The sequence below is a fragment of the Oncorhynchus nerka genome, linkage group LG12 (genome assembly GCF_034236695.1).
Source record: "Oncorhynchus nerka isolate Pitt River linkage group LG12, Oner_Uvic_2.0, whole genome shotgun sequence".
NCBI classification, from domain to species: Eukaryota; Metazoa; Chordata; class Actinopteri; order Salmoniformes; family Salmonidae; genus Oncorhynchus; species Oncorhynchus nerka.
The window spans coordinates 44,008,504-45,081,094 of record NC_088407.1 but is presented as its reverse complement, the minus strand read 5'-3'; the positions used below and the strand labels follow the sequence as shown (position 1 = coordinate 45,081,094).

General features: G+C 42.0%; 4 protein-coding genes and 1 long non-coding RNA gene across 10 annotated transcripts; 3 read left to right on the top strand and 2 right to left on the bottom strand.

The window, feature by feature from the left end:
* The first annotated feature begins 108,755 nt into the window (after positions 1 to 108,755).
* On the top strand, positions 108,756 to 792,747 carry LOC115138263 (ALK tyrosine kinase receptor-like). Its single transcript, XM_029674939.2, has 29 exons — positions 108,756 to 109,521; positions 326,097 to 326,207; positions 346,126 to 346,293; positions 456,027 to 456,231; positions 635,620 to 635,753; positions 667,681 to 667,812; positions 680,638 to 680,775; positions 681,272 to 681,375; positions 685,209 to 685,381; positions 687,281 to 687,375; positions 697,229 to 697,363; positions 721,073 to 721,238; positions 728,846 to 728,993; positions 731,730 to 731,837; positions 746,872 to 747,010; positions 748,480 to 748,650; positions 750,506 to 750,604; positions 754,221 to 754,379; positions 756,656 to 756,769; positions 763,690 to 763,876; positions 765,448 to 765,538; positions 769,153 to 769,217; positions 769,550 to 769,679; positions 775,660 to 775,757; positions 782,770 to 782,862; positions 789,821 to 789,922; positions 790,461 to 790,595; positions 791,390 to 791,480; positions 791,823 to 792,747. The coding sequence occupies exons 1-29, from the start codon at positions 108,756 to 108,758 to the stop codon at positions 792,657 to 792,659; spliced, it is 5,094 nt and encodes a 1,697-aa protein (XP_029530799.2). The 3' UTR covers positions 792,660 to 792,747.
* A 4,929-nt stretch (positions 792,748 to 797,676) lies between these two features.
* LOC115138262 (CAP-Gly domain-containing linker protein 4-like) lies at positions 797,677 to 889,835 on the bottom strand. Of its 4 annotated transcripts, none has more exons than XM_065025611.1 (16): positions 883,847 to 886,372; positions 875,913 to 876,065; positions 870,677 to 870,816; positions 869,596 to 869,689; positions 868,936 to 869,097; positions 868,090 to 868,208; positions 861,074 to 861,316; positions 860,110 to 860,245; positions 859,680 to 859,811; positions 855,645 to 855,734; positions 846,775 to 846,957; positions 846,220 to 846,354; positions 826,029 to 826,152; positions 806,794 to 806,858; positions 806,470 to 806,545; positions 797,677 to 800,059 (listed from the first exon to the last, which is right to left on the bottom strand). In XM_065025611.1, exons 1-16 carry the CDS (start codon positions 883,926 to 883,928, stop codon positions 799,672 to 799,674), a joined length of 2,322 nt encoding a protein of 773 aa, XP_064881683.1. In that variant the 5' UTR covers positions 883,929 to 886,372; the 3' UTR covers positions 797,677 to 799,671. The 4 variants fall into 4 exon arrangements, with proteins under 4 accessions (XP_064881683.1, XP_029530798.2, XP_029530797.2 ...); XM_029674938.2 differs by lacking the exon at positions 855,645 to 855,734 and adding an exon at positions 870,937 to 871,044 and having other exon boundaries at positions 883,847 to 886,368; XM_029674937.2 differs by lacking the exons at positions 855,645 to 855,734; positions 883,847 to 886,372 and adding an exon at positions 889,723 to 889,835.
* A 1,623-nt stretch (positions 889,836 to 891,458) lies between these two features.
* Positions 891,459 to 898,800, top strand: LOC115138260 (uncharacterized). Of its 3 annotated transcripts, none has more exons than XR_003864914.2 (6): positions 891,459 to 892,225; positions 892,695 to 892,773; positions 895,862 to 897,045; positions 897,580 to 897,631; positions 897,730 to 897,842; positions 898,072 to 898,800. It is a non-coding gene; the product is annotated as an uncharacterized LOC115138260 (long non-coding RNA). The 3 variants fall into 3 exon arrangements; XR_010465357.1 differs by having other exon boundaries at positions 895,862 to 897,225; XR_003864913.2 differs by having other exon boundaries at positions 895,862 to 897,631.
* A 5,331-nt stretch (positions 898,801 to 904,131) lies between these two features.
* On the top strand, positions 904,132 to 918,758 carry LOC115138259 (photoreceptor cilium actin regulator-like). The gene is given in 2 exon segments (XM_029674936.2): positions 904,132 to 907,841; positions 918,152 to 918,758. Coding segments are annotated over 2 exon segments (3,456 nt in total). The 5' UTR covers positions 904,132 to 904,506; the 3' UTR covers positions 918,273 to 918,758.
* A 123,321-nt stretch (positions 918,759 to 1,042,079) lies between these two features.
* LOC115138923 (leucine-rich repeat and fibronectin type-III domain-containing protein 2) lies at positions 1,042,080 to 1,068,021 on the bottom strand. Its single transcript, XM_029676103.2, has 2 exons — positions 1,066,632 to 1,068,021; positions 1,042,080 to 1,045,232 (listed from the first exon to the last, which is right to left on the bottom strand). Exons 1-2 carry the CDS (start codon positions 1,068,005 to 1,068,007, stop codon positions 1,044,215 to 1,044,217), a joined length of 2,394 nt encoding a protein of 797 aa, XP_029531963.1. The 5' UTR covers positions 1,068,008 to 1,068,021; the 3' UTR covers positions 1,042,080 to 1,044,214.
* Positions 1,068,022 to 1,072,591: the final 4,570 nt, after the last annotated feature.

Sequence of the window (1,072,591 nt, the reverse complement as noted above, 5' to 3'; positions counted from 1 at the left end):
AGACAGGCAGTATCTAGCAACTTGAAGGCTAACACTGCATCCGGGAGAACCATGTCGTACTTGCGCATCCTATTGTACCTCTGTTTGAAATCAATGATGTAGTCTGTCATTGCAACCAAAATATCTCTCGTAACACTGTCAAAGTTTGAATATGCCTTGTAGGCATGGTCTTTCTCTTCTTTAAGAAATACAGAATCCAGTGCTCTGATCAAAGTTCCCATACCGTCATCCTTGTTCAAATCCTCAACGGATATTTCCAGGGCTGTATCTCTCGCTCTTCCCTGGAGCGATAATACCACCACAAGTGCTTGCTTTTTCACATCCAGATTAGTAACACGTGTCCAGATTCCAAGTTTATTTTTCCAACTTTCGTACGACCTCTTCTCGTCGAAGCGAGGTGGCACATTGTAGTTATTAGCCATCGTCTGCTACCAATGTTAACTCGAAATGACAAAACGACAAGGTTCCAGTTGAACAAAGTTTACTATACCGTATGAACACACTCAAAGGTAGCAATTACACTCAAGGCTAGGTCCATCAACAACAAGACTCCCTGCGCAGGCGCACTCTTGACTGCTTGATAGCCCCGTAATAACAGAAATATAGGGATATTTAAAACATTAACTTAACAATCTCTAACCTAACACTGGGTACTGGACTTCCTGATGGGCCTCCCCCAGGTGGTGAGGGTAGGTAACATCTCTACCCCGCTCATCCTCAACACTGGGGCCCCACAAGGGTGCGTTCTGAGCCCTCTCCTGTACTCCCTGTTCACCCACGACTGCGTGGCCATGCACGCCTCCAGCTTAATCATGAAGTTTGCAGACGACACTACAGTGGTAGGCTTGATTACCAACAACGACGAGACAGCCTACAGGGAGGAAGTGAGGACCCTCGGAGCACCCCCCTATCCACATCGATGGGACAGTAGTGGAGAGGGTAGTAAGTTCCTCGGCGTACACATCACGGACAAACTGAATTGGTCCACCCACACAGACAGCGTGGTGAAGAAGGCGCAGCAGCGCCTCTTCAACCTCAGGAGACTGCTTGTCACCAAAAGCACTCACAAACTTTTACAGATGCACAATCGAGAGTATCCTGTCGGGCTGTATCACCGCCTGGTACGTCAACTACTCCGCCCACAACCGCAAGTCTCTCCAGAGGGTAGTGAGGTCTGCACAACGCATCACCGGGGGCAAACTACCTGCCCTCCAGGACACCTACACCACCCGATGTCACAGGATGGCCATAAAGATCATCAAGGACAACAACCACCTGAGCCACTGCCTGTTCACCCCACTATCATCCAGAAGGCGAGGTCAATACAGGTGCATGAAAGCAGGGACCGAGAGACTGAAAAACAGCCTCTATCTCAAGGCCATCAGACTGTTAAACAGCCACCACTAACATTGAGTGGCTGCTGCCAACATACTGACTCAACTCCAGCCACTTTAATAATGGAAACATTTTTACATAAATGTTTCACTGTCACTTTAAACAATGCCACTTAATATAATGTTTACATACCCTACATTCCCCATCTCATATGTATATACTGTACCCTATACCATCTACTGCATCTTGTCATCTTTATGTAATACATGTATCACTAGCCACTTTAAACAATGCCACTTATGTTTACATACCCTACATTACTCATCTCATATGTATATACTGTACTCTATACCATGTACTGCATCTTGCCTATGCCTTTCTGTACCATCACTCATTCATATATTTTTACGTGCATATTCTCATCCCTTTACACTTGTGTGTGTATAAGGTAGCTGTTGTGAAATTGTTAGGTTAGATTACTCGTTGGTTATTACGGCATTGTCGGACCTAGAAGCACATGCATTTCGCTACACTCGCATTAACATCTGCTAACCATGTGTATGTGACAAATACATTTTGATTTGATTTACATGGTGTGTAGTCCTCCCACTATGACTTGGGAAATCGTACGGTTTATTAGGCTACAGATGAAATAAGTTATCATGATTTTCAGAGTGGTGAAAGTGCGCACTGATCTGATCTTGGTGCTCCTTTCCAATAACTATTGAGGGTCTTATTCTGTTGTCATGATTGTTGCTTGAAGTGACAAGCACTGAGCTCTGATCTTTTGCTATTTAATGCAAGTTTTTGACTAATTGGTGTAGTTGAAGATTAGTTGGAAACACATTGAACTTCAGATTGGATTCAGTATAACTATTGAGGGTCTGTTTGGTGGTAAAAGGTGCCGATTTTCTTTATGCAGACTTTTGAATATTTGCATAGAAATCTCTGGCAGTTGGATGGAAACCTAGCTACGATTTTTCGAGCGTTCATACCACAAGGCTGAAAGGCACGTTGGCAATTAGACCTGGGAGTCTCAAGTGGGGATTCAACTCCCACGGCGCCATATTATACCACCTAGAAACCTGAAGATTGGTGCTTTTTAAAGAGCACCCTGATGTATTCCTGTAAGGCCTTAGTCCACTGAACACCTTCCCATTTTAGCTGAGCAAACCTCTGGATGCGGAGAGTGCAAATCTGAATGTGCTTCAACTGTGTGTCATTCATCATATGTGGTGGTATCCCAAATTCCTTTTATAATGTGAAATGAAGTGAACTAGGCCTATATGTAAGATTTTTATTTACATATATATATATATATACAGTATATATAATGAGCTAGACTCCTTCTTTTACAAAGTGATCAAACTCAATCCCCTGTGTGATTAACTTGAAGTAATGTAATGCATATTCTTCATTTACCCATTAAAGGTCCAATGCAGCCTATTTTATCTATTTCTGATTGTCCTTTTCAAAGGCCCAGTGCAGTCAAATGTGATTTTCCTTTTGTTTTATATATTTCCACACAGGTTGGATTAATACTGTGAAATTGTCACACATTAGAATGCCCTATAGCTTCAACATGGTTAACGCTATCATTTTGATATCATTGTCCGCTGTCCAGCATCTGTCAATGGATCCCTCCCATTGGTAGGTGTGGTTTTGTTTCCCTGTCCAATGAATGACAATCTTTGAAATGAGAGACTGACTGACTTGCTAACTGGTTGAACGCGGCACGTGTAAACAACCAGTCGGACATTTCAGAGTTTCCTAGTTCTGACTAGCACGCTAACGTGGCATAAGGCCAAGATTAAAGCAGATCAGTGATAACCAGCGGTAACCGACAATTGCATAGCATATCAATGTCTTTATCTGGGGTGATGTCAGAGGTGTAACTGAGGTGGACCGCTCTTGTGGTTGTCACAAAATTGTCACAAAGCCACACCAGTGATTATATCGCACCCACGTTACAAATTCAGAACTAGGCTATATATAAATTGTCCAGGTCCCGCCATGGTTAGAATCTATGTGAATACATTTTGAGTCACTTGATAGTGGTTTGAGCGTTGGGCCAGTAACCGAAAGGTTGCTGGATCGAATCCCTGAGCTGACGTAAAAATCTCTCGTTCAAATCTAAATCAAATTTTATTGGTCACATACACATGGTTAGCAGATGTTAATGCGAGTGTAGCGAAATGCTTGTGCTTCAAGTTCCAACAGTGCAGTAATATTTAACAATTCCCCAACAACTACCTTATGCGCACACAAATCTAAAGGGGTGGATGAGAATATGTACATGTAGTATATGGGTGAGCGATGGCCGAGCAGCATAGGCAAGGTGCAGTAGATGGTATAAAATACAGAATATACATGTGATATGAGAAATGTAAACATTATAAAAGTGGCATTATTTAGAGTGCCATTGTTTATAGTGACTAGTGATCCATTTACTAGTGTCCAGTGATTGGGTCTCCATTGTAGGCAGCAGCCTCTTAGGGATTTTTTATTTTTATTAAAAATGTATTTAACCAGGTAAGCTAGTTGAGAACAAGTTCTCATTTACAACTGCGATCTGTCCAAGATAAAGCAAAGCAGTGCGACAGAAACAACAACAGAGTTACACATGGAATAAACAAGCATACAGTCAACACAATAGACAAAAATAACGTTTTTTACAGTGCGTGCAAATGGCATGAGGAGGTAAGGCAATAAATAGGCCATAGCAGCAAAGTAATTACAATTTAGCAGATTAACACTGGAGAGATAGATAAGCAGATGGTGGTGTGTAAGTAGTGATACTAGTGTGCAAAAGAGCAGCAAAGTAAATAAAAACAATATGGGGATGAGGTAGGTAGATTTGGTGGGATATTTAGAGATGGATTATGTACAGCTGCAGCGATCGGTTAGCTGCTCAGACAGCTGATGTTTAAAGTTAGTGAGGGACGTGTAAGTCTCCAGCTTCAGTGATTTTTGCAATTCATTCCAGTCACTGGCAGCAGAGAACTGGAAGGAATGGTGACCAAAGGGGGTGTTGGCTTTGGGGATGACCAGTGAGAGATACCTGCTGGAGCGTGTGCTACGGGTGGGTGTTATTGCGACCAGTGAGCAGAGATACGGCGGAGCTTTACCTAGCATAGACTTATAGATGACCTGGAGCCAGTGGGTCTGGCGACGAATATGTAGCGAGGGCCAGCCGACTGGAGCATACAGGTTGCAGTGGTGGGTGGTATAAGGCGCTTTGGTAACAAAACGGATGGCACTGTGATAGACTACATCCAATTTGCTGAGTAGAGTATTGGAAGCTATTTTGTAGATGACATCGCCGAAGTCGAGGATCGGTAGGATAATCAGTTTTACTAGGGTAAGTTTGTTGGCGTGAGTGAAGGAGGCATTGTTGCAAAGTAGAAAGCCGATTCTAGATTTGATTTTGGATTGGAGATGTTTGATATGGGTCTGGAAGGAGAGTTTACAGTCTAGCCAGACACCTAGGTATTTGTAGTTGTCCACGTATTCTAGGTCAGAACCGTCCAGAGTAGTGATGCTAGTCGGGCGGGCGGGCGCGGGCAGCGAATGGTTCAAAAGCATGCATTTGGTTTTGCTAGTGTTTAAGAGCAGTTGAAGGCCACGGAAGGAGAGTTGTATGGCATTGAAGCTCGTTTGGAGGTTAGTTATCAAATCAAATTGTATTTGTCACATACACATGGTTAGCAGATGTTAATGCGAGTGTAGCGAAATGCTTGTGCTTCTAGTTCCGACAATGCAGTAATAACCAACAAGTAATCTAACAGTGTCCAAAGAAGGGCCAGATGTATACAGAATGGTGTAGTCTGCGTATAGGTGGATCAGGGAATCACCAGCAGCAAGAGCGACATTGTTGATATATATACAGAGAAAAGAGTTGGCCTGAGAATTGAACCCTGTGGTACCCCCATAGAGACTGCCAGAGGTCCGGACAACAGGCCCTCCGATTTTACACACTGAACTCTGTTTGCGAAGTAGTTGGTGAACCAGGCGAGGCAGTCATTTGAGAAACCAAGGCTATTGAGTCTGCCGATAAGAATACGGTGATTGACAGAGTCGAAAGCCTTGGCCAGGTCGATGAAGACGGCTGCACAGTACTGTCTTTTATCGATGGCGGTTATGATATCGTTTAGTACCTTGAGTGTGGCTGAGGTGCACCCGTGACCCGTGACCAGCTCGGAAACCGGATTGCACAGCAGAGAAGGTACGGTGGGATTCGAAATGGTCAGTGATCTGTTTATTAACTTGGCTTTCAAAGACTTTAGAAAGGCAGGACGTGGATGGATATAGATAGGTCTGTAACAGTTTGGGTCTAGAGTGTCACCCCCTTTGAAGAGGGGGAGGACCGTGGCAGCTTTCCAATCTTTAGGGATCTCGGACGAAACGAGAGGTTGAACAGACTGGTAATAGGGGTTGCAACAATGGCGGCGGATAGTTTTAGAAAGAGAGGGTCCAGATTGTCTAGCCCAGCTGATTTGTACCGGTCCAGGTTTTGCAGCTCTTTCTGAACATCTGCGATCTGGATTTGGGTGAAGGAGAAGCTGGGGAGGCTCGGGCAAGTAGCTGCGAGGGTTGCGAAGCTGTTGGCCAGGGTTGGGGTAGCCAGGAGGAAAGCATGGCCAGCCGTAGAGAGATGCTTATTGAAATTTATCGGTGGTGACCGTGTTACCTAGCCTCAGTGCAGTGGGCAGTTGGGAGGAGGTGCTCTTGTTCTCCATGGACTTTAGTGTCCCAAAACCTTTTGGAGTTAGAACTAAAGGATGCAAATTTCTAATTGAAAAAGCTAGCCTTTGATTTCCTGACTGACTGTGTGTATTGGTTCCTGACTTCCCTGAACAGTTGCATATCTCGGGGATTATTCGATGCTATTGCAGTCCACCACAGGATGTTTTTGTGCTGGTCAAGGGCAGTCAGGTCTAGAGTGAACCAAGGGCTATATCTGTTCTTTGTTCTAAATTTTTTGAAAGGGGCATGCTTATTTAAGATGGTGAGGAAATTACTTTTGAAGAACGACCAGGCATCCTCGACTGACGGGATGAGGTCAATATCCTTCCAGGATACCTGGGCCAGGTTAATTAGAAAGGCCTGCTCACGGAAGTGTTTTTGGGAGCATTTGACAGTGATGAGGGGTGGTCGTTTGACCGTGGACCCATAGTGGATGCAGGCAATGAAGCAGTGATCGCTGAGATACTGATTGAAAACAGCAGAGGTGTATTTGGAGGGCAAGTTGATCAGGATAATATCTATGAGGGTGCCCATGTTTACGGATTTAGGGTTGTACCTGGTGGTTTCCTTGATAATTTGTGTAAGATTGAGGGCATCTAGTTTAGATTGTAGGACTGCTGGGTTGTTAAGCATATCCCAGTTGACAGAGTTGTGTTGGTACTATAACCATAGCATAACTAACAGATGACAGTGTTGGTCCTATAACAATAGCATAACTAACAGATGACAGTGTTGTGTTGGTCCTCCTATAATCATAGCATAACTAACAGATGATAGTGTTGTGTTGGTCCTATAGCCATAGCATAACTAACAGATGATAGTGTTGTGTTGGTCCTATAGCCATAGCATAACTAACAGATGACAGAGTTGTTTTGGTACTATAACCATAGCATAACTAACAAATGACGGTGTTGGTCCTATAACCATAGCATAACTAACAGATGACAGTGTTGTGTTGGTACTATAACCATAGCATAACTAACAGATGACAGTGTTATGTTGGTCCTATAACCATATCATAACAAACAGATGACAGTGTTGGGGGTCTATAACAGGCGGCAACAATGAGACTTATTTCTGGGGAGATTAATTTTTAAAATTAGAAGCTTGAACTGTTTGGGTATAGCCTTGCGAGGGTTAACATGTTTAAATGTCGCGAGCCGCGACGTGGCACTGTATTATCCTCAAAGCGTGCAAAGGTGTTTAGTTTGTCTGGAAGCGTGACATCAGTATCCGTGACGTGGCTGTTTTTGTAGTCTGTGATTAACTGTCGACCCTGCCATATACATCTCGTGTCTGAGCCGTTGAATTGCGACTCCATCTTGCCCCTGATCAAGGCTGTTCCCCGGTAGGCCGTCTTTGTAAATAAGAGTTGGTTCTTAATTTTTTTATTAAACTACGCCAGTCAATTATTATATACAGTACCAGTCAAAAGTTTAGACACACCTACCCATTTTCTTTATTTTTACTATTTTCTACATTGTAAAATAATAGTGAAGACATTAAGACTATCAAATAACTTATATGGAATCATGTAGTAACCAAATAAGTGGGACACAAATCAAACTATATTTTATATTATAGATTCTTCAAAGTAACCACCCTTTGCCTTGATGATATCTTTGCACAATCTTGGCATTCTCTCAACCACCCTCACCTGGAATGCATTTCCAACCGTCTTGAAGGAGTTCCTACATATGCTGAGCACTTGTTGGCTGCTTTTCCTTCACTCTGAGGTCCAACTCAATTGGGTTGAAGCCAGGTCATCTGATGCAGCACTCCATCACTCCTTCTTGGTCAAATAGCACTTACACAGCCTGGAGGTGTGTTGGGTCATTGTCTTGTTGAAAAACAAATTATTGTGGGACTAAGTGCAAACCAGATTGGATGGCGTATCACTGCAGAATTGTGTGGTAGCCATGCTGGTTAAGTGTGCCTTGAATTCTAAATAAATCACAGCGTCACCAGCAAAGCACCATAATCTCACCTCTCCCATGCTTCACGGTGGGAACCACACATGCAGAGAGCATCCGTTCACCTACTCTGCGTCTCACAAAGGCACATTTGTGAACCAAAAATCTAAAATTTGGACTCATCAGACCAAGGACACACGTGTTTCTTGGCTCAAGCAAGTCCCTTCTTCTTATTGGTGTTCTTTAGTAGTGGTTTCTTTGCACAGCACTTGAAGGAACTTTCAAAGTTCTTAAAATGTTCCGCATTGACTGACCTTCATGTCTTAAAGTAATGTTGGACTGTCGTTTCTCTTTGCGTATTTGAGCTGTTCTTGCCATAATATGGATTTAGCCCTATTTGGTAAAACATCATCTTCTGTATACCACCGATACCTTGTCACAGCACAACTGATTGGCTCAAATGCATTAAGAAGGAAAGAAATTCCACAAATTAATTTTTTTAACTAGGCACACCTGTAAATTAACTTCTTGCGTCGAGCCATCCCGGATCCGGTATCGTGACTACAGCCTCAAGCTCATTACCATAACGCAACGTTAACTATTCATGAAAATCGCAAATGAAATTAAATTAATCTATTTGCTCTCAAGCTTAGCCTTTTGTTAACAACACTGTCATCTCAGATTTTCAAAATATGCTTCTCAACCATTGCAAAACAAACATTTGTGTAACAGTATTGATAGCTAGCGTAGCATTTAGCGTTAGCATTCAGCGGGCAACATTTTCACAAAAACCAGAAAAGCATTCAAATAAAATCATTTACCTTTGAAGAACTTCGGATGTTTTCAATTAGGAGACTCTCAGATAGCAAATGTTCAGTTTTTCCTGAAAGATTATTTGTTTTGGACAAATCGCTCCGTTTTCTGCGTCACGTTTAGCTACGAAAAAAACCTGTATCCAGGATTGTGTAAATCTATCCGCAAGCTCATTAGCATAACACAACGTTAACTATTCATGAAAATCGCAAATGAAATGAAATTAATCTATTTGCTCTCAAGCTTAGCCTTTTGTTAACAACACTGTCATCTCAGATTTTCAAAATATGCTTTTGAACCATAGCTAAACAAGCATTTGTGTAACAGTATTGATAGCCTAGCATAGGATTATGCCTGGCTTTCAGCATGCAACATTTTCACAAAAACCAGAAAAGGATTCAAATAAAATCATTTACCTTTGAAGAACTTCAGATGTTTTCAATGAGGAGACTCTCAATTAGATAGCAAATGTTCCGTTTTTACAAAAAATATTATTTGTGTTGACAAATCGCTCTGTTTTCTGCGTCACGTTTAGCTACGAAAAAAACCTGTATCCAGGATTGTGTAAATCTATCCGCAAGCTCATTAGCATAACACTACGTTAACTATTCATGAAAATCGCAAATGAAATGAAATTAATCTATTTGCTCTCAAGCTTAGCCTTTTGTTAACAACAATGTCATCTCAGATTTTCAAAATATGCTTTTGAACAATAGCTAAACAAGCATTTGTGTAACAGTATTGATAGCCTAGCATAGGATTATGCCTGGCTTTCAGCATGCAACATTTTCACAAAAAACAGAAAAGGATTCAAATAAAATAATTTACCTTTGAAGAACTTCAGATGTTTTCAGTGAGGAGACTCTCAGTTAGATAGCAAATGTTCCGTTTTTACAAAAAATATTATTTGTGTTGACAAATCGCTCCGTTTTCTTCATCATTCTTCATCACGTTTGGGTAAGAAAAAAAACGAAAATTAAGTCATTAAAACGTGAACTTTTTTCCAAATTAACTCCATAATATCGACAGAAACATGGCAAACCGATGTTTAGAATCAATCCTCAAGGTGTTTTTCACATATCTATCGACGATAAATCCTTCGTGGCAGTTGACTTTCTCTTCTGAAGAAATGGAACGCGCATGGACCTACAGATTACGCAATAATTTCGACACAGGACACCGGGCGGACACCAGGTAAATGTAGTCTCTTATGGTCAATCTTCCAATGATATGCCTACAAACACGTCACAATGCTGCAGACACCTTGGAGAAACGACACAAAGGGCAGGCTCATTCCTGGCGCATTGACAGCCATATAAGGAGACATTGGAACACAGCGCCTTCAGAATCTGGGGCATTTCCAGTATGAAACTTCATCTTGGTTTCGCCTGCAGCATTAGTTCTGGGGCACTCACAGATAATATCTTTGCAGTTTTGGAAACGTCAGAGTTTTGTCTTTCCAAAGCTGTCAATTCCATGCATTGTCGAGCATCTTTTCGTGACTAAATATCTTGTTTAAAACGGGAATGTTTTTTATCCAAAAATTAAAAGAGCGCCCCCTATCTCGAAGAGGTTAAAATGCATTCCAGGTGACTACCTCATCAAGCCGGTTGAGAGAATGCCAAGTATGCAAAGCTGTCATCACGGAAAAGGGTGGCAACTTTGAAGAATCTCAAATATATTAGGATTTGTTTAACACTTTTTTGGATACTACATTATTCCATATGTGATATTTCATAGATTTGATGTCTTCACTAGTATTCTAAACTCAGCAACAAACAAAAAAATGTCCCAAAAAACTTCACAGATCTTCATTGTAAAGGGTTTAAACACTGTTTCCCATGCCTGTTCAATGAACTATAAACAATTAATGAACATGCACCTGTGGAATGGTCGTTAAGACCCTACAGACGGTAGGCAATTAAGGTCACAATAATAAATTTAGGACACTAAAGAGGCCTTTCTACTGACTCTGAAAAACCCCAAAAGAAAGATGCCCAGGGTCCCTGCTCATCTGCGTGAACTTGCCTTAGGCATGCTGCAAGGAGGCATGAGGACTGCAGATGTGGCCAGGGCAATAAATTGCAATGTCCGTACTGTGAGGCGCCTAAGACGGCGCTACAGGGAGACAGGACGGACAGCTGATCGTCCTCGCAGTGGCAGACCACGTGTAACAACACCTGCACAGGATCGGTACATCTCAACATCACACCTGCGGAACAGGTACAGGATGGCAACAACAACTGCCCGAATTACACCAGGAATGCACAATCCCTCCATCAGTGCACAGACTGTCCGCAATAGGCTGAGAGGCTGGACTGAGGGCTTGTAGGCAGGTCCTCACCAGACATCACCGGCAACAACGTTGCTTATGGGCACAAACCCACCGTTGCTGGACAATGAGAAAGTGCTTTTAGTAGTTTCTCGAGTAGGCTACACTTCATTATGTGTGTAACTGGATCCTATCAAAAGATATGCTGGTTTAAACAGTGTTACTTTGTACATCAATAATGGCTGTTGCAAGATTTCCCCTTTGTTCTATAGCACAAATGTCATCTCCAGTATGTACATTATAAACATTGTCCTTTTCAAGTTAATAATTGGACATTACTTTAAAAGGTTTAATATGCAGAAATTATTTTTTCATGGATTTAATGAATATCGGATTTTAGAACTGAAAATAATTCAAATAAATTCATTAAAAATGTGATTTTCTTGATTTTTTTTCTTCTCGTTTTGTCTGTCATAGTTGAAGTGTACCTATGATGAAAATTACAGGCCGCTCTCATCTTTTTAAGTGGTAGAACTTGCACAATTGGTGGCTGACTAAGTACTTTTTTGCCCCACTGAGATGAGTAATGTAGTGTATGTAAACATTAGTGGCATTGTTTAAAGTGATAGTAATACATTTATTACATCAATTTTTCCATTATTAAAAGTAGCTAGAGTTGAGTCCGTATGTTGGCAGCAGCCACTCAATGTTAGTGATGGCTGTTTAACAGTCTGATGGCCTTGAGATTGAATAACAGCTTCTGTCTCTTGGTCCCTGCTTTGATGTACCTGTACTGACCTCGCCTTCTTGATGATAGCGGGGTGAACAGGCAGTGGCTCGGGTGGTTGTTGTCCTTGATGATCTTTTTGGCCTGACATCTAGTGGTTAGAGTGTTGGACTAGTAACCGGAAGGTTGCAAGTTCAAACCCCCGAGCTGACAAGGTACAAATCTGTCGTTCTGCCCCCTTAAACATTTTTTTTTTATGGTTGGTGTAGCTGTCCTGGAGGGCAGGTAGTTTGCCCCCGGTGATGCGTTGTGCAGACCTCACTACCCTCTGGAGAGCCTTACGGTTATGGGCGAATTTTGGTGACAAGCCAAATTTCTTCAGCCTCCTGAGGTTGAAGAAGCACTGCTTCTTCGCCTGTGGGATCGTTAGAGGGGGGTGTGGAGGAGTATTTCGGTCTGTAATAAAGCATTTTGTGGAGTAAAAAACAAATTCTGATTGGCTGGGTCTAGCTCCCCAAGTGGGTCGGCCTGGCTCCCAAGTGGGTGAACCTATGCGCTCCCATGCCCACCGATGGCTGCACCCCTGCCCAGTCGTGAAATCCATAGATTGGGCCAAATGCATTTATTTCAATTGACTGATTTCCTTTTATGAACTAACTCAGCAAAATCTTTGAAATTTTACCCTGATATAACAGCACATTTCCAGAAAATAAAATAACACCCGTTTCTCTTTGAAAGTAGTCATGCCAGATAAATTGGCCTGTATAACTGACATTTTCCATGCAGCGCTTGACATTTTGAAATGGACCATCTGGTGGCGTGACACTAAAATGATATAGTTTCACTGTGATTGCACAGTCACCCCCCCCCCCCCCCACCCCTCCTTATCCTTCACCTTGAGACACAGAGAGGAAGGACATGACTCAGAGAAATATCATGCATATTAACCAGAGAGCTGAATATCCCTTTTCCTCAAATCCTGATGGATGGAGCTAAATTGATGAGGTTATGGTCATAATGGCGCCGGTGTGACAAGCAAAATGAGAGCCCGTGGTTTACATTTTTACATATAATTAGCACTGCTGGAGCTCCATTTAAATGCTGGGCCCGAGGGCAGGACGGTGGTGCTATGTGTATTAGCACCTGAAAATTTGAGTCATTCACTGTCTAGAGTCCAAGGTTGAATATAGATTGTATTTCCTTGATTCCTCACGTCCCCTTTCCTCACCTTCTCAAAACACATTGGAGGAGACGTGATCCTCCAAGGTATTGTTATGAAACCAATAACTAGCCTACGGATATTGTTGCACTCGCCCTGTCTGGAGCAGGTATTCCCAAACTGGGGTACGCAATACCGTCGGGGGTAAGCCAAATGAAAATGTGATTCACATTAAAAAAATGTTTTTGCCTGTAATCGAACTCCCTTCACAGAACAGAGCAAACTGGCTCTAACCAGAATAGAAAGAGGAGTGGGAGGCCCCGGTGCACACCTGAGTAAGAGGACAAGTACATTAGAGTGTCTAGTTTGAGAAACAGATGCCTCACAAGTCCTCAACTGGCAGCTTCATTAAATAGTCTTCTGTTGGCACTCCAATATGTCCCATAAACATCACAAATGGTCCCTTTGTTCGATTAATATCGTTATATTTATTTGGCGCGTTTGATCCAGAAAAACACTGGTTCCAACTCGCGCAACATGACTGCAAAATATCTAATAAGTTACCTGTAATCTTTGTCCAAACATTTCAAACAACTTTCCTAATACGACTTTAGGTATTTTTAACGTAAATAATCAATAAAATTTAAAGATGGGAAAAACTGCGTTCAATACCGGACGAAAACATAGTGGAGCGAGCTTTCAGGTCGTGCGCCCCAACCACAACAGTACACTAGACTCGACCCTCTTTCTGAACAGCCCTACTTCTTCATTTCTCAAAGGAAAAACATCAACCAATTTCTAAAGACTGTTGACATCCAGTGGAAGCGATAGGAACTGCAAGCAAGTGCCTTAGAAATTTAGATAGAAAACCCTTTGAAAAGAGAGTGACGCCTGCCAAATAAGTTATATTATACTCATAGACATCATTCAAACAGATTTAGAAACTTCAGAGTGTTTTCTATCCAAATCGACTGATAATATGCATATCCTAGCTTCTGGGCTTGAGTAGCCGGCAGTTTACTTTGGGCACACTTTTCATCCAGACGTGAAAATACCACCCCCTACCCTAGAGAGGTTAATGAAGCTGCCAATTGAGGATTTGTGAGGCGTCTGTTTCTCAAACTAGACACTAATGTACTTGTCCTCTTGCTCAGTTGTGCACCGGGGCCTCCCACTCCTCTGTCCCTCTAACCACTCAGACATTAATGCAAATACATTTGAAAATCTGTTTAATGCGTTTTTAAACACACTGTTAGGCTACATTGTCTCACTGTGATCAATCAATTTGAAGAAAGAGATTCAACAACAGGTTGAAACTGAGTGGAACTCAGTGTAAAAACTTTACTTATCCAGTTGCGGCCCACTTCTTGGAGGCAGGCCACTCGATTTCGTCTCTGCGTTATATTGGCATCGAACATGTCACCCTCCTTAGGAGAGGGGGTGACCTTGATAATTTATTGTTAAAACGAGAGGCTGCCTGGATCTTTAATTTAAAGACCCTTGCGCCCTTCGGTCTCAACGTAGACTTTGATCTGAAGCCATTCTTGTGATTATTGTGACTTTGCCATTGTAATTGTTTGTAGTCAAATTAATCTATGATCGTATGCTATTCATTTGTTGTTTGTATGCTGTTCTTTGTATGACATTTTAATATTTGATTATTAACCAATGATATTAGGCCACTCTTGGCCATGATTACAGACACCTGTGTCTTTTGACACTATATAAACGAATCATCCCGCAGTGTTTGTGATTATACCCTGATAAAGACAGCTTGGCTGTCGAAACGTTGGTAATTAAATATTTGCATCTGAGCTCCTAGAGTGTGCGGCTCTCTTTTATTTTCAAGTTTTCTACTCCGCTAGCCAGCACCTCGTCTTAATAGGTGTGCGTTTCTTTTTCTTCTAGATGAAACTGAGTGGAAAGCATGTTTGTTGTGGATGTTGTTTCAAAGTCTAACACAACGAAATGGACAGCGCTTTCAAAGGTGATGATTCATTCAAAACATTTAAGACGTTGCATGTAGAACACCCATACCCATATTAGAGTTTACGCATAGGTCTATATATACTGAATTAAAATAATAATTGTGCTGTTATCCAATACATAGCCTTGTAGCCTACTGTATATTACGCTTGGCAGATAAACTTTCAAAAATCATTGGTCTAGCCTATACTCCAAAATTAAACATATTCTAGTAATGGCCTTTGATTGTGGACTGTATTATTATGCATACTGGATGGAATTGTTATCTTATGCTATATTATAAATGTTCTATCAATGTAGTCTGGGCCGATGCTGTTTGTTCATTGATTGTGCAGGGAGGCTTGCAGAGTTAGCCTACAATTAAACAATTGTTTTTGATCTTATGATAGACAAAGATAAAACACATAGATCTTCTAAACTAATCCAATCTGTAAACTGTTGGACTTAATAGTGGTACACATGGTGTACAGAACCGAATATAATAGCATAGTATAACGTTACGGTAAGACGACGTTACGGTAAGACAACACCACTATATTTTTCCTTTCCTGGGGGTTGAGACCTCATGTTGTTTGGATTTGAACATTCAACAGTTGTATTGAAAGGGGGCGGCGATCAGTGGCTGTGTGTAGTTGTCTATGTGTGTGTTTGAGTGAAAAATACATACAGGAGAACAAATCACTAAAAAGTACAGCCCCCTTCATTATCGACACATCGTGCTGACAACATAAAGCAGCCTTTCCAGACTATGAAGCCAGGAAGACTTTGAGTTTGGTGTTAGCCAGACTACTGAACAATTGCATTGAATCCCAAAGGTAATGTCTAGACTTTGGCTTAGCAGGCTAACGCACTCTTCTGGCACACAGGAAATTTTAGGTTGCTATGCAAAGTTCCACAAAAATGCTCCTCCATGTGAGGGGATGGGATTTTATTTTAAACCCAAAATGTCAATTTAAAAGGATTGTTCCCCGCTTATTCTTCAGGGTGTTAGAGTTGATATTTGATGTTAGTATGGATGTCTTTCCCAGCAGGGGTGTGTTGCCCATTGCTCTGTGATTTAATTCCTTACTTCCTCAACTGGTGGACTTTACGATGTGTACTTCAGCGTAATTGAGGCTTTTGCCTCCTTTTAATGACAACCTCAGAGATGGCAGCAGCAGCAAATATAGAAGGGCATCCCCTACTCCAATTTACCTGGTAGGATACAGCAGGAGTTGAGTAGACACACATTCTCCTTCCATATTATAACGTTTTTTTCTACAGAGACACCTGTGAAATCAAGGAGAGACAGAGTAGGATTGGTAGGACCTGGGATTCATAGCCAGGCAGGGGAATTGTATGTGCCATCCTCAGGCACATATATCAATGTTTTTAATCATTGGGTGTTTTCACTTGATTCATTAAAGTCACTCACTTTGTCACTCTTTCTGGTTTTCAGTTTCACATCCAGGCAAAGGAGAGAGATTGAATTTTGGACCTGCATTCTAATAACGTCAAACCCATTTGCATTAAATACGTTTTGAGGCCAAGGGCAAATACAATAAGTAGTTTACAGTACAGAGATGTTACTTATTGGATGATTGTTTTTGACAGTAACCACTGGGTGTCAATGTTGTTTCATTCTTAAAATGAATAGAAGGATCCCTTTGAAACTTGCACAAATCTATAGTATTACTTTAAAAAAACAAGGGATTTAAGGTAGACTATTTTGATTTTCCCCAAAGGAATAATTGCATATAAGATAAAGGTCAAGTTGTAACTAATGTAAATCCTGGAGCTATTGCTTTAGCAATCTAATGCAAACATGAAAATAGAGCTATACCATCTAGTTTTGCAGACAGCAGGGCCGTTCGTATTCATTAGGCATCAAATTAAAGAAAACTGACTGAAACAAGGGGGGACTACCTGAACATATCCAATAAGAAATGCTCGTTTTCGTTTTGAGTTGCAAATCTTTTTGCTACGGTTTGCCCAAATTAATACGACCCAGTTGTAATTGGTCTTGAGTTGGGAACGACAAACTCGGACCCAATGAAGTGGATACTGGGGACAGTGTTTAACTCTATTAACTGAATCGCATTAATAAGGTAAATGTTCGCGCCCCCGCAGAAAACAAATTAGCATAATACAAAAAAAACATCCAAATCTGTCAATTTAAGCTAGAGAGATGGTTTTCTGCATTGGATGAGTCTCAATCCACCGGTTCCGCCTATGTAACACTTCCGCATCTGCGGTGAAAGGTGACAGAGGTCTTCTCACAAAATCGTCTGTAGCATCCGAACAGTTTGGGCTACACACTAATACAACCCTCTGTTCAAAGGTGAGACTATCTAGAACATGTTGGTGGTTTTTCTCTAGGACACCCACAGGACTCACAAGACACATCGAAAGTGTCTTTCTACATGCCTGCGGCCCTAACCACGCCAGGTTGCATTTTATTTAATCGACCCGGCACACAGGATTACAGGGAATGAACAATTTGCTCATTGATGAAAAAGGATTTAAATACATTTTCCATTTTCTTAAGACTTCACTTCTATGTGGGGTCAAACTAATGACAGTGGAAGCCACTGGGGCAGGAGTCATTCATCAAAGCCATTTAAAAACTAAACGCCAAGCCACTTTTTTGCTCTCTCGAGTTTCAGAAGAAAGGTCTTTGTTTCTGGCCATTTTGAGCCTGTAATCGAATTGCGCTCATTAGTTCCAGCAAATAACTTCTGAGGAGAGAAGGTGTCTTACCGCTGCTGCCTGTGGAGGATAACAGAGGGGGAAAAAAACTGTACATGCTAAATTGCAGAGCGTCATTTAGGGATAATTGCAGGTGCATATTACAGGACCAAATTAGATTGACGGGCAATCTGTTGGTGGTGCAGAGAGTGCCTCTCTGGTCGGTGTTTGGCCATGCTGCTGTCTACACTTGAGAATCAAATCTAAACAACCCTCGTAAACACTTTGCATTAAATAGACGTGTCCGACATACACTATGAACAAAAGTATATTTTACAAAAGTATATTTCGCCTCTATGGCCTATTTATTGCCTTTACCTCCCTATTCTTCTACATTTGCACACAATGTACATAGATTTTCTATTGTGTTTTTGACTGTACGTCTGTTTATGTGTAACTCTGGGTTGTTGTTTTTGTCGCACTGCTTTGCTTCATCTTGGCCAGGTCGCAGTTGTGAATGAGAACTTGTTCTCAACTGGCCTACCTGGCTAAATAAAGGTGAAATAAATAAAATAAAAATATGGACACCTGCTCGTTAAACATCTCATTCCAAAATCATGGGCATTAATATGGAGTTGGTGCCCCCTTTGCTGCTATTAACAGCTTCCACTCTTCTGGGAAAGCAATCCACTAGATGTTGGAACATTGCTGCGGAGACTTGCTTCCATTCAGCCACACACAAGCTTAGTGACGTCGGGCAATGATGTTGGGCGATTAGGCCTGGCTCGCAACTGTCATTGCAATTTATCCCAAAGGTGTTCGATGGGGTTGAGGTCAGAGCTCTATGCAGACCAGTCAAGTTCTTCCACACCGATTCGACAAACAATTTCTGTATGGACTTCGCTTTGTGCACGGGGGCATTGTCATGCTGAAATAGGAAAGGGCCTTCCCCAAACTGTTGCCAAAGAATTGGAAGCACATAATCGTCTAGAATGTCATTGTATGCTGTAGCGTACACTGGAACTAAGGGGCCTAGCCCGAACCATGAAAAACAGCCCTAGACAATTATCCCTCCTCCACCAACTTTACAGTTGGCACTATGCATTGGGGCAGGTAGTGTTCTCCTGGAATCCGCCGAACCCAGATTCGTCTGTCGGAATGCCAGATGGTGAATCGTGATTGATCACTCCAGAGAACACATTTCCAGTGTCCAATGGTGGCAAGCTTTACACCACTCCAGCTGACGCTTGGCATTGCGCATGGTGATCTTAGGCTTGTGTGTCGCTGCCCGGTCATGGAAACCCATTTCATGAAGCTCGCAACAAACAGTTCTTATGCTGACGTTGCTTCTAGAGCCAGTTTGGAACTCAGTAGTGAGTGTTGCAACCAAGGACAGATGATTTCAACGTGCTACGCGCTACAGCACTCGGCAGTCCCGTTCTGTAAGCTTGTGTGGCCTACCACTTTGTGGCTGAGCCATTGTTGATCCTAGACTTTCTACTTCACAATAACAGCACTTACAGTTGACCGGGGCAGCTCTAGCAGGGCAGAAATTTGACAAACTGACTTGGAAAGGTGGCATCCTATGACGGTGCCACATTGAAAGTCACTGAGCTCTTCAGTAAGGCCATTCAACTGCAAATGTTTGTCTATGGAGATTGCATGGCGTTGTGCTCAATTTCATACACCTATCAGCAACATGTGTGGTTGAAATAGCCAAATCCATTAACTTGAAGGGTGTCCACATACTTTTGTATATATAGTATTTAATGAGGCCTTGAGAAAGTATTCACACCTTTGACTTATTCAACATTTTGTTGTGTTACAGCCTGAATTATGTTTTTCTAATTTGTATTAAATTAATACAAAATTGAAAGCTGAAATGTCTTGAGTCAATAAGTATTCAACCCCTTTGGTATAGCAAGCCTAAATAAGTTCAGGAGTAAAAATGTGCTTAACAAGTTACTTAAGTCGCATGGATTTTTTATAACTACCTCTTCTCTGTACCCCCCACATACAATTGTCTGTAAGGTCGCTCAGTCGAGCAGTGAATTTCAAACATGGATTCAATCACAAAGACCAAGGAGGTTTTCCAATGCCTGATGGCAACAACAAAAAAAGCAGACATTGAATATCCCTTTGAACATGGTAAAGTTATTAATTACATTTTGGATGGTGTATCAATACACCCAGTCACTACAAAGATAAGGCGTCCTTCCTAACTCAGTTGCCTGAGAGGAAGAAAACTGCTCAGGGATTTCTTTCATGAGGCCAAAGCTGGGTGACTTTAAAACAATGAGTTTAATGGCTGTCAGAGGAGAAAACTAAGGATGGCTCAACAACATTGTAGTTACTCCACAATAAAAAAAAAACTAACCTATTTGAAAGAGTAAAAAGAAGGAAGCCTGTACAGAATAAAAATATTCCATAACATTCATCCTGTTTGACAACAAGGCACTAAAGTAATACTGCAAACAATTTGGCAAAGCAATTCACTTTTTGTCCTCAATATAAAGTGTTATGTTTGCGGCAAATCCAATACAAAACATTACTGAGTACCACTCTCTATATTTTCAAGCATAGTGGTCGTTGCATCATGTTGTGGGTATGCTTTTAATCGTTAATGACTGGGGAGTATTTCAGGATAAAAACAAAATGTAATGACATGAAGAACAGGCTAAATCATAGAGGAAAACCTGGTTCAGTCTGCGTTCCACCAGACACCGGGAGATTAATTCACCTTTCAGCAGGACAATAACCTAAAACTCAAAGCCAAATCTACACGAGTCGCTTACCAAGAAGACAAATGTTGCACAATCCAGGCGTGGAAAGCTCTTAGAGACTTACCCAAAAAGACTCACAGCTGTAGTCGCTGAAAATGTTGAATTCAGTCTGTAACAGCAAAATGTGGAATAAGTCTAATGTGAATACTTTCTGAAGGCTGGATCTACACAACCGATAGTGTGGGATTGAGACTCATCTTGACATTAGACTGCTTAGACTGTTTTTGAAGTCACTTTTGTGATGCTTCCTCTTATTGACAGGAAAAGTTATGGTTAAATTCCCAATACATTACAACAGTGCAGTTTCACGAGGCAACAAGAGAACCAATTGTTTCTTGACTTGTATTATTGCATTCGATGAAAAACTGAGAATAGATCGGAGTGTTCAAGTGGAGAAAAGGTTATCGTCTGCACATAACATGTGAGTGAAGAGAAAAAGTGGAGTTGATAGCCACTCTAGATAACCCTCAAGGCCTACCTTCAGTTACTAATGGTGGAGGTGGAGAACACTTCACTTTACGGTTGCACTGCTTTTTGTGCAGCTAATTGTACCGAAGTACTAAAGTATTCCCAAGCTATCTCCACCATCATCACGAGACATTTCCAAAGGTGCTCTTGTTAGGTATCTTTAACAGAAACCTGTGAAGAGATTTTGACATTTCTTTCATGGACTGAAATGAATTTTAAAATGTGGTTACCCTGAATGGTTCTGACAGGATTAACTGCTGCGATTTAGGGTTACCCCCAGAGGAGTTAGTTAAGAACCCGGCACCCACCTCCTCCCCCTGTTCCTGACATAATTGCTGAGGTTGGGGCTGAGAACGAGAGAACACAGTGTTAACTCATCGATTCAGGAGTCTTCTTTATGTTTTAGCCGAGTCATATTTTGCCTTGAGGGAACCGGGTTGCTGTCTATCCTTCAGGTTGAGTGACATAAACACAATTTGGGGCCAAGATGGATCTGTCTAGGGTGTCTCGGGTTAATTACTATAGCTCCCTCCTTGGGCCAATCAGTGTAATTTTGTAAATGCCAGATCTCTATGGCAAGACGCATTATTTACCCAAGAATCCGAGTACTTATTACATTGATGGCTTGCCACAGTGAGCCTGTGCAACACGGAACAAAACAACAACAGAAAAAGAAGAAGGAACGTCATTACAGTCTTCAGTAAGCAGACAGACACCTTGTGGTTCACATCAAATGGTGCAAGGATGGTAAATATCTCCTCCCACTGGTTTCCCTCTCGCCTTCGTTCCGAGGCGTACCTTTCAGTAGGAAAAGCTGTGTCTTGATCTAGGGTGTCTGAGGGACGGCGTGATACCTCTAAAACTGCTGACATCAAGCTCTAGGGCCAGATGACACCTTTTGATTTGGAGTGGAGAGAAATGTTTGTGCTGGCAAAGCCACTCTCTTTCTCTCCTTATTCATGAAGAGACTGCTTGATCGCCTCAGGAAGTTGACAAATCTCCCTCCTAGGGCGTTAATAAAATAGTTTGGGCTTTTATAAAAAAAGTGTCTTATTTTACTGTACTTCTTACACAGCTATTTAGGGATTTGTTTCTAGGCCAGCATAACACAGCATCACTTCTGGACTTAGGGCAATCCTAACCGGAGGGCCAAATTTAAAATACAGCCTTCAACCTTTGCAGATGATAACATAACAGAATAATGTGGTAATTAGCCAGCCGGAGATGGGAAACCGTGGCCCACAGATGGGGGGACATGGCACAGGAAGTGACATTGACACCCTCTCATCTCCAGTCTATTTCCCCTTGTGTGATATTGTCTACTTTCACCGTTGGCTACAGGCTTGAATGCATCTCTGAGGAGGAAGTCACTCGACGCTTGCGTGTCACTCCTCTAAATTAGCTGATAAGAATCCCGGCATGCTAATCATTGGATTTAATCCCATCCACACCAAACACGCACACCTCCTATTCAGAGCTGGAGTACATTGGCGCTGGGTTGCATTCTCACGTTATTGGCCCCTGGGCCCTGGCGGGGAGTGATTAATGCCTGTTCCCTCCAATAAATAGAATGTTTTATCATCAAGCCGCTCACCCATGCTTCCCCTCCTCCTTCTCCTCCTGTCCCCTCATTTAAATCGTTTGACTCTCCTCTCCAAGATCCAAGGTGGGTGTTTATGCCTGTTCGACTGGCCCTCAGTCGCAAAACATTATCCTCACCGGTGCCAGATGGTGACCAACTCAATGATCAAATTCTCGCCTTTGTGAACGTTTACATTTGACACCTACTTTTTAATTGTGTGATATTCAATGAATCTCTTGTCTCATTGTCACTTCCCCAAATCAGACAGAGTTTTTGCTGAAAGATAAATGGGATTTAAACCCATGCTGGCACCACTTGACCGCCACAGTAATTGAGTTCTAAAGAGGGGTATTGATGCTACTGCTTGCAGACTACCCAGAGGGCAAAACTGCACCAATTCAACCAGTTTTTCCCCGCTGGGTATAGCTTAGCATTGCAATGCCACATTGTAGCACACTCCATTGGAGACTAGTGCATGGGAATGTCCACCTTTTCTGATGACCAGCAGGGAGCTGAAGGAGAGCTTCTGAAAGCTTTATCTAAGTGATTTGGCAGGCGTCCCACTGCAGCTAGTGACATCGACTGTTTCTGGCAAATTATCTGTCATAATTTAACCAATTTAGCTTCCCATTTCAGCTCTTAAAGGAAACTTTTCAACCTCAATGTCATTATCTCCAGCACAATACCAGTGTCTATATATGTGAAAATGGCACATTTCTACATGTTGTAGTAAAACATATAAAGATAAAAAGTTATATTCCATGACATCCGCAAGTTTTGAAAATCACTTATTTGTAATATTTTCTAGGACCTTTCTTCTTATTTTTTTAACCACAGTTCATAGAAACACACTGTTTTCACATATGTAGACACTGGTTTGGCGCTGGAGAGGCGGAATTACCCTTTAAAACTGCAATATGTAACTTTTTGGACGACCCGACCAAATTGACATAGAAATGTGAGTTATAGATCATTGTCATTGAAAGCAAGTCAAAGAAGCGGTAGATCTGTTCTAAGTGCAATATTTCTATGCTTCACATTCTTAAGTTAAAGTTACATTTTACTTTCGGTTTTGTACATCAGCTTCAAACAGCTAAAAATACAATATTTTGGGTTATTGAAAATATATTTCACAGCGGTTTTAGATGGTACAATGATTCTGAACACTATAGAGCAAGGATTGGACACTTTGATGGGAGTGTCCTCTGGTCTGATGAAACAAAAATAGAACTGTTTGGCCATAATGACCATCGTCATGTTTGGAGGAAAAATGGGGATGCTTGCAAGCTGAAGAACACCATCCCAACCGTGAAGCACGGGGGTGGCAGCATCATGTTGTGGGGGTGCTTTGCTGCAGGAGGGACTGGTGCACTTCACAAAATAGATGGCTTCACGAGGAAGGAAAATGATGTGGATATATTGAAGCAATATCTCAAGACATCAGTTTTTATTTGCCAATTATGGTGGAAAATAAGTATTTGGTCAATAACAAAAGTTTATCTCAATACTTTGTTATATACCCTTTGTTGGCAATGACAGAGGTCAAACGTTTTCTGTAAGTCTTCACAAGGTTTTCACACACTGTTGCTGGTATTAAGGCCCATTCCTCCATGCAGATCTCCTCTAGAGCAGTGATGTTTTGGGGCTGTTGCTGGGCAACACGGACTTTCAACTCCCTCCAAAGATTTTCTATAGGGTTGAGATCTGGAGACTGGCTAGACCACTCCAGGACCTTGAAATGCTTCTTACGAAGCCACTCCTTCGTTGCCCAGGCGGTGTGTTTGGGATCATTGTCATGCTGAAAGACCCAGCCACGTTTCCTCTTCAATGCCCTTGCTGATGGAAGGATGTTTTCACTCAAAATCTCACGATACATGGCCCCATTCATTCTTTCCTTTACACGGATCAGTCGTCCTGGTCCATTTGCAGAAAAACAGCCCCAAAACATGTTTCCACCCCCATGCTTCACAGTAGGTATGGTGTTCTTTGGATTGCAACTCAGTATTCTTTGTCCTCCAAACACGACGAGTTGAGTTTTTACCAAAAAGTTATATTTTGGTTTCATCTGACCATATGACATTCTCCCAATCTACTTCTGGATCTTCCAAATGCTCTCTAGTAAACTTCAGACGGGCCTGGATATGTACTGGCTTAAGCAGGGGGACACGTCTGGCACTGCAGGATTCGAGTCCCTGGCGGCGTAGTGTGTTACTGATGTTAGGCTTTGTTACTTTGGTCCCAGCTCTCTGCATGTCATTCACTAGGTCCCCCCGTGTAGTTCTGGGATTTTTGCTCACCGTTCTTGTGATCATTTTGAGCGCACGGGGTGAGATCTTGCGTGAAGCCCAAGATCGAGGGAGATTATCAGTGGTCTTGTATGTCTTCCATTTCCTAATAATTGCTCCCACAGTTGATTTCTTCAAACCAAGCTGCTTACCTATTGCAGATTCAGTCTGCAGGTCTACAATTTTGTTTCTGGTGTCCTTTGACAGCTCTTTGGTCTTGGCCATAGTGGAGTTTGGAGTGTGACTGTTTGAGGTTGTGGACAGGTGTCTTTTATACTGATAACAAGTTCAAACAGGTGCCATTAATACAGGTAACGAGTGGAGGACAGAGGAGCCTCTTAAAGAAGAAGTTACAGGTCTGTGAGAGCCAGAAATCTTGCTTGTTTGTAGGTGACCAAATACTTATTTTCCATCATAATTTGCAAATAAATTCATTACAAATCCTACAATGTGATTTTATGGATTTTCCCCCACAAAAATCCATAAAAATGTCTGTCATAGTTGAAGTGTACCTATGATGAAAATTACAGGCCTCTCTCATCTTTTTAAGTGGGAGAACTTGCACAATTGATGGCTGACTAAATACTTTTTGCCTGTAGCAGTTTGGGTGAAGGAGTTTCCCCCCTTTGAAGAGGGGGATGACCGCAGCTGCTTTCCAATCTTTGTGAATCTCAGACGACACGAAAGAGAGGTTGAACAGGCTAGTAATAGGGGTTGCAACAATTTCGGCCGATAATTTTAGAAAGAAAGGGTCCAGATTGTCTAGCCCGGCTGATTTGTAGGGGTCCAGATTTTGCAGCTCTTTCAGAACATCAGCTGACTGGATTTGAGAGAAGGAAAAATGCTGAAGGCTTGGGCGAGTTGCTGTGGGGGGTGCAGTGCTGTTGACCGGGGTAGGGGTAGCCAGGTGGAAAGCATGGTCAGCCGTAGAAAAATGCTTATTGAAATTCTCAATTATAGTGGATTTATCGGTGGTGACAGTGTTTCCTATCCTCAGTGCAGTGGGCAGCTACAGTGTCCAGGAACTTTTTTGAGTTTGTGTTTCTGCTCGATAATGCTAGCCTTGGCTTTTTTGCCTGTGTATATTGGTTTCTAGCTTCCCTGAAAAGTTGCACATCACGGGGGCTGTTAGATACTAATGCAGAACGCCATAGGATGTTTTTGTGTTGGTTTAAGGGCAGTCAGGTCTAGAGAAAACCAAGGGCTATATCTGTTCCTGGTTCTTAATTTCTTGAATAGGGCATGCTTATTTAAGATGGTGAGGAAGGCATTTAAAACAAACAACCAGGCATCCTCTACTGACGGGATGAGGTCAATATCCTTCCAGGATACCCCAGCCAGGTCGATTAGAAGGCCTGCTCGCTGAAGTGTTTCAGGGAGCGTTTGACAGTGATGAGTGGAGGTCGTTTGACCGCTGACCCATTACGGATGCAGGCAATGAGGCAGTGATCGCTGAGATCTTGGTTGAAAACAGCCGAGGTGTGTTTTGAGGGCAAGTTGGTTAGGATGATATCCATGAGGGTGCCCGTGTTTACTACTTTGGGATGGTACCTGGTAGGTTCATTGATAATTTGTGTGATATTGATGGCATCAAGCTTAGATTGTAGGATGGCTGGGGTGTTAAGCGTGTTCCAGTTTAGATCGCCTAGCAGCACGAGCTCTGAAGATAGATGGGGGGCAACCAGTTCACATATGGTGTCCAGAGCACAGCTGGGGGCAAATGGTGGTCTATACTAGGCGGCAACAGTGAGAGACTTGTTTTTAGATAGGTGAATATTTAAAAGTAGAAATTCAATTTGTTTGGGTACAGACCTGGATAGTAGACAGAACTCTGCAGGCTATCTCTGCAGTAGATTGCAACACCGCCCCCTTTGGCCGTTCTATCTTGTCTGAAAATGTTATAGTTAGGGATGAAGATGAAAAACAGCCCCAGAAAATTATTCCTCTTCCACCAATTCCTCCTCCACCGAGTATCCAAGATGGGGTAGCAGTCAGACATGTGCTTTGTCTTGTCCCATGTAAATATTGTTTTCTTCCTCATTTTTTTTTCTGAATAAACTCTCCTGCAACCCACCTCACCCAATGTGGTACGGATCTGTTGTTTTTATACTTTAGAACCGGAACCCCCATCAGAAGTTAGCCAGCTACCTAGCTACTAGCTAGTAGTCAGTTAGCCATTGCTAGCGGACTTCAACGTTAACTCAGACACCAGCAAGCCTCAGCTCGGTCAATACCTGCCAGTCTGCACTACGTGATATCAACCCAGAGCATATCGGACTGCTTTTTCTCTACCACATCTCTGGATTCCTACCGCAAGCTCTGAACCTTTACACCAGATCATCGCAGCTAGCTAGCTACAATTCGAGTGGCTACGGTTGTGCCTTACGGTTGTGGGCGGAGCAGTTGCCGTACCAGGCGGTGATACAGCCCGCCAGGATGCTCTCGATTGAGGCGAGGGACAACCAACAAGAGCGTACAGGTCGCAATGGTGGGTAGTGTATGAGGCTTTGGTGACAAAACGGATGGCACTGTGATAGACTGCATCCAGTTTGTTGAGTAGAGTGTTGGAGGCAATTTTATAGATGACATCACCGAAGTCGAGGATCGGTAGGATGGTCAGTTTTTCGAGGGTATGTTTGGCAGCATGAGTGAAGGATGCTTTGTTGCGATATAGGAAGCCAATTCTAGATTTAATTTTGGATTGGAGATGCTTAATGTGAGTCTGGAAGGAGAGTTTACAGTCTAACCAGACACCTAGGTATTTGTAGTTGTCCACGTATTCTAAGTCAGAGCCGTCCAGAGTAGTGATGCTGGACGGGCGAGCAGGTGCAGGCAGTGATTCGGTTGAATAGCACGCATTTCATTTTACTTAGGTATAATAGCAGTTGGAGGCCACGGAAGGAGAGTTGTATAGCATTGAAGCTTGCCTGGAGGTTAGTTAACACAGTGTCCAAAGAGGGGCCAGAAGTATACAGAATGGTGTCGTCTGCGTAGAGGTGTATCAGAGAATCACCAGTAGCAAGAGCGACATCATTGATGTATACAGAGAAGAGAGTCGGCCCAAGGATTGAACCCTGTGGCACCCCCATAGAGACTGCCAGAGAGCGTCTGCTAAATGACTTAAATGTAATGTAATGTAATGTCCAGACAACAGGCCCTCCGATTTGACACACTGAACTCTATCAGAGAAGTAGTTGGTAAACCAGACGAGGCAATCATTTGAGAAACCAAGGCTGTCGAGTCTGCCAATAAGAATGTGGTGATTGACCGAGTCGAAAGCCTTGGCCAGGTCGATGAATACGGCTGCACAGTAATGTCTCCTATCGATGGCGGTTATGATGCCGTTTAGGACCTTGAGCGTGGCGGAGGTGCACCCATGACCAGCTCTGAAACCAGATTGCATAGCAGAGAAGGTATGGTGGGATTCTAAATGGTCGGTAATCTGTTTGTTAACTTGGCTTTCGAAGACCTTAGAAGGATAGATATAGTTTGGGTCTAGAGTGTCTCTCCCTTTGAAGAGGGGGATGACCGCGGCAGCTTTACAATCTTTGGGAATCTCAGACAATACGAAAGAGAGACTGAAAACAGGCTAGTAATAGGGGTTGCAAAAATTTCGACAGATCATTTTAGAAAGAGTTTGTAGGGGTCCAGATTTTGCAGCTCTTTCAGAACATCAGCTATCTGGATTTGGGTAAAGGAGAAATGGTGGGGGCTTTGGCGGGTTGCTGTGGAGGGTGCCGGGGAGTTGACCGGGGTAGGGGTAACCCAGGTGGAAAGCATGGTCAGCCGTAGAGAAATGCTTATTGAAATTCTCAATTATATTGGATTTATCAGTAGTGACAGTGTTTCCTACCCTCAGAGCAGCGGGCAACTGGGAGTAGGTGTTCTTATTCTCCATGGACTTTCCAGTGTCCCAGAACTTTTTTGAGTTAGTACTACAGGATGCAAATTTCTGTTTGAAAAAGCTAGCCTTAGCTTTCCTAACTGCCTGTGTATATTTGTTCCTAACTTCCCTGAAAAGTTGCATATCACGGGGGCTGTTTGATGCTAATGCAGAACGCCACAGGATGTTTTTGTGCTGGTCAAGGGCAGACAGGTCTGGAGTGAACCAAGGGCTATATCTATTCCTAGTTCTAAATTGTTTGAATGGGGCATGCTTATTTAAGATGGTGAGGGCATCAAGCTTGGATTGTAGGATGGCCGGGGTGTTAAGCATGTCCCAGTTTAGGTCACCTAGTAGCACAAGCTCAGAAGATAGATGGGGGGCAATCAATTCACATATGGTATCGAGGGCACAGCTGGGGGCAGAGGGAGGTCTAAAGCAAGCGGCAACAGTGAGAGACTTGTTTCTGGAAAGGTGAATTTTTAGAAGTTGAAGCTCGAATTGTTTGGGTACAGAATTCTGTATTACTATCTTTGCAGTAGTTTGCAACACCGCCCCCTTTGGCAGTTCTATCTTGGTGGAAAATGTTATAGTTAGCGATGGAGATTTCAGGGTTTTTGGTGGTTTTCCTAAGCCAGGACATCCGGGATACCAGAGGAACAGAGGAGAAGTAGGATAAGGGTATGACTAAATGCTATAAGAACTGGCCGTCTAGCATGTTGGGAACAGAGAGTAAAAGGAGCAGGTTTCTGGGCACGATAGTATAGATTCAAGGTATAGTGTAAAGACAAAGGTAAGGTAGGATGTGAGTACATTGGAGGTAAACCTAGTCATTGAGTAATGATAAGAGAGATATAGTCTCTAGAGATGTATAAACCAGGTGATGTCATTGCATATGTAGGAGGTGGAACAACATGGTTGGTTAAGGCATATTGAGCAGGGCTAGAGGCTCTACAGTGAAATAAGACAGTAATCACTAACCAGGACAGTAATGGACGAGGCATATTGATTTTAGAGAGAGGCATGCGTAGCCAAGTGAACATATGGGTCCAGTGAGTGGTTGGGCTGACTGGGAACATGGCGATTCAGACAGTTAGCAGGCCGATGCTAACAGTTAGTAGGCCGGGGCTAAACAAGCTAGCAGTTAGCAGACCGGGGCTGGCAAGCAAGCAGTTAGCAGGGCCTAGCAGTTAGCAGACCGGGGCAGGCAAGCCCCCCGGCAGACAAATAAATATTTGGACGAGCAATGTCAGAGCGACATAGACTAAGATACAATAGAATACAATACATACATATGATGAGCAATGCAAATATGTAAACATTATTAAAGTGGCCAGTGATTTCAAGTCTATGTATATAGGGCAGCAGCCTCTAATGTGCTAGTGATGACTACTTAACATTCTGATTGCCTTGAGATAGAAGCTGTTTTTCAGTCTCTCGGTCCCAGCTTTGATGCACCTGTACTGACCTCACCTTCTGGATGATAGCGGGTTGAACAGGCAGTGGCTCGGGTGGTTGTTGTCCTTGATGATAATTTTTTTAGCCTTCCTGTGACATCGGGTGCTGTAGGTGTCCTGGAGGGCAGGTAATTTGCTCCCGGTGATGCGTTGTTGCGCTTTCTTTACCACACTGTCTGTGTGGGTGGACCATTTCAGTTTGTTAGTGATGTGTACGCCGAGGAACTTGAATCTTTCCACCTTCTCCACTGCGGTCCTGTCGATGTGGATAGGGGGGTTCTTCTTCTGCTGTTTTCTGAAGTCCACAATCAGCTCCTTTGTTTGTTGATGTTTGGGTGAGAGGTTAATGTCGTGGCACCACACTCCCAGGGCACTCACCTCCTCCCTGTAGGCTGTCTCGTCATTGTTGATAATCAGGCCACTACTGTTGTGTTTTCTGCAGACTTGATAATTGACTTGGAGGCGTGCGTGGCCACGCAGTCATTGGTGAACAGGGAGTACAGGAGGGGGCTGTGCACGCATCCTTGTGGGGCCCCGGTGTTGAGGATCAGCGAAGTGGAGGTGTTGTTTCCTACCTTCACCACCTACGGGCGGCCCATCAGGTGGTCCAGGATCCAGTTACACAGGGCGGGGTCCAGACCCAGGGCCTCGAGCTTAATAATAAGCTTGGAGGGTACTATGGTGTTGAATGCTTAGCTATAGTCAATGAACAGCACTCTTACATAGGTATTCCTCTTGTCCAGTTGGAATATGGCAGTGCGATGGCGATTGCATCGTCTGTGAATCTATTAGGGCGATAAGCAAATTTGAAGTGGCTCTAGGGTGTCAGGTAAGTTAGAGGTGGATATGGTCCTTGACTCTTCTAGTTTATCTTTAAAATGGTACCCTGCAAATTTGGCACCCTGCACATTCACTGGCGCTTACACCTCCGGAACCGATACTGGATTCCCCATCTCACTTATAAGACTTCCCGTCTCTGTACAACAGAGCGATATATCCATGTGATTACCTTCCTGACCCCCGTCGCTCAGTTTCTCCATTAACACCCATTCATTTCTCATCAACCATCATTACACATTTTAATAGCTTCCTGGAACATACACCCATCTAGACCATAGCTCTACCCATAGTGACACAAAAAGCACATGTATTTGCATATTAACACTTTAACTCAGTAGTAATATAGGGATAGTTCACCCAAAATAAAACATTTGAAATTAAATGTCCATATCATGTAAGCAGTCTGTGGAAAGTGAAAGTTTACCTGCTTTGGAAACTCAATACATATTTTTTAAATTAGGGTGAACTATCCCTTTAAGGCCATTCCACAGTCTGGTAGAGGGGCAGAGGGTTGAGTTTTGTTTCTACAGTATAGGCAAGCTCTGAACTTGTGCTTCTGTACACAGCCTCTGCACAACCGCTACTGTTTTCCGTTTCTGAGTGCCTTATGGATATGATAAAAAATTTATAATAATTACTATTACTAATACTATTACTAAAGGTTGTAGTATCCAAGGATGCTGTTACCTTGGATAATAGATGTAATTGGTGAATGACGAACATGAGATGTGTTTTGTCTGACATCTCGAGTGGCGAGTTCAAGGTCATTTGATATTTCAATTAGATTCCAGGAAATAGCTTTTCATATCCCTTCCAAGCTTCCCAGTCTGATGTTCATGATCTTTGTGCCTCTAATGGTCTCACACATCATTATTCATGATTCATTCATGATTATCCTTAATCATGGTACCATCCACATTAATGTAGAAGTGTTTAGAAACATATTATATTCTTATTTACAATAAAAGTGACATAATAAATTATTTACCATTCATTTCTATTGGGAACAAATTCATTTGAAACACAACCAAAACCATTTGCATCCAACAAGTTCGTATAGTAACAAGCTTAATGTAGTCACTGCATGCTAGGAATATGGGACCAAATACTAAACTTTTGACCACTTCAATACACATGCTGTATAATGTAAGTACATTTGTCCAGACTTTTGGTTCTGTAAAATGGTGGGACTATGCACAAAAAATACCCTCAAATTAAAGCTGACAGTCTGCACTTTAACCTTATAGTCATTATATAATATAAAATACTTTTGGACCGCACTATGCAGGTATGTTTAATACCATTACAAGAGAGGATATAGTAGATGGTATGTGTCAAAAAGTGATTGATGATCTATTTCTGTGTCCTGTGTTTATGTCCTTTTAAGGACATCCTGTCCGGATGTCCTCATGATATTTATGGTGTGCTTATGTAACATGATAGTGCAGCTGTTCTTCGAAGTAAAGCAATTGTTTGCAAAAAAAGTAATGGCCTGATGATTGATGTGTGGTGACCTTGTTGAACTGAAAGAAAATATGTTTGAAAAATGTGAAACGGTTGGGATTTTTTGTAGTGAACTTATGGAGCTGCTGTGTATCTTGTGACCACTTGTATAATGAAAAAGTAATTTCCGGGCTAGGTCTGCCTGAGTATAAGTAAGTGTTAGACTTGCCCTATGCAGAGTCTAACACAGATAAACTACAGAAAACATTTCTCCTAGACCAATTTTAGGTGTGTTGTGTACTGCATGTCTGGGACATAACGACAAACCATCTCAAGCAATTTTCTCCTGCGTTTCGCATGAGAGAATGGCTTAAGATAAGACTTGCTCTGTGTCAGATCGAACATGGCCTGGGTGGAACATCCCAGCCTGGGTACGCATTGGAAGGGGAAGTCTGCGGGCGAGGTGATTTGTAAGCCATAAGAATCTCTTCAGTCGCATATAGTCCAGACTCAAAAGTGACAATTTTAGCTTGTTATGAATTCAATAGCTCAAATGCCACCAAATCTGTTAATTAGTATGTATATTCTAAAGCATGCACAGAGGTCAACTATTTTGTGCTTGCCTTTAGCTTCAGGTGGGAGATTATTTTTAAAGTGCTTGATATGATGAAACAAGTACAGCAGTTTTTCTACTATCTTGAACATTTACGAAGATGGGCCCTTCTGTCCTCAAGACATAACTTGAGCTTAATGGCAAGAAGGTTGATCTATAATGGAAAAGAAAACATACAAAACCTGGAAGGCCCTGAAGATCCAGCATGGAAGAGACATTGTCTGTGGCGCTCAAAGCTTGAAGATTGGGATTTGGAAGAAAGCAATTAAAAAATAATTATGTACAGTGGGGCAAAAAAAGTATTTAGTCAACCACCAATTGTGCAAGTTCTCCCACTTAAAAAGATGAGAGAGGCCTGTAATTTTCATCATAGGTACAATTCAACTATGACAGACAAAATGAGAAAAAAATCCAGAAAATCACATTGTAGGATTTTTTATGAATTTATTTGCAAATTATGGTGGAAAATAAGTATTTGGTCACCTACAAACAAGCAAGAATTCTGGCTCTCACAGACCTGTAACTTCTTCTTTAAGAGGCTGCTCTGTCCTCCACTCGTTACCTGTATTAATGGCACCTGTTTGAACTTGTTATCAGTATAAAAGACACCTGTCCACAACCTCAAACAGTCACACTCCAAACTCCACTATGGCCAAGACCAAAGAGTTGTCAAAGGACACCAGAAACAAAACTGTAGACCTGCACCAGGCTGGGAATACTGAATCTGCAATAGGTAAGCAGCTTGGTTTGAAGAAATCAACTGTGGGAGCAATTATTAGGAAATGGAAGACATACAAGACCACTGATAATCTCCCTCGATCTGGGGCTCCACGCAAGATCTCACCTCGTGGGGTCAAAATGATCACAAGAACGGTGAGCAAAAATCCCAGAACCACACGGGGGGACTTAGTGAATGACCTGCAGAGAGCTGGGACCAAAGTAACAAAGCCTACCATCAGTAACACACTACGCCGCCAGGGATGTATCGTGAGATTTTGAGTGAAAACATCCTTCCATCAGCAAGGGCATTGAAGATGAAACATGGCTGGGTCTTTCAGCATGACAATGATCCCAAACACACCGCTCGGGCAACGAAGGAGTGGCTTCGTAAAAAGCATTTCAACGTCCTGGAGTGGCCTAGCCAGTCTCCAGATCTCAACCCCATAGAAAATCTTTGGAGGGAGTTGAAAGTCCGTGTTGCCCAGCAACAGCCCCAAAACATCACTTCTCTAGAGGAGATCTGCATGGAGGAATGGGCCTTAATACCAGCAACAGTGTGTGAAAACCTTGTGAAGATTTACAGAAAACGTTTGACCTCTGTCATTGCCAACAAAGGGTATATAACAAAGTATTGAGATAAACTTTTGTTATTGACCAAATGCTTTTTTCCCACCATAATTTGCAAATAAATTCATTAAAAATCCTACAATGTGATTTTCTGTTTCTGCTATCTAACTGAGAGTCTCCTGAGTGAAAGCATCTGAAGTTCTTCAAAGGTAAATGATTTAATTTGGTTGCTTTTCTTATTTTCGTGAAAATGTTGCCTGCTGCCAGAAGAGCCTAGCATAGCATTATGCCATGATAAACTTACACAAATGCTTATTTAGCGTTGGCTGTAACGCATCTTTTGAGAATCTGAGATGACAGTGTTGTTGACAAAAGGCTAAGCTTGTGTTTGAATATATTTATTTAATTTAATTTGCGATTTTCATGAATAGGAAAAGTTTATAGGGGTATTTATGTCCGTTGTGTTATGCTAATGCATTTGAGGCTATGATTACGCTCCCGGATACGGGTTTGCTCGTCGCAACTGGTTAACCTCTTGCTTCTACTCGGGACGCTTGCGTCCCAACTAGAGCTCTGGAAATGCAAATGCGCTACGCTAAATGCTAATAGTATTAGTTAAAACTCAAAAGTTCATTAAAATACACATGCAGGGTATCGAATTAAAGCTACACTCGTTGTGAATCCAGGCAACAAGTCAGATTTTTAAAATGCTTTTCGGCGAAAGCATGAGAAGCTATTATCTGATAGCATGTAACACCCCAAAAGACCCGCAGGGGACGTAAACAAAATAATTAGCATTTCGGCGTTACACAAACCGCACAATAAAATAGAAAACATTCATTACCTTTCACCATCTTCTTTGTTGGCACTCCTAGATGTCCCATAAACACTATTTGGGTCTTTATTTCGATTAAATCGGTCCATATAAAGCCTAGATATCGTTATATGTAGACTGTGTGATAAACGAAAAAACATCGTTTCAAAACGTAACGTCATTTTTTAAAATTCAAAAAGTCGACGATAAACTTTCACAAAACACTTCGAAATACGTTTGTAATGCAACTTTAGGTATTAGTAAACGTTAATAAGCGATAAAATTCATCAGGAGGCGATGTAAAGATCATTAGCTGTCCGTCTGGAAAAATGTCCGGCTAGAAACTCAACGAAAATATCCGGTCCTAGACCTGAGGAGATACGGTGCCCTGCATGTGTTTGACCAAGAAAAAACTCGAAGGAAAATGACAAGACTCTAGACACCGTGTGGAAGCTGTAGGTACTGCAACCTCAGTCAATTAATTGTGGTTCACCTTTATCAATGGGTTCAAGTAGCGCATGGATATATTTTCCCATTTTCAGTGATCAGTTTTTCCTGTGCTTTTCGATGTAAATGCCGTTCTGGTAAAGCCACAGCAGTGATTTAACCAGTTTTATAAACGTCTGAGTGTTTTCTATCCACACAGACTAAGCAAATGCATATACTAAATTCCTGACCTGAGTAGCAGGGCGCTGAAATGTTGCGCGATTTTTAACAGAATGTTCAAAAAAGTAGAGGGTCGACTTAAGAGGTTAAGCAACAATTTGTTGCTTTCATTAGCCTACTTTATTCCAAAATGTCTGTCATTCAGTGATATTTATTCCCCTAGTAATTCGCTATGGATCCATCCAGATGTGGTTAGAAAACAGTGCATGTGGTGGGCTATGCAAAAGAGATGGGAGAAGTGACATGCCTCGCAAACACCGACGAATACATTTAATGTCCCTAAACTCGGCAAGAGTCTATTGTCGAAGGATTCTTTTGTATTCTTAAAAGAACTCCCGCACAGAGAAGAGAAAGGACCCTTAAAAATTCAACAACGAATAAACCGCAACATGTCAGCTAAAACGATTGAATTCACGAATGCATTTGACTGTTTTTAATATTGGCCATCAACCAAAAACACAGCATCTACAGTGGTAGAAATATGTTATTGAATTCGATTTTTTATTATACTATTTCAAAATGCATGTTTATTAGGCTACTGTGCAGTGACTTTAACGACAATGCTCACCCTACCCTCCTTTCCTATTGTCCTGCTAATAGCCCATCATGGGTGGATGGCTTCTTTTGTATTCTAATATATTGAATTAATGTATTAATTACAGTCATTTACCATTCTCGGAGTGGAAACGTTTGTTTGCAGAGTTCAGTGTACTACATGTTGAAAACAACATGTTTTTAAAATGCCTCCAGCTGTCTATCACTACTGTAAACCGAGAACCATATTCTAAAAATAAAACCACAGCATCTACAGTGGTACAAATATATTATTGAATTGGATTTTTTTAACTCTTTTAAATGTATATGTTTATTATTGTGCAGTCTGACATAACCAACAGGACAATGATAAGAGGCAACAGAAGCAGGAACAGCATAGGGCTGTGTGACTTACACATTCCTGGCTTTCGTTCAAAATAAGTTATATTATTTAAACGGAGTTTGTTGCTCTCTAATTTGTGGATAGGCCACTGGGAGTTAACCTGTTTGGGCTAGGGGGCAGCATTTTCACTTTTGGATGAAAAGCATGCCAAGAGTAAACTGCCTCCTACTCTTTCCCAGATTGGAATATTTGCATATTATTATTACTGGTGGATAGAAAACACAAGTTTCTAAAACTGTTTTTTATTTAACTAGTCAAGTCAGTTAAGAACAAATTCTTATTTTCAATGACAGCCTAGGAACAGTGGGTTAACTGCCTGTTCAGGGGCAGAACGACAGATTTGTACCTTGTCAGCTCGGGGGTTTGAACTTGCAACCTTCTGGTTACTAGTCCAACGCTCTAACCACTAGGCTACCCTGCCGCCCCATTATGTCTGTGAGTATAACAGAACTCATATGGCAGACAAAAACCTTAGAAGAAATTCAAACAGGAAGTGAGAACCCGATTTTCAAAATAGTGCCGTTTGAAGTCCATCTTAGATATGGATGTGAATGCACTTCCTAGGGCTTCCACAAGATGTCATCGTCTTTAGATTCTGGTTGTATGATTCTACTATAAAGGACCGGCTCATAGGAGCTCTTTCACTGAGTTGTCTGGCAGAAAGCCTCGGTCTCATTGTGCGTGATCACGAGAGAGTGTCCTCCCGTTCCAATGCTTTTCTTCAGACAATGAAATTCTCCGGTTGGAACCTTATTGCTGATTAATATTTAAAACATCCTAAATATGGATTGCATACATCATTTGACTTGTTTCTACGACCTGTAACGGAACTTTTTGAGTTTTTGTCTGGAGGAATTGATTGTGCTTTTTGAGGATTGAATGCTGGGCTGAACAAGCTATCAACAAGTGGCTAAATGATGGGCTTTATGGAACTTTATGGAACAAATCAGTTATTTATTGTCGAACTGGGATTCCTGGAACTGCCTTCTGATAAAGATATTCAAAGGTAAGTGAATATTTATAGTGTTTTTTGTAGCTTCTGTTGACGCCAAAATGGCGGCTATTTCTTTGGCTAATTTGGGTTCTGAGCACCGTTCTCAGATTAGTCTTTTTCCGTAAAGTTGTTTTTAAATCTGACACAGCGGTTGCATAGAGGATACGTTTATCTTTATGTGAATAACACTTGCATCTTTTATCAATGTTTATTGTGAGTATTTCTGCAAAATCACCGGATGTTTTGGAATCAAAACATTACTGCACGTAAACGCGCCAATGTAAACTGAGATTTTTTATATATATATATATATGCACACTATCGAACAAAACACACAATACATGTATAACATGATGTCCTATGAGTGTCATCGGATGGAGATAATCAAAGGTTAGTGATTCATTTTATCTATATTTCTGCTTTTGTGACTATCTTTGGCTGTGAAAAATGGCTGTGTGTGTTTTTGAATTTGGTGGTGATCTAACATAAATATATGTTGTGTTTTTCGCTGTAAAACATTTAAAAAATCGGACGCTTTTGGTAGATTAACAAGATGTTTATCTTTCACTTGCTGTATTGGACTTGTTAATGTGTGAAAGTTAAATATTTCAAAAAAATATTTTTGGAATTTCCCGCGCCACCTTTTCAGCTGAAAAAGTGTTCCTTTTGGGGGACTCTTAGCCATAAATTAACAGATACCGGACTCTGGTCATAAAGTGATGACAGACACAGAAGCCCAGTCTAGGAGTTTAATGATGAACCAGAGTATACAGTTGAAGTCGGAAGTTTACATACACTTAGGTTGGAATCATGAAAACTCATTTTTCAACCACTCCACTAATTTCTTGTTAACAAAGTATAGTTTTGGCAAGTCGGTTAGGACATCTACTTCGTGTATGACACAAGTCATTTTTCCAACAATTGTTTACAGACAGATTATTTCACTTATAATTCACTGAATCACAATTCCAGTGGGTTAGAAGTTTACATACATTAAGTTGACTGTCCCTTTAAACAGCTTGGAAAATTCCAGAAAATGAGATCATGGCTTTAGAATCTTCTGATAGGCTAATTGACATCATTTGAGTCAATTGGAGGTGTACCTGTGGATGTATTTCAAGGCCTACCTTCAAACTCAGTGCCTCTTTGCTTGAAATAATGGGAAAATCAAAAGAAATCAGCCAATACATCAGAAAAAAAATTGTAGACCTCCACAAGTCTGGTTCATCCTTGGGAGCAATTTCCAAATGCCTGAAGGTACCACGTTCATCTGTACAAACAATTGTATGCAAGTATAAACACCATGGGACCACACAGACGCTATACCGCTCAGGAATAAGACGCGTTCTGTCTCCTAAAGATGAACGTACTTTGGTGCGAAAAGTGCAAATCAATCCCAGAACAACAGCAAAGGACCTTGTGAAGATGCTGGAGGAAACAGGTATAAAAGTATCTATATCCACAGTAAAACGAGTCCTATATCGACATAACCTGAAAGGCCGCTCAGCAAGGAAGAAGCCACTGCTCCAAAACAGCTATAAAAAAGCCAGACTACAGTTTGCAACTGCACATGGGGACAAAGATTGTACTTTTTGGAGAAATGTCCTCAGGTCTGATGAAACAAAAATAGAACAGTTTGGCCATAATGACCATCGTTATATTTGGAGGAAAAGGGGGAGGCTTGCAAGCCGAAGAACACCATCCCAACCGTGAAGCACGGGGTGGCAGCATCATGATGTGGGGGTGCTTTGCTGCAGGAGGGACTGGTGCATTTCACAAAATAGATGGCATGAAGAGGATGGAAAATTATGTGGATATATGGAAGCAACATCTCAAGTCATCAGTCAGAAAGTTAAAGCTTGGTCGCAAATGGGTCTTCCAAATGGACAATGACCCCAAGCATACTTCCAAAGTTGTAGCAAAATGGCTTAACAAGGATTCCTTTCTCTGCATTTTGAATGAGTGGTTTACTCAAATCGATGGTGCCAACTAAACAGACTTTCTGGGGAATAAAGAAGGATTTTATCTAACAAAATGACACTACAGTTGTGGCCAAAAACTTTTGAGAATGGCACAAAGATATATTTTCACAAAGTCTGCTGCCTCAGTTTGTATGATGGCAATTTGCATATACTCCAGAATGTTATGAAGAGTGATCAGATGAATTGCAATTCATTGCAAAGTCCCTTTTTGCCATGCAAATGAACTGAATCCCCCCAAAGCATTTCCACTGCATTTCAGCCATGCCACAAAAGGACCAGCTGACATCATGTCAGTGATTCTCTCGTTAACACAGGTGTGAGTGTTGACGAGGACAAGGCTGGAGATCACTCTGTCATGCTGATTGAGTTTGAATAACAGACTGTAAGCTTCAAAAGGAGGGTGGTGCTTGGAATCATTGTTCTCCTCTGTCAATCATGGTTACCTGCAAGGAAACACGTACCGTCATCATTGCTTTGCACAAAAAGGGCTTCACAGGCAAGGATATTGCTGTCAGTAAGATTGCACCCAAATCATCCATTTATCGGATCATCAAGAACTTCAAGGAGAGCGGTTCAATTGTTGTGAAAAAGGCTTCAGGGCACCCAAGAAAGTCCAGCAAGCGCCAGGACCGTCTCCTAAAGTTGAGTCAACTGCGGGATCGGGGCACCACCAGTACAGAGCATGCTCAGAAATGGCAGCATTCAGGTGTGAGTGCATCTGCACGCACAGTGAGGCGAAGACTTTTGGAGGATGGCCTGGTGTCAAGAAGGGCAGCAAAGAAGCCTCTTCTCTCCCAGAAAAACATTAGGAAAAGACTGATATTTTCCAAAAGTTACAGGGATCGGACTGCTGAGGACTGGGGTAAAGTCATTTTCTCTGCTGAATCTGTTAGGGTTTGTTTCTTTGGTATCATCATTGGCTCATTGTTGAAATTAGCATTATGACTATATTTAATTAAATCATTTAAAAGCCTTTATTAATGCAATTGCAGACATAAGTTGACAATCAGGAAGATAGCACACATGTTTCCGAGTAAGTTCTACATCAAACAAAAGTTCTCAAGTTGTTTTATTAAACTCAAGTCCCGCCTTAGTGATGTCCACTATTGTGGAATGTCTAACTAGTCTCTTATCTCCCACACTCCCCTGCAGAGTTCTGTCCCAGTCACACATTGAGAGAGAGAGAGAGAGAGCGAGAGAGAGAGAAAACAAACAACTGTGGAACAATTCTAAAACTATATAATGAATATATATATTGTTAATCTTTAGTCTAGGACCCTATAAATGTAATGAGGGAGGGGTCTTATTACCCCTCCCCTTCTATTAATATAACATAAGCATAAACAATTATTCTAATACATCAAACATTTGTACAGCCCCAAATCATGACCGCTAGGTGAATCCTGACAAATCTCCTTTCCGATTGTTAGGGGCATCCTGAAAAAAAGCTTGTCCGGAGAAGACAAGGTGAGCGCTACCATCAGTCCTGTGTCATGTAAACGGTAAAGCATCCTTTTCCAGCATGATGGAGCACCTTGCCATAAGGCAAAAGTGATAACTAAGTGGCTCGGGGAACAAAACATCGATATTTTGGGTCCATGGCCAGGAAACTCCCCAGAACTTAATCCTATTGAGAATTTGTGGTCAATTCTCAAGAGTCGAGTAGACAAACAAAAACCCACAAATTCTGACAAACTCCAAGCATTGATTATGCAAGAATGGGCTGCCATCAGTCAGGATGTGGCCCAGAAGTTAATTGACAGCATGCCAGGGCGTATTGCAGAGGTCTTGAAAAAGAAGGGTCAACACTGCAAATATTGACTCTTTGCATCAACTTCATGTAATTGTCAATAAAAGCCTTTGACACTTATGAAATGCTTGTATTTATACTTCAGTATTCCATAGTAACATCTGACAAAAATATCTAAAGATACTGAGGCAGCAGACTTTGTGAAAATTAATATTTGTGTCATTCTCAAAACTTTTGGCCACGACTGTACATGTTGTAGTTGGGACCCTTTGGATGACAAATCAGAGGAAGATTTTCAAAAAGTAAGTGAATATTTAATCGATATTTGTGAATTTATGAGACCTGTGCCGGTGGAAAAATATTTTGATGTGGGCCGCCGTCCTCAAACAATCACATGCCATGCTTTCGCTGTAAAGCCTACTGCTTTTAGCCGATATAAGACACTGTTTAAAATCTGTAATATTTATGATTATTTATCATAAATAAAGCTGTGCTGCAGTATGACGCAACTTTTAAAGGAAGAACCACTGTATATTGGGATCGCTACATCCGATGGATTTGGAGACTGCGTTACACCACATTTCTACAGCATTAGTAAAGATGTGATCAATATATGTTTATGATTTCATTCCTGTGCTGTTTGTAACTACCCTGGTAGGATGACTGATAACCTGAACCAGGTTGCAGGCACTGTTTACAGTTTTATGCTTTTCGTTGAGTGGGCAGCTTAACCTGTTGCTTCTACTCGGGACGCTTGCGTCCCAACTAGAGCTCTGGAAATGCAAATGCGCTACGCTAAATGCTAATAGTATTAGTTAAAACTCAAAAGTTCATTAAAATACACATGCAGGGTATCGAATTAAAGCTACACTCGTTGTGAATCCAGGCAACAAGTCAGATTTTTAAAATGCTTTTCGGCGAAAGCATGAGAAGCTATTATCTGATAGCATGCAACACCCCAAAAGACCCACAGGGGACGTAAACAAAATAATTAGCATTTCGGCGTTACACAAACCGCACAATAAAATAGAAAACATTCATTACCTTTCACCATCTTCTTTGTTGGCACTCCTAGATGTCCCATAAACACTATTTGGGTCTTTATTTCGATTAAATCGGTCCATATAAAGCCTAGATATCGTTATATGTAGACTGTGTGATAAACGAAAAAAACATTGTTTCAAAACGTAACATCATTTTTTAAATTCAAAAAGTCGACGATAAACTTTCACAAAACACTTTGAAATACGTTTGTAATGCAACTTTAGGTATTAGTAAACGTTAATAAGCGATAAAATTCATCAGGAGGCGATGTAAAGATCATTAGCTGTCCGTCTGGAAAAATGTCCGGCTAGAAACTCAACGAAAATATCCGGTCCTAGACCGGAGGAGATACGGTGCCCTGCATGTGTTTGACCAAGAAAAAACTCGAAGGGAAATGACAAGACTCTAGACACCGTGTGGAAGCTGTAGGTACTGCAACCTCAGTCAATTAATTGTGGTTCACCTTTATCAATGGGTTCAAGTAGCGCATGGATATATTTTCCCATTTTCAGTGATCAGTTTTTCCTGTGCTTTTCGATGTAAATGCCGTTCTGGTAAAGCCACAGCAGTGATTTAACCAGTTTTTTAAACGTCTGAGTGTTTTCTATCCACACAGACTAAGCAAATGCATATACTATATTCCTGGCATGAGTAGCAGGGCGCTTTTTAACAGAATGTTCAAAACAGTAGAGGGTCGACTTAAGAGGTTAATGAAAGCCAGTGACTAGGGAGCAGTATTTTCATTTTTGGAAAAATAAGGTACCCAAAGTAAACGGGATATTTTGTTGGGACAAGATGCTAGAATATGCATATAATTGACAGCTTAGGATAGGAAACACTCTACAGTTTCCAAAACTGTAAAAATATTGTCTGTGAGTATAACAGAACTGATATTGCAGGCGAAAGCCTGAGAAAAATCCAATCCGGAAGTGCCTCATGTTTTGAAAGCTCTGCGTTCCAAAGCGACCCTATTGAGCAGTGAATGGGCTATCAACCAGATTACTTTTTCTCCGTATTCCCCAAGGTGTCTACAGCATTGTTACGTAGTTTTACGCATTTATGTTGAAGAATACCCGTAAGCGGTTACATTGTGTAAGTGGTCACCTGATGACTCTCAGAGTGACTCTCGCGTAAAATACAGAGGTAGCTATTATTTTAATCGGTCCTACTGAAAAACCTATTGTCCCGGTGGATATATTATCGAATAGATATTTGAAAAACACCTTGAAGATTGATTATAAACAACGTTTGCCATGTTGCTGTTGATATTATGGAGCTAATTTGGAATATTTTTCGGCATTTTCGTGACCGTAATATCCGGGCAAATTCTCAGCCACACGTGAAGAACAAACGGAGCTATTTCGCCTACAAAAATAATATTTGGGGAAAAAATGAACATTGGCTATCTAACTGGGAGTCTCGTGAGTGAAAACATCTGAAGCTCATCAAAGGTAAACGATTTAATTTGATTGCTTTTCTGATTTTCGTGACAAGGTTACATGCTACTAGCTGGACAAAATGCTATGCTAGGCTATCGATAAACTTACACAAATGCTTGTCTAGCTTTGGCTGTAAAGCATATTTTGAAAATCTGAGATGACAGGGTGATTAACAAAAGGCTAAGCTGTGTCTCAATATATTTCACTTGTGATTTTCATGAATAGGAATATTTTCTAGGAATATTTATGTCCGTTGCGTTATGCTAATTCGTGTCAGTCGATGATTACGGTCCCGCATGCGGGATGGGGAGTCACTAGAGGTTAATATTTAAATCACCTAGAAAGTATACCTCTCTGTTGATATCACATACATTATTAAGCATTTCACATGTTATCCAGATACTGACTGTTAGCAGTTGGTGGTCTATAGCAGCTTCCCACAAGAACGGGCTTTAGGTGAGGCTGTTTGCTGTTTGTATCCGCTCTTGGCCTCTCGTTGGGAGTGTAGCCTGCTTTGCGGGATGCCGCTGTCTTCGGCTTCCATGGCTCGTGACGTGAGCATTGTTGATTGGCATGCTCCTCTTGCTGTGCTCCTTCGACACCACTTTCAGATGGAGGAGGAGAGGAAGGAGATGGCTGCCCTGGCGAATGAACTTCGGGCAACACCGGACAAACGGCAAGTGCCCTGAGGAGTAGTAAGAAGAGACCATACTGGGCAAGGCTGGTGTTGGACGGCAGGGCGATGCTTTCTGACTGTGAGCTGTGATATACAGTGGGTAGAACAAGTATTTGATACACTGCCGATTTTGCAGGTTTTCCTACTTACAAAGCATGTAGAGGTCTGTAAAAAAATCCAGAAAATCACATTGTATGATTTTTAAGTAATTGAGGTGAACTACACGGCAGGACCTGGTCAATGACCTGAAGAGAGCTGGGACCACAGTCTCAAAGCAAACCATTAGTAACACACTACGCCATCATGGATTAAAATCCTGCAGCACACGCAAGGTCCCCCTGCTCAAGCCAGCGCATGTCCAGGCCCATCTGAAGATTGCCAATGACCATCTGGATGATCCAGAGGAGGAATGGGAGAAGGTCATGTGGTCTGATGAGACAAAAATATAGCTTTTTTGTCTAAACTCCACCCGCCGTGTTTGGTGGAAGAAGAAGGATGAGTCCGACCCCAAGAACACCATCCCAGCCTTGAAGCATGGAGGTGGAAACATCATTCTTTGGGGATGCTTTTCTGCAAAGGGGACAGGATGACTTCACCGTATTGAGGAGAGGATGGATGGGGCCATGTATCGCGAGATCTTGGCCAACAACCTCCTTCCCTCAGTAAGAGCATTGAAGATTGGTCGTGGCTGGGTCTTCCAGCATGACAACATCCCGAAACACACAGCCAGGGCAACTAAGGAGTGGCTCCGTAAGAAGCATCTTAAGGTCCTGGAGCCCCGAAACCTGAAGGATCTGGAGAAGGTCTGTATGGAGGAGTGGGCCAAAATCCCTGCTGAAGTGTGTGCAAACCTGGTCAAGAGCTACAGGAAACGTATGATCTCTGTAATTGCAAACAAAGGTTTCTGTACCAAATATTAAGTTCTGCTTTTCTGATGTATCAAATACTTATGTCATGCAATAAAATGCAAATGAATTACTTAAAAATCATACAATGTGATTTTCTGGATTTTTGTTTTAGATTCCATCTCTCACAGTTGAAGTGTACCTATGATAAAAATGACAGACCTCTACATGTTTTGTAAGTAGGAAAACCTGCGAAATCGGCAGTGCATCAAATACTTGTTCTCCCCACTGTATGTTGGTTACCATTTGGAATCATCCCCAATGTATTTGTTTGCTATAGCCCCATAGTGCTCTGGTCAAAAGTAGTGTACTATAAAGGGAATAGGGTGCCATTTGGGATACATCCTAGGTCTAAGGTCTGTGGTTTGTTTTTTAGTAAAGTATTGAGGAAAGTACACAATGATACACCTGGAGGCGAGTGGCGTTGGGTGGAACAGGATAGAGAACTAGCCAGAACAGAGTGTGATGGAGAGGAGCCATCAGTGCTCCCTCAGTAAAGAATATTTTAAGTCTGATATTTCTTTTCACTTCAGTTGTAATTATGAGAATTATGTCAACTGTAGCACTGTTCTATACCATCATCTAGTAATAATTGAATGCCTGCTTATTAGATATACATTTGAGGGTAGGCATATGTTGCTTTTACCATATAGACCATGGGTATTCAACTCTTACCCTACGAGGTCTGGGCCTGCCGGCTTTGAGGTCCAGAGTTGAGTTTGAGGGATACAAACTTTAACATACTGTACATAACAGCAACGAGTGATAAAAGGGTTACCTATACATATTCATATTCGATAGCCACTGTTAAATGATTACTACATTTCTTGGTGTATTCAATCCATATCAATGTGCTGTATACAGTATTGAACATTTTTCCATTTGGGCCATTTTGTAAGGCTCTACCACAGATCAAAAGAAAGCCATTATCAACATTTCCTTGTATCACGAACTGGAATACAGGCTTTTCTCACTAACAAGAGAGACCACTGTGTAGTTTTGACTCTGCTTTATGGAGGAAAATAGTCCACAACTCATCCCTTCAGTGGCTCTCAAATGAGGTTTTCCCTTGTGCAATGGAAAGAAGAAGGAGAAAATAAGGTCTGTTGAAGGTTCCTGTGATAGAAATCAAGATATGGAGTCAGTACCGAGAACAATTAGACTTGATGTATGCGTCTTAAAGAGAGAAGAAAGAGTTTAAAAAACTTTTCAGAAAGTCTTGTCATATTGCCTGGGAAATGGTTAGCAAGGGAAACATGATTGGCTATGATGACCATTCACGCTGCCTAATTGGTGGGTCACAGTATTTCACAGTTGTGTCACATATACTATTAATTCAACAGTGAATTTCGATGGATTACCATATAATCGCAAAACAATTATTTGGTAACGCCATTGACATACACTAAGTGTAGAAAACATTAAGAACACCTTTCTCATATTGAGTTGCACTCCCAGCCTTTTGCCCTGAGAACAAACCTCGTCAGGGCATGGTCTCTACAAGGTCTAGAGCGTTCCAAAGGCATGCTGGCCCATGTTGACTCCAATGGTTCCTACAGTTGCGTCAAGTTGGCTGGATGTCCTTTGGGTGGTAGACCATTCTTGACACACACGGGACATTGTTGAGTGTGAAAAGAACAGCAGCGTTGCAGTTCTTGACTCAAACCGGTGCACCTGGCACCAACTACCAACTACCATTCAAAGGCAGTTACATCGTTTGTCTTGTCCATTCACACTCTGAATGGCATACATACACCATCCATGTCTCAATTGTCTCAAGGCTTGAAAACATTTTTTTATCCTGTCTCCTCCCTTTCATCTACAATGATTGAGGTGGATTTAACAAGTGACATCGATAAGGGAACAAAGCATTCACCTGGTCAGTCTGTCATGGAAAGAGCAGGTGTTCATAATGTTTTGTACATTCAGTTTAGGTAAGTGTTATGTCATTGAGATAATTTAGTAACACCATCGACATACGTTAGTGTTGCGTCACTGTCAAAAGCATTGGTCTGCCCAGATGGTGGTGTCATGCCCTGGCCACAGAGAGGTTTTTATTCTCTATTTTGGTTAGGACAGAGAGTGACTAGGGTGGGCATTCTATGTTCATTTTCTAGGTTTTATATTTCTTTGTTGTTTGGCCAGTGTGGTTCTCAATCAGAGGCAGCTGTCTATCGTTGTCTCTGATTGTGAACCATACTTAGGTAGCCTTTTCCCACCGGGTTTTTGTGGTTAATTGCTTTCTGTTTTTGTGTCTGCAGTAGACAGAACTGATTCGGTTGTTCTCTATTGTTTGGCTATTCAGTGTTCAGTTCAATGAATAAAAGATGAACACGTACCACGCTGCACCTTGGTCCTCACCTTCTTCCACCAACGGCCGTTACAGGTGGAGTGATGGCCATCACGTACATACCAATACTGTTTTGTCTGACTCGAGCTTCCTTCTGGAAATGTACTTAGATATACAATAAATCATACAATATTTGTTTTCATTGTAACAAATTTAATTGTAAAAAGTAAAAAATGTATTCCATCCGTCTTCACTTTCAGTAACACCTGAAAAGTTTGTTTGGAGTGCATTTCTTGTTCCTAAATCAGGTAATTTCACATGCCATGGAACACGTTGCAAACAGAATATGTGAATTTTTATGAAATTTCCGTTAGTGCAACATTATAACGCAGGAACTGTGATACAGAGACCTATATGTACATGTAGATATAGATATTCCTTTATCCTCATTTTTGTGGCAGCTCTCCCCCACCTTCAACTTAAACAATTTAGATGTCCTCTAATGTTAGCATGTTTGGGCCAGAGAAGTTAATAAGGCAATTAGACTATTCATTTAAGTATCTTGCACCATCTCCACTTATCTAGATGTTTTCTCTATCTCCTTCCCTTCTCTTTCCCACTCTTTCACCTTGGTTATGGCACTCAAGGATCTGACATGCCAGGTTGTCAGGGAGCTAATGAATTGTTCATGGCCTCACTGGTACAACAGAGGAATGTCGGAATGCAGACAGGAATGGTGTAGGTGGGTGTCACCCCTTTAAAGATGGATGAATCGATGACTGGAAGCTAAAACAATTATAGGCTGGGGAGTAGACGGGTAGGGGCTGAAATTTGGAGATCTTATGAATAAAAAAAATGAAATAAAAAATGAACATGTGCAATTGCTTTATTCTGGAAATCTGGCTGTGATATCTTTCTGAATTTCAATAGAGAGTGAGTGAAGTTATTTTTTTTTTTGCATAATGCCCAGCGATTGAATTGCAAAGAGCATACAGTGCTTTGCAAAAGTATTCATCCCCCTTGGCGTTTTTCGGATATTGTTGCATTACAACCTGTAATTTAAATGGATTTTTAATTTGGATTTCATGTAATACACAAAATAGTGCAAATTGTTGAAGTGAAATGAAAAAAATTACTTACCTTCAGAAGTCACATAATTAGTTAAATAAAGTCCACCTGTGTGCAATCTAAGTGTCACGTGATCTCAGTGTATATATACACACACCTGTTCTGAAAGCCCCCAGAGTCTGCAACACCACTAAGCAAGGAGAACCAACACGCAAGCGGCACCATGAAGACCAAGGAACAGGTCAGGGACAAAGTTGTGGAGAAATAGAGATCACGGTTGGGTTATAAAAAAATATCAGAAACTTTGAACATCCCACGGAGCACTGTTAAATCCATTATTAAAAAATGGAAAGAATTTGGCAACACAACAAACCTGCCAAGAGAGGGCCACCCACCAAAACTCACGGACCAGGCAAGGAGGGCATTAATCAGAGAGGCAACAAAGAGACAAAAGATAATCCTGAAGGAGCTGCAAAGCTCCACAGCGGATATTGGAGTATCTGGCCATAGGGCCACTTTAAGCCGTACACTCCACAGAGCTAGGCTTTATGGAACAGTGGCCAGAAGAAAAGTAATTGCTTAAAGAAAAAAATAAGCAAACATGTTTGGTGTTTGCCAAAAGGAATGTGGGAGACTCCCCAAACATATGGAAGAAGGTACTCTGGTCAGAAGAGACTAAAATTGAGCTTTTTGGCCATCAAGGAAAATGCTATGTCTGGCGCAAACCCAACACCTCAACATCCTGAGAACACCATCATGCTGTGGGGATGTTTTTCATCGGGAGGGACTGGGAAACTGGTCAGAATTGAAGGAATGATGGATGGCGCTAAATACAGGAAATTCTTGAGGGAAACCTGTTTCAGTCTTCCAGAGATTTGAGACTGGGATGGAGGTTCACTATCCAGCAGGACAATGACCCTAAGCATACTGCTAAAGCAACACATGGGTGGTTTAAGGGAAAACATTTAAATGTCTTGGAATGGCCTAGTCAAAGCCCAGACCTCAAACTAATTGGGAATCAGGGGTATGACCTAAAGATTGCTGTACACCAGCGGAAACCATCCAACTTGAAGGAGCTGGAGCAGTTTTGCTTTGAATCAGCAAAATCCCAGTGGCTAGATTTGCCAAGCTTATAGAGACACCCCAAGAGACTTGTAGCTGTAATTACTGCAAAAGGTGCCTCTACGAATATTGACCTGTGGGGGTGGGGTGAATAGTTATGCATGCTCAAGTTTTCATTTTTTTTGGTATTATTTAATAAAAAATGTTTTGCATCGTCAAATTGTTGTAGGCATGTTGTGTAAATCATATAATACAAACCCTCTAAAAATCCATTTTAATTCCATGTTGTAAGGCAACAAAATAGGAAAAATGCCAAGGGGGTGAATACTTTTGCAAGCCACTAAAAGTCCTAACAGAAATCCAACCGGCCTCATTCTGTTGTGATGTCCCTCTTGGCCAGTCTTTTCATTTCCTTTTCTATTATTTTCAGAGCCTGAACAGAGAAATAACAAGAGGGAAGACCTTAACCCCTATGACCAGTCACACAGTCAAGCACAGCTGCGTGGGCCCACCACAAACACCCCCTGGGGGTCTGAAACTGGGTGCAAGTAATTTTTACGGGGGATTCTTGCATTGCCCAAAAAATGGCTAGCATTTTTAACCATACAGGACAATAGCTGATTATTTTATTATACTTTTTTGGTTGAAAGCATGACATTTCAGTGGGTAATGCAACCTGCAGCACATATTCAGTATGTGTTAGCACTGCTCATTTATGTGTCCCATTCAATCTACCTTTCTCTCCCTCTCTGTCATAACTGCCTATCCCAATAAATATAAATTGTGAGTGAGAGTTGCACCTATTTTTCTTGATGTTCCTTAGATTTTTCACTTAGATTGAATTTTGGTTGATTGAAGCACTGTCTACTCCTGTCTACTGTTTGAAACCAGAAATTAATTTAGTTATCCCATTTTAAAGGTCCCCCACAGTGTTCCTACATGTATGTCCCAAGTAAAAAATAACCTTTGAATGACCACAACACCACCCATTATATTTTTACACTATTAAAATGCTCAGAATTTATGATATTGGCATTTTCTCTCATCTCTAACAATCAGGCAGCCCGAAAGAACAGGCTGAGTGGGCGGGGAGCTTATATTCATGAGCTCACCTTGAATGACAGCTCTTTGAAGCGCCCTTGTGATCGTTCCCAGGTAACATGGTAAATAATGGGCCACATGCCATTGATTAAAAGGTAAACAACAAGCCTAAATAGTATGACTCAATCCATTTTCTCAGCAAAATTATGTCACGGTCACCAGAGCTGACCATGGACTGTTGGATATCAGACAAACAGCAGCAATGCACAATTGCATTTCTATTGTTTTGTAAGTAATTACAGAATACAGTTTGCTGATACACTGATACACTTCACAAGAATTAGTAAAGCCTTAAAAGCTTAGGGAATAAGGGAATGTACATGAAAACAGCATACAATAGGAGTACTGGACAATTTATTGGTGCCTCTGCATTATAAATGACAAGATGTCTAGAATTGTATGTATTGATCAGAAATGTATTTGATCATTTACAATTAGCCAGCCTAGCCAAAATATTGATCAACATGTTCACTCATGAAAAATAAAGTTGAGAAATAATGTTGAGACATCATAAGCCTAATATAGTTACACGGCAATCCTACAGAGTGAAGGACGCATTGATTCGTTCAATTTGTAACACTCTTCTCCTGCCCGAATTCTTTTAAAAAAACAATACAAAGTAACACAATGTGATATCATGTAAAAGTGAACCCATTGGGCTTCCAGAGTGGCGCAGTGGTCTAAGGCGTTGCATTGCAGTGCTAGAAGCGTCACTACACACCCGGGTTCAATCCCAGGCTGTATGGCAGCTGGCCGTGACCGGGAGACCCATGAGGCGGCGCACAACTGGCCCAGCTTCGTCCGGGTTAGGGGAGGGTTTGGCCGGCCGGGATGTCATCGTGCCTCCTTGAAGCAGGCCGGGCATATGCATCCCGCTTCAGTCAAGTAGGCTTCAGTCACCCACTTGGCTTCAGTCACCCCCAAAATTGAAGTGGGAGACAAATCCAACTATTGTCTCCTCGTCACTGGGCAGACATGGGTCCTGGAATGGACAGCTCGCATAGCTTCCCCACATATACCACTGGATCAAGTGGTGACATTGTTGAAGAGGAGCTCCTGGAGCCTGTCTATGTAGCCTGTAATGTTTTTAAAAAGGAAAATGTTCTGATGCTATCAATTGGTTAACGTAGTGATCTACTCATTCTAGAATGTGGTTTCTGGTGTTTTTGAAGCACTCAATTTGAAATATGCAATATCTGGCTGTGCACTTTTTATTTTTTGTGTGCCTGAAATGCTCGATTGATGTAGATTTGAAATGTGTCTGTCTTCACAGGCTTCACAGCATATACCCCTTTCTTTGCTATTCCCGCTACAGTGGTTACCAGGGAAGCTGTGCAGACAGAGTGGATGTTACATTTTCAAAAATGTCTATCATTACAGATTGATGATTGTGGAAAGACAAATGGAGATGGAAAGTGAAATAATAATACACATAGTTATTAGCCCCAATGACACAAGCTACATCAACTGTAAGACAACCCACATAATGGAATGGCAAAATATGACTTTCAGGGGTAAATTACAAATACTATTAAAAACAAAGAAAGGAAATTCTTTGTGATAAATTCATGAACTTCTTTGAGGAAAAGATCACAAACATTAGAAAACAAATTACTGATTCCTCTTTAAATCTGTATATTTCTCCAAAGCTCAGTTGCCTTGAGTCTGCACAACACTGCCAGGACCTAGGATCAAGGGAGACACAAGTTTTTTAATACTATGTCTCTTGACACATTGATGAAAATAGTCATGGGCCTCTAAAACTTCAAGCTGCATTCTATTCCAACTAAGCTACTGAAAGAGCTGCTTTCTGTGCTTGGCCCTCCTATGCTGAACATAATAAACGGCTCAATATCCACCGGATGTGTACCAAACTCACAGTAATAAAGCCTCTCTTGAAAAAGCCAAACCTTGACCCAGAAAATATAAAAAACTATATCAAATCTCTCATTCCTCTCAAACATGTTTAGAAAAAGCTGTTGTACAGCAACTCACTCCCTTCCTGAAGACAAATAATGTATAGGAAACACTTCAGTCTGGTTTTAACCTCATCATAGCACTGAGACAGCACTTGTGAAGATGGTAAATGACCTTTTAATGGCGTCAGACCGAGGCTCTGCATCTGTCCTCGTGCTGCTAGACCTTAGTCCTGCTTTTGATACCATCGATCACCACATTCTTTTGGAGAGATTGGAAACCCAAATTGGTCTACACGGACAAGTTCTGGCCTGGTTTAGATCTTATCTGTCGGAAAGATATCAATTTGTCTCTGTGGATGGTTTGTCAAATCAACTGAACATTATTCCTCAAGGCTCCATTTTAGGACTACTATTGTTTTCACTATATATTTTACCTCTTGGTGATGTCTTTCAGAAACACAATGTCAACTTTCACTGCTTTGCGGATGACACACAGCTGTACATTTCGATGAAACATGGTGAAGCCCCAAAATTGGCCTTACTGGAAGCCTGTGTTTCAGACATAAGGAAGTGGATGGCGGTAAATGCTAGTTATAGGTCCCAAGAAACAAAGATCTTCTGTTGAATCTGACAATCTTGATGGTTGTACAGTCATCTCAAATAAAACTGTGAAGGACCTCTGCATTACTCTGGACCCTGATCTCTCTTTTGACAAACATATTAAGACTGTTTCAAGGACAGCTTTTTTCCATCTACGTAACATTGCAAAAATCTGAAACTTTCTGTCCAAAAACGATGCAGAAAAATGTAGCCATGCTTTTGTCACTTCTAGATTAGACTACTGCAATGCTCTACTTTCCGGCTACCAAGATAAAGCTCTAAATAAACTTCAGTTAGTGCTAAACACGGCTGCTAGTATCTTGACTAGAACCAAAAGTTTTGATCACATTACTCCAGTGCTACCCTCTCTACACTGGCTTCCTGTTAAGGCCAGGGCTGATTTCAAGGTTTTACTGCTAACGTACAAGGCATTACATGGGCTTGCTCCTACCTATCTTTTTCCGATTTGGTCCTGCTGTACATACCTACACGTGCGCTACGGTTAAAAGACGCAGGCCTCCTAACTGTCCCTATCATTTCTAAGCAAACAGCTGGAGGCAGGGCTTTCTCCTATAGAGCTCAATTTTTATGGAAGGGTCTGCCTGTCCATGTGAAAGACGCAGACTCGGTCTCGACCTTTAAGTCTTTATTGAAGACTCATCTCTTCAGTAGGTCCTATGACTGAGTGTAGTCTGGCCCAGGAGTTTGAAGGTGAACGGAAAGGCACTGGAGCAACAAACCACCCTTGCTGTCTCTGCCTGGCCGGTTCCCCTCTCTCCACTGGGATTCTCTGCCTCAAACCCTATTACGGGGGCTGAATCACTGGCTTACTGGTGCTCTTCCATGCCGTCCCTAGGAGGGGGGCGTCACTTGAGTGGGCTGAGTCACTGACGTGATCTTCCTGTCCGGGTTTGCCCCCCCTCCCCCCCCGGGTTCATGCCATGGGGGAGATCTTTGTGGGCTATACTCGGCCTTGACTCAGGATGGTAAGTTGGTGGTTGAAGATATCCCTCTAGTGGTGTGGGGCTGTGCTTTGGCAAAGTGGGTGGGGTTATATCCTGCCTGTTTGGCCCTGTCCGAGGGTATCGTCGGTTGGGCCACAGTGTCTCCTGACACCACCTGTCTCATTAATGCTGTCGGGGGGCTAGGGTCAGTCTGTTATATCTAGAGTATTTCTCCTGTCTTATCCGGTGTCCTGTGTGAATTTAAGTATGCTCTCTCTCATTCTCTCTCTTTCACTCTCGGAGGACCTAAGCCCTAGGACCATGCCTCAGGACTACCTGGCCTGATGACTCCTTGCTGTCCCCAGTCCACCTGGTCATGATGCTGATCCAGTTTCAACTGTTCTGCCTGCGGCTATGGAACCCTGACCTGTTCACCGGACGTGCTACCTGTCCCAGATCTGCTTTTTCAACTCTCTAGAGACGGTAGAGATACTCTGAATGATCAGCTTTGAAAAGCCAACTGACATTTACTCGAGGTGCTGACCTGTTGCACACTACAACCACTGTGATTATTATTATCTGACCTTGCTGGTCATCTATGAACATTTGAACATCTTGGCCATGTTCTGTTATAATCTACACCGGCACAGCCAGAAGAGGACTGGCACCCCTCATAGCCTGGTTCCTCTCTAGGTTTCGGCCATTCTATGTAGTTTTTCCTAGCCACCGTGCTTCTACACTTGCATTGCTTGCTGTTTGGGGTTTTAGGCTGGGTTTCTGTACAACACTTTGTGACATCAGCTGCAGGGCTTTATAAATACATTTGATTGAAATTCACAAGTGCCACAATGCGTAAGTCCACCATACTCTACCAAGGTTTTCCAGCACACAGCTTTGAACAACTACAGTAGCTATGTTGGCATATTGTACTTCCAACAATGTGTAGGCAGGTTGCTTAGGATTCAAACCTTCTCAAATAGCCTAATTAACACTCTTTAGTGGGATAATGGACTTTACAGTGTCCTGCTATTAAAATAATGTATAAATATTTATTGAACGAGCCCTGAATGCTGATTGGCTGACATATGACATATACTACATAATGACAAAACATACATTTTTCTGTTCTAATTACTCTGGTAACCAGTTTATAATAGCAATAAGGTAGCTCTGTTTTTTTTTAGATAGCCAATTGGTAGTTACGATCTTATCGCTGCAATTCCACAACGGACTCAGGAGAGTCATGTGTCCTCTGCTTCTTCACACACTGCTTGCTTAACCCGGAAGCCAGCCGCACTAACGTGTCGGAGGAAATACCGTCCAACTGATGACCGCTGTCTGCTTGCAGGTGTCCGGCCCACCACAAGGAGTCGCTAGACCATGATGAGCCAAGGAAATCCCCGCGGCCAAACCCTCCCCTAACCCGGATGTTGCTGGGCCAAATGTGCACGGCCCAATTGGGCTCCCGGTCACGTTCGGCTGTGACACAGCCTGGGATTAAACCCTGCGCCACTAGGGAAGGCTTTGTGGTATATGGCCAATATACCATGGCTAAGGGCTGCATCCAGCCTGATGGTGTTGTAAGTATAAATGCAAAGCTTGCTTCCATATTATCAAAACATTTTGAAAAGTTAGTGGAATGGGTTAATGTCTTAGTGTGGTGTGGAAAAAAGCGAAAGATGACCTTGTATGCGGTACAAATCACTTTTTGTGTGAGTACTTAGGCTGTTTATGAATTAGGCTGTTTAACCTATTGGAACCATCCCACCCCCCGGATCCGGGATAATTGTCATCAACTATGTTAAATAGCATAGCGCAACGGTCAAATAATCTTACTAGAAAATATTCATATTCATGAAATCACAAGTGAAATACAGCGAAACACAGTTTAGCCTTTTGTTAATCACCCTGTCTCAGATTTTGAAATGATGCTTTACAGCGAAAACAATACAAGCGTTTGTGTAAGTTTATCGATATACTAACAAAACATTATGTACACCTAGCGGCAGGTAACTTGGTCACGAAAATCAGAAAAGCAATCAAATGAATCATTTACCTTTGATGAGCTTCGGATGTTTTCACTCACGAGACTCCCAGTTAGACAGCAAATGTTCCTTTTGTTCCATAAAGACATTTTTTATATCCAAATACCTCCGTTAGTTTGATGCATTATGCCTAGGAATCCACCGGAAATAGTGGTCTCGACAACGCAGACCAAAATTCAAAATTATATCCATAATATCGACAGAAACATGGCAAATGTTTATTATAATCAATTCTCAAGGTGTTTTTCAAATATCTATTTGATAATATATCAACCGGGACAGTTGGCTTTTCACTAGGACCGGGAGGAATAATGGCTACCTCTCTGTTTAGCGCAAAAATCACACTGAGAGCCAACAACTGACCACTTACGCAATGTGGACGTTTACGCTCATTCTTCAAAATAAAGGCCTGAAACCACGTCTAAAGGCTGTAGACACCTTAGGGAAGCCACAGAAAAAGGAATCTGGTTGATATCCCTTTCAATGGGCAATAGGGATGCCTAGAAAGCCAGGGGTTTCAAAATAAGAGTCACTTCCTGATTGGATTTTTCTCAGGATCAGTGCTGTTATACTCACAGACAATAGTTTTACAGTTTTGGAAACCGAGTGTTTTCTATCCTAAGCTGTCAATTATATGCATATTCTAGCATCTGGCCCTGAGAAATAAGCAGTTTACTTTGGGAACGTTATTTTTCCAAAATAAAAATAGTGCCCCCTAGCTTCAAGAGGTTAAAAAGGTTTGAATCCTAAGCAACCTGCCTACACATTGTTGGAAGTACAATAGACCAAAATAGATCAAAAACTAGGTCAAAGCTGTGTGCTGGAAAACCTTGGTAGAGCATGGGTGCAGTACGCATTGTGGTCCTCGTGAATTTATTTTTTCGTTATCAGACCAATGCCTACTTCACACTTAAAACAGCGTTTCTTTTGTTATTAATTTCCATGTTTTTTTACACTGGAAGGTGATTACACAACATTATAATATCGCAAAACAAAGAAATACAATTGAAGTAAAAGTGCACAATAATGACAAATGGCAACAGAAACAATTAGTTATTAGTATTTATTTAATATTAACAGTTGATTTTCCAGAGTGAAGCGAAAAACCAGAAACCCATTTAACCTCTTAAGTCGACCCTCTACTTTTTTGAACATTCTGTTAAAAATCGCGCAACATTTCAGCGCCCTGCTACTCATGCCAGGAATATAGTATATGCATTTGCTTAGTCTGTGTGGATAGAAAACACTCAGACGTTTAAAAAACTGGTTAAATCACTGCTGTGGCTTTACCAGAACGGCATTTACATCGAAAAGCACAGGAAAAACTGATCACTGAAAATGGGAAAATATATCCATGCGCTACTTGAACCCATTGATAAAGGTGAACCACAATTAATTGACTGAGGTTGCAGTACCTACAGCTTCCACACGGTGTCTAGAGTCTTGTCATTTCCCTTCAAGTTTTTTCTTGGTCAAACACATGCAGGACACCGTATCTCCTCCGGTCTAGGACCGGATATTTTCGTTGAGTTTCTAGCCGGACATTTTTCCAGACGGACAGCTAATGATCTTTACATCGCCTCCTGATGAATTTTATCGCTTATTAACGTTTACTAATACCTAAAGTTGCATTACAAACGTATTTCGAAGTGTTTTGTGAAAGTTTATCGTCGACTTTTTGAATTTTAAAAAATGACGTTACGTTTTGAAACGATGTTTTTTTTCGTTTATCACACAGTCTACATATAACGATATCTAGGCTTTATATGGACCGATTTAATCGAAATAAAGACCCAAATAGTGTTTATGGGACATCTAGGAGTGCCAACAAAGAAGATGGTGAAAGGTAATGAATGTTTTCTATTTTATTGTGCGGTTTGTGTAACGCCGAAATGCTAATTATTTTGTTTACGTCCCCTGTGGGTCTTTTGGGGTGTTGCATGCTATCAGATAATAGCTTCTCATGCTTTCGCCGAAAAGCATTTTAAAAATCTGACTTGTTGCCTGGATTCACAACGAGTGTAGCTTTAATTCGATACCCAGCATGCGTATTTTAATGAACTTTTGAGTTTTAACTAATACTATTAGCATTTAGCGTAGCGCATTTGCATTTCCAGAGCTCTAGTTGGGACGCAAGCGTCCCGAGTAGAAGCAACAGGTTAAACCAATATGAAGTAAACACATTTTTTCCCATGATCTCTGTTAAGAAGACAATCGAGAAAGCTCCTGGAAAATACACAAAATAATCATCCCATTAACTATTTACATGAAAATGTACTTTAACGTTTACTGAGTAACGGCCTATTACTACATTACCTGTAAACCATAGTGAGTTATTACAAAATGACAAACTGCTGAGAAACACCTGTAAAATACAATCATTAGACAAGTACAAAACACTTTTAAGAATAACTAGTTACAAATCTGACAAATGTTACGAGTGTTTTTTGACTGCTCACAGGTCGTGCAAGCAAGCAATGATCATTATGATGTTGTTGTTCTAACTGGATGCTTCGTGTGCAATCTGCACCCCTGCTACATTTGATTTGTGGATGGCTACTTCAGGTTTTCGGGAAGACAATGAAAAGTAACTTGACACTGTGTTCATACGTGTTCATACAAATTTGGATTATCATGACCAGAAGAAAAGGATAAGATAAGGGATAGAATTTTCTCTGCATCTTGTAACAGCGACACTTCTGTTCTGGTGTGTGCATGTACAGTATTATAAATTAGCAGCGTGTCAGTTTTCCCAAAGTCCGGTGTATCCAACTGGCTATAATAGCAGCAAAGGACGTCACTAGCTTATTTATTTTCTTCTGATTACAAGCAAGAATCCAGCCATATGAAAAACCTTCCATAGCTAACGAGCTACCTTCCCTTTGCTTTTCATCCAACTGGTGTTAGCTAGCTACAGCTGCTAGCCTTCTACTAGCTAGCTGCTACTGTTGAGCAGCAACCGAGTTGCTCAACCGGTTTATAACTCTGACTGAAAATCATCAGAAATGCAACCAAAATGTATCACATTGTTGATTTTCATTGGGCAGAAATGTGCATGTCAGAGTGATAAATTGTGAAAAATGTTGCACCGACAAATGGATGTAAGTCTAATGGTCACCTTATGGACGCTGTAGCCTTGTTTTAATCTGACGTCTAGAATTTGAGCTAGGTTTGGGCAAAAAAATTGTCTGACAACCTTAATGCAAAAGACCCTGTCAAAAATCTGGTATAGTGGTTCTCGGTAACAGCCGGACGAATCATAATACGAGACGGGGAGTGTGTTGTGTACCTCCAATCAAGTTGATTTGCAGATTTCCCCAACATTGGTGTCATATTGGCTTAGGTATGATGGTAGGTAAACTCAGCAAAAAAAGAAACGTCCCTTTTTCAGGACCCTGTCTTTCAAAGATAATTTGTAAAAATCAAAATAACTTCACATATCTTCATTGTAAAGGGTTTCCCATGCTTGTTCAATGAACCATAAACAATTAATGAACATGCACCTGTGGAATGGTCGTTAAGACACTAACAGCTTACAGATGGTAGGCAATTAAGGTCACATGAAAACTTAGGACACTAAAGAGGCCTTTCTACTGACTCAGAAAAACACCAGAGGAGAGATGCCCAGGGTCCCTGGTCAACTGCGTGAATGTGGCATGAGGACTGCAAAAAAACTTTACGGAAAAAGCATAATCTGGGTACGGCGCTCATAGCCCAGACAAAGAAATATCCGCCATGTTGGAGTCAACAGAAGTTAGAAATAACATTATAAATATTTACTTACCTTTGATGATCTTCATCAGAATGCACTCCCAGGAATCCCAGTTCGACAATAAATGACTGATTTGTTCATAATCCAAGTCCATAATTTATGTCCAAATAGCGTGTTCAGCCCAGTAATCCATCTTCATGAAGCGCGAGCACTACGTCCAGACAAAAACTCAAAGTTCCGTTACAGGTCGTAGAAACATGTCAAACGATGTATGGAATTAATCTTTAGGATGTTTTTAAGATAAAACTTCAATAATGTTCCAACCGGAGAATTCCATTGTCTGTAGAAAAGGAGTTTGGTGTTGGGGTTTGTGGGTGATTGTTCCTGTCTTTGTGTTTGTTACACCAGATAGGGCTGTTTTCGGTTTTGTCACGTTTTATTGTTTTTTGTATATTGTTCTATTTTCATCTTTATTAAAGATGTATCACAATTGCCACGCTGCGTTTTGGTCCGCCTCTCCTTCAACAGAAGAATCCCGTTACAGAATCACCCACCACAACAGGACCAAGCGGCGTGGTGACAGGCAGCAGGAGCAGCGAAGTCTGGATTATACGACTTGGGAGGAAATAGACAGGTGGGCGGTCGACCCAGGGAGAGTGCCGGAGCCCGCCTGGGATTCGCTGGAGCAGTGCGAAGAGGGCTGTTTTCGGTTTTCTTGTTTTTTTGTATATTGTTCTATTTTCATCTTTATTAAAGATGTATCACAATAGCCACGCTGCGTTTTGGTCCGCCTCTCCTTCAACAGAAGAATCCCGTTACAGTTGCCAAATACTTCATACACAAACAAAAATGTCCAAATTCTATACCAAAATGACCAATTATTTTGAATGAATTTAACTATTTTATTAAAACATTAACCCTTGTGTCACACCCAGACCTGAGAGATTCTTTTTATGTCTCTATTTGGTTTGGTCAGGTTGTGATTTGGGGTGGGTATTCTATGTTTTTTTTCTATGATTTTGTATTTAAGTTTTGGCCAGGTATGGTTCTCAGTCAGGAACAGCTGTCTATCGTTGTCTCTGATTGGGAACCATACTTAGGTAGCCCTTTTCCCTCCTTTCAGTGTGGGAAGTTGTCTTTGTTTGTTGGCACTATAGCCTTTAGCTTCACGGTTGTTTTGGATTATCTATTGTTTTTGTCGGCGTCATATAAATAAAGGAATATGTACGCTCACCACGCTGCACCTTGGTCTACTTCTGTTGATGGTCGTGACAGAACTTCCCACCACCAAAGGACCAAGCAGAATGGTCAGGAGGAGAGGACACAACGGAAACCTGAGAGAAAGCCCCAAAATATTTTTTTTTGGGGGAGGCAGATGATGTGGGCGTCCGTACTGAAGGGTGAGTCCGAGACCGAGGAGGAATTCTTGGACCGTTTGAGCAAATAGTGGTTGGCAGTGGAGAGGGACGAAAGAGTTTGGAGGGGTTGGAGTGTGGAGCAAGACAGTCGCTTTAAGGAGCATGTCATCCTTCAGGCACCATGCTTTGCAGTTACACATACTGTGTCGCCGGTACGCATCCACAGCCCAGTGCGTCCTGTGCCAGCACCCCGCAGTTGCCGGGCTAGGGTAAGCATCCAGCCAGGATGGGTTGTGCCAGCTCTGCGCTCCAGACCTCCGGTGCGTCTCCACGGCTCAATATATCCTGTGCCAGCTCCACGCATCCGGTCTCCTGTACGTCTGCCCAGCCCGGTAAGTCCTGTGCCAGCTCTACGCACTAAGCCTCCTGTATGTCTCCCCAGCCTGGTGAGTCCTGTGACAGCTCCCAGAGCCAGGCCTCCTGTGTGTCTCTCCAATCCAGTGATGATCCATGGGGCACGAAGCCTCCAGTGATGATCCATGGCACGAAGCCTCCAGCGACGATCTCCAGTCCGGGGCCCGCAACGAGGGTGCCCAGTCCGGGGCCCGCAAAGAGGGTCCCTGCACCAGTGGTGCCACCAAAGTGGGGTGAGCCTGTGGTGGAGCGGGGTCTGCGTCCCGCACCTGAGCCGCCACCGCGGATAGATTCCCACCCAGACCCTCAGAGAGTAATAGGATACGGCATGTGTCAAAATTGATTGATTGCTGACCTTATGACCTGATGACATGTACTGAATATGTGCCCCCGCCCCGCCCCCCCTGTTTGTGTGGTCATGTGTTAGAGGGTGTTTGAACTTTTGGGGCCCGTGCCCCCCCTCCACCCCCCAGTTTTATCTCCCTTATGGTTGTTATCTATGAAGCAGGAATGTCTGGGGCTATAGATAGCGCTGGGACATAGGCATTATAAATGTCCAGAACAAGCCATTTTTAAGACCTGAATATGTGTGTGTGTGTGTGGGTGTGTGTGTGTGTGTGTTAGAAACAAGGTCCCTTGGGCATTGTGTCCATTGCAGGCTTTAAACAACAATTAAACAGCCATCTAAATAATGTTTCTCAGCCTAGTTTCCTATTGAGTTCTCTTTATATGTACAGGCACAGAGCTTCCGGATGGCTCCAGCCTAAGGATTTTCAGTCATCATTTATGCATGTACACACGGGGAGATTACAACCCCAAAGAAAAGATCCTAAAGGTACTTTCAGATTCAGGTTTATCATGACAGCCGCTTTATGAAAGGCATTTACTTATGGCTAAACAGCTTCTACACAGTTTATTAATTAATGCTGTGGGATGAAATTAGGTGTTTCTAGGAGGTCTTAAACAGATCTAAGTGAAACAAACATGTACACTTTACACACATATTTTTTGACTTTTAAAAGACCAAGTAACATGACAGAATTTGTGCAAAGGCAACTGAAATCTGCTAGGGGATATTAAATGTACAACAGTAGTATTCTGTAACAAGCAATACGTGTTAAACATGAGGCACATGCAATCATGACCGCCTCTTTATGAAAGGCCTTTAATTAGGTGTTTCTAGGAGGGCTTAAACAAATATACAGTGAAACAAACATGGACACTTTACACACATTTTTATTGACTTTTAAAAGACCACAGTAACATGACAGAATTTGTGCAAAGGCAACGAAATCTGCTAGGGATATTAAATGTACAACAGTAGTATTCTGTAACAAGCAATACTTGTTAAACATAAGGGACATGCAATCATGACAGCTGCTTTATGAAAGGCCTTTACTTATGGCTAAACAGCTTCTACACATCTTATTCATTAATGATGTGGGCATACCCAGGATTTACAGGCAGGACGTTTGATCTACACAGGAGGGAAAACTCTACGGAGTTATGATGGAGCTGGGCAAGCGTTTTGAGTTGGTGAATTTGGGCAAAAATAATGGTCTTGTAGCTCCCTTCAGTAACCACGAGCACAACCGTTCCATGATTTTAACTGGCGGCTTTATTCTGTAGTTTCAGTGAGAATTATCCCCTTCAGTGAGAACTATAAAGTAAATTAAAAATACAGTTAAGCACACTCTTACAACATTATCTTAGGAGTGACTTATTAGCTTGGTATAACTCTGAAGTGCTTACATACATAACAGTTTAACCGGCGTTATAACGGGTTCAGATTAAACACATGAATAAAGGAAAAAATACCTCATTGGCTGCTTATTACAGAAGGGAGGAAATCAAACTTCACACTTATTATTCCTGGCATGAATTCACACTTCATCCTAACATACACTCTTCAACCTTTATGAACTACACCCGATGACATGAAAACTTAGCTAACGCAGCGCAGGATTGCCTTCCCTACAAAAGTGTGTTTGCTACAATAAGGATCCCCAGTTACAAAGTATTAGTCCAAATAGCGTAGTTCCGCTTGTATTATCATTTTCATGAAGCGCACAGCGGACACATAAACAATACAAACAAAAGACAAGGACATAACCTGTAAGTCTAACTGTCAGTTACAGGTCGGGGCTAACAGGACCCTTTATCTGTAAGAAATAGTAAACATTTTGGAATTATAACATGTGTTAAAATGTAGGTACTAAATATTTTGAATTAAATGAAGGTTACAGAAGCCTCCTGTTGTACTATGAATCACCACTCATCCCTGTTATATCTTGATGTGTTGGCTCTTTATGTACGTACATGTTTATAATCCACATAGTGGGAATATTGTTTTCCATAAAGTTAATAACACCTAAACCGAAATATGAAATTACCTTTAGGATCTCTTACCACCCTCTTACTTTGTGGTTCTAATCTCCCTCTTTTGCCCCAGTGACCAAATCTCTAACATTCCTGATTCTTCCCATATATTTTAACCCTAAACCGCCCACAATAACTATTGTCTACTGTTAGTCTCTGTGACCTTACTGACAATGTCCCCGTTTAAAACAGCTCAAAATACATTGTTGAATTTACAGTTTTCATGTCTTTCATTATGCAGACATTTGTTTTATTAGACTATATTTCTCATTAGGTATACGGTTGTCATCTTTGCTCCCCTTACATGGGTAATAATCTCCAAGCTGGTCAAACGCTGATGTTTTTGGTGTCTCTGGGTTCATCTCTAGACTGGTGAATGAGGCCTGTTACAACTTTCTTACAAAATCTTTAAAGGTAGTTTGTGAAACCATTCAGTCATGGATGTATGTAAAACATATTTAACATGTATTGCAGGTTACAGAAGCCTCCTGCTGTACTATGAATCCCCACTCATCCCTGTTATACTTGATGTGTTGGCTCTCTATGTACGTACATGTTTATAATCCACATAGTGGGAATATTGTTTTCCATAAAGTTAATAACACCTAAACCGAAATATGAAATTACCTTTAGGATCTCTTACCACCCTATTACTTTGTGGTTCTAATCTCGCTCTTTCAAAATCGCCCCTGTGACCAAATCTCTAACATTCCTGATCCTTCCCCATATTTTAACCCTAAACCGCCCAGACCTATTGTCTATTGTTAGTTTGTGACCTTACTGACAATATCCCCCGGTTTAAAACAGCTCAAAATACATTGTTGGCTACAGTTTCCATGTCTTTCATTATGCAGACATTTGTTTTATTAGACTATATTTCTCATTAGAATACGGTTGTCACCCCCTTGAGGCTTGGTGCATGTACAAAGAAAAAGTACCAAATTCAACCATGGGTGGCTGTTAACTAAAATAATGGCAATGTGTGTAGTTTTGACTTAGTGGTTGTTTCTTTACTAACTAGGAAAACTCAACAGTGTGTAAGTCTGAGAAACATTATTGAGCTGGTTGGTTTATTGTTGTTGAAAGCTTGAAATGTACACCCATTGAGAAGTGATTTTGCAGCAACAGTTTTAAACTTTTGTGGGTAATCGTCCATCATATATATATATATATATATATATATCTATATAGGAATATATATATATATATCCTTGCATGTTTGAATTAGAGCTCCTTTAAAGTGTTTTAGATTATGATAATAATGTTATATTATTTTTATAATAATACATATCTGCAAACCAAATGTTTTTCTGAAAACCCCTTTTTGCATCTTCAATAGTTGTAGATGTTCCAACGTCAGAGACCTTACATACAAAAAGACCTAATACTGTCTATGAATTCAAACAACAGGAGGGGATGTCGTGACATTTACAGGCACAAGAGCTTCAGTTCTGTCTGCAACCGGGGAAAGGCATCACCAGCTTCTACGCAGATCTATGTTTAACCCCGGTGGTTCTAGGAGGTCTGAAACATCTCGACATGCCTTATGCATGATAGTGCACACCTTGGTTTCAAACGATTCTCTAACAGATAGAATGGGCCAAATGCTTGGGCCCCTGTTGAACACACACCCACACCCTTTGTTTTTGAAACAAACACACACACACACACACACACTCCTGCTGCCCGTCACACGCACACTCATGCACGCACCCTGATTTTCCGTGTCTTTTTCTTTGAAAGACCACAGTGATGTCGGGAAAGGACATTTTCCTATCTGTAAAGGGTGAGATAATTTTTAAACCAGTGATTTAATTCAAAATATTTAGTACATACATTTTAAAGACGTGTTAGAATTAATGACCAAATTGTACTACTATTTAAACAAGAATCATTAGTATTTTATGTAAAAACATTGAGGCCTACAGTTGTAACACTCACGCACGCACGCACCCGGATTTTCTGTATTTTTTTCTTCGTGACAGACGTGGTTGATGGCTGGAAAGGACATTTTCCCTTCGTTAAAGGGTGAGATACTGTTTTAAAACCATTGATTTAAGACCCAAAATATATAGTACTAACTTTTTAAAGACATGTTGGAATTAATTACCAAATTGTACTACTATTTAAACATGCATCATTAGTGTTTTTATGTAAAACATTGGAGACCTACAGTTGTACATTATTACAAGCTTTATAACATACCATTGTAGGAAAGACTATAAATTGCTTCAACCTGAGAATCTACGTCTAACAGTCGCTTCCCAATCACCTATGTCCAGTAGCCTTCAGAAATAACTATTAGGAGGGATTCCCTTATTCACATCTCTTTTAATCTGTCCTGGCAGCTAAATATTCCCTGTGGGGTTTGCGTTAAAGCTGTGGTAACAGTGTTAAAGTATATGCTCCACGTTCTGTCCCTAACTATGTGTGTGTTTCGAGACATTTTTTTGTTTGTTTTAGTTTTATAATGGTTACATGTTCATTACACACCCCTGCATTCTATATTATTAAGTAGGCTGTTGGTCTTTGAGGTCCAACAATGTCAATTTGCCTTTATACATCTCATTGACCTACTGTCAACTCCCAGTTGTAAACATCTACAATAATCATTAGACGTTTAGGGTTAGAGTTATCATACCCCGTGTGGGATTTGTACAGAGTTGGTTAAATCCAATTAAGCTCCCCGCTACATGGCTAATAATTTCAAGCTGCTCTAAGGTGTTGTTTGTGTGAATATTGTTTTCCCATATGTTAATAACCCCTAAAACGAAATATGAAATGACCCTTCCCCTATTGTTAAAGGTGAGATACATTTTTAAAACCAGTGATTTAATTCAAAATATTTAGTACCTACATTTTAACACATGTTATAATTCCAAAATGTTTACTATTTCTTACAGATAAAGGGTCCTGTTAGCCCCGACCTGTAACTGACAGTTAGACTTACAGGTTATGTCCTTGTCTTTTGTTTGTATTGTTTATGTGTCCGCTGTGGGGAAAATGATAATACAAGCGGAACTACGTAGCTAATACTGTTGTAACTGGGGATCCTTATTGTAGCAACACACTTTTGTAGGGAAGGCAATCCTGCGCTGCGTTAGCTAAGTTTTCATGTCATCGGGTGTAGTTCATAAAGGTTGAAGAGTGTATGTTAGGATGAAGTGTGAATTCATGCCAGGAATAATAAGTGTGAAGTTTGATTTCCTCCCTTCTGTAATAAGCAGCCAATGAGGTATTTTTTCCTTTATTCATGTGTTTAATCTGAACCCGTTATAACGCCGGTTAAACTGTTATGTATGTAAGCACTTCAGAGTTATACCAAGCTAATAAGTCACTCCTAAGATAATGTTGTAAGAGTGTGCTTAACTGTATTTTTAATTTACTTTATAGTTCTCACTGAAGGGGATAATTCTCACTGAAACTACAGAATAAAGCCGCCAGTTAAAATCATGGAACGGTTGTGCTCGTGGTTTACTGAAGGGAGCTACAAGACCATTATTCGTTTCGAATTCACCAACTCAAAGACGCTTGCCCGCTCCATCATAACTCCGTAAGTTTTCCCTCCCTGTGTAGATCAAACGTCCTGCCTGTACATCCTGGGTATGCCCACATCATTAATGAATAAGATGTGTAGAAGCTGTTTAGCCATAAGTAAAGGCCTTTCATAAAGCAGCTGTCATGATTGCATGTCCCTTATGTTTAACACGTATTGCTTGTTACAGAATACTACTGTTGTACATTTAATATCCCCTAGCAGATTTCGTTGCCTTTGCACAAATTCTGTCATGTTACTGTGGTCTTTTTAAAAGTCAATAAAAATGTGTGTAAAGTGTCCATGTTTGTTTCACTGTATATTTGTTTAAGCCCTCCTAGAAACACCTAATTAAAGGCCTTTCATAAAGAGGCGGTCATGATTGCATGTGCCTCATGTTTAACACGTATTGCTTGTTACAGAATACTACTGTTGTACATTTAATATCCCCTAGCAGATTTCGTTGCCTTTGCACAAATTCTGTCATGTTACTGTGGTCTTTTTAAAAGTCAATAAATATGTGTGTAAAGTGTACATGTTTGTTTCACTGTAGATCTGTTTAAGACCTCCTAGAAACACCTAATTTCATCCCACAGCATTAATTAATAAACTGTGTAGAAGCTGTTTAGCCATAAGTAAATGCCTTTCATAATGCGGCTGTCATGATAAACCTGAATCTGAAAGTACCTTTAGGATCTTTTCTTTGGGGTTGTAATCTCCCCGTGTGTACATGCACTGAAAATCCTTAGGCTGGAGCCATCCGGAAGCTCTGTGCCTGTACATATAAAGAGAACTCAATAGGAAACTAGGCTGAGAAACATTATTTAGATGGCTGTTTAATTGTTGTTTAAAGCCTGCAATGGACACAATGCCCAAGGGACCTTGTTTCTAACACACACACACACACACCCACACACACACACACATATTCAGGTCTTAAAAATGGCTTGTTCTGGACATTTATAATGCCTATGTCCCAGCGCTATCTATAGCCCCAGACATTCCTGCTTCATAGATAACAACCATAAGGGAGATAAAACTGGGGGGTGGAGGGGGGGCATGGGCCCCAAAAGTTCAAACACCCTCTAACACATGACCACACGAACAGGGGGGGCGGGGCGGGGGCACATATTCAGTACATGTCATCAGGTCATAAGGTCAGCAATCAATCAATTTTGACACATGCCGTATCCTATTACTCTCTACCCTCCCCTATAGGTTCAGGTTTTGCGGCCGAAGTCTGCACCTTTGGGGGGGGGGGGGGTACTGTCACGCCCTGCCCTTAGATCCTTTTATGTCTCTATTTGGTTTGGTCAGGGTGTGATTTGGGGTGGGTATTCTACGTTTTTGTTTTCTATGATTTTGTATTTCTATGTTTTGGCCGGGTATGATTCTCAATCAGGGAGAGCTGTCTATCGTTGTCTCTGATTGGGAACCATACTTAGGTAGCCCTTTTCCCTCCTTTCAGTGTGGGAAGTTGTCTTTGTTTTTTGGCACTATAGCCTTTAGCTTCACGGTTGTTTTGGATTGTTTATTGTTTTTGTCTGTGTCATATAAATAAAGGAATATGTACGCTCACCACGCTGCACCTTGGTCTTCTTCTGTTGACCGCCGTGACCCCTTGTGAACAATAACAAGAATAACATTTTCCTAAATCATTACAATAAGAGTGCTTGCAATTGCACTAGAATTGTTTATTTTTTTTACATTTGTTTGTTCCAGGATTTTCTCGTTAATATCTGCGTTCTGTTTTGTCTGGTGTAAGAATGAAAATTGTTGATCTGTATTTTGAATTAAAAATAAAATAAAAACCATGTGGTACCCTTCCTGTAGGCTCATTCTGACATGACCCCCCAGCATGACAATGCCATACTGCTCGTTCTGTGCGTGATTTCCTGCAAGACAGGAATGTCAGTGTTCTGCCATGGCCAGCGAAGAGCCCGGATCTCAATCCCATTGAGCACGTCTGGGACCTGTTGGCTCGGAGGGCCAGGGCCATTCCCCCCCAGAAATGTCTGGGAACTTGCAGGTGCCTTGGTGGAAGAGTGGGGTAACATCTCACAGCAATAACGGGCAAATCTGGTGCAGTCCATGAGGAGGAGATGCACTGCAGTACTTAATGCAGCTGGTGGCCACACCAGATACTGACGGATACTTTTGATTTTGCCACACCCTTTGTTCAGGGACCCATTATTCAATTTCTGTAAGTCACATGTCTGTGGAACTTGCTCAGTTTATGTCTGTTGTTGAATCTTGTTATGTTCATACAAATATTTACTGAAAATAAACGCAGCTGACAGTGGAGGACGTTTCTTTTTTTGCTGAGTGTATATATACACTAAAGTTAAATGTCCTTGTTTTTGAAAGAGCACATTTTGGGTCCATTAAAATAACATCAAATTGATCATACATACAGTGTAGACATTGTTAATGTTGTAAATGACTATTCTAGCTGGAAACGGCTGATATGTTTTTTTATGGAACATCTACATAGGTGTACAGAGGCCCATTATCAGCAACCATCACTCCTGTGTTCCAATGGCACATTGTGTTTGCTAATCCAAGTTGATAATTTTAAAAGGCTAATTGATCAGTAAGAAAAGCCTTTTGCAATTATGTTAACACAGCTGAAAACTCCTAATTAAAGAAGCAATAAAACTGGCCTTTAAACTAGTTGAGTTTCAGCAGCATTTGTGGGTTTGATTACAGGCTCAAAATGGCCAGAAACCAAGACCTTTCTTCTGAAACTCGTCAGTATATTGTTGTTCTGAGAAATTAAGGCTATTCCATGCGGAAATTGCCAAGAAACTGAAGATCTCGTACAACCTTGTGTATTACCCCCTTCACAGAACAGCACAAACTGTCTCTAACCAGAATATAAATAGGAGTGGGAGGACCCGGTGCACAGCTGAGCAAGAGGTCAAGTACATTAGTGTCAAGTTTGAGAAGCAGACAACTCACAAGTCCTTCAACTGGCAGCTTCATTAAATAGTACCTGCAAAACACTAGCTTGGCACACCGGTATTTGGAGAGTTTCTCCCATTCTTCTTTGCAGAATTTTCAGGTCTCTCCAGAGATGTTAGATTGGGTTCAAGTCTGGGCTCTGGCTGGGCCACTCACGGACATTCAGAACAAGAAGCCACTCCTGCATTGTCTTGGCTGTGTGCTTAAGATCATTCTCCTGTTGGAAGATTAACCTTCACCCCAGTCTGAGGTCCTGAGAAGGATTTCATCAATGATCTCTGTACTTTGCTCCATTCATCTTTCCTTCGACCCTGACTAGTCTCCCAGTACCTGCCACTGAAAAACATCCCCACAGCATGATGCTGCCACCACAATGCTCCCATCACAATGCTCCCATGGATGGCGTTAGGTTTCCTCCAGACATGACGCTTGGCATTCAGGCCAAAGAGTTCAATCTTGGTTTCATCAGACTAGAGAATCTTATTTCTCATGGTCTGAGAGTCCTTTAGGTGCCTTTTGGCAAACTCCAAGCAGGCTGTCATATGGCTTTGACTGAGGAGTGACTTCCGTCTGGCGCTTTACCATAAAGGCCTGATTGATGGAGTCCTGCAGAGATGTTTGTCCTTCTGGAAGGTTCTCCCATCTCCACAGAGGAACTCTTGAGCTCTGTCAGAGTGACCATCCTCCCTGACCAAAGCCCCTCTCCCCACATTGCTCAGTTTGGCCAGGCGGACAGCTATAGGAAGAGTCTTGGTGAATGATGGGGATCACTGTGTTCTTGGGGACCTTTAATGCTTCAGAAATATTTTGGTACCCTTCCCCATATCTGTCCCTTGACACAATCCTGTCTCAGAGTTCTACGGACAATGCCTTCAACCTCATGGCCTGGTTTTTGCTCTGACATGTAATGCCAACTGTGGGACCTTATATAGACAGGTGTGTGCCTTTCCAAATAATTTCCAATCAATTGAATTTACCACAGGTGGACTCCAATCACATTTACATTTACATTTAAGTCATTTAGCAGACGCTCTTATCCAGAGCGACTTACAAATTGGTGCGTTCACCTTAAGACATCCAGTGGAACAGCCACTTTACAATAGTGCATCTAAATCTTTTAAGGGGGTGAGAAGGATTACTTTATCCTATCCTAGGTATTCCTGAAAGAGGTGGGGTTTCAGGTGTCTCCGGAAGGTGGTGATTGACTCCGCTGTCCTGGCGTCGTGAGGGAGTTTGTTCCACCATTGGGGGGCCAGAGCAGCGAACAGTTTTGACTGGGCTGCGTGGGAACTATACTTCCTCAGTGGTAGGGAGGCGAGCAGGCCAGAGGTGGATGAACGCAGTGCCCTTGTTTGGGTGTAGGGCCTGATCAGAGCCTGGAGGTACTGAGGTGCCGTTCCCTCACAGCTCCGTAGGCAAGCACCATGGTCTTGTAGCGGATGCGAGCTTCAACTGGAAGCCAGTGGAGAGAGCGGAGGAGCGGGGTGACGTGAGAGAACTTGGGAAGGTTGAACACCAGACGGGCTGCGGCGTTCTGGATGAGTTGTAGGGGTTTAATGGCACAGGCAGGGAGCCCAGCCAACAGCGAGTTGCAGTAATCCAGACGGGAGATGACAAGTGCCTGGATTAGGACCTGCGCTGCTTCCTGTGTGAGGCAGGGTCGTACTCTGCGGATGTTGTAGAGCATGAACCTACAAGAACGGGCCACCGCCATGATGTTAGTTGAGAACGACAGGGTGTTGTCCAGGATCACGCCAAGGTTCTTAGCGCTCTGGGAGGAGGACACAATGGAGTTGTCAACCGTGATGGCGAGATCATGGAACGGGCAGTCCTTCCCCGGGAGGAAGAGCAGCTCCGTCTTGCCGAGGTTCAGCTTGAGGTGGTGATCCATCATCCACACTGATATGTCTGCCAGACATGCAGAGATGCGATTCGCCACCTGGTCATCAGAAGGGGGAAAGGAGAAGATGAATTGTGTGTCGTCTGCATAGCAATGATAGGAGAGACCATGTGAGGTTATGACAGAGCCAAGTGACTTGGTGTATAGCGAGAATAGGAGAGGGCCTAGAACAGAGCCCTGGGGGACGCCAGTGGTGAGAGCGCGTGGTGAGGAGACAGATTCTCGCCACGCCACCTGGTAGGAGCGACCTGTCAGGTAGGACGCAATCCAAGCGTGGGCCGCGCCGGAGATGCCCAACTCGGAGAGGGTGGAGAGGAGGATCTGATGGTTCACAGTATCGAAGGCAGCCGATAGGTCTAGAAGGATGAGAGCAGAGGAGAGAGTTAGCTTTAGCAGTGCGGAGGGCCTCCGTGATACAGAGAAGAGCAGTCTCAGTTGAATGACTAGTCTTGAAATCTGACTGATTTGGATCAAGAAGGTCATTCTGAGAGAGATAGCGGGAGAGCTGGCCAAGGACGGCACGTTCAAGAGTTTTGGAGAGAAAAGAAAGAAGGGATACTGGTCTGTAGTTGTTGACATCGGAGGGATCGAGTGTAGGTTTTTTCAGAAGGGGTGCAACTCTCGCTCTCTTGAAGACAGAAGGGACGTAGCCAGCGGTCAGGGATGAGTTGATGAGCGAGGTGAGGTAAGGGAGAAGGTCTCCGGAAATGGTCTGGAGAAGAGAGGAGGGAATAGGGTCAAGCGGGCAGGTTGTTGGGCGGCCGGCCGTCACAAGACGCGAGATTTCATCTGGAGAGAGAGGGGAGAAAGAGGTCAGAGCACAGGGTAGGGCAGTGTGAGCAGAACCAGCGGTGTCGTTTGACTTAGCAAACGAGGATCGGATGTCGTCGACCTTCTTTTCAAAATGGTTGACGAAGTCATCTGCAGAGAGGGAGGAGGGGGGGAGGGGGAGGAGGATTCAGGAGGGAGGAGAAGGTGGCAAAGAGCTTCCTAGGGTTAGAGGCAGATGCTTGGACTTTAGAGTGGTAGAAAGTGGCTTTAGCAGCAGAGACAGAAGAGGAAAATGTAGAGAGGAGGGAGTGAAAGGATGCCAGGTCGGCAGGGAGGCGAGTTTTCCTCCATTTCCGCTCGGCTGCAATTTGTAGATATATCTCAAGGATGATCAATGATAAACCTGAGCTTAATTTGGACTCTCATGGGTCTGAAAACTTATGTAAATAAGGAAATTCTATTTTTTTATTTGTATACATTTGCAAAACAAATCTACCTGTTTTCACTTTGTCAATTTGGGGTATTGTGTGTAGATTGAGGATTTTTTATTTGATCCATTTAAAAATAAGAATAACATAACAAAATGTGGGCAAATGGAAGGGGTCTGAATACTTTCCGAATGCACTGTATATTCCATAATGGAACTGCAACTTTGACTTTCTCCAGTTCCGCTCTGCTTTTCTGCAATTTCTCTTTAATTTATTTGTTTCCTCACTCATCCAGGGGGCTTTCTGTTTAAATGTGGTCTTTTTCAACTTTACTGGAGCTATGGCATCAACAGATGCCCTTAATTTCTCATTAAACTAAATCTTCACAAGAGGAAGACAGAATAGGTAATGGAATATTGTTCATACACTCAATAAAATCTGTAGCAACTTCAGAGGTAAAATAGCATTTCTCAATGATGTGTTCAGTATTACCCTGTGCTATGGGTAACAAGGTAGTAAAACATACACAGTGGTGATCAGGTAAAACAACATCAACAATAGAGGATATGTCAACACAAAGCCCCTTGGTAATAACCAGGTCCAGAGTATGGCCGCGGTTATGGGTGGGCCCAGTAACATGTTGGATAAAGTCCATAGAGCTCAAAAGATACATCAATTCAATCGCCTCTTTGTCAACATGAATATTAAAATCACCCAACACAATGTTTTTATCATAGTTCTCAAGGACACTAGACAATAGTTCATAGAAATCAGTATAGAAATTGGGGCAGTGCTTTGGTGGCCTATACCGGGTAATGGTCAGCACTGGTGGCTGACATTTAAACATTATAGCATGATGCTATAAAGACCCAAAGTCGCCAAATGAAATGTCCTTACAGCTGAGAGCATTAGTAAAAATAGACGCTGTCCCCCCACACTTTTCCCCTTTTCTGATAGAGTATGAAAATCTGTAGTCCGGGGGTAGGCTTTAATAAGAGCAGCACTAGTCTGAAGACAGCCATGTTTCAGTGAGAAACATGCAATCAACTTTGCACTCAGTAATGAGGTAATTCACGAGAAAGGTTTTACTAGCGATTGTGCTAACATTTAAAAGTGCCATATTCAATGAGTGTGGGACACTCTGCCCCTGGGGAATCTGCCTCGAGGTAACCATTGGAATAAGAACCAAATTATTAACGCAACAACCACATTTTCTGACAGTCTCTAATATATCAGAATGGTAGGAGATGACAGTTTGTATAAACTCACTAGAAGGCAGAGTTAAAGGAACATAAATTAGGTTACTCACAATAACAAAAGTGCCATTTCTACAAGAGTTTTTATTGTTTAAAACCTATGTAAGTGATGATGGTGTCAACATTGGAGTAGTTGGCCAGAACCGTGGGCAAGCGAGAGTTACTGTCATGGATACGGCTTCTGGTTGACAGTGGACCTTGGTCAGTCCACAGACCGTAGGCAGGCCAAAATCTCTTTCCGTCGAGCTGCCCACAATGATGGTGGTCATGATGGAATCCGATGGGGAAGTGACCTGCTGAACTGTGGTGGCCGTGGTCAAAATGTATGTTCCTAGTACTTCGAAGCTGTCTGCTCTGCAATGGAAAATACCCTTCAGGGAAAGTTGGGGGGAAAAGGTTGTTGCTGTCAGAACAGTAGCCTATCCACTATCCATGCGAGACCATAAACAAGCAGTTCATATTAGTATTCAACCCATCCAGCAGCTGTACAGTTAGAAACGTTCACAACACAATATATGAGGTAGCTATAGAAGTCGTGCTGAGACTGAGGCAGTAGACACCGTAGTAGTCATATGTTCCTTTACTCAATTTTTCATAAGCTGGGTTGTGTTCATTGTGGTAAAACGTTTTGCAACAGAAAACATAAATTTACTATTTGTTACTGGACAATTCCAGGTAGTGTTCTTCCGTTTGGTGAGAGACAGAGAGAGATATGTGAAAAGCAAGGCTGGGGCCACATCTGTTTAAGCCAGTTGCAATTTGGGCCAGAACAAGACAAAACCTCAGGAATCAGGGTAATTTCTTATCGCCATCACCCCTTCGGCCCGTGTAAATATTACATATTCCTCCGCCATCCATTTTCCATTTCTGCATGCAGGCGTCAGTTTGTAACCACATTTGTAATAAGCTGGTGCCTGTGCGGTTGTTGTTGACATTGTTGTTGTGATTCATTTGGGTGTAATGAAAACTCCAGAGCGATGCAGAGCAAACTAAACCTGCAATATGTATTCCTCAGCACAGACCATCTTTATAAGGCTCGTTTACCTCTGTTACCAGGAGACAGGAAGACGGGGAGGGTAGGGAGATAGCAAAAAAGGGAGAATTGAAAGAGAGAGGGGGGGAAGAGGGAGTTACAGAGAGAGGCGGAGATGCACAGAGTGCCACGGTAGGGAGGGATACACAGAGAGTTAAGGACAGTTTATACTTGGTTTAACGAAATGTCTGTAGACAATTTATATTCCATTGGAATGTCTGTAGACCGTCGCTGCAACTGTCAGTTTCCTTGTTGCACAGACATGAAAAAGTCTCTGCGAATGTCGCAAAGTCTGTTGTGGTTATTACCCGACTGCTACAGCAGCCAGACCAAATCCTCCTGTGACAAGATGATTCAGTTCTTAAATTCTCCTATAGAATGACATACTTTAATTTCGTCACAGTGTGGCATATAACATTAAAAACCATTACGTTACCAGAAAAATATTGTAATCAGATTACAGATACTTTCGAAAAAACTACATGATTAGTTTTAAACTCAGAAAGGATGTTTGTGAGAATAAAAATCTTTGACACTTCCTTGTTTTCTCAATGAAATTCAAATCACCATTGAAAAAAGGCGCAAGTTTAAGTTTGTTCCACCTGAGTGAGTCTGACCACAAATCAGAGACCACTATGATGACACACCAAATGGGTTTGATGGATCGCGGGAAAATAGCAGGAATAGGCTTTTGTAGGCTACAGTCCAAGCTACGTCTTCCAATGGTGCGACTGCTGTTGGCATCCGAAGATTATCCAACTTGAATAAACGCTTGGAGGTAAGGATGAACAGTTGTGTAGTCTACGACGATACGGATATAATTTATTATTGATATCTACATAGCACATTGATGTGAATCACACTACTGCTCTCTCATTTATCTATTTGCGCCTTATGGATTATGATTGTTGTGGTTGGCTGTTCACAAATATAAATGTTTATTTGAACCCAATAATGGTTGAATTCAAGAAGTTTAAACTGCCTATCAATCATTGTTTTTGAAACCAGTGGGCCGCAACTGAAAAATGCGCTCTTGCAACAGCTGCTTAGTCCGGATCCCAGCCTATGGAATAAAGGTGGGGATTTTATTGTTCAATCTGTAAGGACAGGAGCTGGGAAATGAGAGGACATGAAACAGAATACACAGCATCTGGACAGGTGAAACAAAACGACATTAATGCTGAAAAGGCAAACAAACTGAGGAACAGACAGATATAGAGGGGGCAAACAACAAAGTTAAGGAGTCCAGGTGAGTCCAATGAAGCGCTGATGCGGGTAATGATGGTGACAGGTGTGCATAATGAAGGGCAGCCTAAGCAGGCGTGACACAATGTAATTCATGCTGATAAAAAAAGAAATCTGTAGGCCTAATGGACACATGCTCAAACTTGCACACTTTTGATAGGCTTAAAGGGGCCATCTATAGTTGCTACATCCATTGTTGGACTTATAAATGACAAGGATCTATATTTATCAATTGATCCTTGAAGAATATAACTTAGTTCAATTTTCACACTCCTTGAGAACCAAAATATAAGCTTGTTTTACTCCAATGTATGTAAACATTGTAATAATAAATAAACACTGTATAGCCTCATACATGGTTAAAACAATCATTTTGATGTCTATTAATCTAAAAGTGGTTACATTTCTCCAGGCCTATTCCTCAGCTTTTACCAAAACAGAGGCAAGGTGCTGTTTTGTTATTGTTTCATCTGTGGATTTGCCCTTTAAACAGATGCATATTATCAAGATATTAAAGTGTCACCAACAAAAAGGTAAACAATAGGCCTACAGCAAATGCAGCATATGGCATTACTTTTTCACGTGAAAATAGCACGTTTCTGTAGTGCTCAAAGCATGCCATTCCATGAGCGCAGCATTTATTTTCCAATTTGAATCAAAATGTAATCAGTCCTCCATGACAACAAAATCATAAACAACAGAGAAGGGCTGGCTAATAAGTCCTTAGTTTTGGGGTCATGCTCAGATAAAACAACAACCATATTTCCAAGTCCTATTCTTGAAGATCAAGGGGTATAATATTTATTGGAATGACTGGAATTCTGATATATCTTTACATTAAAAACCAAAGTTGAAGTTAATCTTATTGTTATATGTAGTATAAAGCGATGGGTTAGAAGAAGCCTACATAACCAACGCATAAAGTAACATGTAACATCCATATATGGCCAGCAAGGTACATCGTTACATTGATTTATCCTGCAATCGATGTTGTTCAATTAGTAACATACATTTTTGTCTCCTTCTAATGCCTCTTAAGGGGAAAGTAATCTAAAAGTAACTGAATGTACTCAGATTACGTTACTGAGTTTGGGCAATCCAAAAGTTATGTTACTGATTACAGTTTTGGACAGGTAACTTGAAACTGTAATGGATTACATTTAGAAAGTAACCTGGCCAACCCTGGTGGCAGTAAGCAATTTTATGTAAACTCTCTATGACCTTGTAAATAATGTTTTTGTGGGTTTATTTTCCTGTAATAATGAATCTAAAGTAGCTAAAGATAAGACGTGGTCAGCTATACTCTGGTCATTATTTGCTAACTAGCTAGCAAAAACCCAAAACATTGTTTAGAACATTTCTGAATAAATGTTTTGGGTTTACTGGTGTTAAAATAGAGAAAGTATGCTATTTGGAACACCGGGCTGCTGATGTCATGCAGAGGCTGTTTTGTGTTTATACTTTTTCATAACAACAATGACAAGTTTGATGTCGGACGACAATAGAATATTCATGATGTTGCGGCGACAATTGTCTACAGACATGTCGATAGCCGGACTGTAAGCCAGCCTTAAGGAAACATAAAAGAGAGAACTTAAAAAGGGAGCGGAAGAGAGAGGGAGATACTGAGAGAGGGTGAGAGAGATAGGGATACAGGGGATACAGACAGGGAGGAATGGAGAGATATACAGGGAGTGTGAGCAGAAAAGAGTGAGAACTGCTAGAGAGAGAGAAGAAAATAGAAAAGGGTGGAGCACTCTTGCAGAACTTAGCGATTTCTCAACGAGGAGTGCCAGAAAACTGCATATTTTTGTTGTTGTTGCCATGACAGGAAATGGCACGTGGGCAGCTGGAAACAAATCTCACCATTAATGTCTTAGTGGCTGTTTTTTGGGGGGTACATATACTTTTAGACGTAATTTCAGGATGCTAGCAACAGGAGAAAAAACACATAGAAATTGCAACGCAACCTCCAAAGAAAATCGAGACAACTGGAGGCAACGGGGTTATGGCATGTCTTGCCCTTTTAATTACAGCATATTTGGCATATTATGTGTCTGGGCCCCTTTAATAATGACTATGATCAAGCCCGATAGCATTTTCGTTGATCCTTCGAATAATAACAGATGTTTGATTATATGTGTATGAATGTACTGAGTGTGTGTGTGCGTGCGTGTGTGTGTGTTGGTGACAGAGATCTGACACGTAGTCTGTTTTTATCTTTAATCCCACAATAAAAAGCTTCTAAAGATACAGCAGCTAGTATGGTGCATCTGTGTTTACACACACACACACACACACACACACACACACACACACACACACACACACACACACACACACACACACACACACACACACACACACACACACACACACACATCCTAACTCATTTCCTATTATACTACAGCATGCACAGAACATCCTTCAAACTCATATCTAGTCATTTAACTTCATCGATCATTTAACCCCAAACTCTTAAATGTATGTCAAAAAGCCAAACAAACGTTCGCCACATATGATCTCCATCTGGCTCCTGAGTCATTTATATTTGATCCAACCCTATAATACTAGTGCTACCCTACTACCAGATGGCTCATATTGACATCAAGGGCCGTGAAAAATGGCCCCGAACCCTTAATAGGTCCTCCTATCCGTCATATCCCATCCCTAATTTTTCTCTCTTCCTCCAAAGTTGTTTGACCATTTCCGGAGACCTTCTCCCTTACCTCACCTCGCTCATCAACTCATCCCTGACCGCTGGCTACGTCCCTTCTGTCTTCAAGAGAGCGAGAGTTGCACCCCTTCTGAAAAAACCTACACTCGATCCCTCCGATGTCAACAACTACAGACCAGTATCCCTTCTTTCTTTTCTCTCCAAAACTCTTGAACGTGCCGTCCTTGGCCAGCTCTCCCGCTATCTCTCTCAGAATGACCTTCTTGATCCAAATCAGTCAGGTTTCAAGACTAGTTTTCAACTGAGACTCTCTTCTCTGTCCCCTCCGCACTGCTAAAGCTAACTCTCTCTCCTCTGTCTCATCCTTCTAGACCTATCGGCTGCCTTCGATAATGAACCATCAGATCCTCCTCTCCACCCTCTCCGAGTTGGGCATCTCCGGCGTAGTTGCTCCTACCTGACAGGTCGCTCCTACCAGGTGGAGTGGCGAGAATCTGTCTCCTCTGTTAACACCACTGGCTTCCCCCAGGGCTCTGTTCTAGGCCCTCTCCTATTCTCGCTATACACCAAGTCACTTGGCTCTGTCATAACCTCACATGGTCTCTCCTATCATTGCTATGCAGACGATACACAATTAATCTTCTCCTTTCCCCCTTCTGATGACCAGGTGGCGAATTTCTCTGCATGTCTGGCAGACATATCAGTGTGGATTGATCACCACCTCAAGCTGAACCTCGGCAAGACGGAGCTGCTCTTCCTCCCGGGAAGGACTGCCCGTTCCATGATCTCGCCATCACGGTTGACAACTCCCATTGTGTCCTCCTCCCAGAGCGCTAAGAACCTTGGCGTGATCCTGGACAACACCCTGTCGTTCTCAACTAACATCAAAGGCGGTGGCCCGTTCTTGTAGGTTCATGCTCTACAACATCCGCAGAGTACGACCCTGCCTCACACAGGAAGCGGCGCAGGTCCTAATCCAGGCACTTGTCATCTCCCGTCTGGATTACTGCAACTCGCTGTTGGCTGGGCTCCCTGCCTGTGCCATTAAACCCCTACAACTCATCCAGAACGCCGCAGCCCGTCTGGTGTTCAACCTTCCCAAGTTCTCTCCGTCACCCCGCTCCTCCGCTCTCTCCACTGGCTTCCAGTTGAAGCTAGCATCCGCTACAAGACCATGGTGCTTGCCTACGGAGCTGTGAGGGAACTCAGTACCTCCAGGCTCTGATCAGGCCCTTCTGCGTTCATCCACCTCTGGCCTGCTGAGGAAGTACAGTTCCCGCGCAGCCCAGTCAAAACTGTTCGCTGCTCTGGCCCCCAATGGTGGAACAAACTCCTCACGACGCCAGGACAGCGGAGTCAATCACCACCTTCGACACCTGAAACCCCACCTCTTTCAGGAATACCTAGGATAGGATAAAGTAATCCTTCTCACCCCCCTTAAAAGATTTAGATGCACTATTGTAAAGTGGCTGTTCCACTGGATGTCTTAAGGTGAACGCACCAATTTGTAAGTCGCTCTGGATAAGAGCGTCTGCTAAATGACTTAAATGTAAATGTAAATGTAAATGTTTGAAGGAAATTGACTTGGCGTGTAGTGCTGGTGAAACTCTCCATCTCTGTTTTCCAGAGTGGGAAACCATCAGCGTTCTCGATACTGATGCGATTGATCAAGATCACCTACTCTGACATTTTTGTGCTAGTACTTTGTCCGTGCTGTGTATGAAATGGGCATAACGCAGCAGGTAGTGGTAGCTAAGCTGTTCCTGAATCCCAAATCAACCAATCAATGGAAGCAATATGTTGCTAGCTGCATCTTGCCCTCTGATAGGCGGATTTGTCGCCACATCACGGACAACTATCCAATCTTCTCAGATCTACACTAGTGCGGGTGTAGAGACTAGGAGTTGATTTGGGATTCAGAAATATTTCAGGTAAACTATAATGTCTTGTTTCTTCAGTTTAGACTTCCTACTTCACATTGCTTCAAAAAAAGTCTCAAATTAGGTGTCTCAACACACATTTTGCAAGCATGTGCTTATTGATGATCCTATAGGAATCGTAATACGACTTGAGCTGCATGTGTCCACCAGCTTTAAAGGCCCAGTGTAGTCAAAAAATATATTTACCTGTGTTTTTAAAAATATATTTCCACACTATGAGGTTGGACTAATACTGTGCAATTGTGAAAATGTCCTTTAGTATAAGAGCTGTTTGAAAAGACTGCCTGATATTTCAGCTTGTTGTGATGGAATGGAGTTTTGGCTTGCCTGGTGACATCACCTGGCGGTAAATTAGTTAATAGACCAATAAGAAAAAAAAGTTCCAAGCCTTTATCCCAATAACGGCTAGTTTTTAGTTTTAGCCTCCCCACTCCCTAATAGTCCTAGAAAAATTGTTGCTTGAGAAATTGGTCTTTGCTAAGAAGCTATTTTTGTTTCTTTTTGACCATTTTAATTGAAAACATTCACAGTAAGGTATTTAATTGTTACCCAGAAATTATTTGAACTGCTGCATTGGACCTTTAAACACATCAAAACCTGAAAGAACCAGTTCACTTTTTCAACAAAAAAAAGACTTACCCTCTAGGGCCCATTTTCTATAGGGAGAGCCAGGAAAAGGAGTTGTAGAAAATTATTTTTCAGGACGAGATTAATTTATTTGGAAGTGGTCAGTTTATCAATTCTCTCAATAAAGCTGGGCGAGACGAGTGAATAAGCGAGGCTATTAATTCCTTATAAGGCGTTCACACTGAAAGGCGAAGATGATAAGGCAATCACAAATTCTTTCAGATTTCTCTCTCTGGTGAAAACAGTGGAGAAGGGCCTCTGAAGGAAGGCAATGGTGGGGGGGGTATCATATTTTTTTATTTTTTTTATTTCACCTTTATTTAACCAGGTAGGCTAGTTGAGAACAAGTTCTCATTTCAAACTGCGACCTGGCCAAAATAAAGCAAAACAGTGCGACACAAACAACAACACAGAGTTACACATGGAATAAGCAAACGTATAGTCAATAACACAATAGAAAAAGTCTATATACAGTGTGTGCAAATGGTGGTAAGGCAATAAATAGGCCATAGTAGCGAAGTGATTACAATTTAGCAAATTAACACTGAAGTGATAGATGTGCAGATGAGGATGTGCAAGTAGAAATTGTGGTGTGCAAAAGAGCAAAAAAGTCAATACAAACAATATGGGGATGAGGTAGGTCGATTGGATGGGCTATTTACAGATGGGCTGTGTACAGCTGCAGCGGTCGTTAAGCTGCTCAGATAGCTGATGCTTAACCTCTACATCACCCGAGGAACAGAGGAGGAGTAGGATGAGGGTACGGCTAAAGGCTAGCAAAACTGGTCATCTAGTGTGTTGGTGACAGATAATAAGAGGAGCAGATTTCTAGGCGTGGTAGGATAGATTCAGGGCATAATGTACAGACAGGGGTAGGGTGCGGGTTCAGTGGAGGTAAACCTAGGCATTGAGTGACGATAAGAGAGGTTGCATCTCTGGATGCACCAGCCATGCTGGGTGAGGTCACCCCATGTGTGGGAGGCGGGATAAAAGAGGCATTCGAGGCATGTTGAGTGGGACTAGGGGCTCCGCAGTGAACTAAAACAATGTTAACTATCCTAAACAACAGTATACAAGGCATATTGACATTAGAGAGAGACATAAAGCGAGGCATAAAACAAATCACAGGTGTTGATTGGAAGAGCTAGCTAAGACAACAGCCAATCAGCTAAGACAACAACAACAGGTAAAATGGCGATGAACGGGCAGAGGCTCAGTTAACTACACACAGGGCCTGAGTATGGGCGTAGCCTTTCCTCTTTTCTCATCCAACCATTAAAAAAAACATGTCCACGATCAAAACCTTAATTCAATTCAGCAGATTGTCACCACTGGTTCATACTGCATCTTGGACTGTCACCAAACATGTTATGTGGGACATTTGACATACAGAATAAAAGTGTTTCTCAAACCTCCCTTAAGTTCTCCCAGTTTGTTTGATTTATTCCAACACCAGCACACCTGATTCGACTGGGTCTATTAATCATCAAGCCATTGAATGGTTGAATCAGGTGTGCTTGTGCTGGAATAGGTCAAATAGATGGAATGGTTTGGGGTACTTAAGGAGAGAATTGGAAAGCACTGAATATTATACTGAACAAAAATAATAATGCAACATGAATTTTACTGAGTTACAGTTCATATAAGGAAATCAGTCAATTGAATAAATGCATTAGGCCCCAATCTACGGATTTCACATAACTGGGCAGGGGTGCAGCCATGGGTGGGCCTTTGATGGCATAGGTCCACCCAATTGGCATCCAGGCCCACCCACTGGGGAGCCAGGCCCAGCCAATTAGAACGAGTTTGTCCCCACGAAAGGGCTTTATTACAGACAGAAACACTCCTCAACACCCCCCCCCCCCCACAGACAATCCTTCAGGGGAAGATGTCCTGGGCTGGGGTGGTCTGCAGTGGTGAAGCTGGTTGGACGTACATCCAAATTTTCTAAAAACGACATTGGAGGCAGCTTATGGTAGAGAAATTAACATTCCATTTTCTGGCAACAGCTTTGGTGGACATTCCTGTAGTCAGAATGCCAATTGCACGCTCCCTCAAAACTTGAGACATCTGTGGCATTGTGTTTTGTGGTAAAACTGCACATTTTAAAGTGGCCTTTTATTGTCCCCAGCACAAGGTGCACTTTTGTCAGCTTCTTGATATGCCACACCTGTCAGGTGGATGGATTATCTTGGCAAACTTTAAATGCTCACCAACAGGAATGTAAAAAATTTGTGCACAACATTTAGTTTTTTGCATATGGAAAATGTCTGGGATTTTTTTTATTTCAGCTCATGAAACATGGGACCTACATGTTGCGTTTATATTTTTGTTCAGTGTATATTTACGCAAATCTGACCAAAAACAGTTCCCTTACTCTCTGAAGGGTGTTCAGGGGTTTATTCACAAGAAACCAAACATTAGCAAGCAGCTCGAAACGGGGAGGGACCTACATGAATTTGTCCAATAAGAAAGTCTTGTTTTCCTTTGCATTGGTAACCTAAAACTTCTCTCATTCTCCCTGACAGTTTCCACATTGGCAAAGAAAGGCACATTGTTAGCCAAGTCACTAATAGATACTTAGTGAATGCAGCAGAGCAGAATGTGTTGACCCTTTTGAGTTAGCCATCATAAAAAAGTCAGTTTGCCACCTTCGATTAGCATTAGCGGTCTCCTATCTGAATGACTAAGCATGAGGAGTCCAAACATTGCATCCTCACCAAGGTATTTAATCAACTGAAAATGACACTGTGTACTGTCAGTCTCTCTGCTTCGTCTGCCTGTCAGCCTCGACGGCGATAGAAAGACAGATAGGTATTATCAAAACACATACATTTTTTGCTGCACCTTGCTCTGAACAAATTAGCATAATAACTATTTTTATTATTGGAATCTGAGGTTACAGTCTAGTGTATAGTTCTCAAAGAGGATGTTAATGTTGCTAACGTGTGACTCACTGGAGACAATTGCTAAAATATACAAAGGATGTCAGATCCACACTCAGGCTCTCAATGACAAATGTGACTAAAGTTAACCTCTTCAAGTCTAAGCCTTTAGGGGGGGGAGTCTACTAAGCTAACATATGGAATTATTGGAAGGTGGTCATACCATGGATCATTTAGCTATTTGATTTGGAATATTAGCACCTCTAATGCAATACAAAGTATTTCATTAAAAATTGAATTTTGCTTTTACTACTATAGCCCATAGAATATTGAATAACACATTCATAAATGGCAAAACAGACAGTCAAAAAAACATCATAAGAAATAAGGTTTTCAAGTGTCTGTTCTATATCTAGGAGATATAAGAAAGCTCAGGAAATATTGAAATTTTTTGGACACATATTTAACTACTTTTTTTGTTGGCAAGAAACTATTTTTTTAACCGGTACCAGGTTACCTTCAGATGAGTCCCGTGACAGTTGTGGGGCACAAAAGAACATCATCTTGTTCGTGAGAATCTCGTCTTTCCACAGAGTGGTCATATTAGTTTGTAGCCAAAACAGTTCAGACGTGGGCAGACGTTTTCTTGAGAAGACCGATTTTACAGATGTCTCATGGTCTGACAAACGCAGCGGTAGCTTGGCCACACCTTCCACCACAAACGAGGAAGACCGACATAGGCAGATGTGGTGGATTGAGATGCAGCCCATGCAAAAACTGACATCTCTAGCTTAAATTTTCAGTTTTTGATGGATATTTTCTTTATGTTACTTAGATAAACAAGGATTTTTAAAGCTGGAGGGAGACGCAACACCTCTCTTCAATCGCCTTTACCCACTACACGTGTCAGGGCATATGCAAGGACGGAGGAGATGGAGGAGGAGAGGGCATAAGGATTGAGCTCAGGGGAAAACTTTGGGTCCCTAGCACAATCAAACATCTCTGCCCCAGCAGGTATTGACACTTTAGTGGTGACCACAAACGGAACTCAGTGGAGGAAGTAGCTACCAGGGTACGAGGGTAGGAAGCAGAGTGCTTTGTTGCTTTTACCAAATGTTCACTTTTTTAAACACTTTTACATACACTATGAGGAAGGTGTGCAATAAAACACAAGTCATTCATTTCACTAGTGTTTTCCAAAGCATCTGCACGTTAGCAATAGTTGTTAGCAAAGACTGATTTGTTTCATTGTGTCAATTGTTTATCAATGCCCCTTAAAATGTATATTCATCAGTGAAGTTACAGTTAATCCAAACATATTCCCCCATTCATTTAGAATGTTTTGTTAAGGAAATGTTGATCATGCATTAAATATAATATACTGTACATTCATAGAGGATAAAGTGACTAAGAGGGCAGTTTAAGTTTTGGGGTGGTTCTTGCATTGGAATTATATTGAATTCTGCTTATATCGTGCTATACCACAATAATCATGAAGTTCAAATACAGAGAATCCGAGATCATTGAGTGCTTTTGTAGCCTATATCTGACGTGCTGCATCAGCTTAATAACGTCTTATGGCTGCAAGGGCAGTATTGAGTAGCTTGGATGAAAGGTGCCCAGAGTAAACGGCCTGCTCCTTAGTCTCAGTTGCTAATATATGCATATTATTATTAGTATTGGATAGAAAACACTGAAGTTTCTAAAACTGTTTGAATGATGTCTGTGAGTATAACAGAACTCATATGGCAGGCAAAAACCTGAGAAGAAATCCAAACAGGAAGTGAGAAATCTAAGGTTGGTCGATTTTCAACCCAGGCCCTATTGAATTCACAGTGAGATATGGATGAAGTTGCACTTCCTATGGCTTCCACTAGATGTCAACCGTCTTTAGAAACTTGAATGAGGCTTCTACTGTATTGTGGGCCTGAATAATAGCTGAATGAGTCAGGTTACTGGCAGAGAGCCATTTCCTGGTCACGCTCATTCCACATGATATTGACCTGCGTTCCATTGCTTCTCTAGACACAAAGGAATTCTCCAGTTGGAACTTTATTGAAGATTTATGATAACAACACCCTAAAGATTGATTCTATACTTAGTTTGAAATGTTTTTTCGACCTGTGATATAACTTTTTAAAGTTTTTGTCTGAAGTTATGCAGGACCTGCACAAGCGTTTGGATAGTTGTACCTAACGCCATTATCGAACATAATCAAGCATTTATTGTGGAACTAGGATTCCTGGGAGTGCATTCTGATGAAGATCATCAAAGGTAAGGGAATATTTATAATGTGATTTCTGGTTTCTGTTGACTCCAACATGGCGGAAAATTGTATTTATTTTTTATTTTTTATTTTGTGAGTCTCAGATTATTGCATGGTTTGCTTTTTCCGTAAAGTTTTTATGAAATCTGACACAGTGGTTGCATTAACCTGTTAGTCCTATAGGGGCAGTATTTCATTTTTGGATAAAAAGACGTGCCCGTTTTAAGCGCAATATTTTGTCACGAAAAGATGCTCGAATATGCTTGGAATTGATAGCTTTGGAAAGAAGACAGTCTTACGTTTCCAGAAATGCAAAGATTTTCACTGTGAGTCCCTTAGAACAAATGTTTCGGGCAAAACCAAGATGTATGACCAACCAGGAAATGCACAGGATTTCTGAGGCTACGTTTTCCATGATCGCCTTATATGGCTGTGAATGCGACAGGAATAAACGGACTCTTTCTCTTGTTTCCCCAAGGTCTCTGCAGCATTGTGACGTATTTGTAGGCATATCATTGGAAGATTGACCATAAGAGACTACATTTACCAGGTGTCCCGCTAGGTGTCTGCGTGCCAATTGGTGCGCAAAAGTCAGGTCCCGGTATTTTTCCATTCAAATCTCAGAACAAACCAGGCTACAAGGACGGTGCTTTCAATGGAGAGAAATATGACAAACCACCTTCAGGATTGATTCAAACAACGTTTTCCATGTTTCAGTCGATATTATGGAGTTAATTCGGAAAAAAGTTCGACATGTAGGTGACTGAATTTTCGGTTAGTTTTCTTTGGATTTTCTCCTACCATATCTATTGTGTTATAGTCCTACATTATTGTTACATTTCTACAAACTTCAGAGTGTTTTCTTTCCAATGGTACCAATTATATGCATGTCCCTGCTTCAGGCCCTGAGCAACAGGAAGTTTACTTTGGGAACGTCCGTGAGGTGGAAATTGAGAAAAAAGACCCTAGCCCTAACAAGTAAACATGATGGAGAAACCGGACACATGCTCTCCAAAGACAACAAAGAAAATTACATTAAACTGGTCAATACAATAAAATAAACCATAAGTTATTTATCACAAGTGTTGCAGCTATCCAAACAATGTTTGCCTTCTCTCCCAAAACATGCACTGTGAACACTGGAGTTGTCTCCAGACACACTAGCAGTGACACAACTTCCGTGCCACACCCAGGAACATTTTACAGTGCAGTAATTTTCTCTCCAAGTCCGGGAAAGTGTCAGAGCACACCCTATCCTCTCCAGGCTCTGGAGAGACCTCGTCCATAATCAATTCAGTGTCAGTCAATGTCGGGATGAAAACCTCATACACCCCATCATAGGGCAGATATTCCTGCAAAACGCCCCCTATGGAAACAGCAGAGAAGCAGGAAGGAGGCAATTTGGCCTCCAACACGACGTCCTCACAAGGGTGGTAAACTGGTAAACTTGACCCCACCCTTTTATGGGTGATTTTACAAATATGGGACTTTATTTAGTCCCCACATCCATTAAGTACAGACTAAAATAACCTTACACCTTTGTTTCCAGCTTTCAACATTTTTTAAATGACATTTTCTAAAGAATTTCATGTCTGGATTTCACTGTTTTTGTTCTGTCTCACACCCCAACTTTTTTTCTTTACCCCTTTTTCTCCCCAATTGGTAGTTACACTCTTGTCCCATCACTGCAACTCACATATGGACTTGGGAGAGGCAAAGGTCGAGAGCCGTGTGTCCTCTGAAACACAACCCAGCCAAGCAGCACTGCTTCTTGACACAATGCCCGCTTAAGCCAGAAGCCAGCCACACCTGGCAACCGTGCATTGTGCTTGGCCTGCCACAGGAGTCACTAGTGCGTGATGGGACTAGAACATCCCTGCCATCCAAACACTGGCCTGACACGGACAACACTGGAGCGATTGTGTGCCGCCCCATGGGTCTCCCGTTTGCGGCCGGCTGCGACAGAGCCTGGACTCGAACCCAAAATCTCTAGTGGCACAGCTAGCACTGCGATGCAGCGCCTTAGACCACTGCGCCACTCGGGAAATATGTTAGTGTCTGAGTATTGTGTCATTCCCACCATGACAAGCAAATTATATGATAATAATGTTTTTTTTATGTTGTGTACTGGGTTACCATGGATATGAATAGTGACAGTGGAGAACATGGATTTCATGGAGTGAGATTCAAATTGTGATGCTGGGAAATTAATTAAAAGGTAAATATGACTTGAGAAGATAATATTTTTATTATACGTCATTACTATTTTTGAGGGATTTTTTAAATTATGTTTTAATAATGTGTTTAGGATACATTGTATGCTAACAGATCAACTGGAGATTGGACTGCTAGAATCCCTGCTATTTATGATCAAATACTGTAAAAATGTCAATGAATATGGATGGAAAGGACAAAATGTGGTGGTAATGACAAAATGTATTAGTTCATACACTTTTACTTATCTTAAGACCTGAAAAAACACAAATTACATATATGATCATGGTTAGTGTAACGCTCGTCTGAAGAAGTGGACCAAGATGCAGCGTGGGGTAGGTTAATCATATTCTTTAATAACCAGAAAAACAAGAAAGAGAGTACCAACGAAAGTACAGCCTTGTAGGGTTCAACAGCAACAATACAAGGACAAGAGCCCACAACAAGGTGGGGGAAAAGGCTACCTAAGTATGATTCCCAATCAGAGACAAAGATTGAAAGCTGCCTCTGATTGGGAACCACCCTCGGCCAAACACAAAGAAATACAACACATAGAATGCCCACCCAAATCACACCCTGACCAAACCAAATAGAGACGTAAAAAGGCTCTCTAAGGTCACGGCGTGACAGTTAGGTTGAAAGTGAACACTTATTTGGTAAACAAGACCATCACATGTTGCATTATGTTAGGATGATTGAGCGATTTTGATGTCTATATATGTGACATACTATGGTTACTGACTTCAATTATGAATGTTTTATTTTCTAAATCAACCAAGGACAGGACAAGGACATACACTATATATGCAAAAGTATGTGGACACACCTTTAAATTAGTGGATTACTGTTGCTGAAAGGTGTATAAAATCTGCATAGACAAACATTGGCAATAGAATGGCCTGTCATAATAGGATGCCACCTTTCCAGCAAGTCAGTTCGTCAAATTTCTGCCATGCTAGAGCTGCCCCGGTCAATCGTAAGTGCAGTTATTATGAAGTGGAAATGTCTAGGAGCAACAACGGCTCAGCCGGCCAAGTGGTAGGCCAAATAAGCTCACAGAACGGGACCAACGAGTGCTGAAGCACGTAAAAATTGTCTGTCTTTGGTTGCAACACTCACTACCGAGTTCTAAATTGCCTCTGGAAGCAACGTCAGCACAATAACTGTTTGTCGGGAGCTTCATGAAATGGGTTTCCATGGCCGAGCAGCCGCACACAAGCATAAGATCACCATGCGCAATGCCAAGCGTCTGCTGGAGTAGTGTAAAGCTAGCTGCCATTGGACTCTGGAGCGTTCTTTTGAGTGATGAATTACGCTTCACCATCTGGCAGTCCGACAGACTAATCTAGGTTTTGGCGGATACCATGAGAACGCTACCTGCCCGAATGCATAGTGCCAACCGTAAAGTTTGGTGGAGGAGGAATAATGGTCTGGAGCTGTTTTTCATGGTTCGGGCCAGGCCCCTTAGTTCCAGTGAAGGGAAACCTTAACGCTTAAGCATACAATTACATTCTAGATGTTTCTGGGCTTCCAACTTTGTGGCAACAGTTTGAGGAAGGCCCTTTTCTGTTTCAGCATGACAATGCCCCCGTGCACAAAGAGAGATCCATACAGAAATGGTTTGTCGAGATCGGTGAGGAAGAACTTGACTGGCCTGCACAGAGCCCTGACTTCAACCCCATCGAACACCTTTGGGATGAATTGGAACGCCGACTGCAAGCCAGGCCTAATCGCCCAACATCAGTTCTCTTATGGCCCAGTCAAAACTGTTCGCTGCTCTGGCCCCCCAATGGTGGAACAAACTCCCTCACGACGCCAGGACAGCGGAGTCAATCACCACCTTCCGGAGACACCTGAAACCCCACCTCTTTCAGGAATACCTAGGATAGGATAAAGTAATCCTTCTCACCCCCCTTAAAATATTTAGATGCACTATTGTAAAGTGGCTGTTCCACTGGATGTCTTAAGGTGAACGCACCAATTTGTAAGTCGCTCTGGATAAGAGCGTCTGCTAAATGACATAAATGTAAATGTAAATGTTATGGCTGAATGGAAGCAAGTCCACTGCAGCAATGTTCCAACATCTAGTGGAAAGCCTTCCCGGAAGAGTGGAGGCTGTTGTAACAGCAAATGGGGGACCAAATCCATATTTACATTTACATTACATTTAAGTCATTTAGCAGACGCTCTTATCCAGAGCGACTTACAAATTGGTGCATTCACCTTGCGACCTCAGTGGAACAGTAGTGCATCTAAATCTTTCAGGGGAGGGGGTGAGAGGGATTACTTTATCCTATCCTAGGTATTCCTTAAAGAGGTGGGGTTTCAGGTGTCTCCGGAAGGTGGTGATTGACTCCGCTGTCCTGGCGTCGTGAGGGAGTTTGTTCCACCATTGGGGGCCAGAGCAGGTGGGCTGAGCGGGAACTGTACTTCCTCAGTGGTAGGGAGGCGAGCAGGCCAGAGGTGGATGAACGCAGTGCCCTTGTTTGGGTGTAGGGCCTGATCAGAGCCTGGAGGTACTGAGGTGCCGTTCCCCTTACAGCTCCGTAGGCAAGCACCATGGTCTTGTAGCGGATCGAGCTTCAACTGGAAGCCAGTGGAGGGAGCGGAGGAGCGGGTGACGTGAGAGAACTTGGGAAGGTTGAACACCAGACGGGCTGCGGCGTTCTGGATGAGTTGTAGGGGTTTAATGGCACAGGCAGGGAGCCCAGCCAACAGCGAGTTGCAGTAATCCAGACGGGAGATGACAAGTGCCTGGATTAGGACCTGCGCCGCTTCCTGTGTGAGGCAGGGTCGTACTCTGCGGATGTTGTAGAGCATGAACCTACAGGAACGGGCCACCGCCTTGATGTTAGTTGAGAACGACAGGGTGTTGTCCAGGATCACGCCAAGGTTCTTAGCGCTCTGGGAGGAGGACACAATGGAGTTGTCAACCGTGATGGCGAGATCATGGAACGGGCAGTCCTTCCCGGGAGGAAGAGCAGCTCCGTCTTGCCGAGGTTCAGCTTGAGGTGGTGATCCGTCATCCACACGGATATGTCTGCCAGACATGCAGAGATGCGATTCGCCACCTGGTCATCAGAAGGGGGAAAGGAGAAGATTAATTGTGTGTCGTCTGCATAGCAATGATAGGAGAGACCATGTGAGGTTATGACAGAGCCAAGTGACTTGGTGTATAGCGAGAATAGGAGAGGGCCTAGAACAGAGCCCTGGGGGACACCAGTGGTGAGAGCACGTGGTGTGGAGACGGATTCTCGCCACGCCACCTGGTAGGAGCGACCTGTCAGGTAGGATGCAATCCAAGCGTGGGCCGCGCCGGGAGATGCCCAACTCGGAGAGGGTGGAGAGGAGGATCTGATGGTTCACAGTATCGAAGGCAGCCGATAGGTCTAGAAGGATGAGAGCAGAGGAGAGAGAGTTAGCTTTAGCAGTGCGGAGCGCCTCCGTGATACAGAGAAGAGCAGTCTCAGTTGAATGACTAGTCTTGAAACCTGACTGATTAGGATCAAGAAGGTCATTCTGAGAGAGATAGCGGGAGAGCTGGCCAAGGACGGCACGTTCAAGAGTTTTGGAGAGAAAAGAAAGAAGGGATACTGGTCTGTAGTTGTTGACATCGGAGGGATCGAGTGTAGGTTTTTTCAGAAGGGTGCAACTCTTCCTCTCTTGAAGACGGAAGGGACGTAGCCAGCGGTCAGGGATGAGTTGATGAGCGAGGTGAGGTAAGGGAGAAGGTCTCCGGAAATGGTCTGGAGAAGAGAGGAGGGGATAGGGTCAAGCGGGCAGGTTGTTGGGCCCTGGACGCGAGATTTCATCTGGAGAGAGAGGGAGAAAGAGGTCAGAGCACAGGGTAGGGCAGTGTGAGCAGAAGCAGCGGTGTCGTTTGACTTAGCAAACGAGGATCGGATGTCGTCGACCTTCTTTTCAAAATGGTTGACGAAGTCATCTGCAGAGAGGGAGGAGGGGGAGGGGGAGGATTCAGGAGGGAGGAGAAGGTTGCAAAGAGCTTCCTAGGGTTAGAGGCAGATGCTTGGAATTTAGAGTGGTAGAAAGTGGCTTTAGCAGCAGAGAGAGAAGAGGAAAATGTAGAGAGGAGGGAGTGAAAGGATGTCAGGTCCGCAGGGAGGCGAGTTTTCCTCCATTTCCGCTCGGCTGCCCGGAGCCGAGCGGAAATGCCCATGATTTTGGACTGAGATGTTCGACGAGCTGGTGTCCACATACCTTTGTTCATGTAGTGTGTATAAACAAAATCAAACAAGCTCCTATAAGATACCAGGAGAATCTTAAGAAACACAAAGAAAGAAACCTCAAGAGAAAATAAAGTGGTGAACTGAATCCAACTCTCCCAGCGATAAAAAATGAGGCCATAGAAATTAAACCAAAGAAACTATCCAGAAAATAGTGGTTATGGAGTCATACCTGTCAAGGAACACACCACCACTCTCACCTGAAGTCTTACAGCTACAGAAGGATGAACTAATAGCCCCTCAAATGACTCCACATCTATGTGATTGTTTTGGCCCACAGACCGTGATAATTGAACAAACAGAGGCAGAAAAAGCACAACCTTTCACTTCCACCTGCACAGCAATACAGCCCATTGCAGACGTACATGAGGAAAGTGGTGTGTTGTGAAACATGATGAAGACCCTTCCCCTGGTTTATACAAGATGTTGATGCAGAGCGCTGCGCTCTATTCAAGATGATGAGTTGTGTGGGAGCCAAAATGATTATTTTGACCAATGAGAGAGGACATTGTATGGTACCAGCCAAAGAATGTGCTTGGGCTTGTCCCTGAGCCTCATCCAGTGACAAAACAGCATATGATGCTTGATGGCTCAATCTGGGAGGAATTTTGCTCTCTCATTAAGCAATGGAGTGTATTATGGGCAAAACCTAATCTTGAGTGAGCACATATGTACCTGTCTCATGAGTCTGAATCAATAGACTGCAGCCAGTGAAAAATCATTTGTTTAATGTCAACCAGTGTTTCCAACCTTGCACATGTATTTCTGCCTAATGCTAAAGTCGAGGCATGTATCTTTGTTTTTTGAGGTTTTGAATGGTGTGTTCTATATCTTCGATATCTTCGGGGCGGCAGGGTAGGGCAAGGTAGCCTAGTGGTTAGAGCGTTGGACTAGTAACCGGAAGGTTGCAAGTTCAAACCCCCCAGCTGACAAGGTACAAATCTGTCATTCTGCCCCTGAACAGGCAGTTAACCCACTGTTCCTAGGCCGTCATTGAAAATAAGAATTTGTTCTTAACTGACTTGCCTGGTTAAAAGGTCAAATAAAATTGACAACTGTGACATTAACATATTTAATGGTAATTTTCATCAGCTGTTTTATATTAAATGTAATTTCCACCACACTCTGTCATTAACACAATGGTAAGTCATTACCACCACAGTATATTTATTTGAGGTAAAGCTGTATTAAATTACAGTTGATGCTTGTTATTTTTTTTAACCTTTATTTAACTAGGCAAGTCAGTTAAGAACAAATTCTTATTTTCAATGACAGCCTAGGAACAGTGGGTTAACTGCCTGTTCAAGGGCAGAACGACAGATTTGTACCTTGTCAGCTCCGGGACCACTAGGCTACCCTGCCCTAAGATAATTCCTAAAATAATGTAAAATATTGAGATTTTGACATGGTAAATATACGTTTCTAAGTATCATCAAGGCATATGATGAATGGCAATGACATTTCCCCTCTGGTTTTTGGGGAAATTGATTTTAAAAACTCTTTACATTGTTAAATTGTATAGTCTCATCCACTATTAGACCTTGTTTCCTGACAGAATGAAGAAAATATTCAGATAGATAAATAGCTGTTTCAAGAGGGTTCATTTTCAATAACATATCATGTTATCCACTTAGCCTACCACAGAGAAAAGCATTTTCCCCCCACTTTTTATAGAAACGCAAAGGACTGCCCCAGTGGCTTTCCATAGCCCCCTTACACACCGCAGCACACTCTGTCCATTGTGCTAACAGTGCAGCAGAGATACAGATTTTTTTTGGTGCTAACCTGGCATCCAGTAACTTAAACTTTTTTTTGCTATTTTTATGTAGGGATATAACACTGAAACTGAGGGGGCACAAGTTTGAACTGAGGGGGCTAAGCAACTTTAGCCCCCCTGGTGGAGCTGGGTAGGCCTACATGTAACAGTCCCACCATGAATGAAAAGCAACCATCAAAACGCACACACACACCATGCATTACAATCACAAACATGCAGAAACAATACATGTAAAGAATGGGACTTTTAGGCTATGCCTGAGTTGGCATTATGGTAAGGGTGCTTTAAAATCAATTCAACTTCTAGCTTTAACTCTGAATCTCTTATTAATTACTACAGACACTGGCTTTCTCCAATGAGTGATTACACCGCTTTAAACAATCCTCCTCAACTCTTTGTCTTCAATTATAGTTTGTGCTATGCATATGCTAATGCAACTTTAAGCATGCCGTCTCCAATTCTGTCATTCTAGACAAATGGGTCCAGTTGCACCCCTAAGCAATTACCCATAAGATAGCTAGGTGTCCAAGTATTAATGCCCTAGGCTACACCCCAAATGGCACCCTATTCTGTATTCTTTAATGGAATATCTACATAGGCGAACAGAGGCCCATTATCAGCAACCATCACTCCTGTGTTCCAATGGCATGTTGTGTTAGCTAATCCAAGTTGATCATTTTATAAGGCTAATTGATAATTAGAAACCATTTTGCAATTATGTAAGCACAGCTGAAAACTGTTGTCCTGATTAAAGAAGCAATAAAACTGGCCTTTAGACAAGTTGAGTATCTGAAGCATCTGCATTTGTGGGTTCGATTACAGGCTCAAAATGTCCAGAAACAAATAACTTTCTCCTGAAAACTCATCAGTCTATTGTTGTTCTGAGAAATGAAGGCTATTCCATGCGAGAAATTGCCAAGCAACTGAAGATCTCGTACAACGCTGTGTACTACCCCCTTCACATAACAGCGCAAACTGTCTCTAACCAGAATAGAAAGAGGAGTGGGAGGCCCCGGTGCAAAACTGAGCAAGAGGACAAGTACATTAGAGTGTCTAGTTTGAGAAACAGATGCCTCACAAGCCCTCAACTGGCAGCCTCTTTAAATAGTACCCGCAAAACACCAGTCTCAACGTCAACAGTGAATAGGCGACTCCGGGATACGTTAACAATGTCTACACTCTATTTCTGATCAATTTGATGTAATTTTAATGGAAAAAAAATGAGCTTTTCTTTCAAAAACAAGGACAACTTTTGAACGGTAGTGTAGGTAATACTGTAGCTGTGTACAGAATCTCAGATAAGATATTGAATGGAGTTGAGTCCACCTCCCTTCTTTTGACCGCATTCTGATTCTTCTTCTGTCTCCTTTAGAGTCTTCAAACATGAATAAACCAGCTTGTCTTCTCGAATATGTAATATGCTCAGATACAGTAGGAATATGGGGCATAAAAAGAAGACTGCCTGTTTTTTAAGGAATTGGCTGGTGGGTTTGACTTTCACGTCTTGCCTAAGAAGTTACAAGCACCATATGCGGAATGAGCAGATGCTCTGTGTTTGTGTATGTGTGTTTATAGATAAGCTTTCTCGTAACATGTCTCTGTAATGCTTGTTATTGAAGGTGATTGAAAAACAGCCTTGGTCACACGCACATGAATTTGATAAGTTGCATGTACATCTACTCTAGCATATACACACATATATACACACACACACACACACACACACACACACACACACACACACACACACACACACACACACACACACACACACACACACACACACAATCTTGAATGCAAAAAAACACATTAATGTGTGAGCATTCACACAAACTAACACTCTGTGTACAGACACACAAAATCAGACACAAACACGATTAAATCACCAATGACCTTTCAGAGCAGCAGCACAAATGGAGAAGATGGAGGAGCAAAGCAGCAAAGCCAGATGAAGAGGAGGAAAGTATCTGTGAAGCCCACATTTTACAAAGGAACCATCAAACAATGCCATAGCCCCACAATCCCTCCCTAAGCCCCTTGGGAAAATGCATTTCATGGAGGGGGTTACTGGGTCACGGTCTACAGCACAGGAGCCCTGTAAGCACCCAACACACACACACATTCACCGACCCAATAGGAAACATACTGTTTAAGATGATCAGGTGACAAGGGGATCTCCATTGACTGCCTGAAACTCACTGCTGATTCATATCAGATGTTAGGTTCAGACCCAGTAATCAATAATAACCCCTGGGACTGTAGAATCTGTAGACAGCTAGGTGAGATGATAAATCTGTGTTTTTAAAGGGATACTATTTTGAAAACGAACTGCTGACATGCAGTTGGGATTGTATTAACAGTGGATTAATGAAGTAAATATGAAGACGGTTTTGAGTGAACTTTCACTTTAAGAAAGCGGTTTTCTTTCAAAGGTGGCACAAACAGTACTGGTGGTTTTCTCCTCTCTGATTTCTACTATTTCAGTGTATTGCAGGAGAAATTGGTATCAGGTGTGTGAGCGCAGTTTTAAAAGCTAGCGGCATGGTGCTGAACTGGTTGGAGCCACGTAAAGACTGGGCAGTACTTGAGGACAGCAATGCAGCACAGGGTCATACATGTATAAGCAGACAAAGATGTAGGATAAGAGTGACCACATACAGATGAGGTAAACATATCTCTACAACATACTATAGTAGTGTAGTTAAAAATATTGAAAAGTCTTTCTCTAGGTTTAAGCCTTTTACAAACTTCTATTCCAGTTTTTTGTAAGCCCTCTATTTTGTATGTACTCAAGCCTCTGTGTTAAATTATGAATGTGTTAGTAATACAGTTGAAGATGGATGTTTACATACACCTTAGCCAAATACATTAAAACTCAGTTTTTCACAATTCCTGAAATGTAATCTTAGTAAAAATTCACTGTCTTAGGTCAGTTAGGATCACCACTTTATTTTAAGAATGTGAAATGTCAGAATAATACTAGAGATAATTATTTATTTCAGATTTGATTTATTTCATCACATTCCCAGTGGGTCAGAAGTTTAAATATACTCAATTAGTATTTGGTAGCATTGCCTTTAAATTGTTTAACCTGGGTCAAACGTTTCTGGTATCCTTCCACAAGCTTCCCACAATACGTTGGGTGAATTTTGGCCCATTCCTCCTGACAGAGCTGGTGTTACTGAGTCAGGTTTGTAGGCCTCCTTGCTCACACATGCTGTTTGAGTTCTGCCTACAAATTTTCTATAGAATTGAGGTCAGGGCGTTGTGATGGCCACTCTAATACCTTGACTTTGTTGTCCTTAAGCCATTTTGCCACAACTTTGGAAGTATGAAACAAGAGACCATAATACAAGAAACAGCACTATAGAGAGATAGAACAACAACAACGCAGCCACTGCCAGCTAGCCTACTTCAGCAGTACTGTATCATTTGAATTATTTTAGTCAATAAGATTCCTGCTACGTAAGCTTAACTTTCTGAACATTCGAGACGTGTAGTCCACTTGTCATTCCAATCTCCTTTGCATTAGCGTAGCCTCTTCTGTAGCCTGTCAACTATGTGTCTGTCTATCCCTGTTCTCTCCTCTCTGCACAGACCATACAAACGCTCCACACCGCGTGGCCGCGGCCACTCTAATCTGGTGGTCCCAGCGCGCACGACCCACGTGGAGTTCCAGGTCTCCGGTAGCCTCTGGAACTGCCGATCTGCGGCCAACAAGGCAGAGTTCATCTCAGCCTATGCCTCCCTCCAGTCCCTCGACTTCTTGGCACTGACGGAAACATGGATCACCACAGATAACACTGCTACTCCTACTGCTCTCTCTTCGTCCGCCCACGTGTTCTCGCACACCCCGAGAGCTTCTGGTCAGCGGGGTGGTGGCACCGGGATCCTCATCTCTCCCAAGTGGTCATTCTCTCTTTCTCCCCTTACCCATCTGTCTATCGCCTCCTTTGAATTCCATGCTGTCACAGTTACCAGCCCTTTCATGCTTAACATCCTTATCATTTATCGCCCTCCAGGTTCCCTCGGAGAGTTCATCAATGAGCTTGATGCCTTGATAAGCTCCTTTCCTGAGGACGGCTCACCTCTCACAGTTCTGGGCGACTTTAACCTCCCCACGTCTACCTTTGACTCATTCCTCTCTGCCTCCTTCTTTCCACTCCTCTTCTCTTTTGACCTCACCCTCTCACCTTCCCCCTCTACTCACAAGGCAGGCAATACGCTCGACCTCATCTTTACTAGATGCTGTTCTTCCACTAACCTCACTGCAACTCCCTCCAAGTCTCCGACCACTACCTTGTATCCTTTTCCCTCTTGCTCTCATCCAACACTTCCCACACTGCCCCTACTGGATGGTATCGCGCCGTCCCAAACTTCGCTCTCTCTCACCCGCTACTCTCTCCTCTTCCATCCTATCATCTCTTCCCTCTGCTCAAACCTTCTCCAACCTATCTCCTGATTCTGCCTCCTCAACCCTCCTCTCCTCCCTTTCTGCATCCCTTGATTCTCTATGTCCCCTATCCTCCAGGCCGGCTCGGTCCTCCCCTCCTGCTCCGTGGCTCGACGACTCATTGCGAGCTCACAGAACAGGGCTCCGGGCAGCCGAGCGGAAATGGAGGAAAACTCGCCCTCCCTGCGGACCTGGCATCCTTTCACTCCCTCCTCTCTACATTTTCCTCTTCTGTCTCTGCTGCTAAAGCCACTTTCTACCACTCTAAATTCCAAGCATCTGCCTGTAACCCTAGGAAGCTCTTTGCCACCTTCTCCTCCCTCCTGAATCCTCCTCCCCCTCCCCCTCCTCCCTCTCTGCAGATGACTTCGTCAACCATTTTGAAAAGAAGGTCGACGACATCCGATCCTCGTTTGCTAAGTCAAACGACACCGCTGGTTCTGCTCACACTGCCCTACCCTGTGCTCTGACCTCTTTCTCCCCTCTCTCTCCAGATGAAATCTCGCGTCTTGTGACGGCCGGCCGCCCAACAACCTGACCGCTTGACCCTATTCCCCTCCTCTCTTCTCCAGACCATTTCCGGAGACCTTCTCCCTTACCTCACCTCGCTCATCAACTCATCCCTGACCGCTGGCTACGTCCCTTCTGTCTTCAAGAGAGCGAGAGTTGCACCCCTTCTGAAAAAACCTACACTCGATCCCTCCGATGTCAACAACTACAGACCAGTATCCCTTCTTTCTTTTCTCTCCAAAACTCTTGAACGTGCCGTCCTTGGCCAGCTCTCCCGCTATCTCTCTCAGAATGACCTTCTTGATCCAAATCAGTCAGGTTTCAAGACTAGTCATTCAACTGAGACTGCTCTTCTCTGTATCACGGAGGCCCTCCGCACTGCTAAAGCTAACTCTCTCCTCTGCTCTCATCCTTCTAGACCTATCGGCTGCCTTCGATACTGTGAACCATCAGATCCTCCTCTCCACCCTCTCCGAGTTGGGCATCTCCGGCGCGGCCCACGCTTGGATTGCGTCCTACCTGACAGGTCGCTCCTACCAGGTGGCGTGGCGAGAATCTGTCTCCTCACCACGCGCTCTCACCACTGGCGTCCCCAGGGCTCTGTTCTAGGCCCTCTCCTATTCTCGCTATACACCAAGTCACTTGGCTCTGTCATAACCTCACATGGTCTCTCCTATCATTGCTATGCAGACGACACACAATTAATCTTCTCCTTTCCCCCTTCTGATGACCAGGTGGCGAATCGCATCTCTGCATGTCTGGCAGACATATCAGTGTGGATGACGGATCACCACCTCAAGCTGAACCTCGGCAAGACGGAGCTGCTCTTCCTCCCGGGAAGGACTGCCCATTCCATGATCTCGCCATCACGGTTGACAACTCCATTGTGTCCTCCTCCCAGAGCGGTAAGAACCTTGGCGTGATCCTGGACAACACCCTGTCGTTCTCAACTAACATCAAGGCGGTGGCCCGTTCTTGTAGGTTCATGCTCTTCAACATCCGCAGAGTACGACCCTGCCTCACACAGGAAGCAGCGCAGGTCCTAATCCAGGCACTTGTCATCTCCCGTCTGGATTACTGCAACTCGCTGTTGGCTGGGCTCCTGCCTGTGCCATTAAACCCCTACAACTCATCCAGAACGCCGCAGCCCGTCTGGTGTTCAACCTTCCCATGTTCTCTCACGTCACCCCGCTCCTCCGCTCTCTCCACTGGCTTCCAGTTGAAGCTCGCATCCGCTACAAGACCATGGTGCTTGCCTACGGAGCTGTGAGGGGAACGGCACCTCAGTACCTCCAGGCTCTGATCAGGCCCTACACCCAAACAAGGGCACTGCGTTCATCCACCTCTGGCCTGCTCGCCTCCCTACCACTGAGGAAGTACAGTTCCTGCGCAGCCCAGTCAAAACTGTTCGCTGCTCTGGCCCCCCAATGGTGGAACAAACTCCCTCACGACGCCAGGACAGCGGAGTCAATCACCACCTTCCGGAGACACCTGAAACCCCACCTCTTTCAGGAATACCTAGGATAGGATAAAGTAATCCTTCTCACCCCCCTTAAAAGATTTAGATGCACTATTGTAAAGTGGCTGTTCCACTGGATGTCTTAAGGTGAACGCACTAATTTGTAAGTCGCTCTGGATAAGAGCGTCTGCTAAATGACTTAAATGTAAATGTAAATGTATGCTTGGGGTCATTGCCCATTTGAAAGACCCATTTGCAACCAATTTTTAACTTCCTGACTGATGTCTTGAGATGTTGCTTCAATATATCCACATACTTTTCCTGCCTCATGATGCCATCTATTTTGTGAAGTGCACAAGTCCCTCCTGCAGCAAAGTACCCCCACAACATGATGCTCCCACCGCCGTGCTTCACGGTTGGGATGGTGTTCTTCAGCTTGCAAGCCTCCCCCTTTTCCTCCAAACATAACAATGGTCATTATGGCCAAACAGTTCTATGTTTGTTTCATCAGAACAGAGGACATTTCTTCAAAAAGTACAATCTTTGTCCCCATGTGCAGTTGCAAACCGTAGCCTGGCTTTTTTATGGCGGTTTTTGAGCAATGGCTTTTTTCTTGCTGAGCGGCCTTTCAGGTTATGTCGATATAGGACTCGTTTTACTGTGGGTATAAATACTTTTGTACCTGTTTCCTCCAGCTTCTTCACAAGGTCCTTTGCTCTTATTCTGAGATTGATTTGCACTTTTTCTCACCAAAGTACGTTCATCTCTAGGAGACAGAACGCATCTCCTTCCTGAGCGGTCTGACGGCTGCATGGTCCCATTGTGTTTAGACTTGCGTACTATTGTTTGTACAAATGAACGTGGTACCTTCAGGCATTTGGCAATTGCTCCCAATGATGAACCAGACTTGTGGAGGTCTACAGTGTTTTTCTGAGGTCTTGGCTGATTTCTTTAGATATTCCCATGATGTCAAGCAAAGAGTCACTGAGTTTGAAGGTAGGCCTTGAAATACATCCACAGGTACACCTCCAATTGATTCAAATTATGTCAATTAGCCTATCAGAAGCTTCTAAAGCCATGACATTTTTCTGGAATTTTCCAAGCTATTTATAGGCACAGTCAACTAGTGTATGTAAACTTCTGACCCACTGGAATTGTGATACAGTGAATTATAAGTAAAATAATCTGTCTGTAAACAATTGTTGGAAAAAATGACTTGCGTCATGCACAAATTAGAAGTCCTAACCAAATTGCCAAAACTACAGGTTTGCAAACAAGAAATTTGTGGAGTGGTTGAAAAAAATAGTTTTAATGACCCAAACCTAAGTGTACAGTGCCTTGCGAAAGTATTCGGCCCTCTTGAACTTTGCGACCTTTTGCCACATTTCAGGCTTCAAACATAAAGATATAAAACTGTATTTTTTTGTGAAGAATCAACAACAAGTGGGACACAATCATGAAGTGGAACGACATTCATTGGATATTTCAAACTTTTTTTAACAAATCAAAAACTGAAAAATTGGGCGTGCAAAATTATTCAGCCCCCTTAAGTTAATACTTTGTAGCGCCACCTTTTGCTGCGATTAAAGCTGTAAGTCGCTTGGGGTATGTCTCTATCAGTTTTGCACATCGAGAGACTGACATTTTTTCCCATTCCTCATTGCAAAACAGCTCGAGCTCAGTGAGGTTGGATGGAGAGCATTTGTGAACAGCAGTTTTCAGTTCTTTCCACAGATTCTCGATTGGATTCAGGTCTGGACTTTGACTTGGCCATTCTAACACCTGGATATGTTTATTTTTTAACCATTCCATTGTAGATTTTGCTTTATGTTTTGGATCATTGTCTTGTTGGAAGACAAATCTCCGTCCCAGTCTCAGGTCTTTTGCAGACTCCATCAGGTTTTCTTCCAGAATGGTCCTGTATTTGGCTCCATCCATCTTCCCATCAATTTTAACCATCTTCCTGTCCCTGCTGAAGAAAAGCAGGCCCAAACCATGATGCTGCCACCACCATGTTTGACAGTGGGGATGGTGTGTTCAGGGTGATGAGCTGTGTTGCTTTTACGCCAAACATAACGTTTTGCATTGTTGCCAAAAAGTTCAATTTTGGTTTCATCTGAGCAGAGCACCTTCTTCCACATGTTTGGTGTGTCTCCCAGGTGGCTTGTGGCAAACTTTAAACGACACTTTTTATGGATATCTTTAAGAAATGGCTTTCTTCTTGCCACTCTTCCATAAAGGCCAGATTTGTGCAATATACGACTGATTGTTGTCCTATGGACAGAGTCTCCCACCTCAGCTGTAGATCTCTGCAGTTCATCCAGAGTGATCATGGGCCTCTTGGCTGCATCTCTGATCAGTCTTCTCCTTGTATGAGCTGAAAGTTTAGAGGGACGGCCAGGTCTTGGTAGATTTGCAGTGGTCGGATACTCCTTCCATTTCAATATTATCGCTTGCACAGTGCTCCTTGGGATGTTTAAAGCTTGGGAAATCTTTTTGTATCCAAATCCGGCTTTAAACTTCTTCACAAAAGTATCTCGGACCTGCCTGGTGTGTTCCTTGTTCTTCATGATGCTCTCTGCGCTTTTAACGGACCTCTGAGACTATCACAGTGCAGGTGCATTTATACGGAGACTTGATTACACACAGGTGGATTGTATTTATCATCATTAGTCATTTAGGTCAACATTGGATCATTCAGAGATCCTCACTGAACTTCTGGAGAGAGTTTGCTGCACTGAAAGTAAAGGGGCTGAATAATTTTGCACGCCCAATTTTTCAGTTTTTGTTTGTTAAAAAAGTTTGAAATATCCAATAAATGTCGTTCCACTTCATGATTGTGTCCCACTTGTTGTTGATTCTTCACAAAACAATACAGTTTTATATCTTTATGTTTGAAGCCTGAAATGTGGCAAAAGGTCGCAAAGTTCAAGGGGGCCGAATACTTTCGCAAGGCACTGTATGTGTAACGGTTTTCGTTGGTGGAAGAAGGTGAGGACCAAAGCGCAGCGTGGTAAGTGTTCATGATTATTTAATAGAACACTGAATGACAAAAACAACAAGAGACCGAAATGAAACCGAAACAGTTTTGTCTGGTGCAGACACAAAACAGAAAACTACCCACAACTCAAGGGTGAAACCAGGCTGCCTAAGTATGGTTTTCAATCAGAGACAGCGATTGACAGCTGCCTCTGATTGGGAACCATACCAGGCCAAACACATAGAAATACAAACATAGAATGCCAACCACAACTCACGCCCTGACCAACCTAAAATAGAGACATAAAAAAGGAACTAAGGTCAGGATGTGACAGTACCCCCTCCCCCAAAGGTGTGGGACTCCGGCCGCAAAACCTAAACCCATAGGGGAGGGTCTGGGTGGGCATGTGTCCACGGTGGCGGCTCTGGTGGTGCCTTTGGAGCGGCGACCCTCGCCGCCGACCCCGGACTGGGGACCCTTTCAGCGGGCCCCGAATAGATGGGAGACTCTGGCAGCGCCGGAGTGAAGGGCGGCTCTGGCAGCTCCTGACTGACGGGTGGCTCTGGCAGCTCCTGACTGACGGGCGGCTCTGGAAGCGCTGGACAGGAGGGAGAGTCTGGAAGCGCTGGACAGGCGGGAGCACCTGGAGGGAGGAGACGGTGAGACAGCCTGGTGCGTGGGGCTGCCACAGGAGGCCTGGTGCGTGGAGGAGGCACCGGATGGACCGGACCATGGAGGCGCACTAGAGGTCTCGAGCACCGAGCCTGCATAACCTGTCCTGGCTGCATACCCCCTGTAGCCCGGCAAGTGCGGCGGGGTGGAACAGACCTCACTGGGCTGTGCTGGCAAACCGGGGACACCGTGCGTAGGGCTGGTGCCATCTATCCCGGGCCGACGAGACGTACTGGAGACCAGATGCGCTGAGCCGGCTTCATTCCTCCTGGCTCGATGCCCACTCTAGCCCGGCCGATGCGAGGAGCTGCAATGTAGAGCACCGGGCTATGCGTGCACACTGGGGACACCGTGTGCCTCACCGCATAACACGGTGCCTGCCCGGTCAACCTCTCTCCACGGTAAGCACGGGGAGTTGGCTCAGGTCTCCTACCTGACTTAGCCACACTCCCCGTGTGCCCCCTCCCAATATTATTCTGGGGCTGTCCCTGTTGCGCTGCCGTGCTAACTCCTCATATCGCCGCCGCTCGTCTTTAGCTGCCTCCAGCTCTTCCCAGGGGTGGCGATATTCCCCAGCCTGTGCCCAGGGTCCCTTACAGTCCAAAATCTCCTCCCGTGTCCAGGAGTCCAGAACCCTCTGCTCCTGGTTACCACGCTGCTTGGTCCGGTTGTGGTGGGTGGTTCTGTAACGGTTTTCGTTGGTGGAAGAAGGTGAGGACCAAAGCGCAGCGTGGTAAGTGTTCATGATTATTTAATATAACAGAACACTGAATGACAAAAACAACAAGAGACCGAAATGAAACCGAAACAGTTCTGTCTGGTGCAGACACAAAACAGAAAACAGCCTAAGTATGGTTCTCAATCAGAGACAACGATTGACAGCTGCCTCTGATTGGGAACCGTACCAGGCAAAACACATAGAAATACAAACATAGAACAAAACATAGAATGCCCAACCCAACTCACGCCCTTACCAACCTAAAATAGAGACATAAAAAAGGAACTAAGGTCAGGACGTGACATTATGTAAACTTCCGACTTCAACTGTATATATATACAGTACCAGTCAAAAGTTTGGACACATCTACTCATTCCAGGGTTTTCTTTATTTCTTAAAAAAAAAACTATCTTCTACATTGTAGAATAATAGTGAAGATGTCAAAACTATGAAATAACACAGGGATTCATATAGTCACCAAAAAAGTGTTAAAGAAATCCAAATATACTTTATATTTTGGATTATTCAAAGAAGCCCCTCTTTGCCTTGATGACCCCATGCACCCTAGACATAGTTGTGATGTCATCATTAATATTCTCCAATTACAGTTATTAACAGTATTTTTAAGAATTTTACCCATACTGCATTAATTCTGTAAAACAATATTTTACTGTGCACTTGACAGTGTTTTACTGTTGAATTTACAGAAAAGTCTTACAAAAAAGAAAAGTCTTACATTGGCTATGCCTCACCTCTTGCTTAATTATCTTCCCTCTTGGTGAGACAAAATTGTTCATGGGTTGGCTACACCAAACAATTACCAATTCAGGCAGGATACATTTGGAGAGAGTAGTGGATAAATCATTTGCTTGCTAATGGGTTAATGATTAATTGAAATTAATTAGGGGTATTTTCAGGAGCACCGCCGCTCTGGCTCAGTATTTGGCCTGGATAATTTCAATGAGATTTAGGCGCCTTAACGGATGCTGACACTGATCTGAAGGTGCATACTGCTCCCCGACACGTTTGTAACAGCCGTTCAACGGGCGGACGCTCAGACCGAGGCTACACTTTCTGGCACAGATGTGTCTCATATTCATTCGCATATTCGAGGATATCTGGCTTTACACTGATGTCAAGGGGATGCATACGTGAGTTTACAATACGAACGTAGGGAGCCAGGTGACTCATCTCGTGCACTTAAGCCAGCAAAAGCCATCGGAAAAGAGTATTGGAGAGACTGCGTCCCGACAGCGTAGGTATAGTCTTATTCGAGGGAAATATATTTTGTATTAGGATTTAAAGTTCCACTTTCCGCTTGACATGGTGGTGCCTTTATCGAGGTGAAGCATTGGGAGTAAATTGGTTCGCGCTCGGTGAATTGCTCAAACAGATTTAGCTGAATACTGACATGGTCAGTGAAGATTTATGACAGGAGAGAGCGATACTGTATCTCTTCGCTGTCAAACGACTACTTGTACCCCACAACTGTGCCACGAGACACACAGGGAGCCTTTGATAGCCACTGGAGCGGACCCAGTGCATATCAAGCAGCGCCCTGCAGTAAGAGAGTAATTGGGGCGATATACCCGTGACAAAGAACATCATTTAGGGAGGAAAAATTATGACACTTTTGTTCTTTAACGAAGAAGGGTTAGTAGCAACAGTCACCGTTATCACCAAACAGATGTGAAGGGAATGTGCCGCGGGTGCGCACTAGCCAGAACTACAGTGCCCGCATGATCATCGATTCGCGCTTTGATTTTGTGCTGCGTTCGTAAAAAAAGAAGAGAAGGGAACCGGGGTAAAACATAATCAAATAAGAGATTTTTCGATTCCAAGCATGGCGACCAGGATATTATACTTGTTCGTTTGGTCCGCGGCATTTCTTGCTGAGCGGCAGTGCGCCTCGCAAATGACCACCGCAGGGCTTGCATTCCCCACTGCGGGGCTTGGCAACAGCAGCAGCAGCGGGGATGCCAGAAGCAAAAAAGACTCCAACCAGACCTACAACTCCCGACTTAAGAGGAAAAACCTGGCCATGGATTTTGCAGTGCCCTCTCTGTTGCGCTACTACATTACCGAGTTGATTAAACGTCCACTTAACGGAGATTGTCTGACTTTTAGTGGGTGCTATACGGTGCGCGCTAATTTAAGGATGCACTGCATTCCCTTACAAAAAACGGTGGCTACTTTTGTTGACCCAAAGTTGGTTGCAATCGATAGCATGGCGGCAGAGAATTCAACCAGTGCTGGTGGACAGCTTCCGGAACCAGTGCTGGTGGACGGCTACAAGAGGCCGCTGTCCAAAGTTCTGCATTTGGGTTTGACGAAAGCCAGCCGTAAATCGAATCAAGTCGTGGTGGAAATTGGGGAGGACTTGGTTAAAACGGGATGCGGCGGACTGGCAGTCTACGAGGAAGACCCGGTATTTTTCCTGGAAATTGACCTAACAAATATTTTGGAATGGTGGTTCGGCGCCGAAGGGGGCCGGCTAAGAGTCCGGCTTATGCCAGAAAAGAAAGCACAGGTTCCCGGGAGAGAGGACAAGTACACCGCGGCGATACGAGCAGCAGACCCCCGCCTCTTTTTTCATATAGCCTCCGGAGGTAAGGTTTTAGATCGATCCCTCCTACTCATAATTTCTCTGTCACACACACACACACACACACACACACACACACACACACACACACACACACACACACACACACACACACACACACACACACACACACACACATAATGCAATGCTTCAATGGACGACATGTAGTCTAGCAATAAACTGTATCAATGAATGGCAACGAAAATGCTAAATTGGTTGGGATAAGTACGGCCTATAAACTGTGTGTTATTTAACTTTTTTGTGGAAAGAGCTGGATACCTTCACAGTAGCCTAATATGTCACGATATGTATTTTGTTCTCACACACCGTTGCTTGTTTCGTTGCCCTGTCTGAAAACTGCAGTTTGATTGTGTTGTTGGATTTGATAAGGGTCGTTGGCTTGATGATAGCTTCAGGCCTGTGTTTGGCAATTTACTGCACTTGTTATCAGATGGCGGATGGATACGTTGTCAACCAGAGTGATGGCACTGTGGTATTACTTTCTGAGTTAAGTGGCATAAGTAGTGCTTATGTAACAGAGTTGAGCTACACAATCAATAGGAACTAATGACTCATCTTATACTCATGCATTACACATGTTGTCTATTCATGAAAGAAGGTGTGTGGTGATGGTTTTGCATCAAATTATAGTGCACTCTTGTTGCCAAGTTGCATTTCTGTTATTCAACAGTTGCCATTTTTGAATGAATGATGGGGTGAGTAGGTTAGACTTCACCAAAATACTAAGTTGAGAGCAAGGGCTCACTTCATTTTGCATTAAGACTACATTGAGGGCTGAGATTATTGCTGTATTAAATGTCATAAATCTATATTTGATTTAATTGATATTTCAATGTTCATTATGAATATTGGGCTCCTGAGTGGCGCAGCTGTCTAAGGCACTGCATCTCAGTGCAAGAGGCATCACCACAGTCATTGGATCAAATCCAATGGGATGTTCCGTAGGGTGGCACACAATTGGCCCAGCAGCGTCAGTGTTTTGCCGGGGAGGCCATCATAGTAAATAAGAATTTGTTCTTAACTGATTTGCCTAGTTAAATAAAATAAAAAATGAAAGAGCTAATTATTTTCTCTCTTTCATTTTGGCCACATTGACTTTACTTACCTTCCAAATCAAAGTATCCTCAGTTGTAGCCCATATAGTCTACAATAGGGCCACACATGAATGTATTGTATTATGCAGTAATACCTCTGAATTCTCTGTCTTTGTTCATTTACCGCTATGTAGCGCTAATGAGTTTATTTTTTCTTTCTGAACCTGCCTAAAAGGCCTCATCAATTCCCTGAACAATCCAACATAAGTACCAATAGGTTAGGGATTAAACAAGCAGCCTTTATTTTGATCAAGCAGAAATGAAGCTATTATCTAAGTGAATGCTTAGCACTCAATACTCCAGGGTGCTTCCCCATGTCTTCAGTGCACTGTAATCAGCATAATTTCTTAAACGCTTTGATGAGGGAGGCTGGCCTAGAAAAATGTAATCAAACCTGTCAGATAAGCAAAATGTGGGGCTGGCTCGGTCTGATAGCACAGTTCCCCCATGTCGGGTGTTCCTATACATTCTTAGCCTATTTGATTTTCAGAGACCTTCCCTTTTTACCAGGACTTGAACCAACCAATCCAACACCGTCAAACTCAGATCTGAATCCCACTGATTGGATAGAGACAGGCTAATCGCCTCATACAAACATCCGCCAAGGAACATAATATAATAATGGAGAAATTAGAACTTTGGATGCACATCAGAGATAGCTAAAGTTGGTGTTAGCCCACAGCTTTAGTACACCATGCATGCCTCCCACATTCTTAGAAAAAAATGTGTTCCAAAAGGGTTCTTTGTGGAGGGATAGGGTTCTACCAAGAACCGTTTTGATCTGAAGAACCCTTTTTGGAAGACAAAGGTTCTTTGTAAGGCAAAGGGTTCTCCCTAGAACCAGCCACTAGGGGCAACAGTGAACGTTGTTAACTTCAAGTAGGTTTTGGTTTTGCTAGAGCAATGGGGATGGTGGATGGGCATTAACATAAGCGTCTGCCTCTGATTTCAACAGTTGGAAGTTCAAATCCAGCAATATACAGTTGTTTTTTTGTTTTTTGTTTTAAGCATATCCCAAACCTCAACCCTAATGCCTAAACTTAACCTTATAAACTTTGAACTTTGAGGTTTGAGAAACATCTATGAACGTCTAACTCTGAAGTGAGACTGTGAGAGCTAGTTGAACAGAATCCATGTTTTTGAATATTTCAATTCTCTACAGCTTCCTTCTTTTCACTCTGCCAATTAGGTTAGTATTGTGTAGTAACTACAATGTTGTTGATCATTCTGTTTTCTCATATCACTGAATCAAAGTCGTTGAGGGAAGGGGGGTGCTAAGCTGGCAATTGGAATTGTTTTAAGATGGCAGTACTATGGATCATTTAATTATTTGATTTGGAATTTTAGGACCCCTTTATGTATCAAAGAAATATGAAAAAACATTTGATAAATGCCCATAGAAATGCATTGAATAACACATTCAAAAATGTCTAAAAGTTCAGTCAAAAAAATCATAAGAAACAAGGTTTCAAAAACACTTCAAAAAGTGTCTGTCCTAAATCTAGGAGAAATATAATACTCAGGAAATATATATACAGTACCAGTCAAAAGTTGACACACCTATTCATTCCAGGGCTTTTCTTTATTTTAACTATTTTCTGATATAGTGAATACATCAAAACTATGAAATAACACATATAGAATCATGAAGTAACCCAAAAAATGTTAAAACAAATCAAAATATATTTTATATTTCATTCTTCTAAGTAGCCACCCTTTGCCTCGATGACAGCTTTGCACACATGGTATTCTCTCAACAAGCTTCATGAGGTGTGGAATGCATTTCAAATGACACGTGTGCCATGATAAAAGTTCATTTGTGGAATTTCTTTCCTTCTTAATGCATTTGAGCCAATCAGTTGTGTTGTGACAAGTTAGGGTGGGTATACAGAAGATAGCCCTATTTGCTTAAATGGCAAGAACAGCTCAAATAAGTAAAGATAAATGACAGTCCATCATTACTTTAAGACATGAAGTTCAGCCAATCCGGAACTTTCAAGAACTTTCTTCAAGTGCTGTCACAAAAACCATCAAGCGCTATAATGAAACTGGTTCTCATGAGGACCGCCACAGGAAAGGAAGACGCAGAGTTACCTCTGCTGCAGGTGATAATTTCATTAGAGTTACTAAACTCAGAAATCCACAATTAACTGCACCTCAGATTGCACCTCAGAGTTCAAGTAACAAGACACATAACAACGTCAACTGTTCAGAGGAGACTGCGTGACTCAGGCCTTCATGGTCAAATTGCAGCAAAGTTACCACTACTAAAGGACCAATAAGAAGAAGAGACTTGCTTGGGCCAAGAAACACGAGCAATGGACCTTAGACCGGTGGAAATCTGTCCTTTGGTCTGATTTTTGCTCCCAACCGCCGTGTCTTTGTGAGACTACGAATAGTTGAACGGATGATCTCCACATGTGTGGTTCCCACCGTGAAGGATGGAGGAGAAGGTGTGATGGTGTGTGGGTGCTTTGCTCGTGACACTGTCTGTGATTCATTTAGAATTCAAGGCACACTTAACCAGCATGGCTATCGCAGCATTCTGCAGCAATACGCCATTCCATCATACCACGACAGCCCTCAAGGAACTTCACTGGACTTTATGCAAACTGGAAACCATATATCACGAGGCTGCACTTATTGTAGATGGGGATGGTAACAAAGCAAATTTGAGAACAAGGCTAGCTAGCTAAATTCTATCAGCATATTGACTGTAGCACTCGCGCTGGCAAAACTTTGGATCACTGCTACTCTAACTTCCACAATGCATACAACGCCCTCCTTCTCCCTTCTTTCGACAAATCTGACCACGACTCCACTTTGTTCCTCCATTCCTATAGGCAGAAACTCAAACAGGATGTACCTGTGCTAAGCACAATGCTGGTTTGACCAATTGGAATCCACGCTTCAAGATTGTTTTGATCACTTGGACTGGGAGGTGTTCCGGGTAGCCTCAGAGAATGATATTGATTTATATGTTGATTCGGTGAGTGAGTTTATAAGGAAGTGCATAGTAGAGGTTGTACCCAATGTGACTATTAAAACCTACCCTAACCAGAAACCATGGATAGATGGCGGCATTCGCGCAAAACTGAAAGCGCCAACCACTGCATTTAACCATTGAAAGGTGACTGGGAATATGGCCGAATACAAACAGTGTAGTTATTCCCTCCGCAAGGCAATCAAACAAGCAAAATGTCAGTATAGAGACAAAGTGGAGTCGCAATTCAACGGCTCAGACACGAGACGTATGTGGCAGGGTCTACAGACAATCATGGACTACAAAAGAAAAACCAGCCACGTCGCAAGGCTGCCGGACCAGATGGCATCCCTAGCCGCACCCTCAGAGCATGCACAGACCAGCTGGGTGGTGTGTTTATGGATTATTCAATATCTCCCATCCCAGTCTACTGTCCCCACATGCTTCAAGATGGCCACCATTGTTCCTGTACCCAAGAAGGCAAAGGTAGCTGAACTAAATGACTATCGCCCGTAGCACTCACTTCTGTCATCATGAAGTGCTTTGAGAGGCAAGTCAAGGATCATATCACCTCCACTTTACCTGTCACCTTAGACCCACTTCAATTTGCTTACCGCCCCAATAGGCCCACAGACGATGCAATCACCATAACACTGCACACTGTCCTATCCGATCTGTTCACGCAGAATACCTATGTAAGAATGCTGTTCATTGACTATAGCTCAGCATTCAACACCATGGTACCTTCCAAACTCATCATTAAGCTTGAGGCCCTGGGTCTCAACCCCGCCCTGTGCAATTGGGTCTTGGACTTCCTGACGGGCCTCCGCCAGGTGAGGATGATCGGAAACAAGACTTCGCTGATCATCAACACTGAGGTCCCACAAGGGTGTGTGCTCAGCCCCCTCCTGTACTCCCTGTTCACTCATGACCGTGTGGCCACGCATGCCTCCAACTCAATCATCAAGTTTGCAGACGACACAACAGTAGTAGGCTTGATTACCAACAATGACGAGACAGCCTAGGCGAGGGCACTCAGAGTATGGTGTCAGTAAAACAACCTCTCACTCAACGTCAACAAAACAAAGGGGATGATCGTGGACTTCAGGAAACAGCAGAGGGAGCACCCCCCTATGCACATCGATGGGACAGCAGTGGAGATAGTGAAAAGTTTTAAGTTCCTCGGGGTACACATCACAGACAAACTGAAATTGTCCACCCACACAGACAGGTTGGTGAAGAAGACTGAGGTTAAAAAACAGCTTCTATTGCAATGCCGTCAGACTGTTAAACAGCCATCACTAACACAGAGAGGCTGCTTCCTACATACAGAATTTTCAACCTCAGAAGGCTGAAGAAATTTGTCTTGTCACTTAAAATCCTCACAAACCTTTACAGATGCACAATTGGGAGCATCCTGTTGGGCTGTATCACCGCCAGTTACAGCAACTGTACTGCCCACAACCGCAAGGCTCTCCAGAGGGTGGTGCGGTCTGCACAACGCATCACCGGGGGCAAACTACATGCCCTCCAGGACATCTACAGCACCCGATATAATGGGAAGGCCAAAAGATCATCAAGGACAACAACCACCCGAGCCACTGCCTGTTCACCCCGCTATCATCCAGAAGGCGAGGTCAGCACAGGTGCATCAAAGCTGGGACACAGAGAGGCTGCTGCCTACATACATACTTGAAATCATTGGCCACTTTATTAAATGGATCACTTTAATAATGCCATTTTAATAACGTTTACATATCTTGCATCACTTATCTCATATGTATATACTGTATTTTATACCATCTATTTCATCTTACCTATGCTGCTCTGTTATTGCTCATCCATATATTTATATATCCTTATTCCATTCCTTAGTTAGATTTGTGTGAATGAGATGGTTTGGGATGTGGTGGACCACAGATTGAAGGAAAAGCAGCCAACAAGTGCTCAGCATGTGTGGGAACTCCTTCAAGACTGTTGGAAAAGCATTCCAGGTGACTACCTCATGAAGCTGGTTGAGAGAATACAAAGCTGTCATCAAGGCAAAGGGTGGATACTTTGAAGAATCTAAAATATATTTAGATTTGTTTAAAACTTTTTTGGTAACTACATGATTCCATATGTGTTGTTTTATAGTTTTGATGTCTCCACTGTTATTCTACAATGTAGAAAATGGTAAAAAATAAAGAAAAACCCTGGAATGAGTAGGTGTGTCCAAACTTTTGACTGGTACTGTGCGTATTTAAAATAATAATGGGTGTAGACAAAACATTCAAGGAATTGCCTGATTGCACATGCCAATGTCGCCGGGCTCACCCCACTTGAGTCCCAAAGGTGTTGCTTGTTCAGTCCTTCATCAATAAGTTATATTGAGCAAGATCAAGTGGCCTTCATTTTTTATTATTCTTGCCCCTGTACATGTTCTACTATCACATTAGAAAGTACATATGGACATTCAGACCGTTCATAATTATAGTTGAGTTCAATTAAAATCTTTTAGGAAGTGTATGTGCTTAATAGCATGATGTTACATTTTCGGCCAATCAATACCTTAAGAGCTGTTGACATTTATTGTACGCAAGAAAATCAGTCCCACACGGCTTACATCCAACGAACTGCTGTCAAACTGATTCTGTTTGCGTTATTATAGTAATTTACAGTCGTCTCAATTTTTTTTCCAGAGCTGCCCCCAGATTGGTACAGATGTATAAAATGTATACATTTTAATGAGGCAAACCTTTACCCTGCTACAATCTATCTGTGGGCCGCACAGTCAGTGTAATCACTCCTCCTCGTGACAAAAGCAGAAACAATTATAATTAAATCATTAGGCTTTCTGGCCACGCTTCAAAACATTGGAAACATTTCCGTTTCTTATCCATTATTGCTCATATTCATTGGCTGCGTCTCCAAGGAGCTTGGAAAATATTGCAAAAATATAACCCAGTATGCACACCTTATGCTGATTCATGAGCAACCTTGCAGAAAATATTAGTGAGGAAACGCTTGCCAAACGGTGAGGTATTGATAAACACCTTGACATGGTACAGTCGCCTAATGCTTCTAATGATGTTAAATCACTGCACTTCTGTTTAATGCTGTAGCAATTATTTGATATGACGACATCCTTTATTTCAAGGTGACTACTGTGGTTCTAGCCACTGTGTGGTCGGCTGGTCGCCCCTGACTCCGTTCCCTGATGTTTTAGTTACTTACGTCACTTTTTTATTTGTTCTTTGAGAACTTCCAACAACTTTTTTGATTAATGGCACTGTGCATATGGAAGGTGGGGCACAGGAGTTTTAGTTTAAAGCTAGTTGTGGAGAAAGAGGCACACATCAATTGCTTATTTATGCAGCCGCCCCTCCTTTCTTCAGAGATGCCCCACTTTACAATGCTCAGGGATTAGGTAACGTGCAGCGTGTAGGAAGTCAGACAGTGTTTGTGTGAGTTACATTGGTGGAGATGATGTGTGTGTGTGTAATTTGGAATGCCACAGACCTAGTTTCCTCTGTGAACAGGGTATGTGCGTGTTACAATGGATTTGTGTGTGTGTGTGTGCGTTCATGTGTATGGAATTTAGAATGCCATGACATCAGCACACACCTCGTTTTCTCTGCTTGGCCATAATGGGCAACAGTGGTGTAACATGTGACCTTTTCTGCATTCATGTTGGAGCCGGAGGACAGAGATTGTCAGTGCATGTACCATATTTGTGACTCGTTTCAGGAAACTAGGCGTATGTCACACGTCACTACTTCACAGGAGCGCCATTTGAACGTAAACATTTATTTTTTGGCAGGAATGCCTTCTAGAACATGTGCCTTAATAACAAATCCATAAATACAAATCAAATTGTTAAATTACGTGCCTAGTTGGTTTAGCCACAAAAAAATACATGAACCTTCCCGCTAGCCATGATTGTGTGAGATAATGAAAGGGCTGAACATGCCGGGAAATGAGAAAATCCTTAAAGAGATGTGTGGGGCTAAGGCTTAAGAGGGTGTGAACGATGCTGAATGGGTGTAGCCAAACATTCAAGGGCCAGTAGGTGTACCAAAACATTCAAGGGCCATTTTCTCAAAAGTGGGATTACAAGTTTATCAACTTTCAAAACAGAATTACTTTCCCATTGTGCCTCAACTGCAGTGTGTGATATACTGTACCATTTTCTAGCTGTCTGTACATTAAGCCAATGTAAAAAACACAATTTCGGTCACATTTTGTTCTGACATTGCTATGATATTAAACCTACACAGAAGCCACCTTTTCAAAACATGGCAAGGCAGGAGTTCTTTCTGTCAATTGTCTGCTTATTCCAACCTCGAGACTCAACTGAAACATCAACTGAAACATGAAGCAACATTTTTTATTATACTCAATATAGACTTCATATGTGCTGTCACTGTGGAGACCACACTACACCTATTGCTGTGCAACCTTGCTAATATTGAGGCTACGGCCACACAGAGTCATGAAGACGGATGAAATCGTATATGCATTCAATTATTCTCTGTTTATAAATGTCAAAAGTTCAACCCAGGTCAATGATTTTTGGACGAGTACATATGGCACAAAGGCGACATAGTGTTGTTTTTATAGAGGAAATCATCTGTTGTCCATCATTCATCAACGGATAATCTCTCATGGAACATAAATGGTACCATATATCTATCATGATACAATGGATGCGTGAGATCAGTAGCATTAGTTCTGGTGCTTGGGTTTTTCGTCACTGGTTATTTGCACAAATAACTTTTTTGCAGGTGTAAGCATCTTTTTAATTTCAGAAGGGCAGGGGACATTTGGCCCATTAAATTTGCCTCAATTAAATATAATTATCTATGTGACATTGCTACACACAAAAATATACCATGACATTTTAAATTCTTAATTTAATAAAACAACAAACTTTTGAATGATATTTTGATGACGTGCGCCCCATAAAAAGACATACTGTATAGCCTACACAGGTTTCACGCGTGTAGCTTGTTGATGGCTCAATTTTTTTAGGAGATCGCTAGTCAATTCAAAATGCAATTAAAATGACGGAATTGAGTAAGCTAAATAAAGGAGTAGGCTACCACGAGCAACCGACAGGTAGGCTGTTGTTACATCTAAATGGAGTTGTTCTAAACATGGACGGGGAACGCAGCGAAATAGCCTCAACTAGCCTAGTTAGCTAGCTGCCATGCCTAGCGAACATCTTAGCTAGCTTTTTTTTTTACATCGATTTGATGCAGTAAAGTTAGGCACTGCCAGATGGTATGATAAATAACCTATAGCATATACAAGTTTGTCTATTTAGTGCGAGTCAGTGGCTACTTTTTCTCTATCTCAGTCTAGTGTCACACACAACACCAGCCCCTGCCCATTCCCCGGCCATGCTACAGCGGCTATGCACATGACTCTCCCGAGTCATGTACGAGTTTTGCAGGCTGCGCGTCAAACAAGTATCCAAGTTGAAACAAAGTATGTAATGTTATTGTTTGAATAGATACATTATTTCAAATGCCCATCCCTTGTTCTGGGTAAATCGAGATGAATCAACAGATGTCTCCCATTTGCCCAACTTTGCCGTGATACAGTACATCAAGCTCCTCTCACCCACAATGATAATGGTTAAGTCAGAATGTTACACAGACTTACTTGCTATCTACACTCAGTGGCCAGTTTATTAGGTAAACCAATCAGTTCACAAAAATGGTTTGCGCCTACAGACAGTGAGTCACATGGCCATGGCTTGTAATATAAAGCAGACAGACAGGCATCGAACCATTCAGTTACTGTTCAATTGGACGTTAGAATTGGCAAAATGAGTGACCTAAGCAACTTTGAGTGTGGTATGCTCGTCGGTGCCAGGCGCGCCGGTTCCAGTATCTCAGAAACGGCCAGCCTCCTGGGCTTTGCATGCACGACAGTGTTTAGGGTTTTATAGAGAATGGTGCGACAAAAAAAAAATCCAGTCAGTGGCAGACCTGTGGGTGAAAACAGCACGTCGATGAGAGGTCGAAGGAGAATGGCAAGAATTATGCAAGGTAACAGGCGGGCCACAGACAGGCAAATAACCGTGCAGTACAACAATGGTGTGCAGAAAGGCATTTTAGAATGCTCAAATCGTCCGACCCTTGGGCTATTGCAGCAAACAACCACACCGGGTTCCATTCCTATCAGCTAAAAACAAGAAGAAGCAGCTCCAGTGGGCACGCAATCACCAACCCTGGACAATTGAGGAGTGGAAAAACATTGCCTGATCCGACAAATCCCGGTGCGTGTTGCGTCATGGAGTCAGGATTTGACGTATGCAGCATGAATCCATGGCCACGTCCTGTCTGGTGTGAACTGTACAGGCTAGTGGCGGTGGTGTAATGGTGTGGGGAATGTTTTCCTGGCACAGCTTAGGTCCCTTGATACCAATCGAGCAAAGTGTCCATTCCCCAAAAATTCACTCTGTTTTGGAGGCAAAGGGGGGTCCGACTCGGTACTAGATGGTTGTACCTAATTAACTGGTCACCTGTGTATATCTGTGTAGCTTAGTGGATTAACACACCAAGGTCCTTCCAAGGGTAGTAGGACATCAAGCAGTGTGTGTTTGTGTGGATGCCGGTCGTCACAATTAACACCCTCTCATGATGCCCTCTCAAGCATGAACATGGGGATGTGGAGGGGGAGAAAGTAGTCTGTCGATGATGATGTACCTCACATTAGATTCCATTCATACATCTTCCTCGGCTCCCTTTATGATCTGTAATTGTATTGTCGAGGAGCGGGGAGCGGGGAGCGGTGTGAGCCGTATCCTTGTCACTGGCCAAAACTCACTTATAACAGGATACAATCCGCCATGAAAGGGGGAAGAAGTAGCAGTAAAGTGGAGATTCTGTAGCTTCTGGGGAAGGCACAGTTTCCACAATAATTTTCCACAATAATCTCCTTTCCTCCTCCGTTTCCCTCTCGTAGACACACCTCATTTTTGAGAGAAGGGCAAGGTGCGTATCAATTCGCCCCCAGCTTCTAAATGCATGGATGGAGGAGGTTAGGGCAGAGATGAGGGGTGCAGAAGGGGGTGAAGTGGGGCAAGTAATGGCATTGGAGGGGCTTTGATTTGGATTTTATTTGGATCTCTTTTAGTCCCCATTTGGACTAATCTTCCAAGAGTCCTGAAACATTAAAATACAATTTATAATACAAACACATTTTCACATATAACACACTATTAGAAACATACATAATATACTAACATAATGACCCAAATAATACTAAATCTAAAAAATATTGATTCTTCATCCACTATAGTCCCACAACATTTCAATGTATTATATTTAAATCGTTTTAAAAGAATGTTTAAATGTATATATTGAAAGGTTTCTAGTTTGCTCAGTTAATTTATTCCATTCCTTTATTGCTCTAAATCGAAATGTTCTTTTGCCTATTTCTCTTTTCTGTCTGGACAACACATAGATGGTGAATAATCTATTTCTAGTATTTACAGAATGTCTGTCTCTTACCAACTGAGTACCGTTGTGAATAGAACTTGGCCGTTTTAAATGATGATTATTAGTAAATAAAATAAGCATGTTTTTTAATTATCTTATCGATTGATGACCAACCAAGAACACTGCGCATGACTGCTTTGTTCTGTGCATTCTGCAGCATCCTAACTTCACTTGATGATGCATTTCCCCAGACCACAGAACAGTAGTTCACCTGACTCTCAATTAATGCTCTCAATTAATACTCAGTTGTCCCTGATATTCTCCAAATCTCTTTGTAAAGCTTGCTGTACCTGTTGTCCTGCAAACAGCTTGGGGATCTGTTTGGGCTTATCTGAATGGCCGGTGCGCCGGTGAGTGCGCCCCAATGTGCTCAGCGGCGTGGAGAGGTTGAGAGGATCATGGGGACGGAATACAGTGTACAGAGTGTTTCTGTACTCCCTCTCCGACGTCTCCGAGCAGACGGCTTATCTTCTTGGCTTGAGCAGCGAAGAGTGTACTCCGCGTGGAAAAGTTTGGAAAGTCAGGAATTTTTGCTGTTCATTTTCAGTCGAGATGAGTGTGGCTTCTCAAAGTTTAAATTCAGTGCATTAGGCAAGCAGGTACCCGCTCCACACTTGATAGCACAGATTATACTGGTAAATAATTGAAGACTGTCTAAATAGATGTGTTTGCATGTTGTGATCGACAAATGAACATCAATCATCTTCGGTAATGGCATTGTAGAGGCTTTGTCCTTATTTGAACCCATGTTTTTCTTGTTTTGCTTGTGTCTTTGAGTACAGCCACTGTCAGGGTAAGGACACACTACTACAGCATGGTACACCTACAGTGGCGAGCAGGACGTGTCGTTGAACATCTCTATTCAACTAGAATTTCCCCAAACTCACCACCTCCTGCATTGACGTAATTGTATTGTACACTCATTATTCAAGTCATTCTCTAATTTAACCAAGTCACCTTTTGTCCAAATATGTGAATAGCTTCAGGGATAATCGACAAGCATTTAAAAAAAATGAAACAGTCTTGGTTATGATGTCCACTAGGGGGCAGAGGGGTTCTTTGAGGCAGCTGGGTACATTTCGGTCATTGGTCCTGCTGGAACAGTAGAACATGGAGTCAGTGGCCAGGTTTGATGCGGCCACATCAGCAGTGCAACATGGATAAATCAAAAAGCTCTGTGTTTCGCTACTAATGCCAGTTGGACGACTTCGGGGGTAACCTTGTTTGCTTGCATTCGGTCCAGGGAATCTGCCTCCAGTCCAAGCTCAGTCTGGCCCCTGTCCCGCCACTAAATGTTTCCCTAGACATCTCCTGACCTTGCTTGTTACTGCTCTGGAGCTAAGTGGAAAAAAGGGAGGTAGAGAGAGAGAAAGAGAGGCACAGAGAAAAAAATGAAGACTAGACAAAGAGGGTTGGCAGTGTGACAGGGCCAGGGTAATTAATTCACATAGTGGAAAGCGTGGTCGTCTATATAGCACTGCGGCGACTCTTTTGCTTATCGCTAATACGAAATTTGCTGACCCTAAAGCGCTTGGAGAGATAAGTCTTCCCCTTGCTATGATAGCATCTGCTGCGATTAAACAAAAGGGGAGTGGGAAGACACAAGTCAACCAGCGCATGGCCATTGGCAGCAAGTGAGTTTGGCTGACTTCCAGTTTGCCACTTGATACCAATCAAACATCAAGCATACACATATGTATTGGAGGGTTTCTAAGTTATATGATTTTTGCTTAGGCCCTTGGAAGAGAGGAGGGGTGGATGTCGAAAGTCAAATTCGGATTTAAATCGATCAGATTTAATTCACTCTGTGAATGAATGCCAAGCTTGGAGAATAGTGGAAAAAACCTATATCTAATCTATCCCTTGAAAGGGACAATGACACTTTGCTATGAAAGAGCTCATGTTACAATCTAACATTCTGGCTTGAGTAATAATGAACCGCCCGATTCAACTGTCACGTATTGGAGGATACAGATGGCAAATATCCATGGTAAATCCCTTGACTGACGGGAGGAAAACAAATTAAATGAAACCTCAGACGCATTTCATATAGGTATGCATACTAGATGGCCTACTGTTCAGCTGTGAATAAAGGGAATGGGACTATTTGGAGTCCTTGCTGACATGGATCAGACACACACACACACACAAATGCACACACACACGCACACAAACTGGGCAATCCGGGGAGAAGGGCCTTGGTCAGGGAGGTGACCAAGCTCCCGATGATCACTCTGATAGAGATCCTCTGTGGAGATGGTTGTCCTTCTGGAAGGTTCTCCCATCTCTGCAGCACTCTACCAACCAGGCCTTTATATGGTAGAGTGGCCAGACGGAAGCCCCTCTTCAGTAAAAGGCACATGACAGTCTGCTTGGAGTTTACCAAAAGGCACCTAAAAGACTCAGACCATGAGAAACAAGATTCTCTGGTCTGATGGAAGCAAAATTGAACTCAGAATGACAAGCGTCACATCTGGAGGAAAACTGGCACCATCCCTATCATCCCATCCCATCCCATCATGTTGTGGGGATGTTTTTCAGAAGCAGGGGCTGGGAGACTAGTCAGGATCGAGGGAAAGATGAACTGCGCAAAGTAAAGAGATCCTCGATGAGTGGCCCAGCCAGAGCCCGGACTTGAACCCGATCTCTGGAGAGACCTGAAAATTGCTGTGCAGCGACACTCCCCATCCAACCTGACAGAGCTTGAGAGGATCTGCAGGGAAGAATGGGAGAAACTCCCCAAATACTGGTGTGCCAACCTTGTAGCGTCAATACATTTGCTAAAATTACAAAAAAACTGTTTTTGCTTTGTCATTATTGGGTATTGTGTGTAGATTGATGAGGAAAAAAACTATTTAATGCATTCTAGAATAAGTCTGTAATGTAACAAAATGTGGAAAAAGTCAAGGGGTCTAAATACTTTCTGAAGACACAGTATGTGTAACTGATAGAAGATAGGTGTATATCTTTTTTGGTATGTGTCGGACCCCAGTAAGACTAGCTGTCGCTATTGGCGTTGGCTAATGGGGATCCTAATATATCACATCAAATCGAACCCCAAAGCTATAAATAGCTTTTGACCTCATGGGGATGTTCCCAAGAGGGAGAATTTTCCTTATTTTACTCTCCTAGTGGGGACATTTGGGGATTTTAGTTTAGTTCCCCACAAGGATAGATGAACCAACCCACACACACATGCAAGTAGGGACGCACACACACACACACACACACACACACACACACACACACACACACACACACACACACACACACACACAGAGAAATAGTGAGCCACTGGAGATCTCGTTCTGCTATACAATGACAGGACAATACAGGTACATGAGCCGTGGAACTGATGGCTGTGCAGTGTGACGGCTTTAACATGGCCTGAGAACAGGAACCAACAGCCAGGGCACTGGCCCATTCTAAAGGGCCACTAAGGAGGAGTAGACTGACTGTACCTAATGACTTCAGGGGATAAGGGGGATATTTTTGTAAGGAACTGGAAGCCTGACAGCTGTTTGATCCTGAGGTTTTTCACTCTGCTCTGGACTCCAGAGTGGCCTAAGCCGTGTACTGATGTGAAACAAGCTCCCGTTTTTATGTGTTCTTATCTTGACCCAAACTAAATGTGGAGCTGGCCTGATACCGATCCCTGAGGAACCCCATATGCCTGAAAAAAGTTGGCACAGAATTTTCTCAGACCAAGCTGCTTAACTCCAAATACAATTGAATTTCCTTCCATTTCCAAGAACACGAAGAAGAAAATGTATAATTGAATGATAAAGACAAATGTGGAATATGAGCACTGGATTTGATGCTCCAATTCCAACATTACTCGAATTGTAGAAAGATAATTTGGTGTACAGTATATTACAGAAGGAAGTACAGATGTTGGGGCTCGGCTGTGGGGCTATGAATCGGCCCGCCGGCCCACGGGTCATTCATCTCGCCCCCCTTACTGCTTTATTATTGAGTAGGGCTACATCAGCTGGATGATGAAAGCCGTCCTGTTGCTGGAGCAGTAATAAAAACAACAACAAATGAACGGGAGAGGACAAATTAATGCCTTTGCCCGGGCAGAAAGCTGGTCCTGGCTTTTACTCTGATTAAACAGAGGCCATCAAAGGAGAAGAAGCCATTAGAGATCGATCGTATGGCAGAAGGTAGGGGCAGTACACTCTCCCTACCCACCCTTTTGTTTCTCTATAGACAGAGTGATTGAAGTTAAATCGTGAGGTCTGCATGTTGTGTAGTCTGTGATGGTGAGGGAATTTGGCCTCTTCAAAACTCAGTCTCATTGTCAACAGTGAATGTTGGCCTTCTAGGCAGAGTTGCAAAGAAAAAACATATCTCAGACTGGCCAATAAAATGAAAAGATTAAGATGGGAAAAATAACACAGACACTGGACAGAGGAACTCTGCCTGGAAGCCCAGCATCCCAGTCTCTTCTTCACTGTTGACATTGAGACTGGTGTTTGCGGGTACTATTGATGAAGCTGCCATTTGAGGACTTGTGAGGCGTCTATTTCTCAAACTAGACACTCTAATGTACTTGTCCTCTTACTCAGTTGTGCACCGGGGCCCCCACTCCTCTTTCTATTCTGGTTAGAGCCTTTTTGCGCTGTTCTGTGAAGGGAATAGTACACAGCGTTGTACGAGATCTTCAGTTTCTTGGCAATTTCTCGCATGGAATAGCCTTCATTTCTCAGAACAGGAATATACTGACGAGTTTCAGAAGTCAGGTCTTTGTTTCTGGCCATTTTGAGCCTGTAATCGAACCCACAAATGCGGATGCACCAGATACTCAACTAGTCTAAAGGTCAGTTTTATTGCTTCTTTAATTAGGAGTTTTAAAATAATTGCAAAAGGCTTTTCTACTGATCAATTAGCCTTTTAAAATGATAAACTTGGATTAGCTAACACAATGTGCCATTGGAACACAGGAGTGATGGTTGCTGATAATGGACCTCTGTATGCCTATGTAGATATTCCATTAAAAATCTGCAGTTTCCAGCTACAATAGTCATTTACAACATTAACAATGTCTACACTGTATTTCTGATCAATTTGATGTTATTTTAAATGGACAAAAAAATAGATTTTCTTAAAAAACAAGGACATTTTTATGTGACCCCAAACATTTGAATGTGTATGTTTGTAAACTTTCATTCATAGGCTAGGTTGTAGCAACCTCATGATGGGTATAGGGAAAATGTGAGTATCATGTAGTAGCCTATGAATGAATGGAATATGAATGAGAGTCATCCAATATGCTGTAATAGAAATAAGATATGGCATCACTGTCTGGTACGGCAATTGCGTCATTTGCAAACGCAGGGCTCTTACAGAAGGTGCCGCGATCAGCACAATGCCTACCTTCCAGGATGTCTACAGCACCCGGTGTCACAGGAAGGCCAAGAAGATAATCAAGGACCTCCTAGCCACGGCCTGTTCACACCGCTACCATCTAGATCGGAGACAGTACAGGTGCATCAAAGCTGGGACTGAGAGACTGAAAAACAGCTTCTATATCCTCAACATCAGACTGTTTTATAGTCACCAGTAGCCCGGCCTCCTCCCAGTACCCTTCCATGAACTTAGTCTCTGTTACTAGCCGGCTTTCCCCCCGGACTCTACCCTGCACCTTATAGACTGCTGCCCTACGTACAGTACATTGTCATTGAACACTGGTCATTTTAATAATGTTTACATTACCCACTTCATATGTATATACTGTATTCTAGTAAAGCCTTTTCCTATATAACTACTGCAGTACACACCTTTTCTATTCATATACTGTCTATACACACCATGATAAATACATAATTGTGGGTCATACAAATAAAGCTATATTCTAATTTAGGTAAAAGACAAAAAGAGTGACAGAAAACAAGAGAAAAGCGATAACAGATGGAGTGTACTGTGAGGGTACACAAAGGAGTTCTCAGATAAAATGACACTGTTACAGCTGTTCTAATGAGTGCTCTTTTACTTCTGAAGTAATTGGTTGTTTGGTTACCCAAACACACCCAAAACAACATCATACTGGGCATTTTTGAGTAGGTGTTCCTTTCATACTACAGATCAGTAAAATGGTATTATACATATAATACCATTCAACTATAATAATGATGACTGTAAGTATGCTTTAAGCTTAAACTTAACTTCTTCTGTGTATACATTTCAATATGACCTCTAGGTGAGGTCAGGTGACAAATAGCTTTGCATAACATGCCTGTATGATGTATTTACTGAGAATAAGTAGTAGGTTAAAATACTATTCATGTCATGCCCTGACCTTAGAGAGCATTTTTATTTCTCTATTTGGTTAGGTCGGGGTGTGATTTGGATGGGCATTCTAGTTTTTCTATTTCTTTGTTGGCCGGTATGGTTTCCAATCAGAGGCAGCTGTCTATCATTGTCTCTGATTGAGGATCATACTTAGGCAGCCTTGTTTCCCACCTTAGTTTGTGGGATCTTGTTTGTGTGTAGTTGCTTTCTGCAGTGCATGTAGCTTTATGTTCGGTTTTGTAGTTTTTTTTTTTTTTGGGGTGTCATTTAAATAAAAGAAAGATGTATGCCTACCACGCTGCACCTTGGTCTAATCCATCTCTAAACGAACGTGACAATTCAGGTATTATTAGACACCACTTTCTCATTCCATGCTCTTGTAAATTCTCAGTCGACTAAGACAAGGTTTTTATCACTAACCGGTCATAAACTTACCCATGTCCTCTCACTCTCCGCGGCCATCTCTCTGGCTTGCCAAACACATTTTAACATTGAAAGAACGGAATTTGCAACTGCTCTGTTGATGACTCTTCAATACCCATGTGGCTATGTAGGGTGTGACTATGTCAGTGGTGGTCAGTGCCGTTTATGATGCGGGAGGAAAAAAGAAATCCATGAACATGGCCTTATTTCTATAACAGCATGTTTAATGACTGTCATTCATAACCCATTCACCCTGTTCAATGTAACATTGATAGGTTTAGTCTACTACATGATACTCAAATTTTCCCTCTACCCATCATGAGATTGCTACAACCTAGCCTATGAATGAAAGTTTACAACGTAAGTGCACACAGGTCGAGAGAGAGATTTGAGATGACAGACAGTGACACATGGACATACTGCTTTGCACACTCTTTCCTCCATCTAGTTTATCTAGGGTGCAAACATTAAACCAATAGATTCAAATTAGAGTTTCTATTAGACAAATTCAGGTATTTTTTTTATCCCTGTTTCGTTTTCTTCTGTTTAAAAAATGTTTTTCAATAGAATCAGCTGAACGAATACAACCCAACAATCATGCAGTAACGTTTGTGTATAGTCAGTAAGCAATTACACCAGCAGGCCCCGGTGGCAATACATTACATTAAAAACGGAAAGCTTACTTTGACTTGGAAGAGTTCCAGTGTTGTGTTGGATAGTCATAGCCAGTTAGCTAACATAGCATCCCTCTGTTTGAGCAGGGTGTTTTAGTAATTAAACTAGCCAGATGCATTTGCTAGCTAAGTGAAACTGAAAGTTTAAATTTTTTTTTTTTTAAATGCACCTTTATTTAACATGGTAGGCTAGTTGAGAACAAGTTCTCATATACAACTGCGACCTGGCCAAGATAAAGCAAAGCAGTGTGACAAATAACAACACTGACTTACACATAGGATAAACAAAGGTACAGTCAATAACACAATAGAAACATCTATATACAGTGTGTGCAAATGGAGTAAGGAGGTAAGGCAATACATAGGCCATAGTAGTGAAGTAATTAAAATTTAGCAAATTAACACTGAAGTAATAGATGTGCAGATCTATTACTGGTGTGCAAAAAAGTAAATAAAACTATGGGGATGAGGTAGGTAGTTGAGTGGGCTATTTACAGATGGGCTATGTACAGCTGCAGCGATCGCTAAGCTGCTCAGATAGCTGATGCTTAAAGTTAGTGAGGGAGATATGTCTCCAACTTCAGGGATGTTTGCAATTCGTTCCAGTCATTGGCAGAAGAGAACTGGAAGGAAAGGCGGCCAAAGTGGGTGTTGGCTTTGGGGATGACCAGTGAGATATATCTGCTGGAGCGCGTGCTACAGGTGGTTGTGATGGTGACCAGTAAGCTGAGATAATGCGGAGCTTTACCTAGCAAAGACTTATAGATGACCTGGAGCCAATGGGTCTGGCGACGAATATGTAGCTAGGGCCAGCCGACGAGCATGCAGGTCGCAGTGGTGGGTGGTATATGGGGCTTTGGTGACAAAACGGATGGCACTGTGATAGACTACATCCAGTTTGCTGAGTAATGTTGGAGACTATTTTTTGAATGACATCGTCGAGGATCGGTAGGATAGTCAGTTTTACGAGGGTACTGTATGTATGGCAGCGTGAGTGAAGGATTCTTTGTTTTGAAATTGGAACCCAATTCTAATTTTGGATTGGAGATGCTTAATGTGAGTCTGGAAGGAGAGTTTACAGTCTAGCCAGACACCTAGGTATTTGTAGTTGTCCACATATTCTAAGTCAGAACCATCCAGAGTAGTGATGCTAGTCGGGTGGGTGCGGGCAGCGATCGGTTGAAGAGCATGCATTTAGTTTTACTAGCGTTTAAAACAGTGTCCAAAGAAGGGCCAGATGTATACAGAATGGTGTCATCTGCGTAGAGGTGGATTAAGGAATCACCAGCAGCAAGAGCGGCATTGAACCCTGTGGTACCCCCATAGAGACTGCCAGAGATCCGGACAGCAGGCCCTCCGATTTGACACACTGAACTCTATCAGAGAAGTAGTTGGTGAACCAGGCGAGGCAGTCATTTGAGAAACCAAGGCTGTTGAGTCTGCCGATAATAATATGGTGATTGACAGTCGAAAGCCTTGGCCAGGTCGATGAAGACTGCTGGACAGTACGGTCTATTATCCATGGTGGGTATGATATCGTTTAGTACCTCGAGCGTGGCTGAGGTGCACCCGTGACCAGCTCGGAAACCGGATTGCACAGCGGCGAAGGTATGGTGGGATTCAAAATGGTCAGTGATCTGCTTTTTAACGTGGCTTTCGAAGACTTTAGAAATGCAGCACAGGATGGACATAGGTCTGCAACAGTTTGGGTCTAGAGTGTCTCCCCCTTTGAAGAGGGGGATGACTGTGGCAGCTTTCCAATCTTTAGGAATCTCGGACGATACGAAAGAGGTTGAACAGGCTAGTAATAGGGGTTGCAACAATGGTGGCGGATAATTTTAGATTGATTGTCTAGCCCAGCTGATTTGTAGGGGTCCAGGTTTTGCTGCTCTTTCAGAACATCTGCGATCTGGATTTGGGTGAAGGAGAAGCTGGGGAGGCTTGAGCAAGTAGCTGTGGGGGTGCGGAGCTGTTGGCCGGGGTTTATCGGTGGTGACAGTGTTTCCTAGCCTCAGTGTGGTGGGCAGCTGGGAGGAGGTGCTCTTATTCTCCATGGACTTTTAGAGCTACAGGATGCAAATGTCTGTTTTAAAAAACTTTCCTTTGCTTTCCTAACTGACTATGTGTATTGGTTCCTGGCTTCCCTAAAAAGTTGCATATCGCGGGGACTATTTGATGCTAGTGCAGTCTGCCACAGGATGTTTTCGTGCTGGTCGAGGGCAGTCAGTTCTGGAGTGAACCAAGGACCAGTTTTACCCTTTTTGAGTGGGGCATGCTTATTTAAGATGGTGAGGAAATTACTTTTAAAGAACAATCAGGCATCCTCAACTGACAGGATGAGGTCAATATCCTTCCAGGATACCCTGGTCAGGTCGATTAGAAAGGCCTGCTCGTAGAAATGTTTGTCAGGATAATATCTCTGAGGGTGCCCATGTTTACCGATTTTGGTTTGTACCTGGTGGGTTTCTTGATGATTTGTGTGAGATTGAGGGCATCTAGCTTAGATTGTAGGACGGCTGGGGTGTTAAGAATATTCCAGTTTAGGTCACCTAACAGATCGAACTCTGAAGATAGATGGGGGGACAATCAATTCACATATGGTGTCCAGGGCACAGCTGGTGAGCTGAGGGGGGTCTATAACAGATGGCAACAGTGACAGATTTATTTCTGGAGAGATTCATTTTTTAAATTCGAAGCTTGAACTGTTTGGGCATAGACCTGGAAAGTATAACAGAACTTTGCAGGCCATCTCTACAGTAGATTGCAACTCCTCCCCTTTGGCAGTTCTATCTTGATGGAAAATGTTGTAGTTGGGGATGGAAATCTCAGAATTTTTGTGGCCTTCCTAAGCCAGGATTCAGACACGACAAGGACATCAGGGTTGGCGTGTGCTAAAGCAGTGAGTAAAACAAACTTAGGGTGGAGGCTTTTGATTACATGCATGAAACCAAGGCTTTAACTGTTACAGAAGTCAACAATTGAGAGTGCCTGGGGACACACAGGGCCTGGGTTAACCTCTAATTCACCCGAGGAACAGAGGAGGAGTAGGATGAGGGTACGGCTAATGGCTATCAAAACTGGTCGTCTAGTGTGTTGGGGACAGATAATAAAAGGAGCAGATTTCTAGGCGTGGTAGAATAGATTCAGGGCATAATGTACAGACAGGTTATGGTAGGATGCGGGTACAGTGGAGGTAAACCTAGGCATTGAGTGATGATAAGAGAGGTTGCATCTCTGGAGGCACTAGTTATGCTAGGTGAGGTCACCCCATATGTGGGAGGTGGGACAAAATAGGTATTTGAGGCATGTTGAGTGGGGCTAGGGGCTCCTACCCTAAACAACAGTATACAAGGCATATTGACAATAGATAGAGACATAAAGCGAGGCATAAAGCAAATCACAGTTGTTGATTGGGAGAGCTAGCTAAGACAGCAACAGCTGATTAGCTAAGACAACAACAGATAAAATGAGAGGGTCAGTTAACTACACACAGGGCCTGATTTTGAGGCTGGGACTGACAAATAAACAAAAGAAACAAAATGGAGTACCTTTGATTAATGAACAGTCCAGCAGACATCAGCTATGTAGCCAGGTGATCATAGGGTGTATTGAACAGCAATAGATGAAACAGAAGTCGTTACTATGCTAGCAAACAGGAGTCACGGCGTTCACAAAGTTAGCAGTCCGGGGATAGCTTCTTCATCGACGTCCGACAAAGGCCGGTTGAGGACACATCGGATGGAATTACGTCGGCAGACCAGTCGTGATGGATCTGCGGGGCTCCGTGTTGACAAAGGGTCCAGGCTAATTAGCAAAAGAGATAATGTAGCTGGAGTAATATTGTTTGCTGGCCGGGAGATGTGCCTGGCTCAAGGCTAACTGGTGCTAGCTTCGGGACAAGGGCGTTAGCCACTAATAGCCACTCGGTAGTAGCTGGCTAGTTGCGATGATCCGATGCAAAGGCCCAGAGCTTACAGCAGGAATCCGGCGATGTAGTGGCTTCTAGATGTGTCAGTGAAGAGTCCGAGAGGCATCAGCTCTGTAGCCGAGTGATCATAGGGTCCACTGAGCAGACCGGGAGATGGGCCTGGTTCAAAGGCTAGTTTCAGGGCTGGGCCACTCGGTAACAGCTAGCTAGCTGTGAGGATCTGGAATAATGGTCCAGTAATGGTGGAGAAAAGCAGTCCTGATATGCGCAGGGTTGATATCGCGCTGTGCAGACTGGCGGGTATTATCCAGGGTAAAAGCAGCTGGTGTCTGAGCTAGAGGTAAAAACCACTAGCAGTGGCTAAAAATGACTAAATAGCTAGTAGCTGGTTAGCATCTGATGGCTAGCTTCTTGTCACGTTCTGACCTTAGTTCTTTTGTTATGTCTTTGTTTTAGCATGGTCAGGGCGTGAGTTGGGTGGGTTGTCTATGTTAGTTTTTCTATGATTTGCTTGGCCTGGTTCTCAATCAGAGGCAGCTGTCAATCGTTGTCCCTGATTGAGAACCATATTTAGGGAGCCTGTTTTCTATTGTGTTTCGTGGGTGATTGTTTTCTGTTGTGTGTCTGCACCAGCCAGAACTGTTTTCGGTTGTTTCTCTTGGTTATTTTTGTTATTTCTGTGTTCATTTTAATAAATATGGACACATACCATGCTGCACCTTGGTCCTCACCTTCTTCCACCAACAAGGCCGTTATATTTCTGATGGAGGTTCTAGCTATAAGGTCTAAAAATAGTGGATCGAGTGAGACGGGTTGCCAGAAGGTATATTTAATTTAAAAATGGAAAAAGAGATTGAAATATATTAAAATATATACAAAAAAATACAATGTGACAACGACAAGTACGTCTGCACTGCTACGCCATCTTGGAACTCGATGTAAAAACAAATGACACTTTTTTCTCCATTTTAGAATAAATTAATTTGTTAAACTGTTAAACTATTGTTTTCTCTTTATTTCAGTCAACTACTCGCATTTTATGCAATGCTAGCTAGCTGTAGCTTATGCTTTCAGTACCTGGTTCATTCTCTGATCATTTGATTGGGTGGACAATGTCAGTTCATGCTGCAAGAACTCTGATAGGTTGGAGGACGTCCTCCGGAAGTTGTCATAATTAGTGTTAGTTTATGGAAGGGGGTGAGAACCAAAATCCTCCTAGGTTTTGTATTGAGGTCAATGTACCAAGAGGAGGATGGAAGCTAGCTGTCCTCCGGCTACACCATGGTGCTACACAACAGAGTGCTGTTGAGGCTACTGTAGACCTTCATTGCAAAAAGGCATGTTTTAATAATTTATTTGGTGATATGTGAATGTATTTAGTATAGCTTTATCGAAAAAGGATAACTTTTTAAATGTTTACAAATGAAAATTTAATGAAATTAACTAAGGAGGATGGACCTCCCTTCGTTCCTCTGAGGAGCCTCCACTTCTTTGTAAAAAAATGTATGTGGTAGATCAGCTTTAATATTGCAGAAAGATTATAACTTCCATTAATGTAATTAATGTATCATTTCCAAACTCCCATATACTTTTGGGGTAAATATTTATACATACACACAGTACATACCCTCCTACAGTACCAGTCAAACATTTGGACACACCTACGCATTCAAAGGTTTTTCTATTTAAAAAAAACTATTTTCTACATTGTAGAATAACATCAAAACTATGAAATAACACATGAATAATGTATTAAACAAATTAAAATATATACAGTCGGAAGTTTACATACACAAATGCATTTAAACTCAGTTTTTCACAATTCCTGACATTTAATCCTAGTAAATATTCCCTGTCTTAGTTCAGTTAGGATCACCACTTTATTTGAAGAATGTGAAATGTCAGAATAATAGTAGAAAGAATAATTTATTTCAGGCTTTATTTATTTCATCACATTCCCAGTGGGTCAGAAGTTTACATAGTCAATTAGTATTTGGTACCATTGCCTTTAACATTTTAAAATTAGGTCAAACATTTCGGGGAGCCTTCCACAAGCTTCCCACAATAAGTTGGGTGAATGTTTGCCCATTCCTCCTGACAGAGCTGGTATAACTGAGTCAAATTTGTAGGCCTCCTTGCTCTCACATGCTTTTTCAGTTCTGCCCACAAATTTTCTATGGGATTGAGGTCAGGGTTTTGTGATGGCCACTCCAATACCCTGACTTTGTTGTCCTGAAGCATTTTGCCACAACTTTGGAAGTAGGCTTGGGGTCATTGTCCATTTGGAGACCCATTTGTGACCAAGCTTTAACTTCCTGACTGATGTCTTGAAATGTTGCTTCAATATAGCCACAACATGATGCTGCCACCCCTGTGCTTCATGGTTGGGATGGTGTTCTTCGGCTTGCAAGCCTCCCCCTTTTTCCTCCAAACATAACGATGGTCATTATGGCCAAACAGTTCTATTTTTGTTTCATCAGACCAGAGGACATTTCTCCAAAAAGTACGATCTTTGTCCCCATGTGCAGTTGCAAACCGTAGTCTGGATTTTTATGGCGGATTTGGAGCAGTGGCTTCTTCCTTGCTGATCGGCCTTTCAGGTTATATCGATATAGGTCTCATTTTACTTTGGATATAGATACTTTTGTACCCGTTTCCTCCAGCATCTTCACAAGGTCCTTTGCTGTTGTTTCTGGGATTAATTGGCACTTCGCACCAAAGTACGTTCATCTCTAGGAGACAGAATGTGTCTCCTTCCTGAGCGGTATGACGGCTGCGTTGTCCCATGGTGTTTATACTTGCGTACTATTGTTTGTACAGATGAACGTGGCACCTTCAGGTGTTTGGAAATTGCTCCGAAGGATGAACCAGACTTGTGGAGGTTGACAATTTTTTTTCTGAGGTCTTTGCTGATTTCTTTAGATATTCCCATGATGTCAAGCAAAGAGGCACTGAGTTTGAAGGTAGGCCTTGAAATACATCCATAGGTCCACCTCCAACTGACTCAGGCTAATTGACATCATTTATCAGAAGCTTCTAAAGCCATGACATTTTCTGGATTTTACCAAGCTGTTTAAAGGCACTGTCAACTTAGTGTATGTAAACTTCTGACCCACTGGAATTGTGAAACTATTATATAAATTATAAGTTAAATAATCTGTCTAAACAATTGTTGGAAAAATGACTTGTGTCATGCACAAAGTAGATGTCCTAACCGTCTTGCCAAAATTATAGTTTGTTAACAAGAAATGTGTGGAGTGGTTTAAAAAACAAGTTTTAATGACTCCAACTTAAGTGTATATGTAAACTTCTGACTTCAACTGTCTATATATATTTTTATTTTATAGTAGCCACACTGTGCCTTGGTGACAGCCCTGCATACTCTTGGGATTCTCTCAACCAGCTTCATAATGAATACTTTTCCAACAGTATTGAAGGTGTTCCCACATATGCTGAGCACTTGTTGGCTGTTTTTCCTTCACTCTGTGGTCCAACTCATCCCAAACTATCACAATTGGGTTGAGGTTGTAACAAAGCGAGACCCAAATGTAGACACAGGAGGCAGATGGTTGGAGTCTTACAATGTTTATTAATCCACAGGGAAGAGAGAATGGTCATGGACAGGCAAAAAGGTCAAAACCAGATCCAGGAAGTGCGGAGTGACAGACAGGCTTATGGTCAAGTCAGGCAGGTACAGAGTCCAGAAACAGGCAAGGGTCAAAACTGGGAGGACTAGAAAAAGGAGAATGCAGGATAACGGGAAAAATGCTGGTTGACTTGAAAACATACAAGACGAACTGTCACAGAGAGACAGGAAAAACAGGGATAAATACACTGGGGAAAATAAGCGACACCTGGAGGGGGTGGAGGCAATCACAGGAACAGGTGAAACAGATCGGGGCGTGACAGGTTCTGGGATTGTGGAGGGCAGGTCATCTGATGCAGCACTCAATCACTCCTTCTTGGTCAAATAGCCCTTACACAGCCTGGAGGTGTATTTTGGGTCATTGTCCTGTTGAAAAACAAATGATAGTCCCTAAGTGCAAATCAGATGGGATGGCGTATCTCTGCTGATTGCTGTGGTAGCCATGCTGATTAAGTGTGCCTTGAGTTCTAAATAAATCAGACAGTGTCACCAGGAAAGTACCATCACACCTCTTCCTCCGTGCTTCACAGTGGGAACTATACATTTGGAGATCCGTTCACTTACTTTGCGTCTCACAAAGACATGGCGGTTGGAACCAAAGATCTAATGTCCATTGCTCATGTTTCTTGGCCATAGCAAGTCTCTTCTTCTTATTGGTGTCCTTTAGTAGTTGTTTCTTTGCAGCAATTCGACCATGAAGGCCTGATTCACACAGTCTCCTCTGAACAGTTGATATTGAGATGTGTCTATTGCTGGAACTCTGAAGCATTTATTTGGGCTGCAATTTCTGAGGCGGTTAACTCTAATGAACTTATCCTCTGTAGCAGAGGTAACTCTGGGTCTTCCTTTCCTGTGGAGGTCCTCATGAGAGACAGTTTAATCATAGCGCTTGATGGTTTTTGCGACTGCGCTTGAAGATGCTTTCAAAATGACAAATGTACAAAGTAACATCACAAGCACACCATGACGGATCGAAAATACAATAAACAATCACTCGCAAACAATACATGGTGAACAGAGGGTTAAATAATAAATGAGTAATTGGCTGAGTGAAGTCAGGTGTGTAAGACACAGACAAAACAAATGGAAAATGAAAAGTGGATCGGCGGTGGCTAGAAGGACGCCGAACGCCGCCCGAACAAGGAGAGGGACCGACTTCGGTAGAAGTCGTGACATTGACTGACCTTAATGTCTTAAAGTAATGATGGACTGTCATTTCTCTTTGCTTATTTGAGATGTTCTTGGCATTGATTTTAACAATTTGGGCTATCTCCTGTATGCCACCCCTACCTTGTCACAACACAACTGATTGGCTCAAACGCATGAAGAAGGAAAGAAATCCCACGAATGAACTTTTAACATGACACACTTGTTATTTGAAATGCATTCCAGGTGACTACCTCATGATGTTTGAGAGAATGCCAAGAGTGTGCAAAGCTGTCATAAGTATATTTTGATTTGTTTAACACTTATTTGGTTACTACATGATTCCATATGCGTTATTTCATAGTTTTGATGTCTTCACTATTCTACAATGTAGAAAATAGTAAAAATAAAGAAAAACCTTTGAATTAGTAGGGGTGTCCAAACCTTTGACCGGTACTGAATATACAGTAGATTTCTTTATGAACATATTTTCCTTTATTATTTTCCGCTAACTCTACAACCACTCCCCTAATTGGAATAAACTAATGAACAACAACACTTAGGCTTCTACCTCCAGCTTTAACACACTATATACATTTTACGAACACAATAGTTTTTACAAGAGTTATCTTTTGTTTGTTTTTAGTCCTTCCTCTATCCTCAACCTCTCCCAACTATTTATGATGTTCATCCAGTTTGATATCTATTTGCCAAATGTTTTTAACTGAGTTGTTTCCACTTGACTAGGTAGCAGTTATGACATTTTTTTGCAGGCAGTGGAAACAATGCCTGCTTCCCTAATGGCACCCTATTCTCTACATGGTGCACTACTTTTGACCAATGATCTATGTAGTAATGCACTAAACATTTCCCTGTGTCCCTGGTCAAAAGTAGTGCACTAAATAGGGAATAGGGTGCCATTTGAGACTCATTAAATGACTAATTATTGACAGTGACATTCGGCCGTGACAGCTTTCACAACGTGTGATATAAATTGATGTGTGATCAATGTATAAGGAAGGGTTAGAACCATCTATATCCTTGTTAAAGTGAGAAACGGCATCACGTCCGATCTCTTACGGCATTCCCTTCATGCCGAGTGTTAACAATGGTATCCATTTCTTCGTTTTACCCTGTGGGAATACAATGATTAATTATGGCCCTCGCATTATCTTCCATCTGGCGAGGTTACTAATCTTCCTAGGATGGATGACTTTTGAAATTGCTGCCGTTTCACCTGTAGTCATGTCTTTTTGGGCGTAAAAAAGAGAACAGACATGATCGGCCTGACTCAACAAATTCTTACTTCAGAAAAGTACTGTGATTTCCATAAGTTTATTTATGTGCTATACAGTAGACACAGTTGTTGCGTTCCAAATGACATTCTATTCCCTACGTAATGCACTGCTTTTGAACAGGGCCCATAGGGCTCTGGTTGTAAGTAGTGCACTATTTAGGGAGTAGGGTATAATTTAGGATTTAGGGAGTAGGGTATAAGTTAGGATGCAGGCAGAGTTTGTGTCTTTTAAGTTCTATGTGGTTTTGGGGCCTACTTGAGTAAGGTGCATCTTGCTGACAAGATTTGTCATGTCATCCTGCTGTCAAACTAGACGTCTTTATTTTAACCAAACCACTTTCCTAACAAGTGTATTCTTTTTGGCTGCACACATACGGTATATCTATGCCTTAGGAAAATGTTTCAAAGGAATGGGCAATGGGACCGTCTGTATTGAAACTGCACCTTCATGGTTTGCCCGGAAGATTTACCTGCATGTCAACCAGTAAAGCTGTTGAGGGTGCTCTTATGAGTCAACTGCTCTATTTGATTTGAGATGGCTTCTCTGCCACATCTGACAGGCACGAGTTTGATGCAGCTTTAAAGAGCGAACATAATACACAAACACACATACAGAGGCATACACACACAGGCACACAGAAATATATAACAAATATGCCTCTTTCAGCTCAGCAGTTGGTCCTTCAATGCAGAGGTGTGTGTGTGTGTGTGTGTGTGTGTGATGTAGAGTTAAGGACTGACAGTGAGTGGCAGAAAGACAGACTGAGAAGTTAAAAAGGAGAGGAAGATGAATACTAGCTGGGCTATAGATTAGGAAGGAGAGAGTCGAGGAAATTTTGCTTGTGATGAAATCATTTATCTTTCAAGTTCTAAATGAGAAACAAACTTTTGATGCGGTTGCATTTCCTTTCCACCCATGCATCTGCGTGTGTAAGGGGCAGCGGCTTAGAGTGCTAGACCACCATGCTATTTTACAAGACTTCAAGTCTTTTGGACAGATACAGTGAGAAGAGACGGGAAAGTGAGGAGAGATGGTGGTGCTAGAAGGGCGTTGACTGGATTCAAACTCACGCCAGAACTAGTATAGACGTGTGCTCCGAAGGCAGCGGCAAACACCACTAGTCCACCCCAGGCCACGTGCATGGCTATTTTAAATGGTAATTATATCATGAAGGATGATAGAGTGCCATGGAAAAATATGTCCCCTCCCTTTCTGATTTTCTCTATTTTTGCATATTTCTGAAACTGAATGTTATCAAATCATCAACAGAAACCTAATGTTTCAGCTGAAGCTGAATCGCAGCAGGGTCATGCAGCAAGACAATGATCCAAAACACACAGTCAAGTTTACATGAAAATGGCTAAAAAGCAACACATTTTAAGTTTTGGAATGGCCTAGTCAAAGTCCTAACCTAACCTAACCCCAATTGAGATGTTGTGGCAGGACTTGAAACAAGCAGTTCATGTTTGAAAACCCACAAATGTCACTGAGTTACAGCAGTTCTACATGGAAGCGTGGGCCAAAATTCTTCCAGTGTGACGTGAGCGACTGATCAACAACTACAGGAAGCATTTGGTTGGAGTCATTGCAGCTAAATATGTCACAACCAGTTACTGAGTGTAAGGGAGCAATTCTGTTTTCACACAGGAACATTGGGTGTTGCCTAACTAAGTTTATGAAACAAATAAAATGAGTATGAAATTGTTGTTAGTTGTTCACGCAGGTTCCCGTTATCTAACATTACATTTTGGCTGAAGATCTGATAACATTCAGTATCAAAAATATGCAAAAACTTTTCACGGCACTGTATATATATATATATATATTGTAGATTGATATAGATATTTCACAAGAGGTCTTGTTCGTTACAAGATTCTGGTATATTTTCAAATGAAGGATCTCATGCAGGAGCTCAAATGCCAATAACTACCGTTTCAGGTATTTCAACGATCCAGCCCCACAGCAGTGAGCAGCCTAACAATTGTAAAAATGTGTGTTTGATGGTCAAATGGACAAAATGAAGCACTTTCATGTTCTATGAGTTTGTTGAAATAAATAAAGTGGCTTGTTAGCTACAAAGCTTTTGGAAAACTCACCAAGACATAAAACCTAGGTTATTGCCAAATGAAATTACGTAATTTCCCAGATCCTAACAGAATGGATAGTCGACAACAAATATCTGTCAGATATCCATTTCAACAGCTCCCCAGTGTCCAATCCCCTCTTGTAACCGGCATTCTTCCCCAGACCTTTAAGGTTATATTCTGAAAAAAAAAAATAGAATAAAATAAAATGTTATTGGTGATTAGCAGATGTTATTGCGAGTGTAGCGAAATGCTTGTGTTTCTAGCTCCAACAGTGCAGTAATGTCTAACAAGTAACAATACAAATCCAAAGGAATGGAATTAAAAACATTAATATTTGGATGAGCAATGTCGGAGCGGCATAGACTAAGATACAGTAGAATAGAATACAGTATGAGTAATGCAAAATATGTAAACGTTATTAAAGTGGCCAGTGATTTCAAGTCTATGTATATAGGGCAGCAGCCTCTACGGTGAAACTGATGTCTATTTAACAGTCTGATGGCCTTGAGATAGAAGCTGCTTTTCAATTTCTCGGTCCCAGCTTTGATGCACTTCTATTGACCTTGCCTTCTGGATTATAGCGGGGTGAACAAGCAGTGGCTCAGGTAGGTGTTGTCCTTGATGACCCTTTTGGCCTTCCTGTGACATTGGGTGCTGTAGGTGTCCTGTAGGGCAGGTATTTTGCCGCCGGTCATGTGTTGGGCAGACTGCACCACCCTCTGGAGAGCCCTACGGCTGCAGGCGGTGCAGTTGCCGTACCAGGCGGTCATACAGCCCAACAGGATGCTCTCAATTGTGCATCTGTAAAAGTTTTGTGACGGTTTTAGGTGCCTAGACAAATTTCTTCAGCATCCTGAGGTGTGTGGGTGGACCATTTCAGTTTGTAACTGATGTGTACGGTGAGAAACTGACCTTCTCCACTGCGGTCCTGTCGATGTGGATAGGGGGGTGCTCCGCCTGCTGTTTCCTGAAGTCCACGATCAGCTACCCGTTGAAGTGAAAGAAACCGAGTAACCACTGGTTGAATATGGAATCAATTAGATACGATAACACAAAACCAATATGTACTGTAATTTCCCCTTGTCACTCTGAGGCTCTCATCTGCTGCTGCATTTCCCTAATAGCTGGCTGTTCAATTGAAATCCAACCGCTGCTTTGCAGTTAGAGCTCAGAGATTCTGCAGGCACAGAGCCCACAGACTATTTCATGAGCCATTCCTATATCACTCTTTAGATTCTTATGGCTGTTGTTTGGAACGATAAAGTGTGTTTCGATGGGGTTATTGACACTCTGTTTCAATGGTGTTATTGACATGTGTTTCAATGGTTGTTCACACTACATTAACAGAGCCCAGGGCTATTTGGGTTAAAACTGGCCCTGAGCTACCTTTATCCTTCACACAAACATTTGTTAATAAAAGGACTAAGTGTGAATGGCCAGTAAAAGTTCCAACACCCAAATAGTGGTTAACCCGGCACTGGAGCAGGGCCAACTATAGCCCTGGGTTTTGGTGTGTCCTCTATTCTATTATATAGTGCCTATATCAGAGAATAACATGGTAATTCCCTTGAAAAGATGACTAGATTGGTTATTGATTTATGGAAGTTGGTGAGTAATATTGCTTTGTAGGTCTATTACTACGCAACTGTTACTTTATGAATGTGATTTGTATTATAACCAGATACTGTTTTATAATGTAAGAGAACATATCAAGACTGCAGATCCTGAAAGCTGTTTTTAGAACATCCACCATGTTCACTTTTTGCATGACTGAAACTCAAGTGGCGAGAGGAGTGATATCTTTAGAAAAAAACATGATTAATTAATTAATTAAAGTAACCAACTCTTTAAAATTCAATGACACCTCAACTCAATCCCCCCCAAATGCTGTCAATGCTTGACAGTGGCTTTCTCATATGTGATAGAGCGCCTCGATTAAGTCTTTTGTAGCAAAATTTGAAATTGTGTTTTTTTACATTGGATTTAAGTAGAGACTTAGAGATACAAAATGGTATACACCATTTCACACACTGCAGTTGAGGAACAATGGGAAAGTAATTTTGCATTGAAAGATGATAAACTTGTAACCCCACTTTTGAGAAAACAACCAAAGAATTTCAAGGCTTAAAACCTCTAGTGACTCCCCATCCCGCATGAGGGAGCGTAATCATCGACTGACACTAATTAGCATAACGCAACGGACATAAATATTCCTCGAAAATATTCCTATTAATGAAAATCACAAGTGAAATATATTGAGACACAGCTTAGCCTTTTGCTAATCACCCTGTCATCTCAGATTTTCAAAATATGCTTTACAGCCAAAGCTAGACAAGCATTTGTGTAAGTTTATCGATAGCCTAACATAGCATTTTGTCCAGCTAGCAGCAGGTAACTTGGTCACGGAAATCAGAAAAGCAATCAAATTAAATAATTTACCTTTGATGAGCTTCGGATGTTTTCACTCACGAGACTCCCAGTTAGATAGCCAATGTTCCTTTTTTCCAAAAATATTATTTTTGTAGGCGAAATAGCTCCGTTTGTTTTTCACGTTTGGCTGAGAAATCGGCCGGAAATTGCAGTCACAAAAACTCTGAAAAATATTCCAAATTATCTCCATAATATCGACAGAAACATGGCAAACGTTGTTTATATTCAATCCTCAAGGTGTTTTTCAAATATATATTCGATAATATATCCACCGGGACAATTGTTTTTTCAGTAGGACCGATTGGAATAATGGCTACCTCTGTATTTTACGCAAGAATCACTCTGGGAGCCATCAGGTGACCAGTTGCGCAATGTAGCCGCTTACGGGTATTCTTCAACATAAATGCGTAAAACTACGTCACAATGCTATAGACACCTTGGGGAATACGGAGAAAAAGTAATCTGGTTGATAGCCCATTCACTGCTCAATAGGGACGCATTGGAACGTAGCGCTTTCAAAACATGAGGCACTTCCAGATTGGATTTTTCTCAGGCTTTCGCCTGCAATATCAGTTCTGTTATACTCACAGACAATATTTTTACAGTTTGGAAACTTTAGAGTGTTTTCTATCCTAAGCTGTCAATTATATACATATTCTAGCATCTTGTCCTGACAAAATATCCTGTTTACTACGGGAACGTTATTTTTCCAAAAATTAAAATACTGCCCCCTAGTCACAAGTGGTGAAAGTAGTAGCCTACAAGAAGGGAAAAACTAGTCCTTGGCCTAATATCCTAATCTGACTTTGGTTCATGTCATGTTATTCTTCACATTACCGTCTCTGGTGAACACACACTATATCAAATCAAATCGAACTGTATTTGTCACATGCACAGGATACAGAAGGAAACAGTACAGTGAAATGGTTACTTGCATATTTTCAAAGTAGCAAATTCAAAACTAGATAGTGTTCAGAAAAAAATATTGTATAAATAGTTTATAATTATTAGATGGAGCTTACCCAGACACTAGGGGTATGTCGAGTAGTTGGACAAAACGAGTAATGTAACAGATATGGGAAATTTTCTGGATATGATTATCATCCAATCATTTTTGGTATTTTTTGCCAGTAAACTTGTTTCTCATGTGTCAGTCAGAGTTTCTAAACCATACTTTGAGTCAGTCATGTGCATGGTCTAAATACCTCAACTGGCTAGTTTGCCTGTCTGAAAGAGAAGGGCTGTCACGTCCTGACCATAGAAAGCCTTTATTTTCTATGGTAGAGTAGGTCAGGGTTTGACTGGGGGGTGTTCTAGTTTATTATTTCTATGTGTAGTCTAGTTTTGTATTTCTATGTTGGCCTGGTATTGTTCCCAATCAGAGGCAGCTGTCTATCGTCTCTGATTGGGGATCATATTTAGGTAGCCTTTTCCCACCTGTTGTTTGTGGGATCTTGTTTTTGAGCCCTACAAGGCTGTATGTATGTATGTATGTATGTATGTATGTATGTATGTATGTATGTATGTATGTATGTATGTATGTATGTATGTATGTATGTATGTATGTATGTATGTATGTATGTATGTATGTATGTATGTATGTATGTATGTATGTATGTATGTATGTATGTATGTATGTATGTGTGTATGTGTGTATGTGTGTGTGTGTGTGTGTGTGTGTGTGTGTGTGTGTGTGTGTGTTTGTTGTTTTTGTTGCTGGTTCACATTCCAAAAAATTATGATGAACCCAAATGACGCTGCGCCTTGGTCTACCCTTGGTACGTTGATCCTGCTGCTCTTATTTGATAGTGAAGATGTATTTCTGTCACTTTTCCTCGCATGCTAGTTAGATAGCTAGCTAGATAGCTAAACCATTAGCCATAATCCCAACCCATACTACTAGCAATACAAACTGATTGTCATAGTTAGCCACATGAATTGATGTGTAGTATGAATCTGCAGGTAGCTAAAGCTAATAAACTTTAGGCTATAACTAGCAATGTAAATTGCTTTCTGTGATATAAATAGATTTTTAGCATGGAACGTTAGCTAGCAAGCTAACGTTCATTAGCTAACTAACAGTATGCTCTAACATGCAATGAAAACAACTTTCTGACAAAATTTTAATGTATAATATTTGAAAATGTAGCTAGACTGTTACCCATATACATGGATGAACACTTCACGGCAGCATGTCTTCTCCGTTGGGTTTGTAGCTTTTGCTACAGCTTGTTTGTCCTGTTATTGTGTCAAGTCACTCCAACTTTTTCCCACTGATCTTTGTCAATGGCGCCTGCAAAATTCTGGTCAGCAATGTTGTTGAGAGTAATAGCAACACTTTTGCAGTTCTCCATGGCTAACGTTATGCATTTCAAAAAAGCCACGGTTGCAAGGATTATCTACACATACTGAGCTGATCATGTTATAGACAGAAGCATGCTACATGGCAGACCAATCTGAATTCATCTCTCAGCATGACCACCCCATCCATTATCTCACCCAATCATGGCTAGCGGGAAAGTTACTTTATTTTTACGTGGCTAAACCAACTAGGCTCGTAATTTAACAATTGTATTTGCATTTACAGATGGAATACACATTTGTTATTAAAGCACATCAAAATTCACATGTTCTAGAAGGCAATTTTTTAAAATTTAAACGTTCAAATGCCTCTCCTGTGAAGTAGTGACATGCCTAGCTTCTTAAAACGGGTCACATATTTGCTTGCTTGTTGACTGTGTTATAAGCATGTTGGATATGAGACTTAAAGGGATACTTTGAGATTTTGTCAATGCACGCAGAGACATAAATGGTATCCAAGAGTTCATCTGACTCTGGGGAAGTACAGTGGTTCCTCAATTAAAGGTTTTGAGCTCATGCCGCGACGCTTTGTGGCAGATTGTGGTAAATTGCGTCATTCCGCCAAACTATCACAAGGGGGAGATAGAACGCTGATTATGCTATTGCTTTTGGTTTATTTCTCTCAAAAAACAGACAGAAAGAATTATAAGATTGCAAACTGACTTTATTTACCACAGTGTGGAAAGACTATACTATATAAAGTGGGTTTCTGAAACATGGAGTGTTTCTATGCTGATTTGGGGAAGAAACTGAATGAGAGTCCAGCGAGGATACAGGTGGATAAAGATTGCCCATATTTTCAAGACATTGAGCTATTTAATTTAGTTGTTTTCTTTATGAAATGTACTCGTTTATTTAGGCTTGGCCTATTTAGTAGGCTATTTTGCAGCATAAAGCTATATTTGTCAGCATACAGCTGAGTGACTCACTCATTTGTGGCTTTGGATCAAATAAATAAGTACCAAACAGTATGTGTTCAATTATTTGTGACATTGTGATACCAACAAAATAAATAAATCAAATCTTATTCCTAATTAATAATCAGATTTGAGTTGCGAGCTGTAATTTTTCCTTTATTGCACTTTTTGGTTTAACAATACAAAACATACACATATAAACGAGAACATCAACTGCATCACACCTGCTCAGACCCACATGCTCACACCCCCATCTCCAGGTTCTACATCACCACATGGCCACAAACTGCACCATTTTATTTCTCTCCGTTGCCCACACGCGTTGAACATTTAGATAAATCATTTACTTAACCTTTCCATTGTGTTAATGATGGGAGGATTGGTTGATTTCCAGGGCTTCATTGCCAAAACCCCAAACTATCCCTTTAAAGTATCTCAAGAATCTGATGTGCCAGCCTTCTTTCTGAAGGAGAAAAAGAGTAATAAATTCAGGATAAATTAACTACAATAATGGAATTCATCACACTGAAAAACCCTTATTGAGAAATGCATAGTTACACAAATAAGACAGTTTATATCTTTTCAGTGATATTTTAGATTAGAGATGTCACTTGAAAGTGAGGATGGAAACCAGATGGCCCAGGTGAAAAATGGACAGGTGGCCACTCTACATCCATTCCTAATAAACAATCACAGGGGAAAATGAAGGAAAGACTAAGGATAAAAGACGACCTAGATTGGTTTTGGGAAGTTGGACCGCGAACAGTCACTATTTGTGTGGTTGACAGTGGGGCACAAGTAGCGTGTCTGGAAAACTATGCAAGTGTTATCCAAAAGGCCCATATACAGACACAAACAGGATGTAGAAACCACACAGGGAGTACAACATGCAACTCTCTACAGGCTAGCAAACATTTTCCCGACTTTGTTTCCCCTAACCCTGTGTCCTTTCTTTCAATTCTACTTACACAACTAGGTTTTTCAAATTATTGGCAGATTTTCACTGCATCTGATGATATACAACTGGAATTACTAGCCCAATGTTCCTTCGCCATATTCTCAAGGGAGTTAGATACTTCATTAAAATAGGACATCTTAGATTTTAGATTTTTAGTTCTTTTTTACACTTTGCAGAACCTATTATGGAACAACCAGTGCATTTAGGAATTAGCCTTACCCAATTAGCATTATGCCATTAGCAATGGTGAATAGGCGGTCCAACGTATGATGAAACAGTTTTCCGTACACAGTTCTTTATCTATGGCATTCATGTATATAAACGCCTGTTTGAGTATGGTAATTACCATGCTAATTCCAATCATAGTATAGAGGATAACGAAGATGCTAATGCTATTCACACTATAGATGATAATGACAGGGTTGCCAATATTTTTTCTTGAGTCAAATTATATTCATTAGAGACTCTCTTGAGATAATTTACCTGCAAGAGACAGAGTTCCTCCTCAATATGTTGCAGAGTTGTGATCCATACTTTTATAGGGGAAAGTTCAATTTGTGTAGACCTACGTTTTAGCAATTATTTTGGACTTACCTAGCACTCTAGCTGAGTCAAAATAAGCTAAAATCTTCTAGTGGCTTTCTCATATTCGCTTGTTTGTTGACTGTGATATACAGTGGGGCAAAAAAGTATTTAGTCAGCCACCAATTGTGCAAGTTCTCCCACTTAAAAAGATGAGAGAGGCCTGTAAATTTCATCATTGGTACACTTCAACTATGACAGACAAAATGAGAAAGAAAATCACATTGTAGGATTTTTAATGAATTTATTTGCAAATTATGGTGGAAAATAAGTATTTGGTCAATAACAAAAGTTTATCTCAATACTTTGTTATATACCCTTTGTTGGCAATGACAGAGGTCAAATGTTTTCTGTATGTCTTCACAAGGTTTTCACACACTGTTGCTGGTATTTTGGCCCATTCCTCCATGCAGATCTCCTCTAGAGCAGTGATGTTTTGGGGCTGTTGCTGGGCAACATGGACTTTCAACTCCCTCCAAAGATTTTCTATGGGGTTGAAATCTGGAGACTGGCTAGGCCACTCCAGGACCTTGAAATGTTTCTTACAAAGTCACTCCTTCGTTTCCCGGGCGGTGTGTTTGGGATCATTGTCATGCTGAAAGACCCAGCCACGTTTCATCTTCAATGCCCTTGCTGATGGAAGGATGTTTTCACTCAAGGCCCCATTCTTTCCTTTACAAGGATCAGTCGTCCTGGTCCCTTTGCAGAAAAACAGCCCCAAAGCATGATGTTTCCACCCCCATGCTTCACAGTAGGTATGGTGTTCTTTGGATGCAACTCAGCATTCTTTGTCCTCCAAACACGACGAGTTGAGTTTTTACCAAAAAGTTATATTTTGGTTTCATCTGACCATATGACATTGGGAGAATCTTCTTCTGGATCTTCCAAATGCTCTCTAGCAAACTTCAGACGGGCCTGGACATGTACTGGCTTAAGCAGGGGGACACTCATCTTTTTAAGTGGGAGAACTTGCACAATTGGTGGCTGACTAAATACTTTTTTGCCCCACTCTATATGATTTCCAGTTTACATAGAGTCCAGTGAAATTCTTTCAGGTTCGTCATCGGTATCTATATATACATCCCCCCCAATCGAAGAGAATTCTTTTGGTAGATAATGCGGTCAGCATTTGATTGTAAGGAATTCTAGTTCAGGTGAACAAAGGACTTGAGGTCCTGTATGTTGTTATGATTATACCAGTCGTTAATCATAAGGTATACACCCCCGCCCTTCTTCTTACCAGAATGATGTTTGTTTCTGTCGGCGCGATGCGTATAGAAACCGGGTGGGTGTACCGACTCTGACAACATATCCCGAGTGAGCCATGTTTCCATGAAAGAGAGTATGTTACAATCTCTGTGTCTCTGGAAAGCAACTCGTGCCCTAATTTTGTCAACTTGTTGTCTAGAGATTGGACAGTGGAGAGTAATATGCTTGGAAGCGGTGGGTGGTGTCTGACCAGTAGGCCCCTCCATCTGCCTCTTCTGCAGCGACCACATTGTTTTGGGTCGCCTCAGGGATAAGACACCATGTCCAGGGTGGAGGTCCGAACAAAGGATACGCCTCGGGAAAGACATATTCCTGGTCGTATTGTTGGTAAGTTGACGTTGCTTTTATATCCAGTATATATCCAATTTTTCTCTGTCCAGAATCTTTGTTCTTTTGCCCATCTTAATCCTTTCTTTATATTGGCTTTTTCTTTGCAACTCTGCCTAGAAGGCCAGCATCCCAGAGTCGCCACTTCACTGTTGACATTGAGACTGGTGTTTTGCTGGTACTATTTAATGAAGCTGCCAGTTGAGGACTTGTGAGGCATCTGTTTCTCAAACTAGACACTCTAATGTACTTGTCCTCTTGCTTAGTTGTGCACCGGGGCCTCCCACTCCTCTTTCTATTCTGGTTAGGGCCAGGTTGCGTTGTTCTGTGAAGGGACTAGTACACAGCGTTGTACGAGATCTTCAGTTTCTTGGCAATATCTCGCATGGAATAGCCTTAATTTCTCAGAACAAGAATAGACTAACGAGTTTCAGAAGAAATTTGTTTCTGGCCATTTTGAGTCTGTAATCGAACCCACACTTGCTGATGCTCCAGAAGTTCAACTAGTCTAAAGTAGGACAGTTGTATTGCTTCTTTAATCAGTACAACAGTTTTCAGCTGTGCTCACGTAATTGCAAAAGGGTTTTCTAATGATCAATTAGCCTTTTAAAATGATAAACTTGGATTAGCTAACACAACGTGCCATTGGAACACAGGAGTGATGGTTGTTGAAAATGGTTCTCTGTACGCCTATATCGATATTCCATAAACAATCTGCCATTTCCAGCTACAGTAGTAATTTACAACATTAACTTCTCTAGGGTAGGGGGCAGCATTTGGAATTTTGGATGAAAAGCATGCCCAAATTAAACTGCCTTATACTCAGGCCCAGAAGATAGGATATGCATATAATTAGTAGATTTCGATAGAAAACACTCTAACGTTTCCAAAACTGTTAAAATAGTGTCTGTGTATAACAGAACTGATTTGGCAGGCGAAAACCTGAGCAAAATCAATTCGGGAAGTAGGATTTTTCTTTTTCTATTCAATGCCATTACAATATCCATTGATTTAGGACTCACATTGCAGTTCCTATGCCTTCCACTAGATGTCAACAGTCTTTACAAATTATTTCAAGCTTGTATTCTGAAAAATATGGGAGTAAGAGCAGTCTGAATGAGTGGACCCTGCCGTGTCACAAATCTTTTTCATGCGCATGACCGAGAGTTTCTTGTTTATCTTTTTATATTGACGACGTTATTGTCCGGTTGAAATATGATCTATTATTTAGGCTAAAAACAACCTGAGGATTGAAAATAAACGTTGTTTGACATGTTTCTATGAACTTTATGGATACAATTTAGATTCTTTTGTCTGCCTGTTGTGACTGCGTTTGAGCCTGTGGATTACTGAAGAAAACGTGACCAAAACGGAGGTTTTCGGATATAAAGAGACTTTTCGAACCAAAGGAACATTTATTGAATAAATTAATGTCTTGAGTGCAAACATATGAAGATCATCAAATGTAAGTGATTAATTGTCTCTATTTCTGACTTGTGTAACTCTTCTACTTGGCTGGCTACTGTTTGTAATGATTTGTCTGCTGGGCTATGTTCTTAAATAATTGTAAGCCAATGCTTTGGCCGTAAAGCATTTTTGAAATCTGACACTGTGGTTGGATTCACAAGAAGTACATTTTTTTTAACCTATGTAAAATAGTTATATCTTTTCTGAATTTTTATAATGAGTATTTCTGTATTTGAATTTAGTGCTCTGCAATCTCACTGGATGTTGGCAAGGTGGGACGCTAGCGTCTCACATACCCTAGAGAGGTTAACAATGTCTACACTGTATTTCTGATCAATTTGATGTAATTTGAATGGACAAAAAAAAGTTTACATACACTCAATTAGTATTTGGTAGCATTGCCTTTAAATTGATTAACTTGGGTCAAATATTTCAGCTAGCCTTCCACAATAAATTGGGGGAATTTTGGCCCATTCCTCCTGACAGAGCTTGTGTAACTGAGTCATGTTTGTAGACCTCCTTGCTCGCACACACTTTTTCAGTTCTGCCCACAAATTTTCTATAGAATTGAGGTCAGGGCTTTGCGATGGTCACCTGGACTTTGTTGTCCTTTAACTTCTTGGCGACAGGGGGCAGTATTTTCACGTCCGGATGAAATGCATGCCCAAATTCAACTGCCTGCTACTCATCCCCAGAAGATAAGATATGCATATTATTAGTATTGGATAGAAAACACTCTGCAGTTTCTAAAACTGTTTGAATCATGTATGTGAGTATAACATAACTTATTTAGCAGGCGAAACCACGAGGGCAAACCAGATTTCTTTTTGAGGTCACACTCTTTTCAATGGGATTCCAGAAATTCGAAATTGGTGGAGGTTTTTCCTTTGTGTAATGAAGAAGTAGCCCTGTTCAGAACGAGGGTGACTTGAAGTGTACTGTTAGCTAGCTTTCTGGTCACGCGCCTCTATCTACATATTTCTGCGTTTTGTGTCGTGCCTGCAGGGTTGAAATATGGTTTCTCTCTTTGTTTACCGAGGTGCTATCCTCTGATAATAGCATCGTTGGCTTTCGCGGAAAAGCCTTTTTGAAATCTGACATGTTGGCTGGATTCACAACAAGTGTAGCTTTAATTTGGTATCTTACATGTGTGATTTCATGAAAGTTTGATTTTTATAGTAATTTATTTGAATTTTGCGCTCTGCATTTTCACTGGCTTTTGGCCAGCTGGGACGCTAGCGTCCCACATATACCAGAGTGGTTAGGCCATTTTGCCACAACTTTGAAAGTATGCTTGGGGTCATTGTCCATTTGGAAGACCCAGTTGCGACCAATCTTTAACTTCCTGACTGAAGTTAACATCTTGAGATGTTGCTTCAATATATTCATCTAATTTTCCCCCTCATGATGCCATCTATTTTGAAGTGCACCAGTCCCTCCTGCAGCAAAGCACCTTCACATCATGATGCTGCCACCCCGTGCTTCATGGTTGGGATGGTATTCTTCGGCTTGCAAGCCTCCCCCTTTTTCCTCCAAACATAATGATGGTCATTTTGGCCAAACAGTTCTATTTTTGTTTCGTCAGACCAGAGGACATTTCCCCAAAAAGTACGATCTTTGTCCCCATATGCAGTTGCAAACTGTAGTCTGGCTTTTTTATGGTTGTTTTGGAGTGGCTTCTTCCTTGCTGAGGGGCCTTTCAGGTTATGTCGAAATAGGACTCATTTTCCTGTATATATAGATACTTTTGTACTTGATTCCTCAAGCATCTTCACAAGGTCCTTTGCTGTTGTTCTGGGATTGATTTGCACTTTTCACACTAAAGCACGTTCATCTCAAGGAGACAGAACGTGTCTCCTTCCTGAGCGGTATGACGGCTGCATGGTCCCATGGTGTTTATACTTGCGTTCTATTGTTTATACAGATGAACGTGGCACCTTCAGGCATTTGGAAATAGCTCCCAAGGATGAACCAGACTTGTGGAGATCTACAATTTTTTTGTATTTCTTTTGATTTTCCCATGATGTCAAGCAAAGAGGCACTGAGTTTGAAGTTAGGCCTTGAAATACATCCATAGGTACACCTCCAATTGACTCAAATTATGTTAATTAGCCTTTCAGAAGCTACTAAAGCTGTATAAGGCTAGGCATCCCGCTTGCGGGACAACTTCCGGTGAAACTGGAGGGCGCTCAATCCAAATAAATAATATATTTTTTTATAGTAAACAAATATGTACAAACAAATGACTTATATCGGTTAAGAGCTTAAATTATTGTTAATTCTGATTTACAGTAGGCTTTACAGCTAAAGCGTGCCATGCGATTGTTTGAGGACGGTGACCCACATGAAAATATTGTTCTATCGGCACACGTTTTATAAATTCACAAATAGCGATTAAATATCAATTACTTTTTGAAAACCTTCCTCTTATTTGTCATCCAAAGTGACCCAGCTACAGCATGTAGTGTCGTTTTGTTAGATAAAATCGTTCTTTATACCCCAAAAAGTGTGTTTAGTTGGCGCCATCGATTTGAGTAATCCACTCGTTCAACACGCAGAAAAAGGAATCCAAAACGTTAACTCTAAACTTTGTTAAAAATGTCAAAATACGTTTCTATCTAATCCTCAGATACCCTAAAATGTAATTAAACTATAATATTTCATACGGAAATGTTTTATTTTCAATAGGAAAATGATATTAGCCAGCGCGTGTCCTCTTCGTATCGGCGCATACACAAGTCTGTATCCCTGTGGTAAAACACATATTTCTTCCTCGTTTTGGAAGAAACAAGCCTACAATCTTGAACAATGACTACTGACACCCAATGGAAGAAACAGGAAATGCCTACTGGAAGCTAGATTACATTTTTTCCTTATACGTTCTATTGGAAGAGCATGGGCTCTCAAAAACAAAAAAGGATTCAGGTTGGTTTTTCTTTTGATTTTCTCCTACCAAATCTATTGTTTTATAGTCTCCTACATTATTTTAACATTTCTACAAACTTCGAAGTGTCTTCTTTCCAATGGTATAATTATATGCATATCCTGGCTTCAGTGCCTGAGCAACAGGCAGTTTACTTTGGGCGCGTCAGTCAGGCGTAAATTGAGAAAAAAAGGACCCTAGCCCTAACATGTTTTAAAGGCACAGTCAAATTAGTGTATGTAAACCTCTGACCCACTGGATACAGTGGGTCACTTGTGATACAGTGAAATAATCTGTCTGTAAATAATTGTTATAAAAATAATGACCTAACTGCAAGTCCTAACCGACTTGCCAAAACTATAGTTTGTTAACAAGAAATTTGTGGAGTGGTTGAAAAACTAGTTTTAATGGCTCCAACTTAAGTTTATGTAAACTTCCGACTTCAACTGTAGATCCCTTTCAGATTTTAATATTTCTGAGACAACTTTAAATAATTTTAAGTCAGATCACAAATCAAGTCCCCTCGAGTCGTCAACTTAATTGGTACTAATGTAAGCAAGGCAAAAACATTTTTACACATTAAGCGCCGATATCTGCCACCCTTACAACTACAGTACACTGAACAAAAATATAAATGCAACATGCAACAATTTCAAAGATTTTACTGAGTTGTAGTTCACATTTAGAAATCAGTCAATTGAAATAAATAAATTAGGCCCTAATATATTTATTTCACATGACTGGGAATACAGATATGCATCTGTTGGTCACAGATACATTTTTTTAAATGTATGGTTGTGCATTAGACAATCAGTCGGTATCTGGTGTGATCACTATGCGGCGCGACACATCTCCTTTGCATAGAGTTGATCAGGTTGTTGATTGAGGCCTGTGGAATGTTGACCCACAGATATGCATCTGTTGGTCACAGATATTTTTTTTAAATGTATGGGTGTGCATTAGACAATCAGATCGGTATCTGGTGTGACCACTATGCGGCGCGACACATGTGGCGCTACACATCTCCTTTACATAGAGTTGATCAGGCTGTTGATTGAGGCCTGTGAAATGTTGACCCACTCCTCTTCAATGGCTCTGCGAAGTTGCTGGATATTGTTGGGAACTAGAACACGCTGTCGTACATGTCCAGAGCATCCCAAACATGCTCAATGGGTGACATGTCTGGTGAGTATGCAGGCCATGTAAGAACTGGGATATTTTCAGCTCCCACGAATTGTGTACAGATCCTTGCGACATGGGGCCATGCTGAAACATGAGGTGAAGGCGGCTGATAAATGGTACGACAATGGGCCTCAGGATCTCGCCACGGTATCTCCGTGCATTCAATCTGCCATTGATAAAATGCAACTGTGTTCTTTGTCCGTAGCTTATGCCTGCCCAAACCATAACCCCACCGCCACCATGGGGCACTCTGTTCACAACCTGGACATCAGAAAACCGCTAGCCCACACAACGCCATCTGCCCGGTACAGTTAATACCAGGATTCATCCCCGAAGAGCACATTCCTCCAGTCTGCCAATGGCCATCGAAGGTGAGCATTTTCCCACTGAAGTCGGATACAAAGCTAAATTGCAGTCATGTCAAGACCCTGGTGAGGATGACGAGCAAGCAGATGAGCTTCCCTGAGAAGGTTTCTGTCAGTTTGCAGAAATTCCTTGATTGTGCAAACCTACAGTTTCATCAGCTGTCCATTTTGGAATGTTCTTTTATTGTCCCCAGGTCAAACTGCACCTGTGTAATGATCATGCTGTATAATCAGATTCGTAATATGCCACACCAGTCAGGTGGATGGATTATCTTGGCAAAGGATAAATGCTCAGTAACAGGGATGTAAACAAATGTGTGCAAAATTTGGGAGAAATGTTTTTTTGTGCGTATGGAAAATTTCCGGGATCTTTTATGAATGAAGCATTCCAATTTTAAAATGAAATAAGGGGTAATCTTGAATAATTGGGAATAGGCCCAAATAAACCACATGCCTGCTAAAGAACATTAATGTGACTGTTTCATAATTTTTCTGTAATAAAGACTTTAAAAAACGTTCCAGTTAGAACAGACTCTCTAGGCTTCGTTTCAAACAATCAGAAACACAAACTTTCATTTAACACCCTATTTGGCACCTTATAGATCTACATGCGGTTCTAGCCCACCTTGCTGTTTGATATTGATTTTTTTTTATTTTACTACTTTTTACTACTTTATTACTCTTGTTTTTATTATTATTATTGATAGTAGTCCATAAGTTTGAGTCAGTCATATCTTTAAATAAATCAGTATTGGTATTTTGAAAATAAAATAACTAAGGGAGCCTTGCATAATTATTAGACTATTATGGCCTACGTCTTAAGATAACAGAAGAATACGTATCTTTGGAGAGATTCAGGGGGGCCCTCCCTGTGCCCCAGGGATCGCTGGTGGTCATGGGGATAAAGAAAGTCGCCTCTTGCCGCTGGCAAACTGAAATAAAATGGAAATTAATAATTCATTAATGATTGAATAGGCTGGGCAACCTATTGGAAATGTCAGAATAATTGGACTACCATCTCTCGTCAACTTGGCTAGCCGTGGACATGCTGTGCTTCCACAGGCCAACAGGTCTCCTTCGTCTGCCATCACAGGCCTTTGTGTGGTGTATCTTGTCACCTCATTGTCAAATCAAATAAAAAATGTTTTGCCACGTGCCGAATACAACAAGTGTAGACTTTACCGTGAAATGGTTATTTACAACCCCTTAACCAACAGTGCAGTTGAAGAAAAGTTTTACCAAGTAGGCTAAAATAAAAAGTAACACAATAAGATGAACTATAACAAGGCTATATACAGGGGGCACCAGTACCGAGTCAGTGTGCAGGGGTACAGGCTAGTTGAGGTAATCTGTACATGTAATTGGGGGCGAAGTGACTATGCATAGGTAACAAACAAACAGCGAGTAGCAGCAGTGTACAAAAGGGGGGTGAATGTAAATTGTCCAGGTGCGATTTTTATGAATTGTTCAGCAGTCTAATGGCCTGGGGGTAGAAGCTGTTGAGGAGCCTTTTCGTCCTAGACTTGGCGCTCCAGTGCCGCTTGCCCTGAGATAGCAGAAAAAACAGTCTATAACTTACTTGCGTGACTGGAGTATCTGACAATTTTATGGGCTTTCCTCTGACACCGCCTATTATATACTGTAGGTCCTGAATGGCAGGAAGCTTGGCCACAGTGATGTACTGGCCGTTCGCATCTTCTTCATTGGAATTCTCTGACATTTTCTGAAAAGTCCAGCTCTATTCTCTTGGAGGGGGATGGCAGAGACACATTGGCTCCTCTGATGGTGGCACAGCCATGGACTATAAAAGTGTGCATACGTGGTCATAGACATCTTGCCTATCTTGGACGGAAGCATCCATTCAGTTTGTCCGTGATGTGTATGCCGAGGAACTTACTTCCCTCTCCAGTACTGTCCCGTCGATGTGGATAGGGGGGTGCTCCCTCTGCTGTTTCCTAAAGTCCACGATCATCTCCTTTGTTTAGTTGACGTTGAGTGTGTGGTTATTTTCCTGACACCACACTCCGAGGGCCGTCACCTCCTCCCTGTAGGCCGTCTCGTCGTTGTTGGTAATCAAGCCTACCACTGTAGTGTCGTCCGCAAACTTGATGATTGACTTGGAGGTGTGCATGGCCACGCAGTCGTAGGTGAACAGGGAGTACAGGAGAGGGCTCAGAACGCACCCTTGTGGGGCTGCAGTGTTGAGGATCAGCAGGGTGGAGATGTTACCTACCCTCACCACCTGGGGGCGGCCCGTCAGGAAGTCCTGTACCCAGTTGCACAGGGCGGGGTCGAGACCCAGGGTCTCGAGCTTGATGACGAGTTTGGAGGGTACTGTGGTGTTAAATGCTGAGCTGTAGTCGATGAACAGCATTCTCACACAGGTATTCCTCTTGTCCAGATGGGTTAGGGCAGTGTGGCTGTGATTGCGTCGTCTGTGACAAATTGGAGTGGATCTAGGGTGTCCGGTAGGATGGAGGTGATATGGTCCTTGACTAATCTCTCAAAGCATTTCATGATGACGGAAGTGAGTGCTACAGGGCGGTAGTCGTTTAGCTCAGTTACCTTAGCTTTCTTGGGAACAGGAACAATTGTGGCCCTCTTGAAGCATGTGGGAACAGCAGACTGGGATAGGGATTGATTGAATATGTCCGTAAACACACAGGCCAGCTGTTCTGTGCATGCTCTGAGGACGCGGCTGGGGATGCTGTCTTTGCCTGCAGCCTTGCGAGGGTTAACACGTTTAAATGTTTTACTCACGTCGGCTGCAGTGAAGGAGAGTCTGCAGATTTTGGTAGCGGGCCGTGTCAGTGGCACTGTATTGTCCTCGAAATGAGCAAAGAAGTTGTTTAATCTGTCTGGAAGCAGGACATCCTGGTCCGCTACGGGGCTGGTTTTCTTTTTCTAATCCGTGATTGACTGTAGACACTGCCACATACCTCATGTCTGAACTGTTGAATTGCGACTCTACTTTGTCTCTATACTGACGCTTAGCTTGTTTGATTGCCTTGCGGAGGGAATAGCTACACTGTTTGTATTCGGTCACCTTGCGCTGGTTAAAAGCAGTTTTGCACAAATGCTGCCATCAATTCACGGATTCTGCTTTGGGAATGTTTTAATCGTTGCTTTGGGTACGACATCACCGATGCACTTGCTAATAAACTCACCGAATCAGCGTATTCGTCCAAGTTTTTGTTTGAAGCAATGCCCAACATATCGCAATCTTGAAGTGTGGAATCAGATTGGTCGGACCAGAGTTGAACAGACCTGAGCGCGGGAGCTTCCTATTTTAGTCTCTGTCTATAGGCAGGGAGCAACAAAATGGAGTCGTGGTCAGCTTTTCCGAAAGGAGGGCGGGGGAGGGCCTTATATGCGTCGCGGAAGTTGGAATAACAATGATCCAGGGTTTAACCAGCCCTGGTAGCACAATTGATATGCTGATAGAATTTAGGGAGTCTTGTTTTTTAGATTCTTAAATTCCCCAGCTACAATGAATGCAGCCTCAGGATATGTGGTTTCCAGTGTACATAGTCAAATAAAGTTTGTTCAGGGCCATCGATGTGTCTGCTTGGGGGGGAATATATGCGGCTGTGATTATAATGGGGTCGACATTTGATTGTGAGGAATTCTAAGTCAGGTGAACAGAAGGACTTGAGTTCCTGTATGTTGTTATGATCACATAACGTCTCGTTAATCATATGCTTGTTTCTGTCGGCGCGATGCAATTAGCTGGCTGTACCGACTCTGATAGCGTGTCTCGAATGAGCCATGTTTCCGTGAAGCAAAGAACGTTAGTCTCTTATGTCTCTCTGGAATGCTACCCTTGCTCGGATTTCATCAACCTTGTTGTCAAGGAACTGGACATTGGCGAGTAGTATGCTCGGGAGCGGTGCGCGATGTGCCCATCTCCGGAGCCTGACCAGAAGACCGCTTTGTCTGCCCCTTTTACGGGGTCGTTGTTTTGGTTCGCCGGCTGGGATCCGATCCATTGTCCTGGGTGGTGGGCAAAACAGAGCATCCGCTTCGGGAAAGTCGTATTCCTGGTCGTAATGATGGTGAGTTGACGTTGCTCTTATATCCAGTAGTTCCTCCCGACTGTATGTAATTAAACCTAAGATTACCTGGGGTACCAATGTAAGATGGGTTCCAAAAGGTTGTAAGATAGGATCCGGAAGGTTGTCGTCCAGCTCATTTATCCTAAGGGGTGGATTAACAGGGATTAGTTTGACTCCTAATTGTTGTGCCAATTGTTCGTCAATGGAACTACCTGCGGCCCCCAAGTCCACTAGTCCCTCCACTAACTGAGTGACCCAATTAGCAGAAAGAAGAGCCGGGATAAAACTGCCTTTTGGTAAAATTAAAAAATGTAGAGGTGTTTACCCGGGCGGAAGTGGAGGGTTTGTGGTCACCCCTTCTTGAGGGGTGAATCGGACAGCGATTGAGTAGGTGGTTACTCTCTCCACAATAGAAGCACAGGACTTCCCCTTTCCCTCCTGAGCAACCAATATACATTTGCCTGTGGTAAGACCCTTCATCACAACCTTCTCATCCGTTTTGCTGCATGTGTTACAGTGATGTTCCGTGGTTATAACCAATTTATGAATGCGATTATGATTGGCTCTCCTACGGAGAGACAAATGAGGGATTTCGGTAGCATAACTTTTCAGTAAGAGAAACAACAGGTAAGAAAATAAAATAAAATGGCTGTAATTAGGTATAGCTTCAGCAACTGCCAGCTGGCTGCACTTCCTGCAGCAGTTTAATTTTTGTAAATTATTTTTTACACAGCCTGACAAGCTCGAGCCCGGCCCAGCCCGAATCTGCCCCGTCGGGTTCGGGCAGAGAATGACAACTCGCACACGCACAAGTATATCAGTAATAAAGCACAACTCTACCTTCTTAACAGCTCTGTCAACAAGGCCGTTCCTACAGGCCCTGGTTTTGTCACACCTGGACTACTGTTCAGTCATGTGGTCAGGTGCCACAAAAAATGACTGGCTCAGAACAGGGCAGCACGGCTGGCCCTTGGATGTACACAGAGAGCTAATATTAATAATATGCATGTCAATCTCTCTTGGCTCAAAGTGGAGGAGAGATTGACTTCATTACTACTTGTTTTTATGAGAGGTATTGACATGTTGAATGCACCGAGCTGTCTGTTTGAACTGCTGGCGCACAGCTCGGACACCCATGCATTCCCCGGAAGACATGCCACCAGAGGTCTCTTCATAGTCCCCAAGTCCAGAACAGACTATGGGAGGCGCACAGTACTACATAGAGCCATGACTCCATGGAACTCAATTCAACATCAAGTAATTGATCCAAGCAGTGAAATTAGATTTCTTTTAAACAGATAAAAAATACACCCTATGGAACAGCGGGGGCTATGAGGCAACACAAACATAGGCACAGACACATGCACACTATACACAAATGTACACATGGATTATGTACTGTAAATGTGATAGTGGTGGAGTAGGGGCCTGAGGGCACACAGTCTGTTGTGAAATCTGTTAATGTATTGTAATGTTTTTAAAATTGTATAAACTGCCTTAATTTTGCTGGACCCCAGGAAGACTAGTTGCTGCCTTGGCAGCAGTTAATGGGGATCCATAATAAATAAGAATACAAACACACACACTTTCTCCATCCCACACAGGAATTAGGGACATACTATCAAGATATTTCTCTCCGCCTGCATTGCATTTACTCAGCCAGGTGCTTTCGGGGCAAAGGGGAAGGAGGAGACGTATGCCCACTGTGATCTGAAGACACTGTGACTTGATATTTGAATCCTCCCCTGTGGGGTTCTTGATGCTAGAGGAACTGAGACACAAGGCCATAAGCATCATTCATCATCTCCTACCTCTTAGCAGGAGGAGGTCACTACGGGTGTGTATGTGTGTGAGCATTCTGGGGGTGTGTTCAATCTGCATAAATTGACTTAGCAGTACTGTCTTACTTCGGAGAGCCGGTGAAGTTGGAATATAGCAACCCCACACATACAATTTCTCTCCCACACACACACACACACACACACACACACACACACACTTTCTCTCTCTCTCTCTCTCTCGCACACACTTTTTGCTGTGCTAGCCGAGTCTTACATCTATCGTCGTATACAGCTGTCCTCTGCCGCACCAGTAAATTGATGCTAATGCAGTTAGCTCAGTTGCCTGCCGCCGTCCCAACTTGCTCCCAAACACATTGGAGAGTGGGAAGAGAAGGAGGAAAGGAGACGGAGAAAACATATCTCCGGATCCAATTAGGAAAAAGGTGTTCTTGGGAAATGGGTTTGGAATATTTCACGACTGACCCATACACTTTCAGATTGCATGAATATTGCAAATATGGTGAGGTTTCCGCTATCGCATGCATATTAAAGGTAGTCTCACTCAAGTCCTCCGGCGGTGCCGTTAGGTGAATACATCATCATAGTCAAATACCATTAGTAGGATGATTTCCGTTCGTCTCGTATTACATATGGTATCGAGTATAATGTACTTATGTAAATACTCTACTCTACTACTCTAAGTTTAAATACACCTTACCCAAACACATTTAAACTCAGTTTTTCACAATTCCTGACACTTAATCTAAGTAAAAATGCCCTGTCTTAGGTCAGTTAGGATCACTACTTTATTTTAAGAATGTGAAATGTCAGAATAATAGTAGAGAATTATTTCTTTCAACTTTTATTTATTTCATCACATTCCCAGTGGGTCAGAAGTTTACATACACTCAATTAGTATTTGGTAGCATTGCCTTTAAATTGTTTAACTTGGGTCTGTCACACCCTGACCGTAGATATCCTTTATTCTCTATTTTGGTTAGGTCGGGGTATAACTAGGGTGGGCATTCTAGTTTCTTTATTTCTAGGTTGGCTTGTTATGGTTCCCAATCAGAGGCAGCTGTCTATCGTTGTCTCTGAGGATCATATTTTGGCAGCTTTTTCCCACCTGTTTGCTGTGGGATCTTGTTTGTGTATAGTTGCCTTGAGCACTGCATAGCTTCACGTTCTTTATTGTTTTTTGCCGGTTCACGCAATAAAGATGATGAACCCAAACCACGCCGCATTTTGATCCAGTTCTTACAACAATGTACGTGACAGGGTCAAACATTTCAGGTAGCCTTCCACAAGCATCCCACATTAAGTTGGGCGAATTTTGACCCATTCCTCTTGGCAGTGCTATAACTTAGTCAGGTCTCCTTACTCGCACACGCTTTTTCACTTCTGCCCACAAATATTCTATAGGACTGAGGTCAGGGTTTGTGAAAAATTACTTGTGTAATGCACAAAGTAGATGTCCTAACGGCTGTTGATGGATGAGGACCAAGGTGCAGCGTTGCGAGCATACATTTTCTTTATTTAAGATGACGCCGACAAAAACAATAAACACCACAAACAAACCGTGAAGTTGAAGGCTATGTGCCCTAAACAACGTCAACCTCCCACAAAGAAAGGAAGGAAAAAGGGCTACCTAAGTATGGTCCCCAATCAGAGACAACGATAGACAGCTGTCCCTGATTGAGACCAATGCCCTACTAAAACTATAGTTTGTTATCAAGAAATTTGTGGAGTGGTTGAAAAACAAGATTGAATGACTCCAACCTAAGTGTATGTAAACTTCCGACTTCAACTGTAGCTACTAGTACTCCTCACAATTGCCGTGGTACTGGTAACACATCATAAGTCTTCAAGATGTCCGTGATGAACAGGAAGCAGTCCGCAGTAACAATGGATAATCATTACTGTCAGATGAATGAAACCAATTCTATTCATCAGGACTGTGGATGTGAAAAGAAAGTGGGAATTTAAGAGTAGAGAGTACAAATGTACACAGAGATTGCCTATAAATAATTAGCAGGCAGCATGTCTTGGTTTGAGGGCAGTGCAGGTTAAACTGTCCTGTTGCGTAACAACCACATTTTGGAACAGTGAGTGCATTTTGACATCACGTGCATAAACTCACGCTGTGGCGACCATTAAAGATTTTTGGAACTCACACGTAAAAAGGTTAAGGACAAAAAAAAATGAATTTCTTTGACATTTTTTTTTCAGAATTACCTTAGTGCCCTTTTGCAAACAGGAGGCATGTTTTGGAATATTTTTATTCTCTACAAGATTCCTTATATTCACTCTATCATTTAGCAATAATGGAAACATTTCTGTAATCTATTTATCACTAGCCACTTTATATTATGTTTACTTACCCTACATTACTCATCTCATATGTATTTACCGTACGCTATACCATCTACTGCATCTTGCCATCTTGATGTAATGTATATAGCCAAATTAAACAATGCCGCTTTATATGTTTTCACACCCTACATTACTCATCTCATATGTATATACTGTACTTTATACCATCTACTGCATCTTGCCTATGCGGTTCGGCCATCACTCATTTATATATTTTTATGTACATATTCGTATTCATTCCTTTACACTTGTGTGTATAAGGTAGTTTTTGTGAAATCGTTAGGTTATATCGTTAGATATTACTGCACTGTCGGAACTAGAAGCATTTCGCTACACTTGCATTTAACACCTGCTAACCATGTGTAAGTGACAAATAAAATTGTATTTTATTTGACATTACAATGTTTTTGATCCATCTTCAGTTCTCTCCTATCAAGCCATTAATTAGACGTTAACTGATTTAAAGTCACCAAAGGCCTCTTGTAAAAATCCTGAGCGGTTTCCTTCCTCTCCAGCAACTGAGTTAGGAAGGACGCCTGTATCTTTGTATAGACTGGGTGTATTGACACACCACCCGAAGTGTAATTAATAACTTCATCATGCTCAAAGGAATATTCAATGTCTGCTTTTTTTCTACCAATGGATGCCCTTCTTTACGAGGCATTGGAAAACCTCCCTGGTCTTTATGGTTGAATCAGTTTTTGAAATTCACTGCTCGACAGATAATTATGTGTGTGGTACAGCGATGACATAGTCATTCAAAAATCATATGACTTGATTAGCACATTTTTACTCCTGAACTTATTTATGTTTGCCATAACAAAATGCTTGTATACTTATTGACTCATGACATTTCAGCTTTAGATTTTATACATTTTATAAGAATGTCAAAAAACATAATTCCACTTTGACATTATGGAGTATTGTGGGTTGTCCATTGACAAACAATCTCAATTTGATCTATTTTATATTCAGGCTGAAACTCAACAAAATGTGGAAGAAGTCAAGGGGTGCGGATACTTTCTGAAGTTAAATATGTAGTGTAAATATACCATTTCGCAAATGTCTTTGTATCCATCGGGCTTTTGTCAAAGTAGCACACTATCTAGGGAATAGAGTGCCATCTGGGATGCATCCAGGGTTCTTTGATCGTGAAGAGAACTGTTTGCCGGATTGAAGCGGACCGTCTTTATGGAGTTGAAGTGCTATTTAATATTTGCATTACCCACCGGGGCTGAAATGTTATTTCAACACTTCTGCCAAAGGCCAACCTTTATGAGGTAGTGAAGTGGTCTAGGGAGAGCTTCGTACGCATCTCTGTGTGGAGTAAAGGTGGTCTAGAGTTTTTTTTCCTCTGGTTGCACAGTTAACATTCTGGTGGAAATTTGGTAAAACGGATTTAAGTGTCCCTGCATTAAAGTCCCCGGCCACTAGGAGTGCCGCCACTGGATGAGAGTTTTCCTGTTTGCTTTTGGAGGTATACAGTGTGGCCTTAGTGCCAGCATCGGTCTGTGGTGGTATGTAGGCAGCTACGAAAAATACAGATAAATTCTCTAGGTAGATAGTGTGGTCTACAGCTTATCATGAGAAACCTCGAGACTTCGTTTGATGTTTGACCCCTTGTCTTACCAGAGGCTGCTGTTCTATCCTGCCATCGTTCAGCCACGACTCGGTGAAACATAAAATATAATTATTTTTCATGTCCTGTTGGTAGTTTAATGTTGCTCGTAGGTCAAAGATTTTTTTCTCCAATGATTGCCAGTAGAACGGATGGCAGTGGGGGATTACTCGCTCGCCTTCAAATTCTCAGAAGGGCATGGGCATGGGAATGTTCCCGGGAAAGCTTCCACCAATTCGTGGTGAGTAATCGCTGATCTGATGTCCAGAAGATCTTTTCAGTCATAAGAGACGGTAGCAGCAATATTATGTACAAAATAAGTTACAAAAATAAGTTACAAACAACGCAAACAAACAAAATAACACAGTTGGTTAGGAGCACGTTAAAACTTCAGCCATCCTCTCCTGCGCCAAAGGTGGTATATAATGATATGATAACTGAGTCACCCTGTTTCCCCCCCCAAAACAGCACAAAAATACAAAATCAAACCGCCCATTTACAATCGATAAATGTCAAAAAAGGAGAGAGGAATTCATAAATTGAGAGAGACTCTGAAAGAACAGACATAGGGAATAGTGTGCCCTTTGGGACGCAACCTAACTAGTGCACTCCTTTTGACCAGAACCCTATGGGAACCCTATGGTTCTGGTAAAAAAGAAAGAATTGGAAGCCATTTGGGATCTAGACCTAGTCTTCAGAAAATGTATATCTGTTGAGATGATGTCTTTATGACAGAGGAAAGTGTTAGATTAAAATGGATTCTGTTCTGTCAGTCCCTCCTGTGTCCTGCTTTAGCTTTAATTAGCTGATGATAAGGAAGCCATTCCTAATTCCCCTCCAGGTATTCAGCTAGATCACACACACTTGCATATACTCCCTCTCTTGCTCTTGCTCTTGCTCTCGCTCTCTCTCTTTCTCTCTCTTACGCAAGCACATGCACCCATACATACACTCAAAGGAGTCTGTCTGATTTTCTTTGAATATTTCAAAGGTGAGTATGTGTGGAGGAAAGAGATAAATACACAGGGGTACACAGTGATTACATTAGATCTATACCATCCAGAGAGGGTCACTGACGGGTCTCAGTGCACAATCTATCTCTACACCCTCCATATCAACAGCCTCCACTGTAACGCACAGCAGGTGTGACATTTACTCTTTGTCACTCCTAGGTGCATCTGGACTGTGTTTGTGTGTGTAGGAGTGTGTGATAAGCGTATGGCTGCTGTGGACTCGTGTGTGTGTGTGTGTGTGTGTGTGTGAGGATTTGTGTGAGAGACTGTGTAGTATACAGTTGAAGTCGGAAGTTTACATACACCTTAGCGAAATACATTTAAACTCTGTCACAAGTCCTGAAATGTAATCCTAGTAAAAATTCCCTGTCTTAGGTCAGTTAGGATAACCACTTTATGTTAAGGATGTGAAATGTCAGAATGATTCATTACAGATTTGATTTCTTTCATCACATTCCCAGTGGGTCAGAAGTTTACAGACACGCAATTAGTATTTGGTAGCATTGCCTTTTAAATAGTTGAATTTGGGTCAAACGTTACGGGTAGCCTTCCACAAACTTCCCACAATAAGTTGGATGAATTTTGGTCCATTTTCCTGACAGAGCTGGTGTAACTGAGTCAGGTTTGTAGGCCTCCTTTCTCACACACTCTTTTTCAGTTGACAGATTTTTTTATAGGATTGAGGTCAGGGCTTTGTGATGGCCACTCCAACACCTTGACTTTGTTGTCCTTAAGCCATTTTGCCACAACTTTGGAATGAAGCTTGGGGTCATTGTCCATTTGGAAGACCCATTTGCGACCAAGCTTTAACTTCCGGACTGATGTCTTGAGATATTGCTTCAATATATCCACCTAATTTTCCTCCTCATGTTGCCATCTATTTTGTGAAGTGCACCAGTCCCTCCTGTAGCAAAGCAGAGGACATTTCTCCCAATGTACAGTTGCAAACTTTAGTCTTTCTTTTTTTATGGTGGTTTTGGAGCAGTGGCTTCTTCCTTGCTGAGCGGCCTTTCTTATGTCAATGTAATCGTATAAAATCGTTTTACTGTGGATATAGATACTTTTGTACCTGTTTCCTCCAGCATCTTCACAAGGTCCTTTGCTGCTGTTCCGGGATTGATTTGAACTTTTTGCACCAAAATACGTTCATCTCTGGGAGACAGAACGTGTCTCCTTCCTGAGCGGTATGAGGAATGCGTGGTCCCATGGTGTTTAAACTTGCGTTGTATTGTTTGTACAGCTGAATGTCGTACCTTCAGGTGTTTGTAAATAGCTCCCAAGGATGAATCAGGCTTGTGGAGGTCTACAATTTGTTTTCTGAGGTCTTGGCTGATTTCTTTTGATTTTCCAATGATGTCAAGCAAAGAGGCACTGATCTTGAAGGTAGGCCTTGAAATACATCCACAGGTACACCTCTAATTGACTCAAATGATGTCAATTAGCCTATCAGAAACTTCTAAAGCCATGACATAATTTTCTGGAATTTTCCAAGTTGTTTAAAGGCACAGTCAACTTAGTGTATGTAAACGTCTAACCCACTGGAATTGTGAAATAATCTGCCTATAAACAATTGTTAGAAAAATTACTTGTGTGTCATGCACAAAGTAGATGTACTAACCGACTTGCCAAAACTATAGTTTGTTATCAAGAAATGTGTGGAGTGGTTGAAAAACTAGTTTTCATGACTCCACATAAGTGCATGTTAACTTCAGACCTGTGAGAGGAAACGTGTATGTGTGTGAGAGCGAGAGCTGAGAGGCTGGACATTTGCATGAATCTGTGTACAAGAGAGATGAGAGTCTGTGTATGATATCATGTCTGTGTATGATTGACACTGTACCTCGTGTGTGTTTCTCTGTCTCTTGATAACAGGCAAGGGTGATTATGTATGCATGTGTCCTCCCAGTGGACACTACTGATCCCTCTGCCCCATCATTTAGACTAAATAGACCCCACAAAGCAATGAAATGACCTCCTCTGGGAAAAGGAGGGGACAGATGCCATGCCGACGGTCACTGCAATAAAAGTCTGCTCTGGTGTGTGTATGTGTGTGGCTAGAAGTAAGGGTGAGTGTATGTGTGATATATTGTTGTACTTTTAGTTATTACTGGAGTTATCTTCTTATCCACACATGATGGAGATTGGCACAGCTAGGCAGGTTTGCTCGATTAGGCATAGACCACGCATGGCAAAAGGTAAGATTTCCGAACTGGTGGTTTAATCTCTGATTACAGTTGTAGGTGCACTCTAGCTCAAACGGAATTGGAATATCTCGACCATCCTGACAAGTCAATTTGAGTGTACACCATACAAAACTGTAACAAACCGGATATTATACAATGCATCTTATTTATTTACTCTTGGCTAACAGGAATCAGTTACCAGTGTTGTGTCTATTGGCATTAAATTGAAGACGGTTATTTTATCAAATCAATTCTCTATTATTACGTGATTAAACTAATCATGTAAATGTAATTAACTAGGAAGTCAGGGCATCAAGGAAAATCTTCAGATTAAAGTGATAGTTTTCCTAATAACTTTTCAGATATTTTAATATCTGATCTAATTAAATAAATTATTCTTTACCTCACATTAGTCTCATTCCAAACAACATCGTAAATTGTTGGTTATCTGCACGAACCCAGCCTTCACTATGAATCATCCATACATCAATTGTCTTAATCCTGTATTTACTAACTAACTAAATATTCACAGAAGTGCATTACAAACAAACAGTAGATATGGTTACAAGGAAATTATAGGGGATGTGCCCTAGTGGGCTAAACCGATATGACGCTTGGTATTGTTAGGAATTTAAAAACCATTACAATCTTAGCTTATACTGAGGTTTTTGTGATCTCTACTCAAACCTTTGCTCCCTCAGCTGACCGAGGTATGCATGGTCTCTACTCAAACCTTAGCCCTGGTGGTAATCAAGATACACATGGTCTGAAGTGGGCTTCTCAAGGCGGGGTTTTTATTCGGAACAGCAAAAAAGGCTGTCCCATGACTCCAGATCAATGTCTGTGCTCATGGGGCGGGCCAATGACTTAGTTAAACTCCAAAGGGAATTGGATTCTTTCATTAACCTCTCTAGGGTAGGGGGCAGCATTCAGAATTTTGGATGAAAAGCATGCCCAAATTCAACGGCCTGCTACTCGGGCCCAGAAGATATGATATGCATATAACTGGTATATTCGGATAGAAAACACTCTAACGTTTCCAAAACTGTTAAAATAGCGTCTGTGAGTATAATAGAACTGATTTGGCATTTGAAAACCTGAGAAAAAAAATGGTTTTGTAGTTTTCTATTCAATTCCATTACAGTATCCATTGACTTAGGACTCCATTTGCAGTTCCTATGCCTTCCACTAGATGTCAACAGTATTTAGAAATTGTTTCAGGCTTTTATTCTTATGATAGAGGGAGTCAGACCAGTCTGAATGAATGAACCCTGACGTGTCACAGAGCTTTTGCATTCGCAATCCCGAGAGAGTGCATTTCTTGTTTACCTTTTATATTGACAACGTTATTGTCCGGTTGAAATATTATCATTTAGGCTAAAAACAACCTGCGATTGAATATAAACATTGTTTGACATGTTTCTATGAACTTTACGGATACAATTTGGATTTTTGTGTCTGCCTGTTTTGACTGCGTTTGAGCCTGTGGATTACTGAAGAAAACGCGGGAACAAAACAGAGGTTTTTGGATATAAAGAGACTTTAACGGACAAAAGGAACATTTATTGAGTAAATTAATTCGTGAGTGCCACCATATGAAGATCATCAAAGGTAAGGGATTAATTTTTATCTCTATTTCTGAGTTTTGTAACGCTTCTGCTTGGCTGGTTACTGTTTGTAATAATTTGTCAACTGGGCTATGTTCTCAAATAATCGTAAGGTATGCTTTCGCCATAAAGCTTTATAAAAATCTGACACCATGGTTGGATTCACAATAAGTTCATCTTTAAACCTATGTAAAATATGTTTTGTTTTCTGAATTTTTATAAATTGGTATTTCTGTATTTGAATTTAGCGCTCTGCAATCTCAATGGATGTTGGCCAGATGGGACGTTAGCGTCCCACATACCCTAGCGAGGTTAAACAGTTTAAAATCACACATCACTTTACCCATTCATTTTATACTATATTTAGATGCAAATCTCATAACGGAGACTCTTGTATAAACAGAGTTATGCTAATGTGGCTGTATTGTCTCTCAATGAGGTCACAAACATGAAACAAAATGGACCGGTCATAGCCGGATTCTCCACCGACCGTTTATGCATTCTCCAAAACATGGACATTGTTCAGTCCTGAAGTTATGTGATGTAGAAGTTTGTTTGTTCTACTGTGAACCCTCTCTCTATACTGCATGAGGGAGAGCGTCTCCTCCAGGAATTTACGACCTGAGATAACCGAACCTGGGTGTAAGAGGGAGAGCGGGGAAGGCACTCGCTATACCCAAAGAGGGCCACGTCATGACACCAGTAACCCAAACTAACCCTCATTACAATATGTAAATATCCATCTTGAATAAGTATCTATAGTAAGGGGTGACCATTTATTTGTTTAATATAGAGTACCAGTCAACATTTTGGACACACATAATCATTCAAGGGTTATTCTTAATTTGTACTATTTTCTACATTGTAGAGTAATAGAGAAGACATAAAAACTATGAAAAAAACCACATATGGAATTATGTAATAACCAAAAAAGTGTTTAACAAATCAAAATATATTTTAGATTCTAGCCACCCTTCCCGGGGCCAGAAATGTGGATGTCAATTAAATCTAGAATATATTTTGATTTGTTTAACACTTTTTTGGTTACTACATGATTCAATATGTGTTATTTCATAGTGTTGATGTCTTCACTGGTTCTACAATAAATAAAATAGTAGAAATATTGAAAACCCTTGAATGAGTCAGTTGTTGGTTTTGGTTATTGGTTTTCATCCCAGCCACTAGGGAGAGCTGTTGGGGAGTGGCAAATGAGTCACCCTACATGACTTGATTTGCAGACATCAGAGCAAATGTGATAGCCATCTTCTAATGTTTTGTTGCTCTGAAAATCTTATTTCCTTCTGACTTACTTACTTCAAATGAGAGGATTCCAGTTGTTTCAATCGCAAATAAGACACTCTTAATTGGTATCTGGGGCATGCCTCGATGGCGACACTAAATTACTATTTAACCAGCCATTGTAATACGGTCGTCTGGAGATGTTCCGAGATAGGCAGGTGCTGTTTGAATACCCGAGCATCGGGAGCGCTCACATTTCTGTTGCCTCTTAAATACTGAGTTTCCTTGCATCTCCATTTCGAGTTTCCTTGGTGATGACTGGGGATTGGGGGAATGGGGAATTGGCTCGATCCTTTCAGGAGGCCACAGTATTAAAATACTTTCTTGGTCCTATCACCTGATGAATCAAGCCACCGTTCTCAGTTCTCAGGTCCCTATCTGTCTCTGATATGCTGCATAAAGAGGGGAATAAGGAAGTGTAACACCTCAAGCTGGAAGCCGGTGATAACAGAAAGAAATGCCATGTGTCGAAACGACTGAGCGCGTGTCATTTGTTGTGCATAATGATGTAAGCCCCCAGTGTCTGGGTTTTCTTTGTCGATATGCCATGCAGTAATCCAAAAGGATTCTGGGAACCAGCAGATGCCTGTTGAAGACGGATTAAGACCTGTCATTATCGATGATCGTCTGCCGAAACGGATTTGCTTTCGAAGAACCCATTTCACCCAATAATTCCAGCCAATTCCTCACCCTTTGAGAAGACTCATTGCTTTTGCAGTGTGATTATATTGGTCGTATGCATGTTGTTATACCTTAAGTAGCTTTTATCTCTATGAAGGAGAGAAAAGATAGCACAATTTGTAATCACTTTATCTATCATTTGTAGCAGCAGTGCTCAATTGCCAATGTTTAAGTCAATATGCATGAAAATGCATATTTCTTTGCATGGTGTAATGTGATAGCAGACCCAATACACTCCCTGCCCCTCGCCCTGGCCCTTCAATGTTTGCAGATCAATCAACTGCCTAGGGCCAAGGAGGAGGGGTAGGGGGTGAATTGGGACGGGCTGAAGGAGGTTAAAGAATAAAGCTTTCACTCGAATTCTATTTCATCAACTCAGACTCTTTTTTTACTATGTTTGATGAGGCGTGGCGGCGACTGGTCTGTGGCTGTCAACTATGAAGGGGGACAGAACTGTGACTAGGATCTTATCCGTCTGAAACCCTGCCACCAAGATGCCATCTCCAGGCACTCAGGGAAAGTTGCTTTTGCTCTTCCCCTCGTACGGTACTACTTCTCTGGGGGAACACACACACACCGCTGATGGAGTTGAAGTGTGGGTTTACAAGAGGTACCATGATTCCTCTTGGCACCATACTGGGGAGGAATATTCAAGGGGGAGAAATGTTCAAGTTTGGAACGTTAGTTGAAAGAAATTGTAGTTACTACATCACGCACTACTTGGATTTCCCACAAAAAAGGACTATGCAAATCCCAATGGCAATGAGTTATTTTGAGCATACATTTAATCCAAAACAACTCACACCCATAAAGTAGTCTAGCCCCCTAGAGTCAATCTTATTAGCATAATAAATGAATCCCCATCAAAATCTGTCTAAGATAGAGATATCAGTTTTTTGCATGGGCTGAGTCTCAATCCTCAGTATCTGCCAATGGTGGCCTTCTGCATCTGCGGTGGAAGGTAGCCGAGCTGCAGTGGTGTTTGTCAAATATAAATAGGTCTTCTCACGAAAAATTCAGAACAGTTTGGGCAACACACTAATATGACCCCTCTATGGAAAGGTGAGACTGTGAAGACTCGTCTGAAGGCGGTAACAGTTAAAAAAGATAATGTAAGTATACACTGAGTGTACAAAACATTAGGAACACCTGCTCTTTCCATGACATAGACTGACCAGGTGAAAGCTATGATCCCTTATTGATGCCACTTGTTAAATCCACTTCAATCAGTGAAGATAAAGAGGAGACTGGTTAAAGAAGGATTTTTAAGCCTTGAGACAATTGAGACATTGAATGGCACGCATACACAATCCGAGGGTGAACGGGCAAGACAAAATATTAAATTGTCTTTGAACGTTGCTGGGGTTTTCACGCTCAACAGTTTTCCATGTGTATGGTCCATCACCCATAGGACATCCAACCACCTTGACACAACTGTGGGAAGCATTGGAGTCAACATGGGCCAGAATCCCTGTGGAACACTTTCGACACCTTGTAGAGTCCATTTCCGATGAATTGAGGCCAAAATGGGGTCCAACTGAATATTATGAAGGAGTTCCTAATGTTTTGTACACTCAGTGAATGGAAGTAGTTTAGTGCCCCAAATGTTCCGTTAATATGAGTAAAAAAAGTTTTTCCCTTATCTTTCTTTCACACTACATGACCAAAAGTATATGGACACCTGCATGTCGAACATCTCATTCTAAAATCATGGGCATTAATATGGAGTTGGTTCCCCTTTGCTGCTATAACCGCCTCCACTCTTCAGGGAAGGCTTTCCACAAGATGTTGGAACATTGCTGCGGGGACTTGCTTCCATTCAGCCAGAAGAGCATCAGTGAGGTTGGGCACTGATGTTGGGCGATTAGGCCTGGCTCGCAGTCTGCGTTCTAATTCATCCCAAAGGTGTTCGATGGGGTTGAGGTCAGGGTTCTGTGCAGGCCAGTCAAGTTCTTCTGCACCGTTCTCGACAAACCATTTCTGTATGGACCTCGCTCTGTGCACAGGGGCATTGTCATGCTGAAGCAGGAAAGGGCCATCCCAAACTTTTGCCACAAAGTTGTAACCACAGAATCGTCTAGAATGTCACTATCCTTAGTATGACCATCTTAAAACAATTCCATATGTTAGCTTAGTAGAACCCCCCCCCCCCCCAGCTTAGACTCTTAAGGACTGGACCTACCTTACTTGAGTAGGTACTCAGGCAACCAGTAATGCCAGCTAAAAACAGCCCACTGTGATAAAAGTTCCACACATACACCTTAGGGGAATATCTGGGGAAAAACAAGCAACATCATTCTGACTTATCTCCACCATAGAGGCATGTGCAAACACCATCACAGCAACCACCATTTCTTTGTTCCACGGAGGAGGTGGGGATTTAATTGAATGTGTTGCAAGTAAAGTGCACTTGCCTGTGTTTCCATACTACCCAATATCAAGCTGCCACAGAGTCTGGCAGCGCGGTCTGCTTATAACTGTCTGGGATCTCTGCCATAGGGGCCAGTCCTCATTAAATAACAGGCTGGCTATATGAACTGTAACAAGACTGCTAATCCACTCCAAATCGGTTTCGGCCCCCTGGTGCTAACATGCAGATTCTGATGCTGCGCCTAATGTAATTTCCCGTCCAGCAGTGATGAGCTGAGCAGACAATGAGAGCTATCTCTCTTTGTCTTTTTGACAGGCCATGGCACTGTTCCCCGCGAGCACAAAAGCCTCTTAAGTCATGCTGAATTTGACTTTCTATTACAGTGTATTACAGTTAAGAAAATTTCAGCCTTCATTCCTTCTTTCTCAGAGCGAAGTATCTCACGACTGTACTTTCTTGTGTTTCAAAGAACTTCTAAGGCCTTTATTTGATTGGACAATCTAATTATACATTTTATTTAACTAGGCAAGGCAGTTAAGAACAAATTCTTATTTACAATGATGGCCTACACAGGCCAAACCAGGACGATGCTGGGCCAATTGTGCGCCGCCCTATGGAACTCCCAATCACGGCCAGTTGTGACACAGCCTGGATTTGAACGAGGGTGTCTGTAGTGACACCGCAAGCACTGAGATGCAGTGCCAGACCGCTGCGCCACTTGGGAGCCCAACATACACAAAATGAGTTTAAAAACAGACCAACCATGTGTTTTATTTTACCCGGTAAGTTGATTGAGAACACGTTCTCATTTACAGCAACAACCTGGGGACTAGTTACAGGGGATAAATGAGACAATAGTAAGCTGGGGATGAGCTGCAACCACCCCATTGATGGTATGAAGGCCAGATTGGGAATTTAGCCAGGGCACCAGGGTTAACAACCCTACTCTTACAATAAGTGCCATGGGATCTTTAGTGAACACAGAGAGTCAGGACACCTGTTTAACATCCCATCCAAAAGACAGCGCCCTACACAGTACAATATCCCCAATCACTGCCGTGGGGAATTAGGATATTTTTGGGGGACCAGAGGAAAGGGTGCCTCCTAGTAGCCATCCAACACCACTTCCAGCAGCATCTGGTCTCCCATCCAGGCACCAACCCTGCTTATTTTCAGAAGCAAGCCAGCAGTGGGATCAGGGCGGTATGCTGCTGTGTAGATTCACAGACAAGTAATCAGCAACATAAATGTAATCAGGTAATGGTCAAAGACAATCAAAGATGAGTCATTATAATTTACAATCTCATTCAACCTACAGTATTGGGATTGTTATGTCACACTCTTTCCCCACACTCATAGGAGATAATCTCACACCGCTATCTACTATTTCCGACAATGACCACATGTACTCACACTAAATCAATTATCAGTTTAGAGTGAACTAAATTCTTCTCATTATGTAATTGCCCAACCACGCATTTTTTTTTTTACATCACCCTCAGATTGACCAGATTGCTCGCACTACAGCAACCAAACCTCAGATTTCTGAATAAAGCAGTTTTTCGGTCTCCTCAGTTGTTCTGTTGGCTCGAATCTGGCACACTGCCCTTTGACTCAACCTTCCCTTATCCTCTCTGTCTTTCCAAAACTTGACTATCTCTTCAAAAAAGCCAAACAATTATGAAAGGAGTGGGACTGCTCCACTCCTTAAAATACTTTAAGCAGTTAAACTCTGAGCAGTTGGTTATGGCCCTGTACAGTTTGGTGGGTACCTGTCTGTTTCTTATTAAAAAATAACTCCATAACTTGAAAGCCCTGATTGCTAAGGTAATGGGTGTGTACAAGAAGTGCATGAGGGGTGGCAGAATTATTTGGAATGCTTGCTTTTGACAAGGCACTAGTAATCGCCCCCTACTCAAGCAATTTAGCCCTCCCACCGTCCCATTGTCTAGTCACAAACACGTCACAATAAGTGAAGAAATTACCAACAGCAGATTGCTACTGTATGATTACCACAATGGACTGGTGGACTGTGATTAGTTGACCCCCAACCAATCAGCTTTAACCTTTCAAGTAGGGTATTGTTGTTTTTCAAATAACTATCCACTAAACCTAACCCTAATCTTAGCAAACATTTGCTTATCAACAATTCGTTTGTTGATAGTCATACTATCTGTTGATCATCTATATGGGACTATAGAAATAAAGTATGACAACAGATACTCTGTAGGGTCAAGTATAGGGTATATTTGAAAATTGAGATTTTTTTCTGAAGGTTTGATAACATTACTCAGTTATCAGACCCCCACTCTCTTCTCTATCTATAGATGACAAATGTCATGTGATTTATCATCTATAAATCACATTACGAGAGGTCAACTGATACATTTCTTTGTTAGACTCGTAAAGAACTTCAAAGGCAGAGTAAAAACAAGATGGTTTTGCTCAGAAGTGGGCCCCTCTCCACACATAATCCTACCCTAAGTCCAATTTGATTGATCATTGAGGTAATTTTTTTCTGATGAAGTACCATTTCAAACTGCTGAGAGTGGAAATGTCATCCAAAAATATCATTCATTGTCTGATGGAGATTCTTGTATTTTGAACGGACATCATCTCAAACAGGGTGTACTTTCTCTCTATTCTTGGCCTCTTTTGAAATCGTATTTTTACCACTGCAATAAGCAGTCTATGCTGGGTAACAAATAATAATTAGCATTATATATATATATATACACACACACACACACACACACACACATCACAAAACGTCTTGCTACATCATGCCCCCTACTGAACACGACCGAGGTAGGTGACAGAATAACATCTCTTACATCAGACGATCCTTTGTATTGAATCTTCCGTTCCGTACCGAGGCCATATTTAGCCTTCTAGTCGAGGGAAAATATGCAGTGTTAAATTGTCTTTTGTCTGAGCATCGATGCCGGGTTACAGTTCCTACCATCAGCACTGTTTGCTCAATATTTCTCTTTGTTTAAGATGGCTCCGTTCTCTTGTCAAATCTGTCTACCCTGGAGACGGGAGGGCATAATAAAGAGCTGCAGATTCTCTTTCATTGCCTTGAAAAGGAAGCAAGGCCGAACATCTCGCTTTGTTAAAGCCTCAGCGTAATTATACAAATTATACAATTATACATATTTTTCATCAAAAACATTTTGTTGTGACGGTCATAAATGAAAAAGTTGCATTTCATAAGAATTCAATACAAGAAGTGCTTGAATTATCTTAACAGCGCCCTAGCAGCACTGTTAAGGGCTATGGAATCACTGATTTTGAAAATGCACTTTAGTTAAAAATGTTGTTTAAACCAAGGAATGGAGGACACCGAACTGCTGGGATTGAAACGTTCCTGCTCAGTTCCATCATATCTCTGGCATAGGAAAATCACCAAAAACCCTGAAATGTCCAGAATAACATTTTCCGCCAAGATAGAACTGCCAAAGGGGGCGGTGTTGCAATCTACTGCAGAGACAGCCCGCAGAGTTCTGTCTTACTATCCAGGTCAGCACCAAAACAATTCAAGCTTCTACTTAAAAATATTTACCTATCCAGAAACAAGTCTCTCGTTGTCGCTTGCTATTATAGACCATCATCTGCCCCCAGCTGTGCCCTGGACACCATATGTGAATTGATTGCCCCCCATCTATCTTCTGAGCTCGTGCTGCTAGGTGACCTAAACTGGGACATGCTTAACACCTGGCCATCCTACAATCTAAGCTTGATGCCATCAATCTCACACAAATGATCAATGAACCTACCAGTTACAACCCCTCATCAAGTGCCCGTAAACACGGGCACCCTCATAGATATCGTCCTAACTAACTCACCCTCCAAATACACCTCTGCTGTTTTCAACCAAGATCTCAGCAATCACTGCCTTATTGCCTGCATCCGTAATGGGTCTGCGGTCAAATGACCACCCCTCATCATTGTCAAACGCTCCCTAAAACACTTCAGCGAACAAGCCTTTCTAATCGACCTGGCCGGGGTATCCTGGAATGATATTGACCTTATACCGTCAGTAGAGGATGCCTGGTTATTCTTTAAAAGTGCCATCCTCACCATCTTAACTAAGCATGCTCCGTTCAAAGAATGTAGAACCAGGAATAGATATAGACCTTGGTTCACTCCAGACCTGTCTGCCCTTGACCAGCACAAACACATCCTGTGGCGTTCTGCATTAGCATCGAATAGCCCCCGTGATATGTAACTTTTCAGGGAAGTTAGGAACCAATTTACACAGGCAGTTAGGAAAGCTAAGGCTAGCTTTTTCAAACAGAAATTTGTATCCTGTAGTACAAACTCAAAAAAGTTCTGGGACACTGTAAAGTCCATGAAGAATAAGAGCACCTCCTCCCAGCTGCCCACTGCACTGAGAATAGGAAACACTGTCACTACTGATGAATCCAATATAATTGAGAATTTCAATAAGCATTTCTTTACGGCTAGCCATGCTTTCCACCTGGCTACCCCTACCCCGGTCAACTACCCGGCGTCCTCCACAGCAACCCGCCCAAGCCCCCACCATTTCTCCTTCACCCAAATCCAGATAGCTGATGTTCTGAAAGAGCTGCAAAATCTGGACCCCTACAAATCAGCCGGGCTAGACAATCTGGACCCTCTTTTCTAAAATGATCTGCCAAAATTGTTGCAACCCCTATTACTAGCCTGTTCAACCTCTCTTTCGTATCGTCTGAGATTCCCAAAGATTGTAAAGCTGCCACGGTCATCCCCCTCTTCAAAGGGGGAGACACTCTAGACCCAGACGATATCTATCCTTCCAAACTGCTACAGACCTAGATCTATCTTACCCTGCCCTGTCTTCGAAAGCTAGTTAACAAACAGATTACCGACCATTTCGAATCCCACCATACCTTCTCCGATATGTAATCTGGTTTCAGAGCAGGTCATGGGTGCACCTCAGCCTCGCTCAAGGTCCTAAATGATATCGTAACTGCCATCGATAAGAGACATTACTGTGCAGCCGTATTCATCGACCTGGCCAAGGCTTTTGACTCTGTCAATCACCACATTCTTATCGGCTGACTAAACAGCCTTGGTTTCTCAAATGACTGCCTCGCCTGGTTCACCAACTACTTCTCTGATAGAGTTCAGTGTGTCAAATCGGAGGGCAAGTTGTCCGGACCTCTGGCAGTCTCTATGGGGGTGCCACAGGGTTCAATTCTTGGGCCAACTCTCTTCTCTGTTTTCATCAATGATGTCCCTCTTGCTGCTGGAGATTCTCTGATCCACTTCTACACAGACGACACCATTCTGTGTACTTCTGGCCCTTCTTTGGATACTGTGTTAACTAAACTCCAGACGAGCTTCAATGCCATACAACTCTCCTTCCATGGCCTCCAACTGCTCTTAAATGCAAATAAAACTGAATGCATGCTCTACAACCAATTGCTGCCCACACCTGCCTGCCCAGCATCACTACTCTGGACGGTTCTGACTTAGAATATGTGAACTACAAATACCTAGTTGTCTGGTTAGACTGTAAACTCTCCTTTCAGACTCACATTAAGCATCTCCAATCCAAAATTAAATCTAGAATTGGCTTCCTATTTCGCAACAAAGCATCCTTCACTCACGCTCTCGTTGGCTGGCCCTCGCTTCATACTTGTTGCCAAACCCACTGGCTTCAGGTCATCTACAAGTCTCTGATAGGTAAGGCCCCGCCTTATCTCAGCTCACTGGTCACCATAGCAGCACCCACCTGTAGCACGCACTCCAACAGGTATATCTCTCTGATCACCCCCAAAGCCAATTCCCCCTTTGGCTGCCTTTCCTTCCAGTTCTCTGCTGCCAATGACTGGAATTAATTGCAAAAATCACTGAAGCTGGATACTCTTACCTCCCTCACTAGCTTTAAGCACCAGCTGTCTGAGCAGCTCACAGATCATTGCACCTGTAAATAGCCCATCCAACTACCTCATCCCCATACTGTATTTATTTATTTATCTTGCTCTTTTGCACCCCTGTATTACTACTTGCACATTCATCTTCTGCACATCAATCACTCTAGTGTCTAATTGGTATATTGTAATTCCTTCACCACCATGGCCTATTTATTGCCTTTACCTCCCTTTTCTTACCTCATTTGCACACACTGTATATAGATTTTCTTCAACTGTATTATTGACTGTATGTTTTGTTTATTCCATGTGTAACTTTGTGTTGTTGTATGTGTCAAACTGCTTTGATTTATTCTTGGCCAGGTCGCAGTTGTAAATGAGAACTTGTTCTCAATTTGCCTACCTGGCTAAATAATAATAAATAAAGGTGAAATAATGTTATTTATTTTTTCATTTAAATTCTCCCAGCTATCATCGATATAGAAGCCGGGATATCATGCAGTCTCCGCCATCCACCAATCATTGTTTTTAAATCCACTATATCATTACAGCCTCGTATCCTTAAAGCATGTACATTTGATGATTATTATGAATATATCATTGCTTTTCATGCTAATTTTAAAAGCCAGAGGTCCACTGATGCTGCATAAACAATGACCAGCTTTGCATGGAAGTTCCTATATCCTTTTTCACGGGCTTCAAAATCACTCCAGCTAGCACACTGGGTACAGTGTCAAAACATATCTTGATAATGGCTGCACACCTATTCATATTATTCATTAACCAGTGGAAACAGCTTGTGTTCAACAGGGAAACACCTAACAAACCTGAACAAAAACAAGCTAACAGGTGTGCATATGTAGTAGCGGCTAAAGTATTGAGACACAAGAATGCAAAAGTGGAAACACTAGTGATGGGCATTCAAAGTATTTTTGGTGAGCTGGATCATTTGGCTCCGTTCAGCTAATAGAGACGTTCATTTTGCTACCAAATGGCTCTTTGTTCAGTAGTCAGAAATCTCTAATGTAAAACCTAAAACATTGCCTGCCATGACATCAGATTGTGACATGGGAGATCAAATGAATTTATACCTGACCAAATTATTAGATGGAATGAAAATGTTTTTAGATTTTTGGCTGCACTTTACAATAACAACGTAATAAAGCATTTATAATGGATTAGTAAATAGTTTATTCATAAGATGTTTAATATAGGTCCTTATAAACCATTTTCTAATCATTAGTTAAGTATTTTTGTGTGGCATCATCTTCCTTTTGAGAGGGTGGAAACCAACCAGAACTCTCAATTTCTAACATGTATGGACCTAGAATTTAATCAAGCAGCTGACCAAATTATGATTTTAGTTTTGGGTTAGCGGGGATTAGACTGCAATCCACACTTTGGTTTTGGTAGAAAAATCACTGCCAAGAATTATGTTAGTATTTTCTGACTAAAAACGTTATTTACTCAGCATAGTGTGTCTGAAGATACACATCACACTTCACATCAGACTGTTTTCTAATAAAATGTTCAATATATTTTCTTAAACATCCTCTGTATTGTGTGCTTATTGTTTAAGCATTGATATGTTATAGGGGCCATTTTGAAACCTTAAGTAGCATCAGGTACTGCTGGAATGTCTACCAAGGGTATTGTCAATTTTTTTGGTGATAATTTACACTAGTCACTCAAAATATTTATAAAGTCTAAAAAAACAAACACTTTAGATGAGGCCATACAAAAATACTTAACTAATGATTAGAAATAGTTTCATAAAGTCATATATTAAACATCTTATGAAGGATCTTATGAATCGTTATTAGATACTTATTAAAAAATGTAACACTAACGTTGATTAGAAATGTGTGAGTAACTAGGTCTCTAACATTTACAAATGTGGGAGGAATGATTAAGAAATTATAAATAAACGAATAATCCATTATAAATGTGTTATTACGTGGAGTAATTATAAAGTGCTACCAGAATGTATTTTATGCACTACAAAAATGCGCTTGGACCGGAATGATGCTCTCTCCTCACTTTATATTGTCCTGCAGTGAGGAATTACCATATTCAGAGAAAGTTTTTAAAATTGCAGATAATCATGGTCTTGAGCTCAAAAGCAATAGTAACAGTATGCTATTCAGGGAACCAAATGATCTGTCCAAAAAGACCAGTTCGTTCCCTAATGACCCATTGCTAGTGAACACAATCTAGCTCTGAGCCTGTGTGGGTTCGCGCTGAACTCTGATCTATTGTAGTCATGTTGGTCTGCAGTTCACATACAATGGCATGTGTGGTCTTAAGTAAGTATTACGTAACATGTGTAGGCTATTAGTTCATATCTCTTTATGTAACAAGTTTAAAACTGACTCTAAATTGCTGAAATATATTCAGAATCATTATGAGGTTACAGTAAGACAATTTGAGGGGGGTCATACATGCTCTGTATGGAGTACAGCAGTGCTGAGATGGACATCAGCTGACAGAGGGCGAAATCAGGAGAACGGGCACTTGGAATTGAACGGCTTGAATGGAATGAAGTGAACAGCATGAAATGTATTCAAATGAATAAAAAATTTCTTTTTTGAAGTAGGATCATTTTTTAAAAAACATTTCTGAATGCACAACTTTGCATTCAGTCTTTGCATGTTTTTTCTGTTCCATTCATTACATTCCCATCCATTACAATGAGGCCTTCTTCCCCATTTCTTACTCCACTGATGTAGAATGTGGTTCTCTAGTGTCCAAGGCGGTGAGTAGGTAGCTGTGCTGCCGTGGCAAGAAAAAAGCTTAGAAATGAGTCAATACTCCAACATTATACTCGTTGAACGCTCACTCTCACCTCCTACAACTACTACTGCTGCTGGTGTAGGTTAGTGCAGGCCAAGGAAGTGGTAAGGAAGGGGAATGTGTATGCAAAGTAACTTGTGCACATACAATGAACATGTTGTATTTCTCTCTCTCACACACATAATCACACACATACACACACACACACACGTACAGTATATGTATTTTCTTTAAAGTACACACCTTTGGGCAGTGTTAGTATGAAACACCCACATAAACAGACCTCTACCCCAGACGTATTAAACAGCATGCTGTTACTCATCCGATGCCGGACAAAACACAAACACCTCAGATTATGTCAAATAGGGTCAGAAAATTAGATAATTGACGTTAAAGATGAAGAAATGACGTAATGTTTAATTAAGCTCAACCGCTTATCTTTTCCAATGAGTAAGAAGACATGGTTGTCTTATGGTATGGTGGGGTAAACTTTGGGCACCATTATCTCCTGAATGTTTTGGCATTCATGTCCAAAAAGTAACTTTATGACCACTTCTACCATGCTCAAATATGTATGGAAAGTTATGTTCAAATCAAAAGGAGTGAGTTCAAAAAGGGATTGAAATCAAATGGAATGACCCTATATCAAATTGTATTTGTCACATGCACCAAACACAAAATGCTTACTTACAAACCCTTAACCGGCAATGCACTTTTAAGAAAAATAAGTGTTAGGTAAAAAATACAAATGGAAGAAATAAAATTAACAAATAATTAAAGAGCAGCAGTAAAAGTACAGTAGCGAGGCTATATACAGGTAGTACGAGGTACAGAGTCAATGTGCGGGGGCACAGGTAAGTCGAGGTAATTGAGGTAATATGTACATGTAGGCAGAGTTAAAGTGACTATGCATAGATTATGACCTGTTGGACCTAGACGTGGCGCTCCGGTACCGCTTGCCATGTGGTAGCATAGAGAACAGTCTATGACTAGGGTGGCACCAGACAGTGATGTAACCCATCAGGATGCTCTTGATGGTGCAGCTGTAGAACTTTTTGAGGATCTGAGGACCCATGCCAAATCTTTTCAGTCTCCTGAGGGGAAATAAGCTTTGTCGTGACCGAGGGCGTGCTCAGTCCTCCTTTTCCTGTAGTCCACAACCATCTCCTTTGTCTTGATCACGTTGAGGGAGAGGTTGTTATCCTGGCACCACACGGCCATGTCTCTGACCTCCTCCCTATAGGCTCATAGTCTCATTGTTGTCGTTGATGTGGCCTACCAGTGTTGTGTGGTCAGCAAACTTAATGATTGTTTTGGAGTCGTGCCTGGCCATGCAGTCATGGGTGAACAGGGAGTACAGAGGGGACTGAGAACGCACCCCTGAGGGGCTCCCTCGTTGGGGATCAGCGTGGGAGATGTGTTGTTATCTACGCTTACCACCTGGGGTGCGGCCCGTCAGGAATCCAGCATCGAGTTGCAGAGGGAAGTGTTTTATTTCCATGGTCCTTTGCTTGTTGATGAGCTTTGAGGGCACTATGGTGTTGAACGCTGGGCTGTAGTCAATGAATAGCATTCTCACGTAGGTGTTCCTTTACTTCAGGTGGGAAAGGGCAGTGTGGAGTGCAATCGATATTGCATCATCTGTGGATCTGTTGGGGCGGTATGCAAATTTGGGTGGGTCTAGAGTTTCTGGGATAATGGTGTTGATGTGAACCATGACCAGCCTTTCAACACTTCATGGCTACAGACGTGAAGTGTGCTATGGGTCATTAGTCACTTAGGCAGGTTACCTTAGTGTTCTTGGGCACAGGCACTATGGTGGTCTGCTTAAAACATGTTGCTATTACAGACTCAGTTTGAAAATGTCAGTGAAGACACTTGCCAGTTGGTCAGACATGCTTGGAGTACATGTACTGGTAATCCGTCTGTCCCTGCGGCCTTGTGAATGTTGACCTATTTAAAGGTTTTACTTACAGAGAGCTTGATCACACAGTCATCTGGAACAGCTCATGCTCTCATGCATGTTTCAATGTTACTTGCCTCGAAGCGAGCATAGAGGTAATTTAGCTGGTCTGGTATTCTTGTGTCACTGGGCAGCTCGTGGTTGTGCTTCCCTTTGTAGTCTGTAATAGTTTGCAAGCACTGCTATATCCAACGAGCATCGGAGCCAATGTAGTACGATTCAATCTTAGTTCTGTATTGAAGGTTTGCCTGTTTGATGGCTCGTCTAAGGGCATAGCGAGAATTCCTCTCAGCGTATGGGTTAGAGTCCCACTCCTTGAAAGCGGCAGCTCTACCCTTTAGCTCAGTGCGGATGTTGCCTGTAATCCATGACTTCTGTTTGGTGTATGTACCTACAGTCACTGTGGGGACAACGTCATAAATGCATTTATTGATGAAGCCAGTGACTGATGTGGTGTACTCCTCAATGCCATCGGAAGAATCCCGGAACATATTCCTGTCTGTGCTAGCAAAACAGTCCTGTAGCTTAGCATCGGCTTCATCTGACATTTCTTTATTGACCAAGTCTCTGGTGCTTCCTGCTTTAGTTTTGGCGTGTAAGCAGGAATCAGGAGGATAGAATTATGGTTGGATTTGTCAAATGGAGGGCGAGGGAGAGCTTATTACGTGTCCAAAGTGTCTCTGTGTGTGGAGTAGGTGGTCCAGAGTTTTTTTTCCCTCTGGTTGCACATTTAACATCCTGGTAGAAATGAGGGAAAATGGATTTAAGTTTCCCTGCATTAAAGTCCCCGGCACTAGGAGTGCCGCCTCTGGATTAGCGTTTTCATGTTTGCTTATGGCCTTATACAGCTCATTGAGTGCGGACTTAGTGCCAGCATCGGTTTGTGGTGGTATATAGGCAGCTATGAAAAATATAGATGAAAAGTCTCTTGGTAAATATTGTGGTCTACAGCTTATCATGAGATACTCTACCTCAGGTGAACAAAACCTTGAGACTTCCTTAATATTAGATTTCGTGCACCAGCTGTGTTTACAAATATACACAGACCGCCACCCCTTGTCTTCCCGGAGGCAGCTATTCTATCTTGCCGATGCAGCATAAACCCCGCCAGCTGTATTTTATCAATGTCGTCGTTCAGCCACGACTCAATGAAACATAAGATATTACAGTTTTTAATGTTCCATTGGTAGGCTATTCGTGGTTGTAGCTCACCTATTTTGTTATCCAATGTACATTGTACATTGGCTAATAGGACGGCTGGTAGAGGCAGGTTACTCGCCGTAGGATCCTTACAAGGCAACGCAACATACACTATCGGTCAAAAGTTTTAGAACACCTACTCATTCAAGGGTTTTTCTTTATTTTTACTATTAACTACATTGTAGAATAACAGTGAAAATATCAAAACTATGAAATAACATATATGGAATCATGTAGTAACCAGAAAAGTGTTTAACAAATCAAAATATATTTTATATTTGAGATTCTTCAAATAGCCACCCTTTGCCTTGATGACAGCTTTGCACACTCTTGGCATTCTCTCAAACAGCTTCCTGAGGTAAACCCTGGAAGGCATTTCAATTAACAGGTGTGCCTTGTTAAAAGTTCATTTGTGTAATTTCTTATTGCGTTTGAGCCAATAAGTTGTGTTGTGACAAGGTAGGGGTGGTATACAAATGATAGCCCTATTTGGTAAAAGACAGAGTCCATACTTTGGCAAGAACAGCTCAAATAGGCAAAGAGAAATGACAGTCCATCGTTACATTAAGATTTCAAGAACTTTTAAAGTTTCTTCAAGTGTAGTTGCAATAACCATCAAGCGCTAAAATGAAACTGGCTCTCATGAGGATCAACACAGGAATGGAAGACCCAGAGTTACCTCTGCTGCAGAGGATAAGTTCATTGGAGTTACCAGCCTCAGAAATTGCAGCCCAAATAAATGCTTCACAGAGTTCAAGTAACAGACACATGTCAACATCAACTGCTCAGAGGAGAGGAGAGTTTGAATCAGGCCTTCATGGTCGAATTGTGCAACAAAACCACTACTAAAGGACACCGATAAGAAGAGGAGACTTGCTTGGGCCAATAAACACGAGCAATGGACATTTGCCCTTTGGTCCGGAGTCCAAATGGGACATTTCTGCTTCCAACCGCCGTGACTTTTGGGACACGTGTGGGTGATCGGATGATTTCCACATTTGCATATCCCACTGTGAAGCACGGAGGAAGAGGTTTTGTGGTGTGGGTGTGCTTTGCTGGTGACACTGTCTGTGATTTATTTAGAATTCAAGGCACACTTAACTAACATGGCTAACACTGCATTCTGCAGCGATACGCCATCACATCTGGTTTGGACTTAGTGGAACTATCAATTGTTTTTCAACAGGACAATGACCCAACATACTACATGATTACATGATCCATATGTGTTATTTCATAGTGTTGATGTCTTCACTATTATTCTATGCCGTCTCATAAGAGACGGCGGCAGAAACATTATGTACCAAATAAGTTACAAATAACTTGAAAATCACACACAATAACAAAATTGTTAAGCCCGTAAAATGGCAGCCATCTCCTCCGGCACCATTCTGTTTTCTTTTTTTTGTATACACATAGGCTCTGTGTCACCAAAGTTGGCTCCTCTCCTTGTTCAGGCGGAGTTCGGTGGTCGACGTCACCGGCTTTCTAGCCATCGCCTGTCGTGGTAATTTCCTGTATTACTGAGTGAAAGGAGAGTTTACAGACCACACATAAGTCAGAGTTATACTTTAAACTTCATTTTTTAATAATATGAGCTTCACCATAGCCCTGTGACTCTCAGATCAATTCAGTGTCTAAAAATCTATTCTGAGAGTGTCAACATAATGGCAATTGAGATGACATGACAAACCACAGGTCTTAGGAAAACTGCAAAAAGGGCCTTTTACGTGAGAGAGGAGTATCCCATAGCCAGAGAGCATTAGCTATAAACTATCGTTCAGTTTGCTCTCTAAGATGAGGTTCTACTTCTCGTTCTTGGTACTTCCTATTACCAAAACATTACCTCATCCAATGGCATATATCAATTGTCAATTCTAGATACTTCCATCTCAAATACAACCCACCCCTGGACAAGCTCCCTGTGAGGAGTGAGCCTCTAGGTCATATACTATGAAAGATAAGTTTCAACATCAGAGGGGACATACAATGGTTCCAGACACTGCCATACTCCTCCCCCCAATGGGAAAAGGAGGAAGTGACTGGAGTACAGACATTGTGGAGCCCTTCACATGGTTTCACAGATATATTCATTATGAAGACAATGTTCAAACCTGACTTCTCCCTTTCTGATATTCTGCCTATTACCAGACATGTAAAAGACAAAGCCTGACCTCTCCCCTCTCTGGGCCTCAAGTGACTTTTCCCTAGAGAAGAGAGAGGAAAATGCAACTGCCAACAGTATAGTCCAAAAGAAGACATCCTAATGACAAGTATCTCACATAAGCATATTATGAAAGTAAATAAAACATCTTATTTATCAATGTTACCTAACTAATTCTGATTCAGCTATGACACGCCGCTCCATTTTTCATGTATCCATTTGTTTTGTCTTGGTCCCTGCACACCTGATTTTCATTCCCCAATCAATTCATATGTATTTATTCCTCTGTTCCCCATCATGTCTTTGTGTAGGATTGTTTTGTGTTACATGTATTTTGATATTGTGGATATTGTTACGCACATTATTTTTTGTCTATGTTCCGTGTTTTGGGCACATTTTTATGTTACTTTGTGCTGTCATTTTTGTTCACTACACTCTGCTCTCCTGCACCTAACTTCGCCTCCAATACACAATACACAATCCTAACACTCCAATTTCCACAGTATTATATCACTTAGGATGCATGCCAAATACAATTAATGGGTTCATTAAGTTGGATGCCAGTATGGACTACGGAGCATAGCCATGTGTTCTACATGTACATGCTAGTAACATCACTTTTATACTCACAAACAATGTTAGCAGCAATTTGCCACATATTCCACTGCCACAATGAATTAGAGAGAGTTAGAATATAAGAAAGAAAGAGACCAAAAGAGAGGTGAGGGAGTTTTCGTGTAATTGGCAGCAGTTTTGAGAGGGCACATTTTGGGCTGTGGAGTTCTGGCCTCGAGGGCAAAAACTGTTCCAAGTTTTCTTAATTACCTGACTATTTTTTTCAGAGACCCACTTAATATTATACAATTCTAAATCTTAATTACAACTGATGCTAATTCAAAAGCATGGGAATTCTGTTTTTTATAATGAAGAAATCGCAAGACAATCTTGATTAATCCATATTGAGTTCTATGCAGAAGTTTTATCAAACTAGATGTCTCCAAATCAAGTCTTACCATGTTTATGACAAATCACATTAGCTGATCATATTAGCATCCACACACTGAGTTGATAGTAAATAAACCTCACTGTCTGATGGGTCTTATTATGGGTGAAGGTAGGAATGGTTGCAATTAGAGAGATCAAATTGATTAATCTTCTTAAAAGGCATTTAGAATGACAAGTGAGCCTCCAGGCCACCGTAGTGGCCAACTTGGATGGATGACATATGGACGATAAGGACGATAGCTTGTGACAGAGACCTCCCCTTGTCGTTGTTTATGCATTCACTTGCAATTCATTTCTTAATGAATAGAGACCACAAACGGAACCGTTCCTCCACTTCCTCTACAGGCATTGGTTCGCTACATTGCTGTGCATGGGATAGATATTTTATATTGAGGAGCAATTTATAGAGCTTAGTTATTTCTTATTTTTGGCCGCTCGTCATTCCCTTCTTTCATCAGAAAAGGACACAAGCAGTTGGAATGTCTACAACAATGTCAATGAAGTCATCTGTTTTATCCCCCCCCCCCCCATTTGGTGTGCATTGGCCTTCAACTGTGACATGTCGATGGTGATATTTAAACCCTAGAGGAAGGGAAAAAGGGAAAGGGAGCTGTAGAAAAAGCATGGACCTCTTTGTTGCCCTAACCTAGAAAGATGGAGAGGGTGACAGAGAGAGAGAGATACAAGGAGAGAGACACAGAGTCAGAGGAAGTCAGGTTCTCCCCTGTTTACCAAAGAGAGAGCAGGCCCATTTTCCGTTCTCATCAGCATCAGAGAGAGATACTGTACAGTCTGTGATAGAGCAAATACAAGTGAGAGAGACAGAGCAAGAAAACAGATAGAAAGAAGGAGAGAGAAAGCTGTTGCAAATTCTCCCAGGCCATACACACAGTGAATGCAAACACATGGATTTGAAATACAATTATTCACACAAGGGAGTTTTGGCCCGAGGGGCCAAATGGTGTGTGTGCGTTGTGTGTGTGTCTATGTGTGTGTTTGAGCGGCTCAATGTCTCACACTCCTCCAGCTCCCAGCTGCCCCATGGCTCATGGAAGCAGTGTTGTTATCTTTCTCTCTCTCTTTCTCTCCCCTTCCTACCCCCCCAACCCTCTCTCTCTATCTCTCTCTCTCTCTCTGTCTCTTGCTCTCTTTCACTCTTCCTCTGCACCTCCTCCCTTTTTGTTATACCCAGTGCTTGCCTGCCTTGCTTCCCGGCTCAAACGCTAGGCTTAGCGTCTATTGGGCGCAGGCCACTGCTTTGAAAATGGCGTCAAAGCTTCGGTCCAAAAGCGGCTTAGCCCAAACCGCGGACACGGATGTCCTAGTGTGAGTCTCTTTGGTCATCCTCATTCCTCCCCGCCCCCCTCGCCTTGTCTTGGCGGTCTGGAGGAGAAGTATGCATGCCGTGTGATTACAGCCCCGACTGAGAGCGGGCGCCACCACATGGAGCCCCATGGCTCTCTGGGGCCCCAGACAAGCTCAAAGTATCTGACTGACTTACGCCTGTTCATCATTAAGCTTTGCAGCAGTGCTTAATCTGTGTGGCTGGGTGGGGTTGATTGAAGTGTGATGACTGAATGCTGTAGTGTAATACCTTTTTCGAGTCTGTTTTCATGTTGTGTGAACATAATGCTTATGCGATTTTCGAGGCCAGATTGACATGAAGACTTTCTCTAAGTGATCTTATTGTTTTGGGGGTTGCTAATGTCTCTAACTGTAGATGCAGACGTCTTTAACCTTTTACTGCAGTGGGCTAAATCAGGGTCACAAAACGTGATTCTTGGTAGTCTTTGAAACAAAAGTATACACCTCACACACATGGTTGTGGGCTTAAAAAAGAATACACATGTACCATGTCAGATATAGAGTTGAAATGTACAAAAAAAATTGTTTGCATCCCAATATAACACTTTATATACATCACAGAAGACTGATATATAACAAAACTGGGTAACACTTTACTTGATAACCATGTCATAACAGCTGACATAGTGTTATATTATGGCTGGTCATGACACCTACATAACAGTGTCAACCCACACAACCTACCACAGTAGTTATTTTATGACTGGTTATGACACTTATATAAGAGTGTCAAAACCCACACAACCTACCACGGTAGTTATTTTATAGCTGTTGCACTCTGGAGCACGTTCTCTGATGAATCACGCGTCAATGGGCCTAAACAGCTACCCTGGGGAATTCCTGCTTCTACCTGGATTATGTTTGAGCGGCTTCCATTAAAGAACACCCTTTGTGTTCTGTTAGACAAGTAACTCTTTATCCACATTATCGCAGGGGGTGTAAAGCCATAACATGTATTTCCAGCAGCATACAATGATCGATAATGTCAAAAGCTGCACTGAAGTCTAACAAGACAGGCCTACAGTTATTTTATCATCAATTTCTCTCAGCCAATCATCAGTAATTTGTGTAAGTGCTGTGCTTGTTGACTGTCCTTCCCTATACGCGTGCTGAAAGTCTGTTGTCAATTTGTTTACTGTGAAATGGCATTGTATCTGGTCAAACACATTTTTTTCCAGAAGTTTGCTAAGGGTTGGTAACAGACTGATTGGTTGGCTATTTGAGCCAGTAAAGGGGGCTTTACAATTCTTGGGTAGCGGAATGACTTCAAATCAAATCAAATTGTATTTGTCACATACACATGGTTAGCAGATGTTAATGCGAGTGTAGCGAAATGCTTGTGCTTTAGCTTCCCTCCAGGCCTGAGTGCGCACACTTTCTAGTAGGCTTAAATTGAAGATGTGGCAAATAGGAGTGGCATTATTGTTTGCTATTATCCTCAGTAATTTTCCATCTAGATTGTCAGAGCCCAGTGGCTTGTGTATGTATTCCTCCTGTTACAACTTTTTTGACTAATATTATTATTATAAATGTTAGTCTACACCTGTTGTTTACAAAGCATGTGACAATAAAAAAAAGTATAACAGGTGGGTCTAATTCTGAATGCTGATTGGTTAATACCACATTCCAGCTGGTGTCCACCGGCTAAATCTATGACATAAAAATGCCTATTTACTCTGTTCCATCTGACTGTGCAATTCACTGTCTCAGCCCAACCAAGAAATGTGTAAACTTGATCTCCACTATAAAAGCATTTAAACATTATATCACATTTTGTTTTTAACAGCGGAGATTTTTATAAACCTTGCTGTCTGTCTCTCCGACATTTGCAACATTGTTTCTATATTAAAATTCGATCTTCAGCTGTCCCATAGTAATGAACGTGTTGGGAGTCGGGGCGAGACATACAGGTAGGCAGCGTTTCTCAGCCAGTCGAAATCATGAATCAGCTGGCATCATTTTTATGGATATACAATTGAAGTTGGAAGTTTACATACACCTCAGCCAAATACATTTAAACTCAGTTTTTCACAATTCCTGACATTTAATCCTAGTAAAAATTCCCTGTCTTAGGTCAGTTAGGATCACCATTTTATTTTAACAATGTGAAATGTCAGAATAATAGCAGAGAGAATGATTTATTTCAGCTTGTATTTCTTTCATCACATTCTAAGTGGGCCAGAAGTTTACATACACTCAAATAGTATTTGGTAGCATTCCCTTTAAATAGTTTATCTTGGGTCAAACATTTTGGGTAGCCTTCCACAAGCTTCTCACAATAAGTTGGGTGAATTTTGGCCCATTCCTCGTGACAGAGCTGGTGTAACTGAGTCAGGTTTGTAGGCCTCCTTGTTCAGTTCTGCCCACACATTTTCTAAAGGATTGAGGTCACGGCTTTGTGATGGCCACTCCAATACCTTGACTTTGTTGGCCATTTTTCCATAACTTTGCAAGTATGCTTGGGGTCATTGTCCATTTGGAAGTCCCATTTGCGACCAAGTTTTAACTTCCTGACTGATGTCTGGGGATATTGCTTCAATATATCCACATACTTTTCCTTGCTCATGATGCCATCTATTTTGTGAAGTCCACCAGTCCATCCTGCAGCAAAGCACCCCCACAACATGATGCTGCCACCCCTTGCCTCACCCTTTTTTATTAATGTATCCAAATAAATGTCACTAGAAAACAGCTATAACAATTGCTAAAGCAGCAACATTGCTGTTATTCTGGCTGCACTTTTGGACTTGACTGTAAGTTAGCCGTAGTTGGCTAGCTAGCAAGCAAAGGATAAGAACGTTACCAGCTAGTACGACAATGGAACATTTAGAACGAACGACTATGTCGCGTCCATAGATACAGAACAAATAGACTGAATGACTGGGTCACGTCTCTAGCAACCGAACCGATAGAATGAACGACCAGTTGGCTTGGGTAGCAACCCTAGATTTGTGTTGGGACTATATCTTGTAGAAGGATTAAATGGTATGAACAAATTAATCAAAATAACATTTTTTTATGAAAATATGGAAATCATTATTTGAATATGTTGGTAACCCATTGTATAAAAGTGATAATGCCCTCGAAGCTGGTGTTTGGAGGATATATTAGCCTATGCCAATATCCTCCAAACACCAGCTTCAGGCTGCAGGTACGGGTGTCGTTGGAGGTGTGTCCAACCCATAGGTTCCATCTTGAATTAGGCTGCCGGCCCAATGTTTGGAAAGCCTATGATCGCGTTCCCCTTCTCAGACGTTGTGCTCATCAACCAATGGTTGCATGCCACACCTTTATATAACATATGATGTGTTCAGCTGATACATAAAATACCTACCAAGGCTTTGTAAGATCTGGCATGCGTCAGCAACTGAGTAGAGGAGCACAACCTTTGTTTGTTGTGCTCTCTCTCTCTTGCGCTCTCTCTCATTGTGCTCTATTTGTTGAGTATAGCCTTCCCATTCTCTGCCTCAGGGAAACTTACAGCTGAATCAAACTTTTTTAGACACACTTTGTGCTTCAACACCCCCTTTTCATGTCAACTTGGAGCAAAGGCAAATAGTTCCCAGCCTCAAGTGATGCCCTGGTGCACTGACATTCTGAAGCACAAACACAATGTGGTAGGGATGCTGGAGGCTTGGCTCTGTGTGGGCTAGACTATGCGGAGGGGGCCTTCAGGTGAAACTGCCCGAGGATATGCCTGTCTTGTTGTGACCTCAGAGAGATATGAGTGAAACCTGAGAGAAAACACAAGACTGAGTGCGGACCAGAGTGGCCTTGCTAGCGGGCTAACTCCCTGGCTAACAACAAAGCTCTCTGTTGGAGAGGGACAGCGTGAAGAACAACTGTCACCTCATCAAAGCCTGCAGGATTACCTGTGGGAGTGTGTCTGTGTCATTGACTTTGTATGCCTGTGAAAATGTACTTGAAGATACTGTATGTGCCATATATAGGAATTAAATTGTGTGTCATAGGAAGTGCGTGTGTGTATGCCAAAGGAAAATGTGTATGTGTATTTTATTAATTCAGTTGGGTGCATGCATAAGATGTGGAAGTGTGTACATAGGTTATTGTGTTTTACTTTCTAGTGTGTGTGTGTGTGTGTGTGCACAAGCATTCATGTGAGCATTTCTAGTCTTCTTTAGTCCTGTCTCCGTCAAGGTCATTCTCTGTCTCTAACCTGGAATGAAACAAAGAACTGAAAATTGTCTAAACTTTTCAAAAGGTCTACATATCAGAGCAGGTCATTTTAGACTCTACAACCTTGGCTGAGATTCAGAATACCAATTTATGCCATTAAATTAGATTTTTAATCAGTATGGCTATGTCCAACTTTAAACTACAATTGGCTGATGAAAGACCTGCTGCAATTAATATATTTCATTCACCTCATAGTTTGTCAGTCCTACTTTGTGTTTAGATTTATATTGTACCTTCTTAACTGGGGCGGCAGGGTAGCCTAGTGGTTAGAGAGTTAGAGAGTTGGACTTGTAACCGGAAGGTTGCAAGTTCAAATCCCTGAGCTGACAAGGTACAAATATGTCGTTCTGGCAGTTAACCCACTGTTCCTAGGCCATCATTGAAAATAAGAATTTGTTCTTAACTGACTTGCCTAGTTAAATAAAGGTAAAAAAAGTGTGGTAAATATGATTTAAAATGAATTTCCAGATAAGGTACAGATTGTTAAAAACTATACATTTCTATGACTAAATCATGTATTTAATATCAACCACAAAACAAGATAATTATAGCAAATATATTTAGGTATGTTTAAAAAAAAATTGCTTATTAAACACACTCATTTTAAAACCGATTTAACTTAATTTCCCTCGTAAATTGTAATTCAATGTGGTTTGTTTTCTGCCAACTGCCAACTGAAGCATGACTCAGTCGTTCTCCATCATTGCATTTCTATTGTGATGACCCCCCCCAGATGTGCTAGCATGCGCTAGGAGTTCGCTGTGTATGCAAGTGTGAGTGGCATCAACTCTCAGTTTGTGTGGGGAGGTAAAAAGTACAGTGGGATCTGTAGCTTACTCATGCCACACTCATATCCCTCATAACTCAAATTCAGACCAGCAATGACCAAGGTCGTTTTTCAAAAGTGGGTACTTCTTACATGCTGACCGGACACGTCGCGTGCGCGAGGGCCATTAAATAAATGTAGAAATCCATGTTATTCAATTATTGCACCCACACTGCTCGCGCATGCCAATGAGCGTCTGCGACGCCAAGGGCTAAAATAGAACTAATTCCTATTTCTGACGCAGATCGCGCTGCAATTCCTGCCTCTCCCATCTCCTCATTGGTTTATAGAAGCAGGTACCCATGTGCCATCTCCTCATTGGTTATACCCACGTGGGTGATTGAAAGATGAACTGTTTTGCCTGTAGTCGTGGTAATACAATTAAACGATGAAAAATCCTGGAAGGAGGAGAGATGACTAGAAATGATTCGGTTGGCCGTTTTATGTGTGGATTAATTGTCGGAGTAGAGGTCCTTGTGCATTTCAGGTAAAATAACAACTCAATGTTTATATCCCAGGACAAATTAGCTCGCAAGAGCAAGCTAGCTAAATAGGACAAATTAACATTAGCTAGCAAGTGCAAGCTAACTAGCTAAATTGCCATACATGTTTAATGCTTTTCGACCTGTCCCCAAATTAATGTCATTTGTTCAGAGTTTGTTTTGATATTTTAACCTGCGTGTCGTGATCGTGTTTGGTGTGGTGGGGGCAAAATAAATGTATGCATGATAGCTCACGATAGTGCAAGAGCACAGCCGGTTTGGGTTCCGTGTTAGGTCTAGGTGCCTTTTTTCTCAATTTCCACTTGAATGACGTAAATGAAATGACTTGAATCAAAGTAAACTGCCTGTAGCTCAGGCCCTGAAGCCAGGATATGCATATAATTGGTACCATTGGAAAGAAAACACTTTGAAGTTTGTGGAAATGTTAAAATAATGTAAGAGACTATAACACACTAGATATGGTAGGAGAAAATTAAAAGAAAACGTGTTTTGACTTGTTGAAACAAAGTTTAGGGGAAGGTTTTCTGATTCCTTTCTCTGCAAGTTGATTACTCAAATCAATGGTGCCAACTAAACTGACTTTTTGGGATATAGATTTTTTTAACCTTTATTTTACTAGGCAAGTCAGTTAAGAATTCATTCTTATTTTCAACAACGGCCTAGGAACAGTGGGTTAACTGCCTTGCTCGGGCAGAATGACAGATTTTTACCTTGTCAGCTCGGGGATTCGATCTTGCAACTTTTCATTTACTTGTCATACACTCTAACCACTAGGCTACCTGCCACCCTATCCTACAAATAATGATTTTATCTAACAAAATGATACTACATGTTATAGCTGAGACCCTTTGGATGACAAATCATTGGAAGATTTTCAAAAAGTAAGTGAATATTTAATCTTTATATGTGAATGTATAAAACCTGTGCCGGTGGAAAAATATTGTAATGTGGGGCGCCGTCCTCAAACATTCGCACGGCATGTTTTCGCTGTAATAGCTACTTTAAATCAGACGGTGCAGTTAGATTAACAAGAATTTAAGCTTTCAGCCGATATAAGACACTTATATGTACCTATATCTTTCAAAACCATAATATTTATGGTTATTTATTTGAATTATGCGCCCTCCAGTTTCACCGGAAGTTGTCCCGCTACCTGGACACCGATCCAAGAAGGGCAAAATATCATCAATATTTTCCATTGCCTTACCTTATCTGTCTGTACGTTCAATTATGCAAGGCTGCCCGCTCGCATATGTTCATCTGATTCAAGACAATTGGTTTGGTCAAAATATTTTTCATGATCTTTTCACATCACCCTTCTATTCATTATTGAGTCAAAATAATGCCAATGATGGTGTGAGCATTATGCCAGTTTAGGTTCAACTTTAAAAAACATACCTGTTGCTGAGGTGTATCATTTTCGGACCGTATAACCACACAGAACTCTTTGAATATATATTTGTAATGGTTTTCAATTTTTTTTTGGACAGCTTTATGATAGAGATGTAGATGAGTGGCAGAACAGGGAATTGAACTTCTGCCTCCAGAGGTATATGTTGTAGGAGTGGCAGCACTAGTCCAAATTGGTGAAGTTAAATGAAAAAAATAACTTAACTTAAAGTAAAAAAAAAAAAAGGAAAAGTGGTGCGTACATATGTATTCACCCCCTTTGCTATGAAGCCCCTAAATAAGATCTGGTGTGACCAATTACCTTCAGAAGTCACATAGTTAGATTGCACACAGGTGGACTTTATTTAAGTGTCACATAATCTGTCACATGATCTCAGTATATTTACCTGTTCTGAAAGGCTCCAGAGTCTGCAACACCACTAAGCAAGGGGCACCACCAAGCAAGCAGCACCATGAAGACCAAGGAGCTCTCCAAACAGGTCAGGGACAAAGTTGTGGAGAAGTACAGATCAGGCTTGGGTTATAAAAAATATCAGAAACTTTGAACTTCCCATGGAGTACAATTAAATCCATTATTAAAAAATGGAAAGAATATGGCACCAAACAAACCTGCCAAAAAACCTGCTAACAAACTTGCACACCAAAACTCACGGACCAGGCAGGGAGGGCATTAATCAGAGGGGCAACAAAGAGACCAAAGATAACCCTGAAGGAGCTGCAAAGCTCCACAGCGGAGATTGGAGTATCTGTCCATAGGACCACTTTAAGCCGTACACTCCACAGAGCAGCATCATGCTGTGGGGATGTTTTTCATTGGCAGGGAATGAAAAAATGGTCAGAATTTAAGAAATTATAGATGGCTCTAAATACGGGGAAATTCTGGAGGGAAACCTGTTTGTCTTCCAGAGATTTGAGACTAGGATGCAGGTTCACCTTCCAGCAGGACAATGACCAAAAGCATACTGCTAAAGTAACAGTCAAGTGGTTTAAGGGGAAACATTTAAATGTCCTGGAATGGCCTAGTCAAAGCCCAGACCTCAATCCAATTGAGAATCTGTGGTATGACTTAAAGATTGCTGTACACCAGTGGAACCCATCCAACTTGAAGGAGCTGGAGCAGTTTTGCCTTGAAGAATAGGCAAAGATCCCAGTGGCTAGATGTGCCAAGCTTATAGAGACATACCACAAGAGACTTGCAGCTGTAATTGCTGCAAAAGGTGGCTCTACAAAGTATAGACTTTGGGGGGGTGAATAGTTCTGCACGCTCAAGTTCTGTTTTTTTGTCTTATTTCTTGTTTGTTTCACAAAAAGTAGTGGTAGCCATGTTTTGTAAATCAAATGATACAAAAAATATATTTTAATATCAGGTTGTAAGGGAACAAAATAGGAAAAATTACAAGGGGGTGAATACTTCCGCAAGCCAATGTAATTCATATTATTGACCATAGTGGAATAACCTTGAGAAGGTGATGATGCCACACTGAAATTTGTGATATGCTATCTACAGTAGGCCTATTCCAAATCTATTTTCCATGTATTAAATGTCAATGGTTATTGGTAAATTTGGAAAATGGAACACTGCAAGGGCAGTCAGGAATTGTCTCCCAAAAAGTACATCTGCTACTACTAACATTGCTTGTGCTACTACAGCAAAACTCCATAACAAACTATTGCCATACCAAATACTCAAAATCAAACTCTTCCTTACTTCTGCCTCAACCTACAATAATGGCTGCTATGGGTGCACAACTGCTATACTACCACTCTCCTTCATTCATACCACTCCTACTTAACATGTCCCTACAAATAAACAAATTCTATCACAACTCAGGATATTACCCAGATGCAGACACAGGATGATGATGACCAGGTGGCGAATCGCATCTCTGCATGTCTGGCAGACATATCAGTGTGGATGACGGATCACCACCTCAAGCTGAACCTCGGCAAGACGGAGCTGCTCTTCCTCCCGGGGAAGGACTGCCCGTTCCATGATCTCGCCATCACGGTTGACAACTCCACTGTGTCCTCCTCCCAGAGCGCTAAGAACCTTGGCGTGATCCTGGACAACACCCTGTCGTTCTCAACTAACATCAAGGCGGTGGCCCGTTCCTGTAGGTTCATGCTCTACAACATCCGCAGAGTACGACCCTGCCTCACACAGGAAGCGGCGCAGGTCCTAATCCAGGCACTTGTCATCTCCCGTCTGGATTACTGCAACTCGCTGTTGGCTGGGCTCCCTGCCTGTGCCATTAAACCCCTACAACTCATCCAGAACGCCGCAGCCCGTCTGGTGTTCAACCTTCCCAAGTTCTCTCACGTCACCCCGCTCCTCCGCTCTCTCCACTGGCTTCCAGTTAAAGCTCGCATCCGCTACAAGACCATGGTGCTTGCCTACGGAGCTGTGAGGGGAACGGCACCTCAGTACCTCCAGGCTCTGATCAGGCCCTACACCCAAACAAGGGCACTGCGTTCATCCACCTCTGGCCTGCTCGCCTCCCTACCACTGAGGAAGTACAGTTCCCGCTCAGCCCAGTCAAAACTGTTCGCTGCTCTGGCCCCCCAATGGTGGAACAAACTCCCTCACGACGCCAGGACAGCGGAGTCAATCACCACCTTCCGGAGACACCTGAAACCCCACCTCTTTAAGGAATACCTAGGATAGGATAAAGTAATCCTTCTCACCCCCCCCCTTAAAAGATTTAGATGCACTATTGTAAAGTGGCTGTTCCACTGGATGTCATAAGGTGAATGCACCAATTTGTAAGTCGCTCTAGATAAGAGCCAGGTCTTCTGCATGCCACAAGACTGTAAGAACCTGCTGAGCTAAAGCCTTCTGTCTTTTAATATTACAACTATCCCTGCTGCCAGTGCCGTGTCTATGGAATGGCATCTGACATCACATGTGCCATTGCTATTTTTTTATCTACAGATTTCACCACTCCCTCTTTGATGAACTTGTATTCCAGTAATTCTAAGGTACGACATAGCAACTGTACCCACCCAAACAGCAACTACTACGGATGTCAGTAATGTCACAAAGAAAACGTTGGCTTGTTGGCACCAGGAAAACTTCCCGAAGATCAAACTCATAAATAGCGTGTGCGTCCTAAATGGCACTCTATTCCATCTGTAGTGCACTACTTTTGACCAGGAACCATAGGGCTGTGGTCGATTGTAGTACACTATTTAGGGGAAATGGTGCTATATGAGACGCAACCAATGACTCTGCTGGGATTGATGAAAAATAAGAGCTAATTAAAAGCAAACAGGAACCCACTCCCTTCATCTATCGCTAACTCTGCATTCCCTCCCCTCCCTCTACCTTTCCTCTCTATCTGACAGTGCACAGTTTTGTTTCTGGCTTTGAATAACTAGGTTGCGAAGACGCTGACAATGTTTTTTAGTGATGCGGAATCAGGGGATTGTTGTCTTTCTGCTGACCCACACACACACACACACACACACACACACACACACACACACACACACACACACACACACACACACACACACACACACACACACACACAGCTCCCTTTTTTACCTCCTGTTTCCGTGATTCGTTTTCAAAGACTAATGCTTATGTGACCATAAATATTTCTGTTCATTTTACATTTCATGGGATCGGGAGATTTACATTATACTTGCTCTGCTTACTTTGTGGATCGCTTATGTTTTCAAAAATAAAACATTAGCGGGAGACACAGAAATGTGAAGAGTTGGTACACCACTTTAGGGGTTTTCAGCGGTCTAGACAACTGGAATACAAGGCAGAGGCTGAAACTACTGGCATTGACACTAAGTCATTTCCCTGCATATCAGCCTTGCAGTCGCAATTGTGTTGTGACCGTTCTAGCTAGAACGCCCGGGAATTCTGTCAGAAAACCTGTTTACTCCCTGGTGCAACATAAGTCAGAGATTGGTTTTCAAACATGGCACTACACGCACAGGTGGCTGGTGGCACTTTAATTGGGAGGGCTAGGACGGCATAAATGGAATGGTATCAATTCACTCCATTCCAGCCATTAGTATGAGCCGTCCCCTCAGCAGCATCCTGTGCAACAATAGTAGAGTGAGAAGACTGTAGCAGAACAGCTATTTATGCTTATACCACAGCACTGTTGAATACTTGTTTCTGACGGACATTAAAACCAGATAATGGGACAGTTGGAAAAGATATCGGGACACCTTGCAATTATGACACAATATACATGCAGATCATACTTGCTACAAAGTTACAGAAAGCTAAACCAACAAGCACACAAACTGAAATTGCATACATTGCAAACGCAGGTCCAATGGAAAAAAACGTAACTAGTTCAGAAGCAATTGATTTGTTTTTGCAGAGAGATATTTTTGGGGGAGTATCTGATGTACAAACATGGTGAGTGATGAACGTGAATTTCTCCAGTCCCTACTGTAGTCATGTCACAAGTGGCGCTATGCTGTCAAATCCTCTCACATTAAATTTCTAGTTTGACCAGCTGTTTTCAGCAACTGATAATTTGGTTGTCATATTGGCAGGTTTTCTAGCATCAAACTAAACTCCGCAAAATAAAAAAAGTCCTCTCGCTGTTAACTGTGTTTTTTTCCAGCAAACTTCTTAAGGCTAGGGGGCAGTATTTTGCCGTCCGGATGAAAAGCGTGCCCAAAGTAAACTGCCTGTTACTCAGGCCCAGAAGCTAGGATATGCTAGCTTCAATATATATATCGGTAGAATTGGATAGAAAACACTAAAGTTTCTAAAACTGTTAAAATAATGTCTGTGAGTATAACGGAACTGATTTGGCAGGCGGAACCCCGAGGACAATCCATCTAGGGAAAAATAAGAATTGAGGTCATTGGATTTTCCAATTGTTTTCTATGGGAAACCCGATTTATTAGGACCCAGTTCCTATGGCTTCTACTAGATGTCAACAGTCTTTAGAAATTGTTCGATGTTTTTCTTTTGAGAAATGAAGAAGTAGTCCTATTCTCTCCATGTGCCACTCAGAAGGACTCTAGTCTTTTGGTGCTCGTGAACAGGTGCACACTCCTCGTTATTTTTCTTCGGTATTGGAAACAGATTATTCCGTCTGAAATTTTATCGATTATTTACATTTTAGGGTACCTGAGGTTGGATTAGAAATGTTGCTTGAAATGTTTGGATGAAGTTTACAGGCGAGTTGGAACCGGTGTATTTCTGAATCAAAAGCGCCAAATAAATATACATTTTTGGGACATAAAGAAGGACTTTATCGAACAAAACAACCATTCATTATGTAACTGAGCAATTTGGGATTGCAGCAAAGCACCCCCACAACATGATGCTGCCACCCCCGTGCTTCATGGTTGAGATGGTGTTCTTCAGCTTGCAAGCCTCCCCCTTTTTCCTACAAACATAACGATGGCCAAACAGTTCTATTTTTGTTTCATCAGACCAGAGGACATTTCTCCAAAAAGTACGATCTTTGTCCCCATGTGCAGTTGCAAAACGTAGTCTGGCTTTTTTATGGTGGTTTTGGAGCAGTGGCTTCTTCCTTCGTTGCCTTTCAGGTTATGTTGATATAGGACTCGTTTTACTGTGGATATAGATACTTTTGTACGTGTTTTTTCCAGCACAAGGTCCTTTGTTGCTGTTCTGGGATTGATTTGCACTTTTCTCACCAAAGTAAGTTCATCTCTAGGAAACAGAATGCATCTCCTTCCTGAGCGGTATGACGGCAGCGTGGTCCCATGGTGTTTATACTTGCATACTACTGTTTGTACAGATGAACGTGGTACCTTCAGGAATTTGGGAATTGCTCCCAAGGATGAACAAGACTTGTGGAAGTCTCCAATATTTTTTCTGAGGTCCTGGCTGATTTCTTTTGATTTCCCCATGATGTCAAGCAAAGAGGCACTGGGTTTGAAGGTAGGCCTTGAAATATGTCCACAGGTACACCTCCAATTGAGTCAAATGATGTCAATTAGCGCATCAGAAGCTTCTAAAGCCATGACATCATGTTCTGTAATTTTCCAAGCTGTTTGAAGGCACAGTCAACTTAGTGTATGTAAACTTCTGACCCACTGGAAATATACTTTTGAAAGGCAGGTCATGGCTCACATCAACACCATTATCCCAGAAACTCTAGACCCACTCCAATTTTCAACAGATCCACAGATGATGCCATCCCTATGGCACTCCACACTGCCCTTTCACAACTGGACAAAAATAACACCAATGTGAGAATGCTATTCATTGACTACAGCTCAGAGTTCAACACCAGAGTGCCCTCAAAGCTCATCACTAAGCTAAAGATCCTGAGACTAAACACCTCCCTCTGCAACTGGATCCTGGACTTCCTGACGTGCCACCCCCAGGTGGTAAGGGTAGGTAACAACATATCCGCCATGCTGATCCTCAACACGGGGGCCCCTCAGGGGTGCATGCTCATTCCATTCCTGTAATCCCTGTTCAGTCATGACTGCATGGCCAGGCACGACTCCAACACCATTATGTTTGCCGATTACACAACAGTGGTAGGCCTGATCACCGACAAAAACGTGACAGCTTATAGGGAGGAGGTCCGAGACCTGGCCTTGTGTTGCCAGAACAACAACCCCTCCCTCGACGTGATCAAGACAAAGAAGATGATTGTGGACTACAGGAAAAGGAGGACAGAGCACACCCCCATTGTCATCGACGGGGCTGTAGTGGAACAGGTTGAGAGCTTCATGTTCCTTGGTGCCCAAATCACCAACAAACTAACATGGTCCAAGAACACCAAGACAACTGGTCACAACAAAACCCATTCCCCCTCAGTAGAATGAAAAGATTTGTCATGGGTCCTCAGATCCTCAAAATGTTCTACAGCTGCACCATCAAGAGCATTCTGACTGGTTGCAACACTGCCTGGTATTGCAACTGCTCGGCGTCCGACCGCAAGGCACTACAGAGGTAGTGTGTACGGCCCAGTACATCACTGGGGCAAAACTTCCTGCCATCCAGGACCTCTATACCAGGCGGTATAGAAAAGACCCTAATAATTGTCAAAGACTCCAGCCACCCTAGTCATAGACTGTTCTCTCTGCTACCACATGGCAAGCACTACCGGAGCGTCATGTCTAGGTCCAAGAGGCTTCTAAACAGCTTCTACCCCCAAGCAATAAGACTCCTGAACATTTAATCAAATGGCTAACCAGACTTTTTTTACGCTGCTTCTTCTCTGTTTTATTATCTATGCACAGTCACTTTAATAACTCTACCTACAGGTACATATTACCTCAATTGCCTCGACTAATTGCCCCGCACATTGACTCTGCTCTTTATTTGTTTGTTACATACATTTTTCTTAAATCTGCATTTTTGGTTAAATAGCGAATGGAGGATGCTTTTCCCGTGGTTAATTTTCATGCCAGCCAGGTAGTCTAACCTCCTGTAAAGATGAAAATTGTGCTTAATATTAGGAAAGTTGAGAAATAAATATAGTAGGCCTATAAAAAGCTGATGGCATCCTTCTCTTTTTAGTAGAGGCCATCACACGTAATTTTTAGCCTATAGAAATGTTGCACAACATAAGCTCATGGGGTCTCGTTAAGTGTTTGATTATATTTTTTCAAACATGTTTGCATTGATGTCAGAGTGATTAGAGGGAAAATTGAGTGCTGAGTACCAGACAGTTAGCACATTTGGTAGGCTACTAATGACCATCAGCAGCATCAGAGCTTGGAGAAGCCTAATTACTGTGACTAGTTCCATTTACCGCAGGCATTGCTACCAGATGGCTCAAACCTTACTGCTGTCCCTCACCCACTCAGCAATGATGGTAGTTAACACTACAACCGCCTGGCCTTTCAGCATACAAATACCTGCGATAGAACAATGCCGGTCATCCTCTTTAGCATATTCATCAGATGTAAATCAACCCGCAAGGTGCACAAACATGCTTGATAAATAGTGCATAAAGAAATATGAATGAAAAAAAAAACGAAAAAAATAACAACTATAGTTATTTGTTTAGATATACTTGACTCTGTTTTTTTTATTCTACAAAGTCTTAGAAAAACATAGGCCTGTATGTAGCCTAGTTTCATTTCACTTACAATAAAATCATTACAGTGTAATCCATTTGATCAACTTTATTTGCAGATTCGATTAGTGATAGATCTATAGTCATTAATAAAGTCCAGTTACAGCTGTTTGACAAAGTAGAAATGAAAAAGATGATAATAATAATATAACCAGCTAGCTGCACAGGTGAAATTATTTGCTGTAATCCTAATCAAAAGCACCAGTGCATGAAGAAGTGTAAAGGACGAATTGCATAAAGAAATATTTGTGGAAATATATGAATGAAAACAGTAATTTGTTGATCGCATCGGACACTCTATTGTTCACTTATACCATTGCCTTTACACATGAATCAATCGTATCTTCTCTTTATGCTTTGGCACCACAGTCAGCACACAGCTTCAGTGATTTGTGTGAGCAAGCCCCACAAACAAATCGGTTACACACAGTTTTCATGGACCTTGTTTTGTGTGCACGTGCGTAATGTCTTATTTTTCGAGAGTGGAACTGTGGTACTTGGGGAAGAGGGAGAGCAGGACCTGTTGTCTTGGCGGCCTGCTTGGCAGCTCACGAAATTCACATTCCAGATCCAGTGGGATGCATGGCACTTAGGATGCAAACACTTTAATTTATTTTACATCTGATCACCGTGAGTTTTGCTTTACCACTCTCCATTACTGATGTGGAGTACAGCTCCACTGGTAGGTTGTTTTGCGCAGAGGGGGACAGCTTCCGCCTTTGTTTGTTCACTGTTCCAAGCAGGCTAGTCTTCTTTGCAATCAACTTGTCTGCCAGGGAAATTGTTGTGATGAAGTTGTCCATGGTCACATTTCTGCCTTTGCCCATGTAAGACTCCACGAGTCTCAAAACCACAGTTTAGACAGTCAATCACCCACTGGCCTGGTTTCGTCTTTCCCCAGATATGGAAAGCCATTGAGTAAGTACTTGGTTTCGACATCGGCAGCTAACCAAAACTTAACAAAAGTCACATGTACCCTTATCAGTTTCTATCGCCCATTCATCTATTTAAAACATAATAGCATATTTACATTTTATGTTTATTATGTTACTAGGGTTTGCTTAGTAGCCAGAGCAATGTGCATGAGTGGTCATGTACTGAATGCATGGACAGCATGGATATTCTTGGGAAAAAAATATGCTCTTTCAGATACTATATAGAAATCAACATGTTTTACCTGCATGAGACTCTGAAGGAGGATTTGATCAAGCAATGCTCCTTTCCCTGCATCTGTCAATTACAAGTGGCGCCCATCTCTTCATGTACAATTTGACAACTGATAGGCCTAATATTGTCACTCATCAGATTATTGCCAATTTAACCTTTTCACGTGTGAGTTCTAAATATCTCTAACGGTCACCCAAGCATGAACTTTTTTTTAATGTACGTGATGTCAGAATGCACTCAATGTTCCAAAATGTGATTGTTACGCAACAGGACAGTTAACACGCACTGCCCTCAAACCAAGGCACACTGCCTGCTAATTATCTATAGGCTAGGTTTCAACTTCAGTAAAAAAAAGTTTCATTTTCAAACAACAGTTTGAATTGAGGTGTGTTCTGTCTCCTTAATTAATTCACATAGAAGTCACCCATTTCACTATTGCAGACAATTTATGTTTGACGCTTTACTGAGCCAGACAATCTCGAGGAGAGCCCAGGCAGTTCCCCAGTGTTTCCGCAGATCAACTATGCAGACATTTGCACAGTTTTGCACAAAGTCTTGCACATTTTCTGTCTGGTGCTCACATTGCCTTCATTGTGGTTTTCCTTACAAATAATAACTTCGGACATGTGTGCGTTCCTATCAAAGTAAGTGCCTTATTTTCTGTATATCGTGCTGTCGTTTCTACTGTAGCTTACAGTATGTATGTATGTATGTATGGAGTATAATGTTTTACATTTTTATTCACGTTTTCAAGTACTGGTGACAAATCGTGCATTCCAATTATTGCATATATTGCAATGGACACATGGTGTGTGTAAAAAACTTCTTTGAAGGATGTACTGATTAAGATGAGCTAATGCTAAGCTATTTGCGGCGCCATGTTTGTTGACATTATACAAAACAATTTTGGGTGTCACGTAAACGTCTGTCACACCAAAGGTGTTATAACAAAATGAGGTGAAGGAATGGTTCACTCATCTTTTGAGTAAACTTCCGGGAAATTAATGAAGGGAAGTGAATGATCATAGACGACACATCCCCTTCAACATGCATACTGAAAACAGACCCAACTCATTTTGTCACCTCTTATCTTTGGTTGACTCGAGAATATTTAGATTTTTAGAGTGAGCTCACCCGTGATGTGATGAATTTCTATTAGCTAATTTCTATTGTGTTTTTTTGTCAGCGAGAGATAGCTAAATATAACCGCTCGTGTTACGTCAATTTTTCCTCAGTTTGCGCTAGGACTAATGTAGCCTACATTTTCCGGTTTGGATGATTGTGTTATGCTGTTGTTACTTCTGTGAATGCCATTGAAAGCTGAAGCGTCAATCTTTTAAACTTGTCTAATAAAACTACAAATGTTTAATGGTGAGCGAGAGTTGCGCCTTTTCCTGTCCAATTATGTTTACATATTTTTAGGTTGCACATTCTACTTCTTTCCAAACATTGCATCCCAAAATAAAATGGTCATATTCAGGACATAACTTTGTAAGGACTGTGTTTGGGCAAAATGTTTCTGTAAAAAAACAATGTGGCCAGCTCAAACGCTGAACATTGCGTTAATGTCACGACTCCTACCGAAGGTGGCTCCTCTTCCTGTTCGGGTGGCGCTCGCTGCCGCCGATCCCTTTTCCGTTTTCTGTTGTTTTTGTCTGATTAGTAACACTTGTTTCTTGTTTAGGTTTTAGTTGCGCTATTTAAGCCGGTAGGCTTGCCTGCTCTTTGTGCTGGCTTATTCCTTTCCCACTGTGTTATTGTGTGGTAGTGTGTGTTGTTTTGGGGTTTTCCCTCTGCGCCCAATATATTGGTGCTTACTATTTTTCCTGTGCGTAATAAAGCGCTATTCTGTACCTTTTGCCTCCTGCGCCTGACTCCGCACCAAAACAGGAATTTCTAAGAAAGCGTTCTAATCACATCGGTTTCAGCATATGCTGCAGGGACCACTGTAGAATGATCACACCTGTTTGTTGGTACGTGTCAAAGGGTTACTCTTGTCGATAGGCTAAATCTTATCATTTGTGAAATTAGTTTTGGTATAGTTTAGGTGTAGTTTTGATGGGCCGACTGTGCAGGCTGACTGGCATCATTTGTTTCCTGCTCATCAACTTAGATAGAATAAATGTATCAGGTTTCAGGTATGACCCAGATGCAGACAGTGTCAAAGAAACACAACTTTATTTCTAGTACGGGGGCAGGCAAACGACAAGTCAAAGGCAGGGTGTGATACAAGGATATGTTTTGCATTATTCAAAAAAGTCTCCTGCACCTCATATGTTTTCATTTCTCTTACAATACGTTTGATTAGTAATAGAGTTACAGTAAATAAAACAGTCCTGTAACAGCTTACCTTTACAACTATACCGGATCTCGTCCTCCTCTTCTGAGGAGGAGTAGCGAGAAGGATCGGAGGACCAATTTGCGGTGTGGAAAGTGTTCATGATGTAATATTTAATGACTCAAAACTGAACACTGAAATACAAAAAACAATAAAGTGAACGAACGAAAACTGAAACAGTCCTGTCTGGCGACATACACAAAGACAGAAAATAAACATCCACGAAACACAGGTGGAAAAAGGCTACCTAAGTATCATTCTCAATCAGAGACAACTAACGACACCTGCCTCTGATTAAGAACGATACTAGGCCGAATACAGAAACCAACATAGAAAAACAAATAGACTTCCCACCCCAACTCACGCCCTGACCATACTAAAACAAAGGAACTAGGGTCAGAATGTGACAACAACGTAAATGAGAATGGTATCAACATTTTTTTTTACAAATTCTTATTTTCAATGACAGCCTAGGAACAGTGGGTTGACTGCCTGTTCAGGGGCAGAATGACATATTTGTACCTTGTCAGCTCAGGGATATGAACTTGCAACCTTTAGGTTACTAGTCCAACGCTCTAACCACTACGCTACCCTGCTGCCCCAATCATCACACTATTGTTGTTCTAAATTAAATCAATCTCTTAACCCTCATCATTCAGTTAGGCCTAATTTAAATTTGATTGTGAAGTATCGCCCATTCAATCCATTTGTCATTCATTCAGTGGGCTGGCATCATTTGCTTTGCTGGATAGAGTCATGGATATGATTTGTATTATTCCAAAGGCCTACTGTAATATGTAGCATGTTTTCTTTCCCTTACAATACATTTGATTAGTAATATAGTTATAGTACAAAAAACAGTCCCATAACAGCTTCCTTTTACAAAGTAAAACGTAAACGAGAATGGTATCAACCAAGGCGTGAGGACAAATTTGCTGCTGATAAATAGGCATAATACAAACTCATCATTACGCTGTCTTTCTAAATTCAATCAACCTCTTCACCCTCCTTGTCTTTCAGTAAGGCCTCATTCAAATTCATTTGTGAAGTAAGGTGCCCATTCGTCCATTCATTCAGCGAGGAAAGAGCGACGCATTAGCGCCTGGCTGGGTACCATCGTCCTACAGCACATTGTCTTGGCGGATTAAGTTGGGAATAGGTGTGAAAAAACAGGTACAAAGGCTCTAAATACTTTTCTGTTTGTAATTTTAAAATTATGACAAATGAGCAGTGTAAAATACAAACATTTGGGAAAAGTCAGGGAAGGAGCAGGACATACAGTAGCTTTTTTGTTGTTGACTGAATTAGATTTTTTACAAAATCAAATATCAGTGGCCGTTGGCCTATGGCGGTTCTAGTGTTAATGCCATTTTTAGGTTCTCTGCTGTGTGCATCTCCTCCATGTTCTCAGTGATCAGTACGTGGAACTTGATGTCCCACTTCTCATCAATGTGATGGCTTGTTACAGTATGACGTGTTCACAGACGTCCAACAATCTGTGTTGAGAGCTAGCACTTTGTACTTGCAGAGCAGTCATTGTACAATTTATCCATTCGGGCCGTCATAGTTTTTCAACATGACATATTGTAATTTGGTTTGATATATGCCATCAGGGCATTGAAGCCGACATCCTCTACCATATCAACTGCAATCATTTCTGTAATCACTCCGTCCCTTATCGCACTTCTTTTGTGTGAAAAGCCTGTCTAATGTCTGTTGTTGGGGGCCTGTGCTGCTGCCAGAAACGTTTTGGGTCTGATGCTGCCCCCCTTTCAGATGTTTAGGCATTGTGCCTGTACTGCCACTGTAGCTCAATTCCACTTTGCAAATTTAGCATTTTTATATAACTTCTCAAAGTTTTGCCATACACGACTTCGCTGCTGTCCCTTCCCGGTCTCACACCCTGACATTTTTCCAACTGTTAACGACGATGACTTTGGTATCCATAGCAAATAATTTGAAAGATACATATCTCCTCCTACTAACATTACAGCATTGTTGCATTAGGCATTTGTTTAATTTACATTTGTCCCTTCATGATGGTAATCATGACCTGTTAGTGGTGGTTTTGTGATAACTGCACTTTTATTTTCATTTTGTGAAGAAAAAAAAAAATTTTTTTAGTTAGGGAATTTTCCTGAATGTTAATAACGTTCCCAACTTTTACACATTCACAACCTAGACACTACTCACTTGCGGAATACACTCATTGAAAATATCTGTCTAGCTAGCCAATTTTCTGGGAGCGTATCTGGCTAGTATATGCTCCTATACAGTTTAATTGGACTAAAGTAACTTTGACGTGACTGTGTTGCTTAATAATGACTTGGTTTGATGTGAGTTTGAGAGGATTTTCGAAAAGACATAAAGGTGTGCTAATTTGGGCTACATTGACTGGTATATTGTTTTTTTTTTGAAAATGCTAAAGTTAACTCTTGGTGGCTGTGACAAGGTAAAAAAATCTAAATGTAGATTGCAGTATCCCCCTGTCCAGACTTTGACTGTGTTTGGGTAGGGAAACAAATCAGTCATTTTGTAAATTGGGTAAACTATCTCATTAATGCTTAGACCTTCATTCTAGCTATTTTGCCCCTTTGGGCCACCATACATATAGTAAGAAATGACTGGTGACCGCTTGCAAGAAGAGGGAGGAGAGCTGTGTGTACAGTCGCCATTGGTAACAAATGAAGGACCAAAGTGGATTCAGGCCTTTTTCTTCAGAAACAATTGCATAGTAAGAAGCTGTGTTTGTGTGATTCATGGTGTTGATCCATCCTCACGTTTCTCCTATAACCGCCATTAAACTGTGTAACTGTTTTAAAGTCACCATTGGGCTCCTGGTAATATCCCTTTGGTTTCCTTCCTTTCCAGCAACTGCCTTTCAAGCAACTTTTTTCAAATGATCATTAGAGTCGCAATCATGCAGCCTTACAATGTATTAAAAATCAAAATTCTAAGCCAATCTTGTCTGCTAAGTGAACTAGTGTAGCCCACAGCCATTTGGCATAGCCAGATCAGGACAACTCAGAGCATGTTATTCCGTTCTTCTGAAATAGACAAAATTGTCTTCATATCGTGCGTCAAGACCTATCTAAAATAAATAATGAATTTATTGTGAAGATGTAGGCTATATTACATGAATTTATTAGACTTTTTCAAATGTACACGTTCCGGAAGCCAGGAGATTCTACATGTGTTTATGTTAATTATGGTCAATTACTGTAAGACCGACAGTTACTTGTTTGACAATCACCGGGTGACAAAATGTCATGACCACCACAGCCCTTTCATGACCACCACAGCCCTACGCCTGAACACGCAATATTAATATGGAGAGGCATAGACACCACTCACTCCTCTGCATACATTACAGTTGCCAGTCATCCATCTCCCTCACCAACCAGATCTAAGAGTTCATACTGTATGTTACCGCTTCGGTCTCAAGAACACCTTGGCTGTTCTCTGGAACGCTTTGGTCTTTTGACATCAGTTCTTTATCAGAGCTGATCCGATTGGTCAAAGGACACAATTAGTGAAACAAATATCAGAATAATGATGCCTGTGTAGAATGTAGCCTAAGAGTTTTGACATTTGTGTGTATGAGGGCCTGGTACACATCAGGGGTGTTAATAAGGTTGAAACATCACAGTTATTCAGGCACTAACAAGCCTTCCATTAGCCCCCCCAAAAAATGTTTTTGCTGCTCTTCATTATTCGCAACAAATACTGTACACACTCATGAGATGCTAGAAGCAATGCAGCAGGTCTAGAGGCAGATTAGCACCCCTGGAACAGGTGAGGGAGTGAAGTCCTCAAGGACACATGCAGTAGGCCGCACGTGAGATTCTGATTCCAGTAACCCTTCCTGTCACTAGCTCACAACCCCACCAAATCTTCCTGTCAGCCCTGGGACACAAACCGATAACCCTTTGGTAACTCATGCTTCTCTCTAACCTCAAGACAATCACCACCTGCCCATCATAGCCCTGATCTTTGTATTTGCGAATACGAATAAGCCCAACCTTCCCTTAAGGATATCAAACTGGGATTCATATAAAATTAGCAACCTATCGGAGCCCACACGCAGCGTGGATGTAGACAACCAGAGAGATAATCAAGATGAAACCAATTTGCACATGTCAATGGCGGTAATGTGGTGATAACAAAAATGAAATAGACGTAGATAAAGAGACTGGAGATAATAATCAAGGGAGTTTCTGGGGTTTAGTTTCCATATCTTTTTTTCCCATAAGCATTTTCAAGAGGCCAATTAAGACCGCCATGCTTTGTAATTCGGCAGTGATTACGGTGACATCAGTCATATTTAAGGAGACGAAGACACTTTCGAGGGAGGACCGGTGATGGTGAGACGATCATTAATTTGTTGACCAGATGACTAATTGACTCACCCTTTCCGATCAGCAAAGTTATTCTGATTCAGGATGTTGCCTTCTTAGCGGCAGCTGTTGAAATGGCCTCAGGGAGCATTTGACAAGCACTTGATAATGCCTAGAATTTCACGGCGGCATCCCCTTTGTGTAGCCGTAATTCATCCTAAAAAAATCCATGTCGTTTGCGGCCAGTGGCCATTGCACCCTTCTCTGTGAGTGCTGCGCATTCCATCACATGATTGGGTCTTTTTCACAGGCTACAAGTGAAGACAGACACATCAGGACGCAACTGCCCTTGTCCTTATCCAATTCCGAGGGACATATAGAAGATATTGGAAGAACTGTCCACATTTACTTTTCATCAGCCAACAAGATGAGTAGGCCTAACGAACAGCAAAAGAACTAGCCTATGTCAATCTACTATCCCCCATGGTACAAAGGTCAACCTATTCTATTCTGTGCGAGAAATAAATATTCCAAACATAGTCTGGGACAGTTGTGTTATGCGAGAGATCCCAAATTAATACAACCACTGGCTGACACAACAGATCAGAACGTTAGCTTAAAATGTTGATAAATTATTAGGCTATTTCTTCACATTATAAGCGCAGCAATGCACACATGGTAGTAGGCTATAAGCATGAATGTTCCATTAGCGGAAAACACCATTATCAAAAGTGACTGCAAATGTGATTATGCAAGTAATGCTTTTATTATAAAGGTGCATTTTTATGGTGAAAATTATCTTCCCCGAACTTGAAACTTCTGTGCTGTTTATGCCAGTTAGTCTCTAAACCCCTTGTAAAGTGGATTCATGTGCTTAATTTTAAGAAGTTATTTGGCCACTTTAGTTGTGATACAAACCTAATCAAAACATATTGGCCTATGGCCTAGACTACATGAGGTGTGCGACTATGATTAGAAAAAGTAGCCAAAAAAAAGGCAGTTTCTTATGCTTTGCATCATTCACAAGTGATTTTTTTAATTATTATTTTATTTCACTTTATTTGACCAGGTAGGCTAGTTTTCATTTACAACTGCGACCTGGCCAAGATAAAGCAAAGCAGTTCGACATGTACAACAGAGTTACACATAAACAAACAGACAATTTCTACTGTATTATTGACTATATACAGTGTGTGCAAATGAGGTAAGATAAGGGAGGTAAGGCTAATATTGTCACCCATTAGACTATTATTGATTTAATCTTGTCTTTACATATACGAAATAATATATGTTTGAATTTGGACCCGAATCATGCACCTGTCTCGAAACAGGGTTAGCGTGAGAAAAATACATGTCATCTATGCAGTTAAATAGTGAATGGAGGATGCTTTTCCCGTGGTTAATTGTCATGCCAGACAAGTAGACTAACCTCCTGTTGTAAAGATAGACATTGTACCTCAATATTAGGAAAGTTGAGAAATAAATATAGTAGGCCTAGCCTATAAAAAGCTGATTGGACCTCTTTTTAGGAGAGGTATTCAATCTGTTTTCTCACGTAATTGCATAGCCTATAGAAATGTTGAGCAACATGGGCTCTCGTTAAGTGTTTGATTAGATTTTCAAACACAATTGCATTGATGTCAGAGTGATTAGAGGGACAATTGAGTGCTGAATACCAGACAGTTAGCAAGTTTGGTAGGCTACAAATGACCATCAGCAGCATCACAGCTTGGAGAAGCCTAATTACTGTGACTAAACGGTCACATGGAATTTGACTGCCTTCATGACGTGACCGCCGGTGTGGTGGGAATATGCTCACCGCAACAGCCCTATACAGGTGTACACACATCAAGGATCTGTTTGTGTATGAGTCAAAGAGAGGGGGAGAGAAAGAGAGAGAGGAATGACATTGTGAAGATGAAAAACCCATCATCCTTTTGACCCAGCTGACAAAGAGCCAATGCCATGTTCCTTTCCATGAAACACTGTGCATTTTCTTTGTATTATTTCAATAATATTTTGCTGCTCATCTTCAGTAGTTTACTGTGGTTATTCCACTGCAAAGAAAGAGAAACATAAGTGCATACCAAAGTTTTTGGTAAAATGCCAAAGACAATTTCTAGATGTAGTATATTGGTTGAGGTGCATTGGACGTTTGCATTGCCAGGAAATGTAGTTTTTATTGACATGACACAATACCTCAATAGCTAAAGAAAAAGGTAAATCAGTTGTTCAATTAATTTCATTGGAGTCCAGTTAATTCAACCCAGGATTCATGCGGACCATTGGACAAGGCATTATGGGAAGAAGACCTCAATATGCAAATAAAGAAGAACAGAACACTGTTTCAATTAGAAACATTCCTTTTCTGAATTGACTACAACGGAAATTGGTTTGACCTTTAAGTCTGCAACAGTATGTGACATTGTTCAGTGCACATTAATCATAAAATTATTTTCTCTTTTTTCAGATTGAATTGATTACAAGGGAGCATAATGTCATTGACCCTTTGTACCATAGAACAATGAAGAAGGATTATTTGAAGTACTTGTGTGATATACATTTTTAAGACAAGAATGAAAGGCAATAAGACTAAAAACATCAGTGTTAGAGAAGAAATATGGGTCCCACTTTACAATGTGTCTCATATTACATGAGAGTGTTGCAAATGCATTTGTAGGCCACTGTGTAAAAACAGTGTTACAAATACTGTATATACACTACCGTTCAAAAGTTCGGGGTCACTTAGAAATGTCCTTGTTTCTGAAAGAAGAGCACATTTTTGTCCATTAAAATAATATCAAATAAATCAGAAATACAGTGTAGACATTGTTAATGTTGTAAATGACAATTGTAGCTGGAATATGGAATATCTACATAGGAGTACAGAGGCCCATTATCAGCAACCATCACTCCTGTGCTCCAATGTGTTCCAATGGCAACTGGAAGCTTCATTAAATAGTACCGCAAAACACCAGTCTCAACATCAACAGTGAAGAGGCGTCCCCGGGATGCTGTCCTTCTAGGCAGATTTGCAAAGAAAAAGCCATTTCTCAGATTGGCCAATAAAAATAAAATATTAAGATGGGAAAAGGAACACAATCACTGGACAGAGGAACTCTGCCTAGAAGGCCAGCATCCCAGAGTCTCCTCTTCACTGTTGACTTAGAGACTGGTGTTTTGCGGGTACTATTCAATGAAGCAGCCAGTTGAGGACTTGTGAGGCAGTTGTTTCTCAAACTAGAGACTAATGTACTTGACCTCTTGCTTAGTTGTGCATTGGGGCCTCCCACTCCTCTTTCAATTCTGTTTAGGGACAGTTTGTGCTGTTCTGTGAAGGGAATAGTACACTGAGTTGTACGAGATCTTCCGTTTCTTGACAATTTCTTGCATGGAATGGCCTTCATTTCTCAGAACACGAATAGACTGCCGAATTTCAGAAGAAAGGTACTTGTTTCTGGCCATTTTGAGCCTGTAGTCGAACCCACAAATGCTGATGCTCCAGAAATTCAACTAGTCTAAAGAAGGCCAGATTTATTGCTTCTTTAATCAGGACAACAGTTTTCAGCTGTGCTTACATAATTGCAAAAGGGTTTTCTAATGATCAATTAGCCTTTTAAAATGATAACCTTGAATTAGCTGACATAACATGCCATTGGAACACAGGAGTGATGGTTGCTTATAATGGGCCTATGTATGCCTATGTAGATATTCCATTAAAAATCATCCATTTCCAGCTACAATAGGCATTTCCAACATTTCCAATGTCTACAACGTATTTCTGATCAATTTTATGTTATTTTAACTTGTTATGGCGGGGGGCAGTATTGAGTAGCTTGGATGAATAAGGTGCCCAGAGTAAACTACCTGCTACTCAGGCCCAGTTGCTAATATATGCATAATATTAGTATTTGGATAGAAAACACTCTGACGTTTCTAAAAATGTTTGAATGATGTCTGTGAGTATAACAGAATGCATATCGCAGGCAAAAACCTGAGAAAAAATCCAACCAGGAAGTAGGAAATCTGAGGTTTATAGGTTTTCAACTCATTGCCTATCGAATACACAGTGTCTATGGGGTCATGTTGCACTTCCTAAGGCTTCCACTAGATGGCAACAGTTTTTAGATCCTTGTGTGATGCTTCTACTATGAAGTGGGTGCGAATTAGAGGGGAATGAGTCAGAGGTCTGACCAGAGAGGCATGAGCTGGTCAAGCGCGTTAACCTGAGAGTTAGCAAATTGCAATTCTACAGACAAAGGAATTCTCCGGTTGGAACATTATTGAAGATTTTTGTAATAGAGACAGTAGATCTAGCTGGTCTGTCATAATATAGTAGAGACAGTAGATCTAGCTGGTCTGTCATATAATAAAGACAGTAGATCTAAATCCTAAAGATTGATTCTACACATTGTTTGACATGTTTCTACAGACTGTAACGGAACTTTTTAACTTTTAGTCTGGACCTAGTGATCGCGCCTCATGAATTTGGATTACTGGGCTAAACACGCAATCAAAAAGGAGGTATTTGGACATAAATTATAGACTTTCTCAAATAAATCAAACATTTGTGGAACTGGGATTCCTGGGAGTGCATTCTGATGAAGATCATCAAATGTAAGTGAATATTTATAATTATATTTCTGACTTCTGTTGACTCCACGACATGGTGGATATCTGTATGGCTTGATTTTGTTGTCTGAGCGCTGTACTCAGATTACTGCATGGTGTGCTTTTTAGGTAAGAGCTTTTTTGAAATCTGACACAGCAGTTGCATTAAGGAGAAGTTTATCTAAAGATCCATGTATAACACTTGTATCTTTTATTAATGTTTATTATGTTTATTTAGTATTTCTGTAAATTGATGTGGCTCTCTGCAAAATCACCGGATGCTTTGTACCTACTAAACATAACGCGCCAATGTAAACTCAGATTTTTTTTATATAATATGCACTTTATCGAACAAAACATACATGTATTGTGTAACATGAAGTGCTATGAGTGTCATCTGATGAAGATCATCAAAGGTTAGTGATTAATTTAATCTCTATTTCTACTTTTTGTGACTCCTCTCTTTGGCTGGAAAAATTGCTGTATTTTTCTGTGACTAGGTGCAGACCTAACATAATTGTTTGGTATGCTTTCGCTGTAAAGCCTTTTTGAAATCGGACACTGTGATGCGATTAACAACAAGTTTATCTTTAAAATGGTGTAAAATACTTCTATGTTTGAGGAATTTTAATTATGAGATTTCTGTTGTTTTGAATTTGGCGCCCTGCACTTTCACTGGCTGTGACCATATTGATCCCGTTAGCGGGATTCAAGCCATAAGAAGTTTTAATGGACAAAAAATGAGCTTTTCTTTCAAAAACAAATATATTTCTAAGTGACCCCAAACTTTGAACGTTAGTGTACATCGGCACACTGCAATGTTAGCTGCTTAGCGATTTCGGTATCAAATGTAACATCACTAGTCTGCACCATGCACTCTCACTAAGAACTCGTTTCTAGGCCCTCTTCTCTCTGTACACCAAGTCACTTGGCTCCGTCATATCCTTACGTGGTCTCCTATTAGTGCTATGCAGAAGACACTCAACTACTTTTCTCCTTCCTCCTTTTGACACCCACGTGGCGACATGCATCTCTGCGTATTGGCAGATATCTTGGCATGGATGTCGGCCCACCACCTCAAGCTCAACCTCAAAAAGACGGAGCTGCTCTTCCTCCCGGGGAAGGCCTGCCCACTCCAAGACCTCTAAATCACATCTGGCAACTCTACGGTGTCCCCCTTCCAAAGTGCAAAGAACCTTGGCGTGACCCTGGGCAACACCCTGTTGTTCTCCGCAAACATCAAAGCAATAACTCGCTACTGGTTCATGCTAAACAACATCCATAGAGTATGATCCTACCTCAGACAGGAAGTGGCACATGTCCTAATCCAGGTACTTGACATCTCCCATCTGGATTACTTCAACTCGCTGTTGACTGGGCTCGCCACTTATGCCATTAAACACCTGCAACTTATCCAGAATTCCGCAGAAAGCTTGTTGTTCTCCAATTTCACCCCCATGGTGTTCCCACTGATGTTGTTAAATCTATTATTTCATCGACTTTTCTCACACACAACCCCCAGGTTGAACACATGCAGTTGAAATCAGAAGTTTACATACACCTTAGCCAAATACATTTAAACTCAGTTTGTCACAATTCAATTTAACATCTAATCCTAGTCTTAAATCAGTTAGGATCACCACTTTATTTTAAGAATGTGAAATGTCAGAATAATAGCAGAGAGAATGATTTATTTCAGCTTTTATTTCAGCTTTTATTTCTTTCATCACATTCCCAGCGGGTCAGAAGTTTACAAACCCTCAATTAGTATTTGGTCAAATTGCCTTTCAATTGTTTAACTTGGGTCAAACGTTTTGGGTAGCCTCCCACAAGCTTCCCACAATAAGTTGGGTGAATTTTGGCCCATTCCTCCTGACAGAGCTGGTGTAACTAGGTCAGGTTTGTATAGGCCTCCTTGCTCGCACAAGCTTTTTTCAGTTCTGCCCAAACATTTTCTATTGGATTGAGGTCAGGGCTTTGTGATGGCCACTCCAATACCTTGACTTTGTTGTTCTTAACATCCCTGCGCACCGAACACGTTAGCGGGATTAAATTCGACAACATACGGTGATCGCTACAGAAATAGTCATATTAAACATTCCTGAAAATACAAGTGTAATGAATGGTCTTTTGTTTGATAAAATCCATTTTTATAGCCTATCACGAAACATTTTGTGAACCGCTTGTGTCGTGAATTCCGTGTCATTCCATTTGACGACACATTTGATGTAAATACACACACTAAACGTGACTTTTCCAGTCATGTTTGGTTTCATTGCAATCAACTGGTTTGTTTGTAACACAACCAAACCTGATGGGTCATTTCGCGGGACGTATTGACTGAAAGAAGCCGATTTGAAGACAACAAGTAATGACATCATTGTGCACCAATGATATGACCGCTGTTTCGTTGATTGACTGTATTTTAACCCAATGACCACTGATCGTCTTGAAATCTAGCTGGGTAGATAGCCAATGAGCTGAGGTAAACGGCAACATGTAATGTGTATGTGTTGGAAGACCAACCCATGTAGTAAACTCCGGCGTAAAGAGGGTCATTCCCATTGAAGATTCATACCGGAAGGAGCCACGCATGTTACGCACAGCATTGTTTTGGTAAAGCGCATCTTTAGCTGTTTATATATCAATCAGTATGGCGACTAAGTCAGGGAAAGCTAAATCTAAGTCTAGATATACAGATGTACACACAATTTTGGAAGAAATTGATCGGGAAAGTGAGACAGAGATTGTTGGAGGACGATTCATTTAGCGATTCCCAAATGGAGGAATATTTTTTGAACAGAGAGGACATAATTTTGGACTGGTAAGTTATGCTCATGCTAATGCCGTTGTTTGAAATTAACAATATAAAATATTATTCGTGATTTTTTAAAATTTTAGTAGCAATATATAAAAATGTAATGTAATGAAATGTGAGATGCGTGTGTCTGCCGCCCCACCCCACTCCCACATGAAATAGCCTATTTGAGGCTGTTGAGGGGAGGGCAGGCCCACAACAATGGCCAAAGTGAAATGGAGACAGTAGATACAGCTGGTCTGTTGCAATATAATAAAAACAGTAGGTCTAGATGGTTTTGCCAACTACTTTAATTACTTTTTCATTGGCAAGATAAACTTAGGGATGACATGCCAGCAACAACCACTGACACTACACCATCCAAGTATATCTGACCAATTATGAAAGGTAAGAATTGTACTTTTGAATTCCATAAAGTCAGTGTGGGATAGGTGAAAAAAGTATTGTTGTCTATCAACAATGACAAGCCACCGGGGTCTGACAAACTTTTTTTATGGAAAATTACTAAGGATAATAACGGCTAATTTTTTCACTCATATTTGCCACTTCTTCAATATAAGCCTACTAGAAAGTGTGTGCGCTCATGCCCGGAGGGAAGCTAAAGTCATTCCGCTACCCAAGAATAGTAAAGCCCCCTTTACTGGCTCAAATAGCCAATCAGTCTGTTACCAACCCTTAGCAAACTTCTGGAAAAAATTAGGTTTGACCACATACAATGCCATTTCACAGTAAACAAATTGACAACAGACTTTCAGCACGTGTGTAGGGAAGGACAGTCAACAAGCACGGCACTTACACAAATGACTGATGATTGGCTGAGAGAAATTCATGATATTGTGGGGGCTGTCTTGTTAGATTTCAGTGCAGCTTTTGACATCATCGTTCTTAATCTGCTGCTGGAAAAATGTAGAGTGGCTTGCGAAAGTATTCACCCCTTTGGCATTTTTCCTATTTTGTTGCCTTACAACCTGTAATTAAAATAGATTTTGGGGGGTTTGTATCATTTGATTTACACAACATACCTACCACTTTGAAGATGCAAAATATTTTGGGGTGAAAAAAAAAGAAATAAGACAAAAAAACAGAACTTGAGTGTGCATAACTCTTTACCCCCCCAAAATCAATACTTTGTTGAGCCACCTTTTGCAGCAATTACAGCTACAAGTCTCTTAAGGTATGTCTCTATAAGCTTGGCACATCTAGCCACTGGGATGTTTAACATTCTTCGAAGCAAAAACAGCTCCTTCAAGTTGGATGGGTTCTGCTGGAGTACAGCAATCTTTAAGTCATACCACAGATTCTCAATTGTATTGAGGTCTGGGCTTTGACTAGGCCAATCCAACACATTTAAATGTTTCCCCTTAATCCACCCGAGTGTTGCTTCCGCAGTATGCTTAGGGTCATTGTCCTGCTGGAAGGTGAACCTCTGTCCCAGTCTCAAATCTCTGGAAGACAAACAGGTTTCCCTCCAGAATTTCCCTGTATTTAGCGCCATCCATCATTCCTTAAATTCTTACCAGTCTCCCAGTCCCTGCCAATGAAAAACATCCCCACAGATACTCCAATCTCCGCTATGGCGCTCTGAAGCTCCTCCAGGGTCATATTTGGTCTCTTTGTTGCCTCTGATTAATTCCCTCCATGCCTGGTCCTTGGATTTTGGTGGGCGGCCCTCTCTTGGCAGGTTTGTTGTGGTGCCATATACTTTCCATTTTTTAATAATGAATTTAATGTTGCTCCGTGGGATGTTCAAAGTTTCTGATATTTTTTTATAACCCAACCCCGATCTGTACTTCTCCACAACTTTGTCCCTGACCTGTTTGAAGAGGTCCCTGGTCTTCATCGTGTCGCTTGCTTGGTGGTGCCCATTGTTTAGTGGTGTTGCAGACTTTGGGGACTTTCAGAACAGGTGTATATATCCTGAAATCATGTGACACTTAGATTGCACACATGTGGACTTTATTTAACTAATTATGTGACTTCTGAAGGTAATTGGTTGCACCAGATCTTATTTAGGGGCTTCATAGCAAAGGGGGTGAATACAAATGAAATTTTGTAGAATCTTTTGAAACAAGTAATTTTTCATTTCATTTCACCAATTTGGACTATTTTGTGTATGTCCATTACATGAAATACAAATAAAAATCCATTTCAATTACAGGTTGTAATGCACCAAAATAGGAAAAATTTCAAGCGGGGTGAATACTTTTGCAAGGCACTTGTAAGTTCATTAGAGTTAACTGCACTTCAGAAATTGCAGCCCAAACCCAGAGTTACCTCTGCTGCAGAAGATAAGTTCATTGGAGTTACCAGCCTCAGATTGCAGCCCAAATAAATGCTTCACAGAGTTCAAGTAACAGACATCTCAACATCAACTGTTCAGAGGAGACTGCGTGTATCAGACTTTCACGGTCGAATTGCTGCAAAGAAACCACTACTAAAGGACACCAATAATAAGAAGAGACTTGCTTGGGCCAAGAAACATGAGCAATGGACAATAGACCGGTCGAAATCTGTCCTTTGAGTCCAAATTAGATTTTTGGTTCCAACCGCGTCTTTGTGAGACGCAGAGTAGGTGAACGGATGATCTCCACATGTGTGGTTCCCACCGGGAAGCATGGAGGAGGAGGTGTGATGTGTGGGGGTGCTTTGCTGGTGACACTGTCTGTAATTTATTTAGAATTCAAGGCACTCTTAACCAGCATGGCCTCCACAGCATTCTGCAGCGATATGCCATCCCATCTGTTTTATGCTTAGGGGGATCATTTGTTTTTCAACAGGACAATGACCCAACACACTTCCAGGCTGTGTAAGGGCTATTTGACCAAGAAGGAGAGTGATGGAGTGCTGCATCAGATGACCTGGCCTCCACAATCACCCTACCTCAACCCAATTGAGATGGTTTGGGATGAGTTGGACCACAGAGTTAAGGAAAATCAGTCAACAAGTGCTCAGCATATGTAGGAACTCCTTCAAGACTGTTGGACAAACATGCAAGGTGCTTGTTCAGATTATGCCAAGAGTGTGCAAAGCTGTCATCAAGCAAAGGGTGGCTAATTTGAAGAATCTCAAATATTTTTGTTTAACATTTCTTTGGTTACTACATTATTCCTTATCTGTTATTTCATAGTTTGATGTCTTCACTATTATTCTACAATGTAGAAAATAGTAAAAAAATAAAGAAAAATCCTTGAATGAGTAGGTGTGTCCAAACTTTTGACTGATACATTTGAACTTTTTGTCTCAATAACTGATTAAGATAATTGATTAACATAGAGATTTTTACTTACTCAAAGCACTTTATGTTGTAGGTGGGGAACTCACCTACCATCCATCACCATTGTGTTTCAATGGTGCTAAACTATTTCCAGTTACCTAAATAGCGTCTTGTAAATATGCCACTTCCAATTCATTTTTAAGAATGAGCAAAATAAATAAGGGAGGGAACAATTCAAAGTCTATTTAACATTTTGTGCTAGGAAGATAGGATGAGTTAAACTGCTTACATAGCAACAAGCTCTCACAATCTCACATCAGAATTAGATGTTCATCCATGTTTCTCAAATGTAAAATTTCAAAGTTGTTTCAAATGTCAGATTTTGAAGTCTTTAAGGTTAAGTTTAGGCATTAACTCAGAAATCTTAAGGTTAGGCATTAACTCCGAATGGTTAAGGTAAGGATTAAGGTTTGGGATAGGCTAAAATTAAAGTCTCAAAAACAACTTTCTATCGCTAGATTCAAACATGCATCCTTTGGCACCAGAGGCAGATGCTTATGCTCATCCGCGTCAACAACAACCTAGCAAAATCGTCTGGTTTCCATTTCATCTTCCGTCGTGGACGGATGTCCGATACTGACTTCTATCACGGGTGACCTGACTGTACGTAGAGGCATGGGAGTGGGATGGGGTAGTGATTAAGCTATACATGTAAATTCCTACAGTACATATCAACATGCATTCTGCCATTTGCACGAGTCTCTATTTCTCAACTGACAACCGAACAAAGACATAATGAGGCTTTCGCAATGTCACATCGTGTTTTTTTATAAACAGTGGTTGGAAGAAACAGAGTCATATACAATAAGTAAAAATAAGAGGTTGGTTTATTGCGACAGTAATATGTTACATTGAGGTGGTGCCGACTATAACAATGTATCAACGGGGAGAGGGTTTCGGTGTGTTGGCTAAGCTCTTCAAAAAAGATGAGCATTTTCTAAAGAGTACTCGCACAAATTGTGCAGGGAAGTTCAACATGATTTCATGGCAGTAAAATTAGCATTTTATCCCTTAGCTTCCATGGTGTTTACAGTCCAGAAATTTTTTTTTCCTTTTCCCATTTTAGGAAAGGAAGTATATGTTGGAAAGGAAGTAAGATTTGGTGGAATTTTGGCTCAGATTAGGCTGTAGTAACACAGACAGAGGCCCCACACAGCCGTGAGACTGCACATAAGCTTTTTCAAAGATGGCAGAATTGTTCATGTCTCTCTGTTTAAAACTTCTGCTTTTGTAATTGTCGCATGTAAATGATTAGCGATGCTCGGGTACACACTCATCCGGCCTGCTCGAAGAGAACGCCATTGACGCATGCCTCTTGGTCTTCACAAATGATTTGTTGTGTCAAGTTTAACAAGTCGTGCAGCCACGAGCACTGTTTTGTTTTGTTGGAAGCTTGCTGGGTTAATGTGTGGGGCCTCTGTCTCTGTTACTATTTCTGCTGCAGGGTGTAGACTTAATAATGCCAGTAAAGGTTCATCTTCATTGTATCATGATTTTAATGAATGAGCAAATTTAGCAGTTTGGTATGTTACCTGAGAAAGCTGATTTGTACTTTAAGGTGCTTCTCTAAGTTAGTGTTGGCAGATTACATTACAATCTCCAGCACAATCCGAGCCAACATTACACCCACCAAATCTTACTTCCACAGATACTTCCTTTCCTAAAATGGGAAAAAGCAAATTATTTTTTATCCAGGACTGTAAACACCATGGCCCATATTTATCAAGGGTCTCAGAGTAGAAGTGCTGGTCTAGGATCACTTTTAGATCATAATGAATAACACTACATGGACAGGGGGGAACTGACCTCAGATCAGCACTCCTACTCTAAGATATCTGATACAGTGTTACCTAGTGTTGATTTTTCAGTGTAACATAACAATTAACACTGTAAGTGTTAAATTAACACTCATTGGTGTAATAGAACCCCCGTGAAGTGTTAATACCATAGTTGAATCAAAACTACGCTCATCATTATCATATTTCCCAGCATGCTCTATTGCAGGTATATAAAAAAAAAAGTTTCTTTCAATATCAACATTTTTGCATGTACATTGATGGATTAATTAACCCTATGCTACTCAAATATAAATTACATACATTTTCTAAACTAAAACAATATGTCTCATATCATAGTCTTCCCAGCCCTGGCAGTCATTCTGAATGCAGGTTGCTGGTGATTAAAAATGCCAAAGATTGGATAGCCCCACTCTGGATGAATTTCAATTACATATTACTTTGCAAACTAGCATAATGTGACTTGCAGGCCTTCTGTGGCCTGTATAAACCATGAGTTTCAGGCCACTTAATTGGGGTAAATCTAATCTCTCAAAATAAGGCCTCATGAAACACATATTGTGTTAAATAATTACATTGTAATGTTTACATATTTGTTCAGGATCTCCCTTGGTGAAGTACACAGGACTGAACATGGATGAATGCAACAAGCACGTCTTTGTAACTAACAGTCATGGGTGCTAACTCTACAATACAATCAAAAATCAAGGCAAAAATCGGGGAAATATGCAAATAAGGCTTTACGCTAAGTAGTGTGTTAATTTAACACTGGAGAACACTGGAGAATTTGCTGTGTATGCACCCTATTTTTGAGTGGAGCGATACACACCATAGAAAATAGACGAATAATAATATAATTATATGACTCTATTTGTATGGTGCATCGAGTACTATACACAGTTCGGCCATTGTCACCATGACCTTGTCACCAATGTGCCTCATCTAATTGGTCCAACTTGGATTTATTCAATGAGAGGGCTCAGATTGGTGCTTCTTTCACAAAGGTCAAAGTAAACGTAATGAATAGCAGTCAAGATGTGTGGGTTAATGTGATGTAGGTACAGTAGATAGGTAGGTACACTACATACTTTTGTTAGATATCTTTGCTTGAGAACCATTCATTGGGGAATTAGAATGAACCCAATCTGACTTTGAGAAATTAATGAAAATGACATTCACATGTTCCATTCACGCTCTTCTTCAATGTCCATTCATACACTTCTTCAACGACTCATTTTATTCTGTTTTGATCATCAGCAAATGATGGAGCAAAAAGGATGATCCTTTAAAACGGAGGTGGTATAGTTTATTACAAATTGAATACACTATACTCTTGTTTGAAGTACAAAATATTGGTATATTTGCATGTGTATATCTTTCTGAAGTAATGTATATATGTCCAATCATACAGCCTGTAGGGAGCTCAATCTTTTTCCCTTTATTCTCTCGCTCTCTTTTCCCTTTTCTCTCATTCCTCTCTGCCATTATTTCTCTCTCTGCTCATCCTTTCTCTTCTCTTTCCTCTCTCTATCCTTTCTTTAAGATGATCGTATTGTGGGACTGATGGCTTTTGGAAGAGTAGTGAGTCGGGACACGGAGGCACCGAGATGATGCTTTATCAACGGCTAACATGCAGCTGCTGAGAGGCTGAGACATACAGGCCTTCAAGTTTCTGACTAACTAAATTATTTCCCTAGATAGTAGCCGCGGCCTGGCCTGGCTGGTGAGGAGAGGAGAAGAAAGAGATGGTTGGTTCACTGTCGCAGAGAGAACTGTGATGGAGGCTAGCTGCAGTGCCTTGCAAAAGTATTCACCCCCTTTGGCGTTTTTCCTATTTTGTTGCATTACAACCTGTAATTTAAATGGATTTTTTATTTGGAATTCATGTAATGGACATACACAAAATAGTCCAAATTGGTGAAGTGAATTTTTTAAAATTACTTATTTCAAAAGATTCTAAAAAAAAATGTAAACGGAAAAGTGGTGCGTGCATGTGTTTTCATCGCCTTTCCTATGAAGCCCCTAAATAAGATCTGGTGCAACCAACTACCTTCAGAAGTCACATAATAAGTTAAATAAAGTCCACCTGTGTGCAATCTAAGTGTCACATGATCTGTCACATGATTTCAGTATATATACACCTGTTCTGAAAGTCCCCAGAGTCAGTAACACCACTAAGAAAGCGGCACCACCAAGCAAGCGGCACCACCAAGCAAGCGGCATTATGAAGATCAAGGAGCTCTTCAAACAGGTCAGGGACAAAGTTGTGGAGAAGTACAGATCAGGGTTGGGTTAGTACAAAATATCTGAAACTTTGAACATCACACGGAGCACTATTAAATCCATTAAAAAAATGGAAAGACTATGGCACCACAACAAACCTGCTAAACACCAAAACTCACAGAATTAATCAGAGGCAACAAAGAGACTGAAGATAACCCTGAAGGAGCTGCAAAGCTCCACAGTGGAGATTGGAGTATCTGTCCATAGGACCACTTTAAGTCGTACACTCCACAGAGCTGGGCTTTACGGAAGAGTTGCCAGAAAAAAGCCATTGCTTAACCTCTCTAGGGTAGGGGGCAGCATTTGGAATTTTGGATGAAAAGCATGCCCAAATTAAATGGCCTGCTACTCAGGCCCAGAATATATGATATGCATATAACTGGTAGATTTGGATAGAAATCACTCTAAAGTTTCCAAAACTGTTAAAATAGTGTCTGTGAGTATAACAGAACTGATTTAGCAGGCGAAAACCTTTTTTTTGGTTTTGTAGTTTTCTATTCAATGCCATTCCAGTATCCATTGACTTATGACTCCATTTGCAGTTCCTATGCCTTCCATTAGATGCCAACAGTCTTTAGAAATCATTTCAGGCGTGTATTCTTATAAATGAGGGAGTAAGACCAGTCTGAATGAGTGACGCAGAGTTTTTTTCAGGCGCATGTGCATTTCTTGTTTACCTTTTATATTGAGGACGTTATTGTCCGGTTGAAATATTATAGATCATTTAGGCTAACAATCAACCTGAGGATTGAATATAAACATCGTTTGACATGCTTCTATGAACTATACGGATACAATTTGGATTTGTTGATTGTTTTGACTGAGTTTGAGCCTGTGGATTACTGAAGAAAACGTGCTAACAAAACGGAGGTTTTTGGATATAAAGAGACTTCATCGAACAAAAGGAACATTTATTGAGTAAATTAATGTCTTCTGATTGCCACCATATGAAGATCATCAAAGGTAAGGGATTAATTTTCTCTATTCATGAGTTTTGTAACGCTTCTGCTTGGCTGGTTAGTGTTTAATAATTTGTCAACTGGGCTAAGTTCTGGGCTAGGTATGTTCTGAGCTAGGTATGCTTTCGCCGAAAAGCATTTATATATATGACACTGTGGTTGGTTTAACAAGAAGTTCATCTTTAAACCTATGTAAAATAAGTTTTGTTTTCTGAATTTTAATAATGAGCATTTGCTCATGCAACCTCACTGGATGTTGGCCAGATGGGACCCTAGTGTCCCACATACCCGAGAGAGGTTAAAGAAAAAAATAAGCGAACATGTTTGTTGTTCGCCAAAAGGCATGTGGGAGACTCCCCAAACATATGAAAGAAGGTGCTTTTGTCAGATGAGACTAAAATGTAGCTTTTTTGCCATCAAGGAATACGCTGTCTGTCTGGCGCAAACCCAACACCTCTCATCACCCCGAGAACACAATCCCTATTGCTGTGGGGATGTTTTTTATTGTTAGGGACTGGGAAACTGGTAAGAATTGAAGGAATGATGGATGGTGCTAAATACAGGGAAATTCTGGAGGGAAACTTGTTTCAGTCTTCCAGAGATTTGAGACTGGAGGTTCACCTTCCAGTAGGACAACGACCCTAAGCATTCTGTGAAAGCAACACTCGAGTGATTTAAGAGGAAACATTTAAATGTCTTTGAATGGCCTAGTCAAAGCCCAGACCTCAATCCAATTGAGAATCTGTGGTATGACTTAGATTGCTGTACTCCAACGGAATCCATCCACCTTGAATGAGCTGGAGCAGTTTTACCTTGAAGAATGGGCAAAAAACACAGTGGTTAGATGTGCCAAGCTCATAGAGACATACCCCAAGATACTTGCAGCTGTAATTGCTGCAAAAGGTGGCTCTACAAAGTATTGACTTTGGCGGGTGAATAGTTATGCACTCTCAAGTTTTCTGTTTTATTGTCTTGGTTCTTGTTTGTTTCACCCCCCAAAAAATGTTGCATTTTCAAAGTGATTGGCATGTTGTGTAAATGAAATGATACAAACCCCCCAAAAATCAATTTTAATTCCAGGTTGTAAGGCAACGAAATTGGAAAAATGCCAAGGGGGTAAATACCTTCGCAAGACACTGTCCTTAAGACCTCTCTCTCTTTCTCTCTGGTTCGCTGCTTTCATATCTCTCTCTCAACCACGACAAGAAGGTTCTCCCGGATTAGGTTCTCCAGACTCTCCTGGACCACTACTCAAATAAGGCCAAAGGAAAACCTGATATCTCCTTCAGTGTGGTCGACACAGGTGACCAGAGCAAATTTATTCAGACACCATGAATTTCCGAGACTCCACGGTTTCCATTGTTCTATAATTAATAATTGGCTGCGGTAGGCTGACCATACGTTCCACGACAATCAATAAATGATTGACACTGACGCCTCTGGGGAAATTGAGCTAACACACTGGAGTTAACCATTGTGTTTTAAAAGTAAAGATGAAGGACAGAGTGTTAACTGGGGTTTCAGAGTCTCCTCCTCCTAAATGGCATAGTCTCATCAGAAAGTCAACAAAGTAACAGCACTATCTTCAGCAAAATAAAACCTGGTCAAAAGGATTAAATGACAACACTTCTAATTTGCCTTGGTTTTGCCCTAATTAATTAACAGCTAGTTAAATGTTGACTAGTGATCTACCATGATTACAAAGCCCTTACCAGGAGAAGACTACTAACTAACTTTCATAAGAGGTGTATTACCACCACCGACCTCCGTTCGTCTTTCAGTCACCCACGTGGGTATAACCAATGAGGAGATGGCACGTGGGTAATTAGGCAAGATAGTTAAGAACAAATTATTATTTACAATGACGACCTTCACCGGCCAAACCCCAATTGTGCGCTTCCCTATGGGACTCCCAATCACGTCCGGTTGTGATACAGCCTGGAATCAAACCAGGGTCTGTAGTGATGCCTCATGCAGTGCCTTAGACCACTGCGTCACACTGGAGTGATTGGTATAATTGGCCAAAGCACCAATCAGAGTGTGAGTACTCCCACAGAGGGATTTTGAGTTTTCCCTTCACATTTGGCCATGCTGCAAGGAATTCCTGTCACCCAACTTCTGTCGTGATCATTTGGCACCAAATGGAATAACATGTATTGAAACAAACAGGGAGGGATGGACTCTAATAAACAAGACCCTGATATCAGCCTTCCATGACATTAAAAAAGATTCAGCTGGGAATCAGAAATGGTGTTCAGCTTCTGTGAAGCTATTGAGTCACAGTTCCTTTCATTAGTATTGTGTTGTAGCTTTCTCTGAGGGAAGAACTCCCTTCACACATGGTGGCATTATGGCTTGGGTTAGGCTGTTTTCCATTCTGTTCTCTCGTCTTGCACTTTTTCCACAAGATGCTTGAAGCAATCAAGTTCAATTCAGTGTATTAAATTCAGATTTCCCATATATACACTGAGCAAAAATTTAATGCAACATGCAATAATTTCAATTTTTTTACTGAGTTAGTTCATGTAAGGAAATCAGTCAATTGAAATAAATAAATTAAGCCCTAAGATTGGAATTGATGGTGTTCACGACTGGGAATACATATGCATCTGTAGATCAGAGATACCTTAAAAAAGGTTGGGACGTGGATCAGAAAACCAGTCAGTATCTGGTGTGACCACCATGTGCCACCATGTTGATCAGGCTGATTGTGGCCTGTGGAATGTTATCCCACTCCTCTTCAGTGGCTGTGTGAAATTGCTGGATATTGGTGGGAACTGGAACAGAGCTGCCCAAATGTGCTCAATGTATGACATGTCTGGTGAGTATGCAGGCCATGGAAGAACTGGGACCTTTTCAGCTTCTAGGAATTGTGTACATAGGGCTGTGCATTATATGCTGAAACATGAGATGGTGGCTGCGGATGAATAGCACGACAATGGGCCTCAGGATCTCGTCACAGTATCACAGTGCATTCAAATTGACATAGATTAAATGCAATTATGTTCATTGTCTGTAGTTTGTGCCTGCCCATACCATAACCCCACTGCCATCATGGGGCACTGTTCACAAATCATGCATTCCGATTCCTGCATTGATTTTAATGGACACGTGATGTGTGTAAAATACTTTTTTGAAGGTTGTACTGATTATAATGAGATAATGCTAAGCTATATGTGGCGCCATGTTTGTTGACATCATAGAATGCATTCTGGTTCTCTTGTATGCGTCTGTCAGACCAAAGATGTTATAACAAAACGAGGAGTAAAACTTCCGGAAGTTCAAGATGCATACCCCCACTTCAACATGCATTCTGCAAACAGACCCAACTCATCATGTCACCTCCTATCTTTGGTTGACGAGAAAAAAAACAAAATGGCTGCGTGCACAAACTACCGATCGTCAGATTACTTACGAGTTACTCAATTACTTCGATCACAGGTGAACTCACCCGTGATGTGATGAATTGTAAATAGTAATTGCTATTAGCTAATTCATTTTATGGTTTCTGTCAGCCGAGAGTCAGCTAATGTGACTGCTTGTGCTAGGTCACTCTTTCCTCAGTTAGCACTATGACTAATGTAGCCTATATTTTCCAGTTTGGATGAGAATTGTGTTATGCTGTCACTACTTCTGTGAATGTCTGAACAGTGCATCAAAACATAGACTGCTCACATTGAGGACATAACTTTGTAAAAATACTGTGTTTGTGCAAAATGTTTCTGTTAAACAGTGTGGCCTGGTCAAATGCTGACGGTTGTGTTAATCATAACTGGACATTCTAAATAAGTGTTCTAATCTTACCAGTTTGAGTGTACGCTACAGGGACCACTGTAGAATGATCATACCTGTGTGTTCGTACGTGTCAAAGGGTTAATAATAAGGTCTTCTTAAGTCAGTCTTTTTTTTATCATACAAAAATGACCAGAAGCCGTTGCTCTCTTAATTTGTGTCCACAAAGAAAATGCCAAAAGGAGTTATTGCACCATTATTTCTCACAGATGACCTGCTATCTTGCTATCTGCGAAGAACGTAAATGCGATTTGCCTAGCCACCTGTTGAAATTGCATTTATGTCTTCATATTTCACACACAGTATAAGGTCACTGGCATTTAGAAGTACAGAAACAGTACATAATACCCAAACTTTTTCCCAGACAGGTTTATTTTTGTAAGTGTGATAATAACTTTTTTTGCTACCTTGCCTTGCTTTCAGTGTCTGGGTAGCTCGAGGAGAGAGGGAGAGAGAGAGAGTCATTTCTTCTTCTCATTATCATTCGTTCCCAACCTGGCTCATCACCTCGTGTTTCGAGTTGATAGTGAGACACCACCTCGAGCTCTAGGGCGGTGTTCCAAATGGCACCCTAGATCCTTCCAACTCTACTCTGGACCTCGAAGCCAGTTCCACTGCAGTTTGTCATTGTTCCCCTCTAATTAGGGATTTAGAACTTGACAACAGATGAGTGCAATTAATTATCAGGTGGAATAGAAATTCAGCAGGTTCCAGACCTCGCAGAGTAAGAGTTGAACACCCCTGCCCTAGATAGACCCTGGTCAAAAGATGTGCACTATTGGGCTTTGGTCAAAAGTAGAGCATTATGTAGGGAACAGGGTGTCATAAGGGACGCGTCATAGCTGTCTTTCATTTTAAAACTTAGGCCAGACTCGTCTATTTATCTCAGCCCCAGAATTCCCCATTCCCTTGAAGCCCAAAAAACCAACAAGCACTGCGTACATCCATACATACAGTTTCTTAGATACTCAACAGAATTGACAGACCATGATATTGAGGGGGAGAAAATGGAGTGAAAAGTCAAAGTACATCCCTTTCCTCATAATTGGACACTAGCTGGTATCAATAAGTGTTGCAGCATCATATTTGATCAGTTGTCACTGCCTGGGATGTATAACAGAAGGACAGAAGACAGGGAGGAATACATAAGCATACATGAGGTTTCTTAGATACTCGTCAGTGCATGACTTTGAGAAGAGGGATAGTGATGGTTAGGGTTGCAAAGCTACTGGAAATGTTCCAAAGTAATCAGAATCTTTGGTAACTTTGGAAAATAACAAGTAAGCTATGGCAATCTATGGTAAACTTTGGTAATTTATACCTGAATAACTTTTCAATTTTTCCATATTGTCCATTAGTTTAGTGAATATACCATATGGTTCAAGAGAAAATAGCCAAATTAATTAAGAAAGCAGCAACAACGGCCTTATTTTAAATGAACTATTCCAATTACCACCAGTTTGGCAGCAAAACATATACAACAAAGATACATTGACATAGTAAAATATATAAAGGATATTTCAAGCTGAAACCCTCACATTTAACACCAATGGTATTCACTAAGTTCATGGTTTATATTTAGGATAGTGTTTTAGAGCCTTGTCATTCTCTTTTTTTTATGATCTTATTTGATTATTTTAGATATTTTACATGTGATACGGCCATGCAGACCGTATCTCTCACAGTTTCACTTTAAGAATTAGATGTTTATCCACGTTTCTCAATGGGTAAATTTTTGAAGTTGCGCCAAATGTAACATTTCTTGTGTTTTTGACACCCTGGGTTGATTCCTCCTGCTCAGTATCTTCCCGTTTCTCCAAACGTCAAATTTAGAAGGTTAAAGGTTTTGGATATGGTTAAAACATTACGTTTAGCCACTCATTCTTAAGGGTTAAGGTTTGGGTTTAAAAATAATTGTCGACCACTGGGACTGACCATACAACCTTCTGATCCACAGTCATGTGGAAGTCATCTGCCACCCAAGACTTCTTGATAGCTCTCACTGTTGCCCCTAGTTTTGAAGGAATTTCCTGATATCCTCGGGACATGGATAGACATCCAATTTTGAAGTCACTCTTGAGCGATCTACCTGAAATACAGACACCCTTGATAATCTGAAGTACCCAAAAAGGCAATAGATGTCATCTGTTTAAGCGGTAATAAACAGTTGAAACAATAACAAAGTGTCATCCCCGCCCTGAGGGATGGAGCTGGAGAAATGTTACCATTCTGAAATTCATAGACAGAGCTATGGATGAAAGGACTGACCATCCATTATATCACAATTACACTTTTAACCATGTTTAGAAGCAATATTTTTTTTTTGAGGTAAATGTTGGTTTACATTTACTTTGTTTACAAATATTGCAGTAAAACAAGCTTATATTTTGGGTTCTGATGGGGAACGACAGTTAAACTAAGTGCATGAGGCATTTATTTACAAGTTATGTTCTTCAAGAATCAATCGGTACATATAATTTAATATAAGTCCAAAAATGTATGTAGCAACTACAGATTTCCCCTTTAAAATTCAAAAAATACCTTGACATTTACCAAAATTCTGCTAGTTTATTGTAATATACCCTCCCTTTGCAAACCTAGTGATTGGAATGATGTATAGGCACCACTCCTGATAGGAAGTCAATCCTGTAGCGATAGAGAGAGACATTCAAATTGACACCTCCTCTCCTTCATCTACACACTCAACTGCTAACACATGGGAAGGATAAAGCAACATTAACAATGCCTAGATGGTTTTATCTTTCAACAGTCAAATACCTCCGTAACACTTCTGAGTCGGGAGGGAGACAAGAAAAGGATGGCAGTTTACACTATTGAGCCAGAGAACTGATCACACTGTAGTCAAAACATGGCTTTGGTCTAAACATGACAAAAAACATATACAAGAAAAACTGTTTCTTTAATATTTAATACTTTAATATTGTGTGAATGAGTATTCACTTCACGAGTCATGCCAGGATAGTTGAAGAGGAATCAGGCTGTCCTACTTAATTAAGGGAGCTACTGTGGGGTCTAGGATAGCTTCTGGCATCGGACAGGTTTGACGGCAGGTGGTACTATCAGGAGGCTAGACATGTATAACAGGGTACATTGGCAAGATACTGTACATGTAGAGATTATCCTAAATGAACATGACATGGATAATATTACTGAACAACTCACTTGTAAGGATCACATGGCAAGAAGTGGCTGTTGGCGTGTTGGTGGAACACTGGATGTTCTGGTGGCATGCAGGTGGCTTACTGGCGGTGCTTATGGCGTACTGGTGATGGCTGATAACATTTAGATAAAACATCAAGTTACATTACCTCATCTTATGTGTTATTTGCATAATTACATATCACATATTACATGGAGATACTTATTGTTGATCTTTATCTAATATCTTCTATTGATGACAGACTAATATAAAACATATTTTAATATCACTTCAGGTATTTGGCCCATCGGAGCTTTGTGTGCTGATGCTTGGTGTTCCTGGGCAGCAGGAACATGGTGGTGATACCTTCATGTGTCTTCCTCCGCATCCGTCAGGAGTTTTTCGACACTGAAGGAGTCTACACAGGATTCAACTAAATCGAGGTGTCTCTCAACCGCTTCAGGTTCTCAGGGATGGACATTTGCTGGAGCTCCTCAGCATGAGCACCAGAGTCAATGTAGAGGTAGTTCATCAAAGCATAAATGTAGTCTGAAATTGTAATTAGAATGAAAGATTGTTCCAGGGTGGCAGGCGGCCTAGCGGTTAAGAGCATTGGGCCTTAACCGAAAGGTCACTGGTTTCGAATCCCAGAGCCGGGAAAGTGGAAAAGTCTGCCGTTCTGCCCTTGAGCAAGGCAGTTAACCCCCAACAACAACTGCTCCCAGGGTGCCAATGACGTGGATGTCGATTAAGGCAGCCCCACACGCCTCTCTTCCACCCCATTCCCTCCAGGGCCAGGTGAGTAAAGTTGTTTGCTAGTGGAAGGATGGTGTTGACCAGTATGTGCTGCAGAGGCTTCCTCTCTGGGCCATACTGAGAGCGTATGTAGCGGGAGAAGGCTGAAAGGTATGTCTTGTTGAATGTATACCAGAAGGTTGACGGCTAAGGAATGCCTGTGGGAAGAAGCCCAGGGTTGGGGTGGCACTGCACTTGGGCAGGGAAACCATCTGGTCCAGGCAGAGATTCAGTCTGCAAGGCACTGAGGAAGTAGTTAATCACCATGATGGTGAGGGGGACTGAGAAGGCCAAAACTGATCAGTTTTTTGCATGGGCTGCATCTCAATCCACCACATCCTCATCTGCGGTGAAAGGTGGCCGAGCTACAGCGGTGTTTGTCAGACCATGAGACATCCCGAAAACCGGTCTTCTCAAGAAAACATCTATAGGGTCCGAATGGTGTCCTCCATTTTGTTCTACGACCCCCACAAGTGTCACGAGACTGGCCTGAAGGTAACCTATACAAATTAATGAAAGTATGGAGGTAGTTTTGTGCCCAAAAAAAAATATATATATATTTCCTGAGCTTTCTTATATCTTCTACTATAGATATAGGACAGACACTTCAAAACCTTAATTTATTTTTTGACTGTATTTTTTTTACATTTATGAATGTTTTATCCAATGCCCTATTGTAGTATAGGCCACATTCAATATTTAATCAAATATTTTGACCTAAATTATCCAAATGTGTCCTAATATTCTAAATCAAATAGCTAAATGATCCATGGTATGACCATCTTAAAACAATAACATATGATGCTTAGTAGACCTTAGTAGGCTTTGACTTTTAACTACATGATTTTTCAACTGAAATTGCAATTGAGCATAAGAACATATCCTGTTCTTGCCTTCTCTATCTGTATAAAAGATGGTCCTGAGAACTATATGGCAGCAGATGGGTGAAAGTTGACAGCTGGAATTTTGCCAATGAGGGACTGGCTCTCCTACTATCTGTAGTATGAGCAGTTGGCACATTTCCGCTCCACAGACAACAATGTCCCTCTCACAAATTTAGAGATGTTGCACACCCTTGTGCAAATGGGACAGTCTTGGAATAGTCCCAAGAGGCAATCCTCATACGCAAGGTACTTTGCAATGTCCTGGATGGGAGTAGGAGGTGGACTGCAGAGAAGTTAACACGAACACACACAACCTAGATAATATCTGTTGAAAGGTCTTACTTTACATGTGGAAAGCAATGTAAGTAAAGGTGATCTCATAATGAATTGCAATCACATTCTCCCATCCTTGTCTCAAGCATCTTAGAAAATATTATCAAAAGTCTATCCACTTAGAAACCTCCTCCAATTAGGAACGAGATAGAGGTGAGAAACAGAGACAAATGGATGGAAGGAAACAGTGATTGGTTATGTAGTAAATAAAGCTGATAAGAGACATTTATAGCAGTGCGACAACCCCTCCCAGTCCCAATTCACTCTCAAGCCCTCCCCCTAGCCCTAATCCTTCATTCAGTGGTATCAGTAAGGTGAGAAATTTAGTGTAAGCTCCACTACTATACTTATAGGCTATCTATTCAACCTATTTTTTTTAATAAAATATATGTACATTGGGGGATGGTACTATTACTAAAACAGAAAGTGGTTGTTAAAAATGTCATTGTAGAGTATGGTATAGCAAGTATCTAGTGACATACTGAGTCACCTAAAGCTGATACACTGGGATGGTATGAGGGATCATCTGGATCGTGTAACATCATTATGGAGTCATCAACACTTTCCAAACACACAAGGGGTCGGAATACTTTATTATTATTTTTTCCCCCGATCAATCTACACACAATACCCAATAATGACTAAGCGAAAACAGTTCATTTAGATTTATTACAAAAAAATACAAAACAGAAATACCTTATTTACATAAGTACTGCTATGAGACTTGAAATTGAGCTCGGGTGCATCCTGTTTCCATTGATCATCCTTGATGTTTCGACAGCTTGATTGGAGTGCACCTGTGGTAAATTCAATTGATTGACCATGATTTGGAAAGGCACACACCTGTCTATATAAGATCCCACAGTTGACAGTGCATGTCAGACCATGAGGTGAAAGGAATTGTCCGTAGAGCGCCGAGACAGGATTTTGTCAAGGCACAGATCTGGGGAAGGGTACCAAAAAATGTCTGCAGCATTGAAGGTCCCCAAGAACACAGTGGCCTACATCATTCTTAAATGGAAGAAGTTTGGAACCACCATAACTCTTTCTAGAGCTGGCCGCCCGGCCAATCGGGGGAGATGGGCCTTGGTCAGGGAAGTGACCAAGAACCTGATGGGAGAGTTCCTCTGTAGAGATAGGAGAACCTTCTAGCAGCACTCCACCAATCAGGTCTTTATGGTAGAGTGGCCAGATGGAAGCCACTCCTCAGTAAAAGGCACATGAGAGCCCGCTTGGAGTTTGCAAAAAGACACCTAAAGGACTCTGACCATGAGAAACAAAATTCTCTGGTCTGATGAAACCAAGATTGAACTCTGTGGTCTGAATGCAAATTGTCACTTCTGGATGAAACCTGGCACCATCCTTACGGTGAAGCATGGTGGTAGCAGCATCGTGCTGTGGGGATTTATTTCAGCGGCAGGGACTGGGTCATGATCAAGTGAAAGCTGAACCGCGCAAGTACATCTGCTCCAAAGCGCTCAAGATCTCAGCAAAGGTTCACCTTCCACATTTACATTACATTTAAGTCATTTAGCAGACGCTCTTATCCAGAGCGACTTACAAATTGGTGCATTCACCTTATGACCTCCAGTGGAACAGTAGTGCATCTAAATATTTTCAGGGGGAGGGGGGGTGAGAGGGATTACTTTATCCTATCCTAGGTATTCCTTAAAGAGGTGGGGTTTCAGGTGTCTCCGGAAGGTGGTGATTGACTCCGCTGTCCTGGCGTCGTGAGGGAGTTTGTTCCACCATTGGGGGGCCAGAGCAGCGAACAGTTTTGACTGGGCTGAGCGGGAACTGTACTTCCTCAGTGGTAGGGAGGCAGCAGGCCAGAGGTGGATGAACGCAGTGCCCTTGTTTGGGTGTAGGGCCTGATCAGAGCCTGGAGGTACTGAGGTGCCGTTCCCCTCACAGCTCCGTGAAGGCAAGCACCATGGTCTTGTAGCGGATGCGAGCTTCAACTGGAAGCCAGTGGAGGGAGCGGAGGAGCGGGGTGACGTGAGAGAACTTGGGAAGGTTGAACACCAGACGGGCTGCGGCGTTCTGGATGAGTTGTAGGGGTTTAATGGCACAGGCAGGGAGCCCAGCCAACAGCGAGTTGCAGTAATCCAGACGGGAGATGACAAGTGCCTGGATTAGGACCTGCGCCGCTTCCTGTGTGAGGCAGGGTCGCAAATGGGATGTTGTAGAGCATGAACCTACAGGAACGGGCCACCGCCTTGATGTTAGTTGAGAACGACAGGGTGTTGTCCAGGATCACGCCAAGGTTCTTAGCGCTCTGGGAGGAGGACACAATGGAGTTGTCAACCGTGATGGCGAGATCATGGAACGGGCAGTCCTTCCCCGGGAGGAAGAGCAGCTCCGTCTTGCCGAGGTTCAGCTTGAGGTGGTGATCCGTCATCCACACGGATATGTCTGCCAGACATGCAGAGATGCGATTCGCCACCTGGTCATCAGAAGGGGGAAAGGAGAAGATTAATTGTGTGTCGTCTGCATAGCAATGATAGGAGAGACCATGTGAGGTTATGACGGAGCCAAGTGACTTGGTGTATAGCGAGAATAGGAGAGGGCCTAGAACAGAGCCCTGGGGACACCAGTGGTGAGAGCACGTGGTGTGGAGACGGATTCTCGCCACGCCACCTGGTAGGAGCGACCTGTCAGGTAGGACGCAATCCAAGGGTGGGCCGCGCCGAGATGCCCAACTCGGAGAGGGTGGAGAGGAGGATCTGATGGTTCACAGTATCGAAGGCAGCCGATAGGTCTAGAAGGATGAGAGCAGAGGAGAGAGAGTTAGCTTTAGCAGTGCGGAGCGCCTCCGTGATACAGAGAAGAGCAGTCTCAGTTGAATGACTAGTCTTGAAACCTGACTGATTAGGATCAAGAAGGTCATTCTGAGAGAGATAGCGGAGAGCTGGCCAAGGACGGCACGTTCAAGAGTTTTGGAGAGAAAAGAAAGAAGGGATACTGGTCTGTAGTTGTTGACATCGGAGGGATCGAGTGTAGGTTTTTTCAGAAGGGGTGCAACTCTCGCTCTCTTGAAGACGGAAGGGACGTAGCCAGCGGTCAGGGATGAGTTGATGAGCGAGGTGAGGTAAGGGAGGAGGTCTCCGGAAATGGTCTGGAGAAGAGAGGAGGGGATAGGGTCAAGCGGGCAGGTTGTAGGGCGGCCGGCCGTCACAAGACGCGAGATTTCATCTGGAGAGAGAGGGAGAAAGAGGTCAGAGCACAGGGTAGGGCAGTGTGAGCAGAACCAGCGGTGTCGTTTGACTTAGCAAACGAGGATCGGATGTCGTCGACCTTCTTTTCAAAATGGTTGACGAAGTCATCTGCAGAGAGGGAGGAGGGGGAGGGGGAGGAGGATTCAGGAGGGAGGAGAAGGTTGCAAAGAGCTTCCTAGGGTTAGAGGCAGATGCTTGGAATTTAGAGTGGTAGAAAGTGGCTTTAGCAGCAGAGAGAGAAGAGGAAAATGTAGAGAGGAGGGAGTGAAAGGATGTCAGGTCCGCAGGGAGGCGAGTTTTCCTCCATTTCCGCTCGGCTGCCCGGAGCCCTGTTCTGTGAGCTCGCAATGAGTCGTCGAGCCACGGAGCGGGAGGGGAGGACCGAGCCGGCCTGGAGGATAGGGGACATAGAGAGTCAAAGGATGCAGAAAGGGAGGAGAGGAGGGTTGAGGAGGCAGAATCAGGAGATAGGTTGGAGAAGGTTTGAGCAGAGGGAAGAGATGATAGGATGGAAGAGGAGAGAGTAGCGGGAGAGAGAGAGCGAAGGTTGGGACGGCGCGATACCATCCGAGTAGGGGCAGTGTGGGAAGTGTTGGATGAGAGCGAGAGGGAAAAGGATACAAGGTAGTGGTCGGAGACTTGGAGGGAGTTGCAACGAGGTTAGTGGAAGAACAGCATCTAGTAAAGATGAGGTCGAGCGTATTTCCTGCCTTGTGAGTAGGGGGAAGGTGAGAGGGTGAGGTCAAAAGAGGAGAGGAGTGGAAAGAAGGAGGCAGAGAGGAATGAGTCAAAGGTAGGCGTGGGGAGGTTAAAGTCGCCCAGAACTGTGAGAGGTGAGCCGTCCTCAGGAAAGGAGCTTATCAAGGCATCAAGCTCATTGATGAACTCTCCGAGGGAACCTGGAGGGCGATAAATGATAAGGATGTTAAGCTTGAAAGGGCTGGTAACTGTGACAGCATGGAATTCAAAGGAGGCGATAGACAGATGGGTAAGGGGAGAAAGAGAGAATGACCACTTGGGAGAGATGAGGATCCCGGTGCCACCACCCCGCTGACCAGAAGCTCTCGGGTGTGCGAGAACACGTGGGCAGACGAAGAGAGAGCAGTAGGAGTAGCAGTGTTGTCTGTGGTGATCCATGTTTCCGTCAGTGCCAAGAAGTCGAGGGACTGGAGGGAGACATAGGCGGAGATGAACTCTGCCTTGTTGGTCCGCAGATCGGCAGTTCCAGAGGCTACCGGAGACCTGGAACTCCACGTGGGTCGTGCGCGCTGGGACCACCAGATTAGGTGGCTTTCGCGGTGTGGAGAGCGTTTGTATGGTCTGTGCAGAGAGGAGAGAACAGGGATAGACAGACACATAGTTGACAGGCTACACAAGAGGCTACGCTAATGCAAAGGAGATTGGAATGACAAGTGGACTACACGTCACGAGTGTTCAGAGAGTTAAGCTTACGTAGCAAGAATCTTATTGACTAAAATGATTAAAATGATACAGTACTGCTGAAGTAGGCTAGCTGGCAGAGGCTGCGTTGTTGACTAAGTAGGCTAGTTGGCATTGGCTGCGTTGTTGACACTACACTAATCAAGTCGTTCCGTTGAGTGTAATAGTTTCTACTGTGCTGCTATTCGGGGCTAGCTGGCTAGCTAGCAGTGTTTGATTACGTTACGTTGCGTTAAAAGAACGACAATAGCTGGCTAACTAACCTAGGAAATCGCTCTAGACTACACAATTATCTTTGATACAAAGACGGCTATGTAGCTAGCTATGTAGCTAGCTACGATCAAACAAATCAAGCCGTTGTACTGTAATGAAATGAAATGAAAAATGTGATACTACCTGTGGAGCGAAGCGAAATGCGACCGGATTGTTGAGTGCAGAAGTTCTGTTCGGTAGACGTTGGCTAGCTGTTGGCTAGCTAGCAGAGTCTCCTATGTTAAGGACGACATAAAACCTTCCAACAGGACAATGACCCTAAGCACACAGCCAAGACAACGTAGGAGTGGCTTCGGGACAAGTCACTGAATTTCTGGCCCAGCCAGAGCCAGACTTGAATCCGATCAAACATCTCTGGAAAGACCTGCAAATAGCTGTGCAGCAAGGCTCCCCATCCTCCACTTTGCTACCATGGCCTTTTTTTTGCCGTATATAGACTTGTTTCTACTGCATTATTGACTGTATGTTTATTTTACTCCATGTGTAACTCTGTGTCGTTGTATGTGTCGAACTGCTTTGCTTTATCTTGGCCAGGTCGCAATTGTAAATGAGAACTTGTTCTCAACTTGCCTACCTGGTTAAATAAAGGTGAAATAAAAAATAAATGTAAAAAATAAATCCTACCCGACAGAGCTTGAGAGGCTCTGCAGAGAAGAATGGGAGAAACTCCACAAAAACAGGTGCACCAAACTTGTAGCGTCATACCCAAGAATATTTGAGGATGTAATCGCTGCCAAAGATGCTTCAACAAAGTTTTGAGTAAAGGGTCTGAATACTCATGTAAATCTGATATTTCGAATCATAAATACAGTACAATACAATACTGTATCATGAATACAGTCACAGGTGATGCGGACAGCAACATGTACAGGCACCCCCCTGTATATATTGTTATTTTTTACTACTGCTCTTTAATTACTTGTTACTTTTATCTCTTCTTATCAGTATGTTTGAAACTGCGCTGTCGGTTAGGAGCTTGTAAATAAGCATTTAACTGTATTCGGCGCATATGACTTCAAATTTGATTTGATTTGAATGTTCTGGACCTGTTAGTTGCTTAGCACCCCCTAGTGACAGTTTAAGTGTAGCAGTGTAGAAATGACCTGTTTGTGTCATGTGAAAAAGGAAACAGTGTCAGAAGTGAAGCAAGATATAGTACTTGTGTTCCGGAGTTCCAAATTGAGCAGCTGCTGAAAAATGAGCTCCTGTATATATTGAGATTTAAATGGTTTTTTAGAGTGAAGTACATCGAAAAAATCAAGAGAAAACTGCAAGACTCAATAGAAGACAAAACAAGGAACAAACCAAAAAGACAGGCTTTTGAAGAAGTAACTATTTTTCATAAAATTGTACAGTTATCTTAGCTAGCTGAATTGCTAGCTGAATTGTTTACTTGTTGCTAAGCAGTTGCTAGGGACTCTCCTGGAAGAAGCTAGCTAGCTTACAAAGAATAACAACAAAAATATCTAGTTAACAGAAGAAAGGAAAACAAAATAAGGACAGAAGAAAAAGGAAAAGAAAAAGGACAACAAAGTGAAACCTCTAAAGAAACAAGAGACCATAATACAAGAAACAGCACTATAGAGAGATAGAACAACAACAACGCAGCCACTGCCAGCTAGCCTACTTCAGCAGTACTGTATCATTTGAATTATTTTAGTCAATAAGATTCCTGCTACGTAAGCTTAACTTTCTGAACATTCGAGACGTGTAGTCCATTTGTCATTCCAATCTCCTTTGCATTAGCGTAGCCTCTTCTGTAGCCTGTCAACTATGTGTTTGTCTATCCCTGTTCTCTCCTCTCTGCACAGACCATACAAACGCTCCACACCGCGTGGCCGCGGCCACTCTAATCTGGTGGTCCCAGCGCGCACGACCCACGTGGAGTTCCAGGTCTCCGGTAGCCTCTGGAACTGCCGATCTGCGGCCAACAAGGCAGAGTTCATCTCAGCCTATGCCTCCCTCCAGTCCCTCGACTTCTTGGCACTGACGGAAACATGGATCACCACAGATAACACTGCTACTCCTACTGCTCTCTCTTCGTCCGCCCACGTGTTCTCGCACACCCGAGAGCTTCTGGTCAGCGGGGTGGTGGCACCGGGATCCTCATCTCTCCCAAGTGGTCATTTTCTCTTTCTCCCCTTACCCATCTGTCTATCGCCTCCTTTGAATTCCATGCTGTCACAGTTACCAGCCCTTTCAAGCTTAACATCCTTATCATTTATCGCCCTCCAGGTTCCTCGGAGAGTTCATCAATGAGCTTGATGCCTTGATAAGCTCCTTTCCTGAGGATGGCTCACCTCTCACAGTTCTGGGCGACTTTAACCTCCCCACGTCTACCTTTGACTCATTCCTCTCTGCCTCCTTCTTTCCACTCCTCTCCTCTTTTGACCTCACCCTCTCACCTTCCCCCTCTACTCACAAGGCAGGCAATACGCTCGACCTCATCTTTACTAGATGCTGTTCTTCCACTAACCTCACTGCAACTCCCCTCCAAGTCTCCGACAACTACCTTGTATCCTTTTCCCTCTTGCTCTCATCCAACACTTCCCACACTGCCCCTACTCGGATGGTATCGCGCCGTCCCAATCTTCGCTCTCTCTCCCTCGCTACTCTCTCCTCTTCCATCCTATCATCTCTTCCCTCTGCTCAAACCTTCTCCAACCTATCTCCTGATTCTGCCTCCTCAACCCTCCTCTCCTCCCTTTCTGCATCCCTTGATTCTCTATGTCCCCTATCCTCCAGGCCGGCTCGGTCCTCCCCTCCTGCTCCGTGGCTCGACGACTCATTGCGAGCTCACAGAACAGGGCTCCGGGCAGCCGGCGGAAATGGAGGAAAACTCGCCTCCCTGCGGACCTGGCATCCTTTCACTCCCTCCTCTCTACATTTTCCTCTTCTGTCTCTGCTGCTAAAGCCACTTTCTACCACTCTAAAGTCCAAGCATCTGCCTCTAACCCTAGGAAGCTCTTTGCCACCTTCTCCTCCCTCCTGAATCCTCCTCCCCCCCCTCCTCCCTCTCTGCAGATGACTTCGTCAACCATTTTGAAAAGAAGGTCGACGACATCCGATCCTCGTTTGCTAAGTCAAACGACACCGCTGGTTCTGCTCACACTGCCATACCCTGTGCTCTGACCTCTCCAGATGAAATCTCGCGTCTTGTGACGGCCGGCCGCCCAACAACCTGCCCGCTTGACCCTATTCCCTCCTCTCTTCTCCAGACCATTTCCGGAGACCTTCTCCCTTACCTCACCTCGCTCATCAACTCATCCCTGACCGCTGGCTACGTCCCTTCTGTCTTCAAGAGAGCGAGAGTTGCACCCCTTCTGAAAAAACCTACACTCGATCCCTCCGATGTCAACAACTACAGACCAGTATCCCTTCTTTCTTTTCTCTCCAAAACTCTTGAACGTGCCGTCCTTGGCCAGCTCTCCCGCTATCTCTCTCAGAATGACCTTCTTGATCCAAATCAGTCTGGTTTCAAGACTAGTCATTCAACTGAGACTGCTCTTCTCTGTATCACGGAGGCCCTCCGCACTGCTAAAGCTAACTGTCTCTCCTCTGCTCTCATCCTTCTAGACCTATTGGCTGCCTTCGATACTGTGAACCATCAGATCCTCCTCTCCACCCTCTCCGAGTTGGGCATCTCCGGCGCGGCCCACGCTTGGATTGCGTCCTACCTGACAGGTCGCTCCTACCAGGTGGCGTGGCGAGAATCTGTCTCCTCACCACGCGCTCTCACCACTGGCGTCCCCAGGGCTCTGTTCTAGGCCCTCTCCTATTCTCGCTATACACCAAGTCACTTGGCTCTGTCATAACCTCACATGGTCTCTCCTATCATTGCTATGCAGACGACACACAATTAATCTTCTCCTTTCCCCCTTCTGATGACCAGGTGGCGAATCGCATCTCTGCATGTCTGGCAGACATATCAGTGTGGATTACGGATCACCACCTCAAGCTGAACCTCGGCAAGACGGAGCTGCTCTTCCTCCCGGGGAAGGACTGCCCGTTCCATGATCTCGCCATCACGGTTGACAACTCCATTGTGTCCTCCTCCCAGAGCGCTAAGAACCTTGGCGTGATCCTGGACAACACCCTGTCGTTCTCAACTAACATCATGGCGGTGGCCCGTTCTTGTAGGTTCATGCTCTACAACATCCGCAGAGTACGACCCTGCCTCACACAGGAAGCAGCGCAGGTCCTAATCCAGGCACTTGTCATCTCCCGTCTGGATTACTGCAACTCGCTGTTGGCTGGGCTCCCTGCCTGTGCCATTAAACCCCTACAACTCATCCAGAACGCCGCAGCCCGTCTGGTGTTCAACCTTCCCAAGTTCTCTCACGTCACCCCGCTCCTCCGCTCTCTCCACTGGCTTCCAGTTGAAGTGCATCCGCTACAAGACCATGGTGCTTGCCTGCGGAGCTGTGAGGGGAACGGCACCTCAGTACCTCCAGGCTCTGATCAGGCCCTACACCCAAACAAGGGCACTGCGTTCATCCACCTCTGGCCTGCTCGCCTCCCTACCACTGAGGAAGTACAGTTCCCGCGCAGCCCAGTCAAAACTGTTCGCTGCTCTGGCCCCCCAATGGTGGAACAAACTCCCTCACGACGCCAGGACAGCGGAGTCAATCACCACCTTCCGGAGACACCTGAAACCCCACCTCTTTCAGGAATACCTAGGATAGGATAAAGTAATCCTTCTCACCCCCCCCCTTAAAAGATTTAGATGCACTATTGTAAAGTGGCTGTTCCACTGGATGTCTTAAGGTGAACGCACCAATTTGTAAGTCGCTCTGGATAAGAGCGTCTGCTAAATGACTTAAATGTAAATGTAAATGTACTTACAATCCTTACAATCCTTCAACATCCTGCTTTATTAACTTTGTAAGATGCAATATCTGTAAGTACATTTGTTTATTAACACAAGATACATATTTATCACAGAATTGTCATGTTTCTGTAAAAGTTGAGGAATTGTGTTAGCTACTTTGCATTAGCTTCAGTGCTATTTCTCTTTAGCGACACCAAGCTTAGCAGTATCAAGCATACAGTATCAAGCATACATTTGTGTTCTAGTAACTTTATTTTATATTTCACTCTAGACTGAGTAATCTTATTCCTTATTTCGTACGTTTAGTGCACTTACTGTGTAAGACATTCTGTGCTCTATACTAATGTAACTGAAAACATGTAATTTTGTGTTTGCTGCAGTTTCACACTGATTCAAGTAAACTTCCAAACAGCACCCTGCTTCTCACGGAGCTATTTGAATGAGTGTTTAGCTAACTGGATAGCTGGATGAGGGCTACTTTACATTTAGCGAGTCCAGTATGATGAACATGATAATATTCTTATGAAGGCGCAGTGGTAAGTTAGACGGAACTGTTAGCAGGCATAGTGTGCCTGTGACGCCCAATACAGCATGGCTTGAAACGATGCTAGTCTAATCAGCATCCAGGATTCAAATAACGTCAAAATTACCTTCAAAAAACAGATTAAACAAGATCTCCATGGAACGGCAGGGGGTTGTGAGGGGACACATGTCACGAGCCGTGGAAGCCGAAGAGAGCGGCCTCCCGCAAAGCAGGCTACACTCCCAATGAACAGCCGGAGTGGATACAAACTTTAGTAAACTGCTTCCGAATGTTCTACGCCTAGACATGGAAATCTATTCTATCGTATTCCATGTGGGTTGTAATGACATTATGAAGGGCAGCTCTGAACAGTTGAAACTGGATTCTAACTGATTCTCTGCTAGACACTAATACAAGACCCATCATATCTGGCCTTGTGGCTTCTCGGAATCTTGGGATTGAACGCTTTAGCAGGATTATTTCTCTTCACAACTGGCTACTTCATTATTGCAGCTCAAGGGGTGTAACTTTTGTTGACAATTTCAAAATCTTTTGGAAACAAAACACATTTTAAAGGGAGGATGGGATCCACCTGAATAATTGATGTTCCTAGATCCTTTCACAGCATTATAAGGCTCCATTGAGACAATGACTTATCAATGACCTAAACCCAGTTTAATTAATCCCTACTATTGTGTCGCTGAGTTGTCATAAAGCTTCAGCAAGTGTACATTATACTAGGGGCTTTGGTAGACACAATGTAAGTAACCTAATGATTTCCCTCTAACTGCCCTGGAAGTCTCTGCCGATCCTACAGCTATTGTATGCAATAATCATGTGCCTATATTGTTAGCACTGAGGCGGTGTACCTAGTAGGAAGTCCACTGTGTGCAGCTCACCCTGCACTAACATAAATAACATGAGCATGTCTACTTCTGCTAAGGTTACCAGTAAAGCAATGAAAACTATCAAGCATCCTAGAAAAGTGCAAAAAAATAGCCAACGTTTACAAGGATAATGATAATAATAACTTGCTAGTAACAGATTACATTCATATTCTGAAACTCACTTAGATAATACCTTTGATACAGTGGTAGCAATATATGGTTATAACGTCTACAGAAAAGACAGACATGCCAATGGTGAAGGTGTTGCCGTTGATATTCAGAACCACATTCCACTAAAGCTTAGAGAGGATCTCATGTTAAATACTGTTGACGTAATATGCCTAAAGGTTCATCAGCCTTACCTAAAGCCCATTCTTGTGGGAAGCTGCTATAGACCACCAAGTGCTAACAGTCAGTATCTGGATAATGTGTGAAATGTATGTGATATCAACAGAGAGGTATATTTTCAATGTGATTTAAATATTGACTGGCTCTCATGAAGCTGCCCACTCAATAAAAAGCTTCAAACCGTAACCAGTGCCTGCAACCTGGTTCAGGTTATCAGTCAACCTTCCCAGGTAGTTACAAACAGCACAGGAATGAAATCATCAACATGTATTGATCACATTTTTACTCATGCTGCAGAAATTAGCTTGAGATCAGTATCCAGATCCATTGGATGTAGCGATCACAATATAGTAGCCATATCTAGGACAACCAAAGTCCCGAAGGCTGAGCTTAATATAGTGTATGAGAGGTCATAGTGGTGGTTATTTCTGTTTTATCAAATGAGGAGAAACAAACGTATCACACAGGTCAGAGTTATAGTTAAACTAAATCTGTATTCACTTATTAATAGGGGAGCAAGGTCACTACATGCACACAGTGAATGGAATTAGAGCTCTGCAATAACGAGGCTTGTCAACACAATACTCTCTCCCGCCTCGGCCAGCCCGAGGGCGCCAGGGGTGGGGGGAGTAGGAGCAGGCGTGACAGTATTACCCCCCGCACGCGCGCTCGAGGGCGCCAGGCTGCCCATCATTACGCACACCTGTCACCATCGTTACGCACGCAAGCGCATCTTTGGACTCACTTGGATGCCATTATTTTGTTGATTGCCCCTCCTATATCTGTCGGTTCCTCGGTTGGATCTAAGTGTAAGCATTATTGTCATTTTGTTTCCCCTGTCCAGAAGCTGTCCTTGTTTGTTTCTTGTCAGTTATTTATTGAATGTTCAATTCCTGTACTTGTTTCTCATCTCCCAGCGTCTGTCGTCTGTCCTTACACCTATCAGGTGTTACATGTGCCGAATACAACAAGTGTAGACCTTACCGTAAAATGCTTACTTACAAGCACAACCAACAGTGCAGTTCAAGAAGGGTTAAGAAAAATATTTACCAAATAAACTAAAGTAACACAATAACATAACAATAACGAAGCTATATACAGGGGGTACCGTTACCGAGTCAGTATGCGGGGGTACAGGTTAGAGTTATTTTTACATGTAGGTAAGAGTGAAGTCACTTTGCATAGATAATAAACAGCGAGTAGCAGCAGTGTACAAAACAAATGGGGGGGGTGGTCAATGTAATAGCCTGGTGGCCATTTGATTAATTGTTCAGCAGTCTTATGCCTTGGGGGTAGAAGCTGTTAAGGAGCCTTTTGGTCCTAGACTTGGTGCTAGGGTACTGCTTGCCGTGCGGTAGCAGATAAAACAGTCTATGACTTGGGTGACTGGAGTCTCTGACAATTGTATGGGCTTTACTCTGACAATGCCTATTATAGAGGTCCTGGATTGCAGGAAGCTTGGCCCCAGTGATGTACTGGGCTGTGCGTACTACCCTCTGTAGCACCTTACTGTCAGGATACTCTCAATGGTGCAGCTGTATAACTTTATGAGGATCTGGGGACCCATGCCAAATCTTTTCAGTCTCCTGAAGGGGAAAAGGTTTTGTCTTGCCCTCTTCACGACGGTATTGGTGTGTTTGGACCATGATAGATCGTTGGTGATGTGGACACCGATAAACTTCAAGGTCTCGACCCACTCCACTACAGCCTCGTTGATGTTAATGGGAGCCTGTTCGGCCTGCCTTTTCCTGTAGTCCACAATCAGCTCCTTTGTCTTTCTCACATTGAGGGAGAGGTTGTTGTCCTGGCACCACACTGCCAGTTCTCTGAACTCCTGCCTATAGGCTGTCTCATCATTGATGAGGGATTCCAAGATGGCTTAGCAGTCAGACGCATTTGTCCTTCGTCTTGTCGTGTCCCATGTATATATATATTTATATATTTTTCTTCGCATATTTTTTTATATTTTTCTAAACCCTTATTTCAAAATACTCTCCTGCAACCCGCCTCACCCAATGTGGTGTGGACCTGCTTTTTCTCTAACATATTTTATTTAGCCACTTACTTATATCTCTCCAACATAAACTAGCCAGCTAACTAGCCAGCTAACGGTCAGCTAATCTTAGCTCGGAAAGCTCCCGCCAGTTTGTACAAAGCGATTCAACCAGAGCATACCGGACCTCTTTTTTTCTCTCCATATCCCCGGATTCCTATCGCAAGCTCTGAACCTTCTCACCTTCCGACCTTCGCAGCTAACGTCCCCCGAATGCTAGCTGTCTGGAGCACAATGGACTGTTGGCTTACGAGGCCCATCGAATACATTCCGAAGCCACTAGCTAGCAGTCAGCTATCCTTTGCTAGCGGTCATCAGCTACCCTTTATCCCGGACAACTCTTGCCAGTCTGTACAGCGTGACTCAAACCAGAGCTAGTCAGACTTATTCTTCTCGATATCCCCGGATTCCTACCGCAAGCTCGGAACCTATTTTTTTAATATATTTTTTATTTAAAACATTTTTATTATGATATTGTTTTTCCTCCTGGAATCATAGCACCTAACGACCCCTGAATCTGCGGCCTGCTAGCTATCTTAAGCACATTGGACTGCTGACTTAAGAGGCCCTTCGGACATATTTCTTCGGCCACTATACATATTTTTTTCAATTGGCCTGGTTTACCACACAGAGCCCTGCTGATCCGTCCGCTGATGTAACTGCACGAGGGGGGCACAACAGACTTCCCTCCGTCGCGTCATCCTTCTAAGGCCTTTCTGTTAGCCTGCTAGCCCCGTGCCGCTAGCTGCTTGAAGCCACGCACTGGACTTGTATGATCACCCGGCTACGCATGCCTTTCCCTAACGTTACCATGCCGTGTTGATTGCTGTTCTGGTTTGTAACTATTGTTTTATTTCACTGTACAGCCTCTAGCACTGCTCAACACACCTCGGCTAACAATTGAGTTCCACCCCCCACACACGCAGTGACATCACCTGGTTTAAATGCTATTTCGAGAGGCAATATCTGTTTCATTATCACTATATGCACAGGTTTACCTCCACTTTATTCACATCCTACTATACCTTTGTCTGTACATTATGCCTTGAATATATTCTACCGTGCCCAGAAATCTGCTCCTTTACTCTCTGTTCTGAACGTACTAGGCGTCCAGTTCTGTTAGCCTTTAGCCGTACCCTTATCCTACTCCTCCTCTGTTCCTCCGGTGATGTAGAGGTTAATCCAGGCCCTGCGGTGTCTACCTCCACTCCCATCCCCCAGGTTCTCTCATTTGTTGACTTCTGCATCCGTAAAAGCCTTGGTTTCAAGCATGTTAACATTAGAGGCTTCCTCCCTACATTTGTTTTATTCACTGCCCTAGCACACTACACCAATCCAGATGTCCTAGCCGTGTCTGAATCCTGGCTTAGGAAGACCACCAAAAACCTTGAAATTTCCATTCCTAACTATAACATTTTCCGACAAGATAGAACTGCCAAAGGGGCGGTGTTGCAATTTACTGCAAAGATAACCTGCAGAGTTCTGTCTCTAAAAATGAACCTTTCCAGAAACAAGTCTCTCATCGTTGCCGCTTGCTATAGACCACCTTCTGCCCCCAGCTGTGCCCTCGACACCATATGTGATTTGATTGCCCCTCATCTATCTTCTGAGCTCGTGCTGCTAGGTGACCTAAACTGGGACATGCTTAATGCCCCGGCCATCCTACAATCTAAGCTTGATGCCCTTAATCTCACACAATATATCAATGAACCTACCAGATATAACCCCAAATCCGTAAACACGGGCACCCTCATAGATATCATCTTAACTAACTCACCCTCCAAATACACCTCTGCTGTTTTCAACCAAGATCTCAGCGATCACTGCCTCATTGCCTGCATCCGTAATGGGTCTGCGAGCAAACGACCACCCCTCATCACTGTCAAACGCTCCCTAAAACACTTCTGCGAGCAGGCCTTTCTAATCGACCTGGCCGGGGTATCATGGAATGGCATTGACCTCATCCCGACAGAAGAGGATGCCTGGTTATTCTTTAAAAGTGCCTTCCTCACCATCTTAAATAGGCATGCCCCATTCAAAAAATGTAGAACCAGGAATAGGTATAGCCCTTGGTTCACTCCAGACCTGTCTGCCCTTGTCCAGCACAAAAACATCCTGTGGCATTCTGCATTAGCATCGAATAGCCCCCGTGATATGCAACTTTTCAGGGAAGTTAGGAACCAATATACACAGGCAGTTAGGAAAGCTAAGGCTAGCTTTTTTAAACAGAAATTTGCATCCTGCAAACTCAAAGTTCTGGGACACTGTAAAGTCCATGGAGAATAAGAACACCTCATCCCAGCTACCCACTGCTCTGAGGCTAGGAAACACTGTTACAACCGACAAATCCACTATAATTGAGAATTTCAATAAGCATTTCTCTACGGCTGGCCATGCTTTCCACCTGGCTACCTCTACCCCAGTCAACTGCCCGGCACCCTCCACAGCAACCCGCCCAAGCCCCCACCATTTCTCCTTCACCCATATCCAGATAGCTGATGTTCTGAAAGAGCTGCAAAATCTGGACCCCTACAAATCAACCGGGCTAGACAATCTGGATCCTCTCTTTCTTAAATGATCTGCCGAAATTGTTGCAACCCCTATTACTAGCCTGTTCAACCTCTCTTTTGTATCGTCTGAGATTTCCAAAGATTGGAAAGCTGCCACGGTCATTCCCCTCTTCAAAGGGGGAGACACTCTAGACCCAAACTGCTACAGACCTATATATATCCTAACCTGCATCTCTAAGGTCTTCGAAAGCCAAGTTTTAACAAACAGATTACTGACCATTTTGAATCACATCGTACCTTCTCCGCTATGCAATCTGGTTTCAGAGCTGGTCATGGGTGCACCTCAGCCACGCTCAAGGTCCTTACCGATATCATAACCGCCATCGATAAGAAACATTACTGTGCAGCTGTATTCATCGACCGGTCAAAGGCTTTCAACTCTGTCAATCACCACATTCTTATTGGCAGACTCAACAGCCTTGGTTTCTCAAATGATTGCCTCGCCTGGTTCACCAACTACTTCTCTGATAGAGCTCAGTGTGTCAAATCGGAGGGCCTGTTGTCCGGACCTCTGGCAGTCTCTATGGGGGTGCCACAGGGTTCAATTCTCGGGCCGACTCTCTTCTCTGTATACATCAATGATGTCGCTCTTGCTGCTGATGATTCTATAATTCACCTCTATGCAGACGACACCATTCTGTATACTTCTGGCCCTTCTTTGGACACTGTGTTAACTAACCTCCAGACGAGCTTCAATGCCATACAATTCTCCTTCCAACTGCTCTTAAACGCAATTAAAATTAAATGCATGCTATTCAACCGATCATTGCCTGCCCTTGCCCGCCCATCCAGCATCACTACTCTGGACGGCTCTGACTGAATACGTGGATAACTACAAATACATAGGTGTCTGGCTAGACTGTAAACTCTCCTTCCAGACTCACATTAAGCATCTCCAATCAAAAATTAAATCTAGAATCGGCTTCCTATTTCGCACTAAGTACACACCCCTGAGGGGCCCTTGTGTTGAGGATCAGCGTGGCAGACATGATTTTGCCTACCCTTACCACCTGGGGGTGGCCCGTTATGTGACTAAACTGAATAAAAAGAAGGAAGTATACTATGAAACAAATATAAATTATATAAAGTATTACATGAAGTTACATGAAATTTTGGACAAAAAGGCAAACTACATATTTTATTAAATCAAATGGCTCATTCATCACAAAGCCCACTGATATTGCCAATTACTTCTTTTTTTAAATTTGGAAGATTAGCAAACTTAGGCATGACATGCCAGCAACAAACGCTGACACTACACATCTAAGTATAACTGATCAAATGATGAAAGACAAGCATTGTCATTTTGAATTCTGTAAATTGAGTGTGGAGCAGGTGTAAAAATGATTGTTCTCTGTCAACATTTACAAGCCACCGGTTCTGACAACTTGGATGGAAAATGACAGAGGATAATAGCAACAATATTGCCACTGCTATTTGCATCTCCTATTTGCCATATCTTCAATTTAAGCCTACTAGAAAGTGTGTGCCCTCAGGCCTGGAGGGAAGCATAAGTCATTCCGCTACCTAAGACTAGTGAAGCCCCTTTTACTGGCTCAAATAGCAGACCAATCAGCCTGTTTCTTTAGGGGAAAAGATGTTCGACCAGATACAATGCTATTTTACAGGAAACAAATTGACAACAGACTGTCAGCATGCTTATGGAGAACATTCAACAAGCAAAGCACTTACACAAATGACTGATGATTAGCTTTGTGAAATTGAAGATTAAAAAATATTTTGGGGGCTGTTTTTTTAGACTTCAGTGCAGCTTTTGACATTATTCGTCATAGTCTGCAGCATGAAAAACTTGTGTTCTGGCTTTACACCCCCTGCAATATTGTGGATGAAGAGTTACCTGTCTAATATAACACAGAGGGTGTTCTTTAATGGAAGCCTCTCCAACATAATCCAGGTAGAATCAGGAATTCCCCAAGGCACCTGTCTTGGCCCATTACTTTTTTCAATCTTTACTAACGACATGCCACTGACTTTGAGTATAACCAGTGTGTCTGTGTATGCGGATGACTCAACACTACACACATCAGCTACTACAGCGACTGAGATGACTGCAACACTTAAAGAGTTGCAGTTAGTTTCAGAATGGGTGGCCTAAGTATTATAAAAACTAAAAGCATTGTATTTGGGACAAATCATTCACTAAACCCTAGTTTTGTCGCACCTGGACTACGGTTCAGTTGTGCTATTCAGTTGTGCTATTATCAGACCTACTGGGATAAAACCTGGAGTTGGATAATAAATAAAAAAATTAAGGGACATAATATGGGTGCTTGACTGCTGCTGTTAGGACAGAACGCTTAGCTCAACCATACTCCTCAGCCAGTGCGTCCAGTGTGCGCTCTGAATGCTCTGAATTTACAAACGGACAATCTGACAGTGCTCTGAGATTACGGACAGGGCTATAGTTTAAGAGGGTGTGAACGATACTGAGTGGGTGTAGACAAAGAAGGGCTCTCCAATGGGTGACCCAAAATATTCAAAGAACATTTTCTCAAAAGCGCAGGGCAGAATTACTTCCACATTGTTCCTCAACCATAGTGTATGATATGCAATTTATTTTAGCTCTGAGTCTCTACTTTCATCCAATGTAAAAAAAAAAACAATAACAATATACTTTGCTACATTAAGACTGAATTGAGCCAGTAGGTCACATATTAGCTTTTGTCAGAAGCCGATAAAGACAAGAAATTACAAAGCTAATTTGACCTATGTACTAAAAATCTAATCAAATTTCATTTGTCACATACACGTGTTTAGCAGATGTTATGGCGAGTGTAGTGAAGTGCTTGTGTTTCAAGCTCTAACATTGCAATAATATCTAACAATTTCACAACAATACACACATCTAAAGTAAAGGAATGGAATTAGAATATATAAATATTTGGATGAGCAATGTCACAGCGGCATAGACTAAGATACAGTAGAATGGTATAGAAGACAGTATATACATGTGAGTTGAGCAATGCAAAATATATAAACATTAACCTCTTCAGTCGACCCTCTACTTTTTTGAACATTTTGTTAAAAATCGCGCAACATTTCAGCGCCCTGCTACTCATGCCAGGAATATAGTACGTTCATATGGTTAGAATGTGTGTATAGGAAACCCTCTGACGTTTTTAAAACTGGTTAAATCACGACTGTGGCTATTACATAACGTGCGTTACATCGGAAAGCGCAGGAAAACCTGATCACAGAAAATGGAAATAAATATCCTTGCGCCACTACCGCAATTGTTAACAGTGAGCCGAATTAGATAAGACCGAGCATTCAACTCCCAAGCATCCCCATGTAGTTATCTTGCATCTTTGATTCTTGGTTGAACCGAAAGAGGGGCACCGCTACCTCCGGTCTCCGCCCAGATCATTCCGGAAGAGCTCTCTCCTGAAATTTTTTCCAAGACGACAGCTAATGATATCTACATCGCCTACGGATGATTTTTAATCGCTTATTAACGTTTACTAATACCTAAAGTAGCATTACAAACGTATTTCGAAGTGTTTTGTGAAAGTTTATCGTCTACTTTTTGAATTTTAAAAAATGACGTTACGTTGTGAAATCGCTGTTTTTTTCGTTTATCACACAGTCTACATATAACGATATCTTGGCTTTATATGGCCCGATTTAATCTAAATAAAGACCCAATAGTGTTTATGGGACATCTAGGAGTGCCAACAAAGAAGATGGTGAAAGGTAATGACTGTTTTCTATTTTATTGTGCGGTTTGTGTAACGCCGAAATGCTAATTATTTTGTTTACGTCCCCTGCTGTGCTTTTCTGTTGTAGTGTATTGGTGCATGCTATCAGATAATAGCTTCTCATGCTGTCGCCGAAAAGCATTTTAAAAATCGGACTTGTTGCCTGGATTCACAAGCTTTAATTTGATACCCTGCATGTGTATTTTAATGAACTTTTGAGTTTTAACTAATACTATTAGCATTTAGCGTAGCGCATTTGCATTTCCAGAGCTCTAGTTGGGACGCAAGCGTCCCAGGTAGAGGTAAGAGGTTAATAATTAATAATAATAATAACGTGACCAGTGTTCCATTGTTAACAAGGCTTTTCAGCATCTGAGTACTGTAGCTTTATTGATTTACTGTACTTCAACAACAGAGTAGATTATATTGATCTACTCTAGCCTTCAACATCAATGAAGACAAAGTGATGCCCATTGAAGAAGGGGAGATAAGTCCACTACACCTAGCACATTTCTCTATGTAACCGCTAAAACGGCTCTTCTGTTGTTATTCATGCCAGTTTCCTCTGGAATCAAGTCATCACTGACATCCTCCGTTGGATAATTACATCCAACATGATCTTGATAGCCCTGGATCTCAGACACGCTCCCCAGACTCGTTTCCCCCATCAAGAGGACATTTGTAGCGGGGAGAAGACAGACAGCGTAGGCCCCACCAGCTTAATCCCCCCGGAGGCTTTCTTCCTCGCTCTCTCTCCGCCGGCCCGCTCCCCCTGTTTGCCATCTGTCTGGTCTCGGCAACCGAGGACAGATGTTATCTCGTACAGAGCAGAGAGTAGTAAAGGGGAGCCACAAGGGCTAGGGGAGGGGCGCCAAGTCGGATGGTTTGCCAATTGCAAAGTGAGATGTACTGCAATGGGTTCCGAGGTCAACTCAAGCCAAAGACTTACCTCAGGTTGCCTGTTTTCCCAGCATACATTTCACCGCCTGGCTGGGTCTACTGCCGCTAGTGTGTCTGGGAAACTCAGTGTGTGACCATTTGATTGTCTCTATTCAAAATGTACGGTTCTCCCCCATTTATGCATTTTCAGTGTAATTAAAATGTTAAGCCTTGAAGAGTGAATAAGTTCTGCTGTTTGCTTTATTTAAGGATTCATTCAGTTCTGAGCAGTAATTGAAAGAACAGACTGAGCAGAACTGTTTTTTTAATCAACAGTATTCAAATAGGAAATTAATTAACTGTTATGTTTTGATGAATAGTAAGTTTTGGTTGAAATAGTTTGGAGAAAATTGGTTTATGGCATCAATACACTTGGAAAGTGGATATGTCACAAACGTTTACATCACTGGAGACGCCTGCTAGCGAGGAGATATTTTGCCCCCAGTTAGCCAATATGATCTGTGGTTTTAGATATATTTTAAATACTATTGGAGCAGTAACTAACTACTAATTACATGTCTTAAAAAATGACTTGGTTTCTCCCGTTGTTTACTTTTAGAAATGCTTGTTCCATATTCACTTTCCATGCATATTGCAACTGATCTGTGGTGGTGATACTACTACGAAAATCTCAAAGACACATCTAGAGCTTCTCTCTTTCTCCTTTTCTTTCTACCCCCCCCCCCCCCCCCCCCCAAGAACAGGCCTCATGCGTCCCACATAAAAAGCCTCTACCCCCATTTGAGTTCTCTTTTGTCAGATTGGCAACAGGCTGGGTGATTGTCAGGCTGGGTGATTGAGGAACAGGAAATGGAGGAAAGGCATGACCTGCCTTTTTACAGGAGCCAGGAAGAGAGAGAGCTGGAGAGTCAGAGCTATAGACAGAGTAATTGAGAGGGTGACAGAGAGCGAGAGAAAGACGGACAGAGAGAAATGGTGAGATAGTCGTACTATCAGCATCTCTACATCTGACTCACACTATGATAGAACAGGCAACGAATAATCAAACAGAGTTATGAAAGTTGCCACCCAAATTATTCCAATAGGACACCCCTTCCTCTTGGCTTCTCGTCACACCGCCCATCCTCGTAGGGCTACATTCAAAGTGGGTCATATGTTGGAAGCAGAAGCGGAAGAAATTAACAGATCATTCAAAGAGATGTGCGTCCCAAATGGCACCCTATTCCCTATACTACTTTTCACCAAGGCCCCCCCCCCCCTCTGTATCCATTGCTGTCTCAGTAAAGCATAAGACTTAGAAAAAGGAACTCTACTCAAAAACAAGGTAGCTAGTGGCACTGCTCTGGTGGTGGAATTGATTTGATGATGTGTTTGGGTGTACCACTGTCTAACATATCCTCAAATGCCCATTAAAGGTAATACAGGAGTTTCTGCAACACAGCTTGTGAGAAATGTTGACGCAAAAGTATAAAGATGGGACATCTAACGTTGCTTTGGAAAATAAGCTAAATAGGGATTTTAATTCATGAATAAAATTGTCCATTGTTAGTTTCAGCTTGATCGTTACAAAATGTCTTACTTCAATGGAACTATGAGTGGCTCTTTTAAACAATTGATGAATACATCAATTGTACTTGAACCGAACTCATTCAAAATCCCATCCTTTGTTTGGCATTGAATTGTACAGTGCCAGTCCTACATAACTCCTCTTACTTTAAACTTCATGTGAAACTCGACGAGGGGCAATAAGGCTTGCCACTGTACTTTTCTAGGGAAGTAAAACAGTGAGTGGACAGAATGTGAAGCTACCACAATTGCAGTAACAAATCAAAAGGAGGAGATTGACTGAACTAACATTATAGAATTTTTGGGGGCCAAGACTCCAATCTCTGTTATTCCTTTTTATTTCTGAGTCGACCTTCACCTTATGTGCCTTTCTGTATTGCTGCTTCCTTAATTTTTTCCTTCTACCTTTCTTTGAAAGTACATTCTGTTATTTGAAAAACAAATTCATATAGACAACGCTCATGACCCATTCATGTTATATTCATCAAGAATTAATGGCTAAATATGAATAATTACAATTACCATTGAACAGATATCAGACAGTTCCGTTAAAAAGTACCTTCAAATTTTGTTATGGTGATTGTGATCCATATGTCCTTCACTGTAGAAAGAAAACATTTATTCTACTGTTGCCAACCTTCTGTTCTGATCTCAGACTTTTGTATCGGGTTGAACCTTGGCAGTGTCCTTCGAAAGCTGCAGGGGGGCAACATAAGTGGTCATTTGAAACAAGGCATGACCACTACATTTTCCCATTTCAAGTAAACATGCCCTTCATGGATTTGTTCCCATTATGCTCAACATGTATGGTCAAATAAAGAAGTGGTGTTAGTGTTAATGTCACGTCTAATCAAGGTGGGTGGAATCAGGCGCAGAGAGCGATATAAAGTTTATTCTCCGTTGAACAAAAACAAACACGGTGAACACAAACACACACAGGGTGAAATTATCCAACACAGGATAACAGAGTAACCGGAGAATAAGAAACACAAAAACACAGATAGACGAAAATAATGACAACATAAACAATCCCGCACAAAACAAGGGTGGGACAACCTACAATATATACAGACACTAATTAACTAAACAACACACAGGTGCAACCAATCAGACAAAACCAACAGATAAACAAAAAGGGATCGGTAGTGGCTAGTAGGACGGTGACGACGACCGCCGAGCACCGCCCGAACGGGTAGGAGAGCCAACCTCGGCGGAAGTCGTGACAGTTAATGCTGAAGTCTTTATCGTGTGTGTGTGTGTAACAGTACAACTTTAGACCGTCCCCTCGCCCATACCCGGGCGCGAACCAGGGACCCTCTGCATACATCAACAACAGTCACCCACGAAGCATCGTTACCCATCACCCCACAAAAGCCACGGCCCTTGCAGAGCAAGGGGAACCAGTACTTCAAGGTCTCAGAGCAAGTGACGTCACCGATTGAAACACTATTTAGCGCGCATCACCGCTAACTAAGCTAGCCGTTTCACATCTGTTACATGTGTGTGTGTGTGTGTGTGTGTGTGTGTGTGTGTATTCCATTCAGCACCCACAGTCCTTGTACCAAGTGAAAGAGAGAAGTGTCACCACATTGCTCGAACTACATGTGCTTTGAATTTCTGTTCTCAAGCTCACCTAAAATGAGAGAGTGTTACTATCGGGTGAATGGATTGTTGCTGTGTGAGCAGCACAGCTTTGTGCTGTCCTGAAATGAGTGGAGCTGTCCACGGTGCTGAAATCGCAGCAATGAACCTCATAGCGTCGATGCTTTCATAACAAAAAGGTCAATTAGCAGATGCTCTTATCCAGAGCGACTTACAGTAATTAGGGTTAAGTGCCTTGCTCAAGGGCAGGCACATTGACAGATTTACACCTAGTCAGTTTAGGGATTCGAATCAGCAACCTGGCCCAACACTCTTAAAACCGCTGGCCTACCTGCCATGTCATACTTGCCAGTGTGGTAATGATTGAGTGGAGGTGTCCATGGTGCTGAAATGGCACAACTGTGCCACGGTCACTTTAGTTGAATGCTATTTATCCATACATTAAAATGCAGCCATGTCTTACATTTAATGGATTATTAATCCACAAACTCCAAAAACAAAGCAGTCGCATAACTAATAAACACAGGTCTGCATTAGGCATTAATGGTTAGTCCCATGATGCCTGCATTTTATTAGTGTGTGTGAAAAAAAACAAGCAGACAGACGTGGTATATAGTAAACTGTGAATAAATATTGTTGCTTAGAATAAACATTGACCTACGAATGCTGCAATCAAGACATTGTGTGAACATAATGACTCTTCCCGATCTACTTCCTTCTGTGTTGGTATTACAGTTTTAGATAATGCCGGTAGTATCCACCGCATTTTTTTTGGAACACTTTTAAAACACAGAAGCCAAATGCTGAAAGTATGGATACAACTTCCTCCGCGCATGATCATAATTCATATGCGCTCCACTAAAATCTCAACATAAGCCTTGCAAAAGTATTCATACCTCTTGGCGTTTTCTTTTTTGTTGTAATTTTGTAATTTTAAATGATTTTTATTTGGATTTCAAGTAATGAACATACACAAAATAGGCCAAATTGGTGAAGTGAAATGAAAAAAATTACTTGTTTAAAAAAAGTGGTGCGTGCAAATGTATTCAACCCCTTTGCTCCTCCCAGCTGCCCACTGCACTGAGGCTAAGGTAACACTGTCACCACCGATAAATCCACGATAATCAAGAATTTCAATAAGCATTTCTCTACGGCTGGCCATGCTTTCCTCCTGGCTACCCCATCCCCTAATATCTTTGAAAGCCAAGTTAATAAACAGAATACTGACCATTTCGAATTCCACCATACCTTCAACTACTCTACTCAGCAAACTGGATGCAGTCTATCACAGTGCCATCAGTTTTGTCACCAAAGCCCCTTATACCACCCACTACTGCTATATGTATGCTCTAGTCGGCTGGCCCTCGCTACATATTCGTCGCCAGACCCACTGGTCATTTATAAGTCTATGCTAGGTAAAGCTCCGCCTTATCTCAGCTCACTGGTCACGATAACAACACCCACCCGTAGCACGCCCTCCAACAGGTATATCTCACTGGTCATCCCCAAAGCCAACACTTCCTTTGGCAGCCTTTCCTTCCAGTTCTCTGCTGCCAGTGACTGGAACTAATTGAAAAAATCTGAAGCTGGAGACTTATATTTCCCTCACTAACTTTAAACATCAGCTAACCGATCACTGCAGTTCTACATAGCCCATCTGTAAATAGTCCACCCAATCTACCTACCTCATCCCCATATTGTTTTTATTTTACATTCTGCTCTTTTACACACCAGTATTTCTACTTGCACATCACAATCTGCTCATCTATCACTCCAGTGTTAATTTGCTAAATTGTAATTACTTCGCTACTATGGCCTATTTATTGCCTTACCACCTCACGCCATTTGCACACACTGTATATAGACTTTCTTTTTTATCTATTGTATTATTGACTGTACGCTTGTTGTTTGTGTCGCACTGCCTTGCTTTATCTTGGCCAGGTCGCAGTTGTACATGAGAACTTGTTCTCAACTAGCTTACCTGGTTAAATAAAGGTGAAATTAAAAAATGAATACAATTAAAAGCCCCCTAAATAAGATCTGGTGCAACCAATTACCTTCAGAGGTCACATAATTAGTTAGATTGCACACAGGTGGACTTTATTTAAGTGTGAAATGATCTCAGTATGTATACACCTGTTACGAATGGCCCCAGAGTCCGCACCGCCAAGCAATCGGCACCATGAAGATCAAGGAGCTCTCCAAACAGGTCACGGACAAGGTTGTGGGGAAGTACAGATCAGGGTTGGGTTATAAAAAAATATGTGGAACTTTGAACATCCCACGGAGCACAATTAAATCCATTATTAAAAAATGGAAAAAAATATGGCACCTGCCAAGAGAGGGCCGCCCACCAAAACTCACGGGCCAGGCAAGGAGGGAATTAATCAAAAATGCAACAAAGAGACCAAAGATAACCCTGATGGAGCTGCCATGCTCCACAGTGGAGATTGGAGTATCTGTCCATAGGAACACTTTCAGCCGTACACTCCACAGAGTTGGGCTTGATGGAAGAGTGGCCATAAAGTCCTTGTTGAAAGAAAAAAATAAACAAACACGTTTGGTGTTAGCCAAAATGCATGTGGGAGACTCCCCAAACATATGGAAGAAGGTACTCTGGTCAGATAAGACTAAAATTGGGCTTTTTGGCCATCAAGGAAAACACTATGTCTGGCGCAAATCCAACATATCCCATCACCCCGAGAATGCCATCCCCACAGTGAAGCATGGTGGAGCAGTTAGAGCAGTTCTGCCGTGAAGACTGGGCAAACATCCCAGTGGCTAGATGTGCAAAGTTTGTAGAGACATACCCCAAGAGACTTGCTGCAATTGGTGGCTCTACAAAGTTTTGAGTTGGGGGGGGGGGGGGGGGATACTTATGCACGCCCAAGTTTTCAGTTTTTTTGTGTTATTTCTTGTTTGTTTAACAATAAAAAATATTTTGCACCTTCAAAGTGGTAGGCATGTTGTGTACATTTTTTATTTGACCTTTTATTTAACTAGGCAAGTCAGTTAAGAACACATTCTTATTTTCAATGACGGCCTAGGAACAGTGGGTTAACTGCCTTGTTCAGGGTCAGAATTACAGATTTGTACCTTGTCAGCTCGGGGATTTGAACTTGCAACCCTTCGGTTACTAGTCCAACGCTCTAACCAGTAGGCTACGCTGCCGCCCCAAATCAAATCAAATGATACAAACCCCCCAAAAAATCCATTTTAATTCCAGGTTGTAAGGCAACAAAACAGGAAAAATGCCAGGGCGGGTGAATACTTTCACAAGCCACAGTACATCCTGAACAACGACACCATATTACTGGCCTGCTAATGTGCCTAAAACTGCTGAGGCTAAAAACCCATAACTGAATCAAATGGTTTCCCAGTCAAGCAGGCTATATGCAATTATTTAGAAATGAATATGCATTCAAAACACAAGGCTTTTGAGCGGTTATTCAAATGACAGACTATTCACTGCAGTTTACAGACTTTTCAAAAGCTTTGTACTCACTTGAAAACAATAATAACATTCTTCATTACATTGTGCTGTTGTAGCCTAGGTAGGATACATTTCTTGTCCATTTAAAATTAGCTGGTATCCGGGGACTGGGTGGGAGTGCACATAGTGTAGGCTACCTATGATTTCATTATCTGATTTAAAACCTCTCTTGGGTAGGGGGCAGTATTTTGAATTTTGGATGAATGAGGTGCCCAATGTAAACTGCCTGTTACTCAGGCCCAGAAGCTAGGATATGCATATGCATGGTAATATTGGATAGAAAACACTAAAGTTTCCAAAACTGTTAAAATAATGTCTCTGAGTATAATAGAACTGATATGGCAGGCAAAAAAACTGTGGGAAGTGGGATATTTTTGTTGTGGGTACTTTTCCATTGCCTGCCTTTACAGTATGTCTACAGCTTCCACTAGATGTCAACAGTCTTTAGACATTGTTTCAGGCTTTTATTCTGAAAAATTAGGAGAAATGACAACACTGAAATGACCACTGAGTGGTCGGTCAAATGAACCAGAGCTTTTTGCATGCGCCCTCCGTTCTTTTTCCTTTGTATTGAATATGCTATTGTCCGGTTGAAATATTATCAATTATAAAGACAATAGACAACCTGAGGATTACTAAAAAACATTGTTTGACCGAACTTTACCGGTACTATTTGAACGTATTCGTCTGCATTGTGTAACCGGGACTCTTGTGACAACAACCAGATGAAGCTTATCAAATGTAAGTGATTAATTTTATTGCTATTTCTGACTTTTGTGACTCCTCTACTTGGCTTGAAAATGTTTGTATGCTTTTGTAAGCGGGGTGCTGTCCTCAGATAATTGCATGGTATGCTTTCGCCTTAAAGCTGTTTTGGAAATCTGACAAAGCGGCTGGATTAACAAGAAGTTAATCTTTAAGCCAATGTATAACAATAGAATATTTCTAAATGTTTCATTTGACTATTTCTGTATTTTGAATCTGGCGCTCTGCAATTTCACAGGAAGCAATTTGGCCAGGTGATGGGATGTTGGCCTGCCCATAAGAAGTTAACTTTTTTTTATTTCGCTGTGTCAATTTACTGCATATGTTCACTGCAGTATGAAGCCTAACATTAAGCATTTTAATTATGGGCTAATGTGTATACGCTTCTAACTTAGGCTGTAGGCTACATTTTGAACCTGCCTGTCTTTGTTCTGTTTTGCAAATACGCCTACTGCCGCGGCTATACCTTTTAATTCTTGTTGAGTCCCAGCAAAAACTAGACTACAAAAGCTTGTTGAACAATTATTTAGCCTCATTTTTTTAGCCTACTAATAGCCTATTGGACGAGAGATACATGCTTGATCTTGGTTGCTGTAGACCTATGCAGTCATTTGGGCATGAAACAAAATAGGATGTTTGAGCAGTTATTCAAATTACTTCACTTTACAGCCTATGGACTATAATTGTGTATCCACTGATAGCAATAATACATTCCTCCATTGCACTGTGTTATTGTAGCCAAGGTATAGTAATTATCTTGTCTACAAACGTAGGCCTAGGCCTAATCAATAGTGGAGCTTTGAGTGCCCTGGGACCACAAAGCACAGCCTGGAGGAGCTTTCTTCAGAAATATTGTTCCAGAATCTTAATTTTTTTCATAGGCAACCCTGGTCCTGGAGCGCTGAAGGCACTTCATGTTTTAGATTTTACCAACCTGGAAGACCAGTTGTGTTGATTTAAGGCAATAATTTAACTGATTTAATTAGCTCAGTTGGTCAGGTGTGGTGCTTATTTGAAACAAATTCTACAGTATTTGCTGAACTCCAGGATCAGGGTTCCTACCCCTGGGCTATAGCCTATCTACAATAGACCATTCCGCTTCTTGTGAAATCCCAGGAAACGCTATAGGATATTTTTATACTAGGACTAATAGTTTATTTGGGGAAAGAAGTAGGCTTGGTCTTGCTAATTGCTGAAGGTAAACAGAACTACAGCATTGACAATGCATGTCGGGGAATAGCACTGATGCATTGTAAACAATTGCACAGGACAGACAGTGATGTGAAAAAGAAGACAAAGGAATTGACAACCAGTTGAAAAATGGAAACTGGCTGGGCCTTCCCAATTTGTTATACTACTACTGGTCAGAAAATATATCTATATGTGTTTACTAGGTTTCTACATTTGAAAACAAGGATGGTCCTACTTGGGCTATCATGGAGTTAGTCTTCCAACTTCTCCTGTCTTGTTACTGTGCTCCACACTGCTTATGAACCTTTGCCCCTATGTTTTGAACCCCATTGTTAAGAACTCCCTTAAAATCTGATCCCAATTCCGAAATCATTTTAGCCTTAAACAAGCAAGTGGCTTCTCTCCATTAACATCTAATAATCTTTTCCCAGCATCGCAGATTGAAACAGCATTCCAATTCTGGCATAGGAATGGTCTGGTGTTTTTTAGTGACCTATTTGTTGATAACACATTTGTCTCATTCGATACTCTGAGGGTTGAACATAATATTCCCAATCAACACAATCTCACATTCAATTCGTGCAAATACAGTGCATTCGGAAAGTGTTCAGACCACTTGACTTTTTCCACATTTTATATTACAGCCTTATTCTAAAATGTATTAACTTGTTTTCCTCCCTCATCAATCTACACACAACACCCCATAATGACAAAAAAACAGGTTTTTAGAAATATTTGCAAATGTATTCAAAATGAATAAAAAACAATACATTTACATAAGTATTCAGACCCTTTCCTCAGTACTTTGTTGAAGCACCTTTGGCAGTGATTACAGCCTCAAGTCTTCTTGGGTATGAAAAAAATATCTAATCCTGTTTGTCATTATGGGGTATTATGGGGTATTTGAATACATTTTAGAATAAGGTTGTATGTAACGTAACAAAATGTGTAAAAAGTCAATGGGTCTGAAAACCTTCAAAAGGCACTGTATATATTAATGTCAAAAATGTTTTCTATGCTTGTTTGGGATACTATGTCGGAATGCCTGATTGGGGTAAAAAGCTGTATTAGTTTTTTTTTTGTGGTATCAATGAAGATATTTGATTTGGGAATGGGGACACATTTTCATAATGGGAAATTAATTCATCAATAAATGTGGGGAAACAGATGACCTGCAAAATAAAATTGCTTGGGTTAAATTACCCTGGTGCAACTGCATGGCATTTGCAACTATAACGAGTCTGGACTATGATCAATTATTAAGACATGTCAATGCAGTTAAACAGGTTAATGTAAAATAATGAATTATGTTGGCTAACACTTATGGCTCTTCCAGGGCCGTTTCATGATGATTATTACGGTCGTGTCAAATACTTAGGCTATTGTAACAAGGCATATGCCAGCATTTTAGGCCTACTGCCTCTGCCCAGAGGACTACTAGGCTTTCATGGCAACGGCCGTTAGAGCTCACTTTGCCACGTATGAGCCCTAGTTAGAGTCCCTGTTGCAGATTTCACTTTCTTCCGCTACACTGGTGGCAGCGTTCGGATCACATCCAGCTCACGTCTAGTTATGTGATGAAGTGGTGGGAAGCATTCTGTTACTCAACATTGTGTTGGGTGTAATTTCATTGATCTAGTGAACAATGGATAAGCAATCCCGGGGAGTGACGGATAGAAGTAGTCACTACAGGTGTGATGAAGCCTTGCATCAAAGTTGCCTGACGTTGAATGGACAGCACTATGCCCTGCCCAGTTATTCAGAAGAAAAATCCTCTGTGACTGTCTAATTTACATAAGTTAACTTACCAGTATGGACCCAAAACAAAGACATTCTACACATTTACAAACTACCTGCTTAAAGTGTTTAGAACCATGGTGTTATTTTGTTACTAAAGCTTATACAGGCATGTAAAATAACCTGACAATGATCAACATCATATGGGGTAGAGAAATAATGTAAGTCTGTTATGCAGCAAAACATAACTATCCTTTTTTGTAGGATGCAAACCAGTAATATGAATCACTGTTGATCCATCCTGTCCTGATCAAATGAGATGGATGTAGGATTTTCTACGGCTTAGAATCAAGACCTTTCCCAGCCATGAAGGACGAAGCTAGGCCCCCCTTGGTTCTCAATGGCGAAGACTGAACACAAGTTAGGAGTTATGTCAGACTGTCCTATACCACTTTTTTAAGGTGATTTAACTTCATTATTATAGTATCATTATTATAGGGTTGTGAAACCCATAGCCGAATGGATTCAGACTGAGCATTTCTTACTGGGAATTGCTACTGACATTGAACATTGGTTATGGTATTTAATTAATTTCAGACTCTCCTATGCCACTATGCCCCATATGTTGTAAATAAACAATTTTTAAGGTGATAGGACTTGTTTCATTTTTTGCTGTGAAACCCATAGCCAATTTGGATTCAGACTGCGCATTTCTCACCATTTACTTACGGAGAGCAATTTCCATTTTATAACAGGTAGCAAGCATCCTTTCATTTACAGTAGTGTGTTGATTAATTATTGCTTTCTTCAATGGAAATACAGAATATGTATAGAAATGCCAAATATACCAAAAAATGGAGAGATTTGCAACCATGTTAATCATTACTGAAACATGCAAACTGCAAACATTTAATGCCAATACTGTTAACTATGCTTGTGTTCACTTAATACTTTGGGATACTGGTGCACTTGTAGTCAGAAAGGCCCTTTTTTGTGTAGGCAACAGTAGGCCTACCCGATTTTCTTCTTTATGCATTTAAAACAAGGCTCACATTTTTTGGGATACATTACACCATTGCTTTCATAATGCAGTCTGTACAAGGCCGAATGTCGAATTTTGGTATTGAAGGAATTTCATTGGGCAATGGGGATACATTTTTATGATGGGAAATTATAATACACATATACACAAACACTTACACACATATGTGACCCAATTCAGGAAACTACATGTTTGTCACGACTTCACAGGAGAGCTGTTGGAATGTTTAAAAAAAGAAGTATTTTTTGGGCAGAATTGTCTTCTCAAACATGTGAACTTTCATGTGCCAGAATTTCAAACTTGTATGCCATCTGTAAATACGAATAACATTGTGAAATTACGAGCATAGTTGGTTTAGCCACAGAAAAAGGGAGCAACCCATGACAGCCATGATTGGCTGAGATAATGAGTGGGCTGGACATACCGAGAGGTGAGTTTGGATTGATCTGCCATATAGCACGCGTCTGTCTATTGGAGCTGGTCAGAATGTTTAGGAAATCGTGTCAAACGCGGCTTTAAAAAATATATATTGCGTAGTAAAACTGCATAAACCTAAAGTCAAGTTAAAGTGTACTGTTAGCTAGCTGACATTGTGTATGCTCTCCACTTTCTGGAGGCCCGGGTTTTGAAATCACTGGAATTCGAGGAGAAAACACCAGTCTGGATTACATTGTCAAACTAAGGCAACCATGCATGGCATGAGACGTGTCCAACCATGATGAATACTGGTAAGATAGTCTAGCTATCAGACAGAAAGTGGTTTCATTTCAAGTGTACTGTTAGCTAGCTAACTTTAGCTGACTGGGTCACTAGCTAACATTATGTGTATGATCTTATTCTTCGTATCTCAGACACATTCTGCCAGGTCGCAATTGTAAATGAGAACTTGTTCTCAACTTGCCTACCTGGTTAAATAAAGGTGAAATAAAAATAAAATAAATAAAATCTCAGACACATTTGCTTGACTAGTTATAACCTGGTTGGTTAGCTACCTGCTGTTTCATGCCATGTAGTAAAGTCATGAGTTGTGATTATGGTCCATTGTTTAGATAGCTAGCTAGCTACATGTCTTAACAAAAGACTCCACTCTAATTTTGACAAAGTATTTTCATTTCAAGTGTACTGTTAGCTAGCTAACGTTAGCTTGCTGGCTCACTGACTAACAGTACGTCATGCGTTGGGATTCATTGTTTACCTAGCTAGCTATCTAGCTACATTTCTTAACAAAAGACTCTTTTTAGTGTGCCAAAGCGCAGAATAACTGGTGCATTTTTGAATGCTCAACACCCGTTGAATATGTCCGGTGTCAGTAAACGTCTGCAACAAAGTGTAATTCAGTTGTTGCCAGCTGCACAGTTAGTCACCATCATTCTGGATAACATGAAAATAGCCTAACCAGCTCTGCTAGGGTGAGTTAAATGGTCAGAGTGGGGTATTCTCTCATCTGTCTGGAGGTAGCTAGCCAATATTAACCAGTTAGCTTGGTGCTCAGAACAACCGCACTGTGTCACTCCATCCTTGCTGTGTGTGTGTGTGTGTGTGTGTGTGTGTGTGTGTGTGTGTGTGTGTGTGTGTGTGTGTGAGAGAGAGAGAGAGCTTTTCTTTCACATCTGTTGGGATAAATTACTGATTTACAGTTCATGAGGGTTGCTTAATCACACATATGAAGTTTTGAAAAGATCTGACCTTTTTAACCCTTTGAAACAGCCCCTATGACATAATTTTAAGGAACTTCCGGTTGGCACAGGAAGCTATAAGTAAACACATATCCTGATTGGGGTATGCTTTTACAGAATCCTAAGTTTTGAGTCTATATGTTAAGAACTGACTGATTTACACAGGGTTGAATGCACAATATATCACAAACTGCTGGTTGGGTATGGAAAAACATTTTTGGGGATGATTTTAACCACACCCGGCTGCTCCAGGAAGCTTAGAATCAACACAGGTAGACCTCATAGTGGCCTGATGGATTGTAATCGAAAACAGGTTCTTAAGACATTCATAACCCACATAGGCTTCAGGTTGAATTTAGGGGAGTAGGCAATCTATTCCTATGGGGAGAGAAGTCAATGCAAACTGTTTGATGTAAACACCTTCTTTTAGCTGTTAAGGGTTAATGCCACATGGTCAAGGCTAGGCTTGCACAGATCGGGAGGACCTCAGGAATGTTCCTGAGGTCGAATTGTGCTTCTCACCCTAACGGTTCTCCCACTGTCACCCAAAAGTACCTGAAATTTAGGTGCAGGCTTCATTTTGGGCCTTCTTTTTTTCACGGTCACTGCACTCAGACTGAGCGAGCTACGGTCAAGAGGGGCATCTCAATGAACTCGGCACAGCCTAGAGATTATGGTAATGCCATTGCAGGCTCTGAGTGTCTTTAAGCACCGCACTTTGTCACTCCATTCTTGCTGTGTGTGTGTGAGAGAGCTTTTCTTTAACATCTGTTGGGAGAAATGACTGATTTACAGTTCATGAGGGTTGCCTAATCACAAATATGAGGTTTTGGAAAGATGTGAAAATCATAGAAAATCACAGAAATCTCGCAGAGCTCCGAAACACACTTAAAAAAGATTTGTCTGAACACGCTGCAACTGGATATGTAACTTTTTTTGGGAAAAAACACATTTTTTCCAATTGTACACTGTACGATTTCTCTTAAATTACGCTAGATAAATGGCTGGTTCTTTTTTTCCTGACACCGTAGGTTTATCTACTTTAACGTGAAGCGGTCAAATTAGCGCTCTATATTCATTTTTTACCTTTAATCCCAGAAAAATGGCCATAACTCAAAAAGCGTTGAGGCCTTGACGCCACCTTGTTCGGGGCCAACTGCCCATTACGCCAAACCTATGCTCACCAAGTTTCATCTTCGAAGTCTTTTCCGTTTAGGAGAAAAGGCCACATCGTGATTGGTGATGTTTGTACATTTGCAATATGATTCCATATGATTCGCCCTCTGGTGGGATTTACCGGGAAAATTTGAAAATGTTATAAAACGGAAACCGAATGTCCGAGAGACTTCGATGACTTCCCGGAAGATCTGACTCCCGTGCATGGCCTGCCTCTGTCTGCGAATTTTACAAACGTTCGCGGGCGTCTAGTAAGGGACCGTACATTTGCAATATGGAGTTTCTCATCGACCATACGGCAAATGTCAAAATGTTCCCTTCCGTATGAAATAACACATTCAATCATGTAGTAACCAAAAGAGTGTTTTAAAAAAATCTAAATATATTTTAGATTCTTCAAAGTAGCGACCCTTTTCTTTGTTGCACACTCTTGGAATTCTCTCAACCAGCTTCACCTGGAATGCTTTTTCAACAGTTTTTTTTAAAGAGTTCCTACATATGCTGAGCACTTGTTGGCTGCTTTTCCTTCACTCTGCGGTCCAACTCAACCTAAACCATCTCAATTGGGTTGAGGTCGGGTGATTGTGGAGGCCAGGTGCAGCACTCTTGCTTGGCCAAATAGCCCTTACACAGCCTTTCATTGTCCCATTGAAAACAACTGATAGTCCCACTAAGCGCAAAACAGATGGGATGGTGTATGACTGCTGAATGCTGTGGTAGACATGCTGGTTAAGTATGCCTTGAATTCCAAATAAATCACAGGCTAAATCATGGAGTGATACCAGCAAAGCACCCCCACACCATCACACCACTTTCTTCATGCTTCACGGTGGGAACCACACATGCGGAGATCGTCCGTTCACCTACCGTGCATCTCACAAAGACACGGCAGTTGGAACTAAAATCTCAAATTTGGACATATCAGACCAAAGGACAGATTTCCGCCGGTATAATGTCCATTGCTCATGTTTCCTGGCCCAAGCAAGTCTCTTCTTCTTACTGGTGTCTTTTAGTAGTGGTTTCATTGCAGCAAGTTGACCATGAAGGCCTGATTCACACAGTCTCTTCTGAACAGTTGATGTTGATGTGTCTGTTACTTGAAATCCGTGAACCATTTATTTGGGCTGCAATCTGAGGTGCAGTTATTCTAATGAATGCTAGAGCTGCCACTTTCAAGGAGCGGGACACTAATCTGGACGCTTATAAGAAATCCCGCTATGCCCTCAGATGAACCATCAAGCAGCAAAGCATCAATACAGGACGAAGATTGAATCATACCACACCGGCTCTGACGGTCGTCGGATGTGGCAGGGTTTGAAAACTATTACGGATTACAAATGGAAACCCAGCCACGAGATGCCCAGTGATGCGAGACTACCAGACGAGCAAAATGCTTTAATGCTCGCTTTGAGGCAAGAAACGCAGAAGCATGCATGAGAGCACCAGCTGTCTCAGATGACTGTGTGATCACGATCTCCGTAGTCGATGTGAGCAAGACCTTTAAACAGGTCAATATTCACAAAGCTGTGGGGCCAGATGGATTACCAGGATGTGTACTCAAAGCATGCACCGACAAACTGACAAGTGTCTTCACTGACATTTTCAACTCTCTCTGGCCGAGTCTGTAATACCTACATGTTTCCAACAGACCAACACAGTCCCTGTGCCCAAGAAAGAGAAGGTAACCGGCCTAAATTATTCCCGCCCCGTAGAACTCACATCGGTAGCCGTGATATGCTTTTGAAAGGCTGGTCATGGCTCACAACACTATCATGCCAGAAACCCACACCCACTCCGATTTGCATACCACCCCAACATATCCACAGATGATGCAAGCTCAATCGCACTCCACACTGCCATTTCCCACCTGGACAAAAGGAACACCTATGTGAGGATGCTGTTCATTGACTACAGCACAGCGTTCAACACCATAGTGCCCTCAAAGCTCATCAATAAGCAAAGGAGCCTGGGACTTAACACCTTCTTCTGCAACTGGATCCTGAACTTGAATCAGGTGGTAAGGGTAGGCAACAACGCATCTGCCACGCTGATCCTCAATGCTGGGGCCCCTCAGGCATGCATGCTTTGTCCTCTCCTGTATTCCCTGTTCACCCACAATTGCATGGCCAAGCATGACTCCAACACCATCGTTAAGTTTGCTGTGGTAGGACGGATCACCAACAACAATGAGACAGCCTACAGGGAGGAGGTCAGAGACCTGACAGTGTGGTGCCAGGACAAAAACTTCTCACTCAATGTGAGTAAGACAAAGGAGCTGACCATTAACATCGATGGGACTGAAGTGGAGCGGGTTGAGAGTTTCAAGTTACTCGGTGTCCACGTCACCAATAAACTATCATGGTCCAAACACCAAGACAGTTGTGAAGAGGGCACAAGAACATATTTTTCCCCTCAGAAGACTGAAAAGATTTGGCATGGGTCCCCAGATTCTCATAAAGTTCTACAGCTGCACCATCGAGAGCATCCTGACTGTTTGCATTAGCGCCTGGTATGGCAACTGCTCTGCATCTGACTGTAAGTCGCTACAGAGGGTAGTGCGTACGGCCCAGTACATCACTGGGGCCAAGCTTCCTGACATCCAGGACCTATATTCTAGGCGGTGTCAGAGGAAGGCACAAAAAATTGTTAAAGGCCCCAATCACTCAAGTCATTGACGGTTCTATCTGCTACCACACGTCAAGCAGTACCGGAGCTCCAAGTCTAGGACCAAAAGGCTCCTTAACAGCTTTTACCCCAAGCCATAATTCTGCTGAACAACTAAACTAATCAAATGGTCACCTGGACAATTTACATTGACCCGCCCCCCCCCCCCTTTTTTTTACACTACTGCTACTCGCTGTTTATTATCTATGCATATTCGCTTTACAAATGACCTCAATTAACCTGTACCCCCACACATTGACCCGGTACCCCCTGTATATAGCCTCGTTATTGTTATGTAAATGTATTGTTACGTTTTGATTACATTTTTTTACTTCATTTAGTAAAACATTTTTTTTACTCTTTCTTGAACTGCATTGTTGGTTAAGGGCTTGTAAAGTCAGCATTTCACGGTAAGGTCTACACCTGTTGTATTCAGCACATGTGACAAATAACATTTGATTTGATGAACTTATCCTTTCCAGCAGAGGTAACTCTGGGTCTTCCTTTCCTGTGGCGGTCCTCATGAGAGCCAGTTTCATCATAGCGCTTGATGGTTTTTGCGACTGCACTTGAAGAAAATGTAAAAATTCTTGAAATTTTCCAGATTGACTGACTTTCATGTTTTAAAGTCTTTTCTCTTTGCTTATTTGAGCTGTTCTTGCCATAATATGGACTTGGTATTTTATCCAAATAGGGCTATCTTCTGTAATACCACCCCTACGCATTAAGGAATGAAATTCCCCTAATTAACTTTTAACAAGGCACACCTGTTAATTGAAATGCATTCCAGGTGACTACCTCATGAATCTGTTTGTGAGTATGCCATGAGTGTGCAAAGCTGTCATCAAGGCAAAGGGTGTCTACTTTGAAGAATCTCAAATATAAAATATATACACTTTTTTGGTTACTACAATATGTGCTATTCATAGTTTTAATGTCTTCACTATTATTCTACAATGCAGAAAATGGTAAAAATAAAGATCCCCCCCCTACACTGAAATAAATATAAATAACACTTACACTTATTTACTTGACTTTTATACTCCTTCAACTAATTTACTGTGGCAAGTTTGCCACCAGTGCTCCAGTAGGGCAGTAAAGCAGAAGTCGAATCAATCACTTCCATTGTTTGGCTGTGCCCATAGCAAAATGAGGTGAATAGGGACCATCCTTGCTTGAGATTTTAACTGCTGGCTATCTGGTACCCTTCCAATTAAATACTTAAATTAAGTGATAATGCCAGATTAGTCGAGACGAAGTTGAGGGCCGGCAAACCGTGCCAAAATATCCTCCAAACACTGGCTTCGAGGGCATTATCACTTTTAAACAACGGGTTACCAACATATTTAAATAATGATTAACAGACTTTCATTACGTTATTTTTTATTAATTCATTAATACTTTTTCATCATTCCACAACATATAGTCCTGACACAAATCTAGGGTTGCTACTTAAGCTTTCTGGACATTTGTTCTGTATCTATGGACCTGAACCAGTCATTCGTTCTAAATGTTCCATTGCCACACTGGTTGGCAACGTTCTTATCCCTTGCTTGCTAGCTAGCCAACCACAGCTAATTTACAGTCACATCAAACAGTGCAGCCAGAATATCAACAGAAGCTGTTGGATTAAAATGTTTTCTTGTGACATTTATTTGGGTGCATCCATAGCAATGAGGCAGGATTTCCCCTGGCATAGAAAATATGCTCTCTTGTCAGGAATTAGCCAACAACACAGCTAACACAATCACTTCAAATTGAAGCTGGAAAGACTGCAAACTAGCTGCACTTCGTTTTGACCTTTTTTCAATTTACATTTCTTTGTACATATCCATAAAAATGATGCCAGGTGATTCATGATTTCGACTGGCTGAGAAACGCTGCCTGTTTGTCTCGTCCCGATTCCCGACACGTTCATTACTATGGGACAGCTGGAGATCAAATTTGTATATTGAAACAATGTTGCAAATGTCGGCGAGACAGACAGCAAGGTTTTATACAAATCTCCGCTGTTGAAAGCTAGATGTTAGTCTAAAAGTAATGTGAAATAATGTCTAGATGCTTTTCATATTGGAGGTCAAGTTTATAAATTGCCTGGCTGGGCTGATGAGACAGTGGATTGCACAGTCAGATGGAACAGAGTAAATGGGCATTTTAACGGCATAGATTTAGCCAGTGGTAACTTGGAATGCGGTTTTAACCAATCAAAATTCAGGATTCGACCCACCAGTTGTATAAATGTGTATATATATACACCTAGATCACTTGCAGTGGTGTTCTTACTTCTGCTGAGCAATATCATGCAATGTACTGCTATTTCTTTCATTGTAAGTGTATAAGGCTACGTTGACAGTCAGACGCATGAACACGGTTGAAATCATGTATGACCTTCAATAAATCATTGCATTTTTTTGTCCACCAAAAGTGCAACTCAAATTAAGTATAGTCGGACCAGTAGCATTTGTAAAAAGAACGACTGTTTGTGCATTTTTTTTGTCAGGTGATGCACTTCTGTTGTCATCCTTCCGGCAACAGATGACTCCCACTTAAAAAGTAGTGCCTCCATCCAAAATTCTCAGACACGAAATCCCAGTATTTTAGTGCCCAAAAATTTAAATATGCACACACGTGCACACTTTCTATGAGTATAAAACACACACACAGGCCTACTCACTTTTTATCCTCCCACACACAGACCCCCCCCCCCACACACACAGACACTAATGCGTTCCCCTCACTAATCCTCTGCCTTTCACAACACTATACTGTATCAATAAATCCTTATCTCTTTCAAATGGAGTTGGCTGATTAGCATTTAAAAATAGTATCCTAATGCCTTGGTGAGCAGGGGGAGCCATAATGAAATAAAATTAACAAGGGAGACCTGTGGGAGTCCCTTTATGTACTGGGTGGGCCAAGTCAGCACACTGCAGGGAGGTAGGGGATTGGTTGCCTGCATTCCCTACCCGGCCACTTCTTCCCACCACCATGCCTAGCTAGCTTTACTGTTAAACTCAGGCATTGTTTTAATCACAGCAGCTGAGATAGCACACTGAATGCTTTCCTTCTCCTCCCTCCCCCTCATTTCCCTCTATCGACCCTAATTTATCCTCTCTCTAACTCATATTTCCCTCTCTCTCTCTCTGTCCTCTCCTGCGATGCATGGTTCCACCTCTCCAAAGCGTGGCATCCCTGCATGCGGTCACATACCGGGCAAGACTAGCAGCGCCCTGCGGGACAACATTAATTATTGAGGGAAAGGGAAAGAGTAGGTGTGTGCCAGCGTGGGGTCGTGTGTGTTATGAGACTGTGTGTGTGTGTGTGTGTGTGTGTGTGTGTGTGTGTGTGTGTGTGTGTAAAGACAGAGGTCAAGAGAATACATGTGTGAGAGAAGCTGTATTTCACATGTGTGTGCATGTCTATGTGCGAGTGTACGTTTTTGTATACCTACTGCCTTCAAAGTATTCACACCTCTTAACTTTTTCCACATTTTGTTGTGTCACTGGCCTAAACACAATACCCCATAATGTCAAAGTGGAATTACGTTTTTAGAAATGTTTACAAATTAATAAAAAATGAAAAGCTGAAATGTCATGAGTCAATAATTACTCAACCCCTTTGTTATGGCAAAAATACACATTTGCTCAAGTCACGTAAGTTGCATGGACAATAATAAGGTTTAACATGATTTTTTAAATGACTAATTAGTCTCTGTACCCCACACATACAATTATATGTAAGGTCCCTCAGTTGAGCAGCGAATTCAAATCACAGATTCAACCACAAAGACCAGGAATGTTTTCCAATGCCTGGCAAAGGACGACACCTATTGGTAGATGGGTAAAAAAAAGCCGAAATTGAATATCCATTTGTGCCTGGTGAAGTTATGAATTACACTTTGGTGGATGAATTACACCTAGCCACTACAAAGATACAGGCGTCCTTCTTAACTCAGTTGACAGAGAGGAAATAAACCACTCAAAGATGTCACCATGAAGCCAATTGTGACTTTAAAACAGTTACAGAGTTTAATGGCTATGATAGGAGAAAACCTAGGATGGATCAACAACATTGTAGTAATCAGGGTTCTCCAACCCTATACCTGGAGAGCTACCCTTCTGTCATTTTTCATTCTAACCCCTGTTGTAACTGCTGCTTCAGTTTATCAACCAGCTAATTATTAGAATCAGATTAGGGTTGGAGTGAATACCTATAGGACAGCAGCTCTCAAGGAACAGGGTTGGAGAGCCCAGTTGTATACTGAACAAAAATATAAACGCAACATGCAAACGATTTCAAAGATTTTACTGAGTTACACTTCATAGAAGGAAATCAGTGAATTTAAATAAATTAGGCACTAATCTATGGATTTCACATGACTGGGCAGGGGCGCAGCCATGGTTGGGTTTGGGTGGGGCAATGGCCCATCCACTGGGGAGCCAGGCTCAGCCAATCAGAATGAGTTTTTCCCCACAAAAGGGCTTTATTACAGACAGAAATACTCCTCAACATCCCCCTCCCTAATCACTAACAGGGATGTAAACAAATATGGAACATTTCAGGGATCTTTTATACCAGCTCTTTACATGTAGAGTTTTATATTTTTGTTCAGGATAGTTACTCCACAATAGTAACAAATGACAGAGTGAAAAGAAGGAAGCCTGTACTGAATAAAAATATTCCAAATCATGCATCCTGTTTGCAATACGGCACTAAAGTAAAACTGCAAAATATGTGGCAAAGAAATTAACTTCATGTCCTGAATACAAAACGTTATGTTTTGGGCAAATCCAACACATCACTGAATATCACTCTTCATATTTTCAAGCATGGTGCTATCTGCATTATGTTATGGATATGCTTGTCATCTGCAAGAACTATGGATATTTTTAGGATACAAATAAATGGAATAGAGCTAAGCACAGGCAAAATCCTAGAAGGAAACCTAGTTCAATCTGCTTTCCAACAGACACTCTGAGATAAATTCACCTTTCAGCACAACAATAACCTAAAGACAAGGCCAAATACTGCATACACTGGAGTTGCTTACCAAGACAAAATTCAATGTTCCTGAGTGGCCGAGTTACAGTTTTGACTTAAATCGGCTTGAAAATCAATGATGACCTTGAAAATGGCTGTCTAGCAATGATCATCCACCATATTGACAGAGGATGAATAATTTTCAAAATGATAATGTGCAAATATTGTACAACCCTGGTGTGCAAAGCTCTTAGAGACTTACCCAGAAAGACACAGCTGAAAACTCTGACATAGATGACTCCAACAGGTATTGACTCAGGGTTAGGAATACTTATGTAAATTTGATCTGTATTTCATTTTCAAAACTTTAAAAAAGTGGTTGTTAAGACCTATGCAATCCCACACAGTAGATGTTACGTGGGTGTCTGTTTAACTTATCCCATCAGCTGGCATTAGTATTCTACTATATCTTAGTACCCATTAGAGCAATACAGTGACCACTCAACTGATCTGGACTTGTTATGCTAACAGCCTGGTTGGTGGGCTATATGCAAGGTTAATGGTTTGTGGCATGCTGAGGTCATTACCGCTCCCACAACCATTTCATTTGGTGTCAGAAGTGGGATCTTGTCAGGCCAGTGTCATCATTAGTAGTCATTAAATATAGACATTAAGTAATACTGGTCTTACTCAGGGTTCATTTGCTTATATTGGCTGCATCCCAAATGGCATCCTATTTCTTACATGGTGTACTACCTTTAACCAGATCCCTATGGGTTTTGGTCAAAAGTAGTACAATATATAGCGAATAGGGTGCCATTTGGGAAGGTGTCAGGATACATAGTTTATATTTCATTTCAGTCATTTAGCAGACGCTCTCATCCAGAGCGACTTACAGGAGCAATTAGGGTTAAGTGCCTTGCTCAAGGACACGTCGAGAGATTTTTCACCTAGTCGGCTCGGGGACTTGAAACAGAAACCTTTCGGTTACTGGCTCAATGCTCTTAACAGGTATGCAACATAATGTAAGGTAATTGAATTCTTGAAATATACGGAAAGGAACATCGGAGTTACACTACGTAACATTCCACTGAGGCGTCAAAGGTCACAATCAGTTACATCAGTTATGTCAATGTTAAAGCTGCAATATGTAACTTTTTGGGAGACCCAACCAAATTCACATAGAGATTTGAGATACTGATCTGTCATTCTCGTTGAAAGCAAGTTTAAGTAGCGGTAGATATGTACTGTGTGTGTGCTATTTCTGTTTCCTAGTTTTGTTTTTGCGTCTTTCACTTTCAGTTTTGTACACCAGCTTCAAACAGCTGAAAATGAAATATTGTTGGTTATGGAAAATATATTTCACAGCGGTTTAGATGGTACAATGATTCTCCACACTATACATGAACTAAAATTAGGCAAACTATTCGAATTTTAGACAGAAAATGGTGGAATGATTTCTGCATAGTGCACCTTTAACCATTTCCAACCAATGAAATCAGTTGCCGAAGGACCTCTTTGGTCTGCAAACCACATCCAAAAAGCTGAATCTCATTCAGGCCACCTGCACTCCATTGAACCCAGCAACAGATGTAACCCATCTCACATCTCATTCTATTGTTCCGGTGCCAGCTGTTTAATTTCTACCAGGGTTGTCACATGCATGTTACTTACACTCCACATAAACATAGCAACAATTGTAACCCATCTCGCACTCTATCTCTGTTTATTGTTTTGGTTGCAGCTTTATCATTTCTGCCTTTTTTCAACTATCACTCGTTCACTTCCTTTATTTGGCAGGAATGGGGTGGTGGGGGTTTCTGCTATTGCGCAGCCTGTTTTATTTATTAGCGTCAGATAAAAATACATCCATCCGTTTCACACCCCTAACACTGTCTGCCAACTACCCAGGTATATCTCTTCTTTGCCCTTGGGGAGAGAACCTGGCACCCGCACTTAGCTAACAGCAGGCTTAAAGACATTGCTAGCGGTTGCAAATGGCTAAACCCATGACCTCTATTTAGGAGGAATAATGGGGTGTTTAAAGCACACTGGCAGTGTCCTTCACCCATGTGAATATCCATCTGATAAGAGGGAACAGTGAGAAATGGGTGGAGGACTCATGGCACTGAACTAAGGGGGGACTTACATCTGGGCTGCCAAAAACCTCTGGCAGCATGCGGGCTGTCTGGAAAACTGGATAGTCCATGGAAGGGGTCTGACTCAGCAGTGCAGCAGGTTTCGATGTACCAGAGGGAAGGATAGAAGGGATGCAGGGAAGTTAAGTTATTGGGGGTTAGCAGTAATGGTGTGTTCAGTTGGGGGTGGGGGTGGGGTTTGGGAATTAACGAGAGGGAGGGAGGTGGTGGTGGGGGACAGCAGTGATGGTGTGATGAGGGGTGGGGGTTGTGAGGGTTTTTGTGAGCCGATTTATGAGAACTAGTGTTTGGATGACACAAGGAAATGGTACAGTGTTTCATCGGTACAGAGGTAAAACAGCGAGACAGGCAGCATGTTTAAGGTGACACCATTCATTCTCGCGTAGCTCACTCATGGCTTCATTGTGGTTTGCAGGGACGGTACAGTATGTCACTTCCCCTCCGTTTGGGCTCGAGGTGGGAAGGGGATGACATTGTGTTTGACAGTGGCACATTGTTGACTGGCATGTTGTAAAATGCTGGTTTTATTCTTAGTAATTACTATTTATTTAACCTCTCTTGACGGTACTGATATCCACCTCAAAAGCATTTATAAAGACTAGATGGCCTCATACATGTTTATGTATCTTTTGCTGAGAAACAACCTCACACTGTCCTTTACACGGGGACTGGTAGTAGTGTCACGACTTCCACCGAAGTCGGTTCCTCTCCTTGTTCGGGTGGCGTTCGGCGATCTGCATAACGGGTCTTCTAGCCATCGTCGATCCACTTTTCATTTTCCATTTGTTTTGTCTTGTTTTCCTACACACCTGATTTTCATTTCCCTCATTAAGTGGTGTATTTAACCCTCCGTTCCTTCCATGTCTTTGTGTGGAATTGTTTGTTGTAAGTGCTTGTGTACATGTTGACTGGTGCGCGACGGGTTTTGTACCTATGTCTTGTGATTCTTTATGCCGTTTGTTTTGGTATTAAATTACTCCGGTTATTACCTAGTTCTGCTCTCCTGCGTCTGACTTCCCTGCCACCGGTTACACACCCCTCACAAGTAGATAAGACACAGTAGTTGGCAAGCTACAGTTCAATAATATTCACTGACAGCATGACTCATCGTGGATTGTCATTGGATATTCATATTCATGCCATGCTTGGTTATGATAGAATTAATAATAATTGATTGGACCAAAGTAGAGCTTTTCTAGACACCAAAAAACTTTACATACTAAGGGGAAGCACACCTCATCCACCACAAAGTGTCGCATTCACTTGGGTGATGCACGTCAACCGATTTGCGCCAGAACGCTCACCACACATCAGCTATCAGGTGGAGAGGTGAGGAGTGAGATATGCCAATTAGGAATGAGGGGGATGATTAGGTGGCCATGATGGAAAGGGGGCCAGTTTGAGAATTTAGCCAGAACATCTGGGTTAACAACCCTAATCTTACGATAAGTGCCATGGAATTTCTAGTAACCACAGAGAGTCAGGACACTCGTTTAACATCCCATTCAAAAGAAGGCATCCTACGCAGGGCGATGTCCCCTTCACTGCCCTAGGGCATTGATCTTAAGACCAGAGGGAAGAGTACCCCCTACTGACCCTCCAACACCACTTCCAGCAGCATCTGGTCTCCCATCTGCTTAGCTTCAGAAGCAAGTCAGCAGTGGGATGCAGGGTGGTATGTTGCTGGCAAATTGTCAAATTGATGGCCTTGGAACAAAAATGGTGCCACATTGAATTTAAGAATACATCCTGAAACCTACATTTTTCCACTGCATTATTCAAATACAAATGTCAATATCAAAATATCTCAATATCATCACTGTCGCTTATGTTTAGATATATCCTGAAAAATATCTGTTTCTGTGAAAATCACTTTCTACAGATATAACGTTGACAACTGAACAAAGCATATGCATCTGAAACGCGGATGAGCCACTTGCCTACGTGTGCCATCATTTTGTTCGCAATTAACCCACCGTGACTCTCGGTGGGGTGCGTCTCTGTACAAAAATGTCAATCAGGGCTTGGTGGAGTCCGAGTGTATTTGTTCTCCTCGAGACACACAAAGGAACACCGTCTAGTTTGCTGTCAGCAACAAAGGTTCACTTCAGCAGGTGGCCTACTATTGACTAACAATGTACATAGACAAGCTGCTTGAATTGCTTCAGACGTGCAGAGCCCATGGCCGAGTGGAAGGCGTCTGACTCCTGACACATGTAAGACCCTGGAGACCAGGATTTCGATCCCCGTGTCCACCCTTCCCATTGTTTTTCCCACTTGCCTGTCTCCCCCTCTGATTTGATACACTATACAAAAACATGTGGACACCCCTTCAAATTAGTGAATTAGGCTATTTCAGCCACACCCATTGCTGACAGGTGTATAAAATTGAGCACACAGCTATGCGATCTCCATAGACAAACATTGACAGTAGAATAACCTTACTAAAGAGTTCAGTGACTTTCAACGTGGCACCGTCATAGGATGCCACCTGACCAACAAGTCGGTTCGTAAAATTTCTGCCTTGCTAAAGCTGCCCCGGTCATCTGTATGTGCTGTTATTGTGAACTGGAAACGTCTAGGAGCAACAACGGCTCAGCCGTGAAGTGATAGGCCACGCAAGCTCACAGAATGGGACCGCCGAGTGCTGAAATGCGTAAAAATCATCTGTACTCAGTTGCAACACTCACTATCGAGTTACAAACTTCCTCTGGAAGCAACGTAAGCACAATAACTGTTAGTCGGAAGCTTCATAAAATAGGTTTCCATGGCCGAGCAGCCGCACACAAGCCTAAGCTCACCATGTGCAATACCAAGCGTTGGCTGGAGTGGTGTAAAGCTCGGCACCATTGAACTTTGTAGCAGTAGAAACACATTCTCTGGAATGATGAATCACGCTTCACCATCTGGCAATCCAACGGACGAGTCTGGTTTTGGCAGAAGTCAGGAGAACGCTACCTGCCTGAATGCATAGTGACAAACGTAAAGTTTGGTGGAGGAGGACTAATAGTCTGGGGCTGTTTTTCATGGTTCGGACTAGGCCCCTTGGTTCCAATGAAGATAAATCTTAACGCTACAGCATTCAATGACCTTCTAGATGATTCTGTGCTTCCAACTTTGTGGCAACAGTTTGGGGTAGGCCCTTTCCTCTTGCAGCATGACAATTGGATGCTGACTCCGAGACAGGCCTAATCGCCCAACATCAGTGCCAGTCCTCACTAATGCTCTTGTGGCTGAATGGAAGCAAGTCCTCGCAGCAACATCTACTGGAAAGCCTTCCCAAAAGAGTGGGCTGTTATAGCAGGAAGTGGGGGACCAATTCCATATTAATGCCCATGATTTTGGAATGAGATGTTTGACAAGCAGCTGTCCACATACTTTTGGTCATGTAGTGCAACTGTCCGAAGAATGTGTCACTTACAAAAGTGCATCAGACACACAATGTCAAGGCTCTAATTGTATTTCAGGGTTATTGTATCAGCTTGCCCAGTGACTCACCTCCCTTGGGATTTGTATACCCTCCATAGAAGATGGCAAGACAGCACAGACAGATCTGGGATCAGGCTAATCCAGATAATATGGACCCTTCAATGATTCAAAGCCAGTGTGGCTAAATGCTGGAAGGCCTTATCTAAGGTGACCAATTTAGGAGCTCTCAGGAAGATGCCAACTAGACACACCATAGATAATGACAGAGAAAACGTTTACATTTTCACAGTATTCTGGATAGTAGCTCATATCCTGCTTAAGGTCTTATTCGGGATAAGCTGTTTACATGCACCTTTTATATCCCGCTCACTGGTATCCCTGTATCCCTGAAATGCAAATGTGCGTGTAATGTGTTATCTTTGACACTGTTATCCAAGGAGAGAGTATTTAAACCACATAAAATGTTATGCACCCAAGACGAACTGAAGTGTTATCAGAAACATGTTTCATTGTTTTCTCAGCTTTTAATTTCCTTAAAACCGTCAAACTGATGACATTTGGACATTTTGCACCGGACCGATCTTTCCATTCTTTTGGAGTTATTGCGTTTTCTCCCTGGTTTCCTAAACAAAACAGACAACTTTACCGGTGATTATTCATTCTATCGACGTAAGAAAATGTTCCGGTGAGTACTACTTCATTTAGTCCTCTGGGGCAACAAGTTATGACAGAAGAAAAGCTGCATGTATCTTACTATAGTTGACAAACAATGGCCTACCAAATGTCGGAAATATAAGCAGAAAACTAAATTAGGGGTGAAAGTAGATAGTAGGCTATATGGTCTAGTGCGGAGTATCAGTAAAATACATTGTGGTGGATCGAGCTGAGCATGTAGTCTACTTTTTGAAGAGATATGTTTGACAGAGGAAAAACATCATCACACAACACCCATGATATGTGAAACTGAGCCTGCACAGACTGCGAAAAACTACAGTAAATGAAATCAGAGATTTACATGCCACAGTATCCTTTCTAAGATCTGCATATCCCTGGTATCTTATCCCGGTTTTTCATAACTGGGATACATGCTTTTTTCAGGGTTACTGTAAACAGGATATGATGTTTATATGCGTCAACTCAAAAACAGGATATTGGTGTGCATGTAAACTAGGTCAGTTTTTCTTGGAAAGAAATTGGCATGAAGCATTGCCTGGAAAACGTCCCCACCCATCCCTTTTTTAAAAACTCTTTCCAGACTAGCCTCTCATTTTGTAAGATAAAAGCGCTAATCTATACCTTGGCACTCATGCATTTCTGCCTGTTGCGATGAGCGAAACAATGGTGTCTCAAATTGGTTATTTTGGAAATAGAGGGAAGACAATTGCATAGCAGAGAGGTCTGTCACTCAGACCCTTGCTTTAGAAGACGGTAAGAATTTAATACAATGATGAAACCCTTTACAATGGTCCAAAAGCTTTTAGAATAACTGAATAGGTTTTGACTAAGAATTTGAAATGTAACTTCTCATGCTTATGAAAGTAGCACCAATCGAAAGCCCAGAAGTGACTCAGTTTTTCTCCCCTTAGAGGCTAACCAAAACGAGTAGAAAGGGAAAAATATCAGAGGCTGCTTGCTGATTGATTAATTAATTCATTAATTGATTTACTTTTATATAAATTAGAAACATTCTCTAAACTAATTCAATATGTTACTTGTTGCACCTGTTACTGAAATGGTTGTTCCAGTTAGGATGCTTAGTCTTCCAAACCCTGTCAGTCATTCTGAATACACTCAGTGTAGAAAACATTAAGAACACCTTCCTAATATTGAGTCACCTTCCCCTTTGCCCCCAGAACATCGGGGCATTGAGGGCATCAGGGCATTGACTCTACAAGGTGTCGAAAGCGTTCCACAATGATGCTGGCCCACATCGTCTCAAGTTGGCTGGATGTCCTTTGGGTGGTGGACCTTACTTGATACACACGGGAAACTGTTGAGCGTGAAAAACCCAGCAGCGTTGCAGTTCTTGACACAAACCGGTGCGCCTGGCACCTACTACCATACCCCGCTCAAAGGCACTTAAATATTTTGTCTTGCCCATTCATCCTCTGAATGGCAGACATAGACAATCCATATCTCAATTGTTTCAAGGCTTCTAAATTATTATTGAATCTATCTCCTCCCCTTTATCTACACTGATTGAAGTGGATTTAACAAGTGACATCAATAAGGGATCATGGCTTTCACCTGGATTCATCTGGTCAGTGTATATTTTTTAACACTGGAGAATTTTCTGTATGGCAGTTCTGCCCAAATTGTAATGCAAATAACGACATTAATTCAGAAATACAATACATTATGTAAAAGTATTACGTAAAAGTAAGTAAAAGTATTTGAAAGGTAGCATTTGCTATCAAACATGACCATTTAGAACATGTTAAAACGTTCTTCAGGCCTGGGAAGGCCGACATCCTGCTCTGCACCCATCCGAACAGATGCTGCTGATAACAACCTGTTCCTACCAGAAATGTGTAACGCTCAGAGGATCGCAAGGTTCACATTTCACATGAAATAAAATCAATGTTTTGTTCTGATCTTCAGCTAGGCACCAAAGCCTAACTGTGAACTGCTGTACCAATGATAAGTGGAGAAATAAAGACCATGGCATTCGTCACCCGTTACTAATGCAACATGAACCAGCATTTTTATTTGAGATTCCAACTGCGGTAGCCGGCAGAAAACCAGCTTTCTACCTCTGATACATCACCAAACATTAATGAGTACTTACAGACTGTTCCACAATAGCTGCTCCAAATACATTATTCACAAAGTAAACACATAGCGAGCTAACTAACCAATGCACATTCTCATAATATGAAATAATAAACATGGGACAAGGTAAGGATAACAATGTCCAAGCTCAGATGGTTTTAGTAACTACATCCCCCCCCCTTGCCACAGCTTCCTGTGTACGGGCGCGTAGTGTTTACAAATATGGATAGTGCAAGGTCAGTCACCTTGCCAGGAAATCTCTAGCACATCATCACTCACACACACCGCCCACCCCCGGTCCGGTGCAGGGAACAGCAGGCCATTAGCACGGAGGGAATCTCCCCAAGTTTTAGAGAGGGTTCCTCTCTAAAATACTTTTCAACATTAAGCACCCGTCCATCGTATCCAATCCGCAATTAAGAATGAAGCGGGAATGGTGGAATTTCATCGGAAATGGCTGCCCGACAATAAAATGTTAGGAAAGAGAAACAATGAGAAATGGATAGTGGCTGGAGAGAGGGAGGTTAGAGGAGGAGAAAGGCTGAGATCACAGGAGGTTGGTGGCACCTTAATTGGGGAGGATGGGCTTGTGGTAATGGCTGAAGTGGAATGAGTGGAATGGTTTCAAATACATGCCATTCCATTCGCGCCGTTCCAGACGTTATTATGAGCCTTTCAGCAGCCTCCACTGGTTGAGATAGGAGGCTAGAGAAGATGGGTAGATGTGTCAGCCAGGTCAACCGCGATACAGGTCATTATTCAATGTCTATGTCTGAGGACGTTGAGAGATTACTTGGAAACCGGTGGCTAGGGGCAACAATGAGCGCTGTTACGTTCAAGTAGGTTTTAGTTTTGCTAGGGTGTTGTGGATGGCGGATGTGCGTAAGCATCTGCCTCTGGTGCCGAAAGTTGCATGTTTAAATCTAGCCATAGATTAAGCCTATCCCAAGCATTAGCCCTTACCTTATCCATTCAGACTTAATGACTAAACTTAACCTTTAACTCTTAAAAATATGAGGGTTTGGAAGAACTTCGGAATTTGATGTTTGAGAAACATGGATGCCTAATTCTGAGACTGTGAGAGCTAGCTGAGATGTGTATGTGGAATAGAAAAAAGATAGAGAGGGGGTTTGAATGTAGCGAAAGAATGATGAGGGGGATGAAAATTAGATAGTGAAGTTGAAATTGAAAACCAAGCCGCTGAAGATGGAGAACTCTGTTTAGCCAGATGGGTAAATCAGGTCAGATGGGGTCAATTCTATTTTCCTGTAGTATACAGCAAAGGTTTCTAAACAAGTAGTGTAGTGGGAGTATTTGTAAGACATCTAATAAAAACAAAAATTCAAGATAGACGTCTAAGCTCCTTCCTATCATCTTCCTCTTCCTTCTATAGCAGGGATCCTCAAATCCTAGCTTCGAGGTCAGCAGCATTGCCGCTTCTCTTCTTTCCCTGGTAATTACTTGATTGATTACTCGCCAGAGTCCTCTCACCTGGTGTCCTGGGTCTGAATCTGTTCCTGATTGTATCCCTCATGGATTCTCTATGTAGAGTCAGTAAATATGAGCGATATCGGCTGCCAATGTAGTTAGAGGTAATGTAATGTATCAGTGGTACTTCACCTCACTCTTTACAGTCCCAATCATACTAAAACCCTTACAGTCTGTATGCCGTCAATATTATTATTATTATCATTATTATAATGATATTATTATCATTATTGCTATTATTCGGAGTGTTATGAGTGGTGATTGAATTGTAACAAATTCCAGATCTTGACTCTGCCCCTTAATTGACAGGTGAGAGGCAATTTGAGTTATTTTGAAAATAAAGGACTCCGGGAATCTATGTTCATCACGATTGTGGCGGTCGAACGAAGTATCGTCATTTCCCCACCAGAAATGACAGTGCTTGCTGTGCCTGCAGCTCCTTTAGATGAAGAATCTTGGGCGGTGCTTGGAAACTCTGAGTGTTCCTCTCTCCTATGGCAACAAATGGGGCTGTCAGGCTGTTTAGGCTTCACCAGCGACATGGTGGAAGCGCTCGTATGGCCATCCGTATGGTGTCTGAGTGGAAGCCGAGTCGCAGCAGTGAGGGGAATTGGAGGGCCGCCGCCATGGATCTCTTGGCTCAGCAGGCAGATCTGGGAACAGCTGCTAGGAGCGATTGTTTGACAAATCAATGGTTTTAGGGCTGACAAGAGGGCACTAGGCGCCAGGCAACGTTTTATCCACACACTCACAGAGGGGACTCCAGGGGACTCCAGTCTCCCAGTGGAGGCTGGGAACTCTGTTCCTCACTGGCTGAAATAGCTGGTCAGATGGTGGGAGTTTAGGATGGCAGTAGTATGGTGGTTTATGGGGAAGTGGCATGGTGGATGGCAGTGGAAGGGTTGTTTATGAGGACACAGCCGAGTGATCTTGGGGTTGGGAGAGTGTGTCCACACCTGGGCTATAGGGATGCAGGCCAGTTCTGGAACCCCAAGGTAGAGGATATGGGCCAGGCAGCAAGTGTCAGTAAAAACCAAGCTGGGTTACATGTGGGGACTCAAGTCATGTAATGCCCTAGAAAAGGATAAGCTATTCCCTTCAAAAGGAATGGGTGGTAGTGCTTTTAAGTGTCACTATTGTGTATAAGGGTCTAGAATTAGGACTACATTCCCCCAACATTACAAATTGTACGACGAGGTGAGTTGTTTGGGCCAAAATATAGTATGGAAATGGGATTTGTCCGAATATTTGGGTTATCAATTATAATTTGAGATAGTAATGCTGCAACTGATTGCTTATTATTGCAGTACTGAAGCAGCAACAGAACAACCACAGTGCATTATGACATTTGTATAAAGCCTGACACGTATTTTTTATATTATATAACCTTTATTTATTTATACAGATGTAGGATCTTAATTTGACCTGTGTTGTTTCAGCAACATAATCCTGCAGCAACAGGATATGAAAGTTTAGTCCATAATGAATTAGCTGGTCAAACTAAGTCTACATGAAAAGTGGAATACTGTTAATATAACCGTGTGCTAGTGCAGGTTTTCAATTAATTTATATAAATCACGAAGCTCATCTGGATTTCCTGCGCCGCAGGAACATTCTCAAAAACAAAATAGTGATCAAATTAAGATCCTACATCTGTATACATCCACCTCAAAGTAACAGATAATATCACTGTTCTATCTTTGCTCTGTGAGACATTAAATACTGTACATATCATAATGTTTATATTCTACCACTGCACTCTCATTTTACCATAACACACTCTGCCAATAAATCATGACAATGGAGGACACATTTCAGAAACAAACTCAGATTATTCATTTTGGTGAATTTCTACATGTACTGCCGGAATTACAACCGCAGAGAGCTTGTCGAATGGTGCTCTATTCCCCTATATTCGCCTCCCCAAGGACGCTTTAAATTCCTACCATTTCCAATTACAACTGGCTCTAGGATTTAATGACTGCATTATCAATGATCTGTGTCAGAGGCAAACGAAAGAACAGAGCCTAACCAACTAATTACTACATATTTTTATAAAACTTTTGAGCACTCAAATTCGTTTTTGGGGTTAGTTTTCTTTTCCATAAAAGGGATGTAACTTCATGGATGTTCTCTTACAGCCCAATTAAAAGAGACAGGAAATGTAAAATAAGCATCCATCTAAAGACGGCGGTAATTTTGTGTCCTTTGCGTTGCATTTAATTGAGCTAAATGCTAATCGTTAACTCTCTGTATATGGTGGACTTCGTCCACTCTAACTTAATTTATCGCTCTCCTTCTTCCTCCTTATCATGAAGAGTTTGAAGGGGTCTAGATGGGCAAGGATAGATGGCCGTCCATGATGAGTTGGCTTCAGCGAGACTGCGCACTGCATCCGGAGAGGCAGGAGAGACAGACAAATAGAAAAGTATAACACAGTGGAGAAAGTGTTTGGAAGGAAGTTAGGAAAATACAGATGGTGAAGGACACATGCACTGGCCAACTTTCCTGTTATAGACAATGTTTCAAGTAAGAAGTAACAATAGTATCGTGGACCGTGTTAATACTCTTCAATCCTAATAATTATACTGTATATATCAGTTCAAGTGTATGTAGAAAGTACATTATATACTCCCTCTTCAGATTTGTTTAAACACTAGCCTAGCATTTATCGCTGTTATTTCAGAACGAGGCTTTGAAGCAACATATTGATTTCGGTGGCTTAGAAATGTCTGGGTGCCTGCGTATGTGTAAAGAATCCCAGAGAGACTCTTTTTGACTCTGACTCCTCACCGGTCTCATGGAGGGAGCAAACAGGTTCAATTATTTCACACAGAGGTCCAGAAAATAGGTAACCATTTTCTCTTTTTTTGCCAGGCAATTTGTTACACGTATAGAGGAGCACTCTGTTGCTACTCAAGTCCAACGCTGACACAGCCCTTGGTGAGCCCCTTGGGACCTAGCTAGACCCATCTTCTCTCATTTTGCATTTGATTACTGTGCTTGTGTGTGTGTGTGTGTGTGTGAGTACATTCAAGTGTATTTAACTGAAGCCTTTTTCTGTGTATGTGTGTACCATGGGTTGGTACCATAAGTTGTATGTGTAATGAATGTCCAACATTCCTGTATACGTGTGTGAATACATGAGCTTGTGAATATGCTGTTTGTGTGCACATACAGTGCATTCGGAAAGTATTCAGACCCCTTGACTTTTTCCACATTTTGTTATGTTACAGCCTTATTCTAAAAGTAACTACTGGATTGTTCCCCTCATCAATCTACAAGCAATACCCCATGAAGACAAAGAAAAATGTTTTTTACATTTCTGTTAATTAAAAAAAAACTTAAATATCACTTTTACATAAGAATTCAAAGCCTCTAATGAGTACTTTGTTGAAGCAACTTTGGCAGTGTTTACATTTAACATTTAAGTCATTTAGCAGACGCTCTTATCCAGAGCGACTTACAAATTGGTGCGTTCACCTTAAGACATCCAGTGGAACAGCCACTTTACAATAGTGCATCTAAATCTTTTAAGGGGGTGAGAAGGATTACTTTATCCTATCCTAGGTATTCCTGAAAGAGGTGGGGTTTCAGGTGTCTCCGGAAGGTGGTGATTGACTCCGCTGTCCTGGCGTCGTGAGGGAGTTTGTTCCACCATTGGGGGGCCAGAGCAGCGAACAGTTTAGAGTATCGAGTCTTCTTGTGTATGATGCTACAAGCTTGGCCCACCTGTATTTGGAGAGTTTCTCCCATTCTTCTCTGCAGATCCTCTCAAGCTCTGTCAGCTTGGATGGGAAGCATTGCTGCACAGCTATCAGGTCTTTCCAGAGATGTTCGATCGGGTTCAAGTCCGGGCTCTGGCTGGGCCACTCAAGGACATTCAGAGACTTGTCCTGAAGCCACTCCTGCGTTGTCTTGGCTGTGTGCTTTGTCCTGTTGGAAGGTGAACCTTCGCTCCAGTCTGAGGTCCTGAGTGCTCTGGAGCAGATCATCGTCAAGGGTCTCTCTGTACTTTGCTCTGTTAATTTAACCTCAATCCTTACTAGTCTCTCAGTCCCTGCCTCTGAAAAACATTCCCACAGCATGGTGCTGCCACCACCATGCTTCGCCGTACGGATGGTGCCAGATTTCTTCCATATGTGACATATTGCATTCAGGCCAAAGAGTTCAATCTTGGTTTCATCAGACCAGAGAATATTGTTTGTCATGGTCTGAGAGTTTAAGGTGCCTTTTGGCAAACTCCAAGTGGGCTATCATATGTATTTTACTGAGGAGTAGCTTCTGTCTGGCCACTCTACCATAAAGGCCTGATTGGTGGAGGGCTGCAGAGATGGTTGTCCTTCTGGAAGGTTCTCTCATCTCCACAGAGGAACTCTAGAACTCTGTCAGAGTGACCATTGGGTTTTTGGTCACCTCCCTGCCCTTCTCCCCCAATTGCTCAATTTGGCTAGGCATTCAGCTCTAGGAAGAGTCTTTGTGGTTCCAAATTTGGAGTAGGAGGCCACTGTGTTCTTGGGGACCTTCAATGCTGCAGAACTGCCATAGTTCCCTTCCCAAGATGTGTGCCTGGACACAATCCTGTCTCAGAGCTCTACGGACAATTCCTTCAACCTCATGGCTTCGTTTTTGCTCTGACATGGAGTGTCAACTGTGGGACCTCATATACAGTCGTGGCCAAAAGTTTTGAGAATGACACAAATATTAATTTTCACAAGGTTTGTTGCTTCAGTGTCTTTAGATATTTTTGTCAGATGTTACCATGGAATACTGAAGTATAATTACAAGCATTTCATACGTGTCAAAGGCTTTTATTGACAATTACATGAAGTTGATGCAAAGAGTCAATATTTGCAATGTTGACCTTTCTCTCTCAAGACCTCTGCAATCCACCCTGGCATGCTGTCAATTAACTTCTAGGCCACATCCTGACTGATGGCAGACCATTCTTGCATAATCAATGCTTGTAGTTTGTCCGGATTTGTGGGTTTTGGTTTGTCCACAGTCCTCTTGAGGATTGACCACAACTTCTCAATGGGATTAAAGTCTGGGGAGTTTCCTGGCCCAAAATATCAATGTTTTCTTCCTCGAGCCACTTAGTTATCACTACTGCCTTATGGCAAGGTGCTCCATCATGCTGGAAAAGGCTTTGTTCGTCACCAAACTGTTCCTGGATGGTTGGGAGAAGTTGCTCTCGGAGGATGTGTTGGTACCATTCTTTACTCATGGCTGTGTTCTTCGGCAAAATTGTGAGTGAGCCCACTCCCTTGGCTGAGAAGCAACCCCACACATGAATGGTCTCAGGATGCTTTACTGTTGGCATGACACAGGACTGATGGTAGCGCTCACCTTGTCTTCTCCGGACAAGCTTTTGTCCGGATGCCCCAAACAATCGGAAAGGGGATTCATCAGAGACAATGACTTTACCCCAGTCCTCAGCAGTCCAATCCCTGTACCTTTTGCAGAATATCAGTCTGTCCCTGATGTTTTTCCTGGAGAGAAGTGGCTTCTTTGCTACCCTTCTTGACTCCAGGCCATCCTCCAAAAGTCTTCGCCTCACTCTGCGTGCAGATGCACTCACACCTGCCTGCTGCCATTCCTGAGCAAGCTATGTAATGGTAGTGTCCCGATCCCGCAGCTGAATCAACTTTAGGAGACGGTCCTGGCGCTTGCTGGACTTTCTTGGGCACCCTGAAGCCTTCTTCACAACAATTGAACCGCTCTCCTTGAAGTTCTTGATGATCTGATAAGTGATTGATTTAGGTGCAATCTTACTGGCAGCAATATCCTTGCCTGTGAAGCCCTTGTGCAAAGCAATGATGACGGCACGTGTTTCCTTGCAGGTAACCATGATTGACAGAGGAAGAACAATAATTCCAAGCACCACCCTACTTTTGAAGCTTCCAATCTGTTATTCGAACTCAATCAGCATGACAGAGTGATCTTCAGTCTTGTCCTCGTCAACACTCACAACTGTGTTAACGAGAGAATCACTGACATAATGTCAGCTGTTGCTTTTGTGGCAGGGCTGAATTGCAGTGGAAATGTTTTTTGGGGGATTCAGTTCATTTGCATGGCAAAGAGGGACTTTGCAATTAATTGCAATTCATGTGATCGCTCTTCATAATATTCTGGAGTATATGCAAATTGCCATCATACAAACTGAGGCACTTTGTGAAAACGAATGTTTGTCATTCTCAAAACTTTTGGCCACGACTGTAGACACGTGTGTTCATTTCAAAATCATGTCCAATCAATTAAATAGACCACAGATGGACTCCAGTCAAGTTGTAGAAACATCTCAAGGATGATCAATGGAAACAGTATGCACCTGAGCTCAATTTCAAGTCTCGTAGCAAAGGGTCTGAATAATTATGTAAACAAGGTATCTGTTTTTTAATTTGAATACATTTGCAGAAATGTCAGACTTGTTTTTCGCTTTGTCTTAATTGGGTATTGTGTGTGGATTGCTGATTCAAAAGTTATATTGGATGCATTTTAGAATAGGGCTGTATAAACTAACAAAATGTGAAAAAAGTCCAGGGGTCTGAATACTTTCCGAAGTCACTGTACGTGAGTGAGTACACTGTGTGTGTGTGCATCTCTAAGTGCATCATTTATTGCTGCCTACTCACCTGACACAACATCCTCATCATCAGACATTCTCATCACCCTTTGGCCTTGACACCATCAAGGGCGGGAAGGTAGCCTAGTGGTTAGAGCGTTGGACTAGTAACCGGAAAGTTGCAAGTTTCAAACCCCCGAGCTAACAAGGTAAAAATCTGTCGTTCTGCCTCTGAACAGGCAGTTCCTAGGCCGTCATTGAAAATAAGAATTTGTTCTTAACTGACTTGCCTGGTTAAATAAAGGTAAAATTATAGAGTTGAAGTCGGAAGTTTACATACACAAATTTCTCGTTATCAAACTATAGTTTTGGCAAGTCAGTGAGGACATCTACTTCAATTGTTTACAGACAGATTATTTAAATTATAATTCACTGAATCACAATTCCAGTGGGTCAGAAGTTTACATACACTAAGTTGACTGTGCCTTTAAACAGCTTGGAAAATTCCAGAAAATGATGTCATGGCTTTATAAGCTTCTGATACGCTAACTGACATCATTTGGAGTCAATTGGAGGTGTACCTGTGGATGTATTTCAAGGCCTAACTTCAAACTCAGTGCGTCTTTGCTTGACATAGGAAAATCAAAAGAAATCAGCCAAGAACTCAGAAAAAGAATTGTAGACCTCCACAAGTCTGGTTCATCCTTGGGAGCAATTTCCAAACGCCTGAAGGGACCACATTCATCTGTACAAACAATAGTATGCAAGTATAAACACCATGGGACCACACAGCCGTCATACCGCTCAGGAAGGAGACGCATTCTGTCTCCTAGAGATGAACGTACTTTGGTGTGAAAAGTGCAAATCAATCCCAGAAGAACAGCAAATGACCTTGTGAAGATGCTGGAGGAAACAGGTACAAAAGTATCTATAGCCACAGTAAAACGAGTCCAATATTGACATGACCTGAAATGCAGCTTAGCAAGGAAGAAGCCACTGCTCCAAAACCGCCATAACAAAGCCAGACTACGGTTTGCAACTGCACATGGGGACATATATCGTACTTTTTGGAGAAATGTCCTCCGGTCTGATGAAACAAAAGTAGAACTGTTTGGCCATAATGGCCATCGTTATGTTTGTCGGAAAACGGGGGAGGCTTGCAAGCCGAAGAACACCATCCCAACCGTGAAGCCCGGGGGTGAAAGCATCATGTTGTGGGGGTGCTTTGCTGCAGGAGGGACTGGTGCACTTCACAAAATAGATGGCATCATGAGGAAAGGAAAATTATGTGGATATCTTGAAGTAAAATCTCAAGACATCAGTCAGAAGTTAAAGCTTGGTTGCAAATGGGTCTTCCAAATGGACAATGACCCCAAGCATACTTCCAAAGTCGTGGCAAAATGGCCTAAGGACAACAAAGTCAAGGTTTTGGAGTGGCCATCACACAGCCCTGACCTCAAGCCTATAGAAAATTTGTGGGCAGAACTGAAAAAGTGCGTGCGAGCAAGGAGGCCTACAAACCTGATTCAGTTACACCAGCTCTGTCAAGAGGAATGGGCCAAAATTCACCCAACTTATTGTGGGAAGCCTGTGGAAGGCTTCCCGAAACGTTTGGCCCAAGTTAAACATTTTAAAGGCAATGCTACTAAATACTAATGGAATGTATGTAAACTTCTGACCCACTGGGAATGTGATTAAAGAAGTAAAACCTGAAATAAATCATTCTCTCTTCAATTATTCTGACATATCACATTCTTGAAATAAAGTGGTGATCCTAACTGACCAAGACATCGAATTTGTACTCTGATTAAACGTCAGGAATTGTGAAAAACTGAGTTTAAATGTATTTGCCTAAGGTGTATGCAAACTTCCGACTTCAACTGTACCTCTTTGATGAATACATTACCAAAGCAGAACACTCTCCCGCTTAGATAACTTTAAAGTCCCAGGCCCCTCTTGCCATCATGGGAGCTGTGGGGTAAGGCGCCGTACAGGGATCAGACTCCTACCATTTTTCATCTCCCTTTGACGTTGCATTGAGTGACGCCAGCTGATACTTGCCTGCTTGCTGCTCTGGCAGGCTTTCACCTCAGCCTTACTTGTTGGAACTCGTGTCCTGGTTTCCAAGTGTTATCAGAATTACCACTGCAGTGAATGTCATCAATATTGCTCATCGGAATGGAACATAATGCCATCAACGGTGAAGATATTATGAAAGCTTGAATGGTGCTTTTCATTGAAATATATACGGGAATGGGAATTAATGTGAATGACATGACATCGTAAATAGTCAAGGATACAGATTAATGTACCAACAACAACAACAACAAATGCAACATGCAACAATTTCAAAGATTTTACTGAGTTAAAGTTCATATGAGGAAATCAGTCATTTGAAATAAATTAGTTTGGCCATAATCTATGGATTTTCCCTGACTGGGAATACAGATATGCATCTGTTGGTCACAGATACTTTTTTTTAAAGATAGGGGGGTGGATCAGAAAACCAGTCAGTATCTGGTGACCACCATTTGCCTCATGCAGCACGACACATTTCCTTCTCATAGAGTTAATCAGGCTGTTGATTGTGGCCTGTGGAATGTTGTGCCACACCTCTTCATTGGCTGTGCAAACTTTCTGGGTATTGGCGGGAACTAGAACACTGTCATATACGTCAATCCAGAGCATCCCAAACATGCTCAATAGGTGATGTGTCTGGTGAGTATGCAGGCCATAGAAGAACTGGGACATTTTCAGCTTCCAGGAATTGTGTACAGATCCTTGCGACATGGGACTGTGCATTATCATGCTGAAACATGAGGTGATGGCGGAGGATGAATGGCACGACGATAGGACTCAGGATCTCTTCACGGTATCCTGTGCATTCAAATTTCCATCACTAAAATGCAATTGTGTTCGTTGTGCGTGGCTAATGCCTGCCCATAACCCCACCGCCACCACGGGGCACTCTGTTCACATTGACATCTGCAAACCATCTGCCATTTGTCAGGGAACAGTTGAAACCGGGATTCATCTGTAAAGATCACACTTCTTCAGTGGCCACCGCAGGTGAAGAAGGTCCTGGGTTGGCATGGTTACACGTGGTCTGCGGTTGTTAAGCCGGTTAGACCTACTGCCAAATTCTCAAAAACGACGTTGGTGGGGGCTTTTGGTAGAGAAATTATCATTCAAGTCTCTGGCAACAGCTCTGGTGGAACTTTCTGCAGCCCAATTGCAAACTCCCTCAAAACTTAAGACATCTGTGGATTTGTGTTGTGTGACAAAACTTCACATTTTAGAGTGGCCTTTTATTGTCCACATCACAACCTGTGTAATGATCATGCTGTTTAATTAGCTTCTTGATATGCCACAGGTCAGGTTGATGGATTATCTTGCCAAAGGATAAATGCTCACTTACATTTTTGAGAAAAAGTAGTTTTATGCATATGGAACATTTCTGGGATCTTTTATTTGAGTTAATGAAACATAGTAGCAACACTTTACATGTTGCATTCATATTTTTGGTCAGTAAATTATAGCTCCCACTTGTCAGAGATAAAAGGTACATTTAGGTACAAAGATGCAATTATATTCTCACCTTCTTTAAATGGCCTGGAGTCAGGGAACGATTACACAATTTGGAATGTCTGCAATAGAGCAAGGGGGAAAATTGATAGTGGGGAGAAAGAGAGAGAGACAGAGTATGTGTGGGGAGGGTGATAATGGTGGGTAAAATCTTTAGTGTGAATTGCTTTTGGTGTGGGAGGCACAGTTCCAGAGGCTGTCTCCCGCTAGCCAATCAGGAATTAATTCAACCGTCAATATCACCTTAATCACTGGAGTGGAGTTCTCATTCCAACTGAGCCTCAATGAAACTCATTAGTTTACATATCAGCTTGAATCACTTTTCTCGCCATCTGAATTACCATCTGAATCACGTATCTTTGAAATATTTTCAGACGTGAAGACACATGCCAGCTTTACAAATGTGTTTCTACCTGGAACACTTCAAAACGTTACAGTTGAGTTCGGCCATTCTGTTAATAGGAGTACGTTTCAAAGGAAAAGCAAGTGGGTTCCCAGGAAACTGTAGCCTGGTTCACAAAATAGGGCCAAACCAAACCAAGCTGTACTGGGCTGTCACAGTTGCTGGAACTGTTCTGGAAAGATGGTATCCAGCATGGGACGGTTTGGGATGGTATGATAGTGTGATATGGGTGCTATTCCCTGTTCCTCAGCCTGATGCGCTGAGCCACTGCAGATATACTGTATCCCTCCCTGCATGAATCTGGGCTCTGGCATCAATCCTCAGGGCTATTGATTGTTTGAAGCGGTAGCGTACCCTTGGGCAAGGTGATTTTACACGCATCTCCCCTTTTTCTCCTCCTGCCAGTCCATTGTTGCACACAGTCAACCTGGTTGTAAAATATATATTTGTAAATCCTCTCTCTCTGTCAATCATAGTCATCAGACTCAGATGGAATTGTTGAGTATGGTTTGCTTTTTTGATACCCTTTCATGGTTATCCCTCTTTCTTTTGATGCCTCTTTCCATTGTATTCATATGCAGGGCTTTTTCAACTGATGTCCACTGACTACTTACCCAGAGCTGTGCAGGGAAAATAGGTAATTTATGATTGTTCTTCTGTCTCACCCTCGTCTGGCCAATCTTCTCTGATTCGTTCTGTGCTGTGTCTTCTTCTTTGTCTGTCTTGAATTCTAGTCTGCAAGTGTTCGTTCAGTAGGCACCCTCTTGTTCGCTAAACCTTGTGCGTTGCAGGATAGTACTTGCCTGAGTGGTGTTCATAAGGGTATGCAACAGAAAACATTTGAAAATGTATTGAAATGGAAAAACAGAAATTAACCAGGTAGTCCCTCCCTGTTTCAGTCTGTTTTGGTGCCTAATGAACATGACCCTGGTGATGTTGAGTGAGATGATAGGTACATGTTCTCCCTGTGTAAAATGATTAAATCACCCAACTCATCATAATCTTCCATTTAGACCACAATTCCTTGAATCAGGCTTGTTAAATACAGCTAGACTTGATCAAAAGCCTGCACACACCAGGGCCCTCTTGTACCAGAGTCGCCACCCCAGCTGACTACTTTAGCTCACCCTCCACGTTGACCCTTGGATAGCGTACTCAAACACAACCCACGAGACTCCACAATCCGACTGGTGGTGTGATTTGTGTTGATGGTGATTTGGAGGGTGGGGTTCAGGTAGATGCCGGCAGCGTAGATTGCTTTTACCGGGACCATCTTGATGTTTATGGGGTGTGAGAAGTCTGGCTTCGGCAACAGAGAGATGGCATGCATCAGATGCCCAGCATGCTCTGCTCACACTCACTGGTCTGAGGCCAAACCACACGACTAACAACATGCCTCTAGAGGAGATGGACGCACTGGTTACCCTCTAGGTTAGAGAGAGCTGGTAGTCCCATCCACCAAACTACCAGGTGTGAAACAGGGAAGGGACTAATTTGGTATAGAGCAGACCTAACTCTTTTAAATGAATCAAAACAGGATATTTTACATTTGGCTAGAAATTCAAAAGGAAAACATCTTCATGAAGAAAAATGTCCTCCTGCAACTTACAGTGGCTTGCGAAAGTATTCACCCCCCTTGGCATTTTTCCTATATTGTTGCCTTACAACCTGGAATTAAAATTGATTTTGGGGGGGTTTGTATCATTTGATTTACACAACATGCTTACCACTTTGAAGATGAAAAATATGTTTTATTGTGAAACAAACAAGCAATAAGACAAAAAACAGAACTTGAGCGTGCATAACCATTCACCCCCCTCCCTCAAGGTCAATACTTTGTTGAGCTACCTTTTGCAGCAATTACAGCTGCAAGTCTCTCAGGGTATGACTCTATAAGCTTGGCACATCTAGCCACTAGGATTTTTGCCCATTCTTCAAGGCAGAACTGCTCCAGCTCCTTCAAGTTGGATGGGTTCCACTGGTGTACAGCAATCTTTAAGTCATACCACAGATTCTCAATTGGATTGAGGTCTGGGCTTTGACTAGGCCATTCCAAGACATTTAAATGTTTCCCCTTAAACCACTCGAGTGTTGCTTTAGCAGTATGCTTATGGTCATTGTCCTGCTGGAAGGTGAACCTCCGTCCCAGTCTCAAATCTCTGGAAGACTGAAACAGGTTTCCCACACGAATTTCCCTGTATTCAGCTCCATCCATCATTCCTTCAATTCTGACCAGTTTCCCAGTCCCTGCCAATGAAAAACATCCTCACAGCATGATGCTGCCACCACCATGCTTCACTGTGGGGATGGTGTTCTCGGGGTGATGGAAGGTGTTGGGTTTGCGCCAGACATGGCGCTTTCCTTGATGTCCAAAAAGCTCAATTTCATCTTACCAGAATACCTTCTTCCATATGTTTGGGGAGTCTCCCACATGCCTTTTGGAGAACACCAAATGTATTATTATTTTTCTTATTTTTTTTCTTTAATCAATGGCTTATTTCTGGCCACTCTTCTGTAAAGCCCAGCCTGTGGAGTGTATGGCTTAAAGTGGTCCTATGAACAGATACTCCAATCTCAGCTGTGGAGCTTTGCACCTCCTTGCCTGGTCCGTGAGTTTTGGTGGGCGGCCCTCTCTTGGCAGGTTTGTTGTTGTGCCAGATTCTTTCCATTTTTTAATAATGGATTTAACGGTGCTCTGTGGGATGTTCAAAGTTTTGGATATTTTTTTTAACCCAACCCTGATCTGTTTGGAAAGCTGCTTGGTCTTCATGGTGCCACTTGCTTGGTGGTGCCCCTTGCTTAGTGGTGTTGCAGGTTCCTGGGCCGTTCAGAACAGGTTTATATACTGAGATCATGTGACAGATCATGTGACACTTATATTGCTCACAGGTGGACTTTATTTAAATAATTATTTGACTTCTGAAGGTAATAGGTTGCACCAGATCTTACTTAGGGGCTTCATACCAAAGGGGTGAATACATATCCATGCACCACCGTTTAATTTTTTTGTACATTTTCTGAAGCAAGTTTTTTTTCATTTCACTTCACCAATTTGGACTATTTTGTGTATGTCCGTTACATGAAATCCAAACAAAAATCCTTTTTAATTACAGTTTGTAATGCAACGAAATCCTCACACTTTAATGAAGACAGCTTCATCAAATCAATCATTACCAGGCCAAGGGATCTGTGCTAGTCAGTGGTGACCTAAATGCCAGACCCCCCCAACAACTGTTCTTGTTGCCACAAGAAAAGTGAAGAACAAACACCATTGTGAAACAACCTATATTTCTGCTTATTCATTTTCCCTTTTGTACTTTAACTATTTGCACGTCATTACAGCACTGCATATATACACATTATGACATTTGAAATGTCTTTAATCTTTTGGATCTTTTGTGAGTGTAATGTTTACTGTTGTTTTTTTATTGTTTATTTCTCTTTTGTTAATTGTCTATTTCACTTGCTTTGGCAATGTAAACATATGTTTCCCATGCCAATAGAGCCCCTTAAATTGAATAGATAGAGAGAGAAGAGTTAGTGAGGAGGGGAGGGTGGGAAACTGTACAGAACAGACAGACAGATGGAGGGGAAAGTAATTGTGTGTGCACGTGGCATTGTGCTTAGGCCTAAGTTAGTTAGGCAAGGTAAGTTAGAGTGCAGACCATGGAGACTTTCTGCACCACAGGAGGATTTGAGAAGAAAATGTTAGACTGGGGGGGTTGCTGAATGAAATTAACATATGTGTATCTTACATTGTGTGTGCAAATGTGTGACTCAAGATGTGCTTGTATAACCCAAACATGACCCTGTTTGTATTCTCGTATTCGACTCTTTGCATAATTTGCTATAATTTCGTATCGGTGAGTGTTATTCAAGTTTGTGTTAATACGTGAGTGAGTGAGTGAGTGAGAGTGAGTGAGAGTGAGAGCGAGAGAGAGAGCAAATGCATGCATCTTTCTTCATTTTCATTATTTAATATTTTAGATTCTTAAAAGTAGCCACCCTTTGCCTTGATGACAGCTTTGCACACTCTTGGCATTCTCTCAACCAGCTACATGAGGTAGTCACCTGGAATGCTTTTCCAACAGTCTTGAAGGAGTTCCCACATATGCTGAGCACTTGTTGGCTGCTTCTCCTTCACTCTGTGGTCCAACTCATCCCAAACTAATCATTTAGGTTGAGGTCGGGTGATTGTGGAGGCCAGGTCATCTGATGCAGCACTCCATCACACTCCGTCTTGGTCAAATAACCCTTACACAGCCTGGAGGTGTGTTTTGGGTCATTGTCCTGTTGAAAAACAAATTTTAGTCCCACTAAGCGCAAAACATATGGGATGGCGTATTGCTGCTGAATGCTTAGATAACCATGCCGGTTAAGTGTGCCTTCAATTCTCTATAAATCACTGACAATGTCACCAGCAAAGCACTCCCACACCATCCCACCACCTCCTCCATGATTCACAATGGGAACCACACTCTGCATCTCACATAGACACGGCAGTTGGAACCAAAGATCTCAAATTTGGACTCAGAAAAAAGGACAGATTTCCACCGGTCTAATGTCCATTACTCGTGTTACTTGGCCAAGGCAAGTCTCTTCTTATTAGTGTCCTTTAGTTGTCGTTGCTTTTTAGCTATTCAACCAAGAAGGCCAAATTCACACAGTCTCCTCTGTACAGTTGATGTTGAGATGTTTCTGTTACTTGAACTCTGTGAAGCATTTATTTGGGACTGCATTTTCTGAGGCTGGTAACTCTAATGAACTTACCCTCTGTAGCAGAGGTAACTCTGGGTCTTTCTTTCCTATGGCAGTCCTTATGAGAGCCAGTTTCATCATAGCTCTGGATGGTTTTTGCAACTGCACTTGAAGAACTTTCAAAGTACTTGAAATGTTCCGGATTGACTGAAATGTTCCGGATTGACATGAAGGTCTTAATGTTATGATGGACTGTCATTTCTCTTTGCTTATTTGAGCTGTTCTTGCCATAATATGGACTTGGTCTTTTACCAAATAGGGTTATCTTCTGTATACCACCCCTCCCTTGTCACAACACAGCTGATTAGCTCAAACGCAGTAAGAAGGAAAGAAATCCCACAAATGAACTTTTAACAAGGCACACCTGTTAATTTAAATGCATTCCAGGTGACAACCTCATGAAGCTGGTTGAAAGAATGCCATGAGTGTGCAAAGCTGTCATCAAGGCAAAGGGTGGCTGCTTTGAAGCATCTCAAATAGAAAATATATTTTGATTTGCTTAACACTTTTTTTTCTTCCATATGTGTTATTTTATTGATGTCTTCTCTACTATTCTACAATGTAGAAAATAGTAAAAAATAAAGACAAACCCTTAAATGAGTGGGTGTGTCTAACCTTTTGACTGGTTCAGTATATCCAGACAACTGTATCGTTAACCCTGCTATCCTGAGTATCCCTGATCTCCAGTCATTTTCAATCCAAATAAATAGGTGCCCCGATCCATTCAGGTAAGCTTTAGCCACACTAAAAACACAGACTCAGTAGGATCATGATGATTGCTGGTAATTCTCTCATAATTATTGGAGGATTACAGAGTTTCTTCTTTAGCCCTGTCAGCTCTCTCAATGGAAGAGTCTGGGTAATTTGTTAGTGGGGAGACTGTGTGTGTGTGTGTGTTTTACAGACACATTAATGGCATAGCAGCTGGTGTTTGGCTGGGTAGCTATCATTGGCCCCTTCGGGCCATCATCGATTTGGATGCGTATTTAGTCAGTGTTAATCAGAGAGGCACACACAGCAGCCCACTGTGGATCAATATTGGTGATAGGCTTATGTGTACTGAGACTGGCTCACACAGACAGAGATGGACACACACCGGTCTGTGATGCGTGCGGTGTGTTTGTGCAAGTGCACCTCTCATTATACACAGGCAGTGACAGAGACACACTCTCTCTCTCACACACACACAAAGACACATCAGTTCTCCTCCAGCAAATGCTACGGGAGCTAGCTTTTGAGACGCTTGAGGAAGGATGGCCACGTTTGTTTGTGAAGCAGAGGTCCCAGGTTTGATCCAGGTAAATCGGGAGGAAGTGGTACTCGCTAATCAAGCAGCTTGATGTCCTTTACACTTGTGCCGTGATCCAGATCTACAATTGCGCTGGGGTCGCTGTTGCTTATATTTGAGGGGTGAATGTAGCACATGGATATGTGTGAAACATTGTCCTCATCCATAAGTGTCCATGTTTGTGCCACTCAACAGCTAGCTTTTGAGTGGGGTGACCATTAGAGACTCTTGAAGGAGAACGGTCACATGTTTGTGAAGCAGGTTCGAGTCAGGTATGTGCCGAATCGGGGGGAAGTGGTACTCACAAGCAGCATGACTTATTTTACACATGCACCTCCTATCATACACCATATCACTCCCCCCTCGATGCACATCCATTCCCCAGACACTCTCCCACTCACAGATCCAGATGTTCACACAGTGATGCGCAATAAACTCTCCACTATAACAAACATTCTCTTTCCTACAGAAAATACTACTTCCAAAAATATACCCGTCTCAGCCTTCGAATTGACACTCACAGTTTAATTAGATTTTTACACTCTCATCTTCCATTACTAGCCTAAAGTAGTCACATACAGCACACGCAGTGGCATCCACCCAGAGTTTGGTTAATTAGTGGTTTAATACTTTGAACAATAAAAAAAACTGCAGAAGATTTTCTGTAAGGAGTTATAGATTTGTTACATCCTGTAAAATAGGTGCAGTCCTGTGCTCAGGCTACGTTCCAATGTCCATACTAACATACCATGCCCAATCCATTCATTCTAAATAGTACTAGTGTGGTTATTGGAACATATGTTTACACAGGCAGTTGTGTTGTAGGTGGTCCCCTTTAAACATTTGGGAGGCAGGGACATAGGTACAATATAGAAGCAATGAATAACATAATGGGTTTGGATGGGGCACCCTTCAGAAAGACCTTTAGAGAGAGAGAGGGGCACCCCTTAGATGTGGTAACCCAACCATAGATGGGCGGTGTCTGCGATGATTTAGCGCTAGCTGTCCCATTGCGTCGGCTCAGCATCAGAGAGAGCGAGCGAGGTTAAGATTGAGAGGAGAGGTCAGGAGACTGGGCCAGATTTATGGAGTGGCACTCCACTATTTAAAAGCTTGCCCCCCCATTACATTAACTCTGCGATTATGGGGGAGCAGGGAAGCCGCAGAGGTAAATCATGTCCACTTTCATACAGTGCCGCTGTGGCCAATAGGGTCTGGCTTCAGCAGATCCTTTCTCAGTATACAGATGCTGTGAGACATACGTGCTCAGGCAGGTCGAATGGTACCAGAGAGGATGGTGGGTTATCGCCACCAACAGCACGGGTTGTGAAATTACATTTAGAATTAGAAGATAGGTACTAGCTAGTGTTGTACTAGCTGTAGTGTGCACGACTGGGTTGGGGTCAATGCCTTTTCAATTCCAGACAATTCAGAAAGTACTCTAAAATTTAAATTCCAATTCTCTTCAATGTTTTTCGTTTAGGAATTAGTCATTGGAATTTGGTTTACAGTCTGAATTGACAAGTATTGAAATGGAATTGACCCCAACCTTGGTGAATTAGCTAGCTAGTGTGCGCTAGCTAGTGTGTTAGCTGCAAAAGCATCAGTGGTAAACATAATGCCCTGAACCAGAGCGTACATACCACCTGAGCGGAGTCCTGCATGATTCAGTTTTATACTTATTTTCCACCATCATTTGCAAATAAATTCATAAAAAAATCCTACAAATGTGATTTTCTGGATTTCTTTTTCTCAGTCATAGGTGAAGTGTACCTATGATGAAAATTACAGGCCTCTCTAATCTTTTTAAGTGGGAGAACTTGCACAATTGGTGGCTGACTAAATACTTTTTTTGCCCCACTGTATATGCTGCATTCCAAACACTTAAAAGACACCCTCAGCCTTCAAATTAAGTGGACACTTCTGATGACATATGACGTCTGACAAGGGAGGCAGGAATGATTTTTAAATGGACCGCCCTTTGGCTGGAAATTCGTTCACTCGTTCATCCCACGATGACTGTGTTTGCAGTGGGTGCTTTATATGCGTTACAGTCAACTATGATTGCATGTCTACTTATTAACTACATCATAATTAATATAGGCCTACTGTATGATAGCTAACAGATTAATTAGCTAACCAAACAAAAACATCATTATATCATTATGAGACGTGTTTGTACATTAGTAGCACGATTTCTAACTCATTTACATTTGTTTTTACATTTGTTTGTACTTTCATAAATATGGCCGTGGGGATTACCCCAAGGGCTGAGGGCTGTCTAACTTTGTTTGAAACACAGCCCTTGTGACTAGCATAAGTCCATGACAGTGGTGAGTGATGGCAAGTGGGAATGACAAGTCAGTGGCATCATCTGCTGCTGAACAACACGGCTGCAGCGTGTGGGAAGCGGAGTGATCTTCAAGAAAACTGCAGAAAAAAGATCCGGTAAACTGCGAAGCACACGGGCAGATCTACCTCTCCCACTTGCACAGCTGCCAAACTGAGCAGAGACCACTGCTAAGCAGAGAGAACATTGTACAGATTGTGCAGTTGCACTTGGCCAAATCAATTCCAGTAATTCATGAAATAATTATAAATTTACCTTAACACGTCGCAACCCATAATTTAAGAAAGGCTGCCTTAGAGCCGTGTCACGTGAGGCAGCACGTCCACCTGGAGGTAGACTGCTGCCACAGACCTGTAGAGTTAGGTAGATATAGAAAAGTTAGTCACTCCACAATAATAAATCATTGACAATACAAAAACACAGGTTTTAAAAGACACATTGTGGACCACTCAAATAATTGTTTTGAGACACTAAAAGCAGTCATAGCATCTTGAGTAATCTATAAAATATATGGGGAATATGGTGCAATTTGGGTATCAGCCATAACCTTCCAGACAGACACGCCATAGAAATAGCCCACTGCCAGTACTAATGACTGGGGATGGGACTAAGATATAATTAGTCCTTCTGTAAGATTAGACAGAGGACCGCATGGCATGCTTAATTTTGACACCTAAAATACAATTTCTTCAAGTTTTCACCTAATTAGCATGTGACTTTTAGGATTGTCAATGACAGACCTATAGGTTTGTGAGTGACATTTTCAGATCTGTTAGTATTGTACGAGACCATTCAAAACAGATGCAATCTACATCTCTTGTTTTTTTAGATTTGCAACAAAGACCATAAGAGGGAGTTGAAGACATCTCCCCATTGTCACCACCATCATCAACATTATCATTGTCATTATCACCATTTATCATCATTATCTGTAATGATAAAAGATTGAGCGCCATGTAATTACGCCATCAAATAATTTGAATCCCTGAAAGGAAATAAAGACCCATTTGATGTAAGCACAGCTTTAATGGATATTTCACCGGAACCGCTGGTTTTCCCTCTGCCACTCAACATCAGGACAGCTGTTCTGATAAATGAATTGAGAGGTGCTAGGTTACTTTCTAAATGTAATCCGTTAGTTACAAGTTACCTGTCCAAAATTATAATCAGTAACGTAACTTTTGGATTACCCAAACTCAGTAACGTAATCTGATTACATTCCGTTACTTTTAGATTACTTTCCTCTTAAGAGGCATTAGATGAAGACAAAAATGTACGTTAGCAATTGAACGACATCTATTGCAGGATAAATCAAAGTTAAAGTTTACATAGCTGGCCATATATGGATGTAAAATGTTACTTTATGGGTTGGGTATGTAGGCTTCTTCTAACCCATAGCTTTCTACTGCATAATGATTAAATTACATCTTTACATTAAAAAACAGATTCCAGTCATTCCAATAAATGTTATACCCCTTTGTCTTCAAGTATAGGATTTGGAAATATGAAAGTATAGATCAGCCAAATTGTTTTACCTGAGCATGACCCGAAAACTAAGAATTTATAAGCCAGCCCTATTCTGTTGTTCATTATTTTCTTGTCATGGAGGACTGATTGGGCTCATTGATTAGAGTTTAAAAATAAATGCGTCGCTCATGGAATGGCATGCTTTGACAAGAGTGTGCAAAGCACTCAAGGCAAAGGGTGGCGACAGTACTTTGAAGAATCTAAAATATATTTAAAACATGAACACTTTTTTTGCTTACTACATGATTCCTTGTGTGTTATTTTATAGTTTTGATGTCTTCACTATTATTCTACAATGTATAAAATAGTCAAAATAAAAGAAAAACCTTTGAACGAGTAGGTGTGTCCAAACTTTTTACTGGTACTGTATATAATTTACAACTCAGAAAAATGGATTTAGCATCTACAGATTGCCCCTTAAGTGTGCAAGTTTGAGCATGTGTCCACTAGGCCTATGGATTTATTTTTTCAGCATGAATTAGGTCCACATTATGCAGCTGTTGCAAGAGTGCATTTTTCACTGGCTGTCCACTGATTTCAAAAACAATAATTGATAGGCAGCTTAAACTTCTTGAATTCAACCATTATTGGGTTCAAATACACATTTATATTTGTGAACAGCCATCAACAACAATCATAATCCATAAGGCGCAAATAGCTAAATGAGAGAGCAGTAGTGTGATTCACATCAATATGCTATGTAGATATCAATAATAAATTATATCCGTATCGTCGTTCATCCTTACCTCCAAGCGTTTATTCAAGTTCGATAATCTTTGGATGCCAACAGCAGTCACACCATTGGAAGACATAGCTTGGACTGTAGCATACAAAAGCCTATTCCTGCTCTTTTCCAGCAATAAATCAAACACATTTGGTGTGTCATCATAGTGGTCTGACTTGTGGTCAGACTCGCTTAGCTGGAACAAACTTAAACTTGCGCCTTTTTTCAATGTCATTGAGAAAACAGAGAAGTGTCAATTTTTTCCGCAATAATCTAGTTTTTCAAAAGTATCTGTAATCTGATTACAATATTTTTGCTGGTAACGTAATGGATTACAGTTATCGTTTTTGTAATCCCTTCCATGTAACCAATTACATGTAATACATGCAATCCGTTACTCCCTAACCCTGACCCTCATTAGGCCGGTGTTCTAACGGCTGTCGTGGTTTGAAGAAGGTGAAGAGGACCAAAGTGCAGCGTCGTTCGTGTTCATGATGTATATTTATTTTAACTCAGAACACTACGACCAAAATAACAAAAAGAATAGACCAACACGAAACAGTTCTTTCTGGTGCAGAGACAGAAAACAACTACCCACACCCATAGTGGGAACAGGCTGCCTAAGTATGGTTCTCAATCAGAAACAACGATAACCAGCTGCCTCTGATTGGGAACCATACCAGTGCTAAACATAGAAACACAACACCTAGATATAGAATACCCACCCACATAACACCCTGACCAAACGGAAAATAGAAACATACAAAGCAATCTAGGGTCAGGGCGTGACAGGTGTGCTCAATAGAAGCTTTCATTAGTTACAAATTATCAGAAGCAATTGGAACCCGAGCACCTGCAACTGATCCACCTTGTTTGCTAATAGTGAGATGCATAAACCATTGCACGTTGGCTTTATTTATCCTGTGGCAGTTTCGCTGAAGTGTAAAATCACCTTATATTAAATCAAATTGAATTTCATTTGTCACATGTTTCGCAGACAACATGTGTAGAATATCAGTGAAATGCTTACTTACTGGCCTTCTCAACAATTAAAAGATAAAAATAAAAAAAAGATTAAAAAAAGTGACACAAGGAATAAATACAGAGTTAATAACTATGATGAGTACAAATAACATGGCTATATACAGGGAGTACCAGTACCGAGTCAATGTGCAGGGGTAAGAAGTAATTGAGGTAGCTTTGTACATACTGTATACTGTAGGTAGGGTTGAAGTGACTAGGAAGCAGGATAGATAATAGACAGTAGCAGCAGCCATTTAATTAGCCATTTAGCAGTGTTAAGGCTTGGGGGTACAAGCTCAATCAGGGTCCTATTGATTCAAGACTTGGTGCACTGTTACCACGAGTCATGCAGTAGCAGAGAGAACAGTCTAGGGCTTGTACTGGGCCATACTTGCCACCCTTTGTAGCGCCTTGCATTCGGGTGCTTTGTAGTTGACTTACCGGTGATGCAGCCAGCCATGATGCTCTAAATGGTGCAACAGTATAACTTTTTGAGGGTCTGAGGGCCCATGCCAAATCTTTTCATCCTCCTGAGAGGGAAGAAGCATTGTCGTGCCCTCTTCAGAACTGTGTAGGTGTCTGTGGACCATGTTAATTCCTTAGTGATGTGGATCCGCTCCACTACAGCCCCATGAGGGCGTGCTCGCCTCAGTTTCCTGTAGTCTTCGATCAGCTCCTTTGCTAGGTTTACAGGATAAATGGATTATGATTGATACTATAGAGCAATGTATATCAAATAAAATGTATTTGTCACATACACATGGTTAGCAGATGTTAATGCGAGTGTAGCGAAATGCTTGTGCTTCTAGTTCCGACAATGCAGTAATAATCAACAAGTAATCTAACCTAACAATTCCAAAACTACTACCTTATACACACACAAGTGTAAAGGGATAAAGAATATGTACATAAAGATACAGTATATGAATGAGTGATGGTACAGAACAGCATAGGCAAGATGCAGTAGATGGTATCGAGTACAGTATATACATATGAGATGAGTAATGTAGGGTAAGTAGCATTGTTTAAAGTGGCTAGTGATATATTTTACATCAATTCCCATTATTAAAGTGGCTGGAGTTGAGTCAGTGTGTTGGCAGCAGCCACTCAATGTTAGTGGTGGCTGTTTAACAGTCTGATGGCCTTGAGATAGAAGCTGTTTTTCAGTCTCTCGGTCCCAGCTTTGATGCACCTGTACTGACCTCGCCTTCTGGAAGATAGCGGGGTGAACAGGCAGTGGCTCGGGTGGTTGTTGTCCTTGATGATCTTTATGGCCTTCATGTGACATCCGGTGGTGTAGGTGTCCTGGAGGGCAGGTAGTTTGCCCCCGGTGATCCGTTGTGCAGACCTCATTACCCTCTGGAGAGCCTTACGGTTGTGGGCGGAGCAGTTGCCGTACCAGCCGGTGATACAGCCCGACAGGATGCTCTCGATTGTGCATCTGTAGAAGTTTGAGAGTGCTTTTAGTGACAAGCCAAATTTCTTCAGCCTCCTGAGGTTGAAGAGGCACTGCTGCGTCTTCTTTACCACTCTGTCTGTGTGGGTGGACCAATTCAGTTTGTCCGTGATGTGTACTCCGAAGAACTTTAAAAAAAAAGGTACTACCCTCTCCACTACTGTCCCATTGATGTGGATAGGGGGTGCTCCCTCTGCTGTTTCCTGAAGTCCACAATCATCTCCTTTGTTTTGTTAATGTTGAGTGTGAGGTTATTTTCCTGACACCACACTCCGAGGGCCCTCACCTCCTCCCTGTAGGCAGTCTCGTCGTTGTTGGTAATCAAGCCTACCACTGTAGTGTTGTCCGCAAACTCGATGATTGAGTTGGAGGTGTGCATGGCCACGCAGTCGTGGGTGAACAGGGAGTACAGGAGAGGGCTCAGAACGCACCCTTGTGGGGGTCCCAGTGTTGAGGATCAGCGTGGTGGAGATGTTGTTACCTACCCTCACCACCTGGGGGCGGCCCATCAGGAAGTCCAGTACCCAGTTGCACTGGGCAGGGTCGAGATGAGTTTGGAGGGTACTATGGTGTTAAATTCTGAGCTGTAGTCAATGAACAGCATTCTCACATAGGTATTCCTCTTGTCCAGATGGGTTAGGGCAGTGTGGTTGCGATTGTCGTCTGTGGACCTATTTGGGCGGTAAGCAAATTGGAGTGGGTCTAGGGTGTCAGGTAGGGTGGAGGTGATATGGTCCTTCACTAGTCTCTCAAAGCACTTAATGATGACGGAAGTGAGTGCTACGGGGCGGTAGTCCTTTAGCTCAGTTACCTTAGCTTTCTTAGGAACAGGTACAATGGTGGCCCTCTTGAAACATGTGGGAACAGCAGCCAGCTGGTCTGCGCATGCTGGGAACAGCAGCCATCTGGTCTGCGCATGCTCTGAGGGCGCGGCTGGGGATGCCGTCTGGGCCTGCAGCCTTGCGAGGGTTAACACGTTTAAATGTTTTACTCATGTCGGCTGCAGTGAAGGAGAGTCTGCAGGTTTTGGTTGCGGGCCGTGTCAGTGGCACTCTATTGTCCTCAAAGCGGGCAAAAAAGTTATTTAGTCTGCCTGGGAGCAAGACATCCTGGATTTCTTCCTTCGAAATGTAATCATTGGGCTTACTGGAAATGTTACTGACTGGTTATTATAGTGACAGCCAGTATTGATTTAAGTGCCTATTGCTCCACTGCAAGGTACAGAGTCTATATTGTACAAAGACATGTTCCAGCAATCACAACTAGATAGCAATAATGATCCCTGTCGCCTGTCATTCAAGCCAAAGCTTCATTATAGACCGGGCATAAGCATTTTCAGAGCAAGCTAGAGCAATGGCTGAGATGGTCCAAATGAAAGCAGTCAGCTACAGTATATCAGACTCTTACAGTATATCAGAGTCCTGTATCAATGACCATCAGCTACAGCATATCAGACTCTTACAGTATATCAGAGTAATTTATCAATGACAGTCAGCTACAGTATATCAGCGTCCTGTATCAATGAGTCAGCTACAGTATATCAGACTCTTACAGTATATCAGAGTCCTGTATCAATGACCATCAGCTACAGCATATCAGACTCTTACAGTATATCAGAGTAATTTATCAATGACAGTCAGCTACAGTATATCAGCGTCCTGTATCAATGAGTCAGCTACAGCATATCAGACTGTCATTGATACAGGACTCTGGTATACTGTACGAGTCTGATATACTGTAGCTGATGGTCATTGATACAGGACTATGATATACTGTAGCTGACTGTCATTGATACAGGATTCTGGTATACTAAGTCAGCTAGAGTATATCAGAGTCCTGTATCAATGACTGTCAGCTACAGTATATCAGACTCTTACAGTATACCAGAGTCCTATATCAATGACAGTCAGCTAAAGTATATCAGGTTACTTTTACTTCGTAACTCCAAAGTAACAATAGCATGCATTGCCACACTGGCACCATTTCATGACATTCTCACAATGCATTGCACAACAGGTACATACTGTAAAAACGAATTATAACCAGGGGCTCTATTCAATCTATTGGTGAAGCGTTACAGATTGCGTGATAGAAATTGAGCAGTTTTTTCAATACATCGGCAGGACAGAACGGCAGCGTTGGGTATGCCGACATAGGCAGTGTTCACAATGAATGCAGTCTCCACTAACGCGGGAACATTGCCCTTAAATTTCATCATGCAGTACCGCTGAACTTCCGCAATATGGATTGAATAGAGCCTTAAATCAGACATAACATGTCATTGCCATATACATTTTTTACTTAAATCATATCAGCCGATTCTCGTAGAGCCTTTTTTCTAGTAATTATGCAAATGACTAGGCACAATATCTACAACAAACTGCTACTGTAGATGTTGCACCCTCATTACATAAACCCTCTGATCTTTTATCCTACGCAATGTGTACAATAATTAGGATCCCCTTGTACACCTAACTGTGGTCAGTTGATCGAACACAAGCCCTGAAAATGCCCTGATAATGCCAGTCTCCTGCTGGCAAATAACAGATGTTCAAAAAGAGGCTTGAATCAATCTCCGTGATAAGCTCTTAAAATGTGAGGATCTAGTGGGGGATGTCCTTTGAAGATACAACACACTTCATTTGACAATCAAACTCTCCCTTCAAGCGCAAATTAACTTCAGACAGAAATCCAGTATGCCGAGATGAAAAGGTTTGCTTGAGGCAAAAGTGGTTGTTTCATGATCTCAAACATATCATACAGCGGTCTTGTCACAGAGGAAAGTGTTATTGTTTGGATGGGAGAGCTGTAGGGAAAGAGTTGAATCACTGCTTAACCATAAAAAAAAAAATGGTTTACTAATGGGGTGGCTAAAACATTTGACTCAATACCTTGAAAAGATATAGATATGGACCCCTGGGGGTTGTGACACTATAACTTAAAAAAAATATATTTAGCTTCCAGTTAATGTCTCTATACCAAGTTGAGTCTCATCTTTCAGATGCAACTGGACCTGTGTTGACAGCCCATAGCACTCTAAAGTTAGAGGAAAATGTCTTAGGTCGTACCGGTACGTCAGATTATCTCAATTGACAATTTTTCAGCCTCTGAGTGTCACAGAAATACACCACTTTGAATGAATAAGATACATTTTAATGACATGTTTCTATGGATTAAATTATTAATATAACTATTTATTGTTTTACAAAATAAATTACTATAAAATGTGCGAACATTTTTAAAGATATGCTAATTTGGGGAAATTTAATCCATTTGTATAACAATTGGTTAAATAAAATAAAAAAGTGTTGCTGCTTGACAGAGTATTTCTTTGCAATCATTACCAATTTGACCCCATTTGGTGCTTGTTGGGTTATATTGTATTCTATTTACTTTGACGCTTTCAGTTCAGTGAATAGGGATAGTTCAATGAAATTGCATATTTATATATTAATCTACATTTTGGTTTTGTTAAACTAGCAATATGTAGCCCATGTATCAAATGCTGTCGGGCCAAAAAGAGTATGCATGACATGCCATAATATTTTTGGCCAGACAGTATCAGATACATGGGCTACACACACATCTCCTTTTCCTCAACGACGATGGCAGTATTATCAGCAGCACCTGTCTTTTTACTAAAGAAATGCTTATTGTATCCCCCTTGCCTAGAGTCAAAGGGCCCGGGGCTGGGTTTCTAATAAGCTAACATGGAATTGTTTAATGGTGGTCTTACCACCGATCATTTAACTATTTGATTTGTAATTTTAGGACCCCTGTAGGTCTAAAAAATTGTTTTTAATTTGCTACTAGCCTATGGAAACATATTGAATTACAGATTCATACATTGAAAAAAAGATAGTCAAACATAGTCAAACAAACTATATCTGAGAGAAAAGAGAGCTCATCTAACTAAATGTGTTTGTCATGGAATAACCCCTATACCTAAACCCTATGTGAAAATGCCATATTCACTTCCATTAATTTTTCAGCAGGCAACGGGTTGGTTACTTTTTAGACGAGTCCTGTGGGAGTTCTAGCGCAACACCAACGGGTTCGTGACAGTCTCAACTTTTCATAGAGTAGTCATATTAGTGTGTAGCACAAACCGCTCGGACGCTACAGACGTTTTCGTGAGAAGAGTGATTTTCCGGATGTCTCCTGGTCTGACGAATTACCGCTGTAGCTCGGCCACCTTCCACTGCAGATGCGGAAGATAGTAATACTTGCGCAGCTCATGAGGCACCTTGATTTGAGGACTGAGGCAATTGCCTCTTCTACCTAATGGTAAATCTGCCATTGGCTTGCTAGTTGTCTGAGTGCCAAATACACAGATGTTGTTCCAAGCCGGATTTCCCCCAAAACGATGCAGGCACGTAACAAGTATTTAATCGCAAGGAATATTTCATAGGTTGTCTTCTTCACAGCAGCAACAAACATTTGAGAAAATGGTTAAGCGCACACATGGTTGTTGACACAATAGCTTATAAGGTGTCTTATATTTCTTAAACTTGGGCTTTTTGTAACATAAAACAATTATCCAGTACATGATAGTTTGCTAAATTTGCTTTGTTGACTTGGCTTTCGAAGACCTTAGATAGGCAGGGCAGGATGGATATAGGTCTATAGCAGTTTGGGTCCAGGGTGTCTCCCCCTTTGAAGAGGGGGATGACTGCGGCAGCTTTCCAATCCTTGGGGATCTCAGACGATATGAAAGAGAGGTTGAACAGGCTGGTAATAGGGGTTGCGACAATGGCGGCAGATAGTTTCAGAAATAGAGGGTCCAGATTGTCAAGCCCAGCTGATTTGTACGGGTCTAGGTTTTGCAGCTCTTTCAGAACATCTGCTATCTGGATTTGGGTAAAGGAGAACCTGGAGAGGCTTTGGCGAGGAGCTGCGGGGGGGGCGGAGCTGTTGGCCGAGGTTGGAGTAGCCAGGCGGAAGGCATGGCCAGCCGTTGAGAAGTGCTTATTGAAGCTTTCGATAATCGTGGATTTATCGGTGGAGACCGTGTTACCTAGCATCAGTGCAGTGGGCAGCTGGGAGGAGGTGCTCTTGTTCTCCATGGACTTCACAGTGTCCCAGAACTTTTTGGAGTTGGAGCTACAGGATGCAAACTTCTGCCTGAAGAAGCTGGCCTTAGCTTTCATGACTGACTGCGTGTATTGGTTCCTGACTTCCCTGAACAGTTGCATATCACGGGGGCTATTCGATGCTATTGCAGTCCGCCACAGGATGTTTTTGTGCTGGTCGAGGGCAGTCAGGTCTGGAGTGAACCAAGGGCTGTATCTGTTCTTGGTTCTGCATTTTTGAACGGAGCATGCTTATCTAAAATGGTGAGGAAGTTACTTTTAAAGAATGACCAGGCATCCTCAACTGACGGGATGAGGTCAATGTCCTTCCAGGATACCCGGGCCAGGTCGATTAGAAAGGCCTGCTCACAGAAGTGTTTTAGGGAGCGCTTGACAGTGATGAGGGGTGGTCGTTTGACTGCGGCTCCGTGGCGGATACAGGCAATGAGGCAGTGATCGCTGAGATCCTGGTTGAAGATAGCGGAGGTGTATTTGGAGGGCCAGTTGGTCAGGATGACGTCTATGAGGGTGCCCTTGTTTACAGAGTTATGGTTGTACCTGGTGGGTTCCTTGATGATTTGAGTGAGATTGAGGGCATCTAGCTTACATTGTAGGACTGCCGGGGTGTTAAGCATATCCCAGTTTAGGTCACCTAACAGAACAAACTCTGAAGCTAGATGGGGGGCGATCAATTCACAAATGGTGTCCAGGGCACAGCTGGGAGCTGAGGGTGGCCGGTAGCAGGCGGCAACAGTGAGAGACTTATTTCTGGAGAGGGTAATTTTCAAAATTAGTAGTTCGAACTGTTTGGGTATGGACCTGGAAAGTATGACATTACTTTGCAGGCTATCTCTGCAGTAGACTGCAACTCCGCCCCCTTTGGTAGTTCTATCTTGACGGAAGATGTTATAGTTGGGTATGGAAATCTCTGAATTTTTGGTGGCCTTCCTGAGCCAGGATTCAGACACGGCAAGGACATCAGGGTTAGCAGAGTGTGCTAAAGCAGTGAGTAAAACAAACTTAGGGAGGAGGCTTCTGATGTTGACATGCATAAAACCAAGGCTTTTTCGATCACAGAAGTCAACAAATGAGGGTACCTGGGGACATGCAGGGCCTGGGTTTACCTCCACATCACCTGCGGAACAGAGAAGGAGTAGTATGAGGGTGCGGCTAAAGGCTATCAAAACTGGTCGCCTAGAGCGTTGGGGGCAGAGGATAAGAGGAGCAGGTTTCTGGGCATGGTAGAATATATTCAGGGCATAATGCGCAGACAGGGGTATGGTGGGGTGCGGGTACAGCGGAGGTAAGCCCAGGCACTGGGTGATGATGAGACAGGTAGTCAAAGGTTAATGAAATACAAATGGTATAGAGAGAACTAGTCCTATAAATTCCTATAATAACTACAACCTAAAAAACTTCTTACCTGGGAATATTGAAGACTCATGTTAAAAGGAACCACCAGCTTTCATATGTTCTCATGTTGTGAGCAAGGAACTTAAACGTTAGCTTTCTTACATGGCACATATTGCACTTTTACTTTCTTCTCCAACACGTTGTTTTTGCATTATTTAAACCAAATTTAACATGTTTCATTTTTTATTTATGTATTATATTAAGTTAAAATAAGTGTTCATTCAGTATTGTTGTAATTGTCATTATTACAAATAAATAAAAATAGGCAGATTAAATCGGTATCGTCTTTTTTGGTCCTCCAATAATCGGTATCGGTATTGGCGTTGAAAATTCCTAATCGGTCGACCTCTAATACCTTCCCATTAATCGTAGTAACATTCCAGGAATTGAACACAGAGGGGAGTGAGGGTGGAGGGGCTCTGAAATTTTGGAATGCTCTTAATGAACCTTTTACTGCAGTGGGCTAAATCAGGGTCACAGGGGTTTCTTGGTAGTCTGAAACAAAAGTATACACCTCACACACATAGCTATGGGCTTAAACAGAATACACATGTACCATGTCAGATAACAGGAGGTTGGTGGCACCTTAATTGGGGAGGACCGGCTCGTGGTAATAGCTGGAGCAAAATTAGTGGAATGGTATCAAATACATCAAACACATGGTTTGATGCCCTTCCATTGGCTCCGTTCCAGACATTGTGAGCCGTCCTCCCCTTAGCAACAACAGTGTCAGATGTAAAGTAGAGTTAAAATGTATTCCATTTTGAGTTTGCATCCCAATATTACATCACAGAAGACTGAAATGTAACAAAATCAATGTTCGGCGGGATTTTTTAAATAATGTTTATTAATTTTGAAATGAAATGTTTTACTAATATTCCACCCATGAGGCCACTAGGTCATTTGACTGCAGGAAAGCCTGCGTGAAGTCAGACTGCTAAGATGAGTCAGGAATGCCTGATGGATAGCAATACAGCTCCTTTGTGTTGAAATGGAGGTGCAAATCCGAGAATGGCTCTGACGTTTTGCCGTTTGACTTTGACCAGCATTTAATGACCCATCACGGCCGGACAGCAAATCAATTTATTAGGCAGTAATCTATGTAACCAGAGGTCAATCTTTTGTCTCATCTACAAACATGCATTTTCACAGTTGTGATGTGTTTGTGTGTGTGTAGTGTTATTCCATCGTGTTCTACCTCAGAACCCCTGTGTCTATTATGCATGTGAGTGGGTGTTTAGGTGGCAGGCTTTTACTATGTGCAGTTCAAGCCTCATTGATCAATCTATGGAGCACTTGTTGGGCTTTTTTTTAAAGAAAAAAGTGTGTCACAGTTCGCCTGATGGAAGTTTGGTGAAGCTGTAGTGAGCTCCATCGAGTCTGTTGCAGAATAGACTATGTGGAGGAGGAGGGGTTGATCCTCCGAACATCACTTCATAAATAATGCTTTGAATAATGCAGTCAGATAGAGCTGGTTGACATGGGCTGAAGAGACGTGGTAAAAATAGAAAGAACATTTATTATAATGGCCATGCTGGCCTTATTTAGGGGTCCGATGAGCCTAATAGAGGGTATGGAGAGAGAGTGGCAAAGAGGAAAAATCAGATCTGTAACTGTACTCACATTAATGTGCAAATCTATGGTACACATGAGTGCATTGGTGTCTCTGCATGAGTCTCTTAATACTGCACTATCTATATAAAATGTTGCTCTAATATAAACACAGAGGCTTAGAAGTCAAGCTAAGGGACAGGGACTGGAGAGATCAGCCTCCACTCTGAAGGTGCAAATGCACTGTGCTCGCTGGCTTATGAATTTCATGCTGTGCTTTCTATCAATCTCCCCTTTCGTGTTAATTTGAAATTAGAGGATTTTGCTTTGCCGGGCTTCTTCTAAGGGTACAGTGTATTGAATGATGCACATCGGTCATGGGTCGTTACAACTTATAAAGCACAATAAAGAGGATTTCTACACCCACTCAGAATATTTCTGTAGTTACTAACAGTTGCAATTAGCATTCCTAAAACATTTTGTTGAAATATAGTTTGATCTCTCAGAAATTAAGATAATTGATTGCACCACAATTGGCCATTTTAATGTATAGTACCCAACATCCGATTTGGACCACATTTCTTCTTACCAATATGTATGTTTTGTTTGTTTGTCAAAAGCCACCCACTGACCCCCCACAACCCAAGCCAATGCCACCCCAACAACCAGTATACAGTAGAGCGGACAGGCTTGAATTGTGAGGATGACCACACAATGTATTTTCATCCTGATCCAAATCTATTGGTTTTCTACCAAAAGTTGCAAAGAAAACGTTATGATCTATTTAATAAACACAAGAGACCAGCCAAATGTATAAAAGAGCATAGCGGTATAGCAGGAACAGTGGCAAATAGTGGTCAAAACCTGATTCACAGGGAATACATAAGATAGCATGAAGAAGGAATATTCCAAGCCGCAGCTTCATACTACTTGTCAAACAGAGAACTGATACTGTATACTGTTGTTGGGGTGGGATGGGCCTGGGGTGTGGGAGTCCGTGGGTGGCTTTTGACCATTTTGGGGGGATTTTTTATGTTTTACTCATTGGTAGAAAGAAGTTTGTTCCAAATTGGGTACTATTTGGGTATTTTTGTATTGAATATTATCTGAATCCTATCAAATAAAATGGCAAATTTGGGTTCAATCAATTAGCTTAATATCTCAGAGATAAAATTACATTTCAACAAAATTGTATTTCCTGAATGCCAATCTGAATGCCTACCCGATTCTAACTACAGAAACAATGTCAGAACAATCTGAGATGGTGGCTGCCATAGCTTGCTGAAATGACATGGATACACTCTTCCTACTGTGAGTACCGAGGGGAGAGATGTAGAGAAAGAACACAAGACAGACGAGAGGAAAAGAAACACAGCAACGACAAAGAAAAAAGAAAGACCCGTAGCAGGTCTTAATTACTTTGCACCTCTCCAACTGTCAAACTACAGTCACATCTCCTGTTTAGCATTAGACCACAAATTGGTCACAAACCAATTAGCCTCCAAGTTGACAGGATTTCAGGGGTTAAAGAAAGTCATAAAAAACGTGTCCTTAGGTAATTACAACAGCTATTATTGTCCTATACCCAACTCTTTCGGGACCCCTTGGAACTTACTTTTCATCACATAACACTAATGCTGTAGTTTCTGGAGTTTTGACTAAAGGACTGAACTTGTATTTATTTTCGCAAATATCCCTCAGTACTCCAAGGGAATGCTGTTCTTAGGATTCTTCAGTGATAGAACTGGGGTAGAAACATTAGGAGCCCATCCCATCCCTTCAATGACGTTTGGAGAAGTACTTTTTTTCACAAAAAAAATCCACCTTTATGATATATTATTGCGATCTATTATCGCATTTGCAGACTAATGTAACATAGCTTACTGTTCTTGAGGAGTAGATTGGATGGTCATAATTAAGGCTAACATAATCTACTCACTGCAAAAAAAATTCGGAACAATGCCTGCCTTCTCTTTTCTTGCTCAGCCCCAGCTAGAGGATTTTTTTTGTTGTCATTGTAGTATCTGGAAAACATTTGACCTTTTAATAAACAGATTTTATGCAATTCTACAATGCTTTACATGACTGGAGAGATTAGCCAAATCTTTCATACCACAAAAATGACAGGGTAATGACAAACAAAAACATCCTCGTCTTGAGTGCAAACATCTAATCTAGGCCTACAAAAAGGGGAGACAGTAATTCTACAACGGCTTTGTATCTAGTCTTGAGGGCTACGTTTGTATCCTAAATAATAATAATTATTTTTTTAATAAAAAAAAAAAACTTTCCAGTGGCACTGACTCACCCAATGCTAAAGACATTGAATATTCACTAATGCTCTCCGCTATAGTGCCAATACAAAGGCTACTGTTGATAACTAAAGACTTTCGTGATTCAAAGGAGAGATATTTTTAGATTTCTTCAAAACAATCAAACTTTTATTAATTATTGCAATAATGGAGCTGGTCAAAGACCACCCTTAAGTGATCGCTGAGAGACCAAATAAGCAGGGTTAGGTTACAACTCTTTCTAGTCCTCCTGAGTCTCCGTGACAAAGAACAGATATGTAAAATTATGCAAGGGTACAATTGTGCTCTCACGCAACAGACTAAAAGATTTACATGGTGCCAAATGTCTGTCTCTAGGTCATTTACTAATAGTTTATACAGAAATACTAATGTAACATAGGACACTAGGTCCTTTCCTCAAATGATGAGGTCCAGTGTCCATCTGCGATGTGGGAGAAATAAACTAGAGGGAGGGTTTGCCTGGCACCGGCAGACAGAACAACATTTCACACAGACACTAATCATTGAATGGAATGCAGTCTTTAGGTTTTATCACCAAGACATCATAAATCAACTGTCAGCATTAAGCCTCAGAGGCTCCTCAGAAGAATAGACGTGTGAAAGTACTAATATAAAGTAATGTGAATAATAGAATGTTGTAATTTCCACCACCAGACAGAGTTGTCTTCTCTTTTGTGTTTTTTTCATTTTGAAATATTGCGATAGGCCTATGCCTCTTTTTTTATGCTTTTCACTGACAGCCGGACAGAAGTAATTATATAATTTTGGCAAATGTTATTCAATTTACTTTCTATTAGACGAGCTGCCTATGCTTGATCCTTCACCTCATTGTTGTAGAGAACAAAGGTATCTAGAGATTTGGGATTCAAATTATGAACAAAAGAACAAATAACATTACCCACTGTGATCTCCCTTCAAAGCGTCTGTGTCTGGTGTAAAAACAACATCTGTCAATTCGACTACTTAGCCGCATGAGTTGAGATGAATCAATGGTGCATTATCAGAGCATGCAGACACCACGATTTCAGCACACTAACTCTTCAATCTTTCCTATCCAATAAAAATGAAACAATACGAATGGAGTGAGATTTCCCCACTCGTTTAAAAAGATGTGTCCTTTAACCACTTTCAACTATTCATCCCTCTCTCGCCTATCCCCCTCCCTTCATGTGTATCTGAATAAGTAATGGAAAAGATTGGTGAATGTAATTCCGTTCTCCTTGATAAAAAAAAAAAAGATATGTTTGTCATGTTGCATTATCATGACCGTGTCTTATGCGTCTTTCTTCAAGGTGAGTCGCTGGTGGGTCGAGCCGGACTGGGTGTCCCACGAGGTTACTGGAACTTCTCCTGGCTGGCCGAGGAGGAGCTAAACTCCCCCAAGGCCGTAGCGCCAACGTCAGGTGAGCATCTAGTTAGCGTTTTGTTGTCAGAGCCTCTAAGATTAACTGACAGGCCCTATCACACTGTGTCCCAAAAAGACGGCGCTCTCTTTATGTGATGTGGCGCTTGCCGTCAGCTCTCCAACAACATCCATAACCATCTCAGTCTCGTTCGTCCTTTACCCTCTGCGGTTTTGTTTTTCACCATCCCTGGCACATTTAACATTTAGCAGCCTCTGGGATGTTCTTTCTCGAAGTCTCTGAATTTGAACTGAATCAAGTTTAACTGAAGTGTAACTTAAAACCAGTTTTATTGTGTTTCAAGTGTTACTAAAACAAGGAAATACTCTGAAACGAGTTCTACTGAAACAAGTGTTACTTAAACTCAGGTGCAATACATGGATATACACTGAGTATACAAAACATTAGGAACACTTTCTATGACAGACTGACCAGGTGAATCCATGTGAAAGCTATGATCCCTTATTAATGTCACCTGGTAAATCCACTTCAATCAGTGCAGATGAAGGGAAGAAGACATTTTAAAGAAGTATTTTTAAGCCTGGACACAAATGAGACATGGACTGTGTATGTGTGCCATTCAGAGGGTGAATGGGCAAGACAAAATATTTAAGTGCCTTTGAATGGGGTTTGGTAGTAGGTCCCAGGCATACCGGTTTGTGTCAAGAACTGCAACACTACTGGGTTTTTCACACTCAACAGTTCCTTGTGTATCAAGAATGGTCCACCACCCAACGGTCATCCAGCCAATTTGACACAACTGTGGGAAGTATTCTGAGTCAAAATGGGCAAGCATACCTGCAAGCATCCTCGTAGAGCTTGACACCTTGTAGAGTCCATACCCCGACGAATTGAGGCTGTGATGAGGGCAAAATGGGAGGGTGCAACTCAATATTAGGAAGTTGTTCTTAAACTTTTCTACACTCAGTATGTCTATATATCCATTATAGCTTAGCCTCTTACAGCACATTCAAATCACTGTGACTCCAAGGGTTCAGCCAGGTTGAACTTTCACCCTCGTGGACCCTTGGAGGTCAGAGGTGGTTTTGTAAGTGTTATTTCAGAGATGGCTGGCACTGAACTGTCACCACGTACTGTTTATGAAGCGCTTCCTTCCCTGTGACTCCCAGGAACTTTGGCTCAACCACCTGTAATTGGCAGCTACGAGACATTAATTGGTGTCACTCTGTAAAACGGGGCTCCATTTTGATTTAGAGGGAACTGGCCCATCGGCCCGAAACGAGCGCCACCCGTGTGTGCTGTCATTCTATATGGGATGACAGAAATGTCCCTCACCCAGTGACGTCCACTCACTTACCCCCAGAAAAAGGGGGGTCTGTGTTTCTAATTAGCACTGTGCCTTCGAGATTGATGAATCAGGATAGTTAGCTGGCAATAAGACAGATAACATCTAGACATGAAAAGTGCAAATGACCAAAACAGCTCGGAATGAGAATGCTTCCGCAAATAAGGCCCTTGTGGGTTGAGGGAAATCAAATCTTAATGGTGACCAACATATAGTAGTTGACGCTCACTAGAATTTTATGTGTGGTGATAATGTGTATGGGTTTGGCAAACGTTCAGTTGCAAAAAAGAGGCGATTGCGAGATAATACAAAAAGAAGTAAAAGCCCATCTTCAAAAATAATCTCAGAGAAGAAGTGCTAGGATCAGGTCCCCCCTGGACATGTAATCTTATGATGATCTAAAAGGCAAAACTGACTCTATCAGCACTCATCCTCTGACTCTGTGAATACGGCCCCAGAGCTTTAACCATGCCCAGAACACTTAACATCTTTGGCAAACCTATTGCATGGTTGAAAGCATTGTTGCATGGGGTACTGTTGAGCGCAAACAAACAGTGCCTTCTGTTTGCTATTCCGAACCAATACTGTACCTACAAGACGAACTATAATGTCAGTTCGGTGAGGAAACAGGCAGGGGTGCACAGTGCTGATAGGGGCAGGCTGGAGAGTGGAGCCGAGTGGAGGGAGGAAGGGATTGGAAGAGGGTGGTGGCCGGTGAGCACTACTGTGCTTCTGCAGGCCCGGTGATAGATCTTAGCTGTCTCCACAGCATCTGCTTGGCACTGGCATTTATTATGGCCACTTTCCACCAGCAGCAGCAGCATGGGCAACCCCCCTCCCCTTCCTTCCTTCCTATTTCGCCCTCTCTTTTCCTACTTCAGCGCTTGCTCTCCAACTCTTTCCAGATCGAGATGAATTGTCCCGATTCAGCCAATGATTGCCAGCGATGAGACAGACCCAAATGGACACTTGTGGAGTGGTCTACTATAATGGGGGGGGGGGGGGGACTCATCGTATGTAGTGGGGTTCTCAGTTCTTGAAGAGTCACAATTTGAGCCACAACATCTGGTTGGATGTTTGACATGTTTGACAGTGGGAATTTATGGAGACTTACAGACAGAGGAGCTTCAAGTGGTGCCACTGTGTCAACACCTGTCAAGTACGGTTGAATGATCAATACCTGATCATCATCCAACCTCTTTGTTAATAGTTGACCATTCATCCTCCCTCGTGTCTTTACCATTTCTCTCTCTCCCTCTCCTCGCCAACCTGCCCAAATCGCTTCCCCTCATCTACTACAACCCTAGGTTGAGGACACGCATCCAGGCAGTTGCCTCTGTAATAAATTGAGAGCAAGATTGATGGAAATCAAAAAACCCATCTTCAGGTAGCAAAAATAGAGCAAGGACCAGATGATTACCATAAATGTTTGTTCCCCCAGTGCGGCAGTCTGATCATTTACACTTTTTTTCATTTATCCGATCCACATCTTGTAGTGTCTCCTCTGTCTGTCAAAGTGGACTCACTACTCGTCTGCCTGTATATATTTGACAGTGTGGCTCCATCTCAGAGGACAGTGGATGAGTTTACCCTAGAGGAACCAGGCCATAAAAAAAGTGGAATCGAGACAAAAAAGCTGGAGCCCACAAGCGATTCAGTAGTAATCAAGAACATAAACATATTCATCATCCCAGTTAAATAATTCACAAGCACATTTGTCAAATCATTTTCAGGATGCATCAGGCACTGTCGAATGCAAATACATGAAGTGTTTTTCGATTTGAGAAAAATGTGCGTTGTGATGTCTGGCTCAAATGTAGCAATTTAATTTGTATTCTAAATCAAGATAGCCACCTTTGGTATGCATCTAAACGACCCCTGACTCTGAAAAGCAGCAAGGGTGTTCAATCTCCGTTACCCTTGATAAATGGGGTCAGGGTCATTGTGTCATGAAAGGGTTATTAAGCAATCAGGACCCTTTTTAACACAGCCAAATGCAATAGGAATGTGGGGGTAGGTGCATAATAAGAAAAGGGTTTGAGGGAAATGACTAACTGGTGTCTCCAAGTGGCCACACACCTCTTGAAAGTGTGCACAGTTCCTAAGTAATTTCAGTAAACTTTTATGACTCAAAGAAGAGTCTTTGAGGGCCTCCCGAGTGGTGCAGTGTCTCAAGAAGCAGTGCGGCTTGTTGTGTCATGTTTCGGAGGACGCATGGCTCTCGACCTTCGCCCTCTCCCATACGGGAGTTGCAGCGATGGGATAAGACTAACTACCAATTGGATATCACGAAATTGGGGAGACGTTTTTTTTAAAGTCTTCAACATTAAGGTGATTTAAACATTTTTTTTGTTCTCATAGCTGTGCCTTTGAAGAACTAAAACAAGCACACTTAAACTCAGCGAAAAAAGAAAGGTCCCTTTTTCAGGACCCGGTCTTTCAAAGATAATTCATAAAAATCAAAATAACTTCACAGATCTTCATTGTACAGTGGGGCAAAAAAAGTATTTAGTCAGCCACCAATTGTGCAAGATCTCCCACTTAAAAAGATGAGGCCTGTAATTTTCATCATAGGTACACTTCACCTATGATAGACAAAATGAGAATTTTTTGTGGAAATTAAGTATTTGGTCACCTACAAACAAGATCTGGCTCTCACAGACCTGCAACTTCTTTAAGAGGCTCCTCTGTCCTCCACTCCTTACCTGTATTAATGGCACCTGTTTGAACTTATCAGTAGAGAAGACACCCGTCCACAACCTCAAACAGTCACACTCCAAACTCCACTATGGCCAAGACCAAAGAGCTGTCAAGACACCAGAAACAAAAATTGTAGACCTGCACCAGGCTGGGAAGATTGAATCTGCAATAGGTAAGCAGCTTGATTTGAAGATATCAACTGTGGTAGCAATTATTAGGAAATGGAAGACATACAAGACTGATAATCTCCCTCGATCTGGGGCTCCACGCAATCTCACCCTGTGGGGTCAAAATGATCACAAGAACGGTGAGCAAAAATCCCAGAACCACACGGGGGGACCTAGTGAATGACCTGCAGAGAGCTGGGACCAAAGTAACAAAGCGTACCATCAGCAAGGGCATTGAAGATGAAACGTGGCTGGGTCTTTCAGCATGACAATGATCCCAAACACACCGCCTGGGCAACGAAGGAGTGGCTTCGTAAGAAGCATTTCAAGGTCCTGGACTGGCCTAGCCAGTCTCCAGATCTCAACCCCATAGAAAATCTTTGGAGGGAGTTGAAAGTCCGTGTTGCCCAGCAGTAGCCTCAAAACATCACTGCTCTAGGAGATCTGCATGGAGGAATGGGCCAAAATACCAGCAGTGCGTGAAAACCTTGTGAAGACTTACAGAAAACATTTGACCTTTGTTATATACCCTTTTTGGCAATGACAAAGTATTGAGATAAACTTTTGTTTTTGACCAAATACTTATTTTCTACCATAATTTGCAAATAAATTAATTTAAAATCCTAATGTGATTTTTTGGATTTTTGTTTCTAATTTTGTCTGTCATAGTTGAAGTGTACCTATGATGGAAATTACAGGCCTCTCTCATATTTTTAAGTGGGAGAATGTGCACAATTGGTGGCTGACTAAATACGTTTTTGCCCCACTGTATATGGTTTAAACACTATTTCCCATGCTTGTTCAATGAACCATGAACAATTAATGAACATGCACCTGTGGAATGGTCGTTAAGACACTAACAGTTTACAGACGGTAGTCAATGAAGGTCACAGTTATGAAAACATAGGACACTAAAGAGGCCTGTCTACTGACTTAGAAAAAGAAAGATGCCCAGGGTCCAATCACCACACCTGCGGGACAGGTACAGGATGGCAACAATAACTGCCCGAATTGCACCAGGAATGTAAAATCTCTCCATCAGTGCTCAGACTGTCCGCAATAGGCTGAGAGGGGCTGGACTGAGGTCTTGTAGGCTTGTTGTAAGGCAGGTCCTCACCAGACATCACCGGCAACAACGTCGCCTACTGCCACAAACCCACCGTCGCTGGACCAGACAGGACTGGGAAAAAGTGCTCTTCACTAATGAGTCTCGGTTTTGTCTCACCGGGGACCATGGTTGGATTCGCATTTATCGTGGAAGGAATGAACGTTACACCGAGGCTTGTACTCTGGAGCGGGATCAATTTGGAGGTGTGGGTTTGTCATGGTCTGGGGCGGTGTGTCACAGCATCATCGGACTGAGCATGTTGTCATTGCAGGCAGTCTCAACGCTGTGCGTTACAGGGAAGACATCCTCCTCCCTCATGTGATACCCTTCCTGCAGGCTCTTCTTGACATGACCCTCCAGCATGACAATGCCACCAGCCATACTGCTCATTCTGTGCGTCAGTGTTCTGCCATGGCTAGCGAAGAGCCTGGATCTCAATCCCAATGAGCACGTCTGGGACCTGTTAGATCGGAGGGTGAGGGCTAGGGCCATTCCCCCCCAGAAATGTCAGGGAACTTGCAGGTGCCTTGGTGTAAGAGTGGAGTAACGTCTCACAGCAAGAACTGGCAAATCTGGTACAGTCCACGAGGAGGAGATGCACTGCAGTACTTAATGCAGCTGGTGGGCACATCAGATACCGACTGTTACTTTTGCTCAGGGACACATTATTCCATTTCTGTTTGTCACATGTCTGTGGAACTTGTTCAGTTTATGTCTCAGTTGTTATGTTCATACAAATATTTACACGTTAAGTTTGCTGAAAATAAACTCAGTTGACAGTGAGAGGACGTTTCTTTTTTTTAAACTGAGTTTAGTAGTTGTTTTAGTTGAAACAGAACCCTGCATTAACCTCTCTAGGGTATGTGGGACGCTAGCGTCCCATCTGGCCAACATCCAGTGAGGTTGCAGAGTGCCAAATTCAATTACAGAATGCTCATTATAAAAATTCAGAAAACAAAACATATTTTATAGGTTTAAAGATTAACTTCTTGTTAAACCAACCAGTGTCATATTTATAAAATGCTTTTCGGGGAAATCATACCTAGCCAGAACATACCAAGCCCAGTTGACAAATTATTACAAACAGTAACCAGCCAAGCAGAAGCGTTACAAAACTCAGAAATAGAGATAAAATTAATCCCTTACCTTTGATGATCTTCATATGGTGGCAATCAGAAGACATTCATTTACTCAATAAATGTTCCTTTTGTTCGATGAAGTCTCTTTATATCCAAAAACCTCCATTATGTTAGCGCGTTTTCTTCAGTAATCCACAGGCTCGAACTCAGTCAAAAAATCCAAATTGTGTCCGTAAAGTTCATAGAAACATGTCAAACGATGTTTATATTCAAACCTCAGGGTGTTTTTTTAGCCTAAATGATCTATAATATTTCAACCGGACAATAACGTCGTCAATATAAAAAAGGTAAACAAGAAATGCACAAGCGCCTGAAAAAAAAAAAAAAAACTTAGGGTCTCATTAGGGTCCACTCGTTCACTGGTCTTACTCCCTCATTCATAAGAATACAAGCCTGTGGCCTCCCGGGTGGCGCAGTGGTTAAGGGCGCTGTATTGCAGCGCCAGCTGTGCCACCAGAGACCCTGGGATCGTGCCCAGGCTCTGTCGCAACCGGCCACGACCGGGAGGTCCGTTGGACGATGCACTATTGGCCTAGCGTCATCCGGGTTAGGGAGGGCTTGGCCAGCAGGGATATCCTTGTCTCATCGCGCACCAGCGACTCCTGTGCCTGGCCGGGCGCAGTGCACGCTAACCAAGGTTGCCAGGTGCAGTGTTTCCTCCGACACATTGGTGCGGCTGGCTTCCGGGTTGGATGCGCGCTGTGTTAAGAAGCAGTGCGGCTTGGTTGGGTTGTGCATCGGAGGATGCATGACTTTCACCCTTAGTCTCTCCCGAGCCCGTACTGGAGTTGTAGCGATGAGACAAGATAGTAGCTACCAAAACAATTGGATACCACAAAATTGGGGAGAAAAAGGGGTAAAAAAATAATAATAATAATAATAATACCAGCCTGAAACGATTTCTAAAGACTGTTGTGGAAGGCATAGGAACTGCAAATGGAGTCCTAAGTCAATGGATACTGTAATGGCATTGAATAGAAAACTACAAAACAAAAACTACTTCCTGAATGGATCTTTCTCAGGTTGTCGCCTGCTAAATCAGTTCTGTTATACTCAGACACTATTTTAAAACCTCTTGCGACGAGCAAACCCGTATCCGGGAGCGTAATCATAGCCTCAAATGCATTAGCATAACGCAACGGACATAAATACCACTAGAAACTTTTCCTATTCATGAAAATCGCAAATGAAATGAATATTCAAACACAAGCTTAGCCTTTTGTTAACAACACTGTAATCTCGGATTTTCAAAATGCGTTACAGCCAACGCTAGACAAGCATTTGTGTAAGTTTATCATGGCATAATGCTATGCTAGGCTCTGCTGGCAGCAGGCAACATTTTCACAAAAATAAGAAAAGCAACCAAATTAAATAATTTACCTTTGAAGAACTTCAGATGCTTTCACTCAGGAGACTCCCAGTTAGATAGCAAATGTTCCTTTTTCCCACAATATTATTTTTGTAGGCGAAATAGCTCCCGTTTCTTCATCATGCATGGCTGAGAAATCGACCGGAAAATGCTACAACGCCAAACTTTTTTCAAAATTTGCTCCATAATGTCGACAGGGAACACAGCAAACGTTGTTTAGGATTCATCCTCAAGGTGTTTTTAAACACACACACATATATATAAATAAATAAATAAATTCGATAATATATCCATCAAGACAATTGGTTTCTCATAAGAAGCGATTGGAAAAATGGCTACCTCAGTATTTTACACAAGGTTTTCTGCAGGAGACACCATGTGACCACATGCTATATATGGTCCCTTACAGCCATTCAATGGAAATGCCTAAAAAGACGTCACAATGCTGTCGACACCTTGGGGAAGACGTGTAAAACGTAAGCTCTTTCGTGGCTCATTCACAGCCATATAAGGAGTCATTGGCATGAGGCGGTTTAAAAAAAAAATCAGCACTTCATGGTTGGATTTTTATCTGGGTTTCGCCTGTAACATCAGTTCTGTGGCACTCACAGACATTATCTTTGGCTCACTCTTCTTTCCAAAGCTGTCAATTATATGCATAGTCGAGCATCTTTTCATGACAAAATATCTTGTTTTAAAACGGGAAAGTTTTTCATCCAAAAATTAAAATAGCGCCCCCTAAATCCAAGAGGTTAACAATTTTGATTTCTATCCAAATCTACCAGTTATATGCATATCATATCTTCTGGGCCCGAGTAGCAGGCCGTTTAATTTGGACATGCTTTTCATCCAAAATGCCAAATGCTGCCCCCTACCATAGAGAGGCTAATATTGGTATTTACACAATTCAAAACAGCCCATTATAAATCGCAATCTGGGTCAGGTGGTCATAATTGGAAAGCTTGTTTTATTGCTAGCTAGGTAAAAATAGGAGATTCAAAGAAACAGGCGCACAGAAAACAGTCATGAATACGCTCAGGTGTACGCTTGAATTTTCCTAAAAAGTAGACAAACAGGCTCAATCTGTTCAGAAAACCCAGATCTACGCCATGTCATCTTGTAACTCAAACATAGTGATCAGAAACATTAACACTGTATTTGACATGAGTTTTACAATATGGAAATGTGAAGTGCCGGTGTTTGGCTTGCTTGTATGACAAAGCAATATTTATTATAATCCTGAATGTCTGATCTTTCAAAATACATGTCCATCACTCAGACAACAAATAACTGAATTAAATTGTCCTATTTTGGGATGGGGCCTGAGCTCTGATGTAATTTATAGCATGATACTGTGAAACCACTGCATTCCAATATAGGCACTTGTCAGTGCCCAAATCTGCCATTTTATCTCGTGTACAAGTGTAAAGGGTTATGGAACTACTAGCGAATACATTATTCTGAACCATTTACCGACCTTGTTTAGATTGATACAGCATTTACATTCACACAGGATAACCATCTGTGTTTAGAAACATGCACACCATTTACATTGAAATTGCTGCACTGTTAACAATAAACTATCAATTATGTTTACAGTCAATGAGCAGCACCATTTACAATGTAAGAGTTTGTGGGATTACACCAGCAGGGACAGATCCCGGGAGGATAGCCATACCTTCTGCCCGAGACGATGCCGGGGTCCGATGGCGGTCCGCTTGTCGTCGATACCTGGAGGTGGTCTTGAGGGCCGACCGGGCTCTCCTCCAGGTACGATGACAGTGGCGGACAAACATCTGGGCAGAAGGTATGCCGACCTCTTCCTACTCAGGGAAGAGTGGGGGCTGTTACCCCATGGAACACTCAAACAGTGATAGGTCCGTGGCAGAGCAGGGACGGGTGTTGCGGGCGTATTCCACCCACAGCAGCTGCTGGCTCCAGGTGGTGGGGTTGGCAGAGACCAGGCAGCGCAGGGTGATCAGGGTCCTGGTTGGCTCACTCTGACTGGCCAATAGACTGGGGGTTGAACCCGGAAGACAGGCTGGCCGACAACCCAAAGAGGGTGCAGAGCGCCTTCCAGAACCGGGACGAGAACTGAGGGCCGCGGTCGGAGACCATGTCCACGGGCAGTCCATGGATCCGGAAGACATGCTGCACCATGAGCTGGGCCGTCTCTTGGGGAGAGGAATGAAGTGGGCGGACTTGGAAAAGCAATCCACCATAGCCAGGATAGCGGTGTTGCAATCAGACGGGGGGAGACCCGTGACAAAGCCCAGGGAGATGTGAGACCAGGGGCGATGAGGGATCGGCAGAGGTTTGAGAAGGCCAGCCGGAGCTTGTCGAGGGGTCTTGTTCCATGCACAGACCGTGCAGGCGGCGACAAAGGTGGCGATGTCCGGAACCATGGTAGGCTACCCAAAGCATTGCCTCATAAAGGCAAGGGTCTGCCAGTAGCCTAGGTGGCAGTCAAGCCTGGAGGAATGGGCCCACTCCAGGACCGCAGAGCGGACAGCGTCAGGCACGAACATCCGGTTATCTGTCCCCCCCTAGTGTTTGGTTAGGACTGCTGCGCCTCCCGGACCAGTTTCCCAATAACCCAGCTGAGTGCTGTCACCAGGCATGAGGTGGGAAGGATGTCTCAGGCTCCGGGGTGGTAGCCATGGGGTTATAGCGGCGACACAGGGCATCCGGCTTGACATTCTTGGACCCTGGCTAGTAGGGGAGGGAAAAGTTGAACTGGATAAACAGCAGGGCCCATCTCACCTGCCTGGAGTTGAGGCGCAGCAGAGATTCTCCAGGTTTTTGTGGTCGGTCCACACAATGAACGGATGTTCCGCCCCGTCAAGCCAGTGCCTCCATTCCGCCAATGCAATCTTCACCAAGAGAAGCTCCCGATTCCCCTCATTGTAATTCCTCTCCGTTGCGGTGAGGCGCTGGTAGAAGGTGGCACAGGGATGCAACATAAGGTCCAGGGCAGAACGTTGGAATCAAACAGCCCCTCCGACGTCCGAAGCATCGGCCTCCACCACGAACTGACAGGGAGGTTCTGGATGAACCAGGATCAGAGCCGTGGTGAAGCGGTGTTTAATGTCGAGGGGGGCGGCAGTGTAGCCTAGTGGTTAGAGCATTTGACTAGTAACCGGAAAGTTGCAAGTTCAAATCCCCGAGCTGACAAGGTACAAATCTGTCGTTCTGCCCCTGAACAGGCAGTTAACCCACTGTTCCTAGGCAGTCATTGAAAATAAGAATTTGTTCTTAACTGACTTGCCTAGTTAAATAAAGGTAAAGTAAAATACATTTTTTAAAATGTACCTGAATGCCCTGTCTGTGGTGGAGGACCACGTGAACGGAGGTAGAGGTGAGGGCAGACAGTGGGGAAGCCAGGGTGCTGTAACCCCGGAAAAGCAGCGATAAAAGTTGGCGAACCCCAGGAAGCATTGCAGCTGCACCCTGGACGTAGGCTGAGGCCAATCCACCACCACTTTCACCTTCTCAGGATCCATCTTGACACTCCCAACAGAGATGATGTAGCCCAGAAACGGAATGGTGGAGCAATCGAACTCCCACTTTTCTGCCTTAATGAACAGTTGGTTCTGCAGAAGCCACTGGAATACTTGCCGGACATGGATCACGTGTTCTTGGAGGGAGCAGGAGAAGACGAGGATGTCATCAATGTAGACGAAGACGAACCAGATCAGCATGTCACGGAGAACATCATTCACCAGAGCCTGGAACACTGCAGGGGCGTTGGTGAGGCCGAAGGGCATGACCAGATATTCGTAGTGGCCGCTGACCATGTTGAAGGTGGTCTTCCACTCGTCCCCCTCTCGTATCCACTTCATCAGAAGGCACTCCCAGGAATCCCAGTTCAACAATAAATGAAGGATTTGTTCCATAAAGTTACATTTATGTCCGAATAGACACTTTTTTTTTTTGCTCACGTTTTTGCCTGCCATATGAGTTGTTATACTCACAGACATCATTCAAACAGTTTTAGAAACTTCAGAGTGTTTTCTATCCAATAATACATAATAAGCATATATTAGCATCTGGGACAGAGTAGGAGGCAGTTCACTCTGGGCACGCTATTCATCGAAAAGTGAAAATGCTGCCCCCTATCCCAAAAGAGTTAACTGATATAATACCCTAGTATGTATCTAAATGTTTTTTATCCATAATTTTTATGATTATTTATTTGAATTGCGCGCCATCCAATTTCACCGAAAGTTGTCGACAGGTGTCCCGCTGACGGGACGCCTAGCCCACATAATATATTTAATATCCCAACCGGGGTAGGCAATAGACAGGTCAAGGCAGGCAGGGGTTAGTAAACCAGAGGTGGGGCAACAGTACCAGAGGTGGGGCAACAGTACAGACTCAGGGTAAGGCAGAGGTCGGTAATCCTGAGGGAGGCAATGGTACAGGTCAGCAGGCAGGCTCAGGGGCAAGCAGGGTGGTCAGACAGGCGGGCTCGGAGTCAGGACAAGCAAGGGTCAAAACCAGGAGGGCGAGAAGAGAGAAACTGGAAAAAGCAAGAGCTGGTTAGCTTGAACTGGCAACAGGTCTAAATACACAGGGGATAATGGGCGACACCGGGAGGTTGTGGAGACGATCACAAAGACAGGTGAAACTGATCAGGGTGTGACAATATAGTGCACTACTTTTGACCAGAGCCTATGAGTGTAAAGTAGTGCACTGTGAAGAAATTAGAGTGCCATCTGTGTCGCAACCTTAGTTTAATTAATATGGGTGGATGTTGTGCTGAGAGACCATTCAGCAACTTAACAAAAGCAGCGGCTGGAAATAGATCCAGAAAGAGACTATTTATTTGGAGAATAATCAGAAGTTATTCATTATAACCTTATAAGGACCACAGAAAATAATGGCTTTTATGTAATATCTAAGGCTAACACTGTACCCGGAAATGTATAATGGCACGGATGAACTTCTATGCTAAGTGGAAAAACACAGGTGAAACAGACTTTTACAGACAGTGAATGAGATTTGTCTCTCACAGAGTTGTTCCCTTCGCATTTCAGCCATTGTTCTTCTTGTTTATGTCTCTTGACAAATATTAACTTCTTGCGACTCCAAACCCGTTTCCGGGAGCGTAATCATAGCCTCAAGCTCATTACCATAACGCAACGTTTCCTATTCATGAAAATTGCAAATGAAATTAAATAAATATATTGAAACACAAGCTTAGCCTTTTGTTAACACTCATCTCAGATTTTCAAAATATGCTTTTCAACCAAAGCTACACAAGCATTTGTGTAAGAGTATTGATAGCTAGCATAGCATTAAGCCTAGCATTCAGCAGGCAACATTTTCACAAAAACAAGAAAAGCATTCAAATAAAATAATTTACCTTTGAAGAACTTTGTTTTCAATGAGGAGACTCAGATAGCAAATGTTCATTTTTTTCCCAAAATATTATTTGTGTAAGAGAAATAGCTCCGTTTTGTTCATCACGTTTTGCTAAGACAAAAAAAACAAAAATGCAGTCACTTACAACGCCAAACTTTTTTCCAAATTAGCTCCATAAGACAGAAACATGGCAAACGTTGTTGAATGAAAAATCATTCCTGGCAGTCAGTTTCTCAGAGGCAAACGGAAAAATACTGCAGCTGGAGATTACGCAATAATTGCGACGGAGGACACCAAGCGACCACCTGGTAGATGTAGTCTCTTATGGTCAATCTTCCAATGATATGCCTACAAATACGTCACAATGCTGCATACACCTTGGGGAAAACGTGGAAAACGTAAGCTGACTCCTAGCTCCTCCACCGCCATATAAGGATTCATTGCCATGAGGCGGTTTTAAAAAATGCGGCACTTCCTGATTGGATTTTTATCTGTTTTTTTTCCTGTAACATCAGTTCTATGGCACTCACAGACAATATCTTTGCAGTTTTGGAAACGTCAGTGTTTTCTTTCCAAAGCTGTCAATTATATGCATAGTCGAGCATCCTTTCGTGACAAAATATCTTGTTTTAAAACGGGAACGTTTTTCATCCAAAAATTAAAATCGCGCCCCCTAGTTATAAAAGGTTAATAACTCAACTGTTGTCCGATGTTTTACAAAGTCACAATGGCACATTGATTCATAGTTGTGGGTGTCAACGTTGAGACAATGTTTTGTGGTGGTTTGTATTTGCTAGGTTGTGTCTTGATTACCAAATTACTTGCAAGAGCAATTATAGAATAGATGGTCAATGCAAAGCCATTGAGAAATATTTGCTGACTAGAATGCTTTTGATGAGGTAGGACAAGGAAAGGTCCAGTTTCATATGGCTAAGTATGACACAAGACCTACAATATGGCTCGGTTTTATCTTGACAGCTGCAACTTGCTTATGACAACCGACTTCACAGTCATCACTCAATCCATTGTCCACGTCAGATATTGTAATTGTCTGAGAATAATGCTTAACAAGTAGGTCATCGTCATAGCCTGTATAACAATTGTATTTAGCCAGTTATCAGTTTGTGAACAATGACACATCATCATGTGATCACATAATAAATCAAATCAAAGTTTATTGGTCGCGTACACAGTTTAGCAGATTGTATAGCCGGTGCAGTGGTTCTTCCTTTAACAGTTACGTCATATTGCAACACACCTTGCGGGCTGCTGCAGAATTTTATGGCACGTTATTTAATTGTCAGCCATTTTTACCATTAATGCTAGTTAGTACTAGTTTGAATACCAGAAGGCATCTTTGAGAAGTATTTGATAGTCTTCAATATTGGCATTACAAGATCATTTTAATAAACTTATTTGTATGAACATAGTATATGGGATTGATTTTAAGAAATCTATATTTGATGTTAAAAGTAAATAACTCTTAATTGAACCTTTCTCCTATTTGTTTAAAATTGCATTTGTACTGCTACAGTGGTAAATAATAAAAAGCATATTCCAGATTAAACAAACACCCCCACATCGGTGTCACAGTATCCATGTGGCTGTCACGTATCACCCAATGTCATAGAATGTGGGTGTTTGTAACAGATGTCTCTTTCCATTCATCAAATGGCGCAAGTGCACAGTGAACTGGTTGTGTTCATTCCACATTTAAAGGCAATACGTTTTTGTTTAACCATTAAATTATATGTCTTACTATTAAGACTAGTGATGCATCGATATGACATTTGACCAAATATACGATACCGATAACCGATATTTAACATTTTAGTGGCCTTTTAAGTGTTAACGCACACAAACACAGCAGTCTAAGGCACTGTGTCTCTGTGCAAGAGGCGTAATAATCCCTGGTTCGAATCCAGGCCGTATCACATCTGGCTGTGATTTGGAGTTCCATAGGGCGGCGCACAATTGGCCAAGCGTTGACCTGGCCGTCATTGTAAATAAGAATTTGTTCTTACCGACATAAAGGTTACACACACTGACCAAAAAGTTATGTTGGCATTTACGCATGTCACCATTACCAGTAAACATAATCAAAACCTATTTCTTTCACATGCTGTGCTCTTTCGTTTTTCATTTGTTCATTTGTTTCATTCTCAACCAGGATTTCTATGGAACGCCGTTTGGGTCTGTGTGTGTCAAATAAGCTTGTTGACCAATCAGGACCTGAATATGACTACACATCACATAATAATTTAACGCGTTCAATAATTTTTTTACCTAGTTATTACACATTGATTACACTCACTAGTATTTCAGATGTCACAACGATTCATCGGTACGTATGCTATGATGCAGGTAAAGTTGTCTCGCCTACCTACAGTGCTGGTCATTAAAAAATACTAGCTAGCTCATGGATGCAAACAATGTTCTTCCCCAAAAACATAGCAAAATGACATCTGTTTCAGTTGCTGTAGTTAGCTAGCTCTCATCTAAAATTACCTTAATTTATAAGACAGTTCTTATTTGATTAACCTCTTGCCTCTACTTGGGACGCTTGCGTCCCAACTAGAGCTCTGGAAATGCAAATGCGCTACGCTAAATGCTAATAGTATTAGTTAAAACTCAAAAGTTCATTAAAATACACATGCAGGGTATCAAATTAAAGCTACACTCGTTGTGAATCCAGGCAACAAGTCAGATTTTTTAAATGCTTTTCGGCGACAGCATGAGAAGCTATTATCTGATAGCATGCACCAATACACTACAACAGAAAAGCACAGCAGGGGACGTAAACAAAATAATTAGCATTTCGGCGTTACACAAACCGCACAATAAAATAGAAAACAGTCATTACCTTTCACCATCTTCTTTGTTGGCACTCCTAGATGTCCCATAAACACTATTGGGTCTTTATTTCGATTAAATCGGGCCATATAAAGCCAAGATATCGTTATATGTAGACTGTGTGATAAACGAAAAAAACAGCGATTTCACAACGTAACGTAATTTTTTTAAATTCAAAAAGTAGACGATAAACTTTCACAAAACACTTCGAAATACGTTTGTAATGCTACTTTAGGTATTAGTAAACGTTAATAAGCGATAAAAATCATCCGTAGGCGATGTAAATATCATTAGCTGTCGTCTTGGAAAAAATTTCAGGAGAGAGCTCTTCCGGAATGATCTGGGCGGAGACCGGAGGTAAGTCGTGCCCCTCTTTCGGTTCAACCAAGAATCAAAGATGATTCAATTCACAAGACTCTAGACAACATGGGGATGCTGTGGGAGTTGAATGCTCGGTCTTATCTAATTCGGCTCACTGTTAACAATTGCTGGAAGTGGCGCAAGGATATTTATTTCCATTTTCTGTGATCAGGTTTTCCTGCGCTTTCCGATGTAACGCACGTTATGTAATAGCCACAGTCGTGATTTAACCAGTTTTAAAAACGTCCGAGGGTTTCCTATCCACACATTCTAACCATATGAACGTACTATATTCCTGGCATGAGTAGGGGCGCTGAAATGTTGCGCGATTTTTAACAAAATGTTCAAAAAAGTAGAGGGTAGGAGCAACAGGTTAATTTCCCTGATGACAAGGATGTCTAGGACCCTTTGTTCCAGTCCATCTCTATCCCAGGTACAGCCAGTCCATGTAATACATCTCCCCAGTGCACCACTGATCATAGAATGGAATGTGGCTGTAAAGTTGTATAGCCCGCTAGTAAAACCCATTTCCTCAACACACAGACTATCTGCAGGAAGTTAGAGGGGACACCATTAAACTCAGTATTAGCAGGACAGAAATATCTTAGTTTGTTAATTAAATAATTGTTAAATATCCAACAAATAAGGTGAATACATAATTTCTATCACAGTAGCCTTGCTGAGTGATGCCAAAGGGAATGTGATTACGTATTCAGGGGCACATTAAGACATACGAATGAATTAGGGATCCAAATGAGGATAAATGGGCAAGTCACCCGGTTTGCTCATGTAGTGGATGGGAAAGCCTTGTGCCAGCCTTGTGATTCCGTTGAAAGCCTTGAGTCATTTCTCTGGCCGATTTGGCAACGTGCATGAGTGGTAAGGCAGTCATAGTGCACAAGTGTGCTTTTGCATTCGTTAATGTGTGCGGTATACGAGAGTGAAAAAAGGGAGAAACAGCCAAATGTACAATAGCTCTGTGTGTGTAAGTGTGTTTGTGCCTGCTGGAGTGCGAGTCATGTATAAGAAGTATATCTGTGAATGTAGACATGTGCATAAGACTGTCTTGCATACATTTGTCTGCTAGAGTGCGAGTCATGTATAGAAGATAAGAGTGTCTGTAAGGGATGTTTCTCTATTTCAGTGTGTATCGGTGTACAGTGGGGTCTGAAATTGACATCCTTGATAAAGATGAGCAACAATTACTGTATAAAATACATCAAATACTGAGCTATATTGTATAAAAAAACAGTTTACTTTATTAATACTGTTGCTCAGAGAAAGAGATTGATTAACAAGTAATACTTTTGGCTTACCTTTTGTATTGACACCCCTGTTTTCCATACCTTGCAAAAAACCAGCAGTGAGCCTTTCTAAAATATTTTATGAGCTGGAGAACACATTGGTAGGGACCTTTTGTACTCATGCATTCTCATTTTGACGTGTGTGTTGTAAAGGTTTTGACTTGAAGTTATTGTTTGTTAGGGGTGCCGGTTAGGTCGCTTCGACCAGAGAAAAGTTCGTATCGGTGTAGACTTTACTGACAGATGTGACCAACTCATCAACAAAAGGAGAAATCAAAGGGCTTATGTAAAAGTCAGTGTTGCAAAAACCTTAACATCACAGTACCATACCGAACTCCGGATCATAAACTTTCCTGGCCACACAACACATTTTTGATTCACAATAGGCCTACTGTAACAGCAACTTGGTAAAAAATACCACACACCAGTCTGTAAATCACAAGGGGAGTAAATTAACTGTGTGGTAGTTGTCAGTCAGCGTTTTTACACCAATTGCATGGCTTGTGAATCCCCTCTAGTGTTACAAATCCCTTTGGCCCGGCAGTCTGGGGGGGGGGGGGGGGGGGATGGTATCGAGACCCGTAACAAAGTGTAATAGTGACAAAGTAACGGTGATTACGAAATAACCACAGACAACTCAGGGTTTATTTGCAAACACACAGTAAAGGGGGGGCTGAGCTCAACCCAAGGAAAGAAACAAATATCCAAAATTACCCCTAAGCTAGACTAACCTACTTCAATACAACTAACTAACTAACCAAAAAAATACAGTGGGTGGTCCGCCCAGTTCTAACTAGTGTTTTTAAATAAAGTTTACCTACGGATAGTGTATGCCCATGGGCGACTGGTCTTAGTACCCCCTTTTCCCACCATCAAACAAAACAAAAACAATACTCACAGGTGGGGGACATGTGACATGTAGTAGTGAAAACAAAACCAGAGAACTACCGAGAGATTGACAGAGAGATGGCACTTTAGAGCAAACAACAGACAGGGTTTTTAAACCAAGGGAAAGGGAATGTGATAGGGTAATGGAAACAGGAGGAGGTGTGTCTTCTGATTAGCGACTGATTGATGACTGATTGGGGAATGATGAATGCCACCTGTGAGGGGAGAAGGAGAGAAAAGAAATACACACACAGGATACCTGTATCTGTAACACTAGTGTATACAGGACAGTTTATATCACACAGTATACAGTTATACTCATGCTGAACCAAAGATAAACATTTATGGATGTGCTTCTATCTAACGGTGTTCACTGATGCAACAAGAAACACCTCAGTTAACAGACTTTACAGCTATGAGGTCATGTTTTGTGTCTTCCGCCACAGCATGTTGTTGTGTAAAGCGTCCAGCCAGCCAGGACCCCTGAGAGGTGATTGAATGATAGGCTGATAGATTCACTCTGGTTTGGGGCTTTTTTGTACAATAACCCATGGCGAGAAACCATTTGAAACTGATAGAGCACTCCAAAAGAGAGATTGTCAGTTACCTAAGCCACAGGGACATCTCTGTTTCTCTGCTGGTGGCCATCCTCTCGGGAGGGAACAATGAATTTATGGATGGATGGATGGATATAGGTAGGGAACGAAGGAAAGAGGAAGGGAGTGTGCACTACCACTGTTCAATTGTCTGTCTGAGTGATACTTTTCTGAATGGTTTATTATTGTAATAACAGCAGATTGTTTGAAAATCTATAGGTGCATGCTAACCTTCCCTGGAAAACAGCAATTTGACTTTGTGGATTATGCAATACCTTACAGAGAAGGGATTGTTTCCGTGTGCGCTACAAATTGAATTATTTCTGAAGCAGTTGTCTGTTGCCTTTGTGTTCACTTCCAACAATAATTTGTATAGCCCGTGTGTCTCACCGATAATTATAAACTGTCACAGATGGGTTTAAACTTTACAGAATAGCTCTCTTTTGAAAACATACTTCTCATTTTGATCTTCATACTCCTCCTGCTCCTCATCTTCTGCACTTCTACATGGGGTACATCTCAATACTTGAAAGCAGCTTCCTCTACTTATCTGCTTTCCTTGATCCAAACTGACCCAGTGCAACAGTGGACCTCCAGCCATATTGCTTTCATCCTGTATTTTCAGATCAGTGCTTGAAAGAGAAGGCAAGGGGAGGAGGCCACTCAAGACTTGAGATGCAGCCATTTTGTTTGTGATTCATGACACAGTTCGCCCATAGTAGCTACATGCCGTGAATTGACTGTATATCATCTTCCTTTAGATACGGGGTGCCCCGGCAACAGGAAGTCATGTGACCACCCGCAGCCTGAGGATAACCCTGATTTCACGTGGAGCGTGGTGGCGGCAGAGAACCCCTGGGAAGAGGGGAACGGGAGGAGGGAGAAGAAAGGAGGAAGTACACAGGGCTGGGAGGAAGGTAAGAATGAAGGTATCGCAACTCCGAAACCGGGGAAGTACCTTCTACATCATTTTCTCTTTCATTCAGCAACTTTAAAATGATACAGAAGTACAGTGTCCATATTAGGCCAGCCTCAGTCTCAGCAGGACTTACTGGATACATTGTATTTCATACAGAGGTGACAACCAACACTCATACCTAAGATTATTTTCAGAAATGCTGTGTGCTTGTTCAGGAATCACTCTTTGGAAAAGCTGCTTTTGTGTTTGTTTTACAACCTTGGTTCAACAAAGACATTTGGTTACGGTGGTGCTACAGGAATAGAGGTTTTCAATGTTAGAATACTACACTAGGAGAACACAAAAGGACAACACCGAACAAGGCTGAGGGTAACCAGAGATGCTTTTAACTGGGTGAAACCTTCAGGTAGAATATTACACGACATGCATGAAAACTTAGACTCAATTCCAGAGTGTTATTGATATACAGTGCATTCGGAAAGTATGCAGACCACTTGACTTTTTTGTTACGTTACAGCCTTATTCTAAAATGGATTAAATAGTTTTTTCCCTTCATCAATCTACAAACACCCCATAATGGCAAAGCAAAAACTGAAATATGACATATGACAGTATTTAGACCATATACTCTTTACTTTGTTGAAGCACCATTGGCAGTGATTACAGCTTTGAGTCTTCTTGGGTATGGAGCTACAAGCTTGGCAACTCCTGTATTTGGGGAGTTTCTCCCATTTCTTCCCTGCAGATCCTCTCAAGCTGTCAGATTGGATGGGGAGCGTTGCTTCATAGCTATTTTCAGGTCTCTTCAGAGATGCTAGATCGGGTTCGAGTCCGGCCTCTGGCAGGCCACTCAAGGTCTTTCAGAGACTTGTCCCGAAACCATTTCTGAGTTGTCTTGGCTGTGTGCTTAAGGTCACTGTCCTGTTGGAAGGTGAACCTTCGCCCCAGTCTGAGGTCCTGAGTGCTCTGGAGCAGGTTTTCATCAAGGATCGCTCTGTATTTTTCTCCGTTCCTGACTAGTCTCCCAGTTCCTTCCGCTGAAAAACATCCCCACCGCATGATGCTGCCAGCACCATGCTTCACCGTATGGATAGTGCCAGGTTTCCTCCAGAGTTTAATCTTGGTTTCATAACACCATAGAATATTGTTTGTCATCGTCTGAGAGTCCTTTAGGTACCCTTTGGCAAACTCGAAGTGGGCTGTCATGTACCTTTTACTGAGGAGTGGATTCGGTCTGGCCACTCTACCATAAAGGCCTGATTGGTGGAGTGCTGCAGAGATGGTTGTCCTTCTGGAAGGTTCTCCCATCTCCACAGATGAACTCTGGAGCTCTGTTAGGTTGACCATCAGGTTCTTGGTCACCTCCCTGTCTAAGGCCCTTCTCCCCCGATAGCTCAGTTTAGCCAGGCGGCCAGCTCTAGGAAGAGTCTTGGTGGTTACAAACTTCTTCAATTGAACCTCTCTGGGATATGTGGAATGGTAGCGTCCCACTTGGCCAAAGCCAGAGAAAATGCAGAGCGCCAAATTCAAATAAATTACTATAAAAATCAAACTTTCATAAAGTCACACATGTAAGATACCAAATTAAAGCTACACGTGTTGTGAATCCAGCCAACATGTCAGATTTTAAAAAGGCTTTTCGGCAAAAGCAAACGATGCTATTATCTGAGGATAGCACCTCCATAAACAAAAGAGAGAAAACATATTTCAACCCTGCAGGCTCGACACAAAACGCAGAAATAAAAATATAATTCATGCCTTACCTTTGACGAGTTTCTTCTGTTGGCATAAACATCTCAAATGGTCCTTTTGTTCGATTAATTCCGTAGATATATATCGAAAATGTCAATTTATTTGGCGCGTTTGTTCCAGAAAAACACTGGTTCCAACTTGCGCAACGTAACTACAAAATATCTCAAAGTTACCTGTAAACTTTGCCAAAACTACTTTTGTAATACAACTTTAGGTATTTTTTAAAGTAAATAATCAATCAAATTGAAGATGGGATGATCTGTGTTCAATACAGGAAGAAAACAAATTGACGCTAGCTTTCTGGTCACTCGCCTCTATCAAACAGTACACATGAAGTGACCCTCGTTTTGAACAGGGCTACTTCTTCATTACACAAAGGAAAAACCTCAACCAGTTTCTAAAGACTGGTGACATCCAGTGGAAGCTGTAGGAACTGCAAGCAAGTCCCTTAGAAATCTGGATTCCCAATGAAAGCTATGTTATACTCACAATCATGATTCAAACAGTTTTAGAAACGTAAGAGTGTTTTCTATCCAAATCTACTAATACTATGCATATCTTATCTTCTGGGGATGAGTAGCAGGCAGTTGAATTTGGGCATGCTTTTCATCCAAAATTCCGAATGCTGCCCCCTATCCTAGAGAAGTTTTAAGAATTATGGAATGCTTCAGAAATATTTTGGTACCCTTCCTCAGATCTGTGCCTCGACACAATTCTGTCTTTGAGCTCGATGGACAATTCCTTTGTCGTCATGGCTTGTTTTTTGCTCTGACATGCACTGTCAACTGTGGGACATTATATAGACAGGTGTGTGCCTTTCCAAATCATGTCCAATCAATTGAATGTACCACTAGTGGACTCCAACCAAGTTGTAGAAACATCTCAATGATGATCAATGGAAACATGATGCACCTTAGCTCAATTTCGAGTCTCATAGCAAATACTTGTGTAAATGAGCTATTTCTGTTTTTTGCGAAACATTCTTAATCTGTTTTCACTTTGTCATTATTGGGTATTGTGTGTAGATTGATGAGGACATTTTTATTTATTTAATCAATTTAAGAATAAGGCTGTAACTTAACAAAATGTGGAAAAAGTCAAGGGGTCTGAATACTTTCTGAATGCACTGTATCTCCAAGGAGACAATTCATGGTAGTAGTATGTATAATTTCAAACGTGAGTACAAAAGCACCACTATTCCCAAGCCTCAGTCATGTTCTTAGCATAGCTTTGCGTTTGTAAGAGGAGAAAACTCATCTCCAGAGATGATGGTGAGAATGAAGGGTGTGCCCACTTCCTTACATGTTCTAATGATATTTACCATGTCCCCTCAAGCATCCTAAATGATGGGTTGAGATTAAAAAAGACCACGTTAATCCATAAAGTATAGAGAGGGAGACGCTCTACAAAGCCTCAGTCAGTCAATGCAATTCAGTTACATCTCTTTGAATCGCCACACTCGCCTGATAATTCCGTAAAGTCCGTAAAGTCTTTGAAATTGCAAGGTAATGATACCAACAATGGAAACAACCCAAACAAACGCAATGACAAAGTGATCAAAGATGATATCTCGTATATATTTAACAGCAGATACTTTCTGATTTTGTTTAGCCACAGTGGACTATAAAGTCAGGCATAATACATTTAGTTTTGGTGAAATGCTGAAGCCACAACAGCATGTGGTCGGATAGGAAACATAATAATTACTTCTCACTGAAATAATTGTAGCACCTGCCTCAAAGACAGTTGAGCGTAGGGCTTGTGCCCAATGCAGGAATTTTAAATACACAGATAAATTACACGAGGGTGATCAAATTAACGTGATCTGACTTTAAAGCCACAGGCGGCTCAACAGTTACCTGTTCAGGCCCTCTCTGTCTCTCGCTTCCCTTCCACCACTTGCAACCTGGCAGCAGCAATCAATGTCATCTACACGTGGGTAACAAAAAAAGGAGTGCACCATACATGGCTGAAGGTAAAATAAGCACAAAGTAAATGTACGTGCATAATCACCTCAACCCTTCAGATCAGGCAAATGCGGTGGGCGTGCTTTGAATGATTAGGCGTAGCCGCTGTCTCAGTACATTCCACCGGCGCCTGCAATTTATAGGGACGGAAATAAGGGCTGAAAAGTTGGATGAATATGATCCGGGAAATGCACAAGCTATTTCTCTCTTTCGTTATTCTATGGTAAAGTTAAACTTCGAGGCTGTCGCACTACATTGGGAACCTGCTATACTGGCTAGCTGCTTTTAGGTGAGAATAACAGGTGACCTATCAGACAAGCATTGATAAAGCAGGGGGGTGGTTTTTGGGACAATTGCTTTGGCATACATAGACTCACTTCTATATCTAGCACTAATAGTACGGACAACCCACTTTAAGACAGCACACGTCTTAGACCTAGTTAAACTACCTAGAGGTTCACCAAAGACTTACTGACTTGGCACATGCAAAGCCTACACGTAATTGAAGCATATGTTGATTTGCTTTGCCCTGGTGTAAGTACTCTTAAACAACATCTAATCCCACTCAGGTTGGGACTCTTTATCCACACTAGCAGGGCTTAGCATAGCATGCTAAGTGACTGCACTGCATCCCCCCCCCCCCCCCCATGGTGATGAACAGGCATATTAGAGATGCGGCTAATGACAATAGCTTGGGGCACTGATGTCTTTGGCCAGGCGATTAGCATAGAGGGATCATTGGGTAGAATTGTTAATTAAGGCTGTGTGACTGCAAAGGCTGGGTCCAGTGTCAGAGGGCACCAGGAAGTGTTTGTCCACCGTGGCAATAGGAGACATTGGCACAAATCATAGCAAGGCTGGAGGTGACAGTGGGAAAATCTGCATAGCCGGTCAACTGAACGAAGCAGCCATCTTTGAGCCCAATATGAGTTGTCTCCTCTGAGACATGGCTGGTGTGCGAATAGCGCAGATTACAAATGAATCACCTCTGTTAAGGTCCAGAGATTTAGAAGAAATCAAGCTTGATGAAAAAGACAATTATTTTCAAAGCGCTTGGCTTCTCTCGCAACCCCTCGATTCGAGAGGGCTATTCTCAATTCCAGATGTCTACCCCCCCACTGCCACTGCAGAGGATTTGTGTGAATATGATTACACATAGATTTTCGTTCACACATGCCGAGGTGAAAAGGCATCAGCTGGGCTAGAGGGGCACCGGCAGGGGGGAGATATCCAGTAGGCTGCTTGTTTGCCATGGTCATTGATTTGTTTTTTAGCGACAGAGTGCCCCATAGCCAGCTTTGTTGTTTTGCGATTCAAAGTGTCATCTGGAGTTTGAATGGGGGCAGGAGCACAGTGTGTGACTCCTCAACCTTGCTACGACAAAGGGGAAGATGTACAGAGAGAGAACTAGAGATAGAGGGGGGAGGAAGGAAGCTGAGATGGGTGCATCTATAACAAAACATTTCTCTTTTCCTCAACCTGCTGTTGCTGTTTTACTGTTTACCTTGAGGGCAGAACCAAGGAGATAATCAAGGAATAATCAAACAGCACCCCTGATGATGTCCTCAGGCATTGTGAGTTTTTTTTCAATACAAAGTGCCTCAAATATCAGATCACGAGTATTGTGGAAATGTAGCATGTGAACGTTGAAGGGGCCTTTTCTTGGGAGACAATTATCCTGGACTCATTGAAGCTGTCGTAGTATGGATACTGTGCTAGTGTAAACAGGTTAGATCAGGTATCGGGTGTAGGTTGGATTTGGGTTAGGGTTAGGGATGAGACACATTATTGTTATGGTATAGGTTCAGGATTGAAGTTGAGATGCCTGCCTTGCCTACCAGACACATGCACGTGCACGCACACAAGCACACACACACACGTACAGACACACATGCACGTACACACACACACACACACACACACACACACACACACACACACACACACACACACACACACACACACACACACACACACACACATTCTTGTTTGCATGCAGGCCTTTGCATCTTTAAAAATGTAATAACTTTACCTGCCAATGCAGTGACATTATCAAGCATTACTTCATAGGCCAGACACACACTCACTTCTTCTGTTTGTGACACATACTAATATAGTTGCAAGCAAATAGATTGACTTAGCTTGTACTATTGGGAGATAATAAATTATTTAGTGAAGCAATTATCTTCAAAGGGAAAAGCAGGTCGTCAGGGAGTACATAGAGCGGAGGGAAGACGATGCAGCAGCATTATCTCAAAGGCTAAATTTGGGGGATGTAGCTTTCTATTACATTGATTTTTACTAGCTCTTGTTTTTTTCTCACAGACGCCAGAAACCATTCCTCTGAAGTCTAAATAAGAAACATCCAAAGTTCAAGTGAAGGTTGACGGTATCTGTGGCATATGATAAAACTAACTCAAAGTTACACAGCTCCTGCATTGCTTTCATAACCGTCCATTCAAATGGGTCTCTAGGGTACACTGCCCAATTAAATTCCAGACGAGCTCGTGTTGATATTGGCACCACTCTCACTCAGGCTGGTAATTAATGTACAAACGATGTATTCATTTATTTACTTGTACTTGTTTTTTTTTTACCGAATGTTGTATTTCCTCATCCATATAATGAATTTAGAGGGCAAACTGTTTTGGTCGGGCAGAGATTTGGCTCCCCCTGTTGAACCCTTGGTGACCCTTCCCCTGAGAGGACCTCTCATTACAACAGCTATCTAACTGGCTCAATCAAAATAACTCTGTCATTCCCTTTATTTAATGTACCTTTATGACTGATATCGGCACGGTTGTTCTAAACAATCACAACTGTATGAATTCTTAGTTATTGTCATGATGCTGTCACTGTGGTTGATCCCCTCTAATACACTGTTTTTCAAACCTGGTCCTACAGACCCACATTGTGTGCAGGCTTTTGTTCTAGCACAGCACACACATACAGTGGGGCAAAAAAGTATTTAGTCAACCACCAATTGTGTTCTCCCACTTAAAAAGATGAGAGAGGCCTGTAATTTTCATCATAGGTACACTTCAACTATGAAAGACAAAATGAGAGAAAAAAATCCAGAAAATCACATTGTAGGATTTTTAATGAATTTATTTGCAAATTATGGTGGAAAATAAGTATTTGGTCAATAACAAACAAGCAAGATTTCTGGCTCTCACAGACCTGTAACTTCTTCTTTAAGAGGCTCCTCAGACTTACAGAAAACGTTTGACCTCTGTCATTGCTAACAAAGGTTATATAACAAAGTATTGAGATAAACTTTTGTTATTGTCCAAATACTCATTTTCCACCATCATTTGCAAATAAATTCATAAAAAATCCTACAATGTGATTTTCTGGATTTATTTTTCTCATTTTGTCTGTCTGTTATAAAAGCCATTGCAAGCCTTGTTGCAAGCCTTGTTGAGATTATTTTTTTTAATAAAACTTTTTTTTTTACCCCCGTTTTACACCCTAACAATTGGATACCAATTTCATGGTATCCAATTGTGAGTAATTACTATCTTGTCTCATCGCTACAACTCCCGTACGGGCTCGGGAGAGACAAAGTTGAAAGCCATGCGTCCTCCGAAACACAACCCAACCGAGCCGCACTGCTTCTTAACACAGCGCGCATCCAACCCGGAAGCCAGACGCACCAATGTGTCGGAGGAAACACCGTGCACCTGGCGACCTTGGTTAGCGTGCACTGCGCCCGGCCCGCGATGAGACAAGGATATCCCTACCAGCCAAGCCCTCCCTAACCCGGACGATGCTAGGCCAATTGTGCTTCGCCCCACGGACCTCCCGGTAGCACAGCTAGCGCTGCGATGCAGTGCCCTAGGCCACTGCACCACCCGGGAGGACCTCCTTGTTGAGATTCTACGTACACTGTGCCTACTGATCAAGGTCATCTGTCTGAGGTGATTTTAAAGTAGAGGGGCAGCAAAAAGCATTGCTGGGCTGGCAAGAGAGATGACAATTGGTGTTGAGGGGGTAGCTAGCTACTGGCAAAGGGGGATTGTTGTTTTGGGATCTTGGCTGGCACATGGCTGGCACTTCATTCATCTTCATCTGCTGCTTTGTCAGCCAAGAGTTGAGTGGCATAGTTGTGTTTGCAGTCACTTTATTTGTACACCAGGATGAGAAAGTAAAAGAAAATGTGTAACTGAGTGGAAAGAGTTGGTTGAGTCATATTCTACACTCAAAGGCCTCGAGGTTAGAGAGTAACCTTGCTTGAATCATATTGTACATTGTGAGTCTTCATATTACATACTGTACATTCACAGACCTAGTGAGGTGGCGGTAGCCATTTAGGAGGGTTGTTGGTTGGAATTCAAAGCTGCTTGGAAAAATCTGGTTGTATTTAAGACGACAACTGGAGGGTTCCTGGCATTAATATCCCAGGTGCAACCTACTGCCGTTGTGCCCTTGAGCAAGGCACGTAACCTCTAAAACTGCTCCAGGAATGCATTTATGCGCTGCGGATGATCATTTGCTGCTCTCAACCCGTCATGCATGTAATGCGTTGGGATGGGTAATGTGGCAGCAATTACATTTCTGTGAAAATATCTATCCTATTTAAGCCTAGGTCTGAGAAATGGACATTTGAATAAATATCACACAAACAGTCTAAATATCCACTAACAGTGCTTTTTAATGTATTAGTCTGGGAAGTGGCCAAAGTCAAATGCTAAAGTATTTTACATAATTAAGAGATTTGCAGGCCAAGACAAGCATTTGCAAGAGCGTGAAATACAAAAACATTTAATTTTGGCATGAATGTTGTCACTGATTGATGAGAAAGATTGGCCTAATTTGGTCTGATATTGACTATTGTAGAATCTCTCATTGCTATGTCACTATGACCAGAACAAATTCAGCTGACCATGGACGTTTGGGTAATCAATTAACTCCACTCACAGAGTCCAAATGACTGCTTTGGTGGGGTAGGAGGGAACTAGTGGGGGTTAACACCTCGCACCCTGTTGTAAATCACAGAGAGAAGATTCAGGTTTCCCTCCCTAAATTCACCAGAGGAATTCCCTCCGCAAATTCACCCGAGGAATGTGACTTTGTTTCACAGACTTTTCCCGCTAAAACTCTTAACATGTTCTAAAGCAAATACTGGAAAAATATTTCGAACATAGAATGTGGGGAATAGTCAGAGGCGGTCTAAAGAACACTAATGTCATAGTGTGTGTTATTTTGTGATGTCATTACAAATCTTATAAAGGAAATACTGTAACTTGGAAAGTATACATACTACATGCACAAAGTTTCCATCCTGCTATGAAAAATTATGAACGTATGTAGTCACCATCCCTTGAGTGAGGTCAGAGAGCGTGTCAGCCTGTCGGAACAGCCCCTTTGAACGAACTGTATAAAATAATGGGTTAAGAATTAACGTATAAGACCAGAGAGACGTAGATCTGCAGCTCACATTTAAAGTGGTTTGAATTCTGAATCTCAACACGAGGTAGAGACAATAAAGTCACCTCCCGATCAATCACTGGCACTACACGACAAGTCACCAGATACCGGACGACTGCAGAGGGGAACAACAGAGAAACCCCTTTTGGACAATCAGAGCCTTACAAGTGTGCCGCAATAAGGTCCAACCCCCTTTCCAAGGCTGTCCGGTTAGGAGAGACAAACGGCAAACAAAGGCATTTTCACGTAAATACAGTTGAAGTTGGAAGTTTACATACACCTCAGCCAAAATAAATTTAATCTCAGTTTTTCACAATTCCTGACATTTAATCCAAGTAAAAATTCCCTGTTTTAGGTCAGTTAGGATCACCACTTTATTTTTCAGAATGTGAAATGTCAGAATAATAGTAGAGAGAATGAATTATTTGAGCTTTTATTTCTTTCATCACATTCCCAGTGGGTCAGAAGTTTACATACAATCAATTAGTACTTTGTAGCATTGCCTTTAAATTGTTTAACTTGGGTCAAACGTTTCAGGTAGCCTTCTACAAGCTTCCCACAATAAGTTGGGTGAATTTTGGCCCATTCCTCCTGAAAGAGCTGGTGTAACTGAATCAGGTATGTACTGTAGACCTCCTTGCTCGCATGCACATTTTCAGTTCTGCCCGCAAATGTTCTATGGGACTGAGATCAGGGTTTTGTGATGGCCAATCCAGTACCTTGACTTTGTTGTCCTTAAGCCATTTTGCCACAACTTTGGAAGTATGCTTGGGGTCATTGTCCATTTGGAAGACCCATTTTCAACCAAGCTTTAACTTTCTGACTGATGACTTGAGATGTTGCTTCCATATATCCACATAATGTTCCTTCCTCTTGATGCCATCTATTTTGTGCAGTGCACCAGACCCTCCTGCAGCAAAGCACCCCACAACATGATGCTGCCACCCCGGTGCTTCACAGTTGGGATGGTGCTGGAGAGCAATGGAGGACTGGAGAAACCAGAGACCATAGACACCTGGTTGCTGTTGAAAGCCTCTACCTCCTAATGCACTGACCAACCTTGAGGGCTTTAAGCAACAATGAGCTCATTCACTCACTCGTTTTCCACAGCAGCCCTATGCCAACTCTAGCCTAGCTCTTTCCCTACATTATACCAAGTTTTCAATAATATATATCCTGCCGCCATGCGTTTTGTCTGAATTATCAACCACCACAATTACCCAATTACCTGTGCTCCCTGGGTATGGGAATGTTTCTTCCAACTCATTTCACAATGAATGTCCTTAATTGAACCTTACCTGAAAATGACCTGAAATGATTATCACTCAAGTTACTGTCAGATTTCCATTCATATAACAGAACTGAAAGATACAATTGATATGTAAATGCATCAGGCTTTTTGTTGGGCCAAAGATCCCAGTCTGGAAAACACTGCCCTACCTTGAGGATGAAATGACAAAGCCAAGCAGGTTGTGTAATTCTTTACACTTCCAGATGGTGGCGCTCCACCACCGTTCAGCCCGCCTTAATGCCTGCTCAGCCAATTACCTCTGACATACAGATGCACTGTCAGCCTGCATTCACTCAGTCTGTAACTAACTAGAAAAGACAATTCAAACAAGGGGTAGTAATTAAAGCTACAAAATACATTTAAACGAGAAGTCAGGGGAAAAAATGAATTATCCCTGATGTTCGTTGGGATGTAATTACAATACAGTCTGCAATCTGTCCAATTAAATCAAATCACACCAAAGTTTATTGATCGCATACACAGTTTAGTAAATGTTATAGTGGGTGCAGCTAAATGCTTGTGTTACTAGCTTCTAACAGTGCAGTACAAATTTGAAACAAGTATTAATCAAAACTTGAAACAAGAAATCAGAAATCATGAATGTCAGGACAAATCCAGTTAACAACCCAAATAACAATGTATCAGTAATCCAGTTTCAATCTATGAGTAAAAATACCCCAAACATATACTAAGAATACAGTATATAAATACAGGTGGTGTGAATAAACAGTGTAACAGAAATGCAATGTACACTAGTAGATTTATTAGAATGAGCTATATGAAGAATACATTATATAAATAACAATCCAGTATATAAATATGCAGTGTGTATAAACAGTGTGCAAATAATACAGCATAATACTACACAGTGTAAAAACACAGTATAAAAGAAACAGTCCGGTCTTTAAAAATCCTTAAGAGTCTATTGACACACCTGTGCGTGAATTTAAGTAATATAATAAAAATATAAAATAAAATGTATTTATATAGCCCTTCTTACATCAGCTGATATATCAAAGTGCTGTACAGAAACCCAGCCTAAAACCTCAAACAGCAAGCAATGCAGGTGTAGAAGCACGGTGGTTAGGAAAAACTCCATAGAAAGGCCAAAACCTAGGAAGAAACCTAGAGAGGAACCAGGCTATGAGGGGTGGCCAGTCCTCTTCTGGCTGTGCCGGGTGGAGATTATAACAGAACATGGCCAAGATTTCAAATGTTCATAAATGACCAGCATGGTCAAATAATAGTAATCACAGTGAACAGGTCAGGGTTCCATAGCCGCAGGCAGAACAGTTGAAACTGGAGCAGCAGCACGGCCAGGTGGACTGGGGACAACAAGGAGTCATCATGCCAGGTAGTCCTGAGGCATGGTCCTAGGGCTCAGGTCCTCCGAGAGAGAAAAAGAAAGAGAGAATTAGAGAGAGCATACTTAAATTCACACAGGACACCGGATAAGACAGGAGAAATACTCCAGATATAACATACCGACCCTAGGCCCCCTACACAAACTACTGCAGCATAAATACTGGAGGCCATCAAATTCCATCAGTTTAAGCTAGAGATATCTGGCATGGGCGTCTCAACCCACCGCACCCGCCTATGTCAGCCCTCCTCATCTGCGGTGGAAGGTGGCAGAGCTACAGCGGTGCTTGTCAGGCCATGAGACATCCCGAAAATCGGTCTTCTCACGAAAACGTCTGTAGCGTCCGAACTATAGACTAATACCACTACGGAAAGATGAGACTAACTCTCACGTTGGTGTTCTCCATTTTTGACGAATCTCAAATATAAAATATATTTGTTTAACACTCATTTGGTTACTACATGATTTCATAAGTGTTATTTCATAGTTTTGATGTCTTCACTATTATTCTACAATGTAGAAAATAGCACAAATAAAGATTTCAGTTTCCAGTTTGCTCAAAGTCCTGTGTAGTTCCTTGAGTGCCGCTGTGGTGTTGGAGTTGGTCCCCCCTTTTGCTGCTATAACAGCCTCCATTCTTCTGAGAAGGCTTTCCACTAGATGTTGGAACATTGCTGCAGGGACTCCACAAAAGCATTAGTGAGGTCAGGCACTGATGTTGGGGGATTAGGCCTGGCTCGCAGTTGGTGTTCCAATTAATCCCTAAGGTGTCAGCTGAGGTCAGCTCTGTGCAGGCCAGTCAAGTTCTTCCACATCTATCTCAACAAACAATTTTTGTATGGACCTCGCTTTATGCACGGGGGCATTGTCTTTCTGAAACAGGAAGCGGCTTTCCCCAAACTGTTGTCACAAAGTTGGAAGCACAAAATAATTTATCATGTCATTGTATACTGTGGTATTAAGATTTTCCTTCACTGGAACTAAGGGTCCTAGCCCGAACCATGAAAAACATCCCCAGACCATTATTCCTCCTCCACCAAACTTAACAGATGGCACTATATATTCGGGAAGGTAGCGTTCTCCTGGCATACGCCAAACCAGATTAGACCGTCGGAATGACAGATGGTGAAGCGTGATTCATCACTCCAGACAACACTTGACATTGCGTATGGTGATCTTAAGCTTGTGTGAGGCTATTCGCCCATGGAAACCCATTTTATGAACCTCCCGACGAACAGTTATTATGCTGAAGTTGCTTCCAGTGTCAGTTTGGAACTCGGTAGTGAATGTTGCAACTGAAGACAGAAGATTTTTACGCGCTACTTGTTTCAGCACTCTGCGGTCCTATTCAATGAGCTTGTATGGCCTACCACTTCTTGGCTTGGCAGTTATTGCTCCTAGATGTTTCCACTTCACAATAACAACACTTACAGTTGACCGGGTCAGCTCTAGCAGGGCAGAAATTTAGTTGAAAGTCGCTGACCTCTTCAGTATTGTCATTCCACATGCCAATATTTGTCTATAGAGATTGCTTGTCTGTGTCCTCGATTTCATACACCTGTCGGCAACGGGTGTTGCTAAAATAGCCTAATACACTAATTTGAAGTGGTGTCCACATTTTCTATATCGTGTATCTTAGTGGCCCGATTATTTCTCATTTTGGCTTGAATCACCCATCGATCCAGCCACTCCAATCAAATTGTTTCTTGATGGCCAATGTCCTCCATGTTCGATTCTATATCCATTAAGATCACGCTGAAAATGATTGAATCCTTACTCAATTAATCAGCTTATATAGTGGGGCAAAAAAGTATTTAGTCAGCCACCAATTGTGCAAGTTCTCCCACTTAAAAAGGTGAGAGAGGCCTGTAATTTTCATCATAGGTACACTTCAACTATGACAGACAAAATTAGAAAAAAAATATTTTAATTAATTTTTTATTTATTTATTTGCAAATTATGGTGGAAAATAAGTATTTGGTCACCTACAAACAAGTAATTTTTAATTTTTTTAACCAAATGTTCTATTTCCTCATCCATATAATGAATTTAGAGGGCAAACTGTTTTGGTCGGGCAGAGATTTGGCTCCCCCTGTTGAACCCTTGGTGACCCTTCCCCTGAGAGGACCTCTCATTACAACAGCTATCTAACTGGCTCAATCAAAATAACTCTGTCATTCCCTTTATTTAATGTACCTTTATGACTGATATCGGCACGGTTGTTCTAAACAATCACAACTGTATGAATTCTTAGTTATTGTCATGATGCTGTCACTGTGGTTGATGGTGGTAGGCTTTGTTACTTTGGTCCCAGCTCTCTGCAGGTCATTCACTAGGTCCCCTCCGCGTGGTTCTGGGATTTTTGCTCACCGTTCTTGTCATCATTTTGACCCCACGGGGTGAGATCTTGCGTGGAGCGCCGTGGAGAGGGAGATTAACAGTGGTCTTGTATGTCTTCCATTTCCTAATAATTGCTCCCACAGTTGATTTCTTCAAACCAAGCTGCTTACCTATTGCAGATTCAGTCTTCCCAGCCTGGTGCAGGTTTACAAATTTGTTTCTGGCGTCCTTTGACAGCTCTTTGGTCTTGGCCATAGTGGAGTTTGGAGTGTGACTGTTTGAGGTTGTGGACAGGTGTCTTCTACTGATAACAAGTTCAAACAGGTGCCATTAATACAGGTAACGAGTGGAGAACAGAGGAGCCTCTTAAAGAAGAAGTTACAGGTCTGTGAGAGCCAGAAATCTTGCTTGTTTGTAGGTGACCAAATACTTATTTTCCACCATCATTTGCAAATAAATTCATTAAAAATCCTACAATGTGATTTTCTGGATTTTTTTCTCTCTCATTTTGTCTGTCATAGTTGAAGTGTACCTATGATGAAAATCTTGACCTGAGCCAATGGGAGACATGTGTAATGGCAAAGTAAAAGCCAAAGCTTGCATTCATCCATGGAGTTATCCTGGTTGATTTTTGCACTCGAGCATCGGAGCTCATTTATAGGAAGAGTGAATCTTCTTCCAGTGGAGAACTCTACATAACAAATGGCACCATTTCCTTTATATAATGCACTACTTTTGTATAGGGCTCTGGTCAAAAGTAGTACACTCTTGGAGAGTTTGAGTGTCCTTCAAATGTAAGCTGAGGGGTATATCAGGTCTTTCCCAGAATCCCTCTCTGGTGGTGCACATGGTCACACCTGTACCCCAACCACCGCCTCTTGCGTGTTTGATTAATTTGGTTATTTGATGGTTGGTTCCCCAAGGTGGTTCCTGTTCGTTGAGCGTGAGTGGAGGACACGCGTAGGGTTACACACAAGGCCATATATTGTACACATATACAGTATGGCTACAAATATACATACACACGCACATGCAGGGCTACACACACAGAAAAACACACTGACGGCTACACCAACAGAGACAAACACACACACATAGTGATTCTAATGCCGACGTGTGGCAATCTGGTTTTCCATTTGCTGTGATCAGACATACTCTGGCTCCTCCTGGGAACATGCATCTTGGGCTGGCTCTCTATTCACTCTTACCTTTCTGGGAGGCATTGAAGCATCCAGCATCGAAGACTACTTGCATGTTTTGAAACCTGCTCGCCTGTTCTCACCTTCCACACACTTTGTCCTTCTCTTTTTTCTCAACAGTCGGTTGAATCAAAGATAAAGACGTCAGCTCAACAATGGCGGGTGCCCTTAAGCCTGTCTACCTCCTCACAAGGATTAGGGTATTTCTCATGGGGAACTTGTTGCCTTTCCCAGAATAAAATGAAAAGCCTTTGTATGGAAAAGCTCTGTATTTCCCCCCTAACACCTTTTGGAGGCGTCACAAGTATACATGTATCACTCTGGTGTGGTTTTGTGAGTCTTGTCTTTGAAACTGACTATAAACGTCTGAGTTTCTCCTACTGCCGCAGCTCTGTCAAAAGTTTGTCTGCAGGGATGAGGGAGGATTTCAAGGAAGGGCGGATGATAGGACACGTTATTCTATTCTATTCTGTTTATCATGTTGGCTAGGAAAGGAAGGTATTGTCTGGACATGGCAGAGTGAAAACAGATCAGAACATTAGCCAGAGTAATGACGACTGCCTTTCACAGATGAAAATTAAATTAGAGGGGCACCACGGCCCTCATTTAGGGCCATACCCTGCAGGCCAGACTCCCATTGTGTCACGGTTTTCTTGCGGTGAAGGAGAGTCGGACCAAAATGCAGCGTGATAATTTTGATACATGTTTAATAACCGAATAAACACGAACAATACAAAAACAATAAACGTAACATGAAAACCGAAACAGCCTATGCTGGTGCAAACTGACACAGAGACAGGAACAATCACCCACGAAACACTCAAAGAATATGGCTGCCTAAATATGGTTCCCAATCAGAGACAACGATAAACACCTGCCTCTGATTGAGAACCACTCCAGACAGCCATATACTATGCTAGAAAACCCCACTAAGCCACAATCCCAATACCTAACAAAACGTTGAACTTATTCGTTGAACTGAACACTGAATAGCCAAACAATAAAAACAACCGAAACAGTTCTGTCTGGTGCAGACACAAAAACAGAACGCAACTACCCACAAAAACCCAGTGGTAAAAGGCTACCTAAGTATGGTTCTCAATCAGAGACAACGATAGACAGCTGCCTCTGATTGAGAACCACACCCGGCCAAACAACAAAGAAATATAAAACCTAGAAAATGAACATAGTCACCACCCTAGTCACACCCTGGCCAAACCAAAATAGAGAATACAACTCTGTCTTTGGCCAGGGTGTGACAGTGAATGAGGCCGTTGTGTCTTCAATCAAGCCAAACGAATAGGCCGTAAATATCACGTTGACGACAAATAAAATTAGTGTGTGATTAGAACTAGATGAGCACAAGTCAGACCAGGTGAGGCCTTTTGAATGCCCAGTGTTGTACTTTTATAATCTCTAACAGTTTAGCAATCAAGACAAAATATTGATATTGTTGAGAAGTGACCCAAGATAAATCAATTCATTCCCTTCTTCGGGATCAGTGTCCCTTCCACGGGACGGTTGAGCTAACATAGGCTAATGCGATTAACATGAGGTTGGAAGTAACAAGAACATTTCCCAGGACATATCTGATATGGGCTTAAATGATATGGTCTTAAATTCTTGTTAATCTAACTGCACTGTCCAATTTAGAGTAGCTATTACAGTAAAATAATATCAGGCTATTGTTTGAGGAGAGTGCACACGATTTTGAACATGAAAAGTTACTAATAAACAAATTAGGCACATTTGGGCAGACTAGATACAATATTTTGAACATAAATGCAATGGTTCATTGGATCAGTCTAAAACGTTGCACATACACTGCACCTGGGCGGGAATAATACATTTTGGCCTTTCTCTTGCATTTCAAAGATGATGGTACAAAAAAATTACACAAGAACGGTTGGTATTTTCTTTGTATTATCTTTTACTAGATCTATTGTGTTATATTCAACTACATTCCTTTCACATTTCCACAAACGTCAAAGTGTTTCCTTTCAAATGGTACCAAGAATATGCATATCATCAGGGCCTGAGCTACAGGCAGTTAGATTTGGGTATGTAATTTTAGGCGAAAATTGAAAAAGAATGGGCGGATCCTCTAATAAACACCAGCCTCAGCTGTCGCCACAAGCTGCTGTCACCACATATAGTAATTATTATTATGGAATTGAAAATGAAAACAATTTACCGATGTCTCTGGCAATAAAAGTGAACGGGGCCTTAGTTTAGGATATGTAAATGTGTTTAAGAAGCATTCTTTGATACCATTCCTACTGATGAGTGCCTAAATTGGAACACAGTGCTATAAATTATGTCAGAGCTCAGGCTCTGCACTTCACAGCACTGTATGGGTTTTGATTGACAGAAGTTCTGGACTTCAGCACCACACGCTACAAGAATTTGCCCACATCCTTCCCGCTAATTGGCCAACCTTTTTTGTTGTGAGGGAAATTCTCTAAATGAAGAGGGCTGGATGTAGTTTGAAAGATGAGACGTTGAGGATTATAATAAATATTGCTTTTATGTCGTTAAAAAGCAAGCTAAAACACCCAAGTTGCACTTCACATTTCCATATCATAAACCTGTCATATACAGTGTCAACATTTATGATCCCTGTTTGATGTACAGTTACAATATGACATGGCATCATACCCCGGGGTGTTTTGAACAGAATGAGCCTATGTTTATCTATTGTGAAGGAAATTTGCAGTGAAACTTGCTCCTGAATGCACGCATCCTTTCTATGCACTCCACAATTACGCTAAGTTTCTCTGAATTGCCCTGTGAAACCTAACACTGCAAGATAATATTTTATGACTTAGCTAGTCATGCTAGCAATAGAACAAGCTTTCAAATGATGCACATTTGATCCAGATTGCGTTTTATAATGGGCCGTTTTTGGATTGCGTAAACAACAACAGTAATTGTGTGATGGCGGGGGACCAGGGCTGTGATCCAAACAAAACAACCACGAGTGCGCTTGCTATAGTTCCTCAACAGCACTGCTAGGAGAGCTCAAAAAAAGCACCTTATAGTTGAAGACTTCTTTGAGTCATAAAAATGGACTTAGGGCCTGAGAGGTGTGTGGCCACTTAGACACCAGTTAGTCCTCTCACTCAAACCCTCTTAGGTTGCACCTACCCCGCATTTTCCAGGAATATTACTCTAGACACATGTTACTGAATGTATCCAAAGTATTTTTAGATTTCATTATCAACAATTGCAGATAAAATCAACAGTGTATTGTTTGGACTCAGCCTTGTCCGGTGAACTGTTGTGTCCTCAACTTTGGTCTAATAATTTTCCCATAATCTCCAAACTGTTCCCTTTCAATTATTACCATGCTTATGGGGGGGGGGAACTTGCACCTAGAAAAGCACTCCTACTCTGAGATGATTGATACATACGGCCGCAGGTGCAGTACGAATATGTTAGGTCAAATGTCTGAAGCCCCATTCTTAGCCAGAGTTAGAGGCACATTTTTTAAAAATAATTTAGCGGACGCTCTTAACCCTAATTGCTCCTGTAAGTCGTTCTGAATAAGTGTCTTTCTCAATGGCACTTCTACAGATTTGTGGCTCTGGGATTCTAACAGTGGCCTTTCGGTTACTGGCCCAACGTTCTAGCCCAACATTCTTAACCACTAGGCTAAAGTTACAAAAACAACAGGACTCAACAGCAAGACCTTGACTGCTCCAGGGGCACTAGCTCCTGACTGACACTGTGCTTCCAATCCCCTGAGTGTGTGTGTGTTTGTCTCAGGGGGTTGGGTAAGCAAAAAAAAAAATCTGTGGACACTAAGGATATTGGACTATGAAGCAGTCTTCTAAGGCCATTGAATTAACATTCAACTTAAAATATCAAGAAGCCCAACAACTCTTTGACCATTGATGCCCTTGCAACCCCCTGGACTAAATCACCCGCACTCACTGCAATGACTGTTCTAGTTTTACTTTCACTAGGGGGGCTTCCCCCTCTTTCAGACTTTATACCCAAATGACTAATTCTGCAGGACCATCAGGACAAGCACAGTTCCACAAAACTGGTGGAGAAAGACCCACGCTAGCCCATTGCCGTTGACGCTGAGGATGGCAGCAAAAGTTAGATTTCAGTTCAGCTAAACCTGTCACCTCGAGAGAACTAAATGAACATGTATGCTTATTTGATGATTGTAAGTAATTATTTTGATTGCATGCTATTTATTTCAATGCATTATCTTTAGGTTTTATCTGACAGTTTGCATTCATTGTCAGCAGTTTATTGCACGTTATTTTTATTTTTATGTCGATAATTCAAGTCGGGCTTGTTGTTACCTAATAACCTGTATTTAATGGCTATAATATGTATATTTAATTTCATAAAACTGCTTAAATGTTGGTTTTGATTAATGGAAAAAGTTTTGTTGATGCGTTGGATTGATCAAGATAGAATTTTGTTGTGTTGCAACACTTTTCTTTGCATTCACATTTCGATAGTTTAATGTGGAATTTCGTTAGAACACTTGGACATAGGCTATTTATCAGGTTTGAAGGTAAGACCCAGATACCGACTATGTCGAATTAACAACAGTTTAATAATCCAACAGGGGCCAGCAAAAGACAGGTCAAAGGCAGGCAGGGGTCAGTAATCAAGAGGTGGCGCAAAGGTATAGGATGGCAGTCAGGGTCAGGGTAGGCAGGGGTCAGTAATCCAGAGGTGGTGCAAAGGTACAGGACGGCATTCAGGCTCAAGCAGAATGGTCAGGCAGGCGGGCTCAGAGTCAGGACAGGCGGGCTCAGAGTCAGGACAGGCAAGGATCAAAACCAGGAGGGCGAGAAAAAGAAAGACTGGGGAAAAGCAGGAGCTGAGACAAAAACCGCTGGTTGACTTGGCAAACAAGACAAACTGGAACAGACGGACAAAAAACACAGGTATAAATACACAGGGGATAATGGGCAACACCTGGAGGGGGCAGGAGACAAGCAGAAGGACAGGTGAAACACTCTTATTTATACATCTTTCTTTATTATTATAACGTGTATCCATTTCTCCTCCAACACTCATTTTTTTTGTGGAACAGTTACGTTTCAATATAGGCTGTTAAAGGCTAGCCCTGTTTACTGCCCCTTCTGGAGGAATTGGGTACCCATATAAAACAGGATAATTTTTGTCAAAAGTTGCTAATATATGCATATAAAAAATATTATCGAATAGAAAACACTCTAAAGCTTCTAAAACCGTTTAAATTTTGTCTCTATGTAAAGCAGAAGTCTCAGGGCATGCATTCTCCCAAAATCTCTCTTGTCATGGAAAAAGTTGGCCCAACTTTGACGTCATCGTATACGCACTTCCCAAACAGTTACAGCTCTGGGAACAGTCTGTACGTATTCAGCGCGAAGCCTGCTTTCAATGGGGCTTCTCATTGTGAGAATCGCGCGCTCACGAGACTTTGAGCGTGCCGAAAGGTCTCGGTCACGCGGAAAAAAAGGGTACGCTTATGCGCGCTCTGCTCGGGTGATGTCTTTTCCTCAGGATCGATTGAACGACGTGTGTGTTTCTGTTCGTCCTCACGATTTCTGTGCACCTTTATAACATGTTAAAGCTTAATTATGAACATAGTTTGACAAGTTTACTCGACATATAATATGTAATTTCGACGTTTTGGTGCGCATCCACTTGAATTTTGCCTACATTTAGACCGAAAGGTGTCGTTTTTGAGAACCGAAAGACAGACTTGAAAACTAAACGCTGTTTTGGTAAGTATAATCCCTTCCAGGTCTTCTGATGGAAGAACAGCAAAGGTAAGGGAATATTTATGTGGTAAATTTGGGTTTCTGTCGACTCCAAGATAGAGGAGCCATAATGCTAATTTTGGAGCGCCGACTCCTAGTATAGCCTAGTGAACGCAACCTGTAACGTTAAAAATAAATGTAACACAGCGATTGCATTTAGAAGAAGTGTATCTTCCTATACATATGTAAAACATGCATATTTAGTCAAAGTTTATGATGTGTATTCCTTGTTAGCTGACGTTATCTGCCGGAGCTATTTCATTTCTCCAGACATTTTAGTAGCATTTTTTGAACGATGCGTCATTGTAAACAGAGATTTATGGATATATATTGCAGATTATTGAAAAAAAAATGAATGTACTGTGTAACATGTTATATTACTGTCATCTGATGAAGATTTCAAAAGGTTAGTGAAATGATTTTTCTTTTAATCCTGCGTTTGTTGATTGCATATTCTTTCCTACTTGGCTATGCTAATGAGCTATGTCTGCGGTGGTGGTTTGACATAAATATGTGCTATGTTTTCGCCGTAAAACATTTTAGAAATCTGACTTGCTGGGTAGATAAACAACTTGTTTATCTTTCATTTGAGCTATTTTACTTGTTAACCTGTTGCTTCTACTCGGGACGCTTGCGTCCCAACTAGAGCTCTGGAAATGCAAATGCGCTACGCTAAATGCTAATAGTATTAGTTAAAACTCAAAAGTTCATTAAAATACACATGCAGGGTATCGAATTAAAGCTACACTCGTTGTGAATCCAGGCAACAATCAGATTTTTAAAATGCTTTTCGGCGAAAGCATGAGAAGCTATTATCTGATAGCATGCAACACCCCAAAAGACCCACAGGGGACGTAAACAAAATAATTAGCATTTCGGCGTTACACAAACCGCACAATAAAATAGAAAACATTCATTACCTTTCACCATCTTCTTTGTTGGCACTCCTAGATGTCCCATAAACACTATTTGGGTCTTTATTTCGATTAAATCGGTCCATATAAAGCCTAGATATCGTTATATGTAGACTGTGTGATAAACGAAAAAACATCGTTTCAAAACGTAACGTCATTTTTTAAAATTCAAAAAGTCGACGATAAACTTTCACAAAACACTTGAAATACGTTTGTAATGCAACTTTAGGTATTAGTAAACGTTAATAAGCGATAAAATTCATCAGGAGGCGATGTAAAGATCATTAGCTGTCCGTCTGGAAAAATGTCCGGCTAGAAACTCAACGAAAATATCCGGTCCTAGACCGGAGGAGATACGGTGTCCTGCATGTGTTTGACCAAGAAAAAACTCGAAGGGAAATGACAAGACTCTAGACACCGTGTGGAAGCTGTAGGTACTGCAACCTCAGTCAATTAATTGTGGTTCACCTTTATCAATGGGTTCAAGTAGCGCATGGATATATTTTCCCATTTTCAGTGATCAGTTTTTCCTGTGCTTTTCGATGTAAATGCCGTTCTGGTAAAGCCACAGCAGTGATTTAACCAGTTTTTTAAACGTCTGAGTGTTTTCTATCCACACAGACTAAGCAAATGCATATACTATATTTCTGGCATGAGTAGCAGGGCGCTGAAATGTTGCGCGATTTTTAACAGAATGTTCAAAAAAGTAGAGGGTCGACTTAAGAGGTTAATGTGTGGAGGTTAAATATTTTTAGGAATATTTATTGCGTTCCATGCGCCACATTCCAGCTGAGGGGTGGGGAGGGGTTCCTAAATGGGAACGTGTATCCCCAACAGGTTTTAACTACAAAGGCCAAATAATAATGCGATTAAAAAATAAGACGTTGTTTTATGCAAAATACACGGATAATTTTACTAAAACAACTATTAGGAAATCTGACAGAGATCTCGATCTCTCCCATGTCCTATGATGTCAGTGCTGCTGACAGTGTGGCATGCTGACCACACCGCTGTCTTCATGTGCGTGAGCGCTGCAAAATAAATGTACACACATGTTTATTCAATCATTTAATCCAAACTGCTCGCATGCGTCAACGAGCGTCTGCATAGCCAGGCGTTAAAATAGAACTTCTATTTTTAAAGCTTGATGCGCTGCAAGTCCCTTCTCGCCTATATCATTGTTTTTTTAGGAGTATATACCCACGTGGGTGATTGAAAGATGAACTGAGATCCACACTCCAGTCCAGTTGGTGGTGGTAATACACCTTAAAGTTATTTACATACCGGCATATAAGGTCCAAAGAAGAAGACCGAAGGAGGCGCGATTACTAGAAACAAACTCTGTCTACCCTTTTATCTGTGGATTCATTGTCGGAGTAGAGGACCTTGTGCATTTCAGGTAAAATAACAACCCAATGTTTATGTCCCAGGACAAATTAACTAGCAACAGGAAGCTTGCTTAGCTAAACTGCCATAAACATTTCATGTGTTTCGACCTGACCCCAAATTAATATAATTGGTTCAGAGTTTGTTTTTATATTTCAACCTGCGTGTCCTGATCGTGTCCAGAGGCATGTTCAGAGGGTTTTATGTTCTTGGTAACACAAAAGTAATGTAACGAATTACATTACACCGTTACTTACTCTTACGTTTAATGGCAGTAACGTTGTAACCTAATGAGTTGCTTTAAAAAGTAACCCCAAGTGGTTTGTTTTTTATTTATGTGTGTGTGTGTGTGTGCACGCGAGCGTAGGCATAGCACTGCGACACACAATTCATTAGTCACACTTGGGGGATTTTTGCTATTCACTGTGTCAGCAACTTCTGGAAAAGAGACTAGGTCCGGAACCTTTTTCTTTCTCCATTGGGCTCTTTGGCAAATTTTTTTTTTTTAAGTAACCAAAAACATTTAACATCTAAGAACTGGTTGTCCAGCTGCAATGTTCCATAAGAACTGCTCACAAGTGTATTATTAGTTATGCATGGCAAAGGTCAGCTGGATATTATTCTGGTGACCTAGCACACTCTGGGATTTAGCAATGAGAAGGAGCTCTAGTCATTCCGCGGGAAGAAACAAACACTTTAAAACATTTTGCAGTTCAATAGTGTTGTTACCACCCACATTTTAAATATTAATATATTCAGTTTGTCTACAATTCAACTTTCTTGATATTGTTACATTGTTATTATGCTAAGGCAAAACTGTGTGTTTTTCCTCCCAGCCATTGCCTACGGTTAGTTTGAAGCGCAGTTCAAGACTTCTCTGCAATCTTCCTGTGCCCTGGCTCCCCAGGCTTTTGTACTGTACTGGATTCACATTACATTCAAACTCCTCAGCACTTATAAATGCTTATTCTACTGAATAGAAAACAATGTGGATTTATTTCCCCTTGCATAAATTCTGCTTGGGGCCTATGGATTTCCCCTGCCTTGTCCTCTTTTCTTTCATCAGAATTCTCGCACTCATCCGTAGGGTAGAGAATGGGTTTATCGTTTTCTTTCCCCGTCTATTTGAACAAATTGTTATTGAATCCCAATTCTGGGAGGAGGTACTGCTAATTGAATAGCTTGAATTGTTTGTATCCCACAGTGTGTGTCAAGGGATCCAATGACCTTGAAAAAGTAGAGACCACTGAAATAGGCTGTGATTTAAAAAAACTTTCATATCTGTTTTATCGACATTATTTAGACCAGGAATTCCCATTGAGATATAGTGATACATTTCTTCCCCCAGGAAAACTTTGCCAGGAGGGCAGCTCCAGTAAATGCTAACTTCTGGATTAAAAATGATTTTAAATAGAGTATCTCCCATGAACATGCTTCACAGTTTAGAACTAGGCTTAATCTGTGTCAAGGGAACAGGACTTTAAATACGCAATAAAGTAAACACAAGATACTATAAAAGGAAAAGCCCCATATGAATTAGATTGATTTACAAATGCTACTTCCTGCAGAGGATTTTTTTTAAAATCTAAAGTATATTCAGGGACCCAATGAAAGTACATGTAAAATATAGAGAATTCCAAAGTCTGGCTTTGTTTCATGAAAACAATCTGATATTGTCATAAAGAGATACTTCGGGATTTTGGCAATGAGGCCCTTTATCTACTTCCCCAGAATCAGATGAACTGGTGAAACCAGTTTTATGCATCTGTGTCCAGTATATAGGAAGTTAGGGTTAGGTTCGCAAGCCAATGCTAACTACCATGTCTGGTAGTATATGGGTGTGTGTTAGCATGCTAGTAGAGACCCATAGACTTCCAGTCATTGCTCTAACGCTAGTTAGCATTGGCTCAAGAAACTACCTCTACCTTCCTTCATACTGGACACAGAGACACAAAAACAAGTTCATCTGACTCTGGGGAAGTGGATTAAGATTATCATTGCCTAAATCCCAAAGTATCCCTTTAAGGTACATTGTCTAAATTGGAACATTTTTGTGAAAGTTAGTGTTAATGAGAAAGAAGTTGGACAAACAACAATTGATTTGCATTGCCAGACAGACCTTTGAGGGTTGCTGTTTTGAGTAGAGATTTCCTGCTGTACAGTTTTGTATGGTTATCAGTCTCATTATTGAGTCACCTGATCATTGATTACACATGCTAAAACCATTGACAACTACATGCCGTTTTCAAGGGATTGTTAATGTAGTGTCTTAACTCTTAGTACTTATGTATATAATAAAAAAGACTCTGAATACAAGAAATTGAACTGGAGCTTCACATTTACTAAAACGAGTTAGTACCAGAATAACATAGAACAACACTGCGCATGACCAAGAGTGCTCCATCCTTAAACGGGACATCAGTAATTAACAGAACATAACATTTCTTCTCTTATACAATCAGAGTTACTTTTACCAAACCACAACTGAAACATTGGGTTGTTATTGTAGTTATTTTGCATCTTTTAATTTGACTTGAACAATTTGTTTTTGTTTGTTTGTTTATATGTCCCGTCTGTCTGGTGGACGGTGCCTTCGTTCTGGGTAGCGCCTAGGATTGTCTGGAGGCTCCTGAACATCCTCAGTGTGTGCTTGTTCCATTATAGCTACTGCTATAGCAGCACCTTCATCAACACGTTCCCTTCTTTCAGCCTGGGGTCTCTTTACTGCTCCACCGTCCTCTACAGTTCCCTGTGTGTCACTCTCAGGATCTCTCTGTGCCTGTTCTCTCTCGATTGTTGTGCTGTTTTCAAAATCCTCCTCTCTCATGTTCAGAAGCTAAACAACAATTGATAATGTATTTTCAGATACGTGAGGGTAGCCTATCCATTTGGCATGTAGCTGGCTAGCTAAACAACATGTCATTTAGCTTGGTTCATCAGAGATTAGGCTTTTGGAAAGAGATTAACATCGATCATGTATTTTCAGATATGTAACTATCTAGCTAGTTAACCTGTTGCGACGAGCAATCCCGTATCCGGGAGCGTAATTATAGTCTCAAGCTTATTACCATAACGCAACGTTAACTATTCATGAAAATCGCAAATGAAATGAAATAAATATATTGGCTCACAAACTTAGCCTTTTGTTAACAACACTGTCATCTCAGATTTTCAAAAAATGCTTTTCAGCCATAGCTACACAAGCATTTGTGTAAGAGTATTGATAGCTAGCATAGCATTAAGCCTAGCATTCAGCAGGCAACATTTTCACAAAAACAAGAAAAGCATTCAAATAAGATAATTTACCTTTGAAGAACTTCGGATGTTTTCAATGAGGAGACTCTCAGTTAGATAGCAAATGTTTAGTTTTTCCAAAAATATTATTTGTGTAGGAGAAATCGCTCCGTTTTCTTCATCACGTTTGGCTAAGAAAAAACCCTGAAAATTCAGTCATTACAACGCAAACTTTTTTCCAAATTAACTCCATAATATCGACAGAAACATGGCAAACGTTGTTTAAATCCAATCAAATCAAATCAAATTGTATTTGTCAAATCAAATTTTATTTGTCACATACACATGGTTAGCAGATGTTAATGCGAGTGTAGCGAAATGCTTGTGCTTCTAGTTCCGACAATGCAGTAATAACCAACAAGTAATCTAACTAACAATTCCAAAACTACTGTCTTATACACAGTGTAAGGGGATAAAGAATATGTACATAAGGATATATGAATGAGTGATGGTACAGGGCAGCATAGGCAAGATACAGTAGATGGTATCGAGTACAGTATATACATATGAGATGAGTATGTAAACAAAGTGGCATAGTTAAAGTGGCTAGTGATACATGTATTACATAAGGATGCAGTCGATGATATAGAGTACAGTATATACGTATGCATATGAGATGAATAATGTAGGGTAAGTAACATTATATAAGGTAGCATTGTTTAAAGTGGCTAGTGATATATTTACATCATTTCCCATCAATTCCCATTATTAAAGTGGCTGGAGTTGAGTCAGTGTCAGTGTCAGTGTGTTGGCAGCAGCCACTCAATGTTAGTGGTGGCTGTTTAACAGTCTGATGGCCTTGAGATAGAAGCTGTTTTTCAGTCTCTCGGTCCCAGCTTTGATGCACCTGTACTGACCTCACCTTCTGGATGATAGCGGGGTGAACAGGCAGTGGCTCGGGTGGTTTATGTCCTTGATGATCTTTATGGCCTTCCTGTAACATCGGGTGGTGTAGGTGTCCTGGAGGGCAGGTAGTTTGCCCCCGGTGATGCGTTGTGCAGACCTCACTACCCTCAAGGTGTTTTTCACATATCTATTCGATGATAAATCACTCGTGGCAGTTTGGTTTCTCCTCTGTTCAAAATGGAAAAATGCACGCACCTGGAGATTACACAATAGTTTCGACGGAGGACACCGAGCGGACACCTGGTAAATGTAGTCTCTTATGGTCAATTTTCCAATGATATGCCTACAAATACGTCACAATGCTGCAAACACCTTGGGGAAGCGACAGAAAGTGTAGGCTCATTCCTTGCGCATTCACAGCCATATAAGGAGACATTGGAACACAGCGCATCAAAAATCTGGCTCACTTCCTGTATGAAATTTCATCTTGGTTTCGCCTGTAGCATTAGTTCTGTGGCACTCACAGACAATATCTTTGCAGTTTTGGAAACGTCAGAGTGTTTTCTTTCCAACCTCTTTTCATGCCAAAATATCTTGTTTAAAACGGGAACGTTTTTCATCCAAAAATGAAATACTGCCCCCAGAGGTTCAAGAGGTTAAACAAACAGCGTGTAATTTTGCTTGCTTCAGCAGAGATTAGACTTTTGGAAAGAGCTTGATATCGGTAAGTCCTCATCCTTTTAAAGTTGTCAGTCGGACTACAGTAATCACCACTATAGATGGCAAGAAAATCAAACAATATTTGGATATAGTCATTTAGTTTATCCCCTGAACGTTAGCTTGTTAACTAGCCATATTGCCATGATCTGTTATTAGCTAACTAGCCAATTTGACATGTTCCATCAATCAATGTAGCCTATCATGTCTGTCATGAATAATCATGATTAAACACTCTTAAAAACAATGTTGAAAAGGGAATAATTTTAGCTAACTTCGCTAGGTAGACCTACGTTGGTTGGAGTAAAAAAGTACATTAGGTCTACCTACCACTATGATTAGCCAACTGTACAAAGTTTCTACCAGTTGCTTGCAAAGTTAACATTATTAGCTAATAGTACATCGGCAATTGCGCCATTCTGCTGCTTGACAGGCAGAGGCCACAAAGGATAGGAAATTAACCTAAACATACCTGTCAGGTATAGTTCACTTTTATATCACTCAAATGTCCATTTAATTGAGAGATAGTGAGGCTACCCTCACGTATCTGAAATTACATGATCAATTGATGTTTACTGATCATGAAAAGCATGCAGTTACTTGCTGTATAACTGATGATGGAGATAAATGTGCTCAATTGTTTTGCATGGAATAATTGAAAATGTATAGTTCTAACTATGCTCTTCAAGGTGATGATATTACAACCAAATAGTTAACGTTTATTTAACAATCCCTTGAAAATGGCACGCAGGTGTCAATGGTTTTAAAGGAGCTGGGGATCTCCTTGTCCCCCCAGCAGGCAAATTGCACGCTCTGCACCTTAGTGACTTTTTATTGCTTTAATGTGGACAATGTTAAGAATCTGTAGCAATTAACTCTGCTTGAGTAATGATTCGCTTATTGTCGGATTAGCTTATTGTGTATGTTTACATGCACAGTAATCATTTGATATTAAAATTAATATGGCAGTAAACAGATTATGTAATAGTCATGTCAAAATCGGAGTAAGCACACGCCGATTAAAACACCTGGTTTTCCAAGCAATCTTTTGAATTATTCGGACATGTTACACACCTTAATTGGCGTTCCAGCTGTATATTTGATCTGCGCGTGTGCTAGCACCAGCCAAGCGAGACTCCCTCTTTAGCGTGAGTGAAGTGGGTTCTGGAACAACTGAATGTATACGTCTTAGAAGTATATGTTTTTCTGCATTTATCAGGTAGCCTGATTTCAGATGTGTCCATGTAAACAGGATTATTAGGGAAATCGTTGCTCTTGCAAAGCCTGTATAGTTTTTAATTAAATGCTTTATATTAATCTGACTGTGTGCATTATTTTGTGCATGTAACTGCACTCATTGACCATTTGGTTTTACACCAATGGGTTAGACTTTCAACTGATTACAATGTGGAGTAACGTTGACTACAGTACCATTATTTTTTCTGTATTTGTTGCTTAATTGCTTAATTAACCAGGTGCACAATTAAGTTCGAAAATATACCAAAACCAGAAGCAGAAGAAGGGCAGTAAATTCCACCCCGCTCCCTTTTCAATTTTCAGATAAATCTATGGGCCAAATGCCCCCCCCCCCTCTCTGAAATATGAACGATGCGAACACCTGCGAAATCGTTATCAGTCCAAATGATCAGTGATCATTCTAGCTAGAGAATGAAAGGACTGGGTGAAATCATGAAGGGCCAGTTTCTCGGACACAGATTAAGACTACTCCTAGACTAAATAGAAAATTCAACGGAGATTCTCAATTTAAACAACTTTTTAGATCATGACTAGGCTTAATCTGTGTCTGATAAACTGGACCACAACAAATTAAGACAAACCGCCAGATCACTAAGAACTTGTCTATTGGTTGTCATTCTCAGAGAGCAAAACCTACACTACCTCACTCACTTACTCACTGTCAGTGGTGGGAAAAGTACCCAATATCATACTTGAGTAAAAGTTAAGATACATTAATAGAAAATGACTCAAGTAAAAGTGAAGTCACTCAGTAAAATACTACTTGAGTAAAAGTCTAAAAGTATATGGTTTGAAATATCCTTAAGCATCAAAAGTATATTTCTTTGCACAATATACTTAAGCATCAAAAGTATGGAGTAAAAAGTACATGATTTTCTTTAGGAATGTAGTGAACTAAATGTATAAGTTGTCAAAAATCGGTCTGCACTTCGGTCTGCAGGTAGTATAACTTTTCATTACATTTCATTACATTTCATTATAGTACAACGGTTTGATTTGTCTAATCTTAGCAATTTCTTCTTAGCTAGCTACATAGCCGTCTTTGTATCAAAGATAATTGCGTAATTATCGTATTTCGTCGTCCTAACGCAGTCTACACTGCTATCTGCCCAGCAGCTAGCCAGCTAGCTAACGCCCACCGTCTACATAGCTAGCTACATAGCCGTCTCTGTATCAAAGATAATTGTGTAGTCTAGAGCGATTTTCTAGGTTACCTAGCCAGCTATTGTCGTTCTTTTAACGCAACGTAACGTAATCAACACTGCTAGCTAGCCAGCTAGCCCCGAATCAACAACGCAGCCACTGCCAGCTAGCCTACAAAGTCAACAACGCAGCCACTGCCAGCTACTTCAGCCTACTTTTTTATCATTTTAGCAGTACTGCTCATCATTTTTGTCATCATTTTTAATCAATAAGATTCTTCTCCTGGAAGAAGCTACTAGTAAAAGAATAACTATCAGTTAACTAAGGACAGAAGAAAAAGGAAAAGAAAAAGGACAACAAAGTTAAAGAAACTGAACAGCACTATAGAGAGATAGAACGCAGCCACTGCCAGCTGTAGTCCACTTTCCTGTCATTCTGAACATTCGATCCATTTGTCATTCTTTGCATTAGCGTAGCCTCTTCTGTAGCCTGTCAACTATGTGTCTGTCTATCCCTGTTCTCTCCTCTCTGCACAGACCATACAAACGCTCCACACCGCGTGGCCGCGGCCACCCTAATCTGGTGGTCCCAGCGCACGACCCACGTGGAGTTCCAGGTCTCCGGTAGCCTCTGGAACTACCGATCTGCGGCCAACAAGGCAGAGTTCATCTCAGCCTATGCCTCCCTCCAGTCCCTCGACTTCTTGGCACTGACGGAAACATGGATCACCACAGATAACACTGCTACTCCTACTGCTCTCTCTTCGTCCGCCCACGTGTTCTCGCACACCCCGAGAGCTTCTGGTCAGCGGGGTGGTGGCACCGGGATCCTCATCTCTCCCAAGTGGTCATTCTCTCTTTCTCCCCTTACCCATCTGTCTATCGCCTCCTTTGAATTCCATGCTGTCACAGTTACCAGCCCTTTCAAGCTTAACATCCTTAACATTTATCGCCCTCCAGGTTCCCTCGGAGAGTTCATCAATGAGCTTGATGACTTGATAAGCTCCTTTCCTGAGGACGGCTCACCTCTCACAGTTCTGGGCGACTTTAACCTCCCCACGCCTACCTTTGACTCATTCCTCTCTGCCTCCTTCTTTCCACTCCTCTCCTCTTTTGACCTCTCCCTCTCACCTTCCCGTCCCAACCTTCGCTCTCTCTCCCCCGCTACTCTCTCCTCTTCCATCCTATCATCTCTTCCCTCTGCTCAAACCTTCTCCAACCTATCTCCTGATTCTGCCTCCTCAACCCTCCTCTCCTCCCTTTCTGCATCCTTTGACTCTCTATGTCCCCTATCCTCCAGGCCGGCTCGGTCCTCCCCTCCCGCTCCGTGGCTCGACGACTCATTGCGAGCTCACAGAACAGGGCTCCGGGCAGCCGAGCGGAAATGGAGGAAAACTCGCCTCCCTGCGGACCTGGCATCCTTTCACTCCCTCCTCTCTACATTTTCCTCTTCTGTCGCTGCTGCTAAAGCCACTTTCTACCACTCTAAATTCCAAGCATCTGCCTCTAACCCTAGGAAGCTCTTTGCCACCTTCTCCTCCCTCCTGAATCCTCCCCCTCCCTCTCTGCAGATGACTTCGTCAACCATTTTGAAAAGAAGGTCGACGACATCCGATCCTCGTTTGCTAAGTCAAACGACACCGCTGGTTCTGCTCACACTGCCCTACCCTGTGCTCTGACCTCTTTCTCCCTCTCTCTCCAGATGAAATCTCGCGTCTTGTGACGGCCGGCCGCCCAACAACCTGCCCGCTTGACCCTATCCCCTCCTCTCTTCTCCAGACCATTTCCGGAGACCTTCTCCCTTACCTCACCTCGCTCATCAACTCATCCCTGACCGCTGGCTACGTCCCTTCCGTCTTCAAGAGAGCGAGAGTTGCACCCCTTCTGAAAAAACCTACACTCGATCCCTCCGATGTCAACAACTACAGACCAGTATCCCTTCTTTCTTTTCTCTCCAAAACCCTTGAACGTGCCGTCCTTGGCCAGCTCTCCCGCTATCTCTCTCAGAATGACCTTCTTGATCCATATCAGTCAGGTTTCAAGACTAGACATTCAACTGAGACTGCTCTTCTCTGTATCACGGAGGCGCTCCGCACTGCTAAAGCTAACTCTCTCTCCTCTGCTCTCATCCTTCTAGACCTATCGGCTGCCTTCGATACTGTGAACCATCAGATCCTCCTCTCCACCCTCTCCGAGTTGGGCATCTCCGGCGCGGCCCATGCTTGGATTGCGTCCTACCTGACAGGTCGCTCCTACCAGGTGGCGTGGCGAGAATCCGTCTCCTCACCACGTGCTCTCACCACTGGTGTCCCCCAGGGCTCTGTTCTAGGCCCTCTCCTATTCTCGCTATACACCAAGTCACTTGGCTCTGTCATAACCTCACATGGTCTCTCCTATCATTGCTATGCAGACGACACACAATTAATCTTCTCCTTTCCCCCTTCTGATGACCAGGTGGCGAATCGCATCTCTGCATGTCTGGCAGACATATCAGTGTGGATGACGGATCACCACCTCAAGCTGAACCTCGGCAAGACGGAGCTGCTCTTCCTCCCGGGGAAGGACTGCCCGTTCCATGATCTCGCCATCACGGTTGACAACTCCACTGTGTCCTCCTCCCAGAGCGCTAAGAACCTTGGCGTGATCCTGGACAACACCCTGTCGTTCTCAACTAACATCAAGGCGGTGGCCCGTTCCTGTAGGTTCATGCTCTACAACATCCGCAGAGTACGACCCTGCCTCACACAGGAAGCGGCGCAGGTCCTAATCCAGGCACTTGTCATCTCCCGTCTGGATTACTGCAACTCGCTGTTGGCTGGGCTCCCTGCCTGTGCCATTAAACCCCTACAACTCATCCAGAACGCCGCAGCCCGTCTGGTGTTCAACCTTCCCAAGTTCTCTCACGTCACCCCGCTCCTCCGCTCTCTCCACTGGCTTCCAGTTGAAGCTCGCATCCGCTACAAGACCATGGTGCTTGCCTACGGAGCTGTGAGGGGAACGGCACCTCAGTACCTCCAGGCTCTGATCAGGCCCTACACCCAAACAAGGGCACTGCGTTCATCCACCTCTGGCCTGCTCGCCTCCCTACCACTGAGGAAGTACAGTTCCTGCTCAGCCCAGTCAAAACTGTTCGCTACTCTGGCCCCCCAATGGTGGAACAAACTCCCTCACGATGCCAGGACAGCGGAGTCAATCACCACCTTCCGGAGACACCTGAAACCCCACCTCTTTAAGGAATACCTAGGATAGGATAAAGTAATCCTTCTCACCCCCCTTAAAAGATTTAGATGCACTATTGTAAAGTGGCTGCTCCACTGGATGTCATAAGGTGAATGCACCAATTTGTAAGTCGCTCTGGATAAGAGCGTCTGCTAAATGACTTAAATGTAAATGTAAAAAATTTAAATAAAGTACAGATACCTGCCAAAAACGACTTAAGACGTACTTTAAAGTACTTTTACTTAGCATTTTACACCACTGCTCACTGTGTCCCCTAGTCCAATGGTACGCTTTACCTTCCCCTGACCCAAGTGACCTGGAACAGTTTCACAATAGTCATCCCAACTTCCTCTCCCACAAACCACTCACAAGGGCAGCATGCACTGGTTTGAAGTCCTGCAGGGTTGGTACTAAAGGAATACTATAGAGAATGGACTGCAGAAGTTCAGACTTTTCAAATGTGTAATTTAAGTGGAAGAAAACTCTGTAGGGGTGAACTGTATGGGCTTTTACTAATTATATAATGGTAAGAGGCTTGATAGAATTTTAATTGCGTGTGTCAGCACCTGAGTGAACATACTTTTCAGGGGAAAATGAGTCTGACAGAAGTCAGAAATTCAATTATTGAAAATATTAGTTTTTTTTAACATTGTCCTTTCGGAAGCATATTTGATCTGCACAGCATCGCATTTTGTGATGGAAGGAGTTGACACTTAACCCTTGTAGTCTTAACATTCTGTATACTCCCCATGTCTGAAGGGTAAAAAATGTCACGCCTTCACTAAACCCCTAAAATAAAGCAGCTTAATTGAATTTTAAACACCAAATATATTTTTCATGAAGAAACAACCTGTCATTCATAACAAACTTTGAATATCTGGGTTTTCTCTCTTCACAATGCAGAAAATCTGCATTTAATCAGTGGACACCACTCCTTTTTCTTACACACCGGTAATAAGGGTTTTATTTACTAAAATAGAGGTTATTTATTATTGCTAAAGGTACTGCATAGGTGTAAAAAAATCTTTAGCAATAGATATCACTTCTATAGCTTAAGAAAGAAGCAGAAATGTGCAGGAAGTAGTTTTGAATGCATTTTATTGAAGGGAAACAATAACAGTCTTGAACGTTTTTGGCAAAATAGTGATATATACTTATACTGTACAATGAGGAATTCAACTACATTCTCCCATTTTTCAAACCATTGCCCCCACCCACAAGGTGTATAAACAACACGAATAAGAAAATAAGAATAGATACAAAACAAAAACTTGAAGAACATAAATCAATCAACTCTAATTAGCACATGTAAAACAGTATGCAAGTGTGTGTGCATGGACTTTGATTTGTTTTACTACAGTCCTTCTTTGGGGGGTAGAATTGAATTGGCATCTCCTCCTCTTCCCTGCCCCAGCTGCAGCCTCAAGTGGATCAGGACAAGATTCAGCCCCCTGAACAGCTTTGCAAGTGCTGCAGAGGCTGTTGTGCAGGGGAAGTGCTCCCTTCTTTGAATGTATGGGGTTACAAGTGCCTTTCCCAGCTCCTCCAGGAACAACCTCCTCTTGTTCCGCTTATCATGCATCCAGGTAGGGTTGATCTTGTTCCGTATCACGAAGGCATTGTATGAGGACACATCAATGATGTTATGGAAGATGACCAGGGGCCAGCGGGCAGTCATCCTCCTGCAGATGCAGAGTAAAAGTTCTAATCACCTTGTACAGGTTGTCCATGCCTCCTTTGTTATGGTTGTAGTCCAGGATGATGGCTGGCGTCCTGTCCTCACGATCACTGATCTCAGCCGTTTTGTGCAGTGTGCTCAGGAGGATCACATTATAGTTCCTCTTTGGGAGGTAAGAAACTAGAATGGTGGTGGGGGTGAAGACACACTTCGATGAGAAGCCCTCTCTCCCCCTTGTTGTGAGGAGTGCAGGGGGGAACTCAGGCTTGTTCTTTCTAACTGTGCCAACCATTGTGATCTTCCTCTTCAGGAGATGCTGGCTGAGTTCATAAGAGGTGAAGAAATTGTCATGTGATATTGTGTCCCCTCAGTCCATCTGTCACATCAAGCACAACCCGCATCCCCTGGTTCTTCTCCAGGTCTCCACTGGTCGGCTTCCCTGTGTAGACTTGCATCTTCCAAGCATAGTTGGATTGTGCATCACAGGCCACCCATATATTGATGCAATATTTTGCTGACTTGCTGGGCATATACTGCCGGAAAGGACATCGACCTTTTTACTAAAGAGATTACTATCAGTGTCACAGAAAACAATCATATAAATCAATGATATTAAAGCAATACATAATAAAATTAAGAGTGAAAATCAATTACATTACAGATATGAAAATAAAAATGTACCTCTGAATTGAACCAGTTGCTCATCCACTGTTTACTTCAGGCCCAGGGTTGTAGAGGTATGTCAGACGCTCCACCCACTTCTCCCACTTTGTCTCTCACACATCTTGCAGGTCTTAACCTTTTCAAGGTTATCAAATCGTAGCATTCCTGAAAAAGGGTGAAAGACTTTCAGTGGCATCGTGGCACTCTCTGCATCCCAGAGACTACATGTAGCCTCGCCTCGGGACCTATACACACCCGCTAAGATTAGCAGCCCTATGTAGGCACGCAGGTCAGTCTCATCCATTATTTTCCAGTTGTCTCCATATTCACGGAAACACTCCAAATTTGTCGTCCTGCCCTGGTTGTCATATGGTGACAAGGACCATGTTATTTTTCTGTTCTTTGACAAAAATGTCTCTCTTTCAGCTTGAGGGACTTCTTCTTCATCTGAAGATGATGCATCGTGCTCTGGGTTGTATTCTTCCCCATTTTCTTCTTCAGATACCACCTCTTCTAAATCATTATTCTCTTGTTCCTCCTGGACAAAATCAGATCTACAACCTGTTGGGCCCTGAAACGTGCACTCATGGCTTCAGCAAAGAGATAACTGGGGGGACTGTTATCTGCAGCACCTTTATAGCCTCTGATTGCATTCCCCATTAGTAAACAATGCTTTCAATAAATGTTTATTTTGTCTGAGAACTTGAGTCGTGTGGGGCCTTGGAGGGGTGATGCTGCACATGCACAAGGAAGTTTTAGTTTTATCTGAGTTCAATCGGTAGCACACAATCTCAATTTCTGTGTGTGTGTGTGTGTGTGTGTGTAAATGATTTTATAACAGCCAGGTCAAAAATGACCCTAAGACAGCCTTTGTACCCTGGTGGTGTACAGCTTTCATGGAAATATGAACAAATGCGATGTTCCACTTTTTCTAATGTTGGGGTCACTCTCGGAAAAGTAATCAAATTTCAAGTTGAAAAAATATAATTTAGGGGGTTTTCTCTGCTGAGGTGGGTAATTTTTTACCTTTATGACAACACAAGGGTTAATTAATATAGGTAAAATAATCTGTTTGAGACATCTAGCAAACGTACTTCTGAAAAAGCTGAAAATCTCCAGAAAAACCTGCAATGACTGAATTCAGGATAGATCTTAAGTCCCCAAAGCACCAAACCAAATCCCAATGTCATGCACTCTACTCTTTAGACTTCATCCTAAATCAATTTGATTACACCAAACCAAAGTCATATAGGAAGGTCAACAAGAAAAACAACGTAGCCGGTTTGCATAATGTTATCTGACATTCATATATATATATATTTTTTTATCTGACAACATTTATTTTGTAATTTATGGGCAGTCTTTCAAGTCTAAGATTTTAATTAAACTAAATCGAAACAGAAATAAGTGTGTTCTCAATCTGTGTTCCACACTCGTGTTTTGCTGTATTGGCGGGCGCTCAAACGGGATCTGTGGAGATTACAGCTGATCAACAAGGATTTAGAGAAGCGAGCTTTCCACAGTCCAGCTTACACAGTGCCTTCAGAAAGTATTCATACATCCATTTTTCACGTAGCGACACAATCTTGATTTATTTTTCATTCTTCCTTTCTCATCTCTCTATCGCAAACACTTTTGTCTGTGTGAACAGCTCCTCATCTTCCGAGAACTAACAAGTCCATGTCCCTCTATGTCTCCCGCTCTCCCAGAAGAAATACTGTCAGGGAGATATAAGCTAACTTGACACAAACCATAAATGTTTATGTTCAGTCTTTCCCCCCTTCTTCCATTATTCATGGTTTGAGCAAAGTATGACTACTGATGGGTAATGATATATCAGTAAGGGACAGTGAGAAGGAGTCGGAGCAAGCTGGGAAAAAAACAGGCGAGAAATAGAATGAGATAACATGAGTAAAAGAGAAAGAAATGCAAGGAAAAAGACAGGGAGAGAACAGTCAGTGAGATAAAGGGGAGCCAGACACAGACAGAGAGGAAAGACTGTGAGAGGGAAAGAAAGACAGACAGAATGAGCGGCACACCAATGACAGGCAGAGAGTAAACGAGGACAGCAAACTCCCTCTGGCATTTGATTTGTCCCATTTATATTCACCGTGATTTAATAACGTATTTTTGGACAGGCTTATTGACCGACCGCATCCCTGTCTCGCAGGTGTAAACAGGACTCCAGGCCTAGCGAGCTGCCGTCTGCCTGACTGGACTTTATTAAAAAAATATCGAAACAAGTAGGCCAAATCATAATACATATGACGGGCTGTAGTCGGAGCCCCTCCTGAAAGAATCATGATCCATCTGTGTTGCCTCAACGTAGTTCAACAGGGCCAGATTGACAGTGGGAGCGCATTTCTCCTAGCCTTGGCTGGTCCAGGTTTGGCGTGACAATGGCAGTGACCGTAGGAGTTTAGTGAGAATGCACAAACAGATCTGAGACCAGGCTTAATTTTTCTTGCTCAGGAAGTTATTAGCGCTGCACTAACGTGGGGACGGTGCGCCATCCTAATTTTTCCCCGCCCCCGCAAAGAATGATCCATTAGAAGGAGTTTCATATACAGAGGAAATTTATATAATTGAGTTTTGGGTGAGTGGTATTGAGGAAGATGGATATACCTGCTTCCTCTCGTTATCTTCTTAGGGGTGCTTAATGGTTTTTGTCTTCCTCTACCTGGGGTGGTGATGACTTGGTGGTCAACTCGTAGTTTCAAGCATCAGGAAGCCGCTAACGCGTTGTGAGTGGACAAATGAGCTAGGGAATGGACACATAAGCTAGTGAATCAAATTATTTAAAAAAAAGAAGGTAGAGAGGAAGGAGATGTAAGGAGATTGAGTTTCTTTCCCTCATCATTATTAGCACAGACAAAGACATTATACAAATATATATTGCCGCTGGACTTTTTCATCTTGCAAACCCAATCTGTTTACGGAAATCATTGAAATTGACAGAGAAAAAGAAAGAAGACATTGTCAGAATATGTGGGAAGTTGAGTTTTATCTTAGCAGTGCCTAACAACCAGTGCATCTACCGTACCTACTAATGATAATTTTACTCTCCAAAAAAACTCACATCTAGTAAACAGAATTCATCAAACCTTTCAACCAGAGACACAGTGCAAGACAGTGAAATACTCAAATGTCTGAGAGTAAAACCCTTATAAAGAACCATTTTGCTCTCTTTATCCAACTCCACAAACTGCATATTCAATTCATTCATATTCCTTCCCAGTTCTTCATACAACTTCAGAGATGTGACTTCATTTGGTTGCAGCTTTGTTCAGTGACTTGTGTGTATAGTGTTCATTTTAGGAGACCAGTGCCAAGCCTCACCCATTAGCGCCAAGCCTCAAGCTGAGGGTTTCCTAAAATGGACGCCGTTCTGGTGCGCGTCTTAAACGTTAAGTGTCGCCCACACCCTCTGTTTGAACTTGGTATTATCAAAAGGTAGTTTGTATGATCATGCCCTCCCCCCACAGAGAGATGAATATGTATATGATTGACTATTGTCACGTGTTAATGACAAATAATTAAGGCTTCACTAGGGTAGGGGGCAGCATTCGGAATTTTGGATTAAAGCGTGCCCAAATTAAACTGCCTGCTACTCAGGCCCAGAAGCTAGGATATGCATATAATTGGTAGATTTGGATAGAAAACACTCTAACGTTTCCAAAACTGCAACGATATTGTCTGTGAGTGCAACACAACTGATGTTATGATGACTATGAGTATAACAGAACTGATATGGCAGGCAAAACCTGAGGAAAATCAATCCAGGAAGTACTATTATCTTGAAAGGCTGTTTTTCAATTGGAAGCCTATCCACCATACAAAGACTTAGGACCCAGTTCACGATCTCTTTGGCTTCTTCTACATGTGGCTAGTCTTTAGGCATTGTTTCAGGCCTTAACTCTGAAAAATGAGGGAGATACAGCACTTTCAATGAGTGGACAGTGGACATTTCCAGACATGAGTCCAGCGTGTGATCGGCATCGGGCATATCTTGTTTCTCCTTTTCTATTGACAAAGCTTTTGTCTGGTTGAAATATTATTTATTATTTATGACAAAAACAACCTGAGGTTTGATGTTAAACATCGGTTGACATGTTTCTACAAACTTTTATTGTACTTTTTTGACTTTTTGTCTGGATGTTGAGAGCGCACTTTGTGCCTTTGGATTACTGAACTAAACGCACCAACAAAATTTATATTTTTGGACATAAAGAGGGACATTATCGAACAAAACAAACATTTATGGTCTAACATGGAGACCTGGGAGTGCCATCAGATGAAGATCTTCAAAGGTAAGTGATTAATTTTAACGCTATTTCTGACTTTTGTGACACCTCTCCTTGGTTGGAAAATGGCTGTATGGTTTTCTGTGGCTAGGCGCTGACCTAACATAATCGCATGGTGTGCTTTCGCCGTAAAGCCTTTTTGAAATCTGACACTGCGGCTGGATTAACAAGTTGTTTGTCTTTAAAATGGTGTATAACACTTGCATGTTTGAGGAATTTTAATTATGGGATTTCTGTTTTGAATTTGGCGCCCTGCAATTTCACTGGCTGTTGTCGAGGTGGGACGCTACCGTCCCACTGGTACCAGGGAGGTTTATAAAGTAAAAGTAAAGTATACTATCATCAGAATGATCTAGCGAGTTGAATTAGCGGCTGGCAACACTTTTGTCAGGTATTGTCAGGTTTGTTTATGCTTTGGTTTAGGTGTATATTTCTGTGTGTGTGTGTTTACATCTGTAGGGTGAACAACAACCTCCTCCACCTTCTGAACTCACTGTAGCGTAGGGGAGGCAGCATGAGGCTCAATCAATGAATATCAATTCAATCATATCCATCTCAATGCACTCATTCACATTAATTTCCCCTACTGTCTCTGGGCCTCGATCATTGTGGCAGAAGCCTGGAAGTAATGAAGTTTCCTTGTTCCAAGTGCAGGACAGGAGCACTCGTTCTTTGGGAAAGCCCAGAGGAAGCGACTTTTGCTGATCTTACATCAATGGCCATGCTGTGAACAGTGTGTAAAAGTCTTGCACCTGACCTGAGAACAATGAACATTGTCCATTCTGAGGAAGAACTAGAGGGAGGATGTTCTCCTTGACACAACAACAGTGGGACTATTCTATTGCCAAAGGTTATAGCCGTAGTGGGTCGTGTTCATTATGCACCAAACTGAGAAAAACTTGGCCCCATGTGGGTATTTGGCCCCATGTGATTATTTGGTGGACAAGGTTGGCAGCAGTGGTGTAAAAATACTTTTTCAGTACTGCTTGTTGGTTTATTTGTACTTTACTATTTATATTTTTGACAACTTTTCCTTTTGCAACATTCCTAAATAAAATAATGTACTTTTTACTCCACACCTGTTCCCTGACACCCAAAAGTACTTGTTAAATTTCGAATGCTTAGCAGGACAGGAACATGGTCCAATTCACAGACTTATCAAGAGAACATCCCTGGTCTTCTCTACTGCCTCTGATCTAGCGGACTCACTAAACACAAATGCTTAGTTTGTAAATTATGTCTGAGTTTGAGTGTCCCTGGCTATCTGTAAATAAATAAAAAAAACACATTGTGTCATCTGGCATGCTTAATATTAGGATTTTGAAATTATTTATACTTTCTTTTGATACTTAAGGATAGTTTAGCAATTACATGTACTTTTTATACTTAGGCCTAAAAGTATTTGGTTTTAAATATACTTATGTTCAAGTAGTATTTTAGCGGGTGATTATCACTTTTACTTGAGTCATTTTCTATTACAGTCTTTTACAATCGCTTACACACTAAAAGTGGTACTTGAGGCACACTCAGTAAAACCATTAACTCATGTACCCAGTCTTCAGACCAAGTCTGCAAAACTGCAAGCACATGATCTGCTTTAAACTCAGTGTGCAAGTGTATAACACCGTTTTTGCAAAACACTGAACACAGTTCTCTACATTAGACACATCATTCAAAACTAACAGGTCTTGTGTTTCGTTTGGAAAAAACTGCCATTCAAAATGCCACACTCATTTACTGATTACATACACCCAGTACTCCAGTGTGAAAACACTTCTAGCTAAATCAGAGCTTGAGCACTATAAATAGGCTTCAGGTTGGCACAACAATGGAGGCCAATCTAGACAGAGTTGCAAAGAAAAAGCCATATCTCAGACTGGCCAATAAAAATAAAAGATTAAGATGGGAAAAAAAACAGACAATGGACACAGGATACCTCTGCCTAGAAGGCCAGCATCCCGGAGTCGCCTCTTCACTGTTGAGACTGGTGTTTTGTGGGTACTATTTAAATGAAGCTGCCAGTTGAGGACTTGTGAGGTGTCTGTTTCTCAAACTAGACATTCTAATGGACTTGTTCTCTTGCTCAGTTGTTGCACCAGGGCCTCCCACTGCTCTTTCTCTTCTGGTTAGAGCCAGTTTGCTCTTTTCTGTGAAGGGAGTAGTACACAGCATTGCACCAGATCTTTAGTTTCTTGGCAATTTCTCACATGGAATTGCCTTCATTTCTCATAACAAGAATATAATAGAGTTTCAGAAGAAAGTTATTTGTTTCTGGCCATTTTGAGCCTGTAATCGAACCCACAAATGCTGATACTCCAGATACTCAACTAGTCTAAAGAAGGTCAGTTTTATTGCTTCTTTAATCAGGACAACAGTTTTCAGCTGTGCTAACATAATTGCAAAATAGTCTTCTAATGATCAATTAGCCTTTTAAAATTATAAACTTGGATTAGCTAACACAATGTGCCATTGGAACACAGGAGTGATGGTTGCTGATAATGGGCCTCTGTACACCTATGTAGATATTCCTTTCATTTAAAAAATGATCAGTTTCCAGCTACAATAGTCATTTACAATATTAACAATGTCTACACTGTATTTCTGATTAATTTGATGTCATTTTAACTGACCATTTACTTTTCATTCAAAAACAAGGACATTTTTAAATGAGCCCAAACTTTTGAAAGGTAAGTGTGTTTTAAGTGTTTAGCTTTTGTCTGAGGTGGTTTCAAAAAGACAGGAAACTTTTTAAAATGGAAAAACACTGGGAGCTGACCAAACTTTGACCTGAAACAAAAGATTTCTCCGTTGATTCCTGTCGCATTCTTTTTGTTCATTTCCTGGTCGGTCCTTGCCCGATTTGTTCTAAGGGACACAGTGAAAATCTTTGCAGTTCTGGAAGCATAGATCTCTTCTTTCCAAAACTATCAAAATACAAAATATTGCGCTTAAACGGGCACGCTTTTTATCAAAAATGAAATACTGCCACACTGGCATTTGACCTAAGCACTTCAACAAGGCTTTTCATCATAAGCAGTTTGTCTACTGGAGCTTTCATTGATATACTGTACTTCAGACATGTGTGATGTACCCAGCCATCACATTTTAAAACATCTTGGTTTGAAAAGGAAAATCTCAATCCTTATTAATACGTACTCTTAATAAAGGTTTAATCAAAAACTGACCAAATCAAAAAATGGATTTATTTAAACTTTGAAAGGTATCCCTTTTTTTGAACATTGTTAACAATCTCAAAATGCTGTACAGATAAGACCTAAAACCCCAAACAGCAAACAATGCAAAACCTGTGTAAAAGCACGGTGGCTAGAAAAACTTAAGGCAAAACTTGGTTGAACCTTTGATTCTTGGTTGAACCGAGGGGCACCAGGCTATGTGGGGGTCTCCGGCCAGATCATTCCGGAAGAGCTCTCTCCTGAAATTTTTCCAAGACGACAGCTAATGATATTTACAGAACGGATGATTTTTTCAAATGTTTACATAAATTACAACCAAAGTTTATCGTCTACTTTTTGAATTTAAAAAAAGACGTTACAGTTGAAATCTGTTTTTTTCATCACACAGTCTAGGTGGATAACGATATCTTGGCTTCATCATGGCCCGATTTAATCCTAAAGACCCAATAGTGTTTATGGGACATCTAGAGAGTGCCAACAAAGAAGATGGTGAAAGGTAATGACTGTTTTGGCTATTTTCTTCTGGCTTTGTGTAACGCCGAAATGCTAATTATTTTGTTTACGTCCCCTGCTGATGTTTTCTGTTGTAGTGTATTGGTGCATGCTATCAATAATAGCTTCTCATGCTGAACAGTTGAAACTGGAGCATTTTAAAATCGGACTTGTTGCCTGGATTCAGCAAGGAGTGTATCATTTAATTTGATACCCTGGGACATGTGTATTTTAATGAACTTTTGAGTTTTAACTAATACTAGCAGCATTTAGGTGGCATTGGGGACAGCATTTCCATTTCCAGAGCTCTAGTTGCTCTAGACGCAAGCGTCCCAAGTAGAGGCAACAGGTTAAGTGAAATATTAGCTTTTGTCTGAGGCCGAATAAGACAGGAAACTCAAAAGCTAATTTGACCTAAGCACTAACAAGGCTTTTCATCATAAGCAGTTTGTCTACTGGAGCTTTATTGATATACTGTACTTCAACAACAGATGTACTCACATTGAATGGGTTGAAAAGGATTCAATCCTTCTCCGAATCAGCCTAATACATACTCTTAATAGGTTTACCCCTTAATGTACTTTTTTTCTCTCTGTAAGACATACCATTCCACTCATTTTGGTATTTTATTAGGATCCCTATTAGCTGTTGCAAAAGCAGCAGTTACTATTCCTGGGGTCCACAAAAAACATGACATAATACAGAACATTAACCTCTAGCGTCAAGCAATCCCGTATCCGGGATCGTAATCATAGCCTCAAGCTCATTACAATAACGCAACGTTTCCTATTCATGAAAATTGCAAATGAAATGAAATAAATATATTCAAACACAAGCTTAGCCTTTTGTTAACAACACTGTCATCTCAGATTTTCAAAATATGTGTTACAGCCAACGCTAGCATTTGTGTAAGTTTAGCATGGCATAATGCTATGCTAGGCTGTGCTGGCAGCAGGCAACATTTTCACAAAAATAAGAAAAGCAACCAAATTAAATCATTTACCTTTGAAGAACTTCAGATGCTTTCACTCAGGAGACTCCCAGTTAGATAGCAAATGTTCCTTTTTCCCAAAATAATATTTTGGTAGGTGAAAAACGTCACGTTTGTTCATCCTGCTTGGCTGAGAAATCGACAGAAAAATACTTAAACTATAACGCATTAGCATAACGCAACTTTTTCTATTCATGAAAATCGCAAATGAAATTAAATAAATATATTGAAACACCAGCTTAGCCTTTTGTTAACAACACTGTCATCTCAGATTTTCAAAATATGCTTTTCAACCAAAGCTACACAAGCATTTGTGTAAGAGTATTGATTGCCTAGCATAGCATTAAGCCAAGCATTCAGCAGGCAACATTTTCACAAAAACAAGAAAAGCATTCAAACAAAATCATTTACCTTTGAAGAACTTCGGATGTTTTCAACGAGGAGACTCTCAGTTAGATAGCAAATGTTCATTTTTTCCAAAAAGATTATTTGTGTAGGAGAAATCGCTCCGTTTTGTTCATCACTTTTGGCTAAGAAAAAAAAAACGAAAATTCATTCACTACAAAGCCAAACTTTTTTTTCCATAATATTGACAGAAACATGGCAAACGTTGTTTAGAATCATCCTCAAGGTGTTTTTCACATATCTATTCGATGATAAATCCTTCGTGGCAGTTGGGTTTCTCCTCAGTAGCAAACGGAAAAGTACTGCAGCTGGAGATTATGCAATAATTGCAACGGAGGACACCAAGCGACCACCTGGTAAATGTAGTCTCTTAGATGATCATCTTCCAATGATATGCCTACAAATACGTCACAATGCTGCAGACACCTTGGGGAAAACCGCCATGAGGCATTTTTATCTGTTTTTTTTTCTGTAACATGAGTTCTGTGGCACACACAGACAATATCTTTGCAGTTTTGAAAACGTCAGAGTGTCTTTAATAAAAATGAAAAATACGAACAATATACAAAACAAGAAACGTGAAAAACCGAAACAGCCCTATCTGGTGCAACAAACACAGAGACAGGAACAATCACCCACGAAACACTCAAAGAATATGGCTGCCTAAATATAGTTCCCAATCAGAGACAACGATAAACACCTGCCTCTGATTGAGAACCACTCTAGGCAACCATAGACTTAACTAGACTACTTCACTAACCACAATCCCATAACCTACAAAAAACCCAGAGACAAAACACACCACATAAATACCCTTGTCATACCCTGGCCTGACTACAATAAAGAAGAAAACACAAAATACTAAGGCCAGGGCGTGACAGTACCCCTCCCCCCAGGGGCGGACACCTAAACCCATAGGGGAGGGTCTGGGTCGGGTCGCGGCTCTGGCGCGGGACATGGACCCCACTCCAACACAGTCTTAGTCCGCTTACTTCGCGCCCTTAGATTGGCGACCCTCGCCACCGACCCTGGCCTACTAACCTTAACCAAGGGCCCCAATGGACTGAGGGACAGCTCGGGACTGAGGGACAGCTCGGGACTGAGGGACAGCTCGGGACTGAGGGACGGCTCGGGACTGAGGGGTGGCTCAGGACTGAGGGGTGGCTCAAGACTGAGGGGTGGCTCAAGACTGAGGGGTAGCTCAAGACTGCTGCTCCATGCTGACTGGCGACTCTGGCTGCTCTGGTGGGAGACTCTGGCGGCTCATGACAGACGGGAAAATCTGGCAGCTCATGACAGACGGGAGACTCTGGCGGCTCATGACAGACGGGAGACTCTGGCGGCTCATGACAGACGGGAGACTCTGGCGGCTCATGACAGACGGGAGACTCTGGCGGCTCATGACAGACGGGAGACTCTGGCGGCTCATGAAAGACGGGAGACTCTGACGGCTCATGACAGACGGGAGACTCTGGCGGCTCATGACAGACGGGAGACTCTGGCGGCTCATGACAGACGGGAGACTCTGGCGGCTCATGACAGACGGGAGACTCTGGCTGCTCATGACAGACGGGAGACTCATTCTGAGCGGAGAGCTCATGACAGGCGGGAGACTCTGGCGGCTCATGACAGGCGGGAGACTCTGGCGGCTCATGACAGGCGGGAGACTTTTTCAGAAGGCTCTCTGGCGCTCTCTGACAGGCGGGAGACTCTGGCGGTGCTGGACATGAGTTGATGAGGCGCACTGTAGGCCTGATGAAGGTGCTGGCACTGGTCTGGTAGAAGGGCCGAGGGTCACACGGGCAGGTTGTTGGGAAGCCTGGTGCGGGGAGCTGCACCTGGAGGGCTGGTGCGTGGAGGTGGTACTGGAGCACAGGGTAGGGCAGTGCCGGCGCACTGGAGCTCTTGAGCACCTGACCTGCCCAACCATACCTGGTTGAATGCTCCCGCATCTGCAGCCCTGCCAGTGCGGCGAGGTGGAATAGCCCGCACTGGGCTATGCAGGCGAACCAGGGACACCGTGGCAAGGCTGGTGCCATGTAAGCCGGCCCAAGGAGACGCACTGGAGACCAGATAAGTAGAGCCGGCTTCATGGCAGAGACAGAGGAGGAAACTGCAGCCCGGCCGAGGAGGAGCTGGTATGTCCGCACCGGGCTATGCACCCCACTGGAGACACCATTAGTCCGTTCCACAGCATAACACGGTGCCTGCCCGGTCTGCTCTGGCCCCCGGTAATGCAGGAAGTTGGCGCATCAATTTTTTGGGGCTTACACTCAGGCTTCCATCCGCGCCAATGTGTGCCTCTTCATGACATCTTCAGCGCCTACAAATCCGCCTTCGCTGCCTCCAGCTCCTCTTTGGGGCGGCGATGTTCTCCTGGCTGAGCCCAGGGTCCTTTACCGTCCAGTTTGTCCTCCCATGTCCATTCCTCTTTGAGCTGCTCCTGTTGCCTCTTCTCCTGCTGCACCATGGGGCGGCTACACTCCCCTGGTTTAGCCAAGGTTTTCCATCACTCTTTCCATCTCTCTTTCTGCCAGTATCTCTCTCTTTTTATCTCTATCCATCACTCTCTCTTTCTCCTTTATGACTATCCCTCTCAATATCTTTCTCTTTCCATCTCTTTCTTTCTCTCTCTTTCTCTCTCTGTCTCTTGCCACATGTTCAATATGTTGCTGCAGAGCCTCAGCCGAAGCTCACAGCGTCATATCGTTCCATTAATTCCACTACTGTGATCAGGACATTCACTTATCCACACCACTCCACACACACATACAGTACACACACAACCACAAACACACACAGGTGCATGTGCACATGCACATAAACAGAAAAGCACAAGTGTGTGTACATGCACACACACTTGAATGTTCACACACAAACAATCATGAAGTGTCTGGGCTATCAGTGTCATTGCTGCTAAGTCTACTCTGAGGGAAGCAAGAGAGAGATAGAGCTGTAAGAAATAGGGCGAGATGGAGAAAAGAAACTCCCTCTCCCCGCACCCAGATCCAAATTAGCATCACCCTGTGTCCCTTCCACCCTCTCTGTCCTTCCCTCTTACCCCTTTCCTCCCCCTAACCCCCCTCGCTCAGCACCTTTCTCAATGACATTATCCTGGGGAACCAGCAGCAATGCCCACTCTGGGTTAGATAAGCAATCCTTTTATTCTCAACTAAGATTTTGTGTGTGTTCTCAATCTCTGTCTGCTCCAGTGCCAATTGATATGTGTCTGGCTGAGATGCTGGCTGAGGCTCTGAGATGAGAGTCTCTTCCATCCTTACGAGGCTTGGCTGCGATGCTGACCGTATAATTGGCTGCTCCATGCTACCGACTGGATTTTCCATACCGTTTGGGTAGCACGGGGTCCATGCTACGCCACTGCTTAAGGAAGTTAAGTATAGCTACAAGAAATGTAACATATGTCAAATAAATTATATTGTGCTCAGGGCTCCAGCTATGCATTTGGTTTGCTAAGGGAGTGAACGTTGTTTATAGTAAGGGTTACATGGAGAAAATCGGACCTTTCGGACCCAAAATAATCATTTTAACATAGTGGATAGCAAAGAAAATGCCTACTGTTTACCCTCACTTCTTGGACAGACCAGATCATTAGATATGCAGTTTTAGAAACTGTTCTTCATCCTGTAAGCATTACATGGCAACGCAGGAATTTTGACCGCGCAGAGGGCTGTGGGCCAGAAGGTTGTTGGTTCACAGACCACCGTGGGTGGAAAGATCTCCTTTATAGTAAAAGCATTGCATGAATCTATAATCGTATTTGCAGGTATGAGAAAAAAATACCTTTTTATAAACATTTCAAACAATTTCACGTCATTTGACATATCAACAGAATATGTTTTAATACCACACACTAATGAAATTACAGGCTAAGAATGGACAGAGATATACAGTGGGGCAAAAAAGTATTTAGTCAGCCACCAATTGTGCAAGTTCTCCCACTTAAAAAGATGAGAGAGGCCTGTAATTTCATCATAGGTACACTTCAACTATGACAGACAAAATGAGGAACAAAAAAAAAAAAAGAGCTCACAGAACAGGGCTCCGGGCAGCCGAGCGGAAATGGAGGGAAACTCGCCTCCCAGGCGGACCTGGCATCCTTTCAGGCCCTCCTCTCTGACATTTTCCTCTTGGCTGTCTCTGCTGGCTAAAGCCACTTTCTACCACTCTAAATTCCAAGCATCTGCCTCTGGACCCTAGGCGAAGCTCTTTGCCACCTTCTCCTCCCTCCTGAATCCTCCTCCCCCTCCCCCTCCTCCCTCTCTGCAGATGACTTCGCCAACCATTTTGAAAAGAAGGTCGACGACATCCGATCCTCGTTTGCTGGAGCTCAAACGACACCATACTGGTTCTGCTCACACTGCCCTACCAGTGCTCTGACCTCTTTCTCCCCTCTCTCTCCAGATGAAATCTCGCGTCTTGTGACATGCCGGCCGCCCAACAACCTGCCCGCTTGACCCTATTCCCTCCTCTCTTCTCCAGACCATTTCCGGAGACCTTCTCCCCTTACCTCACCTCGCTCATCAACTCATCCCTGACCGCTGGCTGCGTCCCTTCTGTCTTCAAGCACAGGAGAGTTGCACCCCTTCTGAAAAAACCTCACTTCCATCCCTCCGATGTCAACTACTACAGACCAGTATCCCTTCTTTCTTTTCTCTCCAAAACCTCTTTGAACGTGCCGTCCTTGGCCAGCTCTCCCGCTATCTCTCCAGAATGACCTTCTTGATCCAAATCAGTCAGGTTTCAAGACTAGTCATTCAACTGAGACTGCTCTTCTCTGTATCACGGAGGCCCTCCGCACTGGTTTAGCCAAGCTAACTCTTTCTCCTCTGCTCTCATCCTTCTTTTACCTATCCATCTGCCTTTCTACTGTGAACCATCAGATCCTCCTCTTTCCACCCTCTCTTATTTGGGCATCTCTCTGTCTCTTGCCCATGTTCAATTGTTACCTGACAGGTCGCTCCTACCAGGTGGCGTGGCGAGAATCTGTCTCCTCACCACGCGCTCTCACCACTGGCGTCCCCAGGGCTCTCTTCTAGGCCCTCAGTCCTATTCTCACTATACACCAAGTCACTTGGCTCTGTCATAACCTCACATGGTCTCTCCTATCATTGCTATGCAGACGACACACAATTAATCTTCTCCTTTCCCCCAATCTGATGACCAGGTGGCGAATGCATCTCTGCATGTCTTGCAGACATATCAGTGTGGATGACGGATCACCACCTCAAGCTGAACCTCGGCAAGATGGAGCTGCTCTTCCTCCCGGGGAAATTAGGACTGCCCATTCCATGATCTCTGTCCATCACGGTTGACAACTCCATTGTGTCCTCCTCAGCACCTTTCTAAGAACCTGGGTGATCCAGGACAATGCACCCTGTCGTTCTCAATCTAACATCAAGGAGGTGGCCCGTTCTTGTAATTCATGCTCTACAACACCCAATTGATATGTGTGCCTCACACAGGAAGCAGCGCAGGTCCAATCTTCCAGGCACTTGTCATCTCCCGTCTGGATTACTGCAACTGGCTGTTGGCTGGGCTCCCTGCCTGTGCCATTAAACCCCATACAACTCATCCAGAACGCCATGCAGCCCTCTGGTGTTCAACCTTCCCAAGTTCTCTCAAATCAAATTATATTGCTCCTCCGCTCTGCCACTGGTTTCCAGTTGAAGCTCGTTTATCCGCTACAAGACCATGGTGCTTGCCTAATCGGAACTGTGAGGGCAAAGAAACCTCAGTACCTCCAGGCTCTGATCAGGCCCTACACCCAAACAAGGGCACTTTTAGAAACTGTTCATCCACCTCTGGCCTGTAAGCCTCCCTACCACTGAGGAAGTTTGACAGTTCCCGCGCAGCCCAGTCAAAACTGTTGTTGGTCTGGCCCCCAATGGTGGAACAAACTCCTTTATAGTAAAAGCCAGGACAGCGGATAATCACCACCTTCCGGAGACAAAAAATGCCTGAAAACCCAAACAATCTTTCATTTGAATACCTAGAATATGTTTTAAGTAATCCTTCTCATGAAATTAAAATATTTAGATACTAAGAATGGACAGAGATTGTAAAGTGGCTGTTCCACTGGATGTCTTAAAAGATGAACGACCTTTGTAATTTCTGGATAAGTACACTGCAAATGACTTAAATGTAAATGTAAAAATGAGGAAAAAAAATCCAGAAAATCACATTGTAGGATTTTTAATGAATTTATTTGCAAATTATGGTGGAAAATAAGTATTTGGACAATAACAAAAGTTTATCTCAATACTTTGTTATATACCCTTTGTTGGCAATGACAGAGGTCAAATGTTTTCTGTAAGTCTTCACAAGGTTTTCACACACTGTTGCTGGTATTTTGGCCTATTCCTCCATGCAGATCTCCTCTAGAGCAGTGATGTTTTGGGGCTGTTGCTGGGCAAACACGGACTTTCAACTCCCTCCAAAGATTTTCTATGGGGTTGAGATCTGGAGACTGGCTAGGCCACTCCAGGACCTACCTTTTATTTCTTAACCCTCCTGTTGTGTTCCGGTTTTCTCTCTGTAAAATGTAGTTCACTTAATCTGATTGTCATAAGGTTCCATGACTTTGTCCACACAGGGCATCTGAACACACAAACACTTTGATGATTTTCATAACATTTGGGTGTTTTATTTTACTTTAGTACACCTGTGGTGTTCCATGTCAAAAATGACTGATCATTAGAAATGAATGGGTGAGACTACAATTAGTGTATACAATTGAGTTCAGGCCCCCATTCATCAGATGGACACACTTCCTCTCCCAGACTCCACATGCATGTGTGTTTGAGCACACACACACACACACACACACACACACCCCTTCTTGGCTTCCATGGCAACCCCCACGGGAACCACACCTTTTGGCATTGTCACAAACAATCGCAACATTGTTTCAATAATATATATAACTTTTCTCGCAGCTCTGGTATATAAATCTTTTTTTAGGCCTTTTTTGAGGCTCACAATTCATTCTGTGGCAGCACAATGACCAAATGATATACTGTATGTGAGGCTCTTGATCATATCTTTGATCATGACACTGGTGAGGAGGAGAGAGGCCAGGAAACTGACAGTGAAGATGCATTAGAGAAGGAAGTGTCAGAAGTTGAAGACAACACAGAATATGATCCAGACCAAGAGACAACCGATGTGGAACAATCCAGTGATGAGGAAGAGGGCCCTGCTGAGGTTGTTGTTACATTCTGGTCAAAGAATGGGAATTTGTCCTGGTCTTCATCCCTACCTGAGAGGAGAGGTCGGCTGTAGGCTGAAAATGTTATCAGGCTGACCCCAGGACCAAAATAATCCATACATGATGCTTTTTTTACTAAAACACATTGTATTAGCTCAGGTCAATGAGGCTTATAGGACATACATCACAAATAGAAGTTAAAAATGTGTGATGTTCACAAGAACTTAAGTTGATAAAAATTATAACACAACATTAACTGATATCATATGTATTATTATGGATTTATAATCAGCTATAATGGTGGTCATTTTGGACCGGGAACACCGAATTAATTAACATGAAACAAACGCAACAGGAGGGTTAAATAGGAAGTAATAGGCTCCAACACAAAGCCATCTTGTTGTTAGTATAGTCTAATTAAAATGAAGACAGATGGTTTAAGATGGTTTAAATTAATTATGCCTAATCAAATTTGCTTACTTTCACCACCATAAGGTGTCCATTTCCGATTGACTGTTGCTGCTGCTTCCAGGTTTCAGCACCACAATGAATGTAATTAGAATCTGGGTTATTATGAGGTCAATAACTCTGACAAGAAACATTATTGTTTTTATTAAAGTCAATTATAGTTGTAGCAAGCTATCAAAGTTGACCTCCGGTCCTCCTTCTGATCATCGTGTTCTCCTTCTCAAACTGATCAGGTTATAGGCTAATCCACCCGCAATATATTGCATTGTTTGTACAAGGCCTAATAAACAAATATTTTCAAAAAAAAAACTTTGACTCTTCTCCTGAACTGCTACTATACGCCTACACAGCAAGAGCAGGCCGGAGCTCAGGGTTGGAATATCTATTTCAGTGTATAATGCAGCCTAGATTTATTTACACCATCCCAGCAGCTATCTTAGAAATATAACTTTGCTCTGCTTCTCCTAACATGCACTTAAGGCTATGGATTATTTGAGACCACACTAAATAGCCTATAGGCGCTCTTAATATTTTGCGCCCAGCGGAGAATCAGATTTAAGGGTCGGCATCGGGCACACATCGATATACTGCATAGCCTAATAAGCAATTCATTCTCAATCCCTTGAACCAAGGTTAAAGGTTAAAAATATATATATATATTTAACCTTTAACCAAGTGGGTGGGCATAGGCCACTTGGAAGCCAGGCTCACCCACTGGAAAGCCAGGCCCAGTCAAACAAAATAGTTTTCCACCACAAAAAAGGCTTTATTACAGACAGGTTGGACGTACTGACAAATTCTCTAAAACGGCTTATGGTAAAGAAATGAACATTCAATTCTCTGGCAACAGATTTGGTGGATGGATTATCTTGGTAAAGGAGAAATGCTAACAGGGATGTGATCCAATTTGTGCACAAAATTTACGAAAAATAAGCTTTTTGTGCATGTGGAACATTTATGGGATCTTTTATTACAGCTCGTTAAACATGATTTTCTATATTTAGACATTTTTCTTCCAGTCTAGCCTGAAAGCTGGAAGATTGCATTTTGAATACTTTACTGGAGGAAAGTATACGCCCGGGGTTCCTTAAGACAGAAACGTAAACCTTGCTTCTAAAGAATTTGATTTTCCTTCCTGTGAATACCTCTCTTCTTCCTTTATGTCTCCCCCTAATTCTCTTATTTTCCTTCCCTTGCTGACGACAGGTCTCTCTCTCTCAGACGGTGCACCGAGTCGGCCTCAACAAAGCTCCTCCTCATTGATCAAGTGTCACATCCTGTGTGCCTCTGGCTTTGCTCTTCTTCTCTTTCTCTCACTTTCCCTTGCTCTCTCTCCCCGCTGCCGTTTTCTCTAGTGCCACACACATAAATACATAAAAACATGGTTGCTGGAGCGCCGGGGTGACAGGCGGACCAGGTCGAGAGAAAGGCATGAAAGAGAGAGAGAGATGACGAGATACAGAAAGTGCGACAGAGCAAGGGAGAGATTAAATCACTGGGGAAGCCAAGCCAGAAAAAACAAACATATTACAATCTATGTGTTTTGATAATTGCGTTGTTTGCTCTATAACCTGTTTGCCGTGATATATTGGCCTGAAGGCCGAGACAATAAGACACAGTCGCAGAATAAATTCAACCACACCTTTGTTTCATCACAAAACCAGAGAGTAACCTCTGTCCGGGGAATTCCAAAATTCATATTGCACGTAAAAAGCTGTTAATTGACCTGCAACGTGGTCAAGAAAGTTAATATTGCTGACATTTTCTCTCCACTAAACAACAACCTCATCAAATCACCTCTGCTTAGTCTAATACAGTGACAATTAAAAGATAACAATTTAGTCCAATCAACCAAAGCTAAATATGATGTGGCTGTCCATGGTTCTGATTTGTGTCTGTGTGTGTGTCCGGGTTGTGTGCATGCAAGTAGGAAAAACATGTTAATTCAGCCTACTTGTAAAGAAACAATGTCATGCTCCTCTCTTTCATGTTAACGAAACAGTTTATGGCTGTCATACAGTACACACTTTAATTGTTTTGTTGTTCTAGCCTACCTGGCTAAAATACTTGCTCGCTAGCCTAACTTCCTTTTCATGGGCAATGTTAGCTAGTTAATATTAGCCTTCTACATCTAGCTACATATGAAACTTACTTCCTCTCAGGCCAGGGGCACTATGTATGAATTAGTGGTTGGATCAGAATTGCTGTTATAATCATTGTACGGAGAATTAAGTAAAACCACAAGTCCAACTCCCTATTGCCATCCATGGCTAATTTAGGAAAGGGACAATTTTAGCTAGCTACCTACCCACTGGACAATGCAATTAAAGTTGTTTCTGTCAATGACTTATTGAAGGGAAGCCAAATCCATACTGGCCTCCCATGACAGTTTTTTTTGGGTGCGCCAGGACCATTCACAGTTGAGCTCACTCAATTTAGCTCAACGCTGATTGGCTCTTCATACTCTTTTTGACCAGACAGCATCAGACAGATGGCCTACACATACCGAGACAGAGAGGAGCTGTTTTACTCACTCAGATACCTTCTCCGGTGAGATACATTCAGCCTCTTGTGAATTGAAGCAAAATTATGAAAATTTACATTTTTTTTTTAAAGTATATATTTTTATTGTAAAATGTTTGGGGGAAGCTTGTTTACCTTTTGCATCCATGAATACACACTATTGGAGAGGACATATACCAATGCTCTCTATCTCCCTCTCATGCGAAGAGATGACCTCATGCCTTCTGCCTCTGGTTCAGCCTTTGGGCTAACGTTGTCGGGATGAAGGATGTTGCCAGATCTGTCAATTCAACGTCTGATTTACATTTGGTTGAGTTGTCAACTAACCTGAATTCAACGTGAACCAACAATACATTTCACCATGTCATTGGATTTAGGTGTAACTTTGGGTGGAAAACACACCAAATTCCCTTAGGTTGATGACTTTTTTTCAAATCCAATCAGTTTTTCACGTTGAAATGACCTGGAAACAATGTCGATTCAACCAAACCAGGTTTTGCCCAGTGGGTAGACTCTGAACAGTCAATAAACAGGCCCCCTTATTTTTTCATTCTCAAATAATACATTAGCACAAGTATTACTAGAGGATCAGTGAGTGTTATGAGTGCAATGTTGTTCTGAAGAAGCCATACTTTTATTCTCTGTGTCTTAAGCGAAGAGAACTTGAAATGTACACAATGAAAGAAACATCCAACTACCTTGCTTTTGGAGCTGTGACACACTTTGGTGTGGATTCAGGTTGTTATAGCAGAGGGAGAGTAAGAAGGCAAACACACAACAGACCTGCACTCTGCTGATAATTCGACAGCCGCCGCATTCTCATTTGAAATGTACTGTAGTATGGCCAGAAGAACCTAGCATGTGTCCTGCAACTGTCCCTTGGCACTCCGTCCTATAATTATTTAGAGTTATCTAGATCTACAGACGTCGCTGTGAGCATAAGCTGCAAGGATCTGTGAGTGAGGCCAATAACCAGAGGCAGTATGGCGTGAGGCAGACTGTTTAACGTCTTAACGGCGAGATTTACTTGTGAAAAAACACTGGGAGAAGTAGCTACAGACAGCATAGCAGCCCTTAGTGCTGTACAGTATATGTATCTGGGAAACCATAATTGTGTGATGACCTTGCCTGAGCCAGAATATTTGCATTAGCTCCTTGAGCTAATGTCTGGGCTTAATCTGTGAGGGTTAACAAATCAAATGAAATCAGTCCTGACGTGCAGGATTCCAAGTTTGAACCCCAGTTGGTCACATGAAAATGCAGTAATTTACAATAGCTGTTGTACTGTGTGTGGTTTATCACTAAGTACAAATCGCGATCGCACCTGGCAGCAACACACATTTTCAACTAAACTATTTACCATCTTATAACACGTATATGTGTTGTGACGAGCAGTGATCAATTAACTGTATGCGCATGTTTACATGTAGCGTAGCAGTCCCTTTCTAAGCCTTGTTGATGCACAAAGTGTGTCACACAACATGGTAGCAAACCCCTAGGCGCTAGGCCCTATTACTTCAGTTGCAAAGCCTGACAAATCTCCCACGAGAGCTACCTGCCTTGTCTCATTTTGGACTTCAAAGATGGCAGTCTTAATTGAGTCAAGCGCTTTGATGGTGAACGGGCAGAAGTTTGAGCCGAAGAGGAACTGAACGCTGACACTAATTACATTGAGAGAATGTCAAAGTCTACTTCCTGTCATGCTGAGGTTGTCAGTGCAGGAGGTAAGTGGGTTGTGGATCACGGGTGTTAGGGGAGATGGGTGATGATAATGATTAGTGAGCATAGAAGTGGTTCGAGTTGAAAGGTTGAGGACAGATGGTACTCCGGTTGTATGCAGGGCTATTGACAGTGCTCAGTAGGTGGTCTTGCACGGTGGTGATGAGAATCATAAGTGAAAATAGGAGTTGTTTGAGTTGAAAAGTTGAGGCCTGACAGTATACGGTTTGTATGCAGGCCTGTTGCATTTACCCTGGAGGAAACCGGTGGTAAGCGATTCACTTAGAAAGTTTCCATGGAGAGGCAGGAAGGAAGCAACTGTTGTTCCTAGGGGGTATATGCCTGAAGGTGGTCGCAATGGTAGTATCACAAAGTTTTTGAGTGTGGCTGTGTCTCATTTCAAATTGGATCCGAAGAGAGAGGGGCTCTTCGGAACAGAGTCTGAGCGCATCGCAAGTTAACCAAACACATCAGACACATCAGAACATTGTTAGGCTTTGAGAGACTTGTCTTTGAGTTTGTACTGGGAATGCCACGACAAAACAAAACACTGACACACACCAAAGGCAGTCTGAACGAGGACCAATCTGAAATTGTCAGCTAAACTCTGTTTAAAGTTTCATTCCCATAGTCCTAATGGGGTGCAACGCAGAAACACCAGAAGAACAGTAGAACCAAGCTCCTTTGCGAACACGTCTCAATTTCCCTCCCTCTCTGGCTCTCTGTTCTTCTCAGCATATTTTCTTCTCTCCTTTGTGAGGTTGTGTGTGTGTGCGCATGTCATGCTGCGCTACTTGCTTGTTCTGCTTATGATTGTGTTGCTTTAATCTTTGAAATAATACATGAAGTGCCTCTAGCGCCGGGTGCCACTCTTGATGTGAAAATAAAGAAATCTTGGAGATACCATTGAAGGCTTCTTTTTTAAACCCTTCAAAGGCCCGAGTCACAGCCAGGGCCTTTAGAACGCTGGTTTGGTTAACGGGAGGGAGGGAACGAGAGAGAGTGGAGAGCTAAAGAGAGAGAGAGAGCAAGGGACAGAGATTGAGAGGCTGAGCAAAGGGGGAGAGTAAAAGAAAGAGAGAGTGAGTGTTGAGTGAGTGTTGGGGAGAGCAAAAAAGAGAGCTGGAGAGAGACCGATCAAAATAAAGAGTGTGTCACGCCCTGACCTTAGTTATCTTTATTTTCTTTATTATTTTGGTTAGGTCAGGGTGTGACGAGGGTGTGTTTTTGTCTTTTCTAGGTTTTTTTGTAATTCTATGGGGTTTTGGTATGTCTAGGTATATGTAGGTCTATGGTGGCCTGAATTGGTTCCCAATCAGAGACAGCTGTTTATCGTTGTCTCTGATTGGGGATCCTATTTTGGTTGCCATTTCCATTTTGGTTTTGTGGGTTATTGTCTATGTGTAGTTGCCTGTCAGCACTCGTTATTAGCTTCACGGATGTTTTTGTTGTTTTGTATAGTTTGTTCAGTGCTTATTCTTCATTAAAATAAGTATGTATTCTTATCACGCTGCGCCTTGGTCTCATCGTTATGACGAACGTGACAGAGTGAGAGTTGCAGAGAGCGAATGAGAGAGGGTAACACAGATGCTGACATTGGCCATGCAGGACTAAGAGAGAGAGCGAAAGAGAGAAATAGCTCTGGATGGTTAAAGGAGGGAGCAAGTGGCTTAGTATGAGACAAACAGTGAACGAGTCCCTTACACAGACAGAGAAAAAAAGGATAAATCTGAGATATAGAGACAATCTGAGGCATGGAAAGAAAGATGTAAATACAAATATAAGAGGGAGATTGTGAGTATGAGAGAGTGATTGAGAGAAAATAACCATCTGACAGATAATGGTATGCGCCCTATTTTCTCTCTCTCTCTGACACTTGAGGTTGATAAAAGGTTGACTCCATACTATTACATAATAAAACAGATTAAATGCTTTTGAAATAAGACACCATCATACATACATAAAATCAGATTACATGACGAGGTAATGCGTTAACATTTACTCCTCCGAGGTCATGAAATGGCATGCATTCCCCAAATGAATCACATATCTATTAATTCTTTCCTAATTAAAAAATGTACAGCCATGCATTCCATGAACTAATTATGTTTCATATCATCCCCTATATGAAAGTTTGAACAAGAAACACATGACTCAATGTAATCCCTTCTCAACACCCAGATAACCCAAAAAATAACTATATCTGGTCCCACTCATTGTCAAATAAATCTATTTTCACAGCGGCTACATTGGCAGCTATTGTGAAATATATTATGGGTAGAACACAGCAGACTGCAGCTATACAACTTCTGATAATTACTGTACTGCCAATATAACTACCCTGTAAATACCTTGTTATATCATTGCTTCACAGAAACTCAGACCATTTAACATGAAAAGCTTTGCCGTAATAAAAACCTTCCAGTCAGACATGTAGATTGACACCGTCGTTCTGGAGTCGGCTCATGTCTCCGCTGACCAGCAGGCTCTCTCTGGACTGATAAGGCGGCCGACAGACCATTAGAAATGTCTATCACCCCAGTGCTAAATGCCAGTGTGATGGACTGACTGGCTGCTGCAGAATATCACCAGCCCAGATAGCGAGGGGAGGGAGGGGGCAGCCTTGCCCAGTACCGCCCCCTCTTTGCCGACCGAGCTGGAGCTCGATTGCACCCGGAGCCCATGGTGTAATTGAGCCCGTGGTGTAATTGTCCCCAGGAAATCGAGAGTGCCATTACCAAAGAAAGAAACCAAGGGAAAGAGGGGGGAGGTGATAGGAAATCAACTGGGTGTGCTATTGGCTTAATTAAATCGTTTGATGCGTGGTTAAGCTGAAGCACCAGCTCATCTGGAGTGATACCCAGATGGTTGACCTGTTGATGCTTCTGCTCTACACTGCCATCTGTTGATGTGGGGCATGTACTCCTGGAGCCAAGAGTTGGAAAAAATGGAGAGGAACTTGAGGTATATTGAATTATTCTCAATATAGACAGGAACACCAGTGCCAATAGCCTGTGGGAGTCTAGATTGATCTACAGGCCAAACAGTGAATAATACAAGTAATGACAAGAGGAAGGGAATAGTAAGAGTTCTTGTTAGGGTATATTAGTCAATAACAGCAAGCACATGGCAGTTCTGCTCACCATCGGATCCGCAAAGACTTTTCCCACCTGCTGCTAAAACAAAAAAATCTATAATCCCCCGAAAATAGTATTATTTGTGTATGCTAGGCTGTTCTTGCCAATATCTGCTGGAGAGAAGTAAGGAAGCGTATTTCAAAAAGTAACTCATGCCTGAGCAGATTGCATTTAGGGAGCTGTGTTATTTTCGTCCTCAACAGGTCGTCATTATTTCTCCCAATTTGACTCACACCAGCTGATTGTAATTCAAATAAATGAACATCTCTCACTATTTTCCTAGAAATTACTCAGGTGAGAAATGAATTGGTAAGGTCCGTAGATGCACAGAGCAAACAGTGGCTCCGTAGATCAAACGCGGCATTCTTTGCACTTAATTAGGAAAAAGCCTATTTTGCATTATTTAGATATTTATCATCAAATCTTTATATGTGGTCTTTCAGCTTAGACATTTTCAGTGGTTGTGGCCACCATGGATATTACCTCCTTTGCATCGATAAATCACCCTTGTGTGTGTGTTACAAAGCAGCACTAGAGGTTAAAGGAGGAGGACGAGCCTTGAATGGTAAGCTGGTGTCCTGTAGTTAAGGCAGCAGTACACCGACGTGGAGGCTCTGGCTAAGTTCCAAGAACCATTCTACTTAGAATGCATGCCCACTAAATTGCTTAATTCTCCCTAGTGTGCTAGTGTGGACATGCAATCTGAGCCACTTTCTACTGATTGGCGTGACTCACCCAACCTTTGACCCCCAACTCCTCAGGTTCTGATGCATATCTCTCACCGGTTCCGATCCACCGTAACCTCAGTGTTCGAGAAACAGGAGCAACATTGCTATGAGGATCACGTTATTCACACCCACAAGCAGGGCAGAACCCCTTTTGGAGTGCTGGAGAGATAGGAATGACTGGCTATCGGAGGAGCGCATTTAAAAAATCTGAGAGTGCTTCTTCAGAGCACAGCTGTTTTTTGGCCCTGAAGGTTAGGGCTTACTTGCGGCTGGTATATGAGCAAAGAAACAACCAACTATATCATGAGAAGACATAAAGAATAACTAATTGTATTGCTATGTTGTTAAGGTGTAGCTTAAAGAAAGGTACCAAGTACTTTTTGTGGAGTCCATCATGAGGCTCACAGTCTTGGGCATAACTTTGATTAGATATGTAGTGGGAACAACATCTACCAAGTGCCTACTAGGCAGACCTCTTTGTGGCTACAGCTGACTTTGACTGATTCACATTTATTACCCAGACCCCGAAAAAGTGTATATCTTCGTGTCTATACACTTCTGTTTAAATCCTTGTCATGTGTGCATGCATACGAACAGGCGGTTTCTCTTTCAGACTAAGCACAGAGGTTGGCAGCTCAGATGGGGAAAAGCGATCGATAATAGCTGCTACACGTGAGCATGGCCACTATTGGGACCAGTCGAACCATACTCATGCTGGATGATGACAGATCACAAAACACAATTTTTTTGTGGATTTCCTCAAATCGTAGTCGATCAAACCGGCCCAGCTCATCGTTCCCTCAAAATGTCTAACAGGGTTTTGGAGATTAAGTCAAAAACAAGACGATGTCAGAGCACCAAGAAATTATGTTTAATTACAATTGAGAGTTTTTTTCAAATTGACAAAAAACATTATTTTGGTTGGTACATGACTCTAGAATCTTTTAAAGGATGTTGTTTTCTCAATTCTCCGGGTAATGCTGCTTTGATTGAGTGTAGCCCACAGTCATTTCAGAGCGTATGGTATCCACAGCTCCATCGTCTACATACGCTCTGATCATTTGTTAGAGAAACCCTGGTGAACACAGTCCTGTGTCCCAAATGGCACCCTATTCCCTATATAGAGCTCTAATTTTAACCAGAGCCCAATGGCCCTGGTCAAAATTAGTGCAGTAAATAGGGAACAGGTTGCCATTTGGGATGCACTCCTGTTCTTCTCAGAGCTGTAAGAGATGTTGCCTGCCACAGCGGTAAATAATTGAAACTGCTCCTGTCTGGCGCGATGGGTAATTATCACACACTGTTGTGGACGTGCTATTTGCGAGATCATCAGGGGGGCTAATTTTGTGTGAGGAGGGCTAGGTGGTTTGTGTGTGTGTATCAGCAGTAGGAGGGGGGGTAGGGTTGTGTATGGGTGATATCATTGCTATACACTAAAATGTAAAGATTAGTTCTCAAATTTGTACAAATGCTTGTCACTGTAGTGATAGTCTATAAGGTACCTCCTTTGCACATTTAGTTATAGGTACAGTACCAGTCAAAAGTTTGGACACACCTACTCATTCAAGGGTTTTTCTTTATTTCTACTATTTTCTACATAATAATATGAAACTATGAAATAACACATAGTATGGAAACGTGTAGTAACCAAAAAAGTGTTACACTTCAATTTAGCCACCCTTTACCTTGATGACAGCTTTGTACATTCTTGGCATTCTCAACCAGCTTCACCTGGAATGCTTTTCCAACAGTTTTGAAGGAGTTCCCACATATGCTAAGCACTTGTTGGCTGCTTTTCTTGTCTCTGCAGTCCAACTTATCCCAAACCATCTCAATTAGGTTGAGGTCGGGTGTTTGTGAAGGCCAGGTCATCTAATTCAGTACTCCATCACTCTCATTTTACTGTTGAAAAACAAATGATAGTCCCACTAAGCTCTAACCAGATGGGATGGCGTATCGCTGAAGAATGCTGTGGTAGCCATGCTGGTAAAGTGTTTCTTGAATTCTAAATAAATCAGACTGTCACCAGCAAAACACCCCCACACCATCAAACCTCCTCCTCCATGCTTCACGGTGGGAACCACACATGGAGAGATCATCCGTTCACCTACTCTGCATCTCACAAAGACACGGCTCATCAGACCAAAGGACAGATTTCCACCAGTCTAATGTCCATTGCTCGTGTTTCTTGGCCCAAGCAAGACTCCTCTTCTTATTGGTGTCCTTTAGTAATGCTTTCTTTGCAGCAATTCGAACTCGAAGGTCTGATTCACGCAGTCTCCTCTGAACAGCTGCTGTTGAGATGTGTGTTACTTGAACACTGTAAAGCATTGATTTGGGCTGCAATTTCTGAGACTGGTAACTATAATGAACTTATTCTCGGCAACAGAGGTGAATCTGGGTCTTCCTGTGGCGGTCCTCATGAGAGCCAGTTTCATCACTTGGTCTTTTACCAAATAGCCCCATCTTCTGTAAACCACTCCTACCTTGTCACAATACAACTGATTGGCTCAAACACATTAAGAAGGAAAGAAATTCCACTAATTAACTTTTAACAAGGCATACCTGTTAATTGAAATATATTCCAGGTGACTACCTCATGAAGCTGGTTGAGAGAATGCCAAGTGTGAAAAGTTGTCATAAGGCAAAGGGTGGCTACTTTGAAGAATCTGAATATAAAATAGATTTTGATTTGTTTAACACTTTTTTTGGTTACTACATGTTTCCATATGTGTTACTTCATAGTTTTGATGTATTCACTATTATTCTACAATGTAGATTTTTTTTTGTAAAAACAAAGAAAACCCTTCAATGATTAGGTCCAAACTGTCCAAACTTTTGACTGGTACTGTACATAATTGTACTCCACATACCTCAGTACCTTTCTTACATACAGTCCACAGGTAGAAAAGAGTGCCTTTAGAAAAGGAACTATTTGTCTTTATAGGATCCCACCACAGTTACAGAGCCATTTGTTCCTTGCGAGTGGCAAAAATGTACCTCTACCATACACCACTTAAACAGGGTAGGTAGCATAAACATTTAACATATGGATTTGCATTAGTATATGTTGTAAAGTTACACCTCACAATTTCTTGAGTTATTACATAAAATCTATCAGAATTCCGAAGAATGCCAGAAAATATTTTGGCGGGTTAGGACATAATATGGAGGACCCGGCAAGCCAGCCTATTCTCTATAATGTAAACTCTGACAGTAATAACTTAACATGTATAACTTAAAATCTAACCAAACCATTTGCATTTAATTTACATTTTCAGCCAACTCACAAGCAAATACTTTATGATTTATTGTTCCAAATAAACTTGCATGGTTGCTAGCCAACTAGCCTGCTAACGTTAGCCCTACCAGCCTGCTACTGTTATGTTAGCACTGCAAGAACCAGCCAGTTGCTCTTAAAACTTAGCTTATAGCTACATCGAAGTAAACCAAAGCTTTGGGAATATATAACGCCATCTAACCAGTTATCAAACAATGTTACAGGTACTGTATATTCAGTTATCTTAGCCAGCAATTCAACTAGCTAAAGTTAGTTATTTTAGCCTGCTAGCTAACTAGCCTAGCTAGCCAACCACCACGGTCGACATAGCTAAGTAGTAAGCCAGAGAACGACACCAACTAGTCTAGCACAGGCAGGAACCTACGGAACACACAAAAAAATCCAGCAGATATAAAGTAGAGAGAGACGAGGCTTCCCGACACTGAGTTAGCTACCAAAAAAGAGCCAAGGAGAGAGGAGCTTCAGAGAGAGAGGCCATTTCACCGGCCGACGGAGAGTCAGCTAATCCAATAGCGATATATTGAGTTAAATCCAAAGTAGATAGGTTCCAGAGGCGGCATCGGACGCAGGAGACAAAGGAAAGAATCAACAATAAGACTGCGATTGGATGAAGGCTCCAGGCAGATGGAAATGCTCACAACAGCACAGTCAGTCAGCTACTGTAGCGTGCTAGTCCTATGTCAAGGTTAAACAACTCTGGTAGCCTACTTCACGGAGGTTGAAAAGTTGACCAAACAAATTGGAGGACAAAATGCAAGCAAGCACAGACAAAGTATTAAACAATTAGAGCTGGCAGGAATGATTTTCCACTTTACGTTTTAGCCAGAAGCAAGCCTGCGGGTGCAGGAAGAGTCAGGTGCGTGCAGCCATCCGACCAGGATCAAGGGAAAGGGGGATACCTAGTCAGTCACACAACTGAATGCATTCAACTGAAATGTGTCTTCCACATTTAACCCAACCCCTCTGAATCAGAGAAGGGAGGGGGGGGTGCTGCTATAATTGACATCTATGTCATTGGAGCCCAGGGAGCAGTTGTTGTGGGTTAACTGGGGAATCTGATTGGTTGTTTGTAGAGTCTCCATTAGACGTTGCGAAATAGTACATTGTGGGTAGTTTACAAGCTATCCGTTAACTTCTTCCGTCGAGCAATCCCGTATCCGGGAGCGTAATCATAGCCTCAAGCTCAATAGCATAACGCAACGTTAACTATTTATGAAAATCGCAAATGAAATGAAATAAATATATTGGCTCACAAGCTTAGCCTTTTGTTAACAACACTGTCATCTCAGATTTTCAAAATATGCGTTTCAACCTTAGCTACACAAGCATTTGTGTAAGAGTATTGATAGCTAGCATAGCATTAAGCCTAGCATTCAGCAGGCAACATTTTCACAAAAACAAGAAAAGCATTCAAATAAAATCATTTACCTTTGAAGAACTTTGGATGTTTTCAATGAGGAGACTCTCAGTTAGCAAATGTTCAGTTTTTCCAAAAATATTATTTGTGTAGGAGAAATCGCTCCGTTTTGTTCATCAAAAAAACCCGAAAATTCAGTCATTACAACGCCAAACTTTTTTCCAAATTAACTCCATAATATCGACAGAAACATGGCAAACGTTGTTTAGAATCAATCCTCAAGGTGTTTTTCACATATCTATTCGATGATAAGTCATTCGTGGCAGTAGGGTTTCTCCTCTGAAGCAAATGGAAAAATGCACGCAGCTGGAGATTACGCAATAATTGCAACGGAGGACACCAAGCGAGCGCCTGGTAAATGTAGTCTCTTATGGTCAATCTTCCAATGATATGCCTACAAATACGTCACAATGCTGCAGACACCTTGGGGAAACGACAGAAAGTTTAGGCTCATTCCTTGTGCATTCACAGCCATATAAGGAGACATTGGAACACAGCGCCTTCAAAATCTGGGGCATTTCCTGTTTGAAATTTCACCTTGGTTTCGCCTGTAGCATCAGTTCTGTGGCATTCACAGATAATATCTTTGCAGTTTTGGAAACGTCAGAGTGTTTTCTTTCCAAAGCTGTCAATTATATGCATAGTCGAACATCTTTTCGTGACGTTTTTTAATCCAAAAATTAAAAGAGCGCCCCCTATATCGAAGAAGTTAAAAAAGATGTTAATAAGTAAAACCCCCAAAACATGACTATTTTTGAAGTTATAGGTAACAAGGTCATGATTACACATTACTAATTCTTTGACCACACCATGTTGTTACTATGATGAGTAAAACATATTGGTTCATACACTTTGAACTGGTACAACACTTCCACTCACGGGTGGCCAAAATAACTAACTGAAAGCCACTCCCCCACACCTCCAATATAATATCCCAGTGTACCTTGCTTTCTAGTGGATTGTTGAGTTACTACCCATGACTGTATTTCTTAGTGTCAGAGAGATGGCTGTTGAATTTTATTACTATTAAATATGTATCTCATATGTTGAGTCATATTTCTTCACAATAGTGTCTTAAAAGTTGGTTTACAGGTCACATCAGACCACCAAGTAGAGTTGCAAAATTCCAGCAACTTTTCAGATTTCCTGCTTACTTCCTCTCATTTCCAGGAAACTTCCAAACAATTGTAAAATATCAACCTGCAGTAGAGCATGCTGGTAAATATGATAATGATGATCGTACAGATTTGCCTTTTAGGGTATCACCACAGTGAGAAATCATTGTACCTTATGGTGGATACTGAGGGTACACAAAATATGTTTGTACCCTTGGAAACAGAAATGTAATATATTTTACTGAGTTATAGTTCAATTAAGGAAATCAGTCATTTAAAGTGAATTAATTAAGTCCCAATTTATGGATCTCACATGACTGGGAATACAGATATGCATCTGATGGTCACAGATACCATTTAAAAAAGGTAGGGGCATTGATCAGAAAACCTGTCAGTATCTGGTGTGACCACCATTTGCCTCATGCAGCATTGTTTGAGGCCTGTGGAATGTTGTCCCACTCGTCTTCCAAACATGCTCAATGGGTGACATGTCTGGTGAAAAGCCATTGAAGAATTGGGACATTTTGGGACATTTTCAGATTCCAGGAATTGTGTACAGATCCTTGCAACATGGGGCATTGCATTATAATGCTTAAACATGAGGTGATGGCGACGGATGAATGGCATGACAATGGGCCTCAGGATCTCATTATGATATCTCTGTGCATTCAAATTGACATCGATCAAATTAAATTGTGTTCGTCATCCGTAGCTTTTGCCTGCCCATACCATAACCCACAGCACTCTGTTCACAACGTTGACATCAGCAAACCGCTCGCCCACATGGCGCCATACACTTGGTCTGTGGTTGTGAGGCCAGATGGACGTACTGACAATGGAAGCGACTTATGGTAGAGAAATTAACTTTAAATTCATTGGCAAGAGCTCTGAAGGACATTCCTGCAGTTAGCCTGACAATTGCACGCTCCCTCAAAACTTGAGACATTTCGCTGTTTAATCAGCCTTGTGATATGCCACACCTGTCATGTGGATGGATTTTCTTGGCAAGGGAGAAATTCTTACTAACAGGGATGTACAGTGGCTTGCGAAAGTATTCACCCCCTTGGCATTTTTCCTATTTTGTTGCCGTACAACCTGGAATTAAAATGCATTCTTTGGGGGTTTGTATCATTTGATTTACACAACATGCCTACCACTTTGAAGGCGCAAAATTGTTATTATTTTGAAACAAACAAGAAATAAGACAACTTGAGCATGCATAATTGTTCACCCCCCCAAAGTCAATAGTTTGTCGAGCCACCTTTTGCAGCAATTACAGCTGCAAGTCTCTTGGGGTATGTCTCTATAAGCTTGGTACATCTAGCCACTGGGATTTTTGCCCATTATTCAAGGCAATGGGTTCCGCTGGTGTACAGCAGTCTTTGTAAGTCATACCACAGATTCTCAATTGGATTGAGGTCTGGGCTTTGACTAGGCCATTCCAATACAATTTAAATGTTTCCCCTTAAACCACTTGTATGTTGCTTTAGCAGTATGCTTAGGGTGATGGTCCTGCTGGAAGGTGAACCACCGTTCCAGTCTCAAATCTCTGGAAGACTGAAACATGTTTCCCTCAAGAATTTCCCTGTATTTAGAGCCATCCATCTTTCCTTCAATTCTGACCAGTTTGATAAATCCCCACAGCATGATGTTGCCACCACTGTGCTTCACTGTGGGGATGGTGTTCTCTGGGTGATGAGAGGGTTTGGGTTTGCGCCAGACATAGCGTTTTCCTTGATGGCCTAATAGCTCAATTTGAGTTTAATCTGACCAGAGTACCTTCTTTCATATGTTTGGGGAGTCTCCCACTTTCCTTTTGGCGAACACCAAAGCTTTTTGCTTATAATTTTTTTTAAAGTAATTACTTTTTTCTGGCCACTCTTTTGTAAAGCTCAGCTCTGTGGAGTGCACGACTTAAAGTGGTCCTATGGAGAGATACTCTAATCTCCGCTGTGGAGCTTTTCAGCTCCTTCAGGGTTATCTTTGGTCTCTTTATTGCCTCTCTGATTAATGCTCTCCTTGCTTGGTCTGTGAGTTTTGGCAGGTTTGTTGTTGTGCCATATTCTTTCAATTTTTTAATAATGGATTTAACGGTGCTCGGTGGGATGTTCAAAGTTTTGGATATTGTTTTATAACCTAACCCTGATCTGTACTTCTCCACATCTTTGTCCCTGAGCTCCACGGTCTTGATGGTGCCGCTTGCTTGGTGGTGCCCCTTGTTAAGTGGTGTTGCAGACTCTGGGGCCTTTCAGAACAGGTGTATATATACTGAGATCATATGACAGATCATGTGACACCTAGATTGCACACAGGTGGACTTTATTTAACCCCTCTGCGCACGGAACCCGCTAGCGGGCTGAAATTCCACAACATTCGGTGATCGCTACATAAATAGTCATATTAAACATTCATGAAAATACAAGTGTCTCACATGTATCGAAAGCCTAGAATCTTGCTAATCCAACTGCGTTGTCAGATTCAAAAAATGATTTACTGCGAAATAATACAATGCGATTATCTGAGCATAGAGCCCCATAAAAAACAACTACTTCAACCAGCACAGGCGCAACAAAATCACAAACTATAATAAAATAAATCGTTTACCTTTGACGATCTTCGTCTGTTTGAAATTCCAATGCTCATTGTTACACAATGAATGATCTTTTGTTTGATAAAATCCGTTTTTTATAGCCTAACACAAAACATTTTTTGAACCGCTTGTGTAGTGAATTCCGTCTCATTCCATTTTCGACGACACATTCCAGGTAAATCACCCACACAGAACGTGACTTTTCCAGTCATGTTTGGTTTCACTGCAATCAACTGGTTTGTTTGTAACACAATCAATCCTGATGGGCCATTTCGCGGGACGTATTGACTGAAAGAAACCGATTTGAAGACAACAAGTAATGACATCATTGTGCACCAATGATTTGCCCACTGTTTCGTTGATTGACTGCCTTTTAACACAATGACCACTGATCGTTTTGAAATCTAGCTGGGTAGATAGCCAATGCGCTGAGCTAAATGGCAATATGCCATGTTTATGTGTTGCAAGACCAACCCATGTTGTAAGCTCCAGCGTAAAGAGAGTCATGCGCTATTGAATTTTCATACCGGAAGGAGAAACACATATTGCGCATTGCAATGTTTTGTGAACGCGCAGATTCAGCAGTTTGTATATCAATCATTATGGCGACTAAGTCAAGTCGATATATACAGATGTACACACAACTTTAGAATAAATTGATTGGGAAGGTGAGACAGAGATTCTTGTAGGACGCTTCATTTAGCGATTGTGGAGGAATATTTTTTGAACGGGAGAGGACATCGTTTTGGACTGGTATGTTCTTATCATGCTAATGCCCTTGTTTGAAATTAATAATACAAAATATTATTTGTGATTTTTATTTTATTTCAGAAGCAATATATAAACATTTAATGTCATGAAATGTGAGATGCGTGTGTCTGCCGCCCCACCCCAAACCACATGAAATAGCCTATTTGAGGCTGTTGAGGAGGTGGCAGGACCACATCAATGGCCAAAGTGAAATGGAGACAGTAGATACAGCTGGTCTGTTGTAATATAATAAAGACAGTAGATCTAGCTGGTCTGTCATAATATAATAGAGACAGTAGATCTAGCTGACATGTCATAATATAAAAGAGACAGTAGATCTAGCAGGTAATAATAATATATTCAACTTTCAACTCTCTATATATCTGTTTATTATACCTGTTGATACAGGGCTCATATGTGAAACTATTCTAACGGAACATTTTATTTCACAGTGACACTGACTCCGAATGAGAGTCTTATCCGGTGTCCTGTGTGAATTTAAGTATGCTCTCTCTAATTCTCTCTTTCTCTCTCTCGGAGGACCTGAGCCCTAGGACCATGCGTAAGGACTACCTGGCATGATGACTCCTTGCTGTCCCCAGCCCACCTGGCCTTGCCGCTGTTCCAGTTTCAACTGTTCTGCCTGCGGCTATGGAACCCTAAACTGTTCATTTTTACTCTTGAGGTGCTCTCCTGTTGCACCCTCTACAACCACTGTGATCTCCACCCGGCACAGCCAGAAGAGGACTGGCCACCCCTCATAGCCTGGTTCCTCTCTAGGTTTCTTCCTAGGTTTTTGCCTCTCTAGGGAGTTTTTCCTAGCCACCGTGCTTCTACACCTGCATTGCTTGCTGTCTGGGGTTTTAGGCTGGGGCTATATAAATTGATTTGATTTGATAGAGGACTGAGGCTCTTCCAAATATTGAATAGTTACCCATGTTATTTTGTAAATGTATATATACATTTTTTTCATTTTTTTTAAATCAATCTTTTTTTCCTTTTTTTCTTTTTTTTGGGGGGTGTTAGAATACCATTTTGGTATTTTGTATATAGTTATTTGTTTCAAAATGTATACCTTCACCAATTTGGCCACTTGGGTACATTTGGGCTACTTGTGTGGGACACCTGGGTGACTTCGTGATAAATGTCATGTAGCACACTCATTTTGGAAGTTATCATTCTGAAACTTTGCACAAGTACTGGTGTCCTCTTATATTTTTCACTGACATTGTCTCCATCATCCTATCTGAATGTTTGTTTTATCTTGTTCATTTTAAAGATGATGATCCAAAAATAAAAAACGTATGGTTTTTTTCATTGTTTTATCTAAACCAGATCTATTGTGTGTTATTCTCCTACATTCAATTCCCATTTACACAACCTTCAGAGTGTTTTCTTTCAAATGGTACCAATAATATGCACATCCTTGGTTCTGTGTCTGAGCTACAGGCTGTTAGATTTGGGTATGTCTTCAGGCGGAATTGCACAAAGTAGGGGGGTTTTAACTAATTATGTGACTTCTAAAGGTAATTGGTTGCACCAGATCTTATATAGGGGCTTGATAGCAATGAGGGTGAATACATACACACGCACAACTTTTCAGTTTTGTTTTTCAATTTATTTTTTTATTTTTTCAATTCCCTTCACTAATTTAGACTATTTTGTGTATGTCCATTACATGAAATCCAAATACAATCCATTTAAATTTCAGGTTGTTGTAACGGCCATTGTTGGTGGAAGAAGGTGAGGACCAAAGCGCAGCGTGGTATGTATCCATAATATAATTTAATGAGACTGAATACAAAAGAACAAGATAATCAAAATGAAAACCGAAACAGTCCCAACACAGAAATCCCAAATCATAGAAAAAAGAACATAGACTGCCCACCCCAACTCACACCCTGACCATACTAAAACTAAGACAAAACAAAGGAACTAAGGTCAGAACGTGACAGAACCCACCTCCCCCCTCCCCCAACGGTGCGGACTCCGGCTGCAAAACCTGAACCCATAGGGGAGGGTCTGGGCAGGCGTCTTTCCGTGGTGGCGGCTCTGGCGCGGGACGTGAACCCCACTCCACCATAGTCTTTGTCCTCCTCTAACCCGCCTCCGTGGCCTCTTTAGAGCGGCGACCCTCGCTGCCGACCTCGGACTGGGGACCCTAGCAACGGGTCCCAAATGGACGAAAGATTCCGGCAGCACCGGACAGGTGGGAGACTCCGGCAGCTCCGGAGTGAAGGGCGATTCCGGCAGGTCTGGAGTGAAGGGCGATTCCGGGAGCATCTGAGTAACGGACGGCTCTGGCAGCTCATGACTGATATGCGGCTCTGGCAGCTCCTGACTGACCGGCAGGTCTGGCAGTTCCTGACTGACCGGCGGCTCTGGCAGCTCAGGACAGACGGGCGACTCTGGCAGCTCAGGACAGACGGGCGTCTCTGGCAGCTCAGGACAGACGGGCGACTCTGGCAGCTCAGGACAGACGGGCGACTCTGGCAGCTCAGGACAGACGGGCGACTCTGGCAGCTCAGGACAGACGGGCGACTCTGGCAGCTCAGGACAGACGGGCGACTAGCAGCTCAGGACAGACGGGCGACTCTGGCAGCTCAGGACAGACGGGCGACTCTGGCAGCTCAGGACAGACGGGCGACTCTGGCAGCTCAGGACAGACGGCGTCTCTGGCAGCTCAGGACAGACGGGCGACTCTGGCAGCTCAGGGACAGACGGGCGACTCTGGCAGCTCAGGACAGACGGGTGACTCTGGCAGCTCAGGACAGGCGAGACTCTGGCAGCTCAGGACAGGCGAGACTCTGGCAGCGCTGGACAGATGGGAGACTCTGGCAGCTCAGGACAGACGGGAGACTCTGTAGGGGGGAGACGGAGAGACAGCGGGGGGCTGCCACCGGACGGCTGGTGCGTGGAGGAGGCACTCCTTGCTGTCCCCAGTCCACCTGGCCATGCTGCTGTTCCAGTTTCAACTGACCTGAGCCCTAGGACCATGCCCCAGGACTACCTGACATGATGACTCCTTGCTGTCCCCAGTCCACCTGGCCATGCTGCTGCTCCAGTTTCAACTTCCACCTGACTGTGCTGCTGCTCCAGTTTCAACTGTTCTGCCTTATTATTATTCGACCATGCTGGTCATTTATGAACATTTGAACATCTTGGCCATGTTCTGTTATAATCTCCACCCGGCACAGCCAGAAGAGGACTGGCCACCCCACAGCCTGGTTCCTCTCTAGGTTTCTTCCTAGGTTTTGGCCTTTCTAGGGCGTTTTTCCTAGCCACCGTGCTTCTACACCTGCATTGCTTGCTGTTTGGGGTTTTAGGCTGGGTTTCTGTACAGCACTTTGAGATATCAGCTGATGTACGAAGGGCTATATAAATAAATTTGATTTGGATACACTGGACCGTGGAGGCGCACTGGAAGTCTCGAGCACCGAGCCTGCACAACCCTACCTGGCTGGATGCTCCCCGTAGCCAGGCCAGTGCGGCAAGGTGGAATAGACCGCACTGGGCTGTGCTGGCGAACCGGGGACAACATGCGTAGGGCTGGTGCCATGTACCCATGCCCGAGGAGATGCACTAGAGACCAGATGCGCTAAGCTGGCTTCATGGCACCTGGCTCGATGCCCATTCTAGCCCAGCCGATACGCTGCTATGTAACGCACTGGGCTATGCCTACGCACCGGGGACACCGTGCGCCTCACGGCATAACTCTGTGCCTGCACGGTCCACCTCTCTCCACGGTAAGCATGGGGAGTTGGCTCAGGTCTCCTCCCTGACTTAGCCACACTCCCCGTGTGCCACCCCCCCAAGACATTTTTGGGGCTGCCTCTCGTCCCAGCCACGCTGCCGTGCTAGCTCCTCGTAATGCCGCCTCTCGGCTTTCGCTGCCTCCAGCTCTGCCTTGGGGCGGCAATATTCGCCCGGCTGTACCCAGGGTCCATTGCCATCCAAGATCTCCTCCCAAGTCCAGGAGTCTTGAACCCGCTGCTCCTGGGTACCACGCTGCTTGGTCCGGTTGTGTTGGGTGATTCTGTAACGGCCGTTGTTGGTGGACAAAGGACCAAAGCGGAGCGTGGTATGTATCCATAATATAATTTAACGAGACGGAATACAAAATACAAAACAACAAGAGAATCAAAATGAAAACCGAAATAGTCCCGAATGGTTCTAACACTGAAACGGAAAATAATCACCCACAAGTCAAGGGTGAAAACAGGCTACCGAAGTATAGTTCTCAATCAAGAACAACAATTGACAGCTGCCTCTGATTGAGAACCATACCAGGCCAAACACAGAAATCCCAAATCATAGGAAAGGGAACATAGACTGCCCACCCCAACTCACGCCTTGACCGTACTAAAACTAAGACAAAACAAAGGAACTAAGGTTAGAATGTGACAGTTGTAATGCAACAAAATAGGAAAAATGGGATGAATACTTTTGCAAGGCACCGTAAACACGTTTGTGCACAGCATTTGAGAGAAATAAGCTTTTTGTGCGTATGGGCAATTTCTGGGATCTTTTATTCCAGCTCATGAAACATGGGACTTTACATGTTGCGTTCATATTTTTGTTCCGTGTCGATTATCCGTACATGCACCCTAAAAGGTACCGAACCGTATCATGTGAGATAATTGTGTACCTATCTTTTTGTAACCCAAAAAAACACTTTGTACCCTAACCGTACCCTTATTTCTAAGAATGAAAGTGTTAATATTGTAGAAAACAAATGGTTTATTTCAAATGCCATGGAAGAACGGAAACAGCATTTTTTCCAGTCTATAGTTAAGTGTTTATTTCCAATTATGAACAACGTTGAATTTCAGGTTTTTGTGTTAATATTCGGCAGTCTCTAACATGTGTTGAAGCCAGCTGTGCCTTCCGATAAAAAAAAGCCAAGCAGCTGACTTGGTATTGATTTTTTTCAGCTGTTGTTTGCAGCCTCCCTGTAGGATACCGTTCTTGTTGGTTTTGTTTCCATGCTTTGTGTGTGGGGGGTAGATGTGTGTGTGTTTGTGCCTTCACATTTGACTGTGGGTTTTGTGCATATGCCACACATCCCTAATTAATCCCATTATTATGCCCATGAGGCTCCATCAAACAGCACACATAAACCTTCCTCCCTCCCCTATAGCTGTCCTCCCTCCCCTTGAAAGGTGAAGCAGTGCAGCCTGTGCCCCTCTGTTATAGCTGTCAACCTTGAGTGTTTACTTTCTGCATGTGTGTCCCACAGCAGTGGAAATGAAGGCTGCCATCTGATAATAAACAGAGTCTAGTTGAGCTTGACTGAGGAGCCCATGGTAATAGTTCCTAATCAGCCAAGGCATGGCACTGCGAGATTTCAGCAGTCTCCCACTGTCTCTGTGATCGCCCTGGCGTCTTGTCTGCCGGAGGACAGAATGTGCCACTGACAGGGGGTCACGTGGTGCTCTGCATGTAGAAGGTTGAATTGGTCAAGTTTGTTCAATTAGATGATTGTTGAGCAAGCATGCTGATGAATTGGTAAACAAGAATAGAGGCGGTGTGAGGCACATAGGTGGTAGAGAGAAACACATGCAGATGCACTTGACAGACATATAAGTGAGGTAATAGGGGAGTACACATGCTCACACATACAAACACCCTACCATATAACCTCTGGGTGCAACATTGTGTGGGAGGGTACACATATATTACCACACATATACACTCCCAAAACCCTCTGTGTCTGCCGACTGACACCTAGCCACAATAACTCTGTGTGTGTATGTGTGTGTCGTAATTACTGTGTGTGAGATTCGCAAACACACTCCCTACCCCCACATTCCATATAACCCCGTGGGTTGGCTGGTACCGGCTCTGGCACACTGGCTTAGCTTAGCCTAGCCTTGGGAGGCTCTCTACCATTAGGCTGTGTTCGCAGGGGAGAGTGGCTGACGCCCCTCTGGAAAGTGATCCATCAAGGCCTTACCTCAGCCGAGCTCCCCTCGCTACCCTGTCTTGATTCTAGGGTTGAAAAATTCTGGTCACTTCCCCAAAATTCCCAGATTTTCCAGAAATCCTGGTTGTAGAATGTAATGCTTCCTGATTCTGGTAATCTTCCCATTGGGATCTCTGGAAAAGCTGAGAATTTAGGGAAAGTTACTGGAATTTTGCAAACCCATACTTGAGTCGCAACACATAGACATTAAAATAGAAGACACACACAGGTGTATAAGCAGGGAAGCACATACAGTATCAACACACATGCACAATCATTGTTCACAGTTCACATGTGTGCACTCATTTGCACACTGCAAATCTACTCTACTGAAGAGAAATAGAACATAAACGTGATGCACAGTTCATGATGGGAGTTTCAAAGCACATAGGTAAATAATTGATGTCTTGTTGCATCTTCAGTGCAATATTAATGGTATTCATCGTACTATTCCTCAATATGTCATCAAGCGATGACAGAAAATATGCTGGGGGTAGAAAGAGAGGGATTTTGAGAGATCAAATGGATGGATCAGAAAGCTTCCGGAGAGCTTGTGTGTGTGCGTGCGTGCGTGCGTGAGACAGTGAGTAGATTGGTTTATATAGATTCTGGAGATGGTGTGTATACGTGTATGTGAGGAAAAAGAGAGTAGGAGTGGATGGAATTTGAGAGAATCCAAAGAGGTTGCGTGTGTGTGTCTGTATCTGTAGGGCAAGGGAGAGGGGAAGACAAAAGAGCGAGTCCACTAATGGAGTTATTACCTCTGTGTCTTTTCCTAATGTAACTTAAATCAGGTAGATATCCCTGCCTCCAGGGATACGCTCCACATGATTCCAAATGCCATTCCCAGGGGCACCATCTCCCCACATTCTCCCTCCTCCTTCTCCTCTCCTATTTCCATTAAATGACCATGTCGGCGTTCCTTGGCCGGTATCTGTCGCCGTGAGGAGTTTGCCAGGGCCCTCCTGTGTGTTTCCGGCTCCACTTATTTTATGGATTCATTCCTTTTCGTCTCAACTACAAAGGCCATGGTGTCTTCAATTCTTTATATATTTCCCTGTTTTTGCATCTTGTGCCCGCTTCCCCCTTTCCCAGTGCCTGGTTGAGTTGAGCCACTACCACTTTTCCTTCGTGAGTCCCACTACATCCCAAATAACATTTAGGCTAAATTTAAAACAGAAGCCAGTCCCCCATAGATTGTGCTATGATGTTCCTTTAAAGTTGTGTTGCACTTTGATTAAGTTGTCACCTGCAAAATGTTGGGAATTGTCTTTTGATTAGCTCCTATAGAATAGGGAGGAACTGTGTAACATTACCGTACACAGCATACTCATCAAAGAGATTAAAAAACATTGCTTTGATAAAATAAGTAAAATGAAATCATTCCATGATTAATAAGCCTCCCTGGCAAACAAAGAACATTCCCAGGACATAACCTAACGTTTACATTACTTTCTATTTCGGTTTCGGTCTGACTTTAGAAGGATAGGGAAGTGATATGAACTCATTTAATGTTTTCCATTCTCAGCTCAAACTCGAAGTTTTGCGCAATGTTTTTGGGATACGCACTTGGATAATTTCAGCCAAACCTAGGCCAGGTAAAAAAATATTGTAGATTTTTTTGCAGTCTGTAGCTAAAGAAAATGAATACAAAAATAAGCCTCCTTGGTCCTTTTCTCCCCATTTCCTGGCCCGAGTGCACAGCTTATTAACGTATAGGCCTGGCACTGTCGACAGCCTATGTGGCATCTCTCACGGCATTAAGTGAAGGAAGGAAACGGCGATGACTCTTGCCTCCGTGGGTTGTCAGCTAGTCCGGCGCTAGCTCCCTCAGGTAAATGCTGCTCCTGCTAACCCTCTTTAAAAATCTCTGTCATGTTTGCTTTTATTTGCTGCTTTTACACGTTAATAGTCTCTAACCCCTTCCTTTCCACCTCACGGGCATGAATTGAAGTAATGAAAATGAAATCAGTTGATGTACGGATCATTGGGCTGTATAAGAAAACTCCCTTATGTTCTATACCTGTAACTTTCTTCCACCCTTTTCTACCTCAGTAAATCCTAAACAACTCTCCTTACACCTGTCTGTTCATTTGCGAGACAAAGTTGACGTCCCCATCTCCAAATACTTTAAGTGTGTTGTAACTAATTTGTTAATCTGTCGTAAGGAGCATTTGACTTTAACTACTTCCAAAGTTCAGGTTTTGATTTTGCCGTTAACTATCCCTTTAAGTTACTTCCCGTGGAGGGTAGGTACAGTTCAAGAGAATAGGCTGTTTGTCGATTACTCTTACATTGTTAACTCTACTATTCCAAGTAGAGGGAAACTTTCAAACACTGTTGTTGGTTTTCATACTGGTGTCTCAATAGATCAAAATGTTGAACTTCTGAACTTCCAGCACTTATTTTTTCATCATACACTGTATTTGAATTCTGCCGGCTGTTTATCTTTCATATGCTTAAGGAGAACAACTTTAAACTCTGGCCCTGGGTTAGAGAAGATATTTGACCTTTGACGTTAGACCTACTGTAGGTGGGAATGTGCTGTGTACTCTTTCTTACACAGGTGTCATTTAACATGGTTGATCCACCACGAACAAACACAAGAGATAATCCCCCATAACAACAGTAGTATGATATAACCTTTACCAAGGAAAATTGGGCAATTATCATATTTGAGCTTGATGCATAACAATGGGTGCACTGAGACACAAAAAAACGGCCCAGTGGAACCTCCAAACTGTGTAAGGGCTATTTGACCAAGGAGAGTGATGGAGTGCTGCATCTGGTAACCTGGTCTCCACAATCACCTGACCTCAACCCAATTGAGATGAGTTGGACTGCAGTGTAAAGAAAAGCAGCCAACAAGTGCTTAGCATATGTGGGAACTCATTCAGGACTGTTGGAAAAGCATTCCAGGGAATACCTCTGTGTGCAAAGCTGTCATCGAGGCAAAGGGTGGCTACTTTGAAGAATCTAAAACATTTTGGTTACTACATGATTCCATATGTGTCATTTCATAGTTTGGATGTCTTCACTATTATTCTGCAATGTAGAAAATAGTCAAAATTAAGAAAAACCCTTGAATGAGTAGGTGTGTCAACTTTTGACGGGTAGTGTAGCTACCTGCTTCGTGCCGCTTGTTCCCACCTAGATGGAAGAAAGGAAAGAGACATTGAAGATGCCATACTCTAAGCTAATCTAGCTAGCTAATAAAGAATGCACATTATTTTCAGCTAGCAGTGTGCTTGCTATAGCTAGGTTACTAACCTTTGAGGGTAATGATAGCTAGCTAAACACCAAGAGTAGCTGGCTACACAGCTAAGGATCGGCGAAGCACACAACTAGAACTAGCTCGTTTGCTCGCTCTCTACCTGCACAGCAGTATTATTTTCTCCATCTAGCTTTCCAGCGCCCTCGCTGGCTAGGCTGACCAGTAATACCTTCCGGTACTGCGGTCGTGAGAGCCGTCTAGCCTGTAGAGAAACTCCAACTTGCGGTTCTCTCAGGTTTACTGCGTGCAATTTACGACAGGCTTGTAAGCTCACTCTCCCGAGTCATGGCTACCGCTTCCCCTTGCCAGGGAGGCCCACGCCAGGCACCCGAGCAGTGTTCTTGCTGTAACTAGAATACTGACACACTGGGTGAATGCTAGCTAGCTATGACAGGACTAGCTAGCTACACAGCTAAACATCAAACAGCACATTCATAGCCCGGGTCTCCATACTGGAGCTATGGCTACTTTTTCCTCTGCACAGGGTGAGTCCCTTAGCCTACGCCACACTAACGTTAATAGGCAAAACTAACCAGATACCTCGCCTATGACAATCACTTTGTCTTCAGTTTGCAGTGTACTAGCAATATTTAGGCGATTGGCCCAGGGGGTTAATGTTGACTAGCTAACGCCAGGACCAACACCACAGATAGCGTCGCACAAGTACACGCTTAGAGCTAGCTCTTTCTGTTAGACCTTTTACCTCCAACATTACCTCCCCCCTCATTTAGCTTAAGTTCGGGACCCCCCCCTAAAAAAAGGTCAAGACAAGCTAAATGCCTTCTATGCTTGCTTTGAGGCAAGCAGCACTGAACCATGCATGAGAGCACCAGCTGTTCCAGATGACCTAAGCCGATATGAGTAAGGCCGTTAAAAAAGTTAACATTCACAAGGCCGCAGGGCAAAACGGATTACCAGGATCTGTACTCAGAGCATGCGCTGACAAGTTGGTAAGTGTCTTCACTGACATTTTCAACTTTTCCCTGACCCAGTCTGTAATACCTACATGTTTCAAGCAGACCACTATTGGCCCTGTGCCCAAGAACGCCAACCTGTCTAAATGACTATAGCCCCATAGCACTCACATCTGAAACCTTGAAAGGCTGGTAATTTCTTACCTCAACACAATCATCCCAGATACCTTAGACCCACGCCAATTTGCATAATACCTTAACCCACAGATGAGGCAATCTAGGACAACAACCTCTCCCTCAACGTCAGCAACACAAAAGAGCTGATCATGTACTACAGGAAATCGAGGGCCGATCACACCCCCATTCACATCGACAGGGCTCTAGTGGAAAGCTTCAAGTTCCTCTGTGTCCACATAACTAAGGATCTATCATGGTCCAAACCATGATAGCTTGGTATGTCATCCCAACTGCAAGGCACTACAGAGGGTCCAGTACATCACTGGGGCCGAGCTCCCTGCCATCCAGGACCTCTATACCAGGTGGTATCAGAGGAAGGCACAAAAAATGTTAAGACTGCAGCCACCCAAGTTATTGAGTGTTCTCTCTTCTACCGCATGGAAGCGTTACCGATGCAAGTCTGGAACCACCAGGACCCTGAAGAGCTTCTACCCACATGTCATAAGATGGCTAAATAGTTAGTTAAATAGTTAACCAAATAGCTATCTTCGTTGACCCTTTTTGCACAAAACCTTTTGGATCATTACATTCGCTGCTGCTACTGATTTTCATGTGTCACTTTATTCATAGTTACATGTACATGTCTACATAAATGACATGGTACCCCTGCACATCAACTCAGTACAGGTACCCCATGTATATAGCCAAGTTGTCATTACTCATTTTGCATTTATTATTACGTGTTTTACTTTTCTATTATATCTCAAATGTCTTTCTCTCTGCCTTGTTGGGAAAGGCCCGTAAGTAAGCATTTAACTGTTAGTCTACACCTGTTATTTATGAAGCATGTCACAAATAAAATGAGATTTTAACACATTTCATGCATTTCTACTATACTTTATATGACTGCAAAATATTTTTTTATATAACACAAATTAGTAGCCTACTCTGAGGACAGTGATTAACATCAGTAAAAACAACCATTTAATCTATTTCATCTACAAAAAGGTGCGACACAAATTGTATAATATGACATCCATCTAGCCTGGAGGAGGAAATTATTGTCCCCCAAAAAAACTTTCCAGTGGTACTGTTGCAATGATAAAGACAGTGAATGTGCACTCACCCAGATGCTCTCTGCTGATGGCAATAAAATAGATTAATGTTCGCTCAATTGGGAGTTGAGAATTTTGAGACAGATTAGAGCCTTTTCTTTGTCTTCTCTTTTCAGTAATAGATGTTTTTACTAAGAATGTATTTTGAAATATTGCGATAGGCATATTTAACTGATTTTCACTGACCATTGCAACTAAATAATCAGCTATTTGGTAGGCTACAGTGACAAGAAAAAGTATGTGAACCCTTTGGAAATACCTGGATTTCTCCATAAATTCATCATCAAATGTGATCTGATCTTCATCTAGGCCACAACAATAGACAAACACAGTCTGTTTAAACTAATAACACACAAACAATTATACGTTTTCATGTCTTTATTGAACACACCGTGTAAACATTCACAGTGCAGGGTGGATAAAGTATGTGAACCCTTGGATTTAATAACTGGTTGACCATCCTTTGGCAGCAATAACCTCAACCAAACGTTTTCTGTAGTTGCGAATCAGACCAGCACAACGGTCAGGAGGAATTTTGAACCATTCCTCTTCACAAAACTGTTTTAGTTCAGCCATATTCTTGGGATGTCTGGTGTGAACTGCTCGAGTACATGCCACAGCATCTCAATCGGGTTGAGGTCAGGACTTTGACTGGGCCACTCCATAAGATGTATTTTCTTCTGTTGAAGCCATTCTGTTGTTGATTTACCTTTTGTGGTTTGGGTCGTTGTCCCGTTGCATCACCCAACTTCTGTTGAGCTTCATTTGGAGGACAGATAGCCTTACATTCTCCTGCTAAATGTTTTGATAAACTTGGGAATACATTTTTCCGCCGATGATAGCAAGCTGTCCTGGCCCTGAGGCAGCAAAGCAGCCCCAAACCATGATCTCCCTCCACCATATTTTACAGTTGGGATGAGGTTTTGATGTTGTGTGCTGTGCCTTTTTTTCTCCACACATATTGTTGTGTTCCTTCCAAACAACTCAACTGTAGTTTCATCTGTCCACAGAATATTTTGACAGTAGCGCTGTGGAACATCCAGGTGCACTTTTGCAAACATATTTTTTTGTACAGCAGTGGCTTCTTCCGTGGTGTCCTCCCATGAACATCATTCCTGTTTAGTGTTTTACGTATCGTAGACTTGTAACGGCTTTCTTCCGTCGAAGGAGAGTCGGACCAAAATGCAGCGTTTTTAGTTCGATACATGTTTAATGAAAGAATAAACACGATAAATACAAAAACAAGAAACGGAACGTGAAAACCTATACAGCCTATCTGGTGAAATAACTAACACACTGAGACAGGAACAATCACCCACAAAACACACAGTGAAACCCAGGCTACCTAAATATGGTTCCCAATCAGAGACAACGAGAATCACCTGACTCTGATTGAGAACCGCCTCAGGCAGCCATAGCCTATGCTAGACACCCCTACTCAGCCACAATCCCAATGCCTACAAAAACTCCAATATGACAACACACCACAAAATAAACCCATGTCACACCCTGGCCTGACCAAATAAATAAAGAAAACACAAAATATTAAGACCAAGGCGTGACAGAACCCCCCCCTAAGGTGCGGACTCCCGGACGCACATCAAAACCATAGGGAGGGTCCAGGTGGGCGTCTGTCCATGGTGGCGCCTCTGGCTCGGGACGTGGACCCCACTCCATTAATGTCTTAGTTCCTCCCCCTCGCGTCCTAGGATAGTCCACTCTCGCCGCCGACCATGGCCTAGTAGTCCTCACCCAGAACCCCACTGGACTGAGGGGCAGCTCGGGACTGAGGGGCAGCTCGGGACTGAGGCAGCTCGGGACTGAGGGGCAGCTCGGGACTGAGGGGCAGCTCGGGACTGAGGGGAAGCTCAACACTAAGGTGAAGCTCAACACTAAGGGGAAGCCCAGCACTGAGGGGAAGCCCAGCACTGAGAGGAAGCCCAGCACTGAGAGGAAGCCCAGCAACGAGAGGAAGCTCAGCACTGAGAGGAAGCTCAGGCAGGTAGTTGGCTCCGGCAGATCCTGGCTGGCTGGCGGATCTGGAAGAGTCTGGTTGGCTGGCGGATCTGGAAGAGTCTGGTTGACTGGCAGATCTGGAAGAGTCTGGTTGACTGGCAGATCTGGAAGAGTCTGGTTGACTGGCAGATCTGGAAGAGTCTGGTGACTGGCAGATCTGGAAGAGTCTGGTTGACTGGCAGATCTGGAAGATTCTGGTTGACTGGCAGATCTGGCTGCTCCATGCAGACTGGCAGCTCTGGCTGCTCCATGCAAACTGGCAGCTCCATGCAGGCTGACAGCTCTGGCTGCTCCATGCAGACTGGCAGCTCAGGCTGCTCTATGCAGACTGGCAGCTCCGGCTGCTCCATGCAGACTGGCAGCTCTATGCAGACTGGCAGCTCTGGCTGCTCCATGCAAACTGACAGTTCTGGCTGCTCCATGCAGACTGACAGTTCTGGCTGCTCTATGCAGACTGGCAGCTCAGGCTGCGCTGAACAGGCGGGAGGCTCCGGCAGCGCAGGAGAGGTTAAAGGCTCTGGCTGCGCTGAACAGGCGGGAGGCTCCGGCAGCGCTGTAGAGGAGGAAGGCTCTGGAAGGCTCTGGCTGCGCTGAACAGGCGGGAGGCTCCGGCAGCGCAGGAGAGGAGAAAGGCTCTGGCTGCGCTGAACAGGCGGGAGGCCCCGGCAGCGCTGTAGAGGAGGAAGGCTCTGGCTGCGCTGAACAGGCGAGGCGCACTGAAGGCCTGGTGCGTGGTGCTGGCAATGGTAGTACTGGACCGAGGACACGCACAGGAAGCCTGGTGCGGGGAGCTGCTACCGGAGGACTGGTGTGTGGAGGTGGCACTGGATAGACAGGACCATGCAGGCGCACTGGAGCTCTTGAGCACCGAGCCTGCCCAACCTTACCTGGCTCGATGCCCACTCTAGCCCGGCCAATACGAAGAGCTGCTTCTGCTGTCGCTGCCTGTCACCACGCCACTTGGTCCGGGTGTGGTGGGTGATTCTGTAACGGCTTTCTTCCGTCGAAGGAGAGTCGGACCAAAATGCAGCGTGGTTAGTTTGATACATGTTTAATGAAAGAATAAACACAATAAATACAAAAACAAGAAACGGAACGTGAAAACCTATACAGCCTATCTGGTGAAATAACTAACACACTGAGACAGGAACAATCACCCACAAAACACACAGTGAAACCCAGGCTACCTAAATATGGTTCCCAATCAGAGACAACGAGAATCACCTGACTCTGATTGAGAACCGCCTCAGGCAGCCATAGCCTATGCTAGACACCCCTACTCAGCCACAATCCCAATGCCTACAAAAACCCCAATACGACATCACACCACAAAATAAACCCATGTCACACCCTGGCCTGACCAAATAAATAAAGAAAACACAAAATACTAAGACCAAGGCGTGACAAGACTCGTCAACAGAGACGTTAGCATGTTCCAGAGATTTCTGTAAGTCTTTAGCTGACACTCTAGGATTCTTTTTAACCTCATTGAGGATTCTGCGCTGTGCTCTTGCAGTCATCTTTGCAGCGGCCACTCCTAGGGAGAGTAACAACAGCGCTGAACTTTCTCCATTTATAGACAATTTGTCTTACCGTGGACTGATGAACATCAAGGTTTTTAGATATACTTTTGTAACCTTTACAGCAAGTCAACATTTCTTAATCTTAGGTCTTCTGAGATCTGCTTTGTTCAAGGAATGTTACACATCAGGCAATGCGTCTTGTGAATAGCAAACTCAAATTCTGTGTTTTTTGTTGATTGGATTCAAGGTTCACTGACTCCTGCATCCAATTAGCTTTTGGAGAAGTCATTAGCATAGGGGTTCACTTACTTTGTCCAACCCACACTGTTCAAAAAATGTGTTCAATATAGACAAGAAAAATACAATAATTTGTGTGTTATTAGTTTAAGCACACTGTTTGTCTATTGTTGTGACTTAGATGAAGATCAAGTCAAATTTGATGACCAATTTAGGCAGAAATCCAGGTAATTCCAAAGGGTTCACATACTTTTTCTTGCCACTGTATTTGCTGCCCAAATTGTGAGCAACACAGCACATTTTTCAAGAAGCTAATGCTCATCTGTGGCCAAATCATGCTCTCTGGTGTAGTATTTTGAAATATTTTATTCATTTCTGTATAGGCACAAGTAATTATGCAGATCATTTAGGCTAATTCAATTTACTTTAGGGGAAGCTGATCTTCCCTTAGCCTATTGGACACTCCGCCTATATCAACATGAATGTGAAAGTAACTAGTGCATAAAACATCTGGCCATGAGGCTTACATCCACAAGGATGAATACAGATCGAAGGTTACAGCTGTCAGTCAAAATAGAGAAAATAATAATAAGCCAACAGAACAGGTTCTCGGGATTCGGCTGAGTGACATAACAGTGACGACGTGCTGTGGAATAACTAAATGAACACACTGGCTTTTCAATTCATATTGTATTATGGCAAAATTATTGCCACAATATGCTTGCCAAGATTTAGAGAGAGAAACAAGTCAGCTTCTTTGCTTCTGTGTGTTAAAAAGCTTTCAGAAAGATCTATTTTCTGCACTCCAATAATGTACTGTAATTTGCACTAAGAAATGTTATGAATAGTCAAAACCCATGATCATTCAGAAGGAAAACGCATTGTCTTTTGAAAAACTACATTTACATTTTTTTAAATTCTCCCTTCAGCCTTCGACTGGGATTATATATTGATCCAAAGTAGTGCACTATAAAGGGAAACAGGGCGCCATTTGGGCTGCAGATATAATCTCAGTCAATGCTGTGCTTGAGAAAAATTGGAATGATTTGGTGCGCTGTCAAGAAGAGCTTTATTTGATTTGAATCAGTAACAGCACAGGAAAACTGTAGGATAAGTGTTTACTAGCTTGTTGTAAATTATTTGGATGTTAATTCCCTGCATTGTCTTCTGGGGTTAGGCTAACTTGCTTCAGGGTACAATATCCATGTAATACACCATAACCACTGTTGAATATGAGAAGTCTTCTCTCTAGAGCTAAATAAGTAATTGCCTTCAACAAAGTCCATTAAGTGTGGCAAACTGACCTAATTTACAAGAGCTTGCGTGGCAAATGGAGTACAAATCTTTGGACATTGACAGGTTCCCTTCTAGCAAGAGAATTGTGAGAATTTAATTTGTTTCCACAAAATGTTTTCCTTTTAAACCAAAATCATCAATGGCTCTTTGAGGAAATTGTGGACTTGTTGCAGCAAGACCAGACAAAAGTTGGTGCTTTGTTTCATGATGGAAAAGCAATTTCAAACAGAATTGTAAATATCAACGGGCACTTTGAGTACTTTGGTTAGGACTGGATCTGACAGCTAGTCAGATCCAGCCTGATGGTGGAAACAGCCTGATTGCTGCATGCTGTTTAATTTCACTAACTGATATGTGCAGTAAACAGAATGGTGAACATAGCAATCAAGCTGGTTCATCCTGGCTATCTGACAGCCATTTTGAGCTACAATCTGGTGTTATGAGTCTGGCTGAGCACAGCAGAACTCAAACTTGAACGAACAGGTGGGGGAAGAAGCTGTTGGGTAAGCAACTCAAGCAATTGACTATACCCCAACTGCTTAAGTAAATACCCAGCTTTATCAAAGAACGAATGTCAAACATAAGCCTTCCCATTTTCCATGGACAAAAGTGTTTGTTCAACCATTCCTGTTGCTGCAACTTTGGAATAAGCCAAAAAGCGTTTTTATATAAGGCTTAGGGAGGGAATATTATTACCAGAAAAAAGGCAAGTCTTGCCAATGTCAAGAGCACTGCGAGAAGGGTGCAGAAATCGACTTTGTAGTTTGTTGTGAAAGCTGTGACCTGCCAATAATTGTATTGAGCAGGTATTTTTCAGCATCTCCATGAGGAAAACACTGGATGATGCTTTCCAAAACTTTTTGGAAAACTCAGAGCCTAATACTCAGAGGCTCCAAGTTGTTGTACATCATAAGAGAGAAACAAACAAGGTTTAGCAGGAGCACCATAAATTGAGGGCCTCCGAATTCACCATGGTCCCCGACAGCCTCTGGGAGACAATGGTCACCTTCAAAAGGGATAATAGGAATGGAAAAAACCTGTCTTTAAAAAGGTACAAGATGGTACAGAAACAAATACACACTTTGAAGGTACTGATTGCTACGCTACTGTGCTCAGGCCTAATTTAATTCAGTATCAGTATTTTAATTGATTTGGGACTGAATGTCCATGTGTTGACATAGCGGTTCTCATTGGGCCTCTGGGTATTGTCATCATGTTCTTGTGGTAAGCTCCAGAGGCAGATAAAAAGTGTGCCATAGAAAATCAGCTAATTAAGTCATTTATCCACAGTAAAATTCATATCCTATACAAATGGATTCAAAAATACAACTGCAGTATATATACCCATAGTGCACCGTAACTTGTCACAGCAATGATGAAAGGAGAGAAACCTCTGCAATATGTTAAGTGTAGGAATATCAGGCCTTGTCAGTCACTAAACAGTGTGACCATGTAGAGACACTGAGCGCCCCACATCAAAGTTTTTCCATTTGTTTGAATAACGCTTTGATTGACAGTACATGCTAATCCCACCCATCAGATCCTTCATGTCTCCAAGTCATCACCATCCACTTCTCCATATGTTTCTGTAACAGCATTTCTCACATGGTGTCCATGCGTGGTTGAGGGAGTGCACAAGTGACACACAGTTCAGTCCATATACTAGTTAGTGTGGTGGATTTGATACATTGTGATGCCACAGAAGCTGATATATTACAATGTCTTTGCCAAGCAAGTATTAAATGCACACTGGAAATGAAAAAATAATAAAACTACCTGAAAAACGACAATTGTCAAAGTCATAAATTCACGACAGCTTTCTCAGATCTGTAAATCCAAGAGCCGAGCAAGTTTCCTGCTCCATCGTCACTTCAGTGGAAAACAAAATAAATAAAAAACAATGTCACATTAATTCCTTGTTGGATTTCACTCGGAATAATGAAAAACACGTTTAAAAAAAATCAGTTTCCTCTCTCTCCCTCACCCTGACATTTTATTACTGCATTAAATAGGATTTTTCTCCTTTAAAAAGTGGTAAAGAAAGCCTTTGTAGTTTTCACCCCGCTTACTGTTTCCGGTGAACTACCTGATTGAATGAGCTCAATAAGTCTGTTGGAGAGTGGGTACTTCATATCAAAGCCTGTAGACACCGCTTGATATAGAGCCTCTGTTTTTTGTATGCATTTGACTGTTTTCTTTAGTTTTTCCTTAGTCATGGCGTTGATTGAGTTACATTTACATTTACATTTAAGTCATTTAGCAGACGCTCTTATCCAGAGCGACTTACAAATTGGTGCGTTCACCTTAAGACATCCAGTGGAACAGCCACTTTACAATAGTGCATCTAAATCTTTTAAGGGGGGGTGAGAAGGATTACTTTATCCTATCCTAGGTATTCCTGAAAGAGGTGGGGTTTCAGGTGTCTCCGGAAGGTGGTGATTGACTCCGCTGTCCTGGCGTCGTGAGGGAGTTTGTTCCACCATTGGGGGGCCAGAGCAGCGAACAGTTTTGACTGGGCTGCGCGGGAACTGTACTTCCTCAGTGGTAGGGAGGCGAGCAGGCCAGAGGTGGATGAACGCAGTGCCCTTGTTTGGGTGTAGGGCCTGATCAGAGCCTGGAGGTACTGAGGTGCCGTTCCCCTCACAGCTCCGTAGGCAAGCACCATGGTCTTGTAGCGGATGCGAGCTTCAACTGGAAGCCAGTGGAGAGAGCGGAGGAGCGGGGTGACGTGAGAGAACTTGGGAAGGTTGAACACCAGACGGGCTGCGGCGTTCTGGATGAGTTGTAGGGGTTTAATGGCACAGGCAGGGAGCCCAGCCAACAGCGAGTTGCAGTAATCCAGACGGGAGATGACAAGTGCCTGGATTAGGACCTGCGCTGCTTCCTGTGTGAGGCAGGGTCGTACTCTGCGGATGTTGTAGAGCATGAACCTACAAGAACGGGCCACCGCCTTGATGTTAGTTGAGAACAAGAGAGTTTGAGCTATAGGTCTTCTTCTTGTAAAAGGCAATAGCCGGAGGCTGTCCTTTTATGGACACCGTAATATCCAGATGAATGGCCCTTTGACATTGTTCTCATATCTCAGCCATATCTAAAAATGTGCATTTCAATGTCAAGAGTTCATTGTGTCTTTATACTCTTTGTCTTTGCCAGCGGAAATTAAACTTACATCACAGTAGGCTTTTGCATCTGGCATGCGATTTGAATTTCATTGGTTATAAAGTACAGCTTTTCAAGTGATAATACTCAGTCTAATTCAGTCTTTGCTAATGGCTTTCTCATGCATTACTTGTCTCACTTTGAAAAAGCTGACCTTAAGTAAACCCCAATTCTCATGTTGAATAGAAAACCTTAAGAAGTCTACTGAAGTTGTTTCATGGGCATGTCTCTATATGATTCCAGTTTTGATCTAAGAACATTTCAGCCCCAGAACATAGGATATGTCCTGCATTCATGCTTTGATAGTCTACTTTACTTGCAGATCATTCGTATAGAGCACTATATTTAATGGTATTGTTCTTGCTATATTATCTTAGGTATGTTGTGGCTTTGTGGTTTTTACTACTTCTATAAAGGATATAGATTAAATGTTATCTCAAGAGGTGATTGCACCATAATTGTGTATCAATACATCAAAACATGATTTATTTGGCTAATTAACAATATTATAGTGATGGAGATGGAGCATGAATTATCCTACATTTGAACTAGAAAATCAGCATGGTCAGAAACAGACTGGCCACAGGGCATTTAGGGTAAATGTCAGATAAGCTGGTCTATCTTTAGACCAGTAGGCCTGTTTGTTTTTTGAAAATAATAAATATTATTATTTGGATAATAATGGGGGCTTCAAGGTTTTAAAAAATGGGCCAGTGTGGGGGACTCAAGGCAAACAATGGGCTGGTATGTTAGAAATGCCAGTCCGATATCTGGTCACAGTCCATCCCTGAGCAGGTTTGTCTTGTCCTATCCAGTATTTGCAGTACCAATAACTGAGTCTTAAACTCTTAAGCTGCCCCTATTACTATGTAAATCAATGGTAATAACATTGTACCTCTCTATCAGTTATTACACGATTGGAACAAGGAATGTGTAATTACACATCCACTTGCTGAAGGTTATTCCACATGTGTAATTACTGATGTTATTAGATATTGTCTTGTTCCCCCATGTAACTGTTTTGTAATTACACATTTGAAAGTCACCTGTGAATTTTTATGGTAATAAACCAAACCAAAATCTGACCTTCAAATCAAATCAAATGTATTTATATAGCCCTTCGTACATGAGCTGATATCTCAAAGTGCTGTACAGAAACCCAGCCTAAAACCCCAAACAGCAAGCAATGCAGGTGTAGAAGCACGGTGGCTAGGAAAAACTCCCTAGAAAGGCCAAAACGTAGGAAGAAACCTAGAGAGGAACCAGGCTATGTGGGGTGGTGATAGAGGAATTCTAAATTCCTTTATGTTTAATTGCCAAATCCAATTAAATTCACACTCATTTCTAATTCATGATAAGTTGTAAGTTTATCATTTGCATGAATTAGCACGAGACCAGTCTTAAAAAACAAGTTCAGCATTTATTCTTGATGAGTACTGACCCAAAATACAAAGAACATTACATTTTAAAGAAAGAAGACATAAAATGACGTCATCAGTTACACCCCCTCTCTCCGATTCTCACAAGAACCCATTGTTTTAGGAATGGAACATTTTCCCAGGCATTTCTTATCTGTCTGAAAAGCCACAGCATCGCTCCCACGTTAACTCTACATTTCAACCTGCCTAAAGGATAAACTCCTCTCCCCTAATGGAATCCAACCAAAACATTCTCATCAGTTTGAAAAACGATCTTATCCCTTTCCCAGGAGACACAGACACAATTCATTTCTGCTTACATTTTCAGTAACAGTACAATTAAGAACCCATACTTTTCAAATCATAACATAAGTATTAGCATGAATGGTTCTAATCATTAATGTATACATAATTGATTATCTAAACTATATTTTCCTCTATCAGGTGGCCAGTCCTCTTCTGGCTGTGCTGGGTGGAGATTATAACAGATAATGGCCAAGATGTTCAAATGTTCAGAAATGACCAGCATGGTCGAATAATAATAAGGCAGAACAGTTGAAACTGGAGCAGCCAGCAGCACAGTCAGGTGGACTGGGGACAGCAAGGAGCCATCATGTCAGGTAGTCCTGGGGCACGGTCCTAGGGCTCAGGTCCTCCGAGAGAGAGAAAGAAAGAGAGAAGGAGAGAATTAGAGAACGCACACTTAGATTCACACAGGACACTGAATAGGACAGGAGAAGTACTCCAGATATAACAAACTGACCCTAGCCCCCCGACACAAACTACTGCAGCATAAATACTGGAGGCTGAGACAGGAGGGGTCAGGAGACCCCAAACAGCAAGCAATGCAGGTGTAGAAGCACGGTGGCTAGGAAAAACTCCCTAGAAAGGCCAAAACCTAGGAAGAAACCTAGAGAGGAACCAGGCTATGTGGGGTGGCCAGTCCTCTTCTGGCTGTAAACCTTGTTACATGTAACTACAGTGTCACTACATAGTAATTATAAAGGTTATACCCTTCTGGGTTTCACTTTACATTAAGTTGCTTGTTCCTGGGTAGGACAGTTAACCTGTGCTGCCCTCAAACCAAGGCAAGCTGCCTGCTAATTATCTATAGCCTATGTTCAACTTGCCAATTTAAATCATTTTTGAAGAAGTTTTATTTGTTCAGTTTTCTGCCTCCTCATTAATTCACATAGAATTAGCCCATTTCACTGTTGCGGACAATTTTTGTTGTCTCTCTTCGACGAGAGCGCATACACTTCCAAAGTGTTTCCCCGGATCAAGTATGCAGATGTTTGCTGCATCTCCAGTCAGCTCTTGCACAGAACTTGCATTTTTTCCCCCATCACATTTTCACAACTAACAATGGGGAAAATGGCTACCTAAATATGATCCCCAATCAGAGACAGCGATGAACAGCTGCCTCTGATTGGGAACCATATCAGGCCACCATAGAAATACAATACACCTTGATGACCCACTCTAGTCACTATCACGCCCAAGCAACATAAAGAATAAACAGGTTTCCATGGTCAGGGCGTGACAGCTGGGCTATGGAACTCTAAAGTAGGGGTTCCCAAACCTTTCCACCCAGGGCCCCCTTCCAGCATTGGGGAACATCCTGCACACCACTTCTATTTCTACGGGCAACGGCACTGTTCATGACACAAACTGTTCACACCCCTCTTGTTAGTGTTGATCATTTTGCAGGTTTAAAGCTCATTTCCTGCAATTCTACACATTTTGACATGGAGTGCAAAGGAAATGGTGTAGTTTTAAAACACATTTTCTTGCAATTCTATATATTTTGCCATGTCTAATGTGTATTCATGTGATATTTGAGTGAGAAAATAATTACAACAATATCTATGGCCTAAAAATACAAAATAAAAGTTATTAGCTGCCATGGGCTAGTTGATCTGGACATTTCTGACAAGTTATAAATAACTCTAAGAAGTACAGATCAGGGTTGGGTTATAAAAAATATCCAAAACTTTGAACATCCCACGGAGCACCGTTAAATCCATTATAAAAAAATGGAAAGAATGTGGCACAACAACAAACCTGTCAAAACTCACAGACCAGGCAAGTAGGCCATTAATCAGAGAGGCAACAAAGAGACCAAATATAACCCTGAAGGAGCAGCAAAGCTCCATATCGGAGATTGGAGTATCTGTCCATAGGACCACTTTAAGCCATACACTCCACAGAGCTGTGCTTTACGGAAGAGTGGCCAGAAAAAAGTAATTGCTTAAGTATTAGGGATCGTATCCCGGTAGTGGGATCAAATTCGACAACATCCGGTGAAATTGGATGGTGCCATATTCAAATGACAAAATCATAATATTTAACATTCATGAACATACAAGTGTCTTACATCATTAAAAAGCTTAACTTCATGTTAATCCAACCGCTTTGTCAGATTTCAAAAATACTTTACGGCGAAAGCATACCATGTGATTACCTGAGGACAGCGCCCCACAACAAAATACTTTTTCAACAAGCACAGGCTTCACAAAAGTCACAAATAGCGATAAAATAAATCACTTACCCTTGAAGATCTTCCTCTGTTTGCAATCTCAAGGGCCCCAGCTACACAATGAAAGTTCTTCTTTATATCCCAAAAAGTCAGTTTATTTGACGCCATTGATTTCAGTAATCCACTCCTTCAACATACATACAAAGAAATCCAAAAACCTACCGGTAACCTTCGTCCAAACTAGTCAAACAATGTTTCTAATCATTCGTCAGGTACCCTAATATGTAAATAAATCATATTATTTCAGACGGAAAGAACGGTGTTCAATAGAAAAGGAAAATAACGAAAGGGCGCACCCTCATTCACGCGCGCCGAGAACCCCTTGGATAAACTACAACTTTTTGTTCGTTTTTCAAGAAACAAGCCTGAAACCCTGTATAAAGACTGTTGACATCTAGTGAAAGCCATAGGAACTGCAATCTGGGAGCTATTTTTTTGTATATCCCATAGGCTTGCATTGAAAAGGCCTGTGACCTCCAAAAAAAACCTCCTCTGGTTTTTGCCTGCCAAATCAGTTCTGTTATACTCATAGACATTATATTAACAGATTTAGAAACTTCAGAGAGTTTTCTATCCAATGTTACCATATGCATATCCTAACTTCTGATCCTGAGTAATAGGCAGTTTACTTTGCACGTCAGTCAGCCGGAAATTCAGGATACTGCCCCCTAGCCTTAAGAAGTTTTGAAGGAAAACAAAAAAATAATAAATGAGCAAACACCTTCGGTGTTCGCCAAAAGGAATGTGGGAGACTCCCCAAACATATGGAAGAAGGTACTCTGGTCAGATAAGACTAAAATGTTGCTTTTTGGCCATCAAGGAAAACGCTATGTCTGGGCCAAACCCAACACCTCTCATCACCCTGATAACTACATCCCCATGTTTTTCATCAGCAGGGACTGGGAAACTGGTCAGAATTGAAGAAAATATGGATGGCGATAAATACAGGTAAATTCTTGAGGGAAACCTGTTTGTCTTCCAGAGATTTGAGACTGGGACGGAGGTTCACCTTCCAGCAGGACAATGACCCTAAACATACTGCTAAAGAAACACTAAGGGGAAACATTTAAATGTCTTGGAATGGCTTAGCCAAAGCCCAGACCTCAATTCAATTGAGAATCTGTGGTATGGCTTACAAAGATTACTGTACACCAGCGGAACCCATCCAACTTAACGAAGCTGGAGCCGTTTTGAATTGAAAAATGGGCAGCTTACAGAGACATACCCCCAGAGACTTGCAGCTGTAATTGCTGCAAAAGTGTCTCTACAAAGTATTGACTTTGTGGGGTTGAATAGTTATGCACGCTCAAGTTGTCTTTTTTTTTGTCTTGTTTCTTGTTTGTTTCACAATAAAAAATGTTTTGCATCTTCAAAGTGGTAGGCATGTTATGTAAATTAAATGATACAACCCCCCCCAAAATACATTTTAATTCCAGGTTGTAAGGCAACAAAATAGGAAAAATGCCAAGGGGGTGTCACGTTCTGACCTTAGTTCCTTTGTTTTGTCTTTGTTTTAGTATGGTCAGGACGTGAGTTGGGGTGGGCAGTCTATGTTCTTTTTTCTATGATTTGGGATTTCTGTGTTTGGCCTGGTATGGTTCTCAATCAGAGGCAGCTGTCAATCGTTGTCCCTGATTGAGAACCATACTTGGGTAGCTTGTTTTCACCCTTGAGTTGTGGGTAATTGTTTTCTGTTGAGTGTTTGTATTCTGCACCAGACAGAACTGTTTAGGTTTCGTTCGATCACTTTGTTGTTTTGTATTTCAGTGTTCAGTTTGATTCATTAAATATTAACATCATGTACACATACCACGCTGCGCTTTAGTCCTCACCTTTTTCCACCAACTATGGCCGTGACGGGGTGAATACTTTCACAAGTACATCCCTGTTGGTAAGCATTTCTCCCTTGCCAAGAAAACAGGTGTGGCATATCAAAAGGCTGATTAAACAGCATTACACATGTGCACCTTGTACTAGGGACAATAAAAGGCCACTCTAAAATGTGCAGTTGTCACACAACACAATGCCACAGATGTCTCAAGTTTTGAGGTCTTGCATACATAGCAGGGAGTAAGAATTTGAGTGGTTACATACAATACATGTTGACATAATGGCTGAGAGATAGAGAGACTGACTCCCAGGTAAGGCCCTTGCTTCTAGAACCACTGAAAACCCCCAGTATTCAGTCAGGAAGCTTGAAGAAGATGTTTGTCACCATCCAAGCCCATGTTACAGCATGCAGTGGCCTGATAGGGAGATGACAATAAATGCATTATGTACCATCCATCGCCAAAGTCATGTTCACTGCACATGTTGCTGATCAATTCAATCCTTTTGTTATTGTCATTGATATATGGAAATTCACATACAAATATTCAGTTCATAAGCATTGACGGAAATACCTCTAGGTTCCTGTGGTGAAAGACTGCTGTGCAAGGTATTGGGCAACAGCTTTCATCCAGGGCCTCTATTCACAAAGTGTCTTAAGAGTAGGAATCGTGATCTAGGACCAGCTCACCCTTTCATTGTTTGTGATATAAAAGGCAAAACTGATCCTAAATCAGTACTCCTACTCTGAGATGCTTTGTGAATACTGGCCCTGCATGCTGCTTTTCTAGTGATCTAACTCCCTCTTCATCTGAAATGAAACCACCAAAAATATGAATAAGAAATAGCCTAGTCAGTCAGTAACTTAGTAGAGCTACCCCCCTACTTTGTGCAATTTCTGCCTGAAGACATACCCAAATCTAACCAAGGATATGCATATTCTTGGTACCATTTGAAAGAAAACACTCTGAAGTTTGTGTAAATGTGAATTAAATGTAGGAGAATATAACACAATAGATCTGGTTTAGATAATAATTTTTTTTTTTATCATCATCTTTAAAATGAACAAGTTAAAACAAACATTCAGATGGGATGATGGGGACTTTTTCAGTGAAAAATATAAGAGGGGAACAGTGCTTGTGCAACATTTCAGAATGATAACTTCCAAAATGAGTGTGCTACATGACATTTATCATGAAGTCACCCAGGTGTCCCACACAAGTTGCCCAAATGTACCCAAGTGGCCAAATTGGCGAAGGTATACATTTTGAAACAAATAACTATATACGAAATACCAAAATGGTATTCTCACACCCCCCAAAAATATTGAGAAAGAAAAAGAGAAAATAAATTATTGAAAAAAAGAAATGAAAAAAAAAAAAGTATATACATTTTCATAAATAACATTGGTAACTATTTACACACCTTCAATATTTGGAAGACCCTCAGTCCTCTATCAAATCAAATCTATTTATATAGCCCCAGCCTAAAACCACAAACAGCAAGCAATGCAGGTGTAGAGGCACGGTGGCTAGGAAAACCTCCCTAGAAAGGCAAAAACCTAGGAAGAAACCTAGAGAGGAACCAGGCTATGAGGGGTGGCCAGTCCTCTTCTGGCTGTGCCGGGTGGAGATCACAGTGGTTGTAGAGGGTGCAACAGGACAGCACCTCAAGAGTGAAAATGAACAGTTTAGGGTTCCATAGCCGCAGGCAGTACAGTTGAAACATGAACAGCAGCAAGGCCGGGTGGACTGGGGACAGCAAGGAGTCATCATGGCAGGTAGTCCTGAAGCATGGTCCAAGGGCTCAGGTCCTCCGAGAGAAAGAAGGAGAAAAAGTGAGAGCAGACTTAAATTCACACAAGACACCGGATAAGACAGGAAAAGTAATCCAGATATAACATACTGACCCTAGCCCCCACCCACTTTGCCAAAGCTCTACACAATATTCTGCTGCTGATTCCAGATGCCATAACAGTCTCTTTCTGATGTAAAGCAAAGGGTCACTGAGCATGTGGTTCATGTGATAGAAAACTTCATCTTGCAAACAACACAGCAACGCCTCCATGCTGTGCCCTTTTGGCCCTTAGGCACATCCATGCCTGCACAAATATATTTGGGCAGATGAACACTTGTGGCAGAAGCAGAAGGGACAGGGTGTGGTGCAGTGGTGCTGTAGCCAGCAAGCTCCTTGATGAGCTGCTCTCTGAAGGATTTCTGTGAGAGGAAGGGCTTTCCACAGCTCTTAGCCATTTCCTGGTGTAGGTTGAATGCATTCAATGAAATGATAGAAGGTCTTCTACCATTTAATTGTCTTATGTAGAACATTGTAATAGCCTATCAGCGCATCTGACAGGTCCACACCTCCCATGCACTTGTTGTAGTCCTTTACTGCAGTTGGAATGGGGACATTTTTGGTGGTCCATACCCCGGCACTGTCCTTCACACGCCTGACAACATGATACCCATTGAAGGACTTGTGGATTGTTGTGCACATCACCACCTCTCTGGTATACATCCACTTTACAAAGGAGGCTGAAGAAATTTGGCTTGTCACCAAAAGCACTCACAAACTTCTACAGATGAGAGAGCATCCTGTCGGGCTGTATCACCGCCTGGTACGGCAACTGCTCCGCCCACAACCGTAAGGCTCTCCAGAGGGTAGTGAGGTCTGCACAACGCATCACCGGGGGCAAACTACCTGCCCTCCAGGACACCTACACCACCCGATGTCACAGGAAGGCCATAAAGATCATCAAGGACAACAACCACCCGAGCCACTGCCTGTTCACCCCGCTATCATCCAGAAGGCGAGGTCAGTACAGGTGCATCAAAGCTGGGACCGAGAGACTGAAAAACAGCTTCTATCTCAAGGCCATCAGACTGTTAAACAGCCACCACTAACATTGAGTGGCTGCTGCCAACACACTGACTCAACTCCAGCCACTTTAATAATGGGAATTGATGGGAAATTATGTAAAATATATCACTAGCCACTTTAAACAATAATATAATGTTTACATACCCTACATTATTAATCTCATATGTATACGTGTTTACGTATATGTATATACTGTACTCTATATCATCTACTGCATCTTTATGTAATATATGTATCACTAGCCACTTTAACTATACCATTTTGTTTACATACTAATCTCATATGTATATACTGTACTCAATACCATCTACTGTATCTTGCCTACGCCGCTCTGTACCATCACTCATTCATTTATCTTTATGTACATATTCTTTATCCCCTTACACTTGTGTCTATAAGGCAGTAGTTTTGGAATTGTTAGCTAGATTACTTGTTAGTTATTACTACATTGTCAGAACTAGAAGCACAAGCATTTCGCTGCTCATTTATTATTTTTTTGTTTTCCTTCAAAACTTCTTAAGGCTAGGGGGCAGTATCCTGAATTTCCGGCTGACTGACGTGCAAAGTAAACTGCCTATTACTCAGGATCAGAAGTTAGGATATGCATATGGTAACATTGGATAGAAAACTCTCTGAAGTTTCTAAATCTGTTAATATAATGTCTATGAGTATAACAGAACTGATTTGGCAGGCAAAAACCAGAGGAGGTTTTTTTTGGAGGTCACAGGCCTTTTCAATGCAAGCCTATGGGATATACAAAAAAATAGCTCCCAGATTGCAGTTCCTATGGCATTAACATCTGCTAACCATGTGTATGTGACAAATAATATTTGATTTGATTTGAAAAAGCAGGCCATCTTCACGGATCCATCGCATGGTCCCCCGCTCAGCCCGCTTAGGCATGTCGTTCACCTTCGTCTTCGGAAAGCCCACCCTGTTGGTACGAATGGTGCCACAAGGCCACACATCCAGCTTCCTTAGGTCTGCAAACAGGGTAGGGCTTGTGTAGAAACTATCCAAAAAACAGTTTGTAGCCCTTCCCTAGCAGTTGAAAATCCAATAACTCCATTACAGAGTCATAGCTAAGTCCCTTACCGGTAGCAAAACTGTTCTTCCCCTCATAGACAAAGAAATTGCATGTGTAGGCACACACAGATTCAGCCAACACAAACAGCTTGTAACCCCACTTGGTTGGTTTGTTTCTCATGTATTGTTTGAGGCCAATTCTGGCCTTTGAGGCTACCATCCTCTCATCGATTGACACGTTCTGGGCTGGCTGAAAGTACATCTTGCAGGCCTCAACAATGCTGTGGTAGAGAGGTTTGATTTTGCACAGTCTATCAAACGTTGCTGTGCCTCTCTTCTCATTCTATTCATCAACCTTTGGGTCACTGATATAAAGCGCCTGTGAGAGAACCAGAAACCTTTTGCAGGACATAACAGTCATGGGGAAAGACATTTGGTAGAGAAATGACGTTTTCCCAGTAGTCCTTCAGGCATTTCAACCTCACCAGCCCCATGTAGATGACCAGTGAAAGGTAGCAGAAAAAGTCTGACATGGATATGGGCTTCCATACTACCTTTTTGCCTGCTTGCTTCCTCTCCCCATACTTATTCGTGTTAGACACGAGCGAATCTACAACAGATTGTGTGAAAAACAGCTGAAAAAGCTGAAGGGGGGTGTAAGTTGTGGTCGGGTTCACCTTAGGTCCTGGCTTCCTTTTCAGCCTAAAAGTTGGTTGGGGTGGCTCCACATCATTTTCTAGGACGGTGTGCCAACGCCCTTCTGTCCCTCTGTTAGCGGGTGGCACACTTCCCCTCCTCCGCTTCTTTGTCAGTGCCTTCACACCTCTAGATGGCCCGGAAGGTGTGGAGCCAAAGACAGCAGGGGTACAGCTGGAAGAGGGGGATGGACAAGTTGGCAATGGGGGCTCCCAGTCGGAGTTAGTGCCACTGTGAAAGACCATTTTCAGTTAGAATAGTTTCACATATGAGCCCTGTATCAACAGGTATAATAAACAATATATATATATATATATATATATATATATATATATATATATATATATATATAGTACAGGGAACATAAAGTGCTGTTCCATTTCACTTTGGCCATTGTTGTGGGCCTGCCTCAAATAGCAGCATTTAATTTAATCTGTATATATTGCATATAAAATGTAAAAACAATCACAAATAATATTTTATATTAATTTCAAACAATGGCATTAGCATGAGAGCAACTCACCAGTCCAAAACAATGTCCTCTCCATTCAAAAAATATGCCTCAGTTTCAGAATCATAGCTATGGGAGTTAATGGAGTCCTCAATGGCAATGGCGAAAGTAAGCTCCTTATGCTAGCGTTCAATATATAGGTTTGTCTTACAGCAAAGAACCATGGGATATTGCCGTTTACCTCTGCTCATTGGCTATCTACCCAGCTAGATTTCAAGATGATCAGTGGTCATTGAGTTAAAATACAGTCAATCAACGAGACAGTGGTCATATAATTGGTGCACAATGGGCTCGTCACTTGTTGTCTTCCAATCGTTTTTTCGGGTCAATATGTCCCGCAAAATGACCCATCACGTTTGGTTGTGTTACAAACAAACAGTTGATAGCAAGGAAACCAAACATGACTGGATAAAGTCAGGAAAAGTCTGTGTATTTACGTTGGATGTTACGGCGAAAATTTAATGACACGAAATTCAACAAAATAAGCGTTCACAAAAGGTTTCGTGTTAGGCTATAAAAAATGTATTTAAGCGAACAAAAGACCATTCATTGTGTAACAATGAGCCTTGGGATTGCAACCAGAGCAAGATCTTCAAAGGTAAACGATTTATTTCAATGCAATATGTGATTTTGTTACGCAAGTGCTGGTTGAATAAGTAGTTTGATATGGGGGTCTGTGCTCAGATAATCGCAGCGTATTCTTTCGCAATGAATCATTTTTAAAAAAAATTACAACGCAGTTGGATTAGCAAGATTCTAGGCTTTTGAAGCATGTGAGACACTTGTATTTTCAGGAATATTTAATATGACTATTTGTGGCGAACACCATATGTTGTCGAAGTCAAACCCGTGTCCGGGATGGGTAGTTCAGAGAGGACAACTTCTCATTTACAACTGCAACCTGGCCGAAGATAAAGCAAAGCAGTGCTGCAGAAACAACAAGCGTACAGTCAATAACACAATAGAAAAAAAGAAAGTCTATATACAGTGCAAATGGCATGACGAGGTAGGGCAATAAATAGGCCAAAGTAGCGAAGTAATTACAATTTTGCAGATTAACCTCTCTAGGGTAGGAGGCAGCATTCGGAATTTTGGATGAAAAGCATGCCCAAATTAAACGGCCTGCTACTCGGGCCCAGAAGATATGATATGCATACAACTGATATATTTGGATAGAAAACACTCTAAGGTTTCCTAAACTGTTAAAATAGTGTCTGTGAGTATAACAGAACTGATTTAAGCAGGCGAAAACCTGAGAAACATCCATTCACGAAGTAGTTTTTTTTGTTGGTTTTGTAGTTTTCTATTCAATGCCATTACAGTATCCATTGACTTAGGACTCCATTTGCAGTTCATATGCCTTCCACTAGATGTCAAGAGACTTTAGAAATCGTTTCAGGCTTGTATTCTTATAAATGAGGGAGTAAGACCAGTCTGAACGAGTGGACCCTAACGTGACGCAGAGTTTTTTCAGGCGCATGTGCATTTCTTGTTTACCTTTTATATTGCCGACGTTATTGTCCGGTTGAAATATTATAGATAATTTAGGCTAAAAAACAACCCGAGGAATGAATATAAACATCGTTTGACATGTTTCTATGAACTTTACGGATACAATTTGGATTTGTCTGATTGTTTTGACTGAGTTTGAGCCTGTGGATTACTGAAGACAACGCGCTAACAAAACAGAGGTTTTTGGATATAAAGAGATTTCATCGAACAAAAGGAACATTTATTGAGTAAATGAATGTCTTCTGATTGCCACCATATGAATATCATCAAAGTTAAGGGATTAATTTTATCTCTATTTCTGAGTTTTGTAACGCTTCTGCTTGGCTGGTTACTGTTTGTAATAATTTGTCAACTGGGCTATGTTCTGGGCTAGGTATGTTCTGGGCTAGGTATGCATTCGCCGAAAAGCATTTTATAAATATGACACTGTGGTTGGTTAACAAGAAGATAATCTTTAAACCTATTTAAAATATGTTTTGTTTTCTGAATTTTTGTAATGAGCATTTCTGTAATTGAATTTGGCGCTCTGCAACCTCACTGGATGTTGGCCAGATGCTAGCGTCCCACATACCCTAGAGAGGAGTGATAGATGAGCAGATGATGATGAGCAGATGATGGTGTGTAAGTAGTGATACTGGTGTGCAAAAGAGCAGCAAAGTAAATAAAAACTATATGGGGATGATGTAGGTAGATTGGGTGGGCTATTTAGAGATTGATTATGTACAGCTGCAGCGATTGGTTAGCTGCCAAGACAGCTGATGTTTAAAGTTAGTGAGGGAAATGTAAGTCTCCAGCTTCAGTGATTTTTGCAATTCATTCCAGTCACTGGCAGCAGAGAACTGGAAGGAACGGCGGCCAAAGGAGGTGTTGGCTTTGGGGATGACCAGTGAGATATACCTGCTGGAGCGCGTGCTACGGGTGGGTGTTGTTGTCGTGACCAGTGAGCAGAGATAAGTCTGAGCTTTACCTAGCATAAACTTATAGATGACCTGGAGCCAGTGGGTCTGGCTACGAATATGTAGCGAGGGTCAGCCAAATAGAGCATACAGGTCGCAGTGGTGGGTGGTATGAGGCACTTTGGTGACAAAACAGATGGCACTGTGATAGGCTGCATCCAATTTGCTGTGTGGAGTATTGGAAGCTAGTTTGTAGATGACATTGCCAAAATCAAGGATCGGTGGGATAGTCAGTTTTACTAGGCCAAGTCTGGCGGCGTGAGTGAAGGAGGCTTTGTTGTGGAATCGAAAGCCGATTCTAGATTTGATTTTGGATTGGAGATGTTTGATGTGAGTCTGGAAGGAGAGTTTACAGTCTAGCCAGACACTTACAGTGGGGAGAACAAGTATTTGATATACTGCCATTTTGCAGGTTTTCCTACTTACAAAGTATGTAGAGGTCTGTAATTTTTATCATAGGTACACTTCAACGGAATCTAAAACAAAAATCCAGAAAATCCCATTGTATGATTTTTAAGTAATTAATTTGCATTTTATTGCATGACGTAAGTATTTGACCAGTAAGAATTCCGTCTCTCACAGACCTGTTAGTTTTTCTTTAAGAACAGGAGGGTTGTTCTCCACTCATTACCTGTATTAACTGCACCTGTTTGAACTCGTCACCTGTATAAAAGGCACCTGTCCACACACTCAATCAAACAGACTCCAACCTCTCCACAATGGCCAAGACCAGAGAGCTGTGTAAGGACATCAGGGATACAATTGTAGACCTGCACAAGGCTGGGATGGGCTACAGGACAATAGGCAAGCAGCTTGGTGAGAAGGCAAAAACTGTTGGTGCAAATATTAGAAAATGTAAGAAGTTCAAGATGACGGTCAATCACCCTCGGTCTGGGGCTCCATGCAAGATCTCACCTCGTGGGGCATCAATGATCATGAGGAAGGTGAGGGATCAGCCCAGAACTACACGGCAGGACCTGGTCATTGACCTGAAGAGAGCTGGGACCACAGTCTCAAAGAAAACCATTAGTAACACACAACGCCGTCATGGATTAAAATCCTGCAGCGCACGCAAGGTCCCCCTGCTCAAGCCAGCGCATGTCCAGGCCCGTCTTAAGTTTGCCAATGACCATCTGGATGATCCAGAGGAGGAATGGGAGAATGTCATGTGGTCTGATGAGACAAAAATAGAGCTTTTTGGTCTAAACTCCACCCGCCATGTTTGGAGGAAGAAGAAGGATGAGTACAACCCCAAGAACACCATCCCAACCGTGAAGCATGGAGGTGGAAACATAATTCTTTGGGGATGCTTTTCTGCAAAGGGGACAGGTCGAATGCACCGTATTGAGGGGAGGATGGATGGGGCCATGTATCAAGAGATCTTGACCAAAAACCTCCTTTCCTCAGTAAGAGTATTGAAGATGGGTCATGGCTGGGTCTTCCAGCATGACAACGACCCGAAACACACAGCCAGTCCGTATTGCCCAGCGACAGCCCCAAAACCTGAAGGATGTATGGAGGAGTGGGCCAAAATCCCTGCTGCAGTGTGTGCAAACCTGGTTAAGAACTACACAAAACTGTTGATCTCAAAGGTTTCTGTACCAAATATTAAGTTCTGCTTTTTCCACCATAATTTGCAAATAAATTCATAAAAAATCCTACAATGTGATTTTCTGGATTTTTTTTCTCATTTTGTCTGCCCAAGTTGAAGTGTACCTATGATGAAAATTACAGGCCTCTCTCATCTTTTTAAGTGGGAGAACTTGCACAATTGGTGGCTGACTAAATACTTTTTTGCCCCACTGTATGTGTATTTAAAGGTGATGCTACTCTGTGTTTTTGTGTGGTCATGGACAGGTGTGGGCATGGTGTGGTTTTTGTGTGATCATGGACAGGTGTGGGCGTTGTGTTTTTTTGTTTATAAAAAAATTAATAATAATAATACCTTTTTTCACTAAATAAGAAAAATAAGCCTGTCACCAGGAAGTTGTCACCAGGAGGTGTGTCAAACTGATCTCCAGCGTTGCCAAGTTGTCACTATTTTCAAGTTGTCACTACTATTGAGTTTTAAGACTCAATTTTAAGACTCAATTACTTATTTTGGTTAAATATTTTAATGAAAAATTCAGCTACTTTTCAGACTGCCTTTGTGCAGTTTTGACACACTATGATTTTAATAGCATTTTGCGACTTTTCCTACTCAATTTTGCAGCGAACAAGAGTGGGAGAAGCTGTCTGTGAAACACGGCAATGGCGCAGAAACAGGCAGAGAAACACAAAGGGAGGGGCTGTGCGGCGGTAGAGGGGGCGAAAATGCTATGTCGGGTCAAGGTAAATTGGTGCCGTTACGTCACCGATGCAAATGCAAAACGACATCTATCAATTTCTAGCGACAAATCAAGGAGCCAATCGCAATTCTCACTGAAAAATAGTTTAAACAGTGCTGACCTCTCACTCTCCTTTGCACCCAAAATGGAAGCCACGGAATATTTATGTCTCTTAAATAGTGAAATAACATTGTTAACTAAATGTTTCATAAGTTTTGTGACGATTTGGTAAAGTTTATTGACCAAGTTGGAAAATGTGCTGACATTGTGCCAGTGCTTAGCAGTGCTCAGCTCTGGTTTCATTAGTGAAAAATTGGGGAACTCTATCTAGCTAGCTTTACCACCCTGTGTTAGTACGTTTTACTAACTAGTGAGTATGTTTTACTTATAGTTATTGCTTTGAGTCTGGAATGGTTTGAATATGATGCTTTGCCACATCCATTAAAAAAAGTTAACTGAAAAATGTTCTCCTATCTCCTTTTTGCTGGCTATTTTTTGCAAAGGTTGTTACATTGTAACTACAAAGTCATATTTTGATGTGGGACGCCGTTCTCAAACAATCCCATGGCATGCGTTCGCCGTAATAGCTACTGTAAATCGGACAGAGCAGTTAGATTAACAAGAATTTAAGCTTTCAACCGATATAAGACACTTGTATGTACTTAAATATCCATCATTTTTATGATTATTTCTTTGAATTGTGCGCCCTCCAGATTCTCCGGAAGTTGTCCCGCTAAGCGGGACGCCTAGCCCCAAGAAAGGTTATACCCTATTGGGTTTCACTTTACATGAAGTTGGGGCTCCTGGGTAGGTACATGACCGGGTGTGCCTTGTTACAATTGTTGTTACTCAGTCCTAGCCTATTTATCAACCCTAATATGTGGATTCGATGGTAGTGGCACCTTGTAGTTACATGTAACAAGGTCCGATTTTGGTTCGGGTTATTTAACAGGTGACTTTCAAACGTGTAATTACAAAACATTAGTTGCATATTGGAACAAGAATGTTTAATAACATTAATTACACGTGGACTTACCTTCAGCAAGTAGTTGTGTAATTACACGTTCCTTGTTCCAATTGTGTAATAACTGATAGCACTCAATGGCATACCAGAGCCTGTGCCCTTGCGGTTATTACAGTGTAGTTACATAGTAATAGAGGCAACTTAAAGTGTCACTGACTTTTGGCTAATTAATATTCAAGATCATTTCTTGATTAATTACTGAAATAATTAGTTGGTCTGATTCATTTGATTTAATTTGTTTATCCTATCCAAAATAATCGTATTGACTCAACTACTGATAATCATTAACCGTTATACCATTAATCCTATATCATCAATAGTCTTAATCAACATTCTGAACAGTCGTCAAGCTCCGGAACCTCAAGAACTTAATCACTCGCAAATTAACTCAGTGCCACAAATTCATTTAAGGTTTGATTTACTAGACTAAATGAGTTGGGCAGTGAGGTAGTTAACAGATACAATTTAAAGGTATGGTAGGATAGGATACAACAGTTATTGAGGTGAAAGTCTCCGCAGGTCAATATGAATGGCTCCCGTACGAATCTCAGGCAAATAAAATAATACATACACAGGGCTTTGAGAATATGATCATATTCATTGAAAAATAAAATGTTAGAGACTACAACAACACAGGTGTTCACAACCACAAAATTATAGCGCTTCAGTTAGCATTCAAATGTAAACAATGCCGGGACGGTATTGACCAAGGGCTTGTAGATTAGACCTACCGTTTTACAATTACTCAATGACTTCCACCACCTTAGACACACAATGCCACTTTCATAGGATATGAATAATGTAACAAGGCAAATGACTTGTATCTTGTTCCCTCTCAGTGAGATTCTGTTAGGATTGGATAGAGGATGGTTGTCCCAGTCTCTCTCACCAGTGGAGCTGAAGCCAGTGGTCTGGAGTAATTCACAGCCGAAGGAGTGATTCCCAGTTCCTCTCTTCCAGTCCTCAGTGAAGTCCATTAGAGCAGCTTGCATGCAATGAATCCCTCCAGGTCCCAGCCCGGATGGATTGCGAACTCAGTCAACTCGTCTCGCAGGATCCCATTTACATTACATTTACATTTAAGTCATTTAGCAGACGCTCTTATCCAGAGCGACTTACAAATTGGTGCGTTCACCTTATGACATCCAGTGGAACAGCCACTTTACAATAGTGCATCTAAATCTTTTAAGGGGGGGGGGGTGAGAAGGATTACTTTATCCTATCCTAGGTATTCCTTAAAGAGGTGGGGTTTCAGGTGTCTCCGGAAGGTGGTGATTGACTCCGCTGTCCTGGCGTCGTGAGGGAGTTTGTTCCACCATTGGGGGGCCAGAGCAGCGAACAGTTTTGACTGGGCTGAGCGGGAACTGTACTTCCTCAGTGGTAGGGAGGCGAGCAGGCCAGAGGTGGATGAACGCAGTGCCCTTGTTTGGGTGTAGGGCCTGATCAGAGCCTGGAGGTACTGAGGTGCCGTTCCCCTCACAGCTCCGTAGGCAAGCACCATGGTCACCCCTCAGGGATGTTTTCTTCCAAAAAAGATTTCCAAGGAGATTTGATCACTCAGTTCAACTCGGTGTGGCCACACTATGAAGAAACTTGATGTGACATGTTTGCAAGTCCTGTCATTTATAGTGATACTCCCAGTATGTTCATGAGCTAAATTTGAGATTGCCTCATAAGTGTTCCCAGAATGTTTCTACTTGTACAGAAAACAGTTTAACTGTCCGCAAGATGAAATACGTAGCCTGTAGGTACTAAACATGCTTTTGGTCAAATTCATACATTTGATATTACAGCAAATACTAATTAAACCCTTTTTAATGATATAGGAAAGGTTAGGAAACATTTCACAGTATGCTTCAAGTATCAACATGTCATAAGTTTTTTTGGTTTGATACATTGTCCAGAAAACAAGTTTAAATGTCCTTTGTGCTATTGGTGCAATTTTTTTTACTAAGAGTGGAAAATCCTGACTTCTTCTCTCCTCTTGGGATACAAATCCCCAGTACTCAAAAGCCTGGCTGGTCATTTACCCAGTAACACATGTAGATCACAAGACGGTCTGCTGATTTGCCAATGGCATATGTTATGTCTGCTGACCCCCCTCAGGGCCATTCAGAGTCATAAAAGGCGAAAGGAAGAGTCGTTTGTTTGTTCTCATGATTGCTTGTAAAGGAGGGTGCCGTCACAGAACTGTAAATCTTGGTCTGGAATGTGGGGATATCTGTAATCCATCAACCACAACAAAGGGTGCGTGGTCCCCTCGTGTGCTCTCGTTACATCACTGAATCAATAACAGTCCATTATGGCAAACCTGTCAGTGATTGGCATATCATGTGGCGTTCACGTGGATCATTTTGTTGCCTCACTACCCATAACGCTGACATTTAAGATGCACTTGTTAATAATAACAATAATAATCACTCAACCCCGCTTCATACTCTCCAGAAACTACCCAATAGCCCTTTCCCCTTGGCATTTCTTGTTGATCTGAAATAATATAGGCAGAGTAGTAGTTCCATACTGTCCCCTGGCTGGTGAAGATTTTGCCATATTGCGTCCACCTAAGCAATAGTATCATATCTACAGAAGTGTCTAGTGGGTAGAGGCTAGGAGTTCTCTCAAGTTCAAGCTATATTGACACGAAAGAGACATACAAAGCAAAACAATAAAAACATCAAATCAATGCTGAAGGATTGGAAGTAACAGATGACCAAATGACAACTGAAAGAGATAACGTCTCTTTCTCCTTTTCAGGTCAGTTCCTGTGGGTGAATGGCTCTGCCTTGGCAGGTCCATGGGTCCTGAGCCCCTGGCTGTGGGGAGGTTGGGACCCCTGTGGGATGGACATGGCCGTGTTCCTGCACCCCCTGCAGAGCGGACGCTACACTGTGTGGCTCATTGAGAGGGGCAAAAATCCGCTAGCCCTCTTGTCCACTGACATGCTGCCGCCCATCACAGGGTAAGCAGAACTACACTTTTATCTAGTTTTCTGTATTCAAAGAGAATTTTACTTGCATTGACAGATCAAGTATAACAATAGATGAGATGGATATTGCACAGAAAGTGAGTGTCAGAACAGGGGATAAAACTGCCTCCAGGAGCATATAGGAAGTGGTTGCACTACGCCCCAAAACATTGTATATCATGCACTGCAGTTGAGGAACAGTGGGAGAGTAATTCTGCTTTGAAAGTTGATAACCACACTTAAGAAAATGGCCCTTGAATGTTTTGGTACACCTACTAGAGAGTTGTTCTTTGTTTACACCCATTCAGCATTGTTCACACCCTCTTAAGCCTTAGCCGAACCCATCTCTTTAAGAATTCACATGTGAGAACATGTGCTAAACAGAGTGAGCAGTGTAGTAAATAAACCAAGTGTCACACCTAAACGTTGTAAAAGTAGTAGCCTACAATAAGGAAGTACTACAGGTAAAAATACACTTTATCTAGTCCTTGGCCTATATCCTAATCTGACTTTGGTGCAGGTCATGTTATTCATATTGCCGTCTCTGGTAAACACACACTACATCAAATAAAATCTAAGTTTGTGTCACATGCACAGGATACAGAAGGTGTAAACAGTATGGTCAAATGGGGTCCTTATATTGCATATGGCAGGGTCCAGATTACCATATTGGTAACACTTGACCAGTACATTAATCAGTAACTAAATAGTATTTATTTATAACATAGTAGTTATATGTAATTACTATGTAAATAGTATGTAATTATACTCTAAGGATTTAGCAGTATAGTTTATTACACAAGTGGAACAAGGATATCTAATTACAAATCAGCTTGTCTGAGGTTATTCCACATATGTAATTAATGATTATGTATATGTAATTACAAGATGTCTTGTTTCAAATGTAACTAATGTTCTGTAATAACATTTTTGCAGTCTCCAATGTAGCATAATGTTAGCAATGCATCCTATTATGTAACCTTGTTACATGTAACTACATAATTCACTACCACCTAATTTTACAACAGGTGGGTATAATCCTGAATGCTGATTGGTTAAAACCGCATTCCAGCCGGTGTCTATTCCACAAGTTACCACCGGCTAAATCTATGACGTTAAAATGCCTATTTACTCTGTTCCATCTGACTGCTCAATCCACTCTCTCATCAGCCTAGCCAGGCAATTTATAAACTTGATATCCACAATAAAAAGCATCTTCTCATTTCTTGTAGACTAACATTTCATTTTCAACAGTGGAGATTTGTATAATCCTTGCTGTCGGTCTCTCCGACATTTGCAACAATATTAAAATGAGATCTACAGCTGTCTCATAGTAACGAACGTGTCGGGAGACGAGAGACGGGCAGCATTTCTCAGCCAGTCGAAATCATGAATCCGCTGGCATCATTTTGATTGATATATATAAAGAAATGTAAATTGGAAAAAAGTCAAACAAAATTAAGTGCAGCTAGTTTGTAGTCTTTACAGCTTCTGTTTGAAGTGATTGTGTTAGCTGTGTTGTTGTCTAGCTCCTCTGAACAACAGTGTCCTGATGAGTGAGCACATTTGTGACTGACCGGCTCAAATGGGTCTTAAATGTTGAGTTGTTTTTACATTGGATAAAAGTAGAGACTCAGAGCTTCAAAATGGTATGTCATACACTACTGTATGTCGCTCCTTGGTGACAACACCAGGCTCCAGAGCATCGAAGCCGTAAAACGGAATAACAACAACAAACAATCAAGACACTACAACCCTGCAGAACATCAATTCACCTCCCAAGTGTAGATAAGAAGAATAACCTCATACAATGCAATACATTATTTTCACCTGAAGTGATGGTACTGCTTGATCTGTGGCAGCAGCCTGAAGTATGGAGTCAGGTGTTGCCAGCCATAGCTTTCCACCAGCACTGTACCATCCTCCAGTCAAACCAGCTGTGGGATGTTGACCCCCTGTCACAGTGCTGTCCTTCACAACACCAGCAATCTCAGACAAAGTGTTGACTCTCGTCTTTCTGAAGCGCTGCTTGATGAGGCCGTAGCACCAGCCGGGGGTAAACTTGCTGTGGCCTGCGATCAGGAAGTGAATGTCCAGACAGTGGAGGAGCTTGTGCATGGTCTGCCAGGCACAATACCAGAACACAAACTTGTTCTTGTTTTTGCCACTGCAGTTATCACAATTCAGGTCCACATGTGTTTCCCCAACTCTATAGTTGGTGAAGAAATGGTGCATGTAGATGACTGCGCTGTTGCCTTTGCTTGCTTGTGCTAGGTCTCTTTTTGATGGGACATTAGACCATTCTCCTTGTATGACTGGTGGAGGAAAGTCAGGCGTGTTTTACTGATGCTGAAATTTTTGTTTAGACATGCTAGCTAAACAATGAACCATAATCCTAATCCATAGAGTACCAGCATTACAAACCGATAGTCATAGCTATCTAAAGTTAACCAAATAGGTTATATGGTAGCTAACATTAGGCTTTAACTAGCCATGCATAATGGCATTCTGAGAACGTTACCACACACAGATCATAAAAGTAATGTTAGCTAGCGAGCCAGCCATCTAACGTCAGCTAAGTTTGGTTCTACCAAGAACCCTTTTATTATCTAAAGGTTCTAGCAAGAATCCTTTTATCTTTGAATGGTCCTTCCTATAACCCTTTATGAACGGTTCCACCAAGCTTATTATCCTTTAACAAACTCTTTATCAATCAAATGTATTTATAAAGCCCTTTTTACATCAGCCGATGTCACAAAGTGCTATACAGAACACTAGCCTAAAATAACAATACATACAGTATAATATAAAGCCTTTATTTGCGGGCCTAGTTATAACCTAGCACAGTGCTTTTAGGAAACTCCTCGTTTACAGACCAGATTAGGCCTGTAAATCACATTATGCTGGTTGCAAAGTAATGTGTAATTCCTATTGGAATCCAGCCAGAGTGAGGATGTTCAATAATTGGAACGTTTAATGACCCGCAACCTGTATTCAGAATGACTGCCAAGGTAGGTAAGATTGATAAATGAAACTACATAAACTATCTAAACTGGAAAAAACATCTCAGTAACAGGTTCAATAAGTCTAACTACTAACAGATATGATTCAATTAGAAACATTTGTAATTTATCTTTGTGGAGTATTAGATCAACCACCAATCAATCTACATGCAAAAACCCACATATTGAAACAAACAATTCTAAAAATCAACTTGCTTTAGAGCATGCTGAGAAATATGATAATGATGGGTGTGGTTGAGTGTTTTACTCTACACAGAGTAAGAATTAAACAATCACAATGGTTATTTACACCACTGAGTTAATTTAACTCCTGAATGAACTCTAGAAACGTTACACTGAAAAATCAAAACTAGGTAACACTGGCCAATTTGGTGTGTACAAATATTCCCATATAATTTAGATAAAGTTTAAAACATTCACACACCTATCCTTTAAAACACTGAGTCAAACACTAATGCTCAGGTAATGTCAGGTATGCTTAAATGGCTGTAAGGGAGTCAGGTGCAGGAGAGCAGATATTGGGTGAACCAAAAGCACACGGCAAAGTGAAAACGAAATAACAATACGGGTTAACATAACCCAGTGCAACAGACAAACGTGTGCATAACATGAAACAGAGTAAACAATACCACACAAAGAAATGAGGGAAACAGGGGGTTAAATACACAACACATAATGAGGAAAATGAGAACCAGGTGTGTGGGAAAACAAGACAAATGGAAAATGAAAAATGGATCGGCGATGGCTAGAAGACCGACGACGTCGACCGCCGAGCATCTTATTCAGATTCTGAAGGGGCCCCTTATTGCTTTCTGAAGAACACTTCTTGCCTTCCAAAGAATCATCAAAGAACCCTTTCTATCAAAAACGTTTCTAAGGATGAGAAAGGTTCTAGGTTACAAGGAACTCTTCTGTTCCAAAAACGGTTCTAAGGATAAATTGTTCTTGGTAGAACTCTATTCCTCTGCAAAGAACCTTTTTGGAACCCTTTTTCTAAGAGTTTACAAACAAAGAATTCAACTTCAACATACAGACCTAAAAACACAGAAACTAATCAAATGGGAAACATAACCAAAATATTAAGATGGCGTTGATGCCCTTTACTGTGTTTTCATCTCTCCGCCAAGGTGGAACTGTACACATAAAAAAACGGTTCTATGGAATATAATCAGAGCGGATCCCTTTTTGGAGAATGGTACTATAAATAATCATTCTCAATCTCAAAGGTCCTACAAATAACCTTTTGATGAACCATAGTTTTTTAAAATTCTGGTTAGCCGTATTATAAATTTAGGGTTTGGCCTGGGTATGCCGTCATTGTAAATAAGAGTTTGTTCTTAACCGACTTGCCTAGTTAAAAAGGTTAAACAAAATCGTTAAAATTCAATAGGTGTTATTATTGTGTTAATTGACAAGTTGAATCAGGTGTGCAAGCTCTGGAACAACTGGGGCTCCCTGAGGAGAGAATTGAGTACCACTCCTTTAGTCAACAGTTCTCAATTGACACAAGACTTTACTTGAGTCTTTCACAAGACACCGTGACTGGTCATGGTCATACTATAACCAGCCACTAGAAATAGACTTTGATTTTGGATGTTTGAAAAGGTCTGAAGAATGTCGATATATGTCTTCCTCTGCACTCACCCAAAAAATGTGAAGAACCACAACCCCTTCTGTTGTAAAATGTCAGTATGCAGATGATGCCCAAGTGAGTGCCTGCTCAGAAGCTCCAGTTCATCGTTAACATATTCACAGAAGCATGCAGCAGGATGGGTATTACACAACACAGGCAAAACTAATATCCTCTTCCAGCAAGTTCCGGGAGTACACCTGCCACTCCCCAAGATCACTGCCAAAAATGCGATACTTGAAACCGTTTTCCATACCTAGGTATACACCTCTCCACCAAAATCCTAATCAAAGATGAAATGCGACATCAGATTGCTCGAGCTAGTGCTGCCTTTGGCACACTCATGACATTACCACCAGGACCAGAGTGGATGTGTACCACTCAGTGATCATCCCTATCCTGTTATACAGTGCAGAAACTTGGACTGCATATCAATAAACACATCAAACCTCTTGGAAGATTCCACCAATGTTGTCTCAGGAAAATACTTAACATCAGCTAGGAAGACATCAGTGTCTTGGAGTGAAGCAACTCCTCCAGTATAGAAGCCATCGTAATGAGACAACTCCGATGGGCAGGTCACCTCGTGAGAATGAGTGACTCAAGGCTTCCTAAACAGATTTTCTACTCCCAGCCCAGGGATGGATCCCATGCCTCTTGAGGTCAGAAAAGTGTTTCTGTGACAACCACAAAGCACACCTGAAGAAATGCCATAAGAATCCAAACAGGGAAACCCATGCCCAAATCAACAATGGAACCCAAATCTATGAGGTCAAAATAAGAGAATTAACAGCCGGCAAGGGAGCACGCCGCAAAGCACAGACTCCGGTGGGTGTAACAACTAGCCCTGGCCACATGACCAACCATCCCTGGCCCCACTGAGACAAGTTCTGCAAGTCACAGATCGGCTTCTTAAGCCATCTCCAGACACATGGCCAGCCAGACCAACAACAACCCGGACCTGTGATGCCTGGAGGGAAATCATATTCGATTATGAGGGATCCCAAAGGAAAGTGTGTGTGCGCGTGTGCACGGAAAAAGGTAAATACATCCATCCAGTAGTAATAAGGTGCTGCATAAAGAAAAAAACATTAAATGTGTGTCCTCCTATGTGTACGCCGGCAAACATGTCTACGTGAGTAGTTATGTGCCCGACTCCAAATGCACACACACACACACGCACACACACACACACACACAGGAGCATATAGAGAAAGAAACACACACATGCACAGGAACACATAAAGGAGCATATAGAGAAAGAAACACACGCTCACACATAAAGGAGCATGTAGAGAAAGAAACACACACAGGAGCATATGGAGAAAGAGACACGTACAATAAACACACACACAGACACGCACACACAGAGGAGCATATGGAGAAAGAAACAATGAATATGTTCTATGTAATGGCTGTCAAGCTTAAATAATCAATATGGAGCAAAATATTGTGCACTTGAACACAACCTTGATTTTAGCTCAGAGGGTGGGTTAAATAAAGTTCACTGCTGGATTCTTCTTTATTTAGTTGGATAACCGGGAATGAATACATCCAGACTGGTATTATGAAAGTATTAGACCCTATTTACTAGTGTGTGTGACTCATTTTTAATAGCATTTGCGGTCAACTTTTTTGGAAACATGCAATAATTTATAAGCTAGTATAAGCTTCCTACGGGAGTGACTCACAGGTGTGTCACGGGGAGAAAATGAATACATATCTATATAAAATGACAACATAATCCCCGGAGGTCCCATTTTTCCTGGGGTACTAAGAATAATGCGACACACCTCAGGCGCATCACCCGCAAGGCTGAATCATTAGACATTTGTTCCACTCACTGATGGTCCAATTCCAAAAACAGACTAGAAATCTAGGTTGGTAGTTGAAAAACTAAAATGTTGGTTAGCACGTCTTATGTAAAGAGGAGGTGCCAACTGTTGAGGCCACAGTGGCGAAATTATTACGGCATGGCAAGTTAAACACTGGGGTGATAGATGTGCAGAAGATAAGTGTGCAAGTAGAGAAACTGGGGAACAAATAAATCAAATAAATGAAATAAATAACAATATGGTAAAAGGGTAGTTGGATGGGCTATTTACAGGTGCAGCGATCTGTGAGCTGCTCTGACAGCTGATGCTTAAAGCTAGTGAGGGATATATGAGTCTCCAGCTTCAGTGATTTTTGCAGTTTGTTTCAGTCATTGGCAGCAGAGAACTGGAAGGAAAGGTGGCCGAATGAGGAATTGGCTTTGGGGGTGACCAGCGAAATATACCTGCTGGAGCGCATGCTGTGGGTGGGTGCTGCTATGGTGACCAGTGAGCTGAGATAAGGCAGGGCTTTACCTAGCAAAGACTTATAGATGACCTGGAGTCAGTGGGTTTAGTGACGAATATGAAGCGAGGGCCAGCCAACGAGACCATACAGGTCGCAGTGGTGGGTAGTATATGGGGCTTTGGTGACAAAAAGGATGGCACTGTGATAGACTGCATTCAATTTGCTGAGTAGAGTGTTGGAGGCTATTTTTTAAATGACATCGCCGAAGTCAAGGATTGGTAGGATAGTCAGTTTTACGAGGGTATGTTTGGCAGCATGAGTGAAGGAGGCTTTTTTTGCGAAATAGGAAGCCGATTCTAGATTTAATTTTGGATTGAATATGCTTAATGTGAGTCTGGAAGGAGAGTTTAGTCTAACCAGACACCTAGGTATTTGTAGTTGTCCACATATTCTAAGTCAGAACCGTCCAGTGTAGTGATGCTGGGTGGGCGGGCAGGTGTGGGCAGCAATCGGTTGAAGAGCTTGCATTTAAGAGCAGCCAGAGGCCACGCAAGGAGAGTTGTATGGCATTGAAGCTCGTCTGGAGGTTAGTTAACGCAGTGTTCAAAGAAGGGCCAGAAGTATACAGAATGGTGACGTCTGTGTAGAGGTGGATCAGAGAATCATCAGCAGCAAGAGCGACATCATTGATGTATAAGAGAGAAGAGAGTCGGCTCGAGAAATGAACCCTGTGGCACCCCCATAGAGTCTGCCAGAGGTCTGGATAACAGGACACAGAGGTCCGGATAGTCTGCCAGAGGTCCGGATAACAGGACACATGGAACTCTGTCAGAGAAGTAGTTGGTGAACCAGGCTAGGCAGTCATTTGAGAAACCAAGGCTGTTGAGTCTGCCGACAAGAATTTGGCGATTGACAGAGTCGAAAGCCTTGGCCAGGTCGATGAATAAAGCTGCACAGTATTGTCTCTTATCGATGGCGGTTATGATATCGTTTAGGAACTTGAGCGTGGGTGAGGTGCATCCAAGACCAGCTCGGAAACCAGATTGCATAGTGTAGAAGGTACGGTGTGATTTGAAATGGCCGGTGTTCTGTTTAACTTGGCTTCCGAAGACCTTAAAGGCAGGGTAGGATGGTTTGTGTATATGTGCAGGTGAAGGGAGGGTGTGTGTGTCTGTGGGTGGTGTTATCTATAGCTAGAGTACTTATGCTATCTCCAGGACTGAGAGGTGCACATTTTAGCTGTGTTATAATATGTGTTTAGTTCTTAGATTCTAAACATAACACGAAAAGGCAAGCACTGTATGTACTAATTTTACCGGAAGTTCCATAAGAGTACTTATTTTCCACCATAATTTGCAAATAAATTCATTAAAACATTTCTGGATTTTTTTTCTTCTCATTTTGTCTGTCATAGTTGAAGTGTACCTATGATGAAAATGACAGGCTTCTCTCATCTTTTCAAGTGGGAGAACTTGCACAATTGGTGGCTGACTAAATACTTTTTCGCCCCACTGTAACACCTTGTGACACAATATAAAAATCCCTGCTTGTGACAAAATGTTCCAGAGGAATATGAAATAACTTGGTAGAAAGTAAGTATTACATTTATTTATTAACAATATATTGTGAAACTGTTCAAACTACTTCAATATGAATGTTTTATTCAGATGTTGAGTCACTGCTGTGTATCAGCCTGCTAGCCAAGCTAAGTTAGATTGTTGGACTCGATGGCTAGCTAGCAGGCGATCTCGTCCTGGTTATCAGCTCTTTAGGGATGAAAGCAGCTGTGTCAATTGTGAAGACCTGGACAGTTTTTTTCTTCTTTTTTTTAATCCTGAATTGGTGGGCTTGTTAGCCAGCTAATGACAAATGTAGCAAGTCTTTTTTTAATTACTATTTGTTTTCAGGGACAGATGGCAACTAATGCGTTAATTTCACTCCCATAGCATTGGCTTGGCAGGACAAACCGGTCGTGCCCAACTGGTTTGGAGACAAAACATTTGAACAAAATCTGATAAAAAAATGTAGCAAATGCACCCGGCTGTGCTCTGTTCAATCTACATTAGGCTTGCTATCCAGCCAAGTTATTTGTGCATTCTTATATGATCAGTCAATACATGCATGCAGTGTCTGTTTCTTCTTGTCATTTTCTCCTCCCCTTGTGTTTCACCATTGCATATAATGAAAATGATAAATTAAAAGTAAATTGTTGAACACTTGGTCAAGCCTATGGATATGCAAAACTGTTTACAAATCCATTGTACATTAACAAAGGTAGTTGTGGTTCTCGGCAGATTGCTCAAATTTCAGTGCTGGTTCAAGGAAGTTAATTTCTCCTGCCATGGCCTTATGTTTCTGCTATGTTCTCATCAGGTGGAAGCCCATGCCACCCCATCACCCAGATGTAAAGAACTTGGAAATCTCCCGTCCACCAGGAAAATCACCCTATCCCAGGAGTTTAGTCAGGAGTCCATTCAGCAGTATGCAACATCACTATGTTAGAAGTAGATCCACACGTTATGCTCTTATCATGCAGAATTATCAGCTCATTGTAACATACAGTATGAAGCTCATTCTAAAATACAGAGCTGGGTGATTTCTGGCCCCATGGTACTGCACCGTGTACAAGTTTTATTCCTGCCTATTACACGCCATGTTCAGCTATTCATCGACCACAATTAGTTTAAGAAAGTGTTAGTGAAAGGCTGAAACAAAAACCTGTAAACTCCTGTCCCGTGTATAAAAAAACATTTGCCATGTACTGAACAATCTTTTGAATGTTGATGTCCCTCACTTGGGGATGTTAAGTTTTTTTTCTATCTTGTATTATTTCTTTGGACCATGTGTACCCTGTACATACGACTAATACAACTTGACTTCTTTTGTACAAAAAATGTTTTCTATGGATTCATGCACAGATACAGTATAACGAATGAGGGTTAAGCCGTGCCTGCTCATTGCAAATAAAACACCAGCAGTCCTAATGCAACTCAATATTAGCTTCACAGTGAAACACCATTATTCGGGCTATTTATAATCCTTAAACAGTAAGCAAAATAGTTTTCTTACTGTTTAAGAATTATAAATAGCCCGAATAATGGTGTTTCACTGTGAAGCTAATATTGAGTTGCATTAGGACTGCTGGTGTTTTATTTGCAATGCATAAAAGCTTAGCTGTCATACGTCCACAATGATGTAGCAGCAGACCAAGAAATGTGGATGGTGTAAGCTTAATTCACTGACAGGTACTGAGAAAATTGATTCTGTTACTTGTTATTCGTGTTAAATATTTCCATTAGTTGTTCACTGAATTGCAAGCACGAGTTGTTTACGCTGCTACATTGTGTACAATGTAAGCAGACATTGCATAAAAGCTAGCTTTGTTGATGACGGCTGCGTGATGATGCAGTTTTCAGTTTAGGTTTGAGATCATGTCGAAGTATGTTTCAAATTTAATAGATTTTAAGCGCTCTGCGTTCTCCCATACTAGAAGATAAGCTCTCTCAGGAGTTCTTGGAACATCATCCTTGAAAGAACGGGAGAACGCAAGTGCACATTTTGGAACATAACTAGTCTTAAATTGTTGTCTACTACTGTCTTTTTGCGAACTCGTTTTTGCGATCTACTTTAAAAGTCCCGCACAGTCATCCTATTTCCCAAGTAAAAATAGCTTTGACCAAAACATCACCCCTATTAAAATGCACAGTTTTTAACAAATTGTACATTTTCTCTCATCTCTAACTATCAGGAAGCCTGAAAGAACAGGCTGAGTGGGTGGGGAGTGTATATTCATGCGCTCAACTTCACTGGCAGAACTTTGAAACACCCTTGCAAGGTAACAAGGTAAACAATGGACCACATGTCATTGATGACCAGGTAAATATTAGCATCGAAAGCATCGTAAGCATTAGCATCGAACAGCCCCCGTGATATGCAACTTTTCAGGGAAGCTAGAAACCAATATACACAGGCAGTTAGAGGCTAGCTTTTTCAAGCAGAAATTTGCTTCCTCCAACACAAACTCAAAAAGGTTCTGTGACACTGTAAAGTCCATGGAGAATAAGAACACCTCCTCCCAGCTGCCTACTGCACTGAGGATAGGAAACACTTTAACCACCGATAAATCCAATATAATTGAGAATTTCAATAAGCATTTTTCTATGGCTGGCCATGCTTTCCACCTGGCTACCCCTACCCCGGTCAACAGCAATGCAGCCCCCACAACAACTCGCCCAAGCCTTCCCCATTTCTCCTTCTCCCAAATCCAGTCAGCGTATTTTCTGAAAGAGCTGCAAAATCTGGACCCCTACAAATCTGCCGGGCTAGACAATCTGGACCCTTTCTTTCTAAAGAATTTCTGCCGAAATTGTTGCAACCCTTATTACTAGCCTGTTCAACCTCTCTTTCATGTCGAAAGAGAGGTTGAACAGGCTACAAACTGCTACAGACCTACATCTATCCTACCCTGCCTTTCTAAGGTCTTCGAAAGCCAAGTCAACAAACAGATTACTGACCATTTCGAATCCCACCGCACCTTCTCCGCTATGCAATCTGGTTTCCGAGCTGGTCATGGGTGCACCTCAGCCACGCTCAAGGTCCTAGACGATATCTTAACCGCCATCGATAAGAAACAATACTGTGCAGCCGTCTTCATTGATCTGGCCAAGGATTTAGACTCTGTCAATCACGACATCCTCATCGGCAGATTCGATAGCCTTGGTTTCTCAAATGATGTTGTCCGGGCCTCTGGCAGTCTCTATGGGGTGACACAGGGTTCAATTCTCGGACTGACTCTCTTCTCTGTATACATCAATGATGTCGCTCTTGCTGCTGGTGAGTCTCTGATCCACCTCTACGTAGACGACACCATGCTGTATACTTCTGGCCCTTCTTTGGACACTGTGTTATCAACAACCCTCCAGATGAGCTTCAATCTCATATAACTCTCCTTCCATGGCCTCCAATTGCTCTTAAATGCAAGTAAAACTAAATGCATGCTCTTAAACCGGGATCGCTGCCTGCACCTGCCCGCCCGTCCAACATCGCTACCCTGGACGGTTCTGACTTAGAATATGTGGACAACTACAAATATTAAGGTGTCTGGTTAGACTGTAAACTCTCCTTCCAGACTCACATCAAACATCTCCAATCCAAAGTTAAATCTAGAATTGGCTTCCTATTTCGCAACAAATCATCCTTCACTCATGCTGCCAAACATACCCTTGTAAAACTGACCATCCTACCGATCCTCGACTTTGGCGATGTCATTTACAAAATAGCCTCCAATACCCTACTCAATAAATTGGATGCAGTCTATCACAGTGCCATCCGTTTTGTCACCACAGCCCCATATACTACCCACCACTGCGACCTGTATGCTCTCGTTGGCTGGCCCTCGCTTCATACTCGTCGCCAAACCCACTGGCTCCAGGTCATCTACAAGACCCTGCTTGGTAAAGTCCCCCCTTAATCTCAGCTCGCTGGGCATGCGCTGCAGCAGGTATATCTCTCTGGTCACCCCCAAAACCAATTCTTCCTTTGGCTGCCTCTCCTTCCAGTTCTCTGCTGCCAATGACTGGAAAGAACGACAAAAATCTCTGAAACTGGAAACACTTATCTCCCTCACTAGCTTTAAGAACCAGCTGTCAGAGCAGCTCACAGATTACTGCACCTGTACATAGCCCATCTATAATTTATCCCAAACAACTACCGCTCCCCCTACTGTATTTATTTATGTTGCTCCTTTGCACCCCATTATTTCTATCTCTACCTTGCACATTCTTCCACTGCAAATCTACCATTCCAGTGTTTTACTTGCTATATTGTGTTTACTTCACCACCATGGCCTTTTTTTTGCCTTTACCTTCCTTTTCTCATCGCATTTGCTCACATTGTGTATAGACTTATTTTACTACTGTATTATTGACTGTATGTTTGTTTTACTCCATGTGTAACTCTGTGTTGTTGTATGTGTCGAACTGCTTTGCTTTATCTTGGCCAGGTCGCAATTGTAAATGAGAACTTGTTCTCAACTTGCCAACTTAAATAAAGTTGAAAAAATAGTGTACCTCACCCCATTTTCTCATGGTCAACAGAGCTGACAAATGGACTGTTGGATATCAGACAAACAGAAGCAATATACAACTGCATTTTTATTGTTTTGTAACACATTATAGAATAGAGTTCACTGATGCACTTCTTAACAAAATGAGTAACGCCTGAGTCACCTTAAAAGCTTAGACATAAGGGAATGTACATGAAAACAGCATACAATAGGAGTACTGGACAATTTATTGGTGCCTCTGCATTAGCATTATAAATGACTATGTTTAGAATTGTATGTTTTGGTCATACGTTTATTTGAAAGCTGAATGAGAGACCTCGGTTTAATGTTTTTGTAAATCTGACAGTGTTTCCTTGTAAATGTTTTTATATACTTTTATATTGTATCCTGCGGCTCTGTTGGGCTTAGTTGCAAAGATTGCTGCTGTCTGTCGCGTGTTCCTCTGCGGTTTCAAATGGAGGTCGCTATTGAATGCTTCCAGTGCAGCAGGAGATGTGTTTACTTTGCTTTGTTCCTGGACAATGTGGACCGCACTGACTTTCAATGTAGCAACTGCTCGCTTGCAGACTACTACAGGGGCGAAGGGGCTACTCTTAGGAAATAGGTAACAATCCTACACAAGCTACTGGGGAATACATGACGAGCTGTAGACCACACTATCTACCTAGATAGTTGATCTGTATTTTTCTTAGCTGTCTACATACCACCACAGAGCGAGGTTGGCACTAAAACCGCACTAAATGAGCTGTATTCCGCCAAAAAACAAACAGGAAAATGCTAAACTAGAGGCGGCACTCCTAGTGGCCGGTGACTTTAATGCAGGGAAACTTAAATCAATTTAAGTTTTATATCAGCATGTTAAATGTGCAACCACAAGGGAAAAAACATTGTAGTCCACCTTCACTCCGCGTACACTCTGCGTTCACTCCCTCGCCCTCCATTTGGAAAACCTGACCATAACTCGGAATTATGATGAAAAGCATGCCCAAATTAAAAGGCATGCTACTCGTGCCCAGAAGATATGATATGCATAAAAAACACTTTCCAAAACTGTTAAAATAGTGCCTGTGAGTATAACAGAACTGGTTTGGCAGGCGAAAACCTGAGAAAAATCCATTCAGGAAGTGTTTTTGTTTTTGTTTTGTAGTTTTCTATTCAATGCCATTAAGGTATCCATTGACGTAGGACTCAATTAGCAGTTCCTATGCCTTCCACTAGATGTCAGCAGTCTTTTGAAATTCAGGCTTGTATTCTTATAAATGAGGGAGTAAGACCAGTCTGAATGAGTGGACCTTGATGTGTCACAGAGCTTTTTCATGCGCAATCCCGAGAGAGTGCCTTTTACCTTGTTTACCTTTTATATTGACGACGTTATTGTCCGGTTGAAATATTATAGATAATTTAGGCTAAAAACAACCTGAGGATTGAATATAAACATCGTTTGACATGTTTCTATGAACTTTACGGATGCATTTAGTATTTTCTGTCTCCCTGTTTTGACTGCATTTGAGCCTGTGGTTTACTGAAGAAAACGCACAAACAAAACGGAGGTTCTTGGATATAAAGAGACTTTATCGAACAAAAGGAACATTTATTGACTAAATGAAAGTCTTCTGAGTGCCACCATATGAAGATCATCAAAGGTAAGGGAGTTAATTTTATCTCTAGTTCTGAGTTTTGTAATGCTTCTGCTTGGCTGGTTACTGTTTGTAATAATTTGTCAACTGGGCTATGTTCTCAAATAATCGTCAGGTATGCTTTCGCCGTAAAGCATTTTTGAAATCTGACACCGTGGTTGGATTCCCAAGACGTTAATCTTTAAACCTATGTAAAATATGTTTTGTTTTCTGAATTTTTATAAATGAGTATTTCTGCATTTGAATTTGGCACTCTGCGATCCACTGGATGTTGGCCAGATGGGACACTAGCGTCCCACATACCCTAGAGAGGTTAAACATTCAAAAGGCCGCAGGGCCAGACAGATTACCAGGACATGTACTACGAGCATGAGCTGACCATCTGGCAAGTGTCTTCACTGACATTTTCAACTGTAATACCAACATGTTTCAAGCAGACCACCATATTCCCTGTGCATAAGAACACTAAGGTACCCTGCCTAAATGACTACCGACCCGTAGCACTCACGTCCGTAGCGATGAAGTGTTGAAAGTCTGGTCATGGCTCATATCAACACCATTATCCCAGAAACCCCAGACCCACTATAATTTGCATACTGCACCAACAGATCCACAGATCATACAATCTCTATTGCACTCCACACTGCCCTTCCCCACTTGGAAAAAAGGAACACCTATGTGAGAATGCTTTTCATTTACTACAGCTCAGCGTTCAACACAATAGTGCCCTCAAAGCTCATCACGAAGCTAAGGCCCCTGGGACTAAAGAACTCCCTCTGCAACTGGATCCTAGACTTCCTGACGGACCGCCCCCAGGTGGTAAGGGTAGATAACAACACATCCACCACGCTGATCCTCAACACGGGGCCCCTCAGGGGTGCATGCTCTGTACCCTCCTGTACTCCCAGTTCAATCATGACTGCACGGCTAAACACAACTCCAGCAGGTTGAGAGCTTCAGGTTCTTTGGCGACCACATCACCAACAAACTAACACAGTCCAAACACAACAAGACAGTCGTGAAGAGGGCACAACAAAACCAGGAGACTGAAAAGATTTGGCATGGGTCCTCAGATCCTCAAAAGGTTCTAAAGCTGCACCATCGAGATCATCCTGACTGGTTGCATCACTGCCTGGTATGGAAAATACTCGGCCTCCGACTGCATGGCATTACAAAGGGTAGTGCGCACCCCCTCTATACGAGGCGGTGTCAGAGGAAGGCCCTAAGAATTGTCAAATATTCCAGCCACCCTAGTCATAGACTGTTCTCTCTGCTACCACACGTCAAGCTGTACTGGTGCGCCAAGCCAAGAGGCTTCTAAACAGCTTCTACCCCCAAGCCATAAGACTCCTGAACAGCTAATCAAATGGCTACCCAGACTATTTGCACCCTCCCCCCCCCCCACATACGCTGCTGCTACTCTGTTATTATCTATGCATAGCCACTTTAATAACCCTACCTGCATGTACATAATTTCCACAGTTACCTCGACACCGGTGCCCCTGCACAATGACACATTGAGTCTGTACCAGTATCGCCTGTATATAGCCTCGTTATTTTATTTACTGCTGCTCTTTATTTACAGGCTTTTTTTTCTTTTTTCTTAACTTCATTGTGGGTTAAGGGCTTGTAAGTAAGAATTTCACTAAGGTTGCATTTGGCGCATGTGACAAAAAATGTGATTTGATTTGAGCCACGCTTGCCTACTTTTCTTTTTCTTCCACCCAGTAGCCGGACTCCGCTCTGGTCGCAGCCGTGTTGACTCTCCATAGTGGACTGAAACTGGCACTGACAGAGAGGGCTGCTTCGCTTCTTGCTCTTTGGAAACTTAACAGTATCATGTTTTTTTTAAATGCATTTCTTACATTGATAGCCCAGAATTTTTGTGGTTATTACATACAGCCGGGAAGAACTATTGGATATCAGAGCGGCAGTAACTCACCAGCGCTACCAGCATCACGATCACACGGACTGGGATATGTTCCGGGTTCCGCTTCAGAGAATAACATTGACGAATACACTAATTCGGTGACTGAGTTTATCAGGAAGTGTACAGGATATGTTGTACCCACTGTGACTTAAAACCTACCCTAACCAGAAACCGTGGAGAGGCGGCAGCATTCGCGCAAAACACTGCATTTAACCATGGTAAGGTGACTAAGAATATATAAATATATATTTTTTTCACCTTTATTTAACCAGGTAGCCCAGTAGAGAACAAATTCTCACTTACATCTGCGACCTGGCCAAGTAAAAACAAACAGTGCGACAAAAAAACAACACAGAGTTACACATGGGATAAACAAAAGTACAGTCAATAACACAAAATAAATCGATATATATATATATATATATATACAGTGTTTATTTATTTTTTATTTTACCTTTATTTAACTAGGCAAGTCAGTTAAGAACAAATTCTTATTTTCAATGACGGCCTAGGAACAGTGGGTTAACTGCCTGTTCAGGGGCAGAACGACAGATTTGTACCTTGTCAGCTCGGGGATTTGAACATGAAAACTTTTGGTTACTAGTCCAAAGCTCTAACCACTAGGCTACCCTGCCACCCTATGTGTTCAAATGGAGTAAGGCAATAAATACGCCAATAATAGCAAAGTAATTACAATTTAGAAAATTAACGCTGGAGTGATAGATGTGCAGATCATGATGTGCAAGTAGAAATTCGGGTGTGCCAAAGAGTTAAAAAAGTAAATATGAAGAAACAATATGGAGATGAGGTAGGTAGTTGGATGGGCTATTTACAGATGGGCTGTGTACAGCTGCAGCGATTGGTAATCTGCTCAGATAGATGATGCTTAAAGTTAGTGAGGGAAATAAGTCTCCAACTTCAGCAATTTTTGCAATTCGTTCCAGTCATTGGCAGCAGAGAACTGGAAGGAAAGGCGGCCAAAATAGGTGTTGGCTTTGGGGATGACCAGTGAGATATACCTGCTGGAGCGCTTGCTACGGGTGGGTGTTGTTATGGTGACCAGTGAGCTGAGATAAGGTGGAGTTTTAATATGGCAGAATACAAACAGTGTAGTATTACAGTTCATGTCGGAAGTTTAGGAGGTGGGAGTCAGTAAAACTTGTTTTTAAACCACTACACAAATTTATTGTGAACAAACTATAGTTTTGGCAAATCGGTTAGGACATCTACTTTGTGCATGACACAAGTAAGCTTTACAACAATTGGTTACAGACATATTTCACTTTATCCCAATTCCAGTGGGTCAGAAGTTTACATACAGTTGGGCAAAAAAGTATTTAGTCAGCCACCAATTGTGCAGAAGATGAGAGAGGCCTATAATTTTCACCATAGGTACACTTCAACCATGACAGACAAAATGAGAAAAGAAAATCCAGAAAATCACATTGTAGGATTTTAAATTAATTTATTTGCAAATTATGGTGGAAAATAAGTATTGATAAACTTCTCCTGAATGCAACCTCTGTGTCAGATTTCAAAAAAGCTTTACGGAAAAAGCTAACCATGCAATAATCTGAGTATGGCGCTCAGAGACCCAACAAGCCAAAAAGATATCCGCCATATTGTGCAGTCAACAGAAGTCAGAAATAACATTATAAATATTCACTTACCTTTGATGATCTTCATCGGAATGCACTCCCAGGAATCCCAGTTCCACAATAATTTGTTCGATAATGTCCATCATTTATGTCCAAATAGCTACTTTTGTAGCATGTTTCGAAAAAAAAATCAAAACTCACGAAGCGTGTTCACTAGTTGCAGACGAAATGTCAAAAAGTTCTGTTACAGTCCGTAGAAACATGTCAAACGATGTATAGAATCAATCCTTAGGATGTTTTTAACATAAATCTTCAATAATGTTCCAACCGGAGAATGCCTTTGTCTTCAGAAAAGGAATGGAACGGGAGCTACCTCTCATGTGAATGCGGATGACCAGCTCGTGGCTGCTGGCAGACCTCTGACTCATTCCCCTCTCATTCTTCCCCCCTTCACAGTAGAAGCCTCAAACAAGTTTCTAAAGACAGTTGACATCTAGTGGAAGCCTTAGGAAGTGCAACATGACCAATATCCCACTGTATCTTCAATAGGGGCTGAGTTGAAAATCGACCAACCACAGATTTCACACTTCCTGGTTGGATTTTTTCTCAGGTTTTTGCCTGCCAAATGAGTTCTGTTATACTCACAGACATCATTCAAACAGTTTTAGAAACATCTGAGTGTTTTATGTCCAAATATACTAATACTATGCATATATTAGCAACTGGGACTGAGGAGCAGGCAGTTTACTCTGGGCACCTTATTCATCCAAGCTACTCAATACTGCCCCCAGCCATAAGAATTTAAAAATAACCAAGCAACTCAGAAAAGTGCTAAATAGACCATATTAACATATGCAGCCTGAGAAACAAGGTCCATGAAGTTAATAACTTGCTTGGAACAGATGACATTCATATTCTGACTTCCTCTGAAACTCACTTAATAATAATAATAATACCTTTGATACAGTGGTAGCAATACATGGTTATAACATTTACCGAAATGACAAATGCCAACAGGGTCGGTGTTGCGGTCTATAGTCAGATCCACATTCCTGTAAAGCTTAGAGACGATCTCATGTTAAATACTGTTGAAGTAATATGGATACAGGTTCATCTGCCTCACCTTAAGCCCATTATTGTGGGAAGCTGCTCATTTGGCCTAAAACAGTTAGGATTCGTTTGATCTCTCCCTTTAACTCTTGGAACTCCCTCTCCCGGATACGGGAGAATTTTCATCAACTGACACTAAATTAGCATAACGCAACGGACAAAAATATTACTAGAAAATGTTCATGAAATCACAAGGGAAATATATTGAAAAACAGCTTAGCCTTTTGTTAATCACCCTGTCATCTCAGATTTTGAAATTATGCTTTACAGCCAAAGCAAGACAATCATTTGTGTAAGTTTATCGATAGCCTAGCATAGCATTATGCCTAGCTAGCAGCAGGCAACCTGGTCACGAAAATCAGAAAAGCAATCAAATTAAATCGTTTACCTTTGATGAGCGTCAGATGTTTTCACTCACGAGACTCCCAGTTAGATAGCAAATGTTCCTTTTTTCCAAAAATATTATTTTTGTAGCAGAAATAGCTCCGTTAGTTCTTCATGTTTGGTTAAGAATTCGACCGGAAATTGCGGTCACAACAACGCCGAAAAATGTTAGCTCCATAATATCGACAGAAACATGGCAAACGTTGTTTATAATCAATCCTCAAGGTGTTTTTCAAATATCTATTCGATAATATATCACCAGGACAGCTGTATTTTCAGTAAGAGCGGGAGGAAAAATAGCTACCTCTGTCTATTACGCAAGAATTAGTCTGAGAGCCCTCACCTGGACACTTACGCAATGCAGTCGTTTACGCTCATTCTTCAACATAAAGGTGTGAAACTGAATCTGGTGGATAGCCCATTCACTGCTCAATAGGGATGCATAGGAACGCAGAGCTTTCAAAACATGAGTCACTTCCTGATTGTATTTTTCTCATGCTTTCGCCTGCAATATCAGTTCTGTTATACTCACAGACAATAAGTTTACAGTTTTGGAAACTTTAGAGTGTTTTCTATCCTAAGCTGTCAATTATATGCATATTCTAGCATCTTGTCCTGACAAAATAGCCCGTTTACTTTGGGAACGTTATTTTTCCAAAAATGAAAATACCGCCCCCTAGTTTCAAGAGGGAGAATGGGAACCTCCCCAGAGTGGAGAGACAGGCTAGGCCATGATAGGGGCTGCAACCTTAAAGAACAAAGGATCTAAACCATCTGACCAAGATGATTTTTGGGGGTCAAGTTTAAGGAGCTCCTTTAGCACCTCAGACTCAGTGACTGCCTGCAGGGAGATACTGTAGCGGGGAATGGGGGAAAAGTGGAAAGTCACATTAGAAGGGCTGGGAGTTGAGGAAATGTTGGACGGGCAAGGAGGCATGCCTGAGTCAAATAGGAATGCTGACTTAATGAAGTCGTGATTTAAGAGCTCAGTCACACATTCCTTGTCAGTAAAAAACACATAATCAACATTAAGGGATACGGACAGCTGTGAGGAGGGTTTAATCTCCAGGTCTTTCACCATTTTTCTGAACTTCTTGGAGTTAGACCCATAGAGAGAGAACTGCTCCCTAATAAAGTAACTAACTTTGGCCTTCCAAATAGCCTCATCATTTGCCTGAACGACAGCAAGTCAGCCTGACTATTTGAGTGCCTTTCCCCAAATGGTCTTCTTGAGGTGGAGTAACTCTGCCAGATCACGGTCGAACCAGGGGCTGAACCAGTTTTAATTATCCTTTTCTGTATGGGGACATGCTTGAAAAAACACTGAAATGTAAAAACAGAAGGTCCAAGGATTTTCAAGAGAGGGGGATCAAGCTGGTTCTATACCAATTTACAGAGTTCAGGTCATGAAGGAAGGAGGCTTTTTAGCAAGCATATTTGATTGTCCCACCCGGCTATCTTAAAGTGAATTAATGCACTAACTGTAAGTCGCTCTGGATGGGCTAAATGATAAATGTTAATGTAAAATGTATGTGTACAAGGATGTGTGCATTCGTATCACTTCTGATAAATGATACACGCATTGGCACTGCTTCGAAGATAGCAGCTTATCGTTTCCAACGCTTGCTTCGGAGCGCCGGTATCAAACGTATCATCACTAGTCGTCAGTGTTAAGACTTATCCCTTAGACGGGTCTGGATCATATATTACCCACTCTGCCACATCTTATTATGGCCAGTCTCTCTCTCTCTCGGTCTGTCTGTCCTGGCCCACACACTCCACCATTTACACTGGCTCTAGACCAAGACAGTCAAGCTGTCCTCAGCTGAGCAGGCACCGAAACACAGGCGCACACACACACACCATGCTCTCTCCCCTTGGCTCCAGGACAATTTCTACGTCCAGTAAGGCTATGATCCGTTAATGCAAGACATTATGGCAATACACAGTGCATTCGTTAAAAATATTCAGACTCCTTCCCTTTTTCCACATTGTTACATTACAGCCTTATTCTAAAATTTATTAAATAAAAACATTCTTCATCAATTTACAGACAATACCCCATAACAACAAAGCAAAAACGGGTTTATCAATTTGAGCAAATTCATTCAAAATAAAACAGATATACCTGATTTACATAAGTATTCAGACCCTTTGCTATGAGACTCGATATTGAGCTTAGGTGCATCCTGTTGCCATTGATCATCCTTGAGATGTTTCTACAACTTGATTGCAGTCCATCTGTGGTAAATCCTATTGATTGGACATGACTTGGAAAAGCACATACACCTGTCTAAGGTCTCACAGTTGACAGTGCACGTCAGAGCAAAAACCAAGCCATGAGGATGAAGGAATTGTCCGTAGAGTGCCGAGACAGGATTTTGAAGAGGAACAGATCTGGGGAAAGGTACCAAAACAATTACTGCAGCATTGAAGAGAAAGAAAGAACACAGTGGCCTCCATCATTCTTAACATTTTGGGGTGCTCAAGTTCTTGTTATTCACCCAATGTTTGCCGGTCTGATGGACCCACAACCTTCTTGGGTTTTTAAAACAATAGAACCATAACAATATGTAAAAATACTTAGACTTATCAATTATAAGCAATATAGACAGCATACATGGTCAATATTTGCCATTTACCTCTACTAGATCACATTTATCAATAAAAGCGCTATTCGTTAATCAAGCCATGGTTAGAATAAATAATGTTTATCTTGAACAAATATACATTAAACCAGGCTTTCATCACTATTGATGTTTATGGCTTTGAACTTAAGAAATTAGAAGGACAAATTTTACAGAGTATTTTATGGAAATTATAAATGAGCCCCATTGAACACAAATTATGGCCAGTCTCCACAGCACATGAGGACAGTTTTACTGTGTTAGGCAAATGTATATCTTGCACTTGATGCATGTGTACAGTGTCTTCCAGTCCTTCTTGGGTCCACACACACACGTCACAGCACTTCTTCTTGTTGCTACCGGCTGCAATCTAGAATGATGAATACACTTAGTTCAGGAATTTGACGAATTTCTCACTCAAATATATAGCTACAGCAGGCCAAGGCAGGAGAGTCAGACACACACATGCAACACTCACACTTCTGGAGTTGTTGGTTCTGTGGGTTGGGCGGATGGGTCACCAGCATCCTCACAATGGCTGCAGAAGCTGGGGTCCTTGGGATATGTTTTCTCCTGGATTTGAGGTGTTACCAATGCCTTGCCCAGCTCCAGTCTCCTCTGGAGCTTCCCTTTGTTCCAATCTGGGTTCAACACCATCCAGATGACGAACGCGTTGTACTCCGAGATGTCCTAGACGTTGAATGAATATCAAAAGTGGCTAGCATAGGAGTCTTCTTTTATAGCTGTAGCCAGTCACCAGCTTGTCTAAATTGTCTTCTCGGAGCTCCTGTCCCAGCTTGTGCAAGGTAAAAAAGTTATTGCATGTGATGTGGCCACGGAGTCCCTGTGTCTCATCCAGGACAACCTGCATCCCTTGGTTCTTCTCAGGGGCTCCTCCATCTGGCTTCCCCGTATACACATGATGAAGCAGCATCACGGGCAGCCCAGATCTTGATTCCAAATTTTGCGTGTTTAAACGGTATGTACTGCCCCTAAACGACATCAGATGCTCATCAACAGTAACATTGAGCCCAGGGTTGTAATACAGGGGAAGGCGGTCCACCCACTTGTCCCACACTGACCTTATTGCAGCTAGCTTGTCTCTCTGCCGCCGAACTGGTCTGGTGTATTGGTTATCGAATTGGATAATTCTGTAAATAATGTGGAAGTTTTCTGGAGACATTGTTGCACGGAAAAACTCCCAGTTTCTGCATCCCACGGGGATTCTGTGGATTCCCTATTGGATCTGAAAACACCAGCAAGGATAAGAACCCCAAAGTAGGCATGTAAATGAGTTTGGTCCATTTCCATCCATCTCTCTCCAAAAACACACCTTTCCTTAAAATTAGTGCATTTCAGAATGATTTTCTGTATGGTGTCTGGGATGAACAGTTCAAAAGAAGACTTTATGTCCTACACATGAGTAACCATCATCCGTGTTGGCCATGGTTGCATCCTTATCACATTGGCAGCCATGTGGGGTGGCTCATTCCTTTGGTAAGAAGACCATTCAATAAAAAAAAATGGACATTAAATTTTTCTCCTCCTTCAGGCTGCTAATGAGCTGGTTGCTGATGGGCTGGTCCTGGGGTTGGATGCTGAGGGACTGGTCCTGGGGCTGGCTGAGGGTCAATCTCATCCTCTTCTTCCATCTCACTGTCAGACACCGAATTGACAGACATGATCCTCATCGTTGTAAAATTCTTAATCTTTCAAAGTTTACAATATCAAAATAATGTATTGGAAAAACATGTTGAAACAGCAGGCCCAGGGAGGAGGAAGACAGAGGGAAGGCACACAGCAAATCTTTTTTTTTCATTTTTACCTACACACACACTTTTATTACCTTCTGGTCCAGTGGACCCGAACACCACATATGTAATATAATTGTGTCGGGGGGTGCACAGTGTGCACTCAATTCTATGACATGTTCTTCAAAGAAAATTAGCTAAGGCCAATGACTCTCAGGTTGAAGAAATTGTATAATTTCTCTTTCAGTAAACATTGAAACGACATCCGGCTTGGAGTTTGCCAAAAGGCACTTAAAAGATTCTCTGGTCTGATGAAACCAAGATTGAACTCTTTGGCCTGAATGCCAAGCGTCACGTCTGGAGGAAACCTGGCACCATCCCTATGGTGAAGCATGGTGGTGGCTGCATCATGGTGTGGGGAAGATTTTCAGCGGTAGGGACTGGGAGACTAGTCAGGATCAAGGGAAAAATGAACGGAGCAAAGTACAGAGAGATCTTTGATGAAAACCTGCTCCAGAGTGCTCAGGACCTCAGACTGGGCGAAGGTTAACCTTCCAACAGGACAACAACCCTAAGCACACATCCAAGACAATGCAGGAGTGGCTCCAGGATAAGTCTCTGAATGTCCACTAGTGGCCCAACCAGAGCCCAGAGTTGAATTTTTAGAGAGACCTGGAAATAGCTGTGCTGTGATGCTACCCATCCAACCTGACAGAGCTTTAAAGGATCTGCACAGAAAAATTTAAGAAAAACTCTGCAAATGTGCCAAATTTGAGAAAAACTCAGGTGTGTCAAATTTGTATCGTCATACCCAAGAAGACTCTAATCAAATTGTATTTGTCACATGCACTGAATACAACAGGTGTAGACCCTACCGTGAAATGCTTACTTACAAGCCCTTATCCAACAATGCAGTTCAAGAAATAGTTAAATATTTACTAAATAAACAAAATTTAAAATAATGTAACAAGAAAATGACAAAATAATGAGGCTATATACAGGGGGTACCGGTACCGAGTTAATGTGCGGGGTACAGGTTAGTCGAGGTAATTTGTAAAGTGACTAATTGTTTTCATTAATTGTTCAGCAGTATTATGGTTTGGAGGTAGAAGCTGTTAAGGAGCCTTTTGGTTCTAGACTTGGCGCTCTGGTACCACTTGACGTGCGGTTGCAGAGAGAACAGTCTATGACTTAGGTGAGTGGAGTCTTTGACAATTTTTTGGTCTTTCCTCTGACACCGCCTAGTATATAGGTCCTGGATGTCTTGAAGCTTGGCCCCAGTGATGTACTGGTCTGTACGCACTACCCTCTGTAGCGCCTTACGAGCAGTTGCCATACCAGGCGGTGATGCAACCAGTCAGGATGCTTTCAATGGTGCAGTTAAGGATCTGGAGACCCATGTCTCCTGAGGGGGAAAAGGTGTTGTTGTGCCCTCTTCACAACTGTCTTGGTGTGTTTGGACTCAAGGCTGTAAACACTGCCAAAGGTGCTTCAACAAAGTACTGAGTAAAGGGTCTGAATAATTATGTAAATTATGTTTTTGCTTTGTCATTATGGGGTATTGTGTGTAGATTGATGAGGAACAAATCTAATTTAATCAATTTTAGAATAAGGCTGTAACTTAACAAAATGTTGAAAAAAGTAAAGAAGTCTGAATACCTTCCGAATGCACTGTGGTGTGACAACACCCATTTAACCTAGGAAGTATGTCACTATGCATCGCAAGTGAGTATGGCAGTATGCAAGGCAGTATGCACTTTGAAAAGGAATGCAATGAATCACACTGATACCCACCTTAGACTCCTATTTTCACATGCACTGTAAAGCGGATACCATGAATTTGACAGTAGCTACAGGCAGCTTGTAACGGCTGTCGTGGGTTGAAGGTGAGGACCAAGGTGCAGCGTCGTACATGTTCATCTTTTTATTTTGAACTGAACACTGAATAATTAAACAACAAAGAGAATGAATGAAACCGAAAAAGTTCTGGCTGGTGCAGACACAAAAAACAGAAAACTACCCACAAACACAGGTGGGAACAGGCTACCTAAGTATGGTTCTCAATCAGAGACAACGATTGACAGCTGCCTCTGATTGGGAACCATACCAGGCCAAACACATAGCAATACAACACACAGAACAAAACATAGAATGCCCACCCCAACTCACACCCTGACCAAACCAAAATAGAGACATAAAAAAGGAATTCAGGTCAGGACGTGACACAGCTCTGCAGCAAGAAACTTTCTGTATTTCACATTGCAGTACACCTACTTTAATTCGGTATCAAATAATGACAGTACAATATCGTAAATTGTATTGTATTATACTTTTTAAAAAATGTAACACTACCTGAATGAATGAATGGAATAATTAATTAAATTCATTGAAGGGATGGGTTTGGATTTCACAGTAATTACAAGGGATTGGTGCAAGCAGGTTGGATGCTATGTGAAGTGTGTACACATTACATCATCTTTCCGGGACAAAGACATGTCTTATATGGCCAGAAGGCTTAAATTCAGGTTAATCTAACTACGTTGTCCAATTTACAGTAACTATTACAGTGAAGAAATGCCATGGTATTGTTTGAGGATAGTGCAACACAACAAATCACTTTTATCACAGCAACTGGTTTTAACATTCACCTCTGAAGGTAAATAATGTACTTACTGTAACGAGTGTGCTGAGAGTCGTGAAGCAATTTCAGGGAGTGAGTGTTTAATAAATAAAATAAACAATGAACACGAAACACAACACACCGACATGAAAACAAAGTCAATAACACCTGAGGAAAGAACCAAGATGAGTGACAGATATAGGGAAGATAATTAAGGAGTGCAACAAATATAGCCTTTTACAAGGCACGCCTCAAAATATGTTTGTGTTTTGTATTTATTAGGGATCCTGGGGTCCAAACACACCAAAGCACCCACATTATATATAAAACAGTGAACTGTTTGTACTGAATGAGCTTGTCATGCCCTGGTCTTAGTATTTTGTGTTTCGGGAGGCCAGGGTGTGACATGGGTTAATTATGTGGTGTGTTTTGTCTTGTTTTTATTTGTAAGTATTGGGATTGTGGTATAGTGGGGTTATCTAGAAAAGTCTATGGTTGCCTGAAGTGGTTCTCAATCAGAGGCAGGTGTTTATCGTTGTCTCTGATTGGGAACCATATTTAGGTAGCCATATTCTTTGAGTGTTTTGTGGGTGATTGTTCCTGTCTCTGTGTTAGTTTGCACCAGATAAGGCTATTTAGGTTTTCGCGTTACTTGTATTGTTCGTGTTTATCTTTTTATTAAACATGAATCGAAATAACCACGCTGCATTTTAGTCCTCCTCTCCTTCACCGGAAGAAAACCCTAATAGAGCTAAAGATAAAACAAATCACATTTTATTGTTCACATACACATGGTTAGCAGATGGTAATGCGAGTGTAGTGAAATGCTGGTGCTTCTAGTTCCGACAATGCAGTAATATCTAACAAGTAATCTAATAAACTCACAACTACCTTATACACACATGTGAGGGCTGAATAAGAATATATGGATGAGCGATGGCTGTGCGGCATAGGCAAGATGCAGTAGATGGTATGGCAATGTAGGATATGTAAACATTATTAAAGTGGTGTTATGGTGACTAGTGATCCATTTGTTAAAGTGGCTAATGATTTCAAGTCTGTATGTAGGTAGCAGCCTCTCTGTGTTAGTGATGGCTGTTTAACAGTCTGATGGCCTTGAGATATAAGCTGCTTTTCAGTCTCAGTCCCAACTTTGATGCACCTGTACTGACCTCACTTTCTGGATGGTAGCGGGGTGAACAGGCAGTGGCTTGGGTTGTTGTCATTAATGTTCTTTTTGGCCTTCCAGTGACATTGGGTTCTGCAGGTGTCCTGGAGGGCAGGTAGTGTGCCCCCGGTGACGTACTGTGCAGACCGCACCACCCTCTGGCGAACCCTGCAATTGTGGGCGGTGCAGTTGCCAAACCAGGCAGTGATACAGCCAGACATGATGCTCTCAAGTTTGTGTGGGTTTTAGGAGACAAGCCAAATTTCATCAGCCTCCTGAAGCTGAAGAGGCTCTGTTGTGCCTTCTTCACCACAATGTCTGTGTGGGTGGACCATTTCAGTTTGCCTGTGATGTGAAAGCAGAGGAACTTAACTTTCCAACTTCTCCAATGCTGTCCCGTCGTTGTAGATAGGGAGGTGCTCCCTCTGCTGTTTCCTGAAGTCCACGATCACCTACCTTGTTTTGTTGATGATGAGTGAGGTTGTTTTCCTGAAACCATACTCCGAGTGCCCTCACCTCTTCCCTGTAGTCTGTCTCGTCATTGTTGGTAATCAAGCCTACAACTGTTGTGTCGTCTGCAAACTTAAAACCTGTTAATCCTACCCCCTACTTTTTCGAACATTCTGTTAAAAATCGCGCAACATTTCAGCGTCTTGCTACTCATGCCAGGAATATAGTATATGCATATGATTAGTATGTGTGGATAGAAAACACTCTGACGTTTCTAAAACTGGTTAAATCACGGCTGTGACTATAACAGAACGTGCGTTTCATCGAAAAGTGCTAAAAATGGAAAATATATCAATGCGCCACTTGCATGTATTGTTGAATGGAAACCACATTACCTGGAGCCGAGATTGCAATTCCTACAGCTTCCACACGATGTCACCAGTCTTGTCATTTGCCTGGGCTTTGTTTCTTGGTCAAACGAACAAGAGACAGCCCATTTCTTCCGGTCTCCGACAGGATGTTTTGGTCTTGAAATATCCGGACATTAGTTCAAGTGAAGCTATTGAATATACATCGCCCCGTGATCAATTTGATAGATTATTAACGTTTACTAATACCTAAAGTTGCATTACAAAAGTATTTGGAAGTGTTTTGTGAAAGTTTATCGTCGACTTTTTTAATTTTAAAAAATGACGTTGGGTTATAAAACGCAGTTTTTCCTTGATCACACAGTCTTCATAGATATATGGACCGATTTAATCGAAAAAAAGACCCAATAGTCATGTTTATGGGACATCTAGGAGTGCCAACATAGAAGATCGCCAAAGGTAATGAATGTTTTATATTTTATTTCTGCGTTTTGTGTAGCGCCGACTATGCTAATTATTTTGTTTACGTCCCCTGCGGGTCTTTTGGGGTGTTGCATGCTATCAGATAATAGCTTCTCATGCTTTCGCCGAAAAGCATTTTAAAAATCTGACTTGTTGGCTGGATTCACAACGAGTGTAGCTTTAATTCAGTACCCTGCATGTGTGTTTTAATGAACGTTTGAGTTTTAACGAGTGCTATTAGCATTTAGCGTAGCGCATTTGCATTTCCAGATGTCTAGATGGGACGCATGCGTGTCGGGTGGACGTAAGAGGTTAATGATTGAGTTGGAGGCCTGCATGGCCATGCAGTCATGGATGAACAAGGAGTACAGGAGGGGGCTGAGCACACACCCATGTGGGGCCCCAGTGTTGAGGATCAGCAAAGTGGAAATTTCTTCCAAACTTCACCACCTGGGGGCTGCCCGTCAGGAAGTCCAGGATCCAATTTCACAGGGCAAGGTTGAGACCAAGGGCTTCAAGCTTAATGATGAGCTTGGAGGGTACTATGGTGTTGAATCTTGAGCTTTAGGTCAATGAACAGCATTCTTACATAAGTATTCCTCTTGTCCAGATGGGTTAGGGCAGTGTTCAGTGAGATGGCGATTGCATCGTCTGTGGACCTATTGGGGTGGTAAGCAAATTGAAGTGGGTCTAGGATGACAGGTAAAGTGGGGATGATATGACTCGTCTCTCAAAGCACTTCATGATGACAGAAGTGAGTGCCACGAGGCAATAGTCATTTAGTTCAGTTACATTTGCTTTCTTGGGTACAGGAACATTGGTGGCCATCTTGAAGCATGTGGGGACACCAGAATGGGATAGGGAGAGATTGAATATGTCCGTAAACACTCTGGTCTGCGCATGCTCTGAGGATGCGGCTAGGGATGCTGTCTGGGCCGGCAACCTCGCAAGGGTTAACATGTTTAAATGTCTTACTCATGTCGGCCACGGAGAAGGATAGTCCACAGTCCTTGGTAGCGGACCACGTCGGTGGCACTGTATTGTCCTCAGAGGGCAAATAAGGTGTTTAGTTTGTCTGGAAGCAAGACGTCGGTGTCCGTGACGCAGTTGGTTGTCCTTTTGTAGTCTGTGATTGTCAGTAGACCCTGCCACATACGTCTCGTGTCTAAGCTGTTGAATTGCAATTCCACTTTGTCTTTATACTGACATTATGCTTGTTTGATTGCCTTGCGGAGGGAATAACTTCACTGTTAGCACATATTCCTGCCCCCTTTCCATGGTTGAATGCATTGTTTCGCGATTTCAGTTTTGCGCAAATGACGCCATCTATCCACGGTTTCTGGTTAGGGTAGGTTTTAATAGTCATAGTGGGTACAACATCTCCTATATACTTCCTTATAAAATCACTCAGCGTATACGTCTTTTAATCTCTGAGGCTACCCAGAACATATCCCTGTCCGCATGATCAAAACAATCTTGAAGCATGGATTGATTGGTCAGACCAGCATGGAATAGTCCTTAGCATGGGTACTTCCTGTTTAAGTTTCTACCTATAGGAAGGGAGGATCAAAATGGAGTCGTCGTCAGATTTGCTGAAAGAAGGGCGGAGGAGGGCCTTGTATGCATCGCGGAAGTTAGAGTAGCAGTGATCCAGTGTTTTTCCAGTGCCTCTGCTACAGTCAGTATGCTGATAGAATTTAGGTAGCCTTTTTCTCAAATTTGCTTTGTTTAAAATCCTCAGCTACAATAAATGCAGCCTCAGGATAAATGGTTTCCAGTTTGCATAGGGTCCAGTGAAGTTCCTTGAGGGCTCTATGTAGTACTGTGCGCCTCCCATAGTCTGTTTTGGACTTGGGGACTGTGAAGAGACCTCTGGTGGCATGTCTTGTGGGGTATGCATGGGTGTCCGAGTTGTGTGCTAGTATTTTAGCTTGTCAACACCTCTTACAAAAACAAGTAATGATGAAGTCAATATCTCTTCCACTTTGAGCCATGAGAGATCGACATGGTTGTCTTAATGACAGCTCTCTGTGTACTTTTAAGGTGCCCTGTTCTGAGCCAACTGCAGTTTTCCCAAGTCCCTCTTTGTGGCACCTGACCACACTACTGAACAGTAGTCTAGGTGCAACTAAAATCAGGGCCTGTAGGACCTGCCTTGTTGAAAGTGTTAAGAAGGCAGTGCAACACTTTATTATGGACAGGGTTCTCCCCATCTTACCTACTGTTGTCTCAATATGTTTTGACCATAAGAGTTTAAATTCCAGGGTTACTCCAAGCAGTTTAGTCACCTCAAACATGCTCAATTTCCACATGGTTCATTATGAGATGTAGTTGAGGTTTTGGGTTTAGTGAATGATTTCTCCCAAATACAATGCTTTTAGTTTTGGAAATATTTAGGATTAACTTATTCCTTGCTACCATTCCAAAACCAACTGCAACTCTTTGTTAAGTGTTGCAGTCATTTCAGTCGCTGTTGTAGCTGATGTGTATAGTGTTGAGTCATCCTCATACATAGACACACTGGTCTTACTCAAAGCCAGTGGCATGTCATTAGTAAAGATTGAAAAAGCAAAGGGCCTAAACAGCTATCCTGGGGAATTCCTGATTCTACCTGGATTATATTGGAGAGGTTTTCATTAACTCCTTGCGTCGAGCCATCCCGGATCCGGTATCGTGACTACAGCCTCAAGCTCATTACCATAACGCAACGTTAACTATTCATGAAAATCGCAAATGAAATGAAATTAATCTATTTGCTCTCAAGCTTAGCCTGTTAACAACACTGTCATCTCAGATTTTCAAAATATGCTTCTCAACCATTGCAAAACAAGCATTTGTGTAACAGTATTGATGGCTAACGTACCATTTAGCATTAGCATTCAGCATGCAACATTTTCCACCAAAACCATAAAAGCATTCAAATAAAATCATTTGCCTTTGAAGAACTTCAGATGTTTTCAATGAGGAGACTCTGTTAGATAGCAAATGTTCAGTTTTTACAAAAAATATTATTTGTGTCGACTAATCGCTCCGTTTTGTTCATCGCGTTTGGGTAAGGAAAAAATAATAATAATAAGTAATTAAAATGCAAACTTTTTTCCAAATTAACTCCATAATATCGACAGAAACATGGCAAACGATGTTTAGAATCAATCCTCAAGGTGTTTTTTACATATCTATCGACGATAAAATCCATCGTGGCAGTTTACTTTCAATTCTGAAGAAATGGAACGCGCATGGACTTACTGATTACGCACACAGGACACCGGGCGGGACACCAGGTAAATGTAGTCTCTTATGGTCAATCTTCCAATGATATGCCTACAAACACGTCACAATGCTGCAGACACCTCGGGGAATATACAGAAAGCGCAGGCTCATTCCTGGCGCATTCACAGCCATATAAGGAGACATTGGAACACAGCGCCTTCAGAATCCGGGGCATTTCCTGTATGAAACATCATCTTGGTTTCACCTGTTGCATTAGTTCTGGGGCACGCACAGATAATATCTTTGCAGTTTTGGAGACGTCAGAGTTGTGTCTTTCCAAGTCTGTCAATTCCATGCATAGTCGAGCATCTTTTCGTGACAAAATATTGCGCTTAAAACGGGCACGTCTTTTTATCCAATAATTATACAGCGCCCCTATAGGTTCAAGAGGTTAAAGAACACCATCTGTGTTTTGTTAGACAAATAACTCTTTATCCACATTATGTTTTTTTCATCAGAATATGATCGATAATGTCAAAAGCTGCACTGAAGTCTAACAAGACAGCCCCCACAATAATTGCATCGTCAATTTCTCCCAGCCAATCATCAGTCATGAAAGTCTGTTGTCAATTTGTTTTCTGTGAAAAATCATTGTATCTGGTCAAACACAAGGGTTGGTAACAGGCTGATTGGTTGGCTATTTGAGCCAGTAAAGGGGGCTTTACTATTCTTGGTTAGCGGAATGACTTTAGCGTCCCTCTAGGCCTGAGGGCACACACTTTGTAGTCTGTTTAAATTGAAGATGTGCTAATTTCATCCGCTATTATCCGCTATTGCAAATGGTAGGTTACCTCAATAACCCTCAAGTCTTTGAACCGCCCTACAAACCGCAGGCTCAGCTTCCGGCAGGACAGGCGGAGGGGCAGGTTCTGGGTGGAGAGCCAGACCTGGTCGCCTGGAGAGAAGACAGGCGCCTCACTGGGGTGGAGGTCGGCCTGTTCCTTATGCTGACGCACGGCTGGCTGGAGAGTAGTGTGCGCGGTGTTTTCCGTGTCAACCACTCATCCACCGCAGGGGCCTGGCTCGGATAGCAAGGTGCCAGTCCTGGCTGATACCCTAACTGGCACTGGAAAGGAGTAAAGTTAGTGGAGGAGTGGCGGAGGGAATGTTGCGCGTACTCAGCCCAAGGTAGAAAATCTGCCCACTCCCCCAGCCGGCCCTGACAGTAACACCTCAGGAACCTGCCCACTTCCTGATTGACCTTTTCCACCTACCCATTAGCTTGAGGGCAGTACCTGGAGGTGAGACTGACCGTGACCCCCAGGCATTCCATGAACGTTTCCGTACGCGTGAGGTGAGTTGAGGGCCACGATCTGACACAATGTCCTCCGGGATCTCATAGTGCCGGAAGACGTGCGTAAAAAGAGCCTCCGTGGTTTGCACGGCTGACGGGAGCCCAGGCAGAGGAAGGGGGCGACAAGCTTTGGAAAACCGGTCAACAACGATGAGAATGGTGGTGTTCCACTGGGAGGGGGAAGGTCAGTGACAAGTCCACCGAAGGTGAGACCAGTGTTGTTCTGGAACCGCCAGGAGAAGAAGCTTTCCATAATGGAGGTGTCTGGGTGTCTTCGTCTGGGCACAGATGGAGCAGGAAGAGAGAGGAGACCCTTATCGTCGTGGTGTGGGACGTGGACGCCGACATACGGCGGGCCCTGCGTACAGAACTCGCACCTGCACAGTGCCCGGAGATCTGCACCTATGTGCCCATGGGTATGCGGGACTGCCTCCTTACCTGGGTGCACACAGAGCCTGTGTTGGGTCATCCTGAAATAGGCCGTACCATCGCCTGCCCGACTGAGAAGTACTGGTGGCCCCCCTTGGCGAGGGACGTCTGGGTTTACGTCTCTTCCTGCTCATCTTCTCTGCATCATGGAGGCGATACAGAGTGTCCGCCTTCACGTTCTTCGAGCCTGGCCTATACGAAAGCGGGAATTGGGACCTGGCGAAGAATAGAGCCCACCTGGCCTGTCTTGGGTTTAGACTCTTCGCTACCCTTATGTACTCCAGGTTGAGGTGGTCCGTCCACACCAGGAAAATGTTTGGACCCTTCCAGCCAGTGCCTCCATGCCTTGAGAGCCTTCTTGACCGCCAATAGTTACTAGACCCCTACGTCATAGTTCCTCTGGGTGAGGCTCAGCTGCTTTTAAAAACATTTATTTCACCTTTTTTAACCAGATAGGCCAGGTGAGAACAAGTTTTCATTTACAACGGCAACCTTTTTATTTATTATTTTTTTACTTTATTTAACTAGGCAAGTCAGTTAGCCTGTTGTGCCTATAGGTTCCCATGCGGGAACTACACCCCCCGTTCAGCTCAAACGGTGGTGCAGAGAATGCAAAAATATTCTTAGAAATATTTAACCTCCACACATTAACATGTCCAATACCTCAAATGAAAGATAAACACCTTGTTCATCTACCCAGCGTGTCAGATTTTTAAAATGTTTTACGGCGAAAACATAGCACATATTTATGTTAAACCACCACAGAAACACAGACAATACGCAGCCATTTTGTAGAACAAAAGATACAATCACAAAAGCAGGATTAAAAGAAAAATCATTCACTAACCTTTTGAAAATCTTCATCAGATGACAGTAATATGACATGTTACACAGTACATTTATGTTTTGTTCGATAATATGCATTTTATATCCATAAATCTCGGTTTACATTGACGCCATGTTCAGAAAATTCTCCAAAATGTCCGGAGAAATTATAGAAAGATACGCCAGATAACAGAAATACTCATCATAAACTTTGACTAAAGATACATGTTCTACATATAGTTAGAAAGATACACTGGTTCTTAATGCAACCACTGTGTCACATTTTTTTTAACGTTACGGAATTAGTTTACCATTCAATAATCTGAGACGGCGCTCAGACGTAACAATATTTCTCCGCTATGTTGGAGTCAACAGAAATACAAAATTACAACATAAATATTCCCTTACCTTTGATGGTCTTCGATCAGAATATAGTGGAAGGAGTCCTACTTCAACAATACATCGTTTTGTTTCATAATGTTCAATTCTAGTGTCCATGTAGTAGCATCTGCTAACACTTTCAGCTCAAATGTCCAGAAAATGACTTCTGGTCCAGAATAATTGCGCATCAAAACTTCCAAATTATAGTGGCGAAGTATTTACAATTTAGCAATGTACACTGGAGTGATATGTGCAGATGATGATGTGCAAGTAGAAATACTGGTGTGCAAAAGAGCAGAAAAACAAAAACAAATATGGGGATTAGGTAGGTAGTTGTTTGGATGGACTATTTACAGATGGGCTGTGTACAGCTGCAGCGATCGGTAAGCTGCTCAGATAGCTGATGCTTAAAGTTAGCGTAAGATGGTAAGATGCTCTGAAGTTAAAGTTAGTGAGGGAGATATAAGTCTCCAACTTCTGTGATTTTTGCAATTCGCTCCAGTCATTGGCAGCAGAGAACTGGAAAGAAAGGCTGCCAAAGGAGGTGTTTGCATTGGTGATGACCAGTGAAATATATGTGCTGGAGCGCGTGCTACGGGTGGGTATTGCTTGGAGTAAAAGGCACAGGGCCGCAGCTTTGGAGGGGATCCGGTGCGCTGGGACAGCACTGCACCGACTCCTACTTCTGGGGCATCCACCTCGACAATGAGGGGAAGTGAGAGGTCGGGATGTGCCAGCACGGGAGCAGTGGTATATAGATCATGCTCCAACAGTCATCCTAGCACAGACCTGACTAACGAGACATGCTGGGCGCGGTCAGAAGAATAGACCAAAATGCTGTCTATACAAACCACAAGCCCCATAACACTTCATTAGTAAAGGCTTGGAAGACTGAAGGAGCATTAGACAGGCCAGAAGGCATTACAAGAATAGGCCATTTTCCATTTGTGGCCTGCACGAATGCGCTCCAGTTTGTAGGCACTCCTCAAGTTCAGTTCTGAGAAGTACTGCGCCCTGTGCATTTGCTCAATGATGGGTGGGATGTTTGAACCCGTAAAACAAGTTCATAATAACACGTAGCAAGGAAGCCGATAAAATAGTACAAGTACTCACACGACCAATGGACATGGAAACAATAACCGACAAAGACAATGGGGAACAGAGGGCAGACATATACACATACTAATTAGGGGGAATGTCAACCAGGTGTGCGTAATGAGACAAGACAGTCTGGGTTTGGTGGTAATGAATCCAGTTCAGTGACGCCGAGAAGGCCGGTGACGTAGACCTCCAGAGTTGGTGAACGGAATGAGCAGCATTCCAAGGGGGATCTGTGATGCTTTCCTATATATGGCTATTACAGTGCCTTGCAAAATGATTCATCCCCCTTGGTGTTTTTCCTATTTTGTTGCGCTACAACCTGTAAAATAAATGGATTTTTATTTAGAGATCATGTAATGGACATACATAAAATAGTCCAAATTGGTGAAGTAAATGAAAAAAGTAACTTGTTTCAAAATTTGGAAAACAAATGTAAACAAAATTGGTGCATGCATATGTACCCCCTTGCTATGAAGCCCCTAAATAAGAACTTGTGCATCCAATTACCTTTAGAAGTCACATAATTTGTTAAATAAAGTCAACCTGTGTGCAATCTAAGTGTCACATGATCTTCTTACAGCTGTTGTGAAAGGCCCCAGAGTCTACAACACCACTAAGCAAAGGGGCACCACCAAGCAAGCGGCACCATGAAGACCAAGGAGCTCTCCAAACAGGTCAGGGACAAAGTTGTGGAGAAGTACAGATCAGGGTTGGGTTATAAAAAAATATCAGAAACTTTGAACATCCCACAGCGCACCGTTAAGCCATTACTAAAAAATGGAAAGAGTATGGCACAACAACAAACCTGCCAAGAGAGGGCCGCCTACCAAAACTTACGGACCAGGCAAGGAGGGCATTAATCAGAGCGGCAACAAAGAGACCAAACCCCGAAGGTGCTGCAAAGCTCTACAGCTGAGATTGGAGTATCTGTCCATAGGACCACTTACATTCCACAGAGCCAGGCTTTACAGAAGATTGGCCAGAAAAAAAGCCATTGCTTAAAGAAAAAAATAAGCAAAGACGTTTGGTTTTTGCCGAAAGGCATGTGGCCATCAAGGAAAACGCTATATCTGGCGCAAACCCAACCCCTCTCATCACCCAGAGAACACCATCCCCACAATGAAGCATGGTGGTGGCAGCAGCATTATGCTGTGAAGATGTTTTTCATCGGCAGGGACTGGGAAACTGGTCAAAATTGAAGGAATGATGGGATGGCGCTAAATACAGGGAAATTCTTGAGTGAAACCTGTTTCAGTCTTCCAGAGATTTGAGTCTGGGACAGAGGTTCACTTCCAGCAGGACAATTTGTAGTATGACTTAAATATTGCTGTACAACAGCAGAACCTATCCAACTTGAAGGAGCTTGAAGGAGTTGGCTCTAAAAGCATTGACCTTGGGGAGGTGAATAGTTATGCACGCTCAAGTTTTCAATTTTTTGTCTTGTTTCTTGTTTGTTTCACAATAAATATTAAGCATCTTCAAAGTGGTAGGCATGTTGTGTAAATCAAATGATACAAACCCTCCCAAAAAATCAATTTTAATTTCAGGTTGTAAGGCAACAAAATAGGCTAAATGCCAAGGAGGTGAATACTTTCACAAGCCACTGTATCCCAAATGGCACCCTATTCTCTAAATAGTGCACTACTTTTGACTAGGGCTCATTTTGAGAGTTGACGTCCATTGTGAAGTTTGCCTCTTTTTTTCATAAATATTCAGATCAACTCTACTTTCAATAGAAAAAGCCTCTGTTTTTCAAAGGATCTTCTTATTATTCAATGTTCTACCGATGTACTGTACATCAATGTGGTTTGGTCTGATAAAGTAAAGTAGACATGTTAGGCGGCAGGATTATGTACCACTGGTCATGACGTGACAGAGTAATGTTGCTAAATGAATGGACTTTCTTTGTTCACCACACAGTCCTTCAAGGTAACAGAAGTCCTAAACAGAGGTCCTATTTCCTTAAGACAAGAGTTTGGTCATGTAACGTTCATTATCCCTAAATGAGAGCAAAGGTTAATGAGGTCTGTCTCATTCTCTGTGAATTTGAGATTCGAACCAACCCCAAAAACTGATTTACCAATGGATTTGATTGGCCCAGGAGCATCAGCACTTCATTCCTCAAGGAAAAGGATGCCACTTTACTTAGCCATCCACAACTCTATTTTCATCAATGTGTCACGCCCTGACCTTAGAGATCCTTTAAATTCTCTATTTGGTTAGGTCAGGGTGTGACTAGGGTGGGCAATCTATGTTTTCTATTTCCTTGTTGGCCTGGTATGGTTCCCAATCAGAGGCAGCTGTCTATCGTTGTCTCTGATTGGGGATCATATTTAGGCAGCCTTTTTCCCACCTGTTGTTTGTGGGATCTTCTTTTTGTGTAGCTGCCTGTGAGCAGCCCAGAACGTCACGTTTCGTGTTCTTCTCGTGAGTTGCATATTTATTAAACATGTGGAACACTAAGTACGCTGCGCCTTGGTCCATTCATTCAGACGATCGTGACACAATGTCACAGAAGTGGAACATGAGTGCTTTCTGTGACTCCTGGTATAGGTGGAGCAATACATTCAATGTTACCTTCCAGCAGAAACTTAACACATTTCTAATGAGTGGTCATAAACATACAACAAGCATTTTGGTATAATAGAAAAAGCTGCTGGTTTCACAGTTAATGTGTGTCAGGAGAGTGCACATACAGTAGGCACCTGTAGAATAATAAAACAGCCAGAAGAACGTACATGGCTTGTTAGTCATTAGTCCATTATGGATTTAATTACGAGGCACGAAAGCTTCTATATCACTTAAGAGCATATATAAATAACGCTAAAGTGATTGCATTTTTGTTAAATATTGCACTGTTTCATGTTGGGTTGTTTTTGTCTGACTGGTGAGACAAAAATTACTTTTTCAGAGAAGCCAATGGCAACATTTATGTAACTGTTTTTTGTTCAGGATAAAGAAATATTTTTATTTCCTAAAAGAAATACTGAACAATAAAATCCTTCTCCATGCCATGTTGACAGTATCACGACTTCCACTGTTCAGGCAGCGGTCGGTGTCGCCGGCCTACTAGCCATCACCGATCCATTTTTCCTTTTCAGGTTGTTTTGTCTTTGGTTCTTTCACACCTGGTTTCATTTGCTTTAATGTGTGTGTGTGTATAATTACCCCTGTTGCATGCTTAGGTTTGTGTGGGATTATTCGTGTCATGTTGTTCGTTGAGGTTGTGCCTCAGTTATTTTCACGTATATACCGATTGTGTATAAGTTTAAGGAGCATTGTTTTTCCTCCTTCCGTGAGTAACTGTGTTCTCTTTTGTCGTGGGCGCTTATTTGGTATTGTACCTGACCTTATTGTTGTGGACTTGCCTATTAAAATAAGTTACTTCAACATCTCTGCTCTCTTGCGCTTGACTCCTTCACCTACCTCTAAACACAATATCGCAACAACTAGATCCATTCTTGGTTAACACACTGCCCCTGTTGCCTCTCTTAACATAACCTTTTACTATACTAGAAAACCATTGCAATGCGTAAAGCCATGCTATGATGTACTGAATTGTCACCAGAGCACTACGTGGTTTTTATTTGACTTTTGGGTACATGATGTTCTTCGATTGTTACAGCAATAACATCACAGCATTCATACATACTGCCTTTCCGTAAACCTAATAACTATACCGCCTGTTTGGAAGTGATTTTGATATCCATTGTTACACTAACGGAAAACTGTAATATATATATATATACGCTAATATTGTGTCACATCCTGATCTGTTTCACCTGTCTTGTGCTTGTCTCCACCCCCCTCTTCCCCATTATCCCCTGTACATTTATACCTGTGTTTTCTGTTTGTCTGTTGCCAGTTCGTCTTGTCTCGTCAAGCCTAGCAGCGTGTTTTTTTCCCATACTCATGTTCTCTCTTGATCCCTGTTTCATAATTCTTTCTCTTTTGACCTTTCTGCCTGCCTGCCATTCTTGTACCTTTCTGACACTGCCCTAGATAACTGAACTCTGCCTGCCCTGACACTGACCCTGAGCCAGCCTGCCGTTCTATACCTTACCGACTCTGCCCTGGATTAATGACCTCTGCCTGCCCTTGACCTGTGATTTGCCTGCCCCCGTTTTGTTAATAAACATCTGTGATTCGAACTGTCTGCATTTGGACCTTATCCTGAGTCCTGATATATTGGGAATTATCAAAACTAAAATACTCTGAAACGTTTTACTGATGCATGCTGTAAATTATGGTGCATTGTGGGAATATTGTGTACAGGGAAACAATTGCTGTATTTTGAATGGTACTGTAATTTAACCCCACAGAATACAGTATAGTACCAAATCTTTAGAGAGACAAAACCCTTTTTACCACTAGTGGGTGCATGGTATTGGTGTTTCTGGCTCAGAAACACCAAAAGCTGAACGAGAGACATCGGTTTGTTTTTGTAAAGCTCAGTGTTTTTATATACTTTTATTTTGGATCCTGCGCCTCTGTTTTGCTAAGTTGCTGTAAGTGCTGCTGTCTGTCCCGTGATCCTGCCAGATTCCGCGTAGGGAGAGATACGGAATCCCAGCTATTCTAGGTGACTCTGCGGTTTCAAATGGAGGTCGCTATTGAACGCTTCCAGCGCAGCAGGAGCTGTGTTTACTTTTCTTTGTTCCTGGACAATGTGGACCGCACTGACTTTCAATGTAGCAACTGCTTGCTTGCGGACGACTACAGGGATGAAGTGGCTACTCTTAGCAGCAGGTAGCAAACCCGCACAAGCTAACAGGGAATCCACACCCGCCTACTTTCTTTTTCTTACGCCACTTCTAGTGGAAGTGTCGCCGCCGTGTCGGCTCTCCACAGCTTACTGTCCGGTGCTCAGCAGGGTTCCATCCCCAAATTGATCTCCCCTTCCCTGGAGAATGGAGCTGTTTTCTCGACCCATCCAACCAGCAAGGGAGATGCGTCACTTGCCGTAGACGTCAAAGAAGGCGTCCTCTGGCAACGGGGCTCCTTGGAGATGTTAAGCCCGGACCTGAAACAGACCAGAAACGGCTTTAACGCCCTGGATCCAGAGGTTCCATCACCTTCTTCCTTAGGGGCTTCCCATTCGAGATCGGATCTGGAGGTACCTGAGTCTTGGTCCTCTATTCTGTCTCCGGTGGCTTCCACCCCAGGTTCAGATCCTCAGAGCTGCCTGAGAGACCGGCTCATTCAACATCACCAGCTGTCATCATCGGCATCACTATGGTGAGAAACATCTCGGTTCCCAATGCAAAAACCCTGTGCTACACAGGAGCACGAGTACAGGACATAACAAGGCTGCTTCCAACTGTTCAACGACAGATGCCGGGAGGAGGAGGAGGAGGCCGAGCTCGGAACATCAGAACATGTATTTTAAAGAACTGATTTTAGCATTAAAAGACTCCAAAAAACGGCCAATCATTTCAGGTCCAATACCATCATTGGGCCGCAGGTGTGAAAGATTCAGCAGGCTACTGGTATTACACATCTAACTAAAATATTACTGTAGCTCTACTGGAATCACTTTTATATATAACTTTCACACTTTCTGGAAACAGAAGATACTCTACAGGAGTCCATCCAAAACATACGTGGGCAGGAGCCAAGATGATAAGGCTGCATTGAAACAATGACTTACCAATGACCCAAGACCAGATCAGTTAATCCCTACCCTACCAGTTAATCCCTACCATCAAATGTACATTATCCTAGGGGCGTTGGCAGACACAATGTAAGTAAACTTAATTTGTCCCCCTAATTGCCCTGAATACCTCTGATCCTACAGCTATTGTATGCAGTTATCATGAGCAGATGAAACAGATTGACACTGTTAGCACTGAGGCGGTGTGCCCTAGTAGGAGGAAACACTTTTGTGTAGCTGACCCTGCACTATCAGCTCCAATATAAATAACATGAGCAATTCTACTTCTGATAAGCTTCCCAGTAAAAGCAATAAAAACAATCAAGCAACCCAGAAAAGTGCTAAAAAATAGCCCACATTAAAGAATGCAGCTTGACAGACAAGGTCCATGAAATCAATAACTTGCTTGTAACAGATGACATTCATATTCTGACTATCTGGATAATACAGTATGTGTGAAATACTTGATAATGCATGTGATATCAACAGAGAAGTATATATTGTGGGTGATTTAAATATTGACTGGCTCTTATCAAGCTGCCCACTCAAGAAAAAACGTCAAACTGTAACCAGTGCCTGCAACCTGGTTCAGGTATTTACAAACAGCACATGAATGAAATCATCAACATGTATTGATCACATCTTTACTAATGCTGTTGGAATTTGCTTTAAAGCTATATCCAAATCCATTTGATGTAGTGATCACAATATACAATGGCTTGCAAAATTCACCCCCTTGGCATATAGCCTATTTTGTTGCTTTACAACCTGGCTTTTTGGGGGTTTGTATCATCTGATTTACACAAAATGACTACCACTTTGAAGAAGCTAAGTATTTTTTGTGAAACAAACAAGAAATAAGACAAACAGAACTTGAGCGTGCATAACTGTTCACCCCCCCCCCCAAAGTCAATTCTGACCAGTTTCCCAGTCCCTGCTGATGGAGAAAAAAAATCACACCATAATGCTCCTGCCACCACCATGCTTCACTGTGGGGATGGTGTCTCGGGGTGATGAGAAGGGTTGGGTTTGCGCCAGACATAGCGTTTTCCTTGATGGCCAAAAACCTACATTTTTGTGTCCTAACCAGGGTACCTTCCATACGTTTGGGGAGTATCCCATATGCCTTTTGGTGAAAACCAAACGTTTCTTCTTTTTCTTTAAGCAATTACTTTTTTCTGGCCAGTCTTCCATGAAGCCCAGGTCTGTGGAGTGTTAAAGTGGTCCTATGGACAGATACTCCAATCTCAGCTGTGGAGCTTTGCAGCTCCTTCAGGGTTATCTTTGGTCTTCATGTTGCCGCTTGCTTGGTGGTTCCCCTTGCTTAGTGGTGTTGCAGACTCTGGGGCCTTTCACAACAGGTGTATATATACTGATATCATGTGACACTTAGATTGCACACAGGTGAACTTTATTTATCTAATTATGTGACTTCTGAAGGTAATTCGTTGCACCATATATCATGTAGGGGCTTCATAGCAAAGGGGGTGAATACATATGCATGCACCACTTTTTTCAGTTTTTATTTTATTTTTATTTCACTTCAATAATTTAGACTATTTTGTGTATGTCCATTACATGAAATCCAAATAAAAATCTATTTAAATTACAGGTTGTGATGTAACAAAACAGGAAAAATGCCAAGCGGGATGAATCATTTTGCAAGGCACTGTACATCCTAAGTCTTGGTCTCTGCTCATCGTCTGGTTCCACAGAATCTGCTTTTTCTTTAGTTGGTTCTTAGTTCCTCTGAATCCTGCATGTGGAGAGTATGAACAGCTTTTACCCCTGCTGCTACAAGAAAATAACTATTATTGGAGTCTGTCTACTTTGTGTGCAATCCTACCCACTTTTTCATTGACCCATGGGTAGTGAAAAAACAAAAGTAGTTGAACTTGTTATTAAAGGTCTGCTTTCAGAGAAACTGTCTGCATTTTGAACAGATAAACTTAATACTTTGGTTAATTTGAATAAAAAGCACAAGTGTTTCTATTTTCAAATCAGTCCTGTGGGTTCACGGACATTAAGCACCCAGAGAAATCCATCTGACCCTGGCTTAATCGAATGTGGGATGGATGAGGATTTCAAACCCCCATCCACACTTTCTAAATTGCGATTATTATTAGATAATACATTTTAAGGGGGCCATGGTTGCATACAGCAAGTCTTGCAATACATTAGAACTGCATCACAAGGACTAACACCTGTCAGTGTTAAAGTGCTACCAAAATTTCCCCAACTTAGTTTTGGTAGATTGGGATAGAAATCCCTCCACATTTCAAAGGGCCAGCCTTATTCTTGTCTGGAGCTCAAAGAGAAGGAATCAGTAGGCTAGATTGTAGGGTGCCCTGAGGATTAGAGCCCCACACTGCAGTGTCAAAGCAGTTCGCTCATCCCTGGCCTGTCTGTGGCAGCGTGTACTTCCCATCCGTGATTTTTTTTTTCTGGAATCATAAAAGTGCTTTATGTTTTTTGATTACCCCGAAACAGCTGTTTTTCACCTTGTACAATTACAGCAATTTATTCTGACAGTAACACATCATACTTTATGCTGCTTCCCTTGTCCTGCATTCCCTTGTTGCTGTCACAGTTTCTAGATGAATTTTAATGGTGCAATGTCTCTTTCTCACTCTGTTCCACCTAATCTCTCTATTTGCCACTCACTTTTTTCAACTTGCATTCAAATTCCTCCACCCCTCTTTCCTCTGCATCTTTCTGTCTGCCTGTCTCTCTATTAATCTCTCCCTCCCTCTCGCTCCCTTCCTTTCTTTCTCTGTGTCTCTTACAGAATTGTTTGGGATGCTACTCTGACTCCTGGTGGGTAGAACATAACAAAGTCTGAGATGTAGAAATTAAACATTTGAGCCTCATATAAAGACACTGATGGAAAAAACAACCGCCTGTCTTTGAATGAGAGATCTCTTGTCAACTTCGGATCCGTTACAGCGGAGGGCAAAAGTCCTTCTTTCTCTCCTCCTAGCAAGCCTCGTTGAATATGTGGTCTGCTTTTTGTCTTCCCAGACGGTTATGTAAGCCCAAAACTTTCATCCACCACACCCTCTCTCTTTTCGCATTCACTCTCCCTCTCTCATCTTTACTATCTCTAATTGTGTATTCCGCCCCGCTGAGTTTGAAAGGATAAGAAGAAACACAGAGGGAACATTTGCAAGGGAACAGTGTCTTAGTTCTTCACAGCCAACCGACTAGTTTAGCTGATCACCTTTGGCGAAGCACTGAGGAGAAGCGTTTTTGTGGAGTGAACAAATGAATGCTTGAAAAACCAGACGTGAAGCGAATGTAGGGTAGGAGTTGTCCTTCTTAATGTGCCCTTCTTATCAAAGCAAATGTGGAGAAAATACTAATACTGTGTTCTCCCTGTCCAAAGTGCTATCTCAGAGTAGGTTTTGTATCATGGGCACTTTGAAAGGGGACACCACCAGTGTTGTCTAATATCCTCCCTGCTAGTGAATGACCGGCAGACTTTCATTTGCTCACCTCTGTGGTGGACCCTTTTAGGTATCAAAGACATAAAAAATAAAACAAAGTACACTGAACTACACATCATTGGTAGTACTGTATGTCTGGCGCCAATGATGTCCATTTTGAAAGTCCTGCTAAGATTGAGACCGCAGCAGGAAGCAGGGGTGCCGAGGGTGCTGCAGCACAAAAATAGTGCACTGGGCCTGTACTAGTCCTGTATTAGCGGACCGATATAGCCGTCTGTAGTGTACATTTTTAGTCAGCATCGTCATTCAAAATGTACTTTTGGTGTCAGGGAAAATGTATGGAGAAAAAGTATTATTATTACAAAAAGCTTGAAAGTATTTCTACTTAAGTACTATACACCACTGTATTTGTGTGTATTATTTGTCAACTATTTTCAGCCTTGAATACTGAAATGTTCAATTGTAAGCATGTGTATTAGGATTAACTTGGCGAGCTAAACCCCCTGCCACATTTTGTTAGCATAGTCCTTTGATATTTGCCATTCAAGCTTTCACACATGGAATGGGCTCACATGCTCCTCCTGGCTGCCTGACAACAATGTCAAAGCCCCATCTTGTTCTATCCCATTAGCCCGCTCAGCCTAAGCAAATATATTGCGGAATTTCACCTGCAAATGAGGAAGTGGGGAATTGGATTTCTGTTCCTATCGTGTCGTCTCCCCTCACCCCCTTCTTGACTGCAGGGGCAGTCTGGTGCTCTAATTCTAAAAGTAATCTTTGGTCAACAGGGAAACCGAGTGGAGGCTCAGGGGAGGTTGGCTGGTCATTTTCCCCAGCCTGGTCTTATACAGTAGACGAGACATAATATAGTATGTCCGGACACTCAAATTAGTATGATATGTTAAATTTGGTATACATAAGAATGAAGGTCAAAAACGGAAGTAGGGTGTTTGGTCGGAGTGGATGGATAGTATATAACACAAATTTCTAACACCACAAAGGTTGCGGGTTTGAATCTCATCATGGACAACAGCTTTTTAGCTAATTAGCCAACTTTAGCACTTTAGTTAACCTTTTCCCTAACCTTAACCCCTAACCCTAGTTAGCGTTAGCCACCTAGCCATGTGGCTAATGTTAGTGACAACAAATTGGAATTCGTAAACATACTGTATATGTTTTGAGAATTCAGAACATATCATGCAAATTGTAATTCGTAACATATCATACTAATTGGAGTATCTTGGGTGTACATTTGCTAGGTTACGTCTACCCCTGAGTCCAGGTTGTTTTCCCTCAACTCCTCTCTAGCAAGCACGTTACAAACAAGGTTTCCAGCTGTCCAGAGGGACTTATCATCCCTGGTTTGTTGGCACACTCCAGATACGTAAATTAACTCCTCTCAGCCGTCCAATCAGGTGTTACTGGCTGTTGGAGTGGCACCCGTGTCACCAGGGAGGGTTGCCAGATAGGGATGAGTGAAGGTCCTCCTGAAACAAGAGGCTTCTCTCTTGACTCCTATAGACCCAGGTGGAGTGGTACTGTTGGCCAGGTGGTGGGGGATTTATAAGGAGCCAAGAATGCTGATGATTATGTGTAGTTGGCCATGTATTTGGCCTGAGTGGATTTCTCAATGATGGCTGGGCAGTTCTTTCTGGTTTGGAAGTTCACTGACCATGCCATCCATGTGCAAGAGGAATTACCTGTGAAAACACACACATGCACACAATACAATTTCGATACACCCCCGTTCAAAAGTTTGGGGTCACACAGTAATGTCCTTGATTTTGAAAGAAAAGCAAATTTTTCGTCCATGAAAACTACATCACATTGATCAGAAATAGTGTAGACGTTGTAAATGACTATTGTAGCTGGAAATGGCTGATTTTTAATGTAATATCGACACAGGCCCGTTATCAGTAACCATCACTACTGTGTTACAATTGCACGTTGTGTTAGCTAATCCAAGTTTATCATTTTGAAAAGGCTAATTGATCATTAGAAAACCCTTTTGCAATTATGTTACCACAGCTGAAAACTGTTCTGATTTAAAGAAGCAAAAAATGTCCTTCTTTAAACTAATTGAGTATCTGGAGCATCAGCATTTGAGTGTTCGATTACAGACTCAAAATGGCCAGAAACAAAGACCTTTCTTCTGAAACTTTATTCTTGTTCTGAGAAATTGCCAAGAAACTGAAGGCCTCGTACAACGCTGTGTACTACTTCTGCCGTTCCCAGCTACAATAGTCATTTACAACATTTAAATACAATAGTCAGCTACAATGGTCATTTACAACAATACATTGTATTTTTTATCTTATTTTAATGGATTTTCTAAGTGACCCCATACAGTAGTGTATGTGTATGCAGTTTATGTAAGTGGGTAAGAGTACGTGTGTGTGTGTGTGTGTGTGTGAAAATGTCAGCACCTGTACTATAATCATATGCAGGATGACACAGTTACACAATATACTGGCACCTTTTAAAAACATTTATTTCACCTTTATTTAACCAGGTAGGCCAGTTGAGAAAAAGTTGTTATTTACAACTGCGACCTGGCCAAGATGAAACAAAGCAGTGTGACAAAAACAACAACACAGAGTTACACAGGAACAAATGTACAGTCAATAACACAATAGAAAAATCTATGTACAGTGTGGGCAAATGTAGAAGAGTAGTGAGGAAAGGCCATAAATAGGCCATAGAAGTGAAATAATTACAATTTAGCATTAACACTGGAATGATGGATGTGCAGATTATGATATGCAAGTAGAGATACTGGGGTGCAAAAGAGCAAGAAGATAAGTAACAGTATGGGAATGAGGTAGTTGGGTGTGCTGTTTACAGATTGGCTGTGTACAGATTGGCTGTGTACAGGTACAGTGATCGGTAAGCTGCTCTGGCAGCTGATGCATAAAGTTAGAGAGGGAGATATAAGACTCCAGCGTCAGTGATTTTTGCAATTCGTTCCAGTCATTGGCAGCAGAGAACTGGAAGGAAAGGCGGCCAAATCAGTGTTGGCTTTGGATGACCAGTAAAATATACCTGCTGGAGGGCGTGCTACGGTGACCAGTAAGCTGAGATAAGGCGGGGCTTTACCTAGCAAAGACTAATAGATCACCTGGAGCCAGTGGGTTTGGCAACGAATATGTATTCATGGCCAGCCAACGAGAGCATACAGGTCGCAGTTGTGGGTAGTATATGGGGCTTTGGTTACAAAACGGATGGCACTGTGATAGACTACATTCCATTTGCTGAATAGAGTGTTGGAGGCTATTTTGTAAATGACATCGCCGAAGTCAAAGATCGGTAGGATAGTCAGTTTTACGAGGGTATGTTTGGCAGCATGAAGGAGGCTTTGTGAAATATGAAGCCAATTCTAGATTTAATTTTGGATTGGAGATGCTTAATGTGAGTCTGGAGGGAGAGTTTACAGTCTAACCAGCCACCTAGTTATTTGTAGATGTTCACATATTCTAGGTCAGAACCTAGAATATGCTATTTGGGCGGGAGGGTGTGGGCAGCAATCGGTTGAAGAGCATGCATTTAGTTTTACTAGTATTTAAAAGCAGTTGGAGGCCACAGAAGGAGTGTTGTATGGCGTTGAAGCTCGTTTGGAGGTTTGTTAGCACAGTGTCCAAAGAAGGGCCAGCTGAATACAGAATGGTGTCGTCTGCGTAGAGGTGGATCAGAGAATCACTAGCAGCAAGAACGACATCATTGATGTATACAGAGAAAAGAGTCGGCCCGAGAATTGAACCCTGTGGTACCCCCATAGAGACTGCCAGAGGTCCGGACAACATGCCCTCTGATTTGACACACGGAACTCTAGCTGAGAAGTAGTTGGTGAACCAGGCGAGGCAGTCATTTGAGAAGCCAAGTCTTTTATCGATGGCGGTTATGATATCGTTTAGGACCTTGATCGTGGCTGAGGTGCACCCATGACCAGCTCGAAAACCAGATTGCATAGGGTAGAAGGTACGGTGCAATTCAAAATGGTCGGTGAGCTGTTTGTTAACTTGGCAGGGCAGGATGGATATAGGTCTATAACAGTTTGGGTCTAGAGCTTTCCAATCTTTGGAGATCTCAGACGATACGAAAGAGAAGTTGAACAGGCTAGTAATAGGGCTTGCAACAATTTTGGCGGTTAATTTTAGAAAGAGAGGGTCCAGATTGTCTAGCCCAGCTGATTTGTAGGGATCCAGATTTTGCAGCTCTTTCAGAACATCAGATGTCTGGATTTGGGTGAAGGGAAGCAGGGGTGGGGGGCTTGGGCAAGTTTCTGCAGGGGGTGCTGAGATGTTGGCCGGGGTAGGGGTAGCCAGGTGGAAAGCATGGCCAGCCATGGAAAAATGCTTCTTGAAATGATCGATTATCGTAGATTTATCGGTGATAACAGTGTTTCCTATCCTCAGTGCAGTGGGCAGCTGGGAGTAGGTGCTCTTATTCTCCATGGACTTCAGTGTCCCAAAACCGTTTGGGATTAGTGCTAGCCTCACTACACCATCTTCATAAAATTACTGTATATGTACACCTGCTTACCAAATATGTTTTTTCCAACATTGGTAGCTAACCAGGAATATAGCACTGCCACTGACAAATGCCAGACCCGACTATTGACAAAGACATACACTTTCAAATCATTACCAAACCCATAATTACAGCCCGTGGACCTTGATTGATAAGATAGACTTCCACCATGTAAATCAACTGTAAATGTCAACCACTTTCCTATTAATAATAACAGTTGGGTGACATTATCCTTGATATTTTCGTGTTCCATTTTTTGCTGGGGGGAATAAATTAAACAGATGGTTGGTGCAGTATATATACAAAAGTATGTGGACACCCCTTCAAATTAGTGGATCCTGTTATATCAGCCACACCCGTAGCTGACAGGTGTATAAAATTGACCACACAGCCATGCAATCTCTGTAGACAAACATTGGCAGTAGCATGGCCTTACTGAAGAGCTCAGTGACTTTCAACGTGGCACCGTCATAGGATGCTACCTTTCCAACAAGTACGTTTGGAAAGGTGCTAGATAAGTGATGTTGTGAAGTGGAAATGTCTAGGAGCAACAACAGCTCAGCTGTGAAGTGGTAGGCCACACAAGGTCACAGAACGAGACCGCTGAGTGCTGAACTGCGTAGCGTGTAAAAAATAATCTGTCCTCGGTTGCAACACTCACTGCCGAGTTCCAAACTGCCCACTGCAATCAACATCAGCACAATAACTGTTTGTATGAAGCTTCATGGAATGGGTTTCAATGGCCGAGCAGCCGTACACAAGCCTAAGATCATAAGACCATGTGCAATGCCAAGTGTTGGTTGGAGTGATGTAAAGCTCGCCACCATTGGACTCTATGAAATGCATTCTCTGGGGTGATGAATCTAGCTTCACCATCTGGCAGTCCAACGGACGAATCTGGGTTTGGCAGATGCCAGGAGAATGTTGTCTGCCCCAATGCATAGTGCTAACTGTAAAGTTTGGTGGATGAGGAATAATGGTCTGGGACTGTTTTTCATGGTTCGGGCTAGGTCCCTTAGTTCCAATGAAGGGAAATCTTAACTTTACAGCATACAATGATATTCTAGACGATTCTGTGCTCCCAACATTGTGGCAACAGTTTGGGGAAGGCCCTTTCCTGTTTCAGCATTATAATGCCCCTTTATAATGCCCCTGTGCACAAAGTGAGGACTATACAGAAATAGGTTGTTGAGAAGGGTGTGGAAGACCTTGACTGACCTGCACAGAGCCCTGATCTCAACCACATCGAACACCTTTGGAATGAATTGGAACACCGACTGTGAGCCAGGCTTAAATCGGCCAACATCAGTGCCCGACCTCACTAATGCTCGTGGCTGAATGGAAGTCCACGCAGCAATGTTCCAACGTCTAGTGGAAAGCCTTCCTATAAGAGTAGAGGCTGTTATAGGAGCAAACGATGGACCAACTCCATATTAATGCCCATGATTTGGGAATGAGATGGTCGACAAGCAGGTTTTCACAAACTTTTGGTCATGTAGTGAATCACTACCATATCTTGTTGAGCTTGTTGAGAAACTTGTTAGATGATGGCCAGATTAGAGTATGTACCAGAGCCATACAGAGACTTGAACAGATATTGAATTGGGCTGCTTGTGTAAATGCAGCATAGTCTCAAGACCAGACATAGAAACCAAACCAATCTCTCTCAATATTTGGCTCTGGTATCCCCTAAGATTCCTCACTTATCCCAAATGGAAACACCACCAGTAGTTCTGACGCAATATGCTTCTCTTGCCTGTATTTTCTCACTGGTTTGTTCAGTTATTCAGTTACCCATCTATAAAGTCATTGACAAATGAGCTGGCATTGAGAGAGAAGATGCACTCCAATCAAAACCTTAACATGTCTGAGCGTAGCTAGAGATTTAGAGTGGGGGTTTACCCAAGTCTTTCTGCCCACATTATTTCATTCTATCATCTTTCCCTATCCCACTAGCTGCCTTTATCGTCTAATTTCCAATGGCTGTGTTCTAGAGCGTCCCTCTTGCTCAGTTGCTGATCACCGACATAGAAGTAGTTTTTTACAGTGCAAGGTGATTTGTAGATCCGTCAGTCTGTAGACACCAACTGCAATGTAGTCCATCTCAAACCAATGGCTGCATTTTACAGTATTTCAGCTAGCTCTCTGAATTATAACATGCACCTGGTCCACTCTCTACCAGATGTTTGCACTCAATCAGAAAACTGTTGTTACTGTATGCTACTAAATGTGTCAACATATTTTCCTTGCATCAATATTCCCACAATATTTTTGTTTTGTCTGACTCTGCCGGTGGGTGACTGACTGAACTTTGACCAGAGTTCATTATCAATTGTTTACTAGCAACAGTTTGTATCTTGTCCTCACCTGAACTCTTCAGGCTCAGTTTGTGTGTAACAATGCTGATGCAGTGCATTTCCATGGATCTACATTATATGTTGTGGATGCCCCTAGGCTTATTTTGACTGCCTCTTCCACGCTGACAATTAGCAGCAGTTGATCATAAAAACAATTTGTTTTGACATTTTAACAGTAACTGGTAACCAAACAATAATTTTGGCTCTCATTCAAATAATGTTTTTCGCTTTCAGATGTTGCCATAGTTGTTTGTTTGAATGAAGAAGTGCCAGGTGCTCCAAAATCATTCAGCTCGGGATTGACTCAAAATACATCACTAAACAGCAGGGTGTAAATATAAACATTACATAAATTTGCTGATCAATGCAGTCGAGCTCACTGAAGAATTGGTTTATGTGTTCGTGCGCATGCGTGTATAATAATGACTTTGTGTACTTATGTGAGTTTGTTTCCCTCTGCCAGTGTGCTCACACCTTCAAATGGGGCACGTGCACATGACAAAGCTCGCACCAGAGTTTTTTAGAAGGCCAAAATCTCTCGCTAATGAAAAGACCCTGGCAACCGACTTCGACAAGAGGAAGTCCCACTGTGATTATTATGATTGGCTATCTATGCCAAGAAAAAAATGAAGTTGAGAAGAGAGGGGAAAAGGGGTGCAGATTGCGTGAACTAATTTGGTTGCTTGTCTTTGGCTGGAAAGCTGCCGAATCCTGTCAACTATCATTATCTTCAGCTGAAGCTCTCTTACTGAACACAACACAGCAGTTCCCACTCCTTAATGTAGCATGTTTTTCTTCCTCTAGTCAATCTACCAAGTTCTTTCAGCTGAGTTAGACAGGTGCAATGTTAGCATCGAACGGAAGAGCGACACCGACCCACTCCTTTAGTGCAAGTCTGCAAGAAGCGGGGTCATTGCCACGATGTTGCAGGTTCAATTCTTACAGGACAGACAATTTAACATCTCAGGCAAATCACAAAGCTTTCATGGCTTATCTATTTAGAGAGGTGCTTATGTGATTAGTTTTTAATGACTACAACCTAAGTGTATATACAACCATGTACAGTTGAAGGTGGAGGTTTACATACAGCTTAGCCAAATACATTTAAACTGTTTATAACAATTCTTGACATTTGATCCTTGTAAATATTCATTGTTTTAGGTCAGGATAACCAATTTATGTTAAATGTCAGAATAAATAGTAGAGAGAATGACTTATTTCAGGATTTCTTTCTTTCATCACATTCCCAGTGGGTCAGACGCTTACAATTAATATTTGGTAGAATTGCCATTTAAATTGTTTAACTTGGGTTAAACATTTCGGGTAGCCTTCCACAACCTTCCCACAATAAGTTGGATGAATGTTGGCCCATTCCTCCTGACAGCTGGTGTAACTGATTTAGGTTTGTAGGCCTCCTTGCTCGCACACGCTTTTTCAGTTCTGACCACAAATTTTCGATAGGATTGAGGGCAGGGCTTTGTGATGGCCTCTCCAATACCTTGACTTTGTTGTCCTTAAAGCCATTTTGTCACGACTTTGGAAGTATGCTGTGCGTCATTGTCCATGTGGAAGACGCACTTGCTACCAAACTTTAACTTTCTGACTGATGTCTTGAGATGTTGCTTCAATATATCCACATAATTTTCATTCCTCATGAAGCCATCTATTTTGTGAAGTGCACCAGTCCCTCCTGCAGCAAAGTACCCCCACAAAATGATGCTTCCACCCCTGTGATTCACGGTTGGGATGGTGTTCTTCGGCTACAAACCTCCCCCTTTTTCCTCCAAACACAACGACTGTCATTATGGCCAAACAGTTCTATTTTTGTTTCATCAGACCAGAGGACATTTCTCTAAAAAGTACAATCTTTGTCCCCATGTGCAGGTTCAAACCATAGTTTGGCTATTTTATGGTGGTTTTGGAGCAGTGGCTTCTTCCTTGCTGAGCGCCCTTTCAGGTTATGTCGATATAGGACTCGTTTTAATGTGGATATAGATATTTTTGTAACTGTTTCCTCCAGCATCTTCACAAGGTCCATTGCTGTTGTTCTGGGATTGATTACCACTAATCGCACTTGAACTCTTTGAAGCTTTTATGTGGGCTGCAATTTTTGAGGCTGGTAACTCTAATAAACTCATCCTCTGCAGCAGAGGTAACTCTGGGTCTTCCTTTCCTGTGGCGGTCCTTATAAGAGCCAGTTTCATCATAGTGTTTGATGGTTTTTGCGACTGCACTTTTCCGGATTGACTGACCTTCATGTCTTAAAGTAATGTTGCACTGTCGTTTCTCTTTCCTTTTTTGAGCTGTTCTTGCCATAATATGGACTTGGTCTTTTACCAATTATGGCTATCTTCGGTATACCACCCCTATCTTGTCACAACACAACTAATTGGCTCAAACGCATTACAAAGGTAAGAAATTCCATAAATTAACTTTTATCAAGGTACACCTGTTAATTGAAATGCATTCCAGGTGACTACCTCATGAAGCTGGTTGAGAGAATGCCAAGAGTATAAACCCTGTCATCAAGGCAAAGGGTGGCTACTTTCAAGAATCTCAAATATAAAATATATATTGATATGTTTAGCACTTATTTGATTACTACATGATTCCATATGTGTTATTTCATAGTTTTGATGTCTTCACTATTATTCTACAATGTAGAAAATAGTCAAATGAAGAAAAACCCTTGAATGAGTAGGTGTTCTAAAACCTTTGACCGGTAGTGCATATATTGAATAACCAACATGAAAGGGTTAGTTGAGCCACACCTTCCTCCTAGGAAACAATACACAAAAGGAATCATGTAACCAAATATTTTGGAAGAGGTCATTTCATGGAGTCTGTAAAGGAAGAAACCACATGGAAAAAGTGGTAAGCAAATTAGGTCCCCAAAAAATCTAACCAACGTAGATTATTTTATACACCAGTTAAGGGGTTTCTATAAACTACAATATGAGGTACTAAACGTAGCATTAAAGTTCATCCTTGGGCTAAGGTATGGGTTAACGTACTCAAAATGTTTGCCTTGGTGGTTTAGTTCAATGGCTATGGGGTAAATTGAGCCTATGGCCACAATACCCTAATGGAATTATGATTACATTTGGTCCATTTTATACATAATATGCATACTATTTTTGCAATTTGTCATGGATATGAACTCAAGATAGCACATTATTAATGTTACAGAGCAGAAGATTTTGTGCTTTATTAGTTGTATGTAAGGGATACATGTGGTACACACCTTCCAATGAAATGCTTACTTGCAGATTCCTTCTCAACAATGCAACAGCAATAAGAAATAAGAAAATATAAGAATAGGAACAAAAAGTAAATGGCTCAGTAGAATAGAATAAACACTTTAGCATAAGTATAATACAGGAAGGCACAATTTATAGTCCAATATTTACACGGGTTTTGAGGAAGGGAGCATTTGAGGGCAAGTTGACGCAACCCATCCCGTTAGTGGGACACCAGCTGAATTGCAGTGCGCCAAATTCAAATAGAATTACTAAACATATTTAATTTTCATGAAATCACAAGTGCAATAGAGCAAAACACAGCTTCGCTTGTTGTTAATCCACCTACCGTGTCAGATTTTGAAAAAGCAATCCAAGCATTTGTGTGAGTTTATTGATCACTAGACCAAACATTATGAACACCTAGCATCAAAGTAGCTTGGTCACGAAAATCAGTAAATCAATAAAAATTAATCGCTTACCTTTAATGATCTTCAGATGTTTTCACTCAAGAGACTCCCAGTTACACAATAAATGTTCCTTTTGTTCCATAAAGATTATTTGTATATCCAAAATACCTCCATTTGTTTGGCGCCTTATGTTCAGAAATCCACAGGCACGAGCGGTCACGACATTGCCGACGAAAATTCCAAATCGTATCCGTAATGTCCACAGAAAAATGTCTAATGTTTTTTATAATGAATCCTCAGGTTGTTTTTAAAATATATAATCGATAATATATCAACCGAGACAATCAACAAGGCTCAACGTACCCCACTCTCTCCTATGTCCTCTATTTGGGAACTCCTAGCCATGTTGTCTTTGACCAAGGTGAATTTTCCGAATCTCTTTCACAAATCCAGCTGTAGGCGCATTATAACATGACAATAACTTTTCACAAAAGAAGCAATTCCTCCACTGATAATAAACTATACTGTAGTAATAATAATAATAATGTCATAGGGCATGGCACTTGTTTTTTTATTGTTTTTAAATATTAAAATCAATATGTTAATTCCACTGCAATTATAAAGAGGGAAATCTCTCCCGATTATCTTGTTTGGCACAATAGATCAAACAATCAGGGGACTGCTGGTTCTGGGGAATTAATGACAAAATGATCTCTGCATTCAAGGCTTGGTCTCCTCCCATGAAGAACTATTACATACAATGCGCTCTGCAGGAGCGTCAATAAGAGGCTTATAGATAAATCCTCTCTATTTGTATTCAAATATATACAGACATAATTCTGCATTAATTATCCTAGGCTCTTCTCTCCATAAGTGTAGGTGGATCGATCGATTTACCCAACTGGGATATATTTTCCAGCTTTTGCCCCCCTCTTTGGAGCAATAAAGCTCGTTCAATTTTGGCACCTTGACGTACCCTTGCTTTGAGGTTTTATTTTCTCTTATTGTTGCACAGTTGACTTTGAAGTGCACAAAGGCAACTGTTATTTTGAAGGAATCATAGACATGAGCAGAGTGCATCAACTATCCATACCAAAGTACAAATAACATTAATTGTGATACTCCTCCTTTAACTCTGCATCAAGTTTCTCAACTCCAGTCCTGGGGACTCACAGGACTTGTACAATTTTCCATTTTTAATAGAGCTCAGAATTACACACCTGATTCAACTCGTCAATTACTCATCAAGCCATTCAGTTGAATCAGGTGTGCAATTTTCTGGGCTGGATAAAAAATGTGCAGTCCTGTGGGTAATGAAACACTTAGTTTGCCCAGAGCCTTGGGGACAGTCATGTGACCAAAACTCTGTATGTTTTCTAAATGATCCAATTACAGTGCATAAATGCATTGGTGTGCAGTGTACAGCTGAATGCCGTGTGAAAGTGGATATCACGTATTCAAATGTATTTGCGTAACACAACGCCTGACAGAATAACTCTCAAATGCAAATTATGCATGAGATCAAGTTTAAAAAAGCCTCTGCGCCATCTCATCTCCCACTTGGGTAAATAATTATATTTGATTAGGAACAGATTTAAAAAGTAACCTTCAAAGTTGAGCGTCTTGTTTCTCATGACTTAGATTACATATTTTATGTATACCCAGAGTAGTTTAACAGCCTTGTGTTCTGTGTATTTTGTGTTGTTGCCTCAAGAACACCAGTGCAGACACATACCCGCACACGTGAACACACAGTCACAGGCATTCTCATACATACTGGAAACTCCATCTAGGTACAGTACATTCCAGGCCAGTCCCACTTTGATGGTCACCCACACACAAGGCCGAGAAGGGTTGATGATAATGAAACGGGCTTCAGAGCTGCAATAATCAAAGTGGCGCTCAAAGGCGACTCATTCTCACAGAGCTTTTGTGTCTTAATGAGCTTTCCAATAAAGCCCAGATGAAATGGCAGACACTTCCCTTTATTGCTTGTATTATGATTCCTTCACATGCAACAATAAGTGAGTTAGAGTAATCTGGGTGTTTATAGACTGTCAGACAAGAAACATTGAGAGGCGATAGATCACAAGAAGGTGTGCTTCTCGTATGTTGTGGTTATTCCTCTGTGTATGGATGGAGATTCATTTCAGGTTGGTTCTTCTTGCTAAGAGGCAGAATAATCTGTTTGCTCTCTGATAGTAAGAGTTAATATGGTAAGGCTTTTAAACTGTCATGCTAAGGCATTTAAACTGAATCTTGCCATTTTTGGGATTATCTATATCCGACTTTGTTTAGCTTCCAATTATTCGGCAATGTTACATGTATCTTTCTGACACTGGGAAAAATGTTGGGCTTCCTCTTGAGCTTGGAGGTCCAATCTTGGGGAGTTCCACCTGTTCAATAGACTTTGGCTCTTCCTGTTCGGGTCAGCGGAGAAAAAGTAATTGGACGATATAGAATACTGTAGAGTATGGATTCCATAATTCATTAATTTCACTTAGTTGGTCCTACAGTCGCTATACAGTGGCTTAAATCCACAAGACCCCATGCAGGGCAAAGCAAGTAATTTGTCCACATACAGTATATTTCTCATTCCTCAACCTCCCTATCTTTGACATTCCTTAGCTTTCATTCAGTATCTCACAAATGTTTCTGTCACGTCTACTCCTGCTCCTCCCCTCCAGCGTTCAACGTCGATGGTTTACTAACCACTGGTCCTGGCAAGCATCATTACGTGCACCTGCTCCTCATGATTAGGCTCACCTGGAATCCATTTCCTCTCTCATTAACTCCCCTATATCTGGCACTCCGTTAGGTCTATTCCCCAGCCAGTATTAAGGTTGTTCCATGACCGTACTCTACACTTGGCTTGTCTTGCATTGTTCTTTGTTACATTTATTATTAAACTCTACCTGCACTTGCTTCCCGTCTACCAGCATTGTCGTTACACTATCTGTCACTATATCTATGTCCATGCATCAGCTTCGAGGTTCTTTATCCCTCCAAACTCTCCCTATGAATCCATTTAAATGTGCTCCTTTAAATTCCCCTCTCTTGCCTCTACACTCTCACGCTGACCACGTTTACATGCGCAGAGTATCCCGGATAATACCTTATATCCCTGTTAAGGTCTTTTTCAGGATAAGCTGTTTACATGCAACTTTGATATCCCACTCACGAGTATCCCGGTATCCATGAATAAACACAATATTCCTAATTTGCCCAGTTACAGCGTAACAATTGTTTTGACAGTGGTGTGATTTTTTTCAAGATATTTTTCTTCAAAAGACAGGCTATTTCTTAGTCCTATAGGCTACTTCTCGTCTCTCATGACTTGATGATTTAGAATACTAAATAAAGCCTTGCTCACCAGAACATTTTTCATGAATCAATAGAAAGAATGCATCGACAATCTAGTAGACATCAGTAAAGTTTTTTTCTTTCATTTCTGTTTCTCTCACACAGAGCGAAGACATGTAAGGACGGGGGAGATTTCCGTGCAGAATTTCCAAATTACATCAGTTTGTTGACCGCTTATAAGGAAATAAAAATTGGGGAAAATGATCCAACATGTTTCTGATAGCATTTCAGTTTGTCTTCTTGTGGTTGAAAGTGAAATACTAAGAATGCATTTGTTCAGGCCATCCTTTCACAGTCATCATGTCAAAGTCAAAATGTCACTTCCTGTGGTACGAGAGAGCTCAGTTTGTTATTTTGGTAAGTTTGTTGTTTTGGAATGTTTTAAAAGTCTATTGAAACAGTTTGGTTGCTAGCTCTCCATCTTTTGAGTTTGTAGCCCACGTCGCTGTTGGCATCAGTTGCTGTGACTGCTACTATCTGTCCAGTGATCCTGCCGACCAAGGACGGGTCTGAAGAGCTGCTTGGCGTGGCAGCTAGCTTAGCTGCTAGCTAGCTGCCTATCAAGCCAGCGGAGTTTTCTTGAGGGCTTGAACGCAGCCCGTGACATGGTTAGCCATTGTGTCTGGGACCCAGGATTGTCTCGGGCTTGTGGCTGTCTAGATCCATGCTGTTTGTTGTTGTTTCCAATATTCCCTGCGACCTGCCCTGTCTGGAGCTGCGAAGATTAACAGCATAACCTATGTTGCTACCATGACAAAGACCAAAGCAGGCGGGAGTACCGTTAAGGACAGTTGTGTGTCTCTATTACAGGTGAAGGATCTTATAATTAAGGCTAGGTGTCCCGCTAGCAGGACAACTTCCGGTGAAACAGGAGGGCGCGCAATTCAAATAAATAATCATAAATATTATGGATATTAAACATTTAGGTACATAGAAGTGTCTTATATCGGTTGAAAGCCTATATTCTTGTGAATCTGTCTGATTTACAGTAGGCTTTACAGTGAAAGCATGCCATGCAATTCTTTGAGGATGGTGCCCCACATCAAAATATTTTTCCACCGGCACAGGTTTCATAAATTCATAAATAGAGATTAAATATTTACTTACATTTTGAAAATATTCCTCTGATTTGTCATCCAAAGGGTCCCAGCTATAACATGTAATGTCGTTTTGTTAGATAAAATCCTTATTTATATCCCAAAAAGTCTGTTTAGTTGGAGCCATCAATTTGAGTAATCCACATGTTCAACGTGCCAAGATAGGAATCCAAAAATCTACCTCTTAACTTTGTTTCAACAACTCAAAATAAGTTTATATTTAATCATCAAGTACCCTAAAATGTAATTTAACTATAATATTTCATACGGAAAGAAGTATGTTCAATAGGAGAATGATATTAGATGGTGTGTCTCCTCTTCATCGTGCACGTGCATACACAATTTCCAAGTCACAATTTCCAAGTCATTATTCTTACTCATTTTCAAAGACACAAGCCTGGAACCTTGAACATTGAGTGCTGACACCCAGTGGCAGTCATAGGAATTGCCTACTGGGAGCTAGATTTCCCTATACTTTCCATTGGAAGAGCATGGGCTCTCAAAAAAATAAATCTGGTTGGTTTATCTTTGGATTTTCTCCTACCATATCTATTGTGTTATAGTCTCCTACATTATTCTAACATTTTTACAAACTTCAGAGTGTTTTCTTTCCAATGGTGATAATTATATGCATATCCTGGCTTCAGGGCCTGAGCAACAGGCAGTTTACTTTGGGCACGTCAGTCAGGCGGAAATTGAGAAAAAAGGACCCTGGCCTGAAGATTTAAATGAACAAAATTAGTTCTACCAGCAGTTGTTGCAACAACCACTAAATAGCTTCAAGTGTTGTGTCCAAATACTGGTGAAGTCAACCAATAAAACAATGGCCAACCTGACTAGAGGTCCAGGACCTAAAGAACAGTTTGATGAGTTTAAACAGGAGAATGGCAAAATTACAATCTAAGTCATTGAGAGAGGACATCAGTTCTGTATTTGACTCCATGATAACAATGACAGAGAAATCAGATTATCTCGAAGGACAATCAAAGCGGAAACAACATTGTTGTGGATGGAATTACAACATCTCCACATGAGGACAAAGTGAGGAAAGTTGACAAGCCGATAGTGGTCGAGGTTTTTTTTAAGACTTATTTTACCAGAAAGTTGACTGAGAACACATTCTCATTTACAGCAACAACCTGGGGAATAGTTACAGGGGAGAGAAGTGGGGATAAATGAGCCAATTGTAAACTGGGGATAATTAGGTGACCGTGATAGTATGAGGGCCAGATTGGGAATTTAGCCAGGACACAAGGGTTAACACCATACTCTTACGATAAGTGCCATGGGATCTTTAGTACCACAGAGAGTCAGAACACCCGTTTTAACGTCCCATCGGAAAGACAGCACACTACACAGGACAATGTCCCAAATCACTAGCCTGGGGCATTGGGATATACACTACCGTTCAAAAGTTTGGGGTCACACAAAAATGTCCTTGTTTTTTAAAGAAAAGCTCATTTTTGTCCATTAACCTCTTCAGTCGACCCTCTACTTTTTTGAACATTCTGTTAAAAATCGCGCAACATTTCAGCGCCCTGCTACTCATGCCAGGAATATAGTATATGCATTTGCTTAGTCTGTGTGGATAGAAAACACTCAGACGTTTAAAAAACTGGTTAAATCACTGCTGTGGCTTTACCAGAACGGCATTTACATCGAAAAGCACAGGAAAAACTGATCACTGAAAATGGGAAAATATATCCATGCGCTACTTGATCCCATTGATAAAGGTGAACCACAATTAATTGACTGAGGTTGCAGTACCTACAGCTTCCACACGGTGTCTAGAGTCTTGTCATTTCCCTTCGAGTTTTTTCTTGGTCAAACACATGCAGGACACCGTATCTAATACGGTCTAGGACCGGATATTTTCGTTGAGTTTCTAGCCGGACATTTTTCCAGACGGACAGCTAATGATCTTTACATCGCCTCCTGATGAATTTTATCGCTTATTAACGTTTACTAATACCTAAAGTTGCATTACAAACGTATTTCGAAGTGTTTTGTGAAAGTTTATCGTCGACTTTTTGAATTAAAAAAAATGACGTTACGTTTTGAAACAATGTTTTTTTCGTTTATCACACAGTCTACATATAACGATATCTAGGCTTTATATGGAGCGATTTAATCGAAATAAAGACGCAAATAGTGTTTATGGGACATCTAGGAGTGCCAACAAAGAAGATGGTGAAAGGTAATGAATGTTTTCTATTTTATTGTGCGGTTTGTGTAACGCCGAAATGCTAATTATTTTGTTTACGTCCCCTGTGGGTCTTTTGGGGTGTTGCATGCTATCAGATAATAGCTTCTCATGCTTTTGCCGAAAAGCATTTTAAAAATCTGACTTGTTGCCTGGATTCACAACGAGTGTAGCTTTAATTCGATACCCTGCATGTGTATTCTAATGAACTTTTGAGTTTTAACTAATACTATTAGCATTTAGCGTAGCGCATTTGCATTTCCAGAGCTCTAGTTGGGACGCAAGCGTCCCGAGTAGAAGCAACAGGTTAAAATAACATCAAATTGATCAGAAATACAGTGTAGATATTGTTAATGTTGTCAATGACTACTGTACCTGGAAATGGCAGATTTTTATGGATTATCTACATAGGCATACAGAGGCCCATTATCAGCAACCATCACTCCTGTGTTCCAATGTCACGTTGTGTTAGCTAATCCAAGTTTATCATTTTAAAAGGCTAATTGATCATTAGAAAACCCTTTTGCAATTATGTTCCCACAACTGAAAACTATTGTCCTGATTTAAAGAAGCAAAAAAACTGGCCTTTAGATTAGTTCATAATCTGGAGTGTCTGCATTTGTGGGTTCAATTACAGGCTAAAAATGTCCAGAAAAAAATACCTTTCTTTTGAAACTCATCAGTCCATTCTTGTTCTGAGATACTAAGGTTATTACATGCGAGAAATTGCCAAGAAACTGAAGATCTTGTACAACACTGTGAACTACTCCCTTCACAGAACAGTGCAAACTCTAACCAGAATAGAAAGAGGAGTGGGAGGCCCCGGTGCACAACTGAGCAAGAGGACAAGTACATTAGAGTGTCTAGTTTGAGAAACAGATTCCTCACAAGTCCTCAACTGGTAGCTTCATTAAAGAAACTCAGCAAATAAAGAAATGTCCCTTTTTCAGGACCCTGTCTTTCAAAGACAATTCGTAAAAATCCAAATAACTTCACAGAGCTTCATTGTAAAGGGTTTAAACACTGTTTCCCATGCTTGTTCAATGAACCAAAAATAATGAATGAACATGCACCTGTGGAATGGTCGTTAAGACACTAACAGCTTAAAGACGGTGGGCAATTAAGGTCACAGTTATGGACACTAAAGAGGCCTTTCTACTGACTCTGAAAAACACCAAAAGAAAGATATCCAGGTTTCCTGTCCATCTGTGTGAACGTGCCTCAGGCATGCTGCAATGAGGCATGTTAACTGCAGATGTGGTCATTACAATTAATTGCAATGTCCGTACTGTGAGACGCCAAAGACAGCGCTACAGGGAGATGTACATCTGAACATCACACCTGCAGGACAGGTACAGGATGGCAACAACAACTGCCCGAGTTACACCAGGAACACACAATCCCTTCATCAGTGCTCAGACTGTCCACAATAGGCTGAGAGAGGCTGTCTATGGACACAAACCCACCGTTGCTGGACCAGACAGGACCGGCAAAGAGTGCTCTTCACTGACGAGTTGCGGTTTTGTCTCACCAGGGGTGATGGTCGGATTCGAAGTTTATCGTTGAAGGAATGAACGTTACACAGAGGCCTGTACTCTGGAGCGTGATCGATTTGGAGGTAGAGGGTCCGTCATGATCTGGGGCAGTGTGTCACAGCATCATCGGACTGAGCTTGCAAGTTCAAATCCCCGAGCTGACAAGGTACAAATCTGTCGTTCTGCCCCTGAACAGGCAGTTCAATGACTGTTCCTAGGCCGTCATTGAAAATAAGAAGTTGTTCTTAACTGACTTGCCTAGTTAAATAAAGGTAAAATAAAATGTGGTACCCTTCCTGCAGGCTCATCCTGACATGACCCTCCAGCATGACAATGTCACCAGCCATACTGCTCATTCTGTGCGTGATTTCCTGCAATACAGGAATGTCATTGTTCTGCCATGGCCAGAGAAGAGCCCGGATCTCAATCCCATTGAGCACGTCTGGGAACTGTTGGATCGGAGGGCTAGGGTCATTCCCCCCAGAAATGTCTGGGAACTTGCATGTGCAAGAACTGGCAACTCTGGTGCAGTCCATGAGGAGGGGATGCACTGCAGTACTTAATGCAGCTGGTGGCCACACCAGATACTGTTTTTGACCCCCCTATTGTTCAGGGATGCATTATTCAATTTCTGTTAGTCACATGTCTGTGGAAATTGTTCAGTTTATGTCTCAGCTGTTGAAAATAAATGCAGTTGACAGTGAGAGGACATTTCTTTTTTTGCTGAGTTTAGTAACCGCAAACACCAGTCTCAACATCAACAGTGAAGAGGCGACTCCAGGATGCTGGCATTCTAGGCACTGTAGCAAAGAAAAAGCCATACCTCAGACTGGTCAATAAAAGATTAAGATGGGCAAAAGAACTAACACTGGATAGAGAAACTCTGCCTTAGAAGGCCAGCATCCTGGAGTCGCCACTTCACTTTTGACGTTGAGACTGGTGTTTTGCAGATACTATTTAATGAAGCTGCCAGTGATAAACTTGGATTAGCTAACACAACGCGCCAATGGAACACAGGGGTGATGGTTGCTGATAATTGGCATCTGTATGCCTATGTAGATGTTCCATTAAAGATCAGCCAGCTACAATAGTCATTTACAACATTAACCATGTCTGCACTGTATTTCTAATCAACTTTTAATGGACAAACATTTTTGCTTTTCTTTAAAAAACAAGGACATTTCTAAGTGACCCCAAACTTTTGAACGGTAGTGTATATATATATATATATATCTATACATATTTTTTTGTAGACCCGAGGAAAGGGTGCCTCCTACTGGCCCTCCAGCACCACTTCCAGTAACATCTGGTCTCCAATCCAGGGACAACCCAGGACCAACCCTGCTTAGCTTCAGAAGCAAGCCAGCAGTGGGATGCAGGTTGGTTCAAGGACAATGTAGCTATTCTGGAAAGAGCAAAGAACTTGAGAGGAATGTATATCTTCCTCAACGAGGACTATCCTGAAGCTGTGCGCCAGAAAAGGAAAGAAACCTGAAACCTGCCAGAGCACGTGGGGATATTGCTAAAATCCGCTATGACGCTGCAGGCTCATTGTCCACCCTCCCTCTCAAAAACCTGGAAGGGATGAGAGAGCCAAGCTTCAACCACGCAGCACACACACAATTAATGTATTTTTATTTTGCTTTGTTTGCTCTTTTCCATATTATGTCTATCTCTGAGAAGCTAACAAGGAATGGGCTGAAAATAGCCCATATTAATTAATATACAGAATGTAGCCTTAGAAATAAGGTTAATGAAAACAAAAACTTGCTAACATCAGATAACATTAATATATTAGCCATTTCTGAGACTCACTTAGATAATTCATTTAATGATACAGAAGTAGAAATACAAGGATATAACATATATAGAAGAGACAGAAATGCTTATGGGGGAGATGTTGCTGTATAAATTCAGTCACATCCCTGTAATCCCCGAATTGGATCCTTTGTTTGTACACCCAGGGCAATTAAACTTATTCCAGAGGCAGCTCCAAAACACCACCGGGGGAGAAGAAGTATTCAGAGTGGACCTCTAGTCCGATTCGAGGCGTGCAAACCATTTGAGTATATTACTCGCTAATGTTCAGTCTCTGGATAACAAAGTAAACGAGCTCAGGGCGAGGATTTCCTTCCAGAGAGACATCAGGGATTGTAACATACTCTTTCACGGAAAAATTTGTCTTGGAATATATTGTCCCTGTCCATACAGCCAGCTGGGGTTCTCAGTACATCGCACAGACAGGAATAAAGAACTCTACGGGAAGAAGAATGGCGCGGGTGCATGTTTCATGATTAACTTAATGGTGTGATAACATGCAGAAACTCAAGTCCTTTTGTTCACCCGGCCTAGAATACCTCACAAACAAATGCAGATGGCATTACCTCCCGAGAGCAATCTCTTCGGTTATAGCGATAGCCATGTATATTCCCCCTCAAGCCGATACCACGACGACCCTCAAAGAACCACACTGGACTTTATGCAAACTGGAAACCACATATTCTGAGGCCGCATTCATTTTAGCTGGTGATTTTGACAAAGCAAATTTGAGGAAAGGTCTACCAACACATTGATTGTACTACTCGATCTTGAAAAACATTGGACCACTGCTACTCAACTTTTCAAAATGCCTACAAGACCCTCCCCCACCCTCCCTTAGACATTTTGCTCCTCCCTTCCTACAGACAGAAACTCAAACAGCAAGTACCCTTCACTTAGGTCTATTCAATGTTGGCCTGACCAATCGGAATCCATGCTTCAAGATTGCTTTGATCACACTGGGATATGTTCCGGTTAGCCTCTGAGATAACATTGACGAATACACAGATAGGGTGACTGAGTTCATCAGGAGGCAGAAGAAACTTGTCTTGGCCTCTAAAACCTTCACAAACATTTACAGATGCACAATTGAGAGCATCCTGTTGGGCTGTATCACCACCTGGTACAGCAACTGCACCGACAGCAACTGCAGAGCGTGGTGACCAACGCATCACCAGGGGTAAACTACCTGCACTCCAGAACATCTACAGCACCCGATGTAACAGGAAGGCCAAAAAGATCATCAAGGACATCAACCACCCGAGCCACGCCCTGTTCACCCCGCTATCATCCAGAAGGTGAGGTCAGTACAGGTACATCAAACTGGGACCAAGAGACTGAAAAACTTCTAAAAGCTTCTATCTCAAGGACATCAGACTGTGAAATAGCCATCCACACGGTTTTTCCGGTTTTGCCACTTTGGACAATGACCCCAAGCATACTTCCAAAGTTGTGGCAAAATGGCTTAAGGACAACAAAGTCAAGCTATTGGAGTGGCCATCACAAAGCCCTGACCTCATTCCTATCTCAAATTTGTGGTCAGAACTGAAAAAGCGTGTGCGAGCAAGGAGGCCTACAAACCTAACTCAGTTACACCAGCTGTCAGGAGGAATGGGCCAACATTCATCCACCTTATTGTGGGAAGATTGTGGAAGGCTACCTGAAACGTTCGACCCAAGTTAAACAATTTAAATGCAATGCTACCAAATACCAATTGAGTGTATGTAAGCGTCTGACCCACTGGGAATGTGATGAAATAAATAAAAGCTGAAATAAATAATTCTCTCTACTATTATTCTGATATTTTACATTCTTAAAATAAAGTGGTGATCCTAACTGACCTAAGACCTGTCATTTTTACTAGGATTAAACGTCAGGAAATGTGAAATGTAGTTTAAATGTATTTGGCTAAGGTGTATTTAAACTTCCGACTTCAACTGTAAGTGTGAACCACTGGTACCATTAATGCTAGTTATTGCTAGCTTGACCACAAGAGGGCAACTTTGAGAAGCATTTGATAGCCTTCAACAATGGCTCTACTAGAAAACGCAGGTGAGAACGAGGTTCAATTCCCCGATGGGGAGGAAGGAGTAGGCTGTCTTGTAAATAATAATTTGTTCTTAACTGATTCCATGTGTCAGATAGTTGTAGAAAATAGTCAAAATAAAGAAAATCCATGGAATGAGTAGGTGTGTCCAATCTTTTGACTGATACTTGCTTAATTAATTAGATTAATATTATGGTGTTTCTATTCCAAGAAAAATTGAGTTTAAAATTACAATGCTTGTCTTTCATAATTTGGTCAGATATACTTGGATGTGTAGTTTCAGCGTTTTGTTGCTGGCATGTCATGCCGAACTTTGCTAATTTTGCCAAAAAAACAGATATAGTAGTTGGCAATATCAGTTGGTTTTGTGATGAGTTAGCCATCTGATTCAATGAATGATGGAGATGAGTTAGCTTTTTTTCCCAAAATGTCATTTAAGGTGCTCCAAAGCTTTTTACTATCATTATTTTATTTATCTTTGTTTCATAGTATAGTTAAACTTTTTTTATTCTGTTTAGTCACATTATTTCTCAATTTGCAATAAGTTTGTCAATCGGTTGTGTACCAGACTTATTTGCCATTCCTTTTGCCTCATCCCTCTCAACCATACAATTACTCAATTTCTCATCAATCCACACGGATTTAACAGTTTTTACAGTTGTTTTCTTAATGGGTGAATGCTTATTAGCAACTGGAATAAGCAATTTCATAAACATGTCAAGTGCATTGTATGTTTGCTCCTCAGTACACACCACCGACCAACAGATATTCTTTACATTAATAACATAGGAATCACTACAAAACCTATTGTATGACCTCTTCTACACTATATTAGGCCCAGCCTTTCGAACTATGGTTTTCCTAGATACGGGTGCTATATTGTGATCTATACATCCGATGGATCTAGATACTGCTTTCAAGCACATTTTTGCAGCATTAGTTAAGATGTGATCAATAAATGTTGCTGATTTCATTATTGTGCCGTTTGTAATTACCCTGGTAGGTTGACTGATAACCTGAACCAGGTTGCAGGCACTGGTTAAAGTTTGAAGCTTTTTATTGAGTGGGCAGCTTGATGAAAGCCAGTCAATATTTAAATCACCCAGAAAATATACCTCTCTGTTGATATCACATACATTGTCCAGCATTTCGCACATGTTATCCAGATACTGATTGTTAGCACTTGGTGGTCTATAGGAGCTTCCCACCAGAATGGGTTTTAGGTGAGGCAGATTAACCTGTAGCCATATTATATCAACAGTATTTAACATGAGATCGTCTCTTATCTACAGGAATATAAACAGAACCACAACCTCCACCATTGGCATTTCTATATTTTCTGTAAATGTTATAACCTTGTATTGCTACCACTGCATCATCAAAGGTATTATCTAAGTGAGTTTCAGAGATAGTCAGAATATGAATGTCTTCTGTTACTAGCAAATTATTGATTTCATGAACCTTGTTTCTTAAACTACATATGTTAACATGGGCTACTTTGAGCACCTTTCTTCAGGGATGCTTACTTCCTTTTATTGCTTTGCTGGGTAGGTTAGCAGAAGTAGATGTGCTCATGTTCTTTATGTTAGTGCAGGGTGAGCTGCTCACAGTGTACTTCCTCATAGGGCACACCAGCTTAGTGCTAACAGTATACATCTGGTTCATAGGCACATGTTTACTGCATACAATAGCTGTAGGATCAGTAGAGGCATTCAGGGCAGTTAAAGGAACATAAATTAGGTTACTCATATTGTGTCTACCGACGCCCCTGGTGTAGTGTACAATTGCTGAAGCATTATGGCGACTCTGCATCACAATGGTAAGGATTAGCTGAGCTGGGCTTGAGTCATTGATAAGTAATTGTCTCAACACAGCCTTACAGTGCTGTGAAAGGATCCAGGCTCTCACATGATTTGGGTGGATCCATTTACATTTACATTTACATTTAAGTCATTTAGCAGACGCTCTTATCCAGAGCGACTTACAAATTGGGATCCCATCCTCCTTTATAAAACATGATTCCAAAAGGTATAAAAATTGTCAACAAAAGTTACACCCATTGAGCTGCAATAATCATGTAGCCAAAGATGGCTCAGGGCCAGATATGATGGGTATTTTGTGTCGAGCAGAGTCAATCAGCTCTGTTTGCATGTCACATTATTCTGTCTAAGATCAGCATATTCCAGCTATCTTAATCAGGTTTCTCATAACCGGGATACAAGCTTATTCGGGTTATTGTAAATGGGATATGATGTTCATATGCGTCAACTCAATAACAGAACACATGTAAATGTGGTCAATTTCTCATCTCTCTCTCCATCTTTCTCTCTCTTGCTTTCTCTCTCTCCTCTCCCACTTTAATCAGCTGTTGCTACCTGAGTCGGGGAATAGGGTCTCTCCTTCATTGGAGTGTCGCATGCTCACTTTAATTAGTTTCACTTTTTGCCGTCACTTGGAATAATGCAATAGGGCAATATACTAATTAACGGAGCAGCCTAATTTGAAATAGATATTGCACCTGGCCTCAGTAAATATTGTACCCATGTTTAATTGGAAACGATAATTTATATACAGTAGGGCCTATGGTTTAAAAGCTGTCCGGGAAATTAGCATCATTATAAAGATGTGGCCGGTGACACTTTGCTTCTTGAAAGTGTAATATCTTGAAAACTGCCTGCTGACATGCAAAACATTTTGGGACTAATAAAAGAAAATACAAAAATGTATTTTTAGTGGATTTTTCCATTAAGATTCCTCCTGCTTGAATGATAAACAAAATGAAGAAGTAGTGAAGTGAATATGTAAAGATAATAGTTCTTTAGTGTGTGTAAGGATCATGGGTTTGGTGCGCTCATTAAAATGACCTGTTTGGCTTTGTAATTTTGTACATCTTCCTTGGCAAATTAGATCGTTTTATTTGTTTGCTAAATGAAAGAGGGTTGGCACCGGTAAAGAGGCATGTGTCTGTGCACATTTTACCCAGGGCATTGGCAGTGTACACTTTCAAACACTAAACAGAGGCATACGCTTAGCATACCAATTGTATGTACAGTACTTTGACTCACACATAAACCCACCACATGCACACAAGTGTATACGTATGGGTAGTCCTTTTGTGATAGCCTAACTGAGATTTGATTATGGGTGCCGATATTAACCTTTGGATACACTCACACAGACACACACTCAGCTTTCAAAAACCCCACATCAGAGTTATAAACTTAAAATAACAATAAAATAACAATTGTTTTTTTTATTCTATTAATTTCATATAGGTCTCAGAAGATTCCTTAACCCCTGTTATAATGTAGCCAGGTAGCTGTTTGTTGAAGTGTAGAAGTATCATGGGGTCATATAGCACTACGCTAAGAACAACAGAACACCTTCTGTTTACCTTCTATACCTCATTTACATCTACCAATGTGTTTTAATTGCTGGGTTATTGTGTTTCTGTGGTAGTTATAAAAGTCTTGACTAGAAGTATAGCGGCTACAAATGGTTATGGTATGCTCGTAATAGTACACACATTTACACCATTTCAATCCATTGTTATTTTCGTTATCAACTGTACTGAGCATAATCAAATGTTCTCTTACCATTTTTCAGCTTTGAATGTGGCCCTGTTCCCATTTCCACAATAGCAAACCACTCAGAATGGAGCAATGTATTGGGGAGTTATTTGTAGTGTGGCTATTGGAACCAAGCTGTCAACAACAAATACATCCTTGCGATGCTCTCTGGAATATTCCAATGCACTCTTGACATTGCTGTAACACCAGTTGATGTGAGCCTGAGCTTGCAGAGCAGTAGTTGTCACCTGTCAGAGTCAAAAAGGTGGACATACCATCATGGCTAGGCCTTTGATGACTCTGTTGCGTTAATATTGATTCTGATACTGTATGGTCAAAAGTATTGCACTATGTAGGGAATTAGGGTTCCATTTGAAATGCAAACTGTGTGTGTGTAAAAGTGTTGAGTTGACCTTTTTAACCAACATTTCATTTAAGGTGCTCCAAGGCCTTTTACTATCATTATTTAGATTTATTGTTGTTTTATAGTATAGTTTATAGTTTATGGGTAGTCCTTTTGTGATAGCCTAACTGAGATTTGATTATGGGTGCCGATATTAACCTTTGGATACACTCACACAGACACACACTCAGCTTTCAAAAACCCCACATCAGAGTTATAAACTTAAAATAACAATAAAATAACAATTGTTTTTTTTATTCTATTAATTTCATATAGGTCTCAGAAGATTCCTTAACCCCTGTTATAATGTAGCCAGGTAGCTGTTTGTTGAAGTGTAGAAGTATCATGGGGTCATATAGCACTACGCTAAGAACAACAGAACACCTTCTGTTTACCTTCTATACCTCATTTACATCTACCAATGTGTTTTAATTGCTGGGTTATTGTGTTTCTGTGGTAGTTATAAAAGTCTTGACTAGAAGTATAGCGGCTACAAATGGTTATGGTATGCTCGTAATAGTACACACATTTACACCATTTCAATCCATTGTTATTTTTCGTTATCAACTGTACTGAGCATAATCAAATGTTCTCTTACCATTTTTCAGCTTTGAATGTGGCCCTGTTCCCATTTCCACAATAGCAAACCACTCAGAATGGAGCAATGTATTGGGGAGTTATTTGTAGTGTGGCTATTGGAACCAAGCTGTCAACAACAAATACATCCTTGCGATGCTCTCTGGAATATTCCAATGCACTCTTGACATTGCTGTAACACCAGTTGATGTGAGCCTGAGCTTGCAGAGCAGTAGTTGTCACCTGTCAGAGTCAAAAAGGTGGACATACCATCATGGCTAGGCCTTTGATGACTCTGTTGCGTTAATATTGATTCTGATACTGTATGGTCAAAAGTATTGCACTATGTAGGGAATTAGGGTTCCATTTGAAATGCAAACTGTGTGTGTGTAAAAGTGTTGAGTTGACCTTTTTAACCAACATTTCATTTAAGGTGCTCCAAGGCCTTTTACTATCATTATTTAGATTTATTGTTGTTTTATAGTATAGTTTATAGTTTATTTAGTTTAGTCAACAGTGTGCAACAATAACTAATTTAAGCAAATAAAAAACAGAAATATCACTTTCACATAAATATTCAGACTCTTTACTCAGTACTTTGTTAGAGGACCTGTGGCAGTGATTACAGCCTCGAGTCTTCTTGAGTATGACGCTACAAGCTTGGCACACCTGTATTTGCGTCGTTTTTTCGCATTCTTCTCTGTAGAACCTCTGAAGATCTGTCATGTTGGATGGGGAGCGTCACTACACAGCTATTTTCAGGAATCTCCAGAGATGGTCAATCGGGTTCAAGTCCAGGCTCTAGCTGGCCCACTCAAGGACATTCAGAGACTTGTCTTGAAGCCACTCCTGCGTTGTCTTGGCTGTTTTCTTAGGGGATGTTGTCCTGTTGGATGGTGAACCTTCGCCCCCAGTCTGAGGTCCTGAGCGCTCTGGAGCAGGTTTTCATGAAGGGTCTCTCTGTACTTTGCTCCGTTCACAGTCCCCTCTGCCGCTGAAAATCATCCCCACAGATGCTGCCACCACCATGCTTCACCGTATGGATGGTGCCAGGTTTCCTCCAGATGTGACGCTTGGCATTCAGGCCAGTGTTCAATCTTGGTTTCATCAGACCAATCTTGTTTCTCATGGTCTGAGTCCTTTAGGTGCCTTTTGGCAAACTCCAAGCGGGCTGTCATGTGCCTTTTACTAAGGAGTGGTTTCCGTCTGGCAACTACCATAAAGGCCTGATTGGTAGAGTGCTGCAGAGATGGTTATCCTTCTGAAAGGTTCTCCAAACTCCACAGAGGAACTCTGGAGCTTTGTCAGAGAGACCATTGGGTTCTTGGTCACCTCCCTGACCAAGGCCCTTCACCCCATTGTTCAGTTAGGCCAGGCAGCCAGCTCTGGGAAAAGTCTTAGAGCTATGGACAATTCCTTCGACCTCCTGGCTTGGTTTTTGCTCTGACATGCACTGTCAACTGTGGGACCTTATATAGACAGGGGTGTTCCTTTCCAAATCATGAGCTCAATTTCTAGTCTCATAGCAAAGGGTCTGAATACATATGTAAATAAGGATAATCTGTTTAATTAAATGTATAAAATGGGCTATTGTCTGTAGATTGATGAGGAATATTTTTTTATTTAATCCGTTGAATAATAAGGCTGTAATGTAACAAAATGTTGAAAAAGGGAAGAGGTCTGAATATTTTCCGAATGCACTGTAGTGTGAAATGATTTGCATTTGCAAGCAGTTCGCAAAGTAGGGTCGTCACTAACGTTAGTTACCACAGCCACAGGTCAAAAACCCTGCCTGTTTCCACAATTTCGCTTCTTAAAATTTAATTATAAACCTTAACCCTTTACCTGAATCACACTGTCAATATTATACCTAACCTTAAGACCAAAAAGCTCATTTTTGTTTTCCTGAATTTAAATTATATAGCCAATTTTGACTTTATGGCTATGGTAGCTAGTGACAACCGCGAAGTAGCTAAGCCTAAAATTACGCAATCATTTCAGAACTTCAGCTCATTGTTGGAACAAATTAACAGTCTTCAAGACAACATTTAGACCAAACAGTTTTACAGCATTTGAAAAAAAAAGTGATCTCTGGTTAAAGTTAGACTTTTGACGTCAGTTCGAGTACTTGAGTATTCGATTACTCATGCCCATCCTAGCCCAGATTTAGGTTAGCCTGTAAACTAGATCAGCTAGATCATTCTTAGCTTGCATGGAGCTGCATAGTTTTCACATTGACAAACACCTGTCATGGCTGCTGTTACGTTGACAGGTAAGTTAGTGGCATATGTCAGTAATACCAGTGTTAAGATAGCATTTTATTAGCCTTCCATCTAACAGCTAACAACAGAAGCAACATTTCATGTTTTCTTAAAGGTTTGCAACCATCACTGAGAGAGGAAAAATGTAAGCCGTATCTTTAGCGTACTACTTACTGTTAACCATACCTCATATGAGGCATGATGTACTGACCAACTGACCAACTGAAATATCTCTTTTCTTTTTTTTCGGTCTCTCTCTCTGCGTGTAAAACTGGTGGCATGCAGCCTTCATTCCCATGTGTTAGTTACGTAACTGCTCCCTCCTCCCCTGTTCACCCTTCCTCTCTTCGTCCCTCCATCCGTCCATCTCCCCCTCCACCTTTCGTTGTACCTCTTTAAAAAAAATGTATATTACTTATCATACTCGGCTAATACATTCTTGCCGAGAAACAGCTGCTTTAACCAGCCTCTGTCAAATCCAATGAATCACATTAAGGAGCGAGAGAACATAATTAATTTATGAATAAAAGAGAGAAGTCGTGTTATAAAGAAAGCAAATGAAGCTTTCATGTGCATGGGGGGAAAAGGAGGGTAGGAATAATGAAACAGGCCTGCATGTATTAATTAAATATTTAAAAGCCCTGTGTTAAGGACATGTCAGAGAGTCAGCCTCTAGATTATAACCTGAAGGGGGGCCTACGAGCTAAGGTGGTAGAAAGGGTAGGGCAGTTGGATAGATTGAGAGCGATACTGATGGCCAGAGCCCCCTGGTGGGAGAGAGTAATATACAAGGACATTCTCAAAGCTGCTAATGAGAACCTTGATGAACTTGTACCTAGCCGGTGTCTATTCCGGTGGGGTGCCCCCACCCAGGCAGTGGCAGTGCTGGCAACACTAGCTACAGTAACCCATGGGGAGGGGGTCACACTCTGACATTCAGAGAGGGGGCATATTATTTTGGCCCTGGTGGCACAATCAAAGGTCTGACTGCAGAGATGCTTGGAAATATGGCCACTACGGGGGACCATGTGAAGGTTCCAGGAGAAACCTGCATCACCTAGGTCGTGACAATGGTTAATCAAATCTCCCCTTTTTTTGCTCAGTTTTGCAGGCCTTCTCATACAGCTGCAACTGTATATGCATTCGTAAATCAAGACGTTTCTTCAGGTGGTCTCTGGGATGGTGCAACTGTTGAGAATCTGAGTCTATGGTTATTGTGAGGGAAAGGGGTTGAGTGTGTATGAGTTTGTGTGGTTCCCACAACTGTTGCGAGGGAGTAAAAGATGTTAGGGACAATATAGGATGAATCACAATAATTGTTGCTAAAATAATAATTGCTTGCCATAATGTAATGGTGAGACTGGTGAGAGGTAAAAATCCTTTGCATAAACTGCCACCATTACTACAAATATGAATAGCTAATTATGGAAAATAAGATAAACATGATTTTTTAAAGAAATCTATATTTTTTAATGGCTATATCTATCAATCAAATGTATTTATTAAGCCCATCAGCTGTTGTCAAAAAGTGCTATACAGAAACCCAGCCTAAAACCCCAAACAGCAAGCAATGCAGGTGTTAAAGCACGGTGGCTAGGAAAAACTCTCTAGAATCGCCAGAACCTAGGAGGAAACCTAGAGAGGACCAGGCTATGAGGGGTGGCCAGTCCTCTTCTGGCTATGCCGGGTGGAGATTATAACAGAACATGGCCAAAATATTCAAATGTTCATAGATGACCAGCCGGGTCAAATAATAATCACAGTGGTTGTAGAGGGTTTAACAGGTCAGCACCTCAGGAGTAAATGTCAGTTGGCTTTCATAGCCAATCATTCAGAGTGTCTCTACCGCTCCTGCTGTCTCTAGAGAGTTGAAACAGCAGGTCTGGGACAGGTAGCACGTCCGGTGAAGAGGTCAGGGTTCCATAGCCGTTGGCAGAACAGTTGAAACTGGAGCAGCAGCATGCCCAGGTGGACTGGGGACAGCAAGGAGTCATCAGGCCAGGTAGTCCTGAGGCATGGTCCTAGGGCTCAGGTCCTCCGAGAGACCTCAATTTGTTAATACAATACAAATCGAGGTGTTGGCGATGGACATGCATTTGGCGGTTGATCTACTTCTGTTCTGTAGGTGGCACTGTGTGCTCTTTCGAAGGATGAGTCCCAGTCTCTCCGGGGGACATGGGATCCGGGGGTCTAGGGTGGTCTGCTGGGCATTGGGATGACAACAACACTCGGGATGAGGAGGGGTTTTAGTGGGTGGAATAGTGGGGACCAATTTGAGGTTTACTTAGTAGCAATGCAAATATCATGGTAGAGCTATATAGACACTCAATCATCATGTTACTTTTTAATTGTAACAGCCTTTATATGTACCACAGGAGAACCAAGAAATGAAGAGCGACACCACGGCTGTCTTTTTGGCTTTTATGTTGATCTGCAATAGTATTGTGAAACGGCAGGACAGGAACACATCAGTCTCCAACTCACCATCTGACAAGTTGTTCTTTCTCTCTGCGTTTACATGGACTCACACAAATCACATTCATACATAAAGCCTTAAGGTATTGTATAAAATAATAACCAGTCCTTAATACAACAAATGTATAATCTTAATTCTTAGACAATAGAACCATACCTGCAATAGTATTGTGAAAAGACAGGACAGGAACACATCAGTCTCCAATGCATCATCTGACAAGTTGTTCAATACAGGAGCATGAAGAAAGTTAAAACACATATCCTGTCTCACATCCCCAATACATTGCTAGATGCTTTGTGTTCACAGTACCAAAATACAACAACTCATGTACAAAAACACTGCAACACAAACAAGCTATCCCATTCAGACCTTAGAGGGCCAAAACTACATCTCCTATAATACAACGCCAGCACCAGTCGGCAGCTCAGCTAACCGTCTGCATCATAGAAAGGCATGCTAGCTAGCAACAGCAGCACTTTTAGCACTCTGGAAACTATATTAACAACAACACAACTCTGAAAGTTACATGTTTCAATAGTCTCACACTCCCTTATAACAATATCTACAGCATTAACCTTGGGATGTTTTATTTATTTCACGTTATGGACTTCTACAAAGGAGTAATCTGCAACACATAGCTTTCTCTGTGTTTTCTCCGACTGAGGAGAACGGGAGCTACGGGTAATACCAGGGTGTTAGTAGGTGACACAAGCACCCAGATGAAATAAAATACATTTAATGAAACAAAACCCGAAGATGTTAACATCATTCAGCTACTATAGATGCCTACCTAACACTCATCAAGCAGCACCAGTAGCGCAACAATTAAAAATAGACACCAAAAGTCAAGTTCCTGGCGATCATAGCGATCTGACTCCCCCCTTCTGTCTGAACTTGGAATATTCCTGTTCGCGGGCTTTTTTGCCACTGACCCTCAACCTAGTTGTTCTGTTCTGCGTTGTGTACTATTCTAATAATTTGAAGTTTGATGGAATAACCTTTTTAACTCTCCTACATAATGGTATGTTTACAAACATATATTATGATAAATATAATTGAAACTAGGTAATTGTCTCATTATGGTAATTGGTGAAATAATTATAGCCAGTTATAACTGTAATGGCTTAGCAGATAAGAAAAGAAGATCAGTATTTTCCTGGTTAAAGGAGAAGGAATATAAATATATATTGCTTACAGAAAACTAATTCAACAGTAATTTTGATCCAAATGTGCAAATTGTCCAAACAGATCATCAGGTAGATGGATTATTTTAAATATGTTATTGGACAATAAACATATGACTTATTAACTTATATGGTCCAAATAATGATGATCCAAGCTTCTTTGAAAATATATATAAGAATTTATCAACTCTACAAGCAACACTAGGCTCTATTATTATGGTGGGAGATTATAATACAGTTAAATACCTCTATGGACCGTAAAGGAAATCACACTACAAACTATCACCCTCAGGCACTTAAGGAAATCAGGAATGTCAAGGGTATATTGGAATTAGTGGATATATGGTGGCTTAAATACCCTGAGCTAGTGCGATATACATGGCGGAGGCTTTATCAAGCCAGTCGTCTTGATTACTTTCTTATGTCATTCTCTCTGGCACCAAAAGTTAGTGTTGATAGGGGACCGAGTGTGGTCGGATCACATAATTGGCATATATATTACTCTTACAGAATTTCCACGTGGGCGAGGATATTGGAAATTTAATCAACGCTTACTGGATGATAACTTGTTTATTACTATGACAGAGGATTTTATAACTGACTTTTTCCGACAGAACATAGGTACAGCAGAACCGCTTTTTGTAAGGGACAGGTCAAAAGAGTCCATCTTAACAAAGGAAATTGAAGGACCAACAGAACAGTCAGTAGCAATAAAAACTGTACCATTGTTATGAGCCTCCTAATGGAGGGAGGTGCAGGGAGCAGGAGAGCAAGGAAGTCCGTGGCAAAATAGTTTCTTAGGCAGTCCCAACTCAACTACAACATCGGACTGAAACAAAACGAGGTCGCCACACACACAGGGAAGAAACCTCTACTCCTCAACTCATACCGAACGACACAATTGCCGTGAGAAAAATAAAACCCTGTGGTGCAGACACGCACGTCTAACGAACGTAACCACAACACAATCCCGCACAAAGACTAGCAGGCAGCGGAGGTAAATATACCCACCGAAATCAACTAATAAGACACAGGTGTAAACAATAGACAGACACAACCGAAAGGAAAAATGGATCGGTGGCAGCTGTGACAACCATAGAGGCACAGAATAAGTTAGAGGAAAAAGAAATGGAGGAACTTATTCAAGAAAGATCCAGTGTAATACATTATAAAAAATAAAGCGAACTGGATGGAATATGGGGGAAAATGCACCAATCTTCACCATAGAAATGCTACCAAAACAAATGTATTGACACTTGTTACAAATGATCACGGGATGAGTCACGGATGATTCACCAAATTATATTTTGAAAGAGGAAGTACTTTAAGAATATGTTTTCATTTCACTCTCCTCCATCTCCATTAACCGAAGCTAATTGTATGGATTTTTAAAAATATTAATAATGTAAAATTAACATCTGTACAGAAAGACTCATGCGAAGTTCAAATTACAAAGGAGGAACTTCTTGATGCCTTTAACTTCTCTATGGTAGGGGGCAGCATTTGGAATTTTGGATGAAAAGCATGCCCAAATTAAACTACCTTCTACTCAGGCCCAGAAGATAGGATATGCATATAATTAGTAGATTTCGATAGAAAACACAAAAGTTTCCAAAACTGTTAAAATAATGTCTGAGTAAAACATAACTGATTTGGCAGGCGAAAACCTTCAGGAACCATTCAGGAAGTAGTTTGTGTTTGTAGTTTTCTATTCAATGCCATTAAAGTATCCATTGACTTCGGACTCAAATTGCAGTTCCTATGCCTTCCACTAGATGTCAACAGTCTTTAGAAATTGTTTCAGGCTTGTATTCTGAAAAATGAGGGAGTAAGAGCAGTCTGAATGAGTGGACCCTGCCGTGTCAATCATAAAAATTTATAAATAATAAAATATGTATAACTAATAACATATATATATATATATATATATATATATATATATATATATATATATATATATATACAGCAATACAGAGATTCAACAGTTTTTCAATTTCACATGGATGAATCAGAATCTTGACTATACAGTGTTTTATGTAATGATATTGGATACTCTGAAAGAACTGTTAGACAGGGCAAGAGATTATGGCGAACCTCGTGATGTCTTACAGTTGGAAATTTGTGGAGATAGCCTGCAAAACACTGTATCTCTTATTTTACCCAATGGCGAAGCAGATCTTGAACAATTTATAGCCCTGCTGGAACAACTTGTTCAGTCAAATTTATCCGTCATAGCCGATAGAACCCTCGAGCTTGTAGTGCAAATAATACGTCAACCCCTGGGTGGTGGGGGTCAGAGAAGGAAACTAGATAGCCTAATGCAATCAGAAATCATAAGCAATAAAAGGGCATACCTCATAAACGTTCACAATCATGGTAATGAGCTATGCTTTGCAATAGGCCTAGCACATTTACTCAACCCTGGATGTACGTATATAGCGGCGTTACACAAGGCTAGAGAGCTCCAAACGGCCGGTGAGTCTAGATATACAGGATGCGGTGGCTTTCTCGGACATAGTCAAATTTGAAAACTTTCTGAACAATAAGATTGTGGTTTTGTACCACAGTAGAGCTAATGCAGCTCTCTTGAAATTCCAAAACAACCCACAACCTCATCCTCAGATTCTGTACTTTTATGTGCAAAATGACCATTATTATAATATTACCAACATCACAGCGTTTTTAGGTTCACCATATGTGTGTACATCCTGCCATACCGGAAATGTATAACTGTTCAGTATGTCTGGATGAAACTTGTCCGATGCAACCCTTAACATGTTATGGCTGCAATCACGATACCGGGATCGATATGACAACTACCAGTGAAAATAGAGGGCGCCAAAATTCAAACCACAGAAATCTCATAATTACAATTCCTAAAACATACATGTGTCTTATATCATTTTAAATCTATTTTCGTTGTTAATATCTTATGAGATAGGGGACGCTTGCGTCCCACTTGGGCAAAAGCCAGGGAAAATGCAGTGCGACAAATTTTTAAGAAATGATATAAAAATCAAACTTTCATTTAATCACACATGTAAGATACTCAATTAAAGCTACACTCGTTGTGAATCCAGCCAAAATGTCATATTTTAAAAAGGCTTTTTGGCAAAAGCATAAGAAACTATGATCTGATGATAGCACAACAGTAAACAAAGAGGGTAGCATATTTCAACCCTGCAGGCACTACACAAAACGCAGAAATAAAATATAAAACATTCCTTACCTTTGACGAGCTTCTTTTGTTGGCACTCCAATATGTCCCATAAACATCACAATTGGTCCTTTTGTTCGATTAATTCCATCCATATATATCCAAAATGTCAATTTATTTGGCGCGTTTGATCCAGAAAAAAACAGCTTCCAAAATGCGCAACGTCACTACAAAATATTTCAAAAGTTGTCTATAAACTTTGCCAAAATATTTCGAACTACTTTTGTAATACAACTTTAGGTATTTTTAAACGTTAATAATTGATCAAATTGAAGATGGGTCTATCTGTGTTCAATACAGGAACACAACACAAGTCTTGCGCAACTCTCAACAGTGTTACGCAGTTCCTAGATGACCGTACTTCTTCATTGCACAAATGAATAACCTCAACCAAATTACAAAGACTGGTGACATCCAGTGGAAGCGGTAGGAACTGAAAACAAGTTCCTAAGAAATATCGTTTGCCAATGAGATCTCACTGAACAGACAGAGACCTAAAAAAAATAATCTGAACGGTTAGTCCTCAGGGTTTTGCCTGCTACATAAGTTCTATTATACTCACAGACATGATTCAAACAGTTTTAGAAACTTCAGAGTGTTTTCTATCCACATCTACTAATAATATGCATATCTTATATTCTTGGCAGGAGTAGCAGGAAGTTGAAATTGGGCACGCTATTTATCCAAAAGTGAAAATGCTGCCCCCAATACTTTATGAAGTTAATCCCACCAAAGTGTCCGATTTCAAATAGGCTTTTCAGCGAAAGCACTACAAACGATTATGTTAGGTCTCCACCAAACCACAATAAGCACAGCCATTTTCCAGCAAAATATAGCCTTCACAAAAGCCAGAAATAAAGATAAATTAATCACTAACCTTGAATTATCTTCATCAGATGACACTCATAGGACTTCATGTTACACAAAACATGCATGTTCATATTTATATCAAAAACATCTGAGTTTACATTGGCGCGTTAGATTCACTAGTTCCAAAACCATCAAGTGATTTTGCCTAGCCATATCATTCAACAGAAATACTAATCATAAATGTAGATGATAATACAAGTTATACACATGGAATTATAGATATACCTCTCCTTAATGCAACCGCTGTGTCAGATTTCCCAAAAAATTTAAGGAAAAAGAAATGCATGCAATAATCTGAGACCGCTCTCAATTTAAAAACACCAAAGCCGCAAAGGTGGCATCAACATAAACAAGAAATTACATGATAAATATTTCCTTACCTTTGATGATCTACATCAGAAGCACTCCAGGAATCCTAGGTCCACAATAAATGTTTGTTTTGTTCGAAAATGTCCGTTATTTATGTCCAACTACCTTCTTTTGTTAGAGTGTTTGGTATACATATGCAAACGCTACTTCTGATCAGCGTTATATTGGACAAAAACTTAAAAAAGGGATATTACTGGTCGAAGAAACATTTCAAACTAAGTACAGAATCAATCATTAGGATGTTTTTCACATATAGCTTCAATAAAGTTCCAACCGGAGTATTCTTTCTTGTCTTCGTGAGCAATGGAACGCAAGTCAAATTTTTTATTTTACCTTTATTTAGCTAGGCAAGTCAGTTAAGAACAGATTCTTATTTTCAATGACGGTCTAGGAACAGTGGGTTAACTGCCTGTTCAGGGGTAGAACGACAGATTTGTACCTTGTCAGCTCGGGGGTTTGAACTTGCAACCTTCCGGTTACTAGTCCAACTCTCTAACCACTACGCCCCAAGTGACTACTATGAGGAAAAAGTGGGATCACAAAATGGCTGCTTGATGGACAGCTGATATATTCTGCTGTCAACATAGAAGCCTCATTATAATTTCTATTGATGGTTGACATCTAGTTGTTGTATCATCATCTTTAAAATGAACAAGATAAAACAAACATTCAGATAGGATGATGGGGACAATTTCAGTGAAAACCATAAGAGAGCAACAGTACAAAGTCTCAGAATGCTAACTTCCAAAATGAGTGTGCTACATGACATTTATCATGAAATCACCAAGGTGTCCCACACAAGTAGCCCAAATGTACCCAAGTGGCCAAATTGGTGAAGTTATACATGTTGAATGAAATAACTATGTACAAAATACCAAAATGGTATTCTAACATCCCTCCCCCCCCAAAACAAATTTGGGAGAAAAAACATGAGAAAAAAATATATAAACATTTACAAAATAACACTTTCAATATTTGGAAGAACCTCAGTCCTCTACACAATAGTATGCTGCTGATACCAGGTGCCATAGCACATCCATGCCTGCAGAAATACATTTGGGCAGATGAACACCACTTGTGGCAGGAGCTGGATGAACCAGCTTCAGTTGGGGATGGACACCTTGGCACTTAGAATAGTTTCACATATGAGCCCTGTATCAACAGGTATAATCAACAGATATATATAGAGTACAGGGAACATAAGGTTGAATTTACTATTATTATTATAGACCTGCTAGATCTTTATTATATTACAACAGACCAGCTGTATCTACTGTCTCCATTTCACTTTGGCCATTGTTGTGGGTCTGCCCTCCCCTCAAATAGGCTATTTCATTTCACAAATAATATTTTATATTATTAATTTCAAACAACAGCATTGGCATGATAAAAACTTACCAGTCCAAAACGATGTCCTCTCCGTTCAAAAAATATTCCCCCATTTGGGAATCGCTAAATGAATCGTCCTCCAACAATCTCCGTCTCATTTTCCCAATCAATTTCTCCTAAAAATTGTGTGTACATCTGTATATCTAGACTTAGATTTAGCTTTCCCTGACTTAGTCGCCATACAGATTGATATATAAACAGCTGAAGGCGCGCTTTACCAAAACAACGCTGTGCGTAACATGCGTTGCTCCTTCCGGTATGAAACTTCAATGGCGAATGACCCTCTTTACGCCGGAGTTTAAGACATGGGTTGGTCTTCCAACACATAAACATTGCATATTGCCGTTTACCTCTGCTCATTCATTGGCTATCTACCCAGTTAGATTTCAAGACGATCAGTGGTCATTGGGTTCAAATATAGTCAATCAACGAAACAGCGATCATATCATTGGTGCACAATAATGTCATTACTTGTTGTCTTCAAATCGGTTTCTTTCAGTCAATACGTCCCGCGAAATGACCCATCAGGTTTGGTTGTGTTACAAACAAACCAGTTGATTGTAATGAAACCAAACATGACTGGAAAAGTCACGTTTAGTGTGTGTATTTACATCGAATGTGTCGTTGAAAATGGAATGAGACGGAATTCACGACACAAGCGGTTCACAAAATGTTTCGTGTTAGGCTATAAAAATTGATTTTATCAAACAAATGACCATTCATTGTGTAACAATGAGGATTGAGATTGCTAATAGAGGAATATCGTCAAAGGTAAAAATTTATTTTATTGCAGTTTGTGATTTTGTTACGCCTGTGCTGGTTGAAATAGTTGTTTTTTATGGGCCTCTGTCCTTTCACAGTAAATCCTTTTTTAAATCTGACAAAGCAGTTGGATTAGCAAGAATCTAGTCTTTTGAAACATGTGAGACACTTGTATTTTCATGAATGTTTAATATGACTATTTATGTAGCGATCACCATATGTTGTCGAATTTAATCCTGTTAACAGGTTCGGTGCGCAGAGAGGTTAACACTCTAGCTCAGCAGATGTCCCCGGGAAGGAAATCCTACTTCATGGAGAGCTGTGAGGACGTTACCAAAGCGCCATTTTCTTATTTAATTGTGGATTTGAAAGCAAATACTCCAGAACACCTGAGGTTACGAACCGGTCTGTTCCCATGGGTGTGGCCGGCTGCGTACATTCCTAAAAAGTAACCTCTATGTCTCTGCGTTTAAAAAGAAACCTGCCCCTCTTGAGAAGCCTAGTTGGGTCTACAGCTAAAGAACGGAAGGCCATCTTGGTCACTGTTCTTCAAATCTCATATTATCCCTATGTGACATTGCTTTGAATCTTCTCAAAGGACTCATTCCACTCACCCTGACCTAATTTAAAAAAATAAAGAGACAAAAGATAGCGATCAAACTCTTTGCCAATAAAAGGGCCAGTCTTCAAAAGAAAAGACATAGCATACAACAGTCTGGGGGTTTTCTTCTGCCTTTGCTAACTAGACGTGAGGGTTGAACACAGAGTATGATGGCAAATAAAATGTACTTGGTGCCTCAACAAGAGTTGGATAGACTTAAAAAAACAAATGCGGGGTCCTGAAAATATCAGACAAACAGCGGGAATTGATTTGGATACGGCTATGAAGGATATTTTGAACCGAAAAGGATTGAACCCTTATGATAAGGTCCAAAAATACACAAACCTCTTGCAATGGTATTTGGCCTTGGTAAAACAAGGTGAGAGGGAGACCAACCATTTAACGCTTTCCCTACCGGACCCTTTAAAAGATGAAGCGCCTCGCGATAGCCAAGTCCCTGTATTGCCTGTACCTGCGATCTTACCGGCTGAAGATAAAATGTCTGTTGAAGATAAAGTTATGCATGACATGTTGACACATGTTCCGGCACGTAACAGGAAATATGTTAGATACATTATGAACAAGATAAATACTCAAAGGGGTCCGCTACTTGGGATGACAAAGGATAGTTTATCCTTCAGGGCTCTGTTGTCAAGGGTTCACATATCCTTAAAAGTACTATGGCAGCCCACAAGGTTGCTGATGACAGAAGACCTCCCGGGTGGCATCAGTTTCTTAAGGCCCTGGCAATCCTCAACATTCCCCTCTCGTGTGTATCCAACTATAAGCTTTGTCAACAGATTCAAGCTTTACAACAAACAAAAAACAACGAGCTACAGCACCCCGAAAGATGTCTATACAACCCCTCCCCCCTATGAAAGGGATGATGATAACTCATTTACCCCCCTGAACATCTCCGGACCTTTTCCTAATCCCGATCTCTCAGGGTGGTTAGACATTTCAATTACTATAATTAAATTCAATACATTTTATTTAAAAAATTAAGCAATTTAACATTTGTGGCATTGAAACATTTGACATGAGCATACGCCTTGATTACACGGTCTTAAAGGACACATATTTGACATTTTCTAACAAAACAAGCTACAACGTCATCATTACTTCTTAAATCATCATTATAATGAGACATAACATCTTCAAAAGAAACTCCCCGGGCTCTTTGGCATAGGTAGAAATCACAGTGTTGACCACATGTAATGGAAAGGTTATCTTGCACTTGTTTGATGCTGTAGTATATCTTTGATCCGTTTTTGGTCCAAAATTCTTTAATAGATTTGGGGAAATGTGAAAAACCGGGGTGAAAGCCGTAGGAATCAAAAAAAGTTTAGATTTTTCTTCCTCCTTCATCTTCTAATGTCACAGCTAGCCAATGTTCACCCGGCATGTGTTTAGGAAGGGTATTGACAATTTACATGGCCGGCCGTTCCGGCCACTTCTCAATAGGTAATTCATCCCAAGCCCACACTCCACAAAATTGTTTTCCAATCAATCGGCTCATGAGCCCTTCCAACTATTGGCTATTCATGTTTTTGCTCAACGATTAATAATAATAATCCACTAAGACCTGTCTTCGGGCATTCACTTCCAAGATTGAATCAGAGCATGCATAAACAATCATGCTAACTGTACAGGCTAAAGGTGCACGGAAACGTATTTCCAGCCTGAGGTTACCACAGACAGATTTCCTGAGGTGTCATCATCAGGTGATAAATTGAAAGCATACAATGTGTAACCCTCTGCAAAATAATTTCTGTCAATAGGTAAAGAGAGATCGTTTAGATGCCTCCCGTTAGCCAGGAATAGATTATAAAATTCTCGCACAGATATGTTATTAAATTGTGGTTGGAAAGCCTTAGCAGGGACCTGACCTACGTCCTGACAGAGAGCTAAATACTCTGCATTGAAGTGTATTAGAGGCGTGATCAACCAAACCTATAACAATGTATCGGGGTAAAGGGTTGCCCCCAACACTTTTAAACCAAAGTCACCATCCTGGGCAGACATCAGACAAAACTCATCCGTGGCCCTGGTTAATTTTAGTCTTAAATCAACCGAATTTAAGAGTAAACATTCTTGAAAGAAAATGTCAGAGTGTATATACCCTAGCAGATGAAACTCTCGAGATGCGGCACAGTAGCGAGCGCATGCCTCCAGTCCTTTGTTTGCACCGGTGGAAAGGTCTATCGATTCCATAGAGACTCCTGCAGTGTCCTTGCTAAACAGCCCGGCGCTGAATTGTGTCTTGAGAGTGTCTTCGGAGTAGTTGAGTAAATGGCCCTATAAGGGTGTGGCACTGCTTTGACTGATTAGGCATTCACCCAAAGTCACATCCACTTGGGAGAAGATGGTGGCCACTGGGTAATTAATGAGACTCACTTTGGCATCACCTGCAATATTAGTACCATCTCTTTTGGTCACTTTTAGCAGTAAATGCACCAAGGTGTTGTTGAGGTCCAGATAGTTGTCACCATGGCCTGGTATGAAAAATTCTATAGGACCGTTGTCTGTAATGGCAGAGAGTGGGGCTATCTATTGAAAATTGGGTTAGGGGGGCCATGAAAAGATCGAGCTCTGTCTTTTTAGCTTCAGAGGACATGAGGTGTAAAAGAGCCATGTTGCTTGTTCTTTTAGAAAATACTATTATTTTTGTCGTTTTTGGTCCAGACCTCCTCACTTTACCACGTCTTTGACTTACTGAGTTTCTTTTAACGGTTAACCTCCGCTTTTTAGGGGCAGGCCTGCGCCTTATACCCGGAGGTCTCTTTTTTGGTCTTCGAGACAACATCATAAGCCCCGAGCCTTCTTGATGCTCGGCATCTGGTAACGCCCTTCTGGTCATAGCATTGGCTACAAACTCACTATATTTTTAGCCGCTGATTTTAAATGTGGTTTGGCTATGCTGAGGCCTCTCTTCATAAACGGTAAAACCATCCTAAAGAGGTTAGAAAATATACCGCCTGTTCCCGAACCGTACATGGTCGGGGATCCATAATAGCCGGGGAACCCATTACCCACTTGAGCAACATAGTATGAGACATAGCGGTCAGGGTCGAGATGTTGGTGGTCCATAACCCTTTAATTTATTTGTAATTATGTTTACAAAAATATATAATACTAATAGTATATTTTATACGTAGAGAGGTTTTGGTGGGTCTAAAGTGGAGATTTAAAATCGTTTTACCATAAGTAAATTCAATGTTTTCGTTCTGATCCGTTTTAAGCGCAACCAGAATGTTTTCAATATATTTCTTGCTTACAGGTACGTAGTGTGGCTTGTCGTAGTTAACAGTGACTATATCGCCATCCTTTCCATCTATATGAACTGTTCTCAGGAGGGGCACACAACTGTCTCCTACCCTTTGATAGGATAGGATTTTGGTATACACAAATATGTTCTAAAATCCTGCATGTATATCAGCAGGGAATGGGAATAATTTATCTTTCACATACGTCCATTTATTGGGACCCATCCCCAACATTTAGGCTAAATTACCGCTGGTCTTTATACCCCCATCAGCATCCCCTGAGATTTGTACACATTTATGTATAGGGTTGTAGATCAAGAGTATTTCCATATTGTTCAGTGTTAGGGAGTTCATTAAAATCTGAGACGATCCTGTCGAAGGTTCTATAGAACCTGTTTAAGTATTGCAGGTTCCGATATCCTTTTGCAATAAAAATCAAGGTCCTTATCCTTGATATTATACCAACTATGGAGGTATGTAATCTCGCTGAGACCTACTTCCCATGCCTCTGATAACTCTACAGGCTTTGGAAAATTGGTTGTATAATTTTAACTTTGGTTATTATGATATATATGTGCAGACGCATTACTGGGGAGAATCAGGTAGAAGCCACTGTGTTCCATGATGCACTCCAAATGTACACACGAATGCTGTTGTATTGATCATGCATGAGGGTTTATGTTAACCCCCGATGCCTCCACCACATCATGCTCTAATACCCAACTGTTGAACTTTTGGGGCCAGTTTTTCCAGGGGAGCAGCACCCATTTTTTTACCCTTTTCTCTCTTTTGATCTTGAATCTCCTCCACGTGAAAGACTTTGTCTATACCCAACTGTACCTTCTGTAATTCCTTCTCATAAAAAGATCCCTCTATAAGCTCCCCGTCATAATCTTTTAACTTGTAGACAGGGGGTATGCGCGGTAGACATTCGGTAACGGTGAACACTTCGTCGCTGTAACCTTGCTCATATTTTTTTTGTCGAAAACACCCCTCAACTTGGATATATGTACCAAGTCCCCCACTATGAATTTAAAATAAATGTTTTTCATGCGGCGAAGGGGGAACAAACCATACAGATTTTTAAAGACTTGAAAATAGTTTTCAGAAGAGACCTCGGAGGGCTTCATCCATATACTCTTATGGTAGCTGTTGTTGTACCCCTTTACTAAATCTTGAACTAAATCGATGTATCTATGCGTGTTGCGAACTGTAAAATATTGGCACATCCGCTCCTTCAGAGTGCTGTTAAAGTGTTTAACAACTGAAGCTTTCAAATTCGAGCCTGTAGCAAAATAGAATATATTGTGCTTCTTCATGAGTTTCTGAAAAGTATTATAAAAAAAATATTTTCTGCCATCAGTCTGCACTTTCTTGGGGGCTCCTCCTTCCTTAGAGTCAAAGGCCCGGGTCACCTCTGCCCCGCACTTATTTTTTAAGACTCCTACAAATGGTATTTTAGAGAAAATATCTTTAACCGTTAGCATGTAGCGATTTCCATCATTTTTATCTGCAAGGGCCTGCATGTCACATAGATCCGCCTGAAACTGGGACAAGGGATGAGTAGAAAAAAACTATTTATTGGAAATTATTTTCGTACAGGTTTATGTAGAGTATGAGCATCCTGCTCTGCTAACCACTCATTCACTTGAGCAGCGTTTAACTGGCTACCTGTTTCTTCGGCTATAGATCTCTGTAAACGCTCCTTACCCCCATAAGACCCAGGGTAGAGGGGGTATAATAAAAAAAATCAACATCTGCTCCGCCATCCTTCTTGCCTCTCTGAGGTACAATAACGTTAATGAGCCACTTTCAAATAATGACATTTCATTTTCATTTTTGCAAACATCAAGTATTACGTATACAGACAATTCAGGATTTGTTGCAGGATACTTGTCCCCGTTTTCTCAACGATCCAAGCATGCAACACCTTGTATATTTGGTTTAGATTTACAGGCTTGTGTTGCTGAATGTTTAAACACACACACATTCGCTATATAAGTATATCAAATCAAATCAAATCAAATGTATTTATATAGCCCTTCGTACAGCTGATATCTCAAAGTGCTGTACAGAAACCCAGCTTAAAACCCCAAACAGCAAGCAATGCAGGTGTAGAAGCACGGTGGCTAGGAAAAACTCCCTAGAAAGGCCAAAGCCTAGGAAGAAACCTAGAGAGGAACCAGGCTATGTGGGGTGGCCAGTCCTCTTCTGGCTGTGCCGTGTGGAGATTATAACAGAACATGGCCAAGATGTTCAAATGTTCATAAATGACCAGCATGGTCAAATAATAATAAGGCAGAACAGTTGAAACTGGAGCAGCAGCACGGCCAGGTGGACTGGGGACAGCAAGGAGTCATCATGTCAGGTAGTCCTGAGGCATGGTCCTAGGGCTCAGGTCCTCCGAGAGAGAGAAAGAAAGAGAGAATTAGAGAGAGCACACTTAAATTCACACAGGACACCGAATAGTACAGGAGAAGTACTCCAGATATAACAAACTGACCCTAGCCCCCCGACACATAAACTACTGCAGCATAAATACTGGAGGCTGAGACAGGAGGGGTCAGGAGACACTGTGGCCCCATCCGAGGACACCCCCGGACAGGGCCAAACAGGAAGGATATAATGGTGGTCCTCTTGAAGCATGTGGGAACAGCAGACTGAAATAAGGATTGATTGATTATGTCCGTAAACACACCAGCCAGCTGGTCTGTGCATGCTCTGAGGACGCGGCTGGGGATGCCGTCTGGGCCTGTAGCCCTGCGAGGGTTAACACGTTTAAATGTTTTACTCACGGGCTGCAGTGAAGGAGTGTCCTCAGGTTTTGGTAGCTGGCTGTGTCAGTGGCACTGTATTGTCCTCAAATTGAGCAAATAAGCTTTTTAGTCTGTCTGGGAGCAATACATCCTGGTCCGCGGCAGGGCTGGTTTTCTTTTTGTAATCCGTGATTAGCTACACGGTTTGAATTCGGTCATGTTTCCGGACACCTTGCCCTGATTAAAAGCAGTGGTTCGCGCTTTCAGGTTCGCGTGAATGCTGCCATAAATCCACGGTTTCTGGTTTGGTAATGTTTTAATAGTTGCTGTGGGTGCGACATCGCCGATGCACTTGCTAATAAACTCAGGATGTTGTGATTGACAGAGTCGAAAGCCTAAGCCAGGTTGATGAATACGGCTGCACAGTAATGTCTCTTATCGATGGCGGTTATGATATCGTTTAGGACCTTGAGCTTGACTGAGGTGCACCCATGACCAGCTCTGAAACCAGATTGCATAGAGGAGAAGGTACGGTGAGATTCGAAATGGTCGGTAGAACGAGACAGGAACAGCGTCAGCAAACTAATACTAAAGACAAAAACAAAACATTGCAACAGCGGGGAACAGAGCTGGGGAACTGACAAATTTAGGGGATTAAATTAACAGGTGATAAGTGAGTCCAATAACGCTGATGCCCGTGACGAGGGAAGGCAGGTATGCGTGATGGATGGCAGGAGTGCGTGATACAGGGCAACCTGGCGCCCTCAAGTGCCAGGGGGAGGGAGGAGCGGGAGCAGACGTGACACAACATTTAAGTCATTTAAGTCATTTAGCATTTAGCATTAAGTCATTTAACAGGTGATAAGTGAGTCCAATAACACTGATGCCCGTGACGAGGGAAGGCAGGTATGCGTGATGGATGGCAGTCAGAAAAGGATGTTCATATGATAGGGAAGATATATCAAATCTTGAAGAGAGCATATCCAAACTCTTAGGAAAAAATATATACGATTGGAACCAAGACTTTAAAAAAAATGTTATTGGCACATGATGGAGGGACATTTGGAGCTTAAACAAAATTACAGTTAAGAAAAATGTACGCTTAATCAAGTATAATGTATAGAATTTGTCAAGCAAAAGACAAAATTCACATTCTACAGTACAACGGCATAGTAATGTCTTAAGTGTAAAACTAATAATCCATGCTTTTTGGGAATGCTATAATGTACAGATTGTTGTAGGCGGAGCTAGAAAGTTGGCTGTCTGAAGTATTACAATGTAAACATACTTTTAATTTGTCTGTCTGCAGTTTTCAAGACATGGCATATCGGAGTGTAGTCAGATACCCGATGGGGTTGGACGATTGTCTTCTTATCGCGCAACTTGGAAAATACATATACTAAAAACTTGGAAATGAATCAATCCGCCATCATTAACAATGGAAAAATCTGATTATTAATTATTTAAATATGTCAAGTGTATGTGCTACAGAGAGAAACAAAATGGTGCAGTTTCAGGCCATGTGGCAGAAACTGATGGCGGTGTTTTCTAGTGAATCTGTGCAGGTGTGAAGTAGTTAATGTTTTGTATGATGTTGTCGTTTTTGTGTATTGTTTATAAAATATCAAATAAAATCGTACAAAAAAAACTATTTACCAAAAAGCAATGCCCCTAATAGGCCACACCTCCTGTAAATAACCTATGGATTACATTTAAAATTTGATGTCTGAAGGGGGAAGTAATGTAATAGATATACATGCCCAGAGACAAAGACGAAACGATTGGGATAAGTGTATACGATTCATGAAAATGAAAGTATGGGAAAATTACCTCTTTTCATATACCGTACGCAATAGTTTGGTTGTATTAGAATAGGATAAAATTGAATAGTGATTGACTTACCTCAACTATTGAAAGCAAATATTCAAGAGCCTTGGTTTCATAGAATATGGTAAAGCTGCATTCCCTTGGCAAACACAATCAATGTTTTTGTGTCAGATTTAGAGCTGGGATGTATGGAGAAAGTCCGCATCACAATAAATTGACTGAATTATTACGACTATAATCAATTCAACAATAAATAACAATGTACACAGGTTACTTAAATATAAAAATTACTCTTAAAACTACTAGTACTACTTTGAATGTTAGCTATCAATTGTCCAGTTAGCAATAGCCCATATCAGCAGAGTTACTTCATTTAAAAATGCACATTCCTCTAGTAAAGTTTATTTATCATTATTATCGTTATCAATAAAATGTCCTCGATCAATGGTCGGTATTGATAATGTTTTGGTTTATTCTCCAAGCTCTAGTTAGATTTAAGCAAAGTAATTCAAATCTGTTATTATCCTGATAACACTATGCTTTCAGGTATAAATCAGAGGAGCCTGGGGGGCGGCTCGCAGAAAGCTGTCTCTTTCATTCTGTTTGCTGGCCTGGAATAAACACATCTGATTTTTCTCCAGCCATGGGCTCTGGACAAGATTAAGTTGATTCCAAACAGTGGGAGTTAACATACAGTATCTCATAAGGTGACGCATCACACAAGATAAATTAACTTTTCCGAATCCCCTGACGTGTAACGTTGTAAACTCTGTTTTTTGTCAGGCTCGGTGTTTGGAAGCCCGATTAGATTAGTGGGCTGTGTAATTCCCCCGACAGAGAATTTTTCCACAAGATGGTGACCCCATCATCTGCAATTTACACACACACCTGGCACTTTGCTCATCATAGGAGCTGGCAGAGCAGTCCTAGCCAAATGGCCCAACCAGAAGCACTGGCACATGGCCTGAAATTCCCCCCTCCAGTCTGCCCCCGTGAACTGGTGGAGGCCCATCACTGCTCATTAGTGTCCAGACTGTCCTGTCTACTTCCCCTCATCATCAAGCATTCTGGGATCTATTGTTAATGATTCATTCCGTTCCCGTCCCTAACCACTTTACAGCTCCTCCACCCCTCTGCCAGTGTCCCAGGGTTGTGCTTGTCTTCTTGACTCATCCTAGCCCATACTCCTACACCCTACTCATCCTCAGGAACAGCAGCACAATCCAAACACTGGGCCTGGAAAAAACACATTATATAGTATACACTGTAGTATACTACAAACTAAAAACATATATAATATATTATCCAACAAATTATTGTACTATTATAGTAAAGTATTATGGTCTAGTACATTATATAGGTATTAGATTGTGTAATGTTAGACCAGTTAGCTATGCCTGGTTCCTGCCAGTAAGGATTTGTGGTCCCTGGACAGTCCACTATCCCTACTTTCCTCACTGTCACTTTTCCTGGGTCTGAGAGAAGTATAGACTGCATAGGTCACAACATCTGCTGCTCCAATCCTCTCTCTTCTCCCAGGAGTTTGTCCCATGTTTAATGCATTCTTTGTATATTTATTTGGTGTTCCCATTGAACCAGTCCTTGGTGCGACATGTCACATCTGGAGCCCACTCCCTTGCCGGTTGGCATGGAGCTCGTAAGGCAGTGCTCTGCATTCAGGTGGCGTTGGCTCCACTGGCATTCCCAGAGGTGAAGCAGGTTCAACCACGGTCTGATTTGAAAGGTCAAGCTGCCAGAAACAATTGTGCTTGCTTAACTACCTCTCAAACACCTCCCTTGCCTTCCTATCAACATCCCTCCACCCCTTCCTTTCCAATCCACACTAGCTTCCGCAACAGATAAATGTTCCCCCAAGCATCAAGCACTATCGGTGATCAGGAAAGAAAGGAAAGTGAAGAGGGAACGATTCCTTATGCCATGTTTGATATGCCTATTGAAGAGTGATAATCAGCAAATCCCTATGTAGGAGAACCATCGCTCAGGGGCTCCCTTCCCTGATGAAAGCCGGAGTGAGATGAGATTCTATCTGTTGGCTCAGCTCATGCCCTTATCCCAAGAACCTCCCATTGATTACATTTGACACCTCCTGCGTCTTCGCAGCTTGATTTTGTCTTTGCAGGGCCAAAGCATGTTGGGTTACACGTATTGCGCCCAAAAGCACAAAACGCCCTTATGGTTAAACACCTACTCACTTGGATGACTCTCATGAACCACCACGTTCTTTGTTGTGGTGCATGAGAGTCATCCGAGTGAGTCTGCAAAAATCTTAAGAAATGCAATTCCTCCCGCTATGAGTCAGTGGGATGTCTTAGTCAATACAACCCCCAGAATATCTGATTTGCATAATAGGAAGCGAGCATCTGCTTTGACTATTTTTTTTATTTATTGCAGTCTGGTAACGTATCTTATTACCCACCAAGTTAGTAGAAGGAAGGAAAAAGAGAAGTTTATTAGTTTTGACTCCTACACTGTAAACCCCAATGTGATGTCATTACTCAAAACATTTGAAGAAACCCGTTGCATTTAATATATCTGTGTACAGTTACTTAAAGTGATTTTGTGTCATTACTCAAACCGATAGTCACTGTGACCCTATTGTATCAGCTTAAAAATATTGAGTAACGACCCCACAAAGCCATGCCTACAATATAATTTCCTAGTGTGTCTTGCCTTTTTAAGAGTATTGTAGTGTTAGCACACATGACTGTATGTGTTGGTGACAGAGACATCATTGTTGAATTTGTTTGTTCAGTACTGTGGCCTTCAAGAAATGAAATCCGAGGCAGATATTATAATTAAATGATTTATGACAATGCATACAGTATCTCATAAGGCCTTATCTTGAGGCCTAAGTTTACCATAATACAGTGGCCTGAAGATCATGGTTTAAAGGCCTACAAGTAGGGTTGCAAAATTCCTAGACTAAAATTAAATCCTGGTTGGAGGATTTCCAGGAATCTTCCAACCGGGATTAATGGTAAACCTGGGAATTTTACCAAAATTTTCAAACCTTACTGATGGCTTCAGCGCTTTCACCAAATTGTACTAAAAACATGGTTCATTACTCTGAGCTTCATTATCTGTTCACAATACACATTAGGGACATCTGCTGGTCAGCAAAAAATATCAGCGTGGGATTGTCGTAATTTTTTTCCACTGTTTTCTTCAAAACTCTGTGGTGCAGCGAAACATTGTTGGCTTCAGTAGCCTATAATCAGTTGGAATATTTTTGCATCTTACATAATGCTTCCCCTTAGTTGACTATAAAAAAAATTGTCCATGGCATTATTTAGGATGCTAGGACAGAATCTTATACTATACTAAATAAAACAAATTTGTTGTATGGCATTGAAGCTCGCCTGGAGGTTAGTTAACACAGTGTCCAAGGAGGGGCCAGAAGTATACAGAATGGTGTCGTCTGCGTAGAGGTGGATCAGAGAATCACCAGCAGCAAGAGCAACATCATTGATGTATACAGAAAAGAGAGTTGGCCCGAGATTTGAACCCTGTGGCACACATTTACATTACATTTACATTTACATTTAAGTCATTTAGCAGACGCTCTTATCCAGAGCGACTTACAAATTGGTGCTTTCACCTTATGACATCCAGTGGAACAGCCACTTTACAATAGTGCATCTAAATCTTTTAAGGGGGTGAGAAGGATTACTTTATCCTATCCTAGGTATTCCTTAAAGAGGTGGGGTTTCAGGTGTCTCCGGAAGGTGGTGATTGACTCCGCTGTCCTGGCGTCGTGAGGGAGTTTGTTCCACCATTGGGGGGCCAGAGCAGCGAACAGTTTTGACTGGGCTGAGCGGGAACTGTACTTCCTCAGTGGTAGGGAGGCGAGCAGGCCAGAGGTGGATGAACGCAGTGCCCTTGTTTGGGTGTAGGGCCTGATCAGAGCCTGGAGGTACTGCGGTGCCGTTCCCCTCACAGCTCCGTAGGCAAGCACCATGGTCTTGTAGCGGATGCGAGCTTCAACTGGAAGCCAGTGGAGAGAGCGGAGGAGCGGGGTGACGTGAGAGAACTTGGGAAGGTTGAACCCCAGACGGGCTGCGGCGTTCTGGATGAGTTGTAGGGGTTTAATGGCACAGGCAGGGAGCCCAGCCAACAGCGAGTTGCAGTAATCCAGACGGGAGATGACAAGTGCCTGGATTAGGACCTGCGCCGCTTCCTGTGTGAGGCAAGGTCGTACTCTGCGGATGTTGTAGAGCATGAACCTACAGGAACGGGCCACCGCCTTGATGTTAGTTGAGAACGACAGGGTGTTGTCCAGGATCACGCCAAGGTTCTTAGCGCTCTGGGAGGAGGACACGATGGAGTTGTCAACCGTGATGGCGAGATCATGGAACGGGCAGTCCTTCCCGGGAGGAAGAGCAGCTCCGTCTTGCCGAGGTTCAGCTTGAGGTGGTGATCCGTCATCCACACTGATATGTCTGCCAGACATGCAGAGATGCGATTCGCCACCTGGTCATCAGAGGGGGAAAGGAAAGATTAATTGTGTGTCGTCTGCATAGCAATGATAGGAGAGACCATGTGAGGTTATGACAGAGCCAAGTGACTTGGTGTATAGCGAGAATAGGAGAGGGCCTAGAACAGAGCCCTGGGGACACCAGTGGTGAGAGCGCGTGGTGAGGAGACAGATTCTCGCCACGCCACCTGGTAGGAGCGACCTGTCAGGTAGGACGCAATCCAAGCATGGGCCGCGCCGGAGATGCCCAACTCGGAGAGGGTGGAGAGGAGAATCTGATGGTTCACAGTATCGAAGGCAGCCGATAGGTCTAGAAGGATGAGAGCAGAGGAGAGAGAGTTAGCTTTAGCAGTGCGGAGTGCCTCCGTGATACAGAGAAGAGCAGTCTCAGTTGAATGACTAGTCTTGAAACCTGACTGATTTGGATCAAGAAGGTCATTCTGAGAGAGATAGCGGGAGAGCTGGCCAAGGACGGCACGTTCAAGAGTTTTGGAGAGAAAAGGAAGAAGGGATACTGGTCTGTAGTTGTTGACATCGGAGGGATCGAGTGTAGGTTTTTTCAGAAGGGGTGCAACTCTCGCTCTCTTGAAGACGGGAGGGACGTAGCCAGCGGTCAGGGATGAGTTGATGAGCGAGGTGAGGTAAGGGAGAAGGTCACCGGAAATGGTCTGGAGAAGAGAGGAGGGGATAGGGTCAAGCGGGCAGGTTGTTGGGCGGCCGGCCATCACAAGACGCGAGATGTCATCTGGAGAGAGAGGGAGAAAGAGGTCAGAGCACAGGGTAGGGCAGTGTGAGCAGAACCAGCGGTGTCGTTTGACTTAGCAAACGAGGATCGGATGTCGTCGACCTTCTTTTCAAAATGGTTGACGAAGTCATCTGCAGAGAGGGAGGAGGGGGAGGGGGAGGAGGATTCAGGAGGGAGGAGAAGGTGGCAAAGAGCTTCCTAGGGTTAGAGGCAGATGCTTGGAATTTAGAGTGGTAGAAAGTGGCTTTAGCAGCAGAGACAGAGGAGGAAAATGTAGAGAGGAGGGAGTGAAAGGATGCCAGGTCCGCAGGAGGCGAGTTTTCCTCCATTTCCGCTCGGCTGCCCGAGCCCTGTTCTGTGAGCTTGCAATGAGTCGTCGAGCCACGGAGCGGGAGGGGAGGACCGAGCCGGCCTGGAGGATAGGGGACATAGAGAGTCAAAGGATGCAGAAAGGGAGGAGAGGAGGGTTGAGGAGGCAGAATCAGGAGATAGGTTGGAGAAGGTTTGAGCAGAGGGAAGAGATGATAGGATGGAAGAGGAGAGAGTAGCGGGGAGAGAGAGCGAAGGTTGGGACGGCGCGATACCATCCGAGTAGGGGCAGTGTGGGAAGTGTTGGATGAGAGCGAGAGGGAAAAGGATACAAGGTAGTGGTCGGAGACTTGGAGGGGAGTTGCAATGAGGTTAGTGGAAGAACAGCATCTAGTAAAGATGAGGTCGAGCGTATTGCCTGCCTTGTGAGTAGGGGGAAGGTGAGAGGGTGAGGTCAAAAGAGGAGAGGAGTGGAAAGAAGGAGGCAGAGAGGAATGAGTCAAAGGTAGACGTGGGGAGGTTAAAGTCGCCCAGAACTGTGAGAGGTGAGCCGTCCTCAGGAAAGGAGCTTATCAAGGCATCAAGCTCATTGATGAACTCTCAGAGGAACCTGGAGGGCGATAAATGATAAGGATGTTAAGCTTGAAAGGGCTGGTAACTGTGACAGCATGGAATTCAAAGGAGGCGATAGACAGATGGGTAAGGGGAGAAAGAGAGAATGACCACTTGGGAGAGATGAGGATCCCGGTGCCACCACCCCGCTGACCAGAAGCTCTCGGGGTGTGCGAGAACACGTGGGCGGACGAAGAGAGCAGTAGGAGTAGCGGTGTTGTCTGTGGTGATCCATGTTTCCGTCAGTGCCAAGAAGTCGAGGGACTGGAGGGAGGCATAGGCTGAGATGAACTCTGCCTTGTTGGCCGCAGATCGGCAGTTCCAGAGGCTACCGGAGACCTGGAACTCCACGTGGGTCGTGCGCGCTGGGACCACCAGATTAGGGTGGCCGCGGCCACGCGGTGTGGAGCGTTTGTATGGTCTGTGCAGAGAGGAGAGAACAGGGATAGACAGACACATAGTTGACAGGCTAGAGAAGAGGCTACGCTAATGCAAAGGAGATTGGAATGACAAGTGGACTACACGTCTCGAATGTTCAGAAAGTTAAGCTTACGTAGCAAGAATCTAATTGACTAAAATGATTCAAATGATACAGTACTGCTGAGGTAGGCTAGCTGGCAGTGGCTGCGTTGTTGACGTTGTATTCTAGCTGGCAGTGGCTGCGTTGTTGACACTACACTAATCAAGTCGTTCAGTTGAGTGTAAAGTTTCTACAATGCTGCTATTCGGGGGCTAGCTGGCTAGCTAGCAGTGTTGATTACGTTACGTTGCGTTAAAAGAACGACAATAGCTGGCTAGCTAACCTAGAAAATCGCTCTAGACTACACAATTATCTTTGAAACAAAGACGGCTATGTAGCTAGCTATGTAGCTAGCTACGATCAAACAAATCACACCGTTGGGACTGTAATGAAATGAAATGAAAATGTGATACTACCTGTGGAGCGAAGCGGAATGCGACCGGAATGCGAAAGTTCTATTCAGTAGATGTTGGCTAGCTGTTGGCTAGCTAGGAGTGACTCCTACGTTAAGGACGACAAATAGCTGGCTAGCTAACCTCGGTAATTTAAAAGGGCTGGCACACCCATAGAGACTGTCAGAGGACCGGACAACAGTCCCTCCGATTTGACACACTGAACTCTATCAGAGAAGTAGTTGGTAAATCAGGCGAGGCAATCATTTGAGAAACCAAGGCTGTCGAGTCTGCCAATAAGAATGTTGTGATTGACAGAGTTGAAAGCCTTGGCCAGGTCGATGAATATGGCTGCACAGTAATGTCTCTTATCGATGGCGGTTATGATGTCGTTTAGAACCTTGAGCGTGGCTGAGGTGCACCCATGACCAGCTCTGAAACCAGATTGCATAGCGGAGAAGGTATGGTGGGATTTGAAATGGTCAGTAATCTGTTTGTTAACTTGGCTTTCGAAGACCTTAGAAAGACATGGTAGGATAGATATAGGTCTGTAGCAGTTTGGATCTAGAGTGTCACTTTGAAGAGGGGGATGACCGCGGCAGCTTTCCAATCTTTGGGAATCTCAGACGATACAAAGGGAGGTTGAACAGGCTAGTAATAGGGGTTGCAACAATTTCGGCAGATCTTTTTAGAAAGAGAGGGTCCAGATTGTCTAGCCCGGATGATTTGTAGGGGTCCAGATTTTGCAGCTCTTTCAGAACATCAGCTATCTGGATTTGGGTAAAGGAGAAATTGTGGGGGTTTTGGCGGTGTGCTGTGGAGGGTGCCGGGCAGTTGACCGGGGTAGGGGTAGCCAAGTGGAAAGCATGGCCAGCCGTAGAGAAATGCTTATTGAAATCCTCAATTATAGTGGATTTATCGATGTTGACAGTGTTTCCTATCCTCAGAGCAGTGGGCAGCTGGGAGGAGGTGCCCTTATTCTCCATACAGTGTCCCAGAACCTTTTTGAGTTAGTACTACAGGGGGCAAATTTCTGGTTGAAAAAGCTTACCTTAGCTTTTCTAACTGTCTGTGTATATTTGTTCCTAACTTCCCTGAAAGTAGCATATCACGGGGGCTATTCGATGCTAATGCAGAACGCCACAGGATGTTTTTGTGCTGGTCAGTATCACATTTGAGTCAGTATCACAAACATTTTTATTAATAATTACTTTTCATTGAGTGCAGTGTTGCTATGATGAATTATTTTCTATATAAATGTAAGACAAAACTTGTTTTGACTGAGAAACATTTCACACCTAAAAAGGTCTGCGGAGGACGGCAAGGGTCTCTACTAAACTTTTCTACCCATTTCAGTGTACCAAATTCCCCAGAAAAGGGTAAAGGACGCGATAGTAATCTTCTTATTTGATTTCAGGATTTACTTTGGTTCATACATAAACTGTTTTGACTGGTTAAGGGAATTCCCCTTTTTTTCAATTTTCACCTAAAATGATATACCCAAAATTAACTGCCTGTAGCTCTGGACCTGAAGCAAGGATATGCATATTCTTGGTACCATTTGAAAGGAAATACTTTGAAGTTTGTGGAAATGTGAAATTAATGTCAGAGAATAACACATTAGATCTGGTAAAAGATATTACAAAGAAAAACATGACGTTTTTTTCTCCATCTTTGAAATGCAAGTGAAAGGCCACAATGTATTATTCCAGTTTAGGCACAATTTATATTTTGGCCACTAGATGGCAGAAGTGTATGTGCAACGTTTTAGTCTGCCTATGTTACGGTTTTCTTCCGTCGAAGGAGAGTCGGACCAAAATGCAGCGCGGTTAGTTCGATACATCTTCAATGAAGAAAAAACACGAACAATACAAAAACAACAAACGGAATGTGAAAACCTATACAGCCTATCTGGTGACAACTAACACAGAGACAGGAACAATCACCCACAAAATATTCAAAGAATATGGCTGCCTAAATATGGTTCCCAATCAGAGACAACGATAATCACCTGACTCTGATTGAGAACCGCCTCAGGCAGCCATAGACTATGCTAGACACCCCACAAAACCCCAAGACAAAAACGCACCACAAAAACCCATGTCACACCCTGGCCTGACCAAATAAATGAAGACAAACATACTATACTTCGACCAGGGCGTGACATCCTAAATGTGCCTAATTGGTTTATTAATACATTTTCAAGTTCATAACTGAGCACTCTCCTCAAACAATAGCATGGTATTCTTTCACTATAATAGGTACTGTAAATTGTACAGTTCAGTTAGATTAACAAGAATTCTGCCCAAGTGTTCTGCCCATATCAGATATGTCTATGTCCTGGGAAATGTTCTTGTTACTTACAGCCTCATTCAAATCACATTAGCGCACATTAGCTCAACGGTCCCGTGGGGGGAAGACATCGATTCCGTAGAGGTTAATTGTATTGTGTCTTTAGCTATGCTCTGTTCATTTTCATGCAAATCAAGCTTTTTAGCTTTCACATTAGGCTTTCTCCATCTCTCTATAGAGCAGTCCCTTGTCATGCAAGATGCAGGCTCTGCAGACAATGTGTTAAGAGGAGGGGATTTACTTTGGCTCCTGTGCACATTTTCATACACCCTCCTCTGGTCAGGGGTATGTAATCTGACCTGTTATGGGTGAGAGAGGGAGGTGGGGTTGTGGTTTTTCATTGCTCCTGACCACCCTTGCTTGCCTTAATCACGCTGCTAATTGGGAAAATTAGCTGTCTCTTGTCGCCACAGGTTTTAATAATATAAATTAAGCCAAGAACAGCAAATGGCGTTCTCAATAATGCAACACACTAAAAAAATCCAGTATGTATACTGTAACTCTGTGCTTGGGGGGTGAAAAGGTCACCACAACCACGTGCTTTTATTTTAAGGTACACATACGTATTAGGCACTTATTTGTAGTTTATAAGTGTATATAAGTAGCTAATAAGGCATTTAATATCACTTCTTAGTTACATATTAAGCCTTAATAAAGGGTTTTCTTATTCAAAAATGCTTTATGCAGAAATTGCTCTGCCATTTCCTGTTTGGCAAAATTCTAATAGTTCACCTAAATTGAGGTAATGTGACAAAACAAGCAAGTATTGTGTAGAGAATCATTTTACTATCTAAACCGCTGTGAAATTATATTTTCCGTTACCCACCATGTTGTATATTCAGCATTTTGAAGCCGGTGTACAAAACCAAATGTAGAAGACGCAAAAACTACATTTGAGAACAGGAAGTATAGAAATAAAACACATAAAAGATCTACCACTTCTTAGACTTGCTTTCAATGAGAATGACTGATCTATAGCTCACATTTATATTTGAATTTGGTCAGGTCTCTCAAAAAGTTACATATTGCAGCTTAAAAAATGTATTTATAAAGGAAGAGAAGCTTAGGCCTAGCCCCAGTGAGACAGAGAGATGCCATCGACATGCTACGACGCCAAAATGCATTTCTTTATTATTGTCAGATAGGTTAGGATTTTTCATAAGCATTTATTGAAAACTTCATTACAGATGGATAGGGGAAACCTGTATCTTTGACTTTGCCATCTATTTTATGAAAAGCCCAGGCGATTCTAACATGTATTGACTCAGGAGGTTTAATACATATGTAAGATACATATATTAGTGTTTTGTTTTTAAAATGTTAGACATTTTCTTCCACTTTGACATTACAGAGTATTTTATGTAGATAGTTGACAAAAAATGGCAATTAAATACATTTTTATCCGACTTTGTAACACAACAACATTTTGAAAAAGTCAAGGGATGTGAATACTTTCTGAAGGCACTGTACAGTATACACTATATATCAGGGTTTCTGTTAGGGAGATTTGGCGCAGGACAAGTAACTGGGAAGACTTACATTTATTAGTTGTCTATATGTATTGGGTACGTAACCCATTAGGGTGTCCGCCCATGCAGCTGGCACCATCAATAAACAAGGGATATTGGCCAAATGAGCCACATTTACATGACCTTAAATACAGCCTATAACAAATTACAAAAACACTATTGCTGTGTTTTTGATGTGTAGCATATGCAAAACTTTATAGCCTATTGTTATATTGTTTTTTACTTTCCTAAAACAATAATTTGTCTGAGATTTGGGCACCAAATGCATCAGGGCTTTGCATGCATAGGCCTACAGGCGCAGATGTCCACTGTATGATATTAATATTTAAAGATGCACCATGCAGAAATCTCTCTGCCATTTCCTGGTTGCTATAAATGTCATTTTATGTGATGAAACAAGCAAGTATTGTGTAGAGAATCATTGTACTAACTAAACCACTGTGAAATATATGTTCCATAACACAAAATGTTGTATAATCAGCTGTTTGTACAAAATCAAATGTAAAAGATGCAAAAACTAAACTTAATAACAGGAAGTATAGAACACACACATAAAAAGATCTACCACTTCTTAGATTTGCTTTCAATGCGAATGACAGATCTATAACCCACATTTCTATCTGAATTTGGTCAGGTCGTCCAAAAAGTTACATATTGCAGCTTTAACCATTATAAGTCATGTGTTTCTGGACAATCCTTCATAACATCATTGTTAGCCATAATAAAGACGTTAATGTTTAATAAAGAGAAAGTGACAGAAGAAAAATACTCTTAATAAGCGGTCTAATTGTGGGACTAAAAAATACATAGTACCTTAGAATGCAAATAACAACAAATATGTGGCCAATATGTGTACATAAAAATAAAGTATTCATGGAATATATTTTTGTCCTCGATATTAACATTTACCATGTGATAAGAGCACTGTCTAGTTTTATTCCAGATTCAAGGAGATTTTTTGTTTTGATGGAAGCAACATGAGGTCATGTGTTGGGATGGTATACTGCTTGTGGGACAGTTTCACAATATATGGGCTGCATTTAAAGTGAATTTGAGATGATTACAATTGTCATCCGAAAGTGATGGTTTGATTAAACTTTAAGAAGGGTTGTATTGTTCTATCCAGCTAGCCTTCCATTACTTTTTAACATGGGTTCTATTGAAGCATCATTACCCTGCAGTGGTTTGACCATTTATTAATGATTAGAGCTATGAAAAGTCAGTTATTTGTCACATTGATGTCCATTTCATTCAGAATATATTACAACAGCTGTCTACACTGTAAAAAAATGGAAAAAGATGTTGATCAATGTACAATTGTAAGGCAACCAGCTGCAATAGAACTATGAGTTGCTCAACAAAATAGCATTGAAGTTGATTGAACTTAAAATTGTAATGAATCCAGTTGCAATAGGATTGTGAGTTTGCTCAACATTTGGGCATACAGCTGAACCAACAGAGTGCATTCTCAAGTTCAGTTGTATGTTCACACAACTTTTAGGTTGAGTGAACGTACAATTCAACTTGAGAATGTATTCTACCTTATTTGCATATTTCTCAAAGTGCCTTCACTAAATTGATTTGATTGTTGCATTCAATAGTGACAGATTGTTGTATTCGATAGTTGTTATATTCAATAGTTTTCAGTACTGTAGCCTACACCAAGTGAGTGTATAAGTGAATATATCTTTAAAATAACTCTTTATGGCTATATATAAATTAAGTGCGGTCTAAAGACTGACCCAGGATCAGATTTTTGGGTTCTACTAATAGTCCCTAATGATGAAGGTTAGGATTTGGAGTTGTGTAATCTGACCTGGATCTGTGGTTATGTGCAGTGTCTACCTCAAGTGTGTGTTGTACATCCACATGTACACTACAGTGCATTCGGAAAGTATTGAGACCCTTTGACTTCTTCCACATTTTGTTACGTTACAGCCTTATTATAAAATTGATTAAATAGTTTCCCCCCCCCATCAATCTACACAAAATACCAAGCCATGAGGTTGAAGGAATTGTCCATAGAGCTCCCAGACATGATTGTGTCGAGACAGAGATCTGGGGAACGGTGCCAACAAATGTCTGTTTGGAAGTTTGGAACCACCAAGACTCTTCCTAGAGCTGGCCGCCCGGCCAAACTGAGCAATCAGGGGAGAAGGGCCTTGGTCAGGGAGGTGACCTGATGGTACCTCTGACAGAGGTCCAGAGTTCTTCTGTGGAGATGGGAGAACCTTACAGATCAAATCACAGTTATTTATATAGCCCTCTTTACATCAACTGATATCTCAAAGTACTGTACAGAAACCCAGCCTAAAACCCCAAACAGCAAGCAATGCAGGTGTAGAAGCACCTGCACCTGCACAGAAGGATAACCATCCCTGCACCACTACACCACTCAGTCCTTTATGGTAGAGGGGCCAGATGGAAGCCACTTCTCAGTAAAGGCCACATGACAGCCCACTGTATGCTCTTCGCTGGAACTAAGGGGCCTAGCCCGAACGACTCCTCCTCCAACAAACTTTACAGTTGGCACTATGCATTTGGGCAGGTAGCGTTCTCCTGCCATCGGCCAAACCCAGCTTCGTCCATCGGACTGCTAGATGGTGAAGAGCGATTCATCACTCCAGAGACACTCCACTCACTGATCCAGAGTCCAATGGAGGTGGGCTTTACACCACTCCAGCCAACGTTTTGCATTGCACATTGTCATCTTAGGCTTGTGTGGCTGCTCGGCCATGGAAATCCATTTCATGATGCTCCCAAAGAACATTTCTTGTGCTGATCTTGCTTCCAAAGGCAATTTGGAATTCGCTAGTGAGTGTTGCACCTGAGGACAGATGATTATTATGACCTACATGCTTCAGCACTCGGCGGTTCTGTTCTGTGAGCTTGTGTGGCCTACCACTTCGCAGCTGAGCTTTCGCTCCTCCTAGACGTTTCCATTTCACATTAACAGCACTTACAGTTGACCGGGGCAGCTCTAGCAGGGCAGAAATTTGACGAACTGTCTTGTTGGATAGGTGGCATCCTATGACTGCCATGTTAAATGAGCTCTTCAGTAAGGCCAGTAAGGCCATTCTACTGCCAATGTTTGTCTATCGAGATTGCATGGCTCTGGGCACAATTTTTTACACCTGGTAGCAACGGGTGTGGCTGAAATAGTCGAATACAGTAATTTGAAGGGGTGTCCACATACTTTTGTATATATAGTGTAAGTACGGCAGGAACAAATCGGAGAGATAGGTAGGAGCAAATCCATATAATACTTTACAGGTTTGCAGTAAAATCTTGAAATCAGCCCTAGCCTTAACAGGAAGTCAGTGTAGAGTGGCTAGCACTCTCGTAATATGATCCTATTTTTTGGTTCTAGTCAAGATTCTACCAGCCATATTTAGCACTAACTGAAGTTTTTTTAGTGCTTTATCTGGGTAGCATGGATGAGCTTTTCTGCATCAATTTAGGACCAAACGTTTCTGATTTTTGCAATGTTACGACGATGGAAATAAGCTGCCCTTGAAATATTCTTCAATATTATCCTTGATCTCAAAAGAGAGATCAGGGTCCAGAGTAACGCCGAGGTCCTTCACAGTTTTATTTGAGACGACAACTGTCAAAATGAATTATTAGATCAAACAGCAGACCTCTGTTTCTTGGGACCTAGAACTAGCATCTCTGTTTTGTCCGAGTTTAAAAGTTTAACATTTGCCGCCATCCACTCCCTTATGTCTGAAACACAGGCTTCCAAGGTAGGCTATTTTGGGGTTTCAACGTGTCGCCAATGACTGTGGTTTTCAATTTGTCAGAGCTAATGGTGGGAGGTTTCGGCGGCTCAGACCCCGTAACGGGTGGAGGAGAGACCTAAGAAGGCTCGGGTTCTGACTCTGACTTGTTGCTTAGTGGGGAAAGAAAAAGGTTTATATCGGCTGAATGAGCGACATCGGTTGAGTACGCCGAAAGCATTTATTTCCAGAAGCCATGAGAAAATTGTCCGGATGCAGGGGGATTAACACTACTACCTGTATTTACTGGTGGCACAGACGCCGTATCATCCTTTCCTACACTTAAATTGCCCTGGCCTAATGATTGTCTGAAACGTCGATTTATAGCCAACTTCATCAAAGTAATCTAAAATAATTAATGGATTTCAAATTAAAAACACGTTCAGTTTGTCATAGAAGGACAAGATGAATTATGAAAGATTAAAGTCGACTTCCTAATGAGTGTGAAGTACATAGCAGTGGGGCAGACATTTTGATCAAGAGAGACCTTTAGAAAATATGCAAATGTTCTCTAACACAAAACACACAAACGTATTTTACAGTTATAAGAAGAAGATCCTCAAAAGGTTCTACATCTGCACCATTGAGAGCATCTTGACCGGCTTCATCACTGTTTAGTATGTCAACTGCTTGGAATCCCTGCCATCCAGGACCTCTATACCAGGCGGTGTCAAAGGAAGGCCCTAAAAATTGTCAGACTCCAGCCACCCAAGTCATAGACTTTTGTCTCTGCTTCTGCATGGCAAGCACTACCAATGCACCAAGTCCGGAACCAACAGGACCCTGAACAGTTTTTACCCCCAAGCCATAAGATTGTTAAATAGTTAGTTAAATATTTAACCAAATAGCAACCCGGACTTTTTGCACTAACCTGTTATATACAGTGCCTTGCGAAAGTATTCGGCCCCCTTGAACTTTGCGACCTTTTTCCACATTTCAGGCTTCAAACATAAAGATATAAAACTGCATTTTTTTGTGAAGAATCAACAACAAGTGGGACACAATCATGAAGTGGAACGACATTTATTGGAAAAATTGGGCGTGCAAAATTATTCAACCCCTTTACTTTCAGTGCTGCAAACTCTCTCCAGAAGTTCAGTGAGGATCTCTGAATGATCCAATGTTGACCTAAATGACTAATAAAGTGTGTCCAATGTAATACCAGATAAGTTCTGCCTACTCAAACATTTTTAGGATACCGATTACCCAAAAATGTTTTAGTTAAGAAACTTAACCCATTTAATCCAGAATTTTTCCCAGACATGAAAATATCAAAATCCAGTGTCATTAGTAACACTTTGAAGTAATCAATCATTATTTTTCGAAATATTAATGGGAAAGTAGGTGAAAAAGTGTGTTTTATGTTCGGTCAAATTTGTGACTGGTGGGATAATGTTACGTATACTAAATTAACATATTTCTCCTATGCAGTTATCAAAGTTCTTATATAGCTCAACCCAGTTAATTACACATTTAAAATTCTGTCACTGGCAGTCCCCAGCGTTGCCTCTAGAATGTGACTATTTTACACATCAAAAACTTATACTGAGAGCAAAGACAAAAAAAAAACATCAACGTATTTCAACATTGTAACATTTTATGCAACATATATTGAAACATTAATATTGTAACTTTATTGTAACATTTGAACTTGTACTTTAGTGCGATATTCATTGTAACATTGTCATTGTGACATTTTAGTACAACATTCACTAACAACTGTATAGCAGTCGTGTTAGTCATTCCCACTGAATGTAAAGGAAACATTTAGGTAGCCTGTAGAACATGCAATCAAGTAGAGGCCTACACTGAACAAAATACAATTATACATGTATATATAAAAAGCTCCACTGCACAATGAGTGCTTTTATATACTGTATATAAAATATATATAAATATACAGTGCCTTGCGAAAGTATTCGGCCCCCTTGAACTTTGCGACCGTTTGCCACATTTCAGGCTTCAAACATAAAGATATAAAACTGTTTTTTTTTGTGAAGAATCAACAACAAGTGGGACACAATCATGAAGTGGAACGACATTTATTGGATATTTCAAACATTTTTAACAAACAAAAACTGAAAAATTGGGCGTGCAAAATTATTCAGCCCCTTTACTTTCAGTGCAGCAAACTCTCTCCAGAAGTTCAGTGAGGATCTCTGAATGATCCAATGTTGACCTAAATGACTAATGATGATAAATACAATCCACCTGTGTGTAATCAAGTCTCCGTATAAATGCACCTGCACTACTTTTGCAAGGCACTGTATTTAGTAGTATTGGATAGAAAACATTCTGAAGTTTCTACAACTGTTTGAATGATGTCTGTGAGTATAACAGAACTAATATGGAAGTGCGAAATCTGAGGTTTGTTGTTTCAAGTGATTGCTTATCCAATATGCTGTGTCTATGGGGCCAGATTGCACTCCCCAAGGCTTCCAGCAGATGTCAACAGTCTTTAGAAAGTTGTTTGAGGCTTCTATTGTGGAAGGTGGTCGAATAAGAGCTGTTTCAACAAGTGGACTAGGCTGAGGCCAATCAGTTGTTTACAGCGCGGTCACGCGGACGCGCCGTGCCTTCTTTTTCCTCTGTAATGAATACGCTATTGTCCGTGTGGAATATTATTGAAGATGTATTATAAAAAGACCCTAAGGATTGATTGTAAACATCGTTTGACATGTTTCTACAAACTGTAATGGAACTATTTTTACTTTTCGTCTGGATTTTGCGCTCACGATTGTGCCTTTGGAATAGTGAACTAAAAGCGCGAACAAATGGAGGTATTTGGACGTAATCGAACAAAACAAACACTTCTTGTGGGCGTCCTGGGAGTGCATTCCGACGAAGATCAGCAAAGGTAAGTGAATATTTATAATGCTATTTATGACTTTTGTTGACTCCACAACTTGGCGGGTAACTGTATGGCTTGCTTTTGTGGCTGAACGCTGTTCTCAGATTATTGAATATTGTGCTTTTGCCGTAAAGCTTTTTTGAAATCTGACACAGCGGTTGCATTAAGACCAAGTTTATCTTTAATTCTATGTAAAACATGTATCTTTCATCAATGTCTATGATGAGTATTTATGTTATTTGATGTGGCTCTCTGAAATTTCTCTGGATTTTTTGGAGGCATTTCTGAACATGGCGGCAATGTAAACTGACGTTTTTGGATATGAACTTGATTGTGAGTTCAGGGAGTGTCATCTGATGAAGATTGTCAAAGATCAGTCATTCATTTTATCTATATTTCTGCTTTTTTGTGACACCTCTTTGGTTGCAAAATGGCTGAATGCTTTCTGTGACTAGTTGCTGACCTAACATAATGATATGTTTGTTCTGCTTTCGCCGAAAAGCCTTTTTTGAAATTGGACACTGTGGTTGGATTAACGAGAAGTATATCTTTAAAACAGTGTAAAATACTTGTATGGTTGAGGAATTTTAATCATGATTTCTGTTGTTTTTTAATTTGGCCCCCTGCAATTTCACTGGCTGTTGGCGAGGTGGGACGCTAGCGTCCAGAACAATCCCAGAGAGGTTAACAAGGACAACAAATAGGTCTTTGTGTGCATGACACAATCAACTAAATGTATTTATAAAGCCCTTTTTACGTCAGCTGATGTCAAAAAGTGCTATACAGAAACCCAGCCTAAAACCCCAAACATCAAGCAATGCAGATGTAGAAGCACGGTGGCTAGGAAAAACTCCAAAGAAAGGCAGGAACCTAGAGAGGAACCAGGCTCTGAGGGGTGGCAAGTCCTCTTCTGGCTGTGCCGGGTGGAGATTATAACAGTACATGGCCAAGATGTTCAAATGTTCATAGACCAGCAGGGTAAAATAATAATAATCGCAGTTGTTGTAGAGGGTGCAACAGGTCAGCACCTCAGGAGTAAATGTTAGTTGGCTTTTCATAGCCAATCATTCAGAGTTCGAGACAGCAGGTGTGTTAGAGAGAGAGGGTAGAAAACAGCAGGTCCGAGACAAGGTAGCATGTCCGGTGAACAGGTCAGGGTTCCATAGCCACAGGCAGAACAGTTGAAACGAGCAGCAAAATGACCAGGTGGACTAGGGACAGCAAGTCGTCAACAGGACAGGTAGTCCTGAGGCATGGTCCTAGGGCTTAGGTCCTCAGAGAGAAGAGAAAGAGGAAGAAAGAGAGAGATTTAGAGGGCGCATACTTAAATTCACGCAGGACACCGGATAAGACAGGAGAAATACTCCAGACCCTAACCCCCGACACAAACTATTGCAGACAGGAGGGGTCAGGAGACACTGTGGCCTCCAGGCAGGGCCACCCAGGCAGGATATAACCCCACACCACTAGAGGGATATATTCAACCACCAACTTACTATCCTGAGACAGCATAGACCACAAAGATCTCCCTCACGACACAAACCAGAGGGGGGCGCCAACCCGGACAAGAAGATCACGTCAGTGACTCAACTCACTCAAGTGACACACCCCTCCTAGGGACGGCATGGAAGAACACCAGTAAGCCAGTGACTCAGCCCCCGTAATAGGGTTAGAGACAGAGAATCCCAGAGGAGAGAGGGGAACCGGCCAGGCAGAGACAGCAAGGCTAGTTCGTTGATCCAGTGCCTTTCCGTTCACCTTCACACCCCTGGGCCAGACTACAGTAGTGGCCAAATATTAATTTCACAAAGTCTGCTGCCTCAGTTTGTATGATGACAATTTAAATATACTCCAGAATGTTACGAAGAGTGACCAGATTAATTGCAATTAATTGCAAAGTTCCTCTTTGCCATGCAAATGAACTGAATCCCAACAAAACATTTCCACTGCATTTCAGCCCTGCCAAAAAAGGACCAGCTGATATCATGTCAGTGATTCTCTCGTTAACACAGGTGTGAGTGTTGACGAGGACAAGGCTGGAGATCACTCTGTTATGCTGATTGAGTTCGAATAATAGACTGGAAACTTCAAAAGGAGGGTGGTGCTTGGAATCATTGTTCTTCCTCTGTCAACCATGGTTACCTGCAAGGAAACACATGCTGTCATCATTGCTTTGCACACAAAAGGGCTTCACAGGCAAGGATATTGCTGCCAGTAAGATTGCACCTAAATCAATATAGGATCATCAAGAACTTTAAGGAGAGCGGTTCAATTGTTGTGAAGAAGGCTTCATGGCGCCCAAGAAAGTCCAGCAAGTGCCAGGACTATCTCCTAAAGTTGATTCAGCTGCGGGATCAGGGCACCACAGTACAGAGCTTGCTCAGGAATGGCAGCAGGCATGTGTGAGTGCATCTGCATGCACAGTGAGGCAAAGTCTTTTGGAGGATGGCCTGGTGTCAAGAAGGGCAGAAAAGAAGCCACTTCTCTACAGGAAAAACATCAGGGACAGACTGATATTCTGCAAAAGGTACAGGGATTGGACTGCTGAGGACTGAGGTAAAGTCATTTTCTCTGATGAATCCCCTTTCAATTTTTTGGGGCATTCGGAAAAAAGATTGTCCGGAGAAGACAAGGTGAGCGCTACCATCAGTCCTGTGTCATGCCAACAGTAAAGCATCCTGAGACCATGTGTGGGGTTGCTTTTCAGTCAAAGGAGTGGGCACACTCACTATTTTGCTAAGAACACAGCCATGAATAAAGAATGGTACCAACACATCCTCCGAGAGCAACTTCTTCCAACCATACAAGACCAGTTTGCTGATGAACAATGCCATTTCCAGCATGATAGAGTACCTTGCCATAAGCAAAAGTGCTAACAAAACATTGATATTTTGGGTCCATGGCCAGGAAACTACCCAGACCTTTATCCCATTGAGAATTTGTGGTCAATCCTCAAGAGGCGGGTGGACAAACAAAAACCCACAATTTCTAACAAACTCCAAGCATTGATTATGCAAGAATGGGCTGCCATCAGTCAGGATGTGGCCCAGAAGTTAACCTCTCTAGGGGGTGTGAGACGGTAGCGTCCCACCTGGCCAACATCCAGTGAATTTGCAGAGCGCCAAATTCAAAACAGAAATACTCATGATAAAAATTTATAAAAAACATACAAGTGTTATAGATAGGTTTAAAGATGAACTTCTTGTTAATCCAACCACGGTGTCAGATTTCAAAAAGGCTTTACGGCGAATGCATACCATGCGATTATCTGAGAACAGCGCCCAGCAGACAAATCATTATAAACAGTTACCAGCCAAGTAGAGGAGTTACACAAGTCAGAAATAGCGGTATAATTAATCACTTCCCTTTGATGATCTTCATATTGTTGCACTCACAAGTCTCCCATTTACTCAATAAATGTTTGTTTTGTTCAATAAAGTCCCTCTATATATCCAAAAACCTCAGCTTTGTTCGAGTTTTGTTCAGTAATCCACAGGCTCAAAGACAGTTACAACAGGCAGACGAAAAGTGTCAGTAAAGTTCATAGAAACATGTCAAACGATGTATATAATCAATCCTCAGGTTGTTTTTTTTGTCATAATCAATAATATTTCAACTGGACAAAAGCTTTGTCAATATAAAAGGAAAACAAGAAAGGCGCGCTCTCGGTCGCTCGCATGAAAGACCTCTGGGACACTGCAGTGTCCACTCATTCAGAGTGGTCCTACTCCCTCATTTTTCAGAATACAAGCCTGAAACCATTTCTTAAGACTGTTGACATCTATTGGAAGCCATTGGGAGTGAAATTTGAGTCCTAAATCAATGGAATCTGTATAGGCAGTCAATGGAAAACTACAAACATAAAACAATACCACTTCCTGGATGGATTTTCGCCTGCCATTTCAGTTCTGTTATACTCACAGACATTATTTTAACAGTTTTAGAAACGTGAGTGTTTTCTATCCAAATCTACTAATTATATGCATATCCTAGTCTCTGGGCCTGAGCAGCAGGCAGTTTACTTTGGGCATGTTTTCATCCGGAGGTGAAAATAGTGCCCCCTACCCTATTGAGGTTAATTGACAGCATGCCAAGGCAGATTGCAGAGGTCTTTAAAAAGAAGGGTCAACACTGCAAATATTGGCTCTTTGCATCAACTACATGTAATTGTCAATAAAAGCCTTTGACACTTATGAAATGCTTGTAATTATAATTCAGTATTACATAGTAACATCTAAAGCAGCAAACTTTGTGGAAATTAATATTTGTGTCATTCTCAAAACTTTTGACCACGACTGTACTCTTAATCATAGGACCTACTGAAGAGATGAAACTTCAATAAAGACAAATGTCGAGACCGAGTCTGCGTCTCTCACATGGATAGGCAGACCATTCTATAGACATTGAGCTGTATAAGAGAAAGCCCTGCCTCCAGCTGTTTGCTTAGAAATTCTAGGGACAATAAGGAGGCCTGCATCTTGTGACCGTAGCGTACGTGTAGGTATGTACGGCAGGACCAAATCGGAAAGATGGATAGGAGCAAGCCCATGTTATGCTTTGTAGGTTAGCAGTAAAACGTGCCCTAGTCTTAACATGAAGCCAATGTAGAGAGGCTAGCACTGGAGTAATATGATCACATTTTTGGGGTTCTAGTCAGGATTATAACAGCCGTGTTTAGCACTAACTGAAATTATTTAGTGCTTTATCTGAGTAGCCAGAAAGTAGAGCATTGCAGTAGTCTAATCTAGAAGTGACAAAAGCATGGATACATTTTTCTGCATCATTGTTGGACAGAAAGTTTCTGATTTTTGCAATGTTAGGTAGATGGGAAAAAGCTGTCCTTGAAACAGTCTTGATATGTTCGTCGAAAGAGAGATCAGGGTCCAGAGTAACGCCGAGGTCCTTCACAGTTTTATTTGAGATGACTGTACAACTGTCAAGATTAATGGCCAGTTCAAACAGAAGATTTCTTTGTTTCTCGGGACCTAGAACTAGCATCTCTGTTTTGTCCGAGTTTAAAAGGAAATCATTTTCCGCCATCCACTTCCTTATGTCTGAAACACAGGCTTCCAGGGAGGGCAATATTGGTGTTTCACCATGTTTCATCGAAATGTACAGCTCTGTATTGTCCGCATAGCAGTGAAAGTTAACATTATGTTTCCAAATGACATCCCCAAGAGGTAAAATACATAGTGAAAACAATAGAGGTCCTACAATGGAACCTTATTAAGGAACACCGAAATTTACAGTTGATTTGTCAGACCATCCACAGAGACAAACTGATTTCTTTCTGACAGATAAGATCTAAACCAGGCCAGAACTTGTCCTTTTACACCAATTTGTGTTTCCAATCTCTCCAAAAGAATGTGGGGATCGATGGTATCAAAAGCAGCACTAAGGTCTAGGAGCACGAGGACAGATGCAATGCCTTGGTCTGACGCCATTAAAAGGTCATTTACCACCTTCACGAGTGGGGTCTACAACCCAAATTAAGCGTTTCATATACATTGTTAGTCTTCAGGAAGGCAGTAAGTTTCTGCGCAACAGCTTTTTCTAGAATGTTTGAGAGGAATGGGAGATTTGATATAGGCCGATTAGTTTTTTTATATTCTCTAGGTCAAGGTTTGGCTTTTTCAAGAGAGGCTTTATTACTACCACTTTTAGTGAGTTTGGTACAAATCCGGTGGATAGGGATCTATTTATTATGTTCAACATAGGAGGGCCAAGCACAGGAAGCAGGTCTTTCAGTAGTTTAGCTGGAATAGGGTCCAGTATGCAGCTTGAAGATTTAGAGGCCATGACTATTTTCATAAATGTGTTAAAAGATATGGTATTCAAAAACGTGTCTCTCCCTTTATCCTAAGTTTTGGCAGTGTTGTGCAGAGCTGATTTAAAGAGGAGTCCGTAATATTATTTCTAATAATCATGATCCTTTTTGTCAAATAAGTTCATGAATTTATCACTGCTGAAGTGAAAGCCATCCTCTCTTGGAGAATGATGCTTTTAAGTTAGCTTTGCTACAGTATCAAAAATAAAATAAGGATAGTTCTTATTCTATTAAGTTGGAAAAATATGATAATCGAGCAGCAGTGTGGGCTCTTCGATACTGCACGGTACTGTCTTTACAAGCTAATCGGATTACTTCAGTTTGGTGTAGCACCATTTCAGTTCCAATTTTCTGGAAGCTTGCTTCAGGGCTGGGCTATTTTCTGTATACCAGGGAGCTAGTTTCTTAAGACAAAAGTGTTTTGCTTTTAGGGGTGCGACTGCATCTAGAGTCTTACGCAAGGTTAAATGTTCCTCAGTTAGGTGGTTAACCGATTGTTGTACTCTGACATCCTTGGGTAGGTGGAGGGAGTCTGGAAGGGCATCAGGAATCTTTGGGTTGTCTGAGAATTTATGGCACGGCACGGCTTTTGATGATCCTCTGTTGGGGTCTGAGCAGTTTATTTGTTGCGATTCCAAACGTAATAAAATGGTGGTCCGATTGTTCAGGATTATGAGGAAAAACATTTAGATCCACAAAATGTATTCCACGGGACAAAACTAGGTCCGGAGTATGACTGTTGCAGTGAGTAGGTCCGGAGGCATGTTGGACAAAACCCATTGAGTCGATGATGACTCTGCACGCTTTTTGGAGTGGGTCTGTGGACTTTTCCATGTGAATATTAAAGTCACCAAAAATGGGAATATTATCAGCCATGTCTACAAGGTCCGATAGGAATTCAGGGAACTCAGTGAGGATCCGTGTATACGGCCCAGGAGGCCTGTAAACAGTAGCTATAAAAAGTGATTGAGTAGGCTGCATCGATTTCATGACCCGAAGCTCAAAATACAACTTTTTTTTTGTAAATTGAAATTTGGTATCGTAAACGTTAGCAACACCTCCACCTTTGCAGGATGCCCGGGGGATATGTTCACTAGTGTAAACAGGAGGTGAGGCCTCATTTAACACAGTAAATTCATTAGGCTTAAGCTATGTTTCAGTCATGCCTATCACATCAAGATTATGATCAGAGATTAGTTCAATGACTATAACTGTCTTGGAAGTAAGGGATCTAACGTTAAGTAGCCCTATTTTGAGATGTGAGATATCACAATCCTTTCAAGAATGACAGGAATGGAGGAGGTCTTTATTCCAGTGAGATTGCTCAGGTGAACACCGCCATGTTCACTTTTGCCCAACCTAGATCGAGGCACAGACACAGTCTCAATGGGGATAGTTGAGCTGACTACACTGACTGTGCTAGTGGCAGACTCCACTAAGCTGGCAGGCTGGCTATCTCATTGTGGAGCTAGAGGAGTTAGAGCCCTGTCTATGTTCATAGATAAGATGAGAGCACCCATCCAGCTAGGATGGAGTCTGTCACTCCTCAGCAGGCCAGGCTTGGTCCTGTTTGTGGGTGAGTGCCAGAAAGAGGGCCAATTATTGACAAATTATATATATTGGGAGGGACAGAAAACTAACTGGGAGGGGGCCAGAGACAATTACTCGATGCCGACACATCTTTCTAGCTGATTTACAAGCTGAGGCTATGCTTCATGCCCTGCCTCCAGTCCACTTACCGATATCTGAACAAGAGAGCCTCATCGAAATTGCAACAAGCGGTTCTGTGAAAATTGAATTTAATCAGAAGCCACTGCCAGATTTCTGGAGTATCCTGCCTTGGCAAATCGCGCTGTTAAGACACTGATGCCTTTTGCATCCACGTACCTATGTGAGAGTTGATTGTTTACCCTCACTAGCATGAATACTAAATACAGGCACAGACTGTGTGGAAAATTATTTAAGACTGAGACTCTCTCCAATTCAACCCAACATTGCAGAGTTATGTGCATCCTTTCAAGCACACCCTTCTCATTAACATGTGGTGAGTTATTTGTTCATTGAAAAATTTAAATAAGGTTTTATATGTAAGATGTTTAAATAAAGAGCAAAATATTGATTATTATTATATTATTTGTGCTCCGGTCCTACAAGAGCTCGTTGTCACTTCCCATGAGCCGGGTTGTGACAAAAACTCACACTCATTCTTATGTTTAATAAATGTATTGTATAGTGTGTGTGTGACAGGCTTACAATGATGGCAAAAAAATTATAATTGTCAAATCAAATCAAAGTTGAATTGTCACGTGCGCCGAATACAACAGGTTCACTTTACAGTGAAATGCTTACATACAGGCTCTAACCAATAGTGCAAAAACGGTATTAGGTGAACAATAGGTAAGTACAGAAATAAAAACAAAAGGTGTTTTAGTTCCAGGATCCTTAGCTTAGTGATGAGCTTTGAGGGTACTATGGTGTTGAACGCTGAGCTGTAGTCAATGAATAGCATTCTCACATAAGTGTTCCATTTGTCCAGGTGGGAAAGGGCAGTGTGCAGTGCAATAGAGATTGCGTCATCTGTGGATCTGTTTGGGCGGTATGCAAATTGGAGTGGTTCTAGGATTTCTGGGATAATGGTAATGATGTAAGCCATTACCAGCCTCTCAAAGCACTACATGGCTACAGATGTGAGTGCTACGAGTCTGTAGTCATTTATCAGGTTGCCTTTGTGTTCTTGGGCACAGGGACTATGGTGGTCTGCTTGAAACATGTTGGTATGACAGACTCAGTCAGGGACATGTTGAAAATGTCAGTGAAGACACCTTGGTTAGCACATTCCCAGAGTATACGTCCTGGTAATCCCTCTGGCCCCACAGCCTTGTGTATGTTGACCTGTTTAAAGGTCTTACTCACGTCGGCTACGGAGAGCGTGATCACACAGTCGTCCGGAACAGCTGATGCTCTCATGCATGCTTCAGTGTTGCTTGCCTCTAAGCGAGCATAGCTCATCTGGTAGGCTCGTGTCACTGGGCAGCTCGCGGCTGTGCTTCCCTTTGTAGTCTGTAATAGTTTGCAAGCCCTGCCACATAAGACGAGCGTCAGAGCCGGTGTAGTATGATTCAATCTTAGCCCTGTATTGACACTTTGCCTGTTTGATGGTTCGTCGCAGGGCATTGCAGGATTTCTTGTAAGCTTCCAAGTTAGAGTCTTGCACCTTGAAAGCGGCAGCTCTGCCCTTTAGCTCAGTGTGAATGTTGCCTGTTTTCCATGGCTTCTGTTTGGGGTATGTACATACAGTCACTGTGGGAACAGCGTCCTCAATGCACTTATTGATAAAGCCAGTGACTGATGTGGTCTACTCCTCAATGTCATTGGAAGAATCCCGGAACATGTTCCAGTCTGTGATAGCAAAATAGTCCTGTAGTTTAGCATCTGCTTCATCTGACCACTTTCTTATAGACCGAGTCACTGGTGCTTCCTGCTTTAATTTTTGCTTGTAAGCAGGAATCCAGAGAATAGAGTTGTGGTCGGATTTACAAAATGGAGGGCAAGGGAGAGCTTTGTACTCGTCTCTGTGTGTGGAGTACAGGTGATCTAGAATTTTTTTCCCTCTGGTTGCACATTTAACATGTTGATAGAAATTTGGTAGAACTGATTTAAACTTCTCTGCATTAAAGTCACTGGCCACTAGGAGAGCGCCACTGGGTGAGTGGTTTCCTGTTTGCTTATTTCCTTATACAGCTGACTGAGTGCGGTCTTAGTGCCAGCATCTGTTTGTGGTGGTAAATAAACAGCCACGAAAAGTATAGCTGAAAACTCTCTAGGCAAGTAGTGTGGCCTGCAATTTATCACAATATACTCTACTTCAGGCGAGCAAAATCTAGAGACTTCCTCAGCTGTTGTTTGCAAATATGCACAGACCCCCCCGTCCCCCCAGTCTTACCGGAGTGTGCTGTTCTAACATGCCGATTCTATCTTGCCGGCCCATCTCGTCATTCAGCCATGATTCCATGAAACATAGTAGTCTTTTTTGCCGTTAAGATACAGTTGCAGAAACATTATGTACAAAATAAGTTACAAATAATGCAGAAAAAAACACATAATAGCACAATTGGTTGGGCGCCCGTTAAACTGCTGCCATTTCTTCCGGCGCCATTTTGGTGTGCTGACCCTGGTGCTAGAGAGGGTACGCAGCTGGAGTTTGAATGTTTGAAGGTTTACGTGACTATAAAAAGTTTGGTAACCTCTGCTCTATAGGGATAGCACTGTTGTGGTGGGTTAAGACCGATGGACAATCTGTTCTGAAACTGCATGCACCTTCACAGCAAGTATCTCAAATCTGAGCGCAAACAAGAATACGGCGTACACCTCAAGGTACACTATATATACACAAAGGTATGTGGACACCCCTTCAAATTTGTGGATTCGGCTACTTCAGCCACACCCTTTGCTGACAGGTTTATAAAATCGAGCACACAGCCATGCAATCTCCATAGACAAACATTGGCACTAGAATGGCCTTACTGAAGAGCTTAGTGACTTTCAACTTGGCACTGTCATAGGATGCCACCTTTCTAACAAGTCAGTTCGTCAAATTTCTGCCCTGCTAGAGCTGCCCCTGTCGATCTAAGTGCTGTTATTGTGAAGTGGAAACATCTAGGAGCAACAACAGCTCAGCCACAAAGTGGTAGGTCACACAAGCTCACAGAACGGGACTGCAGTGTACTGAAGCACGTCTGTCCTCAGTTGCAACACTCTACCGAGTTCCAAACCTCTTCTGGAAGCAACGTCAGCACAAGAACTGTTAGTCGGGCGCTTCATGAAATTAATTTCCATGTCCGAGTAGCCACACACAAGCCTAAGATCACCATGTGCAATGGCAAGAGTCGGCTGGAGTGGTGTCAAGCTCGCCACCATTGGACTCTGGAGCAGTAGAAATGCATTCTCTGGAGTGATGAATCATGCTTCACCATCTGACAGTCCGACGGACATTTTAAGCTACACTTAAAATGTTTTTAATATATTTTAAATATAGCTTAATTAATTTGATCAATACAATGGTGTTTCTATACATTGCAAATTTGGGGATATTCACACCTACAGTAGCCGGGCTATGAAGAGTCTGTTGTCCTGCTAATAGGAAACATTGTTTGCATAATGGGCTACACCTGCTACAGTACTACAGTACACTTGTGAAAACCTGTTTTCAAAATGCCTCCAGCTGTCCATCACCACTGTAACTAAAAAACAGCATCTTGTTTACATTCTTTATTGTAACCACAATGTCACAAATAATTTGTATCTACCTTTCTAATTACTTTTAGAGTTCGGGATTTACAAATGTGCGCTGTGAGAATATCTAATCATAATAATACATTTGTAGATAAGGATGCATTATGAAAGGAAAATGACATGTGCAAGAGACAGTGGTAATATTTTTCCTTTCAGCGACTACAATAGGAACGGAAAATTCCGTGTCAATTCATAAACCATGCGCCATTGAAAATCTCTTCCCAACTATTTTGTAATCTATATGGATCTCCACCAATTACATTTCAAGTTAAATCAAATCAAATTTTATTTGTACACATGGTTAGCAGATGTTAATGCGAGTGTAGCGAAATGCTTGTGCTTCTAGTTCCGACAATGCAGTAATAACCAACAAGTAATCTAACTAACAATTTCAAAACTACTGTCTTATACACACAAGTGTAGGGGGATAAAGAATATGTACATAAAGATATATGAATGAGTGATGGTACAGAGCGGCTTAGGCAAGATACAGTAGATGGTATCGAGTACAGTATATACATATGGGATGAGTATGTAAACAAAGTGGCATAGTTAAAGTGGCTAGTGATACATGTATTACATAAAGATGCAGTAGATGATATAGAGTACAGTATATACGTATACGTATGAGATGAATAATGTAGGGTATGTAAACATTATATTAGGTAGCATTGTTTAAAGTGGCTAGTGATATATTTTACATAATTTCCCATCAATTCCCATTATTAAAGTGGCTGGAGTTGAGTCAGTGTGTTGGCAGCAGCCACTCAATGTTAGTGGTGGCTGTTTAACAGTCTGATGGCCTTGAGATAGAAGCTGTTTTTCAGTCTCTCGGTCTCAGCTTTGATGCACCTGTACTGACCTCGCCTTCTGGATGATAACGGGGTGAACAGGCAGTGGCTCGGGTGGTTGTTGTCCTTGATGATCTTTATGGCCTTCCTGTAAAATCGGGTGGTGTAGGTGTCCTGGAGGGCAGGTAGTTTGCCCCCGGTGATGCGTTGTGCAGACCTCACTACCCACTGGAGAGCCTTATGGTTATGGGCGGAGCAGTTGCCGTACCAGGCGGTGATGCAGCCCGCCAGGATGCTCTCGATTGTGCATCTGTAGAAGTTTGTGAGTGCTTTTGGTGACAAGCCGAATTTCTTCAGCCTCCTGAGGTTGAAGAGGCGCTGCTGCGCCTTCTTCACGATGCTGTCTGTGTGGGTGGACCAATTCAGTTTGTCTGTGATGTGTATGCCGAGGAACTTAAAACTTGCTACCCTATCCACTACTGTCCCATCGATGTGGATAGGGGGGTGTTCCCTCTGCTGTTTCCTGAAGTCCACAATCATCTCCTTAGTTTTGTTGACGTTGAGTGTGAGGTTATTTTCCTGACACCACACTCCGAGGGCCCTCACCTCCTCCCTGTAGGCCGTCTCGTCGTTGTTGGTAATCAAGCCTACCACTGTTTTGTCGTCCGCAAACTTGATGATCGAGTGGGAGGTGTGCGTGGCCACGCAGTCGTGGGTGAACAGGGAGTACAGGAGAGGGCTCAGAACGCACCCTTGTGGGGCCCCAGTGTTGAGGATCAGCGGGGTGGAGATTTGTTGCCTACCCTCACCACCTGGGGGCGGCACGTCAGGAAGTCCAGTACCCAGTTGCACAGGGCGGGGTCGAGACCCAGGGTCCCGAGCTTGATGACGAGCTTGGAGGGTACTATGGTGTTAAATACCGAGCTGTAGTCGATGAACAGCATTCTCACATAGGTATTCCTCTTGTCCAGATGGGTTAGGGCAGTGTGCAGTGTGGTTGAGATTGCATCGTCTGTGGACCTATTTGGGCGGTAAGCAAATTGGAGTGGGTCTAGGGTGTCAGGTAGGGTGGAGATGATATGGTCCTTGACTAGTCTCTCAAAGCACTTCATGATGACGGAAGTGAGTGCTACGGGGCGGTAGTCGTTTAGCTCAGTTACCTTAGCTTTCTTGGGAACAGGAACAATGGTGGCCCTCTTGAAGCATGTGGGAACAACAGACTGGGATAGGGATTGATTGAATATGTCCGTAAACACACCAGCCAGCTGGTCTGCGCATGCTCTGAGGGCGCGGCTGGGGATGCCGTCTGGGCCTGCAGCCTTGCGAGGGTTAACACGTTTAAATGTTTTACTCACCTCGGCTGCAGTGAAGGAGAGGCCGCATGTTTTGGTTGCAGGCCGTGTCAGTGGCACTGTATTGTCCTCAAAGCGGGCAAAAAAGTTATTTAGTCTGCCTGGGAGCAAGACATCCTGGTCCGTGACGGGGCTGGTTTTCTTTTTGTAATCCGTGATTGACTGTAGACCCTGCCACATACCTCTTGTGTCTGAGCCGTTGAATTGAGATTCTACTTTGTCTCTATACTGACGCTTAGCTTGTTTGATTGCCTTGCGGAGGGAATAGCTACACTCTTTGTATTCGGTCATGTTTCCGGTCACCTTGCCCTGATTAAAAGCAGTGATTCGCGCTTTCAGTTTCACGCGAATGCTGCCATTAATCCACGGTTTCTGGTTTGGGAATGTTTTAATCGTTGCTATGGGAACGACATCTTCAACGCACGTTCTAATGAACTCGCACACCAAATCAGCGTATTCGTCAATGTTGTTGTCTGACGCAATACGAAACATATCCCAGTCCACGTGATGGAAGCAGTCTTGGAGTGTGGAATCAGATTGGTCGGACCAGCGTTGGACAGACCTCAGCATGGGAGCTTCTTGTTTTAGTTTCTGTCTGTAGGCAGGGATCAACAAAATGGAGTCGTGGTCAGCTTTTCCAAAAGGAGGGCGGGGCAGGGCCTTATATGCGTCGCGGAAGTTAGAATAGCAATGATCCAAGGTTTTGCCAGCCCTGGTTGCGCAATCGATATGCTGATACAATTTAGGGAGTCTTGTTTTCAGATTAGCCTTGTTAAAATCCCCAGCTACAATGAATGCAGCCTCAGGATGTGTGGATTCCAGTTTGCAAAGAGTCAAATAAAGTTAGTTCAGAGCCATCGATGTGTCTGCTTGGGGGGGAATATATACGGCTGTGATTATAATCGAAGAGAATTCCCTTGGTAGATAATGCGGTCGACATTTGATTGTGAGGAATTCTAAATCAGGTGAACAGAAGGACTTGAGTTCCAGTATATTGTTGTGGCCACACCATGTCTCGTTAGCCATAAGGCATACGCCCCCGCCCCTCTTCTTACCAGAAAGATGTTTGTTTCTGTCGGCGCGATGCATGGAGGAACCAGCTGGCTGCACCGACTCCGATAGCGTCTCTCCAGTGAGCCATGTTTCCGTGAAGCAAAGAACGTTACAGTCTCTGATGTCCCTCTGGAATGCTACCCTTGCTCGGATTTCATCAACCTTGTTGTCAAGAGACTGGACATTGGCGAGAAGTATACTGGGGAGTGGTGCACGATGTGCCCGTCTCCGGAGTCTGACCAGAAGACCGCTTCGTTTCCCTCTTTTACGAAGTAGTTTTTTTGGGGTCGCTGGCTGGGATCCATTCCGTTGTCCTGGGTGAAAGGCAGAACGCAGGATCCGCTTCGCGAAAGTCATAGTCTTGGTCGTACTGATAGTGAGTTGACGCTGCTCTTATATTCAGTAGTTCTTCTCGACTGTATGTAATGAAACCTAAGATGACCTGGGGTACTAATGTAAGAAATAACACGTAAAAAAACAAAAAAATGCATAGTTGCCTAGGAACGCAAAGCGAGGCGACCATCTCTGTCGGCGCCGGATATATACTCCGGCGCCGGAGGGGATTGGAGGATTCTGAATTAATATCTAAGGGGTATTTTTTGTTAGGGAAAACTGGAAAATTACATGCGCAAGAGACGGTGCTAATATTTTTCCTTTTAGAGACTATTAAAACAGAGACATTCAATGACATCAGCAAGAGATATGCTGGACCTTATGTCAGATAGATGTTTTTGGGATCGCATTGTGTCTATTAACCTGTTAAGACTCTAGGGGCAGTATTTCATTTTTGGATAAAAAGACGTGCCCGTTTTAAGCGCAATATTTTGTCACGAAAAGATGCTCGAATATGCTTGGAATTGATAGTTTTGGAAAGAAGACAGTCTTACGTTTCCAGAAATGCAAAGATTTTCACTGTGAGTCCCTTAGAACAAATGCTTCGGGCAAAACCAAGATGTATGACCGACCAGGAAATGCACAGGATTTCTGAGGGTACGTTTTCCATGATCGCCTTATATGGCTGTGAATGCGACAGGAATGAACGGACTCTTTCTCTTGTTTCCCCAAGGTCTTTGCAGCATTGTGACGTATTTGTAGGCATATCATTGGAAGATTGACCATAAGGGACTACATTTACCAGGTGTCCCGCTTGGTGTCTGCGTGGCAATCGGTGCGCAAAAGTCAGGTCCCGGTATTTTTCCATTCAAATCTCAGAACAAACCAGGCTACAAGGACGGTGCTTTCAATGGAGAGAAATATGACAAACCATCTTCAGGATTGATTCAAACAACGTTTTCCATGTTTCAGTCGATATTATGGAGTTAATTCGGAAAAAAAGTTCGACATGTAGGTGACTGAATTTTCGGTTAGTTTCGGTAGCCATATGCATAGTAACAAAAGGGAACGATGTGTCCTACACAAGAATCTTTCAGGAAAAACTGGACATCTGCTATGTAACTGAGAGTCTCCTCATTGAAACATCTGAAGTTCTTCAAAGGTAAATTATTTTATTTGATTCCTTGGCTGGTTTTTGTGAATATGTTGCGTGCTAAATGCTAACGCTAATGCTAAGCTAGCTATCACCACTCTTACACAAATTAGTGATTTTCTCTGGTTCTAAAGCATATTTTGAAAATCTGAGACGACAGGATTGTTAAGAAAAGGATAAGCTTGAGAACAGGCATATTTATTTCATTTCATTTGCGATTTTTAGAAATCGCTAACGTTGCGTTATGCTAATGAGCTTGAGGCTGTAGTTACGCTACCGCATACGGGTTTGGTCGGACTATGAGGTTAACCCTTGTACAAAATACGTGTTTAAAAACATGAACGATATGTTGTAGATTATTGTTTATTGTGTATTGTTTTCAAATAACCAAAAGTTGTTGGCTGTACTAGAGAATTTAAAACCTTTTTTTGTAAGAACATAGTATATTGGATTGATTAAGGAATGTAGCTCAATTAATTTGATTAATATTATCGTGTTTCTATTCCAAGAATTCCGTCAGGAAAATATGGCGCTGTACAACTTGACCTTTATTTAACTAGGCAAGAGAGTTAAGAACCTTCATTAGCCTACTTTTTGTCAATATTTCTGTAATTCAGTAATATTTATCCATTCGTTATGGATCCATATTGAAAATTACATGCGCAAGAGACGGTGGTAATATTTTCCTTTTAGGGACTATAATAGATGGTATCCAGGTCAGGATAACCAAAACATTTCTTTGTTAAAGACTATCAGAAAGAATGTTGGTACTTGTTTATTTTGATCCAAAGCTATGAATGAGTGAGTCATTCAGCTTTATGTAGGTGCCGAGGCTATATGAATGCACCATCAGCTTGATTATTTAGCAGACATCACTTATATCCTTAAGAATATCATGGAAAATAATAGATTTTTTTTGCTTCTCTCAGAATGGAAACCGTAGTGTACCGACAGTTTTAGTAAGTAATACTGCCGAGCAGAAACAGAGTAAATGAGTGTATTTTTCTGGGTGTGCGCGTGCAGGACAGAGGAATAGCAATTCTTACTCTATTGTTCTAAATTCAATCACCTTCTTCATCCTCATCATTCAGTTCATTGCACAATTATCAGTTTCTATTTGGTTTATGTCGCTCATTCATTGTCAGTTGGAAACACATCAGCGCCTTGGGACCCAAAAGCATAATCAGTGCTCTAACTCCCCCTTGCGCTGGTATGGAGCAAAGAAGCAGTGACACAGGGTACCGTACTAATCCACAAAATACCAATAAATCCCTCAGCATAATCTCAAAACTTTAATTTAGCAACCACTGTAGAAGAACTCTCAAGTAGGTGTTCCAAAACATTCAAGTGCCATTTTCTCAAAAGTGGGGTTACAAGTTTATCAACTCAAAGCAGAATGACTTTCCCATTGTTCCTTAACTGTAGTGTATGATTTACCATTTTCTAGCTCTGAGTCTCTACATTTGAAATGTTGCTACATAAGACCGAATTGAGCCGGTAGGTCACAACCCAACAAGCTGTTCCACAGATAGAAGAAGCGATGAGTGGGGAAAAAGGTGCATTGATGAGCACACCAAAGCACACCAAAGATAGCATAATTAATAAAGTAATACAATTAAATAAAGATGGCACTTCTTAAAACCTATTCTACACCACAGCCTGCTGAATGAAAATGAAAATGTGGCACTGACTCGCCCATGGATGTATGTTTCAGCATTGTCTCAATTAAGATTGTGGTTCGACAAGCCATGTGTGACATGCACGCACAGTTACAAGCCTGCCAGAATCAGCGGCAGGTGGACAAGCAATATCCGATGTCATAGTACAGTTGAAGCCTGACCTGGAATGTGAAGCTAACTGAAGTTGGCTAGCTTTTTAAAAGCCTGAGTAGATCTAGCTTGCTTCATAGTATTCCACTCAGGTCTCCAGGAGAAACAGTTGATTTGCCGGAATGGTGTAGTAGAGTAAATGAGCACTCTCTAGATCCAGTGATGTCCTCAACTAGGGTCAGATCTCTTACTGTTTCTCCTCACTTCTTAAATGGAAAATGGTGTAGTACACTAAATGAGCACTCTCTAAATCCAGTGATGTCCAGAACTAGGGTCAGATCTCTTCCTGGCTCTTCTCACTTCTTAAAAGGAGACGTTTCAGGATGACCTCTACAAAAGTTATTGTAAGGATACTTATTTTCAGGTGGTGTTTGGGCATACCTCATTGTGAGACAGGTAACAATGTTGCGGTAGGTTTGTGAGCTCGCATGAAGGGGGATTGCTTGTTGCTCATTCTTGATTTTAAAAGGACAATATTTTAACCTGCATCCAAGCCCCATACAATTTGAATAGGAAAAATGTAGCTTTAGTATTTTTAGTGCCTGTTGACTTCTTTGAAACTGGGGGGCAGTATTGAGTAGCTTGGATAAAAATGTGCCCAGAGTAAACTGCCTGCTACTCAGGCCCAAAAGCTAGAATATGCATGTAATTAGTAGATTTGGATAGAAAACACTCTGAAGTTTCAAACTGTTTGAATGATGTCTGTGAGTATAACAGAACTCATATGGCAGGCAAAAACCTGAGAAAAAAATCCAACCAGGAAGTGGGAAATCTGAGGTTTGTAGTTTTTCAAGTCATTACCTATCGAATATACAGTGTCTATGGGGTCATATTGCACTTCCTAAGGCTTCCACTAGATGTCAACAGTCTTTAGAACCTTGTTTGAGGCTTCTACTGTGAAGGAGGAGAGAATGAGAGCTGTTTGAGCCATAGGTCTGGCTGAGTGCAATGAGCTGATCACGCGTGCGCCCGTGAGAGGTAGCTGCATTCCATTGCATTTCTAAAGATAAAGGAATTCTCCGGTTGGAACATTATTGAAGATTAATGTTAAAAACATCCTAAAGATTGATTCTATACATCGTTTGACATGTTTCTACGAACTGTAATAGAACATTTTTGACATTTTTTCTGAACAAGTGATCTCGCAATCAAAACCCGCAAACAAAAAGGAGGTATTTGGACATAAATGATGGACTTTATCGAACAAAACAAACATTTATTGTGGGACTGGGATTCCTGGGAGTGCATTCCGATCAAGATCATCAAAGGTAAGTGAATATTTATAATGCTATTTCTGACTTTTCTGACACCTCTCCTTCTCTTCATATTGAAATCAAAAAGGCCTCCTGCGGGGACAGGGGCTGGGATTAAAAATGTAGGACAAAACACACATTATAACAAGAGAGACACCACAACACTACATGAAGAGAGACCTAAAACAACAACATAGCATGGCAGAAACACCACATTGCAGGAGCACAACAAGGTAGAAGCACAAAACATGGTACAAACAATATTGGCACAGACAATAGCACAAAGGCAAGAAGGTAGAGACAATAATATATCACGTGAAGCAGCCACAACTGTCAGTAATAGTGTCCAGATTGAGTCTTTGAATGAAGGTGATAGAGATAACTGTCCAGTTTGAGTGTTTTTTGCAGCTCGTTCCAGTTGCTACCTGCAGCAAACTGAAAAGAGGAGCGACTCAGGGATGTATGTGCTTTGGGGACCTTTAACAGAATGTGACTGGCAGAACGGGTTTTGTATGTGGGGGATGAAGGCTGCAGTAGGTATCTCGGCTGGGGGGGGTCTCCGTAATCTAATTTAGCATGGGTAGGATGGTCATCTGAATCATGGTTAGTATGGCAGCTGGGTGAAAGAGGAGCAATTACGATAGAGGAAACCAAGTATCCAAACCCTCAGAGGTAGTAATAACACCTGTGGGAAGATGGGCATTCTTTTTAACAAACCACATGAACTTTGTTTTGGAGATGTGCAGAACAAGGTTAAAGGTAGAGAAAGCTTGTTGTAGAGCATTTAATTAAAGGTAGCGAAAGCTTGTTGTAGAGCATTTAATAAAATCCGGGGAGGGGCCAGCTGAGTATAAAACTGCATAATCTGCATATAAATGGATGAAAGAGCTTCCTACTGGATTAAATTGTTTTGTTTTTTTCCTCATCAATCTACACGCAATACCCCATAATGACAAAGCAAAAACTGTTTTTTTTATTTTTTTTGCAACAAGCCTCCCCGGAAATATGACATTTACATAAGTATTCAAACCCTTTACCCTCACAAACTTTTACAGATTAACAATTGAGAGCATCCTGTCGGGCTGCATCGCCGCCTGGTATGGCAACTGCTCCGCACACAACCGCAAGGCTCTCCAGAGGGTGGTGCGATCTGCACAACGCGTCACCCTCTGGGGCAAACTTCCTGCCATCCAGGACACCTACAGAACCCAATGTCACAGGAAGACCAAAAAGATCAAGGACTACAACCACCCGAGCCACTGCTTGTTCACCCCGCTATCATCTAGAAGGCGAGGTCAGTACAGGTGCATCAAAGCTGGGACCAAAAGACTGAAAAACAGCTTCTATCTCAAGGCCATCAGACTTTTAAACAGCTGCTGCCTACATACAGACTTAACATTATTGGCCACTTTATTAATGTCACTTTAATAATGTTTACACATCTTGCATTACTCATCTCATATGTATATACTGTATTTTATACCATCTATTTAATCTTGCCTATGCCGCTCTGTCATTGCTCGTCAATATATGTATATGTTCTTATTCCTTTACTTACATTTGTGTGTATTAGATAGTTGTTGTGGAATTGTTAGGTTACATGTTAGATATTGCTGCACTGTTGGAACTAGAAGTACAAGCATTTCGCTACACTCGCAATAACATCTGCAACCCAGTGTATGTGACCAATACGATTTGATTTGATCCTCTCAAGTTCTGTCAGGTTGGCTCCACAGCTATTTTCTAGTCTCTCCAGAGATGTTTGATCGGGTTCAAGTCCGGGCTCTGGCTGGGCCACTCAAGGACATTCAGAGTATTTTCCAGAAGCCACTCATGCGTTGTCTTGGCTGTGTGCATTGGGTTATTGTCCTATTAGGAGGTGAACCTTCACCCCAGTCTGAAGTCCTGAGCGTTCTGGAACAGGTTTCCTCCAGATGTGACGCTTCACATTCAGCCTTGTGTTTCCTTAGACCAGAGAATATTGTTCTCATGGTGTAAGTGTTTTTAGGTGCCTTTTGGCAAACTCCAAGCGGGCTGTCATGTAGATTTTATTGAGGAGTGGCTACAGTCTGGCCACTACCATAAAGGCCTGATTGGTGGAGTGCTGGAGAGATGGTTGTCCTTCTGGAAGTCTCTCCCATGTCCATAGAGGAACTGTAGAGCTCTTTCAGTGAGACCATCGGGTTCTTGGTCACCTAAGGGAGGTGATCCCTTCTTCCCTGATTGCTCAGTTTGGCCGGGCAGCCAGCTCTAGGAAGAGTCTTGGTGGACCTTCAATGTACGCTTCCCCAGATCTGTGCCTCGACACAATCCTGTCTCGGAGCTCTACGGACATTCCGTCGACCTCATGGCTTGGTTTTTGCTCTGACATGAAATGTCAACTGTGGGACCTTATATAGACAGGTGTGTGTCTTTCCAAATCATGTCCAATCAATTGAATTTACCACACGTGGACTCCAATCAAGTTGTAGAAACATCTCAAGGATTATCAATGTAAACAGGATGCACCTGAGCTAAATTTCAAGTTTCATAGCAAAGGGTCTGAATACTTACAGTGGGAGAACAAGTATTTGATACACTAACATTTTTGCAGGTTTACCTACTTACAAAGCATGTAGAGGTCTGTAATTTTTATCATAGGTACCCTTCAACTGTGAGAGACGTAATCTAAAACAAAAATCCAGAAAATCACATTGTATGATTTTTAAGTAATTAATTAGCATTTTATTGCATGACATAAGTATTTGATACATCAGAAAAGCAGAACTTAATATTTGGTACAGAAACCTTTGTTTGCAATTACAGAGATCATACGTTTCCTGTAGTTCTTGACCAGGTTTGCACACACTGCAGCAGGGATTTTGGCCCACTCCTCCATACGACCTTCTCCAGATCCTTCAGGTTTTGGGGCTGTCGCTGGGCAATACGGACTTTCAGCTCCCTCCAAAGATTTTCTATTGGGTTCAGGTCTGGAGACTGGCTTGGCCACTCCAGGACCTTGAGATGCTTCTTATGGAGCCACTCCTTAGTTGCCCTGGCTGTGTGTTTCGGGTCGTTGTCATGCTGGAAGACCCAACCACGACCCATCTTCAATGCTCTTACTGAGGGAAGGAGGTTGTTGGCCAAGATCTCGCGATACATGGCCCCATCCATCCTCCCCTCAATACGGTGCAGTCGTCCTGTCCCCTTTGCAGAAAAGCAACCCCAAAGAATTATGTTTCCACCTCCCTGCTTCACGGTTGGGATGGTGTTCTTGGGGTTGTACTCATCCTTCTTCTTCCTCCAAGCACGGCGAGTGGAGTTTTGACCAAAAAGCTATATTTTTTTATCTCATCAGACCACATGACCTTCCCCCATTCCTACTCTGGATCATCCAGATGGTCATTGGCAAACCTCAGACGGGACTGGACATGCGCTGGCTTGAGCAGGGGGACCTTGCGTGCGCTGCAGGATTTTAATCCATGACGGCATAGTGTGTTACTAATGGTTTTCTTTGAGACTGTGGTCCCAGCTCTATTCAGGTCATTGACCAGGTCCTGCCGTGTAGTTCTGGGCTGATCACTCACCTTCCTCATGATCATTGATACCCCACGAGGTGAGATCTTGCATGGAGCCCCAGACCGAGGGTGATTGACCGTCATCTTGAACTTCTTCCATTTTCTAATAAGTGCGCCAACAGTTGTTGCCTTCTCACCAACCTGCTTGCCTATTGTCCTGTAGCCCATCCCAGCCTTGTGCAGGTCTACAATTTTATCCCTGATGTCCTTACACAGCTCTGTGGTCTTGGCCATTGTGGAGAGGTTGGAGTCTGTTTGATTGAGTGTGTGGACAGGTGTCTTATATACAGGTAACGAGTTCAAACAGGTGCAGTTAATACAGGTAATGAGTGGAGAACAGGAGGGATTCTTAAAGAAAAACTAACAGGTCTGTGAGAGCCGGAAATGTTAATGGTTGGTAGGTGATCAAATACTTATGTCATGCAATAAAATGCAAATGAATTACTTAAAAATCATACAATATGATTTTCTGGATTTTTGTCTTAGATTCCGTTTCTCAGAGTTGAAGTGTCCCTATGATAAAAATTACAGACCTCTACATGCTTTGTAAGTAGGAAAACCTGCAAAATCGGCAGTGTATCAAATACTTGTTCTCCCAACTTTGTAAATAAGGTATTTCTGTTCTGTTTTTTTAAACATGTTTTCTCTTTTGGGAACTGTGTAGCTTTTTGAGAACTTTTTATTTAATCAATTTTAGAACAAGACTGTAACGTAACAAAATATGGAACGGGTCAACAGTCTGAATACTTTCCAAAGGCACTGTACATTGTAGCAGCAGTAGCCTATTAGAAGATTGGAGGCATTTAAGATATGACCCAGTGGGTCAGATGAGAAGACTGGGGGCCCGGCTTAGCAAGGGAGTGACTTTCAGACAGTTCTTTGTAGCTACTTGTAAGAGTAAATCTCATTCCTGTTCATCATATACATTTTGTACAGAACACTTTTACATTTTCCTTGAATGTTTATGCATATTACATATTCTGATATAATATTAACATAGAGCCATGACAATCATTCAAATGCAATGACCTCTTTATATAGTAATAAAATGGTAACTATTCCAACATTGGGATTTGCATAGGCTCTTTAGGAACTCATACACGTCTATAAGCCTCATTGAACCTACACAACTGTCAGTGTTCAACCTTAACATGTGATGACAATAAAACAGACTGATAAACAGGAAGTAAATCTATTCTCACAGGTGATCAAAAATAACTATCTGAAAGCCACGCCCTTGCTAAGCCATGCCCCCAGTCTTCTCATCTGACCCACTGGGTCATATCTTAATAACCCAGCATCAACAACCCAACCTGGCTCTTTTTAGAGAAAACAACCCAATTAATAACGCTTTTACATAGGATTTACAGTATTTCAACTGTAACATTTTTATATGAGCCCCTTACAAACAGGCCCTTTGTACCACATTCTTGCCTGCATATGCTTTTATACCCTCCGTGTGCATACCAGCATGCTGGTGATGAGTTTTATTAGTGGTGTGCAGATGTGGTTGGGCGTCTATTTTAATCAATCCCTTGAATATACACCATCAAAAATAAATCCAATATCAATTTGTTTAGGCAGATCCTAAGAAACATTACAAAACTAAAACATGTATTTTCAACACAACAGAATGGCACATTTCGGGTTTAATTATGTTACGTCCAAATTAATGACATCTATATTTTATTATTTTGTTCTTAAACAGACAAGACACCAGCCCAAATCACAGTCAACACACATACATTTTGTAGTAAGAATATAACGGAATATAACATTCTTCCCACACCACTTGTGTCATGGGTACGTGTGAAACCGCTATCATATAAAAAGGTTATATTTTAAAACAGCCCAAGCCCATGCCTTTTGAACAGCATTTCATCTCTTTCCTACCCTCACTCCACTTAGTTAGGGAGCAAGCGTAGGGTCTTACATTAAGAGTATTTTCATCATGATACCGATAGAAAATTAGCAGGTATCCTATTTTCAAAAGCCTGTGAGTCTCGTATTCATATTTCACAACCTTCTCAGGCTTTTGGAGTTGCCTATACGCGACCGAGCAAAATAATAGGGCGACACTTGATTTGGCATACATTATTGCATGCTAAATGAGAAAACGAATACATGAGCTATACCACCTCCACTTATATGCACAGCCAGAAACCAATTATCCAAATAGCCTATACAGACGGAGATTCAGTGAAACAAAACCACATGGATTGTGAAGTCACAGGCTTTTGGTTGGAAGTAGACCTAGGCTACTCAGTGAGAGTGAAGAGCAAAACAATTCACTTGTTAAGCTACATAACATGCTGGCAAAATGTTCTAATAAATGAGCCAACTAGACAAGATGATCATGAGCAGTGGCCACCCGTCATTCAGGGCAGGTGGGGCTGAGCACCACACTTTTTTGGTGGGGGGGGGGCTTGCCTTTTTGGCTTGTTATTTTTGGCAATAATACATGTCGCATATTAGTTTGTGTTATTTGACGTGTCATATTAAAGGTTTTAAATTCTCTAGTACAGCCAACAACTTTTGGTTATTTGAAAACAATACACAATAAACAATAATCTACAACATATCGTTCATGTTTTTAAACACGTATTTTGTACAAGGGTTAATGCTTCATATAGTGTTATTTGACGGCGTTCAACGTGCCTCACCCTAATAATTTGGTCTATTTTCACCTCTTAATTTCGTCTACTGTTCTAAATTCATAAAAAATCCTACAATGTGATTTTCTGGATTTTCTTTTCTCATTTTGTCTGTCATAGTTGAAGTGTACCTACAGGTCTCTCAAATTTTTTTAAGTGGGAGAACTTGCACAATTGGTGGCTGACTAACTACTTTTTGCCCCACTGTACTACCCACCACTGCGACCTGTACGCTCTCGTTGGCTGGCCCTCGCTTCATACTCATCGCCAAACCCACTGGCTCCATGTCATCTACAAGACCCTGCTAGGTAAAGTCCAGCCTTATCTCTGCTCGCTGGTCACCATAGCTGCAACCACATGTAGCACACGTTCCAGCAGGTATATCACACTTGTCACCCCCAAAGCCAATTCCTCCTTTGGCTGCCTCTCCATCCAGTTCTCTGCTGCCAATGACTGGAACACAAATCTCTGAAACTGGAAACACATTTCCCTCACTAGCTTTAAGCACCAGCTTTAAGCACCAGCTGTCAGAGCAGCTCACAGATCACTGCACCTGTAGCCCATCTATAAATAGCCCAAACAACTATCCCTTCCCCTACAGTATTTATTTATTTATTTTTCTCCTTTGCATCCAAGTATTTCTACTTTGCACACTCATCTACTGTCAAATCTACCATTCCAGTATTTTTAATTGCTATATTGTATTTACTTTGCCACCATGGCCTATTTATTGCCTTTACCTCCCTTATCTCTCCTCATTTGCTCACATTGTATATAGACTTATTTTTCTACTGTATTATTGAATGTATGTTTGTTTTACTCCATGTGTAACTCTGTGTTGTTATATGTGTCAAACTGCTTTGCTTTATCTTGGCCAGGTCGCAGTTGTAAATGAGAACTTGTTCTCAACTTGCCTACCTGGTTAAGGAGAAGTGTATCTATATTTCCATGCATAACACTTGTATCTTTTATCAGTGTTTATTATGAGTATTTCTGTAATTTGATGTGGCTCTCTGCACTTTCACCAGATGGTTGTTTGAGACAATGCATTTCTGATCACAACACACCAATTTCAAATGAGGTTTTTGGACATAAAGATGAACTTTATCGAACAAAACACACATTTATTGTGTAACATGAAGTCCTGTGAGTGCCATCTGATGAAGATCATCAAAGGTTTGTGATTAATTTAATTGCTATTTTGGATTTATGTGAGCCCTCTGCTTGGCTGGAAAATGGCTGTATGGTTTCTGTGACTAGGGGCTGACCAAACATAATCATATGGTGTGCTTTCGCCATGAAGCCTATTTGAAATTGGACACTGTGGCTGGATTTACAAGAAGTTTATCTTTAAAATGGTGTAAAATGGTGTAAAATTATTGTTTTGAATTTGGTGCCCTGCAATTTCACTGGCTGCTGGTGAGGTGGGACGCTACCGTCCCACATATCCAAGAGAAGTTAACAAGTGTCAGGGTCTCATACTTTCACAGCAGTACATGTCAGTCATCCTGGCCCAGTTTTAGTCTACTTGAATGAGAGAATGTGGATCGAGAGAGATTAAACCAATAGATGGATTCATGCACTGCATTATTTAGGAGGAAGTCTTGTCAGTCTGTAACTTCACTCCACCATAAATTCTACACACTAACTCTCTCTCTTTCTCTCTTTTTCTCTGCCACTGAGGCTTCATTCACCATGTTTTATGCAATCTATTTAGTACATCACCAGAGTGAAACTAACTGCAATCATACATCCTTTATCCCACAAGATTTAGCACTTTGGAGAAGGATGTAAATATTGTATCTCACAGATTATAGTAATAGTCTTGAGGTTGGAGCTTGAGGGCAGTTACAAACTATGGTGTATTGTATACAGTGCCATCAGAAAGTATTCACACCACTTGATTTGTCCACATTTTTGTTGTGTGACAGCCTGAATTGAAAAAACATTACACCCAAATCAATTGTTGATGTTGCATGGTGTATCAATACACCCACTCACCACAAAGATACAGGCGTCCTTCCTAACTAAGTTAACGGAGAGAAAGGAAACCACTCAGGGATTTCACCATGAGGCCAATGGTAACTTCAAAACAGTTACAGAGTTTAAAGGCTGTGATATGAGAAAACTGAGGATGGATCAATAACATTGTAGTTACTCCACAATACAAACCTAATTGACAGAGTGAAAAGAAGGAAGCTTGTACAGAAAAAAAATATTCGAAAACATGAATCCTGTTTGCAACAAGGCACTAAAGTAATCCTGCAAAAAATGTGGTAAAGTAATTAACATTTTTGTCCAGAGTACAAAGTCTTATGTTTGGGGGAAATACAACACATCACATTACTGAATACCAATCTCCATATTTTCAAGCAAAGTGGTGGCTGCATCATGTTATACGTATGCTTGTACAGTGCCTTGCAAAAGTATTCATCCCCCTCAGCCTTTTCCTAGTTTGTTGCATTACAACCTGTAATTTAAATGTATTTTTATTTGGATTTCATGTAATGGACATGCACAAAATACTCCAAATTGGTGAAGTGAAATGAAAAAAAAAATTACTTGTTTCAAAACATTCAACAAATAAAGTGGTGCATGCATATGTATTCACCCCCTTCGCAATGAAATCCCTAAAATCTGGTGCAACCAAGTCACATAATTAGTTGAATACAGTCTACCTGTGTATAATCTAAGTGTCACATGATCTCAGTAAATATACACCTGTACTGAAAGGCCCCAGAGTCTGCAACACCACTAATCAAGGGGCACCACCAAGCAAGCGGCACAATTGAAGACCAAGGAGCTCTCCAAACAGGTCAGGGACAAAGTTGTGGAAATGTAGAGATCAGGGTTGAGTTATAAAAAATATCTGAAACTTTGAACATCCCACAGAGCACCGTTAAATCCATTATTAAAAACTGAAAGAATATGGCACAACAACAAACCTGCCAAGAGAGGGCCGCCCACCAAAACGCACGGACCAGGCACGGAGGACATTAATCAAAAAAGAGACCAAAGATAACTCTGAATTTGCTGCAAAGCTCCACAGCTGAGATTGGAGTATCTGTCCATAGGACCACTTTAAGCCATACACTCCAGAGAGTTGGGCTTTACCCAAGAGTGGCCAGAAAAAAAGCCATTGCTTAAAGAAAAAAAAAGAAAAAAAACATTTGGTGTTCGCCAAATGTTGGGAGACTCCCCAGACATATGTAAGAAGGTACTATGGTCAGATGAGACTAAAATTGAGCTTTTTGTCCATAAAGGAAAACGCTATGTCTGGCACAAACCCAACCCCTCTCATCACCCAGAGATGTTTTTCATCGGCAGGGACTGGGAAACTGGTCAGAAATGAAGGAATGATGGATGGTGCTAAATACAGGGAAATTCTTGAAAGAAAACTGTTTCAGTCTTCCATAAATGTGAGACTGGGACAGAGGTTCACCTTCCAGCAAAAGCAACACTCAAGTGGTTTAAGGGGATTAGGGGAAAACATTTAAATGTCTTGAAATGGCCTAGTCAAAGCCCAGACCTCAATCCGATTGAGAATCTGTGATCTGACTTAAATATTGCTGTACACCAGCAGAATCCATCCAACTTGAAGGAGCTGGAGCAGCTTTGCCTTGAAGAATGTGCAAAAATCCCAGTGGCTAGATTATAGAGACATACCCCAAGAGACTTGCAACTGTAATTGCTGCAAAAGGTGGCTCTACAAAGTAGTGTCTTTGGGGGGGGTGAATAGTTATGCACGCTCAAGTTTTCAATTTTTTATTGTCTTATTTCTTGTTTGTTTCACAAGAAAAAATATTTTGCATCTTCAAAGTGGTAGGCATGTTGTGTAAATTACATGATGCAAACCCCCCAAAAAAGTTTTTGTTTAATTCCAGGTTGTAAGGCACCAAAATAGGAAATATGCCAAGGGGGGTGAATACTTTCGCAATTATGAGTTTTGAGTTTTTTTTAGTTTTTTTACAGGGACAGTGCACATTAATCAACGTTTCAGTAAAAGTGCCGGTTTTAGCCAGCCGGCTAATTTTCAACCGCAGTCCCTGGGCAGGTTATTAAAAACAATTACAATATAGACAATAGCAACATAGAACAAGCAAGACATAGCAACATAGGACAAGCAAGACATAGCATACAGACAGAGCAACATAGGACAAGCAAGACGTAGCATACAGACAGAGCAACATAGAACAAAAAGCAGCAAGACAAAATTCATAAAAGCAACAAAGTGTTTCCACACCTCACAAGCTACAGACAACAGACAACATGGGAAGCGGCAACACACAGCTAGGGACCATGTTCACAAATCTGATTGACCTTTAGCCATGTCTTCAAGCATTTTGTGAAAGTGTGATATGTGGTGCAGTTATGTGTGTCTGATGGCAGTGTATTCCAGACATGGGAAGCTCTCACAGAGAATGCTTTTCCTTAGGGGAACTATACAGTCACCTCTCATGGCAGACCTTGTGGATCTGCTGCTATATGTCTGGGTTTTCTGTTTAACAAAAATATTGAGTGGAGGGGGAGCCAGGCCATTAAGGATCTTGAATACAAGACATGCGTCGGTATATTGCACAAGATTTTCCCAACTCAAGAACTCATGCTTTCTAAGGATGTGACAATGATGATGGCTATTGGGCTTCCTATCAAGCACTTTGAGAGCCTGTTTGTTTCCACAGACGATGCAATCTCAACCACACTGCACACTGCCCTAACCCACCTGGACAAGAGGAATACCTATGTGAGAATGCTGTTCATCGACTACAGCTCGGCATTCAACACCATAGTACCCTCCAAGCTCGTCATCAAGCTCGAGACCCTGGGTCTCGACCCCGCCCTGTGCAACTGGGTTCTGGACTTCCTGACGGGCCGCCCCCAGGTGGTGAGGGTAGGCAACAACATCTCCTCCCCGCTGATCCTCAACACGGGGGCCCCACAAGGGTGCGTTCTGAGCCCTCTCCTGTACTCCCTGTTCACCCACGACTGCGTGGCCACGCACGCCTCCAACTCAATCATCAAGTTTGCGGACGACACAACAGTGGTAGGCTTGATTACCAACAACGACGAGACGGCCTACAGGGAGGAGGTGAGGGCCCTCGGAGTGTGTTGTCAGGAAAATAACCTCACACTCAACGTCAACAAAACTAAGGAGATGATTGTGGACTTCAGGAAACAGCAGAGGAACACCCCCTATCCACATCGATGGAACAGTAGTGGAGAGGGTAGCAAGTTTTAAGTTCCTCGGCATACACATCACAGACAAACTGATTTGGTCCACTCACACTGACAGCGTCGTGAAGAAGGCGCAGCAGCGCCTCTTCAACCTCAGGAGCCTGAAGAAATTCGGCTTGTCACCAAAAGCACTCACAAACTTCTACAGATGCACAATCGAGAGCATCCTGGCGGGCTGTATCACCGCCTGGTACGGCAACTGCTCCGCCCTCAACCGTAAGGCTCTCCAGAGGGTAGTGAGGTCTGCACAACGCATCACCGGGGGCAAACTACCTGCCCTCCAGGACACCTACACCACCCGATGTTATAGGAAGGCCATAAAGATCATCAAGGACATCAACCACCCGAACCACTGCCTGTTCACCCCGCTATCATCCAGAAGGCGAGGTCAGTACAGGTGCATCAAAGCTGGGACCGAGAGACTGAAAAACAGCTTCTATCTCAAAGCCATCAGACTGTTAAACAGCCACCACTAACATTGAGTGGCTGCTGCCAACACATTGTCATTGACACTGACCTACTCCAGCCACTTTAATAATGGGAATTGATGGGAAATGATGTAAATATATCACTAGCCACTTTAAACAATGCTACCTTATATAATGTTACTTACCCCACATTATTCATCTCATATGCATACGTATATACTTTACTCTAGATCATAGACTGCATCCTTATGTCACTAGCCACTTTAACTATGCCACTTTGTTTACTTTGTCTACATACTCATCTCATATGTATATACTGTACTCGATACCATCTACTGTATGCTGCTCTGTACCATCACTCATTCATATATCCTTATGTACATATTCCTTATCCCCTTACACTGTGTATAAGACAGTAGTTTTGGAATTGTTAGTTAGATTACTTGTTGGTTATCACTGCATTGTCGGAACTAGAAGCACAAGCATTTCGCTACACTCGCATTAACATCTGCTAACCACGTGTATGTGACAAATAAAATTTGATTTGATTTGATTTGTAGACAGACTGAATAGGTTTTAATGTTGTACAGCAAGCTTGGGCCCAACTAGTCAAGCAGTATGTTAAGTGGGGGAGTATCATAGATTTGAAGTACAGTTTTGCTACCTCTGTAGTCAAACAATTTCGTATAAATCGGAAATTAGCTAGGTTGAATTTGGTTATTTGAATTACCTTTTTCACATGCTTTTTAAAAGAGAGGTTGGAATCAAGTATGAGGCCAAGGTACTTAAAATCGGATACCACCTGGAGCTTCTCCCCTGACACATAGACATCTGGCTCAGTAGCATCTGTTGCCCTCTTTGTGAAGAACATGCAAACAGTTTTTTTCACATTGAGATGCAAACACGAGTCACTGAGCCACTTTGTAACCTGGACCATTACAGTAGTGAGTTCTTGTGCAGCTTGTTGTTTGCTCTTTACATGCACATATATCACTGTATCATCTGCATACATTTGAACTTCAGACCCAGTACAGACAGAAGGCAGATCAATAATGTACAGGCTGAACAGGAGGGGCCCCAGTATTGACCCTTGGGGCACGCCCACATCATAGCTACGAGTGGGCGACAGCTCATTGCTCACTCTGACACACTGAGTTCTGCCTTCAAGGTATGATTTCATCCATCTCAAGGCATCAGGGGAAAAGTTGAACTTGGACAATTTTGTGATGAGAATCTCATGGTTAACAGTATCAAAAGCCTTCCTTAGGTCCAGAAACACAGCCCCAACAGCACCCCCTTTGTCCATCTTGGACTTCACCATAAATGTTAAGGATTGGAGATTTTTTAAGGATTAAAAAGAAACTGAATGGATCTAAGCACAAGCAAAGTCCTAAAGGAATACCTGGTTCAGTCTGCTTTCCACCAGAATTGTGAGAGGAATTCACCTTTCAGCAGGATAATAACCTAAAACATAATGCCAAATCTACACTGGAGTTGCTTACCAAGAAGACAGTGAATGTTCGTGAGTGGCTGAGTTAGTTTCTCCTTGAAAATCTATGGCAAGACCTGAAAATGTTTGTCTAGCAATGTCCAACAACCATTTTGACAGAGTTTGAAGAATTTAAAAAATAATAACGAGCAAATGTTGGACAATCCAAGTGTGGAGAGCTCTTAGAGACTCTTATTAAAGACTCTTAGACTCACAGCTGTAATCGCTGCCAAAGGTCATTCTAACTTGTATTGACTTAGGTGGTTGAATACTTATCTAATGAAGATATCAGTGTTTTCTTTTTTTACAAATGTTAAGATTTTTTTACACTTTGACAATGCAGAGTATTTTGTGTAAATCGTTGACAATGATTAACAATTCAATCCATTTTAATCCCACTTCGTAACACAAGACAATGTGGAAAAAGTCAAGGGGTGTGAATACTTTCTGAAGGCACTGTATAGCCACCTACAAGACATGCCTCAAAATATGTTAATTAGCCAGAAACAAAAATAGCATGCACCTACTAGTACTGTACTGTATTATGTGGGTGGAATTAAAGTACCATTTCGAAATACAGCAATTCTTTCCCCGCCCACATTTTCCTACAATGCACCATAATTTACAGTATGCTGCAGTAAAAAGTTGCATAGTATTTTGCTGTTGACAATACCAAAAATGACCATATACATTTATCGTAGACAAACCTTTGACTAACATGAATAATTGTGATGTTCTCATCACCCTTTAAGGGAGCATGAGTAGGTAGTCCCTATGAAATTACATGATTCAACCACACCTACTGTACAACTAAACCCTTTGCTTCCATGGGCTGTGGTCTAAAAGCTGTCAGATGTAAAAGGAATACCAAAGAGACTACCCTATTTTGTAGCATATTGTTGGGTTCGCTAGCTCTTCACTAGACACAGAGAGCTCCACTGTGTTTGGTTCTTCCTATGTACATATGGAACATACTATTTTTAAACAGCACTGAGGGCTTATGCTTTTTGAGATAAATAACAGTTTAAATATTCCCTTTCAAAAGGGAGCAAACACATTTAAAGTGGGAAAAGTACAAAATAATTGGAAGCAATCAAGATGTCAGGAGTAAAATTATGAGCAATGCAAACCATACACAAATGCACCAAATCACCTCGGAACACTGAAGGCCCTTGCGCCAGTCAGCCCCCCCCATCGCAACCCTCCCCTAATCACCAAAGCTGTCATTTGGTAGAGAAATTTCCTTTTGCTCACTTACGTATGAGGTTGAAGAGTAATTGAATTTGGGGCATAATTCAACCTAAAAAGTGCAAGCAGTTGTCATGTGATTTCTCCCTCATATTCCTTTCATCTTTGTAATTTAATAACACTTTAGGCCCTTACAATGTTTTCATCACTGAAATGAGTAGTGGGAGTTTCTAAGGATCTATTTTTCATTATATGCCATGTAAGGTAAATCAACAGGCCCTTGTTTAATGTGCCATTGCAATTTAATTTGCTGTTGTGTGTCGGGAACATAAGTCTGGCTGGCAAGTGCTTGAACTTGGGAGTGGGATGCGTGTCTGCATCCCTAAGAACTGTTTTTGTGTGTATTAGCTCAGCACCCACTAATGTGAGTACTTATCTTCTCTCATGGAACCAATGCACAGCACATATCATTGCATACTGTTCTGGTACTGCACATCTGGTGTGAGACAGCACATTTGGTTCTGGTACAGCAAATCTGATGTGACACATTCACTAAGTCAAGAGCAATATAGTATTCTTTCAAACAAAGAGAATGTATATATATTTCAGGATGATGTGTATCCCTGGATATAATCTAAATTCATGTAAACATAATTATTGGTTGTTCCAAAAAAGTGGTCTCTTGGCACAATTTACCCTGGGGATGGGGTAAACTGATCCGCTAACAAATTTCTGTACTGAATGAAATATTACCTCTTTCTTTTTAAAACCATGTCTATCATTGTCTTTGAATCATATTAAGCATATTTGTACAACAACAACAAAAACAGGCCTTGGTGTAACCCTTTATCCCAGCGATAACGCCTTGCATTATGCTCACAACTTTTCCCATGTTTTTTATTTATTTTTTATTTTTTATTTAACCTTTATTTAACCAGGTAGGCAAGTTGAGAACAAGTTCTCATTTACAACTGCGACCTGGCCAAGATAAAGCAAAGCAGTTCGACACATATAACAACACAGAGTTACACATAGAGTAAAACAAACATACAGTCAATAATACAGTTGAAAAATAAGTGTATATACAATGTGAGCAAATGAGGTGAGATAAGGGAGGTAAAGGCAATAAATAGGCCATGGTGGAGGAGTAAATACAATATAGCAATTAAAACACTGGAATGGTAGATTTGACAGTAGATGAGTGTGCAAAGTAGAAATACTTGGGTGCAAAGGAGCAAAATAAATAAATACAGTAGGGGAAGAGGAAGTTGTTTGGGCTATTTATAGATGGGCTACAGGTGCAGTGATATGTGAGCTGCTCTGACAGCTGGTGCTTAAAGCTAGTGAGGGAGATGTGTTTCCAGTTTCAGAGATTTTTCTTCCAGTCATTGGCAGCAGAGAACTGGAAGGAGACGCGGTCAAATGAGGAATTGGCCTTGGGGGTGACAAGTGAGATATACCTGCTGGAACGCGTGCTACGGGTGGGTGCAGCTATGGTGACCAGCGAGCAGAGATAAGGCTGGACTTTACCTAGCAGGGTCTTGTAGATGACATGGAGCCAGTGGGTTTGGCGGCGAGTATGAAGCGAGGGCCAGCCAACGAGAGCGTACAGGTCGCAGTGGTGGGTAGTATATGGGGCTTTGGTAACAAAACAGATGGCACTGTGATAGACTGCATCCAATTTGTTTAGTAGGGTGTTGGAGGCTATTTTGTAAATGACATCGCCAAAGTCCAGGATAGGTAAGATGGTCAGTTTTACGAGGGTATGTTTGGCAGTATGAGTGAAGGATGCTTTGCTGCGAAATAGGAAGCCAATTCTAGATTTAACTTTGGTTTCTTCCTTGAAATCAATCAGAGTTTTGTTTTCACTGAATCTCCGTTTGGATATTGGTTAGGCTACAATTAGGCTGGGGAAATGTTAGCTAAGTTAAGGTGAGTGCTGCTCATGATCCGTGGCGATTTTAACATTTAAATCTTGGTAGGGCGAAACAAAAAAGTGGGATGCATGCCAGCAAAGCCCCCACACATAAAAACATAGCTGATGTGGTTTCCACTGACAATTGAGATGTTCAAACTATGGCATAAGTGGACAACAAGCGGATAAGAGGCAATCCGTAATTTCGATTAAGACATTAATGAGCAAGCGTCGACGGACGTAGTCAATATAACAATTTGTTCAGCACTTCTGAAATGTACAGCAACATAATTCAGAACATGGGCCATTCTTACAGTGTACTCCCTGTACATGTCAGAACCATAGGGCAAATACACGGGCATATAAACAGACAATGAAAGCTCTTACAATATTCAACGATTACATTTCTCTAAAACAGGTTATAGGCTATTTGCGCACCACCAAGTTAGAACAGTAGACGGAATTAAGAGGTGAAAATACACCAAATTATTAGGGTGAGGCACCTTGTGAAGGCGGCACAGCGGTCCTTAAATGGCCAATTTTGTCTTCAAACTTTGTCATCAAAATCTGGTATTCTCTGGATTTATGGTGGGAACTCGGAAAAAAACCCACAGCCACTCCATTGAATAGAGGGCTAACGTTAGTAGTTTCTTTGCAATGCTTGCAGTTAGGCACGGACTCCTTCCAAACGACTCATTGTTGAATTTGGGATTTCCAACTTGTGTAATTTTTAAGTACAATGGCTGATGAGCACCGATACATTTTATCTATAATTTCTCTTCATAATTTATTTTCATATGACAAGGAATACACAGGATTTGACAGTATATTGTCGACTTGAGGATCACTGCTAGCTAAGACTTTGAAAGTAAGATGTTGACATGATCAGTCCAATCAAAGCTACTGTAGATATAACTATCAGAGGCCAATGACCTTGAGCCTTCTTTGATGGGTACTTCTAATATAACTCTATGGGTCTAACCTAATTGGGGATGACGTACTGTCCCATGAGTGACAAACTTAGCAGATCAGGCACAATGCTCTGTATTTTCTGCTGGCTAGCCCCACCACCACAGAAAGCACTGAGCTAGGCTGAAACACCTGCATTTTGGGGCTGCCTTACTCGAAAGCTTGTTCGTATGCAGCTTTATTAAATCAATATTTTAAATTTTTTACATTGTTTGCAAACTAATATGCGACATGTATTATTGCCAAAAATAACAAGCCAAAAAGGCAAGCCCCCCCCACCAAAAAAGTGTGGTGCTCAGCCCCACCTGCCCTGAATGACGGGTGGCCACTGCTCATGATCATCTTGTCTAGTTGGCTCATTTATTAGAACATTTTGCCAGCATGTTATGTAGCTTAACAAGTGAATTGTTTTGCTCTTCACTCTCACTGAGTAGCCTAGGTCTACTTCCAACCAAAAGCCTGTGACTTCACAATCCATGGTGTTTTGTTTCACTGAATCTCCGTCTGTATAGGCTATTTGGATAATTGGTTTCTGGCTGTGCATATAAGTGGAGGTGGTATAGCTCATGTATTCGTTTTCTCATTTAGCATGCAATAATGTATGCCAAATCAAGTGTCGCCCTATTATTTTGCTCGGTCGCGTATAGGCAACTCCAAAAGACTGAAGGTTGTGAAATATGAACACGAGACTCACAGGCTTTTGAAAATAGGATTGCTGCTAATTTTCTATCGGTATCATGATGAAAATACTCTTAATGTAAGACCCTACGCTTGCTCCCTAACAAAGTGGAGTGAGGGTAGGAAAGAGATAAAATGCTGTTCAAAAGGCATGGGCTTGGGCTGTTTTAAAATATAACCTTTTTATATGATAGCGGTTTCACATGTACCCATGACACAAGTGGTATGGGAAGAATATTTGTATTTTATGATGTTATATTCCATTATATTCTTACTACAAAATGTATGTGTGTTGACTGTGATTGGGGCTGGTGTCTTGTCTGTGTAAGAACAAAATAATGAAATATAGATAAAAACTCAATGTGCCATTCTGCTGTGTTGAAAATACATGTTTTAGTTTTGTAATGTTTCTTAGGACCTGCCTAAACAAATTGATATTGGATTTACTTTGGTGGTGTATATTCAATGGATTGATTCAAATAGACGCCCACCCACATCTGCATACCACTAATAAAACTCATCATCAGCATGCCGGTATGCACACGGAAGGTATAAAAGCATATGCAGGCAAGAATGTGGTACAAAGCGCCTGTTTGTAAGGGGCTCATATACATTTTTTAAAGTTAAAGTACTGTAAATCCTATGTAAAAGCGTTATTAATTGGGTTGTTTTCTTTAAAAAGAGTCAGGTTGGGTTTTTGATGCTGGGTTATTAAGATATGACCCAGTGGGTCAGATGAGAAGACTGGGGGCGTGGCTTAGCAAGGGCGTGGCTTTCAGATAGTTATTTTTGGCCACCTGTGAGAATAGATTTACTTCCTGTTTATCAGTCTGTTTTATTGTCATCACATTTAAGGTTGAACACTGACAGTTTTGTAGGTTCAATGAGGCTTATAGACGTGTATGAGTTCCTAAAGAGCCTATGCAAATCCCAATGTTGGAATAGTTACCACTTTATTACTATATAAAGAGGTCATTGCATTTGAATGATTGTCATGGCTCTATGTTAATATTATATCAGAATTTCTAATCTGCATAAACATTAATAGACAGCCTGCTTGGAGTTTGCCAAAAGGCACCTAAAAACACTTAGACCATGAGAACAATATTCTCTGGTCTAAGGAAACACAAGTCTGAATGCCAAGCGTCACATCTGGAGGAAACCTGTTCCAGAATTCTCAGGACCTCAGACTAGGGTGAAGGTTCACCTTCTAATAGGACAATGACCCTAAGCACACAGCCAAGACAACACATGAGTGGCTTCTGGAAAAGACTCTGAATGTCCTTGAGTGGCCCAGCCAGAACCCGGACTTGAACCTGATCATACATCTCTGGAGAGACTAGAAAATAGCTGTGCAGCCAACTTGACAGAACGTGAGAGGATCAAATCAAATCATATTGGTCACATAAACATGGTTAGCAGATGTTATTGCGAGTGTAGCGAAATGCTTGTGCTTCTAGTTCCAACAGTGCAGCAATATCTAACATGTAACCTAACAATTCCACAACAACTACCTAATACACACAAATGTAAGTAAAGGAATAAGAACATATAAATACACTGCTCCAAAAAATAAAGTGAACACTTAAACAACACAATGTAACTCCAAGTCAATCACACTTCTGTGAAATCAAACTGTCCACTTAGGAAGCAACACTGATTGACAATAAATGTCACATGCTGTTGTGCAAATGGAATAGACAACAGGTGGAAATTATAGGCATTTAGCAAGACACCCCCAATAAAGGAGTGGTTCTGCAGGTGGGGACCACAGACCACTTCTCAGTTCCTATGCTTCCTGACTGATGTTTTGGTCACTTTTGAATGCTGGCGGTGCTTTCACTCTAGTGGTAGCATGAGACGGAGTCTACAACCCACACAACTATCTCAGGTAGTGCAGCTCATCCAGGATGGCACATCAATGCGAGATGTGGCAAGAAGGTTTGCTGTGTCTGTCATCGTAGTGTCCAGAGCATGGAGGCGCTACCAGAAGACAGGCCAGTACATCAGGAGACGTGGAGGAGGCCGTAGGAGGGCAACAACCCAGCAGCAGGACCGCTACCTCCGCCTTTGAGCAAGGAGGAGCAGGAGGAGCACTGCCAGAGCCCTGCAAAATGACCTCCAGCAGGCCACAAATGTGCATGTGTCTGCTCAAACGGTCAGAAACAGACTCCATGAGGGTGGTATGAGGGCCCGACGTCCACAGGTGGGGGTTGTGCTTACAGCCCAACACCGTGCAGGACGTTTGGCATTTGCCAGAGAACACCAAGATTGGCACATTCGCCACTGGCGCCCTGTGCTCCTCACAGATGAAAGCAGGTTCATACTGAGCACATGTGACAGACGTGACAGTCTGGAGACGCCGTGGAGAACGTTCTGCTGCCTGCAACATCCTCCAGCATGACCGGTTTGGCGGTGGGTCAGTCATGGTGTGGGGTGGCATTTCTTTGGGGGGCCGCACAGCCCTCCATGTGCTCGCCAGAGGTATTAGGTACCGAGATGAGATCCTCAGACCCCTTGTGAGACCATATGCTGGTGCGGTTGGCCCTGGGTTCCTCCTAATACAAGGCAATGCTAGACCTCCTGTGGCTGGAGTGTGTCAGCAGTTCCTGCAAGAGGAGGTCATTGATGCTATGGACCTCCTGTTCCCCAGACCTGAATCCAATTGAGCACATCTGGGACATCATGTCTCGCTCCATCCACCAACGCCACGTTGCAGCACAGCACAGCACAGGTCTGGGAGGAGATCCCTCAGGAGACCATCCGCCACCTCATCAGGAGCATGCCCAGGCGTTGTAGTGGGGTCATACAGGCCCGTGGAAGCCGCACACACTATTGAGCCTCATTTTGACTTGTTTTAAGGACTTTACATCAAAGTTGGATCAGCCTGTAGTGTGGTTTTCCACTTTAATTTTGAGCGTGACTCCAAATCCAGACCTCCATGGGTTAATACATTTAATTTCCATTGATAATTTTTGTGTGATTTTGTTGTCAGCACATTCAACTATGTAAAGAAAAAAGTATTTAATAAGAATATTTCATTAATTCAGATCGAGGATGTGTTATTTTAGTGTTCCCTTTATTTTTTTGAGAAGTGTATATTGACGAGCAATGACAGAGCGGCATAGGCAAGATTAAATAGATGATATAAAATACAGTATATACATATGAGATGAGTAATGCAAGATATGTAAACATTATTAAAGTGACATTAATAAAGTGGCCAATAATGTTAAGTCTGTATGTAGGCAGCAACCTCTCTGTGTTAGTGATGGCTGTTTAAAAGTCTGATGGCCTTGAGATAGAAGCTGTTTTTCAGTCTTTTGGTCCCAGCTTTGATGCACCTGTACTGACCTCGCCTTCTAGATGATAGCGGGGTGAACAAGCAGTGGCTCGGGTGGTTGTTGTCCTTGATCTTTTTGGCCTTCCTGTGACATTGGGTTCTGTAGGTGTCCTGGATGGCAGGAAGTTTGCCCCAGAGGGTGATGCGTTGTGCAGACCGCACCACACTCTGTAGAGCCTTGCGGTTGTGGGCGGAGCCGTTGCCATACCAGGCGGTAGCCCGACAGGATGTTCTCAATTATTAATCTGTAAAAGTTTGTGAGGGTAAAGGGTCTGAATACTTATGTAAATGTGATATTTCCAGGGAGGTTTGTTGCAAAAAAATTCTAAAAACCTGTTTTTGCTTTGTCATTATGGGGTAATGCGTGTAGATTGATGAGGAAAAAACCAAAACAATTTAATCCAGTAGGAAGCTCTTTCATCCATTTATATGCAGATGATGCAGTGTTATACTCAGCTGGCCCCTCTCCGGATTTTATTAAATGCTCTACAACAAGCTTTCGCTACCTTTAATTAAATGCTCTACAACAAGCTTTCTCTACCTTTTACCTTGTTCTGAACATCTCCAAAACAAAGGTCATGTGGTTGGTTAAGAAGAATGCCCCTCTTCCCACAGGTGTTATTACTACCTCTGAGGGTTTGGAGCTTGAGGTACTCACCAAATACAAATACTCTCAGCACATATCAAATCTGCAGGCTAAGGTGAAATCTATACTTGGTTTCCTCTATCGTAATTGCTCCTCTTTCACCCAGCTGCCAAACTAACCATGATTCAGATGACCATCCTACCCATGCTAAATTAGATTACGGAGACATAATTTATAGATTGGCAGGAAAGAGTGCTCTCAAGCGTCTAGATGTTCTTTACCATTTGACCATTGCTCTCAAGCGTTTAGATGTTCTTTACCATTCGACCATCTGATTATGTGGTTATATTTTGATAATCATTATCACTATCATCACAAGCATAGCTAACATTAGCTAGCTAGCAACCAAACTATCTAAATATAACTCGGTTTTGGCTTGGAAACGCGATAACATTTCAAAAGCAGGGCAAATAATTAGCAGGAAAACATTTTGTCATGATTGTGACGTAGACTGATTGACTTTAGATACAGTATAGTTAGCTAAAGCACTTTTGTACATCGCGCTGTAACGTACAATATACCTTATTTTAGCGCCCCAAAAATGTCATTCTTCCAGGTCAACTGTAATATTCTAAAGCACTATTTCTCCCGTTTCCAGAAAAATCAATGACGAGACCTTCATGCTGCCCGTCTCTGCAATCATCATGATTTATGAAGGCAAAGAGCTCCGTCGGGTCTTTAAAAAAAATGGTGGGTGGGGAAGCGAAACCTAATGTGTGATAGGGAAAGGGGGAGATATTGCTTTTTTCACCCAATCTGTCCAATTTATCACCTCTAAATGTAAATAAAACATGTCATTACATACCTATTTGAAGGTTTGTGTCGAATTTGAATTGTGTTTTAGGGCGCTGCTAAAGTTAACAGCGGCTGTCGCGGCTTTTGAGAGTCATGATGGCTTGCAGTGATGTCGCAAAAAATGAACGCATTCAGTTGTACAACTGACTAGGTATCCATCCCCCCCTTACCCTGACCCCGTCCCTGTCCCTTTCTTGTTTTTAATCTGCAAGAGAAGTGCTACACCTGGTGGAGAGGCTGTACCACACAGAATGAGTTGCATTATGCACGTTATGGCGTGACATGACACATGACACAATTTAACGTACAGCGTGAGAGGGGTCCGTTTTTTTCTTCTATCCTCTATCCTTTGCTCATGAATGGATGCCGGGACCTACCAGAAAGAGAAAAGATGGGTATCATAACATGTCCAGCAATGTGAGTGCAATGGTTTAGCGACCTCAAAATTATCCCATTCACTGTTCACTTGCTATTTTCAAAAAATAATAAAAGTGTGTCATGCAACACAACTATTATTGTGACACCTCTTTCAGTGTTGCCAGAGTTTCCTTGGACTCGTATGAATAGGATATGCCATCATGAGGCCTCTGATAGTGCCCTGATGATGCAGATGGCTTCATCAACAATTACAGCTAATGCAAAGACCTCACCTCCAGCCTCACATCTTGCCTGCTCACCAACAGTCGTCGATGGGGAGAAAATAATTAGGGAGGCTTAGGCTGACTTGTTCTAACTTCAACATTGTACCTGATTGTGTGTCAGATATTACCTATCCTAACTGTCATTGGTAATATAAATGTGACTGTGTGTATGTGTTCACAGAAACATGTTTGGAGCCAGCACAGCCCAGGCTGATAGACAGGCTTCATACTGATGTCTCTGAATGGAAAAAGACCAGGCAATCGGCATAAACATTTTACTAGCCACAACTTTTACTTGTATTGTCTTTTTTAATTATTGAATTGAATGGTATCAGTCAATATGGGGAGAAACCCTTCATATTCTGCACCAAGATACCACGCAGGAAGGTATGACCACTCTGACATGTTTGCCGAGGTAGCCCCATTACCACCAGACAAAATGCAGATAGGCACAGTATCTGTATCGGCTGGGAATGACATTGAAATATTTGAATGTGCACATTGTTATATTAGCAGAACACTGCTTCTATGGTATTATGTAAAGGGTTGTTTGTTATATAGACCTGCTACTATATTTGAAAGTTCTAAAAACACTTAGTTTATAATATCTATATAAAATTCAGCAATTGCATTCTTCTCATACTACTTTGTAGACTACTGACCTATTCAAAGCTTCCTCTGGCATTTCCCCATACATCTGCCTGTAGTTATTGAATTCAATGTGCAGGAGGTTTGTTTGTTGTGATTGAGTAGGGGGAAACAGGTGCGGGCAAGGTTCTGACAGATGGGTGTGTCTTGGTGGTGGCAAGGACACACCCAAGAAAAACCCACCCCTAAGCCAACACACATTTGGCTTCTGTCATGGCCGCCAGCATTTCTTGAGGAGCAAGCCGAAAAAAATAAGGCCAAATCAGTGGGTGCAATTTCCCTTCAGAGGGGGATGACAGAAGAGCAGAGATGCAGACTCAAACAGAGGGGGTATAAAGAGTGACAGTGAGCAAGAGGAGAGAGATAAACAATGAACAGAAGGGAGACTGAGATAATAAGAGGGAGAGAAGCAAACAAAAAGAATGACTGAGAAGGAAAGAGAGGGAGATATATAGATAGAGAATTGTAACTAAGAGTTAGAGAGTGGAGAGAAGGAGGGAATGATGGAGTTGTCTTCCACCAAGGATACACTCAGGTAACTGCAGCCATTAGGTCAATGAGTAATCTGCAGCATGCACCACAGGACTTCACCAGAGTGCAAATAACTGTAATAATTTCATACGTCCTTTATGCAACAAAGCATCTACAGTGCCCTCAGACAGTATTCATACCACTTGACTTATTCTACATTTTGTTGTTTCAGCCTGAATAAAACATGTATTAAATAAAAATTCTCACCAATCTACACGTAAAGTTTTTGAAAATGTACAAAAATATATCATTTACACAAGTATTCACACCCATTTGCTATGACACTGATAAATTAGGCTCAGGAGCGTCCAATTTCTTTTGATCATACTTGAGATGTCACTACAACTTGATTGGAGTCCACATGTGGCATATATCTGGGGAAAGATATAAAACTATTTATAGAGTGTTGAAAGTTTCCAAAAACACTGTGGTCTAATTCATTGGGAACTACCCTGACTCTGCCTAGAGCTGGCTGTCTGACCAATCGGGCAAGAATGACCTTGGTCAGGGAGGTGACCAAGAACCCAATGACCACTTCGACAGAACTACAGAGTTTCTTGGCTGAGATGGGAGAACCTGTCAGAAGGACAACAGTCTCTACAGCACTTCACCAATCGGGGCTTTATGGGAGAGTCGCCATATGGAAGCCACTCCTGAGAAAAAGGCACATGACAGCACTCTGGGAGTTTGCAAAAAGGCATGTGAAAGGCAAAAGGTTCTGATGAGACAGAAATTGAACTCTTTGGCCTGAATGCAAAACGCTATGTATGGAGAAAACATGTCTAACCGTGATGCATGGTGGTGGCAGAATCATGCTACGGGGATGCTTTTCAGTGGCAGGGACTGGGAGACTGGTAATGATAGAGGGAACAATGAATGGAGCCAAATACAGGCAAAGCCTTGAATATAACATGTTTCAGAGTGCAAAGGACCTCAGACTGGGGCGAAGATTTACATTCCAACAGGACAATGACCCCAAACAGCCAAAGCAAAGCTGGAATGGCTACAAAATAAGAATGTGAAAGTCCTTGAGTAAACAAGCCGAAGCCCAGACTTGAATCCTAATTGAAAATCTGTTGAAAGACTTGAAGATTGCTGTTCACTGCCGCTTCCCATCTAATTTAACAGAGCTTGAGACAATCTGCAAGGAAGAATGGGAGAAAATCCCAAAATCCAGATAAGCAAAGTGCTTCTACAAAGTATTGACTCAAGGGTGTGAATACTTATGTAAATGGTGTCAAAGTGTTTACACAGAAACACAGCCTAAAACCCTGTCACTCCCTGACCGTAGAGATCCTTTTATTCTCTATGTTTGTTTGGTCAGGGTGTGACTCGGGTGGGAAACTATGTTTTTTGTTTCTATGTTTTGGCAGGGTATGGGTCTCAATCAGGGACAGCTGTCTATCGTTGTCTCTGATTGGGAATCATACTTAGGCAGCCTTTTTTCCTTTGTGTATTGGTGGGTAGTTGTCTTTGTTATAGTGGCCTGTATAGCCCTGGTAAGCTTCACGTTCGTTTTTGTTGTTTCTTGTTTTGTTGGCAACATTTATAATAAAGAAAAATATACGCTCACCACGCTGCACCTTGGTCCGGTCATTTTCAAGATGATGTTCGTGACAAACCCCAAACAACAAGTAATGCAGATGTAGAAGCATGGTGTCTAGGAAAAACTCACTAGATAGGCAGGAACCTATAGTTGAAGTCGGAAGTTTACATACACTTAGGTTGAAGTAATTAAAACTTGTTTTTTCAACCATTCCACAAATTTCTTGTTAACAGACTATAGTTTTGCCAAATCGGTTAGGACATCTACTAAGTCATTTTTCCATCAATTGTTTACAGACAGATTATTTCACTTATAATTCGCTGTATCACAATTCCAGTGGGTCAGAAGTTTACATACACTAAGTTGACTATGCCTTCAAACAGCTTGGAAAATTCCAGAAAATGATGTCATGGCTTTAGAAGTTTCTGATAGGCTAATTGACATAATTTGAGTCATTTGGAGGTGTACCTGTGGATGTATTTCAAGGCCTACCTTCAGACTTAGTGCCTCTTTGCTTGACATCATGGGAAAATCAAAAGAAATCAGCCAAGACCTCAGAAAAAGATTGTAGACCTCCACAAGTCTGGTTCATCCTTGGGAGCAATTTCCAAACACCTGAAGGTACCAAGTTCATTTGTACAGAAAATACAACGGAATTATAAACACCATGGAACCACGCAGCTGTCATACCGCTAAGGGGTATCCTTTCCAAGATATGGTATTTGGTCCATATAGTTTTTAATAACATCACAAAATGACAAACAATATGACAGTTTTCTACATCTCCCCACTAACCATTCCCCAAATTCTTTGGTTACATTAACCACGTTTTGGACGTGGGCAAAGGTGTCTGAACAAAGACAGTTCTCTCTTGCTTCAATTTACGAACGGGTGTGAGCTGTCAACCCGGCAGTTCCCTCCTCCCCCCCTTTGTGGGTGGGAGATGGTGTGGTTATTGTCAGCCCTTGCCAAGCTGATCTGGTCCATTATTGTCCCCACAGGACAGTCATGACTGTAACCAGGCCAGCCTAATATAGCTGAACTTGAAGCCAGGTGGTTCCCTGAGCATGTGATGGAGCCCGAAAACCTTGTTGAAACTGCAGGCTTTCCATTTTGGAATACTGACTTTCCAAACAGAAAGTTACAGGTGACCAAATTGTATCTGTGTGTGTTGAGATTGTAGTCATTTGCTGCCATGGCTACGCTTGTAGGCTGATTGGTGGTGGTGGTGGTGCTGGGGCTTCCTTTCACTCAGAAGATGTTGTTTTGCAAGTTAAGGTGACAATAATGCCTGCCATGAAAGTCTCCCAGCTGCTTTGAATGGTAATACAACTTTCCAAGCTTCAAAGGATAAGATCCAACTTTCAAAATGTGTCATTTTTGGCTAGCCACAGCAGTCAACTAGCTAGCTACCACATGTTCTTGTCAAACTGTCAACAGAGTAGCTTGCAAGCGACAAGATACATCAAATAACAGTATAAAACAATCAGATTTGACCGTTCAGACAAAAGTCAGGAATCAGATTTGTATGTATGAGTTTAATCGGATATGTAAAAAAAAAAAAAAAAAAAAAAAAAAGGATTTGAGTCACTTCAAACTGCCAGTGTGAACAAGGCTTAAAAAGGGTTTTGGTTTTGAATGGGTTTTGTCAGTTGTGACATGGGGTCAATTTGGCACTCAATGGAAGTGTAGCCTCTCCTAGACTCCCTAGGGGCTTTCAGAGCCTGCAAATCTCTCTTCTTTCTTTCTCTCTCTCCTCGATCTGTGTCTTATTTTGAGCCAGTCTGGCTGCCTCACCCGGCCTGAATTTGAAATGAGGTTCAAGAGAGCTGATAGAAAGCGACATGGACTGTATGTTCCTGCCTGTCTCATCAGCTGCTGCTTTTCTGTTTTTGTGAGTGTTTCTAGAGCATGTAAAATTGCCACCCCAACACGAATCCCTCGTCGACTCCTTTTTTCTCTCTCCTCGGTCTGTTTGTTTCACTTCCCTTTCATCCTCTGTGGAAAAAAATGTACAATGAAATAGCTGACTAATTTGCTTCGCACAGAAAGGCGGGAAAGCCCAATCGCTTTTGTGACTCAGCTGTGAACAACATTGCTAATGCTTAGCCTTGAGCAAATCTTCATAGTGGTCAACAAACTGTGTAATTTTCATGACTTCTGGGAAATAAAGATCTGCAGTCCTTTGAGAGATGTGATTGTAGATGCGGCTCGATGTCGAGACCACAACAAACAGTCATAACAGTTGACTTTGAATGGAAGATTGTTTTATTGCGGAATGTTGAGTTGAACATGTCAGATTTAGCAGTTTCTATTGGTTCCCCTTTGACCCTACAGAGCAAACCCAACCAACCTCTTCCCAATCACACACCCTATTTGAAGGAGGGGTGCAACAGTTTCCCAGCCCCCTCGAGAGATAACGTTAAAATGTGTCCCATTTAATTTTGGCTTGTATCAACAATTTTCTTGGCGCACCTGGCCCCGCTTGTTCTGCAGTATGCTATTTGACAGTTAACATCAATGTGGCTTTAATAGGTACCCTGATCCTGAAATCTCCAAACTGGCAATATTGTCCCAACCAACCTCATCCTCTAGCCTCGATTTCATCTCAGGCATATAAAAAGCCACTGTATTAACCATGTACAGTCCCTGCATGATCAAAGTATTTTTAAGTATGTGTGTCTCAGGGTAAAATTTCATTATGGTGAGCCTTGTGAAGACTTACAGAAAAAGTTTGACCTCTGTCATTGTCAACAAAGGGTATATAACAAAGTATTGAGATAAACGTTTGTTATTGACCAAATACTTATTTTCCACCATAATTTGCAAATAAATTCATAAAAAATCCTACAATGTGATTTTCTGGATTGTTTTTTCTAATTTTGTCTGTCATAGTTGAAGTGTACCTATGATGAAAATTACAGGCCTCTCTCATCTTTTTAAGTGGGAGAACTTGCACAATTGGTGGCTGACTAAATACTTTTTTGCCCCACTGTATGTTGAAAGGGGTGTGTTCCTTTCATTCAATTGAAAGATGAGTGAAACATTCCTGACAAACATGTCACCACACATAGCTGGCAAATAGCTTAGCATTAGCTCATCATAATCAGTACAACCTTCAAACAAATATTTTTGCACAGATCATAGGTGTCCATCACAATCTATGCAATAATCGGAATGGATTATTTGTCACCAGTACTTAACGTGAATAAAACTGTATAGACATTATGCTCCATACATACATACAGTAGAAACAAAAACATGATATACCGAAAATAAGGCACTGCCGAGAGAGGGCTGCCTCGCTTCTAGCTCTAAAGAACATTTGCAGTGTTTTGTTTTTTTATATACTATTTCTTACATTGTTAGCCCAGAATTTGTTTTATGTTATTGCATACAGCTGGGAAGAACTATTGGATATCCGAGTGGCGGTAACTCAGCACTACGACCAGGAATACAACTTTTCCGAAGCAGATCCTTTGTTCGCATCCCCCAGGGTGATTGAACTGATTCCAGAAGCCGACCCAAAACAACACCGGCGGAGGAGAGGTACTCGGAGTGGTCTTCTAGTCCGACTTAGGAGGCGCACACACCACCCACGGCTTCCGAGTATATTACTCGTAAATGTTCAGTCTCTGGATAATGAAGTTGACCGGCTCAGACAGAAATAAATATCTCTCTGGGAAGAAGGGCGGGGGTATATATATCATGATTAAATCGTGTAATTTTGATAACATACAGGAACTCAAGTCCTTTTGTTCACTTGACCTAGAATACATCACAATCAAATGCCGACCGTATTATCTCCCAAGATAATTTTCTCCGGTTATATTCTAGTGTGTACCTCCCCCCCCCCCCCCCCCCACACACACACACACACTTCACTGGACTTTATGCAAACTGGAAACCCCATATCCTGAGGCTGCATTTATTGTAGATGGGGATTTTAACAAAGCAAATCTGAGTAAAAGGCTGTAAAAATTATATCAACTGTAGTACTCGCGCTGCTAAAACACTCAACCATTGTTACTTGACACATCTCCTTCCTGAGCAGTATGACGGCTGTGTGGTCCCATGGTGTTTATACTTGCACACTATTGTTTGTACAGATGAACGTGGTACCTTGAGGCATTTAGAAATTGCTCCCAAGGAAGAACCAGACTTGTGGAGGTCTACAATATTTTCTGAGGTCTTGGATGATTTCTTTTAAATTTCCAATAATGTCAAGCAAAGATGCACTGAGTTTGAAGGTAGGCCTTGAAATACATCCACAGGTACACCTCCAATTGACTCAAATGATGTCAGAAGCTTCTAAAGCCATAACATCATTTTCTGGAATTTTCCAAGCTGTTTAAAGGCACAGTCAACTTAGTGTATGTAATATTCTGACCCACTGGAATTGATATACAGTAAATTATAAGTGAAATAATCTGCCTGTAAACAGTTGTTGGAAAATTTACTTGTGTGATGCACAAAGTAGATGTCCTAACCGACCTGCCAAAGCTATAGTTTGTTAACAAGAAATTTGTGGAGAGGTTGAAAAACTAGTTTTAATGACTCCAACTTAAGCGTATTTAAACTTCTGACTTCAACTGTATATACCGTATTCTATACTATTCTACTGTATCTTAGTGTATACCACTCTGACATTAATCATCCATATATTGATATATTCTTATTTACATTCCTTTACTTAGATTTGTGTGTATTGGGAATATGTTTTGAAAATATTACTTAGATATTACTGCACTGTCAGCTAGAAACACAAGCATTTCGCTACACCCACAATAACATTTGGTATTTTATTAGGATCCCCATTAGCTGTTGCTAAAGCAGCAGCTACTTTTCCTGGGTTCCACACAAAACATGAAACATAATACAGAATGACAGTTCAGAACATCATTTGACAAAAACAGAACTACATACATAAAAAAAAAAAAACATAGGTAGCCTACATATCAATGCATACACACACTAAGTGTGTGTGTGTCAAAGCTGTGTGTAAGTTGACCCGCAATAACATCTACATGTGACAAATACATTTTGATTTGACACATGTACAAACAATAATGATGGCAATGGGGGCACCAGCCAGAAAATGTGCCTGTGCGGAAACACGTGGAGAGTGCTTGGACTCTCCTCGAAGAGAGAAGTATGTATTTCCGGCTCAGTAAAGCCTCAAAAATAAATTGTCCACAACATTGAAATGTGGTACTTCTATGTGACATTAACGAAGAGGCAGAACCCCCCTCAAATCATTTGAAATGGACAATTTGAAACAGCCTACAGATAATTAGCAGGCAGCATGTGTTAACTGTCCTGTTGCATAACAATCACATTTTGGAACAATGCCCGCAATCTGACATGTCCATAAAACAACTCGCGGTGGGGAAACAGTTAGAGATATTTCGAACTCGTGAAAAGGTTCATGTTTAGTTGCTAGCTAGCGAGATTGCCAGGCTCTAGGGTTTGCAGCATCGTGTTACTGGAAACAAAGACTGTTCTCAGGGCAGGCCTGGTTGTAGCAATGTATGTTTGAGTCATGTCGGGAACAATGTTAGCTAACCCTAACCTATTTCTCATAACCTGCCACCCTAGAAAGGTCCCTTCTGCTAGTCATGACCGGCAAACCTGCCCTGACAAGAGTCTTGGTTTCCATCAATTCCTTCGACCTCATGACTTTGTTTTTGCTCTGTCATGCACTGTCACCTGTGGGACCTTGTATAGACAGGTGTGTGCTTTTCCAAATCATGTCCAATCAATTGTATTTACCACAGGTAGATTCCAATCAAGTTGTAAAAACATCTCAAGGTTGATCAATGGAAACAAGATGCACCTGAGCTCAATTTTGAATCTCATAACAAAAGTTGTATAAATTTGCCAAAAATTCTAAAAACCTGTTTTTGCTTTGTCATTATGGGGTATTGTGTGTAGATTGATAAATGTTTTATTTCATCCATTTTAGAATAAGGCTGTAAAGTAACAACATTAGGAAAAAGGGAAGGGTTCTGAATACTTTTAGAATGCACTGTGCTTCCATTAATTTTTAAACTGGTAAAGGGGGACCTTCAGGTGAGTCTTGTGGGCTTCCTAGATCAAAACAACTGACATGTTACAGACGTTTTCACGAGAACACCAATTTTCTGGGTGCCTCATGGACTGACAAACACCGCTCTAGCTCTGCAACATTTCACCGTAGATGCGGAAGTGCAATATCTGTTGACACGGTGGATTGATAAGCATCCAATGCAAAAAACCACATCTCTAGCTTAAACTGACGTATTTTGATGGGGATTTTTGTTTTATTCTAATTCGATTATTCACTTTATTTTAAATGATGATGTAATGGTGAATGCATCACACATTGTAAAATGTATTAACTGCAAGCTGCCTGTGTTTCCATCCCTCTCAGTCCAATCTCCAAACACGGAGGGAGAGAGGTTACAAGAGAACGGGTAGGAGGAATAGGTGGATGCTCAGATCTCCTTGAGTTACTCTCTAATTTATCAACCAGCTAGTTATTAGAATCAGGTGCACTAGATGAGGGTTGAAGCAAACCTACAAAACGGTACCTGTCCAGGAGAGCCCTATATCAGATCTGTATTGAGTCTGTTGATTCCATCTTCATCTGGTCATCCTCATTGTGGTACTCCAAACCTCTGGGGCCTGATTGGTGTCACACTATTCCCCAGCCCCAGCTAACACACCTCATTTTAAAGTAATAACATTCCAACGACTGGATACGCCCATCTCTATGACATAAATAGTGTCACAATTACTTTGTTTGCAAACTGTAGCAACACTGAAACTTGGGGTGTTGTGTGTAGATTGAGGATTTTTAAAATGTTTTATACATTTTAGAATAAGGCTGAAACATATCAAAATATGGATAAAGTCTGAATACTGAATTCCCTGTAAATGCACTGTCTTTATCAGTTATCATTAATGCTGTCTTTGGTGTGCTTATCAATTCATAAGTATTTTTCCCATTCATATCGCTCCTTGTGGAACAGCTTGTTGCGTTGTGGCCATAGACATATAATCCATAGAAGTTTTTTAAACCTTTATCCCTGGCAATTTGACTATTTACAAATGAAGCATTTGTGTTTAGGGAGTCTGCCAGATCAGAGGCAGTAGGGATGACCAGGGATGTTCTCTTGATACATATTTGACAAACTAATGTCCTGCTAATCATTCAAAATGTAACAAGTACTTTTGTGTGTCAGGGAAAATGTATGGACTAAAAAGTACATGATTATCTATAGGAATGTAGTGAAGTAAAAGAAACGTGTCAGGAATATAAACAGTAAAGTACAAATACCCCCAAAAAACTACTTCTGTAGTACTTTACATCACTGCGGTTTATCCCGAATTGAACTCAGCTAACCAAAGTTACCTCGCAAACTCCTTAAACCTGATTCGTAGTATAGGGCTCAGGACGAAGGCCTTTCTGTCATCTCCTCTGTCCCACCGCTACAGCGCTGTGCTCCCAGTTAATCACTGTCTGTGAATGCATCCATCCACACACACACACACACACACACACACACACACACACACACACACACACACACAGACAGAGGGAAGACATAACCGTAAATCAGTTAACTGTAAACCATAAGCTGCTTATGCTGAAAAGCCTTGTTAGTACATAGCTCAAATTAGCTTTAGAATTTCCTGGATTTTTTTACTTCAGACAAAAGGTCATATTTCACATAAAACAGTTGTTTTTGTATTAACTCAAATATATACTGGGTAGGTAACCTCTAGCGACGAGCAATCCCGTATCCGGGAGCGTAATCATAGCCTCAAGCGCATTACCATAACGCAACGTTTCTTATTCATGAAAATCGCAAATGAAATTAAATAAATATATTCAAACACAAGCTTAGCCTTTTGTTAACAACACTGTCATCTCAGATTTTCAAAATATGCGTTACAGCCAATGCTAGACAAGCATTTGTGTAAGTTTAGCATGGCATAATGCTATGCTAGGCTGTGCTGGCAGCAGGCAACATTTTCACAAAAATAAGAAAAGAAACCAAATTAAATCATTTAACTTTGAAGAACTTCATATGCTTTCACTCAGGAGACTCCCAGTTAGATAGCAAATGTTCCTTTTTTCCAAAAATAATATTTTTGTAGGCGAAAAACGTCACGTTTGTTTATCCTGCTTGGCTGAGAAATCGACCGAAAATACTTAAACTATAATGCTGAACTTTTTTCAAAATTTGCTCCATAATATCGACAGAAACACGGAAAACGTTGTTTAGGATCCATCCTCAAGATGTTTTTAACATATGTATTCGATAATATATCCGTGGAGGCAGTTGGTTTCTCATAAGAAACGATTGGAAAAATGGCTACCTCGGTATTTTACGCAAAGTTTTCTCCGGGAGACACCATGCGTCCACTCGCCCTATATGGTCTCTTACAGCCATTCTCCAATGGAAATGCCTAAAAAGACGTCACAATGCTGCAGACACCTTGGGGAAAACGTAAGCTGACTCCTAGCTCCTTCAGAGCCATATAAGGAGTCATTGGCATGAGGCGGTTTCAAAAAATGCAGCACTTCCTGATTGAGTTCTGTGGCACTCACAGACAATATCTTTGCAGTTTTGGAAACGTCAGAGTGTTTTCTTTCCAAAGCTGTAAATTATATGCATAGTCGAGCATCTTTTCGTGACAAAATATCTTGGGAAAGGGAACGATTTTCATCCAAAAATTAAAATAGCGCCCCCTATATCCAAAAAGTTAACACCTTTGAGTTACTGGGACTTGAACCTAGAATTGTTGTGCTGTAACCAATTATAGTGTTGCTGTCGTGGATTTTATTATGAATTTAGCTTGAATCTGTGAAAAACCTCTATAATACTCTATAGTCCAAATTGTTTGATGTTACATTAAAAGATATACTGTCTGGGACTCCCGTCTTGATGGTTAACCCTTTTGAGTTATTGGATTTGAACCTAGAATTGGTGTGTTATAGCCATGTTGATGTCATTGACTTTATTGTAGATGTAACTTGATTCTGCCAGACTTTAAAGTTTACAGTAAAATTGCTGTATAGTTTACAGTATAATTCACATCTGATTGATTGATACTACATGTAGTGTTAAATAAAGACTGTCAATGGAAATAATTCATATTTACATGTTGAGGTACCTAACTAAGCAACCATCAGTTGTTTTCATCAGCAATGTCACTGCTACCATACAGTATGTAACAAGGGGACCTCGGTATCACTGTGTTTGGAAAATAAACGCAGGAAAATTACAGAAGGGTTATTTTACACCACTGATTGTTAATTTCACTCTTACAGAATTTAACACCTGAATCAACACCAGAAATGTTACACTGAAACATCAACACTGGCCAATTTGCTGTGTGTGTGTGTGGACCAATTGAACTATTCTTGTGGGGACCAGAAGTCCCCCAAAAAATAGTAAACAACAAAAATTTGACCAATATGGGGCATTTTGTTAGTCCCCACGAGGTCAAATGCTATTTCTAGGTGGTTTAAGGTTAAGGTTAGAATTAGTGGGTTAGGGTAGGAGTACGGGTTAGGGTTAGGTTTAGGGGTTAGGGAAAAAGGATTTTGAATGGGACTGAATTGTGTGTCCCCACAAGGTTAGGTGTACAAGACTGTGTGTGCGTGTTCAGTCATGTGCTGCCTTTACATTGACTTGAACACCCAAAGACACTGTGGCCTAGCATATTATGATATTTATCTACCATGACCTACTATACCAGCCATATACTGCACTGTTGTTACCATAGACACAAGATGGTGGGCAAGAGTTTATCTTCCTAGCACATTAGTCAATGACATTGGACCCATACCCCACAAGCAAATGTGTACGGATAAAAAGCTAATGCAAAAGAGAGACAGGCATAACAAACATGGTCAATACAGTAATGACCTTAACAACCCCATCCTGCCAAATTACCACAAACAGAGCGAGACTGCGTTAGCCAAAAATAAATACCCTGTAAAATATGATTTTATATACAGTGTATACAAACTTAGCAAAAAAAGAAACGTCCCTTTTTCAGGACCCTGTTTTCAAATATAATTCGTAAAAATCTGAATAACTGCACAGATCTTCATTGTAAAGGGTTTAAACACTGTTTCCCATGCTTGTTCAATGAACCATAAACAATTAATGAACATGCATCTGTCGAACGGTCATTTAAGACACACTGCTTACATACAGTAGGCAATTAAGGTCACAGTTATGAAAACTTAGGACACTAAAGAGGCCTTTCTACTGACTCTGAAAAACACCAAAAGAAAGATGCCCAGGGTCCCTGCTTATCTGTGTGAAAGTTCCTTTGGCATGCTTGCAAGGAGGCATACAATGTCAATGTCCATACTGTGAGATGTCTAAGAAAGTGCTACAGGGAGATAGGGCGGACCACTGATCGTCCTTGCAGTGGCAGACAACGTGTAACAACACCTGCACAAGATCGGTACATCCGAACATCACACCTGTGGGACACGTACAGGATGACAACAACAACTGCCGACTTACACCAGGAACACACAATCCCTCTATCAGTGATTAGACTGTCTGCAATAGGCTGAGAGAAGCTGGACTGAGGGCTTGTATTCCTGTTGTAAGGCAGGTTTTCACCAGACATCACCGGCAACAATGTCACCTATGGGCACAAACCCACCGTCGCTGGACTAGACAGGACCAGCAGAAAGTGCTCTTCACTGACAGGTCACGGTTTTGTCTCACCAGGGGTGATGGTCGGATTCCCATTTATCATCAAAGGAATGAGCATTTCACCGAGGCCTGTACTCTGGAGCGCGATTGATTTGGTGGTGGAGGGTCCGTCATGGTCTGAAGCGGTGTGTCACAGCATCATTGGACTGAGCTTGTTGTCATTGCAGGCAATCTCAACACTGTGCGTTACAGAGAAGACTTCCTCCTCCCTCATGTGGTACCCTTCTTGCAGGCTCATCCTGACATGACCCTCCAGCATGACAATGCCACCACACATACTGCTCGTTCTGTGAGTGATTTCCTGCAAGACAGGAATGTCAGTGTTCTGCCATGGCCAGCGAAGAGCCCAGATCTCAATCCCTTTGAGCACGTCTGGGACCTGTTGGATCAGAGGGTGATGGCTAGGGCCATTCCCCCCAAAAGATGTCTGGGAACTTGCAGGTACCTCAGTGTATGGGTGAGGTAACATCTCACAGCAAGACATGGCAAATCTGGTGCTTTTGATTTTGAACCCCCTTTGTTCAGGGACACATTATTAAATGTATGTTAGTAACATGTCTGTGGAACTTGTTCTGTTTATGTCTCAGGTGTTGAATCTTGTTATGTTCATACAAATATTTACACGTTGCTGAAAATAAACGCAGTTGACAGTGAAGATGTTTATTTTTTTGCTGAGTTTATATATTCACACACAGTATAGTAATAGTATGATGAAATGTATTTGATTAATTGGCAAAGGGCAGTAGTCTAGCCTACAGAGCCATCTGTCTGTTTTTGTTTCGGTACAATGAGGATACATTGTGGTTAATGGATGGGCTTTTTGAGAAATGCGGGAGTACAAAGAGCCAAAGGTCAGTTGGTTTAAAGCACTGTGGTCGCTGTCATTACGTTCCCTTCTGAGTTTGACTTTCAAATTGCACTCTATTCCCTTTGTAGTGCACTACTTTCAAACCAGGGCCCATAGGTCTCTGGTCAAAAGTAGCGCGCTATGTTGGGAATAGGGTGTCATTTGGGACGCAGACTCAGAGTCATAATGAGAAATATTATCAGCTGTCTGTTCAGATGACGCGAGTGTGTGTATAATCATAATTTCTATAACGCATTACTTATTTATATGGAAGGGAAAGCCAGGGCACCGATTGACACACTTCATTCGATTTAAATGTTTGAGTGATGATATTCAGTGGTTCTGTTCATATCATAATAAAGAGACACTTTAGCATTCAAATTATTTTCCAATTTCGTGAGAACTGAAATGGGAATATGTGATATTAAATGTGTATTACAGTGCATGCACACTGATATAGATTCATAAATCTAGAATCATATATGTTTAGATTAGTCTTTGCAATGCTTATATGAGGTCTTCAATAGATAAACTTCCACACAAGACAGAATACTATGTAAATGTAATGTCGTACAAATTATACGATTATATCTAATCTCTCTTGGCATATTTTGTGTATTCTAGTAAGAGAGATTCACATTGGAATAATTTAGCCAGTGGAATGGATTTTCTTGAATAGATCATTACAATTCAAATAGAAGAAAGGGATGAACAAAATAAGAACATGCATAGAATGTGTTCTAAGTTAGGTTGTCAATAAGCAATAAGCCCCCCCCCCCACACACACACCCACCCACACACACACACACACACACTACAGCATGCTAGTTGGCCTTGCCCTCTTCTATTCCATTCATAACCTGACAAAATATTCCTCTCAAGGCTGCTGTATACAGGGTAAACTCTTATCTGCTTTTTACCTTATTTAATTATTTAATTAATTTCTTTCTTATTGGGGCGGCAGGTAGCCTACTGGTTAGAGCTTTGGGCCAGTAACTGAAAGGATGCTAGATTGAATCCCGAGCTGACAAGGTAAAAGTCTGTCGTTCTGCCCCTGAACAAGGCAGTTAAAACTTCTTATGGGCAGGTGGGACACTAGCCAACATCCGGTGAAATTGCAGAGCACCAAATTCAAAATACAGAAATAGTCAAATTAAACATTCATAAAAATACAAGTGTTATACATCGGCTTAAAGATTAACTCCTTGTTAATCCAGCCGCTGTGTCAGATTTCAAAAAGGCTTTACGGCAAACGCATGTGATTATCTGAGGACAGCGCCCCGCTTACAAAATCATACAAACATTTTCAAGTAGAGGAGTCATGAAAGTTAGAAATAGCGATAAAATTAATCACTTACCTTTGATGATCTTCATATGGTTGCAGTCACAAGAGTCCCTGTTTGTTTTGTTCGATTATGTCCCTCTCTATGTCCCAAAAACTCAGTTTTGTTGGCGCGATTTGTTCAGTAATCCACTGGCTCAAAGGCGGTCACGACATGCAGATGAATACATCCTAATAGTACCGGTAAAGTTCATTGAAACATGTGAAACATAATTAATCCTCAGGTTGTCTATTGTCTAAATAATTCATCATATTTTACCCGGACAATAGCGTATACAATAGAAAGGAAAAACAACAAACGGCATGCAATCGGTCACTCACGCAAACGAACTCTGCATTTTTCAGAATACAAGCCTGAAACAATGTCTAAAGACCATTGACATCTAGTGGAAGCCATAGGAACTGCAATCTGGGTCCTAACCATTTAGATACTGTATAGGCATTCAATAGAAAAGTACACACATCAAAAGAATCCCACTTCCTGGATGGATTTTCCTCGGGTTTTCACCTGCCATATCATTTATGTTATACTCACAGACAATATGTTAACAGTTTTGGAAACTTTAGATTGTTTTCTATATAATACTACCATGCATATGCATATCCTAGCTTCTGGGCCTGAGTAAGAGGCAGTTTACATTGGGCACCTCATTCATCCAAAATTCAAAATACTGCCCCCTACCCAAGAGAGGTTAACCCACTGTTCCTTGGCCGTCATTGTAAATAAGAATTTGTTCTTAACTGACTTGCCTAGTTAAATAAAGGTGAAAACAATGGAATATAGTGGAGCATTGGTCCCTTATAACAAAGCTTATTCTCTATCAATGCAGAAATCCCCTCTTTCTTTTTCCCAGAGCCCATATAATGTACTATGCTGGAAGGTGGATGGATGTGGGGAGGGGATAGGAGAGATTGTTGTATTTGAGGATGGTCGGTGTGTGTCTGTGTGTGTGTGTTTTGCCTTTCCTTAAGAGGATGATTGTGTGTGTGTGTCTTAGGAAACTGTATGTTGTCTGCAGTGAAGGATGTGTGTACAGATGTAGGATCTTAATTTGATCACTATGTTGTCGCTGATAATTTTCCTGTGCCACAGGATTTGCATTATTTTGCACTTTTCATGTACACTGGAAAATTGTTAGGGTGAATTTGATAGTAGCTTACAGGCTATGGTACTGTAAAAACGGCCAGCTTCAGTCAGCCAGTTAGTGCTTTCTAGTCAGGCAGCTTAGTCTCCTACTCAGAAGACACAAAATGATCTAATTCATCAAAGCTACACAAGTTATGTATCACCCTAACTCATTCACTTGCAATTTTGGGAAAAAGGCAACCATAGCTGCCTCATTTATTGAATCAGATGGATCATTCATCACAAAATCCACTGATATTGCCAACTACTTTAATGATTTTTTTCATTGGCAAGATTAGCAAAAAAACATTTTGAATTCTGAAAGGTGAGTGTGGAAGAGGTGCACAAAGCATTGTTGTCTATCAACAAAGACAAGCCACAGGGATCTGACAACAAGGATGGAAAATTACTGACGATTTTGCCACTCCTATTTGTCATATTTTCAATTTCAGCCTACTAATAAGTGTATGCCGCCAGGCCTGGAGGGAAGCAAAACTCATTCCGCTACCTAAGAATAGTAAATTCCCATTTACTGGCTCAAATAGCCGAACAATCAGACTGTTACCAACCCTTAGTAAACTTTTGTGTTTGACCAGATACAATGCTATTTTACAGTAAACAAATTGACAACAGACTTTCAGCATGCTTATAGAGAAGGACATTCAACAAGCACAGCACTTACATAAATGACTGATGATTGGCTGAGAGAAATTGATGATAAAAAGATTGTGGGGGCTGTTTTGTTAGACTTCACTGCAGCTTTTGACATTATTCGTTGTAGTCTGCAGCTGGAAAAGCTTGGTGCTATATTGTGGATAAAGAGTTACCTTTCTAACAGAACACAGAGCGTGTTATTTGATGGATGCCTCTCCAACATAATCCAGGTAGAATCAGGAGTTCTCCAGGGCAGCTGTCTAGGCCCCTTTGAGTAAAGCCAGTGTGTCTACGTATGCGGATGACTCAACACTATACACGTCAGCTACTACAGCGACTGAAATGACTGGAACACTTCACAAAGAGCTGCAGTTAGTTTCAGAGTGGGTGGCAAGGTTAGTCCTAAATATTTGTAAAACTAAAAGCATTGTATTTGGGACAAATCATTCACTAAGCCCTAAACCTCAGGTGACTACTACAACTGCTTGTAGTAACACAGGATTGTAAACTGTCATGGTCAAAACATATTGATATACAACAGTAGCTAAGATGGGTAGAAATCTGTTCATAAAAAAAGTGCATCTCTGCCTTCTTAGCAGCACTATCAACAAGGCAGGTCCTACAGGCCCTAGTTTTGTCGCACCTCGACTACTGTTCAGTCCTGTGGTCAGATGCCACAAATATTGGCTCAGAACAGGGCAGCACGGCAGGCCCTTGGATGTACACAGAGAGCTAAAGATATGCATGTGAATATCTCCTGGTTCAAAGTGGAGGAGAGATTGACTTCATCACTACTTGTATTTTTGAGAGGTATTGACATGTTGAATGCACAGAGCTGTCTGTTTGAACTACTGGCACACATGCAAACCCCACAAGACATGCCACAAGAGGTCTCTTCATAAGTCCAGAACAGACTATGGGAGGTGAAGAGTACTACATAGAGCCATGACTACATGGAACTTTGTTCCACATCAAGTAACTGATGCAAGTAGTAAAGTTAGATTTAAAACACAGAACAAAATACACCTTATGGAACAACAGGGATTGTGAAGCAACACAAACCTAGGCACAGAAACATGCATACACACACACGATAACATACACACTATTCACACACATACAAATTATTTTTGTATTGTAAAAACAGTACCAGTCAAAAGTTTGGACACACCTACTCATTCTAGGGTTTTTCTTTTTTTGTACTATTTTCTACATTGTAGAATAGGAGTGAAGACATCAAAACTATGAAATAACACCTATGGAATCATGTAGTAAGCAAAAAAGTGTTAAACAAATCAAAATACTGTTCATGTTATATTTGAGATATTTTAAAGTAGCCACCCTTTGCCTCGATGATAGCTTTGCACACTCTTGGCATTCTCTCAACAAGCTTTATGAGGAATGGTTTTCCAACAGTTTTGAAGGAGTTGCACATATGTTGAGCACTTGTTGGCTGCTTTTCTTCACTATGCTGTCCAATTCATCCCAAACCATCTCAAGCGCTCCTTGCCCAAGCAACTCTCTTCTTATTATTGGTGTCATTTAGTAGTGGTTTCCTTGCAACAATTTGACCATGAAGGCCTGATTCACGTAGTCTCCTCTGAACAGTTGATGTTGAGATGTGTCTGTTATTTGAACTCAATCTGAGGTGCAGTTAACTCTAATCCCCTGTATTAGAGGTAACTCTGGGTCTCCCTTTCCTGTGGCAGGCCTCATGAGAGCCAGTTTCATCGTTGCACTTGATGGTTTCTCCGACTGCACTTGAATACATTTTGAAAGTTCTTGAAATGTTCCTGATTGACTGACCTTCATGTCTTAAAGTACTGTTATTGCCATAATATGGACTTGGTCTTTTACCAAATAGGGCTATATTCTGAATACCACCCCTAACTTGTCACAACACAACTGATTGGCTCAAACGCATTAAGAAGGAATTAAATTCCACAAATTAACTTTTAACAAGCAACACCTGTTAATTGAAATGCATTCCAGGTGTGTAACGGTTTTCTTCTGGGGAAAGAGAGGCAGACCAAAATGCAGCATGGTTAGTTTTGTCCATCTTTAATAAAGATGAAAATACAACAATCTACAAAACAAGAAATGTGAAAAAACCGAAACAGTCCTATTTGGTGCCACAAACACAAAGACAAGAACAATCACCCACAAAACCCAACACAAAACAGGTTACCTAAGTATGGTTCCCAATCAGAGACAATGACTAACAGCTGCCTCTGATTGAGAACCATATCAGGCCAAACATAGAAATAGACAAACCAGACACACAACATAGAATGCCCACCCAGCTCACGTCCTGACCAACACTAAAACAAGGAAAACACACACGAACGATGGTCAGAACGTGACAAGGTGACTACTTCATGAAGCTGGTTGAGAGAATGCCAAGAGTGTGCAAAGCTGTCATCAAGGCAAAGGGTGGCTACTATGAAAAATCTCAAATATAAAATATATTTAGATTTGTTTAGCACTTTTTTGGTTTATACATTATTCCATGTGTAATTTCATAGTTTTGGTTTCTTCACTATTACTCTACAATGTAGAAAATAGTACAACAAAGAAAAACTCTGGAATGAGTAGGTATGTGCAAACTTTCAACTGGTACTGTATGTAGTTGTGGTGGAAATCTTTGAATGCATTGTAATGTTTTTAAAATTGTATAACCTCCTTAATTGTGCTGGACCCCAGGAAGATGGGATCCATAGTAAATACAAATACTTGCACTTCTAGAGGCCTTAACCAAAGCTTCCAAACTGACAGTGACTACAGGTCAAAACAGCCCAAAAGGACATGGACAAATGCCTCAACCATATAAGCTTTAAGACTTCCTGCAACCCTAATCTATCACATATACATTTTTAATTGACGGGGCACTATACAGTGTTCTCAATCACGGGTGTAACAAATATTGTCTCTTACAATGGACTCCTCAAAACATGCAATAACAACAAAAGTTTTTTAGCATTCATTAAATATGGCAAGGTACTGTATTTCGTGGGGTGGTAATACATTATCATTCAAAATACAGCAATTATTTCCCTGCCCACAACATTTTCTCACAATGTACCTTAATTTACAGTATGATGCAGTGAAATGTTTTAGAGTATATTACTTTTAATAAAACACAAAATTGCTCTTTCATTTACAGTTTTCCATTACAGTTTAGCATAATTTTGGCCAGCTAATAGTCTAACCACCCATCAAGCAACATGACATCGGCAGAAAAGTGTGAATGGAAAATGTTTTCATATCCTGTTGCTGCAGGATTATTATGCTGCATCAATAATGGTCATATATGGATCCTACATCTGTATGTACTGGTCCTGAGTTACTTATGTGTCATGCATATATTTGGTATGGTTTACTGACTGTTCCACCTTTCAATGAAACCCTAAGAGGCACTGCAAACATCTTTGGAGATATTTAGTGTGATGGACTTTTTAGTCTCTGCATTACATCCATGTCCTCAGTAGTTCAAGCACTTTTACTCATGTATCAACATCGATAACATTATGGGTAACATTTTCTGTCCGCCAAACTGAACTCTGCAAGAAGAAAATACCATTTAAGTCACAATATTGAAGCTGGAGTTATCTTGTAAATGTATCTTTTACAACATCTACATGTGAATGCGATGATTATCTGTGGTTTTAAAGTAAACAGCAAAGTGTGTCCAATGTAATACCAGATAAGTTCTGACTACTCAAACATTTTTAGGATACCGATTTTAGTTAATCCCGAATTCTTCCCAGACATGAAAATATCCAAATCAAGTGTCATTAGTAACACTTTGAAGTAATCAATCATTATTTTTCAAAATTATAATGGGAAAGTAGGTGAAAAAGTGTGTTTTTTGGTCGGTCAAAATTGTGACTGGTGGGATAATGTTACGTATACTAAATTAACATATTTCTCCTATGCAGTTATCGAAGTTCTTCTATATCTCAACCCAGTTAATTACAAATTTAAAACTCTGTCACTGGCAGTCCCCAGCGTTGCCTCTAGAATGCGCCGTCACATTCTAGTGTGACTATTTTACACATCAAAAACTTATACTGAGAGCAAAGACAAAAAAAAAAACATCAACGTATTTCAACATTGTTACTTTATTGTAACATACATTGTAACATTGTTACTTTAGTGCAACATATATTGAAACATTAATATTGTAACTTTAATGTAACATTTGAACTTGTACTTTAGTGCAATATTCATTGTAACATTGTTACTTTAGTGCAACATATATTGAAACATTAATATTGTAACTTTATTGTAACATTTGAACTTGTACTTTAGTGCAATATTCATTGTAACATTGTCATTGTGACATTTTAGTGCAACATTCACTAACAACTGTATAGCAGTCGTGTTATTCATTCCCACTGAATGTAAAGGTAACATTTAGGATAGAGGTAACCTGTAGAACATGCATTCAAGTAGAGGCCTACACTGAACAAAATACTATACATGTATATATAAAAAGCTCCACTGCACAATGAGTGCTTTTATATACTGTATATAAAATATATATATAAATATATATATATATATATATATATATATATCATAGAGGTAGGCTTCAGAACCAAGTGCAAGATTAGTTTGTGCATCACTATTTAAACTGTGATCAGTCAGACTTCCTGTCATACAGTATGTCTTGAATCAATTGACCTTCTTTTCCAAAAACATGTCAGTCATTTTGATTGTCTTTTTTGTCGACTTTTCTTTTCTTGCGTTGTACTGCTTCTCCTCACCCTTTATCGACTTTTCTATTTTTCTTTTATTGTCTTTTTCAGACCTTTTTCATTCGCACTCATCACCTTTTCTACTGTCCATGGTATATCTTGAAGCACTCAAAGTGCAGTAGCGCTTTGCATTTCTCACATGCATAGGTAGTACGTACGACTTCTCTGGAACCGGTGCATCGCGTTGATTGGCCAGTGAGAAGCTTTGTCATATCTTGCCTGATCTTCAACAGTAGCAGCCAGTAAAGATCTCCTTCCATGGCTCAGTGGTTTCTTGATGAACATTTGCATATTTGGGCTGTATACTACATGTTTTGGAATCACATCAGTGGCAGGCCTCTTCGATCATTTGAACACTCCATCTCTATTTTTGACCACCTGCAGCTTTCCCTTGGCTCTTCTGGCTGACCCCTATGGCTTGTAGAGGCCCTTGGTTCTTCTGACTGGATCCTCTGACGGGTAGAGGCCCTTGGCTCTTCATTATCAACAATGGAGGGGGTGGGGGAGGTTGTGGAGGGGGTGGGTGGTGAGGGGTAGGTCATCATCACTGATAACGTTGTTCCTGTCATGATCTGTTTGCATAGGTTCAGCATATACATTCAACAGCCTGGCTGGCAAATGGCCTGTCCATAGTCCATATCTGACCCATCGCTATCACAATCACTCACGACAGCATCTTTCTCAGTTTGAGGGATAACTGAAATGTTGCATGCCTTGTCTGGGCTGTCACCTAGATCCAACATATCCAGAACTTGCCTCAAAGTGAAACTAAAAGAAAGAACAGAGTAGAAAGTTAGGTTGAACAAGACCTATGTATGTGTGACAGTATGTGTATACCTAGATGCATGTTATCCCGCCTGTCACTATTGTTGCCATCAACATGTTTACACATTCTATGACCACACTGAACAAAGTTGAGTAATTGCAAATGCATATATCAATACAAAAAAAAGTGTCCTATCTTTATGTTAACATACATTACTAACCTTTTGTTTGGGAGCTTTGATGCAGTCATCCTCTTCTCAACCAGGAAGTAAAAAGCTCTGGTCATGTGACAATTTACACTAAACATGTGACACCGCACATATTTCATTGAGACCCTTGATTTTTTCAATAATTTCTGGAAATGTATTGAGACATCATTCAGTGACATTTATAGAGCCTTATAACTGGAAACGTTTTTTTACGGTCACAAGATGGGATTAAATAGGTTAAATAGCTGAGTGCTCTCTTGCTATGAGTAATACAAATGTAGTTTTTTTATTAAGTATACGTCAATTTAATGCCCCCACTAAGCCAAGCTTCCAATCATTTCCCAGTGTGCCTTGCCTTTTCGATTGAATTGTAGAGTTACCACCCATGACTGTCTTTGTCACTAACAAATACAATGGTGTTGAATTCGTTTATTTTCAGTCATGTGGTCTTTCTAGGCGAATATTGTCATTAAAATGTAATGATTACAGACAGTGCATTCGATACTTTCCGACCAATTTACTTTTTCCACATGTTATTACATTACAGCCTTCTAAAATGTATTTAATATATCTATTTTCAATCTACACACAATACCCCATAATGATGAAGCAAAAACTTGTTTTATAATTTTATAATATGTATTACATTTACATAATTATTCAGACACTTTACTCAGTGCTTTGTTGAAGCACCTTTGGCAGCAATTACAGCCTTGAGTCTTCTTGGGTATGACACTACAAGCTTGGCACACTGGTATTTGGGGAGTTTCTCCCATTCTTCTCTGCAGATCCTCTCCAGCTCTGTCAGGTTGGAGAGATGTTCGATTGGGTTCAAGTCTGGGCTCTGGGTGGGCCACTCAAGGACATTCAGACTTATCCCGAAGCCAGTCCTGCATTATCTTGGCTGTGTGCTTAGAATCATTGTCCTGTTGGAAGGTGAACCTACTTCCCAGTCGGAGGTCCTTAGCTCTCTGGAGCAGGTTTTCATCAAGGATCGCTCTGTACTTTGCTCCGTTCGTCTTTCCCTCGATCCTCACTAATCCCCCAGGCCCTGCCACTGAAAAAGATACCACAGCATGATGCTGCCACCACCTTGTTTCACCGTAGGGATGGTGCCAGGTTTACTCTAGACGTTACGCCTGACATTCAGGCCAAAGAGTTCAATCTTGGTTTCATCAGACCACAGAATCTTGTTTGTCATGGTCAGAGTCTTTAGGCTTTAACTTAACACAATTGGAAAAAGTCAAGGGGCCACATTAGACCTGCAAGTAGGGTTGCAAACTTTCCCAAACTTCCAGACAGAATTTCCGGAATACCTGGAAAAATTTACCATAATCTTGCAACCCTAACTGTAAATCACATTATGCTGGTTTGCAAAGTGATGTGTAATTCCTATTGGAATCTATCAAGCGTTAGGCTATCCAACAGTTGAAATTTGTATTCACCCACAACTTGCATTCATAATGAGTGCCAGGGTTAAGAACAGTGGGAGGAAACTACCTAAGTCATTTAAACTGGAACAACCATTTCAGTAACGGTTGCAAAAATTATATTTATTTTATTGTGTAGCATAACATTTAACCAATCAATTACTCAATGTAAAGGCAAAAACACATATATTAAAAACAATTCTAAAAAGTCTACCTGCAGTAGAGCAAGCTGGGAAAAAAAGTTCAGTTATTAGATCTTACAAAAAATATACCTGGTGTGACTTCTCATTTAGTTTTGAGTCAGTACCACAAACATTTGAAGTAATAATGACTTTTCATTGACTTTCAATACAACTTACTAGAAGTGTTGTGGTTGTGGTTTACAGTATGTGTGCATTGTGTTTACTAAATAGCCACAAGCTACTGTACTTCCTCATGTTGTTTATTTTGATCCAATAGAGGGCGGAGAGGCATACAGTATGTCATAAAGAAATAATACAGAAAATAGGAATGGTGATAGGGGTTTGGTAGGGGAGAGGGGGAGGAAGAGAGGGCAAGGGGAGGGAGGAGAGAGAGCGGGAGGGATTAGTCATTGGTCAGTAGCCCGAATCCAAAGTGATATCAGCTGCAATTTGCTTAATAAAATTATGGACCACGTTGAACTACACAAAGGCAGGCGGTGGCTTGCTGGAGAGAGCATTCGCTTCAGGATATCCTTGCACACAGGAGCTAGCATTGGTGTGTGTGGCATGCACACACCCTTTCTGACTCTCTCTCTGACACACACACACCTGCACACTCTATTTTTGCCACCTCTGGTACTGAAGTGCAGGGTGTCATCCACGGACACCACCTGTCAGCTTTAGTAAGAGGCTTCGCCAAAAGCTTGTCCACAAGTTACCCGGCAGGAGCATGCACCAACAGGCTAAGGATGAGGGGGAACCTCCCAAAATGCAGGGGGAGGAGGGGGACTCGAACACAACATGCTCCACACGAACCCAGTCTACCCCCTCTCCTGAGACATCCACGGAGGGGGAAACTCAGGTGGAGGAAGAGGGAACTCCTGTCCTGACTCCCTACCCCTACAGTAGGCATGGGGGGCCCTGTCGCCCGGGTTGTCTACTAGTCGCCCTGATCTTCATGCTCATCTCTTTACTCGGCAGCTGGGCAGTGGTCCACCTCACCCTGGGGTCCCGTGGAATGGCGACCTTCAGGATCCAAGCCAGCTATGACCGGCCGAGCGAACAGGATGCCACCGCCACGATCAAACCGGGCTTCACCACCAACTGCACCATGGGTAAGTGAGCGTTTAAGTTAGCAATTGCTGTGTTGTGTGTCTGCACGCTACTGTACTGTGGAGTGGTTAATCGTTTAATCAAAAGACATACCCAATGTCAGAAATGTTGGTTCTACTAATGGTTCCTAATCGTGAAGGTTAGGATTTTGAGTTGTGCAATCTGACCTTAGATCTGTGGTTATGGGCAGTGTCTACATCAAGTGTGTGCTGTATATCCACATCTAAACTTGGCTATCCTGGGGTGGCAGGGTAGACAAGTGGTTAGAACGTTGGACTAGTAACCGAAGGTTCAAGTTCAAATCCTCGAGCTGACAAGGTACAAATCTGTCGTTCTGCCCCTGAACAGGCAGTTAACCCACTGTTCCTAGGCCGTAATTGAATTTGTTCTTAACTGACTTGCCTGGTAAAATAAATAAAATATACAAAAGTATGTGGACAACATCTAGTGGATGGCCTTCCCAGAAGAGTGGAGGCTGTTATACAGTGCCTTCGGAAAGTATAGGGACAATTTGTAAAAAAAAAATCTCATCTATCTACACACAATACTCCATAATGACAAAGCATGAAATGTTTTTTTGACATTTTTGCCTGTGTACAACAAATTTAAAACGTTTCACATACGTATTCAGACCCTTTACCCAGTATTTGTTGAAGCACATTTGGCTGCGATTACTGCATTGAGTCTTCTTGGGTGTGACGTTACAAGCTTGGCCCAACTGTATTTGGGCAGTTTCTCCCATTTTTCTCTGCAGATCCTCTCCAGCTCTGTCAGGTTGGAGTTATCCCGAAGCCAGTCCCGCGTTGTCTTGGCTGTGTGCTTATGGTCATTGTCTTGTTGGAAGGTGAACCTCACCCCAGTCTATGCTCCTGAGAGCTCTGGAACAGGTTATCATCAAGGATCTCTCTGTACTTTGCTCCATTTATCTTTGCCTTGATCCTGACTAGTATCCCAGTCCCTTCCGCTGAAAAACAGTCTTTTGGTGCCTTTTGGCAAACTCCAAGCTGGCAGTCATGTGTCTTTTACTGAGGAGTGGCTTCCGTCTGGCCACTCTACCATAAAGGCCTGATTGGTGGGGTGTTGCAGAGATGGTTGTCCTTCTGGAAGGTTTTCCTATCTCCACAGAGGAACTCTAGAGCTCTGTTAGAATAACAATCGGGTTCTTATTCACCTCTCTGACCAAGGCCCTTCTCCCCAGATTGCTTAGTTCTAGGAAGAGTCTTGGTGGTTCCAAACTTCTTTCATTTAAGAATGATGGAGGCCACTGTGTTCTTGGGGACCTTTAATGCTGCAGAATTTATTTGGTACCCTTCCCCAGATCTGTGCCTTGACACAATCCTGTCTCGGAGCTCTATGTACAATTCCTTCTAACTCATGGCTTGGTTTTTGCTCAGACATGCACTGTCAACTGTAGGACCAAATATGGATAGATAGGTGGGTGCCTTTCCAAATCATGTCCAATCAATTTAATTTACCAGCAGCATACCACCCTGCATCCCACTGCTGGCTTGCTTCTGAAGCTAAGCAGGGTTGGTCCTGGATGGGAGACCAGATGCTGCTGGAAGTGGTGTTGGAGGGCCAGTAGGAGGCCCCCTTTCCTCTGGTCAAACGGGTGTCCTTACTCTCTGTGGTCACTAAAGATCCCATGGCACTTATCGGGGTGTTAACCCTGGTCCTGGCTAAATTCTCAATCTGGCCCTCATACCATCATGGTCACCTAATCATCCCCAGTTTACAAATGGCTCATGTATCCCTCCTCTCCCCTGTAACTATTCCCCGTAAATGAGAATGAGTTCTCAGTCTACTTACCTGTTAAAATAAGGGTGAAATAAATAAAAAGTTGTAGAAATATCTCATGGGTGATCAATGAAAACAGGATGCACCTGAGCTCAATTGCAAGTCTCATAGCAAAGGGTCTGTATTATTTTGTAAATATATATATATATATATATATTTGCAAACATTTTTAAAAACCTGTTTTCGCTTTGTCAATATGGAGTATTGTGTGTGTCTATTGCTGAGGATTTTATTTGATTTAATCCATTTTAAAATAAGGTTGTAACGTAACAACATGTGGAAAAGGGAAGGGGTCTGAATACTTTCAGAAGGCAGAAATGGTAGCAGAAAAGAGGGGACCAACTCCACTTATTAATGTCCATGATTTTAGAATGAGGTGTGCGACAGGCAGGTGTCCACATACATTTGGTGATGTTGTGTATGCCGATAACATAGCTGATTCTTTCTAAAAGTTAGCTTCTGCTGTTTCCCCTATTTAATTGTGAATACATGTCAAATGCTTACTAAAATATAAGTCTGTGAAGGCATGTTACATCTAGTTGAATTGTTCTTTAACTGTTCTGTAGTCTCGAATCGAGTGTCAAAGTGTTGCTCCTTGCTTACAGCATATTTTAGCTTTTTGTGAAATTGACATTTATGTTCTGAGCACGATGCTCTGCTTTGTTGAACATTATAAAGAGAAGAACCGAACAAGTTGCTTAAATGTAATATTTACGTAATATAAATGTAATCTTTTATTATTTTACGTTATTTAAATGTTATAATTTATTCTTTCAAATTTGAAAAGTGAACAGGTTAATACATTTGTCTTTGTAATAAAACACTTACTTGAGTTAGCTACTAATGTATTAGCTTCTGGGGAATACAGTGAACTTTGAAAAGAGTTGTTGCTTTCATAGCTATGTTTTGATGTCACTTCTAAGGGTGTTTGAAAAGCAGTGCAAATGTTTTTCAAACTGGAGATTTTTCCGGCTGCTGTTCTGGATGTAAACCCCATTACCATATGTTGTGGAATGAAATGCAGGGTTGGCGTGCTACAGGGGATAATATCTCTCTGTGAACCTTGAGAGGTCCTTAAATTAGGTTAATCCCGTTGATTCAATTTCCTCCGAGCTCTACGCGGAATTGTAGGGACCTTTGCTTTTAACGTTTCGAGGAAGTGTATAATATTGAAGAAATGTGGTATAAAATGTGGATTTCAAAAGAGTTACAGTAGAGTTATGGCTGGTTTCCCCTTTTGGTTATTGGAACAGACAAGCCACTGTCACAGCAGCTATTGTGCATCAATAAAAGCAGAGACACAGAATGTGGGCAAATACTTTATGGGTTATTCGAATTGAATTTACATGCTCAATTGACCAAGCGTCACAATGGAAGTAGACTGTTAGGGCACAGACATTAGACAAAACTCAGTTGAGTGAATTTTCCAAACTCTGTCAACTATGTTAACCACCATTCACTCAGTGGTGTAAAGTTTGGGGTATCTGTACTTTACTTTACTATTTCTACTTTTGACATCTTGTAATTGTACTCCACTACATTCTTAAAGAAAATAATGTACTTTCTACTCCATACATTTTCCCTGACACCAAAGTTACATTTTGAATGCTGAGCAGGACAGGGAAATGGTTTCATTCACAAACTTAAAGAGAAAATCCCTCATCCTACCTACTGCGTCTGATCTGGAGTCACTAAACACAAATGCTTTGTTTCTAAATTATGTCTGAGTGTTGGAGTGTGCCCCTGGCTAAACGTAAGTTTGAAAAACAAGAAAATCGTTGCTGTCTGGTTTTCTTAATATAAGGAATTTAAAATAATTTACACTTGTAATACACTTTTAATACTTAAGTAAACTCAGCCAAAAAAGAAACCTCCCTTTTTCAGGACCCTGTCTTTCAAAGATATTTTTATAAAAGCTCTGGACCCGCTAATCGTAGCTGTCTTGAGCATATCAGCTGCTATCTGAGCAGGTTTATCGAACAATCTTCTTGGGCCACTATAACTATAACTATTTTGACAATTGGATTGGTCCCCTCTACCACACAGAACCCACTAATCTACTGACGGAAATGCATGGGGTGGCTAAAAACAGACCTCCATCTTCCGCTAGCTTGCTATCCATGGCTCGGCTATCTGTCTGAATCGCCGTGACCCCAACCAATCTCACTACTCACTGGAACCCTTATGATCACTCGGCTAAGCATGCCTCTCCTTAATGTCAATATGCCTTGTCCATTGCTGTTCTGGTTAGTGTTTATTGGCTTATTTCACTGTAGAGCCTCTAGCACTGCTCATTATACCTTATCCAACCCTTCAGTTCCACCACCCACACATGCGATGACATCATCTGGTTTCAATGATGTTTCTAGAGACAATATCTCTCTCATCATCAGTCAATGCCTAGGTTTACCTCCACTGTATTCACATCCTACCATACCTTTGTCTGTACACTATACCTTGAATCTATTTTATCGCCCCCAGAAACCTGGTCCTTTTACTCTTTGTTCCGGACGTCCTAGACGTCCAATTCTCATGGCTTTTAGCCGTACCCTTATCCTACTCCTTCTCTGTTCCTCTGGCGATGTAGAGGTGAATCCAGGCCCTGCAGTGTCTAGCTCCACTCCTATTCCCCACGCGCTCTCTTTTGATGACTTCGGTAACCGTAAAAGCCTTGGTTTCATGCATGTAAACATTAGAAGCCTAAGTTTGTTTTATTCATAAATAAATAAATTAGATGTACAGACCTGATATAAATTTAGATTTATCAAAAATGGGGGGAGGGGGGGGGGGGGGGGCGCGGTGTGTATCTTCAGATGAAAGCAGTTCTTTGAATTAGCGATCGTGCTTCAGATCAAATATTTTCCCATTTCCAACCCGCAAACGCTGAGATATGCAGACTGTTCTGGTCGTCTCACATCTGTGGTCCTCATTTTCAGCTGTGATAAATCAATTTTACGGATTTCACAAGCACTTATGCCAAGGAATGTTAACCTCATAAATGTTACTAAATGTAATTGAAAATGTAATTATTTATCATGAGGGCACTAAACAATAACTAGTAGTGCTGCATACTCCAAGAAAGAAATCTCACCTTTCTGATAAAAAATAGTTAGTCACTGTAAGGAGTGCGTACTGGCGGCAGAGAAGTCAGGCGCAGGAGAGCAAAGACTGTGTTACAACGGAGCAATTTAACAAATCACCGTGAACAAAACAATAAATATATACAAAGGGACAAAAACCCTTCGCACGCCAGACATAACGTGCACAAACACTTACAATAAACAATTATGGACAAGGACATGGGGGAAACAGAGGGTTAAAGTCACAACATGTAATTATGGAATTGGAACAATGTGTGTGAAGGCAAGACAAATGGAAAATGATAGGTGGATCGGCAATGGCTAGAAGGCCGGCGACGCTGACCGCCGAATGCCGCCCGAACAAGGAGAGGGACCGAAGTCGGCGGAAGTCGTGACAGTCACTTTTGAGGACACAAGCTCAAGCACACAGTACAAATATGATACAAATATGGCTACCACAGCAGTCTTCAGCGATACGCCATCACAGCTGGTTTGCGCTAAGTGGAACAGTCATTTATTTTTCAACAGGACAATGACCCAACACACCTCCAGGCTGTGTAAGGTCTATTTGACCAAAAAGGAGAGTGACGGAGTGCTGCATCAGCTGACCTGGCATCCACAATCACCTGACCTCAACCCAATTGAGATGGTTTGGGATGAGTTGGACCGCAGAGTGAAGGAAAAGCAGCCAACAAGTGCTCATCATATTTGGGAACTCCTTCAAGACTGTTTGAAAAGCGTTCCAGGTGAAGCTGGTTGAGAGAATGCCAAGAGTGTGCAAAGCTGTCATCAAGGCAAAGGTTGGCTATTTGAAGAATCTCAAATATAAAATATATTTTGATTTGTTTAATACCTTTTGTTTACTACATGATTCCATATGTGTTATTTCATAGTTTTTATATTTTCACTATTATTCTAAATAAATCATTCTAAATAATACAAATAAAGAGAAATCCTTGAATGAGTAGGTGTGTCCAAACCTTTGACTGGTTCTGTACACATTTGTACATTTAGTTTTAGAGAAAAGGTCTCTCTTGATCAAAATATCTGCCCCCATCGCTGTGAACTTGTCATAGAGCTCAGGGCTTCTTGAACTCGTTAGGAACTCATCTTTCATCTCATATTAATCTTGTCGATCTATGACAAACAGAAAGTGTTTTTTGTTTAAAATCTGAATTCTTTTAGATTACAGGCCATAAACAAATCTCTGAATTTACTACAGTGAATAAACCACCCTCTCCTGCTGAGTTACAATGTAGGGATTTCCGTTGATAGTGGTGTAGGATTTCTGTTGATAGTGACGTACGTAGGGTTCTGCCAGGAGTTGATGGACAGTCGGAGTGAATGTAATGGTAGGAGGGACATCTGAGCTTCAAGTTGTGTCAGATTTCACATCCTGCTTCACACAGACAGAAGTTACATTGTGGACATCTATAAGTACCTAGGTGTCTGGCTAGACTGCAAACTCTCCTTCCAGACTCACATCAAACATCTCCAATCGAAAATCAAATCAAGAGTCGGCTTTCTATTCCGCAACAAAGCCTCCTTCACTCACGCCGCCAAGCTTACCCTAGTAAAACTGACTATCCTACCGATCCTCGATTTCGGCGATGTCATCTACAAAATGGCTTCCAACACTCTACTCAGCAAACTGGATGCAGTCTATCATAGTGCCATCCGTTTTGTCACCAAAGCACCTTATACCACCCACCACTGCGACTTGTATGCTCTAGTCGGCTGGCCCTCGCTACATATTCGTCGCCAGACCCACTGGCTCCAGGTCATCTACAAGTCCATGCTAGGTAAAGCTCCGCCTTATCTCAGTTCACTGGTCACGATGGCAACACCCATCCGTAGCACACGCTCCAGCAGGTGTATCTCACTGATCATCCCTAAAGCCAACACCTCATTTGGCCGCCTTTCGTTCCAGTACTCTGCTGCCTGTGACTGGAACGAACTGCAAAAATCGCTGAAGTTGGAGACTTTTATCTCCCTCACCAACTTCAAACATCAGCTATCCGAGCAGCTAACCGATCGCTGCAGCTGTACATAGTCTATTGGTAAATAGCCCACCCATTTTCACCTACCTCATTCCCATACTGTTTTTATACTGTTTTTTTTTATTTATTTATTTACTTTTCTGCTCTTTTGCACACCAATATCTCTACCTGTACATGACCATCTGATCATTTATCACCCCAGTGTTAATCTGCAAAATTGTATTATTCGCCTACCTCCTCATGCCTTTTGCACACATTGTATATAGACTGCCCATTTTTTTATTTTATTTATTATTCTTTTTTTTCTACTGTGTTATTGACTTGTTAATTGTTTACTCCATGTGTAACTCTGTGTTGTCTGTTCACACTGCTATGCTTTATCTTGGCCAGGTCGCAGTTGCAAATGAGAACTTGTTCTCAACTAGCCTACCTGGTTAAATAAAGGTGAAATAAAAATAAAAATAAAAAACATACTCCTGTGTCCGTGAGAATCAGGGATACCGCTCAATGCAAGCCATTTCGATCTATGCTGTCCACGTGCATTACATGACCAAAAGTATGTGGACACCCACTCGTTGAACATCTCATTCAAAAATCATGGCATTAAAAAAAGTGGAGTTGGTCTTCCATTTGCTGCTTCAACAGCCTCCACTCTTCTGGGAAGGCTTTCCACTAGATGTTGGAACATTGCTGCGGGGACAAGCTTCCATTCAGCCACAAGAGCATGAGTGAGGTCAAGGCACTGATTTTGGGCAATTAGGCCTGGCTCGCAGGCTGCGTTCCAATTCATCCCAAAAGTGTCCGGTGGGGTTGAGGTCAGGGTTCTGTGCAGGCCAGTCAACTTCTTCCACACCAATCTCAACAAACCATTTCTTTATGGACCTCGTTTGTGCACAGGGGATTTGGGCCTTCCCCGAACTGATGCTACAAATTTGGAAGCACAGAATTGTCAAGAATCTCATCATATGCTGTAGCGTTAAGAATTCCCTTCATTGGAATTAAGGGGCCTAGACCAAACCATGCAAAACAACCAGGCATTTGGCATCATATGTTGCTTCGTTTTGTGTCATATGATATACCAAATTTTACAATTGGCACTATGCATTTAGGCAGGTAGCATTCACCAGATTCGTCTGTCGGACTGCCAGATGGTGAAGGGTGATTCATCACTCAAGAGAATGCGTTTCCACTCCAGAGTCCAACGGCGGCGAGCGACGCTCAGTATTGCGGATGGTGATCTTAGGCTTGTCAGCAATGGAAACCCATTTCATGAAGCTCCTGACGAACAACTGTGCTGAAACCTGGGACAGGCGATTTTTACGTGCTACGCGCTTCAGCACTAGGCAGTCCCTTTCTGTAAGCTTGTGTGGGCTACCACTTCGCGGCTGAGCCGGCTGAGTTGCTCCTAGACGTTTCCACTTCACAATAACTGCACTTACATTGACTGGGGCAGCTCTAGCAGGGCAGATATTTGACAAACTGACTTGTTGGAAAGGTGATAACCTATGACAGTGCCACGTTGAAAGTCACTGAGCACTTCAATAAGGCCGTTCTACTGCCAACGTTTGTCTATGGAGATTGCACGGCTGTGTGCTCGATTTTATACAACTGTCAGCAAAGGGTGTGTATGAATTAGCCAAATCCACTAATTTCAAGTGGTGTCCACATACTTTTGTATATATAGTGTATTGATTTATAAGCAAACGTCAGTCAGAACCGGTACCATAACCACGCAGGCCACCAAAACAGGGGACTTTACATCTAAAAGGTGATAATTATTAACATTCAAACGAAGCATCTTATTTTCATCTGATTCCTACAGATTTCCGTGCCTTAAGGTAAATCCAATCTTGATCGACTCCCCTCATAAGAAAAATATGTCTATTAGCTTGTTTCCTGGTCTGTGCGAGTTTGACAGTGTACAATTTGCATTCTGACAAGCTCCCTCCTTTTGTGGCATCTTCCCTGCACTTAAGAACAGCGATTAATCAAGCCGTGGCTGTGTGAAAGACAAGATATTCGTCAGCTAACAGCCATGCGGGCCAAATTAATTGAGCAATGTGTCAAGTTTTTTTTCATCCTCTGCCATGCTAATTAACTCATCTGTCAAGGGGCCAACAAGTGATTCCCATTCATTACCCAGAAACCAACTTGAGTGCCCGTACATCTATCTCTTACGCTCATTGTTCCCTTTGAAAAGTCGAAATGTCTTGAGCATATCGTCGGTGACACATTTGTATTTCTCACCAGCTGCTATATTGGAATACAGATTAGCTGGTTATTCAGGAGAATCACAGCCTTTCACACTGTTAGCATCCTCAAGTATGTCTCGCACGAAGCAAACAGGACTGTTAGCGAAAAGACTGATGGATGAGTTCATTAACAGATCGTGGCAATAACAAATGTGTTTCAGTTTGTCTCTGTCTTTGTCATGACGTTGACTCTGGTTGCCACTAGATTATCAATTGTCATTTTTGATAATTCCTGTTTATACACTTCAACTTTGTTTCACTCTGAAGATATTTCTATTACTTGCACATTGTCACTTGTCATTTTCACAGATGGATAAGTACCTCTGACAAGACAGCAGCAAGTCCCCTCGGGGGACTTCAACCTCTAACCTCCTATTCCCTGGCCCATTTACCTAACCCTTACACCATGCAGCTGCAGGACTCTAATGTGGCGTTACTGCAAGTCTATACTCAGTGATTAGGTACTCAGCGGCGGAAGAGTGTCCCCCTGGCCCATCAATCACTCCTATCCCGGGGAGCCTTGGGAGTGAAATGAGTTAGGAGACTGGTGGTGGAGTAGAAAGAGTATATATGGATGGATGGAAGGACAGGTTGTAGTGGCAGGGTAAGAGGCTGGCCACACTGATAGAGAACTGTAGACTCATCCCAATGCAATGGCTGTGTGGCATTGAAGCATATTGTGTCGTAACTGCTTTGGAACAAAATATTTCTCACGTAAAAAATGTGCACCATGATGCGTACTCTTGGACTGTGAGATCTACCAAATTACACATAGGATAGCAACAATGAGCTACAATAGACTGTTGCCGCTCATTCATAACCGTCCTCTATCACAATACAAGCATCTCTTTGAATTGATCAGGAATCAAGACCACCAGTCTATTGTTAACTAGTTGTAAACATATTTTTTATTTCACTAATAAACCAAGAATAGGTGTCTATCCTCTTGGTGAGATAAAGTACAGACATAGGTCTGCGTCCAAAACGGCACCCAATTCCCTACATAGTGCACTACTTTTGACCTGGGATCTCAATCAGCCTGGTAAATGTTAGGCCCACTGGTGAAACGCTCATGAATCAATAAATGCATTGGTCTTGTAGAAAAATGCTCAGCCAAGTGGAGAGAACATAGTGATCAGCGGACCTGTAAAATTACAATGCATGATGAGGGTATTGGTGAATGGAAGTAGTAGGAGAGAAACGCACTAGAGCACAGAGAAACAATTCCTGTGTGTGTGTGTGTGTGTGTGTGTGTGTGCGCGCGCGTGTGTGTGTGTGTGTGTGTGTGTGTGTGTGTGTGTGTGTGTGTGTGTGTGTGTGTGTGTGTGTGTGTGTGTGTGTCTGTACTACTGCAAATGTAAGATACATATAAAGAGTTTTTATGTTGCTTTTTTGGATTGAGATACATCTTTATTTTCATGCCATCCATCAAATGTAAACACCTGGAGTTTGCTAAACGGCATTGGCACTTGGCACTCGGTGCTATGGTCAGATGACATGAAAATAGAGCTCTTTGGCCACACACACTAGTAGTGGTTTTTGACAAAGAAAGATGCATATGCATCTGTGGTTTGAATTGAAGATGGCAGTCCATAAACGCAGACAAATGATACCAAGGATCTTGAAATATTCTTTATGGAGAAGTGGTCTAATTTCACAACCAATGTAAAAAAAATATAAAAAAATAAAAGGTGAGGTATTAATATCAGGGGTGTCAATCATTTAGATCTCTACGTTTTTGAGAAAAAATTATATTACTTGTCAAACAAAATCTGTTTCTCTAAGCAATTATGTTAGTTTAAAATAATATAATTTCCCAATTTTTAGCATACAATATACAGTTGAAGTCAGAAGTTTACATAAACCTTAGCCAAATACATTTAATCTCTGTTTTTCACAATTCCTGACATTTAATCCTAGTAAAAATTCCCTGTTTTACATCAGTTAGGATCACCACTTTATTTTAAGAATGTGAAATGTCAGAATAATAGTAGAGAGAATGATTTATTTCAGCTTTTATTTCTTTCATCACATTCCCAATGGGTCAGAAGTTTAAATACACTCAAATCGAATTTGGGAGCATTTTTTCCTGTCATGTCGTAAATCTCAGTTTTGAATGAGACTGACTTTATGACCAAAATTATCTTATTTACACATATAGGCTGTTTTGTGTTGCTTTTGTGCTTGTCTTTCTTACACTAACACTTGCAGTCATCTTTTCTTAATAATTTGTTGATAGTTGCTTTTTTTAAGGAAAGTTTTATTTGCAATGTCTGTGAAATGTGGTTGTTTTACCAACTTAATTGATTGCACTGACTGAGTCGCTCTGGATAAGAGTGTCTGTTAAATGACCAAATTATACATGTAATGTGTAATGGGATATTACGAGCATGATTCTTTTAAAAAGTCGATTTGTGACTACTATATTTGAAAGATTAGGTTTCTGTAAATGTAATATCCCGATGCTTTGATATGGGCCCATATCACAATCACTCTAACGGGTGGTGGTCTGCATGTAAAAAAACTGATTGCAACTTTGACTGAGTACAGTAGCTCAGTATTTAAAAAAAAAACTTGCTCATCTTTATCAAGGGTGTCAATAATTTCAGACCCCACCGTACAGCTTACCCCACAAAAAGACAGCAACATATAAACAATCACTTTAATAGCATCAATTAATGATGTTTTGCCTTAAATCTCACTTACCCACAACTTCCTAAAATATACACCCTCCCGTCTTTAGCTCGCGGTTCTCAGCCTCATCTCCTTTTCTATCCCTGTGACCGCTACCCTTGGGCTCTTCCACAAACATCTTCTGTGAAATGTTCCCCTCTTTACCAATGCAAACTGAGTTTGTATTACAAATCCACCCTCTCGGAGGCAATTATAGCAGTGGGTCTTATTTGATGATATTGAGGAAGTCTTCAATGGCCTTGGGCTAGCTGGGTGGAATATTAATACAAAGACAAATGCCAACTAGAACAGATGTCTGGATCAGCCTAGCATTCAGTCAGATTAGAAAACATTTTACAATGAATTACATGTCACATGTACATCTTACAATTACATGTCACATGTATTTACACAGTGGTCATGATAAGTGGCTTGTTCATAATAGTATTTCATGAGCTCATACAGTATTACTTTCATAACTTCACTTTGGTGGATGTCTATAAATCCTGCAACCCTTTCAGATCTTCAGTAGACCAGAATGTGGATCAACCCCAAAATGTCTCAAAACTCCCCATACTTCAAAATCTCTCCATCTGTCTGATTATTTCCTTTGAAAGGGAGCATCACTAGCTCCTCTGTGACCCAACGAAGAGAGAGCCGTACATCAAGGTCATTGGACCACCGAGGTATCAAAGCCGACTCTGTGTAGCACAGGGGGCTTTACAAAGAGACAGACAGCTGACCCCTTTCACACTCCCACCATTCTGTGGTGCTTTGATGTACCTCGCCATTCTGTACACTTTTGGTAGCTTCGTATTTCTTTTAGCTATCCCCTTTCTCCCAACTTCCTATCCTTCACACAGGACTTGGCTTGCCCACGTTAGTCTAGCTATTTCATTCCATGAACATGTCATTTCTGAGACACATTGTACGCAAAAGTATTTCAAAATGAAAGGAAGATGTTTCTTTCTGTTCCTTTTCCATTTTGTCACATTGGTCACCACACTCGCAATGCACCAGGCATATATCCCCCTTCTTCTCCTACTGAGCGGCATCCTCTGACAGAGATGGATCATGATTGGGCTCTATCTACTCTGACCAATCGAGCGTGGCTCTGGACAGTTAATAGAATTCTTGACCGAATGCCTCCTGTCCGCTGTCCAGAGGGAGCATCAGGGGCATCCATCTTAGGATCCCTCCAACTGTAAATCTGAATATCTCCCCATTCTGCCTCCAGTGAATTTGAATGAGTGAAGCGTTCACCTTTGTGTGAAGGGGCACCTGGAGAGAGGGAAGACCCCAGAGAAAAACTCAGTATGTTAACAACGCAGTCATCTGGTAGTGCTTAATTTCACTCTTTCAGCAGGTACAGTATTTGCCTAGTGTTTACAGTTAAACATTGTGTTACAAATGGGTACTTTCTGGTACATTCAACACAATTGGTAACTACTAATTGAATAGCCCAGTACGGAAACAAAGCAGTGATGTGGTGGTAACCAGAGCAATATACTGTAGATACAGTGATGATCTAGTGATAGAGCATCATTTTACTGTCCTGTTTCAGCGGGTGTTTGCCTAGTGTTTACAGGGAAATATTGTGGTACAAATGTGTACTTTCTGGTAGTTCATTCAACATAACTGCTACCAAATAGTACAAAGTGGTGTTTGTTTTGATGAATCCCAAAGAAACCCTACTATTTAGTAATTATTGGATAATGATTATGTTACCATGTAATAGGAGACTTTAAATTAAACCATTGTCTTTATTGGTGATAATGGGGATGGGGAAAAGGGTTGAAACAAGAAAAGAGAACATGGATATGATAGGAAAGAATATGTGAATCATTTAATTGATATGGATATATACCGTATAAAGACATACAATGCATAGGGAAATTAGTATGGAATTACAACCGGCCAAGAAAATACATGGTTCAGTTCATGATATAACTCCGGAGTACTTCTACTCATTGACTCACACGAATGGTTTTAAGTTATTATAATGAAAAACACAAATAGTGATGTCCATAGCATTAAGATAACTAAGGTTCTTATTAGAGGCTTGCTAAAGAACGAGCTAGATGTGATGGATTTCAATTGGTTCCCCAGACCTCAGGCCAGACAATAATTGTGATTAAACTAAGGTGATTCACCCTCTCATGGCAAATAACAAAAACAGAAATGCATCACCCCAGAAGTGAACTTTCGTGTCTGCCACAGACTTGTTGTTGTATCGACTTTTATGATGCATGCTTCAACAAACTTACCTACTCAGTCAGTATTCAAATCACTTTTTAATTCTGAACACAGCCGCAGTGTATTCAAATGAGGTCTTAGAACTTGTTTTTACGTGACCGTACAATCAAAATATTGCCCCCAGATGTACTTACCAGCCTGATCCCAATCTGTGTCTATTCACTTGTCATACTGAGCATGTCACAAGCACAGTTACATGTAAATCTTTTGGTAAATGAGGGTTGGTGTGCTCCTCTTTTTTTTGTTCTGTTGCATTTTGGTTGCGCATCCATACAGACTAAGAGGCTGTCCTAGTATGGACACCCGGACATCCATATTAGCATCATCCAAGTATTATTCCAAGTTGTTTAGAGTAGGTTTGCTTGATGAGTTAAAGGAAAATTCTGCCCTAAAACAATCTTTTGTTATTTCAAGATTTATAACTTTCAAAATACAGAAACCGTCCCTGTATGATGCATTCTGCATCACATGATGCCAAATGCCTGCCTATTTTTCATGGTTTGGGCTAGCCCCCTTTATTCCAGTGAAGGTAAATCTTAACGCAATGATATTCTAGACAATTCTGTGCTTCCAACTATGTGGCAACATTTTGGGGAAGGCACTTTCCTGTTTCAGCATGGCAATGCCCCAGTGCACAATGCGAGGTCCATACAGAAATAGTTTGTCGAGATAGGTGTGGAAGAACTTGATTGGCCTGCACAGAGCCCTGACCTCAAACCCATCGAACACCTTTGGGATGAATTGTAATGCCGACTGCGAGCCAGGCCTAATCGGCCAACATTAGTGCCTGACCTCACTAATGCTCTTGTGGCTGAATGGAAGCATGTCCCCACAGCAATCCTCCAAGATCTAGTGAAAAGCGTTCCCAGAAGAGTGGAGGCTGTTATAGCAGCAAAGGGGGGGGGACCAACTCCATATTATTTTCCATGATTTTCGAATGAGATGTCCACATACCGTTGGTCAAGTAGTGTATCTTGAAAGGCTTTACTTGCAAGTGTAACAAGTTGGATATGAACCCAGCTCTCCCACGGGAGCAACCAACGTCTTAAACCATTTTACAGTCTTGGGCAGAAGGCAGACCCTGGTTTTGGAGTATGCAGACATGGCTACCTCAACACATGGCCATGACCGACTCATATCCGCTTCACAAGCAGGACTAAGTAACACTGACATCATTTTTTAGGGAGCGGTAATGAGGTGATCAATAACGGCTGCAATTGAGATCAGCTGTGCGTGCTGGTTAATTTAGAGCATATTGATGATGTAACAAGACATCCACTGGCGATAATCTTGTGCCATCGATGTAGGCTTCTTGTTATTTGATTATATTCCAATGATGGTGTGAAAATAATAGGCTACTGTTTCTGTTTCCTGGCTGAGTTGATGACCTGATTTGAGATATCAGTTGATTGACAGTTGTAGGCGTACTGTAGAATGCTAAACTTTCCTCCAGTGTGTATGCTTGCCCAGGCTTTATCGTTAGGCTATGTATAATTTGTCAATTTAGTTATGGTCTTTGGTGTGGATTGAAAGCCTGTATTGTATGGCTTTAATATTTAATTTCGTAAAGCTGTCAAGATGTTTATGCATTTGAGCCCATCCAAAGACAATTTTGTTGAGCTGAGACTCTTTTCTATGATGTATAAATTATCCGACTATTCGTTTAACTTCTTGAAAACATTGAATTAAATGCAATTAAGTCGTGTCACTAGATCGCAGAGCACTGGTATCGAACTCATGAGGCTCGAAGCCAGACTCGCCTGCTTAGACCACCAAGTTACAGAGGTGAATATTGATGATACCGAAGATGTTATTGATGATACATACTGTACATACTGACTCTGGCATATGTGTGCCAGGGGAAACCGCTGGACCACAAAGGCACTGCAGTAACCAATAATTTATTCTGCCTATTGCTTGCCTTCAATATATAATAAAACAATTTATTAAAAAGGATTTTCCCTAAGAAAAAATACATCTACACCCTGCAAATATGTCCATTTATTATAATTTACATAAGAATTCACACAAGATGTGCTGTAGCCTGCTTCCCTGGCAGCGATTCTAAATATTATCTTCATATATTAAAATCCTCCATCTGCAAGATTATTTTCCTCCTGCGACGAAAGGGGTCAAATTAAGATCCGACATCTGTAGTTTAAATGACCTTGATGTTTATAATATATACTATTTATAAGAAGTAAGGTCAGTGAGGTCAGTGTCAACAGCCTGACTAACATTATTGAGACTATATGATATTAATTGAGTCTAATATCCTAGTTCATTACTTAAATGTTGGCTGTTTTGGCACCTTTCAAAGAACAATAACTGCTCCCCACTGACACTAACCTCATCAAATCTATCATATACTAATTCTTATCATCACTCGTTTTGACAGCTTGATGATGGCAACAGGAATCATAAGTGGGAAAAAGAAGCTTTAGATTACTAGTGATCCATCATTCCTTGTTTCGCAATAATCAGCATGAGAAAAAGTGAGCCATATGTGTTGCTTTGTAGCTCTGTTGAGTATGGTACTTGTAACACCAGGGTAGTGGCTTCGATTCCCGCGACCACACATACATTAATCTGATGACTGTTATTTATCTAATCAACTAACTATGTTTAAGTTTTACCCAATTTAAATTAATAATGTAACAATTAACTCAGTAGGATTTAAGGCACAACGAGAGTGGTTGTGAGAGTTACCATCTCCCGAATTAAATTATAAAGGTCTTTACCTATCACATCCATAAAACAGTCTGTATTAAAACTTATTTGGGATAGGGGGCAGCATTTTCACTTTTGGATGAATAGCGTGCCCATAGTGAACTGCCTCCTACTCAGTCCCAGATGCTAATATATGCATATTATTATTATGGACCAGATCGCGTATTTGGATTTGTTTACCCAACGCCCTAACAAAAGAAGCTATTGGACAGAAATGGACAGAAATGATGGACATTATCGAACAAAAAAAGCATTTATAGTGGAACTGCGATTCCTGGGGGGGAAGTTCTGATGAAGATCATCAAAGGTAAGTGAATATTTATAATGCTGTTTATGAATAATGTTGACTACACAAGATGGCTGATATTTCTCTGGCTGGTTTGGGCTCTGAGCGCCTTTCTCAGATTATGTTTTTTCCGTTAAATTTAAAAAAAAATCTGACACAGCGGTTGCATTAAGGAGAAGTGTATCTATATTTCCATGTCTAAAAATTGTATATTCATCAACATTTATAATGAGTATTTCTGTGAATTCATGTGGCTCTCTGCAATATCACTACATGTTTTGGAACTTCTGAACGTAACACGGCAATGTAAAATAAGATTTTTGGATATAAATATGAACTTTACCGAACAAAACATACATGTATTGTGTAACATGAAGTCCTATGATTGTCATCTGATGAAGATCATCAAAGGATAGTGATACATTTTATCTCTATTTGTGCTATTTGTGCTTTTTGTGACTCTTTGGCTGGAAAAATGGCTGGGTTTTTCTGTGAGTTGGTGATGACCTAACATAATCATTTGTGGAGCTTTCGCTGTAAAGTATTTTTGAAATCAGACACTGTGGCTGGATTAAGGAGAATTTTATCTTTAAAATTTGAGAAATTTGATTTCCGTTGATTTGTATTTGGAGTCCTAGACAGGTTAATCATTACCTCTTATCATATCATCATTCTGAACAGTTGTAACCTCCTGCATCTGCTAAAACCCCAGCCTTACTTATGATTCGGGACTACACAAATCAGTTTAATTATTTATTTACTAGATAACTAAATAATAACATGATAAACATAAACACTTAACACATTAGGAAACGGTCCTTAGCTGAATGACACAACATGGTGGCTTTTTACACAACAACATGGAGAGGGAGAGAAAGAGACACTTTTCGATGATACCTTTGAGAAACTATTCTCACAGTAATCATATACTTTGCACACAAACCGCCACCTGTTTGGAGTAAGAAATCATGAATGTATTTACGTGTGAATGCCTTCATTCGCCATCTATCTCTGTTGGAACCAGCCCTCCTTAGGAAGGAGGATGGGCCTTTCAGCGGCACACTTGTAAGGCTTTGATTGTCCGAAAGGGTCCGGACCAGTCTTTTCTACTGTTGTTCACTCTGGACGATGCTCCTTTGAAGATAACCAGTCGTGTCAATGGTTCCATTGGGTGAGGAGAGTAGTACAGTGGTCCCACTTAAATTCAATTTTCTAGGGACAGCTTTTTTTAGGACAGCTAATCAGCTGTACCAGTGATTTGTGTTGATATTCAGAGTTCAAACCACTTTAGACATGGGCTATAGCTCTCCGTCTTTCCTGGTCTGGTGTTAATTTCTTTACCGATCCTTTTATGCACTCTGGTAGAAAGGGACATTTCTGTCAGGCTGACACGCTCTCTGACCTCACTCGGGCGTGGCTACTTACTATGCAAAGTTTATAGGAGACATATGATCTCATGGCTCCTAAAAACACATTAATATCTTAACAAAAATATGTTCATCATTTTTCATATGTCATATACAACGTAGAGGATGGAGACTTCTTACATGTAGTGTATATACTTTTCAAGTTACAGTATTTCCTTTATAACCTTTTTTAATGACATCACAAAATAAAAACCAATATGACATGACTTTTCTACAGCTAACAACAAACCATTCCCATCGTTCTTATGAAATATTGTCCCAGTATTCGCTTTAGAACGTGTTCTTTTGGCGGGAAACCTCTGTGTAGACAAGCATATTCCTCTGTGAAATTTAGAGGGATGTTCTCGCTCCTTGAACTTACAACAGGGTGTGAACTGTCAACCCCCCAGCAGCTCCCTACTCCCCTCTGTGGGTGAGAGAGGTGTGGTTACAGTTGTGACGGCCGGGGATGGGCAGAGGTTGGAACAACACAGCCCGTTCCTGTCGTGAGAACTTACTTTGGGCACAGGTGGAACAGCCCGCAACAAAGGATCTCACATCTTCAATTATGTAGGGCCACCTGAGTTTTCGCCTCAGGATCTCCATTGTGCAATTAAGCCCTGAATGCCCAGTTAATTTAGAGGAGTGCCCCCATTGTAGCACTTGAGAACGGGCTCATCGCGGAACTTAAAGTATGCTAGTGGGACCCCCGCCAGGGTCAGGATCTCGGGTCTGGGCTTGTTTGAGTGAGGCGAGTGAGGCGGGACAGGGCCAGTCAGTGACCACCCTAACCTTAATGGGTCCATTTGGATGCCGGCAGTACAGAAAATGTGGCCCAGGAAAGAGACTTTGGATACATGGAACTCACACTTCTCAATGTAGTTGACTCTGCATGAGGCGCCTGAGGACTTGGCGGACGTGCAGAATGTGTTCTGGAAGGGTCTTGGAGAAGACCAGGATGTTCATAGAGGTAAACAAAGACGAACCGATTCAACATATCCCAAAGAGCATTGACCAATGCTTGGAAGACTGCCGATGAGTTCGATAATCCAAATTGCATGACTAAATACTCAGTGGACACTAGGGGTGTTAAATGCAGTTTTCCATTCATCTCCCCCCCTGATTCTCACAAGATTGTAAGCATTGCGGAGGTCAAGTTTGGTGAAGAATTGGGCCCCCTGTGCCAGCTACAAGGTGGCGGACATCCGGGATAGCGGGGTAACAGTTCTTAATCATGATCCTGTTCAGCCCTCGGTAGTCGATGCAGGGACGCAGACCTCCATACTTCTTTCTCACAAAGAAGAAACCTGCACAAGCCGGGGATGTTGAGGAGCAAATGAAACCTGCCTCCAGCAAGTTCTGGATGTAACTGTCCATGACTGCAGCTTCAGGGATCGAGAGGGAGTAAAGATGGCCCCGGGGAGGGGTGGAGCCAGGTAGGAGTTCTATGGTGCAGTCTTATGGACAATGATGAGGGAGGGTGGTGGCTTGCCTCTTACTGAAGGCATCCCGGAGGTCAAAGTATTCAGTAGGGAGAGAGGAGAAGTATTGGTCTTCAATGGATGCAGGGGGACGCGACGAGGCTGTAGGTGGGGGTTTTAGACATTTTTTTCTGGCAAATCTTACCCCAGTCTAGTAGGTGCCCCGTGGATCAGGAGAGTAGGGGGTTATGTAGCGCTAGTCAGGTGTACCCTAGAATAAGGGGGTTCTCGGAAGCCGTGATCAAAATAAAACTAAGAGTCACCCCAACCTGCAGTAGAATGGGAACCATGACAACTGTCATCCATTGCCAAGCTGATCTGACAATCTGATCTGATCTGACAATCATAACAACGTTATTCCAACCAGACCTCATTTTTATGTTTGTAACATCAATCAATTTTGCCAGCTGAGATGAGAGTCCTCCTTTCAAGTGGACAGATATTACTCATTCTCCAGAATGAGATAGAATCCACTCGGCGACAATGTTGCCATTCGTCAGTGGGGTTTGGCAGCCATAGTGGCCTTTCCTGTCATCGCTTTGCCTTTTCCTCCCCACATACATCATTCCTCAGAGCCAGCACAGAGCCGTGGGCGATTGGGATAAGAAAACCTGCTGACTCCCCTAGGCAATTTGTCTTGCACCTCCCGCTTTGTCTCGCACCTTCCGCATTTTCAGAATCTGACAAGCGTGATTAAGGCAGACCAACTGCGATCAGCTCGGAGGCATGTGTCTGCCTGGTCACAGTCAGTTGCTCTGTGAACTGAAGTCAAAGGTAGAGGTCTGCTTTGGATTTCAACATGGCCTCCTCAAACTCAATCGATACTGAAACTCTCAGATGAGACAGGTAAATACCTAGCTCCAAATTCTATAAGAGGGTTGATGGTGCTAATGATACCTGGCTGTGGACTACAGCCGTAAGTGTTATACAGCTATGTCTCAAGGCGAGGTGTGATAATGAGGTGTAGATTAGGGTCTAGAAATCCTGTTTTGTTTTCTAATCAAGTTGTGGAATTGTCAGTTCTTCACAGTGAACAACCAGGGAGTCAGAATCACATAATTGCTACTGTCAACATACCTAAACACTCAAGGCCATAAAAAGCCCATATTATTATACTTAATTAACTGTATACAAAAGAGCTCACATATGACCCCCCCATAATACGCACAGAACACTGGCGCATAGCTCTTATTTCTATTATACTTTTGACTAAGATTGTCGTTCTCATTAAACTCAAGCAAGCCTTTTCACTCTGTCTAATATTAGGGAAAAGCATTAACTGCCATGGGGATTACATGAGGTGGTGTTTTGTTACTCACTGTATGTAAATGAGGCTTTCTAGCCAAGCGTTGGGAGAAATAAAGACCTAACACAAGAGGCAGTCACTGCTGAGATGTTTTTCTGAACATAATTGAAGGTCATTGTGCGAAGAAAGTCATTATTTGCGGGTATACCCTACTGTGCTAACAGGTGGGGGGAAAGCATAGAGATATGTCCCAAATGGCAGCCTATTCCCTATATAGTGCCCTATATGGGGCATAGGGTGCCATTTGAGACGCATGCCAGGTCTACAGTTAGCTGGCTGTACATTTGACCACACAGTTAGACATAAGAGTTTTATCGCTCTAAAGACATCTATTGGAGCAATTTTTGTAATTTGCATTTATACTATGACACATACATCGTTATATTCCTACACCACCTGGTTTTTATTCAATAGGAAGTGTAGACCTCACTGTCTGTGGTGTTTCTTTGGTGTGTACTCATACTCTCAGGTTTTCAGGCCTAACTTAATCTTATATTGTCTCACACAAATCAAGGGCAAACTATGGTACAGTACACGGACGCAGCCATCCGCGATAATATCGCTCTTTCTTTCTTCCCTATGTAAATGGAAAAAGTGATCCCCATCAGCAAGCTTCCTGCTTTTCTTTTTGTTCTCCCTTTATCTACGATCATCGGCTTCCGATGATGAACTCAGAGCGAGTTGTCATTTTTTACAAGGCTGCATTCCAAATGTCACCCTAGTCCCTATGGGCCCTGGTCAAAACTAGTGCACTACTTAGGGAATAGGGTGCCATTTGCGACTCAATCAAGTCTGTCTGCTGATGCTTCTGGTTTTACAATTTGCATAGATATGCAAATTTTCCACACCTACCATCTCAATGCTCACGACTGATGGCCATGGTATCATGGTGACATCACACATTTGTCAGAAATCCTATCCCCCTGTGCCACCCTACTGTACGTGGTCCTTGTCCTATGGTAACGTCGCTGTATGCAAAACGCGACTGTCAGAGTTTACGTGATTTATGATGAGTTGGGTCAAAGATGGGATTCAGATATTTATGGCGAGTTATGGATTATCCTTGTGTTATACTTTGTCACAGACTTTACAATGTTGATGACAGAGTTTCTTTACATTTTATTTAATCCTTTTGTTATTTCCAGGAGCCATGGTTTATTAGGGGCGTGGCTTTCAGATATATTTTATTGGCTACCCGTAAGAATAAACGTTGTTCCTGTTTATCATATTAAGTTTATATACTGCAAATAATAGTATTCTTTAAAAGTTTTCATTTTACACAGTATTCCAGGATATTACAATTATTTATTAACTATTATAATAAGTTGGTATTCTAACAATGCGTTAGTAGTACCCAACTTGCTATGAACCGTCAGGTCACTAATGGCCTGGTACTCAGAGATCTATTGTCCCCCTAAGCACTATGAAATCAATGCAAATGCAATCAAAAATCACATCAAACACTGATCATCAAAACAGTAACATTATTTTAAAACTCACCTCACTGTGATGATCAATTTGAAGAAAGAAGCTCAACAGCAGGTTGAAACTGAGTGGAAAGCATGGTTGTTGTGGATGTTGTTTCAAAGTATAACACAACGAAATGGACAGCGCTTTCAAAGGTGATGATTAATTCAAAGCATTTAAGACATTACATGTAGAACCCCCATACCCATATTACGCCTTATTCTGGAACGTCACAGTGATCGCGGCGAGTTAGTTGCAATTGTGTTTCTATTTCCAACAATGCTAGCGCATGCTAGTGGAGGGAGGCGAAAGCAGCAAAAGTGGTACTTTTATTTCAGATCTTGATTGTTTTACACTGGCAGAACTGCACAAAATCGTAAAATTGTTCAACATGACAAGCATTATATGTTCAGTATGAAGAGGAGGCAGTTGTTACAACAACAATGTTTTGAACACCAACCTCTATGTCAATCTGAATGTACCTGTGGAGCCCCATATGACCCGCATCCACCTCCTAAAGATGCAGTCTTTGAGGCTCTGCATCAAAGCGTTGAACCTAAAGAAACCACCAAAACATCCTTTTTTGTGCTCCTACCACTTTGACAAGAAGCCTACGGTGGAGCATCTTTACCTAGAAAAATGGCTTGGCTGCGATGCTCCACTCATGAAGAAGCATCGTGTGTTGGTCAGGCAGTCATCAGTGACAGGAAAGCCAAACGCTTGAGCAGTTTGCCTGCTTTCATTTTGTGTCACCCTCTTGCTCTTGTATCTAAGCACAGTCTCATGATAGCACCATTTATTTCCTATACAACTCAATAAAAAATTTGATATATACTGTACTTAATTATTATGATTATTAAATATTATTTGGAGCGTTCATGCAGTATGGTGTTTCATTGTACGGATTTGTTAATTGTCCATTGACTTGTTTAACAAGCCATACACATTTTTTAATAACAGATGACACAACAGGCTCAAGTGTTCACCAAATTGAAAATAGGGATTGGCCAACACAAATAGAAGGAATGGATATGCCTTTAGAGAAGGATGCCCAAACTCAATGGGAAGATCCATCTCTAAGTGATCACAACTACAACTCAGATGATCATATAAAGCCCACTACCTGTGAGGCACGGACACAGTGCCCAGCAACACCTCTCTACAAAACCCTGCTGAGGAATGAAGCACTCTGTCGACTGCATACAGGCTTGTCTCTTGCTGCCTTTTCTACCCTGGCGGAACGTCTTCTATCCCTCTACAAAGGCAGCTTTCAGATAGACCTGACAGACCAACTCTTGCTGATACTGAAGGAATCAGGGAGGTGATGGAGTTCAGGTGAGTGATGATATGCAGGTGCACGAAACGATGATGACAGATGTGCGCCATAACAAGCAGCCTGGTGACCTAGAGGCAGGAGAGGTAGCACACGTGACAGTACCACCTCCACGACTCACGGCTCCAGCTGCAGGACGCTGACCAAAAGACGATCCCGGGGACCAGGAGTTGGACTGGTCACCTCTGCAGAGGTGAAGGAAACCTGTCAATCCGGCTGAGACACAGGAGCATGGCGACCTATAGCGCCGGAGAGAGAGCATACCTGACGGTACCCCCTTCCCGGCGCGTTCGGCTCCAGCCACAGGACGCCAACCCAGGGGACAATCCCGGGGATTAGGAGTGCACCGGTCACCCCTGCTGATGCATGGGAACCTGTCGCTGGCTGGGACGCGTGAATCTGACAGGGGGCTGAGGCAGGGGAACCTGACGATCTAGCTGAGGCACGAGAGCCTGACGAGCTGGTGGAAGCAGGAGAGCCTAGCGATCTGGGGAGGGCATGAATTCCCGACGAGCCAGCTGAGGCAGGGGAGCCTGACGAGCTGGCTGAGGCATGAGAGCCTGACGAGCCGGCTGAGGCATGGGAGCCTGACGAGCCGGCTGAGGCATGAGAGCTTGACGAGCCAGCGGAGGCAGGGGAGCCTGGCGATCTGGCTGAGGCATGGAGGCCTATTGCTACTCCCGGACCCGACATCATTCCACCTGACACAAAAAAATATAAACGCTCCCTGATGCTTCCCTTATGTGAGGCGTTATTTTGTAACAGTGTGCGCTGAAAGTCAGGAAGCAAGTTCAGGGATTGAGTGATTTAATTCATAAACGAAACACGAACAACGCACAGACATAAATCTGAAACAGGAACAATAACGTCTAGGGAAGGAACCAAAGGGAGTGACACATATAAGGAAGGTAATCAGGGAGGTGACCTAGATGCCGGAGAGGGAGCACAAGTGACAGTAGTGGAATGACTTTAGCTTCCCTCCCTGTGAAGGTGGTGTAGGGTACATCCCAACTGCAACCATGTGGCTACAACATGCAGGTGCAAATTGGTATGTTTTGCACAGGACTGGAAGAAAGTAAGGTGCTCACCTGGACTCCGTCCCAGCAAGTTATCGTTCCTGCTCCCTATCATGCACAGTTCTGTGCAGAGGCTGTCCTGAGGTTGAATGCATTCTACTCAACACACATGCTGCCATTTATTGTTGAGGAGTATCAGTCAGGCAGATTGTCACTGAGTGACAAATATATGCAACTCTGTAGAAGTATGTAGTCAGATGTCTCTCCTGTTTGCAGATGCTATTAACAAATTGTTAAAAAGCCTGCGTCAACAGTCACAGTATTGTGGAAATTGTTTCTATGGCTTTGCTTTTTATTAATATTAATGAGTATGTAAAACAAATATTTCAGTTGTTATATAATTAATTTAAGTGTATTTAACAACACTTTTAACACAACTTTAATACATATTGGGAAATCGACCCTGTGAATGGCATTTCACTGGTCAGTTCATTCAGCATCTTCATTAATGATATCACCACGCAGGTTACACAGGGCAGCACAGATTCAAAGTATTTTGTACCCCCTCCACAACGTTCGGCTCCAGCCGCAGGATGCTGAATTACGCGTTCCACATGAACCCTCACGTTAAGCTATCCATTTTGTACATGTGGTGTCTTCCTCTGACAGATGTGTGCCTCTTTGTGAAGGCTGGAATTGTGACCTTCCTCTCGTGTAGCAGATCACGGTCAGCAATGACCTCATCACCTGGACAGAGGTACTCCAGGAACCCAGAATCCGATGTCACATATTTGTCGCTACATCTACCTTCAGGAAATGAATATCACAAGGTGCAATGGCCACCAGGTATTTGATAGTGTTCTGGGTGTAGTAATGGCTGAATGACTCTCCCCTTTAATCCAGATTCTTGCTCTTCTGTAAAGCAGTTTCTGAGCAGTTTGTTCCTGGGTAGTGGTCCTTAAAACATTGTGGCATTGTAGCACGGATGGTTTTCCTTGGCAACCATGCCTCAGCTGGCTCGTCAGGCTCTCATGCCTCAGCCGGCTCGTCAGGCTCTCATGCCTCAGCCAGCTCGTCAGGCTCCCCTGCCTCAGCTGGCTCGTCGGGAATTCATGCCCTCCCCAGATCGCTAGGCTCTCCTGCTTCCACCAGCTCGTCAGGCTCTCGTGCCTCAGCTAAGATCGTCAGGTTCCCCTGCCTCAGCCCCCTGTCAGATTCACGCGTCCCAGCCAGCGACAGGTTCCCATGCATCAGCAGGGGTGACCGGTGCACTCCTAATCCCCGGGATTGTCCCCTGGGTTGGCGTCCTGTGGCTGGAGCCGAACGCGCCGGGAAGGGGGTACCGTCAGGTATGCTCTCTCTCCGGCGCTATAGGTCGCCATGCTCCTGTGTCTCAGCCGGATTGACAGGTTTCCTTCACCTCTGCAGAGGTGACCAGTCCAACTCCTGGTCCCCGGGATCGTCTTTTGGTCAGCGTCCTGCAGCTGGAGCCGTGAGTCGTGGAGGTGGTACTGTCACGTGTGCTACCTCTCCTGCCTCTAGGTCACCAGGCTGCTTGTTATGGCGCACACCTGTCATCATCGTTTCGTGCACCTGCATATCATCACTCACCTGAACTCCATCACCTCCCTGATTCCTTCCTTGTATATGTCACTCCTTTTGGTTCCTTCCCCAGGCGTTATTGTTTCAGTTTTGTCACCTTCTGACCTTTATTTCCTTTGTTTTTGTATTTATTTAGTATGGTCAGGGCGTGAGTTGGGGTGGGCAGTCTATGTTTGTTTTTCTATGATTTGGGGATTTGTATGTTTCGGCCTAGTATGGTTCTCAATCAGAGGCAGGTGTCATTAGTTGTCTCTGATTGAGAATCATACTTAGGTAGCCTGGGTTTCACTGTTTGTTGGTGGGTGATTGTCTATGTTGATTGCTTTTGTCATCACAGTTCTCATTTAGCTTCACGGTCGTTATTTGTTTATTGTTTTGTATAGTGTGTTTCAGTGTTCAGTGTTTTCTTAATTAAATTTCATCATGATCCTTCTCAATCCTTCTCGCCTCTCCTCTTCAGATGAAGAGGAGGAAGCCCGTGACAAGTTTCATGTCTGTGCGTTATTCGTGTTTCGTTTATTGATTAAAACACTCACAGGTACCGAATAATAGTAAAGCCCCCTTTACTGGCTCAAATAGCCGACCAATCAGCTTGTTACAAACACTTAGTAAACCTCTGGAAAAAATTGTGTTTGACCAGATACAATGTTATTTCACAGTAAACAAATTGACAACAGAATTTCAGCATGCTTGGAAAGGACACTCAACAAGCAGAGCACTTACACAAATAACTGATGATTGGCCGAGAGAAATTGATGATAAAATGATTGTGGGGGCTCTCTTGTTAGACTTCAGTGCAGCTTTTGACATTATTGATCATAGTCTCCTAATGGAAAAACGTATGTGTTATGGCTTTACACCCCCTGCTATAATGTGGATACAGACTTACTTGTCTAACAGAACACAGAGGGTGTTCTTTAATGGAAGCCTATCAAATATAATCCAGTTAGAATAAGGAATTCCCCAGGGTAGCTGTTTAGGGCCCTTGCTTTTTTCAAGTTTTACTAACGACATGCCAATGACTTTGAGTAAAGCCATAACGTCAGCTACTATGGCGACTGAAATGACTGCAACACTCAACAAAGAGCTGTAGTTAGTTTCAGAGTGGGTGGCAAGGAATAAGTTAGCCTAAATATTTCTAAAACTAAAAGCATTGTATTTGGAACAAAACACTCACTAAACCCTAAATCTCAACTAAATCTTGTAGTAAATCATGTGGAAATTTAGCAAGTTGATGACTAAACTGCTTAGAGGAAAACTGTATTGTAAACTGTCATGGTCAAAACATATTGATGCAGTAGTAGCTAAGATGGGGAGAAGTCTGTCTATTATAAAGCGATGCCCTGCCTTCTTAACAGCACTATCATCAAGGCAGATCCTACAGGCCCTAGTTTTATCGCACCTTGACTACTGTTCAGTCGTGTGGTCAGGTGCCACAAAACAATGACTTAGGAAAATTGCAATTGGCTCAGAACAGGGCAGCACTGCTGGCCCTTGGATGCACACAGATAGCTAATATTAATAATATGCATGTCAATCTCTCCTGGCTGAAAGTGGAGGAGAGATTGACTTCATCACTACTTTTATTTATGAGAGGTATTGACATGTTGAATGCACCAAGCTGTCTAAACTACTGGCACACAGCTCGGATACCCATGCATATCCCAAAAGACATGCCACAAGAGGTCTCTTCACAGTCCCCAAGTCCAGAACAGACTATGGGAGGCAAACAGTACTACATAGAGCCATGAGTACATGGAACTCTATTCCACATCAAGTAACTAACGCAAGCAGTAAAATTAGATTTAAAAAAGGGATAAAACACACATTATGTAACAGTGGGGACTGTGAAGCAACACAAACATTGGCACAGACACACGCATACACACACAAACACACAAACACAAACACACACACACACACACACACACACACACACACATGGATTTAGTATTGTAGATATGTGGTAGTGGTGGAGTAGGGGCCTGAGGGCACACCGTGTGTTGTAAAATCTGTGGATGTATTGTAATGTTTAACATTTTAAAAGCTGCTTTGGCAGCAGCTAATGTGGATCCATAATAAATACAAATACATCACAGGTTTTCCCAATGTAGACATCATCCAGATATCACAGCCCTTCCCCATGACAGGACACTTGATATCCAACAGCTCTTAGTAGTTCAGCACTCTGTCAGGGCTCTTCAACACTGACAACAGGGCCTCTGTGGTCTATAGAGTATCCACAGTCTTCCAGCCACTGGGAGGCCATCAGCTCATTATCTTCAAATACATTGAAATGGTACAGCCACAAATAAATATTCATTTCAGTTCATTTTGACCTAGGATGCTACTGGCTGTGATGTTATTGTCTGTTCAGCATTAACACACTTATAGAGCAGAGTCCCCATAGGCAGATTCAGGTGTCATTAAAAAATACCAATCCTTTTCCCTCCTCCTGGTGAAGCCATTTGTGTGTGTTCCCAAATGTGAGCCATGTTTTGTTTTTGTTTATTTGTTAAGATGTGTTAAAGATGCATGTTTTTAAATGATTAGCTAGCCACCGCTCTGAGGTAATTCGCTAGCGTTGACAGAAGTTGTGAAACGGAAAGACAAACACAATTGCGTTTGAATGGAACTGGGTCAAGTGGGCGGGGCTACATAAGGCGAAAACTAAAACATTTAACAAATTCTAGTTATCGCCTTCCCAGAATGGGAAAAATTCCCATTTTATTTTATTCAGTTCAATTATATTATTCTTAATTTAATTGCTTTCATTTGCATGACAAAATGTCATGACTGCCACAGCCCCAGCCACACTCCTACTAAACTATGCTTCCAGTCTTCTGATCTGACCCGCTGGGTCATATCTCAATAACTCAGTACCAAAAACCCAGCATCAGCAACCCAACCTTGCTCTTTTTACAGAAAACAACCAAACCAATTTGACCCAAAGCCTGCAACCCAGCAGTTGGGTCAACCAAACAACCCATCAGTTGGGTCAACCAAACAACTCAGCAGACTCTTCTATGCTGTTCAGTTGTAGGGCTATTCAATGATGATCCTGGAGGGCCGAAATATTTAACTTTTTTCTTTCTCCCTGGTAGTTCCTTGATCCTTGACTGGAAGTTGACAGCTTTTGTCCTATTCATTTTCTTCAGTGTCACCCTGCTGGTTTGTATTATGTCATCCAGCCTGTTATTTCAAGTGAGAATATTATGTGACACATTACAAATGCATTACAATAGACTTACACATGCACCATGATGTTATGTATTAAATGGTGTACGACAGCAGTCTGGCGACATGGCTAATAACTGTGGAGATGTTTCATTGTTCTGATTTGTATTGTTCATGTAGAGATACGTATATGGCAGGTATGAGAGAGGGAGACAGATAAATAGTGAAGGGGTAGACTGGTGGCCTCTAGGGGCAATATATGTGGACTCCATGGGCGATATACACTGAGTGTAAAAAACATTAGGAACACCTTCCTAATTTGTCCTAAGGTGTCGAAAGCATTCCACAGGGATGCTGGCCAATGTTGATTCACATGCTTCCAATAGTTGTGTCAAGTTGGCTGGATGTCTTTTGGGTGGTGGACCATTCTTGTGGGAAACGCGGGATCTTTTTTAGGGTGAAAAACTCAGCAGCATTGCAGTTCTTGACACATTCAAATCAATATGTGTTTGTCACATGTGCCGAATACAACAGGTATTGTACCTTACTGTGAAATGCTTACTTACAAGCCCTTAACCGACAATGCAGTTCAAGAAATAGAATTAAGAAAATATTTACAAAATTAAATAAAGTTTTAAAAAATAATCAAGAAGTAACAGAAGAAAATGACGTAACAATAACGAGGCTATATACCGGGGGTACCGGTATCGAGTCAATGTGCGGGGTACATGTTAGTCGAGGTAATTTGTGAAGTGACTATGCATAGATAATAAACAGCAGCAGTGTAAAAACAGAGTTTGGCCATTTGATGAATTGTTCAGCAGTAAATTTTCTTGAGGGTAGAGCCTTTTGGTCCTAGACTTGGTGCTCCAGTCTCGCTTGCCATGTATTAGCAGAGAGAACAGTTTATGACTTGGGTGACTAGAGCCTTTGACAAACTGGTACACCATAAGCTCTTAAATATTTTGTCTTGCCCATTCACCCTCTGATTTTTTTATTTGACCTTTATTTCATTAGGCAAGTCAGTTAAGAACAAATTCTTATTTTCAATGAGGGGCTTGGTTAACTGCCTGTTCAAGGGCAGAATGACAGATATGTACCTTGTCAGCTCAGGGATTTGACCTTGCAACCTTTTGGTTGCTAGTCCAACGCTGTAACCACTAGGCTACCCTGCTGCCCCAGCTACCATGCTAGGCACTCATACCAATCCATGCCTCAATTGTCTCGAGGCTTTAAAATCCTTCTTTATCACGCCTTCTCCCTTTCATCTACACTGATTGAAGTGGATTTAAGAAGTGACATCAATAAGGGTTCATAGCTTTCGCCTGGATACACCTGGTCAGTATATGTCATTAAAAGAGTATGTTCCTAATGTTTTTTACACTCAGTGTATGTGATCTGACGATGGCAGCAGTACCGCAAGACTAACCTCCAGCACTCATTGCTCTGTGTTTCTATCTCTCTCTATGATTTTTCCAGATCCCTCCACGTTCCACAACAACATGGGATCATATTGTAATGAAACAGCAGGGATCAGGTCTCGAACCCTCGACCTTCGAGCCGTGCCGCAAAAGCATGCTCGTGCAGCAGAGTCGATTTCCGCGCTGAAAACCCCAGGGTCGTTACACAACTCCCTCCTTTCAAAGAGCGCGTTCTTGCGCTAGCTTGCGACTCTACGTCTTACAGGAACGCGCTCACCGGCCAAGCACACGCACTGTCGTGGATGCAGGGTCCGATCACTTCTGACACCATGGTAATGAAACAGGCAGGGAGCAGGTCTCAAACCCTCGATCTTCTTGCCCGAGGTCCGGCGCGCTATCGACTGTGCGGCAGAGTCGATTTCCGCGCTTATAAACCCAGGATCGTTACAATATCATATCTGAAAGTACATGTGTGTGTATATCTATGCAAACTACACTTTTCTGTTGTAAATAGTACATGGTAGCAGTTTTGTTTACGGTGTCCATTTCATGACACCTTCAAGCCTCAACCATGTCATTGTGATGATGATTAATTTTTCTCTGTTGACAGATGTGTTTCTGTCTCGCTCTCTTTGCTTCTCTCCAGATCTCTCCCCTTTCCACAACATCCCCCTCCAGGGCCAGTACCATTGTCACCATGGCCCGGGGGTCCCTCTGGGACAGTTGTGTGACTTCACGATGGACTGCCCACTCGGCGACGACGAAGGGGACATGTGCAGTGAGTACAGCTTATCTATTCTGAACAAAAATATAAACATTCAACAATTTCAACATTTTTACTGAGTTGAATTTCATACAAGGAAATAAGACAATATAAATAAATAAATTATGCCCTAATCTATTGATTAAAACAAGACTGGGCAGGGGTGCAGCCATTGGTGGGCTGCACCCCACCCACTGGGGAGCCAGGCCCAGCCAATCAGAATTATTTTTTTGCAACAAAAAGGCAAAAAGACAATGGAGGCAACTTCAGGTTGAGGAATGAACATTCAATTCTCTGGCAACAGCTCTGGTGGACCTTCCTGCAGTCAGTATGCCAACTTTATGCTCCCTCAAAACTTGAGACATATGTGACATTGTGTTGTGTGACAAAACTGCACATTTTAAAGTGTGCTTTTATTGTCCCCATTACAAGGTGCACCTGTGTAATGATCATGCTGTTTAACCAGCATCTTGATATGCCACACTTGTCAGTTGGATGGATTATCTTGGCAAAGGAGAAATGCTCACTGACAGTGATGTAAACAAATTTGTGCACAAAATTTGAGAGAACTTAGCTTTTTGTCCGTATTTCTGGGAATTTTTATTTCAGCTCATGTAACATGGCACCAACACTTCACATGTTGTGTTTATATTTTTGCTCAGTGTACTTCACCATTGGACTGGGTCGGGTCTGTTGTGGGTAATTGAGGTTGAAGTCTGTTTGTGTGGGTATCGCGTGCGCCGAGTCATCCTCTCAACCTTGGTAAAGCGGCAAAATAGATCAACCATGGTGAGAGCTCCTTTAATGAAGCTGTTGTGCCCAGACTGCCTGCCATTACACAGCTATGGCTATGCAAGATGGCGTAGCAGTAAGTCGTCCTGTCGTGTCGTGTCCCTTGTGTCGCTTGTATATATCGTTTCTTTTTCGTTTTTTACATATTTTTCTTCGCATATCTCTTTAAAAACATTTTGCTAAACCTAAGCTTCCAAATACTCTCCTGCAACCCGCCTCACCCAATGTAGCTATTTTTCCTAAAGTATTTATATGTACTTCGGAACCCCTCAACTGAAGCTAGCTCTCGCCAGTTCGAACAACGCGACTCTAACCAGAGCATAACGGACCTATTTATTTTTCATCCCCGGATTCATCCCCGGATTCCCATCGCAAACGGAACATTTTTCAGCTGGATCTCCACAACTAGCTATCTAGCTAAACCGCAACCCCGGATGATTACTCCTGGCTAGCGTTTCCACCCACTTAGCTTGAAGCTAGCCCGGCCAGAGCACCTGTACTACCACCGTAGCATACTCCTGGGCTACAATACCCGGGCCCACGACTGGTCTATCGATGTCACCGCATGAAGAGGAATAAACAGACTCACCCCATTGCGACGTCCCCCAAAGGCTAACTCTCTAGCCCTCGCTATCTCCCTGCTTGCTAATTCGGCCTGCTAACTGCTAGCTTGTCTAGCTCCGGTCCGCTAACTGCTACCTTGTTTAGCCCGGGCCTACGAACTGTTAGCTTGTTAGCACAGGCCTGCTAACCATCTGAATCGTCGCGTCCCAAACACTCACTGGACCCATATTTACTTTCTATCTCTTTTTGATTTTTTTAATTTGTTTATACCTTCCGGAAACCTGCCTCACCCAATGTGATACGGAATCGCTATTATTTTTTATTTTTTTAGAACACACTCAAGAACCTCCAGAAGCTAACCAGCTAACTAGCTACAAGCTATTTAGTCATTGTTAGTTTTTTTTTAACCTGGATAACACTCGCCAGTCCAGCTTCCCTGCCCCATCCACCGCTGCCCCCTGGACACTGATCTCTTGGCTACATAGCTGATGCACGCTGGACTGTCCATTAATCACGGTACTCCATTCTGCTTGTTTGTTTTATCTGTTGGCCCCGTTGCCTAGTCAACGCCATGTTACCTGCTGTTGTTGTGCTAGCTGATTAGCTGTTGTTGTCTCACCTACTGTTTTAGCTAGCTTTCCCAATTCAACACCTGTGATTACTGTATGTCTCTCTCAAATGTCAATATGCCTTGTATACTGTTGTTCAGGTTAGTTATCATTGTTTTAGTTCACAATGGAGCCCCTAGTTCCACTCTTCATACCCCTGATAACTCCTTTGCCCCACCTCGCACACATGCGGTGACCTCACCCATTATAACCAGCATGTCCAGAGATACAACCTCTCTCATCATCACCCAGTGCCTGGGCTTACCTCCGCTGTACCCGCACCCCACCATACCCCTGTCTGCGCATTATGCCCTGAATATATTCTACCATGCCCAGAAACCTGCTCCTCTTATTCTCTGTCCCCAACGCTCTAGGCGACCAGTTTTGATAGCCTTTAGCCGCACCCTCATACTACTCCTTCTCTGTTCCGCGGGTGATGTGGAGGTAAACCCAGGCCCTGCATGTCCCCAGGCACCCTCATTTGTTGACTTCTGTGATCGAAAAAACCTTGGTTTCATGCATGTCAACATCAGAAGCATCCTCCCTAAGTTTGTTTTACTCACTGCTTTAGCACACTCTGCTAACCCTGATGTCCTTGCTGTGTCTGAATCCTGGCTCAGGAAGGCCACCATAAATTCAGAGATTTCCATACCCAACTATAACATCTTCCATCAAGATAGAACTGCCAAAGGGGGAGGAGTTGCAGTCTACTGCAGAGATAGCCTGCAAAGTAATGTCATACTTTCCAGGTCCATACCCAAACAGTTCGAACTGTACTAATTCTGAAAATTACTCTCTCCAGAAATAAGTCTCTCACTGTTGCCGCCTGCTACCGACCCCCCTCAGCTCCCAGCTGTGCCCTGGACACCATTTGTGAATTGATCGCCCCCCATCTAGCTTCAGAGTTTGTTCTGTTAGGTGACCTAAACTGGGATTTGCTTAACACCCCGGCAGTCCTACAATCTAAGCTAGATGCCCTCAATCTCACACAAATCATCAAGGAACCCACCAGGTACAACCCTAACTCTGCAAACAAGGGCACCCTCATAGACGTCATCCTGACCAACTGGCCCTCCAAATACACCTCCGCTGTCTTCAACCAGGATCTCAGCGATCACTGCCTCTTTGCCTGTATCCGCTACGGAGCCGCAGTCAAACGACCACCCCTCATCACTGTCAAACGCTCCCTAAAACACTTCTGTGAGCAGGCCTTCCTAATCGACCTGGCCCAGGTATCCTGGAAGGACATTGACCTCATCCCGTCAGTTGAGGATGCCTGGTCATTCTTTAAAAGTAACTTCCTCACCATTTTAGATAAGCATGCTCCGTTCAAAAAATGCAGAACTAAGAACAGATACAGCCCTTGGTTCACTCCAGACCTGACTGCCCTCGACCAGCACAAAAACATCCTGTGGCGGACTGCAATAGCATCGAATAGTCCCCGTGATATGCAACTGTTCAGGGAAGTCAGGAACCAATACACGCAGTCAGTCAGGAAAGCTAAGGCCAGCTTCTTCAGGCAGAAGTTTGCATCCTGTAGCTCCAATTCCAAAAAGTTCTGGGACACTGTGAAGTCCATGGAGAAGAAGAGCACCTCCTCCCAGCTGCCCACTGCACTGAGGCTAGGTAACATGGTCACCACCGATAAATCCATGATTATCGAAAACTTCAATAAGCATTTCTCAACGGCTGTCCATGCCTTCCGCCTGGCTACTCCAACCTCGGCCAACAGCTCCGCCCCCCCCGCAGCTCCTCGCCCAAGCCTCTCCAGGTTCTCCTTTACCCAAATCAAGATAGCAGATGTTCTGAAAGAGCTGCAAAACCTGGACCCGTACAAATCAGCTGGTCTTGACAATCTGGACCCTCTATTTCTGAAACTATCCGCCGCCATTGTCGCAACTCCTATTACCAGCCTGTTCAACCTCTCTTTCATTTCGTCTGAGATCCCCAAGGATTGGAAAGCTGCCGCAGTCATCCCCATCTTCAAAGGGGGAGACACCCTGGACCCAAACTGTTACAGACCTATATCCATCCTGCCCTGCCTATCTAAGGTTTTCGAAAGCCAAGTCAACAAACAGGTCACTGACCATCTCGAATCCCACCGTACCTTCTCCGCTGTGCGATCTGGTTTCCGAGCCGGTCATGGGTGCACCTCAGCCACACTCAAGGTACTAAACGATATCATAACCGCCATCGATTAAAGACAGTACTGTGCAGCCGTCTTCATCGACCTTGCCAAGGCTTTCGACTCTGTCAATCACCATATTCTTATCGGCAGACTCAGTAGTCTCGGTTTTTCGGATGACTGCCTTGCCTGGTTCACCAATTACTTTGCAGACAGAGTTCAGTGTGTCAAATCGGAGGGCATGCTGTCCGGTCCTCTGGCAGTCTCTATGGGGGTGCCACAGGGTTCAATTCTCGGGCCGACTCTTTTCTCTGTATATATCAATGATGTTGCTCTTGCTGCGGGCGATTCCCTGATCCACCTCTACGCAGACGACACCATTCTAAATACTTTCGGCCCGTCATTGGACACCGTGCTATCTAACCTCCAAACGAGCTTCAATGCCATACAACACTCCTTCCATGGCCTCCAACTGCTCTTAAACGCTAGTAAAACCAAATGCATGCTTTTCAACCGATCGCTGCCTGCACCCGCATGCCCGACTAGCATCACCACCCTGGATGGTTCCGACCTTGAATATGTGGACATCTATAAGTACCTAGGTGTCTGGCTAGACTGCAAACTCTCCTTCCAGACTCATATCAAACATCTCCAATCGAAAATCAAATCAAGAGTCGGCTTTCTATTCCGCAACAAAGCCTCCTTCACTCACGCCGCCAAGCTTACCCTAGTAAAACTGACTATCCTACCGATCCTCGACTTCGGCGATGTCATCTACAAAATGGCTTCCAACACTCTACTCAGCAAACTGGATGCAGTCTATCACAGTGCCATCCGTTTTGTCACTAAAGCACCTTATACCACCCACCACTGCGACTTGTATGCTCTAGTCGGCTGGCCCTCGCTACATATCCGTCGCCAGACCCACTGGCTCCAGGTCATCTACAAGTCCATGCTAGGTAAAGCTCCGCCTTATCTCAGTTCACTGGTCACGATGGCAACACCCATCCGTAGCACGCGCTCCAGCAGGTGTATCTCACTGATCATCCCTAAAGCCAACACCTCATTTGGCCACCTTTCGTTCCAGTACTCTGCTGCCTGTGACTGGAACGAATTGCAAAAATCGTTGAAGTTTGAGACTTTTATCTCCCTCACCAGCTATCTGAGCAGCTAACTGATCGCTGCAGCTGTACATAGTCTATTGGTAAATAGCCCACCCATTTTCACCTACCTCATCCCCATACTGTTTTTATTTATTTACTTTTCTGCTCTTTTGCACACCAATATCTCTACCTGTACATGACCATCTGATCATTCATCACTCCAGTGTTAATCTACAAAATTGTAATTATTCGCCTACCTCCTCATGCCTTTTGCACACATTGTATATAGACTCCCCCTTTTTTTCTACTGTGTTATTGACTTGTTAATTGTTTACTCCATGTGTAACTCTGTGTTGTCTGTTCACACTGCTATGCTTTATCTTGGCCAGGTCGCAGTTGCAAATGAGAACTTGTTCTCAACTAGCCTACCTGGTTAAATAAAGGTGAAATAAAAAATAAAATAAAAAATAAAAATAAATGTACCAAATGGCAGTTTTTTCACTATATAGTGCACTATTTTTGACCTCAGCCCTATACAGTGACATTTGGGACGTAGCCCACAACTACGGCTGCCTGAACTTACTCGACAGAGGCACTGCAGAGCGCAGTCAGAGCATAAATGTTTCCCACACCATACATCGCTAGCATTTCTCACCCTTAAAATGTTTCCGCGGTTCTTATTTTTCGTTTACGGGAACACATTTGTTTTCTCAAAGGAACAGTTTTATGCCAATGTTGGATTTGCTGGACGTCTCTGGCTGGCTGGACGTCTGTGTGCAGGGCCATCATGCCCATTGAAATGCACAGGCCACAGTTCTATTAAATTGTACAATATAGAAGATAATGCTTCTTTAAGTCATGATGAATTAAAATAAGTTTAATTTGGCCATCAATGCACCCTCAAAATAATTAGGTACAAGATGTGCGTGTATGTGTGTTTTTGTGTGATGTGTGGGGAGAACAAGTATTTGATACACTGCCGATTTTGCAGGTTTTCCTACTTACAAAGCACGTAGAGGTCTGTAATTTTTTATCATAGGTACACTTCAACTGTGAGAGATGGAATCTAAAACAAAAATCCAGAAAATCACATTGTATGATTTTTAAGTAAATTCATTTGCATTGTATTGCATGACATAGGTATTTCATACATCAGAAAAGCAGGACTTTTCACACACTGCTGCAGGGATTTTGGCCCACTCCTCCATACAGACCTTCTCCAGATCCTTCAGGTTTCGGGGCTGTCACTGGGCAATACGGACTTTCAGCTCCCTCCAAAGATTTTCTATTGGGTTCAGGTCTGGAGACTGGCTAGGCCACTCCAGGACCTTGAGATGCTTCTTTCGGAGCCACTCCTTAGTTGCCCTGGCTGTGTGTTTCGGGTCGTTGTCATGATTGGAAGACCCAGCCACAACCCATCTTCAATGCTCTTACTGAGGAAGGGAGGTTGTTGGCCAAGATCTCGCGATACATGGCCCCATCCATCCTCCTCTCAATATGGCGCACTCTTTCTGTCCCTTTTGCAGAAAAGCATCCCCAAAGAATGATGTTTCCACCGCCATGCTTCACGGTTGGGATGGTGTTTTTGGGGTTGTACTCATCCTTCTTCTTCCTCCAAACACGATGAGTGGAGTTTAGACCACATGACCTTCTCCAATTCCTCCTCTGGATCATCCAGATGGTCATTAGCAACCTTCAACGGGGCTGGACAATGCAAATTAATTACTTAAAGATCATACAATGTGATTTTCTGGATTTTTGTTTTAGATTCCGTCTCTCACAGTTGAAGTGTACCTATGATAAAAATTACAGACCTCTACATGCTTTGTAAGTAGGAAACACTGCAGATTTTGCAGGTTATCAAATACTTGTTCTCCCCACTGTATGTGCGTGTGTGCGTGAGTGAGTGTGTGCGTGCACATGTGTGCAGTTCAATATGCATGTACAGTACCAGTCAAAAGTTTGGACACTCCTACTCATTCAAGGTTTTTCTTTATTTTTGCTATTTTCTACATTGTTGAATAATAGTGAAGACATCAAAACGATGAAAAAACACATATGGAATCATGTAGTAACCAAATAAGGAGGGGCCTTCACGTGTACCATCTGTGGCCGAAAAGGTCACACTGCTGGTCGGTGCCGGGTTGGTTCCTATAGGGGTCGAGGGAGCAGGCAGGGCACTTTGGTGTCACCCCGGGTGAGCCTGCACCACTCTCATCCAGAGCCCTTTGTTGTACACCTGTTTGTGCATGTTTACTTTCCTGAATTTTCCCCGCATTCCCAGCATAAGGTGCTCGTCAATTCAGGCGCAGCTGGGAATTTTATCGAAAGAGCATTTGCCCATAGTTTAGGGATCCCTGTTGTTCCAGTGGTAAGGCCTTTCCCAGTTCACGCTCTGGACAAGGGTCTGGGTTGATTAGGGAGGCTACCATTCCCCTGGGCATGGTGACGCAGGGGGGTCACGAGGAGAGAATCAGTCTCTTCTTTATTGACTCTCTTGCGCTTCCCGTGGTACTAGGCCTTCCCTGGTTAGCTTGTAATGACCCCACCATATCATGGCAACAGAGGGCTCTCACGGGGTGGTTGCGAGAGTGCTGAGGGAGGTGTTTAGGGGTTTCCGTTGGTGCTACTACGGTGGAAAGTCCAGACCAGGTCTCCACCGTGCGCATTCCACCCCAACGACGGGGGGATTGTGCGGTAAATCTCCTGGTAGACGCCGCAATTACCAAGAGTCACATGTATCCCCTGTCACAGGGGGAGATGGCGGCTATGGTAACATATGTTTCCGAATCCCTGCGTCGGGGGTACATTCAGTCCTCCACTTCACCCGCCTACGCAAGTTTATTTTTTGTGAAGAAGAAGGAGGGAGGTCTGCGCCCGTGTTTTGACTACAGAGGCCTAAATCAGATCACCGTGAGGTACAGTTACCTGCTACCTCTTGTCGCCACTGCGATTAAGTCAATTCACGGGGGGCGCGCTTCTTCACCAAACTTGGTCTCAGGAGCGCTTACAAGATGCAGTGTATCTGGGAGGGAGACGAGTGGAAGACGGCGTTCAGTACAACCTCAGGGCATTATGATTACCTCGTCATGCCGTACGGGTTGATGAATGGTCCATCAGTCTTCCAAGAGATTTTCAGGGACCTGCACGGGCAGGGTGTAGTGGTGTATATGACATTCTGATATACTCCACTACACGCGTCGAGCATGTGTCCCTGGTGCGCAGGGTGCTTGGTCGACTGTTGGAGCATGACCTGTACGTCAATGCTGAGAAATGCCTGTTGGAAATGCCTGTTCCATCTCCTTCCTAGGGTACCGCATTTCCACCTCGGGGGGGGTGGAGATGGAGAGTGACCGCATTTCAGCCGTGCGTAATTGCCACCACAGTAAAGGAGGTGCAGCAGTTTCTAGGGTTTGCCAATTACTATCGGAGGTTTATCCGGGGTTTTGGTTAGGTAGCAGCTCCCATTACCTCACTCCTGAAAGGGGGACCGGTACGTTTTGGCCCATCCGGTGCTGGCCCATCCGGATCCCTCTTTGGCGTTCATAGTGGAGGTGGACACGTCCGAGGCTGGGATAGGAGCTGTGCTCTCTCAGCGCTCGGGTACGCCACCGAAGCTCCGTCCCTGTGCCTTCTTCTCGAGGAAGTTTAGCCCGGCGAGCGAAACTATGACTTGGGGGACCGGGAGCTGTTGGCTGTCGTCAAGGCACTTAAGGTGTGGAGACATTTGCTTGAGGGGGCTAAACACCCTTTTCTCATCTGGACTGACCACCGTAATCTGGAGTACATCCGGGCAGCGAGGAGACTGATCCCTCCCCAGGCAAGGTGGGCCATGTTTTTCACCTGTTTTGTTTTGAAACTTTCGTACAGACCGGGTTCCCATAACATGAAGGCAGACGCACTGTCCCGGCTGTATGACACAGTGGAGCGGCCCATGGATCCCGCCCCCATACTCCCGGCCTCCTGCCTGGTGTCACCGGTAGTGTGGGAGCTGGACGCGGACACTGAGCAGGCGTTACGTGCAGAGCCCGCTCCCCTCCAGTGTCCCGCTGGGCATCTGTATGTTCCGTCTGCTGTCCGTGACCGGCTGATCTATTGGGACCACACTTCACCTTCCTCTGGTCATCCAGGCATCGGTCGGACGGTGCGCTGTCTGAGAGTAATGGGCAGGTGGAGAGAATTAGCCAGGATGTGGGTAGGTTTCTGCGGTCTTATTTCCAGGATCAGCCAGGGGAGTGGGCGGCGTTCGTGCCCTGGGCAGAGATGGCCCAGAACTCGCTTCGCCACTCCTCCACTAACCTCTCCCCCATCCAGTGCATCCTGGGGTACCAGCCGGTTCTGGCTGCTTGGCAGCAGAGTCAGACCGAAACTCCTGCGGTGGAGGACTGGTTCCGGCACGCGGAAGAGACATGGGACGCCACCCATGTTCACCTTCAGCGGGCCGTGCTGCGCCAAAAGGAGAACGCAGATCGCCACCGCAGTGAGACCCCGATGTTCGCACCGGGGGCCGGGTCTGGCTCTCGACCCGAAACCTACCCCTCCACCTGCACTGCCGGAAGCTGGGCCCACAGTTTGTGGGGCTGTTCAATGTCCCGAGGAGACTGAACGAGGTGTTTAACAGGTTATAGCTCCCCCCGATTACTGTATTAATCCCTCTCTCCTCAGGCCGGTGGTGGCTGGTCCGCTCCAGGAGTCTGAGGTGTGGGAGCTTCCTCCGCCCCCTCTAGACATCGAGGTGGCCCCAGTGTACTCCGTTCGCTCCATACTGGATTCAATGCGTCGGGCGAGTGACCTTCAGTACCTCGTGGAGTTGGAGGGGTACAGTCCGGAGGAGAGATGCTGGGTTCCTGGTGGAGGACGTGTTGAACCCTTCAATGCTGCGGGATTTCCACCGTCTCCGAGTCGTCCCTGCCCTCCGAGTCGTCCCCGGGGCCAAGTGTCGGCGCGCTGCTGGGGCAGCGGGGGTACTGTCACGACTTCCGCCGAAGTCTGTTCCTCTCCTTGTTCGGCAGCACTCGGTGGTCGACGTCACTGGTTTTCTAGCCATTGCCGATCCACGTTTAATTTTCCATTTTCTTGTCTTGTTTTCCTACACACCTGGTTTCAATTACCTCATTATTAGAGGAAAACGAGGAAAACGACTATGTAAACGGGACAAGACGGGACAAGACAAAAACACGTCCGACTGCTACGCCTTCTTGGAGAGAATGCATTCATGCTTTGGGGCATGAATGCATTCATGCTTTGGATTTGTTTGGGGCAAATCCAATACAACACATACTCTCAGTACTACTCTCCATATTTTCAAGCATAGTGGTGGCTGCATCATGTCGGGAGTTTTTCAGGACAAGAAAGAAATGGAGCTAAGCAGAGGCAAAGTCCTCAAGGAAGACCTGGTTCAGTGTGCTTTCCACCAGACACCGGGAGATGAATTCAACTTTCAGCAGGATAATAACCTAAAACACAAGGCCAAGTTTACACTGGAGTTGCTTACCAAGTTGCTTTCAAATTTTGAAAATAATAATGGACAAATATTGTACAATCCAGGTGTGCAAAGGAGTATGAATACTCTCTGAAGGCACTGTATATAATTGCATGTGTGTTGCTGTACATATCTCTGTAAACACATTTGAAATGAATTCCAGGAAAAACATACAGAATGTTAATTTACCTTAAATTAATCTACATTCATGCACATGTATGTGAAGCTGAACAGAAATAACATTAGCATGCCTATGATGGCCACTTCCCTGTGCCTATAGGTCAGTGAACCATGGGGGCTAGCGAAATAAGAGGCTAACGTGAGGGTTCAAATCCCAGGCCTGATGGCTTTTTCCCTGCTAATGATCCTAGTACCATCAAGCTATCAATGCCAATTAGACTAGCACACTAACCCAGGGGCATAGTGTACATTTGAATGTGGCGTGTGCTGGAGATGCCCCAGAGAGACCGACCGTTGCATGACAGTTGAATTAATCACTACTTAAAACATGAAATGCATGGAGATCGGTAGGCGTGGAGGCCAGAGGTTACACAGCTTGGGATTCACTGGAATTGTTGATACCGTTGCCTTTGTACAGTGAGTGACTTGAGAGGTGTGCATAACAAATTATTTGGAAGCTCGTTACCCATCCGAAGCTTCCTCTTTGTGGCAACTTCTCTGTTGTATCTCATCTTCAAATAGTGCCAGTCAACCCTGTCAATTATGGAGTAGTTATTTGTCAGTGTTTACGATAACACTAGTTACATCATTGATCTCATTTAGTGGATTGACTCTATTTGACATGAGAAGTGGAAAGTACTGTACATTACTCTACTTCTCATGCCATAAACAATGGATCTATTAGTCACCTGCCCTTTTCCACTCAAATTATGTCCTGAGGATTGCAACGTGATGGTAAGCACAAAGTCTATTTGTGTTGCGAACTAGAGCTCGCTCTCCCATGGCTTGCTCTCTCCATCCCTCCCACGTCTCCCTCTCTCCCCCTCTGTCCCATCTCTCTCTCTCTCCTCTCCCAGCTCTCTCGCTCCCCCCTCTGTCCCATCTCTCTCTTCCTCCTATTTCTCTCTTTCTGATCCCTCTCTCTTCCTCAGTCACTTGCAGTTGTGCCCTGCATTTGTGTCCATCTACCAGCGACTCCAGAGTCCCAAAACACACCATGTTACCCTTCGGCATAACCTATTCCGTATGATCAATTCATCATTTATCTATCTCATTTCAATCAAGAGAAATTTATGGCATTGATATTGAAGATGGGGGGTGGATTCATTTTTACACATCAACCCGTTAGAGGATCAAAGACTATGCTGACTATGCTGGTCGATGTGTTTACAGTCATAGGTCATAATTTCCACCCTCCCTTTCTCGCTCTGCCTCGCCTCTGCAGATGAGTCGCAACAGTTGAGCAGAGGCTTCACTGATCATCAATCGGTGGAAGACAGAGATATAATTGCATTTGTGGCCACTGATGCTGATTTGGTTGTGTGTGTTTGTGTGTGTCTGCATGCATGTGTGTGTGTGTTTGTGTGTGCATGAACGTGTGTTCCCTTCCCTGTGAGTATCTTTGAGTCTACTTAATTGTGTCATCCAGTGCCAATTAGTGTAGAGAGAACAAGTTACAGAAGGAACTATTTCAGCATGGGAACAAACTGCATAAAAAATGTGATTTTCTGGATGTTTTCCCCTAATTTTGTCTGTCATAGTTGAAGTGTACCTAGGATGAAAATTACAGGCCTCTCTCATCTTTTTAAGTGGGAGAACTTGCACAATTGGTGGCTGACTAAATACTTCCCCCCCCCACTGTATATATAAAGTGCAGTCAACCCCCCAATTGACAGCAGGATTGCATCACCAAACCTTCACCAAAATTTTTCATCCTCCCCTTTTCTTTCTCCTCTCTCTCTTCGACACATCTCTTTCATATGTGTAAAAGCTGGTTGGGCGCCCCCCCCTTTTGCTCTTTCTCTCACTTTTTCTGAAATTAATAGCCCCTGTATTTTTGCTCCTTCTTCTGGTCTCTCCCCTTTCACCCTTCCATCTCTCTCACTGTCTGTCTGTATCTCTCTAGGTCAATTGAGCTACAAGGCTACTCACTTTCTTCTTCTCTTTCTACCTCTCTTGCTCTCTCTGTCTTTCTCTCCCTCTCAGGTCAGTTTCTCATTGGCAGCTATTGCTCCTTCGATGATGGTGAGTGCGGTTGGCAGCCAACAGCGGCCAAGGGATCCTCCTGGAGGCGTGTCCACACCCCGCCAAAGGGGGTGCGGCCCAGCTGTTCATCATCCTCAGGTGAATCATCCATTCTGATGTCGATAACACAAGCCATGTACACAACCCCTAGCTACCGTCCAGGCAGTCTATTACCCCTAAAGCACTTGTGAAGATCTGAAACGACTGGATAGATGTAGGTATATATGTGGAAAAAGTAGAGCTGAACCATATTGCTTATACAGTACCAATCCAGTTCTGGAGAATAGGGGCTAGGGGTTGTTTCTGGACTTGGTCATCATCAATTTACCGAATGCCTTTAGTGGCTGTAATGCAAAGTAAGGCCTATACTGTATGCTCAAATTCGGGCATAACAGAGAAAACACAACCTCTGTTGTTTTTGTAAAATCTGCCGTGTCATTGAATTGTTTTGTTGTTGCAAAGCACAGATATTTAACTGGTTTTCTGTGTGTTTACGTACTTGTTTGTGTGTGTGGGTGCATATAATCTTCTGTTCTGTCTGTTTATCTATTTGTATGCATGTATGCGTGTGCGTGTGTGTGTGTGTGCGTTCCAGGTGCCATGTTCAGTGTGGATGGAGGGCAGTCCAAGGGTCATCAGGTGTCAACGTTGCTCAGGAGCCCTCTCTTCCCCCCTCCCCTACGGAACTCTCGATGTGAGGTGAGAGCCCTCTCTCTCTCACACACACATACATACACACACGAGGAGAGAGACAGATACACATACACCAGACAGTCAGACACACACACACACACACACACACACACACACACACACACACACACACACACACACACACACACACACACACACACACACACACACACACACACACACACACAGAGAGAGAGAGAGACAGATGCACACACACAGAGACAGATACAGACACCCAGAGACACACACACACACACTCACACACACACAGAGAGACAGATACACCAGACACTCAGAGACACACACACACACTCACACACACACAAACAGAGACAGATACACACACACACACACACACACAAACAATGCCCTCCCGTTGTGTGCACATTTGGAGACTCAGCATTGGGTAATTATAATTAAGGCGCATAGCACAAATAGTTCAGATGTAGTCTTTTAAGTCTGACCAACCAGACTTACACACAGGGTGTGTCCCAAAGGGCACCTTATTTCCTTTATTGGGCACTTCTTTTGACCAGGACCCATGTAGGGAATAGGGTGCCATTTGGGATGGAGACACAGAAAGTGTGGAGCACAAACAACAACATGAATGAATGGACAGACTAATTATGTTAGACAGGAGTGTCTGGAAGAAAACAGGCACACCTGGAATAAAAATAGAGCAGTATTACTATTGAAAAACACATTTCTTGATGATAGCAGGATTGCCGAAAGACTGAAAATTATTTGTAGGTATAATGAGCAGAGCTCTCCTTACTCCTTAATTCAACTAATGGATTTAAAAGTTATTGTTGAATATCTTGAAGCAATATCTCCCCATTTAACTATTTGTTTACCTTGTAAGTTGCCGGAAAACAAACAGACAAACAGACAGACAGACAGACAGACAGACAGACAGACAGACAGACAGACAGACAGACAGACAGACAGACAGACGCATGCACCCACGCACGCTTGCACACCCACACACATTTACACTGGCCTGGGAAGAGCTGCAGTGGACAGGTGAGGGGGAGCGCATGTGGAAGCTTGCACTGCTTCATTTATCAATTTAATGAATTCATTGAATTCAACTATTTCCTGAATGCACAGATTGCATGAAATTTGGTCCCAACCCTGATAGTGGCGGGTTAGCAAGCTATCATGGGGATTTCCAGACACAAGGTCAACCCAATTAATAAGAGGCTGGCGATATGGAATGCATTATTCATACCTTATTGGTCAGTCTGCGTCCAGCGGGGTTGTTAGTCAGGTCTAGACAGGGTGAGTCCACGGCTATGGTTGTAAACGTCCGCCTCTTTATAGGAGGTGTCTGGCAAGTGGGCCAATATCATATTTAGAGGTATTTGGTATAGTGTCCATATTTACAGGTATTTGGTATGGTGTCCATAGAAGGGCACCCCCTTCTGTATTTTGGAGGTGGGGGAAGGTGGAGTGCTGGGGAAAGAGCGTGAACAGGAGAGCGAGAGGAGTGTGTGGATAAACACGACTAGAGAGAGAGCGCCAAAGATGAAGAGATAGAAAGATAAACAGAGATGGGGATATCAGTCCTGAACTGTGCTCGCGGCACCGCTACAGCCCAGCTAGCCACAGTCAGTGGTTCCTTGGCAAGGGCCCAAAGATTAGCCATGATTCCAGATTAGCACCTCAATCTTTCCCCTTACACGACCCTGAGCTGTCCAATGTATGGTACCTGCCGGTCTGGTTTGTCTGACGCAGGACCCAATCTCAAGAGTAGATTGGCTTGGTTATTAGTTGCAGGTCATGTTCACCTCAAAGTAATGCCTGGCAAACACTGTTTGACTTCTATAATCTTGATGTCGGGGAACTTCTCACAGTTTCACAAAGGTGAAATCTGGATCAATGATTATTGAGTGAAGGAGATGGTACACTGCGATAGAATACCTAATACTACATCATTGAAATTATAGTTACACATTTTATCAGAGGGAAACCCTATTCATCACCTGTGCATACTGGAGAGACAGAAATATAGCATTTAGTCAGGTGGAATGTTGTGCAGTTTGTTTGAGAAGAATATGAGCAATATGAATCGGGAACTTTGTATAGCAAAGGGTACAGCTGAGACAATTGATGAATCTGCAGGTTTAACTTTCATGAAATAAAGACAGATACCCGCACACTGCTCCTGCAGTTTTATCTAGATACATTTTTTTTTATACCCAAATGTCTTCCCTGAATGTCTGGCTGGATGAAGACATTTCAGGTTAAAGTGTTGCATTTAACAACACTGGGGAACATTCAACAGAGTGCAGGTGTTTATCTTCATGATGTACCCTGCAACTGCAAGTAACTGGATGTGGGTACACTACTTCTAAACTAGTAATTATGACAGTAGAGCATCAAATCAAATCAAATTGATTTATATAGCCCTTCGTACATCAGCTGATATCTCAAAGTGCTGTACAGAAACCCAGCCTAAAACCCCAAACAGCAAGCAATGCAGGTGTAGAAGCACGGTGGCTAGGAAAAACTCCCTAGAAAGGCCAAAACCTAGGAAGAAACCTAGAGAGGAACCAGGCTATGAGGGGTGGCCAGTCCTCTTCTGGCTGTGCTGGGTGGAGGTTATAACAGAACATGGCCAAGATGTTCAGATGTTCATAAATGACCAGCATGGTCAAATAATAATAATAAGGCAGAACAGATGAAACTGGAGCAGCAGCACGGCCAGGTGGACTGGGGACAGCAAGGAGTCATCATGTCAGGTAGTCCTGAGGCATGGTCCCAGGGCTCAGGTCGTCCGAGAGAGAGAAAGAAAGAGAGAATTAGAGAGAGCATACTTAAATTCACACAGGACACCGAATAGGACAGGAGAAGTATTCCAGATATAACATACTGACCCTAGCCCCCCGACAAATCAACTACTGCAGCATAAATACTAGAGGCTGAGACAGGAGGGGTCAGGAGACACTGTGGCCCCATCCGATGACACCCCCGGACAGGGCCAAACAGGAAGGATATAACCCCACCCACTTTGCCAAAGCACAGCCCCCACACCACTAGAGGGATATCTTCAACCACCAACTTACCATCCTGAGACAAGGCCGAGTATAGCCCACAAAGATCTCCGCCACGGCACAACCCAAGGGGGGGGCGCCAACCCAGACAGGAAGATCACTTCAGTGACTCAATCCACTCAAGTGACGCACCCCCCCTAGGGACGGTATGAAAGAGCCCTAGTAAGCCAGTGACTCAGCCCCTGTAATAGGGTTAGAGGCAGAGAATCCCAGTGGAAAGAGGGGAACCGGCCAGGCCGAGACAGCAAGAGCGGTTCGTTGCTCCCGAGCCTTTCCGTTCACCTTCACACTCCTGGGCCAGACTACACTCAATCATATGACCCACTGAAGAGATGAGTCTTCAGTAAAGACTTAAAGGTTGAGACCGAGTCTGCGTCTCTCTCATGGGTAGGCAGACCATTCCATAAAAATGTAGCTCTATAGGAGAAAGCCCTGCCTCCAGCTGTTTGCTTAGAAATTCTAGGGACAATTAGGAGGCCTGCGTCTTGTGACCGTAGCGTACATTTAGGTATGTACGGCAGGACCAAATCAGAGAGATAGGTAGGAGCAAGCCCATGTAATGCTTTGTAGGTTAGCAGTAAAACCTTGAAATCAGCCCTTGCCTTGATTGTTATTTTTATGGAAATGTAATTCTAGAAGAGAAATAAATTAAATGTGTCTCAGAAAAAAATCAGAAGAGGTTTCTCTGATGCGTTCAAACAAATGATTTGAGATGTCAATGTGTGTCTTAGTCAAGTCCTATTCTGACTCATAATACTCCTACGTTTTTTATCTCCCCAACAGGTACGGTTCTTGATGTGTTCTGGAGGTGGCCAGAGAAGGGCACTGTCTTTGTGGCTGGTGGAAAACAGCACACGACTAGAGGAGCAGCGCAGACTGTGGTACTCTGCCAATGAGCCCAAGACCAAGAAAGGCTGGAGACGCATTATCGTTCCTCTCTATGGACTTGTTGACTGGTACGGCGGATCAATTTGGTCCATTGACAGAGAGACAAGTGATTTGGCCAATCCCAGCCTTAGGCAAACAAAGTGAAGTGTGTGAATATTTAACAGGGTCAATATGGGGCACTGCGCCATTAGATGGTGAGATTATAGAATCATACTACATTGGAAACATGCACCATGTCAAAGCATAAAAGAACCTGCAAACCACAGAGATGCATGTGCTTTGTGTATTCTTTTGGGATTAAAAAAAATACATATAGCCTCTCAGGTCCAAAGACACAGTAATGAATAACTTTTTTCTTCAGTTCTTCCTTCCAAATGCAGATTTTCAACATTTACATTCCATTTTAAGATAACCCTCCCTTTCACCCTGCAAACGTAATGAATCCCAATTTGTTCACTTGCCTTGTACGGTGAATTCCATATTCACCTTATCGCTCACTGTATCACTTGTTTAAAAACAAACAAACAAGGAAGTGAAAATCTATACAGAGGCCTCCACTCCTCTGCCTTTTCCTCCAATTAGCTATGGCATTTTTCAGTTATTCACTGTGAGGAGCTGAAATAAATCAAATCAGAAAAAGCTGTACGGCTTGTTTCATCTCTGTGTGCTTGATTGAGGACTCTCTATCGTCAGAGCTGGTGCTATTCCCAATCCTCAGAGAGTTATTATATTTTTATTCCCGGTTTTATGGAGTTTGTTCTGCCCATGTTCTTAATTAAAATGCGTGTCCTTACGCCTTATGAACTCGCCCGGACTCAAGGTATGACCTTTGGTCTGGATCTCTGAAATATAGGCAGAGGAATAGGGAAGTCAGTGGATAAAGGTTAGGTTGTAGTAGCGACCCATGTTGTTGGACTGTGAAGGGCAGTATGGAAGTAGATGAAGGCCAAGTTAGGAGTTAAATTAGGAGTTACTTTATTAACCTTTTGGGTACTATGAAAAAGACGGCCAACACTTCCACATGGGGCGGCAGGGTAGCCTAGTGGTTAGAGTGTTGAACTATTAACCGAAAGGTTGCAAGTTCAATATCCCTGAGCTGACAAGGTACAAATATGTCATTATGCCCCTGAACAGGCAGTTAACCCACTGTTCCTAGGCCGTCATTGAAAATACAAATTTGTTCTTAACTGACTTGCCTAGTTAAATAAAGGTAAAATAAAATGCAAATTAAATATTACTTAGATGTATTCTCAATCAGGAGTCACAAAGGATGCATTTCGACCACCAAGAAAATGCCCAAATTTTGAAGACATTTTTGTAACGCAAGATGGGAGGAAAAGATGAGTGTCTTGATTTTGATAGGATGTTATTCTGTAACAAAGTAAAGTAACAAAGTTGTCTCTCTACAGTAGTCTGTCATGTATCTTTTCTGTTCCCTTTGTCTCACCATTGCACACTAAATAGCATGAGCAAATTGAAGGGAAAAGAACAGTAGCTACCTGAAATTCACTATGACTTGAAAAAGATCCTCGTCCACTAATGTAAACTGGTCTTTGAGGCCATGCATCAGTGTTCTGTCTATTTGCCGTTTCTAATAGAACACTATAGTAAGTGCAGAGGTCACTCATTCTCTACATGAGGTCTTTATGACATGTTCTAGTACTGGCAGAAAAATCATTGTGATCAACAATGTTACTTTTGAAGTATGTAGTTGTGCTCGTAGAATATTTTAGTTATGTCATGTTTGAACTCCTTTATGTACTAATTCCAGTAGAAAACTTGAGTCGAGGATGAGGATAAGACAGGGATATCATTACGCTCAAGAAACTTTTTGCAAGGATATCTACACTCATTTAACATACTCTATCTTTATCTTGTCCTAGACTTGAATCTGCATTTGGGAGCAGGCATACTTAATCTTCATCTCATACTAGAGTTGAATGAGATCATATTGTGTTTCTCCTCAGGTTCTGGCTCCAGTTCAGTACTGACAATGGATCAGGTCCAGGATCAGCGATTTGTCTGGATAACATCTCCTTCAGTATGGACTGCTTCCTGGCCTGTAAGTATTGTTGTTTAGGGTTGTAAAACAACAATTTCAGACTGTCAATAGTAGTAGACGATTTAACCCATAAAGTGGTTTAAGAACAGATTCTTATTTGCAATGTCAAACATGAAATAGAAATTAGAAAGTCATTTTAAATGTTTACATCATTTAGCAGATGCTCTTATCCTGAGCGACTAGGGCTAAGAATTTTCACCTAGTCAGCACGGGATTCGTAACTCAAACCCTTTGGTTTCCGGCCCAACTCTCTTAAAACACTTAAACATTTTTGGCCCGTTTCAATTTTTCAATTGTAGTCAAGGTTCTAAATTTAAAAAAAATCATTGGTACCACTGGTGTTTCATTGATTGAGATATAGCATATTTGGCCTATATGAATTCTAGCTACTTTTGAAGCACACATGCTCTAAAAATGATTAGAAACTGGGTGGTTCCATCCCTGAATGCTAGGTACGACAAAACATTTATTTTTACTGCTCTAATTACTTTGGTAACCAATTTATAATAGTAATAAGGCTCCTCGGGCCAATATACCACAGCTAAGGGCTGTGTCCAGGCACTGTGTCGTGCATAAGAACATTGTACACTCTTTAAGAGTGTCAAGTTTGTGAGTGACAACATGAAAGAAATCAGTCATTAATTCATTGCTATGACCATTGATATTCTAAAGAAGTTATCCCTTTTCATTTTTTTCTGGGCCTCCAAATGTTTAGATACTCTGGTAAAGTAACCAGATTGTTAGCTTGATAGCTAATGAGGTAGTTTATGAACAGGGACTAAAAAATTGTTCACCAGCCACTGGGAGGTATTTTTTTACCAGCCAATACATTTATTGCCAGTCAATACATTATTTGCCATAATAAAAAACGGTTTCCAGGTTTTGGATTTCCCCCATTTCTTTTAAGGTTTTCTCTCTCAAAATCACACATTAGAAGTAGAAACACAACCAACTTTAATGTTCTAAGTCCACAACAATGCTTAAACCAAATCAGAAGATCAAACGGGCTAACTTCTGTATACCACCCCTACCTTGTCATGACACAACTGATTGGCTCAAATGCATTATTAAGAAGTAAATACATTCCACAAATTAACTTTTAATAAGGCACACCTATTAATTTAAATGCATTCCAGGTGACAGCCTTATGAAGCTGGTTGAGAGAATGCCAAGAGTGTGCAAGGCTGTCATCAAGGCAAACAGTGGCTACTTTGATAATGTTTTTTTATTTGTTTAACACTTTTTTGGTTACTACATGATTCCATGTGTGTTATTTCATAGTTTTGATGTCTTCACTATTATTTTATAATGTAGAATATAGTAAAAATTGAGAAAAACCCTTGAATGAGTAGGTGTGTCCAAACTTTTGACTGGCTATTTATATATATATATATATATATATATATATATATATTCTTAAAGGTCAAGACTTGGCTGACCTTTCCTGCTTTATCCATATGGTAATTGAGATGGAAAAAAAATCAGAGGAGAAACAGCAACACATGATACTCACATCTCTAATCAGCAGAAAATATGCTGTATATCCCTCACCCTCTCCCTCACGCTCTGAAGTACCTGTTTGAACTGGTCCCACCTGATCTTGCCTCCTCCTGACTACCTTCCAATTTTAAGAAATGTATTTTCATTGTTAGTGCGGCCACTTGAGTATCTGGTCAATAAAATAGATAATCTGTGACTGTGCCCAGAATAGCAAGCTGGGGAGCTCTGAAGCTGTTGCCGCTTGGAAGACGGACAGTCATTAAGGCAAAACGTGTGGGATTTAACCGACTAAACTCAATTACAGACAGAGACATAATTAGGCTCTGGGGGGTCGTTTCACTGGTTCATCTGCCTGCTTTGAATTCGACGCACAGTGAGATTGTCACCCAACAAACCAGGAACATTCCCAGAACATTAGCTAAGATTCCCATTAAGTTCTGGTTAGGGTTTTAGCTAACATTGGGATGATAACATTCAAAGAATGTTTTTGATAACAAAATCTAATTTCTTTAGGTTTTTATAAAAAAATATCCTCATAATGTTCTCCTAACATTTGTTAGATTGTGGCAAATCAAGCTTCACCCCAGCAATCTCCGGTGAGTTTAGGTCAGGTTGCCATTGTCCTGGCCTGCAGCTTTATACTGCTCCAGACTATGCCCACTAAGTCCCAGTGGTATCTATTTTCACAGTAAAACGAGTCCTATATCGAGATAACCTGGAAGGCCGCTCAGCAAGGAAGAAGCCACTGCTCCAAACAGACCATAAAAAGGCCATACTACGGTTTGCAACTGCACATGAGGACAAAGATCGTACTCTTTGGAGAAATGTCCTCTGGTCTGATGAAACAAAAATAGAACTGTTTGGTCATAATGACCATCGTTATGTTTGGAGGAAAAAGGGGGATGCTCGCAATCTGAAGAACACCATCCCAACCGTGAAGCACAGGGGTGGCAGCATCATGTTGTGGGGATGCTTTGCTGAAGGAGGGACAGGTGCACTTCACAAAATAGATGGCATCATGAGGTTGGAAAATTATGTGGATATATTGAAGCAACTTCTCAAGACATCATTCAGGACGTTAAAGCTTGATCAAAAATGAGTCTTCCAAATGGACAATGACCCCAAGCATACTTCCAAAGTTGTTACAAAATGACTTAAGGACAACAAAGTCAAGGTATTTGAGTGGCCATCACAAAGCCCTGACCTCCACCCTATAGAAAATGAAAAAAGCGTGAGCGAGCAAGGAGGCCTACAAACCTGACTCAGTTACACCAGCTCTGTCAGGAGGAATGGGCCAAAATGCAGTCAACTTATTGTGGGAAGCTTGTGGAAGGCTAGCCGAAACATTTGACCCAAGTTAAACCATTTAAAGGCAATGCTACCAAATACTAATTGAGTGTATGTAAACTTCTGACCCACTGGGAATGTGATGAAAGAAATAAAAGCTGAAATAAATTATTTTCTCTACTATTATTCAGACGTTTCACATTCTTAAAATAAAGTGGTGATCCTAACTGACCTAAGACAGGGAATTTTTACTCGGATTAAATGTCAGGAATTCTGAGAAAAAATTATTTTAAATATATTTGGCTAAGGTGTTTGTAAACTTCTGACTTCAACTGTACATGAGTTCTGCCTCTCAGTCAAAGTTGCAGTGAGGTGTTTTATATGTAGACCACCACCCGGTAGATTGATTATGATATGGGCCAATATCAAAGCATCGGGATATTACATTTACAAAAACCTAATCTTTGAAATATTGTAGTCAAAAATTGACTTTTTAAAAGATTCATGCTAGTAATATCACATTGCATTACACATTACATCTTATTCATTCCTTTACACTTGTGTGTATAATGTAGTTGTTTTGAAATTGTTAGATTACTTGTTAGATATTACTGCATGGTTGGAACTAGAAGCACAAGAATTTCGCTACACTCACATTAACATCTGCTAACCATGTGTATGTTACCAATAACATTTAATTTGATTTAATACATGTATATTTTGGTCATTTAACAGACACTCTTATCCAGAGCGACTCAGTCAGTGCAATAAACTAAGTTGGTAAGACAACCACATTTCACAGACATTGTGTAAGGGTTTTCCTGTGGTGAAGTAGAGGCGGACCAAAACGCAGCGTGGTTATATTGAGTCATGTTTAATAAAAACAGATAAACATGAACACTACAAAACAATAAACGTGGAAAACCAAAAACAGCCCTATCTGGTGCAAAACACAGAGACAGGAACAATCACCCACAAACACACAGTGAAACCCAGGCTACCTAAGTATGATTCTCAATCAGAGACAACTAATGACACCTGCCTCTGATTGAGAACCATACTAGGCCGAAACATAGAAATACCCAAATCATAGAAAAACAAACATAGACTGCCCACCCAACTCACGCCCTGACCGTACTAAATAAATACAAAACAAAGGAAATAAAGGTCAGAACGTGACACATTGCAAGTAAAACTTTCCTTAAAAAAGCAACTATCAACAAAATATTAAGAAAAGATGACTGCAAGTGTTAATGCAAGAAAGACAAGCACAAAAGCAACACAAAACAGCCTATATGTGTATATAAGATCATTTTGGTCATAAAGTCACTCTCATCCAAAACTGAGATTTACGTCATGATAGGAAAAAATGGTATGTCATACAAAGATCAATCCTGCTCTCATGCCAATGTTCCCGTGCACAGAGAAAGGTCCATACAGAAATGGTTTGTCGAGATTGATGTGGAAGAACTTGACTGGCCTGCACAAAGCCCTGCCCTCAACCCCATCGAACACCTTTGAGATTAAATTTAACACCAACTGCCAGCCAGGCCTGATCGGCCAACATCAGTGCCTGATCTTACTAATTATCTTGTGACTGAATGGAAGCAAGTCCCGCAGCAATGTTCCAACATCTTTCCAGAAGAGTGGAGGCTGTTATAGCAGAAAAGGGGGGGGAATCATCTCCATTTTGATGTCCATGATTTTGGAATGAGATTTTCAACGAGCAGGTGTCCACATACTTTGGTCAAGTAGTGTATTTTAAAAGGTCAATAGCTCCAAATTTCAATGACTTAAAAACCTCAAACTCCTTATAAATTGTAAAATTTCATATACAAATACTGAACGCATTTAATGAGACAGCTAAAATATATATTGTCCCATTTACATTGTGTAATTTGTTGACAGTGTCTTACTAGCCCCAGGGATAGGCTATCCAATGTCAAACCAATTTTGCCACAGTCCCACACAAGCCAGCTGAAGGTAATTGGCAAAAGAAGTTGGCTAGCACTAGCTTGCCTAGGTGACTTCAAGACACAAGACCTAGTTAAGCTGTTTCAAGTTATCTAAAAGGGTGTGTTCGTGTAATTGTGTACTGTTTTGACAGAGTGAATGTACAAACGCTTGCCACGTGCAAACACACAAACACAAGAGACACCCACATTAAGCCACCCCTCAAGACTTTGTTTGGCTTCGGCCTCTTAATTTACTGGCCTCGTTTTTTTGGGCTTCGGCCTCTTAATGACCAAGCCAAAAAAAACGAGGCCAATAATTAAGCATAAAATCACTATGTTGTCGATATTACTAAAAATATTATCTTAAATATTAACTGTTTGTGTTGACCTGACAATCAAAATGGATGTCTTTCCCATTTTTTCCATCAGGGTTTGGGTCTTGAGTAGAATTTTACAGTCAGTGCATGGCTAAGACCGAAAGGCATGTACTGTACTCGAAGCGGTACGTACCGCACACAGCTATGGCGGGAGCCCCTTGCCATATTATGATGAACAAGGGCAGTTCAGCTCGAGGAGGTAGTGATGGCAGAGCCAGGTCAGGGGAACCGAGGGGGGAGGGTGTTTTTAGGAGATTATTAAAGAGACAAAAATGAAAGGTAGCCATTTTTTACAATGTCCCATAATGCCTGTGGAACGATGCGTGGAGGAAAAGTGGATTATCTGTTTTTTTGGCGAGCTGGCAAGAGCTGGCAAGCCGACATGATGTGGGGAACAAATGGGGCCTGTCATCATAATTAAGAAACATGCAGTTGGCTCTCAACTTGATATTCAGATGAGCTAGTCCTAAACAGAGTCCTCAATGCATTTTCCAGAGATGGATAGATTATGTATCTGGAACAGAAAGGCGCTGTTCTTTCAGAAGCTGCTCGGTGGTAAGTAATACAAAGAACCACCTTTAAAGGAAGATGTCTAAATTAGTGGCATTATGTTGGAAGAAAGGGCCAGCCCTACTTCATTCTTCATTTTAAAAGGCAACTGATTGACCATCTTGAGCCAAAGCAGAAAATGTTTTGATATCATAAGCTCGTTCCAGTTTTTAACTCTGCAAGACATTTAATATCGAACAAAATGCCCACTACTCTAGCAGTGGCTTCACTGCTAGAAGAAAAGGCGTGAAATAGAACCAAAAAGGGTTCTAGGGCTAGCTTCATACAGGGCCCTGCAAAAGGCTCTATCTAGACCTGCAAAGCACCCTTTTTAGCAGTATACTATAACCCATTGGTGAGTTGATGACTATGGACACTGGTCTCCTGAAAGACAATCAATCAAGTTTATTTATTATGTGCTTTTTACAGAAGTTGTCACAAAGTGCTTATACAGAAACCCTGCATAAAACCCCAACAAGTAAGCAATGCAGCTATAGAAGCACAGTGTCTAGGTAATACTCCCTAGAAAGCCAGGAACCTAGGAAGAAACCTAGAGAGGAGCCAGGCTCTGGGGGGTGGTCAGTCCTCTTCTGACTCTGCCTGATAAAGATTATAAGAGTACATGGTCATTAAGGCCAGATCATTCTTCAAGTTGTTCTGACCTTCATAGATGAACAACAGGGTCGTCAATTAATAACCACATACAGTGGCAAGAAAAAGTATGTGAACCCTTTGGAATTACCTGGATTTCTGCATACATTTGTCATAAAATTTGATCTGATCTTGATCTAAGTCACAACAATGGACAAACACAGTGTGCTTACAAAAGTATCTCTAAAAGCCTTGATGTTCATCAGTCCACGGTAAGACAAATTGTCTATAAATTGAGAAAGTTCAGCACTGTTGCTACTCTCCCTAGGAGTGGCCGTCTTGCAAAGTTGACTGAAAGAGCACAGTGCAGAGTGCTCAATGAGGTTAAGAAGAATCCTAGTGTCAGCTAGACTTACAAATCTTTGAAACATGCTAACATCTCTGTTGACAAGTCTACCATACGTAAAACACTAAACAACAATGGTGTTCATGGGAGGACACCACGGAAGAACCCATTGCTGTCCAAAAACAACATTGCTGCATGTCTGAAGTTCGCAAAAGAGCACCTGGATGTTCCACAGTGCTACTGGCAAAATATTCTCGGGACAGATGAAACTAAAGGTTAAGTTCTTTGGAAGGAACACACAACACTATGTGTGGAGAAAAAAAAGAACAGCACACCAACATCAAAAACCTCATCCTAACTGTAAAGTATGGTGGAGGGATTGTCATGGTTTGGGACTGCTTTCCCGCCTCAGGGCCTGGACAGCTTGCTATCGTCTACAAAAAAATGAATTCCCAAGTTTATCAAGACATTTTGCAGGAGAATGTAAGGCTAACTGTCCACCAATTGTAGCTCAACAGAAGTTGGGTGATGCAACAGGACAACGACCCAAAACACAGAAGAAAAATCAACAACAGAATGTCTTCAACAGAAGGAAATATGCCTTCTGGAGTGGCTCAGTCAGAGTCCTGACCTCCACCCAATTGAGATGCTGTGGCATGACCTCAAGAGAGCGGTTCGACACCAGACATCCCAAGAATATTGCTGAACTGAAACAGTTTTGTAAAGAGGAATGGTCCAAAATTCCACCTGACCGGTGTGCAGGTCTGATTCGCAACTACAGAAAATGTTTGGTTGAGGTTATTGCTTCTAAAGGAGGGTCAACCAGTTATTAAATCCAAGGGTTCACATACGTTTTCCACTCTGTGAATATTTATACGGTGTGTTCAATAAAGACACGAAAAATAATAAATGTTTGTGTGTTATTAGTTTAAGCAGACTGTGTTTGTCTATTGTTGTGACTTAGATGAAGATCAAATGTTATGACAAATTTATGCAAAAATCTCAGTAATTCCAAAGGGTTCATTAACTTTTTCTTGCCACTGTAGGTTATAGAGGGTGCAACAGGTCAGCACTTCAGGAGCAAATGTCAGTTGGCATTTCATGCTATAGCTGAGCATTCAGAAGGTGACAGACAGACAGACAGACAGACAGACAGACAGACAGACAGACAGACAGACAGACAGACAGACAGACAGACAGACAGACAGACAGACAGACAGACAGACAGACAGACAGACAGACAGACAGACAGACAGACAGACAGACAGACAGACAGACAGACAGACAGACACAGACAGACAGACAGACAGACAGACAGACGCATGCACCCACGCACCCTGCACACACACACACACACACACATTTACATTGGCCTGGGAAGAGCTGCAGTGGACAGGTGAGGGGGAGCCCATGTGGAAGCTTGCACTGCTTCATTTATCAATTTAATTCATTCATTGAATTAAACTATTTCCTGAAGCCTCAAGCCTCCTGCCATCCAGGAGCAGACAGTGCTGCTACTCGCTGTTTATCATCTATTATAGTCACTTTACCCTACATGTACATATTACCTCAATAACCTCGACTAACCAGTAGCCCCGCACATTGACTTGGTACCGGTACCCCCTCTATATAGCTTAGTTATTGTTATTTTATTGTTGCTCTTTTATTTTTTACTTTAGTTAATTTAGTAAATATTATTAAATTACAATTATTTTTCTTAAAACTGCATTGTTGGTTAAGGGCTTGTAAGTAAGCATTTCACGGTAAGGTCTACACCTATTGTATTCGGCGCATGTGACAAATAAAATGTCATTTGACAATTTACAGGACATTTGTCTACTAACTGAGTTTTTTTTTCATTTCTGATCATGGTCAAACAACATTTTGTGGCTTTTCAGTGGAAATTATTGGATTTGTGAGAAATGTGTAAAGGTGAGACTTCCGGAATGCTCATGAAATTCTAATTTAGACATCCGACAGTCCCTTTAATGGCCAAAATGTCACAGTTGCTCAAAGAGTATGTTCACATGTGAGTGACAAAGGCAGGTATGATATAACCTGGCTATTAACATTTGAATGGATCTCACGTGGATATGACAAGGATTCCGACAATAGTCTGACGCGGTCGCACAACTGACACTGACATTGTTGTTCTTGGGAGCTGTTCTTGGGAGCTGTTCTTCAAACTTTTTTAATGGAGAATTTCAATGGTTTCGAACACTATTAACCACATTGGTTTACACTGCTGGTAACAATACCGTGAAATTGCAATCACTATATCAGCATTTTGATAGTGACTCAATGATCATACGTTTTTTTTAACCTTTTTTGTACGGTTGGTTCGTTGTATAATTTCTTGAGGAACGTCAAAACTCTTACAATCAGATTGGCTATTTCTATCTTGCCTTTCCAGTTTCTCTGCTGCTGATTGGGGAACAGACCATTCAGAGACGGGGATTTACACCTGGCCCTTGCAGCTGATTATTGGGAAGAGTGTTATTCTTTTTCCCACTGCACCCTAGTCTGTGTGGGTTTTAACCAGAAGTCCAGTATGCAGTCCTATATCATCATAGCCCTCCTCACAGGCCCAATTCACAGCCTCTGCAAGGTCTAGTACTTAATGTCCAGAGTAGCAATACCTAATCAACATCCCTTTTACCTGGGAGATGTATTTCTAGGTTAGAAATTGAGGGGGAAAAGATCAAGGCACTTGTGAGCTTTATGATCTAATGCCTTGGGGTAGGTTGAGGTGGTTGGTCTGTCCATATGCTTTATTGGGTTGAGCTGGTGGTATGAAAGCCCCGGATCCAATGTACTTACCCACCTAGGGATGAAGGAAGATGGGAAGGTGTTGGATTTAAGCACCCCCAACCTTTCCCACCACCACCACTATATCCAACTCTATTGGTCTTGAGGAAAGAGTGCCCCCTATTGGACAAACCAACACCATGCAACTTCAGATTGGGGTTATCCAGCCAAGTGTTCACCAAGCTTAAACCATCGGCCATGTTCATTAGGGCTCAAAACTACAAATGTTTAAAATGTTTAACAACGGAAATGAAAATGAGTGTTTCTTATTGGACAAGTACAGGTAGTCCTCATCTGTCTCAGTTTGCTTTCTTTGGTTTATGGTCCCTAATGAACACAACCCTGCTTATCTCCAATTGTTTGGAAATTAAGAGAGCTGTGCAAAGGCATGGTAAGCAAAGAATGTCACTAAGTTGTTATTTGTCTGTTTTTCCCCTCAGCCAATGGTGAATTTCCTCCAACGGTAACCGGCACCACTAAACTGCCATTGAAACCAACCAATCAGAACATTAAAACAACCACCCCGTCCAATGGAAACTCAAGAACATTGTCAGACCTTCCTACTCCAACTGACTGTAAGTGTCCATCTGTTGTCGTATAGTTGTGAGTGTCTCAGGCGTAGGCGCTGTATTTGTAATATACAGAAAAGCAGTCTGAGAGGGAAGATTATACATTTTTATCTCTGAATCTCAAGTTTGAACAATGTTCTCCACTCCCACACATAAAGACACTCTCTCCTCTGTCCATTCTCCTCTCATGACACGCATACTAACACGCAACCTAACACACAGACCCACACACAGTTACCCTGGCAGTCTATTTACACTCACTCCACACATATTATAAAAAAGGCACACTTGCTTTTACCTCAAACAAAGTAAGTGCGCCACCTACCGGATTCATCCATAACCACGTGTGTAACGGTAGGTCTCATTTATGGATCAAATGGAGCAGGACGGACAGTTTTGAAGTGCAAAACGCTCCAATTTGCCTCCAGAGAATGTCAATGTAGCTCGTTTCACCGAGTTGACATTTTCCACCTTAGATTCTTCGAACCTCTACAGCATAAATTAACATTGTAAGCTGGAATTGGCTCCTTTTAGAGAACTAGAGAAATTTTAAACAGCACGCAACAATGATTGACGTTTTCCAGGAGTATAGTCAAGGTAATCGTGTATTTTGACTCGTTGGTTTATCTTCGGGACTTACAGTACCTGTCAAAAGTTTGGACACACATACTCATTCAAGGTTTTTCTTTATTTTTTACTATTTTCTACATTGCAGCTTTCGATTTTAAAAGAGTCTTACAGTAGTTGAGCGGCACAATTTATTTATACTTATCTGTACAAAATTGGTTAATTGTTTTGACTTTATTATGTCCACTTTGGCAATGGACATTTAGGAGAATGGACATTTACATAATGTTCAGCTATAAATGTATTCTGTAGATCAAATTGTCACGGTTCATGAATCCACTGCCTCTTTCTCTCTCTCTCTCTCTCTCTCTCTCCCGTGTTTGTGTGGGCGTGGTTCCCAATCTCGGCCTGATTGTCTGCGCCAGCTGGAATCACTTATCTTCCCTTTATATGTTCTGTAACCAGTGTTTCTTGTTGTCAGATCGTTGTTACTTCCCTGAGGTTGTGTCGTGTGTCCGTGCTCTTCTCTCGCCGCCCTTGTGTGGATTATCTGCTGTGCTCCTTCCTACCCATCCGGACACACTCCCCTGGATTTCTCAGCACGCTATCATAGGAAGATGCGCCCTAGTCCCTGGGTCGGATTCCGTCTGAGTACAGTCTGTCTGTCCTGTTGCTGCTGTAAACTGTATTCATTAAACCATCGTTGCTTGCATCTTGCATCCGCCTCTGTATTGTCACAGAACGATCTGACCAGACCATGGATGCAGCGAGCTCAACGAGTCTGACCGAATTCATTTCCCGCAGTATCACGAGAATGGATCAACAAGAGGAGAACATCTCCAGCACAGGTCGGGCAGTACAAGCCCTTGCGACGCAGGTATCCCAGCTGACCCAACAATTACAACATCTGAGGGGTCTCGCTGTGCCACCTACACCGGCAGTTCAACCCGCCCCGCCAGAGCCGGATTCCCAGCTAGAGCCACGGCTACCGACACCAGAGGGTTATTCAGGTGATCCTGACTATTGCAGAGCTTTTCTTACGAGATGTTCCATACATTTCTCGTTGCAGCCACGGACCTTCAACCGTGAACAGTCTAAGGTAGCACTAGTGGAACAGCAGATTTGTCTAACGTGCCCGTTGAATACCTCGACCTGAAGGAGGTGTTCAGTAAGTCCCGTGCTGCTTCTCTTCCTCCGCATCGTCCCTATGACTGTGCAATAGAATTATTGCCAGGTGAGTCTCCGCCTAAAGGCAAGTTATATTCACTCTCTTTTCCTGAGAGGGAGGCTATGGAGAGATACATCTCTGATTCTCTGGCATCTGGATTCATACGTCCTTCCTCTTCTCCAGCGGGGGTGGGGTTCTTCTTTGTGGGGAAGAATGACGGATCTCTGCGTCCTTGCATTGATTACCGTGGATTGAATAACATCACAGTGAAGAATACCTATCCCTTACCGTTGATGTCCTCAGCCTTTGAAAGGTTACAGGGAGCATCCGTGTTCACTAAGTTGGATTTACGTAATGCATATCATTTGGTTCGCATAAGGGGGGCGAATGGAAGACCGCGTTTAACACCCCCAGAGGGCACTTCGAATATTTGGTCATGCCTTTTGGGCTATCCAACTCCCCAGCGGTTTTCCAGGCACTCGTCAATGACGTGCTGAGAGATATGATTGATCAGTTCATATATGTTTACCTGGATGACATACTGATTTTTTCTTCTTCTCTCCAGGAACACGTTCAGCACGTCAGACGAGTGCTTCAGAGGTTGTTGGAGAATGGACTTTTTGTCAAGGCGGAGAAATGCATTTTCATGCACAATCCGTTCCATTCCTAGGTTACATCGTCTCGACTGAAGGTATTCGCATGGATCCTGACAAGGTTAAGGCTGTGGTGGATTGGCCAAGCCCAGATTCCCGTAAGGCCCTACAGAGGTTTCTGGGATTCGCCAATTTCTACCGGCGTTTCGTTAGCAACTTTAGCCAGATAGTCGCTCCTCTTACCGCCTTAACCTCCCCCAGAGTGACGTTCAGGTGGTCCGATACAGCCGAGGCTGCATTCGCCAAACTCAAGAGCCGCTTTGTTTCGGCTCCCATCCTCATAGCTCCCGATCCCTCGCGTCAGTTCGTGGTGGAGGTGGACGCTTCAGAGGTGGGGGTAGGTGCGGTACTTTCCCAACGTTCCTCTTCTGACGACAAGATGTACCCTTGCGCGTTCCTTTCCCATCGGTTATCACCTGCGGAACGCAACTACGACATTGGCAACAGAGAGTTGTTGGCAGTGAAGTTAGCACTGGAGGAGTGGCGCCATTGGTTAGAGGGTTCGGGGGTACCTTTTATAGTTTGGACCGATCACAAAAATGTGGAATATATCAGAACCGCCAAGCGACTCAACTCCAGGCAGGCGCGGTGGGCACTCTTTTTCGGACGTTTTGACTTCTCTCTCTCGTATCGCCCGGGTTCCAAGAATGTCAAACCCGATTCCCTTTCTCGCATTTTTGACCATTCCGAACGCCCATCCACTCCCGAGTGCATCCTACCCGGGACCCTAGTGGTCTCCACACTCACATGGGAGGTTGAATCGAGGGTCAAAACGGCCTTAGAAGGGGTAACGCCTCCGCCCGGTTGCCCGCCTAATCGGTTGTTTGTGCCGGAGGGTGTCGGTCTGATGTTATTCGGTGGGGGCATTGCTCCAACGTAGCGTGTCATCCAGGAGTCAGCCGCACTAGCTTTTTTGTTAAGCAACGCTTTTGGTGGCCACTGATGGCTCGTGACATTCACAGTTTTGTCTTGGCTTGCTCGGTTTGTGCCACTGGGAAGACTTCTAATCGACCCCAGATGGGTTACTCCAACCGCTGTCGGTCCCTTCGAGACCCTGGTCCCACATCGCGCTAGATTTTGTTACCGCCCTCCCGCCCTCCCAGGGCAAGACGGTTGTTTTGACCGTGGTGGACCGGTTCTCGAAGGCGGCTCATTTTATTCCCTTGCCTAAATTACCATCTGCCAAGGAGACAGCGGTAACTGTCGTGGATCACGTCTTTCGCTTACATGGCCTGCCGATGGACGTAGTTTCTGACAGGGAGCCCCAATTTGTGTCCAAGTTTTGGCAAGAGTTTTGTAGGTTACTGGGAGCGAGTGTCAGCCTGTCTTCAGGGTTTCATCCCCAGAGCAACGGTCAAACAGAGAGGGCCAACCAAGATTTGGAGAGAGTGTTGCGATGTTTGGTTTCTAAGAATCCCTCTTCCTGGAGTCAACAACTCTCTATGGTTGAGTACGCTCACAATTCGTTGCCAGTGGCAGCCACGGGTCTCTCTCCGTTTGAGTGTAGTTTAGGTTACCAGCCACCTATCTTTCCCAGTACGGAGTCCGAGGTCACTGTTCCCTCCGCTCACGCTTTCATCCAGAGGTGCCGTCACGCATGGAGCAGAGCCCGTGAGACTCTTCTCCGGGTGGGGCGCGCACAAGGCTAAGGCCGATCGCCACCGGTCGAAGCCTCCGGTATACGTCGTTGGCCAAAGAGTGTGGCTTTCTACTAAGAACATTCCACTCCGATCCGTTTCGAACAAGCTTGCCCCCAAATTTATCGGTCCGTTCAAAGTCACCAGGATCATTAGTCCGGTGGCGGTCCGGCTCAAGCTTCCTCCGGCGTATAGGAGAATTCATCCTACCTTTCATGTGTCTAAAATAAAACCTGTGTTTCAGGCACGCATTAACCCGCCGGTCCCGGTTCCCCCGCCGCCACGACTTGTTGATGGGGAACCCACCTTTTCTGTCAATCGTATTTTGGACTCTAGAAGGAGGGGACGCGGATTCCAGTACCTGGTGGACTGGGAGGGTTACGGCCCGGAGGAGAGAAGTTGGGTACCTGCTAGGGCATCCTGGATCACTCCCTTATCGATGATTTCAATCGACAGGTAAATTCGCCTGGGAACGCCAAGAGGCGTTCCTAAGGGGGGGGGGGTATTGTCACGGTTCATGAATCCACTGCCTCTTTCTCTCTCTCTCTCTCCCGTGTTTGTGTGGGCGTGGTTCCCAATCTCAGCCTGATTGTCTGCGCCAGCTGGAATCACTTATCTTCCCTTTATATGTTCTGTAACCAGTGTTTCTTGTTGTCAGATCGTTGTTACTTCCCTGAGGTTGTGTCGTGTGTCCGTGCTCTTCTCTCGCCGCCCTTGTGTGGATTATCTGCTGTGCTCCTTCCTACCCATCCGGACACACTCCCCTGGATTTCTCAGCACGCTATCATAGGAAGATGCGCCCTAGTCCCTGGGTCGGATTCCGTCTGAGTACAGTCTGTCTGTCCTGTTGCTGCTGTAAACTGTATTCATTAAACCACCGTTGCTTGCATCTTGCATCCGCCTCTGTATTGTCACACAAATAGGATTGTCGGATAGATCTAAATAGTATGGGTGAAAACCTACAGGACGGTAGCTCTTCTGGAACAGGGTTAGAGAGTCCAGGTATAGGTGATTGTGTGTGCTTATTTCATTCTATCTTCATGAATTCAGTTCCAGATAGAACCCTGGCATTTGTTGAAGGCAGCCAATCCAGTAGTTTTGAAAAGTAATGTTTTTTTGGGATCTGTAAACAAATATTTGTAGTCACCTCCAAAGTAACTATTTGTTCCCTCAAAAAAATAGTTACTTTCCACAAAGCATAGTTAAAATGATGGTTATTCCAGGTCTGTACCTTACGGTGATTGTTTTCAATTAAAATGGTCAAAAATAAACAAAATGTGTTCTTAGCAAATAGTAATTTCTGAAGCAAGAATTTTGTTAGGACTGTCTAAGAGTGGTTTGAGTGGGGAGGGGAAAACACAAAACTAGCTCTTACTGGCAGAGAGGCTTTGAATTCTCTTTATTACTGGTCTATTAACTAATATTAACTAATATTGAGTTGCACTCCCTTTTGCCCTCAGAACAGCCACAATTCGTCAGGGCATGGAGTCTACAAGGTGCCTAAAACGTTCCACAGAGACGCTGGTCCATGTTGACTCCAATTCTTCCCACAGTTGTGTCATGTTTGCTGGATGTCTTTTGGGTGGTGGACCATTCTTGATACACATGGGAAACTGTTTAGTGTGAAAAACCCAGCAGCTTTGCAGTTCTTGACACAAACCGGTGCTCCTGGCACCTACTACCAGATCCCATTCAAAGGTACTTAAATCTTTTGTCTTGACCATTCATTGGCACACACACAATCTATGTCTCAATGGTCTCAAGGCTTAAAAAATCCTGCCTTCTCCCCTTCATCTACATTGATTGAAGTGGATTTAGTAACATCAATATGGAATCATAGCTTTCACCTGGATTCACCTGGTCAGTCTATGTCATGGAAAGGGCAGGTGTTTTTAATGTTTTGTATACTCAGTGTATATAAAACACACAGAAATCCAGTTTTTGACTCCACTGGGCCTTTAACATAGACATGTTGGTTGTTTAGCAACAAATCCGACGTGTGCTTAACTATGGGGCAAAACAGACAGGGTTGGCTTAGATTGTTGACAACATATAAGCTATATTTAGTTTCCAATGTTTACTGAAAACATGAATACATTTTCACAATGAGCACTTGTTGTTGCTCAAATACATTGTTAAAGTTGTTCATTTCCATTGGATTTTAGCCAAATTAGCGTAGACGTGACATCAGTCAAATCACAAGCCATGGTATCAATAACAATATAAAACTAGCTGAATCAAGCCACCTACAATTCCTCACATGGCAGCTTCTTGTCATTGTTGCTAGATCTCTGGCCATCAGAATTACAACAACACACAGACCTCTGCCCCATTTGAAGCGTGAGCATCGTTGTTGTGACACTGTCAGCTAACCCGTCTATAGCAGTCAACTTATTTCCTGGTTTTTACCCCCCCCCCCCCCTATGTAGATGAAGATAATGATACCCAAGTATCAGAATTAACCAATAGGAAGCTATATGCAAATAACTTAAATTCATTTGAACTTCGTCGGCAAGAGCCTGTATTGAAAAGATTCCCATGTCAAGGGAGATACCTGTTTGGCCAATCCCTAGCTGCTGGGCTCTCAGTCCTGGCCCGGGGGGTCTGGCGCACTGTTGGTTGTTACTCTGGCCTTGGCCTAACACACCTGAAACCAATAATTCATGTTTCACTAAGATCCTAAAGTTGAGTGACAATGACTATGAAGTTAAAGTGCAGACTGTCAGTTTTCATTTGAGGGTATTTTCATATTGGGGGAACCGTTTAGAAATGACAGCACTTTTTGTATATAGCCCCCCCATTTTAGGGGGGGCAAAACTATTGGGACAAATTCACTTGTATGTGTATTAAAGTAGTAAAAGTTTAAGTATTCCGCTCCCACATTCATAACATGCAATGGCTTCATCAAGCTTGTGACTACACGTTTGTTGGATGCATTTGCTGTTTGATTTGTTTTGGTTTCAGATAATTATGTGCCTAGTAGAAATGAATAAAGGCTACATTTAAAAAAACTTTTTTTCTTTATTTAACTAGGCAAGTCAGTTAAGAACAAATTCTTATTTTCAATGACGGGCTAGAAACAGTGGGTTAACTGCCTTGTTCAAGGGCAGAACGACTGATTTTACCTTGTCAGCTCGGGGATCTTGCAACCTTTCGGTTACTAGTCCAATGCTCTAACCACTAGGCTACCTGCCACCCCAAGTAAAAAATAAAGTTAATTAATTAATGAATGGTAAATAATTTATTGTGTCATTTTGGAGTCCCTTTTATTGTAAATAAGAATATAATATGTTTTTAAACATTACATTAATGTGGATGATACCATAATTACGGATAATCCTAAATTAATGGAGAATAATGTTAAGTGAGAAAGTTTCAGACATACAAAAACCATACACCCAAGACATGTTAACCTCTCACCATCACAATAACATGGGAGGTTAGCATCTAACTTTTTTACTCATCATTATTCACAGTTCATTATCCATAAGTATGGTAGCATCCACATTCACGTATAAGTGTTTAATTGTATTAATTTAACTAGGCAAATCTGCTAAGAACACATTTTTATTTGGAAACATTCTGGGCCTAAAATATTATTTTTTAACCACCAGCCACTGTGGCAGGTAGATTATAAAATCTACCAGCCACTCAGATTTTTTACTTGCCAAAACAAAATTATGAGCATGCTTTGTAATGTTTCTAAAACAATAAATGTATTACAAGTAAGAAGTAATGTAGTATATTGTTTAATTTGATTTCATTTTTTGGGACCTGAATCTTTTAACCAAAATATCACAGATGAAACCAATGCCCCTTTAAGGACTGGTAACGTGACTCCTCGTGTTTGTGCCTGTGAGATTGAGAGTCTGACTAGTAGCAGAGTTGTCTTCTCTTCCCTAGCAGTTGAAACTCAAACATTGAAAAACAACCTAGCTTGTGAACAAAACAATGTAAATAGCCAAGAAACACAAGGACAAAGTCTCATTTCAGTAGACTTTTGTTTCAAGTAAATTAGACCAACTTTTATGCCTGTGCACAGCGCTTCTAAAAATGTTCTCTCACTCAGATCTTTGGGTGGGCACAGTCCCCAGCCAGGTGGTATTTTAGCACAAGGTGGGATAAGCTCTATAGGAGTCTACATACTTTTGGTCATGTAGTGTAGGTTTGAAGTCCTGGAGTGGGGGGAATGTTTGTTGTGTGTGGGTGAATGCGGCTTTGAGTCTGGAGTGAAGGAGTTTGTTTGTGTCTGAGAGGGTGCTGATGAGAGGTATAATCTGGAGTTCTGTCTCTGTTGGGGGGATGGGCACAGGGGGTCAGGGAAAGGTTTGAGAGTGGAGGGCGGGGATGGGGATAGGGATACGGACTCAGATTAGGGAAAGGGTTAAGGTGTGTGCTGTTTGTCCAGGTCATGATTCAGTGCCAGGGTTCTGCAGGGAGAGTTATGGAGGTTAAGGTTAGGCTTAGGGTTAGGGTTACAATTAGGGTTAGGTTTAGGGTTAATAATGTTAGGGGTTTGGGGTTATGGTTATGTTAAGGGTTAGGGTTAGAGAAAGTAGGATTTTTAATTGGAATCAATTGTTTGGTTAATATTTTCGTTGTTGTTGCATATGCCTATTTTTCCTGCAACAACACACTCATTAACAAGCTAGTTACATTGTCTCCGAATGACATTATTGACATTGAGAAAAAAGGGTAGACCATCATTGACATTGATGAATCACATACATTTTGTAGTTAGCTAGCTAAGAACATGTTTTACTGATTGTAATTCATCTTCAATGGTCTTAAATAATAACTTTATAATATTCATAATCTTCTAAATCATGATATATGGCTGGCTGGCTTAGTGTGAATATTTTTGTATATGGCGTTAATTAAGCTAGAGTCTAGACTATCTGTGCATAATTTGTCAATTGGGAGGTGCCAGAACAAAAGGTGAGCACGAGATGGGGGTGACTGAACACATGAGATAAAAAAATAAAAACATGTTTATAATAAAGCATTACATGCATATCAGCACATGTGCATATTGGCATAGAGCAGTAGAGAAGAAGAGTTTACAGAAGTCACACATTTGGACCATTTTTAGGTGCCGAGGTCCGGGACGAATGTGGCCTTTTATAAACGCATTTCATGCAATTCTACATAATTTTACATGACTGAAGACTTTGGCATAATCTAACTCACAAACAATCGAAATGACAGGCTAATTTGACACTGACAGACTGAGAATCTGAGACACAACATATTGTACAATATGAGTAGGAAATTATAGTCCTAAAAAAGCTTTCCAGTTTCACTGACACAATGATGCAATGCGTTCATGTTAAAAGCCTACCTCTCTCTTGTTTTACTTTGTATAGGGCTATTTTAAAGTTGATAAAACAAATATTATGATAGCCTACAGAAGCAGACAGATTAGTCTTCTCTTTTCAGCGGGAGCCATTTGCTTTCCAACCTGTGTTTTCCCATGGTAGTATTTGAAATATTTCGAAAGTTCTGTTTTGTCTGCATGCTGTTCACTGAGAGGGCTACACAATCCACAGCTAGACACATTTTTTAAAGAAGCTATAGATCCTTTGTAGGCCTACACATGGTGTAGAGGACTATTCTGAATTGAGGGCAGTGGGTTCAAATCAAATCAAATCAAATGTATTTATATAGCCCTTCGTACATCAGCTGATATCTCAAAGTGCTGTACAGAAACCCGGCCTAAAACCCCAAACAGCAAGCAATGCAGGTGTAGAAGCACGGTGGCTAGGAAAAACTCCCTAGAAAGGCCAAAACCTAGGAAGAAACCTAGAGAGGAACCAGGCTATGTGGGGTGGCCAGTCCTCTTCTGGCTGTGCCGGGTGGAGGTTATAACAGAACATGGCCAAGATGTTCAAATGTTCAAAAATGACCAGCATGGTCGAATAATAATAAGGCAGAACAGTTGAAACTGGAGCAGCAACATGGTCAGGTGGACTGGGGACAGCAAGGAGTCATCATGTCAGGTAGTCCTGGGGCATGGTCCTAGGGCTCAGGTCCTCCGAGAGAGAGAAAGAAAGAGAGAAGGAGAGAATTAGAGAACGCACACTTAGATTCACACAGGACACCGAATAGGACAGGAGAAGTACTCCAGATATAACAAACTGACCCTAGCCCCCCGACACATAAACTACTGCAGCATAAATACTGGAGGCTGAGACAGGAGGGGTCAGGAGACACTGTGGCCCCATCCGAGGACACCCCCGGACAGGGCCAAACAGGAGAGATATAACCCCACCCACTTTGCCAAAGCACAGCCCCCACACCACTAGAGGGATATCTTCAACCACCAACTTACCATCCTGAGACAAGGCTGAGTATAGCCCACAAAGATCTCCGCCACGGCACAACCCAAGGGGGGGGGGGGGGGCGCCAACCCAGACAGGATGACCACAACAGTGAATCAACCCACCCTCCACGGACGGCATGAGAGAGCCCCAGTAAGCCAGTGACTCAGCCCCTAGAGGCAGAGAGTCCCAGTGGAAAGAGGGGAACCGGCCAGGCAGAGACAGCAAGGGCGGTTCGTTGCTCCAGAGCCTTTCCGTTCACCTTCCCACTCCTGGGCCAGACTACACTCAATCATATGACCCACTGAAGAGATGAGTCTTCAGTAAAGACTTAAAGGTTGAGACCGAGTTTGCGTCTCTGACATGGGTAGGCAGACCGTTCCATAAAAATGGAGCTCTATAGGAGAAAGCGCTGCCTCCAGCTGTCTGCTTAGAAATTCTAGGGCCAATTAGGAGGCCTGCGTCTTGTGACCGTAGCGTACGTGTAGGTATGTACAGCAGGACCAAATCAGAGAGATAGGTAGGAGCAAGCCCATGTAATGCTTTGTAGGTTAGCAGTAAAACCTTGAAATCAGCCCTTGCTTTAACAGGAAGCCAGTGTAGAGAGGCTAGCACTGGAGTAATATGATTACATTTTTTGGTTCTAGTCAGGATTCTAGCAGCCGTATTTAGCACTAACTGAAGTTTATTTAGTGCTTTATCCGGGTAGCCGGAAAGTAGAGCATTGCAGTAGTCTAACCTAGAAGTGACAAAAGCATGGATACATTTTTCTGCATCATTTTTGGACAGAAAGTTTCTGATTTTTGCAATGTTACGTAGATGGAAAAAAGCTGTCTTCGAAATGGTCTTGATATGTTTTTCAAAAGAGAGATCAGGGTCCAGAGTAACACTGAGGTCCTTCACAGTTTTATTTGAGACGACTGTACAACCATTAAGATTAATTGTCAGATTCAACAGAAGATCTCTTTGTTTCTTGGGACCTAGAACAAGCATCTCTGTTTTGTCCGAGTTTAATAGTAGAAAGTTTGCAGCCATCCACTTCCTTATGTCTGAAACACATGCTTCTAGCGAGGGCAATTTTGGGGCTTCACCATGTTTCATTGAAATGTACAGCTGTGTTTCATCCGCATAGCAGTGAAAGTTAACATTATGTTTTCGAATAACATCCCCAAGAGGTAAAATATATAGTGAAAACAATAGTGGTCCTAAAACGGAACCTTGAGGAACACCGAAATTTACATTTGATTTGTCAGAGGACAAACCATTCACAGAGACAAACTGATATCTTTCCGACAGATAAGATCTAAACCAGGCCAGAACATGTCCGTGTAGACCAATTTGGGTTTCCAATCTCTCCAAAAGAATGTGGTGATTGATGGTATCAAAAGCAGCACTAAGGTCTAGGAGCACGAGGACAGATGCAGAGCCTCGGTCCGATGCCATTAACTTAAAATGTAATTTACCACCTTCACAAGTGCCGTCTCAGTGCTATGATGGGGTCTAAAACCAGACTGGAGCATTTCGTATACATTGTTTGTCTTCAGGAAGGCAGTGACAACAGCCTTCTCTAAAAATTTTGAGAGGAATGGAAGATTCGATATAGGCCGATAGTTTTTTTATATTTTCTGGGTCAAGGTTTGGCTTTTTCAAGAGACGCTTTAGTGAGTTTGGTACACATCCAGTGGATAGAGAGCCGTTTATTATGTTCAACAAAAGAGGGCCAAGCACAGGAAGCAGCTCTTTCAGTAGTTTAGTTGGAATAGGGTCCAGTATGCAGCTTGAAGGTTTAGAGGCCATGATTATTTTCATCATTGTGTCAAGAGATATAGTACTAAAACACTTGAGCGTCTCTCTTGATCCTAGGTCCTGGCAGAGTTGTGCAGACTCAGGACAACTGAGGTTTGGAGGAATACGCAGGTTTAAAGAGGAGTCCGTAATTTGCTTTCTAATAATCATAATCTTTTCCTCGAAGAAGTTCATGAATTTATCACTGCTAAAGTGAAAGTTATCCTCTCTTGGGGAATGCTGCTTTTTATTTAGCTTTGCGACAGTATCAAAAAGAAATTTCGGATTGTTCTTATTTTCCTCAATTAAGTTAGAAAAATAGGATGATCGAGCAGCAGTAAGGGCTCTCGGTACTGCACGGTACCATCTTTCCAAACTAGTCGGAAGACTTCCAGTTTGGTGTGGCGCCATTTCCGTTCCAATTTTCTGGAAGCTTGCTTCAGAGCTCGGGTATTTTCTGTGTACCAGGGAGCTAGTTTCTTATGAGAAATGTTTTTAGTTTTTAGGGGTGCAACTGCATCTAGGGTATTGCGCAAGGTTAAATTGAGATCCTCAGTTAGGTGGTTAACTGATTTTTGTCCTCTGGCGTCCTTGGGTAGGCAGAGGGAGTCTGGAAGGGCATCAAGGAATCTTTGTGTTGTCTGTGAATTTATAGCACAACTTTTGATGTTCCTTGGTTGGGGTCTGAGCAGTTTATTTGTTGCAATTGCAAACATAATAAAATGGTGGTCCGATAGTCCAGGATTATGAGGAAAAACATTAAGATCCACAACATTTATTCCATGGGACAAAACTAGGTCCAGCGTATGACTGTGACAGTGAGTGGGTCCAGAGACATGTTGGACAAAACCCACTGAGTCGATGATGGCTCTGAAAGCCTTTTGGAGTGGGTCTGTGGACTTTTCCATGTGAATATTAAAGTCACTAAAGATTAGAATATTATCTGCTATGACTACAAGGTCCGATAGGAATTCAGGGAACTCAGTGAGAAACGCTGTATATGGCCCAGGAGGCCTGTAAACAGTAGCTATAAAAGGTGATTGAGTAGGCTGCATAGATTTCATGACTAGAAGCTCAAAAGATGAAAACGTCATTTTTTTTTGTAAATTGAAATTTGCTATCGTAAATGTTAGCAACACCTCCGCCTTTGCGGGATGCACGGGGGATATGGTCACTAGTGTAGCCAGGAGGTGAGGCCTCATTTAAAACAGTAAATTCATCAGGCTTAAGCCATGTTTCAGTCAGGCCAATCACATCAAGATTATGATCAGTGATTAGTTCATTGACTATAATTGCCTTTGAAGTAAGGGATCTAACATTAAGTAGCCCTATTTTGAGATGTGAGGTATCATGATCTCTTTCAGTAATGACAGGAATGGAGGTGGTCTTTATCCTAGTGAGATTGCTAAGGCGAACGCCGCCATGTTTAGTTTTGCCCAACCTAGGTCGAGGCACAGACACGGTCTCAATGGTGATAGCTGAGCTGACTACACTGACTGTGCTAGTGGCAGACTCCACTATGCTGGCAGGCTGGCTAACAGCCTGCTGCCTGGCCTGCACCCTATTTCATTGTGGAGCTAGAGGAGTTAGAGCCCTGTCTATGTTGGTAGATAAGATGAGAGCACCCCTCCAGCTAGGATGGAGTCCGTCACTCCTCAGCAGGTCAGGCTTGTTCCTGTTTGTGGGTGAGTCCCAGATCTTTTGGGAGGGGCAGAAAACAGTTTTCAACCAGCGATTGAGTTGTGAGACTCTGCTGTAGAGCTCATCACTCCCCCTAACTGGGAGGGGGCCAGAGACAATTACTCGATGCCGACACATCTTTCTAGCTGATATGCACGCAGAAGCTATGTTGCGCTTGGTGATCTCTGACTGTTTCATCCTAATATCGTTGGTGCCGACATGGATAACAATATCTCTATACTCTCCACACTCGCCAGTTTTAGCTTTAGCCAGCACCATCTTCAGATTAGCCTTAACGTTGGTAGCCCTGCCCCCTGGTAAACAGTGTATGATCGCTGGATGATTCGTTTTAAGTCTAATACTGCGGGTAATGGAGTCGCCAATGACTAGAGTTTTCAATTTGTCAGAGCTAATGGTGGGAACCTTCGGCGTCTCAGATCCCGTAACGGGAGGAGTCTTCCTCTGACTCCGACCCGCTGCTTAATGGGGAAAACCGGTTGAAAGTTTCTGTCGGCTGAATGAGCGACACCGGTTGAGCGTTCCTACAGCATTTCCTTCCAGAAACCGTGAGAAAGTTGTCCGGCTGCGGGGACTGTGCCAGGGGATTTATACTACTATCTGTACTTACTGGTGACACAGACGCTGTTTCATCCTTTCCTACACTGAAATTACCCTTGCCTAACGATTGCGTCTGAAGCTGGGCTTGTAGCACAGCTATCCTCGCCGTAAGGCGAGTACAGCGACTGCAATTAGAAGGCATCCTGTTGGAGGTCCTGACGAATCGTGTCCAGATAAAGCGTCCGGAGTGAAAAAATAAATAAATATATGAACGGTAATTAACGGTAATTAACAACAACAAACAACAACAAAAAAACATGTGAGGGCAAAGGGGCAGGTGCTCAGGCACAGGTAGACCCCTATCTGTGCATGTGCCAGTTTGTCCCCGCAAGGACAGTAAAAACCAGTGTGTGTGTGAGAGAGAGAGAGAAAGAGAGAGGGTGTTCATATGTGTGTGAGAAGGTGTGCGTGTAGTGTGTGTAGGACTGACCATTTCTGTGGCATACATGTGTTTGACAACAGCTGATAATCAGAATGAACCAATGGTGGGAATAAACGCAACTGCGCATTAGATGATGCATTCTCAGTATGGATCAAATTGTATTTGTCACATGCGCCAAAAACAACAGGTGTAGTAGACCTTACAGTGAAATTGTCATGTGTGCTCCCTCTCCGGCCTCTAGGTCATCAGGCTGCTCATTATCCCGCACACCTGTGTCCATCTTCACACGCACCAGCGCCTCATGACACTCACCTGGACTCCATCACCTCCTTGATTACCTTCCCTATATATGTCACACCCTTTGGTTCCTTCCCCAGGCGTTATTATTTCTGTTCATGTTTCAAGTCGGTGCGTTGTTTGTGTTTCTTGTTTTGCTCATTTATTTATTAAATGTATTCACTCCCTGAACTTGCTTCCCAACTTTCAGCGTACATCGTTACAGAAATGCTTACTTACAAGCCTATAACCAACAATGCCATTTTAAGAAAATTAAGTGTTAAGTAAAAATAGATAGGGAAAAAATAAGTAACAAAAAATTAAAGAGCAGTAGTAAAATGACAGTAACGAGGCTATATACAGGGGGTAACGGTACAGAGTCAATGTGTGGGGGCACTGGTTAGTCAAGGTTATTGAGGTAATATGCACATGTAGTATGTTGCGACTAGTGTTTGTTTACTGCACTCATTTTACTTAAGAGTACGTTCTAAATTGTATGTAGAGCGATTAGTACACAGTATGCAGTTAAAGTGGGTACACTGGGGGCTTCACAGCTTCTTTATCTGGTTTGGTGGCAAGAAGACCAGCTTAAGAACCCATTTACTTTCACTGGATGGTTTAGAGTCCTTGTGTCACGCTCGTCGAAATGATGAGACCAAGGCGCAGCGTGAATAGAGTTCCACATATTTTTAATCAACTTAAACTCACCAAAGCAAAACAACCAAAAGAAACATGAAGCTACTAGTGTGCACACAGGCACCTAACTGTAGACAAGATCCCACACCAGAAAGTTGGAAAAAGGGCTGCCTAAATATGATCCCCAATCAGAGACAACGATAAACAGCTGTCTCTGATTGGGAACCATATCAGGCCAACATAGAAATACAAAACTCGCTAGACCTACAACTACCCTAGACATACAAAACCATAGACATACAACACTAGAGTACCCACCTTGTCTCACCCTGACCTAACCAAAATATATAGAAAACAGAGATATCTAAGGTCAGGGCGTGACACCTTGCCCCTCTAACCTCAGATTCATGTCTGTTTTTGGGGCTGGTGTTGACAGGTGGGGGAGATATCTAAATGACAATTTAGATACCAAGTCTGGGATTTATTCCAACGCAGATCTGGATACAACAAGAGACTTTTAAAAGCAATTGCACAGATGTTTGTGGAGATTGCGCTCACTGTAAACGCAGCAAATATTGACTCAAGCATAAATCTCCTTTACTGTAAATGTCACTCGCAGTACTGGTCGTTTATCTGTGTTTTTTTTTATCACAAAAAAAAGTATCTTGTCAGCAATGATGTCACTGGGTCCACAAGAGGGCATGTCCGCTTGACTAGGGGCAATTATAAACTGTTTTTGTCTTTTACTCTGTTGCTCAGAGACCACTTGAACTATGCCAGTAATTTTTTAAACATACATCTGTCTCCTAATCATTCATATCATGTAAAGGTCTGTACATAAGACGGTCGGATCACAATATTTGATTTTAATCCGAAAAGTCTTAACTTCATGTTAGGAATTATCATATTATCATTGATTTTGCAAGAAATATAATTATGTCTATGTAAGTGGAACCGGTGCTGTACTGCACCACTGTAACTCTGCATTGTGTGTGGTTGATTGAGAGTATAGACGTGGACTTTGGAGATCAGGTAGTTTTAATCAAGCAGAATTCACTCTCTGCATCCTGCATCTGCATCCAAAAGAAAATAAAACATTTGGTGAGCACATATGTTCTGAGAATCGTTGCCTCTTTCACTCATAGTGCATCAAAATTATTTTTGAATACAAAAATTAGTACAGCTTCTCCTTATTATGCATCAACACATAACATATATTTTAAATAGATAAAACCACATACCTGCATCCAAAAGAAAATAAAACATTTGTAGAGCACTGGGATCATTCAAGGAGCTGGCCATCGTTCACACATACAATAGCCTGCTAACACCTTAGCTAGCTATTAACCACATGTTGAATTCAGAATGTTGATATCATCCTAAAAAGTACAATTACATCTTAACAATACCATCCACAATACCATCCACTTATGAGTGTACAAGTACAACATTATTCATGAACAACACACGGTGTGTATGACTTTGTGCTTAAAAAAATCTAACTTTTCTAAAGATGACAGAAAAAGCGGGCCTACCTCTCATAGTGCATCAAAATGATTTGAGCACGCAGGGCAAAACGTAAGTACACACTCCCCTACTCCCAGGACGCAGGAATGCATGATAACAAATCAACATGACATATTAATATATGAACCTGGTGAAATTCACACAGTACTTTAACACCGGTTACATAAGTAACCTATATTTACAGTAACACCCCTGTTTGCGCATGGCCATTCGGTTCCTCTCAAAACATGTGAATAGTCTGATTGTGCCCAAATAATACCTGTTAACAACTTCCTTAGCACTCTACATGACACCAAGGCTATTTAAAATTAGTTTTTGTGTAATTCATGTAAAAATTCTAAAATCATAAAGTTATTTTCATAATTCGTCTGCTTGGCTCAGGTAAATTTTAAAATGTTACAATTGCCCCCAACCCAGAAGCCATGACAAAATCTCATGTGCTTCGCATGAGATAACAATGAAATTCAATCATGTCAATGTTTAGCCAAAATATATTGACGAAAAATATCCTATCCTAGTTTGAATTCTTGTACATTAATGCTCATGACAGTATAAGAAAAAGTACAGCAGTGGAAAAAAACTACTTTCACCCCTAAAAAAACAAACATTTGTCCATAAAACATGCAAATAGTGAGATACTTGGCTGAAACTTTTCAAGCAGGGAGAGAACCCAAATGTTACCCGATTCAGGAAACTGGGCATATGTCGCAAGTCATGACTTTACAGGAGAGCCTTTTGAACGTTTTTGGTAGAAATGCCTTCTCGAACATGTGAACTTTCATGTGCCTTAATATCAAACTTGTATGTCATCTGTAATTCTGAATAGAATTGTTAAATTCCAAGCCTAGTTGGTTTAGCCACAGAAAAAGGCAGCAACCTTCCCGCTAGCTATGATTGGCTGAGTTAATGAGTGGGCTGGACATGCCGAGAGATGAGTTTGGTGCAGTGTAGCATCTTGTCTATAAAATGAGCTGTTCATAATGCATAGATAGTCCTTTCTACTGCAGTTTTTTTGAAAGATATAACGTTATCCATGAAGAACTGCAAATATGTTGCTACTGCTCTCAATAACATTGGGGCCCTGAGTTTATCAGGCGCTATCGACAAAGGTCAGTGGGAAAAAGCTGTGATGGACTACTTTTTTGGACGACAAACGCTGACTCTCTCACTCTGAAAAGAAAACATTTTGAAATCAGTGGAACACAAAGGGCCAAACAAGCTGTGCAAACTAAACGGAAACACAGGATGTCTGAATAATGGGGTTGCAGTCTGCCATGAAGCTTTCATCCATGTATACAGGTAAGAATCTAGCTACAGATTCAGATATCATACTTTTCTAATTTTGTCAGAAAGTTTTTTTCATTGCAAGCTAAAGCTTACTGTTAGCTAGCCAGCTATTAGCAATGGCTGGCTTGCTAACGAACATTAAACCTAAGGTTATTTGGTTAACTTTAGCTTGCTATGACAATCGGTTTGTATTGCTAGTAACGTTACTCTATGGATTTGAATTATAGTTCATTTTTTAGCTAGCTACTCTGATCCAAAAGTCGTACACTCATCAACAAGAGAGCTAGCACAAGCAAGCAAAGCCAGCAGCGCAGTCAAATGCATGCGCCATTTCTTCACCAAATACGGAGATTGGAAAACACGTTTGGACCTGAATTGTGATAACTGCAGTGGCCAAAACAAGAACAAGTTTGTGCTCTGGTATTGTGTCTGGTGAACCATTCACAAGCTCCACCACAATTTGGACATTCACATCACAGGCCACTCCAAGTTTGCCCCTGACTGATGCTTTGGCCTCATCAAGCAGCGCTTCAGAATGACCAGAGTGAACATTTTGTCGAAGATTTCTGGTGTTGTGACGGACAGCACTGTGACAGGGGTAAACATCCCACAGCTGGTTGGACTGGAGGATGGTACAGTGCTAGTGGAAAGCTATGGCTGACAGCAACACCTGACTCTGTACCTCAGGCCTGCTGCCACAGATCAAGCAGCACCAGCACTTCAGGTAAAAAATAATTTTCATTGTATGAGGTTATTCTTATCTAAACTTGGGAGGTGAATTGATGTTGTGCAAGGTTGTAATGTCTTCTGATTTTTTTATTCCCTGTTTTACAGCTTCAATGCTCTGGAGCCTGGTGTTGTCGTCACCAAGGAGCGTTCTGACTGTCGTCACCAGGTTTTAGCTGCTGCACTACGCTGACGTCCTTCCTCCCATAGATGGTCTCCCTGTAAAAGCACCACCTGGACTGGACACAGCTAGACAAACTATCTTTATGACAAGAACAGGGAGTTTTGCGACAAAGAGGCTATGGACATCACATGCCCTGCACCAGAGCCAAGCTCTCCGAATATAGATTCCCTTGTTCATGCGTGGTTTGGACGGAGCAGTCATAGGCACTATCTGCAGTGCCTCTATTCACGACTCTCTCCTATCACACGTTGCTACTATAATTGTAATAATTGATGTCAACAACTACAGACCAGTATCCCTTCTTTCTTTTCTCTCCAAAACTCTCGAACGTGCCGTCCTTGGCCAGCTCTCCCGCTATCTCTCTCAGAATGACCTTCTTGATCCAAATCAGTCAGGTTTCAAGACTAGTCATTCAACTGAGACTGCTCTTCTCTGTATCACGGAGGCCCTCCGCACTGCTAAAGCTAACTCTCTCTCCTCTGCTCTCATCCTTCTAGACCTATCGGCTGCCTTCGATACTGTGAACCATCAGATCCTCCTCTCCACCCTCTCCGAGTTGGGCATCTCCGGCGCGGCCCACGCTTGGATTGCGTCCTACCTGACAGGTCGCTCCTACCAGGTGGCGTGGCGAGAATCTGTCTCCTCACCACGCGCTCTCACCACTGGCGTCCCCAGGGCTCTGTTCTAGGCCCTCTCCTATTCTCGCTATACACCAAGTCACTTGGCTCTGTCATAACCTCACATGGTCTCTCCTATCATTGCTATGCAGACGACACACAATTAATCTTCTCCTTTCCCCTTCTGATGACCAGGTGGCGAATCGCATCTCTGCATGTCTGGCAGACATATCAGTGTGGATGACGGATCACCACCTCAAGCTGAACCTCGGCAAGACGGAGCTGCTCTTCCTCCCGGGAAGGACTGCCCGTTCCATGATCTCGCCATCACGGTTGACAACTCCATTGTGTCCTCCTCCCAGAGCGCTAAGAACCTTGGCGTGATCCTGGACAACACCCTGTCGTTCTCAACTAACATCAAGGCGGTGGCCCGTTCTTGTAGGTTCATGCTCTACAACATCCGCAGAGTACGACCCTGCCTCACACAGGAAGCAGCGCAGGTCCTAATCCAGGCACTTGTCATCTCCCGTCTGGATTACTGCAACTCGCTGTTGGCTGGGCTCCCTGCCTGTGCCATTAAACCCCTACAACTCATCCAGAACGCCGCAGCCCATCTGGTGTTCAACCTTCCCAAGTTCTCTCACGTCACCCCGCTCCTCCGCTCTCTCCAATGGCTTCCAGTTGAAGCTCGCATCCGCTACAAGACCATGGTGCTTGCCTACGGAGCTGTGAGGGGAACGGCACCTCAGTACCTCCAGGCTCTGATCAGGCCCTACACCCAAACAAGGGCACTGCGTTCATCCACCTCTGGCCTGCTCGCCTCCCTACCACTGAGGAAGTACAGTTCCCGCGCAGCCCAGTCAAAACTGTTCGCTGCTCTGGCCCCCCAATGGTGGAACAAACTCCCTCATGACGCCAGGACAGCGGAGTCAATCACCACCTTCCGGAGACACCTGAAACCCCACCTCTTTCAGGAATACCTAGAATAGGATAAAGTAATCCTTCTCACCCCCCCCCACTCCCCCCCTTAAAAGATTTAGATGCACTATTGTAAAGTGGCTGTTCCACTGGATGTCTTAAGGTGAACGCACCAATTTGTAAGTCGCTCTGGATAAGAGCGTCTGCTAAATGACTTAAATGTAAATGTAAATAATTATTTTTTTATCCTACTGTTCAGCCACTTTACCCCTGATTGTATGCATATAACTACCTTGTCTATCACTGATATCGTTATTGATATCGTCCTTGTCTATTTTATTTAAATTGACACAATCTATTTTTGATGTTGCTACTATGCAAGTAACCATTTGGCTGTACTGTTTACACCTTCTGTAAAGACCATCCACTTAGCAAGACTTAGCAAAATATTGATATATAAAATTAATATTGATGTGTGGTCATAACATGATTTTGTGACATACCACAACAATATCATGTGACCGTATCAAGTGTCCACCCCATAAATATATGGCGCATCACTCAGATTTCAACTCAGGTTGCATGGCCTTAACTTATGTATGGAATACTATGTGATAAGTGTGTGTGTAACAGTATAAACTATGCTAATGTACTGGTGTGAAGGCATTTGGGCAGTGGTGTAAAGTACTTAAGTAAAAATACTTTAAAGTTCTACTTAAGTAGTTTTTTGTGGTATCTGTACATTACTTTACTATTTATATTTTTGGCAACTTTTACTTCACTCCATTCATAAAGAAAATAATGTACCTTTTACTCCATACATTTTCCTTGACACCCAAAAGTATTCGTTACGTTTTGACAGGAATTGTGCAGTCTGGTTTAATATAAGGAATTTGAAATGATTTATACTTTTACTCAAGTATAACAATTTAGTACTTTTTCCACCATTTGGATGTGGCTAGGGATTAAATAATTTATTCCACATGACCCATCAATTTAGACAAGTGTGTCTGGTTAAGCGTCATCTAATATTTATCAAATATTTTTTATCCGGAAACCTTTTGTTTACCTGGATTTTTCCATATTGTAGGCTACTACCACTTTTAGTCTTAATCTTTACTACACTACTCACTGTTTAGCACAAGTGAATCCTTAAAAAGATGCGTGGGCCTTGCTTAAGAGGGAGTGAACAATGCTGAATGCGTGTAGACAAAGGAGAGCTCTCCAGTAGGTACCAAACATTCAAAGGCCCTTTTCTGAAAAGTGAGTTTACAAGTGTATCAACTTTCAAAGTATAAATACTTTTCCATTGTTCCTCAAAAATGCTGTATATGCTATTCCATTCTGTAGCTCTGAGTCTCTACTTTTATCCAATGTAAAAAAAACTATTTCAAATTTTGCTACATATGACCCAATCCAGGTGGTGAGTCACAAATTGGAATGTACTGAGAGTTTCATTACTCTGGGTGAGTAAAATTCAATCTGGAGTGCCAGAGCCCTCGCAGTGTGCACTCTGGGCATTTGTAAATTCTGAGGGAGCATTCACAAGCGCTTACATACATTAAGGGAACATTTCGGCATTTGCTGTATGGTTAGTGAGAAAGTCCACATTTGTAAATTCTGAGGGAGCATTCAGAGCGCTTACTGGAAGTTCTGGCGTAGGGTTGATTTGGAGTAGGGTTAGGGTTGAGGAGTAGGGTTGATCTGAGTTTTCTGACCTCAAAACGGCACAAATTCCAGACAAAAATGAGAGAACACAGCACTGTGACCATTTTACTCGCCCTAGCAGAGCTGGTTAGGCTGTTTTCATGTGTTTGTGACTGTAACTGTGCTGATGGTAACAATTAAATTACACTGCCTTGCAAAAGTATTCATCCTCTTTGCATTTTTACTATTTTGTTGCATTACAACCTGTAATTTAAATACATTTTTATTTGGATTTCATGTAATGGACATATACAAAATAGTCCAAATTGGTGAAGTGAAATGAATAAAATAACTTGTTTCAAAATTTTTTTTTTTTTAACTATTTGAAAAGTGGTGCGTGCATATCTATTCACCCCCTTTGCTATGAAGCCCCTAAATAAGATCTGGTGCAACCAACTACCTCCAGAAGTCACATAATTAGTTAAATAAAGTCCACCTGTGTGCAATCTAAGTGTCACATGATCTATCACATGATCTCAGTATATATACACCTGTTCTGAAAGGCCCCAGAGTCTGCAACACCACTAAGCAAGGGGCACGACCAAGCAAATGGCACCATGAAGACCAAGGTGCTCTCCAAACAGGTCAGGGACAAAGTTGTGGAGAAGTACAGATCAGGTTTGGGTTATATAAAAATATACGAAACTTTGAACATCCAATGGAGCACTGTGAATGTATAGTGAATGTATAGTTTGGAAGTTTTCTTTGGACAGTGACAATAGCATTGGAATTTCTTACTGCAGTGAAACATGATGAAGATGCTTATTTCATTAATTCCATGAATAATCAGGACTCAGACAAGCAGGATGCATAATTATTTCTGCCTTTTCAGTGTGTTGGGGTTTGATGATGTGATAGTATAGAGCATTGGAGTTGCTTGTTGAAGTGAAATAAAACATAAATGTGATGAGTTTCAACAGTGTGTATGTGTGCGCGAGTGTGAGAGTGCGTGTGTGTGCATAATGTATTCATGTGTGTGTGTGTCCATACGCAAATGTTGATGTATGTGTAACAATGTGTTTTACAGCAACAAAATGGGCCTTTCACACTTGTGGGGCAGTTGGTTCAGAGGGGCCCACCCCAACCCAGTGTACCAGCTCCTATCGGAACAGCAATGTCAATGTTAATGTGGCAACCAGAAGCCCATTCAAAGGCATCCAAATCTGGAGGGTACCAGAGACTGGCATCTACAGGTAAGACAACCGCTGACATTCTTAATAATAATACATTGTGTAAATATACAGTATGGTTCAAAAGTTTGGGGTCAGACAGAAATATCCTTGTTTCTGAAAGAAAGGCCATTTTTTCTGTCCATTATAATAACATGAAATGGATCAGAAATACAGCGTAGACATTGTAAATGACTATTGTAGCTGGAAACGGATGATGTTTTATGGAATATCTACATAGGCTTACAGAGTCCCATTATCAGCAATCATCACTCCTGTGTTCGAATGCCACGTTCTGTTAGCTAATCCAAGTTTATCTTTTTAAAAGGCTAATTGATCATTAGAAAACCCTTTTGCAATTATGTTAGCACAGCTGAAAACTGATTAAAGAACCAATAAAACTGTCCATCTTTAGACTAGTTGAGTATCTGGAGCATCAGCATTTCTGGGATCAACTACAGGCTCAAAATGGCCAGAAACAAATAATTTTCTTCTGAAACTCATCAGTCTATTCTTGTTCTGAGAAATAAAGGCTATTCCATGCGAGACATTTCCAAGAAACTGAACATCTCGTTCAATGCTGTGTGGTACTCACGTCACAGAACAGCACAAACTGGCTCTAACCAGAATTGAAAGAGGAGTGGGAGGACCCGGTGAACAACTGAGCAAGAAGGCAAGTACATTAGAGTGTCTAGCTTGAGAAACAGATGCCTCACAAATCCTCAACTGGCAGCATCATTAAATAGTACACGCAAAACATCAGTCTCAACGTCAACAGTGAAGAGGCGACTCCGGGGTGCTGGCCTTCTAATCAGTTGTGTTGTAACAAGGTAGGGGTGGTATACAGAAGATAGCCCTATTTGGAAAAAGCCAAAGTCCCAATTATGGCAAGAAGAGCTCAAATAAGCAAAGAGAATTGACAGTCCATTATTACTTGAAGACATGAAGGTCAGTCAATCCGGAAAATTTCAAGAACTTTGAAAGTTTCTTCAAGTGCAGACGAAAAACCATCAAACGCTATTATGAAACTCACTCTCATGAGGACAGACACAGGAAAGGAAGAATCAGAGTTACCTCTGCTGCAGAGGATAAGTTACCAGCCTCAGAAATTGCAGCCCAAATAAATGATTCACAGAGTTCAAGTAACAGACACATCTTAACAGCAACTGTTCAGAGGAGACTGTGAGAATCAGGCCTTCATGTTCAAATTGTTGCAAAGAAACCACTTCCAAAAGGACACCAATAAGAAGAAGAAGAGACTTGCTTGGGCCAAGAAACACAAGCAATGGACATTAGACCGGTGGAAATCTGTCCTTTGGTCTGATGAGTCCAAATTGTTTCTTTGTGAGACACAGAGTAGTGGAGCAGATGATCTCCGCATGTGTGGTTCCCACCGTGAAGCACGGAGGAGGAGATGTGATGGTGTGGAGGTGCTTTGCTGGTGATACTGTCTGTGATTTATTTTGAATTCAATGCACATGTACCAGCATGGCTAGCACCGAATTATGCCGTGATATGCCATCCCATTTGGTTTGCACTTAGTGGGACTAATATTTGTTTTTCTAATGCACAATGACCCAACACACGTCCAGGATGTGAAGGGCTCTTTGACCAAGAAGGAGAGTGATGGAGTGCTGCATCAGATAACCTGGCCTCTACAATCATCCAACCTCAACCCAATTGGGATGGTTTGGGATGAGTTGGACCGCAGAGTGAAGGAAAAGCAGACAGCAGGTGCTCAGCATATGTGGGAACTGTTCAAGACTGTTGGAAAAGCATTCCAGGTGAAGCTGTTTTTGAGAATGCCAAGAATGTGCAAAGGGTAGCTACTTTCAAGATCACTTTCTTTGAACACTTTTATGGTTACTACATGATTCCATATATGTTATTTCATAGTTTTGATGTCTTCACTATTATTCTACAATGTAGAAAATAGTCTAAATAAAAATAAAAACTTAAATGATTAGGTGTGTCTAAACTTTGACTGATAATGTATGTAATGGGGTGACAGGTAGCCTAGCGGTTAGAGCGTTGGACTTGTAACCGAAAGGTTGCAAGATCTAATCCACGAGCTGACAACTTAAACATCTGTCGTTCTGCCCCTGATCAAGGCCGTCATTGAAATTAGTCGTGGCCAAAATTTTGAGAATGACACAAATATTAATTTCCACAAAGTTTGCTGCTTCACTGTCTTTAGATATTTTTGTCAGATGTTACTATGGAATACTGAAGTATAATTACAAGCATTTCATAAGTGTCAAAGAGTCAATATTTGCAGTGTTGACCCTTCTTTTTCAAGACCTCTGCAATCCGCCCTGGCATGCTGTCAATGAACTTTTGGGCCACGTCCTGACTGATGGCAGCCCATTATTGCTTGCAGTTTGTCAGAATTTGTGGGTTTTTGTTTGTCCACCCGCCTAATGAGGATTGACCACAAGTTCTCAATGGGATTAAGGTCTGGGGAGTTTCCTGGCCACGGACGCAAAATATCGAAGTTTTGATCCCCGAGCCACTTTTGCCTTATGGCAACAGTCTTTAGAAATTGGTTGATGTTTTTCATTTGAGAAATGAAGAAGTAGGGCAGTTCAGAACGGGGGTCGAGTGAAAGCACGCTCCACTTTGTTTCATCAAGTATTGAACACAGTTTATCCCGTCTTAAATTTGATCGATTATTTACGTTAAAAAACACCTAAAGTTGTATTAGGAAAGTTGTTTGAAATGTTTGGAACAAGTTTACAGGTAACTTACTAGATATTTTGTAGTCATGTTGCGGGAGTTGGAACCAGTGTTTTTCTGGATCAAACACGCCAAATAAATGGACATTTTGGATATATAACGATGGAATTTATCGAACAAAAGGACCATTTGTGATGTTTATGGGACATTTTGGAGTGCCAATAAAAGATCTTCAAAGGTAAGGCATGAATTGTATTGTTATTTCTGAGTTTTGTGTCGCGCCCGGCGGGTTGAAATATGTATGTCATGTGTTTGTTTGGCGCCCTGCCATTTCACCGGATGTTGTCAAATCGATCCCGTTACCAGGATTTGATCCATAAAATTTACGAGAGAATCACTGACATGATGTCAGCTGGTCCTTTTGTGGCAGGGCTGAAATGCAGTGGAAATGTTTTTGGGGAATTCAGTTCATTTGCGTGGCAAAGAGGGACTTTGCAATGAATTGCAATTCATCAAGATCACTCTTCATAACATTCTGGAGTATTTGCAAATTGCCATCATACAAACTGAGGCAGCAGACTTTGTGAAAATGAATATTTGTGTCATTCTCATGTGTCATTTGGCCAGGACTGTAAGAATTTGTTCTTTACTGACTTGCCTAGTTAAATAAAGGTAAACTAAATTAAAATGCATCGTCATATATAATGTAATTTTAACTTTTTATGGCTGCAGGGGCAGTATTGAGTAGCTTGGATGAAAAGGTGCCCATTGTAAACGGCCAGCTCCTCAGTCTCAGTTGCTATTATATGCATGGTATTATTAGTATTGGATAGAAAACACTCAAAGTTTCCAAAACTGTCAAAATATTGTCTGTGAGTATAACAGAACTGATATTGCAGGCGAAACCCTGAGGAATATCAAAACAGGAAGCGGCTTCTATTTTGAAAACTCCATGTTCCATAGCCTCCCTTTGCTGGATTTAAAGGGATATATATATATTTTTTACCTTTATTTAACCAGGCAAGTCAGTTAAGAAGAAATGCTTATTTTCAATGACGGCCTAGGAACAGTGGTTTAAATGCCTGTTCAGGGGCAGAACGACAGATTTGTACCTTGTCAGCTCGGGGGTTTTGAACTCGCAACCTTCCGGTTACTAGTCCAACGCTCTAACCACTAGGCTACCCTTCCGCCCTGCCATATGAAACAGATTCCTTTTCCTATCGCTTCCTCAAGGTGTCAACAGTCTTCAGACATAGTTTCAGGATTTTATTTTGAAAAATGAGCCAGAAAAATAACATCGCGTCAAGTGGTCACATGAGTTTTGCTCGCACAACAGAATTTGGACAGTCACTGTTTTCCCCTCTCCTACTGTGAAAGACATTTGCGGTTGATATGTAATCAATTATATATTTTAAAAGCAACCTGAGGATTAATTATAAAAAATGTTTGAAATGTTCCTGTGGACATTATGGAAACTATTTGGAATTTTCGTCTGCGTTGTCGTGACCACTCTTTCCTGTGGATTTCTGAACGCGACAAACAAACGGAGGTATTTTGGATCTAAAAATAATCTTTATGGAACAAAAGAAACATTTGTTGTGTAACTGGGAGTCTCGTGAGTGAAAACATCCGAAGATCATCAAAGGTAAACGATAAATTTGATTGCTTTTCTGATTTTCGTGACCGAGCTACCTGAATGCTCAGTGTACTTAATAATGTTTTATCGTGCGATTGATAAACTTACAAACGCTTGGATTGCTTTCACTGTAAAGCATAATTTCAAAATCTGACACGACAGGTGGATTAACAAAAGGCTAAACTGTGTTTTCCTATATTGCACTTGTGATTTCATGAATATAAATATTTATAGTAATATTTATTGTATGTAGCGCTATGCTATTCAGTGGTTGTCGATGACACTTATCCAGATATCGGGATTGGAGCCATAACAAGTTTTAAAGACTAATAGGCTGCTGGAACCGTTCATAGAGCTTTCTAGGAAAAACCCTCCAAAGATGAAAGGGTTCTCAGTAGAACCCATCATTGAGGGTTCCAGGTAAAAAATATAGAGGATAAAATTGTTCTTGGTAGAACCATATACTGTGGTTTCTATGAAGAACCCTATATAGAGTGTTCTAGGTAGAACCCTCTAGAAAGGGTTCTACCTAGAAACAAAATGTGCCCCTATGGCAGGTGTGCCAAACTCATTCCATGGAGGGCCTAGTGTCTAAGGGTTTTTCTTTTTTCTTTTCAATTAAGACATAGACAAACAGGTGATGGGAGATCTTTACTAATTAGTTACTTTATTTCATCAATCAAGTATAACAGAGGATCGAAAAGACACTCAGCCCTCTGTGGAATGAACTTGACACGTGCCCTATGGGGACAAATTGAAAAACCCTATATGGTTCTACTAATTTCTAAGTGTAGTGTGAAGACAACCAATGGTTGATTTGATATTTTGCTCTGTTTCAGAAGCCTTGTAGTGCACTATGCCACCTGTGTGTAACGCCTTATGAATGTATTTACAGTCATTGTGCATTTGAGATGTTGTTATTATAACAAGCCTTAAAGGTGCAATCAGTAGGAATCTATCCACCATTACCTGTTTGCTAAAATGTATAATTTGTTACAAAACAAGCCATGTTAAGAGAATGATTTTAGATTCTAAACCACTATTGACTATATTTTCAAAAACCAAAATATGGTATTTTCAACTGTTTGAAACTGATGTACAAAATTGAAAGTATTTTAATTTGTATTTATTATGGATCCCCGTTAGCTGCTGCCAAAGAAGCAGCTACTCTTCATGGGGTCTAGCAAAATTAAGGCAATTTACACAATTTTAAGACATTACAATACATTCACAGATTTCACAACACACTGTGTGCCCTCAGGCCCCTACTCCACCACTACCACATATTTACAATACTAAATCTGTGTGTGTGTGTGTATGCATGTGTCTGTGCCAATGTTTGCGTTGCTTCACAGGTGTTTTTTTATGTTTTATAAATCTAATTTTACTGCTTGCGTTAGTTACTTGATGTGAAATAGAGTTACATGGCTCTATGTAGTACTGTGTGCCTCCCATAGACATTTCTGGACTTGGGAACTGTGAAGAGACCTCTTGTAGCATGTCTTGTGGGGTATGTATGGGTGCCCGAGCTGTGTGCCAGTAGGTTAGACAGACAGCTTGGTGCTTTCAACATGTCAATACCTCTCATAAATAAAAGTAGTGATGAAGTCAATCTCTAGTCCACTTTCAGCCAGGAGAGATTGACATAAATATTATTAATATTAGCTCTCTGTGTAAATCTAAGGTCCAGCCGTGCTGCCCTGTTCTGAGCCAATAGCAATTTTCCTAAGTCCTTTTTTGTGGCACTTTGTCACTTTGTCAAGGTGCGACAAAACTAGGACCTGTAGGACCTGCCTCATTGATAGTGATGTTAAGAAGGCAGAGCATCACTTTATTATAAACAGACTTCACCCCATTTTAGCTACTACATTTTAGCTACTACTGCATCAATATGTTTTGACCATGACAGTTTACAATCTCCAAGCAGTTTTGTCATCTCAACTTGCTCAATTTCCACATTATTTATTTCAAGATTAAATTGAGGTTTAGTTCCAAATACAATGCTTTTAGTTTTAGAAATATTTAGGGCTAACTTCTTCCTTGCAACCCACTCTGAAACTAACTGCAGCTCTTTGTTGAGTGTTGCAGTCATTTCAGTTGCTGTAGTAGCTGACGTGTATCGTGTTGAGTCATCCGCAGACCGAGAAACTCTGGCTTTACTCAGTCAGTAGCATGTCATTAGTAAAGATTGAAAAAAGCAAGGGGCCTAAACAGCTACCCTGGGGAATTACTGATTCTAACTGGATTATATTTGATAGGCTTCCATTAAAGAACACCCTCTGTGTTCTGTTAGACAAGTAACTCTTTATCCACATTATAGCAGGGGGGTGTAAAGCCATAACACATACGTTTTTCCAGCAGCAGGCAATGATCAATAATGTCAAAACTGCACTGAAGTCTGACAAGACAGCCCCCACAATCATTTTATAATCAATTTCTCTCATCCAATCATCAGTTATTTGTGTAAGTGCTGTGCTTGTTGAGTGTCCTTCCCTATAAGCGTGCTGGAATTCTGTTGTCAATTTGTTTACTGTGAAATAGCATTGTATCTGGTCAAACACAATTTTTTCCAGAAGTTTACTAAGGGTTGGTAACTGGCTGATTGGTCTGCTTTTTGAGCCAGTAAGGGGGTCTATACTGTTCTTGGGTAGCGGAATGACTTTAGCTACCCTCCAGGCCTGAGGGCACACGCTCTCTAGTAGGCTTAAATTGAAGATGTGGCAATATGATCTGCTATTATCCTCAGTAATTTTCCATTGAGATTATCAGACCCCGGTGGCTTGTCATTGTTGATAGACAACAATAATTTCTTTACCTCTTCCACACTGACTTTACAGAATTCAAAGTACAATGCTTGTCTTTCATAATTTGGTACGATATACTTGGATGTGTAGTGTCAGCGTTTGTTGCTGGCATGTCATCCCTAAGTTTGCTTATCTTGCCAATGAAAAGGGCGTTAAAGTAGTTTGCAATATCAGTGGGCTTTGTGATGAATGAATGAATCTGATTCAATGAAGGATGGAGCCGAGTTGGCTTTTTAATATTAAAGACACAAAACTGAACCATAAGGACTGGAAGCATAGAAATAGAGCACATAGAACGGATCTACTGCTTATCAGTTTGGCTTTCAATGTGGATGACACATATTTAACTCACATTTCTATGTGAATTTGGTCGGGTCACCCACAAAGTTACATATCAGACCTTTAAGTTAAAGCAAATGTGATAAATGCATTTATAATGCCTTATGTACAGCTGGTTCATACAAAGTAGTAATACCAAAGTCATGCCTTTCTGTTTATGTGTATTTCCAAAACAGGATCACAGCTTGTGGGGCGGCTGGCGGTCGCAGTGTATTGGCCATGACAAAGTCACATGGTGTCCAACTCACAGCGGACTTCCTGCTTCAGAAGGGCGTGTTGCTTTATTTCCTGGTGGGCCAAAAGGGAGAGGACGCTTGCCCCAATGTGAGTACCAACTTCCCAAAAGCTCAGAATCCATGTCAAGGCTCATCCCAAATTGATCCCTAGCCCCTGCCTCCTAGGCAGGCACTTGGATCTAAGTGGACTGTGTAGATCTAACCTTTTTATTTAACTATGCAAGTCAGTTAAGAACAAATTCTTATTTAGAATGACGGCCTAGACCGGCCAAGCCCAGACGACGCTGGGCCAATTGTGCACCGCCCCATGGGACTCCCAATCACTGCCGGATGTGATACAGCCTGGATTCAAACCAGGGACTGTAGTGACACCTCTTGCACTGAGATGCAGTGCTTTAGACCGCTGCGCCACTAAGAAGCCCTATCTAAGATGACTGTATCTAAGAAGGGTCTGATAACTTGGGAAAAAAACAAATACACTGAAGACAAACCCAGGTTAAACCAGGGTTCTTAGGCCAGAGGGGCTATAGTAATGCTTAATTTTGCTTTCTAATTAATCAGGTGGAATCATTGCTTCATCACTTACACCTATACGCAATCCTGTCAGTTATTCACAAGTGCAAAAGTAGCCTATTATAGACTACAGCATGACCTAACTCGATCCAAACTGTGATGTTGAAGTCTCAGGGATATGGCAAAAGAAGAACGTCCTCAAAACTGCTTTGACATTTCTACTGTCAACATTGTTGGATTGAATTGACTCTCATTAGGAAGATGAGAAATGGAAAATAATTATTAATGTTTAAACAGCATTTTTATCTGTTTTCTGTTAAAATTATAACACAAATTCATAAAATTCTACGTGAATTCACAATGCAGCCGCACTGCTTCCAGTAACGGTTTAGGTCTCACCACATTTTCAATTTGTCACATCCCTAGGTGAGAGTCTCAGTCTAACAATGGAAATGGCAAGACGCTTGATTTAACTTCTCAAAGTATTTCCATACAGGACTTCGCTGCTGTCGCTTGCCTTTCTCTACCATTTTCTCAAATGTGGATGAGGATGACGTAGTGGTGGAGAGTCGACTCCAAAATAATTGATTCCTCGACTCCTAGCATGTTGACTCCCATTTCTAAGTGTCAAGATTCAATTCTGCTACGAATTAACTCAAGTCCTAATATTCAGTATTTTTGGAAAGGAGACTGATTAGTTGCAGTACTTTGGAGAACACAAACGTTTATATCTTTCAAAGTGAGATAGCTTGAGAGGAACGGAGGGAGAGGGGAGGGGCACAATATAAAGTCAGGTCTGCCTCCAGGCAGACAGTCAGAACCGTGCACTAGGACTATCTAACGGTAACCAAAAGCTGTATCTCACAATGTAATGCTGTATCTCGCAATTGTTTGGCTTGCAATGTCTCGAAACTTCAGTAAAGCAGGGCTTATCGTCAATGAATAGGCTAGGATATTCTACACGGAACAGACCGATTACTGAACACACATGCACATCATTAGTGAAGAGAACGAACAGGCAAGCAGACGAGACAGCACGATGGAGTGAGAGGAAGGGGCAGAAAGAACCGTGGGCATATGTCTAAGTAATCTGTATCTTGCAATGTCTTGTCTTGCATGCCTCAGAAATTCATCAAAGTATATCTAAAGTTTGACTCTTCCTCTCTGGTTTTATTTAAATTACACAACTTTCCCCTGGCCTTTATAGCCAATCGTCTACTTAGCCTATAACACAGAAAATAATATTTTGTGATAACTGGGGAAAAAACAAATAAACATTGTTTTTCGTTTAGGTATGATTTCTTAACATCAAGAATCCCAATTTTGTTTAAACGTACTCTCAGTCCATTATTTTGTTTTTGGGCTCATCCCAGAGTTGTCTTATACTTTGGAGTTCTCAGTCAGAAATCATTTGGAAAATGGATCAAAATATCTTGGAGAAAAACGTTGAAATGAAAAGCTGAGAGGTGGCCCAGATGCATTTGGAGTCACTTGAGGTCTATAATTCTATCATGTCTATAATCCTGAAGGGAGTAGATACTCTCAAAGGGGGCTTTTAAAACTGATTAGTTGAGTGCCGGTGTGTTCTATGTTTCTCACAGCCTCCCCTCTGTAGAAGTATTAATATCCTTTTAGGCTTTTACACACCATATTAGACACTTACTCACTGCACGCACGCACACACACACACACACACACACACACACACACAAAAGCGACAGCCAGAGGTGGGAGGGTGTTGGTTAGGGCAGGAGAGCGGGGGGGGGGGGTAATTCTGTGTGAAATTGAGCTCTGGCAATCCACGGCCTCCCATGGGGCACTGGCCAAGGTCGGAATCCATTGCCCCCTCTCCTCCTGCAGATGTCAATCAAACTCTGTATTGGCCCCTCCCTCTCCAGCTCTGGCTGTAGGAGCCTGAAGTCCAGATTGATGAAAGTATCGTGGTTGGAATGAAGAGGACTGACTGTCTGGTTACTATTACCTGTCATCAGCACCGCTGGTCGTTTGGCTCTAATTTGTTACAATAGCCCAAGGCAGTGATGGGTAGACATGATGTGTATTACTCCTATGCTCTTGGACACTTGCTCCTATGCTCTTGGACACACTTGGACACTTGGGAATAGGCTAGTAAAGGCCCAATCCTACCTACAGATATGAGCTTGGAACTTGACTTTGGCAGACATCTTCCATTGATATCAATGCATGATTTGTGAGGAAGTCTGAATTATACAGATGTACAGTGTCTCAAATGTGTTATTTTCCCCTGTATAAAGAAACTCTGGTATCACTCTCTCCCCATTCTCATTGGTAGACCAACAGGACACTGAACAAGATCTGTGTAGAGCAGACACCATTGGACAAGAAGACACAGGTCAAAGGGGGCGGAGGCGGAGGAGGAGGAGCCACCTATGTGTTCAAGGTAAGGAGAAAAGGCTGCGTCGCAAAGCTTTCCCTGTTTTCTTGCCCTACTTGATCACTGATAGGTGGAAAGATTGGGTACGCCTCCTCCATGTTGCCCTTCAACTGTCAGATGTGAAGGATGGAAGTAATGAAAGTAAAAGAGTCTGGAAAGGATTAAGGCCGTTGCGTTGACTGCATACCGCCACTCTGGCAGTCCTGAGTCATGGCCGCAGTCAAATTCCACGTCACTGTTGAGTCACAGTAATCTCCTCCTATGCACTCAGTACATGATTGGCGCTGATGCGTTGGTAGTGCCCAACTCACTAACAACCGCTAATGGTCTGGTACTCAGCTCTCTATTGTCCCTCTAATCACTCTGACATCAACACAAATGCAATCGAAAATCACATCAAACACTTATCATCAAAAGAGTAGGCCTATCATGCTTTTAAAACTCACCGTTACAGGCTGTCCAAACCGGACGCACGTGTGCGCCATCGCGCGCATGTTGATTTTGTACCCCCATACCAGACACGATCAGGACACGCAGGTTGAAATATCAGAACAATCTCTGCACCAAATATATTAATTTGGGGACAGGTTGAAAAGCATTAAACATTTATGGCAATTTAGCTAGCCGGCTTTCTATTGCTAGCTCATTTGTCCTGGGATATAAACATTGGGTTGTTATTTTACCTGAAATGCACAAGGTCTCTACTCCGACAACTAATCCACAGATAAAAGGGTAAAGCGAATTCCTTTCTCGTCATCTCTCCTCCTTCCTCAGGCTTTCTTTTTTACTTCTTTGGACTTTATATCGCGGTTGGCAACCAATTTTACGGTACATTCTACATTGTTGAATAATAGTGAAGACATCATAACTATAGAATAACACATATGGAATCCGTTAAGAATAAATTATTATTTACAAGGACAGCCTTCCTCCCTGTCGAGGAATTGAACCACGGACTTCCAAGTGCCCATGCACGACACAGGGATTCTTTAGCTAAATAGCCCAGCACTGTAGCCTACTTCCAACCGTCACGTTGTACATCGCCATATTTTCCGTTCCATCCTAACGGAAACCCAGAGGGTTTTTTGTTTTTCTTGGAATAGAAGCACCATAATATTAATCCAATTAAGAAAAATTTCATAAAATCAGTCCCATACTAAGTTCTTACAAAAAAGGTTTTAAAATCTCTGGTACAGCCACTATTGAAGGCTATCAAATGCTTCTCAAAGATGCCCTCTGGTGGTCAAACTAGCACTAACTAGCATTAATGGTACCAGTAGTTTGCAATTAAATAACATGCCATAGAATTCTTTGGCACAACGCAAGCTGTGCTGCAGTACGCTGCAACTTTTAAAGGAAGAACCACTGTACGAGTCCTGTTTACTCTAGCTGTTTTAACGTAACTTACTTATTGGCAAAAAGGCCTACTTCAATATACAGTATATCAATCAATTAGTCATTTAATTGTGCATGTCATCACACAGCATACAAGTTATCCATGTCTCTAAATACAGTAAAGCATTTTTTTGTTATAAATCACAACATGTCGGCTAAAGCGATTGAATTAACAAATGCATTTGGCTGTTTATAATATTGGCTATACTAGAGACTTTAAAACCTTTTCTTGTTCGAACAGACTATTTGGGATTGATTGTAATTTGTTTATAAATTATTATTGTATTTGTTGTCCTGTTTATACTGTTAGCAATTTAAATGAGTGAAATTCATTAATTTGATGGTGTTTATATTCCAAGAATAAATGAAAATGCATTTTACAGTAACATATGTAGGCCTCAGGGTTTCCGTTAGGTAAATGTGTCACTCTACAATGTGATCAGTTGGGAGTAGGCCTAGGCTACTAAGCGACTGTGAGAGTGAAGAGCAAAATAATCCTAACATTTCCACTCCCTAATTGTAGCCTAACCAATATCCAAACAGAGATTCAGTGAAAATAAAAATCTCATTGATTTATCAAGACCAGTCCCCATGCTTGTCTCAAAGCAGCGCTGAAATAGTTGACCATACGCGGGCGGGTAGGCTGTTGCTTCAAATCATTTTATAACAATGGATGACTTTGGGTGTTTCAGTAAGCAACAAGTTGTTGCCTTCAATTCCATTAGCCTACTTTATTCCAATATTTCTGACATTCAGTGATATTTATTTCCATAGTAATTAGTTATGGATCCATCCAGATGTGGTTAGAAAACAGTGCATGTGGTGGGCTATGCAAAGAGATGGGTGATGTGACATGCCTCGCAAACACCCATGAATACATTTAAAGTCCCTCAACTCGGCAAGAGTCTATTGTCCTGCTGATAGATCATCAAGGTTGGACAGCTTCTTTTTAATTCAAATTTATTGAAAAGGCTGTTAAACCATTTATACACCTGGTCCACAGAGTTGGTGCGTACTTACAGTATAGAGCACTTTTACTCCATTCTCCGCAAGACACTCTACCAATGCCACCAGGTTATTCTTTATATTCTTAATAAATAAAACACCTACATTAAATAGATCAGGTCTTCAAAATATGTGAAACCTTTTTTTATGTATATCTGTGCTTAGTAGCAGAGGCTTCATGTTTTTACCATCAACTTGTTAATTTAGCAGACATCACTTGCGTATATACAGTCAACATATATTTTAAGAATGTAATGGAATATAACAGACCATTTTATTTTAGTTTCCCTTACAATAAAAACCTTACAGTGTAACAAAAGTTTTATTATTTAGTTACAGCTTTTTCGGACAGCTTTTTTTTGTGTGTGTGTGAGCGTGGGACAGAGAAGAGCAATTCTTCCACTACTGTTCCAAATTCAATCACTCTCTTCTTCATCATCATTCAGTTGATTCAAATTCAATTATAATACATTTTGTCATATTCAACAACTCCAAATTGCTTTTGCATTTGCTCCAAAGGGATAACTTGAAATGACATTATATACAGTAGGTTAATTAAATAATCTATAATAATAAAAATGTTCTTTATTAGTCTAGTGGATATAACTATTTTAGGTACAGTGCCTTGCAAAGGTATTCACCCCCTTTGGTGTTTTTCCTATTTTGTTGCATTACAAACTGTAATTTAAATTGATTTTAATTAGGATTTCATGTAATGGACATACACCAAATAGTCCAAATTGGTGAAGTGAAATGAAAAAAATTACTTGTTTCAAAAAGTTCTTTAAAAAAAACAGAAAAGTGGTGCATGCATATGTATTCACCCCCTTTGCTATGAAGCCCCTAAATAAGATCTGGTGCAACCAATTACCTCCAGAAGTCACATAATTAGTTAGATTGCACACAGGTGGACCTTATTTAAGTGTCACATGATCTTTCACATGATCTCAGTATATGTACACCTGTTCTGAAAGGTCCCAGAGTCTGCAACACCACTAAGCAAACGGCACCACCAAGCAAATGGCACCATGAAGACCAAGGAGCTCTCCAAACAGGTCAGCGACAAAGTTGTGGAGAAGTACAGATCAGGGTTGGGTTGTAAAAAAATATCTGAAACTTTGAACATCCCACAGAGCACAATTAAATCCATAATAAAAAACTTGAAAGAATATGACACAACAACAAACCTGCCAAGAGAGGGCCACCCACCAAAATTCAAGGACCAGGCAAGGAGGGCATTAATCAGAGAGGCAACAAAGAGACCAAAGATAACCCTGAAGGAGCTGCAAAGCTCCACAGCGAAGATTGGAGTATTTGTTCATAGGACCACTTGATCTGTACACTCCACAGAGCTGGGCTTTACGGAAGAGTCACCAGAAAATAAGTCCTTTTTTTAAAGAAGAAAATAAGCAAACACGTTTGGTGTTCGCCAAAAGGAATGTGGGAGACTCCCCAAACATATGGAAGAAGGTACTCTGGTCAGATGAGACTAAAATTGAGCTTTTTGGCCATCAAGGAAAACACTATGTCTGGCGCAAACCCTGGTGGTGGCAGCATCATGCTGTGGGGAGGTTGTTCATCGGCAGGGAATGGGAAACTGGTCAGAATTAAAGAAACGATTGATGGCGCTAAATACAAGGGAATTCTTGAGGGAAACCTGTTTCAGTCTTCCAGAGATTTGAGACTGGGACTGAGATTCACTTTTCAGCAGGACAATGACCCTAAGCATACTGCTAAAGCAACACTCGAGTGGTTTAAGGGGAAACATTTAAATGTCTTGGAATGGCCTAGTCAAAGCCCAGACTTCAATCCAATTGAGAATCTGTGGTATAACGTAAAGATTGTTGTTCACCAGCAGAACCCATCCAACTAACAGGAGCTGAAGCAGTTTTGCCTTGAAGAATGGGCAAGAATCCCAGTGGCTTGATGTGCCAAGCTTAGAGATATACCCCAGGAGACTTGCATCTGTAATTGCTGTATAAATTGGCTCTATGAAGTATTGACTTTTGGGAGGTGAATAGTTATGCACGCTCACATTTTCTGTTTTGTTGTCTTATTTCTTGTTTGCTTCACAATAAAAAATATTTTGCATCTTCAAAGTGGTAGGCATGTTGTGTAAATCAAATGATACAAACCCCACAAAAATCTATTTTAATTTCAGGTTATAAGGCAACAAAGGAAAAATGCCAAGGGAGGTGAATACTTTCGCAAGCTACTGTATATCATGTCAAATAGGCGGCGTGTAAAATCATTGTCAAAAGCGCAAGAGATACTGTTGCATGACAAACAGGTGCTGTTAGATTACAACATAATCTATCTGCCAGTTTGGAACAAGGTAAACAATACTAAATAAAGGATAAGTAATACCAGAGAGTATGTTATAATGAAAAAAAAGTGTAAAGCCTTTATACATTATAGCAAAGTTTAAAAACAGCCAGATTTGTGAAATTGCTTTATCCAACCTTTTGCGGTTGCGTGAGGCATGGTGATCATGGAATCAGTAGGATATGAAACAAATACTCCAATAGGCAACAGAATTACAATATATTATAATAGACTATAATACATTTAAATATATGTAGGGGTTGATGCATTTTTCGTTAGGGAAAATATGGTCTGTGATATTGAGTTAGAAATGTAAAACTTCAGAGTGCTTAATAAGCATCAAATACATTGCAAGTTTGCCCTTTTTTGGCCATTAGGCTACACGTTACAATAGGATTCCTCTCTGACGTACCACAGCATCAGTAGTCTAAACTGTTGCACAATTGGGGGATTTTTCACACATTGTCAAGCTATTAGACTATACTTTTGTAAATTAATTGAGGTGTGAATGTTTGTCAGTCTCTTTCCTATTGCAATAGAGGCCTGCAATCAGGCCCAAAAAAATCAACAGGCGGGTTGCCCCGGAGTTGAAAGAGAACTTGGGTAAATACAATGGCTCAATTACACTTGATATGTGGACTGCCGATGTTCTAAAATAGAATACTTGTACCTTACAGCCCATTACATAAACGAAGACTGAAAGTTTTCCACCATGGAGTGGGACAGTGCATCACAAAACTAACATAAGGCCAGCTATTGTGAAAGAATACTTGTGGATCTTGTTGATTTCCTCTATCGCTTCAAGAGGCCTACTGTCCACCTGGTAATTGTGTGGTTAACGTGTCACCTTCAGATGGATGTGTGGTTTCAGAGAGAAGCCAGCTGTGAGCGACCAGACACGGTGGATGACATCCTTTTCCTGCACAGCAATTTGAAGAGATCCAGTGTCATCACTGTTTTTTAAGTTATTGTTTTGGTATATTAATTTGTTTTCTAATATTTGAAGGCTCTTTAAAGCGATTTGAGTTGTCAATGTACTGCATTGCATTGTGAAGGGAAAAAATCAGTTCTTACTTCACGGCACGGTTTATTTTTAGCCAAATCAAAATCAAATCCTCAAATCCTCTGCTGTTTCCTGAAGTCCACGATCAGCTCTTTTGTTTTGTCGACATTGATACAGTTTATTTCCCTGGCACCACACTCCCAGGGCACTCACCTCCCATCTGTAGGCTGTCTTGTCATTGTTGGTAATCAGGCCTACTACTGTTGTGACGTCTGCAAACTTGATGATTGAGTTGGAGGCGTGCGTGGTCACACAGTCATGGGTGAACAGGGAGTACAGGAGGGGGCTGAGCACACACCCTTGTGGGGCCCCTGTGTTGAGGATCAGTGAAGTGGAGGTGTTGTTTCCTACCTCCACCAGCTGGGGGAGGCCGGTCAGGAAGTCCAGGACCCAGTTGCAGAGGGTGGGGTTCAGACCCAGGGCCCGAGCTTAATGATGAGCTTGGAGGGTAATATGGTGTTGAATGCTGAGCTATAGTCAATGAACAGCATTCTTCCATACATATTCCTCTTGTCAGTGGTGGAGAAAGTACTTAATTGTCATACTTGAGTAAAAGTAAAGACACCCCCTGTTGGGGATACCCGTTCCCAATTGGGAACACCCCCCCACACCTTCAACTGGAATGTGGCGCATGGGAAGCAAGAAATATTCCTAAAAATATTTAACCTCCACACATTAACAAGTCCAATAGCTCAAATGAAAGATAAACAAGTTGTTTATCTACCCAGCAAGTCAGATTTCTAAAATGTTTTACGGCGAAAACATAGCACATATTTATGTCAAACCACCACCGCAGACATAGCTAATTTGCATAGCCAAGTAGGAAAAAATATGCAATCAACAAACGCAGGATTAAAAGAAAAATCATTTCACTAACCTTTTGAAATCTTCATCAGATGACAGTAATATAACATGTTACACAGTACATTCATTTTTTTTTCAATAATATGCTATATATATCCATAACTCTCTGTTTACAATGACGCATCGTTCAAAAAATGCTACTAAAATGTCCGGAGAAATGACATAGCTCCGGCAGATAACGTCAGCTAACAAGGAATACACATCATAAACCTTGACTAAATATGCATGTTCTACATATGTATAGGAAGATACACTTCTTCTAAATTCAATCGCTGTGTTACATTTATTTTTAACGTTACAGGTTGCGTTCACTAGGCTATACTAGGAGTCGGCGCTCCAAAAGTAGCATTATGGCTCCTCTATCTTGGAGTCCACAGAAACCCAAATTTACCACATAAATATTCCCTTACCTTTGCTGTTCTTCCATCAGAAGACCTGGAAGGGATTATACTTACCAAAACAGCGTTTAGTTTTCAAGTCTGTGTCTTTCGGTTCTCAAAAACGACACATTTCGGTCGAAATGTAGCCAAAAGTCAAGTGGATGCGCACCAAAACGTCGAAATTACATATTATATGTCGAGTAAACTTGTCAAACTATGTTCATAATTAATCTTTAACATGTTATAAAGGTGCACAGAAATCGTGAGGACGAACAGAAACACACTCATCGTTTAATCGATCCTGAGGAAAAGACTTCACCCGACCAGAGCGCGCATAAGAGTAACCTTTTTTTTTCGCGTGACCGAGAGCTTTCGGCCCGCTCAAACTCTCGTGAGCGCGCGATTCTCACAATGAGAAGCCCCATTGAAAGCAGGCTTCGCGCTGAACACGTAGAGACTGTTCCCAGAGCTGTAACTGGTTGGGAAGGGCGTTTGCGATGATGTCAAAGTTGGGCCAACTTTTCCCATGACAAGAGAGAGTTTGGGAGAATGCATGCCCTGAGAGTTCTGCTTTACATAGAGACAAAATTTAAACGGTTTTAGAAGCTTTAGAATGTTTTCTATTCGAAAATATTTTTTATATGCATATATTAGCAACTTTTGACAAAAATTTATCCTGTTTAATATGGGCACCCAATTCCTCCAGAGGGGGCGGTAAACAGCCCTAGCCCTAACAGGATTTATTAATAGAACATTACTCAAGTAAAAGTGAAAGTCACCCAGTAAAATACTTCTTGAGTAAAGGTCTAAAAGTATTTGGTTTTAAATATACTTGTGTATCAAAAGTAAACAGCCTAGTGGTTATAGTGTTGGACTAGTAACCGCAAGGTTGCAAGTTCATATCCCCGAGCTGACAAGGTACAAATCTGACGTTCTGCCCCTGAACAGGCAGTTAACCCACTGTTCCTAGGCCGTCATTGAAAATAAGAATTTGTTCTTAACCTCTTGCTCCTACCTGACACGCAAGCGTCCCATCTAGACATCTGGAAATGCAAATGCGCTACGCTAAATGCTAATAGTACTAGTTAAAACTCAAACGTTCATTAAAATACACATGCAGGGTATTGAATTAAAGCTACACTCGTTGTGAATCCAGGCAACAAGTCAGATTTTTAAAATGCTTTTCGGCAAAAGCATGAGAAGCTATTATCTGATTGTTTTATTTTTTATTTCACCTTTATTTAACCAGGTAGGCTAGTTGAGAACAAGTTCTCATTTGCAACTGCGACCTGGCCAAGATAAAGCATAGCAGTGTGAACAGACAACACAGAGTTACACATGGAGTAAACAATTAACAAGTCAATAACACAGTAGAAAAAAAGGGGGGATTCTATATACAATGTGTGCAAAAGGCATGAGGTAGGCGAATAATTACAATTTTGCAGATTAACACTGGAGTGATAAATGATCAGATGGTCATGTACAGGTAGAGATATTGGTGTTTCAAAAGAGCAGAAAAGTAAATAAATAAAACAGTATGGGGATGAGGTAGGTGAAAATGGGTGGGCTATTTACCAATAGACTATGTACAGCTGCAGCGATCGGTTAGCTGCTCAGATAGCTGATGTTTGAAGTTGGTGAGGGAGATAAAAGTCTCCAACTTCAGCGATTTTTGCAATTCGTTCCAGTCACAGGCAGCAGAGTACTGGAACGAAAGGCGGCCGAATGAGGTGTTGGCTTTAGGGATGATCAATGAGATACACCTGCTGGAGCGCGTGTTACGGATGGGTGTTGCCATCGTGACCAGTGAACTGAGATAAGGCGGAGCTTTACCTAGCATGGACTTGTAGATGACCTGGAGCCAGTGGGTCTGGCGACGAATATGTAGCGAGGGCCAGCCGACTAGAGCATACAAGTCGCAGTGGTGGGTGGTATAAGGTGCTTTAGTGACAAAACGGATGGCACTGTGATAGACTGCATCCAGTTTGCTGAGTAGAGTGTTGGAAGCCATTTTGTAGATGACATCGCCGAAGTCGAGGATCGGTAGGATAGTCATTTTACTAGGGTAAGCTTGGCGGCGTGAGTGAAGAAGGCTTTGTTGCGGAATAGAAAGCCGACTCTTGATTTGATTTTCGATTGGAGATGTTTGATATGAGTCTGGAAGGAGAGTTTGTAGTCTAGCCAGACACCTAGGTACTTATAGATGTCCACATATTCAAGGTCGGAACCATCCAGGGTGGTGATGCTAGCATGTAACACCCCAAAAGACCCGCAGGGGACGTAAACAAAATAATTAGCATAGTCGGCGCTACACAAACCGCACAAATAAAATATAAAACATTCATTACCTTTGACCATCTTCTTTGTTGGCACTCCTAGATGTCCCATAATCACTATTGGGTCTTTTTTTCGATTAAATCGGTCCATATATAGCCTAGATATCGATCTATGAAGACTGTGTGATAAACGAAAAAAAATAGCGTCTTATAACGTAACGTAATTTTTTTAAATTAAAAAAGTTGACAATAAACTTTCACAAAACACTTCTAAATACTTTTGTAATGCAACTTTAGGTATTAGTAAACGTTAATAAGCGATCAAATTAATCACGAGACGAAGTATATTCTATAGGGGTACGTCTGGAAATAATGTCCGGGTAAATCTCAATCAAAATATCCGGTCGGAAATGCACGTGACTGTGAACGAGGCTGCTGGCAGACCCCTTAGTCAAACAGCTCACATCTGGCCCCCCTTCACAGGAGAAGCCTGAAACAATGTTCTAAAGACTGTTGACATCTAGTGGAAGCCTTAGGAAGTGCAACATAACTCATATCCCACTGTGAATTCGATAGGAGCTGAGTTCAAAAACTACAAACCTCAGATTTCCCACTTCCTGTTTGGATTTTTTTCTCAGGTGTTTGCCTGCCATATGAGTTCTGTTATACTCATAGACATCATTCACACAGTTTTAGAAACTTCAGAGTGTTTTCTATTCAATACTAATAATAATATGCATATATTAGCATATGGGACTGAGTAGGAGGCAGTTCACTCTGGGCACGCTATTCATTCAAAAGTGAAATGCTGCCCCCTATCCCAAAGAAGTTAACACGCTTAAATGATTTACTAACATTGGCCACGGAGAATTGTTTCTATACCAACGTTTTGCCTGTTTGATTGCCTTACGGATGGAATAACTACACTGTTTGTATTTTGCCATATTCCCAGTCACCTTGCCATGGTTAAATGCAGTTGGTCGCACTTTCAGTTTTGCGCGAATGCTGACATCTATCCACGGTTTCTGGTTAGGGTAGGTTTTAACCTTTTGCGACTAGCAAACCCGTATCCGGGAGCGTGATCATAGCCTCAAATTCATTAGCATAACGCAGCGGACATAAATACCACTAGAAACTTTTCCTATTCATGAAAATCGCAAATAAATGAATAAAATATATTCAAACACAAGCTTAGCCTTTTGTTAACAACACTGTCATCTCATATTTTCAAAATATGCGTTACAGCCAACGCTAGACAAGCATTTGTGTAAGTTTTTCATGGCATAATGCTATGCTAGGCTCTGCTGGCTGCAGGCAACATTTTCACGAAAATAAGAAAAGCAACCAAATTAAATAATTTACCTTTGAAGAACTTCGGATGCTTTCACTCAGGAGACTCCCAGTTAGATAGCAAATGTTCCTTTTTTCCAAAAATATTATTTTTGTAGGCGAAAAAGCTCCCGTTTCTTCATCATGCTTGGCTGAGAAATCGACCGAAAAATGCTACTACTACAATGCCAAACTTTAAAAAAAATTAGCTACATAATATCGACAGAAACACGGCAAACGTTGTTTAGGATCCATCCTCAAGGTGTTTTTAACAAATATATTCGATAATATATCTGTTGAGGCAATTGGTTTCTCATAAGAAGCGATTGGAAAAATGGCTACCTCAGTATTTTACGCAAGATTTTCTGCGGGAGACACCATGTGACCACATGCTATATATGGTCCCTTACAGCCATTCTTCAATGGAAATGCCTAAAAGACGTCATTCCTTGGGGAATGCGTGGAAAACGTAAGCTCATTCGTAGCTCATTCACAGCCATATAAGGAGTTATTGGCATGAGGCGGTTTAAAAAAATGCGGCACTTCCTGATAGGATTTTTATCTGGGTTTCGCCTGTAACATTAGTTCTGTTGCACTCACAGACAATATCTTTGCAGTTTTGGAAACGTCAGAGTGTTTTCTTTCCAAAGCTGTCAATTATATGCATAGTCGAGCATCTTTTTGTGACAAAATATCTTGTTTAAAACGGGAACGTTTTTCATCCAAAGTTTTTAATTAGCGCCACCTAGTCGCAAGAAGTTAATGGTCACAGTGGGTACAACATCTCCTATACACTTCTTGATAAACTCAGTCACCGTATCTGTGTATTCATCAATGTTATTCTCAGAGGCTACTTGGAACATATCTTCAAGCGTAGATTCCGATTGGTCAGACCAGCGTTGAGTAGTCCTTAGCACGGGTACTTCCTGTTTGTGTTTCTGCCTATAGGAAGGGAGGAGCAAAATGGAGCCGTGATCAGATTTGCCTAAGGGGGCGGGGGAGGGCCTTGTAGGCATTCCAGATGTTGGAGTAGCAGTGGTCAAGGGTTTTAGCAGCTCGAGTACTACAGTCAATGTGTGGATATAACTTCGGTAGTGTTTTACTCAAATTTGCTTTGTTGTAATCCCCAGGTACAATACATGCGGCCTCAGGATATGTGTTTTCCAGTTTGCATAAAGTCCAGTGAAGTTCTTTGAGCCATTGTGGTATCGGCTTGAGGGGGAATATACACAGCTGTAACCTAAGAAAATTTTCTTGGGAGGTAACACGGTCGGCATTTGATTGTGAGGTATTCTAGGTCGGGGAACAAAAATACTTGAGTTTCTGTATGTTATCACAATCACACCATGAGTGGTTAATCATGAAACATACACCCCTACCTTTCTTCTTACCAGAGAGTTCTTTATTCCTGTCTGCACAATATACTAAGAACCCAGCTGGCTGTATGGACAAAGACAGTATATCCCGAGAGAGCCATGTTTCCCCTGATGTTTCTCTGGATGGAGATTCTCTCCCTGAGCTGGTCTACTTTATTATCCAGAGACTGAACATTAGTGATTAATATACTCTGAAGTGGTGGTTTCCCCTGATGTTTCTCCTGTGTCGGACTAGAAGTCCACTTCGAATACCTCTTCTCCGCCGGAGGTGTTTTGGATCAGCCTTTGGAATCAATTCAATTGCATTGGGGGGTACGAACAAAGGATCCAATTCGAGAAAGTCGTATTCCAGGTCGTAATGCTGGTATCCCAAAAACATTTCTGTCTGTATGTAATAACAGAAAACATTTCTTGGGCTTGCAGACAAATTAATTAATGCAGGAAAAGAAGAATAATAGCCTACTGACTGTCGTCATAAGAACAATTAGACAAAAAAAGGTATATTATTTTGTTGGGTAACGGATCGGCTCTTGTAATTCATTAAGAGGTGGCTTCTATCTTCAATATAATCATTTATTCAGAAGGTTAAACCCATAGGTCTTTGGCCTACAGTTAATTCAATTTGATTACCAGGTTCATTTTGCATTAGGTTATAATAATCCATGCCTTCTGGGAATGTTTTTAAGTCCAAAAGTTATGGGTGGAGTTAGAAATGTGGCTGTCAGAAGTATCACAATGGAAATTAACTTTTTATCCATCTGTCTGCATATTTCAAGACATGGCATATAAGGGTGCAGAGATACCATACCCTATACGTTGGACGATACTTTTCTCGTCAATCATTTTGAAATACATATACTTAAAAACTGAAAATCAACCAATGTCCGCCTTGAAATGCTTTATTATCCAAATGTTGAAAGTGCATGTGGGCGACAGAGAGAAATAAAATGGTGCAGTTTGAGGCCATGTGGCAGAGAGTGATGCGGGCGCTGGAGATGGCGGTGTGAGCAGGTGGATCTGGGCAGGTGTGATGTAGTTGTAGTTTGTATGTGTATGTTTTGTATTGTCTAAAAAGATTAAATCAAATCTTACAAAAATATAAATAGGGAAAAATGAAAGACTTGCAAAAGGCATTTGATTATTCATTATGAATAGGATTAATTTGATTTATTTTGTTAACATTCTTCATTATAACCACAATATCACAAATAATTGAACACACACAACATGAGCAGATTAACTTGGTCAAAACATTTCTTTATTAAAGACTATCAGGAACAATATTGGTACTTATTTCTTTTGATCCAAAGCCACAGATGAGTGAGTCACTCAGCTTTATGCTGACAAATATAGCTTTATGCTGCAAAATAGCCTACTAAATAGGCCAAGACTAAACAAATATATTAGATTGCCTAAATAATCTAGTACATCTCTTAAATAAATTAAGTAGCTCAGGTCTTGAAAATATGGGCAACACCACCCCCCTTATTCTCGCTGCACTCTCTTTCATTCAGTTACTTCTTAACATCAGCAATGAAGAACTTTCAGAAACTCACTTTATATAGAGAGGCTATGACTCTTTCACACTGTGGTGAATAAAGTTTGTTATTTAGAATAATTTATTTCTGTTTTTAGAGGGAGAGAAACCAAAAGCCCACCGTGCCTATTTTTCGAAAATAATCAGTCCACATGGCAAGTGTAATTATATTTACCCAAGTTCTCTCTCAACTCCACGACCACCCGGCAGCAACTTTTTGGGGACCTGATGCAGGAATCTAGTGCCAGAGAAGAGAGACTCTCGGACTGAAACATTCACACCTCCATTAATTTACGAAAAGATAGTCAATTGTGCCACAGTTTAGACTACCGATAGATCAGCATTCTAATTCCCCCTTGTGATAGTGTGGTGCAATGAGAGAATTACACAATTTACCACAATCTGACACCATCTACCACAGACGGTCATGGCATAAGCTCAAAACTTTTAATTGAGGAACTACTATATCTGAGAGATTTTAGAAAGATCAGGACACATGTATTTATTTAATGTTGTTTTTTTTACATGCATTTAACACCTTATTTTTGCCCTAAAAAAGTCGCCATTTATACTTCCATTAATTTTTTAACTGGTATTGGGGGCATTCAGATGAGTCTTGTGAGTGTGTCCTAGAGCAAAACAACCGATGTGTAAGTGTTTGTGAGAGTCTCACCTTTGCACAGAGGGGTCATATTAGTGTGTATCCCAAACGGTTCGAAAACTACAGACAGGAGTTGGCAAATCGGATGTACTGACTTCAAACGAGTCTCCTGACACTTGTGGAAGTCGTAGAGGAAAACATATGCGCACTCAATCAGGAATGGGAAGAATATCCTTCCAATTTCATTCAGCTAAGTTCAATTATATTTTTCTTACTATGAAGTCATATGATGTAAAAAGAAATAATAATAATGGCACAAAGCATATCTTGTCTGCTGAATGAACTAGTCTCCAGCCTAGGCTGCCATTGACATTGCACATAGCCAGATAACAAAATAGGCCGACTCAGAATATGCTATTCTGTTCTTCTTAAATACATTTTCCTCTCATCATAATGTTTCTTTAGACCGGCCTAAAATAAATAATGGATTTATTGTGATGGTGTAGGCTATATTAAATGGATTTATTAGACTTTTGAAAAATGCAGATGTTCTAAATGCACGCATCATGCGTGGAGGCCTGGAGATGCTAAATGTGTTTATGTTAAGTAACGGTTAATTACCCTAAGACCTGCAGGCATTTGTATAACAGTTACCGTCTGACAAATTTCATGACCGACACAGCCCTAGTAAGATAAGGAAGTTAGGAAAGGAAATGAAAGGGGATATATTAGATCATTTAGAGTACATGTTGTTGTTTCTTTCCTCGATTGAGCACCTGTGCCTTTTTTTAATTTAAGCTGGGTTGAAGCGGGTCTGGGCACACCCACATTAAATGTATAATATATCTTAGAGATTGGTGTCACACTGACTAATTTGCCATGGTAACAGGTGGAGAGGGGTGTCCACATCCCCCTGATCATCGCAGGTGGAGGTGGTGGACGTGGGTACAGCAGCCAATCAGACAGCCAGAATGAGTTAATGGATGACCCCAATGTACCAGGGCGTAACGGGAAGTCTGGAGCGGCAGGTAAAACTTCCAACAACACTGTGTGTTTTGTGTTGTGCAGAACTGCTTGACAGTGTGTGTGTGTGTGTGTGTGTGTGTGTGTGTGTGTGTGTGTGTGTGTGTGTGCGCCTGTGTTTGTGGGTGTCTGTTTGCTCGTTCTGTGTGTTTGTGGGGGCATCTGCCTCAGTGTGTGCCCCCAATCCATTCTGGCCCCCTGTGTCCCGCTCCCTTGGTGCAGTTTGAGTTCAATACAACTACAGCTTTGTAAAGGCTTGCTCCCCAACTGAGTTCTATTAACAACTCAATATAATTATTTACCACTTTCATCTCCCAACCCAGGGTTTTCAGTGTCTTGTGCTCCATTATGTGTTTCAAATACCTTTTCTGTGTGGCTTGTTTGTACTTACAGCTAGAGTATGCTTTAGCGGGGATAGGCAATTTTTGTTAACAGTATTGTATAAAGTTGGTTTATTTGTTAAGTTTTTTATACATTTTATATGTGAGAAATTGACCGTAGAACGTTGCATTGGAAACTATACACTCCTGTTTTGGGTGTACTCCAGGGTTGTGGTCTGTTCATGGCAAAAGAATAGGTGAGTTTCATAGGACCCTACCTCTGTTCATAGTAATTTTTATATTTCTTACTAGTAAAGTAAGACAGGACAAGATGACAGGTTTGCATGCCTATTAACTTCACAATTTGTCTCTCTCCTTTTCTACCTGGGGTGCAAACACAACGCCTCACATTACTGTAATTTTTTACACATCTCTGTATCCATTATTCACTCATTGTGAGTCATATTAGGCTGTTCAGTAGGCCTTTGGCTTACTGTGAGTGTAGCCCGGTGAGCGCAAATAATACATTTGCTCTGTCTGGTCTGTTTACTGTTTGTTGCTGGCGTAGGATTTTCTTTTTTTTTAGGTTTTGGATGTACTTGTTTGGCTCATTTGACTGGTGGGAAAGAAGAGGAGAAAATAGGGCAAGATGCGAGCTGGGAGAGTTTGTGTAGGATTAATTGTGGGTGTCTTCGTGCTAACTAGAGCCGGAGCATGGTTTTGAGAGGAGAGGTGGAGGCCCCTACTACAAACTACTGCCAAGTCTCTATAATATACAGAGGTGGTTACTGTATTTCTGGCTCAGCGCTGGAAACATTCCTGATTCTATTTCAGACATTGACCTGAGTGTGAATGGGTGGATGCTAGAGAGTTTCAATCAAATTAATCATAATATTACCATCTGCCATCCCATAAGAACGGCCTTTATCTACATGTTGGTGCCCCATATGAGGATGATCCTCCACATTATGGTGCCCATGTGAGGATTTGCTTGCAACATTTAAGGACTGTGACTGTCCAGAAATCAATCAATCAATCAATCAAGTGTTCATTGATTGATTGGCTATCCAGAAGGTGTCAGTAAATGTGTGCACATGATTTAATCCAGTGTATAACTGTCTTAGTGTTTGTCCTTTGTATCTTTGTGTGGGTAGGTGGAGGCGGAGGTTGGAATGACAGTAACCCTGGGTCTCTGGGTGGGAGACCCCTAATACTTGGAGGCCAGGGGGGGCAACCCTGCCAGAAGTTGGGTTGGAAGACCAGAGGGGGCTTCGGGGGAGGGGGAGGCCCCTGTACATCCGGTGGTGGAGGAGGGGGGTATAGAGGTAGGTAAAAATATATATACAGTAAATATACAGTATATAGTAATATGAATATACAGCTCGGTTCGATCCCGGCGCACAATTGGCCCAGCGTCATCCGGGTTAGGGAGGGTAAATAAGAATTTATTCTTAACTGACTTGCCTAGTTAAATAAAGGTTAAATAAAATTAAAATAAAAATATAAAGCAGTGCATTCAGGAAAGTATTCAGACCCCTTGACTTTTTCCACATTTTGTTACATTGCAGCCTTATTCTAAAATGTATAAAATATTTTTTCCCCCTCATAAAGCAACACACGATACCCCAGTTTCTCCCATTATTCTCTGCAGATCCTATCAAGCTCTATTTGGTTGTATGGGGAGCGTCGCGGCACAGCTATTTTCAGGTTTCTTCAGAAATGTTCGGGCTCTGGCTGGGCCATTCAAGGACATTCAGAGACTTGTCCCAAAGCCACTCCTGCGTTGTCTTGGCTGTGTGCTTAGGGTCGTTGTCCTGTTGGATGGTGAACCTTAGCCTCAGTCTGAGGTCCTGAGTGCTCTGGAGCAGGTTTTCATCAAAGATCTCTCTGTACTTTACTCCATTCACCTTTCCCTCGATCCTGACTAGTCGCCCAGTCCCTGTCAGTCAAAAACAGCCTGATTCTGCCACCACCATGCTTCACTGTAGGGATGGTGTCAGGTTTCTTTCAGACGTGACGCTTGGCATTCAGGCCAAAGAGTTCAATCTTGGCCTTATCAGATCAGAGAATCTTGTTTCTCATGGACTGAGAGTCCTTTAGGTGTCTTTTGGCAAACTCCAAGCGGGCTGTCATGTGCCTTTTACTGAGGAGTGACATCTGTCTGGCCACTTTAAAATTAAGGTCTTATTGGTGGAGTGCTGCAGAGATGGTTGTCCTTCTGGAAGGTTCTCCCATCTCCACAGAGGAACTCTGGAGCTCGGTCAGAATGACTATCGGGTTCTTGGTCACCTCCCTGAGGTCTTGGGGACCTTCAATGCTGCAGAAATATTTTGGTACCCTTCCCCAGATCTGTGCCTCGACACAATCCTGTCTCGGAGATCTACGTACAGCTCCTTCGACCTCATGGCTTGGTTTCTACTCTGGCATGCATTCGTGGGATCTTTATACAGACAGGTGTGTGCCTTTCAATTGAATTTACCACAGGTGGACTCCAGGAACATCTTAAGGAGGATCAATGGAAACTGGATGCACCTGAGCTCAATTTCGAGTCTCATAGAAAAGGGTTTGAATACTTATGTAAATAATGTATTTATGTTTTTTTATTTGTAATAACTTTGCAAAAATGTCTAAGAACCTGCTTTTGCTTTGTCATTATGGGGTATTGTGTGTAGACTGATGAGGGGAATTTTTTTTAAATCAATTTTAGAATAAGGCTGTAACATAACAAAATTTGGAAAAGTGAAGGGTCTGAATACTTTCCGAATTGTAGATGTCATGTAGATTTTCAATCACCCTATCTGTCACTTTGTCATTGTTGGTCCATAAAACTTTATTATCATTATTTATCATTAGATAATATCATCAGGTAGCACTTTAGATTAAATTAATTCTACTGTACATACCAGGGCTGTCAATCTAGTTCCATGGAGGGCCTAGTGTCTGCGGGTTTTTGATTTTTCCTTTCAATGAAGACCTAGACAACCAGGTGAGGGGAGTTCTTTACTAATTAGTGACCTTAATTCATCATTCAAGTTTAAAGGAGGAGCGAAAAGCTGCAGACAATCAGCCCTTTGTGGAATGAGTTCGACACCTGCTATATACCATGGAGGTACTCTGTAGTAAGTTCGCTAACTGATTATGTCATTTTATTACCACAACCATCCCCTTCACTTTCTCTAGGTGGCAGCACCTCTGAAGCAAATGACCCAAAGCAGGACGGGGATGACGGTTCCTCTTTCACCAACCCAGAGGGAGAGATCTTCCTGGATGCTCTGAAAGGTAACGGATGATGAAATAAGAGACAATTACAGTACATAGTCTATGAACTACAGTGCGGCGACTGGCAAGATAGAGGTTAGTGAGGCGGACCAGTAGTAAGGTTGTTGATTCAATCTTCAGGCAGGCGTCAGGTAGGGTGATGAAGGTGGGAATTGAACTGGCAATCGGAGGTCTGCTGGTGTCTGCTCCCAGGTGCCTTTCACTACTGTTGTGCCCTTGAGCAAAGCGCTGCTCTACAGTTGACACTGTGCTGCTCCCAGCCTATTCTATTCTATTATTTTCTATTCTAGTATATGGAGGCTATTGCATCTGTAACATTGTATATTACATTTACATTTACATTTACATTTAAGTCATTTAGCAGACGCTCTTATCCAGAGCGACTTACAAATTGGTGGATTCACCTTATGACATCCAGTGGAGCAGCCACTTTACAATAGTGCATCTAAATCTTTTAAGGGGGGGGGGGTGAGAAGGATTACTTTATCCTATCCTAGGTATTCCTTAACCTCTTCCTTCTACCCTCTACTTTTTTGAACATTCTGTTAAAAATCGCGCAACATTTCAGCGCCCTGCTACTCATGCCAGGAATATAGTATATGCATTTGCGAGCTTCAACTGGAAGCCAAGTGGAGAGAGCGGAGGAGCGGGGTGACGTGAGAGAACTTGGGAAGGTTGAACACCAGACGGGCTGCGGCGTTCTGGATGAGTTGTAGCGGTTTAATGGCACAGGCAGGGAGCCCAGCCAACAGCGAGTTGCAGTAATCCAGACGGGAGATGACAAGTGCCTGGATTAGGACCTGCGCCGCTTCCTGTGTGAGGCAGGGTCGCACTCTGCGGATGTTGTAGAGCATGAACCTACAGGAACGGGCCACCGCCTTGATGTTAGTTGAGAACGACAGGGTGTTGTCCAGGATCACGCCAAGGTTCTTAGCGCTCTGGGAGGAGGACACAGTGGAGTTGTCAACCGTGATGGCGAGATCATGGAACGGGCAGTCCTTCCCCGGGAGGAAGAGCAGCTCCGTCTTGCCGAGGTTCAGCTTGAGGTGGTGATCCGTCATCCACACTGATATGTCTGCCAGACATGCAGAGATGCGATTCGCCACCTGGTCATCAGAAGGGGGAAAGGAGAAGATTAATTGTGTGTCGTCTGCATAGCAATGATAGGAGAGACCATGTGAGGTTATGACAGAGCCAAGTGACTTGGTGTATAGCGAGAATAGGAGAGGGCCTAGAACAGAGCCCTGGGGACACCAGTGGTGAGAGCACGTGGTGAGGAGACGAATTCTCGCCACGCCACCTGGTAGGAGCGACCTGTCAGGTAGGACGCAATCCAAGCGTGGGCCGCGCCGGAGATGCCCAACTCGGAGAGGGTGGAGAGGAGGATCTGATGGTTCACAGTATCGAAGGCAGCCGATAGGTCTAGAAGGATGAGAGCAGAGGAGCGAGAGTTAGCTTTAGCAGTGCGGAGCGCCTCCGTGATACAGAGAAGAGCAGTCTCAGTTGAATGACTAGTCTTGAAACCTGACTGATTTGGATCAAGAAGGTCATTCTGAGAGAGATAGCGGGAGAGCTGGCCAAGGACGGCACGTTCAAGAGTTTTGGAGAGAAAAGAAAGAAGGGATACTGGTCTGTAGTTGTTGACATCGGAGGGATCGAGTGTAGGTTTTTTCAGAAGGGGTGCAACTCTCGCTCTCTTGAAGACGGAAGGGACGTAGCCAGCGGTCAGGGATGAGTTGATGAGCGAGGTGAGGTAAGGGAGAAGGTCTCCGGAAATGGTCTGGAGAAGAGAGGAGGGGATAGGGTCAAGCGGGCAGGTTGTTGGGCGGCCGGCCGTCACAAGACGCGAGATTTCATCTGGAGAGAGAGGGAGAAAGAGGTCAGAGCACAGGGTAGGGCAGTGTGAGCAGAACCAGCGGTGTCGTTTGACTTAGCAAACGAGGATCGGATGTCGTCGACCTTCTTTTCAAAATGGTTGACGAAGTCATCTGCAGAGAGGGAGGAGGGGGAGGGGGAGGAGGATTCAGGAGGGAGGAGAAGGTGGCAAAGAGCTTCCTAGGGTTAGAGGCAGATGCTTGGAATTTAGAGTGGTAGAAAGTGGCTTTAGCAGCAGCGACAGAAGAGGAAAATGTAGAGAGGAGGGAGTGAAAGGATGCCAGGTCCGCAGGGAGGCGAGTTTTCCTCCATTTCCGCTCGGCTGCCCGGAGCCCTGTTCTGTGAGCTCGCAATGAGTCGTCGAGCCACGGAGCGGGAGGGGAGGACCGAGCCGGCCTGGAGGATAGGGGACATAGAGAGTCAAAGGATGCAGAAAGGGAGGAGAGGAGGGTTGAGGAGGCAGAATCAGGAGATAGGTTGGAGAAGGTTTGAGCAGAGGGAAGAGATGATAGGATGGAAGAGGAGAGAGTAGCGGGGGAGAGAGAGCGAAGGTTGGGACGGCGCGATACCATCCGAGTAGGGGCAGTGTGGGAAGTGTTGGATGAGAGCGAGAGGGAAAAGGATACAAGGTAGTGGTCGGAGACTTGGAGGGGAGTTGCAATGAGGTTAGTGAAAGAACAGCATCTAGTAAAGATGAGGTCGAGCGTATTGCCTGCCTTGTGAGTAGGGGGGGAAAGTGAGAGGGTGAGGTCAAAAGAGGAGAGGAGTGGAAAGAAGGAGGCAGAGAGGAATGAGTCAAAGGTAGACGTGGGGAGGTTAAAGTCGCCCAGAACTGTGAGAGGTGAGCCGTCCTCAGGAAAGGAGCTTATCAAGGCATCAAGCTCATTGATGAACTCTCCGAGGGAACCTGGAGGGCGATAAATGATAAGGATGTTAAGCTTGAAAGGGCTGGTAACTGTGACAGCATGGAATTCAAAGGAGGCGATAGACAGATGGGTAAGGGGAGAAAGAGAGAATGACCACTTGGGAGAGATGAGGATCCCGGTGCCACCACCCCGCTGACCAGAAGCTCTCGGGGTGTGCGAGAACACGTGGGCGGACGAAGAGAGAGCAGTAGGAGTAGCAGTGTTATCTGTGGTGATCCATGTTTCCGTCAGTGCCAAGAAGTCGAGGGACTGGAGGGAGGCATAGGCTGAGATGAACTCTGCCTTGTTGGCCGCAGATCGGCAGATCCAGAGGCTACCGGAGACCTGGAACTCCACGTGGGTCGTGCGCGCTGGGACCACCAGATTAGGGTGGCCGCGGCCACGCGGTGTGGAGCGTTTGTATGGTCTGTGCAGAGAGGAGAGAACAGGGATAGACAGACACATAGTTGACAGGCTACAGAAGAGGCTACGCTAATGCAAAGGAGATTGGAATGACAAGTGGACTACATTTACATTTAAGTCATTTAGCAGACGCTCTTATCCAGAGCGACTTACAAATTGGTGCTTTCACCTTATGACATCCAGTGGAACAGCCACTTTACAATAGTGCATCTAGGTCTTTTAAGGGGGTGTGAGAAGGATTACTTTATCCTATCCTAGGTATTCCTTAAAGAGGTGGGGTTTCAGGTGTCTCCGGACACTACACGTCTCGAATGTTCAGAAAGTTGAGGGTTGAGGAATAAAGCAAAGGGGCAGCATATACGGTATGCACGGAGCATATCCGTTGACCATTTCCTTTGTCTGTGCGTGTATAGGGATGGAAAGTGATGGAGAAGTGATCATCTGCCCCGTGCAGAACTGTAGCCACTGTGAGACGGGCGAGTGTCATGAGAACGAGGAGGGGACAATGTGTTACTGTGACGAGGACCTCGAACTTGCCCCCGACGGTGTCTCTTGTGTCAATGCATCAACAGGTCAGAGACACACACACACACACACACACACACACACACACACTACCTTTGTAATATAACAATCAGAGATGTATGTGCCTTGCTCAATTTGATGACTATAATAGAATTCTACATATAAATTAAAACATAATTAATCTTCCTTAAATCATCCACTTAAAAGTAATCTATTAGCAGGGGTTCTATACTTTATTGAATCTTACTCATAGGAAATGCTTTTTAAATGATGTAGTAATAATTCACTAATTGTTATAATTTTTTTGATCAATTAATCCATTTTGATCAATACTTAGGATAGCTTGCAGAGGTGAAATCATTGTTCCATATTACTTTTCCAGACTTGGGTCAAAAACATAAGTCACATACTTTTAAAAACTTCAATGGTTAGTACTTGAAAGTATTTTAATGTGTGCTTGACTGACCTTGGACTTTGCATTTTGTGGACTATACCACTGGTGACCATTGTGTAGCACATGTAAAGTATTGAAATAATATGCCGTATGCAGGCGCTTATAGAAGTTTATTATAGTTCTTGTTGGGGTAAACAAAGATTCTGAGCCAACACAAAAAATTATCCAACACCAAAAGATGACTGCGACAACAATATATTCTGTAGTGGTTGGCACCAATATCGAACATTTTATATGATATAGCTCTCACATCATTCATACCAGGCGCAATGGGCAATCAGCAAACAGGTGTATGGACCTGTGGAGCTGTGGAAGACAACAGAAAAGTTTGTTTTTTATATAGTCGATATCTAGCATTATCGTATCGAAAAACAATTCAGCTGATATTGGAATAGATTTTCCATATTTGTATCCATCCATAGGATTAGCAATTAGAACTTGTGCTCATCACTAATATTCACTTAATTTTGTGATGCTCTTTGTCATGACTGTCATGTAAGTATCTGAATGGGTCAGATCAACTTGGCAATGGATCACAATAACCAAACCCTCCCTCACCCACAGAAGAGGGGAGGAGGGAGCTGGTGGGGGATTGACGCCTCACCTACTGTAACTTGAAAAGTATATACACTAGGTATATGAAGTCTCCATCCTCTACGTTGTACTTTAAATATGACAAATTATGAAAGTATTTTCCTAAGATAGGAATATGATTTTAGGAGCCATAAGAGATCATTTGTCTCCTATAAACATTGCACAGTAAGTAGCCACACCCCGAGTGAAGTCAGAGAGCGTGTCAGCCTGACAGAACCCTGTTGACCAGAGTGCATAAAAGGATAAAGATATTAACATGTAGACCAGAGAGACATCTTAGCTGCAGCTCACGTCCAAAGTGGTTCGATCTCTGAATATCAACACGAGGTAGAGGAGAGAAACTCCCCTCCTGGAAAATCACTGGTGCAGCTGATTAGCTGTCCTAAGGAACGTATCTAGAAAAGCGAATTTAAGTGGGACCATTCTACTACTCTTCAAACCATTCTATTCTACTACCCTTCTCAAATCACCGTATTCAACTACTCTCATCACTAATGGGAACCGTCGAAACGGCTGGCTAGCCTATCATCCAAGGAGCATCTTCCAGAGTGAACAACAGTAGAAGACAGAGGGTAGGGGGGACCCCTTTTGAACAATCAGAGCCTTACAAGCTTTCCACTGAAATCTCAACACCCTTCCTTAGGAGGGCTGGTACCGACAGAGATCCACAGTGAACAAAGGCATTTAAACGTAAATATATTAATGATTTCTTACTCCAAACGGGCGGTGGTTCGTGGGCAAAGTACATGATTACTGTGAGAGTAGTTCCTAAAATGTATCAACGATAAGTGTCTCTTTCTCTCTCTATCTACATCTCCTTTGTAACATGTCGCCATATGTTGTCAGTCCGCTAGGGACCTTATCCTAATGTATTAAGTGTGTTTGTTTATCCTATGTTATCATTTACTTAGCTAGTAAATAAATAATTAAACCCATTTGTGTAGTACTGAATTAGTAAGGCTGGGCTTTTTGCAGATACAGGAGGTTACGACTGTTCAGAATGACGATATGATATGAGGTTATGATTAATACGTTGACTGTTTTATGGATGTGGTAGAGTTTAATTCGGGAGATGGTAACTCTTTAACCAACAACTCTCGTGGTGCCCCGAATTCCTAATGAGTTCATTGTTACATGATTAATTTAATCGGGTAATAATTAAAGATAGTTAGTTATTTCGATAAATAACAGTCATCAGATGATTGAAAGTAAATTCACAACATCTTCTAATAAGATGTACTTGACCCAGATCTGAACTCTTCTCTCCCCTGGCAGAGGTGTCTCTGCTGCCACCCCAGCCCTCCCTGTCCCATCTGGCCCTGGGTCTGTCTGTGGGGACTTCAGCCCTCATCGCTGCCCTGCTGCTAGCTGTGTCTGGAGTCATGATCAGTGAGTGGTGAAATGCGACAGATACACACCTATAGTTGTGTGCACACACACACACACACACGCAAGCTTATGCGGAATCACACAGGCACACAAACACACAAATGTTGGTGTAAGGGATATTAAAAACATGTAGGTATCTATACATACTGTGAGAACACAACACACACCATTACATGTGAACACGTTATGTGCGCACAAGCATGCATATGTGCATACACACACACTCAGGAAGATTGATGCGCACAGACTAGGTACTTTGATGGATCAATGGCTGATGGCCTCCAGGTGCCTGTATGACCTCCCTACAGCGCCTGGGCATGCTCCTGATGAGGTGGCAGATGGTCTCCTGAGGGATCTCCTCCCAGACCTGGACTACATCCGCCAACTCCTGGACAGTCTGTGGTGCAACGTGGCTTTGGTGGATGGAGCGAGACATAATGTCCCAGATGTGCTCAATTGGATTCAGGTCTGGGGAACGGGCGGGCCAGTCCATAGCATCAATGCCTTCCTCTTGCAGGAACTGCTGACACACTCCAGCCACATGAGGTCTAGCATTGTCTTGCAATAGGAGGAACCCAGGGCCAACCGCAACAGCATATGGTCTCACAAGGGGTCTGAGGATCTCATCTCGGTACCTAATGGCAGTCAGGCTACCTCTGGCGAGCACATGGAGGGCTGTGCGGCCCCCCAAAGAAATGCCACCCCACACCATGACTGACCCACCGCCAAACCGGTCATGCTGGAGGATGTTGCAGGCAGCAGAACGTTCTCCACGTTCTCCACGGCGTCTCCAGACTCTGTCACGTCTGCTTTCATCTGTGAAGAGCACAGGGCGCCAGTAGCGAATTTGCCAATATTGGTGTTCTCTGGCAAATGCCAAACGTCCTGCACGATGTTGGGCTGTAAGGTCACCACCTGCAGAACCACTCCTTTATTGGGGGTGTCTTGCTAATTGCCAATCATTTCCACCTGTTGTCTATTCCATTTGCACAACAGCATGTGAAATGTATTGTCAATCAGTGTTGCTTCCTAAATGGACAGTTTGATTTCACAGAAGTGGGATTGACTTGGAGTTACATTGTGTTGTTTAAGTGTTCCCTTTATTTTTTTGAGCAGTGTACTTTGTTTTGGATGCTGCGGCTCTGTTGGGCTTAGTTGCTGTGAGCGCTGCTGTCTGTCCCAGGATCCTGCCAGATTCCGCATGGGGTGATAGACACGAAAGCCTATCTAGCTCTGCGGTTTCAAATGGAGGTCGCTATTGAACGTTTCCAGCGTTGCGGAAGCTGTGTTTACTTTGATTTGTTCCCGGGACAATGTGGACAGTGCTGACTTTCAATGTAGCAACTGCTTGCTTGCAGAGGACTACAGGAGTGAAGCGGCTACTCATAGCAAGCAAGTAGCAAACCTACACATGGTACTGGGGTATCCACGCCCACCTATCTTTTCTTTTTCTTCCACCCAAGTAGCCGGACGCCGCTCTGGTCTGGTGGAAGTTTTGCTCTCCACAGCTTACTGGCCGATGCTCAGCAGGGTTTCATCCCCGAAGGGGTCTCCCCCTTCCATGGAGAACAGAGCTATTCTCGACCCAACCAACCAGCCATGGAGGTACGTCACTCGCCGTGAAAGACGAAGAAACCTTCCTCTGGCAAAAGATATCTCCTTTGCCACCCTGGATCCAAAGGTTCCGGCGCCTTCTTCCTTGGGGGCTTCCCATTCAAGATCAGATCCAGGTGTACCTGCGTCTTCGTCCCCGGTTCTGTCTACCTCTCAGGAGGCTTCTACCACGGGTTCAGATCCTCAAAGCTCCCACCCTCATCAGACCATGAGGCTGACTGAGAGACCGGCCCATTCAACATCACCAGCTGTCATTATAGGCAGCTTTATTCTGAGAACATCTCGTCCCAAAGGCAAACACTGTACTACTCAGGAGCAAGAATACAGGACATCACGAGGCTACTTCCGACTGTTCTGCGACAGATGCCGGGTAATTAAATTGTCGTAGTCCATGTGGGGTTAAACAACATCAGGAGGGCTAGCTTGGAACATTTTAAAATGTATTTTAAAGAACTGATTTTAGCATTAAAAGACTAAAAAACTGCCAATTATTTCAGGTCCATGACCATCGTTGGGCCGCGGGTGTGAAGATTATTACTGTAGCTCTGCTGGATTCACTTTTATAGATAACTTTGACACCTTCTGGAAACAGAAGATAGTCTACAGGAATGACGGAGTCCATCCAAATCATCTTGGCTCCACGCATTTCAAGTCTGCGTTGAAACAATGACATTTCAATGATCCAAGACCAGCTCAGTAAATCCCTACCATTGTGGCAATGAGTCTTCATAATTCTGCATCTAATGTACATGATCCTAGGGGCATTGGCAAACACTATGTAAGTAACTTCATTTATGTGCCCCTAATTGCACCGAATACCTTTGTTAATCAAGTAAGGCAGCTTTTGTATGCAGTAATAATGAGCCTATGAACCAGAGTTACACTGTTAGGACTGAGGTGGTGTGCCCTAGTAGGAAGACCACTTTGTGCAGCTCACCCTGCACTATCTGCTCCATATAAATAATATGAGCAAGTCTACTTCTGATTAGCTTCCCAGTAAAGCATTAAAAAACAATCAAGCAACCAAGAAAAGTGCTACAAATAGCTCCTATTAACATATGCAGCCTGTAACAGCTGACATTCATATTCTGACTATATCTGAAACTCACTTAGAAAATACCTTTGATGATACAGTGGTAGCAATACATGGTTACCTAAAAGACTGAAATACCAACGGGGGCGGTGTTGCGATCTATATTCACAACCACATTCCTGGAAATCTTAGAGACGATCTAATGTTAAATACTGTAATTACTCTGCCAATCCTGATGTCCTAGCCTTGTCTGAATCCTGGCTGAGGAAGGCCACCAAAAATTCTGAAATCTCCATCCCCAACTACAACACTTTCCGTAAAGATAGAACTGCCAAAGGGGGCGGAGTTGCAATCTACTGCAGAGAGAGCCTCCAGAGTTCTGTCTTACTATCCAGGTCTGTGCCCAAACAGTTCGAGCTTCTACTTTTTAAAATCCACATTTCCATAAATAAGTCTCTCACTGTTGCCGCTTGTTATAGACCCTCCTCAGCCTCCAGTTGTGACCTGGACACCATATGTGAATTGATTGCCCCCCATCTATTTTCAGAGTTTGTACTTTTTGGTGACCTAAACTGGGATATGCTTAACACCCAGGCCGTCCTACAATCTAAACTAGATGTCCTCAATCTCACACAAATTATCAAGGAACCTACCAGGTATAACCATTAATCTGTAAACATGGGTACCCTCATAGATATCATCCTGACCAACTTGCCCTCCAAATACACCTCTGCTGTCTTCAAACAGGATCTCAGCGATCACTGCCCCATTGCTTGCGTCCGTAATGGGTCCGCGTTCAAACGACAATCCCTCATCACTGTCAAACGCTCCCTAAAATACTTCAGAGAGCAGGCCCGGGTATCCTGGAAGGAAATTGACCTCATCCCGTCAGTATAGGATGCCTGGTTGTTCTTTAACCTCTTGCTCCTACCTGACACGCAGGCGTCCCATCTAGACATCTGGAAATGCAAATGCACTACGCTAAATGCTAATAGTACTAGTTAAAACTCAAACGTTCATTAAAATACACATGCAGGGAAGTGAATTAAAGCTACACTCATTGTGAATCCAGGCAACAAGTCAGATTTTTAAAATGCTTTTCGGCGAAAGCATGAGAAGCTATTATCTGATAGCATGTAACACCCCAAAAGACCCGCAGGGGACGTAAACAAAATAATTAGCATAGTTGGCGCTACACTAAACGCACCAATAAAATATATAACATTCATTACCTTTGACCATCTTCTTTCTTGGCACTCCTAGATGTCCCATAAACATCACTATTGGGTCTTTTTTCGTTTAAATCGGTCCATATATAGCCTAGATATCAATCTATGAAGACTGTAATCAAGGAAAAAAACATTGTTTTATAACGCGACGTCATTTTTTAAAATTAAAAAAGTTGACGATAAACTTTCACAAAACACTTCGAAATACTTTTGTAATGCAACTTTAGGTATTAGTTAACGTTAATAAGCGATCAAATTGATCACGAGGCGATGTAAATTCTATAGCTCTACGTCTGGAAATAATGTCCGGGTAAATCTCAACCAAAATATCCGGTCGGAGACCGGAAGAAAGACAATGTCTTGCGTCTTTTTGACCCAAGAAACAAAAGGTAGGCAAATGACAAGACTGTTGACATCGTGTGGAAGCTGTAGGTATTGCAACCTCAGCCCCATTAAATGTGGCTCACCTTTATCAATGGGTTCAAGTCGCGCATGGATATATTTTTCCATTTTCAGTGATCAGATTTTCCTGCACTTTTCGATGAAACGCACGTTCTGTTATAGTCACAGCCGTGATTTAACCAGTTTTATAAACGTCTGAGTGTTTTCTATCCACACATACTAATCATATGCATATGCTATATTCCTGGCATGAGTAGCAGGGCACTGAAATGTTGCGCGATTTTTAACAGAATGTTCGAAAAAGTAGGGGGTAGGAATAACAGGTTAACCTCTCTGGGATATGTGGGACGCTAGCGTCCCACCTAGCCAAGAGCCAGAGAAAATGCAGAGCGCCGATGCTATTATCTGAGAGTAGCACCTCCGTAAACAAAGAGAGAAAACATATTTCAACCCTGCAGATGCGACACAAAACGCAGAAATAAAAATATAAATCATGCCTTACCTTTGATTAGTTTTTTCTGTTGGCACTCCAATATGTCCCATAAACATCACAAATAGTCCTTTTGTTCGATTAATTCCGTCGATATATATCCAAAATATACATTTATTTGGCGCGTTTGATCCAGAAAAACACTGGTTCCAACTTGTGCAACGTGACTACGAAATATCTCAAAAGTTACCTGTAAACTTTGCCAAAACATTTCAAACTACTTTTGTAATACATTTTTTAAAGTAAATAATCGATAAAATTGAAGACTGGATGATCTGTGTTCAATACAGGAAGAAAACAAACTTACGCTACCTTTCTGGTCACGCGCCTCTAACAGTACACTTGAAGTGACCCTCGTTTTAAACAGGGCTACTTCTTCATTACACAAAGGAAAAACCTCAACCAATTTCTAAAGACTGGGGACATCCAGTGGAAGCGATAGGATCGGCAAGAAGGTCCCTTATAAGGTCCCTTATAAATCTGAATGGTTTGTCCTCTGGGTTTCGCCTGCTAAATAAGTTCTGTTATACTCACAGACAAGATTCAAACAGTTTTAGAAACTTCAGAGTGTTGTCTATCCAAATCTACAAATCATATGCGTATCTTTGGGCATGCATTTCATCCGGATGTGAAAATACTGCCTCGTCACCAAGAAGTTAACCACGTCTCAGTAAGGACCAACACATCTGGATTGGAGCTGTGAACCTACACTTTAAATTGATCCATTTTAGGTAATAAGCTTCTAGTGTGGTAGAGTGGCTAGACGGAAGCCCCTCCTCAGTAAAAGACACATGACAGCCCACTTGGTGCCAAAAGGCACCTAAAGGACTCCCAGACCATGAGAAACAAGATTCTCTGGTCTGATGAAACCAAAATTGAACTCTTTGGCCTGAATACCAAGCGTCATGTCTGGAGGAAACCTGGCACCATTCCTACAGTGAAGCATGGTGGTGGCAACATCATGTTGTGGGGATGTATTTCAGCGGCAGGGACTGGGAGACTAGTTAGGATCGATGGGAAAGACAAATGGAGCAAAGTATACAGAGAACGTTGATGAAAACCTGCTCCAGAGCGCTCAGGACCTCAGACTGAGGCTAAGGTTCACCTTCTAACAGGACAACGACCCTAAACACAGGCCAAGACAACACAGGGTTGGCTTTGTAAAAAGTTTCTGAATGTCCTTGACTGGCCCAGCCAGAACCCGGACTTGGACTCGATCAAACATCCCTGGAGAGACTAGCTGTGAAAATAGCTGTGCAGCGACGTTCCCCATCCAACCTGAAAGAGCTTGAGAGGATCAGCAGAGAAGAATGGGAGAAACTCCCCAAATACAGGTGTGTCAAGCTTGTAGCGTCATACCCAAGAAGACTTGAGGCTGTAATCGCTGCCAAAGATGCTTCAACAAAGTACTTAGTAAAGGGTCAGAATACTTATGCAAATATCATACTTCAGTTTTGTATTTGTAATAACTTTCTAAAAACCTGTCATTGTGGGGTATTGTGTGTAGTTTGAAGAGGGGAAAAACAAGCCTTCTAAATGTCTTATGGAGGCTTTATTATTTATGAAGCCTTAATAAAATATACTCCATGTAAAGAGTAGGCAAATAAGAATGTATGTCTTCCTGCTCACTTTGTCATATTGTTGACAAGGTATACATCTACAGTATCACCACATATTAAATGAAATGCACAAGTGGTTTTGAATGACTTCAGTTGATCCTAGAGACATGAAACTTTCACGATACAATAACTTGATTTTCCATTGGCATGGAAATATATTTTTTTAGGTCACCATACAGCAGTGGTTCCTATCCTTTTTCAGTTACTGTAGCACCAACTGAATTTCGCTCTGCCCATAGTACCCCTGAAGTACCCCATCATGTGCATTTTACCTGTAGGCCTATGATATCATAAGTCTTCCCAAGCATCCCCTGTGGATAGGCCCCCAGTGGTCCTAGTACCCCACTACCATACAGAATACACTAAGTCAATACACGATAATACAACATACAAGGGTACTGCACATGGAGGGGAATGACTGCTTTCAATTTATGTGAAAAATAATCCAGGACGCCGACATTGCTCATATTTTACATCCCTTCACATATCTGTCCATGTTTCCTCATAATATATTAATATTCTTGTCTATGCAGTGTACAGACGGAAGCACATAGAGCTACAGTCCATTCAGCTGGAGCTCCAGAGCCCAGACTGTAAACTGAGCAAGCTGAGGGCTTCCACCATCATGACCGACTACAACCCCAACTACTGCTTCGCTGGGAAGACCGCCTCTGTCAACGACCTGAAGGAGGTGCCCCGACGCAACATCTCCCTCACCAGGTAAACTAGCCTGTAAAATTGTCATAAACAACTTCAATATAATATATTCCATTTAGCAGATGCTTTTATCCAAAGCAACTTGCAGTCAAGCGTGGATAAATGTATTGCGTATGGCTGGTCCGGAGAATTGAACCCTCTAACCTGAGATTGAAAGTGTCATGATTTACCAACTGAGCGACAGAGGAACACAACAAAAATAACTAGAATACGTTGTTGTTGTTTTAAACTACACCCAACAATGTAACAGCATAAGCTCTAATAAAGTGTAGTGTAACAGCATCAGCTCTAATAAAGTCAGAATTTAAGTCAGAATTTCCCACACCCATGGAGTTAGGGACCCAAGACTCTTGGGGTGTTAGGGTATTAACACTTTGAAAAGTATTATCTTAACACTATTCCAGTGGGTCACATACTGTATACACATTAAGAAATTGTTTACTTTAACACTGTGGGGGTTAAAATCACATATACATACATACATATATATCACATATTTTCAGTGTAAATTTGCAACTCAGACTTTTGAAAGCATGGGCATTTCATGTTCAGTATCACTAATTGTCTATAAAAAAATATGAGATGAGTTCAAATGGAATCAGCAATGTTTTTGTTAAGTAGTGATGTGGAAACAAAGCTTCCTGAAGCATTGAGGCTTTCCAGCCAATTCTGTTGAAAATAGTTTACTCAAGGCTTTTATCAACAAAGTGTACACTAGTGGCGCCTGTTGGTAAAAATAACTTAGAGCAGCTAAATTATTGTAGATGACGTCCCACGCGCCTTAGCGCATGCACAGTATAGCCTTTTTGCATCGACTTGATGCTGGTACGCTGGCAACCAATGTCCCAAACACAGCGAAGGCTGGTCACCAACAAAAACACTATGAAGGCTGGTCACCAGCCTATGCTGGTCTATGTTTTTTTTTCAGCAGGGTTAGAAGTCACGTTTATATGACTCATAATACAGTGAGTGCATACATTTTTAGCTTGTGAGCCCTGCAGGAATTGAACCTAAGACCTTTGATTTGCTAACACCATGCTCTTACGACTGAGCCACACAGGACCAGAAAGCATATCTTCTGCTGCCATTTAGTGGAATGTCAGTTGTTCCTTCTGCTTTGCAAAGTAAAGCAATTCAGTAAAATGGACTTCCATGCTAAAGTCGGAAATGTCTTCCAAATATCTGAAAACTAATCAAACTTATTTTAATATTATACAGACGATAGTTTCATACGGTAGTTGCATGTACAATCCCAATGCAATGTTCTCACAAAGCACCAACATTACAGGTGACCCAGTAACCCCTGAAAGCCATGGTATTTATTGTTCGGAGGCGTCAGTACTTCAGATGTCAGAGGTTATAGTACATCACGGTGAAAAGCTAAGCTAGCCACCTGCTGCAATACTGTCCATAGGCCCACTTTCCTTCCACTCAGTAATCAATGACCTCGACTAAAGAAAGATTACTAAGTGCTGTGTGTGTGTGTGTGTGTGTGTGTGTGTGTGTGTGTGTGTGTGTGTGTGTGTGTGTGTGTGTGTGTGTGTGTGTGTGTGTGTGTGTGTGTGTGTGTGTAGGGGACTGGGACATGGTGCCTTCGGTGAGGTGTATGAAGGGATGGCAGTGGGGATACCTGGAGAGTCCAATCCCATGCAAGTAGCAGTTAAGGTGAGCCCTGGCACAAACAAAAAAGCAAAACAACAAACAAACAAGCAACTTACAGACAGAATATACAGGGCCTCAAACATCACGAGTATCAGCAAGAATGTGTGTGTATTTTGTACATATGAGCATTTTATTCAATAAGGGAGGAATTCCGACCCGAGTTAAGCTTGCGTGAATGGAATGTAATTCCCTTTGTATGCACTTTTCTCTAAATGCGTATTCTGACTTTGAACTTAAAGCATGAGAACAGCATGCTATTCACCCACTATTAGTTTGGGGTGGAGATCAAAGAAATGAAATTGTGGCCTTCAGATGAGCCGAATTCTGACCTTGACTTAATTACCTCATAATTTCACCACCTTCACACACGAGGAAACGATGAATACAACTCCAAGTGGAACAAAATCGAGTGTATTTTTTCCCTATATAAATAACACCATTCTCCGTGCACTGTAATTTACTAACTGATAAGAACTATTGATAACAGCTTGGTAAATTAGTAAGTCGTTTGGATAAGGGGATTTTAAATGTAAATGACAATTGGTTTAGATATATTTTACCTTATGGTCACTGGAGACAAATGTGAAACCAGTCATAAGGCAGCAAACTGAAGCACATCGGCATATCACGGTAGCCACCGTCACTTATACACCATACATTCAGAACTGTCCCTTTAGTGTTAGTTTCCTTACATTTTTTGAATCATTCAATTACAACGTTAGTTTACCTTCTTTTTCCTCTGTCACGTTTGTGTGGTCGATCCTAAGGATCGCTAGCAATAGTGGGCCATATTAGGCTAACGTATTACAAGGTGTGCTATAATTTGGGACATGTAGCCTATTTGAGTTACTATGGAATGCAGGCCATGCGTAGCAGTTTAAACCTGGAGCCTGACACACGGTTCACAACAGGTAAGAAGTAAAGTTTGAGAAAGGTTTTGCATACCGGTATGCATTTTTCATCTAAAAAAATATATATATATATAAAAATTTAAAACTAGGACTGCTGGGCCTCGAGGCCTCTTCAAGCTAATGGCAGTCATTCTGACAGCAAAATTCTAACAGCGTAATTAATACTTGCATACAGTGCCTTGCAAAAGTATTCACCCCGCCTTGGCATTTTTCCTATTTTTCCTATGGATTTGTTTTGTATTATTTGAATTACACAACATGCCTAACACTTTAAAGTTGCAACATATTTTTTCTTGTGAAACAAACAAGAAATAAGACAACAAAACTGAAAAATTGAGCATGCATAACTATTCATCCCCCCAAAGTCAATACTTTGTAGAGCCACCTTTTGCAGCAATTACAGCTGAAAGTCTCTTGGGGTATGTCTCTATAAGCTTGGCACATCTAGCCACTGGGATTTTTGCCCATTCTTCAAGGCAAAACTGCTCCAGCTCTGTCAAGTTGGATGGGTTCTGCTGGTGAACAGCAATATTTACATCATACCACAGATTCTCAATTGGATTGAGGTCTGGGCATTGGCTAGGCCATTCCAAGACATTTGAATGTTTTCCCTTAAACACTCGAGTGCTGCTTTAGCATTATGATTAGGGTAATTTTCCTGCTGGAAGGTGAACCTCCGTCCAAGTCTCAAATCTCTGGAAGACTGAAACAGGTTTCGTTCAAGAATTTAGCTCCATACATCATTCCTTCAATTCTGACCAGTTTCCCAGTCCCTGCCGATGAAAAACATCCCCACAGCATGATGCTGCCACCACCATGCTTCTCGGGGTGATGAGAAGTGTTGGGTTTGTGCCAGACATAGCGTTTTCCTTGATGGCCAAAAAGCTCAGTTTTAGTCTAATCTGACCAGAGTACCTTCTTCCATATGTTTGAGGAGTCTCCCACAAGCCTTTTGACGAACACCAAACGTGTTTGCTTATTTTTTTATGGCGACTCTTCTGTAATGCCCAGCTCTGTGGAGTGTACGGCTTAAAGTGTTTACGTGGAAAGATCCTCCAATCTCCACAGTGGAGCTCCTTCAGGGTTATCTTTGGTCTCTTTGTTGCCTCTCTGATTAATGTCCTCCTTGCCTGGTCCGTGAGTTTTTGTGGGAGGCACCCTCTCGGGGCAGGTTTGTTGTGGTGCCATATTCTTTCAATTTTTTTTATAATGGATTTAATGATGCTCCATGGTATATTCAAAGTTTCGGATATTTTTTTATAACACAACCCTGACCTGTACTTCTCCACAATTTTGTCCCTGACGTATTTGGGGAGCTCCTTGGTCTTCATGGTGCCGCTTGGTGGTGCTCCTTGCTTAGTGGTGTTGCAGACTCTGGCGCCTTTCGGAACAGGTGTATATATACTGAGATCATGTGACACTTAGATTGCACACAAGTGGACTTTATTTAACTAATTATGTGACTTCTGAAGCTAATTGGTTGCACCAGATCTTATTTAGGGGCTTCATAGCAAAGGGGGTGAATACATGTGCACACACCACTTTTCCATTTCAAAATTTTTTTTTTAAACAGGTTATTTTTTTTCATTTCACTTCACCAATTTGGACTATTTTGTGTCCATTACATGAAATCAAAATAAAACATATATTTAAATTACAGGTTGTAATGCAACAAAACAGAAAAAACTGCCAAGGGGGGTGAATACTTTTACAAGGCATTGTATATGCTATCACAAAAATTATCATTTGGTTGTGTTTATGAAGGTCTTAGGTGACATTAGAATACAATACAAAACTATTTCAAATAACACAATAGTATTGTCATTAGTTTATGTTACTGTAGGCTTCATGTAAAACACAAATGCAAGTGTTTCAAGTGTCTTTGTTACATCTATGAAAGCATGTGTTGGAACGTGGGAACAGCATATTTTTATATCTGCAAAAAAAACAATACCCCAACCACCAAGACTCACGGTCAGCAAGACGTGCGGTCAAATGATAAAAACATCAGTAGCCTAAACATCATTATAAGTGCCAAGTGTGCTTGATAAATAGTGAAAATCTGCACAAAAGCAATTATAATGAACATACGTGTCGATATAACAGCAGTCAAAAATAGTAAGTTATTGTCAGCACATTTGTGTGCCTTTTCATGCAATGGCATCAGTTGGAGCATGTCCATGTCACATCAACAACAAAAGCTTGTGAGTGCGTTTCTGATGTTGTCTTTGCTTAAGATGTAGGGCCTGCTCCCTCAATGAAGACGTTTTATTCCAATAATCGTCAAGTAGCATAGTCACTGGCTTGTTTTGTCCAAGCTGTCCCCTTCTCCCTCCTGTCTCACCGTTTCATTTGGTGGCTCAGTGCGCACCGTTCTGGCTTTTTTTGTGCTCATGCCTCGGAGTTGTAGATTCAGGCCGAGGCTCAAAATCAGAAGAATATGCATCAGATATGTCATGATTCATTTCACGAATTCAGGCTGTTCTGAGGGCAAAAGGGGGATTGAGGGGGGGTGCATGACTAAAAATGACTAAAAATGGCAGAGTAGTAAAAATAAATAATTAATGAGCAGTCCAAATGACTGCTTTAGCAGTTCTAGTGTTGATAAATTAGCCCCATTGTGTAGATTGCTCCCTAGTACTGTGAGACATTGTCTATGTTCTTTCTGAATGACCTCATTGTATTTTCTGTGTACGTCTAATATAGACACTCCCTGAGGTGTGCTCTGAGCAGGATGAGCTCGACTTTCTCATGGAGGCTCTCATTATCAGGTAACACACACACGTACACACAAACTCACACACAGTCTCACACACACATACAAGCTATTGGTTGAAGAGGTATTACACACATGCTCCTACCATGGCAGACCATTCTTCCACAACCATGTAATAACTTTTTATTTCTGACCCTCTCCTCCCACCCCCCCCCCCCCCATCCATCACTTTCTCTTTACTCCTTCTTCCTCCATTGTTTCTTCTCTCCTCCCTCCTTCCGGCTCTCCTCCCTTCCTCCCCCTCTCTCCTTACTCCATTCCCTATCCTCCCTCCCCCTTTTCTCCCTATTCCTTCCCCCACTCTTTTCTCTGTCTCTTCCTCTGCAGTAAATTCAGCCACCAGAACATAGTGCGGTGTATAGGGGTGAGTCTTCAGGCCCTGCCACGCTTCATCCTACTGGAATTGATGGCTGGAGGAGACCTCAAGAGTTTCCTGAGAGAGACGCGGCCCAGACTGGTCAGTTGAGTTGCTTGCTTGTTCCGTATATTTCAATTATAACAGTGTGTTAGTTGATAGCATTATTACTTTAGTTCACATCGTAGGTATTTTTGCGACATGGAAATGTTGCCCTAAGTGTCTTGCTCACAACAGCAGGAGATGGTTCCTTGGACCAGATATTTCTGAAATCTTGAAAAGTGTGTTTGACTACATTTGCCAAAATATAACAAGAAGGTGCATGCACAGAGAGGGCCAAATACACAAGCTACAATGTGTTCTTTGTTATTCTTGGTTGTGGGTCTTTGCTTGCCATCATTAGGATAAACTAGTAAGTACCGAACAAAAGGTACTTAATTTTGTCCCTGTAGGGGAACACATTTTTGGGCTGTGGAGAACCTCTTTATATTGGTTCTTTGTATAGCCAATGATACTGTATGGTTCTTCATTACACTGCTATAACCAGAGGGTTCTTCATTACACTGTTAAAAATGTCCCTGCTACTGGTTGCTGGATTAAGATATTATTGCTATAAGGGACAGTATGCTGCTGTATTCTGATTAATTGGGGGTCAATTTTAGGATTTGAACTCCAAACCTCTTGGTTGCCAGTGAACTGAATTGCCAGTGACCTGAATTTAAAGACATTTAAATTCTGTAATTTGTCCCTATGGGGGAACCCTTTTGGGTGCGACATCGAACCCTCTCACAAGGAACCATGGTGAGGTTCTTTGTTTTGTCCCTGTAGGGGAACCAAATTGCGTTCTGCAAAGAACCCTATCATGAAGAACCCTCTGGTTACAGGATTTTGTCATATGTCCCTATTGGGGAACCCTTTTGAGTTCCATTTATAACCCTTTCATGCAGAACCTTCTGGATCCAGGTAGAACCAATGACAGGTTCAACAGCTACTATAGTAATAGGATACTAAAGATGCGCTTATGTCAAACAATGTTCGGTATGGCAGGAAGCCTAGTGGTTAGAGTATTAAACTAGTAACCACAGAGGTTGCCAGATCAAATCCCCGAGCTGACAAGGTAGAAATCTGTCATTTTGTCCCTGAAAAAGGTAGTTAACCCCCTGTTCCTAGGCCGTTATTGAAAACAAGAATTTGTTCTCAACTGACTTGCCTCGTGAAATAAAATTATAAAAACGTACCAGGTACTGGTAGGTACCTTTAAGGGTGGGGTAAGGCCCCGAGGTAACTGTCCCCCACCCTGTAATTCTTACAGAAACCACATTGTCACCATTTCTTCCCAATACCTTCTCTTGCTGCTACTAATCTAGCTCAACTAAAAATGTTATCTGTCTCATGGGTCGCTCCACCTCAAAAAGTGCAAAAAACGATTTTCTACACACCGTCTCAGATTGCGGTGAAATCATTTCTGTAGTTGTTGTCCTTTAGTAGTGCAGCAATTCGACCATGAAGGCCTGATTAACGCAATCTCCTCTGAACAGTTGATGTTGAGATGTATCTGTTTCTTGAACTCTGTGAAGCATTTATTTCGGGCTGCAATCTGAGGTGCAGTTAACTCTAATGAACTTATCCTCCGCAGCAGAGGTAACCCTGGGTCTTCCTTTCCTGTGGCAGTCCTCATGAGAGCCACTTTCATCATAGCGCTTGATGGGTTTTATGACTGCACTTGACATTTTCTAGATTGACTGACCTTCATGTAATGAGTGACTGTTGTTTCTCCTTGCTTATTTGTGCTGTTCTTGCCATAATATGGACTTGGTCTTTTACCAAATAGGGTTATATTCTGTATACCACCCCTATCTTGTCACAAAACAACTAATTGGCTCAAATGCATTAAGAAGGAAATAAATTCCACAAATGAACTTTTAACACCCTCCCGTCAGTAGAGGATGCCTGGTTTCTCTTCAAAAGTGCTTTCCTCTCCATCTTAAATAAGCATGCCCCATTCAAAAACTGTAGAACTAAGAACAGATATAGCCCTTGGTTCACCCCAGACTGCCATTGACCACCACAAAACATCCTGTGGCGTTCTGCATTAGCATTGAATAGCCCCTGCGATACGCAACTTTTCAGTGAAGTCAGGAACCAATATACTCCGTCAGTTAGGAAAGCTAAGGCTAGCTTTTTCAAACAGAAATTTGCTTCCTGTAGCACTAATTCAAAAAAGTTCTGGGACACTGTAAAATCCATGGAGAATAAGAGCACCTCCTCTCAGCTGCCCACTGCACTGAGGATAGGAAACACTGTCACCACCCCTAAATCTATGATAATCGATCATTTCAATAAGCATTTTTCCACTGCTGGCCATGCTTTCCATCTGGCTACCCCTACCCCGGCAAACATCTCAGCACCCCCTGCAGCAACTTGCCCAAACTCCCCCCCCCCCCGCTTCTCCTTCACCCAAATCCAGACAGCTGATGTTCTCAAAGAGCTGCAAAATCTGGATCCCTACAAATCAGCTGGGCTCGACAATCTGGACCCTGTCCTTCTAAAATTATCCGCCGTAATTGATGCAACCTCTATTACTAGCCTATTCAAACTTTCTTTCGTATCATCTGAGATTCCCAAAGATTGGAAAGCTGCCGTGGTCATCCCCCTTGTCAAAGGGGCAGACACTCTAGACCCAAACTGTTATAGACCTATATCCATCCTGCCCTGCCTTTCTAAAAGCTTTGAAAGCCAAGTTACAGATCACCGACCACTTCGAATCCCACCGTACCTTCTCCACTATGCAATCTGGTTTCCGAGCTGGACATGGGTGCACCTCAGCCACGCTCAAGGTCCTAAACGTTATCATAACCGCCATCGATAAAAGACAGTACTGTGCAGCCGTCTTCATCGACCTGGCCAAGGCTTTTGATTCAGTCAATCACCGCATTCTTATCGGCAGACTCAATAGCCTTGTCTTCTCAAATGACTGCCTCGTCTGCTTCACCAACTACTTCTCAGATATAGTTCAGTGTGTCAAATTGGAGGGCCTGTTGTCCGAACCTCTGGCAGTCTCTATGGGGTGCCAAAGGGTTCAATTTTCGGGCCGACTCTTTTCTCTATATATATCAATGATGTCGCTCTTGCTGCTGGTGATTCTCTGATCCACCTCTACGCAGACGACACCATTCTGTATACATCTGGCCCTTCTTTAGACACTGTTCTATCTAACCTCCAGACAGGTTTCAGCGCCATACAACACTCCTTCCGTGGCCTCCAACTGCTCCTAAATGCTAGTAAAACTAAGTGCATGCTCTTCAACCAATTGCTGCCTGCACTCTCCCGCCCGACTAGCATAACTACTCTGGACGGTTCTGACTTAGAATATGTGGACAACTACAAATACCTAGGTGTCTGGTTAGACTGTAAACTCTCCTTCCAGACCCACATTAAGCATCTACAATCCAAAATTAAATCTAGAATCGGCTTCCTATTCTGCAACAAAGCCTCCTTCACTCATGCCGCCCTCGTAAAACTGACTATCCTATCGATCCTTGACTTCAGCAATGTCATTTACAAAATAGCCCCCAACAATCTACTCAGCAAACTGGATGTAGTCTATCACAGTGCCATCCGTTTTGTCACCAAAGCCCCATATATTACCCACCACTGCGACCTGTATGCTCTTGTTGGCTGGCCCACACTACATATTCGTTGCCAAACCCATTGGCTCCAGGTCATCTATGAGTCTTTGCTAGGTAAAGCCCAACCTTATCTCAGTTCACTGGTCACCAAGGCAACACCCACCCGTAGCACGCGCTCCAGCAGGTATATTTCACTGGTCATCCCCAAAACCAACACTTACTTTGGTCGCCTTTCCTTCCAGTTCTCTGCTGCCAATGACTGGAACGAATTGCAAAAATCGCTGAAGCCCGAGACTCTTTTCTTCCTCACTAACTTCAAGCACCAGCTGTCAGAGCAGCCCATCTAACTACTTCATCTCCATACTGTATTTTTATTTTTTTATTTTGCTCCTTTGCACCCCAGTATCTCTACTTGCACATTCATCTTCTGCACATCTATGACTCCATTGTTTAATTGCTATATCGTTATCACCTCGCCACTATGGCTTATTTTATTGCCTTACCTCATTTGCACACATTGTATATACAGTCGTGGCTAGAATTTTTGAGAATGAAACAAATATTAATTTTCACAAAGTCTGCTGCCTCAGTTTGTTATGATTGCAATTTGCATATACTCCAGAATGTTATGAAGAATGATCAGATGAATTGCAATCCATTGCAAAGTCCCTCTTTGCCATGCAAATGAACTTAATCCCCCAAAAACATTTCCACTGCATTTCAGCCCTGCCACAAAAGGACCAGCTGGCATGATGTCAGTGATTCTCTCGTTAACACAGGTGTGAGTGTTGACAAGGACAAGGCTGGAGATCACTCTGTCATGCTGATTGAGTTTGAATAACAGACTGGAAGCTTCAAAAGGAGGGTGGTGCTTGGAATCATTGTTCTTCCTCTGTCAATCATGGTTACCTGCACGTGAACACGTGCCATCATTATTGCTTTGCACAAAAAGGGCTTGACAGGCAAGGATATGACTGCCAGTAAGATTGCACCTAAATCAACTATTTATCGGATCATCAAGAACTTCAAGGAGAGCAGTTCAATTGTTGTGAAGAAGGCTTCAGGGAGCCCAAGAAAGTCCAGCAAGCTCCAGGACCGTCTCCTAAAGTTGATTCAGCTGCTGTATCGGGCACCACCAGTACAGAGCTTGCTCAGAAATGGCAGCAGGCAGGTGTGATTGCATCTGCACACACAGTGAGGCGAAGACTTTTGGAGGATGGCCTGGTGTCAAGAAGGGCAGCAAAGAAGCCACTTCTCTACAAGAAAAACATCAGGGACAGACTGACATTCTGCAAAAGGTACAGGGATTGGACTGCTGAGGACTGGGGTAAAGTCATTTTCTCTGATGAATCCCCTTTCCGATTGTTTGGGGCATCTGGAAAAAAGCTTGTCCGGAGAAGACAAGGTGAGCGCTACCATCAGTCCTGTATCATGCCAACAGTAAAGCATCCTGAGACCATTCATGTGTGGGGTTGCTTCTCAGCCAAGGGAGTGGGCTCACTCGCAATTGTGCCTACGAATGCAGCCATGAATAAAGAATGGTACCAACACATCCTCCGAGAGCAACTTCTCCCAACCATCCAGGAACTGTTTGGTGACGAACAATGCCTTTTCAGCATGATGGAGCACCTTGCCATAAGGCAAAAGTGATAACTAAGTGGCTCGGGGAACAAAACATAGATATTTTGCGTCCGTGGCCAGAACTCCCCAGACCTTAATCCCATTGAGAACTTGTGGTCAATCCTCAAGAGGCGGGTGGACAAACAAAAACCTACAATTTCTGATAAACTTCAAGCATTGATTATGCAAGAATGGGCTGCCATCAGTCATGATGTGGCCCAGAAGTTCATTGACAGCATGCCAGAACGGACTGCAGAGGTCTTGAAAAAGAAGGGTCAACACTGCAAATATTGACTCTTTGCGTCAACTTCATGTAATTGTCAGTAAAAGCATTTGACACTTATGAAATGCTTGCTTTTGGCCACGACTGTATACTTTTTTTCTACTGTATTATTGACTGTATGTTTGTTTATTTCATGTGTAACTCTGTGTTGTGGTATGTGTCGAACTGCTTTGCTTTATCTTGGCCAGGTCGCAGTTGTAAATGCAAACTTTTTCTCAACTAGCCTACCTGGTCAAATAAAGGTGAAATAAATAAATAAATAAAAATAGACCAGCATGGACCAGTTTGAAATGTATGCTGTTTTCTTCAGCAGGGTCACCACTGACAAAGAACCCCTCAATAACCTTCTTTTTTTTGAGTGTAGGGGTACTTTATTGAGTAGATTAAAATATTTCAGTCTGAAAGCTAACAGAAGAACAACAAAAGTGTTTGGCTGCTCTGCTCTTCAGTACATCCGTCTGTCTGTCTGCCCACCTGTTTGTATCTCTGTATATGTCTCTCTGTATGTATGAGTATGATCTCTCCCTCTCTGTCTGGTATGTCTCTATAGGAGCACCCCTCTAGTCTCTCCATGGTGGACCTGCTCAACGTGGCCAGAGATATCGCACAGGGATGTCAATACCTGGAGGAGAACCAGTTTATACACCGGTAGGCCTACTATGGTAGAAAAACATACATGGACTTACACTACAAGACCAAAAGTATGTGGACACCTGCTTGTTGAACATCTCATTCCAAAATCATGGGCTTTAATACGGAGTTGGTCCCCCATTTGCTGCTATAACAGCAGGGCAGAAATTTGACGAACTGACTTGTTGGAAAGGTGGCATCCTATGACGGTGCCATGTTGAAAGTCACTGAGCTCTTCAGTAAGGCCATTCTACAGCTAATGTTTGTCTATGGAGATTGCATGGCTGGGTGCTCAATTTTATATACCTGGCTGAAATATCCAAATCCATTAATTAGAAGGGGTGTCCACATACTATTGTGTATTTATAGTGTAAGTGTGTGCACATAGTGTTCACATATAGTCAAACCAGCATAATATGCAGTGACAGACACATACTCTTTCTCACACACAAACTCATTTTACCCACTTACCCACTTATACATACCAGCACACATACGTGCGCACGCACACACAAACAAACACACAAAGACACAGACCCCACATTCACACACTCTCAAACAGTTGCAAACACTTTCTCAAACTACAACAACATATGGGTTTCCACATGCACTCACCGGCCAGTTTATTAGGTACACCACCCGTTCACAAAAAGTCACAGTCACCCTGCACATTGCCCTATCTGGACAAGAGGAATAGCAATCTAAGAATGTTGTTTATTGACTAAAGCTCAGCCTTCAACACTATAGTACCCTCCAAGCTCATCATTAAGCTTGTGCCCTGGGTCTGAACCCTGACCTATGCAACTGGGTCCTGGACTTGCTGACGGGCCACCCCCATGTGGTGAAGGTAGGGAACAATACCTCCGCTATGCTGGTCCTCAATACAGGGGCCCCACAAGCGTGCATGCTCAGACCCCTCCTGTACTCCCTGTTCACCCATGACTGCGTGGCCACGCAGTCAATCATCAAGTTCGCAGTCAACACAACAGTAGTAGGCCTGATTACCAACAATGAGAAGACAGCCAACAGGTAGGAGGTGAGGTCCCTGACGGAGTGGTGCCAGAAAAATAAAATAACCATAACCCTCCCAAAACCCTGCCCCGTGGTCGAACCCTCAGGGGCGTCACACCGTATACTCTTGCTGGCCATCGATGACCCAGGGGGGAGGGATGAGCTTAGAAACAGAAGACAAAGGACTGTGAGACACAGGCTTAATCCTAGACATAAGGTAGGGTGAATAAGGAGGAGGGTACGGGGATGGGAAAAGGACCAATGCAACGGGGGCCAGTTTGCGGGACTCCAACTGAAGGGGCAGGTCCCGAGTGGAAAGCAATACCCTTTGCGGTAGCGGAGAGCAGGGGTCCAACGACGATCCGCTTGTCGATGATACCTGGAGTTGGTCTTGAGAATTGCCGCCTGAGCTCTTCTCCAGGTACGTCGACAGCAGCAGACAAACATCTGGGCCGAGGGTACGCTGACCTCCTGCTCTTGTTCCGGGAAGACTGGAGGTTGATACCCCAAAGAGCACTCAAAAGGAGAGAGTCCTGTGGCCGAACAGGGAAGGGTGTTCCAGGCATACTCCACCCAGACCAGTTATCGGCTCCAGGTAGTGGGGTTGGTTGAGACCAGGCATCTCAGAGTGGTTTCTAGGTCCTGATTTACTCGCTCCGACTGGCCGTTGGATTGGGGATGAAATCTGGAGGACAGGCTGGCCAACGATCCAATAAGGTTGCAGAATGCCTTCCAGAATTGAGACGAGAACTGAGGACCCCGGTCGGAGACCACGTCCATGGATTGGGAAGATGTGCTGCACCATAAGCTGGGTCGTCTCCTTGGCTGAGGTTAGTTTGGGGATAGGGATGAAATGGGCGGCCTTGGAGAATCGATCCACTACCATCAGAATAACAGTGTTGCCATCAGACGGAGGGAGCACAGTGACAAAGTCCAGAGAGATATATGGAACAGGGACGATGAGGGACAGGTAGTGGTTTAAGGAGGCCCGAAGGAGCTTGCTGTGGAGTCTTGTTCTGAGCACGAGTTGATGAATGCAGAAATGTCAGGAACCAGAAACATTGTCGGATGAAGGCTAGGGTACGACGGGAACCTGGATGACAGGTCAGCCTTGAGGAATGAGCCCATTCCAGAACCCGGGACCGGATAGAGTTAGGAACAAATAACCGGTTAGCCGGGCCCCCTTCAGGTTCCGGCTGGGAACGTTGGGCCTTGCGAACCAAGGTTTCAACCAATGAAGGGGCAAGGCATAAGGTAGGGAGAATGGTTTTCGAGGGTGTGGCAGAGGAGGCAGAGGAACTGTATATGCAGGAGAGGGCGTCCAGCTTCACATTTTTGGACCAAAGGTGAAGTTGAATCTGGTGAACAATAAAGCCCACCGGGCCTGCCTGGAGTTAAGGAGCTTGGCTGTACTGAGATATTCCACATTTTTACAGTCGGTCCAGACCAGGAAGGGCTGTTCCTTCCAGCCAATGCCTCCACTCCTCCAGCTCCAACTTGACAGCCAGGAGTTCTCTGTTGCCAACGTCATAGTTCCTCTCTGCCGGACAGGATGGCCCCCACTCCAACATCACAAGCATCAACCTCTACCACAAATTGACGGGATGGATCCGGATGGACGAGGATGGGTGCTGTGGTGAACCGATGTTTCAGGTCCACAAAGGCTTTGTCAACCGCTGGAGACCATGTGAGCGGTACTTCGGGAGAGGTGAGTGCCGAGAGGGGGGTCGCTGAAGTTCTGTAGCCCCGAATGAAACGGCGGTAGAAATTAGCGAACCCCGGGAAACGTTGCAACTGCACCCTGGACGTAGGCTGAGGCCACTCCACCATCGCTTTCACTTTTTCCTAATCCATTTCCATCAGCGATGACATATCCTAGATAGGAGATTGTTGAGCGGTGAAACTCACATTTCTCGGCCTTCACAAACAATTGGTTCTCCAGGAGATGCTGAACGACTCGTCTATCATGAAGAATGTGTTCTTGAGCAGACCGGGAAAAAACAGGATGTTGTCAAGGTAAACGAACATGAAACGGTTTAGCATGTCCCGGAGCACATCGTTTACTAGAGCCTGAAAAACAGCGAGTTGGTGAGTCCAAACGGCATGACCTGGTACTCATAATGTCCACTGGCTGTATTAAAGGCTGTCTTCCACTCATCTCCTTCGCGTATCCAAACCAGGTGGTAGGCATTCCGAAGGTCCAGTTTGGAAAAAATGGTGGCTCCCTGGAGTGGTTCGAAGGCCGAGGAGAGGAGGGGTAGGGGATAATGATTCTTGATCGTTAAATCATTAAGACCCCGGTAGTCAATGCACGGACGCAGGGTCTTGTCCTTCTTCTCCACAAAGATAAACCCAGCGCCGTGGGGGAAATGAGTGACACCTGGAGGGGGTGGAGACAATCACAATAGCGATTGCATCATCTGTGGATCTGTTGGGGCGGTATGCAAATTGGAGAGGGTTTAGGGTTTCTGGGATAATGGTGTCAATGTGAGCCATGACCTGCCTTTCAAAGCACTTCATGGCTATAGACGTGAGTGCTACGGGCCGGTTGTAATTTAGGCAGGTTACCTTAGTGATCTTGGGCACAGGGACTATGGTGGTCTGCTTAAAACATGTTGGTATTGCAGACTCAGTTAGGGAAGGGTTGAAAATGTCAGTGAAGACACTTGCCAGTTGGTCAGCACATGCTCGGAGTACACGTCCTGGTAATCCATCTGGCCCTGCGGAATTGTGAATGTTGACCTGTTTAAAGGTCTTACTTACATCGGCTACGGAGAGCGTGATCACATAGTCGTCCGGAACAGCTGATGCTCTCATGCTTCAGTGTTGCTAGCTTCAAAGCGAGCATAGAAGTAATTTAGCTCGTCTGGTAGGCTCGTATAACTGGGCAGCTCTCGGCTGTGCTTCCCTTTGTAGTCTGTAATAGTTTGCAAGCCTTGCCACATCCGACGAGTGTCAGAGCCGGTGTAGTACAATTCGATCATAGTCCTCTATTGATGCTTTGCATGTTTGATGGTTCATCGGAGGGCATAGCGGGATTTCTTATAAGCATTCGGGTTAAGGTCCCGCTCCTTGAACGCAGCAGTTTTACCCTTTAGCTCAGTGCGAATTTTACCTGTAATCCATGGCTTCTGGTTGGGATATGTATGTACGGTCACTGTGAGGACATCGTCATCGATGCACTTATTGATGAAGCCAGTGACGGATGCTGTGTACTCCTCAATGCCATCGGAAGAATCCCGGAACATATTTCAGTCTCTGCTAGCAAAACAGTCCTGTAGTTTAGCTTCTGTGTCATCTGACCACTTCTTTATTGACCGAGTCACTGGTGCTTCCTGCTTTAGTTTTTGCTTGTATGCAGGTATCAGGAGGATATAATTATGGTCACATTTGCCAAATAGAGGGCGAGGGAGAGCTTTGTATGCGTATCTGTGTGTGGAGTAAAGGTGGTCTAGAGTTTTTTTCCCCCTCTGGATGCACATTTAACATGCTGGTAGAAATGAGGTAAAACGGATTTAAGTTTCCCTGCATTAAAGTCCCTGGCCAATAGGAGCGCCGCCTCTGGATGAGCGTTTTCCTGTTTGCTTATGGCCTTATACAGCTTTTTGAGTGCGGTCTTAGTGCCAGCATAGTGCCAGCATATAAATATATGGGGGATTGGAAATTATGGAGACAGTTGCATTGATGGAAGCCACAATCTATCCCCAATATTAAAGCTGATCCACCCCTTTAAAGAAAAAAGGATAAAAACATATTTACAATAATTTACTCTATCTGCTGTCCTCCTTTAAAAAAATTTTTACCTTTATTTAACTAGGCAAGTCAGTTAACTTCTTGCGTCGAGCCAACCCGGATCCTGGATCATGACTACAGCCTCAAGCTCATTACCATAACGCAACGTTAACTATTCATGAAAATCGCAAATGAAATGAAATCAATATGCTTGCTCTCATGCTTAGCCTTTTGTTAACAACACTGTCATCTCAGATTTTCAAAAAATATGCTTCTCAACCATAGCAAACTAGCATTTAGCATTTAGCGTTAGCATTTAGCATTAGCATTTAACGTTAGCATTAGCAGGCAACATTTTCACAAAAACCAGCAAAAACATTCAATAAATCATTTACCTTTGAAGAACTTCGGATGTTTTCAATGAGGAGACTCTCAGTTAGATAGCAAATGTTCAGTTTTCCTGAAAGATTATTTGTGCAGGAGAAATCGGTCCGTTTTCTGCGTCATGTTTGGCTACCAAAAAAAAACGAAAATTAATTCATCCAAACGCCAAACTTTCTTCCACATTAACTCCATAATATCGACTGAAACATGGTAAACGTTGTTTAGAATCAATCCTCAAGCTGCTCAACCACATATCTCTTCATGATATATCATTCCTGGAAGTCTCCTCTCTGTCTCAATCACATGGATGAATGCGAGCAACAATTTCAACAAAGGACACCGGGCGGACCCCTGGTAAATGTAGTCTCTTATCGCCAATCTTCCAATGATATGCCTACAAATACGTCACAATGCTGCAGACAACTTGGAGAAACGATAGAAAGGGCAGGCTCATTCCTGGCGCTTTCACAGCCATATAAGGAGACAATGAAAAACAGAGCCTCAAAAATCCTGCTCATTTCCTGTTTGAAGTTTCATCTTGGTTTCGCCTGTAGCATTAGTTCTGGGGCACTCACAGATAATATCTTTGCAGTTTTGGAAACGTCAGAGTTTTGTCTTTCCAAGGCTGTCAATTCCATGCATAGTCGAGCATCTTTTCGTGACAAAATATTGCGCTTAAAACGGGCACGTCTTTTTATCCAATAATGACATAGCACCCCCATAGGTTGAAGAGGTTAAGAACAAATTCTTAATTACAATGACAGCCTAGGAACAGTGGGTTAACTGCCTTGTTCAGGGGCAGAACGACAGATTTTTACCTTGTCAGCTCGGGATTCGATCTAGCAACCTTTAGGTTACTGGCCCAATGCTCTAACTACTAGGCTACCTGCCACCCCATAAGAGAGAGTGGCAGAAACATTATGTACAAAATAAGTTACAAATACTGGAAAAAACACACACAATAGCACAATTGGTTAGGAGGTCGTAATACGGCAGCCATCTCCTCCGGCTCCTCCTCTGGCACCATATTAGATTAACCTCGACAGGACCGCAGGGGAGAAGGTGAAAAGATTCAAGTTCCTCAGCGTACACATCACTGAAAATCTGAAATGGTCTACCCACACAGACATTACACAGACATTACAGATGCACAATTGAGAGCATCCTGTCGCACTATATCACCGCCTGGTATGACAACTGCACCGCCAGCAACCGGAGGGCTCTCCTGAGGGTGGTGTGGTTTGCCCAACGCATCACTGGCAGCACACTGCCTGCCTTCCAGGACACCTACAGTACCCAATGTCACAGGAAGGCCAACAAGATCATCAAGGACATCAACCACTTGAGCCACGGCCTGTTCACCCCGCTATCATACAGATGGCGAGGTCAGTACAGTTGCATTAAGGCTGGGACCGAGACACTGAAAAACAGCTTCTATCTCAAGGCCATCAGACTGTTAAATAGCCATCACTAGCCGGCCTCCACCCAGTACCCTGCCCTGAAGTTAGAAACTGTCACTAGCCGGCTACCACCCGGTTACTCAACTCTGCACCTTAGAGGCTGCTGCCCTACTGGTCACTTATATAGTGGAACACTAGTCAATTTAATAATGTTTACATACTGTTTTACTAATTTCATATGTATATACTGTATTCTACTGTATTCTAGTCAATGACACTCCAACATTGTTCATCCTAACACTTATATTTTTCGTAATTCCATTCTTTTACTTTGAGATTTGTGTGTATTGTTAGATACTACTGCACTGTTGGAGCTAGGAACACAAGCATTTTGCTAGATTTGCAATAATATCTGCTAAATATGTGTATGTGACCAATAAAATGTGATTTGAACACACACACACTCACCTCTGTAAGGTTCTTCTTGTCTTGTTACTTTGCAGGGACATTGCAGCTCGGAACTGCCTGCTGACCACCAAAGGACAGGGGAGAGTGGCCAAGATAGGGGACTTTGGAATGGCCAGGGACATTTACAGGTACTGCCATCACACACACTCTTTAAACCCAGCTACTATGAAGGTATACTTTTGTGGTCTGGGATGGTCTGGCTGTCTGGGTTACTGCCTCTCGAGCACATGTACAATATACTGCTGCAAGCATGGGTCGAGTCTGGCCTACTGCTATTTCAGCACTCTCTCATTTATATTTCACCTTTATCCAAACATGACAAAATATGTAAAGAGTGGGACTGTCCCAAAACTTTGCCCCAGTCTAAAGTCGTTTGCACTCTGAAGCAGGTTCTCATTAAGGATTGGTCTGTATTTTTCTCCATTCAATTGTTCCCTCTATCTTTACCAGTGTCCCAGTCCCTGTAGCTGAAAAATATCCCCATAGGATGATGCTGCCACCACCATGTTTCACAGTAGGGATGGTGTTAGATGGGCGATGAGCTGTGGCTGGTTTTCTCCAGACATAGTGCTTTGCATTCAGGCCACAGACCAGATGTGGTAACTCGTATGTCTAATGTTTAGTAATGATGTTTGGTACAGTGGACGTTTAGTTAAAGGGCTTTATAACTGAAAACATAGCCATGTATCAACCGACGTGACATCAAAGAGTGCCAACCAACTTTCTGGTAGAGATTGCAATGATGAATGCTAAAATTGTTGCCTGTAATAAAGCCCAGTGCGCTATGATAAACTGTATCTGACGGCTTTAATGAAGTGAATTTCAGTCATAGTCTAGGACCAATAGGAACATTGACTGAATAATCTGCTTTCTACTATTTAGCGAGAGGCACTTCTATTTCTATTGAAGAAGCCAAATTTTGATTCTCAGCTTCTAACTCATCAATATGCTAATTAAAGACAGCTTTTTATGTGCTCTAGAGAACAATATATGCTTAGTTTAACCTGCATGCAGTTTCAGGTCAATAAAGTTTTTCTGTAATACAATGAAGGCAGACTGTAGTTCAGATAGAGCCTGGCCAACCGTGGCGGCAATAGCATACACAACAGTGTCAACGGCATACAAGTGCAGGTACTGTACTTATTTATATATATTTTTTTACAGATAAGTCGATATTGTTAATGAAAACAGTTAACAAAGACCCAGAACCGACCCATGCGGGACAACTTTCGTAATATCCAGGAAAACTGATCACTCACCATTCGTAGATATGCTTCGAGTTCTATCTGTCAAGTCATTTTTAAACCAGTTATATGTAGCCTGCTCTCGGCCAATTGAGGAAAGACTCTGAATTATCAGTGAGTCATCAATAGTATTGAAAGCCTTTGACAGGTCAATGAAGATGAGCAGCACAATGCAGCCTTTTATCCACACAGTTAATAACATAATTTATAACTAGGGATGCAGCAGAGATAGTGCTGGTCTAAAACCCGACTGATGTACATTTAGGATACATTTCAAAGATAAGAAAGATCTTACCTGATAATAAATCAAGGCTTCTAATAGTTTAGCTAGACAAGAAAGTTTAGAAATAGGGTTTTAATTATTTAGGTCACAAGTGTCACCACCTTTGTTAAGGGGGAGTACATGGGCCGCCATCCAAACCAGATATAATTTTCAGGTAAAAAATATGGATTAATGATTCAACAATCAGAGGGGCAGAGAGCTGCAGCAAAAATGGATCAAGCATATCAGCTCCAGCGGATTTTCTTTTACATCAATCTTAAGCAAGGCATCTAGCACCTCACAGATAGTAAATTGTTGAAATGAAAACAAAGATAAAATGAACTAGATGTTATTAACTTGATGTTATTGATCATGATTTATTATTGAAAAAACTAACTTGCCATCACAAATCAAATCAAATGTATTTATATAGCCCTTCGTACATCAGCTGATATCTCAAAGTGCTGTACAGAGACCCAGCCTAAAACCCCAAACAGCAAGCAATGCAGGTGTAGAAGCACGGAGACTTGGAGAGTTACTTATCCAATAGAACTCAGAGTATTCTTCAATGGAAACTTCTCTAACATCAGCTATGTACAGTGCGGCAGGGCCGCTGCCTTGGGGCGTTACACTTCTTTATTTTACAAATGATTTGCCACTTGCCTTACAAGAAGATAAAATGACTGTATGCTGATGATTGCACAGTCTACACATCAGCACCTACAGGCACTGAGACTCTTAGGAAGGAGTTACAGTCAGTGTCAGAATGGGTAATTAGCAATAAACTGGTCTTAAATACATCTAAAACCCAAAGCATTGTATTTGGTTCAAAGTATTCTAGACCTAAACCTAAACTGCAGTTGATTATGGTTGAAGAAACTGAACTCATAGGAGTAACATTGGATGGTCAGTTATCATGGTCGCTGCATGCGATCCATTCCGTTGTCCTGTTTGTAAGGCAGAACACCGGATCCGCGTCGCGGAAAACATATTCTTGGTCGTACTGATGGTGAGTTGGCGCTGATCTTATATTCAGTAGTTCTTCTCGACTGTATGTAATGAAACCTAAGATGACCTGGGGTACTAATGTAAGAAATAACACGTAAAAAAACAAAAAACTGCATAGTTTCCTAGGAACGCGAAGCGAGGCGGCCATCTCAGTCGGCGCCGGAGGTTGATTACGGTCTACAGTCAATCACGGACTACAAGAAGAAACCCAGCCCAGTCACGGACCAGGATGTCTTGCTCCCAGGCAGACTAAATAACTTTTTTGCCCGCTTTGAGGACAATACATTGCCACTGACACGGCCTGCAACGAAAACATGCGGTCTCTCCTTCACTGCAGCCGAGGTGAGTAAGACATTTAAACGTGTTAACCCTCGCAAGGCTGCAGGCCCAGACGGCATCCCCAGCCGCGCCCTCAGAGCATGCGCAGACAAGCTGGCCGGTGTGTTTACGGACATATTCAATCAATCCCTATACCAGTCTGCTGTTCCCACATGCTTCAAGAGGGCCACCATTGTTCCTGTTCCCAAGAAAGCTAAGGTAACTGAGGTAAACGACTACCGCCCGTAGCACTCACTTCCGTCATCATGAAGTGCTTTGAGAGACTAGTCAAGGACCATATCACCTCCACCCTACCTGACACCCTAGACCCACTCCAATTTGCTTACCGCCCAAATAGGTCCACAGACGATGCAATCTCAACCACACTGCACACTGCCCTAACCCACCTGGACAAGAGGAATACCTATGTGAGAATGCTGTTCATCGACTACAGCTCGGCATTCAACACCATAGTACCCTCCAAGCTCGTCATCAAGCTCGAGACCCTGGGTCTCGACCCGCCCTGTGCAACTGGGTTCTGGACTTCCTGACGGGCCGCCCCCAGGTGGTGAGGGTAGGCAACAACATCTCCTCCCCGCTGATCCTCAACACGGGGCCCCACAAGGGTGCGTTCTGAGCCCTCTCCTGTACTCCCTGTTCACCCACGACTGCGTGGCCATGCACGCCTCCAACTCAATCATCAAGTTTGCGGACGACACAACAGTGGTAGGCTTGATTACCAACAACGACGAGACGGCCTACAGGGAGGAGGTGAGGGCCCTCGGAGTGTGGTGTCAGGAAAATAACCTCACACTCAACGTCAACAAAACTAAGGAGATGATTGTGGACTTCAGGAAACAGCAGAGGGAACACCCCTATCCACATCGATGGATCAGTAGTGGAGAGGGTAGCAAGTTTTAAGTTCCTCGGCATACACATCACAGACAAACTGAATTGGTCCACTCACACTGACAGCGTCGTGAAGAAGGCGCAGCAGCGCCTCTTCAACCTCAGGAGGCTGAAGAAATTCGGCTTGTCACCAAAAGCACTCACAAACTTCTACAGATGCACAATCGAGAGCATCCTGGCGGGCTGTATCACCGCCTGGTACGGCAACTGCTCCGCCCTCAACCGTAAGGCTCTCCAGAGGGTAGTGAGGTCTGCACAACGCATCACCGGGGCAAACTACCTGCCCTCCAGGACACCTACACCACCCGATGTTACAGGAAGGCCATAAAGATCATCAAGGACATCAACCACCCGAACCACTGCCTGTTCACCCCGCTATCATCCAGAAGGCGAGGTCAGTACAGGTGCATCAAAGCTGGGACCGAGAGACTGAAAAACAGCTTCTATCTCAAGGCCATCAGACTGTTAAACAGCCACCACTAACATTGAGTGGCTGCTGCCAACACACTGTCATTGACACTGACCCAACTCCAGCCACTTTCATAATGGGAATTGATGGGAAATGATGTAAATATATCACTAGCCACTTTAAACAATGCTACCTTATATAATGTTACTTACCCTACATTATTCATCTCATATGCATATGTATATACTGTACTCTAGATCATCGACTGCATTCTTATGTCACTAGCCACTTTAACTATGCCACTTTGTTTACTTTGTCTACATACTCATCTCATATGTATATACTGTACTCGATACCATCTACTGTATGCTGCTCTGTACCATCACTCATTCATATATCCTTATGTACATATTCCTTATCCCCTTACACTGTGTATAAGACAGTAGTTTTGGAATTGTTAGTTAGATTACTTGTTGGTTATCACTGCATTGTCGGAACTAGAAGCACAAGCATTTCGCTACACTCGCATTAACATCTGCTAACCATGTGTATGACAAATCAAATCAAATTTGATTTGATTTGATTTATCATGGTAAAGTCATATTGACAAAGTTCTTGTGAAGATGGAGAGATGCTTTGGCAATGTTAACACATGTTTCCCATGCCAATAAAGCCCTTGAATTGAATTGAATTGAGATGTATGTCTGTTATAAAAAAAAATATTCAGATTTTTTTTTTTACACAAAGATCAACTGTACTAGTTGTTCAGGCTTTGATCTTGTCGCATCTTGATTACTGTCCAGTAATAAGGTCAGCAAAGAAAGACTACACTTGGCTCAAAACAAAGCAACATGCATGATAGTCTTTCATGACTGAGGGTTGAGTAGAAATTGACTACTTCTCTTCTAGTCTTAAAAAGAAACAATTGTGTGTTGAAAATGCCTAACCACTTATATAATCTACAGTTGAAGTCGGAAGTTTACATACACCTTAGCCAAATACATTTAAACTCAGTTTTTTCACAATTCCTGACATTTAATCCTAGTAAAAAGTACCTGCCTTAGGTCAGTTAGGATCACTACTTTATTTTAAGAATGTAAAATGTCAGAATAATAGTAGAATGATTTATTTCAGCTTTTATTTATTTCATCACATAGCCAGTGGGTCAGAAGTTTACATACACTCCATTAGTATTTGGTAGCATTGCCTTTAAATTGTTTAACTTGGGTCAAACGTTTCGGGTAGCAAGCATCCCACAATAAGTTGGGTGAATTTTGGCCCATTATTCCTGACAGAGCTGGTGTAACTGAATAAGGTTTGTAGGCCTCCTTGCTCACACACACTTTTTAATTTCTGCCCAAAAATAATCTATAGGCTTGAGGTCAGGGCTTTGTGATGGCCACTCCAATACCTTGACTTTGTTGTCCTTAAGCCATTTTCCCACAACTTTGGAAGTATGCTTGGGGTCATTGTCCAGTTGGAAGACCCATTTACGACCAAGCTTTAACTTCCTGACTGATGTCTTGAGATGTTAATTTTCATTCCTCATGATGCCATCTATTTTGTGAAGTGCACCATTACCCTCCTGCAGCAAAGCACCCTCACAACATGATGCTGCCACCCCCGTGCTTCACGGTTGGGATGGTGTTCTTCAGATTGCGAGCATCCCCCTTTTTCCTCCAAACATAATGATGGTCATTATGGCCAAACAGTTCTATTTTCAAATCAGAGGACATTTCTCCAAAAAGTACAATCTTTGTCCTCATGTGCAGTTGCAAACCGTAGTCTGGCTATTTTATGGTGGTTTTGGAGCAGTGGCTTCTTCCTTGCTGAGCGGCCTTTCAGGTTATGTCGATATAGGACTAATTTTACTGTGAATATAGATACTTTTGTACCTGTTTCCTCCAGCATCTTCACAAGGTCCTTTGCTGTTGTTCTGGGATTGATTCGCACTTTTCACACCAAAGTACGTTCATCCCTAGGAGACAAAACGCATCTCCATCCTGAGCGGTATGACTGCTGCGCGTTCCCATGGTGTTTAAAAAATAAAAAATAAACTGTGGGTTTTCTTTGGATTTTCTTTTACCATATCTATTGTGTTATATTCTCCTACATTATTTTAACAGTTCTACAAACTTCAACGTGTTTCCTTTCCAATGGTACCAATTATATGCATATCCTGGCTTTAGGGCCTGAGCAACAGGCAGTTTAATTTGGGCACGTCATTCAGGAGGAAATGGGGAAAAAAGGGGCCTAGCCCTAAGAAGTTTTAAATATTAGCCACTATCAGAGTCTAACTTTGGTAATACCCACATACATTTATAACTGTAGCATTAGTGTTAGTTTCCTTAAATTTGTAGCCTACATTTTGCATTATTCCATTCCATTACTTTACCTTTCTTTCCTCTGTCACATCCGTGTAGTTGTTCATTTAACCTATTGACATGTAACCTATTTGAATCATGATGGAACTCATAGAATTCCACGATGAGTGAAGATTAAATAGAACTATTGTAGATATATAGAACTATTGTTCAACCCCTAAGTTACAATAATGGGGCGAGGGGGGCTGTAACAATAGTGAGGTGTGATTGTCAGGATAACTTAATGGCATGTCTCAGGCATTCAGGATCCTTAGTCTCCACCGAGTGTTATTAACACCCATGTTCCCTTTATACTACAGTCGGTGGAGAATCCAACTTTTGAGTGTTCCGAGATAAAACACTTAAGTTCTTCCAACTGGAATGGAAGTGGCTAGTCTTCAGAGGTTTAAGGATAATTAGGAGTCAAACTAGGGGCTCTGTCTTCATTTATTTTCCTCTTTTTCTTTCTGTTCTGTTTTCATCCTTTTTTCTACCTGCTGTGCTTTCAATAAAGTCATGCAGCGTGTCTAACAAGATCCCCCTGCGTGTGTGAACGGGTTTGTCTCCACACAGGGCGAACTACTACAGAAAGGGTGGGCGCGCCATGCTGCCTGTGAAGTGGATGCCTCCCGAAGCTTTCATGGAGGGGATCTTCACATCCAAAACAGACACGTGGTACGTTCCATTGCAACTCACTCTCAATGATGTCTCAGTTCTCTTGAATGTCACTCCCTTTCATTTCACCCTTCCGTCTCCATTACCTCCCCTTTTCCGTCCTTCAATGGAACTTTATCTTTTTCACCTTTTGAAAGCCTCCTCTCTTTTACTCTATCTGCTGTCCTCCTTTTTTATTTTTAATGTAACCTTTATTTAACTAGGCAAGTCAGTTAAGAACAAATTCTTATTTACAATGACGGGCTAGGAACAGTGGGTTAACTGCCTTGTTCAGGGGCAGAACAAAAGATTTTTACCTTGTTAGCTCAGGGATTAAATCTAGAAACCTTTCGGTTACTGGCCCAATGCTCTAACCACTAGGCTTCCTCCCTCCCTCCTTCACCCCTCACTTTGCCCTTATCACCCTTAAGATTTATGATTCTCTCTCCCGTCTAAAAACTAAATACAAATTATTCCTCTCTTGCTCCCTCACCTACCTCTCACTCCCCCCCTCTCACTTTCCTTCTTCCTCCTACCTCTCTCTCCTACTTTCTCTCAGGTCCTTTGGTGTTTTGCTATGGGAGATCTTCTCTCTGGGCTATATGCCCTATCCCAGTCGCAGTAACCAGGAAGTGTTGGAGTTTGTCACCAGCGGGGGAAGGATGGACCCTCCCAAAAACTGCCCAGGGCCCGTGTAAGTCCAATCACATACCACCCAAACACATGTAGCAGATGTGTGCTAGTGAAGCACTTTCTTGAGATTGAAAGTGAACTGTCACTCAGTCAACTTCCGTCCCTGTCTGAACTGTCACTCACATAGGGATGGAATTTACTCTGTTACATACAGATTACACACACAACCTCACAGTATACTGTTTTCACTCATGCACACACATAGAATGCAGATATACACATGGATACAAGCAAACAAACACACAAAATACCAATAACTTCTCAAGCTTTCATCACATTCTCGCCCATCGCTGATCTTTCACGCCGACTCCATGCATGACAAACCACTTTTATTGTCCTGATTCTCCTTTGAACTCTGCCGGCTGTCAGTTTTAGCCTTTGTATCACCACGTTTTTTCTTTGAAAAATAAACACAGTTCCCATGTGTTACAATTAATCTGCGTCACGAAGGGCTCACAATAGGCATGTCACATTGCCAAAGAATATTACACAAGAGTAATGATTGCAAGTCAAATCTAATTCAGAAACAAGCTTGATTTTGCACTTTCTTGGGGGTACCCCAGGATTCCGTTTTACCCCGACTGACTTTTCAACGGTGATCACTCAAACTAGTGGGATATTACACTTAATTCAGAATGATTTGTATTAAATCAGTTGAGTGGTATTATGACGGGGAGGCGGCACTTTTGATAAAGTGTGCGTGAGTTTGTGTCTGTCAAATGATTATCATCGAAGGGGGAAATATGGTTTTTGATTGTGCTTGTGGTCGTGTGTGTGTGTGTGTATGTGTTTCAGATACCGAATAATGACACAGAGTTGGCAGCATCAACCGGAGGACAGGCCCAACTTCTCCACCATCTTGGAGAGGATTGACTACTGCTTACAGGTAGGGAGTGTGAACATCGAGAGTCAACACCCATCTGCACTGGAACTGTGCTCAAGTATTAAATGTCTGTTTAACTGCCAAGAGGTTATTTTATTATGTATGGCTATTTTAAAATGTGATACAGCTCATAACTCGTCTGTCTGTGTGTGTAAAAGCTGTATTCCTCTTGGGATTGTTTCTGTCATCTACTTAAATAAAGTCAATCATGGTTGCATTAGAATTGACATTTTGAACTCTACTTGTGTAGTGTCATTTCTACAAATTCAGACATCGGTAATGTTCATGATGTCATTGCACGTTGTTTGCCATTGTTAGTGTCTAATGCTCCCCTATCCTCTCCAGGACCCCGATGTGGTGACTGTTACCTTGCCTGTGGAATATGGGCCCCTCCCCGAAGCGGAGGAGCAGGTGCCCATGCGCCCTGAGGATCTCACGGCCTCTCCCCTGCTGGTGTCCACTCAGATGGCCGACGGGGAGGGCCCTGCACCGCCACCCTCTGCCCCCGACTCCAACGAGGAGAAACGAAGAGTCAAGCAGCCCCTCCTCCTTTCCAGCCAACCCCCCGAAACTGTCAAGCCCCAGATGATGGCGCAACAACCCCAGTTCTACCCCCACCCTCAGACATTCACCACAACCACCATCACAGCCACCTCCTTCATCTCCACCTTCAAGGCGCCTCCCCCCATCTCCACCCAGCAGCCCAACCCAGAGGGGGGCCACATTAATCTGGCATTCACCCAGGGCTACCCTAAGGATAAGGATGGTCACAATGGGAAGCCCACCAACCTGTGGAACCCCACCTATGGCTCCTGGTTCCTCCAGCAGCAGCAGAGGAAGCAGCAGCAACAGCAGCAGCAGCAAAGGCAGGGATACATGGGCAGTGGAGGTGGGGGCTTGGAGGTGGGAGGGTTCCGGGCGAGGGGCAGGAGTACCAGGGGCGGACTGTGGCCGAGGCTGCGGGGGCCCTGGGTCTCCAGCAACAGCAGCACAAGCAGCAGCAGTTCCAGCCACCGTATCCCTTCCATCCACAGCAGCAACAGCATCAACAACAGCAGATGCAGCTCCTGCACCACCAACATCAGCAGCAACAGCAGGGGCTCTGCAAGCCCCTCTTGCCCCCTCCTCCCCCACCCCAGGCCACCTTCTCGGATATCACTGCCCCTACCCCGCTCCTGTTAGATTCTGCCACCCTCCCCCAGTCCCCCTCTTCAGACTTCGCCACTTCCCCTGCGGGAACATCGGCTACGGCTACCAGGAGCAAGGGTTGCCCCTGGAGGCGACCCACCACCACACTAACCCTGTCAACCCCCATACTCCCCGTCTCCTCCTCCCCGCCACCCGTGGCCCTCCAGAGAGGAGTGGAGGGGACCCAGCTGTCGCTGAGCTGCTCGACGACGGCCAAAGCCGAGGACAGCCGTCCGCTGCTGGTCACCATGGGGACGGTGCAGGACCCCAGGCTGCCCCGGATGGAGGGCCACAATGCCACGGTGCTTTAGCCCAACCTCCATCTTTATTTTTGTCTCTCACCTCAGAGACCATGTGTATAGGCAGATAGGCGTACAGCCAGACTAGATGGTACACAGTGCAACATTGTGTCAGGACAGTACCCGCCGCCTTACGACCCCCCCCCCCCCCGTCTCGACACCTTGGTTTCATCCACAGATTGGATTGACCCATTTTTACCTGGCCAATGGTTGCAGAGTCCAAAAAAAAGGTAAAATAATCTCTAAAATGGTTGCGGAAATACCAATGGGTGTTAAAGTAACTGCCCAGTGTTTCCAGATTTCTATTAAATTTGACTTATAATTACTTACAATATGAGAGAAATAGTTTTCCTTCCAAAAATGGTTAAATTAGTATGTTAAAAAGTAGCTTTTCTGTGTTGGAATGGTGTGCGCGTACCCCAACAACAGAATGGTGTGGACTTATACCAGTCATAAACAATATTCACGTAAGTAGCCCACTGATTGGCCAGCTCATCCTCCTCCAGACCACTGATTGGCCAGCTCATCCTCCTCAGGGAGATGATATGTTCTATGAGGAAATAGCAACCATTTTTTTAAAGAGAGTTTTGAAGTGCCCCCCCCCCCAATTCATGCTTTGGCCACAAATACGAGTATCGGACGAGTCAACAACATTAACAGAATATAAAAGTTAGATTTTCACTGGGCAGTTACTTTAAAGCACATTGTAGAGCTTCAAAGACCATTGGGAAGAAAAAGTTGTGGACCATTGGCTAGAAAAACAGGAACGATGGACATTTTGCAACACCTGCTAAAATGTAGCCGCTAAGGGAGTGATACACTATACGAAGAGAGCGGGCTGAATGAGTTGTCAGCTATTGTAACAGGACAGGGTGAAACGTTTCCATCTGGTTGAACAAGTTAATTTATCCGCAATGTTTTCACGAGTCGACCGCTTATATTCGTGGCTCTGTAGATGTCAATGCAGCCTTTCATCACAAGTCATTCGGGCAACAAACAGTTTGTGTTTCACAATCAAAAACATGTAGAACATGGTAACTGAGAACAATACACATCTGCCAGATGTGTAACTGACTGTAGCATTAATTAACTTATTTGGCCGTCAATCATTGCAGTTCATCCATTTCCTTTGGGATTTCTGGCCTTGGCAGTTGATTCACCAATCAGAAATGATTTTTTTCAAGAATATTGTGAGAATCGTACACTGGATTCCGGAGAAGATGAAAGTGTTTGTTGATGTTTGCCTGCCTTCTCATTTATTTATTATTTTGGGAACTCTGTATATAATTAAATGGACCCACTTCTTTTACCCAACCATATCCAAAATCATTTGACATTGGTTAGCTATTTGGCATTTTTTTAGAAGCAGGAATTTTTGTCCAATGTCGAATTAAATTGACCAATGAATGGTATTTCAGATAGTTGGAAACTAAATGCACTCATCTAGTTGAATGTTGCTATGGTATGAGGGTGGGAGTGAACGGGAATTGTTGGGGGGGTGTAATGGTGCCATAAGCACTGCATGTGGGTGGCTATTTTTTAACTTTAAGGTGCGTGAGTAAGGGGCATTCATCTGTGTGTGCATATGTTTGTGTGTTTGAGAGAGAGGAAGAGATGGAGGGAGAAGGGGGAGAAAGAAAGAGAGATAAAGAAGGTTATTCGAGGCACAATACTATGGGGCTTACTTTATACCGTTTATTCAGGCAAGTTTACCTTCCATTTCTCATTGGAGATTTTTGATATGTATATATTATGGCCCTCTATGGAAAGACAGAAATTAGTGTTCCATCAACATCCATGGACACATAGTTGGAGATTAATTTAATTTGAATGTGTGTTTTTAAAATAGGAAATGTTGCCATTTTTGCTGGGGGGCTTTTTTCAACAACCCTTTCTTGATTCATAACTTTTTTCTTTGCCTTACCCAGCAACTATATTTAACATTGCTGAATAGGTCTTTACCCCTAAACTGCTATTTTAAAGTACTCAATGTTAAAACATTTGCATAATTTATCTTTTCTATTTTAAGAACGACTATTGTAGAATATAAAGTATTCTGAGTGAAAGGTTTGAATACAAATTGCTTGTGGTCCACTTGTGAAAAATCTATGGTTAATATTTTGTGAGGATCTAACTTCTTACGCCATCAGTTATCAACCATGTCTACATTTACATTCAATGTGCATAGCCTCAACACTGTCAATGCAGTCTGCTTTTATACATTCAAAAAGATTGTGATTATGAATTAATTTTAATGTACAGTGCGAATCAACTTTCATGTACTTAAGTCTCAAATGGACATGAGTGCTAGTCTATGCTAAGCTAAGATGAAGTTGATTTGAGTGTATCCAGGAAGTGCCAATGTGTCAGTTGTTTGCCTGGCTATGTTGTTAACCCTTTACTTGAACACTCTTTCATAAAGCTTTACAAGCCGTTCTAGTGAAAACATTTGATAACACAAGGTGTTGTTTGGTTTATGCTTATGATAGAGGGTTCAAGTAACATGTTGCACTATTGCTCATCTCCAGTGGTTGTGTTCACATAATTTTCTGTTTCTTTGCAGCCACTCATCTGAACTCCGTTGCTCCTTGTAAAAACCAACTGAATTGCATCTGTAACATGTTGTAATTATGATGTATTGTACTATGACTGGTAACCTCTGTATGTTGCCCTTCAGATGACATCTGCCAAAATTAATAAATTACTATATAATGACTATTGGTTGCTGCTGCCAGACTTTACTTAACTCACTCAGACTTAGGACACGAGTCACTCCGTATCGTGGAAGTTCAGCGTTATAGCACGATTAAAATTGAAAGGAAATTCCTGATTGAGCCGACGTTTACCATGAATGCAGTCTCCGCTAACGTGGGAACATTGCCTTACCATTTTTATTGCGCTGTAGCACAGATCTTTAGCGCTATGGATTGAATCGAGCCCTTATACACAGTAGCAGATAGATATTGTTTTTGTCCATGTGGCAAATGCAAAAAACAGCAACTGTCCAGTTGAATAGGGACATCCTGTAAATATTGTTACAGAGGCCTTTAATTGTTCAGAGTAAATTGGCATACTTAGATATTTCTTGGGAAAGTCATGAATCCCGGAAACTCGCATATTTTTCATTGAGTTAGAAGGAGCTGTGTATTTCAGTATAAAACAGTGTGCCAGAGCAGTAGTTGAATCAACAAATAAAGGGAATAAACCATGTTATTACAGGACTGATGGAATCTGGCCTCCAAATGAGAACGGTTGAGCCCTATTTTGTAATCGAACAAAAAGTGTAACCCCCCCAGACATCTCTCTTCTCATCAGATATACAGTGCATTCAGAAAGTATTCAGTTCCCTTGAGCTTTTCCACATTTTGTTATTCTAAAATATATTAAATAAAAAAATAGGCAAATTTATTTAAAAAAAAAGATACCTTCTTTACATCAGTATTCAGACCCTTTGCTATGAGAGTCAAAATTGAGCTCAGGTGCATCCTTTTCCAATGATCATCTTTGAGATGTTTCTACAACTTGATTGGGGTCCACCTGTGGTAAATTAAAATGACTGGACATGATTTTGAAAGACACACACCTGTCTTTATAAGGTTCCACAGTTGACAATGCATGTAAGAGCAAAAAATAAGCTATGAGGTCGAATGAATTTTCCGTAGTGCTCCAAGACAGGATTTTTTCGAGGCTCAGATCTGGGGATGGGTACCAAAACATTTCTGCAGCATTGAAGGTTCCCAAGAACACAGTGGCCTCCATCATTCAAAAATGGAAGAAGTTTGGAACCACCAAGACTCTTCCTAGAGTTGGCTGCCAGGCAAAACTGAGCAATTGGGGGAGAAGGGCCTTGGTCAGGGAGGTGATCAAGAACCCAATGGTCACTCTGACAGAGCTCCAGAGTTCCTCTATGGAGAAGAAAGAAACTTCCATAATCCCAAACCATCTCTGCAGCACTCCATCAATCAGGCCTTTATGGTAGAGAGGCCAGATGGAAACCACTCCTCTGTAAATTGCACATGACAGCCCGCTTGGAGTTTGGCAAAAGGCATCTAAAGGACTCTGACCATGAAAAAACAGGATTCTCTGGTCTGATGAAACCAAGATTGATCACGTCTGGAGGAAACCTGGCACCCTCCAGGATCGAGGGAAAGATGAACAGAGAGATCCTTGATGAAAACCTGCTCCAGAGCGCTCAGGACCTCTGACTGGGGGGCGAAGGTTCACCTTCCAACAGGACAATGACCCTAAGCACACAGCCAAGAAAATGTAGGAGTTGCTTCGGGAAAAGTCTCTGAATGTCCTTGAGTGGCCCAGCCAGAGCCTGGACTTAACCCGATTGAACATCTCTGGAGAGACCTGAAAATAGCTGTGCAGCGACGCTCCACATCCAACCTGACAGAGCTTGAGAGGATCTGCAGAGAAGAATGGGATAAACTCTCCAAATAGAGGTGTGACTCGAGGCTGTAATCGCTGCCAAAGGTGCTTCAACAAAGTACTGAGTAAAGGGTCTGAATACTTATGTAGATGTGATATTTCAATTTTACATTTTTTATACAAAATGTGGAAAAAGTCAAGGGGTCTGAATACTTTCCGAATGCGCTACAAACAGGGATGGAAAGTTTGCTAAGTCATTCAGGTGTTTGCTAATAGACGGTCCGCCCACATGGGAGGTTTGGTGCACAGGCATCCAAAAGACAGAGAGAAACTAACGGTGAAATTAGAATAGAATCTTTATTCATTTTACAAATACAATTTTTACACTACGTGCCCCTATTCCATACTGAAACCCTTTCGCTGCGCAGACACACAATGCAACCAATGACTTTCAAGTGCATTTTAACTTGGACTTTCCGATCATGTGTTGTCTGAGAAGACATCATAGAACCCAACAGTACTAAGTAACAGTGTTACAGAATTGACTGAAAAGGCGATGACTGTTACACAATTGTCTCAATTGCCACAACAATGACCGTAACAGACCTGACTGTTACGACGGTGACTGTTACAGAAATAACAGAACTGACTACAGAGAAGAGATACGAGCAGTTGAATTAGCACTCATACCACCGAGCTTCTTTCATCTCCAAACCTCAGGCGAATATCTCAGGCAACCATGATTCGTCCTGCCAACACATTTCAATTGCATAGGGCCCAACCAGACCGATCAATGGTATATCGCATTCAGAATCTGGGCTACTGTTGCGTTCTACCTTTGTTATTGGGTGGCACATGGAGCTTGTGTTAAATAAGGTCTCTTTTTTTTTCTCCACAGATATAATCAATAGCTTGTTGCCTGCTGACTTGTCAAGACTGTAATCTTTATCGGTATATAACTTTGGAATACGCTTCACGGAAACCAGCTTTCACAAAGCATTTTGTAGTTTGTCATAAGGACGACATAAGACGTCATTAGCAGTCGTGCAGATGGAAGTTATCTTTAGACAAATCTTATGTCACAGAGCCAGTGGGGTGTCCAATCTGACCAAAAGTAGGTAGCATACATCAATAGGCCTATGAGTGTCACGTCAGTGTAGGACCATATTTGTATAAATTGGCATCACTTGACGGCACTATACCAGTACTCAAGTAGTGCCATAGCATTAATGGCTGAATATGGCTGAATTCCAAATCAACCCCTAGCCCATATCCTTTATGCACTCCTGTAGATCTGAAACCGATTGATAGGTATAAGCAATATTTCTACCCAGCCAATCAGAAGGCAAGGTGAACCTATTACCATATTGCTTCCACCCATCCAATCCACTCAGATCCACAGCAGTGCCTAGGGTGTAGGAGCTGATGGTCAATTAGCAATTCAGCACAAGTTGGCAGTGAATTCAAATTCAGTATTGGCCAAACACAGTGCACATTCTTGCTCATTTAGGACAGTCAGCAGTGAATCCAGATAACCCTGCATTATCATTACGAACAGCCTTATCCATTTACTCCAAAGTGCTCAAATCAGGGGATATTTTAGTACCTCTGTACTAGGACATTGTCTTGCTTTAAGGTGCTTAGCTGCGTTGCTGACCAGAGGTTAGCTTTGATATCAGTTCAAATCTCTACATACAGTACAGTGAGGGAGCTTAGGGAAGAATGGAAGTATTAATTTACTGTATCGGATTTATACACATTTTCCATCAATCAAGTGCATTTCCATCAACTAAATCATATCACACAGTAAAATTATAAGTATAAATATTTCTGAAAATTATTTTCTTTCACCCTATCAAACATATCTATGACAATCAAAGCTTATGTTGCCTCATACCTACAGTGTGTTCAATAGCATGACAACTCTCGTAGTCTCAATTTGAAATGTAATATCTAGTTTTCTAGTGTCCATTGATGGTCAACGGGTAGAGTAAACAGGTAAAACAAAACAGGTAAATCAGCAAGTAAATAGGACAAACTAGCTGATGTGTAGTTAAAATGTAGGCTAGCCACACCACCATAACATACATCTTAAAATAAAACATTTCTTAAATGTATATAACAATAATTAATTAGGTAGTGTTGTTTTTGGGGGACATTTCAAGGAGCAAAAGAAACAAACACAAAACCCAAGAAAAAACGAACAAAGGAAAATCGCTAAACAACCCCCACCCCCAAAAGAAAACAAACAGAAACGTTTCTCCGATATGCTCGCTCTACTGCTTTCCCACCCTCCCACCTAACCCAACCCAACCCCCTGGGTCCTAGTGTCCTCAGCTGTTCTCATCCACGAGCCGGGCACCATTAATGCCGCGGTAGGTGACACGGCTGGGCCTCACCAGCACGCCGTAGTCCGGGCGGCACGTGAAGTAGCGGCGGCCGCCCACCTGGCCATCATTCTTGCCCTTGGCGGTGCGCAGCTCCAGGCCTAGCCACAGGCCTGGGGCGAAGTCAGCCTGGCCCATGTAGCGGATCAGAGCCATCTCGTTCGCACTGCTCAGCAGCACTTGCATGCCTAGGTGGAGGCGCACTGACGCGTCCGAGCCAGACGAGGTGGTGGTGGTGGCAGTGGTTCCTCCGGAGCTTCCTGTGCCACCTGTTCCCGGACCCCAGCCACCACTCAGGGTGCTCCAGCGCCGACGGTGGGAGTTGGAACGTGACCTGAGGGGAGAGGGAGAGATAAAGAGAGAGGGAGCAAGAGAGAAAAAGAGTGAGCTCATGGGCTCCTGAGTTCTTCTGCAAAAAATATAGAATTAGAGTTGAATAAATGTAGATAAAATATTTAAAACATTTGCAAGGACTTCTCGAGCATACTAACATCAACATTAAAACCTTCAATACAAATCAAAATTTGTCGCATCTGACCACAACACTTTCACCCAGTTGTCCTCTGAATCATTCAGATATTCATTGGCAAACTTCAGACAGGCATGTATATGTGCTTTCTTGAGCAGGGGGACAACAGTCTCTCACTGTTCAAATAAACCTACCATTAAAATTATAGACTGATAATTTCTTTGTCAGTGGGCAAACGTACAAAATCAGCAGGGGATCAAATACTTTTTTCCCTCACTGTATATATATATCAACTCAGCAAAAAAAGTAACATCCCTTCTTCAGGACCCTGTCTTTCAAAGATAATTTGTAAAAATCCAAATAACAGATATTCATTGTAAAGGGTTTAACAATGTTTCCCATGCTTGTTAAATGAACCATAAACAATTAATGAACATGTACCTGTGGAACGGTCGTTAAGACACTAACAGCTTACAGATGGTAGGCAATTAAGGTCACAGGTAAGAAAACTTAGGACAATAAGGAGGCCTATCTACTGACTATGAAAAACACAAAGAAAGATGCCCAGGGTCCCTGCTCATCTGCGTGAACGTGCCTTAGGCATGCTGCAAGGAGGCATGAGGACTGCAGATGTGGCCACGGCAATAAATTGCAATGTCTGCACTGTGATACGTTTAAGACAGCGCTATAGGGAGACAGAACGGACAGCTGATCATCCTCACAGTGGCAGACCACGTCTAACAACACCTACACAGGATCGGTACAGCCGAACATCACACCTGCAGGACAGGTACAGGATGGCAACAACAACTGCCCGAGTTACACCAGGAACGCACAATCCTTCCATCAGTGCTCAGACTGTCCGCAATAGGCTGAGAAAGGCTGGACTGAGGGCTTGTAGGCCTGTTCTAAGGCCGGTCCTCCCCAGACATCACCGGCAACAACTTCGCAGTTGACTGAGAGGACATTTCTTTTTTTGCGAATAAAGTTGTTAAATTACGAGTCTAGTTTGTTTAGCCAAAGAAAAGTCAGGAACCTTCCTGCTAACTGCGATAAGGAGTGGGCTGGACATTGCCGAGAGATGAGTTTCAGATTGTTCTGCGTTGTAGCATCTCGTGTCTATAAAATGAGATGCTCTTTATGCGTACACAATCCTTTCGGCTGCAGTTTAAAAAAAAGATATAACGTTAATCATGGAGAACTGCAAATATGTTACACTAACAACAAAGGATTAGAGGGAAAAAGTTGTGATGGACTACTTTCTGGAGGATGATCGTGTCATGCTGACATTGTAGTCTTCTGATGACAGTGATGGATGGGGAAGGAACGGCGATCAACGTAAATTACCTGTTTTCTCAGAATGCCATTTCGCATGGCTAGTTATAGTCTAATGTTAGCTAGCTAACTACAGCAGCTAACATTGAACCTATTTGGTTAACTAGCTAGCTATGACAATCGGTTTCTTTTGCTAGTACTCTATAGCTTGTGATTATAGTTAATTGTTTAGCTAGCTAACGTTAACGTTACATGTCAAAAAAAAAAAAAAAAAGTTAAGGCTTCCTGTTAGCTAGCTAGTGTTAGCTGAGGTTAGATGGCTGGCTTGCTAACTAACATTAATTTACGTGTATGAACACTGTAACGTTAGTGATGTTCTCAGAATGCCATTTCGAATGGCTAGTTATAGCCTAATGTTAGCTAGATAACATTGAACCTATTTTGTTATCTTTAGCTAGCTATGACAATCAGTTGGTATTTGGAGTACTCGATGGATTGGGCTTTAAATGGTTCATTATTTAGCTAGCTACACGTCTAAACAAAATACCCCAAGTTAATTAAAGCTTGCTGTTAGCTAGATAATGTTACGTGTATGAACTGTGTGTAGTGATCTCAGAATGCCATTTCGCATCTATTGTATAATAATGCTAAAATAAAATCTGGAATTTGTCTTTCAGCATCAAAAGGACACACCTGACAATCCTCCACCAGTCATACAAAGAGAATGGTCTAATGCCTCCCATCTAAAAGAGCAGTGTGGCGTCTCTACAAGGAATCGATGACAACACTTCCACTTTGATTATTTAATTAAAACTAGTTGCTCATACCCTCTACTTTTTTGAACATTTTGTTAAAAATCGCGCAACATTTCAGCGCCCTGCTACTCATGCCAGGAATATAGTACGTTCATATGGTTAGAATGTGTGTATAGGAAACCCTCGGACGTTTTTAAAACTGGTTAAATCACGACTGTGGCTATTACATAACGTGCGTTACATCGGAAAGCGCAGGAAAACCTGATCACAGAAAATGGAAATAAATATCCTTGCGCCACTTCCAGCAATTGTTAACAGTGAGCCGAATTAGATAAGACCGAGCATTCAACTCCCACAGCATCCCCATGTAGTCGAGTATCTTGTGAATTTAATCCTCTTTGATTCTTGGTTGAACCGAAAGAGGGGCACGACGTACCTCCGGTCTCCGCCCAGATCATTCCGGAAGAGCTCTCTCCTGAAATTTTTTCCAAGACGACAGCTAATGATATGTACATCGCCTACGGATGATTTTTATCGCTTATTAACGTTTACTAATACCTAAAGTAGCATTACAAACGTATTTCAAGTGTTTTGTGAAAGTTTATCGTCTACTTTTTGAATTTTAAAAATGACGTTACGTTGTGAAATCGCTGTTTTTTTTTTCGTTTATCACACAGTCTACATATAACGATATCTTGGCTTTATATGGCCCGATTTAATCGAAATAAAGACCCAATAGTGTTTATGGGACATCTAGGAGTGCCAACAAAGAAGATGGTGAAAGGTAATGACTGTTTTCTATTTTATTGTGCGGTTTGTGTAACGCCGAAATGCTAATTATTTTGTTTACGTCCCCTGCTGTGCTTTTCTGTTGTAGTGTATTGGTGCATGCTATCAGATAATAGCTTCTCATGCTGTCGCCGAAAAGCATTTTAAAAATCTGACTTGTTGCCTGGATTCACAACGAGTGTAGCTTTAATTTGATACCCTGCATGTGTATTTTAATGAACTTTTGAGTTTTAACTAATACTATTAGCATTTAGCGTAGCGCATTTGCATTTCCAGAGCTCTAGTTGGGACGCAAGCGTCCCAGGTAGAGGTAAGAGGTTAACCTGTAACATGATTGGCTGTACTTTTATAGATATCACATTATTTCTGTCTCTGGGGGCCCCTAACTGAACTAGCCACAGTCTGGACCTTCATTTCCTGATCATATGCCACACCAAGTTTGCCCCCAACAGGTGCTTCGGCCTCATTAAGCAGCGCTTCAGAAAGACCAGAGTGAACACTTTGTCTGAGATTGCTGGTGTTGTGAAGGACAGCACCGTGACAGGGGTCAACATCACACAGCTGGTTGGACTGGAAAATGATACGGTGCTGGTGGAAAGCTTTGGCTGGCAACAACACCTGACTCTGTACCACAGATCAAGCAGTACCAGCATTTCAAGCGAATATCATTTTCATTGCATGAGGATATTCATCTAATCTAAACTTGGGAGATGAATTGATGCTGGTCAAGGTTGTAATCTCTTCTGATGTTTTGGTTTGTTATTCCCTGTTTTACAGCTTCGATGCTCTGGAGCCGTGTGTTTTTGTAGCTAAGGAGCGTTCGGACTGTCGGGACCAGGTTTCAGCTGCTGCGCAACGCTGACATCCTTCCTCCCATAGTTGGTCTGCCTGTACAACACCACCTGGACTGGACACTTTTTAGAAGATCAGGGAGTTTTGCAACGAGGAGGCTATGGACATCATATGCCCTGCATCAAAGTCAAGGGCAGGACAGAAACAGGCTCTCCGAATATATTGTTAATGCGTGGTTCTGACAGACCAGTCATCAGCACTATCCGCAGTGCCTCTATTCAAATGACTCTCCTGCTACTATTTTTTAAATTTTATCCTACTGCCCAGCCACTTTACCCCTGATTGTATGCATACAACTACGTCGTCTATCACTGATATCGTTGTTGATATTGTTCTTGTACATACTGTATATTATTTTATTGACACTATTTCTGATATTGTTACTATGCCAGTAACCATTTGGCTGTACCGTTTACACCTTCTGTAGAGACCCATCCACTTAGCAATATTCATTTTATATATCAATATTTTGCTATGTGTGGTTGTAACATGATTTTGTAACATACCACAACAATATCATGTGACCGTATCAACATCACTCAGGTTTCAACTCAGGTTGCATGGCCTTAACTTATGTATGGAATACTATGTGATACTACTGGGTTGATTATACTACTAAGTGTGTAACAGTATATAAAGTATGCTAATGCACTGGTGTGAAGGCATTTGGGCAGTGGTGTGAAGTACTTAAGTAAAAATACTTTAAAGTACTACAAGTATTTCTTTACTATTTATATTTTTTGGGAACTTTTACTTCACTACATTATTTTCTTTCTTAATGTACTTTTTACTCCATACATGTTCCTTACATTTTGACAGGAAAGTTATCCAATTCACACACTTATCAAGAGAAAATCCCTGGTCATTGTTAAGGGAATTTTTATCAATGATGACTAATTATGTATACATTTCAATCAGGATTGACTAGTTCAAATCTTATTATGTACTGTACATGTATGAATTTTCTCTCTTGCTCCCATTCCATATATAATATAGTCAGGAGTTCAGAACAATGCCTTGGTACAAATGAATGAACTATCTCCAGACTGTCTAGAATGCTATCTACACTGACTGACCTTGGCTTTAGACGAGGAGGGAAGGCTCGAGAACTATAGGGCCTCTCTACCAGTGTCAAGAAGAGATAGAACATTTAGAAAACGCTGACGTCATTTTCAGTTTATAACCTGTGGCAAAATGTGTATGAAGCAGTACTCTCTTGAATTAAATGCTGTTACCTGACTTTTAAGACCGGGGCTCTGTCCATTCTTATAAAATATTAGGGGCTTACAAACCCTTAAATGCATAGACAGAGTGTTTAATTTTGATTGGGAAATAAAACAGAGGAATTTAGAATTCCTTCAACAGTCAGTCAGTCTACTGCATCTGATCTGGCAGACTCATTAAACACAAACGCTTCGTTTGTAAATTATGTCTGAGTATTGGAGTGCACCCCTGGCTATCCATCAATAATAATGAAAAAAATAAACTTGTGCCGTATGGTTTAATATAAGGAATTCCACCATTGGATGTGGCTGGGGGTTATAGCATTTCTTTCACATGACGCATCAATTTAAACAAGTGTGTCTGGGTAAGCGTCAAATATTTTTATCTGGACACTTTCCGTTTACCTGGAATGGGTGTAGACAAAGGAGAGCTCTCCAATAAGTACCAAAACATTCAAAGGCTCTTTTCTCAAACGTCAGTTTACAAGTTTATCAACGTTCAAAGCAGAATTACTTTCCCATTGTTCCTCAAAAAATGCAGTGTATGATACACAATTTTGTAGCTGTGAGTCTACTTTTATCCAATAAAAAAATAAAAAAATCTGATTTCGCTACATAAGACCGATTTCAGCCGGTCAGTCACATTTCCACATCATTACAACACTATATAGACATATGACATTTGAAATGTCTTTATTCTTTTGGAACTTTTGTGAGTGTAATGTTTACTGCTGATTTTGTTATAGTTTATTTCATTTATTTGATCTATTTCACTTGCTTTGGCAATGTAAACATGTTTCCCATGCCAATACAGCCCCTTAAATTGAAATTGAATTAAGATTGAGATGGATGAATGGGGTTAGAGGTGGAGAGAGAAAGACAGGGACAGAAGGGTGAGTGTATAGGGAGAGAAGCAGAGTAGGGTAGCAGAGAGGGAGAGTGTAAGGCAGAAAGCAAGAGAAGGAGTAAAAGGGTAGAGAAAGAGGGTGAAATAGTGCAGCGTGAGAAAGATGATTAGAAATCGGGATGGAGAAAGGAGAGTAAAAATAGTGAAAGGAGGGTGTAATGAGAAAGTGAGACAATGGACTGGGAAGAATGTAGAGAGTGGCAAAGGGAGGAAGGGAAGGAATGGGAGGGCTGAGAGAAAGATGTAAAACGAGAAAGGGAGAGGAACGCGAAGGAGAGGGATTGATCTCGGATTGCTTTCATACTCCTTATAACCCTGCTATTGAGCATTGGCAATTCCCCAAAACGATTTTTGCTGACCACTATTGATTTTACCTCCGGTGGTGGGGGGATTAGGGAGAAAGCTGAAATGGTCTAGGAGGAGAAATGCAGACACGTGGAATGTGGAGGAGAGTGCTTATGAGAAAATGGCCACCTGTTGACGGTACTCTTCTGGCTCTGCTCCTTCTGGGCAGCGATGGCCGTCGACGTGCTGAAGCTGCGCCTGATTCCTGAAATATGACAGACACGTGTGTGAATACACATAGACAGATTCACAAATATGAAGTACACATACACACACTAACATAAACAAATACAAAGAAGGACACACACGCACACAGTGAAGGGTACCGAAATAATTGTGACATGAAGACAACTGCATTTTCCATCATTAAAATGTTATCATTGTTAATTAAGTTTACTCAGCGTTTGCAAGAATAAATGTATAAATAAGGAAAAACCAAGGCCAAAAACTCACTAGCAAAAGGACGGTTGAGACGTGAGGAGGACAGCTCTGAAAGACAATCCATAGAGCCATGGATCCTGTGGAAAAATGTTAAATAAAATTAAAAAACATTTACACTAAAGTCTAAGACACACAATCGTTAAAGCCCTTACTGAGTTCCGGAAACAGCAGCCTTCTTTAATAACACCCTACAAAATCGGCAGCTCTTTCTCTTACAGTACAAGGTTGGGGTCAATTCCATTTCAACTCGAGCGTATTCACTACACAGGGAATGAATTGAAATTCACTAAAAGAATAGGGCAGGAAAAAAGTCATATTTAAAATAATGGGCTATTTCTCCAATTAAACCATTGATTATCCATTAATTTCCAGAATGGAATGAGTTGAGATGGAATTGACCCAGAACCGCTCACCTGCCATTCATCAACTCTCGAATAGACACAAAATAAAATAAAAATGTGGTATCCCAGCACAAGGTGCCTGTCCAACTTGGTGGATGTGTTTGCCGCTGTGTGTCAGCGATAATAGCTGGAGCTTTGAAAACCATTACCACTTAGGCAGGCGAAGTGGAGAATTTAGCAAAAAAACTGCCTTATCTTGTTTGGAAAGCAGAAAAGGAGAGGAGGGGGGAATGAAAGAAAGCAGAAAAAATTTGAAGAAAAAAGTAACGCCTCACAATTTGTTATCTAATGTGTCCTGATAACTGCTGACAGGAAGAGAAAGACAGCAAGAAGGAGAGAGAGAAAGAGTGGCTGTTCTGGCTCTCGGTGATGGAGAGAATGCGAGAGGAAGATCTCTATTAGCCCAAGCCTCGATTTAGCAGAGCTTCCCCGCTTGCCCCGCAGGTTAATTAGGGAAAAAAATTAGGGGAAGAATGAGAAAAGGAGTCCAGTCCTTTCAGAAAAAACACTCTACTCATCACATAGTAAAAGTAGAGTAAGAAAAAAGAGAAAGATGATTGCAGGTGTGGAGCTGGGAGAGGAAGAAAATGTAAGGGGGTAGACGGAGAGAAGGAACGAGATATATATATTTTTTTAACTCATTAATTCCATCTCAACATCTAAAACAAATAAGACTTACTTTCCCCTTTTCTTGACTCCTCTTCCTTGATAGGTTGCTAGTAAATACGTATGTATAGTGCCGTCTACCTTTAAAAGAAACTTCAATCAAATGAATCAACTTCCTTGACTCTGTGTCCAGGAAAACCTCCCCATAATGTTTAAATGAGTGGAATGGGATGATGTCTTGCATGAAAAAACATGTTTACATTACCAAGTACATTAATGGGGTAAACCTACTAAAAGAGTACGCATTAGGCTGAGATTGAGAGAAGGTTTGAATCAACCCATCCAATGTGAGTACATCTGTTGTTGAAGAACAGTTGATCAATAAAGCTACACTATTCTAGGAGTAGTCAAGCTGCTTATGCTGAAAAGCCTTGTTAGTACATAGCTCAAATGAGCTTTTAGAATTTCCTGGATTTTTTTTACTTCGGACAAAAGATATTTAAATTAAACCATTTTTTGTATTAATAGCACAAGTCTCGCCACCAAACATTATTACTATGCATTATAACTAGTTGAAATTGCATATATTGTTGCTTTGATTGAATTTAATTTATTTTGGGTAACAGACAGAAACATTTGAAGTCAGACGTTTAAATATATTTGGCTAAGGTGTATGTAAACACACTTTATTTTAAGAATGTGAAATGTCAGAATAATAGTACAGAGAATGATTTATTTCAGATATTATATTTTTCATCACATTTCCAGTGGGTCAGAAGTTTATATTAGAGGTCGACCGATTAATCGGAATGGCCGATTAATTAGGGCCGATTTCAAGTTTTCATAACAATCGGAAACTGGTATTTTTGGGCGCCGATTTGCCGTTTAATATTTTATTTTATTTAAACTATATTTAACTAGGCAAGTCAGTTAAGAACACGTTCTTATTTTTAATGATGGCCTAGGAACGAGGCAGAACGACAGATTTTTAACCTTGTCAGCTCGGGGGATCCAATCGTGCAACCTTGCAGTTAACTAGTCCAATGCTCTAACAACTGATTACATTGCACTCCACGAGGAGCCTGCCTGTTATGCAAATGCAGTAAGCTAAGGTAAGTTGCTAGCTAGCATTAAACTTATCTTATAAAAATCAATCAATGACTGTCATTGCTCCAATGTGTACTTAACCATAAACATCAATGCCTTTCTTAAAATCAATACAAAGTATATATTTTTAAACCTGCATATTTAGCTAAAATAAATCCAGGTTAGCAGGCAATATTAACCAGGGGAAATTGTGTAATTTATCTTGCGTTCATTGCACGCAGAGTCAGGGTATATGCAACAGTTAAGGCCGCCTGGTTCTTTGCGAACTAATTTGCAGGAATTTTACGTAATTATAACATAACATTGAAGGTTGTGCAATGTAACAGGAATATTTAGACTCAATATTTAGACTCCACTCGTTAGATAAAATATGGAACGGAATAAACATTTTGTTTTCGAGGTGATAGTTTCTGGATTAGTCAAAGGTATATGGTTTAGAGAGAAATAGTCGACGCATTATAATTCCTGTAATAACTTGCGGCTGAACTTGAAAGGGTTTCCTTCTTTATTTTACAGTTCATGTCTTCCATAGAGAATGTCTTGATCTACTTCAAATACGGTCTGTGTTTCGTGCAGGCTTAAACCTCCTCAGCGTTTTGATACCCATGTAAATCTCACTAGGATAAGGTAACGTTTGTCAACATATTTTCATAAATCCACTCTACATTTTTTTTTTTTATCTTCACTTATATTTAGCCAATATTGATCAGAGTTACCTTGTCCTATGCATATCTAAACAGTTGGCACGGTGGTGTAAGCCTACACGAAACACAGACCTTATTTTAAGTGAATCTAAAAATATCCTATGGAATAAATGAAGGAACCGCTTTTCAGATTTTGCTAGAAGGTGTCATGGGAATTATGACTCGCACTTTGGTCGTCAATTCTTACCATGTCCATTATTAAAATAGGATTTCCTGCATATAGAAATTACAGTTTTTGTTTTCAACATTCATCACAGGTAACTTAAACTCTATTTTTATTCAAACAGTTGAGAGTATTTGTCTCCCAAGCAGACTCTTCAGTATCATTGTCACTTCAGAGCTGTGTGTGTGTATGTATGTATTATATTAAGTTTAAAAAAAGTGTTCATTGAGTATTGTTGCAATTGTAATTATTACAAAAATGTGTGTGTGTGTGTGTATGATATATATATATATATATACATTTATTTTTAAATAAATTGGACGATTAATCGGTATCAGCCTTTTTTTTGTGTCCTCCAATAATCGGTATCGGTAACGGCGTTGAAAAATCATAATCGGTCGACCTCTAGTTTACATACATTAGTAATTGGTAGCATTGCCTTTAAATTGTTTAACTTGGGTCTAACGTTTTGGGTAGCCTTCCACAAGCCTCCCACAAAACGTTGGGTGAATTGTGTCCCATTCCTCCTGACAGAGCTGGTGTAACTGAGTCAGGTTTATAGGCCTCCTTGCTCGCACACACTTTTCCAGCTCTGCCCACAAACTCTCTGTAGGATTGAGGCCAGGGCTTTGTGATGGCCACTCCAATACCTTGACTTTGTTGTTCTTAAGCCATTTTGCCACAACTTTGGAATTATGCTTGGGGTCATTGTCTATTTGGAAGACCCATTTGCGACCAAGCTTTTAACTTCCTGAATGATGTCTTGAGATGTTGCTTAAATATATCCACATAATTTTCATTCCTCATGAGGCCATCTATTTTGTGAAGTGTACTAGTCCCTCCTGCAGCAAAGCACCCCCACAACATGATGCTACCATCCCCGTGCTTTACGGTTGGGATGGTGTTCTTCGGCTTGCAAGCCTCCCTCTTTTTCCTCCAAACATAATGATGTTCATTATGGCCAAGCAGTTTGTTTCATCAGACCAGAGGACATTTCTCCAAAAGTCCGATCTTTGTCCCCATGTGCAGTTGCAAACCATAGTCTGGCTTTTATTATGGCGGTTTTGGAGCAGTGGCTTCCTCCTTGCTGAGTGGCCTTTCAGGTTATGTCGATATAGGACTTATTTTGCTGTGGATATATATACTTTTGTACATGTTTCCTCCAGCATCTTCACAAGGTCCTTTGCTGTTGTTCTGGGATTGATTTTCACTTTTCACACCAAAGTACGTTCATCTCTAGGAGGCAGAATGTGTCTCCTTCCTGAGTGGTATGACAGCTGTGTGGTCCCATGGTGTTTATACTTGCGTACTATTGTTTGTACAAACAAACGCGGTACCTTCAGGGGTTTGGAAATAGCTCGCAAGGATGAAACAGACTTGTGGAGGTCTACAATTTTTTTTCTGAGGTCCTGGCTGATTTCTTTTGATTTTCCCATGATGTCAAGCAAAGAGGCACTGAGTTTGAAGGTAGGCCTTGAAATACATCCACGGGTACACCTGTAATTGACTCAAATTATGTCAATTAGCCTATCAGAAGCTTCTAAAGCCATGACATCATTTTCTGGGATTTTCCAAGCTGTTTAAAGGCACAGTCAACTTAGTATATGTAAACTTCTGACCCACTGGAATTGTGATACAGTGAATTACAAGTGAAATAATCTGTCTGTAAACAATTGTTGGAAAAATGACTTGCACAACATAGATGTCCTAACCGACTTGCCAAAACTATAGATTGTTAACAAGAAATTTGTGGAGTGGTTAAAAAACGAGTTTTAATGACTCCAACCTAAGTGTATGTAAACTTCCGACTTCAACTGTATAACAAAATGTACAATGTGGACCCAGAGGATATCACTTGAAAGTATTTAATCACATTTGATCACATCAGAAGATAACCTCCTCGCAATCTCCAAAATACAACAGCCACAGGTCAACTTTGTTTGGATGTCGTAAAGGACCATGCACAGAAACTGAAGAGATATAGCTCGCTAACGACCTCCTTTTCCACGTGGAAAAAACGGCGGACAGAGACTTGCTAGCTACGTTAGCTAGTTTACCATCTGCTCTGGCCTGTCTCCCCCTGTCTGGTACAGGTACTCCTGCCACACTGCCCCCTCTCTCGCGAGGTTTAGCTCGCCTCCAGTACGCACGCACTGTTGGGGCGAGTGACTCTGGACTTACAATGGCTAGCCCCAAGTTGTTCAATATTTTTCTTGTGCTTTATGCCATTTGCCTGATGACTCCTGCATGCTTGGTTGACTATGAACTTGCTTGTTTACCTAACTGAGGGACAGACTGTTTGTTCCCACACTCGGGACTCTGACTCTCTATTGGTTACACAGACTCTTGGCCTCCCATCCTATTCTAACCACCTCTTGCCGGCTTTGTATTCATGTTACCTGATGAAATTGCTGTACAATATGATCTTGTTGCCATCTAATGCACATTCAAATGTCATAAATCAACACTGCAGAGCTCTCCATGTCCTTTGCCATGCCCTGATTGTATTACTGCTGATGATATCTGGAAATGTGCATGCACACCCTGGCCCGTCTACTGTTGCTAGACTCAATTCTGACTTGTGCTCTGATATCTGCTTTTGTAAAAGCCTAGGTTTTCTGCACTTTAACTTCTTAAAGGCTTTCAGGAACAAATATACACAGGCAGTTAGGAAAGCTAAGGCCAGCTTTTTCAAGCAGAAATTTGCATCCTGTAGCACAAACTCAAAAAAGTTCCGGGACACTGTAAAGTCCATGGAGAAAAAGAGCACCACCTCCCAGCTCCCCACTGCACGGAGGCTAGGAAAAACTGTCACCACCGATAAATCCTCTATAATTGACAATTTCAAGAAGCATTTTTCTACGGCTGGCCATACTTTCCACCTGGCTACCCCGGTCAACAGCCCTGCACTCCCCACGGCAACTTGCCCAAGCCTCCCCATTTCTCCTTCACCCAAATCCAGATAGCTGATGTTCCTAAAGAACTGCAAAACCTGGACCCCTACAAATCAGCCGGGCAAGACAACCTGGACCCTCTCTTTTTAAAGTTATCTGCTGAAATTGTTGCAACCCCTATTATTAGCCTGTTCAACATCATTCTGAGATTCGCAAAGATTGGAAAGCTGCCACGGTCATCCCCCTCTTCAAAGGGGGAGACACTCTAGACCCAAATTGCTACAGACCTATATCTATCCTACCCTGCCTTTCTAAGGTCTTCGAAAGCCAAGTCAACAAACAGATTACCGACAACTTCGAATCCCACCGTTCTGACTTAGAATATGTGGACAACTACAAATACCTGGGTGTCTGGCTAGACTGTAAACTCTCCTTCCAGACTCACATTAAGCATGTCCAATCCAAAATTAAATCTAGAATCGGCTTCCTATTTCTCAACAAAGCATCCTTCACTCATGCAGCCAAACATACCCTCGTAAAATCCTACCGATCATTGACTTCGGCGATGTCATCTATTAAAATAGCCTCCGACACTCTACTCAACAAATTGGATGCAGTTTATCACAGTGCCATCCGTTTTGTCACCAAAGCCCCATATATTACCCACCACTGCGACCTGTACGCTCTCGTTGGCTGGCCATTGCTTCATACTCGTCGTCAAACCCACTGGCTCCAAGTCATCTACAAGGCTCTGCTAGGTAAAGCCCCGCCTTATCTCAACTCACTGGTCACCATAGCAGCACCCACCCGTAGCACGAGCTACAGCAGGTATATCTCACTGGTCACCACCAAAGCAAATTCCTCCTTTGGCCGCCTCTCCTTCCAGTTCTCTGCTGCCAGTGACTGGAACAAACTGCAAAAATCTCTGAAGCTTGAGACTCTTACCTGCCTCACTAAACTTTAAGCACCAGCTGTCAGAGCATCTCACAGATCACTTCACCTGTACATAGCTCATCTGTAATTAGCCCAGCCAATCTACCTCATCCCAACACTGTATTTATTTATTTATCTTGCTCCTTTGCACCCAAGTATCTCTACTTGCACATTCATCTTCTGTACATTCTACCATTCCAGTGTTTAATTGCTACATTGTAATTAATTCGCCACCATGGCCTATTTATTGCCTTTACCTCTCTTATCCGACCTCATTTGCACATGCTGTATATAGATTTATCTACTGTATATTTGTTTATTCCATGTGTAACTCTGTGTTGTTGTATGTGTTGTACTGCTTTGCTTTATCTTGGCCAGGTCGCAGTTGCAAATGAGAACTTGTTCTCAACTAGCCTACCTGGTCAAATACAGGTGAAATAAAATAAATAAAAAAGGCTAGGGGGCAGTATTCGGAAGTTTGAATGACTGATGTGCCCAAAGTAAACTGCCTGTTACTCAGGTCCAGAAGCTAGGATATGCTTATAATTGGTAGCATTGGAAAGACTGTTAAAGCATTGGTAAAACTGTTAAAATAATGTCTGTGAATATAACAGAACTGATATGGCAGGCGAAAACCTGAGGAGAATCCATCCAGATCTTTTTTTTGCAGGTCACAGGCCATTCCAATGCTTGCCTATGAGATATTCAAAGGAATTACACCAAGATTGCAGTTCCCATGGCTTCCACTAGATGTCAACAGTCTTTAGAAAGGGTTCCAGGCTAGTTTTTTGAAAAATGAGTTGTAGTTTTTGAAGGTGTCTCTCATTAGGACTGTAGTCTTGTGGCGCGCGTGGATGAGGGCGAGCACTTCATTATTTATCTCTGGTATTGAACATACTACATTCCGTCTTAAATTTGATCATTTATTTACATATTAGGGTACCTGAGGATTGATTAGAAACATTGTTTGACTTGTTTGGACAGAGTTTACCAGTAACTTTTGGGATTCCTTTGTCTGCATGTTTAATGAGTGGAACAGGTGGATTACTGAATCAAAACGCACAAACTAAACATACTACTTTGGGATATAAAGAAGGACTTTATCGAACAAAATGACCATTTGTCGTGTAGCTGGGACCCTTGGGATTGCAAACAGAGATCTTCAAAAGGCAAGTGATTTATTTTATCGCTATTTCTGATTTTTTTTACGCCTCTGCTGGTTTGAAAAATGTTTTTAAATGCTGGTGTATGCGCTGTCCTCAGATAATCGCATGGTATGCTTTCGCCGTACAGCCTTTTTGAAATCTGACAACGCGGTTGGATTAACAAGAAGTTAAGCTTTTAATCAATGTAAGACACTTGTATTTTCATGAATGCTTAATATTACGATTTTTGTATTTTGAATTTCGCGCTCTGCAATTTCACGGGATGTTGTCGAGGTGGTGCGCTAGCGTCCCACCTAGCCCAAAGAGGTTTTAACACTAGAAGCTTATTACCAAAAATGTATCAATTAAAAGTGTGAGTTCACAGCTCCAATCCAGATGTGTTGATCATAACCTTTTTCGGCAAGACAGATCTTCTAAAGATGGTGGAGTGGCAATCTTTACCAAGGAACACCTTCAGTGCTCAGTTGTCTCCACCAAGTCTGCCCCCAAATAATTTGATTTGCTGGTTTTAAGCATTGTCATGACTTTCCCTCTTGGATGAGGATCATAGGCGCCAGATCCGCTTGGCACAGGGCTGACAGATAGCCAGACCACACCCCCCCTCTCTCCCACCAGAGTTTTAATGATTTAACAACCGGATCTTAAATACCTTGCAGGAACTCTCTCTCCCACTCTGCAGAAACGGAAGTTAAAAATGCCTTTGTTTCCACAGTGACAGACTTTGCAGTACTGTAACATCAAAAGGTTGGACATTGAGACAATATTCCTTACAAAAAGAATGTGGGAATTGGTTGGGAAGGACATAAAGAACAATTATGTCAAATCAGTTGTTGTTTTGGGATATCATTAAGGACGGTATAACCAAATAATGGTAACTCTACAAATGTATACGTCCCAGTTATCAGATTGACATCTAAATGTTGTGGAACTTATATAATTAAATATGAAACTATTTGTGAGAAGATTACATTTAATTTTAGTCTTCTAAAGTTTTACCCAGTCAGTAACTACACCCACATGAGCACAGACCATGTGGCAACGTCATGGAACCGCCCTCCAAGGAGGGAGCATAAAAGGACAGCTAACTAAATTCACATATAACCAGAGAATATATAACCAGAGAATTGAAATGGTTGGAATCTCTACAGACCAGCATACGGACGGTAAGCCGGACGTGTAAAATGGATAGACTCCACATTAGACCAGTGTGACCGACAGCGTGAGCTGAAATGTACGAAATGGTTAGAAACTCTGAAACTTTCAACAGAGAAGAAGAAAATCACTTACAGACCAGAAAACGTGGAGACTCTTGAAGAAGAAGACTACACAGGAACATTTAGTGTACAGCTGTTTATGCACGGTTAGCCTAAGAAACTCGACCGAAGACGAGAGACAAAGAACAATTTCCTCTCACCACTACTGGTATCTCTCTAGGGTATCTATTCTAAACAAACAGAGTGAAGAATAAGGCCTGCTGAACACCACGTGATACACCTCTGGAAGATCCATTCTAACAGACACTCTGAGACCAACCTACTACAACTACAAAGGACATGGTGACCTCCGGTGGAGAACCAGAGACTTACACAACATTTTTCCGTGGTGCCCCTAGATTGCTAATTGCGTAATAATTAAACATAGTCAATTGATTTGACAAACGAATCATCATCACATAAAAAATGGTACCAACGTCACGAAAGCATTAAACTTTCAAATAGCTCTTTGTTGACTGTTACTGGGTGTTATCGTCCACCATCAGCACCGGCCTGTACTCTAAGCTCTCTCCTGGCCCCTTACATTATGTCTAGATTTGACCTGCTAGGTGACGTAAACTGGGACACGCTTAAACAACTGACCAAGTCGTAAAGAAACGCGACTCCCTAAATATTTCTCAGATTACATTGAAGGCAGCCACGGTGTGTCTTTTATTTAAGGCCAATTTCTATTTTGCCCTGTTTATCAAACGTGTTGGAAAAAATTGCCAATATTCAACTGACTGGCTTTCTTGATGTCTATAGTATTCTCTCTGGTATGCAATCTGGTTTCCGCTCAGGTTTTGGATGTGTCACTGCAACCTTAAAGGTCCTAAATTATGTCACCATTGCCCTTGATTCTAAGCAATATTGAGCTGCTATTTTTATTGACTTGGCCAAAGCCTTTGATACGGTAGACCATTAAATTCTTGTGGGCCGGCTAAGGAGTATTGGTGTCTCTGAGGGGTCTTTAGCCTGGTGCCTGCTGTCTCAGCAACTGCCTGTCAACAAGGGAGTACCCCAATGCTCGATCCTAGTCCCCACGCTCTTATCAATTTACATCAACATAGCTCAGGCAGTAGGAAGCTCTCTCATCCATGTATATGCAGATGATACAGTCTTATACTCAGCTGGTCCCTCCCCATTCTTAGTGTCCAAAAAGCTTTCTATGCCCTTAACCATGTTCTGAACACCTCCAAAACAAAGGTAATGTGGTTGGTAAGAGGAATGCCCCTCTCCCCAACGGTGTGATTACTACTTCTGAGGGTTTAGGGCTTTAGGTAGTCACCTCATACAAGTACTTGGGAGTATGGCTAGACGGTACACTGTCCTTCTCTCAGCACATATCAAAACTGCAGTCTAAAGTAAAATCTAGACTTAGTTTCCTCTATCGTAATCACTCCTCTTTCACCCCAGCTGCCAAACTAACCCTGATTCAGATGATCATCCTACCCATGCGAGGGTGCTCTCGAGCGGCTAGATGTGCTTTACCATTCGGCCATCAGATTTGCCACCAATGCTCCTTATAGGACACATCACTTCACTCTATACTCCTCTGTAAACTGGTCATCTATGTATACCAGTCGCAAGACCCACTGGTTGATACTTATTTAAAAAACCCTCTTAGACCTCACTCCCCCCTATCTGAGATACCTTCTGCAGCCCTCAAACTCCACATACAACACCCATTCTGCCATTCACATTCTGTTAAAGGTACCCAAAGCACACACATCCCTGGGTCGCTCGTCTTTTCAGTTCGCTGCAGCTAGCGACTGGAACGAGCTGCAAAAAAACACTCAAACTGGACATTTTTATCACCAACTCTTCATTAAAAGACTCAATCATGGACACTTACTGACAGTTGTGGCTGCTTCGCATGATTTATTGTTCAAATCAAAGGTTATTGGTCACCTTCACGTGTTTAGCAGATGTTATGGCGGGTGTAGCGAAATGTTTCTAGCTCCGACAGTGCAGTAATATCTAACAAGTAATATCTAAGTTTTTCACAGCAATACACACAAATCTAAGTAAAGGAATGGAATTAAGAATATATAAATATTTGGACGAGCAATGTCTGAGCGACATACTAAGATACAGTAGAATAGAATACAGTACATACATGATGAGTTATGAAAAATATGTAAACATTATTAAAGTGACTAATGTTCCATTATTAAAGTTGCCAGTGATTTCAAGTCTATGTATATAGGGCAGTAGCCTCTAATGTGCTAGTGATGGCTATTTAACAGTCTGATGGCCTTGAGATAGAAGCTGTTTTTCAGTCTTTCAGTTCCAGCTTTGATGCACCTGTACTGACCTCGCCTTCTGGATGATAGCGGGGTGAACAGGCAGTGGCTAGGGTGGTTATTGTCCATGATGATCTACCTGGCCTTCCTGTGACATCGGGGGTTGTAGGTGTCATCCTGGCATCCTTTCACTCCCTCCTCTCTACATTTTCCTCTTCTGTCTCTGCTGCTAAAGCAACTTTCTACCACTCTAAAGTCCAAGCATCTGCCTCTAACCCTAGGAAGCTCTTTGCAACCTTCTCCTCCCTCCTGAATCCTCCCCCCTCCTCCCTCTCTGCAGATGACTTCGTCAACCATTTTGAAAAGAAGGTCGACGACATCCGATCCTCGTTTGCTAAGTCAAACGACACCGCTGGTTCTGCTCACACTGCCCTACCCTGTGCTCTGACCTCTTTCTCCCTCTCTCTCCAGATGAAATCTCGCGTCTTGACGGCCGGCCGCCCAACAACCTGCCCGCTTGACCCTATTCCCTCCTCTCTTCTCCAGACCATTTCCGGAGACCTTCTCCCTTACCTCACCTCGCTCATCAACTCATCCCTGACCGCTGGCTACGTCCCTTCTGTCTTCAAGAGACCGAGAGTTGCACCCCTTCTGAAAAAACCTACACTCGATCCCTCCGATGTCAACAACTACAGACCAGTATCCCTTCTTTCTTTTCTCTCCAAAACTCTTGAACGTGCCGTCCTTGGCCAGCTCTCCCGCTATCTCTCTCAGAATGACCTTCTTGATCCAAATCAGTCAGGTTTCAAGACTAGTCATTCAACTGAGACTGCTCTTCTCTGTATCACGGAGGCCCTCCGCACTGCTAAAGCTAACTCTCTCTCCTCTGCTCTCATCCTTCTAGACCTATCGGCTGCCTTCGATACTGTGAACCATCAGATCCTCCTCTCCACCCTCTCCGAGTTGGGCATCTCCGGCGCGGCCCACGCTTGGATTGCGTCCTACCTGACAGGTCGCTCCTACCAGGTGGCGTGGCGAGAATCTGTCTCCTCACCACGCGCTCTCACCACTGGCGTCCCCAGGGCTCTGTTCTAGGCCCTCTCCTATTCTCGCTATACACCAAGTCACTTGGCTCTGTCATAACCTCACATGGTCTCTCCTATCATTGCTATGCAGACGACACACAATTAATCTTCTCCTTTCCCCCTTCTGATGACCAGGTGGCGAATCGCATCTCTGCATGTCTGGCAGACATATCAGTGTGGATGACGGATCACCACCTCAAGCTGAACCTCGGCAAGACGGAGCTGCTCTTCCTCCCGGGAAGGACTGCCCGTTCCATGATCTCGCCATCACGGTTGACAACTCCATTGTGTCCTCCTCCCAGAGCGCTAAGAACCTTGGCGTGATCCTGGACAACACCCTGTCGTTCTCAACTAACATCAAGGCGGTGGCCCGTTCTTGTAGGTTCATGCTCTACAACATCCGCAGAGTACGACCCTGCCTCACACAGGAAGCAGCGCAGGTCCTAATCCAGGCACTTGTCATCTCCCGTCTGGATTACTGCAACTCGCTGTTGGCTGGGCTCCTGCCTGTGCCATTAAACCCCTACAACTCATCCAGAACGCCGCAGCCCGTCTGGTGTTCAACCTTCCCAAGTTCTCTCACGTCACCCCGCTCCTCCGCTCTCTCCACTGGCTTCCAGTTGAAGCTCGCATCCGCTACAAGACCATGGTGCTTGCCTACGGAGCTGTGAGGGGAACGGCACCTCAGTACCTCCAGGCTCTGATCAGGCCCTACACCCAAACAAGGGCACTGCGTTCATCCACCTCTGGCCTGCTCGCCTCCCTACCACTGAGGAAGTACAGTTTCCGCGCAGCCCAGTCAAAACTGTTCGCTGCTCTGGCCCCCCAATGGTGGAACAAACTCCCTCACGACGCCAGGACAGTGGAGTCAATCACCACCTTCCGGAGACACCTGAAACCCCACCTCTTTCAGGAATACCTAGGATAGGATAAAGTAATCCTTCTCACCCCCCTTAAAAGATTTAGATGCACTATTGTAAAGTGGCTGTTCCACTGGATGTCTTAAGGTGAACGCACCAATTTGTAAGTCGCTCTGGATAAGAGCGTCTGCTAAATGACTTAAATGTTAAATGTTAAAATGTAAAAATGTTAAATGTGTCCTGGAGGGCAGGTAGTTTGCCCCGGTGATGCATTGGTGCATTACCCACTTAGCATATTATTATGATGAATCATCAATTCCTAATTATTGATTGGTTTGTTAATTGTTTTAGTGTTATGTCTCCTGTGTGTGTGTGTGTTTGTGTGGGGATGCATTCACAGACACAGCGATCAGCTTGTTCGGGGTGAACTGGGAGCACAGTGCTGTAGCCGGTGGGACACAGGAGACGGCAACAGAGAGGGCTTCTTCCTGAGCTCTATACTACGAATAATGTTTGACGAGTTAGCGAGGTAACTTTGAGTTCAACCTGGAATAACCAGTACCGTGAAAGTGGCCAGGTTAATTTCTATGGCAATGAAGCCTTCAGAACTAACCTGCTCCGGGGCAGGCTAACTCAGGGTTAACTCCATTTATCCTGAATTATTCGTCTGAGCCACGAGTTGAGGACCAACGAAATCAGATACCCTACGTCTCGCAAATATTGTCATCATCCCCTTCATTTGAGGAAGACGACTGATTAAATATTTTATTAAATAGGTTTTGTATGTAAAATCATCACATTACACATTTAGTAAGGACAGCATTTGCTTTCCAAATGGTACATTTCTCGCAGGATTGTATTTTGAAATTTGCGATAGGCAAACAAACTAACCAAGCATAGAGATATAATTCATAGATGGTAATTCCCATTCAAGTCAAGACTGGCAGCTATTGCTAGGGTACCCATGAGTTTAACAGTCAATTTGCCAGGGTTAGAGGTTCCAAAACCCTTCTATGGATTAATAGTGTCTTCAGAAATTATTAATTTACTTCTACATTTTGTTGTGTTACAGCCAGAATTAAAAATGGATTAAATATATGTTTTTTCCTCACCCATCTACACACTACACCCCATAATGACAAAGTGAAATCATGTTTTTAGAAATGTAAGCAAATGTATGAAAATGAAATACATAAATATCTCATTTACATAAGTATTCACACCCCTGAGTCAATACTTTGTAGACACACCTTTGGCAGCGATCACAGCGGTGTGTCTTTCTAGGTAAGTCTGTAAGAGCTTTTTACATCTGGATTGTGCAACATTTGCCCATTATTCCTTTCACAATTCTTCAAGCTCTGTCAAATTGGTTATTGATCATTGCTAGACAACAATTTTCAGGTCTTGCCATAGATTTTCAAGTAGATTTATGTCAAAACTGTAACAAAACTGTAATTCATTGTCTTCTTGGTAAGCAACTCCAGTGTAGATTTGGCCTTGTGTTTTAGGTTATTGTTCAGCTGAAAGGTAAATTCATCTCCCAGGAAAGCACAATGAACAAGGTTTTACTCTATGACTTGGCCTGTGCTTAGCTCCATTCTGTTTCTTTTTTATCCTGGAAAAACTCCCTTGTCCTTAATGATTACAAGCGTACCCATCACATGAGGCAGCCACCACTGTGCCTCAAACATAACACTTTGTATTCAGGACAAAAAGTTAATTGCTTTGCCACATTTATGCCAGCATTACTTTAGTTCCTTGTTGCAAACAGGATGCTTGGAATATTGTTTTTCTTCTTTTCACTCCGTCAATTAGGTTAGTATTGTGGAGTAACTGCAATGTTGTTGATCCACCCTCATTGTTCTCCTATCACAGCCATTAAACTCAACTGGATGGTTCCGACCTTGAATATGTGGACATCTATAAGTACCTAGGTGTCTGGCTAGACTGTAAACTCTCCTTCCAGACTCATATCAAACATCTCCAATCGAAAATCAAATCTAGAGTCTGCTTTCTATTCCGCAACAAAGCCTCCTTCACTCACGCCGCCAAACTTACCCTAGTAATACTGACTATCCTTCCGATCCTCGACTTCGGCGATGTCATCTACAAAATTGCTTCCAACACTCTACTCAGCAAACTGGATGGAGTTTATCACAGTGCCATCCGTTTTGTCACTAAAAGCACCTTATACCACCCACCACTGCGACCTGTATGCTCTAGTGGGCTGGCCCTCGCTACATATTCGTTGCCAGACCCACTGGCTCCAGGTCATCTACAAGTCCATGCTAGGTAAAGCTCCGCCTTATCTCAGTTCACTGGTCACGATGGCAACACCCACCCGTAGCACGCGCTCCAGCAGGTGTATCTCACTGATCATCCCTAAAGCCAACACCTAATTTGGCCGCCTTTCGTTCCAGTTCTCTGCTGCCTGTGACTGGAACGAATTGCAAAAATCGCTGAAGTTGGAGACTTTTATCTCCCTCACCAACTTCAAACATCTGCTATCTGAGCAGCTAACCGATCGCTGCAGCTGTACATAGTCTATCGGTAAATAGCCCACCCATTTTTACCTACCTCATCCCCATACTGTTTTTATTTATTCACTTTTCTGCTCTTTTGCACACCAATATCTCTACCTGTACATGACCATCTGATCATTTATCACTCCAGTGTTAATCTGCAAAATTTTAATTATTCGCCTACCTCATGCCTTTTGCACACAATGTATATAGACTCTCTTTTTTTTCCCTACTGTGTTATTGACTTGTTAATTGTTTACTCCATGTGTAACTCTGTATTGTCTGTTCACACTGCTATGCTTTATCTAGGCCAGGTCGCAGTTGCAAATGAGAACTTGTTCTCAACTAGCCTACCTGGTTAAATAAAGGTTAAATAAAAAAAATAAAAAAATGCGAGATATGTAAACATTCCTAAAGTGGATTTATTAAAGTGACTAGTGTTCCATTTCTTAAAGTGGCCAATGATATCAAGTCTGTAGGTAGGCAGCCGCCTCTCTGTGCTCGTGGTGGCTGTTTAACAATCTGATGGCCTTGAGATTGAAAAACATCTTCTATCTCTCGGGTCCCAGCTTTGACGCACCTGTACGGACCTCGCCTTCTGGATGGAAGCGGGGTGAACAGGCAGTGGCTCGGGTGGTTGTCATTTTTTGCCTTCCTGTGAACTCGGGTGTTGTAGGTATACTGAAGGGCAGGTAGTTTTCCCCCGGTGATGCGATGTGCAGACTGCACCAGCCCTGCAGTTGTGAGCGGTGCAGTTGCCGTACCAGGCGGTGATACAGCCAGACAGGATGCTCTCGATTGTGCACCTGTAAAAGTTAGTGAGTGTTTTCGGTGACAAGCCACATTTTTTCAGCCTCCTGAGGTTGAAGAGGCGCTGTTGCACCTTCATCACCACACTGTCTGTGTGCGTAGACCATTTCATTTTGTCAGTGATATGTACCCCGAGAAACTTAAAACTTTCCACCTTCTCCACTGCTGTCTTGTCGGTGTGGATAGGGGGGTGCTCCCTCAGCTGTTTCCTGAAGTCCCTTGATCATCTCTTTAGTTTTGCTGATATTGAGTGAAAGGTTATTTTCCTGAGTGACAGGTTATTTTCCTGACGGAGGGCCTTCACCTCCTCCCTGTAGGCTGTCTCGTCGTTGTTGGTAATTAAGCCTACCACTGCTGTGTCGTCTGATGATTGAGTTGGAGGCGTGCATGGCCACACAGTCATGAGTTTACAGGGAGTACAGGATGGGGCTGAGAACGCACCCTTGTGGGGCCTCAGTGTTGAGGATCAGCGGAGTGGAGATGTTGTTTCCTACCTTCACCACCTGGGGGTGGCCCGTCAAAGAGTCCAGGATCCAGTTGCACAGGGAGGGGTCAAGACCCAGGGACTTGAGCTTAATGATGAGTTTGGAGGGTACTATGGTGTTGAATGCTGAGCTGTAGTCAATGAACAGCATTCTTACATAGGTATTCCTCTTGTCCATATCGGATAGGGCAGTGTGCATTGTGATGGCGATTGCACCGTCTGTGGACCTATTGGGGCTGTAATCAAATTGAAGTGGGTCTAGGGTGACAGGTAGGGTGAAGGTGATATGGTGGGGACAGCAGTCTGGGATAAGGAGAGAATATGTCCGTAAACATACCAGCCAGCTGGTCTGCGCATGCTCTGAGGACGCGGCTAGGGATGCCGTCTGGGCCGGCAGCCTTGTGAGGGTTAACACGTTTAAATGTTTTACTCACCCCGACCACGGAGAAGGAGAGCCCACAGTCCGTGGTAGCGGTTCGTGTCTGTGGCACTGTATTGTCTTCAAAGCGGGCGAAGAAGGTGTTTAGCTTGTCTGGAAGCAAGACGTCGATGTCCGCGACAGGGCTGGTTTTCTTTTTGTAATCCGTGATTGGCCGTAGACCCTGCCACGTACGTCTCGTGTCTGAGCCGTTGAATTGCGACTCCACTTTGTCTCTATACTGACACTTTGCTTGTTTGATTGCCTAACAGAGGAAATAACTACAGTGTTTGTATTCTGCCATATTCCCAGTCACCTTGCCATGATTAAATGTGGTGGTACGTGCTTTCAGTTTTGCGCTGATTTCGTTTGATTTTCCCATGATGTCAAGCAAAGAGGCACCGAGTTTGAAGGTAGGCATTGAAATACATCCACATGTACACATCTGACCCACTGGAATTGTGATACAGTGAATTATAAGTGAAATAATCTGTCTGTAAACAATTGTTGGAAAAATGTATTGTGTCATGCACAAAGTAGATGTGCTAATCGACTTGCCAAAACTATAGTTTGTTAAAAGGAATTTGTGGAGTGGTTGAAAAATGTGTTTTAATGACTCCAACATAAGTGTATGTAAACTTACGACTTCAACTGTACATAGAATTGAAATCACTGGTCACTTTAATAATTGGAACACTTGGAACAATTGGAACACACACTAATGTTTACATATTTTGCACTACTCATCTCATACATATATACTGTATTAAATGACTTAAATGTAAATGTATTCTATTCTACTGCATTTTAGTCTATGCCGAATGGCATTGACAAATGGCATTGTCGAGGCCTGGCTTGTTAGTGCCATCCAAATATTGATGAGTGTAATGAATAGCGCTGTGATGGTCATGGAAGTTTGGATGATGGTTATTGGCCTGCCAAATTACTGATGTCACCGTGATAACCGCTCAAATTGAAAAAAAGAAAGAAAAACAGGTTCTCCTCTCCTCCACTCTCACGTGCATGTGCTGCCATAGAATGAATAGAATTTGGCATCCCCATTGAAGTCAATGATGTCATAATGGGTAAACTCACCATTGTGAGCGTACCCATAGGAGCAAAGCAGGAAGTAGAGCAGTAAGTGTACCCATTAATATGCACTGAAATTATGTTAATTAATTCCTAAGAAATAATTTGAAAGAACATTCTACATTACCATGGAAATGATTGCAATACAATAACAGACAGCCATTCTGAGTGTACTCAGTTTACCAGTCAAATTTCCAGGGTTAGAGGTTCCAAGCCCGTTCTATTCATTCTATTTCTAGTTTCATCACGTTGCCCTGAGTGAGCTGTTCATTCCACATATGGCGGTTATTTTATTTTCATCACAGTCTTCATCCATAACCGTCAGTTACACGGTTATACGGTAATTGTGCCAGTGACATTCACCAGATGCAACTTTGGTTCGGTTAATTTTTTTTTCTTAAACCCATTTCTAAATGTGAGAAATAATTAAAGACAATCCTTCCAGATTTTTTTTGTTTGTTGTTTACAAATAGAAAATGGAGTAGCCAGGAGGGGTATGTACTTACCTCTGTACACGCGATGGAGGGGCAAAGACACCATGTTTGGGAGGACAGCTGAAGTAGTTCACCCCGCCGACCGAGCCATCGTTCTTCCCGCTGGGCTTGTCCAGCTCGATCCCCAGCCAGAACCCTGAGGGATGGACAGATAGAAAAAGAGGCGGCCAGACAGTCAAAGTCAAACCAAGATTAGAGCAGTTTCTCAAGGCCAGCTTCTCGAGGCCATCAAGCAGCTTCTCGAGGCCATCCATTTTATTATTTTGCTTGGCAAGTCAGTTAAGAACAAATTCTTATTTACAATGTCGGCCTACCGGGGAACAGTGGGTTAACTGCCTTGTTCAGGGGCTGAACGACAGATTTTTACCTTGTCAGCTCGGAGATTCGATCCAGCAACCTTTCGGTTACTGGCCCAACAGTATAACCACTAGGCTACTGCTGCCCCTTCAATATTTGCATTCAATACTTGACTGCAAATATCACAATGCAAAACAAGGGTAAGTGCATTCATGTAGAAGAAACTCTTGCACGCTGTGTCTACAATAACCAATGTAGTCACATTTTTAAACAACTGTCTTCTACAAGATTCAGCAGCTTGATGCATTCCAAAGGATGACGTTAAGGACCAATGGGGGGTTGGGGAGAGTAGCGCGATTTCCCTGGTTTACAATTGCTCTTCTAATCATATCTTCCCTATAAACAATGGCTTAACTTACTTCTGATTTTACCCCAATAAAAAGTTTAGAAACGTTTGGTATGGTGTGGCTATTATTAAACTTTAGCAGCCCTATGATATGAAGGCAGTTTGCCCCTGAGTACCAACTGACTCCGACAGCTGAACTTGAGCTGAGGAAGACGGTTTCCGGCCTACCAGAGTAACTACTACAATGCCTTATACAAATAATTCAGATTGAAAATGAACGAATGACCTTCCTTTGTCTATATCTGTATTACAGACGCAGTAGCCATCGGTGTCGTAGCAAGCCACCAGCATATCTCTATCCCTCTGGGGTTAGGCCTAAGCTTATCTTCTATTCATCTTCTATGAGAGAGTACCAGTTAAGAGTTAGGACACACCTACCCATTCCAGGGCTTTCCTTTATTTGTATTCTTTTTTACATTGTAGAATAATAGTGAAGACATCAGAACTATGAAATAACAAATGGAATCATGAAGTAACCAAAAACATGTGTCATGCAAACCAAAATACACTACCGTTCAAAAGTTTGGAGTCACTTAGAAATGTCCTTGTTTTTGAAAGAAAAGCAAAACATTATTCCATTAAAATAACATAAAATTGATCAGAAATACAGTGAAGACATTGTTAATGTTGTAAACGACTATTGTAGCTGGAAACGGTTTATTTTTAATGGAATATCTACATAGGCGTACAGCAACACCACTTCTGTGTTCCAATGGAATGTTGTGTTAGCTAATGCAAGTTTATAATTTTAAAAGGATAATTCATCATTAGAAAACTCTTTAGCAATTATGTTAGCACAGCTGAAAACTGTTGTTCTGATTAAAGAAGCAATAAAACTGTCCTTCTTTAGACTAGTTGAGTATCTGGCACATCAGCATTTGTGGGTTTGATTACAGGCTCAAAATAGCCAGAAACAAATAACTTTCTTCTGAAACTCATCAGTCTATAATTCTTCTGAGAAATTAAGGCTATTCCATGTGAGAAATTGCAAAGAAAAGCATTCCAGGTGAAGCTGGTTGAAAGAATGCCAAGTGTGTGCAAAGCTGTCATCAAGGCAAAGGGTGGCTACTTTAAAGAATGTAAAATGTTGTTTAACACGTTTATGTTTACTACATGATTCCATATGTGTTATTTCATAGTTTATGTCTTCACTATTATTCTACAATGTAGAAAAACCCTTGAATGAGTAGGTGTGTGCAAACTTTTGACTGCTACTGTTGACAGTTGTGTGCCTTTCCAAATCATGTCCAATCAATTGAATTTACCAGAGGTGGACTCCAATCAAGATGTAGAAACATATTAAGGATGATCAGTGGAAACAAAATGCACCTGAGCTCAATTTCAAGTCTCATAGCAAAGGGTCTGAATACTTATGTGAAAAATGAATTTTTTTTTAAATATAAATTTGCGAAAATGTTTTTGCTTCATCATCATGGGGTATTGTGTGTAGATTGATATGGACTTTTTTTTCAAATCCATTTTAGAATAAGGCTGTAACCTAACAAAATGTTGAAAAAGTCAAGGGGTCTGAATACTTTGAATGCACAGTATATACAGTAGCAGTCAAATGTTTGGACACACCTACTCATTCCAGGGTTTTCCCTTAGTTTTACTATTTTCTACATTGTATAATAATAGAAGACTTCAAAACTATGAAAGAAAGAGTGGCAAAGAGGGACTTTGGAATTAATTGCAATTCTTCTGATCACTCTTCATAACATTCTGGAGTATATGCAAATTACCATCACACAAACTGAGGTAGACTTTGTGAAAATTAATATTTGTGACATTCTCAAAACTTTTGGCCACGACTGAATGTTGTGTAGTAAGATTTTATGTAACTCACCTTAATAACTTGGTGTATTTACCCCTCTTAATTTCGCCTACAGTTCTGACTTGGTGGTGCACATGCAGCCTATAACCTGTTATAGAGAAATGTAATCATCGAATAATGCAAGAGCTTTCATTGTCTGCTTATATGGCCCCTTTATTTATCCTACGGTTCTGACTTGGTGTACAGGGAGAACACAGTAAGAACGGCCCATTATCTGAATTCTGTGCCTGCTCATTTCAAAAGTGCTGAACAAGTAGTTATATTGATTACTCGCGCATTAATATTTTAATCGAAATTACTGCTTGCCTCATACACTCATCGTTCCCTTATGCCAAAGTTTGTACATTCCAATTGTTATATTGCTTATTTAGGTCTCACTCATTAGTACAGTATCTTATTAATCATTTTAGACAATGTTGGAATGATTTCATTGGTTTGCTTCCTTTATATTTAGCTCATGTGCTTTTCTTCACGAGGAGGAGAAACTAATTAACGTTGTTGGGTCTTTAAACCATGTTTGCCAGTGACAGTCTCTTCTCAATCAAATAGTTTTCTCAACAACGCACTATCATGGTACAAACATACCAAGACAGTGGTGAAGAGGGCACAACAAAACCTTTTCCCCCTCAGGAGACAGAAAAGATTTGGCATGGGTCCTCAGATCCTCAAAAGGTTCTACAGCTGCACCAGAGAGCATCCTGACTGGTTGCATTACCGCCTGGTATGGCAACTGCTCGGCATCTGACCGTAAGGCGCTACAGAGGGTAGTGTGAACGGCCCAGTACATCACTGGGGCCAAGCTTCATACCATCCAGAACCTATATAATAGCGGTGTCAAAGGAAAGTCCATAAAATTGTCAGAGACTCAAGTCACCCAAGTTATAGAGTGTTTTCTCTGCCACCGCACGGCAAGCAGTACCAGAGCGCCAAGTCTAGGACCAAAAGGCTCCTCAAGAGCTTCTACCCCCAATCCATAAGACTACTAAACAATTCATAAAAATCGCCACCAGACAATTTACATTGCCCTCCCCCCTTTTGTACACTGCTGATACTCGCTGTTGGGTTGTTATCTATGCATAGTCACTTTGCCCACACCTACATGTACAGATGACCTCAACTAGCCTGTACCCTCGCACACTGACTCGGTACCGGTGCCTCCTGTATATAGCCTCATTATTGTGTTACTTTTCATTATTACATTTTATTTTAGTCTACTTGGTAAATATTTTCTTCTTGAACTGCACTGTTGGTTAAGGGCTTGTAAGTAAGCATTTCACGGTAAAGTATACACTTGTTGTATTCGGCGCATGTGACAGTTGGATTTTGATTTGACTTAATAGACCCATGTAATTCAAGTTGATATTGCAAGGATTGTTTTGTTTGTGCGTCGGTATATTGCATAAAAAAGTGGATGCTCGTGATTGTATTTTCCTTTCTTTTAAGACCAAATAGGCATTATGAAATAATACATGTTGTGCAGTGGATTTAATGGCAAAAAAATATTTGAAAATATTGGTTGAGTTTGCCCCACCAAGATTAACATGTCAAAATTGCCATTGTTAACGACATTTGGAGATTGTCAAGCCAAGCATCCGATACTGGGTAAGCCTACAAGGTTGGGAGGGATGTACAGTTGAGGTCGGAAGTTTACATACACCTTATCCAAAAACAGTTTTTCACAATTCCTGACATTTAATCAGAGTAGATATTCCCAGTCTTAGGTCAGTTAAGATCACAACTTTATTTAAAAAATGTGAAATGTCAGAATGATAGTAGAGAGAATGATTTATTTCAGCTTTTGTTTCTTTCATCACATTCCCAGTGGGTCAGAAGTTTACATACACTCTATTAGTATTTGGTAGCATTGCCTTTAAATAGTTTTACTTGGGTCAAACATTTCAGGTAGCCTTCCACAAGCTTCCCACAATAAGTTGGGTGAATTTTGGCCCATTCCTCCTGACAGAGCTGGTGTAACTGTGTCAGGTTGTAGGACACCTTGCTCGCACGCACTTTTTCAGTTCTGCCCACAAATGTTCTATAGGATTGAGGTCAGGGCTTTGTGATGGCCACTCCAACTCATTGACTTAGTTGTCCTTAAGCCTCTTTTCCACAACTTTGGAAGTATGCTTGGGGTCATTGTCCATTTGGAAGACCCATTTGCGACCAAGCTTTAACTTCCTGACTGATGTCTTGAGATGTTAATTTTCATTCCTCATGATGGCATCTGTTTTGTGAAGTGCAACAGTCCCTCCAGCAGCAAAGCACCCCCACAACATGATGCTGCCACCCCCGTGCTTCACGGTTGGGGTGGTGTTCTTCGGCTTGCAAGCCTCCCCTTTTTCCTCCACAACATAACGATGGCCATTATGGCCAAACCGTTCTATTTTTGTTTCATCAGACCAGAGAACAAAAAAGTACGATCTTCAAAAAGTACGATCTTTGTCCCCATGTGCAGTTATAAACCGTAGTCTGACAATTTTTATGGCGGTTTTGGAGCAGTAGCTTCTTCCTTGCTGAGCGGCCTTTCAGGTTACGTCGATTTAGTACTAGTTTTACAGTGGATATAGATACGCTTGTACCGGTTTCCTCCAGCATCTTCACAAGGTGTAACGACTGTCTTTGGGTGAAAGAGAGGAGGACCAAAATGCAGCGTGATGATAATCCATATTTTAATGGGATACTTTAAACAACGAATAAAACAATAAACCGACAAAATCAACGAAGACGAAACAGTCCCGTAACGTGAACACTAACACATAGGAACACTGGTAACAGGAACAATCGCCCACAAAATACCCAAAGAATATGGCTGCCTAAATATGGTTCCCAATCAGAGGCAATGATAGACAGCTGCCTCTAATTGAGAACCAATCTAGGCAACCATAGACTTACAAAAACACCTAGATAGGTGACACACCCATAAACATACAAAACCCCTAGACAAGCCAAAAACACATGCATCACCCATGTCACACCCTGACCTAACCAAAATAACAAAGAAAACAAAGAATACTAAGGTCAGGGTGTGACACAAGGTCCTTTGCTGTTGTTCTGTGAATTATTTGCACTTTTCGCACCAAAGTACGCTCATGTCTAGGCGACAGAACGGGTCTCCTTCCTAAGCGGTATGACGGCTGTGTGGTCCCATGGTGTTTATACTTAAGTAATATTGTTTGTACAGATGAACGTGGTACCTTCAAGCGTTTGGAAATTGCTCCCAAGGATGATCCAGACTTGTGGAGGTCTACAATTTTTTTCCTGAGGTCTTGGCTGATTTTTTTGAGATTTTCCCATGATGTCAAGCAAAAAGGCACTGCATTTGAAGGTAGGCCTTGAAATACATCCACAGGTACACCTCCAATTGACTGAAATTAGGTCAATTAGCCTATCAGAGGCTTCTAAAGCCATGACATCATTTTCTGGGATTTTCCAAGCTGTTTAAAGGCACAGTCAACTAAGTGTATGTAAGCTTCTGACCCACTGGAATTGTGATACAGTGAATTATAAGTGAAATAATCTGTAAACAATTATTGGAAAAATGACTTGTGTCATGCACAAAGTAGATGTCCTAACCAACTTGCCAAAACTATAGTTTGTTAACATGAAATTTGTGGAGTGGTTGAAAAACGAGTTTTAATGATTCCAACCTAAGTGTATGTAAACTTCTGACTTCAACTGTATATCTCCCTCACTAACGTTAAGCATCAGCTGTCAGAGCAGCTTACCGATCTCTACAACTGTACACAGCCCATCTATAAATAGCCCATCCACCCAACCAACCACATACCTCATTCCATTATTTTTTTTGTTGTTCTGCTCTTCTGCACACCAGTATTCTACTTGCACATCTATCACTCAAGTTAATTTCTAAATTGTAATTACTTCGCCACTATGGCCTTACCTATTGCCTTACCTCCTTACTTCATTTGCACACACTGTCTACAGATTTTTCTATTGTGTTATTGACTGTATGTTTGTTTATCCCATGTGTAACTCTGTTGTTTTTGTCTCACTGCTTTGCTTTATCTTGACCAGGTCGCAGTTGTAAATGAACTGGCATACCTGATTAAATAAAGGTGAAATATATATTATTTTAATGAATTGCCCTTTTAAAGCACCTTGAAAATAGCTGAATGAAGCGAAAACAAAACTGTGTGGCACCGAAGTTGTTCCGAATGACAGACAGACCTGCCCAAAGCAGTCACTTAATAGTACCCAACTAGTTCTGGCTTTCGTGTATCTAAAGGATTGATCCTGCAGAGTAGTGTTCCAATAACATTTCAAGTACGCTTGGATTGCGTCCTACCTGACAGGTCGCTCCTACCAGGTGGCGTGGCGAGAATCTGTCTCCTCACCACGCGCTCTCACCACTGGCGTCCCCCAGGGCTCTGTTCTAGGCCCTCTCCTATTCTCGCTATACACCAAGTCACTTGGCTCTGTCATAACCTCACATGGTCTCTCCTATCATTGCTATGCAGACGACACACAATTAATCTTCTCCTTTCCCCCTTCTGATGACCAGGTGGCGAATCGCATCTCTGCATGTCTGGCAGACATATCAGTGTGGATGACGGATCACCACCTCAAGCTGAACCTCGGCAAGACGGAGCTGCTCTTCCTCCCGGGGAAGGACTGCCCATTCCATGATCTCGCCATCACGGTTGACAACTCCATTGTGTCCTCCTCCCAGAGCGCTAAGAACCTTGGCGTGATCCTGGACAACACCCTGTCGTTCTCAACTAACATCAAGGCGGTGGCCCGTTCTTGTAGGTTCATGCTCTACAACATCCGCAGAGTACGACCCTGCCTCACACAAGAAGCAGCGCAGGTCCTAATCCAGGCACTTGTCATCTCCCGTCTGGATTACTGCAACTCGCTGTTGGCTGGGCTCCCTGCCTGTGCCATTAAACCCTACAACTCATCCAGAACGCCGTAGCCGTCTGGTGTTCAACCTTCCCAAGTTCTCTCACGTCACCCCGCTCCTCCGCTCTCTCCACTGGCTTCCAGTTGAAGCTCGCATCCGCTACAAGACCATGGTGCTTGCCTACGGAGCTGTGAGGGAACGGCACCTCAGTACCTCCAGGCTCTGATCAGGCCCTACACCCAAACAAGGGCACTGCGTTCATCCACCTCTGGCCTGCTTGCCTCCCTACCACTGAGGAAGTACAGTTCCCGCGCAGCCCAGTCAAAACTGTTCGCTGCTCTGGCCCCCCAATGGTGGAACAAACTCCCTCACGACGCCAGGACAGCGGAGTCAATCACCACCTTCCGGAGACACCTGAAACCCCACCTCTTTCAGGAATACCTAGGATAGGATAAAGTAATCCTTCTCACCCTCCCCCCCTTAAAAGATTTAGATGCACTATTGTAAAGTGGCTGTTCCACTGGATGTCTTAAGGTGAACGCACCAATTTGTAAGTCGCTCTGGATAAGAGCGTCTGCTAAATGACTTAAATGTAATGTAAATGTAAAGTAAAGTGATACCAAACATTTTCTCCAGTGGAGAGTTTAACACTAGTACAGAAAACACAATCATAGCTATATGTACGTATATGACATACAGTGGGATCTGAAATTATAGACAAACTCAATAAAGATAAGCAATAATGACTGTATAAAATAAATACTTCAAATACTGAGCTACAGTGCATTTAGAAAGTATTCAGACCCCTTGACTTAAAATGGTTGTCATGTTAAAGTCTTACTCTAAAATGGATTAAATTGTTTTTTTCCTAATCAATCTACACATAATACCCCATAATGACATAGCAAAAACAATTTTTTCACATTTTGCAAATGTACATTAAAAAAAGCTACTGAAATATGCCATTTACATAAGTATTCAGACCCTTTACGCAGTTCTTTGATGAAGCAACTTTGGCATCGATTACAGCTTTGAGTCTTTTGGGGTATGACGCTACAAGCTCGGCACACCTGTATTTGGTGAGTTTCTCCCAATAGCACAGCTATTTTCAGGTCTCTAAAAAATAGATTTTCGATCACGTTCAAGTCTGAGCTCTGGGCCACTCAAGGACATTCAGAGACTTGTCCCGAAGCCACTCCTGTGTTGTTTTGGCTGTGTGCTTAGGGTCATTGTCCTGTTGGAAGGTGAACCTTCGCCCCAGTCTGAGGTCCTGAGCGCTCTGGAACAGGTTTTCATCAAGGATCTCGCTGTACTTTCCTCCATTCATCTTTCCCTGGTCTCCCAGTCCCTGCCACTGAAAAACATCCCGACAGCATGATGCTGGCACCACCATGCTTCACCATAGGGATGGTGCCAGGTTTCCTCTAGACATGAAACTGAGCATTCAGGCCAAAGTGTTCAATCTTGGTTTCATCAGACCAGAGAATCTTGTTCTTCATGGTCTGAGAATCCTTTAGGTGTCTTTTGGCAAACTCCAAGCGGACTGGCATGCCCCTTTTACTGAGGAGTGGCTTCCGTCTGGCCACTCTACCATAAAGGCCTCATTTGTCGAGCGCTGTGGAGATGGTTGTCCTTCTGGAAGGTTCTCCCATCTCCACACAAGAACTGTATCAGAGTGACCATCCGGTTCTTGGTTACTTTCCTTGCCAAGGCCCTTCTCCCCCGATTGCTCAGTTTGGCTGGGGGGACAGCTCTAGGAAGTCTTGGGGGTTCCAAACTTCTTCCATTTAAGAATGATAGAGGCCAGTGTGTTCTTGGGGACCTTCAATGCTGGACACATTTTTTGGTACCCTTTCCCAGATCTGTGCCTTGACGCAATCCTGTCTCGGAGCTCTACGGCAATTCCTTCAACCTCATGGCCTGGTTTTTGCTCGGACATGCACTGTCAACTGTGGGATTTATATAGACAGGTGTGTGTCTTTCCAAATCATGTACAATCAACTGAATTTACCACAGGTGTAGTCCAAGTTTAAGAAACATCTCAAGGATAATCAATGGAAACAGGATGCACCTGAGCTCAATTTCGAGTCATAAAGCAAAGGGTCTGAATACTTATGTAAATAAGGTATCTGTTTAATTAAAACTTCTTTGGGACTGGGGGGCAGTATTGAGTAGCTTGGATAAAAAGGTGCCCAGAGTAAACTGCCTGTTACTCAGGCCTAAAAGCTAGAATATGCAAATAATTAGTAGATTTGGAAAGAAATCACTTTGAAGTTTCTAAAACTGTTTGAATGATGTCTGTGAGTATAACAGAACTCATATGGCAGGCAAAAACCTGAGAAAAAATCCAACCAGGAAGTGGGAAATCTGAGGTTTGTAGTTTGCCTATCGAATATACAGTGTCTATGGGGTCATATTGCACTTCCTAAGGCTTCCACTAGATGTCAACAGTCTTTAGAACTTTGTTTGAGGCTTCTATACTATGAAGGGGGAGAGAAAGAGAGCTCTTTCAATCAGGTGTTTACCATGAGCTAATCACGCGCTCTCCCCTGAGAGCGACCTGCGTTCCTTTGCATTTCTAAAGACAAAGGAATTCTCCGGTTGGAACATTATTGAAGATTTATGTTAAAAACATCCTAAAGATTGATTACATCATTTGACATGTTTCTACGAACTGTAACGGGACTTTTTGACTTGTCGCCTGGACCTAGTGCTCGTGCCACATGAATTTGGATTACTGGGCTAAACGTGCAAACAAAAAGGAGGTATTTGGACATAAATGATGGACTTTTTCGAACAAAAACAAACATTTATTGTGGAATTGGGATTCCTGGGAGTGCATTCTGATGAATATCATCAAAGGTAAGTGAATATTTACAATGCTATTTCTGACTTCTGTTGACTACACAACATGGCGTGTATCTGTATGGCTTATTTTTGTGTCTGAGCGCCGTACTCAGATTATTGCATGGTGTGCTTTTTCCATAAAGTTGTCTTAAATCTGACACAGCAGTTGCATTAAGGAGAAGTGGATCTAAAATTCCATTCATAACACTTGTATCTTTTAGCAATGTTTATTATGAGTATTTCTGTAAATTGATGTGTCTCTCTGCAAAATCACCGGATGTTTTGGAACTACTGAACATAACGTACCAATGTAAACTCAGATTTTTGGATATCAATATCTACTTTATCGAACAAAACATACATGTATTGTGTAACAAGAAGTCCTATAGTGTCATCTGATGAAGATCATCAAAGGTTAGTGATTCATTTGATCTCTATTTCTGCTTTTTGTGTCTCCTCTCTTTGGCTGGAAAAATGGCTGTGTTTTTCTGTGACTACGTGCTGACCAAACATAATCGTTTGGTGTGCTTTCATCGTAAAGCCTTTCTGAAATCGGACAATGTGGCTGGATTTACAACAAGTTCATCTTTAAAATGGCGTAAAATACTTGTTTGTTTGAGGAATTTTAATTATGGGATTTCTGTTGTTTTGAATATGGCGCCCTGCAATTTCACTGGCTGTTGGCGAGGTGGGACGCTACCGTCCCACATATCCCAGAGAGGTTAAAAAATGTTATACATTTGCTAACATTTCTAAAAAACGGTTTTCACTTTGTCATTATGGGGTATTGCGTTTAGATTGATGAGGAAAAATAATAAGGCTGAATAATATTTTAGATTAAGGCTGTAACATAAAAAGTCAAGGGGCCTGATTACTTTCCGAATGCACATTGTAGGGTCAAAAAAAGTCTGAAATTATATTTTATACTAATACAATTGCTCAGCGATATAGATTTTTTAAAACAAGTAATACTTATTATCCTCAAAAAGGTAGGAGTTAAAATTGTTGACACCCCTAACGATTCTTATAAAATAAAGTAGTCACAAGTTTAGTACTTGGTCCCATATTCCTAGCACGGATTGACTACATCAAGTTTGAGACAACTTTGTTGGATTTTGGTTGTGTTTCAGATTAACTTGTGCCCAATAGAAATGTATGGTAAATAAGGTACTGTTATTTTGGGGTCACTTTTATTATAAATAAGAATATGTTTCTAAACACTCTTACATTAATGTGGAATTTACCATGACTACAGATAATCCTGAGTGAATCATAAATAATGAGTGAGAAAGTTATAGGGTCAAAGATCAAACGCCCAAGACATACTAACCTCTATCCATTAGCAATAACAGGAAGTTTGCATAAAGTTTGTTAGAATCTTATTCAAAATTATTCACAGCTGTAATAGCTTCCAAAGTTGCTTCCACCAAGTATTAACTCTAAGACATCAAGAAAAAAAAGTATTTATTAGGAAAATGTTCTAGAATTATCTTTGACTTTTAAAATTTAGAAGGTTGGGTAGATCTGTAGGATTTTTTTTTATGTAATCCTTTTTAGACTTAATTATAAAGCAGCAAAATGTGAAGACTGCAAGGGGTGTGTAGACTTTCAGTCGGCACTGCATATTACGTATCATGTATACATTGCATAATCCATATTGCTAATGAGGAGGTCAAGTGATGCTGCTGCCACTATTACTCAATGCTAATGGAAATGTTCAATGCAACCGCAATCGCTATGTAACGAACATGTGTTAAGAGCATGATATACTTCAATATGCTATCAACAACTTGCCATAAACTTGCAAACATGAAAATCCCTTGAAAACCAGCTCTGTTTGTTTCTGACTTGGTGAACATGTTTAAAAAAAACAAATTGTTAACCCTGATTAAGGCAGCTTGTAGGAAATGCCTTGGCATGGCAACAGAAGTACAAACAAGTGAGAAAACAAATATACAGTACTATGATGCTTAATATTATGTATGACGATACTCCATACAGTAGAGAATTTAACCCTGGGGATTGCTCATGGGTGTAATCCCAAAATAGTCCCAAAAACCAGACCGTAGGCATTAGTGTCAAAGGTCTGATTTCAATTACATTATTTTGGCAACGACGACAAAACAAACAAAAAAATGTCTAAGATGGGTCTTCTTCAGACAGCCAACTCTCCCAACAAATCATGGGTGTGGGAAGGCGGGCCTTAAAATGCAAGCGGGCGTTGTGGTCATGAAAAATCATCACTGCGGAGACATCTATTTCGTGCCCTTTTCTGTTGTTTTACCTCAAGTTCCATATCCACTTCCATCTTCTCACTTGTTCTTCAACGTCCTCCTCCTCAACCCCTGCATTATCGCCCTTGTTTGTCTCCACCATGAAACATTTTAGAACGCCATTTACCCATTGTGTTTCTGGAGTGATATTTGGCTGTGTACAAGCTAGCAAGCGTGAAATGAAGTAGCTAGCCAGAATGATGTTTGTTTTGAGAAAAGTCAGCTAACCTAGCTACTATCTAGTTCAATTTCTCTCAGGATTATGAAGGCAGCAAATTGTTTACAAAATTAGCATATTATTGACCTAAAAGGTTAGCTGTGTTAGCCCAGTCTTTAGCTTATCCAGGGTCAATGATACATAGAGCAACCATGTACTGTCTATCTATGGGAACAGCAGCAACCTTTTTGAAAGCAACATTGCTAAAAATGAATTAAGTAAATTATAATGAACATCATACTATGTTACCTGTAAATCCTAATTGTCATCTCCTTATTTTAATTTTGTACCTAAAGTACAATGGTTGGATATGCTGTGAGAATTTTTTCTCCCAGTGCTGCTGACAACTATTTTGGTCTGCTCATACAGAAGTAATAAAGGCCCAGTGCACTACTTTTGTGAACATTTGTTATACTTACACATTTTTATAATCTTTTTTAAAATTCTGATTTATCAGGGGGTGCTGTAGCACCCTCAGCACTCCTACTTCCACATGACTCTCGCATAGAACACAGAACAAGCCGACTAGGTAAATAGGTAAACTATTGTACTATGGGGATGTCTGATTTAGTTTTAATAACAACATTACATGGCAAGAATAGTAGCACTGGAAAGTTACAACCTGAGTGAAAAAGTAGAGGCATTGAATTATTTTGCCAGCAGCTAGAGTAGGCTACACACCGCTGTTTGAGTTGAGCACCGCGATGGAGCGGATTACAGACTATTTCATTCCCTTCATCTGAACATCAGTGTCAGCAATAATCATGCATGTCAGTTCAGTGCACACTGCGTAACCAAAAAATAAAGTATTTGAGAATACTTTGGGAATTTGGGAATATATTTCGTTGAACCCCTATCCCCCAGGAGATTTTTATTATGGATCTAAATCCATATAGCTGAAATTAATCGCAGTGATGGAGAACATTAACCCGTTTTCTGAATTGCCTTGTAAAAGCCTAACACTAAGATCGTATTTTATCATTTAGCTAGTCATGTCAGCAACATAACAAGCTTTGAAATGATGCCCACCTGACCCAGATTGCGATTTATAATGGAAAAATGATTGCGTAAACAACAACAGTAATTGTATGATAGTGGGGATGCAGGGCTGTGTTCCAAACAAAACAAGTCTGCTTGCTGTAGTTCCTCAGCAGCAGAGCTAAAAAATTTTTTAAAAAAGCACCTTATAGTTGAAGACTCTTCTTTGAGTCATAAAATTGCATTGAAATTACTAGGAACTGTGTAATGCTAGTAATTGTTTTTTTCTTATTTTGCACATACCCCAAATTTTGAAAGAATATTCTTATGTTACTGAATGTATCCAGAGTATTTTTTTAGATTAGTTATCAACAAATGCAGTGAAAAGTTAAGTAAATGTAAAATGCACATAAAATCAACAGCGTCCTCACCTTTAGTATAATAAATACACACAAATATCATACCCCAAGAGGTAAGCATTTTTTTTTTGGGGGGGGGGGGTAATGTTTGTGCATCTAACTTTTTTACTCATCATTATTTACAAATTATTCAGGATTATCTGTGATCATGGTCGTATTAACATGTATGTAGAAGTGTTTATAAACACATTATATTCTTATTTACAATAAAAGTTTCCTCCAATGACAAAATTCATTATTGACCATTAATTTATATTTCGGCATTAAATAATCTAAAACAACCAAAGCAAACAGCAAATACATCCAACAAGTTTGTAGAGTCACAAGCTTGATGTTAACAGTGCTAGGAATATGGGACGAAAACTAAACTTTTAACTACTTTAATACACAGCAGTGAATTTGTCACAATACTTGTGGTCCAATTAAATGGAGGGACTATGTATAACAAGTGCTTTAGTTTCTAAACAGTTCACCGAATATGGATGAAAATACCTTCAAATTATATCTTTCAGTCTGCACTATAACGTCATAGTCATTGTATCATTTCAAATCCAAAGTGTGGGGGTACAGAGCTAAAACCAAAAATGTGTAACTGTCCCAATACTATTGGAGCTCACTGTATTGCAATTATGCGATAACCACACCCAAGCCCAATGTCTTTCCTTTAGGTGGCAGTTTGCACAAAATAAAAATGACTTAAAGGATTTTACCTTTGGCCCCATAGATGTGTGTATGTAGGTAAGCGTTTGCCAGTAGAATTTCAGAACACTTTTTAGATTGCGAATAGATTGTATAATGGTCTGCATCATTTCCAATCCCCCACATATTTCTTTGTAAATACACACTACTGGTGAAAAGTTTAAGAACACCTACTCATTCAAAGTTTTTTCTCTATTTTTACTATTTTCTACATAGTAGTAGAATAATAGTGAATACATCAAAACTATGAAATCATGTACTAACCAAAAAAACTGTTATACAATTCAAAATACATTTTATATGAGATTCTTCAAAGTAGCCACCATTTGCCTTGATGACAGCTTTGCACACTCTCGGCATTGTTCAATTGCTTGTTCAATGAACCATAAACAATTAATGAATATGCACCTGTGGAACGGTCATTAAGACACTAACAGCTTACAGACGGTAGGCAATTAAGGTCACAGTTATGAAAACGTAGGACACTAAAAGAGGCCTTTCTACTGACTCTGAAAAACACTGCTCATCTGCGTGAACATGCCTTAGGCATGCTGCAAGGAGGCATGAGGACTGCAGATGTAGCCAGGGCAATAAATTGCAATGTCCATACAGTGAGACGCCTAAGACAGCGAGGACAGCTAATCATCCTCGCAGTGGCAGACCACGTGTAACAACATCTGCACGGGATTGGTACATCCCAACATCACATCTGCGGGACAGGTACAAGATGGCAACAACAACTGCCCGAGTAACACCAGGAATGCACAATCCCCCCATCAGTGCTCAGACTGTCCGTAATAGGCTGAGAGAGACTGGACTGAGGGATTGTAGGCCTGTTTTAAGGCAGGTCCTCACCAGACATCACCGGCAACAATGTCGCCTATGGGCACAAACCCACCGTCGCTGGACCAGACAGGACTGGCAAAAAGTGCTCTTCACTGACAAGTCGCGGTTTTGTCTCACCAGGGGTGATGGTTGGATTTGTGTTTATTGTCGAAGGAATGAGCGTTTCACCGAGGCCTGTACTCTGGAGCAGGATCGATTTGGAGGTGGAGGTTTTGTCATGGTTTTGTCATTTGATTTGATTTGTCATGGTCTGGGGCGGTGTGTCACAGCATCATCGGACTGAGGTTGTTGTCATTGCAGGCAATCTCAACGCTGTGCGTTACAGGGAAGATAACCTCCTCCCTCATGTGGTACCCTTCCTGTAGGCTCATCCTGACATGACCCTCCAGCATGACAATGCCACCAGCCATACTGCACGTTCTGTGCGTGATTTCCTGCAAGACAGAATGTCAGTGTTCTTCCATGGCCAGCAAAGTGCCCAGATCTCAATCCCATTGAGGACGTCTGGGACCTGTTGGATCGGAAGGTGAAGGCTAGGGCCATTCTCCCCAGAAATGTCCGGGAAATTGCAGGTGACTTGTTGGAAGACTGGGGTAACATCTCACAGCAAGAACAGGCAAATCTGGTGCAGTCCATGATGAGGAGATGCACTGCAGTACTTAATGCAGCTGGTGGCCATACCAGATACTGACTAACTTTTGATTTTGACCACCCCTTTGTTCACGTTATTACATTTCTGTTAGTTAAGTGTCTGTGGAACTTGTTCAGTTTGTCTCAGTTGTTGAATCTTGTCATGTTCATACAAATATTTACACGTTAAATTTGCTGAAAATAAACTCAGTTGACTGTGAGAGGATGTTTATTTTTTTCCTGAGTTTATATGGCAAAGTTGTGATTTTTTTGGTCCTTAAATTAAACTGGTATACTTTTTTCATTCATCGCTATTTTATTTAACCAATTTTGGTCTAATGCAGGGCCGGCAGAGAAGTTCCTTACTTTTCCCTCTTCCACTTGCCTCTTCCATATTTGCAGTAATGCTGCAATTAGTTGGTTGTAATTTTGAGTAGAGCAGACATTTCCATATATTTTAGTTAGCTGCATGTGTGACATAACTTGACAAGTCCTATTTATGATATCCTTTACAAAGATTATACTTTTTTTTGAGTTGAAGCACAATATTTGTTGCATTATTTGTTCTGTGTTTTCTGGTGGATTAAACTGAAATTTCAACCAACTTTATAATGGCTTGTTTTTAAAATAGCAATATTTTGGAGATTATTTCATTTTCAAATAACCGAAAGTAAGAGGTTATAAACTGAATAAAGGGAAAAAGGCCTTTCTTGATGGGGTGAGACATTCTTATTAATTTCTAGAGAACCAGTTCGGATTTAAGTATAACTTTTGTATGACTGACGTCTTCAGCTCTTCAAATTCATGTTCTAAAAATAGGCCCCTTTACATTTTGTCTGCCTTGCCATTCCAAATAAAATGTTATATTTTTAGCTCATATAATTAATAAAACAGGTATAAGCAAGACCATACGCAAATAGGTAAACTGCGACATGACTAAAGAGTTAATCGGGGTGATTTGTCCATAGGCAGACAGGTTTTTCCTTTCCAAGGAAGCAATATCGTATCTATCTTTGCTACCTTTCTATTAAGATCATTTCTCTCTTTCGGGATATGTATACCGAGTATGTCCACATCACCAAGAGAACATTTTATTGATAAACTACACGATAATGTAAAAGTTGTGATCCAAAACATAATATAGTACATTTTATCATAATTCGGTTGTAATCCAGAGAGGTTAGAAAAACTAGATAATCTATGAGGGATCCAAAATATGGATTTAAAAGACAACATCAGCCTACAATTACATTTATTTTAATGCCCTGGATATCTAACCCTTTGATGTTATTGTTGGATCGGTTGGATTTAAACAACTAACATTTTGATGGCAATGATAAATAGATATGCCGATAGTGGACAACCTTGTTTTACTCCAACACTTTGAGAAGTAGCCATTATTTACTATACATAACTTTAACCCATTTTATAAGAGATTCTCAAAACTTTAAATATTCCAGGCATTTATATATAAACTCCAGTAGAACTTTATCAAAAGCCTTTTCAAAGTGAGCTATGAATACCAGGCCTGGTTTTCCATGTTTTTCATTGGTGTTCTATTGTTTCCAGTACTTACATAATCTCCAAAATATCGTCCATGTAAAAAACATGACTGATTAGGATGAATAATATCTGACAACACCTTTTTAATTCTATGTGCTACGCATTTTACATCACAACACAGAAGTGTAAGAGGTCTCAATTTTTTTTTATGGACTAGATCTTTATGTTTACAACTTGGACCCTGTTTCAGTAAAAACGAGTGGTTAAAACATGCTAATAACAGTCCTCTGAGTATATCAAAAAAAGGATTGGTACAGTTCCTTGCAAAACTATTCACCCCCATGGCGGTTTTCCTATTTTGTTGCATTACAACCTGTAATTTAAATATATTTTTATTTGGATTTCATGTAATGGACATACACAAAAGATTCCAAATTTGAAGTGAGATAAAAAAAAAAACTTGTTTCAAAACATTCTAGAAAAAAAAAATGAAAAAGAGGTGCGTGCATATGTATTCACCCCCTTTGCTATGAAGCCCCTGAATAAGATCTGGTGCAACCAATTACCTTCAGAAGACATATAATTAGTTAAATAAAGTCCACCTGTGTGCAATCTAAGTGTCACATGATCTGTCATATGATCTCAGGGGCGGCAGAGTAGCCTAGTGGTTAGAGCGTTGGACTAGTAACTGGAAGGTTGCAAGTTCAAACCCCCGAGCTGACAAGGTACAAATCTGTCGTTCTGCCCCTGAACAGGCAGTTAACCTACTGTTCCTAGGCCGTCATTGAAAATAAGAATTTGTTCTTAACTGACTTGCCTAGTAAAATAAAGGTAAAATAAAAAAATAAAAAAATATACACGCCTGTTCTGAAGGGCCCCAGAGTCGGCAACACCACTAAGCAAGGGGCACCACCAAGCAAGCGGTACGATGGCGACCAAGGAGCTCTCCAAACAGGTCAGGGACAAAGTTGTGGAGAAGTACAGATCAGGGTTTGGTTATAAAAAAATATCAGAAACTTTGAACATCCCATGGAGCTCCATTATTAAAAACTGGAAAGAATATGGCACACAAACAAACCTGCCAAGATAGGGCCGCCCGCCAAAAATTATAGAACAGGCAAGGCAAGGAGGGCATTAATCCGAGGCAACAAAGATACCAAAGATAACCCTGAAGGAGCTGCAAAGATCCACAGCTGAGATTGGAGTATCTGTCCATAGGACCACTTTAAGCCATACAGCTTTACAGAAGAGTGTCAAGAAAATAATAAGCAAACATGTTTGATGTTCGCCAAAAGGCATGTGGGAGACTCCCCAAAAATATGGAAGAAGGTACTCTGGTCAGATGAGACTAAAACTGAGCTTTTTGGCAAACCCAGCATCATGCTGTGGGGATGTTTTTCATTGGCAGGGACAAGGAAACTGGTCAGAATTGAAGGAATGATGGAAGGAGCTAAATACAGGGAAATTCTTGAGGGAAACCTGTTTCAGTCTTTCAGAGATTTTAGACGGGGGCGGAGGTTCACCTTCCAGCAGGACAATGATACTAAGCATACTGCTAAAGCAACACTTGAGTGGTTTAAGGGAAAACATTTAAATGTCTTGGAATGGCCTAGTCAAAGCTCATACCTCAATCCAATTGAGAATCAGTGATATGACTTAAAGATTGCTGTACACCAGCAGAACCCATCCAACTTGAAGGAGCTGGAGTAGTTTTGCCTTGAAGAATGGGCAAAAATCCCAGTGGCTAGATGTGCCAAGCTTATATAGACATACCCCAAGAGACTTGCAGCTGTAATTGCTACAAAAGGTGTCTCTACAAAGTATTTACTTTGGGGGTGAATAGTTATGCACGCTCAAGTTTTCATTTTTTTTGTATTTGTTCTTGTTAATTTCACAATAAAAAAATATTTGGATCTTCAAGTGTTAGAAATGTTGTGTATATCAAACGATACAACCCCCCCCCCCCAAAATCTATTTTAATTCCAGGTTGTAAGGCAACAAAATAGGAAAAATGTCAAGGGGGTGAATACTTTTGCAAGCCACTGTATACCTCCACGGGTATGCCATCCAGCCCTGGAGTTTTGCCAGACTTAAAGGCTGTAATTGCATCAAGAAGTTCCTTCTCTGAAATTTGACCTTCACATGAGTCATAGTGGATATGGAGGAGACTGAAATGAAAACATGCTTAAAATACTTAACTTCCCCTTTCAAAATATTGTTTGGTGAATCATCGGTGACTCCGTCATTTCATACACTCTCCGTATTGACTGAATTGAAACATAATTGACCGCAACCCTGTTAGTATGGTAGTTATTATGCCAGTTCTCATGGTTACCAGTGGATGTAGCATGATGTGTGTAGTGGGTTTGGGGTATAGACAGTGATCTGACCTGGGGCAAAGTTGGTCTTGCCGTAGAAGCGGACCACCCCTGTTCTCTGGCCCACCACCAACACCCTCTCCCCTAGGCGCACCTCAGGCCCGTCACACACGGAGCTACTGGCCGAGGGAGTCCGGCTCCGGGGTACTGGAACATGGGAGGGGGAGGGAGAATATTAATGATTTTACCAACACCGTAAGCAGCTGTAACATCAGGGAAGCCATTAAAATAATCACCATCATGTTCACTAATGCCACCATCATAATTATGACTTATTATTCAAGCACCTTCCTGGACATAATAATAAGTCATTTCAGCTCTCAACATTACCATGGCCTCAAGGTCAATGCTAAAGTAATTATCGGCTATACTGCGCAAGAGCTCACTAATCGATGTGACTCTCAATTGTCAATGTAACTAACTAATAATCGGATTAGAGAGCGAAATGAAGGCTCCTCTACGACTTTAAACTGGTTCCACCATATAAGGTACATGGATAACACTCAAAGTGGTGGATTTAGTAGGTGGATTTCATTGGTTTGAAATTATGACACGAGAGTGCAGTACCAATGAGGGTTGGGCTGGGATTAGACCGGGTCGGAGGGGGCATGGTTTTGGAGCTAGGCTGAAGCCGTTCCCGCCGCTGCCTTGCGGGAGGCCGTTGTCGTGGAAACGGCCGAGGTTGCACGGTCAGGCCATGTCTGGAGTCCAGGGAGGATGAAGAGGAAGAGAGGGAACGAGAGAGAGCACCTGGGGGAGGAAAATAAGGAGTGGACAGTTAGCGAAGAGGTAAAAGTTAATAATTCACCATAAGCAAAATAATATAAATGGGAAAAACAAGATATGCGATCAGAAGACAATGTTTAGATGAATGTGGTAAGGCCTTGAGGAAAACTACCAGAAATCAGTCACTGCACACCACTTTGATCAAGCAGTGCATCAAGCTTCCAACCGAAGCTTGCAAGACACGTACAGAGGAAGTGCTCTTTCTCTACACCCTAAATCACACAGCAGGGTGTGTGCATACAATCTTAATACCAAACCATCCATTTCAATCATGTCTGCCATGAGATCTATATCATTCCCTGGATCCCATGAAGCACGCAATTCAGAGCCTGCTTAAATGGATCGACATTGTATCAATTTTATCGTTGTCCCTAAACCGGTACGGTTGTGGCTCAATGTGCGATAATGTGATTAGAATGATATTGTAAACAACAGCGCACTTTCCGGAACATAGACATGTTTTATATGGGCAGAAAACTTATATTGATATTAATCGAACTGCACTGTCCAATTTACAGTATCTATTACAGTGAAAAAATACCATACTATTGTTTGAGGATTGTGCACAACAATAAAACATTTTATCACAGCAACTGGTTTGATACATTCACCTCTGAAGGTAAATAATGTACTTACATTCAGTAATCTTGCTCTGATTTGTCATCCTGAGTGAGGGTCCCAGAGATGAAATTAAACATAGTTTTCAAAAAAGAAAGGAGGACATGTTCAACGGAAACAAATGTTTAAAAACTTCTTATGTATCAAATCCCGTTAGCGGGATCGTTTTGACAACATCCGGTGAAATGGCAGAGCACCGAATTCAGATAAAATTATTATAAATATTTAACTTTCATACAAGTGCAATACAGCAAAATAAAGCTTAACTTCTTGTTAATCCAACCACCGTGTCAGATTTCAAAAAGGCTTTACGGCAAAAGCAAACCATGCTATTATCTGAGGACAGCACCCCAACAAACAAACACATGACAATCATATTTCAACCCGCCAGGCGCAACACAAAACTCAGAAATAACGATATAATTCATGCCTTACCTTTGAAGATCATCTTTTGTTGGCACTCCAATATGTCCCATAAACATCACAAATGGTCCTTTTGTTCGATTAATTCCGTCGTTATATCCCCAAAATGTAAATTTATTTGGCGCGTTTGATTCAGAAAGAACACTGGTTCCAATCGCCCAACATGACTACAAATTATCTAATAAATTATCTGTAATCTTGGTCCAAACATTTCAAACAACTTTCCTAATCCAACTTTAGATATTTTAAAAAGTAGATAACAGATCAAATTTAAGACGGGATAAACTGTGTTCAATAGCGGATAAAATCAAAGTGGAGCGAGCTTCAGGTCGCGCGCCCCAAACAAAAGAGTCCAGTTGGCTCGACTTCCAGAAAGGAAAGGGCTACTTCTTCATTACTCAAAGGAAAAACATCAACCAATTTCTAAAGACTGTTGACATCTAGTGGAAGCCATAGGAACTGCAAGCATATTTCTATTAAAACGGGCATGCCATTGAAAACAGTTTGACCTCAAAACAAATTTCCCTGGATGTATTGTGCTCGGGGTTTCGCCTGCCAAATCAGTTCTGTTATACTCACAAACATTATTCAAACAGTTTTAGAAACTTCACAGTGTTTTCTAACACAATCTAATAATATGCATATCTATCCAAATCTAATAATATGCATATCCTAGCTTCTGGGCCTGAGTAGCAGGCAGTTTATTTGGGCACGCATTTCATCCGGATGTGAAAATACTGCCCCCTATCCCAGAGAGATTTAAAAATCAGATGCATTTCCAACTGTATGACCATCAGGGAGTACAAAGAAATGTTAATACAATGTCCCCTTTTGAACAGATTTGTCTAATCAGACCCAATTTGAAGAGGGAGTGGTTACAAAATAGATTGGACAACAACTAGTTAGCAAAACTATACACATTAAAATGTGAAATACTGTAGATATGTTATCAAAAAAATTCAGCTACAAGCATCAAAACGCCTAGAAAGGTAGTTCTAACCTTACATATGACTGGGAAAAGTGCCAAGAATAGGAGAGCCATCTATTCCATAGTACACTAGAACACAGCAAACATGGACAACAAGTCTAAACATAGCTGAGGGCAATAGAGCAAAATGTCCACTAGATGACAGGAAATGGATCTATCACGACTCCGCAGGAAAGGTGAGAAATCCATATCTTCATTTAAACCAGGGTACTTAGTGGCCTGTAGTTTGTAAATCCAAAAACACTCCCATTGATTTAGCTGTTTAAGACGGTCCTCTTTTCTAATTGAGGCCGGAACATGATCAATACCCATAGCTTGTAGGGAGGCAGGGTTGCCATGGTGTAAGGAACTGTAGTGCCTTGCCATGGGGTAGTCTTTATTGCCTACCCTGATGACGTACTTGTGTTCCGCTAAGCGGTCTTAAGGCGGTCTTTGTCCGTCCAATGTAGAACACCTTGCACTGTGGACATTCCAATCTGTAGATGACATCAGTGGTTTTGCAATTAATTAAATGCTTGATATTTTAGAAGCTGATATTTTAGAAGCTGTGTCAACAAAATACTTTTTCTGTGAAATATTTCTGCAATGGTTGCATTTAAAAGAGACCCTGGGTTTGTGATCTAGTGAAGTTTTTTGAGTCACCAGGAAGATAGCTGTGGACTAATTTGTCATTTAGGGTAGGACATCTCTTAAAGCTTATTGCTCTGGGAAGACTTGGCGTAGTAGTGTATCGCTTTGGATGATTCTCCAATTATTTTTAATGATCTCTGCTTCAGTGCTGTATTTTGTAACAAAGTACACTCTCTCTGATGTATCACGAGGCACTCCCCTACGCAACAAGTTCTCTCTGTCAAGTCGTCCCGCCCATATACCTGTATATTTCAGGGCACGATTCAAGAAGTGATTCTCCAATTCAGCAGATTTGACACTGTAGTCTGTTTCCAGATCACAAATTCTGAGGACTCTTTGGAATTGGCCATATGGAATGTTCTCTTTTAGCCTTTTGGGGTGAAAGCTGTCTACCCTCAGAATGATATTCCCATCTGTAGGCTTCCTAAATATTGATGTGTGCAAACAACCTTTGACATGTTTGTCAAAGTCCAAAACATGTATGTTATCCTTGCTGTACTCCATAGTTAGTTTGATGTTAGGGTTAATGCTGTTATTGGTGGAAGGAAATAAGTTAATCTTCTGAGCCGGACCAGAACAGGCAAACATCATCAATGTCCCAAACATATAATCCGGTCAAAGAACTGGCTATTAGAAGGATCCAAAATGAAGTCATTTTCACATTTACCCAAGTACAAACCAGCGTAGGAAGGGCTGTAGCATGCTCCCATGGCACATCCTTTGACTTGTTTAAAAATACGGTCCTGAAAGACAAGGATATTAAGTCCATTCAGTGAGTGAGACAATGAATTATGCAGGAGGCATCTGGGTCTCAGGCCGGGTACTCAAGAAATGGTGCATACCTACCAATCCTTGTTCATGTTCAAATGGTATAGAGACTCCACATCCATGTTGACTAAAAAGGAAGCTGTAGCCATATTGTTCAGTTTCTTAATTTTATTCAACACATCTGTGGTATCTTGAAGATAGGCTGGGGGTGATGGCAGAAAAGGCTTAAAGTAATCAATGTACTTAAGAGATGGGTTCTGTCAGACTTTTTTTAAATACATTTTTTAACTAATGACTGGTCTGCTTGGGGGGGGGTTCAAGATTCTTGTGGACTTTTGGAAGAAGATAAAAAGAAGCCACACACGGACTGCCATTGAAAATAAATTTGAACTCATTGTCTGAAATGTAGCCATTCTCCTTAGCTTCTGTGAGGATCCCTTTCAATTCAGTTTTTAGGTCCTCTGTAGGGTATGAGGGTAAGAGATTGGTAGAATTCATCATTGTCTAATTGACGGTAGGCTTCTGTCACATATTTGTCTTTACCACACTATTGTAACGCCATCTTTGTCTGCTTTTTTTAACCACAAACCGTCCATTTTTTGACAATGATTGAACTGCATTCCTCTATGTCTTACAAAGATTACGTTGTGTTTGGTTAGAGTCAATTTTACCTTTAAAACAGATTCTCCACATCAAAATGCACTTTCTTGGCAAGTGTATTTAGTGTGGCATTCTGGACGATGGGACAAAATGTGGCCTTGGGTTTAAAAGGTGTTTTTGAGGGCACAGAAACTACCTGACCTGAGACACTGGTGTCTGTTGTTGGATAGATGTTTTGCAAAATAGGTCAATCTTTGAATTTAATGAATTAGTTGAGTATATGTGTGCAAAGGACAGTCCTTTAGACAAGACCGTTAACACAATCATCAGAAAGGGGTTATCCAGAAATGTTGATCACAGGCTTGTTCTGGTCCTGCTCCGTGTGGTTGGATTGTCTTGGTTTCTTCCTCCCCCCTCCGTGTTAGCCGCTTCCGCGTCCTCTCCCTCTCTCGTTGAGGAACCTGTGTGGCTCCTCTTCATGGTCTAAAAAATCTTGGGAGGAGCTGGCCTCTGAGTGTCTGGGGTGATGCTCATCGTCACCTCTTGGAAAGTTGAAAGAAACAGATCAAGTTTTCCTCTGTGGATGCGATTCTGAATTCTTGTGGGTTGGTTTTCTCCAGGCAAAGACCTTGCCATCGCAATAGTCTACTTTCAAGATCGTATCACATTGTGCTTTGTTAGAATTGTCACTTATGTGATTTTCCGTTTTTACTAATTCAATTTCTGTTTGGACTAACTTGTCTGTCCTTTTTAAATGTTTATATTAGAAGTAGCATTAGGTCAAAAGAACACCTGTTGAGAATAGCCTCCCATTTATCTCTAAATTCAGTTTTACCTTGTGCTCCATTAGCTGGAAACTTCATAATACGGAGTCCTCTGGGGATTAGGCCTTTCCTCCAATAGTCAGACGAGGTAATAGAATTGAGGTCAAGTTTGGTGTCTTTCTCCATAAGCTGTTGCAAGTCTCCGTAAGCCTTGTTTAACCTCTTTGGGCTGAAATACCGTTAACGGGATGATATGACAACAGCCAGTGAAAGTGCAGGGTGCCATTTTCAAAACATCAGAAATCTCAATTAACATACAGTGGGGCACAAAAGTATTTAGTCAGCCACCAATTGTGCAAGTTCTCCCACTTAAAAATATGAGAGGACTCTAATTTTCATCATAGGTACACTTCAACTATGACAGACAAAATGAGGAAAAAAAATCCAGAAAATAACATTGTAGGATTTTTAATGAATTTATTTGCAAATTATGGTGGAAAATAAGTATTTGATCACCTACAAACAAGCAAGATTTCTGGCTCTCACAGACCTGTAACTTCTTCTTTAAGAGGCTCCTCTGTCCTCCACTCGTTACCTGTATTAATGGCACCTGTTTGAACTTGTTATCAGTATAAAAGACACCTGTCCACAACCTCAAACAGTCACACTCCAAACTCTACTATGGCCAAGACCAAAGAGCTGTCAAAGGACACCAGAAACAAAATTGTAGACCTGCACCAGGCTGGGAAGACTGAATCTGCAATAGGTAAGCAGCTTGGTTTGAAGAAATCAACTGTGGGAGCAATTATTAGGAAAAGAAAGACATACAAGACCACTGATAATCTCCCTCGATCTGGGGCTCCACGCAAGATCTCACCCCGTGGGGTCAAAATGATCACAAGAACGGTGAGCAAAAATCCCAGAACCACACGGGGGGGCCTAGTGAATGACCTGCAGAGAGCTGGGACCAAAGTAACAAAGCCTACCATCAGTAACACACTACGCCGCCAGGGACTCAAATCCTGCAGTGCCAGACGTGTCCCCCTGCTTAAACCAGTACATGTCCAGGCCCATCTGAAGTTTGCTAGAGAGCATTTGGATGATCCAGAAGAAGATTGGGAGAATGTCATATGTTCAGATGAAACACTCTGGAAAGATCCAGAGTTACCTCTGCAGCAGAGGATATGTTCATTAGAGTTACCCGCCTCAGAAATTGCAGCCCAAATAAATGCTTCAGAGTTCAAGTAACACACACATCTTAACATCAACGGTTCCAATGAGACAGGCCATTGAATTTCTGCAAAGACACCACTACTAAAGGCCACCAATAAGAAGAAGAGATCTGCTTGAGACGCAGAGCAGGTGAACGGATTATCTCAGCATATGTGGTTCCCACAATGAAGCATGGAGGTGGTGTTATAGCGCTTTGCTGGTGACACTGGCAGTGATTTATTTACAATTCAAGGCACACTTAACCAGCAAGGCTACCACAACATTCTGCAGCGATACGCCATCCCAACTGGTTTGCATTTAGTGGAAGTATCATTTGTTTTTCAACAGGACAATGACCCAAAACACACCTCCAGGCTGTGTAAGGGCAATTTGACCAAGAAGGAGTTGTGATGGAGTGTTGCATCAAATGACCTTTTATTTATTTTATTTTTTATTTCACCTTTATTTAACCAGGTAGGCTAGTTGAGAACAAGTTCTCATTTGCAACTGCGACCTGGCCAAGATAAAGCATAGCAGTGTGAACAGACAACACAGAGTTACACATGGAGTAAACAATTAACAAGTCAATAACACAGTAGAAAAAAAAATGGGCAGTCTATATACAATGTGTGCAAAAGGCATGAGGAGGTAGGCGAATAATACAATTTTGCAGATTAACACTGGGGTGATAAATGATCAGATGGTCATGTACAGGTAGAGATATTGGTGTGCAAAAGAGCAGAAAAGTAAATAAAAAAAAATAAAAAAAATAAAAAAACAGTATAAAAACAGTATGGGAATGAGGTAGGTGAAAATGGGTGGGCTATTTACCAATAGACTATGTACAGCTGCAGCGATCGGTTAGCTGCTCGGATAGCTGATGTTTGAAGTTGGTGAGGGAGATAAAAGTCTCCAACTTCAGCGATTTTTGCAGTTCGTTCCAGTCACAGGCAGCAGAGTACTGGAACGAAAGGCGGCCAAATGAGGTGTTGGCTTTAGGGATGATCAGTGAGATACACCTGCTGGAGCGTGTGCTACGGATGGGTGTTGCCATCGTGACCAGTGAACTGAGATAAGGCGGAGCTTTACCTAGCATGGACTTGTAGATGACCTGGAGCCAGTGGGTCTGGCGACGAATATGTAGCGAGGGCCAGCCGACTAGAGCATACAAGTCGCAGTGGTGGGTGGTATAAGGTGCTTTGGTGACAAAACGGATGGCACTATGATAGACTGCATCCAGTTTGCTGAGTAGAGTGTTGGAAGCCATTTTGTAGATGACATCGCCGAAATCGAGGATCGGTAGGATAGTCAGTTTTACTAGGGTAAGCTTGGCGGCGTGAGTGAAGGAGGCTTTGTTGCGGAATAGAAAGCCGACTCTTGATTTGATTTTCGATTGGAGATGTTTGATGTGAGTCTGGAAGGAGAGTTTGCAGTCTAGCCAGACACCTAGGTACTTATAGATGTCCACATATTCAAGGTCGGAACCATCCAGGGTGGTGATGCTAGTCGGGCATGCGGGTGCAGGCAGCGATCGGTTGAAAAGCATGCATTTGGTTTTACTCGCGTTTAAGAGCAGTTGGAGGCCACGGAAGGAGTGCTGTATGGCATTGAAGCTCGTTTGGAGGTTAGATAGCACAGTGTCCAATGACGGGCCGAAAGTATATAGATTGGTGTCGTCTGCGTAGAGGTGGATCAGGGAATCGCCCGCAGCAAGAGCAACATCATTGATATATACAGAGAAAAGAGTCGGCCCGAGAATTGAACCCTGTGGCACCCCCATAGAGACTGCCAGAGGACCGGACAGCATGCCCTCCGATTTGACACACTGAACTCTGTCTGCAAAGTAATTGGTGAACCAGGCAAGGCAGTCATCCGAGAAACCGAGGCTATTGAGTCTGCCGATAAGAATATGATGATTGACAGAGTCGAAAGCCTTGGCGAGGTCGATGAAGACGGCTGCACAGTACTGTCTTTTATCTATGGCGGTTATGATATCGTTTAGTACCTTGAGCGTGGCTGAGGTGCACCCGTGACCGGCTCGGAAACCAGATTGCACAGCGGAGAAGGTACGGTGGGATTCGAGATGGTCAGTGACCTGTTTGTTGACTTGGCTTTCGAAGACCTTAGATAGGCAGGGCAGGATGGATATAGGTCTATAGCAGTTTGGGTCCAGGGTGTCTCCCCCTTTGAAGACCTGGCCTCCATAATCACCTGACTTCAACCCAATTGAGATGGTTTGGGATTAGTTGGAACGCAGAGTGAAGGAAAAGCAGCCAATGTGGAAACTCCTTCAAGACTGTTGGAAGAGCATTCCAGGTGAAGCTGGCCAAGAATGAATGTGCAAAGCTGTCACCAAGGCAAAGGGTGGCTACTTTGAATAATCTAAACTCTACAATATATATAAAATATATTTGTTTAAAACTTTTTGGGTTAACATATGATTCCAAATGTGTTATTTCATAGTTTTGACAATTATTCTACAATGTAGAAAATAGACAATAGTAAAAATAAAGAAAAACCCTTGAATGAGTGGGTGTGTACAAACATTTGACTGGTAGTGTATGATAAGCATTTGGAACCCATTCTGGGTAGAATTCATACTTCCCAAACACAGTGCAAGACAGGCCATTCCAATTTGACTATAGTACCTGTCTTGGCCTCAGGGGTGTCATCTGTGCCCTGTTCAGGAACTGGGCAGATTTTTGGTTTATCAGGTGATTTTGGGGTGGATGGAGAACCTTTTCCCCACACGTAGACAAATAAATAAAGGGACAAAATCTGACAGAGAAAATGAGAACATGAGAATTTGACAGGGACAAGAGTGCGAAAAGGAAACAAAACAAGAAAAATTAGAAGGAAAAGTTGACGGGGACAGGATAGTGAAACGGAGACAAAAATAAGAAAAACATAGGAAAAGTGGGAAGGTTGCCAACAAGATGAGGAGAAAGAAAGAGTGAAATATAAGCAAAAGAGAGAGAAAGAGAGTTGGTGATGCAAATGTAACGAAAGACAGCGTGACATTGCAGTGAAAGGGACTATAGAGAGCGTGGGAGAACAAAAATAGACATATTGAAAAGCAACACTGGTCACCAAGGCCCTCAGAGAGATTCCAACATCGTGCGAATGAGAGGTCACTCCCACGCAAGAGCCCCAATCAAAACCGGACCCGACTGACTCCAAGGACAGTGGAAGCGGCCATTCATTGTTATCCAATACAAGGAAATTATTTCACCACAATGGTCCTCTTCTCATAGTTCAGCCTTTAGGTGTCTGATGCTAAATGGTTGAATGGTGAAGCTGAGTGGTTGACTAATGTCTGAATAGATACTCATTACAAGAAAGTCCAGAGCCTTTCAACGTGATGCTAGTCTTTCTTTTTAATCCAAAGTGAAGGGGGAGAAAACTGCAGGTAAACTACAAGTATTTAACAGGTACCTTGTAGGGATGAACATGAATAACCGAGTACTCAAAATTACTTCAAAGCTTGATATTTAACCAGAGCTTTAAAAAAAACAAAAAAACATTTTAAAGGTCACATGCGCCGAATACAACAGGTGTAGTAGACCTTACCGTGAGATGCTAACTTATAAGCCCTTAAAAAGCAACGCAGTTCAAGAAATAGAGTTCAGAAAATATTTACTAAATAAACTAAGGTGAAAACAATATAGTCAATGTGTGGGGGTACAGATTAGTCTAGGTAATTTCTAAAGTGACTATGCATAGATAAAAAAAAAAGCAAGTAGCAGCAGTGTAAAAATAACATTTTCCCAATATTTTGGGCCTTTCTCTGACATCGTCTAGTATACATACAGTTGAAGTCGGAAGTTTACATACACTTAGGTTGGAGTCATTAAAACTCGTTTTTCAAACACTCCACAAATTTTTGTTAAAAAACTATAGTTTTGGCAAATCGGTTACGACATCTGCTTTGTGCATGACACAAGTCATTGTACCAAAAATTAATTACAGACATATTATTTAACTTATAATTCGCGGTATCACAATTCCAGTGGGTCAAATGTTTACATACACTAAGTTGACAGTGCCTAAAAACAGCTTGGAAAATTCCAGAAAATTATGTCATGGCTTTAGAAGCTTCTCATAGGCTAATTGACATCATTTGAGTCAATTGGAGGTGTACTTGTGGATGTATTTCAAGGCCTTCCTTCAAACTCAGTGCCTCTTTGCTTGACATCATGGGAAAATCAAAAGAAAACCAGCCAAGACCTCGTAAAAAAATGTTGTAGGCCTCCACAAGTCTAGCTCATCCTTGGGCGTAATTTCCAAATGCCTGAAGGTACCACGTTCATCTGTACAAATAATATTACTTAAGTATAAACACTATGGGACCATGCAGCCATCATACCGGTCAGGAAGGAGACGAGTTCGGTCTCCTAGAGACGAACATACTTTGGTGCGAGAAGTGCAATCCCAGAACAGCAGCAAAGAACCTTGTGAAGATGCTGGAGGAAACAGGTACAAAAGTTTCTATATCCACAGTAAAACGAGACCTATAACAACATAACCTGAAAGGCATTTTGTGGCAAAATGGCGTAAGGACAACAAAGTTTCACAGACAAACTGAATTGGTCCACCCACACAGACAGCATCGTGAAGAAGGCGCCTCTTCAACCTCAGGAGGCTGAAGAAATTCGGCTTGTCACCAAAAGCACTCACAAACTTCTACAGATGCACAATCGAGAGCATCCTGTCGGGCTGTATCACCGCCTGGTACGGCAACTGCTCCGCCCACAACAGTAAGGCTCTCCAGAGGGTAGTGAGGTCTGCACAACGCATCACCGGGGGCAAACTACCTGCCCTCCAGGACACCTACACCACCCGATGTCACAGGAAGGCCATAAAGATCATCAAGGACAACAACCACTCCAGCCACTGCCTGTTCACCCCGCTATCATCCAGAAGGCGAGGTCAGTACAGGTGCATCAAAGCTGGGACCGAGAGACTGAAAAACAGCTTCTATCTCAAGGCCATCAGAGTGTTAAACAGCCACCACTAACATTGAGTGGCTGCTGCCAACACACCGACTCAACTCCAGCCACTTTAATAATGGGAAATGATGTAAAATATATCACTAGCCACTTTAAACAATGCCACCTAATATAATGTTTACATACCCTACATTATTCATCTCATATGTATATGTATATACTGTACTCTATATCATCTACTGCATCTTTATGTAATACATGTATCACTAGCCACTTTAACTATGCCACTTTGTTTACATACTCATCTCATATGTATATACTGCACTCAATACCATCTACTGTATCTTGCCTATGCCGCTCTGTACCAACACTCACTCATATATCTTTATATACATATTCTTATCCCCTTACACTTGTGTCTATAAGGTAGTAGTTTTGGAATTGTTAGCTATATTACTTGTTGGTTATTACTGCATTGTCGGAACTAGAAGCACAAGCATTTCGCTACACTCGCATTAACATCTGCTAACCATGTGTATGTGACAAATAAAATTTGATTTGATTTGATTTTGTGATGGTGTACAGTATATTCAATTTATCTATTAGACTTTTTTAAATGTAGATGTTCCAAAGGCTTGTATGCGTGGAGGCCTGGAGATGCTAAACGTGTGTATGTTAATTAACGGTCAATTACCGTGAGACTGGCAGACTGTTGCATGACAATAACAGTCTGACAAAATGTCATGACTGCCACAGACCTAGTCAAGATGGTTATTATCAACAACAACAAGCTAGCAGAGATGGTGAGAAGCAGTAGCACCAGAGGATGAGACCCCAAACCCAAGGCTTGCCATCTTTCCTCTGAAGAAGCCTCATCACCGTGGGCAGCTCTCCGTAAACATGTGTTAAGCAGCGAAAAAGGCAGGCCACCACGACAAGACAATCCAATCAAGGCTTGGGAGAGAACTTGACTTTTGCCCCGGAGAGCTCCGACAGACAGATACACCTACTCATTCCCAGGTGAGGTGGGGGAAAGATCGAGTCACAAACATCAGAGGCATTGCGCCTTTCCGTCGGGCATTTGCGGAAATCTGGTTAGCAGAGATAGGTCTCCTCCCTTTTCATGGGGTTTGTGACTTTGTCATTGGCCCCTCTTCTAGCCACCCCCGAGCAGCAGGGAGGTGGAGAAGCTATGGTTTACATGACCATTACAGTCTGAATCATGGCTTTGTGTTATAGAGTACACCCCCCGCCCAGAGTGGATTAATTTCAGAGTTATGTCTCAGCCAGTGGAAGCATATTGAGGTGGAAGGGGGTTGAGACATTGCATCGAAAACTAATGTCATTAAGGAGGGTGAGGTGGCGAGGTGTGTGTTTCTGTGATGTGTTGCCTCTAATAATGCATTAATGTGTATGGGTCCCCAGAAAACACATCCTGGAGGGGGTGTAATGAGATAAACGGTGAAGTGGAAATTGGCTCTCCTCCCTTTATGCCATTCTCCATCTTCTCCCACCTGTCCGACTCCGCTCCCTACCTCCCTAACTCAACTCTCAGCCCTTCAGGCTCAGGAGTTTCTCTAAGCTTTCATAACAATGGGAGCTTTCCATCACAGGTAGGTCCATTTGTCTTTGTGGCCCGAGGGACTATAGGCCAAACTATCCTTTACCCTGTAGCCTATCCATCCATCCACTGACGTGGTACAAATATTTGAAGTCCCTGTCAGAGAAAGTTACCTGTGTTGATCTTGGAGGTGACGCGCGACAGGTTGATGCGCTGAGAGGGCCGTATGGGGGTGGCACTTCTCTGGGTGCTGGCTTTGCATCGCTCTGAGGGTTTGCTGATCTTGGACAGGGGTGCAAAGATCCCTGTCAGGGGGGAGAATGTGAGAAGAGATAGAGAAAAAGAGATTTCATTGCTTTTAGCAGAGAGCAAGAGGTCAAAATGGGCCAAACACCAGATTGGGACAGCCATTTGAGATGTTCACTCACAACTCACATGAGGAGAATAGCTCTTGCCATAGTGAGACGCCATTGAGCAACCAACTTGTTCGATAGGTCCTAATAGCTTCGGATGGAGGATATTGACTGAGTCTATGATGATACGCAGCGATTGGATTGATTAATGCTTAGGGAGTACCGTCAGTCGGGGTTGTAGCGGACATACCGTGTTTGAGGCGGCAGGAAAAGTACTGAACTCCAGCGACGGATCCGTCATTCTTCCCCTCCGCTTGGTCGAGTTCCACGCCGGCCCAAAGACCGCCGGCGAACTCGGTGCTGCCGCAGAACTGTAGAGTGCCCACCTGAATACACACACACAGATGCACGCACACATTAAACAGCTATAGAGCCAACAAACAGGGCCCTACTCCAAAAAATAGTCAGTAAAAAAATAGGGTGGGGGGGTGGGACTCTCTCAATATGGTTGTTTCATCCTCTATCTGTCCATCCTTGGGAGAGCACGGCTGCGCATTTAGGTAAGGGCGGGCCCCCTATCAAGAACCCGCGGCAACTCAAGCGTGTTTTGATGCGTCCAAAACTATAAACACGTAGAGGAGGAGGGACAAAAATGAATTAAAAGAAAATAGAGATCAAAGTGCCTGGCTCGCCAGAGCGGCAGGGAGAAAATAGAGTTATGATTAGCCAATCTGTGTGAACTCAACGCCCGGCGTTCTCGCTCTCAGTGTGGCGCGGGAATTCATTAATAGCTTATTCTTTGAGGGGGCCCTGTCTGTCTGTCTGTGTGCACACGCGCACACTGTTTGGAGTGTGTGCGTGTAGGAGTGAGGGTGTCTTCAGGCAGGAACACAACACAGATTACAAGTCCTTAAATTCACCGTTTCACCTTTTTCTATTATTTTTCATCCCTTTCTTTTCCTTCCCTTGTCTTAAGAAGTAGAAAAACATACTTGACCGCCAAAGATGGTGTTGTCATAGACATTTTCCTGGGGCTAGAGTGTCATGATCTTTCACAGAGTGCTATATTTTTAAGAGTCTTGGCAGATGAGCTGTTAATCATTCACTCAAATAAGCAGACGGCTCCTTTTTTCTCTACCAGTTATGGACAATCAACCAATGACAGTCTGTGGATTTGAGACCCTTCATTGATGGCTATGGAACTGGCCGCTTACCTTCTGACCGGCGATGACCACGCGGTCGCCCAGCTGGATGCCCATGATGATGAGCTGGAGCCGAGCCTTGTCGGAGAGGCCTGATGGATCTTGGGCAGGGAGGGTCAGGGGGGCACAGGGCCGGGGAAGGGCCTCCCTCAGCAGGCTGCGCAGCTCCTTGGCCAGGGCGGCGGCGTCCGCCATCTCCAAGAGCATGTCCAAGGGCTCGGATACCACGTCGGCCGGGCACTGGCCCCTCTCGTTCTGGGGGAAGAAAGATGGGGCAAGAAGAGGAAAATAAATTAGGGTACAGAGAGAGGGAGAAAGACAGGGAGAGAATAAAAAAGAATAGAAGAGAGAGTCAACACTGAATTAGACTAATTTATCCCCAGCTGATTTATAAAATAGCAGCTGTCTATAGTAATAGAGCAAAAATGAGCCTCCAAAAAAGTTAACAACAATGTCACTTCATGAGACTGGTGGTTCTACTTAGGTCTGGAAAGCTCAAGTTTGGACGTGATTACCACCATTACCAACAAAAATACACCCGATCAGTGTTTCATGTGCAGTACATTGACGCGGGCACACACCCTGGGGGTTCAGTGAAATGGCTAAGCCTCAGAGATCCTCATAACTGTCAGAGAGACAGTCAGAGCACTGAGGTGTCAGAGGAGAGATGGCTTCAGAGGTGTAATAGACGAGGGAGGGTGTTTGAATTGGTGCTGCTGAAGTAATTGGGACCTCACTCACCCACCCCTCTGGAGGGGCGAGTGGTTCTTTATGAATTGTCAAAGGAGCTCTCTGCAAGAGTCTGCCTTTCACACTGTGCTAATGGACACGCTGCTGATTGACGTATATGTGTAATGTCTGTCGATATGATATGAATGTAAGTAATTTATCATGTTGTTGTACAAAAGCATATCCTTAGTGCATTAAGGTCTTTGGAGATAGAAGAGTGTGTGTGTGTGTGTACCTTCAGAAAGTATTCACACCCCTTGACCTTTTCAACATTTCGCTGCCAAAGGTGATTCTAACATGTATTGACTCAGGGGGATGAATACTTAGTTATATTTTTTTCCTCTACTGACTGAGTATTATGTGTAGATTGTTGACAAATAAAGCTAATTAAATTAATTTTAATCCCACTTTGAAACAACAAAACGTGGAAAAAGTCAATGGGTGTGAATACTTTCCGAAGGCACTGTATGTGTGAGCTGGAATGTGTTTAAAGTCAGGCCATGGGTGTTAACGCAATGCTAGTTATGATGTGTTAAAAACAGCCCTTAAGGTGACCAGGAATGAGTTTAAATGGCAGTGGCAATGGGTGTGTGGCAGGTAGTCATTTTCTTCCCACCTTTAATTCAGTTCCATACTTTCATTCCTAGGAAAACCTTGACCTTGCCAGTGCAGCTCTTCTGTAATTTTCTCTTTTACATTTCCAGCTGGGCGCCTAGTTACCTACAGTAGCCACTTGTAACTGCAGACAGGTGTTAAGGAGAATCAACGGACCAATTAGCGTGTTGAGATATTTTCCATTTAGTGCTCAGAGGAGACGCGGGGAAGATAAAGCTCACGTATAATCACAACCAAATACGGAACTTTGCAAAGTTAGCCTTCATTAAAGTTATGTTCATACCACCTGGAGGGTGGCTGCCTAACATGTCATGTCTGGTTACAAGACTAACAACCAAAACAAATAGTTTGTTTATCTCTTGGCATCCGTTTCCGACAGCAACAGTTGCCATGGGCGGCGGTCAGGGCAAAACGGTCAGCTTCTCTAATTGGGAGAAGGGATTCTTTGTGACATGGGCAGTAGTTTGCCGATGGGTTGTAAGGGTAGGTGGCTTGCGGTGGAAGATAGCAGCAAGATAGCAGGTTGGGCAGGCAAATCAAACCAAGTCTTGAACCTTTATTCAAATGTGAAAGAGGAGCTAGTAGGCAGCCAACAGAGCCAGGACATACATTTGGACAGGCTTTTTCTCGTAACGGTGAGTAGCTCGGCAAAGAAGCAAGATAGCAATTTCGGCCACTGACTGATATGGTTCCTGTGCTAGTGCTAACAACTGACCTGGACCAGTTTCAGTCGAAAGCTGGCTAGCTAATGCACCTTCAAACTCAGTGCCTCTTTGCTTGACATCATGGGAAATATCAAAAGAAATCAGTAAAAACCTCAGAAAAAAAATTATAGACCTCCACAAGTCTGGATCAACATTGGGAGCAATTTCCAAACACCTGAAGGTACCAAGTTCATCTGTACAAACAATAGTATGCAAGTATAAACACCATGGGACCACACAGCCGTCATACCGCTTAGGAAGGAGACGCGCTCTGTCTCCTAGAGATGAACGAACTTTGGTGCGAAAAGTTTAAATCAATCCCAGAACAACAGCAAAGGACCTTGTGAAGATGCTGTAGGAAACCGGTACAAAAGGATCTACACTTTGTGAAATCTGCATCGCATCTCGACTGGCTGGTGATCTGTGCCAATGACCGAGCTAACAAACCCCTTGAAAAACAACCAACATAGAAATTAGAAACTGGTGGAAATAGCCAAAAGTCATTACACCAAAAAACAGAGCAGAGCAGATAGCAGTGCTACCACTTCTGTCTGACTCCGGACTACACATTATCCCCAGTAATAGAAGTTCAAACCACATCCTGTCCTATGTCTTTACCTGCTCCTTCACCTTAACCCTTTCCTTGTTGTCCGAATAAAAGTACAATGCATTCTACTTCAAAAAATGCAAGAGAAAAAGGAGTAGGCAAAATGTTCAACTTCAATCAACAGCACGTTTCTTGACAGCTCATAGACTTAGTAACAGCTAGGTCAATTAGGAATAAAGAAAGGCAGCAATGTATTTTTGCCCTGCTTCCCTTTCATGCTTACGTATTAAGCTGGCGATTAATGTTTATGCCCTCTAGCACTGTCATAGTCTTGGATCTTTGTACTCCTTGGAGACCAAGTCTTGTTTTCGAGAGAGGTTGAAAAGTATAGCCAGTACACTGTGCCAAATCAAACATCAGTTTTCTCCTCGAAACTCTAGTTGTGTAAGGAGCAGAATCGATTAACAGATACGCCAGCACTCTGCTGCCCTCATGTGATGAAATAAAACATATCCAATGATGCAGAATGGGCAAAATGATAGAGGCAAATCCATTTGAATGCAAATATGGACAACACTGGATGAGGGCGCATTGTCAATTTCACCTGGTGCAAGTCTCTATTCAAAGTAAATGTCAGAGTTAAATCAGGGAGCCGCTGAAGCAAAGCCCTCAGCATACACTTTGCAGTGCTACAGATACAAAAAGCCTCAGAGTGAGCCTATATGAGAAAGCACTTTGTCTAAGATGAGAGGGGAAATTCAAAGCACATTGAAGACATTGGTATTCCAAACGAATGCCTGTTTAGTGTACTGCGTCAACTGAGGCCAAATGGTAAATGTGATACACAAAAACTTGTTCCCCCAATCAAAAGCCCCAGATTAACACAGAGGTTGGCGCTAAAATAAAGGTTAGGCACACAGGGCTAGCGCAGCAAACACAGAGGCTACGGCTGAGGACACAAACAAGTACGAGAAGTCCTGCTACGCCCTCTGCAGAGCCATCAAACAAGCAAAAGGACAATCTAGGAACAAGGTTGAATCCTATTACACAGGCTTTGACGCCTGACGCATGTGGCAGGGGCTACAGTGCATTACAGATTAGAAAGGAAGACCCAGCCGTAATCTGTCCAATGATGCCTTTCTACCAGATGAACTCAATGCATGCTTTAAAAAAATGCAAAACTCTTGAGCCGTGCACAAGGGCAACGGCTGACCCAGGGGACTGGGTGATCTAGCTCTGCGAGGTCGACGTGAGTAAGGTTTCTAATGAGGTTAACAGGCGTAAGGCAGCAGGGCCGGAAAGTATAGCAGGGCTCATTCTCAGAGCATGTGCAGAACAGCTGGCAGCCATATTCACGATCATCTTCATCGACGGCTCTGCAATGGAGCGGGTCGAGACCTTCAAGTTCCTGTGTCCAAATCACTAAGGACTTAAAATGGTCCACAAACACGCAATCAGATGTAAAGAAGATGTGACAGTGCCTCTTCTCCCTCAAGAGGTTGAAAAGATTTGCCATGGGCCCTCAAATCCTTAAAAAGTTCTACAGCTGCACCATTGAGAGTAACTTGACTGGCTGCATAACTGCTTGGTATGGCAACTGTACCGCCCTCAATTGCATGGTGCTTACAGAGGGTGGTGCGGACAGCCCAGTACATTACTGGAGCTGAGCTCCCCGCCATCCAGGACCTCCATATCAGGCGGTGTGAAAGGAAGGCCCAGAACCCATAGACTGTTCTCTCTGCTTCCACAGAGCAAGCGGTACTGGAGCAACATGTCTGACACCAACAGGATCCTGAACAGCTTCTACCCTCAAGCCATAAGCTAAATATCTACCAAAATGGCTACATGGACAATCTGCATTGACCCTTTTAGTTTGTTTATATTTTTGCACTGTCTCTATGAACACTCACTCTATGCACACTCACTTCCAAACACTGACACTCCAACACACACAAACACTTCATTTGCTCATACACACAAATTCATACTGACCCTACACACATCAACACACACTGGCATACGCTTCTGCTACTCTGTCATACATCCTGATGCCGAGTCACCTTACCCCTATACATTTCTACCTCTATCACTCCAGTATCCCTGCACATTATTAATATGGTATTGGCACTGACCATGGAACTGACAATGTATAGAGCTTACTTACTTTCTTGTGTTCTTCTTATTTCTATTTCTCGTTTGCTTTTGTTCTACTTGACTTGATCTATTTTTATAGTACAATTGATATTGATTACTGCATTGTTGAGAAATAACAACAAGAAAAGGTATTACACTGCACTTGTGCACATGAAAAAAAAACGTGAAACTACAGAGGAAGGATAAGCTCCACGCTCCCTGCCCCCCAAAAATAGGCAGAACTACAATGTACAGTTAACAATCATTGTCATCCTCCTCGGGTATGTTATTGGAAGTATACACATGAAGCTACACTTCTTGATGAACTCTATCTTTCTAATTGACAGATTGTGATCGGGCTCGGAGAGATGATTACAAACTTCAAAATTGCCAAGCCTGTGCCTTTCACAACATGAACGAACTCCCATCACCTCTCTCGCAGATCTCGCTGAATAACAATGTGCTGTGGTGAGTCACAAGCCTTACTGAATCAAACAGAGGGGATGGCAGTATGGAGGACTAACACAGGAGCTTTTCTTCAAATAAGATTTATTGGGACAGTAGAGTGGGAGGGGGTGAGAACGTATATCCTCTGCCTACATCTCTGCAATCAAAGTGTTTTCTACTGCAGTTTTTTATTCACTTTTTTTGTTTTTTGATAAGTTGTTGAGAGATGAACTGTAATACCTGGTTGTGATCCACGGAATTGCAGGACTGATTATGGCAAGTCTGTTTTGTTTCTGCTTGGCAAGCTAATATAGCTAGCTAATATGATTTGGATTATGCAACACCAGATTAACAGCATCAGTTTTTTGGCCACCTGCCCCGGTTCTTAGAGGGAAGTGGACTGCGGTGTGAGGGGATGCAGAAGCTCGCCTCATAGGGGGGCTTTTCCAGATTACTGCTGAGGTGTGTTGGTCTTACTTATGCTTTTCAGTCATCGAAGCATCACCCAGGTGGGTGCTGCATTTCAGTAGTGGACGATCCAGCCTACCTACAGAAGAGGGACTGCGAACATCGAAGACGACAAGGTACCCGATGAAGAACTCTGTGGCCTGTTTGTCAGATGTTTCTACCTCCCAGCGTGGCTGTTCCATATATGCTCCCTCCGCTCAAGATACTACCTTTTCGAACTGCCTACCTTCTAAAGCTGTGGAAGGCCATCACCGAAGAACTGCCAGATCAAAATTACTTAGATTCTACTTGTAATGAAAAGTGCTATATAGAACAAGTCTATTATTATTTATACTATACAAGTAGTGTCATCGGGGTATGGGCTGGGCATCTGAAAGAGTGCCATCAACCAATCAATCAATCGTTTTCATTTGACCTTGACAAAATGTTTCCGCAAACATATTGCCTTGAACATTCCCTCGCACCGTTACCTCTACCTGAGAACCAACCAAAATGTTCAAGGAACATTTCTCGATAGCTAAAGACTGAGCCACAGAGACTCTTTACTTGTCCCCCCTCTGGGCCTGAAATGCTTAAACAGGAGTCGCAGGTTGTTCGAGACACAGCGGGTTTTTTAGCCGGGGTAAATAATATCAACAATGAAAATTCATCTGGTGTTGCGTTCCTCTCCACTCGCACCGAGGGGGTGTAAAATTGGTTTAGGAGATAAATTAGTGCTGTTAATTTGCAGGAAAAACCTGCGGGAGAGAACTGAATGAGAGAGTTGGGGAAGGTAAAGCGAAGAAGCGAGAGTCGGGCATAGGAGGGATGTGTGACACCTTCAGTGGCGAAGAAACACACATCTGCTCGACGGGGTCTTTGTGTCACAAGGATTGCACATTCCTGAGGGGTATAATTTCGAGAGAGCGGGGAATGAGTGAAAGGAGGTGTGACGGTATGTGTGACTGTGTGTGGTGTGTATATTCATTTACTATGACTATACATGAGTAGAATGGAGAACATCCATGCGTAGAAATGCAGACTTTCTATATGAATGAGAAGGCATGTGTAGTATGTGTGGTTGCGTGTGAGAGTGTATTTAAATAAAACCCACTCCTATAAATCAAGCCAGCACTGTGTTTATGGTAAAATGGTAGTATGAGTTGTGTTTTACATTAGTCAAATGTGAGGAGAGACAGCTGAACAGCCTCTAAGCTAGTTAGGTAGGTGGTACCAGGTAGCTACCAGCTGAGTTGAATTATGTTACAGGAAGCAAAAGGTACCCATTGACACCACATTTCCCAGGCAAATGTACAGCACAGAGCGATTTAGGTTCTCTGTTGAAAGTGTCTGGGAAATCAGCCCTAAGTGTTTATCCAAGGGGAAGGGCAATTTGGTGAACATACCCTGAAGGTGGGGTTAGCTCCCAGTTCTAGCAGACACTTGACTGCGGAGGAGCACAGGTTGGAGGCGGCAATGTGCAGGGCCGTGCCGAAGTCAAAGTCACTGCAGGTGGTGTCTACCTCTGAAACAAGTTCATAGATCCAATCAAATTAGATTAAATAACACTTCATTGTCTGCTTTTGCAGAAATGTGCTTTATATCTCAATGCTTCATCATCACAAGAAGACAAAAAGTTTAAGGAGAGAGAGAGAGAGGTGTGACATGCTGAAAGTCAGCAAATTGTATTTAGTTATTCTTTATTTGAACAGACAACAGTAAGTGTGGTCTATTTACTGTTTGTGTCTGTTTATTCAGTATATTTGAAAAATAATGTAAGTCGTACACTCTAGGAGCTCAGTGTTTGTCATTATACCTTGACAGACAGTCTGTTGAAACATTGGTTATAAAATGATTGCGTCTGAGCTCCGAGAGTGTGCAGCTCTCCTTTTCTTTTTCATGTGTTCTACTCCGCTAGTTAGCACCTCGCCTAAACAGGTGTGCGTTTTTTGTTGCCTACAGATTATTCAGCATATTTGCCTACACAAGTACTCCCTTTGCACATACTGTATGAGTGTAGTATTCTGAAAACTGGAAGCTTGAATCCTTATTGTTTGAGATCATGTGAGTGTGGTTGCAGGGGACAAAGTATCAAATAACAGTGTTGGTAGTAAAGTTTCTTTCCCTTCGTAGCATTCTCTCCAGTTATCTGTTCCACAATTTATCTATCCAGCCCAAAGTGTCTCCCCTCTCTTATCCCCTATCCCCCCCACCACCTACTCCCTTCTCTCCCCCATCTCCACTTTCCTCACCCCCGGGCTGGGAGGCGTGCAGAACCACCCGGATGAGCTGGGGCACATCGAAGTAGGCGGCGTAGTGCAGGGCACTCATGTTTGTCCACCGCGACCGCAGACCAGGCTCTGCCCCCAGGGACAGGAGTTGCTGGGCGAAGCTGGCCGCCATGTCTGCGTCACCTAAGAGGACAGACAGACGGTCAATGGCTGCCAGAACACTACAGTACACAATGTCAGGGCAGACTTTAAGCCTTTCAAACAATATTTCTCACAGACAGAGAGACAGAGAGAGACAGATGGTCAAAGGCTGCCAGAACACTACAGTACACAATGTCAGGGCAGACTTTAAGCCTTTCAAACAATATTTCTCATAGACAGAGAGACAGCGAGAGACAGATGGTCAATGGCTGCCAGAACACTACAGTACACAATGTCAGGGCAGACTTTAAGCCTTCAAACAATATTTCAGACAGACGGACAGACAGACGGACAGTCGGTCGGTCAATGGCTGAACACTACAGTACACAATGTCAGGGCAGACTTTAAGCCTTTCAAACAGTATTTCTCATAGACAGAGAGACAGAGAGAGAGAGAGAGAGAGAGAGAGAGAGACAGACAGACCAACAAGACACTCAATCACATGCATGCACACACATATATACACTACCCTCTACTCACCTATGCCGGGTGCCCCCGCCTTGCAGCAGTAGTGCAGGAGGCTCATGTCGGTCAAGCCATCTCGGTCATTCACACCACAGCCTCTCTTTAGGATCTAACAGTGGTGCAACGATAGGCATCACTGCTATGTCTAAATAGTCAGTTAGCTATGTGCAACACAGATCTAATAATAGCCATGAAAACCTAGAAATGTCTGAGACCAAGGGATTTTACAGCACTGAACCGATACTAACTTCAGAAGCTGGAAACCCAAACAAAGGTGGCTATCACTTTTGTTGTGGGAAGTCATTTGTGAGGAGGTCTTTTTTATTTTTTTTGCAGTGCTATGTTATCACTAAAGCAAGTTGTAAGCTTTGGAATTCATAAAGAAATGTCCACCTGCCTGAATGCTAAATTTCCCTAAGGACAGAGGCAGAGTTGTTCCCTTTCTCAGGGGGTCAATTATCCAGTTGCCACACTATCTAGAGAAAGTAATTTAAAAAATGGGGGGGCGGGGGAAATCTGGCACAACACTGAGCACTAAGACATGGGGAAGAGAGAGATTACGTTTGATTTCAAGATCAGAGCTCACTGTACTGTATAGTATGTTGCAGTATTTAAATCAATACAAATGTTTTCCACGGGTGATTAGCTACACTGAATAGTTATTTTATCATACAAATGAACGTTTTTGTGTAAAAAATATGTCTGATTGTGGCTGACTGATGCCGGATTCAAACTATAGACCCAAATCGAGCAAAGCCAAAACGAGACATACTGGCTTGGCCTAGTTACGCATGGACAATGGGAAAAGAAAATATTGACGCCAGCACACTATGGGTCAGCCCCCATAGTGTGAATCAGGCATTAGTGTCGTCATTGACAATGTCCTTTGTGTTGTCTCTTTGTCTACAACCCCAGGAGGTTGAACAGGAGGTTATCTTAATGAACTAATCTGGAGAGATATTAAGTATATGTCCCAAATGTCACCCTATGCCCTTGATATAGTGCACTACTTCTGACCAGAGCCCTGAGGGCACTAAATAGGGAAGACGGTGACATTTGGGACACAAACTAGGTGTAATGGAGGAATAAGGGTCACCTCATTGCCGATCAGGCTGATATTCTTCTGGACCTGGGGCACCCACTGCCTGAGTACGGCGAACAGCTCCGGTACCGTGGTGCTGGACTCAAACAGCACCTCCCTGCACTGGGGCTCCTCGGGGTCAAAGAAGGAGAACTCTGGAGGGAACGAGAGCAAAAACAGAAAGACACTTTTCATCCTGTCACTTGCAATGAGACCTGGGGTGTATTCACTAGGAACCAAATTAAAGCAAATGGCCGAAACGGGGAGAGACTAACCTGAACTTGTCTAATGAGATATGCTCCGTTTTGTTATGGTTCGCAACTGTGTGCATTAATGAATACACCCTGGGTTCAAATAGTTAATCTGGGCTTGATAGAGGATGTCTGGCAAAATGGAAGCAATAGAAAAGTCACAAAAATGCAAACCTCGCCCATCGGCCACTCAAGACAGGGTACAACAAATGCTAAAAATATATATTAACGATTTCGATTCATATTTAAACCCAGGTCTGCTTGCAATTAATACATGTATTCAGTAGACTGTACGTGTGCATACAATAAGTGAAACCTACAACCAAGGCAATATGAAATGACACGAATAGAGCAGATGAGATTCCTTATTCTACTATTATTATTCTACAATGCCAGGCAGCTTCGTACAACACAATATAGTTATATCTGAACATCCCACAACATTGTGCTCTGGTGAATGTAGCCCCGGAGCACCATGCTCTAACCAACTGTGACATCTGAATCACAGAAGAACCTGGGTGGATGAGAAAAGAGCCGTGATGCCACCATCACTTACTTGCACTTGTCTTTTCTTACTACCACTGACTGTGACAAGTAAGGTTTTAATTGCAATGGCTTTGATAGGTGGTTGTCTTATCAACCTTAGTTGAAAACACTAAGTCGCTCTAAATAAGAGCTTCTGTTAACTTCTTTGGGAACGGGGGGCAGTATTGAGTAGCTTGGATGAATAAGGTGCCCAGAGTAAACTGCCTGCTACTCAGGCCCAGAAGCTAGAATGTGCATATAATTAGTAGATTTGGATAGAAAACACTGCCCCCTATCCCAAAGGCACAGTCAACTTAGTGTAAATTTCTGAGCCACTGGAATTGTGATGCAGTGAATTATAAGTGAAATATTCTGTCTTTAAAAAATTGTTGGAAAATGTACTTGTGTCATGCACAAAGTAGATGTCCTAACCGACTTGCCATATCTATAGTTTGTTAACAAGAAATTTGTGGAGTGGTTGAAAAACAAGTTTTAATGACTCCAACATAAGTGAATGTAAACTTCCGACTTCAACTGATGATATATATATATATATTTATTGTGGCAGACCAGGGGGTTTGGTCAAGATGTTTACACAGATCAGACATGGACAGAGTAGGATTAGCTCGGTTTCAAGGATGCCTATTTAAATAATAAATCATAAGAAAAGGATAGGTCTCCCCCATGAGAACCTCTCGGGATACCGTCTTCTGGGCTCCGGGTCTTGCTGTATCCTGTCAGGCACAAAAACTGAACTCCCTCCTTTTAGCTCGGGCACCTTCTCCAACTACACGGAAGTCATCTTTTTTCGCCAAGTCCCTCTCCTTGTGTGCTGCCCTTCTGGCAGCTTTATGGGACTCGTACAGCTGGTGAGCAATCAGCCCTTGATTACCCACCAACCACAATCAGCCTCAATTAGTCCTGGCCGGAGAGCCCGTCGAGACCTGGCACGTCCAGCAGAGGGGGCCATCACCTCGTGATGTAGACTCAGTCTGCCACCAGGCCTCGACGAGTCTCCCCGTGGTGGCTGACCTGCTCTACGCCAAAATAAATAAATAAATATTTATTATTTTTTGTACATATTTTTTTCTTCATATTTTCAAACAGTCCATTTATATTTTCCAATGGGGCAATACATTTGGTTGAGGTTTTTGTGCTTTGTTTCAAAAACAAGAACATTTCTAAGTGACCCAAAACGTTTGAACAGTATTGTATGTATTGTAAAAAATATTATCTTTGAGAACTATCACCAAAATAAAAACTAGACAGTCAGGGAGAATCTAAAATTAAAGAAAAGGCATGGCATGGGGCCTCCATTGATTTTGTTACAATGTTTGAGTCACTCAGATAGCATAAGAACACAGCATAAGCCATGGCAAAATGTTTAGAATTACTGGAAATGTGCTTTAAACTGCACATTTTCACTCAGCCCCATGGCAAAATGTGTAGAATTGTAGGGAATTGGCTTCTAAACTGCAAAGTTGTCTCTGCGGCTAAGAGAAGGGCCTCTAAAGGGTCGGAGATGGCGTCGTTGGCCACACCCACTACAACGCTGATTTGTCTAATACTACGTATACTACAGTGGTTCCTCCTTTAAAAGTTGTGAGCTTGCGCCGTGGGACTAATAATTTGTGGTTTAGTACTGTACCCTGTGTCACCACTTCATTGCTCCAGATCTACGCAAGGGGGAGTTAGAGCACTGATTATGCTTTTGAGTCCTACTGTGTCTCTAACTGACAATGACTGGGCGACAAACCTAAATAGAAACTGATAATTGTGCACAACTTCCGTATTACTTACTAAAACTGTTTTTACACTAAGGTTGTTATTCTTTTATTTTGTTAGGATTATTTTGCTCTTACTGTAGTAGTGTAGGCCACTTCTGACCGGTCACGTTGTACAGCGCCTGAGTGGTGCAACGGTCCAAGACACTACATAGCAGTACAAGCTGTGTTGCTAAAGATGCTGGTTCAATACCGGTGCCGGCCTCGACTGGGAGACCCATGAGATGACTGTAGGTTTTTCTCCCTTTAGAAACATAAATAATTCTAAATAACAAATCTTTATGCTTTCATTCATAAAATAATGATAAAAATACTCTTGCAAAATGCAGATGTTTATTTAGTTATGGATCCATAATGAATTACTATGGGAATAAATATAACTGAATTACAGAAATATCCTCCAATCCTCTATATATAATTATTGGGGGAGAGTCACGTCAGATTTATCGATATACTGTAGGCCTACCGTAGATGACATGAGTCTCACTAGTGTTGAGTGAATGTGCTGTTAAAAGTGGTGTAGCGCTTATTTATTTAAAGAGCATATTGAAGTTAGAAGCAATAGGATTTGAAGTAATAGCCTACAACTCTTTTAGCACCGTTTTGCGCTGGTCTGAGACAAGCATGGGGACTGGTCTTGATAAATCAATGAGATTTTTATTTTCACTGAATCTACATTTGCGTATTGGTTGGACTACAATTATACAATTAGGGTGTAGAAATGTTACGCTCTTAGTGTAACCTTTATTTAACTAGGCAAGTCAGTTAAGAACAAATTCTTATTTACAAGGACAGCTTACTCCTTCCTCCCTGTTGGGGAATTGAACCCCGGTCTCCCGCGTGCCATGCCCACACGACACAGGGATTCTTTAGCAAAATAGCCCAGTACTGTACTCCCGACCGTCACGCTGTACAGTGCCATATTTTCCATTCTATCCGAACGGAAAACCAGTGGGTTTTTCGTTTTTCTTGGAATAGAAACACCATAATATTGATCACGTTAATTAAGCAGGTAATAGTCAAAGGTTTGGACAAACCTACTCATTCCTGGGTTTTTCCCTTTGTTTTTACATTGAAGAATAATAGTGAAGACATCACAACAATGAAATAACATATATGGAATCAGTTAAGAACAAATTCTTATTTTTAAGGACAGCCTACTCCTTCCTCGCCGTCGGGGAATTGAACCCCAGTTTCCCGCGTACCAGCATTCTCTAGTACAGCCATTATTGAAGGCTATCAAATGCTTCTCAAAGATGCCCTCTGGTGGTCAAACTAGCACTAATTATTTTATTTAACCTATATTTATCAGGAAGGGCTCATTGAGATTTTAAATCTCTTTTTCAAGAGCGTCCTGGCCAAGATAGGCAGCACAAAGTCATTACAAGGTTTGCAAGTTCTGAGATGAGGTCCAACAGTAAATAACAGTATCATCAGCATAAAAATTAAGTTGCGCATTTTGGACATTTTTGTCTAAATCATTTATATAAATAGTAAATAAGAGAGGACCAAGTACAGAGCTTTGGGGCACACCATTAAAGACAGACAATTTAACAGACATAAGCCCATCAAATTGAGTGCACCGAGTTCTATCAGATAGTTAGCAAACCATGCAACTGCATGCTCTGAAAGACCTACACTCGACAATCTCTGCCTTAGTATAGCATGATCAACTGTATCAAAAGCCTTAGAGAGATCAATAAAAAGTGAGACAGTGCTGTTTTATGTCAAGGGCTTCAGTGATATAATTTAAAACCTTCATGACTGCTGTAATTGTGCTATTCTTCTTCCTGAAGCCCGATGGTAAATAAAACCGCTTTTAGCTGTTCACTCACAAGGGCTTCAAGTATTTTCACCAGGAGTAATGGTACCAGCGGTTCACACTTAAATAACGTGCCATGGAATTCTGCGGCACCATGAAAGCCGCGCCGCAGTACACTGCAACTTGTAAAGGAGAAACCACTGTATGAAGTTGAGTTATTGTAAAATTTAAATATATACATGTTTTGGAGGCAATAGTACCATGAATTTCATTGTCGGACAAGGACAAATGGTACACCATACAACTCACAAGGCCCAGATGCTTATTTTGGTACAACTTGTGTCCATATCAGACAAACACGCATATTTATTGAAAATGTTCTTTGATTTTGCCTTTTAAGAAGTCTGGAGAGCCGTAGAGACAATATACATAGTTTGGATTGCCCCGGTCGAGACTCATTCAATGGTACCTTGCAATTCACTCTACCTCACACATAAGTTTGTCTATAGCTGTTGACATCACATGAGCCTCTCTGAGCCAATGAAAATGTACAAAGCACACTTATGAAACGAGGTGGTGTAGTACCACTTACGTCCCCTGGATGGCAGTATAATACACACCATTGAAATCACCACAGCGAGCTGAATCCAGCCATTTTTCAGATATACAGTATATGCCAGACTTATAGTTTTTGTTTTAATAGATCCATTCATATGTCAGCTCAGTGTGGTTTTAAGGATTTTATTAACAATCAAAGGATGTATGTACTCTGTGTGTGTGTGTGTGTGTGTGTGTGTGTGTGACATTTGTATGCCTTTGAGTGTGTGCATTACATTTTTTTACGTGTAGGCCTAATGAAATGTTTCAAATGCACTTTAATCTTTCAATACACTTAGATCTGAATTTCATGTGATGTTGTGTTTCCTTACCGCAGTCAGTGGGCATGGGGGCCGAGGCCACCTGGTGGATGGTGGGGCGCGCTACACCACCGTGGGACAACGTGCTGTGACGGCCCAGGTCAGTGTCCCCCTCTGAAGACTGTGGCACCGGGACATCCTCTTTGGTCATCTCCCACCCAGGGCCTATAGACACACAGACAAGAGCAGAGTAATAAATACGGGTCATGATAATCTACCAATCAATCAAAAGTTTTAGGCTACATCAGCAGTTATCACATGTGCTGTACATTTCAGATGACTTGTCAGACCAGAAGAAAAAACACCATTGGCCTACATGCTACATTGTGACTGATTGTGATAAAAACGCCCAGACACTAGCTCAGATCTTACCATCAGAATCCATCTAGCCTAGTACCATTTCATCATCATTGCTATCAAAGCAGAACATAAATGAGAAAATGGGTGGCGGGCAACGGCATGCAAATAAAAAGGTCTGATTCTCCTAAACGAATGGCCTTAATATTTATATGCACAATTGCTTTTCTAACAGGAATTCTAAAAGGTTTTAGAAGGTCACCTGGTCCAAGTCCAACACCACTGCATGGATTTTGGGCCACACCTGTCTTAAAAAAATATATACTTAGTGGAAACGTTCAACCACTACACATTCTGTGGTTGTTTGTGTTGGATTAAAAACCATGTTAGAAAATGTGGTTGTATAACTACAGGGTCCTTTCCAACTGACTAGAATAAAAAAAGAGCTACTGTGTACTAATATACCACAATTCCGGTTTCAACAGAATTAATAGTGGAAAATAGGGATATGTAAGCCCTGGTGTAGAGCAGACCCATTTAATAGTGCTGACTCCAACCAACAGCACATACAGTGAGCTCCAAAAGTATTGGGACAGGGACACATTTTTGGTTGTTTTGTTTTGGCTCTGTACTCCAGCACTTTGGACTTGAAATGATACAATGATAACAAGATTAAAGTGCAGGCTATCTTCATCCATATCGGGTGAACCATTTAGAAATAGTCCCCTCATTTAAGTCGACCGAAAGTATTGGGACAAATTCCCATATGTGTATTAAAGTATTCAAAAGTGTAGTATTTGGTCCCATATTCCTAGTGCGCAATGATTACATCCATCTTGTGAATATTCAAACTTGTTGGATGCATTTGCTGTTTGTTTTGGTTGTGTTCAAAATGATTTTATGCCCAATAGAAATGAACTCTAATGTATTGTGTGATTTCGGAGTCACTTTTATTGTAAATAAGAATAAAACATCAAATTGTATTTGTCACATGCGTGGAATACAACAGGTTTCACCTTAGAGTGAAACGCTTACTTACAAGCCCTTAACCAACAATGCAGTTAGGAAATAAGAATATATTTACTTTACTAAACTAAATAATAAATAAAGAGCAACAATGAAGAGTAGCGAGTAGCTGTTAATCTATGTTCTTAGATTAATGAGGATGCTTAATTCATGAATTACAGATAGTACTGAATGAATGGGGAATAATGACATGTGAAAAAGTTAGCATACCCCCAACACGTGCTAAACTATCACCATTACAATAACAGGGGAGGTTAGCATGTCTTGGGGGTATGATACTTGTGCTTCTGTAATTTTCTTACTCATCATTACTCATTTCAGCACTACTTTACAAGGTCACTTTACAAATTAACTTGATTAACCTGTACCCCGTACATTGACTCGGTACCAGTACCCCCTGTGTATAGCCTTGTTATTGTTATGTATTGTATTACTTTTTGATAGATTGTTTTTTTCACTTTAGGTTTATTTATTAAATATTTTATTAACCCTATTTCTTGAACTGTTGGTTAAGGGCTTGTAAGTAAGCATTTCACGGTAAGGTCTACAACTATTGTATTCGGCGCATGTGACAAATAAAATTTGATTTGACTATCCGTACTCATTGTAGCATCCACATTGTAAATGGACAATACACCAATCCTCTCCAACCTGGCATGGTATAATTTGATATGGAACCTTTTCTTATTTTCAAATCATATATAAGTTTATTTATCGCGTGCGCCAAATACAACAGGTTACAGTGAAATGCTTACTTACAAGCCGTAACCAAGTGAAATGTATGTTTAAAAAAAGGTTTTAGATAAACAATAGATAAGTAAAGAAATAAAAATAAAAAAACTGTAAAATGACAGTGAAAATAACAGTAGCAAGGCTATATACAGGTGGCACTAGTACAGAGTCAAAGTGCGGGGGCACCGGTTAGTCATGCTAATTGAGGTAATATGTACATATAGGTATAGTTAAAAGAGATTATGCATAGATGATAAAAAGAAAGTAGCAGTTGTGTAAAAGAGGGGGTTGGCGGGTGGCGAGACACAATGGAAATAGTCCAGTAGCAAACCGCCTGGTGTAGAGATCTTGGATGGCAGGCAACTTAGCCCCAGTGATGTACTAGGTCGTACGCACTACCCTCTGTAGTGCCTTGCAGGCCGAGGCTGAGCAGTCCCATTACCAGGCAGTGATGCAACCAGTCAGGATGCTCTCAATGTTGCAGCTGTAGAAACATTCAAGGATCTGAGGACCCATGCCAACTCTTTTCAGTCTCCTGAGTGGGAATAGGTTTGTCGTGGCTTCTTCACAACTGTCTTGTGTTTGAACCAATCTAATTTGTTGTTGATGTGGACACCAAGGCACTTGAAGCTCTCAACCTGCTCCACTAGAGCCCCGTCGATGAGAATGGGTCACACTCGGTCCTTCTTCTCCTGCAGTCCACAATCATCTCCTTTGTCTTGATTACGTTGAGGGATAGGTTGTTATTCTGGCACCACCCGGCCAGGTCTCTGACCTCCTCCCTATAGGCTGTCTCGTCGTTGATCAGGCCTACCACTGTTGTGTCGTCTGCAAACTTAATGATGGTGTTGGAGTTGTGCCTAGCCATGCAGTCATGGATGAACAAGGAGTACAGGCGGGGACTGAGCACGCACCCCTGAGGGGCTCTAGTGTTGGGGATCAGCGTGGCAGATGTGTTGCTACCTACCCTACCCACTATGGTGTTGAATGCTGAGCTGTAGTCAATGAATAGCATTTTTGCTTAGGTGTTCCTTTTGTCCAGGTGGGAAAAGGCAGTGTGGAGTGCAATAGAGACTGCATCATCTGTGGATCTGTTTGAGCGGGATGCAAATTGGAGTGGGTCTAGGGTTTCTGGGATAATGGTGTTAATGTGAGCAATTATCAGCCTTTCAAAGCACTTCAAGGCTACGGACGTGGCTACCTGCCAGTTGGTCAGAACATGCCCGGAGCACACGTCCTGGTAATCCATGTGGCCCAGCGGCTTGTGAATGTTGACCTGTTTAAAGGTCTGACTCACATCGGCTACGGAGAGAGTGATCACACAGTCGCCAGAACAGCTGATGCTCGTTGCTTGCCTCGAAGAAAGCATAGAAGTGATTTAGCTCATCTGGTAGGCTTGTGTCACTGGACAGCTCGCAGCTCTGCTTCCCTTTGTAGTCTGTAATAGTTTGCAGGCCCTGCCACATCCGACGAGTGTCAGAGCCGATGTAGTATGGTTCGATCTTAGTCCTGTATTGGCGCTTTGCCTGTTTGATGGTTAGTCGGAGGGTATAGCAGGATTTCTTATAAGCTTCCGGGTTAAAGTCCCGCCCCCTGAAAGTGGCAGCTCTAGTGGCAGCTTTAGCTCAGTGCGAATGTTGTCTGTAATCCATGACTTCTGGTTGGGGTATGTACGTACAGTCACTGTGGGATCGATGTACTTATTGATAAAGCCAGTGACTGATGTGTTGTACTCCTCAATGCCATCGGAAGAATCCCGAAACATATTCCAGTCTGTGCTAGCAAAACAGTCCTGAAGTTTAAAACGTGCTTCATCTGACCACTTTTTTTTTATAGACAGAATCACTGATTCTTCCTGCTTTAATTTTTGCTTGTAAGCAGGAATCAGATGCATAGAATTATGGTCAGATTTGCCAAATGGAGGGTGAGCTTTTGTTTGCCCTCTGGTTGCGCATTTAACATGCTGATAGAAATTAGGTAAAACTGAATTAAGTTTCCCTGCATTAAAGCTATTTGACAAAGAAGGGAAGAGATGGAGTGCTGCATCAGATGACCTGGCCTCCACAATCACCCGACCTCAACCCAATTGAGATGGTTTGTGATGAGTTGGACAGCAGAGCGAAGGAAAAACAGCCAACAAGTGCTCAGCATGTGGGAACTCCTGCAAAACTATTGGAAAACATTCCAGGTGAAGCTGGTTGAGAGAATGCCAAGTGTGTGCAAGCCAAAGGGTGGCAATTTGAAGAATCTCAAATATAAAATATTATTTTGATTTTTGGTTACTACATGATTCCCTGTGTTATTTCAAAGTGTTGATGTCTTTTATTATTCAACAATGTAGAAAATAGTAAAAAATAAAGAAAAACCCTTTAATGAGTTGTAGGTGTGTCCAAACTTTTGACTATTACTTGCTTAATTAACGTGATTCATATTATGGTGTTTCTATTCCATGAGTAGGTGTTCACTCACCTCGACATCATCTTTTTTTAAAGTGCAAGGACGTGTCCGAATCCGTATCACTTTCTACAGTGAAAAGTCGTAGCCGCTGTGGCGCAGTTATTTTTAGTAAAATAAACGCATAACCGGAAACGGGGTAATGGTTGATGACAACAGCCACGTGAATATGACAACAGGTTGTTAGCAAGTTCATTTTGCGATTTTGACAAAGATATTATTGTGAGTAAAACAAGGCTATTTGCGGCTGCTATAGTAATGTAAAGACAGGCCGTTGATGGCCGCTATGGGTTCTAAAGGGTTAACCTCTCTGGCGCCGGCGTTCCGCTAGTGACCCACCTCCATAACATCCGGTGAAAATGCAGAGCGCCAAATTCAAAATACAGAAATAGTCATAATAAAGATTTCTAAAAAATACAAGTGTTATACATCGGCTTAAAGATTAACTTCTTGTTAATTCTTCCACTTTGTCAGATTTCAAAAAGGCTTTCCCGCGAAAGCATACCATGCGATTGTCTGAGGACAGCGCTCCGCTTACGAAAGCATACGAACATTTTGCAACCAAGTAAAGGAATTACAAAAGTCAGAAATAGCGATAAAATTAATCCCTTACCTTTGAAGATCTTTATATGGTTGCAGTCACAAGAGTCTCAGCTACACAATTACATCTTTGTTTTGTTCGATAAAGTCCCTCTTTATATCCCAAAAACTTTGTTGGCGCTTTTTGTTCAGTAATCCACTGGCTCAAAGGCGGTGAAAACATGCAGACGAATACATCCTAATAGTACCGGTAAAGTTCGTCGAAACATGTCAAACAATGTTTATAATTAATCCTCAGGCTGTCAATTGTTTAAATAATCGATAATATTTCAACCGGATAATAGCGTATTCAATAGAAAGGAAAAACAACGAAGGGCGCTCACTCGGTCACACGCGCAAACCAGCTCTGCATGATTCTACAGTTCACAAGCCTGAAACAATGTCTAAAGACTGTTGACATCTAGTGGAAGCCATAGGAACTGCAATCGGGATCCTAACCCATTAGATAATCTATAGGCATTCAATTGAAAACTACCCACATCAAAAAAATCCCACTTCCTGACATATCAGTTCTGTTATACTCGCAGACATTATTTTAACAGTTTTGGAAATTTTAGAGTGTTTTCTATCCAAATCTACCATATATGCATATCCTAGCTTTTAGGATATGACTGACACATGTAAATCAGGAGTTCCAAAGGGGCAGTCCCGTTTTAGTTCTCTTATGTACTTACACAGAAAGTAATATTTGCATGATTTAGCTTATTCATTATTTGTTTGCTATCATTCATGTGACTGACCAATACTGGTTCATCAATTTGTAAGTCGCTCTGGATAAGAGCGTCTGCTAAATGACTTAAATGTAAAATGTAATGCATGTGGCAGACCAATACCTCACGAGGCTTCTTCTCTCCAAGTTGAGACCTTGAAACTGAGATATCATTCTCAAAACAAGGGGTTGGGCACAGTGAGGATTTCTTCCAGGTGTTCAATCAGTCAATTGCATTAACACAAATGGGTTATTAGAAAAGCATAAACATTTCCATCACACACCCCTTTGAGCAAGATCAAGTTATTTATTATACTTGGGATGGTGTATCAATACACTCAGTCGCTACAAAGATACAGGTGTCCTTCCTATCTCAGTTGCCGGAGAGGAAGGAAACCCCTCAGGGATTTCACTATAAGGCCAATGGTGACTTTAAGAGGTCTTTGTTGTATTGTTTCAGGTAGAATCTACTTAAAAGCTATAAAAGGCTACATATCACATATATTAACTCAATTACTCTCCTAGTATAGGTTCTTTATTGGTGCCAATGGAAATGCCTACAGCAGCCAGGTGGCACCACCTGGGTAACCACACATCCTGCCTAGCCCTACTGAGAGAGAAACGGAGACATTTTCCACTGCAACCTGTCCTCTTTGATGCCAGGCAAATAAAGACACGCACACAACCACACACTAGTCTCAGAAAGCCCTAGGTCTGATCATTGTTAATGAGGGAGGCCACCCCTCTGCCTAGGTAGACAGACTACACACAGACACAAAACTGGGATTCCTGGCTTTTGATTAAAAAAAATATATTAAAAAGTTGATAAAACTGTTGCCCCAAAAAATGACAGAGAAAAAAAATCCCATTTCAAAATAATGCTTTTTATTCATTGATGGTAATACATTTGACCATCATGATCAATGGCCTATAGTTTAATTTGCATAATAAAGTGGAATTAAATTGGTGTGTGTATATTTTTTTTAGGCTACATGATGAATATCTAACACAACTAATCACACACGCACAGCATACAGAGCCTTTTGAGCTGGATTTCCGCTGCAGCTCCTCAGCTGGTTGCAGTTGGAGTAAAACATGTGCTTTTATAAGCCCATTCATTGACAAACAATTCTAAATGCAATCCCATGTCAAAAACATTTTTGGTGCACACTTAAAAAGAGCTAGGCCTACTATTTATTTTCCTCAACTGGTAGCCTAATTGAAGTGCGCCTCCCATTCACAATTCAAGTGCAGGCAACAGGCTATCGGAGCGTCACCACCACTTTACAATGTGAGCTAGAGGCAGTACGCATTTTGAAAACACAGCCCTACTTAATTGTTTGAAACCTGACTCTTTTACATCATATTATGAGGCATGTCTTACCTTGCTTCAAAGTAGTCTATAGGCAAATCCCACCATTTAAATGGAGGCAATTATTTTATAAAGACTTCAAAGGCGGAGCATGAGTTTCAAGTTTGGGGAAGCTTACAATTTATCATACCATTTCCACCGATCTGCATGCCAGTTATGATTTTCATATGCACACTTTCGTGGAACAGTTTAATTTCAATATAACGTTTTTGTTTCTTTAAATCACTCACATGGTTAAAAACGTCTTACGGCTGAAATCCTGTTAACGGGATCGATATGACAACAGCCAGTGAAAGTGCAGGGCGCCAAATTCAAACAAAAGAAATCTCAATTTTTAAATTCCTCAAACATACAAGCATTATACACCATTTTAAAGATACACTTGTTGTTAATCCCACCACAGTGTCCGATTTCAAAAAGGCTTTACGATGAAAGCATACCATGCGATTATGTTAGGTCAGCGCCTAGTCACAAAAAACAGCCATTATTCCAGCCAAAGAAAGGAGTCACAAAAAGCAGAAATAGAGATAAAATGAATCACTAACCTTTGATGATCTTCATTAGATGGCACTCATAGGACTTCATGTTGCACAATACATGTATGTTTTGTTCGATAAATTCATATTTATATCCAAAAATCTCAGTTTACATTGGCGCGTTATGTTCAGTAATGTTTTGCCAACAAAACAAGACATACAGATACCCGCCATGTTGTGGAGTCAACAGAAGTCAGAAATAGCATAAATATTCACTTACATTTGATGATCTTCATCGGAATGCACTCCCAGGAATTCCAGTTCCACAATAAATGTTTGTTTTGTTCGATAAAGTCCATCATTTATGTCCAAATACCTCCTTTTTGTTTGCGCGTTTTAGTTCACAAATCCAAATTCACAAGGCGCAGGCATTTAGTCCAGACGAAAAGTCAAAACAGTCCCATTACAGTTCGTAGAAACATATCAAATGACGTATAGAATCAATCTTTAGGATGTTTTTATCAAAAATCTTCAATAATATTCCAATCGGACAATTCCTTTGTCTTCGGAAATTAAAAGGAACGGAGCTCGCTCTCACGGCCGCGCGAGTGACTAAACTCATAACATTCTGCCAGACCCGATTAAAACAGCTCTTATTCGCTCCCCCTTCATAGTAGAAGCTTGAAACAAGGTTCTAAAGACTGTTGACATCTTAGTGGAAGCCTTAGGAAGTGCAATCAGACCAAATTTACACTGTATATTGGATAGGCAATCACTTGAAGAACTACAAACCTCAGATTTCCCACTTCCTGTTTGGATTTTTTCTCAGGTTTTTGCCTGCCATAGGAGTTCTGTTATACTCACAGACATCATTCAAACAGTTTTAGAAGCTTCAGAGTGTTTTCTATCCAAATCTACTAATAATATGCATTTCTTAGCTTCTGGGCCTGAGTAGCAGGCAGTTTACTCTGGGTACCTTATTCATCCAAGCTACTCAATACTGCCCCCAGCCCAAAGAGGTTAATGATAAAAATCTGAAATAAAATGATACAATTCTAAAAGTTCAAATTAAACTAATGCGAGAGCACCAGCCTCTGCCATATGGACACAATAATAAACCGTGATCCATTGGCGGCTAAAGAAATGAGCGCATGGAACTCAAAGCCTATAGGCCAATGCAGCAGTAGACCTATAAACTTCAATCTTCAAATAAGTCAAAATACATAAAGCCGACAAATAAAAACTGTAAAAAAATATAAGGAAAATTCAGGTTCTTTCAATTGCATTTCTCTCTTTACTCAGCCTGTCCGCCTCCCTTTCTATGTGTCTTTACTTGAGCTACTCCTTTCTCCATTACATTTGTTTAGTACCGATGATATATCTCATGGGGAACTAATAAAAATAAACAATCCTAGAATTTCTAAGCAAACAGCTGGAGGCAGGGCTTTCTCCTATAGAGCTCCATTTTCATGGAATGGTCTGCCTACCCATGTGAGAGACGCAGACTCTGTCTCGACCTTTAAGTCTTTATTGAAGACTTGTCTCTTCAGTAGGTCCTATGATTGAGTGTAGTCTGGCCCAGGGGTGTGAAGGTGAACGGAAAGGCACTGGAGCAATGAACCACCCTTGCTGTCTCTGCCTCTAACCCTATTACGGGGGCTGAGTCACTGGCTTACTGGGTGGCAGGTAACCTAGTGGTTGGAGCGTTGGACTAGTAACTGAAAGGTTGGTAGATTGAATCCCTGAGCTGACAAGGTAAAAATCTGTTGTTCTGCCCCTGAACCGTCCCTAGGAGGGGTGTGTCACTTGAGTGGGTTGAGTCACTGACGTGATCTTCCTGTCCGGGTTGGCGCCCCTTCGGGTTTGTGCCGTTAAAAGGAGATCTTCATGGCCTATATTCGGCCTTGTCACAGGGTAGTGAGTTGGTGGTTTGAAAATATCCCTCTAGTGGTGGGGGCTGTGCTTTGGCAAAGTGGGTGGGGTTATATCCTGCCTGGTTGGCCCTGTCCGGGGATATTGTCGGACGGGGCCAGTGTCTCCTGACCCCTCCTGTCTCAGCCTCCAGTATTTATTCATGCAGTATTTATGCTTGGATCAGTGTGTTATATCTGGAGTATTAATCCATTCTTATCCGGTGTCCTGTGCGAATTTAAGTATGCGTTCTCTGATTCTCTCTCTCTCTCTCTCTCTCTCAGAGGACCTGAGCCCTAGGACCATGCCTCAGGACTACCTGGCCTGATGACTCATTGCTGTCCCCAGTCCACCTGGTTGTGCTGCTGCGCCGGTTTCAACTGTTCTGCCTGCGGCCTGTTCACCAGACGTGCTACATTGTAGAGGTCGACCGATTATGATTTTTCAATGCCGATACCGATACCAATTATTGGAGGACCAAAAAAGTCAATGCCGTATTTGTAATAATGACAATTACAACAATACTGAATTAACACTTATTTTTACTTTATATAATACATCAATAAAATCAAATTAGCCTCAAGTAGATAATGTAACATGTTCAATTTGTTTTAAATAATGCAAAAACAAAGTGGTGGAGAAGAAGGCTCTGATCAGGCCCTACACCCAAACAAGGGCACTGCGTTCATCCACCTCTGGCCTGCTCGCCTCCCTACCACTGAGGAAGTACAGTTCCCGCGCAGCCCAGTCAAAACTGTTCGCTGCTCTGGCCCCCCAATGGTGGAACAAACTCCCTCACGACGCCAGGACAGCGGAGTCAATCACCACCTTCCGGAGACACCTGAAACCCCACCTCTTTCAGGAATATCTAGGATAGGATAAAGTAATCCTTCTCACCCCCCCCCCCCCTTAAAAGATTTAGATGCACTATTGTAAAGTGGCTGTTCCACTGGATGTCTTAAGGTGAACGCACCAATTTGTAAGTCGCTCTGGATAAGAGCGTCTGCTAAATGACTTAAATGTAAATGTAATGTAAATGTAAGAACGTAAAAGTGCAATATGTGCTATGTAAGAAAGCTAACGTTTCAGTTCCTTGCTCAGAACATGAGAACATATGAAAGCTGGTGGTTCCTCTTAACATGAGTCTTCAATATTCCCAGGTAAGAAGTTTTAGGTTGCAGTCATTATAGGACTATTTCCCTCTATACCATTTGTATTTCATTAACCTTTGACTATTGGATGTTCTTATAGGAACTTTAGTATTGCCAGTGTAACAGTACAGCTTCCGTCCCTCTCCTCGCTCCTCCCTGGGCTCGAACCAGCAACACAACGACTACAGCCACCACATCGAAGCAGCGTTACCCATACAGAGCAAGGGAAACAACCACCCCAAGGCTCAGAGCGAGTGAAGTTTGAAACGCTATTAGCCCGCGCTAACTAGCCAGCCATTTCACTTCGGTCACACTTCGGTTGATAGGTTTGAAGTCATAAACAGTGCAATGCTTGACACACAACGAAGAGCTGCTGGCAAAACGCACGAAAGTGCTGTTTGAATGAATGTTTACGTGCCTGCTTCTGCCTACCACCGCTCAGTTAGATACTTAAATACTTGTATGCTCAGTCAGATTATATGCAACACAGGACGCGCTAGATAATATCTAGTAATATCATCAACCATGTGTATGTAGTTAACTAGTGATTATGATTGATTGTTTTTTATGATAAGTTTAATGCTAGCTAGCAACTTACCTTGGCTTACTGCATTTGTGTAACAGGCAGTCTCCTTGTGGAGTGCAACGAGAGAGAGGCAGGTCGTTATTGCTTAGGACTAGTTAACTGTAAAGTTGCAAGATTGGATCCCCCGAGCTGACAAGGTGAAAATCTGTCTTTCTGCCCCTGAACGAGGCAGTTAACCCACCGTTCCTAGGTCGTCATTGAAAATAAGAATGTGTTCTTAACTGACTTGCCTAGTTAAATAAAGATTAAATAAAGGTGTTAAAAAATATATATATATATTTTTAAAAACGGCGCCCAAAAATACCGATTTCCGATTGTTATGAAAACTTGAAATCGGCCCTAATTAATCGGCCATTCCGATTAATCGGTCGACCTCTACTACATTGTCCTGGACCTGCTGTTTTCGAATCGCTCTCTCTACCACACCTGCTGTCTCCAACTCTGAATGCTCGGCTATGAAAAACCAACTGACATTTACTCCTGAGGTGCTGACCTGTTGCACCCTCTACAACCACTGTGATTATTATTATTGTTTGACCCTGCTGGTCATTTATGAACGTTTGAACATCTTGGCCATGTACTGTTATAATCTCCACCCGGCACAGCCAGAAGAGGACTGGTCACCCCTCAGAGCCTGGCTCCTCTCTAGGTTTTTTCCTAGGTTCCTGCCTTTCTAGGAAGTTCTTCCTAGCCACCGTGCTTCTACATCTGCATTGCTTGCTGTTTGGGGTTTTCAGCTGAGTTTCTCTATAGCACTTTGAGACAATGGCTGATATAAAAAAGGATTTATAAATCAATTTGATTGATTGATTGATTGATTGGACAGCCGAGCCATTCTGGAGAGAGACTAGCCTATATTTCCATCAAACTCCCCTCCTTCTTGTCTCAAGATTTTAAAGAATACTCAAGACATTATCTTCATACATATTTTAGATGCTTTTCACTGACAGCTGAAACTCAATCAGCTAGGCCTATTGCCATGTGCTCTGCCCAAATTGCGGGCTTCACAAATTGGCATGATATGAAACAATCCACAGCTATATAAAATAAAAATGGACTCCTATGTGGCCAAGTCATGCTTTCTGGTGAAATATTTATGTATAGACAGGAGTAATTATATTGTTTAGGCAAATGTATTTCTATTTACTCCTCATATGCCATTTCTCTCCTGTTCTATTGGTTTTCATCACATTTCTTTCACTGTCCAAAAGCCAAAGGCACAATCCTAGTCATATTAGCAGCCCATCCTAGTTGTTGCATCTTTAGATTCCCCCTCTTTCTACATTTCCAAATTAGATTTTATTTTCTGTCACATATTAAACAACTCTCACCAGGTGCAATGTTTAGGATGGAGTTTTCCCCTGAATTGCATTTTGTCAAATGTTTGAAAATTAAGTTTATTGGCTGCTTCATAACAGGAGTTGCGTGTTCTGTTAAAATGAATTTCCATAATCTAAATATGATTTATGTCATTCTGAGCAATGTGGGTGGACTCCCCAATGCATATGGGTCTTTACATTTTTCAAATGGCCAGTAAATTAAAAAATATTCCAGGTGACATGGTCTGGCACTACATTGTCCTTTCGGGATTTTATTATTTTACTTTATTTAAGTAGGCAAGTCAGTTAAATAACAAATTCTTATTTACAATGTGGCCTACCTCGGCCAAACCCTAACGACGCTGGGGCAATTGTGCGCCGCCCTATGGGACTACCAATCACAGCCAGTTGTGATACAGCCTGGAATCGAACCGGGTTCTGTAGTGACGCCTCTACCACTGAGTTGCAGTGCCTTAGACTGCTGTGACATTCGGGAGCCTATATCTGAACTCAATATCTGTCCAACAGAAATTAACACGTCATTGTGGCAGCAGTTAGCAATAGGGACTCCAAAGTGGGATAGCTCTTTGACTATTAACCAGGCCATCTATACAATTACCAAAAGCCCTGTATAGCCTATTTGGGTGTTTTGTCATTTCCCGCTAGCTAGTTAGCAGCAGCAAGATACATGATAATCTTGTCAATATACGTTCACAAATCAGCACAATGGATCCTGGTGAAGCGTGAGCTGTAAATATCATATGCATTTTATCAACTAGAAGACTCAATAGTCAGATTCAACCCGGTCTAAACGAAAACAATATTTCGACTAGACCGGGTTGCTAGCTTAGTCCATTTCATTCAAACAGGCTCTGCATCAGTAGTTGACGCTAACTACACAAGTTACCAATTCACATACACTGCTGATCATTTTCGCAGATACTAGCTACGGTGTCATTCACGAGTAAATTATGATGCTTACTCAAAATATTAAATGGATGACAATGATATGAAAAGGTAACGTTAATTTACGCTCGGTTAGCTAGCTACACAACTGCATGAATGGCCACAGCTGATCAGGCCAAGCTTGCTGCGCTTAAAAACAACAACAAACCACAACCTCGTACCAATTTACTACTCTAGCTATTGGTGCAATGTCAAACACTTTAGGGAGAACGACATACAGTACCTAGTCTTCCTATGGAAAAGGTAACCGGTGAGCAATCTGTCTATGTATTTGGTCCAGGATGCTCATGATGATGAAACAAAATTCCTCAACTCGATGTTAATGTTGACGTGTGTGTTGTGAGAAACAATAGTGGAATCTGCGATTCGGCTTCCAAATAAAAGTCCCACATTGAAACGAATGCAAACCGATAAAAATAGTGAAATCAAGCCACAATTGTACTAGATAAGGCTAAAACACGATTTTTTTAAGCAATAAGGCATGAGATCCCAGGATTTATCATGTGATAACTCCACATCGGGCCTATGATAATCCCCAGATTTGAGGACCTTAAACTGACATATGGAATTGTTTTAAGATGGTCATACAATGGATCATGTATCTTTTCTATTTATTTTAGTTTTTTAACCTGTTTTCTCCCCAATTTCATGTTATCCAATTGGTAGTTACAGTCTTGTCCCATTGCTGCAACTCCCGTACGCACTAGGGAGAGGCGAAGGTCGAGAGCCATGCGCCCTCGCGAAACACAACCCAACCCAACCAAGCCACACTGCTTCTTGACACAATACCCACTTAACCCGGAAGCCAGCTGCACCAATGTGTCGGAGGAAACACTGTGCACCTGGCTACTGTGTCAGCATGCCGCCATAGGAGTCGCTAGTGCGTGATGGGACAAGGTCATCCCTGCAGGCCAAACCCACCCCTAACCCGGACGACGCTGAATTGTGCACCGCCCCATGGGTCTCCCGGTCACGGCCGGCTTCGATAGACACACTGCGCCACTCAGGAGGCGATGGATCATGTATCTATTTGATTTTGAAATGTAGGACCCCTTTAGGTATAAAAATATATTTAAAAAAATATTTGATAAAATATTGAATTTGGCCTTTACTACTATAGCCCATAGAAACGCACTGAAGAACACATTCATAAATGTCAAAAAAAGACAGTAAAAAAATAAATCATAAGGAATAAGGTTTCTGTGTCTGTCCTATATCTAGGAGAAATAACAAACCTCAGGAAATATATATCGTGTTTTTTTTTACACATATTTAACCCCTTTTTGGGTAGGCACAAAACTACCTCCATATACTTCCATAAATTATTTAAACCGGTACAGTTTACCTTCAGAGGAGTTGTGTTCATGAGTCTCTTTTTCCATAGAGTGGTCATATTAGTTTGTAGGCCAAACCGTTCGGACGCGACAGATGTTTTCGTGAGAAGGATGTCTCATGATCTGACAAACACTATAGTAGCTCGGCCACCTTCCACCGCAGATGCGGAAGGTTGCCATATGCGGATTGAGACGTCTCTAGATTAAATTGACAGATTTTGATGGGGATTTTTTTGTTATGTTACTTAGATTGACGCAACGGTACATCAATAGACTCTAGACAAATTACACAAATATTAGGATTGTAGCTCTTATTGCGGAACTTGAACTGTGCGAAATCACCTCACTATTCAGCCTATTGTGCGTATTGGACATTCATATTGTAATGTACAGCTGATTTTGGGTCCATGAAATGGGGTATCGGTTTACTCAGTGACACTCAGAGAATAGAACTGTAAAGATGTTTCACAAATATTAGTGTCGTAGCTTTTATTACGGGTCTTTAACAGCAATAAATAACATTTGATACTTTTTCCCGTTTGTAATAGTTTCAATTGAAACTTTTATTTTGAAGGCGAACCGCTGATGCCGCTATTGTTGTTCACAGCATACTTATGTTCCAAAATGCGCACTTCCGTTTTGCGTTCTCCGGTTCTTTCAGGCTCGGTGGAAGATGGTAAAGTCAGAACGTACCGATTGTAGCTGTTGCTTTAAACTACCCTGGTCGTTGTACATTCAAGCCTAGCACTGCGCAGCATTATTTTCAGCGTCAAACCGCTAAATGTTTTCAGAGCCGCTATCACATAAATTAGCAGCGCGCCAGGCTGACAGCACGCTGTGGACGGGCAGATTTTCTTCGCGTTCACTAACTCGTAACCAAAGAAAAAATACAATTTAGCTACGCGTGTGATGTGACACCAACCCGTCGTAGCAAACGTCTGTCAACTTGCTACTGAGACTGAATGTGTTTGACTTGCATAGAGTGGTCATAATATGGATTATGTGTATAATCCGTTTTTTGACGCAAACCAACCTGTTGCAAATTTAACATGAATAGCCCATAGTCTACATAATATTGTCTTGTCCATTGTTTTGTTTTTTAAGAAAACCAACACAAATGTATCAGCGTTTGTGTATTCATTTGAGAGTTCAATTCACTTGCTAAAAATAAGCGCATCAGAACTTCCCAGTTTATTCTCATTTAACAGCCTGGGGCACCTGTGGCTCAGAACACATTTTATGATCTGAGGGGTGGAGCCTTTGGTTACTTCACCACAGACCCTGTGTTATAAAGTAGGCAAAGGCTCCACCTCTCAGTGACCACCTAGGTGAGGACTCAAAAGAGAAACCTGCACATACAGAGAGTACCTCAAGACAAAACATTCCTATGAGGTAAGTGTTAAATCCTTTTTTTTTTTACATCCTTATACCATTAAGTTGATCTCCTTATAACATTATACTGTTAACAAATGTATCTTTCAATTTCTTCAGAATACAAGGGTGTATGGGTTAGTACCCACATCAATGACAACATAGAATTCAAGTCAAGTTTTTCAGTTGTCTATACTTGTGAATTCCAGGTACATTTCCATAGATGAGTTGTTAAATGGGTTATGTATTCCCCAGCTTGTTAATATCATAAATTTTAAAAATTACATGAATTTACCCTCTGTGCAAGTTCCACCCCTTTCTGTTCCAATTTGCTCTCTCAGACAAGGCTCACACCTCGGGAAGGACTCCCTTCACAGGGAGTAGGGAGGTACAGGTTGTCAGGGCTAGTTTTGGTCCAGGGGATAATGCTGGTTTCTGTATGGGGTTAATGCAGTGGAACATTGCATTGTAATGTTATTTTGTTTTGCAGGCAGACGCCAGTACCAGTATGGCAGAATTCATCAAGAAGACTGTGTTGGATGAAACCCCCAGTAGAAGGGGATAAAAAGGTTGAGGTCCATGTGATTAAAATAAAAACATCACACAATTACTAAAGAAAACACCTGGAGGACCTAAGCCTAAGGCTTTCTGGTAGTTTCTGAAACACTCCACACACAAAATAAATGAAAAAGGGAGCCTGAATGTGGTTAAATGCAAGTTTGTTACAATCTTCTCATTTGGTTTGGCAAATTGTGGGGAAATGCCATGCACTTGTAACCGATGTGAAATAGCTAGCTAGTTAGCGTTGGTGCACGCTAATAGCGTTTCAATCAGTGACGTCACTCGCTCTGAGACCTTGAAGTAGTTTTTCCCCTTGCTCTGCAAGGGCTGTGCATTTTGTGGCGCGATGGGTAAAGATGCTTCGAGGGTGACTGTTGTCTATGTGCAGAGGGTCCCTGGTTCAAGCCTAGGTAGGGGCGAGGAGAGGGACAGAAGCTATACTGTTACACACTCAAAACAATTAACAAAACTACCAGAACAGTTAAGGTCAGATGGCTTTTCATAAAGTAAAGAAGTACTTTATGGTCACACACGTGTTTAGCAGATGTTATTGCGGGTATAGCGAAATGCTTAGTTTTCTAGCTCCGACAGTGCAGTAATATCTAACAGTTTCACAACATATACCCAAAATACACGGAAATCTAAGTAAGGAATGGATTAAGAATATATACAGGCTGGGCCTCCCGGGTGGCGCAGTGGTTAAGGGCACTACTGCAGCGCCAGCTGTGCCACCAGAGACTCTGGGTTTGCGCCCAGCCTGTCATAACCGGCCGCGACCGGGAGGTCCGTGGGGCGACGCACAATTGGCCTCGCGTTATCCGGGTTAGGGAGGGCTTGGCCGGTAGGGATATCCTTGCCTCATCGCTCACCAGCGACTCCTGTGGCGGGCTGGACGCAGTGCACGCTAACCAAGGTTGCCAGGTGCAGTGTTTCCTCCGACACATTGGTGCGGCTGGCTTCCGGGTTGGATGCGCGCTGTGTTAAGAAGCACTGCGGCTTGGTTGGGTTGTGTATCGGAAGACGCGTGACTTTCAACCTTCGTCTCTCCCGAGCCCGTACGGGAGTTGTAGCGATGAGACAAGATTGGATAACAATTGGATACCACGAAATTGTGGAGAAAAAAATTCAAAAAATAAAATTAAAAGAATATACACAGTTGAAGTCAGAAGTTTCCTTAGGCTGGAGTCATTAAAACTAGTTTTTCAACCACTCGATAAATTTCTTGTTAACAAACCACGAAATTGGTATCATCTCGTCAACTTGGCCTGGCACGGCTAGTGCAGGGATTATGATTTTACATCCGTAAACTGCGAAGTCAAGATCATACATCGCTTTAGGGGTAAACTGATGACCACCACGGCCAACAATAACTACATCATCAGCCAAATATATTTTCATGTCCGGAGTGGAATGTAAAAAGGCTTGCTTCGGCTCCCTTACTCCGAGTGCATGCCGTTGACCCACTGTCAATCATTGCTTTTAGTGTAGGGCCATTTCCAATAGAGACTGGTGTGTAAAATAAACTGTCAGCTCTTGGAATTCTCTGTGTCATTTGAAAAATTACAGTTTTGTTGTCAGGGATACTATTGCTGTAAAGCTTGTATAGGGACTCAAAATCTTCCATATCATCAGTGGTGGTGTTGGGAGGTTTACTCTCATGATCAATTTTCGTCTTCGGAAAGTTGCATCTAGAATGGTGAGCTGAATCACACTGAACAGTCTATTCTCACGGCAATGAGTGAGAGCAGAGTAAGTGCAATCTTTGCACACAGAACAAGGTGTGGCATTCAGGCCTTCAATCTTGGGTAGATTACTAGCAGTCCGTTTCCCTGAGATTTGAGCTGGTCTAAGGCCCCACAGCATTACCTTCTCTAGCATATCAATTACTCTCTCTAGAGCAGTGATCTGAGCTCTTAGGTTGCTGTGGCTCCTGTATATCTGCGGCTGGGACTGAAGTGGAACTAACCTCGACTCTGTTCACTGTGATTCTCTCACTTGTTTCTCTGTGTACTTCTGCGATGGCTTTGAAGCTCATCTCTGCATGGTAGTCGTTTAACACATCTTGTACTTCAGGTGCAGACCACTGGTCAATTGTTTTGGATCTGAACGTGAAGGCTAGTTCGTTGCTTGGGCAGTTCCTGATGAACATGTGTGTGATGTCTGTGCTAAGATCTTAATTTGCCTTACCCTGTTCCTTCAGGCCTTCTGTAGCAGTGTCTGCTGCACGGTTCAGTCTTAGCCATTATTCATATGGATCCTCCTGTTCTTTGAGTAGATTTGTGTAAAAATCTTGAAGTGGGATATATGAGTATTGACTGCAGCTAAAATGCTTCCTGAGGACACTATAGATGGCATCTGGAATGTCAAGAATGTCAATGTCACTGTTCTTGATTCCGATTTTGACTACATCTTTTGCTCTTCCCTTCAGATGGATGAGAATCTGTTCGGCTTGCTCCTCTATTTTCATGTGCTCCTTTTTAATATAGTTTTTCATGGCCTCTTCCCATTCATCAAAGGTAATTGTGTCTGATCTCCCCCTCTAAAGGAAGGTGGTTCTTAGACTTTTCTTTGGGTGACTACTTGGACTTGGGAGAAGTCTAGAACTTGGCTAACTGGAGGGTCAGGTCTCTGTCTTGGTTCACTTTGGCTTGTGGCTGTAGCTCCTGTTGGGCTACTAGAGCTGAAGTGCAAGATAGGACAGCAGCTAGCTGATAGCATTATCTGTTGGACTATGGTACTCATCTGGCCTATTAGCACTGAATCATCTTTGTGGTTAGGAGTGGAGGTGCTAACAACATGGGGCCTAGGTGAGTTGACTAGATGATGACCATGAGAAGCTGCATTGTCCCCACTGACTAAAGGAACTTCCCCTGCAATTTCACTAACATTGACATCACCACACACACACACACACAAGGACTACCAGTTGGGAAAGGAATAGGTGACCTCAACACACCTCTTCCCCTACCAACATTGACAGGTGTAAGCAGATCTGAACAATCAATACGGTTTAAACTCATTGTTGTAGCTCAAAATGAAAGAAAAAAAAATGTAACAAATGACAGATGTATCTGTGTTTCCTCTCGCTGCCTATAGACAGAAGATAGGACGGCTCCCAGTTCGATGAGGAACACCAATCTTGATTGATGATCCGGGTCACAGCACCAATGTGCCCTTCCTGGTCCCGTCCGTGAGTCAACACAGGAAGGAGTAATGGAATTATTTTATTTCCAAAACTACAATCATGGGACACACACAGTATGGATGAATGATGAGTAGTAGCCGGGATATAAACAGCAATCCCACAGCAATTCTCCATGTATCTGCTGTATAATATACTGACAAAAGAACAATTGAAATGTCTTTCAAAGTCATAGTGCATTTAACAATAATAAAAAAAAATATTGTTTCCATGTGTAATCTCATATTCACAACATCAGAATAAACTATCATCCTTTTTAGTATCAAAAGAAATCAAATTAACCTAAAATTACTCTGTCACACTTGTGGCGAAGAAATATAATGTACCACATATTTTCGTCAGCTAACAAAACCAGGCTGATACGCTGGCTGGTGCTCATGAGTTTATAAAACATATATTTTATATATTTGTCATAAATTACCTGCAATGATGGGACACACACAGTATGGATGAATGATCAGTAGTCGACAGGATAAAAATGGCACTCTTAAAGAAGATGCATTCGTTAGCTAGCATAAAACTCACATGGCAAGTAACATATAGAGTGGCTTATTTGACGCTAAACCAACAACATTAATTACTAAACATAAATTGCTAATGTACGAGGTAAAATGTGGGTTTTATGATTTAATGTCAACTTTATATATTTCTGTCCCTAGACCATTCAATTTTCAACTCACCAACAGCAATTCTCCATAATTCTGCTGTGGATTACCCAGAATCGCATACCTTTATCACTGTGTTAGACAATGTAAACACAGTAATCCACCAGGAGGTGGCATAATGTCCATTTTATGTTGGAATTTAACAATTGAATCATACTGTTACAAGAGCAACTGTTGACAATTTGCAGAGCCTCGCTGTATAGTGGAAAAATGGGAAAGGTTCAGGATTGGAGGAATACATGACCAGGACAGTGGAGGATGACCTGGTGGAAATGAATAATAAATGCTGCTCATGCTGCAAAGAATTTCCACTGTGTTGTTAGCAGATGCTGAGACGGTACAACCTGCTGACTGATGCATACCATATACTTGGCCTTGGATACCAGTTCCTACTCACCCTCTCAGTTACCCAGGTAGTTCCTACACACCCTCTTTTACCCAGGTAGTTCCTACTCACCCTCTCAGTTACCCAGGTAGTTCCTACTCACCCTCTGTTACCCAGGTAGTTCCTACTCACCCTCTCAGTTACCCAGGTAGTTCCTACACACTCTCTGTTACCCACGTAGTTCCTACTCACCCTCTCAGTTACCCAGGTAGTTCCTACTCACCCTCTGTTACCCAGGTAGTTCCTACTCACCCTCTCAGCAACCCAGGTAGTTCCTACTCACCCTCTCTGTTACCCAGGTAGCTTGTGAGTGAAGTTTCTCTACCTTAAAGTATATCAAGAGCACTCTCTCACAAGAACACCTAGAGGCCTTCATGCTGATGGCCACCGGGAAGGAAATCCTAATGGCCCTGGATGCTGACATGGTGATCCATAGAGTTGCAGAGAAAAGCCAGCTGTTGTGACATATTTCCTATAACTTGCTTACTTACCATTATTTTACTCCTACATTTCTAATGTCTCTTTTTCCTGTCTTTGATATTGCTGTCCAATACTTGGACAGAGTAAAGCCAGCCAGCTGACCTTGAGCAGCAGTTAGACAGTTCTATGTTTCAGTGAGTATTGTGGATATTTTAGCATCTCTTTTTTACTCTAAGCTTCAGGTGATGTAGATGAATCATGACTCATGATGGCTTGTTCTGCTCTCTTACAGGTTACGTTCTATGTTTGGAGAGGTGTTCAACCATTGTTTTTTAGAAGGTGTACTCCCATGACTTAAAGCCAGCCAGCTGACCCTGATCAGGAGTTAGACAGTTCTATGTCTCAGTGAGTATTGTGGATATTTTAGCATCTCTTTTTCACTCAAGGCTTCATGTGATGTGAGGTTGTTCAATCATGACAAATTCAGTGTGTTTTCTGTATAGGTTTTATAACAATGTGCAGCATTTGTGTGGGTGCGTTCCGCAGCCTTTTTAAAGTAGTACTGCAATGGTGATCAATGGTTGTGATGCAGCTAGGTGGTTGTATTAGGGACTGGTCGTGTGTGCATTCGCAGGGCGGCCGTGGGGGGCCAGTTCTGGTGGGCTGGTCTGGATCAAAGTCCTGGGCCGTTTTCTACTCCCAGTCCATCCCTGAATGTATGTAATGTATTGTCATAAAACATTTAATTATAATGATAACATTCACCTAGGAATTCACTTGTTGAAGGCCACAGGACTAAAAATGATCAAATTCAACAACCATCTCCATGTTACTAACAAATATAGTCATGGGTGGTAAATGCTACAATTCACTCGAAAAGGCAAGGCACACAGGGAAATTATATTGGGGCTTATTTTTTATACACCTCAAATGTGAACCCCCTACAGGATCACAGTGACTCTATCGGTTTAAGTGAGGACTACAAAATCACTTTAAGTAACTGTACTCAGATATACTAAGTGCAATGGGTTTCCTCAAAAGTTTTGAGTAATGACAGGGTTTACAGTGTATGATCAATATATTATGCAAGTTTGATTTACATTTTAATAATTCTACTTTTTCTGTATTTAAACTATTTTATTTTGTTGTGAAATTAATCTTGCTGCTCTGTGTGCCACTGACTTCTTTACCTTTTGGCCTTGTTTTGCATATATTTCTATAATCCTTATTATACTGTATTTATTATTATATATATTTATTCCTCATTTGTAAATGTTGTTTATGGACTCACGTTGTAAAATATCTGTTTATTTTTCCCCCTTCTGGAACAATAAAGACTTACTGAACTGAACATTTGAACATACTTTTGTTACCATATTTCTGAACTTGCTTATTAGCGTCTCACTCCTCTCCTCACTTGTTTCTACCCTCTTATCTCTTCTCTTGTCACCTTTTGTGTAATATATTGATCCAAGTGAGGCTGAAGTACAGTCGACCAGAGAATAGAATTAAAGGTGTTCCCCTTTCAGGCCCACTATTAATAGAGTCCTCTTGGGAAGTGTGGGTATATCAAGATTCAGGGCCTGAGCTACAGACAGTTAGATTTGGGTGTCATTTTAGGTGAAAATCAAGAGGTGATTAGACACTCTGAAGGTGAACTAAAATGGTCTTCAACAAAGATTTAAAAGACTTAAACTTGAACTTAAGCTAGGATAACAATATATATTTGGTGGCTTGTTTATGTAAGGTAAAACAAGAGGTATGCCTAATGACAAGGCTGGTGAAAACTATAAACAAGAAGTATTAAGAAAACTGCATGTAACACCAGATCATGGCTATACAGTACATATCTTCAGCATCGACATCCTTAATAAGAAAGTCCCTAACTTCAGCAAGAGCAATGACTTCACGCATGGAGTTGGGCCTTTTACTCAGTAGATATACATTTGATCTGATAATTATATTTCAAAATAGGAAAAGCACTCGAACATCTGAGTCGGCTTGCGTGGGAATAATTAGATTACATCTTAAAGAAAATAAAGACCCGCACACTGCCCTTGCCAGTATCACTTAAGGTTTTTATACAAAGGTACAGGCGTCCTTTCGAACTCAGTTGCCGGAGAGGAAGGAATCCGCTCAGAGGCCAATGGTGACTTTAAAACAGTTACAGGGTTTATTGGCTGTGATAGTGGGGTCACTGTAGGGGTGCCTTGTACGGTACATGCATTGTACCATTAGGTATGGGCACACAGGTGTCCTCTTGCGTTTCGTACCTTAAAATAGTCAATAGTGTATCATAGGCCTTTTTATGGTACCACCACAGTGACAAAGCCATAGGTACCTTGTAAGTGGCAAAAATGTATCTCTTCTCAATATCAGGTCCCTAACACTTAACAATCTCTCTGCCATCACTCTTCTGACACCAGTGGAGCAAATTCAAGGGGAACCCCAACCAGAAATTGAACCTGGGTCCAGCGATTGTCAAGCCACCACCTTAACCATTACACCAAGAAATCCATACCAAGGTTCACTACAATATTATTTACAGCTCTTCATTGTCACATTCTTATGTAAGCCAGGTTGGCGTTTATAGTCAAAAGAGCAGGTTGGCGTTTATAGTCAAAAGTCTTGCCCTGGAGGCAGAACTGACCGTAAAAATGTATGAAAACTAAAATTATCAAATCATTTGGTCATAATTTAAGGTTAGGATGAGGCACTTGGGTTAGTCAGGTTAAGGTTAGGTTTCAAATTAAAATATTGCATGACCTTGTGGCTGTGCCAGCTAGTGACCACTCTGCAGAGCTTCCTCGAGTACAGGTATTCCCAAACTGGGGTACAATGCTGTTGGGGGAACGCAAAATAAAAATATGATTCACATTTAATAATACAAATGTGTATATATACACAGACACCTCACAAGTCCTCAACTGGCAGCTTTATTAAATAGCACCCGCAAAACACCAGTCTCAACGTCAACAGTGAAGATTCGACTCCGGGATGCTGTCCTTCTAGGCAGAGTTGCAAAGAAAAAGCCATGTCTCAGACTGGCCAATAAAAAGAAAAGACTAAGATGGGCAAAATAACACAGACACTGGACAGAGGGACTCTGCCTAGAACGCCAGCATCCCGGAGTCGCCTTTTCACTGTTGACGTTGAGACTGGTGTTTTGCAGGTACTATTTAATGAAGCTGCCAGTTGAGGACTTGTGAGGTGTTTCTTTTTCTCAAACTAGACACTCTAATGTACTTGTCCTCTTGCTCAGTTGTGCACTGGGTCTCCCACTCCTCTTTCTATTCTGATTAGAGCCAGTTTGCGCTGTTCTGTGACGGGAGTAGTACACAGCAATGTTCGATATCTTCAGTTTCTTGGCAATTTCTCACATGGAATAGACTGATGAGTTTCAGAAGAAAGTCTTTGTTTTTGGCCATTTTGAGCCTGTAATCGAACCCACAAATTCTGATGTTCTGGATACTCAACTAGTCTAAAAAAGGCCAGTTTATTGCTTCTTTAATCAGGACAACAGTTTTCAGCTGTGCTTACATAATTGCAAAAGGGTTTTCTAATGATAAACTTGGAATAGCTAACACAGCGTGCCATTGGAACACAGGAAGGATGGTTGCTGATAATGGGCCTCCGTATGCCTATGTAGATATTCCATACAAAATCAGCCGTTTCCAGCTACAATAGTCATTCACAACATTAACAATGCCTACAATGTATTTCTGATCAATTTGATGTTATTTCAATGGCCAAAAAGTTACTTTTCTTTCGAAAACATGGAAAGTTTGAGGTCTAAGTGACCTCAAACCTTGAACGGTAGTGTCTGTGTGTATATATATATATATGTATATTTGTTTTAACATATGTTTTTCTTCATATTTTCAAACAGTCCATTTATATTTTCCAATGGGGATATACATGTGGGTGAGGTTTTTATCTCACCTGAGTAGCCTCGTTTCACTGCCAAAAATAACATTCAACCATCTAGTGTGTTCAGCGAAATAACGACACAATGTCAAATACAGGTATCGCAGTCAAATAATTAGCATCCAATCACATTAACCGTTACTCTCTCACAGGAATTCCACCAAACGTAGCTGCTGCTCATGTTGGTATCTGTACTGATGGAGCAAAAGCCATGACAGGGAGACATAGTGGAGTGGTAACGCGTGTGCAAGCAGTTACTCCCGACACCACTTGGGTACATTGCAGCTTCCACCGAGAAGTTCTTGCTGCCAAGGGAATGCCTGACAGCTTGAAAGACGTTTTGAACACTACAGTGAAAATGGTTAACTTTGTTAAAGCAAGTTCCCTAAAGTGTTGTGTATTTTCTACACTATGCAATGATATGGGCAGCGACCATTAACACTTTTACAACATACAGAAGTGCGCTGGTTATTAAGGGGGAAAGTATTGACACGTTTTTTTTAATTGAGAGATGAGATTACAGTTTTCTTTGCTGACCATAATTTTCACTTCAGTTTCTCACATGACTGGCCTATCTGGGTGATGTTTTTTCTCGCCTGAATAATCTGAATCTAGGATTACAGGGACTCTCCGCAACTAAATTCAATTTGCTGGACAACATTGAGGCTATGATTAAGAAATTGGAGCTCTTCTCTGTCTGCATTAACATGGACAACACACAGGTCTTTCCATCATTGAATCATTTTTCTGTGTGCAAATAAACACAAACTTACAGACGATGTCAAATGTGATATAGTGAAGCACCTGAATGAGTTGGGTGCGCAATTACACAGGTACTTTCCCGAAACGGATTACACAAATGACTGGATTCGTTATTCCTTTCATGCCCTGCCTCCAGTCCACTTACCAATATCTGAACAAGAGAGTCTCATCGAAATTGCAACAAGCAGTTCTGTGAAAATTGAATTTAAGCAGAAGCCATTGCCAGATTTCTGGATTGGGCAGCGCTCAGAGTATCCTGCCTTGGCAAATCGTGCTGTTAAGACACTGATGCCCTTTGCAACCACGTACCTACCTACGTGAGAGTAGATTCTCGGCCCTCACTAGCATGACAATTAAATACAGGCACAGACTGTGTGTGGAAAATGATTTAAGACTGAGACTTTCTCTAATACAACCCAACATTGCAGAGTTATGTGCATCCTTTCAAGCACACCCTTCTCATTAACCTGTGGTGAGTTATTCACAATTTTCTATGAACAATAAGGTTTTATATGTAAAATGGTTATATAAAGAGCAAAATTATTGATTATTATTATATTATTAATGGTGCCCTGGTCCTTTAATAAGAGCTCTTTGTCGCTTCCCACGAGCCTGGTTGTGACAAACACACTCATTCTTATGTTCAATAAATGTATCGAATAGTGTGTGTGTGGCAGGCTTACAATGATGGCAAAAAAACAACATTTGAGAGTGCGCTGACCCTGGTGCTAGAAGGGGTATGCAGCTGGAGGTTGAATGTTTGAAGGGGTACAGGACTATAAAAAGTTTGGGAGCCACTTCTCTAGTACAATAGTAAGCTCATTAAATACCAACCTGCTTATAAAGCAGACATGCAAAAACAAATATTAACTTCAACTAACGGGTGGCCAGAAAGAACTAACTGAAAGTCACTTCCCCACTAATCCATACATCCACCCTGTTAAACAGAAATATAGCGTCACCGTACCCATTTTGTTGCGAGTGTGTGATGAGTGTACCTTTATAAAAAAATATTATACTAGATAATCTGTGCATGTACCCTAAAACGTCCCGAACAGTACCATTGGAGATCATTGTGTGTACCACTGAAGGTAAAATGTGTATTTGATATTTTTGTACCCCAGGTGTCAGGTGTGTGCATACTGGTAGCGATGTCAGGTGCAGGAGAGCAGGGAGTTGTGAACAGGCGCACACTTTATTGAGGCAGGAGAAACCAACAGACGGACGCAAGTGCGTCAAAACCTCCAGCCCCTAGGCAAAAGTGCAAAACGCTCAAAACAGTCACAAATAATTTTAACAATAAACATCTTCGTGAACAACACGGTATAAGCAAACCCTTCTGGCGCGTCAACATTTAACACGTAACAAACAATTTCACACAAAGACATGAGGGGGAACAGAGGAATAAATACTTGCAGTGTGATTGGGGAATGAAAACTAGGTGTGCAGGGAAGAAGACAAAACAAATGGATCAATGAGAAATGGAGCGGCGATGGCTAGAAAGCCGGTGACATCGACCGCCGCCCGAACAAGGAGAGGAGCCGACTTCGGTGGAAGTCGTGACACCAGGGAACAATGCTGTAGGTCAACAATTACTTTTTTTCTGAGAGTGTAGAATAACCAGCTATTGGTTGCAAGTATACTTTGGATTACATAATGTGCATGAGCAAAGCCGTTCAGGTTGAGTTCAGTTGAAAAACCCACTATTGGTTCATCTGTTGTATTGAAATAACAATATTAATATAGGAGTTGATTTTGAGCATCCAGTCCATTTTACTTGGCAGTATACTGTGTTTACAGTATCCTTTGGGTTTGGCTAGGGCACTAAACAGTGAGATATTGTTGTCTGTTCTATAAAAAGCCACCTGAAAGCAGCCCTGATTACCGTAATGAGCTTAAGGTCTTACAAGTGTGATTTTTTTCTTTGCTTTAATGTGCCATGTGCACACTGAGGAGTTCACTGAAAGCCTCTCTAATCCTTTCAGCTTCTCGTCCTCTACAAGTACACAGGGATGTTGTTCCATAGGACAAGCTGTAAGATGTTGATGTTATGCAAAAGGGAATTAACAGAAAACATGAAAATGGATATGTGGATATTTTGTTTAAACCTATCTATGATAGGCAAGAAAATAGGACACTTTTGAATGGATTTGTCCCTGTTTTGTGTTGTTTGTCTTCTTTTTTGTAAGGATAAAGAACCTGCCAGTATCAACAAGTCTGTCGCGGATTGGAGCCATCTGAAGATGACAGGTGCAGCTGATAGCTAAGGACCTTGGCTATTATTCTCTTTCCTTTGCGAAGGTTATTTCCCCTCCGTCTTTGTGGGAGTTTCACAGAATTCTTGTTCACTGAGGAAATCAACTTAAATTGAGCTGCCGCAATGGGCTGTTCCCCGTCTAAAGGTAACAATTTTCCGGGTCAGGCCACCTTTAGGAGGGGAAGGACACTACTACCAGGGGGCCAAGAGAGTCAAGGGAAGTCCCAGTCTGATGATGGAGGGAGTGGAGGTTCCTCCGGAACAGGAGACACAGATGGAGAGACTTGGGAGAGGGGAAGTGGGGAGAGTAGACTGGCTGGTCAGAATTACGCTGTTCAGAAGGACGCACCTTCAACCCCACAGAAAAAAAGACCCTCCCTGACCGAGTTGGTTCCAGAGGGGGTCATCCTTGACAAAAAAGTGGGGACTCAAGAGACAGGGCCACATGTAAAAGAGGAACAAGGAGATAGGCAAGATATGGCTGACAAAAAGGGTGGACGAAAACCAAAGAAAAATGGCAAAGGAATCAAACCGACCAAAAAGAAAGAGAAGGAGAAGAAATCTCCCCTTGTGGAGCAGAAAGTTGATTTTCCGGAACCTTTAGTGAAAGCCCACCAGGCTGTGTATGCCTATTTAAACCCAAGCATCAGCAAATATGAGATTCTGCTGCGGCTCCTGGACCAGGTGACCCAAACCCAGGTGTCTGTGCAGCCAATGGTGACCTTCATGGCTATGCGCTACGAGGAAATCAACCGAGGGCTGGAGGAAATGGCAGACGAGGGTGAAAGGCTTCTGAAGGACAATGGGGAGCATCTCGCCTGGCCAAGCCCAATAAAAAACCTATCCAGTTTCACCCCCCTCAAGTCTGGATCCACCAATGCTGAGTCTTCACCAGACCTCTTGCAGCAGCTACTTCAGTATACCACTCAAAGGATGCAAAATGTGGGTCAGTCTGTGGGTGGCATTGGGGACTCTGCCTTAGAGGAGGCGGCTGAGTATTTCATCTCTGTCTCTGAGCTGCTGGAGGAGAAATTAAAAGCTAAGCGTAATGTAGAGACAAGACTGATGCAGTTGCTGACCCGCATTGAGGCTGCCTCACTCCGTACGACCGGACCAGAGGACTCTGCATTGTTCAGTGAGGACAGTGGAATTGGGGCCGAGAGCGAGTCACTAGCTGGGTCTGAAAGAATTCATCGTGAAAGCTGTGAGTACACTGCGACCAACCAAACCACTCCTTACAGCCCTATTGGCAGCAATGCTACCCTAGTCCGGCAAGGGGCACCAAGGCGAAAGTTTACCAAGAAAGTTTGTCCAACCAACTCCCTAAACTCCATAGACTCAGCCTGCACCAGAATGAGTAAAGAGCAGAAAGACACAGAGTCACTACTAGGATCTGCCTTTTTAAATGATGGTGAGGAGGATGACAATGATGATGAGGAGGGGGAAGAAGAGGGAGAAGGTGGCAGGAAGCAATCTTACTCCTCACCATCTGATCCTAACCAGCAACCTAGTCGCCTGGCACCCAGGTGCATAGAGAACCATCAAAATGTGGAAATGACCCTGAAAATGAAAGATGCCATAAGTGGTCAGATTAGATTTGTTCCCTCACAATGTGACAGTGCCAAAACTAAACCAACAGACAGCCCCAAGACCAGCAGGCGCCAGTGGACAGAGGGGGAGGAGCGATCCCCAAAAAGGCCCCGAACCGCAGCCCCTGTACAGAGGGCAATTAAAAAGACCCCTGTTCCCAAAGAGGGCCGTTCACAGTCTGTAGAATCCCTCCGCAGCAAAGGTGAAGATCCAACATTGCTTGAACTAGAGAGTACGCAGAGGGATCTGAGTCAGAGGCTAGAGAGGATGAGCAAAGGCAGGATGGAAGAGAATGCCAAGACAGGTCCCACTAAACAGAACCCAGGATATACTGCAAAGTCCCTGGCATCCAAACGTCTACAATCCACCCTGCGGAAGATCAACAACACTTTTCCAATTCAGGACCAGGCAGTGCTTACTAAGCGTAGCTCCTGGGAACAGGGGGCAAGCAAGGACATGGAGGAGGAAAAAGTAAGGAAAGACAAGAAAACCGCCAAGGGGCTGTTGAAAGCCACCCCACCTCCTAGCTCTCCACTGTCACCTCGTCTGTCCTCAGGGCTGTACCGGGGAAGGAATTCTGTCAAAAGGCTGATTGACACCTTCAGCCAGGGGGTGGAAGAGCCCAACCAAGAGCCCTCCAAAATGTTAGGGCCTATCAAAGGTGTTCGAAAGTGTGGGGTCCCTGTTATGCCTGGAGTAGGTGACATCGAGGCTATTCTGAGCAGTGGGGTCAGCAGTAGGACAGATGACTTAGACGTACAAAGTCTGCCACCCCCTCCTCTTGAGGTCCTGATGGACAATTCCTTTGAAGGTGCACAAAGCCTCACAGTAAGCGACGTAGACGATGGGGTTGTTAGTAGGGGCCGATCCCCTATTCCCAAGATGGCTATTGCATCTCAGAAGCTGCGTGCTTCCATGCAGTCTGTGCCATTGCTACCCAGCAGAGGCAACCTGCTCCAGGGCTGGAGCAGCATGCCCCCTGTCTGGACTGTACGGCAGAATACCTCTGCTAGTTCCAGGGTTAGCCACAATGAGCCTCAGCTGGAGGTAAACCCAGAGACAGAGGAGGCGGCCACTCTCTACAAGCAAGCCAGAAAAGTAATCCACTTGCGGCACTCCTCAGAGTCTTCGATGGAGAAAAGTCAGGATGTGCCCAAGTGGCCCTCCCCCAATCGAGCTGCATCGGGATGTAGACAAAGCGATGACAGCCCCTTTAAGACAGTGCCTCCCACTTCAACCGTCAGTATCCAACCACCTGCCACCCTGCCTGTATCTAGAGCTTGAATACTGCCTTCCACACCTTCAACCCCAACCTGCTTGCATCGAAGATTCCCCAGTCCCCCCACATTCAGAAAACTGTCTATGCTTCCATCCTCAACCAGCCCTCCGGTCATTCGCAAACTTCCCACCCCACCACCACTTCAGAGAAGACTCCCAAGCTCACCTGCCTCAAGACAAGTAATGACCCCAAACTCCAGCTCTTCTGGCTCCACACATTCTTTCAAGGCACCCTCACCACCAGCGTCCCCTAGGGTACAAAGATGGAGACGAGAGAACAACAGCGAGGACTCCACCTCAGGGGCTTCAGCTATCTCTCAGTTATTAAGTAACGCTCGCTCTGTTTTCTGCCCGGCCTCACCCTCACTGTTTGAGGCCCAGCCTTGTCCCGTACCCCGCCCCCCACAGACTTCACCGGTGGCCTCTCCTTAGGGAGCCTGCCACAATCTCCCCATGTCCGTGCGAGGGCCACAGCCTTTCATCCGACGCAGCCACTCAGACCAGAGGCCCAGTCTAAGCCTGCCACCCAGGGCAACCATCATCTCATTCGCAGAGACTTGTGGGAGTGAGCCAGCCATCAGCATACACGGGTGAGTGTCAATGTTTCCCTCTAACTAAATATCTCTCTTTCAAAATCCAATAATAAAGTAGTATGCTCCCACTAGTCGTATGCTCTAATATCTTTCAATTCATAAATCGATGTGTTCCCATGCAAATTTATCGAAGGAAGGGTATGTCTATGATTTAGGATATTGCAATGAGTATTTGTTTTCCTCAAAGAAGGGAAAAGCCCCCTGTCACTCTCCTTGTAGTCAAAACTCTCTCTCTGCTGTAGCACAGTATGGGATCACTAATAGGGAAACAAGATGAACCAAGAATTGGCTGTCTTCATGAGGCAATTATCATCCTGTTTTAGTAAAAACTGCAAATGAAAGAACAAGGCATGTGCATCATGTACCCCTCTATTTAAAAATAGTCAGCACATATGGTCCTTTCTGCTCCATTCAACTATTCTATTGACTTGATTCATTTCACAATAGCCATAAGACTATGTGCTCTATGCTCGACTAAAACTATTTTCACAAATCACAAATATTAAAATGCATGACCTCTGAAATCAAGTTTACTAATTGTGGGCCATGTTAGACAGGTTTCTACTTTCGGGTTTTCATCTTCAACTTGTTATGGGTTACATAAAATGACAACTGCATTCATGCTTGAAATGTAGCATTCTTTTATCTTATCACTGAAGTTGAAAATACTATTGGAGAAATTATTTACTAATCTCAATGGTTTTTCAAAGTGCACCCTTGTCTCTTTTTATGAAATCAATTTGTACTTTTTTGGTGTTTAATGTCACCCAGATTCAGAAACAAATATTAGAGGGAAAATGTAATGGATTCACACACTTGTCATGGTGTAAACATTTGAGCACATATTTAATTTTTTTGAAGCCTGCTGGTTTCGTTGAGCTATTTATATAAAACCACTTGAGAGGAAATTATGCTTGATAAGATTATACATAACCATTATGGTTTGACTACCAGCATGAATGTCATTTGAAATCTATGACCAATATAGCTGATACAATACAAGACACTTGAAAACTTACTCCCAAGGTTTCAAGTCACAGTCTTCTCCTTTTGGTAACCAAATCATAAAATCTATATAAATAGTTGGAAAACAACCATCTACACTTCTCCAAAGTGCAGTGTTTTGTGTTTTCAGGCTTGAAGAAGTTCGATTAGTTAATTTTACTAAAATAACTGACATACATTTGCAGGGGAGTGTGGCTCTCGGTGCCAAGGGTTAGTTGAGCCACCAGGGCCGGCTTCAGGCATAAGCGACATAAGCAGTCGCATAGGGCCCACGGGCAAAAAATATATACTTTTAGGAACTTAGTCGAGGTCTCAACTTGCTGTTGAAAGTTAGAATAGTAGAATACACAAGGTGCCATTTTAAAATGTGGTTGTGCATCAGCACTTTTTATCACAGAGAGTCACTAAATTAAAATGTCAGCAAGGCAGCTAACTAAACTTTGAGTAATTATGGCCGAATACCAACTGTGCATGGCCAGGGGTGGGCAGGTCCCTTGATTTTGTTAGTCATTGACACTCAGATATCATTAACACGTCTTGGCAAACTGTGTAGAATTGTAGGAAATTGAAAAATGAGTAGCATCGCATGAAATGTGTAATAAAACTATAGTATACTATAGTTAGTATATATACTATAGTAATTAATATAGTGTTTCTGATGATAATAGTATACTGTAGTATTTACTGTAGTGTTTTTCAGACTGATGTAATTTACTATTGTAACGGTTTTCTGTATGTGAAGGAGAGTCAGACCAAAATGCGGCGTGGCTATTGCGATCCATGTTTAATGAAACAAAGTAAACACGAATCAAATACAAAAACAATAAACGTAACACGAAAACCGAAACAGCCTAATACTGGTGCAAAGTAACAAGGACAATCACCCACAAAACCCAACACCAAACAGGCTACCTAAATATGGTTCCCAATCAGAGACAATGACGAACACCTGCCTCTGATTGAGAACCATATCAGGTCAAACATAGAACTAGACAAACTAGACATGTAACATAGAATGCCCACTCAGCTCACACCCTGACCAACCAAAACATAGAAACATACAAAGCAAACTATGGTCAGGGTGTGACAACTATAGTGTTTTTGTTTTTAATATCTTTGACATAGAAGTGGAGGCTTTCTCCTTGAGGAAACCCAATTGAGAAATACTAAAGAGCACATTTTCCATAACCTGTAGGTATGTAGGTAGGATTGGGTCTGACGGGATAATTCCAAGCTCCTGCTCTTTCTACAACCTGTAGGAGACACAACATATGGTCTATACTGTAGGTTTCTCACTTATGGGTGGCACAAGATGAAAGGGAAGGGTATCTGGAAATTAAATACTGCAGTATTTACTATAGTAAAAAGATTGTTGCGTTTTAGAGGACATTACTGTAGTAATTTTAACAGTGATATTTTTATTGGATAATAGTGTAGTATTTACTATAATATTCAAGTATTACACATGATTATGTACATATTCTTTATCCCTTTACACTTGTGTGTATAAGGTAGTAGTTTTGGAATTGTTAGGTTAGATTACTCGTTGGTTATTACTGCATTGTCGGAACTAGAAGCACAAGCATTTCCCTACACTCGCATTAACATCTGCTAACCATGTGTATGTGACAAATAAAATTTGATTTGATGATCGAGGATATTACAGTGTGTAGTATAGTATTCTACAGTTTCCTGTATTTTACTACAGAATTGTATAGTAAGTACTGTAGTATTCTATAGTAAGCAGTTCATTTTGGCTGCAACATTTTCTCTACTCCCAATGGTAAAATGAGTAGGATAGCAGGAAATGTACTACAGTAAAAAACAGTGCTGTATTATTAGTTAGTTAATAGTTATTGAGACCACTGTAATCATTACAGCAACACAGCTGTATTATATAATTACAGTAATTTGCTTGCAACTCTGCTGCCATACTGAAAATGCTGAAAATGTACAGTAATTTACATTATTTACAGTATGTTACCGTAATCCTTTTATGGTACCAAAACTCGGACTGTAATGTTTTAACGGCAATTGTAATGAATAAATGAATGAAATTCATTGAGGGAAGGTGGGGTTTGTATTTTACAGTATTTACCTGTAACAGCATGGGATTGGTGCAAGCAGGTTGGCTGCTAGGTAATATATTTTCATATTACAGCATATCAAATATGTATACTGAGTGTACAAAACATTAGGAACACTTGGTAACTAAAACTAAAACTAAAACTATGATCCTGTTAAATCCAATCAGTGTAGATGAAGGGGCGGAGACAGCTTAAATAAGTGTCTGTAAGCCTTGAGGCAATTGAGACATGGATTGTGTATGTGTGCCATTCAGAGGTTGAATGGGCAAGTCAAAAGAGTTAAGTGCCTTTGAACAGGGTATTTTACAGTAGTAGGTGCCAGGCGCATCAGTTTGAGTGTGTCAAGAACTGCCAAGCTGCTGGGTTTTTCACACTCATCAGTTTCCTGTGTGTATCAAGAATGGTCCACCACCCAAAGGACAGCCAGTTATAAAGGATTTATCTTGACACAACTGTGTGAAACATTGGAGTCAACATGGGCCTGCATCCCTGCAGAACACTTTCGACAACTTCTTGCCCATGCCCCTTCAAATTGAAGCTTTTCTGAGGGCAGAAAGAGCTGTAACTCAATATTAGGAAGGTGTTCTTTAATATCACTTGCACTTATAGAGGCCTTGGCAAAGGTTTCCAAACTTGCAGGGAGTACAGGGCAAAATAGACCAAGGACATGGGAAATACTCAACCATTAAAGGTTGTAAGCTTGCTGCCACTCCATTCTGTCCCCTATACACATTTTATTGTTTGGGACCTACAACCACAAATCAATTGGTACAGTACTTTCACTTACAGATGCAACAAATGCAGTGTCTTACAAGGCACGCCTCAAAATATGTAGATGAGACAGAAACAACAATACCATGCACCATGTGGTAAAAAGGTTTTTACCGCTCCAAAAACATGGTAAGGTACTGTATTCTGTGGGGAGGAATTGCAGTACCATTTGAAATACATGAATGTACTGTTAAACCAACATTTAATTGGAATTTACGGTATCATTTACAAATTACACCTAAAATAACCATTGCGATTTACAACAATGTAGTACATTGCTATTAGTTGTATTGTATAATACCGTTAAAAAATATATATATAAATGAACAGTGTATTTAACCAAAGAAGAGGATTCATTACAACACTAATTCAAAACCTATATCGTGTTGGGTGAAAGAGAGACAAAGAGATACATTAAAATTGGGATTGGGTAGAATCCTCGATCTACAGTGCCTTGCAAAAGTATTCATCCCCCTTGGCGTGTTTGTTGCATTACAACCTGTAATTTAAATGTATTTTTATTTGGATTTCATGTAATGGACATAAACAGAATAGTCCAAATTGGTGAAGCGAATTTTAAAAAAACAACAGAAAAGTGGTGCATGCATATGTATTCACCCCTTTGCTATGAAGCCCCTAAATAAGATCTGGTGCAACCAATTAGCTTCAGAAGACACATCATTAGTTAAATAAAGTCCATCAGTGTGCAATCTAACTGTCACATGTTCTGTCACATGATCTCAGTATATATACATCTGTTCTGAGAGGCCCCAGCGTCTGCAACACCACTAAGCAAGGGGCACCACCAAGCAAGCGGCACCATGAAGACCAAGGAGCTCTCCAAAGAGGTCAGGGACAAAGTTATGGAGAAGTACAGATCAGGCTTGGGTTATATACAAATATCCAAAACTTTGAACATCCCACGGAGCACCATTAAATCCATTATTCAAAAATAGAAAGAATATGGGACCACAAAAAACCTGCCAAGAGAGGATCGCCCACGAAAACTCACGGACCAGACAAAGACAAATCAGAGAGGCAACAAAGAAAACAAAAATAACCCTGAAGGAGCTGCAAAGCTCCACAGCAGTGATTGGAGTATCTGTCCATAGGACCACTTTAAGCCATACACTCCATAGAGCTGGGCTTTACAGAAGAGTGGCCAGAAAAAAGTAATTGCTTAAAAAGCAAAAGGCATGTGGGAGACTCCCCAAACATATGGAAGAAGGTACTCTGGTCAGATGAGACTAAAATGTAGCTTTTTGGCCATCAAGATAAATGCTATGTCTGGCACAAACCCAACACCTCTCATCACCCCGAGAACACTATCCCCACAGTGAAACATGGTGGTGGCAGCATCATGCTGTGAGGATGTTTTTCATCGGCAGGGACAGGGGTCCACCTTCCAGCAGGACAATGATCCTAAGCATACTGCTAAAGCAACACTTGAGTGATTTATGGGGAAACATTTAAATGTTCAGAATTTAAATGGTCAGAATTTATGGAATGATGGATGGTGCTAAATACAGGGAAATTCTTGAGGGAAACCTGTTTCAGTCTTCCATAGATTTGAGACTGGGACAGAGGTCCACCTTCCAGCAGGACAATGATCCTAAGCATACTGCTAAAGCAACACTTGAGTGATTTATGGGGAAACATTTAAATGTCTTGGAATAGCCTAGTCAAACCCAGACCTCATTCCAATTGAGAATCTGTGGTATGACTTAAAGATTGCTGTACACCAGCGGAACCCATTCAACTTGAAGGAGCTGGAGCAGTTTTGCTTTGAAGAATGGGCGGAAATTCCAGTGTTTAGATGTGCCAAGCTTATAGAGACATATCCCAAGAGACTTGCAGCTGTAATTGCTGCAGAAGGTGGCTCTACAAACTGTTGACTTTGGGGGTGTCACACCCTGACCATAGTTTGCTTTGTATGTTTCTATGTTTTGGTTGGTCAGGGTGTGATCTGACTGGGCATTCTATGTTGGATGTCTTGTTTGTCTATTTCTATGTCTGGCCTGATATGGTTCTCAATCAGAGGCAGGTGTTAGTCAATGTCTCTGATTGGGAACCATATTTAGGTAGCCTGGGTTTCACTGTGTGTTTGTGGGTGATTGTTCCTTGTTCTGTGTTTTGCACCAGATAGGACTGTTTAAGGTTTTCGCACGTTTGTTGTTTTGTTAGTTTATTCGTGTACAGTTTCTTTATTAAAGTAGAATGAATAACAACCACGCTGCATTTTGGTCCGCCTCTACTTAACCTAAAGAAAACCGTGACAGAATCACCCACCACAGCAGGACCAAGCGGCGTGGTAACGGGCAGCAGCAGGAGCAGCGCGAGAGAGACTTCTGGACATGGGAGGAGAATGATTGGGAACCATATTTAGGTAGCCTGTTTGGTGTCTTGGGGTGTGGCACACAGGAAGTGTGGCGAAGCCAGGTAGGAGACCTGCGCCAACTTCCTGTGCTTACCGGGGGGCTGGAGAGACCGGGCAGGCACCGTGTTATGCTGTGAAGCGCATGGTGTCCCCAGTGTGGGTGCATAGCCCGGTGCGGTACATTCCAGCTCCGCGTATCGGCCGGGCTAGGGTGAGCATCGAGCCAAGTGCCATGAAGCCGGCTCTATGCATCTGGTCTCCAGTGCCTCTCCTTGGGCCAGCTTACATGGCACCAGCCTTGCGCACGGTGTCCCCGGTTCGCCTGCATAGCCCAGTGCGGGCTATTCCGCCTCGCCGCACTGGCAGGGCGACCGGGACCATTCAACCGGGTAAGGTTGGGCAGGCTCGGTGCTCAAGAGCTCCAGTGCGCCTGCACGGTCCGGTCTATCCGTCACCGCCTCCACGCACCAGCCCTCCGGTGGCAGCCCCCCGCACCAGGCTGTCTCTCCGGCTCATCCTTACAGGGGCTCCCGCCTGTCCAGCGTTGCCGGAGCCTTCCTCCTCTCCAGCGCTGCCGGAGTCTCCCGCCTGTCCGGCGCTGCTGCCGGAGTCTCCCGCCTGTCCGGCGCTGCTGCCGGAGCCCAGAGGCGCCAGAGGCCTCAGCCCAGAGGCGCCAGAGCTTCCCCCCCTCTGTACCAAGCTTCCCCCTCTGTCCGGAGCTTCCCACCCTCTGTCCCGAGCTTCCCCCTCTGTCCCGAGCTTCCCCCCCTCTGTCCCGAGCTTCCCCCCCTCTGTCCCGAGCTGCCGCCCCTCTGTCCCGAGCTGCCGCCCCTCTGTCCCGAGCTGCTGCCCCTCAGTCCAGTGGGGTCATTAAGTAGGGTCGCCGTGGCTAGGAGGCCACGGAAGCGGACAAGGTGGGGGACTAAGACTACGGTGAAGTGGGGGCCACGTCCAGCACCAGAGCCGCCACCGCGGACAGATGCCCACCCAGACCCTCCCCAATAGGTTCAGGTTTTGCGGCCGGAATCCGCACCTTGGAGGGGGGAGTACTGTCACACCCTGACCATAGTTTGCTTTGTATGTTTCTATGTTTTGGTTGGTCAGGGTGTGATCTGACTGGGCATTCTATGTTGGATGTCATGTTTGTCTATTTCTATGTCTGGCCTGATATGGTTCTCAATCAGAGGCAGGTGTTAGTCATTGTCTCTGATTGGGAGCCATATTTAGGTAGCCTGGGTTTCACTGTGTGTTTGTGGGTGATTGTTCCTTGTTCTGTGTTTTGCACCAGATAGGACTGTTTAAGGTTTTCGCACGTTTGTTGTTTTGTTAGTTTATTCGTGTACAGTTTCTTTATTAAAGTAGAATGAATAACAACCACGCTGCATTTTGGTCCGCCTCTACTTCACCTAAAGAAAACCGTGACAGGGTTTATGCATGCTGAAGTTCTTTTTTTTTGTTGTTGTTGTTTGTTTTTACATTTCTTGCTTGTTTCACAATAAAAAAACATTTAGCATCTTCAAAGTGGTGGGCATGTTGTGTAAATCAAATGATGCAAAGCCCCAAAAATATATATTTTAATTCCAGGTTGTAAGGAAACAAAATAGGAAAAATGCCAAAGGGGGTGAATACTTTCGCAAGCCACTGTTATGAACAGGGGAAAATCTATTCGGGGTTAGGGGATTCAGAGGCGGTGAAACACAGAACGGAACAGTTTGAGCAGGAGAGCATCGAGGAGAGAGAAGTCAGCAGCTGCTGAAAATATTCTGAAAATATTCCGTTTCAAGGAGATATTTACTAAGCTTCATGTGTCTCACCCGAGTACCCTCCAAGCTCGTCATCAAGCTCGAGACCCTGGGTCTCGACCCCGCCCTGTGCAACTGGGTACTGGACTTCCTGACGGGCCGCCCCCAGATGGTGAGGGTAGGCAACATCATCTCCACCCCGCTGATCCTCAACACTGGGGCCCCACAAGGGTGTGTTCTGAGCCCTCTCATGTACTCCCTCTTCACCCACGACTGCGTGGCCACGCACACCTCCAACTCAATCATCAAGTTTGAGTACGACACAACAGTGGTAGGCTTGATTACCAACAACGACGAGGCGGCCTACAGGGAGGAGGTGAGGGCCCTCGGAGTGGGGTGTCAGGAAAATAACCTCACACTCAACGTCAACAAAACTAAGGAGATGATTGTGGACTTCAGGAAACAGCAGAGGGAACACCCCCCCTATCCACATCGATGGAACAGTAGTGGAGAGGGTAGCAAGTTTTAAGTTCCTTGGCATACACATCACAGACAAACTGAATTGGTCCACCCACACAGACAGCATAGTGAAGAAGGCGCAGCAGCGCCTCTTCAACCTCAGGAGGCTGAAGAAATTTGGCTTGTCACCAAAAGCACTCACAAACTTCTACAGATGCACAATCGAGAGCATCCTGGCGGGCTGTATCACCGCCTAGTACGGCAACTGCTCCGCCCACAACCGTAAGGCTCTCCAGAGGGTAGTGAGGTCTGCACAACGCATCACCGGGGGCAAACTACCTGCCCTCCAGGACACCTACACCACCCGATGTTACAGGAAGGCCATAAAGATCATCAAGGACAACAACCACCCGAGCCACTGCCTGTTCACCCCACTATCATCCAGAAGGCGAGGTCAGTACAGGTGCATCAAAGCTGGGACCGAGAGACTGAAAAACAGCTTCTATCTCACGGCCATCAGACTATTAAACAGCCACCACTAACATTGAGTGGCTGCTGCCAACACACTGACTCAACTCCAGCCACTTTAATAATGGGAATTGATGGGAAATGATGTAAAATATATCACTAGCCACTTTAAACAATGCTACCTAATATAATGTTTACATACCCTACATTATTTATCTCATATGTATACGTATATACTGTACTCTATATCATCTACTGCATCTTTATGTAATACATGTATCACTAGCCACTTTAACTATGCCACTTTGTTTACATACTCATCTCATATGTATATACTGTACTCGATACCATCTACTGCATCTTGCCTATGCCGCTCTGTACCATCACTCATTCATATATCTTTATGTACATATTCTTTATCCCCTTACACTTGTGTGTATAAGACAGTAGTTTTGGAATTGTTAGTTAGATTACTTGTTGGTTGTTAATGAATTATCGGAACTAGAAGCACAAGCATTTTGCTACACTCGCATTAACATCTGCTAACCATGTGTATGTGACAAATAAAATTTGATTAGATTTGATTTGATTTGTAGATTTTAATCTACAGTCGGCATACGCTTTTACTGTAAAAAAAGGCAGTATGGTAGTGAAACTTTTACAAGAAGCTGCCAATTACAGTTAATAACAGTAGTCTTCTGGTTTTTACCCATAATGCAGTGCAATCTACAGCATTAATTCCATAAACACATTTAATACAGTGCAGTCAAAAATGTGATTTCCTGTATTTTATGTATTTTTCCACACTATGAGGTTGAATACAGTGAAATTGTGAAAAATGTCAATTTTGCCACAGTGCAGATCATCAGCGGTACAGATTGAATCAAGCTCAAAGACACTCACACAAAGTTCTATAGATTCTCTGTTTTACTAGAAAACCACTAGGGCAACATTAATGCTGCAAAACTGGCTTGTTTGGATGTTGCGGAACTATTCCCAGCCAAATGACATAAGGTGGGTGAGAGGGGAGCTTTGCATAAAAAAATTTAAGTTCGTTAAGGAGATTACGGCACAATGATGAGACATACAAGACTGATTGTGAATTTTCAAAACCATTCAAGTACCCTGACCGTTCCGTTTTGAGTTACAATGATTAACTGTTTTAAAATCATTATGTTTTCACTGTGATCTTGCTACTGTGAAGTCATAACACTAGATTTTGTGTGCTCTCTATTTTCCTCATCCAGGTAGCCAACAGTAGTATGTAGCTAGCTAATCCTTAACACATTATTCCACTACTGACTAACAGTAGCTTGTTCTGCCCGGTGCTAACTGGTTGCTGACCAACCTGTGATATTTCTCTAATCCTCAAACCACCTCTTCATTTCACTCCCATAGGCTGGAGGACGAGCCAAACAGAGACGACAAGTCATGGGACAGCAAATCGGACTTTAGATGGAATGCCCGCTCTGCTTCGCACCCAGACCTATGCATTGTGGGTCAGAGCCTTACATTGTGAATGAGGGGGCTGGTTAGTGGAAGACCAAGTCGGATTACGAATTAGCAGGAGGATTTAATACTTTTTTTTCACTGGGAGTGCTGATTCCAAGAAAGCTTCTTTACCAGGTGGTACCACTACCCACTACTCCCTTTAATTATTTTCAGAGACATTTTTCTATCATGTTATTGTATTCTGGATTCAGCGTGCTTGTGTGTGTGTGTGTGTACGTGTTTATTTTTCATTTTATAAACTCTCTTTCTGACTTATATTTTCCATTAAACATTTTCAACTCCATGTTTCCTATTTTGGTTTGTCAAAGTATTTTTCTTGTTTTTCTATATTGATTTTTTCCAATAAAAATGTGCATACATGAACAACTTTGACATTTGGAATCAAATCGACACTATGGAATTCAATCAAAACGCATACTGTACTACTTGTTATTGCTTTTTGCACAACATTCAATTTACAGTCATATATCATATCTGAATATCTAGAACAATTATGTCAGATCTCGTACTTAGCTATCATTCTCATTTTAATGGGGATTGTTATGTTTAAGTCTTAAAGAGGTCTCAATAAATTTATTAAGGATTTCATGTTCTCTCCTGCTCTATCTTGGTACCATTTCATAATTTTGACACCCATCATTAATCTTTTTTTCTCAATAACATTCTCAGTCTTTTTCTCCTTGTTTAATCTCTCTGTGCTTTGTTCTTTGTAAGGACTTGCCTTTAGGGTTGTCATTGTCACTTGTGGTATGGGACTGCAGCAGTTACTGTAAAGTAGCACACTCTGTGTGGGTTTAAGTTTCAGTGCTGGCCTGTAGGTTGTCAGCAAGTGTTGCCTTCAGAGCCATATCTAGTTGACTCACTGCCCAGCATAGGTACTTAGTGTGACATGCCTGGTCCAATCCCTCAAGTCAGTAAGTCAACACAGGAAGGAGCAATGGATGGGTAGTTCATTTATTTCCTAAGCTGCAATGATGGGACACACACAGTATGGATGAATGGTCAGTAGTTGACGGGATATCAATAGCACTCCCACAGCAATTCTCCATAAATCTACTGTATAATATACTAACAAAAGAAACAATCGAAATGTCTATCAAAGTCATTGTGATCATATAGTGGATTTAACCATTTATAATAATTCCTAATATACTATAATACATTAAATACATTGTTTCCATGTGTAATCTCATATTTAGAACATCAGAATAAACATCCATTTTAGTATTCAAAAGATATCAAATTAACCAGAAATGACTCAATGTCACACTCTTGTGGCGAAGAAATATAATAGAATGTAACCTAGAATGTACCACATATTTTCCTAAACTAACAAAACCAGGCTAAAACACTGCTAGCTGGTGCTCATGAGTTTATTAAACATATACAGTGTGGCAAAAAGTATTTAGTCAGCCACCAATTGTGCAAGTTATCCCACTTAAAAAGATGAGAGAGGCCTGTAATTTTCATAATAGGTACACTTCAACTATGACAGACAAAATTAGAAATAAAATCCAGAAAATCACATTATAAGATTTTTAATTTATTTATTTGCAAATTATGGTGGAAAATAAGTAGTTGGTCACCTACAAACAAGCAAGATTTCTGGCTCTCACAGACCTGTAACTTCTTCTTTAAGAGGCTTCCCTGTCCTCCACTCATTACCTGTATTAATGGCACCTGTTTGAACTTGAAAAGACACCTGTCCACAACCTCAAACAGTCACACTCCAAACTCCACTATGGCCAAGACCAAAGAGCTGTCAAAGGACACCAGAAACAAAATTGTAGACCTGCACCAGGCTGGGAAGACTGAATCTGCAATAGGTAAGCAGCTTGGTTTGAAGAAATCAACTGTGGGAGCAATTATTAGGAAGTGGAAGACATACAAGACCACTGATAATCTCCCTCGATCTGGGGCTCCATGCAAGATCTCACCCTGTGGGGTCAAAATGATCACAAGAACGGTGAGCACACATGGGGGGACCTAGTGAATGACCTGCAGAGAGCTGGGACCAAAGTAACAAAGCCTACTATCAGTAACACACTACGCCGCCAGGGACTCAAATCCTGCAGTGCCAGACGTGTCCCCCTGCTTAAGCCAGTACATGTCCAGGCCCGTCTGAAGTTTGCTAGAGAGCATTTGGATGATCCAGAAGAAGATTGGGAGAATGTCATATGGTCAGATGAAACCAAAATATAACTTTTTGGTAAAAACTCAACTCGTCATGTTTGGAGGACAAAGAATGCTGAGTTGTATCCAAAGAACACCATACCTACTGTGAAGCATGGGGGTAGAAACATCATGCTTTGGGGCTGTTTTTCTGCAAAGGGACCAGGACGACTGATCCGTGTAAAGGAAAGAATGAATGGGGCCATGTATCGTGACATTTTGAGTGAAAACCTCCTTCCATCAGCAAGGGCATTGAAGATGAAACGTGGCTGGGTCTTTCAGCATGACAATGATCCCAAAACACCCTGCCCGGGCAACGAAGGAGTGGCTTCTTAAGAAGCATTTCAAGGTCCTGGAGTGGCCTAGCCAGTCTCCAGATCTCAACCCCATAGAAAATCTTTGGAGGGAGTTGAACGTCCGTGTTGCCCAGCAAACAGCCCCGAAACATCACTGCTTTAGAGGAGATCTGCATGGAGGAATGGGCCAAAATACCAGCAACAGTGTGTAAAAACCTTGTGAAGACTTACAGAAAACGTTTGACCTCTGTCATTGCCAACAAAGGATATATAACAAAGTATTGAGATAAACTTTTGTTATTGACCAAATACTTATTTTCCACCATAATTTGCAAATAAATTCATTAAAAATCCTACGATGTGATTTTCTGGATTTTTCTCATTTTTTCTGTCATAGTTGAAGTGTACCTATGATGTAAATTACAGGCCTCTCTCATCTTTTTAAGTGGGAGAATTTGCACAATTGGTGGCTGACTAAATACTTTTTTGCCCCACTGTACTTTACACATTTGTCATAAATTATCTGCAACGATGGGACACACACAGTATGGATGAATGATCAGTAGTAGACAGGATATAAATAGCACTCCTAAAGAAGATGCATTTTCGAGTTAGCTACCAACTTCAAAGAGGGAACTTTAGCTAGCATAATACCCACATGGAAAATTTAGATTCGGCAAATAACATATAAAGACTGGCTTATAAGCATGTAACTCTATAAAAGGAGTGGATAGAGACTGAGGCCGGCAGTTGATCCATGGGCCTGCTTGGCTTGTTACTTTTTAATAAAGTCTATTTGAATTAACAAGTTCCGGTATCTGAGAAATATGATTGAGCGAATATTTCCACAAAAATACTGACTGTTAGCACTTGGTGGTCAATTCAGCTAACCACAAGAATGGGCTTTAGGTGAGGCAGATGAACCTGTAACCATATTACTTCAACACTTCTTCAGGATTGGTGGGTCCCCTGCTGGATGGTTGAGCTAAAGTAGGCTAATGCGATTAGCATGACGTTGTAAGTAACAAGAACATATAGACATATCTGCTATTGGCAGAAAGCTTAAATTCTTGTTCATCTAACTGCAAAGTCCAATTTACAGTAGCTATTACAGTGAAAGAATACCATGGTATTGTTTGAGGATGGTGCACAGTTTTGAACATCAACAGTTATTAATAAACAAATATTTCCAGACACTGCCAATCTTTGCTGGGTGAAGCTCCTTCTCCTTCCTTTCCCTTCTCCGACCTGTCTTTGCAAGATCTGAACAACACACCCTCTTCTAGTTGCAATATATATTCATTGCACTTTGTGTACTGGGCGCAGGACTGTGCTGTGGCATATTGTGACTCAGACTGCTGCTTACTGATTGATGAGGGACAATTAGGGTGATGTCCTGGTCCACTCTTGTCTTGCATGGGGGAGGGGGCAGTGGCAGTGGCAGGGGGAACACTGGCCCTCAGGTGAGAGCCTTGGGGGGGACATCATAGAGTAGAGAACCTGCAGACAAGAGGAGTTGAATTCAGAATTATAAAAAGTTACTCAAACCTTTCTAATCGTTATTAATTCTATGGGAAAATTATTCATCGAGAAAAGAAAGCAATGACAACCCTGACTTGATTATAGGTTTATTTGAGACATTGGAGATATTTAATAAGACAATGTGCTTGCAAGGACTAGCCTGAAATTTTAGATTTTAGATTTCACCTATCATTCTGTGATGAACCTGACCAGACATACATATACTGTAAAATAACTACAAACCATGTCCCTGTTGTAGTACATTCTCCTGGCAATTGATACAAGCTCAACCAGTTACAATGGTCCCGAACCAAAAATAAATTAAAGTGAAAAATGAATTTTTTGGGGTTGCGGGGGGGGGGACACAATCAGGGTCTCAACTTACTGTTGAGAGTTAGAATACAAGGTTCCATTTTCGAAATGTGGTTGTGCATCAGCACTTATATTTTTGTTATGTCAGTGACTGACACTCAATTAGCATGTCAGCTAACCATTTTTAGATTGGTAAATTAGTCTAGCAAGCTGTCTAAAGTTGTAGCAATCTTGGCCGAACACCAACCGTGTAAGTAGGAAAGGTGCCCAGGGTCCATGACCTCAAGGGGGCCCCTATTGATTTTGTTAATCAGTCTCACTCAGATATCATTAACATGACATAAGTGCATAATGTTCTATTTGGCCCATGGCAAAATGTGTAGAATTGCAGAAAGCTTGATTTAAATAGGAATAGGGTCTAGTTTTCTGCTTGACTGATGTGCCCAAAGTAAGCTGCCTGATACTCAGGCCCAGAAGCCAGGATATGCATATAATTGGTAGCATTGGGTAGAAAACACTTAGATGTTTATTTTATTTTAAATAATGCCCGAGACTACAACAGAATTGATATGGCAGGCGAAAAGCCAAAGAAAAACCAACCAGAATGTTTTTTTTTAGGTCCCAGGCTTTTATAATGGAAACCTATTGTTCCTATGTAAATCTGTCTCCCAGATTGCAATTCCTATGGCTTCCACTAGATGTCAACAGTCTTTATTCAAGGTTTCAGGGTTGCTTTTTGAAAAACAAGCAAGAATTTTGAGTTTTGGTGAGAAGAGCACCCAGAACAATATCAGTTTTCGGCGCGTGAGGGAGAGGGCGTCCGCTTACTAATTTTCCTTTCCTATTGAACATACTACTTTCCGTATGAAATATTATAGTTTATTTACATTTTAGAGTACCTGAGGATTAAATAGAAATGTCGGTTGACTTGTTTGGATGAAATTTAGCGGTAGCTTTTTGGACTCCTTTGCATGTTGAACAGTGAATTATGGTGGTGGTAGCATCATGCTGTGGGGATTTCTTTCAGTTGCAGGGACTGAGAGACTAGTCAGGTTTGAGGGAAAGATGAACGGAGCAAAGTGTAGAGAGATCCTTGATGAAAACCTGCTCTATTGTGCTCAGGACCTCAGACCTTCACCTTCCAACAGGACAACGGCACTAAGCATACAGCCAAGATAACACAAGAGAGGCTTCGGGATCAGTTTCTGAATGTCCTTAAGTGGCCCAGCCAGAGCCCTGGACTTGAACACGATCCTAAGATCTGTTGAGAGACAAAATAGGGGAAGCACGAAGGCTGTAACGTAACAAAATCTGGAAAAAGTCAAGGGGTCTGAATACTCTCCGAATGCACTGTAAATACTGTAGTTAAAGCAAACAGTTGTGTATATACCATAGTAGTGAATTTAGTGTTTTTGTGGATTGTAGTATACTGTAGTATTTACTGTAGTGGTTTTATGGACCATGGTATACTGTAGAATTTACTGTAGTGTTTTTTTCAGACATTGTTGAAGTATTTACTATAATGTTATTTAAAATATATATCTTTGTCATAGAAGTGGAGGCTTTCTCTTGAGGAAACCTACTGGAGAAACACTAAAATAGCAACTTTTCCACAATCGGTAGGTAGGTAGGTGGGTCTGAGGGTCTGCTCTTTTCTGTAACCTGAAGGGAAAACAATATATGGTCTATACTTGGCAAGTTTCTCACAAATTGGGATATGGGGGAGGCGAATGGGAAGGGCATATGCTAAGTAAATACTGTATTTACTATAGTTAAAGTTTACTTTTTTGCAGACTGTAGTGTTGTTGACGACAATACTGTAGTATTTCCTATGGTATTCTACAGTACTGTATACTACAGAATTCTATAGTAAGTACTACACATTATCAAGGGATACTAGTGTATAGTAATTACTGTAGTATTCTATAACAAACTGTAGTATTTTTTTCATGTGGGCTGCAACATTTTTGCTACTCCTACTGTGTAGAATTGCAGGAAATCAACGTTTCTTTCTTTCCACCATCAAGACGGGGTCACTAAAATGTTTTGCCCACAAGGTGGTATGGCACAACCAGATCTCACGTAGGGCTCCCAAAATGCTAGGGCCGGCCCTGCCTACGACAATCAAAAGTACTCTTTACTGTACGTCAACATATCAGCACTGAGTGTCAGCACTGAGTGCTCTAATATGGCATTCTAACACATGTCTTTTTTCAGGACTCACTATATCTGGTGTCATGAATGTCCTGTGAGGATCCAGATGGGTCGGATCAGCTTGACTTCAGCCAGACCCCCTCTCACCCACAGAGTGAGAACTTTCAGCCATCTTCCTTTCAGCTCCCTCTCCAAATTCACACAGGAATGTAGCTTTGTTCACAGATATTTTTCTGCCGGAACTAACACATTCTAAAGCAAATAATGGAACAATTATTTATTGGTTATTTTACCAGGTAAGTTGACTGAGAACACATTCTCACTTGCAGCAACGACCTGAGGAATAGTGACAGGTGTAACGGTTTTCTTGTGGTGAAGGAGAGGCGGACCAAAACGCAGCGAGGTTATATTGATTCATGTTTAATAAAAAAGATAAACACGAACACTACAAAACAATAAACGTGGAAAACCAAAAACAGCCCTATCTGGTGCAAACACAGAGACAGGAACAATCACCCACAAACACACAGTGAAACCCAGGCTACCTAAGTATTATTCTCAATCAGAGACAACTAATGACACCTGCCTCTGATTGAGAACCATACTAGGTCGAAACATAGAAATACCCCAAAACATAGAGAAACAAATATAGACTGCCCACCCAACTCACGCCCTGACCATACTAAAATAAATACAAAACAAAGGAAATAAAGGTCAGAACGTGACAACAGGGGAGAGGAGGGGGATGAATGAGCCAATTGTAAACTGGGGATTATTAGGTGACCGTGATGGTTTGAGGGCCGGATTGGGAATTTAGCCAGGACACCGGGGTTAACACTCCTACTCTTACGATAAGTGCCATGGGATCTTTAATGACCTCAGAGAGTCAGGACACCCGTTTAATGTCCCATCCGAAAGACGGCACCCTACACAGGGCAGTGTCCCCAATCACTGCCCTGGGGCATTGGGAAATATATACTATGGGGAGAACAAGTATTTGATACACTGCCGATTTTGCAGGTTTTCATGGAGGTCTGTAATTTTTATCACAGTTACACTTCAACTGTGAGAGACGGAATCTAAAACAAAAATCCCGAAAATCACATTGTATGATTTTTAAGTAATTAATTTGCATTTTATTGCATGACATAAGTATTTGATACATCAGAAAAGCCGAACTTAATATTTGGTACAGAAACCTTTGTTTGCAATTACATACATCATACGTTTCCTGTAGTTCTTGACCAGGTTTGCATAAACTGCAGCAGGGATTTTGGCCCACTCCTCCATACAGACCTTCTCCAGATCCTTCAGGTTTCGGGGCTGTCGCTGGGAAATACGGACTTTCAGCTCCCTCCAAATATAGGAGAATAAGATGCTTCTTACGGAGCCACTCCTTAGTTGCCCTGGCTGTGTGTTTCGGGTAATTGTCATGCTGGAAGACCCAGCCACGACCCATCTTCAATGCTCTTACTGAGGGAAGGAGGTTGTTGGCCAAGATCTCGCGATACATGGCCCCATCCATCCTCCCCTCAATACGGTGCAGTCATCCTGTCCCCTTTGCAGAAAAGCATCCCCAAAGAATGATGTTTCCACCTCCATGCTTCACGGTTGGGATGGTGTTCTTGGGGTTGTACTCATCCTTCTCTTCCTCCAAACACAGCGAGTGGAATTTAGACCAAAAAGCAACATTTTTTGTCTCATCAGACCACATGACCTTCTCCCATTCCTCCTCTGGATCATCCAGAAGGTCATTTGCAAACTTCAGACGGGCCTGGACATGTGCTTGCTTGAGCAGGGGGACCTTGCGTGTGTCCCCGTCACGGACCAGGATGTCTTGCTCCCAGGCAGACTAAATAACTTTTTTGCCCGCTTTGAGGACAATACAGTGCCACTGACACGGCCTGCAACCAAAACATGCGGCCTCTCCTTCACTGCAGCCGAGGTGAGTAAAACATTTAAACGTGTTAACCCTCGTAAGGCTGCAGGCCCAGACGGCATCCCCAGCCGCGCCCTCAGAGCATGCGCAGACCAGCTGGCTGGTGTGTTTACGGACATATTCAATCAATCCCTATCCCAGTCTGCTGTTCCCAGATGCTTCAAGAGGGCCACCATTGTTCCTGTTCCCAAGAAAGCTAAGGTAACTGAGCTAAACGACTACCGCCCCGTAGCACTCACTTCCGTCATCATGAAGTGCTTTGAGAGACTAGTCAAGGACCATATCACCTCCACCCTACCTGACACCCTAAACCCACTCCAATTTGCTTACCGCCCAAATAGGTCCACAGACGATGCAATCTCAACAACACTGCACACTGCCCTAACCCATCCGGACAAGAGGAATACCTATGTGAGAATGCTGTTCATCGACTACAGCTCGGCATTTAACACCATAGTACCCTCCAAGCTCGTCATCAAGCTCGAGACCCTGGGTCTCGACCCCGCCCTGTGCAACTGGGTACTGGACTTCCTGATGGGCCGCCCCCAGGTGGTGAGGGTAGGCAACAACATCTCCACCCCGCTGATCCTCAACACTGGGGCCCCACAAGGGTGCGTTCTGAGCCCTCTCCTGTATTCCCTGTTCACCCACGACTGCGTGGCCACGCACGCCTCCAACTCAATCATCAAGTTTGCAGACGACACAACAGTGGTAGGCTTGATTACCAACAACGACGAGACGGCCTACAGGGAGGAGGTGAGGGCCCTCGGCGTGTGGTGTCAGGAAAATAACCTCACACTCAATGTCAACAAAACTAAGGAGATGATTGTGGACTTCAGGAAACAGCAGAGGGAACACCCCCCTATCCACATCGATGGAACAGTAGTGGAGAGGGTAGCAAGTTTTAAGTTCCTCGGCATACACATCACAGACAAACTGAATTGTCCACCCACACAGACAGCATCGTGAAGAAGGCGCAGCAGCGCCTCTTCAACCTCAGGAGGCTGAAGAAATTCGGCTTGTCGCCAAAAGCACTCACAAACTTCTACAGATGCACAATCGAGAGCATCCTGGCGGGCTGTATCACCGCCTGGTACGGCAACTGCTCCGCCCACAACCGTAAGGCTCTCCAGAGGGTAGTGAGGTCTGCACAACGCATCACCGGGGGCAAACTACCTGCCCTCCAGCACACCTACACCACCCAATGTTACAGGAGGGCCATAAAGATCATCAAGGACAACAACCACTCCAGCCACTGCCTGTTCACCCCGCTATCATCCAGAAGGCGAGATCAGTACGGGTGCATCAAAGCTGGGACCGAGAGACTGAAAAACAGGTTCTATCTCAAGGCCATCAGACTGTTAAACAGCCACCACTAACATTGAGTGGCTGCTGCCAACACACTGACTCAACTCCAGCCACTTTAATAATGGGAATTGATGGGAAATGATGTAAAATATATCACTAGCCACTTTAAACAATGCTACCTAATATAATGTTTACATACCCTACATTATTTATCTCATATGTATACGTATATACTGTACTCTATATCATCTACTGCATCTTTATGTAATACATGTATCACTAGCCACTTTAACTATGCCACTTTGTTTACATACTCATCTCATATGTATATACTGTACTCGATACCATCTACTGTATCTTGCCTATGCCGCTCTGTACCATCACTCATTCATATATCTTTATGTACATATTCTTTATCCCCCTACACTTGTGTGTGTATAAGACAGTAGTTTTGGAATTGTTAGTTAGATTACTTGTTGGTTATTACTGCATTGTCGGAACTAGAAGCACAAGCATTCCGCTACACTCGCATTAACATCTGCTAACCATGTGTATGTGACAAATAACATTTGATTTGATTTGATTTGATTTATGCTGCATGAATTTAATCTATGACAGCCTAGTGTGTTACTAATGGTTTTCTTTTAGACTGTGGCCCCAGCTCTCTTCAGGTCATTGACCAGGTCCTGCCGTGTAGGTCTGGGCTGATCCCTCACCTTCCTCATGATCATTGATGCCCCACGAGGTGAGATGTTGCATGGATACCCAGACCGAGGGTGATTGACCATCATCTTGAACTTTTTCCATTTTCTAATAATTGCACCAACAGTTGTTGCCTTCTCACCAAGCTGCTTGCTTATTGTCCTGTAGCCCATCCCAGCCTTGTGCAGGTCTACAATTGTATCCCTGATGTCCTTACACAGCTCTCTGGTCTTGGCCATTGTGGAGAGGTTGGAGTACGTTTGATTGAGTGTGTGGACATGTGTCTTTTATACAGGTAACAAGTTCAAACAGGTGCAGTTAATACAGGTAATGAGTGGAGAACAGGAGGGCTTCTTAAAGAAAAACTAACAGGTCTGTGAGAGCCGGAATACTTACTGGTTGGTATGTGATCAAATACTTATGTCATGCAATAAAATGCAAATTAATTACTTAAAAATCATACAATGTGATTTTCTCGATGTTTGTTTTAGAGTCCGTCTCTCACAGTTGAAGTGTACCTATGATAAAAATTACAGACCTCTACATGCTTTGTAAGTAGGAAAACCTGAAAAATCGGCAATGTATCACATACTTTTTCTCTCCACTGTATATTGAGATATATATTTTTTTTAGACCAGAGAAAAGAGTGCCTCCTACTGGCCTTCCAACACCACTTCCAGCAGCATCTGGTCTCCCATCCAGGAACAATGTTTCTAACATAGAACTTGGGCAATGGTCAGAGGCGATCTGAATAATAATAAGGTCATTTTGGTTGTTATTTTGTGATGTCATTAAAAATGTTATAAAGTAAATTCTGTAACTTGAAAAGTATACACACTACATGTCTCCATCATCTATGTTGTGTATGAAATATGAAATATGAAATATGAAAAATGATGAATGTGAATTTGTTAAGATGGGAATGTGATCTTAGAAACCATAAGAGGAAATTGTTTCTATAACTTTGTACAAGTGAGTAGTCACCTCCCCTTGAGTGAGCTCAGAGAGCGTGTCAGCCTCTAAATGTACCAAAGTATTATGTCTCTGTCTCCCTCTCTCTTTTGTAACAAGCCACAATATTGTGTCAGTAAGGAACCACTCTCGTGGTGCCCCAATTCCTAATGAGTTAATTGTTACATGATTCATTTAAATCGGATAACAATTAAACATAGTTAGTTGATTAAATAAATAACTGACACTGGTCTCTCCTCTTGGTCACTCTCGGGGTCTTTGTTGGGTCTCATTTTTGCTATCATCGCCCAGGGGAAGCTGATAAGACTGGGGGTTTGGGCCCAGGGTGGGAGCCAAAGGGGTTGGAGGTTGACGAGCTCTCAGTCTGGCCAGCCTGTCAATCGGGATAGACAGTGTTGAGTGGCGCCTGCACTGTCATCCGTTGTCCACTGGGGGGTGGCCTTGATCCACACTTACCTCACTCTGAGCCGGAAGCACAAGAACAAAGAAAATGATTTCACTTGTGTTAGTTTGGTGACATAATCGATTAAATATGAAGATAATTAAAAGATATATATATATATATATATATATATTATTCATCCTTTAATCATCCCAAAAATTACTACTTTAGCATGGCAATGTCTCTACATGGACAGAGGAAACCATTTTAACATGGTGAATGGATAAAGATATTTTTGTATGAAAATAAATACAAGTTCATAGACCCTGGTCACCTTGTCTAGCGTTTCCTTTGTGAATTGCTGTTTCTATCTCCTGGTGTTGTTCTGGAGCCTCTAGGACTGATATTCTCCTTTTCCCTCAGCTGCAGTTGTGGCTGTCCTAAGGCGGTCTACTCCAATAGGGGGAAGAGGCTGTGAGAGAAAAGGGGATCTCCAAGGAACATGTCGTGAAAGGTGTAACCTATGAACCTTCGTCCCCTGAGGGACAGGGAAGGGAACATCATCCAAACTAATATAACATAGTTAGAAATGCATCCCTGGTATATCCCTGTCTCCTTCAACTAGCACTGCTAGACATCTATGAAGCTGCAACCCGCACGCATTACACTACCAGTTACAGCAATACTAACACAAAATCTTTCCCAACAACCACAGATGCATGTGTCTGACACCATAAATTAAGGCCCCTCGAGAGAAATAATGTTATTCTACTTAAATTAAATGTCAGCGTAGCATTTGGTAGCCTTCTAAGGCGACCACTATGCAAAAATTGCATCAACCATTGATTGCATGTCATGTCATCGACTGCACAATCGTGGATCTGATTGCTATATCATTTGTGTTTAGCTGATATGTTAAACACCTATCCAGGCACCTATCTGGCATGTGTCTGTAATGTAGTCAGCCTGGAACACGGCCATTGACTGTGATTGTTTGCAGACAGGGCCCTATTCCATTCTCACCAGCACAATCTCCTGTCTGTGTCCCCTTCTGCAATCATTCACAGTCAATGGTTGCGTTCCGGGCTGCCATTAGCCATTTTCTGTGTTTCAAGATATTTGACAATTTCCACAGAGTGAATCTAATTAGTAATCTGACTTTATACTGGCCACAAAATGCTACATACTATCATTTGAAAAGGCAATCAATTAATATGTTGGAGTTGAAGTGACATGTATAGTTGTGTTACTGCCCGCACATTGTTGTATAGCAATACCACAGACTGTCAGGCGTAGTATGAAGTCAACACTTTGGCATTTCCAGACCAGGTGTCTCATAGGGCTGTCAAGTGTGTGCATACTGGTAGCGAAGTCAGGTGCAGGAGAGCAGATACTTGTGGAGAGGCACACACTTTATTGAGGCAGAAAAAACCAACAGATGGACGCAATTGCGTTAAAACCTCCAGCCCATAGGCAAAAGTGCAAAACATGTAGAACAGTCACAAATAATTTATGTTTAACAATAAACATCTACGTGAACACCACGGTATAAGCAAACCAGTCTGGCTTGTCAACAATTAACACACAAAGACATGAGGGGGAACAGAGGAATAAATACATGCAGTGTGATTGGGGAATGAAAACCAGGTGTGCAGGGAACAAGACAAAACAAATGAATCAATGAAAAATGGAGCCGGCGATGGCTAGAAAGCCAAAATTGATTCCCATTCAAAATTCTATTTTTCCTAACCCCTAACACTAACTCCTAATTCTAACCCTAACCGTAAACCTAAAACCAAAGCCGAAAATAGCCTTTTTCAGTGATAGATTCAGACCAGGGAGACCTGGGCCCGTACATACAAGGGTCTCCGAATAGTGGTGGGGGAAAAAAGCTTCCTGAAGCATTGAGGGTTTCCAGACAATAATGTTGAAAACATACTTATTAACCAAAAGTATGTGGAGACCCGCTCATTGAACACTTCATTCCAAAATCATTGGCATTAATATGGTGTTGGTCCTCCCTTTGCTGCTATGAAAGCCTCCACTCTTCTGGGAAGGCTTTTCACAAGATTTTGGAACATTGCTGCAGGACTTGATTCCATTCAGCCACAAGAGCATTAGTGAGTTCTGGCACTGATATCTTGACAAGCTTGTTCTGTATGGATCTCGCTTTGTGCACGGGGGCATTGTCATGCTGAAACAGGGAGGGCCTTCCCCAAACTGTTGCCACAAAGTTGGAAGCACAGAATCGTCTAGAATGTCATTGTATGCTGTAGCGTTACGATTTCCCTTCACCATCCGGATGCGAAACTACAATACCAACACATATGAGCGGCCCTTATTTTGTCGGCTACCCTATTCTCACGTACTTTTATTTCTTTACTTTATGAAAAGCCATCTGACCATAACTGATTTGGTAGTTATGTAACTGTTTTGAGTGCAGGGGACTTCCCCACAATTTTCCAAAGCAATTATCCACATTCAGGCTCCCTTTTTCATTTATTTTGTGTGTGGCGTGTTTTGGAAACTACCAGAAAGCCTTTGGTTTAGGTCCTCCAGGTGTTTTTTAAAAGAATTGTGTGATGTTGGTTTTTTATTTTAATCACATGGACCTCAACCTTTTTATTCCCTTTTACTGGGGTTTCGTCCAACACTGTCTTCTTCATGAATTCTGCCATACTGGTACTAGCATCTGCCTGCAAAACAAATTAACATTACAATGCAATGTTCCAGTGCATTAACTCCATACAGAAACCAGCATTACCCCCTGGACCAAAACTAACCCTGACAACCTGTACCTCCCTACTCCCTCTGAAGGGAGGCCTTCCCGAGGTGTGCCTTGTCTGAAAGAGTGAATTGGAACAGAAAGAGGTGGAACTGGCACAGACGGTAATTCATGTATGTTTTTGTAATTGATATTAACAATCTGGGGTATACATAACTTCACAAGTGTATATAACAGAAAAACTTGACTTGAGCTGTAACAGTTTTCTTCCGTTGAAGGAGAGGAGGACCAAAAAAATGCAGTGTGGTTAGTGTTCAACATGTTTAATAAGAACAATAAACGTGAACACTACAAAATACAAAACAACAAATGTGGAAAACCCGAAACAGTCCTATCTGGTGCATAGACACAAACACAGAAGACAACCACCCACAAAACCCAACACAAAACAGGCTACCTAAATATGGTTCCCAATCAGAGACAATGACTAACACCTGCCTCTAAATGAGAACCATATCAGGCCAAACATAGAAATAGACAAACTAGACATACAACATAGAATGCCCACTCAGCTCACGTCCTGACCAACACAATACAAAGAAAACACAAAAGAACTATGGTCAGAACGTGACAGTACCTCCCCAAGGTGTGGACTCCGGCCGCAAAACCTGAACCTATAGGGGTCTGGGTGGGCATCTGTCCGCTGTGGCGGCTCTGGCGCAGGACGTGGACCCCACTCCACCATAGTCTTTGTCCGCTTTAGTCTCCTCCTAGGAACGGCGACCCTCGCCGCCGACCTAGGATTGGCAACCCTACTAAAGGGCCCCACTGGACTAAACAAACTCCTCCGGACTGAGGGGCAGCTCAGGACTGAGAGGTAGCTCAGGACGAGGGGTAGCTCAGGACCGAGGGGTAGCTCAGGACCGAGAGGTAGCTCAGGACCGAGAGGTAGCTCTGGCGGATCACATCAGTGGATGACCACATCAGTGAATCAACCCTGTCAGGTGATGCACCCCCTCCAGGGACGGTATGAGAGAGCCCCAGTAAGCCAGTGACTCAGCCCCTGTAATAGGGTTAGAGGCAGAGAATCCCAGTGGAAAGAGGGGAACCGGCCAGGCAGAGACAGCAAGGGCGGTTCGTTGCTCCAGAGCCTTTCCGTTCACCTTCCTACTCCTGGGCCAGACTACACTCAATCATATGACCCACTGAAGAGATGAGTCTTCAGTAAGGACTTAAAGGTTGAGACCGAGTTTGCGTCTCTGACATGGGTAGGCAGACCGTTACCAGCTCTATAGGAGAAAGCCCTGCCTCCAGCTGTTTGCTTAGAAATTCTAGGGACAATTAGGAGGCCTGCGTCTTGTGACCGTAGCGTACGTGTAGGTATGTACAGCAGGACCAAATCAGAGAGATAGGTAGGAGCAAGCCCATGTAATGCTTTGTAGGTTAGCAGTAAAACCTTGAAATCAGCCCTTACTTTGACAGGAAGCCAGTGTAGAGAGGCTAGCACTGGAGTAATATGATCACATTTTTGGGTTCTAGTCAGGATTCTATCAGCCGTATTTAGCACCAACAGAAGTTTATTTAGTGCTTTATCCGGGTAGCCGGAAAGTAGAGCATTGCAGTAGTCTAACCTAGAAGTGACAAAAGCATGGATTAATTGTTCTGCATCATTTATGGACAGAAAGTTTCTGATTTTTGCAATGTTACGTAGATGGAAAAAAGCTATCCTTGAAATGGTCTTGATATGTTCTTCAAATGAGAGATCAGGGTTCAGAGTAACGCCGAGGTCCTTCACAGTTTTATTTGAGACGACTTTACAACCATTAAGATTAATTGTCAGATTCAACAGAAGATCTCTTTGTTTCTTGGGACCTAGACAAGCATCTCTGTTTTATTTGAAGTTTAAAGTAAAACATTTGCCGCCATCCACTTCCTTATGTCTGAAACACAAGCATACGTAGTAAGGCAATTTTTGGGCTTCACCATGTTTCATCGAAATGTAGTTGTGTGTCGTCTGCATAGCACTGAAAGTTGACATTGTGTTTCTGAATGACATCACCAAGAGGTAGAATATATAGTGAAAACAATACTGGTCCTAAAACAGAACCTTGAGGAACGCTGAAAGGTCCAGTTTACTCTGGGCACCTTATTATTCCAAGCTACTCAATACTGCCCCCCAGCCATAAGAAGTTTTAATGCCCTCCTTGCCTGGTCTGTGGGTTTTGGTGGGCGACCCTCTCTTTGCAGGCTTGATGTGGTTCCATATTCTTTCTATTTTTTAATAATGGATTTAATGGTGCTACATGGGGTATGGGGGATGGGAACGGATGGAAAACCTTGTTTCCAACCCATGGTAATGTTTAGAGTACAGATTAGTGTACATAGAATTGAAATAGGCAGAATAGTGTACAATAGTAGGCTGTACCCTCGTCTCCTGCCTGCATTAACCGTGGAACTGTGTGATGACACGGCCAACTGTTGGGCCATGCATCGGGTTCAAACTGTTACTGCTTGGTCTGCATCCGACCCATTTTAATTAGTCTAGATGTCTTCTTTTTTTAATTATCAACTGTTATAATGATTCTCCTCATAAACGACCACATGGCCGTGATGAAATTTACAGAGGAAGCAAATCAAGGTAAACGAAACAATGTAATTAAATGGAATGATAATGTAGGCTTCACCAAATGGAAGAGTAAATTGGCAGTTGAATATGTGTGGTTACTGACGGTCGATACCGATAGTGGCTATTATTTAACATGATAGAAATAGGAAAGAGAGAAAGTCGGGGTAGACTATAATTAAGACATTCGAGAGTGCCCATCGCTGCAAGTTAAAAGGCAGTAGAATATACATTCTGCATAATGGCACAGCATTTAAAACAATATATTCACAATTCCCTTATTCAAATGAATTACTCATTTACCTAGCTCTCATCAATAGCTCTTATAAAGTTTGAAATAACACCATTCTCCATGCATTGAAATGTACAGTGCATTCGGCAAAGTATTCAGTCCCCTTCTCTTTTTCCACATTTTGATACATTATACAGCCCTTTTCTAAAAATTGATTTTTTAAAATCCCCTCATCAATCTACACGCAATACCCCATAATGACAAAGCAAAAACACATTTATATATATATATATATATATATATATGCTCACCCAAACAAACTGCAACAAAAGAATATTCACCTCAAAATAAAGTAGAGGCTATTGTGTCAGACACTCAAAAACAAGGTGTACGCATGAACGAACAAGGGCTATTGTGCCCTCAGAATGTTTATTTTGGTTTGATAGTTACACAGTTTGAAGATTACCATGCGTGTCTATTTAGCATTCACGCCGAAAAAGGTCTCCTTTTTCCTCGTCTTCCAGGCAACACCAATATTATCATGTTGTTTTGTTCTCATTGTGTTTTCTTGCTGGTCCAATTAATCTTCTAAAGTTTGCAACTTTGTTTCCAAAAGGCACATTTTGTTATCTTGTTCATTCATGCGTACACCTTGTTTTTGAGTGTCTGACACAATAGCCTTTACTTTATTTTGAGGCGAATGTTCTTTTGTAGCAGTTTGTTTTGGTGAGCATTGAGAGCATGTTAGCTATGTTTCCTGTACAGTCTTTAGCTGTTCATTACTCTCGTTTGCGTCTTCTTATCTTTTCCTCTTGGGGAAGCAATGGCTTGTTGGATTCCTGTCGCCGCGCCGCTTTACCAACTGATTGAGTCGCAGTTGTACATAACTGATCGCTCACACTCTCCCAGTTGCTTGGGGATATGTTGATTTATCGGTTTTAGAGGCTAAATTTAAACTTTGTTGTCTGGTTTCTACATATAACCCGTTTTGTCGTTACAAAACGGAGCTAATCACTCCCCATGCATCCTATTGGTAAGTGCATGTGCCTGTCCATCTCTTCTTGCCAGTATAATTTTTTTAATACAAAATTAAACAAATTAGTAGGGAGATAGCTACCAACTTATATTGCCATTTTTTTCCCAAATGGATTCATTGTGCTGTAGCCACATAAGAAAACAGAGTATATATGACACCTCCATATATTTTCCATTGTTCATTAATTGGCGTGTTGTCATCACTGTGTAAATGTCCTTGACCATAGGCAAAATAATTATAACAAGTTCGATGCTCAGCAATAACAGTAATATTATTCCTTGTACCCAAACTTGAGGTGTCTTGTCTGGTGCTGAGGGCAGCGTCATAGCCATAGGCTCGATTACGTGATTGTGCATGGGTATCACCTGAATAATGAGCCAGTCAAGGGGTTTCCATCTGCCAACTTGTCCCCTTGTGTGTTGGATTTGATGTGCTTCTCCAAGAAGTCTTGAGCTTCCTTGGCGGTGGAAAACATGTGTGTTGTATTCTGAACCCGTTCTCTCAATATTTTCTAGTGAGTCTGTCTACAAAAGTCTAACTTAAAAGGTACACCGTATTTAAATGAAGGGCTTGAGATACATCAACTGAAAACCCTATTGAATGAAAACACCATGAGAAAATCTGTTTGCCAACAAGTGCTCGCTCGGGTTTTCAGCCGTTGAATGACATCAGGTAGCCACTCCTGCAGAGGACGTTACACGACTGAATATGTCTGAAAACCAAATACTGAGAAGTGCGTAGGAAAGGTGTACATTTCCTACGTCTGAATCGGCCCCCATTAGTATCCACAATCTGTAAAATGATTTATTCTCAATGAGGCTTTAAATCAAAATTCCACTTCTACCAAACTGAACCATTTGGGCCTGATTCCATGTGTTCAATTATTAAAGTTTGATACACTAATTTCTTATTAGATTTTTTTAAAATCATGATCGGCAAGCTTATCTAAGATGGTAACTATTTTATTAATAGTAGTTGATCAAGTTCAGTGGGGGGGTACTGATAATTTATTTTTCTTATCCGCCAGACAAATCATTCTCTAACTCTCCCCCTTGGACCAAACCCTTTGTTTCTGCAGATCGTTTAAGGTGGAAGTAACTGCACTGCTTATACCTATCCAGATCTTACAGATCTGCAAACATCGAGGGGTTATGGAAAGGGTTAGGGAGAAATTTGAGACTGGATGGCACTGAGGAAATGAACATTTGACATAAACCTTGCACGTTTTTTTTCATTGCACTAGGTGGAAGTGTTGGCAAAGGAATCTATTTCAGATTTTACTGGCAGTAATTTTTTTTTCTTCATTTTTGTATAGATGGAGGAGTCATAGCATACCTGTGCTTATTCATTTTGAATGTATACAATCTAGAAATTGGTTTCTACTTTCAGTCCACCGAAAATGAAATCACTAAAAGACAATAACAGAAAGTTGTAAGACAGATCAGTCATGCATTGTATTTGTTTGTGCATGTGATGAGAATGAAGAAATATTTTACACACAACGTACAGACGCAAATAACACACTTGATCGCACAACATTTCTGATCAGTTGTTAAAAATCCCAAACTTTGATTTAAAAAAGACTGAAAAAACCAGTGCCAGCTACATTCAGGGGTTCTTTCCTCCAAAACAGAGTTAGTGGCTGCATTCTCATTCTCTAACCTTCTCCCGAAGTGTGTACTCGTTCACGCCTCCTCATTCATTCTAAAGCATTGGATTGGTGCAAGCAGGGCTGAAGGTAGTTCCCACCATACTACTTACACTAGTCCATTCCCTTTAAATACATGAAGGGGAGTGCACACTTCGGGGGAACGGTAAAGAATCAGAACTGTTTTGGACCATATTGCCCACATGCGGTGTCACCACCAGCTGAGAGGACACCAACATTGTGTCGTGAGAGCCTTTGTGAAAGGTCAGGAAAGCAACAAAGACACTGTTTTCCTCCTAAAATGTCACGGTATCCCAAGAGTTAGCTTGACTGACAGGAGACCTTATCGAGTGGATCAGACTACTGGTGGAGGGAATGCCACTGTGTTTGTGTGGGCTGCCTCTTCATCATCTTCCATCCCTGTCCCCCATTCCCCCTAGCTTTCTTTACTTTCAGCTTGGGCTATCCTTTCTGTAGCAGCTCTGCTGTGGAAGGAGGGATATATTAGCCAGTTCCTCCTCCTATTATGACAGTGACAAAGCTGCCGGGGCAACAGCAGTAGCAATAGCTCTGGTGGCAGCAGTGGTGGCCTTTCTCATCCTCTGTCGACAGGTTTCATTGCTTGCAGCTTTGGATTTTATCTAAGGTGGCACCTCTAGACACAAGATAAATGAAGAAAATTCCCTTTCAAACAGAAGGGGGATTCAACGGTATTCAAGGTGGCATTAACAATTTACATAACTGTTGCAGTTGGCAGTAAGCAGCTTTCTCTAATAGGCTGCATTAGAGCGAAGAGTAGTATAGAATTTTTACAGCTGTTACTAGTACAACTCAAAATAACCACAGCACAGAAAAAAGGCAATAGAGGGTTAAGTGTCTTGCTCAAGGCCATATCAACAGATTTTTCACCTAGTCGGCATAGGGATTTGAACCATCAACCTTTCGGTTACTGGCCCAATGCTCTTAGCCAACCTGCCGCCACAGTTAATCACAATGTGAAGTATCAAAACCCTGAAGTGTACAGCGTCGCTCTACTAATTCAATGCCGCGGCACTGCGACCTCCAACACCTCATTAACTGTCCTCAATTTGAGGGAACATGGAACGGGGATGTAGGCGCGTCATTCGCTATGTAAATAAATTGTTGCTAATTTGAACTAATTATTCCAGCTGCAGCTGAAACAACTGAAAACCCTCGTGGGCATTTAATTAAAGCACAGCTGCTGGGAGAACCATAACACTTTGTTGTCTCTCTGTTTGTTATTAAAGAGGCTTGCCGGGGAGTGTTTTCAGTTAATTTAAAGTCACAAGCAAGGCTGGAAGTAAATCGTCTGTAGGCTGATTGATATCATTGATATGAATTAGTGGGCGGGGGTTGGCAAACTTTTGACTGGTACTGTACATTTTTAAAATTCATGCATATCGGTTACGACGCAAACTGCAGTCAGGTCAAGACCCTGGTGAGGACGACGAGCACGCAGATGAGCTTCCCTGAGACGGTTTCTAAACGGTTTGTGCAGAAATCCTTTGGTTGTGCAAACCCACCATTTCATCAGCTGTCCAGGTGGCTGGTCTCAGACAATCCCGCAGGTGAAGAAGCCGGATGTGGAGGTCCTGGGCTGGTGTGGTTACACATGGTCTGCGGATGTGAGGCCGGTTGGACATACTGCCAAATTCTCTAAAACAAAGATGGAGGCGGATTATGGTAGAGAAATTAATATTAAATTATTTGGCAACAGGTATTTGGCAACAGGGTCTAGTGTGACAGGTAGGGTGGAGTTGATATGATCCTTGACTAGTCTCTCAAAGCATTTCATGATGACAGATGAGAGTGCTACGGGGCAATAGTCATTTAGAAAAGTTACCTTTGTATTCTTGGGTAGAGGAACAATGGTGGCCATCTTGAAGCATGTGGGGACATCAGACTGGGATAGGGAGATATTGAATATGTCCGTTAAACACAAGCGGGCTGGTCTGTGCATGCTCTGAGGACGCGGCTAGAGATGCTGTCTGGGCTGGCAGCCTTGCGAGGGTTAACATGTTAAAATGTCTTACTCACGTCGGCCACAGAGAAGGAGATTCCACAGTCATTGTAGCGGGCCGCGTCGGTGGCACTGTATTATCTTCAAAGCGGGCAAAGAAGGTGTTTAGTTTGTCTGGAAGCAAGACGTCGGTGTCTGTGACATGGCTTGTTTTCCTTTTGTAGTCCGTGATTTGTCTGTAGACCAAACCACATACGTCTCGTGTCTGAGCTGTTGAATTGCGACTCTACTTTGTCTTTAACTGACATTTTGCTTGTTTGACTGCCTTGCGGAGGGAATATTCGTCCATATTCTCCATAGTCTCCTTTCCATGGTTAAATACAGTGGTTCGCGCTTTCAGTTTTGCCTGAATACCGCCATCTATCCATGGTTTCTGGTTAGGGTAGGTTTTAATAGTCACAGTGGGTATAACATCTCCTATACACTTCCTTATAAACTCACTCATCGAATCAACGCATACGTCGATATTATTCTCTGAGGCTACATGTATAACATATCCCAGTGCGCGTGATCAAAACAATCTTGAAGGGTGGATTCCGATTGGTCAGACCACCGTTAAATAGTCCTTAGTGTATATTCTTCCTGTTTGAGTTTCTGTCTATAGGAAGGGAGGAGGAAAATGGAGTCGTCGTCAGATTTGCCAAAAGAAGGGCAGGGGAGGGCCTTGTATGCATCGAAGAAGTTAGAGTAGCAGTGATCCAGTGTTTTTCCAGCGCGAGTGCTATCGTCAATATACTGATATAATTTAGATAACCTCGATCTTACATTTGCTTTGTTAAAGTCCCAAGCTACAATAAATGCATCCTCAGGATATACTGTATGGTTTCCAGTTTGCATAAAGTCCAGTCAAGTTCCTTGAGGGCCGTCGTGGTATCGGCTTAAGGGGGGATATACATGGCTGTGACAATAACCGGAGAGATGTTTATTCCTGCAATGCACAATGAATCCAGGTGGCTGTACCTACAGCATATCCCAAGAGAGCCATGTTTCCGTGAAACAAAGTATGTTACAATCCCTGATGTCTCTTTGGGAAGCAACCCGTGCCCTGATTTTGTCGACCTTGTTATCTAGAGACTGGACATTAGCGAGTAATATACTTTGAAGCGTTGGGTGGTGTGAATGCATCTGAAGCTTGACCAGAAGACCGCTCTGTCTTCCTCTTCTCTGGCAGTGTTGTTTTGGGTCAGCCTCTGGAATCTGTAAAAATGATAGAATTATAGAATTATTTTAAATTGACGAGTTGAAACGTAGCCTATAAAAAATTAGGAGGCAACGTGTGTTAACTTCTTGACGCACCCATTCTGTTACCGGGATAATTTTCATCAACATCTGCTGAATTGCACCACGCCAAATTCAAATTAAATGACTAAAAATATTAAATTTTCATGAAATCACAAGTGCAATATAGCAAAACACAGTTTAGCGTGTTGTTAATCCACCTGGCGTGTCAGATTTCAATAAAGTTTTTCGGCGAAAGCATACCAAGCGTTTATGTAAGTACATCACTCTCAGTAGACAAAATATTACAAACAGCTTATTACAAAAAGCAATAAATTAAATCGCTTACCTTTGATGATCTTAGGATGTTTGCACTCACGAGACTCCGAGTTACACAATAAATGTTCCTTTTGTTCCATAAAGATTATTTTTATATCCAAATACCTCCATTTGGTTGGCGCGTTATGTTCAGAAATCCACAGGCTCGAGCGGTCACGACATCGCAGACAAAAATTCCAAATAGTATCCGTAATGTTCGTAGAAACATGTCAAACGTTTTTTATAATCAATCCTCAGGTTGTTTTTACAATATATAATCGATAATATGTCAACCGGAATGTAGCTTCTTCAATAGAAAGAAAATGGCAGTTCCAAGCTGTTGCGCATGAAAAACTCTGCTGGCACCCTGCCATCCACTGACGCGATGGGTTCTTTCTCGCTCATTTTTCAAAATAAAAGCCTGAAACCATGTCTAAAGACTGTTCACACCTTGCGAAAGCCCTAGGAAAAGGAATCTGGTTGATATCCCTTTAAATGGAGTCAAGACATCCAATGGAACAGAGAGCTTTCAGGAAAAACAGCACTTCCTTGTTGGATTTTCCTCAGGTTTTTACCTGCAATATCAGTTCTGTTATTCTCACAGACAATATTTTGACAGTTTTGGCTACTTTAGAGTGTTTTCTATCCTAATCTGACAATTATATTCATAATCTAGTTTCTGGGCCTGAGAAATAGGCAGTTTCAATTGGGTACTTTTTTCAGCCAAATCACATTTTGGAACAGTGAGTGCATTCTGACTTCATAAAACAACTCACGCTGGGGCGACCATTAGAGATATTTGGATCTCAAATGTGAAAAATAACGTTCCCAAAGTAAACGGCCTATTTCTCAGGACCAGATGCTAGAATAAGCATATAATTGACATATTAGGATAGAAAACCTTCTAAAGTTTCCAAAACTGTCAAAATATTGTCTGTGAGTATAACAGAACTGATATTGCAGGCGAAACCCTGACACAAATCAAACCAGGAAGTGGGTTCTATTTTGAAAACTCCATGTTCCATAGCCTCCCATTGCTCCATTTAAAGGGATAACAACCAGATTCCTTTTCCTTTTGCTTCCTCTTCCTTTTCTGATTTTCGTGACCAAGCAACCTGATGCTAAGTGTACTTAATGTTTTGTCATGCGATCGATAAACTTACACAAACGCTTGGATTGCTTTCGCTGTAAAGCATATTTTCAAAATCTATCTAGGTGGATTAACAAAAGGCTAAGCTGTGTTTTTTTGATTTCATGAATATTAATATTTTTAGTAATATTATTTGACTGTGGCGCTATGTTATTCAGAGGTTGCTGATGACAATTATCCCGCTTAAGGGATGGGTAGCGTCAATAAGTTAAAGAGAAATTGCAGAAAGCAGACCAGAAGTGGTGAAAGTCAAAGTTGCAGGTCCATTATTGTCACGCCCTGACCTAAGAGAGCCTTTTTATGTGACTATTTTGGTTTGGTCAGGGTGTGATTTGGGTGGGCACTCTATGTTTTGTTTTCTATGTTTTGGCCGGTATGGTTCTCAATCAGGGACAGCTGTCTATCATTGTCTCTGATTGGGAATCATACTTAGGTAGCCCCTTTTCCCTCCATTCAGTGTGGGTAGTTGACTTTGTTAGAGGCATTATAGCCAAAGTTAAGCTTCACGGTCGTTTCCTTGTTTTCTTGGTTACATAAATAAAATTAATATGTACGCTCATTATGCTGCACTTTGGTCCACTTATTCTTTCCAGGAAGACGGCCGTGACAATTATGATATTCTGAGAGAGCAACTTGGCATTCTAACAATGCAATTAGAAATGCCAGACGGGCTCATTTTTCTATCTTGATCACTAATAATAATTAGAGAGTGTTCTTCTCGACCATTGATAGCCTGATAAATCCTACCCCCTTCAAACCTGTGAACTTTACTCCACATCTAAATGTGATGAGTTTGCGGCATATTTCAGAGATAAGATTCCCAGCAGTCAAGCAATACCTGATGAGAAGTTTGATGATACGTTCCCTAGCTTACCACGCAAAGGCTCTATGAATTTATTTTCCCTGGTTGACACAGACATGCCCAGGAAAGTGATTTCACAACTTAAGCCTCTAACTTCCTCCTCTATCCTATCCCCACCACCTTTTTACAAAACAGTTTGAGAGACAGCCTTAGTTACTGTAAAGTGGTAAATGATCTTTGAGCCAACCCAGATGCCAAATAGCTATGTCTTTTTACTCTTAGATTTAAGTGCTGCATTTGACACTGTTGACCATGATGTCCTTCTGGACAGACTGGAGAGGTGGTTTGGCCTCTCCATCCAGTTCTTTAAAAAAAAATGTAACTACGCAAGTCAATTAAGAACAAATTCTTATTTACAAAGACAGCCTATCCTGGCCAAACCCTAACAACACTGGGCCAATAGTGTGCCACTTATGGGACTCCCAATCACAGCTGGTTGTGATACAGCCTGGAATTGAATCAGGGTGTCGGTAATGACACCTCTAGCACTGAGCTGCAGTGCCATAGACCACTGTGCCACTCGGCAGCCCCAAGTTGTAATTATGACAAAATTTCCACAATTTATATTCTTAAAATGTGAATTTAAACCTAACCCTAACTAATGAAAGCCAAGTTTGATGCGTTGGTCCACCAGACCTTCATCGCAGTTGGGCGGAAGTGTCTGGGAATGAGATTGGAAGAGCTATCTTTATTTTATCCTTCCTGACTGCTGATGAGCTCTTAAAGTGGCAGCGCAAGGTAGAGGCTCCGTGCAGGATTTTGCCACAAGAGATCATAGCTTTCACCTGGATTAACCTGGTCAGACAATGTCATGGAAAGAGCAGGTGTTCCTAATGTTTTGTACACTCAGTGTATAGCAGCCTACTCAATTAATCAGAACTATTCTTACTATAAATTAACTGCTTCAGCTTCTATACAGCTTAAATTCTACAGATAACACATATTGGGGTACCACAGGGTTAAATTCTTGGGCCGAATCTTTTCTCTGTATATATCAATGATGTCCCTCTTGCTGTGGGCGATTCCCTGATCCACCTCTACGCAGATGACACCATTCTGTATACTTCTGGCCCTTCTTTGGACACTGTGCTAACTAACCTCCAAACGAGCTTCAATGCCATACAACACTCCTTCCGTGGCCTCCAACTGCTCTTAAACGCTAGTAAAACTAAATGCATGCTTTTCAACCGTTCGCTGCTCGCACCCGCCCGCACAACTAGCATCACCACACAGGACGGTTCTGACCTAGAACATGTGGACAACTATAAATACCTAGGTGTCTGGCTAGACTGTAAACTCTCCTTCCAGACTCATATTAAAAGTCTCCAATCCAAAATCAAATCTAGAATCGGCTTTCTATTTCGCAACAAAGCCTCCTTCACTCACGCCACCAAACTTACCCTAGTAAAACTGACTATCCTACCGATGCTCGACTTCGGCGATGTCATCTACAAAATAGATTCCAACACTCTACTCAGCAAACTGGATACAGTCTGTTACAGTGCCATCCTTTTTGTTACCAAATCACCTTATACCACCCACCACTGTGACCTGTATGCTCTAGTCGGCTGGCCCTCGCTACATATTCGTCGCCAGACCCACTGGCTCCAGGTCATCTTCTATGCTAGGTAAAGCTCCGCCTTATCTTAGTTCACTGGTCACGATAACCCGTAGCACATGTTCCAGCAGGTATATCTCACTGATCATCCCCAAAGCCAACACCTCATTTGGCCGCCTTTCCTTCCAGTTCTCTGCTGCCATTGACGGGAACGAATTGCAAAAATCCCTGAAGTTGGAGACTTTTATTTCCCCCACCAACTTTAAACATCAACTATCTGAGCAGCTAACCGATCGCTGCAGCTGTACATAGTCCATCTGTAAATAGCCCACCCAACCTACCTACCTCATCCCCAAACTGTTTTTGTTTTATTTACTTTTCTGCTCTTTTGCACACCAGTATTTCTACTTGCACATCATCATCTGCTCATTGTTCACTCCAGTGTTAATCTGTTAAATTGTAATTATTCGCTCCTATGGCCTATTTCGTGCCTACCTCCTCATGCCTTTTGCACACACTGTATATAGACTTTCTTTTTTCTACTGTGTCATTGACTTGTTTATTGTGTTATTGGCTTGTTTATTGTATATTCCATGTGTAACTCTGTGTTGTTGTCTGTGTCACACTGCTTTGCTTTATCTTGGCCAGGTCGCAGTTGCAAATGAGAACTTGCTCTCAACTAGCCTACCTGGTTAAATAAAGGTGAAATAAAAAAATACAAATATCCCACTACCATACAAATCATTTTAGACAGCTGAAGCAAGCACACACATATTCTAGTTTATTCATATTTATCTTCAGAAGTGCTTACTTTGCAGGCTAACTAGCATCTATAGCTACAGCTATTTTTGTCTTCCTAATATTACTGTTTACAATTCACAAATTATCATTTTGAATCACATGATTCGATTCACCACGATTGAACAGAATCCCAACTATGACAACGGCAAAAAAAAATGTTTAAAATGATTGATTCATATGAATCTAACATATCCTCTTGAAGCTAGGTGGCACTATTTTTATGTTTGAAAAAATAACATTCCCAAAGTAAATGGCCTATTTCTCAGGACCAGATGCTAGAATATGCATATAATTGACAGATTAGGATAGGGAACACTCTAATGTTTCCAAAACTGTCAAAATATTGTCTGTGAGTATAACAGAACTGATATTGCAGGCGAAACCCTGAGAAAAATCAAACCAGGAATTGGGTTCTATTTTGAAAACTCCATGTTCCATAGCCTGCCTTTGCTCCATTTAAAGGGATATCAACCAGATTCTGTTCCTATCGCTTCCTCAAGGTGTCAACAATCTTTAGACATAGTTTCAGGCTTTTATTTTGAAAATGAGCGAGAAAGATAACATCGCGTCATTGTATGGCCGGGTGCCAGCAGCGTTTTGCTTGGTGGAACAGAGTTTGGGCAGCCATTGCCTTTCCCTCTCCTACTGCAAAAGATAGTTGCGGTTTATATATTAGCGATTATATATTTTAAAAACAACCTGAGGATTGATTATAAAAAACGTTTGACATGTTTCTGTGGACATTACGGATACTATTTGGAATTTGTCTGTGTCGTCGTGACCGCTCTTTCCTGTGGATTTCTGAACATAACGCGCCAAACAAACCGAGGTATTTTGGATATAAAAATAATCTTTATGGAACAAAAGGAACATTTATTGTGTAACTGGAAGTCTCGTGAGTGAAAACATCCGAAGATCATCAAAGGTAAACGATTAATTTGATTTGCTTTTCTGATTTTCGTGACCAAGCTACTTGATGCTAGGTGTTCATAATGTTTTGTCGAGCGATCGATAGACTTACACAAACGCTATATCATAAATCAGTTCTCTCGTTCCATGGCACAATTGTATCGTTGTCTATGTGCAAGGCAGATTTTAAAAAAAGCTGCAGTTGATATGACATTATAGGAGGAATGAACAGTTTGGAGGAGCAGGTCTTTGGTATTTGGACGATGAGTACTCTTTGAAAATGATGATGGATTGCCTGCTTGAACAAGCAAAATGAAGTAGGCCTGTGGAGGCCTACTACTAAATACTATGTCTATTAGATAGTCTGAGGGTTGGCCATAATATTCACAATATCTACCTTTTTTTAGGTATCTCCAAACTCGCAGCTTTGTTAAAAAACATTTCCCTTCATTTCCACTCCTACCTGCTTTGTGTCCAGTTGAGAGGTGCGTAGATCTTAACCCATATCTGAAAAACACAATCTCCAGATTATATGACAACATCTGCATGGGAGCAAGACAGGAGTGTCGAGCTAACCGATGACATATGGCAACATAGAATAGAGCGTATCCACACCTCATTATTTTGCATAAGGAATGACCTCATTCAGTTCAAAGTTTTGCACTGTCTCCATTAGTCAAATGACAGATTGGCAAAAATATATCCAAATGTTGACCCCAAGTATTTGAGATGCCATCAGAGTCCAGTGACTGTGGGACACATGTTTTGGTCTTGCCAATCTTCGAGTGGCTTCTGCGACCCCATTTTTTAGGCATTCTCACATGTGTAACAAAACTATTAGCCCCAAGCCGTTCACTGCTATTCTGGGAGTACTTCCGCTAGATCAGAAAGTTACCACGCATCAGGCGAATGTGATGGCATTTGCCTCGCTGCTAGCTCGCCGTTTTGTCCTCTTTCATTGGAAGTCGACAAAATCACCTTCTTTTATGAAGTTGGTTAAAGCCGCTGGAAAAGTTTGACTTCACCTCTTTAACATAATGTAAATGGTTTATTTTAGTAAGCAGTCATATCTGTTGTAGTGGCTATATATTGTGCTGGTAAGATTCCACTATAATTTCAACACCTGTTATTTTGTATTTTCTTTTTTATGCTCTATAGTTTCAATTATTTTACCTGGCAAGTCAGTTAAGACCAAATTCTTATTTACAATAACAGCATACTAGGGAACAGTGGGTTAATTGCCTTGTTCAGGGGCAGAACAACAGATTTTCACCTTGTCTGCTCTGGGATTCGATCCAGCAACCGTTTTGGTTACTGACCCAACGCTCTAACCACTAGGCCACATGCTGCCCCTAATTATTTTTCTATCCTGTCATTCGATGCTGACTTACTGTTTTTTTCTACAGCCTGGGCCGGTGTGTCTCGGTCCTGGGGGCCCGGGTGGTGCACATCTTTGTTCATGCCGTAGCGCTAGCATACTCGACTCAAACTTACCAACTCATTATCAAGCCCTTGATTGGCATCGTGTTTGCTGGAGGCTGGGGTGGGGGTGTGCGCCTCTTCTGGGTTGAAGATAAAGGGGCGATGATAAAGACTATATGTTGTTGGTGCTGCTGATGGAGAATGGTGTTGTTGAAAGTGTTATAGGACAGTATTCCATCCGGCATTCTTAGTGTCAGCAGTGATGTTGCAATTACCATCAATTACTATCATTAAGGGTTTGAGAAGCGAAGGTGGTGAAACCCTATTAAAATCAAATTTGATTTGTCATATGCGCTGAAAACAACAGTGAATTGATTACTTACAAAGCTAACCAACAATGCAGTTTAAAAAAAAGTGTTCAACTTCTCTGGGATAGGTGGGACGGTAGCGTGAAAATGAAGAGCACCAAATTCAAATAAATGACTATAAAAATTTAACTTTCATGAAATCACACATGCAATACACCAAATTAAAGCTACACTTTAGCTAAACTTTAGCTACACAAGGTGTCAGATTTCAAAAAGGCTTTACGGCATAAGCAAACGATGCTATTATCTGAGGACAGCACCCCAGCAAACAAACACAGACAATCATATTTCAACCCTCCAGGCGCGACACAAAACGCAGAAATAAAGATATAATTCATGCCTTATCTTTGAAGAGCTTCTTCTCTTGGCACTCCAATATGTCCCATAAACATCACAAATGGTCCTGTTGTTCGATTGATTCCGTCAATATATATCCAAAATGTCAATTTATTTGATGCATTTAATCCAGAAAAACACTGGTTCCAACTCGCGCAATCTTTATCCAAACATTTCAAACAACTTTCCTAATAGAACTTTAGGTATTTTTTTAACCTAAGTAATCAATCAAATTTTAAATGGGATAAACTGTGTTCAATACCGGAGGAAAACAAAGTGTAGCGAGTTTTCAGGTCACGCGCCTCTAACAAAGAGTACACTTCTCTCTACCCTCATTCTGAACAGTGCTACTTCTTAATTTCTCAAAGGAAAAACCTCAAACAATTTTTAAAGACTGTTGACATCCAGTGGAAGCGATAGGAACTGCAAGCAAGTCCCTTAGAAATCTGGATTCCCAGTGAAAAGAGAGTGACCTCAAAAGTTTTTTTTCTGAATGGTTTGTCCTCGGGGTTTCACCTGCCAAATAAGTTCTGTTATACTCACAGACATGATTCAAATCTACTAATAATATGCATATCTTAGCTTCTGGGCCTGAGTAGCAGGCAGTTTACTTTGGACACGCTTTTCATCCAGACGTGAAAATACTGCCCCCTATCCCAATTAAGTAAAAAATAGATAAATAAAAAAATAATTAAAGATCAGCAGTACAATAACAGTAACGAGGCTATGTACAGGAAGTACCGGTACAGAGTCAATGTGCGCGGGCACAGGTTTGTATATTGTATTTGTTCCAGTTCATTATTGTTCAAGCAGCAAAGCTGGCAAAACTTTATATACGGCATCTAATAAATGGACAGAGCTCTGTAAATGCACTATAATCCAGGCTAGCATGTCAAACAACATGGCCGAATCTAACCAATAAACATTCACGTTGGTGTGGTATGTTATATAAATTAATATAAATCAGTCACAGATATTCATATTGTAATGAAACAGTGAAGACTGAACATATGCTGCCACATTCATATCGACCACACGGTAGCGCTATAATGGGCAAATTTGCACACATGTGATGAAATTTGGCACACATGTGATGAAATTTGGCACACATGCTCAAGGTTCTGAGTCTAGCTAACCTGTAAAATATGGTTGAATTTAGCCACATTATGTCGCTGTCGGACAGGAAAAACAATTGATGGAGGCTTATTGGCTCATAGAGGACATATTGTTTCAGCTAGAGTTTTGGAAAATAGTGCATTTGAAGATGTATTATCATAGATGCTATATACCACATTTGGAAGAAGACATTTAAAGACATTTAAAGTAGTCAACATAATTGAAAATGGTCCAAAATACATCAAAAGCAAATAATACTGCATGATCAGTTTGATTTTGAGTTCTGATATTTGGCAAGAATGGTAAATAGTACAGCAGTTACTTGTCCTAGGGCAATATTTCCAATTTGTGATGATGGTGGCACAGTGGGCACATGTCTGAACCTTGGCAATGCTGCTTGCTGCTTTAATTATTGTCATATTCCTTTTTCTGTTGTTTTTGGTGAAATAAAGCTAATTCCTGTGAGATTTTAAAAAAGCCCAGAACTGTGTAACTTAGAAACATGGTATAGGCCCAATGGCCACACCCTCTAATGTAATACCATGCCAATTGGCCACATGGTCACTGCTATAACAAGCGATTGAAAATGCTAACTTTGAAAGGAGAGCTCCCCGCACCCCGTTTGAACTAGAGTCATGTGGCGTTGTTGGACAGGAAAAAACATTCATGCAAGCTCATTGGCTCATAGCAGCCGTATTGTTTCAGCGATAGTTTTGGAAAATAGTGTGTTTGAAGATGTGCATTCATTGGGGCTACTGGAGAAGAAGACGTTTAAAGTAGTCAACATCACAAAAAAGTCAAAAATACAGATGTAGGCACACAGAAACATACATACATACACACACACACACATTGGAATTGATTTGAAAATTGGGTAGGGCTTATTCATTAACTCAAGTGCTATAAATGTTTGTTGTGTTACAACTCATTGCTCATTGCTGCAAGACTGAAAATGTATTAGATATACAAGGGTATCTGAATGCAAGACAGTGGGGTGAAAGTTGGGAGGGATAGAGAGTTCAGTAGAATGAGAAGGAGTTGTTTATTCCTTGGGTTTAGATTTAGTGAATGATTTTATAATGGTGAAAATATGCCAATATATTAACTGATTACCTGAATTCAATTCCTGGTTGTGTACTAACTGTGTTAACTTGTCCTGATTGGATATTTCTGCTACAGAGTGACAGAAAAGGATGCAGTTACACTGAGTTATACAGGGTCATTAACATGAGAGGCAGGAGGTGTCACACCCTGATCTGTTCCACCTGTCCTGGTCTCCACCCCGTCCAGGTGTCACCCATCTACCCCATTATCCCCTGGGTATTTAAAACCAGTGTTTTCTGTCTGTCTGTCTGTGCCAGTTCGTCTTGTATGTTCCAAGTCAACCAGCGTGGTTTTCCCGTGCGCCTGCCTTTTCTATTCTCCTTTGTTAGTCCTCCTGGTTTTGACCCTTGCCTGTTTTCTGGACTCTGTACCCGCCTGCCTGACCATTCTGCCTGCCCTGACCTGCCACTCTGTACCTCCTGTACTCTGAACTGGTTTTGACCTTTTGCCTGTCCACGACTATTCTCTTGCCTACCGCTTTTGGATTATTAATAAATATCAAAGACTCCTCCCGTGTCTACATCTGGGTATTGCCTTCTGCCCTTATGAGGTTTCTAAAGCACAAGAGAGAGGATGTGTGTAATTGTATCCATGGAAATTATTTGAGCCACTTATGCATGTTATGATGCTTAAAATATGGTAATCATGTTTGGCATTTGTCTATATCCACTCAGATGTACAGTATATGTACATTGTTATCACAGTGAGGAAAAAGTTTAACCTATGTCTATTTGTAAGTGTCTGTTATATATCATTTGGTGAACATCTTCAATGGCCACATTCAGCAAAATCTACTCAGGGTCTTCAAGTGTTTTTGTAACGCTGTCACTTTAAAAATAGTGCTGATGCCTGCACAGAATGTTGCCAAGTGCAAATGTATATCAGATAATGGAAAATCAGACATTTGTCAGGTCGTCCGTGAGGAAAGAGTGTATCAAGATAAGCATGTGAAAGTTATGCCAGACTAACGTGAAGGAGTTCAACGTGAAGATTTCAATCAAATTGGTTTGTTGGTATTTGTTGCAGTAAAATCTCTGATGGTATGTAGCTAGATAGGTAGTGACAGAATAACGTTGGTTATCTAACTAGCTACAACGAACCGGTCGTGGATAACAAGCTACTGTTAGTAACAAATTATTGGTGTTTTTTTAAGCAGTTTTATATCTACGTCTTTAAGATGGTGGTGGATAGTGTCAGACTGATAGTAACGTTATCAACTGTGACAGTGGAATTACAGTAACCAACTTAGTTCCTAGCCAACATAGTTATTAGCTACTCCACATTACTCACCTTGTGTTATTTTAGTTGAAAGACACTCTTCATAGAATACTAGAATGGACATGAACATTAATTTGTGGAAGCATCATGATGTCTGATAGCTAACAAGCTAACGGCAGGTAGCTATAATGTGTTAGCCACCTAGCTAACTTTGCCAAAATGTTGTGAAAGGCGGTAGGATGGTTAAACTGATCACAGATTTAATCTTTCCACTGACGTCTCACTTTGTACAAGTAGTACCTAAATGGTTTCACTGACCTTTCTTGGTGTTTAAACGTTAGCTACCTTTTCCAACAATAAGAGTGTTGAAAATGTGTTTTGCAAAGTTGGGTTACTTTGTTGTAATCATCATGTCTGATTTATGATTTCCCTATCTGTTGGAATAGGTCCAATTTAAAATATTTAGATCGAAACACTTCCACACTACAGTCGTGGCCAAAAGTTTTGAGAATGACACAAATATTCATTTTCACAAAGTCTGCTGCCTCAGTTTGTATGATGGCAATTTGCATATACTCTATAATGTTATAAAGAGTGATCAAGAGTGATCAGATGAAATGCAATTAATTGCAAAGTCCCTCTTTGCCATGCAAATGAAGTGAATCCCCCCAAAACATTTCCACTGCATTTCAGCCCTGCCACAAAAGGAACAGCTGACATGCCAGTGATTCTCTCATTAACACAGGTGTGAGTGTTGATGAGGACAAGGCTGGAGATCACTCTGTCATGCTGATTGAGATCAAATAATAATTGGAACCATTGTTCTTCCTCTGTCAACCTTGCCATAAGGCAAAAGTGATAACTAAGTGGCTCGGGGAACAAAACGTCGATATTTTGGGTCCATGGCCAGGAAACTCCCCAGACATTAATCCCATTTGAGAGCTTGTGGTCAATCCTCAAGAGGCAGGTGGACAAACAAAACCCCACACATTCTCATAAACCCCAAGCATTGATTATGCAAGAATGGGCTGCCATTAGTCAGGATGTGGCCCAAAAGTTAATTGACAGCATGCCAGGGTGGATTGCAGAGGTCTTGAAAAAGAAGGGATAGCTACTGGGTGTGCCGGATTTTCCTCCAGCCCTGCTGAAAAATCAGTCAGCTGATAAAGGTCATGTTAAGCAACAGATTTTTTACAATGTGGTGTGTTAAAGCCTGCACACCCAGGAGCTTTCCTGGAGTATGTTAGATATTGCAACATTATGGAAATCTAGCTAATGTTTTAGAAAGAGGCATTATGTTGCCACACTTGCCAGCAAATTATAAACATAACCATCTGAGGATGAATACACACAGACACACAAACACACACAATGTACACACAGTTGGCACACTCAAGAACACTTTTTAGATTGACAATGAATGTATTTGATAATATACTATATATATATATATAAAATGTTGCTGACATTGGCTAGCCTAATTATCTTGTCTCGTGTGTTTGTGGATAGTGTTTTCGGGTAAATTATAACATACCACACATTGGTAAGGTCTCCATCTGTTTCGCAGATTCAAAGCAAATTACTTTTTTCTCATATGCGCAAACGTGCACACTCACTCACTTTCACACACAAACACACAAACATTTAATGTCCATATTTAGCTCGTTTTTGGTCACAGGTGCAGGAATGGCTGAAGAATTGTAACATTTACCTTGAACTAATGCTGCAGATAGCAATACTGGGTGATTTTGAAAATTCATAGTCAATCAATCAATAATATAATAGTTATTTAAGCAAAATGTTTCTTTAATTTACACTCTGTAGAAACTACGAGAATAAAACGGTTCAGTACTTTTGTGAAGCATCACAGCACAGTTGAAAAATATATGGCAAATAGAAATCCAATATGGTTGGTGTTAAGAGATACAGTACAGTGGGGAGAACAAGTTTTTGACACACTGCCGATTTTGCAGGTTTTCCTACTTACAAAGCATGTAGAGGTCTGTAATTTTTTATCATAGGTACACTTCAACTGTGAGAGACGGACTCTAAAACAAAAATCCAGAAAATCACATTGTATAATTATTAAGTAATTAATTTGCATTTTATTGCATGACATAAGTATTTGATCACCACCAACCAGTAAGAATTCCAGCTCTCACAGACCTATTAGTTGTTCTTTAAGAAGCCCTCCTGTTCCTCATTACCTGTATTAACTGCACCTGTTTGAACTCGTTACCTGTATAAAAGACACATGTCCACACACTCAATCAAACAGACTCCAATCTCTCCACAATGGCCAAGACCAGAGAGCTGTGTAAGGACATCAGGGTTAAATTGTAGACCTGCACAAGGTTGGGATGGGCTACAGGCCAATAGGCAAGCAGATTGGAAGAAGTTCAAGATGACGGTCAACCCTCGGTCTGGGCTCCATGCAAGATCTCACCTTGTGGGGCATCAATGATCATGAGGAAGGTGAGGGATCAGCCCAGAACTACACGGCAGGACCTGGTCAATGACCTGAAGATAGCTGGGACCACAGTCTCAAAGAAAACCATTAGTAACACACTACGCCGTCATGGATTAAAATCCTGCAGCGCACGCAAGGTCCCCCTGCTCAAGCCAGCGCATGTCCAGGCCCGTCTGAAGTTTGCCAATGACCATCTGGATGATCCAGAGGAGGAATGGGAGAAGGTCATGTGGTCTGATGAGAAAAAAAAAGAGCTTTGTGTCTAAACTCCACTCGCTGTGTTTGGAGGAAGAAGAAGGATGAGTACAACCCCAAGAACACCATCCCAACCGTGAAGCATGGAGGTGGAAACATCATTCTTTGGGGATGCTTTTCTGCAAAGGGGACATGACGACTACACTGTATTGAGGGGAGGATGAATGGGGCCATATATCGCGAGATCTTGGCCAACAATCTCCTCCCCTCAGTAAGAGCATTGAAGATGGGTCGTGCCAGGGCAACTAAGGAGTGGCTCCGTAAGAAGCATCTCAAGGTCCTGGAGTGGCCTAGCCAGTCTCCAGACCTGAACCCAATAGGACATCTTTGCATGGAGCTGAAAGTCCGTACTGCCCAGCGACAGCCCCGAAACCTGAAGGAACTGGAGAAGGTCTGTATGGAGGAGTGGGCCAAAATCCCTGCTGCAGTGTGTACAAACCTGGTCAAGAACTACAGGAAACGTATGATCTCTGTAATTGCAAACAAAGGATTCTGTACCAAATATTAAGTTCTGCTTTTCTAATGTATCAAATACTTATGTCATGCAATAAAATGCAAATTAATTACTTAAAAATCACACAGTGATTTTCTGGATTTTTGTATTAGATTCCGTCTCTCACAGTTGAAGTGTACCTATGATAGAAATTACAGACCTCTACACGCTTTGTAAGTTGGAAAACTTGCAAAATAGGCAGTGTAGAAAATACTTGTTCTCCCCACTGTATATACATATTTACCCCAAAAATATATGGGTGATTGAAAATTATGCAGACAAGTACATTGATGGAATCTGTCCACAATATTTAAGATGATCAAAAATAAAAATAAATAATCACACAAACATTTGCACATAACGTGCAAGTCTCAAATCAAATTTTATTTGTCACATACATGTGTTTAGCAGATGTTATTGTGGGTGTAGCGAAACGCTTGTGTTTCTAGCTCCAACAGTGCAGGAATATATAACAATACACACAATTTAAAGGAAAGGAATTAAGAATTTTTTAAATATTTAGACAAGAAAAGTCAGTTGAATAGACTAAGATACAGTACAATAAGATAGAATGCAGTGCTATACAGCAGTGCTAGCTGTGCCGCTAGAGATCCTGGTTCAAGTCCAGGCTCTGTCGCAGCTGGCTGCGACCGGAGACACATGGGGCGATGCAGGGATGTCCTTGTTCCATTGCTTTCTAGCGACTCTTGTGGCGGTCCGTGCATGTGCATGCTAACACGGTCGCCAGGTGTACAGTGTTTCCTCTGACACATTGGGGTGGCTGGCTTTTGGATTAAGCGGGCATTGTGTCAAAAAGCAGTGCGTCTTGGTTGGGTCATGTTTCGGAGGATGCACGGCTCTCAACCTTCGCCTCTCCCGAGTCCGTACTGGAGTTGCAGCAATGAGACAAGACTGTAGCTACCAATTGGATATTGTGAATTTGGGGAGAAAAAGTGGTAAAAATATAGAATACATATGAGATGAGTGTTGCACAATCAAGTTACACATGTGAAGTCTAATGTGAACATCTGTTCATGAAATACCTTGATGAATGCCAAGAGCTGAAATATCCAATAAACAAGCTCTTCTTTCAAGTTCTACTGTCCTCCAAGAGTTGCTGAATTTCCTATTTCCTTCTGTTGTTTTTCTTGCCAGTATTGAATGACAGTGGTGAACTTCTTATATGGCACGTAAATGAGGAGGCCATTAAGAAGAGTTGGGCTACCTGCCAAGTAGTGTTGTCACAATACCAACATTTTGACTTTGATACCGATACCAGGTTTAGTATCAAAATACTTGATATTCAATACTGAAATGATACCAAAACAGAACCACAAAGAACCACAGGCCCTATCTTATCTACTTTTTTGCCCAGGTTATTAACCCGGAGAAAGAACTAGGCCCTACATTTACAATGTGCTTGTCAATTGCTTGTTCTCAATCTGCTTTATAAATAGGAATGTTTTCAGCACTTTTATTTCCACGACTGATCAGAACTTGTTTTCTCATGGCTCTCTCTTGTCTCTCTGCAGCAGACACATGGGCAGCTGATAGCCTAGCGGTTAAGAGTGTTGGGCCAGTAACGAACCGTTGGTGGTTCAAGTCCCCAATGCCAGCAAGGTGGAAAATTCTGCAGTTCTACCCTTGAGTATGGCAGTTTACCCCCCAAAACAACTGCTCCTTAGGTGTTAAGGCAGCCCCCCACTACTCTGATTCATCTGGGTTGTGTTAATTGCAGAAGACACATTTAGATATCCCCTTTCCCAATATCTTTGGAACATCGAATCGCAATAAAATCAAAGTATTGAATCACAATGCATATAGAATCGTGAAAATGGCTAATTCTGTAAATGTGTCCTTTTAAAGTAAACTTCATAGGTTAGCCAGTAACACAGGACATTCATTCTTCACTGTGTCTGGCTCACTGTATAAGTCAATTTGTCAACTCAAATTATCCCTTCCTTAGACCTGTTGCCTATTCAGAGGCCACACATCCGCCGCCCTCTGAAATGTTTCTCAGGCCCTGCTGAGCCTCATGTCCATGATGCTGAAGAATCATACTACAGCATGCAGTAATTCAACATCTTAAGATACTACATGTGTGCAATTCACAGAACGTTTTCATCAAAGGGGGGTCTTTGGAGAAATCTTTGGAGAAATTGATAGTGTGGTCAGCCAGTACCCAGAGTTGGAGCCCAGGGCGTTGCAGGTTTTTTATTAAACCTTTATTTAAGTCAGGTTTAAACCCTAACCCGGATGACGCTGGGCAAATTGTGCGCCGCCCTCTGGGACTCCCAATCACGGCAGGTTGTGATACAGCCTGGTATCGGACCAGGGTTTGAAGTGACTCTTCTAGCACTGAGATACAGTGCCTTAGACTGCTTTGCCACTCGGGAGCTGGTGCAGCTAGTCATGCTTTAGTCAAACTACACATTCAGCACCTGCTGGCGGTTAACATTATCAGGAACAAGGTACCAGAGGTGAGAAGTATATTCAAGCAAGTAGAAACCTTGGTGAGACTTCTTGGTGAGTAAAGCCTGTGTTTCTATGTATGCTGATGACTCATCACTGTACACGTCAGCTATCACAGCAAGTGAAATCACTGCAACACTTATCAAAGAGCTGCAGTCAGTTTGCAGAATGCGTGGCAAGAAATAAGTCACTCCTAAATATTTCAAAAACTAAAAGCCTTGTAGTTGGGACAAATCATTCACTTAAACCCTAAACCTAAACTAAATGTTGAAATGAATAATATGGAAATTGAGCAAGTTGAGGAGAATAAACTGCTTGGAGTAACCCTAGATTGTAAACTATCATGGTCAAAACATATTGATCAAATCAAAAACAAATTTTCACATGCGCCGAATACAACAGGTGTAGACCTTACAGTGAAATTCTTACTAACAAATGCTTACTTAAAATTGATGCAACAGTAGCTAAGATGAGGAGAGGTCTGTCCATAATAAAGAGCTGCTCTGCCTTCTTAACATAACTATCAACAAGGCAGGATCTACAGGCCCTAGTTTTGTCGCACCCGGAATACTGTCCAGTCATGTGGTCAGGTGCTACAAAGAGGGAACATTACAATTGGCACAGAACAGGACAGCACGGCGGAAACATGCCTCAGAACATCAATGACACAGAAGAGACTGACGAATGTTCACCAGGAAAGGTTGGACAAGTTAGAGCAGACAAAAATCTGCAAACGCATAGTCAGTATGTGACATCCGCTAAATATTTTTGGGGATAATTTATTTGAGTGCAGTCCAGCCTCTGTCAGCCACCTTCAGAGCCCATCACTGTCTGCCGCCTAGAAAGGTCAAGTCCAGTCTCTGTCAGCCATCTTCAGAGTCCAGCTAGTCTCTGCCTCTTAGAAAACTCCAGTCCAGCCGCTATCATCTGCACTCAAAGCCCAGCCACCGTCTGCACTGTCTGCCTCCTTCAAAGTTAGTTCAGTTCAGTCCAACCTCTGTCAGCTGCATTCAGAGCCCAGCCAATATCTGCATCCTTCAAACTCCAGTCCAGTCTCTGTCAACCACTTTCAGATTACATCAACCCTCAAGCTTCAGTTCCAGTAAGTATGACTCCTGGACTAATTTAGTTTCACTGGAGACTCTCCACTTACACACAATCCCCCCCCCCGCTAAACGGATTAAATACATGTTTTTCTCTCACCCATCTACACACAATGCCCCATAATGACAGTGAAAACATGTTTTTAGAAAATGTAGCAACTTATTGAAAAGGAAATACAGATATTAATTTACATAAGTATTCACACCCCCGAATCAATACATGTTAGAATCACCTTGGGCAGCAACTACAACTGTGAGTCTTTTGGGGTAAGTCTCTAAGGGTTTTGCAGAATATTTGCACATTATTCTTTTTTTAAATTCTTCAAGCTCTGTCAAGTTGGTTATTGATCATTGCTAGACAGCCATTTTTCAAGTCTTGTCATAGATTTTCAAGTGATCATGCAATTTAATCAGCTTCTTGATATATCTCACCTGTCAGGTGGATGGATTATCTCGGCAAATGAGAAACGCTCACTAACAGGGATGTAAACAAATTTGAGCATATATTTTGGGCATATGGAGCATTTTTATTTCAGCTCATGAAACATGGGACCAACATGTTGCGTTTATATTTTTGTTCAGCATGGTTGACAATGCCTACTCACAATTGGTCAAAACCACACGATGCAAACCGATGACGTCATTGGAAACACTTATCGTCCTCAGTACAAAACATAGAAATGCACCGATATCATATACAGTGCATTTAAAAACTTTTCACACCCCTTGACTTTTTCAACTTTGTTACATTACAGCCTTATTCTAAAATGGATTAAATAAAACAATTTCCTCATCAATCTACACACAATACCCTATAACGCATAGCGAAAAAGTTTTTTTGCAAATGTATAAAAAAATTCAATACTTTTTTTTACATAAGTAAAAAAAAGGTATTCAATTCGACAACATGATTGGAGTCCACCTGTGGTAAATTACATTTTTGGGAAATTATTTGGAAAAGCACACACCTGTCTATATAAGGTCCCACAGTTGACAATGCATGTCAGAACAAAAACCAAGCCACGAGGTTGAAGCAATTGTCCGTAGAGCGCCGAGACAGGATTGTGTCGAGGCACAGATCTGGGGAAAGGTACCAAAACATTTCTGCAGCATTGAAGGTCATGAAGGACACAGTGGGCTCCATCATTCTTAAATGGAAGAAATTTGGAACCACCAAGACTCTTCCAAGAGCTGGCAGCCTGGCCAAACTGAGCAATCGGAGGAGAAAGGCCTTGGTCAGGGAGGTGACCAAGAACCTGATGGTCACTCTGACATAGCTCTAGAGTTCCTCTGTGGAGATGGGGGAACCTTCCAAAACCTTCCATCTCTGCAGCACTCCACCAATCAGGCCTTTTATGGTAGAGTGGCCAGACGAAAGCCACTCCTCAGTAAAAGGCACATGACAGCCCGCTTGGAGTTTGCCAGAAGGCAAACCTAAAGACTCTTAGACCATGAGAAATAAGATTTTCTGGTCTGATGACACCCAGATTGAACACTTTGGCCTGAATGCCAAGCGTCATGTTTGGAGGAAACCTGGCACCATCCCTATGGTAAAGCAAGGTGGTGGCAGCATCATGCTGTGGGTATGTCTTTCAGCAGCAGGATCGAGGGTAAGATGAAGGGAGCAAAGTACAGAGAGATCCTTGATGACAACCTGCTTCAGAGCATTTTTAGTAAACATGAAAAATGAAGTTGAAAATGTAAAAATAATATTTGAGGAAATGCTGAATAATGGACATTGAGATCAAAAACAAATAAATGAAAAAGCTTGCAGTATGCTCAGTGCTCCGTTGACATTTCAGAGGTTTGCGTGTTTTTGAGATTTTTTACCTTAAGAACAGAAATTCCACAATATGAAAACTGTACACTAAAATGTTTCAAAATCAATATCTATCTTACCTCCTATAATGGTTTATGTCCTCCAGATTTGAGAAGAAAGATGACGTGTTAAACAGTGAGCCTGTCAGCTAGCCTTAATTCTCTCATAGTGTCCAGCCTGGCTGACATAATCCTATATTTGACTACTTGATTTAGTTACCCCGGGCGTCAGGTAGGTTAGAGGTTAGAGCATTCGGCCAGTTACTGAAAGGTTGCTGGATCGAATCCCCGAGCTGACAAGGTAAAAATCTGTAATTTTGCCCTTGAATGAGGCAGTTAACCCACTATTCCCCAGTAGGCTGTTATTGTAAATAAGAATTTGTTCTTAACTGGCTTGCCTTAAGTTTTTAAAATGTGATAATCCTACAAGGGTAAAAACTCCAATAACTTTTGAATAGATTATGATGGAGACATGAGGTTTGGACCATTGGAGAGGTATCTACACAATTATTTTACCCATTGGTCCAAAAATGCATTTTTGATTTTGATTGAAGGCATTTGCAGTTCGTTTTGGTTGTGCTTCAGATTTATTTTGTGCCCAATAGAAATTCAGGGTAAATAATATGTGGTGTCATTTTGGAGTCACTTTTATTGTAAATAAGAATATAATACGTCTAACATTTTCTAGCATTAGACCTACGTTTTTTTATGTTGCGAGCTAAACATTATTTTTACATCTTTCAAATGGGCACATTCTTCTCCTCTACCCTGCAACTCGTGTCCTTGGTGTACAAGAGATGTAATTTCTGTCAATATGCCTGGTAAAATAATGGTTAATAAACAGTATTTGGCATGACAGGCCCCATAAAGTTATATTTTGTATTTTCCCGAATGTGGTTCTCTCTGTTTTGTATTTTTCTTGCTTTTTAGATTTTTATCTGTTTTTTTCCTCTCAAAATTACAAGTATCCATAGAGAAACAACAAACATTTATATTCTGAGTACATGTCAATGCTTAAATCACATCAGAAGACCATTTTTGAGGTCTTGACAAAAAAACAAGGAAATTGGGCAAATTTGCTGGAAATTAATTGGCAGATATTGTGTTTCGTTTATATATATATTTTTTATGCCAATAGTGGTTAACTAGTGGTGGGTTAATGTCAATGTGGATTTGATTGGATAGTAGCTGGGAGCTTTAAGTTTATGATAGTTTGCGATTGAACAAATTAAAAAAATGCATGTACAGCTATTCATAAGTTAGTTGCGAGCTACTGTTAGCTCGCAATCTACCTGTTGGAGACCACAGTTCTAAACAGTTCTACATTAATGTGGATGCTAGTATGATTACGAATGATCCTTAATGAATCAAAGATCACACTCCCAAGACATGCTAACCTCTCACCATTACTAATAACAAGGGAGTTTAGCATGTCTTGGAGGTATGATCTATGACCCTCTTAACTTTCTCACTCATCATGATTCCTGATTCCTTTAGGATTATCTGGAATCATGGTAGCATCCACAAAGTATTGTCTAAATCAGTGGTTCTTAAACTTTTTAAAGTCCCGTACCCCTTCAAACATTCAACCTCCAGCTGCGTAACCCCTCCAGCACCAGAGCCAGCACACTCTCAAATGTTGTTTTTTGCCATCATTGTAAGCCTGCCACACACACACACACACACACTATACGATACATTTATTAAATATCAGAATGAGTGTGAGTTTTTGTCACAACCCAGCTCATGGGAAGTGACAAAGAGCTCTAATAGGACCAGGGCACAAATAATAATATAATAATAATCAATAATAGCTCTCAAATTGTTCAACAGGTTTTTTTTTCAACAGGTTTTTACAAAAGGATAGGATAGATGAAAGTTGGATTTTTTCCCAACCTATACGGAGGGTGCTCTAGCCTGTTGCGACTCTAGGGGCATTATTTTCATTTTTGGAAAAAAAACGTTCCCGTTTTAAATGGGATATTTTGTCAGGACAAGTTGCTAGAATATGCATATAATTGACCGCTTTGGATAGAAACACTCTAACGTTTCCAAAACTGTAAAGATATTGTCTGTGAGTATAACAGAACTGATGTTGCAGGCGAATCCGGAAGTGCCCCATATTTTGAAAGCGCTGCGTTCCAATGAGTCCCTATTGAGCTGTGAATGTGCTATCAACTAGCTTACGCTTTCTACGTATTCCCTAAGGTCTCTACAGCATTGTGACGTAGTTTTACACATTTATGTTGAAGAATAGCCGTAGGCGGCTACATTGTGTAAGTAGTCACATGATGGCTCCTAGGGTGACTCGCGTAAAATACAGAGGTAGCCATTACTCCAATCGGTCCTACTGAAAAACTAATTGTCCCGACGGATATATTATTGAATAGATATTAGAAAAACACCTTGAGGATGGATTATAAACAACGTTTGCCATGTTTCTGTCGATATCATGGAGCTAATTTGGAATATTTTACACAGTTTTCGTGACTGCAATTTCCGGGCGATTTCTCAGCCAAACGTGAAGAACAAACAGAGCTATTTCGCCTACAAAAATAATATTTTGGGAAAAAATGAACTTTGGCTATCTAACTGGGAGTCTCGTGAGTGAAAACATCTGAAGTTCATCAAAGGTAAACAATTTAATTGGATTGCTTTTCTGATTTTCGTGACAAGGTTGCCTGTTGCTAGCAAGGCATAATGCTATGCTAGTCTATGATAAACTTACACAAATGCTTGTCTAGCTTTGGCTGTAAAGCATATTTTGAAAATCTGAGATGACAGGGTGATTAACAAAAGGCTAAGCTGTGTTCCAATATATGTCACTTGTGATTTTCATGAATAGGAAGATTTTCTAGGAAGATTTATGTCTGGCGATGATTATGCTCCTGGACCCGGGATGTGGAGTCACAAGAAGCTAGCAAACAAACAGCAAAGACCTGAGGACACCATCCGACCTGGAACTGAGCTCCCAGGCTTGCAAGGACAGACAAGATACCAATTCAATTAGCACTAAGGTGTGAAGTAAAAGGTGTCAAGGCCTTTGGGTCCAAGAAGTGGCAGGAGTCTTAAGCATCCTCTGAAGCCCTCTCCTGTTTTTCAAAGACCATTCACTGGCATTTTCTACAAGAAATCTGCCTCCAGAAATACAATCTTCTCCCAAGTGGGTGTGACACCTACTCCCGTTGCCTGCTGCACTGCTACTTGGATTCCATCTGGCGATCTCTTCACTGTCTGCCCTGGCCTGTCTCCCCTGTCTGGTACAGGTACCCCACCACATGCACCCTCTCTCCTGAGCTTTCACTCGCCTCCAGCACTCATGCACTGTTGGGACGGGTGACTCTGAACTTACAATGGCTAGCCCCAAGTCGTTATGTTTAAAAAAATATATACACTGCTCAAAAAAATACAGGGAACACTTAAATAACACAATGTAACTCCAAGTCAATCACACTTCTGTGAAATCAAACTGTCCTCTTAGGAAGCAACACTGATTGACAATAAATTTCACATGCTGTTGTGCAAATGGAATAGACAACAGGTGGAAATTATAGGCAATTAGTAAGACACCCCCAATAAAGGAGTGGTTCTGCAGGTGGTAACCACAGACCACTTCTCAGTTCCTATGCTTCCTGGCTGATGTTTTGGTCACTTTTGAATGCTGGCGGTGCTTTCACTCTAGTGGTAGCATGAGACGGAGTCTACAACCCACACAAGTGGATCAGGTAGTGAAGCTCATCCAGGATGGCACATCAATGTGAGCTGTGGCAAAAATATTTGCTGTGTCTGTCAGAGTAGTGTCCAGAGCATGGAGGCGCTACCAGGGGACAGGCCAGTACATCAGGAGACGTGGAGGAGGCTGTAGGAGGTCAACAACCCAGCAGCAGGACCGCTACCTCCGCCTTTGTGCAAGGAGGAGCAGGAGGAGCACTGCCAGAGCCCTGCAAAATGACCTCCAGCAGGCCACAAATGTGTCTGCTCAAACGGTCAGAAACAGACTCCATGAGGGTGGTATGAGGGCCCGACGTCCACAGGTGGGGGTGGTGCTTACAGCCCAACACCGTGCAGGGCGTTTGGCATTTGCCAGAGAACACCAAGATTGGCAAATTCGCCACTGGCGCCCTGTGCTCTTCACAGAGGAAAGCAGGTTCACGCTGAGCACGTGACAGACGTGACAATCTGGAGATGCCGTGGAGAACATTCTGCTGCCTGCAACATCCTCCAGCATGACTGGTTTGGCGGTGGGTCAGTCATGGTGTGGGGTGGCATTTCTTTGGGGGGCCGCACAGCCCTCCATGTGCTCGCCAGAGGTTGCCTGACTGCCATTAGGTACCGAGATGAGATCCTCAGACCCCTTGTGAGACCATATGCTGGTGCGGTTGGCCCTAGGTTCCTCCTAATGCAAGACAATGCTAGACCTCATGTGGCTGGAGTGTGTCAGCAGTTCCTGCAAGAGGAAGGCATTGATGCTATGGACTGGCCCGCCCGTTCCCCAGACCTGAATCCAATTGAGCACATCTGGGACATCATGTCTCGCTCCAAATCAAATCAAATTTTATTTGTCACATACACATGGTTAGCAGATGTTAATGCGAGTGTAGCGAAATGCTTGTGCTTCTAGTTCCGACAATGCAGTGATAACCAACAAGTAATCTAACTAACAATTCTAAAACTACTGTCTTATATACAGTGTAAGAAGATAAAGAATATGTACATAAGGATATATGAGTGAGTGATGGTACAGAGCAGCAAACAGTAGATGGTATCGAGTACAGTATATACATATGAGATGAGTATGTAGACAAAGTAAACAAAGTGGCATAGTTAAAGTGGCTAGTGATACATGTATTACATAAGGATGCAGTCGATGATGTAGAGTACAGTATATACGTATGCATATGAGATGAATAATGTAGGGTAAGTAACATTATATAAGGTAGCATTGTTTAAAGTGGCTAGTGATATATTTACATCATTTCCCATCAATTCCCATTATTAAAGTGGCTGGAGTTGGGTCAGTGTCAATGACAGTGTGTTGGCAGCAGCCACTCAATGGTGGCTGTTTAACAGTCTGATAGCCTTGAGATAGAAGCTGTTTTTCAGTCTCTCAGTCCCAGCTTTGATGCACCTGTACTGACCTCGCCTTCTGGATGATAGCGGGGTGAACAGGCAGTGGTTCGGTGGTTGATGTCCTTGATGATCTTTATGGCCTTCCTGTAACATCGGGTGGTGTAGGTGTCCTGGAGGGCAGGTAGTTTGCCCCCGGTGATGCGTTGTGCAGACCTCACTACCTCTGGAGAGCCTTACGGTTGAGGGCGGAGCAGTTGCCGTACCAGGCGGTGATACAGCCCGCCAGGATGCTCTCGATTGTGCATCTGTAGAAGTTTGTGAGTGCTTTTGGTGACAAGCCGAATTTCTTCAGCCTCCTGAGGTTGAAGAGGCGCTGCTGCGCCTTCTTCACGACGCTGTCAGTGTGAGTGGACCAATTCAGTTTGTCTGTGATGTGTATGCCGAGGAACTTAAAACTTGCTACCCTCTCCACTACTGTTCCATCGATGTGGATAGGGGTGTTCCCTCTGCTGTTTCCTGAAGTCCACAATCATCTCCTTAGTTTTGTTGACGTTGAGTGTGAGGTTATTTTCCTGACACCACACCCGAGGGCCCTCACCTCCTCCCTGTAGGCCGTCTCGTCGTTGTTGGTAATCAAGCCTACCACTGTTGTGTCGTCCGCAAACTTGATGATTGAGTTGGAGCGTGCGTGGCCACGCAGTCGTGGGTGAACAGGGAGTACAGGAGAGGGCTCAGAATGCACCTTATGGGGCCCCCGTGTTGAGGATCAGCGGGGGAGGAGATGTTGTTGCCTACCCTCACCACCTGGGGGCGGCCCGTCAGGAAGTCCAGTACCCAGTTGCACAGGGCGGGGTCGAGACCCAGGGTCTCAAGCTTGATGACGAGCTTGGAGGGTACTATGGTGTTGAATGCCGAGCTGTAGTCGATGAACAGCATTCTCACATAGGTATTCCTCTTGTCCAGGTGGGTTAGGGCAGTGTGCAGTGTGGTTGAGATTGCATCGTCTGTGGACCTATTTGGGCGGTAAGCAAATTGGAGTGAGTGGGGCGCTGAAATGTTGCGCGATTTTTAACAAAATGTTCAAAAAAGTAGAGGGTCGACTGAAGAGGTTAAGGACATTACATCAAAGTTGGATCAGCCTGTAGTGTGGTTTTCCACTTTAATTTTGAGTGTGACTCCAAATCCAGACCTCCATGGGTTGATAAATTTGATTTCCATTGATAATTTTTGTGTGATTTTGTTGTCAGCACATTCAACTATGTAAAGAAACAAGTATTTAATAAGAATATTTCATTCATTCAGATCTAGGATGTGTTATTTTAGTGTTCCCTTTATTTTTTTGAGCAGTGTATATTGTGCATTTTGCTATTTGCCTCATGACTCCTGCATACTTTGTTGACCACAAACTTTCTTTACCCAACCGTGGGACAGACTGTTTGTTCCCCCACTTGGGACTCTGACTTTCTATTGGTTACACAGACTTTTGGCAACCCATCCTGTTCCAACCTCTCGACAGCTTCGTATTCATGTTACCTGATGAAATTGCTGTACAATTCCTGTACAATTTCTCTATCATAATCACTCCTCTTTCACCCCAGCTGCCAGTATTTAGTATTTAGTTTTCATGCTAGTGAGGGCCAAGAATCCACTCTCACATAGGTACGTGGTTGCAAAGGGCATCGGTGTCTTAACTGCACAATTTGCCAAGGCAAGAAACTCTGAGCGCAGCCCTATCTGGAAATCTGGCAGTGGCTACGAATTAAATTCAATTTTCACAGAACTGCTGGTTGCAATTTCAATGTGGCTCTCTTGTTCAGATATCGGTAAGTGGACTGGAGACATGAGTGCATGAGTGCCCTTTCATGGCATGAAAGGGATAACGAATCCAGAGTGCTTTGTTTTGTCCATTTCTGGAAAGTAACTATGTAATTGGCAACCCAGCTCACTCAGATGCTTCGCTATATCACATTGGACATTGTCCGTAAGCTTGAGTTCATTTGCACATAAAGAATTAAACAATAATGGAAAGACCTGTGTGTTGTCCTTGTTAACGCAGAAAGAAAAGAGCTCCAACTTTTTAATCATAGCCTCAATTTTGTCCTGCACATTGAATATAGTTGCGGAGAGTCCCTGTAAATCCTAGATTCAGATCATTCAGGTTGAGAAACGTCAAATCAGTTTCCTTGATTTTATGATCTTGTGTGGAGATAATGTTCTATACACTGATCTTTACAGGAAGCCTACTGATCGTAAGAGTTTGTTGAGGGCTGATAGTTGTCACCCACTTCCCTTGAAAAATACAGCCAATTCTGTCGAATCAAAAGAATTTGCAAAAAACAATCCGATTTCGACAGAAATATGGCTGAGACGCAAATAAAGTTCAAGGAGAGGGGCTACAAGAATGATCAGATTAATATTGCCATTGAGAAAAAATTGAAAAAAACGAGACATGACCTTTTTCAAGGTCAGTCTCGCAAAAAGAACCATTCTTGCGTTCTAACTACCCGCTATTCAAAGTGCTCTGATCAAATTAAGGGAATTGTTCACAAACATTGGCACATCCTAAAATCCGATGATAGTCTCGGTAATGTGTTTTCGGACCTTCCCTTGGTTGTATTCTCGCGGGGCAGAAATCTCAGAGACCAATTGGTAAACTCTGATTTACCACCCCAAGATATTCCTTTTGATATTCCATGATCTCGCCATCACGGTTGACAACTCCATTGTGTCCTCCTCCCAGAGCGCTAAGAACCTTGGCGTGATCCTGGACAACACCCTGTCGTTCTCAACTAACATCAAGGCGGTGGCCCGTTCTTGTAGGTTCATGCTCTACAACATCCGCAGAGTACGACCCTGCCTCACACAGGAAGCAGCGCAGGTCCTAATCCAGGCACTTGTCATCTCCCGTCTGGATTACTGCAACTCGCTGTTGGCTGGGCTCCCTGCCTGTGCCATTAAACCCCTACAACTCATCCAGAACGCCGCAGCCCGTCTGGTGTTCAACCTTCCCAAGTTCTCTCACGTCACCCCGCTCCTCCGCTCTCTCCACTGGCTTCCAGTTGAAGCTCGCATCCGCTACAAGACCATGGTGCTTGCCCTCACGGAGCTGTGAGGGGAACGGCACCTCAGTACCTCCAGGCTCTGATCAGGCCCTACACCCAAACAAGGGCACTGCGTTCATTCACCTCTGGCCTGCTCGCCTCCCTACCACTGAGGAAGTACAGTTCCCGCTCAGCCCAGTCAAAACTGTTCGCTGCTCTGGCCCCCCAATGGTGGAACAAACTCCCTCACGACGCCAGGACAGCGGAGTCAATCACCACCTTCCGGAGACACCTGAAACCCCACCTCTTTCAGGAATACCTAGGATAGGATAAAGTAATCCTTCTCACCCCCCTTAAAAGATTTAGATGCACTATTGTAAAGTGGCTGTTCCACTGGATGTCTTAAGGTGAACGCACCAATTTGTAAGTCGCTCTGGATAAGAGCGTCTGCTAAATGACTTAAATGTAAATGTAAAATTCCTGAACAACGTCTATTTGCGCCCCTACTGGATGGAAATTACAAATGTAATGGCTGTGCTCAATGCAATGGCACTTATAAATGTAGATCCTTCAAACACCCACAAACAGGGAAATTGATCCCAATAAAAGGTGTTATAACGTGCTCCACTAAGGCAGTTATTTATCTTATAACTTGTCCTTGTGGTAAAAATTATGTAGGTAAAACAAAGCGCGAATTAAAAGTGCGTATCTCAGACATCGTAGCACCAACAGGTGTAAAAACTTTACTTATCCAGTTGCGGCCCACTTCTTGGAGGCAGGCCACTCGATTTCGTCTCTGCGTTATATTGGCATCGAACATGTCACTAGGAGAGAGGGTGACCTTGATAATTTATTGTTAAAACTAGAGGCTGCCTGGATCTTTAATTTAAAGACCCTTGCGCCCTTCGGTCTCAATGTAGACTTTGATCTGAAGCCATTCTTGTGACTATTGTGACTTTGCCATTGTAATTGTTTGTAAGCTTGTGTAGTCAAATTAATCTAATTGTTGTTTGTATGTTGTTCTTTGTATGTCATTTTAATATTTGATTATTAACCAATGATATTAGGCCACTCTTGGCATTGATTACAGACACCTGTCTTTTGACACTATATAAACAAGTCATCCCGCAGTGTTTGTGATTATACCCTGATGAAGACAGCTTGGCTGTCAAAACGTTGGAAATTAAAATTTTGCATCTGAGCTCCTAGAGTGTGCAGCACTCTTTTATTTTAGAGAAAAAACATCACCCAGATAGGCCAGTCGTGTGAGAAACTCGTCATCATGCAAGCTCTCAGACAAGTGAAAATGATGGTCAGCAAAGAAAACTTTAAGCTCGTCTCTCAATAAAAAAAAACGGGTCAATACTTTGCACACTTCTGTATGTTGTAAAAGCCTTACATGGTCGCTGCCCATATCATTGCAATATGCAAAAAATACAGAAGAGTTCAGGGGCCTTGTTTAACAAAATTAACCATTTTCACTGTAGTGTCCAAAGCATCTTTCAAGCTGTCAGTTATTCCCTTGGCAGCAAGAGCCTCTCGGTGGATGCTGCAGTGTGCCCAAGTGGCATTGGGAGCAACTGCTTGTATGCACGTTACCAGTCCACTATGTCTCCCTGTCATGGCTTTAGCGCCATCAGTACAGATACCAACACATCTTGACCACCAAAGCCCATTTGATGTCACATTGCTGTCTAGTACTTATAAAATATCCTCTCATGTTATCCTGTTGTCCAGTGGTTTTCAGAAGAGGATGGATGTCTTCCTTAATTGACGCCCCATAAACGAAACTGACTGTCACGTTCTGACCATAGTTCTTTTGTGTTTTCTTTGTGAGCTGAGTGGGCATTCCGTTTCGTGTTTCTATGTTGGGTTTGTTGTTTGGCCTGATATGGTTCCCAATCAGAGGCAGGTGTTTGTCATTGTCTCTGATTGGGAACCATATTTAGGTAGCCTGTTTTGTGTTGGGTTTTGTGGGTGGTTGTCTTCTGTCTTTGTGTCATTGCACCAGATAGGACTGTTTCGGTTTTCACATTTGTTGATTTGTATTTTGTAGTGTTCTTGTGTATGGTCTTGATTAAACATGTTGAACTCTAACCACGCTGCGTTTTGGTCCTCCTCTCCTTCAACGGAAGAAAACCGTTACACGGACATATACCAGGAGCTGTGCCCGCCACATCTGTTGACTCATCCAGCTGTAACGCATATAATTCACTGGCTTGTATGCGAAGCAGTAATTCATTCAAAACATCTCCTGCCATGTCACTGATGCATTATGAAACAGTGTTGTTTGATGAATGCATGGTCTGTATAGTTTTTTTTCGCCTTTTCCTCCAGCCATATCCGCGGCAGCAGGTACAATTAAGTCCTCCACAATAGTATGGGGCTTCCCTGTCCTAGCCACTTGGAAGCCAACCATATAAGACGCTTCTAGCCCCTTCATTTTAATGATATCTGTTGCTTTTATACATATCTTACTACGTGAAAGTCGTCTTTATTCTCGCTCCAAAAACTCCTGTGGCTTATTTTTCAAATTGTCCATGTTTCTCAAGAGTGAATGTTTCTCGCGAGAGAGTAACAGTTAATGTGATTGGATGTTAATTATTTGACTAGGTTACCTGTATTTGACATTGTGTTGTTATTTTGCTGAACACTAGATGGTTTCATTTTATTTTTGGCAGAGAAACGAGGCTACTCTGGCGAGAAAAAAACCTCACCCAAATGTATAGCCCCGTTGGAAAATATAAATGTACTCTTTGGAAATGTGAAGATTATTTAAAAAAAAAAGTTAATCACATTTTTATTTGGCGTACCCCATAAACGGCATTGTGCGTACCCCTGTCGACTGAGAGCATGAATTAAATAAACCAAATCAAATTTACCATTCATTCTATTGGGCACAAAATAATTTGAAACCAAAACTCACTTCAAATGCTTCCAACAAGTTTGTAGAGTCCAAAGCTTGATAGTAGTTGCGTGCTTAATATCTTGTGGACAGAAAAATCTTTCAATGCTCAAGTAGAATTATGTGATTTTCCAGAAGCAGTAGTTCCTGGTTTTGTGTTTTTGTCATTGATTAAGGATGTGCTTAAACTGGTGCTGTGATTTTCAAGACCGTGATGAGAAATGTTTTCCAGTAGATTCCACAGCCACAAAGTCAAAATTGGCAATATACAGTATGTGCTTTTTAACCATGATAAACACGGGTGAAATTAGCGGAAGGGAGGGTTTGGCCGAGAGTTGCAGTTTGTGAAGAAGGACACTTCGCTTCCTTCCTAGGCAAAAAGGCAATCACAATTGTTAACGGCATCCCCGCGAGCATTCCACTTAGTTTGATATGTTATGTTTGGTGTTAAGGTTTTCTTCCGTTGAAAGAGAGGAGGACCCAAATGCAGCGTGGTTATTTGTATACATCTTTAATAAAGATGAAAACACAAACAGTATACAAAAACAATAAACGTGAAAACCCGAAATATCCCTATCTGGTGCAAACAAACAGAGACAGGAACAATCACCCGCGAAACACTCAAAGAATATGGCTGCCTAAATATGGTTCCCAATCAGAGACAACGATAAACACCTGCCTCTGATTGAGAACCACTCTAGGCAACCATAGACTTACCTAGACAACTCTACTATGCCACAATCCCATGCCCTAAAAAAACCAAGACAAAACACACCACATAAATAACCCATGTCACACCCTGGCTTGACCAAAATAATAAAGAAAAACACAAAATACTAAGACCAGGGCGTGACATTTGGTATGGTTACATAAGACAAATGGTTACTTAAAACCTGTTGGGGCAAGGCGTTCCCCTCAGGGAACTCCACCCCCCCATTCAATTGAAAAGGTGGCGCAGGGAATTCAAAAATATTCTTTAGAAATATTTAACTTTCACACATTAACAAATCCAATACCTCAAATGAAAGATAAACACCTTGTTCATCTACCCATCCTGTCAGATTTTTTAAATGTTTTACAGCGAATACACAACATATATTTACGTTAGACCACCACCAAACCAAAGAAAAAACGCAGCCATTTTTTCCAGCCAAAGATAAAATCACAAAACAGGATTAGAAAAAAAATGAATCACTAACCTTTTGAAAATCTTCATCAAATAACAGTCATATGACATGTTACACAGTACATTTATGTTTTGTTCGATAATATGCATTTTTATATCCACAAATCTCGGTTTACATTGACGCCATGTTCAGAAATTCCTCAAAAATATCCGGAGGAATTATAGAAAGCTACGTCAGATTACAGAAATACTCATCATAAACTTTGACTAAAGATACATGTTCTATATATAATTAAAGATACACTGGTTCTTAATGCAACCGCTGTGTCAGATTTTTTTTTAACGTTATGGAAAAAGCCTAACATTGCAATAATCTGAGACGGCGCTCAGACATAACAATATTTCTCCGCCATGTTGGAGTCAACAGAAATACGAAATGACAACATAAATATTCCCTTACCTTTGATGATCTTTCATCAGAATGTAGTGCAAGGAGTCCTAGTTCCACAATAAATTGTTGTTTTGTTCCATAATGTCCAATACTAGTGTCCAAGTATCTGCATTTGCTATCACTGACTGCTGGTCCAAAATAACTTGCACGAAAACTTCCAAAAGATATATTCCAGGTCGAATAAACTGGTCAAACTAAGTACAGAATCAATCTTCAGGATGTTATTATTATATATATCCAATAACGTTCCAACCGGATCATTCGTTTTCATCTGGGGCCGATTGGAACAGCCATAGCACCCACAGAGAAATGCGCCACAGCAAAATGGCATTCTGTTGCGACACTGACTATTTTCCCTCCCATTAGGTCAAAGTTCACAGCAAATGCTCCATTACACTTTCTACTAAATGAGAACATCTAGTGGAAGGCGTAGGAAGTGCTTCCAGATCCTTTTCTTGTTGGGAAAGGAGGGGGCGATGACGTCAAAGTTGCCCCAACATTCAGAATTTCAAAACTTGTTTGGAAGATTGCCTGCCCTATGAGTTCTGTTATACTCACAGACATAATTCAAACAGTTTTAGAAACTTCAGAGTGTTTTCTATCCAATAGTAATAATAATATGCATATATTAGCATCTAGGACAGAGTTTGATGCAGTTCAATACGGGCACGCAATTCATCCAAAGTGAAAATACTGCCCCCTATCCTCATGAAAACCTCTTTGGGGTAGGTGGGACGCTACCATCCCACCTGACCAACATCCGGTGAAATTGCCACAATTGACACAATACCTGTTCTGGAAAGGTGTCTGCTAGAGATGAAGTGCAGGAGCTTGCAGAGATTTTTAGTCTTGCATGATGTCTACTTAGATGTTAATTAGCATTATCGAATCTGAGAGTAAATAGAGTTGACTGAATACATTTATAAAGTCACTGTGTCCGAGACATTTACATGATTATCAAAACACCACCCCAAGGTAAACATCCCCTATGGGAAAAACGAACGGTGGAAAAATTATTGGAACCATTTCCCTGTTTGACCGCTCGGTTTTATGGGTCTTATGGCACCTCCACCGTGGGGCTCTATTGCTGGGGTGGAACAGAAGTCTGCTCACACAGTAGATCAGGAATCAGTGGAGCAAGTTTGGACATCGCTGATATGCACATTTTTTTCACCTACAATTATACTTTTGTAATAATAGGCTGCTCAACCAGTGAGCTATGGAGTGCCACTTCTGTCTTACCCTTAGCTCTGATGGTTTTCCAAAATATATCTATTTTAAAGTTGTAGTTTTTATTGTGTTGATTGTCTTTTGCATATATTATTGAGAATTGTGTCAAATAATTCAGCATCGCCTGCCATTGATACAGGATGGATATAGGTCTCTAACAGTTTGGGTCTAAAGTGTCTCCCCCTTCAAAAAGTGGGATGACCGCGGCCGCTTTCCAAGCTTTAGGAATCACAGACGATACGAAAGAGAGGTTGAACAGACTAGTAATAGGGGTTGCAGCAATGGCGGCGGATAATTTTAGGAAGAGCCGGTCCAGATTGTCTTGCCCAGCTGATTTGTAGGGATCCAGATTTTGCAGCTCAATCAGAACATCAGCTGTCTGGATTCGGGTAAAGGAGAAGCGGGGCGGGGGGGCTTGGGCCAGTTGCTGTGAGGGGTGCAGAGCTGTTGGCCGGGGTTGGGGTAGCCAGGTGGAAGAAAGCATGGACAGCCGTAGAGAAATGCTTATTGAGATTCTTGATTACTGTGGTTTTTCAGTGGTGACAGTGCTTCCTAGTCTCAGTGCAGTGGGCAGCTGGGAGAAGGTACTCTTATTCTCCATGGACTTTACAGGGTCCCAAACGTTTTTGTAATTAGTGCTGCGGGATGCAAATTTCTGTTTGAAAAAGCTATCCTTTGCTTTACTAACTGACTGTGTGTATTGGTTCCTGACTTCCCTGAAAAGTTGCATATCGCAGGGACTATTCGATGCTAGTGCAGTACGCCACAGGGTGTGTTTGTGCTGGTCAAGGGCAGTCAAGTCTGGAGTGAACCAATGGCTATATCGGTTCTTAGTTCTACATTTTTTGAAAAGGACATTCTTATTTAAGATGGTGAGGAAAGCACTTTTAAAGAACAACCAGGCATCCTCTACTGACGGGATGAGGTCAATATCCTTCTAGGATATCAGGCCAGGTCAATTAGAAAGGCCTGCAGAAGTGTTTCAGGGAGCATTTGACAGTGATGAGGGGTGGTCATTTGACCGCAGACCCATAACGGACGCAAGCAATGAGGCAGTGATCGCTGAGATCCTGGTTGAAAACAGCAGAGGTGTATTTAGAGGGCAAGTTGGTAAGGATTATTTCTATGAGGGTGCCCATTTTTAGGGATTTGGTGTTGAACCTGGTCGGTTCCTTGATCATTTGTGTGAGATAAATGCCCTCAATCTTAGATTGTTGGGCAGCCGGGGTGTTAAGCATATCCCAATTTAGGTCACCTAGCAGTACAATTCACATATGGTGTCCAGGGCACAGCTGGGAGCTGAAGGGGGTCTATAACAAGCGGCAACAGTGAGGGACTTATTTATGGAGAGATGGATCTTTAAAAGTAGATGCTCAAACATGAGCATAGACCTGGACAGTATGACAGAACTCTGCAGGTTATCTCTACAGTAGATTGCAATTCTGTCCCCTTTAGAAGTTCTCTCTTGACGGAAAATGATGTAATTGGGGATCGAAATTTCAGAATTTTTGATTGACATGTCTATGAGTTCGTCTAGGGTGAGGGTGGCGTCCCGACAAGCTAGCTCCCTGCGGATGTCCTCCCGGAGGCTAACCCGGTAGTGGTCCATCAGGGCCCTGTAGTTCCAACCCGCTCCAGTGGCCAGTGTCCGAAACTCTAGCGCGAAGTCCTGTGCGCTCCTTGTCTCCTGCATAAGGTGGAACAGCCGTTAAACCGCCGCTCGACCCTCCGGTGGGTGGTCGAACACAGCCCAAACTCTAGCGCAAAGTCCTGTGCGCTCCTTGTCTCCTGCATAAGGTGGAACAGCCGTTAAACCGCCGCTCGACCCTCCGGTGGGTGGTCGAACACAGCCCGGAACTGGCGGGTGAACTCAGGGTAGTGGTCCCTCGCTGAGTCTGGACCCTCCCAGACTGCGTTGGCCCACTCCAGGGCTCTGCCCGTCAGACAGGAAACGAGGACGCTCACACTCTCCTCTCCAGAGGGAGTCGGGCAAATGGTAGCCAGGTAAAGCTCTAGATGGAGCAAGAATCCCTTGCAGCCGGCAGCCATTCCATCGTACTCCCTCAGGGGCACGAGCTGAAGAGCACTGGTCCGGACGCCGCCGGAGAAGTTGCAGGTTGAAGAGGAGCTGGAGACGAGGTAAAGAGGCCACTCCTCTCCCATCTGTCCATTCTCTCCAACGCCGTCCCGATCCGGGTGTAGGATGGCCGTGTGATGGAAGACACGCTCTACCATGGATGGGAGAGGGGGCGCAGCTACTCCTGCTGACTCCATGGCTTATGGTGTGGGCTTCTGTCACAAAAGCTAGGAGTGGTGGGTGTGGAGTCAGGCACAGAGAGCAAAGCTTCCGATGTAGACGTATTTATTCAGCTGGGTCTAGCCAACATACAGGCACAATGACCAATAAACAGTTAAAAACCTCTTACAGCTACCCCCCTACTTTTTTCAATTTCCCCCTGAAGACATACCCAAATTTAACTGCCTGTAGCTCAGGCCCAGAACCAAGGATATGCATATTCTTGGTTTCATTTGAAATAAAAAACTCTGAAGTTTGTGTAAATGTGAATTGAATGTAGGAGAATATACACAATAGATCTGGTTTAGATAATACAATGGAAAAAAACATACGTTTATTCTTTTCATTGTTGTATCATCATCTTTAAAATGAACAAGACAAACATTCAGATAGGATGATGGGGACAATTTCAGTGAAAAACATAAGAGGGCAACAGTACTTGTGCAATGTTTCAGAATGATAACTTCCAAAATGAGTTTGCGACATGACATTTATTATGAAGTCACCCAGGTGTCCCACACAAGTAGCCCAAATGTACCCAAGTGGCCAAATTGGTGAAGTGAAACATTTTGAATGGAATAACTATATACAAAATACCAAAATGGTATTCTAACACCCCCCCCCCCAAAATGGAGAAAAAACATGAAAAATATATATACATTTACAAAATAACACTTTCAATATTTGGAAGACCATCAGTCCTCTACACAATATTGTGCTGCTGATGCCAGGTGCCATAGCAGTCTCTTTCTGCTGTAAAGCAGAGGGTCACCAAGCATGTGGTGCAGGTGATGGGGGACTTCATTTTGCAAAGAACACAGCGACGCCTCCACGCTGTGCCCTTTTGGCCCTGAGGCACATCCATGCCTGCAGAAATAAATTTGGGCAGATGAACACCACTTGTGGCAGGAGCAGAAGGGACAGAGGTAGAGGGGCCAGAACATGATGCAGTGGTGCTGTAGCCAGCAAGCTCCTTGATGAGCAGCTTTCTGAAGGCTAGCTGTGAGATGGGGGGCTTTCCACAGATCTTAGGCATTTCCTTGTGTAGGATGAATGCATTCACCACAGCAATGTCGATGAAATGATAGAAGAAGGTCTACCATTTCATCGTCTTATGGAGAACATTGTAATAGCCTATCAGCGCATCTGACAGGTCCACACCTCCCATGCTCTTGTTGTAGTCCTTTATTGCAGTTGGAATGGGGACATTTTTTGCTGTCCATGCCCCAGTAGCACTGAGACAACAGGTGTCCGGCTGGATGAACCAGCTTCAGTGGGGGATGGACACCTTGGCACTGGGGGCTCCCATTCAGAGTCAATGTCACTGTGAAAGAAAATGTTCAGTTAGAATAGTTTCACATATGAGCCCTGTATCAACAGGTATAACAAACATATATATATATACATATATATAGAGTACAGGGAACATAAGGTTGAATATATTATTATAGACCTGCTAGATCTACTGTCTCATTTATATTATGACAGACCAGCTAGATCTACTGTCTATTTCATATTATGACATTTCAGCTGTATCTACTGTCTCCATTTCACTTTGGCCATTGTTGTGGGCCTGCCCTCCCCTCAACAGCCTCAAATAGGCTATTTCATGTGGTGGTGGGGTGGAGCAGCCATGCTCCCTTTAATCCACAATATGTATATATACACACACACAAACATAGGCTATGGGTCATACACATGCATACAAACATACTCCCACCCATGTATAGCCAACGTGTACTTTACACATTTCATTACATTTTTATATACTGCTACTAATAATGTTTTAAATCACAAATAATATTTTATATTATTCATTTCAAACAACGGCATTAGCATGAGAAGAACTTACCAGTCCAAAACGATGTCCTCTCCGTCCCAAAAATATTCCCTCATTTGGGAATCAAAGCTATGCTAGCTAAATTAATCGTCCTCCAACAATCTCTGGCTCACTTTCCCGATCAATTTTTTCTAAAATTGTGTGTACATCTGTATATCTAGACTTAGATTTAGCTTTCCCTGTCTTAGTCGCCATACTGATTGATATATAAACAGCTGAAGATGCGCTTTACCAAAATAGTGCGTAACATGCGCGGCTCCTTCCAGTATGAATCTTCAATGGCGATTGACCCTCTTTACGCCGGAGTTTACTACATGGGTTGGTCTTCCAACACATAACCATTACATATTGCCGTTTACCTCAGCTCATTGGCTTAAAATACAGTCAATCAACGAAACAGCGGTCATATCATTGGTGCACAATGATATCATTACTTGTTGTCTTCAAATCGGTTTCTTTCAGTCAATACGTCCCGCGAAATGACCCATCACGTTTGGTTGTGTTACAAACAACCAGTTGATTGCAATTAAACCAAACATGACTGGAAAAGTCACATTTAGTGTGTGCATTTACATCGAATGTGTCGTCGAAAATTGAATGAGACGTAATTCACGACACAAGCGGTTCACAAAATGTTTCGTGGTAGGCTATAAAAATGGATTTTATCAAACAAAAGACCATTCATTGTGTAACAATGAGCATTGGGATTGCAAACAGAGGAAGATCGTCAAAGTTAAAAGATTTATTTTATTGCAATTTGATGCAATTTGATTTTGTTACACTTGTGCTGGTTGAAATAGTTTTTTTTTATGGGGCTTTATCCTCGGATGATCGCATCGTATTCTTTCGCAGTAAATCCTTATGTACTTACGTACTTATTAAATGAACGGAGAAAAGAATAAAGACCAACATTACTAAAGGGTAGGCTATTACAGATTATTACAAATACATAATTAACAGCCATAGTCACAGTGATGTGGGCATTTCAACATGTTGACCATATGCACTGGAATAGAGACAGGTTGGTTAGATATTTTGAGGCCACACCACACTTTATCCCCATAATGACTTAAGCACGATTGATGATTCATAATGTAATGTTCAGAAGCCAAAGTAATTGGTTTCCCTACCAGTGTTTAAACTCTGTGATTGTACAATGTTACGGAAACCACTTGTTAAACTCAGTCCATAAAAATCACAGAAAAGCCTTTCCCCTTTCCAATGCATCTTTCTTTCTCTCACTTCCTTCTTTTCTCTTGGGCCCCTCGACAGCTTGAAATTGTCTACTTGGGGGTAAGTAATTAGCTTTCTCATCGTCTAGCCTGTGAAACTCAACCATATAAGCGATATCTATTCAAGTCGTTGAAAATCCAATTCTCAGAGTAAGCCGTCACAGCATAGGTTGGTAACCTAAACTGATAAAGGAGTGATGGAATATTCAGCTCAGCCTTCCCCCTGTTGGCAGGGCTGGATTAATGTAGGTGCTCAGCAGGGTTGAAGCCCCTGTGCCCAGGCCCATGGGGGGCCCTAGAAGAAAGCAATTATTGTTATTATTGTTAGTATTTATTATGAAACCTCATAAGCTGGTGCCAAGGCAGCAGCTACTCTTCCTGGGGTCCAACCAAAATTAAGGCTGTAACACACTGTACATTATAATACAAATTGTAATAATTAAAACACATTTTCCAACAGATTTCACAATACATTGTGTGTGCCCTCCGGCCAAACCGCTACTACAGCACACATACCAGGTGTGTATAGTGTATGTTATTTTTGTACCTGTATGCTGTTCCATCGGATGTATAAAAAAAAAACATCTAATCTGATTTTACTGCTTGCTTGAGTTACTTCAATCAAATTTTTATCAAATGTATTTATAAAGCCCTTCTAACATCAGCTGATGTCACAAAGTGCTGTACAGACACCCAGCCTAAAACCCCAAACAGCAAGCAATGCAGGTGTAGAAGCACGGTGGCTAGGAAAAACTCATTAGAAAGGCAGAAACCTAGAGAGGAACCAGGCTATGAGGGGTGGCCAGTCCTCTTCTGGCTGTGCCGGGTGGAGATTATAACAGAAAATGGCCAAGATGTTCAAATGTTTATAGACAAACAGCAGGGTCTAAAAAATAATAATCACATTGGCTGTAGAGGGTGCAACAGGTCAGCACTTCAGGAGTGAATGTCAGTTGGCTTTTCAAAGGCGATCATTCAGAGCATCTCTACCGCTCCTGCTGTCTCTAGAGAGTTGAAAACAGCAGGTCTGGGATAAGGTAGCACGTCCGGTGAACAGGTCAGGGTTCCATAGCCGCAGGCAGAACAGTTGAAACTGGAGCAGCAGCACGGCCAGGTATAACCCACTCAAGTGGTGCACTCCTCCTACGGACGGCATGGAAGAGCACCAGTAAACCAGTGACTCAGCCCCTACAATCCCAGCGGACAGAGGAGAATCGGCCAGGCAGAGACAGCAAGGGTGGTTCGTTGCTCCAGTGCCTTTCATTCACCTTCATACTCCTGGGCCAGACTACACTCAATCATAGGACCTACTGAAGAGATGAGTCTTAAATAACGACTTAAAGGTGAAGACCGAGTCTGCATCTCTCACATGGATAGGCAGACCATTCCATTTAAATGGAGCTCTATACGATAAAGCCCTGCCTCCAGCTGTTTGCTTAGAAATGTAAGGGAATTACCCCCCTGATATGGACAAAAATGATGGGTGTCCAATACCACCCAATCTGGTGTTGATTCGTGTAAAGTTGATTGCAAATGCCATATGGCAAATGCCAGTTGTAACACACTTGTAACACGAGTGCGCTCCACCTTGGTTTTTCATATTGGAAATGCAACACAAGTCAACATCCAAAAGCAGCATTTTGAAAAAGTGAATTGTTTTTCAAAAACTTATCACCCCCCAAAAAAGTGCTTTCTGGACCGTGTTTCGAAATTCTTTCGATTTTTTTGTCAATTACACATATGTAAGAACTGTATGAATATACTTTTGTCCAATTTTTTAAATTGATTTTTTAAACTTGTGCATAAGGCATATCTTTTCTCCATTTGGAATATGATTTCATAGGAAGTCAAAAGTCAAAAATAGCTAAATTTTATAAAAAACTTCACACACCCTTAAACCACTTAAGCCTACCCCCTACTTTTTCGAACATTCTGTTAAAAATCACGCAACATTTCAGCGTCCTGCTACTCATGCCAGGAATATAGTATATGCATATGATTAGTATGTGTGGATAGAAAACACTCTGACGTTTCTAAAACTGGTTAAATCACGGCTGTGACTATAACATAACGTGTATTTCATCGAAAAGCGGAAGAAAAACTGATCTGGAAAATATATCAATGCGCCACTTGCATGTATTGTCTATTGGAAAGCAAATTACATGGGGCTGAGCTGGCAAGTCCTACAGCTTCCACACGATGTCGCCAGTCTTGTCAATTGCCTGGGCTTTGTTTCTTGGTCAAAAGAGTAAGAGAGAGCCCATTCCTTCCGGTCTCCGACAGGATGTTTTGGATGAGAAATTTCCGAAAATGATTTCAAGATGTGGAGCTATTGAATACACATCGCCCCGTGATCAATTTGATAGATTATTAACGTTTACTAATACCTAGGGTATATATGGACGGATTTAATCGAAAAAAAAGACCCAATAGTGATGTTTATGGGACATCTAAGATTGCCAACAAAGAAGATCGTCAAAGGTAATAAATATTTTATTTCTGCGTTTTGTGTAGCGCCGGCTATGCTAATTATTTTGTTTACGTCCCCTTCAGGTATTTCGGGGTGTTGCATGCTATCAGATAATAGCTTCTCATGCTTTCGCTGAAAACCATTTTAAAAATCTGACTTGTTGGCTGGATTCACAACGAGTGTAGCTTTAATTCAGTACCCTGCATGTGTGTTTTAATGAACGTTTGAGTTTTAACGAGTGCTATTAGCATTTAGCGTAGTGCATTTGCATTTCCAGATGTCTAGATGGGACGCATGCGTGTCGGGTAGGCTTAACAGGTTAAAAAAGTCCTTTCTGGACACGTATAAGAATTGTATCAATATACTTTAGTCGTATTTTATTATCATTGTTTTTTATTTTTTTTACTTGTGCATAGGGCATATGTTTTGTCCATTTGCAATATGATTTCATAGGAAGTCAAAAGTCTCAAATGTGAACTTTAAAAAAAAACGTATCACCCTCGTAAAAAAGTGCTTTCTGGACCGTATTTCGAAATAGTTTTGATTTTATGTCAATTAATCATGTGTAAGAACTGTATGAATATGCTTTTGTAAAATTGTATTATCATATATATATTTTATTTTTTACTTGTGCATAACGAATATGATTTATCCATTTGCAATATGATTTCATAGGAAGTCAAAAGTCAAAGTCAAAAGTCACTTTTTGGGGGGCCAAATGCCATAAGGAATTTGACATGCTCAAAAATCCTGCAGAAATGCAAAATTGACTGGCCTGATGAACTCGGGATGGCCGGGCAGTGATAGTTGTTCCTTTCCATCACTCGTTGTGTTGATTTCATCATGTCCATTTGGTGATGTTTTTTCACTATAGAATCATATTGCAAGTGCACGTGCATTTGTAATATGTTTCAATGGGCATTTACCATCACGAATTTGTCATGCTCAAAAATCATGCAGAATTGCAAAATTGACTTACCTGCTGAACACAGGATGGCCGGGCAGTGATAGTTGTTCCTTTCCATCACTCGTTGTGTTGATTTCATCATGTCCATTTGGTGATGTTTTTTCACGATAGAATCATATTGCAAGTGCATGTGCATTTGCAATATGTTTCAATGGGCATTTACCATCACGAATTTGACATGCTCAAAAATCATGCAGAATTGCAAAATTGACTTACCTGATGAACACAGGATGGCCGGGCAGTGATAGTTGTTCCTTTCCATCACTCGTTGTGTTGATTTCATCATGTCCATTTGGTGATGTTTTTTCACTATAGAATCATATTGCAAAGGCATGTGCATTTGCAATATGTTTCAATGGGCAATTACCATCACAAATTTGTCGTGCTCAAAAATCCTGCAGGAATGCGAAATTGACTGGCCCGATGAACTCGGGATGACTGGGCAGTGATTCTGGTTCTTCTCCATCGCTCGTTAGGGTTGATTTCAGAATGTCGCTTTGGTGATGGTACCTCACTGTTTAAACATATTGCAAATGGACAAGAGTCACCAGCAAGTCACCGTCCACCAGTCAATTAGATATCATTCTGACACCAAACTGATACAAACTGTGATTTAGTTTTCCTTAGAAATTTTATGGGAAAAATGACTGATTTACAGTTCATGGGGGTTGCCTAATCACATATATGAAGTTTTGGAAAGATCTGACTTTTTTAACCCCTCGAAACAGCCTCTGAGACACCAATTATGGCACTTCCGGTTGGCACAGGAAACTATAAGTCAACACACATCCTCATTGGGGTATGATTTTACAGAATCCTGAGTTTTAAGTCTTTACGTTAGGAACTGACTGATTTACAAAGGGTTGAATGCACTATGTCTATCAAACTGCAGGCAGGGTATGGATATACACTTTTAGGGCGATTTTAACCACTTCCGGTTGTTCCAGGAAGCTTAGAATTAACACAGGTAGACCTCATAGTGGCCTGATGGACTGTTACCGAAGACAGGTTCATACAGCATTCATAACCCATATAGGCTTCAGGTTGAATTTAGGGGTGCAGGCAATGTATTCCTATGGGGAGAGAAGTCAATGCAAACTGTTAAGTAAACACCTTCTTTTAACTGTTAAGGGTTAATGCCACACGGTCAAGGTTAGGCTTGCACGGATTGGGAGGACCTTAGGAACGTACCTGAGGTCGAATTGTGCACTTTTTCACTCCATCCTTGCTGTGTGTGTGTGTGAGGGAGCTTTTCTTTGAGATCTGTTGGGAGAAATGACTGGTTTACAGTTCAGGAGGGTTACCTAGTCACACATATGAAGTTTTGGAAAGTAGACCTCATAGTGGCCTGATGGATTGGCATTGAAGACAGGTTCATAAGGCATTATTAACCCACATGGGCTCCAGGTTGAATTTAGGGGAGCAGGCAATGTATTCCTATGGGGAGAGATGTCATTGTAATCTGTGAGATCAAAAAACCCTGTTTTACTGTTAAGGGTTAATGCCACATGGTCAAGGTTAGGCTTGCACAGATCGGGAGGACCTTAGGAACATTACTGTGGTTGAATTGTCCTTCTAAACTTAACGGTTCCGCCGGTGTCACCCAAAAGCAAATTACGTTGTGGGGCAGGCTTCATTTTGAGCCTACTTTTCTAATGGTCGCTGTGCTTAGACCGAGCGAGCTACGGTCAAGCGGGGCATCTCGTTGAACTCTGCACGGCCTAGAGAATATGGAAATGCCATTGCAGGCTCTGTGTGTCTTTAAGCACCGCGCTTTGTCACTCCATCCTTGCTGTGTGTGTGTCTGTGTGTGTGTGTGAGAGAGAGCTTTTCTTTGACATCTGTTGGTAGAAATGACTGACTTACAGTTCATGGGGGTTGCCTAATCACACATATGAAGTTTTGAAAAGATCTGACCTTTTTAATCCTTGGAAACAGCCACTATGACACCATTTAAGGCACTTCCCGTTGGCACAGGAAGCTATAAATAAACTCATATCCTGATTGGGGTATGCCTTTACAGAATCCTGAGTTATAAGTATTTACGTTAAGAACTGAGTTATTTACGGAGAGTTTAGTGAGTGTGTGTTATTTCAGAAAATCATAGAAAATCACAGAAATCTCACAGAGCTCCGCAGCACACTTTAAAAAGATTTGTATGAACACCCTGCAACTGGATCTGTAACTGTTTAAAAAAAGAAAAACTATCTTTGAACATCACCAATTTGTCATTGTATGATTTCTCTTAAATGACGATAGATAAATGGCTGGTTCTTTTTTTATTGACACCGGAGGCTCCTTGACTTTGACGTGAAGCAGAAAAATTATTTCTCTATTTTCATTTTGGACCTTTAATCCCAGAGAAATGGCCATAACTCAAAAACCGTTGAGGCCTAGACGCCATCTTGTTCGGGGCCAACTGCCCATTATGCCAAACCTACGCTCACCAAGTTTCGGCTTCTAAATATTTTCAGTTTCGGAGATAAGGCCCTGTCGTGATTCGTGATGTTTTGTACATTTGCAATATGATTGCTTATGCCCTCTTGTGGGATTTTCCGGGACAGCGGAAAAATGACCAAAATTTGATTATTTTATAAAACAGAAACCGAATGTCCAAGAAAGTTTGTTTGATGACTTCCCGGTAGGTCCGGCCCTGCCGCACAGTAAGTAAGAGTAAGTAAGTAAGAGAACGTACATTTGCAATATGGACTTTCTCACTAACCATACAGCAAATGTCAAAATGTTCCCTTAAGGTATCCTAGGGACAGTAAGGAGGCCTGCTTCTTGTGACCGTAGCGTACATGTAGGTAAATCAGAAAGATAGGAAGGAGCAAGCCCATGTAATGCTTTGTAGGTTAGCAGTAAAACCTTGAAATCAGCCCTAGCCTTAACAGGAAGCCAGTGTAGAGAGGCTAACACTGGAGTAATATGATCACATTATTTTGTTCTAGTCAAGATTCTAGCAGCCTTGTGTAGCACTAACTGAAATTATTTTGTGCTTTATCCAATGTAGCCGGAAAGTATAGCATTGCAGTAGTCTAACCTAGAAGTGACAAAGTCATGGATGAATTTTTCTGCATAATTTTTGCATTGTTATATAGATGGGAAAAAGCTGTCCTTGAAACAGTCTTGATATGTTCGTCAAAAGAGAGATCAGGGTCCAGAGTAACGCCGAGGCCCTCAAAGTTTAATTTGAGACCACTGTACAACCATCAAGATTGATTGTCAGATTAAAAGAAGATCCCTTTGTTTCTTGGGACCTAGAAATAGCATCTCTGTTTTGTCCGAGTTTAAAAATAGAACATTTGCCGTCATCCACTTCCTTATGTCTGAAACACAGGCTTCCAGGGAGGGCAATTTTTGGGCTTCACCATGTTTCATCGAAGTGTACAGCTATGCGTCCGCATAGCAGTGAAAGTTAACATCATGTTTCCAAATGACATCACCAAGAGGTAAAATATATAGTGAAAACAATAGTGGTCCTAAAGCGGAGCCTTGAGGAACATCGAAATGTACAGTTGATTTGAGGACAAACCATCTACAGAAACATATTGATATCTTTCCAACAGATAAGATCTAAATCAGGCCAGAACTTGTCCGTGTTGACCAATTTGGGTTTCCAATCTCTCCAAAAGAATGTGGTGATCGATGGTATCAAAATCAGCACTAAGGCCTCAGAGCACGAGGACAGATGCAGAGCCTTGGTCTGACGCCATTAAAAGGGAATTTACCACATTCAAAAGTGCCGTCTCAGTGCTATGATGGGATCTAAAACCAGAATGAAGCATTTCCTATACAGAAAGGCAGTGTCTTCAGGAAGGCAGTGAGTTGCTGCGCAACAGCTTTTTCAAAAAAATTGAGAGGAATGGGATATTCGATATAGGCTAATAGTTTTTTATATTTTCTGGGTCAAGGTTTGGCTTTTTCAAGAGAGGCTTTATTACTGCCACTTTTAGTGAGTTTGGTACACATATCGGATAGAGAGTTGTTAATTACGTTCAACATAGGAGGGCCAAGCACAGGTAGTAGCTCTTTCAGTAGTTTAGTTGGAATAGTTGATGTGGAATAGAGTATAGTAGTACTGTGCACCTCCCATAGTCTGTTCGGGACTTGGGGACTGTGCAGAAGCCTCTGGTGGCATGTCTTGTGGTGTATGCATGGGTGTCCGAGCTGTGTGCTAGTAGTTTAGACAGAGAGTATTCAACATGTCAGTACTTTTCACAAAAACAAGTAGTGATGAAGTCAATCTGTCCTCTACTTTGAGCCATGAGAGATTGACATGCATATTATTAATGTTAGCTCTAAGTGTACATTTAAGGGCCAGCCGTGATGCCCTGTTCTGGGACAGTTGTAATTTTCCCAAGTCACCTGACCACATGACTGAGCAGTTAGTCCAGGTATGAAACAACTAGGGCCTGTAGGACCTGTTTTGTTGATACGGTTGTTAAAAAAGGCAGAGCAGTGCTTTTAACCTCTTAAGTCGACCCTCTACTTTTTTGAACATTCTGTTAAAAATCGCGCAACATTTCAGCGCCCTGCTACTCATGCCAGGAATATAGTATATGGATTTGCTTAGTCTGTGTGGATAGAAAACACTCAGATGTTTAAAAAACTGGTTAAATCACTGCTGTGGCTTTACCAGAACGGCATTTACATCGAAAAGCACAGGAAAAACTGATCACTGAAAATGGGAAAATATATCCATGCGCTACTTGAACCCATTGATAAAGGTGAACCACAATTAATTGACTGAGGTTGCAGTACCTACAGCTTCCACACGGTGTCTAGAGTCTTGTCATTTCCCTTCAAGTTTTTTCTTGGTCAAACACATGCAGGGCACCGTATCTCCTATGGTCTAGGACCGGTTCTAGCCGGACATTTTTCCAGACGGACAGCTAATGATCTTTACATCGCCTCCTGATGAATTTTATCGCTTATTAACGTTTACTAATACCTAAAGTTGCATTACAAACGTATTTCAAAGTGTTTTGTGAAAGTTTATCGTCGACTTTTTGAATTTTAAAAAATGACGTTACGTTTTGAAACAATGTTTTTTTCGTTTATCACACAGTCTACATATAACGATATCTAGGCTTTATATGGACCGATTTAATCGAAATAAAGACCCAAATAGTGTTTATGGGACATCTAGGAGTGCCAACAAAGAAGATGGTGAAAGGTAATGAATGTTTTCTATTTTATTGTGCGGTTTGTGTAACGCCGAAATGCTAATTATTTTGTTTACGTCCCCTGTGGGTCTTTTGGGGTGTTACATGCTATCAGATAATAGCTTCTCATGCTTTCGCCGAAAAGCATTTTAAAAATCTGACTTGTTGCCTGGATTCACAAGGAGTGTAGCTTTAATTCAATACCCTGCATGTGTATTTTAATGAACTTTTGAGTTTTAACTAATACTATTAGCATTTAGCGTAGCGCATTTGCATTTCCAGAGCTCTAGTTGGGACGCAAGCGTCCCGAGTAGAAGCAACAGGTTAATTGACAGACTACTGTTGCATCAATATGTTTAGGCCATTACAGTTTACAATCCAGGGTTACTCTAAACAGTTTAGTCTCCTCAAATTTCTCAATTTCCACATTATTCATTACAAGATTTAGTTGAGGTTTAAGGTTTAGTGAATGACTTGTCGCAAATACAGTGCTTCTAGTTTTTGTAATATTTAGGACAACTTATTTCTTGCCACCCATTCTGAAACTGACAGCAGGTCTTTGTTAAGTGTTGCAGTGATTTCACTTGCTGTAGTAGCTGACATGTAAAGTGGTGAGTCGTCCGCATACATATACAGTACCAGTCAAAGGTTTGGACTCACTTACTCAAGGTTTTTCTTTATTTTTACTATTTTCTACATTGTCGAATAATAGGGAATATATCAAAACTATGAAATAAAACATCTGGAATAATTTAGTAACCAAAAAAGGGTTAAACAAATCCAAATATATTTCATATTTGAGTAGCCACCCTTTGCCTTGAAGACAGCTTTGCACACTCTTGGTATTTTCTCAACCAGCTTCATCTGGAATGCTTTTCCAACAGTCTTGAAGGAATTCTTACATATGCTGAGCACTTGTTGGCTGCTTTTCCTTCACACTGCAATCCAACCATCTCAATTGGTGATTGTGGAGGCCAGGTCATCTGATGCAGCATTCCATCACTCTTCTTTTTGGTCAAATAGCCCTTACACAGCCCAAAGGTATGTTGAGTCACTGTCCTGTTGAGAAACAAATTATTGTCCCACAAATCGATAACCAGATGGGATGGCGTTTTGCTGCAGAATGCTGTGGTAGCCTTGCTGGTTAAGTGTGCCTTGAATTCTAAATAAATTAGACAGTGTCACCAGCAAAGCACCCCCACACCATCACACCTCCTCCTCCATGCGTCACGCTGGGAACCACACATGCAGAGATGATCCGTTCACCTACTCTGTGTCTCACAAAGACACGACGGATCGAAGGACAGATTTCCACCGGTCTAATGTCCATTACTCGTGTTTCTTGGCCCAAGCAAACTTCTTCTTATTGGTGTCCTTTAGTAGTGGTTTCTTTGCAGCTACTTGACCATGAATGCCTGATTCACACAGTCTCCTCTGAACTGTTGATGTCGGTTACTTGAACTCTGTGAAGAATTTATTTGGGCTGAAATTTCTGAGGCTGGTAACTCTAATGAATGTATCCTCTGCAGCAGAGGTAACTCTGGGTCTTCCTTTCCTGTGTCGGTCCTCATGAGAGCCAGTTTCATCATAGCGCTTGATGGTTTTGCGATTGAACTTGAAGAAACTTTCAAAGTTCTAGAAATTTTCTGGATTGACTGACCTGCATGTCTTAAAGTAATGATGGACTGTTTGTAATGGATCTCGTCCTCCTCTTCTGAGAAGGAGTAGCGAGAAGGATCGGAGGACCAATGCACAGTGTGGTAAGTGTCCATAATGTTTAATCAAAATGAACACTGAAATACAAAACAATAAACGTGAATCAACGACACAAACGAAACATTCCCGTGTGGCACAAACACTGACACGGAAAATAAACACCCACAACTCAAAAGTGAAACCAGGCTACCTAAGTATGATTCTCAATCAGGGACAACGATTGACAGCTGCCTCTGATTGAGAACCATACTAGGCCGAACACAGAAATCCCAAATGATAGAAAAACGAACATAGACAACCCACCCAACTCCCGCCTTGACCATACTAAAACAAAGATATAATAACAGAACTAAGGTCAAAACGTGACACTGTTGTTTCTCTTTGCTTATTTGAGCTGTTCTAGCCATAATATGGACTTGGTCTTTTACCAAATTGGGCTATCTTCTGTATACCACCCCTACCTTGCCCCAACACAACAAATTTGCTCAAACGTATTAAGAAAAGTCGAGGTAAATATTGCTTGTGTAGAGAATATTTTAATTGTCAGTCATTTCCAAAAAGGCTATAATTTCTTTAATTTGTGTTAGAACTTTTTAATTGTTTAAATATTTTATGCATTTAAGGTAAACAATATGCTAGCTGTAATACTAATCAAAGCATGCTAAGCTGTCTGTCAATTTTCTACAGAAACTGTAGAAATGTAATTTCCATCAGAAACTTAACATTTTTTTAACCTTAGGCTTATTTAATCATGTTTTAAATGATTTGAATCCAGAAAATGCTCCAAGGTGTGCACAAGTTAAAAACTAAGTAGTATTTGTCTTTAGTTTTAGAAGATGCCACATAAAACAGCACAGAGGTCACAGACATATTGAAACAAAATAAAAATAAATATCCTATACGATACCAGGAACATCTGGAAAAAGACAGGGAGAGATACTGGAAGAAAAAAAGAGAAGGGAGAAGTGAAATCTATCTCTGAGCTTACAAAGCGAGAACAAAGAAACAAGAGATGGCAATGACAATGTAACCAACGGAATAGAAGACAGACTTTAAGGAGAACAGTTGCAATGGAGACCTACCTATCAGCTAACACAACACCTTGGTCACCAGATGGCTTGCAGCCAGAACATGAGGCTAACATACCTGCCCCTAACTTACCTACCCCTGATGCACACCCTGGTACCCCTTCCTCATCGTCTGCAACATGAATGAGAAGTCAAATACTTGCTGGAAGGAAAAAGGTTGGAAGAGGTCGCACAAAAGCATACAGAGGTATTAGTATGACAAATGCCAAACCTGAGAATGCTTTATGGAAAGTGAAAAATACAAAAAAAAGGTATGATCGACTGGTGAACAAAATGAATAGACAAGATTCCCCAAAGACAAAGACAGAACAGCAAATGAAGTGAACTCCGAAGAGCTTGAGAAGGATTTTATTGTTGCAAAATGCCATCATTGCAGAGTTAAAACAAAAGTATTTAAAAAATGTGCAGTGCCAAAGACAAACAAGTGGCTTCAAAAACTCTCAGAGGCAACATCCTGAGAAAGTATGGCCTGGTCAAAGCCGCAAACAGAGAATTTGGATTTTCAGCAAAAGCAATGAGGTCAAATGAAAACAGGCCATCAAGTCTTCAATACTCCAGGAAAAACAGAACAGAATTAGCACTGCCACAGAAGAGAAAATCACTAGATTCTATGAACGTGATGACAACAGCAGAGCAACAGGGGAAAAGGACACACTAACGAGGAACAAGAAGAAAAAGCAGAAGCACTTCTTGAATGGCGCAATTCAGAACCTTTATCAGAAGTTTAAGAGGGAATATTAAGAAATTCAAATTTCCTACTGTGAATTCTGCAAAAGATGTCCTTTTTGGGTTGCCAAGCCAACAGTCCGGGATAGGGACACAATGCCTCTGCAAACCCCACGCCAACCTCCAGTTCATGGCGGACAAACTACAGTATCACAAAGTGATCAGCTGCAGCAACATTGAGAAAGTTATTGAGTCTTTGTGCTGTGAGAACCTGAAGAAAGAGTGCAGGTATAGAGAGTTCTCCCTTTGCCAAGCAAAAGAGCTTAAAACATCTGACTTTTATGCTGGTAAGCAGACATGGTGGTTTGAGTGGAAAAACAAAGCTGAAGAGAGAGAGAGAGGGAAACATGGAGAAGTTCACTGTACATTTGACAGTAAAAGAAAAGGTATGTGGCACATTGCAAATTCTATTGGAGGACTTCTCCAAAAGATTGAAAGAGAAGTTGGGGAAGCACGTGTACAACATACAACACCAATACTCAACTGAGAGAATGAAGAGAATCTGGGGAAAGAGGAGATCATTGTGCATATTGACTTTGCAGAGAACTACCTGTGTAAATTCACCAGTGAAATCCAGGCAGTTCACTTTGGTGATTCTCACAAGCAGGTACCCTCCACACCTGTGTTGGATATACCACAAATGATACAGTTTCACTTTGCTCACTGAGCTCTTCTGTGCGGCATGTTCTCCGGGCCCATCTCTCAAAAACACTGGCCTACTTCCTTGGCTCTGCCCATCGGCTACTGCTGTACACTTTGTGAGTGATGGGCCTACCACCCAGTATACGTCTGAAATGTTTAACAATGGTTGTTGTTGAAAATGTTTGCAATAAAATATATTTATAAATAAATAAATAATAATAAAATATTTTTTTTACATAGATGTCATTTCCACCACACTTTGTCATTTCAATCACAACCCATATTTTGAGGTAAATGAGTATATTATGTATAATTTACATACGGAAATAATATGGTTGTTATCATAATCTCATAAAAAGGTTGGATGGAAATATAATATTTTTAATGATAAATAATTGTTTTCACCTTTCACCAAGGCAAGTGTATAGATTCAGGTATCGTGTTGAATTATTAAAATTAGGAAAACTTTAAAAATCACTTTAAATAATATTCAATACAAGTTCATGTACAAATGTATAAGAAATCCGTTATAAATCAATTGTATGATATTTCATTTTCAACTAAAATTGATGTTTAATGACGTGATGGAAATGACATTTGTGTATGGCTGTCTGGGAAAATTGTCAAAAATATATACATTCCTGAATAGTACGATCGCAACCATTATCAGATATAGTTTCTAGACAAATCAAAGACAAGTACAATACTGGTAAAATGGTGTTTGAATAAGTTTTAATTTCTGAAAGTTTGCACGGCCAAACTGCCCGAAGATGCATAATCACCTGTATACTGTAGCTAAGAAAGAAATACTAAGTGTATGTTGTGTAGTAAGCTGTAGTCCATGTGCCTCACCCTAATCATTTGGTCTATTTTACCCCTCTTCATTTTGCCTACTGTTCTGACTGTTCTACTGTAACCTGTAACCTGTTTTAGAGAAATGTAATTATCGAATATTGTAAGAGCTTTCATTGTCTGCTTATATGCAACCTTTCTTTATCACACGGTTCTAACTTGGTGTACAGAGAGAGCACTGTAAGAACGGCCCAAGTTCTTAATTTTGTCGCTGTACATTTCAAAATGGCAAAACAAATAGTTACAGTTGAAGTTGGAAGTTTACATAAACGAGTTTTAATGACTGCAACTTATTTGTTGAGTGGTTGAAACACTTGTCTTGTTAAGGACAACAAAGTCAAAGTATTGGAGTGGCCATCACAAAGCCCCGACCTCAATTCCATACAAAATTTTTGGTCAGAACTGAAAAAGCGTGTGTGAGCAAGGAAGCCTACAAACCTGACTTAGTTACACCAACTCTGTCAGGAGGAATGGTCCAAAATTCACCCAAATTATTGTGGGAAGCTTGTGGAAGGCTACCCAAAATGTTTGACCCAAGTTAAATAATTTAAAGGCAATGCTACCAAATACTAAATGAGTGTATGTAATCTTCTGACCCACTGGGAATGTGATTTCACATTGTGGCCAAAGTGAAATGGAGACAGTACATACAGCTGGTCTGTTTTAACATAATAAAGACAGTAGATCTAGCTGGTTTGTCATAACATAATAGAGACAGTAGATCTAGCTGGTCTGTCATAATATAAATGAGACAGTAGATCTAGCAGGTCTATAATAATATATTCAACCTTATGTTCCCTGTACTCTATATATATGTATCTATATATGTTTGTTATACCTGTTGATACAGGGCTCATATGTGAAACTATTCTAACTGAACATTTTCTTTCACAGTGACACTGACTCCGAATGGGAGCCCCCAGTGCCAAGGTGTCCATCCCCCACTGAAGATGGTTCATCCAGCTCCTGCCACAAGTGGTGTTCATCTGCCCTAATGTATTTCTATGGGTATCCACCATTCCCAATACAATCACACACAATCTATTTTGAATACTATATAGCTATTTAGATTAATATAAAATACCCAATCCTTGTTTGAATCATTAATTTGGGTCTGGGACTGAAAGGTTAATTTACACAATTTTATTTTTTTAATTTTTTTATTTCACCTTTATTTAACCAGGTAGGCTAGTTGAGAACAAGTTCTCATTTGCAACTGCGACCTGGCCAAGATAAAGCATAGCAGTGTGAACAGACAACACAGAGTTACACATGGAGTAAACAATTAACAAGTCAATAACACAGTAGAAAAAAAAGGGGGGAGTCTATATACAATGTGTGCAAAAGGCATGAGGTAGGCGAATAATTACAATTTTGCAGATTAACACTGGAGTGATAAATGATCAGATGGTCATGTACAGGTAGAGATATTGGTGTGCAAAAGAGCAGAAAAGTAAATAAATAAAACAGTATGGGGATGAGGTAGGTGAAAATGGGTGGGCTATTTACCAATAGACTATGTACAGCTGCAGTGATCGGTTAGCTGCTCGGATAGCTGATGTTTGAAGTTGGTGAGGGAGATAAAAGTCTCCAACTTCAGCGATTTTTGCAATTCGTTCCAGTCACAGGCAGCAGAGTACTGGAACGAAAGGCGGCCGAATGAGGTGTTGGCTTTAGGGATGATCAATGAGATACACCTGCTGGAGCGCGTGCTACGGATGGGTGTTGCCATCGTGACCAGTGAACTGAGATAAGGCGGAGCTTTAACTAGCATGGACTTGTAGATGACCTGGAGCCAGTGGGTCTGGCGACGAATATGTAGCGAGGGCCAGCCGACTAGAGCATACAAGTCGCAGTGGTGGGTGGTATAAGGTGCTTTAGTGACAAAACGGATGGCACTGTGATAGACTGCATCCAGTTTGCTGAGTAGAGTGTTGGAAGCCATTTTGTAGATGACATCGCCGAAGTCGAGGATCGGTAGGATAGTCAGTTTTACTAGGGTAAGCTTGGCGGTGTGAGTGAAGGAGGCTTTGTTGCGGAATAGAAAGCCGACTCTTGATTTGATTTTCGATTGGAGATGTTTGATATGAGTCTGGAAGGAGAGTTTGCAGTCTAGCCAGACACCTAGGTACTTATAGATGTCCACATATTCAAGGTCGGAACCATCCAGGGTGGTGATGCTAGTCGGGCATGCGGGTGCAGGCAGCGATCGGTTGAAAAATATGCATTTGGTTTTACTAGCGTTTAAGAGCAGTTGGAGGCCACGGAAGGAGTGTTGTATGGCATTGAAGCTCGTTTGGAGGTTAGATAGCACAGTGTCCAATGACGGGCCGAAAGTATATAGAATGGTGTCGTCTGCGTAGAGGTGGATCAGGGAATCGCCCGCAGCAAGAGCAACATCATTGATATATACAGAGAAAAGAGTCGGCCCGAGAATTGAACCCTGTGGCACCCCCATAGAGACTGCCAGAGGACCGGACAGCATGCCCTCCGATTTGACACACTGAACTCTGTCTGCAAAGTAATTGGTGAACCAGGCAATGTCTTGGAGTGTGCAGTTATGCATAACAGATTTTGGAATGCTATCATCTAATTTCCCCATCAATCTGCCCATTCCTTTGCACTATTTAAGTCCATGAAGGACTTTCTGGTCTCTTTGAAGCTGCATCAGTATGTCTTCCCGCCAATCTTGTAGACTGGTGTTGGGAGGACCATTGGCAGAAGTCTTAAAGCAATATTACCTTGTGGATCTGGAGAATAGAATGTTTAGTGAATAACTTATTTGTTTCAGGAAAAACATCTATGAATATCTGAGGCACCACCAGCAGGGTCATTTCAAACTCTTCAAAGAGAAGATATTGGGCCTGTTTCTCTCAACTGGAGAAGCAATGTATTTTGTCCTTGAAGACCACAAACTCCCAGCGAGTTTAAAATGGAGAAGTCCTGAGCACTCTGTAGTAAAGTAGACACACAATTACTTTTCGGGTTGCAGTTAATCATTAGTCTGGATAACACCTAACTCTCGAAGTCCTGCTGACCTCAGTCTGGAAAGGCTCTTTGATGTTGTCAGCACAATACGTAGATAAGGAAGTGGGCTGTGCTTTTACTGGTTGGCTCTCCTGTCTTTCTCACTCAAACACCTACACTCGCAGCCACACTTATCTCACAAGTGCCGCCCCCATCTAATGCAACAATTCGATTTCCAAATCCAAACAATGAGAGGTCCCAACCCAATATTTTCTTTTTTTTGAGAACAAATCAAACCCTGTCGCACAATTTATGAGTGATTATTGCACTCAGCCTCCTTTTCAGACCAGTATGGTCACAGCTCTCCCTGTGCTGTGAGTCATGTGGGTTGCATCAGCTAGGCTAGTTAACAACAAACAGAATCCAAAACATTAAAAAAATATAACCCATCATGAATGGAGTATCCAACAGACGTGAATACTCTCAGACTCTCACGATTGTCTTGGCCCCATTCTGTCTGGTCCACTGAGCCCTCTGGATCGTGGTCTCCTTCATGTGGCAGCAGGGGTGGCAGGTAGCCTAGTGGTTAGAGCATTGGGCCAGTAACCAAAAGGTTGCTAGATCAAATCCCTGAGCTGACAAGGTAAAAATCTGTTGTTCTTCCCCTGAAAAAGGCAGTTACTGTTCCTAGACTGTTATTGTAAATAAGAATGTGTTCTTAACTGGCTGCCTAGTTAAATAATGATTAAATCAAATAAATGTGCCAGCCAGATGTTGTTGCTCAGTCACCTGGACTGTCCTCTCACATTTGACATTATTGTGTCACAAAGTATTCCATTTCTTATAAATTCCTTTAAATAATACATTTTCAAAATACACAAACAAATCTTTCAACATGTACTTGGCAAGACCCGGCTACTGCTCAAGCTTTATGTGTCTCTTGATGTGTCCACAGTCCTATGTATTCATGTGTGTGTCCCAAGGACGTCCTCTCGTTTATAATTTTTGTTATGTTTTTATGTTCTTCTTTAACTTCAGGCTATAGTCGAGTCGTCCAACAGCAAGAGCATTTCCTGTTCCATCTCTTCAGCTGCAAAAGAGTGAGTGAAAGGGGGTAGCTAATCAGTTGCACATCTGAATGCATTTAACCAAAATGTCTTCTACATTTAATCCAACCCCTCCCAATCAGACAGGTGCAGGGGGCTGCCTTAATCGACATCCACGGCTTCCAGGAAGCCGTTGTTGTTGGGGGATAATTTACTTGCTCAAGGACAGAATGACAGAATTTTCCACCTTGCTGGCTCCGAGATTCAAACCAGCGACCTATCAGTTAATGGCTTAAGGATCTTAACCGCTAGGGGGGAGATTTAAGGGATAGTTTCACCGACATTTCTAGATTAAGTACTTTGAGGGAAGGGTTGAGCAAAGGAGTGAGGAAAGAGCACAATTAACAGGGGTGGCAGTAACTTTGAGGTCCGAAAGGCAGGCCGATATTCGAACATCCAAGCTGCCTGTAGGGAAATCTGCAGGGAGTGATCCGTCAGCTAGAGGTTTACCAGCTACAATATCTCTGTATACTACCTTCTGCTACTGTGCCCTTGAGCAAGGCACTTTACCCCTAAGTGCCCATGAGATGCTCCCAGCCAATGATATATGTGTGTCAGGTTGGTCACTATGACAGGATATCTGTGCAAATTACCAATAAAGCAAGTATGATCGAATTAAGGCCAGACTATCGATGGTAGCTGTACTGTCTCTAGTCCCAAAGTGGCTGCATGGTTTCAAGAGGTTATGGTGAAGTTAAGTCTTTCACGTTTCCATTAATTAGTTATCGATGACAATGTGGAAGACGTAGATGCTGTTTTACACAGGGTCAATCTGCCCCCCCCCCTCAAAGCTCTGTCCCCACTCTCAAAAAGGAACTTCTCCTTTTTAATTACCCTCAAACTTTGTAATCAAAGAGGTCCAGTTTCCACTCATTCAGCGTATTTTTACAAAGCTGCCCATTTATTGTCTGTGACTTCTCCATTGAAGTACAGAAATAAAGAAATGTTGGAAACATGGCTACGCTAACTTGAATACATCTAATTGAAAGTAAACTCTTACATTAGCAAGCTAACATTAGCTAACAGAATTTGCATCCATCCTCCCCAACTTCACAAGTCCGACTAAAGCTGCCACTGTCAGAAACCATTGAAAACAAGTACAGTAACGCTAGTTAACTCAATCACCATGCAAGCATGAGATAAGACTGCCAAGTACCTTGGTTAAATTAACCCAGCTGGAGAAATAGTAAAATCTAGCTATGGTAATTTTGCTAACATTAGCTAACAAGTGAAACAGTGTATGAAACCGTCCAGAAGAAGTGTCAGACTTAGCTAGCTACCATTACAGATACTGACATAGCTAGCTTGCTAGTTACCTAGCAAAACCTCAACAAAAAAACATACATTTAGCTATATTCCGCTAGCGGGACACCTGTCGACAACATCCAGTGAAATTGGAGGGCTTGCAATTCAAATAAATAATCGTAATATTAAACATTAACCTCTTGCCTCTACTTGGGACGCTTGCGTCCCAACTAGAGCTCTGGAAATGCAAATGAGCTACGCTAAATGCTAATAGTATTAGTTAAAACTCAAAAGTTCATTAAAATACACATGCAGGGTATCAAATTAAAGCTACACTCGTTGTGAATCCAGGCAACAAGTCAGATTTTTAAAATGCTTTTCGGCGACAGCATGAGAAGCTATTATCTGATAGCATGCACCAATACACTACAACAGAAAAGCACAGCAGGGGACGTAAACAAAATAATTAGCATTTCGGCGTTACACAAACCGCACAATAAAATAGAAAACAGTCATTACCTTTCGCCATATAAAGCCAAGATATCGTTATATGTAGACTGTGTGATAAACAAAAAAAACAGCGATTTCACAACGTAACGTCATTTTTTAAAATTCAAAAAGTAGACGATAAACTTTCACAAAACACTTCGAAATACGTTTGTAATGCTACTTTAGGTATTAGTAAATGTTAATAAGCGATAAAAATCATCCATAGGCGATGTAGAAATCATTAGCTGTCGTCTTGGAAAAAATTTCAGGAGAGAGCTCTTCCGGAATGATCTGGGCGGAGACCGGAGGTAAGTCGTGCCCCTCTTTCGGTTCAACCAAGAATCAAAGATGATTCAATTCACAAGACTCTAGACAACATGGAGATGCTGTGGGAGTGGAATGCTCGGTCTTATCTAATTCGGCTCACTGTTAACAATTGCTGGAAGTGGCGCAAGGATATTTATTTCCATTTTCTGTGATCAGGTTTTCCTGCGCTTTCTCCTGAAATTTTTTCCAAGACGACAGCTAATGAAATCGCTGTTTTTTTCGTTTATCACACAGTCTACATATAACGATATCTTGGCTTTATATGGCCCGATTTAATCGAAATAAAGACCCAATAGTGTTTATGGGACATCTAGGAGTGCCAACAAAGAAGATGGTGAAAGGTAATGACTGTTTTCTATTTTATTGTGCGGTTTGTGTAACGCCGAAATGCTAATTATTTTGTTTACGTCCCCTGCTGTGCTTTTCTGTTGTAGTGTATTGGTGCATGCTATCAGATAATAGCTTCTCATGCTGTCGCCGAAAAGCATTTTAAAAATCTGACTTGTTGCCTGGATTCCCAACGAGTGTAGCTTTAATTTGATACCCTGCATGTGTATTTTAATGAACTTTTGAGTTTTAACTAATACTATTAGCATTTAGCGTAGCGCATTTGCATTTCCAGAGCTCTAGTTGGGACGCAAGCGTCCCAGGTAGAGGTAAGAGGTTAACTCTATCCCATAAAACAAGACATTGCTGGCTAGGTATCATTTAGCTAATAAAATGTTAAAGTTTATTAAGAAGTTTAATTAGATACTCATGTTAAGACACTCACAGGATGACTTTGGTAGGCAGCTAGGTTTCCATTTTCCAACAGATGTTTTTAATCCATCTGATTGGTCTTCAACAGAAATGGCTTCTGGTAAACCGTTTGCCACTAGTGGCTATAGATATTGCCACAGATTGAAATATACTGAACAAAAATGTGTATAGTTTCATGAGCTGAAATAAAAATATTCCAGAAATTTTCCATACCCACTAAGGTTATTTCTCTCAAATTTTGTGCACAAATGTGTTTACATAAGTGAGAATCTCTCCTTTGCCAATATATTTCATGTGTGGCATATCACGAAGCGGAAAAAACAGCACGACCATTACACAGGCGCACCTTGTGCTGGGGAGAATGAAAGACCACTTTAAAATGTAGAGTTTTGTCACACATCACAATGCCACACATTGAAGGACCATGCAATTGGCATGCTGACTGCAGGAATGTCCACCAGAGTTTTTGCACACATAATTGTATGTTAATTTCTCTACCATAAGCCTCCTCCAACGTCATTTTAGAGAATTTGGCAGTATGTCCAACCGGACACACAACCGCAGACCACGTGTAAACATGACAGCCCAGGACCTCCACGTCTGGCTTCTTCACCTGCGGGATCATCTGAGATCACCCACCCGGACAGCTGATGAAACTGTGGGTTTGCACAACCGAAGAATTTCTGCACAAACTGTCAGAAACCATCTCAGGGAAGCTCCTCTGCCTGCTCGTTGTCCTCCCCAGAGTCTTGACCTGACTGCAGTTAGAAGTTGGAACCGAGACTTCAGTGGGCAAATGCTCACCTTCGATGGCCACCGGCACACTGGAGAAATGTGGCCTTCATGATGAATCCCGGTTTCAACTGTACCGGGCAGATGGCAGACAGCGTTGTGTAGGCGAGCGGTTTGCTGATGTCAATGTTGTGAACGGAGTGCCCCGTGGTGCCAGTGTGGTTATGGTATGGACAGGCATAGGCTACGGACAATGAACATAATTGCATTTTATCAATATACATTTTAAGTCAGAGATACGGTGATGAGATCCTGAGGCCCATTGTCGTGACATTCATCCACCGGACGAGGAGACCGGGAAAGGGTAACTAAGGTATTTATTGAAAAGCTGGGGGGAGATGGGGTGCAAGGCCAGGGGAAGCTCAGGCTGGTAGTAGGGAACCAGGAACTGAGGCTGGGACAAGGGAGTAGGGGCAGGGTAAGCAGGTTCGGAGCAGAATCCAAGGAAGCTGTAGAGCGGGGTCCAGGGCAGGGAAGCAGGGCAGACAAGACAAGGGACTGGAGACAGGGACCAGAGTCAGAGCAGACGGCACTATAGCGAAGAGAAAAGCATCGTCAAGCTAAGGAAAAACAAGCTCAACTGGATAATGAGATCTATGCAGGAACAAATGGCTTGAACCACAGACTGACTGAGCAGAGGCTACAATCTGGCAGCATGGAAGTGGCAGGGCTGAGTATTTGTAGAGATCTTGATTATGGAACAGGTTGCAGCTGGTGGGGACCTGCTCTGCCTCCAGCACACCTGTCTGCACTCACACAATCACATACACTCACACAGAGAGAGAGAGAGAGAGCTGCAGGTGTGCTGGAGGCAGGTTAGGGAGACACAGGATGGGAAGTAGAGGGTGTGGCAGGAGCAGATGTAACAATGAGGAAATGGCCAGACAGAACTGACAAAGATGGCCTAAAATAATGTACAGTACTTTAATTAATTAGTTACTGGGTGGTGAATTCGCAGACACATTTGAGTCAGTCACATTAAGTTACATTTTATCATGCCTGCCTTATGCAGCTTCTTTTATTAACCTGTTGCGACGAGCCATCCCGGATCCGGGATCGTGAATACAGCCTCAAGCTCATTACCATAACGCAACGTTAACTATTCATGAAAATCGCAAATGAAATGAAATCAATATGCTAGCTCTCAAGCTTAGATTTTTGTTAACAACACTGTCATCTCAGATTTTCAAAATATGCTTCTCAACCATTGCAAAACAAGCATTTGTGTAACACTATTGATAGCTAGCGTAGCATTTAGCATAGCATTTAGCGTTAGCATTCAGCAGGCAACATTTTCACAAAAACCAGAAAAACATTCAAATAAAATAATTTACCTTTGAAGAACTTCAGATGTTTTCATTGAGGAGACTCTCAGTTACATAGCAGATGTCCAGTTTTTCCTGAAAGAGCAAATATTCAGTTTTTACAAAAAGACGATTTGTTTAGGACAAATCGCTCCGTTTTCTGCGTCACGTTTAGCTACGAAAGAAACCTGTATCCAGGATTGTGTAAATATATCCGCAAGCTCATTAGCATAACGCAACGTTAACTATTCATGAAAATCGCAAATTAAATAAAATAAATCTATTTGCTCTCAAGCTTAGCCTTTTGTTAACCTCTTAGTCCGCCCCATCCCGCATGCGGTATCGTTACTACAGCCTCAAGCTCATTAGCATAATGCAACGTTAGCGATTTTTAAAAATCGCAAATGAAACGAAATAAATATGCCTGTTCTCAAGCTTAGCCTTTTCTTAACAATCCTGTCGTCTCAGATTTTCAAAATATGCTTTAGAACCAGAGAAAATCACTAATTTGTGTAAGAGTGGTGATAGCTAGCTTAGCGTTAGCATTAGCATTTAGCACGCAACATATTCACAAAAACCAGCCAAGGAATCAAATAAAATAATTTACCTTTGAAGAACTTCAGATGTTTCAATGAGGAGACTCTCAGTTACATAGCAGATGTCCAGTTTTTCCTGAAAGATTCTTGTGTAGGACACATCGTTCCCTTTTGTTACTATGCATATGGCTACCGAAACTAACCGAAAATTCAGTCACCTACATGTCGAACTTTTTTCCGAATTAACTCCATAATATCGACTGAAACATGGAAAACGTTGTTTGAATCAATCCTGAAGGTGGTTTGTCATATTTCTCTCCATTGAAAGCACCGTCCTTGTAGCCTGGTTTGTTCTGAGATTTGAATGGAAAAATACCGGGACCTGACTTTTGCGCACCAATTGGCACGCAGACACCTAGCGGGACACCTGGTAAATGTAGTCTCTTATGGTCAATCTTCCAATGATATGCCTACAAATACGTCACAATGCTGCAGAGACCTTGGGGAAACAAGAGAAAGAGTCCGTTTATTCCTGTCGCATTCACAGCCATATAAGGCGATCATGGAAAACGTAGCCTCAGAAATCCTGTGCATTTCCTGGTTGGTCATACATCTTGGTTTTGCCCGAAACATTTGTTCTAAGGGACTCACAGTGAAAATCTTTGCATTTCTGGAAACGTAAGACTGTCTTCTTTCCAAAGCTATCAATTCCAAGCATATTCGAGCATCTTTTCGTGACAAAATATTGCGCTTAAAACGGGCACGTCTTTTTATCCAAAAATGAAATACTGCCCCTATAAGACTAACAGGTTAACAACACTGTCATCTCAGATATTCAAAAATATGCTTCTCAACCATTGCAAAACAAGCATTTGTGTAACACTATTGATAGCCTAGCATAGTATTATGCCTGAAATTCAGCAAGCAACATTTTCACAAAAACCAGAAAAACATTCAAATAAAATCATTTACCTTTGAAGAACTTTGAAGAACTTCAGATGTTTTCAATGAGGAGACTCTGTTAGATTGCAAATGTTCAGTTTTTACAAAATGATTATTTGTGTTGACAAATCGCTCCGTTTTCTCCATCACGTTTGGTTAAGAAAAAAAACGAAAATTAAGTCATTAAAACGCAAACTTTTTTCCAAATTAACTCCATAATATCGACAGAAACATGGCAAACGATGTTTAGAATCAATCCTCAAGGTGTTTTTCACATATCTATCGACGATAAATCCATCGTGGCAGTTGACTTTCTCTTCTGAAGAAATGGAACGCACATGGACCTAGAGATTACGCAATAATTTCGACACAGGACACCGGGCGGACCCCTGGTCAATCTTCCAATGATATGCCTACAAATACGTCACAATGCTGCAGACATCTTGGACGAACGGCAGAGAGCTCAAGTTCATTCATGGCACATTCACAGCCATATAAGGAGACGATGGGAAACAGAGCCTCAAAAATTCTGCTCATTTCCTGTTTGAGGTTTCATCTTGGTTTCGCCTGTAGCATGAGTTCTGTGGCACTCACAGATAATATCTTTGCAGTTTTGAAAACGTCAGAGTGTTTTCTTCCCAAAGCTGCCAATTATATGCATAGTCGAGCATCTTTTCGTGACAAAATATTGCGCTTAAAACGGGCACGTTTTTTTGATCCAATAATGACATAGCGCCCCCATAGGTTGAAGAGGTTAACAGTTTATTGTACAGTACAATAATACAAAATATAAAATATTTTTACCAGGTGTCGTTGGAATTATGTTAAACGTTGGGTGATTTTCATTTTTTTTTGCAAATTGAGTCAGTTTTCCATGGAAGAAGGAAGGAAGGAGATTGTTTTTTGTTGTTGAAATGACGTGGAAATAATATTGACCCAGTTTATAGGTATACCCATTTGCCTGCCTACCCATCCACATCGTTCTGGCCAAACGCTATCGATGATGAGTCTGGATTTGCTTCCCCACGATGACTTGAATGCGAACACATTCAAACCATTCGGACTGGTCCCAGAAACCAATAGGTTGGGCCAGAGTTGATGTACCCGAATCATGAATCTCGTCATTTTGACCTCAGCTCAAACGACTTCTAGGATAGTAGGTTCAGACGGGTGTATGGAGAGATCGATAGAGCACCCCTAATTTAATCCAGGCAATATATTATTCAGTGAGGCAGTGGTCAAAACATTAAATGGGCACCCACAAAGTGGTGAGAAGGGGCTTGAGATAGAAGGTTGACGTATGAGAACGAGTTTCTGGAGGGAGGGGAAATGTAGTAACAATGTGTCAGGGCTCTTTGGTTTAATAAATAGCATGTTAGGATCTGTGTTTGTGCACTGCTCCCAGCTACCAGCAAAGTTGCTACAATATCACAGATTTATGATAAAAGTTATTTTTATTATACCCACATAGCAGTCAATACAAACTGAAGTACATGAGCATATTTTTTTGTTAGTTGATGATGTTATCTGTTGAAGTCATTTGCTACACAATTCACAGTTACCAAAAATCCTGTCTCAGCGAGGATTATAAATTAATAATTTCTTCACAGTGAGAGAGAGAGCGTATCGTCATGTTCAGGAAAACAGCATGTACAACACCATCTCAATTCTTATTTGCTTGCAAAATCCCCTTTGTGCACTTTAGCGATCTAGAAGTTCGATTTGAAGTGAAAGCCTCAGGGTTAACTGTGAACCATTTAATCTTGTCTGTAATAGTCTGAAGGTTTGTGGATTATTGTATTGGAAAGTTCAGGCTCTGACACTTAATTAGCTTTGCAGGTTTGACCAACGACCAAATCTCGACTAATTTCATTGAATAATTATCATAAACACAGTCCTTATTATTGATCGACTCAGGCTGTTGGAATGAATGGGGAAAGGCTTTTCTCCCCTGCAGCGTGTTTTTACGACATTATAATACATTTTCCGCCTAATTTGTCTGAGGAGATTGTTTCACTAAGGCATAATCCATTTCTTATTAGGATGGATGGACAGGCGGTTGGCGGCCGGAGACAGTGATGGGAATTAATTTGTCGAGACACAGAGCAGATCCCCTAACATGATCCGAGTCGAGGTATAACCTATTGGTTCCCATCATGGGCAAACATACTGTACCTCCTCACTGTTTCCTGCTGAGCGAAAAAAACAATTTTCTATTGGTATGGGAGTGGGACTTGCTTTGAATTTAAAAAATGTTCTCCCATTGATTTTGTGGCCACACGTGAACGGTTTGAGCAGTGAAAATTTGTTGACCAATGGGAAGCTTTAATCCTTTCTTAACTCTATCGTCGGCTGGCGTTTACAGCCAGTGCAATTATCAAATGCACGCTCATTTGCAATTTCACCCTGTTAAAGCCGGTGCTCTTCTATTTTAAAACCATAGCACCAGGATTGGTAATTGACCTGCCTTAAATGAGGTCGCTTGCGCTGAGGTAGGAGGGGAGTAATATCTGAGGTGTGTCCTTAAAAACATGCACTAAAGTGTCCATTTCAGTACGCGATGGTGGGGATATTTAAGACCAATCGAAAGCTGGTCTTAGTGGTAATGTGGTTGGATATGGCATGGATTTAAACAACAGAAGGTCAAAACAAATCATCAGATCAAATTTGATTGGTCACAGACACGTGTTTAGAAGATGTTATTGCAAGTGTAGCGAAATTATTGTGCTTCTAGTTCCGATAGCGCAGCAATATCTAACAATTTCACAACAAATACCTAATACACACAAATTTAAGTAAACAAATGGAATAAGAATATATAAATTTGTCGATGAACAATGTCAGAGCGGCATAGGCTAAGATGCAATAGATAGTATAGAATACAGTATGTACATACAAGATGAGTATTGCAAAATATGTAAACATTATTAAAGTGGCCAATGATTTCAATTGGCCACTTTAGTATGTGGGCAGCAGCCTCTGTGCTGGTGATGGATATTTAACAGTCTGATGGCCTTGAGATAGAAGCTGTTCTTCAGTCTCTTGGTCCTAGCTTTGATGCACCTATACTGACCTTGCCTTCTGGATGATAGCGGGGTGAACAGGCAGTGGCTGCCTATCCAGCCCTGATGCACAATGCCCATAGAACAGTAGAGGTGTGCTTTTTGTTCCCATAAACATTGTATTTATACACATAACAAACTGTTTTTCCACATTTTGTTTAATTTGATTAAAAATCAAGCATAACTCTAGTCCTCTCAATGAAGCAGGTTAGCATTTTTCTTCATGAATCTGGTTCTGGAGGCAGCTCTGCAGGGTGGTAACTTGCTGGTACGCCAGTCATAAAATCTAAAAATGTTTACCCTAACACTAACCTTAACCGCACTGCTAACCATAATGTCTAACGCTAACCTTAAATTAAGATCAAAAAGCTAAATGTTGTTTTTGCCACTGACCTAAGGGGAAAATTACTCAGTTCTATCACCAGGACAAGACTCACTACAATAAACATCAACCTGCCTCAATGAAGGCAATTTGTTTAGTCATGCCCAATGGATTCACCAAGTTGTCAAGACTATTGATAAAGGGGTTGGCTCGTGAAACTATTTTGAAATAAATCAAAGCTTTATTAAATGTTGGGGTCGGGGTCACTGTGACTCCATCCGACGATACCCTCAGACAGGTCCAACTAGGCAGGATATAACCCCACCCACTTTGCCAGAGCACAGCCCCCAAACCACTAGAAAGATTTCATCAGACCACCAACTTACTACCGTGAGACAAGGCTGAGTATAGGCCATGAAGATCTCTTCCACCACATGAGCCCGAGGAGGAGCAAAACCAGACAGGAAGTTCACGTCAGTGACTCAACCCACTCAAGTGATGCACCCCTCAGAGAAACGGCATGGAAGTGCACTATATAGCCAGTGACTCAGCCCCCGTAATAGGGTCAGTAAATGAGTCTTCAGTAAAGACTTAAAGGTTGAGACCGAGTCTTCGTCTCTCACATGGATAGGCTGACCGTATCATAAAATTGGAGCTCTATAGGGGAAAGCCCTGCCTCCAGCTGTTTTCTTAGAAATTCTAGGGACAATAAGGAGGCCTGCGTCTTAGCGCACATGTAGGTATGTATGGCAGGACCAATTCAGAGAGATAGGTAGGAGCAAGTCCACGTAATGCTTTTTAGGTTTGCAGTAAAACCTTGAAATCAGGCTTAGCCTTAACAGTAAGCCAGGCTAGCACTGGAGTAATATGATCACATTTTTGGGTTCTATTCAAAGATTCTAGCAGCTGTGTTTAGCACTAACTGACATTTATTTAATTATACATCCGGGTAGCCAGAGAGTAGAGCATTGGAGTAGTCTAATCTAGAAGTGACAAAAGTATGGATGAGTTTTTCTGCATCATTTTTGGAGAAAAATGTTACGAGGATGGAAAAAAAGCTGTCCAAAAAGGGAGATCAGGGTTCGGAGTAATGTTGAGGTCCTTCTGTTCTATTTGAGATGACTGTACAACCGTCAAGATTATTTTGCAGATCCAACAGCAGTTATCTTTGGTTCTTGAGAACTAGCATCTCTGTTTTGTCTGAGTTTAAAAGTAAAACATTTGCCACCATCCACCTCCTTACAATCTCTTGCAAAAGTATTCACCCCCTTTGGTGTTTTTCCTATTTTGTTGCATTACAACCTGTCATTTAAATTGATTTTTATTTTAATTTCATCTAATGAACATACACAAAATAATCAAAATTGTGAAGTGAAATTAAAATTATAACTTGTTTGGAAATAATAAAATACAGAAAAGTGGTGCATGCATATGTATTCACCAACTTTGATATGAAGCCCCTAAATAAGATCTGGTGCAAACAATTACATTCAAAAGTCACATAATTAGTTAAATAAAGTCCACCTGATCGGTCACATGATATCAGTACAAAAACACATGTTCTGAAAGGCCCCAGAGTCTGCAACACCACTAAGCAAGGGGCAACATGAATACCTTGGCAATTTTTCTATTTTGTTGCCTTACAACCTGGAATTTAAATAGTTTTTTTTTGGGGGGGGGGTTGTATCATTTGATTTCTACAATATGCCTACCACTTTGAAGATGCAAAATATTTGTTCTTGTGTGCATAACTATTCACCCCCTAAAGTCAATACTATGTAGAGTCACCTTTTGCAGCAATTACAGCTGCAAGTCTCTTGGGGTATGTCTCGAAAAGCTTGGCACACCTAGCCACTGGGATTTTTGCCCATTCTTCAAGGCAAAACTGCTCCAGCTCCTTCAAGTTGGTTGGGTTCTTTAATAAATACCACAGATTCTCAATTGGATTGAGGTCTGGGCTTTGACTAGGATTTAATGGTGCTCTGTGGGATGTTCAAAGTTTCTGATTATTTTTATAACCCAACCCTGATCTGTCCTTCTCCACAAATTGGTCCATGACCTGTTTGGAGAGCTCCTTGGTGTTCATGGTGCCATTTGCATGATGGTGCGTAGTAGAGTTGCAGACTATGGGGCCTTTCAGAGCAGGTGTGTACAGTATATATACTGAGATCATGTGACACAGATTGCACACATGTGGACTTTATTTAACTAAATGTGTGACATCTGAAGGTAATTGGTTGCACCAGATGTTATTTAGGGGCTTCATAGCAAAGGGGGTGAATACCAACACATCTATTGGTCTCGGTGTGTTTCCAAGGGTATGGAAGTCGGCCATAATAACGGCCATCTTTAAATCAGGCGACCCTGCTGACGTGAGTAACTACAGGCCCATTAGTATACTACCTGTGGTGTCAAAGGTTGTTGAAAAGTGTGTAGCAGAACAACTGATTGCCCACCTCAACAACAGCCCCTTCACATTACACTCCATGCAGTTTGGCTTCAGAGCGAAACACTCCACAGAAACGGCCAACTGCTTTCTTCTGGAAAATGTGAAGTCCAAGATGGACAAAGGGGGTGCTGTTGGGGCTGTGCTTCTGGACCTAAGGAAGGCTTTTGATACTGTTAACCATGAAATTCTCATCACAAAATTGTCCAAGTTCAACTTTTCCCCTGATGCCTTGAGATGGATGAAATCATACCTTGAAGGCAGAACTCAGTGTGTCAGAGTGAGCAATGAGCTGTCGCCCACTCGTAGCTATGATGTGGGCGTGCCCCAAGGGTCAATACTGGGGCCCCTCCTGTTCAGCCTGTACATTAATGATCTGCCTTCTGTCTGTACTGGGTCTGAAGTTCAAATGTATGCAGATGATATATGTGCATGCAAAGAGCAAACAACAAGCTGCACAAGAACTCACTACTGTAATGGTCCAGGTTACAAAGTGGCTCAGTGACTCGTGTTTGCATCTCAATGTGAAAAAAACTGTTTGCATGTTCTTCACAAAGAGGGCAACAGATGCTACTGAGCCAGATGTCTGTGTCAGGGGAGAAGCTCCAGGTGGTATCCGATTTTAAGTACCTTGGCATCATACTTGATTACAACCTCTCTTTTAAAAAGCATGTGAAAAAGGTAATTCAAATAATCAAATTCAACCTAGCTAATTTCCGATTTATACGAAATTGTTTGACTACAGAGGTAGCAAAACTGTACTTCGAAACTATGATACTCTCCTGCTTAACATACTGCTTGACTAGTTGGGCCCAAGCTTGCTGTACAACATTAAAACCTATTCAGTCTGTCTACAAACAGGCTCTTAAAGTGCTTGATAGGAAGCCCAATAGCCATCATCATTGTCACATCCTTAGAAAGCATGAGCTCTTGAGTTGGGAAAATCTTGTGCAATACACCGACGCATGTCTTGTATTCAAGATCCTTAATGGCCTGGCTCCCCCTCCACTCAATATTTTTGTTAACCTGTTGCTTCTACTCGGGACGCTTGCGTCCCAACTAGAGCTCTGTAAATGCAAATGCGCTACGCTAAATGCTAATAGTATTAGTTAAAACTCAAAAGTTCATTAAAATACACATGCAGGGTATCGAATTAAAGCTACACTCGTTGTGAATCCAGGCAACAAGTCAGATTTTTAAAATGCTTTTCGGCGCAAGCATGAGAAGCTATTATCTGATAGCATGTAACACCCCAAAAGACCCACAGGGGACGTAAACAAAATAATTAGCATTTCGGCGTTACACAAACCGCACAATAAAATAGAAAACATTCATTACCTTTCACCATCTTCTTTGTTGGCACTCCTAGATGTCCCATAAACACTATTTGGGTCTTTATTTCGATTAAATCGGTCCATATAAAGCCTAGATATCGTTATATGTAGACTGTGTGATAAACGAAAAAAACATTGTTTCAAAACGTAACGTCATTTTTTAAAATTCAAAAAGTCGACGATAAACTTTCACAAAACACTTCGAAATACGTTTGTAATGCAACTTTAGGTATTAGTAAACGTTAATAAGCAATAAAATTCATCAGGAGGCGATGTAAAAATCATTAGCTGTCCGTCTGGAAAAATGTCCGGCTAGAAACTCAACGAAAATATCCGGTCCTAGACCGGAGGAGATACGGTGTCCTGTATGTGTTTGACCAAGAAAAAACTCGAAGGGAAATGACAAGACTCTAGACACCGTGTGGAAGCTGTAGGTACTGCAACCTCAGTCAATTAATTGTGGTTCACGTTTATCAATGGGTTCAAGTAGCGCATGGATATATTTTCCCATTTTCAGTGATCAGTTTTTCCTGTGCTTTTCGATGTAAATGCCGTTCTGGTAAAGCCACAGCAGTGATTTAACCAGTTTTTTAAACGTCTGAGTGTTTTCTATCCACACAGACTAAGCAAATGCATATACTATATTCCTGGCATGAGTAGCAGGGCGCTGAAATGTTGCGCGATTTTTAACAGAATGTTCAAAAAAGTAGAGGGTCGACTTAAGAGGTTAAACAGAAAACCCAGACATATGGCAGCAGATCCACAAGGTCTGCCATGAGAGGTGACTGTATAGTTCCCCTAAGGAAAAGCACCTTTAGTAAATCTGCATTCTCTGTGAGAGCTTCCCATGTCTGGAATACACTGCCATCAGACACATATAACTGCACCACATATCACACTTTCACAAAATGCTTGAAGACATGGCTAAAGGTCAATCAGATTTGTGAACATGGTCCCTAGCTGTGTGTTGCCGCTCTCCATGTTGTCTGTTGTCTGTAGCTTGTGAGGTGTGGAAACACTTTGTTGCTTTTATGAATTTTGTCTTGCTGCTTTTTGTTCTGTATGCTACGTCTTGCTTGTCCTATGTTGCTCTGTATGTATGCTATGTATTCTTGTCCTATGTTGCTATGTCTTGCTTGTTCTATGTTGCTATTGTCTATATTGTAATTGTTTTTAATAATCTGCCCAGGGACTGCGGTTGAAAATTAGCCGGCTGGCTAAAACCGGCACTTTTACTGAAACGTTGATTAATGTGCACTGTCCCTGTAAAAATAAAAATAAACTCAAACTCAAACTCAAACACATGCACGCACCACTTTTCCGTTATTAATTAAAAAAAATATATATAGTTATTTTTTTCCATTTCACTTCACCATTTTGGACTATTTTGTGTATGTCCATTACATGTAATAAAAATTAAATGTAATCAATAAAATCGAGTTAAATGACAGGTTGTAATGCAACAAAATAGGAAAAATGCCAAGGGGGATGAGTACTTTTGCAGGGCACTGTAGGCTGATAGTTTTTTTTTACATTTTCCGGATCAAGGTTTGGCTTTTTCAATTGAGCCTTTATTACTGCCACCTTTAGTAAGTTTGGTACACATCCGGAGGATAGGGAGCCATTCATTATGTTCAATACAGTAGGATGATAGAGCAGCAGTGAGGGTTCTTCGATATTGCACGATACTGTCTTTCCAACCTAGTCGGAAGACTTCCAGTTTGGTGCAGCGCCATTTCCTTTCCAGTTTTCTGGAAGCTAGCTTCAGGGCTCTGGTATTTTCTGTATACCAGGGAGCTAATTGCTTGTGACAAATGTTTTATTTTTATTTTAGGGGTGTGATTGCATCTAGGGTATTATGCAAGGTTAAATGTAGATCCTCAGTTAGGTTGTCAACCGATTGTTGTATACTTCCGGCGCCGACTGAGATGGCCGCCTCGCTTCGCGTTCCTAGGAAACTATGCAGTTTTTTGTTTTTTTACGTGTTATTTCTTACATTAGTACCCCAGGTCATCTTAGGTTTCATTACATACAGTCGAGAAGAACTACTGAATATAAGATCAGCGCCAACTCACCATCAGTACGACCAAGAATATGTTTTCCGCGACGCGGATCCGGTGTTCTGCCTTACAAACAGGACAACGGAATGGATCGCATGCAGCGACCCAAGGAAACGACTCCGAAAAAGAGGGAAACGAGGCGGTGTTCTGGTCAGACTCCGAAAAAGGGCACATCGCACACCACTCCCCAGCATTCTTCTTGCCAATGTCCAGTCTCTTGACAACAAGGTTGACGAAATCCGAGCAAGGGTAGCATTCCAGAGGGACATCAGAGACTGCAACGTTCTCTGCTTCACAGAAACATGGCTTACTGGGAAGACGCTATCCGTTGCGGTGCAGCCAACGGGTTTCTCCACGCATCGCGCCGACAGAAACAAACCTCTTTCTGGTAAGAAGAGTGGCGGGGGCGTATGCCTCATGACTAACGAGACATGGTGTGATGAAGGAAACATACAGGAACTCAAATCCTTCTGTTCACCTGATTTAGAATTCCTCACAATCAAATGTAGACCGCATTATCTTCCAAGAGAATTCTCCTCGATTATAATCACAGCCGTATATATCCCCCCCCAAGCAGACACATCGATGGCTCTGAACGAACTTTATTTAACTCTTTGCAAACTGGAAACCATTTATCCGGAGGCTGCATTCATTGTAGCTGGGGATTTTAACAAAGCTAATCTGAAAACAAGACTCCCTAAATTTTACCAGCATATCGATTGCGCAACCAGGGTTGGTAAAACCTTGGATCATTGTTAATTTCCGCGACGCATATAAGGCCCTGCCCCGCCCCCCTTTCGGAAAAGCTGACCACGACTCCATTTTGCTGATCCCTGCCTACAGGCAGAAACTAAAACAAGAGGCTCCCACGCTGAGGTCTGTCCAACGCTGGTCAGACCAAGCTGACTCCACACTCCAAGACTGCTTCCATCACGTGGACTGGGACATGTTTCGTATTGCGTCAGATAGAAATATTGACGAATACGCTGATTCGGTGTGCGAGTTCATTAGAACGTGCGTCGAAGATGTCGTTCCCATAGCAACGATAAAAACATTCCCAAACCAGAAACCGTGGATTGATGGCAGCATTCGCGTGAAACTGAAAGCGCGAACCACTGCTTTTAATCAGGGCAAGGTGTCTGGTAACATGTCCGAATATAAACAATGCAGCTATTCCCTCCGCAAGGCTATTAAACAAGCTAAGCGTCAGTACAGAGACAAAGTGGAATCTCAATTCAATGGCTCAGACACAAGAGGCATGTGGCAGGGTCTACAGTCAATCACGGACTACAAGAAGAAACCCAGCCCAGTCACGGACCAGGATGTCTTGCTCCCAGGCAGACTAAATAACTTTTGCCCGCTTTGAGGACAATACAGTGCCACTGACACGGCCTGCAACGAAAACATGCGGTCTCTCCTTCACTGCAGCCGAGGTGAGTAAGACATTTAAACGTGTTAACCCTCGCAAGGCTGCAGGCCCAGACGGCATCCCCAGCCGCGCCCTCAGAGCATGCGCAGACCAGCTGGCCGGTGTGTTTATGGACATATTCAATCAATCCCTATACCAGTCTGCTGTTCCCACATGCTTCAAGAGGGCCACCATTGTTCCTGTTCCCAAGAAAGCTAAGGTAACTGAGGTAAACGACTACCGCCCCGTAGCACTCACTTCCGTCATCATGAAGTGCTTTGAGAGACTAGTCAAGGACCATATCACCTCCACCCTACCTGACACCCTAGACCCACTCCAATTTGCTTACCGCCCAAATAGGTCCACAGACGATGCAATCTCAACCACACTGCACACTGCCCTAACCCACCTGGACAAGAGGAATACCTATGTGAGAATGCTGTTCATCGACTACAGCTCGGCATTCAATACCATAGTACCCTCCAAGCTCGTCATCAAGCTCGAGACCCTGGGTCTCGACCCCGCCCTGTGCAACTGGGTACTGGACTTCCTGACGGGCCGCCCCAGGTGGTGAGGGTAGGCAACAACATCTCCTCCCCGCTGATCCTCAACACGGGGCCCCACAAGGGTGCGTTCTGAGCCCTCTCCTGTACTCCCTGTTCACCCACGACTGCGTGGCCACGCACGCCTCCAACTCAATCATCAAGTTTGCGGACGACACAACAGTGGTAGGCTTGATTACCAACAACGACGAGACGGCCTACAGGGAGGAGGTGAGGGCCCTCGGAGTGTGGTGTCAGGAAAATAACCTCACACTCAACGTCAACAAAACTAAGGAGATGATTGTGGACTTCAGGAAACAGCAGAGGGAACACCCCCCTATCCACATCGATGGATCAGTAGTGGAGAGGGTAGGAAGTCTTAAGTTCCTCGGCATACACATCACAGACAAACTGAATTGGTTCACTCACACTGACAGCGTCGTGAAGAAGGCGCAGCAGCGCCTCTTCAACCTCAACCAAAAGCACTCACAAACTTCTACAGATGCACAATCGAGAGCATCCTGGCGGGCTGTATCACCGCCTGGTACGGCAACTGCTCCGCCCTCAACCGTAAGGCTCTCCAGAGGGTAGTGAGGTCTGCACAACGCATCACCGGGGGCAAACTACCTGCCCTCCAGGACACCTACACCACCCGATGTTACAGGAAGGCCATAAAGATCATCAAGGACATCAACCACCCGAACCACTGCCTGTTCACCCCGCTATCATCCAGAAGGCGAGGTCAGTACAGGTGCATCAAAGCTGGGACCGAGAGACTGAAAAACAGCTTCTATCTCAAGGCCATCAGACTGTTAAACACCCACCACTAACATTGAGTGGCTGCTGCCAACACACTCTCATTGACACTGACCCAACTCCAGCCACTTTAATAATGGGAATTGATGGGAAATGATGTAAATATATCACTAGCCACTTTAAACAATGCTACCTTATATAATGTTACTTAACCTACATTATTCATCTCATATGCATATGTATATACTGTACTCTAGATCATCGACTGCATTCTTATGTCACTAGCCACTTTAACTATGCCACTTTGTTTACTTTGTCTACATACTCATCTCATATGTATATACTGTACTCGATACCATCTACTGTATGCTGCTCTGTACCATCACTCATTCATATATCCTTATGTACATATTCCTTATCCCCTTACACTGTGTACAAGACAGTAGTTTTGGAATTGTTAGTTAGATTACTTGTTGGTTATCACTGCATTGTCGGAACTAGAAGCACAAGCATTTCGCTACACTCGCATTAACATCTGCTAACCATGTGTATGTGACAAATAAAATTTGATTTGATTTGATTTGACATCCTACGGTAGGTGGAATGGCTCTGGATAAGAGCGTCTGCTAAATGACTTAAATGTAAATGTAAATCTAGGAATCTTTGGGTTGTCCAATAATTTTTATTACAGCTTTTGATGATCCTTGATGGAGGTCTGAGCAGATTATTTGTTGCGATTGGAAACATAATAAGATAGTGGTCCGATAGTCCAATATTTATTCCAAGGGACAACACTAGATCCAGCGTTTGACTGTGGAAACGTGTTGGTCAAAACCCACTGAGTCGATGATGGCGCGGAAAGCCTTTTGGAGTGGGTCTATGGACTTGTGAATGTGAGTATTGAAGTCACCAAAAATTCCGATAGGAATTCAGGGAACTCAGCGAGGAATGCTGTATATGGCCCAGGAGGCCTGTAAACAGTAGCTAAAAAAGTGAATGAGTAGGCTGCATATATTTCATGACTAGAAGCTTTTATTTTGCTGTTGTAAATGTTAGCAACACTTCTGCCTTTGCGGGATTCGCAGAGGATATGGTCATTAGTGTAACCAGGAGGAGAAGCCTCATTTAACACAGTAAATTCATCAGGCTTGTGCCATATTTCAGTCAGGCCAATCACATCAAGATTATGACTAGTTCAGTGACTGCCTTGGAACTGAGGGATCTAACATTAAGTAGCCCTATTTTGAGATGTGACATATCACAATCTCTTTCAATAATGAAAGGAATTGAGGAGGTCTTCTTTCCCGTGAGATTGCTAAGGCAAACACCACCATGTTTAGTTTTGCCTAACCTAGCTCGAGGCACAGACACATTCACAATGGGGATAGCTAAGCTGACTACACTGACTGTGCTAATGGCAGACTCCACTAAGCTGGCAGGCTGGCTAACAGCCTGCTGCCTGGCCTGCACCCTATTTCATTGTGGAGCTAGAGGAGTTAGAGCCCTGTCTATGTTGATAGATAAGATGAGAGCACCCCTCCAGCTAGGATGGGGTCCTTCACTCTAACACATTCTAAAGCGAATACCGGGAACAATATTTATAACATAGAACTTGGGGAATGGAGGCAATTTAAAGAATAATAATGTCATTTCGGTTATTATTTTGTGATGTCATTAAAAAGGTTATAAAGGAAATACTGTAACTTGAAAAGTATATACACATTTCTCCATTCTCTACGTTGTATATGAAAAATAATTTGTGTTTTTGTTAACCTTTCTGGCGCAAGGCGTTCCACTAGCGACCCACTTCGACAACATCCGATGATATTGCAGAGAGTCAAATTCCAACTACAGAAATAGTAATAATAAACATTCATTAAAAGTGTTATACTTCGGCTTAAAGATTAACTTCCAGCCGCTTTGTCAGATTTCAAAAAGGCTTAACGGCGAAAGCATACCTTGCGATTATTTGAGGACAGCGCCCCGATTACAAAAGCATACAAACATTTTGCAACCAAGTAAAGGAATTACAAAAGTCAGGAAATAGCGATAAAATTTATCACTTATCTTTGAAGATATTCATATGGTTGCAGTCACAAGAGTCCCATCTACACAATAAATGTTAGTTTTGTTCAATAAAGTCCCTCTTTTATATCCCAAAAATTCTGTTTTTTTTGCCACGTTTTGTTGCCACGTTTTGTTCAGTAATTGGCTCAAAGGCGGTCAAAACATGCAGACGAATACATCCTAATAGTAACGGTAAAGTTTGTCGAAACATGTCAAATGATGTTTATAATTAATCCTCAGGTTGTCAATTGTCTAAATAATTGATAATATTTAAACCGGACAATAGCGTATTCAATAGAAAGGAAAAACAACGAACGGCGTGCACTCGGTCACGCGCGCAAACCAGCTCTGCAATTCTTCCTTAGTCCAATGATAGAAAGGTCTCATTGTTCTTCATTTTTCAGAAAACAATCCTGAAACTATGTCTAAAGACTGTTGACATCTAGTGGAAGTCATGGGAACTGCAATCTGGGTCCTTACCCATTAGATACTCTATAGGCATTCGATTGAAAATACCCACATAAAAAAAATGCCTGGATGGATTTTCCTCAGGTTTTCGCCTGTCATATCAGTTCTTTTATACTCACATACATCATTGTAACATATTTGGAAACTTTTGAGTGTTTTCTATCCAAATCTACCAATTATATGCATATCCTAGCATCTGGGCCTGAGTAACAGGCAGTTTACTTTGGGCTTGCTTCTCATCTAGATGTTGAAATACTGCCCCCAAGCTATAAGAAGATTTAATTAAGAGAGGGATGTGATCTTAGAAACCATAAGAGGAAATTGTTAATGTAACCTTGTACAAGTGAGTAGTCACCACCCCTTGAGGGAGCTCAGAGTGCGTGTTTTGAAGAACTGTATAAAATGAAGGGTTAAGAATTAACATATCAGACCAGAAAGGCATCGAGCTGCATCTCACGTCCAAAGTGGTTTGAACTCTGAAATCTGAACTATTCTACTACTCTTGTCAAATCACCATTGCACGCTACTCTCATCACCCCAATGGGAACCATCGACACGGTTGCTTAGCCTATCTTTAAAGAGGCAGCTTCAGGAACGAATGGAAGGGAAATCAACTCTACAGTTCTGTTTAGAATGACACGACAAACCAAGACATTTACACGTAAATACATTCATGATTTCTTACTCCAAACTAGCGGCAGTTTGTGTGTTAAGTATATGATTACTGTGAGAGTAGTTTCTAAATGTATTATTTCGCTGTACCTCCCTCCCGCCATATTGTGTCAGTCTGGTAGGGACCTTTTTCTAATGAATTACGTGTGTATGTTTGTCCTGTGCTACTATTTAGTTAGTTAGTAAATAAATAATTAAAACAATTTGTGTAAGTCTGTGGTTTTTGTAGATGCAAGAGGTTATGACTGTTCAGAATGATGATATGATAAGAGGTTATGATTCAATAAGTTGACTGTTTATGGATGTGATAGGTAAGGACCTTTTAGAGTTTACTCTTTAAAGATCCACTCTCGTGGTGCCCCATATTCCTAATGAGTTAATTGTTACATGATTAATTTAATCGGGTAACAATTAAACACAGTTGATAAGATAAATAACAGTCATCAGATTAATGAAATTAGTCACGACAATCTTAACATGGCTGGTGCCGATGTGGATAACAATATCCCTATATGCTCTACGATCATCAGTTTTAGCCTTAGCCAGCACCCTCTACGGATGATCCTTTATGTCGGTAGCCCTACCCCCTGGTAAACAGTGTGTTGGATGATTATTTTTAAGTCTAATATTGCACGTAATGGAGTCGCCAAAGACTAAGGTTGCCAATTTGTCAGAGCTAATGGTGGGAGACTTCACCGTAACGGGTAGAAGAGAGGCCCGAGAAGGCTTGGCCTCAGAACCGGTTGAACATTTCTGTCGACTGAATGAGCGACACCGGTTGAGCATACCTACAACATGTTTTTACAGAAGCCTTGGGGGGAGGGGGGATATATACTACTATCTTTACTTACAGGTGGCACAGACACTGTTTAATCCTTTCCTACACTTAAATTGCCCTTGCCTGATTGTATATGAAGTTGAGTTTGCAACACAGCTATCCTCACCATAAGTGGCAGTTCTCCTGTATATTATGAGTACAGCAACTGCAATTAGATGGCTTAGTGTTAATGTTACTACTTTGCTTTTTCGGCTGGTGGAGGTCCTGTAGAACCATGTGCAGATAAAGCAGGGTTAAAAAGTTTAGGAAAAAACTTAGATGCTGGTAAATGTGTTCATTTGATTAAACGGTTATTAAAAGTAACAACTGAACATTTTGGCAGGTAGCCAAGTAGCAACAAACAGCAAAGCAGCATGGAGACACGTCTGGAAGTTTGAAAGCTGGTTCAGCGGCAATGTGTAAGGTGTCTTTCTTATTAAAACCTCTGTGGGATAGGCGTCCCGCCACCTGCCGACAACTTTCGGTGAAATTAGAGGACGTGCATTTCAAATAAATAATAATAAAATTAAGTGTCTTATATCGGTTAAAAGCTTACATTCTTGTTAATCTAACTGCATTGTACAATTTACAATAAGCTTTACAGCGGAAACATGCCATGCGATTGTTTGAGGACGGCGCCCCAGATCAAAACATTTTTCAGCCAGCTTCGTAAAATCACAAATACCAATTAAATATTCACTTACTTTTTGAAAATCTTCCTCTGATATGCAATACAAAGTGTCCCAGCTACAACATGCATGGTCTTTTTGTTAGATAAAATCCTTCTTCATAACCAAAAAAGTCTAGCGCCAACTAATCATTGATTTGAGTAATCCACTCGTTCAACATGCAGAGAAAGGAATCCAAAAAGCTACCACAAAACTTAGTGAAAATACGTTCCTATACAATCCTCAGGTACCCTAAAATATAATTAAACTATAATTTTTCATACGGAAAGAAGTACAGTGTGGCAAAAAAGGTATTTAGTCAGCCACCAATTGTGCAAGTTCTCCCACTTAAAAAGATGAGAGAGGCCTATAATGTTCATCATAGGTACACTTCAACTATGACAGACAAAATGAGAAAAAAAGGATTTTTATGAATTTATTTGCAAATTGTGGTGGAAAACAAGTATTTGGTCACCTACAAACAAGCAAGATTTCTGGCTCTCACAGACCTGTAACTTCCTCTTTAAGAGGCTCCTCTGTCCTCCACTCGTTACCTGTATTAATGGCACCTGTTTGAACTTGTTATCAGTATAAAAGACACGTGTCCACAACCTCAAACAGTCACACTCCAAACTCCACTATGGCCAAGACCAAAGAGCTGTCAAGGGACACCAGAAACAAAATTGTAGACCTGCACCAGGCTGGGAAGACTGAATCTGCAATAAGTAAGCAGCTTGGTTTGAAGAAATCAACTGAGGGAGCAATTATTAGGAAATGGAAGACATACAAGACCACTGATAATCTCCCTCGATCTGGGGCTCCACGCAAGATCTCACCCCATGGGGTCAAAATGATCACAAGAACGGTGAGCAAAAATCCCAGAACCACCAACCATGGGGAACCTAGTGAATGACCTGCAGAGAGCTGGGACCAAAGTAACAAAGTCTACCATCAGTAACACACTACGCCGCCAGGGACTCAAATCCTGCAGTGCCAGACGTGTCCCCCTGCTTAAGCCAGTACATGTCCAGGCCCGTCTGAAGTTTGCTAGAGAGCATTTGGATGATCCAGAAGAAGATTGGGAGAATGTCATATGGTCGGATGAAACCAAAATATAACTTTTTGGTAAAAACTCAACTCGTCGTGTTTGGAGGACAAAGGATGCTGAGTTGCATCCAAAGATCACCATAGCTACTGTGAAGCATGGGGGTGGAAACATCATGCTTTTGGGCTGTTTTTCTGCAAAGCGACCAGGACGACTGATCCGTGTAAAGGAAAGAATGAACGGGGCCATGTATCGTGAGATTTTGAGTGAAAACCTCCTTCCATCAGCAAGGGCATTGAATATGAAACGTGGCTGGGTCTTTCAGCATGACAATGATCCCAAACACACCGCCCGGGCAATGAAGGAGTGGCTTCGTAAGAAGCATTTCAAGGTCCTGGAGAGGCCTAGCCAGTCTCCAGATCTCAACCCCATAGAAAATCTTTGGAGGGAGTTGAAAGTCCGTGTTGCCCAGCAACAGCCCCAAAACATCACTGCTCTAGAGGAGATCTGCATGGAGGAATGGGCCAAAATACCAGCAACAGTGTGTGAAAACCTTGTGAAGACTTACAGAAAACGTTTGACCTCTGTCATTGCCAACAAAGGGTATATAACAAAGTATTGAGAAACTTTTGTTATTGACCAAATACTTATTTTCCACCATAATTTGCAAATAAATAAATAAAAAATTCTACAATGTCATTTTCTGGATTTTCTTTTCTCATTTTGTCTGTCATAGTTGAAGTGTACCTAGCAGGTGCGCGTCATCTTCGTCATGCACGCACACACTGATTTCCAACTCTGACTCCCAGTACCAAAACTCTAAATTCTTCCTAGTTTGGGAAGAAACAAGCCTGAAATCTTGAGCAAAACTGTTGACATCTGGTGGAAGCCATAGGAATTTCAATCTGGGAGCTGGAATTGCATTTGACCCATAGCTTTCCATTGTAAGAGCATGGGCTCTCAAAATGTTTTTATTCCGGTTGGTTTTTCTTTGGATTTTCTCCTACTATATTAATTGTGTTATAGTCTCATACATTATTTTAACAGTTCTACAAACTTCAAAGTGTTTTCTATCTTCTGGGCCTGAGTGACAGGCAGTTTACTTTGGGCATGTCAGTCAGACAGGAAGTGGAGAAAAATAGACCCTAGTCTGAAGAAGATTTATCCTGGCCATGCACAAGTAGCCTATCCATAATTGGTTTCTCAATGGTCTTACTCGTGACGCTTTTGCCTACATGCTGTAGGCCTACCTGCAGTGCTCTATTTTACTGTTCTTATTACTCATTACTAGTCTGCACCTAGTCATTACTAGTCTCATTACTAGTCTGTTATTTACTAAACTGTAGGATCAATCCACAATGGACTAGGACTGGAATATTCCATGCACCCAGTTGGAGATGATGACAATGCAAAGACTTTCAATATCCTATAGAACGAGACAAAACGTATTAAGCCATGGAACATCTTGATTGGCCATTGAGTGGCTCAGTCCTTGTCACACCTACAACTTGTTTATTCATCAAAACCCAGCCCTTTCGCTCTACCGCCAGCTATTTGGCTCATAATAACAGCTGTGATATATTTCTGACACACCCTCAAACCTATAGTGCTACTAACAGGGTTTAGAGTTACAGTTTTGTTAGGTTTGTTAAAATAGAGCCCTTAATATTTACCCTATTTTAACATTATTGTTTATTGTTTTCAAATCATTATATCAAGTATGATGTTGCCATATTTGTATCATCAATTGACAGCTACTAAAACTAAATTCAGAGATTATTATGAAGTAACCTCCCCAAAAAGTTTGACTCAATATTCTGGATTCAATGGTTGGTAAAAAATGTTTAAATACAATCCAACAAAAGTAATACCCCTCAGAAAACTTCTGGTGGTGATGTAGTTATTACTTCCTCATCCCCCGACACATCCATTTCAATCAGGCGGCAGACTATGCTCTATTGAATTCCCAGACAGAAATAGACTGGGGATTTCTCACACACGTAATCATAATGGCACAAGAGGAAGACATCAGTGAAAGCATTATGATTAACATGACGGGAATGGGAGGGCGAAGAGAACCCCAGATTGATGTTGCACACATCGTATTGTTCATTACCAAGATCATCAGTCAGAGAAGAGACTTAAAGCTCTATTTTAATCAAGCTAACGCAATTGTAAATCTTAGTGCCGGTGGTAAGAGCTATAGTTTGGGGGTGTGTCAGAAATATTTTTGCTATTTTCACTGTGGGAATAATGAGTGCAATAACTGGCGGTGGCATGAAAGAGCTGGGTTTTGATGAATTATAGGTGTGATGAGCGTTTCATGGCTTAATACTGCATGCAGTTGTCTCAAGTTCTGTAGGTTATTGATGGTCTTTGGATTGTCATCAACTCCAATTCGGCTGGGGGCACGGAATAGTCTCTACCTAGTCTAGTGTGGATTGATACAGTTTATTATATTGCATAGGCTACAGTAACGAGTAATAGCAACAGGAGAAAAAAAAATCCAGTGTTTGCTCAATATGTTTGGAGTCTTGACAGTCAACATTGTTGTAATTGGCTTCAACAAATATTGGCCTTTACGCATCACATTTCTCCTGAAATAAAAAATACTAGGCTCCCATAAATTGTATTGTATGTGTGAGGTACGTTCTCAATTAGCAAATAGCCTAAGCCTACCGTTGATATTGCATTATAAGACTGAATAATTTGAATATGTTTGGGGGGAGAGCATCTTTGGTAACTGGACTAGAGGCATTATTTGGAAATGGAGATGGATACAAGTCAAATGGAGTAGCCTATCCACTGCAGAAAAGTGAATTGTGAATAATGCAGAAGCATGAGGGCAAAAGCCTCATGAGTAGACCATTTGTGACCGACCGGCTCGATTTGATCTTATGTAGCAACATTTGAAATGGTGTTTTTTACGTTGGATAAAAGTAGAGACTAGAAAATAGTATATCATACTCTACAGTTGAGGAACAATGGGAAAGGAATTATGCTTTGAAAGTTGATACATTTGTAACCCCACTTTTGACAAAATGGCTTTTGAATGTTTTGGACCACCTACCGGAGAGCTCTTCTTTGTCTGCATCGTTCACACCCTCTTAAGCCTTAGCCCCACTCTTCTTTCACGTGAAGCCAAGTGCTATACAGAGTGAGTATAATCGTGTACTAAACAACCAAAGATTTCAAGACTAAAGGCTGGTTTATACTACGTTTATCTACATGTCTGTAGACAGTCGTCCAACAAACTGTCACAAGTCAGGTTTTCTCCCTTGAGTCTACTACCTGAGGTTGCCACTGGAGAGCACCCTTGGGTTACTTCTAGTATCCAGGTGGCCATGATTGGGCTTATTTTTATCATCTGCTGGATGACTATTTAGGTTCCTCTGTGGACTGGGCCAGTTGCTCAGGACTCATGTTTGGTTCAGTGTACTCGTGTGCCCTTGATTTGTTGTTTTGCTATGAATACCTCAAGTAAATATTCTGGATTTACCCTTACCTCTGCCTGCTGTGTTTCTCTGCGCCTGGGTCCGAGTTCATACTAGCACTAATGTTACACAAACATGTCATTGTCATCATGAAAAAGTATTAACACAAAAAATAACAGGCTGCATGATATCAGCATTCTAGTGGTCCAAAAAAGCATACCTGCTGTACTTATAACCAATAAACCCATCTGTTTAAAAATGTATTAATTATATGACAATCTAACTAGGCAGCTAAAATCAACATTCAAAACAATGTTTTGTATCTAGCTTTTTAGTTAGCTATCTAGCTAATATTAAATTGGCTGGCTAGCCAGTTCAAATAATGATCATATCATAACTAACAACGTCTTAACTTTAGCTAATTTGTAATTACAAGAAAATACACTCACAACACGATCATTATTTACAAGTTAATGGTGAGCTTATTACAAATATAGCTTATGGGTGTGAGTGTGACGAAATAAAAGCAAGGCATTTTACTGGAGAATTTTAGAACTTGGACACTATCTCATTTCCCTAACGTTATATCCTAATTTGACTTCGGTGCAGGTCATGTTTTTCTTCACATTACCATCTCTGGTAAACAAACACTATCAAATAAAAAGTTTAATGAAATGAGCTAGCTAAACAATGAACCATAATCCTAATTCATAATATTAGTACCCCTACAAGAATATGCTGGTAGCTAACGCTAACCAACTAGCTAGGTTCAATGTTAGCTAACATTAGGCTATAACTAGGAAAGCAAATGGTTCTGAGATTCAAATAATATTACTACACAGATCATAGATGTAACGTCAGCTAGCTAGCAATGAAAACGACTTTCTGACTAAATTTGAAACTTAAAATATCTGGAAATGTAGCTAGCTAGACTCTCTTACCCATATACATGGATGAATACTTCTCCCTCTCTGTCACAGACATTTTAATTTTTTATAAAAAAATGTAACTATGCAAGTCAGTTAAGAACAAATTCTTATTGATTCTATACTAGGAACAATGGGTTAACTGCCTTGTTCAGGGGCACAACAACCTTGTCAGCTCAGGGATTTGATCTAGCAGCCTTTTGGTTACTAGTACAACACTCTAACCACTAGGCTACCTGCCATGGTTGCCCTTAGTTTGAAGAAATAATCCAGAGACAGGTGTTTAATACAACAGCCTTCTTCTGCATGTTCTTTTTTTCGACTCCATCTGCATTATTTACAATAATTTTCTCCATCTCCTTAGCTATCATACTCTGCTTACACTGGGCATTTCACTGATGTCAAAACTCGGTCCTCCAGAAAGTGGACAGCATTAGCAACACTTATACAGTTCTTCGGGATATAAAAAAAGCTGCATAAAAAAAAATATTACCTACAGATACTGAGCAACTCATGTTATAGATAGAAGCATGCTACATTGAAGACCAACCCGAACTCATCCCTCGGCATGTCCTGCCCATCCATTATCTCAGCCAATCATGGCTAATGGGAAGGTCCCTCACTTTTTCCGTGGCTAAACCAACTAGGCTCGTAATTTAAATGTTTTATTCGTATTTACAGATGGCATACAAATTTGTTATTAAGGCACAGGAAAGTTCACATGTTACAGATGCGATTTATTTTTGCCACAAAACTAATTTTGATAAAACATAAATGTTTTATGTTCAAAAGACTCTTGGACCAGTAGTAACATGCGACATACGCCTAGTTTCCTGAAATTAGTCATATTTAGAAACATTTTATGGATAGGCTACTTGGCTAATGCATGGCCAGGATAAGAAAGATAAGATAAGAAGACTAGTGTTGCAAAGGGAATGTGTACTACTGTAAACTTTCTAGCTATACTAGTAGACTACCAGAATGTTGGTATCTTTCAATAATTTAATGTAATCTATCACATGACATCTAGTGGCCCTTTTGGGTACTTCAGACTTTTACAGGTGACTGCAATGATCTCTGGCCCTCTGTGTGGCCTTAACATATGTAAAATATGTGACATTTAAATAAAAATAGAATGACAAAGCTGTAAAACATTTATACAACGGGTGGGTCTAATCCTGAATGCTGATTGGTTAAAACCGCATTCCAGCTGGTGTCTATTCCACAAGTTACCACTGGCTAAATCTATGACGGTAAAATGCCTGTTTACTCTGTTCCATCTGACTGCGCAATCCACTGTCTCATCAGCCTAGCCAGGCACTTTACATTTCTTTTTGTCTAACATTTAGTTTTCAACAGCAGAGATTTGTATAAACCTTGGTGTCTGTTTCTCAGACATTTGCAACATTGTTTCAATATTCAAATTTGATCTCCAGCTGTCCCATAGTAATGAATGTGTTGGGAGTTGGGACGAGACAGATGGGCAGGCAGCGTTTTTCAGCCAGTCAAAGTTATGAATCAGCTGGTATCATTTTTATGGATATATACAAAGAAATGTAAATTGAAAAAAGGTAAAACAAAATAAAGTGCAACTACTTTGCAGTCTTTCCAGCTTGAAGTTATTGTGTTTGCTGTGTTGTTGGCTAGCTCCTCTGAACAACAGTGTCCTGACGAGTGAGCACATTATCTACGCCAGGCAAAATCACATCTCATTAGCTCAACTTAGTAAATTCCATTGGTTTTTAATATTTATTTTTACCTTTGTTTAACTAGGCAAGTCAGTTAGGAACAAATTCTAATTTTCAGAACAGTGGGTTAACTGCCTATTCAGGGGCAGTACAACAAATGTGTACCTTGTCAACTCAGGGATTTGAACTTGCAACCTTTTGGTTACAAGTCTACTGCTCTAACCACTAGGCTACCCTGCTGCCCAATGTGAGTGTTTATATTTAATTTCACACAATTGTATTTATTTTACTCTGTCAGTATGTATTTGCTGTCAATGTTTTGGTGTCAAACTGGTAACAGTTGTGAAAAATGTCTGGAGTTGGAAGTGCTAATTAGATGTCTTTTTCATTAATTAGGCTATTTTCTCTTTAACCATATGGTCTATCTACTACACATTAATGTACAATATTGACACAGATAAAAAATGGATACTATCTATGAATACATTTTTTAAAAAGTTGTTAAAGTATAAATTACCTAAATTACAATAGATTGCCACATATTTTCTGTTAATAACCAAAAATTATGAAGATTCCGGTAACTTTGGTTAACTTAGCTTTGCAACCCTACACCAGATGCATTTCTGTTGAACCAGCTTTCATTATAGTAGGGTAAGGGTAGCCTGAAATATTTTACCAACCTTTTTTAATTTCCTTATTTTAGGGGGGGCGGAGGGGTTCAAATCACAGACAGACACTAGTCTTTGTAGTCTTTGTAGCAATGTATGTGTTGAGCTTTATATATATTTTGTTTATTTGTATGTGGGCTTTAGCTGAGATTGTCTTTACAGAGTCAATTATATTTGTCCAGGCCTCAATTGTTCCTTGACTACCATCATTAAATCTCTTTGTTGATGATTCTAATGTTATACTCTTCTGTAAGAGTATTTTAAGATAATACACAACGCAGAGGACTAGAGGTCAATAGGGAATTAACGATCGGTGGAAATAGTTGTTTTTCAGTTCAACATCTGATTAGAATCTGTGTAGGGGTTTCAGTCCTAGACTCAAAGCTACATGTGGCAAGTTCTCATTGGTTCGATTTGTCTATACATTGAGCCTGAAATGGGATACTTGTTATATGGCCATTGGCCCAATTTTACTGCAAGGAATTCTCAGTGGTCAACCACAGAATAGGGTTGGTTTATAAATGTCATCATGTTACTTTGTTCTGTGGAGAATCACGGAGGACAGGGAATAAGGAACATCTGTCGTCTATTTCAGAGCATAACAACTTTGATTTGTTCTCTTTGAATAAACCTATTTTTCTCCCACTGATTTACTTTGGTGTCTGTGTTATTGAAGAATAACATCAGTTGCTAACACTTCTAATAGTAACTGTATCCACTGCCGGATTGGGAGAGAGTGGGGTGATTACAAGCGTTGGAAACTAAATGTATACATACATATTATTCAATCATTTCATCTAAAATGCTCACATTTGCCAACGAGCGTCTGCGGAGTCAGGTGCTAAAATAGAACTTGGTTCAAAGTCCCGCCTCTCCCATATCCTCATAGATTTTTAGGAGCATATACCCATGTGAGTGATTGAAAGATGAACTGAGGTCCACACTCCAGTCCAGTTGGTGGTAAAAATGCACCTTAAAGTTGGTTGCCAACTGCAATATAAAGCCCATAGAAGAAGAGGACTACTGATGAAGGAGAGATTACTAGAAACTAACTAGGTTTCCCCTTTTATCTGTGGATTAATAATTGTCGGAGTAGAGAACACACAATTTTGTGTGACTCAAAATTTGCCTACATGGAGGGTGTTTTACACACACCAAAATAATAACAGGAGCAGGCTAAAATAATGTACAATAGCCTACAGATTAAAAAGGGGATGCTCCCAATAATGATGCTCCTTTTATAATAAAGAGTTGGTGATTAGGATTTATTTTAAAGTAGTCTCTCTACTTAGCAAATGCATTGTAAAAGACAAAAAACAGCCTTCATTGACAGGAGGGGAGGATTTGCTTGGTTTCTAATCAAATGTGGCAAAATGGGGATTTCTTTTGTGTGTGTTTCTTAATACGTTGTATACATGCACAAAAAGCACATCTCTCTTATTCCATGTGCATATGGGCACTGTGCGTCAAGGCTGGATATGCTGCACTTTTGATTTTAAAATCCATACCATAATCAACCACATTACTGTTAAGACCAGCGTTTGGTTGGTCTTAAATATCCCCACCCGTGCACATTGCAAGTGTTTAACGATGCACCTTAGATATTGCCACCCCTCCCACCTTAGCTCAAGCAAGCTCATTGAACACAGAAGAACAGGTCGAAATTGCAAACTAGCGTGCGACAATTGAACGGGCTTAAAACTAGAACTACTCAATTAGTTTTTAGTCAGTATCACATAAACATGTTAAAACCTTTTGGGGCTAGGGGGCAGAATTAGCCTGCCCAATTTCAACTTCCTGCTACTCATGCCAAGAATATAAGATATGCATATTATTCATATTTTTGGATAGAAAACACTCTGAAGTTTGTAAATCTGTTTGAATCATGTCTGTGAGTATAGCAAAACCCTGAGGACTAACTGTTCAGAATTGTCTTTTTTTGCCTCTCTCTGTTCCCTGTATGTTATTGCCAAGGGATATTTCTTAGAAACCTGTTTTGAGTTCCAACCGCTTCCACTGGATGTCACCAGTCTTTGGAATTTGGTTGAGGTTATTCCTTTGTGCAATGAAGAAGTAGGCCAACTAGGAACTTGGTAAACTTTTGTGAGTTGCGCAAGACCTGAAAAGTGGCGCTGGTTTGTTTTCATTCCTGTATTGAACACAGATTGCCCCGTCTACAATTTGATTGATTATTAACGTTTAAAAATACCTAAAGTTGTATTACAAAAGTAGTTTGAAATATTTTGGCAAAGTTCATAGGCAACTTTTGAAATATTTTTTAGTGACATTGCGTTTTTTGTAAGATGTTTTTTTTCTGGATCAAACGCGCTTTATAAATGGACATTTAGTATATATATATGGACGGAATTAATCAAACAAAAGGACCAATTTTGATGTTTATGGGACATATTGGAGTGCCAACAAAAGAAGCTCGTCAAAGGTAAGGCATGTTTTATATTTTATTTCAGCATTTTGTGTAGCGCCTGCAGGGTTGAAATATGCTAACCCCTTTGTTTACTGATGGTGCAGATGGTGCAGGCTATCAGATAATAGCTTCTTATGCCTTTGCCGAAAAGCATTTTTTAAATCTGACATGTTGGCTGGATTCACAGCGAGTGTAGCTTTAATTGAGTATCTTACATGTGTGATTTAATGAAAGTTTGAATTTTATAGTATTTTATTTGAATCTGGCGCTCTGTATTTTCCCTGGCAATTGGCCAGTTGAGACATTTGCATCCAGCCTATCCCTAACTAGTAGAGTTCAACAAGTTGAGTTCAACTTGTTAAAAGTACTCGATTAAAAAATGTCTTAGGCTTTACAGTGCAGGTTCAGCAAGATGTGTGGTCAAATTATGAAAACATCATTAGCCTAAACATCATTATCAGCGCCAAGTGTGCTAGATAAATAGGAAAAATCTGCACAAAAGCAATAATGGCATTATAATGAATGTGTCCATATGATAGCAGTCAAAAATAGTCAATTATTTCAATTTTGGATACCATAGTGAATGTCTGTTTCCAGGCGTCGTGTTCTCGTTTCTTTGTCATCAAAACAGAGGTAACGCATGATCTCTCTGAAGCGAACACGTGACATGGTTTCGCCAAAGAAAACATGTCTGACCAGAAGCTCTCCAGATACACGTTCTTCCCACCAAATGCTCTATAGACACACAGGATTGAAATGAACGCTTCCGACACATCAATTGACAGAATTTGGTAATTAAGAGAAAGTCTATGGCAATCTATCGTATTTTAGGTAATTTATACTTGAATTACTTTGTAAAGAATTATTCATATTTAGTATACATTTGCAACTCTAGTAGGGCCTGCTCTCTCAGTGATGACATTTTGTGCTGATAATCGGCCCGTAGCATTGTCACCAGCTTGCCCTATCCAAACGGTGCTATCCCTTTCTGTCTCACAATTTCAGTTGGTGGTGTGCTCAGTGCGTACTGTCTGACTTTTTTGCTCTTAGGCCTCAGAGGTATATAATCAGAAGAATAATCAGAGATATCATAATTAATTTCTTCCCCACCATCTGAGTCTGTTTAATTCAGATCTTGTAGCAGTGTTAACGCAGCATGTGCATCCATTCGTCTTGGTCTTCTTGCCATTGTAAATTATGCGCATGCTCTAACTGTGTACTCCAAATAGGACAGAGTCAACTGATAAGACTGCTTTAATTTCAGAGACTGATATAGGGCCATTGCATTTTGAGATTATAATTAAAATTTACTGTACCAATACAATAGATTGGCCTGCCCTGTTTTTCATTCACAGTTGGTGATTTCATGATTATGCATTGTTCGCTTCCCTTTGTTCATCAACTCACCCATTCTCCCACTTTCTCCCCATCATACTTTACTTAATTTATTTAATCTGTTGTTATATGCGTGAAATTAGTTACGGTAAAGTTTAGGTTCAGTTTCGAGGCAATTACCTGGGTGATTATTAACTGGGCGTGGCACCTTCCACTGTTGGGAGAAGGAGCGGAGCAGTTCCTACTGTCGGGACAAGGAGGGGCAATGGAAAAAAAAACATAAAAAATGCCATCCTTAAAATGGTTATAACTCCAGTTCTGTTTGTGATATTAAGATTCTAACAATGGCAGTGTTATATATACTTATTTAGTCAAATTAAATTCATGAGCAGTCGAAATGATTGACTTTTTTTCAATGGTAAATGGCCTGAGTGAACCATCTTCATTTATCCACCATCTTTGGTGAACATGTGTCCATACCCCAACCTCCCACTGGACTGTCCAATCCGACATAAGCAGAGCACCCACGCAAGGCCGAGGTGGTGACTGCAGCTTCTTATTGGCTCATTTGATGCAGCAAAGACTCATGGGAACTCAATAAAAACAAAATCTTACCATATCTAATCGCTTCCCCCGGGTATTGTTAAAGGGAAAGAAAGAGAGATGGAAAGAGAGGAGAAGAGAGAAGACCTACAAAAGCCCTTCATCTATCAAGGAATGTTTTGTGTAACAAAAACGGACTGCCCCCATGAAGTGTATGGGCTACAGATTTGGAACCAGCTAGATTTTAGCAGTACAGACAAGCTTGTTAGGATTTAAGAAACCTGTTGTATTATGTGTGGCAGAATATCACTAGAACTCTTTGGGTTATAATGTAGGTCTTGTGATTATTTATCCTTTTCGGGGGAATACTGTGCATGTGATACCTTGGTTGGAAAAATACTTAAATCTCTACCTCAAAAATAATTTGCAACAAGCCCTACCACCTAACTCTTGGCCAATGGGTGCATTTGTTTTTATCTCCAGAGGTGGCCTGGGTAGGTGGACATTTCACTTCAGGACCAATGGCAAGCATGTGCACATTTTGACCACCCGGTGCCCTGATCGAACTACAATGAATGCACCCAATGACAAGTACCAGCAACAAATCAATATCATAACTTGTTTCTAATGTGGAAATGATGACACTATTATAACTTAAGATTTCTGACTTCCATATGGCCAATTCCACTCATTATGATACTAATACTGTATCAAAACGTATGTTTTTTTATCATTCAATACCATGTATCATCTTTCCATTTGTCAGTTTTATTGGTAATAAACAGAGGTTGCTATTTCATACTCTGCACCCCGTAAACCATTGTAGCTTCATTGGGATGTTAAGACTCGATATGAGAAATAGTATAATGATTGTTTTCTAATTACTGTAAATTGCAATTGTTTGGATGTGATCTTGTCTGTAAGATCTCTTTTATCCCAAATTGCCTGCAGATGTTTTGAATAAATTCTACGGTTTATAATTTTAACTGTATGATAAACTTATCTGAACACACCAATAAGATCTCAGATGCTAAGTACGGCATAATCACAATCTATGTTAAGCAAACTTGGCCAAATAGTAATTTGTGAATATTAGTATTTACTTAGTTGGTATAGTTATTACCGTAGTAATTAGTATAGTTAAGTTATTATTAGCATTATTTTGGCACTAGTAGACATAACACTCGGGTGTGGGTTGCACCAACATGACAATGTAAGACAGTTCAAAAGCATGTTGTTACAGAAGAATATGCTGTTTCATGATACACTGTATGTAATAATGGTTATGCACATCAGTGGAGTGTGAAAATGGCATGATGTTCAGTTTTGTAGACAAGTTGCCTTACCTCAAGAAGAGATAAAAATAGTATTTCCCAGCAAACATGCAGGTAAAAATATTGCCCCCATTTGAGCTGCCCACATTGGGTTGATGTGACTTTACTCATGGCCCCAAGGTATTGGCCCCGTGTAGACAGCCCATTTCTGGTAAGGGCAGCCCTAACTTTGCCTGAAAAAAGCCCACCCTTTGGATCGGCTGCCCTTATTGGTCTTATTTGTGCCCCAATATGAGCTCATGGTATTAGCCCTACGTGTATTGCCCACCCTATACCAAGTTATCACACTAGGCCAATGGGGTCATGTTTGCCGGGTTCTTTGTCAGTTTCACATGCCGTTGCTAGCATCTGCCATTTTCATCTCAGCAGTGCCACGATTCTGGCTAAATTTATGCTTATGCTTTCAGAGAAATACTGCACATTGGCTTATAAAACATTTGACAAAGGTGATTTGTGAAATAAAGGTGAATGTTGTCAACTAACATTCACTGTTAAACCAACTCAACACCCAGCTGTTAGCCCACTTGCCAATGTCCCAGGGATCAAAAGTTGCATTTAATTCAAAGAAAGTCTATTAGAGGTCCAGGTTAGCAGATGGGCCCAATCTGAATTAATAATGTGCAGTTCGCATGACAGCTCCAATAAACCCCCTATGGTGGACGAGAGGCTTGTAGAATCATGATTGTTTCGAGTTGTTAGTTCATTGGGGTCCTTTATTCTTTGATCATTACTGACTCAAATGAACAAAATTATTATAAATATTTTTTACTATTGACTGAACGAGTTGAAAAGAGTTTCAATACATTATTTCAATACAATTTTGATTCCCCTTTTCCATATCCAGGAATTAGATTAATATTTCTAAGAACATGGGCTGTGTCCCACAACTTTTGACCAGGGCATTTTATAGGAAAAATGGTACCATTTGGGATGCAACCTTGGTACTTCTCAGTAGTCCTTTTACAGACTCTATTGGTACCCTTGAGGCCTCAGTCTTGGATTAAGTTGCAGGCTCGCTTTAGAACAGCAGTACTGCACTGATCCTTTCCTTAGGCCAGGCAAAAGTCCCCTAGCTATATGCTTTAACAAGAAAAAGAGACAGAATTGCATATATAGAGTTCAGGTGTGTGTGAGAGAGATGGAAATTGAGTGTGTGTGTGGGGGTCTAGGGGATGTTTAAATTGTGATCAAAAGCTCCGTGCATGCATAATGCCAGGGCAATATTTTCATTATCATGATTCTTTGCTCTCATGAAACAAGTGTAAACATTGTAGAATATTACCAGGAGAACATTCATTACTGCGAGATCAGTGCCAGTGTAGGAAATTATGGCTCTGCCTTCTCAAGACAAATTAACACAGCAATCCACCCTTCTCTGGTCCCTGCTCTCTGTCTCCCCCAGAATGGTGGAAAGGATTTCTTACTGTTGCAAGGTCTGATGACAATACCAAATATTTCATTCAGTGGCGAACCTCCCGGGAAAATATGTTAACTGGTAGGATAAATGCTGCCGCAAAAGCCTTTGTGTAAGTCATGTGGCCATAGCTAGCTACAGTATCTTGCTACTCGATGTTATGCGGTGTTATTCCACAATGGTGCTGGTCCCAACATTTCTATTTCTTTCAGTTCGTCTGAGTATCTGTGGGGGTCCACCCTATGATCCCTCAGCCATATGTACCCTCAACCTCAACCATATGTCAAAATCAAATCACATCACAATGTATTTGTCACATGCTTCGTAAACAACAGTTGCTTGACATCTGACCGCAAGGCGCTACAGAGGGTAGTGCGTATGGCCCAGTATATCACTGGAGCCAAGCTCCCTGCCATCCAGGAACTCTAAACCAGGAAAGTGTCAATCGTGAAAGACTCCAGTCACCCAAGTTATCGACTGTTCTCTTTACTACCGCAAGGCAAGAAGTACTGATGCAACAATCTGGAACCAACGGGACCTTGAACAGCTTCTAACCCCAAGCCATAAGACTGATAAATAGTTAGTCCAGATTTAACTATTTAACTGTCCGGTTGACACTTTTTGCACAAATTATTTTGACTCATCACATACACTGCTGCTACTGTTAATTATCCCAAACTAGAGTACCAATCAAAAGTTTGGACACACCTACTCATTTCAGGGTTTTTCTTTATTTTAACTATTTTCTATATTGTAGAATAATAGATAGATATAGATATAATTGATATAATAGATATCAACACTATGAAATAACATATGGAATCATGTAGTAACCTAAAAAGTTTTAAACATATCAAATCACATTTTATTAGTCACATGTGCCGAATACAACAGGTGTAGTAGACCTTACAGTGAAATGCTTACTTAGAGCCCCTAACCAACAATGCAGTTGAAAATATCTGGATAAGAATAAGAAATAAAAGTACCAGGTCATTTAAGAGAGGCAGTAAAATAACAATAGCAAGACTATATGCAGGAGATACCGGTACAGAGTCAATGTGCGGGGGCACTGGTTATTTGAGGTAATATGTACATGTAGATAGAGTTATTAAAGTGACTGTGCATAGATGATAACAGCAGAGAGTAGCAGCGGTGTAAAAGAAGGGGAAGGGGGGGCAATGCAAATAGTCTGGGTAGCCATTTGATTAGATGTTCAGGAGTCTTATGGCTTGGGTTGTTAAGCTGTTAAGAAGCCTCTTGGATGTAGACCTGGCGCTCCGGTACCGCTTGCCGTGCGGTAGCAGATAGAACCCTAGCCACTAGGGTGGCTGGAGTCTTTGACATTTTTAGGGCCTTCCCCTGACACCGCCTGGTATAGAGGTCCTGGATGGCAGGAAGCTTGGCCACAGTAATGTACTGGGCTGTTCGCACTACCCTCTGTAGTGCCTTGCGGTCGGAGGCTGAGCAGTTGCCATACCAGGCAGTGATGCATCCAGTCAGGATGCTCTCAATGGTGCAGCTATAGAACTTTTGAATCTTTTCAGTCGCCTGGGGGAAAAATAGGTTTTGTCGTGTCCTCTTCACGACTGTCTTGGTGTGCTTGGACCATGTTAATTTGTTGGTGATGTGGACACCAAGGAACTTGAACCTCTCATCCTGCTCCACTGCAGCCCCATCGATTAGAATAGGGGCATGTTCGGTCCTCCTTCTCCTCTAGTCCACAATCAACTCCTTTGTCTTGATCACATTGAGGGAGAGGTTGTTGTCCTGGCACCACACAGCCACGTTTCTCACCTCCTCCCTATAGGCTGTCTCGTCGTTGTCTGTGATCAGGCGTACCACTGTTGTGTCATCTGCAAACTTAATGATGGTGTTGGAGTCGTTCCTGGCCATGCAGTCATGAGTGAACAGGGAGTATAGGAGGGGACAGAGCACTCATCTCTGAGGGGCCCCTGTGTTAAGGATCAGCGTGGCGGATGTGTTGTTACCTACCCTTACCACCTGGGGGCAGCCCGTCAGGAAGTCCAGGATCCAGTTGCAGATGGAGGAGTTTAGTCCCAGGGTTCTTAGCTTAGTGATGAGCTTTGAGGGCACTATGGTGTTGAACGCTGAGCTGTAGTCAATAAATAGCCTTTTCGCATAGGTGTTCCTTTTGTCCAGCTGGGAAAGGGAAGTGTGGAGTGCAATGGCGATTGCGTCATCTCTGGATCTGTTGGGGCGGTAATGCAAATTGGAGTGGGTCTAGGGTTTCTGGAAAAATGGTGTTGATGTGAGCCATGACCAGCCTTTCAAAGCACTTCATGGCTACAGACGTGAGTGCTACAAGTCGGTAGTCATTTAGGCAGGTTAGAGTTCTTGGGCACAGGCACTATGGTGGTCTGCTTAAAACATGTTGGTATTACAGACTCAGACAGGGTTTGGTTGAAAATGTCAGTGAAGACACTTGCCAGTTGGTCAGCGCATGCTCGCAGTACACGGCCTGGTAATCGTCTGGCCCTGCTGCCTTGTGAATGTAGACCTGTTTAACCTGTTACTCCTACCCCCTACTTTTTCAAACATTCTGTTAAAAATTGCACAACATTTCAGCGCCCTGCTACTCATGCCAGGAATATAGTATATGCATATGATTAGTATGTGTGGATAGAAAACACTCAGACGTTTATAAAACTGGTTAAATCACGGCTGTGACTATAACAGAACGTGTGTTTCATCGAAAAGTGCAGGAAAATCTGATCACTGATCACTGAAAATTGGAAAATATATCAATGCGCCACTTGCATATATTGTCTATGGGAAAGCAAATTACCTGGAGCCGAGATTGCAATACCTACAGCTTCCACACGATGTCAACAGTCTTGTCATTTGCCTAGGCTTTGTTTCTTGGTCAAACGAAGAAGAGACAGCCCATTTCTTCAGGTCTCGGACCGGATATTTTGGTTGAGATTTACCCAGACATTATTTCCAGACGTAATATACATCGCCTCGTGATCAATTTGATCGCTTATTAACGTTTACTAATACCTAAAAGTTGCATTACAAAAGTATTTCGAAGTGTTTTGTGAAAGTTTATCGTCAACTTTTTTAATTTAAAAAATGACGTTACGTTATAAGACGCTATTTTTTTTCGTTGATCACACAGTCTTCATAGATCGATATCTAGGCTATATATGGACCGATTTAATCGAAAAAAAAGACCCAATAGTGATTATGGGACATCTAGGAATGCCAACAAAGAAGATGGTCAAAGGTAATGAATGTTTTATATTTTATTTGTGCGGTTTGTGTAGCGCAGACTATGCTAATTATTTTGTTTACGTCCCCTGCGTGGCTTTTGTGTTGTAGTGTATTGGTGCATGCTATCAGATAATAGCTTCTCATGCTTTTTACACTCTTTGCATTCTCTCAACCAGCTTCACCTGGAATGCTATTCCAACAGTCTTGAAGGAGTTCCCACATATGCTGTGTTGGCCGCTTTTCCTTCACTCTGTGGTCCAACTCATCCCAAACCATCTCAATTGGGTTTAGGTCGGGTGATTGTTTAGGCCAGGACATCTGATGAAGTACTTCATCACTCTCCTTGGTCAAATAGCCCTTACACAGCCTGGAGGTCTGTTTTGGGTCATTGTTCTGTTGAAAAACAAATGGATAGTCCCACTAAGCGCAAACCAGATGGGATGGCATATCGCTTCAGAATGCTGTGGTAGTCATGCTGGTTAAGTGTGCCTTGAATTATAAATAAATCACAGACAGTGTCACCAGCAAAGCACCCCTACACCATCACACCTCCTCCTCCATGCATCATGGTGGGAACCACACATGCGGAGATCAGCCGTTCAAATTAGTTCCAGTGAAGGGAAATCTTAACGCTCAGCATCCAATGACATTCTAGACGATTCTGTGCTTCCATCTCTGTGGGGGGAAGGCCCTATGGGGAAGGCCCTTTCCATTTTCAGCATGACAATACCCCCATGCACAAAGCAAGGTCCATACAGAAATTGTTAGTCGAGGTCGTGTGGAAGAACTTGACTGGCCTGCGCAGAGCCCTGACCTCAACCCCATCAAACACCTTTGGGATGATCCTGGTTCGATCCCAGGCTGTGTCGCAGCCGGCCGCGACTGAGAGACCATTGAGGCGGCGCACAATTGGCCCAGCGTCCATTGAGGCTGCGCACAATTGGCCCAGCGTCTTCCGGGTTTGCCCCGCCCGAGTGCGTACGGCAGTTGGAGTGATGGGACAAGACTAACACGAAATTGGGGTGAAAAGGGGGTAAAAAAAACATGAAAAAACCTTTGGGATGAATTGGAACACCACCTGCGGGCCAGGCCTAATCGCCCAACATCAGTGACAGACCTCACTAATGCGCTTGTGGCTGAATGAAAGCAAGTCCCCGCAGCAATGTTCCAACATCTAGTGGAAAGCCTTCCTAGAAGAGTGGAGGCTGTTATAGCAGTAAAGGGGGGACAAACTCCATAATAATAACCATTTTGGAATGAGATGTCTTTTGGTCATTTAATGTATGTTTAGTGCTTCTAATAATTATTATGCAAACTAGTAATCACCCTTAGAATACTTCCAGAACCAACTTTATTTTAATTCAATTTGAGAAAATCTACAATAGAAATTGGCCCACTATATTGAGTAATTTAATCAAAGTACACATTTGTAAACTTCTGTCACTACCACAATTATTTTTAAAGAGCTTTAGCAAGCCCCACAACTTTACTTCTAAAGTTACCATCTAGTTCCTATACAATATTCTGTAACAACCAGAAGGGTATTGACCCCGAACCCCCCAATATGCAACACAAACTTATAGTGGCACATGGCTAGCATGTGCCACTATATCGCTATAACGGTCAGATTAAGGCAATATACTGAGTGTACAAAACATTAGGAACTCTTTCCATCACATAAACTGTCCTGGTGCATCCAGGTGAAACTATGATCCCCAATTGTTGTCTCCTGTTAAATCCACTTCAAATCCACTGAAGGGGACAGGACATGTTAAATAAAGATTTTAGGCCTTGAGGCAATTGAGACATGGATTGTGTATGTGTGTCATTCAGAGGGTGAATAGCCAAGACAAAAGAATGAAGTGCCTTTGAAAGGGGTAAAGTAGTAGGTGCCAGGCGCACCAGTTTGAGTGTGTCAAAAACTGCATCGCTGCTGCGTTTTTCATGCTCAACTGTTTCCTGTGTGTATCAAGAATGGTCCACCACCTAAAGGACATCCAGCAAACATGACACAACTGTGGTAAGTATTAGAGGCAACATGGGCCAGCATCCCTGTGGAAAGCTTTCGAACACCTTGTAGTCCATGTCCCAAAAAATTGAGGCTGTTCTAAGGGCAAAACGGGGTGCAGCTCAATATTAGAAAGGTGTTCCTAATGTTTGGCACACTCAGTGTATGTTGCACATATTTGGATATGAGATGGTTGTTGGAGATATGATTAAAATTAATTCCTGATTAAATTCCTGATTAAATCTATCCAGTGATAATATATTCCATTATGTGACACGTTTGTTGAAGTGGCCAGTGTTGCTAGTTAGCAGTGAAGATGAATGTTTAGTTGCACACTGTACTGTAATAAGTTACCAATGTAATAAGGGCAACAATAATCATAGACCGGAGTTGTCTGCTGTATCTGCAATGCATTAATTATTTCCTACATTTCAATTTAGCAATTGCTACAATCTCTTGCGCACAAAAATGTTCACTTGTCACGGTTATAGCACTGAACACTCCACAATGTTTGCTTACAAACAATTTCCCTGTGGCTAAATTGCTAGCCTTCACAACTAACATAACTGGCAGTTTGTTGTCCAGCCTAAAGCATTGAGAGCTATGTTAGCAAATTGTCTTACCATGTTAATTGTTTAGGCACAATATAATGTAGCTCCAGGAAAGTCATTGCATGACTCGATGAAACTTGTGAGGGAAAAACAACTCTCAAACTGTACCGGATGCAATGCAAACACAAGAATATACACCATTTGGTTATTAGGAATTCTTCATATTTTATCTTTAGTAGCAAAAATGTTTAAACACATATTATTATTATAATTTTTTTACAACCTCAGGTCAGAATCATGACTTTCTCACGTCATGTACACACTTATAGGGTTGTTGTTGATTAGCAAAATGGAAGGTGACCGCGCAGAATTGAATGTAGAATTGTAATATCTATAACAGACACAGGTTTATTCCAGATTTCTATTTGCTCCGTTATACAGCGTCACCTTCCATTGCGCCAACTAAACACATTCCATGTTATAAACCACAGTAAAGCACCTTCTCACTTTTACTGAACCACAAAATAAAAGCACTACTGCACAGTTTCCCTTTTACAATCTCACCCATAGTTATTGTACAAAAAATGTCAATATATGGAACAGTATACACCAAGAGAAGTAACAAAAAAGAATATATGAAAAAAAAACTATATTGTAATGCAGCAGAGAGTCAAAGAGAACATTAAAAGGCATCAGAATCTGCACACGATCCGAGAGGAATCATCATTATGATTTGATCACATAGGCAGTAGTTCAAGATAGAAACTCATTTTATAATTCATCACGTTCCTATGCAACTTCATACATATCCGGTCACAGTCTGTTACTGTAGCGTGGAGACAATAGACTAATATTAGAGGATGAAATGAGAAAATAAACCAAACTCCAAATTAATACAATAAATTCAGACGTTTGATATTTTAACTTAAACAAACCAACATGGTTCTGTGTGTTCAGACAGACACTGTATAATTATTTATACATTTGTTGATGAATATCGTTCTCTTTCCCTTTTGTATTGGATTATAGCAGCATGATGACATTCATTTAAATTGTTGAGGGTTCTCAATAAGTCTCTACTGTGTAACACATGGCTCGTGTATCATCCTGGGGCAACACATATCAATGGCCGATACACCAAAAGGGATTTTGATTGATAATTGTATTGAGTAATTCCCCGGAAAATTGACATAAGGAAGATTATTTTCATATGATATGCTATTTCTGAAATAATCCACTTTATTCAGACTATGTATTTCATATAATTTAGAACCTGAGGTAGAATATGTAAACTGTTTGAAAGTCAACCTCTACATATGTTATTGTCACAACTCCCCTAATGAACCAACCATTGATGTTTTGAAATAAATGACCAGGGTTTTCAGATAGTGTATATCTAAGATTTCCTCTATGTTTGTGCCAAAATAGAAACTAGGCTGTTATGAAATATTGTCTTTCTGAGGGGACTGGGTAACGATATAGTATATTATTCTTGATTGACTATCATTTATATTGTTTTGTTTCTTTATTCATAAAGTGGAACTCTCAATGGTGACCTCTAAAATAAATAGTACAAATTATATAAACAACAAAAGGAAACATGAAAAATTATTCATTTTGTTACACATTTGCTCTCCCATTGCTTCTACTGAAGAAGTCCCATTTTCATGCTGAGAGTCTCAAGCAGGGCTCTCCAATGCTGTTCCCGGAGAGCTACCGTCCTGTAGGTTTTCAATCCACCCCTAATCTAGTGCACCTTATTAATAATTAGCTAGTTGATAAACTGAATCAGGTTAGTTACAAATGGGGTGGGATTGAAAACCAACAGAGGGTATCTCTCCAGGAACAGGGTTGGAGAGCCCTGGTCTAAAGCATTGTGATGCACATCTACTTTGCCAGTCTCAGGAAAATCCCCTTGGCAAAGAGCTCGAAAGATAAAGACACGGGATATCCACTTTGAATTCCTCTGCTTTATTTCCCCTGTTTCTCAAAGATACTCCCACATTAATTCCCAGAGTTCGGGCATTATTCCATATACTGTATGCTGTATCTACACAATTCCATAGGGGCTTTATTCCGTAATGCATACATGTTTTCAAATGCGGTTAAGGACAGTCTTCCCTACCAGCGAATTGAGAGTGTGGCCAACCCTGTCGATTGATTTGTACGGTCTTAGGAACAACCAACTTGGGTGTTTGTTTCGGTAGAATTACATGGACAGAAGAACAATAAATAGTATTCACATGGATGAACTTCATGCAGTACAGCGCTGTGGATGACCCAGAGGTATTATTCCAAATAATTCTTCGGTCCTTTGTTTTTTTCTGTAAAGTCTGTTTCTCTTTTGACCTTTGACCTCATAATCCGACATAAACCCGTGCTCAAACAGTGCTCTCCATCACCCACTCTGAGCTCTCGAATGGCACCTCTTCGGCCTCACCGTCTTCGCTGTCGTCGTACTGCAGTAGCATCCCGTTTACCGACAGGCTCCTCTTAGTCCAGATGTTGCTGATGTGACGAGGGTAGTTGCTGAGGCTCTGTGCGCCACTGCTGCTACCCACGTGGCCGTAGTCGAATGAGTGGCTCCTCTTGGGCTTCCCTTCCTGGGGCAGGCCTAGAAAACGCCCCAGCATGGTGGTGGACTCGGCTCGGCCCAGCAAGGGTTCCTTGTCAGATGGAGGGGCCATGGTCACAGCCACCAATGCACTGGAGGTGGTGGTGGAGGAACAAGATGCCCCTTGGTCCCTAGTCGTAGCCGAGCTCCGGAGCTCCAGTGAGGCAAAAGCCCCTAAAAGGTTGTCCAAGTTGGGCCTAGCCTTGGATGATGATTGCCCCCTGTGCCTCCTCCAATTACTGGTGCTGGGGAGTGTGCTGAACTCGATGTCTCGAAGACTGTACTGGTCCTCGTTTCCTAATCTGCCTCTAGTTTTGCGACTGTCCAACGAGTCAGATGAAGACGAGGAGAGGCTGCTCTGGAGCGAGCCACATTTGAATTCCACCATCTCATCCCGCATTACCACCACTGTGGTTGTGATCTGAGGTTTGACCTGCGTACTCCCACTGTTGGTCTGGGAGTACGTGTTGCTAACCACTGGCAGCTTACTGGAATGGGGGCTGCTGCACACTTTGTACCGAACCATGAGGATGATGATGAAGATGAGGAGCGTGACCACGATGATGCCACCTATCACCAGGATCATAGTGCCGCCCAGGAACTGGCTTTGGAGGGACTGGCACTGCGGGTAGTTGTCACGGGTGATGAACTGCACACAGCCCACTATGTTGGTGGCAGTTAGGGTGGTGGCGGTGTCGTCCCAGATAGCCAGGACACATAGGTCGTACTGCATGTTTTGGACCAGGTTGGTGACTAAAAAGGTTTTGCTGGCCACGGGAATCATCCTATATAGGAAAGACAAAAACAGAAACAAGAGTGAAGAGTTAGATTAGCATAATTTAGCGTTAATAATTTGTCCCACTGCAAGGGGAGTTCAAGAAGAGGCTAAAGCACTTTTGAGTAGTAAATATCAATTAGTCATTCTACTGAAACGCGATAGATCAATTTAAGAGTCAAAATGAGGCAAAGTAGCTATTTAAATGCACATAGTCATTTAGAAATATTACTCACACTGAGTGATTAAAAATGCAAAGGCCCATACTTTTTAAAGTGGACTATTGAATGGTCCTTGTGCTTTGTTTTACAATTGAGTCTAACTTGCTCTTGCTGAAAATATATAAAGCCATGTTGATATTCAAATGTGTCTGACAATATCAATAAACTTCCCTCTCCTAATTAAATCACAAAGGTTAGGGAGAGATTGAAAGCCGTGGTGGAGCAATCTTTATTTGGTTTGACCTTGTACTAACGCCCAAAGGACAAGACCATGTAACGCTAGTGTGGAAATCGGTAATGAAACATGGTGGCTGAATAAACCATTGTAATTACAGCAGGCAATTCATCAACTCGCACCTCCTCACAAACAAGCCATTTGTATCTACAGTATATCTGTAGGGTATTGCAGACGGAAAAATGCAGTCGTACTAAAAGCAACCGACTAACCTACAATACACCTGCATTGCATTGCATACGGAAAAACACTCATACAAGCAGCAACTGTCTAGCAACACATGTTCCAATCCATGGTCACTGATCCATGGTTGTCTCCCAAACCTTCCCCGTAATTATGCGAGACTTGCTAAATGTGTATCAAAGCCAAAGGCAAGCTAGTGGCTCCAATTGTTCCAGATGAAATCTCTTTCTGGATGGTAATTGTGTCTAATTGTATCCAGCGCATTCGGAAAGTATTCAGACCCCCTGGTTTATTCCAAATTTTGTTACGTTACAGCCGTATTATAATTACATTTGTATTTATTTTTTATGACAAAGCATAAACATTTTTGCAAATGTATTAGAAATAAAAAGCTTAAATATCCCATTAACATAAGCATTACTCAGTACCTTGTTGCAGCACCTTTGGCAGCAATTACAGCCTTGAGTTTTATTGGGTATGACGCTACAAGCTTGGCACACCTATATTTGGGGAGTTCTTGCAAGCTCTGTCAGGTTGGACACTTGGCATTCAGGCCAAAGAGTTCAATCTTGGTTTCATCAGACCAGAGAATCTTATTATTATTTTATTTTTTTACCTATATTTAACTAGGCAAGTCAGTTAAGAACAAATTCTTATTTTCAATGACGGCCTAGGAACAGTGGGTTAACTGCCTGTTCAGGGGCAGAACGACAGATTTGTACCTTGTCAGCTCGGGGGTTTTGAACTTGCGGTCCCTTACTAGACATCTGACGGTGTTATTAAAATAGGCCGATGGCCTCAGGTTGTCTCCAAGGGCCCGGTCTTCCGGGAAGTCATCAAATAAAGTCTCTAGGACATTTGGTTTCCGCATTATACATTTTTTTGTGACATTTTTCTGTTGTACCGGAAAATTCCACCAGATGGCGACTGGCTGCTTATGGCAAATGGACAAAACATCACCAAATGGACATGGTCATTTCTCATAAAAAAAGACGAAACTCACAGGTTTGGCCAAACAAGATTGCTTTGAGGCCTCAACGCTCTTTGAGTTATGCACATTTTCTGGGATTAAAGGTCAAAAACGGTAATACAGCGCTAATTTGGCCACTTCACGTTAAAGTACATAAACCTACGGTGTGAGAAAAAATAGAACCAGCCATTTATCTATCGTAATTTAAGAGAAATCATACAACGTCTGTTTGATGATGGTTAATGAGGGATTTACCATCACCAAATGGACAGGCTGAAATCAACACCAACGAGTGATGAAGAGGAACCACTATCACTGCTCGGCCATCCCGAATTCAACGAGCCAGTCAATTGGACATTTCTGTAGTACATTAGAGCATGTCAAATTTGTGATGGTAAATATCTATTGTAAGACATTGCAAATGGACAGTGTACAATTGTACCTTTCCAATGTATTTAACGGGGGATTTAACATCACCAAATGGACAGGCTGAAATGAACACTAACGAGCAATTGGACAGTGTCCATTACACATATGCTATATTGTCAGTGTGAACATGCTCTTCTACAAGTTGACTGTGTCCATAAGGACTTCCCATTACGAAATGGGCATGGTGAATCAACATCAAAGAGAAATTCTTATTTCTTATGATCAAACATGACAAATAGACATTCTATGTTGATTCAGGGCTTAACACAGTGGTATATATCATTTGGTCAGTGTATATGCCATTTGGACATGGTTCACTGACTTTTGGGTTTCTATGATCATATATGACAAAATGGACAAAACATAGGCCTTATGGACAAACTCAATAAAATAAGACAAATGTTTGTCCATATGGTTACTATATATATATAATTGACCATTTTTTTTATTTTTTATTCACCCTTGGGACCTGACAATGTGACCATTTCCCATATAAAATCGACGATGGAGCGCAATCACCACCTATAAGATTTTTGGTTTATTTCACTTGGCATTTGTAATGTTCCAGTTGCAATATGGTTTTGATGAACTGTCATAAATTGGAGTGCTATTTGCGATTGTGTATATGGTTCACCCAATGCCAATAAGCTGCCATTCAATTTTGTCCATTTCATGGGGGTCTTCCCTTACCTGACTGAAGAGCTCAGTGACTTCCAATGTTGCACCGTCATAGGATGCCACCTTTCCAACTAGTCAGTTCGTCAAATATCTGCCCTGCTAGAGCTGCCCCGGTCAACTGTAAGTGCTTTTATTGCGAGGTGGAAACATCTAGGATCAACAACGGCTCAGCCCGAAATGGTAGGCTACACAGGCTCACAGAACGGGACCGTTGAGTGCTGAAGCGCATAGGGTTAAAAAATGGTCTGTCCTCTGTAATCTCACCGAGTTCCAAACTGCCTCTGGAAACAACGTCAGCACAAGAACTGTTCGTCGGGAGCTTCATAAAATTGTTTTTCATGGCCGAGCAGCCGCACAAAAGCCTAAGATCATATGGGCAAAGCCAAACATCGGCTGGAGTGTTGTAAAGCTCGCCGTCATTGGAATCTGGAGTAGTGGAAATGCGTTCTCTGGAGTGATGAATCTAGTTTCACCATCTGGCAGTCTGACGGAGGAATCTGGGTTTGGCGGCTGCCCAAATGCATAGTGCCAACTGTAAGGTTTGGTGGAGGAGGAATAATGGTCTGGGGCTTTTTTTCATGGTTTGGGCTAGGCCTCTTAGTTCCAGTGAAGGGAAATCTTAGTGCTACAGCATACGATGACTTTCTATCCAATTCTGTGGTTTCAACTTTGTGGCAACAGTATGGGGAAGCCCCTTTTCTGTTTCAGCATGACAATGCCCCTGTGCACAAAGCGACGTCCATACAGCAATGGTTTGTCGAGATCGGTGTGGGAGAACTTGACTGGCCTGCATAGGTCCCTGACCTTACCCCCATTGAACACCTTTGGGATGAATTGGAACTCCGACTGCGAGCCAAGCCTAATCTCCCAACATCAGTGTCCGACCTCACTAATGCGCTTGTTGCTGAATGGAAGCAAGTCCCCTCAACAATGTTCCAACATCTAGTGGAAAGCCTTCCTAGAAGAGTGGAGGCTGTTATCCTCTTAGAACTCTCGCTCTATACTGCCCCTGTTGGAGAAAGTGCGAACCCATAGTAAACTGAAAATATTTTTACCCATAATTGCTAATATATGCATATAAAAATTATTATTGAATAGAAAACACTCTAAAGTTTCTAAAACCGTTTAAATTATGTCTGTATGTAAAGCAGAACTCTCAGGAGAGCCATTCTCCCAAACACTCTGTCAACAATGGAAAAGTTGGGTCTACTTTGACGTCATCGCCAACACCCTTCCCAGGCAGCTACGGATCCAGGAACAGTCTCTATCAGTTCAGCGCGATGTCTGCTTTCAAATGGCGCGTTCACTGTGAGAATCGCACGAGCCCTGCACCTTTGGCGCGCGAAATTCCGCGTGTCCCTCTCAAAACCGGGCACTCTATTGCGCGCGGCCGATTTGGAGTACGTCTTTTTCCAACATGCAGCATTTGAAGCCGGTTTGTCTGTTAGCACTGTCCTTTGTTCTACATGATAAAAACATCATAAAGCTCGATTTTGCACATCGTTTGACCATTTTAATCGACATATAATATGTAAATTGTAAGTTTTAATGCGCAGAGTGCTGGACCAGAAGTCATTTTTGATGCATTTCAGCTGAAGCTGTTAGCATATGCTAATACAGGGACACACAACGTGAAACCAAACGATGTATTGGGTAAGTATGACTCCTTCTACGTCTTCTGATGGAAGAACATCAAAGGTAAGGGAATATTTAGGTGGTTATTTTGGGTTTCTGTGGACTCCAAACGTACTGCTAATATCTGAGCGCCGACTCCTAGTATAGCCAAAGTGAACGATGTCTGTAACGTTAAAAATAAATGTAATACAGCGGTTGCATTAAGAAGAAGTGTATCTTTGTAAATATATGTAGAACATGTATATTTAGTCATGTTTATTGCTTGTTATCTGACGTTATCTGTCGGGGCTATCATCATTTCTCCTGACATTTGAGTAGCATGTTTTTTTAAAAATGTTGTCAACCGAGATTTATGGATATTATATAGCATATTATTGAAAAAAAATTAAATGTACTGTGTAACATGTAATATTACTGTCATCTGATGAAGATTTTCAAAAGGTTAGTGAATTATTTATTTTTTAATCCTACTTTTAAATTTTATTTTTTCTGGGACAAAATGGCCGCCGCTTGCCTTTTGTTTCGGTGGTGATCTAATATAAATATGTGCTATGTTTTCGCCGTAAAACATTTTAGAAATCTGACTTGCTGGGTAGATAAACAACTTGTTTATATTTCATTTGAGCTATTTTACTTGTTAATGTGTGGAGGTTAAATATTTTTGGAATATTTTTTCGCATTGTGCGTTATGCTAATGTGCTTGAGCCGTAGCCACGATCCCGGATCCGGGAGAGGGGGCTCTAAGAGGATAGCAGCAAAGGGGGGACCAACTTCATAATAATAACCATGATTTTGGAATGAGATGTTCGACGAGCAGGTGTCCATGTACAATACTTTTGGTCATGTAGTGTATCTACAGTATATGATGACCTTCATTACCCAATATCCATATTGAAGTCTTACAGTCTATCAGTATTGCTCTGTGTACAGTAGGTTGGAGTACTTTGAAATCCCTCAATTTTATGTGTTTATTGATTATTGATTATTTCAACCTCATTGCATTAGTTAGCTAGGAGGATCTGTGTGTTCATGGAATGGCAATCATGACTAAAGGAACACAAAGCAAGCACAACTAATATTTGATTTGAATATTCACCAATGGCACAGAAGTGCATGGAAATTTAACATCACAGCTTGCTAGTGTTAAACGGATTTCCTGACTCTCTGCGATCATTTAGGATCCCATGGCACTTATCGTAACAGTAGTGTTGTCCTTGCTGTATTCCCAACCTGGCTTCGTTCCATCATGGCCACCTAATCATACCTTTGGTTCACCCAGGTGGGTGCTACACATTGGTCGTGAATGAAGTGACTTCTCCCTTACTATGCAAAGAGCTTTGAGCTACTAGACTAAATAAATCCAATCAAATATTATAACGTAGCAGAAAAAAGGTCCATCTTTACACGAGAGAGAGAAAACACATACTCAATGTGTTGAAGCAGCTTTAATAATCAAACATTGTTATTATTTGTCATTTTTCTAAGACCCCAATCATCAATAACTTCAATACTTCCCTGCTGTGACTGTACATAAATTAATAGCTTTGATCATATAGTGCAGAGAGTTTACCTCCACATCAGAAGACTGGCGTTTTTACTCGGCACTACTGGTGGTGTACTTCATTATTCATTCTTAATTTCCTTTTCCATAATGGGGAGGACAGCACGTTGCCTCGTAAAATCTATACGAGGGGCTTTCAACATACAACACACTGATCAAATGTTTAATCATGTGCTACCTTGGGTTAACACAGCACTTTGGATATTCTGAGAGAAATTGAACCCTCTAGAAATGTCACTTAACTAAGACTCCATTCCGAGACTACTGGGATGTTTTTTCAGGTGACAGAGGTCATTTTCCAAGGGGCCCTGCTCAATATCAAAGGATGGGTTGTTTTATGGATGTAGTCAAACATTTTAACACATATCATTTTTAATTTCCTGTAAAGTTCCACAAAAGTTCGTAAGAGTTGAATGTTGGCCAGTTTTCACAAAGCATTCTTTCTACACGCCGCAAACTAATGAAGTATCAAATGTATGTAATCAAGTCAAATTGTATTTCTCACATACACATGTTTAGCAGATGTCATTGTCACGTTCTGACCTTTATTTATGTTGTTTTTGTCATTATTTAGTATGGTCAGGGCGTGAGTTGGAGTTGGCAGTCTATGTTTGTTTTTCTATGATTTGGGGATTTGTATGTTTCGGCCTAGTATGGTTCTCAATCAGAGGCAGGTGTCATTAGTTGTCTCTGACTGAGAATCATACTTAGGTAGCCTGGGTTTCACTGTTTGTTTGTGGGTGATTGTCTATCTTAGTTGCTTGTGTCAGCACAGGTCTCATTTATTGCTTCACGGTCGTTTATTGTTTTTGTATAGTTTGTATTCAGTGTTCAGTGCTTTCTCTTATTAAATATTCATCATGAACACATACCACGCCGCATTTTGGTCCTCCGATCCTTCTCGCCTATCCTCTTCAAATGAAGAGGAGGACGCCCGTGACAGTTATTTCTTGGTGTCTGCTTGTGTTTCTAGCTCCAACACTAAAGTAATAGCTAACAATTCACAACAACACACACAACCTAAAAGTAAAAGAATGGAATATAAAATTATATAATATATAAATATTAAGATGAACAATGTCGGAGTGGCATAGACTAAAATACAGTATATACATATGAGATGAGTAAAGCAAAAATGTGTAAACATTATCAGAGTGACCAGTGATTTCAGTCTGTGTATATGGGGCAGCAGCCTCTAAGATGCAGAGTTACGTAACCGTGTGGAAGCCGCCTAGTGATAGCTATTTAACAGTCTGATGGCCTTGAGATAGAAGCTGTTTTTCAGTCTCTCGGTCCCAGCTTTGATGAACCTGTACTGACCTTGCCTTCTGGATGAAAGCGGGGTGAACAGGCAGTTGCTCGGATGTTTGTTGTCCTTGATGATCTTGTTGCCCCTTCTGTGACATCGGTTGCTTTAGGTGTACTAGAGGGCAGGTAGTTTTCCCCTGGTGTTGCGTTGGGCAGACCGCACCAACCTCTGGAGAACCCTGCATGTCTTACTCACATCGGCCACAGAGAAGGAGAGCCCAGAGTCCTTGGGAGCGAGCCACGTTAGTGGCAATCCTCAAAGTGGGTGAGGAAGGTGTTTAGCTTGTCCGGAAGTAAGACGTCGGTGTCCGCGACATGGCTGGTTTTCCCTTTGTAGTCTGATTGTCTGTAGATCCTGCCATATACGTCTCGTTTCTGAGCCGTTGAATTGCGACTCCACTTTGTCTCTATACTGATGTTTTGCCTTACGGAGAGAATAACTACACTGTTTCTATTCGGCCATATTCCCAGTCACCTTTCCATGGTTAAATGCAGTTGTTCGCGCTTTCAGTTTTGCGTGAATGCTGCCATCTTTCCACATTTTTGGTTAGGGTAGGTTTTAATGTTATTTTCAGAGGCTACCCATAACATATCCCAGTGTGTGATCAAAACAATCTTGAAGCGTAGTTTCCGATGGGTCAGACCAGCGTTGAAAGGTCCTTAGCATGGGTACTTCCTGTTTGAGTATCTGCCTATAGGGAGGGAGGAGCAAAATGGAGTCGTGATCAGATCCGGTAGAGTTTCCCTCAAATTTGCTTTGTTAAAATCCCCAGCTACAATAGGTACGAGGTAATATGTACATGTAGGTAGAATTAAAGTGACTATGCATAAAGAGTAAACAGAGAATAGCAGCAGCGTAACAGGGGGGGGGGGCAATGCAAATAGTCTGGGTAGCCATTTGATTAGCTGTTCAGCAGTCGTATGGCTTAGGGCTAGAAGCTGTTGAGAAGCCTTTTGGGCCTAGAATTGGCGCTCCGGTACTGATTGCCGTGCGGTAGCAGAAAGACCAGTCTATGACTTGGTTGGCTGGAGTCTTTCACAATTTTTAGAACCATCCTCTGACACCACCTGGTATAGAGGTCCTGGATGGCTGGGACGTATGCACTACTCTCTGTAGTGCCTTGCAGTCGGAGGCCGAGCAGTTGCCATATCAGGAAGTTATGCAACCAGTTAACATGCTCTCAATGGTGCAGCTGTATAACTTTGAGGGGGAATAGGTTTTGTGGTGCCCTCTTCACAACTGTCTTGGTGTACTTGGACCATGAGAGTTGGTTGGTGATGTGGACACCAAGGAACTTGAAGTTCTCAACCTGCTCCACTGTAGCCCCATCGATAAGAATGGGGTGTGCTCAGTCCTCCTTTTCCTGTAGTCCACAATCATCTCCTTTGTCTTGATCACATTGAGGGAGAGGTTGTTGTCCTGGCACCACACGGTCAGGTCTCTGACCTCCTCCCTATAGGCTGTCTCATATTTGTCAGTGATCACTGTTGTGTCAACGGCAAACTTAATGATGGTGTTGGAGTCGTGTCTGGCCATGCAGTCATGAGTGAACAGGGAGTACAGGAGAGGACTGAGCACGCACCACTGAGGTGCCCCCGTGCTGAGGATTAGCGTGGCGGAGGTGTTGTTACTTACCCTTACCATCAGGATCCAGTTGCAGAGTGCTTAGTGATGAGATTTGAGGGCACTATGGTGTTGAACACTGAGCTGTAGTCAATGAATAGAATTCTTAAACAGGTGTTCCTTTTGTCCAGGTGGGAAAGGGCAGTGTGTAGTGCAATAGAGATTGCATCATCTGTGGATCTGTTGGGGCAGTATGCAAATTGGAGTGGGTCTAGGGTTTCTGGGATAATGGTGTTGATGTGGGCCATGACCAGCCTTTCAAAGCACTTCATGGCTATAGACATGAGTGCTACGGGTCAGTAGTCATTTAGGCAGGTTCCCTTAGGGTTCTTGGGCACAGGAACTATGTTGGTATTACAGACTTAGATAGGGAGAGGTTGAAAATGTTAGTGAAGACACTTGCCAGTTAGTCAGCGCATGCTCGGAGTACACGTCCTCGTAATCCGTCTGACCCAGCGGCCTTGTGAATGTTGACCTGTTTAAAGGTCTTACTCACATTGGCTATGGAGACAGATGCTCGCGTGCAGTGTTTCAGTATTACTTGTCTTAAAGCAAGCATATACAGTAGAAGTCGGAAGTTTACATACATCTCAGCCAAATACATTTAACCAGTTATGCATTAGGGGGTGCTACTAAAAATGTTGGATGAAAAACGTTCCCGTTTTAAACAAGATATTTTGTCACGAAAACATGCTCGACTATGCATATGATTGACAGCTTTGGAAAGAAAACACTCTGATGTTTCCAAAACTGCAAAGATATTGTCTGTGAGTGCCACAGAACTGATGTTACAGGCGAAACCCAGATAAAAATCCAACCAGGATGTGCCGCATTTTTTGAAACTGCCTCATGCCAATGACTCCTTATATGGCGTTTTCCACAAGGTGTCTACAGCATTGTGACGTCTTTTTAGGCATTGCCATTGAAGAATGGCTGTAAGGGACCATATATAGCATGTGGTCACACGGTGTCTCCCGCAGCCATTTTTCCAATCGCTACTTATGAGAAACCAATTGCCTCGACGGATATATTATCGAATATATATGTTAAACACACCTTGAGGATGGATCCTAAACAACGTTTGCCGTGTTTCTGTCGATATTATGGAGCAAATTTTGAAAAAAGTTTGTTGTTATAGTTGTAGCATTTTACGGACGATTTCTCAGCCAAGCATGATGAAGAAAAGGGAGCAATTTCACCTACAAAAAAAAGAAAAAGGAACATTTGCTATCTAACTGGGAGTCTCCTGAGTGAAAGCATCCGAAGTTCTTCAAAGATAAATGATTTAATTTGGTTGCGTTTCTTATTTTCGTGAAAATGTTGCCTGCTGCCAGCAGAGCTAGCATAGCATTATGCCATGATAAACTTACACAAATGCTTGTCTAGCGTTGGCTGTAACGCATATTTTGAAAATCTGAGATGACAGTGTTGTTAACAAAAGGCTAAGCTTGTGTTTGAATATATTTAATTCATTTGCGATTTTCATGAATAGGAAAGGTTTCTAGGGGTATTTATGTCCGCTGCATTATGATAATGCGTTTGAGGCTATGATTATGCTCCCGGATACGGGATTGCTCGTCGCAAGAGTTTAAACTCAGATTTTGCACAATTCCTGACATTTAATTCTAGTAAGAATTCCCTGTCTTAAGTCAGTTAGGATCACAACTTTATTTGAAGAATGTGAAATGTCAGAATAAAAGAAGAGAATGATTTATTTCAGCTTTTATTTCTTTCATCACATTCCCAGTGGGTTCACCCCCCTATCTACATCAACGGGACCGCAGTGGAGAAGGTGGAAAGTTCCTTGGCGTACACATCACTGACAAACTGAAATGGGCCACCCACACAGACAGTGTGGTGAAGAAGGCGCAATAGCCCCTCTTCAACCCCAGGAGGCTAAAGAAATGTTGCTTGTCACATAAAACCTTCAAACTTTTACAGTTGCACTATTGAAAGCATCGTGCTGAATCACCGCGTAGTACGGCAACTGCACTGCCCGCAACCGCAAGAATCGTGCGGTTTCCCCAATGCATTACCGGGGGCAAACTACTCGCTCTCTAGGACACTTACATCCCCCGATGTCACAGGAAGGCCAAAAAGATCGTCAAGGACATTAACCACCCGAGAAAATGCCTATCATCCAGAAGGGGAGGTCAGTACAGGTGCATCAAAGCTGGACCTGAGAGACCGAAAAACAGCTTCTATCTTATGGCCATCAGACTTATAAACAGCCATCATTAGCACATTAGAGGCTGCTGCCTATAGGCATTGACAAGAAATCAAGGGCCACTTTAAGGAATGGAATACTAGTCACTTTAATAAGATTTACATATCTGACATTACTCCTCTCATATGTATATCCTGTATTCTATACTATTCCTAAGGTATCTCATTCACTTAATGATGTTTACATATCTTGCATTACTCATCTCATATGTATATACGTTATTCTATATCATTCTACTTTATCTTAGTCCGTTCCGCTCTGACATCACACGTCCATATGTATATAGTCTTAATTCATTCCTACTCAGATTTGTGTGTATTGGGAACACATTTGCATGCAGAAGTATTCACTCCCCTTGACATTTTTCCTATTTTTTCCTTTTAACCTGAATTTCAAATAGTTTTTGGGGGGGTTTGTATCATTTGATTTACACAACATGCCTACCACTTAGAAGATACAAAGTATTTTTTGGGGTAAAACAAGCAAGAAATAAGACAAAAAAAAAACTTGAGCGTGTATAACTATTCACCCCCCAAAGTCAATACTTTGTAGAGCCACCTTTTGCAGCAAGTCTCTTGGGGTATGTCTCTATAAGCTTGGCACATCTAGCCACTGGGATTTTCGGGTCATTTTGCTGGACGTATTGTATTGACTGAAAGAAACCGATTTGAAGACAACAAGTAATGATATCATTGTGCACCAATGATAACACCGCTGTTTCGTTGATTGACTGTATTTTAACCCAATGACCACTGATCGTCTTGAAATCTAGCTGGGTAGATAGCTAATGAGATGTGTTAAACGGCAATATGTAATGTTTATGTGTTGGAAGACCAACCCATGTATTAAACTCTGGCGTAAAGAGACGCATATTACACACAGCCTTGTTTTGGTAAACGCGCAGGTTCAGCTGTTTATATATCAATTAGTATGGCGACTAAGTCAGGGAAAGCTAAATCTAAGTCTAGATATACAGATGTACACACAATTTTAGAATAAATTGATCGGAAAGTGAGACAAAGATTGTTGTAGGACGATTCATTTAGCGATTCCCAAGTGGAGGAATATTTTTTGAACGGAGAGGACATAATTTTGGACTGGTAAGTTCTTCTCATGCTAATGCCCTTGTTTGAAATTAATAATATAAAATATTATGTGATTTTTTTAAATTTCAGAAGCAATATATAAAAATGTAATGTAATGAAATGTGAGATGCGTGTGTCTGCCGCCCCACCCCAACCCACATGAAATAGCCTATTTGAGGCTGTTGAGGGGAGGGCAGGCCCACAACAATGGCCAAAGTGAAATGGAGACTGTAGATACAGCTGGTCTGTCATAATATAATAGAGACAGTAGATTTAGCAGGTCTATAATAATATATTCAACCTTATGTTCCCTGTACTCTATATACAGTGCCTTGCGAAAGTATTCGGCCCCCTTGAACTTTGCGACCTTTTGCCACATTTCAGGCTTCAAACATAAAGATATAAAACTGTATTTTTTTGTGAAGAATCAACAACAAGTGGGACACAATCATGAAGTGGAACGACATTTATTGGATATTTCAAACTTTTTTAACAAATCAAAAACTGAAAAAAATGGGCGTGCACAATGTTGTGTAGAGTTTGGCAAAGTGAGTGGGGTTATATCCTTCCTGTTTAACCCTGTCCGGGGGTCTCATCGGATGGGGCCACAGTGTCTCCTGACACCTCCTGTCTCAGCCTCCAGTATTTATGCTGCAGTAGTTTGTGTCGGGGGGCTAGGGTCAGTTTGTTATACTGTATCTGGAATACTTCTTCTGTCTTATCCAATGTCCTGTGTGAATTTATCCAATGTCCTGGTAACTGTTTCTCTCTAATTCTCCCTTTTTCTTTCTCGGAGGGCCTGAGCCCTAGGACCATGCGTCAGGACTACCTGACATGATGACTCTTTGCTGTCCCCAGTCCACCTTGCCTTGCTGCTGTTCCAGTTTCAACTGTTCTGCCTGCGGCTATGGAACCCTAAACTGTTCCTATTTACTCTTGAGGTGCTGTCCTGTTGCATCCTGCTGGTCATCTTTGAACGTTTGAAAATCTCGGCCATGTTCTGTTATAATCTCCACCCGGCACAGCCAGAAGAGGACTGGCCACTCCTCATAGCCTGGTTCCTCTCTAGGTTGCTTCCTAGGTTTTGGCCTTTCTAGTGAGTTTTTCCTAGCCACCGTGCTTCTACACCGGCATTGCTTGCTGTTTGGGGTTTTAGGCTGGGTTTCTGTACAGCACTTTGAGATATTAGCTGATGTACGAAGGGCTATATAAATACATTTTATTTGATAGACGACTGAGGGTCTTCCAAATATTGAAAGTGTGTAAATAGTTACCCATGTTATTTTGTCTTTTTTTCTTCATATTTTTTTCAACATTTTGGGGGTGTGTGTTAGAATACCATTTTGGCATTTTGTATATAGTTATTTGTTTCAAAATGTATACCTTGGATACATTTGGGCTACTTGTGTGGGACACCTGGTTGACCTCATGATAAATGTCATGTAGCACACTCATTTTGAATGTTATCATTCTGAAACGTTGCACAAGTACTGTTGCCCTCTTATATTTTTCACTGAAATTGTACCCATCATCCTAACTGAATGTTTGTTTTATCTTGTTCATTTAAAAAAAAAAAAAAAAATTGATGTTTTTTTTCATTCTCCTACATTCAATTCACATTTACACAAACTTCAGAGTGTTTCCTTTCAAATGGTACCACGAATATGCATATGCTTGCTTCTGGGCCAGAGCTACAGGCAATTAGATTTGAGTATGTCTTCAGGCAGAAATGGAAAAAAAGTAGGGGGTAGCTCTAAGAGGTTATTAACATCCCCACAGCATGATGCTGCCACCACCATGCTTCACTGTGGGGATGGTATTCTCAGGGTGATGAGAGATGTTGGGTTTGAGCCAGACATAGTGTATTCCTTGATTGCCAAAAAGCAACATTTTAGTCTCATCTCACCAGAGTACCTTCTTCCATATGTTTGGGGAGTCTCCCACATGCCTTTTCGTGAATACCAAACTTGTTTGCTTATTTTTTAAAGCCCAGCTCTGTGGAGTGTACAACTTAAAGTGATCCTATGGACAGATACTCCAATCTCCGCTGTGGCGTTTTGCAGCTCCTTCAGGGTTATCTTTGCTCTCTTTGTTGACTCTCTGATTAATGCCCTCCTTGCCTGGTTTGTGAGTTTTGGTGGGTGGTCCTCTCTTGGCGTCATATTCTTTCCATTTTTTAATAAAGGATAAAATGGTGCTCCGTGGGATGTTCAAAGATTCTGATATTTTTTTATAACCCAACCCTGATCTGTACTTCTCTACAAATGTGTACCTGATCTGTTTGGAGAGCTCCTTGGTCTTCATTGTGCCGCGAGCTTGGTGGTGACCCTTGCTTAGTGTTGTTGCAGACTTTGGGGCCTTTCAGAACAGGTGTATATATACTGAGATCATGTGACAGATCATGTGACACTTCGATTGCACACAGGTGAGTTTTATTTGACTTCTGAAGGTAATTGGTTGCACCAGATCTTATTTAGGGGCTTCATAGCAAAGGGGGTGAATAGATATGCACGCACCACCTTTTAAAAATTTTTTTTTTTTATTTTTATTATTTTCATTTCACTTCACCAATTTGGACTATTTTGTGTATGTCCATTACATGAATTCCAAATAAAAATACATTTAAATTACAGGTTGTAATGAAAGAAAATAGTAAAAACACCAAAGGGGTGAATACTTTTGCAAGGCACTGTATGTTGTGTAATTTGTTATTACTTGTTAGATATTACTGCACTGTCGGAGCTAGAAGCACAAGCATTTCACTACACTCTGCTAATCATGTGTATGTGACCAATAACATTTTATTTGATATGCTCAGCATCCAACCATAAGGCGCTACAGAGGGTAGTGCGTACGGCCCAGCACATCACTGGGGCCGATCTTTCCTTCCATCCAGGACTTCTATACCAGGCAGTGTCAGAGGGTCCCAAACAATTGTCAAAGACTCCAGACACCCAAGTCATAGACTGTTCCCATTGGCACTGAATGGAAAGTGGTACCGGAGAGGCAAGTCTAGAACCAAAAGGCTCCAAACAACCAATACCCTCAAGTCATAAGACTGCTGAACAGTTAATCAAATGGCTACCCTGACTATTTACATTGACCCCCTTATTGAATTATTATTTATATAACTTTCTTTATATAACTCGCTCGATGTACACTCACTGGACTCAACCAAACGCTCACACATACGACCCCCCCCCCCCCCCCCACACACACACACACAAACATACATTCACATTCCTCCACACTGTTTGGTTATTATTTTCAGAGTAAATAACTCAACGGACACTAGAGAAGCTTAACTTCACTAGGGTAGGGGGCACTATTTTCACCTCTGGATGAAAAGCATGCCCAAAGATACTGCCTGCTACTCAGGCCCAGAAGCTAGGATATGCAGTTTCTAAAACTGTTAAAATAATGTCTGTGAGTATAACAGAACTGATTTGGCAGGCAGAAACCTTAGAAGAATCCATCCAGGAAGTGGGATTTTTTTATGGTTGTAGTTTTCTATTGAATGTCATTACAGTATCCATTGACTTAGGACTCAAATTGCACTTCCTATGGCTTCCACTAGATATCAACAGTCTTTAGATATTGTTTCAGGCTTGTATTCTGTAAAGACCACTCTGAATGAGTGGACACTACAGTGTCCCAGAGGTTTTTCATGCGCGCCTTTCTTGTTTACCTTTTATTATTGATGACGTTATTGTCAGGTTGAAATATTATTGATTATTTAGGCTAAAAACAACCTGAGGATTGATTTTAAACATCGTTTTACATGTTTCTACAAACTTTGCGGATACTATTTGGATTTTTCTTCTACCTGTTGTGACTGCATTTGAGCCTGTGGATTACTTACCAAAACTGAGGTTTTTGGATATAAAGAGGGAATTTATCGAACAAATGGGAGTCTTGTGAATGCAACCAGATGAAGATCATCAGAGGTAAGTGATTAATTATATCTCTATTTTGACTTTTGTTTCTCCTCTACTTGGCTGGTAACTGTTTGTAATGATTTGTCCGCTGGGCACGGTTCTCAGATAATCGCATGGTATGCTTTCGCCTTTTTTAAAGGCTTTTGAAATCTGACACTGTGGTTGGATTAACAAGAAGTTCATCTTTAAACCGATGTATAACACTTGTATGTTTCATGAATTTTTATAATGAGAATTTCTGTTTTTGAATTTGGCGCTCTGCAATTTCACTGGATGTTGGCCAGGTGGGTCGCTAGCATCCCACAGACCCTAGTGAGGTTAGCCAAGTTTAATTCTTCCCAAAGGGTCGATACAGCTGCACCCAGACAAAAACATGTTTCCACCACCACAAGTATACATATATCCTCCAAATTAGGTACTCCTCCTTCTCTCCAATCCTTACATCTTATGGTTCGACAGGAAAAGGGTAATAGGGTACTAAACCATAATTTATCCCTTCAGGGGATCTGACCTGACCTCAACCCCTCCTTCGCCTAATCCACAGATGTCAATCCACTTCCCCTATAGCAATCCTGCGACTTCCTCCCATCAAACCAACACATTCCAAAGCCATTTGTTTCCGACAGATAAACATGAACGTCTGATTTAAAAAAAACAGTCTCTGACACTCCTTTATACTATGCTTCTGAATATAACATTGTTCCAAGTTTCACCCAGAATCTAACAACGCTCTTCACATATAGTTGAAGTCATTAAAACTCGTTTTTCAACCACTCCACATATTTCTTGTTAACAAACTATAGTTTGGCAAGTCAGTTAGGACATCTACTTTGTGCATGACACAAGTAATTTTCCAACAATTGTTTACAGACAGATTATTTCACTTATAATTCACTGTATCACAATTCCAGTGGGTCAGATGTTTACATACACTAAGTTGACTGTACCTCTTCGATATAGGGGGCGCTCTTTGAATTTTTGGATAAAAAAACGTTCCCGTTTTAAACAAGATATTTTGTCACGAAAAGATGCTTGACAAAGCATATAATTGAAAGCTTTGGAAAGAAAACACTGACGTTTCCAAAACTGCAAAGATATTATCTGTGAGTGCTACAGAACTGATGCTACAGGCGAAACCAAGATGAAATTTCAAACAGGAAATGCCCCAGATTTTGAAGGCACTATGTTCCAATGTCTCCTTATATGGCTGTGAATGCGCCAGGAATGAGCCTACACTTTCTGTCATTTCCCCAAGGTGTCTGCAGCATTGTGACGTATTTGTAGGCATATCATTGGAAGATTGACCATAAGAGACTACATTTACCAGGTGCCCGCTTGGTGTCCTCTGTCGAAATTATTGTGTAATCTCCAGCTGCTTGTATTTTTCCATTTGCTTCCGAGGAGAAACCCAACTGCCACGAATGATTTATCATCGAATAGATATGTGAAAAACCCCTTGAGGATTGATTCTAAACAACGATTGCCATGTTTCTGTCGATATTATGGAGTTAATTTGGAAAAAAGTTTGGCGTTGTAATGACTGAATTTTCATTTTTTTTCTTAGCCAAACGTGATGAACAAAACGGAGCGATTTCTCCTACACAAATAATATTTTGGGAAAAAATGAACATTTGCTATCTAACTGAGAGTCTCCTCATTGAAAACATCAGAAGTTCTTCAAAGGTAAATGATTTTATTTTAATGCTTTTCTTGTTTTTGTGAAAATGTTGCCTGCTGAATGCTAGGCTTAATGCTATGCTAGCTATCAATACTCTTACACAAATGCTTGTGTAGCTATGGTTAAAAAGCATATTTTGAAAATCTGAGATGACAGTGTTGTTAACAAAAGGCTAAGCTTGTGAGTGAATATATTTCTTTCATTTCATTTGCGATTTTCATGAATAGTTAACGTTGCGTTATGGTAATGAGCTGGAGGCTATGATTACACTCCCGGATACGGGATTGCTCGACGCAAGAAGTTAAACAGCTTGGAAAGTTCCAGAAAATGATGTCATGGCTGTAGAAGCTTCTGATAGGCTAATTGACATCATTTGAGTCAATTGGAGGTGTACCTGTGGACTTAATTCAAGGCCTACCTTCAAACTCAGTGGCTCTTTGCTTGACATCATGGGAAAATCAAAAGAAATTAGCCAAGACCCCAGAAAAAAAAACGCCTGATGGTACCACGTTCATCTGTACAAACAATAGTACGCAAGTATAAACACCAGCTCTGTCGTGAGGAATGGGCCAAAATTCTCCCAACTTATTGTGGGAAGCTTGTGGAAGGCTACCCGAAATGTTTGACCTGAGTTTAAACAATTTAAAGGCAATGCTACCAAATACTAATTGAGTATATGTAAACCTCTGACCCACTGGGAATGTGATGAAAGAAATAAAAGCTGAAATAAATTATTGTCTCTGCTATTATTCTGACATTTTACATATTTAAAATAAAGTGGTGATCCTAACTGACCTAAGACAGGGAATTTTTACTCTGATTAAATGTCAGGAATTGTGAAAAACTGAGTTTAATTGTACTTGGTTAAGGTGTATGTAAACTTCCAACTTCAACTGTACGCTGCTGCTCATCTCTGTTTATTATCTCTGCATAGTCACTTACCCTTACCTACATGTACATATTACCTCAATTACCTTGACTAACCCGTACCCATGTACATTGACTCTTGTATATACAGTGCATTCAGAAAGTATTCAAACCCGTTGACCTTTTCCACATTTTGTTACGTTACAGCTTTATTCTAAAATGGATAACATCACATGTTTTCCTCGTCCATCTCCACAAAATACCCCATAATCACAAAGCGAAAACAGGTTTTTAGAAATGTTTGCAAATGTATAAAACGTTAAAAACAGATACCTAATTTACATAAGTATTCAAACCCATTGCTATGAGACTCAGAATTGTGCTCAGTTGCATCCTGTTTCCATTGATTATCCTTGAGATGTTTCTACAACTTGATTGGAGTCCACCTGTGGTAAATTCAATTGATTGAACATGACTTGGAAAGGCACAAACCTGTCTATATATATATATATATATATATATATATATATATATATATATAAAACTAGGCAAGTCGGTTAAGAACAAATTCTTATTTACAATGACGGCCTAAGGTCCCATAGTTGACAGAGCATGTCAGAGCAAAAACCAAGCAATGAGGTTGAAGGAATTATCCGTAGAGCTCCGAGAGAGGATTGTGTCGAGGCACAGATCTGGTTCTGGTTAGAGCCAGTTTGAGCTGTTCAGTGAAGAGAGTAGTACACAGCGTTGTATGAGAGCTTCAGTTTCTTGGCAATTTCTTGCATGGAATAGCCTTCATTTCTCAGAATAAGAAGAGACTGACGAGTTTCAGAAGAAGGTTCTTTGTTTTTTGGTCATTTTGAGCATGTCATCGAACCCACAAATGCTGATGCTCCAGAAACTCAACTAGTCTAAAGCCAGTTTTATTGCAGAACAACAGTTTTCAGCTGTGCTAACATAATCGAAAAAATGATTTACTAATGATCAATTAGCCTTTTAAATTGAAAAACTTGGATTAGCTAACACAATGTGCCATTGGAACACAGGAGTGATGGGTGCTGATAATAGGCCTCTGTATGCCTATGTAGATATTCCATATAGAATCTGCCATTCTCTAGCTACAATAGTCATTTACAACATTAACAATGTCTACACTGTATTGCTGATCAATTTGATGTTATTTGAATGGACAAAAAATGTGCTTTTCTTTCAAAAACAAGGACATTTCTAAGTGGCCCCAAACTTTTGAACGGTAGAGTAGATGGGTGAGAAAAAAACAACAATTTAATCCATTTTGAATTTAGGCTGTAACAAAATAAAATATGGAATAAGTCAAGGGATATGAACACTTTCTGAAAGCACTCTATACAGCATTCATAACTTGGAACTGCAATATGTTCAGCGCCAGTCTATTTAAACACATTTGTAGAAATGCTGGGATAAGAATGGATTCATATAAACTGTGGGTGGGTGGAAAAAGGTTGAGTCACCCGTCCGCCACATTCATTGGACAAAGAAAAGCTGTAGCTATATTGAGGAAATTAAATTACTTCTTGGACTGTAAAGGAGCATGTTGAAAAAACTAGCACTGAATGTGCCTGGTGAGCTAATCAGATAAACATATCCTATTATTGTATTCTTAAGAGGTGATGAGTTCTATTCAGTCCTTTGAGCAGAATAATATCTCAACACAACTCTGAGCATGATTTCAATATCGCATTCCCCCAGTAAACCAATAAGCAACCGCAGATCTCCATAGTGTCCACTCTCGGTTATTAAACAATTCAGAATCCGGGACTTGCATAAGAGGTAAATCTCAAAGGGCTATGGCACGTTGGCCATTAAAAGGTAAAGTATTGCTAAGGGGGTTCATTGGTATTCAATTTAATGTGTTTACGAAGGTTTACGATCGAACACATAACTTACTGTAACTGCATTCAGCAACAGCCCGGTGGCCTGCTTTTCCAATTCCTGCACAATTATTTTATTAACAAAGTAAGGGTAGTAAATATCCAGGGACAGTCCCTCAGCATTCTTAACCACATCACGCTCTTGGGAGTTGGGGAGATATATGGTTTATTCCCAGGCCTGCTAGTCTAGATCTGCCAATGTCTTTCCCTTTCCTTCTTATAGCAATGGAGTCAAATACAGGGTGGGGTAACTGTTCCTAATGCAATTCTGCTAAGGTTTGCACATGTTGTTACTAGTGTAATTACAATGTGACAACACAGGCAACCTAAATGTAAAGTGTTGGATTGCCAGGCTAATTATCATTATACTAATTCGTCTCTGTGTGTTTTCTGTTAATTTGTTGTAGTGGGAACATTTGTGGTTGTTTGGACATCTTCCATCACTAAAGTAAGTGCTTACTTTTTTAAGCTAGAAAATGTTTGGATGACAGATTTATTTCCATGCTATATATATTCCTAATTGTCTAGGGCATTGGGATTGAGATAAATAGTTGAAAGAACATTTAGAAAAATCCTATTTGTTAGGATTGCAGGAATAAACAATTAAATAGTTGGATTATTTTTGTGGCTGGTTTCACTTTGATAAAAACATTTAGTTGAAGTGCCTGGGTCTGTGCTTGTTAATTGCAGGTGTAGGTATTGTTATTCTCTGAAGAATCTCTTGTCTCCATTGGGATATCAAAAGCAAACATGCTATCAATACTCTTTGGATAACACATAGGAGCAGTAGGCTCATCAAACCCTCAAGTCTATTAACAGAAAAGTTTTAATTTAAAAAAAAGTCACACAGTGTTATTTACCTGTAAATCAGGACTTCATCTTCGGAGCAGTTGTACTGGAGCTGGTACATCTTGACCTTGGGTGCTGTTTTGCTAACAGTCCACTTGACCAGAGCAGAGGATGCAGACACCTCCGATACAGACACCACCTTTTCCGGGAGAGGCTTGGACTCCCCCTTACTGGTCTTGGTAGAGCTGGTGATGTCCGAGAGCCGGGACTTGGGCTGTGCGGTGTGGTTGGTACCATTGCTGAGGTGTGGCAGTTGAATGATGGATAGTTCTATAGAGGCAGTCGATTCCCCTGCTGCGTTGGCTGCGATGCAAGTGAAGGTGCCGTAATCCTTGGACGTGGTGATGGTAATATCCAGGGTGCCGTTATCGTACACGGTCGCTCGGGATGAATTGCTAATCAAACGGTCGTCTGGGGCGACCCAGTGTATGATCGGCATTGGGTCGCCGATAGCTTTGCAGCGTAGGCTAGCTGTTTGGCCCTCCAGGACTAACAACTTGTGCGTGTGTTGGGTGATCAGGGGCGGTTCACAGACAAACTCTTCTTCCCGCACGGACCAAAAGTAGCGTCCCTTTAGACTGGGAGGGGAAGCGCAGGTCTCCATATCGTCCTCTCGGTCCAGCCTCCGGAGCCAAAGCACTTCACAGTTGCAATGCAGGGGGTTTCCCCCAAAGCTTAGGGAAAGCTGAGGGGCGTATGGAGTGGTCAGTATTAAGTTAGTCTGGGAACGGGTGAAGATGGGGTCTGGCGGGAGCTTCTGGAGACGGTTGGACGTGAGGTCCAGGCGCGCCAGCTTGTCCAGGTCCGTAAATGTCCCCTCTGCGATGTGCGAGATGAGGTTATGATCAAGACTCAACTGGTGGAGGTTGACCATCTTGCAGATAGACTCCCAAGGTACACCCCGCAAGTTGTTGTAGGACAGGTCCAGGTCTTCCAGTGTCAGCATCAGATCATCAAAAGCCACCTTGGAGATGCGGTTGAGCTGGTTGTTGTTGAGGATGAGGTGTTGTAGGTTGACAAGGCCACGCAGGTCGTCCGGTCCCAGCTCGGTCAGGCGGTTGCTGTCCAGGTGCAGGGAGCGCAGGGTCTCCAGGTCGAGGAAGGAGAAAGGCAGGATGGCACTGATGGTGTTGCGGGACAAGGTGAGGTCCACCAGGCCCGTCATGTTGGCAAAGTCCTGCGGTGTGACCTTGAGGATGAAGTTGCCGCCCAGGCGGAGCTCTACGGTCCGCCGGTCTATGTCCAGAGGTACGAAGAGCAAGCCTTTGGATGGGCAGAGGGTACCCAGGGACTCAGACAGGTTCTGGCAGACACAGTACTTGGGGCATGCATGGGCCATCATCACTGCGGTTCCCAAAAGCAGGATGCTGCTGAGCACTTTGTCCATGGTAGATCATATGCAGGGACCTACGAAAGACAGAGGAGAGAAGGGAAGCGCATGGTAAGATCATTTCGTCCAAATAATGATGAAGGACCTTACAGATAATTCAATTACATACTTTCATCAGTGGTCTAAAGTTCATCACACTCAGCCCTTTATTCAGTAAAATAAAGACACATTAGGACCACCAATATGAGAGGAACCATGTGCAGTTGGTTACTATTTGCAATGGCATTATGTTAGTAAGCAGGTTTACTGGCAATTTTCTCTCTCTGTGTCTATCACAGCTATTCAGTTACAGTATGTACTGTGCATGAGTCCCAGTCACATCATACCTAGGGAATATTCAAACCAAATCACTAACCAGGACATACAAATGCATATTATTTCTGCATGTTTAAATAAATACACTGTTACTGTAAATCTCGTTTTGTTTCACAATTATATAATCTCATAATTTAGGCCATTCTTGCAGTGCAAGGACAACTGCATTTTAATTCACTTTGTTAATAACCTGGTTGTGAATTGCTTTTTCAAAGTAGTTTTTCGTTCTGCTTATACATTTACAATGACCCAATTGCTAATAAGATGTTGTTTAGGCACTTAAAATGAATCTAAACATTTTTAATTACTGTTGTTGAGCAGGAGCAACTACAGTAGTTCTAGCTTTAACTGCACTGGTCACACTAGCCCAACATGCTAGACATGAGAAGTCAAAAATTGAGGTGCATAATAATTGAATATTATTCCACCCTGCAGGAGTCAAATAGCAAATCTCTCTCTCAAACTCTCTCTCTACACTAACACTGTTCCTCACTTTGATCTCTTTCTTTCTCTCCCCCTCCCTTCTTCTCTCTCCCTCACCCTGAGAAGATGCTACAGTATGAAATTTGGTCAGGTGTCGGGCCGTGTAGACACCCTTCATGCTCATGTGAATATCTAAGCAGCCCTCCCAGCAAACCAAAATTGGTTCTATGAAGGTTCTCAGAGCAAATGTTCTCAAAAAAACTGTCCAGTCGTGGTGATAAATATAGAATGTTTGTAAAAAACATTCACCTGATGTTACAAGAACTTTCCCAGAGCAGCTGATTATTTTATTTTTTACTTTACCCATTTTTCTCCCCAATTACATGGTATCCAATTGGTAGTTACAGTCTTGTCTTGTCTCCACAACTCCCGTACGAAGGTCGAGAGCCATGTGCCCTCCGAAACACAACCCAACTAAGCCACACTGCTTCTTAACCCTGAAGCCAGCCACACCAATGTTTTGGAGGAAACACCGTACACCTGGTGATTGTGTCGGCTCCCGGCCCGCCACAGGAGTCGCTAGAGAGCAATGAACTCTAGTGGCACAGCTAGCATCTTCAATGCAGTGCCTTAGTCCACTGCGCCACTCAAACGCAACGCGTAAAGTGCAGGTCCCATGTTTCATGAGCTGAAAAAAAAGGATCCCAGAAAATTTCCATACGCACAAAAAACGTGTTTCTCTCATGCTGGGCATAGATTTGTTTACATCCCTGTTAGTGAGCATTTAATAATTTGCCAAGATAATCCATCCACCTGACAGGTGTGACATATCAAATTAGCTGATTACACAGCATTTTCATTACTGGCCTGTGAGGGTCAGGTTACAGTGGATCACAGTTCTACAGAGATACAGTTGAAGTCAGAAGTTTACATACATCTTAGCCAAATACATTTAAAACTCAGTTTTCACAATTCCTGACATCTAATCCCAATAACAATTCCTTGTTTTAGGTCAGTTAGGATCACCACTTTATTTTAAGATTGTGAAATGTCAGAATAATGGTAGAGATTTATTTCAGCTTTTATTTCTTTCATCACAAAGCTGGTGTAACTGAGTCTGGTTAGTAGGCCTCCTTGCTCGCACATGCTTTTTCAGTGCTGACCACAAATGTTCTTTAGGATTCAGGTCAGGGCTTGATGGCCACTCCAATACCTTGACTTTGTTGTCCATTTTGCCACAACTTTGGAAATATGCTTGGGGTCATTGTCAATTTGGAAGACCCATTTGCGACCAAGCTTTAACTTCCTGACTGATGTCTTGAGATGTTGCTTCAATATATCCACATCATTTTCCTACCTCATGATTCTATCTATTTGTGAAGCGCACAAGTCCCCCTGCAGTAAAGCACCCACGCAACATGATGCTGCCACCCCCGTGCTTCACGGTTGGAATGGTGTTCTACGGCTTGCAAGCCTCCCCCTTTTTCCTCCAAACACAAACAGTTCTATTTTTGTTTCATCAGAACAGAGGACATTTATCCAAAAAGGATGATATTTTGCCCCATGTCTAGTTGAAACCGTAGTCTGGCTTTCAAGTTATGTCGATATAGGACTCGTTTTACTGTGGATATCGATACTTTTGTACCTATTTTCTCCAGCATCTTCACAAGGTCCTTGAGAAGGCTGTTGTTCTGGGAATGATTTGCACTTTTTGCACCAAAATACGTTCATCTCTAGGAGACAGAACGCGTCTCCTTCCTGACCGGTATGATGGCTGCGTGGTCCCAAGGTGTTTATACTTGCATACTATTGTTTGTACAGATGAAAGTGGCACCTTCAGGCATTTGGAAATTGCTCCCAAGGATGAACCAGACTTGTGGAGGTCTACTTTTCTGTCTAGGCTGATTTTGATTTTCCCATGATGTCAAGCAAAGAGGCACTGAGTTTGAAGGTAGGCCTTGAAATTCATCCACAGGTACACCTCCAATTGACACAAATTATGTCAATTAGCTATGCCATCATTTTTTGGAATTTTCCAAGCTGTTTAAAGGGACAGTCAATTTAGTGTATGTAAACTTCTGACCCACTGGAATTGTGATATAATCTGTCTGTAAACAATTGCTGGAAAAATGACTTGTGTCATGCACAAGATTTGCCAAAACTATAGTTTGTTAACAAGAAATTTGTGAAGTGGTTGAAAAATTAGTTTTATTGACTCCAACATGTGTATGTAATCTTCCGATGCCACAGATGTCTCATGTTTTGAGGGAGCGTACAATTAGCATGCTGACTTCAGGGATGTCCACCAGAGCTGTTGCCAGAGAATTGAATGTTAATTTCCCGACCATAAGCCACCTCCAATGTCATTTCAGAGAATTTGTCAGTACGTCCAACAGGCCTATCAACCAGAGTCCATGTGTACCCATGCCAGCCCAGGACCTCGACATTTAGCTTCGTCACCGTCATCAGAGCGGGTCGGGGGGCTTGTGGAGTAGTGTTTCTGTCTGTAATAAAACCCTTTTCTGGGACAAATTTATTCTGATTGGCTGGGCCTGGCTGTTTTTGAAATGAGTCGGCATATTTGTTTGAGATTTAACATAATATTCCATTGGTGTTCACACAATATATGTTTTACCTTGTCTTTGAGGTCCTCAGAACATTTCAAGAACATTCAGAATGTTATATTAACGTTTTACCTAATATTACCACAACATTCTCATTGTGCAAATGTGTATATCCTTAAAGCAAAATTGGATGCATCCCCATTATGTTTCTCTCCAGATGTAATGGTAAATATTGTAGGTGATAGAGAAACATATTATATGGAATTCTAATTTCATTCAAATCAAATTTTATTCACATACACATGGTTAGCAGATGTTATTGCAAGTGTAGCGAAATGCTTGCGCTTCAAGTTCTGGCAGTGCAGCAATATCTAACAAGTAATCTAACAATTCCACAACAATTATTTAATACACACAAATCTAAGTAAAGGAATGGAATAAGAATATAAACTCAGCAAAAAAAGAAACATCCCTTTTTCAGGACCCTGTCTTTCAAAGATAATTCGTAAAAATCCAATTCATTTCACAGATCTTCATTGTAAAGGGTTTCAACACTGTTTCCCACAATCCCTCCATCAGTTCTCAGACTGGCCGCACTAGGCTGAGAGAAACTGGACAGAGAGCTTGAAGGCCTGGTGTAAGGCAGGTCCTCATCAGACATCACCAGCAACAACGTCGCCTATGGGCACAAACCCACCGTCGCTGGACCAGACATAACTGGCAAAAAGTGCTCTTCACTAATGAGTTGCGGTTTTGTCTTACATGGGGAGATGGTCAGATTCAAGTTTATCGTCGAAGGAATTAGCGTTACACCGAGGCCTGTACTCTGGAGCGGGATCAATTTGGAGGTGGAGGGTCCGTCATGGTCTGGGACGGTGTGTCACAGCATCATCGGACTGAGCTTGTTGTCATTGCAGGCAATCTCAACGCTGTGCATTACCAAAGAAGACAACCTCTTCCCTCATGTGGTACCCTTCCTGCAAGCTCATCCTGACATGATCCTCCAGCATGACAATGCCACCAGTCATAATGCTCATTCTGTGCATGATTTCCTGCAGGACAGGAATGTCCATTTTCTGCCATGGCCAGCGAAGAGCCTGGATCTCAATAACAATGAGCACGTCTGGGACCTGTTGGATCGGCGGGTGAGGGCTAGGACCATTCCCCCCCATAAATGTCCGGGAACTTCAGGTGCCTTGGTGGAAGAGTGGGGTAACATCTCACAGCAAGAACTGGCAAATCTGGTGCAGTCCAATAGGAGGAGATGCACTGCAGTACG

Excerpts from the sequence above, each read along its gene's own strand:
- LOC115138263 (XM_029674939.2), top strand. The coding sequence starts at position 108,756 with ATGGCGACCAGGATATTATACTTGTTCGTTTGGTCCGCGGCATTTCTT. Across the intron at positions 680,776-681,271 it reads CAGCTGTTCATCATCCTCAG|GTGCCATGTTCAGTGTGGAT; the intron begins GTGAATCATCCA and ends TGTGCGTTCCAG. Across the intron at positions 754,380-756,655 it reads TTGTGTCAATGCATCAACAG|AGGTGTCTCTGCTGCCACCC; the intron begins GTCAGAGACACA and ends CTCCCCTGGCAG.
- LOC115138262 (XM_065025611.1), bottom strand. The coding sequence starts at position 883,928 with ATGATGGACTTTATCGAACAAAACAAACATTTATTGTGGAACTGGAAT. Across the intron at positions 859,812-860,109 it reads TTCCTGCCGCCTCAAACACG|GGATCTTTGCACCCCTGTCC; the intron begins GTATGTCCGCTA and ends CCCCCCTGACAG. Across the intron at positions 846,355-846,774 it reads TCCCAGCCCAACCCTCATTG|TACCCCGGAGCCGGACTCCC; the intron begins GTACTGCACTCT and ends CCCATGTTCCAG.
- LOC115138923 (XM_029676103.2), bottom strand. The coding sequence starts at position 1,068,007 with ATGGACAAAGTGCTCAGCAGCATCCTGCTTTTGGGAACCGCAGTGATG. Across the intron at positions 1,045,233-1,066,631 it reads GATGAAGTCCTGATTTACAG|GATGATTCCCGTGGCCAGCA; the intron begins GTAAATAACACT and ends TTTCCTATATAG.